Source organism: Schistocerca piceifrons, chromosome X (genome assembly GCF_021461385.2).
Source record: "Schistocerca piceifrons isolate TAMUIC-IGC-003096 chromosome X, iqSchPice1.1, whole genome shotgun sequence".
NCBI lineage: Eukaryota > Metazoa > Arthropoda > Insecta > Orthoptera > Acrididae > Schistocerca > Schistocerca piceifrons.
In genome coordinates, this window is record NC_060149.1 from 819,651,079 (window position 1) to 820,804,511 (window position 1,153,433).

The following is a 1,153,433-nucleotide window of genomic DNA, read 5'->3' on the forward strand; positions in this document are numbered from 1 at the left end:
TATTGCTTGCCTAGGTGAGAAGTTACCCTAGAATATTATCCCATAGAATATCAGTGAATGAAAAAAATGTAAAATACGTTAACATACTGGTTTCCATGACCCCAAACTTGGCAAATATTCTTTGGCAAAAGTAGCTGAACCTAAACATTTCAATGGGTCTACTGCATATTTTTTCCAATTTTAAGATTTCATCAATACGCACAACTAAGATCTTTCTATCTTCTTTATTATTTTTTTTATATTCTACATTATTAGATGGTGGTGTATTTTTGACAGTACAAAGCTGAATGAGCTACAGCGGTTGGACAAAAACATTAAAAGCAAAACACAATACACTGCCATGTGTAGTACGGAGTAGGAAACTCGTTGGCATCGAAAACAATTTCCAGTTGTTTGGGAATGCCCGAATACAGATTCTATATGGTTTTCAAGGGAATCTTATACCACTGTTCCTGAAAAATAGTGGCAAGTTCTAGAAACGATGATGGAGGTGCATAACCATCACGCACCCTTCCCTCAAAACAATTCACATTCCGGCTCAAAATCCAGTCGTGGACGATGCGACCTGTGTAAACAAGGGCCCGGCCGTTTTGGAACAATCATCAACATTGGGAAACAAACAATGTACATGGGACGGACCTGATCACCCAAAATGGTCACATAACGCTTGGTATTAATGCGACCCTGCATAATATCCTTGGACCCCTTAAAATACCACGATATGGATGCCAGAATCATCATCGAACCCGCGCCATGTTTCGCTTTTGGGACAAAATCAGCAGCCGTTGTAAACAGTGTGAAACAAAACTCATTCCAGCAAATGGCTTTCTTCCGTTGCTGTATAGTCCAGGTTTTATGGTTTCTGCACCATCTATTCCCTGTTAAGGGCACTTGCATCACTGATGAGCGATTTCGGAATTCCAGCTCGACGTTGCAATTACCAGCTTACGGAGCTCCACTCATGTTTTGGCGCTGTTAGGGTTCGCGAGTGCGTCATTCAGTTCTGCAGTGAGTTTTGCAGCTGTCGTTCTTATTTTTCGTCACAATCCTCTTTAACGACCGTCCGTCACGATTACTCAACACACACGCTCGTCCTGGTTGTGACTTAGCGTGTGATGTTGCTCAGGCTTTCTCTGCATGCGGTGTAAATCCTCTCTATGGTGCCTTCTGAAACACAGAGCACTTCGGCTACTGTGGTTACGGAAGCAGCCACCGTACGACCACCAACACTTTGCGCACGTTCGAACTACTCACTTAGCTTTGACATAATGCACTCACAACTGCGCAAGACAATGTTACTACCACGACCGAAACACGCAACGCACTGAGAAAAGGGCAGGTGTGTCACTCGTGGTCACATACAACTGCGCAACCTGCAGGCTTGGCTTGCATCTTCATTTATGTTCAAGCATGCATTTCTCGCTATGTTCACGTATTTTTGTCCGACGCCTGTACATTTCTTTAAAGTTCAAAGCTCGTCCATTTCTGCGAAACCAGTTAATAACGTACTCAGAAATACACTACTGGCCATTAAAATTGCTACACCAAGAAGAAATGCAGATGATAAACGGGTATTCATTGGACAAATATATTATACTAGAACTGACATGTGATTACATTTTCAGACAATTTGGGTGCATAGATCCTGAGAAATCAGTACCCAAAACAACCACCTCTGGCTGTAATAACGGCCTTGATACGCCTGGGCATTGAGTCAGAGCTTGGATGGCGTGTACAGGTACAGCTACCCATGTAGCTTCAACACCATACCACAGTTCATTAAGAGTAGTGACTGGCGTATTGTGACGAGCCAGTTGCTCGGCCACCATTGACCAGACGTTTTCAATTGGTGAGAGATCTGGAGAATGTGCTGGCCAGGGCAGCAGTCGAACATTTTCTGTATCCAGAAAGGCACGTACAGGACCTGCAACATGCGGTCGTGCGTTATCCTGCTGAAATGTAGGGTTTCGTAGGGATCGAATGATGCGTAGAGCCACGGGTCGTAACACATCTGAAATGTAACGTCCACTGTTCAAAGTGACGTCAATGCGATCGAGAGGTGACCGAGACGTGTAACCAACGGCACCCCATACCATCACGCCGGGTGATACGCCAGTATGGCGATGACGAATACACGCTTCCAATGTGCGTTCACCGCGGTGTCGCCAAACACGGATGCGACCATCATGATGCTGTAAACAGAACCTGGATTCGTCCGAAAAAATGACGTTTTGCCGTTCGTGCAACCAGGTTCGTCGTTGAGTACACCAACGCAGGCTCTCCTGTCTATGATGCAGCGTCAAGGGTAACCGCGGCCATGGTCTCGGAGCTGATAGTCCATGCTGCTGCAAACGTCTTCGAACTGTTCGTGCATATGGTTGTTGTCTTGCAAACGTCCCCATCTGTTGACTCAGGCATCGAGACGTGGCTGCACGATCCGTTACAGCCATGCGGATAAGATGCCTGTCATCTCGACTGCTAGTGAAACGAGGCCGTTTGGATCCATCACGGCGTTCCGTATTACCCTCCTGATCCCACCGATTCCATATTCTGCTAACAGTCATTGGATCTCGACCAACGCGAGCAGCAATGTCTCGATACGATAAACCGCAATCGCGATAGGCTACAATGCGACCTTTATCAAAGTCGGAAACGTGATGGTACGCATCCTCCTTACACGAGGCATCACAACAACGTTTCACCAGGCAACGCCGGTCAACTGCCGTTTGTGTATGAGTAATCGGTTGTAAACTTTCCTCATGTCAGCACGTTGTAGGTGTCGCCACCGGCGCCAACGTTGTGTGAATGCTCTGAGAAGCTAATCATTTGCATATCACAGTATCTTCTTCCCGTCGGATAAATTTCGCGTCTGTAGCACGTCATCTTCGTGGTGTAGCAATTTTAATGGCCAGTAGTGTATCATATACTGGTTTACGTGTTGATGTTTCTTTTCTTGGCTTAACAATACTGCTTGTATCATATACAAAGAGGAACTGATCCCACCTGCTGATTCGAGTATACACAGAGATACCAATAATCTTCCTCCGTGAGCACTATGCACGACTGGAATAGAAGAAAGAGGAGGATGATGAATAATTGTGGTGTACCACATACCCTCCACCATGCACCGTGCAGTCACTTATGGAGTCGTGAATACTTCCAAAAAAAGGTTAACAGTTTTGTTTTGTTCGATCCAACCCCATTTGCAACACAAACGCTATTTCTGTTTCTCTCGGTTTCGTTTCCCTCGTTCTACTGGTTACATTTCCCTCATTCGGCATCCTTCGTCGTTACTCAACGAGCCTCGGCACGTACGAGCCTTACATTTCTGCACAATGAACTGTAACCCGTATCGACCCACGAATCGTGGTCTTTCAGAGTTGCACCGCGCTGCGCGTTATTTCGCTTTTTCCTGCAGCTTCGTGGAACACGGCTGGTAGTCACGAAGTACCTACTGATGGAACTCATAAAATAATAAAAATGAAAATGCTCCACGGCGTAAGAGCAAGGTGGCGAGAATATTTAAGAAGCATTTAACGCTGGGCCTGCGCCGTGACACGAGAGGCGAGGAAGGGAGTTGTCAGGCGGCTCTGCGGAGGTGGAAGCGGCGGTGGGCATTCAGCAAACTCGGCGTAAGCTGCTTACGAGTCGCGCACAGCCAGCAGGTGTGCCGCGCGCTAACGACACGCTCGCGACGACACATCGATTGCTCCGCTTCAAAGATACGTGGAAGCACTCGCGCCTAACAATTGGGTGCCGTTAGCAGAACCAAATAGTTCCCGATTACGGATTCCAGCGTCAGCGCTGCGTCGCACGCCTCGCAGTTACGGCAGAACTGGTATCGCATTTTTTCTTTTCCCATTCGTGTACCAGTCGTGACACGTGACAAAGACCGACTAGCTGCCATTAAGCGGCTGCGACGAAACATGCGACTGAGTCCTTCCTCGCGGACTCTTTTCTATTAACGAGCAGTTCTTTTAAAAAGTTAAATTCATAGTTAGTCGCGAAGCAGCATGTGCATATGACAGAGTTTCTCTTCCTCACGGTACGCACGAAGAGAGTGCTTCATCTCCTGGATTTTTCCAACACTTCAAAATATGGGAATCTGACCACGGTAAACATTCCCTCCTTCCCCATATTCTAAAGCCCCTCGCTGAAAAGTCCACATGCATTTCTCTTCGTTAGATATCGTTAATGAATTAACAGACTTATTTTGTATTTTTCATCGTGTTTAAATTAGCATGTTCTACATTCGCTGTCAGTATTACCATCATTCATTCATTTTCCGTTTGGGTTAAGTATCACCGACAACTTCATAGCTTCATCCTCTGTTGTTGCCTTCGTCTCCTCCAGCATTCTCCACTTTCCTTCTCCAGTCTGTTCTTTCAAAAAATGGTTCAAATGGTTCTGAGCACTATGGGACTTAACTGCTGAGGTCATAAGTCCCCTAGAACTTAGAACTACTTAAACCTAACTAACCTAAGGACATCACACACATCCATGCCCGAGGCAGGATTCGAACCTGCGACCGTAGCGGTCACGCGGTTCCAGATTGTAGCGCCTAGAACCGCACGGCCACTGTGGCCGGCCAGTCTGTTCTTTATCTTGCCTTCTTGGATTTGTTTTTCTCTGCTTCTTACCGTGGAATACTCCCATTTGTAACGCTTTGATTCCAAAAATTTATTTTTCTAACGCTTCTAGGTTGCCTTCTTGGATTTGTTTTTCTCTGCTTCTTACCGTGGAATACTCCCATTTGTAACGCTTTGATTCCAAAAATTTATTTTTCTAATGCTTCTAGGTGTGTTATCTTTATTTTTTGGCCTGTGATCTAAGCTAGTCAACATAAGCTTTATATATTCTATACGGTGCGCCATTTCCGGTTAACTAGAATTGAAGTTAGCCAATCATGCCGTTGCGCGTGCAAATTCAAGCTGCCAGCCCGAGACGGTATCGCCAAACGTGTTTTTCCTTTGGTTTTCTAAAACCGGACAAGAGAGCGATACAAAAATTGGACATGGGATGGTAGTATGGATGGAACGCGAGCCAAAGACTGAGCAGTCTCTTTCGCTATTAGGTACGCTATGAGAGCAAATGATACTAATTGTATCAGGCGGCACGATTCAATTTGTGCGCACAACAGCCCAATGGGCTAACTTCAACGCTAATTAACTCGAAAATAGCGCAACGTATCGAATTTTTTCTTTAACAGTTACTTCTCATAACAACGTACGCTGCAACACCCTTACACACTCTTCACGCAGTTTCTAACCTTCTTGTATGTTACTTACACGTACTTACGTGACAAAATCATTATCACCACCATCATAATGTTTTGCACATGTCTGAGAAATTACCATAGAAGTTAGCATTTTAACTTCAATACCAGTCGCCTCGATTGACCGTCGCGCTGTTTCTCCAATCACATACGAGGTCATCCCCGAAATAACTGTCGAATGAATTAATAAAACTGATACGGATACCAACGCTGTGCACATTGGGTAGCACAACTAGGAACCAGCAAACTTCAGGCGTTTACATCTCTTTCGCAGTGATCGGTTTCAGTTATTTCGGATCTACGATAAACATTACGTTATGTCCCGCAATTACTTTCTTCGCTAACTGTCATTTTGCTTTTCGTCAAACTACTAACTTCCTCGTAAGTAGAGTGGCTCCTTGTCTGGAAAACGGACAATTCTCAGCGAATTCTGAGAGACTGTAGGTGGAGTCGAACTGCCCACATACTGAAAGAAATATTGAGAGCAATTTTTTTGTTAAAAATCACTCTGAGAATGTGCTTCGGAAACAATAGTTTGTGGAGTCGTGTACAGAAACTTAGAGAAGGGTGTTGAACAACTGCAATGTTTGTCGCTTCCAACGGTATTTCTTTTTATTTTTTGGATTTATATATTAATACGGATCCAATATGAAAATACATATTTTGTAAATGAGGACTGAATATTGAGATTTCGTCTCTGTTTTAGTAATTTCAATGGGTGGCGATACTTTGCCGACGTTTTCTGGATGTCATGCTTCAAGTTGATGATCATAGTGTAAAGAGCGTCTGATTTCAGAAATGATGCACCGTTGGTCTCGTGTACTATTCGTATAAAATTCCAGCGTTCCTGCGACGATTTCTCACATTCTCGAAGTTATCGTACAATGACACGGCATGGCACGGCATGGTGACGAACGATAGTAACGCAAGTACGTCCCGCGGCGGCAAAAATGGGTAACTTTCAGCATTGCTGATAAAACTGTAAATGCTAGCTGTACCTGGGACAACCACCAACAAGTCACGTAGCAACAAAAAAGTTCATGTTTGTCCGAAATTGGGTCCCTCTCTAACACAACAAAATACTCTTACTGGTAAATTTGGAACTTCAACCTGGGATAACCCGGAAATCCCAGGAAAATCCTTTGATGAAACAAAATCGCCACCTAACAAAGAAATATCAGATACCATCCACGTAAGTAGCACAGATTCGGAACGTAGTGTGAAGCCCTCCAATAGCATAATGTTGTTTAGTATTGAGCGCACGCGTTGTATGAAGAGGCTGCTGTCACCGGCGGCGCCCGGTGCTCGACGGAGGGCGTGAGTCAGCGCACGGTACACCAACACTCGAACCCTTGACTCCCCACAGAGGAGAAGGCGCGACCCGGAAGTGCTCGGAGCTGTCGGGGGAGCGAAGGCGCCGGCTAACGTGTCATGTACGTCTGCCTTCGCCTCGTTACTCCGCCCCGTTTCTAATAAAACTAAAAGCTTTTAGCCCCGTACCTGTGGAGCGGGAATCCTACAACAGTCTTCCAAATAAACTCTTTCCCTCCATTCTGTCTCTTGTTCTTTGTTGATGCTGTGCTTTTCCTATTATCGATTTAGCTATTATACAGGCATTTGATATATCGTATCACCAAAACACAAGGCCTTTGCCGCCATTTCACCTTTCGTTTTAAGTGTTTTAACACGCCATAAAAAAAGGAAGCAAGATCGCGACATCAAGAAGCCATGACATACGTACATGCTAGAGTTAAAACTAACAACATACATAACTGATAGCGTCATACTAGAAATAAGATAAAACTCCACTGAAGACAGCAAACGAAGTTCTGGAACGTGTTTGGGTAAAACGTAACTAATTAAACAGTGTACTGTATTAGGCGGAATTTTTCTCCAACGCTTCCTCACACGTAGTTCTCTTGACGAGACCATGAAAGGGAGATTCCAGCTCACACGCATTCTTACTAACAATCGTTCTTCCTGGGCACTATTCCTGACTGCATCAGGATAAGTGGGTGGTGACAATGGTACACGAAATACCCCTGCGGAGCATAGATTCAGTTGTATATGCAGACGACGTCCATTTTCTTCATAGTGCGCACCAGTCATAAATTTGTTAAATGAAGGCGGCATTTTACCACTCAAATTGAAACATTATCGTTTTGGTCGCGTCACGTATGCAACTAGTTTCGGGTTAGTAGCTGTCTTCTAATGCTGATGCCGAACATCAATAAGCTCGTCGTAAATAACCTGTTCCACGTTCATTTCGACCTATTATGATACAGTATTATTAGTGCATCTATGGATTCCTTAGACGTGTTCAGTACATGTTGCTGCATCAACACCCCGTAACAGGTTGCACTAATGTTATAAATACCATAAGTACCATTCCCCCCCCCCCCCCCCAATCCCTCTCGTGGGCCAGCCCGCATGCCACCCGCGCCGCCCCGCCAATCAGCCTACACGCTATTCGTTGTTTCTTTCGTCAGTCGACTCCACTGAATCGAGTTATCGAGTAGTTGTACTTTCCTATGTAGCACGCGCGTCCACGTCATCGTATAGCTAACACACGCCTACGACAAAAGTCGCGGCCATTCCAGTGAACTAGATACGTTATTCTGTCTGGCGATTGTTCGAGGAAAGTCGCGAATATTCTACTGCTTTCTTGTACCGAAAACCTTCGATACGTAGCGTTATAAATATGGACTATTCACCGAATAGGAAGTTAGTTTACATTCATAACCAGAAATATTAAGACTGAAGAATGAATAAGTAAAAAGTCCTACTTTTGAATGCATTGTGGGAACAGCAGTGATCAATGTCTTATAAATAATTACTATTAAAAACAGTCTTGACCACAATTTATTTAATAAGGTGACCGGTTTCGACCACTACTGTGGTCATCTTCAGACCATTGAGTAGGAACCTCTTTGTTGGAGAATCACTACTAGTGATTCTCCAACAAAGAGGTTCCTACTCAATGGTCTGAAGATGACCACAGTAGTGGTTGAAACTGGTCACCTTATTAAATAAATTGTGGTCAAGACTGTTTTTAATAGTAATTATTTAAAAAGTCCTAGTTGTAGCAAGTGCAAGTGTGAAGATTAGTCAAGAGTGAAAGAGGTCAGGATCGACTTAATGGCTTAGCTCTGTTGAACACACACCCTGACATTGACTGACCTATTGACGATGTAATTTACCAAGTTGCCGGGAAGAATAGGCGCATAGAATACATCATTTACGGAAGAGAACCACAACTACAACTTTTTTGTATCATAAGATGGCATTGTCTTGTATATGTGTATAATCAGTTTAAATAAAACGTTCTTAAACTTTTCATACGACTTGACTATTTTTTGTTACGGTAAAAGTAAAGGTAGCTCAAGGTATCTTCAGTGCCCCCTCCTTGAGGTTTTTCTGTATCCGTCACTGTACCATTCGCACAATAGATGTACGTAATTTTTTCCACGGAATCCTCCGAGCAAATCTCTGTTTCTGTTGTCTTCCTTGTAGCATATTTCACGTTTACGTTCGATTTCATTTATCTTCGTAGTATTACCTCTTGCTGTTCGAAGGAAATGTAAACTCCAGAGCATACCACGAGTCTTATAATCAGATGCCATCGCATTTTTTCTTTTGTTAAGGGAATTATCGCGCATTCATTCACACGTGAAAACAGCTGTCCTCCAGGACACACACCATCTGTTTGCTTAGAATCATCCATTGATGATAATTTTTCGATTGTGCCAATGCAATCTGTTTTGTTTTCCACAAGGAATGAAAACGCACTGTCCCTTGTGCAGCAATTTAAACCACTGCCTGATATTACACGACAAACAGCAACATGGCACGGTGTTACAGCTGTCGTCCAATGTTTTAGGCAGTTGTGCGTGAACCACTGCAAGTAAGCACCTAGTGATGAAAGGGATCGCTCAGACAAATTAAAGCTTTAGCAACAATTGATACGATTTCACTGCCAGAAGTATATACACGCAAAAATATACAGAAATAAAAAGAAAATTGATCTGATCGCCAGGCAAATTATGTTCTCAGCGAATCCCACATCACGGCTTGAAGTACGGAACCATTTTCGAGAGCACTGCAATCAGCGGTTTCCGGACCTGTTGATCTCATCAACGCTTTGTTACGCGCGATTCACAGATCACCGTAATTTAACAGCGCATACAAGACGCACTAACGCAAACATTTATCCAGTTAAAAAATAGAGTAAAATAATAAAAAAAGTCCACTTGGTTATAAACATTATTTAACGTCAGTGCACAATTAACGCCCTTTACTACACGGCACTGTACCCAGAGCCGTGATTCACGAGAAGCGGTTTTTCGTCCTCTTGCTGACACTACCTGTTTGTCGACAAGGAAAGCAATTCACAACAAACAATACACGAATGTGTTCCCAAAAGCCCATTCAACGAATACATATGGCAGTGTAGACCTGTTTCCAAATAGTGCCCCGTTAGCAGTTTCGTGTGCTTTGTGTGGCGCACAATGTAAGTGATTTATATCTGTAGCACTGTCACTGCAACACATGCGCAGCACGCGATGTATCGACAAATACATTCGCTGCAAGGATTGCGTTTCCCTAGTGGCACGGAGCGATTTTATCAGAAATAACGACTTTTGGGGCATGGTTCCACGGCCGTATAGTTGATTTTTGAAACTATAGTTTGTGTGTGTGTGTGTGTTATTCGGGAAGACTACTAAATGTAAAAAACATGTAAGAGGATGGCTTGTCCAACCTAAGAGCGCTCAAATTAGGATCAAATATTTGCCCAACTTTTAATTAAAAAAACATTTGATGTGTGACAAAAATCAAAGTAAGTAGGGTACGACGTGAAATATTTGATATGTTGTCGGGTACCGCTTTCGTAGATAAATACGAGTGGCAGGTACATGCATTTCATCAAAACGAACTACAATTTGCAGACGAAATCTGTATTCAGTGAAGCTGCCTGAGCTGCGATTGCATCTTTTACGTATTGTTTTACAACAGAAGATATACCCTGGAAGTTGCTCCGGGAGATGCTACACGGACTGCACTAACTAGAGCCCACGTCTCAATTACACTTCAAAAGTGCTCCCGCTGTAGGTTAACCTCCATCCATTGAACATATTTCGAAATTTTCGGCTCTCCTATACGAATTTCAATGACGAAAAGTAAGCTACAACTTATCCCACACAACCCCTGCACTGCCAACAACTTAAATATTAATTTAGTTGCAATATACCCATATCGCTCAAATGGCTCTGAGCACTATGGGACTTAACTTCTGAGGTCATCAGTCCCCTAGAACTTAGAACTACTTAAACCTAACTAACCTAAGGACATTACACACATCCATGCCCGAGGCAGGATTCGAACCTGCGACCGTAACGGTCGCGTGGTTCCAAACTGTAGCGCCTAGAACCGCTCGGCTACTCGAGCCGGCTATCTTGGTGTATTACCGCTTTTCGACACGAAGCGTTTAAGAAGACTGTATGCAACATTTAACAGCGACGTGTATCGGCGAAATGTGGGACATTGGGAATAGTGTAGACACTATGAAAGGTACTGACATGAGACGATTTGTTTGGGTAATGGTAATATTTAGCTGTTAAATAATGGGAAGGTATTACAACCTTCGGATTTTCTATTTATGTAAGAAAGAACATGTAATATAGGAGCCTGCTGGAGGTAATGCAGATTGTTTGAACTTCATGTGCCCTGTTTCATCCATGCCCGAGGCAGGATTCGAACCTGCGACCGTAGCGGTCGCGCGGTTCCAGACTGAAGCGCCTAGAACCGCTCGGCCACCGCGGCCGGCCAATATACGCATATGTTGAGACGAAAATACTCATTTGTGAAAACCATACACATAAATAACTTTTACTCGTGACAGATCTTCGCTGGCGTAACGTTCGCAAATTCGACACATTTAAGACAGTTCGTTTGTTAGATTGCGGGACATGGTGGAAATCAGTATTCATAGAACAGTGACCTCTTTACATAACATCACGTAAACACAAGTCAGTGTTTCAAGGTGAAAGCTACTACGACAAAGGACAGATTAATCATAACGTGTAGGATTTCACTGCCGGCGTCTTCATTACTTAAAACATCCGGGCTGAGAGACCGTGGTCGATCTGTAAAACTTCTTCCTGACGTTTCGTTGCCAACTGCTGGCGACATCTTCCGAGGTGAGTCAACAACTGGCTGCCAGGCCGTGGAAGTCCCGTTTATATAGAGCGCGTAGAGGGCATCACAATACGTCACGTAGGGCCGACTGTAAGTCTATCTCTGGCTAATGTCATTATTCTCGATTGAACTCCTACAGGAGTTCACGGATAAAGCAGTAGTGAGTAGAATACACACACATCACGAATGCCATACTTAAACACCAAAACTTCCCCGCCTTTTGGATGTTCAGGAAGCCGGGGAAAGACCACTCCCTCCTATAAAATTACCGACCCATCAGTCTGCTGAGCGCGCTCAGCAAGATAGTTGAGAAGGTAATACTAAAACGACTCATTAGGCACTGCATCACAAACGACACCCTGAGACCGGAGCAATTCGGTTTCAGGAATCACCACTCGACAACACAACTACTCCTCCGCGTCGTTGAGTACATAACACACGGATACAACACAAACAAAGCAACTGGGGCGGTGTTCCTGGACATCGAAAAGGCTATGGCACAACAGCCTTATACGCAAACTCAGCGACGCAAGGTTCCCCGACAGGCTCGTACGTCTCCTACACTCATATCTCACGGATAGGAGTTTCAACACCGGCGTGCAGGGCAAAAAATCGACACGACATGGTATCCAGGCAGGAGTACCCCAAGAAAGCATCCTAGGGCCCTTACAGTTTAACCTCTACATTAACGACCTCCCAGCTACACACAACACGACGGTGGCAATCAACGCGGATGACACTGCCATCCTTGCGCAAGATTGAAAGCCGTCTAACATTAACTCAAGACTACAGACTGCACTCAGAGCGGCAGAGCCTTGGCTGGTGAAATGGCGTGTAAGAGTAAACGTCGACACGTGCGAAGCAGTTCTGTTCACTAGGAGACCGAAAGTACTGCGCAAACATCAGCATTGCAACCCAATAACACTACATGCACAACCAATACGTTTCCGCGAGAAGGTCAAATACCTCGGTGTCTGGCTGGACCGGAAACTACTCTGGGGGGGAACACATTCAACACGTCACCAACAAAGCAAACGCGCGGCTCAAACAACACTACCCTATGCTTAAGAGACGTTACACACTGGATAGGAGGGTGTCCTGGTCCATGTACATGATACTTATTCGACCCCTGATGTACGGAGCCCCTGTCGGGGGATACGCTGCGCCCACACGCCTGCACCGTCTGCAGCTCAAAAATGGTTCAAATGGCTCTAAGCACTATGGGACTTAACATTTGAGGTCATCAGTCCTCTAGACTTAGAACTACTTAAACCTAACTAACCTAAGGACATCACACACATCCATGCCCGAGGCAGGATTCGAACCTGCGACCGTAGCGGTCGCTCGGCTCCAGACTGAAGCGCCTAGAACCGCTCGGCCACAACGGCCGGCTTCTGCAGCTCATACAGAACAAAGTACTCAGAATCATAAGCAACGCTCCGCACTACACACGCACCACGGATCTTCACCGGGAATATCGGCTAGATACCATCTTGCAAGTATGTCAAAAACTCTCCACACGACTGTACAATAACACGAGACACTCGCGTAACCTGTTTATCCTTTCTCTGGGTAACTACGACCACAAACATAGATGGAAACATAACAGACTAAAGACAATATTAGTAAGAAACTAAACATCTATGGTCCATAGCACGCTAACACGACAGTACTGACGAGCCCCTGCAACACAATTACTACTGTTAACCCCAGATGCTCGACTCGCCGAAAAACAGGCAATCGCAGGGAAACCGTACTGTACACAGCACGCAAACCAGGCATACACACTCCCTACACTGTGAGCTAATCTATGTCCGATCGCCCACTAATGTATGACGACGTTGAACTGTTACAGGGACGCAGCAGCTGCAACAAGCCTTCCGCAATGACAAGGTAACGATGCACGATACCTCGCACTAACATAACCTCACCTTGCGTGCACTGTCGCAGCTAGCAAGCCGCTACTGCCCTTACTACCCGTCCTACTGTCGCAAAGGTTTTTTTTCTCTTGGCGCTTGCCTTGGCACTTTTTTTCCTCTGCCCTTACAACCGCAACCCATCGATCGCTTTCGTTCACTGTCTATCTCCTGATGGACCATGTAAATGAGTAATCTTACCCAGAAGCATGGATAACATCACAGCCCGCATCCTGTGACTCCTGATTCAAAAACTAACATGTTATACGAAGGTGACAGTAGAACTTTTGGTTTGGTCACCACGTGGAGGGGCCCCATCCTATGGCCTGACAACCACAGTCGAGAGCGCGATGTCAACGCGAGCAAACCGTGCAGCGCGCTCGTAGGAGGGCGTCGATCGCCGCCCGGCGCAGGCCCCATCGGCCACTCCACTTATGACGACCTCGGCACCGGCAGATGGACATCGGAGGGACGCGACACAGGCTATGGAAATGGTTTACCAGAGTTCAACGTTTCACTCGGGCGGAGCTGTGCAACCACTTGGCGCCGCAGCGACGACAGAACAACACGCCCGACTGACACCAACAGCCGCTTCTATCGTTAAACAATAACATTAGCGGAAGCCGTCGGCGCCACGCAAAATTGAAATCATCACGGACGAAGAAAACTCGTACCCTCCGCGCGGTAGCGTCCTTCGCGACGAACCTGATGTGCACCAGGAGAGGACAACACCGCTGGAATTGGGCGAGAACATGGAACTGATGGACCAAGAACCACTGGAAAGAGACGACAGCTTTGCAGAAACGGATGATTTCGTCCTAGTGCGACACAAACGTCACTAACGGACAAACTCGAAAGAAGACGCGAAGCCTCAGAAACGACGAGCTGAGATGACTGATGAGACTACCAATAGGTTCACACCTATTACCCCCATAGGTGACAAAGACGACTGCACGCAGACACGAAACCTCGAAATAGGAACGTCAGAACAACAAGCCGCTGCTGCATCTGACGCAGCAAAACAAAATCGTCTTCCACCAGTGACGATTTATTATACTGGCCAGTATGTGGAACTTAATAAAGCGCTACAACAGCAACTCTCCGGAACCCTGAAGACCATCTTCCAGAAGGACCGGATTAAATACCATTTCGAGTCCTTTGAGGATCAAAGAAAACCTCGAATTTTTTGAGACCTACGATTTGCCAAACTTCACACATCAACCACTGGAGGAAAAGGAACTTAAGGTGCCGGTCGGAATGGCCGAGCGGTTCTAGGCGCTTCAGTCTGGAACCGCGCGACCGCTCCCAAAGGCTCAGAGCCATTTGAACCATTTTGAACTTAAGGTGGTGATCAAATGACTGCCTGCACAGGACACAGAACGTCAACTCCAGGAAGCATTAAGAGAAAAAGGATTCCCCCACGCCAGGGTACATCAGTATAAAAGGAGAGGAGGAGATCAAGTCAATGGTGAATAAGTTAGGCTGCCAAAGTACTGTGTCAGCCTTCCTAAGGCAAAAGACAACCATAAAATCTACGACATCCGGTACCTTCTCTACACGAGGGTGCGCATTAAAGATTATCGGCCCAAGGATGGGCCGACACAGGGCAAAAACTGTCAACGCTTCGAGCATACGGCAAATTATTGCCGGATGCCACTCGCTGCGTGAAGTGCGCTGGAGCCCATCGAACCAAAGACTGCAGTCTGCCCTGCACCTCCAAAGCAAAATGTGCTAACTGTGACAAAGACCACTGCGCCTCATGGCGCGGCTGCGAAAAATGCCAGGCACTCCTCCAGAGATATAAAGTCCAGCCACAACAGCGGGCCAAGAACCCGACGGTGAAGATCGTTCAACAATCGACAACGCCAGCGGCGACTAGCAAGATGGACTGTGAGGCACCAGAACAACAACCATCTGGACAGCCCCAAATATCAGCTATCCTACAGAGGACTCCAGGGTGACGGATTTCACAATCCTATGAAGACACACTGTCGCCTAGGAGAGACCAACCTGCAATATAAGCGTCTACTCCAGCCATCCTAGGCACCTTGACATCAGCCATATCGGACATCGCAGCCCACCTTGTACAACTTCAACAAAAACTAACAGGAATCCTCACGCTGGTGGAGGGAATAATCAAGGCGTTTACCGCCCCTTAAGGAATGGATAACGGCCGCAGAACAAGACACCTCCGACTCTGCATTTGGAATGCCAATGGAGAAAGACGTAAACAAACTGAACTGAACGGATTTGTTAGGTGGCACAGGTTGGACATTGTTCTGATATCGGAAACGCATCTGACGGAGATGGCTAGTTTCAAATCACGCAATATAAATGCTTATAGGATGGACTGGGTGGTGGTGGAACTTCAGTGTTCGTCAAAAACACTATACGACATCATCAGGAGGATCTCAGCCCTAAGAAACAGTGGGTGGCCAGAGATCCTCATGCTGTCTTTGCAACAAGACGTGCAGCGACTGGTATCTTTCGTCATGAACATCCATTTGAAACATTGCCTCATCTCGTAGACATCAAGCATCGCCGGAATACTCACAGACAACGACGGCATCGATACAGACATCCAGAAGATAGACGGCTGATGCATCGTTTGTCCCGGTAGCTACGCCACCGAGCTAAAGAATGGCGGCAAGACCTCTGGGAAACGAAGATGGACGACATGTTTCTCCACACTAGGGACGAGTGGCAACTTGTCAGGGCACTACGCCAACCGAGACCACCAAAGAGAGCAATACGCGGCCCCGATGGTCTCATATACGACTCTCTTGGCCAAGCTGAATTGTATGTCGACGTATCTGAACACCACATGACAGGTCGGCCACACAGGATGCAGAGGACGCCAGGGAAGAGGACCAATTGCGACAGCGAATCGCTGACATCCGCCAACTCCTTACACAACAGAGCCATGTTCTTAGCACTGCCGCTGAAGTTAGAAAACTCATCAGGAAGACAACTCGTCGCCTAGCAAGGACTCTGTGACGAACGCCGATCTTAAGCATCTTCCGAGAACGGCCATCGTTCTCTTAACTCGAATTATCAACAGCTGCTTACTCAACGGCTACTTCCCTGCAGACTGGAAAACGGTGAAGACGATCCCTGTTCCTAAAAGTGGGAAAAACCCAACGTTGTCAGACAGCTACCGCCCGATTACTCTGTTGCCCACACTCGGGAAAATATTGGAACGGGTGCTGCTACAGAGTCTCAGAGACTATCTGGAAGAAAATAACACCATCCACCACGAACAGTTTGGCTTCCAGCCACTGTTATCGGCGGAGCTTCAGCTGCATCGGATCACAGAATCCATATAACTCAAACTGAATAGACGGAACTCCACAGTTGGAGTTTCCTAGATATCGAAAAGTCATATGATCGGGAGTGACGTGACAAGCTTATAGTCAAACTAGTCGATCAAATCCGTATCCCCGACTGTTACATCAAGCTGATTGATAGCTTTCTGCAGGACAGGCGTCTGTTTGTACAAATAGATGGGAAGAAATCCCACAGGGAGCGGTGATATCGCAATTTGTATATTAACGACATTCCCACCATTCAACACGTCACCGCCAGTCTGTACGCTGATGACACGGCCTTCCTAGCCTCTGGAAGAACATCGACCAACTTGTCAACAGGATGCAGCGACAACTTGTCGTCACCGAACAATGGGAAAAGAGCAATAAAATCACCCTAAACCCTACGAAAAATGCAGCAATACTGTTCACGAAGAAACGGCCAGAACTGAGGACACGACTTGCCGTCAATGAACTGCCAATACCTTGGACTACGAGGACGAAATACCCACTGGACAAAGGGATGACTTTTACCCCACACATACGAGACAGAAAATTGAATACTATGAAGGAGATCCGGGCACTCACGCCGTTTTTGTCTCACAAATCAGAGTATCGGGGAAATGTCCGCCAACTTAGGAACGTAGGCCAGGCCCTACCACGACAATGGCACAAATACAAGGTGCCTCGAGCCATTATTGCACCGCCACAGGACCATCAAAGATGATGTAATCCTCAGTTATTCGGTATTTTACATGTAAACAGTTACTGTCAATCACTCGTACAACTACTTAACCAACACCTTCAAACGACTCAAGGACCCACAGAAAGCCCAAGTCCCTTTGCAAGCGAATACACAATAAAGTGAAACTACACTCCTGGAAATGGAAAAAAGAACACATTGACACCGGTGTGCCAGACCCACCATACTTGCTCCGGACACTGCGAGAGGGCTGTACAAGCAATGATCACACGCACGGCACAGCGGACACACCAGGAACCGCGGTGTTGGCCGTCGAATGGCGCTAGCTGCGCAGCATTTGTGCACCGCCGCCGTCAGTGTCAGCCAGTTTGCCGTGGCATACGGAGCTCCATCGCAGTCTTTAACACTGGTAGCATGCCGCGACAGCGTGGACGTGAACCGTATGTGCAGTTGACGGACTTTGAGCGAGGGCGTATAGTGGGCATGCGGGAGGCCGGGTGGACGTACCGCCGAATTGCTCAACACGTGGGGCGTGAGGTCTCCACAGTACATCGATGTTGTCGCCAGTGGTCGGCGGAAGGTGCACGTGCCCGTCGACCTGGGACCGGACCGCAGCGACGCACGGATGCACGCCAAGACCATAGGATCCTACGCAGTGCCGTAGGGGACCGCACCGCCACTTCCCAGCAAATTAGGGACACTGTTGCTCCTGGGGTATCGGCGAGGACCATTCGCAACCGTCTCCATGAAGCTGGGCTACGGTCCCGCACACCGTTAGGCCGTCTTCCGCTCACGCCCCAACATCGTGCAGCCCGCCTCCAGTGGTGTCGCGACAGGCGTGAATGGAGGGACGAATGGAGACGTGTCGTCTTCAGCGATGAGAGTCGCTTCTGCCTTGGTGCCAATGATGGTCGTATGCGTGTTTGGCGCCGTGCAGGTGAGCGCCACAATCAGGACTGCATACGACCGAGGCACACAGGGCCAACACCCGGCATCATGGTGTGGGGAGCGATCTCCTACACTGGCCGTACACCACTGGTGATCGTCGAGGGGACACTGAATAGTGCACGGTACATCCAAACCGTCATCGAACCCATCGTTCTACCATTCCTAGACCGGCAAGGGAACTTGCTGTTCCAACAGGACAATGCACGTCCGCATGTATCCCGTGCCACCCAACGTGCTCTAGAAGGTGTAAGTCAACTACCCTGGCCAGCAAGATCTCCGGATCTGTTCCCCATTGAGCATGTTTGGGACTGGATGAAGCGTCGTCTCACGCGGTCTGCACGTCCAGCACGAACGCTGGTCCAACTGAGGCGCCAGGTGGAAATGGCATGGCAAGCCGTTCCACAGGACTACATCCAGCATGTCTACGATCGTCTCCATGGGAGAATAGCAGCCTGCATTGCTGCGAAAGGTGGATATACACTGTACTAGTGCCGACATGGTGCATGCTCTGTTGCCTGTGACTATGTGCCTGTGGTTCTGTCAGTGTGATCATGTGATGTATCTGACCCCAGGAATGTGTCAATAAAGTTTCCCCTTCCTGGGACAATGAATTCACGGTGTTCTTATTTCAATTTCCAGGAGTGTACTTCACACACCTTGCCACTACAGAAGGAAAAAACTCGCCAAAATGCGATTAGTCTTTGGACACAACATAAAAAAAAAGCCTGGCAGCCAGTCGTTGACTCGCCTCAGAAGATGTTGCGCGCAGTTGGCAACGAAATGTCACGAAGAAGAAGTTTTACGGACTGACCATGGCCCCTCAGCCCGGAAATTTTAACTAATAAAGGACAGATTTGTTATGGGTTTCGAATGCTTGGCTGTAGCATACGTTCGACGTTTTCAGTGGCGCTTAATCCTCCGGTTGATTTATTCCTTCTGAAGCTACCAGTTTTCCTGAACGTACGAAACCAAACTTTCTTGTACTACTGTGTACAATAACTTCTACAAAAACTGACGGCTTTAATTTGTCATATCAGAAGACACACATGTACTTTCCTATACGGTAGACAATCAGCCAACTTCTAGCCGAAATACTTGAGTAACTTTCCGGAGACCATACATGGCCAGCTCATTTCGATCCATCTAAGAATTTCTGAAGAGCGCCAACTAATACACGCAGTATTAACAATATCAAAAACCTGAGTGCTACTAAATATTTGACTACTACATATCCCAAGCGCGTTATATAATGATCTAAAATTCTTTTCATTTTAATAGAATTTTCTCATTTTGAGACAACTGAAGGGCGATCTGTTTCATTGTTACAGAGTATTGAACAGCCGAGATCACATAAAACATTTCTTTATTTAAGACAACCGGTTTCAACAGACCGTGTTTTCATCTTCGTTTGCCGTTGCTTTCCTCAGACCAATGTTCCAATGTGTGTGGATACCTAAGGGACCAAACTGCTAAGGTCATCGGTCCCTAGACTTACACACTACTTAAACTAACTTACGCTAAAGACAACCAGCACATCCACGCCCGAGAGAGGACTCGAACCTCTGGCGGGAGAGGCTGCGCGATTCGTGACATGGCTCCTCTAACCGCGTGGATTTCCTCAGACCTGTCATGAAGTATCGATTGTCTATCTATCCCATGTGGATGACTGTCACGAGTGCTTGTACAGTGTTGCGTTGGGTTTGTGTTGCCATGGATGAAGGGAGAGGGTTAAACATTGTGCCAGCAAAATTATATTTAATTTGTTTTTACTCGTTCAAAATTCTTCCGGACCACTTCGGTAAGTAGATGAATATTAACTGTTAACAACATTTGAACTTTTTTTTGTTGCAAAATATGTATTTTGTATTACGTCTTTTGATGCGTTTCATATTTACGAGGATATTCTCGCTGTTGGTTTACAGTACAAAAAAATGGTTCAAATGGCTCTGAGCACTATGGGACTTAACATCTGAGGTCATCAGTCCCCTAAAACTTAGAACTACTTAAACCTAACTAACCTAAGGACATCACTCACACCAATGCCCGAGGCAGGATTCGAACCTGCGACCGTAGCAGTCGCGCAGTTCCAGACTGAAGCGCCTAGAACCGCTCGGCCACGCCGGCCGGCTTCACAGTACAGATAATGAATCTAATCTAACCTTTCATGCGTTTTATACATTTGACAGAATTTGGAGAGAAATCCGCTGTTCCCCTAAACATGTGATTCCCAACATCCTAAGAAATTAACTGAAAGAGGTCAGAACGAAACTGTAATTTCCATGGCTCTAAAGTAGAAGTACTAACACCTGTGAGAAGACAGTAATAATCTTATTAATTGACCCTGAAGCAGAAAACTCCACTATCAGTGACAATATTTGTTGGTGGTTTCGATTTCATGACTGCCAGCTGCGAGCTGATGTGTTGGCAAGCGATCGCTGTGGCGTGTGCTGCGACGAGGCAGCGCCTTGAGGGATTGGCTTTATGCGCACTGCCGGCTGTGTTCGGAGCCAAACAATAGTCGTCGCTGCATGCGAGAAGCCATTGGAGTGTACAGACGGGGGAACAAATGGCTCACAATCTGAAAGGCCAACACCCGGTCTGAAGCCCACTTCCAGTCTCTCTCTCTCTCTCTCTCTCTCTCTCTCTCTCTCTCTCTCTCTCTCTCTCGTCACTACATTTGACGGCTCTTTCCCAGACACTAAGGAAGAACTTCAACTGAAAGGGGCTCAACATTCAACATTCATTTTAGCACTGCTTGTCTCTTCATATAAACAACGTGTTTAGCTTACGTGAATGACAGTCATATAAAAGCCTCAATGCTTACTAACTTCACTGGGTGCGATTCTTTGCACGGCTTTAGAAAGCCGAGCCCGTCAATGCTCTTCACCCAGATTACTTCCAGCACCCTCCCCAGTTTGACAAAGCTACAATATGCAAGTACTGTCAAACAGTAAGCAGATCAAATTTCGTGTCATGTTGTGTATGGTCACAAATGAGAACGGGTGCCACAAAAAGAGACGCATGCGATAAAACAGTTTTTACACACTGTAGTGTGCCACAGTACTGCCGTTACCCTATCCTCTGAAAATATTTTAATTACACAGGTGTCCAAAATTAAAGCAACAAATCACTACTTCCCTGTCCTGTGTCTAATTCACGATATAATCATAGGAACTCAACATACGTCAGTACGATCGTTTTCTGAAAAAGATGGCATTCCGGTCAACGGGCAATCAAGCCAATAATGATGCCAGGGCACCTATCAAACTGGGGTAGTGTTTTGTGGCTCTATGGCTTAATGTGAACCGTTCTGTTGTGTCTTCGATGTGGAGACAGGTTACAGAGATCAAAAGTACATCCCGAAGTCCAAGTGAAGGCCGACCACGTGTGGCATCACAAAAAGGGGACCTTTATTCGGTTGTAAAGGCAAGACGGTACAGCCTTAATACTGCACTGCAACAGGCATCTGACCTCGCAGCATCCACTGCATGTGTTGCATCGAGACAAACGATGTACAGGAAGCTTAGGCAGAGTGGCCTTAATTGTCGGAGACATGTTCCATGTAGACCTGTGAAGTGTCTTCACAGAAGGGAACGTCTAGAATGGAGCTGTCAATATGCCACCTGGACTGTCAAATAGTGGGCCAATGCTCTACTGACAGACGAGCCCCAATCTGATGTGCAGAATGATTCTCATCGGATTCCCACCTGGAGGTAACGTGGAACAGGATTTCGGGATCCAAACTTCGTAGAAAGAGACCAAGGATCCCTACAAGTGTGCACAATGATTATGTTGACCACTCGAACACCTCTTTATGAAATAGTATGAAATCGGCGAGATTAAACTGGTGCCACGTAACGTCACGAGATCTTAGAGCCCGTGTGCGGTTGCTGCGAGGTGCTGTGGGCCCGGACTTCATACACGTGGATGATAATGCTGATCTCATAGCGCACGGGTGGTTGACGTTTTCTTGGAAACGTAAGATATTACACGCACAGAGCGGCCTACTCGTTCTGCCGATTTGAATCCGATAGAGCATGTCTGGAATGCACTAGAGAGACAAATTGCGTCACGCCAGCATCCATCAATCACTCTCCAACACTTGCGAGCAGCTCTGCAGGAAGAATGGGCACTACTGCCTCAATATGAGATTCATGGTGACTTTCACAGCATGTCCCATCGTGGTCAGGCCTGAACTGCTCCCAGAGGTGGCCACACCCCATCCTGAGCACATCAACCGGTTGTCGGAATGTGGGTGCAAATCCGTTAAGTTGGGGAAATAAGAAAAACATTTTTCTACCGTTTCGCACGTTGCATTTGTTTACGTCCTGTATTCTTTACACTGTTTCTACTTGACTATCAACTGTTTATACTATTTTGTGGCACAACAAACTTAATCTTGAAAAATTTCGGTTTGTTGCTTTAATTTTGGACACCAGTGTTGTTTACATGCTAGAGATTTTAGAGCATTGTTGTAAACTTGAAATGTACTCTCAACAATGCTATTGCAGAATACTAGCAAAGCGCAAGTCAGTTCACGATATGACCATCTTCGGTTGTTTGAAGCTAATTACTTACGTCTGTTGGCCTAACAATTCAGTTTAGGATGCCGCGTCGAGCAGGAGACAGTTTTATACAGTACTGGTCATTAAAATTGCTACACCACGAAGATGACGTGCTACAGACGTGAAATATAACCGACAGGAAGAAGATGCTACGATATCCAAATGATTAGCTTTTCAGAGCGTTCACACAAGTTTGGCGCCGGTGGCGACACCTACAATGTGCTGACATGAGGAAAGTTTCCAACCGATTTCTCATACACAAACAGCAGTTGACCGGCGTTGCCTGGTGAAACGTTGTGATGCCTCGTCCAAAGAGGAGAAATGCGTATCATTACGTTTCTGACTTTGATAAAGGTCGGATTGTAGCCTATAGCGATTACGGTTTATCGTATCGCGACATTGCTGTTCGCGTTGGGTCGAGATCCAATGACTGTTAGCAGAATATGGAATCGGTGGGTTCAGGAGGGTAATACGGAACGCAGTGCTGGATCCCAACGGCCTCGTATCACTAGCGGTGGAGATGACAGGCATCTTATCCGCATGGCTGTAGCGGATCGTGGAGCAACTTCTCGATCCCTGAGTTAACAAATGGGGACGTTTGCAAGACAACAGCCATCTGCACGAACACTTCGACGACGTTTGCAGCACCATGGACTATCAGCTCGGAGACCATGGCTGCGGTTACTCTTGACGCTGCATCACAGACAGGAGCGCCTGCGATGGTGTACTCAACGACGAACCTGGGTGCACGAATGGCAGAACGTCATTTTTTCAGATGAATCCAGGTTCATCATGATCGCATCCGTGTTTGGCGACATCGCGGTGAACGCACATTGGAAGCGTGTATTCGTCATCGCCATACTGACGTATTACCCGGCGTGATGGTATGGGTGCCATTGGTTACACGTCTCAGTCACGTCTTGTTCACATTGACGGCACTTTGAAAGGTGGACGTTACATTTCAGATGTGTTACGACCCGTGGCTCTACCATTCATTAGATCCCTGCGAAACCCTACATTGCAGTAGGATGATGGACGACCGCATGTTGCAGGTCCTGTACGGGCCTTTCTGGATACAGAAAATGTTCGACTGCTGCCCTGGCCAGCACATTCTCCAGATCTCTCACCAATTGAAAACGCCTGGTCAATGGTGGTCGAGCAACTGGCTCGTCACAATACGCCAGTCACTACTCTTGATGAACTGTGGTATCGTGTTGAAGCTGCTTGGGCAGCTGTACCTGTACACGCCATCCAAGCTCTGTTTGGCTCAATCCCCAGGCGTATCAAGGCTGTTATTACGGCCAGAGGTGATTGTTCTGGGTATTGATTTCTCAGGATCTATGCACCCAAATTGCGTGAAAATGTAATCACATGTCAGTTCTAGTATAATATATTTGTCCACTGAATACCCGTTTATCATCTGCATTTCTTCTTGGTGTAGCAATTTTAATGGCCAGTAGTGTATATTATTCACTTTCACAAGGTACGTATGTTTCGGTGATATTTCTTAGTTTTCGATTGATTAGTGTCATTTATAGTTAGAGATAAGCTTTAGTTAAACAAGAGTAAATATTTTGCAAAGACCTACAGTGGAATTTGATGTCGACAGCCATACTTGAATTCCAATATAAAGTACATTTTACACTACATTTATACAGTATCTAAAACAGAGCCACTGATGATTATGCAACAAAATCAAAAAGTCTGAGTAAAAGCGAAAAAGTAATAAAGTTTTGTTTGCAAATGACAGCATACTCATAGTACTAAAATGATGCCACACAATCTGAAATCTAATCAGAACTTCTGCTTATAAAGCCATGCCGTAGTTCACACAATTAAGGACACTGCATTCCTACCTTTTGTCGCGGCTTAAATTCCAGTGCTTACCTGAAATAAGAGAAGGAAAACATCATTAGTGGATTAAACAAGTGAAGATGTGGGGGTTGCATATGAGTATATAATAGTCTGTCTCAATCATCTATTAAAATCCCTGGTAATTTACTTAGTACTCTGTAATTTTGAATGAACACTCATATTTCGTAGACTAGGTTTAACAAGACGAAATGTGTGCTTTTTTAGAATACGATAGAAACAGTCTAAGGCGAACCTATTGTCCTTTATAAAATTTAGCGAGGCTGTGAAAACAGAACAAATTAAGTTAATTGATCACAGAATAGTTGCATCGTTGTATTTTGTCACCTAAATAATAATACACTTTCAGTACAGCAACAGCGATCAGTATAATAATATTTTTGGTAATATAGAATCGAAGGAGGGACATATTACAACTTTAACAATCTTCATCGATGTCAACACCTCGGCACTTCAACACAGGCGTCCATTTTTTAAATGAGCCCAAAAACAAATTTCACACAGTTTTCGTCGGGTACTCTTTGGATCAGAACTTTTGTTACAACTCGTACGTAGTAATAACGATGCGGATCCAAAAATTTCTTTGTTTATTTAATAGCAGATTCAGTCCTTGCATATAAGGGGTGAGCAAAAGGTTACCTTTCGAAGGCCGTACAGTTCAGAATCGATATGCAAATCAGGCAAAACCGCCGTGAGCATTGAGGCAATCATCCCATCGAAGATACACGTTTGCTAAAACACCGTGTCTCCCACTTGAGTTGACGTAACTTCTCTGTTACGACATTTGCTATTTGAGGACGTGCTCTGTCACTAAGCAGCACGGAACCTGGCTCGCCATTTCACAATGCTCGTTTTTGACAGACATTCTGCCCCTACACGTCCTTCATCCTCCGATGGATGTCTACCGGTGTTTGCCCTTCGGCAGCCAAGAAAGTAATAACAGACATTGGCTTTCTTTGGACGTATTTGGTAATAAGGTCGCCATAGTTCACGATTTTGCGTTCACCGCACGGACTTCATAAGGACAAGAATCCCAGACTGATCCCTTGCCTACATGTCCGCGCTTATATACCCGCGTCGGAGTCACGCTAGTTCCCTTGATGCTGTATGAAAGCTCTCGAACGGAAACTTTCGAAAAAATGTTCAAATGTGTGTGAAATCTTATGGGACTTAACTGCTAAGGTCATCAGTCCCTAAGCTTACACACTACTTAACCTAAATTATCCTAAGGACAAACACACACACACCCATGCCCGCGGGAGGACTCGAACCTCCGCCGCGATCAGCCGCACAGTCCATGACTGCAGCGCCTGAGACCGCTCGGCTAATCCGGCGCGGCGGGAAACTTTCTGATTGCTTCTTACATGCACTAAGGTTGCACAGATCATGCGATAGCAATATGCACATATACAGATGATTACAGCAACGCGTACGCAAGATAAAAAGGGGCGGTGCACTGGAGGAGTTGTCATTTGTAGTCAGGTGATTCGTGTGAAAAGCTGTCCGGCGTGATTACGGCCGCACGATGTGAATTAACAGACTTTGAACGCGGAACGGTAGTTATAGGTAGACGCATCAGACATTCCATTTCTAAAATCTTTAGAAATTAAAGGAGAGTGCCGAGAATACCAAATTTCAGGTATTATCTGTGGCCACGAACAACGCAGTGGGCGACGGCCTTCACTTAACCACCGAAAGCAGCAATCGCTAACAGACAAGCAACGCTGTGAAATAATCGCAAAAATTAATGTGGGACGTACGACGAACGTACCCGGTAGGACCGGGCGGCGAAGTGTGGCGTTCATGGGCTATGGCCGCAGACGACCGACGCGAGTTCCTTTGCTAACAGCACGACATCGCCTACAGCGCCTCGCCTGGGGTCGTGACCGTGTCGGTCGGACCCTAGGAATACCATGACGTGGTCAGATGAGTCCCAATTTCAGATGGTAGGGTGCGAGTGTGACGCAGAAACCACGAAGCCATGAACCCAAATTGCCAGAAAAGCGCTGTGTAAGCTGGTGGTGGCTCCATAATGGCTTGGGTTGTGTTTCATGGAATGAATTGGGTCTTCTGGTCCAACTGAACCGATCATTGACTGGAAATGGTAGTGTTCGGCTACTCTGAAGCCATTTGCAGACATTCATGGACGTCATGTTCCCAAACAACGATGGAGAATATTTATGAATGACATTGCGCCATATCATCAGGCCACAATTGTTCGCGATTGGTTTGAAAAACATTATGGAATTCGAGAGAATGATTTTGTCACCCAGATCGCCCGACATGAATCCCATCGAACATTTATGGGACATGATCGAGAGGCCAGTTCGTGCACAAAATTCTGCTCCGACAACACTTCCGCAATTATGGGCGGCTATAGAGGCAGCATCACTCAATATTTCTGCAAGAGACTTCCAACGACTTGCTGAGTCCATCCCACGTCGAACTCCTGCACTACGCCAGAAAAAAAAGAGGTCCGACACGATATCACGAGGCATCCCGTAACTTTTGTCACCACTATCTTTTCCCCTCCGATAAAACTTGAACTATGATCTGCCCACTCTTTACGATGTATCGTATTGTAGACGAGTTTCTGAAACGTGCTCGTGGATATATTTACTTTTCGGTTGGAAAATATCGCGACTTCCGCTGTTTCTGCTAAAATTATCCTATCATTCCGATTATGGGTTTACTTCCAATAGTAAATGAGATAATTTATTTGTAACGTAAAATGCAATTAAATTTATACCGCGAAAGAAGTACGGAACTTAAATAATGATTATGTTGTTCTTCAATGTAATTACGGAAGTTACACGGATGCGAATTTGCGACAGCCTCACAACCATTTTTCAGAAACCCTAAATTCTCATCGATGCACTTGTATAACCGTACTAGAAAACCAAAGCCCTTCGTCGAACATCCGTTAACAGCCTCACCATTAATCCGAGCTTGCAGAATGGAAGCTAAGGTCGTGACGTCGAAGCGGAGAAAATAGAAAGTAAGAAATGTGGCATAATCGCTGGTCGAAAGACTACTGAACAGTGATGGAATGAATAATGTCCTGACTAATGGGTTTCGGTTCAGACATCCAACTGTCACTGCTTGTAACCACACTGCTTTACTCGTGGGACTCTGTGTCTCATATTCTGCTGTGCTCCTAGTAACTTCCCATTCTCATGAATATGTAAACTACCCTGAAAGTTTATTTTGTGTTGCCGTTTGCTCCTTTTGTTCTGTAGCATTGCCTCGCTCGCTATCATTCTACTTTCTGGGTGACAGTAATAGGAAACTTGTTCTTGCACGTAATAGAGATAGAGAGAGAGAGAGAGAGAGAGAGAGAGAGAGATGATGATGACAGGAAAGAGAGCGACTTCAATCCACGAGCATCAGGCCGTTATGCACATATTTTGCGGTATTGCGTATTTCCGTTGTTGGTAAACCGATAGCTATGCTCCAAACCGGTTTCTATCTCAAATTTTCAATCTCGTATGCTCTATTCTGCCTCGATTTGTGGTTTACTAATTCGACGTCTATGTTTACGAAAATTTGTTCCATTCGTAATAGACTTTTGAAAGTGCATGGATAGATGTATGCGTCAGACCTCGAAACAGCACACAATTAGTAGCACACTTCTTGTGCAGCTGACGCTCTATCCAACCGATGGTTCAAATGGCTCTAAGCACTATGGGACTTAACTTCTGAGGTCATCAGTCCCCTAGAACTTAGAACTACTTAAACCTAACTAACCTAAGGACATCACACACATCCATGCCCGAGGCAGGATTCGAACCTGCGACCGTAGCGGTCGCGTGGTTCCAGACTGTAGCGCCTAGAACCGCTTGGCCACTCTGGCCGGCAATCCAACCGATGCACTGCCTCCTTCCGCGTATGGGTAACTTAGTCACGGGCTAATGGAAGCTAGATGTGTATTTAACAAGAAAAATCGCTAAACAGCTGTGCAATTTAAGAAGTTTCAGCAATTCGATAGGCCATCTTCAGGCCCCATGTAGACCTCATATTTACAGATTCTCAAACGTATCGATATTGGGATACTGGAGCCATCAGTTTCTGGATGACATGAATTCGTATTTAAAGTGCTTTCTTTGAAGCACTTGAAATAGGAATTCGCGACATCCAGAAACTGACGGCTCCGGTATGCCAATATCGACGCTTTTGAGAAACTGCACAAGAGGTTCAAATGGGGCCTGAAGATGGCGTATACTGAAATGCCGAAATTGGTTGTAAAAATAAAATAATATAACTTCTCAAACTGCACAGCTGTTTGGCGATTTTCCTTCTTAGGTATTTGACCACCCGCTATCCTTCGACCGCAACGGATCAACAGAGGCTAAATATGTTACGCTTCAACCACTAACGCAGCTGCTCTGAAAAGTCTTATATTGGCGGTTTGTGGTATTTCTGCCACACGTCAGTAGGACGCAAGGATGTATGCTGAAAAACGTTCGCCTGCCCTTGAAATCTCTTCCTTCCTAATTCTAAAACATAAATGGTGTTTTCTTGATGATAGTACAATATTTTAAAAATGGTGAAAAGGCACGAAACCAACAGAGGAAGACAACGAATCTTCCCTGCAACAAACGCTCCAGTGGAAGATTTTAAACAAGAAAGTGGTAGCACTTCCGGACAAACGACAAGAAACTGTATTCACAGTTATGACAAATGTTTTTTAAATCTCCCGCCAATTTTTACGAACACATTAAAATTATTCCCCATTCGTTTTTACAACGTTGGTGCTTCTTAGACAAGGTTACTAGCAGAAAAAATTCTTGTCGCAAGCTATTCTTTGTTCTCGCCGGGTGTCCCGTAGCAAGGCTTCTCACATGAATCCATACGGGAAAAAGAAAGTAAATCGAGCGATATCGCAGGTGGCAGCAATGGCTCAAGAATAGAATCATGTGTTCCAACATTCGTTATTTTTAACAACACTCGTCACATAAAGGATTCTAGAATGGACGCACGAGACCAGATTGCCGCGTGTCCATACCAATGCATCATCAACGTTCACTGCAGAGTTTTCTTAGTTACCTACATAACTCTGGCACTGAGATTTACACGAACACAAACGTGAATATTTCAATTACTGAGGTTTCTATTACTGAAGAACCCGGCTTCATTGCTGTATCACACATCTAAGTATCACACATGCAGAGACAGGACGATTTTCAATTTTTCAGTCATATATGTCGAAATTAAACTAATAAGTGGGTTACGGACGGAAAAAACCTACCGTGGTTTAACAGCGCAATTCGGAGAATGCTCAGGAAGCAAAGACAGTTGCACTCGCGGTACAAGAAAGGTCAGGGAATGAGGACAGGCAAAAGTTAGTAGAGATTCGTGCTGCTGTAAAAAGAGCGATGCGCGAAGCATACAACCATTACCACCGTCATACCTTAGCAAAAAATCTTGCTGAAAACCCAAGGAAATTCTGGTCTTACGTGAAATCGGTAAGCGGGTCGAAGGCTTCCATCGAGTCACTCACTGATCAGTCTGGCCTGGCAACGGAAGACAGCAAAACGAAAGCTGAAATTTTAAATTTAGCATTTGAGAAGTCTTTCACGCAGGAGGATCGTACAAACATACCGCCGTTTGAGTGTCGTACAGATTCCCGTATGGAGGACATTGTGATAAGACATCCCTGGGGTTGTGAAGCAGCTGAATGGGTTGAAAATCAATAAATCGCCAGGTCCTGATGGGATTCCAATTTGGTTTTACAGAGTGCATTGGCTCCTTACTTAGCTTGCATTTATCGCGAATTTCTTGCCCAACGTGAAGTCCCGAGCGACTGGAAAAAAGCGCAGGTGACGCCTGTATATAAGAAGGGTAGAAGGACGGATCCTCAAAATTACAGACCAATATCCTTAACATCGGTTTGTTGCAGGATTCTCGAACATATTCTCAGTTCGAATATAATGAATTTCCTTGAGACAGAGAAGTTGCTGTCCATGCATCAGCACGGCTTTAGAAAGCATCGCTCCTGCGAAACGCAACTCGCCCTTTTTTCACATGATATCTTGCGAACCATGGATGAAGGGTATCAGACGGATGCCATATTCCTTGATTTCCTTAAAGCGTTTGACTCGGTGCCCCACTGCAGACTCCTAAGGTTCCCAAGTATGTGAGTGGCTCGAAGATTTCTTAAGTAATAGAACCCAGTACGTTGTTCTCGATGGTGAGTGTTAATCGGAGGTGAGGGTATCATCTGGAATGCCCCAGGGAAGTGTGGTAGGTCCGCTGTTGTTTTCTATCTACATAAATGATCTTTTGGATAGGGTGGATAGCAATGTGCGGCTGTTTGCTGATGATGCTGTGGTGTACGGGAAGGTGTCGCCGTTGAGTGACTGTAGGAGGATACAAGATGACTTTGACAGGATTTGTGATTGGTGTAAAGAATGGCAGCTAACTCTAAATATAGATAAATGTAAATTAATGCAGATGAATAGGAAAAAGAATCCCGTAATGTTTGAATACTCCATTAGTAGTGTAGCGCTTGACACAGTCACGTCGATTAAATATTTGGGCGTAACACTGCAGAGCGATATGAAGTGGGACAAGCATGTAATGGCAGTTGTGGGAAAGGCGGATAGTCGTCTTCGGTTCATTGGTAGAATTTTGCGAAGATGTGGTTCATCTGTAAAGGAGACCGCTTATAAAACACTAATACGACCGATTCTTGAGTACTGCTCGAGCGCTTGGGATCCCTATCAGATCGGATTGAGGGAGGACATAGAAGCAATTCAGAGGCGGGCTGCTAGAATTGTTACTGGTAAGTTTGATCATGACGCGAGTGTTACGGAAAAGCTTCAGGAACTCGGGTGGGAGTCTCTAGAGGAAAAGAGGCGCTCATTTCGTGAATCGCTACTGAGGGAATTTAGAGAACCAGTATTTGAGGCTGACTGCAGTACAATTTTACTGCCGCCAACTTACATTTCGCGGAAAGACCACAAAGATAAGATAAGAGAGGTTAGGGCTCGCACGGAGGCATATAGGCAGTCATTTTTCCCTCATTCTGTTTGGGAGTGGAACAGGGAGAAAAGATGCTAGTTGTGGTACGAGGTACCCTCCGCTACGCACCGTATGGTGGATTGCATAGTATGTATGTAGATGTAGATGAGGAACAGTACTTTTCAGTTTAATTGTAGTAATATTGGAGTTGTCTTTGCGCCAGCAAACTAATACTCTCACCAAATGGCGTAATTTGTCAACGATCTGGGCATCTTGGACACTAATTTTCAAACGTACTAGGTTCTGGGATGTTTAAGACATTACTTTCGCAACTACACATCGTTCTTGTAGTAGTTCCTACGAATCCACGAGCTGCCCATTGATTGTCTATGTTGGACTGGCAGGAAGTGCAGCTATAATAGTATCTAGAAAAATAAAACATATTTTTGAATCAACAATGAGGTTCTTCAAAGCTTAATTTTAGATGAACACATCAATAAGTCTTCTCAGCCACGCAAAAATTTTCCTCTTGTTAGCAGCCCATGAAATGACTAATGCTATCATCTATCGTCGACATGTGGAACCTGCTGACCAGTGCAAAAGCTGCAGCACGATTGTGCAGTAATCTGACAGAATAAAAGGTAGCAACAAACAAAAATTACAACATTCCAGCGTTAAGGAAAGGCCACTGCTCTACTTGTGAAACTATTATTGCTGTTGAGAGACTTACGAATTCGCAATGAACATTTTGCAACTGGACACTCTTTTCCGGAGTACACGAAAAAATTAGTTAATGACCGATCACTTTACAAAATTGTATCAGCATTTGCCAATTATGTATTAGAGGGCTACGTTTAAGTTGTACTGGCTCGTTTGCAGGTTCTTTCAAAGAAGTCAACAAATAACACGCGCATGCCGGATGGAAAGCACACTGAACTGCAACGACAATATCTGCTGGGTGTAACAACGAAAGATTCCAGCGTGCGGGCATCATATGTGAACAGCGCTCGTTGGAATTGCTGCAGAAGGCAGGGTAGCTTCTTTCGTACCCAAAACAGCATTCCGATCTCGATATTGCCGACAAACGTGGAGCAAGGAGGTGGCGAAGAGTGGAGGATTTGAAGGAAAGGCGAAAGGGGATGTCGCAATACTGCGGCATCCGGGTAGCACCTCGTGAGGACGCGAGAAAAGGGAAGGAGTCAGTGGGGAGGGGAGCTTGTGGCAATATCCAGCAGCGCCGAGCATGCGCAGGTGTGCCGTCAGGGCTACGAGATTGCCAGCACACCGACGCAAATAAAACAACTGCCTTCTCAGCCCCTCAGGCCTCTCCAAGCCACAGTGAACCTGATCCGCGGTCGTAACATCACGGATTTGTGCTGGCATTCGAGAGAAGAGGGGCAGCCCAGTTTAACACCCCGTCGATATAGAGGTCATTAGAAATGGAACATGACATCAGATGGACTACGAAATGTCATGGAATCCGCTCACGCTTTGTTGACGCGATTACGACAGGATTCCCTAAGTTGATTTAATATTTACCAGCCAGCAAATCTACGAACGTCTATCCCTCCACTTACTATACTAATGTATTGACTAATGCATAGCGTGACTCTGAGTGGAAACTAAAAGGGCATATTAAGTGATTCGAAAAATGCGCAGAAGAAATTTCGAGTTATAATACTTATAGCTAACGCGATAATGTTTCGCAATTGCTAAGTACGTACGGAAACTGTTATATGTTGTAATCTCGCGTACCCCTGGAAATTGTGTCAGAATGCAAATTTTGTCTTCTCGTAGCGACTTCCTCCGCATTGAAGGCACTGGACCCGAAATTATAATAAATCGTATAGATTACGAATAATTAAGACTCCTTAGTTGTTTTTTTTTCGTTCTTTTGAACTTCGTGGTATGAGTATGAATTGGTTTTATGAACCACCAGTTCGTGAAAGGGCAACATACAAGTGACCACGCGAAAAAACTCTGATCGTAAATCAACTCCAACTTATCTGAATGTCTGGTCTTGGGGCTTGTTTATTGTTACCGCAAGCGAAATCTTGATTGGAAACTGAAGTCGCTTAAAATGAATAACTAAATCGGTTGGGATCAGCGGAACACGGGGTGTGAGAGATTTCTCCAGATGCTGGATCTGTGATGATAGTCACTTCAATAACATTATTTCGCATAGCCCTAATTTGGGAACTAGTAGCATTATAAAGTTTAGGAGTACGCAGGCCATTCTATGCGTTCAATATCTTCACTTTCCAATGTGTCCCACAAGTCAGCGGTCCTGGATGGGCGTCCATAAACGGAAAGTGGGGACCTACCGCACCTATAAACAGACGGGAATCATCCAGAATAATCTCCCAGCAATACCGCTTTGCTGTAATGGTGCTACGCCCGAAGATATGCAGCGGTGTTCGGCCATCCTGCATAATGTTTGCCCACACCATAACGCCTAGGCCATACCGATGACCATCATGAACGTTCTGTGATGTGTAACGTGGTCCCCTCTCTCTTCACACTAACTGGTGACCAGTCGGAGAACATCACTCTGGACCACTGTTGTTGACACCAACCAACATGCTCCCTAGACCAACGAACTCTTTCTCGACGATGGTGAAGCGGTAGAAATGAGATGCATTTAACAGGCTTCCGATGATACAAACCAGCCTGATTTAATAGCTGAGAAATGGTTCTGGCACAGATACGCAAACCGGTAACGGTTGCAATGTCTGCAGCAATGTGCCTAGGAGTGAGATGTCTGTTCCTTTTCGCCACTAGGGCTAAGTATCGATTCTCTTGCGGTGTGGTGGTCCGTCTGAGACCACCGGCACGCTTTCGCATAGGATTTACGCCTTCAGCAGCCTTTCTTTAATCGCAAGATAAACTTTTGGACACACCCATTTCTGTGGCCACGTTAGTGACATTTTGACCGGCTTAGAGCCACACTCGTCCAGGATCGGAAGCAGTCAAATGATGTCTTGCAGCCATGATGAGATACCGCACGGAATGTCGCTCTAATCGGTTCCACAGCAACCTTCGTCAAACACCGTACTGCATGAACTGTCGAACGCTTACAGAGCGTTCGTAAACAGTCGTCACTGCAGTCAACACGTCCCGCCGCCTATGGTACCTTTTACGATCATTGGCCGGGTGTTCTGTAATAATATTCGGCCGTTCCGTGGCAATGCGCAGTTATTTCTCGGAAATAGTCAAGCAGTGTGCGTGGCGGATATGTGTTTTCCCATAAAATGAAACCTATTCAGTCCACACCAGCTGTCTAGGAAATTATTCCAAGTAAATTTTGTTACTTAACCAAAGTGCTAACATATTGTACAGCATTCACGCGTCACATGGGAGTAGAGGAAAGGTAACTCTTGCGTTTTCTGATAGCTAAACATACACTACTGGCCATTAAAATTGCTACGCCAAGAAGAAATGCAGATGATAAACGAGTATTCATTGGACAAATATATTGCACTATAACTGACATGTGATTACATTTTCACGCAGTTTGGGTGCTTAGACCCTGAGAAATCAGTACCCATAACAACCACCTCTGGCCGTAATAACGGCCTTGATGTGATTACGTTTTCATGCAATTTGGGTGCATAGATCCTGAGAAATCAATACCCAGAACACCCTTCTCTGGCCGTAATAACGGCCTTGATACGCCTGGGCATTGAGTCAAACAGAGCTTGGATGGCGTGTACAGGTACTTGCAGCTCCAACACGATACCACAGTTCATCAAGAGTAGTGACTGGCGTATTGTGACGAGCCAGTTGCTCGGCCACCATTGACCAGACGTATTCAGTTGGTGAGAGATCTGGAGAATGTGCTGGCCAGAGCAGCAGTCGAACATTTTCTGTATCCAGAAAGGCCCGTACAGGACCTGCAACATGCCGTCATGCATTATCCTGCTGAAATGTAGGGTTTCGCAGGGATCGAATGAAGGGTACAGCCATGGGTCGTAACACATCTGAAATGTAACGTCCACTGTTCAAAGTGCCGTCAATGCGAACAAGAGGTGACCGAGACGTGTAACCAATGGCAACCCATACCATCCATCACGCCGGGTGATACGCCAGTATGACGCTAACGAATACACGCTTCCAATGTGCGTTCACCGCGATGTCGCCAAACACGGATGCTACCATCATGATGCTGTAAACACAACCTGGACTCATCCGAAAAAATGACGTTTTGCCAATCGTGCACCCAGGTTCGTCGTTGAGTACACCATCGCAGGCGCTCCTGTCTGTGATGCAGCGTCAAGGGTAACCGCAGCCATGGTCTCCGAGCTGATAGTCCATGCTGCTGCAAACGTCGTCGAACTGTTCGTGCAGCTGGTTGTTGTCTTGCAAACGTCCCCATCTGTTGACTCAGGCATCGAGACGTGGCTGCACGATCTGTTACAGCCATGCGGATAAGATGCCTGTCATCTCGACTGCTAGTGATACGACGCCGTTGGGATCCAGCACAGCGTTGCGTATTACCCTCCTGAACCCACCGCTTCCATATTCTGCTAACAGTCATTGGATCTCGACCAACGCGAGCAGCAATGTCGCGATACGATAAACCGCAATCGCGATAGGCGGAAACGTGATGGTACGCATTTCTCCTCCTTACACGAGGCATCACAACAACGTTTCACCAGGCAACGCCGGTCAACTGCTGTTGGTGTATGAGAAATCGGTTGGAAACTTTCCTCATGTCAGGACGTTGTAGGTGTCGCCACCGGCGCCAACCTTGTGTGAATGCTCTGAGAAGCTAATCATTTGCATATCACAGCATCTTCTTCCTGTCTGTTAAATTTCGCGTCTGTAGCACATCTTGGTGGTGTAGCAATTTTAATGGCCAGTAGTGTATAAAGGACGACGAAGAAAAGGACTGTTTGCTCCGGACTTGTGCGGTGTGTGGGAAAACGACAGCAATCTGTTTTTGACACTGTGTCAATTAACAGTTTATCTTTCTCAGCACTAAAGCGCACTTTGAGTATTTTAGTACATTTTTCAGCCATTCTGTACACAAACTTCACCGGACTTGCAGAAGTTGCTTCACTGGAACGCAGCGTACGGCGCATTACGCACAGCTGGCCTGTCACGCCTGACGTAAAGCGTTGGCGTACTACGCACGGCGCTGTGTCGGGAACATCTTCAGTATTTCCTCACTGTCGAGGGGACGACGAAATACGCCGGGCGCATTAGTACTACGCAACGGAAAATTCCTGCTCCTCGGAAAATCCGACTTTATCCCAGAAAAGGACCGACCTGTGTTGTAGGTCGCTGTCAGGTGTCTCGGAATTCTAACTCTGGCATCCTCTACATATTCGCAATTTTTTGTTCACAACAATGACTCGTTTCTAAGAAACTGCAACATTCATTCAATGAACACTGGATGGAAAAACGATAAGCACTGGGCTAGCACTTCCTTAAGCATTGTCAAGAAAGATGTGCACTGTTCGGGCAGGTTTTACTTTCTACAGGCTTCCAGCAGAATTGAAAAAAATAGTAACTCCCATGTATTCAAATCCACGTTGAAATGTTTCCTTGTAGCTCACTAATCTGAACAGGAATTCCTCACAGAAGTTCAGTGCTTCCCTGTTTAATCTGTTACTTATTTGCATGCTCCCAGTCCTGTGTGTTTTATTAATTATTTAATTCTATTGTTTATAAATTTTTAAGTTATCATTCTATAAACTATGTACTGACGCATTTTATCTCCAAATAGCTTTAGCTCTCATGATCCTACGAAAACTGATAAATCAAAAATAATAAGACAAAACAGTTTTGTGTGTCGGTCATTCTATTCCATTAACATCCACGATGCGGTTCCATGTTCTTTACCCCACGTCTTCAGGCAGACACTTTTGATCTTTGCATTCATATTCCTTCTAGGTGCAGCTAATCGTCTGCTTCAGAGAATTCATACATTCTAAAAAGATGTAAAATTTCTCGTCAGGTATTTTAGCAAAGAGCACGCTGCTACCGTCACTATTTATGAGTAATGTTATGACTTTTCATGCGGTATGACTTTGGTGCCAGCGCTGAATACAGCAAGACACAACTATTTTATTGTAAAATGAAACCGTAAGCAGATGACTAGTTAAATGCAGTATAAACACACATGTAGACGCTATCTAGATTCGCGCGACAGTGTGGGTACATCTCGTCAAAACACGTCGTGGTTGTTAGTAATAAACTGAGACTGACAAAGTATTTTTTTGCACTAGAATAAAGAATTAACTTTTTGTAATCCCCTGACACAACACTATCTTATGGAGTGATGTTGATGTGGATGTTAACAATGAGGTATTCTACAGAATTACGCTGTTTAGATACAACGCTAAAAATTGCAAGCACCCACTATACCCATCTATACTGCTGAATTACACGTGGAGTATAACAAAACGATCATAGGAAAGCTGCGTAAAACCGCCCAGCACAGCTACGTAAAGCTAATATCTGTTCACTACTTTAGTAGACTCGAATGAAAGGACTCCTTTAGGCGAACGTTAGATCACTCGTATACTAAATGATTTTTCACCCCGGTCCGGCACACAATTTTAATCCGCTAGAAAGTTCGATCGTAGCATGTTTAATGCGAACATAAAGGCGAAGATCACTTTCGAAGAGATCACGAAAATGATCAACTCGTAGTAATAGATACTTTTCTCCTTTAAGTTAAGGAACAGACAATTATGTTATTGTAATGATTATCGAAGTATACATCCAAATGTCTTTTCCCTCTTCGCTGTGCCGCATAGCAGCATACCTACAGAACTATTAAGCTCACACAGTTTGTCCGCATCGTTTAAATTTCCAGGAACAGTTTAATTGCACTTCACCCAAGAAAAAATTTGTACGAGTTCACAAGGATTTTGTGACGAATTACTGGACCAATACGTTCACAATAATGATAATTCTCTGAGATACACCAAGACCGGTGGAGAAATGTGCCGTTAGTAGCACGTGCTGTTGTAGAAGAGGCAAACAAGAGTGTGACGATACATGAATCAACCATCAGAGATAAAGCTATGCACACTGCACTTTGAAATGAAAGTGTCTGCGAAATAAAGTGCTAACCCACAAAGACGAAAACATAAATACAGCACGACAAAGCAAATTATATAGCAGACAGCTCTTTCTAGCGGCACGTATGGAAAACTCAGTACTACCGTGTGGTGCATTCGAAAACAGAACAGATAATGTGCTCAGTCTCATCTTTATTAAACTGAAAGTTACCAAAAAAAATGGCTCTGAGCACTATGGGACTTAACTTCTGAGGTCATCAGTCCCCTAGAACTTAGAATTACTTAAACCTAACTAACCTAAGGACATCACACACATCCATGCCCGAGGCAGGATTCGAACCTGCGACCGTAGCGGTCGCGCGGTTCCAGACTGTAGCGCCTAGAACCGCTCGGTCACCCCGGCCGGCTGAAAGTTACCGCTTTCTTCCGACGATCCCTATAAACAGGAAACCGCTAAACACGGATTGTCTGGAAATCTATCAATCGCTTCTATCATGTTGCAAATCTGTCGAAATAGAGATTAGGAATTCCCAAGAATCAGCGGAAATGTCTTATGAAGGTTTTAACACAGACGTTATAGATTAAGTAGCTTCACGACGGTATTGTTACAACACGTTTTTCATTTACGAAAAAATGTCCATTGTAACTCAGTTATCCAGGAGTGTTTACCTGTCGGAGGACTACTGAGCCCGTTGGTGAATTTGACTTAAGTGCAGCAAAGTAATCAAGTGATAGTATGTGTAACAGAGTACGTCGATGACTCTTGTGAAGAGACGTTCACGAAAAAGAATGTGCAAGCATGTTTTAACATGGTTTGTATGCAATGAATAGGTACAAGACACTAATGAACCCTAAGTTATATTATGGTGCTCTAAATTCTATAATTGTGCCATTGATATAATTTCATGTCATTTCATCTGGTTTCAGGTCCACGATATATTCAATTCATTTCAGTGAAACTATCTCAACGGATAAAAATAATGCGTGATGAGAATATAAAATGTCGAAGAGTACCAGGTAACAGACGGCAGTGAAAATGAATGCAGAAATTGTGGAGGAAACTCTTCTTCACCAACGATGTTATCGTAGCAGCAACCGAACAGTTGTGGGATTCTGTTTCTACTGCCCTTTAGAAACTCGGCGCACTAGAATTTGTTCGTCAATGGAAAGTCTGCGTAGACAAAGTGGGTAATAGCGTTGAAAACTGTTGCGGTACAGTTTAATTCCTGGCGAAGGCAAAATTATTACAGACGGAACACAAGCTCTGATTGGAAAAGGATGTGGAAGTAAATCGGCCGCGTACTTTGGAAAGAAATTGTGGAAAATCACAGATATTTCAAATCTTGATGTCGCAACGAGTAACTGAGTCTCGCTCCTCCCGATGGCGCCATCTCGCACAGTGTGAAGCACCTCCTATCCCTTTTAATTCTCGTGCGAAAGCGCCAAGCATTACTTTTTTGACGGTCCTGGGAAATGGAGTAAGCGCGTGGTTTCAACATTTTAAGCCTCCCTTGCAAGTTACAGCCAACACTTGGCAGACTTTAATCAGAAAACAGGAGACGAGAGAGAAGGAATTCTCGCCTAGCAGGTGTGTTGGCAGCGCGCCTGGCTCTGCGTCCCTGCGAGAATGCAGAAACGAAGTGCAGGGGAGGGTTGACACTTCCCCCGCCGGGGAAAGCAGCGTCGATAAACGAACAAGCCGTGCAGGGCTGCCCCCAGGCGCGCGAGAACGTCTGCTACAAAGGCTGATGCCCCCTCGGCCACAAGATGACTGCCTCTGCTGTGATTACGCCTTCGGCCTGCCAGCCATGCCGAAGTCAATCCATGTGTCGAAAGTGATGAATGGGGAAAGGAAATTGGTCGTCACTTCCTTTAAAAAAAAAGAAAAAAGGAGAGAGTGAGAGAGAGAGAGAGAGAGAGAGAGAGAGAGAGAGAGAGAGAGAGAGAGAGAGAAGGGGGAGAGCGATTCCAATACAAATACAAAACGAAGGTGGAGTTTTCTCTGTGGTGTGATCGGAGAGGGGGGGAGGGTGAAAATGGAAACGTTAGGCATTTGACGTCCCAGGCAGTCTCAAGTCACTATGACTTTGTGTTGCGTACATACAGGGTGTTTCAAAAATGACCGGTATATTTGAAACGGCAATAAAAACTAAACGAGCAGCGATAGAAATACACCGTTTGTTGCAATATGCTTGGGACAACAGTACATTTTCAGGCGGACAAACTTTCGAAATTACAGTAGTTACAATTTTCAACAACAGATGGCGCTGCAAGTGATGTGAAAGATATAGAAGACAACGCAGTCTGTGGGTGCGCTATTCTGTACGTCGTCTTTCTGCTGTAAGCGTGTGCTGTTCACAACGTGCAAGTGTGCTGTAGACAACATGATTTATTCCTTAGAACAGAGGATTTTTCTGGTGTTGGAATTCCACCGCCTAGAACACAGTGTTGTTGCAACAAGACGAAGTTTTCAACGGAGGTTTAATGTAACCAAAGGACCGAAAAGCGATACAATAAAGGATCTGTTTGAAAAATTTCAACGGACTGGGAACGTGACGGATGAACGTGCTGGAAAGGTAGGGCGACCGCGTACGTCAACCACAGAGGGCAACGCGCAGCTAGTGCAGCAGGTGATCCAACAGCAGCCTCGGGTTTCCGTTCGCCGTGTTGCAGCTGCGGTCCAAATGACGCCAACGTCCACGTATCGTCTCATGCGCCAGAGTTTACACCTCTGTCCAAACAAAATTCAAACGCGGCAAGACCGATGACCTCGCTGTTTGGTCTCTTCCCCCAAACACCCCAACCCCAACCAAACGCGGCAACCCCTCAGCGCCGTTACCATTGCTGCACGAGAGACATTCGCTAACGATATAGTGCACAGGATTGATGACGGCGATATGCATGTGGGCAGCATTTGGTTTACTGACGAAGCTTATTTTTACCTGGACGGCTTCGTCAATAAACAGAACTGGCGCATATGGGGAACCGAAAAGCCCCATGTTGCAGTCCCATCGTCCCTGCATCCTCAAAAAGTACTGGTCTGGGCCGCCATTTCATCCAAAGGAATCATTGGCCCATTTTTCAGATCCGAAACGATTACTGCATCACGCTATCTGGACATTCTTCGTGAATTTGTGGCGGTACAAACTGCCTTAGACGACACTGCGAACGCCTCGTGGTTTATGCAAGATGGTGCCCTGCCACATCGCACGGCCGACGTCTTTAATTTCCTGAATGAATATTTCGATGATCGCGTGATTGCTTTGGGCTATCCGAAACACACAGGATGCGGCGTGGATTGGCCTCCCTATTCGCCAGACATAAACCCCTGTGACTTCTTTCTGTGGGGACACTTGAAAGACCAGGTGTACCGCCAGAATCCAGAAACAATTGAACAGCTGAAGCAGTACATCTCATCTGCATGTGAAGCCATTCCGCCAGACACGTTGTCAAAGGTTTCGGGTAATTTCATTCAGAGACTACGCCATATTATTGCTACGCATGGTGGATATGTGGAAAATATCGTACTATAGAGTTTCCCAGACCGCAGCGCCATCTGTTGTTGAAAATTGTAACTACTGTAATTTCGAAAGTTTTTCCGCCTGAAAATGTACTGTTGTCCCAAGCATATTGCAACAAACGGTGTACTTCTATCGCTGCTCGTTTAGTTTTTATTGCCGTTTCAAATATACCGGTCATTTTTGGAACACCCTGTACTTCCGCATAGTCAGCGCGTACACAACTTCCACTAGAGCGCGCCCCGCTAAGCACAACAGCGCAGGCGTAGCGCTCGTCCATCTCCGCACTACGAGATGGCGCTGTCTTAGAGACGGACCAAATTCTGCTTCCGCCGATCCGCGTATTAATATGTAACGCAGCCAATGAGATTGCTGCTAACATAGAACCTTTTCTCCTCGCGGATCGCACTCGCGCAGTGATACTTGAACGCGCGAGGTATTATAACGAGTGTACAGACCTCCGATCAGTCAGTCTGCATCAGTCTGCATTAGTTTGTACCAGTCTATTGTCAAGTTTCAGTCTGCGCCTAATAAGACTATCATATTCCTGTACATAGCCAGGAAGAGAAATGTATAGACACTTTGTCAAGTATCAGAGATATGTGAGAATAAGATTAACGTACCAACACCAAAGGAACTTAAGATTGTCGATTGTAAACAGCATCCAGAATCAATTTATGTAATATCTATGCTTATTATGATTTTAATAAATGTGTGTGAAAATTAATCAAGTTCTGTTTAAAATTGGTCACCGTCAATCTGTAACTCTAAGCGCGCAAGTGGCATTTCTATCGTCTGACCTAACGGCAGAAGATAAACACGCCACGCTAAGACCACGAGACATATTACTGACACTAGCCTACTTCGTTAGAGCGACAAGTCAAATAATCTGATGGTGTGTGTACCGAAGGTCTTACAGTACGCACACCACACTTTGTAAACAGAGTAACGCATGTAACAGAAACATAGACCAATATCGCTGGATGTACCTAACAGTTTGCCCACCGAGGCAGGCCAAAACACAACCTCATTTACATGTGAGGAAGCAATGACAATGGTTTCTCAACAAGAATTACCACCACAGTAGTCCTCTTTACACAGGCACGAGTCCCGTATCAGCGACAGAGAGAGATGGCGCAGAGCCAAGACACTGGAGTCAAATGCAGGTGGGCTCTAACATGGAAATTAAGCGTTTCCGGACACATGTCCACATAACATCTTTTCTTTATTTGTGTGTGATGAATGTTTCCTGAACGTTTGGCCGTAACTTTTTGTAACACCTTGTATATATATCAGATCAAGTGACACTTTTAATAATAAAGCCGCAATGTAAGTTTAGGTTTATTGGAACGATCGTAAGTCGATGTCCCGAAATATGTATATCTTTGCGTCAGGCAACAAGGCAATGAAACGGCCTCACGTCTCGATACTACTTCTATGAAACAATTATACAAGAAAACCTTGTTTCTAAACGCACTGTTCGCATGAATACCAAGGCACATATCTGAAACAGCCTCCCTCGGGTCATTCAGAGGGCTCCATTTAAAGATTCGAACTGTATTTTAAATCCTTGTAACAAGAAGTACGACGGCGGTGACGAAATACGTCGAACGGCATTCCCTCGAAACACAAAAAACAATATGCGAAACGGTATCTTGGTGTATTTCACGCCTGAAACAATGGTTGTAGCTCACCCTGTGGTCCACAGGTGAAGGGCCCAATCTTCAAAGACAAACAGCAGCTTAACAAAGAGAAATTTTAATGCAAGGCTATCTTACCAGCATGGCGGCCATTTTGAAAGCCACCATATTGGGCACAAATCGCAATCTTCAAATGTAAAATGACACGTGAGACGGATAAAGGATTACACGAGATAAACAATGGTGACTCATTTGAGTATACCTTTCATTCTGGAGTTACGACTGGCATTTCTTCCTCGGAGGTGACGTGAAAACTGACGGCGTTAACACTAGCCGAACTCCTGACACCAGGAGAGATGAACACTCGTGTCATCGCGAGAGGATTTCAACCAACGTCACCAACACAGACCACCTATTACTCATAACAGCATGATGAAATTTCTCGAGAAAATACGTGAAAATGGTTCTGCCACAGACAAACCAAAATTTGGACGATTGCAAATGGTTACTGATGGCGAAGCATCGTTCATTAATAGACTCCACGAGGGATGGATGAAGCAGATTCCAACAAACGTACAACGTGCTTGACAACACGAAGTACACAGCCTCTAGCTTTCTTGAGTTATCATCAGCATTTTCCTTGTTCTGTACAAGATACGACGTAACTCGAAAACGAATAAAGCTAAACCAACCGCCTTGCTTCGTTGAATACACCGGTTCTCGCCAGAACACCGAAGGTAAGCAGCATCGGACTCGGCCAATAGCTGGACGGGTAACCGCTTGTATGCGCCACGTGCTGTTGGCTGCTTTCCCTCTACCTTAAAGGGGAAGTGGTGGCGTAAAGTTCCTGGATTAAATGCCAAACCTCTCCACAGTGTCTCACGGAGTGACGGCATGTGACACTTTGGTAATCGGTAATCGATTCGTCCGTCGACTAGGGACGTTAAGTTCGGCGGCCTCTGTGTGTCGGCACCGGGTCTCACCCCCCCCCCCCCCCCCCTTTCTCTCATCATCGTCCAACACAATAACATAACATCACACTACACACAGCCCTACACTCACCACATACACTTATCCACAACTCCCACAAAGCTGGCACTGTGCGCGTAGGGCGGAAAAACCTTTTCGGTTAGGTGGCTTCGGGAGCTCCCTGCCAACATGCCATAGAACTTTACTTTTTGAATAAATAAAGCTTTGCTCATATGAAAGTTATCATTAGTTTTATCGTGTAATTCTCTGTTCGTCTGAGGTCAAATGCCTCCGTTTACATTTAAAATTACGATCAGCATTCAAGATGGTGTCTTCGAAAGTTAGTAACACAGTTTCTTCCATGTCATAGAATTTGTTTTGTTTTAGAATGTTGTTTCCATACCTTTCTACCATCCTGTACACAGTGTGTTCCAGGAAGAATGGTCAGTCTTCAGTGATATGACAGGAACGATCATTCGATGCAAAAACAGTCTAATAAACATTGGCTGTAAATGCATACCTTAAGAGCTGTGAGAATTTGTTCAAAAAATGGTTCAAATGGCTCTGAGCACTATGGGACTTAACTTGTGACGCCATCAGTCCCCTAGAACTTAGAACTACTTAAACCTAACTAACCTAAAGACATCACACACAGCCATGCCCGAGGCAGGAGTCGGACTTGCGACTGTAGCAGCCGCGCGGTTCCGGGCTGAGGCACCTAGAACCGCAAGGCCACCGCTGCCGGCGACTTTGTTCAGTAGAAGAGAAGTACTTCACAGTAGCAAAGATCAATAAATGCACGTAGCTTCTACGGCAAGTACAGTTGAGCCCATGTGTACTTGACTTTTTTCCTTCTTTTGATCCATACTATCCCCTCCTAAATATGGCAAGCAAAGAGCTTGCAGTAGAAGAGATTTGCTTCACAGTATCGAAGACAAAGAAATGCTCATACCTCTTGTTGTTGTTGTTGTTGTTGCTGCTGTTGTCTTCAGTCCAGAGACTGGTTAGATGCAGCTCTTCATGCTGATCTATCCTGTGCAAGCTTCTTCATCTCCAAGTAACTGCTGCAACCTACATCCTTCTGAATCTGCTTAGTGTATTCATCCTTTGGTCTCCCTCTACGATTTTTATCCCCCACGCTTCCCCTTGACGCCTCAGAACGAGTCCTACCAACGGATCCCTTCTTCTAGTCAAGGTGTGCCACAAATTCCTGTTCTTCCCAAGTCTATTAAGTACCTCCTCATTAGTTACGTGATTTACCCATCTAATCTTCAGCATTCTTCTTTAGCTTCTACTCTCTTCTTGTCTAAAATATTTATCGTCCATGTTTCACTTCCATACACTGCTACAATCCATACAAATACTTTCAGAAGAAACTGCCTGGCACTTAAATCTATACTCGATGTTAACAAACTTCTCTTCTTCAGAAACGCGTTTCTTGCCATTGCCAGTCTACATTTTATATCCTCTCCACTTCGACCATCATCAGTTATTTTGCACCCCAAATAGCAAAACTCATCTATTACTTTGAGTGTCTCATTTCCTAACCTAATTCCCTCAGCATCACCTGATTTAATTCGACTACATTTTATTATCTTCGTTTTGCTTTTCTTGGTGTTCACCTTATATCCTCCCTTCAAGACACTGTCCATTTCGTTCAACTACTCTTCCAAGTCCATTGCTGTCCCTGACAGAATTACATTGTCATCGACAATCCTGGAAGTTTTTCTTCTTCTCGATGGATTTCATTTCCTACTCCATTCCTATTCCCAATTTTTTTGTTTTCTTTACTGCTTGCTCAATATACAGACTGAATAACATCGGGGATAGGCTACAACCCTGTCTCACTCCCTTCCCAACCACTGCTTCCCTTTCATGCCCCTCGATTCTTATAACTGCCATCTGGTTTCTGTACAAACTGTAAATAGCCTTTCGCTCCCTGGATTTTACCCCTGCTACCTTCAGAATTTGAAAGAGAGTATTTCAGTCAACATTATCAAAAGCTTTCTCTAAGTCTACAAATGCTAAAAACGTAGGTTTGCCCTTTCCTTAATCTATCATCTAAGATAAGTCGTAGCGTCAGTATTGCCTCACGTGTTCCAAAATTTCTACGGAATCCAAACTGGTCTTCCCCGAGGTCGGCTTCTACTAGTTTTTCCATTCGTCTGTAAAGAATTCAGGTTAGTATTTTGCAGCCGTGACTTATTAAACTGATAGTTCGGTAATTTTCACATCTGTCAACACCTGCTTTCTTTGAAATTGGAATTATTATATTTGTCTTTAAGTCCGAGCGTATTTCGCCCGTGTCATACATCTTGCTCACCAGATGGTAGAGTTTTGTCACGCCTGGCTCTCCCAAGGTTATCAGTAGTTCTAATGGAATGTTGTCTACTCCCGGGGCCTTGTTTCAACTTAGGTCTTTCAGTGCCATGTCAAATTCTCAACGCAGTATCATATCTCCATTTCATCTTCATCTACGTTCTCTTCCATTTCCATAACATTGCCCTCAAGTACATTGCCCTTGTACAGACCTCTGTATATTCCTTCCACCTTTCTGGTTTCCTTTCTTGGCTTAAAACTGGTTGTCCATCTGAGCTCTTAATATTCATGCAAATGGTTCTCTTTTCTCCAAAGATCTTTTTAATTTTCCTGTAGGCATTATCGATCATACCCTAGTGATATATGCATCTACATCCTTACATTTCTCCTCTAGCCATATCTGCTAGCCATTTTGCACTTCATGTCGATCTCATTTTTGAGATGTTTGTATTCGTTTTCGCCTGCTTCATTTACTGCATTTTTACATTTTCTCCTTTCATGAATTAAATTCAGTATCTCTTCTGTTACCTAAGGATTTCTACTAGCCCTTGTCCTTTTACCTACTTTATCCTCTTTGCCTTCACTATTTCATCTCTCAAAGCTACCCATTCTTCTTCTACTGTATTTCTTTCCCCCATTCTTGTCAATCGTTCGCTAATGCTGTCTCTGAAACTCTCTACAACTTCTGGTTCTTTCAGTTTATCCAGGTGTCATCTCCTTAAATCCCCACCTTTTTGCAACTTATTCAATTTTAATCTACAGTTCATAACTAATAGATTGTGCTCAGTTTAAGACCTGATTCCTAAATCTCTGCCTTACCATTATATAATCTACCTGAAACCTTCTAGTGTCTCCAGGACACTTCCACGTATACAACCTCCTTTCATGATTCTTAAACCATGTGTTAGCTATGATTAAGTTATGCTCTGTGCAAAATTCTACTAGGCGGCTTCCTTTTTCATCGCTTACCCCATTCCATATCCTCCTACTACATTTCCTTCTCTCCCTTTTTCTACTATCGAATTCCAGTTGCCCATGACTATTAAATTTTCGTCTCCCTTCACTATCTGAACAATTTCTTTTATCTCATCATACATTTCTTCTATATCTTCGTCATCTGCGGAGCTAGTTGGCATATAAACTTGTACTACTGTGGTACGCATGGGCTTTGTGTTTATCTTGGCTACAATAATGCGTTCGCTATGTTTTACGTAGTAGCTTACCCGCACTCCTATTTGTTTTTATTCATTATTAAACCTACTCCTGCATTACCCCTATTTGATTTTGTATTTATAACCAGAAGTCTTGTTCCTGCTGCCACAGAACTTCACTAATTCCCACAATATTCAACTTTAACCTATCCATTTCCCCTTTTAAATTTTCTAACCTACTTACCCGATTAAGGGATCGGACATTCCACGCTCCGATACGAAGAACGCCAGTTTTCTTTCTCCTGATAACAACGACCTCGTGATTAGTCCCCGCCCGGAGATCCGAATGGGGGACTATTTTATCTCCGGAATATTTTACCCGAGAGGATGCCATCATCATTTAACCATACAGTAGAGCTGCATGCCCTCGGGAGAAATCGTTTAATTAGGCGTGTGCCTAAATAGTTAAGACCTGTATATTGGCGGAAAAGCGTAATATATGACAGAAGACTGTTGGTCGGCTACTATGCACGTGGAGCAGTGTCGCGTAATAGGCGCTGCTAAGAGCCGGGCTTCCGCCGTGTATCACGGCCCCACCCTGCCGGCGTGGGCGGCGGCGCCTGTCCTCCCCCGTCACTGCCCACTGCGCAATTAGCATGCATTGCCCACCACTCACGCGCCACACAGCCCTCCACACACAAGATACCTGCGTTTACGAACCCATCCCTCTCGTCAATCATAATTTTACTTTCAATTCACTACCTACACCCACCGCTACATTTCTGACCCGCAAAGCACTGTGTAGCATTCTTCTCTAGTTTTGTCGTCTAAGTCCTCAACCATTTTCACCGACTTGTAGCGACACATCCATACCAGTAGTCTTAAAAGACGCGTTTCCTGTAGTGTGTGTCGCAATAGAGCTCACCGAGGGGCTCAATAACGTTGTCATCGCGAGTACCTGAAACAGCCGTGTCTTTTGTAGCTTTCCTACTGGGTAAGGCACCGCAACGTATTCGTTTCGGTAGCACCAGGGTGCCACGAGGATGCTTATACAATGAAGTCGCAGTCGCTACAAGAGGTGTTGCGCATCGCGATAGAGAAGTTCAGCGTTAACATTCGTAAAGCATGCGTTCGAAAAACAGTTCTGGTACATAGAGTTTTATTCAAAATCATATCGACATTTGTCGTTTCCGTGAAGGCGACAAGAAAAAAGGAAAAGCGTTGTAATGTCGAAAGTATGAGGGATGAATAATCGTATACTGTGTACCTCCTCTTCACACACCAAGGTGGCTTGTGGAGTACAAATATGACAGTAAAGGAGCGAACATCAAGAACAGCGCTCTCTTCTGCAGATAATGTGTACTAGTTCACAACTCACAAGATCCCAAATGCAACGCAGTCCGGTTTATACTGTGCCAACTGCGAAATTCACGCGATCATTTCATTTTAGGTAATTTTCCCTGACACCTCTCCCCCCCCCCCCCCCGCCCCCTCAACGTGAAACGTTTGGTCAGTGTGACTCAACGGTTTACCACGAAGCTAAAATGTATGAGAACCATTTCTATAGCTGTACACGACATAGCAGCGTTAAGTGCCCAACCCTAGCAGGATCTAATTTAGTCACGTTCGATTTCAAAGCAGTGCGCGTAGTTACCTCGCAGCGAAGCCGTAAAAACAAACTACGGTACTTTTCCTCGCGGAAAAGCTCTACAGTTTGCTAGGGTTATTAAATTTTAATAGACTGCAGAATTCGCGGTGTTGGTCTTCTAATTTTTTTTGAATCGGTGACCGGTTGCGGTTCTACGGCCATTATCAGGTATCAACAAGGGAACGACAAGAAGGACGCACTGGCGTAAACTTGTCCTCTGTACGTTGCTTTTCTAAAGATCTGATGATGTCTGTAATGGCGATTCAAATAAACTAAAATATGATTAAGAGAGCCAATTCCATAATTTATTTAGACCAACAGCTCATCTGTCTTCTACATTAGTCTTCTACAAAGGTGAAAACAACGTCAATAAAATTATCATTTAGTTTATTTGACATTAATGAGGAGAAACGAGAAAGAATACAGCTGAAGCAGGTGAAGGAACATGCTTGCAAGAGGTTGAAGTGACTAAGTTGCAGGTGAAGGCGTGCAAATTATTCTAGGACAGACACAACAACATGGGGATTAGAATTCAATTATCTGTCACAAAGAAAAAGGTGCATGCTCCCAAAAAAGTGTTCCGTCGTTGTTGTTGTTGTTGTTGTTGTAGTAGTCTTCAGTCCTGAGACTGGTTTGATGCAGCTCTCCATGTTACTCTATCCTGTGCAAGCTTCTTCATCTCCCAGTACCTACTGAAACCTACATCCTTCTGAATCTGTTTAATGTATTCATCTCTTGGTATTCCTCTACGATTTTTCCCCTCTACGCTGCCCTCCAATACTAAATTGGTGATCCCTTGATGCCTCAAAACATGTCCTACCAACCGATCCCGTCTTCTAGTCAAGTTGTGCCACAAACTCCTTTTCTCCCCAATTCTATTCAATACCTCCTCATTACTTATGTGATCTACCCGTCTAATCTTCAGCATTCTTCTGTAGCACCACATTTCGACAGCTTATATTCTCTTCTTGTCCAAACTATTTATCGTCCACGTTTCACTTCCATACATGGCTACACTCCATACAAATACTTTCAGAAACGACTTCCTGACACTTAAATCTATACTCGATGTTAACAAATTACTCTTCTTCAGAAACTCTTTCTTTGCCATTACCAGTCTACATTTTATACCCGTTCCATTGGTAACAGAGAAAAATGTGCTACAGCGCAGGTGTTTCCGACTGAACTTTATTTTCTCTTGCCATTATCCCGTACCTACAAGGGGTCAGAGTGGTTATTACTGGATTTGGCACTGTTAATATAAGATGGTGTCCGCAGGTCGTGGTCTCGTGGAAGCGTTCTCGCTTCCCGAGCACGGGGTCCCGGGTTCGATTCCTGGCGGGGTCAGAGATTTTCACATGCCCCGAGATGACTGGGTGGTCTTGTGTCGTCTCCATGATTATCATTCATCCCGCATCGTTCCCCTACGCTCTGTCAAGAAGCATGGGACTTCACTTCATTCCAATATAAGATGGTGGCCGGATGCCCTACCTCTCGCCACCCGTATACATGCTGGGACGGAATCTGTGTACCTTAAATGTCTGTGTGTCCATGTGAAAGTGTGTGAGCGTTTTCTAAATGTTTGTGAATCGTGTATCGGAGGTGGGACGTGGGTACCTAGTCGGATGTGGAAACCGTGTAAAAGCCGTGTCCAGACTGGCTGGCAAAACGGCTCTCGTCGTTTACCCGCGGGCGTATTCGATCCGGGACGGCGAGCCTGTCCGAATCCGAGAAGCAGCCTACAAATACGCGTGGGCGTGTTTCTGAATGAACACTGTAAGGAAATATTATATGCAGTGGTGAACCCTACAAGCTAGAAGGGATCCTGCTAGACAGATTTTTCTGTTTATGGGCCCCGACGCCCCACCCCCACCTTCTGTAGCTAAGCGGTCAGCGCGACTGATTGCCATATAAAGGGCCCTGGTTCAGTTCCCGGTACTGCCACAGATTTATCCATTGTGGAAAGACTGGAACGGGCTCCAGTCAGCCTCGTGTTGTCAATTGAGGAGCTACTTGAATGAGAAGTAGAGGTTTCAGGGCCTGCAAAGCCGACATCGGCCGAGAGACCGGTGTACTGACCCTAAGCCCCTCCGTACCACTGAGGTTGATACGGCAGCCAGTCGGTCCCGACTAGACCGCCTTAGGTCAGAACGGCAGAGTTACACAGGACTCGAAGTTACATGGTGCAGGGAGTACTGCACCCTAGTGCCATCAATGTTTAATTGTTGCTCATATACACTCCTGGAAATTGAAATAAGAACACCGTGAATTCATTGTCCCAGGAAGAGGAAACTTTATTGACACATTCCTGGGGTCAGATACATCACATGATCACACTGACAGAACCACAGGCACATAGACACAGGCAACAGAGCATGCACCATGTCGGCACTAGTACAGTGTATATCCACCTTTCGCAGCAATGCAGGCTGCTATTCTCCCATGGAGACGATCGTAGAGATGCTGGATGTAGTCCTGTGGAACGGCTTGCCATGCCATTTCCACCTGGCGCCTCAGTTGGACCAGCGTTTGTGCTGGACGTGCAGACCGCGTGAGACGACGCTTCATCCAGTCCAAAACATGCTCAATGGGGGACAGATCCGGAGATCTTGCTGGCCAGGGTAGTTGACTTACACCTTCTAGAGCACGTTGGGTGGCACGGGATACATGCGGACGTGCATTGTCCCGTTGGAACAGCAAGTTCCCTTGCCGGTCTAGGAATGGTAGAACGATGGGTTCGATGACGGTTTGGATGTACCGTGCACTATTCAGTGTCCCCTCGACGATCACCAGTGGTGTACGGCCAGTGTAGGAGATCGCTCCCCACACCATGATGCCGGGTGTTCGCCCTGTGTGCCTCGGTCGTATGCAGTCCTGATTGTGGCGCTCACCTGCACGGCGCCAAACACGCATACGACCATCATTGGCACCAAGGCAGAAGCGACTCTCATCGCTGAAGACGACACGTCTCCATTCGTCCCTCCATTCACGCCTGTCGCGACACCACTGGAGGCGGGCTGCACGATGTTGGGGCGTGAGCGGAAGACGGCCTAACGGTGTGCGGGACCGTAGCCCAGCTTCATGGAGACGGTTGCGAATGGTCCTCGCCGATACCCCAGGAGCAACAGTGTCCCTAATTTGCTGGGAAGTGGCGGTGCGGTCCCCTACGGCACTGCGTAGGATCCTACGGTCTTGGCGTGCATCCGTGCGTCGCTGCGTTCCGGTCCCAGGTCGACGGGCACGTGCACCTTCCGCCGACCACTGGCGACAACGTCGATGTACTGTGGAGACCTCACGCCCCACGTGTTGAGCAATTCGGCGGTACGTCCACCCGGCCTCCCGCATGTCCACTATACGCCCTCGCTCAAAGTCCGTCAACTGCACATACGGTTCACGTCCACGCTGTCGCGGCATGCTACCAGTGTTAAAGACTGCGATGGAGCTCCGTATGCCACGGCAAACTGGCTGACACTGACGGCGGCGGTGCACAAATGCTGCGCAGCTAGCGCCATTCGACGGCCAACACCGCGGTTCCTGGTGTGTCCGCTGTGCCGTGCGTGTGATCATTGCTTGTACAGCCCTCTCGCAGTGTCCGGAGCAAGTATGGTGGGTCTGACACACCGGTGTCAATGTGTTCTTTTTTCCATTTCCAGGAGTGTAGATGTCATGGGTTCCATTCGGGATTCACACCTCATACTAAAAAGCGTTATATCACCATTCCGAAAAGTATTGTAAAAAATAGGAAGAAAACGTAGAGACTGCTCTGTCTCCTAGAAGTACAGTCGTCTTAGATGACGTTCCTTATAACAAACAGGAACTGACCCACCCTTCTCTAGTTCACTACAAAGTCAAACAGAGGCATGGCCTGGTATAAATTACGAAACAAATCTACGGAAACATTACAGGCTGTGTTTATGTTCTTGTGCTGATGCTGACTAAGTGTTTAAAGAGACTAAACAGTGAAGATCATCAGTTTGCTATGCACTCTGCGGGGCAGAAGCAGGTTACCCAATCTGTGTGCGTCTAGAGTAAATTCTGTGTGAAAGTGTGAGAAAGTGTTCTAAATGTTTGCGTAGCATGTGTCTGAAGCGGAACATGGGAAGGAAGTCGATATTCACCTATTAGTATGTGAGAGAAAAAAAAAGAATACATCCAGGCTGGACGGCACACTGTCTCGTCGTTAATCCATCGGGCAGATCCTATTCCGAGCCGGCGTACCTCTCCCACGCGGAAGCGGTCGCGTTAACACGTGTTCCTACCCACGTGGCTGTTCTCATTCCAACTGCGTACTTAATTCAGATGTAGCTAGTGATGCGCACCGCTTGCAACAACAAGAAGCTTACTCTATTGCTATCTCCGACTATTTCCCGGACGTAAAAGCGAAGGGGCTTCGACTCCAACAGGGTCACAATACACTTTTTTTCTGGCAATAAATTAATTATATTTGTTCACATTCACAGTTACCAACAGTTTACTTTCTAGCAGTATTTCACAACTCTGGCATCCACCAAAATGCAATGGTCCTGTGGGAATTAAATGTAAAATCTAAGTACAACAGCAAATACTTTCGCGAAGGCCGCCAACTTATTACGAAAAGGAGCAATGTGGTTATCCGCAAGCTAACGTTATCTGTCTTTTAATTCTATCTCGCTACAGGTGACACAGTGATCACCAGAGTAGTTGTCACAATGTTTCAAATGCACATCCGCAAGCCGCATACGAGCTTGCTACGTTTGCTCGCCAAGTTTCCAGGTCACATTTTTCGCTTTGAAGACACATCAGCGTCTTGACAAGACGTTTCAGAAATTGCGAAGACTACGACAACGGTTAGCTAGTGGCTAATGTGTGAACAGATGAAACCCGTTTGCGTCACTTGGGTGACACGGGTCTGTGTGACAGATTCCGCAGACATTTACTTCAATATTAACGACTTGCATTAATCGCTTCCATATCTTTCAATACAGACAGCCACGACCGGAAAAAATAACTGATAAACATTATTGTTAAGTACTCTGGGAAGTGCTTCACAATTTAAATCAACCGCAGAACGCTCTTACTTCTTTCCTTGGGTGTTCTTGGGAAATCATGAAATGCTGAGTCAGTCTTCCTGCATCACTCTCGTATGTTACGTGTGTATCCGTATGGTGCTTAAAGGCTGTGATAGTTTGTTACATACAGTTTTTGTACATTTAAGTTGCATTAGAAGCTACAGTCTATTGTGATTAAGGTAATTAACTGATAGTAGAGTTAACAGAGTGCTGAGTTCTTGTTGTAAGTGGAAATAATTAACTTTTTACATCATATCATACACCTGAAGTGCTAACTTGTAAGCCTAACTTTTGCGGCTCGTAAATAACGAAACTTAGTGTAGTATAAAGTGCGTTAAGTGATTTAATTTTATTTTCAAGCGTTAATCGGTGATGAAACGCGTCATAGGTGTGGATGTTGCCGTAGGATAGTCGCAGGGGGAGTAGTTTGTGTAGACAACAACTCTCTCCTATGGAACTGTAGGGTTTGCGAAAAGAAATAAAAAATAAAAAAATCGCTGAGCAGGAGGTAAAGATTTGTGCACTTAAGGCTGAATTGAAAGACGCGAAATTTGAGCTAAATGGGTTGAGGGAGGAAGAAGACAATGGGAATTGGGTGAAAGTAACAAGTAACAGGCGAAAGGGGAACAGATCTTCAACTTCATCTACATTTCAGCTTACAGTATCGAATAAGTTTGATTTGTTACCTGGTGCAGGTGGAGAAGAGCCTCATCCAGCTGTTCGTCACAGTAGGGTGCAGCAAACTGCTATCAAAGAAACTCAGTGTAGGTCGGTAACAAAAGAGAGTTGGAAGAAAAGAGTCTTCTGCTAGGTAGTAGCCACGGGAGCGGTGTTGGCCAGATGGTACAGGACAGCTTAGGGAGAGTATCAGGTCACAAAGTACGATCCTTATCCAGGTGACAGATGACATAAGGATTTGGGCAAAGCTTTCGGCAGCAAAGAGCATCACGTTATTAGTGGAGCAGGGCTCAGCTGGGCTAAGGACAGTAACTGCGGCATTAGGGGAGATCTGGATGGAGCAGGAGTAGCAAGCACACACACAATATGAGTGTTGTGGAGGTCCTGCAGCACCATGACCAGCCCTGGGTTAACAATGCGAACACTGAGTTGAGCAGGCTGCTGCAGATTGAAATTAAATCTCATATGGGTGCAGTGCCTGTTGCTACACCTGAATTGGAGAGGGAAAGATGGGTTGGTTGATCTTGTTGCACATAATGTATGGGGAACCATCACAGAAAGCAAGACCCCTGTGGTTACTGGTGTCAAAGAGGCGTCTTCTTTTTAAGGTTAGATTCAGCATTCAGGTACCCTGTTTTGAATGAAGCCAAAATAACAGAAGAAAACCACAAAATATTTCAGTATGCACAGAAAAATGAGGTTAGCTTATTTCATAAAAATATTACAGGATGTAGTAATAAGGTAGAAGAGCTCCTTGTCTGTTTGAAAAATTAGAGAGCTCTGAAACGACAGACGTCGTGTGCCTATCTGAGCACCACATAACCACAGGATTAGTAAGTTACATATAAAAGTTTACATCCTAGGAGCTTACTTATGCAGAACTATTATGGGAAAAGGAGGAATGTTACATATATTCAGATAGAACATAAGTAAAAAATACTGAGAGAAGTAGATTTTGTTGCGATCAGTACATACAGGAGCGTGCTTGTGAATACTGAAAAATAGTTACCTTTTAATTGTAATTTTATATGGATACCTCCTGGGAAATTTTGAACTGTTTATGAAGAATCTTGATCCCTTACTGAGCTATCTATTACACAGCAACAAGAAATTAATAGTCTGTGATGACTTCAGTGTAGATGTCCTAAAAGATTCTGATAAGGCAAACGATCTGAAAAACTCATTTAGATCCTACAAACTGATTTCACTAATTAACTTTCCAACACAGGTGGATAAAGACAGCAGGACTCTAACTGATAATGTTTTCCTTGGTGAAACTAAAAGCAAGAATGGGACTGTTTACCCTGTAACAAAGACTCTCTCTGATAATGATGCACAGTTAGTTAGGATAAATAACATAGTGCCGTACAGTACTGGTACTCCTCAGTGGAAATCAGTCAGAATAATTGATGACGCAAAGACAAATGTTTTTGCGAAAAGTTTAGAAGAGATGACCTGGGATGAAATTTATAATGAACCAAATGCTAATATAAAATTTAATCTATTCCACTATAGATCCACATCATTATTTGCTTTTCCACATAAGTTGCTCAGAAAGGACATTAAACAGACACGGTTTTTTAAACCATGGATAACTAGAGGGATTAAAATATCAAGTGAAAGAAAAACGGAAATGTATCTATCGCCAAGAACAAGCCGAGATCCTGCTGTAGTATCGCAACACAGAAATTACTCAAAATTACTACGAAAGGCAACTAAAAAGTCAAGGAACACGCACATGTCAGAAATCAGTAATTACAACAACAGACTGATGGTTATACGGAATGTAGTGAAACGAGAGACAGGACAACTAGCCACACAACAGGATACCATCACTCAAAAAATGTTCAAATCTGTGTGAAATCTTATGGAACTTAACTGCTAAGGTCATCAGTCCCTAAGCTTACACACTACTTAACGTAAATTATCCTAAGGACAAACACACACACCCATGCCCGAGGGAGGACTCGAACCTCCACCGGGACCAGCCGTACAGTCCACGACTGCAGCGCCTCAGACCGCTTGGCTAATCCCGGGCGGCGTAACATCACTATTGACCTGAATGGAAAGGCTATAAATTATGAGTCACAGTTAGCAAATACATTTAATAATTATTTCTTAAGTCCAGTAGAAAGCATAGGCACAAACAGCTGAAGAGAAAAACCACAGCAGTATGTGCAAGAAGTAACTCCCATAATGTTCAATCATATGAATGTATCAAGAACTTGTGAAATTAAGAAAATTGCACACTATCTCAAAAATAAAATCTCATCTGGTTTTGCTAGCGTTTCCTATTGAGTCTTATAGGTTTGTTCCCATATAATACGCCCAGACAAATCTGAAATATGTAATACATCAATAACTCAAGACAGTTTTCCACAGAGACTGAAATATGCTGCTGTTAAACCTCTCTTTGTGGAAAGTGATGAGAGAGATGTCAACAACTGCCGACCTGTTTCACTGCTGACGTCATTTCCCAAATCTTTGAGAGGGTGATGTATTTTGGAATAGTGTCTCACCTTAGGAACAATAACGTCCTCAGAAAATCACAATTTGGGTTTCAATAGAGTTTCTCTACTGAGAATGCCATTTGCAAGTGCACTTACCAAATTTCATGAGCATTAAATAATAATATAGCGCCATTTGGTATTTTCTGCCACCTATCTAAGGCATTTGAGTGTATGAATCACAGTATTCTCTTAGATAAATTGAAGTTTTATGGGACTGATGGTTTAGCCTACCAATGGATAATGTCATATCTAGCCAAAAGAACGCAAAAATATGTTCTTAGACATTCAACCAATATGGTCCGGGAATGTAATTCTGACTGGGGAAAAATCACGTTCGGCGTTCCCCGTGGCTCAGTCTTAAGTCCGCTATTGTTCCTCATATACGTAAAAGACGTTCCGCCTAATACACAAGAAACAAAGTTAGTTCTTTTTGCATATGACTCAAGTATTGCAAAGAATCCAAGCAGAGAAAACAGAAAACAGAAGAAATGGTGAACACTGTTCTTAAAAGTATCACTGACTGGTTTTCTGCAAATAGTCTCATCCTCAATCTTGAAAAAAGACACAAAATATTGAGTTCTGCACATCTAGGGGTACTACACCAATGATAAGTGTAACACATGGTGCGGAAATAATAAATAGTGTGGAAACTTCAAAATCCTAAGGTGTCCATAATAATGGGAAATTAAACTGGAAAAGCACATATTGGAACTCCTAAAACAACTTAGTTCAGCCAAATTTAAACTTAGAATGATTGCAGATCTTGAGGAGAGTCAAATCAGTAAGCTGATATCATGTTTTCATGGAATAATGTTCTGGGGTAACTCATGTTAAGAAAGAAAGTCTTAATTACTCAAAAACGTGATGTAAGAATATTGTAGACGTCTGTTTAAGAAGTTGGGCATTCTGACTATTGGTTCATAGTTTATTTATTCCCTCATGAAGTTTGTTGTAAAAAATCGACTTCAGGTCAAAAGGGAACAATGATCCACACAATTACAATACCAGAGGGAAAAATGAAAAAAAAAAATTGTTTCAAGTGGCTCTGAACACTATGGGACTTAATATCTGAGGTCATCAGTCCCCTAGAACTTAGAACTACCTAAACCTAACTAACCTAAGGACATCACACACATCCCTGCCCGAGACAGGATTCGAACCTGCGACCGTAGGAACCGCGTGGTTCCGAACTGAAGCGCCTAGAACCACTCGACCACAGCGGCCGGCTTACTACAGTGTCCCCAACGTTCAAATTACACCTATTGCACAGTACTTTGAGATAAGGAAATACTAGTCGGAAATAACTAGTTTTTTATTGGCATTAACGACTTATATCTTAAATTAACAACTTAAGCTCATAGCAGCTGTTCGAAGCAAAAACGGCCAGTCACAGTGCAAGCTTTGCAGCAGCGCACAAAATTTCTTCGCGCTATCTGTGTTGCCTGTTACACAATGACACAGACATCGTACCAGGCGTTTTATACACCAAAGAATTCATGTAGTACCATGAAAAATATATAGGGACGTCCGACGGTAGTGCAGGCCATGCCACAGGACATCTCCTTCCAATCCAACCACAAGGAATTCTGTCGTTTAGTTGCTCATGGATATTAATACAGAAGTACGATGGTGCACCATAGTGTTGAAACAACATCCATAGAGAAACAACCAGAGGCGCAGTCTCAGAAAAATGTAGCAGAACGTCGATATGAAACCAGAGAATATGCTCTTCTCATGCAACGTGGCAGAAGGTTCTTACACAAATCAAGTCTACAAGTTGACAGACTATCGCTGCTAGTGATCTGAGGCGAATGTGGCTATTACGACAGTTGAAAAAACGGTAAGATTGGAAGAAGCCTCGTCTGTGAACAGCATAAACCATAAGATGTTCGACAGTGCAGTATTAAGCTGGACAATTATGTGACACAACTCAATTGCGAGTTCCGAATCATTTGGTCCTAATGCTCGCACTCGTTGTTTATGACGTGGCCGTAATTGTTACTCCACCAGTGCGCTCCGGACTGTCTTCTAACAAGTGTGCATTTCGCGGGTAACTTGACAGAGGCTACATCTTTTAACACCATCGCCTCAAAATCAACTGCGCAAACTATTCTTGGGGAGAACCTCAACCAGCTCTTTGTGAATTGAACGATTCTATTTCTTCTATGTTTCCGACCACCAATGGTGCACGCACTTGTTTTTTATGAAATATGATCAGTTTATAACTACGTACCTCACTCGTATTGCTCATTCAAGTACACGGAACGCCTGAAATATTAACTTTTGATAGTTGGGTCGTCACCTCAAAATACTTTGCGTAGGATCCTCAACCGTCTCTAATTTTGGCACTAAACACTTGGGACAGCTAGGCTGCGTATTTTGGAAATATCACGGTCAGCTGTTTGTCTATGTGAGTCTCTGAACACAAAGGTTAGCCTGCGAATATTTAACCAGGTTATCATTAATGACATACATTCATCCGAACGACAGTACGTATACCGTGACTACATAGCAGTCTGTCTCCTAACTCAACAATCAACTCCCATCAAGCGCATAGACACGCAAAAGTTATCAGGAACCGAAACCAACGTTCGTGATCACTGAGACTTCGTGAAACAGCACCCAATATCTTTAAATAGAGAACATCCACCTGACATTGATAAAAATACGGCTTTGCAGAACAATGTAAAGTGTAAGATTAGAGAAGCCAATAGTATACTCAATTTCTTTTGGACGCCAATTCAACAACTGTATTAGATTCACTTATTGCTATGTACACTATATGATCAAAAGTATTCGGACACCAGGCTGAAAATGACTTTCAAGTTAGGGCGCCCTCCATCGGTAATGCTGGAATTCAATATGGTGTTGAACCACCCTTAGACTTGATGACGGTTTCCACTCTCGCAGGCATTCGTTCAGTTAGGTGCTGGAAGGTTTCTTGGGGAATGGCAGCCCATGCTTCACGGAGTGCTGAACTGCGGTGAGACCTGGCATGAAGTCGGCGTTCCAAAACATCCAAAAGGTGTTCTATAGGATTCAGGTCAGGACTCTGAAATGGTTCAAATGGCTCTGAGCACTATGGGACTTAACATCTGTGGTCATCAGTCCCCTAGAACTTAGAACTACTTAAACCTAACTAACCTAAGGACATCACACACATCCATGCCCGTGGCAGGTTCGAACCTGCGACCGTAGCAGTCGCGTGGTTCCGGACTGAGCGCCTAGAACCGCTAGACCACCGCGGCCGGCCAGGACTCTGAGCAGGCCACTCCATTACAGGGACGTTCTTGTCGTGTAACCACTCCGCCACAGACAGTGCATTATAAACAGGTGCTCGATCGTCTTGAAAGATGCAATAGCCATCCCCGAATTGCTCTTCAACAGTGGGAAGCAAGAAGGTGCTTAAGATATCAATGAAGGCCTGTGCTGTGATCGTGCCACGCAAAACAACAAGGGTTGCAAGCCCCCTCCATTAAAAACACGACGACATCATAACACCACCGCCTCCGAATTTTACTGTTGGCACTACACACGCTGGCAGATGATGTTCACCGGGCATTCGCCATACCCACACCCTGCCATCGGATTGCCACATTGTGTATCGTGATTCGTCACTCCACATAACGTTTTTCCACTGTTCAGTCGTCCAATGTTTACGCTCCAGATACCAAGCAAGGCGTCGTTAGGCACTTACCGGCGTGATGTGCTCTTATGAGCAGCCGCTCGACCATGAAATCGATGTTTTCTCACCTCCCGCCAAACAGTCATAGTACTTACAGTGGATCTGTATGCACTTTGGAATTCCTGTGTGATGGTCTGGATAGATGTCTGTCTATTACGCATTATGATCCTCTTCAATTGTCGGCGCTCTCTGTCAGTCAACAGACGAGGTCGGCCTGCACGCTTTTGTGCTGTACGCGTCCCTCCACGTTTCCACTTCACTATCACATCGGAAACAGTGGACCTAGGGATGTTTAGGAGTGTGGAAATCTCGCGTACAGACATATGACACGAGTGACACCCAGTCACCTGACAACGTTCGAAGTCCGTGAGTTCCGCGGAGCGCCCCATTCTGCTCTCTCATGATGTCTAATGACTACTGAGGTCGCTGATATGGAGTACCTGTCGCTGATATGGAGTACCTGGCAGCAGGTGGCAGCACAATGCACATAATATGAAGAACGTATGTTTTTGGGGTGTCAGCATACTTTTGATCACATAGTGTATTTTGCACGTTTTGATACTGGAAACGTTTAAATTGGAATCTCTAAGCCATTCGGTTATGCACGTGGATTATAAAAACTTTTGGTACCTCCAGCAACACTACGCACTTGAAATGTGGTCTGTGTGTGCGGAATCTCGTTAACTACGAGCAGTAAAGCATTTCGTCTTATAATTTAATTTTTTTTAGAATATGCCAGGCGCGCACCCACACTAGCAGGGTAATTACAGGCAAGTAATGCAGCCACCAGATATCGTCAGAGAACATGTAGTTTAAAATCCAGACTCCTGTTTGTGACAGGAATCTAAACTAGTACCCTCTGCTCATTGCAACTCGCTTTAGTGAGCTGCTAAACATGATAATTACAATTTCGAGAAGGCGATATAATCTCGTTTCTAAAACAGTATTACTTCTACGTCATCTCTGCTGCTTAAAACTAGGTCTCTTCATCCACGTGGGTAACACTAGCCCGCCGAAACAACAGAATAACACCAATTCGACCATGTTTTCTGATATTTCAAATGGTTCAAATGGCTCTGAGCACTATGGGACTCAACTGCTGAGGTCATTAGTCCCCTAGAACTTAGAACTAGTTAAACCTAACTAACCTAAGGACATCACAAACATCCATGCCCGAGGCAGGATTCGAACCTGCGACCGTAGCGGTCTTGCGGTTCCAGACTGCAGCGCCTTTAACCGCACGGCCACTTCGGCCGGCTTTCTGATATTTAATACAGGTTATGCTGTTGGCGAAACTTCAGCAGAATTCGTACGTGTGTTGTAACACAAACATAATCAATATTAGGATGATCCTGTGTTTGCAAATTTATCCGAATCGAACAACCGACTGCATTTTTATTTCGATCCTTACCCCCACGTCCTTTCTCACGGTTTCCGTTGCTCGCTTTATGAACATTGTATGACGTGTTTCACAGATTTACTGTTTACGTAATTTTTGTCAAGGGAGCCATTAGGAAAGGATTCACAGTACTTCCAGTTACAAATCCAGGTCTTAGTAGCCGAATCATCTTGCTTTACAATACCGGTCTCATCGCAGGTATTCAAACAGCAAAAAAAAACAGCCTTTTCAAACGAAAAGGTCACTGAACACGGAATGCCTTTTACAACCTCTCACGTTCGGAACAAGGGGTTAACTGGCCGTGGCACTTTTAATGAACGGTACCGGCACTGCCCTGCCAACTGCCGAGGCGCCATTCTGAAAAACGCCAGCGAGCTGACGCCACTGGTTTCACTTCTTTGGTGGTTGACTACATATTTATTTTCTCTAATCTGAAATTTACGTTGTGTCAGCCGTTCAGTCACTGAGCCTGGCCGAGGACTTTTCAAGAAACGTAGAAAAACTACAACTTCCGGTGGACTGAGTTTTCCTATTCAGATGTCTGCGAAAGAGCGGCCGAGAAAAACTCCTAAGTGGGGCAGCCTCACATATGACGTCTGCGAAGAACTGCGCTCACAGCTGTCGGTCTCCAGTAACGGCGCCGTAAAAGAACGGCCTCTGCTGACCGATGATGTGCCTTCCTCCACTTTGCAAAGCATTTCATAAAAAGTCTTTACAGGTGCTCGTAACGTTTATAGTTCTGCCGTTACTACCAAAAGTTTGTAATTCGGAACTGGTGACACGAACTTTCCCACATATTAATAAGTTCGTCTGCTACTGGACTTAGGGAACATCTCTACGACGCTCTTGAGCCGACTAAATGAGCCAGTGATGAAACATTCCGCTCTTCGTTGAATACTCTCTCTTTCCTCCTCTATTACCACTATCAGCTACGGGCGCCAGAGTGACGAACATTAACCAGTAATCGCCGACCGAAGTGGCCGCGCGGTTCTGGCGCTGCAGTCTGGAACCGCGACACCGCTACGGTCGCAGGTTCGAATCCTGCCTCGGGCATGGATGTGTGTGATGTCCTTAGGTTAGTTAGGTTTAACTAGTTCTAAGTACTAGGGGACTAATGACCTCAGCAGTTGAGTCCCATAGTGCTCAGAGCCATTTGAACCATTTTTTAACCAGTAATCGGTCTAAATGGGTTTAGTAAGACACCTCGGTCAATTACACATCCTCAGGATGTTCTCAGCTTCTCTAATGTAGGCGTTCGATTTTTAAACACTCCGGAGGCACATTCCTATTTTACGGTTATTATCATTTCCAGTCATTGGCTCCAATTTAACTGTTCAACAATGAAATTTTTACATAAAGAAAAAACATCCGATTTTTACAGATGTTGGTATGATGAATTCGAAAAAGACAATAATTTTTATTCTTTATCCCCCGTTTTAGTGCTGTACGAAGTTTTCTACGTCCTCATTTCCGTTTTCTTTTTTTTTTTTTGTGCTCTCGTTTTCTTGTTATACCAGGAACGCCACTGAAATCACACATAAGTTCTGTGTTTCACGCAGTTATAACATACGAACGTTGTAATGCGAGGTGAAGACCTTCAGCACATTCTCAGACACTGTGCATCAATCGGTGTGCGCAGTGCTCCGCGTCGTATTACGTCAGTATTTTGTTTCTAACACAGTCTGAGATTGCTTGCCTTCCAGCGTGCTACATTCTATATTGCGACTTTTACGCGAGTCTCTGAATTAATGTGTGGAATCAAAGCTACTTTCATGCCCTGTACATATGTTAATAAGATCAACAATTGTTTATATATATGTGGCCGGCCGGAGTGGCCGAGAGGTTCTAGGCGCTACAGTCTGGAACCGCGTGACCGCTATGGTCGCAGGTTCGAATTCTGCCGCGGGCATGGATGTGTATGATGTCCTTAGGTTAGTTAGGTTTAAGTAGTTCTAAGTTCTAGGGGACTGATGACCTCAGAAGTTAAGTCCCATAGTGCTCAGAGCCATTTGAACCATATATATATATATATATATATATATATATATATATATATATATATATATATATACAGATGCAATGCTTGAACCAAAGAAGCAGTGACTGCAAAGAAAGACTGCAACGGCCTCTCATTGCGTAAATTTAAAATACATAAAAAAAGTTGCACTGTATTATACACCTAAAGTAAATGTCCATTGATTTTTGTAATTTATTTGCGATAAAATGGTTTGGTCCGATGTAATTAATGATATTCCCGTACAAAGGGTGTGAATGCTCGGATATGACGAAATGAGAGGCCGTTGCAGTCTTGTGTAAGCCACAGCTTTCAGTTTTGTATTAGACTTCGACCATTTTGGTTCCACGGGCTATGTCTTTTGTAACGTTACTGATTTTTGTCCTTTGTACTGTTTTTAGTACTGACGATGACCATTCTATAGTTGAAACGGACCTGCAATAAAATTCAGATTGTTTGCCATTTCCTGAAATTTTTGAGCTGTCAGGAACATCTGGTACTGCTATGTTTGATCACTCTTCTTTTATTGCAATGTGGTTTGTACATGCTGCACTGCTGGCTTACGCCCGTTGCTTTTATCAATTTGACATCAATTCCAACGTGCACACGAATTTCGGTCTTTCAGAAATTCAAAGATGAAAGACAGCAAAATTTTCACAAATATCCATGCTTTATGCGCTGTTGTCCTTCGTAAATTTACAGATACGATGCCTAAAAGCCTGACCAAATATTACTTCACTTCTCTCAACATTCTGTTCATTTATTGTACGAAGTTTTATTTGACTATAAAACGTCTGAGGCGGTAATAAAACTTACGACCCTAAACAGCTATAGCAAATAATCCACTCAGTTGTTGGTAATTCAGGTACTGATACGACAGTGTCATCAATGCCGCGTCCTTTAGCAGAAAACAATCGGACCAGACCAGAGCTAGATTCTAGTTCACGGTGGCTAGAGAGCTTTGTGAGCGGCATGGCAGAGATCAAGCAAAGCGGACTGGAATCCCATTCGTACCGAATTCCAACGGTCTCTTCCAGCGCACGTCAAAGGCATATTGTGGGCGTCGCGGCCAACATGCAGCCCGCATAGTATCAGTAAGTGTGAGCGAATACTCTAGCAGCGGAACACAAACTCTAGCAATGGTTCAGGTGATGTCACACTGCATTACTTTAGAAATGTCGCTGATTTTTGCGATACTCAGGCTTTCTCGACGAATCAAACTGATGAAATCACCTCTATTTATCAGTTGAATAATAGCGTCGCTTTGATTCATTATTATGATAAGTTTCTTAATCGTTGTCATTAGAAGGACACTTCCTCTGAATATGACAAGAAGGAAAATTATGTTATCGTTTCATCAAGGCGACGATGTCAGCTGATAACCCAAGAAGATGACATCGGCCTTTTTCAAATATTTTTAACATCTTCAGTAGTTACGTCTCTAATTAAATATACACAGGACGATCCGTAAGAAACTCCATACTGAAAGTAGATTTATACATTTTTAATAAAGAAAATGACATGCTTCTGTTCAATCTAATAGAATTTCTTATAGGTAACTTTATTTCAGGCTATTTGAACTATGAGACACGGATCATAGCTCAACATCCAACCATCCTCGGGTGGTGTCTCGACATAAAAGCAGGCAATCTATGGTGCAGTTGCGCAAGTGGTAATTAAATGTGGAAGGATCTCATTATGAAGCGGTTCCAAAGGCTATCAGGCATTCCGAGGAATCCGATACAATGGTCGTGGAATACACGGAGTGAATTAGCCGACTTCATCATCAGAGATCTATGAAAAGGAAATGATATTCCGAAATTGACACAAACACGCCAGGGATCTAGGGCAAATGGGTTAACCCAAGCCACATCGAATGCCACCGGGACCTGACCTGGCTGGCGTGATTCGCGACTGATATTTGGAAATCAGATGAGCTGAACCGAAATAACGCTGAATGTCCGCCTGGGTAACAGCGCGGCGGATGGCTAAGCGAAGGGGCCCGGGTTCGATTCCCGGCCAGGTCGGAGATGTTCTCCGCTCGGGGGCTGGGTCTTGTGTTGTCCTTACTTTCCTGTCGTCATAATTGACATTACTATTGAGAAGGCTGAATGCGCAAGGCCTGAAAGTACATAAATTGGAAAAAAATGACGCTGAGCATACAGGGGATCGTATGTAGCGTCAAGAAACATAAGAGGAAGGCTGAAGTGTTGATTCGGTCATTCCAGTGTGTTCCATGACTCCTTCACACTGTTTCAGTTCCAGGCCCAGACACTTGTTTTAATTTTAAGCTCTCGTGACGACCCATTATGGCGTGCAAGAGAGCGGAAAGAGGAAGGGGGGGACATGAACAAAGAAAACAAAAGCGAGATATACTGTGGAGATTCTGGGATGGGAAGTTAGCAACAAGACTGCAGACCACAGTGAAGACAATGCGTAACTGAATCAGACTGCCGTCACCAAGCGAGGTGGCGCAGTGATTAGCACATTGGACTCTCATTCGGAGGACGACGGTTCGAACCCGTGTCCTGTTTTCCTGTTTTAGGTTTTCCGTGATTTTCCTAAATCACTTAAGGCAAATGCTGGGATGGTTTTTTTGAAAGGGCGCGGCCGATTTCCTTCCCCATCCTTTCCATATCCGAGCTTCTGCTCCGTCTCAAATGACCTCGTCCACGGGATGTTAAACACTAATCTCCTCCTCCCCCACAGACTGCTATCAATTCTTTGATCCTCTCTCACATTTATTTTCAAGACATGATGCCACCCTCCACTTCCACATCTCGATACCCTTCCTGACTAGATGTAGCCATAATTCTCGACTATTCACACTGTAAACGTAGTCCTCCCATCTACTCTAATACCATTCATTTCCTCATGCCATTCATTTCTTCAAACCTTAGAAACTCTGCTAATGACACTAAATTTTCTCCTGTGTGCACCAAGTGCCTGGTGCAACGTTCTCTGCTATGAATGTTACGAACTCTGCACGTTGTACATTGTAGCAGAGCACGAATGTTCATCGTCACGTTGCTTAGTCTTTCAGGAAGTTTCATATCCACTTCAGCTGCCTGTTACTGTTCATAGATGTTGGATCATCACTTCAGAACCATTTGCCACTTCTGCTTACGACTTACATTAGCCATTACCACTACTTTGCTACTTCACGATGTAATATCTAAATCATCTCAAATTCTGCGTTCGTGACTAATACGAATGATTACAACACACTGAAGAGTGCCGTAATAGTGCGAAGAGTAGCTCCACTCAGCAAGAGAATCGCTGCCACACAATTCTGAGTGCAGTATCATTGCCACAGATACCACTACAACGCCGCGCCAACGCAAGGTTGGCAGCCCGTCGTCTGCCGAGCACAGCGCACTCTAGCGGGCTGTGCAGCTCGGTGGAACTGGAGTGTGCCTCGTTCACTTCTTACAAGGGGAGGCCGCCAATTGTGAAATTCAGATTCGATTCATACTGCGCATAGTAAAAGCTCATGGCCAGATGTGTAATGTGGCAAAGCACCAAGGTGCACTTCTCAGCCGTTGTCGAGAAAATCGACAGTTAAAAGAAACCGTTGCGGTGAAATAATCACTACGGTTAGTAGTTCTCTACAGCGTCGTGGCGCAGCGGTAAGCGCTGGGATTCGTAATCCGAAAGTCGCCGGATCGAATCTCGCGCCATGCAATTTTTTTTATTATTAGTTTTTTGTAACTCAAATATATATATAAACTATTAATGAATTGCTTATGCATGTTGGTGAAGGCGGATCGCTCTCCAATTGTACCGCCTCCATTTTTCCGTTTTTTTAACAGGGTGTACCAAAACTCTCCCGTCCGCAGTGATTTTCGACGATGTTATAAGTTGCGCTAGGGACCGCATCTACCTTCTTTCGAAGTTAGCAGGCAACTACGCTGTTATGCGGCGGCTCATTTCGGCCCATTCAACATCTGTCCTTCAAGTGTAACGAGCGAGTAACGGAGTTTATATTTCATACCTCCCACAGCGAATTTGTGTTCGTGGGGTCTCATTTCTAATTCGAACGTTTGACTTATGTTATACGTATTCGTTTCGGAATATCGTTTCTACGTCTTCCGTTAACTATACGTGGTTAACATTATGAAGACAATTAATAACATTTGTGAAATACAACTTTGTTTGCGGAAAACATGATGATGTTCGAAGTCGCCAGTTTTTCCACGACAAATTATATGCATAATTGTTGCAACTGATTACCGGGAAATATATATATATCTGAGTTGCAAAAAACAAATACTAAAAAAAAAGTTGCATGGTGCGAGATTCGATCCGGCGACTTCGGATTACAAACCCGAGCGCTTACCGCTGCGCCACGACGCTGTTGAAAATTATTAATCGTAGAGAGTACTTCACCGCAACGGTTACTTTTAACTGTCGATTTTCTCGACAACGGCTGAGAAGTGCATCTTGGTGCTTTGCCACATTACACATCTGGCCATGAGCTTTTACTATGCACAGTATGAATCGAATCTGAATTTCACGATTGGCGGCCTCCCCTTGTTAGCTAGATTTCAACCTAGGCAGACGCACTTTCATAATCGGCCCTCAGCCAGTTCTGTTTGCATTGATTCTCTGAGGAGTGCCCATCAGGCTTAGTTCCTGAGAACATAGTTCATAGGCACCGCTGCAGTCCTACAAACTACTGAAGATAAGTGATTTTCATTGTACTATGTGTTTCTTGAATAATAATCCTTCTCCCTATCAGTGTGCCGTACCGCATATTATTGCAACCTGGACTCCTTCAGCTCCTATCAACGCAGCCTCCTACTTATTTGCATTTAGTAACGAGCTGAAAACACCCACGTAATATGAAGCGCTCACAAAATAACTAATTTTGTGAAATGACTGAAGTTGCTGAAGACTCCCCCACGCTCTGACTGTTATTACGTCCATTGCGTACGGAAGTTTCAAGCGACAACTTCACTGTCGCGAAATCTTGACATAAAAAATATGATTTAGGTTCTTGGTTGTAAAGTTGCAGTTGAAACAAATCATCACTTGATACTGCGGAAAAATGGCAGACAAAAATGGCTCTGAGCACTATGGGACTCAACTTCTGAGGTCATCAGTCCCATAGGACTTAGAACTACTTAAACCTAACCAACCTAAGGACATCACTCACACCCATGCCCGAGGCAGGATTCTAACCTGCGACCGTAGCGGTCGCGCGGTTCCAGACCGTAGCGCCTAGAACCGCTAGGGCCACTTCGGCCGGCAAAATGGCAGACAAATTTCAATCTGTGGCAAATGAAAGTTAACACCCATGGTATAAAAACTGGGCCTGTTTTTACCACTCAAACCATTTTTTCAAAAATGGCTCTGAGCACTATGGGACTTAACATCTATGCTTATCAGTCCCCTGGAACTTAGAACTACACAACCTAACTAACCTAAGGACATCACACAACACCCAGTCATCACGAGGCAGAGAAAATCCCTGACCCCGCCGGGAATCGAACCCGGGAACCCGGGCGCGGGAAGCGAGAACGCTACCAAACAATTTTTTCATGGATGAGCAAGGCAAATTAGTGTTTCGTCATTGTAGGGTCTACAAACAAGAATGAGGGATGATTTCCCTAGTACCTATCTGTAACATCAACCAAAGGTAATGAGAAACATGCAAGAACCTTAAAAGAAAGTAAACCAACAGCAGAATATAAAATACGATACTGAAAACCAGTGTTATTGCCGTTTTGCGACATTTGAATTTATCAATGGAAATTAGCCATATATCGGTATTACAGTTGACTACATTTTTGTTCTCTTTGTTGTCTTACACTATTTTTGTGTGTTTATTTACTTTCACAATACACGAGAAAAACGTAATTTGTGAAGGAACACGGAAGTATGGTGTAACCATATTTAATTTTTGTATTTATTTGGAAGTTTGTCGGAAAAATCGAAAATGATATTGTGCAATCATCAGCTGCTATAAAATACGTTTATTATTGCCATCAGTTTCGATTATCACAAATAATCATCTGACAAAGACAGGTTTACAATCACGGTATTTGTGTGAAAACGTAAAAGACTTTGAGTCACATACTGTGTACGGTCGAAAACGTAAACTGAAAATTGGAATCTGGTATCATAAAATCTGAACACTGTGCACAAGATCAAATGTGGACATTATTAAAACAGTGTAACGCAACCATCTTCTTAATACTGAAGACGACGACGACTATTATTATTATTATTATTATTATTATTATTTGTGTTAATTGAAGCCGGCCGCGGTGGCGGAGCGGTTCTAGGCACTTCAGTCCGGAACCACGCGACTGCTACGGTCGCAGGTTCGAATCCTGCCTCGGGCATGGATGTGTGTGATGTACTTATGTTAGTTAGGTTTAAGCAGTTCTAAGTTCTAGGGGACTGATGGCATCAGATGTTAAGTCCCATAGTGCTCAGAGCCATTTGTTAATTGAAATTGGTAGTAACGTATCTGGATGTTGTGGATCATCACCTGCCAAAAATATTCGAGAAATGTTACAAAACCATTTGCGTCATAGGTAGACTTCACCTTTAAGCTATCCCCACAGGAAAAAAATCTAAAGAGGTAAGAACCAGGGACCTTACTGGCCAAGAAACGTGACCACTTCTGCGGATCAGTCTTTCGGGAATGTTAGGTTCAAGTGATGTGTCAACAGACAATTGGAATGTGCAGATGCCCCGTTATGCTTGAAAAACATACTTATCCGTGCAGCTAAATGAATATCTTCCAATAATGCTGGAAACTCGTTTTCAAAAATGAGTCTAGATAACGAGTGTGTCTCTAAGACGATACGGTAACACAGCAGGCCCAGCACTGAATGTCTGTCATACCACACCACACATTTACAGAAACGCATTCTTGTAGATGTATCTGCGCAAAGGCATATGGGTTTCCGTCGGACGACTGGTACGAGTTCCGAGTGTTATTGAAACCGTCTTGAGTGAAAGTGGCTTAATTAGTGATCGGATTACATGGCCATTTGCAATTATCAAACGGTAAAACTACAACCGTCTACCTCCATCTCTTTCCCGGAGGTGTTGAATCCGTTGTACATGATAAGGGCAGAGACAGTGAACATGCAGTATCTGCCAGTTATTGTATGTGGAACACCGATAGGTCTCAAAATACTGCGTGTCTTTGTTGAAGGACAAGGTTCTACTAACAGAATAATCCTTCTACTTCATCCACACTCTGTTCGTTTGTCGTTCAGATGATATATAACTGCTGCTTCTGCACCAGTCTCAAGCCGTTCAGTGAAAGCACGAGTTCCGCTCTTGTACTCTGCGGTTGGGAAAAAGTCTACCGTATTTTCTACAAGCATTTCGGCATACTCACAAGGGAATCTCCCCCTCAGATTTAGTGCTAAGGTGGCTCAATGGATAGCCCATCAGATCAAGCATGAAAACAGAAATATGGTGTATTGAACTGTGAAAAATGAAGCAAAATATAAACAGGAAACGATCCGAACTCAAGACGTGCAACATCGAGCGAAGTGCAACAACGGCGGAGAAGTGGTTGTGTGGCCATGATGTTCAACTGCAAAGCGGGAGATCGGTTTTCAAATCTCCCTCGTGCCCGTTTTTTCCCCAAATTATGACTGGCGTGTCTGTTCTCCTTCTGTAGTTTTGGCAGTTGTCATACTATATATTGATTATAGACAGTGAGTCATGTGGCAAGAATATATTACCATCGCAAGTAAACGTGATGAATAGTGAGAGCCAGCGAGATGCCGCATAGTCCTCTCATAGAAATGAAATACAGCAAATAAACTGGTGTGAACTATGTTACAACAAAGCAATTCAAGAGTCAAGACTTCCAAAACGAAACCTGACAGTAATACCATGTGGTACTTGTGTAGAACAAATAGGAGGTACGTACGTCAGGAGGTCCCTTCCTTACACCTCGCTATTGCAAACGGACGTTACATCGCAACACAGACACAAATCTGAATACAGTGAACAGACGTGTCAGTGACAGGACGGACGGTTCATAATTTTGTTGAAAAAAAAAAAGTGGCTGGAGGGAGATTTGAACACACATCTCCCCCTCCGCAATCCAACGCCGTGACTACGGAAATTCACTCGATGTTACACATCTTGAGCTTGGACCGTTCACTGTTTATAATTTGTATCTTTTATCACATTTCAGTGCACCTGCTTCCTCTTTTTATGCTTGATCTGTGTTCAATTTTCGACGGGCTATCCACTGGGCCATCTTACAACTTAACCTGTGGGAAGGGGGGGGGGGAGGTGATTGGGAGTCTCCCTTGTCAGTATTTGTTAAAATGTGCCTCACGCTTAAACGATACAGCGGAATTCGTCAAAAGATCACAGTTACTCACGAAAAATTTAAATATGTAATATCAAGCATGTGGTGTGCGTACTGCAAGACTTTCGGTACACACACCATCAGATTATTTGACTTGACGCTCTAGCGAAGTAGGCGAGTGTCAGCAATATGTCTTGTGGTCTTATTGTGGTGTGTTTATCTTCTGCCGTTAGGTCAGACGATAGAAATGCCACTTGCACGCTTATAGTAGCAGACTGACGGTGACCAACTTTAAACAGAACTTGATTAATTTTCACACATTTATTAAAATAGTAAAAAACATAGACATTACGTAAATTGATTCTGGATGCTGTTTACAATTGACAATGTGAAGTTCCTTTGGTCTTGGTACGTTAATCTTATTCTCACATATCTCTGATACTTGACAAAGTGTCTATTCATTTCTCTTCATGGCTATGTACAGCAATATGATAATCTTATTAGGCGCAGACTGAAACTTGACTATAGACTAATGCAGACTAATACAGACTGACTAATCGGAGGTCTGTACACTCGTTATAATACCTCGAGCGTTCAGGTATCACTGCGCGAGTGTGATCCGCGGGGAGAAAAGGTTCTACGTTAGCAGCAATCTCATTGGCTGCGTTACATATTAATACGCGGATCGGCGGAAGCAGAATTTGGTCCGTCTCTAAGACAGCGCCATCTCGTGGTGCGGAGACGGACGAACGCTGCGCCTGCGCTGTTGTGCTTAGCGGAGCGCGCTCTAGTGGGAAAGTTGTGTACGCGCTGACTACGCGGAACTATGTACACAAAAAAGCACAACTTCAGCTTTCAAAAAGGCAATCGATAAATAAATCCATAGCAGAGATTCAGACATAATTTCAGTTTTCTATTACTTTTGAAATGTTCGAGACTATTGATTTCTAGTAAGAACATTCGTAACGATACGTCCAACGTACATACGAAAGCACGAAAGCCAGGTGCACAGTTCCGTAAAGCGTCTGGGGGGAGAGTTTGCGGGAAGCCAGACCGCAGTGTGATGGCGAGGCTCGTTTGGCCGGGCTTTGAGAGCGATGGAGCGTGGGCTGGCATGAAGAGGAATTCCGCGAAGTAACCCGCTCTGGAAGGGGGAGTAATTAGCTTTGACCAGAAGCGGTGCTAAATGGCCAGTCCGCCACCCGCGACACGTCCCTAAGCCTCTTATTCCTCTTGTCGCGTTTCACTTGCACTTCAGTAGACCTGACGGGCTGCCCTGTTTTCCCTTAGCTACGGGATTACGGGACAACGTGTAGCAAGAACGGCAGACCACCTGTTTTAGCCCCCTCCCACTGCGTCCTTTCGTTCTCTAGCTTACTGCTCGACCGAGCCGAGTGAGGGCACTGAATCCTCTTACGCTTACGATGGAAATAACGCTATTTGTCACTAATTTGAAAACAACGGCTAACCTTTGACAGCTCTTTTCTACGTGAATGTTAAAAATAGAGTACGACACTAAAGATCTTCAGATACTACACAACATGTAGTTACGAAACGCAGACACTTCGCTGGTCATACTAGACATATGTTGTCCTGATCAGGACCATATGATCTATAGAAATCTAGGCTGAACATGTGAAATGGGCCCTACCAGAGGAAATTTTGTGATTATTAAACAGCAAATTAAATGAAGTGATTGTATGACACTGACGGCCGCGAGTCGCCACCCGAGGGGGTGAGTTGCAAGTCTCTTCAGTTAACGCCACATAAGGCGACTTGTGTGTAGATGATGATGAGCACAACACAACACTCAGGCCGGGAATCGCACTCGGGCCCACTGAATGGATGTCAGACGAACTGACCGCTCTCAAGTAAAAAAAAAAAAAAGCACCCCGTCTTCGGGCCACAAGTGGCTCATCGGGACCATCCGACCGCCGTACCATCCTCCGTTGAGGATGCGGGTAGGAGGGGTGTGTGGTCAGCACACCGCTCTCCCGGTCGTTATGATGTTTTCCTTTGACCGGAGCCGCTACTATTCGGTCGAGTAGCTCCTCAATTGACATCACGAGGCTCAGGGCACCCCGAAAAATGGCAACAGCGCATGTCGGCTGGATGGTCACCCATCCAAGTGCCGGCCACGCCCAAGAGCGCTTAACTTCGGTGATCTCACGGGAACCGGTGTATCCACTGTGGCAAGGCCGTTGCCGCTCTCAGGTAAGGGGGCGGTCATTAAACCCCAAATATAGCGTTTGAGACTTATATTCCTATTAAAGCCATAACGCAACACTTAAATCTTTATTATTAGACTGCACACCATTTGACTGAAAAATTTATAAGTTAATGAATCGATGAGATAAAATAGTGAAACAATTTCATGATTTAGGGATTCAGCACAGTTTATAACGTCGCTGTGAATGACTACACATTTTTAAATAGAACAAAATGTTTTCTATGCAAAAATCAATATTTCAAGTTTAAAAATAACATATTCTACCTACACCGAAGATCCAAAGAAACTGGTACACCAGCATAATATCGTGTAGGGCTCCCGCGAGCACGTAGAAGTGCTGCAACACGGCGTGACATGGACTCGAATAATGTCTGAAGAAGTGCTGGAGAGAACTGACATTATGAATCCTGCAGGGCAGTCCATAAATCCGCAAGAGTATGAGGGGTGCAGATCTCTTCTGAACAGCACGTTGCGAGGCATTCCCGATATCCTCCATAATGTTCGTGTCTAGGGCGTTTGGTGGCCAGCAGAAATGTCTAAACTCAAAAGAGTGTTCCTGGAGCCACTCTGTAGCAATTCTGGACGTGTGGGGTGTCGCATAGTCCTCCTGGAATTGCCCACGTTCATCGGAATGCATAATGGACATAAATGGATGCAGGTGATCAGACAGGATGCTTACGTACGTGTCACCTGTCAGAGTCGCATCTAGACGTATCAGGGGTCCCATAACCCTCCAACTACACACGCCCCACACCATTACAGAGCCTCTATCAGCTTGAACAGTCCCCTGCTGACATGTAGAGTCTATGGATTCATGAGGTTGTCTCCATAACCGTATACGATCATCCGCTCGATACAATCTGAAACGAGACTCGTCCGACCAGGCAACATGTTTCCGGTCATCAACATCAGTGTCGATGGGCCCACGCGAGGCGTAAAGCTTTGTGTCTTGCAGTCATGAAGGGCACACGAGTGGGTCCTCGGCTCCGAAAGCCCATATCGATGATGTTTCGTTGAATTTTTCGCACGCTGACACTTGTTGATGGCCCAGCACTGAAATCTGCAGCAATATGCGAAGGGTTGCACTTCTGTCACGTTGAAATATTCTGTCCAGTCGTCGTTGGCCCCGTTCTTGCAGGATCTTTTTCCGGCAGCAGCTATGTCCGAGATGTGATGTTTTATCGAATTCCTGATATTCACGGTACACTCGCGAAATAATCGTAAGGGAAAAATTCCCACTTCATTGCTACCTCGCGTGTGTCCCATCGCTCGTGCGCCGACTATAACACCACGTTCAAACTCACTTAAGTCTTGATAACCTGCCATTGTAGCAGCAGTAACCGACCTAACATCTGTGCCAGACACTTGTTGTCTTACATAGACGTTGCCGACCCCAGCGATGTATTCCGCTTGTTTACATCTCTCTGTATTTGAATATGCATCCCTATACGTTTCTTGTATAAGCATGCATCCTTGTTAGCCAAATGCTACGAGGGTTGATCAAAAAGTAATTCCTCCTGTGTCATGAAAAATTTAATAATGATAGTATAACAGCGGAATTGTACTCCACAGAACATCACCGTTCAACGTAGTCACCAAGCATTCGTACATATTTGCGCCATCGTTAATCCAGGCATCAAAAACAGTTCGGAAAACTTCAGGGTTTTGCTTCTTGATCCACGTTTTTAAGGCTGTTTCAACCTGATCCACGAAGAAAATTATCGGGACGCTGTAATGGACAACAATAATGTGCGGCGTTGCATGAACAAGTTGCAGATTAACCGCGCAGCGGCTGGCAGACAACATTAGCTTTGTCATAGATGCCAATCGAGGACGTCCTGAGGAAGTGATTCGAAGAGAGAGACGCGTTACACTTCACAATGGACGGCGACACCTGGATTTTTAAAATCAAGGGTCAAGAAGCAAAACCCTGAATTTTCCCAAACTGGTTTTGATGCCTGGATTCAACGATGGCGCAAATGTTTACAAATCCATGGTGACTATGTTGAACGCTAGTGTTGGCTAACTCCATTGTTAAATGTTCTTTTTTGGCGCAGGAAGCATTATTTTTTGACACACACTCATAAATAATGAAAGGAATGTAATATCCACGTAAGTTACTTATTATATATTGATGCCTCCGAACATGTCCTACCAACCGATCCCTTCTTCTAGTTAAGTTGTGCCACAAACTCCTCTTCTCCCCAGTTCTATTCAATAGCTCCTCATTAGTTACGTGATCTACCCATCTAATCTTCAACATTCTTCTGTAGCACCACATTTCGAAAGCGTCTATTCTCTTCTTGTCCAAACTATTTATCGTCCATGTTTCACTTCCATACACGGCTACACTCCATACAAATACTTTCAGAAACGACTTCCTGACACTTAAATCTATACCCGATGTTAACAAATATCTCCATAACGAATGGATATATCTGAGCATGGTTATCCCAAGCTTCAAGAGCTTCTGTTTACAGCAATTAAAAACAACTTACAGATTCTAATTTGGAAGAAATCGACTCTCCACGAAATGTACCTTACAGACGGCTGCCAAATTCCGTTACCCATCCTGTTAAAAGTCTTAGCGATTTTGACAACTCAAAGACCGTGCGTTTGCCTGGGCGCCACCGTGAATTTGGCTAGAGCGAACGCGGGTTTGAATGATTCGTATCAGCTGTGCACTGAAAAAATTAGCTGAATACCCCCTTACAAAGTAATTACGCGCACCTCTTTTGTACACTATAAAAACAAATACTTTTTCATTATAATTTTTTGTGGTGCGGGCCCCTAGCCTGGATTTTATATGCTTTTATTATTATACACCAAGTGACGAAAATAACCCAGACATCCCTATATAATGCGGAAATGACCAATCGATGTGACGAAAGGCGGCCCAGCCAGTGTACAACAAGGAGCGAGGTGTACTCTGTTACCAGCACAGAGGCAGTAATGGCATAATGTGTCGGTCACGAGACCTCCGTGACTTCAACCGTGGACTACTCATTGGATATCACCCCAGTAACAAATCCATTAGTGATATTTCAACCCTCCCGAGCCTGCCCACGTGCGGTTCTAGGCGCTACAGTCTGGAACCGAGCGACCGCTGCGGACGCAGGTTCGAATCCTGCCTCGGGTATGGATGTGTGTGATGTCCTTAGGTTAGTTAGGTTTAATTAGTTCTAAGTTCTAGGCGACTGATGACCACAGAAGTTAAGTCGCATAGTGCTCAGAGCCATTTCAACCATTTGAGCCTGCCCATCTCGACTGTCGGTAACGTGACTGTGAAGTGGAAACGCGAAGGAAAAACCACAATTAAGCCAAGGCGAGGCAAGCCTAATGTACTGAAGGGGAAGAATCGTCGAGCAATGCGGAGGATGGTCGTAAAAAATCAGTGGAAGGAATCACTTGTGAGCTCTGAAGTATTATCAGCAGTCCACCTAGCATAATAGCATTGCATAGGTAGTCTAATTAAGTCGGGTGATGTTGTGGGAATTAGATTAGGAAATGAGGCACTTAAAGTAGTAAAGGAGTTTTGCTATTTGGGGAGCAAAATAACTGATGATGGTCGAAGTAGAGAGGATATAAAATGTAGGCTGGCAATGGCAAGGAAAGCGTTTCTGAAGAAGAGAAATTTGTTAACATCCAGTATTGATTTAAGTGTCAGGAAGTCATTTCTGAAAGTATTCGTATGGAGTGTAGCCATGTATGGAAGTGAAACATGGACGATAAATAGTTTGGACAAGAAGAGAATAGAAGCTTTCGAAATGTGGTGCTACAGAAGAATACTGAAGATTAGATGGGTAGATCACATAACTAATGAGGAAGTATTGAATAAGATTGGGGAGAAGAGAAGTTTGTGGCACAACTTGACCAGAAGAAGGGATCGGTTGGTAGGACATGTTCTGAGGCATCAAGGGATCACCAATTTAGTATTGGAGGGCAGCGTGGAGGGTAAAAATCATAGAGGGAGACCAAGAGATGAATACACTAAGCAGATTCAGAAGGATGTAGGTTGCAGTAGGTACTGGGAGATGAAAAAGCTTGCACAGGATAGAGTAGCATGGAGAGCTGCATCAAACCAGTCTCAGGACTGAAGACCACAACAACAACAGGTAAGCTGAAAAGCATGGGGTGCAATGGTCGCGCAGCTCCTCATAATCCACACGTTTCTGTAATCAATGCTAAGTGACGCCACTGGACAGTGGATAACTGGGAACGTGTGATTTGGAGTGACGAATCACGCTATGTCCTCTGGCAATCCGATGGAAGTGTTGGGATTTGGCGAATGCGTAGAGAATGTTACTTGCCAACAGTGAAGTACGGGGAAGTTGTTACAGTATGGAGGGGTTTGTCACGGTTAGCGTCTGGTCCCCATATTGCGCTTCATAAAATGCTAGATGTGGAAGGATATGAAAGCGTTTTACAGTATCGTGTACTGCATACAGCAGAGGAACAGTTCGGAGACGACGATTGTACCAGCGCGACAATGCAACCTGTCATAAACCATCTCTGTGAGGCAAAAGTTTGTGGACAGAAACGTTCCTGAAAGACACGTGCCCAGAGTTCTGACCTGAATCCAATGAAACACCTTTGGGATAAGTTAGTACGTCGACTTCGCTCCAGACCGCTGTGTCCAACATCGCTACCTACTTTGGCTTAAGCTGTTGAGGAAAAGTGAGCTGCCATTTCCCCACAGACATTAGACACCTCAATTAAAGTGTCTCCAGCAGAATTAAGGCCATCCCCATATTGATGTCTACATCTACAGGGATACTCTGCAAATCACATTTGTGCGCCTGGCAGAGGTTTCATCGAACCACCTTCACCATTCTCTATTATTCCACTCTCGTATAGCGCGCGGAAAGAATGAACACCTATATCTTTCCGTACGAGCTCTGATTTCCCTTATTTTATCGTGGTGATCGTTCCGCCCTATGTAGGTCGGTGTCAAAAAAATATTTGTGCATTCGGAGGAGAAAGTTGGTGACTGGAATTTCGTGAGAAGATTCCTTCGCAACAAAAAACGCCTTTCTTTTAATGATTTCCTGCCCAAATCCTGTATCATTTCTGTGACACTCTCTCCCATATTTCTCGATAATACAAAACGTGCTCCCTTTCTTTGAACTTTTTCGATGTATTCCGTCAGTCCTGGCTGGTAAGGATCCCATACCGCGCAGCAGTATTCTAAAAGACGACGGACAAGCGTAGTGTAGGTGGTCTCCTTAGTAGGCCTGTTACATTTTCTAAGAGTTGGTTCAAATGGCCCTGAGCACTATGGGACTTAACATCTGTGGTCATCAGTCCCCTAGAACTTAGAACTACTTAAACCTAACTAACCTAAGGACAGCACACACATCCACGCCCGAGGCAGGATTCGAACCTGCGACCGTAGCATTTCTAAGAGTCCTGCGAATAAAACGCAGCCTTCGGTTAGCCTTCCCCCACAACATTTCCTATGTGTTCCTTCCAATTTAAGTTGTTCGTGATTGTAATACCTAGGTATTTAGTTGAATTTACGGCTTTTACATTAGACTAATTTGTAGTGTAACCGAAGTTTAACGAGCTCCTTTTAACACTCATGTAGATGACCTCACACTTTCCGTTATTGAGGGTCAACGTTGTCGCTTCCCACGCCCGGGTTCCTGGGTTCGATTCCCGGCGGGGTCAGGGATTTTCTCTGCCTCGTGATGACTGGGTGTTGTGTGCTGTCCTTAGGTTAGTTCGGTTTAAGCAGTTCTAAGTTCTAGGGGACTGATGACCATAGATGTTAAGTCCCATAGTGCTCAGAGCCATTTTTTTTAGGGTCAACTGCCACTTTTCGCACCATTCAGATATTTTTTCTGAATCGTTTTGCAGTTTGTTTTTATCTTCTGATGACTTTATTAGTCGATAAACGACAGCGTCATCTGCAAACAACCGAAGACGGCTGCCCGGATTGTCTCCCAAATCGTTTATATAGATAAGGAACAGCAAAGGGCCTATAACACTACCTTGCGGAACGCCTGAAATCACTTCTGTTTTACTCGATGACTTTCCGTCAATTACTACAAAATGTGACCCCTCTGACAGGAAATCACAAATCCAGTCACATAACTGGGACGATATTCCACAAGCACGCAATTTTACTACGAGCCGCTTGTGTGGCGCAGTGTCAAAAGTCTTCCAGAAATCCAGGAATACGGAATCGACCTGAAATGCCTTGTCAGTAGCACTCAGTGTCCACTAATAGGTGTCCGGATACTCTCGATCAAAAAGTGTATACGGCTGCCTTACCATTTCAGATGATCAGCCTAAAAGCATCGTGCTCACATGCGCTAGAAGTGCGAGACTCGATGAATGATATTTTCAAGACAAAGACAAAAACTACTATTCTTCTGTTCTCTGTGTACGCTTTGTATTTAAGCCACTTACAGAGCATCCAATGCAGCACCTCACTGGTCCTCAAGAAGCTCCATTGACAACAACAGATTACAGGGAATGCCAACAATGGCCTTAAATTAACAGAAATAGACAATTAAAATATAGCTGCAGCGCTGTCGCCGACGATGAGATTTCAAACTGTGGTGAATGGATGCCTGCCCGCCAGTCTTTCCCAGTTTCGACCCGTTTTCATTAGTGTTTGCGGGAAGTTCTGAGGCGGAACTCTCCGTCTCACCTCGGTGTCAGATGTATATGTGCACAGCGTAGATTACTGTGATGAGTCCTTGGGCAGTGCAGTATTTGCGTTGGTACGGGTGAAAGACACGAGAGAGTGAAACCCATTGTGCCGCCTACACATAGGCTGTTAGTCTCCAACAGCACAGAGAAAGCTGCCGCATTGAATGTCTTCATCCGACGAATGTATAACCATCGACATGCCACATACCTTTATTACACGCGAGACGGGGAACACGTTCGTAATTTAACCCACGTCACTGGTGCAGTACCAGTGATGATGAACTAGACGATGCCACCACCCCCACCCCCCGTCGCCTCGTGTTATCGGCATTCTTCCTCCACGAACGGAATTAGACCGACTATTTCCGGGTCTACCATTATTGCACCTGATTGGATAACTCAGATGGTAACAGCATTTATTGTGAAAGATTCGGGCCAAGATTAAAGTCCTGATTTGGTTGCGTATGCTTATTTATTAACAGTCTCCGTTTCCTTTAATTAATTTAAGTTGTAGCTCATTATTATTATTATCTGTTTGTTCATTGCTGAAAACACTATCTGCTAGTAATGTGGAACAATGTATGTTATTACAACGAAAACTGTGAAACGCAATACCTGTTTTTAAACAATGCAATAAATGAAATGAAAGTCCTCGTCCAACAGACCATTTTCATCTCTCAGGAAGCCTTATTACTCTGTGCACACAAACGCAGAGTGGACGATTATAGTAACACCTGTCCCAGATGCGAATCGGCCAACATATTCTTGGCGTTTAATCCCGTCTCAATGCTACTTAAGGGGTATATCAGAGTAAAAAGTGAAAGTATCATGTAGGTTGTCAATAACGTTAACCAAGTCTCTTGTGTAAAAGTGTTAACAACTTAAATGACACTTTCGCTTCGTATAGTAACACACCATGTAATTGGCATTAATATGACACTTCAAGTATTGTCAAATAGTGAATATGACGTTCTTGAAATGTACTAGAACATTCCATGTAAGGACAATAATGAATCACTTGACAATAGCTACAAATGCCGATATTATAACAGCGTATACAGAAGGAAATAAATACGTGAAATGCCGAAAGCATGAAAATTTAGATTATTATTGCATGTTGTCACCCCTGTCAGCTATTACCAATAATTATGATAACCCTTATATGTTTAGGAACTCCCATTCTCTCTGACCATATGTGCTTCAAATGGTTCAAATGGCTCTGAGCACTATGGGACTTAACATCTGTGGTCATCAGTCCCCTAGAACTTAGAACTACTTAAACCTAACAACATCACATACATCCATGTCCGAGGCAGGATTCGAACCTGCGACCGTAGCTGTGGCGCGGTTCCAGACTGAAGGCCTAGAACCGCTCGGCCACACCGGCCGGCTCATATGTGCTTCCACCGGATGGTTATAACTGAAGTCACACTGGACTCGCATTCGGGAGGACGACGGTTCAATCCCGTCTCCGGCCATCCTGATTTAGGTTTTCCGTGATTTCCCTAAATCGTTTCAGGCAAATGCCGGGATGGTTCCTTAGAAAGGGCACGGCCGATTTCCTTCCCAATCCTTCCCTAACCCGAGCTTGCGCTCCGTCTCTAATGACCTCGTTGTCGACGGGACGTTAAACACTAACCACCACCACTACAACTGAAGTGCAGCTACTCACGGAGGATCAATGTGGGCTGTAATTACCGCACGGCAGCGGAACTTGGTAGATATTCTAATGCCTTAACGCGGAACCGATTTACACTGAAAAGAAGTAGTTCCAGTTTTGGCCACCAAGTGCAAATTTGGCGCTGTGATGCAAGAATGACGTTTAGAAATTTTCCATATTGACGGATTAAGAACGGGACGTGGGCAGAAAAGATCAAACAAGGGAGAAAGGCCTAACAATGATTTTATTACTAGCCGCCGCTTACACAGTTTGTTCAATATGAATACCGGAGATGTCGGCATGATGCTGTACAGTGCCAGATTTGCACCTGTTGGCCATTATTGGAACTAATTCTTTCCAGCGTAAATCGGTTCCACATTAACATTAGTAGATTAGATTAGAACTTGTTCCATAGATCATTAATACGATACTTCGTAATGATGTGGAACGTGTAAGGTTAATAAAAGGTGTCTGTACAAGATATTATATTACACAAAATATTACACAACACTTAATATTTAATTTTTTTGTGGGGGTTGGGGAAATTACCCACTTACTATATACAAAAATTCATCTAATGAGTAGAAGGAGTTGCCATTAAGAAATTCTTTTAATTTCCTTTTAAATGCTATCTGGCTATCTGTCAGACTTTTGATGCTATTAGGTAAGTGACCAAAGACTTTTGTGGCAGCATAATTTACCCCCTTCTGAGCCAAAGTGAGATTTAACCTTGAGTAGTGAAGATCATCCTTTCTCCTAGTGTTGTAGCCATGTACACTGCTATTACTTTTCAATTCGTTGGGATTGTTAATAACAAATTTCGTAAGTGAATATATATATTGTGAGGCTACAGTGAAGATCTCTAGCTCTTTAAAGAAGTGTATGCAGGATGATCTTGGATGAGCTCCAGCAATTATTGTGATTACACGCTTTTGTGCAATGAACACACTTTCACTCAGTGATGAGTTACCCCAGAATATGATGCCATACGAAAGCAGAGAATGAAAATAGGCGTGGTAAGCTAATTTACTGAGCTGTATATCACCTAAATTTGCAATGAACCTAACAGCATAAGATTCAGCAGATCTTCAGTGTGTTTTTTCCAGTTCAATCCCTCATCGGTGCATACACCTAGAAACTTTGAGTATTCTACCATAGCTACCGATTTCTGATCAAAGTCTATATTTATTAATGGTATCATTCCATTTACTGTCAGGAACTGTATATACTGCATTTTGTCAAAGTTCAATGAGAGCCCATTTGCAGAGAACCACTTAATGATTTTCTGGAAAACATCGTTTACAATTTCACCAGTTAATTCTTGTCTGTGGGGTGTGATAGTGTGGTGTGCGTCCTGTAAGACCTTCGGTACACACACCATCCAAGTATTTGACTTGTCACTCTAACGAAGTAGGCGAGTGTCAGCAATATGTCTCGTGGTCTTATCGTGGCGTGTTTATCTTCTGCCGTTAGGTCAGACGATAGAAATGCCACTTGCACGCTTAGAGTAGCAGATTGACGGTGACCAACTTTAAACAGAACTTGATTAATTTTCACACACATTTATTAAAATAATAAAAAAGCATAAACATTACGTAACTTCATTCTGGATGCTATTTACAATTGACAATCTGAAGTTCCTTTGGTCTTGGTACGTTAATCGTATTCTCACATATCTCTGATACTTGACAAAGCGTCTATTCATTTATCTTCATGGCTATGTACAGGAATATGGTAATCTTATTAGGCGCAGGCTGAAACTTGACTATAGACTGATACAGACTAATGTAGACTGGTACAGACTGGTGCAGACAAATGCAGACTGTCTAATCGGAGGTCTGTACACTCGTTTAATACCTCGCGCGTTCAGGTATCACTGCGCTAGTGTGATCCGCGAGGAGAAAAGGTTCTACGTTAGCAGCAATCTCATTGGCTGCGTTACTTATTAATACGCGGATCGGCGGAAGCAGAATTTGGTCCGTCTCTAAGGCAGCGCCATCTCGTAGTGCGGATACGGACGAGCCCTGCGCCTACGCTGTTGTGTTTAGCGGGGCGCGCTCTAGTGGGAAAGTTGTGTACGCGCTGACTACGCGGAACGATGTACACAACAGATAGCTATACTTGTATCATCGGCAAAAAGTACCAGCTTTGCATCTTGGTGAATATAATATATATTAAGAACAACAGAGGACCCAAGACTGAACCTTGCGGCGCCCAATTCTTGATTGTACCCCAGTCTGAAAAATCACCAATTTTTTGCATATTATGTGAACTGCTTATTTCAACTTTCTGCACACTTCCAGTTAGGTATGATCTAAACCATTTGAGCGCTGTCCCATTCATACCACAGTACTTTAGCTTATCTACCAGGTTTCGCCGCATACGATAATTACAGCCCACACAGGACTGCACTTTAATTAAAGAACCCAGTATCTAGCGTATCTATTATCCGCAATAGTGTGTCACACGTTTGGCGCAGTATGGCTGAGACACGGTGGTTTTCAGGCTAGATCGTCGGCCGGGCGCGTGGCGCAGATACCTGGGTCGCTCCGAGTAGAAATTAGTGCGGGCTGGCCGGAGCGCCGGAAGCCGGCCTCTGAACAAAGAGGTGGCGGATGGCACGCGCTGCTTCACCGCCACAATGCCGGCCCCCCACAATAAAGCCGCGCCTACTTAAACAGATGGAAGCCCACCACAAGCCTACTCGTCAACTTGGGATTCAGACGGCCGGCGCAGATTCCACGTCGGATAGGTGGACTGCGAAATGTCAATACCTGGCTGGCTAGCCGAAGCCTCATGCCGGCAGCTTGCCGCTACCTGATACTTCAGATATATGAGGAAAGCGGACATTTATAAGACACCAGGGCTACGTCCGGCAGAACCGAGAACTCTGTTCTAGAGAATCAAAGGTAATCGAACATAAATTCGATAGCCGAGAACTCGACGGCGCACAATCTACAGTCGTGGAAAAATATATTCATATACCGCTGGTCATGCAAAACAACTTTATTTATTAGAACTGAAGAGATGTTATTAGTAGACTAACAGTAAGAGGTTTCCTTCGTAATCTGTAAATATAAAAGAATTAACTAAACTACCCTTCTGGAAAAAGTAAATAACAATTCTGTGTCTGCTGGCTTCGCACAATGGGGGAAAAAGTACTCATACGAACAAAGAAAAATACAATGAACATAATATAATTACAATGTTAATACTTCGTACGCATTCCTCTTCTAAGTGTCACTCCTTTTAACCTATTTGGCACGGAATCAATAAGATTTTCGGTAGTCTTTGAGGTAATATTTTGCCATTCTTGTTGCAGGCATCGTTTCAGAGATGTCTCACTCCGTATTTAATTTTTTATGGGCATTCCTTAAAGCGTACTCCACAGACGTTCAATCAGAATAAGGTCTGCGCTCTGTGCTGAAGACTCGAGGACACGAGGAGTATGGTAAAACCACGCAGACGAACAATTTCCGCTGTATACTTAGTGTCCTTATCTTGCTGAAAGTAGCAATCTTTGCCTAAACCCAAGATATCAACACTTTTCTGCAAATTTTTCTTTAGGATATTTAAATACTGAAATCTATACAAGCTACCTTCAACAAAAACGAGTTAGCCAACACTAGCTGTGGTCATACATCACCATACCATAACTCCACTTCCGTCTGTCAGTGACGGGCGTAAGCCTGATGCGATGTGCAATAATTTCATAATGTTTATGCATGTATTTAAAAGGAACTGACAGGGAGGACTGTTTCTCCGTTTAAACCGAGCGAGGTGGCGCAGTGGTTAGACATTGGACTCGCATTCGGGAGGACGACGGTTCAATCCTGCGTCCGGCCATCCTGATTTAGGTTTTCCGTAATTTCCCTAAATCGCTCCAGGCAAATGCCGGGATGGTTCCTTTGAAAGGGCACGGCCGACATCCTTCCCCGTCCTCCCCTAATCCGATGAGACCGATGACCTCGATGTCTGGTCTCCTTCCCCAAAGAACCCAACCCAACCCTCTCCGTTTAAATCATCATTCCACACTTTCCAGAATCATTTTCAGAACAACAACAACTGTAAACCTATGTGAAACAGCCGCAGTGGTACTGGAACTTTCGTCCTCTATAAACAACGCTAGTATTTCATCATTTCGATCAATGTGCTTTACACCCAAATGTATGCCAAAATCAGGCTGATCTAAAATTTCATGACGATTTCGATATGAAGAGGCGAAAACAATAAATTTCCTATCTATTCGGAAGCGATCTTTGTCATTATTATTCCATATTTACAAAATATTACCATTTAATAAAGAAATTGACGGCACAAGTAGACTAAGAGGATTTCATTTCGACACACCTCAGCTGAGTGGCAGTACGTCACTGAACTGGCGCCCTCTGCCCGTATGTGAAATCTAAGGGGTGTTGTAAGGGATGCCTGTCACACTAGCGTGTAGGACTCAGTGAATGGCGGTCTCTGTACGGGAACGTTATTCGAATTCGTGCCAGTGAATAGTGAACGATAAAGACTGCCTAACAGAGCTCGAAGCACACATTAAGCCTTGGCGGATAAGAACTGACGAAAAGAAGGAAGGGAGCTTGTACTATTCGGGCTGTCCGAGGAAATTTAAGCCGTACTGCGTCTCTTCAAGTACGCGAGACAATTCCTACAGGGCCTAATGATCACTTTCTCAAGTTAACTGGCCAAATGAGATATAAGAACTGGCATGTCGCTCAGTAGTTGCGCTCAAAAATGTCTCTCTTTGTCATCGATATGAAAATCAAGTTCGATGAAGTTATCCACGAACATTAGTAACGAATTTATCGATCCGTTGGTCGACAGACCTGCTCATATAATTGCGTAGTTTGAATAAAAGCAGTCCCGATAATAGAATTAACGCGACTGACTACTGTCGATCTGAAGCATCGCCCAGTTAGATTATAATTTTTAGGCCGTTCCACGTACCAATCTAGCCAAATACCGAGATGGGACAAATTCTCGGTAGATAATATGTTTAAACCGAAAACAAGCGCAAAAATATCCACACCGTTCAAAGACTAATGGAGAATTCGACTTTCCACCCCGTCCAATAGGAAATGATGCTGGGCGTTGCCCATCACGCGCGGACCCAGAATAAGAAAGTAAGACTAGGAACGGGATTCATTCGCTGATTGTGGAACTAATTACTGTCATCGCCACAAACAGCACTACGCTTTCTGATCTAGGGACAGCTTCATTCTTTTAAGTTCAGAAATCTTCATGTTTTCATCTTACCTGTGGTCCTTTTAGTTTTGTAGTAGTACGACGAATTTATACTAATGAAGTCTATTAACTGATATATTCTGCGTTCTTTGAACTTCTGCCCTGTTTCAGTTTCCCCAGAGCATTCTTTTTATGCAGTATATTCTCTTCGGATATCCCAAAGAATTTCTTTCACTACACCTGATTAACGTTAGCAAACTACCTTTCGTCATTCACCCTTTTAATACCTCGTTATTCTTTACTTTGTTTCCTCAGTTCACTCTTCTGTTCCTGTAGAGAGGTACTTCTTCCCTGCTAATCTGAAGATCCATTGAAAGTTTCCTTTTTGTATTAAAAAAGTTTCCTTTGGCATTGCTATTGATATTTGCATGTATTCGCAACTCCACTGACTGGTTATTCTTTGTCCCAAAATACTACCTCTTTTATGATTTCTCTCCATTTTTCCCGTCAATCACTGCTGCCTTTGTCCCTTTAATATTTATCTTCATAAGATGTTGTTCAAAACTGTTCTTCAGTTTCTCCATACTGCTAATAACAGTGTTCTCAACTTCGTAAAGTAGTAGTTCAGGGTCATACAACTCCAGTAGCAGACACCGAGCGAGAAGATTCGTCCATATACGAGGGTTGGAACTTTCATAGTGGCAACTATTTATTTACAGCAATAGATACGAGCTTCAAAGTTTTACTGACCTTCAGAGTAGTCACCAGTGTTGTGTATAACCCGTTACCAGCGATGTGGAAGTCGTAGGATACTCTTAGCAGTGCCAGTCGTGTTGACAGTTCGAGCGGCGTGGTCTATTGCCCGACGAATTTTTAGCAGTTCTGAAGCAAATGCCGTGAAGTGTTTCCTTCAGTTTAGAAATCGATTTGAACTCACGAGGGCTTAAGTCAAGGGAGTGCTGTAGGTGGTATAGCATTTAGCAGCCCTATCAATCAAAGAAATCAGTAACAGCTTGCACTGTACGTGCTTGAGCAGTCGTGCAAAATGATGGCCAGGTCCTGCAGAAAGTGTCATCACTTCTGTCTCTATGCTGCTCATTTTTGGAACACAACCTACGACCAGCTTAGAGACAGAAGTGATGACACTTTCTGCACGACCTGACCATCATTTTGCAGGACAATGCTCAAGCACGTACAGTGCAAGCTGTTACCGATTTGTTTGACTGACGGTGCTGCTAAATGCTGTACCACCTACTGCGCTCCCCTGACTTAAGCCCTCGTAACTTCAACTCGATTTCTTAACTTAAGGAAACATTTCACGGCATTCGCTACAGAACTGCTACAAATTTGTCGGGCAGTAGACCGCGCCGCTCGAACTGTCAACACAACTGGCACTGCAAAGTGTATCCCACAAGTTCCACATCGCTGGCAACGGGTTATACACAATGCCGGTGACTACTTTGAAGGTCAGTAAAACTTTGAAACACGTATCTATTTTGTACGAGCTGTAAATAAATAGTTACCCCTATTAATGTTCTAACCCTCGTCTTTACCAGAACTACAAATACAAGACACTCAGTTTTTGATATAGCACGACACCTCTCAGCAATTATTCTAGACCGTCTATTTGCCTCCCACGTTCGTTTCTCCTTTTTTAGTTCAAGCTATTTACCGTTGAACTATCTTTCAAATTTTGACTTTTCTAGTCGCTTGAGAATTATTGTGAAAATCGTTGAACTCCAACCACAACTTCGGGGCTGTGAATGACAACACGTTGTAGTATAAATCAGAATTCAGGTCCAGAATGGAAATATAATTGTTCGTACGACCTGTTGCACAGTATACGCGAGAGTAAATTACCGAACCAAATTCCTGTTGCCCATGTGGTGAACCCTCGGCGCTGTCGATGAAACTCTGAGAAGCGTGCAGGCAGCAGGGCTGTGAGGAGCTGGCGAATATTAATTAGAACGCACCTTTTCCGGTAAGGCGACCCCCGCAGCAGGGCGTCCTCAAATTAATTCGGCGGAGGCCCGCTATCTCGACTCGGCACTGGCAGTACAACGGCGGCCGCTAAATAAAGCCGGCAGCAAGGCGGCCAAATGAATAGCGCCAGGGAAACGAGCAGCCGAGGCATAAAATGCCAGCCGCAGCCGGACCTGCCGGCCGCAGTCCTTACCGCGCCACCTACCCACTCAGTTCCAACGTCCATTCAAACGAGATTTGTCTGCTGGATATCAAAGACGTCCACAATTATTAGATTGGTGCATAAGTTTTTGTTGTATGTTGGTGTTCCGGTTGCTACGGATTAGTTTATCGATTGTCACTTTTTGTTTGTAGTTCACTGTTGCTACCTGAGTTTACATATTGTCATTTGGAGAGAGTGATTGGAGCTGTGAACGCTAGAAAATTGAGTGCCAAATGCACAAATCTGAACATTTCCGAGATATTCTTCTGTTTGAATTCAACAGACGGGTGACAACAGCGGAGTCGGACAGAAAAATTTGCGCCGTATATGGGGATAACGCCATTGGACACAACACGATAAGAAAATGGTTTTCTCGTTTTAAGGAGGATCGTCTTGACGTTAGCGGCTCTCCACATTCAGGAAGACCTCGTGGGTTTAATGAAGATAGTTTGAAGGCATTAATCTACAATGATCCACGTCAGTGTATTCGAGGACTGGCGAATGTGATGAAATGTGATCATTCAACCATAGTGTGACAATTGCACGCAATGAGAAAGGTTCAAAAATCGGGTGTATTGGTAGCGCATATTGTAAGCCGGAATCACAAGAATACGCTGTTGGCCATATGTGCATCATTGCCAGCTCGTCATCAACTGGCTCGTGAACAACACCGACCATTCCTATCCTGTATTGTTACTGTTGACGAGAAATTGTGTATTTGTGCAAACATAAGCAAACGAAAGGAATGTAACAGCGACGCTGTGGTGTACTAAGAATTGCTTCCTCGAGGTGTAAGCATCAATGACGACATTTATTTTCATCAACTGAGACGTCTTGCAGAGACAGTCCAAGAACAACGACCAGGAATTTGGGGCAATTCAACATTAAGAGAGAAAGTATTCATTGCACAAAAGCGTGTAATCAGAATAATAGCTGGAGCCTTCCCAACATCAGAATGAGATTTTCACTCTGCAGCGGAATGTGCGCTGATATGAAACTTCCTGGCAGATTAAAACTGTGTGCCGGACCGAGACTCGAACTCGGGGCCTTTGCCTTTCGCGGGCAAGTGCTCTACCAACTGAACTACCCAAGCACGACTCACGCCCCGCCTCACAGCTTTACTTCTACTAGTACCTCGTCTCTTACCTTCCCAACTTTACAGAAGCTCTCCTGCGAACCTTGCAGAACTGGCACTCCTGAAAGAAAGGATATTGCGGAGACATGGCTTAGGTCCCGAGTTCAAGTCTCGGTCCGGCACACAGTTTTAATCTGACAGGAAGTTTCATACCAGCGCACACTCCGCTGCAGAGTGAAAATCTCATTCTGGAAACATCCCCCAGGCTGTGGCTAAGCCATGTCTCCGGAATATCCTTTCTTTCAGGAATGCTAGTTCTGCAAGGTTCGCAGGAGAGCTTCTGTAAAGTTTGGAAGGTAGGAGACGAGGTACTGGCAGAAGTAAAGCTGTGAGGACGGGGCGTGAGTCGTGCTTGGGTAGCTCATTTGGTAGAGCACTTGCCCGCGAAAGGCAAAGGTCCCGAGTTCGAGTCTCGGTCCGGCACACAGTTTTAATCTGCCAGGAAGTTTCATACCCAACATCATCTTGCAGACATTTATTTAAGGAACTCGGGATATTCACAGTACCTTCGCAATACATATACTCACTGATGAAATTTGTCATTAATGACCCATTCCCATTCAAAAATAACAGCGAAGTGCATGGCTACAACACCAGAAGAACGGATGATTTTCACTATCCTGGATTAAATCTCACTTTGGAACAGAAAGGGGTGAATTATGCTGCCACAAAAATCTTTGGTCATTTGCCAAATAACATTAAAAGTCTGACAGATACCCAACCAACATTTAAAAGCAAATTAAAAGAATTTCTGAATAACAACTCCTTCTACTCAATAGATGAATTTTTAGTTATGAAGTAGTAACAGTAAAAACATATATATTTTTTGTAAAGAAATTGTATGTTAAAGTGACACGTTCCACATCATTACGAAATGTCGTACTCGTGATCTATGGAACAAGGATTGATGTATGTATGTATGTATGTATTTACATAGCCTGGGAGAATGAGTTCGTACTTCAGTTTTCGCAAACGTTCAAGTACAGAAAAAGAGAGGAACACGGGATTATTAACAGGCTTCAGTGTAAATTTGAACTTTTTTTTTTTAATGTGAATTCCACACCGAGTGATACTAGCGCAATGGTTAAGATACTGAACTGGCACTGTGGAGAAGCGGTCTTTAAGTGCCCACCCGCTGGTTTCCCTGAATCACTTAAAGCGAATGAGGGGGTAATTCTGCTGGAAATGACATTCCAAATTTTCTTTCCCATTCATTTCTATGCAGAACTTGTGCTCAGTCTTTAACGACCGTGTCGTCGACGGGACGTTAAACTTATCTTCCATCCTTTTGTTTTTATGAACTGTACTTATTCGCCCGAACAGCATTGTTTCCCCGCGCGCACAGTATAGAATGATTTAAGGAAACATGTAAGTTCGGTTAAGAAATTTTGAACAGCCAGTAACAAAATGAATGAAGGACACGAAATCATTAGTGGAGCGAAGATAGAAGGAGTATAGCCAAAAACTGGAAGATACATCGAAAAGGAACGACAGCTCCTATACCACTGCGAAAGCTAAGCGAGACAAGTCAATTAGGGGGAGAGATGAGAGAAAGACGAGGCTGAGAGTAAAGCGATGAAAAGAGAAGAATACATGACAAAGTAAGCAAACGAAAATTAGGCTCGCCAGATAATTAGAGGCAAAAGCCAAGACTAAGCAGTACGTCCTGTTCTCGCTTTCGACAGCTGAGGGTGCACAATGAATGTTCCTTGTGATGCGGTTTAATGATGTGCGCTTCCCTCAAACGCTAATCAAAGCTTGCGTCCACTGTGTGTTGATGAGGCATTATTTTACCACTCAAGTCCAAACACGTATTAGTCAATCGGACAGTCCTACGCAACGCCGACAACCTGGCACATTAATTTTCTTCACAATTACGTACTTTTCCATTACTGGGACTTTCTTTTCAGACTTTCACGTCGAACACTTTTAGCGCATCCTGGAATTAAAATTCCAAGGTTAGACACATGAAACTTGTTTTCGTGCATTCATCCGTGCATACATCCGTAGCTCTTTCAGTTGTTATTTATTCCAATAAAGTCAGTTTCCTTGCAGCTGTATTATTATTTTAAAAATGTTCAAATGTGTGTGAAATCTTATGGGACTTAACTGCTAAGGTCATCAGTCCTTAAGCTTACACACTACTTAACCTAAATTATCCTAAGGATAAACATACACACCCATGCCCGAGGGAGGACTCGAACCTCCGCCGGGACCAGCCGCACAGTCCATGAGTGCAGCGCCTTAGACCGATTTTTATTTTACTTTAATGTTTATTTAATTTATGTCCAAGCCATATCAAAACAATATAGTCTCATCTTCAGGCACCTGTTAGGCGTGCCTCATGAATCGAATGCCATAAGAGCTGTAAATGCCATTCCATCAAGGGAGGCCAACTTCGTATTATAAGCGCCTCCACTGATGGAAGACAGTTACAGTACTTACGGGATTTGATTTATGAAGCACGCCTTACAGGTATCTGAAGATGAGACACTATTGTCTTCAAATCGCCTATACGTACATGAGACAAACATAAAAAGTACAAACGTTTTCTAACACATGGCAAGGATGGAACAGTAACCAGTAACATACGATGAAGAAACGAACAGTGCTAGTTGCAGGAATGTATTTATTTACCAATGACGCGTTTCACCTGATTCAGGTATCTTCAGATTGGCCTAAAAACGCCGAAATCAGTCATTGGTAAATAAATGATAAATGCAGCTCTGCAACCAAGACTGACTGTTTGTTTCTTCATAAAAAATACAGCTGTAAGGAAACTGACTTCCTGGAAACCCTTTCTTGTCATTGCAGAAAATTACAGTTCCGATAAGATAATCAGAAATTGCTTCCATCATGCTAAGTGCGTCATGTGTTAACATACTGGACTCCAGGAGAGGCAGGTTCGGATCCCCGTCTGACGATAGTGATCTGCGTTATCGTTAGATTCCTCCACTTATTTGAGAGAAATGCAAGAACATATCCTTCATTTGTACATACACACTGCTCACGTCTTCCTTTACTTCTTGTCCAAATGGGCAGATGCCCCATGTCTATGTAACCTCTCTAGTGAAAGATCATCCTTTCATACTTTTCCAATCGGCTGAACTAGTCACAGGTTTATTATTTCGTTGCCAGATCACAACGTGATATTTCCATTGTGTATCATCATATCCACATTCTCCTATTAGTCGACCACAATAGCACTGCACCCACGAGTGAGGGTACCCCTGTCGGACCGCGAGTTAACCTGTGCACTTTATGTCAATAATAATGTGGTCAGCTGTTTTAACGACCAACCAACTTGCTCTTGTAGGTTTTCGAACTTCCAAAGTGTATAAGAGAGTCGAGAGAAATGTTTTTGTTTACAGTAATGTCAACGCGTTTTCCCGATAACGGCCACTGGAGGCCAAGAGCAATAATATGGTGGCAGGGTAGTAATCAAAAGGTTCAAATGGCTCTGAGCACTATGGGACTTAACATCTATGGTCATCAGTCCCCTAGAACTTAGAACTACTTAAACCTAACTAACCTAAGGACAGCACACAACACCCAGCCATCACGAGGCAGAGAAAATCCCTGACCCCGCCGGGGGTAGTAATCGACTTCTAAAGATACAGGATTTGCTGTGTCATACACAAGGTAGGTACGGTATAGTGCCATTTTAAAAGTTTGAAATGCAATATCATTCACAAAGGTATATTTACCTGCCATTTTTTTGTTGCGATTCTTAGACAATAAGGATCAATAGTATGTAACCTGTACTGGGACCTTTGATGGCGTTGCTATTAAGTTCGGCGCACTAGACAGCATTGTCGACCACAGAACGAGTGATGTGTCTCAGTAGGCACAGAAATATTATTATTCGGCAAGAACGGGGTTCAAATCCTAGTTCGGCCATTCTGAATTAGGGTTATCGTGGTCTGTATCCATTTCCAGCTGAGTTAGCATAGTAATCAGCAGGCTAAGAACGGGTAGTCAAAAGCTAACCCTTCTCCCGCCTTTCGACCAATCATTCTTTCCTTTCTTTCTCATTGTTTCAAAAAATCAGTGTTTTGCATAGTCCTTGCGTTACAGATTTGTGTTCGCTATGTAGGAAGGATGGAAGGTTAAGATCTAACACCCGTCGGCAACGACGTCATTTGACACAGGTCGCCAGCACACAATGATGATGGTTGGGGAAGTAAATTAACCGTCACAGTTTTCTCATTTTTATACTTAATTAAAATCAAAATATCCGTGTCATTACTTATTTAACAATTATGTTTCCACCGCTTCATCTAGCATACAAAGCCCCCAGTGTCAGTATCTTCAGTCCGTGGATATCCACATCGTACCCATACAAGGCAAGTTGTCCAAGTCGAAAAACGGCCATTTTTAGTCCGTAACTGAAAAATACATGTGCAGTATCCTAACACGCAGGAAAAATATAATGGAATTTATTGCTAACAATAGTTACGTGAAAATTAAAGGAAGCTTACAGCGTTCAATAGTTCTTTCCGGGTTGCGATATGGGGACTTCGACGCTCCACTTCGTAAAATTAGTAAACGGATTTTACCAACTCATGTTGTGCGGTCTAGCGGCAAAAACTAAACCCGTGCAACCTACACGAACGTATACTAGAGGTCTTGAGATGGTAAAAACCGTTTATTAATTATACGAAATGAAACCTCAGTTTCCACATATGTGTACCCACGGGACTGAAGAGGTTAATGTATCACTGCAGCCCATGGTTAAGCTTTCACGGAAGAACGGCAAACTACAAACAAATTAAAACTGAAGAAGGTAAAGTGACAGAGTTGACGCGAAGATAAATAATATCTTGGAGAAGTGGTTAACAGACTGAGCTCACATTCGGGAGCAGCTGCGTTAGAATTCTCGTCCGTCTATATACATTTATATTTTTCTGTGGTTTCCGCAAGTTGCTTGACAAATGCTGGTGATTATTCTTTCGAAAAGGACACAACCTATTTCTTTCCCCACTACTGCTCCATCCATCTATAAAGTACCTAGACGCTAATCTTGTTTCAAACGATAAAGCTACACATTTCTGACTTCAAACGGGGCACTCAGGATCGACCGGCCGCCGTGTCGTCCTTTGCCAGTGGCGTCATTGTATGCTGTCTGGAGGGGAGGGGAGGGGAGGGATACCCCCCCCCCCCCCCCCGCCATCACCACACACTTCTCGGTCGTTGCGAGCTTTTTTGAGCTTTACGCCGCTACATCTCACTCAAGTATCTTACCAGTTGGAACCACGAGGCAGACTGGACCCCGTTACAGCCCTCCCACCAAGCAAAAAAACCATGGCAGCACCGGGAATCGAACTGGCATCCTCCACATGACAGTCTGCCACGCTGATCACCCAGTTACGGCGGCGGGCTTTCAAGTAATACAGTCAACAGCAGTTGTATTATCTAATATAAACCAGCTTAGAGCAATGCCCACGGATTTACAGCGATAACACGATACACAAGTTTGAACTTCAAACAACTGTCACTGTTGGAAATTTATTCGACTTACAATGCAGATTTCGCATTCTGCTGCCATAAAACACCTCCCACGCCGTCTTTATACCTCCCATATACCTGCGTAGCCCAGTGCCAGTAAATACATCTCCACAGTAACGCTGATCGAATGGAAGAAAGGGGGCGTTAAAAAAATCGTTCTGAACTGTAGAGAAAGGCTGCTGGAATAACAGTGGTACTAAATCGACTGCTGGTACATTGTGTAGAGAGTAAATCGTTCTCTCAGGTGAATGTAAAAGACCAGTGTACACGCGCTGCTTTCACAGCGATAAAAAGACTCTGGATTGCCTGTTCCTGTTGCATATATATAAGGGCTCAACACAACGAATGCCCTGTTTATGGAGCTGAACAATAACGAGAATTTCAATCGCTGTGCGGTGCCTCCGAAAAGCTTCGTGTGCACAACGAGCCGCTTACAACTCACACTGTCCACAGGAGAGGCATTTCAAACACTACAAAACAATTACTGGCTCCTTTTTCAGTCAGTGCTGTGTGTGCAAATATACGTTATCAACAATCTGAAGTTAGCTGGAATCGACACGATCAAGATTCTTTCATAAAGAAATTTCTAAACGATTTCTTTTATTAACTAACTTTATCCTTTCATTAAAAGAATGAAATATTTCGTTGGTCATCTAAATCATGAACGTGCTGAAAAATTTACTTTTTTTCTATAGCAAATCTAGCCAACGTTCGTGCAATGTGTGGATAAGTATATTGGGTGATCGAAAATTCCAACTACGAACTACTACAACGTTTAAAGGGCGCTAGGTGAATATAATTTCCACAGGAACTTCTATCTGCTTTGGCCCTACACGGACAAACGTGTAAAACACATCGAGTTCCACTCACCTGGTCTACTTGAAAGAGTCGATAGCATTATACCATAAAACTTAGTTTCATTTTATACTAACTTTCAGATGGAGTACAATGCTGACGGCAACGATACATATGAAATACGCAGAATTCACACAACCCATTTCACAGTGTGTAGTCTGCCGCTGGTGATAATTTCCCACTCCCTTACCACACCAGCAGTTAGATTTAGACATTATTATCACAGTAATCTAAGCTTATGTATATGTAATCTTAGCCAGTCACACTGAATTTCTATAGTTATTTCACTAGAAGTGGAAAAATGGAACACGTTTTTGACAGTTTCGTTTTTCGACAGAAATAGAAGCTTAAGTAACGAATTAAAAATTTGTGCTCAGCCTGGGACTTGAACCGGATTCGCCTGTCTACTATGCAGATGTGTTATCCACTACACCAGCCTGGCACTGTACCTAACACACTGCGCGGACTATCTTACTCCAGTGCCTTCCCGAACACAAACTTCATTCACACCTCTGCTCATCTTGATTTTCCCTTCTTAAATCGTCTGTATTGCCGAAGCTCTCTGATAATGGAATAGCACCACAGCTTTATATGTACTAGGGAAATCCTGCCTGTACCCCAGGCATAGGTGAATTGAAGTTTGTGTTAGGGAGAGCATTAGGCAAGAATAATATGTGCAGCTGTGTTATACAGACTGCCGGGCTGGTGTAATGGATACCACATCTACTTAGTAAGCAGCAGATCCAGGTTCAAGGCCCAGCCGTGGCACTTCATCTTCTATCCTTATCGATGATGAAGTTGAGACTCAATATGTCGCCAGGTACTCGTAAATGTAATTCCATTAGATCAATAGTTTCGTTTCTGTTTCACGGGACGGTACCTCTCTACAAATTGACTACTATTCACTCCGTTATCTGCCCAGCGATCATTTAATGTCCGAATTTGTAAGTTTTAAACTGAAATGCAGTGTGGCGTATGGATGCTTCTCAAATCGTACTGACGAAAGAACAGGACACGACTAGAGTCTTTCCAGTTTAATGGCGGTGGGTTATAGTGCGTTGTATATTGTGTTGATTCTTCAGCTGTATCCTTTTCAAAGGAACCATCCCAGGCGTTTGGAAAAGTATTGTGGAGTTAATAACGCAGAATCAGCAAAAATGCAACGGAATTACAAAAATATAATACACAAATGATCAAAAACGAACTTAATGAGGCGTGTTCATTAAAGATGTTTGGACTAACAAAGGAAAGCGCTTACTAGTATAAACATCACCACAATGTACAAACCCACCAGAAATATACAGAAATGAAGGTCGGTCAACGGTGCTCGCCAGTCGTTAGAAAAACAAGAAATATGTAGAATACCATGTACCTGTAGGCATGTGTGCATAGGTTATGTAAACAAAACGGTGGAGAAACGAAAACAAGTTAAGTTCAAACTGACGAATCCCATATTTTGGAACACGCTTTACAGCTGGGAAATCCATTACATTTCATTTGAAAAGAATTAGGTCCAGGTAGGCTGGTTCAAATGGCTCTGAGCACTATGGGACTTAACATCTGTGGTCATCAGTCCCCTAGAACTTAGAACTACTTAAACCTAACTAATCTAAGGACATCACACATATCCATGCCCGCGGCAGGATTTGAACCTGCGACCGTATCGGTCACGCGGTTCCAGACTGAAGCGCCTAGAACCGCTGGGTCACCCCGGCCGGCATAAGGTCAAAGTAGCCAGAAGAAGATACCCATCTAAATCTACACAGATACTCTGCAAGCCAATGTACGAGGTGATTAATAATGAGCTTCCGGGTTTTCAGTAGAGTTGTTTCCACTTGCTGCACAAAATTTCGACGACCAACCCAGCCGTCTTCTTCATGTGCTGCGAGTTTTGCTGTTGTGTGTACTCGTTGTCAGGACTTCACTGTCAGCTGTTATCGCTGTCACGCCTGAAGAACATGGCTGGATCGGTCGTCGAAACAGAGAACCGAAAATGATAACAACAACTCGGTTGAACCCACGGAAGCTCACTATTAATCGATCACGCGGAGAAAGTCTGAGAGATCACATCACTGTACAGTGCATGGTGGGGGTCACTTTCTAGGGATTGGAAAAACCGGCCGATTAAAATCGATACCGGTATTCTAGTTCGGAATAACTGATATTTTTCGGTGTTGTTGTGCTATAACACGTGATTTTCTTATGTTTTGCTAATAACCGGGTAAAAAGACCGAAATATCTATTAGGCGTAACAGCAGTGTTATCATTTTTGGTTACATAAACCTTTTTTAAAAGGCGAGTAATTTTTATTCGTAAAATTTTCATTGCTTTGAAATATTGCATTACAACAGAAAATGGAAAAAGCGATTAGTGATAATTTAATAAGATTGCCGACAGATACGAGCAACAAACACATGGCATAAGAATTACCATATGGCGTGGCCCATTGGATGGTAACGTATGTACATACACTGTGCGAGACTTCCCTCATCTGGTCTGTATAGTAGTTTTTCTTTGTTGTTGAGCATTAGTTGTTTTACAGAATGACACCATCCCGAGTCTGGAAGTATTTTATGAAGTGCGGTATCAATGAAATAGCGTGCTCCATTTGCATTAAATGTTCAAAACGGGAGGAGCCACGACAACTTTGCGACATCATACGACGAGAAAATTTAACAATTCATTCACAGTTTTCGATCAAAATAGAAAGTAGTTGATCTGATTCCTGCATCTACATAATATGCTTTTATCTGCTTGATAGCGTTTGAAAACGGGCATAACCTGAGTTTTCTCCCTTTGGCGCTGAAAACGCTTGATGCCAAAATAGTGGTATGATCCTAGAATACAACGCGATTTTTGAGAAGCGTTTAAAAAAATTAGAATCAAAACTTGTGATTTTTTTTGTAGAACTTAATCACTTGTCACTCTTCGAGAAATGCAGCGAACGATGTAGGGACTATGTTTTCTTTTATTTGCGTAAGTAATTTAACGTTTGATTTTATGTATGTTGAAACACAGGGAGTTTAATAATTTTTAGTCTTTGTTCAAGTTCGACGTTTGTTATAGGAAATGACAGGAATAAAAAACCGAAAACCGGTTCTTTCAGCGGTAACCGCCATCTCTAGTACTCTCTAACCTATATTCTTTTTTCTGTTTCACTAGCAAATGAACGGTGGGAAAATGATTACCAGTACGCTCCTGTATGAGCCCTTATCTCTCTTATTTTGTCCTTAGGGTCACAAAACGAGATGGGCACTAGGGACAACAGAATTGGCTCTGAGCACTATGCGACTTAACTTCTGAGATCATCAGTCGCCTAGAACTTAGAACTAATTAAACCTAACTAACCTAAGGACATCACACCCATCCATGCCCGAGGCAGGATTCGAACCTGCGACCGTAGCGGTCGCTCGGCTCCAGACTGTAGCGCCCAGAACCGCACGGCCACTCCGGCCGGCTGACAACAGAATTGTTGTGCAGTCATTAGCATACGTGAAAACATCGTTTACGTCTCTCGAGGGGTCCAAGTCAGCAGCTGGTGGTCTAGTGGTTAACGTTTCTGACTCTCGATCATGGGGCCCCTGGTTCGATTCCCAGCCGGGTCAAGGATTTTCTCCGCTCTGGACTGTGTGTGTGTGTGTGTGTGTGTGTGTGTGTGTGTCTGTGTGTGTGTGTGTGTGTGTGTGTGTGTGTGTATATATCATCATCATTTCATGGCCATCGATGCTCACGTCGCCGAAGTGGCGTCAAATTAAAAAGAGTTGCACCACGCCGCCGAACTCCGCATTAGGGATCTCCTGGCCGAAAATGCCATTCGCACATTTCGGATATTTCAAAGGATTCCAATGTGCGGTCATGGACCAGTTTCATAAAACTATTGTTCTGACTGGACCGTCTAGTTAGCAAATCAAACAGCATGCCCCTGAATTGCTTCGGCCGGCCGGTGTGGCCGTGTGGTTTAGACGCTTCAGTCTGGAACCGTGTGACCGCTACGGTCGCAGGTTCGAATCCTGCCTCGGGCATGGATGTGTGTGATGTCCTTAGGTTAGTTAGGTTTAATTAGTTCTAAGTTCTAGGCGACTGATGACCTCAGAAGTTAAGTCGCATAGTGCTCAGAACCATTTGAACCATTTTGAATTGCTTCGTTGACAGATCTTGCTGTAATACCACTTGATGTGGACCGCAAACATTCGAGCAGTAATAGTCAGTCGCACAACTGTCCAGTACGCTGTCCGCTTATAGGTTCGCTACACTTTCTACGAGCTCTCCCAATAAACATAATTGGTTATTTGCCTTGTAACTGAACTTATGTGCTCCTTCCATTTTACACTGATGAACAAAAACATTATAACGATCTCCTTAACAGCTTGTTTGTCCGTCTTTGGAACGAAATACATCACTGATTCTGTGTATCAGGGATCCGACAGTTTGTTGGTAGGTTTGTGGACGCATGTGGCATTAGATGTCTACGCTCAGGTCATTTAATTAAGGGGCCGCTGATATGCGTTTGCGGTGATGGCCCCCGATAGCGACCCAGATGGGTTCAATAGGATTTACATCAGCGAATTTGATTGCCGAGACATCAACACGAGTTCACTATAATACTCCTCGAATCAATGTAGCACGGATATGGCTCCGAGACACCACAGTTATACTGCTGAAAGATGACGTCGTCATCGAGGAAGACATCAAGCATGAAGGGATGCAGGTGGTTCGCAGCTGTCAGCTCAAATGGCTCTGAGCACTATGGGACTTAACTTCTTTGGTCATCAGTCCCCTAGAACTTAGAACTACTTAAACCTAACTAACCTAAGGACATCACACACATCCATGCCCGAGGCTGGATTCGAACCTGCGACCGTAGCGGTCACGCGGTTCCAAACTGACGCGCTTAGAACCGCAGGGCCACACCGGCCGGCAGCTGTCAGCTGTCCACGCTTACTACCACAGGTGCCATGCAAGCGCAGGAAAATGTTTCCCATAGCAGAATACTGCTCTCACCAGCCTGCGTCCTTGGCGCGACGCACGTTTCGAGCTAGCATTCACCTTCAGACGGCGTTTCTGGAGGCGACCATCGACCTAGTGAAGCAAAGATTTGTTTCACCAGAAGAACTGATCTACGGTCGAATCCCAATGGTCCCGTGCTCACTGCAATCTTAACTGAATGTCATTGGGTCAGCATGTGAACACGTAGGGATAGCCTGCTACGGAGCTCCATCTTCAACAATGTACGATGAACGGTGTACTTCGAAGCACTTGTGCGTGCACCAGCATTCTGCTCTTTCAAAAAAATGGCTCTGAGCACTATGGGACTTAACATCTGTGGTCATCAGTCCCCTAGAACTTAGAACTACTTAAACCTAACTAACCTAAGGACATCACACACATCCATGCCCGAGGCAGGATTCGAACCTGCGACCGTAGCAGTCGCGCGGTTCCGGACTGAGCGCCTAGAACCGCTAGACCACCGCGGCCGGCTCTGCTCTTTCGGTAGAGATGCCACAGATCACCATCTATCCTACTTTACAGAGCAGACAAGACCCGGAAACGCACGTTCTATGAATAGTCCTAGACGTCCAACCATTTAGCGCCTAGTGGTAGTCTCACTGTATTCTACCTCTTTCCGTTGATGATCATGACAGAAGCACGTGAACATTCGACCTGCTTCGCCGTTTTCCAGATACTCGTTCACAGGCTCTGCGTAATAATAATTTGCCCTTTGCCAAAGTCGCTTACCTCAAAGCATTTCACCATCTGCAGCCCAGATTTTCGATACTGTGATCCCCCGTCCGTGTCTCCTCCGCTTACATACTTTTGCTACCGCGTCACGTGCCCGCAACGCCATCAGGCTGCATCCAACGTCGCGGTGGGCATTGGTCATAATGTTCTGGCTTTTCAGAGTATGTCAAAATGGTTCAAATGGCTCTGAGCACTATGGGACTTAACATCTGTGGTCATCAGTCCCCTAGAACTTAGTACTACTTAAACCTAACTAACCTAAGGACATCATACACATCCATGCCCGTGGCAGGATTCGAACCTGCGACCGTAGCGGTCACGCGGTTCCAGACTGAAGCGCATATAACCGCACGGCCACTCCGGCCGGCTCAGAGTATGTCGTTTCGCGAAGTTGCGTCTAGAATGCATTTGAATATTACAGAAATGTTTGTCCTACCCACTGGCATTAACTTATATTTACCCAAATTTAAAGCAAACTGCCATTCATCTCACCAGGCAGAAAATCTATCCAAGTCATCCTGAATTTCCCTATGGTCAATGAGCAACGACACTTTCCCGCACACAAAAATCGTCATGAGCAAACAATCTCAGATTGTTGCTACCGCTTGCTTTACCCACATCTCTGCTTTCGTGATAGCTCCTCTTAACATCTGAACACAGTGTCTCTACAAGGAATTCGAAGATGTCGCGACTAACGAAAATTTGTGCTAGACGGAGACTGCAACCCAGAGTTCTTGCTCTTCACGCCTCCAGGTCCGACTCAAAATTTCATCGTTATCAACGTTGCCAACTATGATTTACGAACAATGCTGCCATAGGTTCTCCGACAGGGTATGTGAGAAGAGCCCCATTGGGTGGGGTGGGGGGTGGAGGGGGAGGAACGGAGTCGGCAGAGTTCAGAGGCCTATCCTGCCATAGCGGATTTTTATAATACGATGACTGTAGCTGTGACTCATTCATCGTATGCAGCAGAACTTCACGTTTCTCTATATTGCGCAGTCACTGTATCTTTTGTCAATATTGAACTGAACATCACCATTGTTTTTATCAGATAAAAGTCATGTATAACAGCATTAACCGTGGAAAGTCTGAGATTACGATAAATAATATTCGCTAAACCACTAATGCACAGTCTAGGGCACACGGAATATTATTACTGTGCCGGTGGATATCTCTACAGTCGGTGTGCAAAGAAATTTTCAGTGCAGTGGTAAATCCGGTACAGGCAGCCGCCGCCGCCGCAGCAGCAGCAGCAGCAGCAGCACACAGTGCTGTTGGGTTGGGCGGGACGGAACGCGTTTCACTGGCCAGGTATTTCCAATTGCAGCTGCCTTTTGCCACCTCGCCGCGCGTTAGCAAACCTCTCCACACTTTCCGGTCCGCGACACGCCGCACAGCAAAGCGCAAACAGCCAGCACCACCCTCCACTGTGTGTGTGTGTGTGTGTGTGTGTGTGTGTGCGTGTCGCAGCGAGACGGCAACGTGCGCAACGTGAATCACGCACTGAGCTCCCCTAGCACGCACGATATTAAACTCATCACGCTGGCATCCCAGCAGCCACGATTAAGGGCTCCGCTAGCAAGCATGCTCTACAAGCAGCGCCAACCAGAGCCCCGCATGCTTCTCGTTGTCGACAGAACTCGAGAGGTTTAGAGAATGTTGATGCAGTAACAACGTGCCGCGAGGATTCGTCTCCTCTGCTGCTGAACCCCGGTGTTACGAGAAGGGATACTCCTCGATTAGTGTACTGGAACAGGACCCCGAAGGAGATCTACAACCGGCTCTAGGTTTGGAACATCGCGATGAGATGTGTGTTTAGCTGGAGAAATCAAAGGGAATACAGACGAGGCAGGAGTACGGTTTTCCAGGCGAACCGCAAGGTGTGTCTATTGCCTCAGTTCTTACACAGCTATCAACATGGTGCTGAAACATTTCTTGCGACAGCGGTAATTTCGTTCTTTACTTCGTTCCATAATAAATTATGTGCATTGTTTCTATCGTTAGACACAGGGCAGCGAGTTTAGAAATCAGTCCTCATGTCCTACAGGTCAGCAGTTGCAGCAGCTGACGCTTCCGTCTATACTTTGTATATCTTAAGCTAACACGGAAGTAAATATTGTGCTATGTATTCCTTCTCGTTATTTTCTACCTCACTGGAATCTCATTCGCGCAGAACGCACATCACGCCCTGTGATTGTTCGGACCGTTTGTGCTGGAGCCTCGCAACTCTCATTTTGCCTTACTTGCGGATGAAACTTAAAGGGATGCGCTACCCTTCTTGCAGTTGGGTCTGCGCCAGGCAAGGACTAGGCTACTACTGTAGCGTAGACGCGTAATAGCCGACCAATAAAAGGACAAATTCCCAGCATACATTTCATAATTGACGCCGTGTATCAGGGAACCGTGATGTCGGTTGTCATAATGAATGAACGAATACCATCTGGATCACTATTTCTTTTATTAATGATTATGGGTTTCGATTTGCCTAGCACATCATGTTGAGCTCTGGTGCCGCAGAGAGCAGTTTGTCAACAGTGGCGTGAATGATACAGTGCGTCATTCACACCATCGTTGACAAACTGCACTTTCGGGTGCCAGATCAGAAGATCGTCTGCTGGGCAGATCAATACAAGTAATCATTAATAAAAGAAATAATAATCCAGACGGTGTTTTTTCATTTATATCACTGTATAAAGAGGCTCACATAAACGATGAAAATCAGGGGAACAGTATAACTTCAAATTCCATTTAGCAAGATATCTTAAGAAGAATGAAACACTATGCGTTTCACAACTGATCAGTTGAAAAGCGTGAGTTACGATGGGGTACGAGCAGCTTAAAATCCTAATCCAAACATAGCATGTTTTATCTGCCTGAGTTATGTGTAATATAAAAGTGTACTGTGATTTCCCCGCGCAACAAAATACTGAAGCCACAGAAAGCAAAACTTACAATCAGTCGTCTGGCAATCTCACAAGTCCTTCCATATCATAATTAGAAGAATCCAGAGCTGTCGTCTGCTATACTGAAGAGGAACCGATCAATAACAGCATCCATGGAGCCATCCACTTAGCATCCACGTACCTCGACCGCACAGCACTTTCCACACAAGCCACATTTTCCTAACACATACAATTGGCTCAAATGGCTGTAAGCACATAGGACTTAACATCTGAGGTGATCAGTCCCCTAGACTTAGAACTACCTAAACCTAACTAACCTAATGACATCACACACATCGACGCCCGAGGCAGGATTCGAACCTGCGACCGTAGCGGTCGCGCAGTTCCAGACTGAAGCGCCTAGAACCGCTCGGCCACTCCGGCAGGCTCGCACTTCATTGTATCGAAGTAAAATGCACTGTAAAATTTTGTCTATGTGTACCACACATATTTAAATATCTAATACCACACTGCGCACTTTCTCAAAATATTCAACTGTGGCTGAAGTTCTTGGACGCTCTTCATGTAGTTCACCACCAAGACGAGTACGATAGCATTTGACTTGGGCTACGCAAATATTTACTACTGAAAATGAGCACACTAGTTCCTTCAAATCTTGACCATTTTTGGATAAATTTCCGTTCCCAATAAATCATCCAGAAGAAATAATCTAATGAGGGCACAATATTTCGGTTTGTCCATTTGAACGAAACGCACAAAACACAGCCTCCTTTAGAAAGTCATAGGAATTAAATATTCATTTGTAAAGTTGACAACAAGCAACGAATACCAACATAACAACACTTAACCCCACTTATGTGCTCTCGAAGACACTGTGCTGGATCCGAATCGCATTCCCTGCAACACACAGACCGCCTTGAGGGGGATTTCGATAAAGGTCTGAAAAGCGTGCGGTGCAGGACGTGAATTTAAAGAGGGGGAAGTTTCCACGCGCCCGTGAAATGAGTGCCGCGAAGCTCAAAGTGCATAAAATATGGGTCGAGCTTATCGGCAACAGACAATGGCGCCGGCTGACGAGACAAATGAATTCCTCTGTCCCCCGCTGTCCGGTCGCGGCCATTTTTTCGGCCCCTTCTCCCACGGTCCTGGCGCCCTGCCCGGGAACAAGTAATTACCGGTGCGTCGTGGGCCACCGCTCCCGTATTAGAACTAGCTGCCTTCCGATGCGCCCGCTTCCTGATCGCGGAGCTTGCACTACCTACACGTGGTTCTCATCACAGGGTATCCGTAACACGGGGTATAGAAATTTCCGTTTCTTGTCTCCGGAACAACTGTATCTCTCTTGACAATACTTCGACGGTGTATGAGGGGAAAATATTTCACCATACAGTCCCCATTTTTTTCATGAGCGGTTTCGGAGATTATAGCTCTACTTTCAGCGGAAACAAACCGTTCGGGTTTTTGCAAGTAGTGTCCAGCGTCACGTCAGAGAAATGTCCTATCCGAAGTCAAACAGGTACGTGCGCCCTCGAAAACGGCACGTGTTCATTAAAGTATAGTGTGACCTACGGCAAGCGCAAGTTTTTAGATTGGCTAGTACAATGCTGTCAGAGGTGGGAAGAAGACGGCGCATACGTCATTCCTTTCGGGAAACAGTAGGCGATAGAGCATCACATGATCTTGTACGATACCTTTGTGCTAAATGCTGAGGCTGTCGTTGCAACACGGCGGAAATTTCGTCACAATTGTAATCCCCACGGCGTGGCTCCCTGCGACGTCACCCTCGGACTCGATCGTGTGACGTTTAAGTTGGGTTAATGATGTCACGTTGGCACCGAATCTCACCACACTTCTGCTCAACACCACCCTGGACTTGTCACACGATCAGAAGGGTGTCCCCACCTCCCTCACCCATATTTCACCCGTTCTCTCGAGGCCTCTGCGATGTCGAGCGTTGCAATCACGCTAATATCTTATGGGTGGCCAAGGACAAACATTTCAGACACAACGCAGGCAGTTCAGAATCGACACCAAAAGTCCTCAGGAAGCGGCATAATGAGCGCCAATGAAACCACCCGTTCTCTTGGGGTGTTTACTGACATAAATTTCGCGGTCGAAAACGACAGTTTGTACTGCGATAAGCAGTGGGATGATGTTCAAATGGCTCCGAGAACTATGGGACTTAACATCTGAGGTCATCAGTCCCCTAGAACTTAGACCTACTTAAACCTAACCAACCTAAGGACATCACACACATCCACGCCCAAGGCAGGATTCGAAACTGCAACCGTAGTAGTCCCGCGGTTCCGGACTGAAGCGCCTAGAACCGCAGGGTCACCGCGGCCGGCGGGATGATGTTCTTGACAACCTTTGACACTGTTGATACACCCTCCCCCCCCCCCCCCTCGCCTTGGGCGATCTAAGCCTTCTTTCAGGACATCGTGGAACTGCAACCACAATGAACGTGATCTGACCGCTTTGAAATGTAGCGCAACGACAACTTTTGCTCTGGTATACACGGTGGAACCACTAAGGACTCTTCACAGCCATTCGACGAAATTTTAACGTAATATGAAGCAGCAAAGGGAGTTCAAACTTTTTCAGCCCTCCTACTTCGCGGCCTCCTGTAGCATGATCAAGGGGAGGTGCACTGACACTTGCACGAATAAAATGGAATAGGCCCTATGAGACCCCCTCCCCCCATTTCGATAATACCTTCGGCGCCTCCTGCACACCTTTGTTGAGCATTTTAAGTATTTACCTGTACAGAGACAACACTTCACTGATTCCTAGGTGCTAGAGCAGCAGTGTAGCACCACTGTGCTGTACAGTGTCGATGAGGTTTCCCCACCCACAGGCAACCTCGAATCGGTCGAGATTTCTCTCTGTACAGGTATATTTTTAAAGTGTTCAACAAAGGGGACCCTTTGCCATTTTATTCACGTACATGACAGTGTCGCATCTCCCCGAGAGCACACCACGGGAGGGCGCGAAGCAGCAGAAGGGCTGAAAAAGCACAAACAGTCTTTACTTATTCGTATCACGTTCAAATTTCGTCGAATGGTTTTGATCCGTCCTTAGTGGTTCCACCCAGTATGCAAGAGCACAAATTATGGTTGTGCTGCACTCCAAATAGATTCCGTTCAATGGAGTTGCAGCCCCACAGTGTCCTTAGAAAAGGGTTGAACTGTCCGGAGTGTGTCAGCAGTGGCACCTGCTGCACCTCGCTCTCGAAACTGTCGTTTTCGACAACGAAATGTGTGTAAATTAACGCTCCCAAATGAAGGGGTGATTTCACTGACACGATTCGTACCACCTCCTGAAGTCAATTCTGAGCACTGACATATCTGAAATGTTTTCCTTGGTTCAAATGGCTCTAAGCACTATGTGACTTAACATCGGACATCATTCACATCCATGCCCAAGGCAGGATTCGAACCTGCGACCGTAGCAGCTGCGTGATTCCGGACTGAAGCGCCTAGAACAGCTCGGCCACCATAGCGTGATTTCTCGCCAGCACACCAGTCGGCACAGATGTTGCGCAAAGATCGATAGAAGGCGCTAGATCGAGTGCGCCTATCACGAGAGAGGCGAGAGACACACTGACAAGCAAAACGCCGCCAACGCCCTCTCGAAAGCATGTATTTAGGCCGCCGCCGCTGACCAGATAACCGCACTGACTCACTCTTTTGGATGGCTTCTGTTAGTATACGTGCGGAGCGGGACTAGGAGCGAGACTAAAGTTTGTAATAGCAAGATTACCGTTACTTTTTGCAAGAGGAATATTGCTTATGAGCCTGTACCACAGAAAATGGACTCTCTTTCAGTTAAGTAAAACTGCCTGTTCTTGCAATAAAGAACCATATTAATTCACGTGTGCATTTGTGTTGTAGAAAGAGGATACCGGCCACCCACAACAACATCCTCTCCCTAGCTTCCTTACAGTACAAGGATACCACAGTGGCGAAGAGGATACTACAACATTCATCGCAGAGGCGTCAAAAGAAGGGGTGAAATGTGTGTGCGTGGGGGTGGGGGTGGGTGTGACGACCTTGGCATTGTGTGACACGTCGACGGTGGCACTGGGCAGAGCTGTGGTGGAATTTGGTACCTATGTCACATCATTAACCCACATCAATCGAACTTCTCAACTCTGGCATGTGTCGACACATTGCCTTTAGAGGAAGGTGTTAGGAAACTTTGAGCCAAATTTCACACTTCGTCATTGCAATGTGGCTATTCAAAAAAATGACTTTGTAATTCTTTTGTGCAGTATGTTTATTAGCCATAACATACATTTTCACTTAAACGGATCAGTTAAACTGAATTATCGATTGTGGATCCCTCATCGACATCTCATAGTGCATAAAAGATCTCTTCACTCCCCACGGGTGACTGTGTAGTGCGCTGTAGCTACCTTTGATGTAACCGCGCATTATTTTTTGAGGCGGACGGCGTAATAGTGGCAGCGAACTCCGAATTTTACGTTCACATGCGTAGGGCATTCTTTCTGCCAGAACTGCGGAGACGACCGTTAAACAGGAGGAGTGTTTATTTTCAACCAGATGGTGCAACATTACACACTGCAAATGTCTGCATGGCAGTTGTGAGGAACACGTTCCCGTGAAGTCTCATTTCTCGTTTCAGTGAAGTGATCAGGTCACCATCATCAGAGACTATTTCTTGTGACGGTACTGAAAGACTGAGTCTACGTTAACAAAGCTCGAAGTTTAATAAGTTCATCAAAAATGATGTGGATTGGATCGACCAAAGCCTGTTGGCCTAAGTTGTAACTTCTGGGAGGGAGATGAAAATTGTTCTACAGAGAATGGCCGCCTCTTGGATGATGTAATTTTTCTTAAGTGACTGCGTGCGTAAATCAAGCAGAAACGCTAAACTTTGATTTTGTATAAATAGACGCATTTTATTAACAATCAACATACTACTACATGTTCGTTGCCCTTAGGAAGCCTTGTTTATATAAAAAAATGAAAACCACAGTGGAAAGATGGGCAATTTCAAACGCTGGAGTACGTCTCAACAGTATATAAAGTTCAAGTATCCTATTGACCATCACAAAGGCAAAGACAGTACGTAGACATACTGACATGGATTAAATGGACTGGTTGTATTGAAAAAGGAAATATAATTCTCTCAAACCGGGATGCAAAATAAAGATATTTAGTACATGCATAATGAAATATTTTCCTCGTACAGTACAAATCGCAACTGCAGGCCCAGCGCATTCCACCATAATGTGGAAAAACCTAAAATATAACGACGATCTAAATTGTGTGTATAGTTTACTCCCGTATTAATTCTGAAGAATTGGGGTCCTGAAAGTAACTCCGGCCTTGGAAATGTTCGGTCCCTATAATAAATCATACGATCTCAACCACAGCGAAAGCAATATCCACCTCAGCTATTTCCATCATAAGCTCTTGTTAAATGACGCACAGCTGCCAAAGTCTCTGCTGGGCAGTGTAACTGGTGTGAAAACCGAGCAATCCGTAGACGGAGTCCAACAAATCGCAGCGTATTACCTGAGAAGAATTTAAGTCCCGGCCAATGGCAGCTACCTCGTGTTTAATCCTGAGGAAGAAAGAGGGAGGGGTAGCAACAGTGCACGAAAGGGGCGCTGTCACGCGTTATACACTGAAGAGCCAAAGAAACTGGTACACCTGCCTAAAATCGTGTAGGGTCCCCGAGAGCACGCAGAAGTGCCTCAACACAACGTGGCATGGACTCGACTAATGTCTGAAGCTGTGCTGGAGGGAAATGATATCATGAATCCCACAGGGCTGTCCATAAATCCGTAAGAATACGAGGGGGTGGAGATCTATTCTCTTCAGCACATTGCAAGGCATCACAGATATGCTCAATAATGTTCATCTCTGGGAGGCTGGTGGCCAGCGGAAGTGTTTAAACTCAGAAGAGTGTTCCTGGAGACACTCTCTAGCAATTACAGACGGGTGGGGTGTCGCGTTGTCCTCCTGGAATTGCCCAACTCTGTCGGAATGCACAATGGATATGAATGGATGCGGGTGATCAGACAGGATACTTACGTACGTGTCACCTGTCAGAGTCGTATCTAGACGTATCAGGGGTCCCTTATCACTTCAACTGCACACGCCCCACACCATTACAAAGTCTCTGCCAGCTTCAACAGTCACCTGCCGACATTCAGGGTCCATGGTTTCATGCGGTTGTCTCCATACCCGTAAACGTCCTTTCTCTCGACACAATTTGAAACGAGACTCGTTTCCAATCATGAACAGTCAAATGTTGGTGTTGACGGGTCCAGGCGAGGCGTAAAGCCTTGTGTCGTGCAGCCATCAAAGGTACACGAGTGGGTCTTCGGCTCCGAAAGTCCATGTCCATGATGTTTCGCTATATGGTTCGCGCTGACACTTGTTGGTGGCCCAGCATTGAAATCTGCAGCAGTTTGTGGAAGCGTTGCACTTCAATCACGTTGAATGATTCTGTTCAGCCGTCGTTGGTCCCATTCTTGCAGTATCTTTTTCCGATCGCAGCGATGTAGGAGATCTGATGTTTTGCCGGATTCCTGATATTCACGGTACACCCGTGAAATGGTCGTAGGGGAAAATCCCCACTTCATCGCTACCTCGGAGATGTTGTGTTCCATCACTCGTGCGTCGACTATAAGACCACGTTAAAACTCACTTAAATCTTGATACCCTGCCATTGTAGCAGCAGCAAGCGATCTAACAACTGCGCCATGTATTTGTTGTCTTACATAGTCGTTGCCAACCGCAGCGCCGTATTCTGCCTGTTTACATATCTCTATATTTGAATACGCCTGCCTATACCAGTTTCTCTGGTGCTTCATTGTTCATTTCGCAACAGGTGAGTGTTGATCGACAATTTTCTTCGATAACCCTACTCGTTCATAGCAACTTTGGCATATTTTTTTCGTAACTAATTTACGACAGTTCAGTTCCTGTACAAACAAACCATCCGCGTCCGAACCCATGAAACAAATGGTAGTATCGTATAAATTGCTGCCTGATAGCATATTTATATAGAACACTTACTGTAAGAATGTTGCTTGTTGTGGTAGATGACTTATTCCCAGTACCTCTGTATCGTGTCGCTCAGTCGCCTTTTACCCATTTCTATTGTCAACAAATATAATTATGTTAACAACAGAAAGACCTAAGCCGAAATAAGGCAACAAAAATAACTTACGATGGCCGAAGTAATGACGATATTAAATGAAGAGTGGCAATAGCATGGAAGTTTTTCTGAAAGATAAATTTATTGGTTGGTTCAAATGGCTCTGAGCACTATGCGACTTAACTTCTGAGGTCATCAGTCGCCTAGAACTTAGAACTAATTAAACCTAACTAACCTAAGGACATCACACACATCCATGCCCGGGGCAGGGTTCGAACCTGCGACCGTAGCGGTCGCTCGGCTCCAGACCGTAGCGCCTAGAACCGCACGGCCACTCCTGCCGGCGATAAATTTATTAACATGGAATATCAATTTAAATGTCAGGAAGACTTTTCTTAAGGTATTTTCCTGGAATGTAGCTTAGTACAGAAGGGAAACGTGGACGATAAACAGTTCAGACAAGAAGGGAAGCTTTTCAGATGTGATGCTTTAGGAGATTGCTGAAGTTTGGAAGCGTCGCTCCGATAACTAGTGAAGAGCTACTGAATCGAATAGGGGAGGAAAGAGCTTAATGAGAAAACTTGACTAATGGATGGGATTGGTTGAGCGACCACATCCCGAGTCATCAAGGAATAGTTTATTTTGTAATTGAAGGAAACTGTGAGGGCGGCGAAAACTTGAAGAGGGAGACGAAAGCTTGAGTACAGTAAGACTGATCTTCACTTTGTCGTTCACAGTGCAAGATGGACTTGCAAAAGAGGGGTTAGGAGGCAGTTGAATGGGGCATCGAGAAGCGAACCATTGCCACTGACCAAATACTTGGATACGACAATGGGTTGTGCTTTGCTGTCTAATTCCATTGCGGGAATTTGTCGGCAAAGATGTAAGATATGAATATGGTCTGGATGAGGAATCTGAAAACCGAGTTCATTTAGATTTTCAACTTTGGTTTATCTGTCGTGGTGTACGTTTTTCCAATGTTGGATGTTCCCTCACACGGAACGCTTTGCACTGAAGGACATCGTGAGAGAAGCCACAGAATTCGCCGCATCAGCCACAGTTCATAAACTATATCCGCATATCACATGTCAGCATCGCCTCTCTCACCCCCCCCCCTCCCCTTCGGGCAATGTTTGGGAAAAAACAGAACGTTGTAGAAAGAACCGAGCCAAAAACTGATTCCACCAGCCAACGCTTGGGTGCTGTATGCGGCGAAAAGATTTCGGTCCACGAATAGCTCCCGGCACAATACATAGATTATGCGGCAGGCGCACATGAAAACGACGCCTGACAAAAGGGAGGAGCCATATGAAATAGCCGGAAATTCTACTGGGCCATTCAGATGAGAAGCAAATAGTTCGTAGTTTTGACTGGAATGCCATTTGGCTCCATTAGAGAGATTTCCTCAATTCCTATACAATGGCTATTGCCTCGTTAATGCATGACCCACTTACATCCTGTCTAGGCAAATAAAAACATGAATTACCACGTCTATTAGGATTGACTAGCTCAGTAATGAAGGTGCCAGGGCTACTTTTCTCATTAAAAAGCTGTCTTGCTCGCCGTAGACAATTCCCCATAACTCATCAGAGAATAGGCATCAGGCCGGCCGCTGTGGCCGAGCTGTTCTAGGCGCTTCAGTCCGGAACCACGCGGCTGCTACGGTCGCAGGTTCGAATCCTGTCTCGGGCATGGATGTGTGTGTTAGGTTTAAGTAGTTCTAAGTTTAGGGGACGGGTGGCCTCAGATGTTAAGTCTCATAGTGCTTAGAACCATTTGAATAGACAGCAATCACTGAAACTCAAATGACCAGAACTACTGCTCACGTCAACGGCACACAAGATACAGTTGATGGACCAGCGTATATCAGCATTTATTAATTGGCTCAAATGGCTCCGAGCACTATGGGACTTAACTTCTAAGGTCATCAGCCCCCTAGAACTTAGAACTACTTAAACCTAACTAACCTAAGGACACCACACACATCGACGCCCGAGGTAGGATTCGAACCTACGACCATAGCGGTCGTGCGGTTCCAGACTGTAGCGGCTAGAACCGCTCGGCCACTCCGGCCGGCATTTATTAATTCGGGGTGACCTGAGTTCAAGGTATTGTTCTAGGAACTATGGAGCAACCAATTCAAAGAGGAAGGAGACTCCACGTTTCAGTGTAAAAGTCTGACCAGGCAAATGTCGACCAAAGTCCTCAAAAGATGGACTACAGCCACAATGGAATCCAACTGACAATGCTCTGCGTCACTACAGAACAGTAAGAATCTGGAGAAAAAACTAGGCGAGATGTTGTTCTTTGTCGGTACGTGTAACACTCCACCTCCAACTCCTCGTTGCACAAAGATGGACATAAAAAAGGAGGCTGATGAGTTCATTGCTGCCATAGAAAAGTGTAGCACGAAAGTTTCATCAATATAACTTGTGACTCTAGCAGAGTTTCAGATGATGTTAAGGAGTCGCTATAACAGCCAGCGGGCAGCTAACTGCGTCTTGTCGTATGGTGTGGCCTTTTGCTGATGGTTGTATGGTTGGGGCTAGGAGTCGAGCATTGTTGGATTCACTTTGTAGAATGAGATCGTGTGGATACAGTTTTTTAGTTAAACGCAGAAACATGCTCGTGATAAACTGCAGATTGTCAGCCAGTCTTCGAAACATTTCAACATATTACGAATAGGCGAAAGAGAAGTAAGATGGTGGTGGTTTGTGTTTAACGTCCCGTCGACAACGAGGTCATTAGAGACGGAGCGCAAGCTCGGGTTAGGGAAGGATTGGGAAGGAAATCGGCCGTGCCCTTTCAAAGGAACCATCCCGGCATTTGCCTGAAACGATTTAGGGAAATCACGGAAAACCTAAATCAGGATGGCCGGAGACGGGATTGAACCGTCGTCCTCCCGAATGCGAGTCCAGTGTGCTAACCACTGCGTCACCTCGCTCGGTTATAAGTAAGATTAGGGTTCAAATTCCAGCTGGCAACGACTGTATTGAAAGAGAAACACTAGTTCGGATTTTACATGGATGGAGCAGGAAAGTGGGCTTGCCACTTTCGAAGCACCAGTACCGGAATTTTCTGTAAACATTCAGAGAGGGCGGAAAAACTAAATCTCAATAGTCGAAGTGGAATTTAGACAACAGTCTTCCTAAATGCGAGTCCAGTAAGCTTAAGCGCTTGAGCACCTCGCTCGGCTCAGAATGAGAATTATTTTCATTTAGCATCAGGAGCGAGATTTGAAAAGAAAAAATACTTGTAACGGTAACGTTTATTCTCAATAGGAAGTAACAAATATTACTACATAATAATCTTTTAGAAAAGAAAAAAATGGAAGAACAGCACTTTGAATACATTTTCTCACATCTCGGTCTTCCCTCTCCGATGATTTGAGACCGTGCACTCCAGTGTTCACGAAAGTACTTCTGGATTACTGCTTAAATATCTCCGTTGGTCAAATATGCTTTCGCATATTTGCTATGAATATACTAGGAACAATAATGACTATTATGAAAATATTAATAATTGGAATTATCAGAAACGTCCGAGAAGTTTATCAGCGAGCGTTAATTAATGGTTCCGGATACGAGAAAGCGTACATTGACGGTTTTAGAATCTTTAGTTTGAGTAAGCAGCGACTCTGATACGAATCATTTATGCTTCAGAAATTATATATCTAGAGCCATGTGCAACGTTAATGACTACCTACAGAAACAAGAGGTCACATGTTTCCGAATAAAAATAACGACTGCTACAGTGATTAGCAGAAACACACCGTAATGCAGTGACTGTGGAAATATAATTTTCTTGCTGTAAGGAATGATGAAAAACGTCCACTGAAATGGTAAGCAATGAGGTCGAATGTAGAAAATAAGATTTAACAACTAAAAGCTATTTTTTAAAAAGCTGAAATTCGTGAGATTTGTAGAACTGAACTGACAGGATTTCTCTTTCGAGACTATCATACAGACTGTAGATTACAATCTAAAAGAGGTCGTGGTGAAGAACTGCGTCCCACTTTCGATACACGGCACTAAGTTCTCGACTGTGTATACGGAGCGTTACAGGCTAGTGCAGCAAAAGGATTTAATTAACGCTGAGGCAAGATTAGTTATTTCGAGGACGTTTTGTCGAACTTTCCCGTCGAAAATAAATGATAAGCTGTAATGGAGAAGACGGCGCCAGCAAGAGAGGCGGGTAGAGTTCGTCGTGTTTTTGCTTTATTAAAGCAGAACAAGTATTTATGTTCCGCGATTTCGTCTACGCGCCACAACCACTACTACGAAGAAAACGCGCGAATGAAAGCCTAACAGACGTACAGGAATCTACGCAATTATTCTACAGGACAGTGACAGGTAAATAGAATACGAAATTCAGATTACTTACATGTTGTTGTTGTTGTTCTGACCTTCAATCCGAAGATTGGTTTGATGCAGCTCTCCATACTGCTCTAGTCTGTGCAAGCCTCTTCATAACTTTTGCGGCCTACATCATTTTTATCCTACATACTATATTCATCTCTTGGTTTCCCTCTACAATTCCCTCCCCCCTCCCCCCCCCCCCCCTTGATGTGTCAGAATGTCTCCCATCTTATAGTCAAGTTAAACCACAAATTTCTTTTCTCCCCAATTCTGTTCAGTACCTCCTCGTTAGTTACATAATCTACGAATCTATGAGAGCGTGCTGAAAAGTAATGTCTCCCAATTGTTATGTGAAAACGCTTAAGATTTTTAAATAAAACAAATGTTATTAACATTCTATATCTTTATTCTTCGAGTCTAAATATTATTTCTTAACATAGACCTGACTTCCTGGCGATGAACACATTTCTCCCAACGAGAGACCAGTTTGTTGATACCGTCACTGTAGAATGTTTGACGTTGTTGATGGAGCCACAACCTCACCTCTGCTATCACCGTTTCATCACTATCAAAGTAAAGTCCTCCGATGTGTTCTTTAAGTTTTGGAAAGAGATGAAAATCGTGTGGCGCCAAATCGGGACTTTACAGATGATGATCGATCACAGTGAACCCGCAGTGTCGAATCGTTGCAGGCGTCGCGGCGCTCATGTGTGGTCTGGCTTTGTCGTGCGGAAGAACACGGTGCTCCGTGGGTGGACGAACTCATCGAATTAGAAACTCGGTTACGGCACGCTGCTTTTCACGCACTTACACAGTTACGTTACACTCCATCACGTTACACGATAGAATTCGGAGCCCTCTAGCGGCAGAGAGCTGCAAATATGTAGTTATGAACAACAAAGATGTAAAACTTCCTGACAGATTAAAACTGTGTGCCGGACCGAGACTCGAACTCGGACCTTTGCCTTTCGCGGGCAAGTGCTCTACCTACGTTCGCAGAAGAACTTCTGTGAGTTTTGGAATGGAGGAGACGAGATACTGGCTGGCAGAAGTAAAGCTGTGAAGAGTGGGCGTGAATCGTGCTTGGGTAGCTCAGACGGTAGAGCACTTGCCCGCGAAAGGCAAAGGTCCCGAGTTCGAGTCTCGGTCCGGCAAACAGTTTTAATCTGTCAGGAAGTTTCATATCAGCGCACACTCCACTGCAGAGTGAAACTCTCATTCTGGAAACAAAGATGTAGAATGTGAATAACATTAGTGTTATTTTAAAAAATTTAAGAGTTTTCACCAAAAAAATCGGAGGCGTTACTTTACAGCACGCCCTCGTAATCTTCAGCATTCTTCTGTAGCACCACGATTCAAAAGCCTCTATTCTCTTCTTGTCTGGACTGTTTATTGCCCACGTTTCACATACATAGAGGTCTACACTCCAGAAAAATGCCTTCAGAAGCGACTTCCTAGTACTGAAATCTATAATCGATGTCAACACATTTCTCTTCTTGACTAACACTTTTCTTCCCTTTTGCAGTCTACGTTTTCTATCTTCTGTAATTCGGTATAATCAGTTATTTTACTGCCCAAATAGCAATACTCATCTATTAATTCCAGTGTATCGTTTCCTAATCTAGTTCCCTCAGTATCGCCCGATTTATTTAGACTGCAGTCCATCATCCATATTTTTATTTTGTTGATGTTTTCCATACACATCTATTTTTCAAGACACTGTCCAATCCGTTCAGCTGCTCTTCCAAGTCCTTTGCAGTCTCTGACAGAATGACAATGTCGTCCGCAAACCTGACGGTTTTTGTTTCTTCTTCTTTAACTTTAATTCCTTTCCCAAATTTTTCCTTTTTTTCCTTAACTACTTGTTAAAAGTACAAATTAAATAATATCAGGGAAACCAACGTTGGCTTCCCTACTACGATTTTTTACGTTATAACACGGTACCATACTCATAAAGCTTTTAGGTCTACTATTACATTCTTCAAATTGTTCAAATGGCTCTAAGCACTATGGGACTTAACATCTGAGGTCATCAGTCCCCTAGACTTAGAACTACTTAAACCTAACCAACCTAAGGACATTCCCGAGGCAGGATTCGAGTCTGAGACCGTAGCAATAGCGCGGACTGAAGCGCCTAGAACCGCTGTAAGCGATTTTCGAATTCGAAGATTTCATCCCCACATGGAGATCTCTCCCCTTCAGTACGACAATGCCATACCACATACGAGCGCTGCGACATTTGCAACAATCCGACGCCCTGGATTCACTGTTATCGACCAGCTGCGATGGTGTTCAAGTCTGGGGACTGTGCTGGCCAGGGAAGACGCTGCAGTTCAGTTGCACGCTCCTCATACCACGATTGTACTGTCGTGGCTGTGTGAATGGGTGCTTTATCGTCCTGCAATATGGCATCATTGTTGGGAACAACATTTGAATTATGATCGCCGAAAATGTTCACCTAATCGTTGGCTACAACACGGCCTTTGAGAGTAATGATGGGACCTACAGAATACCATGATATGGCTGCCCACACCATCACATATCCACCTCCATGCTTGACGGTTGGAATCAAGCAATTAGGACCGTAGGCTTCTTTTGGCGTTCTCCAGACGTAAACCTGGCCCCACGTTGGAAATAACGAAAACGTTGACTCGTCGGACCATATGACGTGTTTCCACTGATCAGCCGTCCAGGATTCGTGCTCCTGACACCATGTTTTACGCTGCTTCTTTGCGTTGATTGTCGTCACCAATTCGGTATAGCAGCTCGTCCACGAATATTCGCCTTATGGAGTTCTCGGCGGACAGTCTCGAAGATGGCTATTGAGCTCTGCAGTCACTTTATCCGCCGTAATTTTGTGTTGTTTTGACACAGTTCGTGTTAGTGTAAGACGATCTCTGTCATTTAATTTTGATTTGCGCCCATTATTACATTTACACGACGATGCCTTTCCATGTTTTGTGTAGGCTGTCATGACTGTTGGAACTGTTGCCCTTGAAACATTCAATAAGTTGGCTGTCTTAGTTACTGATGCCTCAGCTAATCGGGACCCCGTAAGCTGCTCTCTTTGGAACTCTGTTAGGTCTTTCATTGCACGTCGAACTAGGACACTGAATGCTAATACGAAGTGTGCAGTACTCGTAAACAACCTGCACTCATGCCTAGTCCGTATTGAACACGCACAGTCCAGCACGACACGTGTCTTATCTGCGTTGTTGACCGTCGAACACAACCATTCCATTACTAACACTGTTCACATTATTTTGCCTGTCCCCTGTAGATGCACCATTCTCTTAGTTCTGGTTTGGCAACATTCATATTTTGGCTTAGAGGTATTTAAAAGTTCGTTTAGGTTGAAGTGATGGATGCATACAGCGTAGCCGTAAGTGTGTCAATTCAACAGAAATACTGCGTCGAGAAACAGTGGTTATTACGAACGTGAATACATTACGCGTGTCTCGACGCAGTGTGACGCGAGCCGATAAATTGTGCCGGGCTCACACTGTGCCGCAGTCAACAGCTCGCCGGAATATGAGCTGCAGCCGGACAAAAGTGAATGGATATTGTTGGGGGGGGGGGGGGGAGGGAGGAGGGAGGAGATGGAAGGGGGGGACGAGGGAGCGTAGCGATGGGGAACAAATGAGAAGTTGGTTGGTTGCAAGCGCCGGCAGCTGGCGCAACGCGTAAATCACTTGTAGTCGCTCGTATCGCTAACGACTTACGGGCAAAAAACCGTGTAAATAAATAACTATATCTCATTCTTGTGGAGCACGCTGTCCGAAGAGTGATGCATTCCCTCCGGTCCAGAATACGCTTAGTTCTTTGCAGGTCTGTAGGGCAGTTTTTAAAGGTAAGTACCGTGTCAGCGAGAACATTTTAACAACGTGTGAGTAGACAGTCATGTAAGCGTAGAATGAGGAAAACTCATCTCATATGAGTAGGGAGTAGTTGTTAAGAATTCTTTACTGCAGTTAATACGATTATTAACCAGTAGTTCTACAGTTGTAAATACATAACTGAAGTAGTATGGAGCGTGCCTACATATCTGCACAAGTGGTACCTTGTATTACAGAAATGCCCATCTTTTTTTGCGAATATCATATTAGGTACTCTTTACGAGATCCACAAAAACAAAAAAGCAAATGAGACTATATGGCTCCAGAGACCTTTTCAAGTCTCAAACATATATAAGATGTATACATACAGACTGCTGTGACGAATGAAGATAGGGGGACAGCAAGTGGCCTGAGGAGTGAATGGGCATTTGGATTGAGGAGGGAGGCGTACTAGGGTAGTCCGTGTAGTTGAGCAAAGCCAATGTCCCAGGGGGCGTAGTGGTTAGCGCGAGTGTCTAGTGAGCAGGAGACCCAGGTTCGAATCCTGCCCTTGGTACAAATTTTCTTTCGTCGCTTCACTCAGCATATACTCGTACAACAAAAAACCAGATTCACAATAGTTAAGATTCCCTATGCATAATTAAAACACTCATGTCACAACGGAAAAAACAAAAGAAAAACAACAGCGCTCTGAAATCTCATTTACCCAATTTCCAGTTTGAATGTAAAACTATAATTTGCTACTGCTTAATCCAGTTTGTAAACTCTTCGCCAAAAAGAGAAGACGCCATTATAAATCCTCCCAGGTCTATGGCAGTTACCAATTTTCAGGCAATTTGCTCTGATGTGCTGTGTTAAGAGTCCAGTTTTCTTTGTGGTGTTTCGAGTGATATTGTTAAATACCGTTGGTACTCCTCCTTCAGTTGAACCTTTGAGCTGCACTAACGGAAGAGGCTTTGTGACGCTGCCACGTTCAGCCCAGTTTCTTCCGATATTGAGTTTAACAACTACAGTCCGATCCACGGACGATGGCGGTTCGCGCATATCGACGTACAGACGTGCAATGCATTGCTGCCGATTTCGAGCGACAGTTGAAGTACGTGCATGTGGATGCTTTGCTCTTGAAGAAAGCATACTTATTCCACAATATGTCTCTCGCTTGGTTATGCGGAATTTGTCACTTACCATCATGATTAGCGATGACTACTCGCAACGTATGAAACAGAAATTCACTAAACACGTTTAATGTTTGCTTTAGCTACGGCATTCACAGCAAAGCGCTCAGAACAATACTGAATGCTTATTGGCTGCCGGAGAATGCGTAACGTAGGTGCGCAGAGTAAGCTTAGATTCGACCGCCATCATTCGCGACTCCAGCTATAGTCAATTTCGAGACTATTACAGACTGGGCACAACAGCTAAGTAGGAGAAGGGAAACAAAATGGACCTGACCTCGTCGACGGAATCATCGCGACATTCGTCTGAAGTGATGTAGGGAGACGACGGAAAACCTGAACCAAGGTGGCCAGTCCTGTTACTAACGAATACGAGGCCCAGCTCGCTCGGTGATGATGAAGACACTAACACAACACAGTCGCCACGCACTCCACACACAAAAATAAAACACTCATACACCCCAAGAAGTTGTGCCAATAGTCGTCAGGAAAGAAAACCGCAGTGCCCTATGTCCATTCTGAAGACTGCGCTAAGTTTCGAGCTCCTATAAACTACCGCCGATGTTGGAGACTTTGCGTTTGAATTTGGTATGCCTGTCTCGTTGCTTTCGCAAAAACGGCCTGACCTGTATTGCGTGCTCGAGGGAATCCGTTCCTTTACTTTGTATTAAGTAAAAGACAATGAATAGAAAAAGTAGTAATTACACAGCTAGGCCCATAAGGGTGAGAATAAAATTCAAAGGACTTAAATCACAGTGAACCCATGAATCGGCGGGAGACAAAAAAGAAGGGGTGGGCTGTTTACGTCCTGAGCACTTTTGCCAATGCTTCTGTTTGGTCATTTCGGGCAGATACATGAACAGTTTTCTAGTCAAGACTGTCCAATAAACAATGTGAACCATTTTGCACTTAACTTCTACCACACGAAACGTTTATACATTGCAAAATTTCCAGTGTTTTTTACAAGATGCCTCAAGAAATTGGAAACACAGTATTATCAGTTTTTTGTTTAAAATCAAGCTCTTTCTCTTTTGGAAACCATGAACAACATGAGAAATACTACATCAGGTATATCAATTTTCAAACACAATGTACAACAGCTTGACTGAGTTCTGATGAACAATAACGCATTGCGGGACGGAACCTGGGTGTTACACACTGAGATGATAGCGATGTGTACATATACAAATGGCGGTAGTATAGCGTAGACAAGGTATAAAAGGGCAGTGCATTGGCGGAGCTGTCATTTATACTCAGATGATTCATGTGAAATGGTTTCCGACGTGTTTATGTCCACACGACGGGATTTAACACAATTTGAACGCGGAAAGGTACTTGGACATAGGACATTCCCTTTCGGGAATCGTTGCCGGCCGAAGTGGCCGTGCGGTTAAAGGCGCTGCAGTCTGGAACCGCAAGACCGCTACGGTCGCAGGTTCGAATCCTGCCTCGGGCATGGATGTTTGTGATGTCCTTAGGTTAGTTAGGTTTAACTAGTTCTAAATTCTAGGGGACTAATGACCTCAGCAGTTGAGTCCCATAGTGCTCAGAGCCATTTGAACTATTTTTCGGGAATCGTTAGGAAATTCAATATTCCGAGCCGTCCGAAGTGGCCGAGCGGTTATAGGCGCTTCAGTCTGGAACCGCGCGACCGCTACGGTCGCAGGTTCGAATCCTGCCTCGGCCATGGATGTGTGTGTCGTCCTTAGGTTAGTTAGGTTTAAGTAGTTCTAAGTTCTAGGGGACTGATGACCTCAGATGTTGAGTCCCGTAGTGCTCAGAGCCATTTGAACCATTTTTTCAATATTCCGAGATCCACAGCGTCAAGAGTTTGCCAAGAATACCACAGTGCAGGCATTACCTCTCATCACAGACAACGCAGTGGCCGACGGCTTTCGCTTAACGAGCGAGAGCAACGGCTCGAATGGTTCAAGTAGCTCTAAGCACTATGGGACTTAACATCTGAGGTCATCAGTCCTCTAGACTTGGAACTACTTAAACCTAAATAACCTAAAGACATCACACACATCCATGCCCGAGGCAGGATTCGAACCTGCGACCGTAGCAGCAGCGCGGTTCCGGACTGAAGCGCCTAGAACCGCTCGGCCACGACGGTCGGCAGAGCACCGGCGTTTGCGTGGAATTGCCAGGGCTAACAGACAAGCAACACTGTGTGAAATAATCTCACAAATCAATATGGGACGTACGACGAACGCATACGTTAGGACAGTGCCGCGAAATGGGGCATTGATGGGCTTTGGCTGCAAACGATCGCCGCGAAAGCCTTTGCTAACAGCACGACATCGTCTGCACTACTTCACCTGGGCTCGTGACCATTTCGGCTGGACCTTAGACGATTTCAGCTGGTAAGAGCTTATGGTGGGGTTCGAGTGTGGCAGAGACGCTGTGAAGCCATGGGCCCAAGTTGTCAACAAGGCACTGTGTAAGCTGGTGGTGGCTCCATAATGGTGTGGGCTGTGTTTACATGGAATAGACTGGTTCCTTTGTTCAAACCGAATCGATCATTGACTGGAAATAGTTATGTTCGGTTACTTGGAGACCATTTGAAGCCATTCATGTTCCCAAACAACGATACTCCTTGTCACCTGGCCACAACTGTTCGCAAGTGGTTTGAAGAACATTCTGGATAATTCGAGTGAATAATTTGGCCACCCAGAAATCCTGACATGAGTCCCATCGTACGTTTGTGGGACATAATGGAGAGGTCAATTCGTGCACAAAATCGTGCACCGGCAACATTTTCGCAATTGTGAGCGGCTATAGAGGCAGTATGGTTCAGTATTTCTGCAGGGGACATCCAGCGACTTGTTGAGTCCATACCACGTTGAGTTGCTGCAGTAGGCCGGGCAAAAGGAGGTCCGACACGATCTTAGGAGGTATCCCACGATTTTTGTCACCTCAGTGTAGATTCAAGATGTGGAAATATGCTGCGGTACTGCACTTACGATTTAGCTTTTAATCCTTTTATTGTATACAAGCGAGGTTCATTCGTGTCTCAATGGTAAAACAGCAGATGTAATCATACCTAGCTCATTAAATTAGTGTGCTCCGCTTCTCTGGATTTTGCCGTGTTTATTTTCACCTTGTTGTGTTTATTTAACTTTTTGTGTTCGTTTAAGTGAATTTAATGATAAAATTTGCGCAATAATATCTTACAGAAATACGTATAGTTGTGCAAATACAGAATGGACAGAGAGATGAATGCCAAAGATAGAATAAACATCAAATTCGCAGAAAGGCGATAATTTCTGCCATAGGCGGAAATAAGATGAGGGAAATTAAATCACTGTGTTTCTATTCAGTAACAGAAAACAGGGATGGTGACGGAGGTAAACATTGTAGTGGAATCATAGACGTCGCCTGAGTTAATAGAGTATTAAACAATCAGTTAATGATACAACACTGGCACATATTATGTACGAAGTCCACAGTCTGCTGTCACAGGCAAATTTGGCAAAATAATGAAACGAAAGAAGTTTGAGAGTCATAATCGTCATTGCTCGTTAAAATGTGAATGTGCGGCCAAAGCCAAAGGTTCAGGATTCCATCATCGAGTTTTTTTTCCCAGCACCTTTCCTAAATTTATTTTGTGCAAGTGAAGTAATGAAAATACTGAACCGCGCTATGCTACGCGAAACTGCTGGAGTCTACAAGTGCCTCCTGGAAAGAACACTTTAATTTATCAATGGAAGTATATTTCACTGAACACAAGGCTTCAAATGGCTCTGAGCACTATGCGACTTAACTTCTGAGGTCATCAGTCCCCTAGAACTTAGAACTACTTAAACCTAACTAACCTAAGGACATCACACACATCCATGCCCGAGGCAGGATTCGAACCTGCGACCGTAGCGGTCGCTCGGCTCCAGACTGCTGCGCCTAGAACCGCACGGCCACTCCGGCCGGCACTGAACAAAAGGATTTTGTGTTCAAACGCTCGCACCCACTGTGTTGCCTTGGGTTTCCCGTGAATTTATCTAATTAAATTAGAAGAAAGATTAATCGACTGAAAATCAGTAGCCTATATGTGGTTCTTGCGAGGCGATCGCTAACTTAGAGAAAATTTTACACCCAGAAAAGCTTTGCAAATACGTGTAAGCAACTATTAAACAATTACTTTGTAGGTATGTCACATTTTGTTACAACACTACGCTAATTATATAAAAATCATGGAAACTATCAGGCAAAGAAGTTAAAAAAGACAGTAGTGTAAACTAACAAAAACACCAGCCGAAGATAACACGTCTTACGGCAATTAAGTACTATAAAAGGAACCGGTAAATGTTTTATTATGAAATAAAACGAAATGTATCTACAGTCACAGGCTCTCAGATCTGTGGTCCAGAAATATACAGGCGAAACTTGGCCCAGATTATCGAAAGAATGCGCCTTCGTAATGGTAACTGCTAACCAGCGATTGTGTGATGGTGCTCAACTACGAGATACCTGGTTTCAACCGAGGTTAAACTCAAAAAAACACACATTTTTGTGTGTCAGAGAGTGATGTGGGAGGAGATAACGCTGTAGATGATGATCTGTCAGCCGGGTGCATAAATTAATTTCGGCGCTTTGGGGCCCCCTAGCATCTTCTCATGAGGAGCAGTTTATTTGCTGCCCTACATCTCACCTTTTATAGACAACAACAATTCCTCAACACTACCTTGCACAAGCACAGGACACAAATAACTACAGACTCTTCACATCTGGTTGCAGGAAGCAAACGAGAAACGGTCAGTTAATTGGCCCACCCCTCCCCCTAGTCACTCTATTACTAGAACGTACAACTAAAATAACAGATCTGTATTAAGGACACAACACCTGTTGTGTAAAGACCTGTCGTAATATTCTCGAAGCTAGCCGATTAATATTCAGCGCACCGAGAGATGTGGCCCAGAGGTTAAAAAGCTGGTTTCGTATTCGGGAGTATCACGATCAACTCCCGTCTGGCCATCCTGGTTCACGCTACACGTGGTATCCTCAAATCACTGTAACCGAACGCAAGAGTTTCACACCTAGGCCACGGATGGTTCCTTCCACGATTCTCTTCCAACTGAGAATAATAATCTCGACCAAGGTAGGACATTAAACTCTAACCATTCTTTTGCTAGTAATACAGAGTGTATCAAAAAGAATCATCCGATTTGGCACGTCTATATCTCTGAAACTAATAAACATATACAATGAACTTTGTTGTTTGATAAACGGGAAACTCAAAAAGGTTTTTTTTCCTTCATACCGTTTCATAGGTGTTCAATATGCCCCCCCCCCCCCCCCCCTTGAGATGTGCGGCATGTGTCAATGCGGTATTCAAGTCGTTCCAACACTGCAGCAAGCATGTCTCGAGTTACAGCTCCCACAGTTGCTGTTATGTGATGTCTCAGTTCATTCATTGTTGTTTTAGCCGGCCGTAGTGGCCGAGCGGTTCTAGGCGCTTCAGTCTGGAACCGCGCGACCGCTACGGTCGCAGGTTTGAATCCTGTCTCGGGCATGGATGTGTGTGATGTCCTTAGGTTAGTTAGGTTTAAGTAGTTCTAAGTTCTAGGGGACTAATGACCTTAGCTGTTAAGTCCCATAGTGCTCAGAGCCATTTGTTGTTGTAACGGAGGCACATAAACAGAGTGTTTTATAAGCCCCCCACAAGAAATAATCACATACAGTCAGGCCTGGTGACTTTTGAGGCCAGTAATGTAACGCTGAATCATTTGGTCCAGTGCGACCGGTCCATCGTTCAGTAATTCTTTGATTTAAAAATTTCCGCACTTCCAGATGCCTGTGTGGCGGTCATGTGACTAGGACCTCCCGTCGGGTAGACCTTTCGCCGGATGCAAGTCTTTCGATTTGACGCCACTTCGGCGATTTGCGCGTCGATGGGGATGAAATGATGATGATGACAACACAACACCCAGTCCCTGAGCGCAGAAAATCTCCGACCAAGCCGGGAATCGAACCCGGGCCCTAAGGATTAACATTTTGTCGCGCTGACCACTCAGCTACTGGGGGCAGATGTGTGGTGGTGTCCCATCCTATTGGTAAATGAAGTCTTTCGAATCAGTCTCCAACTGTGGGAAAAGAAAGTTCTAAAGCATATCAAGATATGTGCTTGATGTAACAGTGTTCTCGGCAAAGAAAAATGGACCATACACCTTTTCCCGAGAAACTGCACAAAACACATTAAAATTTGGTGAGTCACTCTTATGTTGCACAACTTCGTATGGTCATTTCGTACCCCATATTCTCACATTACGACAGTTCGCTTTCCATTGTTGCCTCGTCAATAAACACTAAGCGTGGAAGGAAACTGTCATCCTCTATCTTGCCAAGAACGAAATTACAGAACTTCACAAGTTGTTGTTTGTCACCTTCACGAAGAGCTTGCAGTAGCTGAATTTTGTATGGTTTCATGTGTAAATGTCGACGCAACGCACGTCAGACGGATATCGGGGCCATGTTGAGCTGTCGTACTTCACAGCGAACGGATTACTGCGGACTCCTCGTGAAACTATGGCGGGTGCGTTCGACGTCTGTATCAGACACTCGCGGACGGCCCGACGATTTGCCTTTACACAAACAATCTGTTTCTCGGAATTGTTTATGCCATTGTCTAATGCTCTGTGCTCTAAGAGAATCCACTCCATACGTAGTACGAAATTCACATTGAATAGGTATTACCGACCAGCACTGCATAAAGCGTAGAACACAAAATGCTTTACTAGAAGTGAGATGGGCGCACACTGCTGCTGCCTAGCGGGAACCATGTAAAACTCTTAGAGTTTGCTCTTTCCAACAGTACGTTGTTCACGCACACATGTCAAATAACATAACAGTTATGATTTTTTAAAATCGGATGATTCTTTTTGATACACCATGTATTATGGTCATACATACTACTGGTACATGTTGATCATTAATCCTCACATTTTTATTTCGCCGCAATTTTGATCTCCCATCGCCGCAGAAAACTCCAAAAAGATGTCAACTTGTTACGTACTGTGGGCACCTAATTCTCATATTTACTCGCATCTATACCATATGATTAACGTTTGGAAAGCTGTTGTCGAGATCTAAGCGCATAGCCTTCTACGGGCAGTATCAATTTGAATTAAATCCTTTTGGGTGTTACGCCACGTCATTATGAAACTCTAAGCAACCATAAAGCCGACGTTTGAACTGTCTTTGCTGTTTAGTCGCCCAGAAGAGGACATCTGAAAAGATGGTCAAAATGTCAGCTTTAGTGTTGTGTTAGCGTTAAATAAAGATGCGCCCAAAAACCCGAAAGGATTTTATTCAAATATTTCTCGAGATTGTTTAGACGTAATGTGCGTCTTTACACACTAACAGCTCGATGAAACGCGTACAGATTATTTCGGCTGTAAACAAATCAAGCAAAATCCCTGACTGACTATAGCATCGCTGAGAAGGTCCAATAAATATTTGCAGCGTTGCAAGAAGGCAAATAACGTTTCACACGGTGTCGAGTTCGCGGCTGTGAACTGCGCAAGCACTCTTTACTCCGGGGGCCCGCGTTTGATCGATGAGAAGGGAAGGCTACCTCTACAGATAGCGCCGTAACGCGTCAATAAAGAGTTTTTATTGTCCTCCCCTAAATCTGAGCCGCCAGAGGAAATTTAAAGAGAAAGAGCTTCCGATGCCGCTTTCCGATAGGCATCACTTTCACGCAGCCTTACCGCGCCAAAACTCTCTCCCCCGAGTTTCTCTGCAAGATCAAAGATACTCCACTATTTTCCGACTGTTGCCGTTGCACGAAGAATGCAGCGGTAGCTTGTTCTAGTAAGTAGTAAGAGTTTAAAGGACACCGAAGTGAATACTGACGTTTGAGCAGAAAATTATACTTTACTTTCAGTACAGTTTCATATCCATCTGTTGGCACAAGTTCATGGAAAATCAGTCATTAGCTTCAAAGATACGAAATTAAAAACATTCTTATAAGTCTGCGTACATGCCTGCAATCAAAGTGGGAATAGTTACAATGTCGTTATCTACATTGTAGTACACTACTGGCCATTAAAATTGCTACACCAAGAAGAAACGCAGATGATAAACGGGTATTCATTGGACGAATATATTATACTAGAACTGACATGTGATTACATTTTCACGCAATTTGGGTGCATAGATCCTGAGAAATCAGTACCCAGAACAACCACCTCTGGCCGTAATAACGGCCTTGATACGCCCGGGCATAGAGTCAAACAGAGCTTGGATAGCGTGTACAGGTACAGCTGCCCATGCAGCTTCAACACGATACCACAGTTCCTCAAGAGTAGTGACTGGCGTATTGTGACAAGCCAGTTGCTCGGCCACCATTGACCAGACGTTTTCAGTTGGTGAGAGATCTGGAGAATGCGCTGGCCAGGGCAGCAGTCGAATATTTTCTCTATCCAGAAAGGCCCGTACAGGACCTGCAACATGCGGTCGTGCATTATCCTGATGAAATGTAGGGTTTCGCAGGCATCGAATGAAGGGTAGAGCCACTGGTCGTAACACATCTGAAATGTAACGTCTACTGTTCAAAGAGCCGTCAATGCGAACAAGAGGTGACCGAGACGTTTAACCAATGGCACCCCATACCATCACACCGGGTGATACGCCAGTATGGCTGTGGTGTCACCGCCAGACACCATACTTGCTAGGTGGTAGCCTTTAAATCGGCCGCGGTCCGTTAGTATACATCGGACCCGCGTGTCGCCACTGTCAGTGATTGCAGACCGAGCGCCGCCACACGGCAGGTCTAGAGAGAGACTTCCTAGCACTCGCCCCAGTTGTACAGTTTGCTAGCGATGGTTCACTGACAAAATACGCTCTCATTTGCCGAGACGATAGTTAGCATAGCCTTCAGCTACGTCATTTGCTACGACCTAGCAAGGCGCCATTATCATTTGCTATTTATCTTGTCATGCATGTACCGTCAGACCGATGTTCTCCAATTATGGATTAAAGGTAAGTATTCCAACAGATACGTACTATTTTTGCTAGTCTCATATCCCTGACCTGTTCCAGACCTCACGCCATCCTGCGTGAGCTTAAACGCGTGCCTTTCGGCTACTCGTCACTGTGGATTGGCTGTCTTGCCAGTCCACAACAATGGCGATGACGAATACACGCTTCCAATGTGCGTTCACCGCGATGTCGCCAAACAGGGATGCGACCATTATGACGCTGTACACATAACCTGGATTCGTCCGAAAAATGACGTTTTGCCATTCGTACACCCGGGTTGGTCGTTGAGTACACCATCGCAGGTGCTCCTGTCTGTGACGCAGCGTCAAGGGTAACCGCAGCCATGGTCTCCGAGCTGATAGTCCATTCTGCTGCAAAACCTCGTCGAACTGTTCGTGCAGATGGTTGTTGTCTTGCAAACGTCCCCATCTGTTGACTCAGGGATCGAGACGTGGCTACACGATCCGTTACAGCCATGCGAATAAGATGCCTGTCATCAAGACTGCTAGCTATACGAGGCCGTTGGGATCCAGCACGGCGTTCCGTATTACCCTCCTGAACCCACCGATTCCATATCCTGCTAACAGTCATTGGATCTCGACCAACGCGAGCAGCAAACGCGATAGGCTACAATCCGACCTTTTTCAAAGTTGGAAACGTGATGCTTCGCATTTCTCCTCCTTACACGAGGCATCACAACAACGTTTCACCAGGCAACGCCGGTCAACTGCTGTTTGTGTATGAGAAATCGGTTGGAAACTTTCCTCATGTGAGCACGTTGTAGGTGTCGCCACCGGCGCCAACCTTGTGTGAATGCTCTGAAAAGCTAATTATTTGCATATCACAGCATCTTCTTCCCGTCGGATAAATTTCGCGTCTGTAACACGTCATCTTCGTGGTGTAGCAAAAAATGGTTCAAATGATTCTGAGCACTATGGGACTTAACTTCTGAGGTCATCAGTCCCCTAGAACTTAGAACTCAGTAACCCTAACTAACCTAAGGACATCACACACATCCATGCCCGAGGCAGGATTCGAACCTGCGATCGTAGCGGTCGCGCGGTTCCAGACTGTAGCGCCTAGAACCGCTCGGCCACCCCGACCGGCGTGGTATAGCAATTTTAATGGCCAGTAGTGCATGTAGATATGTGTACTTTTGAAGGAGTTACGCAAAAAAAAATTTAATTAAATTATTCAGCGAAGTGACACAGTGACTGGAACGACAGACTCGTAACAGAGTACTTAGGTTGGCGGGCTTCGTATCTCTGGTACTATTGATTAAATTTTCTGTGGTTACTGTCAGTCCCTTCAAACGAACATCGAAATGGTTCCTCCGACAAGACCAGCGACAGATTCTTCTCGAAGCTTTGTCCAACTGGAATACTATTATGTCGCTCATTGCTTTCACGTCGACACAATGTTTCAAAAAAAATGGCTCTGAGCACTAAGGGACTTAACTTCTTTGGTCATCAGTCCCCTAGAACTTAGAACTACTTAAACCTAACTAACCTAAGGACATCACACACATCCATGCCCGAGGCAGGATTCGAACCTGCGACCGTAGCAGTCCCGCGGTTCCGGACCACAATGTTTCAGTCTAACTTTTATTATACAATTAATAAAGCGTAATAATGGATTCCTCAGTTGCTATCTTATGTATCATTATATATATTTATAAAAATTGTAAATATGCTGCAATAAATATTCATGGCTCTGAGCACTATGGGACTTAACATCTGTGGTCATCAGTCCCCTAGAACTTAGAACTACTTAAACCTAACTAACCTAAGGACATCACACACATCCATGCCCAAGGCAGGATTCGAACCTGCGACCGTAGCAGTCTCGCGGTTCCGGACTGAGCGCCTAGAACCGCTAGACCACCGCGGCCGGCAAATATTCATACTTTATACTTTGATTCACGAGTGAATAAAGCGTGGTTTCCACTCACTTACTTGCTACCTGTCGGGGACGACAGCAAAGTCCGTCCGACGCAAGAACAGCATTCCATACGTGAAATCAGATTCATGAACTTCAATTGGAAATTTGTGGCAAGTGTACTTACATATATATCGAATTGGTCATCGAATTAACGCACTGAGCGATACACACATCAAAACACGCGCGCACACACCTAGTTTACATATTCTTGACTTGGCAAAATCGTCTCCGGTTTACAATAAAATCAGTCTCAGTCCCCTGATTCCAAACAAATTATTTGAGAGGTTGTTAGGCACATGTGATAACTGCAAATGTCCTCTCGAAAATTCCCCCAAAAGTGATTTTAAATACAGACATTTAGAAATACTGTTGCCGTCAAATGGTTGACAAATTTTTTGCCACCTGATGAGTTCTTAAAATATTTATGGTCGAACTCTGTGATCTGAAGATCTTAATCTAATGAAATACATTTCTATTGTCGACTGTATGAAATATGTGAAAGTCTTTCAATAAAATCAATCGAGAGAGAGAGAGAGAGAGAGAGAATGTGAGGGTGTGGGGGCACGGGTGGAGACAGAGGGAGAGATGGGGAGAGGGAGCGAAAGAGAGAGAGAGAGAGAGAGAGAGAGAGAGAGAGAGAGAGAGAGAGAGGTCTTTGTATCACAAACATGTTTTCTAATCTTTTCAGATTCATCTTGAAACGCGGCATCCAGAAGCGGGTGTTACCGGGGACTGACTTGCGGTAATGTGGACGGTATTATCGGTCCGTGCATGATAGTGCACGGGACCTGTATGACCCAAAAAGCCGCGCGCGAAGGTCATATCTCGGTTCGTATTGGTCACAGAGATACGTGGTCAAGTGTTTTGGATAACCCTTGGCCTAACGACCATTTGTTTATCCATCGAGAGAACGCACATACTGGAACTATCCTACGGTAAAGATTCGTAATTTAAATATTACGCATTTCCTCCGGCAAATCGGTTGCTTCTTTTGCATTACGTGTGGTCCAGGGTGGGCCTTAGGCGGCTTATACAAGTACCAGTTATTCACGGGCAGTTCCTGAGAAAACCCCGTAATACCACGATTTTTGCATATGAAAAGTACCAATTGTGGGAAAGGCCGCGTCTATAATTTCTAATCATGGCAGATTGTTTAACGTTTTGCCGTATGTTCGTAAGATGACTATCTCAGGAAATATCGACTTTCTTTTTAGATATCATCCGTTACCCAGGATCCAAAGGTTCAAAGTTACCGCCGGCCGTTCTGACCGAGCGGTTCTAGGCGCTTCAGTCCAAAACCGCGCGACTGCTACGGTCGCAGGTTCGAATCCTGCCTCGGGCACGGATGTGTGTGATATCCTTAGGTTAGTCAGGTTTAAGTAGTTCTAAGTTCTAAGGGACTGATGATCTCACATGTTAAGTCCCATACTGCTCAGAGTCATTTGAACCATTCAAAAGTTACCGCAATCTGACATATAAAATATCCACGTAATATATGGTCTGAGACGTTGGAGGAGGAGATTAGTGTTTAACGTTCTGTCGATAACAAGGTCATTGGAGACGGAGCACAAGCTCGGATTAGGGAAGTACGGGGGAAGGAAATCGGCCGTGCCCGTTCGAAGGAACCATCCCGGCATTTTCCTGAAGCTATTTAGGGAAATCACGGAAAACGTAAATCAAGATGGCCGGGTGTTGGTTTGAACCGGCATCCTTCCGAATGCGACCCCAATGTTTTAACCACTGCGCCACCTCGCTTGGTGGTCTGAGACGTTACTGTAGTTTTAAGGGCCATAATGAACACATGACAAGGGTTCTAGAGTCATCCCAGGGGTTCTGAGATCATCGAACTACGTTTTTAGGCAGCATTTTTTCACCAGAAAAACTTTATGACACGCTGTCTGTACAATGGGACCTTCGCGGCTACACAAATATGGAGAAAGTGATACTTCGTTGGCAAAAAAAAGGGCTGAAAACGGTCTTAGCATGCCTGAAAAGAACTTAAAATGACTGCCAAAAATTATATAAGACCAGACAGACTGCAAATCCAATAAAAGATTTCTAGCAACATTTTTATTATTTAAAGATACAAATCATAAGGCGGGCGTTTCTATGAATTGCGATCGATGAGCAGCGTATCCAGAAAAAAATGCAAAGGAAACGATTCTGTGTAAGCTGGTATTACGGGTACTTGTTTGTTGCCAATATGTGTTAAGGGACATAAGTTGATATATATATATCGAAGTATACTGATGGAAACAATAATACCAACACCAAGGAGCAGTTGTGCGAAATAAGAGAAAGTTGACAGGCATGTCTCTACATATCAAAGATGAAGTCTATTCAGGTATAGTGCCATGCGCATATGAGTGGCGTCAGTAACGCCACTATGAGGATGTAAATCAAGTTTGCTTCAAATGCGCGCTGTAATGTCGTGAGTATTAGTTACCTTTGGGACTAGACGTAGTGAGTTGTAATCAAAAATGTCTTGAAGGCGACGGAGACGCCAGTACTAACAGCTCACTGAGCTTAAATGAGGTCGTGTATTAGGGCTATGAGCTGCATGTTCCTTGCGCGATCTGGAGAAAGACGTGGCAAGGATATACACTATGTGATCAAAAGTACCAGGACATCTGGCTGAAAATTACTTACAAGTTCGTGACGCCTTCCATCGGTAATGCTGGAATTCAATATGGTGTTGGCCCAAACTTAGCCTTGATGACAGCTTCCACTCTCGTAGACATTCGTTCAATCAGGTGGTAGAAGGTTTCTTGGGGAATGGCAGTCCATTCTTCGCGGAATGCTGCACTGAGGAGAGGTATCGATGTCGGTCGGTGAGACCCGGCACGAAGTCGGTGTCCCAAAATATCCCAAACGTGTTCTATAGGATTCAGGTCAGAACTCTGTGCAGGCCAGTCCATTACAGGAATGTCGTCATTGTCGTGTAACCACTCCGCCACAGACCGTGCATTATGAACAGGTGCTCGATCGTGTTGAAAGATGCAATCGCCATCCCCGAACAGTGGGAAGCAAGAAGGTGCTCAAAACACCAATGTAGGCCTGTGCTGTGATAGTGCCATGCGAAACAACAAGGGGTGCAAGGCCCCTCCTTGAAAATCACGACCACACCGTAACACCACCGCCTCCGAATTTTACTGGTGGCACTACATACGCTGGCAGATGACGTTCACCGGGCATTCGCCATACCGACACTCTGCCATCGGATCGCCACATTGTGTACCACACAACGTTTCTCCACTGTTCAGTTGTCCAATGTTTACTATCCTTACACCAGGCGAGGTGTCGTTTGGCATTTACCGGCGTGATGTGTGGCTTATGAGCACCCGCTCGACCATGAAAACCAAGTTTTCTCACCTCCCGCCTAACTGTCATAGTACTTGCAGTGAATCCTGATGCAGTTTGAAATTCCTGTGCGATGGTCTAGATAGATGTCTGCCTATTACACATTACGACCCTCTTCAACTGTCGGCGGTCTCTGTCAGTCAACAGACGAGGTCGGCCTGTATGGTTTTGTGCTGTACGTGTCCCTTCACGTTTCCACTTCACTATCACATCGGAAATAGTGAAGCTAGGGATGTTTAGGAGTGTGGAAATCTCGCGTACAGACGTATGACACGAGTGACATTTTATGACCTGACCACGCTCGAAGTCAGTGAGTTTCGCGGAGCGCCCCATTCTGCTCCCTCACGATGTCTAAGGACTACTGAGGGTGTCCTGAACTTTTGATCACATAGTGTAGCCACTGTATACGATTCACCAAGAGGGAAGGCCGTCGTGTTCGGCTTATGGCTGTGGCGCGTCGCCCTATGCCTGTAGCTGCAATTCGAGAAGCAGTTGGTACAACAGTGACACACCGAAGCGTTACAAATAGGATACTTCAAAGACAGCTCCTAGCCAGACGCCCTGTATCGTGCACTGAGATGAACACAAACCACTGTCATTTTGAGTTCTGTGGTGTCCAGAGAGAGCTCAATGGGTGGCGGACTGGAGGTCTGTTGATTTTCTGTTCTGTCTCGGTGCCAGTGATGGCTGTGTGTCGATTAGGAGGAGGTCAGATGAGCGCCTGCAGCCAAGCTGTCTGCAGCCCAGACACACAGGAGCTACTCCTGGAGTTACGGTCTGGCCTGCGATTTCGTATGACAGCAGAAGCACTCTCGTGATTATCCCATGCCCCCTGACTGCTAATTTGTAAATCAGTCTGGCGATTCGATCTATTGTGCTGCCATTCACAAACAGAATTCAGGTGGTGCTTTCCAACAGTATAACGCTTTCCCAGATACTGCTGTCGAAACCCAAAATGCTCCAACCCAACCCAATACGTCGACTTGTTGCCTTGCCTGCTCTATCACCAGATCTGTCTCCAATCGAGCATGTGCTGAACACCCTCGGAAGACAGCTCCAGCGTCATCCACAACCAGCATTAATCTTCCCTGTATTGACCGATCGAGTGCAACGGCACCTGTACGAAACAATGCGTACACGTTTGCATGCTTGCATTCTACATTCTGGCGCTTACACCGGTTATTAATGTTCCAGCATTTCATGTTTGCAGTGTTTTGTCTCGCGCTTACACTACCCTGTGATTTTGCAACATTAAATACTTAAATATGTTACCTAGACATATGTAATCCCGAAAATTCATAACTGTACATTAATTACTTCTTGTAGTTGAAATTTTTTCTGTCGGTGTATACAAAAAAATTGTAAAAACTTTACTGACCTAACTCTGCTATAGCAGGGAAAGGAACGGAACCAGCGGAAAAATGCTCCTGTTGGAGCACAAAAAATGCGAATATTCTCTTCTGTAAAAGACTCTGACAGAAAAGTAGGAAACCAGCTAGCTCAATCTACATTCCACCCTGCTCACCAAAAAATTTTGGTGTGCCAACATATTTGCTCTTTTTTCTCTGCTGAAAGGGAGTAACAGAGAGACAGTGACAGAGAGACAGTGACAGTGGAAGAGGCAGACAGTGATAGAAGCAGAGAGAGGAGACAGTGCCAGTGGAAGAGAGAGAGAGAGAGAGAGAGAGAGAGAGAGAGAGAGAGAGAGAGAGAGAGAAGAAAATGCAGTGAAAAAGAAAGAGACATAGATAAAGACACTAGCAGTTGGAGCCAAAGAGAAATGAGATAATCGCAGTAAGTGAGAGGCAGTGGCAGTGAAAGAGAAAGAGAGACGGATGCAGATAAAAGCAGTGGGAGCAAAAGAGACAGTAGAAAGTGGAAATGAAAAGTACAGACGAGTGGAGATCATCCTTAGGCTTTTGGGGCAGGACTCTCCCAGGCCGACGAATTATAACATGTAGCTATAGAGGAGTGCGCGTATGGACCGAAATTCGAAACACGTGAGTACAAGGGAAAAAATAAGATGAAACCCCAGAATTTTTGAGCTGCCGATGTATAGTGAAGACAGTGGCGGTAGGATATATTGTAAATCAGTGGAAGAACACGGAGACAGTGAGAGAGAGACATATATAGATAGTGTCAGTGCGATGGAGATGCTGAGTATGTAGGCGTAACCAGAAAGACAGACTAGGTGAAAGGATTTGGAATGTTTTGCGTTAAAAGTGCGTGAATATGTTCGAATGCAATAAATTTTTCGTGAGGAGGCAGCTGGTTCCCCACTTGACTGTCAGTTTCATTTAAAGAGGAACATGTTGGTTTTTTTGTGCTCCAAATGGAGCACTTTTCCGCCGGCTGTTAATGGCCACATGACATCTTCCATTTTTGTTGCCAAATGGGCACGAAGTAATCACTGTTCGCTACAAACGCTGCCGCGAGCCAGTACCCAGCATCACGCGACGAAAATAAATATGTAACCTCTAAATTCCCCATTTAAAGATGTGTTTGAAAAGACTCGAAAACTAGTTTATGGAAATAAATTTTACATAAGTGACTGGTCGCACTTACCTGTTTTTACACACCAACTAAAATCTTGCAAGATGAAACAGAAGTGGAGTTTTTATACAGCACAAGTTTTTCTTGTAGAGCTAGTGCTCCATGTGATGACTGTCGTGGACGGGACGTCGCCCTCCTTTAACTCGTTATTACACTGAGGTGACAAATGTCTTGAGAAACTGATATGCACGTAATACAAATGGTGGTAGTATCGCGTACATAAGGTATAAAAGAGCAGTGTACTGGCGGAGTTGTCCTTTATACTTAGGTGATTCGTGTGAAATGGTTTCAGACGTGGTTATGGCCGCACGACGTAAACTAACAGACTTTGAACGCGCAAAGGTAGTTAGAGCTAGACGTATGCGATTTCCAGTTCGGAAATTGTTAGGGAATTCAATATTCCGAGATCCACAGTGTCGAGAGTGTGCTGAGAACATCAAATGTCAGGCAGTACCTATCACCAAGGAAAATGCACTGACCAATGGCCGTCACTTAACGAGCGAGAGCAGCGGCGTTCGCTCAGAGTTATCTGTGCTAACAGACAAATAAACGCACAAATCAAAGTGGAGCGTAAGAGGAATGTATCCGTAAGTGCGGCGAAATGTTGGGTTAATGAGCTACGGCAGCAGACAAGCGCCGCGAGTGTCTTTGCTAACAGCACAACATCGCCTGCTGAGGCTCGCCTGAGCTCGTGACCATATTGGTTGGACCCTAGACGTCTGGAAAACTGTGGCCAGGTCAGATGAGTCCCGGGTGACGGGTGCCATGCCTTTGCACCATTACAGAGAAAGTTGTAGGCAAATTTCGAGCTCCTGCGTCGCAATGGGAGAAAATGACACTCTTTCGAAAAAGGGCTCCCTTCAGTTTTATTGCGCTGTGTACATGTGAACATTAAAGCTTATCGATCTATATAATTTTATGCATCTGGCATACCAACAGAAAGTATTGCTCCGATTCAATGGATCAATGTAAAGGACAAATTTGTCAGTGGTATTATCGTTGATATGATTCGCAGCTTTTGTAGGTGTATCAGTAGAGACCTGGGGAAATACTGGAACAAATACAAATACAGCACATAGCTGTGTTTATCTGATTACATACGCAAATACTTGGTAAGTTAAATCCTTAACAGATAATGTCTTAGCCGGCCGGAGTGGCCGAGCGGTTAAAGGCGCTACAGTCTGGAACCGCACGACCTCTACGGTCGCAGGTTCGAATCCTGCCTCGGGCATGGATGTGTGTGATGTTCTTAGGTTAGTTAGGTTTAAGTAGTTCTAAGTTCTAGGGGACTTATGACCACAGCAGTTGAGTCCCATAGTGCTCAGAGCCATTTGAACCATTTTTTAGATAATGTCTTATCAGATGGTTCAAATGGCTCTGAGCACTATGGGACTTAACATCTGAGGTAATCAGTCCCCTAGAACATACAACTACTTAAACCTAACTAACCTGAGGACATCACACACATCCATGCCCGAGGCAGCATTCGAATCTCCGACCGTAGCGGTCCCGCGGTTCCAGACTGAAGCGCCTAGAGCCGCTCGGCCACAGCGGCCGGCTAATGTCTTATCAGAAATGTGAGCAACGAATACGCGGAAATTAGAAGCCGAGTCACGAATCGGTTGGACTCCACGAGTAGGAAAACAGAAACCAACGAATTTGAGACCAGCTATGTGCTGAAGCGTCACGAGAAATTACGAATATGCATCGACCGAAACGCGAACCCGGACTCTTCGCACAGCCTCTCACTGACTAGCTAGCTGTTTCTACTAACCTCGTCATCGAAACTGTAGTCTTCTCTCGTACCTTTCTTACCGCCCAGGCTGACAGTCCGCCCCCAGAATTTCACTTTGACAGTACCACTCGCTTACTTTCCAACTGTCCAACATACTTTTTACTGATCAGGGTCTGTCCTCCGAAAGCAAGGATTCCGGATCGGCACAGAGTTTCAGTCTGGTCAAGAATTTTTGTAACAGCGTACGCTCTTGCAAGCGTGACCGAGCGAGGTGGCGCAGTGGTCAATACACTGAACTCGTATCAGGGAAGACGACAGGCCATCCAGGTTTAACTTTTCCGCGGTTGCCCTAGATCGCTGAAGGCAAATTCTGGCTTGATTCCTTTGAAAAAGATACGGACGATTTCCCTCCCTACCTTTCCACAATCCGAGCTTGTCCGCCACCTCTAACGATCTCGTCGCGACGGAACAACAAACCGTCATCCTTCCTTCTGCTGCAAAGTGAAATGCTCTTTCCAATCCATGTTCTCTCGAAATTATGTCCATGCACAAGGTATAGGTTTGGCTGCTCAAGACATTGACGTACCTTTTGACAGGATAAAATTAAGTCAGTTATGTCGTGACCAAGCAAAGAGCCTAACTGGGAAGAGAGCACCACTGTGCGACTAGGGCCTCTCTTTTTCTTATCCTTTTAAGGAATGCAGAAGTCTCGTTACTGTTTCCTTTTCCGTGAGCTCACTGTAGCGTGAACGAATTACACTTTGTCTCGTCTTCCACTGCATTCATATCCTGTCGCAAGGCAACTTTCAAACGGCTCTCCCTTCCTGATCCAGAAACACGTCCTGGCATCTACTCACCACACCAGTTATAGCCCCATCCCTCCATATTCTTTCCTCAGATGAAGTTTCCTATCACCCTTCCCACCTCCTGACCAACCTAAGCCTACCCCCGCTCCTTTCTGCTAGCTTCCTTTCTTGCCCTCACAATACTTAACTAGGAGCTGACCTCAAAGGACTCGCCACAGAGCAGCATCTTCAACACATCATTGTCATCTGCGCTTTTAAGTTATCCAGCTCACCCCGTAATGAAATGACCAATAAAGAAGAAAAAGGTGCAGTCCAAAGCTGTACGCAGTATTATATCGCAGTGCAATTGGAAGCGATTGCGTGAAACATCTTGCCGGACAGGCGTGACGGCATGTTTTTCAAGTTAGATAATTTATTGACGATGAGTTGGGTAAACTGGTGACAGTGCAGGTAGAGAAGGCGACAGAACGTGCTGTAAGTGCTGAACTTGGCTCGATGGTTTGCTGGTTACGGGCAGCGAAACTCGATCACGTGGAACTGGGTTTCAGTATTTACTCCAAGGGGAAACAAAGTAAGTATTCCGTTGATTATACATAAATGCTCTAGATGGGATAAATTTCTGCGGTATTATAAAAAATATGAAGAGAAACCAAATGAGAGAAAACTTCACACTTTTTGTCGCAGAGAGCTGATTCTCGCACAGTGAAGGATCATAAGGTTAGCAAAGATACTCCCATAAAATTTGTTGGATTAGATTCGATCCAGATTTGGCCGACATTCCCTGTAGCTCTACGTAGCGGTTTTCGCGTTATGTTATAAGGCAAGCTCTATGCGACCAAGAAATATGTACGACGAATTGAAGTATACGATGTGGTACAAACTTACTAATCCAGCGTTACTGAACAGCGTATTCAGCTATTTCTCGTTCAGAAGGGTCAGCCATTAAGCACGCAGAGCAAACACATTCACACGAATGGTGTGTGTGAGGGGGGGGGGGGGGGGGGTGTAAGCTGGGATTCGCAGACTGCGGTTTGAAATGGCGGCCGCACGACGGCGTCCTAACTGGGATAAACGTGCGCGTCTAATTACTCTACTAGCATTCCATTGATTTTCTATAATTGCCGGCCGGCGGCGGGGAATCACCAGTCACTGGCGTTCTACTGCCTCTCCAGGCGCTTCCGCTGTGCAAAAATCTAACCTCACGGTATTGCCAGAAACAGGGCTCTTCTCCGCACGTTCGTATCGGAGGGTTGTAATTAAAATACACCTACTCACAGAGGTCCCTCGCGGAGGACCAATATAGGCTGTAACTGTCGTATAGCAGCGAAACTTTCTAGATATTCTAATGCGTTAATGCGCAACCGATTTACGCTGATAAAAGTTCTAATTTTGGCCATAAGGTACAAATCTGGTGCTGTGAATGCAAAAAAGGCCGCATACAAATATTTCCGTATGTAATGGATTAGGAGCGAGACGTTGATAGCAAACATCAAACAAATGAGAAAGACTGATTGCATTATTAAAAGCTGCTTACACAATTTGTTCAATACGAGCACCGGAGACGTCGACGAGATGCTGTTTAGCGCTGGATTTGCAACTGGTGGCTAGAATTGGAACTAACTTTTCTCCAGTGTACATCGGTTCTGCATTATAGCATTAGCTTATCTTCCAAGTTTCGCTGCCATACAATAATTACAGCCCACACCCTCCTCAGTGAGAAGCAGCACTTTAATTATAACCACCCAATACCAATCAACTGGCTATAACCAAGGACGAGCTTCGGAGGTTACAGTTTCTCGCATATGCTGTGATGGCCACCTTAAGGTACTCATAAAATTCTGATTAGCATCTCAACCAAAGTTATTCGACTCCTTATTTTTTTGTCTGGAACAACATGACTGCAGACCTGGAAAACACTACAATCCCTGCACCACAGTAAAACAGCACGCTGCAAGAGTAGCCGCAACAAAATGCCACAGCCCAATGACAAAGTGGAGCATCGTGCGGCAATTCATTTACTGTATTTGAAGGGGAACAATGCTCCAACAATCCGTGCTGAGTTGATGGAAGTGTATGTCGACAATGCACCATCACACGACTCAGCAGTTAGGTGCTGCAGACGCTTCCAGTGTGGTCAAGCAAGTCTGAATGACGAAGAATGAAGTGGCACAGCATCATTCTGTGAAGAATCGAGAATTGCAAGAGAAATGAAGGTGTCTGTGTCCCGAGACCGACGAATAACATTTGAGACGATAGTGGAAAAGGTGAAAAATCACTCGTGGATCTCTTTTTGACATTTCGCACAACATTTTGAATGAGACAGAGGTCACAGGCCACAGAGTTCCACGACTTCTCACACCCACCAAAAAACACCGTGAACAGAGGCAGCTGTCAGGGTATTCCAAATTACTACTTCAACCACTTAATCACTTTGAATGAGTTGGGTGTATCACTATGAACCCGAGGCAAAAAACAGGAAGGTGCAACCATCATAGGGCAAGGTGATGCTGTGTGCATTTTTGGGCTGTAACTATTTGGTACTAGAGTTGTAAAACTACCACAGGCTACTGCAGACTGTCATAAGTAATTGTACAATGTCGTAGTTTTACTAGCAGCCTCGCTCAAATAAGATTTTTACTGCTGTATCTGTGTGTTGGGTGTGTTGCATACCTATTGGGCATTACCTCTTTTCAATCCCTTTGTTTCTGTATGCTATCAGTGGCTTACTAGATTCCCCTAGAAATATTAAGCTGTGAGCCATCTAGAAACTGAGTGAGGATCCATGAAAGACCACGTACTATATGGAAATTTTTTCTACTACATGGTTATCCTTCTGTGTGTTACTTCACAATAAACAGCACATATAATTTTTATTACTTATAAAAAGCACTTTATGTTTTTACAGTGTATGAGATACACAATGGACTAATACTAAATGATGTTTGGTTCCAATTATATGGAAAACAAAAAACAAAGAGAAGTCACCGCGTCCCAGTTTCTCTCTCACACATTCATGTATGTTTCTTCCCTTATCAATTCTACCAATACTACCGGTAATCCTATCATTTACTACATCATTTATGTACTGTATCAAAACTACTGAACCATAGTTTTGGTAGAGTGCAACTCTTAAGTAGCAAACCGTGAGTGTTTCATACTACTGAAATCTCCTGGTGAGGTTACAGGAGACTGTCAAGATGAACCCTTGTGGGAAGCTGTCCGAGGGAATGTTTTCGTTCTGTGACAACACTCCAAATCATTCACGTGCTGTCACACATGCTGCAGCTCTGAGCTGTCAAATTTTGTCTCAGCCCAGTATTCTCCTGACATGGCACTCAGTGACTTCTTCCTCATTCCTCAGACAAAAGAAACCATTAATGAGGTGATTTTAGAGGTGGAACATTTCATGAACAGCCAAAATGTGGATTTATAGGAGCAAGGTCTCCACTAAGTCATTAACTGTCAGGAAAAATGTGTCATATTGATGGGTGGATACGCAGAGGAGAACTAACACCACCGACAAGTTTTGTAATCACAGTTTGATTTTTGCAAGGTGATAATTAAAACTGTATTACCACCCCTTGTAGTCTCTTGGTGAACTTTACAACATAATGTCATGAAGTTGCCATTTAGAGCTTGTTTTGCAGGGCAGGATCTTCAGACGCCTTATAGCTGGGCAAAATGACCACATTTTCAGTAGAGACTGTCTTTTTGAGGGTTCAGCGACTACCCGAATTACGGAAAATGTGATCCACACCAATAGAATGTTGATCTACCCTATCCTCTCCTATGGTAATGTCCAGATATTCACTCCACCCTAGTTTCATCAATCCCTCCAAATCTTCGAGTACCACACACTCCGTCTCGCTTTTTGCACTCGTTTACCTTCCTCTTTGTGGGTTCTCTAATCCCACCCTTCCTCACCAATACTGAACACTGTGACTTATCCTACACTAGACTCTGAGAATCCCATAGTTTCCCTTCCGATCACCAATATTGGTATGTTGCTGTATCCTATCCCAATGCAACTTCAGCTCACTCCCTCTCCCAGAATGAAATCTGACCTGATATTCATCTGTCTTACTAAACTATTTCCCAGCTATCCCACACCGTATCAGGGCTCCCCTTTCCTCCTTCCCCTCCCTTTTCCTCCTCGCTTCTTGACCTCACACTATTCACCTCAACACCTATCTTTGTCTCCAAATATAATACCTGATAGACCCCTTTATTTATACACAACCGTTTCAATGCTACTGAGTATATTTTGCCCCTGACATATCCTTTTTTTCCCTAGCAGAGCTCGTTCAGTTTCTTAGTGCAAGTGCATTGCTCTTAGTTTTAGGAAGGCTATCAATGATTTCTGTAACGTTTTTATCTTTATTTTTCATAATGTAAATTTTAATTCAAACAACAAAGAAAAATGATAGTTTTTAGTGTTATGTAAAGGCCAACAAAATTAATCCTTTTACACATTTTAAAAACATTTTCAACTTTTAACCATATTTGTTTCACCTTTATTTGTATTTTTAAAGCTTTGGGCAAAATGTTTGTACTTTTGACAGCCCAGCCAGCCCATATGATGCAAGAGCAATGAAATAACAGTAACAACGCGAAAGGAAAAAGAAAGGGAATCTTATACACACCTGCTATGCATAGAATCAAGTCATACTTGACACAATCACCCTCTGTTACTGGCAGGAAAATAACTTCAACTTTATGTTTTATGGTTGGTTTGGATATTGTGTCATTACTTACCAAAGTTCCACTCACAGAGTCTTTATTCCTGATTGCAAAACATTTTAACCAAGAAGGTTATCCCTTGACACGTGCTCTCCTCAACTGTTTATTTAATAATGAATTTATGAACAAATTGAGAGAGTTGCCATAAGAAGTCTCTTGCCTCTTTTGGTGGCCAACTTTTTTGTGGAAGATTTTGAGGAGAAGATGTTGGTCTCTGCAAGTTTTAAGCCTGTTATCTTTTTGGAGACTTGTGAATGACATTTTGTACTGTGGCCCCATGGTGATGAGAAACTTAATCAGGTCTGGAACCATACAAATTCCATTCATGGGAACATGCAATTCCCCATGAAGTTGGAAAAGGATTGATAGCTACCTTTTTTGGACATTACAGTTCCTCAGAAAACCAACGGCACCTTGGGGCATGGTGTCTTCCACAAACTGACACCTGTACCTGTGAACAGGCAGCTGTCATCATGCTGCACGAACCAGTGGTGTCCTGAGTACACCTGGTCATGGGGCAAATAGGACTGCTGGTAAGGACCATCAACAGGAAGAACCTGAACATTTCAAAAAAGTTTTTGGAAATAATGCCTTTCCACTATGGGAGATCTGCAAAGCTTTACAATTCAAACTAAAGATGTGTACCCTGCCTTAAGAATCTGAAGAGGAAAGATTAAAGCCCATGGCCTCCCTACCATTTGCATGAAGTCTTTCTTCTAAAATAAGTCACATTTGCTCTGAACATAAAGCCAACATTATTTTTCTGCTAACATCAAAGATGACTTGATTCTACAGAAAATATGCACATATAACACTCCCCATCAGTATGGTTTGTCATGTATCAGATATACTTCATGTAAAATTCAGTAATGTTGCATGGAACACTGACACTGTTCCTGCCTGCTACAGCCTGATAAATCTGCCATAGCTGATCACTGCACACAGTAAAGTCACACTTTGGACTATGGTAACTTCCAGATATTAACATCCGTTTCATCATTCTGGGATTCAGATTTCAGGGAATCATTGAACTATGTTTGATGAATGATTTAATTAATAATGGTGATGGTTTTAACCTCCATAAAATGTGGAACTGGGCACGGGCAATAGTTAGCTCTCAAACACAATAGCACTGGGTCTGCTGACCAAAAGTTGTTAAACAATATCCTTGATAGAGGAGTCACAGTAGCACATGTCAATGTGTGGTATTTCTTTCAACATGACTTGCTGTGTACTTCTACACACTAAGTCCACAGTACTAGTGTATAAGACAGATGGGAGCCATCAGCCTGTCTGACTTGCTGCAAAGATGGCTAAATGTTTTACAGCTAAGATATTAGCATAAAATGAAGTACAGTCATGGATGAGTACCATAATTTAATGGATGAATCTTACAAGAGGAGGGCTCAGAATGGAACTCACCAACTTGGCTCAAACTGTGTGAGTAGAAGCAAGTAGATGACTCTTTTGAATTCATAGAATATTTCACCTGAGTGAGTCACAGGAGAGGGTAAAACACACTTCAAAAATGTTCAAGTAGAGTGTGAGGGGTGTTTTTACTCCAATAATTTATGGATCAAGAGCACTTTATGGCAAATTGCTGGCTCAGGTTTGATTCTTGATGGTAATATTTTTTTCCACTTTATTTTACTGCTTGCAATGTTAAAAATATTAATCACAAAATTTAAATATGCTTAAACAGTTAAATTTATATACTCAAAATTTGTATTTTCAATTTAATTAAGAGTAATTAATTAATTAATATGTTTAAACATGAATTGTCTTATGCTAGACGTGCATGGAAGTGAAACAAAGGTTATAAACTGTATACACAAGAAGACAATAGAAGCTTTTGGAATGTAGTACTACAGAAGAGTGCTGAATATTAGATGGGTAGATTGCATAACTAATGAGGTGGCAATAAATATAATTGGAGACAAAAGAATTTCATGTCGCAACTTGCCTAAAAGAAAGGATTGGTTGATAGGACACAATCTGAAACATCAAGGGATAACAAATTTAGTACTGGTGACAGCTGCAGGGGATAAAAATCATAGAGAGAGACCAAGAGATGAATGCAGTACGCAGATTCAGAAGGATGTAGGTTGTCATAGATGAAGAGGCTTGCACAGGACAGAGTACCGTGCAGAGGCACACCAAACCAGCCTTTGTACTGAAGACAATGACAACAACATACTAGCAGAAAGAGATATATGTTCAGTAAACCAGATAAAAAATAAGTAGCATCATAACTCAATGAGGAACTTGAAACTTTCAGCACTGGTCAGGAGCATGTAGAGGAACAATGGCTCAAGTTTAAAAGAATAACTGACCATGCACTGGGCAGATATTAACCTAATAGAACAGTATGTAATTGGAGGGTCCTCCGTGTTATACATCTAAGGGAACAAAGACTACTGCATAATAGGTTAAATCAAAGCACAGGGCTATAGATAGAGAGATGCTGAATGAAACATGTTCGGCTGTCAAGAGAGCAATACTTGAAGCCTTCAATGACTACCAAAGCAGAATATTATCAAATGATGTTTCACTAAACCCAAAGAAGTTCTGGTCATCAAAGTAGGTGCCCAGCCCATAGTGAATGAAAGAGGAACTGAAACTGAGGGTAACAAAGCAAAAGCTGACATGCTTAACTCCATTTTCAAATGTTCCTTTACAAAGGAAACCCCAGGAGAATTGCCCTAATTTAATCCTCATACTACTGGAAAGAAGAGTGAAACAAGTTTTAGTATTAGTGGTATTGAGAAACAACTGAAGTCATTAAAACTCCATGGCCTGATGGAATCCCTATCAAGTTCTACACTGAATTTGAGGCTGAGCTAGCCCCTCTTTGGACTATAATGTAGATCCCTCGGACAAAAAACCATGCACAGTTCTAGGAAAAAAGCACAGGTCACACTGGTCTACAAGAAGGGTAGTGGGGGTGATCCACTTAACTACCATACAGTGTCCTTGACACCAGTTTGTTGTAGAACCTTAGAACATATTCTGAGCTCAAACATAGTGAAGTATCTCAAGCAGAATGACCTCCTCCCTGCCAACCAGCATGTACTCCAAAAACATCGATCATGTGAAACTAAACTCGCACTTTTCTCACACAACGTACTGAAAGCTTTGGATCAAGGCAGGTGGGTAGATGCAGTATTTATTGATTTCTGAAAAACATTTGACTCAGTACCATATCTATGCTTACTCACATGGTGTATCAAGTGAAATTTGTGACTAGATTAAGGATTTTCTGGTAGGGAGGACACAGCTTGTTATCTTGGACGGTGAGTCATCATCAGATGTAGAAGTAACTTCGAGCGTGCCCCCAGGGAAATGTGTTGTGATACTTGCTGTTTACGTTTTAGATTAATGACATTGCAGGCAATATTAATAGTAGCCTCAGACTTTTGCAGATGATGCAATTATCTATAATGAAGTACTGTCTGAAAGAAGCTGCATAAATATTCTGGCACATCTTGAAAAGATTTGAAAGTGGCACAAAGATTGGCAACTTGCTTTAAATGTTCAAAAATGTAAAATTGTGCACTTCAAAAAACATAAAAACATAGTATCCTATGACTATAATATCAATGAGTCCCTGCTGTAATTGGCCAACTCTTACAAATACCTGGGTGTAGCACATTGCAGGGATATAAAATGGAATGACCACGCTGGCTCAGTTGTGGATAAAGCAGGTGGAAGACTTCCGCTTATTAGTAGAAAAGGAGATTGCTTACAAATCACTTGTGCGACCAGTTCTAGAATATTGCTCAAGAGTGTGAGGCCCATACCAAATTGGGACTCACTGGGGATGTTGAATGTATACAGCAAAAGTCAGAACAAGTTTGTTTGATCTGTGGGAGAGTGTCACAGAGATACTGAAGAAACCGAACTTGTGGACCCTTGAAGATAACTAAAAAGTTTCAAGAACCAGCTTTAAATGATGAATCTGGGAATATGCTACAACCCCCTATGTATTGCTCACATAGGGATCGTCAGGATAAGATTAGAATAATTAAAGCACACACAGAGGTATTGAAGCAATCATTCTTCCTGCACTCCATATAAGAATGGAATTGGAAGAAACCCTAGTAACTGGAATAATGGAACTTACCCTCTGCCATGTACTTCATGGTGGTTTGCAGCATATAGATGTAGATGTAGATCCAGATATTTCTAAAGTGTATTTACTGTAGAGCATGGTTTGTGATTTCAACTGCCCTTCAGTAGCAACATTCTGTTGTTATCATATACACACACTATCCTTTTTCTTTGTTCTCTTTGATGTATTCAAAGCACAGGACTTGGGCAGCTGTTTAAAATCCACTGTAGTTGTCCCTTACTATACCTTTTTTCCAACAATTTGTGATGATTTCTGCAGCTGTGAACAGCAGCTCGCTACATGTCTCCAGTTATTTTACATATAAACTTATTATTTTATTGGAAAATGGGAACCCAATGAGAATTTTCTACCCGTTCTACCCGGATGACTGGTGAAAAAAATCGAGGCTTTTGACGAAGATTTCTTTAAAATATTTAACCATTGTTCTTCATAAGCCTTTTTCAATTTACAAAGAAAGAACATGGTCATCGACACTCCTCCCATGTCTGTGAGTCCTGTAGCAACAGCTATGGGTCAAGTAATTGCAGAGAACGCTATTGAATTATGAATGATAAATTCCATAGTAAATGATGATGATTGTTATTATACACCAAACCTGACGAACAAAATCTTTGTGAACAGGTCCTTGGATTTTTCTCACCGTTTCTCTAAATCTCTCTCTCTCTTTCTTTTTCTGCCCAGACACACTTTTAGTATACACAGTCCAGTTTTATTTGCAACAGATTTCTTCTTAAAGAAAAGACATGAATGATGATGATTATGATGTTAAAGAATATAACTTAGGAAGTACCTCTTGTACTTTGGTGTCCTTGGCTGATAAGAAGAGTCACTGATTTTGCTGATGCTCATCCAAATTGGAAATATATATCTTCAAATTTGGAGGAAAGAAGTAGAAATAGGCAGCACTATAAATGAAAAAACTGCTATCATCAACTCCAAGACATGGGAAATGAAGCTGTTATGAACAAGTGAAGATGGGAACATTATACCAGTGGGCAATGACAGTGTCATTCCCATATTTGTCAGAAAAATTTCAATTTATTTCCACTGACACCTGGGTAAAAAGCTTCAAACCTAAGCATTCAATAAGCTAGAAAATAATCACCAAATTTTTCAGCAAAAATCATGTTGCACCTTTGGATGAAACGGTGGAAACAACAGAGAAGTTTTGTACACAGACAAGATGTATAACATCAGGCTTCAGCCTTGATTATATAAATAACATTCACCAAACTGGGTGCCAGTATGAATCAACATGTAACAAGTCACTGAATTACAATGGTGCAAAGACAGTTTTGGAGAAAAAACTCAATCTCTCCACCACTACCCACTCTTATACAGCATGACACAGTTTAACCACTTCAGGGAAACTGTTAGCCATTGTATTTTTATGTATGCAAGAGACCACTAATAAATTTGGCCCTAGAGTTGCTGGTACTGTTAAGAAATTGGAAGAAGAAAATAAAACTGTTGTCGTTACTTGCTCCAAGTCGGGGAACGAACAAAAGAGCTATATTGCAAATTCTAGAAAATAATGATGGATTCCTTTTGTTCGTGGATTTTTGAAATGGAAAATCAGATTTGACTATGTATGATGCAACAGTCATCAATGAGGAAGGCAAAGTAATGTATACTGTGGAGATCAATCCACCAAAATATACTCCTCTCATTCAACTTCATGATGTCTATTTCTATAACCAAGTCCTAAATCTAATTAAAAGACTACGAAGTGCCCATGAAGTACGACAACAGTGATAATTATTGTCAAGAGAACTTGCAATTAAAATATATATTATCATGCAGCATCAATTCAGTGCTTCAGTTTTCACTTCAATGTTTCAGTGTGCTTGGTATGCATTATTACTAACAACAAAATGATCTTCATTTGAAAACTTGAAGTATACTTTCCAATGAAACATATTTCAAAAAATGCTCTTGCTCACCAAGTGCCTTTGTAAAGTGTGCAGGTGTGAACAATTTTTATGTTTTAAATGTTTCTCTGATAATTATCACCTTAAAAAAGGTAATGTATCTTTTAATAATAGATAAATAAAGTTTCAGAAGTTTGCCAAATCATTTAAATTAACTGTTTAAATATATTAATTAATGAAATTAATCGTAAGTAAATTGAATATATTAATTTTATGTATATAAATTTGACTGGCTGCATATATTTAAATTTTATAATTAACAGTTTAACACTGCAAGGAGTAAAATAAAATTGGGGGAATAAAATAGTAGCAGCAAGAACCAAATCTGAGCCAGTGGGTTGTTAGATAGTGTACTTGATCAATGGCGCCACATGACCCACGACTGACTTACTTTGAGGGACAGGGGGAGAGAATCCATCATATTCTGCTCAAAAATCTTCAGAGAGCATTTTGTCTTTAACAATGGCCCAATTAGGTGGTATATACTAGGAACTTGGAAAGGGCATCTACCTGCTTCTACTCATACAGTTTGAGCCAAAATATAGAGTCCCATCCCACAACCTCCCCTTGTTAGCCCGACGTGTGCCGTTCCTAAAACTCGTTGTATGAGGTGCCTACACTTTATGTTGCTCTTGACAGTCACTCTTAGATATTTTGCTGTTGTTACTATTTACAGTATCATCATAAACATCTGCAAAGACCTTCCAGAATATGGGGTAATTCAGTAATAGTTTGAAGTAAGAATAAAATATGAAATGGGTATTGAACAGTAGCACATTTACTGTGAAATCTCCAAAGTGTTTTGACATTCACTGGAAAACTAACACAAGTACTCAAGTTGTGGACATTTTTGGGTAAGTTGTGGACATTTTTGGGCAACTGTTGTATCACATAGTGCATATAGTTCACAATATGCCATCCTCCAAGACAGTAAAGTCAGAGTCAGCTGTTAGGACAATTTATCACAGTCTGATAAATTTGTGGATGAGGTTCAACACTTCTGCTGGCCTGCTTAATTGCTTGCCACTTCCCTAGTCAAACATTTACATTACATCTGAAAGCAAAGAATCCTCCACAACATCTCTAATGGAAGTCTATGGCAGTTCCTCTGCAAAGAATTCATACGTTGTATGCATTCATTCCATGATGAATCACAGCTATGACTTTTAAAAATGGTCTGACACATAGTAATTGTGGTGTCACCGCCAGACACCTCACTTGCTAGGTGGTAGCCTTTAAATCGGCCGCGGTCCATTAGTATACGTCGGACCCGCGTGTCGCCACTGTCAGTGATTGCAGACCGAGCGCCACGACACGGCAGGTCTAGAGAGACGTCCTAGCACTCGCCCCAATTGTACAGCTGACTTTGCTAGCGATGCTACACTGACAAATACGCTCTCATTTGCCGAGACGATAGTTAGCATAGCCTTCAGCTACGTCATTTGCTACGACCTAGCAAGGCGCCATAGCATTTGATATTTATCTTATGAAGCATGTACAATCAAGAGTGATGTTCTACAATTATGGATTAAAGTTAAGTATTACAGCAACTGCGTCCGTTTTTCTAAGTTCTCATTTCCTTGTAATGTTCCAGACCTCACGCCAATCTGCGTGAGCTTAAAAGCGTGCATTTCGGCCTCCTCTAGCAACACGGTGTTGGCTCTTCTGCCAACACTTCACTAATCATATTTGTTCATATGCTACTATTTATCTGAGCTGTATATTTTGACTACTCAACATTTGGTCCAGAAAAATTCAACCTCACACAGAGGCTGACAATTACTCTTGCTGGATTTGCAAATTCAACAGGAAACCCCACAGAAATGAATGTATGATAATGATAAAATATAGCTGCTGAAATGATGTGCACATATTCGACAATGTCTAATAATAACATGTAAGCATAATTAAGTTTTTCTTTAGTTTTCAAAATAATTAATTTAGGTGGACTGTGATAGTACAGTGATTCTCCAGAATCAGTTGAGGCAAATGATGAGATGGTTCCTTTGAAATGGTACAGCCAATTTCCTTCCTCATCCACCACTAGCCTGAATCTGTGCTCCATCCGTCATGACCTCTGTGGAACATCAAACCCTAATCTTTCTTGTATGCCATTATCTTAACATTAAATATCATCAGCCTCCACTAGTGTGCTCTCAAAAAGCCACAAAAACTTATCATTTAAATATAATTAAAAATGAGTGACAGTATATCATAACAACATGGATGATAATGAGAAGTGGAAGGGTAAGAGGTCTCTTGGGAGTGACACGAAGGGAAGGATTTGAAAACAAAATATATCTTATCGCCATTTTCACCAGGAAAAAGAAAAATCTGAGAAAGATTTCCATCTATGACACATGATATATTAAGAAAATCTCTGCCAATATTTTAGTGTAGATCATGGATCACATGCAAGCACTGTACTGTATAGACACTGTATCATATTCCTGTGTGAAATGTATTATACCCTTACTCTCCAGAGAAGGCGTGAATTTTTCACTGGTTAGTAAATCTGAGTCTTTCACATAACTTCTACTCATGTGTTCAATCATATAATTATGAATTAACGTAACATACTTTTTCCTAGCACCTATTCCATCATACAGGGTCTGCATTTTTTAGATTTAGCAAATGATTGTATTTTAAGTTTGTGTCTGGATGCCTTTCTTGTTGCTACCTTCACAATGGTAACTGAAGTGCATAAAATATAATCAAATTTTAATGACCAAAGGCATTGGTGGCAATGGCTCAAATGGCTCTGAGCACTATGGGACTTAACATCTATGGTCATCAGTCCCCTAGAACTTAGAACTACTTAAACCTAACTAACCTAAGGACAGCACACAACACCCAGCCATCATGAGGCAGAGAAAATCCCTGACCCCGCTGGGAATCGAACCCGGGAACCCGGGCGTGGGAAGCGAGAATGCTACCGCACGACCACGAGATGCGGGCATTGGTGGCAATATTTAACTGGGTAAAGGAATATATTTTGAACTCATTAAGGAGGAATGCAGAACACTAAGCCAAGATATGCATCACCCTCTAGATACGTGCTACCTTTTCCACATTAACATCATTACCCACTAAACACACATGGATCAAAAAATTGTCAAGTGTTCATACGGGCAATTGTACTCTTCCTGTAAAGTTGAGTGTACCATTCAACATTGTGTGCTGACATGTGTAGATGAACAGATTCATCGATTTAGAGCTTTAGGACACATTGTAGGAATAGTGTAAGGTTCTTTCAACAGTTACTAAGTTCAAGGAGTAATCTAAAATAACAGGGCAACATCATCAAGGAACCATCCAGAGAGAATGAAAGAGCAGAATAAAAATTCTCATTTTCACTGAGGGAGTCTTTAGACAGTAATTTAAAAAAGCACTCCAGCCGAACAGGCCACGAAGGCCCAACATTATCAACCAGCCGCCATATCATCCTCAGCCCACAGGAGTCACTGGATGTGGATATGGAGGGCCATGTGGTCAGCACACCGCTCTCCCAGCTGTGTGTCAGTTTACGAGACCTATCCAAGTGCTAGCCCAGCCCGAGAGAGCTTAACTCTGATTATCTGACAGGAACCGGTATTAACACTGTGGCAAGGCTGTTGGCCCTTTAGTTAGTAATATTATAATGAAATTGACTCACAGATATAAAAGAAACTGTGCAGGAACACATTATGACAGGTAGTCAAATTATTTATGAAGACAGTAAAGAGAAGATAAAAATCGTAATGTTACTGCCCAGAGAGAGATTTTTCACACAAACATGAGACTGCTAACAATGTTTTATGTTCAGCAGGGAAATGTGAGAAGTTTGTGGCAAATATTACTGTGAAAACAATATCTTTATAGAAACAAAAATGAGTGTATCAGTTTCTTTAGAAGTATTTGAACTATTGTGGCCACTATGCTAATTAAAGATGGACTACTAGTTTTGCTAGATAAGGCTGGCAGAAGGAAACAGGAATTTTTCTGTAAAAACAGTCTCTCATAGTATTCGCCTTGGTGCCAGCAAACCAACAACTTACTACAAATATAAATTACTTTGACATCTCTCTCTCTCTCTCTCTCTCTCTCTCTCTCTCTCTCTCTCTCTCTCTCTCTCTCTCTCTCCGACACATGCACACGCACACACACACACACACACACACACACACACACACACACGCACACACCGGCTATCAGTAGAACGGTATAGTTTTTCACCTACCTGTTGTTCGAATCCTGGGAACCTGACTCAGTGTACTGGCTACTGAAGCAGCATTTTCTACACCATCAACTACAGCAACTTCACCTCGGCACTTTACATACTGCCAATCTTCGATCAACTTCTTAATTTTCTCCTGTTAACAAAAATAATAATAAATAAAAAATATTAATTTGTGTTTACTTTCATACGTAAATTATCAATGTGTTTCTTATGTCAATAACATACTCAATTTTCCTTTAAAAGAAAATACTACAGACTATATCCTCTAAATGCATAGTTACACTGTGCTAGTAACATTTAGCTGCAAGTATGTAAAACATATCAGTCTGTTCTCACCAATTTCTACTTTATGTTAGAAAGGAGGAGACGTGTTTGTATTCATTTTATCCAAATAATTACTCCCTGGTTCATTGTAAATGACAATAAATATCAGAAGGCTGGGAAATTATCTCTCATATTAACATGAATATAGGATTAGGAGACTGTGAATGGTACATATGATTACAAACATACTGCAAAGGAAGGACCTTATTTTTAGTTGTGTGTAATTTCTCACATGCCTTGCATGTAGATGTGAATGTTATTAGTAAGTGTTTTCTCATTCTTAACTATAAATTTATTACAAAGAACAACAATACTTTTATAATTCGAGACATTTTGCTATAACAGCAGAATGTGCTCCTTGCATTAGTGTTCACTGTCTTCTTGACATCATAGTTAGATGTAGAGCATTGAGAGGATGCTTAATACAAGGAAAGTAATTTGGTTTGTCAATCATTCCAGATTTTTTTTTTTTTTTTTTTTTTTTTTTTTTAAAAAAACTAGTGGAAGAACATTTTCTGGTGCAATATGATAACACTAAAAAAGGAAGATCGGAGTTTAAGTTCTCTTTGACAGCAAAACTGTAAAAGACAGAGCAATAACTCAATTGCTGAAGAGCAAGATAGCAAATCAATGACCTTTCTTAAGCAACAATGCTGGCTTTCATCCTAAAGTTAAAGAAAAAAAGTGATGTTCTTTTTAGAGAAAGTGAATCAAAATATGCAATCAACACTGGCTCTAACATTAAGTATTAAATGACTCATTGAATTTATACTTATTGTTCACCAAAAGGAAAGTAAAATGTAAGGTCAACAATATCCAAAATAAGGGAAATAAATAGGGAAATGTCAACTGCAAAGGAAAAAAAATGACAACAATCTCTAAAAATACCACTAAGTACGAATTATCAAGTTTCAGCCTATAGGAATGATGTATGTCATGAGAAAATCAAGTAATTAGTTCACTAGTAAATAGATATTTTCCTCGTGAAAACAAATACCTGAAGTTCTACAGACACTGGTTGTTTAGCTGTCTCACACTCCTCCTCCAAATTTGAGAAACTGTCAAGGACTTCAGTTACCTCTCCTTCACGACTAAGAACAGATGCCTGTAAAAGAAAAGTTAATGCGCTTATGATTCAGTTACAGTTTCTAGTTACTACTACTACAACTACTATTGTTGCTACTACTATTACCACTACTACAACTATTACTACCACCTCCACCATAACCAAAACAAAGACGCACACACACACACAGTAAAATCTTTATTTATGAGCTTTTGACTGCTGTTCCCCTGCCTTCCTGCCCAACTATACATATAAAGTGTGTGTGTGTGTGTGTGTGTGTGTGTGTGTGTGTGTGTGTGTGTGTGTGTGTGTGTGTGTGTGTGGGCGTGCGCGCGCACACACACCTGCCTGTACATATGCACACAACACCTACTTCTAATATTATGGAGTATGAACTAACCAAGATGTTGTCAATCACTCTTCTCTTTTCTTTTTCAGGAAGTTCTTTGCTAATATTTATTCTGGTTTTTGTTTCCATTATCCAAGCAAGTACAGAGTCCACATTTGATGTATACTTCTTCAATGTCACTAATTTGCAGTCTACATATTCTCGATGAGCTGCCATATCATATGATGCCTGCAAAATACACAAAAACAGTCAAAAACAGTATGAATTGAACAATGTTATAGAAATGGTATCTTGATTTGAAATTTACATCATTCAATACATTATACTTGTTTCACAAAGCAATATTACACTGTTTTATGTTATACATGAGAATTTTAGTACACATACTAAAATGCTCCAAATGAAATTTCAAAAACAAAAATGGAGTATATGATGTACGCGCATCATTTAACAGTGTGTTGGAGTTTATTACAAACATTCATTCTCCTTGAATATAAATGTTCATGCATTAATGATGTCAAATACTACTCTTGTAGATTCAAAACTAGGTACTTTGTTTCATGTCTAGAGTGTTCCTTCCTTGACACTCCTTCATGCATGTACTATATTCAATTTTAAACTTTCAGTAATGATATTGCTGTGATATTGTCAGTGAAACAACAAAACTCTTATTATATTATGTAAATGTGTTACATTCAACAGATAGTTTAAATTTAGCCACTTTTCTGCCTATTAATACACACTCTGTTTACTAAATCCAAAACTACAAAAATTCTATAAGAAACTCTTACAATTTACCTTCAGCAATTCTGTCTGCAACAATATGGATACATTTTGAATAAATATGAACTGACATTGATTATATACATTGAAGAACTGAAAATTGATTATATAAAATGAACTCATTTAAATCAAAATACACAAGCACACTCACCTTTTCCAAAGCTGCACTCAAACTTTTGACTTGATCTATGGCAGGTAACTGTTTTGATTTATTTAAAGCCTCCATTTCTTGTTTCCTACCCAATAGTTCTTCCTCTCTAGCCTAATAATCAAATACAAGCATTAGAGGTTTTATTACTTTTCATGGGGTTGCTGGATACAATGTGTCTATAGTGTCAAACAAAATACTAAAATATCTTGTTCAAACAGTTTGTTCCATGCTTAGTTAACAGAACTACCTTCTCAGCATTTCAGTTGTGTGTGTCACAAAGCAAAAAAAATTTTTTTTTAATCCTGAAATAATACAGAGAGCTATACTTCACACCAAGCCACAATCTGGTTGTGATTCAAAACAAAACAATCAAAAAACCTAGCTAGCCCATTCAGCTCATCGTTCTATTTATAAAACTTGGCTCAGGCTTCTGTCTCACTGCTAAGTGTCTCATGCTGGTAAAACTTTAACATTTGCGTTAGTTTGAGTGTGGTTACTGTTTGGGTTGGAAGCGCTCTAGCACTTGAGGTAGGCCACATTGTGTCAGTGATAGTGTAAGCTAAGAGAGAAAAACACTCTCTCTCTCTCTCTCTCTCTCTCTCTCTCTCCAAACTTTCTTATGTTTTCATGTTTTATAGCATTGCTTATATGATAATTTTTTTATAAATACAAATATGGAAGGAATTTAGTTTTCACTATAGTAACACACACTCAGTTGTTACTACATTAAGCAGCAGGATCAAACATACAATTGCTCCTTTATGAAACACGGAATATTGCCTACAAGTATTATTTTCCATCTCACACACACTAACTTAAACAATATAATAAAATGTATTTTCTTAAATCAGCCACCATTTTTAACACTCCAAAATAATAAGAATCATTTGCAACACAGCTTAATACTTTCTTCTTTACCATTATAATTTATCCAGAATTGCCATGTTGCCACATGCAAGAATGGGACTTTATAAATGTTATTAAATAATAATTTACTATGTTCACATTACTAGTTTCAACAACAGATTGCCATCTTCAGATGTGATTATTCCACTAATTGCCCTTACCTTAACCATGCTAAGCCTCACAGCCAGTGAAGTGTCATCTGATGGGTTTGCACTTGAAGCAAGAAGAATTCTTACTTGATCCAAAGTAGCTGATGCAGCAGTTATAAAGGATGATGGATCACTCTTCGGTAAATTACTCACTTCCATTGCAGCAATTCTTAAAAAAAAAAAAAAATCACAAAGAGGACTTCGTTGCATCATTTTCATTTCATCTGGATGCCGTAGAGCACATTGAATAAAGCAATAAAATTAAATTGAAATTTCTTATCTGAATGTTTAGCTGTGTGTTACAGATGTAGATCTGAAGTACTGAGAAGCACACACAGCTTGTAGTAATAGTATTTATGTTACAGAGCAAAGTATGTAGTATGTTGTAAATACATTACATATGTTAAAGTATGATTTAATAGCCCTGTGAACATTGGAAGTATGAAAGTGCTGTAATAGGTTATTATGGTTGTTGATATACAAACCTATTTATTTAGTGGAGTGAAAGGCAAAAGACAGTTCTACACTTTTGAATGTTGTTTGCTTTGGTGCACTGAGAAATGGTGACGAATACAACTATGACACTTACAAGTTGAAGCATAGATTCTGCTGCTGCCACAGGTACAACTATGGTATGTAGCAGAAAGGAAACAAAAGAAAAAATGCAAACACAGTAGAGATAGTCACTCAAGAAGAGATTCAGATACCAGTATGAGATTTGTAAATCCATAACATGGAACCACTCATGTAAGTAAAGGTTATTTCATAACTGAAGTCACAGAGTATAGTGCATTTGTTCAGCTGGATGCAGCTTATTACCAATTGTCTTGCGATGTCAGGAAAACTGTCAACTCAAATATCATGCATGAAGTAACACTCCATATCTTTCCACATCAACAGTTTTCATGTTGTTATATTAACAAGATCAAACAGGAACTAAATTTTCTGGTAATGAATTATATTCTACTTATATACATTAGTTTTCCAACTAGATCACTAGATAAAAGTTGTACATTGAATACAAGCAAATGGACAATTTCAAACTGCCTCTCAGTAATTTTATTACAGTTCTAAAGCCACTACTGTACTGATTTCTTATTCTGGAATATTTTCTAGAAATTATCCTGAAAATGTGAAATGGCCATATTTGGTCACACAACTTTACCAGATTGTAAACTGTCTCAGAACAAGGTGTTCAGTATATACAGAGTGGTCAGAGACTGTCTGAAAAGCCTGTAAGGGCGTCGTAGATAATGGTGAGCCGAGAAATAGCTGTTAAGACAAAAATTTGATATGTGGTACCATTTCTGAGTTATTTAGCATCGAAGTCAGCTAGTCAGGCTATTGTGCATGCGCATCTGTGCAGCCCATGAGAGTGAGTGTCACCAAATGCAAACCAAACAAACATGTTGCTCACCTAACTTAAATTTATCAATTCATAAAAAGGTACATTTTAACTGGTAATGAGTGTCTGAATAAGTAGTAACTCACAGATCCACTGATATCTGTGCATTACTGCATTTTAGTGAGTGCATTTGCTTGAATTTGCACACACAATGAGCTGCTTGACTAACTTCAAAGCTAAGTAACACACAAACAGTGCAATGTATTGAGTTTTTTCCTCAACAATTATTTCCCAGCACAACTTTCTCTGCAACACCCTTACAAGCTTCTCAGACTGTTTCTGACCATCCTGTATATCCAAAGTTGAATGATATCTCAAAAGTTTTGCACATATCACAATACAAAATGTGAGTCCACCATAAGTGAATAAATAAATAGGCACTACATATATGGCTTACTTGTCTCTCCGTGCTGTAAGTTCAGAAAGCACAAACTGCCACCGTTTCCGAAGCCTTTCAACCTTCTCCTGTATTATAGTGCTCTCCGGTGGCTGGGACTGGCTCAGTATGATACGGCATGATGAGCTAATATTATTCATCATCCTGAAAACAAAACAACAGGTATATTTCAGACAATAAAAATAGGTACAACTTAATCATCTGCAACAGAAGTAACATTCTACATGACAGGAGCAACTATGCTAATAGCTCACAATAGGGAGGCAGTTTATCACTGACATGCATTACACACTGAATATCTAGCTCTAAATGTTACAGCCTTCAGCTGCTGATTTAAACATTAAATTATGAAATATATATTGCAAGGGGCACAAAAATACCATTTCATTCACAAGTGTATCTAATTTAAATTTTGCACAATGATAATCTTAACTTTTCACTTTATCTTAAGGTGATGGATTGTCTGAAAGGCTAATAAATATGTAGACATCACTATGCATGCCGACAGAAGTTGCTGTGATATTGCAACACCTGAGGATGGATTCATATAATTTGAAATGATATGAAACAAAGATATTTTTGCATTCTTCGGATTTACTACAGTCTTGATTATTCACAAAATGACATATGTGGGGAGTTTGAAAAGCAAATTATGCATTATTATGGCAGGCAGAATTACTTCTATTCAGTGCTGCACTATACTTCGTAGTGACACAGATACATGAAACTATTTTCCAACATAGCCACTAAGTCTCCGCAAACAAATTCAAGAACTGCTGTATGAATGTCCTAATTATTGGAACATTTCTTTCCCCTATATGTCTTTTCTCCATTGCCTAGACATTGCCCTCTGTGGTGGCCTTCCTTCCAGATCAACATCACCAATGTCTGTGCAGCTTTTCTCAAACTGTTGTCACTATTTCACTATGGCTTGATGCAAAATTGCAGCATGTTCATATACTGCCAGAATTTCATTGTGAATCTGTGTCAATTTAGAGATTTTGCCCACAAAAATCATGTTGTCCCATATACTTCAACTTTTGAGTACATTTGCAGTTGTCTCGCCATTTCACTCACAACTTACATTGCACCTGTTATCCCTGCCACAGCAGAACTGTCTGCGTGAAATCCTGAACACGTACTGTAATCTGAAAATGTGCCACTATTGCTGTGTAATGGTCTTAGCATGGGACAATATGTGTATCTTACTTTCTGAAGTCCCTATGGATATAAATTTATGATCAGTTCCAGAAGATCACCCTTTTTCTACCAGCTACTGGACCATTCATTGTCAATGGCATAATTTAATGCCAACCCAGAGGGGCACATTTTAGCACATCTATCTCATGACAGTTAGTGCCAACTTTCAATTCAAAGCTGATGCTTCTTCTTAGAATAGCTACTCACTTTTCCTTGCAAGGCCAAGTGCATCCCCACCCCATTCAAGTCTTTAAACCAAAGAAAACAAATTAGTGGCAGAACCGGAACAGAATTCCTGCTTCATGGTAGTCAGCATCAGTATCACTTTGGCATAGAGGGGGTCTAATTAAAAATGACAGTCCATAAAATTAAACTATTTAACACTTTATTAATATGAAATGGGAAGCACTTCTTAATATTCTACAAAATTATATTTATTTGGCCACAACACACCTTTCAACTTCTTAGGTCATCATCAGGAGACAAGTTATCATCTGAAAATGGCCTAAGAAGCTGAACACTGGTTCATGATCAAATAATTATAATTTTGCAGAACATTAGGAAGTGTTTTCTATTTAATACTGGTATCATATTCTGCTAAGCACCGATGGAAAATTCAGTTATTGTTAAACACTTTATTTAATAATGGAATTGGTACCTGTGTTTCATAGTGATTTGTTTTTCTAGTTCTTTTAACTTTGACTTTGCCTCTTGCAGAGTTAAATTTTTGGTATTCCACTCACTAATCATTGCCTCTGCAGAGCAAAGCCATTCTGAGAATGTGTCACAATTATTATGCATTCCTCTCCAAATTTCTGTACATTTCAACCAACGACTGGAAAAAAGGAAACATAGGACTGATAAAAAATGTTCTTATGCATGTTCACACACTTACTTATAGTATAAAAGGCTTATAACTATTTCTACTGTTATGCAAGCTTCATAAAAAGAAGTTTACACACAAAGATTCTGCATAGCTATGCATCATATTATGTATTAAAAATAATTGTTCAAACTAATATAAAAGGCAGAGAAAGAAAATACAGTGCAAGAATATTTTCCTCTTACCTATGTCTTTCTGTATAGCCACGATTGACAAGGGACCATTCTTCTCTGAGTTTATCGACAACCCGTCTCACTTGCTCAGAATGGTCTCGCCTAATGTGTCTCATCACAGCATCTCTCTGCTGTTCAATTTCATCAATCCTAGGCTTTAATGAAAGCAGCCCTTCTTTGACTATCTGCAACAGTGAATTATATATTAATCACACAATTCAAGGGAAAATGATTACTGTGTTTACACCATCATTACAGCAATTCACGAACCTTTAAAGATTCTTCTTGTGCTGGGAATGTATCATAATCTTTACCACTGAGAGGATATGAATTGAGTTGTCTGGATACAGAAGAGACAACTTCCCTTACTTTGTTTACATGAGTAACAAAATCTGCAGCCTGAACTGCTGCACTGCTCTGAAAAAATTGAAGAAGAGTTTTTTTCAACATTCTTGAATCATGTGAAAATTCAATTATTTGGAACTATACTCATAAGTGTAGCCACATGACCCTATTTCTTTAGGACATATGTGCAGCTGTTTTCTATTTCTTTCTGTTTTATTTTTCTTTTTTCTTTTTGCAATTAACACCATAAATTATGAGAATGATATAAGCAGCATGAAACTGATTTAATTATATATCTATGATATCTATGGAACTAGCAGTCATGACAAAAAAAAGGAATGATGATTAAACTCTGTTGCAAAGAAGGAACTTCTATGAAACACATTCTGGGTCAGTCCTTGAAAATGAATTAATTTACCAATTTTCTTCCTTGTGAGCCACTGTTTCATTGTTAGCAACTAACACAGGTGGTATGTGGTGTAATTGGAGGACAAGGATTTTCTATGGATTTGTAATTTGAGGTTACAGAAAAATGTATCAATGAAAGTAGGAATGAAATGTATGCCTTGCCAAAGACTTCTTGGAAACATATATAACTGAATAAATTTCTTTTATTTCTGTCAATGATCACAAAATCTTTTGGTCCTTAAGACTACCAGTTTCAGTCAGTGCTGAACATCTACAGATCTATTTTACAACACATCCTAATATAATGAAGCCGTAGTGGCACCATCAAGAAATAAACACAAAATCAGCTCAGCTTCGCCATACATACTTAAAGTATGGTGTAAACTAGGCCACAGTGCCAGCAGAGTCATCCTGTTAACAGCACTGCTCATCTAAATAAACTTTATTTTGAAAATATGGTGTAAACTAAGCCACAGTGGTAGCAGAGTCATTCTGTTAGCCATGCTACTCTTCAACATTAACTTTATTTTGAACAGTAGCACTGTTAACAGGATGACTCTGCTGCCACTGTGGCCTAGTGTACACCATATTTTAATTATGTGTGATGAAGTTAAGCTGATTTTGTGTGGATTTCTTAATGATGCCACTGTGGCTTCATTATAATAAGACATGTTGTAAAACAGATTGTAAGATGGTCAGTGCTGACTAAAACCAGTAACCTAATGATCAAAATGTTTTATCTTATTGACAGGAATAAAATAAATTTGTTCTACACTTCCTGGATCACTGCTTTAATCTATGAGCATGTTATAGCTTGTGAATATATGACTGATGTGAAACATTGCAAGAACAGAGGAAGAAACCACTGTTGTTCTTTCTGGTCAGAAATCTTTTTCTTATGTATCCATCATGGAGTTCACAGAAGTCATGTATAAAATTGTGGTTGTGAAATATGACAGAACTGTGTGATGGGTCACACTGACACCAGAAGAGAAATTATAACATATTTTCATTAAGATCTAGATTGACTATTTCTCCACAACTTCAAAAATCATACTTATAGCCTTTACCCATTTGTCAAATGCAGTTTCAAATGAATTCATTAGTAACATTAACAACCTGCACTATACTCCATAAACTGTACACTATTTACCTATCTCAAATCTTAGCTGTGCTATGCAAGGACTTCCCGACACATCAACACACCACATTTCCTTCTGAAAATCATTTGATGATGATCCATGAAAACACAATCAGGTCTTTACTTTCTTAGTTTGTTATGCCAGGTTCTAGGCTGGTATACAAATGGTTGAACACACGCAATGGTGCAACAGAATAATATGAAATAATATTTCTATAGGAATAAGCTTGTTCCCAATCTGAATATTAATATGCCTGTGGAGAGCTTCTAATAGAGGACAGGGACATCAAAAATAATTGGAGCAATAACAGAAGAGCATCACTAACACTTATTGTGAATATTCTCTGTAGCAGTACCCAAATTATGCGACTGTCTTGATGGGGTTTACGTGACAAAAGTAAAAATTGTTGCCATGTTGCAAAAAAGTTTATCCTGCACACATTGCTGTGTGGTGAGTTAATCATACCCACATAGCAAGCTGGAGGTAGTATAACCCATCTTTTCAAATCTGAAAAAATATGCTAAGTAGTATACAAATTCTTCATCATGAGTTCAACATTGACAACTGAATGTGTTTTCCACATGAAATACCAATTCAAAAACAGCTTACGCCCCATAATAAAATTTTCACTCACAAGCAGAGTGTGCACTGATATGAAACATCATTAAAACTGTGTGCCAGACTGAGATTTTGAACTTGGGACCTTTGCCTTTCATGGGCAAAGGTCCCAAGTTTGAGTCTCGGCCCAGCACACAGTTTTAATCTGACAGGAAGTTTCTTACAGCCCACGTTACACCATTACTTTTGCTTGAATATGGACATTTTGAGCTAAACTACATCAGAACCAATCATGCACTGATGATCTCAAACTCACTACTCCAATCTTTCTTCAATATTGCAATTACAAATTTAGAGGAATAATCAGAAGAACTGAAAAACAATATGATGTTTCAGGAACAAAATATTTTGTTTCTGAGAATGAAGAGAAAAAGGAAAGAAAAAGAAAATACAAATGAGTGAATTGATGCAAAAGTGAAGGTCCATTTACACTGAATGTCATACCCAGAATGAGACAATGCAAATAAATAAATAACATTAAGGAGAAAGTAAATGAACACAGAAATAATGTTAAAATTACAGATTTGTTGAGTAAAAAGAAAGCTTGGACTAAAAAAATATGTAAATTTAAAATAACTGTTGGAATATCAAGAGAAGGCTAAAATATGCCAAGGGAAAGAAACAAAATTAAGTGGTCAAAGTACAAAATTGATAAATAATATGTATTGTAGTGCAATATACAATTAAAGCCCAAAAGTCTTTTTTCAGATAGACTTAATTGAGGGAATGAGAGAAGCGATGGGAAACAAGATAAATATGGGTGGCATGCAAAGGAAAGAAGAATGTTAACAAGAGATATCTAAAGAAGCAAGGCATGGAAATAACCCACCATGTCCATGCAACTGCATCATGGAGCACATTTTCTAATAATACTTCGTTCTTTGGTAGCACAGAGCCCTAATTCATGTGCATTTATTTGTATCAGAAGCTTTACAATAATCAGGCCAGTTTAGAATATGCAGAGTGCTTGTATTTAAGTAAAATGTACTGGTATAAAATATTTCTATCTTGCCACTTTTAGGTAGGTAGTGGTAAGTGTTTATACTGTTTTTTTTTTTTTTTTTTGAGACGGGATAGTCAGACAGGTGAACAATGCAGTAGGAAAATGGTTCAAGAGTCTCATTTAACACACAATCTGTATCATCATGCAATTTTGATCAATGTAAAGGCAATATTAGTTCAGAACTACAAACAAATGGCTTTTTTTTTTTGGTGAATTCATACAAAGCATTGTGAAATTTTTTTCATTTTTTAAGAATCTTTTTCCAAATTATGTCTGAAATTACAAGCTTAAATAGCAGACGATTTGTGCACAAAACACCTGTTGGCTTGGTGACATATGTAAACCCTTACATTCCATGCTGTACAAAAAACTAATTAATTTAACTATGAAAATTTTGCAACTTATACATTTAATACATTAACTAATTACAAATACTACCTTGCTCTCTGGAAGCACTTTTTCCTTCTCTTTGGATCCCTTATGTAGCTGACGGAATTTTTCCTGTATGTCAGTCCATGTATCATTTATCTTTGCCACTGTACCTTCACCATGACCAACATTTAATTTAGTTAATTCATTGGACATGTCATTCAGTCTTGAGAACTCCAGATGCTTCTTATCAAATGCAGCTTTTACACCCTAAAAACACACTTTTGAGTCACAAACCTCTACAGTTATATCAAAAGAATATTGAGGATATAACTAAAACAAATATTTTTAACATTACCTATTGTTCCATTATTACACAAAATATACAATTAGTACAACCCAATTTAAAATATAGATCCACCTACCTGCAACTGTCCTTCATCATTATTTGCCAGGTCAATTTTTCGTCTGGCATCTCTTAACCAAACCTCCAGCTCATCTACTAATTTGCTAAAGGCTTTAAATTTCTGTTCCGCTTGTTGGGCTTGAGATTTCTGGAACTGTAAAATTTTGTACAATAAAAATTTTGATTCATGTATGGTGAAGAGCTCTTTCAGTTATAGGGTATTACATCAAGAAACGACAATTTTATCAATTGAGAGCAATGTCTGTAAATAAGTTCGTGATTGTGTTATAGCATTTTATTAGGTCCACCTTAATCACATAAATTGTATAATTCACAATTACCACTTTCGGCCATTGCCATCTTTGGATCTGTTACAAAGAGTGGTGTAGCAACCTAAGTTCAATTAGCTGAAGTAAAATCTGTAACAGGCCTAGTGATACATAAGAAATATTAATATGGTTAACAGCCATGCATAACAACCATATGCACCATAAACTTATTCTGATGTAATTATCACCATCAATATCTATACTGGGTGGTCAGAAACAGTCTGTAAAGTTTTTAAGGCTGTTGTAGTGGAGGTTGTGCTGAGAAATAATTGTTAAGAAAAAAATTCGATACATTGCATCATCAGATTCAAGTGGTCCACCAGAGACAGTGCCTCCAAATGTGTTGTTTTGGTTTCCCAAAACTAAGCAAGAGAGTGATAAAAAATTAGACATGAGATGGTAGTAAGGTTTGAACTTGAGCTGAAGGTTGAGCAGCCTCATGTGCTATCATCCACACTATAAGAACAACTGACACTAACCACATCTGGCAGGCCACTGGAATTTGCATGCACTATGGCCTGATTGGCTAACTTCAAAGCTTATTAACTCAAAAATGGCACAATGTACTGAATTTTTTTCTTAACAATTATTTCTCAGCAAAACTTACGCCACAACACCCTCACAAGCTCTTCATACTGCTTCCGATCATTCTGTATATCTAGGTACATAGTAAGTGCTACTGAGGGCCTAGGTATGTTTTTATATACAGGGCTATTACAAATGATTGAAGCGCTTTCATAAATTCACTGTAGCTCCATTCATTGACATATGGTCACGACACACTACAGGTACGTAGAAAAACTCATAAACTTTTGTTCGGCTGAAGCCGCACTTCAGGTTTCTGCCGCCAGAGCGCTCGAGAGCGCAGTGAGACAAAATGGCGACAGGAGCCGAGAAAGCGTATGTCATGCTTGAAATGCACTCACATCAGTCAATCATAACAGTGCAACGACACTTCAGGACGAAGTTCAACAAAGATCCTCCAACTGCTAACTCCATTCGGCGATGGTATGCGCAGTTTAAAGCCTCTGGATGCCTCTGTAAGGGGAAATCAATGGGTCGGCCTGCAGTGAGCGAAGAAACGGTTGAACACGTGCGGGCAAGTTTCACGCGTAGCCTGCCGAAGTCGATGAATAAAGCAAGCAGGGAGCTAAATGTACCACAGCCGACGGTTTGGAAAATCTTACGGAAAAGGCTAAAGCAGAAGCCTTACCGTTTACAATTGCTACAAGCCCTGACACTCGATGACAAAGTCAAACGCTTTGAATTTTCGGCGCGGTTGCAACAGCTCATGGAAGAGGATGCGTTCAGTGCGAAACTTGTTTTCAGTGATGAAGCAACATTTTTTCTTAATGGTGAAATGAACAGACACAATGTGCAAATCTGGGCGGTAGAGAATCCTCACACATTCGTGCAGCAAATTCGCAATTCACCAAAAGTTAACGTGTTTTGTGCAATCTCACGGTTTAAAGTTTACGGCCCCTTTTTCTTCTGCGAAAAAAACGTTACAGGACACGTGTATCTGGACATGCTGGAAAATTGGCTCATGCCACAACTGGAGACCGACAGCGCAGAGTTCATCTTTCAACAGGATGGTGCTCCACCGCACTTCCATCATGATGTTCGGCATTTCTTAAACAGGAGATTGGAAAACCGATGGATCGGTCGTGGTGGAGATCATGATCAGCAATTCATGTCATGGCCTCCACGCTCTCCCGACTTAACCCCATGCGATTTCTTTCTGTGGGGTTATGTGAAAGATTCAGTGTTTAAACCTCCTCTACCAAGAAACGTGACAGAACTGCGAGCTCGCATCAACAATGCTTTCGAACTCATTGATGGGGACATGCTGCGCCGAGTGTGGGAGGAACTTGATTATCGGCTTGATGTCTGCCGAATCACTAAAGGGGCACATATCGAACATTTGTGAATGCCTAAAAAAACTTTTTGAGTTTTTGTATGTGTGTGCAAAGCATTGTGAAAATATCTCAAATAATAAAGTTATTGTAGAGCTGTGAAATCGCTTCAATCATTTGTAATAACCCTGTACATAACTATGGCCTGTAAAGGGCATTAATGCTAGGGTACATGAGTAATTAGTGTCATAAATAAGCATCTGCTAATAAAACATGAACTGACATAAATATGTGGAAATAAAATCCATACTTAAAATCAACATAAAATGTGTAAAGTATAATAATTTGTAAGCTCTTAATCTGTCAAAGTATACAAAACATAATCACGTAAGAGTCAGAATAAAAAGTTTAAAACTTACTTCACACTTATGAATCGAAACCTTTCAGCTTGACAAAACTATTAAACATAAATGTAAGAGTAAGATAATTTACAAGATGGGACTATTAGCTAAAATCTTGATAGACAATGACACATGTGGTGTGGAGTTGTAGTGGTGATACCTTGAACCTTCTTTGTAAGAATTTTTTTTGTTTGGTACGAACTGTGTGTTCAAAATGGACCTTTACAAATAAAGAAATGACAGTGTTTGATGAAATGATTAATTAATGAGTCAAGAGATTAATTCAGAAATCATGCCTATGTTGAAAGTGCAACATAGTAAGTAGTAAACCAGACAACACTTCTAGGTTACACTTTTTTAACTCTTGAATGTGTATTGATATGACAATGAAAACATCTTAAAAGTGAGCAAAACTTTATTTTTATTTCTAAATGACTGGTGAGATTATAATTATGAACATACAATTTTTATGCATTGTTAGTGTTTCTAGTAACTTGTAAATAACTTTCAGATAACTTTATACACTACATTTAATTCTTATAGGTAATCTGCAAGATGAAAAATTGTGGATGCCTATATTTTTAACAGTTTCCCATCTAGAGAACTGTAAAGTAAGAGGCATTTAAGGTAATCTTCTAAATTAAAGTATTATGTACAGGTTATATGAATAAAATAATTTCAAAAGAAACTATGTACCTCAGTTTCTGACTTCACTTGATGCCACTTGTCACGAAGTTTGTCTTGGGAAGATTCTTTAAGCTGTTCAGCTCTTGAAGGATCACTGGAGTGGACTGTAAGTACAAGTCCATCTCCTCTGCTTATCAATGTAGCAGCATCAGGAGCAAGCAAACTGAATTCTCGCTCAAGTACCTGAAATTTCCTTCTGATGTCATAATAGCAGTGACTACTAAGATGATGCTATAATACATCTACATCAGGTAATCAAGAGATAAGAAAAAAATATTGCTGATGCAACAACATATTCAACCAGTTACACACACACACACACACACACACACACACACACACAGAGAGAGAGAGAGAGAGAGAGAGAGAGAGAGAGAACGACCACATTTAAGGCAACTCAATCCTACCTCTCTGTTAGTTTCTTGACTGATCACATGAAGCAATACATAGATTCTTCTAGAGGTATACAATGAAACAGTGTTATAAACGAGCATTTTGAAAAAAATCTGTTTCTTATTAGTTTTCACTGTGAAATAAATTTTGGTTCATAGTTGATGCTATGACAGCACACAATAATGTTTCACTAATGTTCCACTGAAGATCAATTTCAAACAGTTTAACATCTTACAAATGAAAGAAGTAATACTATGGATTTGAGAGGCAGACATATTATCTCACCTCGAGCCTTTTTATGGGATCTTTTTCATTTGTTACAGCTCGCACAGTTTCCAGCATAGCATCCATTCTGCAGAGCATATGCTGTGCTTCATCCTCAAATTCAGCAATCTCAGTAACAAGTGGTTGGCTGAGTAATGCTTGTGCAACTGGTGGTGTTCCTGAGTGTTTCAGCTGTGATGGAAAGCTACGTTCAGATTTCACTGTAACTGCAGTTGTGGAGCTGGGAGGAAGCTTCTCAGCCTTTCGGACACTAGCTTCCTTTCTCGAAGAAAGAATGGCCTGAAAGTATTGTAGATATAGTGTTAAAGATAGTTCTTACAAGTGCAATGTTCATTTATATAAAAGAGACATAATTAGGACTACAACAGATTTCAGATGAACTGACAATCATACTTCCCTGAGAAAATACATTTCTTTGAAGTATGTAAGAGAAATAACTACAGCCCAGATTGGAGTTCAAACATTCTCAGTCTCTGAAATGACAGAATCAAAACACTACAAGAAAACCAGTTTCTAAAAATGAAAATTATATAAAAATCTCACTTCTTTACAGTAATTTACACTATTTAGTTACAGGAAACAATCTTAGTTAAAAATATTAGCAGTGAATTACTAAACACAGATAGAGAGATAAATAGTAACCATTATATTTACACATACTATACTTTCACTGCCTGTAATACAGGAATTTTTATAAAATGATGGTATACACTGTGCTTGTAATATGTCTACATTATTGAAAATAGTTAATACTTTGTTCCCTTGTTGCAGGAGATATGAGTCCCTATACTGATGACGAAGAAAACAATAACCACTGAGAGTTTATGCTCATGTGAGCTGACCTAGGAACAAGTCTTTGGTGCCTAACAGTTCCAAACTGAGAGTTGACCGAATTACATTACAAGTGTTGAACAATTGCATCATATTTAAGTACAACATAATCCATACCAGTATGGGAAGTTCTGTTTTTAACATTAACAGACTGACATCTATAAATCCTATTTAAGTAAGAACATAAACACAATGCTGTTCACAAGTCACTGTATCTACAGCTCCTGAAAGGTGCCAGTGATGACCAGTTGATGCAACACATCATGTCCAACAACAAAGTAACACTCCACACGTGTGGCCTTGTCAGCGAATGTAATTATCACAAACATGCAGATGAACAGCAACATGTGGTTGAGGAGTGGGAACCTCAAAAGTAAATCACAGATTAGATTCAACAGCAATCAGCCCTCTGTTTTAAAGAAACGACATTCTCCAGCACAAATTACTGTTACATGTAATTGCACTCATTACATTTTCAAATGTGAAGGATGGCATTGCAGTCATCACAATATTACAATAACACATAGAACCTCTCCCTCTTGCTGCTGTCATGGAGTACTACAGAAATACCATTTTCCCCAACATGTGAGTGGATTGTTACAATTTCCACATCTTTCTGAATACAACATCCCCTAAGCAGGTTTTATTCACGCCCCCCGCCCATCCAGATTTACATTTTCCAAGGTTTCTCTAAATTGCTCAACATAAAAGATGGGAAAGTTCCCCCGGCCAATTTCCTTTCCCGACCTTGTCCACTCTGTGCTTGAGCTTCATTTCTAATGGCCTTATCATAGACATCAGAAGACTCATTTTTAGCACATGGCTCCATGAAATTAAAGTTTTGTGTAGGTGAAGTGAATAATCTACAGGGTCTGCTAAGTCATATTTGGGATGCAGTTACAGTTATTGCCCCAAATATATTGAATAGTGCGTTTTGTGCAACACAATACTGCCAGGAACAGAGTTTTAAAATCTGTGATGGACACACAAAGTGCATTAAAGGCCACCAATGTAAGTGCTATTAGAATACACTATAAATACTACAAGCTCTGTGGAATGATTAAATGAATCTAACATCTGACACATATTCCATTAAATGTTGTAGGAAATTTCTCACAGAATATAAATACTTTTGGATTAAAGGAGACCAATCACTGAAAAGCAGAGGCACTGAGTTGATGTTAGACACACACAAAAGACAGAAAACTTGCTAGCTTACTGAGTTATCCTTCAAAATTGCCTCAACATGGGGATGGCTGCACTAACAGTACCAATGCTGTATTCAAGCAGGTGGACTGGTTGTGATGGAGGTAGTGTCAGGTACGATGCATAGAGGGAGAGGCAGGAAGGGGGCAAGGAGGTGGACTGGGGTTGTGTGGCTAGCAGCTCTGAGTCCTAGTCCACAAACAGATTTCCCATGCCATATCCTCATACACTTCCAGTCCTCCCCACATTCCCAAGAATCAACTACAAAGAAGTCCCCCCCCCCCTCCCCCCTCATCACCCAGAATCACCACAGATGGAAACAACTGAACTATATTCTTCAACAGGGCTTTGATTATCTCTCATCCTGCCCTGAAATCAGGGACATCCTTCCTACCCCTCCTAAAGCAGTGTTCTGTCACCCACCCGGCCTACACAACATCCTAGTCCATTCCTATGCCACTCCAATGCCCCCCCCCCCCCCCCCTGAGGCAGACCAAGGAGCAATATTTGCCCAACCCGTCCACCCAGCACCTCCTACTCCAGTCCTGTCACTTCATGAGATGCCAGGCCACCTGTGAAAGTAGTCATATCGTGTACTAACTCTGCTGCAAACAGAACACAGCTTTTTATGTCAGTATGACTACCAACAGCACATCATCTGCTCCCATGATTGTCCAGACCTAAATCTCAGATAACCTGCTGACCTGCAACCTCCACCCAATATTTCCCATTCCTCCTGTAACCCCTTCCAAACAATGTCCTCACATCACTTTCTATGTGCACCGTTTCCTATTGGCACCCACAATTGTGCATTACATACTCGGCCCACATACCTGCCACCCCCACCCTCCTGCAATCCTAGTCGGCAAACCAGCTGCGGAAATCTCGACACTTCTGCTTTTTGGTGGACAGCCTCCTTTAATCCAAAAGTATTTGCGTGTTCCATCAAGATATTTTACATTTTCCCCAGACATGATAGAAATTTTGTGAACTATTGAGACAGGTAAATCTGTGATGAAAATGCATCACCAAGCTCACATGAAAAGGCATCAGCACAAAAATGTGTATGTGCACTCACGTAATTAACAGCACATGTATGTTATAATTAACTCCATGTAGGTTACAAAGAACTTTGATGAGTAGATGAGGTAAACTAGGTACACAATAAAATGATGGGGAGAATATAAGATAGAAGTAATAGAGAACAGAACGTCAGAGACACATTTAAGTACTGGGGGAGATATATGTTTTATGATGCGGTTAGTTGTCTTTTCATGCAATTTCACCTACGATTTTCAGTTACTGTATTCACTTCTGTTAATTGGATCAATGACAATGTACACTAGCTGATATAAAAAGTTAACCACCCAAATGAGAAGAAGAAACAAAATGAGATTTCAAGGGTTGAGAGGTTATGTAATGGTATGTTATTTCAGTTGTTACAACATCAAGTCAAATTTACAAAGGACTTGGCAGTACGGGCACACTTACCAGTATAATGGTGCACCCCGTCTGGCCTGGATGTATGCATTAATTTGGTTGAGAAGATTATAAAGGCATTGTGCCCTCTCCAGAGGCAAGGTGGCTCAACACTGTTGTAACTAGTTCCTGATATCTTGTATACTAGCAACTGGACAGAAATAACATCCGAGCTGGTCCCACGTTTTCTACTAGGGACAGATCTGGGGATATGGCTGGCCACAGGAGTACATCAGAATCATGCAGACAATTCATGAAGACAGGTATGGAGAATAATTGTTTTGTTGAACTCTGACACCACAATACTGTCACATGAGAGGTGACACATGAGCACAGAGGAAAATCATGACATACCACTGTGCTGTCAAATTCCCTCAATCACTACCAGTCATGACCAGAAATCATACCCAATGGCTGCCCACACCACAAAACCAAAAGTAGCGTTGCTGTGGCTTTCCAAAACATTGGAAGAATGGAACCTCTCTCCAGGTTGCTGCCATACTCACTGATGACGGTCATCCAGGGTAATGCAAAACCGTGATTCATTGCTGAACAAAATGCAATGCCGTTCATCAGCAGTCCATGCTTCCTGGTCACAGCACAATACAAATGCAGCTTTTTGTGTTGTTGTGTTGACAGCAGCTTATTCATGTGCCGGAAATTGCCTAGTCTGGCTGCTGCAGGTGTCTGATGACAAATGGTGTGGGATGACATACTGTTGCATGGTTGACTGGAACCTAGACAATGAGTACACGTGTTCTCATGTCCCCATGCAGTCCAATATCAGGCCACTGCCATATTTGAATGCCCCAAAAATTTGGATACTGGACAATTTGGTCAGCCAACCAAATGGAGGCGCAGAATGAGGTTAAGTTCAAACTTCATCAGTTACTGAGAACACTGTCTCATGCAAGTAGACAGCAACCCAGTGTCCTTTGCAGTGATCACTCAACATCCATCACTGTTCAGGCCCCTTTTATATCCTACCAGACTCTATAACAACACTAAACATGAACAACATTAATGCACTCTGTTGACCATTCTACCTGTAACAGATAGTTCTAATTCTTATCATATTTACATACACCTCCCCCCCCCCCCCCCACCACCACCACCAATGGTGTGTACATGTAATATGTTACACTGACATCTGACCATGTCTTCTGGGTGCTTCACTTTTTCTGTCAGCCAGAATTTCAATAAAAAATCCATGGTGGTTGTTGTCTACTGTTCATTTATATCTTGTCCTGTTCTATCACTTTTTTGCCCACAATCCTGGGTTAATGTCTGATCAATTCTAGAGAAATAAAATCCCTGTTCTTTTACACTCTCACCTGTTTTTCCCCGGACAGAAAAACCCCTAGTCTTAAAAGTTTGAGATTATTTCATCTTTCCAATAATAGAAAGGACATAGGAAACCTCATTCTACATACTTAACAATTATTATTAGGTGTAATTACAAGTCAACTAGAAAATTAAGCACACAGGAATGAAAATGCAAAGGGAAAATGGTGGACAAGGTAAATTTGATAGTTAAGCAAAACCCAGATTTTTTGTGTGACTGCCCATTAATTAGTTTTAAATAATATAGGTTGCTTTATCTTAAACTTAGTTTGAACACTTCTTTTATCTTTAAGCAATTTATACAGATTATTTGGTTTGATCTGTATAAACTTCTGACTCATATAAAGAGAGAATTTAATTCATGTTTTGAAAATATTAGGTCTTCTCTTTTTATTTTCACAATTATGATCACCACTTCTCATAGCTCTTAAATGAACTGATTCCATTTATTTTCCTTCCCCTACATTCTCAGTTAATAACACTTTGCCAGGTGCTATCACTTGCATTAACTTCCATTAATCTGCAACAGTTTTTCTCCATCTGACCCTATAGCACATGGATATTGTTATCTCTCTTGGTAACACATACTTTGTAATATCTCAATCATGATAAATATGAACAGCAACAGAAAAGACCATATAAATACATTATTTCATATACAATTCCATCAACACATCTTGAAATCCAATTATACGTGTAAATGGCACTTATAAATCCCAAGTTAATAAAGTCTTGCATTTCAGAATAGACATAGCTAAACAAATTAGTTTACACAGCAGAAAATAGTTGTTACCAAATTAATAACTATAGTTAAAACTGTACTTGTACACTTTAAAAACATGACTTTAATTATATAATTAATCTAGATGATATAAAGGGATAACAATTATTACTTTTAAAAAATGCTGAAGTTACTTTGCTTCACATGGCATTTCATTGCTGCTCACCACACAACAAGCAGCTTCTGTCCTGTCCCTTTATCTAGATAGTAACATGTAATGAAACATAAAGGCTTTTCTTGGAATCCACACACTGTCCACTTAAATTTTTAACACCTGAGTTAAAGTGTACCTTGATAATTACAATGTTATTTTCAGTGCAGTTATATTGCTGTATCAGCAAGACTTTACAAAAGATAATAATGTCAACAGTAGTAATTTTATAACAAAGTTGACATCCCATGCTTTTGAACTAATCCATTTTCTGACTGCAGCACAACTGAAGAACCAAGTTTTCAGTGTGTTAGACAGAAGTACAAGAATTTGTTGTCAGTGAAGCCAAGGGAGTGACAGTGAGCCTAAAACACAGCACAGGCAGTTCAAGGTAGCAAAGAAGGTATATGTCAGTTAAGAAAGTTTGCAGTACGGAATAGAAAGTTACACTTATCAATAGGGAACACATTGATGTGATACAATGCAAAAAGACATATGTTTAGTGTAAAAAATTCTTAATGGTAGATTTGGTGCGTGCAGATACTTTAGGTCAGGAGAGAAAATCCCAGAGTTAGTGCATTTATCTTGTTAGTGAGATTTGATGTCGGTAGAACATACTGTTACACTTGTGGTTTGTATTTTTATGTTGGTGATGAAAATGTTTAGCCACTTCTGTTTCTGGTCTCCGGATGAAAGAAGCTCAAAAACAAGAGATGTCATCTCTGGTGACAATAAAAAGAACGTCATCATCTTTAGATTTTCTATCCCACAAGTAGTAAGGCATCCTTCTATGAGGTGGCAAAAGATGTGGAACGAAATGTTAGTATTCTAGTAGCCAAGCACACTTGTAAATATACAGCTAAAATATTATATCATCCTAGATATTTGGCTCACACACTTCAGTAACAGTCTTATGAAACTGAGTAGCAATCATTAACATTTGAAATGATAATAGTAACTAAACAACACATGAGTTTATGCAGCTGTAAACTTTAAAATGTATTTTACAGACAATAATAAATAATTTTATTAAGTATCTATGTACATGTAAAACAATACAACAGTTTACTTATACAATCAAAACAAAAATAGATCGGTATCAATTTATCACTCAGAGACCCATTATTTACCTTATTTTTAGAGAGATGCTTAACCCACCTTGTCCAGATGCTGAGAAATAAGGTGACCAAACGATGCACTTTCATCATCATCTGAACTTGAGCTGTTATTCAGCTCAAGAGGAGATACGCCATCATCTGAAAACTCCACAACATCATCAGTTTCTTTGTCACTTCCATAAAAACTGTCATACTCTTCAGCCTCTAAAGTGGTCAATGGCAAAGTTACATTTTCTTTAGGAATGTCATCTATGGCTGATGATATTTCAGGGTTACAGAAGCTCCCAGTAATTTTATAAGTTTTTGAAACTTCTATTTCCTTCTTCAGTATTACTTCTTTGAGAGCTGATGATGTATTCTTCTCCAATATTTTTCCATCTTTTTGTGATGCAGGTAGAGCCTTATTGTTAGTAAGTTCAGGCACAAACTGTTCATTGTCAGTGTCTATTATTAAGTACTCGGCACACTCTGGTTCACGCCATGCAGTCACTGTCGTCCGCTCAGTTTTATTAACTCTATCGGTTATTTGGAGGCAAAGTTCAGGTGGAGTTTCAGTGGGTACTGCTAATGGTGTAGGAGGTGGGGTGGGTGTCACATGCACTTCTACTTCATAACCTGGGATAGAAAGTTTAGGAGTTGGTGATATATTCAGGGAATGTGCAGTTTCGGTTAAAAGTTGATCAACGGGTTGAGTACATGCATTTGGCACACTGTTCATGCTGTTCTTGGGACTCACCCTGATGATTTCTTCATCAGTCTCTTTCCTCTGCACTTTGGGTGAGCCCTGTACAGTCTCTTGCTTGGCAAGTTTTTTATTTGATATCACAGTGTCAAATAATCCATCTTTGTCATTTTCTTGCACTCCAGTATCAGTAACTGTTGTATCTTCAGTTTGACCTTTGTCTTCATTATCTGTTTCTGCAGCAGATTCTTCTGGTTCTTCTTCAGTGTCTTCAACAATTTCAACCATTTCAACAGCCTGGGGCCCATAATGCATTGATGTTTCCACATTCCTACTTGGATACATGACATGTTTCACTATTTCAATTGCTTTTACTTCAACCATTTGACATGGATCTGCTGCCTGATGCTGGGAGATATCACTGAAATTAGTGTCTGGAGAGGAACTAATCAGAGTATTGTTTGACACCTGTGAGAATAGAACACTGTCTTTTGCTAAACGGAACGTGTCACTGTCGTCATTTGACGAACCGTCTCTGACACTATCCTCTAATTCACTAGTAGACATTTTGGTGCTACCACTGGCAATTTTTGGCTCTGTCATTTGTATAACATCTGGAATAACCATTTTATTCACAACCAGGCCCTTTACTGCTGTTTCATTTACCACATCTTCTTCCATAACAGGGCCCCCAGTATCCACTGCAGACACTGTCTCTTTGTTATTTGTTGGAACTGCATTATAATGATGATTATTAACCTTCACTGACTCTTCTAATGTTGCTGTGTCTTCAAACGCTGGGTTCAGGTAACCAACGCCCACATCAAAATGTGTTCCTTCAAATTTGTTAGAAAAGTCATTGACAACTGGTGATGATGATGCATCTGAATTAGTTGTGGGAGGTTCAACAAGTAATTCCTGGAATGCTGCAGGTTCATCTGCTACTACTTGCCCTTCAGTTCCCTTTACAGAAACCAAAGGAGAAGCCTCATGAATTTTATGATACATTTCTTGTGGCTCTCTCCCCCTAGAGTCTCCACTTGTTGGTTCTGCAGCTAGCGAATTATCACCAGGATTGGCTGTTTCGTTCTTGTTTGAATTATTGACTTTTTGTGACCAGCCCTGGAAAAACAAGGGCTTTTAAGATTTTTGGAGTAACTCATTAACATATGCGCACTTTCTTTGTGAAAAAAAAAGTGTTAAGTGCAAAATATTTGAATCTTGTGTCTGATGATGTAACGCAATAACTGAGCCTTAAAAATATCTGATATTAGTTTTATTATGAAATATTATTTGTCTGTTAATAATAGTAGTGCAGTTTAAATATGACAGATGTCATGCAGTTTGAAAGTTCTGCTCCGAGTTTCTAAAAGAAACCATCACCGTTCGTGCAACGTGATGCATAGCACAGCAGAAAGTGCATAAAATATTCATTACATCAACTACCATGTAATGCAGCAATGCTCTTCGTGGGAGCAATGAGAACATTTTACATGTAAGTGAAGCCAACAGACAACATTAAAAGTCACATTCTTCTTCAATTTTTACACGGTCAGTAGGAAAACTATGTGTTATTTTTTTCTATACGTGCAGCTAGTTAAGAAACCAAGCAATGAAGATTACAGCAGCTTTGGAGACAGGGGGAGAGAGACCAAATCCAGGCATATTATTCACTTTAATGAACTGCTAACTGATAACAATAAACGGTTTTCACATTTTTACAGTTCATTTAACAGAACACCTGCACCACTGAATCACCAGTTCCCATAAAATGTAACACAGATTTACAGCACTTCTACATATTCAAATCTATATTGCAAATAAAACCACAAGCAACCACTTCACCAACATTAAGCAAACTTCTTTTTTTTTCATTTAAAAGTTTCACATGAATCCTTTTGCATCACAAAATAAAGAACATAAATGCACTCATTCCATGAACATTGACATATTAATACAAACACTGCACAAACAGCAAGCATCAATCACAAATAGGAACAATTATCTTCAATTAATTTTCTTTGACACTTAATGATAGTTTGTTACAGTTCATAATATCAGCAGCTCCAGCTAATTTTCTTCTACAACAGACAAGTTATATGAATAATTTGGGTTGCCTACTGACTGAGAGCTTGTTAAGTTTTTACAGCCATAAATCAGTATGTGACAGAAACTTGTGTAGTAATATCAGGTTATTATGTGCACTAAGGAGGAGAATTATTTTTGCAGAACATAAATTAGTATCCGATTAGTGAATAGCTATTTTTGTTAATGTATTACAGATATATTTACAGAATACAATTTCTAATTAACAGTCAAAATATCATACAACAAAAACATACATGAAGCAGTAAAGCATATCAAAGGCTAATAATATTACATGTAGAAAACCTCTGTTTATCATGTACATAAGTTATTTTACTTTTTTCTAAAGACTCAAATTAGATGAAAAAATTGAGTATGTTACTGTCATTTCAGATAACGAATCCCAAGATGAATTAAACACAACAGAATAAAAGAGGTGAACAGTGACAGTGTGTATGATTAAAATTTATGATAGTTAATATGGTAGCAATATTTAATCAACATAACCTTTACCCTGTGGTTCTTTACTTTATATTGACACAGCCATATTACAACGTATAGTGATTAACCCTCCCTAAAACAAGAAGCAGGCTGAACCTGTTAAAAAATGCAACAGTAAAGCCAACAGCAAAAACAGATACTGTCAGCTTTATCACCAAAGCTGTTTTAGTAAATGAATGCATTTCACCCATTTCAAATTTATTTGAGCTTTTGTTTTGAACCATCTTTTACTTTCCTTATATGATATAATGAACACACAAAACAAAATAAATGACTATTACATTTGTCCCATATAAAGTACTTTAACTTCTCCTTTCTAAAGTGAAAAGAAGACCTATTTTCCAACTTACAAAAGGTATTTATTGAACTTATTAAAACTGTTTAACCATGACAGTTTGCATTTTACAAGTACCAAGTATTACCAGCTACCATTAATACCACATTTAAAAAGAAAGCACAACATCCACCTCCACCAATGCGTATGGCGAAACACAACAAAACAAGTGCAATAAGCAAGATACAGTTCATATGTATGGAAAATGTAGTTTTCATATGTTAATTAAATGGTCCCAGTTTGAATAGCTATTGAGAATGGTGCAGGTGCAGTCAAACATTGCTGATATTTCGACAAGTAACTTCTATCATTCACAAAGCATGAAGCACAGCACAACCTTCTTGTGTTCTGAAATTTAAATTCACAGTGCTCGGAACTGTGGCAGCATGGTAATATATGACTGTGAAAAATGGTAAAAGTACACACACAGTAAACACTTGTTTCATGTACAAACTAGAGATATCTACCACCAACATGTCACCGGTAATAATGACAAAAATTTTACCATGCCACAATCCCATGAGCTATTCAGACTGTCTATATGCCAGAAGAAGCTTGATTTCATGACATTGTCCCATATGATACATCATCTGTACTAGAAGCAATTATTGCTATTAGTAGTTAAGTAGCTGACATAGCTGAGAACATCAGCATTCATCAAAGTATCTTTTATTAAATGCAAGGAGCAAACTTTTATTCTCCTGATGCTACAAATAAAATGGAAAAATTTTTCAGGTAGCAAATCTGACAGAAGGAAAATTATTATTCTGCATAATAGCCACTAATTAATTTACATAATGTGTCATATACACACAGCAGGGAAAGTGTGGCAGCATGTTGCCCAAATGTCAAAGACATGCTATTATAATAATTTGTGTGTGTCTTGTGGGAATAATTTGGAACCAATAAACTTAAATGGCTATTAAAATTAAATTGAATGGAAACAAAATCACAATTCACATCTAGCTTGAACACTATTGGGATAACTCAAGTGATTTTCAACTTAGAGATTCTCTGAGTCACAAGGACGACCCATTTAAGTTTTAAATTTTTAAAAAATCTGAAAAATTTCTCCCACTATACACAAAAATGACAGCATTGGATCTGGACATACAAACTATGACACTGACAGCACAGATTTTTTCCGTCAGATTTATAAACTGGAAAACAAATATGAGAGACACTACAATGGTCAATGAAAACAACAGAGTAAACCCCACAGAAAAATTATATTTACCTGCACAATAATGTACATGAAAACTCACATAAGAATAGACTACATAAGCAGTTTATGTATAATAATCATAAAAAATAATTTTGTGGCTTCAGAATCTCCTTCATGTATATCCTTGAACCAAGTTGTTCTTTAAGAAGTTTCACCGTTGAAGTTTCACTGTTTATGTATGTAGAATTTATGTATGTAGAATGGAAGATGATACAAAAATAATGTACATAAATGCAGACTAATGTATAAAGTGAATGTTCATCACCTGTGGGAAAATACTGTAAAGAAGAAAAGAAACAGTAAGAGAGACTGAATGAAAACTACTTGTGTTGTGTGTAATGAAAATCACTTTGTCTGACATATCAGTCTCAATTTTCAGGCATGCTAAGAACATACTGAACTTCCTATATTTCTACCAAATAATTTAAGAAACAAATATGACCAAGTAAAAATAGAAATAAATTAGATGGCCTACAATAAAATTTGATGTGCAGTGGTGTGAACAGACCAGAAGAGGTAAATAAAAATGGTTGCAGCTGAATTGAGACTTTACAGTTTAAGCAGCTCAGTTCTTAGAGAAAATGGAAACAAATTGGAAGTGAAAATAATATAGTAGCATAAATAAAATGCAGTTGCAGCTTATACTGTAAACAAAAAGATATTTCAAACAATGCATACTACTCACATCAAGTTTACTCATTATTCTTGACCACATTGAATCCAGCTGATCAAGTTTCAGATTTACAATTACAGTTCCTGGAAAAGTGCCCAAGCTATCTGCAAGTTCATGCAGGTCATTAATTTTTGTCTTCTTCACAGTCAAAAGTTTTTGCAGTTCCTATTAAAATGGAAACAGTTTATTAAAATACATTAAAATCTGAAACATATATTTCATTTTGCAGTGGTATGTGTTGTGTTGAAACCTCCTGAAAGATTAAAACTGTGTACCTGACCAGAGCTCAAACTTGGAATTTTGCCTTTCATGGGCAATGATGATATCTGCTAAGTTATCCAAGCATGATTTATGAGTCGCCCATACAGCTTCAATTCTGTTCTGCCTATCCCTTTCCTGCTATCCAAATCTCCATTACCCATAAAAGACGGGGTTGCATAGACAACTCTCTGTCTGGCTAACAGTTTTAATTTGTAAGGAATTTTATACTGAAATCCCAAACTCATTTAGACATTTTTTTACACTATTGCAAAAATGGTGTTACACGGAACAGTTGAGAAACTGCATGGTGAAAGAAAACACATTATGTTTGTGAAAGGTAATGTGAATGTACTAACAGTCAAGGAAAAATAGCAGGAGCCCAAAGAAACACTCCCAACATTTTTCCTAAACAATTTAGGGGAACCATAGAAAACCTGAATCTGACTGACTGGTCAGGGATTTGAAATGCCATCCTCCCAAACGTGAGTGCAGTGTCTTACCGGAACACCACCAATAATGGTTGTGGGGTTACTGAAGGAACTAGTCCAGCAGATGCTCAAACAATTTTGGGAAATCATTTGAGAACCCAGTTCTAGATGGTCAGATGAAGGTTTACCATACTTCTCCAGAATTCCTTTTTAGAAGACATATGGATGTTACGAGAATCACATGAAGAAGCTCTATGAGTTACGTTAGGAATTTCAGACAAGTTTGGTAACTCGTAGACCTGGACCAGAAGTGAAAATAAATAGCTGCACAAGACAATGGATGAAATAAACAGATGTTACAAACTGCCAAAGTGCCATAGCACAATTCATTCTCAGTTAACAACAGCAACATGGGACTCGTCTCATTTTGCACTGTGAAGAACTTTATAAATTTTGGTTCCTGTTTATTATGCCACTGGAGATAAAGCCCCACATGTTGAGAAATTAATGAAACCCTTGCACAAGCATTTATACCCCTTGCTTCAAGTGAAGTTGAACAAAGCTGTTGACTATGGGAAGGATGCTTCAAATCTAGTGTTGTGCCTGTTGCTTTGACGGCTAATTATCTAAACTCCAGAAGGGGACCAGTGATACAAGATCTCAATATATAAAAAGTCATAAAAAAGTAAACGCTTCATCAACCATAAGCTTAATTTTTCACAACACAGTGTGTTGCCAAGAATGATCCTACTGGATGGTGTATGCACGTGTCTTCTTCTTGCAAGATAATTACTTCACCTGGACAGTTATGAGACGACCTAAAGATTAATGCATGAGGCGAATTACACTGCTTTTTGAGTTTAAAGAAGTACTGAAGAAACACATAGGCTGTTGGCTTCACATCCCCAGTTGATGGATGACATTCAGTTATGAATGTATTATTTACTAATACTACCAAATAATGTGCAGAGATTTTCAGTTTTAATCAATGGGAAATGTACACCCAGCAGTGATTAGCAAAAGGAACTACATCATCTGTCCTACTCTGTTAGGCAAATATGTATGGTGAAAATGCTTTCAATTAGAAAACATGAAATTATTTCAATCCAGGCAAATCATATGGTGAAACTACAATTTGATGATATTGTAGAAATGACATCAAGTAGCACCTTAAGCTGCTGCTTAATTTATTCTTTTTTGTGCACTTGGTTCTGGTCAAAGATAATTATCTAGGATAGATTTTTGTTAACAGAAACAGCTGCTTATATACATAAAAACAATATCAGAAACACAATATTTTAAATAATGTTTATTCACGCAGAAGTGGATGCGTGGATAATGGTCTTTCATGAAGATAGGTCTCACAATACAGAATAAATTAAACTGTGGCTTACAGTGTTATATGATGTCATTTTTACAATGTGTCAAAACTGTGGAACACAACCAATGAAAATACTGTACAGTTTAAAGACTTCCCCTACAAATGCTCACAGAAGTCAGAAGGTCAACTAAGAAAAATTATACATTAATATAAAGAAGTTACAACAGAGTAGAGAACATGAATAACAGATAATATCATGATCATAATAATTACTTACTTTGTAATCTAAAACTTGCTTCTCTGACATTTTATCTCCTGGTAGACTGGAATGAACGTTCAGTTTCTCTTCAGTTTCCAAAAACCACCTATTGATTTCATCTGCAGTCTTACTGATATCAGTAAGTTTTGTTTCACATTCCTTTATGGAAATTTCCTGAAATCAAATCAATTAGAAAAATTAAATTTGGAATACAATCCGTATAGTTGCAAATCCCCAGAAATCTTTGGATATCACTTTACCTGGTGACGTTTATCAATATTTGTAACATGGTCATATAGTTTATCCCACTTGCTTAAAGTGTCATTGATTCGATCTTTCAGTACTTCTAAATAAACAGGATCACACAGTGCTGAAAATGCCTTAAAGTTGGTTTTTATGTTGTCTTTAACTTTAGTATACACTGGGAAGTCGTCATTCACTGCTCTCTGTAATGTTGGACAGAAACATTAATGGAAAAAATAATGTTTTTGAAACATATTGAGCTATTTATTAGAGACAACATACCTTTATAAGCTGCATGTAAGTTTTGTTATTAAAATTTCCATGTTTCTCATTATCAGCCAACTTCCTTTCTAAATTATCTATATATTCATTTAAAAGTGGAATATTTGAATGTAAACTTTTTGACAGTTCCAGGGCTGAGTCTAAAGCTGTTTTGGCCTCTGTTATTTGCAGTCCAAGCTGGAAAATGGATTGCAAAAAAGCTTTAAATATTTTTGCTGTCCAAACAATATTTCTAAGCAAGCAATGATTACTTAAATAGTCTACATTGCCATTACTGCGAGGCAAACAGTAGGCAGTTACTCATATTTGTACTGCAAGTTTCTGGTACAGAAAGAAGTGACAGGCAATGACTAGATACCTACCTTGTTATATAACTCCTTAAGGGTGTCTAATCGCACAGAAAATTTCTGAGGTTCAGAAACAGCTTTCTCATCAACCAGTTTACGACCAGCTTTTATGATGCTTTCCACTTCAGCTTTGATTTCACTCAGTTTGTGATAAAACCTCTGTTACAAAATTGAACAAACATTCATAAATATGGATAAAATGGCACATTGGCATATAGCATATTTGTTGCTTCCCTCCCTCCCAGCCCCTTCCGATCACCAGCACTGTCAGCCCCACTAAAGAAACAAGTAAGTCTGAAAATGTACCCACAGTATACATCACCCTACCAGCCAAAACAAAAGAAAGAAGGGTACATCAAAAGAAAACAACTATTGCATATTATGGAGCAAATGGTACAGTTTTTAATATCTCTGAAACTGTATGGTGGACTAATTTATGAGAAAGAGCAATTAATAAAAATCAACATTAATACGAGTTGTGTGGTACAAGAATAGCTAATAAACATTTTGTTATTAAACTTAAGGTAAATTTAACATACCTTACATGTCACAGTTCTAATGTGACTATTTACTTTTCTATGGTATGCTCACAAAATTTTCCAAATAATGTAACTTGTTGCTGGATTTGACAGTTTATTGTTATTGTTATTATTATCATCATCATCATCACTATTATCAATTCCATTTCAGCAGTGTGTTTCTGACAATTACTATCAGTATGTATGTGTAACTAACCATGCAGTGTTTTAGTTGTCCCTCAATACCCTCAGGATCATCAGAGGCAAGTTCAAGTAAACAAGTGGCTTCTTCAACACCACGCAGTTCTCGAAGTGCTCTTGATAAACGTGGTTCCAAATGTGAATGAGGGGGTGACCGAAATCGTTGAAATTTCTTCTGGACTTCAGCAAATCGTTGCTGTAACAAATTATTTTAAATATACCAGTGTCTGCCAAAGGATATACCATTCATCTGCAATTAAATTGTGTCTCTCTGTGCTACCATTTCTGTGACATAGGCATAGAAAGAACCAAATAAGTTTGTGTTATAGTTTACACACTGAAGCACCAGAGAAGCTGGTATAGGCAAGCATGTTCAAATACAGGGAAATGTAAACATACAGTATATGGCACTGCAGTCGGCAACACCTACATGAGATGACAAGTGTCTGGTGCATTTGTTAGATTGGTTACTGCTGCTACAATAGCAGGTTGTCAATATTTAAGTGGGTTTGAACATGGAGTTACAGTCAGCACACGAGCGATAGGATGCAGCATCTCCGAGGTAGCAATGAAGTGAGGATTTTTCCATACAGCCATTTCACTAGTGTACTGTGAATATCAGGAATCCAGTAAAACATAAAAATCTCTGACATCGCTGTGACCGGAAAAAGACCCTGCTAGAACGGGCCCAATGACGACTGAAGAGAATCATTCAACATGACAGAAGTGCAACCCTTCTGCAAATTGCTGCAGATTTCAATGCTGGGCCATTAGTAAGTGTCAGCACACAAACCATCCAAAGAAACATCAGTGATATGGGCTTTTGGAGCAATCCACTCGTGTACCCTTGATGACTACATGACACAAAGTTTTACACCTCACCTGAATTCCTCAACACCGACATTGGACTGTTGATGACTGGAAACATGTTGCCTGGTCAGACAAGACTCATTTAAAATTGTATTGAACGGATGTGTACGGGTATGGAGACAACCTCATGAATCCATGGACCCTGCAGGTCAGCAGGGGAGGGTCTGTAATGGTGTGGGGCATGTGCAGTTGGAGTGATATGAGACCCCTGATATATCTAGATATGACTGGCAGGTGACACATATGTAAGCACTCTGTCTGATCACCTGCATCCTTTCATGTCCATTGTGCATTCCAACAGACTTGGGGAATTCCAGCAGGACAATGTGATATCTCACACATCCAGAATTGCTACAGAGTGTCTCCAGGAACACTCTTCTGAGTTTAAACACTTCCACTGGCTACCAAACTCCCCAACCATGAACATTATTGAGCATATATGGGATGCGTAGCAACGTGCTGTTCAGAAGAGATCTCCACCCCCTCGTACACTTACGGGTTTATGGACAGCCCTGCAGGATTCATGGTGTCAATTCTCTCGAGCACTACTTCAGACATTAGTGAAGTCCATGCCACACTGTGTTGTGACAATTCTGCATGTTCATGGGAACCCTACACAATATTAGGCAGGTGTGTACCAGTTTCTTTGGCTCTTCAGTGTTTAACAGTCACCTTTCAAGTAATCTAAACTCTTAAGTAACATGTTCCACTACCTGTAGAAGGAGCATCTGTTCCTGCAACCTGGCAGCAGCTTCATGTTTTCCAGCTTCATGGTAAGTTCTCACTTGCTCTTCCATTTCTTTCAGTGTACTTTCCTGTGTCTCAAATTCTTCAACTAGACGCTGTATCAAATGAAAGAAATGTATTTTGTGTTACTTATGAATATGAACACTCATTGCTTACCTAGGACAGACTACAAGAAAAATGAAATATTAAGAAAATGATGAATATTTCTGAATGTAGCAAAAAATATTGACAGCACAGAATGGCTTAAAAAGAGGGTCAAGCAGACCATTTACTTTCTTTTCAATAATATGAAAGGAATTAAAATTCATTGTTTAAATAAACCACCTTTCCTCATAAATAAAAGGTGCTGTTGGATCACTGCATTACTAACATGAAAAAAGTGTGTGTGTGTGTGTGTGTGTGTGTGTGTGTGTGTGTGTGTGTGTGTGTGTGTGTGTGTGTGTGCGCGCGTGTGTGTGTGTGTGGTTTTACAACATTCATATTTTTTCAATAAAGCACATGCATGGTCTGATTAACTTATGTCTTATATTACAGACACAGTTTTATGATTACATGCTTATGAAATTCTAACAAAACTTTTATATGCCACCAATAAAATAAAAGAATATGAGTAAAAACACAACTTTAAACATCACTTATGTAATTTCACACAAATAGTTGATGAAGGTAAAGTTTCCCAGGACAACTTATTTGATAAAAATAGAATTACGAGAGCCATAAACCACCAAGCTACAACACACACCTGGTCATCGTCCGGCAAATCATCTGCGGTGACGTCGTTTTCAACACGTGCAGTTAGTAGTCTGTCTACTTGAGTTACCCATTCTTGAAACTCTAGGATATGGCTTTCTGACTCCTGAGCTTCTTGGACAGAGCCTTCAAGCAATATGGTTCGATCCCTAGCCTACAAAGCAAGATGCAATAAGCCCTGACTTGGCTCAGATGCCGTTGCATAGAGTAGTGCACAGTAGTATTAATTAATATTAACTCAACCTTATGTTCATGAGTTAAGTTATAATATTATTCTTCCATCATGTCAGCTATACTGCATAAAATCTAATGCGATACAAATGTTATTTGATCGTGGATCAAGTTCAAGTGCAGTTATTGTAAGCCTCAGTATATGAATAATGATCTTGACCTGTGTTCAAGTTAACATAACTTGAACACAGGTCAAGAACATTATTCATATACTGAGGCTGTAATTGGTTCCTATTTTTTCAAATGATCCAGTGGAAGAACTTTAACCCACATGTTGTTATCAAATTGAGTCAAGAAACTAAACTCATGAAACATTAAGCTGAATTTAACACATTCAAATGTCTCACTTTGTGACTGATAAAAGCATAGAAGTTTCAGTGCGAAAGAGGCAGAAGCTTTCTAATAAAGAGAACAAAGACAGTAAGCAAGTACTCATAATTTTTCAAATACTTTAATAAAAATGCATTAGTTTCTGAGATAAGGAAAATTACAAATAAAGAACACAGGAACTTCTTAAACAGGTATTGTTATTGATGGCTAATTAAAATAATTCAACACATGAAAGCTTTTGAGGAAGAATGTGAAGTCTCTGGGTATAAATATGTAACATGCATTAAATTCATCTGCAGTCATGGGTGTTTGAGTGACTGGAGGTTTTAATAAGTTTGCAGCAGTAGAAAATTGTAAAATGTTGTGAACTTTCATGGCCAAAAATATCACATTTATTAAAATATTCTGGATTATTATGCTGTGGTCAGATGAATTTCTTGTTGAAACCCAGTGTTTCTTCCCCACCTGCACAGGACATCTTCAAATCAGTAAGGAAGCCAGGTTATGCGTCAGACCTCCGAAAAAACTACAAGCCCCCTTGAAAATGTCCTCTATGGGTAAGGACAAAATGTTAGCTTTCAGCAAGGAATTCACTTGACCACAGCTTATGTACAATGAGGTGACAGAAGTAATGGGATTGAGATATGCAACATATGCAGATGGTAGTATCGCATACACAAGGTATGAAAGGGCAGTGCTTTGGCAGAACTGTCATTTGTACTCAGGTGTTTCATATGAAGAGGTGTCTGATGTGATTATGGCTGCATGATGGGAATTAACAGACTTTGAATGTGAAATGGTAGTTGGAGCTAGATGTATAGGACATTTCATTTTGGAAATTATTAGGGAATTCAATATTCTGAGACCCATGATTGAGAGCAGTGGTGTTTGCGTAGAGGTGTGTATTTTAACGGATGAGCAACACCACATGAAATAACCACAGAAATCAATGTGTGACAGGCAATGAAGATATTTGTTAGGACAAGTGCCTTTGCTGACAGCACGACATCGCCTGCTCGGGCTTGTGACCATATCGGCTGGACCCTAGATGACTCAAAAACTGTGTCATGGTCACATAAGTCCCGAGTTAAGTTGGTAAGAGCTGACAGTACGGTTTGAGTGTGGTGCAGGTCCCACAAAGCTGTAGACCCACATTGTCAACAAGATACTGTGTAAGCTGGTGGTGACTCCATCATGATGTGGGCTGTCTTTACATAGAATGTTCTGGATCCTCTGGTCTAAATGAACCAATCATTTACTGGAAATCGTTATGTTTGACTACTTGGAGACCATTTGCAACCATTCATGGACTTCATGTCCCCACACAATGAAGGAATGTTTACGGATGACAAGTTTGCTCTGTCACAAGGCGACAATTGTTTGCAACTGGTTTGAAGAACATTTTGGAACAGATCAAGCAAATGATTTAGCCACCCAGATCACCCAGCACGAATCCCATCAAACAGTTATGGGACAAAACTGAGTGGTCAGTTCGTGCACAAAATCCAGCATCGGCCACATTTTCACATTTATGGATGGCTATAGAGGCAGCACAGCTCAGTATTTCTGCAGAGGACTTCCAGCAAGTTGTCGAGTCCATGCCACATGAAGTTTCTGCACTACGCCAGGCGAAAGGAGGCCTGGCACAATATTATGAGGTATCCCATGGCCTTTGTCACCTCAGTGTAATAGCCCAAAATACTTTGATAAGTGTGAGCAGTAGAAAATACACCATTCTGTACACTCTGAATTCTAAATATGAGTGTCACTGATGTGTCCTCCTTTATACATAGTACTTTCTGTAATTTTTAGCTGTGAATTTATTGACTGTACCGAAATATCTAGATGAATAAAAGAAAGTAATAATAATAAAAAACACTGATGATACATGAAAGTAAGCTGCCCATTTCAGAGCCTCTCTCTCATTTAACCATAAATGATTCATTTATCTATGATGTGCATTTTTTATGCTAAAGTAGTGCAAAATTCTTATTTAAACTTTTTATCATGTAAAAGTATACACTCTATTTACACATTCATTTATTTTTACAGAAGTGAAAAAGATGGTGCCCTACTTAAACTATAACTGTCAAAATTGACAGTCTAATTTTCTCTATTAAACTACCAATCAACTTCTATTTCCTTCAAAACAGTTGTCAGAAAATTTGAGAGTGCAGTTTTATGTAACGTATTTTACAACCACATATAGCTTCATTCTCACAAAAAAAGAAAGATAATGTTATTTAACTTCTCAGTTAATCTGCAAATTATGTATGATACTAAAACATACAACTGAAGTCTTTTAATTTGGTTAAATTGTTTGATCCATTTGTGATTTACTGTGTTAAAGGGAACATATGTACTGATGAAAAGAAAAGTGAAACAGGTAGCAAAAAGAATTAGATTAGATTAGATTAATTATTCAATCCATAGATCCCTCTAGCATATATAATGCAATATATTATTTTGCTTCATTCACAGAGTTGCTTGTCATCTACGGTGATAACTCAGAAACAGTATCTTATTACTGTTATCCAAGACAAACTGACAGGTATTTTGATGTAAACAAAACTGTGTGAGGAATTCTATAAATTGAACAAGAAATGAATTGCACAAGGGATATTTGTGTTTCAGTGGGGTACATGAATGTCAAATGGACATTTCATTTCAAACTACTAAGTCTATTAATTACAAACTGATCTACAGAGCTCTGACTGATGTGACAGCAGTGTTTTAGAAAAGTAAGATCAATTATAAAAAAAAATATAATATAAATAATAGAACATGAGCATCTTTTTAAAGATTGTTTATTATGTATTATTTAAGATTGGCAGTCCACAGCTCATGGTCTTGCGGTAGCATTCTCGCTTCCTGCGCACGGGGTCCCGGGTTCGATTCCCGGTGGGGTCAGGGATTTTCTCTGCCTCATGATGACTGGGTGTTGTGTGTCTTTCATCATCATTTCATCATCATTGACTCGCAAGTTGCCGAAGTGGCGTTAACTAAAGAGGACTTGCAATACGGCGGCCGAACTTCCCCGCATGGGGCCTCCCGGCCAACAATGCCATACGATCATTTCATTTCATAAGATTGGCATAAAAAACTAAATTCCTGTCTGCAGAAGGACTGGAACTGACTGTGTATAGGGCAAAAATGTCTCTTCAACCCATTTCACACTTAAGGTAGTAATTTCCCCAGAAAAAGGAGCAACATTTCAACCATTTTGTACTAACAATTATACTGCGCACTTTAATAAATCTAATATTAACTTTTATTCTGTACATGGAATAATGTAAAACCTTTTCTATTTGCATTCTTCTCATTTCCAGTTTAGTATGGCTACTGTTTAGTTTTGTTAAAGTCTCCCTGATACAAAATTATAGGTCATCTACTCAGTAGGATTATTATTAATACTTTTAGAAGCAAAGGTCCATGACACGTTTAAAATTTCAGAACACAATAAATACTGTTTATGGCTGTTAGTTTATATATTTGTTGTGATTCCAGTTTTGTTGCATCCATATAAAATGTTCTGACATACATTACCAATATTACAAGCAAACAACAATGGCCATATCCAATTTCATAATGGCAGAAACAACTATAACTGATGAAAGAAAAGAATATGCTAACTGAAATCTCCCAATACAAGTGACAAATTTCAAATACCACAATTTTCTGTTGTCACTAATAGCTGATGTGCCACCATGTAATGGAATCTGGCACATTTTATTTGCTTGCAATATTGCTAATGTACAAGGGCTATCTTGAAAATAACAGACATTTCGGTCTGTCACAGCATTGGGCAGGCCTACAGCTGCCATCATGGTTCCGTAATGTTCCTGAACTCAGTCTGCTAATGTACAAGGGCAATCTTGAAAATAACAGACATTTCGGTCTGTCACAGCATTGGGCAGGCCTACAGCTGCCATCATGGTTCCGTAATGTTCCTGAACTCAGTCTGCATCTGGTGGTGGTAGCATGTGGTCCGTGTCTCTGCTCCTTTGCTTTCTGTGACATTTTAAAATGTGTGCTGCAATAGAAAATCCCACCACTTGTGAGGTGTGTTCTGTGATTAGGTTTTTGTTGGCGAAAAACTGTAAATCAATTGAAATTTATCATGACCTCTGTGATGTGTACAGAAAAAGAAGAATGAGTGGAAGACTATGAGGCAATGGAGCACTGAGTTTAAAAGTGGCCATACCAATGTTGATGATGAGGACTGCAGTGGTAGGCCTAACCTTATGACTGATGAACCAGTGATGAAAATCAATGACAAAATTTATGAAAATCATTTCACAATTATGGAATTTTTGCAACATTTTTTTCCAAATTTCATGGGGTTTGGTGCACAAATTTTTTGTGGAGAGGCTTGGTTACCACCAATTTTGTGCAAGGTCAGTTCCAAAAATTCTAATGGAAGACCACAAAAAAACAGAGCTGCGACACTGCAGCACTGAACTTCCTTGAAGAGTAAAAAAAAAAAAAAAAAAAAAAAAAAAAAAATATATATATATATATATATATATATATATATATATATATATATATATATATATATAAAGTCCATTTGCAGGTATAAGTACCTTGGTTTCCAAAGACAAAAGGAATGGTATGATGTAACATAGTGCCAAAGATAAGCAGTGCTTGATTCGTAACAGTATGCACCAGTACTCTTACCTCTGTGGAAAGAAACCAGAACTGCAGATTTTGTGGTGTGATATGATTGAACTTTATTTTTTTACCAGCACAAATTTTGTATCTGCATTTTTAAAATGTTCAGGAAAGCATTTAAATAACTTTAAAGAACCCCCCCCCCACCCTCCTACTCCCTGCCCCCTTCCAGAAGGTCACAGTACCAGAACCTTTTTTTTTTTAAGAAATCATGCACTCTAGAAAAAGTGCGAACATTGTCCAAACATGTTTTTTGTATACAGCACAGAAAACAAGTATACTGATTTCATTCTTCACACTCCATGAACAGAAAACCATGAAGTAGATTAGGATATATACACTTATTTCCAATGCATAAATTGTTTTTAATGAAGATACTTGAGAAAGGAAGGGGGTAGTGGTGTTGGTGGTTGTTATTGTTGTTGTTACTGTTGCTGTTGTGGGGCAGGGGGGAGGGGGTGTAGGGAAGGGAGGGAGGGGGAGAGGGGGGTGGGAGAGGGAGAGGGAGGGAGGGAGAGAGAGAGAGAGAGAGAGAGAGAGAGAGAAAGGGGGGGAGGGCACGCATCACTATTAGGATGTTTGCTCTGTCTTTATAGCATCACTGCGTGTTTTCTGTGTACTGTTTTACAAGGAGATTATTATAGCAACAGAAAAGACCATCATGGCTCCTTAACAAATGTCTGTCTGTTATGATACATGCAACAAAATTTTTAATAAAGTTATGTGTTTTAGTTCACAATTTCACAGCTTAGGTTCATATGCTTACTATTACTGTTACTAGAGGACAATTAAATATCATGCATTACATGAACCACAGACACAGACACCATTGTTACAACTGGACAAATTAGTTTCATAATGTGTTAGATATAATGCATTAAAAAACTGAAGGATGGTGATGTTCTAACAGTTGATTTAGTAAATTATATTTGTGACAGAAGCTTGAAATTTCTTTTATGCTCAAGCCAAAACCTGAACTTACACAATTTTCCACACACCATTCATTTAAAACATGTAAGTTGAGCCAGTTACAACAACCATACATTTACATTTAGAGAGGAACATGAAAACCAAGGTTGAAGATTATTCCATTTCTTGCTACTTGTGTGTGTAGGTATGTTTCCTGTTTCTTGTGTGTGTAGCTGTGTGAAAGAACTACAGTACTTTCATGTTATAAAAATGTCCAAAGGTGTATGTTTGTTTAATTACAACTATTGTCTAGCATGGGCATCACAGCTGAGCATTTAAACGTGTCTGAAGAATTGAATGGACTTTTTTATACACTCAAAAAGAACAATGGTAGAGAACTGGTATTAACTGAATATGGTCACACAATATGTGCAGAAAATAATCTTCAGTTGAATGTCCCTAAACAAGACTGTTCAAAATGCTAAAACTGAATGATTTTAAAAGTCATGACACGAGAAGTCTGTGACCCAGCCATAATTATTTCACTTAAATTGATTAACTTGAGTTCCACCTTAGACATTTTTATTGGAACAAATATGCACCCAGGGACTCTGGCATTAATTGAAAATTTATCCTTTTCGCTGTGCTACAGAAGCCCACAACAGAAATTACTTTCAATCTTTTATAACCGCTGTCCCAAAAATTTCACCAAGTTTACTTTCCTTTTAAAGGCTGTAAACCACAAAGCTGTTAGGTCAAATCAATGTCTAAAGCTTAGTTTCTGGGAAAGGTTGGTGGATCATTACTCACCTGAAGGATGACCTTATGTTGTGGTTGCCAAACACAGTGAAGTATATTCAACATTGAACTCATCCATCAAATAAGACTAAAGTATCAGAAAAACTTAATCCCAAATGCATCACTGTAATGCTATCCAACCTACTTTCATTCATGCTCATTTATAAAGTCCCCCTCATTCTATCAAAAATAAACCCAATTATGACCAGAGATTTCAAGGAAATCTAAGTTCTGAAAAGTGGTCGTTGTTGATTGTAAATGAAATGGTATATGAAAAGTGTTCCAAGGGGGTAATGGTGTGATGACATACACCACAGTTAGACACATGAATTGCAAATCAAAGAGTAGCAGTGTGACACACTATGGTGAGTTCATAGCTGTGCTGCAGTGATACGTGAGTAAATATCTGAGATCATGGGAAACAAGTGCAAGGGAGAAAAGTTAAAATTTTTGTTCTATAACATGTTAGCCCTTTCTTATAAACTTAATGAATTCTGCAAAAGCTTCTTCTGCAAAAGAGTATGCATTAATTAATACCTCAAATTTTGCACTGTATTTGCTTTCACCTCAATAAGGTATTCATACACATAATTAAATATGCAAAACAATGCAAAAAGTTACAGTTCCTAAAACAGTTGCAGATTCCGCATGGTGTCTGTCCTTTTGGACCTGTCTGAAAGAACAGACACAATGCATTCATATTATTCCTATTAATGTTCTATAAATGATTAACAAATGACCTTGTATTGTAAATACAACCTGAAAAACAATCATAGGCATTTTCTGCAATAGGAAGGGTAATAGGACTAACCTTTTGACTAAGCAAACTCCACCTCTCTGTAATTTTTTCCACATCACCTTGAACTGACTGTGGCATAACAAGGGCTTCAACTAGTTTTCGGCCAATATTTTGCAATTTGGCAAGCCTTGCTTCTGGATGGTTTCGAATGTAATTTTCTAGATCCTGTAAATTAGAAACCCATTTACACCAATTAATGTACAGGTGAAAAAATAATTGCATTAGAATATCCATTCTTGAAGTGTTTGCTGGAATATGGAGTGTGAAAAACTGATCAGACTCATAACTTTACAGTGCAGAACTTACAATGATGTATTTCCTACATTGATCCAATGAATATGCTACTGTTGGAGACATATGAATTGAGGAAAATTACATGTAATTGCTCTGTGCTTAGTGTTATTCACTTATCTACCCACTGATCCATTCACTTTTCTACTTTTTTTTTTTTTTGTTTATAATATCATGTTGGTTCCAACATTGTTGTTAACATCAATTGTTCTCTATTCATCATCACTCATATAGCATACACAATTAGTACAGCTCCCCTTAACCGAGCCTATAGCTTAGTTTACATATGTGCCCTAAACAACTGCAAATTTGTTGAGGAAGGGGGATTTAGAGATTAACATTTCCTGGTGTTTACTAGCAGGTCTGCTTCCTGGTTTCTATAATGCAATCCTATCAACCTATACAAGTTGCAGCAGGTCTCTAGTAGTAAGGAATTATGTACATAAACTTCATGCTGGATTATGTTAAAAATCATTTAATATTGTACCTGAGACATACTTGATTGTTTGTCTCACTAGTTTAGGGACTTCACTGACATTATTAACATTTCTATGCTAATACTTCACCACCACTGTTATTTAGGACTACAGGATCACACTACTGAAACAGGAAGCACAGGCATAATACTAACATCAGTAAGAATGAAACAGTTAAACCTCACTTTTCTCCCAAACAATATCAGTGCATTAGAGCAAATGTTTTCATTCCCCATTCTGTATGCTTGATAATGGATGAAAAAAATATATCACATTTGCATGTTATTATAACCTAATCTTATGATAGGCATATGTAACTGGAAACATTATTAATAAATGAGGATTGAACTGAAATATACGTGCAGTTTCATCACGTTTTAATCTTTTTACTCCATATTTTTAGATTTACTGCTTATTGAATAGAATTGGGGAGAAGAGGAGTTTGTGGCACAACTTGACTAGAAGTAGGGATCGGGTGGTAGGACACGTTCTGAGGCATCAAGGGATCACCACTTTAGTATTGGAGGGCAGTGTGGAGGGTAAAAATTGTAGAGGGAGACCAAGAAATGAATACACTAAGCAGATTCAGAAGGATGTAGGTTGCGGTAGGTACTGGGAGGTGAAGAAGCCTGCACAGGATAGAGTAGCATGGAGAACTGCATCAAATCAGTCTCAGGACTGAAGACAACAACAACAACAACTGCATATTCTGCTTAATATGCAATGTGAAACAGGGATTCTAAATATCACTATAACCGATTTACAAGAAATTATTAGGGCGCGCGTGCCCACACACATATGCAAATGACCCCCCCCCCCCCCCCCCCCACACAAACACACACACACAAAATCAGATTAAAACTAAAACCAAGGGTTATTTTCTCATAAATAAATGAGGAAATAATTTCATTTCTTACATCGAGCTCCTCTGATATCTCCTCAGCATCTGCAGCTGACTTGGGAGACTTTCGAAGTCGTTTCTCCAGTTTATCCAGCCAGTCCATTTCTTGTGCAACAAGAGCTGAAAATCACAAGATATTTTTAATATTATAGGTTAATTCAGTACATAACTTTGAGCCATTTGTGAACTCTACATTTTTCTGCATGATAAAAAATGCAGCCAGCAAATGAATTACTTATCCTGTGCACCAAGTCTTCCAGAGCCTCATAAGTCTTCCTGCTGAATATATGTTATAATGTAATCAACTGGCACCAACCTCCCTCATTTATCAAAACAACTTAATTACCAACTATAATCAATCACAACTTTCTACATGCAATGATACTGCTTCCATAATAGTAATGTATTTAAAATACTTCAAGAAAGTTATTTGGTACCTCTGAACTCTCCATATTCATGTGAGGCATCCTTCAGTATTCTATGTCTGTCATAAATGTGGTCAGTAACTTCACTCCACTTGGCATTCAGCTGGGTGAACCTTCTTGCCAGTTCCTGAACAGAACTCCCTTCACTGCTCAGCATCATGTCATTACCTAGGGAAAAAAGCTTAATTGGTAATAAAGATGAAAATCTGAACTGTATTCAGTTAAACATGGCTTTTGGAAACAGCTAGTTCTTATAAGTAAATGCAACAATAATCTCTGCAATACCTGTCTCCACAGCTAACCTTGAACTACCAAAACCAGAGACCAAAACTTAAAAAATGGGTTGGGAATACACTGTTTTTCAAGGGAAAAATTGTGATAAACTTTTGCATCCCTTACTTAGGTCTGTATGCCTCATCTGTACTTATCCCACTATGTCCAGTAGCAGTAACATGTTACATATGCCAGAAGACACACTACAAATAAATAGACACCTGTCAAAACCAAAACATGGTCTTGAATGATACGATTGAAACTCCAATTTTCATAGCTCCACAACTTCTAGTACTAGTTTAACGTACTAGAATTCATTTAAACTGCACGTAATGAAATTCCGTCTGACTTAAATACTGTTTACTACTACTACAAATGAAAAGGAACACATTTCAAAATAATTTCTACATGAAATGTCTTGGTCTTTAGCAGTGATACATCATTTACATAATCAGCTAACTAAATTTGTATAGGAAAATTTCCCATACTTATCCTACCTTTATATGTGTAAATGCTGAACCTCTTTCTGCTTTTAATTACCATTGCTTACAAACTGATTGGGATCCAGTGTACAAAATAACTAATGTAAATGACAAATGTAATATGTTCTTAAATGAATTCATCTACCCAGGAAGAGCATTGACATTTCATCCAGCAATCCGTGGATTATGTAGGGAATTAAAATTTCTTGCAGGACTAAGAGGGAATTATATGCCTCATTAAGAGTATCAAATCATCCTCTTGAAAGATCTTATTATTAATTGTACCACAAAGTTTTAAAATCAATGATAAACAAATCCAGAATCTTATCTATTCAATCTGAAATGGATAACTCTAATAACAAAATAAAATCAGTTTGAATATCATAAAGACAGGGTGTGGCCAGAGCAGCAAGAATTATAAGTCTATATAGATAAGGTATAATGATAATTTGGTACATAAGCCTGTAACAATTTCTAACATATTTGACAATCACTTCTTAATTGCAGCAGGACACGTAGGTTGTAAGGGCTCCCTAAATACAGCCACAATTTTATTACAATGACCTGACTACAAAATATATGATCCAATTTGTATAGCTCCAGTCACTATTAATGCACTTAAAAATAAAAATCAAGGCCTTAGAAAAGAAAAATACCACAGGTATTGACAACATTTCATCTAAAGTTATGAAGCACTGTAGTGATGGTATATATCAAGTTCTCTGCCACATTTTCAATGAACCTTTGCAACAATGTGTTGCCCCAGAGAGCTTAAAGTTTGTTACTGTAAGACAAATTTTCAAGAAGGGTGAGAAAAGTAGTTTATCCAACTACTGTCTAGCATGCCTGCTAAGTTGCTTCTGAAAAATATCAGAGAACCTAATGTATAAAAGAACTCTAGAACACCTCAATATTCAGAACATCCTCAATGGAAACCAATTTCATTAGAAAAAGAAGAGAAAACAGTTTCAGTAGAAACCAATGACAATAAAAACAGATTAACAGAGCTAGCTATTTCCTCTCTCACAAAAGAAATTCTTATGTCAATAAATAACAATGGGCCACCTATCAGAATTTTCTGTGACTTGTCAAAGGCCTTTCACTGTGTCAAGCACAACATTCTCTTAATGCCAGTTTTTACGGTTTGAATGTTAGCACCAGTAAGTTGATTGACTCATATCTACACAACAGAAAGTGGAAGGTAATGGTACTGATGGCTGTCCTGCTTCATATGACTAGAGCACACTGAAGTGTGTAGTGCCACAAGGATCAAATCTGGGGCCATTACTGTTCCTTATCTTTGTCAATGATCTCCCACTTTGTACAAACACTGAGAGCAAATTTACTCTTTTTGCTTATGACACTACTATTCTGCCTGAAAGCCAAACAGTTAGTGAACTACAAAATAAACATAATTCTGTACCAGTAGACATCCTATGCTGGTTTACAGCTAACGGATTAATGCTAAATATTGAAGAAACGCAATACATGCAGTTTCATGCAACTCAACAAGTAAATGATGTAATCCACTTGAACTGTTACAATGAAAATACTTTACATTGTCAATCCTCCAAATTACCAGGAATTGTAATGGATGCCAAGTTAAACTGGTATGAGCATATTCTAGACTTTCGAAAAGACTCAGTATGGTGTGTAATTACTCCTCTTGGCTATATCCATGATATCAAGGTTGTTTATTTTGGCTATTTTCACTCTATTGTGTCATGTGGTATAATTGTTTGGAGTAATCAGCCTTCAGTCACACAAATACTTATTGCACATAAGAGAGCAGTTACAGTCATAGGTGGCATTCATCCAAGTTATTCTTGCACAAGCCTATTCCACAAGCTGCAAATATTAACCTCCATGTCTCAAAACTATTTTCTTCGATGATTTTTCATATCTAATAACCATTCTCATTTTACATCTAATGGTGCATACCATGATCACAATTCAAAGTCTAACAATGATTTACATACACATCCAAAACATATAAGCCTTGTAACAAATGGCGTTCACTATCCTGCCATGAAATTTTCAATTCACTTCCATCAGAAATTAAAGTCCACATAATGTCCTACCTACATTTAAAACTAAATGAAGAAACTATCTTCTGGATAACTTGTTCTGCTCTCTTGATGAGAACATGCAAATTAATCAATGATAGTTTTTGTAAATTTGTATTGTCATTTGTATTTATGTTTCGGGACTTTGTAGTTATAATGTGTTAGCCATAATCTGTCTTCCTTGTTTAAGATGATCAATATATAAATACTCCTTTTTATGATCCTTACGTTATTCTGAGTAATTTATGTCATGTTCAGTTGAACCATACATTATTAATTTTACTTCAACTGTTAAGTTTATGTATCTATTTGCTACATTTCCAGTATTGTACAGTTGTTTACTGTGTCTCTTTAATCATGTAAACCTGACTTGTTCCACACCTTTGGGACTCATCACAATGTGGATTCATGGAATTTGTAATAAGTAAATAAACAAATACAATATATGATCAAAAGTATCCAGACACCCCCAAAAACATACGCTTTTCATATTAGGTGTATTGTGCTGCCACCTACTGCTAGGTTACTCCATATCAGAAACTTCAGTAGTCATTAGACATTGTGAGATAGCAGAATGGGGCACTCCACGGAACTCGGGGACTTCTAACATAGTCAGGTGATTGGGTGTCACTTGTGTCATATGTCTGCACATGATATTTCCACATTCCTAAACATCCGTAGGTCCACTGTTTCCAATGTGATAGTGAAGTGGAAATGTGAAGGGATATGTACAGCACAAAAGCGTACAGGCCGACATTATCTGATAACTGACAGAGACTGCCAACACTTGAAGAGGGTCGTAATGTGTAATAGGCAGACATCTATCCAGAGCATCACACAGAAATTTCAAATTGCATCAGGATCCACTGCAATTACTATGATAGTTAGGCGGGAGGTGAGAAAACTTGGATCTCATGGTCGAGCAGCTGCTCATATGCCACACATCATGCCTCACGTGGTGTAAGGGGCATAAAAATCAGACAACTGAACAGTGGAAAAACATTGTGTGGAATGATGAATCACAGTACACAATGTGGTGATCTGATGGCAGGGTGTGGGTATGACATATACCCGATGAACGTCATCTGCCAGCATGTGTAGTGCCAACAGTAAAATTCGGAAGTGGTGGTGTTATGGTGTGACTGTGTTTCTCATGGAGGAGGCTTGCACCCCTGGTTGTTTTGCATGGCACTATCACAGCACAAGCCCACATTGATGTTTTTAAGAACCTTCTTGCTTCCCACTATTGAAGAGCAATTCTGGGATGGCGATTGCATCTTTCAACACAACTGAACACCTGTTCATAATGCACGGCCTGTGATGGAGTGGTTACATGAAAATAACATCCCTGTAATGGACCAGCCGGCAAAGAGTCCTGACCTGAATCCTATAGAACACCTTTGGGATGTTTTGGAATGCTGACTTCATGCTAGGCAACACCTCTCCTCATTGCAGCACTCCGTGAAGAATGCATTCCCCGAGAAACCTTCCAGCACCTGACTGAATGTATGCCTGCAAGAGTGGAAGCTGTCATTAAGGCTAATGGTCGGCCAACAGCATACTGAATTCCAGCATTATCGATGGTGAGTGCCACAAACTTGTATGTCATTTTCAGCCAGGTGTCCGGATAGATTTGATCACATAGTGTAATCATTTTGACATCAACCTAAAAGTTTCTTTTTTTACTAGGCACATTCCTGTTGCTGGTGGTATGCTCTTGTTTTCATCCAGCCTCTGAACTGACTTACCCAATCAGTTATAGTTGTCTCTGAACCAAAATCAAAACCCCCACTTTTCACTAAACAAAGACTGCCGTAGATGAAGGAAATGGTAACTGACAATAAAAATTTTAGGAATGGCCATGGGTCAAACCCCAGAGATGTCTACTAATTAACTGCCAGCTTGTAGTTGACAAGACTTTTGTTGCATTTATTAGAGAACTTGATCGTACACCATTGTTTGAGTGTTAGCACTTGTTGCAAATTGTGAGACAGAGACATGTACTATCAAAATATTTGAAGGAGTAGTGATATTTATGCTCCCAAGAGACTGAAGCAGACTGAGCCAGACAGCACAAGAAAGCTAAGAGCATCATCCTCTCCCACCCACACAAAAAACCAACTGGTCCTAACAGGTTGGAACCAATAGGAGTCCAAAAATAATTATTGTACTTCTCTCCATACACACTTTGTATTAGTCTGTGTTACCAGTTTCAAGTTTTTTTTGTTATATGAATCTATTATTGCACATCGTAATTATGTAAAGTTTTCAGCTGCTGAATGGGTCCGTTTGGAACCTAAGCCTCTTCATGATTTTCTGTCTTCCCACCATATTTCTGTCTCTACCCTGATCCAGTCTTGTCCTTCCTTTTACACACTGTCCTTGACTCCTTCCAGCCAACTGTCTCTTGGTCTTTTCCCCTTCCCTTTCATCTTGTGTATCCTCCTGGGTGTCATCTTCCCCTCCATTCAGTTAACATATCCATATCATCTAAGCCTGGATTCCGCTATCCTATCCTGTAATGGTTCTTCTTTCAGCAAGTCTCTGACCCTTTCATTTCTTAATCTGTCCATCTTTGTCACTCCAAAAGTTTCTCTAGAATTTCATCTCAGTAGCTTGTATTTTGCTTCTCTCTTCCTTTCATTACTCAGGTCTCTGAGACAGATATCAGTCCAACCCCTTGTCCACATCATGGATGATTGACGGTGGCATGAATTAGAGGATTACCTGTTGGGGCAAAGTACAGTGGGGACTGTACATGCCCTGAAGTAGCTGTTGAGGTCCTACAGGAACCATGAAAAGTGATGGCAAATGGGGCTCTGATGAAACTACGACAGGCCCAGCAAGCCAGTAGTGGCTAAATCTCTGCTATCAAGAATGGAATTGGAGGGTTAGAGTATTACACACACAACTGTTAAATAAGTGGATGATTGTCACATTTTACTGCAAGTTCAGAGAGAAAAAATGCATAAATAACAATTTACACATACTGGTTCATTTTTGGGATGACACTGTTATGAACAAATTATATTTCAGTTTTTTTATTAACCGCATGTAACTATCTTTGCAGTATGTTATCACACTTTTGAATTTTGCACTGCACATAAAATGTTGTGGTTTCATCTTCAGGTGATTTATTTTATGTATTACTGTATATGAAAGCTGAACTGCTAAAGAGTGATTAATTATAACAATGGATAGATGCAGGTGTTGCACATCTAGTACGTATACATATGAGTTCTGGCCGTGAAGGCTGTGCCTTCCTCTACCTTGTGGTGTCATGTGGATGTGGTATGGGTGGCTAGTGGTCAGCACACTGCTCTCCCAGTCCCTTTAAAAACTTTCCAGGCCATTGAGCCACTACCTCTATGTCAAGCAGCTTCTCAATTGGTATCACAAGGCTGAGTGCATCCCATACCAGTCCTCCCACTGACAAAAAATTCTTGGTAGTACCCGCAATTGAACCCAGGTCCTCCTCACAGCAACCATCTTCACTCACCACTCAGCTATGAAGGCGGACTTGCATATCTTGTAGCTATTGTAATGTTATGCACTGAGAAGGTAAGTTACTGCATTATAAGACATTCTGGATGTGATGTTAAAACAAATTTACGCAATCTCCTTTGAATCACATGAGCACAATCTGATACTAACACATACATTTCAAGACTGCAAGAGATAAAGAAATGACTTATAATCACATACCCATTTCATTCAGGTTGCGAAAATCTTCCGTCCTGCTATCAACCTTATCTTTAAGAAGTTGGTATCTTCCTTTCATCTGGTAAAGTTCTGTTGAGGAGTTGACTAAAGGTGATGGTGGTATTTCAGTCTCAAGTTTGCAAAGCCAAGCCTTGAAATCTTCAACACCACTGATCACCTAGTAGAAAAAATATACATATATATCTTCAAGCTTATGAATGTGTTGAGAGATTAACTGCATGTGAAGCATGAAAATGTTAAAAGCATATACCTTTCTGCTCTTTTCTAATGCCTCTTTCAGTGCAGTATTTTGTTGTTTTGAGTCTCCGGTTACTTTCTCCCATTTCTTACTTAAGGCTTCTAATTGTGATTTCAGTTGTTCTGCAAAGGCAGGTTCTGCATTGTCCAAAAGCTTCTCTGCTGTGGTTTTTATTTTGTTGAAATTTGGCTGAAGTGTTTCCACATCATCCTGAAGAGCCTGTTACAAGAGATTCATTAAACTAGTTACAATCTTTCACTCAGAAGTATACTGGAATTTTCATAGGGATATCACAGTATATTAACTTACATTGGACTGTTCCAGTTGGGCTTCTAATGTCTCTAATTCACCAATTGGTATGGCATCATCTGCTTGCAGAAAAGTTTCAACTTCTTGCAGCCATGAATTGAGACCATCCATCTCATCATTAAACTGGCGCAATGTTTCAACATCTTAAACAAATGAGAAACAAGTTGCATAATATTTAGAATATTAAGTTAATACAAAGTGAGTTTTATAACTGAAATGGCCAGTTCAGGTAATTAACATCTGGGTGTGTATCTAATGTATCCAGCCAGGAAAAGTCACCATATGCATGTTCTTTTTGTTATCTATTAGCTCTGAGAAAAATCATTGCCCAAAAACAATGGTACTATTTCAGTCTTGTATGTGTCTTTTGACATCCCAATGCCTCACCCATTCAACAATGAGAGATTATACTTACTCCTTCAATTATGTGTTACCAGTCAGTAACAAATTTACTGATAACAAGGTAATAATGAAGCTGATCTGAGCACCAGAGGACTTCATTAAGTAGGGACCTAATTGGGGAGGGGGCTGCGTAAACTCATTTCATTTGAGTACTGTGATATGGATTTAGTTATGGGGATACTTGCAGTTCATCACATACTCTGAATCACTTTGCAATACACCATTTTTACATGCCACACACAAAGTTTTAGCAGAAGTGAAATTAGTAAGTGATAAAAATTTTATTTCATTCAATGTCTTCTTTCCATCTTTTCCTTTATATTTTCTGTCCAGTCCTGTGTTTTCCATGCTGATGTCTCACACTAGAAAGATGAGTAAACTGAATCATTCTGGGTCACTATGGTACATCACAGAAATTACTTTGGAAAATGTAACTAACCATCTATTTGGGCACTGCTTTTCTCGTTGTTTTTGTCTGCCTGGCACTTTCCTCTCTATTTATTCATTATACTTACTTCGAACTTTCCTTGATTTTCCACTTACGAACTTTCAGTAGTTTTCATCTATTTATTTGCCACTGTTCTTTCAAGTACAGTTATGTCTTCATTCATATGCACTAACACTGTAACTGATTTCACACTATATTAGAATGAGCTTTTTGTGGCTAAAAGTCACTACACCTTTACCATTGTCTCCAGTTCTTTAATGCTGTATCTGTACATTTCTGCCTTCTGGTCCCATAAATTTTCTTTATCATTCAATGATGAGTCAACAGCACACCAACTGAGAGGCAATGTTAGCTAAATATTGAAGGACCTAGAGAAAAATTAGCCATGAGACATTGAAAAAGTAATTGTGATATTCCCTCAAATAATTTAAAGAAGCCATTGATAATGTGAGTCAAAATGACTTGTGTGGAATATGAACTTAACTTCTCTTAAATGAGAGTTTAGTTTCTGAATCATTCAACATACTGCTTGGTACATTCCTATTACATAACATCACTCACTCACTCACTTGCTCATTCTCTTGGCTCAAATTTGTGACTGCTCTCCCACATTGCTACATATTCTATGTCTCTATATTATGTCATTAGTTTGTAATACAAAAATGTATGAATCCTAAAAGAATATTTCTCCGTCAAGCTTTTTCTTTACACAAAATTTTTGTGTAATAAAATACAACGACATATTATCTCAACAGACCTACTTTTCATTTTTTCATATGCATCCTCTTGTGTCTTTCTCATCAACAAAATGCTTCAAGTCTCATCTGCATGGAAACAGTAGTGGGAAATTGTAGACTAAAGGGCAAAGCAGATATGAGTGCACAAACAGCATGTGCAGTGATGTTCTTTAGTGCTGTGACAGACTGAATTATGCACTTATCTTCTAGATAAATAGTGACCAATTAATATTCTATGTGTTTTACCTATATAAATTCTGTTAATCTAAAATTATACAAACTTCAACTATTCTTATTGATTTTGTCTCTTGTAATAAACATTGCTGGAATAAAAATGAAGACACAGTTTTCAAGGTTTTCAAGTCACTCAAGATTTATTGTTGCAACAGTGCATATGGGGTATGTGAAATGATTACATTTACAGATCAAGAACACAGTTGAAACACCCAAATTAGTACACAGTGTAGGTGCTGACTCTGACATCCAGTTAATCATACAGATGGTGAATACTTTCCTGGGATACGTTATATTGTGGCTGCTTGACCTATTCACGTAAATCTGTAAGAGTTGTTCGTTGACCAGTAGCACAAGTCACTTCTCATCCCATCATATCTCACACATGCTCAATTGGTGACAAGTCTGGATATTTTTATAGCCAGGAAAGTTGCTGCACATCTTAAAGATCACATTGAGTTTCACAGGTAGTGTGTGGGCAAGTATTATCCTGTTGGAACAACACACCACCCTCCTGTTGCAGGAACAACAAAATAATGGGTCTAAAAACATTCTACATGTAACTAGTGCTGGTTACTGTCCCCACCAGAAACACCAAAGGTGAACAAGAGTTGTAGCTTAGCGCTCCCCAGACCAGATGGCCTGGGTGTGACCAGTATGTTTTGGAAAAATGCACTTTACAATACAGCACTCACCAAGTCTACATTGTATGAGCGAATGACTGTCACTTGCATGCAGGCAGAATCTACCTTCATTGCTGAAAACTGTGGCACATCATTCCATCTTCCAAGTGATCCTCTGATGGCACCAGTTGAGCCATGCAATGTCAATGCCATGGCGTGAGTGGAAGATGAGCTAGAGTTGTGTGTGTCTGTAGTCCCACTACTACTAACCACTTCACAATAGTTTGTGTAGACATGTCTAGGCTCACAAGCCCTCTTACCTGTGCTGTGGTAGCTGTATGATCTGCCACTGCTGCCTGGGGGCATCCTGGTGGGCATCTGTGCTGTGTGGATGTCCAGAACCTCATCTGAGGGTACGAGAATGTCCACATGACCACTGATACCAGTATCTTCGAACAACTCACAGAGCACATCCAACTTTGGTATTAATTCTCCAAAAGGACCACTCTGCCACTTGGAGGCCACAATTTCACCCCTTTCAAACTCGCTCAGTTGGCTGTAAGGAGCACAAGTGTTTCTCCGTGGCATGGTTGCCCACTTTCTTCACAAGTTTACACCATACTGAGCCTTCTGCCTTCTGGCTGTGAGCATTCCCTATTAAAGGATTGACACAGATGATGCTATGGTAGCTATGCTATCTGTTGGCGGGTGACATTGAAACCGTTATCAGTACATCTCCTATCCTCCAGGTGGCATGAGCCATCATCAGATGAAAATCTGATGTCATCTTTCCAGGTGTACCAAATCCCCCCCCCCCCCCCCGGCAATGTGTGTTGACAAATCTTCTAACAAATTAACAGTTTTATTTTGGAGAAATAATCTCTTTCTTCCTATTTTACTTATAATGTGGCACCTGGTTTGTCTGTATCATTATCAGTGTTAGTTTTTTTTTCATTTTTGGCATAGTTCTCGTAATTTTTTTTAGTATATTGCTTTCAAACTTTTGATCTTTCCTCAGCCTATTTTCACTGTAAAAGTAATGGAAAGCTAAGTTTTTTGGTCAGCCTAAGTGTGGTTTGCATGGGTCATAGTTTGTGAGTGTCTCAGATGATAATATTAATAATAATAACGAATTACTTACCTTTCGTAAGTCTGCACTGCCTTTCCTCTAAGATGGCTGGGATATCACTCCACCGTGTGTTTAGGTCTTGGAGCTCTTCCCTTAATCTTTGACTCTGTGCTTCTGAACCAGCATACTGTATCAGCTCTTGCCCAGTTTTGTTCACGTACTCGAAACTGTCTTGCTGTTCATCAATGGTGTTTTGTAGTTCCTGTATGATAAATATTTTTTTTGCTAATAATGAGTTCCATTTAGCATTCCATATTATATTACCTAAGGTTCCACACAGGACTTAATTTTGGTGCAATTATGAAGGTCATTCCATAAGCAAGTTATGCTTTTTTTAACACGATGTTTCTTAATGTACATGCAAGTATGTATCTACTACTTCTTTTCAGTACAACACCTTATAACATTAAATCAATTTTTGAATGTTCTCATCATGAAATTTGCTACATATTGTACCCAGCTAATAACAATTCTTTTTCATTTCGTCATCATTATCAAATATTATCACCATCATTATACATTTACTAGTTGCTGCAGTATTGCTTTACACCAAATATGCAGTCACATTTCACACCCTCTCACTTTGCTCTCCACAGTCAGTCTTGTATTCTGACTTAAATGTTCAAACCCACGTGAAACAAATATTTTGTCCAATAAGATAATAAAAAGGTAGATTCCTGAGAGAGTGTAGCATATTCACTACACACAAATTCTGTCATTTCACTTTAACAGTAACTGCATGACATATCTATACGTATGAAACTATTCTCAAACTGACGTCTTTACAAATTTCCTAGAAAGTTTGTTACACTTTCTTATTTTTCTAGTGTGCCCCACAGGAGATTGCTTCAAATAGAAGAGTACAACATAAATTCTTTGCAGATTATGCTAAACTTATGTGTAGAATATATATTCTCATGGTGCATAATGAGAAATAATGTTCAAAATTTGACTACTGCTAACCAAAACAAGCAAATTTTTCCAAGAAATCCATTTTTTTCAGCCAATACTGGTGGTCTGATAGGTAAAGTGCCCCAATTATGGTGGTAAAAGAAACAAGCAAGTAATGACAATCCAGCAACAGTTGTTCTAGTAATTTACACATATGAAGGCAAACAGTGTGGGATTCACATGAGAAACAGAAGTGTACCACTTGACATGACTGCTAATCAGTCATACTTTTTCTGAGTATGCATTGAACATTTAGCTACAATTTTTGAGATATTGTAAATTTGGTGACTGCTCTCCTCTTCTCATAGTGTTCATTATAGGTAACAATAATGGAATTGTGTTACAGAGCAATGTTGGAATATCTTACTTATTCATATACCACTCCTAATGTTAACATTTTTTTCCTTTTCTGATCTCATTTTATTAATAATACGTATACAACAGTATAGAATTTCTTATTCAAGCAGTGATGTGTAAAACTTTATTATTCACTGTGTAATTTTCAAATTACTGATGACTGTACTATAGTTAGGTCACCTGCAAATATTTTATTTAGAGAAATATTTGTGATTTGCTCTACATGCAAACCAAAGGATGGTGAAATTTTTTATAAGCAAAATGTTATTTGTTTTGGTAATGGTATAGCTCATTTGAAGCCCTGATTATCCTTTTTTCAAAAACATTTCATTTTTTCCAAAAACTATGAATTTTAACAGTTATGCATACTCATAATTTTCATGTTCTTGAATGGTCACATCTTAAAATGTAATTTATTCAAAATTTAGTAGCATAGTTTTATACCCCCAATTTTTTTGTTTCCAAAAGTTACCAGTTTTCATTAAATTGGTTTGTTAATTTGTTCATTATTCCAAATAGAAAATTTTACTTTCTCAAGAATTTCTAGCAAATTCTGGGAATCTCCTTTAACAATGAGCTGCACTATTTTGTCATTTTCTAATTGTACTGCTGTTAGTTGAACAAACTTACATCACTGTCTATTGTGTCTTTGTTCCTTTTAAATTTCTAGATCTGTATGTAAATACTTACAATGTAGTAAATATATAATTCAAACAATTGTATTTTTCCATATCATGCACACCTGTAAGTAGGTGCAGTACACAAAGCCTGTGTCACTCTGTGTATCAAAATGTAACTAACTATCTATTTGACAATATGTTATCAAGTCTGTCAGAATCTAACAGTTATTATGCGAACAGTCTACATCCCATTATGTAGTTTTCAGTTTAGTTTGTACTATGTGGGTCTGCTAGTGACATTGTAAACATCATGTAGTTTTTGGTTTATGCTTCATCATGCAAATTTCAGTCAGTTCGTGTTTAACCACCATGAAGTACAAAACGTACAGTTTCTTTGTGTGTGCAACATTGAATTCTCACATGTTACAAAGATAATCAGAGGACAGGTGAACACTGTGAGTCAATAAACGTGCAGAGATCAATAATCAATTGTTGCAAAGCTGTGTACTTTATTTTAAAAATGTTCATCAAATCCATCAGTAGCAAGAGGATGATCAAAGAAGAAATGTTACAAGACTTCCAAAATGCAGTTCCAGGTCAGGTTAGTTACAACTCAGCTGCCGTTATATAAACAAAACAGTCACTATTGTTTGTTTCTGGACTAAATTTTGAAGATAATATTAGAAACAGACACAAAAACTTCATGCGGACCATGTCCCTGAATTGCCATTTGCTATGAGTGTGTGTTATAATAGAGGTGTGTAGTAGTACAAATTTAAAAGAAGGTGTAAGACTGTTCCAAGCAATACTGTTTGGATGAAAATTACATTAATAAAAATAGAATGTAGAAATATGTTACCCTGAACTTCTGAAGCTGGTCCTCCATTGTGGTAATATCAGACACAACAGCATGTTCTGAAAGCAGCACACCTTCAACATTGTGCACCCATTTCATCAGTGCTTCTTTTGCTTCAAGATACTTCTTGGGTGGTGTTCTATCAATGGCGCTGGTTAGTTCAGTCTGTTTTTCAGTCAGCCTAAATAATAATGCATGTTGGAAATCAGCAACACAATTCAAAATACTGAAATGTGCACACTTTTTCTTTTTATAGAATTAACAGCTCTCTTCCATTACCTCAACAATAAACTGTTCCATCTCTGAAGAACTTTGTCTGCATCAGCATCAATATCTTCAGCATAAGGTCCTGCAGTTTCATTTGCAGAGAGCTCAGCTGATCTCTTTTTCAACTTTGTGAAGCGCTCTTCATTGGACTTAAGAGTTTTGAGTTTAGCCTGTAGAAAATTTTAATAATTATAAATTACAAAAAAACTGTGTTGATCAAATACATCAAAAAATATGGAGGACTGTCATAGACTTTTCACTTTGTGTTAATTATTAAGAAGGCTGGAGATGTCGAGTATTCAGGGTTTGCATGTTGCTCCAAGATGTGTGCCAGTCTCAGTCATATACAACACTTTGTACTAGTCATTTGCACATTCCACTGACTGTATTTGAGACTTCAGCAAGAAGATTGAGGTGAGAGGTTGTGTATGGGGAAGAGTAACTGGTGGCTTTGAGGGAGACAGCAGATACACAAGATAGGAATAAGACAGACAACCACCAGAGTGAGGGAGTTTGTTTGTGCTCTTGGCCACAATTTGGTGGTGGCCATTCAGTCTGGTGGACAGCTGGTTAATGGTAATGCACACACAAAATGCTGTGCAGAAATGGCAGTAGAGGTGGTGTATGACAAGGCTGCTTTCACATGAGGCATTGCCTCTGATAGGATAGGATAAGCCTGTGACAGGACTAGAGTAGGACATGCTGGGTGGGAAAATTGGGCAGGTCTTGCAGAAGGGTCTGTCTGTGGCAAGGGCTGGATGTGGGAGTGGCATAGGGATGGACCAGGACATTGTGTAGGATGGGTAGGTGGCAAAATACCATTTTTGGCAAAATGTAAAGCCTCATTAGTAGGTTGTTACTCTCTTCTGTGCACAATAATAGATAGTCAACGCAATGAGGGCCATCCTACCCACAATCCTTCCCATCCCTCCTAAAGCAGTATTCCACCATCCACCCAACCTACACACCATCTTGGACCATCTCTGCACCGAACCTACCCCAATCCTTTGCCTCAGGGGTCATATTTCTGTGCAAGACCTAGGTGCAATACCTGCCCAATTCACCCACCCATCACATCCTATTGTACTTCCATCACAAGCTTATGCCTTATATAAGAGGTTGTGTCACATGTGAAAGCAGCCATGTCATATAACAGCTCTATTGCAATTTCTGCACAGCATTTTATGTGAGCATGACCACCAACTAGCTATCCATCAGAATGAATAGCCACCACCAAACTGTGGCTGAGAGCAGAGTTGACCACCCATTGGCAGAACATGCTATGAGCACAACATGCTCAAATTCAATGGCTGCATCGAAATCCATGCCATCAGGATCCTTTCCCCCAGCACCAGCTTCTCTGAACTATGCAAATCGGAGTCATCCTTGCAACATATACAATGCCCCTGTAATCCTCCTATCTCAATCTCCAAAAATCCACCACAGTAACACCCTCTACCCTACAGCCCCTCTTCCTGTGTCCTGCCACTCCCTCTCAACCCACTCCATGTGATCGTCATCATACTCTCCACAAATTCATCAGCTCTATTTAAGGTTGAATAACATGTACACTGTTTTTGTTCTACTGATTTTTGTTTTTTGAAACTAGTTTTTGGCTTATTAGGCCCTTTTCAAGAAACAAGTCACTAGCATCTGACAGAGCACTAGTTTTTAGGTAATCAAAGATTATAGACAAAGAAACAATCACTTGCATAGAGTGTTGTGCATCAAACTTGTTTCTTAACACTGAAATTACACTTTACACAATGGACACTGTTAAACACAATAAATAATTAAACAACACAATATTACAGGTTACAATGTTTAATTTTGGGATGTCTTGACATTGGCTGATTAACTCTTAAACTGAGGACTCCTCATTAATGTGCAACAAACATGTTTTTCTTACATTGTAAACTAAACTTTAGGCAGTGTCCATTGCCTAAAGTTTAGTTTACAATGTTAAAAACATGTTTGTCGCACAGCATAAATGAAGAGTGCTCAGTTTAACAGTTAATCAGCCGATGTCAAGACCTCACAAAATTTAACATTATAACCATTTAACCTGTAATACAATGTTGTCTAATTATTTATTATGCTTAACATTGTCCATCATGTAAATTGCATTTCAACATTAAAAAACAAGTTTGATGCACAACACTCTATGCAAGTGATTATATCTTTGCATACAATGTTCGATTACCTAAGAACTTGTGTCCCTTTCAGACACTAGTCAGTTGTTTCCTGAAGATTGCCTAATAAGCTGAAAACTAGTTTGAAATAGACAAAAGTTAACAGGAAAGAAAAGTGTACTTGTTGCTCAAATTTAAATATGGAATTTTTCAGCCACGACATAATGGAAGAACCTATAAATTAAATAAATCATCCACTCTGGTGCCTGTGTGTCACATTTCTATCCCATATGCCAGCTGTTTCTCCATCCCACATTCCTCTCCCCATAGACTAGCTGCTTCCCTGCAAGCCATCAGCTACCCTAGAGAACACAGAGAAATCCAAATCGAGATAATGACATAAGACTACATGATTTCTTTCTCTTAACACCTGCATGCTCTATAATAATGACTACTGTTGCCAGTAGTTTGGACTGTGGTTGTTTCACATTCTGATTTTAGCGCCATAAACTGAGAGCTCACAATGATGTTAGCATGCAACTGTCTACCACTGAGATAAATTATTTTGCTACAAGTTGGAGAGAATCAAATAACACACAGAATCAATGAAAGCATTTTGAGACTGCAGGAAAATACACCAAGGACTATTTGAGTGATAATACTCGAAAATATAATAATATCATCCTCGATTGAAAAGTTTTAGTTAGTCAAACTTTTGACTTTTAAAAGTGATAAGATGTAAGTACAATTTTAAATTATATGCAACTGGGAAAAACAGTAATACAATATAACACAAATGTTTGTGTTTCTGTAGCTGTTACTCACCCGGCATTGTTCAAGCTGATGCGCAAGACTCACTGACATTTTTGGAGATTCGAGCCATTTCTCATAACCTTCCAACAGCAATTCTAAACTAAGAACTTCATTATAAAAAAGTTTTCTATCGTTCATAAAATCTATAGTTTGCCTGTGGTGTTGTAGTAACTGTTGTACACCATGCCATCTTGTTTCCAAGTCATTTACAATTTTTTCTTCTGCATCAGTTTGTTCATTTTCTACAATAATAATAATAATAATAATAATACATCTACAAAATACAACAAGAAAAACAACAACAACAATAATAATAATAATAATAATAATAATAATAACATAATAAATTATGAACTCAAAACCAAGGCAAAAAGTAGGGCCTACTGTTCTGAATTAGGCAATGTAAACTCCCCCAAATGATTCTGGCAGAATCTTATGATCCTGGTTAAAACACCCACTCAGATTCCACTGAATTGCCACTTTTACGATAATTGACAACAAACATCCTGTGGCTCTGTGCTGAACATGGAAAAGAATATTTGATCTGGATGTAGAATAGTTCAAGGAGAAAATTAATTATGAGCCTTTCTCATACACACAACTGACCATATGACTGCCTCTGATGTATTACATGTAAGTGGTTGACTGGAATCCTATAGCTTCCTGGCCTATTATGCTGGTTATGAGACCAACTTCAATGCCTTTCTGGACTTTCCTAGTGCCCTCCCTACACTAAATGGAAATTAGTTATTAGAAGGGAGTGGAATGGGTACATGGAGGACGCACCGGAATTTGCTCACGAGACATGACTGTGTATAAATCTGATGTTTCATATGGCCTTAGAACATGTTCTCATGTCCCACAGATTCTTTATTCTGTACAACAGGATAATGTATACATCATGATTGTGTTGCCTTCAAGATGCTAGAACTGAGGAGGAGACAGAAACATAAATAAACTGGTCCCATGTCAGTGCCTGCAGAGGCTTCAGGTGCATAGTGAGAACATGTAAATATTTGCATCTACATACAAATATCAGCTGAACTAAATTCTTACAATGAAAAGGTGATAATTGTTCCATTAAATTCTGTGAGAAATAATCACTATAATTAAAAATATAAAAAAACATAATTTTCACCAACACATGAAAAAGCTAATGATTGAAACAATGATTACTGGAATGTAAGTAAACTGAAATTGCATTGGATTATAAATTTTTTTCTTAAGTAATGAATGCCTGGAAAGTTGTAGGTTGCTTGGTCAGAGACCTTAATAGACCTCACAACATGATGTTTTGGAAGCTTATGGCACTACCAGAATCAGACGTAACAAATGCACTCTGTTGTTGTTAAACAAGAAGCAGCTAACTATGTTGGTTCTTCTCTGTACCAAGTTTATTTTATGCTGGAAATACAAACATTACCAATCCAGAGGTCAATGTATCATTTACACCAGATGGTGGCAATACTGTATTATGCCTAATTATTGTGTAAGTTCTACGATTGTTTCTGGCCAACCAGCTGATGATCCTTAAGATATTTTAATGTTTGCACAGTTATCACTTAACTGATATTACAGTATAGAAAAGACAACTTTGGAAATATCAATAATCATCATGTTCATATCATTGCACAAGTTTAAGATGACGATTGTTAAGTAGGTTTTCATATTATTATAAATGTGTTGATATAGGGGTGACAAGCAGTCAAAAATGCAAATGAATGAATAAGGTTTTAACTCTTAAGGTGTCAAACTGTAGAAGAGAGAAACCTCATGCAAAGTTTGTAACTTACGGATCTGCAGCTCCCTTATCATCACTTTGGCAAGGCTTACAAGCTGCTTATAATCTTCCTCATGAATCTCTATATCTGACTGACTTTCTTCATAAATTGCTATTTGTTCTTCCAAACTGTAGTTGTTAAATGTGCTGCCTTCAGAACTACTTCCTTCTTTACAGGTATCTAACCTTGATTCAATATGGTCCAACCATTTTTGAAAAAGTGCAAGTTTTGTATCAAACTCAAGCCGATTAACAGTTGCGAGACGACGTTTCTTTGGACTTGCATGTTGTAGAATCTGGAAACACATTACATATTTTTTTTATTCATGTTGGATCTTCTGAAATCTGCAGACATTAATGTTAGTTGGTGAATGACGAAACCAGCAACAAATTCACCAACAAACAATATGCATTTATTGAAAATGACAGCATCAATCAAAATTTATATAAATTTTAATTGTGTAAAACCATTACCTCTTGACTAGACTGCAAAGTAAAATTAGAACTCCTGCTCCATTCATCATCTTGAGAGGATACTTCAGACCTGCTTTCAGTAGCAATTGGTTTTATGCTAAATTCAAATCCGGAGCTATTTATCTGTTTGAAAGGAAACAGAACTGCATGAATAAGGTACACCCTAACATTTAAGGTTTTATCAGTACCAAGGGATTATTATACTACAAAGTGAATCCACTTGATTGATTATTATTATACCTTACTAATCAAATATCAATTTATAAGGAACACATGTATCAACCTTACTGATACATTTTTTGAGTAAGCAGCAGAATAATGGTAACAGTTTCTAGCCAAACTACGCAAAGAGGGAGTAGTTGGAGCAGATGGGGGAGAAATAACGAATAAAAATGTAATGCATTAGTGTGCATGGGCTGGGAAAAGGGTCAAGAGATTGCAAGATAGGGTGATGAATTTTCATCAGAAAACAATGCAAATATCTCAATACTTTTTCTTCTGAAGAAAATAAAACTGAATGAAGAAAATCAGAGAAATAAGCAGAAGTTCTCTTATTTAACAATATGTAGCCACTTGTTATTTTCTCTCAAGTTTCATTCATTCACACAGACAAATAAAATGTAGTTTTCCTAAATGACATCTTCTAATTGCTTGTTTTGTCAAGGCTAGCCTTGTTTCCATTTTATTTTTCTGAGGAAGTTATATCTTTTTAAAATATCAGTGTAGCTTGTATGATAATTATGTAGCTGTTAGGCTGATGCTGTAGTTTGTTTCGCGAGAAATTCATTTAAACAAAATTCATCTAAACAAAAAATATAAATAACTGCGAAAATCTTCTACAAGACACTGAAATACAAAGAAGGTAGGCACGTCCCCGATATCGGTGTAGTGGGATACAATATTCATGATAAATATTTTGGCACTTTCTGCAGCAGGGAATTCAGAGTGTTCTATAAATATTTTTAAATGAATGGAATGGGTAAAGCTAATCATTCACCATAATGTGGTAGTTTTGTGTAGTGGACAGACACACAAACAAGAAACATGAATAACATATATCAATTTACAAATTTGTTTCTTCAGAGCTTAGAGGACCACATACACCTACAAATTACAAAAGAAAAGCACCAAAAGTGGATGTTTTACGATATTAATTTATTTAGTTTACTGGTTTTTGGCTTACAATGCTACCATCATGTAAACACCTGTCCTTCCTTCTGGTGCCCTTTATTCAGCCAGAGTAAGGTCATGACTGGTGTAGCACTTATCCAATTTCTAGGAGAACCAACCACACCTGTACACAGACTATTATTACAAGGGGGTTACCGCACTAACAGCACCCCTCTCCCCCCTCCCCACAGGAATCCATGTACCCTACTGTAGACATCTTGTGTAATTGCATGGTCAAATGTGACATCGTGGTTCAAAGAGTTTGCACAACGAAAACCAGTTAACTGTATAAGTAAATACTATGGAACATCCAAATTTTTGTGGTTTTCATTTATAAACATGAAGTTTTTTTACTAAGCAGCAATAGAAGAATCATTTAACATGGTATACTCATGACACACACTGTTCCAACACTGCAACGTAACTGTGTCAAGACAACAATTTTCCACATTGAACAGGATTTGCAATTACTGTAGGGTAATAAATATTTCTGCAACTAACAGCCATATGTTAGTCAACTGCTATATTCTTAAGGAAATCATTTAACACTGACTTTTCTATACATACACTGAACAAGTTTGTACACAGAATTAGACTTACACGTTGACCTTGAACTTCCATTATTTGTATCAGAGCATCCCATCGGTCCTGCAGCATTTCTATCTTTTCAAGAATTTTGTCAGTAGCAGAACCGGCCTGCAGCTTTTGAGCTAAATCCTGAAGGGCAATGATTTTTTTCTGGTGATCATCCATTTCAACTCGGATTGTCTACAAAGGAAAACATGTAACTGTGAATATAAACAGAAAAAGTGATCTAAAATTGTTAATTTAAGGCCAATTCTATTTTATGCTACAATTTAGGTACTTCATACACACACAAAAGTGTGTACGCACACAAAACAACGTAATTTCAGACAAGCCAAAATCAACTCCAAATTTTCTCAAATGTTTTTATTATGAAAACACGTATAACAGTTCAGTTTCTTACAATTATGGTCAAGCTATAGTCCAATAAATTAATGCATTCCAACAATGTTCCAAAAATAGCATGTACCTGCAGTGTGCGAACTCTTTCCATAACCTGGCCCATCTCCTCTAATGGTGTAGCCTCCATTGTTTTAAGCTGTGTTTCACAGGTATCAAGTGCTGACTGCACAAACTGTAGCTTCTTTGTAACTGGACCCCATACTGTTGCTTGATGTTGCAGCTGCGCCCATCGATCTTCTGTCCATTGGCATATATGCGCCCAGCGCTCTCCCAAAGCTGTCAGCTGGTCCTCCATCTGAGCATATGCTGAAACAGATAATCTCAAACTTAAAATGGGAACTCAAAGGCACATGGGAAATATGGATATGTAGAAGAAACAACTACTATAGTGATTAAAACTGCGAGGGCTATCCTGAAAGTAACAGACATTTTGTTCTATCGCGATGGTGGGTGAGCTACAGCTGCCATCTTGGGACCGTAACGTTCCTACACTCTGTACACATCCAGCAGTGGTAGTGTGTGTTTTGTCTCTCTGCTAATTTGTTTTCTGTGATGTGTTAATAGAAAATCCTGCCACTTGGGAGATGCATTCTATTCTGTGATCAGGGTTTTTTTTGGGGGGGGGGGGGAGGAAGCTGCCAACCAACTGAAATTTATTGCAACTGTGATGTGTATGGAAAAGGAATAATGAACAAAAGCTGAGTGATTTTAAAAATGGCCGTACCAATGTTCACGATGAGGACTGCAGTGGTAGGCGTAGCCTTGAGACTGATGAACTGGTTATGAAAATCAATGAAAAAAATTCATGAAAACTCTTATTTCACAATTATGAAATTTTTTCAACACTTTCCCCAAATTTAATGGCGTTTGGTGCATGAAACTGTGGCAGAGAAGTGTGATTACCACAAATTTTGTGCTAGGTTGGTTCCCAAAATTCTAATGGAAGGCCACAAAAATAGAGACAGACTGCAGCACTGACCTTCCTAGATGATTATGAGAAAAATGGTAACAAAGTTACTGACTGTATCACAACTGGAGAAGAGACTTGTGTGAAGCATGTTGATCGTGAAACAAAAAGGCAGTCAATGGAATGGTGAGACACAAATATTCCTAAGAAACCACTGAAGTGTTTGCAAACACTGTTGAGAAGGAAGATTATGGATACTGCATTTTGGAACTCCAAGAGAGTGATTCTCATTGATTTCCTTGAACATGGCACAACAGTTAACTCAGAGAGGTATTGTTAAATACTGACAAAATTATGGCATGTGATACAAAACAAGTATCGAAGAAAACTTAGCATTAAAGTTTTGTTTTCTCAAAACAATGCACATCAACAAATGGCCAGTAATACCCAAGAGCTCCTATGGGGTTTTGGATGGAAAGTGTTTGATCATCCACCAGACAGCTTGGATTTGGCACTGAGTAACTACCACATCGTGCCAGCAATGAAGATATGAATCACTACACAAGGACCTGATACTGACACTAAACTGCATGCCAGTACAAACCAGTTGTTGCAATCACAGGTGGCAGATTTCTACAGAGAGGGTACTAAGAAACTTGTTCCACAGTATTATAAGTGCCTCAATTTGAATGGCGATTATGTGGAGCAACAGCTTCAGAGTATCTATAAAATGTATGTAATAAAATTTTTCCACAATGTTAATTTTTTACTTCAAAACATCTCTTGCTTTCTGGATAGCCCTCATAAAATGAAGTCATCTATTGCTGTCAAAATAAAAGTTATCAACCTGGAGGTTGATTGGACCATCATAGAACTTAACTAATTACCCTCTGCCCAGGGGGTAAAAATCATATTATGTATCTGTTTTATGTTATTCACAAGAAGATAATCTGGTCAGCCGCCACAGTGCCAGTGGACATACATTGTGACGGTTGTGTCAGTTGCCAGCTGGTACCGAACATTAACACTTGCAGTCAGCACAATATAATTAGGTTTTTAGGTAAGTTTTTGATGTGCTGATGTTTAGTGATCTTCATGGTAGTTAAAAGTGCATGTGCAGTGTGAACTGACTTGCAACAACAATGGACAGTAAATGGTAGAAATTTTAAAGTAGAGCTATATTATAATTCCATTTCCTATCAACTACTGTTCATCGTCTTGCAGATCCGATAATGACAGCATATCTCTGTCTAAACCTGTAATCCAATAAAATGGTTTTTTAGTGATCTTGGTTTCTGAAGTTTTCTTCAGTCATCATTTATATTTTTACTTTTATCCTTAACCACAAAGCCAAGTTTTGTGTTCATGATCAAAGGGAGTGGTGCACTGCAAATGAGGTGCACAGTTTGCAGAGAAAAACTATACTTTTATTGACAATAATGAACTGAATCACAATGGCACAGGTACAATCTGACAAGGCTGTGGTCAGCTGAAAGTGGCAGCACACTCAATGACAAGTAGCAATCAAAGTTCTGTGATTTAGTAGCCCTGAATGGTCTGAGATGGCTTCCAGTGAGGTGGTAGCCCTGGATATTCAGAGATGGCGTTCAGTGAGATGGCAGTCCTGAATGGCCAGAGATGGCATCAAGCAAGATGGGAGCCCTGGATGATCAGGGTTGAAATCCAGAGCAGTGGGAGGCTTGGACAGTTGGCAATGACATCCAGTGAAGCGAGAGCCTTATAAGGTCAGAGATGACATCCAGTGAGGCAGGCCACGGATGCTCGGAAGTGATGTCCAATGATGCGACAGCCCTGGATGATCAGCGGTGAGCTGGAGGATGGGCTGAAGGTGAAGTCCAGCAAGATGGCACAGAGGAGGCACCCAGTGATGGCTTGATGACTTGGATGAGGTGGTAACTGATCCTTGACCAGCTTGGCGATGTACACGGTGAATGCACACCAAGCACACTGCCATGGATTGGCCAAATGGTGCCTTAATACCCATCTGGCAAAAGGATATAGGTGTGCATACAGCAGGCACATGATCTTGCAGAAGGTAACAGGTGCCCATGATTGCAGCTCTGTGTACTGTTACAGGCATGCTGCCAGCTGCGAGGCTGGTGCCATCTCTTGCTGTGATGGCAGCTGGAAGATTGGTTGAAAATGAAGTAGCCTAGTTATATTATTGCCATGTTATATACAATCTCCTGCAGTAGTGTTGCCTGCAGACTGCAGCTGTGGCATCCCACAGTATACACTTATATTGTTGGTTGCATCATGGGCAACCACCCAGGGAAAGAATACCAATATCAGTAAAATAAAATTATGAACAAAGACAAACGTAAAACTATCTCTAAAGCAAAACACTGAAAAGTAATGGATATGTAGAACCTGTTGCTAGTGTCGATAGTCTCCTTTTCTCCCATAAAATATCAAGTATGCAGCCACATAAATTTGATTTCTTCTTCTAATATTTTGGCTGAATACTGTCCAGCCATCATCAGAGTGAGCTGAGGTGACTGATGCTCCAGTACTAGCTTCATCCTTTTAAACCCATGGACTGCACCACTGTGCATATACCACAGATAAACAAGGTGCCAGAGAGGTTGATCAGTGGTGAAGAGGTATGACATATGCAAGGAATTAGATCTATGACTGCGCTGTCGATCCACACGGTGATATAGATGTATCACTGTGAGCTGCACCGTTGCGGCATCTTTGTGAGTTTACTACAGAAATTGCCAAATTCCATGATTTGTTCAAGCTGAAGCTGCTATGTCCCTTAATTAAATTCAGCACCAACCAAATTTCAATTGCTCATTTCACTACTGAGTCTCAGAAAGATGATGTTGAGGCCAAAATTTTGACACTATCATACGTCATAGAGTGCCAGTGTCACTACAATGCTCTGCCACCACAGATTTATTAGGCTGTAAGAGCCGGCTGTACCTGCGGTGCTCTGTGCATCTCTCCTGGCTATATGTGTCATCTTTCCAGTGTATGAATGGACACACTCACAGGGGATCTTGTAGACCCCAGGTTTCTGAAGCACCAAATCATCTTTAACAGAACCCAGGAGTGCTGCTGTGTTTGGTGGAGGGCAAAAAATCACTTTCACTTCGTATTTACTGAGGATCCTTCCCATTTCAGTGATAGGCTTCCCACATATGATGGAAAAGCCATGGATTTAAAACTTTCCATGTCTTCTTCTGCATTTCTTATACCCATTGTTGGTTTCATTTATAATGCCTTACATATCTGCTGTGGAGTGTACCCATTGGCTTCAAAAACTCTTCTCAGGTGTAGAAGCTCATCCTCCAGACTTCTCTCATTGGCAATGATGTGTGCTGTGTGTGCCAGGGTTCTGAGTACACTCATAAATTGCATGGGACGGTGGCAGCTATTTGCACATAAATATAAATCCATATGGGCCAGTTTTCGACATACTGCATGTCCCAAAGTACCATCGAATTTGTCTGTGGGTGGAATTTTTATTTCTTTCTTTGTCTTTCCATTTAGGAACTGAGAACCAGAAAAGGTATTATCTCTTAAAAAAAATGTTTTGTGTATCAAGCTAACAGTTTAATTCTGTAAATAGTAGCCGCATATACTACTGAAGAATGCAGTGTATATCTTCATCGACCATTTCACTGATGAGGAATGTGTCATCCATGCATCCCCCATAGAAATATTAACACATTCTAAGAATGGGGGATTTTTCTCTAATAATTTGTTGTCAAGCTGTTTGAGAAATATCCACAAACATGGTCCCTGATGTACTTGCAGTCATTGAAATTCAACAATTCAATCTATAAATTTTATCATTAAAAGAAAAATACCTGTATATCACTTTTCATATTGGAAAAGTTATTCATTGTATCACATCTACAAATACTATGTCCAGCTTAACCTGTTACTACCATTGCAAGATGAAAAATAGATTATTGGCCACCCCGCACAATAATTTAAAAATCTACCAGTGATTTTCTCTAGAAACTCTTGTGTAAAAACAGGTCATCCACTTAATGATGACAGTGAGACGACCTAAACACATAGTGAGTAAAATAACACAAAAACAAACACTTTGTGACAGATGTAGATATTGCAATGCTTCATTTAAGAATATGCAATAGGTTAAGATGGCCATGAAAATTGGAAGTATAATGTTTATGGGTAATAGAATGGAAACAACTGAATAGTATATGTATTACTGAATTAGCTCGATGGCTGTGTAAGTAAGCATCAGAGTACAAATTCGAAGGTTCATAGTTTGATCCTCACATGGTTATAAGACCTTTCTCCTATCAATTAGCACATCATTCACCTCTGATAATGATTTGTATTTTATGTGTGAAAACAACAAAGCTGAACATTAGTTCTAAGCCCATCATAGACAGCATGTCTAGCGGCAATTGGACAAAGAAAAGCAAGGATATATCTCCTCAAAAAGCCTAATAAAGCAGAGAGGAGCTCAGACCAACATCCCAATTTTTTTACTTAAATATTTCTGGTGGCAGCAAACAATATTACCATGCAAGTGTTTATCACTGTATAATAGTCATCAAGAGGGGAGTTAGGTATTTCTAAATCTACGTACATGTTTCACAACAAACTGTACAAACAGTGGATGGCACTTCATACCAATATCAGCAATCTTCTGTCTTATTGGAATTTATGCATGGAGTGAGGGGAAAATTATTGTTTACATGCCTCAGGATGCACCTTACTCTCTCTTATGTTTTTCTCATTATACATAGACTGATGCAAAAAAACTTGCACTGCCAAAAAGTAATTAATTTAGAGCAATGAAATTTCAGAATACATTTGTCTAGGTAACATATGTAAGTGATTAACATTGCAAGGTCACAGGTTAAAGTGAGCATGAGATAAGCCATTGCAAATTTGAAATGCTGGTACCTTCATAACTGGTGTAACCAGAAAGTTGAATGCAAGCATGTAAACATGCATGCATTGTGTTGTACAGGTAATCATTATCAGTTCATGGGCTGGATTTCCATGCTGATGAACTTGCTTGGTTAATACATGGACAGCGAGTGCTGGTTGTGGATGATGCTGTAGTTGCCATCTGATGTCCTGAATTTGCTCATTAAGCAGGTCAAGACCACATGTCAATACACTGTACAGCATGTTGGGTTACAACATCAGTATGTGACTGAGTGTTATCCTGTTGGGAAACACCCCTTTGAATGCTGCTCACAAATGTCATCACAACAGGCTGAATCACGAGACTGACACAGAAATCTGCAGTCACAATGCTTGGGATAATCACGAGATTGTTCCTGCTGTCATAAGAAATCACATCACAGCCCATAACTGTATGTGTTGGTCCCCGTGTCTAGCACATAGACAGGTTGGTTGCAGGCCCTCAACTGGCCCCCTCCTAATCAACACATAGCCATCATTGGCACCAAGGCAAAACCAGCTTTCATCAGAACACACAACAGACCTCCAACCTGCCCTCCAATGAGCTCTCGCTTGGCACCATTGAAGTCACAAATGATGGTGGTTTGGGGTCAATGGAATGCATGCTACAGGGCATCTGGCCCAGATCTGTCCCTGAAGCAACCAATTTTTAATAGTTCATTGTGTGACTACAGAGCCAACTGCTGCTCAGATTGCTGCTTCTGGTGCAATATGATGCACCAGAGCCATACGCCGAATACAATGGTCTTTTTTCTCGACAGTGCCACAAGGATTTCTGGAGCCTAGTCTTCTTGAGACTGTATATTCTTGTAACCGTTGCTGCCAGAAATCATGTACAGTGGCTACATTCCTGCCAAATCTTTCTGCAGTATCTCCAAAGAAACATCCGGTTTCTCATAGCCCTATTAACTGGCCTTATTCAAGCCCAGTGAAGAGCTGATAATGGCGTCTTTGTCACTGTAAAGGCATCCTTGACTAACACCAACTCACCAAGTCCAATCTCAAAGGTAACTAAGACTCACAACCATTACAGCATTTATTTAAAGTGAACCAGATTTGCATCCTCACAGTGGCACTATTAATAACACTCTTACGTAACTGGTGTGAAACTTGAAAAAACATCACATTTTAGATGTAGGAACATGCCTACCAATGCCTACCACCTTACACTTATGTTACACAACAATTCTTTGTGTTCCACCTCCCCCCCCCCCCCCCCCAAATATGAGGTGGAGTCATCAGAACCCCCCAATATGAGGTGGAGGCATCAGAATTGTTGCTCAGTCTTTCTTAAATGCCAGTTCTACAAATTCATCCATTTGTGTTTCATGAGACTGATGTTGCCATTCTTCCAGAGACACTCATTTCAGTTCCACAATTATTTCCATTACACTTTCATGCAGGCAGTACTGACGTTTTTAAACTTTGCAGAATGCCTCTGAATTTTTTGATGTCTGTTTTCATGCCTATTTGAAAGGACTCCAAACTGCAGAGCAGTACTGTAGAGTAGGTCACGTTAGTGTCACATCAGTATCCTATCGGCAGTTTCTTTTACAGATGGACTGCACTTTCCCACAATCAGGTCTTATATTTGCCTTCAAGTGCTTATTCAGCTATAGTATTACTCTTAAAGTTTTAAACAATGTGACATGCACCAGACATTTACCACTTGTAGTTGGATACTTTAAGGTACTTTCTATTTGTTGACGGGCATTATCTTGCAATTACTCTCATTCAAAGGGAAAACTGCTACTCAGTACACAAAGTGGAAATACTGTTGGATTCATTCAACATTTCCTTACAGCCATATACTAATTATACTTTCCTTCTGACAACAGTATTGTCAGCAAAGAGTTTGAGTGGCAACTGACTGAAAAATTGTGTATTTACCTTGAGAACATAAGCAGGTTTTTGAGCTTACACCATTCATTGTACTGCACTGGGTTCTGTAAGTTAACAAACTTTTGAGACCATCACATATTTATGAAGATAGGCAGTACAATCACATTTTGGTTGTAGTTCATCAATGTGGCATGGTACCAGATGCATTTTGACAGAACCCACCTGTTCACTTGCATCTGCTATTTGCCAGATACAGAGTGAGCCTTGTTTCACTTGGGTGGTTTCTCTCGAAATTGTATAATAAACTTTCTTGGGACTGAGAAGCTTATGTCAACAAATCAGTACAGTTTTAGAAAGCATTGGTCGTGCGAAACTCCGCTTGCCATTTTCTTACATAATATACTGAGAATTACAGATAAAGGGCAACAGGTAGATTCCATATTTCTAGATTTCTGGAAAGCATTTGACACAGTGCCCCATTGCAGGCTGTTAACAGAGGCATGAGCATATGAAATAAGTTCACAGATATGTGAATAGCTCGAAGACTTCTTAAACAATAGAACCCAGTATGTTGTCCTCAAAGGCAAGTGCTCGTCAGAGATGAGGGTATCTCCAGGAGTGCCTCAGGGAAGTGAGATAGGACAGCTGTTGTTCCCTATGTACATAAATGATTTGGTGGATAGGCAGGCAGCAATCTGCAGCTGTTTGCTGATGATGCCATGGTGTACAGTAAGTTGTCGAAGTTGAGTGACTGTAGGAAGATTCAAGATAATTTGGACAAAATTTCCAGTCGGTGTGATGAATGGCAGCGAGCACCAAATGTGGAAAACTGTTACTTAATGTGGATGAGTAGGAAGATCAAACCTTTAATGTTCAGATACAGTAATATTAGTGTCCTGCTCGACACAGTCAAATTGTTAAAATATCTGGACGTAACATTGCAAAGTGATACAAGGTGGAACTAGCATGTGAGAACTGTAGTAGGGAAGGCAAATGGTCAACTTCAGCTTACTGGAAGAATTTTAGTAAAGAGTGGTACACCTGTAAAGGAGACTGCATACAGGATGCTGCTGCGACCTATTCTTGAGTATCGCTTGAATGTTTGGGATCTGTACCAGGTCAGATTAAAGGAAGACAATACAGCAATTTAGAGGCAAGCTGCTAGATTTGTTATTAATAGGTTTGGACAAAATGCAAGTATTACGAAGATGCTACTGGAACTTAAATGGGAATCCATGCAGGGAAGGTGACGTTCTTTTCAAGAAACACTATTGAGAAAATTTAGAGAACCGACATTTGAAGCTGACTGCTAAACGATTCTATTGCTGCCAACATACTCTGAGCATAAGGACCAAGAAGATAAAGTACAAGAAATTAGGGCTCATATGAAGGCATATGGGCAGTCATTTTTCCCTCGCTCTATTTGTGACTGGAACAGGAAGGGAAACAACAAGTAATGGTACAGGGTACCCTCCGCCATGCACCATATGGTTGCTTGCAGAGTATTTATGTGGATATAGATGTGTTAATTCTTTGAGATAAGAAAATTTGCTTCAAGGAACATCATCAGATACGGGGGTATGTAATTCTTTGTATCTGTTTGCATACCCTTCTTATAAGCAGGAGTTACTCTTTCTCCTTCCAGTTGTGCAAGACTATTTTTTATACAAGAGATTCTCATTAAATATGGGCAAGGATGGGGGCCAATTTTGCAATTTATTCAATGTAAAGCCTAACACAAATTTCATAAGGACCTGGTGCCTCATGTATCTTAACATTTTTTACATATATACAGGTAATGATCATTTCAGTGCCTCTCATTTGTAAGTGTACGTAACAGTCAAGCATTGGTACAGTAGCAGCACCTCCATGTATGAATACATTTCTAAATGTGGAATTAAATATTTCAGCTTTTTCTCAGTTGTCTTCAGTTTCCATACAGACCAGTTCACAAGAGCCTGAATGGATAGTTTTGATAAATTAGTTGACCTTTCAGAATTTTGATAAATTTGTTGACCTTTCAGAAGTTCAAATTTTTCTGGGATTTTTCTGATAGTTATTCTACCTGGGGCAGACTGGTAAGTTGCAAGCTAGACAGCCCTTCTTACTGATGCACAAGTTGGTGTTCAGCATTACTTCTCAAGACTGTTTTCCATATATAAGTAATGAATGTATAGTTTTTCACATTGATTACAGTCACCGAGTAGTTTGATTATTTCAGTGCTATCTAATTTAGGCAATCTTTGAATGACTCAATGACCAATATATCTGAATCTGGAGGCCAATGGAAAATTTGATTATTGATACAAGTTATGTGCATCCATAATTGCTTGTCACACTTGTCCATGTAAGTTCACAGACAGGTTAATTTTGGACCTTGCTAGATTTAACCCCTCTGGTTGTTATCACAAAACTTTTTTTCACAGGGAGCCTAATTATCTTTGTGATATGCATTCCATGTGTTGCTGAATATTTCTACTTTCCATTTTGCATTTCAGCTAGCTCTCTCAGTTCCTAGTATTATTTGAGGGTGATCACTTTCTTGGAGAGTGGTGAATTTTGGGGCTTTGCTCCACATGCTTTAGCAATTAACAACTAACATTTTAATAGTCTCAATCTCAAAATTTGATATCCAAATTGTTTCCTAGATGGCCATTTTTCATCTGGCAATCCCAAAGTTTTGCAGAATAATAATAATAATAATAATAATAATAAAAAGAGTGTATTCCACACATATTCTGCTTCGCTGGTTACTGCTTCTGATGTACTGTGCATGCCTGACTTAACCAGGCTGATTCTACAAGTCTCCACCCTGCGTCACAATTTGACGAAGATGAAGATAAGATCACCACAAAACTGAAAATGCTTCTGCTTCATACACTCCTTCACCCTCCATCCTTGAAATGATACTGCAAATCAAAAGCTGTGCTGGAACATTGTAAGTAGGATAGCTGTCTTCAGGAGTTCTGACAATATATGAAAATAATCATTAATGGTCCCAGATCCCAGTTGACAGATGTTGTTGGTTACAATAGGTTGACAGTCTGCAGCTGCCTGCAACCCATTCTCAGTATCATCATCAGCAGGGAGCAGTGCTTCAAATATCTTCATTAAGCCATCTGTCACAGTTATCTTTTCCCATAAAACAGTTCCAGATTGGGGCATAACCCGTCAGCCACTATCATGTGGCTTCTTGATACTGGATCAGGGTTCTCTGCCATCCATGCAGGCAAGAAGAGAAATTGGCAAACTCTGCTATGCTTTGGTGACAACAGAAGGTCACCTTGCTATTAGTCTACCAGTGCAAGTTGCAGTATACATATGAAGCCAATCAACTGTTGTGAACATAGCCTGCAGCTGACTGTGGGCAGCAGGCATCTACTCCATAAAGAAAGTACTAAGGAACTACTTCTCGTCTCTTCCACCAAGAAGCACATAATCAACTAAACTAAGATATACAAAATAATTATTGAAATTACTTTAAGTGCTTCTGGTGCTAATTAGAGCCTACAACTGGAGAACCAGAACACTATTTCTGATGCAGTATAAGAAACAATTATAATAAAAACTCTGAATTCCTTTTAATTTCCTGTTATTTTTATAAAGGAATTCTGCCAATAACATAGTTCACATCAAAGAATTTGAATATTGCTAATAATATGATGTCTAAATGAGTTATGTAGAGACAAGAAAAATACAAGTCATCTTTCTAAATAACTGTCAGTACACTTTATTTTATATTTAGAAATATGCTGCTTTACTGACTGTCTAAGCTTACCACTCTCAGGACTATTGTCATCAACAACCACCACCATGTGTGACAGTGCATCAACCACCTTCTGCTGTGCACACAAATCGTTCTGCAGTTCACGATGACGTTCTATCTGCTCCTGCAGAGTTTCAGGATCATTTGCAACTTCAGCCATGTGTGAAATGCGATCTTCTGTGTCTGTCAACCATTGTCTCAGTTGATCTAACTGTTGCTGCTGCAGTGACATCAAGAGTTCATGGATCCTGTAAATCAGAAACCTCTTTGTTAGGATACAGCAAACAATTTGAAACTGATTAGTCACTCCATAACTAGTGTGTTATCACTTGTACTATATAAACTGAGTCATATATACTAAGTAAAAATAAGATGCGACTGTAGGCAGCAAATTTTCACATTGGTAGAGTGTAGACAAAATTATTTACCTTCCTTTGTCCTAGTGGACTAAACAACTAAATGAAAAGAAAAGCCTTAAGAACACATGACAAAGTTTTTTAATTAAGAGGCCACAGTCGCACGGAGAGGGGAGAGCTGTGGTTAATTTCCTATTTAGGCACCCATATTTAGGTTTAACATGGTTTCATTAAATCACTTCACACAAATGCTGAGATGGTTCTTTTGAATCGAATATGGTCAGCTTCTTTCCTCTTGTTGTCTCAATCTGAACTTGGGCTCCACCTGCACTGACCCCATTGTCAAAGGTGTGTCGGACCCTATTCTCCCTTACTTTCTTTTTAGTATCATTGCTATTTTTCAGGTAAGCTAAATTTAATGTCTTAAAATAAAAGAATGCATCTTTGGTAAATAGAAGATGATAATAACAAGAGTAAACACAAAACAAACCTTGTTTGACGTTCCATAGCTTTGATCCTTAGATCCTCCCAACGGGAATTAAGTAGTCTCATTTGTACCCTCACTTCATCTTCTTCGTCATGAGACAAACCACCTTCAGAAACCATATGGGCTCCTTCTTCTAGGACTGCTCGCACACCTTCCTGATGGCCAGCCAGTTCATGCAGAAATTCCTGTATACATTAAATTCTTTTTAGTCTTTTTTACTGGGGTGAATTGAAGTTTTCTTTCCAATGAATTTCCAGTGGTAATATTAAGCTTTCTCTAATTACAAACTTATCGTCAAGTGATTCAATATACACTGGTGTACAAAATTAAAGCAACAAACCAAAATTTTGCAAGGCTGCATTTATTTTGCCACAAAACAGTATAATCTGGTGATAGTAAAGTAGAAACAATACAAATAATACACAACATAAACAATTGCAACATGCATAATGGTAGACAAAGATGTTCTTCATTTTCTCCAACTTAACAGATTTACACACATATTCTGACAACTCATTAATGTGCTCACTATGGGGTGTGACTACCCCTGGCACCAATACAGGCCTGACAAATGATGGGGGATGCTGTAAATGATGCCATAAATCTCATAGTGAAGCACTGCTCGTACATCTTCGAGAGTGGTTGGTGAGAGCTGACGTGATGCAACCTGGGTCCCTTGTGCATCCCAAACATGCTCTAGAAGATTCAAATCAGGAGAGCGAGCAGGCCATGCCATGCGTGCAATATCTTCCATTTCCAGGAAAACATCAACCACCCATGCTCTATGAGGTTGAGCATCATCGTCCAGCAACACGAAGTCTGGACCCACAGCACTCGCAACAACTGCACATTAGGCTCCAAGATCTCGACATGATATCTGACAGAAGTTAAACCTTGCCAATTTAACCATACAATTTCAGAAAGAGGTGCCCGAGTGGTCAACGTAATCCCTGCCCACACCATAAGGAATCTTCCTCATGTCGGTCTCTTTCCACAATGGTTGGGTCCAGAAATCATGTTCCATGTTCACTCCAGATGTGATCCAAACCAAATCAGGACTCATCTATGAAAAGAACACTGACCCTCTGTTCAACCAAACAGGTGGCATGTTGACGGGTCCACTCTAGTTCCCTTCTGTGAAGACACTTCATAGATTGATGTTACATGTGGTCAGCCCCATCCTGGTCTTTGGGATACAGTTTCACTTTCCATAAACCATTGCCACATCCAAAAAACAACAGAACAACTCACATTAAGCCATCAGGCCACATCAGTGTGCAACTGTCCTGCTTCCATTCTTCCCATGGACCTCCACCACAGAAAGCCTGGCAGGCATCTTCTCTGTGCGATACTGCACTGTCTGTGACTGTGTACACAGCGATGGTGGATGTAAGACTAGCCGGTAAACACCATTCCGTTTGGTAGGTGCCCTGATGTCACATGTATGTAGAATTTGCTGCTTTTGTTTTAGTGTCAGAGCATTATTAGCTCATTTCTGCTTTGGTGACAATGAACCAGACAGTTGGCTACATATGATTCTTTTTCACTGTTATTCATCTATGCTGTATTACAACAGATTTTCAAGTCACTCAATATGTCAGCAATGTCTTCTGAAGCAGCCTGAGAGACCAGCATTCCAATTCCTGCATATCAATTTATTTAGCTGTAACTCCTTAAAACCAGAGAAAATGAATAGTTTTGACTTGGCAAGTACTTACAAGGAATGTCCTATAAAAATTATATAACCAAGTAGTAATAAAGAAAGTAATGGGATATTTTATACATGAAAGGGAAGAAAATGATCACAAAAGAAATTGTGTTGGAAGAGTACAGAAGATGAAAATATTTAAGTGAAATATCCAGACAATACAAATTTTATTTTTCTTCTTTGACTCATTATGTGATGGCATGTGTGTTAATATCACATCATAATGTTACAGTACAATTAATAGGAATATTATTCTACACTTGACTCAACAAGATTAAAAAATATGAGTAAATTCATCTTGTATACTAGTCAATAAACTCACCTCATGTGCATGAAACTGGGATTTGACTGTTTCTAAATCACCAGCCAACACAGGTGACTGGCTAAGCTTATCCTCAGCTTCTAGCAGCCATGTAAGAACTTCTTCCAGGGCAACTTGGTAACCTCCCAATTCAACAGACACATTTGTTGCGAGGCTGATAGGTCGAGATGGTGGAGCACTAAATGGTAGGGCCTAGTAATAAAAAAATAAGAAACAGGGACAATGAAATATTAGTCTGTGTAAAATAATGCTGAAACATACCAACACAAGAACTATAAAGATTAAACTAAATTCAACATTTGCCGACTTGCCACGACATCATCTTGTGCTGTGTTGTCAAGCGGCAAAGTGTGTGCCTAGAAACATCGAGGTCATGGGATCAAATCCTGGTTGGACCACAAATATTTTCAGTCTACCATCAATTTACCTTTACTTCTCAATGAGAACTTGCCAGGAAGGACACATGGTTTAGACTCCAAGTTAAACAGTAGGTCCCCTTTACCCAGTTCAATAACTGGAGTAGATTAGGGACACACAATTCATCAATGTGGCATCCAATTGAAAGATTTGCATTTGAGCACTGAGCCACATAAAAATTTTAATTATTCTCTGCTACACGGCATTAGGTGTGGATTCAAGAAGGGGATCACAACCCCTAAAAATAAATTTTAGTAGATGGATATATATTTTTACATATTTCAGTTTCCAAAATACTCAGATAATTTTGTGAAAACAAAATAGTACATAAGCTATGAGTCTCAAAAATGGCAAGTTATTCTAGAACTTACTACACCGAAGAGACAAAGCAACTGGTACACCTGCCTATAGTGTAGGGCCCCCGTGAGCATGCACAAGTGCCGCAACACGATGTGGCATGGACTCGACTAACATCTGAAGTAGTGCTGGCGGGAATTGACACCATGAATCCTGCAGGGCTATCCATAAATGCATTAGAGTATGAGTGGGTGAAGATCTCTTCTGAACAGCATGTTGCAAGGCATCCCATATATGCTCAATAATTTTCATGTCTGGGGGGTATGGTGAGCAGCAGAAGTGTTTAAACTCAGAAGGGTGCCTGGAGGCACTCTGTAGCAATTCTGGACATGTGGTGTGTCACACTGTCCTGCTGGAATCGCGTAAGTCCATCGGAATGCACAGTGGATGCAGGTAATCAGACAGGATGCTTACGTATGTGTCACCTGTTAGAGTTGTATCTAGACGTGTCAAGGGTCCCATATCACTCCAACTGCACACGCCCCACACCCTTACAGAGTCTCCACCAGCTTGAACAGTTCTCTGCTGGCATGCAAGGTCCATGGATTCATAAGATTGTCTCCATACCCATACACATCCACATCCATTTGCTTGATACGATATGAAATTAGACTCATCTGACAAGGCAACATGTTTCCAGTCATTAACAGTCAAATGTTATTGTTATCAGGCCCAGGCGAGGTGTAAAGCTTTGTGTTGTGCAGTCATCAAGGATGCACGAGGAGGTCTCCAGCTCCGAAATCCCATATCGATGATGATTCGTTGAATGGTTCACATCCTGACCCTTGCTGATGGCCCAGCATTGAAATCTGCAGCAATTTGTGGAAGGGTTGCATTTCTGTCACATTGAATGATTCTCTTCAGTTGTCGTCGGTCCCGTGAAATGGTCATACGGGAAAATTCCCACTTCATCGCTACCTCGGAGATGCTGCGTTCCACCACTTGTGCACCAACTATAACACCATATTCAAACTCACTTAAATCTTGATAACCTACCACTGTAGCAGCAGCAACCGATCTAACAACTGTGCCGGACACTTGTTGTCTTGCCGGCCAGTGTGGCCGTGCGGTTCTAGGCGCTTCAGTCTGGAACCGCGAGACTGCTATGGTCGCAGGTTCAAATCCTGTCTCGGGCATGGATGTGTGTGATATCCTTAGGTCAGTTAGGTTTAAGTAGTTCTGAGTTCTAGGGGACTGATGACCACAGATGTTAAGTCCCATAGTGCTCAGAGCCATTTGAACCATTTTTGAACTTCTTGTCTTAATAAGTCGTTGCTGACCACAGAGCCATATTACGCCTGCTTACATATTTCTGTATTTGAATACACATGCCTTTACCAGTTTCTTTGGCACTTCAGTATAGCTACGCTGAACACTGGATATTTTTCAGTTGCTCGTGTGAGAGCCTGCTCACATTCCAGTCCAGTGAAGTCACATAAGCAAATGCTGACCTACCTGCTGTAAAAAACAAAGTGGCACGTTATGTGAGTCCATAGATACAGCCAGCAGACCATAGAAAGCTGTGTAAGGGAAGGAAGAAAGGAAAAGGCCCTCCACTAAAGAAGGGAGATAAACTAAATTCCTGAATGTAGGAGAAATAACGAAGAAATAGCATTCCCCTCATTTACCCACTCATACAGTCATAGCTTGCAGACCATTGTTCACAGCCTTTGTGCTCAGTGAAATACTAAGCTTGTGAAAGCACTCTTTTATTTTATATTGAGTCAATTATGATGTAATCAAATTTCTGAGCCTGTTCTTATTACAGTTCTTAAATTAATTATGCAACACATGTACATTACTTCTCAAATTTTCAAATGCATGTTATTCATAAGCTATACTTTTCTGAATTGAAATTTCTTGGTTATTATGCATAAGCAGTGTACTATTTACTGATCTACACACATCACTGTCATGATTATTACTTTAAAACACTTCAAGATAATTTTACTCTTTATTATTATTATTATTTCTTTCTTTTCTCTGACGTTACGTCTGGTCAAAAATGGAAAGTGATGCGGACCTTGATCAAGCGTGACTTTCTTTTAACTGTACAGTATATGTTATATTGCATTTAGGAACTTTCGGGTAATTGAACATGTATCAATAATTACTGATTTCTGTAGTTGTATATATAAGTTTGGATGTAGCTGTATTGCATTGATGTACTGGTGGATATTGTGTGGTATGACTCTTGTAGTTGATAGTATGATTGGTATAATGTCAACTTTATCCTGAAGCCACATGTCCTTGACTTCCTCAGCCAGTTGGATGTATTTTTCAATTTTTTCTCCTGTTTTCTTTTGTATATTTGTTGTATTGGGTATGGATATTTCGATTAGTTGTGTTAATTTCTTCTTTTTATTGGTGAGTATGATGTCAGGTTTGTTATGTGGTGTTGTTTTATCTGTTATAATGGTTCTGTTCCAGTATAATTTGTATTCATCATTCTCCAGTACATTTTGTGGTGCATGCTTGTATGTGGGAACGTGTTGTTTTATAAGTTATGTTGTAAGACAAGCTGTTGATGTATTATTTTTGCTACATTGTCATGTCTTCTGGGGTATTCTGTATTTGCTAGTATTGTTCATCCGCTTGTGATGTGATCTACTGTTTCTATTTGTTGTTTGCAAAGTCTGCATTTATCTGTTGTGGTATTGGGATCTTTAATAATAGGCTTGCTGTAATATCTGGTGTTTATTGTTTGATCCTGTATTGCAATCATGAATCCTTCTGTCTCACTGTACATATTGCCTTTTCTTAGCCATGTGTTGGATGCGTCTTGATCGATGTGTGGCTGTGTTAGATGATACGGGTGCTTGCCATGTAGTGTTTTCTTTTTCCAATTTACTTTCTTCGTATCTGTTGATGTTATGTGATCTAAAGGGTTGTAAAAGTGGTTATGAAATTGCAGTGGTGTAGCCGATGTATTTATATGAGTGATTGCTTTGTGTATTTTGCTAGTTTCAGCTCGTTCTAGAAAGAATTTTCTTAAATTGTCTACCTGTCCATAATGTAGGTTTTTTTATATCAATAAATCCCCTTTCTCCTTCCTTTCTGCTTAATGTGAATCTTTCTGTTGCTGAATGTATGTGATGTATTCTATATTTGTGGCATTGTGATCGTGTAAGTGTATTGAGTGCTTCTAGGTCTGTGTTACTCCATTTCACTACTCCAAATGAGTAGGTCAATATTGGTATAGCATAAGTATTTATAGCTTTTGTCTTGTTTCTTGCTGTCAATTCTGTTTTCAGTATTTTTGTTAGTCTTTGTCTATATTTTTCTTTTAGTTCTTCTTTAATATTTGTATTATCTATTCCTGTTTTTTGTCTGTATCCCAGATATTTATAGGCATCTGTTTTTGCCATCGCCTCTATGCAGTCGCTGTGGTTATCCAATATGTAATCTTCTTGTTGTTTTCCCTTGACTATGCTATTTTCCTTACATTTGTCTGTTCCAAAAGCCATATTTATATCATTGCTGAATACTTCTGTTATCTTTAGTAATTGGTTGAGTTGTTGATTTGTTGCTGCCAGTATTTTTAGATCATCCATGTATAGCAAGTGTGTGATTTTGTGTGGGTATGTTCCAGTAATATTGTATCCATAATTTGTATTATTTAGCATGTTGGATAGTGGGTTCAGAGCAAGGCAGAACCAGAAAGGACTTAATGAGTCTCCTTGGTATATTCCACGCTTAATCTGTATTGGCTGTGATGTGATATTATTTGAATTTGTTTGGATATTAAGTGTGGTTTTCCAATTTTTCATTACTATGTTTAGGAACTGTATCAATTTAGGATCTACTTTGTATATTTCCAATATTTGTAGTAACCATGAGTGGGGTACACTATCAAAAGCTTTTTGGTAATCAATGTATGCGTAGTGTAGCAACCTTTGTTTGGTTTTAGCTTGATATGTCACCCCTACACCTATTATCAGTTGCTCTTTACATCCTCGTGCTCCTTTGCAACAGCCTTTTTGTTCTTCATTTATAATTTTGTTCTGTGTTATATGTGTCATTAATTTCTGTGTAATGACTGAAGTTAATATTTTGTATATTGTTGGTAGGCATGTTATGGGGCAATATTTAGCTGGGTTTGCTGTGTCTGCTTGATCTTTAGGTTTCAGATAAGTTATTCCATGTGTAAGTGTATCAGGGAATGTGTATGGGTCTGCAATGTAACTGTTAAATAATTTAGTTAGATGTGAATGTGTTGAGGTGAACTTCTTTAGCCAGAAATTTGCTATTTTATCTTTTCCAGGGGCTTTCCAATTGTGAGTAGAATTAATTGCTTGGGTGACTTCATGTTGCAAAATCATCACTTCAGGCATTTGTGGTATCATCTTGTATGTATCTGTTTCTGCTTGTATCCACCGTGCATGCCTGTTATGTTGTACCGGGTTTGACCATATGTTGCTCCAGAAGTGTTCCATGTCTGTTATGTTTGGTGGATTGTCTATTTTAATGTGTGTGTTATCTATTGTCTGGTAAAATTTCTTTTGGTTTGTGTTGAATGTTTGGTTTTGTTTCCTTCTATTTTCACTTTTTCTGTATCTTCTAAGTCGTTTGGCCAATGCTTGTAATTTCTGCTTCTTTTCATCTAATTGCTCTATCGCTTCTTGTTGTGAGATTTTACCTAACCTTTTTCGTTTTTTTTTCCTGACATTTCATTTCTTATAAATTGTGTTAGCTGTCTGATGTCTTTTCTCAGTTTTTCTATTCTGATCTGTAGCCTGTGTTGCCATGCTGGTTTTGTGGGTTTCTTCTGTGTGTTGGTTGGTTCTGATCTCTGCCTAGTGTGTATATTTAGTGTAGTGAGTGCTCCTATATAAACCAGTAGTTGTAACTCTTCCATAGTTGTGTTTTCATTTATTTTGTTGTGTATGATTGTGTTGATAGTTTTTATTGTTGTTTCGACTTGTGGGTTATTTGGCGGTCTATGCAAGAATGGTCTAATGTCTGTATTTGTGTCTTTGTATTCTATATATGTCAGCTGAAATTTTTCTTCTATATCTAACATGTGTGTCACTTCATGTTCTATTTGTGCTTGTTCTGGTGGCTGTCTTAAGATTTCGTTTTCCTCTGATTGTTTAATTGATGCGTGTTGTTCTTTGTTTGTTTGCTCTGGGATGTTTGAGTCCATTACTGTATTTTCTTCTTCTTCTGGTTGCACATTATTTTGTTCCAGTATTTGTTGTACTTGTTGTTTGATGTTTTCTAATTCTGACTGGGGTATCCTGTTATTTTTGATTATTACACGGATCTGATCAGCTAGTCGTTGTTCTGTTAAAAATTTTAATTCTGGGTATCTGGTAATAAATGTTGTGTATACTTGTGATCTGTATCCAGTTGTGTTGGTTCCTAGGTTTGTTGCTTGGTAATAACAGAACATGAGGTGTCTATTAACTTCATCTGACCATCTCATCCTCTGTCTTTGTTTTCCTTGTAGGGTGGTTGCAGGAAGCATATCCTGCAAAACACCTCTATTTGGATTTAAATCATTTTCCAGTTGGCTAGCAGTGTTGTTACCATTGTGGACGGGCATAGGGTTCAAGCGTCATCCCCGACCATGACGGTGCTTGTCCGAGGCTTCTTTAGTTCTGTCCTGAACCAACTAATCACACTAAAAGGGGGGTTAGCCCTATTAGTGGTTTGTTCTTTTCGTAGCCTTTTATGACTGGCAGAACATACCGGAGGCCTATTCTTTCTTATTATTATTATTATTATTATTATTATTATTATTATTATTATTATTATTACATTAAAACATTTTACACATTTTAAAAATTATACACACATATTTGCGGAGGATGGGGGTGCATGAGGGGGGGAGGATGCTGGGGGGGGGGGGAGGGGGGAAAAGGATATAGTAACAAACAGTAACCCCCCACAATTGAAACCCTGGCTTCACACCAGCATGTGGACCTTTGTGCCACTTCTTTTCTTTCAGGTGGCTCCTCAGTTGGCATCAGAATGCTGAGTGGACCCCATTCCAGTCCTCCCACAAAGGAAAAATCCCTGGTAGTATTGGAAATTGAACACTGTTCCACCACATGGCAATCAATCATACCCACTTACCACTCAGCTATGGAGGCAGACTACAGTACAGCTCTATGTGAAGTTTGTTTATTCGTATTACATTATCAAGGAAACCTGTGGACCTGATCACATGAAATCCATAGAGTCTATATACTCAAAAGACAACAAAAAATAGTTCTTAAAGTAATTTTAAAATTTATATTTGAAACTGACTCCTCAACATCCTCATATTTAAGTGCCGTGAATGTGACACATGCTCTCCATATACTACATAATCAAAATGGAGTAAAACACTCATCACAGTATTATCAGTTGCAGTTCCTGTTCACACATAAGATTACGTAAGGCAGAAAAGGTCATTTGCTTAACAACCAAATGTTTTTAAGTTGTAGGATCAGTGACAGCCGATTCAGCACACGATCACCTACCTCCAAACGCTTCCTGCATGTTAGCTACAGTGTCTTTGATCTGTTTTTGTTTTTTTCCCCCTATGTTGACCAAAATATGGAGCTACAACTACCTACACAAGTGTGTGTCCATTGACCATTTCAGGATCTATACTTCCTGCTAATAATTAAAATTACTTTAGCCAATGGATATTTATATTTTCAATTTCCACAACATGCTTACTTGTTTTATATGTAAACTGCTCTGACATCACACTGAGAAGCTATTGTCACACAATATTATTTAATTTATTTCATACAGAAAACTGTGTATGACTGATCTGCTAACTTGTTTTTCTTATTAGGCCAAGAGACAAGAATAATGAAATTTTCATGTCTATTTTCATTTACCTCTGCTGCTGGAGACATCAGAGAACCAGTTTCTGGATTAATTGAAGATTCAAGAGTGGTTGCATCCACTTCTGAATGAGGTAGTGATTGAAATAAACACATTACATACATCATGATGGATTTCTTGTCAGGTACTGAAGTGTTAACATCTGCAAACAAAATCCAAAAATAAAATAGGGATAACAGCCACCACACTACCAGTAACATATGTCATAGAAGTACAGCTGTAATGAAATGCACCCAAATATTTACAATGGAACTAAATGCACATTCTTTTGCTAAGAAAACATTTTATTGCAGCTTTAGGTGTATACGTCAATAAAAATAGCTAAGTATGCAGAGCTGACATTTAAATGTTTCAAAACAGACATTGTTACAAAAGAAAATCTAAAAACTAGTACATGGGTGTCTAGCTTCTTGTCATTGTACGATGTAATTGACACACGATGGACTTTGACACAGTGAGATTTCAACATCATAGTCACTTGCCTGCACACTACTATGCCAGCTACATAATTGCATCAGAAACATCAGCTAACTTACTTTCTTTTGTAAATCTCAACAGCTCTGGATGTCTTGTACAACAGAATTATAGACGCCACAAAATATTTTCTAATCTTGATAGTTGTAGCTGTTTGAAGGCATGATATTAAGAAGAATTCTGCTGGTAAAAATGGTTCTTTGATTATGAACAACTGGTTTTGCAGCCTAAAGCCGCATCACCAGATGCAACCCTCATGGTAAGGAGTAATATACAGTATCTCAAGTTTTTGTCTGTCTAAATTAAAGAAGGTAATATCTAAACTCATGATCTATGCACCAGCAATTTTTATAAAATTAACAGATCACATCTTTGTCACCCATCATTCACCAACATAATGAAGACAATATTCACTGAATAATACATCTTGACTAATAGTGATGGGTAAACCTATGACCTTTTAATATTTTGAGTATATTTTAGATATTATTTTTATTAATTTTAATATCCAAAAAGTTGAAGCACTGTATATTACTCTTTACCCTGTAGGTTGCACCTGATGATGTGACTTTAAGCCATGAAACTGGTTGTGCATCTATAAAACAACGATTTTACTAACAGTAAGAGGAATTATTCTTAATATCATGTGTATATGTGTTGCAGTTTCACCACTGTCTGATCATTTTCTTTTTAATTCCATTCATGTTCATCACAGTCGCCTTCAGTGAAATCTATCATTTTCCTTTGGTCCACTTCTCACATCTGTACCAATGATTTATTAATTTTCTTTTTTAACACTATGCAATGTTTATTTATTTCACTTGACATTAATGTGCAACTGTCAGTTCCATGAAGGTCATGAATACACATCTATTTAATGTAATTTTATTATGCATTGCACTGATCCATAGTATTTGTCTGTCACAGATGGGTACATATGATGATTTCGCCACAAGTCTTGAAACCCATCATGGTATAATAACATGAGGAGCATTTAGTTGCAGCCAGAGGCAATATTTCCCCTAACCAACCATATGACTGTGTTCCTCATAGCCCCATCAGTGATTGAGAGTTCAAACATATATCGTTCAGGTTATTGAGTTAGTGTATTCAGGAAAAAAGGTAAGAAAGTGGTAGCAGGGATAAGACTTGAGAGCACAGAGAGCAAAGGCTAAAGGACACACACCCTCGGGGTCCAGCAGCCTGTCGATGTGTAGGTGCTCCTGCGCAATGCGGAAGGCATGCTCCAGGCGTGCATTCGGATGCTTGCGCGCAATGTTGTTGAAGTCGAACAGCTGCGGCCGCCAGTGGTGGATCAGCGCATTGAACGCCAGCCCATCTGACCATGATGTCGTGAAGTTCTTCACATCCACTCCCTGGTAGTCCTGCGAAACCAAGGATATCGCTAACACAGCTGCTACTACTACATCAGATATTATTGCCAGAGGGGAAGGAGTACAGTTCTCGACTTGACAGAGATATGGGATTAAAATCACAGGAGTTTTGCTTTTATTATATTGCTGTACGTCTTACATGGATACAGATGGGAGGGAGAGGGGGCACGTGGAGAGGGAGAGGTCATAACTGCCTCCAAAGGACAAAACTCTTTTATATTTTTACATACACTAATGAGCCTGAACATTATAACCACCAACCTAGTGTCAGCATAAACCCGTCCAGGCAATAGCAGTGGCATTTGGTGGGGACTGACTGTTTGTCTGACAAACATATGGTACATGTAGTATCAGTGAGTGTGCTGTCCATGTGTAGAATGGGGAAGGCACGCAATCTATCTGAGTTTAACCGAAGGTGGACTGTGACGGCCTGGAGGCTCGGAACAATCATTTTGGAAACAGCACGATTTGTCGGGTGTACGAGGAGTTCTGTGCCGAGTGTCTTCACCAAGTAGCAAAACCAAGGTGAAACCACGTCCAGACATCATGGGGTTGGACGGCCACCCCTCATTACAGATGTCCGACATCGTAGGCTGGACAGGCTCATAAAACAGAACAGGCTGTGAACTGTGGTGGAACTAACATCAGACTTTAATGCTGTGCACAGTACAAGAGTGTCTCAACACAAAGTGCACCAAAGATGTCTAACAATGGGACTCCACAGTCGACGACCTGTGCATGTGCTAATGTTAACACCACAACATCATCAACTATGACTGAAATGGCCATGTGACCACTGGCACTGGACATTGGCACAGTGGCAGAATAGTGCACAAACTGATGAATCCCGATACCTTGTTCATCACGCCTATGGGAGGGCATGAATCCATCGTCTTCCAGGCGAACAGCTCCTTGACACCTGTACTGTGGGATGCAGACAAGCTGGCGGCGGCTCCATTATGCTCTGGGGAACATTCACGTGGGCATCTATGGGTCCAGTGCATCTCATGCAAGGGACCATGATGGCCAAGGAGTATTTTATACTAATTGAAGACCATATACAACCCTTTAAGATGATCATGTTTCCTAACGGCAGTGGCATTTTTCAACAAGTCACAACACCAGGAATGTCATGGAGTGGTTTTTTGGAGCACAATGGCGAGTTCCAATTGATGTGCAGCCCCCCCCCCCCTCTCCAACTCGCCAGATCTGAACCCGATTGAACACATCGGGGATGTGATTGAATGTGGCATCAGAGCTCATTGCCCCTCCCATGAATTTACGAGAATTAGGTGACTCGTGAGCGCAGATGTGGTGCCAACTCCCTCTAGCGATCTACCAAGATCTCACTGCTTCCATGCCACAAAGTGTCGCCACTGTTATCCGTGCCAAAGGTGAACATACCGGCTATTAGGTACCGGTACATGATCGTAATGTTCTGGCTTACCAGTATATACCAATTTCCGAATTTCTCTGGTAACTTTCAGAGAATGAAACAGTATAAAAATTAAGTATCATCAAAATGGCGAGGAATTCTAGAAAATTAAAACCTATATTTATCGTAGGATACTTTTCAGTTGCTTGCCTAAGGGACTGCCTCCCGGATGGCTTACAGCAAGATCGGCAGCAGGAAACATTCCTACGAGGTATGGGTGCCCATTCACAAGTTAACCATATGGGGAGCCATAAACCCACAAGGAGCTGAGCAAGGCACGACAGAAAGAGAAATATCTTCCACTAAGAAAACTGTAACAAATAGACTATTCCGAATGTAGGCAGAAAGAAACAGTATTCTCCGCAATTACACGCTCGCATACTCGTAGTCTGTGCACCCGTGTTCACAGTTGTAGTGGTAAGTGAAATACTGATGGTGGTGGTGGTGATAATGATGAATGTACAGTTCAGTTTTAAATTGAGTAAATTACAAGGTTGTCGAAGTTGTGAGAGCTAAAAATTAATTTTTTTTTTTTTTGAACGTATGCTTTTCAAATGCTTCTCTGTACTTCATTTCCTTGGAAGTTACGCCCGTAAACACCGATGTAAACAAACTATTATATTAAATTTTTATATATGTAATTGGGGGGGGAGGGGGGATAGTAGGCCTAACAAACTGTGACCCCTTCCCCAAAACCAAATCCTGGATTCACGTCTGGCACACGCAGCGTAAAAGTGCAAGTCAAGGGTTATCTTCATCTGCCGAACTGCTTTCTTTGTACGACTTTCAGAATAGTCTTGTTTATACGCGTACAGATGACCTGAAATACAGTACTGTGTCCCCATACAGTTCTTTGTTTTGGATGATTTAGCACCAACCAAAGTTTGTGGAGGTTCATAACGACTCTGCTTCATTGTGAACGATCAAGAAATGAACTAGTGAATCCCACCATGGTCAGATAACTGACACCACAGGCATATCAAAAGAAACAGTACACTACTTTTTGCATGAAGAATTAACTATGAAAATTCTGTATGGAGGGTGAGTTCGATACGTTCATCCAACTCAAGTGCCAGAAAGAGATGTATCCTGCACCACGAAGGAGTATACGTATTCTCAAAATTCCTAGAATAGTTAACAGATATTGCTTCTTCCCACTTATATCTGGCGAATATCCGTGAAAAAATAGAGAGATTCGAGATAAAAGGCTATCAGGAGGCTCACCAACGGTTTTTCTTTCCGCATACCGTTCGTTACAGGAATAGGAATGGGGCAAGTACCCTCCGCCACGTACCGAAGGTGGCTAGCGCCATACGTATTTGCATGTAGATGAACGCCACATTTGTTGAATACTGAAACCAAATAGTGTTTTGACTGTTAAAAAAAAGGGCACCAAACCGATTTTGTGCGCCAATGTGGAGCTTTGGATGATACGTGGTTCCATTCAGTTAATGCCAGAAACTAAACAATCCAAACAGTAGGTGGAGACCGGTGGCACCATATCAAAAAAAGATGACGTCGATTTAAAATGCCGGAAATGCAAAATGGCCAATGTTTCCAGGAATGCAAATGGGATTGTTTTTTACTGATTACCTTCAAAGGATGAAACAATAACTGGCGAATCTACACCCACAGTCGGCAAATCACTGAAGTGCATAGCAGATAGTATTTCCCACTGTACCATTTCCGTTCTATTTGCGTATGGAATGCGAGAAGAATGAATACTTAAATGCTTCTCTGAATGCCGTAATTAGTCTGATCTTGTCCTCACGGTCCATAAGGAAGCGAGACGTCAGTAGTTGTAGTATATTCCTGAGTTTCCAATTCATACTGGATTTTTAAACTTTGTCGGCAGCATTTCGCGTGGTAGTTGGCGTCTATACTCAAGCATTTGCCAGTTCAAAGTTTTCAGCATCTCCGTGGCGTTCACCCATGGACTGAGAAAAGCATGGGGCCACCCGTGCTACCCTTCTCTCTATACGTCCAATACCGCCTGTTAGTCCGAATTAGTACGAGCCCCAAACACTTAAGGAATATTCTAGGATGGGTCGCACGAGTGTTCTGTAAGCAGTCTCCCTTGCAGACTCATAACATTTTCCAAGTAACCTACCACTGAACCGAAGTCAGCCACCTTTTTACCTACGGTTCTATTTCATATCCCTGCAAGTCGTTACACCCTATTTCCAATAGGGACTCACTGATATGGTAATCATAGGATACTATGTTTTTTCGTGTTGTGACGTGTACAATTGCACATTTATGGACGTTTGAAGCAAGATGCCAATCTTTGCACCATTTATAAATGTCACTAGATGTTTGTACAGCTTTTTTCAGAGAGTACGTCGTTACAGGTAACTGAATCAGCTGCAATAAGTCAGAGGTTACCATTAATATTATCTACCAGGTAGCGTCAAAATCTCGCTCCCTCTCTTCGTTTACAACATATGCCATCAGTCCAAAAAAGTTTCTATACTGGATTATTAAAAAACAGAGAGTAGTTGAGACGGCATACCACCACCTGAAACTTTAACGAAAGTCCCTTTTTGGGATGATGTTCAACTGGCGCATTATTTTGGCTCGAATGACGATTATGTCGTCACGGCATGAGTCCACGTGTTGTCGTTTTCGTTCGAGCGTCAGGGTGTGCACGACAAACTGTGCACAGACTTTTCTCTCTATATAAACATTCTGGAGACTGTCATAAAAGCGTGATTTAGTGATGTTTCTCCATTACAGACGCATGTCCACAGCTGCCTGTCACGACTCACTATTAACATTTGTTCATTCAAGTTGCCATCGTAGTTGCTGTGCTAACGTCGCTTACACGCCAAGAATACAAGTAAAATTAGCCTCGGAACGTTTTGGACGGACGGTGTGTATGGGCTATCGGATTGGTACCATGCCTTGCAGAAAGCTCCGTGATTAAGAAAAAAACCATGTAATGCGAATAAAATAATTTTGGGTGTTAGGCCGACGTTTTCACCGTCTTTATAACTGTGCTCTTCAGCGCGCCCTGAAGAGGGCACACAGAACTTTATGCACTGAAAAGCCAAAGAAACTGGCACACCTGCCTCATGTCATGTAGGGCCCCCGTGAGCACGCTCAAGTGCCGAAACACGACGTGGCATGGGCTCGACTAATGTCTGAAGTAGTGCTGGAGGGAACTGATACCATGGATCCTGCAAGGCTCTCCATAAACCCGTAAGTGTATGAGGGGGTGGAGATCTCTTCTGAACAGCACGTTGCAAGGGAACCCAAATATGCTCAATAATGTTAATGTATGGGGAGTCTGGTGGCCAGCAGAAGTGCTTAAACTCAGAAGAGTGTTCCTGGAGCAACTCTGTAGCAATTCTGGACGTGTGAGGTGTCACATTATCCTGTTAGAATTGCCTAAGTCCGTCGGAATGCACAATGGACATGAATGGATGCAGGTGATCAGACACGATGCTTACGTGCGTGTCACCTGTCAAGTCGTATACAGACGTATCAGGGGTCCCCTATCACTCCAACTGTACACGTCCCACACCATTACAGAGCCTCCATCAGCTTGAACAGTCCCCTGCTGACCCTCAGGGTCCATGGATTCATGCCCATACACGTCCATCCGCTCGATACACTTGGAAACGAGACCCATCCGACCAGATAACATATTTCCAGTCATCAACAGTCCAAAGTCGGTGTTGACAGGCCAAGGCGAGGCGTAAAGCTTTGCGTCTTGCAGTCATCAGGGGTACACGTGTGGGCCTTCGGCTCCGAAATGCCATATCGACATGTTTCGTTGAATGGTTCGCACGCTAACACTTATTGATGGCCCAACATTGAAATCTGCAGCAATTTGCGGAAGTGTTGCACTTCTGTCACGTTGATCCATTCTCTTCAGTCGTCGTTAGTCCCGTTCTTTCATGATCTTTTTCCGGCCGCAGTGATGTCGGAGATTTGATGTTTTACCGATTTCCTGATATTCATGGTACACTCGTGAAATAGTCGTACGGGAAAATCCCCACTTCATCGCTACCTCGAAGATGCTGTGTCCCATCGCTCGTGCGCCGACAATAACACCACGTTCGAACTCACTTAAATCTTGATAACCTCCATTGAAGCAACATTAACCGATCTAACAACTGCGCCAGACACTTGTTGTCTTATACAGTATAAGCGTTGCCGACCACATCGCCGTATACTGCCTGATTACGTATCTCTGTATTTGAATACGCATGCCGATACCAGTTCAACGTTCAATCTGAAACGCAATGAGGAATTTCTCACATATACATAAGATTGCCAGAGACGAAAGAATCGATAGGCGACAAAAAATATTTAAGACCGAACGGAGAACGAAATCTCGATATTTTTTTATTTGCAGTCAACGTTTACCCATTCAGTCGCGGGACATTCACTACACTAGGTATGTAAATCACTCGCAGCAAAATCCGACTGATCGGTGTTCGCAGCCATGCACAGCCTGTACACTATTTCGAGTCACAGCTGTTATCACCGTCAGGACCGATATTTCACCGTGCCAGCGAATGATACAATTACTGTGGCAATATTTGTGTTCATTATTATATAAAATACTACTTCATTAAGACTTCCGGAGCTGTGACCGAGCGGTTCGAGGTGCTTCAGTCCAGAACCGCGCATCCGCTACAGTCGCAGGTTCGAATCCTGCTTCGGGCATGGATGTGTGAGATGATGTCCTTAGGTTAGTTAGTGATATTGTCAGCGTTCTGGGTTGGGGAACTTCCTCCAAAAGACTGATTATTGGAAGCGTTGGATCAAGGAAGGGATTTGTCAGGGAAGCCGAACTAAAATTTTGGGCTAAATCAACTAAAGCTGACTACCATGGTCAGATGAATTCAGGAAAGATTGAAAGGTGCTTCCGAAACTTCCTCCGAAGTCGGTAATTGTCATGGACAACGCTCCATACCATGACAGGATGAGAAAACACCCACACGGTATGACACCAAAGTGAGGATGTTGGAATGGCTTCAAAATAGGCGTGTCGCCTGTAATGAGAGCATGAGAAAGCAGGTTCTGTTCGCTTTAATACAAGAGCATAGACCTGGTAAAAAACCATATGTTATTCACGAAATGGCGGAAGAGGAAGGCCACATGGTTGTACGCTTGCCTCCCTACAATTGTGGTTTGAGTGAAGTAGAACTGGCATGGGCGAAATTAATACGGTTGTTTAGCGAACGCAAAATTTCAGGGGACATTTCGAAAGTTAACCTTTTTGCGACATCAAGTGAATCCCTTTTGTCTGTAACTGCCGATGACTGGGAAGGGTACTGCAGGAAGGTCCAACAGCTAGAAGAAGAATATTGGAGGCGTGATGGTCAAGTTGAACTAGCAATAGACGATATAATTATTAACACTGCCGAAACGGACAGTAGCGACGAACATCAAGCACTCGCAGAAGAGGAGTACAATGAAAGTGATTCTGAGTGATGTATTTGAGAGTACAATACAGCGTAACAATTGTCAATAAATTTTCCAAATTTATTCCTTCTCTTTTTATTGCCACAATGCAAGTTTTTCTACTAGTTCTGTACACTTCCAAACTGTCGAAGAGAATTGTTACGAAATTAGTAGCAATAGGCAGTATCATTCAATATGAAACTTTCGATTTCACTTCATAACGGCCAACCGTCGAAATTGCAATACTGGGTTTTACACATAAATAATTCCACGTATCCTGCAATCTTTTATTATGCCGCTGTCCACTTTTTGCGCTAGTATATGCTCAACATTAACAGTTGCTGCTGCGGTTAATAGATGGCATTGTGTATACCGCTTGGAGCACAACTTTTATGTGGACGCCAGAGTGTTGCCAGCACTGCGTAACGTTAGCGCGACTTATTACCCCGCCAATACGCTGTGTGCCGGTGGGCGGAGCTTACCTCCTCTATACCCTGCACCCCCCCCCCCCCCCCTCAGAATTAGCTCCTCTTTGTGAACAAGCAGTACATATACTGTGATATCAGGTTAAGGACAGTGAGAAAGGCGCACACAAGCATAGTAATGCACGTAGGCAGAAAGATCTCATTCTGGCACGAATACATGCAACTTGGATAGCGAATCAGCAGTCAGTAAAAGGGAGGAAGTGCCAACGAAACAGCGACTCCAATAACCGGAAGCTGAAGAACGTGGCTGGAGTGCAGTTTCGGCGCTTGCCGTGGGCACACTTCCGTGTTACTTTCTTGAATGGATATAGACAGGTGCGGCAAACAGCCGAAGTGACAGCAGCCAGAGGCGCGAGCTTAAAGCGGACAGACAAGGAGGCGTTGCGGAAGTGTTGGGCCATTGCTCCTGTGGCGCCGCGACTTAGCAGTCGGTGGAGCGCTTCCGGAGGTGTGTGAGGACAGACTCTCAGAACACACCGCACAACCTCATACGTCGTTAAGGCTTTGCACTTAACTGTTAGCCACGCTTTCTGTTAACTTGTTACTATAACTATGCCGGCCTCATAAGTCGTGCTTGCTAATCCGGACTTCTCTCATCCCACGTATCGGAGCATCGTGCCCTTCCATAGCCAAGAATGTGGATTTCAGCGTGTGTGTGTGTGTGCACATCGTCCGTGGACGTTGCTGTGTTGTCTTATGGCGGTAGCTGCCGTTATATCACAAGTAACACAATTTAAAATACCTCACAAAACTGTGAAACTCTTATTATTCTGATATTTTGGAAGGAGGAAGGAACATTGGGTTTAACGTCCCGTCGACGTCGAGGTAATTAAAGACGGAGCACAAGCTAGGATTGTGTCAGCGATGAGGAAGGAAATCGGCCGTGCCCTTTCAAAGCAACCATCCCAGCATTTGTCTGAAGCGATTTAGGAAAATCACGGAATCTGGACGGCCGGACGCACGTTTGAACCGTCGTCCTCCCGAATGAGAGTGCAGTGTGCTAACCACTATGCCACCTGTGTTCTGTAGGTTCTTAGCATCGAGTCGATGTTAACGTAAGGGCCATAAATAGTAAACACCTGAGCTTAAACTTTGCTGCGCCAGTAACTACAGTAACAACACTCTGATATCGCAGCTACACTATCGCAAAATGGCTCTGAGCACTATGCGACTTAACTTCTGAGGTCATCAGTCGCCTAGAACTTAGAACTAATTAAACCTAACTAACCTAAGGTCATCACACACATCCATGGCCGAGGCAGGATTCGAACCTGCGACCGTAGCGGTCGCTCGGTTCCAGACTGTAGCGCCTAGAACCGCACGGCCACTCCGGCCGGCCACACTATTGCAAACTACTTTGCGGAAAGCACCAATAGTTTTAGTAATAATAAATAATCAAATATATTTTTCCACATATTAGCTCTGCTTTCCTACAAGTACCTAATAAGTGCGTTGTGGTTTTCCGCATCTGAAGTCAGTTCTCGCATCACGTTTACGGCAAATGACAGGTGAACTACTCAGTATTTTCGAAAAGTAGAGCAATGTACACTACACGACTCTTTTATGTGAAATACGCATTCCAGCAGGGCCAAAGAATCGACTTGATACTGAAAAAAATATAAATCACACTTCTGTCAAACCGGACCTTCGTGGTGGTTTACAATTATGTGTTGTACCACAATGCAGAAATGGATGTTCTTTTTTCTTTCACAAGAAAGCTACGGAGGATAGGCTATGTGGCCTTCGGAAGAAGCAGGAGTGAGGACTAGCTGGGAGTGGGGCAGCCGCGGCCGTGCCTCGGTCGCGAGCCGTAGCAGTCGGCCTGGGTGCACACTTCCCCCACTGCCACTGCCACGCCACGCTGCCCGAGTCGCAGGAGGGGGAGATGGGCCAAGAGGGGAGAAACTGCGAACGCACCGTATTTATATGGCAATGCAGTTGCACTGCATACAACTCGGTTTCATATTACTTTACACATTTCTCAACAACTCAGACCACAAAACGAAACAAACTTTTAGTATTATTTAATTAATAATGAATTAAGGATAGGTCCGACTTATTCAGGTACACAAATTATTATTTTGCTTCGACACCCACACATGTTTCATCACAGTTGTGCCAGCTTCAGTGAGTTTTTTCTTTTATTTTTCTGAAATACATATCTGCAGGCTATGTTTAAGCCGCGCGGTCTGGGGCGCCTTGCCACGGTTCGCGCGGCTCTCCCCGTCGGACGTTCGAGTCCTCCCTCGGGCGTGTGTGTGTGTGTGTGTGTGTGTGTGTGTGTGTGTGTGTGTGTGTGTGTGTGTTTTGTCCTTAGCGTAAGTCAGATTAAGTAGTGTGTAAGCCTAGCGACCGATGACCATAGCAGTTTGGTCCCATAGGAACTTAACCACACATTTCCAAAATTTTGCTATGTTTAAGTTAGGAAATATGGTTACATTGGATTTTGTTGTTATTTAAATTACAAATGCAGTTTTCCATTTATTTTGCACTGTGTGCGTTAGGTGGCTGCCAACCGAAATCAGCCATGTGTCTAAGTTAGTACACCATGTCATCTGCAAATATGAGGGATGTTAGGATATCGTCTACGTCGCACTTTTGTTTACAATATAATCTTTAAAATGTATTATAACGTAAAAATCGTGTTATATGCCCGTTTTTGGCCTTAACATTGTAGTATTTGGCTTGTCCCGAGCTGTAAAAGATTTGGCCGGCCGCAGTGACCGAGCAGTTCTAGGCGCTCCAGTCCGGAACTGCGCGACTGCTACGGTCGCAGGTTCGAATCCTGCCCCGGGCATGGATGTGTGTGATGTCCTTAGGTTAGTTATGTTTAAGTAGTTCTAAATTTTAGGGGACTGATGACCTCAGATGTTAAGTCTCATAGTGCTCAGAGCCATTTGAACCATTTTTTGTAAAAGATTTGTTTTTGTGTACAAAATGTGTTTTTGTGTAGCTCTACTGACTTGTGGACATAGGTAAAAATTTTGTGAAGCTTAGGTATGGCAATCCGTGGTCCTCGAATGTCGCATTCCTTGACTTCAGGAAGGCATTCGACACTGTCTCGCGCTGTCGGTTAGTCAAAAAATGCGAGCTTATTGAGTATCGAAACAGATTTGTGGCTGTATTCAAGGCTTGCTTGCAGAATACTTCGCTCTTAATGGAACAAAAACGACAGATGAAAAGGTAATTTCGGGGTTACCCAAGGAAGTGTGATAGGACCGTCACTGTTTACAATGTATGTGTGCTGTGGCAGCCATATGTCTAAGTTAGTACACCATGTCATCTGCAAATATGAGGGCTGTTAGGATATCATCTACGTCGCACTTTTGTTTACAATATAATCTTTAAAATGTATTATAACCTAAAAATCGTGTTATATGCCCGTTTTCGGCCTTAGAATTGTAGTATTTGGCTTGTCCGAGCTGTAAAAGATTTGTTTTTGTGTACAAAGTGTGTTTTTGTGTAGCTCTAATGATCTGTGGACATAGGCAAAAATTTTGTGAAGCTTAGGTATGGCGATCCGTGTCCCTCGAATATCGCATTCCTTGACTGCAGGAAGGCATCTGACACTGTCGCGCACTGTCGGTTAGTCAAAAAAATACGAGCTTACTGAGCAATGAAACAGATTTGTGGCAGTATTCAAGGCTTGCTTGCAGAATACGTCGCTCTTAGTGGAACAAAAACGACAGATGAAAAGGTAATTTCGGGGCTACCCAAGGAAGTGTGATAGGACCGTCACTGTTTACAATGTATATAAATGATCTAATAGAATGTGTCGGAATCTGTAAGACTGTTCGCAGATGATGCGGTTGTCTCTAAGAAGGTAACAACACTAGAAGACAGAATCGATTTGCAGAATGACCTGCAGAGGATTGATGAATGGTGCAGCGACTGGCAGCTCACCCTGAAAGTAAATAAGTGTAGCATGTTGCACATAAATAGGAACAGAAATCCACTACTGTGCAGCCGACAAACTGCTGGAGACAGCGTCTGTAAAATATCTAGGAACGATCGCAAGTGGAAACAAAACAAATAGTAGGAAAAAGCAGATGCCAGACAGATTCATACGAAGAATCTTAAGGAAATGTAACACATCTACAAAGGAACTGCCTTATAAGGCGGTTGTTCAACCGATTCTTGGGTGCGAGAAGGTACCCAAAAAAACCGAAATTATTTTTTAAAAGCTATACATTTTCAAATTGTTTACAAAACAGCCTTATCTCCTTCAAAGTACTCTACATTACAACTAATACATTTGTCCCACCGGTGATTCCACTGCTCGAACCATTTTCTGTAGTCATCTTCAGACATGCCTCACAGTGCCTACTTCGTTTTTTTCTCGACTTCTTCAGTGTTGTCAAATTGGTGTCCTTTAATGCCCCTTTTCATAAGTACATAGGCCTGTTTATTTCTACAATGGTTTACATCAGTTTACAGATTGAACATTTAGCTATTTTTCTACATAATCACCATTTCTGTCGATGCATTTTTGTAGACGCTGTGGCAGTTTTTGTATGCCCATGTCATACCAGCTCGCCGCCATGCTGCCACAGCGTCTACAAAAATGCATCGACAGAAATAGTGATTATGTCGAAAAATAGCTAAACGTTCAAGCTGTAAACTGATGTAAACCATTGTAGAAATAAACAGGTCTATGTACTTATAAAAAAAAAAGGAGACTACTTTTGGGATTACCCTCGTATATATTGATTGCACCTCGCCACGAATACACTACTACTATTATTATTATTATTATTATTATTATTATTATTATTATTATTATTATTATTATGCGTTAAATCTACATATTTACTTCAACTGTGCCAAAGATCAACCAAATTAGTGACTCGTTAGGTGTATGCTTCCCTTTTAAGTCCGAGGCACAGTTTTAGCTTCTTTAGTCTTAAAGCTTCGTTTGACATTTGCTTAAACTGTAAGCTATACTGAGTTTACTGTACAACGGGTACAAGACAGTGATACAAGCGAAATTATTCATCCCTGTGTGCCGGTAAGAGGAGATTGGCGTACGCAACAGCTGGTGCAGTGAGAATAGGGTGCTGCACGGCAGACGCAGCGTCGCCCCAGCATAAAACACTGGGACCGGTTCTGTCCCCAGCAACTGTCAAGTCTGATTGAGTGCACCGTCCCCGCCATGTTAAGGCCGAAAAAAGAGACAGACGCGCTTGTCCGCTGCCTCTTGGTACTGTACGAGACTTGTGCAGAAAACTAGTTAAACCGCTTTGGCGATGTCCAAGTGCTCAGATCTTTTACTGCGCTTCTGCAAATCTTGGCTATCGTGATCGATTCTATTCATCTCCTACTCTGTCCCTCCTCGCAAGACAATAGCAGCACGTAGGCAGCGGAAATACCTGAAAGGTCGGGTCGCCAGGCGCTAGCCGCCCTGGGAGCCGAACTCGCAGGAACTTACCCCATCACATCACAAGATGGCAGACTTCTACCTACAAAAGCAGTCCTACGAAATGACACGCACTGGCACTCTTACGATCTACTTTAAGTCTGTGGTATCATCAATTGCGCACTCGGTAAGACTGTGGTTCAAGTCCCCATTCACCCATTCCGGTTTAGATTTTCTGCGTTTTCCCTGGATGACTTTAGGCGAATGCCAGAGTGGTTATTTTAACACCATATCCACATATACACTACTGGCCATTAAAATTGCTACACCAAGAACAAATGCAGATGATAAACGGGTATTCATTGGACAAATATCTTATACTAGGACTGACATGTGATTACATTTTCACGCAATTTGGCTGCATAGATCCTGAGAAATCAGTACTCAGAACAACCACCTCTGGACGTATTAACGGCCTTGATACGCCTGGGCATTGAGTCAAACAGAACTTAGATGGCGTGTACAGGTACAGCTGCCCATGCAGCTTCAACACGATACCACAGTTCATCAAGAGTAGTGACTGGCGTATTGTGACAAGCCAGTTGCTCGGCCACCATTGACCAGAAGTTTTCAGTTGATGAGAGATCTGGAGAATGTGCTGGCCAGAGCAGCAGTCGAACATTTTCTGTATCCTGCTGAAATGTAGGGTTTCGCAGGGATCGAATGAAGGGTAGAGCCACGGGTCGTAACACATCTGAACTGTAACGTCCTCTGTTCAAAGTGCCGTCAATGCGAACAAGAGGTGACCGAGACGTGTAACCAATGGCACCCCATACCATCACACCGGGTGATACGACAGTATGGCGATGACGAATACACGATTCCAAAGTGGGTTCACCGCGATGTCGCCAAACACGGACGCGACCATCATGATGCTGTAAACAGAACCTGGATTCATCCGAAAAAATTACGTTTTGCCATTCCTGCACCCAGGTTCGTCGTTGAGTACACCATCGCAGGCGCTCCTGTCTGTGATGCAGCGTCAAGGGTAACCGCAGCCATGGTCTCCGAGCTGATAGTCCACGCTGCTGCAAACGTCGCCGAAATTTTCGTGCAGATGGTTGTTGTCTTACAAACGTCCTCGTCTACTGACTCGGGGATCGAGACGTGGCTGCACGATCCGTTACAGCCATGCGGACAGATGCCTCTCATCTCGACTGCTAGTGATACGAGGCCACTGGGATCCAGCACGGCGTTACGCATTATCCTCCGGAACCCACTGATTTCATATTCTGCTACCAGTCATTAGATCTCGACCAACGCGAGCAGCAATGTCGCGATACGATAAACCGCAATCCCTATAGGCTACAATCCGACCTTTATCAAAGTCGGAAACGTGATGGTACGCATTTCTCCTCCTTACGCGAGGCATCACAACAACGTTTCACCAGGCAACGCCGGTCAACTGCTGTTTGTGTATGAGAAATCGGTTGGAAACCTTCCTCATGTCAGCACGTTGTAGGTGTCACCACCGGCGCCAACCTTGCGTGAATGCTCTGAAAAGCTAATCATTTGCATATCACAGCATATTCTTCCTGTCGGTTAAATTTCGCGTCTGTAGCACATCTTCGTGGTGTAGCAATTTTAATGGCCAGTAGTGTATGTACATACTCTACAAGAGCCCTACAAGACGTGGCGAAGGATACCCTGTGCCACTGCCAGTGTTCCACTCACAAATAGAGAGAGGGAAAAATGACTATCTATATGCCTCCGTATTAGCCCTAATTTCTCCTATCTTATCGTCGTGTTCCTAGCGCGAAATGTAAATATATGTCGACGGCAGTAGGATCGTTCTGCAGTCAGCTTCAAATGCCTAAATTTTCTCAACAATATTCCTCGAAAAGAACCTCGCCTTTCCTCCAGGGATTCCCATTTGAGTTCCTGAACATCTCCTTAACACTTGAGTTTTGTTCGAACCTACAGGTAACAAATCTAGAAGCTCGCCTCTCAATTGCTTCGATGTCTTCCTTTAGTCTGACCCGGTGTAGATCCCAAACACTAGAGCAGAACTCAAGAATAGGACGCACTAGCGTCCTGTATGCTGTCCCTTTACAGATGACCCCACTTTCCCAAAATTCTCCCAATAAACTGAAGCCTTCCCTAACACAGTCCTTACATGCTCCTTCCATTTCATATCGCTTTGCAACGTTGTACCCAGATATTTGAACAACGTGACTGTGTCTAGCAGGACATTACTAATTATTTATCCGAACATCGTGGGATTGTTTTTCCTATTCATATGCATTAATTTACATTTTTCCAGATTTAGGACTAGCTGTCATTCATTACACCGACTAGAAATTTTGTCTAACTCATATCGTCCTACATTCACTCAACTTCGACACCCATCCTTACGCTACAGTATCATCAGTAAACAACCGCAGATTGCTGCCCACCTTATCCGCCAGATCATTTATTTTACAGAAAATAACAGCGATCCTAGTGCACTTCCGTGGGGCACTCCTGACGATACCCTTGTCTCTGATGAACACTCGTCGTCGAGGAAAACATACCGGCTTCTATGATTTCAGAAGTCTTCGAGACACTCACGTATCTGTCAACTTATTCCATGTGCTCGTACCTTCGTTGACCGTCTGCAATGAGGCACCGCGTCAAATGTTTTCCGAAAATCTGGAGATATGGAATCGGAGATATGGAATCTGCCCGTTGTCCATCATCCATAGTTCGCAGTATATCGTGGAAGAAAAGGACAAGCTGAGTTTCGCATGAGCGATACTTTCTAAAACCGCGCTGATTCGTGGACGTAAGTTCCTCAGTCTTAAGAACATTTATTATATCCGAACTGAGAATATGTTCAAGGATTGTGCATCAAACAGGTGTTAGGTATATTGGTCTGTAACATTATGGATTTGCTTTCCCCATCTCAGATCGCAATAAAAAAAAAGTGGGGGGGGGGGGGGGAGAGAGAGAGAGAGAGAGAGAGGCTATTAATGTGGTAGGTTTGAAGAGGGATGACATAGCTACCGAAATGAACCATCGAAGGAAGTAAAAGTAACAGAGGTGGAGCTGACAAAGACGTCTGGATGTATACCTTTCATTACGTGACCGTGCTATCCACGACATGAACACCTGACACACTTGAAAATGACTCGTAATTGAGACGAAACCACTTGTGTGAATAAATCATCATAGCTGGCCACTGAGATGACAGTTTTTTTGTTTTAAAAAAAAGTGATTGAAATTTTAGCAATGTAGTAGACGAATATAGGCTCTCTCGTTACTCAAAGTTGAACTTCAGCTCAATGATTCTTGTTAATATGAATTGGAGGTTCACGTGCACTATTCGTATCAATGTGAAAGCACTGTGTCCGTTCTCTGGGATTTAAAACTCGGAACTTAAAACTTCGGTGTGGCAAGTGATGAATTTATTAATAAAAATTCATAGCCTGTCACCTGAGATTAAGAAAACTGTTACAGTGGAAGTAACTGTGAAAAGGAGGGTTAAGTAATGCGAAGCTTACTTTCGTGTTTTGTCGGCACCAGGCGAGTAGCGTCTTCTCCAGGTTAGTCTGCTGCAGATCGGACATGAGATCCTTCAGATGGTAGTGGACCTGTAACAGAACCACAAAACTGACTTGGTTCACTACACATAGACACCCTTGAACTGAAAAAAAGTAGTTAGACATGCCAAACTGCTTCTGTTCTTATTGGAATAACTTTAATTTCGTTGGTTCCTGCCCGTATGGTTCACGCCATTGTTTGTACTGTATATAATTAGCACGTGTTCACGTAACATACCTCAAGGACACAATAACTTTTCTGTGAGCACTGAAGTTAAAATCGCACATCCTATGAAACAAACGTAACTAAAAGAAGAGTCATTTTCCTATTAACACAGGGATATATGACACGTTATAAAGAAGGTTGGAGGCGTTGTTAAACACATAAATCACTGAATAAATACTAGCAGGGCAAAAGATAAGAAGAATTCTCTAAGAGGAAATGCTCCAAATGTTCCCATACCTGAGTTCCCGTTGCAGCTTAACATTCTACGTCATAGAAGAATAAGCAAAACAAATACAGGGTGTTACAAAAAGGTACGGCCAAACTTTCAGGAAACATTCCTCACACACAAAGAAAGAAAATCTGTTATGTGGACATGTGTCCGGAAACGCTTACTTTCCATGTTAGAGCTCATTTTCTTACTTCTATTCAAATCACATTAATCGTGGAATGGAAACACACAGCAACAGAACGTACCAGCGTGACTTCAAACACTTTGTTACAGAAAATGTTCAAAATGTCCTCCGTTAACGAGGATACATGCATCCACCCTCCGTCGCATGGAATCCCTGATGCGCTGATGCAGTCCTGGAGAATGGCGTATTGTATCACAGCCGTCCACAATACGAGCACGAAGAGTCTCTACATTTGGTACCGGGGTTGCGTAGACAAGAGCTTTCAAATGCCCCCATAAATGAAAGTCAAGAGGGTTGAGGTCAGGAGAGCGTGGAGGCCATGGAATTGGTCCGCCTCTACCAATCTATCGGTCACCGAATCTGTTGTGGAGAAGCGTACGAACACTTCGACTGAAATGTGCAGGAGCTCCATCGTGCATGAACCACATGTTGTGTCGTACTTGTAAATGCACATGTTCTAGCAGCACAGGTAGAGTATCCCGTATGAAACCATGATAACGTGCTCCATTGAGCGTAGGTGGAAGAACATACTGACAAAACTAAAATGAGCTCTAACATGGAAATTAAGCGTTTCCGGACGCATGTCCACATAACATATTTTCTTTCTTTGTGTGTGAGGAATGTTTCCTGACAGTTTGGCCGTACCTTTTTGTAACACCCTGTATAATGGGAGCAGCTTAGGTAGTCTGGAACTGTGGACCTTGAGTCAGCGGAAACGTATCTAACTGTCAACACCTGTAGTTGTCAGTTACATAGCTAATACTTAACAAATATGAAATAATCTAAAAAATGCGCACGATGACAGAAGGAACAGACACCACAGACATATAAATTACGGCGAGGATGGCCAGTGCAGATGCACACCAGGCTCGGTGAAATGCCGCGAGTAAATAGGATAATGGGCAAGGCGCATTACACTAATAGTGTGCGGATACGTTAAGAATTTAGTTCTGAAGGGAGACGTGTTAGGCTAGTCCGTGTAGCTGTGCGGGTGGCACAGTGGTCAGCGCATCTGCCAAGTAAGCAGGAGATCTTAGTTCGAATCCCGGTCCGGGTAAATTTTCAACTTTCCCCACTGATTTAGATCAGTGCTCACCCACAGCCAATGTCTGTAATTCCTCTCTGTCTGATGACAGTATTTGATGTCTTTGTGATTCCTGTTGCACCTGAGAGGCTAATTTACAAGGTTCTCAAACAGATATGTGGCAAGCACATTTTTCTTTTTAATTTTTGGACTGTCTCAAAAAATTGGAGGTGTGCGATGCCATATGTTAGTGTAAGTCACTATACATGCTTAACAAATGGTGTTACTGTCACGTTTAAATAGAGAAAAAAGGCCTTCCGTGGAAAACAAAAAATTCTCAGTTTTAGAAAAGCTTCCATGATTTTTCGGACAATTTAGTTTTCTTAAGGAGTAATCTTATATCTGAAGTTTTAATTTCTTGTAAGCAACTAAATTGAGACTACTAATTATTAACATTCCATTAAGCCAACATGAAACTAAGGTGCTAAAAACAACTGTAAAAAGTTAATTTGCAAATTAAAGAACTATTCTGTCTCCGATATCTATATTAATATATGTTTAATGTAATTAACCAGCTCTAGAAATGTTCTATGGCTAAGAAAATAAAAATGTTAAAACTGTTGCCACGAAACTTACAATTTCTTGATAAAATCTTGTACATAAGTCAGTCAGACTTCTCAAACAACAAATTTAAACAAAAAGAGCTTCTTTTCCAAAGCTAATAAACTTTTCAAGTGAGAATCACTGTTTTGGTATTTCGAAAATATCGATATTTTACCTCTGATATACCCTCAGCGTCAATAACACGTAAAAAATCTGTCGAAAAGCTAATACAAAAACACTTCGAAAATGTTCCCATTGTGTTCTTCAGTAGTTGTAGAAAACACACACACACACACACACACACACACACACACACACACACACAATCTTAAAGTTCTACACTTATTTACCTGCCAATGAAGAATTATGCTCCATACTAGGCCGAGGGTCAACTTCGGGTTGCCATCCACAATGTCATTGTTGCTAATATTGACGAGTTTCACCTGAAAAATAAATATGAAAAATTATCACCGTAGATGTCAATACTGTATTCCTACTATTAAGGAGGAACTAGTAAGATATCCAGCAACAGGACTAACGAGAGAGAAGAAACGAAATTTTTATTTTAATGTCCGGCCAGTCTCTGAGAAGAGAGCAAGCTCGAAATGGGCAAGACCTGAGGAGGAACGCAGTGGTGGCCTAATTGGAGGAACCATCTCAGAATTCGCTTCACGTGATTCAGGTCACGGAAAACCTTAATCTGAATTGGTGGACGGGGATTGGAATCTCGTTGTTCCGTAATTACGTCACCTCACTCGGCCACGGCGTATAGCGGTATCTGTGTTAAGTTATGAAACTTCAGTTGAATACACATCTCCAGCTTGAAATTTAGATCCCGAACAACGAGACTACATACAATTTACTAAATAGGAATTTGGAACAAGGCCCGTCGCATGCTTCAAAAAATTTTGAAGTGCATTTGACGGATGGAGTAAACAGTGACAATAAATAATGTGCCCATCTCTTTTAATTTCGAATAAAATAATGTTTGTAATTAAAATAATGATGTACATACACGATCTATTGATTCTTTGTACATCTTACCATCACATTTCATTATTTCAGAAATGGTAAGTTTCTTTAACGCTACAAATTGTAATAAAATGATGAAAGTAGGAAGTTTGTAACGTTTTAATGCCGTAAAACAGAAGCCTATGGCGACTTTTAGGCCTTCGACTCGACACAGCTAACCCGTTTCTTGAGAAATTCACAATATTACTCTATCGAGAGTGGACCCTCCCGCCCCCCTCTCCCCACGCCCCAGCGAACCATGTATCTCGCCGAGAACGGGTAGGCTGCCTCCCTTAACGATACAGCTGCCCGTACCGTAGGTTCAACCGCATTGGAGGGGTATCTGCGGAGAGGAAAGGAAAACTAGTGGTTTCTGAAGAGGGGTAACAGCCTTTTCAGTAGCTGTAGGGGCAAGAGTCTAAATGACTGTCTGATTTCGCCCTGTAATACTAACCAAAAGTGCCCTGGCTATGTTGGTACTGCGATCGGCAGAAAACAAGGGCAAACTACAGCTGATACTTTTCGCGAGGACTTGCAATTCTTCTGGTACGGTTAATGACGATGCCGTTCTCTTGGGCATCATATCCCGGAGATAAAATAGTCCCCCATTCGGATCTCCGTGCGGGGATCTGGTAGAAGGATTTTGTCGTCAGGAGAAAGAAGACTGTCATTCTATTGGTTGGAGCGTGGGACGTTGGATCCCTTAACCGGGTGGGGCGGCTAGAGAATTTAAAAAGAGATATGGATAGGTTAAAGGTAGATGTAGTTGGAACTAGTAAAGTGTGATGGCACGGAGAACAGGACTTCTGATCAGGTGAGTACGGGGCTTTCAATAAGAAATACAAGTAATGCAGGCGTAGGTCCAATGATGAATGGCAAAACAGAAATGCGGGATAGCTACTATAAGTATTGTGAATGCATTATACCGGGCCGTTATAATTAAACTTTCCCTATTTAACACGTTGTAACATGGAAAGTAATTACCGTACGAGTAAAAAACTTGGTAGCATTAATGTCAAGGACATGGGGAAATGAAATAATGCAGAATCATTTCGATTGAAACACTTTTAATGTACTGCTACGGTACATTATACTACAACAAGGGCTCAATATGGTGCCCATCAGAACGAAGCATGTCCGTAGGTATGCTGGCTACCTCTCTTGATATGTTGCGCTTCAGATCAGCATATGTGTGAGTGTTCCCCTGGTAAAACCTGTCCTTAAGGTAGCCGCACAACCAGAAATCACAGGGAGTGAGATCAGGTGATCGTGCCGACCAAGCATTTGGAAACGATCGCTTGATAATTCGACCGTTTTCAAATGTATTTTGGAGAAGCAGGTGAACTTCACGAGCGATGTGCGGTGGAGCCCCATCTAGATTGAAACTTGTTGAGTTCAATGCGTCTCTCTCCCTTAGGGCGGGTACGACATGCTGGCGAAGCATATCGCAGTAACGCTGGCCAGTCACACTGCACGTCTTTGGTCCTCGAGCGCCAACATGTTCAAAAAATGGCTCTGAGCACTATGGGACTTAACATCTGTGGTCATCAGTCCCCTAGAACTTAGAACTACTTAAACCTAAATAACCTAAGGACATCACACACATCCATGCCCGAGGCAGGATTCGAACCTGCGACCGTAGCAGTCTCGCGGTTCCGGACTGAGCGCCTAGAACCGCTAGACCACCGCGGCCGGCGCCAACATGTTCAAAAAAGAATGTGCCAATGATGAACGTAGCCGTGAAGCCACATCACACGGTGACACGTTCACCATACAGAGGAAATCCATGCACAGTGACTGGAGGTGAGGATCCCCATACTCGGCAGTTCTGTATATTCACCTCACCCATCAGAGAAATGTGCTTCGTCTGTCCATTGGATGGTCCAGGGCCAGCCCTCGTCAACTTCAATCCTTGCGAGAAAGCGGAGAGCGAAGTCAAAACGTCGATGTGCGTCCTGTTGTGCAAGCTGCTGTACGATATAGATCTTGTACGGATACCATTTGAGAGTGGTTCGAAGCACCTTCCGTACAGTGGACCACGGGATGTTCAACCGTCGTGACATTACGTGCGTACTGTCTGACTATCGGGAACTGCGCGCAGCGTTGTGTGACATAGCAACAGCGATTTCATCAACCACCTCTGTGCAACCGGTCATCGGCCTCTTCCCCAGTTCTCAAGTTGATTCGGACTTCATCATGCTCCGCCCAGCAGGTGAAGAAAGAGGACCCTTCCGTAATCCTTTCAGCGAGCTATATTCTCGGAGTGCAGCTGCAGCATTACAGCTGTTTTGATAATAGTGCTTCACCAATAATACCCTGCTCGTTTTGTCCGAACTCATGTTGACACGACAACAAGTGCATTCCGGCTGGTGAGGTGTTTGATACTATGAATCACGATGACTGATCACGGCACCTGGTGACCATAGTTGGAATTGGACGGTGGCGCTATGACGCATGGAAATCATGCACCCAAACTCTGGACATTAATGCTACCAAGTTTGGTACTCGTACGGGAATTAGTTTACGTGTTATAACGTGTTAAATAGGGAAAGTTTAATTATCACCACCCGGTAGTTTGTAAGACACACATGAAGCCAACATCATCTACAATAGTACAAGTTTATATGCTAAGACGCTCCGCAGATGAGGAAGGTATTGAAAGAATATATGATCAGATGAAAGGAATTTTTCGGGTAGCTAAGGGAACAAAAATTTAATTTGTGGCAAGGGACCGAAATTCCAGTTTAGGGAAGGGAAGAGAAGGAAAAATAATAGGAAAACCCGGATTGTGGAAAGGTAAGGATTTGGGGGACGGAGGAAGGAGTTGACTGGTAGAATTTTACAAAGAGCACAATTTAATAATTGCAGAAACTAGGTTGAAAAATCATATAAAAAGCTTGTGTACGTGGAACAGACATGGACACACTGGAAAATTTGAGACTTATTATACAAAGTTTCAGAAGACGAGTGCGTGAAACCTACAAGATATACAGAAAATAGACTCATCTAAGTGAATAGGGCATCTCTCCTAGGCTTAACTCTAGTTACAGGTGCTCAATATGGGACACTGCACATGTGGATACGCGTGTGTAGTTCAATGAAGTCAGTGACACGAACTGGCCGGGAGCAGTGACGACGGCCCGCTTTTCAAATCTGTTGATTAGATTGCCTGTCTGGCAGCGTGAACTAATTCGATGCTACAGTACGTAGAGGACGGTTTGTCTACATGCTCTGACACGCCCTTCCCCTGTTGGACTCATGCTCGGCGCGTATTACGAATCGAAACTTGTGAATCTGCTCTATCCACTAATACGCCCAATTTTTCTGTAGGTCTTGCAGTTTTCGTACAGAAATACTGTATACTGGAAAGAAACAAATTTCGAAACCAGATTTTGAACTGCAAAACGTCTTTTAGAGTAAATGTAGGCTCTGACCACAATTTATTGGTTGTGAACTGCAAATTAAAACTAAAGAAGCTGCAGAAAAGTAGGAAATTAAGGAAATCAGACCTGGATAAACTGAAAGAACTACTGATTTGAAGAGTTTCAAAGGGAGCATCAGCACCAACAATTGACTGAAATGGGAGAAGGAATACAGCAGATAATGCATGGATTGTTGCTTCGAGAAATAAAATCGTGGGATCAAACAGGCAAACAACAAAGTCCAGCAGAAATCGTTCTATAACACAAGAGATACTAAATTTAATCGATGAAAGAAGCAAAACTGTAGAAGCATGTACGACTAGGAAAAAGATAGATGCCACATACAACAGACCTTTCGAAAAGAGGAAAGCAGCTGTACGAACATCTAAACCTCACAGGGCAAGCCAGTATTAAGCTAAGAAGATTGGTTGGTTAGTTGGTTTGTGGGGGTTGAAGGGACCAGACTACAAATGCCATAGGTCCCTAAGAAGGGAAGGCTGAAAGGCGAAAGGAATGTATAGAGGGGCTATACAAGGGAAACGAACTGCAAGACAATATTACAGAAAGGGATGAGGAAACAGATAAAAATACCGTGGGAGGTATGACACTGGGAGAAGAATTTGACAGAGTACAAAGATCTAAATCGAAACAAGGCCCCTGGAGCAGACGAAATTCCCTCGCAATTATTGAGATCTATGAGACAGCCAGCCATGAAAGAACTATTCCACTTGGTGTGCGGAATGTATAAGACAGGCTTCGAAAAGAATGAATTATAGTAATTTCATTTCTAGAACAGGCATGTGCTGACAGGAGCGACTTTTAGCGAGCTATCAGTTTAATAAGTAATCGTTGAAAAATATGGGTAGACGCCGATCTCGGGGAACTTCAGTTTTCGTTTCGGAGAAATGTAGGAGCACGAGAGTCAGTACTGACCTTACAACTTATCTAAGAACATAGGTCAAAAAAACAAAAGCTTACATTCATTGTTGTTATACAGAGAAAGCTTCTGAAAATTTTCACTTGGCTACACCTTTGAATTTCCAAACGGGAACAAGAATAAAATACAGGGAGCAAAAGATTATCTACCACTTGTACGGAAACGGGACTGCATTTGTAAGAGTCGAAAAACATGGAAGGGAAGCAGAGGTTGAGAAGGGCGTGAAGGGTGTTGTAGACTATCCCAATGTTATTCAGTCTGTACATTGAGCAAGCTGTGATTTCATTCTGGCAGAGACAGAAAAGAACTTGGCAGAGCAGTTGAACGAAACTGGTAGTGTCTTGAAAACAGGTTTTAAGATGAAAATCAATGAAAGTGAAAGAAGGTTGATGGAACGTGGTCGAGTTAAATGACACGATACCGAGGGAATTAAATTTGGTAGTTAGAAACGGAAAGTAGTAGACGAGTTTTGCTGTTTTACAAACAAAACAGCCGAAGTAGAGAGAATATAAAATGCTGACTGGCAATATTAACAAAAGCAGTTCTGAAAAAGAGAAATTTGTTAACACAGAATACAAATTTCAGAAAGTCTTTTCTGGAGGCGACTGACTGAAGTGCATCCTTCCATGGAAATGAAACGTGGACAGTTCAGACAGAGTGAACAGAACTCTTTGAAATGTGGCACTACAGACGAATATTGTAGATTACTTGGGTACATCGAATAACTAATGAGGATGTAAAGAACCGAACTGAGGTTAAAATAAATTCTGGCACAATCTAACTAGAAGAAAGAATCCGTTGACAAGAGACAGCCGAGGCGTTAAGGCATCGTCAATTTGGTAATGGAGGGAAGTGTGCTGGATAAAAACAGGAGAGGGAAGACACGGCTTGAATAGAACAAACATGTTCAAGTAGATGTAGGCGAGTCTGGCATAGGACAGGCTAGCGTAAAGAGCGGCATCCAAAGAGTGTGCGGACTGAAGGGCACAGCAATGCGTGACAGGTGGCGCACTATGTATGACAACACACAGCGAGTGCAGCTCGGCATGTGATTAGAAATGGATTTAACGCTACATCCTTGTCACCATCTCCAGAAGTCCCGGACAACATTTTCGTAACGTCACGGGCTATCCAAAAGCATCGAACATACAAGCCAATAACAAAACTTAAGATATAAAAAAGAAAGTTTGAGCATTCCAATGTTAGTGACACGAATAAAAATGTGCCTGAGAGATTTGTGCAGTATTTAATCGGTCGCAGACCTCACGAAGTGAAAAAAAATTAATTAATGATAGATGATTTTTCCATTTCTTTCTATGCGGATAGTTTGGTCTCATCATTTCTTGACTTCGATGCCAAGAAACAGTCTTCTAATATGACTGTACTCGGAAAGAGGGCACTGTCTCGATTAATACACGGAGCATGTAAGACAGACGCGTAGGTGTGATGATGCCGTGACTTTTTTAATTCGTTGTCCTCACTCAATCACTAGTCATGTTTGTTGGGCGCTCAAGTTTAAATTACAGGTTTCACACACGGAAAAAACGGTTACTTCCTTTGGCAACTGTTCATTAGGGTAATTCAATCAATTTTCCATAACTTTGGCGAAGCTAAGATGAGAAAACGACAGAAAAAATAACGAAGGAGGATAAAGAAGTAAAGGAGAACGAAATATAAAGAAACAGTGAAGAAGTAGAGAAAAATGATGCAGGTAGTCAACGTCATAAGCAATCCGCTAGGAGTTTGAGGGTGGTGCGTAGTTCTGTATCCCAACTTTGTTTCTATTCTCAAAAGACTCATTTCGATTCTTCCAGAGGTATACGTTTTTCTAAAGAACAAAACAGGTTGTCTTCTGCGTCGCTACAATGTTTAGTAAGCCTGTAATATGCGGGAAAGAACAGATCACAGATTAAGCAGGCGAAATGCAGTCGTTACGAATAAGTACTCGTTGTTTTCATGGTCACTACGCGATTCTACTCAGTCAGTAACGTGTAGCTGTAAATAATCTCTTCCACTGTTCTATACGAGTGCGCGAACAGAATCTAGTGACTCTTGATAGTCTCCTCGGGTTTGCTTCCGGATCCTAAAATCAAGAATTATTGTGCCGGGAAAGCCTACGAAGACACGCAGTCTCTCTCTTTAATGTCTTATTCTTCACATTTAACTTCCCAATAGTGTAGTAGGTATCAACGTCAGAATGTGGTACGCAATTCAGATATGCTTCAGTGGATATAATAGCAGGAATGGCATACGGAAAGAACATCATGGTTTAACGTACCGTCGATAAAAATATTTTTAGAAATTTAGCACAAACTCGTACTCGACAAGGATGGTGTGGGAAACTGGCTGCTCTTTTTTACAGGGTGACAATTATTGACCTATATGAAAAAACGTAAATTAGTTACAAACTACGGCGTGCACACATTTTATTCAACATGTAAACGTCACTACAGATATTCGGATTTAGGTTATGACATGTTCGATATACCTGTCACTCTTCGCGATGTTGTGGCGCAGACGAATAGCGGAATACTGCATGACTCGCTGAAGTGTCGGCTGTCGATGACCTCCTGAATGGCTGTTTTCAGCTAAGCAATAACTTTGGGATTATTGCTGTACACCTTGTCTTTATTATAGCCCCACAAAGAGGAGTCGCATGTGTTGAGATCCGGAGAATATGGCGGCCAATCTAGACCCATGCCAGTGTCCTCTGTGTACCCCAGAGCCAGAATGCGATTCACAAAGTGCTCCTCCAGAACATCAAACACTCTCCTGCTTCGATGGGGTCGAGCTCCGTCTTGCATGAACCACATCTTGTCGAAATCAGGGTCACTTTGGATAATGGGGATGAAGTCATTATCTAAAACCTTCACTTATTGTTCGGTAGTCACCGTGCCATGAAGGAATATCGCACCGATTGCTCCGTGACTCGAGATCGCGTACCTCGCAGTTACCCGTTGAGGGCGAAAAGACTTCTCGATCGCGAAATGCGGATTCTCCGTCCCTCAGATGTGCCAGTTTTGCTTATTGACCAACCCATCCAAATGAAGGTGGGCTTCGTTGCTAAACCAAACCATATTCACATCAAAGTCCTGTTCGTCAATTCTGTGGAAATTAGCGTTGGAGAAAAACACCCTCTGTTCCATGGCCCTGGGGCTTAATGGCTGATAGGTTTGAATTTTGTATGGAATAGATGCAGGTCTTCAACAATAATTTATCGCAGTGTCTCCCGGTTGATTCCCACCTGTTGTGCTGCCCTTCTGATCGATTTAGTGGGCGTGGTTTGAAACACAGCGCGTGTCTTCTCGGTATTTTCAGGCGTTTTCACGTTTTTAGTGCAACCGACATTGCCAACACTGTCATCACGAACGCTGCCGGTTCTCTCAAACCTGCGAATCAAATTCTTGATTGTAAGCACAATTGGGCTGATTGTCTTCAGCTTGAACTCGGTCGCAAACTTCCTTTGAGGCGCAGTTGTGCTGTCATTGCTCTCATAGAAAGCTTTCACAAGCGCTATACGCTCAGACATATTCACGCGCAAATGGCCGACAACAACAAGGCGCGTCAGCGCATACTGATACCCATCACGTTCCGCGGCCAACTGTGCTGTTTGAACGTACTAACGCAAACCGTTGAGAAGTTATGGCGATTTTATTTCATATAGTTCAATAATTGTACCTTGTATAAAGGTATGGGACCGATAACCTCGCTGTTTGGTGTCCTCAGCCAAATCAACCAACCATTTATAAAGACATCTCGATATGCACCTTAAGTGATTTGGGGAGCTACAGAAAACCTAACTGGATGGCTCGCCAGGGATCTGAATACCCCCGTAACCCCCCCCCCCCCCTCCAAAATGACCGAGTCCAGTGCCTTAGTCACTGCGCCACCTCGCTCGGTTCGTAATCACTGCTACAAACGGAGGAAGGCTTGGTGTCCCATCTTCCCTCGCGACTGTGGTTTTTTCTGTCTTGTGACATTTCATGGCACTTAATTTTTTCTATTTTCTTCCACGCGTTTTTCCATTTCTGACCGTAAGATCAGTACGGTATGTGCTTATGCTATCTCATCCATGAAACCAAATTTCTCTTGGCAAGTTGTCTGCTCTTGCCTCTGCCAGTTTTCCGTTACTCATACCTTCATGAGCTAACGCAGAAATTTTACGTTTTCTTCGGCTGTAAGAAACTAAGATATTTCGTATGTGTCTCAGTAAATACAGAGTGTTAAAAAAAAAAGTGTCCAATATTTTTAGAGGCGGTAGTACTCACCAAAACAAGAAAGAAAGCCTAGAAAACGTGGATCTAAAATACATACCTTAAGAGATATGAACACTTGTTACTTTTAGATACCGTGAAATACATCTATTCTATTGAACAAGTGTTCATAGCTCTTAAGGTATGCGCATTAGAGCCCATGTGTCCTGGACTTTCTTTCCTGTTTTGATGAGTACTACCACCTTTCAAAATATTGGACGCTGTTTTTTTAATACCCTGTATACCTTCCACCTTATAGCATATTTTCTGAGTTGGATGGCGCAGTGTTGAAAGGCACTGGATTCGTATCTAGGAATGTGGAAGTTCAAACCCATTACATGACGTATGGTTTCGATGATTTCCTTGCATCGCTTCAGGCGAATGCTGGGCTAGTCCATACCGTAAGTGGTGCAGGTGAGTTCTTCCCTATCCTTGTGATAATGAGCCTGTGGCCAGACAATGACGTCGTCTGCGTCGGCAGGAAGTTAAACACCAGTCCCCCACAAACAGCCTTTTACGTAGTCATTCGGCATTTCTCCGCCTGATGCATGCAATGTATCTAGAAGTCCGTAATAATCAGAAAATTGTTTTTATTGTTATAGCCAATCGCGTAGAACAACCATTTGATTTTAACCAGGAAAAGAAACGAATTTCTTCTATAAGTAGATATAGCACCGAGGACCATTTGCATTTCAAGAGCAAAATTTTGGAACGAAGTCACAAGTATGAATTATCACTTGTTGGAGGATCACGGACACTGAGAAAGCTTGTGCCACAGTTTTAACAAAATCTGCACTAACAGCCCTCGAGAAACTTTTAAAACTAAGGAGAAATATCTGATAATAGAACACATCTGATGCAGCTAAGTTTTGTTGGGACGCTTTACTGTCTGCGTCTACTGCAAATAAACTTGAAAAACGAACGGAAGAACTTCATACGGTAAGTCTGAAAGTCTTGAAAATCAATTACAATAAGAGTAAGATAACATACAACCAAGATATCAAAAAGAAATAATAATGATGTGACAGAACTAGATTTTTCCTTTTTTCTTTTTTTTATTCTGGAGAAATGAAGACAATCCCCATATGGACAGGAACAGAAGCAGGCGGAAAAGAATAAAGTGCTTTTAGTATACTAAACAGAGTTTTCAAAATTAAAAATATGTTGCCACGTGTCTGAAAACGAAAGTTTACAATTAGTCAGCTATACCAGTTTTCACTTTGACAATGACAAACTTTCAGGGTGAGTACAGTACAAATATAGAATTTCTCTGTTAACAATGGACTGGTGCATGATAAGAAATTCAACAATAATAATAATAATAATAATAATAATAATAATAATAATAATAATAATAATGTGTGTCAAAGTGGACTTTCCCAGCGTCTACTACTGATGAAAAGGTCTCGAGTGGCAATATTAAAATACCACGAAGTTTCCAAGAGTGTCATACGCTTCATCTTCTGGGGAATATGCAACATTGGTCTGATAACCGTCGCTCGCTTCGCCAACGGCTTGACTACACTAGCTGCACTCTTCTCCTGCACTGGAAACATCCGAATCGCAGTTACTTCTGGGAACGACACAGCTCGGTAGCCGTTCGTAAAGTGGAAATGTTGCAACACTTGCTATATAGAGACTGACTACAACTGCATGTAGGTGTTCGTGCTAGTCGTACAGAATCTAAGAAGGAGGTAAAACATGTACTATGGCTAAAACAGTAACATTACAGTAGGGTTGTTTGTGACCTTCTGTAACAGAAAAGCCAATGTAATGTGGTAAAATAAAGTTATTTGCAGTAAATGACGGCGCTGGACCTTTTCTTTCTGAACTGGGGTGACTTCCGTTACTTTCCTGAACGCATCCGCCTGGATCTTCTATCACCGTCGCATTTCGTTACATATTATCGTATTATGTTAAGCATCAGCCCGGCCTTATTACTGTTCACAGGGAATTAGTAATATTTGTCTGTTAGGAGTTTATTATTGGCGACGAGACTATGATTAGCAGGTTGCGTGTTGCTAAGACAGATTGTGACATAATACAAGGTATGAACCGCCGGTGGAACAGAATGAATGCTGTGAAGTCACGTCGTCTTCGGATGAGAACTAGGATGTGGATTTGGCGGATACCAGTCTAAAATACATAATGTTATTCTGTTTCAGGAGGGTGATTGGTTAAAATGGCAATCTTATTCGGATATTCTGAACTGAATTGCAGAAGACAACTCTGTAACAATTAATGTCAAGAACCGGCCAGGCCTTCTCGTGAACATAAATACGACACACTGCCACCCGGCTGGAAACCCGAGAGATTTCCATCAACAGTAACAATAATAATAATAATAAAGTTGACATTATACCAATTATACTATCAACTACAGGAGTCATACCACACAATATCCACCAGTAAATCAACGCAATACAGCTACATCCAAACGAATATATACAACTACAGAAATCTGTAATTATTGATACATGTTCAATTACCCGAAAGTTCCTAAATGCAATGTAACATATACCGTTCAGTTAAAAGGAAGTCACGCTTGATCAAGATCCGCGTCACTTTCCATTTTTGACCAGACATAACGTCTGAGAAAGGAAAGAAATAATAATAATAATAATAATAAATACTGTATTATATTTTAGAATTAGAGCTCTTGAAGAACTCAGTGCAAAGCAACTTTACTGTAAGTTTTAATAGCCGTTACTTACATTGTTTTGCTCCAAAATCTGTAGTGCCTTGTTCACATTGTTTAGATGGTGCACCCTCATTCGACCTTTTTCCCGTTTCTGATAGGAAAAACAAAAGAAAAAGAAAAATGTATCAGCGGAGAGAATTGTATTTCAGGATCAAAACTGCATTTCAGAGCATAAACAGAGCAACTACTGATGTATATGGCAATTGGATACTTGCATATTGTTTGCCCGTGAGCACTTCGAGCAGAGCCAGCAACCTGTTGCCATCCTGGAGGTCGACAAATAAGTCTGTGATCGGTGGTTGCGTGCTCTGAAACACAAGCAAACAAAAATTATTTACAAACACTTGTCACATTAAATGAAGTTTCTATAGCTGAGCAAGATGTAACCAGGATCTGCGCTAGTTTCGTGGTGAATAGCGGCATACATTTGAGGGTTCACGAGAAACAGGTACACTTACTACTAGTCAACATCCCTTACATGTTCTAATTTTCTTTAAAGTTATTCTGAGCAGACACGTCTGTCTGTCTCGCGGGCAGGATGCGAGTTTGTTCTGACGGCTTGGGGCGGGGGGGGGGGGGGGTGGGGGGTGGGGGGGGGGGGTTGGAGAGGGGCCGGGGACCTATCTGCCCCTCACTGCGTACCCCTTTGCATCTGTACCGTATTTTTAACCCCACAAGAAGTTCATACAACTGAATTGTAATTATTACACAAGTACACAACACAGAGCAAGAAAGACTTCAGGAAGAAAGCGATTTCTTAGAACCAGTCTCACAATTCCACTCAGTTCGGGCATCAAGATGTGCTGTTCATAGGTTAAGACTTTGTTACGCAATGCAGTGGTTTTCATATCTCAAATACAGTGAAATTTATAACGAAGTGTGCTGAATTCGACGAAACGCTATTTTAGAGCAAAACGTATGACACGGCGTGAATGAAACGCTTAAGATAAATAATTTAAGTTCGAAGTTAGAACGCGTCTGCAGTGTGCACAAGGGATGTGTCAGATTGATATAGCGTAAGTATTATTAATACGCGGTGTAAGTATGGTTAATACATGGTGTCGTATGCTATCGATACCATGCGAGGTACTCCACGTCGAGAAGTTGGCAGTACCAATCTGCGGCCGGCTCCGAGACACCCTCTGCAGAACGCGTGTCTAGCGCCACCACGCAACCGATTAAAGAAGACACCGCTCCGTCTGTTCGTAGCGTTCTGTCTGCGCATTCAATGCCTTACTACTCAGCTTCTGTTGTGACTGTATATGACGAATCTACCTGTCTCGCGGAATAGTTTCGACTATAGTTGAACTTGTTCAACTCAAGTTCAGTAAACCAGAGTTACGTATATATTACGTGTGTTTCTCTTTAGTTTTGTTTTGTATCTCAGGATTCCTTGGCAACCACCTCTGTGCCGATCCAACACACGTATCAATACAACACACACAACGATGATGGTGTTAATGGCAGCGGTTGCGGAATACACTGCTTGACAAAAGAAAAAAAAGTGAAGTCCCCAAAACACATGGTCAGCTGTCAATGTAACTTCGTATACGTAACGTACACACCATCGGTAGAGTGCATTAGTGTTGTATGTGTTTAGCGTTGTTACCAGACGTAGTAGGATATACACTGACAAGCCAAAGAAACTGATACACCTCCCTAAATCGTGTAGGGCCCACGCGAGCACACACAAGTGCCGCAACACGACATGGCATGGACTCGATTAATGTCTGAAGTAGTGCTGGAGGGAACTGACACACGGCTGTCCATGAATCCGGAAGTGTACGAGGGGATGGAGATCTCTTTTGAACAGCACGTTGCAAGGCCTTCTACATATGCTCAATAATGTTCATGTCTGGGGAGTTTGGTGGCCAGTGGAAGTGTTTAAACTCAGAAGAGTGTTCCTGGAGCTACTCTGTAGCTATTCTGGACGTATGAGGTGTCGCATCATCCTGATGGAATTGACCAAGTCCGTCGGAATGCACAATGGACATGAATGATTGCAGGTCATCAGATAGGATGCTTCCATACCTGTCACCAGTCAGAGTCGTATCTAGACGTATAAGGGGTCCCATATCACGCCCACTATACACTCCCACACCATTACAGAGCCTCCACCAGCTTGAACAGTCCCCTGATGACGTACAAGGTCTGTGGAATCAGAGGTTATCTCCATACCCGTAAATGTCCATCCGCTAGATACTATTTGAAACGAGACCCGTCCCACCAGGCAACATGTTTCCAGTCATCAACAGTACAAAGTCAGTGTTGATGGGCCCAGGCGAGGCGTAAATCTTTGTGTCGTGCAGTGATCTAGGGTACACGAGTGGGCCTTCGGCTCCGAAGGCCCATATTGATGTTTCGTTGAATGGTTCGTACGCTGACACTGCTTGATGGCTCGGCATTGAAATCTGCAGCAATCTGCGGAAGTGTTGCACTTCTGTCATGTTGAACTATTCTCTTCAGTCATCGTTAGTCCTGTTCTTTCAGGATCTTTTTCCGGCCGCAGCGATGTCAGAGATCCAATGTTTTGCCGGAGTCCTGATATTCAGGGTAGACACGTGAAATGATCGTACAGGAAAATCCCCACTTCATCGCTACCTAAGAGATGCTGTGTCCAATCGCTCGTGCGACGACTATATAACTACGTTCAAACTCACTTAAATCTTGATTACCAACCGATCTAACAACTGTGTCAGACACTTGCCTTATATAGGCGTTGCCGACCGCAGCGCCGTATTCTGCCTGTTTACATATCTCTGTATTTGAATATGCGTACCTATACTAGTCTCTGTGGTGCTTCAGTGTATAATGTGTGTGAACACCTTCAGATGTTGACTGATCTCTATAAGGGGCACGGAGATGCCGCGTACACGTTGAAGACAGCGTTATCAGCACCCGACAGAATTTGTGAGGGCATCATTATGGGTGTCCAATCGGCCGGCTTGTCGACCAGAGCAATATCTAGACTTGTGTAACTTTCGTGCATAACAGTGACACGACGCTGTACTAAGTGGGAACCTGGGGGCAGGCACACACTCGTCGTCAAGGTTCCATTCGACCACGTCTGACCACCACAAGGGAAGATCGCCATACTATGCACGATACACATCGTAACCCCTACACATCTGCGACTGCCGTCCGAGAACAAGTAATGGACTCCCTGCAACATTCTGTGTTATATCGCACCATTGGTCGGAGACTAGCGGCAGCAGGACTAGGAAATTACCGAATTATGTGTAGGCTACGGTGATTGGTAAGGACTGACTGGTGATGAACGCGTCCTATTGTCTCTAGCGATTAATCAGGTTTCTATACTACTCCGCATGATCATCGGCGGCGAGTATGGGGGCGACCTGGTGAGACGTTCCAATGTCCCCATGTTTTGGGGAGGCGCAGTGCTGTTACTCCTGGCGTCGTTGTATGGGGAGCTATGAGATATGACCAGCTCGCAGGTGATAGTGATTGAGGCAACTCTGGGTACACAGTGGAACGTCACGGGCAACTTGTGTCCCCATGTATTAACTCTCACACAACAATATCGGAGCCATTCTTCAATATGACAATACGCTTCCGCATTTTTTACATGTTTGTATGAAGTGCCTGCGGGATGATGAGGTACTCCTGTGGACAGGAAAAGCCCTAGATCTGTCCCCGATAGAACATGCGTGAGAACAGCTAAGACATCACCTCTGTCCCAATGTCGGTGTACGGGATATCAGAGACCAGTTACAACAGTTGTGGGCCAGCTTTATGACACAATTCCTAAGCGAATCGGCGCATGCATCCAGGCCAGAGGGGGACGCAACACCATCCTTAAAAGTGGGCTCATAAAGCCACGTTCTCTGTAAATTTGAATCGATACTGTAATCACTGAAATAACATCACATATCCTCTCGAACCGTGACATTTAATTTCGTTTTCTATTCCCCTTCAGGGTGCTTTACTTTGTTGTTAGGCAGTATATACTCAGTTCAAAATGGCTCTGAGCACTATGGGACTTAACATCTATGGTCGTCAGTCCCCTAGAACTTAGAACTACTTAAACCTAACTAACCTAAGGACGTCACACAACACCCAGCCATCACGAGGCAAAGAATACTCAGTTCTCTCATCTCATCCCAGCTCTCTCTCTACCAGTTGTAAGCACAACCTCCAAAGTCGAAATCACAGGGAAGCTAGTACATAAATCCGAAGGGTCGTGCAAGTGTGTTGTTATTGTGACTGTTCATGTACTGACCGGAAGGCCATCTCTGACGTCGTTTGTACACATACGCACAGCTACCAGGGGTGCTACCTACTGCACTCGAATGGATGGCAGAATTTCCTGTGAAAGTAAGGCACCAGTCGTGACGCATCGGAAACGTCTGTGGAGCAGTAGAGTGAACATCCGCTATGTCACGAAGGACAATCGCGACTAACGATGGGGTCCGCATCATCACGTTACGCGCTGAAGGCTTGTCAATCAAGGAAGATGATGTGGTGCAGACATCGAATCGGTTCTAACTGGAGAACAGTGTTGAGGATTTACGTCGCACAGCCCGTCCACGTTCGACAAGTGGAAAGGATGATCTATATCTGCGAGTTTTGAGTCAAAGGAACTGTGGGCCAAGTGCTCCAGAACTGAATTCGGCGTTGGAAGAGGCTCCAGGACTTCATGTACCGCATCAAACTGTTAGGAGATGTGAATCTACATTCCCGATGACATTGTGAGTACCACGTCGTGCATCAAAACACCGTGACCTCCGTTACAGATGGGCAAGACATCACGCAGAATGGACGCCCGAAGATTGACATCGGTTCTTGTTTACGGAAGAAACTCTGATCTGTTTGCACCCTGAGCCGGCAGGGGTGACCGAGCGGTTCTAGGCACCACAGTCTGGAACCGCGTGTTCCGCTACGGTCGCAGGTTCGAATCCTGCCTCCGGCATGGGTGTGTGTGATGTCCTCAGGTTAGTTAGGTTTAAGTAGTTCTAAGTTCTTTGGGACTGATGACCTCAGAAGCTAAGTCCCATAGCGCTCAGAGCCATTTGAACCATTTTTTTTTTTTTGTACCCTGATAATCGCAGATAACTTCTCTGGATACAACCCGGTAATATCTAACGCCTCCCACGCTGTGTCCCACGTGTGCCACAACGTGGTGGTGGAGAGACGTTCTGGGCTGGCATTATATCCGACCGACCACCTACACCTCTCGTAGTTGATGAGGGCAACCTCACTGCTCTGCTGTACAGGGACGGGATTCTGCAACCAGTGGTGGAATGGTATCGACAGAATTATGGTGACACGTTCCATATGGACGGATGGCAACACTTGTGTTCATCGTGCTGAACTTGTGAACATGTTCTTTCAGCATGCTAAGATACCAGAACGGAGAGGCCTGCCTGTCCCACGGTCATGAACCCAATGAAACATGTGTGGGGTCGACTGAAGCGAGCTGGCCGGCCGCGGTGGCCGAGCGGTTCTAGGCGCTTCAGTCCGGAACCGCGAGACTGCTACGATCGCAGGTTCGAATCCTACCTCGGGCATGGATGTTTGTGATGTCCTTAGGTTAGTTAGGTTTAAGTCGTTCTAAGTTCTAGGGGACTGATGACCTCGGATGTTAAGTGCCATAGTACTCAGAGCCACCTGAACCATTTCTGAAGCGAGCTGTTTTGGGACGTCGACAACGGCCACGTACTCTGCGCCACTTAACGCAGAATCGCCAATGAAGAGAGATAATTCGGATCAGAGCTGGCTTCATAATCTGATCGATGATATGCAACGACTGACTGAAGCCTGCATCCGAGCCAGGGGACGTTGCACAATGTACTACGTTGCTCAGGCGCGCTGCGAAAAACTCTGCAAGGGAAACAGACGATTTCGTCGTTATAGAAATGATCTGGACACATTGGAAATGAATATATACGCATTCCTCAGAACCAATTTTTGTTTTCCGTGCCACGAATTTCGAAATAAATGGGTGATACAAAACTTTAGTTTTGTATGTGCGCGCGCGCGCGCGCGCGTGTGTGTGTGTGTGTGTGTGTGTGTGTGTGTGTGTGTGTGTGTGTGTGTGTGTGTGTGTGTGTGTGTGTTTGTATACATGGATAGCTAGGATCCATACGTAGGTTTTCACGGCAAATTAGTTCAGTCGAATATTCTCGGGTAAATTACCGCATTAATTTGCTGCGTGTTCGTGACGTTTCGGAAGGCATGCGCTCTCAACGTGTTTCGAAACATCGATGACACACCGAGAATTGGCGCGACATGAAACCCGAGAATATTCTGCCGTCTTGACGTAGATGTTGATGCTGCGTTACTGAAATTATGCGAAGAACTTACAAAAATAATGAAAAAATCTTAGGGAAATATAATCACCTCCTGCTGTGACTTCTTTTTCCCTGCAGGTAAACATTTAATATCTGTACCTTCTTCCGTAAAGCGTCAGCTTCTCTTTCAGCAACACCGCCACAGGTTTCCTCCACGTCTAATTCTCCAGCACGAAATCCAGGTTACAGGATATACTGAAATCATCTTCCTCCGTCCTCTCTTCCTGCTCTATTTGCGGACGGTACACGCGAACAAAGACTGTCGATACCTCTTCTTCTTAAGGCTGAATTAATGTAATTTTACCTTCATAGTCATCACGAGAGATTCATGTTGTAGTAAGTAATATCCTTATAACTCGCACTGGAATGTGGGTTCCCGAACTTCTGAAAATTGCAAAAATGTGTAATCCTTTTCTTGCTGCATCTCTCGGTTTTCTGCGACGCTTTCACTGCCGCTAACAATCTGCACTAAGAACTGTGCAGCTCTTCTTAGACTCTTCTGTATCTCTTCCGTTGATTAAACATATTAAGTGTCCCACACCGACGAACTGTACACTAGAATTAGTCGAACAACAATTTGGTGACCAGCCTCCTAAACAGGTGACATAATTACCCTCTCTGCCTAGTCGTGACTGTCGTCTTCAAGTACACAGTAATCACTTCCACTGCATAAGGACGTACAGAATCAGCAAGTGCCCCACGTCTATACAGAGTGTCCCAGTCGTTACAGCCAAAAATATGAAGAGGACAGAGGGTTATACACTGCGTATTTTGAGATAAGTAACGAGTGGTAGGTAATGCGTGTTTAATTTTTTTCTGTTCAAAGTGACTACCGCCCGTCGCATTGCAAACATTTCACAGGCGCATAAAATTTTGCCGAACTCTCTCAAATATCCCTACTGTCTACTGTAAAATGAGGCGGGCAACAGCTATCTCACCGGTGTTTCTCTTCAGTTTCTAGGGGGGTTTCATATACCAACTTCTTTGGGAAACTCGAATGAGAATACATCCGTGGCAGTCAGATCCAGTGACTGTGCTGGCAATGAGACAGAACCCCTCCCCCTTAAAACCAACGATGGCGGGTCTCTCGTTCATGTACTGACAAACATAATTAACTAAGTCGAGCTGAAACCACATCCTGTCGCGGACAACAAGAAGTACAATCTCCGACGCAACTCAAACTTAAACTACAGGTGTGTAACGTGCAGCATTCAGACTGGGTAGCAATAAATAAGGTCCTATTGGCTGTTATTGCATTATGCCAGACTGATCTGAGACTGGTGTATGTTATGGATCTTCTTCACTCCAGTCATAGCTGTTGACACACTTGTAAACGCCAGTACGGTCGAGAGAATAATAAGAACTTTATGACTTTCGGAACTGTAGTACTGTGTTGGGTAATCCCACTGAGAAAATGGAACTCTGGATTCAAAATCATTTGGCCGAATTGCTTGCACACTGATGTGTATAATTGCTGCTATACTAGTCTTATTAATAATAATAATAAACAAGCAATTCAGCGATCCGGTATAGTTGATAATAGGAAGCCGACCAGTCGCCGTGTCATCCTCGGCAACATGACGTCATTTGGAAGCAGTGCAGAGGTGCATGGGGTCAGTCAGCACACCGCTCGCTCGGTCGCTGTCAGCTTTCCATACCATGGAGCTGATACTTCTAAGTCAAGTAGCTCCGCAATTGGCGTCACGAGGCTGATCGCACCGCCTTCTAGTCCTTCCACCGCGAAAAAAAAAAAAAAACCCTGACAGTACTGGGAACTGAAACCACATCCTTCGCACTGTAGTCAGACACGCCGAACGCTCAACCACGGAAGCGAACTCAGCATTTGAATAAAACAATAAGAGTCCGCAGCTCGTGGTCGTGCAGCAGCGTTCTCGCTTCCCGCGCCCGAATTCCCGGGTTCGATTCCCGGCGGGGTCAGGGATTTTCTCTGCCTCGTGATGACTGGGTGTTTTGTGATGTCCCTTAGGTTAGTTAAGTTTAAGTAGTTCTAAGTTCTAGGGGACTGATGACCATATATTTTAAGTCCCATAGTGCTCAGAGCCATTAAAACAATAAGAATAAATGAAAATACACTCCTGGAAATGGAAAAAAGAACACATTGACACCGGTGTGTCAGACCCACCATACTTGCTCCGGACACTGCGAGAGGGCTGTACAAGCAATGATCACACGCACGGCACAGCGGACACACCAGGAACCGCGGCGTTGGCCGTCGAATGGCGCTAGCTACGCAACATTTGTGCACCGCCGCCGTCAGTGTCAGCCAGTTTGCCGTGGCATACGGAGCTCCATCGCAGTCTTTAACACTGGTAGCATGCCGCGACAGCGTGGACGTGAACCGTATGTGCAGTTGACGGACTTTGAGCGAGGGCAATTAGTGGGCATGCGGGAGGCCGGGTGGACGTACCGCCGAATTGCTCAACACGTGGGGCGTGAGGTCTCCACAGTACATCGATGTCGTCGCCAGTGGTCGGCGGAAGGTGCACGTGCCCGTCGACCTGGGACCGGACCGCAGCGACGCACGGATGCACGCCAAGACCGTAGGACCCTACGCAGTGCCGTAGGGGACCGCACTGCCACTTCCCAGCAAATTAGGGACACTGTTGCTCCTGGGGTATCGGCGAGGACCATTCGCAACCGTCTCCATGAAGCTGGGCTACGGTCCCGCACACCGTTAGGCCGTCTTCCGCTCATGCCCCAACATCGTGCAGCCCGCCTCCAGTGGTGTCGCGACAGGCGTGAATGGAGGGACGAATGGAGACGTGTCGTCTTCAGCGATGAGAGTCGCTTCTGCCTTGGTGCCAATGATGGTCGTATGCGTGTTTGGCGCCGTGCAGGTGAGCGCCACAATCAGGACTGCATACGACCGAGGCACACAGGGCCAACATCCGGCATCATGGTGTGGGGAGCGATCTCCTACACTGGCCGTACACCACTGGTGATCGTCGAGGGGACACTGAATAGTGCACGGTACATCCAAACCGTCGTCGAACCCATCGTTCTACCATTCCTAGACCGGCAAGGGAACTTGCTGTTCCAACAGGACAATGCACGTCCGCATGTATCCCGTGCCACCCAACGTGCTCTAGAAGGTGTAAGTCAACTACCCTGGCCAGCAAGATCTCCGGATCTGTCCCCCATTGAGCATGTTTGGGACTGGATGAAGCGTCGTCTCACGCGGTCTGCACGTCGAGCACGAACGCTGGTCCAACTGAGGCGCCAGGTGGAAATGGCATGGCAAGCCGTTCCACAGGACTACATCCAGCATCCTTACGATCGTCTCCATGGGAGAATAGCAGCCTGCATTGCTGCGAAAGGTGGATATACACTGTACTAGTGCCGACATTGTGCATGCTGTGTTGCCTGTGTCTATGTGCCTGTGGTTCTGTCAGTGTGATCATGTGATGTATCTGACCCCAGGAATGTGTCAATAAAGTTTCCCCTTCCTGGGACAATGCATTCACGGTGTTCTTATTTCTATTTCCAGGAGTGTATATTGCTAACAAGGGGAGGCCTCCAATTGTGAAATTCAGATCCGATTCATACTGCGCATAATAAAAGCTCATGGCCAGAGGTGTAATGTGGCAAAGCACAAAGATGCACTTCTCAGCCGTTGTCGAGAAAATCGACAGTTAAAAGAAACCGTTTGGGTGAAATACTCTCTACGATTAATAGTTTTCTGCAGCGTCGTGGCGCAGCGGTAAGCGCTCGGGTTCGTAATCCGAAGATCGCCGGATCGGTTCTCGCGCCATGCAACTTTTTTTTTTTTTTTTTTTTATAATTCAAATTTTATATATATATATATAGTTACCGGCAATCAGTTGCAACAACTATGAATATAATAAGTTGTTGAAAGTCGTTTGTCTTGGAAAAATAAAACTTGAAATAAAACACAATATCACAAATAGTATTCAAGTGGATACAATTTATTGAAAAGTTCGGTATACAATCGCACATAATTAACAATTAGTGACCAGAAGTAGCTGGAGTATCGCACGAACCAGAGTGATAGTTATCATAGAAACATGGAAAGCAGAAAACAGCACGACATCGAGCACATCTGATAAACGATGCGTTTTTACAAGAACAATTGTTTTTTAAATTATCTGTTGGGAAACACACCTGATTGACATTCTGAAAAAATTGTTCTATCGTTCGTCAGGTTTGATGCATACCACGCGTATCGTATCATATCGGCAAAAATCGGAGAAGACAATTGGTGGTGGACGATGGATTATATATATATATATATATATATATATATATATATAGTGTGTGTGTGTGTGTGTGTGTGTGTGTGTGTGTGTGTGTGTGTGTGTGTGTACATTTGAATTACAAAAAACAAAATAAATAAAGTTGCATGGCGCGAGATTCGATCCGATGCCCTTCGGATTACGAACCCGAGCGCCTACCGCTGCGCGACGACGCTGCAGAAAATTGTTAATCGTAGAGAGTATTTCACAGCAACGGTTTCTTTTAACTGTCGATTTTCTCGACAACGGCTGAGAAGTGCATCTTGGTGATTTGTCACATTACACCTCTGGCCATGAGCTTTTATTATGCACAGTATGAATCGAACCTGAATTTCACAATTGGCGGCCTCCCCTTGTAAGAAAAATAAGATGATCTTGTTGTGTACATAGTTCCGCGTAGTCAGCGCGTGCACAACTTTCCCACTAGAGCGCGCCCCGCTAAGCACAACAGCGCAGGCGCAGCGCTCGTCCGTCCCCGTACTACGAGATGGAGCTGTCTTAGAGACGGACCAAATTCTGCTTCCGCCGAACCGCGTATTAATATGTAACGCAGCCAATGAGATTGCTGCTAACGTAGAACATTTTCTCCTCGCGGATCACATTCGCGCAGTGATACCTGAACGCGTGAGGTATTATAACGAGTGTACAGACCTCCGATTAGTCGGTCTGCATTTGTCTGCACCAGTCTGTACAAGTCTGCATTAGTCTGTACCAGTCTATAGTCAAGTTTCAGTCTGCGCCTAATAAGATTATCATATTCCTGTACATAGCCATGAAGAGAAATGTATAGACATTTTGTCAAGTATAAGAGATATGTGAGAATAAGATTAACGTACCAAGACCAAAGGAACTTCAGATTGTCAATTGTAAATAGCATCCAGAACCAAGTTATTTCTATGCTTGTTATTATTTTAATAAATGTGTGTGAAAATTAATCAAGTTCTGTTTAAAGTTGGGCACCGTCAATATCTGCTACTCTAAACGTGCAAGTGGCATTTCTATCGTCTGACCTAACGGCAAAAGATAAACACGCCACGATAAGACCAAGAGACAAATTTCTGACACTCGCCTACTTCGTTAGAGCGACAAGTCAAATAATCTGATGGTGTGTGTACCGAAGATCTTACAGTACGCACACCACAGATCTGAAGCCAGAAGAGATGTGAGTGATATGTGAGGTCTTGAGTCCGGTGAGTCTGATGGAGTTGTGGGCTGCTACTGATATTTTCTAGATAGGGAATATGGTTCAAATGGTTCAAAGCACAATGGGACTTAACATCTGAGGTCATCAGTCCCCTAGACTTAGAACTACTTAAATCTAACTGACCTAAGGACATCACACACATCCATGCCCGAGGCAGGATTCGAACCTGCGACCGTAGCAGTCGCGCGGTTCCGGACTGAAGCGCCTAGAACCGCTCAGCCCCACCGGCCGGCTAGGGAATATGGATGGAGATGGCATCTGAGGGAAAGCGACATGAAAAGGATATAGAATAAGTACTGAGAAGGGTCCAGAAGCGGAATGTAGTTGGAAGGAGACACAATTATGAATGGAAATGATAAGGTGGAGTTTTCTTTTGTAAAAGAAAAGACAGCATAGTTTGTAGCTGACAGGATGGTTGAATTGCAGGTCTGGGAAGGAAATGTGGTTGAAACTTCCCTGGGAAAGGACAAGGAGAGTGTGGAGATATCAGTAAGATGAGACATGATGACACAGGCACGTCAATAGGACACTATTCTCAAGGACGAGGGACACCGCGGGGCACTAGGATTCGATTTTGCGGAAACTCAATAACTGGAACAATGGGATTTACCCTCTGCCATGCACTTAACAGTAGTTTGCAGACTACACATGTAGCTGTTTAAGTAGATGTAGAAACATTGGACTGGTGAAGTTATTCCATATGTTTGGTAGGATGTGGGAACATTGTCAGCTGGTACACGATACGGATGTGTTAAGGTAAGCCGGGTATTAATTTCGGTATACCATGAGGATGGTTTATGTTGAGGAACAGTGTCTATGTGCATATATGGGTGGGGGACTACACTTCGTAAGCGTGTGAAGTTGGACTGGGTGAGATGTGGGAGAGTGAGCTGAACAGAGCGTTTTATCTGGAACGGACCAGGTGAGTGTGCGACAAAGGGCGCGTGTGGGAGATGGTGTCCATGGACGGCAGCCGCTCCCAATCACGCCAGCGTGGCCACCGCTTTAATCTCATTATCTTGTATACGGTAACGCTGCTGCTGCCACTATCCTCTTCTGCATTTACCCGCGTGCCACACAGAAACACCATTCCCCTCTTTGAAACATTGCACTGTGTTTTAGAAATTCTCCAAGCGTTTGATTTTACTATGAACTGTCCGATACATTCGCTCATCTTTCGGTCGACGTCCAGTTTCGACGATTTGACAGCAGACAATTATATCCTTCTGCCCTAAGGTTATTCATATCCGTGCATGTTAACCTGAAACACACACACACACACACACACACACACACACAAATAAAACCTTATAGTTAAAGAATTCAGTTAGGCTAATACCCCTTTGCTCAAATAGTTTGCACTGTTCCCTCTAAGAGGGTCATACACTATTTTTTCCTGTTTCCAGACTTATACTTTTTTGTCCAGAGTAGAACAAATTAGATCGTAATCTCTTTTCTCGTTGAAAGTTGGTTTGAATATCAAAGTGCTTTATTTTGCATCTTTCTGTGCACAATTCTTGCTATGATCGGCTCTAGCAGGTAGTTTATATCGGAACCTAATCCTGTCATGGTGTTGTGCATGGCAAGTGAATCCAGTTGTTCTATGGCAAGTGAATAGAGCTATGTTCTTGAAGACGCCTTGACAGCATTTACATTAGATGATGTTATTCGCGTTATATTTCTAGGTGTACTGTCGCTTTGGGCCTATTTTGTTATTGGAGCTTTCTCGTCGTTCAGCGTTTGCAGTTTTCATCGTTTCATAGGCTTCCGCCTTCTGGTGTACCATACGGTGCCACTTACATAGATCTAATGCGAACTGTTCAAGTCATCCAATGCCCATGTTCCGCTCGATTACATGCTTAAAGCAAAGCCTCCATGCTCCAGTCCTCCTCTTCTCATGTCGTAGCTAAAATGGTTCATATGGCTCTGACCACTATGGGACTTAACATCTGAGGTCATCAGTCCCCTAGAACTTAGAACTACTTAAACCCAACTAACCTAAGGACATCACACACATCCATGCCCGAGGCAGGATTCGAACCTGCGACCGTAGCGGTCGCGCAGTTCCAGGCTGAAGCGCCTAGAACCGCTCGGCCACACCGGCCGGCCATGTCGTAGCACACGACAGAACATAATCTTCGGCAAGTGATGACCCATCCACATGAGCTGTTTATGCAGCAAGATAGTCTGAAAACTGTAAGTTTTGGCGTCTTTGATAAATGGAATTTTTCACACTATCATTCCACTTTAGGTGTAAAATCTTAGATGAAATCGGTTGATTATCTTGATGTAACTCCAAGAAGAACTACTTTCTGAGGCGTACAGAAGCGTAGGGACGACATTAGGTTTGTACGCAGAGAGCTTTCAGATCACAGAACAGAGAGACATTCCAAGTCAGTTTGCCAAACGCAGCACTTTCTGCACCTATGCGGCTGTTGGCGCCAACGAAAGGCTGGTTTTGTGACGTCATAACGCTACCCAGGTGTACAAATTAACCCGTGAACGTAAGTATCTTACGACCAAATTGGTTACCTATAGGTTTATCACCTTAAGAGAAAACTTCACAGGCTTTTATTTCAGTTTTTTATTATTTTGATTTTGGGAGATAATGTGCTGCATGATTTGTGGAACCTACTCTACTTCACTGCCTTTACAAATGATGAGCTCAAGTATAATGACGGTATCCACGTAAGACACAGGGCTGATGAAAGTCTTTTCAGTTTTGAAAAACTCTGAAGCTGCAGGAAAACTGATCTGAAAGTAATAAATGCACGGCTGTTCGTCGATGATGTAGCCAGAGTTGTAAATACTGTAGAGGGACTCTAAGACACCGTTACCTTGTTCCACCAGTCACGTTTATATTAAAGGTGGTGGGCCATTGTCTTCCTCCTACCTCGTAAGCTGCTCACACGGACAGCTGCAGAAAACGTCAATCTGAATTTAGAAGTCTATTTCAACTTACTTCCTACGCATTGATACTGCTGTTTGACGTATGTTGGTATCCTACATATATCTGTTATACTACATATTCCCATATAATTGTGCTATTTTGAAATCAAACAGCATCACTATGATTTTTCCTCCAATATTGTTTTACACAAAATTCAACGATTTCAAATGAATTAGGCTGACTTTTTTTTTACTGAAAAGACAACTGAAAATCAAAAGACCATCAGCATACTCTGCGTATGAGGTGTAAATTGGTCAAGTGACGAATTTATATTGCCTTCCACCGTTAATCAATGGATCATCACAGTCAGCAGATATATTTTCTCTCTCTCTCTCTCTCTCTCTCATTTTCTCACGTTAGAAATTGAGACTTCAATGTTAAAAGGCTCCAATTAGCAACACGCAACAACCTGTGGCCGACGGTAACGGTTATGGAAGAAATATCAACCATGTGACTGAAATTCAATCTAGAGAATAGGGCACTGTTCCACTCCGCCGTTACATCAACGCACAATTTATATTCAAGACAACTTTGTGTCCGAGGTCACCATTATGCGAATCGAATGTAGAAGAGGACGATGCGTTGCTCTTCAGAAAGTCGCTGCAACCGCATTCCGGTATACTGACACAATGACTCGTTTTTACAGTGCCTGGCATGGACCTACGGTTCTTCGCAATAGCTACAACTGCGTGCGGTAGCATCGCTGCATAGGTCGAGGGCTCGAATCTCGCCTTGGGCACAGGTGTGAGTTTTAACTGTGCTGTTAATGCGCACTATCCTATGTATGCACTGGTATGCATTGGAACAGATTTCACAATTTGCGTCAGCTTCCAGCTTCAAGTGTGGTATAGGATGCACATGAAGAAGACGGAAAATTATTGTGATAAATAAATGTTATGTACACTGGCGTTCAGAATTACAGCAACAAACGGAAATTTTGCAAGGCATCGTTTATTTTGCCACAAAAATGCATAAACAGGTGATAGTAAACAAGAACTAATGTGAAGAATACAGAACATAGTCAACTGCAACATGCATAACAGTAGACAAAAATGCTCTTCGTTTTCTTCCAACTTAACGGACCTGCACACATTCTAACAACTGGTTAATGTGCTCAGTATGGAGTGTGATCACCTCTGGCACCGATACAGTCCTAACAACGACCGGGCATGCTGTGAATGATGTCATCAATCTCATGTTGAAGCAATTACGCCCCTTCTTCCCGCAGAGCTGCTCATAAATCTTGGAGAGTTGTTGGTAGATGCTGACGTGATGCAAAAGGTCTCGCTAGTGCATCCCAGACATAGCCTATGTGATTCAAATCGGGAGAGCGAGCGGGCCACGCCATGCATGCAATATCAACCGCCTGTGCTCTATGAGGTCGAGCATCATCGTCCAGCAAAACAAAGTCTGGGCCCGCAGCACTTCGCAAAAACTTCACATGAGGTCCTCAAATCTCGTTACGACACCTGTCAGCAGTTAAACCTTGCCGATTTAACTTTACAATTTCACGAAGAGGTGTTAGTGTGGTCAACGTAATCCTTGCCCATACCATTAGGGATCCTCGTCGATATCGGTGTCATTCCACAATGCTTGTGTCCCGAAGTCGTCCTCCACGTTCCTTCCAGATTTGAATGCTTGGAGAATCACTCCTCGGACCAAATCGTGACTCATCTGTGAAAAGAACATGGACCCACTGTTCGACTGTCCAGGTGGCATGTTGACAAGTGCCGTGACGTCATTGTTGGCGCGGAATGCCATTATCCGTTCAGAACACGATCGTAACGACAGCTGTTGACAGGTTATATGATTATATCGTTAATTAGACCCAGGACGTGAAACAGCAGTTTGCTACTTTAATTTTAGTTACCAGTGTATATTTTAAGATTTACAGAGATTTTAACAAACAATTTGTGTTAACTTTATTACCAATAGAAATCCTTTCTAACAGCTTGTTAGACTGATCGAGTGAGTAGAACTGTAATTAAATATCTATCGTAATTGCCAGTGGATCTCAAAACTTAAAAATTCGGTCACTCTATTTGTCTTAGGCCACAAGCGAAAGGAATAAACAGAAAATGTAATTCGTCTCACTTGTGCTTTAGTGTCACCAGAATATATCTGGATTGTTTTACGCCTCCTATTCAGCGGGTTCTGCACTTTACAGATGAGAACATCAGTCTGTTTCATGAGCGGGCCGTTTGTGTACAAGGTACGGGAATAGCTCGCGAGTAAGACAGGACTGCGCCATGGTATTGACGTCTGAGAAGCACTAGCGCCGGTTCCATCCAACCGTTACAATCTATAGTGCTGTAACACTCAAGCCGGACAACTTACGATACTCTAACAACTGAAGTATAAGCACGTTGGCCTTAGTGACAAATATTCACGTTTTAATACGCACTTCGGGGTCCGTACGTCAATGTTTTACTAATTCCCCTGCTCTTGAGTGAAATGACTTCAAGAAATGGCTCTGAGGACTATGGCACTTAACATCTGAGGTCATCAGTCCCCTAGAACTTAGAACTACTTAAACCTAACTAACCTAAGGACATCACACACACCCATGCAAGTGGCAGGATTCGAACCTGTGACCGTAGCAGTCGCGCGGTTCTGAACTGAAGCGCCTAGAACCGCTCGGCCACCAGAGGCCGGCGAAATGACTTCGAAGAGATGTATGTTCTTATACGAAAGTGTTGTGTGTCAGCTTTTGAAAAACGCGAATCAAAGAAATGATAGAAAAAACGAATACGGGTGAAGCGCGTGAAATGTACGAGAGATGATAACAGAAACTTTTCTTGACGATATAGTCTCTTGCGTGGAGAACGGCATTTCTCCACAGCGCATCACTTTACTCACGCCCCCCTCCTTTGTTTATTTACAGAGCAGACCAGTCCGTAAGTATGGTAAATAAAAATTGAGCAGAAGTTGAAGCTCCTATTCAATGTCAAAGTTAAGCTGACAAAATTCAATTGTTCATTTAGCATCCATATGAAGACATACAGACTTGGGTTAACGAGTTTTACGATTACTCGCCAGAGCATGGCCTGGTGATGGTACTTGCCACCGAGACCAGCAGTCATTTAACAATATAGAACTGCAACCGTAGAATAAATCAAGCAAAAAGTTAACGGGCTTTTGATATTATCAAGGTGCACTTCTACTTGTTCCAAGTTAGCTGCCAGTTTAACACAAAAGACGTCATCTTCTCGGACAAATTTCTCCCGCTTTGCCCATGTTCCTCATTTTCTTCCCTTTTCTTGATTCGCGTTTCCAAAAATTAAGCATATAACCACTCTGCAGCAGAAACTTTTACTTTTTTTTGCGAATTCGCTTTGTTCAAGGGCTAACCAACTATGCGAATTTTGAATGAAATTAAACTTCAACACGCAGCATGCCAACAAGCTACAATGTGAGAAAACCTGATCCACGAAATTAATTCAAGTGTCACGATCGGGACGCTTTTTCTAGAGCGAAACACTATTTTTTGTTCATTCTGACCAGTGTATATTTATTGAATTTTTGGGATAGGAACCTTGTGTAACGCCTGTTCAACACGGAATCAGGAAAGGAAGATTAGTGTTTAACGATCTGTCGACAGCGAGATTATTAGGGACGCAGCACAAGCTCGGATTAATAAAGGATGGAGAAGGAAATGGGCCGTGCACGGTGATTTAGGGAAATCACGAAAAACATAAATCAGGATGGCCTAACGGGTATTTGAACCGTCGTCCATCCGAATGCGAGTCCAGTGTGCTGACCACTGTGCCACCTCGCTCGGCATTAAACACAAAGGTTCGCTGGCTGCAATGCCGCGCTTGTAAATTTTCCTGATCCTTTCTTCTTTTTTCGATTCTATTTAATTCAGTCAAAAGCAAGAAAATATCCACAAAATAGAAATCAGAGAAAAATCAAAGCTGCGTTTTGGAATAGATGGTAGCCTATTTACAGAAAAAACGTATATGAGTAGCGTCTGTCAGACAGCTGGCACATACATGCAAACATGACGTTATGAAACAGAAGGAAAGGGAAAGGCTGGGTGGGGAATCGTGACGGTTAGCAGCACAGGGCAGTCTAGTAATGCAATGGCGGGCCGGGACTTGAACTCATGAGCAGCTGCTTTAACAACTTTCTTTACCCCAAATGTCATGTAAGTCAAACAATGTGACCAGTGACGAAAAAAAATATAGATTGAAAAATAAGTGTTGGTGGGATTTTTTTTACCAGAAACAGGGTAAGTAAACAAAGTATCCTTATTTGTACAAGCATAAATACAACAGAAAGGCCATCCTTCCGGGGGAATCAAAACGAGACATTACACTCGAACAAGGCGAGCAAAAGTCTTCATGAACAAGGTGTGGGGAAAAAATAATAATAATACTGAAGTAAGCTAAGAGGTGTGAGACCATAGACAAAAAGAGAAAAAGGTGCGGGGGTATGATAAGACTTGCAGGCATCTGCTCGGTAGATCGAGCGTGGAGGCAGAGTGGGTAGGGGTCAACATGCGAAGCCTGGCCAGGGTGTTCCCGGCACCACTACTGGGAAGAAGCGACCGAAAGGAGGATAGAAGCCAAGGATGAAGAGACAGCAGAGTTGAGAGAATGATCAGCGTGCTCTGGTATAGTGCATAAAAGAAAGGGGGCGCTTGTCCATGCGCCTAATCCACTGTGGGTTACGATGTATAAATGTCAGCAGGGGGGCGGGGGGGGGGGGGGCGGGAGTGTCTTCCGCGTGTGGCAGCATCCAACTGAGCAGGGGTGACGTAAAGATTGCGTGTAGATAACTGGCAAAGAAGGCGCCGTAACGCGGTCGGTACTCGACTTCACTGTGGGTGGTTTGTAAGTACTGCCAGAAGTCGAAGCGTGACTTGTCGCCAGCATTATACACGTAGGTGATTGTCCACCCCATGACCCATACAATCGCATGATTTTTGGTGGCGAGGAAATAAGCATCCTCAGGATGGATAAAAGTTCACGGGTCAATCGAATCCGGCAGAATGCGGAGGTAATGGGCAACGAACTGCCGACCTAGTTTCTAAACGTCACTGGTAGCAGCACAAGTCAGTTCGTGGGCATCGTCATCCATGAGGTGGCAAATTGAACAAAGTGTGCCGGCCGTGGTGGCCGAGCGGTTCTAGGCGCTTCAGTCTGGAACCGCGCGACCGCTATGGTCGCATGTTCGAATCCTGCCTCGGGCATGGATGTGTGTGATGTCCTTAGGTTAGTTAGGTTTAAGTAGTTCTAAGTTCTAGGGGACTGATGACCTCACATGTGAAACCCCATAGTGCTCAGAGCCATTTGAACCATTTTTTTGAACAAAGTGGAGTGTCCGTTAGTACGATGGCCAATTTTTCACATGCGACGTGGTACCATGTTGCCCAGACGTTGGAGGGAAGGAAGCGCTGGTGGATTTGACGCCGATCCGTGGGCCACCGCAGCGATGGATTTCTGTGTTCGATGTTGTTGCTGGATGTAACGAAGTAGTGGGGTGCAAAAATTTCGACGAAGACACGTGTGAGCATAACTGAAGTCGACGATGAAATCAGAAATGTGTGACAGATGGTGATTAATGTGTCCGACCGCTACTGGTGGCGTTGTGGTCGCGGGCATAAGGATTTCAAGCAAGCTGCGCGTAAGGGAAGGCCCCCCCGTTCCACTGCTTGTGCGTGGTGGACATGTACAAAGACGCGGCTCGGAGTCGCACACTGACACGGCGGACCTTAAAAAGCGTACCGGCAGTAAGAAAGTATTTGAACGCAGCCTGGAAGCTGCGTACAATAGTTGGTGGCAGTGCGAGTACCTGTTAGATGTGTACCATTCTGGACGCCACATGTTGATTGAGGTATTCGACACGCTATACAGAATCGAGTGAGCGAGGGAGATTTTGTTGCACCGTCGTGAGGATAATTTGGAGAGTACGCTGAAAATTGATGGCAGCGGAGCGGCGCACGGTGGAGGTGAAAATGAGATCAAGGTATCGCAGTTTCTGTACATACGGGAGAAGTGCTAAGTCGTCGTGTGAGAGGCCGCGTCCAATGGACATCACTGAGGGTTTAGCCACATTCATGTTACTGCCCGCTGCAGTTCCATACGTTGATATCAAATCAAAAACCATTTGTGTTTCATTCCGTGAACGGACCAAGAGTAGTAGGTCGTCCGCATACACTCGACACCGAAAAGTGTGCTGTCGCAAAATGAGGTCAAAAAGGTGGCTAGTCAGATTCCCGATGAGTGGCTCCAGGTTTATGGCATAGATTAGTGTCGAAAGTGGACAACCTTGCCTTATGGAACGACGGATCGTCACTGGTCCCGCCACACGGCCATTGACCTGAATCAGTGTTTCTGCGCTACCGTACAGACGCCGGAAGACATCGATAAAGGCAGGTGAAAAACCTATTTGGCTGATTACTGAGAACAGAAAACGATGCCGTACCTTGCCTAATGCGATGTCAAAATCAATGGCAACCACCGCGGCTCGGAGTCTGCCCGCCGCTGCCAGTACAATTACATCGCGACGTTCTCCTGTGACCGTTTGTGTATTAACTGAGCCCCCCGGAGTTGTCTGTTCTGGAAATAGAACGCTGGCCAGGAGTCGTGCAAAAATTTTGTATTTTGCGTTAAGCAGAGTTAGGGGACGGTAATGTGCTGTTGTCACTCCCGGAGTCGGTTTACGGATGGGTATAATAATTCCCTTGACAAAGGACGGCTGTACGGCGTTCCCCATAGTCAACAGTTCATGAATCACTGTCGTCCACCGTGCGCCATAAACGCAAGGAAAGGGCGATAAAATTCTATCGGCAATCCGTCGGTGCCAGGTGACTTATTCACAGCTCCTTTGTTGATTGCATCGTGGAATACGGGGAGTAGCTCACAACTGGTTCACCTCTTACTTTAGCAACAGATAGCAAAAGATCATTATTCACAATGTTGAGAATGGCTGTGATGTGGGGTCTGAGTGGGGTACGGTCAAGTGGGGGGGGGGGGGGGGTGCCCCAGGGATCAGTGTTGGGGCCATTCCTGTTCCTTATTTATATAAATGATATGCCCTCTAGTATTACGGGTACGTCTAAAATATTTCTGTTTGCTGACGACACTAGCTTGGTAATAAAGGATGTTGTATGCAACAATGGCTCGGTTTCAAATAGTGCAGTTCATGACCTAAGTTTATGGCTTGTAGAAAACAAACTAACGCAAAATCACAGTAAGACTCAGTTTTTATAGTTTCTAACACACAATTCAACAAAACCTGACGTTTTAATGTCACAGAATGAGCATATAATTAGTGAAACTGAACAGTTCAAATTTCTAGGTGTTCAGATAGATAGTAAACTGTCGTGGAAAGTCAACGTTCAGGATCTTGTTCAAAGACTTAACGCTGCCATTTTTACTATTCGAAAGGTATCTGAAGTGAGTGATTGTGCGACACGAAAATTAGTGTACTTTGTTTATTTTCATTCGCTTATGTCGTACGGTATTAAGTTTTGGGGTAACTCATCCCATTCTACAAGGACAATTTTGGCTCAGAAACGGGCGGTTCGATCAAAGTTCACGAATCTCTTGTCGACCCCTTTTCAAGAGTCTGGGTATTTTGACATTGGCCTCTCAGTATATATGGTCCTTACTGTCATTCCTTGTTAACAATATTAGCTTATTACCAAGAATAAGCAGCTTTCACTCAGTTAATACTCGGCAGAAATCAAACCTGTACTTGGATCGGACTTCCTTCACTCTTGTGCAGAAAGGTGTGCAGTGTACTGCTGCATCCGTTTTCAGTAAGCTACCTCTCTAATTCAAAAATCTTAGCTGTAATCCACCCGCTTTCAAATCGAAACTGAAGAGTTTCCTCATGGGGCACTCCTATTCTGTCGAGAAGTTACTTGAAAAATTAAGCTGATTCTTGTTGCATTGTTGATTGCGTTTACTTAAACTTACGGATTGACTTTCTTCGGTTTCATAAACATTTTATTTTATCTATTATTACTTTTATGTTATAATTTCATGTACTGACACATTCCATAACCTTGGAGATTTGCTCCTCAATTTGGTCCTACGGAACTTGACGTGTAAATAAAAATAAATAAATATGCCTTTCCTGTGCTCCGTAGTTCTGGTGATACTTTTAATTACTGTTTACGAGCAAAACCGGTGTTTTCGTTGACACTATCTACATATAGCGTTTGGTACCGATCTGAGAGTCTGACGTCTGGAGGTTTGGGTGTGAGCTCTCGTGACCGACCACTCTGCTGTTAGTGCCTCTCCGCTGACAACACAACACACTTCGCCGCCTTTTACACTGGCGGTTGCATCTCCCGTGATAACTAGTGGCCAGTTCCACATTATATAGGAGTACCTGGACACTTTTGATCATGTAGTATATAGCCTTCGGAAGATGACCATTAGTGGCCCAAAATGGTAATGGAATCGAAATTGAAGCGCTTTGAAAGAATGAGGTGGTTGCTATCTCCCTCACCTGTCTTTCAAGTATTTGCTCTTACTTGTATATGAAAGACGTACACTCCATTTAGAACGGCGAGCGCTTTCCACAAAACGCAAAGCAGTGCAGTACGCCCATAATGTATTATTTGTACTTTGGTTGTGGGCATCACGCAGTCTCTTGGCGGAGTTTACGATGTTACATCACGGAGAGGCTATATGTACTCCGTTTTGCAGTGAAGTTATCATCCCCGTTCAGCTTGAAATACGTCAGACACCCGGCGTACAATGTGCCGCAATGCTTTGGAAAGGCTCCGACACGCATGAGACGTATGTAATAGTCCAACACAATGAAAAGGGCTGACATCAGTCTTGAAGTATAGGAGGAAATCCAATGGCACGGCCGCTTAACCAGCTATCGTTTCCTAACGAACTGCGCACAGGCTTTGCAAGTTCAGTAAATTACGGGCCGGTGGTTTGTAGACGCGGAGCTGGCACCCGATAGCTTTACAGATGTATTCCATCGGGTTCAGACCAGGCGAATGTGGTAGCCAAGCCATCAACACGAGTTCACTATCATGCCCCTTAAACCTCTGCTGCACGATTCTGGTATTGTGAGACAGACAGCTATCCTGCTGGAATATGCCATCACCGTCAGGGAAGACATCATGTGTGGAGTGATGCAGGTGGTCCGCCATAATGTTAACGTAGCACACACCTGTCACGGTGGCGTCGATTACTGCCCCCAAGTCCCATGGAAACTCAGGTGAATGTCTCCCATAACGAACTTCCGTCTCCTCCGGCCTGCACCCGTTGGTTAGTGTGTGTTTCACGCAGCCGTTCGCCTGGATAACGCCGCATCCCGACACGACAATCGACCTGATGTAACACTGCAAGTGATGCATCCGGCCATGCGACCCGTTTCCACTGATCCACGGTCCGACATCGAAAGTACGCGTACCCCCTGCAATCGCAACTAACCATGTCGTTGGTCAACATCAGAGCACGTACGGGTTGTCTGCTGCGATGCCGCGTGTTCAACGATGTCCACTTAACGGTAAACTCCGAAACGCTTGTTTCAGCACCAGTATTGTACAATGTCATCAGATCTACCACACATGGGCGCCTACTCTGCTTTATGGAGTGGGCAAGCCTCTGTTGTCCACTTTTTATAATGGGCGTGGACGTTCAACATCTTTTCGCTCACTCGTGGTTTCGCCGGCCGTCAACCATTTTCCACAGATGCACCCGACATCCGACCAGCTTCGCAGATTCCGAGATGCTAGTTCCCAGGAATCGGGTCATAACAATGTGTCCTTTATTAAAGTCGTTTTCCACATTTGCGGCCATCATCGTAAGTAGAATATTCGCCATTCGTCTCTGCGCCGATTATATCCTTCCCTTACAGCAACACGCGCCAGCAACTCCGCCAGGCAGCTTTCAATCTCGTGGTGGGCACTGGTCTTCAATGTAAAAAAAGTCACAATATTTTGACAGTTACATTTTAAAAAAGCAATTACTGCAGCCTGAGCCGCTAGACGTCGTGGCGAGGAATAAATGAGCGCCTGAATATGCTGCTGGGGAATACTCTGCCACATGGTTTGCAGGCCCGTCCACAACGCATAAACTGTGGTAGACCTGAACAAACAACTTGCCGACCGGCCATTTCCCAGAAATGTTCGATGGCCGACTTTTCAGGCGAAAGGGCACGCCAGGGAAGCGGTGGTACCCATCATTCTTCGAGCAATGCTTGCACATTACCCGCCACTTGCGGCCGGACTTTTTCCTGCTGAACTACGGCACGTGGAACGGCCCGCCGGAGGGGCAGTGCCTCGGACTTTAAAACCTCTCTGAGGTAGCAGTAGCTGTTCAGATTGTCTTCAAGACGCAGGAGGTAATCGCGTGTTATAAGCATCGGTGCCCCAAACCATCACACTTGGCGTCCGTCCGCTATGCCGCTCAACAATACATACTGAGGAGGCAAATAAACTGGTACACCTGTCTAATACCGTGTAGGGCTTCCGCGAGCACGCAGAAGTGCTGCAACACGATGTGGCATTGACTCGACTAGTGACTGCAGAAGTGCTGGAGGGAGTTGACAACATGAATCCTGCAGGGCTGTACATAAATCCGTAAGAGTATGAGGGGGTGGAGAACTCATCCGAACAGCACGTTTACAACGCATCCCAGATATACTCAATAATGTTCATGTCTGACGAGTTTGGTGGCTAGCGAAATTGATAAACTCAAAAGCGTGTTCCTGGAGACACTCTGTAACAATTCTGGATGTATGAGGTGTCGCATTGTCCTGCTGGATCTGTCGGAATGCACAATGGACATAAATGGATGCAAGTAATCAGACAGGATGTTTACGTACGTATCACCTGTCAAAGTCGTATCTAGACGTACCCTGAGTTCCACATCACTCAAACTGCGCACGTCCCACACCATTACAGAGCCTCCACCAGCTTCAACAGTCCCTTGCTGACACGCAGGGTCTATGGATTCAAGAGGTTGTCTCCATACCCGTACACATCCATCCGTTCGATACCATTTGAAACGAGACTCGTCCGACCAGGCAACATATTTCCAGTCATCAACAGTCCAATATCGGTATCGACGGGCCCAGGTGAGGCGTAAAGCTTAGAGTCGTGCAGTCATCAAGGATACACGAGTGGGCCTTGGGCTCCGAAAGCCCACACCGATGTTGTCTCGTCGAATAGATCGCACGCTGACACTTGTTGATGGCCCAGCACTAAAATCTGCAGCAATGTGCGGAAGGGTTGCACTTCTGTCACGTTGAACGATTCTCTTCAGTCATCGTTGGTCCCAATCTTGCAGGATCATTTTCCGGCCTCAGGGATTCCGAAGATTTGATGTTTTAGCGGATTCCTGATATTCACGGCACACTCCTGAAATGGTCTTATGGGAAAATCCCCAATTCATCGCTAACTCGGAGATGATGTGTCCCATCGCTCGTGCGCAGACTATAACTCCACGTTTAACTCACTTAAATCCGGATAATCTGCCATTGTAGCAGTGGCAACCGATCGAACAACTGCGCCAGACACTTGTTGTCTTATATACAGGGTTATTACAAATGATTGAAGCGATTTCACAGCTCTACAATAACTTTATTATTTGAGATATTTTCAGAATGCTTTGTACACACATACAAAAGCTCAAAAAGTTTTTTTAGGCGTTCACAAATGTTCGATATGTGCCCCTTTAGTGATTTGGCAGACATCAAGTTCCTCCCACACTCGGCGCAGCATGTCCCCATCAATGAGTTCGAAAGCATCGTTGATGCGAGCTCGCAGTTCTGGCACGTTTCTTGGTAGAGGAGGTTTAAACACTGAATCTTTCACATAACCCCACAGAAAGAAATCGCACGGGGTTAAGTCGGGAGAGCGTGGAGGCCATGACATGAATTGCTGATCATGATCTCCACCACGACCGATCCATCAGTTTTCCAATCTCCTGTTTAAGAAATGCCGAACATCATGATGGAAGTGCGGTGGAGCACCATCCTGTTGAAAGATGAAGTCGGCGCTGTCGGTCTCCAGTTGTGGCATGAGCCAATTTTCCAGCATGTCCAGATACACGTGTCCTGTAACGTTTTTTTCGCAGAAGAGAAGGGGACCGTAAACTTTAAACCGTGAGATTGCACAAAACTCTTTAACTTTTGGTGAATTGCGAATTTGCTGCACGAATGCGTGAGGATTCTCTACCGCCCAGATTCGCACATTGTGTCTGTTCACTTCACCATTAAGAAAAAATGTTGCTTCATCACTGAAAACAAGTTTCGCACTGAACGCATCCTCTTCCATGAGCTGTTGCAACTGCGCCGAAAATTCAAAGCGTTTGACTTTGTCATCGGGTGTCAGGGCTTGTAGCAATTGTAAACGGTAAGGCTTCTGCTTTAGCCTTTTCCGTAAGATTTTCCAAACCGTCGGCTGTGGTACGTTTAGCTCCTTGCTTGCTTTATTCGTCGACTTCCGCGGGCTACGCGTGAAACTTGCCCGCACGCGTTCAACCGTTTCTTTCCTCACTGCAGGCCGACCCGTTGATTTCCCCTTACAGAGGCATCCAGAAGCTTTAAACTGCGCATACCATCGCCGAATGGAGTTAGCAGTTGGTGGATCTTTGTTGAACTTCGTCCTGAAGTGTCGTTGCACTGTTATGACTGACTGATGTGAGTGCATTTCAAGCACGACATACGCTTTCTCGGCTCCTGTCGCCATTTTGTCTCACTGCGCTCTCGAGCGCTCTGGCGGCAGGAACCTGAAGTGCGGCTTCAGCCGAACAAAACTTCATGAGTTTTTCTACGTATCTGTAGTGTGTCGTGACCATATGTCAATGAATGGAGCTACAGTGAATTTATGAAATCGCTTCAATCATTTGTAATAGCCCTGTAGGCGTTGCCGACCGTAGCGCCGTACTCTGCCTATTTACGTATCTCTGTATTCGAATACGCGTGCGTATACGACTTTCTTTGGCGTTTCAGTGTACTCTGCCGGATTATGTTCACCACGTTGGCGTCGAACGCGTTAGTGGCCATCACTGTAGGACAAGTTGAAGCGGGATTCGTTTTAAAACTGAATTTTGCCACGCAGCGCGCCGGTGGCAGCGTTCACGTGTCCATTGCAGTCTGCAGCGTTGGTGAGTTCCGGTTAATGGAAGCCGACGCAATGGCATGCATGCTACCAGTCCAACCCGCAGAAGACGGCGTCGAAGCGTCGACGCAGACATGTTTACGTCCGTTGCAGTGCTCCTACTTCGCGCCAACACTGTAGACGAAGCTGTTCTGTCCGCTACGGACATCTCATGGTGTGATCACACTGTGTCGGCGCTGTGTACGGCCCTCTTCTCTCTACTGGTTCCACATACGCCTCACCGAGACCAATCATTCTGCCCCGTTCGAATGCACTCACATGTCGATATTCCACCCTGTGATGTCGGTGAGTATAGCAGCACTTGGTTACACATTTCTACTTCGTATGACGGCTCCACGCCGTCTGAGCGTTGCGTATCGCTCACCTGTCCGGTCACACAAAAGAGAGCGCTGTTGGGCCTACGTGCACGCCACCCCTGCCAATTAAATCACTTATTATTATTTCGCTGTTCTACACGTCCTCTTATCGTGGCGTGTTGCAGATCATTGATTCAGAGTGTTTCGCTCTTTACAAACAGTAGTGCTGCTCTCCCAAGAGAAAGATATCTATTAATACGCTGAACTTAACAACCTAAAGTGACATGATTTCATTAGATATGCTGAGTATGTAAACCACGATCACACTGTGTACAAGACAGACACTTACTGTTTTTAACAAGAAAACGGTTGGATGCATTCGACAGGTGTCACACTGTGGAGCTGAACGCAGCTATTTCTTTCGCTTCGACCAGTAGCACTCGGTCAGCAGAAGCAGTCACTGAGCGAAGCTTGATGCTTGGATCACGGGGTGGGAGATAGCATAAATCATCAAACGGAAGGATCTGGAATGTCTTGCTCCGAGGTCACATCAATATCATCGAAACAACCTTTCAAGTCTTTTGGTAAGTCAAGCAACACATATAAAATGAAAGAGAAATTTGGCACGATAGTGGATGTGTTTGAAAACGAATTTAACGAAAGGCACTTTCAGAGTTTTGTAACGGTACTGAGCAATGTACCATAACATTAAATCTTGACTCTGTTCAAAGGAATTACAATTTTTATCGCATTAATGAAAGTTACTTCCAGAAGCTGTAGGATGAAACATAGGATGTCACTACCTGTCGTGACTGTCCTCTTTCTCGAAAATGGCGCGTGCGAAGTACCGGGTTTTATTAGCACGTTCTCGCGGTATGTCCGGCGTCTCTCTTCGCGTGTTTTCTAGGAATTTTAAAAGCAAAACAGTCATTATCTTACACTTCATCTCTGAGACGTCCCGGAAAACCACAAGCAATGCGAACTAATTCTGGTACACGTATCCCACTCCATCGACCAAGGTACATTTTATTATAAGTAGGGTTTACGTCTGGCCACAAAGACAATGAACCTAGCATAACGTGGTCAAAATATCTACAGTTATATCTACATGTTATGTGTGTGGCAGAGGGTATGTTTTACAGTGCCATTACTATTTCTTCCCGATCCTTTCACGGGTATGCTTGTAGACCTCTGTGCAAGCAGATTTAGGTGCCAGCTATGTAAGGAGCTCAAGAATATTCGTAATTTTGGCACTGAAAACAATTCACAAAATTTATAAGCAAGTTTTATGTGAATTTATGCCTTGTTCTGAACGAACTGTGCAGTCAATTTGGTTTTTTAAGAAGCTTTCTGATAGTGTCTGAATACCAATAATTTCCTGACTCGACGTAGAATCAACTATTCCTAAAAAAAATAACTATGTATGCATTCCACACAGTCGGTTCACTGGTTTAACTGTGTCTTTTTTTGTCAATTAAAAATACTCAAGGAGATTATTTGCAATTTATATGTTTTGATTTCTGGTTACTTTTAGAAGGGAAAGATAATACATTTATTCATGATTCCACCCTTGTGTTTTATTCATTCCTTTAGTGATAGAAATATTGTTTTGAGGTATTATCAGATCGCTCAAAGTACCACACACTTTCCAGTAAAAATAATGTTAATGTTGTGGCAGGGGTAAAATACAGGGAACGAAAGGCTATTTACAATTTGTACAGAAACCAGATGGCAGTTATAAGAGTCGAGGGACATGAAAGGGAAGCAGTGGTTGGGAAGGGAGTAAGACAGGGTTGTAGCCTCTCCCCGATGTTGTTCAATCTGTATATTGAGCAAGCAGTAAAGGCAACAAAAGAAAAATTCGGAGTAGGTATTAAAATCCATGGAGAAGAAATAAAAACTTTGAGGTTCACCGATGACATTGTAATTCTGTCAGAGACAGCAAAGGACTTGGAAGAGCAGTTTAATGGAATGGACAGTGTCTTGAAAGGAGGATATAAGATGAACATCAACAAAAGCAAAACGAGGATAATGGAATGTAGTCGAATTAAGTCGGGTGATGCTGAAGGAATTATATTAGGAAATGAGACACTGAAAGTAGTAAAGGAGTTTTGCTATTTGGGGCGCAAAATAACTGATGATGGTCGAAGTAGAGAGGATATAAAATGTAGACTGGCAATGGCAAGGAAAGCGTTTCTGAAGAAGACAAATTTGTTAACATCGAGTATAGATTTAAGGGTCAGGAAGTCATTTCTATAAGTATTTGTATGGAGTGTAGCCATGTATGGAAGTGAAACACGGACGATAAATAGTTTGGACAAGAAGAGAATAGAAGCTTTCGAAATGTGGTGCTACAGAAGAATGCTGAAGATTAGATGGGTAGATCACATAACTAATGAGGAAGTATTGAACAGAATTGGGGAGAAGAGAAGTTTGTGGCACAACTTGACCAGAAGAAGGGATCGGTTGGTAGGACATGTTCTGAGGCATCAAGGGATCACCAATTTAGTATTGGAGGGCGGCGTGGAGGGTAAAAATCGTAGAGGGAGACCAAGAGATGAATACACTAAGCAGATTCAGAAGGATGTAGGTTGCAGTAGGTACTGGGAGATGAAGAAGCTTGCACAGGATAGAGTAGCATGGAGAGCTGCATCAAACCAGTCTCAGGACTGAAGACCACAACAACAACATGAGAACACTATTCAATGAATACAGTACGATTTTTCGCACTAGCTGTTCTGTTGTTGGTATGTTTTCCACCGCTTTCCAACAGACTCATGGCGATGCGAGACACACATTCGTCCTTGATGGTTCGCCAAAGATACATTTTATCCGACAAAGCTTGGACGAACAGTTTTCGAGAAAAGAAGGCTAATACTGTTGTATCCACGGACGCAACCAACCAACCAACCAACTCGCGCACGCGCGCCCTGACTGTGACATCGCTGGCCACAGTTCCTGTCGCGGCCGTCGGCGTCTCAGGGCGTTACCGCCGACGGAAGAGGTCGCGCCATGGCTGAGCTCGGGTCCGCAGCGCCCTCTGCCTTTTGCATGTAAGGAGGAGCGCTGGCCCCGAGACCGACAGTCTATTGTCGATTGTCTATTGCTAGCCTTTCGTGGAGTTTATAGCGGAGACATTGCAGTGTGATATTTGCTATTGTATTCGACTAGGCTAAGTACACGGATTACTCTTGGGTATTACTTGGACTTGTATTGCTGGTGCACGTTTCGTCAGAAATAAAGTTAATTTATCTCTTCATTCTAGCTGGCGTAATTCTTGTCATTAATTATTTTTCTGCCAACAGACATAGCTACATACTGGTCACTACCCACGCTTTATACAATTTGTGGTGGCTGCCCCAAAAGTACCGTCGAGGACCTTGGGTTTGGGAGCCGTCCCAAAAAATACGATAAGCATGAGATACTGTATTCCAAGCTTGATAACGCTCGAATCAATTTTAAGAAGTCTGAATGTCTTTATACTTAAAATTGATTTCAGTTAGAACACTTCAGACGGGTGAAAAACTCATGTTTTGTTTCTGGGTGCGTACTACGAATATATTTGGCCATGTAGCTGCTAGACAAGATCAAAAATGAGTGTCAGAAGATCTGCCAAGTGACAGTAGGTCAGATATGAGTAGCTCATTAGTTACTGCGGAACGGGACTTCGAAACAGAAGAAGATGGAATATCCTGAAACTCCTATCAACTAGAAGAAACTGTCATCCTGTCAGAACTAACAAGGTTGAGGTCTCATATTATGTGCGAGTGAAACACACAAAACATTTGAACCTGCAACTAACAAGGGGAGGCCACGACGTTGGGCTCGCAGACTTACTTCAAACTTTGTACACATTCAGTAGGCCATTAAAACGACATAATGTGCAAGTAATAAGTTGCACTACTCTGGCAATTCCGCGAAAATAGCGAGATAAGTTTTATGCGTGAATTATGTGGCTTATGTTTCTGTGCGTAGGTGCAGACGTCAGAGTTCGTGCCGCGCGGGATTAGCCGAGCGGTCTCAGGCGCTGCAGTCATGGACTGTGCGGCTGGTCCCGGCGGAGGTTGGAGTCCTCCCTCGGGCATGGGTGTGTGTGTGTTTGCCCTTAGGATAATTTAGGTTAAGTAGTGTGTAAGCTTAGGGACTGATGACCTTAGCAGTTAAGTCCCATAAGATTTCACACACACACACACACACACACACACACACACACACACACACACACAAGGCGAAGTGTAGAGAGACGCGTTGCCTTGCCAGCCACTGACGTGGTGACCTTAGCAGTTGAGTCCCATAAGATTTCACTCACATCTGAACATTTTTTTTCAGAGTTCGTGATGGTCAAGCGATTAGCGTTAGAGCTTCGTAGGACGAACGTGTATGAGGTGAAGGTTCGTCTCCCGATCATACTTAATATTAATCTTTTTTTCGTCATTGATCATATTATTTAATTTGTATGAGGTTGGAGAGATAATGTGACGAAAAAAAAGTGGATTTGAATGAAGTTTCAATTCATGTTTTCCATGTATGACAAATACTATTGTGCAACGTGTGATGTCAAGAGGACATCCGACGAGAAACTGTACATTACTCTTGTGGTCTGACACATTATGACTTACAATATTACTGATTAGGAACAAAATCATTCGCATCATTATTTATGAGGTTTGACTTTGGTTTCCAAAGTCTGTCCCTCCTGTTCGAAAATTTAATTACAAACAGTAAATGGTCAAATAACACATCAAATTCACTACAACTTCATGAAAATGAACGTGTTTTTTTGTTCATTATATTACCTCTCAAACGTCACAGAAATTAAATAATTCGACCAATTATGAAAAAAATATAGATTAAAAAGTAAGTGTTATCAGGATTCGAACAGTCGCCTTGTCGACGACCCTCGTGCAACGCGTGAACGCTAATCACTTGACCACAACAACTTCTTGCGGCCAGCTTCTTCGCACTGATACGTCAGTTGCATAATAGACGCGTAAACCTTGTCTTACGATTTTCTCGCACTTGTCAGAGTAGTGCACCTTACTACCTGTACACCATGTTGTTTTAGTGGTGGAGAAAGTTTGACGTAGATCCGTGATCCCAACGTCGTGGTCTCCCCCTGTAAGACATAATCAATAGGCGAGTCTCACAAATGCAAATATATATGAGGTACGAAGATAAATTTATAGATTTTCTAGCGAACGCGCCAGGAATATGTCGCACAAGCCTGTTACTAAGTAAGCAGCAGCTTAACCAGCAGCAGACACATCTTCGTAAACAGCTCTGAGATCCGTGGCGCTTCAGCAGGAAATTGTGAAGCCGTCAGCTCCTATACCTGCATTAGCCTAAATAGCAGCAGTTAAGAAAGCCGAGGTCAGACACACACTAGCGGCATGTTAATTCGGGTAGAGAAGAGAGATGTTTCGAAATGCCTAGGGTGGTCAGGTGGTCGAGCCGGTGAGGTATTGCCTCACCTACAGACTGCGGCCAGAGCGAGCAACGTGGGCAACGGCGGCGCCGCCGGTGGTGAGGGCTCGACCTCACGACAGATTATAGCTCACCCGTAATTGAAAGCCCTAATAATCAGATGTGTAAGACCAGAACACAAGAGAAGCCTTACTTTACTCTGGAAAGAAGCCGCCGATCCCAAAAAGCGTATACCTGTTTGATTCTCGTCAATTATTGGAGAGAACGGAAAATTATCGGAATATGTTTGTCCAGCTGTTACAGCAGTGTGGATTCTACCTACAGGTCACGATCTGTCAGAGTTCCCGTGTGATCCAACACACTGACGACGGATTTGAAGGAGATAAGAAGACACATGTGATATTTGCTGATCTACTGCTGGCATATGACACAGACGTGGGAGTTGGTTGGGGACATACACTATGTGATAAAAAGTATCCTGACACCCCCAGAAACATACGTTTTTCATGGTACGTACATTGTGCTGCCATCTACTGCCAGGTACTCCATATCAGCAACCTCAGTAGTCATTAGACATCGTGAGAGAGCAGATTGGGGCGCTCCGCGGAAGTCACGGACTTCGAACGTGGTCAGGTGATTGGGTGTCACTTGTGCCATATGTTTGTACGCGAGATTTCCACACGCCTAAACATCCGTACGTCCACTGTTTCAGATGTGATAGTGAAGTGGAAACGTGAAGGGACACGTACAGCACAAAATCGTACAGGCCGACCTTAACTGTTGACTGACAGAGACCGCCGACAATTGAAGAGGGTCGTAATGTGTAAGAGGCAGACATCTATCCAGACCATCACACAGGAATTACAAACTGTATCAGGATCCACTGCAAGTACGATCACAGTTTCGCGGGAGGTGAGAAAACTTGGATTTCATGGTCGAGCGGCTGCTCATAGGCCACACATCGCGCGAGTAAATGCCAAACGAAGCCTCGCTTGATGTAAGGAGCGTAAACATTGGACGATTGAACAGTGGAAGAACATTGTGTGCCATGCGGGATTAGCCGAGCAGTCTCAGGCGCTGCAGTCATGGACTGTGCGGCTGGTCCCGGCTGAGATTCGAGTCCTCCCTCGGGCATGGGTGTGTGTGTTTGTCCTTAGGATAGTTTAGGTTAAGTAGTGTGTAAGCTTAGGGACTGATGACCTTAGCAGTTAAGTCCCATCCATAAGATTTCACACACATTTAAACCTTTTTTTCCATTGTGTAGAGTGACGAATCACGGTATACAATGTGGCGATCCGATGGCAGGGTGTGGGTATGGCAACGCCCAGTGAACTTCATCTGCCAGCGTGTGTAGTGCCAACAATAAAATTAGGAGGCGGTGGTGTTATGGTGTGGTCGTGTTTTTCATGAAGGGGGCTTGCACCACTTGTTGTTTAGCGCGGCACTATCACAGCACAGGCCTACATTGATGTCTGAAGCACCTTCTTGCTTCCTACAGTTGAAGGGCAATTCGGGCATGGCGATTGCATCTTTCAACGCGATCGAGCACCTGTTCATAACGCATAACGCACGGCCTGTGGCGGAGTGGTTACACGACAATAACATCCCTCTAATGGGCTGGCCTGCGTAGAGTCCTGGCCTGAATCCTATAGCACACCTTTGGGATGTTTTGGGACGCCGACTTCGTGCCAGGCCTCACCGATCGACAGCGATACCTCTCCTCAGTGCAGCACTCCGTGAAGAAGGGGCTGCCATTCCTCAAGAAACCTTCCAGCACCTGATTGAACGTATGATTGTATGAGTGGAAGCTGTCATCAAGGCTAAGGGTGGGCCAACACATATTTAATTCCAGCATTACCGATGGAGGGCGCGAGGAACTTTTAAGTCATTTTCAGCCAGTTGTGTCCGGATACTTTTGATCATATAGTGTATATGCTACTGCAATAGATTACCGCTTGACAAATATCCTATGCGTGTTGCACCATAAGCTCCGAACAATATGTATCTCTTAGAGCAATGAGATGGCCTCGTTACCGCATAAAGTTTGCAAGAACAAAGTTAAGAAACTTTCATCTACTCGGATGATACGGCACTCGTTCGACATGCTAAAACTTTTGAGGTAACGGAAATGAAACACTCAACATAACTCAATGATCTGCAAAATTATTATAATACGAACTGCTCAAAGACTAACTGCGCTGTAGCACAGTGGTAAGTCACTGAACTCGCATTCGGGAGAAAGGTGACTGAAATCCTCGTCCAGCCATCCATGTAAACGTTTTCCACGATTTCCCTAAATCACTTAGGGTAAACGCCGGAATGGTTTCTCTGGAAGAGCAGGACCAATTAACTTCACGGATACGAACGTGTGCTCCGTCTCTAATGACCACTTCATTGACGGAGCTTTAAACCCTAATCTTCCTTCTTTCCAGTCAATCGTGACGTAACACACCTGCGTGTTACACCTGTGCTTCTGCAACAGTGAAATAGACCCACGTACCTGCGATAAAATCTTGTACCCTCACAAGGTTAACGCATGCGCTCATAATACTATCTTCCACTAATGTACTACATTAATGTTAATGGAAATTGCAGCACTCAAAGAATGACATGAAATAATGCGTACTCTGAGGATGCAGGTAACAGTGTGCCGGCAAACAGTGGTTACAGCTGCAGAGAGACGGCGTGCATATACGCAACAGAGGAGCGCTCTTTGTGCAGTCCAACAGGTCAATATCACGCTGAGCTCATTCAGTGTTGAGCCGTGAAGCTAAACAGAAACTAACAACCAATTGCAGTATACCTCGTTGACGTCAAATGCTGCAACATCAGTGTGTGTGACTTCAAACACAGCACAATGTTCGGCCATTAACTGACATTTCAGATCATAAATTGCATACTGCTATAACAGTAATGCGCGTGTAAAGCCGACAGATACAAGACTGCCGTCATAACCAGCTACTAGCGCATACTGGATCTCAGAATGTGAGCACAGTCATCTTCCTGCGTGCTCGTAGTGGTCCATACAGCTGCGTCCAGTGTTGGCTCGATGCTGGAGCACCGCCATTCATGTGGACCTGTTTGACAAGTCTACGCCATCTGCTACGAGCAGGACTGGTGCCATACCCGCTCATTGCTTGCGATTTCTCGGTGGGTGGCTTTAGCCACAACCGTGCTGTTCTATCAGTTGCCGCACTCTGCAGAGGTCTGTCTGTGCCCTGACAGTGCCGGAGCTTGAAGACTTGGGCATGCCACAGCTAAGTAACATATGCAGTCAATCGTAATCATGCATCAATAGGCAAGCAATGCATTGGTCGACATCATTTCTGCCCCAAAAAATTCAAATGTGTTTTTAGCACATATACGGGCACTGTATCCAAAAAATTGAATTCAGTTTCTGTTTAGTTTACTTGTGACACACTACCATCCATCCATCGTAATCATTGAAAACTTTGCGCTCTGATTATTCTCAGGCGGACTTAATTTAATTATTCTGCAGATATAATTGTTTAGAAACTATCGCATTATGTGCTAAGAATTCTCATACGAGGGTTGGAACTTAAATAGTGGCAACTATTTATTCACAACCGATACAAAAGAGTTACATGTTTGCCCCTGGCCGGCCGCGGTGGTCTCGCGGTTCTAGGCGCGCAGTCCGGAACCGTGCGACTGCTACGGTCGCAGGTTCGAATCCTGCCTCGGGCATGGATGTGTGTGATGTCCTTAGGTTAGTTAGGTTTAAGTAGTTCTAAGTTCTAGGGGACTGATGACCACAGCAGTTGAGTCCCATAGTGCTCAGAGCCATTTGATCCATTTGTTTGCCCCTGTTACTGTTCTTCAAAGTAGTCACCATCGTTGTGTAGAACTCGTTGCCAGCGATGTGGAAGGCGTAGTATACCGTTAGCAGAGTCTGTTCTGTTCATGGTGCAATGGAGCGCTCAACTGCCTGTCGAATCTCTGGAACAGTTCTGAAGCAAATGCCACGAAGTGGTTCCTTCATCTTCGGAATCAAATCAATGTCACAAGGACTTAAGTCGGGGGATTATGGTGGATGGTGCAGTACTCCCCAGTCCCATTAACCGAATAGAGCAGCCACACCTTGCGCTGCATGCGCCCACCCATTGTCGTGCAAAATGATGGTGGGTTGCGCAGAAAATGTCGCCGCTACTTTCGCAAAGCTGGTCGTAGATGACGCTCCAAAAACGAACAGTAATATTGTGCACTGAAGGTCTGCCGTGGAGGAACGTAATGCGTTAGGATAACACCATCACAGTTGTACACGAGAATCACCAAAACTTTAGATCGCTCCATTCGCAAAATCAACAGAACGGGCTCTGCTAACGGTATACTACGCCATCCACATCGCTGGCAACGGGTTCTAAAAAACGCTGGTGACTAGTTTGAAGGACAGGTGCAAACATGTAACTCTTTTGTATCGGTTGTGAACAAATAGTTGTCACTATTTAAGTTCCAACCCTCGTACTTAACGCTCAGTTCGGAAATCCATCTCCGGAAAATGATGGACGTTTAGCAACATTTCTGAACCTCGTACATAACGCTCAGTTCGGAAACCCATCTCCGGAAAATGATGGACGTTTAGCAACATTTCTGATCAGTCTTGCTTAAATGCCTTGCACATGTGTAAGTAGCACAACTACGTTTCTTATTTCTGCGGAGGATTAAGTGTAATACGATAATTTAAGCATGTTGGAAAGAAATGCTACGAGCTTCAGAAAAGATATGGGTCACTACTAATAGGTAGGTTAAAAGGATCATGTTTCCCATTCTTTCCTCTTTCCACTGAAACAGAATGACCTGTAAAGCAAAGCGAAAACTGAGCGATAACTACGGGTAACAGTCACTCCTAAGAATGTGACAGTAAGGAAGTGAATACAGTGACAAATACGCAGAAGAAAGAAAGGTATGCAAATGCTGACACAGTACTTCTAAACTGCTGTTGTCGAGAGAGATAGATAGTGCCGAGACAGATAAGAACATGCTAGTACTGCCAGATAGAAGAATTAAGATTATTAAATGCTGTAGATGACGATGAAAAGAACAGAAATGAGTAGTGTGGTGTCACCGCAAGGCACCACACTTGCTAGGTTGTAGGCTTCAAATCGGCCGCGGTCCGTCAGTACACATCGGACCCGCGAGTCGCCACTGTCATCGCTAGCAGACCGAGCGCCGCCACTCGGCTGGTCTTACGAGACGAGCTAGCGCACTGGCCATTTCTGCAGCCGACTTTAATAGGAATGGTTCACTTGTTATAGCTTCAGAGATCTCATTTGCAGAGACGCTAGTTAGCATAGCCTTCAGCTAAGTCAGTAGCTGCGACCTAGCCAGGCGGCACATACAGTTATGCATTGACAATTGATCTACAGGGTGTTACAAAAAGGTACGGCGAAACTTTCAGGAAACATTCCTCACACACAAAGAAAGAAAATCTGTTATGTGGACATGTGCCCGGAAACGCTTACTTTCCATGTTAGAGCTCATTTTATTACTTCTCTTCAAATCACATTAATCATGGAATGGAAACACACAGCAACATAACGTACCAGCGTGACTTCAAACACTTTGTTACAGGAAATGTTCAAAATGTCCTCCGTTAACGAGGATACAAGCATCCACCCTCCGTCGCATGAAATCCCTGATGCGCTGATGCAGCCCTGGAGACCGGCGTATTGTATCATAGCCGTCCCCAATACGAGCACGAAGAGTCTCTACATTTGGTACCGTGTTGCGTAGACAAGAGCTTTCAAATGCCCCCATAAATGAAAGTCAAGAGGGTTGAGGTCAGGAGAGCGTGGGTGCCATGGAATTGGTCCGCCTCTACCAATCCATCGGTCACCGAATCCGTTGTTGAGACTGAAATGTGCAGGAGCGCCATCGTGCATGAACCAAATGTTGTGTCGTACTTGTAAAGGCACATGTTCTAGCAGCACAGGTAGAGTATCCCGTATGAAATCATGTCGGTGAATCGAGGAAGTACAGTACATACTGACGAAACTAAAATGAGCTCTGACATAGAAATTAAGTGTTTCCGGACACATGTCCACATAACATCTTTTCTTTATTTGTGTGTGAGGAATATTTCCTGAAAGTTTGGCCGTACCTTTTTGTAACACCCTGTATATGTGTGAAGCAATCAGAATTGTAAAGTAGTATTCGCAGTTCAGTCTATAACTGCACTTGTAAATATTATTGTACAAAGTCAAGATAGACGTTCACCGCTGATGCTGAACTGACCTACGAAATATCACAAAATATTGACGAAATGGGTCGATGAAGGAGGAACCAGTGAGATGTCGCAGTGGTTGAAGTTATCCAGGAAACACTTGATAACTTGTGGCGCAACCTGAAAAATGCGCAATGCATGGACGTGATTCCATATGCACATACCGTGGCCCTCTTAGGTTCTACGCCACTAAGTTCATCTTCTACAACCCGCCGAACAGAGCTCCAAGTAAAACCACTCAACTGCTTGTGATAAATATACATACTTTCACAGTAGACTCACCTTTATCAATTGTGAGTTGATCCATTTCGCAAATGTCTTTTTCTGTACATCTTCACGTTCATCTGAAACAAATGTAAAACAGGCAAATTAGTAATTAGCTTTCACCGTACGAATACTGAAAATAACAGAGCACCGAAAAAATTAAGGTATCAAGTACGACGACTTTGTCAGTAGAAAATTAAGACATTTGTAAGTTCGTATTGATGTAGAAAAATTAATTTGTCTCTCCGAGAATTTCGCCAACATTACTTGGGCTTCTTTCTCAGAAATCCATTAATCACAGTCCTTGAAGACGGGACATCTTATCTCGTGTATCTAGATTAATAATTAACTTCAGTCCAATTTTGTATTTGCAAACCGCACGCTTGAGTTTACGCACAATTTTTTTCTTCACATGTAACAAAAGAAAGAGGAAATTGTGCTGAATCACTTCAGCATAGAATTAGTAACAACAGAACTGAAAATATGATTACTTTATTACCTATCTCTACATTTCGAGTGTTTTTTAAAACGATACGACCAATGATAATGGCAAAACTCTCGCTATAGCTAGATTTATGTTTCCGTTAGTCAAACCAAGCGCCGGTGGCACTAAATTGAGGTGAATGTATATATAAATTCTGCCTTCCACCACAAAAACCGGTTTTAAATTCCGCACGATGACATGTCGAACCCTACAGCTTTCCAGCGTTTCCCACGTAGAAGCGCTGTGTTCGACGTTGTGCGGCAACTAATACCGAGGAGGCGGGTTGCGATCGCCTCTTAACTCTCCGGCCAGTTCCTCGGAAGGAGGGGCATCGGTTTTATGCCAACTAGACGAAGCGGGAGAGCACTTGGAAAGAAATCCGAGAAAACGCGGAAAACACAGCTGTCGTTGTCGTAATGTGGAAACGGAGTGATTAATCTGAGATCCAAAAGGGCACCATCTTCGGCTTTCAGGCAGTGGGTTGTTTTAAACCGTTTGCGAATCGCCGTGGTTTAAGTATACCGTGCATGGCGAAATGAAACTATGCATAACCTGCGCCGAAGCAACTGTGGTGCACCACGGGCCATAGATGATAGGGGAGAACTACGGCTACGGCGCAGGCGAATAGACGTCCAGCTGTTAGGTAGGGATGTTAAACCTTAATTTTTCTTCCTTATATATCTACATACATACTCTGCGAACCACTGTGATGTGCGTGGCAGAGGGTGCTTAACACTGTACTAAGTGTTGGGTGTTCCTTCCCGTCAGAATGTCACATACATAGCGGGAAGAGTGACTGCTTACATGCCCCCGTGTACGCCGTAATTACTCTCATCTTGTCTTCATGGTCCCTGCGGGAGTGGTGCGTGGGGGCTGAGGCAAGTTTCTTCTTCATTTAAACCTGGCTGTTTAAAGTTCGGAAGTAAATTTTCGTGGGATAATTGGCGTCTATCATTAAGTGTCTGCCAGTTCAGGTTTTTCAGGATTTCCGTGCCACTTTCCTGTGAGTCAAATGAACCTGTATCCGTCTGTGCTGCCCTTCTTCATACATGTTCATAACTCGCTTCCCTGATATTAGGGACGCTTCTGTGGTCTACAGTGAGGAAACAATATTTCGCACGAAATTTTTCTCCTGCGTCCTCCCAGAAGTTATTTCCTCTGATAGTAACGTTCCAATACACCATTTACCGTCATTAACCATCATAAAAGTTATTCAGGCTATTTCGGGAGTCACAGATGTTCCTAGATTATATAAAACATCTATTAATATTGTTTCCTGCTACTGTTGAAGCTTCTCGTCAAGGTTATTCGAACGAAGAGCACTGGTCATCCGACAGTAGGTCTTTGTGGATTCGAGTCCATCGTGCTCAGTAGCGGCGCGTCCTTCCTCGCTGTAGATGTGAGCTGGGGACGCGTCGGCGAGATGGGAGCAGCGACAGCTATATAGCAGCTGATACGAAATCAACGCGCGTCTCAGGCGAGACAGAAGAAAGGCAGAACCGGATCCTGGTGCAGGCAGCGGCTGGCTATATATGGTGGGTGGCCGCAGCAAACAGCTTGCACGCCGGCGGCTCGGCCACAACCAGACTGCCTCTTATTAGCGTTACCCTGCGGCTGGCGGTAAAACTAGTTATGCAGTCTTAACCTGGGGGGGGGGGGGGTTCAGACAACTACTACTTCGACGTACGCCACCAGCGAAGTGGCGCAAAGCGCACTAGCGAAAGTACTGTACTAAAATCAACCAAGAGCTGTCATCGTCATTTGAATTTCCCGCGCCGTGTCTGCATCATTCCAATCGTGATCCAGGCCAGGTCCTTGAAACAAGACCATAGCTCAATCACTACGCATCCTTTCTCATCTGAACTAGGGCTCCAACTCGAAAGACCTCAACGTTGAAGACGTATTTGACGCCAACGTGTGACCGTTATGCCATCTGTGCAGTTGAAACCCATTACGCTGCCAGAAAGACACGAACCTTTGTCGATTAGTTTACTAAATGGCGGCAGTTTTTGTGGAGGAGTGGCTGGTTTGAATCCGTATGGTGGAAACAACTCCACCGGTTGGAAAGGGACGTGTGACTCCCGATCAGCCGCTTCAGCGCTGAAGTCGAACTGATGAAACAGTGCAATACGCTTCTGACAGTGATGAAGATCTTTCCACCCGATTCGTGTTGAACTAGGGTTTAAGGCAACGTCAGTTTTACAGCTTTACTTCTGTGACGCCTATTATAAACAACACAAACACAACCGAATTCTTTTCAGTGACTCGTCGTCTGCATCCACGTTCACAAAAAATTGAGGGAAGAAAACACTGACCGAAGATTTTACATAATGTGTACTGTATACATCAGACAACGTAGAGCAAATTCTATACCGAGAAATCATGCAGTAAATGTTCGTAAAATAAAAGAATGAGTGCTTCAAAACGACACGATGGAGAGGGAGAGCCTGTATTAAAATCAATGGCGCTGTAGTTTGTAAATGTATCCGCCTTCTATACGTGACGAAAATACAGCCAGATGACTAATTTTATTACATATATTCCACAGTTTCTGTTTGCCACGTTAAAACGGCAAGAGATACAAATAATGGATAAGGAGAAAGAAAAGGAAAAAAAATAACAACTGATGTAATCATTACAATAATGTCAGCCCATTAACATTTTCATATTGTAATAGTTACTTCAACTAGGAGTAATGGTACATTAACAGCAGCATAGAAGCAATCTAAAAGTAAGAGTTAATTAGGCTGAAGAAGAGTGAGGAAGACTAGTTAAAAGTTATCAAAGAGATAATGAGAGAGAATGAAATGGAAGTAAAAGAAAAAACGAAAGAGGACGAAACGGGAATGAAAAAAACCGAGACAAATATTAGCAACAGTACAGATGCTAGTTCGCGGCTTGTTGGAATAAACACAGCTTGGATATGCCGATTTCTCTGCCTCGTGATGAGTGGGTGTTATGTGATGTCCTTAGGTTGGTTAGGTTTAAGTAGTTCTAGGGGACTGATGACCATAGATGTTAAGTCCCATAGTGCTCAGAGCCATTTGAACCATTTGATATGCCGATAGGGAAGACTCGTCAATTGTGATAGGTGAACATTTGCCGAATATTCTGTCGGTACGTAGAAGAACATAGACATTAAAAACTGAAAAACTGAGTGCTGATGTTCTACAATGATATTTATTTTATACTCTGTTGTGAATTGTCGCTTTCTAGGCCATGCTTATAGAACTTAAGGCTAAACAGATAAACATCACAGAGGGTTTACAACTGTACAAATATTGTTTTTCCAAAGTTATGTCACCTTTTACAACTACATATCTAAATAAAAACTCAAGCATATTAAATACATGGAGAAGACATGAGCATTATACTTAAAGATCAGAAGTATAATCTTTGAGAGGGAGGGGGACATTTACTCTATTTACAAAAAGCATATTACCTTACGGTGACGAAATTTTAACTGGCTGCTGTTACTTTGGCTAGAGTGATTGAAGAAACGGTATTTGATCGCCGTGGATTGAGTCTGGCAATCAGTGAACACAAATCACGTACTCCTGAATTAGTACTGAAGGATCAAATACAGTTCCATTATTCACCCTTCCTAAAATAATAGCCCCAGTTAAAATTTGTTCACCTTAGGATAACATGTTTTTCGTAAACAGTATAACTGTTCCCCATCCACAGTTCTTCCTCCCCTCTGCCTCCTTTATTTTTTAGCCTTTTCAACACATTCACTAATTATTTTGTCTATACAACACAGCAGTCTGTGCTACTATTCACTTTTGTACTGCCTTTGGCCTGTACATGCTTATACTTCTAATGTTGAAGTATAATGTTCATAGCTGCTTTCTATATTTATTAAATTTGTGCTTTTTTTGTATGCATACATAGCCGTAGCTTTGGAAAAGCGATCCTTATACAACTAGAAACTCTCGCTGATGTGTCGACTATCTCTTTAATTGTAAGTTGTCTGACGATAGCCTGGAAAGCAGACAGGCAGTTGACAACTAAATACAAAATAAACATTACACTGAGTTGACAGAAATCATCGGATAGCGACATACACTTACAGATGCCGGTAGCATTGCGTACGCAAGAAATAAAAGCCCAGTGCATTGGCAGAGCTGTTATTTGTACTCAGGAGATTTATGTGGTTATGGTCGCACGACGGAAATTGACACACTTTGAACACAGAATGGTAGTTGGAGTTAGAAGCATGGGGCATTCCATTTCGGCAATCGTTAGGGAATTCAATATTCAGAGATTCACAGTGTCAATTAAGTGCCGAGAATCCCAAATTTCAGGCATTACCTCACACCGCGGACAACGCAGGGAACGACGGCCTCTATTTACCGACCGCGAGCTTCGGTGTTTGCTTAGAGTTGCCACAGCTGAAGACAGACAATACGAGGTGCAATCAAGTTCTAAGGCCTCCGATTTTTTTTTCTCCGGCCTGGAAAGAGATAGAAACATGCGCATTGTTTTAAAATGAGGCCGCGTTCATTGTCAATATGTCCCAGAGATGGCAGCACCGTACGGCAAATGGAATTTTACCGCCAGCGTCGAGAATGAGAACTGTTTTAAATACTTAAAATGGCGACGTTTTCCTTACTTGAACAGCGTGCAATCATTCGTTTTCTGAATTTGCGTGGTGTGAAACCAATTGAAATTCATCGACAGTTGAAGGAGACATGTGGTGACGGAGTTACGGATGTGTCGAAAGTGCGTTCGTGGGTGCGACAGTTTAATCAAGGCAGAACATCGTGTGACAACAAACTGAAACAACCTCGGGCTCGCACAAGCCGGTCTGACGACACGATCGAGAAAGTGGAGAGAATTGTTTTGGGGGATCGCCGAATGACTGTTGAACAGATCGCCTCCAGAGTTGGCATTTCTGTGGGTTCTGTGCACACAATCCTGCATGACGACCTGAAAATGCGAAAAGTGTCATCCAGGTGGGTGCCACGAATGCTGATGGACGACCACACGGCTGCCCGTGTGGCATGTTGCCAAGCAATGTTGACGCGCAACGACAGCACGAATGGGACTTTCTTTTCGTCGGTTGTTACAATGGATGAGACGTGGATGCCATTTTTCAATCCAGAAACAAAGAGCCAGTCAGCTCGATGGAAGCACACAGATTCACCGCCACCAAAAAAATTTCGGGTAACCGCCAGTGCTGAAAAAATGATGGTGTCCATGTTCTGGGACAGCGAGGGCGTAATCCTTACCCATTGCGTTCCAAAGGGCACTACGGTAACAGGTGCAGCCTACGGAAATGTTTTGAAGAACAAATTCCTTCCTGCACTGCAACAAAAACGTCCGGGAAGGGCTGCGCGTGTGCTGTTTCACCAAGACAACGCACCCGCACATCGAGCTAACGTTACGCAACAGTTTCTTCGTGATAACAACTTTGAAGTGATTCCTCATGCTCCCTACTCACCTGACCTGGCTCCTAGCGACTTTTGGCTTTTTCCAACAATGAAAGACACTCTCCGTGGCTGCACATTCACCAGCCTTGCTGCTATTGCCTCAGCGATTTTCCAGTGGTCAAAACAGACTCCTAAAGAAGCCTTCGCCGCTGCCATGGAATCATGGCGTCAGCGTTGTGAAAAATGTGTACCTATGCAGGGCGATTACGTCGAGAAGTAAGGCCAGTTTCATCGATTTCGGGTGAGTAGTTAATTAGAAAAAAAATCGGAGGCCTTAGAACTTGAATGCACCTCGTACTGTGTGAAATAACAACAGAAATCAAATGGGATGTACGACGAACGTATCCGTTATGACAGTGCGGTGAAATTTGGCGTTAATGGGCTAATGCAGTAGAGACCAAGGCGAGTGCCTTTGACAACAGCACATCGCCTACAGCGCCTCTACTGTGCTCGTGACCGTATCGATTGGATCCTAGACGACGAACACTGTGACTGGGGCAGGCGAGTCCCGATTTCAATTGGTAAGAGCTGATGGTGGGGTTAGAGTGTGGCGCAGACCCCACGAAGCCATGGACCCAAGTAGTAATCTAGTGGTTGCTCAGTAATGGTGGGGCTGTGTTTACGTGGAATATACTGGGTCCTCATGACCAAGTGAACCGATCATAGACTGGAAATGATTATGTTCGGCTACTTGGAGTCCATTTGCAGCCATTCATGGACTTCATGTCCCCAAACAACGATGGAATTTTTATGGATAACAATGGGCCATGCCACCCGGACACAACTGCTCGCGACTGGTTTGAGAAAATTCTGGAAAATTCCAGGGAATGACCTGGCCACCCAGATCGCACGACACGAATCCCATCGAACATTTATGGGGTATAATCGACAGGTCCGTTCGTGCACAAAATCCTGCACCTGCAACACTTTCGCGATTATAGACGGCTATAGATGCAGCATGGCTCAGTATTTCTGCAGGGGACTTCCAACGACTTGTGGAGTCCATGCCACGTCAAGATGCTGCTCTACGCCTGGCAAAAGGAGACCTTTTTTTCAGATGCGGGAAGAGGTGGTTGTTAAACGGTGCTAAAACAGGCGAACAAGGCAGTTTTCCCAGCATCTCGTACTTCTGATCCCTCAGTTTCCCCATTGCCACAATTCCTGATGAAGGTTTTTTTTTCTTACGATACACACCGCCTGTTGCGTATTGTTCCGACAGTTTTAGTAAAGAAGATTTGCGTAGCTTTCTCCAATTACATTTTTATCCGCTGTAAGTGTAAGCAATACAATGAATCCTTTTTCCAGATCCCGAAAAACACTGACCATACCTTTCTGTCTGAGGAGACTGATGTCAGCATTTTGATGTTGGGCCACCCGTTGCTTTGATCGCTGTTTCGCTGCTGGTGTGGAGCTACCTCCCATCCTGAGTAACGAATCGCCAACCAAACTCAGTTGGATTCGTTTTAAAAAATGTCCAAACATTCACGAGAAATTCCATTACGCGTTTGATTTTGGTCAGCGTTCAAACATACACAGTCGTTTCTCATAGTTAATTCCTTACGTAAAATCTACCATATTCTTTCCTGTGATAAACCTGTGGTATCAGCATTCTTCAATGTCGATCGCCTGATTATATATTATTTCACTGAGTTATGTGCTCTGGATCTTTGTAGTTAGAGAACAGAGCTGTGATTTGTTAATTATTTACACTGATGGATTCTGTGAAGTGGACCTCATTAGCATAATCTGCACTTCTTCAATGAAACTTTAGTTTTTGTACACGTATGTGTATATACGTGTATGTGTGTGTGTGGGACTTTAGTTTTTGTACACGTATGTGTATATACGTGTGTGTGTGTGTGTGTGTGACTTTAGTTTATATATATATATATATATATATATATATATATATATATATATATATATATATACACCGCTGGATATATTTCGTAAACCACATCAAATACTGACGAACCGATTCCACAGACCGAACGTGAGGAGAGGGGCTGGTGTAATTGTTTAATACAAACCATACAAAAATGCACGGAAGTATGTTTTTTAACACAAACCTACGTTTTTTTAAATGGAACCACGTTAGTTTTGTTAGCACATCTGAACATATAAACAAATACGTAATCAGTGCCGTTTGTTGCATTGTAAAATGTTAATTACATCCGGAGATATTGTAACCTAAAGTTGACGCTTTAGTACCAGTCCTCCGCTGTTCGATCGTGTGTATCGGAGAGCACTGCAACATACATTGCGTTTCTACAGAATGATCTGCCAACGTTGCTCGCAAATGTCCCACTGGAAACGCGTCGACGTATGTGGTATCAGCATGATGGTGCACCTGCACATTCCGCAATTAACACTAGGCTGACCCTTGACAGGATGTTCAACGGGCGTTTCATAGGACGTGGAGGACGCATAAATTGGCCAGCCCGTTCTCCTGATCTTACACCTCTGGACTTCTTTCTGTGGGGTACGTTAAAGGAGAATGTGTACCGTGATGTGCCTACATCCGCAGAGGATATGAAACAACGAATTGTGGCAGCCTGCGGCGACATTACACCAGATGTACTGCGGCGTGTACGACATTCAATACGCCAGAGATTGCAATTGTATGCAGCAAATGATGGCCACCACAATGAACATCTATTGGCCTGACACGTCGGGACACACTCTATTCCACCCCGTAATTGAAAACGGAAACCACGTGTGTACGTGTACCTTACCCCTCATGGTAATGTACATGTGCGTCAGTGAAAAAGGTCAGTAAAAAGGTGTTAGCATGTGGACGTAATGTGCTGTTACAGTCTCTTCTGTACCTAAGGTCCATCACCGTTCCCTGTGGATCCCTACGTAATTCGGTGCTCTCCGATACACACGATCGAACAGCGGAGGACTGGTACTAAAGCGTCAACTTTAGGTTACAATATCTCCGGATGTAATTACCATTTTACAATGCAACAAACGGCACTGATTACGTATTTGTTTATATGTTCAGATGTGCTAACAAAACTAGCGTGGTTCCATTTAAAAAAAACGTAGGTTTGTGTTAAAAAACATACTTCCGTGCATTTTTGTATGGTTTGTATTATACAATTACACTAGCCCCTCTCCTCACGTTCGGTCTGTGGAATCGGTTCGTCAGTATTTGATGTGGTTTACGAAATATATCCGGCGGTAACGTTAGGTGCCTCACCCTGTATATATATATATATATATATATATATATATATATATATAAACTAAAGTTTCATTGAAGAAGTGCAGATTATGCTAATGAGGTCCACTTCACAGAATCCATCAGTGTAAATAATTAATTTTTGTAAGTCGTCCAAAACTTGAAAAAAAAAAAAGTAGGATCATATTTGAATTCAGCCAATCAACACTTAAAAGTTTCAAATAACGGAACAGATGCTTTGTACACCTTCAGCAACTTTCATGACCAGCGTTGAATCGATCACAACATTTATTCATACGACACAGCATCCTAATTTATGCACTTGAACGAGTAGTCATCTACAACACACCACCACTATCGACTGCTATATACTTCAAAGCATACAGCTGCGTCACTAATATCGCGCAGATCTCTTTCTTTTCTGCTGTTGTTGCGTTTTATCTACGGGGTAGTTGGTACAACGGTATTAACACATCTAATCAAAATTTTTACAAACGACACAAGGCACATAACCTCGAGCTATCTGCGATCGACTTGTATCAGTTAGCACTGTCATGGTTATAGAATGCAAAGCACTAGCGTTGAAAAAACCTGTGAGATATCGACAGCGATTGGGAGCCATCCTGATCCCATGCCTCGCACTAGTACGCCATGATAGGGTGGGGCGGACCATGGTAATGAAGGCGGGCTCTTTAGTAGATTTTTTCCACCTTCTAAGTATTCTGCCAATAGAATGCAGTCTTTGGTGCACCTTCCCAACAGCATTTTCAATGTTATGGTTACAATTTAAGTTGTTCTGATATGGTCATCACTTCTTACAGTTGAAGGACGCATGTCACTGAACTATGTCCGTCGACTAACGTATGAGGAAAAATAAACTAGGGTCACCTCAAAGGTAAAATTTAGTTATGATAGAATCATTAGCAGGACAAATTACATTTTGGGATATGGAAAGCTCTCACCAGGCAAATAGCAGGAGAAATTTGGTTTAAAAAGGATCTGGAAGTCCTCTAGGACTGAAATGAGTATGGAGAACATGGAGAAAAGCGGGGTGCACAAAATCTGCTGCCTTGTAAGATGAAATGAACGATGTGACAAATCGCTTCTATGTAACAAAAAGGTAATTAATATTCCTGAATACGTAAGAAGTTGCGTGTACATATGGCAGTCTTTATGTGGAATATACCTTTTGTAGCTGAATTGTGATCAGTATTTACCTATCACGTACAACCTATACAGTACCGGTTTCGAACACACGCTAAACTGAAAGCAGCCAGAGCCAGTAATGAATAACTCTGAAGATAAATAAAACTTAATTACGTTTCAAAATATGTAGGTTACTTTAATACCTTGCAGGATTATTATAAACGGAAGATTAATTGAAAAATATCACACTTCAAATGGAAACAAAGCAACAAAAAGAAACGAAAATTTTGAACTTCAAAGAGCTGCCATTTTTCGCTTCACGCTTTTCTTTCATTGAGTTATCTGCTCTGGACATCTATAGTTAGTGAACAGAGCTGTGCTTTGTTAATTATTTACACTGATGGATACTGTGAAGTGGACCTCGTTAGCATAATCTGCACTTCTTCAATGAAACACCTATTTGTAATGCGAACGAGATGGAATCACAATCTGATTCGCGGTGCGATAGCAGTGGACACTGACATATAATCAAGTCAACATTAGCATCGGTAATCCCTCTGCATGATTCGAGAAGGCTCAAACAAATGCCGACGATGTCACCACACGCCAATTTCTGTTTATTCCCGCCACGTCAATACCTTTGAAGAGATGGTATGTCGCTAGTGACGCGATTAATTTTCAAACAATGAAACAACTTCAACCACAGGTCAATTAAGACAACAACGAATTAAACACCACTTCCTTGTCGTATAGTTTCAGATACTGCGTCATAAGAACTAAGTCTTGAAATCGTTTACTTTTTCTAACTAGACACAACCTTTATGTTAGAGATGGAATTCCGCATAATAATGCTCCTCTGAGTAAAACAGTGTTCAACAGCAATGGTGATAATTAAAATTGGAACACCAGGAGAGATGACAAATGAAGGTACACTGCCTGACCAAAAAAGCGAAGCACAAACAAGGGAGGAGCACCAAGAAGGGCGGAGGAAACGAAATGAAACTTCTCGGTGGAGAGGATATGTGATGTCATTGCAGCGATTACAGTATCGAGTCAAATTAACAAAGAACTTGGCACTATGATCCCACTTATTCATATGAAGTTGCACCTTCTCTCGCCAGAATGCATGCACTTGCTCGTATTTGGTTCGGAAGGGCGTATCCTTCCTTGAGACAATCTAGGTTATAAATATTATGACTGGTGCTGATATCCTGGATACTCGCAATGGACGACTGAGTTGGTTCCACAAATGTTCTATCAGGGATAGATAGATCTGGGGAACCTGCCCGCCACGGGCTTACTTCATCACATAAGCACTTCGCGTAGATACGTACCATGTGAACGAGCAATGTCCTATAGTGAAATGGCACCACGATGCTTTCTCATCAGAGGTAACGCCTGGGAATGTAGGGTATTCGTGGCGTAGCGTTATACCATCAGAGTTCCTGTCCGCCCCTAGTAGCTGAGTGGTCAGCGCGACGGGATGTCATACCTAACGGCTTGGGTTCGATTCCCGGCTGGCTCGGAGATTTTCTCCTCATCATCATCATTTCACCCCCATCGACACGCAAATCGCCGCAGTGGCGTCAACTTGAAAGACTTACACCAGGCGAACGGTCTACCCGACGGAAGGCCCTAGCCACACGGCATTTCCATTTTCATCGGAGTTCCTTCAATCACTATATGCAGCCGTGAATTGAAGACAAACCTGATGGCTCCCCACGCCATGACGTCAGGACAAAACCGCTGCGCCTCTCCAAAACACTGGAAGAATGGGACTTCTTCCCACGCCGCCGCCATGCTCGCCGCCGGTAGTCATCTGGGGTAGTGCACAATCGCGATTCACCTCTCAACACAATGCGACTCCACTCGTCAGCAGTCCACGCTTACGATCACGGCACCATTCCAAACGCTGCCGTTTATGTTGTTGTGTTAACGGCAGTTAACGCTTGTTACAAGTCCACCGCCTGCTAGTCTCCCATCAACAATGCAGGATTACACCGACTGTTGCAGGGAGTGTATTATTTATTCTCGGATCGCAGGTGCATATGTGAAGGAATTACAATGTCCTTGGTGCATAATACGGCGATCTTTCCTTGTGGTGGTCAGCGCGGAACCTTGACGACTAGTATATCTGACCTCGCGTTCCTATGCAGTTCAACATTGGGTCACTGCCACATCCGAATCCAACAAGTCTGGGTGACAAAAAATAAAAACACCTACAGCCGTCCTTATGATTTTAATTTATTTTGTCGGTACCAGTTTCTACGCTTCATTGCGTCATCTTCAGGCTGTCTTTGATCCGGTACAGGTTGAGATGGTCCCCACGCATAACCCATCAGTTGCCAGCATTACTGGAGACGCAGAAATGTCGCAGTTGATGGTTGGAGTGCTGCCACATTTCTGCGTATCCAGTAATGCTGGCAACTGATGGGTTATGCGTGGGAACCATCTCAACCTGTACCGGATCAAAAACAGCCTGAAGATGATGCAATGAAGCGTAGAAACTGGCAGCGACAAAATAAATTAAAATCATAAGGACGGCTGTAGGTGTTTTTATTTTTTGTCACGATAGAAAAGCATCTGGTCACCCTATACCACTAACTTTTTTAAATCTAGATTAACAAGTCGATTCCGTGAAGAGAAGGGAAAAGGCCAGGGCAAAGAAGATCTACATGCTGCGAGAAGTGGCAACTGACCCAGAAATATAAAAAGTGGGAGGTCTTGTACAAGAGTATTAAAAATTGTTAAATTTCGGTTAAACGACGAATCATACAAATTTAAAAATGTTGGTTCAGCTAAATATCTAGAGATTATAATTACGAACAACTTAAATTGTAACCATAACATTGAAAATGCTGTTGGGAAGGTGCACCAAAGACTGCATTCTATTGGCAGAATTCTTAGAAGGTGGAAAAAATCTACTAAAGAGCCCGCCTTCATTACCATGGTCCGCCCCGCCCTATCATGGCGTACTAGTGCGAGGCATGGGATCAGGATGGCTCCCAATCGCTGTCGATATCTCACAGGTTTCATGCACTATGGGCCGTCACCTTTATTAATGTAAAGCAGACGCACGCACACAAGAGCGTTTGGAGCCCAACGGACAAAAAGTTGGTCACCCCCATGAGACATCGCGCTAAACAGTGGAACACAGCATCTAGCCTTGATAATGATCTCAAAGAGAGTCTATAAGCTTATTCAGGTATGGTATATTCACCTGAAACCACTTGTTGATGATTAAATCCAGTAGAACTATCCAACTGAGGCCGTGTTAACTGCTACATTTCAACCACTATTCCGGAAAATCCCACGTATTTTCTTTGGGATTAAGATCAAGTGACTTAGCGGGCTAGTTGAGGTGATTACATGGTGCATGAGTGTTTATCAAAACAGCAACGTACGCGTGCAACCCTTGAACGAAGCTGATACCATCTCGAAAGATTTGAATGTCCACAGCAGACGCGCCGTCAAGATGTGGAAGAGAGGGCAACGCTTGATCACCGAACATGTAACGGAGGTTCTGAGCTATGTTCATGACGACATGAACGAGTGGATCGAAGTCATGATACGAAAAACAGACACAAAACATCAGTGAAACACCTCCGGCCAGCGATGAACTCTATGTCTCTCATCATTTGGTCAGAGGCAAAATCGAGACTCGTACTACAAGCCACCAGTTAGCTATTGTCCAGTTACTATGTTTTTTGCCCCATTGCAGAATACGGAGCTTTATGTGTCTTGTGATAATGGCCATTTCGGAGTTACCCACTCCATTTGTCAAACTGCACGGAGCTCCCTTAGCAATGTTCGCTCTGAAACTGGTTCCTGCATTCACTGACAGAAGCAACCCCTAACGAGTTCGAAACGGATTTTCATCGCCAAGGCGCGAAATTCGTCTCCTGTCTCTGTCTGTTACGATTTCTTACGACCATTGTTCTTGCGCCGTGTTACATAGTTGCATGTGGTACACCATTCCTTGTAAACACATTGTACAGTCTGCGATAAACACCAACAAACCGGGTAACTGAATTTACTGCATCGTCATAGGCGCTTCCAAACACGATGCATCCTTCCTCCGATTCTGCAGATCCCTATGTCGACCCATCTTACAGTGCTGACTCCATGCAAGTGACCGGCACATGTTATTTGACTGCCGTGACTTGCATCAACGGTGAAGGGTGCCGTGTCCCACTGGTACAAGGTCTTCAACATCCACAACGCTCCAAAGCGACCTGTGTGCGCTTTTGAGGCGACTAATATTTTGTCCAGAGACCATGTTGACGTATTCATCATTGTTTATTTACATCTTCACTGCTGGAAGCGGTTTAAGAAATTTGTCGTGTGTAGTGTCGACTCGATTGCAAAAAGGAGCCTGCAACAACTGAGAGATATTTAGGTTACTATTTACCTACCCTGTATCCAATAAAAGCATCCATTAATTGTAAATGTTCGGTCCTCTGCTCCCAGATACGTATTTCCACTTGTTCTATGTGAAAAAAACATAAGATAACCAAAAACGTCTATGTTACTACACCGACGGAAAAAAATCGCAACACAAAAAAAAACAATGTATAGTGACGAAATTTCGGGAATACATTTGTCTAGGTAACATATTTAAGTGATTAACATTGCAAGATCATTGGTTAATGTACGCGCGAGATAAGCCACTGAAAATGTGAAATGATGGTATATTAATAATCGGTGTAACTGCCAGATTGTAGAATGCAAGCATGCAAACGTGCATGCATTGTGTAGTACATGTGCCGGAAGTCAGTTTGTGGGCTGGAGTTTAATGCCTGTTACACTTGGTAGGTCAATACAGTATTGTGGACAGAACTGGTGATCGAGCAAGCCAAGGCTATATGTCAACACAATGTAGATCACGTTGTTTTACAACAGCGGTATGTGGGCGAGTGTCATCCTTTTGGAAAACACTCCCTGGAATGATGTTAACGAATAGCAGCACAACAGGTCGAATCACCAGACTGGCGTACAATTTTCAGTTATGGTGCGTGGGCTAACCATGAGAAAGCTCCTGTTCTCAGACGAAATCGCAACCCAAACCGTAACTCCAGGTGTACGTCAAGCGAGTCTAGCACGCAGACAGTTTGGTTGTAGGCCGCTAGCTGGTCACCTTCTGACCAACACACGGCCATTACTGGCACCGAGGCAGAACCAGCTTTCATCAGAAAACACAACACACCTCCACCCTGCCCTCCAATGAGCTTCCAATTGACACCAATGAAGTCGCAAATGGCGATGGTTTGGAATGGGTAGAATGTACGCGTCTGGCTCGGAGCTGTCCTTGAAATAACTGATTTGTTAACAGTTCGTTGTCACTGTGGTGCCTGTTGCTGCTGCAGATGCAGAACGATGCACCAGAGCCAAACGCCGAACACGATGGTCTTCCCTCTCGCTAGTATCACGTGACCGTCCGCAGCCCGGTCTTCTTCCGACCGTACATTCTCGTGAATCATGTACAGCGGCTAGATTCTTGCCACGTCTTTCTGCAGTATCGCAGAGGGAACATCCAGCTTCTATTAGCCCTATTACACGACCAAACTCAGTGAGGTGTAGATAAAGGCGTCTTTATCGCCTTAAAGGCATTCTTGACTGACATCAACTCGCCACGTCAACTCTCAAAGGTAACTAACTCTCACGACCGTTACAGCGCGTATTTAAAGCAAACTTGATTTCCATACTCATAGTGGCGCTACTGGCGCCATTCTGATGCGACCAGCGGGAAATTGAATAAACATCATCTTCCAAATGTAGACACATACTGTCCAACTTTCATTTATGTCATTCAAATCCTTCTTGGCGTTGCAATTTTTTTTCTGTCCTTGTATTTTCTAGTAAGTTCGCCCGATGATGAAAGTGTAGCTCTGAACCGCGTACTCTAACTATACATAAAATGACTGGCAACAGATAATTGAGTATTTCAATTGATATTCATCACTAAAGGTTAGGGCTAACGTAAACCGTCCACCTTCACAGTTACTTACAGGGTGTCTAGAAAAGGGCTCCCTGATTTCAAAATTAAATATCCCGAAAACAAAGATCGATAGAGGAATGCAGTAAACGGTATGTTTATTGTGAAAACTGTAAGAAGTTTATACAGCAGTTTGAAATAATAGTTACAAAAGCTGCTAACAGATGGCGCTGTACGCTGTACAGCTCATATCAGCATACATAAGTGAAATAATCGTATGAAAACAATCTTTGCAAACAATCACATCACAATGTTTTCAAAATGTTCACCATTGGCGCTACAGAGGTGGCGCAAACGAAGAATGAAATTCGCCATCACATTTCGTAGTGTCTCAACCGAAATGGATTCACATGCCACAGAGATCGCCGATTGAAGCTCGTCCAGCGTGGCGGGATGCTTCGGGTAGACCATGTCTTTCACTGTGCCCCACAAAAAAAAAGTCACAGGGAGTCAAATCCGGCGAATATGGAGGCCAATCCATGCCTGCACCAGTAAATTTGGGATAGTCCAAAGCAATGACTAGATTCCCGAAGTATTCGTCAAGAAAGCGAAACACTTGTTCGGTCCGATGTGGTCGGGCTCCATCTTGCATAAACCATTCAGTGCCTGGTCGATCCTCTAACGCTTGCTGTGTGGCGACAAATTGTTCCAAAATTGCAACGTAACGTGCACCAGTGACCGTTTCTCGAATGAAAAAAGGGCCAGTAATGCCTCTGCTGCATACTGCAGCCCACACAGTAACTTTAGGAGAATACAGGGGTTTCGCTTCACACCAATATGTTTTTTCGGAACCCCAAAATCGCCAGTTCTGCTTATTCACGTATCCATTCAGGTGGAAATGTGCTTCATCTGTAAACCAGATGCAGCCAACATCAAATCCTTCACTATCAATCACTGTGAGCATCTGATTAGCAAAGGCAACCCTTTGTTGCACAGCTCGTACGGGTATGGCCTGGTGCGTTTGAATTTTAAATGGAAACATGTGTAGGCTCTTTCTCAGTATTTTCTGCGTGCTGGAATGCTTCAAACCAGTCTCAGATGCAATTCTACGGACGGATGACATTGGATTTCGCTGAATAATTCCAGAAACAGTGGCGATATTTTCAAGCGTAACTGCGGTTTGCTTGCGGCCAACATGCCCCACTAGATCATCAGTTACGCTGCCTGTTCGTTGAAATTTTGCGAAGAGCGTACGAATGGTTTTCGCATCGGGTCCTTTTGGAACATTAAATCGTGCTTGAAAACTTCGCCTTGTTGCCGTAGGACTCTCTTCTAACCTGTGGTACTCTAGCACCAGAAAAACGCGTTCTTCAATGGAGTACACGGTTTTAATCTCTTCCTTCGGTACGCTAACCTCCTTTCACGTTTCAATAGTGGAACTGGTCGCTCTGGGCTTCGGATCACTATTTATACTAGGCATTACGTATGGCGATTATAGCGCCATCTGTTAGCAGCTTTTGTAACTATTATTTCAAACTGTTGTATAAACTTCTTACAGCTTTCACAATAAACATACCGTTTACTGCATTCCTCTATCGATCTTTGTTTTCGAGATATTTAATTTTGAAATCAGGGAGTCCTTTTCTGGACACCCTGTAGATTCCCTTCGGTTCAAATAAGCGTGATGCTACCGATTGTAGATCGATCCTGGTCCCAAATCTGCGTCTCCATTGGTATGGGAGCAGCGCTGCATCCCACACCAGAGGGGAGGAGCAAACGAATTAGCTGGGCGGGGGAAGGAATGCGAAGCAGGCGAGCTGATATCTACCTGGGAATCGATGCGGAGCCACGAGGAAGGCGGTGGCGCGCTGTATCGGGAAATGCCAATTACCGCCCGACTGCAGGCAGCTCGCACGCGCACTGCCCGCGCAAATCAAGCGGCTATCCTCTCTGCTCGTTTCCCGACGTTCCATTAACAGCCGAGGTATCTCTGTCTCCACAACAGGCTGTCAGGGAGGAACGAAGAAATGTTTTCGTTTGACGGCCCGACGTCATTATGCTTATTAGAAGTGGGGAAAGCTCAGTTGCCGAGGATCGGTAAAGATACGGTCCGTAGCACTAGGAATCTTCGCACTTTTCGCCCGAAGCACCCGAAACACATAAAGCAATTTGAAGCTCGCTGGTCAGATACTGTAATCACTTCTGTAGTTCCACTTCCAGCACAACAATCGGTGTGCCGGGTGTGCTTGTTTTCCTATATCAACAATAGTCAGTAACACGTTCCATATATTTTTCCCCAAATCATCCATATAGGATAAACATAATTTTAATCATTTTTACCACTTTTCTTTTATTAGGTCGCTTTCTGGTCAATCGGTCAGTTCGGTACAAATTTTGCAGTTTATCTTAAACTAACTAAATTTCACATGTCTAGCTTATCGCTAGACATGTGAAATTTTAAATATAGCGTACAACTGGATGGCAATGGAGTATTAACTCGCTGCCGGCCGTTGTGGCTGAGCGGTTCTAGGCGCTTCAGTTTGGAACCGCGCGACAGCTACGGTCGCAGGTTCGAATCCTGCTTCGGGCATGGATGTGTGTGATGTCCTTAGGTTAGTTAGGTTTAAGTAGTTCTAAGTTCTAGGGGACTCATGACCTCAGATGTTAAGTCCCATAGTGCTCAGAACCATTTTATTAACTCACTTGTTTGATGTGTGGCGGAGGATATTTTGTGTACCACTGCCATTTCCTCCTTTTCCTGTTCCAGCCGCGAATCGTTCGCGGGAAGAACAATCGCTGGTAAGCCTCCTTGTGAGCTCAGATCTCTCTAATATTTACCTTCGCGACCTATTCGTGGATATACAGAGGCAGAAGTAATATATTTGTTGAGTCAGGCGAAAAGAAACTGAAATAAATCTGAAATTTACCACGCATCTCCGTTCCAATTTCATCAAAATGTTTGAAATCGACTGAAAAATTCATATATAAGACTATAAGGCAGAAAATAAATATTTAAATAAAACGAAATTTAAATAAAACGAATTTTAAATAAAACGAATTTTAAATATACCGAGTTTTTAATTTGGACTAGAAAGTATAAAATAAAATACGTATAAGATTTAAAACGAAAAACATGAGGCTCAAGCAATACACAATTGATGAGTGAATAGTTCACTTCCTTACTATTACACTACTTACTAACTAATGCATGAATAGTTCACACTCTTGGCTTGGGTCCTGGGAGGGGGTGGAGGGTGGGAGGGGGGGAGATTGGTGGAGTGGAGACAGGAAATCCATCCGGTGGTCACCCTCTGCCACTAACATTGCCAAATCCAGATAACATGCTGATCACGTGAACCCCGGGGATAAGGCCAGGAAACGGTTGAAGAACGACAAAAATGTTTTTATTCCCGGTAAGATTATTAGTGTAACAATCTTCCTCTTTATTTCATGTCCCCTCTTCTGCTGGATTGGAGTTACACGTCCTGACATATGCGCTATAGGTAAAGCTGTCACCAAGCCGAAGGCTGGTTTGAACACCACAGTGCTTCATTAGGAGTGTTCCTATTCGAGGTAGTGTGTCCTATCTTTTCTCCTACATTTAAATCTCGGCGCTTTTCACATTGTCAAGCATTTCCAGGAGGGGAAGAAATGAGAAGGGACAGATAAAAGTATCCTAGGTGTGACGGGGTATCGAACTCGAGACTTATAGGACCACAGTCCAGCATTTTACCACATTTTTTCATTTTTTTTTGTCTGTTTGTTCGTCGTTTTCCTTCTAAGGGGAGAGCAGTTCTGTGCGGACGTAAGACGACGTCTCTCTAAGTCTGTCGTTGAAACGATTACTCAGTTTATTATGATTATGATTATTATTATTATTATTATTATTATTATTATTACAGAAGGTAGCTAGCCTCCTGACCAAACAGGCTCAGCTATGGCGCCGGCTTATTAGTGACTCACCGAAACCAATCTCTTTGATTGACAACGGACACAAAAACTCACTTTGGATGGAAGGTTCGTAACATTATATTTATGCATAGTACAAAAATCGCAACTCCCCCTTTTGCTTTTGTGGAGCCTAGAATACGTTACTTTCTTCTATTCTTAATCCTTACAACAACAACAAAAAAATCGAGAGCGTGCTGAAAAGTAATACATCGGAGTTTTTTATGTAAAAACTCTAAAAGATTTTAAAATAGAACATATGTTATTAATATTCTACATCTTTATTTTTGTGTGTCCATAGTTTCAGCCCTCTGCCGTGGAGGACTCTGAATTGTATCGTGTAACATGGCGGTCTGTAACGTAACTGTGTCGGTACGTGAGGAACAGCGTGCTGTAATCGAGTTTCCAGTTTGAAGAGTTCGTCCACATGTCGAGCACCCTCTCCTTCAGCATGACAATGCCGGACCACACACGAACGCTGCGACATCAGCAACAGTCCGACGTCTTGGATTCACTATCATCCATCATCGTCCGTTTAGTCCCACCTTGGTCCTATCCGATTTTCATCTGTTCCAAAACATAAAGAACACCTTCGAGGACGGTATGGCTCCGTTGACGAAGTCAAACACTCTACAGCGACGGTATTTATTTTATTTTATTTTATTTTAAGAAAAGGTCCGAAGTTCTCGCTCTCGCTTCCCGAGCACGGGGTCCCGGGTTCGATTCCCGGCGGGGTCAGGGATTTTCCCCTACCTCGAGATGATTGGGTGTTTGTGTTGTGCTCATCATTTCATCATCATTCATGAAAGTTGCGAGATTGGACTGAGAAAAGGTTGGGAATTTGTACGGGCGCTGGTAAGTGCGCAGTTGAGCGCCCCACAAACCAAACATCATCATCATCATCATCATCATAATCATCATCAAAACTCTGGTCTCTCTCTCTGGGAGAAATGCGTTCGTCGCCAGGGCGACTGTGTATATAGATACGAAGAATAAAGACGTAGAATGTAAGAAAGTTTATTTTATTTATAAAGCTTGAAGAGTTTTCTCACGCACAAAAAAAATAATCGAATGCATTATTTTTCAGTAGGCTCTCGTAAATGCCCACTCCATCGACAACGCTACGGAAAACTCAGACTAAGCCTCGTTGTTGAACGACGGCTACTCTACTTCAAAAAAGCATGTTTTTAAAACGATGTTGTATGTTGTGAGACAAGAGGAATCAAACAATGCCGAAAAGCGAACAAGGTGCGTAGCTCGCGGGTAGGCGAATTAAGTAAACGCCGTGAATCCGTTAACCCGCTGGTGGCCATGTTTGTTCCTGACGGCCAGGGCAACCACGTGCTTGGCCGCTGCTGCAGCCGAGTCGTCTTTGCAACTCATTTCGGCTGTACACACAGCCACGCAAAGCTTGCTTTCTCTCTCTCTCTCTCTCTCTCTCTCTCTCTCACACACACACACACACACACACACACACACACACACACACACACACACACACCTAATCAAATGAGCAGTGTAGTTGCCGTCGTGTTAGGCTCTTGAAATTGTATCTGCCTCTAATATTTCAATGAACTCCTGAAATTCATACCGTAACAAGAGTTTATACGGGACATTATACGGAAGAAGGAGTAGCAGAAGGTTACTTTTCTATACGGAGACGCGTGCTTGCATTCGAGAGCTCTTGGCAAGTGGAGTAGTACGGTAAGATAATTGTTTAAATTTGTGATGGAACATTTTGCAGAAAGAAAAGGATAATGCCCACCGTATGACAGCCCAGATCGCTGCCGGCCGCGGTGGCCGTGCGGTACTAGGCGCTGCAGTCCGGAACCGCGGGACTGCTACGGTCGCAGGTTCGAATCCTGCCTCGGGCATGGATGTGTGTGATGTCCTTAGGTTAGTTACGTTTAAGTAGTTCTAATTCTAGGGGACTGATGACCTAAAATGTTAAGTCCCATAGTGCTCAGACCCATTTGAACCAACCCAGATTGCTTGCAGTTTCACCTCTGTCATAACGTACGCATTTAGTAACGATTAGAAGTCACGCTGGGCTGGCCTGCGAATAAAGCATATTTACAGCTCACTTTTGTCGAAAGGAGCGGTAAGGCTTAACAAGTATCGTAACACTATACCACATTTTTTTCCTTTTTTTTCATCAGTTACTGTTAAAATTTTGTATGTATGTTCGGAAGTTCCTTAACACACGTCCGTTACTCTTTTATATTCGTAATTCGCATTCAGTGTGTAATATGTACTACTTGCAACAACCAGAAACAACAATTCGTCCAGTTTATGTTTTTTTCCCTTGTTCTGTCAACTTCCGGCTGATCATCCTCGGAAACAACACTACACTTATTTTTTTACTGCACAAGCTACTACAGAGGCATAACAATAAAAGAGAAAGGATGCTTCATTGGACTCACCGTCCCTTCAGCATCTAGGTCATTAGAAAATAAGTAACAGTTCACACAAATAAAGATGCTGAAAGCAGTCGCCTGAAGTGATTTAGCTTAACCACGCGATTTCTGTAGCACTCAGGACAGCCTACAGACGCACGTCCAATGCCTTCACGGCACTTTTTGGCAATATTCGCGCTAAGGTTTGGCAAGCGAGCGAGATGATTTTTTAGAAACACTGTTACACTTGTGTGGCGCGGCATTAGACTTACAAAACGCTTTGTTTATTTTGAGCGTCCGTGAGAATCAGCGCCATTCTGGCGGGCAGTTTGGCTCGAGCAGGACGTTACGGCCTCACCCTGCGACGCACACGCCAAGAATATATTCTTCTGCTCGCAGCCGCCTGCCGACACACTTCGCACCTTCCCTCTCATCTCTAGATCCAGTCAACATCACCAAAGGACAGCTGCGTAACAAAACAAATACTTTACGCCCCAGTTTTCTGTCCACATAAGATTTTTTTATTATTCATTAAGCAATAAAATAAATTTATCCGTCATTAACTACGAGCTTTCGACATGATTATCTACTGCAAATCTGAGGATAAGTTTTAGTGAAACTGGCATTATCATTTTGCTATCGATCCAGCTGCACTGGCGTCCAAAATTAAAGCAACTAACTGCTATTTCCACGTCCTGTGTCTAATTTACGATATAATCATACAAACTGTCAACGGATGTCGTTACGATCGTGTTCTGCACGGAAGATGGCATTCCGATCAATGGACAACCACGCCATCATGACGTCAGGGCACCTATCAAGCGGGAAAGTGTATGCAGAGTAGTCCCACATTCACAATCGCTGTGTACACAGTCACAGACGGTCAGTATGGCACAGAGAACCATGGAACCTGCAGGTCAACAGGGGACTGTTCAAGCTGGTGGAGGCTCTGTGATGGTGTGGGGCGTGTGCAGTTGGAGTGATACGGGACCCCTGATAGGTCTAGATACGACCCTGACAGGTAACACGTACGTTAATATCGTGTCTAATCACCTGCGTCCATTCATGTCCATTGTGCATTCCGAAGAACTTTAGCAACTCCCGCAGGACAATCCGATATCCCACACGTCCATAATTGCTAAAGAGTGACTCCAGGAACACTCTTCTAAGTTCAGACACTTCCGCTTGTCACGAAACTCCGCAGAGGTGAACGTTATTGAGCCTATCCGGAATGCCTTGCAACGTGCTGCTAACAAGGGAACCTCCCCATCGCACCCCCCTCAGATTTAGTTATAAGTTGGCACAGTGGATAGGGCTTGAAAAACTGAACACAGATCAATCGAGAAAACAGGAAGAAGTTGTGTGGAACTATGAAAAAAATTAGTAAAATATACAAACTGAGTAGTCCATGCGCTAGATATGCAACATCAAGGAGAATGTGAACTCAGCAGCGCCGTGGTCCCGTGGTTAGCGGGAGTAGCTGCGGAACGAGAGGTCCTTGGTTCAAGTCTTCCCTCGACTGAAAATTTTACTTTCTTTATTTTCGCAAAGTTATGATCTGTCCGTTCGTTCATTGACGTCTCTGTTCACTGTAATAAGTTTAGTGTCTGTGTTTTGCGACCGCACCGCAAAACCGTGCGATTAGTAGACTAAAGGACGTGCCTCTCCAATGGAAACCGAAAACATTTGATCACAAGGTCATAGGTCAACCGATTCCTCCACAGGAAAACACGTCTGATATATTCTATACAACACTGGTGACGGCATGTGTGTCACATGACAGGAATATGTTGTCGACCCACCTAACTTGTACACCTGGCGAATGGGTAAAAAGATTCTTCTACCTTGCCCGATTTAGGTTTTCTTGTGGATGTGATAATCACTCCCAAAAAAGTGATGAAAACATAAGAGTTTGTCACATAAACTGAAAATAAAAAATTAAAATTCTCACTCGATGGAAGACTTGAATCTAGGACCTCTCGTTCCGTAGCTGCTCTCGCTAACCAGGAAACCACGGCGCTCCTTGACTCCCATTGTCTTTGATGTTGCCTATCTTCGCATGAACTACTCCGTTTGTATATTTTACTAATTTTTTTCATAGTTCCACACAACTTCTTCCTTTTTTCTCGGTTGATCTGTGTTCAGTTTTTCAAGGCCTATCCACTGTGCCAACTTATAACTAAATCTGAGGGGGGTGCGATGGGGAGGTTCCCTTGTAAGTTGAGATCTCCACCCCCTCGTACTCTTACGAATTTATGGTCAGCCCTGCAGGATTGAGGGTGTCAATTCCTTCCAGCAATACTTGAGACATTATTTGAGTCCATACCATGCCGTGTTGCGGCACTTCTGCGTGCTCGTGAGGTCCCTACACAATATTAGGCACGTGTATCAGTTTCTTCAGCTCTTCTGTTTAGATACACAACACTCAGTAGGTTTACAGCAACTCAACTTGTTTGACATAAAACGTAATTTCTTACCAGTCTAGTGCACAGCAAGGAAATCTGAATTCTTGTGGCGTTCAAGCAATACATCCGCTACCTCGCAAACGGATCCTTTGCAGACCCGTATTTACTGGAACAATTTTGCTCCTATTATCGTGTACTTTCACCCGTGTCAGTTTTCGCTTCTAATTATGGTACACCCCGTATAACAATTATGCACATGTGCATCTCCGGTGCGCCGCACTAATTGGCGTCCCGAGCGGCCTCTGGTATCGCTTGTGCCTTGAACCGGCCCTCAGCGCATCTGTCCAACAACCCTTCTTGAAAGCGACAATGACGAGCATTTTTCTAATCCCCAGATAACCTTCGTTGCTCTAACAACCTAACATAAATTACTATTACAACAAGGAGAGCAGGTACTTTCGTATAATCTCTGTAGAATCTCAGAGGTATCCAAATGCCTTCCCAATATTTACCAGCTTTAGTTGATTTTCTGTTCTTCCATCATTTGTTTCACTGTCTGCCATATTGGTCTACGTGCAATGATTGAAAAAAGGAACCGTATTACGACCCCCCGCAGTGAATCAATTTCGGAAGTTCGAATTCACTATTTCCGTCTTCTCTCTGTAATTTTCCATTTCCATATCAGTATAGTCACAGAGCAGTTGAATAGGTGATTTCCAGCCGCTTAGTGATTTTAAGTATGATTAAAATTGCTCACGTGTTTTGATCACACAGTTTGACAAAATTTTACTTACGTATTCATTCAATTTATTTTTCATTCATCTCCTTATGTACATTACGGCTTTGTTCAGCTTTTGTTTCTCAACTAGGCTTTGATCACACTTGAATCAGAGACGAAATTCTCTTTGCTTCCGCAGCAACTTTCTCATACGCTTGTTGAAACACGGTGGGGGGTCTTTTCCATGCTTCATAACCTTGCTCGGCATATTCTTGTCTAAATCAAAAAAGGGTTTTGTAAGTTACTTGCTAGGTGGAGGAGTTACGTTTCCTTAGGATTCTTCCGACGAATGTCAGTTTGGCATTTTATTTCGGTACAGCTAGTTTTATCTGGTCAGTGTAATAAAGCTCGCTTCGGACGGTTGTTTCCAGATATTTTACGGTTGTTGCTGTTTCCATTGATTATCGTCACTAGTGCAATCTAACAGCAACGTGTTTTTTCACCGATATACGGGCAAACCGTTACAATTACTTATATTAAGGGTCAACTGGCAGTCCCTGCAGCAAGCGTGCAGCTACCACCGAAATTTTACTATATGCTACAGCATCATACGCCAACATCGTCCGATGTTATCCAGCGGATCGTTTATCCTGTACTCTGGCTTATGTGACTGGACAGTATATTTTATACAAAACTTATCGTACCTAGTCTCGAGTTGAGGAAAATCTCTAATAGTCACCTCGATGAGTACGTCAAGCCACTTGAAACTCATATTACAATGCCTATGTCCCACTTCTCCGAGGAAGCAGATTCAACAAAAGTATGCACGTGACAATCCGCCCTGCTGGCTCATGCAAACACAGCGCCTTGTTTGTTCCGCTAAGCGATCGCTAAAGCTTTTTCCGGATGGCTGTCCGTTCCCAGGCACATGGTAGATACCGCTTGGAGTGCCACGAGATTTGTGCCAGCTGGCGTTGTTTGATCACCAACAGTCCCATTTGTCGCAGCGTCTACTCTGTTCTGCTTTGCCAGTCACGCTAATATTTCCTCGAAATCGAACTAGCATTATTGCAACTCCTCTCAGATAAAATTTAGGCGTACGTAACCGCATCATACACGAAATGCATGTGATTGCAACTAATAATACGCGCAATGTCATTAAAGTACAACAAGAACAGCAACGGTCTTATTGCAATACCCTGGGGCACGCCAGATATTACTACTGCGTCCGTACACGATCCTCTGTCCAGATTGACGTGCTGTGACCCTCCTGTAAGAGGATTTTCGACCTAGTCACAAACCTTGTTATGTTATTTTATAGAAAACATCGATACGGCGCTGAGTCGAAAGATTTGAAAGCCTAGGAACAACGAATTAACTATGGCATTAACGATACAATGGATGAAGAGAGCGAGTGTAGTTTTACATGCTCGACAATTTCCGAACTAGTGCAGAATTCTAAGTGGCGGCTTATTTTGCTCTAAGAATGCAGGTAGGTACGTAGGTAGGGCTTAATGATGGAACTCAGAATATGTTATTTCGAAAGAATTAGTTGTGAGTGATAGAAGACGGCAGTTCCCGTGAACCAATGTTACTTCCTTCTTGCCGCGCGGGATTAGCCGAGCGGTCTGAGGCGCTGCAATCATGGACTGTGCGGCTGGTCCCGGGGGAGGTTCGAGTCCTCCCTCGGGCATGGGTGTGTCTGTTTGTCCTTAGGATAATTTAGGTTAAGTAGTGTGTAAGCTTAGGGACTGATGACCTTAGCAGTTAAGTCCCGTAAGATTTCACACACATTTGAACATTTTGAACTTCCTTTTTCGTGAATGGGTGAGATCTCTGCTCTTTTGCAGTCGGGAGGGAGTTTACTCTGCTCAAAGGATTGGACAGAACGTGTGGTCATGTGTTGGGCTACTTCACGAGAAGATGCTGTGTAGTACTTGACACGGATTCAAGCCTTGATGTATTTTAGCAGTTTAAGCTGCTTTGCGCACCAAAGATAGTAATGACTACGTCACTGATTTTAGCTGCGGTACAGCTATGAATGACAACAACACTGCTTAATTTTCCTTGGTGAAGGAACGCCTCAAGACACCGAAACAGAATCGGAAACGCCGAATGTACAGGGTGTTCGGAAATTCCCGTTACAAAATTCAAATAGCTCCGAGCACTATGGGACTCAACTGCTGTGGTCATAAGTCCCCTAGAACTCAGAACTACTTAAACCTAACTAACCTAAGGAAATCACACACATCCATGCCCGAGGCAGGATTCGAACTTGCGACCGTAGCGGTCGTGCGGTTCCAGACTGTAGCGCCTTTAACCGCTCGGCCACTCCGGCCGGCTTTCCCGTTACAAATTTCTTGGACTTCTAAAGGGAAGTGAGTACATAATATTCCAGATAGGAAGCTGTGTCCGGTACGTCAGTTTCCGTTATCCGACGGTTCCAATTCGGATGTTTAACTCATCCACTCCTGCCTGAGGAAGTGAATTAGGCGTGACGCAGAACAATTATTAGGTAATAGTTCGAAAGGAAACATAATGAAACATCCATTCATTACTAAAGTACATTTGTTTGTATTAACACTTTAACATTACGTGTTTACATTACACAAAAAAAACTAGTATTCAGCATACTATACGTACAGAACAGTACTGATGCATTACAACAGCGGCTCGATGTGGCGACCGCCAACGTTGTTCCAGGCATTGTACCTACGCAGCATGTCCCGGTACATACTCTCCATGTCACCTGGTGTCTCTTCAATTTCTAGTGCAGCGTCCAGAACTCTTGATAGCAGATCTTCCTGTCTCCCTACCGAGCGAGGTGCCGAAGTGGTTTGCACACTGGACTCGCACTCGGGAGGACGACGTTTCAAATCCGCGTCCAGCCATTCAGATTTACAATTTCCGTGACTTCCCTAAATCGCTCCAGACAAATGCCGGGATGATTCCTTTGAAAGGGCACGGTCGATTTCCTTCCACATCCTTGACACCATCCGAGCTTGCGTTCCGTCTCTAATGACCTCGATGTCGAAAATCCAATCTGTCGTCCTTCTTCCCTCCTCTATCTCTACACAAGTCTCGTAAATTAAACATCGCAACAACCCCACAAATAGTAGTCCTTAGGAGTTAAATCCGGTGATCGCGGCGGCCACGTGGTTGGTCCACCTCGGCCTATCCATTTTTCACCATATCGTCTGTCGAGATGTCTCCAAACCGCACGTGAGCAGTGAGGTGGTGCACAATCATGCTGAAACCACATTTTGTGACGGGCACGCAGCAGCCCAGCTACCAAGAGCGCAGTACACATCATCCTGCCTAACCTTTTGCACACCAGGACAAGCAACTCTTAAGACTTTTCTCTTTCCTTCAGCATACGTGGACGCGTTACAAAGATTAACTGAAAACGTCGCAGAACGGAAACATAACGTTTCCGGATGTGGGTTTGTTGTTGTTGTTGTTGTTGCTGTGGTCTTCAGTCCTGAGACTGGTTTGATGAAGCTCTCCATGCTACTATATCCTGTGCAAGCTTCTTCATCTCCCAGTACCCACTGCAACCTACATCCTTCTGATTCTGTTTAGTATATTCGTCTCTTGGTCTCCCTCTACGATTTTTACCCTCCACGCTGCCCTCCACTACCAAATTGGTGATCCCTTGATGCCTCAGAACATGTCCTACCAACCGATCCCTTCCTCTAGTCAAGTTGTGCCACAAACTTTTCTACTCCCCAATCCTAGTCAATACCTCCTCATTAATTATTTGATCTACCCATCTAATCTTCAGCATTCTTCTGTAGCACCACATTTCGAAAGCTTCTATTCTCTTTTTGTCCAAACTAGTTATCGTCCATGTTTCACTTCCATACATGGCTACACTCCATACAAATACTTTCAGAAACGACTTGCAGACACTTAAATCTATACTCGAAGTTAACAAATTTCTCTTCTTCAGAAACGCTTTCCCTGCCATTGCCAGTCTACATTTTATGTCCTCTCTACTTTGACCATCATTAGTTATTTTCCTCCCCAAATATCAAACCTCCTTTACTACTTTAAGTGTCTCATTTCCTAATCTAATTCCTTCAGCATCGCCCGACTTAATTCGACTACATTCCATTATCCTCGTTTTGCTTTTGTTGATGTTCATATTATATCCTCCTTTCAACACAGCATCCATTCCGTTCAACTGCTCTTCCAAGTCCTTTGCTCTCTCTGACAGAATTACAATGTCATCGGCGAACCTCAAAGTTTTTATTTCTTCTCCATGGATTTTAATACCTACTCCGAATTTTTCTATTGTTTCCTTTACTGCTTGCTCATTATACAGATTGAATAACATCGGGGAGAGGCTACAACCCTGTCTCACTCCCTTCCTAACCACTGCTTCCCTTTCATGTCCGTCGACTCTTATAACTGCAATCTGCTTTCTGTACAAATTGTAAATAGCCTTTCGCTCCCTGTATTTTACCCCTGCCACCTTCAGAATTTGAAAGAGAGTATTCCAGTCAACATTGTCAAAAGCTTTCTCTAAGTCTAAAAATGCTAGAAACGTAGGTTTGCCTTTCCTTAATCTAGCTTCTAAGATAAGTCGTAGGGTCACTATTGCCTCATGTGTTCCAATATTTCCACGGAATCCTAACTGATCTTCCCCGAGGTCGGCTTCTACCAGTTTTTCCATTCGTCTGTAAAGAATTCACGTTAGTATTTTGCATCCGTGACTTATTAAACTGATTGTTCGGTAATTTTCACATCTGTCAACACCTGCTTTCTTTGGGATTGGAATTATTATACTCTTCTTGAAGTCTGAGGGTATTTCACCTGTCTCTATCATCTGGTGAGCAAGATGTACGAGTTTTGTCAGGACTGGGTCTCCCAAGGCCGTCAGTAGTTCTAATGGAATGTTGTCTACTCCCGGGGCCTTGTTTCGACTCAGGTCTTTCAGTGCTCTGTCAAACTCTTCACGCAGTATTATATCTACCATTTCATTTTCATCTACATCCTCTTCCATTTCCATAATATTGTCCTCAAGTACATCGCCCTTGTATAGACCCTCTATATACTCCTTCCACCTTTCTGCTTTCCCTTCTTTGCTTAGAACTGGGTTTCCATCTGAGCTCTTGATATTCATACAAGTGGTTCTCTTATCTCCAAAGGTCTCTTTAATTTTCCTGTAGGCAGTATCTATCTTACCCCGAGTGAGATAAGCCTCTACATCCTTACATTTGTCCTCTAGCCATCCCTGTTTATCCATTTTACACTTCCAGTCGATCTCATGTTTGAGACGTTTGTATTCCCTTTTGCCGGCTTCATTTACTGCGTTTTTATATTTTCTCATTTCATCAATTAAATTCAATATTTCTTCTGTTACCCAAGGATATCTACCAGCCCTCGTCTTTTTACCTACTTGATCCTCTGCCGCCTTCACTACTTCATCTCTCAAAGCTACCCACTCTTCTTCTACTGCATTTCTTTCCCCCATTCCTGTCAATTGTTCCCTTATGCTCTCCCTGAAACTCTGTTCAACCTCTGGTTTAGTCAGTTTATCCAGGTCCCATCTCCTTAAATTCCCACCTTTTTGCAGTTTCTTCAGTTTTAATCTACAGTTCATAAACAATAAATTGTGGTCAGAGTCCACATCTGCCCCTCGAAATGTCTTACAATTTAAAAACTGGTTCCTAAATCTCTGTCTTACCATTATACAATCTATCTAAAATCTGTCAGTATCCAAAATGTTATGCATTCACTCTCCTCTACAAGTCCTAGAAGTTTGTAACGGGAGTTTCCGAACAGCCTCAACTTTTTCTTTTTGTTCCTATCTCGCTCAGTAGAGCGTGAACACAGGTTGGAGCCCTGTGCGAAACAGAAACTGGCGCACCGGGCAGCTAGCGAAGAGATGTGACGTGACTAGGAAGCACGCACAGAGGCCAGCGTCCGGCCGGCATGAGGCCGAGGTTCAGAGCCACGATGCAGCCGACGCCAGTCGCCAGTACGGCCGGAAATGGCGCTCGGGGTATGCGTAGTCGCGATGCGTAACAACGCCGGCTTGAATGAAGAATAAAATACAAGGACTCCATAAACTGAGCATATGAACCTCAAACCGCAGGTCAAGCAAAGTATGAAGCTGTCATTAGCAGAAGTCAAATTGTATCATTGACAATTAAATGTGAGTCAAGATATGTACACTAAGTTATTGACAGATAATTCACGCCATTAACTGGCAACCGACTGTGAATGAGTAACTACCTAGAAGAAATTGAGTTCTGCATATGAAATTTAAACTTCTAAAAACGCTGCAGTTCTCACAGATACTACTTTTGTCAAAGGAAAAGATCACTGGGTGTGACAGACCGCCAAGGAAAACCCGACAAACCTGTAATTCTTAGAGATCTGATCGTCCCTCGAGTCACAGAAATTTTCTTTGAAAAAAGTCTCTCTTGTTTAAGGGCCTCCTGTTACGCCAGTTGCAGCTACTTGCACGGACCGCAAACCGAGCTCAAGTGCGAACATGACGCCAAAAAAACCGGTTGGCTGTAGGGTCTCCTTGTTTACGGAAACACTACACCACGTTCCGCTGTGGCTTCACAACTAGACCCCGGCGGTCGCCGCTTTTCTCGACGGCACAAAGCCGGAAAAATAACCAGGGTGGCCAACTTCAGCTCTTGCCACTTGTGTTTAACTTGACCTAAAAGTTGTTAGTATCACTTCTTTTTAATTTACGACATGAACATGTAGAACACACGAAATATACTTCAATATAGTGGCTGACTATTTTAGATGTTCTGTAACACTGGTGGAAGCCTCTGAGGTATTGACTAGAATACGGTGGCACTGGCATGGAGACCCGGATCGGCTGTTGTTTGGCGTCAGGAGGGAGACTCCAGCTTCCGTTTCTGCCTCTCTTCCATCTCCTTCTTAATCTTTAAGATCGCAACATATCACTTCTTGACTCTTCTGTGACATTACATTCATCATGTTACACATCTGAGAACTGTACGCTGAGATGCAGACAACCACAATCTGCCAAAACGAAAGATTAGGGTTTAACGTCCCATCGACAAGATCGTTCGAAACAGAGAAAAATCCAAGAAGTCGGCATGTCCTTGTGCGATTTAGGGAAATAACAGGAAACTCGGATGGCCGGAAAGGAATGTAAACTGCCGTCCTCCCGAAGTGATTCCATTGTCTTACCACTGCGCCACCTCTTCTGGATGTCGCAATTTGTGCATTTAACGCGTGTAATTCAAAGGCTAGCGAGACAGGAATATATATGTGGAATCTTAGTATCTGCTGGTGCTATCTGTTTTATGCAATATTTGGACATTAACCAGATTTACAGTATATCATACCAGCACTGGTTTAAGATTTGGAAGGAGTTGGGTTGAAATGCCCTTCTGGCCACCCAGATATATGTCTTCCATATTTTCATTAAGCTGGTAAAAATAAAAGAAAAAAAAACCTGAGATGGTTCCCTTGAAAATAATACAGAGGATTTCTTTGCCAAGACATGCCAAATCTGTGATTGTACTACGTACCCAATGACCTTGTTGTCGGCCTTGAACCTCAACTTTGCCACTATCCTATATGAATATAAAAATCCGCAAGGTCTGGAGTGTTTCTCAGAATTCCATATTAAACAGCTGTCTGGACGGAGAATGATACAAGCTCTAGTCTTACTCATACAGGCCAGAAACTGAAGTCCTGGGGACGAACAGTTTTTGTTTGCTGCTAATAGGCTTACCCTTCATTCCAGTAGAACAGGGTAAACGCAGATTATTAAGCACAATTCAGAAGAACACACCAGCCTTTTGCGACTGAAGGCAGATGTAAAGTTCATCTGGAAGGCGCACATATACAGCCACCTACAGAAGACGTCTGCGACTACCTTTACCTGCACAACATTGTCCTCAGTCAGCATCAGCGTCAAACAAACTTGCTTACTTTGCGTAATGCCATTCTTTAACGCAATATGGAACAAAATTTGGGGTCAACTCAACTAATCATAAAGGATATTTTTAAACCAAAAGCGAGCCATACACGGTGTCAATTCACGTAGCTAGTGTATGCGTCTATTTAACGAGCTGGTGATTCTTACACTACTCTCACAGCGCATGTGCTCGTTTATCGAATTTTATATCGAAAAAATACTTTTTTTTTTAAAAAAAAGGGAACATCTGAATCCATTCTGTTAACACAAGACAATGCAACGATGTATCTTTTGCGAGAATCTTCTTAAATACAGTCCAAAATAGTTTGCATCCCTAAGCAAGATCGAAGTTTTTCTCCTGAAAAACTCCTTTCTTCACGTGCATGAATAGTTCACATTCACATAATTGTGTTATGGAGATTCTATTCAATGAAGTTGGTCGAACAGTAGTCAGTTCTGGATAGGCTAACGCGGAGAGCTACACCAAACAAGTCTTCGAATTGAAGACACCAACAACAACAGCAAGAACAGAAATTATCAGCATTCGTATATGACATCTGGCCTACTTGAGTGTACTATGGTAACTGCAAATCATTACAATTCATTTGAAAATCTCAAGCAGTTCATGTGAAGAGGGTTGTTGGATTTTCGTTTTCCATTGTTTTCCTACATCAGTCTAGGTGAAGGCGTGTTCCCTACTAACACGACATTGTTCCTATTAACAGGAAATAGCCCATATCGTCCCCTATTCTTTTCTATTACTAATTTTTAAAATATTTAGTACATTCTTTTACTGTATGTTTGTAAGTATTCTTGTTTCCCATGTTATGTCATTCTGATGTTTTACAGTTTTGCGCTCCTTTAATCTGTTTCGTTTCCTTTCAGTAAACTGGGTGTACGTCCCGACGTATCGTAAGACATCGTACTACTGATGCAGACATACGACCCACTCTTCGGTTCCGTACTCCTGTGGGCGTGAGCAGTCTCCCCATCGTCTCTGTAAGGTTGAACCCTTCAGCATAATGACCCTCTGTAACAAAATGTTAGTCACACTAAATGGTGGACCAGAGGAAAGGGCATAGTGCTACACACTGATGTGTCCTGGAGAGCCATCGCGAATTCATTACTAGCCGAGAAATCAGGGGTTTCTACAATTTCTCTGTACCATTTGCGTAAATCTTACGTATGAAAGACACTTTTGCCGATTATCTGCCAAATCCTCAATTAAGCTAAATATGTCGTCTCCAATCATATTTCTGTCCACAGGGACACCAAAATCGGAGCATTTCAAAATAGCGACTATGAAGTGTAACAGTATATGCCTGACAGCAAGAATGAAGAATGAGACACATCCTAGGATAGAATTCGGCAGGACAATAAATTGAACAACAGAAAGAGGAAGATCCAGAATGAGGCGGCGAGATGACAACAGGAAGGACACGGCTAGTACGAACTCCAACAGTGAAGGACAAACAAGGAAGGCCTTGAGGTTCAAATGGCTCTAAGCACTATGGGACTCTACATCTGAGGTCATCAGTCCCCTAGACTTAGAACTGCTTAAGCCTAACCAACCTAAGGACATAACACACATCCATACCCGAGTAAGGATTCGAACCTGTGACCGTAGCAGCAGCGCGCTTCCTTACTGAATGCCTAGAACCGCTCGGCCACAGCGGCCGGCAATCCTTGGAGGAAACACTTATGATTATTTTCTTGTCGTGTTGAACCGTCTGCAGCACAGCATGAGAGATTCGGCAAGATAAATGACTGAGTCTCGTTTTAGTTTGTGTGAAAATATGTACCTAACTCTCTAATTCCGTATAGACAAGAGAAATTGCTTGCATTGCCTACTCTGTTCCTTCCAGGTACTCAACCGGATGATGCCGACATCTTTTACTGGTTTCTGATACAGTAACAATGTACTTTCAGGCACTGTGGCATGACCTGCATCACTAAAGTGGTCCCTAATTCACTTTGGATACGGCGTGCCTATCCCATATGACTTCTTGGGGTTCAGTATCGGACGCGGTTTTTTTTCCTATCTTCATAGTGAACAAAGGTTATGATTAACACCTAAGTTCGTAGAAGTGATATCCTTAGTATACGGAGAGATACAGCTACATCTACATACATACTCCTCAAGCCAACGTATGGTGCGTGGCGGAGGGTACCATGTACCACCACTAGTCATTTCCCTTTCTCTTCCACTCGCAAATAGAGATAGGGCAAAACGGTTATATATATGTTCTAATTTCTCTTATCTTCACGGTCCATACGCAAAATGTACGTTGGCAGGAGTAGAATCATTCTGCAGTCAGCTTCGAATGCCGGTTCTCTAAATTTTGTCGGTACCGTTCCTCGAAAAAATTTGCTGTATAATGACGCAGCTCACTCAGTCGTCTGGAAATTTGCAGTTAAGAGTGTTAAAGCGCCACAACTTGTGTTTATCCACATGCTCTATAAGCGTGGAAGATGAATTCTGCCGTAAGGTCATAATTAGACACTACTGGCCATTAAAATTGCTACACCAAGGAGAAATGCAGATGATAAACGGGTATTCATTGGACAAATATATTATACTAGAACTGACATGTGATTACATTTTCACGCAATTTGGGTGCATAGATCCTGAGAAATCAGTACCCAGAACAACCACCTCTGGCCGTAATAACGGCCTTGATACGCCTGGGCATTGAGTAAAACAGAGCTTGGATGGCGTGTACACGTACAGCTGCCGATGCAGCTTCAACACGATATCACAATTCATCAAGAGTAGTGACTGGCGTATTGTGACGAGCCACTTGCTCGGCCACCATTGACCAGACGGGTGATACGCCAGTATGGCGATGACGAATACACGCTTCCAATGTGCGTTCACCGCGATGTCGCCAAACACGGAGGCGATCATCATGATGCTGTAAACAGAACCTGGATTCATCCGAAAAAATGACGTTTTGCCATTCGTGCACCCAGGTTCGTCGTTGAGTACACCAACCCAGGCGCTCCTGTCTGTGATGCAGCGTCAAGGGTAACCGCAGCCATGGTCTCCGAGCTGATAGTCCATGAGCCGGCCGTGTGGCCGTGCGGTTCTAGGCGCTGCAGTCTGGAGCCGCGTGACCGCTACGGTCGCAGGTTCGAATCCTGCCTCGGGCATGGATGTGTGTGATGTCCTTAGAACTACTTAAACCTAACTAACCTAAGTTCTAGGGGACTGATGACCACAGATCTTAAGTCCCATAGTGCTCAGAGCCATTTGAAACATTTAATAGTCCATGCTGCTGCAAACGTCGTCGAACTGTTCGTGTAGATGGTTGTTGCCTTGCAAACGTCTTATCTGTTGACTCAGAAATCGAGACGTGGCTGCACGATCCGTTACAGCCATGCGGATAAGATACCTGTCACCTCGACTGCTAGTGATACGAGGCCGTTGGGATCCAGCACGGCGTTCCGTATTACCCTCCTGAACCCACCGATTCCATATTCTGCTAATAGTCATCGGATCTCGACCAATGCGAGCAGCTATGTCGCGATACGAAAAACCGAAATCGCGGTAGGCTACAATCCGACGTTTATCAAAGTCGGAAACGTGATGGTACGCATTTCTCCTCCTTACACGAGGCATCACAACAACGTTTCACCAAGCAACGCTGGTCAACTGCTGTTTGTGTATGAGAAATCGGTTGGAAATTTTGTCTCATGTCAGGAAGTTGTAGGTGTCGCCACCGGCGCCAATCTTGTGTGAATGCTCTGAAAAGCCAATCATTTGCATATCACAGCATCTTCTTCCTGTCGGTTAAAGTTCGCGTCTGTAGCACGTCATCTTCGTGGTGTAACAATTTTAATGGCCAGTAGTGTATCTTCGTTCCATATTGTGACCAAACGACTGACACACGGGCGCCCTCGGCTCCCAGATTCAAAACAGCGAACCGTTCACAAAGCTCTGAAAAATGTACACAGTGACGTCAGCCATTAATAACACGTATGACGAGGCTCAATTCAGTGCGATGAATCCAGTGAACGTTTTGTCTTTGTCGCTCGCAGAAGCAGCGAACCGTGCAAAACACAAAGCATACTCAGTGTGACGGGCAAGCTGCAGCAGAGCGATAATGCTGCAGCCCACACTCCGCTAATCCCTCTGTCGCAAATTCTAGGTACGGCTGCGGACATTTTCCAGTTCTCGCCGGTTTCGGTGACGACGGATTGGCGGCTTTCTCGCTGACAGAAGAAAAATTGTTTGGAGACTGTAATCGGATTTGTCTTGTCCACACGGCTAGACTCCCCGCATGTTGGATTTAAATTCAGTGGTTCGTGACTGATATCAGAGATGTCAGGGTCGATAGAATAGAAAGATTCGAAAAACGGAAAACAGTTAATAAGTTAATACTGAGCACACAGAACTGACTGTAAGCAGCGACGACATACCGAACACCTAGTGACAAGAGACACGAGATAACATTAATTTTGCAATTAAGAACTAGTAAGGAAAGTGCTGAAGACAGAGCAAACCGATGCCAAGTATTGGGAGGACTACTGTATCAGCCGTATCTACCATGTATGAACACGATACGCTAATGAACAATGGAGACTGGATCCCTGATGCAAATGGTCCCACATAAGTTAAGATTAGTTCAGATACGATTCCGCAAGTAAATTGCTTATAATCGTTATGGGCTTACACATCTAAGAACACACTGTCTTAGTCAACAATTTCAGTTTATTCTACTGCGTGCAGTCTCTTGTATGTCGTTGTTGTGGTCTTCAGTCCTGAGACTGGTTTGATGCAACTCTCCATGCTACCCTATCCTGTGCAAGCTTCTTCATCTCCCAGTACTTACTGCAACCTACATCCTTCTGAATCTGCTTAGTGTATTCATCTCTTGGTCTCCCTCTACGATTTTTACCCTCCACGCTGCCCTCCAATGCTAAATTTGTGATCTCTTGATGCCTCAGAACATGTCCTACTAACCGGTCCCTTCTTTTTGTCAAGTTGTGCCACAAACTCCTCTTCTCTCCAATTCTGTTCAATACCTCCTCATTAGTTATGTGATCTACCCATCTAATCTTCAGCATTCTTCTGTAGCACCACATTTCGAAAGCTTCTATTCTCTTCTTGTCCAAACTAGTTATCGTCCATGTTTCACTTCCATACATGGCTACACTCCATACAAATACTTTCAGAAACCACTTCCTGACACTTAAATCTATACTCGATGTTAACAAAATTCTCTTCTTCAGAAACGCTTTCCTTGCCATTGCCAGTCTACATTTTATATCCTCTCTACTTCGACCATCATCAGTTATTTTGCTCCCCAAATATCAAAACTCCTTTACCACTTTAAGAATCTCATTTCCTAATCTAATTCCCTCAGCATCACCCGACTTAATTCGACTACATTCCATTATCCTCGTTTTGCTTTTGTTGATGTTCATATTATATCCTCCTTTCAACACAGTATCCATTCCGTTCAACTACTCTTCCAAGTCCTTTGCTGTCTCTGACAGAATTACAATGTCATCGGTGAACCTCAAAGTTTTTATTTCTTCTCCATGGATTTTAACACCTACTCCGAACTTTTCTTTTGTTTCCTTTAGTGCTTGCTCAATATACAGATTGAATAGCATCGGGGAGAGGCTACAACTCTGTCTCACCCCCTTCCCAACCACTGCTTCCCTTTCATGTCCGTCGACTCTTATAACTGCCATCTGATTTCTGTACAAATTGTAAATAGACTTTCGCTCCCTGTATTTTACCCCGCCACCTTTAGAAGTTGAAAGAGAGTATTCCAGTCAACATTGTCAAAAGCTTTCTCTAAGTCTACAAATGTTAGAAACGTAGGTTTGCCTTTCCTTAATCTTTCTTCTAAGATAAGTCGTAAAGTCAGTATTGCCTCACGGAATCCAAACTGATCTTCCCCGAGGTCGGCTTCTACCAGCTTTTCCATTCGTCTGTAAAGAATTCGTGTTAGTATTTTGTATCCGTGACTTATTAAACTGATAGTTCGGTAATTTTCACATCTGTCAACACCTGCTTTCTTTGGGATTGGAATTATTATATTATTCTTGAAGTCTGAGGATATTTTGCCTGTCTCATACATCTTGCTCAGCAGATGGTAGAGTTTTGTCAGGACTGGCTCTCCTAAGGCCGTCAGTAGTTCTAATGGAAGTCTCTTGTATAGTGCGATTTAAAATACTTGAAATTTTACCATGAGCAGACGGGACTGCTTCCCCCATCAATCCACCCTTGGGAGCCCGGCACTGTCGGCTCCTGCTGTGTTGCACTTCGGTTGCGCAAAACGTTGTGCATGTCAGTTCTCAAGCAGCTAAGACCATCAAATGGTTTAAATGGCTCTGAGCATTATGGGTCATCAGTCCCCTAGAACTTAGAACTACTTAAACCTAACTAACCTAAGGACATCACATACATCCATGCCCGTAGCAGGATTCGAACCTGCGACCACAGCAGCAGCGCAGTTCCGGACTGAAGCGTCTAGAACTGCTCGGCCACAGCGAACGGATCTACGGTTTGTCTTCGTGCTTGGCCAGCAAGATCGCCATATCTTTCCGCAGTTGAGAACGTCTGGAGCATTATGGGCAGGGCCCTCCAACCAGATCGGGATTTTGACGATTTAACACGCCAGGAGGACAGAATTTGCCACGATATCTGTCAAGAGCACATCCAACAACTCTATCAATCATTGCCAAGCCGAATAACTGCTTTCATGAAGACCAGAGGAGTTTGCACATGTGTATCCCATCTACCGATATCTATCCCATTCTGATAGTTCTATCACCGGGCGTCTTCTTTTTTTGTCTTGGGGTGTAATTACATCTGCCGGCAGGAGTGGCCGAGCGGTTCCAGGCACTACAGTTCGGAACCGCGCGACCGCTGCGATCGCAGGTTCGAATCCTACCTCGGGCATGGATGTGTGTGATGTCCTTAGGTTAGTTAGGTTTCAGTAGATCTAAGTTCTAGGGGACTGATGTCCTCAGATGTTAAGTACCATGGCCGGCCGGAGTGGTCGAGCGGTTCTAGGCACTACAATCCGGAACCGCGCGACCGCTGCGGTCGCAGGTTCGAATCCTGCCTCGGGCATGGATGTGTATGATGTCCTTAGGTTAGTTAGGTTTAAGTAGATCTAAGTTCTAGGGGACTGATGACCTCAGATGTTAAGTCCCATAGTGCTCAGAGCCATTTGAACCATTTTTTTGTAATTACATCTACGGCTTTTCCGAGTATAAGAGTAGTGAAATACAATGTGTCTGTGGGGCAGGTCCTTCGCTGCGTCGAGATAGCCTGCCACTTCCAACAATACAGTGTCTAGTAAAGCAGTGCTGTATTCAAGCCAAGCTTCGGAATGAAGACAGTTTTACTTGTCCTCAACCTTCGATATAGTAGCTACGATCGAGTTTTCTGTAGTACTTACTTCAGGTAGTTTATATATTGAATCTTCTTAATTTTTTCCGCATGATGTCATTAAGACTCGAACTTGTTAATGTGGTGTCACCGCAAGGCACCACACTTGCTAGGTTGTAGGCTTCAAATCGGCCGCGGTCCGTCAGAACACATCGGACCCGCGAGTCACCACTGTCGACGCTAGCAGACCGAGCGCCGCCACTCGGCTGGTCTTACGAGACGAGCTAGCGCACTGGCCATTTCTGCAGCCGACTTTAATAGGAATGGTTCACTTGTTATAGCTTCAGAGATCTCATTTGCAGAGACGCTAGTTATCATAGCCTTCAGCTAAGTCAGTAGCTACGACCTAGCCAGGCGCCACATACAGTTTATGCATTGACAATTGATGTATATGTGTGAAGCAATCAGAATTGTAAAGTAGTATTCGCAGTTCAGTCTATGAGTGCACTTGTAAATGTTATTGTACAAAGTCAAGGTCGACGTTCACCGCTGATGCTGAATTAAGGCTAAGTATATAATTGTATTCCTGTCTACTAACTTTCTAATCACCTAAGGTGTTCCAGATACGTCCGGTCAAGTGTAGTTCATTGTTCCTCACGTCAGCCTACGTGATCAACGCGTGCATTTAATGGCCACACCTCGTGATCAGACCAAGTCAAGCTGCGTGACTCAACCGGGTCACCCTTTTTCCATGAGGCCCATAGTTCCGCCTCATACATAACAGTTAATATAAATCATTCGCGTTAGGCAAAGTAATAAAACTGTTACGAGACGACTGGCAGTAGATTATGACACACATTTAGTTTTTCCTGGAAAACGTCATGTTTTTCCTACCAAACAATCACAAATGCACCAGCCAATATTTGATTTCTTTTGGTTAGTTTCCATGTCTTCTTTCTCGAAGTCACATAGAATTCTATCAAAGTCTGGAAAGAAGTAATCTGGGATATCTGCCAGTTGCTACAGTTATGACTTATTTTTAAACGCATTTACTTGCATCTGTAGCAGACATTTCTAACAACTCACAGAATTCTCATAAACCTTTGTTTCCAAAACGGAAAGTCTTGTATTGAAAAGTGAAGCATTAAATACGGTTGATGCGACTATCTAACCTTTCTCGGCTTATTAACTGATAATACTCTTGTTGGGCACTTAGCCAGGCCATTACATATATTGCGAGGATGTTATAGAGGCCCCTCTGGCTTCCATCATGTCACGACACGTGCAACCTAACGAGAATATTACCATTAAATACACTTGTTTTAGAAAACCTGTAATGTGCGTTTTCCCTTTTATTTCGTACAAAAATTTCGTATACGTTCCAGAGCCAAGACATAAACGGGGCTACAAATACTGCCACCGCATCTGGAGGCTGGTTGAACTGCAGAATATGCAGCACTGGTGTTGACGGGAGGACAGGCAAATTCGGGGTGTTCGGTGTGGCAGATAAACGCGTTATCTGCGAGCCGTCTGCACACTAATCTTATCCCGGCTGCGCGTACAAGCTCTAAGCTACAGATTAGCAGGCCCTCTGCGCTAACGCTCGCCGGCTGCTGTTTGTCGCCATTACGGTTTCAACAAATTCGCTTCCTCCCTCCCTCCCCCCCCCCTCTCTCTCTCTCTCTCTCTCTCACACACACACACACACTCACACACACACACACACACACACACAACCTGCTCGCAGACGCACAAGCGCTTGCGCAGAGAAAGAAACATACAGAGCGGTCTCATATTATGTTGACTAAAGTTTAATTTCTTCTTTCTGTTCTGGCACAGATTTGTACGTACGATTAACTACGTTCTCTACTATGCAAACTTTGACTTAACATTCAAAATTAGCGCCACAACAGACACAGCAAAACACAATAAACGAGTAAGCAGCAGATGTAGTCTATTGCATTCTCCATTCATTTTCTTGTTGTGAACTGACGAAACGAGAAAGCAGTGAATGGTAAAACCTGTGACAGTATTAATGTTACAGATTATAACAAACACGGCAATCAGGAAGCACAATACGTCGGAAGAATTTAGTTTCAGCATATCCACTACGGTTACTAAGCAAAATAATTTCTAAGAAAATAATTGTTGCTGCAAAAACGAGTTCGACTGTTTTTCATTACTTGGAAAATAACATCCTGGTAGGGCATAAATCGTAAAATCACATGTCGACATATTAAACACAAGTCTTAAAAAATGAACAAAACATATAAAAAAATGAACGCAGGTATTACAGTAATTTAGCCTCAGACAATGGCATACAAATGAATAAAACGGGACTTACGGAAGATGTCATGAAGGTGCTGGAGCAAGTCTAACAAGGAAACATCACCAACTCGACCTCATATTTTAAGGAGGAAAAGGCACACCAGCAAGATATCAGCTCCATCAATCGATACCACGCGAAAATTCGGGCCATAATTCTGATAGTATGCAGTTATAACGTTCTGAAGTACAGTTTTTTAAACATACGCGCGCACCGTTTGTTTGTCAACCATTCCGCCCCACTGCAGCCGTTTAAGGCCTAGGTGGAAACTGCGAAGTTACTGAGAAGTGGAGAGAGTAAAACGTTTGTGAAATAACATTTTGACGTTGTTACCAAGCTTTGTTCATTACGTCGAAGTGCGCGGTTCCTAACCAACAGTTGGTGCCAGAAATTTCTTTGCTTTTAACATTTTTATGTGGCGCTTCACAAGTGCAGTGTAAATGAATGAAACGAATGAGTGTGTCATTAAAGAAGAAGCGTAGCGCTATTTGGTTATTAACATCGTTGATGTGCGTTTTAATTTCTTTAGATTTTACAGCTGGCACAGTTACAGTTAAGTAAATTTACAGGAGATGCACTATTCTTCAAAGTGATTGGCATGATTAAATTGTAAATCGAAAGTCATTAATTTCATTTCATGATAATTCTTCGGTTGCTCAGATTTATCCATTTTATTTTTTAAGAATATATATAGCTGCAGAATGTCAATACGAGAATATTGTTAAAATACGTGCGCGAGGTTGACGTATTACATATTCATATTAATTACTATTTTTCGCTTGAAATAACATGTCTTCTCGAAGAAGATTTCAAAACACGTTGGACATGTGTGTTCACCTTCTCCTCCTCTACCCTGAATTACACCATTACACGAGTAGGAGAGCTCTGGCTGCTACTACAATGAACAGTACTTCGCACTCGGGCATTACGTGGTTGCAGTGGGGCGCAGCGATTGACAAACAAATGGTGCGGACGAAAGTTTAAAAGCTGTACCTTCGAAGAGCATAACAGTATACTATCGGAATTACGGTCGAAATTTTCACGCACGATCGACTGTTGTGGCCGAGAACTCGCATGTGCTTTTTTCTCTCCCTAAAAAATGACTGAGTGAGGTGGCGCAGTGGTTAGCACACTGGACTCGCATTCGGGAGGACGACGGTTGAAACCCGTGTCTTGCCTTCCTGATTCAGGTTTTCGGTGATTTACTCAAATCGCTTCAGGCAAACGCTGCTATGGTTCCTTTGAAAGGGCACGTCGGATATTCTTCCCCATTCTTCCCTAATCCGATGGAACCGATGACCTCGCTGTTTGGTCCTATCCCCCAAATCAACCAACCAACTAACCAATAATATGAGGTCATGTTGGTGACGTTTCCTTGCGAATAAGGAATGGAAACACATACATTCGGTTCAAAAATGGCTCTAATCACTATGGGACTTAACAACTGAGGTCATCAGTACCCTAGACGTAGAACTACTTAAACCTAACTAACTTAAGGATATCACTCATATCCATGCCCGAGGCAGGATTCGAACCTGCCACCGTAGCAGCAGCGCGGTTCCGGACTGAAGTGCCTAGAACCGCTCGGCCGACAAACATTCGGTGTTTCACAGAAGACAGTAGTACGAAACCCTTTTATATAACGTATTCACGAGAAACGCAACGATAAGTATTTCATCTTGCTTAAGTTATAATAAAGTGATCTAATAATATTTTGTTTGTGTTGTAGTGTCTACTCGTCCTCCTCCAGAAACAAATTTAAGAACCCACCACTTTGGCGACGAATGTGTTTTCGTCCAGGACAACATAAGAAGGTCGGTTTGTATCATGTTTGCGAGCGAAAACTACACAGAAAACAATTCGGAATCTTCTCTTTTAGTGCCATGCCCCGTACATTCGGCCTGTGACGAGCGGTACTAGCCCATACACAGCTTGCAAAAGCAATTTGTCAATTTCCGCATATGCTGAAAAACTTAGTGGGACTTTCACTATAAAGGTGATATAGAGGTGGCGAGATTTCACGTCGTTTTGTACGTTTTGCTATGTACCATTTGTCGATGGCACAGAACTGCCCAAGGGGAACAACCTAACTAGGTGGCGCAGTGGTAAGGCGCTGGTTTCGTATCCGAGAATACGGCGGTTCAAATTCCCGTCCGGCCATCTACATTTGCCGCGATTTCCCTAAATAACCTAAGTCGACTGACGGGACGGTTTCTTTCAAAGGGCACGGCTGATTTCCTTCCCCAAACCGAGACTGTGCTTTGCCTCTAATGACACCGTCGTCGACATCACGCTGAGCTATAATCTTACTTTCTTTCCTACCGTAAGGGCATGTGATAGTAAATTACACCAAAGAATTGCTAAATATTTTCGTTGTAGAGCTGTCTGCACATGAATATTTAGTAACCTGAAGCGACGCAAAAATCCCAATAACAGCCGTCTATCTCATTTCCATTTTTCATGGGCACTATCAGAGCAATATCGAACTGTTTACTCCCACTACCTTACATCTTACCGATTGGAATTTTTTTGCCTGCGAGACTACTGATATGTTAGACGCATTTTTTTTTTTGAGATAATCTCGTTTTTTCCGCTTTCGATAATAAATTCTCCATTTTTAGGAAGATTCTGCATCTGAGAGAACCAGACAGACCCGTATTAAACTATAAAATAACTATGTCATAGATCTTCTAGAAGAGACCTTTTATAAAATAGTTGGTTGTGCGCTTTTACCCTACCTTTTGTAAAAGCTGGAGCGTGATACTACCTTTTATATAAGCATGATAGAAGATATATGGCAGTATAATACTTTAAAGATAATACATTCTGAAGTATTTTCACCCCAGTCGGGAAGCAGCTAGTCTGCAGTTCCGCTAACAGATAATCGCTAGTGGGAAGTTCTATTAGGTCATAGGTGCTTTTATTGGAGGTGGTGAACCGTTGCCTTCGTCCCATATGAGAATCGACTCGCCTAGTTATATGGGAACCTACAGCCAGTCATCAAAACCTAATCACGGTGCAAATAAAGTGATTTTATACTTCTTCATCATTAAAACGGGACTTGGATGGCACAAAACGTAAGCAAAGGTCGAATATTACCCATTCACAATTACAATCAGCACAACACAAAATGGATTTCAGCGTACGAAAATACATAAACAAAAATTTCCAATTAAACATATACAGCACATAAATCAAATGGAAACATAACTGTTTTAGCCACAGAAGCAGCTACTCGCAAAAACTTTTACAGTGAAATCAAGCACAGTTGCAGTAATTTATATGTTAAGCGGTGGTAACCTCCTTCACTCGTAGGGTTTTGTAGGCCTAACGCGAGCATTAACACTACGCAAGCATTTCGGTTTGCAGCTGACAGGCTGTATTTTCCACATGTTCTAAAGCCACAAAGTTATTCTATAATACACACTAAAACTTGTAACAGATTATTTCACAACAGTTTAAAAATTGGTAGAAAATTGTCTTTCTCTTTCTTTCACAATATTCGTAAGTTATCGAATTTATTAAATTAATTACAGCTACAAAAGGAAGTATGCAATGAACTAATGAAATACTTTTTTAATTTCTGGCTCATCTGTAGGTATCTACCGAAAGATATTTGAAAAGATAGATATGGAGAAAGCGTTGTTTCGCAGTTAACAAAAACTATCTGATGTAAATTGTAGACTTATGAACGAGATTAAACTTACGGAGATCAACAGGGACGGCATGCGTCGCTTGCAGACTGTTTCTGGACAGCAGTGAGCTTTGAAAGGAAAAGTGTAGCCTGTTGTTTATGTGACGGTAAATTGCACAACAGCGCCCCTTTTTTACATCAGAAATAAACTACACCTTTAACTTGATGCTGGAATGTTCTGGGCCATACATGAACTTAGAAATCTGCGTAAAACTTTTTTCCACACAGCTATTATTTTCTTCTCTGGTTGCGCATGACCGGCTTCAAAACATGTAGTTACATTATAAAATGTATAGCTTCTAACCTGATGGAATATGTACGATAACGTGGCTTTGTTTGAACCGGTAGCTTCCAACAGGTGTCAGAATTAAGGTATCTATTTACAAAACATTTTTTAAATACATCTCAAATGTTTCACCAACTGCGACATAATCGCCTGTACAAACAGTGATCCAATACTGTACAATGCTTTTTTATTCCAGTCTCTGACCACAAATTAATTCTTTAGACGATGACTGGTTTCAGTCTGTAATGACCATCTTCAGATCTAAAATATATTTATATATACATCTAGTGAGCAGTCTGTCTTTTAACATAAAACAGCAATATGTATCACAATATACTGTCATACACCAGGGAAATGTACAGATAAAATATGGTATAACGTACCTTTTTTACACCATGTCCTAAAGTGATACGGCCATAATGGCATCGTCAAAACATATAAATATAATCAGCATACCATCGTCACATAGATTTAAAATATGGTGTAGAATAGGCGACATATATTTTAGATCTAAAGATGGTCATTACAGACTGAAACCCGTCATCGTCTAAATAATTCATTTGTGATCAGAGACTGGAATAAAAAAAGCATTTTACATCTCAAATGGTAGACAAAAATGTCTTTCGGTAGCGTTTACAATTTTATTCGTACGAATAAAATTATGCGACAATGTCGGTAGTGGAAATGGCATACCGTAAAAATCCGTATCTCTGATGCCAATCACGCCGAGTAAGCCGTAACTTTTCATGTGGCGATGACTTGTTAGTGAGTAAATTTCTGTCTCCTCTATCGTCGAAGAGTAAAGCCGTGTGCAGTTTACAGGCTCTGTGTGTGCAACGCGTGAAAGGCAAATTTGACTGTCGGGCATAAGAGCACCGTCCCGCCACGTTCCCTCAAAGGAAATCCTCGAAGCCTGATCGCTGCTGCTGCCCTTTCTGGCGAGGCAATTCACAGTTTGCACTGGATGTAAAGCACGTTGCTTCAAAGCAACGGGCTGGTACATTCACGAAGCGACGGCGGGAGCCACTTGTGCTGGAGCGAAAGGGGACAGAACGATTCTCCGGCTGGAGGAGGGCGGCCCGCGGCGCTGGAGAGGGCAGCCGTGGAGCCGGTGACGTCACCAGCCCTCGACCTGCTTCAGTATCAGAACGGCGATCGCCGTAGCAGCTCGACTGCCGCCTCACAATGCGCGCCCTCCGTTAATTCCCTGAACGAGCTGCTCCCTCTCCAGACAAGTTTCTGTAGGTACCCGGCACGAACAACGAACGACTTCGTCCGTCGCGAAAATTAAGACCAACTTAGAAGACAGTCAACTGTCATTAAACGTCTTCTGTTTTATGGGGGGGACGGACTTAGTGACTAAACAGAGAGCGTTTCAAGTGTCTGCCATACACGTTTCGCTTCTTTCGTTCCTTTATCATTTTCTGTGGCCTGCAATACGTGATTTGGTTTTCTATAGATGCACTACAGACGTAGAAACGCAGTTCTCAACAGTTCTGGCGTTGGGCTATTTTTTCAGGGTAGTAACACCTTGAAACGACTTTCGCCGAACATTTTGGCGATTTTTTAAATCTATGTGACTTTCTGTGAACATTTATTAATAGCTGTGATGTGTAGGACTGTTTGTCATCGGTTCGTACAATCCAGCAAGTAAGAACATTTAAAACCGTTTGTACTTTGCGTACCACTACTATAATTACAAACAAGTTTCGCCTGATGTTTCCCTGTCGTACTTCCGACTGTCACAGGTAGTGTGTTGTATTCGTGCTATTCAGTTTTCACTTACCTCGCGCTGTGTGTGTGTGTGTGTGTGTGTGTGTGTGTGTGTGTGTGTGTGTGTGTGTGTGTGTGTCGTGTAAGTCTAGGGACCGATGACCTCAGCAGTTTGGTCCCTTAGGAATTCACACACATCTGAACATTTTCCTTTCCTGTTCCATTCATCAATAGAGCGTCGGAAAAACTACTATCTATTTACCTCGGTATGAGTCCTAATTTCTCGTGTCTTATCTCCGTAGTTCTTACGCGAAATGTAAAGTATGTTAATGGCAATAGGATCGTTCTGCAGTCAGCCTCAAATGCCGGTTCCCTACATTTTCTCAATAGTATTCGTCGAAAGGACGTCGCCTTCCCTCCAGGAATTCCTATTTGAGTTCCCGAAGCATCACCGTAATACTTGGGTGTTGTCCGAACCTACCGGTAAGAAACATTAACAGCCCACCCCTGAATTGCTTCGATGCCTTCTTTTAATGCGAACTGGTACGGATGCCAAACACTCGAGCAGCATAATGCTTTCTAAAATCATGCTGATTAGTGGACATAAATTAGAAATACAAATTAAATGTGTTCTGTCTCGAAAACCCTTCAGAACAGGGCATACGGCCACATGAAGTTTTTTACTTCAAATTAGCTTTCCTGTCAAATCACTCAATAGTGACCATTGCGGCTGGAACACCCTGTCTACAACTGATGAATCGAAACCTTATGGACCACTGCCCCACAGTGAAACTGAATTTCGCTTAGTGGTGTAGCACGCATGTGACGCGGTAACGAATGCCTGTAAGCGGTGCAGGGGCGAATGGGTAATCATTCAAACGACGATATGGGCCGCAAAGGGGGAATCTCCTGACGTTATTGACAATGATGCAGGGCATATTTTTATGGCCCGGTGCTTGAGAACGGGTATCTCGGAAATGGCGGAGCTGGTCGGCTGCTCTCTTGCTGCTGTGCTAAGCATGCATGAACAGTGGTTGGACGGTGAAAGCACGAGTACGCCACAATGTGTTGTGCGTCCTGATCTCATCGACACAACGTGGAGGTCAAAGATTTGCCTGCTATATAGAGCAGGACAGGTGGCGATCTGTGACAGATCTGACGACACAGTGCAATGCTTGTGCAGGCTTAAGCATTTAGAACATGGGCTTCCGCAGCAATCGACCCCTACGTGTACTCCTGTCGTACCAGTGACGTGGTCAGCTACGTTTGCAGTAGGCACAGAATCACAAAGATAGAACCGTGGATCCACAGGAACGTCGGGAGAACCATGGTAGGAACGCCAGGTCGGTGGCCGTGTCCCGGCACGCTCTCATCCATGCGAACAGCTCCTCGAAACGAGCACCGCACTGGGCAATGTTATGCTATGAGGGACATTCAACTCGGCTTTCATGGGACTTGCGGTACTAAACGAAAGCTTCGTGACAGCTGTGAACTACGTGAAAATTATTGTGGACCATCTGCATCGCTCCATACTTGATGTCTTCCCCGACTGTCCGTATCACAAGGCCATAATCGTAATACACTGGTCCGAGGAGTATGATGAGCTCACGTTCATGTCTTGGCCATCAAATTTGCCTTATCTGAACCCGATGGACACGTGTGGAACGCTGTCCGGCGTTAGGGTCAATCACCGGCCAATAATTTACGACAATTGCGTGATCTGTGCGTCGGTATTTTGTGAAACGTTAATCCAAAACCCCACAAAGGTCCTGTCGAATACATGGCACGCAGAATCGCTGCTTTATTGCGTTCCAAACGTTGTTGAGGAGGTGGTCATAATGTTTTGGCTCTTCGGTGTACGTATGCCTATATGATTTATGTTTTTTCCGTGTAATAAGTAGACAAATCCTCTATCATTAAACTGATTATTGGACCAATAAATAACTATACTACCCCATGGCTGTGTTCTGTTTTTATTTTAGATTGTTAGTTTCTGTTGCTAACATAATCAGCGAGTTTGATCATTTTTTTACGTTCTCTAACAGTGTGCGACAGCTGTTTCTATGTGATTATTTTCTGGCAATGTTAGGTGACATCTGTTACAGTTCTTCACCTGTTTGTCCTTCACGTCATATTCCAAGTCCTTTGGCCCATTCGTAAGCTTATTTAAATGTTTTGTACAAATGGAACGTCTATTCTCATACTTCCAGCTTCTTTTGTGTTCTTTGTGTCGTGTCTTCAAATTTCAGCCAGTCATCACGAAGTCTACTGATCTATAGTCTTGGTGGTCTAAAGAAATAATCGCCAAGTCTTAAGTAAAAATAATGAAATTTAAATACTTGAGCACATGTGCGCCAGAAGTTATTTACAGTCTTCAAAAATAGGCTAATGGGAAATCCCTGAACGAACAGATCTTCAGTATTACATTTTTACATCTCTGGTATTTGTCCAAGAGACCAAATGGTTTATTACAGGCTTCTCGTGATGCCTAAGAAATAAACAAATCGAACCGCGTATTGCAGAAACAAACTTTTGTGACTTGTGATCCTCCAGCTGACATACGAACTCATACTAATGGTTGCTTTAGGCACTTGCCTGTCGAGTGCGTCTTCCTTTTACTTTGAAGTTAATGATTTACAATGCTTTTCCACATTATGACAAAGTTTTCAGTTCGTGCGAAATAACTCTAACTAGAGTCAGACACATACTTCGTCTTTTAAAATGTGTTGCACATATCGGCTCTTTCATCTACGATGACTCACCACATCTAGCATCCACAAAATTTGTTGATTTTTTTATTGTTATCAACGATCCATTTCGCCTTGCACTACATACGAACAACCTTGACAGTAATTAACACTTTGAACAAAATATTGTGACTACACAACTTATTAGCGTCGGTGTTCGAGGTTGTCACATTCTGTGCTGTTGTCCAATTATTCGGAGAATTTTGTCACTCTTTGTTTTGGTACTGGTTTATGGCAACATTTTTGCAATACTTCTATTAATCTTTACCGAAGCTGTTTACTGTATGCAGTGACCGAAGAGCAAGTAAGAGTCCGAAATGCATCGGAAATATTATGAACACAGCAACTTCCGTAACTTTTAGCTGTTACGCAATCAAAAATGTTTCTGTGACCAGCTTCCCACGGTTTGGTCCTTCATCTGACTGAGAAAAGGGCATATAAATAGGGTAAACACAACCTTTGATATAACCCGTTCTTCTGTAGATTTCGCTGGGACATAAGCGCCCACATTAAAAATTCTTTTCTCGGCTGCCTGACATGTTTCCTCTGATCGGGCACTGTTGTGGTTTTCTTCTTCACGAGGGGCTTTTAATGTTCTGGGTGTCCCAGCAAACCTGTTTTGAACATTCATCCTCCTACCTGTTCATCCCTCGGTGCGTTGTCAAAACACTGACGTGCAGCGGTTGGAATGCACCGCAGGGTTGGCGGTAAACTGGCATTGTTCTAATTTCGGCCGCCTTTCGACTAGGGTGGGCAGGAGTGTGATGGGGAGGGGGAGGGAGAGGGAGACTTACTGGATCATTTTCACCCCATTTCGTGGAGTTTTTGATACAATTTTAGATCTACGCAACTAAGGGTGCGTTCTCCTCAGTCAGCCTACAATCAATCCATTCCATCAGCTTTAGATAGCATGTATCAACTTATGGAATAGATTTTGGGCACACTAATAAAGGTGTTTTTCTGAAAATTGGCTCAATTACTCATCGGGTATAGCCACAAGGAGAAACAAGCTAATTTTTTATTTTAATTTGTTCATTAGTTATTGCAAAAAAAGTGCACAAAGACACACAACAGAACTACATCTTTCTTACAAACGTCCGCTATTTTAATATTTTCTCAAATTACAAAAAAATGCTATTACTCAATGCGCAATGTCCTGTAGATTAAGAACATTGTTTATTATTTTATTTCAGGTAAGATTTGCAGACTGCAGGACTTCCACCATCGACACACCTCATTTTCGACAGAGCAAAAAACCGGTTCAGATGGCTCTGAGCACTATAGGACTTAAAATCTGAGGTCATCAGTCCCCTAGAACTTAGAACTAATTGCACCTAACTAACCTAAGGACATCACACATTTCCATTCCCGAGGCAGGATTCGAACCTGCGACCGTAGCGGTCGCGTGGTTCCAGACTGAAGCGCCTACAACCGCTCGGCCACTGCGGCCGGTTAAGACAGAGCAACTTCATTTAACTCCTCGGATGGTGGGCTTAATGATGGTTAAATTTCTTTAAAAAATGTTCCCAACTATCAATAAATAATGTGCAAAAAGATTTACGTTGATGCCTTCATCAGTTTTCCAAAAAATATCGTGAAAATCGCTTATTTCATAAGCTGTGAGGAGAATGTGCCCTTAAGTTCTGTGCTCAGGGATTCGGTCTGTAAGATGTAAACTTCGCTGAACATGGTGTGGCGAGACAAACGCTCTGTCATTTGAGAAATAGAGGCGAGCGAGTGTGTCGGGGCTTCCCCAGCTCATATTACTAGCGCCACGTCACCATAATGCGCCTGTGCCATAGCATTGCGTCATAATCTAAGACTGAAACTGAAAACAGAAATGATTTTTCCAAACTCTAGCAATATATGCTTCATTATATTGATGTTAAAACAGTTAAATCTCAGAATAAATCCGATGAGTAAGTTTCGCCATACACATTGTTTTAAGATTAAAATAAGTGGCGCTAAATAAGGAGGCTAGAAACCCAAAAACTGCTTAGAATGTGCAAATGTATGTAACAATTAAAAGTAACGAGTCTCAACTTGATAGGAGCAATATTTTCGTCAAAAATTTACGACAAATTGAAGGCGTTAAATATTAGACAAAGAAAAACGAAAATTCGTATGTAGCGTCAGTTTGATATAAGAACATTAACTATGTGGCCCCATTAAGCTACCTCTAATTGTTTCCAAGTTATTTACTAAAAACCAAATCTGGGACAGAAACGTCTTTATTCGTAACACATTAAGTACCATTTGTATTACTGATGGCAACGGCCTTGCCGCAGTGGATACACCCCTCCCCGTCGGATCACCGAAGTTAAGCACTTGGATGGGTGACCATCCGGGCCGCCATGTGCTGTTGCCATTTTTCGGGGTGCACTCAGCCTCGTGATGCCAACTGAGAAGCTACTCGACCGATTAGTAGCGGCTCCGGTCAAAGAAAACCATCATAACGACTGGGAGGGCGGTGTGCTGACCACACGCCCTTCCTATCCGCATCATAATCTAAGGATGACACGACGGTCGGATGGTCCCGATGGGCCACTTGTGGCCTGAAGACGGAGTGCCTGCCAGTATTAGTGATGGAAAGTTCTGATCGCAGTACTTGATTAGATTCATTAAATAATACATCTCCACCTAGTTTCAAGACTTTGATGTAACTAATAATCAACACAAGAACACTTAAAGAAGTAGTTCTTAGGTCATGTTTCATGTTCTACTGTCGACTCCATTCTAAGAACTCTAGCCGGCGAAGTTTAAACGCAGTCGAGCTGAGCCTTTTTTAGTAACTAAAGCAAACTCCATTCATATAACCATTACAAATACTACGTGTTCGAGAAAGTGGCCATTTAGATGCTGCTACCTGTGCCTATAGCGGTTGGCAGCAAATGTTCCGCCGGCCGCGGTGACCGAGCGGTTCTAGGCGACTCAGTCCGGAACCGCGCGACTGCTACGGTCGCAGGTTCGAATCCTGCCTTTGGCATGGATGTGTGTGATGTCCTTAGGTTAGTTACGTTTAAGTAGTTCTAAGTTCTAGGGGACAAATGACCTCAGAAATTAAGTCCCATAGTGCTCACAGCCATTTGAGCAAATGATCCGTTCTCCTTTCCGCTGTGCCCATAAGAAAATACGGACAGAGAGGCAGTTGAGGCAGATACGACCACTCAATATGCGATGTCCATGGTACGAGCACCCGTATCAGTACTTGTGTAGGTGTGTTCCCTCTTGCGAGCTTCCTTGAACTTCCACTGTCCGAGAATGGTACGGGACTTCCAGCCAGACCGCCACACCTTGCACAGGCACTCCAATGATGTAATTGCACGACAGAAGAATTTTAAACTTACACCACAACAATAAGACCGCCAACCGTTGGTGATGCTGTACCCTAACCTACACAAAAACAAGTTGAGGCAGATACTTCGCACGGAGCTATCAACCTGCCCGCGTCAGTCAAACGCCGGTATACGCTGCGTCTCTGATGACATCACAGCCAGGCAGCTACCACACGCGTTGTGAGTAAAAGTGAGAAGTGAACTCGCGAGGACTGCACACCGTGCTGGATCGCTTAGTTTTCACGGTAGTGACTCTTTGTGTGTCGTCAATAATGTTGAGAAAACGTCTAGCAAGTGGCGAGCAATTAACTTTGATGATTAGAAGTCAGGTGATAGACTATTATACTTGGAACTTACCCCAGAGGTCGCCTCTGATCTAATAGTGCTGTTTATGATAGGGATATTACTATTATTATTATTATTATTATTATTATTATTATTATTATTATTATCAGTAATATTATTATGTGTGTGTGAACTTTTATTGAATATATTAATCAGTTAGAGCTCAAAACTTGTATTTATAATCATCGTTCCCGATCCTGCTGAGTAAATAGCAAATAAGAACATGTCCTTTCACTGAGTACAACAAGAATGTGGATTTGCACATGAGAAATTATGGTCTGTATGTTCTCCATCGCTTTCTGGCTGACCACAAAAATAATTTTCAGACTCTTGTAGAAACGGCGAAGAGGATTATTTAACCTGACACGCCACAATGGTGTTTCTCAGCTTAAGCAAAATAGCGAAATAGCACCATACAATAAACCCGAACTCGTCTCGTGAATCAGATTCATGTTCAAAGGAGTGTAAATTCCTAAGGACTCTAACCTCTACATCTACATCTACAGGATTACTCTGCAATTCACATTTAAGTGCTTGGGAGAGGGTTCATCGTACCACAATCATACTATCTCTCTACCATTCCACTCCCGAACAGCGCGCGGGAAAAACGAACACACAAACCTTTCTGTTCGAGCTCTTATTTCTCTTATTTTATTTTGATGATCATTCCTACCTATGTAGGTTGGGCTCAACAAAATATTTTCGCATTCGGCAGAGAAAGTTGGTGACTGAAATTTCGTAAATAGATCTCGCCGCGACGAAAAACGTCTTTGCTTTAATGACTTCCATCCCAACTCGCGTATCGTATCTGCCACACTCTCTCCCCTATTACGTGATAATACAAAACGAGCTGCCCTTTTTTGCACGCTTTCGATGTCCTCCGTCAGTCCCACCCGGTAAGGATCCCACACCCCGCAGCAATATTCTAACAGAGGACGAACGAGTGTAGTGTAAGCTGTCTCTTTAGTAGACTTGTTGCATCTTCTAAGTGTTCTGCCAATGAAACGCAACCTTTGGCTCGCCTTCCCCACAATATTATATATGTGGTCTTTCCAACTGAAGTGCGGGAGTGGTCGCACAATCAGTGCGTGGCCACTCCGCGCGGCGAAACAGTTTCATCTCTCTTCATTTGCGATGGAACAGTTTACTATTTTGTGCCTGAACTTCCGTTTACTAAGCAGCAACACTTGGAGTTTCTGTTCAGCCACACATGTACCGCCTAGTCACATAACAATTTACAGGTAGGTTTTATCATTAACCTTTTCAGAAAAGTGCATTTTAGAAGTATTTATAGATGTTACTGCTAACAAGTGACAAGCGGAATCAAATTGTCTATCGGCTTATACAGACAGAAGTCTTTTATTCGGATGCTTCCACGTACTATCTCTTTCTTATGAGCGTTATATTTATTTATCCCTATCTACAGCAGTACAGTAAGCGAAATTGCGCCTGAGTCGTTTTACAGTTACTTACAACCGTATGGTGATGACACTTCTGTACATAACAGTATCCTCAGCGAACAAACTAAGCAAGCTCCTGACTATCTGATGAATCGTTTGAGCTTACTAAGAACATTAGCTGTCCTAAAATAAACGAGATATGGGTACACCCGACGAGAGGAACTCCAGATTTTAATTAATTTCACTGTCTTTTGTAGCTCTCTTCCATCAAAAGCGCAGCCTGCGGAATTTTACATACCTGCAAGTTGGACGTCTTGCCCACATCTCGTAGCAAGTTGAAAATAAAAGACAAGGAAAAGAGCCTGCAGGATGAGAAGAAATCTCGCGTTGACAGTACAGCTGCAGCAGCGTTGCACAATTAGCGTTAAGGAAACAGCTACGGGACAAAAAGTTACGCAGACGGCGTTTCCAGCCCTGTAAATGCACCACTGCGAAGCAGACGGCTCTAAGCCGGATTACGACAAAAGTTAGTTTCGCACCACGGTCCACGTCCCCGTGCTCATTCAGTGCGTTCACAGATGCCGTTGTTGTACGTAGCCAGGACCACTGATCTCTCCACTCGCACGCCACCACCAGTACCGACCAGAAGGCTAAATATATAAATCTGCTAGTACTGGTACGGAATTTACAGCTACTTGTTACCAAATTGGTTTAGAGAATTACGTTCTTTTCAGAGCTCGATTTCGGATACTTTAAATAGAAACTCCTATGAAGCTGCTGTAGCAACACAGCATCCATATCTCTCAAGAGCGTAAGTCATTAATAACTGGTTCGTTGATTCGAGGGGAGGGGGCCAGACAGCGAGGTCATCGGTCTCATTGGATTAGGGAAGAATGGGGAAGTAAGACGGACGTGCCCTTTCAAAGGAACCATCCGGGCATTTGGCTAAAGCGATTTAGGGAAATCACGGAAAGCCTAAATCAGGATGGCTGGACGCGGGTTTGAACCGTACCCCTTCCGAAGGCCAGTCCAGTGTGCTAGCCACTGCGCCATCTCGCTAGCATTAATAATTCTGAAAAATTAAATATTAATACCTTCAGTTGCTGACGAGCGTTGATACATGTCAACGGGGACAGGTGAAAATGTGCGCCCCCGACCGGCACTCGAACCCGGGATCTCCTGCTTACGTGGCAGACGCTCTATCCATCTGAGCCACCGAGGGCACTGAGGATAGTGCGACTGCACGGACTATCTCGCGCACGCCTCCCACAAGACCCACATTCTCACCTTATATGTCCGCACACTACATTCATAGTGTCCCTACCCAACACACTCATTACTCGTGGAAGACATTCTTACGAAGTTCCGTAAGAGTTCGGGTAATATGTGTGTATCCGCACAGAAGAGGATGGTCATGGCCGCTATTGCCAGAACTATATACTTATATGAATATGGTGTCTGTTCTTTCTGACATGTCAGAAAGAACAGACACCATATTCGTATATTAGACAACGATGTTGATATGAGTATTTTAGTCAGATTGTATTACGGTAACTTTTCGTCACTAAAATAAAGTACGAAAGATGATCATGTAAAGAGTACACAGCCTGGTTGACAATTCGGTGTTTAGTTTTCTCAAATAATTCCAGGTGAGTGCCATTGTGTAGAGCCCGCTAACGTGATATGACCGGAAAGTCCCTCTTTCCCTATTTCCATCTCAAGATTTGTCAACTGAAGTGAATTTTTGTACTGTGTGCTTATTACTGACATTCTCATTAATTTCTCCCATTTTAGAATTTTATTGTTCCAAGTTTTTCTATGCTGCATTTTTTCCTTTAAATAATATCTGAATACGTTACGAGAAATGTGTCAATGAAAGATGAAGTCCAACTGTATAAACATTAAATATTATCTGTGGGGAACGGCAGCAGGGTGACGGTCGAAAAAACCTCGAATATATTTTTTTAATTACGGAACTCGAATGCATATACATTGAAGAATTATTCCCAAAATGTTATGCGCGAACTCCACAAAGTAACGATTCTGTGAGCGTTTAAATAAGAGCCACAAGTCGTTATCGGTGCCATCACACCTATTTATACAGATTTCAGTAAATCTGATTTTCAGCAGCGTTGTTTGGGCGTTTTTACTCAAAATGTGAACGAAAGTTTTAATAGTCTCATTTAGATATACGCTCCAAAAATAACAGCCAGCCGAAGCGAAATTGCCAACATCGCTTAAAAAAAAAAAAAAAAAAAAAAAAAAAAAAAAGGTTCAAATGGCTCTGAGCACTATGGGACTTAACATGTGTGGTCATCAGTCCCCTAGAACTTAGAACTACTTAAACCTAACTAACCTAAGGACATCACACACATCCATGCCCGAGGCAGGATTCGAACCTGCGACCGCAGCAGTCGTGCGGTCCCGGACTGAGCGCCTGAACCGCTAGACCACCGCGGCCGGCCAACTTCGCTTCAAATTTGGCCATATGTCTATTCAATGTAAGTCATACTGCACAAATGCACTTGGCAAACGCCCTTCAAATCATAATCGTGGTGCCGATTCTGTGAAGATAAAGACGCCAGCGGCTAAACGCTCAGTGACGAAAAGGGCTTTGAGGACGAAAATGAGGGCTTACTTGGTCAAAGCAGCAGAAAGCGGCCATCCACTAGCCGGGGCGACAATTATGGAGCATGCATCGATGATACCCCTCAAGTTTCAAACTTTGTCCCTTTTTTTTATTTGATAAATACTTGTCCAATTTTAAACGTGTTTTTCTCAAAACCATGTTTTTCGGCTTGATTGTCGTCGCCCACGCTACAATTTTAATCTGATTTTAATTAATTTTGGTCTCCCTTGAAGCAAACTGAATTCTCTTCAGTTCATCGTAGCCGATGGTCTTCATGTTGATATTTAGTGTTTTTTTAGCCACAAAAGAGGGTTCCAAAAATTGCCATCATTTTAAGTATCTATAATTTCACCAAAAAGATTTTCTTTTCCAAATGTGTATGATGAACTAAAATTAAAATGACACCTGTAAGGACTAGTTTGGTGTTTCAGATAACCACAACCAGAGTTACAGCGACAACCGTCGATCTACCTCTTTTCAGAGGTGCCTCGGGAAAATCCCAATTACACGGTGAAGCTATTAATATTTTTCAACAAAAAATACTAATAAAAACTTCAATGTATGCTTTGTTCATTGCAACAAATCCTATTTGTCTACTACATTCCCGTACGGAGAAAAAAAATATCCTGAATTTGAGCAATATTTTCGACCGTCACCCTGTTGTTCCCCCTTTAAGATCTGTTGTCAAGTGTTGGGCCCGGGAGTGTGGGAGCAATGAGGCATGCACGTGCTGAGCATGTGTTAGCTCCGCCGGCAGCGCACGTGTCGCTTTATTGACTAAGCTGCGCACAGTACACAATGAACCAACTGTTTCGGTAAAATATACATTTACTGCAGTGATGCTCGGATGCCTGCTACACGAATTTGTAGCAATTAGTTGTATACGGAGAAACTTCGTAACTTCCGGATATACCGAAGTGAACAACAGAGAAGTGGCTTTCGTGGTAAATGTATCACCGATGCTTGTTATAAAGCGGTGAGAAACTTCAACAGCTTGCAAAGATAAATGTAATCATATGGAGCCACAACTTTAAGAGAAAGAAATGTCATTTACACACATCCCCTGCAGTTACGAACAATATGCTCAGTTAGCTGTTAGTCCTATTTTCTACAGATAAAATTCATTCACTCTAAACCGCCTACTAAGAGTGTTACCTGAAGCAATGTCTACAATAAGGTAAAGCCATAAACGTTTAATGAGCTTATCTGCTTATGCCAGAGCGAAAATATAACTTTTTTTGCCTCGGAGCAAGAAGTGCAGAAACTCCCCTGAACAGACATAATACCGCCTGTTAACACAGTGGATACCGCACGTAAGTGTAATGTGTGATTTTTCACTTGGACTTTCGACCAGAGAATAGAATAGGCAACATTTAATAAGTTTTTATTTGCTGTTGGTGCTAGTAACGAACCATAATTTTCTAATCGCTAAGGTTCATTCACATTAATCATCAAGCAGAGTTCCTGGTTTTATCTGTTGTCGTGTGGCTTGCGAGCACAACCCATTCAACTGGACGCCAGTTCAGCGAAATGCACATCTGGTCTGTTACCCGCATAACAGCTTAGTGTCGTCGCACACCACAGCAAGAATGTTGTCTCTTTGTTAACGAAAATGGCGGTGAGATTTTTAACTACAATACTCGAGTAGCACAAACTCCACCGTCCTATGGATATTAGTATAGCAAAGACGTACAAACAACATTATAAGGTACTTTTTATAATTTTATGATACAAATATACCCCGCTTCCGCCTTAACAGGCGATCTTCGGGTGCTACAACAGACAAAAAAAAAAGCTTAAATTAAACCTGAAACTAGTGTAATTATTTTCACTAGGTCTACCTATCTGGTTAGTAAAGTGCTATTAACATGCATATGGTTCATTCCTCTGGCCGGCGTCCGATGAAAAAGTGCTCATGAGTTTCAAATAAAGATGAAATCAGAAATGTGGGAATTATATACATACAACCAAGTGTACTTTTCCTTACCCACCCTCTGCGCTAAATGCACGCGTCCTTTGTAAGACAATTTTCAGTCGTAAAAACCATAAAACATGACAATTATTACAATAATATTTCAATAAGTTATTCATGAAATACATCAAAAAAAGTTTTGCATCACCTCGGTTCCGAGAGTTCCGGAACCTGCACAGAAAATTGGAATAGAGATCGACATAAACATCATTTCCGCCCTTTTGTTGCTCATGAGAACCACACATTGCATGTTGTACCACCATACAGCGAGACCTTCAGAGGTGGTAGTCCAGATTGCTGTACACACCGGTACCTATAATACCCAGTAGCACGTCCTCTTGCATTGATGCATGCCTGTATTCGTCGTGGCATACTATCCACAAGTTCATCAAGGCACTGTTGGTCCAGATTGTCCCACTCCTCAACGGCGATTCGGCATAGATCCCTCAGAGTGGTTGGTGGGCCACGTCGTCCATAAACAGCCGTTATCAATCCATCCCAGGTATGTTCGATAGAGTTCATGTTTGGAGAACATGCTGGCCACTCTAGTTGAGCGATGTCGTTATCCTGAAGGAAGTTATTCACAAGATGTGCATGGTGGGGGCGCGAATTGTCGTCCATGAAGACGAATGCCTCGCCAATATTCTGCCGATATGGTTGTACTATCGGTTGGAGGATGGCATTCACGTATCCTACAGCCATTATGGCACCTTTCATGACCATCAGCGGCGTATGTCGGTCCCACATAATGCCACCCCAAAACATTATGAAATCTCCACCTTGCTGCACTCGCTGGACACTGTGTCCAAGGCGTTAAGCCCGACCGGCTTCCCTCCAAACACGTGTCCGACGATTGTCTGCTTGAAGGAATATGCGACACTCATCGGTGAAGAGAACGTGATGCCAGTCCTGAGTGGCCCATTGGGCATGTTGCTGGGCACATCCGTATCGCGCTGCATGGTGTCGTGGTTGCAAAAATGGACCTCGCCATGGACGTCGGTAGTGAAGTTGCAGCCTATTGCGCACAGTTTGAGTCGCAACACGACATCCTGTGGCTGCACGAAAAGCGTTATTCAACATGGTGGCGTTGCTGGCAGGGTTCCTCCAAGCCATAATCCGTAGGTAGCGGTTATCCACTACAGCAGTAGCCCTTGGGTGGCCTGAGCGAGGCATGTCAGCGACAGTTCCTGTCTCTCTGTATCTCCTCCATGTCCGAACAACATCGCTTTTGTTCACTCCTTGCTGAGAGCCCTTCCTGGCACAAAGTAACTATGCGGATGCGATCGAACTGCCGTATTGACCGTCTACGGATGGTTGAATTACAGACAACACGAGCCGTGTATCTCGTTCGGGATGGAATGACTGGAACTGATAGTCTGTCGGACCCCCTCCGTCTAATAGGCGCTGCTCATGCATGGTTGTTTACATCTTTGGGTGGGTTTAGTGAGATCTCTGAACAGTCTAAGGGACTGTGTCTGTGATACAATATCCACAGTCAACGTCTGTCTTCAGGAGCTCTCGGAACCGGCGTGATGCAAAACATTTTTTGGTGTGTGTGTGTGTGTGTGTGTGTGTGTGTGTGTGTGTGTGTGTGAAAATAAATACAGGTCGTTAAAACAGTGAAACCTATTTAGAATAAAGCGAGGCCTTCACACGGAGTATCAACCGGTGAGGTGCATTTTTCCGTGTCCGATGGCGCTGCTAGGTTTTTACGCCACTGCATACGAGCTTAGAAGAGACCACAGAGATTGCTAATCTGTCTCTTTTATTGTAGGAGCTTCACTTTCTTCTAAATAGGTTTTACTGTTTTAAGGGCCTGTATCTACTTTTATATTTGATGGAAGATTTTTATAATAAGTGACATATTTTATGGATTGAAGATTGTCTTGTAGACGTGCGCATCTAGCGCAAGGAGTGGGGAAGTAAGTGCACTTGGGTATATGTGTATAATTCCCTGATTTATGATTTTATGTTTAATCGACAATGCATGAATACTTGTTCTTCAAACGCCCCTCATAGTTATGAACGATATGCATGTTAATAGCACTTCACTAAGCTCATAAGCAGACGGGGTGAAAATAACTGCACTTGCTTCATGTCTTTATTTAAACTTTTCTGTTCTGTTGTAGCATCTGAACATGGCCTTTGAAGACCGAAAGCGGTTATAACTGCATCATAAAAAAGTCGTATCAAAAATAAAAAATTAGACTTTCAGTAAGTCAATCACCGTTTCCGTAAACGGAATGTTCTTTTCTTCAAAAACAACACTGTGTTATTCATTCGACTTTTATGAACCAGCCAGTTTCATTCAACAGATAAACGGTAGTAACGGTGTGATAATTACCTGAAAGAGGTGAGCATGTTTTGCTGACTTTATGTAATGTATCTACAACATATGAGGGAGTGGTTGCGCGTATTAGTGCTCTGCGTTGCAGAAAGGAGGAATAATTTTCATAACTGCACTACTTGCATACGTTGCAGAAATAATGGTAATAAAAGAAGCAGCTATGTCTGGCAACTAGCTACGGAACAGAATAATGATTCTTTGCGACTGTAGCAACATTCTGGAACAATTACAGCAACTGAGCTGGAAACTGATAATGAAAACCAAGAACGAAAGTAAAACAACTCATTTAATGTCATCAGACAGGCACTCAGATTTTAGGCAAATTACGACCTGGATGCAGGTGAAATGCCTATTATGATGATATGGCTAACATATCAAGAAAGTTGTTTGAAACGACTTTAAAAACAGAACACAGCATGGAGAAACTGAAAAAAAAATCGTTGTCCAGTGAGTTATCTGAAAAAAATGCCAGAAAATCTAACCCACAAGTTTCAAGAAAGAGTAGTCCTGTCATCATAGATTAAGAAACGGAAAGCTTGTAGTATATGGCTGATAAGCTGACTGTAGTGTAGCGGTCGCTCGGCTCCAGACTGTAGCGCCCAGAACCGCACGGCCACTCCGGCCGGCTTACAATTAGGGAGCGGCGTCAGTCTACTGATAGACACTGCCCACGGTGGGTTGTCATACTCTTCCAATGCAATATTCCCGCTACACTTGTGATGCGTGGCATGCTGATGTCTGCACATATTCGCAGATGGAAGGGTTCTTCCCTGAAGCACCAATGCAATGAGATTGCGAATTGGGTACACAACAGAACAGGAAGGAATGAAAAAATAACATTAGAATTGGAAAACAAGATTAGCAAAGAGTGTGAAGAATATCGGAGATCATCTTCTGAAATTCCATGAGCGCGTGTCTTGTATCTTGCTTCGCTCAGTTCTTGCAGGTCGTCGTTGATTACAATTAGATACAAATGGCTCTGAGCACTATGCGACTTAACTTCTGAGGTCATCAGTCGCCTAGAACTTAGAACTACTTAAACCTAACTAACCTAAGGACATCACACACATCCATGCCCGAGGCAGGATTCGAACCTGCGACCGTAGCGGTCGCTCGGCTCCAGACTGTAGCGCCCAGAACCGTACGGCCACTACGGCCGGCTTACAATTAGGGAGCGGCGTTAGTCTACTGATAGACACTGCCCACGGTGGGTTGTCATACTCTTCCAACGCAATATTCCCGCTACACTTGTGATGCGTGGCATGCTGATGTCTGCACATCTTCGCAGATGGAAGGGTTCTTCCCTGAAGCACCAATACATTTTCCCCAATCGTAAATCATAGCTAACACAGCCTAGCTTTTACGAATAGCTCGGACAGATCAGTGCACCATGTCATTTCACCACGACACAAATTATTCTATCATCTGTCTAATGTTTTTTGAGGATCTGTGTAAGGTCTACGTCAGCATGGCAGCGAATGTGGCTATAATTGCGTTTTTGCCAATGCCTCGTTTATCTTTGGGCCGCAGAAGGTTGGAACGCCTGGAAATTGTTGGCTTTTTCGGCTCTTCTAAAGACAGCACAAATCTCCCGCTAGGCTTTAATGGACGTCAGAAATTATTTGCCGATAACAATTGGAGTGTGGCGCCGCTAACGAGCCCTCTTGGGAGCGCTAACCGCCTACGCCGTAACGAGCCCAAGCGCCGCTGTTGACTACAGCTGGTCGCAGAAAAGCACTTTGCATCCTCACCTATCTTCATCAATTCTGCTACATGCCCTCGTCTACCTTTCTCTTCGAATAAAGCTTTCCTTTCCCGCTACTCCCGCTTCTACACTTTATTGCCAATTACTCTCATGCGGTTTCCGTTATTATGTTACTTTGCTCGTCGTTCTCATCACTTCCTCTAGACGGTATAACTTCAACATAAAATTTAATACTACTCCCTACCCGTACACGGTATTAACGATCTAAGCACACTTTCACAGAGGACGAGGTCAAATTCACACCTGATTACACTCATTTAGGTATTCCCTGAACACTTTGTCGAAAACTGTGATTATTCCTCGAATAATCTACATCTACATCCATACTCCGCAAGCCACCTGACGGTGTGTGGCGGAGGGTACCCTGAGTACCTCTTTGGTTCTCCCTTCTATTCCAGTCTCGTATTCGTCGTGGAAAGAAGGATTGTCGGTATGCCTCTGTGTGGGCTCTAATCTCTCTGATTTTATCCTCATGGTCTCTTCGCGAGATATACGTAGGAGGGAGAAATATACTGCTTGACTCCTCGGTGAAGGTATGTTCTCGAAACTTTAACAAAAGCCCGTACCGAGCTACTGAGCGTCTCTCCTGCAGAGTCTTCCACTGGAGTTTATCTATCATCTCCATAACGCTTTCGCGATTACTAAATGATCCCGTAACGAAGCGCGCTGCTCTCTGTTGGATCTTCTCTATCTCTTCTATCAACCCTATCTGGTACGGATCCCACACTGCTGAGCAGTATTCAAGCAGTGGGCGAACAAGCGTACTGTAACCTACTTCCTTTGTTTTCGGATTGCATTTCCTTACGATTCTTCCAATGAATCTCAGTCTGGCATCTGCTTTACCGACGATCAACTTTATACGATCATTCCATTTTAAATCACTCCTAATGCCTACTCCCAGATAATTTATGGAATTAACTGCTTCCATTTCCTGACCTGCTATATTGTAGCTAAATGATAAGGGATCTTTCTTTCTATGTATTCGCAGCACATTACACTTGTCTACATTGAGATTCAATTGCCATTCCCTGTACCATGCGTCAATTCGCTGCAGATCCTCCTGCATTTAAGTACAATTTTCCATTGTTATAACCTCTCGATATACCACAGCATCATCCGCAAAAAGTCTCTGTGAACTTCCGATGTCATCCACAAGGTCATTTATGTATAATGTGAATAGCAACGGTCCTACGACACTCCCCTGTGCACACCTGAAATCACTCTTACTTCGGAAGACTTCTCTCCATTGAGAATGACACGCTGCGTTCTGTTATCTAGGAACTCTTCAATCCATTCACACAATTGGTCTGATAGTCCATATGCTCTTACTTTGTTCATTAAACGACTGTGGGAAACTGTATCGAACGCCTTGCGGAAGTCAAGAAACACGGCATCTACCTGTGAACCCGTGTCTATGGCCCTCTGAGTCTCGTGGACGAATAGCGCGAGCTGGGTTTCACACGATCGTCTTTTTCGAAACCCATGCTGATTCCTACAGAGTAGATTTCTAGTCTCCAGAAAAGTCATTATACTCGAACATAATACGTGTTCCAAAATTCTACAACTGATCGACGTTAGAGATATAGGTCTATAGTTCTGCTCATCTGTTCGACGTCCCTTCTTGAAAACGGGGATGACCTGTGCCCTTTTCCAATCCTTTGGAACGCTACGCTCTTCTAGAGACCTACGGTACACCGCTGCAAGAAGGGGGGCAAGTTCCTTCGCGTACTCTGTGTAAAATCGAACTGGTATCCCATCAGGTCCAGTGGCACAACCGATTTCCTTCTCCAGTATAGTTTATCAAATTAGCCATAGTTTATTTGTAGAATGGAACGACGCATTATCGTTAATAGAATTCTATAGCCTGTGACAACGTACGTACAGTGATAAAGTACAAATGTGATTCATTTGTAAAGGCCGTCTGTTGCCACTCCAGTGAACGACCAGTTGCGCGTGCAAACTCCAGTCTTCGTCGGCAATGAACGGCATTCAGCATGAATGCACGAACCAGGCGCCTGCTGTAGAGACCCATACGGAGTTCGCTGAACAGTCGTCGAGGAGACATTGTTGGTAGCTCCTCGATTTATCCGGGCTGTCTGTTGCTCAATAGCTACATGTCTATTAGGCAGTACAAATCTCCACAGCTGTCGTTCATCCCTGTCACGTACGGCACCGTAGCTGCCTCGGCGCTGGTTTTGGATAGCATCATTTTGCCATGCACGATACACTTTAACTACGACGGTCGCCGAACAATTTACAAACATAGCCGTTTCGGAAATGCTTCCACCTTTGGCCGGTAAGCCAATGATTATGCCCTTTTGGACGTCAAATAAATCGCTCCGTACGCGCATTACGACGGCGTCTGCACTGTTTTCCGTGCCCCCCCCCCCCCTCCTCCCCACCCTCTCGACACTGTTTACATTCTAACAACCCTACCACAACAAAGGTAAAAATATAATAACGATTGTGGTGTTGCTTACGCTGCTAAATACTGCATTTTAGGGCAACAACAAAGTTATTATGTGGCAGGTGTCATTAGAGCACAGTTTAATAAAGTCATTTCATGTAATAATAAATAAACTAGGCACTAATCTTTTCGTGTTTCCCACGCTGGTCTCGTTGTAAAATCATGGCTCAATCGTCGAAAATCTAGGTAGTGATGATTCCAAGCTCGGATGCAAAGAGGCCTAGGTTTTATTCTGCTATATTCAAAAGTTTTATAGATGTGTTTCGCAAACCATTCTTGAAGATTAAACCTTTGAAAGTTAGCCCAATGGTGATGTAAAAAAATAATCAGCACTCCGAATTTAAGTTACACTTCCTTTTTTTGCTTTTGTTGCAATATCACATAACACACAAAACATCACTTCACAATACAAAACATACTTGAAAACATCTTCCTCACTGTTAAAGTTCTCATTTTAAAAGCTGACTACAATATGCGTCTTTCCAACATGACGTCCAAGACTTGACTTTCTCAAGGTCCGACACACTAACAAAACAAAACTAATAACCGCTTACGCGCCAAAAATCAGAGTTACAAAAAACGTCAAAGATCATAGTGACAAAAGAAAGAATACACATAAGAATAATATCATTGCAACATAAACATATAGATGTATCAAAGTAGCTCTAGATTAATGAAATCAAATCTGAATGTTGTCTCAGGATTATGTTAATTACTTTACAGAAAAAACAGTAGAATATTGCTGGTATCGAGAGGTTAAGTTGAGATGCCGTAATGGTTACGTAATTCAAGTACCATTACAACATGCCCTCCACTGCTAGTGCTGCACCTGCCGTATGTGAGTGGTTATTGCCCGTTGACGTCGGAAACAGGCCGTGCTCACACACAGACGACAATGGTTCGCCTTGTAACCTTACTTGCACGATCAGCGCTTGAAACTAGTATATACGACATACAAAAATGTATGAACAGCGTATGTGGACACTAACAGAGCAGCGTACTGCCAAAATATTCGTGCGAATACCATTTTTATAATAAACTCACTATGGAAATGTTTTGCTCTGCAGAAAATCCAGCAGTAACACGTGCAGGATGAAACTTCCTGCCAGATTAAAACTGTGTGCCGGACCGAGACTCGAACTCGGAACCTTTGCCTTTCGCGAGCAAGTGCTCTACCAACTGAGCTATCCAAGCACGACTCACGCCCCGTCCTCATAGCTTTGCTTACTTACTTTTGACGGAAGTAAAGCTGTGAGGACGGGACGCGAGTCGTGCTTGGGTAGCTCAGTTGGTAGAGCACTTGCTCGCGAAAGGCAAAGGTCCCGAGTTCGAGTCTCGGTCCGGCACAAAGTTTTAATCTGCCACGAAGTTTCATATCAGCGCACACTCCGCTGCAGAGTGAAAATCTCATTCTGGAAACATCGCCGAGGCTGCGGCTAAGCCATGTCTCCGCAATATCCTTTCTTTCAGGAGTGCTAAAGGCTATTTACAACTTGTACAGAAAGCAGATGGCAGTTATAAGAGTCGAGGGGTATGAAAGGGAAGCAGTGGTTGGGAAGGGAGTGAGACAGGGTTGTAGCCTATCCCCGATGTTATTCAATCTGTGTACTGAGCAAGCAGTAAAGGAAACAAAAGAAAAGTTCGGAGTAGGTATTAAAATCCATGGAGAATAAATAAAAACTTTGAGGTTCGCCGATGACATTGTAATTCTGTCAGAGACAGCAAAGGACTTGGAAGAGCAGTTGAACGGAATGGACAGTGTCTTGAAAGGATGGTATAAGATGAACATCAACAAAAGCAAAACGAGAATAATAGAATGTAGTCGAATTAAGTCGGGTGATGCTGAGGGAATTAGATTAGGAAATGAGACACTTAAAGTAGTAAAGGAGTTTTGCTATTTGGGGAGCAAAATAACTGATGATGGTCGAAGTAGAGAGGATATAAAATGTAGACTGGCAATGGCAAGGAAAGCGTTTCTTAAGAAGAGAAATTTGTTAACATCGAGTATTGATTTAAGTGTCAGGAAGTCGTTTCTGAAAGTATTTGTATGGAGTGTAGCCATGTATGGAAGTGAAACGGCCGGCCGGTGTGGCGAACGGTTCTAGGCGCTGCAGTCTGGAACCGCGCGACCGCTACGGTCGCAGGTTCGAATCCTGCCTCGGGCATGGATGTGTGTGATGTCCTTAGGTTAGTTAGGTTTAAGTATTTCTAAGTTCTAGGGGACTCATGACCTCAAATGTTAAGTCCCATAGTGCTCAGAGCCATTTTTGAAGTGAAGCATGGACGATAAATAGCTTAGACAAGAAGAGAATAGAAGCTTTCGAAATGTGGTGCTACAGAAGAATGCTGAAGATTAGATGGGTTGATCACATAACTAATGAGGAGGTATGGAATAGAATTGGGGAGAAGAGGAGCTTGTGGCACAACTTGACTAGAAGAACGGATCGGTTGGTAGGACATGTTCTGAGACATCGAGGGATCACCAATTTAGTATTGGATGGCAGCGTGGAGGGTAAAAATCGTAGAGGGAGACCAATAGATGAATACACTAAGCAGATTCAGAAGGATGTAGGCTGCAGTAGGTACTGGGAGATGAAGAACCTTGCACAGGATAGAGTAGCATGGAGATCTGCATCAAACCAGTCTCAGGTCTGAAGACCACAACAACAACAACAACAACAACAACAGTTCTGCAAGGTTCGCAGGAGAGCTTCTGTAAAGTTCGGAAGGTAGGAGGCGAGGTACTGGCGGAAGTAAATCTGTGAGGACGGGGCGTGAGTCGTGCTTGGGTAGCTCAGTTGGTAGAGCACTTGCCCGCGAAAGGCAAAGGTCCCGAGTTCGAGTCTCGGTCCGGCACACAGTATTAATCTGCCAGGAAGTTTCATATCAGTGCACACTCCGCTACAGAGTGAAAATCTCATTCTGGAAACGTGCAGGATGGTTAATAAACACTGATTACACGACGTTTGATTTATTATTGTAGCTGTGTTCTGAAATTTCAACTACAGTGAAGCTAATGGACTCACACGGAAATGTGTAAGCACTTAAAAGACAATGGACACGGAAACTGCATGTTCTCCGACGAAAACGAACAGAAACTTTCACGTTGTGTGACGGAATTAGCGTCACCTGATCGCCCAGGAAGAGAATCCGATCCCTGCCGTGCTTCGTCAACACAGGGACCGGTGTGAATACGATATACTGATGGCCGCAGACCCGCCGGCGCTGTAGCTGTAGCTACATCTACCGCCACGTCACGGGCAGAGGTGTTCAAATAGCCGTTTTTCCTCTTTGGTTTTAGTGGCTAACCGGTGCACGATACGAGTTATTCAAAGAAATACGCTGCTCGTTGCCTGGTCTTACTTGAGTACATCGCAGGTAAACTGTAGCAACCGCGTACTATCGGAATTCGAGCCACGACCCTCGCAGTTGTCAGCCCAGAGCTGACATCTGCGCTACCTCCCTCCTGTCTGCTTTCCGGTATTACTGATCAAAACAATGTGAACGCGGACAATTTTTAGAAGTCTCTGAAATCACGCTTTACTACTGGATGACAACTTATTTTATTGTTGCAAGATTAAGGACTTCACGCGTTCTTCCTTCTAAACAGAGATTCGGCACATTTTACAAAAATTCAAATGTCTCTAAGCACTATGGGACTTAACATCTGAGATCATCAGTCCCCTAGAATTAGAACTACTTGAACTTAACTAACCTAAGGACATCACACACATCCATGCCCCAGGCAGGATTCAAACCTGCGACCGTAGCGGTCGCGCGGTTCCAGACTGAAGCGCCTACAACCGCTCGGCCACACCGGCCGGTAACATTTACATTATGTTCACGGAAACGACAGCGATTTTATGAAATAGCTTACAGAGCACACTACCAGTAAACGACGTAAACTTGCAGTAACAGCAAGACGTATCAATTATTTTCATTCGCCACAGACGAACTGAGAGCAATCAAATGCTCGAAAAATATAAGAAAAGGAGATACTGGTTTAACTTCCATCCACGGCGAGGTCATGATAGGTGGAACACTGTTTCGGTAAGGATGGGGCAGGAAATCGGTCACCGCAGTTAAAAAGGCATTTTTCTGGCAATCCCCTTAAGTAATTTAGGGAAACCACAGGAACCCTAGACCTGGATGGGCGGACCGGAAATCTGACCCCTCCCCCTCGAGTGTTAGTCCAATAACTTCACCACTCCGTTACCTCATTCTATATAAATAATCGAACATCGTCGTCATGAACCACGAAACTAGGTGCCAGAAACTATGGAGGAAAGGCACTGCACAAGAGCCTGGTTGTGGGATGAATGCAATGACGTGTTTCTGATATCAGCGTAGCTTTCTGCACAACCAATAAACTGCAACAAAATGTACGCTGAGAGGACAGAAGTCATGGGCTAACGATGTGCACATATACAGGGGACGGCAGTATCGCTCAGACAAGGTATAAAAGGGCAGTGCATTGATGGAGTTGTCATTTGTACTCAGGTAATTCATGCGACCAAGTTTCCGGCGTGATGATGGCCGCAGGACGGGAGTTAACAGACTCTGAACGCGGAATGGTAGCTGGAACTAGACACTTGGGGCATTCCATTTCGGAAATCATTAGGGAAGTCAATATTCCGAGATCCACAGTGTCAAGAGCGTGCCACGAATACTAAATTCCAGGCATTACCTCTCACCACGGACTACCCAGTGGCCTACGGCCTTCATTTAGCTACCGAGAGCAGTGGCGATTGCTTAGAGTTGTCACGGCTAACAGTCAGGCAACACTGAGTGAAATAACGGCAGAAATCAATGTGGGACATACGACGTACGTATCCGTTAGGGCGGAGCCGCGAAATTTGGCGTTAATGGACTATGGCAGTAGACGACCGACGCGAGTGCCTTTGGTAACAGCACGACATCGCGTGCAGCGCTTCTCCTGAGCTCGTGGCCATATCTGTTGGACCCTAAACGACAGGAAAACCGTGGTCTGGTCTGACGAGTCCTGGTAAGAGCTGATGGCAGGTTTAGAGTTTGGTGCAGACCCCACGATGCCATGGAGTGAAGCTGACAACAGGGCAGTGAGCAAGCTGGTGGTGGTCCTACAGTGGGGCAGGCAGGCTGTGTTTACATGGAACGGACAGGGTCCTCTGGTCGATCACTGACTGGAAATGGTTATGTTCGGCTACTTGTAGACCATCTCCAACCATTCATGGACTTCATGTTCCGAAACAATAATGCGTAATGTCACCGGGCCACAAGTGTTGGCGACTGGTTTGAAGAACATTCTGCAGAATTCGAGCAAATGATTTGGTCACCCAGATCGCCCGACATGAATCCAATCGAACAGTAATGGGACGGCCGACCGCTGTGACCGTGCGGTTATAGGTTCAAATGGCTCTGAGCACTATGGGACTTAACATCTGAGGTCATCAGTCCCCTAGAACTAAGAACTACTTAAACCTAACTAACCTAAGGACATCACACACATCCATGCCCGAGGCAGGATTCGAACCTGCGACCGCAGCACCAGCGCGGTTCCGGGCTGAAGCGCCTAGGGCCGCTCGGCCACAGCGGCCGGCTGCGGTTCTAGGCCCTTCAGTCCGGGAGACTCGCACCGCCGTACGAGGCAAGGTCTTAGGGGAGGTGGTTTGCCATTGCCTTCCTCCGACCGTAATGGGGATAAATGATCATAATGATGATGATGGTGATGACGACGACACAGCAACATCCAGTCATCTCGAGGCAGATGCAAATTCCTGACCCCGCCGAGAATCGAACCCGGGACCCCGTGCTCGGGAAGCGAGAACGCTACCGCGAGACCACGAGCTGCGGACCAATTGATAAAAAGATAAAAAAAAAGTGAACGTGAACAATGACAACCGCAACAAACTTTTTTTTTATGAGGTTACCGGTTTCGGTCTGTCTTACACCATCCTCAGAAGTCACACACTGATTGTAGACGGTGGCTGTGAACCGAGCAAGCGTTACGACTCCAAGAACGTTAAGTGTTCATCCATTACAACTGACAACCTCATTAAAAAAAGTTGCTTGCCGTTGTGGCTGTCCATGTTCATTTCTAAAATATAAAAAAAACCGCTGTACTCTGGGAGAAATGATCTCAAAAATGACTAAAAACATACAAGGCTAAGATTATCTGTAATACGTCCTTTGTTTTTCAAGAACAGTGGAGGTAGGTATTACTGTCCTGTGTTGATGGCAATACAAGTAACGCAAAAGTTTGTTAACGATGTGGAATTCTACGAGCCCAGGGTACGAATACTAGCGGTCGCGACTGTGGCACGGCTGCGCAGGACGCGGGCAGGCGGCGGGAGTATTGTTCCCGGGCCGCGACCTGTCTGGCCAAGTTGCCGGCTGCAAACCGCATTGTCCGCTGCCGGCGCACACCATCCGCACGAGCGATTTGTCCGAGCTGAGCCGGTGCGCCATTCTGCCGCTCCGCGCCAACTTGTTCCTCTTTCTCTCCCGTGCGGCACCAGCCACATACCACCAGCATCTGCCAACGAGTCCAGGTCATTTTATCCAACAAAAAGGGATGAACGAAAAAGAATGCCAAGCAACCCATTTTGCTATTGCTACAATATAACGCAACGACTTTTCACTTACAAGGGACACGGGTACGCGTAACACATTTAGCAACTCATTCCAGGAAGAAAGCAAGCAAGAAACGTAGGGAGATTAGGACATAACTCTCCATCGACGGCAAGGTCGTTAGAGACGGAGCAAAAGCTCGTATTGTGGATGGAAGGGGAAGGGGAATAGCCGTGCTCTTCCGATGGCACTCACTCATAATTATTCGGACGAACATGATGCATTGAATTTCCCTTCATTCTACTGATTTCGGTAATAGTAAAGGATTGGTATAAAGTAAATACAAGTTCCTGTAAGGAATGTAAAAACTAAATGCCCACCGTGCTTCGAAATGAATGACATAACGATCGTATGGCACTGTTGATCGGGAGTCCCCAACAGGGGCAGTTCGGCCGCCGACTTGTAAGTCTTATTTCAGGTGACGCCAAATTGGGCGATTTGCGAGTAGGTGGCGATGAGATGATGATGAGAACACAACTCCAAGTCTACGGGTGGAAAAAAAAAAAAAGATCTCCAACCCGGCCGGAAATCGAACCCGGGATGGCAGGCAAACAAGTTACCACTCAGCTAAGCAGGCGGACAGTACGTTTACAGAACACTGCAAATAGAAACATAAGAATTAACAAACATAATCAAAAAACAAAACCTATATTGCACAAACTTATTTGGACGTCTTTCTGTCCAAAAGTTGAGTACCTGCTACGCATTCCTTTTATCTTAATTACTTCACCGAGACGATTTGGAATGCCCTCCAATAATTTCAGCGTGTACTCGAGAGATATTTTCTGCCAGTCTTCTTGCAGTCTGTTTTTCAGCTGTTCTCTAGGTGTGACTGGAGTTTTCCTTATTTTCTTATCAAGTTTGTTCGAAAGATTCTCAATCACATTCAAGTCTGGTGACAGAGATGAATGCATCATCTTTGAACAGTTAAACAATAGCCATATACTCACACTCCAGGCCGTATGTTTCGAGTCGTCATCTTGATAAAACATAAAATGTTCGCCAATCCTCAAGTTTTCTGCACTCTTTTGCAAATTGTTCCTCAGTATTCAGAAGTAGCGAAATTGGTCCATTTTATCTTCAATAAAAACCAGTTCACCAACTCCATTCGCCACATGCATCCCCACGCCATTACATATCCACCGCCATTCTTCACAGTAGCTTTGAGATTTTTCCTCTTGAATCTCAACATTAGGTCGCCCATCAGACTGAAATACACTATTGGCCGTTGAAATTGCTCCACCACGAACATTACGTGCTACAGACGCGAAACTTAACCGACAGGAAGAAGATGCTGTGATATGCAAATGATTAGCTTTTCAGAGCACTCACACAAGGTTGGCGCAGGTGGCGACACCTACAATGTACTGACATGAGGAAAGTTTCCAACCGATTTATCATACGCAAACAGCAGTTGACCGGCGTAACCTGGTGAAACGTTGTTGTGATGCCTCGTTCAAACGGCTCTGAGCACTATGGGACTTAACATCTATGGTCATCAGTCCCCTACAACTTAGAACTACTTAAAACTAACTAACCTAAGGACACCACACAACACCCAGCCATCACGAGGCAGAGAAAATCCCTGACACCGCCGGGAATAGAACCCGGGAACCCGGGCATGTGATGCCTCGTGTAAGGAGGATAAATGCGTACCATCACATATCCGACTTTGATAAACGTCGGATTGTAGCCTATCGCGATTGCGGTTTAGCGTATCGCGACATTGCTGCTCGCGTTGGTCGAGATCCAGTGACTGTTAGCAGAATATGGAATCGGTGGGTTCAGGAGGGTAATACGGAACGCCGTACTGGGTCCCAACGGCCTCGTATCACTAGCAGTCGAGATGACAGGCATCTTATCCGCATGGCTGTAACGGATCGTACAGCCACGTCTCCATCCCTGAGTCAACAGATGGCGACGCTTGCAAGACAACCATATGCACGAACCATTCGACGACGTTTGCAGCAGCATGGACTATCAGCTCGGAGACCATGGCTGCGGTTACCCTTGGCGCTGCATCACAGACAGGAGCGCCTGCGATGGTGTACTCAACGAAGAACCTGGGTACACGAATGACAAAACGTAATCTTTTCGGATGAATCCAGGTTCTGTTTACAGCATGATGATGGTCGCATCCGTGTTTGGCGACATCGCGGTGAACGCACATTGGAAGCGTGTATTCGTCATCGCCATACTGGCGTATCAGTCGGCGTGATGGTATGGGGTACCATTGCTTACACGTCTCAATTACCTCTTGTTCGCAATGACGGCACTTTGAACAGTGGACGTTACATTTCAGATGTGTTACGACCCGTGGCTCTACCCTTCATTCGATTCCTGCGAAACCCTACATTTCAGCAGGATAATGCACGACCGCATGTTGCAGGTCCTGTACGGGCCTTTCTGGATACAGAAAATGTTCGACTGGTACCCTGGCCAGTACATTCTCCAGATCTCTCACCAATTGAAAACGTCTGGTCAATGGTGGCCAAGCAACTGGCTCGTCACAATACGCCAGTCACTACTCTTGATGAACTGTGGTATCGTGTTGAAGCTGCATCGGCAGCTGTACCTGCCATCCAAGCTCTGTTTGACCCAATGCCCAGGCGTATGAAGGCTGTTATTACGGCCTGAGATTGTTGTTCTGGGTACTGATTTCTCAGGATCTATGTACCCAAATTGCGTGAAAAAGTAATCACATGTCAGTTCAAGTATAATATATCTGTCCAATGAATACTCGTTTATCATCTGCATTTCTTCTTGGTGTAGCAATTTTAATGGCCAGTAGAGTATGGTAAATTTACTCTTGTCAGCAAATATAACGTCATTCCATCACATATTGTCGTTACTAAGATGCTCTTTGGCATACAGTATTCTCTTTCGGTGATTTATTTTACTAATGAAAGGCTTCCGTCTTGCAATACGGCCGTGAATGTTACCTGTTCTGAGCAGCCTTCGTATTGTTTCGGAATGCACGTCTTTTCCGATGTCTTTGGCAATCTCAGTAGTGAGCTTTGGACCTTTTCCGTTTTTCTGATGATATAACAGTCTTCCGCACTTATAACGTTCTTACATATCCCGTATGCGATGGAGTGGCAATCCTGTCTTCCTCCCGGAATGTGCTGATTGCGTCGGAAACTGTCCCTTTCTTCACTTGTAAGATTTCAGCAGTTTTACAACTTTTGCCTTTAGCATGGTGAAAAATTACTAGCTACTACTGTTCGTATGTGCCCCCTCTTCCTCTGCGGCCCATCGTTATTTCGGATGTATCCGGCATACCACCTTGCTGAATGTTTACATGCATACTGTTCGTGGCTCCTCTACACACAACCGCTGGAGGACAACTGAGTGTGTCAGAATAACTTTGTTGACGCACATCAACAGCGTCCGAGGTTCCAGGGTCACTGGTGTCCAAACGTAAACATATTACCGTGGCGATGACTCTGTGAACAGGCATATTAACAACTACTTTACGTGTACCATATTTTCTTCAAATCGTAGAGCCAGTGTGTCGCAAAGGCTAGTTATTAATGAGAGTCCGAAGTGTCCGAATAATTGTGTGTGTCACTGTATGCTGGAAGTGACCTTAAGCAATTTAAGGAAATCGAGTAAAACATAAATCTGGATGGCCGGACGGGGACTTGAACCGCCGGCCTCCAGAACACGAGGACAGTGTCTTACCCCAGCGCCACTTCTCTCGGTCAGGTGGAACACCTGTTTCCATATACGTGGTAAAGTATGTAACTTTTTCGCGTCAAATAAATTTTGAGTCGTCCATGAAATTTATAATCTCTTTTCACCTAGTCAAATGGAACTGCTGGCATAATTTTTTTGTTTGTGCATGAATAGCCGATTTGCACGAACAAAATATTCAGTGATGCAACTCTTTTGGAGGCGAATTACATTGAATATTCCGAGTCTTGTGTTGTTACGGCCGTTTGAATGGTGCGACGCCGACAAGTTTACGCCACTCGCCGCGGAAACTAATGCCACCTAGTCAAGCGGAACGTCATGTTTACGACGCTCTGGAGTTATCTTTGAGTGGCACGCAACAAAACCGCAATAATCCCAATATTTAATATATTTTTACTCCATAATTTCTCGTCAGACAAACAAAAGAGTTGTATTACTGATTTTACCTTACACAGATCTGCTACTCAGTCTCAAATAATCCGATATTTACATTAAAAAAAAAGAAAAAAGGCTGAACTGCGTATCTCGGTGATTAAGGAAACTGCGAAAATGTGTTGCTCTCTGCTTCGTGGAGCCCTGGTCTCTGTTTATCTAGGTGAAGAGACACTGCAAATAGCTTTAACGAGTCAAAAGTTATTTGAGTTGAAAAAGTTAGCCGCCTCACAAGCTTGAGACAAAACTGTTTTCGGACAGGGGTTCAAGTTCGGATCCCTATTTTTCGCGGGAGTATATAGCCTACTATTTACGTCATCCGAGCACGCCTCATGGAACGTTAAGAGCGTCAACTTGTTGAGCCCCATGTTTTTGCTGCAAATTAAATGAATTCGCAGTTGAGATTACAGACATCCATCAACTGTATAATGGAATGACGACAATGAAACTTTGTGGCAGATCGGGACTCGAACCCGGACTTCGAACTTTATGCGAGAGGTCGCCTTAACCGCTTTGGCTATCAGTGCACGACTTAGGGCCAGACCTGAACTTCCGTCTTTGTTCATGTGTCACAATCTGTACTCTCACAAATTAGGTGATTCCCGTACAGGGGAGGACATTTTAATTGCAAGTAGCTGCTTGGTATCGGCGGATAAATACGATAATACGACATTGCACTGCCTATGTTGGCAAGAAGTACGTTGCAATGTTCCTTCGGACATGCATGCATGCATGCATGCATGCATACCGACAGACAGACATGTACAACGCATCGCACTCCTTAACAACACACCACTGCAGTATCGAGGACAAATAAGGCGTTACTTGAAGTATAAGTCGTGTCTACGGTTCGGAAACAGACATTAACATCGGCTAAGAGCGGTATGATGCTCACATGTCCAATGGTCCCTTAGAGTAGAGCATGGTGCACCGTGAAATCTTGATCGCAGAAATTCTTTCCCTCTCATTTACGCTATAGCGTGTTCTCCCTTATTCCCACACCCAACATTGAATAATCATTATACGACACTCATACAACATACATAATGTATTACTACCAAATACTAAATAAGCCGCATATGGTCTGCCAAGGCAACGCCTGTCAACGAAGGGAGTAGAAAAATGCTGTGAAACATATGTGGAGAAGTAGTATTGAATTTAGGATGTAAATATTCTATCATCCTTAGAGCATTGCATCTTTGCGTCTATGTCGTAATACTTCCCACCGGACTGCACTGATCACAACGTACAGTTTCCTGTTACAAATTCGCTAACGAATTTGTTACAACTGGAAATTCAGAGACGAAATGACTAGAATTGCTGCCACACGCTCGTCCGAAAAAATTAAAATTCTGGTGCAGAGCCAACTTCCAATCAATAACTTAACTGCAGTGGAGCGTGTAAGAGAAAGCGAAAAGCAGCCGCGACGGAGCTTCGCGGAGGCGTGTGGCGTACTAAACGGATAGCCTCGGTCCGCCAGTTCAGAAAATGCTGCTTCCTTCTAACTCGTGTGGCATCATAGATGCATTTTTCACGTTCGTATTGTCAGACTGAAAATTAATGCGGTCACAACGGACGCCCTTATTTGGTTCCGAAATAAACTAAAATGATGATATTTTCAGGCTATTTGAGAGCACGTACGTCTTCCCACGTCCAATTTACACCGCACAAGGCACTGTAGTATCCGTGCACAAATATTTTTTGTTCGGTTCAATTTCAGCCCCCACTGTTCGCTTCTACTCAACAGAAGTGCGTGAAATATATCATTACAAATACAATTCGAAAGATAATATAAATTCTATAGTGTGGCAGTCGCGATGTTTGCATAACGTGTACTGAAACAAGTGTAGCATGCTTATTCATTCCCTGTTATGGTGGTTCTCGGAATCACATGTACGGTTTTCCTAGCGCTATGGTAAACCACCAAATGGATTTTGTTAAATAACTACAGCGATCTCGTGCTGACGAACTTATTCTTATAGTCGAAGAGCATTTGATTAAACGTCGTCAACAGCAGACGAACGAAGTCCTTCAAATTCTAGCGATGAACCGTATGCTTCATTCGTTTAAACGAAATTCACTACCATATTCTGCCACTTAATGCATCCTCCGTAGTCTTTACATTTGTTTAAATTTTGCTGCAGATTTCATTAGTCACCTACTCTATGAACAATAGCTTTTTACGCAAACAGGTTTCAAAGTTACCGGTATTACGTCATTTAAATGTGTTAGGAGTACTAAATGAGACAAGAAATTGACCCGGCACAATCCTGATGTTACCCGTGGCTCCGGTGAAGACTACCAGTAGAACTGTTTAAGTTATCAAATTTATGCTATTAATCCCTATGCGTTTCGGGTATTTTCATATTCATCTACTGAAGACTGATGTTTGCTGATGATGCTCTGGTGTACGTGAAGGTGTTGTCGTTGAGTGCCTGTAGGAGGATACAAGTTGACTTAGACTGGATTTTTGATTGGTGTAAAGAATGGCAGCTAACTATAAATGTAAAATGGTTCAAATGGCTCTGAGCACTATGGGACTTAGCATCTGTGGTCATCAGTCCCCTAGAACCTAGAACTACTTAAACCTAACTAACCTAAGGACATCATACACATCCATGCCCGAGGCAGGATTCGAACCTGCGACCGTAGCGATCACGCGGTTCCAGACTGAAGCGCCTAGAACCGCACGACCACACCGGCCGGCCTAACTCTAAATATAGATAAATGTAAATTAATGCAGATGAATAGGAAAAAGAAACCCGTAATATTTGAATACTCCATTAGTAGTGTAGCGCTTGACACAGCCACGTCGATTAAATATTTAGGCGTAACATTCCAGAGCGATATGAGTTGGGACAAGCATGTAATGGCAGTTGTGGGGGAAGCGGATAGTCGTCTTCGGTTCATTGGTAGTATTTTGGGAAGATGGGGTTCATCTGTAAAGGAGACCGCTTATAAAACACTAATACGACCTATTTTTGAGTACTGCTCGAGCGTTTGGGTTCCCTATCAGGTCGGATTGAGGGAGGACATAGAAGCAATTCAGAGGCGGGCTGCTAGATTTGTTACTGGTAGGTTTGATCATCACGCGAGTGTTACGGAAATGCTTCAGGAACTCGGGTGGGAGTCTCTGGAGGAAAGGAGGCGTTCTTTTCGTGAATCGCTACTGAGGAAATTTAGAGAACCAGCATTTGAGGCTGACTGCAGTACAATTTTACTGCCGCTAACTTATATTTTGCGGAAAGACCACAAAGATAAGATAAGAGAGATTAGGTCTCGTACAGAGGCATATAGGCAGTCATTTTTCCCTCGTTCTGTTTGGGAGTGGAACAGGGAGAGAAGATGCTAGTTGTGGTACGAGGTACCCTCCGCCACGCACCGTATGGTGGATTGCGGGGTATGTATGTAGATGTAGAAGACGCACATTTACACACATCAAAAAAAGGTTTGCATCGCCTCGGTTCATAGAGTTCCAGAACCTGTACAGAAAACTGGAATAGAGATCAACATAAATATCATTTCTGCCCTTTTTATTGCTCATGAAAATCACACATTGCATGTTGTACCACCACACAGCGAGACCTTCTTAGGTGGTGGTCCAGACTGCTGAACGCACTGGTACCTCTAAAACCTAGTAGTACGTCCTCTTGCATTGATGCATGCCTGTATTCGTCGTGGCATACTATCCACAAGTTCATCAAGTCACTGTTGGTCCAGATTGTCCCACTCCTCATCGGCGATTCGACATAGATCCCTCAGAGTGGTTGGTGGGTCACATCGTCCATAAATAGCCCTTTCCAATCTATCCCAGGTATGTTCGATAGGGTTCATGTTTGGTGAACATGCTGGCCACTCTAGTTGAGCGATGTCGATATCCTGAAGGAAGTTATTCACAAGATGTGCATGGTGGGGGCGCGAATTGTCGTCCATGAAGACGAATGCCTCGCCAATATTCTGCCGATATGGTTGTACTATCGGTTAGAGGATGGCATTCACGTATCCTACAGCCATTATGGCGCCTTTCATGACCATCAGCGGCGTATGTCGGCCCCACATAATGCCACCCCAAAACATTAGGAAATCTCCACCTTGCTGCACTCGCTGGACACTGTGTCTAAGGCGTTAAGCCTGACCGGCTTACCTCCAAACACGTATCCGACGATTGTCTGCTTGAAGGAAAATGCGACACTCATCGGTGAAGAGAACGTGATGCCAATCCTGAGTGGCCCATTGGGCATGTTGTTGGGCCCATCCGTATCGCGCTGCATGGTGTTGTGGTTGCAAAGATGGACCTCGCCATTGACGTCGGGAGTGCACGTCATGCAGCCTATTTCGCACAGTTTGTGTCGAAACACGACGTCCTGTGGCTGCACGAAAAGCGTTATTCAACATGGTGGCGTTACTGTCAGGGTTCCTCCGAGCCATAATCCGTAGGTAGCGGTCATCCACTGCAGTGGTAGCCCTTGGCCGGCCTGAGCGAGGCATATCGTCGACAATTCCAGTCTCTCTGTATCTCCTCCATGTCCGAACAACATCGCTTTGGTTCACTCCTTGCTGAGAGCCCTTCCTGGCACAAAGTAACTATGCGGATGCGATCGAACTGCCGTATTGACCGTCTACGCATGGTTGAACTACAGAGAACACGAGCCGTGTACCTCCTTCGGGGTGGAATGACGGGAACTGATAGTCTGTCGGACCCCCTCTGTCTAATAGGCGCTGCTCATGCATGGTTGTTTACATCTTTGGGCGGGTTTAGTGAGATCTCTGAACAATCAAAGCGACTGTGTATGTGATAAAACATCCATAATCTACGTCTATCTTCGGAAGTTCGGGGAACTGGGGTGATGCAAAACTTTTTTGATGTGTGTATTATATTACACAAAACAAATTGGAAGTCTCATATTGGTGTATGTTATGAACCGAATGTCCACCTTCCGTACATGGGCGCGTAGGCGCCCAAAGCCAGTAAAGGGCAATAAACTAAATGTGATAACCTAAATTGTGACTCGCCTTTGTAAATCCTTCCTCAGTAGCAAATAACAGGTAGTGTTTTCCTTAGTTCTTACGGAAAACAATCGTATAATGACAGAGGTACATCTTTGAGAACCACTGATTACAGCATTGTTGAGGAGTGTCCCATGAGAAACGAAACGCAAGATGTTCACTAAGTAGAATAATATGTCCGACTTCTTAAGCAATGTTTCCGAGACGTGGACTGAAAAAAATGACTCGTCATCGGAAGGAAAATGTATGTTCAGTGAATTTGTTGACATTACGACATAAAATTTATGATACTACGTAGAAGATCGTTCAGGCTAGAGCCCATTACTTACCACGTAAGAGGCTGTCTGGATCGAAACTTGGGCGAGAATGGCGACCTTTATCGGAAAAAGATTGTCCGAGTGGACGCTTAAACCGCTCTCTGGATGCTCCTTAATGAGCTGCAGAGGCCTCACAGCTTGAGAGCGAGAACTGTGCACCAGGTAGGGGACTGCATCCCTACGGGGGCCGGCCGGAGTGGCCGAGCGGTTCTAGGCGCTACAGTCCGGGTCCGTGCGACAGCTACGGTCGCAGGTTCGAATCCTGCCTCGGGCATGGATGTGTGTGATGTCCTTAGGTTAGTTAGGTTTAAGTAGTTCTCAGTTCTAGGCGACTGATGACCTCAGAAGTTAAGTCCCATAGTGCTCAGAGCCATTTGAACCAATCCTACGGGGGACACGGCGAGCTTTTCTAGCCGCTCCCTCGCAGAATGTCACACCTTTCTCTATTTCCTACATTAATATGAAAATTAAGTGTGCATCTCATAACGACAATGACAATAGGTACCTATGACATGCTACCTACCAAATTGATATCTCAAACTATCTCGGAATTATTATGGAGCTGAGCTATATGCTAAAGCTTACAAAAACGATACTTACCTAAGATTCCGAGAGCGCCGTCACTTTCGTCAAGGAGGAGGAACGACACAGTGGCACCTTTTTCTTTCGCGAAGTGTGGTCATCAAATCGCTAAACTTAGTGCAGCGATTGTAGACAAATCTTAATAAGCTACAAAATATTCGAACTCGAAACGACTGAAGTGTAATAAATGCTACAGCGTCGATCGACATAACTGGAATGACCTCGAACTGAACGGCAGATGCGCCACAGCGTGCACCAGATTATTGTTCTCCAAAGTTTATCATTTTTCGCTTAAAGTGCATTTCCGACGTTGCCACGATGTTTCCTATGTGCTGGTGCGAACAGGGAGCTCTATGATCCAGTACAGGAGGCCTCGGGACCGTTCCTATTTAACAAATACTGAAGAAACGAAAGCAGTACAACCAATTCGTGCTAAGTAAAGCGTGACGTCTATAAGAATGACCTCATACAGCCCACCGAGTTTTCTGTTCTGTTTTTCATTTAATGAGTCTGTGACAGTAAATCAAACGGTTCTTGCATCCTGTCCTTGCACCTGTGATAAAGCCGGCCGTGCGGTTCTAGACGCTACAGTCTGGAACCGCGTGACTGCTACGGTCGCAGGTACGAATCCTGCCTCGGGCATGGATGTGTGTGATGTCCTTAGGTTAGTTAGGTTTAATTAGTTCAAAGTTCTAGGTGACTGATGAACTCAGACGTTACGTCGCATAGTGCTCAGAGCCATTTGAACCTGTGATAAATGCGTGACTAGTCGTCATAAGCTATCGATCTGCTCTTAACAACAAGGTGAAAAAGAGGGATAATGGAACAGGCGTCTTTTTGTTGTTGTGAACGTGCAGCTGGCAATGCTTCCTCACTTCTATGGCTAGATTCACTCGTTATTCACCTGTCACTGCATCAGAGAATCTCGTACAATACTTGCGTTTGGACAACCGACCAAACAAAGCTATTGCATGACATAAGTAGAGTCCTCATTATAGCGTCGTGAATACAGGAAAATTCAATAGCTGTTCCCAATGAGAGTCCTTTGTTTCGTTCTGAGAAACTATCGTTCCTTTAATTTACTGCTACTTTAAAGGTAATTACCCAGTTCGATTCTCAATAGCTGCGCTTAATAAATGAGGAAAATACCTTCAGTGCAAAACACACTGTTTTCCATGGCTTTGAAGAAAACAGTTTTCCTTTTCCACAGCCCATCTGTAAAGTGTCACGTCCTAAAAGCGAAGTTACTCGCAAGTAACTTTCTCTGGAATAAAGTAGAAGTTGAATCCATCCGCTTGGCTCACCCCTGATCTAATTCAAGTGCGGGCTCAGATATCTACCCTACATTTTACTTTGGAGGTTGTATTTCAAATGTTCTGCTAAATATTTTTTTTCTTTATTCTTACTGACCAAACCCAGTTCCTTAAGTACCCAGGTTAATGAGTATCAAACAATGAGAGTCTTATGCCTTCCGAAAATAGACGATAGTCACCTTCAATTTCTTATGTGTTGCTTGCAATAATGAGTGAGAACTGTCTGGATGGTGGTGCACTGTTCTACACTACCGCTGTAGCCCCCGCTAGCGGACGCGCGGCATCGCAGAGGTGTCAGGGGTTGCCTGCATGCACGCACCTATGACTTCGAGAGGTACATTTTTAAAGTGCTTGATAAAAGCAGGCGGGTGGCACCGTGGGTATCGCCGATCTGGGGATCGTAGAAGGACTCTTGGCCGTTTTATTCACGGATGTGTCAACGTCACGTTCAAACTTTGTCGAATGGTTTTGAATGGTCCCTAGTAGTTATGACATATGCACCAGAGCAAAAATTGCTCTCCCGCTACACTCCAAAGGGGTACGATCCGATTTCGTAACAGGAGTATTGAATCATCTGGGAGGGGGGGGGGGGGGGGTCAGCAACGTCAAAAGTTGTCAAGTATGTCGTCCTGATCCTCATCGTACTGCCAACTGTCGGATGTGTGGGAATCAACGCCCGAGGGTTTGGTTCAAATGGCTCTGAGCACTATGGGACTTGACTTCTAAGATCATCAGTCCTCTATAACTTAGAACTACTTAAACCTAACTAACCTAAGGACATCACACACATCCATGCCCGAGGCAGGATTCGAACCTGCGACCGTAGCGGTCGCACGGTTCCAGACTGTAGCACCTATAACCGCTTGGCCACACCGGCCGGCCCAACGCCCGAGGGAAAGAAGTGGTTCCATTGAAGACCTGTATGACACACCCTGCGGCCTTTTCGTGCTGATTCTAAGCGGTGGTGCGACTTGAATGTTTTCCTCGGCCACTCATAAGAAAACCGCGTTACTTCAGCGCTGTACGTCGCTGTTCTGACCTACGTCGCAGAGGCATCAAAAGGGGAAATGTGGATAAGAGGGGGTGTGACGACCTTCCCATGCTGTAACACGTCTACGGTGGCGTTTGGCAGTATTGTGTTGAAATTTTGTGCCAATAATACATTAATAATCCACGTTACACGTCACGTGAACTTCTGAGCTATGTCCTTTTTTTTGCGTGTGTCGACTCCTTGCTGTTTGAGGCGTCACCGAGCCCGAGGGTGAGGGTGAGGTTACAAGGCGCCATGCTTTTCCACCGTAGGCACCTTTGAGTGAAATTTCAAACCTCTGTGTCATAAAGGGAGAGAATTACGGGGTTTCGAAAAAATGATCCTTTAATTGTGTTGCGCAGTGTATGTTTCATTCCCGCAATGGAATGTTTGCTGTCCAGTAGATTAAAAGAGCTTACGAAGCACTCGAATGTCATCTTAGCATCTAATCGAACTGAATACCTACTACGTTAATATCTAACGTTCGTAATTACTCAATCTTGCTCGAAACTAACTTATCCCTTTAACATGAAGCAGTGTCACTCACAAAGATAGGGTGGGCGTGGGCATATATTCATTAGGATGCAAGATTCTAGTTCAATCCATCATATATGTCAGAATTAATACAATGTATTTTCTTTTTGTGTGGTACGCTCGTACGAGCAATAAACGGGGAAGTCCCAGTGCAATGAGAGATATCGCTGATAAATATCGCAGCATGGATAAGATTATGACCATTTTGTGGGTTCTCTTTTTTTTATCTTACATTGTAAGAGCCCCGTCAGCGATAATTATTTGTGACAAATTACATTTTTCTGTTAATTCACTTAGCTACAAGGCTTCACTCGCGCATTGATAGAATGAAGAACATCACCGTCATAACTGATATTTAGGTAAATCGGTGTGGATAAGTAAACTTTCATTGAAAACGACGCGTATCTATTTTATACAAAATGCTTACATAAGGTTGCTTTGAAAAATTACAGTGCGAAGTAAAATAATGAAGTCCCTGTCATATCGAGGTTTAGATTACTTTGAATCAACTGCTCCACGTGAAAAAGACGGATGCCAGAGAATTTAAAAAAACTGTCTTTTGCATTATTGGTTTGTAACAATACATTGTAAGACTAGAATGACGTACACCACATTCGTTTCCTGTCCGCTTCAATAGCTCATTGATCATTGTATCTAACTTGTTTCATCCGCGGCACTGCCGAGAAGGCTGGAGAAGGAAAACGGGATTCGCTGTCTCGTTATGAGAACTGAAGAGTTACTTCAAGAAAAATAGTGGCTCCGGTTTCGAAAGATGACATTAACGACGGGGAGAGATGTGTGCTCACCCCATATCCCTCAGATATTACGGTAAAATGTTCAGCACCGCGTGGTTATTTACTTCTAATCGCCGAGTTAGTCGTGTTGGTTCTAATGTCTCCGTCGGTTTCGGAATCGCTACAGTGAGGCAGGCAGGGTAACAATTTAGGTGAGCCAAGCTCACCGGCGCCTCAAATTCCCACGTGATGAGCGATATTCGGCCACTCATTCGTTGCGGCCTTGTACGACTGCAAGATCTCAGCAGTGCCACAGGAGCCACTAAGTCCGATCAGACGACACGGTACAGGTCACGAGAAACACACTTCGAATCCTGCCAGTCTCTGTGGTCTCGGGATGGCGTCACTGCCCCATAAGCCACAGGCGACGGGTTAGAGTCCCATCCTGATCGTGGATATGAAAATTCAGTGTACCGAAACTATGGCTGTCCCATACAGATGATACAATTAAAATGAAAATTGATCGTAGTAAGTAAAAACAACGCCTTACTGAAATTATCCTAAGATGATTTAGCTGACAATGTACAGGGTGACAATTATTGAACTATATGAAAGAAACCGCAAATTAGTTACAAACTACGGCGTGCACACACTTCATTCAACATGTAAACGTCACTACAGATATTCGGATTTAGGTTATGACATGTTCGATGTGCCTGCCACTATAGGCGACGATATGGCGCAGACAAATAGCAAATTTCTGCATGACCCGCTGAAGTGTCCGAATATCGGTGCTATCGACGGCCACCTAAATGGCTGTTTTCAGCTCAGCAACGGCTTTGGGGCTATTGCTGTACACCTTGTCTTTAATATAGCCATTCAAAAAGGAGTAGCATGTGTTGAGATCCGGAGAATATGGCGGCCAATCGAGGCCCATGCCAGTGGCCTCTGGGTACCCCAGAGCCAGAATGCAGTCCCCATTGTGTTACTCTAGGACATCAAATACTCTTCTGCTTCGATGGGCTCGAGCTCAATTTTGCATGAACCACATCTTGTCGAAATCAGCGTCACTTCGGATAATGGGGATGAAATCATCTTCCAAAACCTTCACGTACTGTTCGGTAGTCACTGTGTCATCAAGGAATATCACATCGATTATTCCGTGACTGGATATTGCACACCACACGGCCACCCGTTGAGGGAGAAGAGACTTCTCGATCGCGAAATGCGGACTCTCAGTCCCTCAAATGCACCAATTTTATATATTGACGAACCCGTCCATCTGGAAGTGGGCTTAATTGCTGAACCAAACTATAATGCGCATAGTAATTCCCATCATTCCCCGCCGCCAACGATGCACTCTGAACGTTCTAACGCAAACCGTTCAGTAGCTATGACGACTTTATTTCGATTAGTTCAAGAATTGTCACCCTGTATGTTGTGGGCCTATGCCGAAATATCCCAATAACAAGGATAGTAAAAAACAAATCTTACAAACGCTGGGTTCTGACTTTCTGCTAGAAAGGCCTCTGTAAGTCGGCAAAATTTTGTAGCTTGCCATGTGTTCATACACAGCCATTGGCAATTTCATCGTTGGAGACCTCACTCACTCACAGAAGCGTCGAGATTATTGCAGTTGCGAGGTGACGCGCGACCACGTTTATGGAGGTGACTAGATGAGCCATACAAGGCAAATGTTGTCCAGCCAGCAAACCTACAAATTAGAGCAAGCTTCTGCAGCAGACTCAGTACTGACGATGGCGTACGGTGTTGCGTCCGTCTGTCGTATGATAATTGAAGGGTGCGAGTAGCGGACACCGCCATGGTTATCTTGGGCAGGAAACACATTTAAGCTGCGGAGTGTCCAGTAGTGAGTACCATAGAGCACATGGGGAACATCCATGGCGGATGTGATCGTCTTGTTGCACCATAAACTTTCCAAGGAGTGCCATAGGCTCTGAATGCGAAAGTGAAAGCGTCTCTAGGCTTGTATGGGAAGTCACGTACATTTCAGCATTGATAATAGCGCATTGAAAAGATGCATATTACTGAGGCTTTCGAACTACAGTGAAAATAGTCCTGAATTGTTGAATCAGCAACTGTTCTCATGGTTTATTCAAACACGGTTTGGACATTTCGGTTTCTTTTGAGAAAACGAACGAGGAGCCAATGCGATTGTGTTGTGTACTTCGTATATAGACAATAAATGTATATTAGGTGGCGTATCTGTAACCTGTATCATAACAACAAAATGACTGACAGTTTAGTTACAGGATACAGCCAGCGTAGCAGCTATCAACCGCAGAACGAGGTTGGTAGCGCGTTTCGTTTCGTTAATTGTTATATGGCTCTCCTACCTTAAGTGCCGGTTACCATAGTCATTTGAAGACGACGTTTGCGACTGGTGACTTATCTGTTGCGATTCGTTTTGCATTGTTTCCCGATGCGGCATGGTTAATTTACGCAACAGATGTTCAAAAGACTGATACTACTATTAAGACAATGTGAAGTGAACTCAATAATACACGCTAAAACGGGACAACGTTGCCCCCTTCCATGGTCAACTCTCACTCTTCGTTAATCTTGTCGAGATATAGTCATCAATCACCGTTCTATGCAGCACTGCATTATTTTTAAAAAAAAGGGCACCGATAATTCTTGTTAACAACGTCTATCACAAATACCACGTGTGCTTTCTTGACTATTGTAGGTCATGTCAGCTACATCGTCTTATATTCTGCAGTTTTAAACGGAACGAGCGGGTGTTCGGTACTTGTTACAGAAGGAGTATGCCTTATGTGGAAGATGTAGGAGTGGCAGGATTGATTTTTATTTTACTAAACAACGAAAATATATCGGCATCTACAGCTCTACTTTGCAAGACACCTTATTGTCTACTGCTGTCAGTTCTCCCTCTCCTGTTCTTGTAGCGGATGGTGCTTGGGATGAACGAGTGCTGGTAATCTTGCTAGTGAGTTTGAATTTTTTTACCTACACGGTCTTTTCACGATATACACATCAAACGTCATGTTTGCAAAATAATGACGCGACTTATTTACAGGGTGACAACTACTGAATTATATGAAATAAAATAGTCATAACTTCTGAACGGTTTGCGATGGGATGTTCAAACAGAACAGTTTGCAGCGGGGCATGATGGGAATTAGTATGGTTTGGTTTAGCGACGAAGGCCACTTTCATTCGGGTGGGCTCGTCAATAAACAAAGCTGGCGCATTAGGGGGACTGAGAATCCGCATTTCGCGATCGAGAAGTCTCTTCGCCCTCAACAAGGGACCGTGTGGTGTACAATGTCCAGTCACGGAATAATCTGTATGATACTCCTCGACGGCACGGTGACTACCGAACGGTACGTGAAGTTTTTGGAAGGTGATTTCATCCCCAATCATCTAAAGTGACCCTGATTTCGACAAGATGTGGTTCATGCAAGACGGAGCTCGACCCCATCGAAGCAGTTGTGTGTTTGATGTCTTTGAGGAGCACTTTGGGGACCGCATTGTGGCTCACCCGGAGGCCACTGGCGTGGGCCTCGATTGGTCGCCATTTACTCCAGATTTTTGGACAACATGGTTGTGGAGAGAAGCAGCGATTAGTATGATTAATCAATAATTCAAAAACAGTCTTAATCGCATTTATAATAATAATAATAATAATAATAATAATAATAATTATTATTATTATTATTATTATTATTATTATTATTATACCGCCAACCAGTTTCAACCCGACGTAGGGGTCATATTCTGGGCGTTTACACCATTGGTCGACTGCTGATGGTGTCACTCCTGTCTACATAACCGCAGGAAACTATCAACTATGTAGACAGGAGTGACACCACCAGCAGTCGACCAATGGTGTAAACGCCCAGAAGATGACCCCTACGTCGGGTTGAAACCGGTTGGCGGTATAATAATAATAATAATAATAATAATAATAATAATAATAATAAATGCGATTAAGATTGTTTTTGAATTATTGATTTATTCCAGATATGAACACATGTGACTCCTTTTTGTGGGGCTATCTTACAAAAATCTATTCACACTGTTGACTGCATTGCACTATTTGAAATTCTTAACATATCAAGAGTAAAATACAGTGATCAAAACGTTATCTACAACAGGTACAGAGATCAGAATGTAGTCAATATAGTCGAAGGATATAAAAGGAATGCAGTAGTTGGGAACGGAGTGAGACAGGGCTATAACCTATCCTCCTTGTTATTCAGTGTGTAACTTGGGAAGCAGTGAATGAAATCAAGGAGAAATTGGAAATGGGATTTGAAGTTCACGGAGAAGAAATAAATATTTTTTCGTTTCTTAGTGACATTATAATACTATCTAAGACGGCAAAGGGCTGAGTAAATAGTCTCCTGAAAAAGAGGTTATAACATAAACATCAGCAAAAGTAAGAAGAGGGTAATGGAATGTAGGTGAAGCAAATCAAGAACTAGATTAGGAAACGAGACACTAATAGTAATACATGAGTGTTACTATCCGAGCAGCAAAGTAACTTATGTTGGCACAAGTAGATACGATAGAAAATGCAGACTGGCAATACTGTAGCCTCGTACGGAAGTCAAACGCGGACGATAAATAGTGCAGACAAGAAAAGAATAAAAGCTTTTGAAACATGGCGTTACAGAAGAAAGACGATTAGGTGACTAGGCAGAGTAACACCATGATGTACTGGTCTAACTGAGTGAAAAAAGAAATTTACGGCACTATATGACTAAAAGTAGTGATTGATTGGTAGGACACATCCTGACGCGTCAAGGAATCGTCACTTTTGTAATTGAGGGAAGCGTGTGTGTGTGTGTGTGTGTGTGTGTGTGTGTGTGAGGTAAACATTTACCTTGCAGCAGTTATACAGAGATGATGAGAGTTGCACAAGATAGACTACATGAAATTAGTGTTCTGACTGAAGACCACAACAGCAACAACAAAGTTATGAGGGGGTAATATATTAGTCGAGTATTCTAAACGCCTTTCTTTTTCTGTCTACCACTAGAGTTGGCACAACATTTTTGTGGCGCTTTCGTGCTTACTAAATGAACCTGAAACGAAGCGTGCTGCTTTCCTTTGGATCCGCTCTATTTCTCATGTCAATCCCTTCTGATAACAGTCACATACTGAAGAGTAATATTCAAATACTGGTCACACAGAGTTTTGTAGGCTACTTCCCGTCTGTCATCTACCTATCCTCCCGTTACTTTTATGTGGTCGTTCCGCTTAAAATCGGTCGATACGCATTCTCCCAAATATTTAATGAATCTGATCGCTTCCGGTCGTTTTTCGGCAATCGTGGAATAGAAAAATAACGAGTCTATCGTTTATGGTGAGGGTCAATTGCCAAAACTTGCACCAAGCGCCGACCCTTTGCAGGCCGTCATGCATTACAATTTCCTACCATTACGACTTCCGTATACACAATAGCACATCCGCAAACAATGTCAGGGAACTTCCGCGGTTATTCACTAGGACAATAATATACGATGGGCGTTCAATACGTAATGCAACACTTTTTTCCTCGGTCAATTTCGGTTTAAAAAAAAATGCGGAACTGTGGGACATTGTGGAATATTCCCGCTTCAAACTTTATAATTAATGAGGTACCGATAGGCGGTGGCGCTGTACATAGCCTTCAAAATGGTGTCTGTAAAGGAGGTGATGCATAGAGCTGTCATTGGCTCCTTTTCGTGGAAACCCGGAGCATCGCAGATATTGATAGGCGCCTGGATAATGTCTACGAAGACCTGGCAGTGAACAAAAGCACGGTGAGTAGTTGGACCAGGCGTCTGCCATCACCGCAACAACGTCGCGCTAACCCATCCGATCTTCCACGTGCCACCCTGCCGCACACAACTGTATCTCCTCCCATGATGAAACGTGCGTACACACTCATGCGAGGTGATCGACGGGTCACAATCAAAGACCTCGTTGCTTAACTGCACGTCTCTGTTGGAAGAGCGGCGTAAGGCCGTCGCATCGAAGGGAAATTATGTTGAAAAATAGGGTTTTGTAGCCAAATGAGAGAGGAATAATTTGGTGTATTGGAATTCCGAATAAAACCAATCTGATTAAAAAAAAATGTGTTGCATCACTGAACGCCCCTCCCGTATTGAGAACATAAGTGCTCATTTACCACTTCCTAGACGTACAAGTGTGACAGGTAAATGACTGATGGCAGACAACAGACGGCGGAGGGGAGCTGAGCGCACTGACCGACTGCAGGGGCCGGCGACCTCGGCGGATGCGGATGGCCGCGATTATGATCTACGTGCTCTGCCCGCAATTACATACGCGACGCGCCAAGCCAGCGCCTCGCCGCTACGCCCGCGACAAATCACAGCGGTATCGCCTTTCAGATTAACGTCTCTGGACGTTTCACACTTACTTTTGACCAGTACGGTACAACAGGAGAACACCAAACAAAGAACGTATCTAGATTAGACTCCCTATCCGTCAGACAGTTTTAACTCGTCACACATTATTCACAGTCGCTAAAGTGTCACAGCCACATACTACTCTTCCTTTGTTCAGGTTTACCATGTTGCTCTCGGAGAGCAGGATCAAACTCCTTTGTAACAAAGTTCATTACAGGTAAATACATTCGTATAAACTGGACTAAAACGACGACGACCACGAAGGAATTATCTGAATGGGAAGGAAATCGGTAGAAGTGATATATATGTACAGACAAACAAATTATTACAGTTTCAGAAAAGTTGGATGATTTATTCAAGAGAATGAGCTTCACAAATTGAGTAAGCCAGTAACACGTTGGGACCAACTCTGTTCCTTAGGCAACCAGTTATTCGGATTGGCACTGATTTCTAGAGTCGTTGGATGCCCTCCCGAGGGATATCGTGCTGAATTCTGTTTAATTGGCGCGTCAGATAATCAAAATCCCGAGCTTGTTAGATGGCCCTCGGCATAATACTCCAAACGTTCTCAATTAAAGAGAGATCTCGCGACCTTCTTGGCTAAGGTAGAGATTTGGCAAGCACGAAGACAAAAAATGGTTCAAATGGCTCTGAGCCCTATGGGACTTACCCGGGGAAAAATAAACACCAATGGCTGGCCTGTGCCGTTGGTACATGGAGGTATTAACCAACGTAAAAACATACATTTTTTAATAGCTATAACTATTAGTCTGAAAACGAAATAAATACTGATGTAACGTTTTTCAGTACACTGTACTTAGTCATAAATAGAAAAATCTCCACTTATGTCCCTAACACCCTGTATATACCAACATTGTCGATCGAACACTGAATTTAATGTTCGTTTTGAAATCATACTATCACAATAAATAATGGCATAAATGGTTCAAATGGCTCTGAGCACTATGCGACTTAACTTCTGAGGTCATCAGTCGCCTAGAACTTAGAACTAATTAAACCTAACTAACCTAAGGACATCACACACATCCATGCCCGAGGCAGGATTCGAATCTGCGACCGGAGCGGTCGCTCGGCTCCAGACTGTAGCGCCCAGAACCGCACGGCCACTCCGGCCGGCTCACAATAAATTAGCCAACGTCTTTGTGTGCACGTTGTCTCCCCAGAAATAGGGGAGTGTTTGCTGGGCTCAGCGAGTCTTGTTACGACTTAACTGAATTTTTGCCCATCTAACAATTTTATCTTTTTGAAAATCAGTACGTCCAAAATACGGTTTATGAAGCACAATTTTTAGGTCCTCCTTAACACAAAATACTTTCTTTTTGTTACACAAATAAGTTTCGGCAAAGTTTTGTTATCAGCGGGTTTTTCATTTTGAAAAACACGCAAACCACGGAATTATACGTGAAGTGTTTCAGTACCTTCACCTTTTGTTTCTCAGATCTCACCAGAAGTGCTACAGGATGTTTCATGATACAACCTATCATCTGCAACACGGACGCTTCCTTTTACTAAAATTTTGCTCATAGACATTAATAAATTCCAATGATTAATGCAATGGGAGTGTTGAAATGAAAGTTCCTGTTAATCAGGTTTTTTCAGTTGTTTGTTGATTAGATTACAAAATCGCTAAATAAAATAAGTGAGCTATTATAGTTCGTTCTTCTGAATTGCGGAAAGCTGCCCTCAAACTAAAACACTGTTGCTTGAACGAACATTTCCATATGAATAAGCGTGACTGCGGTGTATGTATTAGCTCATGTTCTTACAGTTGCCTATCGAACTTTTAACAAATACGAGGCATTCAAGGTAAGACCAAAATGTATAATAAGACAACTCCACTGCCCAGTAAATTACCTCTAATAAATGTACTAATAGTACATCTGGTGTTTGATGCAAATGTACAAAACGTTCGCATGTTTTATCGTGCAGGTACCTGCAGTTGAGTATAATGGTGTCAACACAAGAAATGGAGCACTGTGTAGTGATAGATCAGTCTCATGGGTATAGAAAAACTCCAGTACACACCAAAGCAGAGAACCACCCAATGGCCATCGACTGTACAACAACGTAATCATACAGGCCTGCCTATAACGAATGATGGAACTGCATACGACTGCTTTTCAAGCATTCATCGCAGACGTTCATTAGAAGGTTTTCGTGGGAGCCGAGAATCCGTCCCACGCCAATTCTTGACAGCCGGAAACCTATCAGCAGCTGTACGTATATCGACAGTAGTAACTGCCGAGACTTGTAAGAGATCGAAGAGAGATTTCTACGTGTGCAGGAGAATTACCGTTTCCCTACGCAAGTGACATTTCCAACGATTCAACTTTTCATATTTCCGGAATAGCCGAAAAATGACAGAAAAGAAGGAAGATTAGGGATTAACTGTCCGTCGACGGCGAGGTAATCACAGATGGAGTACAAGCTCGGTTCTGGAAAAGGTGAGGAAGGCAATCGGCCGTATCTTTAGCCTCAACGATTTTCGAATACCAGTGAAAACCTGAATCTTAATGGAAGGACGGGGGACTGAACCGCTGTCCTCTGGAATCCAAGTTCACTGTCTTACTATTGCGCCGCCTCACAATAAAAAAAAAATAATAAGGAAGAAGGATGAAAGAGACAGAAAGGGAGCGAGAGGAAGGGAGTGTGGGATGGAGACAGAGTGGGAGAGACAAACAGAGACATATACAGAGGATCGAACCTGGGGCTCGACAAACTGGCATGATGTTCGAGAAGTCGTCCGCTACACACAACACGTTTATGCGTGCTATTTTCTTCTAACTACATTATTGCAAAATGCAGAGTTAATGACACCAATTCCAAGATGAGGTCGCTTTAAGTATCATAGTCCTTGAACTGTGGAATGCTGGAGGTGCGCTATTTACAGGCATTCCTGGCAACCTGACAGATCACGTTGAACTCTTCTTCAGAGGTTGTTTATCAAACTGCTGTCAAAGACATCAATCATCTGAAAGCTAGAATAACAGTGCAATTTTCTTTACTGATGAAAGATAATACTTGTTGACAAGTGTTCGAGGAGTATGTGTTGCGCTTGTAAGAGATGGGCGTACTGAAATTCGCTTTAGAACCGAAGGAATAAAATAGAACCAACCGACTTCTTGCATCATATCAAAAAAATTTAATTTTAGGGCTTCATATAGATGTTAGATTACTGCATTATGAAGTAGGGACATTTTGTATGTATTGAACACTAAAAACGGTACATTTGTGTGACAAATTCGCTTCAAAGTTTCTACTAAACTAAGCGGCATCGTTTGTAAACGTTTTACGATGATCTGAAGTGGCTGGGAACTGATATGTTGCTCAGTTTTGGGAGCGCGATGTCAGTACGTAGACAGACTCTTCGTCGGAAGCAGCGGAGGAAGGCGAAGTGTGCGGCGCGGGATTAGCCGAGCGGTCTTAGGCGCTGCAGTCATGGACTGCGCGGCTAGTCCCAGCGGAGGTTCGAGTCCTCCCTCGGGCGTGTGTGTGTGTGTGTGTGTGTGTTTGTCCTTAGGATAATTTAGGATAAGTAGTGTGTAAGCTTAGGGACTGATGGTGGCGGTGGTGGTTAGTGTTTAACGTCCCGTCGACAACGAGGTCGTTAGAGACGGTTAGGGACTGATGACCTTAGCAGTTAAGTCCCATAAGATTTCACACACACAAGGCGAAGTGTAGAGAGACGAGCTGCTTGCCAGCCACCGACGTCCAACTGAATGTTCCATACGAATGGGAAACGCTAACGTGCTATAAATATTACATTCTCTGGACAGCCTAGTTCTGTCCACAGTGTCACACTCCGACCGTCCATCCTGTGCGACACCACTCACCTTTTCTTGCAAAGTCTGTTAAATGTCCAACCACAAGCATTACCTTCTCGGATGCCATACAAGCGTAATTTAATTTAATTCGGTATTTGCCACCATACACTGCCTGGGAATCATTTCACATAATAATAATAATCTGTAATTGTTGATACATGTTCAATTACCCGAAAGTTCCTAAATGCAATGTAACATATACCGTACAGTTAAAAAGAAGTCACGCTTGATCAAGGTCCGCGTCACTTTCCATTTTTCACCAGACATAACGTCTGAGAAAGGAAAGAAGAAATAATAATAATAATTATTATTCTTTCCTTTCTCAGTCGTTATGTCTGGTTAAAGATGGGAAGTGACGCGGACCTTGATCAAGCGTGACTTCCTTTTAACTGTACGGTATATGTTACATTGCATTTAGGAACTTTCGGTTAATTGAACATGTATCAATAATTACAGATTTCTCTAGTTGTATATACACATTTGGATGTAGCTGTACTGCGTTGATGTACTGGTGGATATTGTGTGGTATGACTCCCGTAGTTGATAGTAATATTTCATTATTATTATTATTATTTTACTATTATTATATTACAAGGTGCGACTTTCAACCAGTAAGCGCAAGCCCACAAATATAAACAGAACTGAATGTTAATGCGGGTAGGACTGCAGTCGTTTGGGCCTTGACCTGCGAGTCGGACGCGTTCCGCAACTCAGTAGTTAAATACAGTAATGATGTTGGTCACTATTTTGGGCGATGTTTAACGTTACTTGGTTTAAATGGCTCTGAGCACTATGGGACTTAACTTCTAAGGTCATCAGTCCCATGGAACTTAGAACTACTTAAACCTAACTAACCTAAGGACACCACACACATCCATGCCAGAGGCAGGATTCGAACCTGCGACCGTAGCGGTCACGCGGCTCCAGACTGTAGCGCCTTTAACCGCTTGGCCTTAACGTTACTATAACATTCTTATAGTATAAGTTTCAATTAGCGTTTAATACGAGACTGATATGCAAAAAACGTTGTATTTATAAAATCGGCGCACGTAATTGACACCAACTCACTGCCAAACGTGCTTCGCGTGATGCGTACTACACCAGCGGTGATCTTAACACTCCACTATGCTTTCCTGAGCCTAGTTAACTATTCTTGGATGTCGTAGCACACGTGGCATTTCCCTTCTGCTAATAAGCGTTCTCTAACCATTATTTTTTAGTGTTTTACACACACATCAGTCGATAGTTCTCTTTGGTACTTCTTCATTTTATAGCCGGCCGATGTGACCGAGCGGTTCTAGGCGCTTCGGTCCGGAACCGCGCTGCTGCTACGGTTGCAGGTTCGAATCCTGCCTCTGGCATGGCTGTGTGTGATGTCCTTAGGTTAGTTATGTTTAAGTAGTTCTAAGTTCTAGGGGACTAATGACCTCAGAAGTTGAGTCCCATAGTGCTCAGAGCCATTTGAACCATTTTTTGTTAAGTCCCATAGTACTTAGAGCCATTTGAACCATTTCTTCATTTTGTACTTTATTTACCAGCCAAATTTTTAACACTCTCATAAAGCACATTTAAACTGTTTCCATTTACTTTTTTCCATTATCCAAGTTTCATTTCGGATTAATGCCGGTGTCCAGAGGAGCTCTTCCAGAAACTTTTTCCTAATTCCATGCCAGTCTAGAATTCTTTAACGTTTTCTACCCTGGCTTCGAAGCCAATGCGTAATCCACCCACCACATGAGAGAATCCTTTCAATAGTTCTATTACTGTATCTACACAATTTCGAGTGTTCACCAGGTCGCTAGTCTTAACTCGACTCCTCGTCGTCTAAGCAATGAATAGTATAACTTAAGATTAACAATACCCATCATTTGTGCTACGAATAATAGTACTTTTAACTTACTTTTCAGCAAAGACATTCAAACAAGTGTGAGTTAGTTACATGTTCCATAGATAATTTGAAATACTCTTTTATCGAAGTGATGTGGAACGAGTCAGTTTACAGGATATATAGGCCTATACATGATAAGTATTAATATCAATGAACATGCATTTTTTACACCTACCCATGTAACTACTCTTAAAAAACATTTTTTTTTCGGTTACTGACGACCGGAAAATGTTGCGCAGTATCCCAGCTTTTGTTAGCGTTATGGTCAGATTTTATTAATTTGAACACTGTCGAGTTGCACCATGGTTCCGAGTGCACGTATACTGTAGTGTGCCCCCCCCCCCCCCACTGCCCATAACTGGCTCGGTAAATCAGTTAAAAGGTCGGAGAATGAACCGGCATAGAATCACCATCAGAACCACGCCTAGTAAGCACTGTGGTGTGTGGTGTTCGAACCAATGATAGCTTTGGTTAGTTACTTATTTACTTAATGTTGTACTGACACAGTGGTACGTATTTTTTATGTAGAGAGGGACTAAACCTAAGTACCCGTCCATGTTCACCGATACAGGGAGGGAGGGAAACACATTTACATATATTCAGATACTCCTAGGTTGATTCCTTTCGTGTTTATTTTATTTCCTTGACCCGTACGATAGAGACGGAAGATTTGCACAATCTATTTGAAGTACTGGATGTCTGAAGTCACCCAACAGCGTGAAAGGACGTCGACCCCCTCCAACGATTCCCATTAAGTTTCTTCAACAGGTTTGTCACATTTTCGTATGGGTTGTGTCTATCTGATATGAATGTAGCAGCGTGTCTGTGCAATTTATTTCACGTCATTTCATACTGATGCGTATTTAAATATATAACATTTGCCACTGGTACTCCAACAATGTCGAATTCTGTTGGTTTGGTTAGTGTTGTTTAACGTCCCGTCGACAACGAGGTCATTAGAGACTGAGCGCTAGCTCGGGTTAGGGAAGGATGGGGAAGGAAATCAGCCGTGCCCTTTGAAAGGAACCATCCCAGCATTTGCCTGAAACGATTTAGGGAAATCACGGAAAACCTAAATCAGGATGGCTGGAGACGGGATTGAACCGTCGTCCTCCCGAATGCGAGTCCAGTGTGCTAACCACTGCGCCACCTCGCTCGGTAATGTCGAATTCTGTTAACATCCGAGGAAAGCTGTCGTTGAGTAGGTCATGTGGAAGTACTGAAAGTGCTAGTGACTCGATGATCGCTGGCGTCTCCCTGCTCAGGTGAAACCAACATAAGAGCACGCCGTGTCAACCGAGCCGCGGCGGGGCCGGAAACGGCCGGCGAGCTATCAGGTGGCGATGTCAGCTGGAAGCGGGCAACCGGGCCCTGGAAAGCGGCAACGCCGCTGGCGCGCCAGCGTGAGCGTGACGTCAGCAGGATGAGGCCGAGCCGCGAGGAGCAACAGGCGGCGGCTGCCCCGCCTCTGGCTGTGGCTGTGGGTACGTCACTCACCTCCTGACACCGCGCGCCGCGTTGCGCAACACCCATTCTTCACCCTCGCTGCTCCGACGACGTAAATCCTCACATTCGGTGCTATTCGTTTACCTCTAAGCCAGTCTAACCGTGTGTGGAATAGAGTACTCCTTGTACCTCTCACTTCTCTCCCGTTACCTGTCCGTTTGCCTAAGCTGTGCGACGAGAATCACTGCCAGTAAACCCCAGTATTAGCTCCGACTTCTCGGAAATTCTCATTGTGAAACTTACGTGGGAGGAGATCGTATGTTGCTCGACTCTCATCCGAACGTACACTCTCAGCCTTTCAACAGCAAACTTCTTCGCAGTTCACAATGGCTCTCTTATAGCTCTTGTTGAGCTTTTGCGTAACGCTCTCCCGCCGACTTAACGAGCCCGGAACGAAACTCGCAGCTCTTCCATGGATCCCGCATCTCTCTCTCTCTCTCTCTCTCTCTCTCTCTCTCTCTCTCTCTCTCTCCAGCCCCAGGCAGACCAATACTTTAACAATCGCTCTTTTTTTTTTGTTAACCACTTCTTTCGTGGACGAAAAACATTTCCTTAAGATTCTCCGAATAAATCTCGGCCTAGCATACACTGAGATGATAAAAGCCATGGCATATCTCCTATTGTCGCGTCGGACCACTTCTTGCCTGTCGCATTGCAGCAGCTCTACATGGCTTGGACTCAACAAGTCGCTGGAAGTCCCCAGCAGAAACAATGAGCCATGCTCTCTCTATAGTCGTCCGTAACTGCCAAACTGTTTGAACTGACCGCTAGATTATGTCCCGTAAATGTTCGACAGGATGCACGCCGCCGGCCGGTGTGGCCGAGCGGTTCTAGGCGCTTCAGTCTGGAACCGGTCGACCGCTACGGTCGCAGGTTCGAATCCTGCCTCGGGCATGGATGTGTGTGATGTCTTTAGGTTAGTTAGGTTTAAGTAGTTCTAAGTTCTAGGGAACTGATGACCTCAGATGTTTAGTCCCATAGTGTTCAGAGCCATTTGATTTTGATGCACGCCAGCCGATCTGGGTGACCTAACCATTCGCTCGAGCTGTCCGGAACGTTCTGCCATGGCGCCTTGTCATCCATAAAAATTCCGTCGTTGTTTGGGAACATGTAATCCGTGAATGACTGCATATGGTCTCCAAGGAGCCAAACACAACCATTTCCAGTCAATGATCGGTTCAATTGGCCCAGAGGATCCAGTCGATTCCGTGTAAAACAACCAGCGTCATTACTGAGCTACCTCCAGCTTGCACAGTGACTTCTTGATAACTTGGGTACACGGCTTCGTGGGGTCTGCGCCACACTCGAAACCTACCATCTGCTCTTACCAACTGAAATTTGGACTCATCTGACCAGGCTACGGTTTTCCAGTCGTCTAGGATCCAACCGATATGGCCACGATCTCAGGAGAGGCGCTGCAGGTGATGTGCTGTTAGCATAAGGAACTCGCGTCGGTCGTCTGCTGCCGTAGCCCATTAACGCCAAATTACGCCGCACAGTCCTAACGGATACGCTCGTCGTACGTCCCACATCGATTTCTGCAGTTATTTCACGCAGTGTTGCTTGTTTGATAGCGCTGACAAGTGTACACAAACGTCGCTGCTCTCGGTCGTTATGTGAAGGCCGTTGGCCACTGCGTTGTCCGTGATGATATGTAATGCAGTATGAGAACCTTACCAGATAGGACAGTCGGCGAACATCGAAAAAGTTCGAGGAGGGCTATTCGTTGTGTGTTATTGCGAAACACAGGTGAGGGAGTCATGTATATGGCAGGTGGGCTAGAGTGCCAATCGTTAAAACAAAAGGGGTTTTCATTGTTGCAATGTTTTTTCACGAAATGTCAGTCACCAACTTTCTCCTCCGAATGGAAATTATTTTGTTGGCGTCCGCCTACACATGGAGAAAAGAACACCGTAATAAATTAAGATAAATTAGAGCTCGCACGGAAATATTTAAGTGTTTTTCCTGGGCGCTTGTTGAGAGTGAAACCGTAGAGAACAATCAATGTGGTTCAACGAACCTTCTGCTAGGTACTTAACTGTGAACTGAATGTTAGTCGTGTGGATGTAAACGTGGACTTTGTCCCGAATTCGAAACTGCATTCCATTTGCACAGTGTCATTACAGTATCTCACATCTGTAGTTATACCTAAAAATTGTATTTGTTAGAAGTATTTCAGTTATAATATGACGTTCAAAAATGTTCAACTGTGTGTGAAATCTTATGGGACTTAACTGCTAAGGTCATTAGTCCCTAAGATTACACACTGCTTAACCTAAGTTATCCTAAGACAAGCGCGCGCGCACACACACACACACACACACACACACACACACACACACACACCGATGCCCGAGGGAGGACTCGAACCTCCGCCGGGACCAGCCGCACGGTCCATGAATGCAGCGCCCTAGACCGCTCGGCAATATGACGTCTTCAGTCACAATGTATACTGTTTTTCTATTTAAATCCGATGCGTTTCCGAGTTGAAACGCTTTCCAGGCACTAAACTCACGTTTTTGAGAGTTGCATCTAAATCAATTGACACTCAAATGCAGTATTTGAACAATAAAACATTAAATTTCGTGACGTGCAGCTGCGAAAGTGGTAGTTTGTCACCTGTACAGACGACAAACATAAATCCCAGCATGAGAAGCTATTTTCAGCAAGTTGACGACGATGTTGTTCCTTTACAGTTAGGTGATGAGCGGATTTAACTCACAAAAATATCAGTATAATCTCTCAAATTGGACATGTCGCTTTTATTGGCCTGTTTAAAAAATATTAACAACTGTGACTGATGACTATTGCTGATAAAATATTTCTAACGTAAAGGAAATAACGTCGGACAGTCTGAAACAACAAAATGTCTATTAACAACGAAGTGAGTTTCTTCCGGTTGAGCAAGCGGCGGGCCGCGGCTGCAGTTATGCAATGGAAGCGACAGGTGCTTCGCCCATTAAAAACGAGCACCACAGCAGAAACAATTTGCTGCAGCGTAATGGCCGGCGAGGCGGATGTGGTGTGAATCGAGGCCGCGTGTCCCCTTGTGGCGGATGACAGATCACCACGCCCCCTGTCCCCCCAACCTGGACGCACCAAGTCACGCACCATACCAAGTAAAGGCTCCACCGTCCGTGTAAGCATTTCCTCTCTGAACTTTTTTTTATTTGCTATTTTCTTTTAGTCTGTTATCTACATGAAGTGACATCAATATAACACACAATATTTTAACATACGCTGGAGCGCCGCAGAAACTGTTATAAGCATGCGTATTCAAATACAGAGATATGTAAACGGGCAGAATACGGCGCTGCGGTCGGCAACGCCTATATAAGATAACAAGTGACTGGTGCAGTTGTTAGATCGGTCATTGCTGCTACAATGGCACATTATCAAGATTTAAGTGAGTTTGAACGTGCTGTTATTGTCGGCGCACGAGCGATGGGACACAGCAGCTCCGAAGTAGCAACGAAGTGGGGATTTTCTCGTGCGACCATTTCACGAGTGTACCGTGAATATCAGGAATCCGATAAAACATCAAATCTCCGATATTGCTTCGGCCAGAAAAAGATCCTGCAACAACGAGACCAACGACGACTGTTCAACGTGACAGAAGTGCAACCCTCTCGCAGATTTCAATGCTGGGCCACCAGCAAGTGTCAGCGTGCGAACCATTCGACGAAACGTCATCGATACGGGCTTTCGGAGGCGAAGGCCCACCCGTGTACCCTTGATGACTGCACGACACAAAGCTTTACGCCTCGCCTGAGCCCGTCAGCACCGACACTGGACAGTTGATGGCTGGAAACATGTTGACTGGTCGGACGAGTCTCGTTTCAAATTGTATCGAGCGGATGGACGTGTACGGGTATGGAAACAACCTCATGAATCCATGGACCCTGCATGTCACCAGGGGACTGTTCAAGCTGGTGGAAGCTCTGTAATGGTGTGGGATGTGTGCATTTGTAGTGATACGGGACCCCTGATACGTCTAGATACGACTCTGACAGGTGACACGTACGTAAGCATCCTGTCTGATCACCTGCATCCATTCGTGTCCATTGTATATTCCTACGGACTTGGGCAATTCCAGAAGGAGAACGTGACACCCCACACGTCCAGAATTGCTTAAGAGTAGCTCTAGGAACATTCTTCTGAGTTTAAACACTTCCGCTGGCCACCATACTCACCAGACATGAACATTATTGAGCATATCTGGGATGCCTTGCAACGTGCTGTACAGGAGAGATCTCCACCCCAACGTACTATTACAGACTTATGAACAGCCCTGCATGATTCATGGTGTCAATTCCCTCCAGCATTACTTCACACATTAGTTGAGTCCATGCCAAGTCGTGTTGCGGCACTTCTGCGTGACAGGAGGGCCCTACTCGATATGAGGCAGATGTACCAATTTCTTTGGCTCTTCAGTGTAATTTCAAATGTGTTGTTAATAACTAAGCAATATACTGTTTGAGAGGGAAAACGCTAAATAGAATACCTACATAAAAGAAAAATAATAGCTTAAAACAGTAAAAAGTAACTAAGAAAGTCTACATGCTACCATTTGGCCACCTGGCGCACGGATACCTGTTCATCCGGAATTCAGAACGCTCACGGTACTAGTCTGTTACACTATTCTCGACAGTACTACTATACAACACAACACTACACTACACTACACTGCACTACTGTACTTGGTATCAGAACCAAGCTGGATCTCTTATTTGTCTAGATGGTTAGCCCCTGGCGTGCTGAGTTGCAACTCTGTGGCAGCGCTGCTGTTTCCACCCAAGGTGCACAGATTGGGTGTCAGGAAATCCTTCTTGGTCCTCCCCGAGGCTCATCTCCTAACTGCTTCCAGAAGGCTGATGTAGGTGGACGTTCTGTCGCGGCGCGACTCCTTATCATGATGTACGGTCTCCTCTTGATTCTCTCTCATCCACCCAGGCTTGCAATTTATAGGCTGATATTTTAGCTGTCAGCGAGTTCAGCTTATGGCACTGTTCCTCATTCCTTATTATTTTACAGATTTTTTCATTTCCAAATGCGTTTCTGTAATGGTCGCACTTTTTGAGCCTGTTCTGTGCGTCTCTACTTGTTACTGCCAGCAAGCCTAATACCACCGGCAGCAGCTCAGTCGGTGTTGTTCTATACGCGCCAGTCACGCGCAAGAGTACACTTCTCTGTGCTCGCCAAGAGCCTGTGCTGTCTTTTATCTTTCTGGCTCAATGAGCCCAAACGCTGGACCCGTAGCCCACAATAGCAAGACACGAGAATATCGAAGAAACGCCACAAGACTCGTAGCGTCGCCCTCACAGGATAAGTGATGTTTCTCATCATGATGTCCAGGTTACAGCCGTTTAGAGGCAATTTGTAAGCACTGCATAGCCGATTTCGCGTCTCCATCCGAATCATCTACACTCCTGGAAATTGAAATAAGAACACCGTGAATTCATTGTCCCAGGAAGGGGAAACTTTATTGACACATTCCTGGGGTCAGATACATCACATGATCATACTGACAGAACCACAGGCACATAGACACAGGCACAGAGCATGCACAATGTCGGCACTAGTACAGTGTATATCCACCTTTCGCAGCAATGCAGGCTGCTATTCTCCCATGGAGACGATCGTAGAGATGCTGGATGTAGTCCTGTGGAACGGCTTGCTATGCCATTTCCACCTGGCGCCTCAGTTGGACCAGCGTTCGTACTGGACGTGCAGACCGCGTGAGACGACGCTTCATCCAGTCCCAAACATGCTCAATGGGGGACAGATCCGGAGATCTTGCTGGCCAGGGTAGTTGACTTACACCTTCTAGAGCACGTTGGGTGGCACGGGATACATGCGGACGTGCATTGTCCTGTTGGAACAGCAAGTTCCCTTGCCGGTCTAGGAATGGTAGAACGATGGGTTCGATGACGGTTTGGATGTACCGTGCACTATTCAGTGTCCCCTCGACGATCACCAGTGGTGTACGGCCAGTGTAGGAGATCGCTCCCCACACCATGATGCCGGGTGTTGGCCCTGTGTGCCTCGGTCGTATGCAGTCCTGATTGTGGCGCTCACCTGCACGGCGCCAAACACGCATACGACCATCATTGGCACCAAGGCAGAAGCGACTCTCATCGCTGAAGACGACACGTCTCCATTCGTCCCTCCATTCACGCCTGTCGCGACACCACTGGAGGCGGGCTGCACGATGTTGGGGCGTGAGCGGAAGACGGCCTAACGGTGAGCGGGACTGTAGCCCAGCTTCATGGAGACGGTTGCGAATGGTCCTCGCCGATACCCCAGGAGCAACAGTGTCCCTAATTTGCTGGGAAGTGGCGGTGCGGTCCCCTACGGCACTGCGTAGGATCCTACGGTCTTGGCGTGCATCCGTGCGTCGCTGCGGTCCGGTCCCAGGTCGACGGGCATGTGCACCTTCCGCCGACCACTGGCGACAACATCGATGTACTGTGGAGACCTCACGCCCCACGTGTTGAGCAATTCGGCGGTACGTCCACCCGGCCTCCCGCATGCCCACTATACGCCCTCGCTCACAGTCCGTCAACTGCACATACGGTTCACGTCCACGCTGTCGCGGCATGCTACCAGTGTTAAAGGCTGCGATGGAGCTCCGTATGCCACGGCAAACTGGCTGACACTGACGGCGGCGGTGCACAAATGCTGCGCAGCTAGCGCCATTCGACGGCCAACACCGCGGTTCCTGGTGTGTCCGCTGTGCCGTGCGTGTGATCATTGCTTGTACAGCCCTCTCGCAGTGTCCGGAGCAAGTATGGTGGGTCTGACACACCGGTGTCAATGTGTTCTTTTTTCTATTTCCAGGAGTGTATTCCAGCGGCCACTTCGGTCGCCTACTGGCTATTAACATTATCACTAGTGTTCATTTCTGACAATCTCTTCAGATGTTTCTGTGATGGAATATAATCTACACAGCTTCATGACGCTAAATGAGAAACTGCTTGATTAAATAAATAAACAGCGAATTAAACATGCAATCCGCAGTGGTGTCAACTCTAAAGACTTCTGCCAAACTGAGAGCCATCCGACATTTTTTTATATATCTATTCCATTCACTGTTAACGCAGATCTGAGGAATTCGGTCTTCCAAAATTGTTTCACAGTCGAAAATCGCAGTACGGTCGCTCATCTCAACCATCGTGCGAACATCGAAACGGCAGATATGATCGAAGAACAAACAAGCAGTTACCGTCGCTTAGAAGTAGAAAGGCAGTAGAAAGGCATCAGGACCCGATGAGACACCTATACATCACTCTACATGGATTATGCAAAAGAACGTGCTCCCGTATTAGCAGCAGTTCATCGTAGGTCGCTGGAGAAACGAAAGATTTCTAGCGACAAGAAAAAAGTGAGGGTCATTCCCGTTTTCGAAGAGTTGTAGGACAGATGCGTATAATTGTAAGCCTATATAGTTCACGTCAATCTATTGTAGAATTACTGAACTTGTTTTATGCTCCCATATCACGACGTTTTTTGAGAACGAAAACCACACCCATAAAATTCAAAATGGATTCCACAAACAGAGACCTTGCGACACTCACCCTCTGTCCCTCCATGAGATCCACAGTGCTGGTGACATAAGCGCTCAGGTTGATGTCGTGTTCCTAGACTTCAGGAACGCACTTCACACGGTCCCGCACTGCCGTTTAGTGAAAAAAATTATACAGGAGCTTACCCAGACTCGGACAAGAATTGCAAGCTTTCCCTGAAGCTCTTAACAGAACAAAATAGAGAGTGCAAAGGTAATTTCATGAGCACCCCAAGGAAATGTAATAGGCCGTTGATGTTTACAATATACGTAAATTATCAAGTAGGTTATGTCGGATGATGCGGTTATGTGTAAGGAGGTAGGCACGTTAGAAGACTGTAGCTATTTGCAGAAGGACCTACAGAGGGTTGATGAATGGTGCAACGAGTGGCAATTGTAACTACATGTAACACGCTGCGCACAGATAGGAGAAGAAATCTAATACTGTAGAATTACAGCATTGATGAGAAACTGTTGGAAACAGTGTCTAACGTAAAATATCTAGGAGTAACAAATCCGAGAGGCCTTAAGTGGAATGATCACATAAAATGACAGTAGGAAAAGCAAATGCTAAACTGAGATTTATACGGAGTATCTAATGGAATGTAACTCATCCACGAAAGAAGTGGCTTGCAGAACACTTGTTCGGCCGATTCTTGAGTATTGCGAATTGCTCTGGAGTCATTACCAGGTAGAACTAACAGTACTGAAAAGCAATGTGTTTCGTCACAGGCTCGTTTAGTGGGCGCCAGAGCGTTACACAAATGCTCAACCAACTCCAATGGCAGACGCCACAAGAGAGGTGTTGTACACCGCAGACTGGTTTACTATTGAAATCCCCAGAGAGTGCTTTCCGAGAAGAGTCGTAGAAGATACTACTCTAACTTCCTTCCACATACGCCTCTCGAAATGACCACAACGAGAAAATCTGAGAAATTAGAGCTAGTACAGAGGTTTACGGGCAATTGGAACACGGAAAGGAGGACCAATAGTGGTGCCTGAAGTACCCTCCGCCAGGTACCATCAGGTAGCTTGCGAAGTATCGATGTAGAGGTAGCCTGACAACGATTTTCCGCGCCACTGTCGTGGTTTCTCCGCGCCCCTTCGACAAAATCTGAAATTATTTCTGAACAAAATCAAGAAGTGAGCGCAGAAAGGTAAGTTCTGAAGGCTGATAGCGTGTGTCGTGACTAGGAGGACTGGTAGGTAGGCCCTGGCCTCTCCCCCTACATACAAGGCCACTTCGTAGTCTCCTCTATTTTCGTTGTAACCGCACAGTGCGAGCTATCAACATGGATCTCCTCGCTACAATTTCTCGCATGGAAATCTCCTTGCCGGCCGAGGTGGCCGAGCGGTTCTAGGCGCTTCAGTCTGGATCCGCGCGACCGCTACGGTCGCAGGTTCGAATCCTGCCTCGGGCATGGATGTGTGCGATGTCCTTAGGTTAGTTAGGTTTAAGTAGTTGAAAGTTCTAGGGGACTGATGACCTTAGAAGTTAAGTCCCATAGTGCTCGGAGCCATTTGAACCATTTGAAATCTCCTTCAGTTTACAGATAGGCGCAGTCACAGAGCTCTTTTTATGCACTCAGTACCGAGACACGGAGCTTCAGTTGTTTAGAGCAGGCTGTTTTACTCTACTGTTGCAGATATCGTAAAGCTTAATACATTGGATTTCATTTCCTTGAAAATAAACAGAATATCGGAATAATTTAAGAAAACAAACAGTTCATTGCAAAAAAATTGGTCAAATGGCTCTGAGCACTATGGGACTTAACTTCTGTGGTCATCAGTCCCCTAGAACTACTTAAACCTAACTAACCTAAAGACATCACACACATCCATGCCCGAGGCAGGATTCGAACCTGCGACCGTAGCAGTCCCGCGGTTCCGGACTGCGCGCCTAGTTCATTGCACTCAACAGTGTATCTTGAGCGTGATAAAGTGATATGAAACTATTTTATAATGCATGACAGTCCGCATTAACTAATGACTTGTACACTGAGATGACCGAAGTTCTGCGACACCTCCAAATATTGTGTCGGACCTCCTTTTCAGCTTGATCTGGCATGGGCTCCACAAGTCGTTGAAGTCCCCTGAAAAAAGATTGAGCCATGCTGCCTTTGTAACCGTCCATAATTGCGAAAGCGCTCCCGGTGCAGGATTTTGTGCATGAACCGTCCCATCAATGTTCAGAGAGATCCGTTTTGGGCGATCTGAGTGGCCAAATCATTCGCTCGAACTGTCAAGAATGTTTTGACGTGGCGCATTGTCATCCATGAAAACACCATCGTTGTTTGGCAACATGAAGCCCTTAAATGGCCGCAGAGGGCCTCCAAGTAGTCTAAAGGAACCATTTCCAGTCAATGATCGTTCAATAGGGCCAGAGGACCCAGTCCATACCATGTAAACACAGCCCACAACAACGTGGAGCCACCGCCAGCTTGCAACGTGCCTTGTTGACAACTTGGGCCCGTGGCTTCGTGGGGTCTGCGCCACACTCGAAACCTACCAAGAGCTCTTACCTATTGAAATCGGACTCATCTGACCAAGCCACAGTTTCCCAGTCGTCTATGGCAACGAGCTAAGAAGAGGCGCTGCAAGCGATGTTGTGCTGCTAGCAAAGGCACTCGCGTCGGTCGTCTGCTACCATAGCCCATTAACGCCAAATTTTGGCGAAATGTTTGAACGAGAATGTCCGTCGTACGTCTCACGCTTATTTCTGCGGTTATTTCGCTCAGTGTTGCTTTTCTATTAGAGCTGACAAACGAACGACACTGCTGTGCGCCGTTACGTCAAGGCCGTTGGTGAGAGGTAATGCCTGAATTTGGTATTCTTGGCACACTCTTACACTGTGCATCTCTGAATACTGAATTTCCTAATGATTTCCGAAATGGAAAGTTCCATGTGTCTAGCTCCAACTACTATTCCGCGTTCAAAGTCTGTTAACTTCCGTCGCGCGGTCAGAATCACGTCGGAAACCTTTTCAAAATGGCTCAAATGGTTCAGAGCACTATGGGACTTAACATCTGAGGTCATCAGTCCCCTAGAACTTAGAACTACTTAAACCTAACCAACCTAAGGACATCACACACATCCATACCCGAGACTGGATTCGAATCTGCGACCGTATCAGCAGTGCGGTTCAGGACTGAAGCGCCTAGAACCGCTCGGCCACAACGGCCGGCAAACCTTTTCACATTAATCACCTGAGTACAAATGGAAGCTCTGCCCTTTTGTACCATGTGTACCAGATACTACTGCATCTGTGTATGTGTATATCACTATCCATGACTTTTGTTCCTTCAGTGTCATTTCACGGTATTTCCTTCCTTCCTACCGCTTATAGCATCGTACGTTTATTCATGACTCGACAAATTTATGTTTATTATTTTAACTTTGTCACTTGATGCTCTTCATTTTGCCACAGATGTCAGAAAAACTGCTACGTAGTCGTGTGCACCATCTTATTGTGAATCATGTAAACATTGATCTGTGTTTAACTGTTCGTGTATCGCATTTTCGGAGGCAGAGATTGTGAACCAGTCCAGTATTTACCTCATCGAGCGTAGAACACCTAGTCGTTAATCCGCTACGCGGACTGAATACGTGTCTGGCTCACCTGTCTCGTACTATATGGCGCTGCGTGTTAAGCTATAAGAGCCGCTATCTCCCCATAGCAGCTGTCTCTAATTCCGTTCTTCATGAATGTACGCATAATTTAGGATCACAATGAATTGTTACTGTTATTGTACGTTATCACGAAAGTTCTCAGCTATAAGTTTGGAATAGCGAATAAAGTATGTCATCTAGGGTTTGGAATTAAATACGTGGGCGTTTCGATTTTATACAGGTGCCACCAAAAGCTAAGTTAAGTCAGGTCTTGACAGACGTGTTACCTACCTGATGACAAATTCACGTGCCTAAAATCACGAACGTTAAAACGTAGCGGATATCAACATCTCCTTCGCGTCTGCACGTACCCTTAGCAACCACTGTCTTCGTTTATTCGTGTGTCGGCGGGAAGGACGGGGGTAACGAAGTCTTGTTTTAATGAAAGAGAAACAGCCAAGCAAATAGATGCGCCCGCCTCGTTTCCCGTCCGTTACACTGTTCCCGTGGTAAAGTATCGCTCCATTTCCAAAACTCATTAGCATACGGAAATAATGGGCACCAATTAGACTCCCGTCTTCCAACAGGCTCTTCCTGTGCCGGCCTCTTCCACTGCTATTCAAACATTTATAATAGCAGCCTATTTAATAAACTTAAAGGAAAAGGAGAAGCAGAAGACTCACATACATCTAGAACTGAAAGAATTTCGAGAATGACACACTGGATTTCAGGAAACCGATCGTGGGTAATCCTGTTACACATGAGCAAGGGTTCGCGCGTTGGTCCACTTCAGCTGACCACAGAAATGACAACTAAAATAATGGACGGTCGCTCTAAGAAACTAAGAAACGACGAGGCGCAGTGGTCCGACACTGAACTCGTGTTCCGCAGACAGCTATTCAAATCCCCGCTCGGTTATCCAATTTCAGGTATTCTGTGATTTTCCTAAACCGCTTAAAGCCAGAATAATTCGTTTGAGAAGCATACGTTCAATTTATTTCGCCGTCTTTTCTCACTCATCAAGTATGACCCGTCGCTAATCACCTCGTCGTTGACGCGAAGCTAAATCCTAAGATTCCTCCCTTGTTTCCTGCTACTCCTAGAGAAGGAGAAGAGTCATAAAAGTGTGCATAGGGCTAAACACGTCTCTTTGGAATGTCATGTGACACTGCATTTATTTTATTAGCGACTCACGCTATACACTGTACAAGAGAAACGACGCACCACGACGGAATTATCCGAATGGGACGGAAATTGGTAGATGTGATGTAAATGCACAGACAAACAAATGATTACAATTTCAGAAAACAATGGACGATTTGTTCAAGAGAAAGAGCTTCACAAACTGAGTAAGTCAATAACGCGTTGGTCCACCTCTCGTTCATATGCAAGCAGTTCGTCGGCTTGCCACTGACTGACAGTGTTGTTGGATGTCCTCCTGGGGGATATCGAGCCAAATTTTGTCCAGTTGGTACATTAAATCTTCAAAATCCCGAGCGGGTGTGAGGGTCTTGCACATACTGCTCCAAACGTCGTCAAGTGGGGAGAGATCGGGCAACCTTGCTGTCAGAGGCGTGGTTTAGCAAGCACGAAGACAAGCCGTCACCGAGCGTGGGAGAGCATTATTTTGCTGAAACGTAAGGCTAGGATCGCTTGGTACGAAGGGAAACACAAATGGGCGTACAATATCGCCGACGTATCAATGTGCTGTAAGGATGCTGCGCATGGCAATCGACTGTGTCCTGCTATATAGAGAAATGACACCCCAGACCATCACTTCTGTTTGTCGGCACGTACGGTGACAGGTTTGTAACCCACCACTGTCCGGGGCGTCTCCAGAGACGTCTTCGCTGGTCAACAGGGCTCATCACTGATGACACAGCCAATGAGATTCCAGGCCGAAGACGTGTCTGGAGACCCCTCAGCCAGTGCTGATATACCATCCAGGCTGTCGCCCACAATACGTCATTTATTTGCAGAACCCCTTTGATTGTCATCCGCGGCACCATTACAGCACAGCGATAGATCGACGATATGCTACTCCCCGTTTTGTTGCCCGTCATGGCAAGCCATCTTGAGCTTACATTTCAGCAAGAACATGTCCGCCCGCACACTGCGAGAGTTTCTACTGCTTGTCTTTGTGCTTGCCAAACCCTACCTCGCCCAACAAGGTTGGTTCAAATGGTTCTGAGCACTATGGGACTCAACATCTGAGGTCATTAGTCCCCTAGACTTAGAACTACTTAAACCTACGGACATCACACACATCCATGCCCGAGGCAGGATTCGAACCTGCGACCGTGGCAGCAGCGCGGTTCCGGACTGGAGCGCCTAGAACCGATCGGCTACCTCGGCCAACAAGGTCGCCGGATCTCTCCCCAATTGATAACGTCTGGAGTACTATGGGCAGGGCCATCCAATCAGTTCGATATTTTGACGATCTAACTCGCCAATTGGACAGAATTTGCACGCTATCTGTCAAGAGGACATCCAACAACTCTATCAATCACTGCAAAGCCGAATAACTGCTTTTATAAGGGCTACAGGAGGACCAACTTGTTATTGATTTGCTCTTTGTGTTGAACATATCTACATCTACATGGATACTCTACAAATCAAATTTAAGTGCCTGGCAGAGGGTTCATCGAACCACCTTCAGAATTCTCTACTATTCCAATCTCGTATAGCGCGCGGAAAAAATGAACACCTATATCTTTCCGTACGAGCTCTGATTTCCCTTATTTTATCGTGGCGATCGTTCCTCCCTACGTAGGTCGGCGTCTACAAAATATTTTCGCATTCAGAGGAGAAAATCGGTGATTGGAATTTCGTGAGAAGATTACGCCGCAAGGAAAAACGCCTTTCTTTTACTGATTTCCAGCCCAAATCATGTATCATGTCTGTGACACTCTCTCCCACATTTCGCGATAATCAAAACGTGCTGCCTTTCTTTGAACTTTTTCGATGTACTCCGTCAGTCCTATCTGGTAAGGATCCCACACCGCGCAGCAGTATTCTAAGAGATGACGGACAAGCGTAGTGTAGGCAGTCTCTTTAGTAGGTCTGTCACTGTTTCTAAGTGTCCTGCCAATAAAACGCAGCCTTTGGTTAGCCTTCCCCCCACAACATTTCCTATGTGTTCCTTCCAATTTAAGTTGTTCGTAATTGTAATACCTAGGTATTTAGTTGAATTTACGGCTTTTAGATTAGACTGATTTATCGTGTAACCGAAGTTTAACGAGTTCCTTCTAGCAATCATGTGGATGACCTCACACTTTTCGTTATTTAGGGTCAACTGCCACTTTTCGCATCATTTTGATATTTTTTCTAAATCGTTTTGCAGTTTATTTTGATCTTCTGATGACTTTTGGCCGATAAACGACAGCGTCATCTGCAAACAACCGACGATGGCTGCTCAGATTGTCTCCCAAATCGTTTATACTGTATAGATAAGGAACAGCAAAGGGCCTATAACACTACCTTGGGGAACGAATGAAATCACTTATGTTTTACTCGATGACTTTCCGACAATTACTACGAACTGTGACCTCTCTGACAGGAAACCGGAAATCCAGTCACATAACTGAGACGATATTCCATAAGCACGCAGTTTCACTACGAGCCGCGTGTGTGGTACAGTGTCAGAAGCCTTCCGGAAATCCAGGAATACAGAATCGATCTGAAATCCCTTGTCAATAGCACTCAGCACTTCGTGTGAATAAAGAGCTAGTTGTGTTTCACAGTAACGATATTTTCTAAACCCACGTTGACTGTGTGTCAATAGACCGTTTCTTTCTAGGTAATTCCTAATGTTCTAACAATATATGTTCTAAAATCCTCCTGCATATCGACGTTGACGATATGGGCCTGTAATTTAGTGGATTACTCCTAACTTTCTTGAATATTGATGTGACCTGTACTTTTTTTCTGAAATTGTAATAATTTGTTTTTCTGTACATATGCATCACATCTATCGATTTAGGTCTCATTCGGATGATTCCTTCGTTATGCGTCTTTTTTTTTTTTTGTCTTAGAGTATATATTAAATCAAAATAAATCTGCTACGCGATTTCTTGTGTGATTCCGACGATAGAGTAAGACTAAATACTGGACATTATTACCTCTGTACAGAGCTATTTTGGGTCAGGTCAATTTTATGGCAATGTCTTTCGAACTGTAATTAACTATTGATGGTGGTCATGATGACGGTGACCGTTAGAGAAGCTCTTTGATTCGAAGGAAGGACGCCAGGAGCGCTAAGATATGTTCCTGGGACATCGTTGGCGGCTAGGACTACCCAGGTAATGGCAACCTAACGCATCTGGAGAGTTGTGTCTGAACTCGCTGGTAAGACAGACATAGATCTTTATAGGAAATCTTCATGAATTTGACGCGCTTCTGAAATTTTAGTAAGAAAAAGCAGCACGTACACTCAGAAATTTACTTGCAGTGATAAAATCAATTTCTTTTAATACAGTCACAGTTGCGATGGGAAATTCGACCAGTGTAGGTTCAGTTATTCAGGGACGCATTACTTAAAGTTTATCGTGGTATATGCCGTTACAAAAGACACAAAGTTAACATTTGTGAATGCACAGATTTTCCTTGTTAGCACTACGTTGCAGGAGAACAACAGAGTTTCTCGCAGGCTGCATTGGTAGCGGCGCGTCCTTCGCCGGAGTGACTAGCAGCATCGAAACGTCGAACAAAAAAGACCAGGAGCGGAGATTAGGCAAGAGGTGCTTAAGCAGGCGCCACAAGCAACGCGCTCAGCGACTCCGACATGCAGCTCTACGTCGGCGGAAATTTCACAGCCTGCATGCCAAACAAATATTTATTTCCGTTGACGGGAGCGTACAACAGCGCGCTTCCAGCTGAGGACGATACTACACAAGACGCGAAATACTCGTATTAATGACTTCGAAGCTCAGCAACTTCATAAGACCTTCCTTCAATTTTTCTAAGTATTCTCTCCATCTCTAAGGCCGAAAGGTGGCAATTCTTCTACGAGATCGCAAAGGCGTAGGCAATTTATATGCCACTCCTTGTAAAGTATTGGTAAGATCTTATAGGGAATCTCGCAAACATCTACAAGCACAGTTTTACGGGAACCGCGTTTCCTGTGTATGTCCATGACCTAATCATTATACGTAGCACGAAAAATTTGATGCAATTATCATTTACATTGCACTTCCACATCAATCAAATGCAGCTTCAGCTTTCTTGCTTAGAAAAGGGTCGCTCGGGGCTTTTTAAGCAGATCACGAGAAATTGTGCTCAAAATGCAGAAACAGGCGTCAAGATTAGAAACATCCCAAAGCACGACACCAAAGAAATAGATTCCTGTCGTCTAAAGGTTGTTATGGATAACATAACGTTCAGGCCACGCGAGATGTACCGAAATTTCGGCAGGTCGTGACGCGGACGGTAAGAGTACATTTCCGGGCTATCTGGAAAAAGACACCTTCACTGTGATACAGCATGGTAAGAGCGAAGGGAAACTGACTCAAGCAGTAGTTCAATTTTCAACTAAAGCCACAAACAGTTTCGGCGAAGAATACTTATTATCCACATACAAAGTGCATCCATTTTTAGAACGTAATTTGGCAACTGCATCACTGTAGTCTCATACGCATTACAATCAAGATCTCTTTTACCGAATATATTTTGAAAATTATTGCACAGTTTATAAAATTTTATCCCAAATCTCTCACTCTTCGAAGAATAACACTGTTTACAAGACATGCATCCCTTAAATTTCATTAACGATTTATCTATTGCTATGTTCTCTTTCATTATACACTCATGGGACACTCCTCAACAATGCTGTAATCAGTGGTTCTCAAAGATTTACCTCTGTCATTATACGATTGTTTTCCGTAAGAACTAAGGAAAACACTACCTGTTATTTGCTACTGAGGAAGGATTTACAAAGGCGAGTCACAATTCAGGTTATCACATTTAGTTTATTGCCCTTTACTGGCTTTGGGCGCCTACGCGCTCATGTACGGAAGGTGGACATTCGGTTCATAACATACACCAATATGAGACTTCCAATTTGTTTTGTGTAATATAATACACACATCAAAAAAGTTTTGCGTCACCATGGTTCTCAGAACTCCAGAAGCTAGACGTTGACTGTGGATATTGTATCACAGACAAAGTCCCTTTGATTGTTCAGAGATGTCACTAAACCCGCCCAAATATGTAAACAACAATGCATGAGCAGCGCCTATTAGACGGAGGGGGTCCGACAGCAGATTAGTTCCAGTCATTCGATCAGGAAGAAGGTACACGGCTCGTGTTGTCTGTAGTTCAACTACACCTAGACGGTCAATACCGCGGTTCGATCGCATCCGCATTGTTACTTTGTGCCAGGAATGGCTCTCAACAAGGAAAGTGTCCAGGCGTCTCGGAATGAACCAAAGAGATGTTGTTCGGACCTGGAGGAGACACTGAGAGACAGGAACTGTCGATGACATGCCTCGCTTAGGCCGCCCAAGGGCTACTATTGCTGTGGATGACCGCTACCTATGGATTATGGCTCGGAGGAACCATGACAGCAACGCCACCATGTTGAATAATGCTTTTCGGGCAGCCACAGGACGTCGTATTACGACTCAAACTGTGCGCAATAGGCTGCATGATGCCCAACTTCACTCCCGACGTCCATGGCAAAGTGCATGTTTGCAACCACGACACCATACACCGCGTTACAGATGGGCCCAACAACATGCCGAATGGACCGCTCAGGAGTGGCATCACGTTCTCTTCACCGGTGAGTGTGGCATATGCCTTCAACCAGACAATCGTCGGAGACGTGTTTGGAGGCAACCCGGTCAGGATGAAAGCCTTAGACACACTGTCCAGCAATGGCAGCAAGGTGGAGGTTCCCTGCTGTTTTGGGGTGGCATTATGTGGGGTCGACGTACGCCGTTGCTAGTCATGGAAGGCGCCGTAACAGCTGTACCATGCGTGAATGCCATGACCGACACTGCAACCATATCGGCCGCATATTGGCAAGGCATTCGTCTTCATGGACGACAATTCGCGCCCCCACCATGCACATCTTGTGAATGATTTCCTTCAGGACAACGACATGGCTCGACTAGAGTGGCCAGCATGTTCTACAGACATGAACGCTATCGAACACGCCTGGGGTAGATTGAAAAGGGCTGTTTGTGGAAGACATGACCCACCAACCACTCTGAGGGATCTACGCCGAATCGCCGTTGCGGAGTGGGACAATCTGGACCAACAGTGCCTTGAGGAACTTGTGGATAGTATGCCACGACGAATACAGGCATGCATCAATGCAAGAGGACGTGCTACTGGATATTACAGGTACTGATGTGTACAGCCATCTGGACCACCGCCTCTGAAGGTCTCGGTGTATGGTGGTACAACATGCAATGTGCGGTTTTCATGAGAAATAAAAAGGATGGAAATGATGTTTATGTTGATCTCTATTCCAATTTTCTGTACAGGTTCCGGAACTCTCGGAACCGAGGTGATGCAAAATGGTTTTTGATGTGTGTATATACTTCCTTGAATTTTTTATTAAAATGTTAACCACACGAGTGACTTCACATAATTTATCCAAACTGTCATTATCCAAATTGTCAGTCATATTGTTATTTTCAGAACGTAAAAACGTGCTGATTTGCAAAAATCTTTTCAATGTCATGGTTTCCCTGAATAGCAGTGTTTCTATGACGGCTCTTTTAGACCACTACATCTGAACGTTTGGTTTCTTACTTGCGCCATTATAATGCATAATGCAAATTATATTTTAATTTCATTAAAATTGACAAGGATCCATGTCTTATCAATTTTCTTTCTTGTACTTTCGCTGATCACTGTTCAGCGTTCCGCCAATGTCATCGTTAAAAACACATTGTCGAAAGTCTAACTCTCTCCTACTTCCACTAACTGTTCTAAAATTAGTGCCCTTACGCCAGAAATCTCCATACACTCACAGATTTTTAGCTTGTTATTTTCTTCTTTAGAAATTCATTGTTTCGATGAGTCGTACTGTCTTCGTTATCGGTTTCATCTTCAATGGCTAATCTTCCTGGACGTCTTCGTACAAGAAACACGATTCGTTGCAATCACTCTCTCATTATCGGCTGGATCTACCGAATCACTGTTTGCAATAACACACTTATCATTACTCTAATCAATATTACATGTTCTGCTTACTGACATGATACGTATATAGGTTGTTTAGTGGTTTTAGGGAATTGCGACACTTCTGAACGCATAACACCATAACCTGGTCTACAGGTAAGGATTAAGGGTACGCAGATATAACTTTACTTTCTTTTTACAGAAAAAAATTGTCGCCATTTACTCCTGGCGTGAGTTGGTTGTATGATGTTGAGTGAAATTATTTTCAGCCTTATTCTGACTTGTACTGACAACTAGACTTCTGATAAGCCATCCCTTACCTTTCTCTACTCTATTTTCAAACACAGGGAGCACTCTTGAAGCATCGGCAAAACGTTTTGTCCTGCTATATAATGGCTACGAAAAAGTGGTACCAAGGAACAAATAACGAATGTCAGAAGAAGGAAAACCTTTATAGTCGGCATGAAAACTCGGCGTTAAGAGACCACGTCCTCCTTGTCCCACTTTCTATTGTCAGATCTCTCCAGCGCGCGGCAAAAACTAATGCTTGCTACCATACCAACAGTTCAAATCGCACATAGACTGCCGCAAATATCCTTGATGTGATTAAACACTGTTTCTATCACGAGACTTACAAAAGAGAGCAAAAAAAGTTTCACATCTTGACAGTATGGCAGCTAAACACGGTTTTCAATGAGATAATATGTCAAACAACACGTTTGCTAACGACAGCGAAGCCGCAACACAAATTTTAATGTAGTTTCCGTATGTATCAGTTTGCCCGGTGAGAGTACCGTGTTCAAAAACGTGGCGATCAGCAAGCCCAGGCAGCATTATCCTCCCCGTACTGTAACATCTGGACCACAGAAACTATCACGTTCGACATTGCTGGACGTCCTCTGATATGGCTCGTGGTGGAAACACGTAATGCACCCAGGAACAGTATCGAACGTTATCTTTTTGGTGTACCGGGTGCTGTGGTGTGGAGAGGCATAATGTTGCACGGTCGTACTGACCTACAAATCTTCGAACACGATATAGACTCACCGGCCAACGTTATTGTGACACTGTACTGTGCGTTTTTTCAGACTCTGACTTCATTTTCGTGGGTGACAATAGCAAATGGCAGCATTCAACAGCACAGGTGGAGAAGGTGGAGGAAAAAAAAATAGCGAAATTAAAATTTTGATTTTATTTTGTGTATCGACCTATTACATTAAGATGATGATGATGATTATGATTATTATTATTATTATTATTATTATTATTGGATTGTGGGGCGCTCAACTACGCGGTCATCAGCGCCCGAACGAAGTCCCAATTTTTATATACTCCAATTTTTTACACAGACCATTTTAGCCACTGTCACGAATGATGATGATAAAATGATGAGGACAACACAAACACCCAGTCCCCGTTCAGAGAAAATCCCCAACCCGGCCGGGAATCGAACCCGGAAGCCGTGATCCAGAGGCAGCAACGCTAGCCACCAGACCACGGGCTGCGGACCTAATACATTATGCTGAAGTGATTGTAACGCATTAGACCAAATTCAAAGGCTGTAATAAAGGTGGAAGTGCGATTGAAATACACATATAACAGAATTTCTTTTGTGAAAAGAGTGTGTCATGGAGGACTCAGTTGGCGCCAGACTACAAATCTAAACGTATGAGCACAATCAAGAGTCGAATGAAACTACAGGCAAAATGCGTAAAACAGAATTACTCTCAGCAACGTATTATGGTGCTGAAGTAGCTACTTACGAACAGAGCACACGAGATGGCACCCGACGGTCATTTTATAATTTGTTCTACGATTTATCGTGAAATCTGCAAGTAGCATATTCCTATTGGCAAGTATAACCACCAGTGTTCGCAAAGCGGACGGCATTCTAGGCCTGAACCGATATTTTTAATCTGATAAAGTAAATGTTACGGGTTTTAGCAGTTTTAAGCGAATAGTAGTTGTAAATTAATTTTTCCGATTTGCTGAGCACGGTGAAGTGTGGATATCAGTTTCATCGTACATGTCTTAATAAATAAAAAAAAAGGGGTAAGATTGTCTTATCGGTGTCAGGGAACTCATAAGGAGGATGGAATGCTTTAAGACGACGCGTTTAAAAATATTTTCCGAGCCAATTAAAACGCGCGAAACTGTTGTATTGGCTCCCTTCCATCACACGCTTATGGAAAACAATTACTGCACTCCAATACTTGTAAAAACGGAAACTTCCGAATGAGTAAAGCCACATACCTGTTTCTGTCCACAAAATTAAGTCGATGTTCAGTCACAAGCCACTGACTGTGTTACAGATTGGCTTTGCTACTGAAAGAAAGAGACTATGTATAGTAGTTTAGAAGTTTACTAATTTTGCGGGATCAGGGTAGTTGCGAAGCACATAGATTTTGTTAAATCAGCAAATAAAACAGCATTTATACTTCTCTTTTCCTCTAATAAAGATAAACTCCACTTCTTTTCCGTTAAATAAAGGACAAAAAAATAACTTCCTGATCATTCCAATGTTAATACTTTCCCCTCACTCCATACAAAATCAGTTCCCACACTTTGAGGAACATTTTAGAAGTAAAGTACACTGGTGTTCTAACTTAAAGACTAAACTAACTTTCGCTTTATATGTCTCTGCTAAATAACATGGCTCGATGCACTCGACCATACATAGAAAGAACTGTTGCAGCACAAAACAGAAGATAACTGAAAGAAATACGCTACGAGACGAACAAAAATGACATTTTTATTTAAAGATAGTAATTATACTGAAGTCACCGCGATACACGATGGTCCGCTGGACATAACAAAAGGCGTGACATGGTTCTTAATGGGCTGTGTGATTACTGCGGAGGGCAGAGCAAGCTCTGCATCGTACTTCCACGCTGGCCACAAGCTCAGTAACGAGTTCCTGCGGTGGCTCCCCATTCCTCCACCAGCACCAGTGGAAAATGTTGGATGGTTGATGGTGCATGCGGACGTGCACCACCACGTCCCCTCGACGCATCCAACACGTGCTCGATGGGATTTAAGTCTATGGAACGGGCAAACCAGTCCACTCGCCGAATATCCTCTCGTTCCAACACCTTCTCCACCTGCGCTGTTGAATGCTGCCATTTGCTATTGTCACCCACGAAAATGAAGTCAGAGTCTGAAAAAACGCACAGTACAGTGTCACAATAACGTTGGCCGGTGAGTCTATATCGTGTTCGAAGATTTGTAGGTCAGTACGACCGTGCAACATTATGCCTCTCCACACCACAGCACCCGGTACACCAAAAAGATAACGTTCGATACTGTTCCTGGGTGCATTACGTGTTTCCACCGCGAACCGTATCAGAGGACGTCCAGCAATGTCGAACGTGATAGTTTCTGTGGTCCAGATGTTACAGTACGGGGAGGATAATGCTGCCTGGGCTTGCTGATGGCCACATTTTTGAACACGGTACTCTCACCGGGCAACGTTTTTTTGAAGCTTTACTGCTTCCTCAGATGCGTCTTTTCAGGGGTGCTTTTGGCCCAGAATTCATTTTTGTGGATGAAAATATGTTACCGCATCGAACAGCGCAGGCGAATGAACTGGACTGCCCGTTTCCCCGACTTACATCACATCGAGCACGTGTGGGATGTGTTGAGTAGACGTATTGTAGCACGTCAACGTGCACCAACAGCAATCCAGCAGTTCTCAATCGCACTGGTGGAAGAATGGAACGCCGTACTACGAGGACTCCTTACGAATCTTGTTGCAGAGCGAGCATTGCCGTACGCAGTGATCACACACCCTATTAAGAACCATGTCCCGTCTTTTATAATGATCACGGGATCATCATTAATCGCAATGACTACAGTGCAATTACTGTATATGAATAAAAGTGTCATTTCTCTTGGCGTCACTGCGTATTTCTTTCAGTTACTCTCTGTGGTGTACTGTAGCAATTCTTTCTATATATGGTCCAAGTTTCATCGAGCTATGTTACTTGGTTGCGTCTCATCATGCGAAAGATACTTTCATCCCTAAGTTTTGCACACCATCGTAGCAACTGGAGTATCTAGTTACGACTCAAATGCAGCAGGATCGGTATTATAGTGCCTGTTTTGTTCATAAGTCGATGCAAGGAACACTGCATCGTGCTTGTGAAAAACACAGGTACTACAGTGTATTATTTATCCGCTGGTACAATTAAAATGTCTCCCCTATACGGGAATATACATAATAAATAAACGAGTGCAGGTCTATGCACATGGTTGACGACATACGGAAGTTTGGATCTGGTCACTAGTCGTGCTCGGGTGGCCTAATGGTTAGGCGACTACTCGCGATAAGCGGAAAATCCGGGCTAATGTCCCGATCCGGCGCAAACTTTCATTGACAGCATTCCATTACGCAGCTGACGTTTGTCCATATTCGCTACTGCGAATGTACTCTGACGAGCCAAAGAAATTGGTACACCTGCTTAATACGGTGTAGGGCGCTCACGAGCACGCAGAAGTGACTCGACACGACTTGGCAAGGACTCGAGTATTGCATGAAGTAGTGCTCGAGGGCACTGACACCATGAATTATGCAGGGCTGTCCGTAAATGCGTAAGAGTACGAAGGGATGGAGATCTCTTCTGAACAGCAGGTTGATACGCATCCCATATATGCTCAATAACGTTCATGTCTGGTGAGTATGGTGGCCAGCGGAAGTGTTTAAACTCAGAAGAATGTTCCTAGAGCTACTCTTCAGCAATTCTGGACGTGTGGGGTGTCACGTTGTCCTTCTGGAATTGCCCAAGTCCGTAGGAATATACAATGGACATGAATGGATGCAGGTGATCAGACAGGATGGTTACGTACCTGTCAGAGTCGTATCTAGACGTACCAGGGGTCCCATATCATTACAACTGCACACGCCCCACGCCATTAGAGAGCCTCCACCAGCTTGATCAGTCCCCTGCTGACCTGTAGGGTCCATGGATTCATGAGGTTGTCTTCATACCCGTATATGACCATTCGCTCGATACACTTTGAAAGGAGACTCGTCTGACCAGGCAACATGTTTCCAGTCATCAACAGTCGAATTTCGGTGTTGACGAACCCAGCCCAGGCGTAAAGCTTTGTGTCGTGCAATTATAAAGGGTACACGGGTGGGCCTTCGCCTCCGAAAGCCCGTATCGATGACGTTTCGTCAAATGGTTCGCACACTGATTCTTGTTGGTGGCCCAGCACTGAAATCTGCAGCAATTTGCGGAAGGGCTGCACTTCTGTCACGCTGAACGATTCTCTTCAATCGTCGTTGGTCTCGTTCTTTCGGGATCTTTATCCGGCCGCAGCAGCGTCGGAGATTTGATGTTTTACCGGATTCCTGATATTCACGGTACACTCGTGGAATGGTCGTACCGGAAAATCCAGACTTCATCGTTACCTCGGAGGTGCTGTGTCCCATTGGTCGTGGGCCGACTCTAACAGCACGTTTAAACTCACTTAAATTTTGATAACCTGCCATAGTCGCAGCAGGAAACGATCTAACAACTGCGCCACACACTTGTCTTATATAGGCGTTGCTGACCACAGCTCCGTATTCTGCCTGTTTAGATATCTCTGTATTTGAATACGCCTGTCTATTCCAGTTTCTTTGGCGCTTCAGTGTATTTCACGTACAAATGCGGTAGGGCGTTTACAAAGAACGAAAATCTATTGTGGCTGCTATAATCCAGCAATAAGCATAATTTCATCCTTGTCGGGGACGAAAACGAAGAGCACGCTGTGGCCGTGGAAACTGTAGTGCGTGGCCACGCCAGACACAGGGCGACACCGGTGGCATGCGCAGCATCATTAAGGACAGGTAAGGCCGCACATACGCAGTTGGCTCGACACGGCCGGCTGCGACGAGCGCTGAGGGAATTCTAAGCGCATGGCTAATGACGTCAGGTGCGCCTCGAGCTGACATCAGCGTGCGCAGCTGCCGCCGCCCCCGGCATCTCACACCACATCTGCTGCTTTCGAAGGCCAAAACCTCTCATTTTGTAAGTATTAAAAACGTCTGCTGCTGCTCTTCTACCATTTTGGTTACGAGTCACCAGTTGGCACTATTCACTGAGAAATCCTCAGCTCGTCCGGTGCGTTTATGCCTGTGAGATTACATGCATATTCGATCGTGCGGTGATTTGCATCAATAGCAATTTACAAGGCTGTTTTGTGAGTGCTTTAGAACACGATCTCTGACGGAATCTGCAGGTCTGAGAATTCTCTCTGTCCCGCATACGTGGCAACGAACGGTTTGGAACAGTTGTAGAACTTCGCTCTGATATAACTTTTGTATCTTTCTCTTGCGCTGTTGGTCATTAAACTAGCTAGCTGTCGGCGCGAAAGTTATTTTCGTCCGTAACGTGATTTAAATGCTATGCAATACTACTGCAGTACATGCTAATTAGTATGTACAATGTAACTACAGCCGCGCGAAGTGGCCGCGCGGTTAGAGGCACCATGTCACTGACTGCGCGGTCCCTTCCGCCGGAGGTTCGCGTCCTTCCTCGTGCAAGGGTGTGTGTGTGTGTGTGTGTGTTTGTGTTTGTGTTTGTGTGTGTGTGTGTGTGTGTGTGTGTGTGTGTGTGTTGTTCTTAGCATAAGTTAGTTTAAGTAGTGTGTAAGTCTAGGGACCAATGACCTCAGCAGTTTGACCCCATAGGAATTCACACACATTTGAACATTGATAAGTACAGGTATAGAAATTTTAACTCAATCTACTTGCGCTTACAGTTCCTGATATAAGCATCTATAGGTGTTTTACAACCTGCAGTATGAGGCATCAAAGTGTAAGGACCTCACGTTTGTAGAAGCAGTCGTAAAATTGGTACAGTAAGACCGTCGTTTTAGCGTGGTAAAGCTCTGTTGATCACCACAGCTACATCCATAACACCAAGTCAAAATATACCTGCAGTGCTTTTCTGTTATCTGTATATACAATGTCTCTAAGATTTTCGAGACGATCGTTGACATCGAACCTAGTAGTACCACTCGCCTGTATGTTCCTGGAGGCAGCAAACTATTTATTAACATTACAAGAGAATTCTGATGACAGGAGAAAGTGTAAACATTACACCTGTATTTTCCTATATGAGTCAGTGCCGTCTTTTCGTTTACAACACTGACTATTGTACAGTTCTCAAAGTTTCACGGCAGTTAATTAAAACTACAAGTATTATTGTTACATATACAAAGTATTTATTTAATCGTATGGCTAGGGCCCTCCTTCGGGCAGACCGTTCGCCGGGTGCCGGTCTTTCAATTTGACGCCACTTCGGCGACCTACAGTCGACGGAGGATGAAAGGAGGATGATAAGAGCACAACACCCACTCCCTGGGAGGAGAAAATTCCCCGACCCAGCCGGGAATCGAACCCAGGCCCAGAGGATTGACAATCCGTCACGCACACCATTCAGCTACCGGGCACGGACACATAGACAAAGTGTAAAGTAACAACGGCTGTCCAATAAATAACGTCGTTTTTACAGGAAAATTATATTTCCAGTTGTTCATTGCTTCGACAAAATTGAAGCCTAGGTCAAAAAGAAAACGTCAAACGGTGGACAAATACAATATGAAGTTGCAGAACTAGGATTCGGAATGTAGGAAGGATACAGTTGAAATTCTGGCCAGCAGTACGAACATAAGAGGCAGGTAAAGGAGATTTTCTGTTCAGGGTTCTCAATGACTGCGATGTAGAAAGCCAGTATACAGAGTTTACAGACAGCAACCTATTTATTTCTCCGCTGAATGACTTGTTGGGCCTTTCTTCAAATTCAAATGGTTCACATGGCTCTGAGCATTACGGGACTTAACATCTGAGGTCATCAGTCCCCTAGAACTTAGAACTACTTAAACCTAACTAACCTAAGGACATCACACACGTCCATGTCCGAGGCAGGATTCGAACCTGCGACCGTAGCGGTCGCGCGGTTCTAGACTGAAGCGTCTAGAACCGCTCGGCCACGCCGGCCAGCCTGGGCCTTTCTTCAGAGGATACTAATAACAATTGGTACCAATTAGAAAGAGCTTGAATCACGATAAGTACGACGGGCGTTCCATAATTAATGCAACACGTTATTTTCTCGGCTACTTCGGGTTGAAAAAATGCAGACTTTGTTGTGGAACATCGCGGTATATTCCCGCTTCAGTCCCTATAGTTTCATGAAGTTCCGGTAGGTGGCGGCGCTATGCGTAGCGCTCAAAATGTCGTTTGTAATGGAAGTGCGTTCTAATCAGAGAGCTATCATTACGTTTATTTTGACGGAAAGCCAGGGCACTGCAGATATTCATAGGAGCTTGCACTACGTCTACGGACAGCTGGCAGTGAACAAGAGCACGGTGGGTCGTCGTGCCACGCGTCTATCGTCATCACAACGAGGTCGCGCAGGCCCGTCCAATCTACCGGGTGCCGGCAGGCCGCACACGGCTGTCACTCCTGAAACGTGTGGACACTCTCATTCGAGATGATCGAGGAATCACTGGACGACTCTGTTGGCGGTGCTGACACACTCGTCCACCAGTTGTATTCGAAGGTGTGTGCCCGCTAGGTTCCTCACCGCCTGCAAGAAGACCATAAAGAGCAACTAAGGACCACCAGTACGGATTTGCTTGCGCGTTACGACGCTGAGCGTGCCAATCTTTTGTCGACCATCGTCACCGGTGATGAAACATGGGTTAATCACGTCGAACCGGAAACAAAACGTCAATCCATGGAGTGGCGCCAAATCACCTCTCCTCCGAAGAAAAAGTTCAAAGCCGCATCCTCATCCGATAAAGTCATGGCGACAGTCTTCAGGGCCTCGGAAGGGGTTATTCTGTTTGATGTCCTTCCTCATCAACTCGGAAATGTACTGTGCTACCCTCAGGAAATTGAAGAAACGACTTCAGAGTGTTCGTCGCCACTAAAATGCAAACAAACTTCTCCTTCTCCATGATAACGTAAGGCCTCACACGAGTCTGCGCACCTGAGAAACTTCATTGGACTGTCTCTCCCCATCCACGCAACAGCCCTCATCTTGCACCTTCTATATGTTTGTGCCAATGATGTATACAGTAGGTAGATGATGCGGGGGCTATTGATATAACAAGTCGTTGGCTGCGACGTCGACCAGTAGAGTTGTACCATGCAGACACAGAGACCCTCCCAGTACGATGGCGTAAGGCCGTCGCACTGGTCGGACAACAAGTTGAAAGATTGGGTTTTGTAGACAAAGGACTGGGGAATAAGATGGTGTAGTGGAATCCTGAATAAAATCAACCTCCTTTGGTGAAAAAGTGTGTTGCATTTCTTCCTGAACGTTTCTCGTATGTTATTCACAGCAGAGTCTGGGCAGGTTTAAAATCTCCATTCGGCCATCTGGATTTAAGTCATTTTTGGTTACGATACGTTGAGTGCCGGAATGGTTCCTTCGACAATTTCGTGGCGATTTATTTCCCCACATTTGTTCAACTGAGTTAGCGCTCGACTTCTGATTACATGGCCGCCGAAAAAATGACCGTAACTTTGCAGAGACTCACATTCACATGGAACGCTGCCTACATACAGGCGAAAACGCACTTCTCATATTGTCGACAGCCACCTTCATCTTACACCCGGATAATTAAAAACCAATTAACCTGACCGCCACCCACGGAGAGAGTAAATGTTTCCTGTTTACAACTGGCACACAGCTGATACTTAGGAGTTACTATGTTGCACCTGCGTTTAAACACAAAATGTAAATGTAGATTTTTTCAAACGAATTCACTACGTAACAAGAAAAAAAATTGATAATGGTCCACTGGTATATGTAGTTTGGGTATCAAGCGGAGATTTTTCTGTTCCGTAAAGCTTATCCACTGGAAATATTTTCTGTATATTTCATCACAAACGAAATCAAATACTGGGTGTCCCAAACGGTACTTTACACCTTCAATGTTATGTAATGCAATTTAGAGCAAAAAAGTAAAGTATCTCTTATGCATCAACTCAAGAAGATTTTTATGCATGGTAATGAATGAACGTTTTCCCTGTCCAGTGACAAGAGCAACATACCCTAAAAAAGTTGTTTCTTTGTTGTTGCAGGACGGTAGAACACCATAAATGAATCGGAGAAGTCTGCACCGGAAAAATAGTAAGAAATTACGAGGAACCGGACAGATAACGGCCATCTCCAGACGCGATACCCGAGTAGCAAACAATAACTGGCGGTCGGAAATGACGCTGAAGGTCAGTATGAAAGAATAAATCACCTACTATTAGACACAAATTTGCAAGACAGCCACTGTTCCCCTAAGGCAGTATGGCTATGGTGTCTACGACGAGCACTGGAAAGAAAATTTCATTAACAGACCCTTCTTAAATTTTATGAGGCAATGCCATTACCAGCTTTTCTGTATGGCAGTGTGAAAAGCGTTTTAAGGAAAAAAGACTGTGATGTCACCGCCAGACACCACACTTGCTAGGTGGTAGCCTTTTAATCGGCCGCGGTCCGTTAGTGTACGTCGGACCCGCGTGTCGCCACTATCAGTGATTGCAGACCGAGCGCCGCCACACGGCAGGTCTAGTCTAGAGAGACTCCCTAGCACTCGCCCCAGTTGTACAGCCGACTTTGCTAGCGATGGTTCACTGTCTACATACGCTCTCATTTGCAGAGACGACAGTTTAGCATAGCCTTCAGCTACGTGATTTGCTACGACCTATCAAGGCGCCATATTCAGTTACTATGCATGCATTGTGAACAGATAATATTGTGAATCATGTATCGTCAAAACCGACGTTCATCATTAATGGTTTAAAGGTAAGTATCAAACTAATTACGTCCGCTTTCTGAATTCTAATTCCTTGTCATGTTCCCGACCTCACGTCAGTATAGTCCTTCCCTCCTCACGCCAGCCTGCGTGAGCTAAAACGCGTGCATTTCGGCCTCCACTAGTAACACGGTGTTGGCTCTTCTGCCAACACAACAAAGACGAACGAAAAATATAGGCAATGAAATGACATTTTTGTGATACATAACCGTCCCAGTTTTACGGGCATGGAAGAAAACGAAGATATTGGTACACAATGAAAAATTCAAAATATTACTGAAATAATAAAACAATGTCCGAGACGATGAAAGAACATGTAAATCGGACAGCAAATAAGAGAATAACGAAAGCCATAATTTAATACATACCAAAAGGAATACGATTATTGCGCGGATCTACTACGAGGTGGCGGGGTTAGTTGCGAAGGGAGGGAACTGAACACAAGGACCAAGAATTGATGTAGATAATAATGATGTCCAATAAGAAGAAGAGCAAGAAGATGTTGATCGTATCTTCATCCATTCATGTGTACGTATGCGTATGTATAGTTGGTGTACATAGATGACGACGTGTTTTTATGTATACTCCATGAAACTGGTTCGTTGCATACCAAAAGCAATTGCATTGTAATTTCAGTAGACAAATAACAACTTACAATGGACTGCCTTGAAATCAGTTTCATGTTCCTGAGGTACTTTGTCAACGCAAACATCTGAAATAACGACAAATGAATCAAACTGGAACATTTATTAGGTTTAATGTATTCTCAAGCGAGGTATCACTATAAATGAAGTCACATAATTAGCCTAGGGAAAAACAGCAAATTGACGAGCGTTGAATTAAAACTGTATAGTGGATGAAACTCTGTATTAAATAACACGCAAAAATGTGCACGTCTGACTCTCATGTACCATTGATTCTTAAGTGCAACTGCATTCATTGAAATTTACAGTCAGTAGTAATTTGTTCCTCCACACATTTTTTCCATTTACTTCCTTCTAGGATATGGACTCGTTTTACTGATTGTTGTACATTATACTTACAACTCTTAGTGCCCCCTGATTGCCATGTTACAATTTCAGCGAGAATTTCAGCCGTTAAAGAACGATCGAAGGCACTGAATGTGGGCGTTCCAAATAGCCATCCCAGTTTTTCTCTGAATGATCTTTAGCCAGAAATTTAACAAGATACCAACTGAACAGAAGTCAAATACCACAGTCACTGCGCATTATCGTTCCGTGCTCCTTTTGGTGGATTTGATTTGAGACAATTCCAAAGCCTTCATCCACCGTCAGTCACATCCAGGCAAAACGAAAGCTGTAACTCGTTGAATGGGAACAGCGCAAAGTATGGGGAAATACTAAAATATTCGGGAGTAATGCTAACATGACCACTATCGTATAGATCCCTCCAGGAAGTATTCACGCAGAAATTTAAGAGCTCAGCTGTCGATTATATCAGATCCCTTAACGGACTTCTGCTCTAGCACTGACGTAGTGAGTGACAGACAACTGTGCGTTTGGTGTGACTGTTCTGACAGATAAATTTAAACGCAGGGGTACACAGGCCTCCTCAATGTGCCATATACACGTACGCTTTTGTGATGACTATCGGGTACATAAATATGGAAAGACTAAGTTTCTGGCAGTTATCTGTTATTGAGCACAAATTTGTAACTTTTTATGAATGCGTCACATACACAGGACCATTTCCATCCACTGTGGGGTATGCTACCGAAAATATCTCGAATACATCACTGGTACCATCGATAGGTAACATTCCACATACAGATGTATGCAAACCTAGGCGTCTGCAATGGTTAAAAAAAAATCGTGTTGAATAATTCAAAGAAAGCCTGCCGGAATTTTATATGTGCATGGATAAGGACAGAGCAGCTGATCAATTGCTCTGTCGGCTCGGGTCTGCTGTTTTATACACGATGCGTCCTACCAGCTGCCCCAGGCTATTAGTCCAGCTACCACACAACTGTTCTCCACTCACTTCTTCAGCAATGTATGTCCTTTAAAGGCACACTATGATTCTTATAAATATCACATCGTCAGTGTATTAACGTTTACGGTTATTGTAAGTACTAGAAAATTAATAAAGTTAGAATTCAATGTCCCTTCCACATCAAAATCAAAGCACTGACGTGAAGTGATTTTGAGAACCAATAAAAAACATAACTTAGCTCTCCCGGGTGGGGATTTGAAACTTACGCATCTACAACATGAGTCCAGTGTCTTAACTACAGCACCTTTATACTCGGGATGGCGCTGCTGGCGAATATCTTTTTCCGTTGTTATTACTGAAACAATCTGTTGTACGGCTGTTACGCAGATGCGGAAAGAACCAGGAGTTGATTCTTTGATTCTTTCTGCGTGGCGCACTAGACATGGCTACAGTCAGTTTCCTTATTATAGAGCAGTCCCTGAAGAATCTTTCAGTTTCATGATAAGATATTGGTATTCTAACCTTGGCCTTTGTATCATCTGTATGCTACATATCAAGTGTGTTATTTTCTGAGGTGTGCAGATTTTCTACACGAATCAAGGCAAGGAACGAATGGCAGATGTAAATTGTAATAAACGCCTTTTTTGAGGTAAAAAAAATCTCTCTCTCTCTCTCTCTCTCTCTCTCTCTCTCTCACCCACCCACCCACCCACCCACACACACACACACACACACACACACACACACACAAAATGCAATACCTGTACACACACTTACTATGAAACAACTTTTTCAAAGCGATCATTATCCCCTACGATGTAGGGCACATCATTAACCCACGAAGAGGATTTTCGCAAAGTTTATCTGGTACACTCTACTCTCTTGCAGGGTAGAATGAGGGATTATATGAGTAGACATAACACTGGTCAAATTCTCATCTCTCAAGAGGTACGCGTTATACTAGGTGTACATATTTGTTTTGTATTTTGATGGATACAATCATCTCACAAGGACACTAAAAATATTTATCGGCAAACCCTGTATAGAGCCCTCGAAAGAATTGTAACATATTAACTCTGGAACCACTAAATGTGTTAATCTATACAGCCAAATTAAGATAATATATGAAAGAAAACCAGCAGTTAGCAAGTAAGTGTACACCAAAAGGAATCGTGGAGCAATGGGAGACAATGCTTTACAGAGCATTCGATACGTTAGCAAAGTTGAGCTGGTTATGTATTCGGCTCTTCGATCAAATTCTCTGTACAACAAAGAACCCAAAGGTAATTTGCAACAACTAATACCATAAGAATGCCAACGGCCTTGCCAAAGTGGCAACACTGGTTCACGTCAGATCACCAAAGTTAAGCGATGTCGGGCTTTGTTAGCACTTGGATGGTCACGATCCGAGGCTGCCGAGTGCTGTTGGCAAGCGGAATACACACAGCCCTTGTGAGGCCAACTGAGGAGCTACTTGACTGAGAAGTAGCGACATCGATCACGAAAACTGATAACGGCCGGGAGAGCAGTGTGCTGACCACATGTCCCTCCGTATCCGCATCCGGTGACGCCTACGGACTGAAGACACGGCGGCTGGTCGCTACTGTTGGGCCTTCAAGGTCTGTTCCGGCGGAGTTTATTTGTTTATTACTATAAGAATGAAAAGAGTCGCTATGACCTGTTTAAAACCATCCACAGTTAAGTGCTCTAATTTTACGCTCACCAGGATGAGCGTTTGCCTTTCGTTCCGGGACACTAGCAGTGGTGACATGCTGTTTTCCTCCTCATGCGATGTGTGCTCCCATGGAGTGCGCATGTATACTGGCAAGAATCAGCTAAAGTAAATTTAATTTAATTTTTCTGTGAAATAACAAGTATACCACGTGGTGACAAAGAAAAAAATAGTAGCTGCCTTAGTATAGCGGTTCGAAGAAGAAACAGAAATAGGCGCTACACAAACTAAGATTTAAAACCTACAGGTTTTGATAGCAGCCTTTATTTCAGACTAAGGTTGAGAGAGTTGGCGCAGCGGTTAGCACACGGGATGCGAATTACCCTCCTCCAATCATGGTTTAGATTTTCCTCCGTTTCCCTAGACCGAGCTTAACGATACCGTAAAATTTCATTTGAATACGAGAGGCCAGTTTTATTCGCAGCTCATTCTGTATCCGAGTATTTGCCCTAACTCTAATGACTTCGTCATCGACGGGAACATAAGCGCTAATCTGCCTTCATTTAGACTTAAATCTGTCCCCCAAATGTGCTAACAAACCTTTAAACGTTACCACACTTGACGTACAAGACGTCCAGTTGCTTTCAACTGGCAGATATTTCCAGTGATGTGCTCCTATACGTACAAAGGATGCCAGAAACGTTATACACCCAGCCACTGGAGATGGACCGTGTGACAATGCCATGTAACAAACTATCCGATTTTTTTTAAATTATGACATATGCTAAAGTGCAATAAAGTCCGACATCGCACTCGTGGAGTTTGCAAATACAGTAATTTTAGTTGTAAAGAGTTACAACAGCATACGTCTTAAATTTTTATACGAACCCACAACAAAAAGCAAAGATGAGCCCAGAACATGTCAACAGTAGGATATAGCTCGGAGACGCCAGTAGCGAAGGTGTTTCGCTACTTAACATCTCTTTGATTACTAAGACAACACAAAAACAATGAACGAATTTCTCACCGAACGTATTAGAATTACAACCCTAATGTACTTCTCAGCACTGTTTCCTGTGACAGAAAGACATTTATCGTACCGATGGGCAAGCTTATGAAAACATTCATCTTTGAAATCCGCCCGATCTACGAGGCGCCGGTATCTTCATAGGTCTCGTCGATTTCAATACTCTCGACGAGGCAGTTTTTCATCACAGGCAACAGGTGGTTATCCTAAGTGCTTCACAGGAGACGATCAAATGATTTCACTATTTCTCTGTGAAATTTGTCACGGGTTATCGGACTTGGGTGGAAGCAAAACCACGTCGGCACTCAATGTGCCACGCTGTTTGTTCTTCCAGGACTAACGGACGCCTATTGGTGCGAGTTTCATATTGGTGCCTGCGAGGGGCGTTCAATAAGTAAAACAACCCTTTTTTCTAAAAGTAGATCGGCTTTATTCAGGATTCCAGTACACTGTAGTATTCCCCAGTCCTTTGGCTAAAAAACCTCACTTTTCAACATAATCTTCGGCCAACGCGACGGCCTCACGCTACATTACTGGGAGGGCATGTGAGCCCGCATGGTACCACTCCACTGGTCGACGACGGATCCAACGTCTTGCGCCATCAGTAACCTCCCCATTGCTTCACGCGGAATGTATCCTTCATTGGGTCAAACAGGTGCGAGATCTGGGTTGTAGGATGGATGACGAAGAACACTCCAATTAAGTTTTGTGAGCTCGTCTCGGGTATGCAGAGTTGTGTGAGGCCTTGCGTTGCCACGGAGAAGGAGAACTTCGTTTGCATTGTTGTGGCGACGAACATTTTCCAACATTGCAAAGTCGCAGCTGCTGGCACACGGGAGGGACAGGTTTGGGATGATGACAAACGCCTCGCCCAACGACGTACAGTGCTTTTTCTCGGTGCTAGGTCTCCGTAGACTTTCTGCAGACGCCTATGTTATCTGTGATGCTCTGGTTTTCCACTAAAAGAAAGTCGATGAGAGGTCTCTGCCTCGAACGCATCTCCGTTACAGACGTCCTTTTGAAGGCTGTATATCGCCGCCACCTATCGGAACTTCGTGAAACTATAGGCGCTTAAGCGGGAATATTCCACGACGTCTCACAACAAATTCCGCACCTTTTCAACCAAAACTGGCCGAAAAAATTGTGTTTCATTACTTATTGGACGCCCTTCGTAGTACGAGTAGATTTCGCTATCTACACGCTTTTCCCCGAGTGTGAAAACCGTAGTTACTATGCAGAAAAGGCATAGCACAATGATAAAGAAAAGGAAGATAAGGAATTAACGTCCGTCAACGAGTTCATTATACACGTAGCACAAACTCAGCTTGGGGAAAAAGTGGTCCTGTCCTTTTCACGTGAACCATTCAAGTATTTACTTAAAGTTATTCGGTGAAACTACGGGAAATCTAAATCTTCATGACCACCCTGGGATTTGAACAGCAGTCTTCCCGAATGCGAGTCCATTGCGACACCACGGTCAGTAGCATGGCGCAATGAGAGAAAATAGATGTGATTGGTGAGAGAAAATTTCTTTGAACGAGGAAGTGACGGCAGGCAAGTACTGCACGGTGATTCATAGTGTGTGAGAAGCAGGCAGCCGGCAGCGGCAGCAGCAGCAGCAGCAGGGAGAAGGAAACACACAAAGGGCGGCGCTCCCCCAGCCGCGGCCCGCCGGCTAACGAAGCCGCCAGCCCACATATCACACGTTACCTCCTCCCCATCTTCCGCTGCTCATCACTGCGAGCCGCCGTCCGCCAAACACCACTCCGGGCCGCGTCTCATTTATTTTTACAGTCCTCAGCTCAGCTACCTGAGGTCAATGGGCGCTACACTGAAGAGGAACAGAAGTTGTCTGCTCCTACAGAGATGGCGCGAGTCGTCGGGGAAAGTATTCTTATTCGCATGTAGCAGAATTTAGCTTTTAGTATGGTCTCGCACATTTACTCTGCATTATCACTGATCTATGACCACTTTACAGGTCTTTCGTTCCCCCTTCTCGTGCTTATGTCAAGGGGCTCCGTGTATGTAAAAATGAAAATGCACACCCACAGTCTTTCTTATAATTGGATCCACAGCCACGACAGATCTCACAAAATAAGTTATTTCCTAACATAAGGCTGTTTTTTGTTTGAAACAAACGCTTTATTTCAGTGGCTATTAGCTAATTTTCCCATAGCGCACTGCAAACCAACGTCACACATAAATCACGCTACATTCTTTAGCGTGTCATGATATGAACTACAGTGTGGAACACATGAACATTTAATGGCGTTTCATATTCCACCCACTGTCGTAACATAGTACATTCATTGATGTGAGGTTCCCTGTCTACAACGAAAAAGTGAAATCTTTACGCGTACCAGCACACCCACATCGCATAGAATTATGTCGGTGTATTTTGCAAACGTGTGCTCGCCAGTGTTATTCTAACACTCGCAGACACGTGAACGCGGCTGGAAGCAGGTGAGAGAGGCAGGATGGACGTCAAATGACATCAGCTGATCCGACATAAGCACGTTCCACAGGACTACCCCGTTGCGTACCTACCTAGCAATCATGTTTTCAAAGGGCTGTAGCACGGAAACGGTACGTCAATTAAAAATATCGTCTACTCAGTCTCTCCTACAAGTACGAGTAGCTTGTATCGGGAATTTCCGTTGACCCTTTATATTGTCTAGACGGACTGACAGACATATTACATCGCTGGCAACTCTATTTTGGCCATCGTTCTGTGTTTGCTGAATTAAGGTAGTAATTAATTTGTTAAGACAGTAATTTGTCAGTTTTGCAGCCACAATTCCATGTTTATGAAGTATAAGCACTGTTATACAGTTGATACACACATTATTTGGGTAAGAGTATTTCTACAGTTGCTGTATGTTCGTAGTAGCTATGTTCATAGCGCTTGTAGGTGCTATTAATTTGTACGTGTTTGCTGGGTAGGCGTTTCTTATTTGACGTGTACGGTTTTGTTAACTTCTATTTTCGATAATTCTTCGTAACTTATGACATTCTCGTACCAATTGTACTGACACTCTGACATACATTTCCAGAGTACGTATGAGCAACGGCGTTAAGGTTTTATTTTGATGTGGGTCATATTTGGCTGTGCACTGGGCTTTGAATTTATCCGTTTCCTTTCTCTGCCTTGTGATGACTGGGTGTTGTGTGCTGTCCTTAGGTTGGTTGGGTTTAAGTAGTTCTAAGTTCTAGGGGACTGATGACCATAGATGTTAAGTCCCATAGTGCTCAGAGCCATTTGAACAATTTTTTTATCCGTTTCCTTTTTCGAGTATTTAAATAATTTTTTAAATAGTATTGAGGTTTAAGATCTATCTGTTCGTTCAATGTGTCTTGCGGTTGGTTTATTATGTCTACATAAATTTCAAGTTCCTCGAGAATGTTCGTGGCAGAGCCCATCGGAATTTTATGAAGTACTGCAATGCGTGTTAAGTTGTATCTACCGTGTGTTGACGTTCTTTTCGGTGGAGAAAACATTTCGACTGGTTGTTATCACTATTTAAAATGTTTTGTTTAAACCGTGTGAGAAAGTTTCTCTGCTCTCATCTATGTAGAAATTAATATAGCTGTTGCATGTGATTGTGTGTATACCAGGGCTAGCATAGAGTGAGGGTTTTGTCCTACCTGATCGCAATTTAAATTTGCGGTTGTTGGTGACCCAGAAATCTAGCTGTACAACCAGACTCAATAACAACTTAACCTCACAACATAGACACTAAAAAGAATTATTCCTCTACTCAAAAAGCTCATTTTCCCAGAGCAGGTCACGCCACATACAATAAAACATACACACAACAAACAAAGCAACACTAAACTAAAACACAAACACAACAACACAAACAAAAGACGAACAGAAAACACATGGCGACAGCTGGTTACACTATAGATAGTAAACACACAAGAAGTACTCAAGTGTAGGTGAAGTGTTCAATTGAAATGTGTTCGAAAATGCCGAAAATTGTGCATCCTGAACTACGCAGACCAATTATGTACACTCCAGGACGACAGATACGGAATAATAAGGTCACACAATTGTAAATATAACCAAGTAGTAATTTAACGTTACGAAACTTGAACTCCAAAGACTTGTTTCTCAGCTATCAATATGAGAATAATATAAACTTAAATGTAGTAACTTACCTGGAATCGATACATAACGCAGTTTTATATACATAAAAGAAACATGAATTAGAGGACACTGAATATGCTTCGTTGATAAAACGCACAAAACAGCTTTTTATTTACTTACATAGATGGATCACATCTGCAAGCGTACATAAAATTTTGTCCACGTATATCTTGAAATAAAGAAAGACATGGCGTTGCCAACGTCTTAAAATCAAATAACATTAAAGCATAAGGGCTCAAGAAGAGACCCGCATTCTCAAAGATGCAAAAAGTCACATCTGACAATTCAGAGAGAGGCGGTACTGGAACCATACACACACACACACACACACACACACACACACACACACACACACACACACACAATAGAAGTTTGCATCACCTCGTTTCCGAGAGTTCCAGAACCTGTACAGAAAATTGGAATAGAGATGAACATCAGCATCATTTCCACCCTTTTTATTGCTCATGAAAACCACACACTGCATGTTGTACCACAATACAGCGAGACCTTCAGATGTGGTGGTCCAGACTGCTGTATGCACCGGTACCTCTAATACCCAGAAGCACGTCCTCTTGCATTGATGCATGCCTGCATTCGTCGTGGCATACTTTCCACAAGATCACCTAGGCACTGTTGGTCCAGATTACCCCACTCCTCAACGGCGATTAGGCGTAGATACCTCAGAGTGGTTGTTGGGTCACGTCGTCCATAAACAGCCTTTTTCAATCCATCCCAGGCATGTTCGATAAAGTTCATGCTGATCACTCTAGTCGAGCGATATTGTTATCCTGAAGGAAGTCATTCACAAGATGTGCACGATGAGGGCGCGAATTGTCGTCCATGAAGATGAATGCCTCGCCAATATGCTGCCGATATGGTTGTACTATCGGTCGGAGGATGGCATTCACGTATTGTACAGCCGTTACGGCGCGTTCCGTGACTACCAGCGGCGTACGACGGCCCCACATAATGCCAACCAAAAACATCAGGGAACCTCCACCTTGCTGCCATCGCTGGACAGTGTGTGTAAGACGTTCAGCTTGACCGAGTAGCCTCCAAACACGTCTCCGACGACTGTCATACTCATAGGTGAAGAGAACGTGCTGCTAATCCTGAGCGGTCCATTCGGTATATTGTTGGGCCCATCTGTACCGCGTTTCATGGTGTCGTGGTTGCAAAGATGGACCTCGTCATGGACGTCGGGAGTGAAGTTGCGCATCATACAGCCTATTGCGCACAGTTTGAGTCGTAATACGACGTCCTGTGGCTGCACGAAAAGCATTATTCAACATGGTGACGTTGCTGTTAGGGTTCCTCCGAACCGTGATCCCTAGGTAGCGGTCATCCACTGCAGTAGTAGCCCTCTGGCGGCCTGAGCGAGGCATGTCATCGACAGCTCTCTGTATCTCCTCCGTGTCCGGACAACATCGCTTTGGTCCACTCCGAGACTCCTGGCACAAAGTAACAATGCGGACGTGATCGAACCGCGGTATTGACCGTCTACACATGGTTGAACTACAGACAACACGAGCCGTGTACCTACTTCCTGGTGGAATGACTGGAACTGATCGGCTGTCGGACTCCCTCCGTCTAATAGGCGCTGCTCAGCATGGTTGCTTACATCTTTCGGCGGGTTTAGTGACATCTCTGAACAGTCAAAAGAACTGTGTCTGTGATATAATATCCACAGTCAACATCTGTCTTCAGGAGTTCTTGAAACGGGGTGATGCGAAACATTTTTTTTTTGTGTGTAGCATGTCGGTACAAACCACACGAAATTAAAACAGGCATGCTCGGAGTACATAAATGGAAATCTCTGGAAGAAAGATGACTTTGTTCTCCCAAATTCTGTTGGTACATTTAGAGAACAGTTATTCGAGGAAGCCTGTACCACCATCATATCGCGAAAATAACGTCAGGGAGGTCAGGCCGTCTATATAGGCGTGTAGGAAGCCATTTTACCTCGCTCATCCAATAAGATAGAAATTTCTAGGATGCGAATAGGAATCGGATTCGCGAATAGGACGCTAATCCATTAAGACAGGAATTCGATAATAATGATACAAAGTACTTTCCGCTAACGTGCAGCCTGCCCGGTAGCCCGTCATGACTTTGCAAGACTTCAGCAAGATAAGTTGTTGCTGTTCTCAGTGGAGCAGATACCGTCTAAGGTTTCCGACAGGTCAGCTTGCAGAAACATTGCAATATCTGGACGGTGCTTCCAGCCGGCAACAATCCGCAAGGAAAACCTGAATTCACACAGTGCAGCGACTTGCGGAGTATACGTGTGGATGTAGCTCCTTCAGCACGGCACGCACTGGGAACTGAGGTGTCACGTAGCTACAGCCGCTTTAAGCATAGAGAAACCGGGTCTGCAGCCAACCGGAGACACGATTCGCGAGGAATTTTTCCAGAAAAATTACGATGCGGTATGTCCCCCTTCATGGGACGATCTTCTGAAAGTTAGGTGGAATGCAGCAGGAATGTGGGATCTTTGGTAGCAGAAAAAGTGTCTTGGAGCGAGAAGAGAACCGACAACTACGAGAGTCTCCTCGCAGCTCCCTCCTCCCCTCCCCCTCCCTGTCCGCCGTCTGTCTATGTGAAGCGCCACCGTCTGTCGTCGGAAGTGAAGCCCCGACAAATGTACCAGCCACTCCGCAGTAGTCAAATTAACTACGTGCGTACTACTGCAGTGGACTGACTTCTCCTGCCCGACAACACTTTCAATTAACACGCTGTTTATGGCCCTGACTGATTATGAGTTTTGTAGCGATGCTTTGCATCAAAATTTGTGTTTATATTGATAGTTATGATTTTCCTTATTAAATACTGTTTTTTTTTCATTTAACAGATTCAGGTATGTGCTTTCAGCGTCCAAAAATATCCGCCACCTAACTTTCGTAGAAGTAATTTTGAAGTCCTTTTGTCCACTCCCCGAGCTGTCTAAGGCGCTGCAGTCATGGACTGTGCGGCTGGTCCCGGCGGAGGTTCGAGTCCTCCCTCGGGAATGCCGGACATTTGCCACACTTGCCCCTTCGCCAGGTAGCGATCCCTCAGGTAAGGGAAGCCCTGCCTCGTACTACTTCTGTCCGCTTTCAAACCGCCGTCTCCGCATCTTACTCGATACAATCAGTACGTAAGGGACATTCTTCTTCACCATCTTGGCGATATACAGAGCTTCTTTTCTGAAATCGAAGTATTTATAACTTTTGGGAAACGAAAGCAATACCGACTATTATGTCAGTATATAATTAGTTCTGCCAAGTATAAATATAGATCTCTCTGTCTCAATGGTATCTTCCTTTCACGCTTACTGATTGCGATAGAAACAGTCCATCGCCATGGGAGCAACAAGAAAAGATTTATGTAAAGAGTGTGCGAATGTACGCTAATCATTTCTTTTTGATCACTGCATTTTTGCCTACTTTAATTGCTACAACTGCATGCCTAAAAGACAATACGGGAAGAAGAAATGTGTATGTGAATGTTTGAAAAGAAGAACGACGTACTCCACATTAATTTACTCTCTAAAATGCGATATCCCTTGCAGCGAAGCATAAATTAACAAAGCGTAGCGGGAGAATGTTCAAAATATGACAGAAAATACGTTCACTAAATAGACATAAGAACGTCTATGACTGGCATGTCATCTAAAGTCGACGTACAATTTTAAAATGTTAGAAATAAGGAAATGAAGTAATACAGAATGCTATGCTTGTAACGTACGTTGTTGTTTTACATTGTTTAGCTCTGGTAATTACAGGGTCACAGAGAAAGCATCCTAGGTTTTGGAGGGAAAAGTCGTAATTGTAATGATCTGCACTACAACAGAAACAAGAAGCAGAACTTAAGGAAAAATAATGTAATGTATGTTCCAACTCACAAGCGACACTGAAGCAAATAGTTGCTGTGACTTTGTATGGGCAGAGGTTATATTCGACAACCGGCATAAATTAATAACTGGCTCTTTTTACCGACCCCCGATGTCAGATGAAACAGTTGCTAAATAGTTCAAAGAAAACTTGAGTCTCATCACAAATAGGTACCCTACTCATACAATTATAGTTGGCAGTTACTTCAATCTACCTTCCGTATGTTGACAAAAATATATTTTCAGATCCTGTTGTAGATAGAAAACAAGTTCCATAATTGTTTTAAATGCTTTTTTTAAATATTTTGAACAATTAGCTCACGAGGCCATTCAAATTGTAAATGGTTACGAAAACACACTTAACGTTTTAGCCACAAATAATCCTGAGCATCATGACGGATACAGGGTTAGTGAACACGCAGTCGTAGAGAGGCTCACTTCCGTAACAAAGAAATTCACCAAAACTAAACGCGAAATATATCTATTTACAAAAGCAGCTAAAAATTCGGTTGACGTCTTTCTAAGAGACAGTCTCCAATCCTTCCAAACTATGTAAGTGAAGACCATATGTGGCATAAGTTCAAAGAAATAGTATCAACAGCACTCGAGAGATTCATACCAAATAAATTAATAAGAGACGGAACTGTTCCCCCATAGTACACAATACACGACAGAAAGCTGCTGCAGGAACACCGAAAAAGGCACGTATAATTTAGACGAATGCAAAATCTCCAAGATTGGCAAAGTTTTACTGAGGCTCGAAATTTGGTGCGGATTTCAATGCGAGATGCATTTAATAGTTTCCACAACGAAACTCTCTCTAGAAATGTGGCGGAAAATCCAAAGAGACTCTGGTCCTATGTTAAGTAAACTAGCGGAAAGTTTCCGTAAGTACCTTTACTGCACGACAGCAACGATAATGTTACTGATGACAGTGCCACTAAAGTGGAGTTACTAAGTGCAGTTTTCCGAAATTCATTCACCAAAGAAGACGAAGAAAACATTCCATAATTCGAAATGAGAACAGCTGCAAACATAATATAGAAGAAGATATCCCTGGTGTTGTAAAGCAACTCAAATTACACTATCAAATAACTGATGTTGCAGAGGTGCCTGAACTGTCAGTGACAAAGGAAATGACCAAATATCTTTTCAAAAATTCTGTAATTTATACGAAAAGTAGGTCAAATACATTTGTTTCTGATGTTCTTTAGTAACAATTAATTTTCAGTAGTAAGCTCCTTGCCTAGTTTCAGTTGTTTTTACTGGCCTGTTTAAAGTTAATCAACAATTTAGTAAGGAATTTTAATTTTAAAGGGCTATATCTAAATGTACTTAAGTAGATTTACATCTGCTACAAATGTTTGCACCTAAACTTATATTTAAAAAAATATTTGAGGTGCCAAAATTGTCAACCTTAGGTTCAGATCAGTTTTGGGATGTCAATTTTAGATGCAATTCAAAGGTTCAGTTCCAATTTTCTTTTACAAAAGCGTATACTATCAGTTTAAGAAACAACGATATTTTAGTTGATAGTTGCGACACTGAAGCTTCCGAAAATAATTTTGAAACTGACAGTTATTTAATAGTATGGCCATAATATTAGAAGGTAAAAAAAGTTATCTTAACGTGACAACAATAGGAGCTCTTACTTATATAGGAAACTGCTGTTGAAAAAAAGTTGGATGTAACTGTAAATTCTGGTTACAGGAGGATCATTTCAGTGATGTTTAATGTTGGCTTCGTTAAGCCAAATTTCACTGCTTCTTGATTACGCGCTAGTGAACCGAGCTGGGACCAGCTAATTACATAGTTAAGCTATTTAGGGATACTTTTGTCAGGCTTGAAATACTCTTTAATTTTTACAATAAAGGCTGATTCACATCACACTTTGCACAGGCTTTGGACTATCAAAATGATAAATGACCACTTACCACTTTGGCGTGTTTAAAATCAGCTTAAACAGGCTGAACTAACGTACACTCTATTTACAATTACAACTTAATATTAGCGCCGATAATGCTGCTTCAATGTTTTAATAATTTTAACTCAGTAATCTGCGAGGACTCAGTGATCTTCATAGTTTTTATTATTTTTAACGTATTTTAGTCCAGTTACTGAATAGGGGCAATGGCTTTCAAGCAAGGCCTAATGTTGCCAGTCTCTTCATAATTCTTTACGATTCTCTCTATCCTATCGTCCAGCTTCAAGTATTTCTTCTTCCTCTTCTTACCTTCAACATTCATTTCCAATTTCATATACATGCAGTTTGTGAGCTCTGCTTCCTTTTTCAAGCACTCCACCAAATAGGTGATTCTAGGGTGAGGGTTTCCAATAATACTATTTATTTTGTTGTGCCACCCTTCAACAGCATTCGTCGTTCGGTGCCTTTTCCGTAGCAGTTTCACATTTCTATTAGGATATCCTCATTCTCTAGCCAGTTGTCCACAAAGTAGTCAAAAAATTGAGAGAGCCTTCCGAAATCAGGAGCTTCTGCATGAATCTCAACCCATCCATTGCTTACGTCCTCCGGTTTTACAAATGCCAGCGCGGCACACATGCTGAAGTGAAGTCTTAAATACTCGTTCTGGCGGTACTCCTCAGTTAGACCGAGAACTTGAATTCTTCTCCATAAACTCTTCTTCATATGGAAATAGCATCCATTTATTTCAAGTGTGGCAAAAACTTGACGAATGGCCGACATCGCAGCTGCCTCAAAATCGACATTCACTTCTTTTGGACACCACTCACGAAACAGACGAACATATGTGTCTTTTTTCTTATTAGGGAGCAGTGCAAATACAGTAGGAATAATGTTTGTTTCTTTAACTGGGCCTCCTAAGTCTACTTCTACATCCATACTCCGCAAGCCACCTGACGGTGTGTGGCAGAGGGTACTCTGAGTACCTCTATCGGTTCTCCCTTCTATTCCAGTCTCGTATTCGTCGTGGAAAGAAGGATTGTCGGTATGCTTCTGTGTGGGCTCTAATCTCTCTGATTTTATCCTCATGGTCTCTTCGCGAGATATACGTAGGAGGGAGCAATATACTGCTTGACTCTTCGGTGAAGGTATGTTCTGGAAATTTTAACAGAAGCCCGTACCGAGCTACCGAGCGTCTCTCCTGCAAAGTCTTCCACTGGAGTTTATCTATCATCTCCATAACGCTTTCGCTATTACTAAATGATCCTGTAACGAGGCGCGCTGCTCTCCGTTGGATCTTCTCTATCTCTTCTATCAACCCTATCTGGTACGGATCCCACACTGCTGAGCAGTATTCAAGCAGTGGGCAAACAAGCGTACTGTAACCTACTTCCTTTGTTTTCGGATTGCATTTCCTTAGGATTCTTCCAATGAATCTCAGTCTGGCATCTGCTTTACCGACGATCAACTTTATATGATTATTCCATTTTAAATCACTCCTAATGCCGACTCCCAGATAATTTATGGCATTAACTGCTTCCAGTTGCTGACATGCTATATTGTAGCTAAATGATAAGTCTTTCTATGTATTCGCAGCACATTCCTCTTTTCTACAATGAGATTCAATAGCCATTCCCTGCAACATGCGTCAATTCGCTGCAGATCCTCCCGTATTTCAGTACAATTTTCCATTGTTACAACCTCTCGATACACCACAGCATCATCTGCAAAAAGCCTCAGTGAACTTCCGATGTCATCCACAAGGTCATTTATGTATATTGTGAATAGCAACGGTCCTATGACACTCCCCTGCGGCACACCTGAAATCGCTCTTACTTCGGAAGACTTCTCTCCATTGAGAATGACATGCTGCGTTCTGTTATCGAGGAACTCCTCAATCCAATCACACAATTGGTCTGATAGTCCATATGCTCTTACTTTGTTCATTAAACGACTGTGGGAAACTGTATCGAACGCCTTGCTTCAAGTCAAGAAACACGGCATCTACTTGTGAATCCGTGTCTATGGCTCTCTGAGTCTCGTGGACGAATAGCGCGAGCTGGGTTTCACATGACAGTCTTTTTCGAAACCCATGCTGATTCCTACAAAGTAGATTTCTAGTCTCCAGAAAAGTCATTATACTCGAACATAATACGTGTTCCAAAATTTTACAACTGATCGACGTTAGTTCTGCACATCTGTTCGACGTCCCTTCTTGAAAACGGGGATGACCTGTGCCCTTTTCCAATCCTTTGGAACGCTACACTCTTCTAGAGACCTACGGTACACCGCTGCAAGAATGGGGGCAAGTTCCTTCGCGTACTCTGTGTAAAATCGAACTGGTATCCCATCAGGTCCAGAGACCTTTTCAGTCCGGAACCGCGCGACTGCTACGGTCGCAGGTTCGAATCCTGCCTCGGGCATGGATGTGTGTGATGTCCTTAGGTTAGTTAGGTTTAAGTAGTTCTAAGTTCTAGGGGACTGATGACCACAGATGTTAAGTCCCATAGTGCTCAGAGCCATTTGAACCATTTGAACCAGAGGCCTTTCCTCTTTTGAGCGATTTTAATTGTTTCTCTATCCCTCTGTCGTCTATTTCGATAGCTACCATTTTGTCATCTGTGCGAAAATCTAGAGCAGGAACTACAGTGCCGTCTTCCCCTGTGAAACAACTTTGGAAAAAGACATTTAGTATTTCGGCCTTTAATCTGTCATCCTCTGTTTCATTACCATTTTGGTCACAGAGTGTCTGGACATTTTGTTTTGATCCACCTACCGCTTTGACATAAGACCAAAATTTCTTAGGATTTTCTGCCAAGTCAGTACATAGAACTTTACTTTCGAATTCATTGAACGCCTCTCGCATAGCCTTCCTCACACTACATTTCGCTTCGCGTAATTTTTGTTTGTCTGCAAGGCTTTGGCTATGTTTATGTTTGTTGTGAAGTTCCCTTTCCTTCCGCAGCAGTTTTCTAACTCGGTTGTTGTACCACGGTGGCTCTTTCCCATCTCTTACGATCTTGCTTGGCACATACTCATCTAACGCATATTGTACGATGGTTTTGAACTTTGTCCACTGATACTCAACACTATCTGCACTTGAGACAAAACTTTTGTGTTGAGCCGCCAGGTACTCTGTAATGAGCTTTTTGTCACATTTGCTAAACAGAAAGATCTTCTTACCTTTTTTAATATTTCTATTTACGGCTGAAATCATCGATGCAGTAACCGCTTTATGATCGTTGATTCCATGTTCTGCGTTAACTGTTTCAAATAGTTCGGGTCTGTTTGTCACCAGAAGGTCTAATATGTTATCGCCACGAGTCGGTTCTCTGTTTAACTGCTCAAGGTAGTTTTCAGATAAAGCACTTAAAAATATTTCACTGGATTCTTTGTCCCCGCCACCCGTTATGAACGTTTGAGTCTCCCAGTCTATATCCGGCAAATTAAAATCTACACCCAGAACTATAACATGGTGGGGAAATCTACTCGAAATATTTTCCAAACTATCCTTCAGGTGCTCAGCCACAACAGCTGCTGAGCCAGGGGGCCTATAGAGACATCCAATTACCATGAAACTTCCTGGCAGATTAAAACTGTGTGCCCGACCGAGACTCGAACTCGGGACCTTTGCCTTCCGCGGGCAAGTGCTCTACCACCTGAGCTACCGAAGCACGACTCACGCCCGGTACTCACAGCTTTACTTCTGTCAGTTTCTCGTCTCCTATCTTCCAAACTTTACAGAAGCTCTCCTGCGAAAGGTCCCGAGTTCGAGTCTCGGTCGGGCACACAGTTTTTATCTGCCAGGAAGTTTCATGTCAGCGCACACTCCGCTGCAGAGTGAAAATCTCATTCCTATCCAATTACCATGTCTGAGCCTGCCTTAACCGTGACCTTCACCCAAATCATTTCACATTTCGGATCCCAGTCAATTTCCTTCGATACTATTGCACTTCTAATCGCTATAAACACGCCTCCCCCTTCACTGTCCAGCCTGTCTCTGCGGTATACATTCCAATCTGAGTTTAGGATTTCATTACTGTTTACTTCTGGTTTCAGCCAACTTTCTGTCCCTAGCACTATATGGGTGTTGTGACCGTTTATTAATGAGAGCAGTTCTGGGACCTTTCTATAGACGCTCCTGCAGTTTACTATTAGCACATTAATATTGTTATTTCCTGTTACATTTTGCCTACTCCTACCTTGCCGCGTCTCAGGAGGCGTCTTGTCGGGCCTAGGGAGGGAATTCTCTAACCTAAAAAACCCCCATGTGCACTCCACACGTACTCCGCTACCCTTGTAGCCGCTTCCGGCGTGTAGTGCACGCCTGACCTATTCAGGAGGACCCTACATTTCTCCACCCGATAGCGGAGGTCGAGAAATTTGCACCCCAGATCTCCGCAGAACCGTCTGAGCCTCTGGTTTAAGCCTTCCACTCGGCTCCAAACCAGAGGACCGCGATCGGTTCTGGGAACGATACTACAAATAGTTAGCTCTGATTCCACCCCGCGAGCGAGGCTTTCCGCCTTCACCAATTCCGCCAACCGCCTGTACGAACTGAGGATGACCTCTGAACCCAGACAGCAGGAGTCATTGGTGCCGACAAGAGCAACAATTTGCAGTCGGGTGCACCCAGTGCTCTCTATCGCCGCCGGTAGGGCCTCCTCCACATCTCGGATGAGACCCCATGGCAAGCAGACAGAGTGAACACTGGCCTTCTTCCCCGATCTTTCCGCTATTTCCCTAAGGGGCTCCATCACCCGCCTAACGTTGGAGCTCCCAATAACTAATAAACCCCTCCCCCCGTGTGCCTGCTCGGACCTTGCTGAAGGAGCAGCCACATGTCCACTCGCAGGCAGAGCGGGCGACGCCACACGGCCAGCCTCCACATTTACGCTCCGCCTCGTGCGCCGCGAACGCCGCTGAACCCGCCACTCCCCTTGGGGAGAGTGTGGCCCAACCGCGTCCGGTACCCGCGAAGATGTCTCGACAGCAGGGACAGTGGGTGAAGCATGTAACACCTGGGGTGTACCATGCGCCGCACCAGACTCCCCACTGCCGCTACACTCCGAGGCAGCAGCCTGAAGACGGCTCACCGCGGCCATCAACACGTTCAGCTGTTCGCGAACAGTGGCCAGCTCCTCCTGCGTTCGTACACAGCAGTCACACGTGTATGATGTAGCTTTGTGCAAATTGCTTGCTGCAGCTCTAAGATGTTTAATCCATTAAAAAATGGGAATTTGTTTTTAAACTTTCTTTTCCTTTGCTTCCACTAAATATCATTATTCTCTCCTCTAACCTATCGTCTTGTAGAAGAAAACTACTGCCACCTCCCATTTTTAATAGATCTTCATGAAGATCAATTTCAGAAGAGCTCTTAGGCTCTTGTTGGTTCCCCCGCCCTTGACTCCGCCGACGACGCATGGTTCTCTTCATAGATTCTGAATTAGGCATCACTGTAACAAAGTCATAACCTCTATTATGTAGATTTCCCATTTCAACCGCGTATATCTCCGATAACTGTATAGTTTCTTCTCGACATCTTCTATTCGTTTTTTCCACATGCTTTCTCACGTCCAGAGCAGCATCGTCAGGTGGTCCACAGAGATGGTCTAATACATTCAACACTTCTCCATTCTTCGAAAGCAGCTTTCCCTTGCAAAGATCCGCGTTTCGGCTTAAGTACATCCATGTAACAACACCTTCTTTAGATTCCCTCTGTTTAAGATACACGTAACCATTCCAGGGATCGGGCGACGGGTGAGGAGGAGGAGGAGGAGGAGGAGGAGGAGGTGGAGGGGAGAGACCCAACCCCTCGGAGCAGGTAAAATCGTGGCAAATGTCCGCCGTGGCAAATGTCCGCACACCCTCCCTCGGGCATGGGTGTGTGTGTTTGTCCTTAGGATAATTTAGATTAAGTAGTGTGTATGCTTAGGGACTGATGAGGGTTGGGTTATTGTGGGGAAGGACACCAGACAGCGAGGTCATCGGTCTCATCGGATTAGGGAAGGACCGGGAAGGAAGTCGGCCGTGCCCTTTGAAAGGAACCATCCCGGTATTTGTCTGGAGCGATTTAGGGAAATCACGGAAAACCTAAATCAGGATGGCCGGACGCGGGATTGAACCGTCGTCCTCCCGAATGCGAGTCCAGTGTTTAACCACTGCGCCACCTCGCCCGGTCTAGGGACTGATGACCTTAGCAGTTAAGTCCCACACGATTTCACACACATTCGAACATTTTTTTGTCCAGTTCATGATCTTCACCTCACTTAAAAATAATGATCTAAGAATAAAGCCAGAAAGAGTTTGTTTGTCGGAGAGTGCGTGGCTGGTGGCCTTTAAAACCGGCACACAAACAACGTGTAGTTTGACATCCAAGGCAGTGCAAATTTTAAATGTAATTTAATGACAAAATTAAATCTAATATCGTGCTCGGCGAATACATTTTTGATTTATTAATGCTAAGATTCTGAATAAGGTACATATTGTGTTCTCGAAGCAAGACAGAGACGCAAATTTAATGTTTTGCTTCAGCTATTCTTGTATTTTGTGGTTTTTAGGGTTCCGAACCTCACCTGATAAAAACGGAACTCATACAGTATCACTTTGTCTCTCTGTCTCTCTGTGCGCCCGAATTTTAAAAACCTCTTTTTGTTAGGAACGTGTGGACGTATCAAGTTGAAATTAATTTCACAAATTTACGTTGACGGTCACTTAGCGATGTAAAAATGTGAAGCTTCTAAGTCAATGAATAAAAGATACGGCAATTTATCTCTCATATTTTGATACTCTCAAACTCAACCTCAAAACTTACAAGGTAGTACCCATTAGTCTCGAATCCTAAAATTTGCCAAGAAGCAAGGTTTCACACTACAACCAAACGAAAAAATCAAAAAATAGTTAATCTGTAATTGTATAACACGAAGAATATTTCTTTTGTCGTTCGTTATCCGACTTCAAACTTGAAATTAAAACGTTCTCGAAATCTTTGGAGTCCCTGGGCCAGTATTGATGTCGATAATATGCAAAAAAATGGATGGAAAGTCTACATACATAATTACGTTCATACCGATCCCTCAGTTTGCTGCTCGCATGTAGCCAATTTTTTTTAATGTACATGTAACTCCATTCCATTAACAATGATTAACTTTTACCAGGATGTAAGTAGGACGATGTTGCAAACACAAGCATACCTTTGCTTTGTTGAAAAGTATCCATTGAGGGTGGCGATAGAAACAGTGCCAACCACGACACTATCGTCCTACCGTGTTCATTCATAGATAGCACCCAGCAAGATCGCTCGGGCTCACTTTTGTCGGTTTTCTGAAGCAATCGACACGTAACGTGCGTCGTGTAGCCATATCTCGTACTGAGACTTGTACTGACAAGTAAGAGCTCGTGCACTATGAAGTAGTACGAGCCAGCGAAACAGAGCGTCACGTTTACTGTTGGCGAGGCGTAAATTACTTTCAAAATTTACGCTATCGGAAGTTGAGCAGCTGGGCTGCAATATGCAGCGACAATTCGAGACGCTACCGTCTAGGCGCTAGTCAACACGTCCCAATGATTCACTGATGTTTCTCACTGCTAACATTTTCTTTCTCACCGTCTCCTTTCCCCTCGTCTCCCGTCTCTCTCTCTCCCTCTCCCTCTCTCTCTCTCTAAATACTTTACGATATTCATTTTGTACATGTTTTTCTGTTCTCAACCGTTTTTTTGTTAACCATCGTAATTTAAAAGTTAGATAACTAACGCTTGCAGATAGAACTCAACACTTCCCTCTTAACGGATCTAAATCGACAGATGGGTCGGGTTGTTTGGGGAAGGAGACCAGACAGCGAGGTCATCGGTCTCATCGGATTAGGGAAGGATGGGGAAGGAAGTCGGCCGTGCCCTTTCAAAGGAACCATACCGGCATTTGCCTGGAGCGATTTAGGGAAATCACGGAAAACCTAAATCAGGATGGCCGGACGCGGGATTGAACCGTCGTCCTCCCGAATGAATCGACAGATGTAAAGGTAATAACCGGAGTACCACAGGGAAGTGTGATAGGACCGTTGCTGTTTACAATATATATAAATGACCTAGTAGAAAGCGTCGGATACGCTTTAAGGCTATTCGCAGATGATGCAGTTGTCTATACCAAAGTAGCAACGCCAGAAGATAGTAAGATTTTGCAGAACGATCTGCAGAGAATTGATGAATGGTGCAGGCTCTGGCAGCATAAATGTAACATATTGCGCATACATAGGAAAAGAAATACACTACTGTACAGCTACTATTGATGACAAACAGTTGGAGACAGCGTCCGCCGTAAAATATCCAGACGTAACTATCCAGAGCGACCTTAAGTGGAATAGCCATATAAAGCAGATAGTGGGAAAAGCAGACGCCAGACTCATCGGAAAAATCTTAAAGAAATGTAACTCATCCACGAAAGAAGTGGCCTATAAGGCGCTTGTTCGCCCGATTTTTGAGTATTGTTCATCTATGTGGGAATCCTATCAGGTGGGACTGATAGAGGAAATAGAGAAGATTCAACGAAGAGCGGCGCGTTTCGTCACGGGATCGGTTCGATGGCGAGAGAGCGTTACGGAGATGCTAAACAAACTCCACTGGCAGACGTTACAAGAGAGGCGTTGTGTTTCACGGACGGATTTACTACTGAAATTTCGGGACAGCACTTTTCAAGAGGAGTCGGACAACATATTTCTGCAACCCACCCCCCCCCACACACACACACACACACACATACACACATCTCGCGTACTGGCCACGAGGGGGAAATTCGAGAAATGAGAGTCAATACAGAGGCTTACCGACAATCATTCTTCCCACGCCCTATTCGCGAGTGGAACAGGGTTGGAGGGATGAGACAGTGGTACCGAAAGTACATTCCGCCACACACCACTGGTGGCTTGCGAAGTATGGCGTAGATGTAGATGTAAGGGTAAAGTCTTAGAGCACCTAGACGAAAAAAAGCTTATCTTTTCGAATCAGTTAACTGTACTCTGACGAACGCATCAGTGATCATAAGGCTATGATACAACCAATGACTACCGCTGTTGTAACGACTGTTAAGAAACGTAGGAAAATATTTTTGCTTAGCAATAGTAAAGAACACAAACTGCACAGTATCTGAGTAGTCAACATCAAATATTCAATGTGGAGGACGACGATAAGGAACAAAAACGTATAAAATTCAAATTTTGACCCCCGATTTAACTAAAAACCGCACGAAGTTTTGGTCTTAGATAAATACAGTAAGCTGTTCGAAATCATCTGTTCAGTCACTCAATGACATATGTCAAACAGAGGACCGAAATACTGAATTCGGTCTTCCGAAATTCACACACTGCCGAAGATCGTAATACGGTCCATTCTTGCAATCACCGTACGAACGCCGAAATGTCAGATATTGAGATAAGTGATAGCGGAATAGCAAAGCAACTACAATCGTTTAGCAGTGAAGAGGCATCTCGACTAAATTAGGTACCTCTAACGTAGCCCAGAGAGTATGTTAAATAACTTGTCCCCCTTCTAGCAGCAGTTTATCGTAGGCCGCTGGAGCAACGAAAGGCACCTATCCACTGGAAAAGAACGGGAGTCATTTACGTTTTCGAGGGGTTGCAGAACAGATGCAAATAATTATAGGCCTATAGCTCCGACGTCAATCTTTTGTAGAATTATGTAACATGTTGTATGTTCACGTAATATGTCGTTTTTGGAGAGCGAGAACCACCTGTACAAAATTCAGTATGGATTTCACGAACCCAAGCGCGCTCTGTTCCTTAAGATCCACAGCGCTGTGGACATCGTCGCTCACGTTGTGCCGTGATCCTTGACTTCAGGAAGATATTTGGCACGGTCCCGCGCTGCAGCTGAGTGTCCAAAATACGGGTGTCGGACCAGATATTCGACTGGGTTAAGGACTTCCTTGCAAACAGAACTCAACACAGAACCACATCGATATATGTAAAGATAATTTCAGGAGTATCCCACGCAAGTGTGATAGTACCATTACTGTTTCACGAAGATATGTAAACATTTTAATATGTTATTCTACAAGTAAAATTAAAGAAAAAGGTCATATAAACAAAGGTCCACAAATGTTTAGTTACGGAGTTAAGGCTAATAAAATATTTTGCCTGAAATTAAGCAACTTCGTTAATATGAAGCCATTGCAAAACTGAAGGACGTTAAAGTAAAGCACGATTTCCATTTATTTTGTTGTTATTGGTCTGATGAATCTAATAAAACGTGTGCCAGACGTGTATCTGCAGTAGTTTTCCAGAACATACAGAGAAGCAAATATTATTATTCAAGTAAATTTGTTTACTTTCCATTAAGAATGTAGAAACGTTTATGTCATTGTTGGCAAGCGTTACTGAGCTGTTTCAGTCGTTTTCAAACCTAGAAACGAGTTAGTATTCTGTATTGGTCAGAAGCAGGTTTAACGTGAATTCACGTGTGCTACGGTATTAATAAAAGCAGATTATCTGACACATTCATACAGTTTAAATTAACGTTATTACCATCATTTTTCCAAAATTAAATTCTCTACAACTTTTATGGAAAACTTTGTGCTATTGTCTGGAATTTAAAAACCAAAATTAGGCCAAGTAGTTAATAAATTAAAAATTTTACAAAAATACGTCTTTGCTTCTCCGGATGTTCTGTAAAACTACTGCAGATACACGTCTGGGACATGTTTTATTAGATTCACCAAATCAATAACAACAAAATAAATTAAAATCGTGCTCGAACCTCGTACAGTTTTGCGATGGCTTCATATTATCAAAGTTGCTAAATTTCAGCAAAATCTTTTATTAGCCGTAACTTCTTAACTAAATATTTGCGGACCTATGTTTATATGAACTATTTCTGTAGTTTAACTTGTAGAATAACATGTTAAAATATTTGCATGTCTTTGTGAATCACACTGTATATATATCATATACTAGATACCGTTAGTAGCTTCATGAGGATGTTGGCAGATGATGCGGTTGTCTGTATGAAGCTAGCAACGCCGGAAGACTGTACTGAACTGCTGCATCAAGACATGCAGAGGGCTCTGAACGATAACAAATGTAACATATTCCATATACATACAACAAGCATTCTAGCGTACAATTTACGCTATTGATGGCAAATTACTGTAAATAGGGACTAACGTAAAATATGTAGAACTATCCGCAGCGACCTTAGGTGGGATGGCCACATAACACAAATACAGTAGCCTAGTAGGAAAAGCAGGTGACAGACTGCGATTCGAAGGAAGAATCTCGAGGAAATGTCACTTGTCTCCGAAAGAAGTGGCTTACAGAACACTGTTCGATCTATTCTTGATAACTGCTGATCAGTTTGGAACTCTTACTAAGTGGGATCAATAGAAGAGATAAACAAGATGTAACGAAAAACGGCGCATTTTGTCATGGGACCGTTTAGTCGGCGAGAAAGCGCTATATTAGGGAGATGCTGAACAAACACTACAAGAGAGGCGTTGTGCATCACAGAGAGGTTTACTACTGAAATTTCGAGGGAGTACGTTCCGGGAAGAATCGAACAACATATTACTTCCTCGCACACTTCTCGCGAAATGCGAACGAGATAATTCCAGAAATTACAGCTAATACAGTGGCTGATCGACAATCGTCCTTACTATGCGCTATTCGCGAAGGGAATAGGAGAAGGCGGCCAGTTAGTGGTACCAACTGATTTCTTGATTCACGCTTGTAAGTAGAACGGCATATGACGTTACACGGAACGGAATCTTCTTCTACGAGGTTCACTCGTTACAGACGTCCGTGCGCAGGTTAGGTATACGGCCACAAATTCCAACGGATCTGCGTACTTGCACATCAGTTACAGTACCAAGATGCGGTCTTGTCAACTGTTCACCCTTTCGTTCGTCACGTAACACTCGCTTTCGGTAACCTCCTTCGAACGGCGCCAGAGTATTTGGATGACGTCGTGAGACCAGTACCGCGGATTTCTGCGTACAATCCCCGGACGATGTTATTACAATGCTAATCGAAAATGGCTTAATTGTGAGTCGGTGGAAGGGCGGCGGTTTGCTCGGCAGCGCGGAGAGGAGGGGAGCAGCGAGTAGGAGGGGGAGGCGTTGCCACATCAGTGCGAGCCCCGGAGCGCAGGCGGCGCGCCACACACACACCAACCGTACGATTGGGATCAAATACACGAATACGGGGTGCCGTCAAGTGATAACAGGAAAAACCGGCGCCAATACAGTACACGCAAGGAAATGTCCTGATTAACAACAATTTGTGACAGACCGTGACTCGAATACCCTATGTTTCACGTCCAGCTGCCTTTAATACGAGGCTATCTGAGTAGGCCACCAGGTCCGGTACTGATTTCAACTGTCACTATTGTTTGCACTTATGACTTTGAATACTACAACCAGAGGTTTTACCACTAGGAATGGCGGTTATCGCTAAAACAACCGGTTTTCGGTTACATCGTTTTTTCTCCACGCCATTTGAAACATCCCCTTAGAAAAATTTATGAATTACTGTGCTGGTAAACCTCCTACGTTATTTCATTTTCAAACGGCTGAGTAAAACTGAAAGTACTCAGACATTTCTCTCTTTACTTATTCTGATCATCACTAAACTGACACACAATAGTTTTAGCGCAACGCAATTTGACTTTCAATAATCCCTACAAAAGAATGGCCGTGACTATCAATAACCTATACCCTTCATGAATCACTTACCTCACAAAAACCTTCGTTACTAAAACTACTGCAATACAGCGAGCGCCAATACTGCCAGCTAAATAAAATATTCTAACTACTGATAGGCACAGTTAGCAAATGAAAGATTTTGATAGAGAACAAACAATGTATTTACCTTAATAGTGTTCAAAAGTCATAGTACATATATCAGTTCATGACATCCAGTCTTACAAATTTCCTTTTTCTGACGGACACACGTCCAGATCGTCCGCTCTCAAAATTCTGCCATCTCTCTCCCCACATCCACCACTGCTGGCGGCTTACCTCAAACTGCGCAACGCTACGCATTGTTCACACCCAACTGCCCAACACTACAATAGCAAATATTCCAACAATGCAAATCAGCCACAGACTGCACACAGCACAGCCAGTAATTTTCATACAGAGCGCTACGTGGCGTTACCAACATAAAAATGTAAACAGCCTACTTACACATTTTAACCTGGCTTTTAAAACCGCTCAATAACCGGTTCTGAAAATTCATTTTCGGTTCTTTATTCCGATTATTTCCTGTAATAAACGCAGAAATCGAACAAAGACTGGTGAATGTTGACTCACTCAGTTTCAAGATACGTAGAAGTATTTCATTAAATAAGACAAATAAAAGAAAGCTTAGTCCGTCTAATGTTCGCAGTAGGATTGTCAATAGCATATCGATATATCGATAATTTCTCCGAGAAGTATATGCGATTTTTCTCCTACGATTTATAGATATCGAAATGGCACTATCGAGTGCCGATATTTTGGGTTATTATTGCCTCATCAAAGCCGTACCAGTGCTTACGTCATGCGTTTGTTTCTGCCGGCATTCTTCTTAAAATTTTCTATAACAACGCAATAGTTAAAACCAACACAAATTTTATGAATAAAATTTACTCCTTTTCTAAAAAAGATTTGTTTAAAAACGAAAACTTTTAGTGCTGTTGTTATGGCTAATTGATATTAAGTTTCTTTAATTCGGTTATTAGTAAAAAATAGAAAACGTCTGTTGTAACCGAGACCAAATAAATACGGAAAAATATTCGTTATTTACAACTAAAATACGCGTATGGGCTTTAACCGGTCGGTCTTTCCCATCCCTACTTCCAGCTGGCTTTTTAGTAATTTGTATATACAGCATGTCTCTCCTGACAATCCTCTGGCCATCTTCTCTGTTCACGTCTTTAATGAGTCGCTTTAAAGCGGAATTTTAAGTGCCCATTCGATAGAGCGGTCAAAATTACTTTATTGCTATTTTCTTTTTATCGGCACGTCTTAATAGAAAAGATACAAAACGAATACCTAACTAGTAATACAGCCATGATCGCATCACCCGACTCGCGCTGACTGCTGCAACCACCACGCAACAACGGTTCTCAGCCGCTGTTGGATCACTCGTTATTCTTCGTGTTTTACTGCCTCTCTAAATACATACCAGATTAATTTGGGATTTTTTTTATCGAACAGGCACGTAAACTTCTACTTTAAAAGTAATCTTGTTCGTAACTGGAAACAAAGGGACGCATTCTATCCACACAGGTCGTCGCATGAAAGACGTGATGTGCAATATTTCCAGTGATATTCTGCCAAAACATCAGAGAAAGCCGGCCGGAGTGGCCGTGCGGTTCTAGGCGCTACAGTCTGGAACCGAGCGACCGCTACGGTTGCAGGTTCGAATCCTGCCTCGGGCATGGATGTGTGTGATGTCCTTGAGGTTAGTTAGGTTTAATTAGTTCTAAGTTCTAGGCGACTGATGACCTCAGAAGTTAAGTCGCATAGTGCTCAGAGCCATGTTTGAACATCAGAGAAAATGCGCCTGACGACACTTAGGAGGCACGCGCGGTCTACATAGGGTGAATCACTTAAGATTTGCACCGCAGATGTTGCGGGAATGAACAGTGCTGTTGACAAGCCGTTTTCACGGAACGGCTTGGTTGTCAGTGGCTCGTATTGTTAGCCAATCAACAAACTGTAATAGTACTTATTTTTTGTGAAAACATACTTTCTGAAATGGAACAATGCCTATTGGCATTAACGAATTACAAAAAATGGATCAAATGGCTCTGAGCACCATGGGACTCAACTGCTGTGGTCATCAGTCCCCTAGAACTTAGAACTACTTAAACCTAACTAACCTAAGGACATCACACACACACCCATGCCCAAAGCAGGATTCGAACCTGCGACCGTAGCAGCAGCACGGATCCGGACTGGAGCGCCTAGAACCGCACGGCTATCGCGGCCGGCTTAACGAATTACAAGTAGGGTAAATTAGAATGTCAGTGGTGGTTTTTGCGGGGTTCTAGTGCGAGTCGTTTACGAGATATCGTAATTTGAAAAGTTCCCACTCTGATACTTGTGCAATACCTGTAGTAGCATACACGAAAGAACAACACAAGTGCATGCAATAGTTACGTGGATTCTGACCAGTAAAAAGACAACTGACCATCACAGGCTGTGTTCAAAACGACCGACGCCAGAGGCAATACACGCTTCCGGTCCGGTACAGAATGACAGCTGCACGCATGTTAGCATTTCAGCGGAAATGTTCGAGCTGGCTGCAGTAATACGTCGTTGCATATAATCGGATGTAGTTTATATGCCCTTGTAGGCAGCGCTGTAGATTGCTAAACAATTCGAATTTTTATTGCGTAATTTACTAGATTGATTCTTTAGGAATAATATCGCAAAGTAATTCAACCTGGTAAGAATCCAACATTGATGAACAATACCCAAGAATGAATCGAAAAAGTGATTTATAAATCACTTTTTTCGTGGAAGAATTACATTTCCTTAAGATTTTTCCTATGAATCTCAGTCTGGCATCTGCTTTTCGTACTATTTGTTTTATACAGTCATTCTACTTAAAGTCGCTCCGCATTGTTACTCATAGATACGAGGGGGTAACAAAAAAACAAAAAAACAAAAAAAATCATTTTAAAAGCTACATATTTTTAAACTGTTTATGAAACAACCTTATCCCCTTCAAACTACTCTCCACTACAACTAATACATTTGCCCCACCGGTGCTTCCACTGTTCAAAACTTTTTTGCAGTCATCTTTAGAAACGGCTGACAGCTTGTCCCTCGTTTTGTTCTTGACCTTTCCAATGTTGTCAAATCTGTGTCCTTTCATTCTCCTTTTCATTCGTGGAAATAGCGGAACCATGCAATTTTCAACCAAAAGCTGTCTAAACTGTGTGAAACACAATTTCAAATCTCCAAAACAACAGAACGAGGACGGTCGAGATCGCAGGCGGCTCTGTACTGGCAATGTGCCGCGCTATGCACGCCTAGTGGCAGAAATGCGTACTACACAAGCTCCGCCTACGATTTATAGATATCGAAATGGCACTGTCGAGTGCCGATATTTAGGGTTATTATTGCCTCATCAAAGCCGTACCAGTGCTTACGTCATGCGTTTGTTTCTGCCGGCATTCTTCTTAAAATTTTCTATAACAACGCAATAGTTAAAACCAACACAAATTTTATGAATAAAATTTACTCCTTTTCTAAAAAAGATTTGTTTAAAAACGAAAAATTTTAGTACTGTTGTCAAGGCTAATTGATATTAAGTTTTTTTAATTCGGTTATTAGTAAAAAATAGAAAACGTGTGTTATAACCGAGACCAAATAAATACGGAAAAATATTCGTTATTCACAACTAAAATACGCGTATGGGCTTTAACCGGTCGGTCTTTCCCATCCCTAATTCCAGCTGGCTTTTTAGTAATTTGTATATACAGCATGTCTCTCCTGAGACCCTCTTGTACTTCACGGCAGTTCACAGTTTCCAGCAATTTGTCATCAATGGCGCAATTGTACAGTAGTGGATTTCTTGTCGTATGCGTGCATGTATTTACTTTCGTTGAGGGTCAACTTCCAACCCCTGAGTAAGGGTGGAAAAAACCAACCGGTGAAAATTGGTAGCGGTGTTCTAGTTTTGAATAACCGGTACTTTTCGGTATTTGTTTGATATCAGCCGTAACAGGTGTTTCCGTTTTTTATAAAGCAGCACTGGTAATTTTTTGTTTTTAAATAACACTTTTTTAAAAAACGTATTAAAGTTTATTCGTAAAATTTCCATTGCTTTGACACACTGGGTTTTTTATAGAAATTGGGAAAAGTGATCGGCAGTATTTTAATAAAACCGCACAGTGTTAGAAACTGGCGACAAACACGTGACTCAGGAATCGATACAGCATTGCAGAGCCAATAATGTACCTGTTACCTTGTGGCGTGGCCTATAAGACGGTAAATGTGTTGCGCACTATGCAAGACCAGCTCCCTACCTGGTCTGTAGTGTTGATTTCCGCTCTCGTCCTCAGACATCAGCTGTATTGCAAAATGATACCGTCGCCAATTTTGAAATATTCTACGAAGTTCGGTAGCAACGAATTTGCTTCGAAAGATTACAAACGGGAGGAGCCGCAATAGACTTGTGACATCATACAAAGAGAAAATATCGACAACGTTCCTTGGAAGAGAAAGTAAATTTGATTGATATACCTGTAACATTATTGACGTGTTATGAAATTAGGATAATAACTGAATCCTTAATTTGGTGGTTGGTTCAAGGTCTCGCTGTCGCCGCACCCGTCTCCTTCACCTTCGCAATCTTTGCTGGAGACAACGAGACCGATTTCCGATGCAGCCTCAACCCCGTATCGACAGTGATTTGTTACTTTTTCGCCTTCATTAGAATTTTTCGATGTCTGTTCGAAGTCTACGTTTATCAGTAGAAGTAACAGCAATAAAACAGAAAATTGGTTACTTCAGAAACCGGTTATTTTGGGCGATTTTTACAATGAGGTTAATCTGGGCGCTAAAAGAACCCTTGTAACCAAGAACCTGTTGTTTCAGAGATAACAGCCATCCCTACCCCTGAGCCTTACATCATCCTCTGGAGGACTCGCTCCAGTTCGCTGCGGTCTTCCGGCGTTGGTACCTTCTTACAGAGAACCGCATCATCTGCAAACAGGCTCATAACGCTACTGACGTTATCCACTAGCAGGCGGCTCCAACAAGTGACCCGCGGGCGAGAGCGCTGGCGGCCGCAGCTCGGCGCGCGGTGGCGGGGGAGGTGACGTCACGCGCGCTAGTACTCAGCCGGCACAAGTAAACACGTGCGCCTCCGCCTGTTAAGTTCTCGTGACTGTGTATTTGTGACCGCAACAACTGGTTTCCAGTATTTGAAGGGCGACATACGGGAAGGTTTAAGTTAAAAAGTATTGTGATTCAGGATTTTTTTACAACTATAAAAAACTTCTTGTATTACTGTAATGTATTTATTCATTTCGGCTAACTATAGCTCAAGAAATTCCAAACGAAGCTATAATTAGTACACATACAAAGTAGCTCACATCATCACACTGAAACGCCAACCTTTGTATTTGGGAACTCTCGTTACATCATGTCTGGTAGCAGTAACGGAATGCATAATCACAATGGAATTAGCTACTTAAAAAAAAAAGGCTCAAATGGCTCTGAGCACTAATGGGACTCAACATCTGAGGTCATCAGTCGCCAAGAACTTAGAACTACTTACACCTAACTAACCTAAGGACATGCCGGGTTCGATTCCCGGCGGGGTCAGGGATTTTCTCTGCCTCGTGATGACTGGGTGTTGTGTGATGTCCTTAGGTTAGTTAGGTTTAAGTAGTTCTAAGTTCTAGGGGACTGATGACCATAGATGTTAAGTCCCATAGTGCTCAGAGCCATTTGAACCATTTAACCTAAGGACATCACACACATCCACGCCCGAGGCAGTATTTATTCGAATCTGCGACCGTAGCGGTCGCGCGGTTGCAGACTGAAGCGCCTAAAACCGCTCATGTCCAAAAAATGTTCAAATATGTGTGAAATCTTAAATGCTAAGGTCATCAGTGCCTAAGCTTACGCTCTACTTAACCTAAATTATCCTAAGGACAACCACACACACCCATGCCCGAGGGAGGACTCGAACCTCCGCCGGGACCAGCCGCACTGTCCATGACCGCAGCGCCTCAGACCGCTCGGCTAATCCCGCGAGGCAAACTATGTCCCATCGAATCCTCGACATGGTAGCCGATTTGGAGGCACAATTCAGGAATAAAGGCCAAAGTTTCATGGAGTTTCCTCTCGCACTCGATGAGAGCACAGTTATACAGCATCATCACCTTCATCATCGCTTTCCAACTCCAGTTTCCAGGGTGTGGTGTACAAGCGCTCGTCATCTCCTCCTGTCTTCATACATCTTCTGTTCCAGGACAGCTTCTTATCTGCGTCCTTCCTCCTCCACATCTGATCTTACAGTCTTTATCCCGCGTTTTCTTGGTCTTCCCCCGCGGCCTTCTTCCTACGAGGCTCAGGTTGAAATACCTTTTGGCAGGTCTTTGGCTGTTCATCCCCATTATGTGCCCATACCAGTGAAGCCTGCGTTTCTTTATGACACTGATAACAGGAACCTCAATACTAGCTACGTTTCTGTTCAACTCATCCCTGATTTTGTCTTTTCTAGTTGTCTAATTCATAGCTCGAATGACTCATTTCTGTTGCCAGAATTCTGCTGAAGTTTCTAAACCATATGTTAGGATTGGTACTAAATAGGTGTGGTACATGATTGCTTTTGCTTTTCGTGGCATTTTATCATCCCAGAGAAGATTTCTGATTTGACTGTAAAAACTGGCTCAAATGGCTCTGAGCATTATGCGACTTAACTTCTGAGGGCATCAGTCGCCTAGAACTTAGAACTAACTAAACCAAACTAACCTAAGGACATCACAGACATCCATGCCCGAGGCAGGATTCGAACCTGCGACCGTAGCGGTCGCTCGGTTCCAGGCTGTAGCGCCTAGCACCGCACGGCCACTCCGGCCGGCGTAAAACTGGATGCTTTCTGTGTCCTGCTTAGTATTTCCTCCTTAATGGTGTGGTCTTTCGAGACCGCGCTTTCTAGGTACTTGAAATGTGAAACAGATTCTACTTTGACTCCTAGAAATATATTTGATGTTGTTCCTTGCCTGTTGATGGTCATTTCTACTGTCTTTGTTTTACGTATTTTAAGTCCCAAATATCTGAATGTGTGCTTCTGATTCTGTCTCTCCCCATACTATCAAACCATCAGCAAGAGCCAGAGCATTTTGTTCGCTGTCTATTCTCTTGATAGATATTATGATGATGTGCATTACTACTACAAAAAGGAGTGGTGATAGAACACTTCTTTGTTGGACACCTCTCTTTGTTTCAAACCATTCTGATCGCCCGTTGCCTATTTGGACACAGCTGTAACACTTTTGGTATAGCATCTTGACTTTCTCGATTAGGTACTTTGGCACCTTTAGGTCTTCCAAACATTCCCGTATCTTGTTTCGAGGAACACTGTCATGCGCTTTTTCAATGTCCACTGATACAATCACAAGATTTCTTCCGTATTCCCAGTAATTTTCTGTCAGCATTCTTACTGGAAAACGGTTATATCTGATTGTCTTAAACTTGCTATTTCTGTACGTGGTGCGGGCATGCAAGTGCAAGTTACGGAGGAGCTTCTAGGCATGCTTCCACAGGATTACGCGGGAACGGAGCTCGATATTTTTGAAGCCGTATATGAGTTTGTGGACAGTATGAACTTGCCGTGGGAAAACCTCGTTCTGTATACGCAGACGGTGCGCCACAAATAGTTGGACGTAAGTTAGATTTTCTATCTCGACGAGTGAATCTGGAAAGGACATCTGCAGTATATACCGTTCCATTCATCAGGAGACACTGTGCACTGAAACTGTGAAACATCGTTACGTAATGGACACTGTGGTTCAGTACGAGATTTCGTAAGTAGACACGGCCTAAACCATCGTCAGTTCACAGGGTTTCTTCGAGAGACGGAACCTGACTAGATATACAACATACCATTGCACTGCTCACTGGATCAGCAGAAGTAAGGTTTTTGATTTCTTCTTCTTTTTCTTATTCTTTTTCTCTTTTTTAATTTATGTGGAAATTGTTTTGATTCTATACATGAAAGGGGAAGAAATTCTTTGCCTCAGAGAACCAAATTGGATATTGGACCTTGCTTTTTTGGATGACGTAACGATGCACCTAAATACACTGAATGTGTCACTACAAGGGAAAGATTTGTTGATAGTACATAAGCATGAAAAATTCAGGGCGCTGCGAGATTTGTTCCGTTTATTTGAGAGACAAATGCGGAACGTAAATCTGACGTTCTTCACTCCCCTTGATTCTCTTAATTTACGTGCTGGCATCTCCTTTGTAGACTATAAAATATAGTTAATCAGCTACCAGTTTACAATCGCCGTTCTAAGAACTGAATGGTTTAGGGAAGGAATTGCAATTGTTCAGTACTCCTTTGTGAGCTGTAACTGACGATGTGCCACCTACAATGCAATTAGAACTAATATTTACAAAATTTAACGTTGTTAAATGACACATACTATGATTGTTTGAATTTGTCTCAGTGCTACCAAACCGTAAAGACAGGCTACATAGGAATTCAACAGGAATTATTTGAATGTCAGGTTCAATACAATACTGAATGCAGCTACTCTCTGCAGTGAAGAGGATAAAACAAAGAAAGCTCATTGTTTCAGGAATCTACAATGAAGAGTATGCTGCACATCGGATCAGCGAACACGATATCACCTAATAGAAGTGACATGTCTCGAAAAAAAAAATTATAAAAAACAGATGTTCAATAAATATTATGTCAGTTGTGAAAAGGCTACTCGTTAATTCTTTCTGGTCGCCATTTCCACGCAGCCGGCTCATCCATTACCAGACATTACATTTTTGTGGCCTTAAAGCTTTTTATTGTGACTAATTTCACGTCGCTTAAATTTGAATTAGAGTTCCTCGTTGCGTCACGCCACGGCCGACCCCTTGACTTCTATATAAGCGCGCCGCAGCCCATGACAACCACAGCCTACGGCCGCGGGCAAGTGACCATTCCCCAGCTCACGGGCTAGAACAGCTCACACTAAATCATGAATACAAACGGTAAACAGTAACGGCCCTATCACACTACTTCGGGGTACTCCAGAAATTATTTTTATATCTGTCGACTTTGTTTCGTTAAGACAGACGTGGCGAGTTCTGTCAGCCGCGTGGTTACAGTCGCCATGTCACGGATTACGCGACCCCTCCAGCCGGAAGTCTGAGTCCTCCCCCGGGCGCGCGCGCGCGCGTGTGTGTGTGTGTGTGTGTGTGTGTGTGTGTGTGTGTGTGTGTTTTTGTTCTAAGCATAAGTTAGTTTACGTAGTGTGCAAGTCTAGGGACCGATGACCTCAGCAGTTTGGCCTCTTGGGAATTCACACACGTTCGAATATTTGAACAGCTCTGTCAGCAAGGAAGTCGCAAATCTGGTCCGATACTCGGTAGTCTAGTATTGTTTTCAATAACAGCCAGTGTGGGACGGCGTGAAAAGCTTTCCTGCAGTCAAAGAAGACGGCATCAAGCTGAGCGCCGCTCTCTACAGCGCTATGGTTCTCACGGAGGAACACTTATAGTTCGCGGGCACCACAGTTGGCGCCTCTCTTTCAGCCGCCTCATCAACACAAACCGCAACAGTGGCCGCCATGTTGACAGTCCGGTGTGCTCCAGACGTCAATGCTTGTGTCTTTGCAAACAGGGGATGGCGGTTATCGGTTGTATAGTTTCTTTAACGCTAGTTTAAGCGGACTGTTAAAATTGCTCAAAATAACCGGTTTCTGAAACAACCGATTTCGGTTTTTTATTCCTATTATTTCCAGTAATAAACGCACAAATCGCACTGAGACTGGAGAATTTTAACTCTCTCAGTTTAAATATACACAGACTCAAAATATTAACTTAAATAGCTAAATAAAAGAAAACTTAGTCTATCCACCTTTCGTGGTTTTTTTCGAAAAGTGATAACTGGTTGAATACTACAAAAAATCACCAGTATTCTCCCAGTGATTCTAATTTTTTTAAGTCTCCTCAACAATCATTTTCTACCTGGGGATCAGACCACTATTTGGACACCGCGAATAGTCAGTGCTAAGAGCGAAAACTGAGGTTAAATAACTATTTTTGGTGAGATTTGTCCATTTTAAATGGCTGAAAGCAGACAGGGGCACGTTAATGTAGACAAAGACAGTAGATAATCTGTTTTCTATTTTTTTCATTGTGAACTATGAATAATTTGTAAGTTTTCTACTTATATTATGGGAGAAGTTTGTTGTGGCTCCACCCCGTTTTAATCTTTTGAAGCACTAGGAATAGTGCCATTCTGAAATACAGATGATGTTCGATGCCGACAGAAAGAAACTACCATGTAAGACAGATGGGGCGCCGCGTGGTCTGGGGCGCCTTGTCACGGTTCGCGCAGCTCCCCCAGTCGGAGGTTCGAGTCCTCCCTCGGGCATTAGTGTGTGTGTGTGTGTGTGTGTGTGTGTGTGTGTGTGTGTGTGTGTGTGTGTGTTAAAAAATGGCTCAAATGGCTCTGAGCACTATGGGACTTAACATCTATGGTCATCAGTCCGCTAGAACTTAGAACTACTTAAACCTAACTAACCTAATGACATCACACAACACCCAGTCATCACGAGGTTGTGCGTGTGTGTTGTCCTTAGCGTAAGTTAGTTTTAGTTAGATTAAGTAGTGTCTAAGCCTAGGGACTGATGACCTCAGCAGTTTGGTACCATAGTCCTTACCACAATTCTCCATTTTTTTTCCCCCATATGGGGCAAGTCTTCCACACAGCAAGTACTCGCATACCACATAACAGGCCATACCAAATGGTATCAAGTACATTATTGTCCCAGCAATGCTGCACCAATTCTCATATCACGTGTCTGTTGTTCGTTTCTGTCGGCATTGTTATTAATATAGTGTTGATCGCTTTTCCCATTTTCTGTAACAACGCAAGACTTCAAAGCAACGCAAAAGAATAAAAATTACTCGTTCTTTAAAAAAGGTTTATTTAGAAACGAAAAATTTTAGCACTGCTACTATAGCTACTCGATACTTCAATATTTACCACGGTATAAGGAAAAAAAACTTTACAATCGAGACCAAACAAATACCGAAAAATACCGATTATTCAGAACGAAAACATCGGTATCGATTTTAACCGGTAGGTTTTTTCCTTCCCTAGTGCAAACTGTACGTCTGTCCTCTCGGGCGCCATTCGCGGATCGATCCCAATTTCGCACGGCAGTCGTCGATCCTGATCAACGCGAACACATATATTGTGGAACGATAAACACCTATCACAATCCTGCCGCTGTCTCACGTGCTGACAGACGTTTCTCCTTCTTACATGAGGGAAAACACGCAAATAATCAGTATTCATATGTGCCTTCTGAATAAGAAACCCGCTGTGTAATCTATCCTTGCAGACAGATTGCCAGCTAGCAGTATATCTGCGAGGTTGGCGAGTGACAGTTAAATACAGAGGCGAAACACGTCCATCGTAAGAAATTCTTTTTCTTCGGCCGGGAAGCGATTATGTAGCTATGGTACCGCGGCTCGCAGCAGTCTGATCCCATTAGATGCTGGCGGCAGCGGCGACATTTTGGAAAGCCCGTAGGGACGAAACATTTGGGCGTCAGTGTGTAGAACTGAAAGCGAACGCGTGCTGGAAGGAGTGGCGGGGGCGATGAACCGCGGGAGAGCGCTGGCGCCCGTGACCTACCTTACTGCGTGTCGCAACGCCCGCAGCCGCTGTCCTCCATACTCTCGCCACCTGCCTCACGGCCAGACAGTTCTCATCACACACCAAACAATTTAACAGGCTCGTTTGACAAGCTCACAGACGACAGCAGTAACATAACTTTTCCCTCTATTTCTCAGACGTCACCTTGCACACAGAAGAGCCAAAGAGACCGGTATACCTGCCTAATGTCGTTTAGGGCCCCGTGAGCACGCAGAAGTGCCGCAACACGACGTGGCATGGACTGGCTCTGGCTCTGAGCACTATGGGACTTAACATCTGTGGTCATCAGTCCCCTAGAACTTAGAACTACTTAAACCTAACTAACCTAAGGACATCACACACATCCATGCCCGAGGCAGGATTCGAACCTGCGACCGTAGCAGTCACGCGGCTCCGGACTGAGCGCCTAGAACCGCGAGACCACCGCGGCCGGCGTGGCATGGACTCGACTGATGTCTAAAGTAGTGCTGGAGAGAAATGACACCATGTATCCTGCAGGGCTGTCCATAAATCCGTAAGAGTCCGAGGGGGTGGAGATCTCTCCTGAACAGCACGTTGAAAGGCATCTCAGATATGCTCAATAATGTTCATGCCTGGGGAGTTTGGTGGCCAGCGGAAGTGTTTAATCTCAGAAGAGTGTTCCTGGAGCCACTCCGTAGCAATTCTGAACGTATGGGGTGTCGCACTGTCCTGCTAAAATTGTCCAAGTCCGTCGGAATGCACAATGAACATGAATGGATGCAGGTGATCAGACAGGATGCTTACGTACGTATCTAGACGTATCAGGGGTCCCTTATCACTCCACCTGCACACGCCCCACCCCATCACAGAGCCTCCACCAGCTTGAACAATCCCCTGCAGACATGCAGGGTCCATAGATTCATGAGGCTGTCTCCGCACATGTACACGTCCATCCGCTCGATACAATTTGAAACGAGACTCGTGCGACCTGGCACATGTTTCCAGTCATCAACAGTTCAATATCGGTGCTGGCGGGCCCAGGTGAGGCGTAAAGCTTTGTGTCGTGCAGTTATCAAGGGTACACGAGTGGGTCTTCGGCTCCGAAAGCTCATATCGATGATGTTTCGTTGATTGGTTCGCACGCTGACACTTGTTGATGGCCCAGTACTGATATCTGCAGCAATTTGCGGGAGGGTTGCACTTCTGTCACGTTGGACAGTCGTCGTTGGTCTCGTTCTTGCAGGACCTTTTTCCGGCCGCAGCGATATCAGAGATTTGATGTTTTACCGGATTCCTGATATTCACGGTAGACCACTTCATCGTTACCTCGGATGATGATCATGATGATGACGACGACGGTTTGTGGGGCGCTCAACATCGTGGACATCAGCGCCCGTACAAGTTCCCAATCTTTCCAGTTCCAATCTCGCCATTTCCCGAATGATGATGAGATGACGAGGGCAACACAGGCACCCAGTCCCGGGACAGAGAAAATCCCCCACCCAGACGGAAATCGAACCCGGGACCCCATGATGCATAGGTAGCAACGCTAACCGCTAGCCCACGATCTGCGGACTGCTACCTCGGAGATGCTGTATCCCATCTCTTGTGCGCCGACTATAACACCACGTTCAAACTAACTTAAATCTTGATAGCCTGCCACTGTAGGAGCGGTAACCGATCTAACAACCGCGCCACACACTTGTCGTCTTACACAGGCGTTGCCGACCGCAGCGCCGTAGTCTGCCTGCTTACATAGCTCTGTATTTGAATACAGTATTCTTTGGCGCTTCAGAGTAGTTCAGTACCGGCATTAGCACAGTACAAGATAATATTAAGGAGTCTGTGAGCAGGAGGTGATTGACTGGATCCGATTCCGGTTAATAGGCGACATCTGAAAACACATTGCTACGAACATCACGTACTTTTTCAGAAAGACGCGTAATCGTGAACGAAGAGATTTCTAACCGTCATTGCAAGTTGAACGTTTAGCCTCAAAAGAACTCTGAAGTTTATCCTGCGGTGAAGCGTAGTAAGATGGGCGCTGAATAAGCAATCCAAGAAATTTTATTCTACAAATAGGTTGGTTTTATTCAGGATACCTATACACCATATTATTCCCTACTCTTTGTCTACAAACCCCATTTTTCAACATAATCTCCGTTCATTGCTGCGAACTTACGCCACCTTACGGGTTCAAATGGCTTTAAGCACTATGGGACTTAACATCTGAGGTCATCAGTTCCCTAGACTTAGAACTACTTAAACCTAATTAACATGCCCGAGGCAGGATTCGAACCTGCGACCGTAACAGCAGCGCGGTTCCGGACTGAAGCGCCTACAACCGCTCGGGCACAGCGGCCGGCCCACGTTACTGGGATAGCCTGTATGCCCGCATAGTACACACTACGGGTCGACGTCTGAGCCAACGTCTTCCTGCGCCAATAACCCGTATCATCCACGTACTGCTTATCGCGGAATGCATCGTTCTTTGGGCCAAACAGACGGAAGTTGGAAGGTGCGGGATCCGGGCTATAGGGTGGATGAGGAAGAACAGTCCAATCAAGTTTTGTGAGCTGCTTCCGCGTGGGAAGAATTGTTGAGGTCTTGCATTTTCTTGTAGAAGGAGAAGTTCGTTTCCATCTTTGTGGCGACGAATACGCTGAAGTCGTTTGTTCAGTTTCCTGAGGGCAGTACAGTAAACACCAGAGTTGATCGTTGCACCACGAGGGAGGGCACCAAAGAGAACAACCCCTTCGATTCTACCGGCTGAGGGTCCAATCTGAACCCCTTTTTCGGAGGAAATGTGGCATGGTGCCACGCCGTGTATCGCCATTTTGTTTCCGTTCGAAGTGATGAAGCCGACCGGAGTGGCCGTGCGGTTCTAGGCGCTACAGTCTGGAGCCGAGCGACCGCTACGGTCGCAGGTTCGAATCCTGCCTCGGGCATGGATGTGTGTGATGTCCTTAGGTTAGCTAGGTTTAATTAGTTCTAAGTTCGAGGCGACTGATGACCTCAGAAGTTAAGTTGAATAGTGCTCAGAGCCATTTGAACTATTTTTGAAGTGATGAACGAATGTTTCATGGACTATGACGACGTTCGACAAAAAATTGTCACGATCAGCCTCGTAACATGCAGGCAATTGCGCACAGGTGGTCCTTCGTTGTTCTTTATGGTCTTCTGTTAGAAGACGAGGAAACCAGCGGGCACATACCTTTGGGTACTCCATCTGGTGGACAAGTGCGTCAGCACTACCAACAGAGACGTCCAGTTGTGCAGCGAAGTGTTCGACTGTGATCCGTCGATCACCTCAAATGAGAGTGTCCGCACGTTCCAAGTTTGCAGCGGTCACAACCGTGTGCGGCAGTCCAGAGCGCGGGACAGGTTTGCGCGAATTTGTTGCGATGATGGCAAACGTCTCGCCGAACGACTCTTCGTGCTTTTGTTCATTGCCAGGTCTCTGTAGATATGCTGCAAGTGCCTATGAATATCTGCGATGCCCTGGTTTTACGCCAAAAGAAACTAAATACTCCCCGCTTGTAACGCATTTACGTTACAGACGCTATTTTGCATGCTACGTATAGCACCGCTACCTATCGGAACTTTGATTGCTTCGATTGCTGCCTCGCGTCCGCAGTTTTTTGATAATCCGTATTTTGCTTACTGCTATGAAATGTCCGAGAAACTCACGGGAATAGCGTCACAGTCTAAACAGAACTCGAGTAACGTTAGTTTCGCTTTTCCGCTGACTGTTAGCAGGTATGCCACTGATACTGCGGAAACCTTCATCATTGTCTAACTTCCTCTGAAATGCGATCTACACACACACACACACTGGAATTAATTAATGTTTGGTCTAACCGTAACAGTATAAGTCGCAAAATTTGGAGGTAAATAACTTTTCTACATTAAATTCTGTGGTTTGCTCAAGGCTGTTACATTTTTGTTTTCTTTTTCTCGTGAAGTCGTATCCAAGTACAACACGCAAATATGGCGAGAAAATTAATGTCAGCATTTTTTTCTGGAGTACAAAGGGCTCAGGTAAAGTGTGAAGGTGCGCAGCCACAGCGCGTTCCACGCCTGGTCAACTTGACGCTCTGCTAACAGTGCTGACATGCGTAGCGATAAACGAATGATAAGACAAGGAATGAATCACGCAAAAGCGGCCAGTACGGGCACCGAGCTGTGAGCGGCGCCACACCGTTACACAGTATGGGACTTGTCCTTTTATGGAAACATTTCCCCAGAATATGAATTTGACACTATTTCAAATTTGTTTGCAATTCCGATGGACCTTAGTTTCCTGAATCTCTGCTCGGAGTTTACCATATGCAGTTTGAATAAGAATTTATACTGCACACGAATGAAACATTTTTCCAGAAGAAATTATCGTCAGTTTAAGTCATTTCTGTAAATACTAACACAATTTATCCACAGACGAATGGAACGCGTGGTAACAGCCGACCTGGGGAATGATCAGCCTATATCTCCACCGTTTGAAGATAAACTCTATGATTTTCTCGTCCTGGTCATTTCGCGAGACATACATAGTTATCACGTAAAATAAGGTTGTGTATACTTTTCAGTCTGTTAACAAGCCGCTAAGGGTAATTTCACGCTTGCACCCTCCTTGCATTCTCGCTTTACAGCAAGACTTCTCAAGCACGGGAAGCTCTCTGTAGAATTCGCGTACACCATAGTGACCTAATTCTAACGTTTGAATGCTATATTGAACCACAAAACATTGCAGATCTGCCCTGTACTGAAGGTGACACATAGATGTCGAAACATGTTTGGGTAATCAGAAAAACTTAACAAATTCGAGTACGACTCGCACTCAGAGTTCCGTACAAAATAAATTACGGTATGTACAAAGATGATAATAATAATAATAATAATAATAATAATAATTTCGTGTGACTCAATGGCCTGGTGTAAGTCTTTCTATTGGACGCCACTTCGGCGACTTCCGTATCTCCCCCAGTTATTCAACCAGGAAATTGGGACATACATTTAATGTGGATTCCGAACCACATGTTGTTTATAGCGATTGTTCACATTATCTAGAGGTGAAGCCTAGGTTGAAACGAAGACTGAAAAAACCGTGGTCCGACAGAAATTCGATCGCAGGACATCTGTTTCCCGGCACGCGTTTCACCGCTGGATCACCAGGACAGACGTGTATAGCGTTTGTTCATTTATAGCTTCTGATGAGTGTGTGTTCGATTATCGAAATGTGTGACATAAAACGCGGTATATTTTGACTGCTTTGACTTCGAAGCTTAAAATATTACATCGCCAAGGGACCATATCTGTCGTAAATGTCAACTTGATACTTCTACCCGTTCCTGAGAGAAAGGGGTCTTAACAGACGAACAGACAGGCAACAAAAAATGGTTCAAATGGCTCTGAGCACTATGCGACTTAACTTCTGAGGTCATCAGTCGCCTAGAACTTAGAACTAATTAAACCTAATTAACCTAAGGACATCACTCACATCCATGCCCGAGGCAGGATTCGAACCTGCGACCGGAACGGTCGTTCGGTTCTAAACTGTAGCGCCTAGAGCAGCACGGCCACTCCGGCCAGTCGACAGGCAAAAAATTGATCGCATAAGGGTTCCATTCTATCGACTGGATTACGGAACCCTAAAAGAAATACACTGTGTGTTGCAGAAGGCATAGTTTTTACCCAAATTTAATTCGTAAACAAGAGAAAAAATGTCAACAGGAGCTCCAATTAGTGATTGGACAATCGACTGTTTTTAACAACCGATTGGTCAGTTGATTGTCCGTTCAGTCGGCTTTTTCAGTCAAATGAAACAACCGAATGAAACTTGTATCTGCGGCTATGTCGGCTATATGAATGTTTTCACTCGTCGGGTTAAAGTGATTTCACTCTATGCAAGACAACCGACTGAAACAAGTCTTCGTCAGATGCGGCCGTTCTATGAATGTTTTCTCTCTGTACAAAATTTTTAAGGCTTTCGTGGCCACTTGTTGACAAACTGCCTATTGGCTCCTGTCTCGGGTTCTTCGGCCGACGTTCATCTAATGATTTTACTGACGTTTCGCCAGCACGAGTGGCTGGCATTGTCAAAGCTTCACCCTCCACTGCCGGTGGTGAATTCACATCTCATCAAAATGTTTGAAATCACTAAAAAATTTCATCCATACAACGTAGAAAATAACCATTTAAATAATAGTTTTTAATGTAACATGTTTTTCGGTGGAAAAGAAAGAATGTATAATTCAATACAATATGGAAAGCTGCAACGGAGTCGAATGCTTTCATTCAGTTGCTCCCACATACTGCTTTCACAGGGAAAAAGATGAATAACAATCCAATCGACGTGCTCGACAGTTTTCATTCGGTTGCTCCCACGGACTCTAAAGAATGAATGAATAATTCAACCGATACGTAAAACTACTACCCAATGGGTCGACTGTTTTACAACAACCGGATGAATCGACTATTTTCATTCGGTTGTTCCCATCACTACTTCCAGCCGCAGCAAAATGAAGAGAGGCTAACGTAGTTTTAAGCCGATATCTTTTAGATATACACTCCTGGAAATGGAAAAAAGAACACATTGACACCGGTGTGTTAGACCCACCATACTTGCTCCGGACACTACGAGAGGGCTGTACAAGCAATGATCACACGCACGGCACAGCGGACACACCAGGAACCGCGGTGTTGGCCGTCGAATGGCGCTAGCTGCGCAGCATTTGTGCACCGCCGCCGTCAGTGTCAGCCAGTTTGCCGTGGCATACGGAGCTCCATCGCAGTCTTTAACACTGGTAGCATGCCGCGACACCGTGGACGTGAACCGTATGTGCGGTTGACGGACTTTGAGCGAGGGCGTATAGTGGGCATGCGGGAGGCCGGGTGGACGTACCGCCGAATTGCTCAACACGTGGGGCGTGAGGTCTCCACAGTACATCGATGTTGTCGCCAGTGGTCGGCGGAAGGTGCACGTGCCCGTCGACCTGGGACCGGACCGCAGCGACGCACGGATGCACGCCAAGACCGTAGGATCCTACGCAGTGCCGTAGGGGACCGCACCGCCACTTCCCAGCAAATTAGGGACACTGTTGCTCCTGGGGTATCGGCGAGGACCATTCGCAACCGTCTCCATGAAGCTGGGCTACGGTCCCGCACACCGTTAGGCCGTCTTCCGCTCACGCCCCAACATCGTGCAGCCCGCCTCCAGTGGTGTCGCGACAGGCGTGAATGGAGGGACGAATGGAGACGTGTCGTCTTCAGCGATGAGAGTCGCTTCTGCCTTGGTGCCAATGATGGTCGTATGCGTGTTTGGCGCCGTGCAGGTGAGCGCCACAATCAGGACTGCATACGACCGAGGCACACAGGGCCAACACCCGGCATCATGGTGTGGGGAGCGATCTCCTACACTGGCCGTACACCACTGGTGATCGTCGAGGGGACACTGAATAGTGCACGGTACATCCAAACCGTCATCGAACCCATCGTTCTACCATTCCTAGACCGGCAAGGGAACTTGCTGTTCCAACAGGACAATGCACGTCCGCATGTATCCCGTGCCACCCAACGTGCTCTAGAAGGTGTAAGTCAACTACCCTGGCCAGCAAGATCTCCGGATCTGTCCCCCATTGAGCATGTTTGGGACTGGATGAAGCGTCGTCTCACGCGGTCTGCACGTCCAGCACGAACGCTGGTCCAACTGAGGCGCCAGGTGGAAATGGCATGGCAAGCCGTTCCACAGGACTACATCCAGCATCTCTACGATCGTCTCCATGGGAGAATAGCAGCCTGCATTGCTGCGAAAGGTGGATATACACTGTACTAGTGCCGACATTGTGCCTGCTCTGTTGCCTGTGTCTATGTGCCTGTGGTTCTGTCAGTGTGATCATGTGATGTATCTGACCCGAGGAATGTGTCAATAAAGTTTCCCCTTCCTGGGACAATGAATTCACGGTGTTCTTATTTCAATTTCCAGGAGTGTATGTGGCACCACTCGTCGCTATCGAGGGTGATCTGAGGCTTCTGTCATGCAGTTGCAGCAGACGGTGAAAAATTGTAGGTACAGTCTGTACAATGAAATGAATACCCTTAGCTGCATACAGGCTTTCATACAAGTCAACGGGGACAGCTGAAAACTTGTGCCCCGACCGGGACTAGAACCCGCGATCTCCTTTCATGGCAGACGCTCTATCCATCTGAGCCACCGCGGACACAGATGATAGTGCGACTGCAGGGACGTATCTCTGGCACGCCTCCCGAGAGGCCCACAATCGCAACTTACTGTCCCGCACTATATTCATAGTGCCCCTGCCCATCATACACATTACTCGCGGCTTTACAGCCGATTCCCGTAAGATACCATTATATATAGTCTGTGGCGCAAGCCCGTGTGATCGCGCTATAGCCTGTAGCCTGTCTGCACGTAGTGTGTAGCTGGGGGTGGGTGGCTATCCCGTCGCCCCGGACACATTCCCCCCACCCCTTGCAAGATGCCCAGTACTTACTGGACAGCAGGCCGAGTGGACTTGGCATCCTGGAGGGGCTGGAATGAGTGAAAATCCCCGCCTCCATCCGGGATTACAAATAGAACCTTCAGGACCTAAGTATACTGCCCTACCTGCTAGACCACCACGGCAGACGGACGTGACACTATATCGTTCCGCCGCTGGGCTGAAATTAAGTGCACCTTCATTCAGAAATACCGAACGCCAGGAGGATAGTCTGACAAATGAATTTCATCTACAGATGAGGTAAATGACTATACACAAATACTTGGGATTACAGAGCTGTATACGGTTCTAGGCGCTTCAGTCTGGAACCGCGTGACCGCTACGGTCGCAGGTTCGAATCCTGCCTCTGGCATGGATGTGTGTGATGTCCTTAGGTTAGTTAGGTTTAAGTAGTTCTAATTTCCAGGGGACTGATGACCACAAATGTTAAGTCCCATAGTGCTCAGAGCCATCAGAGCTGTATACGATCTCTGACTTTTAGAATTCAGAGTGCTGTGGAGTGACCGCCTCTGAACGTCTGAACTTGGTGCCATAGGATCCTCCTACAAAAAACAGCTGGGGCTGCTGTAGGACGGTGACGAACAATTTGCCGACCAACAAATCCCCCATACGTGTTCGATGGGCGGCATGTGGCCCCCCCATTCCTCCCCCCGCTCAGAAGCCTTGCACTTTCCTCATCATGTGGCCTAGTGTTGACTTGCTGAAATATGGCATGTGGAGTGCAGCATCTCTGCATCTATTACCAGACCAGTCGGAAATCTGTCAGCCCGAAGGTTGATTTGAAGATTTTAATGGTTCAGATGGATCTGAGCACTATGGGACTTAACATCTGAGGTCATCAAATGGCTCTGAGCACTATGGGACTCAACTGCTGTGGTCATCAGTCCCCTAGAACTCAGAACTACTTAAACCTAACTAACCTAAGGACATCACACACATCCATGCCCGAGGCAGGATTCGAACCTGCGTCCGTAGCAGCATCGCGGCTCCGGACTGGAGCGCCTAGAACCGCACGGCCACCGCGGCCGGCTGGGGTCATCAGTCCCCTAGACTCAGAACTACTTAAACCTAACTACCCTAAGGACATCACATACATCCATGCCCGGGGCAGGATTCGAACCTGCGACCGTAGCGGTCGCGCGGTTCCAGACTGAAGCGCCTAGAAGCGCTCGGCCACACCGGCCGGCTTGATTTGAAGACCGCAGTGCTTTATTAAGCGTGGTCCTATTGTATTGTAGGTGCTATGCGCTTGCCTTCCTCTGAAACTTCAGGTGACTTACCCGGTCAGTTGGGATATGAATTTTAACGTACACTCCTAACTCCAGTGAAACTTGAACTTTTCACATTAAGAAATTGATTGCCAGAGGTGTAATAAGCGACAAATAGAAAAAAAAAACAACTTAAGATCGACTAGGGCAGACTGCAAATTCAACGCTTAGGGAACCCTTGCATTTGCAGTCTACCAGCGATAGTGTTCAATATGCAGGAGTGGTGATCACATGTTGTGATGTCCTGACTACCACACATGGAGTTTGACTGGTTTAGCCGCGCAACAACACAGGCCATCATATCACGTTAACTTCTAGTACGTGTGTGGTCATTACGTAAATGAGGTTTACGGGGGAGATGTCGGAAAACATTTTAGTTTGTCAGTGAACACGCAGACAGCGTCCATTTGACCACAGCATGCCAGCAGTTCACTCCGCAGTAAACGGCTACGGACTATCTACAGTACACAGACTGCTGCAAGCCCCCCAGAGTCACGCCGACACTGGACAGAGTTCTAATGTCGTGCTAAGATGATTTCATACTGTAGTCGTATTTCACAGTCCTGTACGGTAATTTCTCAGTACGACGCGTAAGTCTTGCACGATTCAGAATGTTACATTATGCCACTCACTTTTCCTGAAATCGGTTATTCTGCTCCGTTCGAACACGCTCACGGGCTGATATTGCGTCTTTTGACTAAACCAGGGATAATCGAACTTGCTTTCAAGTTTCTACTTCATTGGACGCCTCAGCTAGACCTCGCGTACCATATCTCTTTGGGCTTAATAAAGTATTCAGAGTGCAATGTTCTAGACATGCTTTGATTTGGGAAACATTCGGACTTTCATTCCGTGTGTTACAGAATTCAAAAATATGAATCTAATACTGGTATAACGTTTCACAAGTATTAGTGCATGTCCAGTTATTACTGCGAAAGGGTGACTTCAGTGCCGCAGTCGCCACGTAGACTCTTAACCAAAAGCGCAAGAGGCTCTTTTTCTTCCCCCCTTCGCTCTGAGATCGTTAGCCCCCATCCAATTTTAAGAGAATGTGCAAAAGAATGCACATCTATGAAGCCACATCTGGCAATATCCGTCACATTTTAGCCTGCATATAGGCACATACGGCACTTGGTTGCTTGGCATGCCTAACGGTCATGTCCTAATGATGCAGCATAGCAATACTGATCGAACGTTTCACGTTGTACTAAATGAATCAGCTCAGCAGCACTTATTTCAGTAAATAGCAAAGCAGTCCTAATTTTAGCCATACTTGAGAAAACTATAGTATCCAGGTACGAGTTCTCGTATACAGCAAGTGGCACTATCTTATATATACTGAGATCAACGAGTTAGTTTAGGCATCGCATGCGCTCCAGCAATGACGCATTAATCCTACAGTACGTGGTAACACAACGAGCAAACGCCGAAATATGATGTGCAATAAGAAATCAAGATTCACATATGGATAGAAGGGGCGTCAGCTTTTATAATATGACGTAAAATGCGCTGAATCAGGAAGCGTCAGCTTTTATAATATGACGTAAAATGCGCTGAATCAGGAATTATCTCTCCAATAAAGTGTAATTATGAGTTACTCACTCTATCAGACACCTATAATCGATGGCTTAGTGCGTCGATCGGTAATAGAAATCAATACCTTTTTCGTTAGACTCGAAGTAAGTTTTGTATACTTTAAACATGTCATGCAGTACCGTAGTTCGAGTTTCAGTTATATGCCAGATTGAAAATAATTTATTCCGCAATTAACAGAGTTGGTCTGCCCTTAAGTTAGAGGAAAGCACAGATAATTCATGGATGTGTGTAATGTAGTAACGTAACAAGACTGTTACGCCACACGGTAGTAGCCAAAAGAAAGGCACGCTAGACTAATGCTGTGGCCGATAGTGCACGAACGGCAATAAGCAGACGGGCGTGAAGTCTGGAACATGAGAACTTATAAATGAATACGAAGAAAAGTATGTAGATGCTTTTTACTTAACTTTTATTTATTCCTTGGAATACATCTCTCTTGAATACTCGTAAGCTATAGGCACTGATACAAACGGCTCCTTGCTAGTTCGTAGCCATTAACTTAGCTGATGGCTATTCTGTCTCTCGGCTAATGAGAGAGAAAGGCTTCTTACAACTGGGCGATAGCTAGGTTCGCGTACAACTGGTCGGTAGCTTGGTTCTCGTACAACTGGGGGCGAGTCCACTCTCGTATCACGAGACCTGCCTTGGTGGTGGCGCTAGGTCTGCGATCACAGTGGCGACACGCGGGTCCGACATGTACTACATGGACCGCGGCCGATTTAAACTACCACCTAGCAAGTGTGGTGTCTGGCGGTGACACCACATGTAACGTGATAGGTTAGTTACGTTTAAATAGTTCTAAGTTCTAGTTGCCTGATGACCTCAGATGTTGAGTCCCATAGTGCTCAGAGCCATTTTTTAGATAATTCATCTCCGATAGAAAACGCCTAGTAAAGCACTGTAATATTGTAATCAACTTTTTTGTAAATCTACGAACTAGTTTCACCAACTAATCAATATTACAATAGCCTTACTAAAATAATATCTGTCCTACGGTGCCAAACTAGCCGCATAATTTGATGAGAATTTTCGTCCACACACTCATTACTTCAAGTTTTGATGAATATGTCGTCAAATGGTATGAGAAGTGGGAAAAACACACTGGAATTGCGAACAAAGGAGTATTATCATGCTTGAGCAAGATGTATTCAAATGTGTTCTCCGCCAGCTATTAACAGATCAATTACGCGAAAACCGTCATCATTGAAACTTCCTGGTAGATTAAAACTGTGTGCCGGACCGAGACTCGAACTCTGGTAGAGCACTTGCCCACGAAAGGCAAAGGTCCCGAGTTCGAGTCTCGGTCCGGCACATAGTTTTGATATGCCAGGAAGTTTCATATCAGCGCTCACTCCCCTGCATTCTGGAAACCATCATTGTCAAAACGTCTGTATAATTTGGTGGGCTCTGCCAGTACAGATTTCTGCTATGTCTGCCTTAGACGATGAACGCAGAGCATGGCTCAGTAAATTTTTGTCACTATATAGTGGGCCGTACAAGTTTTTACACGTTCGGAGCACCCACTGTCATCAATTGATGCACGGCCTCGCTTAAATTCAGCAACTTCTCTTATTTTCTTTAGGTAAAACATTTTAAAACGAAATACTTCCTCACAGTCTGCCACATAAGTTTATCCGTTTTCACGAAAACGTTTCTGCTACTGTGATCTTCAGTGCGAAGACTGTTTCCGCAAGTCTCCATGCTAATCCACTGTGTGCAGGCCTCTTCAACTCGGCGTAACTACAGAAACCTACATCCATTTGAAGCTGCTTACATACTCAAACCTCGGTCTCCCTATATAACCTTTAACTCCCACACTTCTCTCCATTACCAGATTTATTATCGTTGACGCCTCGTGTTGTGGTCTATCAACTAACCGGGTTTGGACAAAAATATGAAAACATCGCGGGAAACGAATGCTTGAACATTAATGCAGATGCAAACCAAATGGCAGGTTGCGCTGTTGTATTTGACAACGAACGGAACCTGTGCAATTTCCTCAACATGTTTCAAGTGTTAATCGTGGTCAGAACAGTGTTCTGTGTAGTTGTGTGTGCATTACGTCGGAACTGAGTGAATCTGAACAAGGGCAAATTATTGGTGCTGCTACGGTGGGTGCTTCCGTAACCAAGCGATTCGAAGTGTTTGGTGTTTCAAGAGTCGCCGTGTCGAAGATGTATGCCGCATACAGGAAAGGCCGAAAAACGTCATCCGCTAAGTCTACATGCGAATGGAAGTGTGTGTTGAGTGATCGTGACAGACTGTCATTGAAGAGGAGTGGACGAAAAATAAGAGAACGACAGCTGGAAAAGTCACAGCAGAATTGAATGTCGCACTCCCCAACCCTTCAGCATCAAAACAAGACAAAGAGAGCTCAATAAACAGGGAATTGCAAGGCTAGATGGAATTCCAAAACGACTCATCAGTGACGCAAATTCTCTTAACAGGAAAACGTCGTACCGAAGTCGTACAACCTGGAGTACGGAGCATTACGATATGATTATCTGGTTGGATGAGTCTTGTTGCACATTGCTGCTCAAGTTTACGTCCCAAGAGTAAAACATGGCAAGGCTTCGGTGACGATTTTGGCAGCCTTATGGTTCCATTCCATGGACCCCATGTTTACTCTGAAAGGTCCATTGCTGCCAAGGATTCTGCTAGCTGCCTTGCTGATCAGATCCCTCTTATTGGACAATGTTTGCTCCCCATTTTTGATGCTGTGTTCCAAGACGACGGGGCGCCTGCTCACACAGGACTTCTTTCCTGAGCACAAGGGTAAATCGTCACATCTCCCCTGGACCCTCACAGTCACCAGATCTCAATATTATTGAGCCTTTGTAGTCTACTTTGGAGAGAAGGGCGCATGACCGCTGTCCACCTCCATCAACATTACCTCAACTTGCCAACATTTTGCAAGAAGAATGGTATAAGATTCCCTTGAAAACCATACAGGACCTGTATTTATACATTCCGAGACGAGTGGAAACTATTTCGAATGCCAATGGTTTTCCTACTCAGTATTAAGCACGCTGATGTGTTGGCGTCACCATCCGTGTATATTCCCACAATAGCATAACAATCATCAAATGCACCTTAGTGCATTGTACGTTTCCATGTTTTATGACAATACTGTAATTTCCTAGGACCCTTTCACTTCGGATCGGTGAAAATGACGTTTTAAATATAAAGTATGACTCCTCGCTATGGAACTATAAAACAAATGGCATATGAAACCTAATCCAATCTAAGTCAAACCGACTCCTCCGTTTCATCAAGTTCTACCATAAATCTATATTTTTCCCTCAATTCAGTTTAGTACCTTCTCATTATTTATTCAGTCTACCCATCTGATGTTTAGCATTCTTCTGCAGCACCCCACTTTAACAGCCTCTATTCCGTTCTTACCTGAATTGTTTATCGTCTCCGTTTCACTTCCATACAAGGCTACACGCAACACATATTCTTTCCGAAAATCAGTACTTCCCAACATTTAAATGCATATTCGAGATTATCAAGTTTCTCTTTTACAGAAATGCTTTTATTACTACTGCACCGTGCTCTTTCTATCATCTCTACTTAGGCAATGTTCGCTTATTTTACCTTCAAAATAACAAACTCACCTACTGTTTTCCGCGTCTCATTCCCTAATCGAATTCCCTCAGCATAGCCTGGCTTCATTCGACATAATTCCCTTATCCTTGTTTTACTTGTGTTGCTGTTCATCCTGTAATCTGTTTCCAAGACAATATCCATTGAGTTCAACTTCTCTTTCAAGTCCTTATCTGTGTCTGACCGAATTACAATGTCCTCGGCAAACCTCAGAGTTTTTATTTCCTTCGCATTTGCGGTAAGTTCCTATGGGACCAAACTGATGATGCCATCAAATGCTCGAATGTGTGTGAATTCCTAGGGGACGAAACTTGTGGGTTGGTTCAAATGGCTCTGAGCACTATGCGACTTAACTTCTGAGGTCATCAGTCGCCTAGAACTTAGAACTAATTAAACCTAACTAATCTAAGAACATCACACACATCCATGCCCGAGGCAGGATTCGAACCTGCGACCGTAGCGGACGCTCGGTTCCAGACTGTAGCGCCTAGAACCGCACGGCCACTCCGGCCGGCACTTGTGAGTTCATCAGCCCCTAGACTTACACGCTACTTAAACTAACTTATGCTAACAAGGGAACCTCCCCATCGCACCCCCCTCAGATTTAGTTATAAGTTGGAACAGTGGATAGGCCTTGAAAAACTGAACACAGATCAATCGAGAAAACAGGAAGAAGTTGTGTGGAACTATGAAAAAAATAAGCAAAATATACAAACTCAGTAGTCCATGCGCAAGATAAGCAACATCATGGATAATTGCAACTCAGGAGCGCCGTGGTCCCGAGGTTAGCATGAGCAGCTACGGCACGAGAGGTTCTTGGTTCCAGTCTTCCCTCGAGTGAAAAGTTTAACTTTTTATTTTCAGACAGTTATTATCTGTCCGTCCGTTATGTTTTCATCACTTTTTTGGGAGTGATTATCACATCCACAAGAAAACCTAAATCGGGCATGGTAGAAGAATCTTTTTACCCATTCGCCAAGTGTACAAGTTAGGTGGGTCGACAACATATTCCTGTCATGTGACGCACATGCCGTCACTAGTGTCGTATAGAATATATCAGACGTGTTTTCCTGTGGAGGAATCGGTTGACCTATGACCTTGCGATCATATGTTTTCGGTTCCCATTGGAAAGGCACATCCTTTCGTCTACTAATCGCACGGTTTTGCGGTGCGGTCGCAAAACACAGACATTTAACTTATTACAGGGAACAGAGACGTCAATAAACGAACGGACAGATCATAACTTTGCGAAAATAAAAAATTAAACTTTTCACTCGACGTAAGACTTGAACCAAGGACCTTTCGCTCCGCAGCTCCTCACGCTAACCACGGGACCACGGCGTTCGTGAGCTCAAACAATCCTTAATGTTGCATATCTTGCGCATGGACTACTCAGTTTGTATGTTTTGCTTATTTTTTCCACAGTTCCACACAACTTTTTCCTGTTTTCTCGACTGATCTGTGTTCAGTTTTTCAAGGCCTATCCACTGTGCCAACTTATAACTAAATCTGAGGGGGGTGCGATGGGGAGGTTCCCTTGTAAGAACAACACACACGCACTCACACACCCATGTCCGAGGGAGGACTCTAAACTCCGGCGGGAGGGGCTGCGCAATCCGTGACATGGCGCCTCAAACCGCGCGGTCACTCTGCCCGGCCAGAGGTCATCAGTCCACACACTACTTAATCTAACTTACGCTAAGGACAACACACACACCCATGCCCGAGGGAGGACTCCAGCCTCCAACGGGGAGACCCGTGCGAACCGTGACAAGGCGCCTAGACCACGCGGCTTTTTATTTCGTGCCCCCAAACTTTAATTTTCCCTCCAAACTTCTCATTGGTTTCCTTCACAGCTTGCTAGTGTACAGAATGAATAACATTAAGGATAGGCTACAGCCCTGCCTCAGTCCCTTCTTAATTACTACTTCCCTTCACGCCTTTGCATACTTCTGTGTAACTCATAGCACTCCCTTTAAGTCATGTTTTTCGAAGATCACGGAATTTTGCCCAGTCGTACGGTTTCTGAGTTACGTTGAGAGTTTTCAAAAGTCCGCTGTAACACATCGAAGCAGCTAAATGTCCCTGACAGTAAATGGCAAAGCGAGCAGCAGCGACGTGACGCTTCCCTCTGGGGGCACGCAGTTTGTATGCGCCGCGCCCCTGCGACGACGTTGGCAGTGCTGGAGGGCGGTCGCGGAACCCGCGAGGCGTGTTTATAATGGCGGAAGGGCGTCGCCGATCGCGCCGCGCTGCCTCTGGCTGCACGCTGTTTTACGCTGTCCTCCCCGCGTAAACTTCACTCCCTAACGACGCCACGGACCCATCACTTGCATCGGATTTCCACCAGGCACCGACGGCAGGTAGCGAAGCGAAAAGCACCGTACGGTGCGTGGCGGAGGGTACTCTGTAACACTACTTGTCATTTCCTTTCCTGTTCCACCCGCAAATAGAGCGGGGGAAAACGACTGTCTGTATACCAGCGTATGAGTCGTAATTTCTCGTTTGTTACCTTCGAGGTTCTTAAGCCGTCGGCACACGGACCGTGCATCCGAACGTTGAGCGTGCCGAGTTTCTGACGTCATAGCGTGGAATAGCACGCTCGGGAGTCCTTCCGAACGTGCAGAGCAACATCTGACATGTCCGATATCCTGAGCGTCCGTCTGAGCGTTGACCAATGAGCGTAACTCAGCGTGTTCGGTCACAGGGTTAGCTGCCCTCTATAATAAAAAAAACTGAGTTCACCGATCAACAACGAACCGAAACGGGTGTCTTACGACGTCCGCCCTGAGCAGATCCAACGAACGAAAGAGAAGAAAATGATATATACATATATACACTCTCCTGGAAATGGAAAAAAGAACACATTGACACCGGTGTGTCAGACCCACCATACTTGCTCCGGACACTGCGAGAGGGCTGTACAAGCAATGATCACACGCACGGCACAGCGGACACACCAGGAAGCGCGGTGTTGGCCGTCGAATGGCGCTAGCTGCGCAGCATTTGTGCACCGCCGCCGTCAGTGTCAGCCAGTTTGCCGTGGCATACGGAGCTCCATCGCAGTCTTTAACACTGGTAGCATGCCGCGACAGCGTGGACGTGAACCGTATGTGCAGTTGACGGACTTTGAGCGAGGGCGTATAGTGGGCATGCGGGAGGCCGGGTGGACGTACCGCCGAATTGCTCAACACGTGGGGCGTGAGGTCTCCACAGTACATCGATGTTGTCGCCAGTGGTCGGCGGAAGGTGCACGTGCCCGTCGACCTGGGACCGGACCGCAGCGACGCACGGATGCACGCCAAGACCGTAGGATCCTACGCAGTGCCGTAGGGGACCGCACCGCCACTTCCCAGCAAATTAGGGACACTGTTGCTCCTGGGGTATCGGCGAGGACCATTCGCAACCGTCTCCATGAAGCTGGGCTACGGTCCCGCACACCGTTAGGCCGTCTTCCGCTCACGCCCCAACATCGTGCAGCCCGCCTCCAGTGGTGTCGCGACAGGCGTGAATGGAGGGACGAATGGAGACGTGTCGTCTTCAGCGATGAGAGTCGCTTCTGCCTTGGTGCCAATGATGGTCGTATGCGTGTTTGGCGCCGTGCAGGTGAGCGCCACAATCAGGACTGCATACGACCGAGGCACACAGGGCCAACACCCGGCATCATGGTGTGGGGAGCGATCTCCTACACTGGCCGTACACCACTGGTGATCGTCGAGGGGACACTGAATAGTGCACGGTACATCCAAAGCGTCATCGAACCCATCGCTCTACCATTCCTAGACCGGCAAGGGAACTTGCTGTTCCAACAGGACAATGCACGTCCGCATGTATCCCGTGCCACCCAACGTGCTCTAGAAGGTGTAAGTCAACTACCCTGGCCAGCAAGATCTCCTGATCTGTCCCCCATTGAGCATGTTTGGGACTGGATGAAGCGTCGTCTCACGCGGTCTGCACGTCCAGCACGAACGCTGGTCCAACTGAGGCGCCAGGTGGAAATGGCATGGCAAGCCGTTCCACAGGACTACATCCAGCATCTCTACGATCGTCTCCATGGGAGAATAGCAGCCTGCATTGCTGCGAAGGGTGGATATACACTGTACTAGTGCCGACATTGTGCATGCTCTGTTGCCTGTGTCTATGTGCCTGTGGTTCTGTCAGTGTGAACATGTGATGTATCTGACCCCAGGAATGTGTCAATAAAGTTTCCCCTTCCTGGGACAATGAATTCACGGTGTTCTTATTTCAATTTCCAGGAGTGTATATATATATATATATATATATATATATATATATATATATATATATATATATAATGAGATGGCACAACGCCACCTACGTCACAAGCACGCATTCTCCCTTCAGTACAGAGTTGTGAGGCGCCATATTGGCATTCATTTCAAGCCTATATGTATCTTTGCTGTTTCTGAGCACCAGCAAATTGAGAAGCACTGGAAAACCCGTTGTTAACTGTGTGATTCGTTCCAATAAAATAATGCGAAACATCATATTCGTGGCAAAAGAATTATTGTAACTTGCGTATTATGAGAGTAGGCTATTTGAAGGCAGCGACACACTGAAGATCCACCCAAAACGTATTGTTCTTGGTACAACTTGTTATAATTAAATTTCAATTAGTAACATATCTACGATTAAGATTTTCAGCAAGGGGCAACGTAATATGATTAGGATTGTTGGATGTGATGTTGGTGTAGCGTGTTGAGTAGCGTCACTGCTCTATGAAGAGTTATTTATTGGGGCAGTGGTTCCCGTCTTCACCCTCCCAATTTTTCTTCCCTCACATTCGCGTTTTTATTGGGTTCTGATACTTTATTATTAGTTTAATATAAGCGTATACTATAATATTTGACGTTATGTAAACATAAGTTCACCTCATTTTGAAGGGTGACTTCGTTTGATTGGCTTAATCTACAGGACAGCTCGCGCTACTTGTATAAAGATATTTTGCTCCTTTTTCTTTTACGCTTCGTAATTCACATGTTGCAAAGATTCTGCTACTGCGAAGGAACAGTGATGTAGTAAGACTGACCTTCGGGTTTTACTAAAATGGGGGAATGATGAAATAATGTTTATCTTACGCGGAGAAGTATTCCAAATTTGTAATGCACTGTTTGTAATGGAACTTTTATAAGCCTGTGTCCCTATTGATTGGACATTGTACAGGATGATTCAAAAAGAATACCACAACTTTAGGAATTTAAAACTCTGCAACGACAAAAGGCAGAGCTAAGCACTATCTGTCGGCGAATTAAGGGAGCTATAAAGTTTCATTTAGTTGTATATTTGTTCGCTTGAGGCGCTGTTGACTAGGCGTCAGCATCAGTTGATGCTAAGATGGCGACCGCTCAACAGGAAGCTTTTTGTGTTATTGAGTACGGCAGAAGTGAATCGACGACAGTTGTTCAGCGTGCATTTCGAACTAAGTATGGTGTTAAACCTCCTGATAGGTGGTGTATTAAACGTTGGTATAAACAGTTTACAGAGAATGGTTGTTTGTGCAAAGGGAAAAGTTCTGGACGGCCGAGAACGAGTGATGAAAATGTAGCACGCATCCAGCAAGCATTTGTTCGCAGCCCAGGGAAATCGACTCGCAGAGGTAGCAGAGAGCTGCAAATTCCACAATCAACTGTATGGAGAGTCCTACGAAAAAGGTTACTTATGAAACCTTATCGTCTGAAATTGGTTCAAGCTCTGTCTGCAGCTGATAAGATTAAAAGAATCGATTTCTGTGATTTTATCCTTGCTCAAATGGAAACAGATGAATCTTTCGTTTCAAAGATTGTGTTTAGTGATGAAGCAACTTTCCACACTAACGGGAAAGTCAACCGTCACAATGTCTGTATATGGGGCACTGAGAATCCGCGGGAAACAACTCAGTATGAACGTGACTCGCCTAAGGTGAACGTTTTCTATGCCATTTCAGCCAATAAAGTTTTTGGTCCCTTTTTCTTCGAAGGTGCTACTGTAACTGGACTACAGTATCTGGAGATGTTAGAGAATTGGCTGTTCCCTCAGCTCGAACAAGAAGCACAACAATTCATATTTCAGCAGGATGGAGCGCCACCACATTGGCACTTATCTGTCCGTAACTACCTGAACGTCAACTACCCGAGGCGATGGATCGGCCGCTAGGCAGCCCGTGACAGAGCACTTCATCACTGGCCTCCAAGAAGCCCTGATCTTACCCCCTGCGATTTTTTCTTATGGGGGTATGTCAAGGATATGGTGTTTCGGCCACCTCTCCCAGCCACCATTGATGATTTGAAACGAGAAATAACAGCAGCTATCCAAACTGTTACGCCTGATATGCTACAGAGAGTGTGGAACGAGTTGGAGTATCGGGTTGATATTGCTCGTGTGTCTGGAGGGGGCCATATTGAACATCTCTGAACTTGTTTTTGAGTGAAAAAAAACCTTTTTAAATACTCTTTGTAATGATGTATAACAGAAGGTTATTTTATGTTTCTTTCATTAAATACACATTTTTAAAGTTGTGGTATTCTTTTTGAATCACCCTGTACTTTCGTTTTCATGGACGATGGAGGAAATGTGCCTCTTAATAGAGCTAGCGTGGGAATTTTACGCGCGCCCGTTGAGCAAACAGTGTGATTACGAACTAGGTGCATCCCTCAACTGCCGTTGGAGCGTGTTGCGATCGCGTATACCACGTTGGGGCCCGCATACCGTATGCACAAGTCACATCGTTCCTGAGCGTTCAGCAGCACGTTGAACTTGGCGCGCTCAACGTAAACGTTCGGCATCACAGTCTGTGTGCCGACGGCTTTACGCGCGGTGTATGTTGGCAACAGAAGAGTCATTCGGCATTCAGCTTCAAACGCCGGTTCTCTAGATTTTCTCAATAGTGTTTCTCGAAAAGAACGTCGCATTCCCTGTAGGGATTCCCATTTGAGTTCCCGAAGCCTCTCCGTAACACTTCAGTACTGTTCGAGCCTATCAGTAACAAATCTAGCAGCCCGCCTCTGAACTGCTTCAATCCAACTTGGTACGAATCCCAAACGCTTGAGCAGTGCTCAAGAATAGGTCGCACCAGCGTCATATGCTGTCTCCTTTACAGGTGAACCACTCTTTCCTAAAATTCTCCCAATAAACATCAGTCGACTATTCGCCTTCCCTACCATAGTTCTGACATGCTCGTTTGACCTCATATCGCTTTGCAACTTTACGTCCACATATTTAAACGACTTGACTGTTTCAAGCAGGACACTAGTAATAGTGCATCGAAGCATTGCCGGTTCCATCTTCCTGTTCATCCGCATTAACTTACGTTTTCCCACAGTTAGGGCTAGTTGCCATTCATCACACCAAATGGAAATTTGGTCGAAGTCGTCTTGTAGCTTCATACAGTCACTCAATTTCGACACGTTACCGTACACCACGGTATCATCAGCAAACAACCGCAAACTGCTGCCCACGCTGTCCACCATATCATTTATATATAGAGAGAACAATATGGGTCGTATCATACTTTCCTGGGTCACAGCTGACGATACCCTTGTATCTGATGAACACTCGCCGTCGTGGGAATATACTGGGTTCTACTATATAAGAAGTCTTCGAGCCACTCACGTACCTGTGAACTTACTCCATATGCTCGTACCTTCGCTAACAGCTTGCAATGGGGCACTGGCTCAAATGATTTCCGTAAATCTAGAAATATGTAATCTGCCTGTAGCCCTTCATCCATAGTTCTCAGTGCATCATGTGAGAAAAGCGGGAGTTGAGTTTCGCACGAGCGATGCTTTCTAAAACCATGCTGATTTGTGGACTTACGTTTCTCAGTCTCAAGAACGTTTATTGTATTCAAACTGAGAATATGTTCAAGGACCCTGCAGCAAACAGAAGTTAGGGATATTGGTCCGTAATGTTGCGGGTCTGTTCTTTTGCCTTTCTTATACAGGGTGTCCCAGCTATCTTGTCCACCCAAAATATCTCTGGAACAATAACAGCTATTGGAAAACGACTTTCACCGGTATCAATGTAGTGCTGGGGCCCATGAATGTACATATTTGGAAACATTCTAAAACGAAAGCGTATGTGTTTTTTAACACAAACTTATGTTTTTTTAAATGGACCTCCTATATTTTTTCTTCAGCAATCCATAGCATGACAAAGCACATACACAATGGCGTTGATTGCATCGCAATATTCCCATTACATCCCGAGATATTAAGACACGAAGTTGAAGCTTGAAACAACCGACATGCGCTGCTAGCGCACGTCTTGAGGCTCAGGCGTGAACCCCATGCTGCCCGTAATCGCGATGTGATTGACATGCGTAATCACACTTCCATACTTATCAAGAGGTCCGAAACGAATAATACGGCCTGCTGCCATCCTGCATTAACGTCGTACATTCCAGCAGGCATTTATCCCATAGGCTAGGGGTGATGCGGCTCTGTAACATATCTGTGTACCGCAACGTTAGTCACAAAGTTAACTTCGCTTATCGTTAATCCGTTACTAAAAAGGTAATGCCGTTCAACGTTAAAACTTTACTTTACTGTAGATCTAGCGCAAGTGACAGTTAATCATTCACTCGTAATAGTAAAATTCATGTTGATGGTTTTAGTGAAACGAGCAAGTGGACTAAAGGTTTTACCGCTGTTTCGGACCTCTTGGTAAGTATGGAGGTGTGATTACACATGTCAATCACATCGCGATTACGGGCAGCATGGGGTTCACGCCTGAGCCTCAGGACGTGCGCTAGCAGCGCATGTCGGGTGTTTCAAGCGACAACTTCGCGTCTCAATATCTCGGGATGTAATGGGAATATTGCAATGCAATCAACGCCATTGTGTATGTGCTTTGTCATGCTATGGATTGCTGAAGAAAGAATATAGGAGGTCCATTTAAAAAAACAGTTTGTGTTAAAAAACACATATGCTCTCGTTTTAGAATGTTTCCAAATATGTACATTCATGGGCCCCAGCCCTACATTGATACCGGTGAAAGTCGTTTTCCAATAGCTGTTATTGTTCCAGAGATATTTTGGGTGGACAAGATAGCTGGGACACCCTGTATATTGGAGTCAACTGCGCCTTTTTCCAGTCGCTTGGGACTTTGTGCTGGGCGAGACATTCACGATAAATATAGGCTAGGTACGGGGCCAATGCCGTAGAGTACTCTTTGTAAAATCGAAGGGGATTTCGTCTCAACCTAGTGACTTATTACGGACGAACTCTGCAGATGAACAGTGACAGAAGTGCTTCTGTTTCTTGATGTTTTCGTACAAAATTGCCTCGGTGTGACTCATGAAAGGAATTATTGAGAACTTACGATTTTCAAAGTAAGACAGGCATCTCTGCAGGAGAAGATCAGTGTTTCATGTACCGTCGATAACGAGGTCATTAGAAACGGATCACAACGTCGCATTAGGCAAGGATGGGGAAGGAAATCGGCCGTGCCCTTTCATAGAAACCCTCCCGGCATTTGCCTGAAGCGATTTAGGGAAAGGTTCAAATGACTCTGAGCACTATGGGACTTAACATCTGAGGTCATCAGTCCCCTAGAACTTAGAACGACTTAAAACTAACTAACCTAGGGACATCACAAACATCCATGCCCGAGGCAGCGGTCGCGTGGTTCCAGAATGAAGCGCCTAGAGCCGCTCGGCCACCACGGACGGCTAGAGAATGCACAGAAAACTTAAATCAGGATGGCGAAAGGCAGGTTTGGATCGTCGTTCTCCAGAATGCGAGTAGTGTGCTATAACCACTGCGCCATCTCGCTCGGTACGCAGCTCTGTTACTGTTCTTCATGCAGCTACATCGTTCCGGATAGGACCTTAATACGGCTTTAACAACGGTGTGGGAAATAATCATTTGGGCTATTCTGAAGCACGCCTCTGTATGTATTTGGAAAACAACAAACTACTGTGGAATGTTTGTAAGTTGATAAAGTATGTTTATCTTTCTTACACACACACGGTGTGACGAAAAGGTACGGCCGAACTTTGAGGGTACATTCGTCACACAGTGGGCAATAAGATGTATTATGTGTACGTGGGTCCTGAAACGCTTTATTTCCATGTTCGAGCTCATTTTCTGCCTCTCTTTATAATCACATTAAACATGGGAAACACGCAGACGCAGAACGTACCAGCATCACATAAAACGTTTTCTTACATAAAATGTTCTAAATAATGCTTTGGTTTTGTTTGGTTTGAATGTAACGTAACTTGCAATTCTTAGATTCCCGCCAGTGTTTGTTTTTCCAGTGGAACGAAGGTAGTGTTGACATGTGACACTCTTCACTGTTTGAGTTGACGTGCGATTAAACTCATTGTTCTGCCAGTATCAAAAACGTTAGCTGTTTAGTGTTCATCAAGGTCTTAGTAAGCACGTAGCACCAACTGTTGAATGTTCATCACGGATTTGTTTTCCGATCCAGTGCAATGGAAATTAACTCAAATGTTGAGTTGGCAGATGCCCATTTGCTGTGCGGATTAGCAGACAGTAATAGCCGTGGCGCTCACCGTTCGTATCGGGAGAGATCTGCAGAATGACTGTGCCCCGATTGGAGGATGTTTGAAGAAATTCATCGTCGTCTTCGGGAGCACGGGACGTTTGAGCCTGCTACTCGCGACTGGGGGATGCCGTGAGGGCGAGGACACCGCAACTGGAGGAGGAACTTCTACGCGCAGTCGGCGACAATCCTAGTGTTAGCTTAAGACGATTAACTGCGACAATTAATGTTGACCACGTGACTGGAGAGTGCTACATGAAAAGCTGCTGTATCCGTATCATGTACAGCGTGTGCAGCCACTTTCAGCAGCTCATATTTCTGCACGGGTAAACTTCTGCGAGTGGTTAATTCAGAATTGTGTCAACCATCACTTTAGTGCATATGTGCTCTTCACGGATAAGGCTTCGTTTCAGTGTGATCATATTGAATATTTTCAATACCGGTAGGTATGGGCTGTCGAGATTCCTCACGAAATCGTGCAATCACGTCATCAACAAACATTTTCTGTCCACGTTCTGGCTGGCATGGTTTGTCACTGTTGGGGCCTGTTGTTTTTCCATCCAGGCTCAGCGAAGAAAGTTTCCTTAGAGAATTCTCTACCTGTTCTGCTGGAAAATGCGTCTTTCGGTGTGCGATAAAAGATGTACTTTATGCACAATATGATATTGCGTGACAGATGGGTAGGTAGAGGTGGGCTACTTTCACGCTCTCCAGACCTAAATCCCACTTCAATATTATTTGTGGGGGAATTTGAAAGCTCTTGTGTACGGAACCCCAGTACAAGATGTAGCGAGTCTTCGTGCCCGTTTTGTTGGCGGCTGTGAAACAATACGCAACTTTCCAGGGACACATCAGCGCATCAGGGATTCAATGCGACAGAGGGTTGACGCAGATCCCCTAACGAACATTTTTAACATTTAAGAAAGTGTTTCATTCTGTGCCGATACACTCTTTTCCTGTATGTTCCGCATGGTTAATGTGGTATGGAGTTGAGGAAACTGAGCTCTAACATGGAAATAAAGCGTTTCCGAAGCCACGTCCATGTAACCAATTTTCTTCTTCTACGTGTGAGGAACGTTTCCAGAAAGTTGGACCACACCTTTTTCTTAAGTCATGTATTATTGGAATGTTTCTTCAGAAACGGAGAATTTATGTCCATCTTTGCAGCAGATGGCGGTTACAGAATGACGGACTTCCTCGAGGCAGTGTTCCTGCTCCAGCGTTACGTAGCAGCTATAGAAATGGCCAGTTCTGGGAATTAGGAAGCAGCTTCCTTGCGCAGACGATACTGCCACAACTGCACAACAAATGAACTTCGAAGAAATGGAATAGAAGATGACAAATAAATGTCCCTAGATAAGCTGGCAATCTAACGGGACCCAACTCATCACAGACTGGAGTGAAGAGTGCCATCTGTGTAATCGAGGAAAAAGGAACGCTGAATACATCGTGATTTAAGCAGGCCCTACAACAAAACTACTTTTACAAATAACTTGGAGTAATATTGGTCAGATCTCTGGAATTCAGCAGCATTTTCTCGAATAAGATGAAAGGTGAATGTTAGAAACAACCACTTCAAAGAGTACGTAGCACAATCTGGGGTAGCGTTATCACCCTTGGAATTTAGCATCTCTAGACCCGAGGAACGTTATTCCTGCAAAATTTTCACAATCCAACAGAAAGAAAATAGACGTCATCTTCAATTAAACAGAATATCCTCACATTGGAATTCCGACTTAAATGAGAATCTAGAATACCGTCAAATGCTTCCTGAAACTGTATACGGAACACTTTTCTTATTGCTAATGACGAGGCTGCTACAGCCACGGAAAATTAAATGGACAGTTTTTCTCAGGAGAGGAAAAGTACATAAAGTTAGCTACACAATAAACGTCTGCGTAATAGAGGAATATATAACGCGAATACGGTATGCCAGATAGAAATTAGAGACTTACTGAGCCTCACAGTTAGCCTAGGGGCATATCGAGGCCTGCTTTCTTCAAGCTAATGATTCAAATAGATTTAAATCGCCTTATCATAAAACGAACGTGAGACAATATCTTACACGTAACTTTCTCATTTGTAACACCAGATTAATGTGACACTGGATCCCCAGTCGTACAATGGGCCAGTATCACCAGTGCGTCCTGTTCTCTGTGGCATGATTACGATGTGATTTCAGGTATTTTAGTTTACATTATAATCCTCATATGGTAGGCAAGCTCAGCAAAAGACCTTAGAAGTTAATATATCATCTTGTGCAATGAAACATCCAGCGACTCATTGCAAGACACCCCGCTGAGGTGATTATCCTTAGACCTAGGACACAGGTTCGCTGGCTAATGGTCCGCAGCCGGCCGGTGTGGCCGTGCGGTTAAAGGCGCTTCATTCTGGAACCGCGTGACTGCTACGGTCGCAGGTTCGAATCCTGCCTCGGGCATGGATGTGTGTGATGTCCTTAGGTTAGTTAGGTTTAATTAGTTCTAAGTTCTAGGCGACTGATGACCTCAGAAGTTAAGTCGCATAGTGCTCAGAGCCATTAATGGTCCGCAACTGTATGCTTCTGTGTCTTCCATTATAGCCAGCCAGACCCCTTAACGACAACTTCTTCCACCACCTGTATTCCAGTAACACTCATTAGCGATCCCGACTACACAGGAGAGTGATTGTGGAAAATAATCGACTGCAGTAGCTACTACCAGTATCAAATCAAAGCAATTAGCAGCTTTAGAATGAAATGACTGTACATTCATCAATGTGCACAGCAATAAAAATATAAAAAGAGATATGGTAAAGCAAGCGGATACCTGGCGAATACCAGACTGGTTCTTACAGGCACATAACTGTGAACTGCAGAGTAATCATGAAGATCTGTCCGCAGCTCGTGGTCGTGCGGTAGCGTTCTCGCTTCCCGCGCCCGGGTTCGATTCCCGGCGGGGTCAGGGATTTTCTCTGCCTCGTGATGACTGGGCGTTGTGTGCTGTCCTTAGGTTAGTTAGGTTTAAGTAGTTCTAAGTTCTAGAGGACTGATGACCATAGATGTCAAGTCCCATAGTGGTCAGAGCCATTTCAATCATGAAGATGTACACTTTGTCAAATGGCACCGTGCTCCGTCTACGTGATCTCGTAGTCGGTGTTACCTTACATTCGAGTCTGACTGTAGAACAGTAATCAGAAACGACAAAAGTTTTGCATCACATAGTCAGAAACGATTTATGCAACTCTCCCTAAGTAAGGAGCAGAGCAGTTACATTGTCTCGAGAGAGAGAGAATAATCATAAACCACCTCTAATATATCTCCTACTGGACGCAGGCAACAGAGTGTCTTTTCACGAAATCATCGCTCAGTTTCATCAAATCAGATTCTACCTAGTCTCTGTGTTCTACGATGTAATCCCAGCGAAGATCAATTTTTTTCTTTTCGCCTCTACTGTTTAATTCATTCGTGCCTCTAAAGACGTTAAGACATAGAAATAAAATTGAAAATCATTTTTTTAAATCTTTCTGAGTTATACTCTTGTAACCAGAATGTTGAACATGAGTTTCTCACATTTTACTTAAAAAAAGACAAATTGTGGGCAGTATCGATGAATTTAAATGACAGTTCTTACAGTCTGGTACTCAACGACTGCATAATGAACGATCAAATATTATCTACACGTATGTCAAGGGAATCATAGACACAGTCCAACTCCCTCTTTCCTCAGTAACGTGCAATGTTGTTGTCGTCTTCATTCCGAAGACTGGTGTGACGCAGATGTCCACGCTAGTTTGCCATGTGCGAGCCTCATCTCTGCCGAATTATTGCAATCTCATCAATTCGAACCTGCTGACAGAAATGATCTTCAGTCAGCAGGTACAATTTGTAAACCTGAGATTTCTAAGACACATACCCACGTGGAGCGGCATCAGCAGCTGTCCAGTCAAGTCCCATACAAAGAAACAGAGTTTAATAACATGATAATCATGTTTCCAATCACAGATTCGTACTGAATACGTAATCAAGGTTTCAACGATAGTGATCAAGGGCCTAAAACTTGATTAATTAGGAAGTCGATAAAATTAATAGGTCAGCTTTGTCATTAATATAAGTTTCCCCAGGCAACGAAAACCACCGATGAGTTACTTACGTAGAGGACCAGTTTTCATAGCCGCTGATCAATTAAATTAGAACAACCACAAGATGGCGACAATTAGTCAAAGTTCGGGGCCGTTACGTTCAAATTTTGGCTGCAGACACACCGTTGCCTACGGACATTAGTTACTCCCTCACTCGTAGACCAGCGCCACAACGGGTTTGTTGTTGTAGTCTTCAGTGCGAAGACTGGTTTGATGCAGCTCTCCATGCCACTCCATCTTGTGCGAGTCTCATCATCTCCGAATAACTACTGCAACCTACAGCCTTCCGAATCTCTTGGTCTCCCTCTACGATCGATTTTACTCCCTCCCCCCCCCCCCCCCTCCCACTCACACACACTTCCCTCCAATGCTAAATTGGTGATCCCTTGAGGTCTCAGAACGTGTCCTATCAACCGATCCCTTCTTTTGGTCAAGCTGTGCCACAAATCTGTCTCCCCAATTTTATTCAGTACTTCCTCATTAGTTGCGTGGTCTACACAACTAATGTTCAACATTCTTCTGCACTAACACATTTCGAAAGTTTCTATTCTCTTTTTGTCTAACCCGTTTATCGTCCATGTTTCACTTGCACACATGGCTATACTCCAGGCAAATACTTTCAAAAAGACTTCCTAACACGCGTGACCGCTACGGTCGCAGGTTCGAATCCTGCCTCGGGCATGGATGTGTGTGATGTCCTTAGGTTAGTTAGGTTTAAGCAGTTCTGAGTTCTAGGGGACTGATGACCTCAGTAGTTAAGTCTCATAGTGCTCCGAGCCATTTGAACCAGACTTCCTAAAACTTAAATTCATACTCGATGTCAACAGATTTCTCTTCTTCAGCAATCTTTTTCTTCTCATTGCCGTTTTATATCCTCTCTGCTTCGACCATCATCAGATATTTTGCTGCCCAAACGGCAAAACTTATCTATTACTTTTAGTGTCTCATTTCCTAATCTGATTCCCTCAGCATCACCTTATTTAATTCGAACACACTACATTACCGTTCTTTTGCCTTTGTTAATGTTCATATCGTATCCTCCTTTCGAAACAATGTCCATTCCGTTCAACTGCTCTTCCATGTCCTTTGCTGTCTCTGACAATGTCATCGGCAAACCTCGAAGTTTTTATTTCTTTTCCCTGAACTTTAATTAATGCTCCAAATTTTTCTTTGGTTTTCTTTACTGCTTGTTTCATGTACAGATTTAAAAATATCGGGATAGGCTACATCCCTGTCTCACTCCCTTCTCAACCACTGCTTCCTTTTCGTTTCTATCGACTATTATAACTGCCGTCTGGTTTCTGTACAAGTTGTACAGCCTTTCGCTCCCTGTATTTTACCCCTGCTACCTTCAGAATTTCGAAGAGAGTATTCTAGTCCCACAGCCGGTTACCCAGTTAACCATGTCAGGGTATCCATCTCAAATGTCAGGATGTCGGGCCGCCCCTCCGCCCGGAAACGGCTCGAACCGTTTTCACTGCCACCCCAGTAGAGGTGACTACTGGAAACTTTTTTCTCTCGAGGGAGGCACGAGACTGTCTTTCGGCGTTCGAGTTTACAAAACCACGGCGAGACGCTCGCCAAGCACCATTCCGCTGTGGACCTTAGACAGTGACCCTTTCGGTTGCAGATCTTAGAAGATACCACTTCGTCTCTGATAATAGCGCGATACGAGTAGTTGCTGACGTCTTATTGTAGGTGAGCTGGCGTCCATTACGTCCGAAGCAGCTCTGCGCGGAGTCAGTCAGTTTTAGTTAGGATGATTTGCGACAGAATTCTCGTAGCTTCTTCGGCCGTTTCGTACCACGATCTCACAAATGCTGACGTTGTAAGCAAAGCCGCTCTGCCCCTGCTTTTGCGTTCGTATCCGTAACCCTCATGGCTAACCACCTTCCTTTCTCGTTGTTTACCGTCAAGAGTTCATCTCAATTCTCCAAATACCACTCTCTAGGGACTGTCTTATCATTTGTGTCATATAGCTTATCTACGTATTTTTCATGTCCTACGGCAATACGGCTGCGTGCCGAGTAATCCAGAATAGTGGGTTGGCCGGCCGCGGTGGTCTAGCGGTTCAGCCGGCACGGTAGCTCAGCGTGTTCGGTCAGAGAGCCGGTTGGCCTCTATAATAAAAAACTAAGTCGAACGATCAACCACCGAACTTGAATAGGCTGTCTTGCGACGTCCGCAACGACCAAACACAACGATCAATAACGAAAAAAAAAAAAAAAAAAAAAAGCGGTTCAGGCGCTCAGTCCGGAACCACGCGACTACTACGGTCGCAGGTTCGAATCCTGCCTCGGGCATGGATGTGTGTGATGTCCTTAGGTTAGTTAGGTTTAAGTAGTTCCAAGTCTAGGGGACTGATGACCTCAGATGTTAAGTCCCATAGTGCTCAGAGCCATTTGAACCATGTGACTAGACTAGAGACTTACCAGCAAACAGAACACAATACGTCGTATTTCACGGGAGTCACCGTCACTACCTAGCGTACCACAAGGAAATGTTTTACGACCATTGCTGTTCACGACATGGTGTCTCTGAAGTGGACACGACCAGTTCATTTCACATTCAGAGCCAGTGCTTCCTCTCTAATGACCCCGTCGCTGATGGTATGTTGCAATGTAATCTTACTTCCTCTTCTTCACAGGACGAATCATTGGCACACAACATTTCTGTCTCTCTTGGGATCGTCACTGACTACGAAGTTGCATATATTTGGAGATCACGATGGTAGTATATTGTTACGAAATACAGGGTGCATTGGCCTGTACGTGGGTGGAACCACAGAATGTGAAGTGCTCGCCTTCCTTCCTTGTAGAGCGCCTCTGAGGTACATCTTCGCGACCTGCTATTTTGCTTTTCCAAAAAATCAAAACTTTTTTCCGTTTCCCATCTTTCCTCAATACCCTCTCCTGCCCGATCTTCGTCTTCATTAAGTCTTTTTGTCGAAACAGTTTTATACTGTATAGTTGTACTTTCATTTCTTAATTGGGCATCATCAAACCTTGGTACAATAGTTTTCTTGGCCTATCTTTAACTGGCTGTCCTCTGTCTGTATTTGATTATTACCAAGTAGTGATCACTATCTCGGTTTTCTAATACACTCCTGGAAATGGAAAAAAGAACACATTGACACCGGTGTGTCAGACCCACCATACTTGCTCCGGACACTGCGAGAGGGCTGTACAAGCAATGATCACACGCACGGCACAGCGGACACACCAGGAACCGCGGTGTTGGCCGTCGAATGGCGCTAGCTGTGCAGCATTTGTGCACCGCCGCCGTCAGTGTCAGCCAGTTTGCCGTGGCATACGGAGCTCCATTGCAGTCATTAACACTGGTAGCATGCCGCGACAGCGTGGACGTGAACCGTATGTGCAGTTGACGGACTTTGAGCGAGGGCGTATAGTGGGCATGCGGGAGGCCGGGTGGACGTACCGCCGAATTGCTCAACACGTGGGGCGTGAGGTCTCCACAGTACATCGATGTTGTCGCCAGTGGTCGGCGGAAGGTGCACGTGCCCGTCGACCTGGGACCGGACCGCAGCGACGCACGGATGCACGCCAAGACCGTAGGATCCTACGCAGTGCCGTAGGGGACCGCACCGCCACTTCCCAGCAAATTAGGGACACTGTTGCTCCTGGGGTATCGGCGAGGACCATTCGCAACCGTCTCCATGAAGCTGGGCTACGGTCCCGCACACCGTTAGGCCGTCTTCCGCTCACGCCCCAACATCGTGCAGCCCGCCTCCAGTGGTGTCGCGACAGGCGTGAATGGAGGGACGAATGGAGACGTGTCGTCTTCAGCGATGAGAGTCGCTTCTGCCTTGGTGCCAATGATGGTCGTATGCGTGTTTGGCGCCGTCAGGTGAGCGCCACAATCAGGACTGCATACGACCGAGGCACACAGGGCCAACACCCGGCATCATGGTGTGGGGAGCGATCTCCTACACTGGCCGTACACCACTGGTGATCGTCGAGGGGACACTGAATAGTGCACGGTACATCCAAACCATCATCGAACCCATCGTTCTACCATTCCTAGACCGGCAAGGGAACTTGCTGTTCCAACAGGACAATGCACGTCCGCATGTATCCCGTGCCACCCAACGTGCTCTAGAAGGTGTAAGTCAACTACCCTGGCCAGCAAGATCTCCGGATCTGTCCCCCATTGAGCATGTTTGGGACTGGATGAAGCGTCGTCTCACGCGGTCTGCACGTCCAGCACGAACGCTGGTCCAACTGAGGCGCCAGGTGGAAATTGCATGGCAAGCCGTTCCACAGGACTACATCCAGCATCTCTACGATCGTCTCCATGGGAGAATAGCAGCCTGCATTGCTGCGAAAGGTGGATATACACTGTACTAGTGCCGACATTGTGCATGCTCTGTTGCCTGTGTCTTTGTGCCTGTGGTTCTGTCAGTGTGATCATGTGATGTATCTGACCCCAGGAATGTGTCAATAAAGTTTCCCCTTCCTGGGACAATGAATTCACGGTGTTCTTATTTCAATTTCCAGGAGTGTAATAAGACGGGTTCAAATGACTTTGAGAAGAATAGTATGCAAAGTTTAGGTTGAGAGCACTTTATCAAAGGCATTTGAAGTTAAACGACGATTGCGACAGGGTGATGTGATCTCACTTTTGTGTTTAATGTTGCCTGGGAGAGGGTAATGGGGAAGACGCAAGGCGGTAACCCTGGGGGAACACTGTTCAATAGAGTGATACAGAATCCTGCGTATGCAGATGATATTGATTTGTTATCCAGGAGGAAACAGGACCTGGAAGAAAAGCTTGAAAAAATTAGAAAGATATGGAGCGGAGATGGGGGCTGACAACTAATCAGACAATGACCAAGTATATGTTAACACCCATGAAAAGGTATAGTGAAGGAGAAAGAAGTATGACTTTGAATGAGAAAGAATATAAACGCTGTGAGAGCTTTAAATATCTTGGGTCACTGGTAACTGAGAATGGTAATATGAGAGAATAAATACACGCAAGGATTACAGCTGGCAACAGGACCTACATTGCACTGATCAAAGTATTCAAAGCAAGAAGCGTTTGTAGGAATCTGAAGCCGACAGTGTATCGTACGGTAGTGACACCTATGGTGATGTATGGTTCGGAGACTTAGACAGTGACGCAAAATGATAAGTTATTACAGAGATCGGAAAGGAAGATATTTAGGAAAATCTTCGGACCAGTGAATGACAGGGGTTTTTGGCGAATCAGAAATAATAATGAGACCAAAGTGTTGTGTAACAAACGAGATATCGTGACAGAAATAAAAAGTAATAGACTACGTTGGGCGAGACAAGTAGAAGACTGGTGGAGAGCAGCACAGTCAATAACGTTTTCAAAGGAAAACCAGGTGGACGCTGTATAAGGGGCAGACCAAGGACCAGATGGCTAGACAACGTGGAGGGCGACTTGAGAAGAATGGTAGTTAGAAGGTGGAGAGCAAAGGCAGCCAGAAGAGAAGAGAGGGCGGAGATTGTCCAGGAGACCAAGGCCCTACACGGACTGCAACGCCAAGAAGTAAGTAAAAAAATTAAAAATATTACTCCTGAAAAATTCAGTGGTAAAAATCTTCTTTTCAATTTAACGCACGTATCTTATTTTAGTAACATCAATCAAACGGCTCACTCTGAGAGTCGTCATGAGGCTATACCTCAATTGCCCGCTACTGTACCTCTTTTTTGAAATGCTAACAAACTGTATATATTTGCAGAAACGGCATAAATGACGTTCTGACTTAAATCGCGTAACGATTTTATCATAAATGTGAGCAAGAGATGCTCTGTTTCATATGGCAATTAATTATATGTCGCAAACCCGCAGCTACAAATGAATCGAGAGCCAATCATTTCGTAACGTGTGGCACAGTGTTAATTAAAATCACGACCCAGCAGATTGAAATGGAAAGTGGTCGCAAGACTTTTTTTTGTACGTGTGAAATTATATCGGCATCGACGTTATTAGGGGCGCACGAGCGCAGAAAGTATCTGCATTGTTTCGTTTCCGCGATAAATATACACAGGCCAGCGTCTGTCTCTAGTCTCTTCTTCATTTTAACTATCGAAAAGATTTCATTTACTTGAGAGTTACGTTTCAGATACTGTATGACTTTTCGATAAAATCTAAATTTAAACTCTGCAACCAGCTCGTGGTGTGCACCATTTATCACAGTTATTCTTGCCCTCCTCTCCACACCGTCTCTTAGGAAATTATGCTTGATCATAATATATCAGTACGACTGTGTATAAGCTCGATTTATCTGATTTTACAATGACGTTTATATGCGACAGGGTGTCCCTTTATCCTTGTTGGAGCACACTCGCTCGCAATTTCAACAGAAAACGTCACGATGATGCAGAACGTTGCTTCACGCACTGAATATACCAACCCATGACGAAACGTGCCGTTCTTCATCTCCTCTATTAAACCTTCTTGGTAACGGTCCCAGACTGCTTAGTAAATGTTTTGTAAGCCATCTCCTTCGCGAGTAAAATACATTTCTTTACCATTTTTCCGATAAATCTCAGTCTGGCAGTCGTTCCCAAATCGCTAAGGGCGCTTTCAACTACCTAGTTTATTAATACACTTTTTATCTCCTCTGAGGATGACGTACTAAGTTGTACCGAGTGAAGTGATGCATTGGCAAACACTAGGGACTGGCATGTTGGTAGATCAGGCTTCAAATCTCTGTCAGACATTCTCATCTAGGATTTCTGTTTTTCTGTTGTTCGCCCCCAAATCGCTTGATCCGACCGATGAACTGTTGCTTTGGAAATCAGACGAGCAATCTCCTACCCCATTGTTGGCCATTGTAGGCTTGTGCTCAGTCTGTAATGATCTCGTCGCCTGCGAGATATTAAGCTCTGATAGTTGTTCCATATGAGTTCTATTCGCTGGGAAGTCCTCAGCACAGTAACAAAGCTGTTCCTATGTTACGTTCGGTGTTAGGGACAACATTACGACCGGAGCACAATCTCAGTTGGAGATGAATCGGTTAAGGAAATTGACTGTGGCTTAACGCGAGTAATCATCCAAGAATTCGTCAGTAGCCGACTAGAAAAACAACGGAAAAATGGATTTAAATGCTGCTCCTCACGCTAACACGAACTTCGGCCTGGTGTTGATTACGCGTTGACAGTCAGCTTACGAAAGTGCGTAGTTAATTAAACGTCTACCATTTACGTAGTTACATGGTTGCTTATAATTCGTTATGAAGATTATGGTCATTACTATAATTTGTAAGCTATCTTATGTTTATTCACCAGTAAAAATGAAAAACCATGCAGGAGGATCTTGGCGATACAAAGGCGACAGCATTAATGAAAGAGGTTTTCACGTACTGGGCTACGTGTGGCCAACTGAAAATGATGACTCAACATTTGGCATTGTGCAGACGACGAGGGTAATTGAAGTGAACAAACCTAGAAAAAATCATGGTCCTGGCCGTGATGATAAAATAGCTAAAAAAATAAACTCCAAGATTGAATCCTTCAAATAAGCGACGCAATGGAAGTCTTATAGATTCTTTCTTCATGAGAGAAATAAGAGGAGGGATTTAGTAGCGTCTCATAAAACTTTCCAAGAAGTCCAAGCGTGATTTTCTGGACACAGAGGCGTGAGAAGCTGAACGAGAGGATTTTAATATTTGAGCGGTTTATTATAACGCTAGACTTGCTCTTAGGAAATAACGTAAGGCATTCGACGACATAACAGAACAGTCTCTATCGATTTTAGGAATATATCCTGAAATTATCTATAATGTGAAATGGAATCATATTCTTTGCAAATTACGGTGCAAGTCATCCCAAACCCCACCTGTACTGAGTTTTAAGTACTGTACAAGTTCAGTGTTGGTGAAGAGCTGAAAAAGTAAAATGGCAACGACCATTTCCAAAACTGTCAGAAGCTACCACGGTTAATCAATGAGGACTCGTAGTGTCATGAAACTACAACGCTGCGACCGACTTTCGACACCACGATTAGCAAACAACTTTTATAATCTCGGAATCGAGATAAAGCAGGTTAATATGCTATACAGTTGAAACCACTGTGATAAATGAAAATAAAAATTCGAATCACAGTTCCTGGAAGGCCCTCTTTGTTCAAAGACTTTCTCCCGAGGATTGTAACTTCAGAAATTATGCTAGGATGGATAGAAATATTCCCAATCAGTTTGATAACATTTTAAGATCTGAACCGCTGTTATAGGACTAATGCCTAAGCCAGGTGCATCTGTTGATGATGTAGTCACGTCCCTGCATATTTCAGTAAAATGTGATACCTATCATTTACCCTGTGGGATATTGTGCACAACCAATACGCATGCAACACGTTACACATGCGTGCCTTGCTACTTTTGAGAACAATGCCCCAACAGAATGACACTGATTCCCAACTCCTTATAACATAACTTACACGTGTAGTAAAATGTCTCACACACGAAAAATGTGAAATCATTTCGTTGTTTGATTCCACATTTAATAGTAGATCTCCTAATAACCGACAGGGTGAGTTAGTCTCTGAATGGAGTAGGACGAAGGCGTAGTGCTTCAGACAGATGCAGAGGTTTCCATGCGAAACTTCGGCGCGACTGTGGCAGAGCATTTGTACTAACGTCTATAATGGTTCACCTTTCCCCTCTGCTACAAAGGGACCAAACGTTATAATCGAGCACAGTACTGGCCACAGATAACAGCTGATTGGATTCCAAACCAGATTGATCATTAACAGTTGCTGGAAACGAGCTCATCGTCTCCAATATAGGTGGAATGTGAACAATTTTAGGTGCACTACAGCTTTACGATTATTCAATAGCAACGCTATGGCCTGGTGTAGCAACTTCCACAAACCTACACGATTCAAATCGCAGTTTCACAAACACATTTATGGCTCTGTCTGTGTTAGCGGCCATAGTGGTTAATAGGCTGCAGAGAGAGAGAGAGAGAGAGAGAGAGAGAGAGAGAGTATTATCAGAGACGGAACCGGCAACGATTACAGCAGTTCGAGTACAGAAATAGATTCTCTCGCTCCTAGTTCATCAAGTACCTGAACTTTGCATGACTGCTTAAAGGGTATTAAAAGTAAATTTTTCTTGATAATGTAAACCACCTTTGCCCGAAATATGTATTTTTAAGTTTGTAAATACATTGTTCCTACTCCTAATTTTGTGAACTAAGCTGTTGGTTGGAAAAGGCATATATAAATTTTTGTAATAGATAAACATACTGGGAAGTAGAAGTTGGTATACGAATTGGTCAAACAAGGTTGTGGCAGATTATTCGTGCCAGGGGCATATAGACTCCAAAAACATAAGCTTGACTAGAGGAATTAAACCAAAGAGTGAGACCGTGTGACATGCAACCAACGCATGCCAACTTTTTATGTTGATCTGTCACATATCTGGCGAATCCGCATCACAAATAATGATTTATTTGGAGTTTCAAGAGTTCTGAGGTGCCAGTTTGCTAACCCAACTGACTTTTTAATCAAATAGTAATAGCACGAATTTTACGCTGTTAACGTGTTCTGCCGCAAGTTATACTGTACACATGTATTAGGGGGATATTTCTCATTGCCTCTGAACGGCATGCGGTGAGTCGTTTGAAAATTTAACGATAATTAACTCCTACAAACCTGTCAATTAACTCCCATACAAATAAATCTGCAGCAATTTTGCCCGATCACTGTCTTAGTACTGGTATCGGTTAAAAAAAGAACGGTCTTAGCTTCTGGCAATGCAAAAGATAAAACTCGTTACATAACAGAGGAACAAAACGCCTTGTCCCTTTCTAAGAATGTCGGCGAAAGTGAAATCACAAGGACGTTTGAACCCATTTCTCGATTCCCTTTATTGTATAGTGTTTCCCTATCCTGGTTTTTGTAGAGGTCGACTGCTCCTCATTGTCTCACAGATAAACAACGTATAGTTAGATAAAGCTATGGAACTAGATTTACACGATCACAGGAAAATCGTGTGCACGTCGTTCAATCTCCTATTAGGTTAAAGCGACAATGAGGCGACAAGAATAAGCGTTTGACTATAGGTATAAAAAGATACTATCACCAGGGTAAAAAGTGGATCCTGCGTCATTACGGAACAGTGAACTGACTGAGGCTGTGTTCGACCAAAGTGTCACCTGCCAGATTTCATACCACCGCACGATGCTAAACCTAAGTACCAGACAACTGCACGATGGATGCTTTAATAAAAATATCGTGAAGAATTTGGCCGTTACATGAGCGTACGCGGAAAGAACACTTCTTGTTTAATAATAACGAAAGCTGAACACTTACTGGAAACAGTCACATCCGTTAAATACCTGGGAATATGCGTACGAAGCTGTTCAGAGTGAAATGAACACAAACAACCAATGGTAGGAAAGGCATAGTCCAGGCACGTCGTATGGAGGAATTCGCAAGAAATGTAGAGCATCCTCGAAGACGGTAGCTTTACAAAGCCCTTGTTCGTCCGAGATTGGTGTTGCTCATTAGGCTGGACACCTTACCAGATAAAGTTATTAGGAAATGCGAGATGTGAAGATCTAAAGGAGAGCAGCGCAATTTGCCACAGGTTAGTTTAGCAAACGCAAAAGTATCACGGGGATACTCATCAAATGATGTATATATGCAGACTGAAAATTTGTACAAAGGCAGAGATTCTAACCCAGGCCTCCTGCCCATTCGGCAGATGCGCTGACCACTACGCCATGATGGCACAGCGGTGTGGCACAACTGCACGGACTACCCTCGTACGCCTCCCTCGTCAGTCCAAATTCACATTCACGCGTCAGCCCACTTAATATTGCCCCCAAACTCGAACGGTGCTGCAGAGGCTCTCGAACTGTATAGCACCTCAGCATCGAATAGTCTGATTAAAGCACCCGTGCTTGGGTTTCAGGCAGGAACCCCCATTTTATTCGAAGCTGACGTGCTATTCCTTTACAAAAAATACCACAATAACGTACATTATTAAGCTATGTTCACAAATATACACAGTATTTAGCTACATTTGGTTTTACGCTACAGTGTAGTTGAATATTGTGTATATTTGTGTACATAGCTTACTAATGTAAGTTATAGGAAAATATCTGATGTGGATACCACAAGGCAGTGCACTCCCCAGCACTGCATCTAGCTACACTCGGGCCACAACATAATGTTCTTGTAACACCTCCATCCGATGATGAGCCTGCAGTGGCTCAAAACATGTTCATGGTTGAGTAAATCGTACGCCCATTTAAACCACAGTCGCAGATCGTCATCCACAATGGGTAAACTGACAAAAAATTTTGTTTTGGTTAACTACATAACGAAGAAAAAGCTTGAAGAAATAAAGGGAACAAAGTAATAATATATTTTCTTCTTGTTGTCTTCAATTCGAAGACTGATTTGATAAAATACTCAATCCAAGATTATCCTACAGAAGTCTCTTTATTTTGCATTACTACTACATCCTACATCCATGTGAACCCGCTTATCCTTCTTAACGCCGGCCGAAGTGGCCGGGCGGTTCTAGGCGCTTCAGTCTGGAACTGCGCGACCGCTACGGTCGCAGGTTCGAATACGGCCTCGGGGATGATTGTGTGTGATGTCCTTAGGTTAGTTAGGTTTAAGTAGTTCTAAGTTCTAGGGGACTGATGACCTTAGCTGTTAAGTCCCATAGTACTCAGAGCCATTTGAACCAACACTTCTTAACGTTCTTGGAGATGTGGTTCGTCTAATGCAACTAATAAATACGGACTTGTACTGCAATTATTACGTAACGCAATTATTGTATACAAACACATATCATAGGCCACTGAAGATGCTTCACAAATACCAAGAAGCGAAACGCGCATGGTCTTTTATTTAATTGCATTAGACGAACCACATCTCCAAGAATACAGAAGCAACTACGTAACAATGGAAAACATAAAAAATGACGACTAGTTACTTTATTTAAGCCTTGGTCTCGATTTACGATTTTTACCTCCACTACCCCTTCCATGGCCAAATTGACTGTCCCAGCAAGTGGACTACTACTTTTAGTCAGACTGTGCTATACATTTATTTTCTCTCCAATTAAATTCAGCACCCCCTGTTAATTTTTCGATTTACGCATTTTATGTACAACATTATTCTATAGCACCACATTTCAAAAGATTACAGTCTCTTCTTGTCTGTACTGTTTATCGTCTATGTTTCACTTCCGTACAAGGCTACAATCCAGACAAATACCTTCAGAAAAGTTTTCCTAACACTTAAACCTGTTCGATGTTATCAAAGGTCTATTTTTCAGAAACGCTTTTCTTGCTAACGCCCGTATGCATTTTGTACCCCCTCTAACTCGACTATCGTCAGTTATCTTTCTGCCCAAACAGCAGAACTCATCGCTACCTTTGGTGTCTCATATTCTAATTTAATTTCCTTGGCTCGCCTGATTTAATCCGGCTACAATGCATTATACTTGTTTTACTTTTGTTGGAATTCGTCTTGTACCATCTTTTCAAGACACAATTCACTCCGTTCGACTGATCTTCCAAGCCCTCTGCCTTCTCTAAACCAGCTACGATGATACCAGCAAACTATGATTTTATTTCTCCTCCTTGAACTTTCATTACTTTTACAAATAACTCCACATGGAATGAGAAGAGAGAAATTATTCTACCCATAATAGTAGTGTATGTAGTTATGTCCTCGGCTGTTTCCTACCAGACAGCAAGAAGCCATCATGACGCAGTGTAACACACACTTTTGAGCTTCCCTAGTGTGGCAGAGCAGCCAGCCTCCCGGAATGGCGGGCTGAGAAGATCGGGCGATTTCCCCCCCCCCCCCCTCTGCTCCAAGGTCACGCTCAAGGCGGGAAAGCCGAGCCCTCCACCACGTGGCCCCTGGGCCCGGTACGTTCGTCAACTTATTTGTAAATTTCCTCCCTTTCTGTTAATTTTCAGTTGATACCGCACAGTAAAATTCACTCACTGAATTATGTTCTACACCACCCCAAGCTAACGCAGAGAGAGAGAGAGAGAGAGAATCTTTAGGTGTATTCAGTATCTTATTAGCGAAATGTGCAGCGCAGCTCTCAGTGCGAAACAATTCATATCCAGAGTGACAAGATGTGTCAATGAACTCGTCCTGCATCGCGTGACACGAGTCTGCTTACGTGCGCGGAAAACGCCACACTCCGCAAGATTCGACGTAGACTGATGAATTCTCACGACGACTTCGACTGGTAATAGTTGATCATCCCACCTAATGCCCATCGTATTTCACCTCTTTTCTAAAGGTACAGGAACACCTTTCTAAAAACACTTTTGTTGATGAAGACATCCGAAATGTTGCGTTGCGCTGTAGATGACTTGCAGTAATACGCCCTACCTCTGAACTGCGCCTACAGGCGTCCCTGAAAATGAAAAACCAGTAACACAAAACACTACAACGAACAAATATGTAATTGCTCGAAGTCCAAAATGTCCTACAAGTTTTTATGTACGAAGAAGACACTGATTTTTTTAAAGGCTGCTTCTCAGCTGTGAGCTAGAGCGTATCAAGCAATAAGAAGCATAAAGTTTTCAGTCATTGCCATTTACGGAAGGAGTGATGAAACGCTGACATGCAACTCAGTGTTACAGATCAGTAACACTAATCCGATAATTAATTACAATTACATAGGAAGGGGATGTGAAACAAAACGAATTAACATAGAGCACTGTTAGAAGTAAATCAAGGAGACTACGGAATAAGTGAGAGAGAGCAAAATATGCTCACAATCAGATTTTTCTACACACCCTCATCCCTGCTCTTTACTGGAGAAATCATCTTCACAGTACTGCAACAACAGAGAGCATAATAAATATAACGAACTACCGGCACATTACATAATTTACATCGCTTGGAGAGAAAGGTCTCGTTCATACAATACTATCGTAATCCTGTAAGGATGTCAGGCAAGCAGAGGAACACAACGTGATAACAACCATACAAGCATGAAAGACAGATTAAGAGTGTGTTTTAATTCCCGAGTAGCAAGCGGACAATGTTCATAAAACGCCCGTACTGCTGCCGGTTTCCCGTAAAACTTCCTTCTGTTTCTTACGAACAGCGGATTCTAAAAGCAAGTGACATTAAGCTTCATAGAACAGTAACTTATGTGCTGGCAACAGAAATACACGAGTTATAACGGAATCACATGAACCCGGTTTGCAAATAATCTTATCTCTGAAACACCTGTTCTTGTTCTAGACTGTTCTGTATGCAGAAACTCTTCACAATGAGACTTTAGGGCCAGATTTAATTAACAAAAAGTATCACATACAAGTTCAAAAGGTTTATGTTTTGATAATGACGTGGAATGGTTTTAGAAGACGATGTTTGTATACAACAAAGAGGTGATGCGTCATATTCACATATATTTTCCATATGATCCTGTACACTATGAGTAAATGCGAAGTGAAAGATTCAGACATGTTATGGCTTCCAGACTCGTGTAAAATATATGTAAATTAAAAAATGGAGCTTCATATTCAATGATCCTTTTCTGGAAAAGAATGAATGTTAGCACTTTCCAAGTAAGACACTAAAGGGAGAACCAGGACGGCAGCCAATTTTCGCACAGTTAATTAATTCGTCAGAAAGGCAGGGGTGGCAAGTTATCTCGAAAACAACTGATAGCGGATGTCAGCTGGTGGGAAGCAACAACGACGATGCAACAGGTGCGTGTTTGCGTGGCGGCGGCGCTACACAATTCAACATCGTGCACTACTCTCTTCGTTCGTTTGTTCACCACACAAGTTTCAGTCCAGAGATGGAAGAGGGCAGGTGTGTAGGTGAGGGTCTACCGTTATACTGCCGAGAGAGCTTCACCGCTTCCGCTTCGTCATCTCCCGTTGCTAGTTTATGACCACAGCACAACGGACTAAGGGCTAGGTAGGCGGGGTCGGGTGAGAAAACAGTACAGAATATTTCCTCAGTCGGAATGAAACTGCGGCGGAAACAATGAATACTGTAAAACTCACCGACGAAGCCAGATTCCATCTCGTGGGACGATTTCTCTCGTGGAATGCTCCGGAGACGCCCCGAAGCTTGACAGGAGGAGTTGCACACACACTGAAACACACACACGCGCACACACACACAAGGATTACGGTGGCGACTACGAACGCGCCCGTATTTCGAGAAGCCGTCGCCACAACGCACGCGCACAGACTGATAGGCGTGCCGTGGCGCGGCGCCGGCATAGCGGCGGCTTCCCCCTCCACCGGTCAACAATGGCCACGTGACCGCGGGCGCCAAATTAGAACTACGTGTAAGTCCCATTCAATCTTCAGTTGTTCCTTCATTTAGTGGTTGGGGACAACCTAGCTACCGAGTGCGTACGCTATTACTTCTCACAGGAAATAAACACTGCTGTTACCGATAACTCTCTAAGTTTATCCTTAGTTGCTTTGATTTAGTGTTTCATTCGTCATAATCGTCGTTACAGGATGTACGTAATAGATGGGGCGGAATGGTTTTAGAAGACGATGTTTGTATACAACTAAGAAATCTTTACAGAATTTGATCTTTCGATACTCACCTGCAAGTAGTACTGCTCCTATACTGGTAATTTGAGATTACCACAATGAGTAACTGAATATATGCGTATTTCATGTCAGCCATTAGCGTTTCTATACAATCTGTAACGAAATATATTCAGCTTCACGGTACATGGGCGCATCTATACGCAGAACTTTCGTTTGCAGATTTTAATACCATAACTTCAAGTAATGAAGACTTCCGGCACACACTTGTAGAGCGTTTAGGGATGATGAGAGGATAAAGCAATTACAGAAGTGACTGTTTTTGGTATCGCTGTAGTCAAAACTCACAAAGGTAACGTCTTCCTGGATTTACTCATTTTACTTTTTTTTTTACTAGCTCTTTCTTTCTAGTCACGTCATTTTTGCACGGAGTCATTGCTCGAGCTGTATCTTTCATTAACTTGTCTGAAAATTTAGACCAATGCTCCCATTACAATGTGCTTGCAGCGTGTATATTGTGCTGGATTCACATCGTGAATACACCATATCTTTCAAGCTGAATGATTTTCTGTTGTAGCAGAATATTGCGTAACTTTTTTTCCATTCCACGTCCAGTTACACGAGTTGTCCAATATGCGTTACACCGCGTTGATGCAAGAGACAAATGATTTGTAAGTTCTGTATCGCGAAACTATAGGATACCGTCAATTGCCGGCCTCTGTGGCCGAGCGGTTCTAGGCGCTACAGCCAGGAACCGCGCGACCGCTACGGTCGCAGGTTCGAATCCTGCCTAGGGCACAGATGTGTGTGATGTCTTTAGGTTACTTAGGTTTAAGTAGTTCTAAGTTCTAGGGGACTGATGACCTCAGACGTTAAGTCCCATAGTGCTCAGAGCCATTTTTGAACCGTCAATTACTCGTAGGAACTGCGTCAAAAAAAGATGTAGAGCTACAATACAAAAGGATTAACTTACACGTAGAGCGATATTCTAAATGCCTATGACAAGTACCGGATCATCATTAATTACTGAAGCGATTTCACAGATTAGCTGTCGCTATATTATTTGACATATTGTTATATGACTTTGGACTCACATATAAAAACTCAAAAAAAATTTTGGCGTATTAAAAAGGTTCGTATATGCTCCGTACTGATTCTGCAGATATGAAGTCGATAAGCAAGCTCTTCCCACATTCGAGGCAGCATGCCCCTATCAGTCCGTTCAAGAGCACTGTTAACACGAACTCGCATTTGAAGTAGGTTTGTTGGCAGATGCGGCGTAAGTACTAAACCTTTCAAATACCCCCACCCCGAAAAAATGCATGGGGTTAAGTAGGGAACATTTCAAGCAGAACATAACGCTTTCTCGACGCCTGTCGCCATCTTGCTGCTACGATATCCTGGCAGAAATCTGAAGCGCGGCTGCAACAATACAGAACTTTTTGAGTTGTTCTATACAAGTGTTGAATTTTGCGGCAATACGTCAATTAATGTAGCTATAGAGAATTTATGAAATCACTGCAGTCATTTATATTAACCTTGTACGATACCCTTGGTGGATGATTTCGTGGTCTTGGCAGTCCCTCTATACACCACATTCGTATCTGGAGTGTGTGTGTGTGTGTGTGTGTGTGTGTGTGTGTGCATCCCTAAGGGACCAAACTGCTGAGGTCATAGGTCCCTAGGCGCACACACTACTTAAACTAACTTAAACTATCTTATGCTAAAAAAAACACATACGCTCATGCCCGAGGGAGGACCCGTACCTCCGACGGGAGGCCGTATCTGGAGCTTGTGCTGAAAATGGCGGGAAGAGGGAGAACGATGGTCCCTCGACACAGACGTGAAGGAGACTGAAATGTTAACTGTTGAAGCAGTGGAGCTTTCTTCATCTGTTACATTCCAAGAGTGCAGCAGTAAAATAAAATTTTAATTTTATAATTTTTATTTTATATGACTACTGCAGCTTAGTAGCTAAGTGGTCAATTCTTCAGGCAAGCAAAGGGGAAGTAACGGTACACAAAATGGAAAATATCGTCATTTTCATTGTCATGTTTCTGCTGCTAGCTAACAGTGCGTTCAATGATCGGCGTTGAGCAGCACTGTGCTCTACGGATAAACCTAATAATGTTGATTTCAACATACTGACCTTGTATTCGTGAGGCTCTAATACCCACCCAGCAATCTTGATTTCACTAATTTTTTGAGACAAATGTCACGTTGGTCAACTCCTATATATATATATATATATGCATGATATGTTTTTCTGCTTTATCTGTAACACCACCACATGTTCAACATCTTTGTAAAAGTGATGCACAGATAAATAAAACCACTACTCCTAATGCTACTAAAATCCTCAGTCAGTTCTTGGATCGAAACTGGCACGTTTTTCCTGATTCGGAATCCATGTTAACTACAGAGCTAACAATAAAGTCAGTTTCAATGTCAGGGGAAGACAAGATCTTATACCTCGAGTAGACTCATGCCTAGGAAAACATAGGAGTGTTCAAACCGACCTTCAGGGTGAGTGTAGCTATGTATTTACCTTACGACCATTGCCACACAATCATGCAATGTGTCATACAAACATAAAAAAAAAGTTTTGCATCACCCCGGTCCCCAGAACTCCTGAACATAGACGTTGACTGTGGATCACAGACACAGTCTATTTGACTGTTCAGAGATGCCAGTAAACCTGCCCGAAGATATAAACAACCATGCATGAGCAGAGCCTATTAGACCGAGGGGGAGCGACAGCCGATTCCACCAGGAAGGAGGTACAGGGCTCGTGTTGTCTGTAGTTCAACCATGCCTACATGGTCAATACCGCGGTTCGATTGCGTTCGCATTGTTACTTTGTTCCAGGAAGGGCTCTCAAAAAGGGAAGTGTCCAGCAGTCTCGGAGTGAACCAAAGCGATGTTGTTCGGACGTGGAGGAGATACAGAGAGACAGGAACTGTCGCTGACATGTCTCACTCAGGCCGCTCAAGGGCTACTACTGCAGTGGATGACTGCTACCTACGGATTATGGCTCGGAGGAACCATGACAGCAACGCCATCATGTCGAATAATGCTTTTAGTGCAGCCACAGGACGTCGTGATAGTACTCAAACTGTGCGCAATAGGCTGCATGATGCGCAACTTCACTCCCGACGTCCATGGCGAGATCCATCTTCGCAACCACGACACCATGCAGCGCGGTACAGGTGGGCCCAGCAACATGCTGAATGGACCGCTCAGGACTGGCATCACGTTCTCTTCACCGATGAGTGTCGTATATGTCTTCAACCAGACAATCATCAGATACGTGTTTGGAGGCACTGTCCAGCGAGTGCAGCAAGGTGGAGGCTCCCTGCTGTTTTGGGGTGGGTTTATGTGGGGCCGACGTTCGCCCCTGGTGGTCATGGAAGGCGCCGCAACGGCTGTATGACGCGTAAATGCCATTCTCCGACCGACAGTGCAACCATATCGGCAGCATATTGGCGAGGCATTCGTCTTCATCGACGACAATTCGCGCCCCCATCGTGCAAATCTTGTGAATGACTTCCTTCAGGTTAACGACATTGCACGACTATGGCCAGCATGTTCTCCAGACATGAATCCCATCGAACATGCCTGGGATAGACTGAAAAGGGCTGTTTATGGACGACGTGGCCCACCAACCACTCTGAGGGATCTACGCCAAATCGCCGTTGAGGAGTGGGACAATCTGGACCAACAGTGCCTTGACGAACTTGTGGATAGTATGCCGCGATCAATACCATTTCATTAATGCAAGAGAACGTGCTACTGGGTATTAGAGGTACCGATGTGTACAGCAGTCTGTACCACCACCTCTGAAGGTCTGGCTGTATGGTGGTACAACATACAATGTGTGGTTTTCATGAGCAATAAAAAGGGCGGAAATGATGTTTGTGTTGATCTCTACTCCAATTTTCTGTACAGGTTCCGGAACTCTGGGAACCGAGGTGATGCAAAACATTTTTTGATGTGTGTGTATTAAAATGATAATAGTGAACAACATGGCATAATTGAATAAGCTGGTAAGACTACCCACCATATAGAATTCAAAACTCAGAATTTTAAATGCAAGCTGACTGCACAGGTCTAATCTACAGGTCAGTAGAAGACAGTAAACCAGGTATCTTTCTTGTGAGCAAATATTAGTAAAGTATCTTCCTCATCGATGTACCGGTTAGTCTCAATAGAAAAATCAGTGTAAAATACCTAATACTCAATTCCTCACAATCACTGTATCAAGCATAGGTGTCGCGCATAAAAGGACTCCAGGTAATGTTTTGACGACGCACTCAAGAAACTTTCACCCTCATCGGAAAGTCTGTGACCCTGAAAACTGTCAGTCTTTTTTTTAAATTTTAAATTTTTTTTATTTTTAAAAGACAGAAGTAAAAGAATGATATTTCATCCTCTACTGTGTTAGTATTATCAGTCTTACTAATGTTCCATCTCTCTCGCCAGTGCAACCTGTGCCTGTCATCATGTTGTTTTGTATCTCCTTATAATTACTTTTTTTAAATTAATTCTCGGGTGCATTGACCTCCAAATCAAAACAGTAAACATGGTAACGGCGTGTAATGCAACTGAACGTTGACAGTATAATAATAATAATAATAATAATAATAATATCTATAAGCTAATGGTACAAGTAAATTTTATGATTATAGTCAAAGTAATCTTGTGTGAAATAGGAGTCAGATTGAAAGACAGAATATAAGTCTTACTATTTAACGAGGTACTTTAGAAAATGCTTACATGATGGAGGGGGTTGATTGAACTATGAGTGAACGATGGGATAGCAATTGGAAGCTCTGGAACAGAGACCCAACATCTACCAACTGCCACTGAATATCTTGCCGTACGATAGAGAAACAGCCAGACTACTAAAATACCATCTTACAAATATGACACGTATAAAGAAATAAATCTATCGCAGTGTTTAGAAAGAAAGTACGGAAAAATTATGACTAACACGAACATAGCTGTCAAGAATATCGCTTCATGAGAAGACAAGATGAAGCAGTTTGTCTTGCAAGTATGTCAGGAAAGTCTTAAAGCAGCAGCCAATGTCAGTCACTTCAAAACTAGGGCAATAACTCAGTGCGATAACCCCAGAAAGTCCTCAATGCAACTGAGTGTATCTTGCTGAACAAGCAGCAGCTATTGAACAATCGATGAAAATTTTAGAGGAAAATACAGAAAAAGTAGTCAAAATCACCCGCAAACAAACAATAAATTATATAGTAATCTAAAAAAATTCAGTACCTACTAAACGAAACAGGTTTCTGTGTATCCGTACGGACACAACAAAGGAATAAAATCGGAGAAAACATCTAACATAATTCTGGGATACAACGAAGGCAGTAAAACATAGATTAATTGATGAAAGAAGTATAAGAGGATGTAAAATAGGTATGGCAACACGTGATGCATTATACAAGAGATCAGATTATAGAAAGATCATAAATGAGATCAAAGCATGCCAAGATCGAATGAAAAGACGATAAACAGTGTATGAATGATAATAATAAGAATGAAGAAGTACACTGAACGCAGAAAAAACACGTTAGGCATGACTGACTCTTAACATGTTCCTTAGTTGACCTAATCTTAACCAGTAATAATAATAAATGTACGCTAACTTTATGGTCCCGACCGATACGGACATTTGGGGTTACTTTGCCCTATAGGGCCAAACTTTGCTCCAAGTAGAAAAAATGGTTATTTGGTTCATAGACGCTACACTATTTGTTGTATACCTGTGAATAGTGATGTGGGTCGGGCAAATGCGCAGTGGTCAGGACGTTTAGAAATGGGCATTTCCCTGGGAATTTTCTGAAATCAGTTTTAAATGCCCAAAATCAGGGCATTTATAAAAAAAGTACTTTTTACTGCTAGAGTGTATAATTACCAATTAAAATAAGGGATGAGACGGTACTCCCGACATTAAAAGTGCAAATGTTTACGTTTAAGCCTATATATATAATTTATTGTTTATTATATTGCTAAGAACAAAAGGAAAGAAGAGAGAGAGGTTTTTCTGTTTGTTTTGTTAAAGCATTCTAACTAGAGTGTGTTGCCAGCAGCTGCTTATCATTTATAATGTTACCAGTTCTACTCTTGACTCTCTCTGTCTCTCTCTCTCTCTCTCTCTCTCTCTCTCCACACACACACACACACACACACACACACACACACACACACACGGCGTTGATCATCTGTTTAGTGGTAAGCCGGTATAAAAAAAATTGTCCTTAAGTCATCCCTGTGTAATGTAAAGCAATTTATAATCCATGTCAAATCCCTGATTATTGAAGAATGATTGTTGATAGCGAAATTGTTACTGAATGTGTTAAACAGCTGGCATGTGTTTCTTGATGATAAATTTATTCTTAAATGTTAAACAGTTTTCTGTGAAAAAAACAAAAAAATACTTTGTCAGATGTAGTGACATTTAAGACAGACTATAGTTTTCTATTCTGCTCCTTTCTTAATCTACTTTCGTATGGGTGCACAGTTGTGAAAGTATAGTAAGAACACTAACATAAAAGTGATTTAATAGCAAAGAATCGATGCCCACCTTGCAGCTAATCTTCTTTATCCAGGACTAAAAGGTGGTAACCTGAAGCTTGATGCGATACGTTTTGTTTGTGGCACATCAAAGAACACTGGACTACATGTTATTCAGGTTAGAGAGAATTTGGCTGGTTATAGGGACAAACATGGAATTTGATCGACACAATTTGTGTGGGAAGGAGTGAGTCCTCAAACTCAGGAAGATTAAAATCATCGTGTAAATCAAATTGGTTCAAATGGCTCTGAGCACTATGGGACTTCACTGCTGAGGTCATCAGTCCCTTAGAACTACTTGAACCTAACTAACATAAGGACATCACACACTTCCATGCCCGAGGCAGGATTCGAACCTGCGACCGTAGCGGTCGCGCGCTCGTGTAACACCTTTACTGTGGTGTCGAGATGTAAGAAGAACTTGTGAACTGACATAAGTTGCTGTAAAAATTCTGGACACACCAGTTAAGTATGCTGCTAAAGAACGTTTTTTCAGCACTTTTGGATGGATACACAGTAAAAAGGAAACAGACTCATATCAGAGAGAGCTGCAAAACTAACCTCCTCTAATATTACTGGAAGTTGATGAATGGAGCAGACTTCAACATAAGCCTATTGATCCCAAGAAAAAACCCATAGTAAACGATCGAAACGATCGAAGCAAAGTCAAAAAGGAAAGGAACCCAGTAGTCAGTGAGGAATCTGATTCAGGAGAATCTGAGGCAGCATCGAAACCTCCTGATCCTTCTACAACTTATGAAGGTCAAAAAACTGTTTGAGAACAATTTTTTTATTTTTTTGCAGTAGTACAGTATAAGTAAAAATACGACCTACAGGCTAGCTACTTAATATGAACTATAGTTCATTTCAAAAATTAGTTTTGAACTTGAGCATTATTTTCGGTTTTTATTGTGCACTACCCCAAGAACTGATCTCATTAAGGACATAAAAATTTATGTTTACAGTCCATTTAATTTTTTCCTAATAACTCTCCCCTAACTGTCAAGCAGTGTTTTCAACTGGGATACCCAACCACTAAAGAAACAGTGTTGTGAAACATCTTTTCCATTACACAACACCAGCATATTTTTTTTAAGCGCCACTTATTATTTTAATTACTCAGAATGCCTAGCAGCTGAAAAGTATCGCAGTTTTTCATTCAGTGGAATATAGTTCGTGCTGTTGTCGGTGTACTTTTGGAGGTTACGAAATTTCTTAGTTCGAGGAAACTGTACATGACAACAGAAGTGAAGCGAAGTATAATAAGGGTGCGTTAATTACGAACCTATGAGCCTTTCAGACTTAGTTTACCATCACAGTGTTTCGCTGGCAGTGCACAATATTTGTAATTCCTTTCAGATTGTTGAAAATGCCACCGAAGTACAGGAGAACTGTCAGAAATATGTGACACTGTGATTATGGTCCAGAAAGTCTTGGAAATGAGTGGTCCAGTATTGGGAGAAGTTGTGCGTGCTGTGGGCCAGTATATGAAGGAATATTCTCCTGGACTAATTACTAACGTAAGCGATGGTGGAGCTACAGTACGTTCAATTCAAAAGTTTAAGAAGTCTTGCAAGTGGCCTATGCCGAAAGACAAAACGACGTATGACTTCGATGAAATAATTGGCAGCATTCAGCCTCCAAAACGCATAGGCTGACGTGGTTTTTTCTCAGTGCCAGAGCTTGGTGGTTATTGAAGCTAGTAGCTCACAATGTAAACTACATTTTACATATAATCTTTATATTGTAAACTACAATATTTTGTGGAAATGAACGCTCCAAACCAGTTGCAATAAGATATTATGTTTTTTAATGTTTTGCACGACAGGTCTATGTCGGCTTCTTGCCGTTATAAAGTGACCCGCGAAATAATGGCAATAAGCCGAAACAAGCCTGCCGTGTAAAATATTAAAACCTATTACCGCAGTGCAGCTGGTTTGAAGCATTCATTTGCAGAATGTCTTATACCCATTTATACCATGCTGCGGGCCCAACAGATTGTAAAATATAATATTTAGGTAATAAAAATTATTTGTGCTTTTAAGGTTGCTGTTCTTCCTTCATATCTGTGGTGAAACGTTATTCCAGACCTCTGTTATTCTTATATTTACTCTAATTTGGACATCCAGTGCAAGGTATACTCAGGCTAGGGAAACTTTGCCCCTCTTAAAAAAAAACAATAAATAAATAAATAAACGTTATCTTTACTTTGCTAAAGTCAACATTAACTAATAAAATAATCCCGAAAAACAAAAGCGTTAGAGAGACACTGTTTTGAATCTAATAGTTCGGTTCATCCCAGTAAAACATATTTTGTAATTTTCAACTGTAATATACCGTCGTTTTTTGACCCGATTCTTCTGCTTAACTGAAACTCGCGAAGCACATACCGTGAGAAATTCAGAAACTACGTAACTCAGTATTCTAAACGATGAGCCCCAATGAAATTAGATGATGTTTAAATCTTCCCAGTTTACCTTAAGTTCCGAAATTGTCCACGAAACACCCACCAGAAAATATTTGTAATTAAATGTGGGATTTTGAGAAGCACCTCACTCACAAGGCTGTCATTCTCAACAGTTTTTTTTATTTTTTAGAACCTGTTAATGTCCTTTACTGTCGCATTTAAGTAGTCATACCACTGATAATGTTTATGTTACTACTTTTATTAATTTTTCTGTCTGAAGCCTGTCAGCCGGCCAGTGTAACCGAGCGGTTCTAGGCGCTTCACTCCGGAACTGCGCGACTGCTACGGTCGCAGATTCGAATCCTGCCTCGGGCATGGATGTGTGTGATGTCTTTAGGTTAGTTAGGTTTAAGTCGTTCTAAGTTCTAGGGGACTGATGACCTCAGATGTTAAGTCCCATAGTGCTCAAAGCCATTTGAACTATTTTTGGAGCCTGTCACATTTTTTTATTTTATCTTGAAATAAACTCAACACTTACCCCAGATTAATTTGAATGATTCAGTTTCGCATGTTTAACTTTTTGTAGATTTAGGAACTTAATCCGTGGTTGAAACTACAACAACAATTTAAAAATGCAGTTGAATAACGCATGCCCGTTTAAACGAGGCAAGTTTGATTATTGTTGAGATAAATTTTGGAAAAAAAACCATGAAGCATCTAAATAATGGTGGCTGAACGATGTATCCATCCTGTATCCCACTGTAAGAAAAGTATTTTCTAAATTCCATTTATTTTAGTAAGCTACAAAACAACTATCACAGTTGAATGCACTCCAACTGTCATTGCAAATGTGTACGAAGAGTTTTCAAAGAAAAAGTCCTCAACTTCGGCTTGAAAATAGCGAGTTTCAAATTGACAGCCACCAATATGTGCTGTGGACTAATGAAAAACATTCCTGATCGACAAGGACAAGTACCCAAATACAGATGGTTTCTGTCTCTGTAGATGCAGCAAAGTTCATTTAAAACAAGTGCATGTTGTCTTTTGAAATAAGAGACGTACTGAGAGTTCAATTGGCCTACAAAGCGTTCTGAATTGGGTGTTAAAATCATTTTCCCCCTTCCTGCTCCATTCGCTGATGATAGGCGCGAAGAATGACTGTTGATACCCCTGCTCTATAAGACTGAATTTTTGCAATTTTACCGTCGTCATTATTATGAGAGAATTGTGTTGGAGGAAGAAATACTCTCACGTTCGGAAGAAACAAGACATCTTGAACGACTAGAGATAGACCGTTCATAATCACAGAACATGTAGGTTAGTATGTTCTGCAGAAAATATTAGCATTTCCGTCACCTTGGTTCAGCATGTGTCCTGTTGCCTAGTAGGCAGGTCGCCATGGGCCCTAATAAAGCCATCCACGCTCTATTCACCTGGTTCCAAAGTTCATCTGTGGTGGTTGGTATTACGTCACAGCGTTGCTGCACCCGTCGTTCGACCATATCCCTCACGTTTGCCATTGGCTTCAAGTCGGGTGATTTGGCGGTCCAGGACAAAACGCTGACATCCTGTGACGCCAAGAAGGCACGTGTTCGTGCAGCAACATGTGGTCGTGTACTGTCTTGCTGAAGAATGGCGTCTGGAGTGTTTTGTAGAATGGGTATGCCTACTGCTGGCAGGGCGTCACTCACGTAGGTCACTCTGGTCACAGGGCCCTGGACACAAACCAACTGTGCTGTGTGGTTGTACCCACTAGCACGCCATACCATAAGGCCTTGAGCTGGCGTTACATGTCTTGTGCGAATGCACTCACTGTGTTGCTGCTCCCCTTGTCTGCGGCGAACCAAAATGCGGCCATCATTTTCAAACGAACAGGACCTGGACTTGTCCAAAAACACTATCTGATGCCACTCCTGTCCCCAGTGATGTTCCATACACCAATGCTGTCGTCCATGTTTCTGCACATTCTTCAAAGGTAAGCGGATAAGTGGACGACGCGCACGTAACCCGTGCCGTAATAATCGGAGACTGACTTGTCACCACTGATAGCGTACGATGAGTTACACTGTTCCACCGTTGCGCCAGAGCCGAGGAAGACGCATGTCTGTGCTGTAATGTCATTCGGATGAGGTGTCGATCTTCTCCGACAGTGCTCTGAGTGATGCGACGTGACCCATCTCGTCATGTTCTACGGCCTTCAGTCAACCATTCTGTTCACGCCCTTTGCACTGCTGAAACAGTTTGTCCCACATGAGCAGCAATTTCCCAGATGGATGCATCACATTCTCTTATGCCAGTAATGCGCCCTCTTTCGAACTAACTGATTTGACGGTACGGTTCGCTTGATGTCTGCGAGGCATCCTGCACGTCTGCTCAAGAGGCAGTGATCCATTACTTCAGTTTATAGCGACAATGGGAGTCGCGAGCACATTTTACCGGTAGGTGGTGTTGGGCCGCAATATCGATGTTGACCTTGAACCCGCTGGCCGACATGATTCAAATGCTATTTATTTCTGCAGAACATACTAAAGTACATGTCCTGTGAATATGAACGTCTTATTTCTGGTCGTTCATGGTGTTCCGTTTTTTTTTATTTTTTTAACATAAATGACTCTTACTGGAACGTGATCTCTCCCTCGCTTGTAACCTCCCTCGCCAGAATCTTAGTGTCCAAAAAAACCTGTGACAAGTATTCTTTGAATAATCCCTGTCTCTTCCTTTAATGCAGTTTGCTAAGGGAGCCAGCTGACATACAGTATTCAAAACTTGGTCTGACGATTGTTCTGTACGCGACCTCCTACGCAGTTTGCTAACTTACATGACGTCCTGTTTACAAAAAATGTTCAAATGTGTGTGAAATCTTATGGGACTTAACTGCTAAGGTCATCAGTCCCTAAGCTTACACACTACTTAACCTAAATTATCCTAAGGACAAACACACACACACACACACACACACACACACACACACACACACACACACACAAACACACACCCATGCCCGAGGGAGGACTCGAACCTCCTCCGGGACCAGCCGCACAGTCCGTGACTGCAGCGTCCCTGACCGCTCGGCTAATCCCACGCGGCTGACGTCCAGTTTACAAATGTGTCGTTAGCGAAGAGCCTCATAGGTCTACTACAGTTGTGAACCAAATCTCTTATAATTACTCAGAAAAATTCTTGTCCCACCAGCTGATATGCGAAATTGTGTGGGCTTAGACTGAAGAACAAGGAATCCTAGAGTAAGCTGTACAGACAATAACTAGGAAAAATTGTTTACTGTGAATTAAAAACGAAACAATAGCTCTGACAGGTGCATTCTGTTCGGAAGTGAACATCTTTGCATGCCCGTGAAATTAAAATCTGCCGCTGGGTAACACTGAATACCGTGTTACTCCACTTCGCACGTCGTTACATGCTAACAAGGGGGCCGTACGAACTTCAAATGGCTCTAAGCACTACGGGACTTAACATCTGAGGTCATGAGTCCCCTAGATTTTAGAACTACTTAAACCTAACTAACCTAAGGACACCACACACATCCATGCCCGAGGCATGATTCGAACCTGCGACCGTAACAGCAGCGCGGTTCCGTGCGAACTTCCTCTCACCGAGGTGAATCCTGCAAGACTAGGACTTCACCGTATGCAAAGAGGTGGACGCTATTCTCAAACGTTTTCGCGAAAAACGAATTTGAAAATCTTAGGCATACTTATATGACTTTGTAGGTCGCTATTAATGAATCAGTCCGCAATCGAGTTAGTAAGCGCTTAGTTTCATAAACTCGGGATCTATGTGACGAATCTCACGTTCAGTAGTTTTTTTTGATTCCACGTAATTCTAACAACAGATTTATTATGGCTATGCAAATTATTAGTATGTAATGACTCGTTTATTATTTCCTAATCTTTGTCGTTATCTCATTTCTGTTGCCTGAATTCTAAACAAAGACCTCAGAAGAATTCAGGCAACGGAAGTGAGATTTGTTAGAACTATGAATCAAACAACTAGAAAGGACAAAATGAGGTGAACATAAAAGTAGCTGTTATTGAGGTTCCTGTTACCAGAGTCATAAAGAAACGCACACTTCAGTGGTATGGGTACATAACGAGGATGAACAGCCGAAGACTTGCCAAAAGGTATTTCAACCTGAGTGTCGTAGGAAAAATACCACGGGGAAGACGAAGAAAACGATGGACAGAGACACTAAAATCAGATGTGGAGGAGAAAGGACACAAATGGGAAGCTGTCCTGGAACAGAAGATGTATGAAGACAGAAGGAGATGGGAGATGGCGAACGCTTGTACACCACAACCGGGAAACTGGAGATGGAAAACGACGATGATGAATCTTTGTCGTAAAGAAAAGGAGCAAAAAATTGGTTAGGAGACTGGCTGCAAAAACAGCATACACAAGAACTTTCAATGAAATTTATGTAACCATATATTTGTACTATTTTATCTATATCTGGGAAGAGTATAATGTATAGCCTATAGAGCACTGCACGAATCAGGATAATACTAATCACAGACACAAGGAAAACAGTAATTGTTGCGACAAACGACACATGCAATAAAAGTCGAATTTTTACATGTGCATGGATTTTCGATGTATCTATTGCAAAACGAACTTGATTTACAACATAAACGGCTTTCGGTCATCACACGATTTCGTCGCGTACCCTATATATCTGTTAGAATCAAGGGAAATTGTAGAACGTATCGGAAGCTAGAGACCTCGCGATTACTAAACTAAGCGCTTGCTCGCCCGGCTGCGGAGGCCTTAAATAATAGCGACCATACGAAGTATATACATACGCCTGAAGTATTCAAACTCGATAGTCTCGGAACGGTTAAGAGTTGCGCTTCCCTGTTTATATACGTGTAAGTCCTAGTCTTAACGCACACACCGTATGAATATGAATAAAATTGAAGAGGGAAAGTTCGTACGTTCCCTTATTACACTGAAGAGTGAAAGAAACTGGTACACCTGCTTAAGTGAAGTTTAAAATGGCTCTGAGCACTATGGGACTTAACATCTGAGGTCATCAGTCCCCAAGAACTTAGAACTAACCTAAGGACATCACACACACCCATGCCCGAGGCAGGATTCGAACCTGCGACCAGACTGTAGCGCCTAGAACCGCTCGCCCACCCCCGCCGGCAGTGCAGTTTAAGAACTATATATATTCTTTTTTGGGAAGTATAACATCTAAGACTAGTAGCATCACTGGTAATAAAAATAAACTGCCACGAGGAATATCAAGACAACTGCTAGCGTAAATAGTTACTCCTAGAGTTCTGAAGCAGCTTCCATGGCACGAAGTCGACAGTCCGCATACAACTATGTTGTCGCAGCCTTGCGGCACACGGATAAGGGAGCTACGACTAACATCCACTTAGTCTTTGTGTTCCAGACAGAATGGAAGAAAAAGGGTTGATGGACTTCGTGGAGCCAAGGCTGTCGTCACGATAACAGCTTGTGAGCGAGGGCAGCTCTTTGCGGAGCGACCTACTTTGTGAAGGAAGTAGATACACAGTCTTAGATGAAAAATTCATTGGAGAACAAAACGCCTTTCTGTCTGATTCTCACTGCCAAGGTCTGATGAATATATCTAGGCCACCTTATGTGTATGCTGTACCGGCTCAGTCGAAACTGAAGAAAATAGTAACAGGCGGCAGGTTCGTAATCCCACCGTGTTATGGTAAGTAACTAGCGCTTCTGGACTTTTTATCCACCCAAAACTACCCATTATAGTCAATAAATAACTCTGTGGACCACCAACTACCGTTAAAGTGATGTCAGAGAGGATAGTTTCAGACCTTTTCCCATTAGAGTAACACTCATAAGTGTATACTGAATTACACTTTTTTGAAAAAAAGTAAGGAAAAGAAGATGAAGGTTTAACATCTCGTCGACGACAATGTTATTAGCGACCAAACACAAGACAGAATTGAGGAAGGATGGGTAAGGAAATCTATCGTGCCCTTTGAAAAGCCGTGTCGACATTTGCTTTAAGTGATTTAGGGAAATGACGCAAAACCTAAATCTGGATGGCCTGATGGATGTTTAAATTAATGTCCTCCAAAACATTAATGCGGTTTCTTAAAACTGAGTTACCTTCTCGGCATGTGTAACATCTTAAAGTCTTATGTTAAATATAGTTCTTGATGTAATCGCATACTCCTTATTGTTGAAGATGGACTTATTCTTTCCATCCAATAGGCTAAAACCGGATAGTTAACCGTGCAGAGGAATTAAATGCAATTTTTACAAAGAAGAAGAAAACGTTATAGAAGAACAATGTCCAAATCAGCATTACACATCAAAAGCTTTGGTAACTGGTTTTCCATAGCGTTACCATGGTGAGGAAGGAGAGTGTAATGACTGTGGTGACGGAATGTCCTTGTAAAAGGTTAAAGCTGAGTAAGTCAGTTGTATGAAAACTACGGAAAAAGTTACACGATCCCGAGGGAAGTGGATTCGAATATCTGCCCCGTGGAAGTAGAAGCAAAGCGCTTGCAATGCATATTACATAAGTGGTAGAGGTGAGGCTATGAAGGGTATAAGAAATAGCTCACAGAAATGAGGCCGAATGAAATCATCAAAAATTGCTAATATTTCGAAAGATGATCTTCCCATCATTCTCAAGGCACGAAATGCAGCTCGATCTGCCTTTTTTTATTTTTTAAATTTATGTATGTAATTTACATTTTTACAGCAGGGAGCGAGCTAGCAGCAGCCATGTTGTCGCTCTTCAGTCTTTGAATAGAATCACTGAAATGCATGAAATATACTTTGATTGGATAGAAAACTATCATCTGAAGATTTTTGAGACGACGTTTGATGTGTGTGTGGTTTTGAATACTGTGAGAATGAATATGCTGTGGGCTCAAAATGGTTCAAATGGCTCTGAGCACTATGGGACTCAACATCTTAGGTCATAAGTCCCCTAGAACTCAGAACTACTTAAACCTAACTAACCTAAGGACATCACACACACCCATGCCCGAGGCAGGATTCGAACCTGCGACCGTAGCAGTCCCGCGGTTCCGGACTGCAGCGCCAGAACCGCACGGCCACCGCGGCCGGCGCTGTGGGCTCAAGGCAACGTTTTAGGTATGGGATCTGAGAAGAACCGGTATGAAAATTATGTGGGATGTGTATTAGGAACGATGAAGGGACGGGATGTAGGTGATGGATTTCGGGTGGAATTGCCGTTATGCAGTGAAAGGATGAGTTGGAGCCTTAAATTGTAATGGATACTGTAGGTTACGTTACTGGTAGATTTTAGGTCTGGGAGGAGAAGGTGGTTGATATTATCCTGGGAAAGGATATGTAATGTGTAAAGATGTAAGGAAGGTCGGTGGTGATAGAGGTGCGGTGATCTGTGTGGATGGTACAGTGGGGTGTTGTTATGGGAGACGTAAGTATTGTATGTATTTCAGGAGGTACAGAAACTTTGTCAGCTGGTGAAGGGTACGGGCGGGGGAGAGTAAGCGAATACGGAAAGCGTGGCATAGCCCATGATGTTCAAGGATTTGGAGAGAGTGCAAAAACTTGAAAGTTGCGTAACATTTGCAGAGGTGAGGATGGGACGGATTTGAGTTTTCTGGGCACGTAAAATGGTCGTGGAATTTGATATCTATGATCTGCCTGCTACTACACTCCTGGAAATTGAAATAAGAACACCGTGAATTCATTGTCCCAGGAAGGGGAAACTTTATTGACACATTCCTGGGGTCAGATACATCACATGATCACACTGACAGAACCACAGGCACATAGACACAGGCAACAGAGTATGCACAATGTCGGCACTAGTACAGTGTATATCCACCTTTCGCAGCAATGCAGGCTGCTATTCTCCCATGGAGACGATCGTAGAGATGCTGGATGTAGTCCTGTGGGACGGCTTGCCATGTCATTTCCACCTGGCGCCTCAGTTGGACCAGCGTTCGTGCTGGACGTGCAGACCGCGTGAGACGACGCTTCATCCAGTCCCAAACATGCTCAATGGGGGACAGATCCGGAGATCTTGCTGGCCAGGGTAGTTGACTTACACCTTCTAGAGCACGTTGGGTGGCACGGGATACATGCGGACGTGCATTGTCCTGTTGGAACAGCAAGTTCCCTTGCCGGTCTAGGAATGGTAGAACGATGGGTTCGATGACGGTTTGGATGTACCGTGCACTATTCAGTGTCCCCTCGACGATCACCAGTGGTGTACGGCCAGTGTAGGAGATCGCTCCCCACACCATGATGCCGGGTGTTGGCCCTGTGTGCCTCGGTCGTATGCAGTCCTGATTGTGGCGCTCACCTGCACGGCGCCAAACACGCATACGACCATCATTGGCACCAAGGCAGAAGCAACTCTCATCGCTGAAGACGACACGTCTCCATTCGTCCCTCCATTCACGTCTGTCGCGACACCACTGGAGGCGGGCTGCACGATGTTGGGGCGTGAACGGAAGACGGCCTAACGGTGTGCGGGACCGTAGCCCAGCTTCATGGAGACGGTTGCGAATGGTCCTCGCCGATACCCCAGGAGCAACAGTGTCCCTAATTTGCTGGGAAGTGGCGGTGCGGTCCCCTACGGCACTGCGTAGGATCCTACGGTCTTGGCGTGCATCCGTGCGTCGCTGCGGTCCGGTCCCAGGTCGACGGGCACGTGCACCTTCCACCGACCACTGGCGACAACATCGATGTACTGTGGAGACCTCACGCCCCACGTGTTGAGCAATTCGGCGGTACGTCCACCCGGCCTCCCACATGCCCACTATACGCCCTCGCTCAAAGTCCGTCAACTGCACATACGGTTCACGTCCACGCTGTCGCGGCATGCTACCAGTGTTAAAGACTGCGATGGAGCTCCGTATGCCACGGCAAACTGGCTGACACTGACGGCGGCGGTGCACAAATGCTGCGCAGCTAGCGCCATTCGACGGCCAACACCGCGGTTCCTGGTGTGTCCGCTGTGCCGTGCGCGTGATCATTGCTTGTACAGCCCTCTCGCAGTGTCCGGAGCAAGTATGGTGGGTCTGACACACCGGTGTCAATGTGTTCTTTTTTCCATTTCCAGGAGTGTAGTTCAAGTAAGTGTGGGGTTTCTTTTGGATGGTTTGTAGGTGGAGTCTTTGTCTAAGGAATTTTAGTGGTATAGTGGCCTCTTTACGTGGTGGGCTGTGCCACATACAGTTTGAAAAGATTATTGATACTGTGAAAAACATCGCATGATTCTGGGTCATAAGAACGAAAGTATTACTTACCTATGATTCCTACAAGTGCATACAGAGCGCCTTTGTAAATTCTGTAATAAATCTTTAAATTAATTTGCAGTTTCCACTGCCACGTCGGTAAAATCTGTTGCCGTACTGGTTGAAATTATTTTCGATTCGCTGTAGTCACTATCTTTGTCTATTTTTCAAAATCAACTTTCCCAAGTGGCTGTTCCATTAAAGCATCACGACACCAATATCGTTTATCAGTACCACACACTTTCGCGCAAACTTCTGAAGATATTTCTGTGCATTTTTGTGGCAGTCTCTTCAAACTTTTCGATGAAAGATTGTAGATATCTCTTACCGATTTTTTAAAATTTATTTTCGTTTCAAATCAATTGAGCTGGATTTAAGTCACAGTGATAAGGAGGTAGTAGCAGAACAGAAAACATTCTCTTTTAAAATATCCACAGTATACGCAACATTAGATTTATTTGTCTTCACGCTTTATAGGCGTTCCTATTGAGGTATTTCTGTTTCTCATCTTTTCCAAACATGTCTGCTTTGATATAGAACCAGTTGTGGCGATTTATTTGGGAGCATCCCCTTTCTACTTATTTAAGGAAAAAGTGTAGATACTACACGGACCACTCACATTAATGTGATCTCCGCTTATGTTCGACGTCAACCTGCAATAACTACGCTCAGGCGGCAGGTGGCAGCACTAGCAGTGGGGGGGTAAATAAAGCCTGTCGGGGGGTACGCGGAAAACAGTGCAGTCGTTGTCCTCGTGCGGTTGAAATGGCTCTGAGCAGTATGGGACTTCACAGCGGAGGTCATCAGTCCCCTAGACCTTACAACTACTTAAACCTAACCAACCTAAGGACATCACACACATCCATGCCCGAGGCAGGATTCGAACCTGCGACCGTAGTAGTCGCGCGGTTCCGGACTGCAGCGCCTAGAACCGCTCGGCCACCACGGCCGTCGTGCGGTTCAAATGGCTCTAAGCACTATGGGACTTAATATCTGAGGTAATCAGTCCCCTAGACGTAGAACTACTTAAACCTAACTAACATCACACACACCCATGCCTGAGGCAGGATTCGAACGTGCGACCGTAGCAGCAGCATGGTTCCTGACTGAAGCTCCTAGAACCTCTCGGCCACAGCGGCCGACCTTTCTCTGTCGGAAACGGAGCGGTTTATCTGACTTCCAAAAGCCGGCCGCGGTGGCCGAGCGGTTCTAGGCGCTTCAGTCCGGAACCGCGCGACTGCTACGGTCGCAGGTTCGAATTCTGCCTCGGGCATGGATGTGTGTTATGTCCTTAGGTTGGTTAGGTTTAAGTAGTTCTAAGGTCTAGGGGACTGATAACATCTGAGGTCAAGTCCCATAGTGCATAGGGATCAGAGCCTTTTTTTTTTTTTGGCTTCCAAAAGAGAAAGGGCATGATCGTTGCTTTTGGACCAAGGCTGGAAGCACTTCCGAAACGGCTAAGTTTGTAAACTGTTCGCGTACCGCCGTGGTTAATGTAGCCTATACCAGTATAGCAAAATAGCGCTATCCAAAACCGGCGCCGAGGCAACTGTAGTGCGCTACGTGATGAACGCCGGCTGCGGAGATGTGTGCCGGCTAGTAGACGTGCGACTGTTGAGCAGTTGACCGCCCAAATAAACGGAGGGCTACTGCAACTGTCACCTCAACGAACGTACAGCGAATGTTGCTGCGTACGGGCCTCCGCAGCAGGTATCTGCTTCATGCGCCCATGCTGCCTGCTGTTCATTGGCGACGAAAGCTAGAATTTGCACAATACCACAACTGGACGTCCATTGGGTGGCGATATGTGGCCTTTTCAGATGAATCACGTTTTATGTTCCATAGGGCAGATGGCTGTTGGCGCATACTGCCCTGCAACAATCGTCTGAAAGCGGCAGGACGGAGGGCATTTCGTGGGTGACCTCGTCATTCTGGAAGCACAACAGAGCAACACAAGTATGGATCTATCTTTAGGGACCACGTCCACTCCTATATCCAGTTTGCTTTTTCTGAGCTCGATGGCACCTACCACCAGGACAATGCAACGTGTTACACAGTTTGCAGGGTACGTGCGTTGTTAGAAGAGCATTAGGATGAGTTTACCCACTCCCCTGGCAGCCAACCATCCGCCTCCCCTTCAGTCGATAACCTGGGGAGGAGGGGGGGGGGGGGGGGCACCTGACCACGACACTGGAGTCGGCATGGCTCCACATCCCTGTCCATACTTTCCAGAACCTCACTGACATTCTTCGCCGGCCGGTGTGGCCGAGCGGTTCTAGGCGCTTCAGTCTGGAATCGCGGGACCGCTCCGGTCGCAGGTTCGAATCCTGCCTCGGGCATGGGTGTGTGTGAAGTCCTTAGGTTAGTTAGGTTTAAGTAGTTCTAAGTTCTAGGGGACTGATGACCTCAGATGTTAAGTCCCATAGTGCTCAGAGCCATTTGAACCATTTGACATTTTTCCTGCATGTCTCGGAGCTGTCCGCGCTGCAAAATGTATTTATGAATGTTTTTGACATATGGTGAAGTTAATGTGACTGGACAGTGTACGAAGTGTGTGCGCTATTCATTAGCAAATTACTAGCGTGTCTCAGTAGTTCCTTACAGAGTATACCCATGGCTTGTGCGAGGGTACGTGGTTCCTGCATCACCTAACAGGTCGTGCACTTAATTCCAGTATTCACCAACCGTATTTCAGACCGGTAGTTCGCAGGAAACATCAAGTTTAACGCGGCAATTGAACTTAAGAGTTGATTTTGTTTTCTTCGCATCATGGAAATCAACCGTTTCTCGAGATAAGTACATAGTAAAACTGTAATTGCAAATTCTCTCTAAATCAAGTGGAAGGAAGCAAGGGGGGAGGGGAGGGGAGTAAGAAGATTGGGAGTTAACGCCACGTAGTCGACGAGATTATTAGACACAGGCACAAGCACGGTTTGCTAAAGGATGTGGAAAGAAATCAGCCGTATTCTTTCATTTGCCGTAATCGGTCTGGGGGAACTGTGGAAAACCAAAATCTGAAAGACCTGACGGAGAGTTAAACCGCTGTCCACCTCACTCGGGACAACCACCAGAAGTTTATAACAGAAATTGCCGAACAGCTTGTATTCGTGTCGCAACTGGTCATTTGATTTTGTTGGAAGTATAGACTTGCATGTTATTGCTCCCCTTGTAGGAATACTTTATGGCACGATATTGTTGGCCCCTGCACGATAAAAGAAGGGCTCGCTTTCCTCCCGAGCCAGCGCGAGTACATGGGCGAGAACAACAACTGCGGAATTGGCGCTGATTACATCCATGAGCAGGGCCCGACACGCGTGATGGCGTGTGTACTCCAACTCATTGACGCCGTCGCCACACTACTTAAGCGGCTGCTCCAATTAAATCCCTCAAGTGGCTGGAATGTAACAAGTCTGTAGTCGCCGCTGGCCCCTGTTCCTGCTCGGTGTGGGCTTACATTCTTACCACTCACGCAACACGCCTAACTTTCACTCGTCTAACACAGCCTTCTGCTGAGAGGGAATTGTTCTAATGCTGTAGCTATCTCAGTCAGCCTCGTTGTATTACGACGCAAAATTTTTCTAAAAGTAGATGATGGTTAACAAGTAGATCCCGGTTTCCTAGACTTTTGGAAGGCACTCCACACCGTAAACATTATCGTCTTCATACGGTCATACTAATTATTTTCGCAGGTATGTGATTGGCTCGATGAATATTTGACTGATATAATCCAGTTCGTTACAATGAACGGCAAATCTACAGAAACATAAGTAACATGGGGTGTGTCAAGATAGGCGTAGTAGGACCTGAAACACTTTTAATGTACGTAAACGGTTTATCAACCAAAATCGGCAGCACTTCGAGTCTGTTGGCTGAAGAAGCTGTTGACTACAGCGGAGTATCGCCGTCGGACGCTCCTAAGTAAATGCAGAAAACTTGGACAAAACTTCAGCTTGATGTAATGGATAAATGCAAGATGGTGTCTATAAAGAACAGGACCATCCCGATAGTGTCCAATTACAAGGTCAATGGTAAATATCTGAAGCACGCCACACCTTATGAGTATTTACGAGTAATACTAAGATATTATAAAGAATGACAGGAACATGTAAAATCATTATTTACGGAAGGTAAAGGGAAAACTTAAATTTAGTGGAACAGTTCTCTGTATGTGCAACGCGTCTGTAATGGGACCGTATACAAGCCACTAGTGCGACAAATTACACAGTACTGTTCAAGTGTTCCAGCCCCTTATCGAGATGGTATGAGGAGATACATCAAACGAATTTAGAGACGCGGTTCTAGGATCGTAACAGGTCGGTATCGCTCATAAGAAAGTATGGCTGAAGGTGTTTAAATGGGAATCCTTCGAAGAAAAACAAAGTACGGGAGGATGCTGATAAGCACTGCCTCCAAATTTTGTGTGTGAAAACTCTTAAAACGTTCTTTTAAAAAACGTTATTAACATTCTGCATCATCTCTCTTCATGTCTATATATCTCAGCCACCCTGGTCGCGAACACATTTCTCCCAGTGAGAGACCTGTTTATTGATAGAGAATGTTAGACACTGTTGATGGGGCCATAACCTGACCTCTGCTTGCACCGCTTCCTCACTGTCAAAGTGAAAACCTTGTAGGTATTGTTTAAGCTTTGGAAACATACGAAAATCTAATGGGGCCGAGTTGGGACTGCATGGAGAATGATAGATGACAGTGAAGCCGAGGTGTCGGATTGTTGCAGCTATCTCGGCACTTCCGTGTGGTCCGGATTTGTCATACAGAAGTAGAGGGTGCTCCTTGTGTGGACTAACTCTTCGGTCTCTAAACTCGTTTACAGCACGCTGTTTCTCGCACACCGACATGGTTACATTACACACCGCCATGTTACAAGCAACTATTCGGACCTCCACGCTCTCCTGACCTCAACCCTCTTGACTATCATTTATGGGGGCATTTGAAAGCTCTTGTCTACGCAACCCCGGTACCAAATGTAGAGACTCTTCGTGCTCGTATTGTGGACGGCTGTGATACAATACGCCATTCTCCAGGGCTGCATCAGCGCATCAGGGATTCCACGCGACGGAGGGGGGATGCATGTATCCTCGCTAACGGAAGACATTTTGAACATTTCCTGTAACAAAGTGTTTGAAGTCACGCTGGTACGTTCTGTTGCTGTGTGTTTCCATTCCATGATTAATGTAATTTGAAGAGAAGTAATAAAATGAGCTCTAACATGGAAAGTAAGCGTTTCCGGACACATGTCCACATAACATATTTTCTTTCTTTGTGTGTGAGGAATGTTTCCTGAAAGTTTGGCTGTACCTTTTTGTAACACCCTGTATATAATGCTTTATTTAATAAGCTCTAAGAGTTCTCAAAAAATAATTTGGAGGCATCGCTGTTCAGTACGCCCAAGTAGTTCTCGCGAAGCTCCGTTGGATAAATTTAGAGAATCTACATTCTAAGAAGACTGTGCGACCACAATGTTTTCACTATCGTATATCTCGCTTAGGGATAGTGAGAACAAGATAAGAGAGATAAAGGCGTGTGCAGAGGAGTATACTCTATCATTTTACCCCTGGCTCAATACGCGAATGGAACAGGACAACAAAATCACGAAGGCTGCCCTCTGTACAATGCCTTGCCGGGTATAGATGCACGTGTAGATACATACGTTTCTGTTACATTCTCCATAGATTACACGAAATGACTTTCTCCCGTTTTGACAGCAGTTCACTGTACACTGCCGAAGCAATGAAGCGTTCCAAAGCGCTTGCAAAAATCTGCCTGTGGATCCCGTTGTTAAGCAGTCATTGCGCAGATACGCATGACTACAATCCTATATCTGTAATGCCAAAATTCGGCAGGAGTGGGTTTCGAATCACTATTCCTTGAGACCAATTTAGATTTTTCATTGTTTCCCTAAACTGACTGAGGAGAACGCTGGAATGATTCCTCTGAAAAGGAGACGGCTGATTGCCCTACGCATCCTTGTCCTATCCGAGCTCGTGCTTTTCCTTAATGATCTATTCGTCGACGGGAAGTTAAGCCCAAATTTTTCTTTCTTTCTGACGGCTGTCTGTTGTACAGTTAAGGAACCTAGTTTCCTACTTCCAGCTTATCACCTTTATCTCTGTCCGCCCCGGTAGCTGAGTGGTCAGCGTGACAGACTGTCAATCCTAAGGGCCTGGGTTCGATTCCCGGCTGGGTCGGAGATTTTCTCCGCTCAGGGACTGGGTGTTGTGTTGTCCTAATCATCATCATTTCATCCCCATCGACGCGCAGGTCGCCGAAGTGGCGTCAAATCGAAAGACCTGCACCAGGCGAACGGTCTACCCGACGGGAGGCCCTAGCCACACGACATTTCCATTTATACCTTTATCTCTGGAGCTACCGAAACAGATTGCACAAGCAGTTTTAGTCTGAGGCAGCTTTCGTCTCCGAGATCCAAAAGGTAATGAATGTTGCCATACAGACTGTTTCCGCGTTCCTTGGCTTCTGCAAAGCGTTCACTGCTATTCCTTACCGTTGGCCAGTGAAGAAAAAATGACGTTTAGAATACAGGACCAGCATTGTGATTGGATTCAAGCCTTCCTGTCAGATAGACGTCACCACAGTACTGAGTACGCTATGCACAAGTTGTGGAGTATGTGGTATACATTCAAAGAAAGACACACCACGAAGAAATCATCCAAGCCGAACGGAAATCGGTATATGTGATGTCTACATCTACATGATTACTCTGTAATTCACATTTAAGTGCTTGTCAGAGGGTTCATCGAACCACAATCATACTACCTTTCTACCATTCCACTCCCGAACAGCGCGCGGGAAAAACGAACACCTAAACCTTTCTGTTCGAGCTCTGATTTCTCTTATTTTATTTTGATGATCATTCCTACCTATGTAGGTTGGGCTCAACAAAATATTTTCGCATTCGGAAGAGAAAGTTGGTGACTGAAATTTCGTAAATAGATCTCGTCGCGACGAAAAACGTCTTTGCTTTAATGACTTCCATCCCAACTTGCGTATCGTATATGCCACACTCTCTCCCCTATTACGTGACAATACAAAACGAGCTGCCTTTTTTTGTACCATTTCGATGTCCTCCGTCAATCCCACCTGGTAAGGATCCCACACTGCGCAGCAATATTCTAACAGAGGACGAACGAGTGTAGTGTAAGCTGTCTCTTTAGTGGACTTGTTGCATCTTCTAAGTGTCCTGCCAATGAAACGCAACCTTTGGCTCGCCTTCTCCACAATATTATCTATGTGGTCTTTCCAACTGAAGTTGTTCGTAATTTTAACACCCAGGTACTTAGTTGAATTGACAGCCTTGAGAATTGTACTATTTATCGAGTAATCGAATTCCAACGGATTTGTTTTGGAACTCATGTGGATCACCTCACACTTTTCGTTATTTAGCGTCAACTGCCACCTACCACACCACACAGCAATCTTTTCTAAATCGCTTTGCAACTGATACTGGTCTCGGATGACCTTACTAGACGGTAAATTACAGTATCATCTGCGAACAACCTAAGAGAACTGCTCAGATTGTCACCCAGGTCATTTATATAGATCAGGAACAGCAGAGGTCCCAGGACGCTTCCCTGGGGAACACCTGATATCACTTCAATTTTACTCGATGATTTGCCATCTATTACTACGAATTGCGACCTTCCTGACAGGAAATCACGAATCCAGTCTCACAACTGAGACGATACTCCATAGGCCCGCAGCTTGATTAGAAGTCGCTTGTGAGGAACGGTGTCAAAAGCTTTCCGGAAATCTAGAGATACGGAATCACCTTGAGATCCCCTGTCGATAGCGGCCATTACTTCATACGAATAAAGAGCTAGCTGCGTTGAACAAGAACGATGTTTTCTGAAACCATGCTGATTACGTATCAATAGATCGTTCCCTTCGAGGTGATTCATAATGTTTGAAAACAATATATGCTCCAAAACCCTACTGCAAACCGACGTCAATGATATAGGTCTGTAGTTCGATGGATTACTCCTACTATCCTTCTTAAACACTGGTGGGACCTGCGCAATTTTCCAATCTGTAGATACAGATCTACCGGTGAGCGAGCGGTTGTATATGATTGCTAAGTAGGGAGCTATTGTATCAGCGTAATCTGAAAGGAACCTAATCGGTACACAATCTGGACCTGAAGACTTGCCCGTATCAAGCGATTTGAGTTGTTTCGCAACCCCTAAGGTATCTACTTCTAAGAAACTCATGCTAGCAGCTGTTCGTGCTTCAAATTCTGGAATATTCCATTCTCCTTCCGTGGTGAAGGAATTTCGGAAAACTGCGTTCAATAACTCCGCTTTACCGGCACAGTTGTCGATAACAGTACCATTGGCACTGCGCAGTGAAGGTATTGAATGCGTCTTGCCGCTTGTGTACTTTACATACGACCAGAATTTCTTCGGATTTTCTACCAAATTTCGAGACAATGTGTCGTTGTGGAACCTATTAAAGGCATCTCACACTGAAGTCCGTGCCAAATTTCGCGCGTCTGTAAATTTTAGCCAATCTTCGGGATTTCGCGTTCTTCTGAACTTCTCATGCGTTTTCCGTTGCCTCTGCAACAGCGTTCGGACCTGTTTTGTGTACCATGAGGGACCAGTTCCATCTCTTACCAATTTATGAGGTATGAATCTCTCAATTGCTGTTGATACTATACCTTTGAATTTGAGCCACATCTCGTCTACATTTGCATAGTCAGTTCGGAAGGAATGGAGATTCTCTCTTAGGAAGGCTTCTAGTGACACTTTATCCGCTTTTTTAAATAAAATTATTTTGCGTTTGTTTCTGGTGGATTTGGAAGAAACGGTATTGAGCCTAGCTACAACGACCTTGTGATCACTAATCCCTGTCTCGGTCATGATGCTCTCTATTAGCTCTGGATTGTTTGCGGCTAAGAGGTCAAGTGTGTTTTCGCAAGCATTTACAATTCGCGTGGGTTCGTGGACTAACTGCTCGAAATAATTTTCGGAGAAAGCATTTAGGACAATCTCGGAAGATGTTTTCTGCCTACCACCGGTTCTGAACAAGTATTTTTGCCAACATATCAAGGGAAGGTTGAAGTCCCCACCAACTATAACCGTATGAGTCGGGTATTTATTTGTTACGACAAACAAATTACAGACAAACAAGTGTTTATAATTCCAGAAAATTGGATTATTCATTCAAGAGAAAGAACTTCACTAACTGAACAAGTCCATAACACGTTGGTCCACCTCTGGCCTTTATGCAATCAGTCATTCGGCTTGGCATTGATTGATACGGTTGTTGGATGTCCTTCTGAGAGATATCGTGACACATTCTGTCCAGACGGTGCGCTAGATCGTCAAATTCTCGAGTTGGTGCGAGGGCCGGCCCATAATGCTCCACACGTCCTCGATTGGGTAGAGACCTGGTGACCTTACTGGCCGAGGTACGGTTTGGCAAGCACAAAGGCAAGCTATAGAAACTCTCACCGTGTGAGAGCGGATATTACCTTGCTACAGTGTTAGCCCAGGATGGCCTGCCATGAAGGGCAATATTTTCGGCGTACTGCAGTGCTGTAAGGGTGCCACGTATGACAACCAAAGGGGCTCTGCTGTGAAAAGAAATGACACACTACACCATCATTCCTGGTTGTCGGACAGTGTGGCCAGCAATGTTGTTGGATCTCCCCCCAATTAAGAACGTTTGGAGCGTTATGGGCGGGATCCTCCAACTATTTCGGGTTTTTGACGATCTAACGCGCCAATTCGGCAGGATTTGCCATGATATCCCTCAGGAGGACATCTAACATCTGTATCAATCAATGCCAAGCCGGATAACTGCTTGCATACGTGCCAGAGATCGTCCAACGTCTTATTGACTTGTTCAATTTGAGAAGCTCTTACGCTTGAATAAATTATCCCATTTTCGGGAAATTGTAATAATTTGTTTGTCTGCACACGTACATCGTAACTACCGACTCTGCTCCTTCATGGTGCGTCTTTTTTGTTCTTGTTGGAGTCTATTAATGTGCTCTTTTAATCTTATTTCAAAGTTTCTTCCAGTTGCCCCATGCAATTCATTTCACAACCCTGACAAATTATTTCTTCAACTTCCACTTTCCCCATCCAGTTCTCTCGCAAGCCAATCTTATGCTTCAGTCTCTGCTCCAGTTTGTTGGCCGTCCTGAACGCAATTTCAATCCCGTTGTTGTTAAATAACCTCACCAATTTATATTAGATAATTCTCCAATAAGGCATGACTCTATATTTCTGCGAATTTTTCTCGTTTTGTTGGTTTCTGTGTCGTACCGCTGCATCAACGCTATCTATTAAAACCACGTCAAACCCATTTTTGAGCGCTATTTGCTTAAGTGTCTTCATTTCTTCAGCCTTGTTCTTAGGAATTAGTCGTATGGAATGAACCCTATGCATAGCGTTTTTGAAGAATGCTAATTTATGTTTGTGGGGTGGCGTGAGGCTATTTAACAACAAAGGGGTTAAAATTGCATTGAAAACGGACAACAAACTGGAGCAGAGGCTGAAGCATAAGACTAACACAGGGGGAACTGGATGGGGAAAGCGGAGGTTTAAGAAATAAAGTGTCAGGATTGCGAAATGATTTATGTTTGACAAACTAAAGAAAATTTCGAATAAGTTTTAAAGAGCTTAATAATAATTAAAGTGAATGGCTCATCGGCGGTGACTAAGCACCTCAGGAATTAGCAGCATTCGTTGCGTAACAAGCACAGGCAACCAAGTGTATTGCACTTTGAAGAAAAAGTGTGGCTACTGTCAAATTTGGAGGAAGTTGAGAATTTATGCTTTAAGAGAGGAATGCTCAGCGTGATAAATGAGAAGACAGATCCGTGCGAGGTGCATTTCTAGATCCACTTCAGCGACGTTTTTCTTGAGAAGCAGCCACCAACTTGTTGTACTCTGTGGCGTTAGGTTTTAACGTGTCATGCTGGTAATTCTGTATGGACGCACACACTGCCACGTACATGCAGTACTGATTTGCGGGGACTTGACATATTGTTCAAAGATTATGCAGTGGACTGTAATATCATTGGGAAGGGGGGCTGTGATAAGTGCGTTACAGAATTGTACTATCTTTGGTAGCCTTGTGAGAGTATTATGCTCCTACATGAGATGTTCAAGGAAGAGTTTTATATATAAAAATGCACGTTCACTGTTGACTTTATACTTCTGACCCTGCCTAATGGCATAGAAATTTTAAGGTAAGTTATACCACAGGATATTTAAATGGCTGTCAGTATTTGTAGTATTACAACGTTCTATAGTATTTGATAGTGGGATAACGTAGTTTCGAAACACGAGGTAAATATATCACACATTTCACAACTGGTGCGTAACATTCTCAGTACTGATTCATGAGACAGTTGTACGATGGCTTCACAAAATATAAGATCTAAAAATGGCTCTGAGCACTATGGGACTTAACATCTGTGGTCATCAGTCCCCTAGAACTTAGAACTACTTAAACCTAACTAACCTAAGGACATCACACACATCCATGCCCGAGGCAGGATTCGAACCTGCGACCGTAGCAGTCGCGCGGTTCCGGACTGCGCGCCTAGAACCGCGAGACCACCGCGGCCGGCTATAAGATCTCACCATACCGCTCTTGACGGGGAAAAATCGCCAGGCGAGCTCCGAAGTAAATGCTGTAAGTCGTTTACTATTCGAGATCTTACATAAATGAGCAGGATGATAGTGGCGACAGCTCCTTAAAGCTACTCTAAGAAGATGTGGCTGTACATGGAGAAGTTACACAGCAAACTGGAAGAAGAACTGCAGAGGACAGACACAGCCTGCTGGGGCTTGCAGTTGGCTCTTAACATAAACACATAAAATGTGCTGCGAAAATAGACGGGAAACACATTAGTGACTGATTACACACATCAATAAATGGAAAGAGTCACGCTGTAAAACATCTAGGGCTAAGCAGTCTGAGCGGTTTAACGTGGCACAATCACATAGAACAAATTTTACGGAAGGCAAATGCATGCAGACTCGCAGAAAGAACTCTAAGGAAATACAATTGATCCATCGTAATAGAAAACGACAGCCGAGTATTTGTCATTGATCTGGGGTTCTTACCAAGGAAGATAGAACATAACATACGGTTCGGTATGAGTTCCTTTTGTAAGTACAATAGAGTCACAAAGCTGCCCATCTGTCCCCGTCACAGACTCTACAGGGATGGTCGCTGATAAATAGCACGCTATAAACCAAAGCACTGCAACCTAAGCAGTGCAACGACGGACAATTGCTGGTCGCCAAAGGGTGTATGTTCAACAGTGGAAGGCGTTACTGCACAATGAGGGGTCCAGGCTTATCTCGCCCCGTTCGTAAGTATAGTGCGTCCCAACTCTTCACGGTCCAAACAATACACATGGTAAGGTGTCCTAAACAGAGCGCTCAGGTCACAAACTAATGTTCCAAAACGAATATTTAATTTTTCATTGACATACGTAACTTACATGTTGAGACATCAACTTAAGCTCTTAGTGATACTTGGAAGCGAAGAATGTCAATTTCAATGCACATATGACAACATAATGCTTGAACAAAACTGAATTCTGGGTTAAAAATTATTTAGTCCCAGTGTTCGTACACGATTTGTATGCTATGGATGTACACCCGGCTCCAACAGTATACTCCATACAGTATCGCTCGAATTATGTATTTCACGAGCTGATTAACTGGTGCTTATTGATCAATCTATTCCCACAGGATCCAAGGTCATCTTTTTAAACTCTGCTGTAAGAACAATTCTTTAAAGATTTTCAGATATACCTACAACTATTCTTTATCTGCTAAAACTGTCGGAAACCATTGCAAGCTCTCTGTGGCCCAAGTTTCTCTTAAGGTTCTATCCACAGCGATATCCTTCTGCGATACATTAGTGCAGTGTTTGTATTTGACAGTGTATGTAAAGTTGGATGCAATGTTCCTTTGGACATGCATGCATGTCCGAAGGAACAGACAATGCTGATGATTTATAGCCGTATTAAATCGTAAAATGTATTCGTAACTTGCGAATATGTTATCACCATAGCTATACAATTTACTAATAGCAAATGAAAATTTATGCCGGACGGTAACTCGAAGCCGGATTTCCTGTTTTACGGCTATCTGAGCATGCTTCGCGGACAGATCCAAACTTCCATATGTCCCAGTGTCTACTACCCACAGTGCTTGTACAGCGATGTGATTCCCGCAGAGGGAGAGAGTGTTTTAGTTTTCTCGTAAGGTTTCTTAAGGTTTTGGCATGAAATACACAATACACTGTGTTTCAGGAGGAACAGAATATTTTAGGAGGTGGTTGCACAGGCTGATTCGAATAAAACATTCCACGTAACATGATGCAGTTTAACTGGTTACAAGGGTACAGCTGTTAGAAAGTAACCAAAACAAGTACTCACAGAATGGGTGAAGTATAGGCAAATGATTAAGCTCAAAGGTGATTTTTATGAAGTCCATCTCCGACTTCCATGCACTTTCGAATTCTCTTGACAAAAAAAAAAAAAAAAAAAAAAAAAAAAAAAAATGGTTCAAACGGCTCTGAGCACTATGGGACTTAACTACTGAGGTCATCAGTCCCCTAGAACTTAGAACTACTTAAACCTAAGGACATCACACACATCCATGCCCAAGGCAGGATTCGAACCTGCCACCGTAGCGGTCACGCTCTTGACAACACTACGTGCACGTTTTTTGAGGTCGTATTTTATGTGGGCAGCACTATTCGTAACCCAAACGATCATTTCGTCTCTTCTGTTTACTTTTGATCTGTAGACTTGGTCTTTAAACTATCCCCTCAGAAAAATCTAAATGGGTTACTTCCAGGGACCTTGGTAGTCAACAGATGTGCCCATTTCTGCCGATCCATTTTTCGGGGAATGTTGGGTTTAGTAATGCAACACACAACGACTAGAATCTGTAGGTGTTCCCTAGTGGTGGAAGAACATACCAATCCTTGTACCCAAAGCAACACCTTACAATAACGCTGGGGGCTCACTTTCAAGAAATTCTAGATAACGGAGGCCTGTGAGGTCGTGCAGTAACACAACAGACCCAATCAATAGATTTTCTGTCAAACCACACGAAAAGCGTTCTTGAAAATGAGTCTCCACAAAGGCAGATGGGTTTTCGTTGGGTCGAGCGTTATTGACACCATCACGAGTGAATGTGGCTTCATAAGTAAACAGTATAACTGGATTACTTGACGATTCGCGACTAGCCAACGACATAATTCTAATCGTCTACCTTCGTCTACCTTTCGAAGTTTCTAGCTCTGTATACAGGGTGGTCAGAAACAGTCTGAAAATCTTATAAGGGTGTTGCAGAGTAGGTTGTACTGCGACATAATTCTTATGAAAAAGTTCGATACGTCGCGTCATTTCCGAGTTAATTAGCGTGGAAGTTAGCTAGTCAGGCCGTCGCGTGCGCAAATTCAAGAGGCACGCCAGATACAATTAGTGTCAGTTGTTGTCGTAGCGTAGATGATAACGCACGAGACTGCTCAGCCTTTGGCTCGGATTCGATCCGTACTACTGTCCTATGTCCAAGTTTTGTATCTCTGTCTTGTTCGGTTTTAGGAAACCAAACGGAGAACACGTTTGGCGACATCGTCTCTGGCGGGCAGCTGGAATTTGCGGTTGCGACTGCCTGATTGGTTAAATTTAATGCTAATTATTTCGGAAACGGCGCAACGTATCTAATTTTTTCCTTAACAATTATTTCGCAGCACAACCTCCCCTGAAATTGCCTTACAAGCTTTCCAGACTGTTTATGACCACGCTTTATAAATAACGTATCAGTTTTGTCAAGAATACTTGTTAACTTGCACACTAAGTTTATTATAAAATTTAAACTATTGTCCATTAACAGTTCCACGGTTTCCGCTGTACTATTTGCTCCTGCGATTGTGACCACCTCGAATCTGACAGTGGTGTTATTACAATACCTGCTAGAACGATACGTGTAGTAAAATAGCAGAATTTTCATTTACATCAACAGTCAACACGGCGAAGGCCCGTTACATATCATTTCCGGAAGTAAAGAGATCTTGGGGTACCACGAAACAACGTTTGGCACGCAGGTGATGTGTGCATTACGAGGTGGCCTGGAAATATTGCGACACGTGAGCAGTGCTGCGGATGCAAGATAAACTAGAAAACCACCCACGGACCCTGTGTGACACCCATCGTATGTGGTATCCTTCTACTAGTGCCGTAGAGAATATAAATACCGGTTGAGATGCCTTAGCGTAGCGACTCACGATGCACAACGACCCTTCATTGTGTAGATGAGGCTGTCCAACAAGACTTGCAGTAACGCCTCCCACTGTTGAACATACACCCTTTGGCGAGCAGCAATTGTCCGTCGTTGCACTGCTTAGGTTGCGGTGCTTTCGTTTATAGTGTGTTATTTATCATCGAATGCAGCCGCTGCAGTGCTACAGGAAAGACAAGCAGTCGCGAAGAATCCATAGACCCTCCAATATCATTTCCTTTCTGCAGGTGTTTTAGTGCTGTAACGCGTCTCAGGGAGGGTCAGATGAGCAGTCGACGAGGTTCGCTGTCCAGGCTAATCCGCAACTCCTTCGTGAACTCAACACCTCGCTGTTCCTCAATGCGGCCAAGGAGGGTAAGGCACCGAAATCGTTGATCCTCGTGGCCATCTTGAGTGAGGAGAACGCATTCTGCCAGTAGACGATGATACAAACACCTTGAAGCATACATTACACAGTCTGACGGAGATGTGTGACCCAGAAGCTGCTGCAAGGTCTATAGCTTTGTCGATGCGACGTCTTCGTGCGTTTAAGGCGAGTTAATGAATCTAGTGCTGGGTTGTATCAGGTGGTTGGACCTTGCACCTATTGCCGTTCGATGCTTCCTCACTTCTGGTAATTCTCGACTGCGGTGCAATCACTCTATGGCCGACATTCTCGTAGTCCATCTTCGTCTGACCTCTTCCCAGCGACTTGAATAGTGTGTGTCAAATACAAGCACCACAAAATCGGAATCGCTATTCACGAAACCTCTTCCCTCACAGAGCGCTGTTCCCAGCATGCTAAGCGGCCTCATACTGGTGTGCCACATATTCCGTATGTCACGTCGCAGTGTAGTCCATATAAAGTTGCCGTGATACGATTTTTTGTCTCAAATAACTCATGTTATGAACGTAAGTGCAGATATGATAACATTATTGTAACTGATAATTTTCGTAAATTGAGAAGTAGCGTCATTAGTAAACAACTACTGAGTCCGTTCAGCCATCGCTTAGAACCTTCCACATTTTGAAGTTGTAACAGCTGAAAGAATACAGTCCATTAAATCGGACATTTACTCCCGATGAGTGAAATAATAAACGCAGTTCTGCTACATATACTTCGCCTCCCATTTTAACGACGAACATGTAGCGTCACTCTTCGTCAGCAAATGTGTACATACGAACTACAGTAGCTGAAAATCACAATAACGTTTTCGTTACAAACTCTGGGTCTAGAGATCTACGAAGGTGACGAATCACATCCATAAGTCTCCGATCCGTATGAGGAACCACACCCGCAGTCTTTAATCCGAATCTGGATCGATGGATTTACAATTACGTTGAAGCTCAGACGGTAGGCTTCCTCCTGGTATAAACCATTTTCGTCTGCTGAAGCTCGTACACTCAACTGTGATGTAACAATGCTATAATGCGCACCCTCACAATTTAGTTTTCAAAAACGCTAAGTCCTGGAATTGTTTTCGGTGTGCGAATACGCTTTTTTTACGTATAAAACAAGCAACTACATCGGATTTTCTTTCTGGCATGAAAAGTGTAAGCAAATGTAATCGAACTGTATTTCGTTTCTGGCATTAATGTGTTATCACTGTGATGCACTTTACACGTCTTCTGTCCAGTTGTTGAAAGATATTGATGTACTATGAACAATGGGAACTCTGATGAATGCTTTAGCCTGATATTAATAGTCTTAAGTTCGGTAGTGGTACAAAGTGAGTAGCTAACAGCCAGCCACGTCTTCAGGCACATGTGTCACAAGTTGCACGGAAGATAAGTAGTGTAGCTGACGGGGTTTGGGTGCAGTATTCATTGATGCCACATTTTCGATGTCATCATCAATGACATTCTCATGTGCCGTTGCCAGATTTCCCTCCACCCCTCTGAAACTGGTCAACTGTCCTATGTATAAAACGGCGGGAAATTCAAGATTATCTGGAAATTCATAGTAGGCCAATTTTGTTATGTATAAAATGACAGGAAATTCAGGAATTGGCGGGAATTCCGAAAGATGTTGCATTTTCTCCGTTCCTATGATGTCACAGCTCAGAGTCCAGTTGTCCTAAGTGTAAAATGACGGGAAATCCAGAATGGGGCTTCGTTATGTTGCTGGGAAATTCAAAAGATCCAAGATGGCGATCTTAGATGGTGGACCTGAGTATACAGGTGCAGAAATCATGGTTGTCAGATCTCCCCAGCCCTATGGTATCACAATACCGTTTGGTGGATCTCGGAATATGAGTGCAGCATGCACATTTGCGAGATGTCATACACTCTATGTTTGGAATTCAACCCAAAGTACCATAGAGGTCCACGAATTCAAACTGGAAAACAAAAATGGCCACTGGATTTTCCTCTGATATCACAGTCTGCAGCGCATTTGGAGCTGACTTCTCCAACGTTTAAATATTTAAAGCAGATATCCGACAGGTGTGTTTATGTGTTTATTTAAACAAAGAAATATGCGACTAGAGACCGTTCTGTAGTCAGAGGGTCTGTACAGGTTGTTACTCCGTTTGAGCATCAAGCCAGCAAGTCCAGCCACCACCCTCGCACTGGATGGGGTTATATAGGGTAGGAGCGCCTGCTGGTGTCACTACACAGCCATCAGTCAAGTAACTGCGCCGTGCTGTGCCGTGACCGGTCGGGCCACTGCCGCTAAGATCGCGCGCCGCTAGCAGCCGGAGAGAGTCACTGGGTTTGACTGCTGCCGCTACACCACGTTGCGTCCACACTAGCTGGCTGCCCGCATCCAACTCACTGCCTTGTTTAGAGCTCGCCGCACACTGCATGACGTCACGTGGTCCCATCTAAGTGATGACTTCAAGTCCCAACTCGCCCACTTTCTCCTGCACGATGCGAGTCTGGACCGGTTAGCCCACGTCATCCAGCTAGATGTAGCACATGCCTGTGCCTATTGTTCATTATAGACATTGCACCCAGCCATTATCGACTACACCATTTCGCACTGAGCACTGCTCTAATTTTAGAAAAGGTCTCTTAGTCACACGAATAATAGAAATTGAGTCTGATCATTTAATACTGGGCTGACGTTCTGCGTTATGTGTTTATTGATTTCCATTATTTCCAGTAGGATCATCTTTCTGCTTTTTTTGACAGAATGGAAAACTTCAATTTATCTTTACTACTGAATAAAGTTTTGATATACTATTAGTGTTATAAAATGCAGGTCTGTAGTTGCGAGACTTTAACTTTTTGCAAGGTCGTCTGAAGCGTTGCCAAGAAATTGAATTTTGCACTAGACTTTGTAGCTACTGAGTGACTGTTGTCGGCCAGCGTACAGAGATGATGTAATTTTACACATATTATTTTTTCGTAGTATAATATCAGTCAGGACAGCCATTGCTGAAAGCGATAAGTTTTATGGCTTGTAGTTCTGTTTTAAAGGCTGATTCAGATAGTGGGACGTATATGAGGCGATGCACCATTGAATGGAAACCTCCATGTTTGTGGCTGTGTGGATGCTATGTTTTTTTCTGTAAATGCGTAATACATGTTTTCTTGTACTAATATCTTTATTAAGGTCCAAGAAATTTATGGAAGAGCCTCCCAGCTCGATTGTAAACTGAATTTTCTTATCTTATGAGTTTAAATGCTATAGTAATGAATCTAATTATCTAGTGGTACCAGTCCACAAACACAGCGCATCTTCGACATATTTGAAAGAGCAAGCTCCTTGTGTCCACATAGCCACAGACATGCAGCTTTCCATTCAATGGTGCATCGCCTTATGTCTTTTCCATTATGTGAATCAGCTATTCAATCAGAAATCCGCTATGTAATTACTGTTCTGCGGTTTCGTCCCCTTAAAGTTTCTGCTTATTTTGCGTGAAGCTCTATACGGGAAAACCCTGCTATGTGTATGTACGTCATGTTCTGGAAGAACATTTCCTTTATTGGAATATTAATAGTCAAAGATATCTTTGAACTACCGGTCTAAACTTCATACTAGTTACTACCTACCTTCCGCACGGAGCACGTCAATACCTCACCACTGACTTCTAGTATCAGCTGCAGGCAGTTGACGTTAACAAGTGTGGGGCCTGAAGAGGACGTTGTTACAACGTTGAAACTAGTTGCCAAAATAAAATCGACACCTTAAATATAGCTGGAGAAATTTCTTCATTTTTATTATGAGTCCTATAAAATGATCTGCGGCAGCCGAAAATTCATACGCAGAAACAGTGGCATCTTACAAGGAAATAAACACCACAATCAGTGGCTAGAGGAGATGTTGTTGTTGTTGTGGTCTTCAGTCCTGAGACTGGTTTGATGCAGCTCTCCATGCTACTCTATCCTGTGCAAGCTTCTTCATCTCCCAGTACCTACTGCAACCTACATCCTTCTGAATCTGCTTAGTGTATTCATCTCTTGGTCTCCCTCTACGATTTTTACCCTCCACGGTGCCCTCCAATGCTAAATTTGTGATCCCTCGATGCCTCAAAACATGTCCTACCAACCGATCCCTTCTTCTAGTCAAGTTGTGCCACAAACTTCTCTTCTCCCCAATCCTATTCAATACCTCCTCATTAGTTACGTGATCTACCCACCTTATCTTCAGCATTCTTCTGCAGCACCACATTTCGAAAGCTTCTATTCTCTTCTTGTCCAAACTAGTTATCGTCCATGTTTCACTTCCATACATGGCTACACTCCATACAAATACTTTCAGAAACGACTTCCTGACACTTAAATCTATACTCGATGTTAACAAATTTCTCTTCTTCAGAAACGATTTCCTTGCCATTGCAGTCTACATTTTATATCCTCTCTACTTCGACCATCATCGGTTATTTTACTCCCTAAATAGCAAAACTCCTTTACTACTTTAAGTGTCTCATTTCCTAATCTAATTCCCTCAGCATCACCCGATTTAATTTGACTACATTCCATTATCCTCGTTTTGCTTTTGTTGATGTTCATCTTATATCCTCCTTTCAAGACGCTGTCCATTCCGCTCAACTGCTCTTCCAAGTCCTTTGCTGTCTCTGACAGAATTACAATGTCATCGGCGAACCTCAAAGTTTTTACTTCTTCTCCATGAATTTTAATACCTACTCCGAATTTTTCTTTTGTTTCTTTTACTGCTTGCTCAATATACAGATTGAATAACATCGGGGAAAGGCTACAACCCTGTCTCACTCCTTTCCCAACCACTGCTTCCCTTTCATGCCCCTCGACTCTTATAACTGCCATCTGGTTTCTGTACAAATTGTAAATAGCCTTTCGCTCCCAGTATTTTACCCCTGCCACCTTTAGAATTTGAAAGAGAGTATTCCAGTTAACATTGTCAAAAGCTTTCTCTAAGTCTACAAATGCTAGAAATGTAGGTTTGCCTTTTCTTAATCTTTCTTCTAAGATAAGTCGTAAGTTCAGTATTGCCTCACGTGTTCCAACATTTCTACGGAATCCAAACTGATCTTCCCCGAGGTCGGCTTCTACCAGTTTTTCCATTCGTCTGTAAAGAATTCGCGTTAGTATTTTGCAGCTGTGACTTATTAAACTGATAGTTCGGTAATTTTCACATCTGTCAACACCTGCTTTATTTGGGATTGGAATTATTATATTCTTCTTGAAGTCTGTGGGTATTTCGCCTGTCTCATACATTGTGCTCACCAGATGGTAGAGTTTTGTCATGACTGGCTCTCCCGAGGCCATCAGTAGTTCTAATGGAATGTTGTCTACTCCCGGGGCGTTGTTTCGACTCAGGTCTTTCAGTGCTCTGTCGAACTCTTCACGCAGTATCTTATCTCCCATTTCGTCTTCATCTACATCCTCTTCCATTTCCATAATATTGTCCTCAAGTACATCGCCCTTGTATAAACCCTCTATATACTCCTTCCACCTTTCTGCCTTCCCTTCTTTGCTTAGAACTGGGTTGCCATCTGAGCTCTTGATACTCATACAAGTGGTTCTCTTCTCTCCAAAGGTCTCTTTAATTATCCTGTAGGCAGTATCTATCTTACCCCTAGTGAGACAAGCCTCTACATCCTTACATTTGTCCTCTAGCCATCCCTGCTTAGCCATTTTGCACTTCCTGTCGATCTCATTTTTGAGGCGTTTGTATTCCTTTTTGCCTGCTTCATTTACTGCATTTTTATATTTTCTCCTTTCATCAATTAAATTCAATATTTCTTCTGTTACCCAAGGATTTCTACTAGCCCTTGTCTTTTTACCTACTTGATCCTCTGCTGCCTTCACTACTTCATCCCTCAGGGCTACCCATTCGTCTTCTACTGTATTTCTTTCCCCCATTCCTGTCAATTGTTCCCTTATGCTGTCCCTGAAACTCTGTACAACCTCTGGTTTAGTCAGTTTATCCAGGTCCCATCTCCTTAAATCCCCACCTTTTTGCAGTTTCTTCAGTTTCAATCTGCAGTTCATAACCAATAGATTGTGGTCAGAATCCACATCTGCCCCAGGAAATGTCTTACACTTTAAAACCTGGTTCCTAAATCTCTGTCTTACCATTATATAATCTATCTGATACCTTTTAGTATCTCCAGGATTCTTCCAGGTATACAACCTTCTTTTATGATTCTTGAACCAAGTGTTAGCTATGATTAAGTTATGCTCTGTGCAAAATTCTACAAGGCGGCTTCCTCTCTCATTCCTTCCCCCCAGTCCTTATTCACCTACTATGTTTCCTTCTCTCCCTTTTCCTACTGACGACTAGAGGAGATATAACCGTCTTATTGCAGTTTACCACCGCCCTTGGTAACCTTCCTCTTGCACACAGAAGTCATAGTCCAATGTCAGGTCGTACTGCTCATGTGCGAGATAATATTGCCATTTCCCCTTGACACCACATCTCTAGAAACTTCCTGGCAGATTAAAACTGTGTGCCGGACCGAGACTCGAACTCGGTACCTTTGCCTTTCGCAGGCAAGTGCTCTACCAACTGAGCTACCCAAGCACGACTCACGCCCCGTCCTCACAGCTTTACTTCCACCAGAACCTCGTCTCCTATCTTCCAAACTTTACAGAAGCTCTCCTGCGAGCCATGCAGGACTAGCACTCCTGAAAGAAAGGATATTGCGGAGACATGGCTTAGCCACAGCCTAAGGGATGTTTCCAGAATGAGATTTTCACTCTGCAGCGGAGTGTGTGCTGCTATGAAACTTCCTGACAGATTAAAACTGTGTGCCGGACCGAGACTCGAACTCGGGACCTTTGCCTTTCGCCATGTCTCCGCAACATCCTTTCTTTCAGGAGTTGTAGTCCTGCATGGCTGTCAGGAGAGCTTCTGTAAAGTTTGGAAGGTAGGAGACGAGGTACTGGTGGAAGTAGAGATGTGAGGACGGGGCGTGAGTCGTGCTTTGGTAGCTCAGTTGGTAGAGCACTTGCCTGCGAAAGGCAAAGGTCCTGAGTTCGAGTTTCGGTCCGGCACACAGTTTTGATCTGCCAGGAAGTTTCATATCAGCGCACACTCCACTGCAGAGTGAAAATCTCATTCTGGGCCACATCTCTAGAATACCTCCTACTTTTAATATTAAGGTGAGTTCATGTAGCATCTGTCTACTCTCCTCTTCCAGAACACGGTTTTGTTGATCTCGCTCAGTACTCATCTCGTGGTATTTTTCTCTAATTTTATGAATTCTCAGTCAATTTCTGTAATTTTACAAGGTTTCGCGATTTTACATATTTGATCTTATTTCCCTCAGTTTTTGCGTATTTCACATCAATTTTTCGTGATTGTGCCAGGTTTTCCTCGAATTTTACCTATTTTATGTCTTTTTCATATTTTCCCATGGTTTTCCATATGTATATGGTCATATTGCTGGCATACCTATGTGCTGTTTGATTTTCCACGACAATATTTACGCATCTTATACGCCAACCTACTAAAAAATCCTAAGACTTGCCCTCTCCCCGACGATCCACATGCATGCATTTTGGATAGGACGATCATGAAAAATATAATAACAGTCGCTTCGTACCTATATGAAACTGAAGACTCGATTTATGTCCAAGATGTGACAGAGAGATGGATTACTTCGCATACATCTTCGTTCGTTTAGAGGAGGATGTTTAAATAGGTTTCCCATCCATGAACATGATACATCACACATGCGTCGGAAGCCTTCTGTTGACCGTGCTATAGAGACGTTTGCTGTTCACGATTGGAGGTAGATAGCGCTCTAAATCACAAGTTATACCACACAATACATGCACCTTAAGAAATGAACGAAAAAATGGTTAAATGTGAGATAAATGACCTGCAGTAACATCTCCCACTCTCTAGAGTGCATCATCAGTCTGCCATTAAATCATTCCTTGGTACAACACCTCCTATAACTCCATCTACTGTCTATCATCCTTTAACGCAGATCCATAACAATGTAGAGGCAGATGGTTCTCTTTCCCAGGAAAGCGTCAAAGACAGCAGTAACTTGCATGTATCACTATTACCTCAACAGATGTGCAGTAAAATGTTCTTAAAAACCATGCAGTGACTGTTCTGTAAGTTATTTGTTAGCTGACACTGCATGGTTGTGATATGTGGAGAATACACAGAAACACATTGTAAATACTGATTGTTAGGGTTTAGAACACCTAAACAGTCTTACATTGGGTCAAACATGCGATCCATTCTGTAGGTATGTAGTCACCCCAGCTGGTAATATGGTAATACAATGCTCTTTAGAGAAGGAAACTTTATAAAACTCTACAGGGCTATTACAAATCATTGAAGCGATTTCATAAATTCACTGTAGCTCCATTCATTGACATATGGTCACGACACACTACAGATACGTAGAAAAACTCATAAAGTTTTGTTCGGCTGAAGCCGCACTTCAGGTTTCTGCCGCCAGAGCGCTCGAGAGCGCAGTGAGACAAAATGGCGACAGGAGCCTAGAAAGCGTATGTCGTGCTTGAAATGCACTCACATCAGTCAGTCACAACAGTGTAACGACGCTTCAGAACGAAGTTCAACAAAGATCCACCAACTGCTAACTCCATTCGGCGATGGTGTGTGCAGTTTAAAGCTTCTGGATGCCTCTGTAAGGGGAAATCAACGGGTCGGCCTGCAGTGAGCGAAGAAACGGTTGAACGCGTGCGGGCAAGTTTCACGCGTAGCCCGCGGAAGTCGAGGAATAAAGCAAGCAGGGAGCTAAACGTACCACAGCCGACGGTTTGGAAAATCTTGCGGAAAAGGTTAAAGCAGAAGCCTTACCGTTTACAATTGCTACAAGCCCTGACACCCGATGACAAAGTCAAACGCTTTGAATTTTCGGCGCGGTTGCAACAGCTCATGAAAGAGGATGCGTTCAGTGCGACACTTGTTTTCAGTGATGAAGCAACATTTTTTCTTAATGGTGAAGTGAACAGACACAATGTGCGAATCTGGGCGGTAGAGAATCCTCACGCATTCGTACAGCAAATTCGCAATTCACCAAAAGTTAACGTGTTTTGTGCAATCTCACGGTTTAAAGTTTACGGCCCCTTTTTCTTCTGCGAAGAAAACGTTACAGGACACGTGTATCTGGACATGCTGGAAAATTGGCTCATGCCACAACTGGAGACCGATAGCGCCGACTTCATCTTTCAACAGGATGGTGCTCCACCGCACTTCCATCATGATGCTCGGCATTTCTTAAACAGGAGATTGGAAAACCGATGGATCGGTGGTGGTGATCATGATCAGCAATTCATGTCATGGCCTCCACGCTCGCCCGACTTAACCCCATGCGATTTCTTTCTGTGGGGTTATGTGAAAGATTCAGTGTTTAAACCTCCTCCACCAAAAAACGTGCCAGAACTGCGAGCTCGCATCAACGATGCTTTCGAACTCATTGATGGGGACATGCTGCGCCGAGTGTGGGAGGAACTTGATTATCGGCTTGATGTCTGCCGAATCACTGAAGGGGCACATATCGAACATTTGTGAATGCCTAAAAAAACTTTGAGTTTTTGTATGTGTGTGCAAAGCATTGTGAAAATATCTCAAATAATAAAGTTATTGTAGAGCTGTGAAATCGCTTCAATCATTTGTAATAACACTGTATAATGCAGTTGATTACTCTAGATTTGGTGGTCATCCACGTTAAACATTGCATTCCAACCGTCTTATCGCTATCGACGAAAAGTGACTGTTTCCCTGGTCCGTGTAAATGCGTGATGAAAAGTGATGTCACCATTGCACTGGCAGAAGTGACATAAAATCGATAAAATTACTAAAAATTACGGAAAATACGTACAAATTGAGGGAAAATACACAAAAATGTGAGGGAAATTGAGGGTGAATGAGGGAGTATTACATGTCTTCTGTTTGGTGCAGGAAAGTTCTTGTACATGGGAACGAGTGTGCCACAGCAAGAGGAATAGGAGAAGATGTTGACATGGAAGCAGTGGGAGGGTTTAATTAATTGATTGATTTAATAACTAGACAAGCAAATAGAAAGAGTATAAGGGAATTCGAATTCGAATAACTCAGTCCTGGAAGTATACTTGTATTGCTGAGGGGAGTTCCCAGAGGGGTGGGGGGAGGAGACCAGGGGAGGGGAGAGGAATATAGGGGTGGGGAGGGGAGAGCTTGGAAGGATGTAGGGGGAGGGAAAGGAGGGAGGGGGAGAGAGGTGGGGGTTTCTTGGAATGACAGATTGCCCCCAAGGGGTCATAATCCACTTAGGAGAACAATAGGTTAAGCACCTGTCAATCAAAAAATAACACTAGATTTTCCCCTAAATATATGTTTGCCCCTGGTGTTGACAATCCACACTAACAAAATGCACTTGTGCCACTTTTACCTTACTACTGACGTGTCCAACAGAACTGACACCACTCATATCTATAATCCACCTATTCCAGCAGTCCACACACAGAGTTGTTTTCCCCACTCATTTATCAACACACACAGCCTTCCAATACAAGTGCTGTCATTGAAGAGACTGCACTGACAGTCAACAGTAACTGATTTTGAAGTCGTATTTTAATGTTTAAATTCACAAATATGAGGCCTATTCACCATAGGAACTACTGTTTGAATTTACGGAATGAATGTACTGCTACAATAACCACTAGTATTCTATAAACTGTACCATACTGCCCACTCATCTTAATAAACTACTATAGTGCGTCGAGGGGCACGAAAGGGAAGCAGTGGTTGGGAAGGGAGTGAGACAGGGCTGTAGCCTATCACCGATGTTATTCAATCTGTATATTGAGGAAGCAGTAAAGGAAACAAAAGAAAAATTCGGAGTTGGAATTAAAATCCATGGAGAATAAATAAAAACTTTGAGGTTTACCGATGACATTATAATTCTGTCAGAGGCAGCAAAGGACTTGGAAGAGCAGCTGAACGGAATGGACTGTGTCTTGAAAGGAGGATATAAGATGAACATCAACAAAAGCAAAACGAGAATAATGGAATGTAGTCGATTTAAATCGGGTGATGCTGCGGGTATTAGATTAGGAAATGAGATGCTTAAAGTAGTAAAGGAGTTTTGCTATTTGGGGAGCAAAATAACTGATGATGGTCGAAGTAGAGAGGATATAAAATGTAGATTGGCAATGGCAAGGAAAGCTTTTCTGAAGAAGAGAAATTTGTTAACATCGAGTATAGATTTAAGTGTCAGGAAGTCGTTTCTGAAAGTATTTATATGGAGTGTAGCCATGTATGGAAGTGAAACGTGGACGATAAATAGTTTAGACAACAAGAGAATAGAAGCTTTCGAAATGTGGTGTTGCAGAAGAGTGCTGAAGATTAGATGGGTAGATCACATAACTAATGAGGAGGTATTGAATAGAATTGGAGAGAAGAGGAGTTTGTGGCACAACTTGACTAGAAGAAGGGATCGGTTGGTTGGTAGGACATGTTCTAAGGCATCAAGGGATGACCAATTTAGTATTGGAGGGCAGCGTGGAGGGTAAAAATCGTAGAGGGACACCAAAATATGAGTACACTAAACAGATTTAGAAGGATGTAGGTTGCAGTAGGTACTGGGAGATGAAGAACGTTGCACAGAATAGAGTAGCATGGAGAGCTGCATCAAACCAGTCTCTGGACTGAAGACAACAACAACAACAACAACAACATAGTGCGTTTAGGACGCATATCATCTTTTGGTCTTGCTGCAGTGGTAACACTGGTTCTCGTCAGATCATCGACGTTAAGCGCTGTCGGCTTAGCTAGCACTAGGAGGGGTTACCGTCGTCTGCCGACTATTGGCAAGCAGGTTGCACTCAGCTCTTCTGAGGGACAGTGGTCACGAAAACTAACTGCGGATGGGAGAGTGGTGTGCTGACCACATGTGCTTCTATATCTGCATCTGGTGACGCCTAAGACCTGAGGATGAGATGGTGGCCATTCGGTACCACTGGGTCTTTACGGCCTGTTAGGACGGTGTTTACTGTTTGTATAAGACTCAGATCGTACTACTGTTGTTTGAGGAGCGCTCATATTCATGTCACAGCCATCAAATTTGTCTGATCTGAACATATCTGTGATACTGCTGGATATCAGCTCTGCATCCTAAATTTACTGGAATTGGGATGAGAAGTTCCGCCTTATGCAAGACACCCTTTTTCTGTTTTGTTTCACCCATACATGTTTCAGCACTGTTGTGCTATCATCAGTGGGTTTAATTTTTTCACTTTAAACTGTAAAATTGTTGTTACATATTAACATTTGTGTTGTTTATAAGATTATGTCAAAGTTCCGTTTATAGCTTAATTGGCGAAAAGTGGATGTATGCATTAGTTAACATACCTTACATGATACTATTGTCCATTTATTTTGGTAGCTGTTCTGTTACACAATATACAACTTCTCATCTGCAAATAGCAAAATGTAATTTATTTTTCCGTTTGTTATGCATTTACGTACGGAAATGAGAGTGTATCACGTTTTTTGTGTGTAACTTACAGTTTTGAAATTGTAACTTCTTGACCTATGGTCGCTTGGCACTGCACTTTTTCGATTTCTTAAAACATAGGCGGAGTTTTCGCTGCCATTACGTGTTGTTGTGGCTGTGTGGTGTTCATTATTTTCGTAGTGTGTTTGGCTTGGTGAGGCTTGTGATTTTTATGTTGACCTATCGGAAGAGAGAATTTTCCACATGACTCCCCTTATTTTGTCTTATGAGCCTCAGAAATACCCACATCACATATTAGTGCCCAATGAGAGCTCTTGTCTCGGTGTTAGCCTATGAGACACGAGTAAAATCTCGCATCTCTCTCTACCATTCACACTATTTGCGAAAACATCTTGACTAAATCATGAAAGTTCTCGCAGTTCTTGAAACACCTTTGGCGTCGCTGAGTCTGGCAGGATCGTAGCTTCTTCCTTAATCAGCAGACTCGACTGTCACTGGCAAGTTTCTTGCAAGCGTAAACCGTTGTTAATTTTTGAGGTGCTAGTGCCATAGTGTCTGCAGGAGACGGAAGTCCACCTTTACTCAAAAGGATGTCCGCAGCAGCACATTACACTGGTGTGACGGATACTCGGCAACTTTGAAAGGGGATTGAAAGCAACATATCCACGTAGAGCTTCCCCATACCAATTTCTTTTCTTTTGCTCTGGCGTTATCTGTGTGGCTCAGTCAGGGCGTTAACGACAAAATGGGTTCAGTTAGCTTGTTTGTCAGCCGATCGAGGTGGCGCAGTGATTAGCACACTGCACTCGCATTCGGGAGGACGACGGTTCAATCCCGCGTCCAGCCATCCTGATTTAGGTTTTCCGTGATTTCCCTAAATCGCTCCAGGCAAATGCCGAGATGGTTCCTTTGAAAGGGCACGGCCGACTTCCTTCCCCGTCCTTCCCTAATCCGATGAGAACGATGACCTCGCTGTTTCGTCTCTTCCCTCAAAACAACCAACCAACCAAAATCATAAATCAACACTTCGAAATAATTCACTGTCAATTTAGGGCCACTTGCCGTATAGTAGAAGAGACAAGTACCAATCAGTAACTTGTTCCTGATATTCTTTACGACACAGACAGGCAGTTTCTGTTCAATATTATTCCAATGAATACTGAAAATTGCTACTTAGCTTGGAGTTGCCGAGTGTCCGCCGGAGTCTACACCGTCTTCTCGTAGCTGAAGTGTCAATTGCTCCATCACGTGCTGTGGAAGGGTGTCACTGCTTTCCGGCTGTTCGTTTTACTCACTGTATCTCTCCTCTCCTCTCAGGTGTCACTCTCTGAGCTTTTGTTTCGGGTTACTTTGATTCTGGATGCACAAAGCTCTCTGCAATATTCGTCGGGAATAGTCCCCCATGTGGTCGCCTTAGTGTTTGGGTATCATTCTAAGTTCGACTAGAAATTCCTCCATTACACGCATTAAAAGGCTACCATTGACGCCAGTGACCTTGACCTTCGTCGACTTGGCGAACCATCAAGAATAATCCTCACGGGTGTGTTGGTCAGCCGCTGAGAGGAAAAACAGCTTTCGGTTGCCTAGGGACGCGTTATCTCATCATGTTTGTCACCTGTCTGTTCCGTGCATTTGAAAGCCTATGTCCACTTCTAGTTATGATCTAACATGTAATTAAAATTATTAACCTTTTCTACTGTCATGTCAGAGTTTTCTGTGTACATTACGAGAGGTTCTCGTTTGTTTGACAAGGGGAGGTGACGACGTTCGTGTCACAGATTTACTTCAAACTTTGTACACCTTTAGTAGACCATTAAAACAACATAATGTGCAAGTAGTAAGGTGCGCTTCTCTGGCAATTCCGAGAAAATCGCAAGATGTTATGTGTCTGTTATGTACCTGATGTATTTGTGCGTAAGTGCTGGACGTTAGAGTTCGTGGTGGTCAAGCGGTGGCTCTCTCCTGATTCCAGCTTTAACTTTGTCAAGAGCAGAGTTGCGCTCTATCAAAACTGCGGTCCATTAGTTTTGGTACAGTGCATGAATGGCGTAGTACACGGTAGGATTACCGGTAATGTTGGCAGCATTGGTAGGGAAAGAAACATATATGAGTGTGTGAGAGGGAAACTGGGAGCCAACGACTTCTCTTTCATTTTTGTTTGTTTGTTTGTTTGTTTTGATCGTAATTAGAACCGACATCGTTCAGTGTTAGTCCGTGGAGTATTTTATATCCTTAAAAAATAGAAGCCGGCAGGGTAGCGCAGCGTGTTCGGTCAGAGCGCTGGCTGGTCTCTGTGATAAAAAAACTGAGTGAAGGGATCAACAACGATCTTCAACGGATGCCATGTGACGTCGCTACGACCAAATACAACGAAAAATAACTAACAAAATGCGAAAAAAAAGAAAAGAAGGTGGTTAGCGTTCGAGCTACGTAAGATGAAGGAGTATGAGACGGCGGTTCGACTCCCGCTGAAACTTAACTTTTAATCTTTGCGTTTTTTCGTTACTGGTCATATTACTTAATTTATAAGAGATTTGAAAGGTAATATAGTCAAAAAACACGCGTATTTGCATGATGTTTTAGTGAATTTCATGTTATTTGACTACTTACCATTTTTAATTAAATTTAGTTATTATTATAAACATATTAATAACTATCGACAAGTAAATGAAGAAACACATAGAATTGTTCTGAAAATGTATACCTGTCATCATTTACGCAATCCCTTATAGATGTAGTCTGCTAAGGTACCCGGGACGACAGCTTCGAGCTGCAGACACAGAGGCAGGTCCCATTTGGCAGTTAACCTGCATAACGGTGAGACGTTGCTAATGTACCAAGAACGAATAGTTTAAGTTCAAATTTTTTGAATACCACAGAATTTACACTTGTACTACTAAAATGAAGGTTTGAGCGGGAGTCTAGCTGTCTCCTCATACACGTTCGTCTTACAAAGCTCGAACGCCAACTATTTGACCATCATGAACTCTAACGTTCGGCACCTACGCACAGATACGTGACGTACCCAACAGACGCGTAAAACTTCTCTTGCGATTTTCTCAGAATTGCCAGAGTAGTGCACCTCACTACTTGCATATTACATTGTTGTTATGGCCTGCCAAAGGCGTACAAAGTTTGAAGTAAATTAGTGAACCCAACGTCGCAGCCTCCCCTTGTGAGTGTCACAAAAGGGCCGCTCTGTCCTTAACGGCACACGATTGGAGTAAGAATTAAATACATCAGACTAAAATATTGTTATTTCAGTACAATCTGACTTGCTTATTGCTTGCCCTGTTAAGAGGAGCATCGAGTTATCTATGTAGAGTCTGTTGAAAGGAGTTAATTATGAGGGTGACTGCAATTTCTTCCGCTCTGCTTATTATGACACTGAAATTACAGGTGGAAACCAATCTTAACCTACTATTAATCACATCAGGCGGATATCTCGGTCAAAGTGGAAGTGATGACACACATACCAGAATTTTCCTTTCATTAATCCATCTCTCTGTCGTACGTTGCCGGACTGGATTTTCGTATTAGTTGGAGTAGGAAAGGAGTCAGGAGTGCAGACGCATATTCTCATTTATCAAACGTGCTAACGCAAAGAATATAATGGTAATCTTCTTTCCGAGAAGTTGGCTATATTTTAAAATATTTAACAAGTGGCAAAAGCCAATGAACAAGATGTGAGAGGGCCTGACAGACCTCTCTCACTAGGATTACGTTAAATCATCATCTCAGAGATGTAATATCATGTAACTCAGGATCAGGGTCTTCGAGGTTACCAAGCATTCTGTAAGGACGACGGAAAACTGCAATTGTTGAACCGTAATCGAATGTGAATTTTAAAAACATTTAATGCCATATACCTCCACAAACCTATCACTAGGTAATATCACATAGAATCGATGTTGTAGAGGGTGTAAAAGATGTACCAACGTGCTATTAAACGGATCTTCTCTTGCACTATACAATAAAAAAATTGGTGCTAGTTGAATAATAATCCTGTCATGTATTGAAAAATGTGTGGTCGTTGCACTCACTACCCGGGTGCAATGCAGGAGATGCACCCCCATAACTTTTTGGTATTTTATATGGAGCTCTATACAGAAAAAACCTGCCATGTCAAGTGCTGGAAATAGATTTTCTACATAGCAATGTTAATGGTATCGCATTCCATATGACTAAGAGTCCAGTTTTAAAAATAGAGCAGGACTAAGTGTGAAATCATGTTGTCAGTTATGGCAGGGTGAACTGCCCGTAACGAACAATAGACATGAGCATCTGTGTGCATTCAAACTGTATGACGTGGCGCCGGCTAGTCCAGGTTTGCATCATGCGGGAGAAACCGGCAAGCTGGGACTTGAAGTCACGCTGATGTGGGACCACGTGACGTCATGCGGTGCATGGTCAGTTCCGACTAACATCGGCAGTGAATTGGATGCGGGCATCCATCCTAGGCAGGCATAACATGGTCATCGGCAGCAACTGAGAACTCGTTTTTGGTGCGATCCAGCAGTTCTGGCCGGCTGCTATTTTATTTAGATAAGCACATAAACATACCTATCCTTTTCCCACCATAAACTTCTAAATTTAAGACAAGTCATTGCCAAACGTAGGGGCGCAGGCTGTAACATCATGGGAACACCCAATAGCTATTTTTGATCGCCTTGAATTTGTGGAACTATATGACATTTTAGATAGAATTCTGATCTTAGAATGTATGAAATGTGGTAACCACAAAGGCTCCACCCGTTTTCCAAGACCCACCATATTGTTTTTGATGTCATAGGGCTGGGGAAATCTGACACCCATGTAGGCTACACCTGTTTTTTCAGGTCCGCCATTTTGAATGTTTTGAATTTTGCACCAACAGGACAACGCTCTTGGATTTCCCGCCATTTTACACTTAAGTGAATTGAAGTCTGAGCTTTGGCATCACAGGTGTGGGGAAGTCCTTATGTTTTTCATTACTGTCAAATTTTTAATTTCCCACCATTTTATACGAAGGGCAGTTGACCTATGTTAGAGATGTGGCGAGTGAAATCTGGTGGCAATGCTGACCCCAACTAAACCCCCACAGCTACTCTACTAAAATAACATCACAGCAACACTAAGCCTATAAATGGTGGTAAAGAGCTTAACCGCAAAATAATTACTATTATGGATTTTTATCGATATACCCACATATATGTGCGTTGAAGCACGCTTTTTTCTGCATAGTCATTATTACTACTCATACAACCGCTTCCCTTCTGGCTCCTGCCTATAACAGAATGGAAGCATATGGGCGTGCCAAAGTTGAATGTAAGAAGGGGGGGGGGGGGGAGGGAGGTAGAAGAAAGAAAAAATGAGAAAGGGTAGTGGTGAATATGAAGCAAAGGAGAAGAAAGATGAAAAAGGTGGAAAAAGAAAGGGTAGTGCAGAGAGGAAGGAGGGATTGGATGATGAGTTTGGAAAGATGCCTGTGAGAGATCGCATGCCTGATTTAGAAGACAGAAAAAAAGAGCTAAGAAACAGAGAGGGAGGAGGTAGTGCCAGACAGAATGAGAAGGTGAGTGGAGGGGAGCAGAATGAGATTATGTCGTCTTAAGAGAATGGAAAGTTAGATGGGAAGGGAGGGGGGGAGTGTAAGAGAGGTAGGAAGAGGGAAAGAGAGCGATGAGGGAAAGAGAGAGAGAGAGAGAGAGAGAGAGAGAGAGAGAGAGAGAGTGGGATGAGAGCAGGCGTAGTATGACAGAGAGTAAGTTAGACAGAAGGGAAGCAGAGAGTAGGTCTTTTTTGCACGCCGACTAAGCGTTACTCCCAGCAGCCAATAAAAGAAATTCAATTTGTAGCTTACACAAATTCGGTGCAATTAAGTTGTGTGCACGTGCCGTGGCCACGATGGGAGAATTACAACAGGCGGGCGGAACCTCTAATGGGAGCAGAAGCCATTACCACTGGCGGACTCCCCTGGTGCACACCCACTGAAATAGACACTGCCTGCGCAGGGAGAACGCTTCCAATGTTCACTTACCCCTTCTACGGCGTCATCATTGTGGCATCCAAAGTTTGGATCCGCTCATAGAATACCAGCATTACAATAAATACTATTTTCCAAACTGTAGAACTAAGTCGGTACTCGGACTGAAGTACACGATAGGACACCAGTGCATCAGATTTATTTATTTTTAGCTCTGGAGATGTATCGCAGGTCGCAACAACAGACCATGAGCGAAAATCTCAGTAAGTTGACTTTTAGCCAGTAATTATTAGCTGATATTACATACTGTACGCTGTTTGTTACTGAAGGGATTTGGCGCTAGTCTGTTCAGATTCAACGATACACACTAAGGTAGTCAACTACTTTGTTATGTTACGTTCCGAGACATAAGCGCGAAGAATAATGGTACTCACGTGAAAACATTTCTGTTACTGGTAAAAAGACAGTCGCTGCGTGAAGTTCTTACGAAAACTATACGTTTTGGATAAAAGGTACTGATTAGTAAAAATGGAAAATATATCCTTTTTATAAATCCAGACGCCTTTCTCTTGCCCCAGTCTAGTATTTATGTACGTTCCAGTCCCTCTAATATTAAAGGAGTTTATGCTGAAGGTACCTTCTGGTAGTTTAATCAGGAACAATAAAATTTTCCTTTTACATGTGGTACTTACAAATTTGAAACAATTCCCATCAGAATTTTTACCTGAATAAAATATGACTTACAGTTTCTAGAACGAAATTTTCAGTCTACAGCGGAGTGTGCGCTGATATGAAACTTCCTGGCAGATTAAAACTGTGTGCCGGACCGAGACTCGAACTCGGGACCTTTGTCTTACGCGGTCAAGTGCTCTACCATTTGAGCTACCCAAGCACGACCCACGCCCCGTCCTCACAGCTTTAATTCCGCCAGTAGCTCGTCTTCTACCTTCCAAACTTCACAGAAGTTCTCCTGCGAACCGAGTTCGAGTCTCGGTCCGGCACACAGTTTTAATCTGCTAGGAAGTTTCATGACTTACGAGGTGTGGCTAGAAAAAAACCGGACTAGTACTGGTGAAACAATAAAACGAATGCAATAAGGCTGAAAGTCGCGTGGCCTGTCACGTGACTCTCGCTCCGCCTACTGCTCGAGTTTCATCTGCCTCCTGCACTCAGTCTGCCCGTGGCGTCTGTTTTAAGTAGTTGACGTTTTGTCTGTGCGTCGGAAAATGTTGAGTGTACAGAAAGAACAGCGTATTAACATCAAATTTTGTTTCAAACTAGGAAAATCTGCAAGTGAAACGTTTGTAATGTTACAACAAGTGTACGGCGATGATTGTTTATCGCGAACACATGTGTTTGAGTGGTTTAAACGATTTAAAGATGGCCGCGAAGACACCAGTGATGACACTCGCACTGGCAGACCATTGTCAGCAAAAACTGATGCAAACATTGAAAAAATCGGTAAACTTGTTCGACAAGATCGCCGTTTAACAATCAGAGCAGTGTCTGAATTAACAGGAGTTGACAAGGAAAGTGTTAGGCAGATTCTTCATGAAAGTTTCAACATGAACAAAGTGTGTTCAAAAATGGTTCCGAAGTGTCTCACAATTGAACAGAAGGAACGCCGAAGAATGATTTGTTCTGACATCCTGGAAAACAATGAAAGTGATCCCACCTTCTTACAAAATGTTATTACTTGCGATGAATCGTGGTTTTTTACTTACGATCCCGAAACTAAACGCCAATCGATGCATTGGAAAACTCCTGGTTCTCCACGACAAAAAAAAGCACGAGTGTCAAAATCGAAATTCAAGGCAATGATGATTGTTTTTTTTGACATCAAAGGGATTGTGCACATTGATTGGCCACCAGAGGGACAAACAGTGAATCAGCATTACTACATTAGCGCCCTGGCTACCCTACGTGAGCGAGTACGGAGAAAACGGAACGATTTGTGGAGAAAAAAGTCATGGATCCTTCACCAAGACAATGCCCCAGCTCACAGTGCGTTGTCAGTGAAGACGTTTTTGGCAAAACACAACATTCCCATCTTAGATCATCCACCCTACTCATCTGATTTGGCCCCCTGTGACTTTTTTCTTTTCTCTAAAGTCAAGTCAGCTTTGAAAGGAACTAGACTTGAGACTGTTGAAGCAGTAAAAGAAAAAGCGACGGAAGTAATGTATGCATTTACCGAAAATGATCTGCAGCATTGCTATGAAAAGTGGAAAATTCGTATGGAGCGGTGTAGAGACCGAGGAGGAGAGTACATTGAAGGAGATAACATGAAATTGTAAATAATTGTAAATAAATGTTTTTTCCAGCATCAGTCCGGTTTTTTTCTAGCCGCACCTCGAACAGTTACTAGTTTGGTTTTCTAAAATCTGTTTTTCCTCTCATTTGATCATGGCTTGGATGGCGCACTACCACTTAACCTGTGACGAATCAGGTGATAATCAAGTCAAGATCTTTTCGTAACTTTTGTTAACTTTTTTCGTATGGAATTCTCCCTTTCTTTTCACAGTAGTTTTTGTTTGACTCTCAAACTTATTGACCAAATGGGAGAAAATTGCAGTATTATTAATGGTGTTTACAAGTTGCAAATATGTCTTACGTAACTTACAATTTAACGCTTGTTTGATTTTCAGTTTTAGCTATAAATTCCTGGCACCATGAAATTTTTGCAAAAATGGATTCGGTATCAATATGCTGATCGTTTTGTATTCCCAAGTGAAAAAGCGTTTGACACACACGGAGACCATAAAGAATTGCAATACAATGCAGCGTTTTACCACATCGGTAAAAACTCAAGAGCATGTTGGAATAAGTTTGGAACGTTAAATTTGTATCATAGTCGAACCAGCAGTAAAGTCCTTTCGTTGAACGAACATTTTCGTAAACAATTTGGTTCAATAATTTCCTGAATACTAACTGTAAGGGTTAATTCGTTTTACTTTCATTGACAAATCATCTGCTGTTGCTAGCAGCTGTTTCCAGCCAGCGACAGTGGCAATGCCAATGCAAAACTACAACAAAATAAAGTGTCGCAAAAAGACGCAGATACTGGCAGTACTTCGTCCGCGGACGTTTTGCTTGCAGAAGAAACTTCAAAGACAACCAACAGATGCACGCTTTAGAATAACGTTCATTTTCCTCTAATTTCCTGAATATTGAGGGGGAAAAAATAATTTTGAAGGCAGGCTCTTGAATATATTTTGAGGAATCAAGAATTCCTCGTGTAAGAACAGGCATCCGGCAAAAACCAGAATGAAACTCCCAATGGCGCTCAGCACTGGCAGTCTGCTACCTAAATGTATATCTAACAGTCATCGCCCACAAAAAGGAAGGGCTGAAGTTTCTGTACTTTCAACATTGCAGCCCAGTCAGAAATCGTGATAATCTAATATACAGGGTGTTACAAAAAGATACGGCCAAACTTTCGGGAAACATTCCTCACACAAAAATAAAGAAAAGATGTTACGTGGACATGTGTCTGGAAACGCTTAATTTCCATGTTAGAGCTCATTTTAGTTTCGTCAGTATGTACTGTACATCCTCGATTCACCGCCAGTTGGCCCAATTGAAGGAAGGTAATGTTGACTTCGGTGCTTGTGTTGACATGCGACTCATTGCTCTACAGTACTAGCATCAAGCACATCAATACGTAGAATCAACAGGTTAGTGTTCATCACGAACGTGGTTTTGCAGTCAGTGCAATGTTTACAAATGCGGAGTTGGCAGATGCCCATTTGTTGTATGGATTAGCACGGGGCAATAGCCGTGACGCGGTACGTTTGTATCGAGACAGATTTCCAGAACGAAGGTGTCCCGACAGGAAGATGTTCGAAGCAATTGATCGGCGTCTTAGGGAGCACGGAACATTCCAGCCTATGACTCGCGACTGGGAAAGACCTAGAACGACGAGGACACCTGCAATGGACGAGGCAATTCTTCGTGCAGTTGACGATAACCCTAATGTCAGCGTCAGAGAAGTTGCTGCTGTACAAGGTAACGTTGACCACGTAACTGTATGGAGAGTGCTACGGGACAACCAGTTGTTTCCGTACCATGTACAGCGTGTGCAGGCACTATCAGCAGCTGACTGGCCTCCACGGGTACACTTCTGCGAATGGTTCATCCAACAATGTGTCAGTCCTCATTTCAGTGCAAATGTTCTCTTTACGGATGAGGCTTCATTCCAACGGGATCAAATTGTAAATTTTCACAATCAACATTTGTGGGCTGACGAGAATCCACACGCAGTTGTGCAATCACGTCATTAACACAGATTTTCTGTGAACGTTTGGACAGGCATTGTTGGTGATGTCTTGATTGGGCCCCATGTTCTTCCACCTACGCTCAATGGAGCACGTTATCATGATTTCATACGGGATACTTTACCTGCGCTCCTAGGACATGTGCCTTTACAAGTACGACACAACATGTGGTTCATGCAGGATGGAGCTCCTGCACATTTCAGTGGAAGTGTTCGTACGCTTCTCAACAACAGAGTCGGTGACCGATGGATTGGTAGAGGCGGACCAATTCCATGACCTCCACGCTCTCCTGACCTCAACCCTCTTGACTTTCATTTATGGGGGCATTTGAAAGCTCCTGTCTACGCAACCCCGGTACCAAATGTAGAGCCGGCCGAAGTGGCCGTGCGGTTAAAGGCGCTGCAGTCTGGAACCGCGAGATCGCTACGGTCGCAGGTTCGAATCCTGCCTCGGGCATGGATGTTTGTGATGTCCTTAGGTTAGTTAGGTTTAACTAGTTCTAAGTTCTAGGGGACTAATGACCTCAGCAGTTGAGTCCCATAGTGCTCAGAGCCAGCCAAATGTAGAGACTCTTCGTGCCCGTATTGTGGACGGCTGTGATACAATACCCCATTCTCCAGGGCTGCATCAGCGCATCAGGGATTCCATGCGACGGAGGGTGGATGCATGTATCCTCGCTAAGGGAGGACATTTTGAACATTTCCTGTAACAAAGTGTTTGAAGTCACGCTGGTACGTTCTGTTGCTGTGTGTTTCCATTCCATGATTAATGTGATTTGAAGAGAAGTAATAAAATGAGCTCGAACATGGAAAGTAAGCGTTTCCGGACACATGTCCACATGACATATTTTCTTTCTTTGTGTGTGAGGAATGTTTCCTGAAAGCTTGGCCGTACCTTTTTGTAAAACCCTGTATAAGAAACTATCAGCCTCGATTGCGGTAATGAAACCAATCTTTACTTAGGTTTCAGCCCAAATAATTGAAGAAGGCTCAATTATTTGGGCTGAAACCTAGGTAGAGGTTGGTTTCATTACCGCAATTAAGGGCTGAATTATTTACACGTGGAGTGTCTATGTTTACGAGACCTTCTCCCTGATTGGGAATATTACGTCGTTTATGGATTGTGTGGTCTGCAACAATGCCTTTTCAGAAGTGTTGACGAATGTAAATGAAGAATGGATGAGAATAATACGTGAGATGTAGTGCTGATACAGCCCATAAAGAAGCGTAATTAGCCTTGTCTTTGTATTCAGTCTACAGATGAAGATATCTCTTGTCCTATCGTTCAAAATTAGTGTCCTATCTTTGGATGCCGGCAGTTCCAGCCGCTAGTGTAAAAAGACAACAACACATCTGATTATGTAACAGTAACGTTCCCAGACTGATAATGTGGCTTCGTAACAAAGCATACATAGACCCCGCCGTGCACAGAAGATAACATGACGGGCGAGAATAGCTCGAGTACGTTTTAGGTAAGGGTATTACGGAACACTTTTTCCTTCAGTGGTGCTCAGTGCCGTGCTGTTTAGACAATGGCGCTGAATTTGCGGCACACAAAGCGGAGGCGTTTGCAACTTTTCTCGGTAAGAGTTCATAGCGGTTTTCACGGATGTTAGAAGGGCTTGGCACAATGACATTTCGGCGAACATATTCCTCATATCTTTAGTGGGATTGAACGTATAACCCACAACATAAAACTATTCGCTGCTCACGAGAGATCACCGGAAACTTTCTAGTGAAATGAGCCTGGACGTTCTTCTGCTAGAATTTCACGCCGAGGTACCTTCAGCGTAGTATCTGTGGGTATCGATACTTCTCTCAGTATTATGAAATCACAAGCACCTTGCAAGTTATGTTTGAATTCTCGGTTGGAGTCAGCTTTTAAAGAGGCTAATGCATTCAATGTGTGAACAGAGTCACTGACCCCATGAAGAACACTTAATGTTCTTGCTGTACTTTCGTACACAGAGTTCATTTGTGTTGTGTTAAATTTTCGGACTTAATGTTTCCTGTAATGGCATCATGATGACATCATCGTAAAGCGATGCTGAAGTTTCACATGTAATTCTGTTACAGCTTTAAAGATTATAATTTTTGGTTGAAGTAATTCCATTTTAAGCAAAAACGTTTATTTGTTTTAGACTGCTAAGATAGCCATTATGTGTCTATAAAATTGCACGTACAGGTCGCTAAGCTATACCGCAAGTGATACAATCAAGTACGATGACTTGGTAGTCTTACAGTAGCTATTTCCACACGTCAAGAATATCTGCGATCACCCTTAGGGAAACAGTTGACTTTCCTTAAAGCAAATGCTTGATGTTATGTAAGGTTTTTTTTTAAAAAAAAGTGAGGAAGTTTAGTGTTTAACGTCGCGTCGACAACGAGGTCATTAGAGTCGGAGCACAAATTCTGACTAGCTAAACATGGGGGAAGGAAATGGGCCGTGCCCTTTTAAAGGAACCATCCCGGCATTTGCCTTCAGTGATTTAGGGAAATCACGGGTAACCTAAATCTGTAGAGCAGACGAGGATTTGAACAGTTGTCCAGTATGCCAGTCACGGCGAAGAATCTTCACTCTGGGCAGGGAACTAACTAAGGGTTACAACACAAGAGTAGAAGCGCATGGCTATGGAAATCTAAACATAGAGCCTATCATTCGGTTCTATTTCAGAAATAAAAAAAATTGAGATGCTTATTACTATTATAAAGTGGTAGTAGGTCATGTTCAGCGGAAATCATACGTTTAGCCACAATAGTGGTTTTGTATTAACGCTACAACTTACGTGTAAAATTTTTCACTGAGAGGATTCTGCGCTGACTGTCAGACACGCGTAGTACTTACCTGAAACAAAAGAAAAACAAAAAATAAACTACAAATACTATACTGTAACATAATGACAAGAAATATAGTTTGTAAAATGTTAAAATAATGAGGAAACTGCTCGTGTCTGACGTGTAACACGTCTGTCGTAAACATTAGTACCTGACAAACGTGAGATAATTACACATACGAGTATTTTATGTGTAACTTTTCAAATCTTTACGGTAACACCTCATTAGGTGCATAAGGGAAGGAAACACGGGGTTTACGTCGGAAGTTATTAAACAGGAAGGATAGATTTTAGCGTCTGAATGGAGGAAGGCTATATGTTTATGTCTCGTCGACGTCAGGGTAGTTGGAGTCTCTGCACTTGTTCAGGAGGGAAACGATAGAGGCAGAAAATACCCAGTCTTGTTGAAAGAATCATGACAGCTTTTAACAGAAGCAATTTTAGGGAAATCGTGAGGAATGTTAATTAGGATGGCTGGAGTTCCAGGTTTATGCGTTAAGATGTTGGGCAGCGTTCAGTTAGTGTCTTTGTGCAGTCCAGTTTAGGAAGTTAACCTCGTTTTGTTAGACCCAACATGGCGTAATATTTGCTTTGAGATGACTAGTATTATACTGGAACACAAAAAAGGCCCTATGAAAATAACTGTTGCTATAATCTGTTGTCTAAAATGTATCGATGAACTCTCTCATTTTGACATCGACCCAAAGTAGTGGTCCTAGCCTGAGGCAGGAAATTGTCCAAACTATTACAATCGACCGATCTTCACTGTCTGCCTACCACACACTGATAGCCGTTCACTATTCGCAAGGCATCCGAGACACCCCTTCATGCAACCGACTCCCGTTCATAAGACTAATGACGGTGTGCATTGTTTCTTGGGGACAGCGGTCTTCGGCCTCCAGCACCACCACGAAAACCGGGTCATTTATTTTACAATGCAGCGTTCTTTTGCGCCTTAAGTTTATCAAAACAATGAATGGATGCGGTGTTACCTTGACGTTTCCATTTTATCGCAACAACGCCAACGCATCGAAACCCCACGTGAAATCTTCCTGGCCGCATTGTATGTCAGATCTCCCCATTGATTCGTACTGACAGGAAACATGTCTTTAATTAGGCGTTTCTTGACTTCAAATAGGCGTTCGATCCAGTTCTTCAATTGTGCGTCAAAAATAAAATACGAACTTACGAATATGTTCCTGACTAGTTTGAAGACTCAATAACAAAGAGGCAGGTCGTTTTGAAACAAGTAAAAAATCGTCGGATAGGAAAGGAACTTTGGGCGGACCACAAGGAAGTGTTATAGGACCGTTGCTTTTCACTATGTATGTAAATGATGTGATGGATAACGTCCGAAACTCCATGAGCCTGTTTGCCTACCATGCTGTTGTATGTAGGTGAGTTACAATGCCACAGAAATTTAGCCAAATGCAGGGACGCCAGCAGAGAATCAACCTTACTCTCAGAATTAGCGCGTGCAACGTTTTTTTTTTTGCAAAAAGTCATACCTAAAAGAGTACCGAGCTCAAAGAAATGTTCAAATATGTGTTAAATCTTATGGGACTTAACTGCTAAGGTCATCAGTCCCTTAGCTTACACACTACCTAACCTAAATTATCCTAAGGACAAACACATCCACCCATGCCGGAGGGAGGACTCGAACCTCCGCCGGGACCAGCCTCACAGTCCATGACTGCAGCGCCTGAGACCGCTCGGCTAATCCGGCGCGGCAGTGCCGAGCTGCCACGTTCTCAGACACAGATGAGTTAAGGTTAGCCTCCACCAGAGGGCGCACAGTGCAAAACTTACATATGTTTCCGCCTTGTCACATACACAGAAGAGCCGAAACATTATGACCACCCGCTTAATAACTTGTTGGTCCATCTCCGGAACGCAATACGTCACAGATTCTGCGTATCAAGGATTCGACAGTTTGTTGATAGGTTTGTGGAGGTATGTCGCACCAGATGTCCACGCACAAGTCATACAATTTCCTTAAACAGCGGCCGCTGATCTGTGTACGCGGTGATGGCGCCTGATAGCGACTAAAATGGGTTCCATTGGATTCACATCAAGCGAAATTCATGGTCAAGACATCAACGCCAGTACACTATTATGTTCCTCAAGCCACTGTAGCACGGCTGTGGCTTTGGGACACGGACAATTGTGCTGCTGGGAGAGGACATCGCCGGCGGGGAAGACCTCGAGCACAATGGGTTGCAGATGGACTGCAGCTGTCAGCGTGTCTTGGGTTACTACCACCGGTCCCATGCGAGCGCAGCAGATTGTCTCCCATAGCACAGTACTGCTCCCGTCAGCCAGCGTTCTTGAATCGGTGCACATTTCAAGCTGTCGTTCGCGTGGATGACGGCGTTTGTGGAGACGACCACCGACCTGTTGTTGAAAAAAAGTGATTCATCCGACGAGGCGGCAAGTTTCCATTCATCCAGGACCCAATCTCGATGATCCCGTGACCACTGCAATCGTAATTGACGAGATCGTTAGACCAACATGTTAACACGTAGAGGTGGTCTACTGCGGAGCGCCATGTTCAACAACGTATAATGAGCGGTGTGCTCAGAAACACACGTGCGCCAGCATTTTGCTGTTTCGGCAGAGATCCCGCAGATCGCTACCTATCTTGCCGTACAGAGCAAGCAAGCCTTCAAATCACACGTTCTGTGAAGAGTCGTGGACGTCCAACCACCTATCGCCCAGTGGTAGTTTCACTCTTGTTCTACCACTTTCCGCGGACGCCCACTACAGTAGCACGTGGGCATTCGACCAGTTACGAGATACTCGTTCATACGCTTTGGGTAATAATAAGGTCACCTTTGTCAAAGCCGCTTACGGCAGTAAATTGCCCCGTTTGCGCCCCTGTCGTCGCTAGAATGATTGCCTATCCGTCTTTGGTCCGTTTATATACTTTCCTTACCGTGTCACGTTCTCGTAACGTCATCAGGCGACATCCAACCTCGCGGTAGGCAGTGATCATAATGCTTTGGCTTATCAGTGTAAATGGTTCTCGAGCGAACATCCGTCCACTAAACGCGAGTGTAACCGGACAAACGGCTCCGCTGAACTCAGCATCGACAGCACCTCAAGACGTCAGCAGGAGCGTGTCTACAGCCTACGCCAAGTAGAGCCCAAATGGACACACTACATACGTTCTTAGCTATCGTTCACTGAATTCAGGACTGCATCAGAGTTAAAGACATTTCAGTGCAAGTGGACACTGAACCACTGCCACACATATCTTCATCCTACAGTTAAGCATTATACAGATTCTACACTACTGGCCATTAAAATAGCTACACCAAGAATACATGCAAATGATAAACGGGTATTCGTTGGACAAATATATTACACTAGAACTTACATGTGATTACATTTTCATGCAATTTGGGTGCATATATCCTGAGAAATCAGTACCCAGAACAACCACCTCTGGCCGTAATAACGGCCTTGATACGCCTGGGCATTGAGTCAAACAGAGCTTGGATGAAGTGTACAGGTACAGCTGCTGATGCAGGTTCAACACGATACCACAGTTCATCAAGAGTAGTGACTGGCGTATTGTGACGAGCCAGTTGCTCGGCCACCACTGACTAGACGTTTTCAGTTGGTAAGAGATCTGGAGAGTGTGCTGGCCAGGGCAGCAGTCGAACATTTTCTGTATCCAGAAAGGCCCGTACAGGACCTGCAACATGCGGTCGTGCATTATCCTGCTGAAATGTAGGGTTTCTCAGGGATCGAATGAAGGGTAGAGCCACGGGTCGTAACACATCTGAAATGTAACGTCCACTGTTCAAAGTGTCGTCAATGCGAACAAGAGGTGACCGGGACGTGTAACCAATAGCACCCATCAAGGGTAACCACAGCCATGGTCTAGGAGCTGATAGTCCATGCTGCTGCAAACGTCGTCGAACTGTTCGTGCAGATGGTTGTTGTCTTGCAAACGTCCCCATCTGTTGATTCAGGGATCGAGACGTGGCGGCACGATCCGTTACAGCCATGCGGATAAGATGCCTGACATCTCGATTGCTAGTGATACGAGGCCGTTGGGATCCAGCACGGCGTTCCGTATTTCCCTCCTGAACCCACCGATTCCATTTTCTGCAAACAGTCATTGGATCTCGACCTACGCGAGCAGCAGTGTCGCGATACGATAAACCGCAAACGCTGTAAGCTACAATCCGACCTTTATCAAAGTCGGAAACGTGGTGGTACGCATTTATCCTCTTTACACGAGGCATCACAACAACGTTTCACCAGGCAACGCCGGTCAACTGCTGTTTGTGTGTGAGAAATCGGTTGGAAACTTTCCTCATGTCAGCACGTTGTAGGTGTCGCCACCGGCGCCAACCTTGTGTGAACGCTCTCAAAAGCTAATCATGTGCATATCACACCATCTTCTTCCTGTCGGTTAAATTTCGCGTCTGTAGTACGTCATATTCGTGTTGTAGCAATTTTAATGGTCAGTAGTGTATTAATAAAGTAATGTAAATCGTAGCTAATCCTTTGTTGCCATCGTTTTGCCGTAGCTGTTGCCTAACCGTGTGTACATGAAATGTATTCGCAGTTGCGAATTCGGATAACCATGATCTGTATAATGGAATGACGACAGTGAAAGTTTGTGCCGGACCGGGACTCGAACCCGGATTTGCCGCTTTACGCGAGAGGTTGCCAAAACCGCTTTCGCTATCCGTGCACGACTCACGGCCAGACTCAAACTTCCATATTTCGTCCTTCATGCGCCACAGTCTGCACTCGGACGCAACACGGAATTCTCGTACAGGGGGATGACATATTAGGTCACTGCCTGGTATCGGCGGATAAATACGACAGTGCAGTGCCTGTGTTAAGAAGAACGATGCAATGTGCCTTTGGACATGCATCGTACTTCTTAGTAGCAAACACACTCTAATATCGTAACCGTATTTAGCCCAGTGCCGATGCTGTGTAGTTTCTGCGTGCAAGTAAGCCACCTCAGAACAGTAACTACTTCTCGGGGTAGGATGTTCTCTTCCAGCTACATTTATATGTTGGACGCAACTGTATTTGGTGAATACAAAAAATGGTTCAAATGGCTCTGAGCACTATGCGACTTAACTACTGAGGTCATCAGTCGCCTAGAACTTAGAGCTACTTAAACCTAACTAACCTAAGGACACCACACACATCCATGCCCGAGGCAGGACTTGAACCTGCGACCGGAGCGGTCGCTCGGCTCCAGACTGTAGCGCCTAGAACCACACGGTCACTCTGGCCGGCTGGTGAATACAACGACGATTAATTGCTGGAAACGATCTCAGCTATTAAATGCTCCCGAAGCAATTTCTGGTGTAACGACACCACAAAATCAATTTTAGGAAAGGGACATGCCAGACACGTTCAGTGGAATAGTATTTAGGAATGTAATTCTTCCACGAAGGACTTCGCTTACAAAACTATTATTGGTTCAAATGGCTCTGAGCACTATGGGACTTAACATCGGAGGTTATCAGTCACCTAGAACTTAGAACTACTTAAACCTAACTAATCTAAGGACATCACAAACATCCGTTCCCGAGGCAGGATTCGAACCTCCGACTGTAGCAGTCGCGCGGTTCCGGACTGAAGCGCCTAGAACCGCTCGGCCACCACGGCTGGCAAAACTATTATTAACCCTGTTATTCAGTACTATGTCAGCCAAAGATACTATGGACGATTAGTAGAGAAAAGATAGACAGGACTGTGAAAGGAGTTAGCCGTTTCTTTTTTACTTGTTTAATCAGTCAGCGCGTGAGCATCACTGAGCTGTTAACCCAAATTCTGTGTCGGACGCCGCAAGGGCGTAGCGCTGTAATTCCGACAGCACACGTTCTAAGGAAAGTTAAGCATATCACGAAATGACCATAAGCGTAACATCAAATAAATTGAGCTTACCGGCAGTGTTCTCGCCGCACGCTATCCACGAATGTAATTAAAGTGGTAGACGGTACACTCTCCACTGCCTGCCATAGGTTGTGTGCTGAATGTAGACGTTAACGTATTGTGTCTGCAGTTGTATACGTTCAGTTTTGTAAGCCTGTTTCAGACTTCATTGCATTAATAGACTAGTCGTGATGGGTGAGTCTACTACGTCTACCCTGGCGTGTTTTCCTGTAACGAGACTCGGATTACACGAGTGACCGTCGGCTGGTGTGGCCGAGCGGTTCTAGGCGCTTCAGTCTGGAACCGCGGGCCGCTACGGTCGCAGGTTCGAATCCTGCCTGGGCCATGGATGTGTGTGATTTCCTAGGTTAGTTAGGTTTAAGTAGTTCTAAGTTCTAGGGGACTGATGACCTCAGCAGTTAAGTCCCATAGTGCTCAGAGCCATTTGAACCATTTTTTTTGAACGAGTGACCGTTTGCCATTATATACGCCGAAAAAGCTGTGTGACTGCTAAATGCTGACAGTTGCTCAGTTTGGTAACGATATATGCAATTTTATTAAAGGAACTTTATTTAATCCCTCGCCTGAAACAGGTGAGGCGTAGTCAAGGAGGTCTTTAGGCTCTTTAAAGCCTTAGCTTACAACTTACTTGGTACTGTTTTGTCACCAATTATTTATTTACGTAATTTTGGGTATAGGCCTGATATTTCTGCGATAATTGATTAAAGTCTGATGTTTGTTCTCTTTTCTCTGTATGTTGTTTTCGAATGGTTCAAATGGCTCCAAGCACTATGGGACTTAACATCTGAGGCCATCAGTCCCCTAGAACTTAGAACTACTTAAACCTAACTAACCTAAGGACATCACACACATCCATGCCCGAGGCAGGATTCGAAACTGCGACCGTAGCAGCAACGCGGTTCCGGACTGTAGCGCCTAGAACAGCTCGGTATGTTGTCTTCGCTGGGAAGGTAAGCATAACCTCAACATTTACCTGACACCCTAGGGAAACCTCCCTAAAACCTTAGCCGGGATGCCGTTCTGTCATTGATTAGAGACATTGTTAGTTCTGTCACTGATTAGAGACGTTGTTATTGAAAGTACTGTGTTTGTAGGCGTTTCTTCTAGTAGAGTCGTTTCTAAATTTCTATTCTTTCGTGGGCTCGTCTTGTCTATTGTTGTTGCATTGATATCTGGAACATAAAACTCATTTCTATTGGAAAATTTATGATAAGTTGCTTAACGATTTCTCTAGTTTCAAATCTATTGTTGATATGTTTGGCAAGCTCTTTTATTACCCTATCTTCCATCTCGTCTTGTGACTCCATTTTACTGGTATACATTATTTGTTAATAGGCGTTTCAATTGGGTGTTACTTCGTTAAATCAGGGTGTTATTTATACTTGCATATTTAACGGTATGCACTTTAATCGCAGTTGCTTATATCAGTATACAGCAAAAGGATAAACACATAGTGGAAATAACAGCAGCTACAGAAGCCATCGCTGTATTGCAAATAATTGGGGAGGGAATAAATAATAAGTTGGTTAATGACTAACAGCCAGAGGGCTCTAACAAATTACAAAACTTTGTGAGAACGGAAAAGCCGTATTTTGACAAGTTATCAATGCTAATTAGTCAACGCAACCGCTACGCTGGCACTGTTACGACGTAATCAATTTCTTATTAGACTAAAGTAAAATCACTAATGATACTCGACTTGGGTGCTAGTAAACACAAGCAGCACAAAAAGGAAGGTTATTTTAACATTCGCAATGCCTTTTTCTGTAGATTTCATGTGGGTTCTGTGTCACAAACAAACGCTGCGCACTGAAACTTTGGTTTAGCACTTTTCAGGGCGGTACTCCCAACGCAAGATTCCGAAGTTCCTCACCGCTAAAGGCAGCTGAAAAGTAAAAGAATTTTCAATGATACTTCTCTACACACGTAAAAATTTGTTTCCACCTATTCATAATGTCATCATTTAAAAACCACAATGGAAGTTGTAAAGTTAGCTAATGTTAGCTATCTTATGTATTCCACGTTCTCTTCCTGATATCCCAATACGCACTGATTAGCGTTGCTATGGCTTTTTTGTCCATTCCTTTGCTAAAAAAAATCACAAAGCTATAAAATTTTAATTATCATTATATTTTTCTCGGTCCATTCAAGAGCACTTATAATCATTGGTTATAAACAGTCTTTCGTTCTCTTTATCATCCCAGAACTGGCTCAAATGGCTCTGAGCACTATGTGACTTAACTTCTGAGGTCATCAGTTGCCTAGAACTTAAAACTAATTAAACCTAACTAACCTAAGGACATCACACACATCAATGCCCGAGGCAGGATTCGAACCAGCGACCGGAGCGGTCGCTCGGCTCCAGACTGTAGCGCCTAGAACCGAACGCCCACTCTGGCCGGCTCTTCCCAGAACTACACTCCTGGAAATTGAAATAAGAACACCGTGAATTCATTGTCCCAGGAAGGGGAAACTTTATTGACACATTCCTGGGGTCAGATACATCACATGATCACACTGACAGAACCACAGGCACATAGACACAGGTAACAGAGCATGCACAATGTCGGCACTAGTACAGTGTATATCCACCTTTCGCAGCAATGCAGGCTGCTATTCTCCCATGGAGACGATCGTAGAGATGCTGGATGTAGTCCTGTGGAACGGCTTGCCATGCCATTTCCACCTGGCGCCTCAGTTGGACCAGCGTTCGTGCTGGACGTGCAGACCGCGTGAGACGACGCTTCATCCAGTCCCAAACATGCTCAATGGGGGACAGATCCGTAGATCTTGCTGGCCAGGGTAGTTGACTTACACCTTCTAGAGCACGTTGGGTGGCACGGGATACATGCGGACGTGCATTGTCCTGTTGGAACAGCAAGTTCCCTTGCCGGTCTAGGAATGGTAGAACGATGGGTTCGATGACGGTTTGGATGTACCGTGCACTATTCAGTGTCCCCTCGACGATCACCAGTGGTGTACGGCCAGTGTAGGAGATCGCTCCCCACACCATGATGCCGGGTGTTGGCCCTGTGTGCCTCGGTCGTATGCAGTCCTGATTGTGGCGCTCACCTGCACGGCGCCAAACACGCATACGACCATCATTGGCACCAAGGCAGAAGCGACTCTCATCGCTGAAGACGACACGTCTCCATTCGTCCCTCCATTCACGCCTGTCGCCACACCACTGGAGGCGGGCTGCACGATGTTGGGGCGTGAGCGGAAGACGGCCTAACGGTGTGCGGGACCGTAGCCCAGCTTCATGGAGACGGTTGCGAATGGTCCTCACCGATACCCCAGGAGCAACAGTGTCCCTAATTTGCTGGGAAGTGGCGGTGCGGTCCCCTACGGCACTGCGTAGGATCCTACGGTCTTGGCGTGCATCCGTGCGTCGCTGCGGTCCGGTCCCAGGTCGACGGGCACGTGCACCTTCCGCCGACCACTGGCGACAACATCGATGTACTGTGGAGACCTCACGCCCCACGTGTTGAGCAATTCGGCAGTACGTCCACCCGGCCTCCCGCATGCCCACTATACGCCCTCGCTCAAAGTCCGTCAACTGCACATACGGTTCACGTCCACGCTGTCGCGGCATGCTACCAGTGTTAAAGACTGCGATGGAGCTCCGTATGCCACGGCAAACTGGCTGACACTGACGGCGGCGGTGCACAAATGCTGCGCAGCTAGCGCCATTCGACGGCCAACACCGCGGTTCCTGGTGTGTCCGCTGTGCCGTGCGTGTGATCATTGCTTGTACAGCCCTCTCGCAGTGTCCGGAGCAAGTATGGTGGGTCTGACACACCGGTGTCAATGTGTCCTTTTTTCCATTTCCAGGAGTGTACTTTATCCTCTACTGGGGGTTGTCTTCTCTCTAATGTCCATGTGTTTTTGAGTTTCGTCCGCAGCTCGTGGTCGTGCGGTAGCGTTCTCGCTTCCCGCGCCCGGGTTCCCGGGTTCGATTCCCGGCGGGGTCAGGGATTTTCTCTGCCTCGTGATGACTGGGTGTTGTGTGCTGTCCTTAGGTTAGTTAGGTTTAAGTAGCTCTAAGTTCTAGGGGACTGATGACCATAGATGTTAAGTCCCATAGTGCTCAGAGCCATTTGAACCATTTTTTGAGTTTCATGCTCTTTCCTGTCAGTTTTTATTTTTATTTTTATTTATTTTTTGACTTGAACTTTACAGAATCGATCTTCTGTCTGTATGTCGTACAATTAATGAACGATTCCTATTCAATGCTCAATTCGAAAGAGAGCCTGGTGCTCGTTTACTCTGAGTAAATCTCAATCAAATAATTTAGAGGCTGATGAATAGTTAATTCACTTGAAACTAATATGAACCGCTGCAAAATTACCTCTCTGACTTGCATTAATCAAAATTAGTATAGATATTTGCGCCTTCAACACCCAAAATAAAAAATGGTTCAAATGGCTCTGAGCACTATGGGACTTAACTTCTGAGGTCATCAGTCCCCTAGAACTTAGAACTACTTAAACCTAACTAACCTAAGGACAGCACACAGCACCCAGCCATCACGAGGCAGAGAAAATCCCTGACCCCGCCGGGAATCGAACCCGGGAACTCGGGCGCGGGAATAGGTATTTATGCAACAGGGTAGTCATGGTGGGGGCTGCTTACGTCGGATCGGCTGATGTCATTTGATGTTCCTCCTACCTCACTGAACTGTCCCGTGCCTCATTCAGGTGTCTGTGAGTGTTTGAGCAACATAGTTGAGTACACATTTGGCGAAGACACCGACACTCTGCTCCTGAATGGCGAAGCTCACGGTAATGGAAGAACTGCTCGTTGCCTTTATCAAGATCGCTCTCCACAACGTACGACTCCATCACGTACCCTTTTCGCAACAGTTAGGCAGCGGCTTCGAGAAAGGGTACCTTCACCATCATATTGTGTGAGTGTGGTGCTCTAGGGTGACGCCGCACTCCCTCATTGGAAGAATTAGCACTGCATCACGTTGAAGAGAACCCGTCGACAAGTACACCAGCAATTTCTTTGGCTATTAGTGAGTGGAATTGTAAAACAAGTGATTTACTGGGTCACGCCTAGTCAATTACTTGTAGACGTGGTCGCATTACTAATGTGTTTTCAAGTGGTCTGTACATGGGTTCCAATTCCAACTTCTATCTACCATGAGTCTTAGACGTCTGTAACGGGAATTTCCGAAAACCCTGTATAAGGGATAAATATCAAAATGTGACACTTCAAACTGTTCGGCTCTGTAGCCTGTTGACGCAATTTCGGAAGAACTTGCTGTCACGGTATTTCTGCGCCGCGTCTTCTGGAAGGAGGGACAAATCGAGGATAGGAACTAGTGTCCGGAAATGACATCCAACTACACTTCAGAGCATCAAAGTTATAGTCGCCCTCGCAATTTTGTTTGTTATTCAGTGGTAGTGACTGATTGCCACACATGCCGACATTTCGAAAATAAGTACTAGTTAGTTTCAAACACTGCAAAAAGTAGTTACTATACTCAAAACCTGTTCAGAATTTAATTTTCTATTAGATGGTATACAGAAACAAAAAGAATGTTTTAAACAAATTTACATAAAGTCATATTGTGTTTTTTGTGTTCGTATTTATAAAAGTTTTAGGTTATAAATGCTTGGATATTTCGCTGTTTTCTCGGTTATAAAAATCGAGGCCCTAAGTCATGAATATCGGACACCAGCATTCCCTTGCTATTCTGATTTGCCACTGAAAATTTATTTTCTGGTTAAGGTATTCAGAACATAAAAGGTATCAGTTATTTCTTAATTCCGATCCTGATATCATTTCATGAAATTCAACCCAACTTTCCTGCCTCGGCTTCTTCAAAGCCATCCACTTATCAACACCCTCAATAGCAACTATATGATTTTTAAAATTGTATTTTGTGTGTTGGGGCCGGCCGGAGTGGCCGAGTGATTGTAGGCGCTACAGTCAGGGGCCGAGCGACCACTACGGTCGCAGGTTCGAATCCTGCCTCGGGCATGGATGTGTGTGATGTCCTTAGGTTAGTTAGGTTTAAGTAGTTCTAAGTTCTTGGGGACCTATGACCTCAGAAGTTGAGTCCCATAGTGCTCAAAGCCATTTGATTTTGTTAACTCCCGTCTTGCTGTCATAATCACGTTGGAAACCTTTTCACATGGAGAGCCTGAGTACAAATGAAAGCTTCGCTTTTTTTTTCCTTTATTGATTTTCAATTCCCCCTGAAGGGGGCGGGCTGGCAGCAGTTTAGTACGCTGCTCTACAGCCTACAGACTTTTATTTTAAAAACGGAAGAAGAAAAGAAACAAGAAAAACAGACGATAAAACGGTGATGTAAAGTGTAAAATGGCGGAAAAATGCGGAAAGTTAAAACAGAAAGCAAAAGGGGTTGGCAATGTTAATAAAACACACAGGAATCAGACAAGTAACATAGTACACACACAATTAAAAAAACACGACGACAGTTTGGTTTCTGTTCGCAAGAGATAAAAAGCACACCCAGCTACAGTATGATGGCCGTTCGCAACACTTCCCAAAAAACACAACACGGAACACTCACTGTAAAACACTCACTGTAAAACACTGCACGAAAAGGGTGGCACAAAGATGACACTCCTGAGCCAAATGCAGATGTGGGGGGGGGGGGGGGGACCTGGAGGAGGGGGAAGAACAAGGAGGGAGGAAGGAAAAAAAAACGAAAAGGGGGGAGAACCAAGGAGGGAGAGGACTAATAAAGGGGGAGAGGGGCAGGGCAGACGCGAGAGGGAATGAGAGGAGGCAGAGGAGGGAAATGCAAAAGGACTCGGGGGAGAGAAGGGGGCAAAGAGAGGGGAGGTGGGGAAGAAAGGGGATGGAAGGGGGGGAGAGGGAGACACAGGAAAGGAGGGGGAGTGAGGATCAGAGTTGATAGGAGGGACAAATGGAGGAAGAGAGGGCATCGTCCGGGAGGGGGAGTTGACGGAAGCCACCTTGGGAAAGGAGATGTAGGGTGTAGAGATGGAGGGTAGGGGGGACACAACAGTGAAGACGTGGCAGGGGGCGGGGATGGGAGAGGAGAGGAGCAACCAGGGGGTGAGGGGGTTCGAGGCGGCGGGAGGTGTAGAGGATGCGGATATGTTCGAGGAATAGGAGCAGATGGGGGAAAGGAATGAGATCATAGAGGATCCGCGTCGGGGACGGGAGGCGGAAAGCTCCGCCAATGCACAGCCCTTTTATATCTCGTGTACCTCCATCTGTGTATGTGCTTACTGCTATCCCGTGGCATTTGTCAAAAGGCAACGCGAGCATAGCGAACCGGGCGGTGGTAGCAGCGGCCCACCAGGAAGCGGCGTAATACGTAATTGGTGCAGTGCGCACAACGTGGAGGCCTTCCGAAGGCGGCGCCCGGCGCACACAAAGGGGTCAGCGACCGCCCGCCGCAGCCCGCCTGCGCCGCCCGTGTTTGCTCTTTGTTTCCGTGCATCGCCGCTCTGCGCGGATCCCATCGTTAGCGTCGTATCTGCTATTTGATCATCGCGCTCTGCTTGGCGCCGGCGCATTGTGGCCAGTCGCTAGCCGGTTATTACGGCCTTCTTTGTGTGGCAGGTAGCACTGAGCTAGGGATTTATGCCGACCTGACTTGTTAGACTCGCCGCAGTGTTTGCGATTCCAGTCTCTGTAGCCTTTGGACGCTACAGCTCCTAGTCTTCACGGCGCACCAGATCTGTTCCGTCGGTGTCGTAGCCTACACAGAATTTATGGCTGCGAGTGTAACACTGTACTCCCTCACCGCCCTCTTTCTGTCAAGGTCTCGTAATACAGTATGCCCGATACTAAATATTTGCCGGCCGGTGTGGCCGAGCGGTTCTAGGCGCTGCAGTCTGGAACCGCGGGACCGCTACGGTCGCAGTTTCGAATCCTGCCTCGGGCATGGATGTGTGTGAAGTCCTTAGGTTAGTTAGGTTTAAGTAGTTCTAAGTTCTAGGCGACTGATGACCTAAGAAGTTAAGTCCCATAGTGCTCAGAGCCATTTGCACTAAATATTTCGTCGATTCTCACAAGGGAACCTCCCCATCGCACCCCCCTCAGATTTAGTTATAAGTTGGCACAGTGGATAGACGTTGAAAAACTGAACACAGATCAATCGAGAAAACAGGAAGAAGTTGTGTGGACTATGAAAAAAATGAGCAAAATATACAAACTGAGTAGGCCATGCGTAAGATAGGCAATATCAAGGATAGCGTGAGCTCAGGAGCGCCGCGTTCCCGTCGTTAGCGTGAGCAGCTGCGGAACGAGAGGTCCTTGGTTGAAGTATTCCCTCAGGTGAAAAGTTTAATTTTTTATGTTTTCACCACTTTTTTAAGAGTGATTATCACATCTCTAAATCGGGCAAGGTAGAAGAATCTTTTTACCCATTCGCCAAGTGTACAAGTTAGGTGGGTCGACAACATATTCCTGTCATGTGACGCACATGCCGTCACTAGTGTCGTATAGAATATATCAGACGTGTTTTCCTGTGGAGGAATCGGTTGACCTATGACCTTGCGATCAAATGTTTTCGGTTCCCATTGGAGAGGCACGTCCTTTCGTCTACTATTTCACGGTTTTGCGGTGCGGTCGCAAAACACAGACACTAATTACAGTGAACAGAGACGTCAGTGAACGAACGGACAGATCATAACTTCACGAAAATAAAGAAAGTACACTTTTCACTCGAGGGAAGCCTTGAACCAAGGACCTCTCGTTCCGCAGCTGCTCACGCTAACCACGCGACCACGGCGCTCCTGAGTTCACACAATCCTTGATGTTGCCAATCTTGCGCATGGACTACTCAGTTTGTATATTTTGCTTATTTTTTTTCATAGTTCCACACAACTTCTTCCTGTTTTCTCGATTGATCTGTGTTCAGTTTTTCAAGATCTATCCACTGTGTCAACTTATAACTAAATCTGAGGGGGGTGCGATGGGGAGGTTCCCTTGTCAGTGGCGTTTTCCAGTAATAGACAACACCGATTATTTACATTTCATTTATTAATGTCGACAACATTTATGATAAAGCTTAATCGGCAGTGTATTTATCATAAGGATCGGAATGTCTATGTTCAAAATGTTCAAATGTGTGTGAAATCTTATGGGACTTAACTGCTAAGGTCATCAGTCCCTAAGCTTACAGCAGGCCGGTGTGGCCGTGCGGTTCTAGGCGCTTCAGTCTGGAACCGCGTGACCGCTACGGTCACAGGTTCGAATCCTGCCTCGGACATGGATGTGTGTGATGTCCTTAGGTTAGTTAGGTTTAAGTAGTTATAAGTTCTAGGGGACTGATGACCACAGATGTTAAGTCCCATAGTGCTCAGAGCCATTTGAACCCTGAGCTTACACACTACTTAACCTAAATTATCCTAAGGACAAACACACACACACACCCATGCCCGAGGGATTACTCGAACCTCCGCCGGGATCACCCGCACAGTCCATGACTGCAGCGCCTGAGACCGCTCGGCTAATCCCGCGCGGCAGGAATGTCTATGTTAAAAAACTTCAAGTAGTGATATGCTCGGGCAGTTGAAAATTTGTGCCACGTTAACATTTCACTAGATCCGTTCCCGCTACACCTGTTTCCAAATACACCTTCAGTAAAACTCTGATCGTTTTGTAGGAGTAGTAGCAGGGAAACGTCAGCGAAATCGAATGTTTGCTCTGATATCTAAACATGTTAGGACGGCTTAAATGGTTAAGGCAACTGCTTGGAATGTACAAGACATCTGAATTCGACTACTGGCCTGGCACAAATTTTCAATTTTCACAACAATGCCCGTCATTACATTGTAGGTTCAGTGTTTCTCAGTAGTTTCCACTGATTACGTCGCCATTAATCTCGTTAATTGTATTTCAGTGAAATTGATTCAGGTGGTTACCAGCAGTGATGCTTGGATGTTAAATCCAAACCACACATACTATTCGATAAAAAAAAGTGAAGTGAACTTCGAAGATAGCTGGTACTCTATAAGATTGGAGCACCACAAATTGAATCATCCCACATTAGAACATGATACCGAATAGCATATGGAGTAAAGCTATTTTGTCAGTACATGGCATTATGAGGGTTTCGTGGTTGTGTTATAAAAACACCTTCCAACTACTAAGTCGATGACATTTGTAAGTTGTTACTGATAGGCTATAAAAGCGGGTTAAAAACTGTGAGCTAACCTTGCATTACTGCGCAACTGTTTCACCAGGTAACTAGTCCAGGTTTACCAAATTCCCAAACAGACTAACATTAATTATAATCTTTTAATAGTCATACAACAACCGGTAATATATATAAAAGGAGAATTTAAATAAAAAGAAAGAAATCAGTTTATATTTGGAAATTTATTTTAAGATTGATCATTGAAATTTCAGCATATTAAACGTGAGTTATAACTGAGCTGGTGCCTTATTTAGGATTGTGAAAATGTGAGATTGTAATCTTACGGAACACACAAAATATGGAGCCAAGATTGGGTGACTGCATACAACACTGCATTCATAAAATAACACACGAAGAACGTTGAAAGATAAGCAAGAGGAAATTAACCACAACCAACCGATTCAGTTTTCACCCAACGAAATTACGTTCGTAGCACAATCCTGTCCGTCATGTAATTACCACACACTGGTATACTAAATTCATACTAGCTCTCTGTGAAATCTTCCCAAAAAGAATAGCTGAGGGCTACTTTGATGATTACACCACATGCTTCACGTGGTCAACTTGGTTTACACAAAGCGTATAACTCCACAATAATTTTGATAATTAAAATAAATTAGATCGAAAAGCAATTTACAAAAGAAAAACCTCGAACTGGTTACTAACGTCTTACTATTAGCCTGATGGGTCAAACAGTTATATAAGCACGTGGTACTGGTCTCGCAAAGTACACCCCACGTGGGTTGAACATAAAGAAAAGTTGCTATATTGAAAAATATTGTCAAGATGAGACGTCATAATCACACAAGCATTCGCATTTAAGATTGATCTTAGTTAGAGTTACTGATCAACACGTGGTTCCACTTTACTCACAAAGTAGTGACAAAGCAACTACCGGAAAATAATCTGAACTTCACACGAGAATTACACTGCGCTGCAATTTAAGATAACATTAGATATTTTAGAGCTAAACCTGAAATAAAGGTGATTAAATTTTCAGTTAGGCTGAACTTAAGAAATCCATTGTCCTACGGACTTGGCAGACACGCGCTTAGCCGGACATCTTACCACTTCAGACGCTCGCCACGGACAGACTGACCTGCGCTCCTACCGAGCGTGCTTCCCAAATACCAACGGAAGTGACCAGAGGGGCAGCTTCCTATACCAACATGACAACGGACGGACAGGACCATACTAAGGATAGAAACCTCTTTGCTTTTAGAAAGCGTAGCTACCTGTTCCGACGTTGGTCCTACTGTTCTCTAACAGACAGGCTTGTCTGCTACGCTCAAGCATGCAACTAGAAACACATTTGCTCATTCATCCTCTCACACAGAAGGGAAAGGGGATGACAGAATCTTATCATATACAGCATATACAAGAAAGCGGATGTAGGGTCTGTATGAGACTGTGTGACATGAATTACATATATACTGTGTTTTAAAGTGTAGTAGTGTGACAGATCGTTCTTGTTTATGTGTAAAAGTAACACGTTCCACTACTCAGTCTCCTCCCAGATAGTCAGAAACGCCACAGTAAATTTAGAAGAGGAATTTATGCCGTAAATGACAACAGATTTAAGAAATTAAACATGAAAGGAATCCAACAGAGACCTTTCACATTTCTCTTCAATAAATTCATTGTGTTTTGCCAACATCGGTTTAGACCATTTTTTCTCATCATCAAATGGCTGCATTAGTATTTACAGGAGGAATTCTTAATAAGCTGTTGAATACTTTGAATGGAATGGTCCCCAACAGTGAAAAATTTCAAACCGAGAGATGTTCGAAAATGAAATGGAAACAGGATAAATCTAAATTGAGAATTGCATGATGAACGAATGGAACATATTTGGTTCAAATGGCTCTGAGCACTATGGGACTTAACTTCTGAGGTCATCAGTCCCCTAGAACTTAGAACTAATTAAACTTAACTAACCTAAGAACATCACACACATCCATGCCCGAGGCAGGATTCGAACCTGCGACAGTAGCGGTCGCGCCGTTCCAGACTGTAGCGCCTAGAACCGCTCGGCCACCCGGCCGGCTATAGAACATATACTCGCGGTGAATGTGTGCTAATGGCCTGAAGGCTTTCATCTTTTTGTGTGTTGCACGAAATATTGTACTGATAAACCGAACATAGTGCCGCGTGTTATTCTAATCACAAACACGAATGCTCAGAGTTAAAAGCGGATAGCCATTTGCCTGTCTACATTGAACAATCTGACTTTACATTAACGTCACGTGCTGCCCACGCACTTATAGGAAGCAAAGACGCTACATACCAAAGATATACAGGCGTCTCTCTTTACAATTTACATTAGATGTCAGATATGAGTTGACAGATGACAGTCGGCAAGTGCGGCCGAGCGGTTACGCCGGCACGGTTGCTCAGCGTGTTCGGTAAGAGGGTAACGTGCCATCTGTAATAAAAAAACTGAGTTAACAGATCAACAACGAACTTAAATGGATGTCTTGCGACGTCCGCCCCGGACAGATGCAACGAACTAAAGTGAAAAAAAAAAGAGCGGTTCTAGGCGCTTTAGTCTGGAATCGCGCGACCGCTACGGTCGCATGTTCGAATCCTGCCTCGGGCATGGATGTGTGTGAAATCCTTAGGTTAGTTAGGTTTAAGTAGTTCTAAGTTCTAGGGGACTGATGACCTCAGATGTTAATTCCCATAGTGCTCAGAGCCACTTTTTGAACAGATGACAATGACCTCGATAAGTTGTCGGTAATCGCAAATATAAATTGTAATGAGCAGTAGAACCTAATTAAAAATATTTGAGTGGTGTTACCATGATGTTAAAAGTATTTTATGGTGTAATCAGTAAGTAATACACTAGTCTTACATCATTTGAACTGGGTAACTTTGATATTTTTACTGTGCATGTGTAATTGCGAAAAGTGTGTCTTTCTTTCTGTTTTGATGCTTTTGATTTGCAGATGGTATTACATTTTGTTGAAAGCAGTTGAACACTCGCTATGTCATATCTGCCGTGGGAACTCTGCAAGATCTACGGCCGTCCTCCGTCTGTATGTCTATGGGATAATCTGGTGCGCATTTTTCAGATTGAATGGGGCGTTGAGGATGACTTTCGGCAACTAACGCTGTTGGCTAGATCATAATACAATATCATGTCTACCATTTTCCCCGTGGAATATGGAATACCATTTCACTACTTACATTGTTGACATTCCACGGTATCACTATTCTTGTTCTATTATCATGAAACAACCTTAAAACGTCACATACAGAATTGTTCATTTAGGGGACAGTTGTAAGTATTATATCCAACAACAGCACCAAAGTCAGGTGAATCTACAATAAATAGGAAATTAACAATGAACATCAACAGGGACACAACCTACGCAACTGAGTGCCAGCCATCCACAGCACAAGTAAAATGTCCCATACCTCAAACACATTATGTCTACGGCGATGTACTGTTTTTGTAGGTTTGACTAGTACTGTGTCCTGTAATAACATCCTGCATGTGAGTTGTGCCATGCCGATAAAAAAAGAAACGGTGATGAAACTAGAGACGAAACTCGGTAACTTAACTTTTTTCGGTATTTGCTAAATTGCGTTTGATTTTCCCACTACACAAAAAATAGACCGCTCGTGGAAACAGCTCCTTGGTGTAATAGGAACATTACCAAGTTTCGAATCTAGGCAGGGTATACGTATCGATTTAATTGATTTTGAAATTAAAATTGTAGAGCCACCACAAATAGCATGTAACATTTTCTTTACTTTACATGTTTCTCTAGACCAACGCAAGCATCTCCAGAATTATGTAGCCGATGGCCATTTTATGTATGATGGCAGCGCTACAGACAGCCCGATATTTATAACGTGTGGGCCTCGGCTAAGTAATTTCTGAAGATGATCGCGTTGTTCTAAGTAAAATAAAGAAAAAGTTGCATGCGGCTTGTGGCGTCTCTACAATTTTAATTCCGAACGGTCGCTGTTCCTCTGCAGGCCAGCGCTAGCTTAGTTGATTTTTTTTCACTTTTCCTTGTCAATATTTGCTAAAATAATTGGGCTCTGGAAAGCTATATTATCACAAATATTAGATTCCAGTACAATGAGTTATAGGGTCCGACGATCGTGCTCAAAGTGTTCAGTTGGGTTTGGATGAGGAGAATTTGGTGGTCAGTACATCAGTGTGAGTACACATCATGATCTTCAAATCACTGCAGCTCGATTACAGCCTGGTAACACGGATAGTTATCCTGTTGGTAGATGCCATAATGTTCGCATAGTCCACAGATGACATGGTGCCTTCGATTATTACCAGAGTTCCTAGGGAAGCCCGGGTGAATGTCCCCCATAGCATAATACTGTCTGTACCGGCCTGTGTCCGTGGCGCGGTGCTCGTTTCGAGTAGTCATCTACCTGTATGAGGACCATCGAACTAGTGTTGCAAACTCAGCCAGAAGCAGGAAAAAGTATGAAACGAAACTGACCCACTCCAAATGACTTTCTTCCGTCGCTCAATAGTCCAGATTTTATGCCTTTGGCACCACGTTTTCTTTTACGGGCATTTGCATCACTCACGAGTGATAATAGAATTCCAGCTCTCCGTGCAATTCGCGGTTTATGGAGCTCCCTCCGCGTTGTTTTGGTGCTGAAAGGTTCACGAATGCGACACTCAGTTCTGCAGTCACTTTTTCAGCTGTCTTCCTCTTATTTTCCGTCACAAACCACCTCAATGACCGCCCGTCACGACCATTCAACACAAACTTTCGTCCGCGTTGTGACTTAGCGGATGATGATTGTCCACTTTGCCAGTACGTGGTGTAAATTTTCGTTACGGAGTCTCTTGAAACTGCATACACTTCTTTTCTAAAATGCATTTTAACCTTCAGCTGCATATTTGTCCCATTAGTCACCTACCGGTTTCAGTTATTAACTATCATCCATGAAGCTACGAAATAGCAGGTCAGCAACTGGAAGCAGTTAATTCCATAAATTATCTGGGAGTACGCATTAGGAGTGATTTAAAATGGAATTATCATATAAAGTTGATCGTTGGTAAAGCAGATGCCAGACTGAGATTCATTGGAAGAATCCTAAGGAAATGCAATCCGAAAACAAAGGAAGTAGGTTACAGTACATTTGTTCGCCCACTGCTTGAATACTGCTCACCGGTGTGGGATCCGTACTAGATAGGGTTGATAGAAGGGATAGAGAAGATCCAACGGAGAGCAGCGCGCTTCGTCACAGGATCATTTAGTAATCGCGAAAGCGTTAAGGAGATGGTAGATAAACTCCAGTGGAATACTCTGCAAGAGAGACGCTCATTAGCTCGGAACGGGCTTTTGTTGAAGTTTCGAGAACATACCTTCACCGAAGAGTCAAGCAGTATATTGCTCCCTCTTACGTATATCTCGCGAAGAGACCATGAGGATAAAATCAGAGAGATTAGAGCCCACACAGAAGCATACCGACAATCCTTCTTTCCACGAACAATACGAGACTGGAATAAAAGGGAGAACCGATAGAGGTACTCAAGGTACCCTCCGCCACACACCGTCAGGTGGCTTGCGGAGTATGGATGTAGATGTAGAAGCTGAACGATATCGAAATTATCCAGTGAAATTGTACAAACACCTGATATAATTTGTCTTACAATATTGACAGTCATATCTCATGTCAAATAGGCAGACATAACAGAAAAAAAACAACAAATTATGTCAGGTGTTTGTACAATTTTACTGGATAATTTCGATACTGTTTAGTTTCAAAGGAATATAGGATGCTTTTAACTAATCTGTTGTACCCTACATCCTGGGTGATGGTTAATAACCGAAACCGGCAAATGTCTAATGGGACAAATAAACAGCCGATGGTTACAATGCATTTTATAAAATACTTTACGGCTGTAGAACCTTACCTTATTGAAAAATTACATACACTTCGGCTATCTTAGTTGCAGAAGCACTCACCGTCCAAGTACCAAAAGTTTACCCACGTTCGAATGCAATGAGCGTCAAGATAATCCACCCACAACTTCACAGAACACTTGGAACGTACTCAAGACATTGCACAGAATAAACGGGGCAACCTGCAGACTGGACTGGCATATATTTCTCGCGGTGCTTCCATATTTCTGTCCATCCTGTACATAATCCACTTGTCTTGTCATAAAATGCGAGATCATCAAGAATACTGTATGTAAACTAACCTCGATTTTGAACAATCAACCTTCATACTTCATATCCAGATGTGAAATGTTTCAATGTTATAAAAATTCCAGTTTTATCAGAGGTTGCATGCTTCCAGAACGTATAAATCTGTTGTAGCACCGATGTGTCAAATTAAATAAAAATTATGTCAATAGACAGATATTTTATAAAATATTTGCTCTAACATCACACCATTTTTTCCGAAATTGTTCACTAAATTCAGAATTACGTTTCTTCTCTGCATTTTTAAATGAAATTTATTAGTTGTGTGTGTGTGTAAAAACGTCCGACGAATCTATCTGTTAACAAGAATCGGAATGAGATGCCAGTGCCAAATATGGAAATACCTGTGAAATGTTAATCTCGAGGAAAGCTAAAACCAGATGGACGTGAATAAATCCCTTTTCAGTAAGTTCATAACTGATCTGTTTTTGGATGTCTAGCCAACCAAATTCTACAGTAACTGTCATTCTAAAACTTACAACATTGTTTTAACTGTATAAAATGAAACGCATACGGCGAAGGGAAAACGCATTTTGCTAGTTACAGAGACGGTCCCGCAGTTAACGAAGTATTCGTACGGCTCTTACGTACACCGTGACCACACGAACGAAAACTATTTAACTGTATAATAGTTAGCAATACCATTTCTGTTACAAATCTACAATTACTTACCGGTACTTCTGCTCCTATGTCCATCAAAATTTTCGTTTTCTTTCTGGCTCGTAATGTGCCATCCGGAACGAGCGATTTTAGTTGGCACTGTGGACACAGTTCCCACCGAAAGGGCCTGGTGGCTGCAACGGTAGAAAAATCGCACCCGTTAAAGGGCTTGCGCAGTGAAGTGCGAAGCCAGATAGACGTCCGCGGCAGAAAATTATGACCACAGAGCGCGAACGACGGCCCGGCGCTGCGTAGCTTTCAGTCGATGGCGTCATCTCGTCGAATGCCGCAACAGCCTAACCCGCACCCTATACAGTCTGGCAGCACGCTGTAAACATTCGCTCTCATAGAGCTGTGCCGGAACTTGGAGTGGCATGCCATGCAGTGTGTCAATGCTGCAGACATGCAGATGGTTTACTACAGGTGGCTACACCTCTCTAGCATAAGTGAAGGCTTGTACACGGAGCCCGTCATCGCTTCAGAGGTCATCTACAGTCTTCGTCGTCTTCGCCGTAATTCGTTCTTTGGGAGTTATAGTATCAGCCACAGATTAGCATGGCACTGAAATTACCGACCGTGCAATCACTGAGGCAGGTGACATATACATAGTATGTTACATAAACTTTCAACCGTCACTGTCACCTACACTGCACAAGACAGCAACACAACAGAAATCAGTTACTAGGTACATGTTTTTGTTGCCACACTTTTGTAAATCTGATGACCATAATCCCAGCCTGTATGTATTTTTATTCAATGTTACACTGAAGAGCCAAAGAATCGGGTACACCTGCCTAATATCGTGTAGGGCCCCCGCGAGCACGCAGAAGTGCAGCAACTCGACGTGGAATAGACTCGACCAAAGTCTGGTGAAGTGGTGCAGGAGGGACTTGACACCATGGACACGCAAGAATACGCATGCCTTTATCAGTTTCTTTGGCGCTTCAGTGTAGGCATACTTCGCTGTAAAATACAGAGAAACGCAGTGATGATGTTGCAACATCACCGGAACATTAACGGAAATACTGATACTAAAAACTGTATTTTGCTCATGGTAGAATCCCCTTAACGTATTTACTGTGCTGTGGCGTTTTACCCGTGGGTGGCCGGTAGGAGTCGTGTTGGTGAAATGGTTTATCACCACCATTTGGCTGGCAAGTGGGGAAGAGGTGGTGAAGCATGGAATGCCTACTTACAAAGTTTCAAGAATTGGCTTTAAATGACGACTCTATGATATGCTACAACTTCCTATGTATAGCTCACTTAGTAATCGTGAGGACAAAATGGTTCATATGTCTCTAAGCACCATGGGACTTAACATCTGAGGTCATCAGTCCCTAGACTTAGACCTACTTAAACCTAACTAACCTAAGGACATCACACACATCCATGCCCGAGGCAGGATTCTAACCTGCGACCGTAGCAGCAGCGCGGCTCCGGACTGAAGCCCCTACAACCGCTCGACCACAGCGGCCGGCCAATCGTGAGGACAAGATTAGATTAATTAAAGTACGCACAGAGGCATTTAAACAATCATTTTTTCTGCGCTCCGTACGTGAATGGAATGGGAAAAAGCCCCAATAACTGGTGCAATGGGAAGTGGACTCTTCCATGCTCTTCACAGTGGTTTGCAGAACATGGATGTAGATGCAGATGTACATGTAGTCAGTGCGATGACGTCAGGAGCAGCATGGTCTGTCAGCTGTCAACACGTCGTCCATTGTTGCGGCTTTCCCTGACGCGGCATCAGAGTTGTGCGCTGACAATATTGCACGAAACAGCAGTAATGGACCCAAGAGCGGCAACATGTCACCGCTTCAGACGAGTCTCGGTTCCGCGTAAAGTGCAACTATGGATACGTCTGTGTGTGGAGTCCATGTGGAGAGCGAACGTTGTCGGATTGCATTCATCGTCATCACACGGGCAATACGCCTGCCGTGAAGGTAGGATGTGACACTGGATAAGACGTCTTTTGTCGACATCCTCTCGTACTTCTTCCACAGAAGTAAGAATGTAATAGACTTCAAAAGCTCATTTCTGGAGTATGGTATTTCATTTGTCCGGAGTAGATGACTGGGTCTACATTCCCTCGGATACACGATGTGGTAGACTGTGCCGTCATCGCCAGACACGCACTTGCGCTGCTGTGTGTGGCCCTGACCGAACTAAAGAGTATGCGGCCGCCAAACTGCGTCAACAGGTATTTTCAACCATACGGCCAGCTCACAAACAGCTGACGTGAGCCAAACTCGAGACACGTTTGGTAGCTGCATGACTACTCCAAAGCCCTTGGCAATATGTCACGTGAAGTATAGGTCAGACTTATGTCAATACAGAATACTACGTTATGGAATGTTTACAATGGTTCCTTCGTATCAACTGATGTTTTTGGGGTAGTGCGTCTGTGTTCGACTTCGCTGTAGATGCAGGAGTGAGTTGTTTATGTACTGCAACATTGGTAGGTATTGGCAGAAGGAAGGCTCTCGGGCCGCGTTGTGTGTCGTGCATGCAAAGTTCTCGGGCGAGTGAAGGGGCTGTTTGTGACACACAACGGAACACCAAACATTCTATTTTAGTACATTTCCCTTCCTTGTAGTATACAGAAAGTGTGGTATCCACACTATTGAAGACTGGTACACAACGTTGCAGCTTTGTCTCAGATTAGCGAAGAGCTGAACAGGGATCTGCTAGTTCTAATTACTAGGCCTGAGATTTATGATTCACACCGAAAGGTGTCAAGACAGAAATCGACAGGTCCCGAAAGTTTGCTGTGGAATTTTGTAGCAAACTAGCTGAATACCCGGCGTTGCCAGGGTGTGTATTTATTCCAATCTTCTATTACTCATCCCTTCATCTCTGTCCATCTCCTCTTTCACCTCCTCTCTGTCCATCTCATCCGTCTCTCTCTCTGTCCGTCTCCTCCATCCCCCACTGTTTATCATCCCTCCTCTGTCCGTCTGCTCCTTCCCCTCTGTCCATCTCCTCCTCCTCTCACTCTCGTTGTTACTTTCCTCTTCCCCCTCTCTCTGTCCATCTCCTCCTCCTTTTGTTTCTCTATCTCCTCCTATTTTCTTTCTCTGTTCATCTCCTCCTCTTTCATTTCTCTGTCCTTCTTCGCCTCTCCTCTCTCTCTCCGTCCATTTCTCCTTCCTTTATCTCTGTCCACCTCCTCCTGTTCCTCCTCCTCCTCCCATCTGTGCCTATCTCCTCCTTCCCCTCAGCGTCTGTCCATCTCCTTCCCCGTCTCTCTCCAGGTTATCACGCTCACCGCAGTTGGATGATGGTGGTTCTTATCCCTACAGCATTTCTTTCGAGATTTTAACTAATATTTCCAGGGGTAAAGGATGAGCTTTTTCCCCCTGACTTTGCCCTCATACGAACATGTTAAAAATATTTGACATATACAGGGTGATTATAATTAAAGTTAAACTTTCAAAACGCTGTAGAAATGACACCACTGGTCAGAATGACGTCGAATTGCAACGGAATATTATCAGAGAAGGGGCAAAACGTATGGCAGAAGAAAAAAAAAAGTTTGAAAATTGATCAATACATGGCGCTGCATGTGTTAGAATACGCAAATGTAAATACCTGTCTTGCGGCCGGCCGGAGTGGCCGAGCGATTCTAGGCGCTACAGTCTGGAACCGCGCGACCGCTACGGTCGCAGGTTCCAATCCTGCCTCGGACATGGATGTGTGTCGGTCGTGTCCTTCGGTTAGTTAGGTTTAATTAGTTCTAAGTTCTGGGGGACTGATGACCTCAGAAGTTAAGTCCCATAGTGCTCAGAGCCATTTGAACCAACCTGTCTTGCGCACGACCCATTGAAGCTGGTATAACCATGCCGGGAACACGGCTTTTCCTCCTTTCGCATATGCAACTATCACCATTACTGTCTCAATACAGAATCGCGTTCTGCTTGTAAAGCTGTATTACAAGAATGATGGCTGTGCACCAGTCGCTCTGCAGAAGTTGCGGACACTGAAGGGTTTGAAAAAAGGCGTTGGGCCGATGACTGCCGTGGGTCTGGTGAAAATGATTCGGAAATTCTAAAAGACGGGTTCTTTTGGTGTGCAACCTGGTATTGGGAGGAAACGAATTGATTCGACGCCAGTGGAAGCGGTGGCCACAGCAATACAGGAGGAGACGAGAAGTGGTGTGCAAACGTGTAGTGCACGGAGAATTGCTCGAACATTGGACATTCCTGTGAGTACGGTGCGTAAAATCCTACGAAACATCCTTCTCTGCTATCCATTCAAAATTAACCATGTGCACGAGTTGCTTCCTGTTGACCTGCTAGCAAGAGAAACCTTTGCTTTAGAATTTCTTGCTCGCGTGGAAGTGGAAAATGATTGGCCGTGGAAGATTTTGTGGACTGACGAACCACACTTCCATCTGACAGGATATGTCAATACACAGAATTGTCGAATATGGGCAAACGAAAATTCACACACAAATCAACCAGTACCACTTCATCCTGGAAAGGTCAATGTGTGGTGCGGGTTTACGGCATCGTTTATCATAGGGCCATATTTTTTCGAAGAGACAGGTGCTTCTGGTCCTGTTACCTGTACTGTTAATGGTAAGCGCTATGAGTGTTTTTTGCGCAACCACGTCATTACAGCTCTCCAACAGCGTGGATGTGTGAATGGGATCATTTTTATGCAAGATGGCAAACCTGCGCACACTGAAAATCCAGTTAAGAAGCTGATGAAATGCCATTTCGGAAGTGCTAGAATTGTCAGCCGCCATTTCCCTACAGCCTGGCCATCGCGATCAGCTGATCTTAATCCGTGAGGCTTCTGGCTGTGGTACTATATGGAAGATGCTGTGTGCAGTGTTCCGATTGCAAACTTAGGTGCATTGGAGGCACGCATTGCGCAATACAATCTGAACGTGACCCTGGAAACACTTCGATCAGTTGTGGAACATGCTGTTTCTCGATTTCAACTTGTTGCAGAAAACGATGGACAGCATGTTGAACATGATTTGCGCCAGTCACTCGGAAATTAATAATCCGATTTTATTTTGATTGATGCTTTTTATGCGGTTTTGGTGTCAGGACAATTAAAAACTGATGTGATTGATGCTTTTCATGCCCTTTCTGCCTCAGGACATTTAAAAACAAATGTGATTGATGCTTTTTATGCGGTTTTTGGCCTCAGGACAATTTAAACCCGATTTTTCCCCTCTGATGTGATGTGACCTGGCCGTGGTGGATGGGCTTACATAACTGACAGTATCGCACCTGTACACCCATGCACACTGAGTAATACAGTTTGTTTAGAGTCAGATGTACACCTTAGGTATTGTTGTATGATTCATTTGTCATTTGTAGTCGACCACTATTAAATTATGACGCTTACAGCGCCATCTATTGCTACATTTTGTAGCTATTTATTTTTGTTCTGCCATAAGTTTTGCCCCTTCTCCTATAATATTCCGTTGCAGCAATTTGACGTCACTCCGACCAGTGGTGTTATTTTTACAGCGGTATGAAAGTTTAACTTTATAATTAAAGTTAATTATAATTATATAATTATAATTAATCACCATGTATTTACACATTTCACACTTGTTTGTACACATATTTCACCTGTATGTCTAGCGAATTTCACCCTGCAGTTTTATTTTTAGGCAAGTCAACGTTTACAACGTCGTAGCTCCCGAACTAAGTGCTGTAGAATGATATAATGTTGCAGGTGCTTTGAGTGTTATATTTTAACACTCTCTGCTAAATGTGTCGTCAATGGAGTTAGCAGTAAAGAAATAATAAATTTTCTTGTGTAATGTAGCAGTTTTTCACGCATCTCAGTGGTCATGACGTCATATATCCAGAACTAAGTGCTGTGCGATGATGTATTTTTCTAGTACATTCACTGGTACATGTGAATACTGTCTGCAAAATTTGTAGCGAATATAGTTGGTAGTAAAGAAATAATAATAATAAAAAAGCTAATGCTTGATGCGGCTGTGTTACTGCATGAAAAGCGAAAATATTGTATGTGATAAACTTTTTTTTCCTCTCATCATTTTGTGGGAGTTGTCAGCGAGAAAAGGTTTCTTAAAGGCTTGAAATTATATGTAAAGTTTGTTGCAATACAGTAAGTGATACGTGTAGTAAGTTCGGCTGAGACCATTCCAGTGGTGTCGGAAATTGGAAATCTGTGAGAAGTTCCTATGGGACCAAACTGCTGATATCATTGGTAAATAGACTTACAGTGGTGTAGGAGGAGATGCGGAACATACATACGTATAGGTAGGTAGGTACATATGTACACACATACATAGATCTATCTTTTATAATTTGTATGAATTCTGGCACTTACTAAGGAGCACACTAGAAAACGCCTGCAATGAAGTCCTGCGAGGTATAGTACCACTGGTGGAATCCACGGATACTGTAATGGTGCTAATCCCAACGAAAACCCCAATCACTGCAGCCGGTAATATTCGACTGACTGCTTTAATCACCGCTGACTGAAAAATATTCACGAAGGTAATTCACTGTCAACTGAACACTACCAAACATTCGCATTTCTGTATTTCCAAACACTGTATGATACAGTAGAATTTGACTACCTTGAAAGAGTCATGGATAAAACGGGACTTGATAGGAAGTTAATCGAAATTATCAATGATTGTGTACGAACTGTACGCTTCAGTATTTGGCAGAAATGTCCTTCGTCTGTTCCTGAGTATGCAGTAGCAACGAAACCTGTTCTCCCAAGATCCCACCGAGCGAGGTGGCGCAGTGGTTAGCACACTGGACTCGCATTCGGGAGGACGACGGTTCAATCCCGTCTCCGGCCATCCTGATTTAGGTTTTCCGTGATTTCCCTAAATCGTTTCAGGCAAATGCCGGGATGGTTCCTTTGAAAGGGCACGGCCGATTTCCTTCCCAATCCTTCCCTAACCAGAGCTTGCGCTTCGTCTCTAATGACCTCGTTGTCGACGGGACGTTAAACACTAACCACCACCACCACCCAAGATCCCAGACCGCACTGACCGGATGCTGTATATGTGGGCTGAAGATTTCAGTACGCGCGTACGCAAATGACCTCAGTCTAATTTTAAATGATGAGCGGGATGGGATCAGCTGACGTGCTCAAAGAATATCAAAGATCCGGCGGTCCCAGTATCAACACGGCTGAATCAGTTTCTCTCGACCTGAGATCCAATTCTCTATATCAGAGGCACCCATGGCTGCATACAGTGAACAGAAACCACCATTTGGGCATGATATATTAGCATTCAATTGGCGCGAGAATGTGCAATCAATAAAAATGACATTAGGGAGTCAAAAAAATCTTTGAAGTCCACACCAGTGTCCGCAGCTCGTGGTCTTGCGGTAGCTTACTCGCTTCCCGCGCACGGGGTCCCGGGTTCAATTCCCGGCGGGGTCAGGGATTTTCTCTGCCTCATGATGACTGGGTGTTGTGTGTTTATTATCATTTCATCATCATTGACTCGCAAGTCGCCGAAGTGGCGTCAACTAAAAAGGACTTGCAATACGGCGGCCAAACTTCCCCGCATGGGGCCTCCCGGCCAATAATGCCATACGATCATTTCATTTCATTACACCAGTACTTATTTATACTCCAAGCTCACTCATATACACGAAAAATATGCAGCGGTAGAGGTGCAACTTGTTCAGACTGAATCTTCTCGACACTGGCACCGCATGCATCAAAGGCAGACTGGTGTGGAGAAATCCATACGAGCACTGCATGACAATATCTCTGAAACATACAAAGAAGATACTCCGGAAAGGCACAAGAAGCATCACAGGAAAGACCATCCAAATGTTTCGACCTGCGAATTTAAGGCTGCTGATTTAGATCGATCCAGAATGTAAAATTTACAGACGTGCCAGCGTCTGCTACAAAGAATTAAGCTGCTTAAGAGAAGGCACACTGAAGCATTGCTCAGGAAGAGTCAGTCTGAACAAATCCAACGCGCTCCTATAGGTACTATGGCAATCAAATATCCTCACATAAATTGGTCGCAAATTTGGAGGAGTGTGCAGACGAAGAATTTACCCACAACATAGAGCCATGTGGCTGGACGTCATCACTGAAACCTACCCAAGTCTTGCTAAGGAACATAAAGTCAACCTGGCCCCTCAGCCGACTGGACTGTGTTGTGTTGGAACGAACATGACACTATGCAAGGAAACTATTATCAATTGGAACGGGGTGAGAAGAATGCTCTCTGTTAGCACGAGATCCGCCATAAATACGATAAACGTCGACTAAGTTTTGCAGCCAGATTGGAAATTTTTCCTTGGCGCCAAACAAAATGTGTTTGCCTAGACTGTTGGACGCTTGACACTTCCTCTCGCGAAACTTAAGGGTACTTACACACAGCAATTCATCGACTATTTGTCACTGCAACACTGTGGGCTTAGAAGTCCAATCTAGGAGCCATCTATTGACAAACTGTCATATATGTAAAAAATTGTTTCTCATGACTTTATTATATTAGAAAGAAACTTAAATCCCACTTTTGTAATTATCTTCATTAATTTTTCTTATCTACATTTAAAAGTAGTGGAAACGAGTAGTAATACAGCACAAAGGAAGTGTTCTACAAGAAGAACCTAAAAACATTTTATGTTGTTTATTAAAAAATGGGTTTATCATTATTATTATCATTATTATTATTGTTGTTGTCAAATCCTTGCTTAACGTAAATAATTTGAAGGGGCTATACATCGACATATATAAAACGTTGTAATTCGTTGTATTTCAGTTCAATAAACGATTTAATAAAAAAAATAGCTCTGTCACTACAGCATTTTCCCGCAAAAGGTAAAGTTTGCGAGTTTAAGTTCCGTTCCGACACACGATTTTAATCTGCCAGGACGTTTCATTATTTCATGTTTTGCTTATGGCAGATGGTGTGATACACTGACGAGACAGGATATTGTTCTACAGAGGTTTCAACATTTTTATTAGGCCAACACTAGGACGGTTCCTCACATCAAGGTCAGGGAAAGTTTACACAAATATATACGCGCTCGAGGATATTTTCGTACATTGTGCAATTTTTAAAATAGTAAATGCTGTTAAGCCTTCTTAAAACGCATAAATGTTTGCAGATGTTGTATAGGATGAGAGATAGTCAAAAAACATATTTAGGACAACGACTTTTTAGTGTAAAAAAGCATTTCTTCAGATTTTGGCACGAAGAGTGATTGCTGGAAGGGAAACCCGACGCAAGTCCTTCGAAGCTAAGTGTTACGCCTACGATTTCACATGTGTGTAAAGGCCATGTTATAGTGATGTTAAAGAACTTTGACATGTGACGGCTTGTGAGAGCATGTCGAGTCTGAATATCACCATTCAGTTTGTCGGTTACTGAAGTGCAGTACTCCCTCGCTCCCTCGTGATGGTTCTGTTCTTGTGGAAGTACCCAGTGAACATCACGTTGCTTACAGTATCTCCAAAATACGTGACTTTTACTCCATTTTTGCTTCCGTGGGCGCAATTTCGCTTTTTTTTTCACTTACTACCCGTATTTCGTTTGATCCTACATCTGTAGCATGTATTAAAATAACCATATTTCATCTGCTTTTGTGATATATCGGAGAAAATCACAGGAATGTTGTTTAAACCTGTCAAAACGGTATTTGAGCAATGTTCATTCGAATACATATTTGGCCAAAGGCCAAGTGACACGAGATTCATTAAGGAATAATTTTGTCCTACCAAAAATTTAATGTGCTGCATTGTCGCAGGGGTATCCAGATGTTTGCATTGTCAGCGAACTCACGAATCTTATATCTATGAGAAACAAATAAAACTATGTTGTACACAGTGCAGATCCAACATGGAAAATAATCCAAAGCTACTATTCAAATTAGTAAAAATTAGCGGAAAATGGGTTAGTACACACGAAGAGCGAAAATGTGAAACGGTCTAAGCGCCAAATATCACATACGTCAGGTGACACAACACATAATGTATCTCTTTTTGTACATAATTTATTTACATCCGAAAAAGTGAGAAGGGATTCTGATACCACAGAATTGTGCTCCTCAACTACTCACTACAAAAAATAATTAGACAAATCAGAAAATAAATAATTTATTAAGAAGGTCCTAACTGCCCTACCAGGGAACTGACTTATATGCCAATAAGAAAGTTTTTGTTTTAAGTGTCATTAATACCGATTAAGAACTTTTTTTTTGTACTAATACAAGTTCAGAATTTTTTTATCTAGTACAACCGTATTCAACAAAAAAAGACCTTCTCATATCTTTCAAATTTTTTACAAGAAAGTAACAAAATTACATTAAAAATCTCTCATTCTGACTTCAGTTTCTTACAGGACTCCATTCTTGTAGTTAGATGTTTCAAAGTTTATTGTATAATTTCCTGTGCTGTTGAAGAAGAAATAGCAACATCGTCAACATGTTTTTAGGTCTTAAAAACTTATAAACATGGTTTGTCTTTCAGATGAAGTGGGGTATGGCAAACATCGACCATGGTCTTTCCTCTTTTGAAGATATTGACATCCCTCCATTCTTCTGCTTCTGAGCAAAAACTTGAAATAGCTATTTGAGATGGATGAGTGTGAGACACTTGGGATCACACTGCATTTGGATCTCTTAAATGTCTCTACTGACAACAGTGTTTCAGTAGCATCTTTAAAATCAGAGTAGTCAGTTGTATGCAACAGAATTAAATGGAATGGGTCAGCTTTAGCTGACTCAACACTCTTGCGGAACGTAAGACTTTGACGAGTGGCACTTGGAACTGCTTGGCACGAAGACCATCCACCAACTGATTTTTCAAACATTTTTCCATGATTTGGCTCTTGGAACAAGTCTAGGGACATGCAAAACAGTATCGAGAACACAACCTCGCTGAGAACGTGTTGTGCGAAAAAATGACACTTCGCCTGACATTTCCTCTACATCGACACCTATATCATACTCCGCAATCCACCTAACGGTGTGTGGTGGAGGGTATTTCCAGTAGTACTAACTGATCCCCTCCTACCCTGTTCCACTCGCGAATGGCACGTGGGAAGAATGGCTGTCAGTAAGCCTCTGTATTAGCTCTAATCTCTCTAATTTTCTCGTTGTGGTCATTTCGCGAGGTGTACGTGGGATGAAATAATACTTTTTCCCAATCTTACCGGAACACTTTCTATTCCAATTTCGGTGAGAAACCTTTCCGTGATGCGCAACGAATCTCTTGTAACGTTTGCCACTACAGTTCGTTGACCATTTTTGTAACGCTCTCGTGCCGGCTAAACGATCCCGTGACGAAACGTGCAGCCCATCGTTGGATCTTCTATATCTCTCTTATCAGTCCGACCAGGTAAGAATCCCAGAATGATTTTTCAATACTCAAGAACCGGTCGAACAAGCGCCTTATATGACACTTACTTCGTGGATAAGTTACATTTCCTTACGATTCTTCCTACGAATCTCAGTCCGGCACCTATTTTACTATTATTTAAACTACTGGCCGTTAAAATTGCTACACCAAGAAGAAATGCAGATGACAAACGGGTATTCACTGGACAAATATATTATATTAGAACTGACAAGTGTTTACATTTTCACGCAATTTGGGTGCATAGAGCCTGAGAAATCAGTACCCAGAACAACCACCTCTGGCCGTAGTAACGGCATTGATACGCCTGACGATTGAGTCAAACAGAGCTTGGATGGCGTGTACAGATACAGCTGCCCATGCAGCTTCAACACGATACCACAGTCTATCAAGAGTAATGACTGGCGTATTGTGACGAGGCAGTTGCTCAGTCACCATTGACCAGACGTTTTCAACTGGTGAGAGATCTGGAGAATGTGCTGGCCAGGGCAGCAGAAGAACATTTTCTGTATCCAGAAAGGCCCGTACAGCACCTGCAACATGCGGTCGTGCATTATCCTGCTGAAATGTAGGGTTTCTCAGGGATCGAATGAAGGGTAGAGCCACGGGTGGTAACACATCTGAAATGTAATGTCCACTGTTCAAAGTGCCGTCAATGCGAACAAGTGGTGGCGGAGACGTGTAACCAGTGGCACCCCATACCATCACGCCGGGTGATACGCCAGTATGGCGATGACGAATACACCCTTCCAATGTGCGCTCACCGCGATGTCGCCAAACACGGATGCGACCATCATGATGCTGTAAACAGAACTTGGATTTATCCGAAAAAATGACGTACTGCCATTCGTGCACCCAGGTTCGTCGTTGAGTACACTATCGCAGGCGCTCCTGTCTGTGACGCAGCGTCAAGGGTAACCGCAGCTACGGTCTCCGAGCTGATAGTCCATGCTGCTGCAAACGTCGTCCAACTGTTCGTGCAGACGGTTGTTGTCTTGCGATCCTCCCCATCTTATGACTCAGGGATCGAGACGTGGCAGTACGATCCGTTACAGCCATGCGGATAAGATGCCTGTCATCTCGACTGCTAGTGACACGAGGCCGTTGGGATCCAGCACGGCGTTCCGTATTGCCCTCTTGAACCCACCGATTCCATATTCTGCTAACAGTCATTGGATCTCGACCAACGCGAGCAGCAATGTCGCGATACGATAAACCGCATTCGCGATAGCTTACGATCCGACCTTTATTAAAGTCGGAAACGTGACGGTACGCATTTCTCCTCCTCACACGAGGCATCAAAACAATGTTTCACCAGGCAACGCAGATCAACTGCTGTTTGCGTATGATAAATCGGTTGGAAACTTTCCTCATGTCAGCACGTTGTAGGTGTCGCCACCGGCGCCAACCTTATGTGAATGCTGTGAAAAGCTAATCATTTGCATATCACAGCATCTTCTTCCTGTCAGTTAAATTTCGAGTCTGTAGCACGTCATCTTCGTGGTGTAGCAATGTTAATGGCCAGTTGTGTATTTTATGTGACCATTCCATTTAAGGTCGCTCTCGATAGCTACTCCTCGATGTTTTAAGGCAGGTAATGTTTTCAACAGTTTGTCATCAACACAGTAATTATACCGTCGTGGATTTCTTCCTCTCTTCATACGACTTTCGTTGAAAATCCGTTGTGCTCGTAAGCCTTTACGTAGTGAAATATGTGCTGCACAAATATGCGGAGTACAATACCTGGGGCTCTGAGCGCAGAAAAACAGCACGACCTTGCCGGTGTATCACGGCGCTTTATTTATAGTGTGCGCTCGCGCGCCGCCATTCATTTCCAAAAGCAGGGCCTAACTTTATGGTGGCGCCGGGCTTTAATAGCGACGGGACAAGTGGCAGAAGCGATTCATGCGGTGCGGCGGTCAGCTAAACTGGCGGCGTGGAACGCTTCATTCACGCGCTGACGCTCACACGGCGGCAATAACAGCCACGCAGTTTGCCGCCGCCAGTCCCCGGCACGCACTCCACACCGCACTGCATTATTCGACAAGGCAATGCTTTAAGCGGATGAATCCTAGCTTATTAGCCGACGAGGCCAGCTGAAGTCACCATCCGAGACGTAGAGAGACTGATGAAAAAGCGCACGCTACAATGCTAAATGTGTAACGACAATTAAACATCGATCAACATCTGTATTCGACCGTCCTCCTCGCATACGGTCACTCTGACATCAATTGTCTGCGAAAAGGAAGATGACTGTGATCTAACGTACTCACTAACAGCTGCGACCTGGGAAGGAAATGGGTCGTGTCCTGTTGGAAGGAACTACCCTGGAATTCCGTAATTTAGGGAAATCTTAGAAAACGTCAATCTGGATAAGCGGACAGGGATCTGAATCGCCGCCCTCTCCTGTGCATCGAAGCTGACAGGAAACTAAACAAATGTAATTTATTATCACTAAGAAAATACGGTAGCCTCTAACGGCATCATGGCTGTACAGGCACGTTAGCATTGTGACTTCTACGTACGACCATTTCCCATTTCTTTATTAACAGTTTTAGGCAAATCTCCGATGGCCCCAACTCTCCGCGTCCGAATGTTTCTGGGCACCCTCCCACCAACCTATGGTAGCCCCATCCTGAGCCATTGAAACTTCACCTCAGAGGCCAAACGTGATAAGCAATCTTTTCCCAAGCAATCTACACTGCAGTCTGTCCTTTGTAACATAAGAGTTTAATACAACAACTAGTAAATAAGTGTGATGTATTCACTACCTTGCCGGCCGCGGTGGCCGTGCTGTTCTGACGCTGCAGTCCGGAACCGCGGGACTGCTACGGTCGCAGGTTCGAATCCTGCCTCGGGCATGGCTGTATGTGATGACCTTAGGTTAGTTAGGTTTAAGTAGTTCTAAGTTCTAGGGGACTTATGACCTAAGATGTTGAGTCCCATAGTGCTCAGAGCCATTTGAACCATTTCACTACCTTCTAGAGCATATACATGTCGCACATTGTAGCGGACCAAGTTCAAGAGTAATCTGACCAATTGTATCTTATGATACCACTTTCATTTGTGCAGAATGTAATACCATCTCAGTCGTAAAGTACGAAATACACGACATCTGTGGAAGTTCACGATACCCCGGAGCATTTTCGGGGTTTCACATTTTTCATATTTGTTCATAAATTATGAGAACGCTTTTTGTGAGTTAGGTGCTAAAACGTAGAATCTAGAAAATATAGTCATCCCATTTATTTAACTTTAAAAGTGAACAGAAGCGAAATGTGAGAACTATTTGTATCTCCAGACACTGTACTTTCTCTTTATTTCAGTTATACAATTAATAACAAATATCACGTGGACTCACAAAATCTCCAAATATTATTTATTTTGTACCAAATTGTAATTTATTATTCATCAGATAACTAGATATCACGTACGAAAACACAGTTAACTTCACCGGGCACAATTGCTTTTGACACATAAACACAATATTTTCAAATGTAAACAATCATTTCCACGGGGTATATTTTGGATCCTTCGATTTTTAATTCGGTACTCTTTAATGTATATTTTATAACTGTTTCGAGTCACAGATTTTTTATTCCTAAAAATGTACCATTTTGCCTATATTTTCAATGTTTATAAAACGGGATTTAACTTTCATTTTTGATTTGACACAGAAGCTTCCAGAATATTCTGGCGCGTGCACACGTAAATAATATACGTACCACATATATTGCGCCAACTGAAGGCAGTTCTGTGCGTTTTCTCATAGGAAACAGTTCTATGTAATTAGTTTCAGAGCACAGTTAATAATATACATATCTGCACAAGTGAACTGCCGATCTTTGGTTTACCAAATATACGAGGGAATATGACGTCTTGATACAATTACGTTGGCTTTCTTTGAGACGTTTTATCGTGTAAACTTTAAATGTTTTGTGAAAACGTTATATCTTTTGTTATGTGAGGAGTCACTGTGGCATTTTACCATATTTCAACTAAATGACAAACGAAAAACTAGACAAAAATTTATTTCATACCAACATACAGTGTTCATTTCTGCAACAAAGAACCTATCGTACCGCCTACTCAACGAGAGCCACGATTCAACGAAGACCAGTAAAAGTTTAGTGCAGTGATCAACTTCTCTTTCCCAAGATCATTAAATGTGCTGAATTAGTAGAACACTTGCTAAAGAAATGGATAGTCAATATGAAGAATTTTCATCTTGCTTCTTCCAACAGAAGTTTATCATTCTTACGTTAAACGAGAAGAGCTGGTTTGAACATTTTAGTATACGCGCACAAGTAACACCAGAATAAGTAGCTGTTCGCCTGCGAGGACAGATATACCCCAGTTTTATGGAGGTGTATTCGAAAAGTAATGGCTTCTTGATAATACAAACAACGTACTCATAAAAAATACTTTAATTGGCGATTTCAGTTTCCTATGAACCTCCTTCTCTTTTCAAAGTAGTCGCTGTTGGCTGCTAAGAACTTTTCATAACGTTGTACTAGCCTCTTCATTTCTTCTGCGTAGAAGTTGTCCGCTCAGGAACTGAACTTAGTGTCAGCGGCTGTCTTGAATTCCTTGTTACCTTCAATACTTGTCTACCAAGATATTGTTTCAAGTGCAAGAAAAAGAAATAATAGATGGATTCTAGGTTAGTACTAAAGCAAAGTCTATGGCATTGCTGGCTGGGACACCCCAAAGGGCAGGTTCAACCGACTGATTGGAAAGGTTTTTCTGTCCTTAGATTAGAATGGCACCTTCATTTCGCAAAGTGTGAGAGTTGTGTGTCTAGTAAGTATGGGCGACTGTAACGAATGCGTGCTAAGTGTCGTGTCCTGTTTGTTTTGGGTGGCGATCAAAGAAGGAAGGGGGTAAAATTCTGTGCCTACGCCTCTCGAATAGCTGAAAGGGGGCTACTGAGTTTCTTAAAGTCCCCGCCCAACGGACGAACTGTAATATTTCTAGTTTTACAGCCGTCATATTCGGGTGCGAAGCTCTTCTTAGAACAGCTGAGAAGGCAGCAGTGGCAAGATGACGTAATGTGGTGTGCGGTACCGGTGACAGATGGTTTATTCGGTATAGGTATAGGGAAAAAGCCCGCCTAAATTGTGGTCCTTCTCCGCAATTGGTTGTTGCGTTCGGAAGTTGCGTGCCGAAATGATAATCTTCTGTTATTAATATTAGACAGCGTATTTACTTGCATTTCAAATTAAAGCACCTTTCAATAGCGTACTATCTTTCCATTATTTCAGAAGTATTAATAACCAGCAGAATAATCAACAACCGCTGAACGAAAAGGCAGACGAAGCATTTCGGTGATCTTCGGATGGCGCCTGACTTGGATGGCGGGTGAAGTGGTTCAGCTGTAAGATCAGAGCTGATTTGGTAGTCTCGGAGGACAGAAAAAAAAGTTCAAATGTGTGTGAAATCTTATAGGACTTAACTGCTAAGGTCATCAGTCCCTAGGCTTACACACTACTTAACCTAAATTATCCTAAGGACAAACACACACAGCCATGCCCGAGGGATGACTCGAACCTCCGCCAGGACCAGCCGCACAGTCCATGGCTGCAGCGCCCTAGACCGATCGACTAACCCCGCGCGGTTCGGAGGACATACATGTTGTCTGTCGCAGTCGGTATCAAGACTTTATTAGCAATTTCTCGTTGTATGGACATGTAGTAACAGTAATTACGGAAATACGCAGTTCATTAGTTGTTTGAAGAATGGGAATTATTTATGACTCTAAAGTGGAATGTAATTGTGCAGTATCTCTTGTTCTGCTAATAAAAAGCGAGTGGCATCCCGTACAAACAAAATAATTCAAACTTTAATTACTCACATAATATCAGTTCCTCACTAAGAATTTATTAATTATTTAATTAATTTAATTAATTAATTTATAATTAATAAATAATTTAATTAATAATTAAATCCCTTAATCGGGCAGGTAGGTTAGAAAATTTAAAAAGGGAAATGGATAGGTTAAAGTTAGATATAGTGGGAATTAGTGAAGTTCGGTGGCAGGAGGAACAAGACTTTTGGTCAGGTGATTACAGGGTTATAAAAACAAAATCAAATAAGGGTAATGCAGGAGTAGGTTTAATAATGAATAAAAAAAAAGGAGTGCGGGTTAGCTACTACAAACAGCATAGTGAACGCATTATTGTGGCCAAGATAGACACAAAGCCCATGCCTACTACAGTAGTACAAGTTTATATGCCAACTAGCTCTGCAGATGATGAAGAAATTGATGAAATGTATGACGAGATAAAAGAAATTATTCAGGTAGTGAAGGGAGACGAAAATTTAATAGTCATGGGTGACTGGAATTCGTCAGTAGGAAAAGGGAGAGAAGGAAACATAGTAGGTGAATATGGATTGGGGGGAAGCAATGAAAGAGGAAGCCGCCTTGTAGAATTTTGCACAGAGCATAACTTAATCATAGCTAACACTTGGTTCAAGAATCATGAAATAAGGTTGTATACCTGGAAGAATCCTGGAGATACTAAAAGGTATCAGATAGATTACATAATGGTAAGACAGAGATTTAGGAACCAGGTTTTAAATTGTAAGACATTTCCAGGGGCAGATGTGGATTCTGACCACAATCTATTGGTTATGAACTGCAGATTGAAACTGAAGAAACTGCAAAAAGGCGGGAGTTTAAGGAGATGGGACTTGGATAAACTGAAAGAACCAGAGGTTGTAGAAAGTTTCAGGGAGAGCATAAGGGAACAGTTGACAGGAATGGGGGAAAGAAATACAGTAGAAGAAGAATGGGTAGCTCTGAGGGATGAAGTAGTGAAGGCAGCAGAGGATCAAGTAGGTAAAAAGACGAGGGCTAATAGAAATCCTTGGGTAACAGAAGAAATATTGAATTTAATTGATGAAAGGAGAAAATATAAAAATGCAGTAAATGAAGCAGGCAAAAAGGAATACAAACGCCTCAAAAATGAGATTGACAGGAAGTGCAAAATGGCTAAGCAGGGATGGATAGAGTACAAATGTAAGGATGTAGAGGCTTATCTCACTAGGGATAAGATAGATACTGCCTACAGGAAAATTAAAGAGACCTTTGGAGAGAAGAGAACCACTTGTATGAATATCAAGAGCTCAGATGGCAACCCAGTTCTAAGCAAAGAAAGGAAGGCAGAAAGGTGGAAGGATATATAGAGGGTTTATACAAGGGCGATGTGCTTGAGGACAATATTATGGAAATGGAAGAGGATGCAGATGAAGATGAAATGGGAGATAAGATACTGCGTGAAGAGTTTGACAGGGCACTGAAAGACCTGAGTCGAAACAAGGCCCCAGGAGTAGACAACATTCCATTAGAACTACTGATGGCCTTGGGAGAGCCAGTCATGACAAAACTCTACCATCTGGTGAGCAAGATGTATGAGACAGGCGAAATACCCACAGACTTCAAGAAGAATATAATAATTCCAATCCCAAAGAAAGCAGGTGTTGACAGATGTGAAAATTACAGAACTATAAGTTTAAAAAGTCACAGCTGCAAAATACTAACGCGAATTCTTTACAGACGAATGGAAAAACTGGTAGAAGCGGACCTCGGGGAGGATCAGTTTGGATTCCGTAGAAATGTTGGAACACGTGAGGCAATACTAACCTTACGACGTACCTTAGAAGAAAGATTAAGGAAAGGCAAACCTACGTTTCTAGCATTTGTAGACTTAGAGAAAGCTTTTGACAACGTTAACTGGAATACTCTCTTTCAAATTCTGAAGGTGGCAGGGGTAAAATACAGGGAGCGAAAGGCTATTTACAATTTGTACAGAAACCAGATGGAAGTTATAACAGTCGAGGGGCATGAAAGGGAAGCAGTGGTTGGGAAAGGAGTGAGGCAGGGTTGTAGCCTCTCCCCGATGTTATTCAATCTGTATATTGAGCAAGCAGTAAAGGAAACAAAAGGAAAATTCGGAGTAGGTATTAAAATTCATGGAGAAGAAGTAAAAACTTTGAGGTTTGCCGATGACATTGTAATTCTGTCAGAGACAGCAAAGGACTTGGAAGAGCAGTTGAGCGGAATGGACAGCGTCTTGAAAGGAGGATATAAGATGAACATCAACAAAAGCAAAACGAGGATAATGGAATGTAGTCAAATTAAATCGGGTGATGCTGAGGGGATTAGATTAGGAAATGAGACACTTAAAGTAGTAAAGGAGTTTTGCTATTTAGGGAGTAAAATAACTGATGATGGTCGAAGTAGAGAGGATATAAAATGTAGACTGGCAATGGCAAGGAAATCGTTTCTGAAGAAGAGAAATTTGTTAACATCAAGTATAGACTTAAGTGTCAGGAAGTCGTTTCTGAAAGTATTTGTATGGAGTGTAGCCATGTATGGAAGTGAAACATGGAATATAACCAGTTTGGGCAAGAAGAGAATAGAAGCTTTCGAAATGTGGTGCTACAGAAGAATGCTGAAGATAAGGTGGGTAGATCACATAACTAATGAGGAGGTATTGAATAGGATTGGGGAGAAGAGAAGTTTGTGGCACAACTTGACTAGAAGAAGGGATCGGTTGGTAGGACATGTTCTGAGGCATCAAGGGATCACCAATTTAGTATTGGAGGGCAGCGTGGAGGGTAAAAATCGTAGAGGGAGACCAAGAGATGAATACACTAAGCAGATTCAGAAGGATGTAGGTTGCAGGAGGTACTGGGAGATGAAGAAGCTTGCACAGGATAGAGTAGCATGGAGAGCTGCATCAAACCAGTCTCAGGACTTGGCTGGCTCTGAGCACCATGGGACTTAACTTCTGTGGTCATCAGTCCCCTAGAACTTAGAACTACTTAAACCTAACTAACCTAAGGACATCACATACATCCATGCCCCAGGCAGGATTCGAACCTGCGACCGTAGCAGTCGCGCGCTTCCGGACTGAGCGCCTTAATCTCAGGACTTAAGACCACAACAACAACAACAACAACAACAACTAAGAATTTCTTACAGCTTCAAGATACGGGATTCACGATCCAAGTGCTGTTTTCTGCGCAGGGGACAACAACTGTGGAACACTGCAGATTGGTGAACATTAATTAGAATTTATGTATTGTGGAAACAAATAGGCAGCTCGCGTGTACTGCAGTCTTAGTACAAATAAGATCAGTGACACGTCATCTGTGGTAACACTGAGAAGGTACGAAGGAGAGAAATTTTCGACGGAAGGGGTTTATCATACGCAAGTATATATGTCACCCTCTCTCTCCCACTCCCTCTTTTTCAACTTGCCGTAGAACCACCATCAACACTGTCATATGTCTTAACTTCACAAGTCACTGGTGCAGAGTCTGGGGGGGGGGGGGGGTGCATAAACTTTACGCAACCCTTTTCGTAAAGGTAAAGGGAAACTGCTAACAGCACGTGGTGTGCCCAGGCGGTTATCCATGCTACTACTGACCAGGCCCGAAGTTGCTTAACTTTGGTGATCTGAAGAGAACTGCCGGCCGAATTGGCCGTGCGGTTAAAGGCGCTGCAGTCTGGAACCGCAAGACCGCTACGGTCGCAGGTTCGAATCCTGCCTCGGGCATGGATGTTTGTGATGTCCTTAGGTTAGTTAGGTTTAACTAGTTCTAAGTTCTAGGGGACTAATGACCTCAGCAGTTGAGTCCCATAGTGCTCAGAGCCATTTGAACCATTTTTTGAAGAGAACTGGTGTATTCAACGAGTCAAGGCCGTTGATCAGTTAAGTACTATAGGACAGGTTACTAGCGGAAATTCTGAATTTTGTCTTTAGTACTGACAGTGATCTCTGGTAGCGAGTTGTCGTAACAACATTGCACACAATTTGCAATATACAAATTTCCCGTGACGATAGTGTAAATAGAGGAGCGTCCAACTTGGGGAAGTCCATCAGCCAGAGTATCATTGATGAGTCACCGACCACATCGCAGTCTTTGGTCCACTTGCTTGCACGATTTCATCCGTCAGGATACTGGGCCCGCTACTCCGTTTCTCATCATGCTCATTCATATCGCAACTTTGAAGGTCTCGGCAACACTGTCAAACCTTTCCTTCATTCAGTACTGTAGGCTGATACACTAGGCTTATATCCTGATTCATTTGAATAGCGATACATGCTTTCGCACAAAAAAATCGAATTACAGCACGCACTTTGCAAGTTACGGGAGCGATGACTGTCGAAGGCTGTGTTGTTTGGAAATTTGTGGTAAGGTCTTATAGCACCAAACTGCTGCGATCATCGGTTCCTAAGCTTTCACACTGCTTAATCTAACTTAAAACAACTTACGCTAAGGACAACACACACCCGTGCCCGAGGGAGGACTCGAACCTCCGACGGGAGGAGCCGCGCGAACCGTGACAAGGTGCCCTATACCTCTCGTCTACCCCGCACGGCTGTTGTTTGCTTCGTTCCACAATGGAATGACTGCTGAATCGAAACAATGGCTTGTGAGACATCGCAAGCAATCGATAAATTACTCTGTATTTTTACACTTTCGGTCTGGATTTTCAGTATTTAAATACTGTATAAGCAACAGCCCGTAGTTTTCTAATACCTCTCGTAGTATCCAGCGTACCGTCGAAGTCGAAGTTATTAGAGAACAATGGATTAGGAAGTCACTTGTGGTTTTTTAAAGAATCATTCCGTTGTGAGACCTTAACTTTTCCCGGCGAATTGAATGTTCAAATAATTTACGGGTTTGCTATCGGGAGACGTCGTTGACCACCTCCGATATTTCGGCAGGAGCACACCCTGCCATTCTAAAGGCACAACCGCAAGGAGGAAGGTGCAAGGGAATTTAATACGTCGGTTCACAGGGGAGAAACAAGGATGATACCACACACAGAACAAGTAACCGCAAAGTCAACACACAACCAAGGATAACCAACAACAGAAATATCGATAGTGACTATTAATCAACAGGTGAGGTAGCCTTAATTCTGTCCCTTTGGTTTTTGATGAGAGACAGAGCCGGATTCCAAGCAGCATTTAGACGAAATCCACCATCTCTGTTTATAAGGTTGCTTGATAACTTGATTTCAACAGCTTCCTTAATCACACTATCCCAATAGCTGGACGTACAAGCCAGAATCTTCGTGTTGTTGTGTTCCGTAGAATGACCGGCGTCAAGGCAATGTTCTGCAATAGCGGATTTGCTGGACTGTTGTAAGCGTGTGTGACGCTTATGTTCAATACACCGGTCTTCCACAGTCCTGATTGCCTGACCAATATATGACATGCTACAACTACAAGGAATACGATAGACACCAGCCTTACGCAAACCAAGATCATCTCTTACGGACGCCAACAGGTCCTTAATCTGAGAAGTTGGTCGAAAAACACATTTCACATCATATTTCCGCAAAATACGGCCAATCCTGTTAGATATGCTTCCTGCGTAAGGCAAAAAGGCCGTAGACTTAGGTGCCACTTCGTTGCTATCGTCACTCACCCGTTGCACAGAAGGCTGATAGCGCAACGCACGTTTGATCTGCCTCTCACTATAACCATTCTGACGAAAGGTGACTTCGAGATGTGATAGCTCAGCTGCCAAACTGTCAGGGTCTGGGATAACGTGGGCCCTGTGAACCAAGGTACGAAGTACTCCTTCACGCTGAGCTGCATGGTGACAACTATCAGCTCGCAGATACAAGTCAGTGTGAGTAGGCTTCCTATAAACAGAATGTCCATCAGTCTTTTCCACCTCCATAGTGAACTGAATATTCGGGTGGATTGAATTCAGGTGTTCCAAAAAACCAGTTTAAATTCTCACTACCATGAGGCCAAACAACAAAGGTATCGTCTACATATCTGAAAAAACACCCAGGTTTCAAGGTCGCTGACTCCAATGCACGTTCCTCAAAGTCCTCCATAAACAAATTGGCCGCAATAGGTGACAACGGGCTTCCCATTGCAACTCCATCAGTCTGTTCGTAGTACTGTCCATTGAATAAAAAGTAAGTGGATGTCAGCACATGTCGAAACAAATTTGTTACTCGGCACCAAACTTAACATCAATTAGCTGCAACGAATCAGAGAGAGGAACGCGAGTGAAAAGAGAAACCACATCAAAACTGACTAAAATATCAGAGTCTTTCAAACGCAATCCCTGCAATCGACGTAAGAATTCTGCAGAGTTCTTAATGTGGTGTTCACAGCTACCTACTAGCGGGCTCAACAAACTAGCAAGATGTTTAGCTACACGATATCTCGGAGCACCAATATTAGAAACAATAGGCCTCAATGGGGCAGCCGCTTTATGGACCTTAGGGAGGCCTTATAAACTAGGTGGTACAGTACAGTAAGAATTAAGACTCTTGATAGTCTCCTGTGACAAAGAACTTTTCTTCAGGAGGTTGTTAGTCTTTCTCTCAACACTCTTAGTAGGGTCAACACGAATTTTGCGATACGCCGAATCAGAAAATAGACACTGCATCTTTTGAAGGTAATCGTGCTTGTTCAACAAAACCGTGGCATTTCCCTTGTCCGCAGGTAAAATAATAATATCAGGATCCATTCTGAGTAAACGTAAAGCAGCCGCCTCAGCTGCTGTAATGTTACACAGATTTTTACCCTCCACGCTGCCCTCCAGAACTAAATTGGTGATCCCTCGATGCCTCAAACGTGTCCTACCAACCAATTCCTTCTTCTAGTCAAGGTGTGCCAGAAAATCCTGTTCTCCGCAAGTGTATTCAGTACCTCCTCATTAGTTACGTGATTTACGCATCTAATCTTCAGCATTCTTCTGTAGCACCACATTTCGAAAGCTTCTATTCTCTTCTTGTCCAAAATATTTATCGTCCATGTTTCACTTCCATACACGGCTACAATCCATACAAATACTTTCAGAAGAGACTTCCTGACACTTAAATCTGTACTCGATGTTAACAGATTTCTCTTCTTCAGCAACGCTTTCCTTGCCATTGCCAGTCTACATTTCATATTCTCTCCACTTCGACCATCATGAGTTATTTTGCTCCCCAAATAGCAAAACTCATCTACTAAATGTTCAAATGTGTGTGAAATCTTATAGGACTTGACTGCTAAGGTCATCGGTCTCTAAGCTTACACACTACTTAACCTAAGTTATCCTAAGGACAAACACACACACACCCATGCCCGAGGAAGGACTCGAACCTCCGCCGGGACCAGCCCCACAGTCCATGACTGCAGCGCCCCAGACCGCTCGGCTAATCCCGCGCAGCTCATCTACTACTTTGAGTGTCTCATTTCCTAATCTAATTTCCTCAGCATCACCTGATTTAATTCGACTACATTCCATTATCCTCGTTTTGTTTTTGTTAATGTTCATCATATATTCTCCTTACGAGACACTACCCATTCCGTTTAACCGCTCTTCCAGGTCCTTTGCGGTCTCTGCCAGAATTAAAAGGTCATCGGCAAACCTCAAAGTTTTTATTTCTTCTCCATAGATTTTAATTCCTAATCTAATATTTGCTTTTGTTTCCTTTATAGCTTGCTCAATATACAGATTGAATAACATTGGGGATAGGCTACATCCCAGTCTCAATCCCTTTCCAACCATTGCTTCCCTTTCATGCCCCTCGACTCATAACTGCCATCTGGTTTCTGTACAAATTGTAAATAGCCTTCCGCTCCCTTTATTTTCCCCCTGCCACCTTCAGAATTTGATAGGGTGTATTCCAGTCAACATTGTCGAAAGCTTTCTCTAAGTCTACAAATGTTAGAAACGTAGGGTTGACTTTCCTTACTCTATCTTCTAAGATAAGTCGTAGGGTCAGTATTGCCTCTCGTGTTCCAACGTTTCTACGGAATCCAAACCCATCTTCCCCTAGGTCGGCTTTTACCAGTTTCTCCATTCATCAGTAAAGATATTTATTTATTTATTTATTTTATTTATTTATTGATTTATTTAACCTGGCAAGATTAGGGCCATCAGGCCCTCTCTTACATCTAACCAGGCATTCTACTTATTTTGCATTCATATGTTTTAGTAGGCATGTTAAACTACATCTAGTACAAAAAGTGAAATAAACAATTTGAAAGGTACACCTGGAAAAATACATACATATAGAGTTTATATTCTTAGGTCACAAGTACTGTTATAATTAGACATTATTGAAGAGACAGATTTTAGATAGGATTACTGGCAGCAGGGAGTATGAGGGAGACTCATGGTGAAGGGAGGAGAAGAATAGAGACATGATGAAACACAATTAAGGAAATATAATGGAAAAGAAGATTGCGTGGCTAATAGAGATAGATGAAGAGGAAGGCATCTCAGGAGCAAGATAGGAGACGCTAGCTTTGCTATTTGACAGATGAGGGGATTGTCCTTGTACATTAATTTTGTGGAGAACTTTGTGAGGATGATAGTAGGAAATGCTTCAACTTCTTCTTAAAAGCAGCAGGAGATCGAATTTTGCGCAAGGTAAGGGGCAGTTTGTTCCAGAGGCGGACAGCGGCAACTGAGAAGGAGTTTGCAAAAGTTTTTGTTTTGTGAGTGGGCACAGTTAGGATACCAAATAAGAGTGACCTAGTGTTTCGATTATGATGACATGACAGGTTTTTAATCTCTGAAGCAAGGTACTGGGGTGCTTGCGCGACGAGGAGTCGGTGGAGTAGACATAGAGTGTGGTAGTCACGCAATTTGTCCGGCCGCAGCCACCCTAGCTCGGAGTATGAAGCACTAACATGATCATATCGGCGAATGTTGCAGGTGTAACGCACACAGGCATTCATGGTTAGCTCTAGCCGTCTTTTGTTTTCACTACTCATGCCTTGTTGAATCACATCACAATAGTGGAGGTTCGGTAGAACGAGTGCTTGCACGAGCTGGCGTTTCAAGTCCTGTGGAAATATGTTCCGAAACTTTTTGAGAGCATAGAGACAAGCAGACGTCTTTCGGCACACTGCGACTGTATTCTCCGCCCAGTTGAGATGCTCATCCAAAGTTACACCCAAGTTCTTCACTGTTTTCTGATATGGTATTGGAGTACCGTCGAGCAGAATAGGAGGTAGCCGTTCGCGGAAATCTGAACTTATTAATTTCTGATGGGCTATTAAGATTACTTGCGTCTGTTTTGCATTTAGTTTAAGCCCCAGGTTTTTCGCCCATGTCACTACTGAAGACAGATCATCATTCATCTGAGCGATTGCAGTGTTTACATCTTCAGGTCTGACGCTTAGGTAGAGCTGGAGGTCGTCGGCATAGAAATGATATTTACAGGAGGACAGAACCGACGAAATATCGTTGACATATAAAGAAAACAAAATTGGTCCTAAGACTGATCCTTGTGGCACTCCCGAGGAAACATGTTTCCAGGAAGATTTTTCATTTACGCAGACAACACATTGCTGCCTGTCTTTTAAGTAGCTTTCAAACCACCTCATTGCACTATCAGAGAAATTAAGCTGTTGCATTTTTCTGAGCAATATGTCAAAGTTAACAGTGTCAAAAGCTTTGCTGAAGTCCAGTAGCGTCAATATTGTTGCCTTTCGATTGTCGATGGCATATTTCAGGTCATCAGTTACTTTAATTAGAGCAGTGTTTTTGTGCTGTGATGTTTACGGAAACCGGATTGAAATTTGTCATATAGGCTGAATTCATGCAAGTGTTCAGTGATTTGGTCATGAACAATATATTCAAGTGCTTTGGAAACAGCAGGCGGTATGCTAATTGGTCGGTAATCACTACGCAGTTGCGGGTTTTCGATCTTAGGGATGGGTCGAATTAGGCTTCTTTTCCATGCAGTGGGATATATTCCGTTCACGAGGGAAAAATTAAATATGTCAGTTAAGACAGGTACTAAGATATCGGCAACATTCTTAATCATGGTTATACCGATACTGTCGTTGCCTATTGCATCAGAAGAGATTCTCATTATTGCTTTTCTTGCCGTATTTGTTGTTACATGTTTTAGATGGAAGGTATCGTTGTTAGTTATCCTGTTTGGGGATTCTTGTGGACGGTAATTATCAGCTGTGCTGGTATTCTGAGGTGCAGAGAAGAATTCATTTAATTCGTTAGCTGACACATGAAAAGTACTTTCCGATTTTGCCTTTCTCACCCCCAAGCTACGGAGATTCTTCCATAGAGTCGTGGGCGTCAGATCGCTGCATACAAGGGAGCGAGCGTGCCTGATTTTAGCATTGCGAATGCATTGTTTCACTCTGTTCCGTAGCTTTCTATATTCTTCGAAACGCTCGGGTTTCGGATCTGCCTTGAAACGCCTGTGGGCAGCATCCCTATTAGTCATCATTTGACGTAATTCATATCGTGTTAGTATTTTTCAGCCGTGATTTATTAAACTGATACAATATATAATCATAAATATCCGGACCCCCAAAAACATACTTTTTCCATATTAGGTGCATTTTGCTGCAACCTACTGCAAAAGTATTCAATATCAGCTACCTCAGTAGTCGTTACACATCGTGAGAGAGCAGAATGGGGCGGTCCCTGGAACTCCCCGACTTCGAACGTGGTCAGATGATTGGGTGTCACTGTCTGTACGCGAGATTTCCACACTGCTAAACAATCCTAGATCCACCGTTTCTGATGTGATAGTGAAGTGGAAACGTGAAGGGACATGTACAGCACAAAAGCGTACAGGCCGACCTCTTCTGTTGATGACAGAGAACGCCGACAGTTGAAGAGGGTCGTAATGTACAATAGGCAGACATCTATCCAGATCATCACACAGGAATTCCAAACTGCAACAGGATCCATTACAAGTTCTATGACAGTTAGGCGGGAGGTGAGAAAACTTGGATTTCATGATCGAGCGGCTGCTCATCAGCCACATATCTTGCCACTAAATGCCAAACGAGGCCTCGCTTGGTGTAAGGAGCGTAAACATTGGACGATTCAACAGTGGAAAAACGTTGTGTGGAGTGACAAATCACGGCACACAATGTGGCGATCCGATGGCAGAGTGTTGGAATGGCGAATGGCCGGTGAACGTCATCCGCCACCGTGAGTAGTACCAACAGTAAAATTCGGAGGCGGTGGTGTTATAGTGAGGTCGTGTTGTCGTGTTTTTCATGGAGGGGTCTGGCATCCCTTGTTGTTTTGCGTGGCACTATCACAGCACAGGCCAACATTGATGTTTGAAGCACCTTCTTGCTTCTCGCTGTCGAAGAGCAATTCGGGGATGGCGATTGCATCTTTCAACACGATCGAGCATCTGTTCATAAAGCACGGCCTGTGGCGGAGTGGTTACACGATAATAACATCCCTGTAATGGACTGGCCTACACAGAGTCCTAGCCTGAATCGTATAGAACACCTTTGGGATGTTTTAGAACGCCGACTTCACGCCAGACCTATCCGACCGACATCAATACCTCTCCTCAGTGCAGCACTCCGTGAAGAATGGGCTGTCAATTCCCAAGAAACCTTCCAGCGTCTGATTGAACGTATACCTGCGAGAGTGGAAGCTTTGATCAAGGCTATGGGTTGACCAACACCATACTGAATTCCAGCCTTACTGATGGAGGGCGCAACGAATTTGTAAGTCATTTTCAGCCAGGTGTTCAGATACTTTTGACCACATAGTGTACTTCGATAATTTTCACACCTGTCAGCACATGTTTTCTTTGGGAGTGGAATAACTATATTCTTCTTGAAGTCTGAGTGTATGTCGCATGTCTCATACATGTTACTCACCGGATGGTAGAGTTTTGTGATGGTTGGCTCTCCAAAGGCTATCAGTAGTTCTGATGCAACGTTGTCTGCTCTAGGGGCCTTGTTTCGATTTAGGTCTTTCAGTGCTCTATCAAACTCTTCACTCAGTATCATATCTCCTATTTCATCTTCATCTACGATCTCTTCGATTTCTATAATATGGCCATCAAGTACATTGCCTGTGTACATTTTGTGGACTGGCAAGACAGCCAATCCACTGTGACGGGTAGCCGCAAGGCACGCGTTTAAGCTCACGCAGGCTGGTGAGGTCTGGAACAGTTAAAGGATTTGAATCTAGTAAAAAAAGTACGTAGCTTCGGGAATACTTCACTTTAATCCATAATTGGTGAACATCGGTCTGACGGTACATGCATCACAAGATAAATAGCAAATGATAATGGCGCCTTGCTAGGTCGTAGCAAATGACGTAGCTGAAGGCTATGCTAACTATCGTCTCGGCAAATGAGAACGTAATTTGTCAGTGAACCATCGCTAGCAAAGTCGGCTGTACAACTGGGGCGAGTGCTAGGAAGTCTCTCTAGACCTGCCCTGTGGCGGCGCTCGGTCTGCAATCACTGATAGTGGCGACACGCGGGTCCGACGTATACTAACGGACCGCGGCCGATTTAAAGGCTACCACCTAGCAAGTGTGGTGTCTGGCGGTGACACCACAGTACAGACTCTCTATGTAGTCATTCGATCTTTGAGCTTTGCCTTCTTTGCTTCGAACTGGTTTTCCATCTGAGCTCTTGATATTCATGCAAGTGGTTCTCTTGTCTCCAAAGGTCTCTCTGATTTTCCTGTAGGCGGTATCTATCTTAGTCCTAATGATATATCTCTGTATATTCTTACATTTGTCCTCTAGCCATCCCTGCTTAGTCATTTTGCACTTCCCGTCGATCTCATTTTTTAGGCGTTTGTATTCCTTTTTCGCCTGCTTCATTTACTGCATTTTTGTATTTTCTCCTTTCATCAATTAAATTCAATTTCTCTTCTGTTCCTCCAAGGATTTCTAATAGCCCTCAACTTTTTTCTTACTTGATCCTCTGCTGCCTTCACTATTTCATCTCTCAAAGCTATCCATTCTTCTTCTAATGTATTTCTTTCCCCCGTTCTTGTCAGTCATTCCCTAATGCTCTCTCTGAAACTCTCTACAACCTCTGGTTCTTTCAGCTGATCCAGGGCCCATCTCCTTGAATTCCCTCGTTTTTGCAGTTTCTTCGGTTTTAATCTGAAGTTCATAACCATTGTGGTCAGAGTCAACATCTGCCCCTGGAAATGTGTTGCAATTTATAACCTGGTTCCTAAAAAAAAAAATGGTTCAAATGGCTCTGAGCACTATGGGACTCAACTGCTGTGGTCATCAGTCCCCTAGAACTTAGAACTACTTAAACCTAACTAACCTAAGGACATCACACACATCCATGCCCGAGGCAGGATTCGAACCTGGTTCCTAAATCTCTGCCTTACCGTTATACAATCTTCCAGTGTCTCCAAGCTTCTTCTATATATGCAACCTTCTTTCATGATCCTTAAATCAAGTGTTAGCTAAGATTACTTATGCTCTGTGCAAAATTCTACCAGGCGGCTTCCTCTTTCATTCCTTACCCCCACTCCATAGTCACCTATCACTATTCCTTCTCTTCCTTTTCCTACTATCGAATTCTAGTCACCCATGAATATTAAATTTTCGTCTCCCTTCACACGCGCACCCGTGTACTGTCCGCCACTTCTCTGAATCCGCCCATAGAGATAAGGTTGGTGCCCTGTAACCAAGACTGACAGGATGGAGTTACGGCAACGATAGATCGTTGGGGGGGAGCATTGAAAATTGAGCCCATCAGTGGCAGGACAAGAATGGAGGGAAGGAGATTAAAATTCAGTGCAGCATTTTGATTTTGAGTTTGACTGTGGAGCTGATTTTTATCCCCGTGCTGCTTTGGTGATTGTGATGCTTCATGTTCCTCATTCTACACCTTGCGTGTATATCCTCATTCTGGCTTTGCATCCTGAAGGCAAGTCCGTCTGTTTTCTATTCAGTTTTTAGACTTGAATCTGGTGTTGTGTATTCATCCTGATGTTTATTGTCATGCTGTGACAGACATCCTCAGTTTCCAAGTCGTATCAGATAGTTCTTTTTTTGGGTCCAGTGTCAGAGTCCATGAGCCTGCGACTGTTTTTCTGCTTACCGAGCCGGCCAAAGTGGCCGCGCGGTTCTGGCGCTGCAGTCTGGAGCCGCGAGACCGCTACGGTCGCAGGTTCGAATCCTGCCTCGGGCATGGATGTGTGTGATGTCCTTAGGTTAGTTAGGTTTAACTAGTTCTAAGTTCTAGGGGACTAATGACCTCAGCAGTTGAGTCCCATAGTGCTCAGAGCCATTTGAACCATTTGATTCTGCTTACCGATCTCAAACCCTAAACATAACTTGGACACTGTCTCTGCTGTCTAATTACTGCAGAGACGCCATATGAGCATCGGGAGGCACCTAATGGTCGCTGCGGCGTAGACACAAAAGCAGTGCTTGCCACCGACATGGGGCAGCCGACCACATGGAAACAGGAAACAGTGAGGTGAGCACAGGGTAAGTTAATCTGGGCAACATCCGTAGGGCAGCGGGTACACTGAGATGTGGAGATAAAGGATGCCAGCTGTCAATCGACAACCGCACAACCATCGTCATTCTGCATCGATATCAACACGTTGTGCTGACACTACACCAGTAGGCTACGTCCTCATGCACTGCCATTTCCTTCACATCAACATGTCTGCGTCAAATCAAACTGGCCCTGCGAACATACAATTTGTGTGTAACCACGCAAATGACAGACATAGTTATTGTTACTCCCATCACTGTTTTAACTCATTTAGTTTGGAATTCATTATTGTTTCATTAAGGTGCTCAGCATGGGGCTGTTTAATTTAATTTGAATTCCGTTACTACAGTACAAAGGCATACGGGAGCTAGTTAAAGAGATACATCTGCTCCAGGTGTAGTGATAAGACAACCGATTGGCTCTCCTAACCCGCCCCCCCCTCACACACACACACACACACACACACACACACACACACACACACACACACAAAAGACTGGCTAGTCTTCTTTTTCGATCGGTTGAATTCTGAGTCGAATGGAACGACCAAATGAGAAACTATAGTCCGATTAAAATTCCTTGATAGTTGACGGGTGTCAGTTGCCGATACAGTGTTGCCACATCGGCTGCCGGCTACCACTTGGTTATACACTATGTGATCAGAAGTGTCCGGACACCTTGCTGAGAATGACTTGCAAGTTCGTGGCGCCCTCCATCGGTAATGTTGGAATTCTACGTGGTGTTGCCCCACACTTAGCCTTGATGAGAGGTTCCACTCTCGCAGGCATACGTTCAGTCAGGTGCTGGAAGGTTTCTTGGGGAGTGGCACCCCATTCCTCACGGATTGCTGCACTGATGAGAGGTATCGATGCCAGTCGGTGAGGCCTGGAACGAAGTCGGCGTTCCACAACATCCCAAAGGTGTTCTACAGGATTCAGGTTAGGACTCTGTGCAGGCCAGTTCATTACAGGGATGTTATTGTCGTGTAACCACTACGCTATAGGTCGTTCATTATGAACAGGTGCTCGATCGTGTTGAAAGATGCAATCGCCATCCCCGAATTGTTATTCAACAGTGGGAAGCAATAAGGTGCTTCAAATATCAATGTAGACCTGTGCTATGATAGTGCCACGCAACACAACAAGGGGTGCAAGCCCCCTCCATGAAAAAGACGACCGCACCATAACACCACTGCCTCGAATTTTACTGTTGGTACTACTCACGCTGGCAGATGACGTTCACTGGGCGTTCGCCATACCCACACCCTGCGGTCGGATCACCACATTGTGTACAATGATTTGTCACACCACACAATGTTTTTCCACTGTCCAATCGTCCAATGATTACGCTCCTTACACCAAGTGAGGCGTTGTTTGACGTGATGTGTGGCTTATGAGCAGCCGCTCGACCATGAAATCCAAGTTTTCTCACCTCCCGCCTAACTGTCATAGTACTTACAGTGGATCCTGATACAGTCTGGAATTCCTGTGTGATGGTCCGGGTAGATGTCTGCCTACTACACATTACGACCCTCTTCAACTGTCGGCGGTCTTTGTCGGTCAACAGACGAGGTCGGTCTGTGCGCTTTTGTGATGTACGTGCCCCTTCATGTTTCCACCCCACTATCACATCGGAAACAGCGGACCTATGGATGTTTAAGAATGTGGAAATCTCGCGCATAGACGTATGGCACAAGTGACACCCAACCACCTGACCACGTCCGAAGTCCGTGAGTTCCGCGGAGCGCCCCATTCTGCTTTCTCACGATGTGTAACAACTACTGAGGCGCTGATATGGAGTACCTGGCAGTAGGTGGGAGCACAATGCATCTAATAGGAGAAACGTATGTTTTTGGGAGTGTTCGATTACTTTTGATCACATAGTGTAGGTGACACACAAGCACGGCGTGTGAAGCTGTTCAAGCGTACGGTAACGCGGAGCAATGTTGGAAGCTGCAGCCGCGAGGTGTGTCGGAAATGCGAGATGCTCTCTCGACCGCTGATTTTAAGTGACCAATGACTGAAGTGCAGCAGACGGCGCGTTCTGTAGCGCTGAATTAAAACTCATCTCCTAAGCTAACCACAGCCTCGTGATGTGCAATGTGTCCGAGAAAACGGCAGTCAGCAATCTGCAGCAGAAGTAAAATGATGGTCGTTTTGATCACGGCGATTTAAGCTAGCATCTACGAGAAAACTCAAGAGAAAAAAAAAATCCTTACGCTGACCAGACGCCCCGGTTTCGCCGGGACAGCCCGGTTTTCACATAAATGTCCTGCTGTCCCAACAAAATTACTCGGGACACATAATTTCCCTAATTTTTAATCGAGAAACAAAATTTGTTCTATAACATTTCCCCTTTAATTAAATATTTGTGAAGGACATATTTCCTAGAAGTACAACGTTATAAAAATATATATTTTCACAATTTATAGGCCTTCCGCATTTGGTTTAGCTCGTCTGATGCATAAAGAAAGAGTAAGAGAAATGCTGAAAAGAAAATCAGGTATAACCTACCCCCGCCTCTTATTTGCTGAGCTTCCACTTCATGGGCCTCGAGACAACTAAAACCAAAACCTAACGGGGTATAATGTATCATCACTTAAACCATTTCTGCCAACGGGACTGCAGCCATATGGAAGTTAACTTTGTGAAGAATATGAGCGATACGACGTGTGTTAACATTGCTTACTGAATATTGTTTGTCATGAATGCATGCTTGCAATCAGCAGTCAAACGAACTCTTGAACTTTAGTATGAAATGTTCACTTTGTATCCGATTACTGATTGGTAATATTGCGTAGTTTTTAGGATAAACAGACGTATCCAGGGTATTACAATAACGAAGTCTACAGGATGTTTCCGTAAGAGCCAGCAAAAATTTAACAGGACACTAAAAAAATTTGAGGTAGGTAACCTGGGGTTGGAGAAGCCTGCTTAAGGAGGTAATAAGAGTAAAATCATGTTACTGTGTACTTTTTTATTTATTTTAGTTCAGTTAATTTCAAATACTATCACTGACATAATGAACGTACCATTTGTACTGTATCTTACAAATTGTGCTGAAACTGATGGCCATCAACCTCACTCAATGCGAGCATGACATCGGCGAACAGGATTCTGACGCTCCCTCAGGAATACCCCTGGTGTGTTTCGAATCACATCAAAGGCAGCTACAATTCTGGAAACTAATTCCATCTCCGTATCCACTGGGCTCTCATACACAATTGACTTTAGATATCCTCGTAGGAAATAATCAAGGAGATTTAGGTCAGGTGACCTCGCAGGCGCTGGCCGCGGTGGTCTCGCGGATAAGGCGCTCAGTCCGGAACCGCGCGACAGCTACGGTCGCAAGTTCGAATCCTGCCTCGGGCATGGATGTGTGTGATGTCCTTAGGTTAGTTAGGTTTAAGTAGTTCTAAGTTCTAGGGGACTGATGACCACAGAAGTTAAGTCTCATAGTGCTCAGAGCCATTTGACCTCGCAGGACATGAGATATGACCTCCGCTTCCAATCAAGCGACAAGGAAATATTGTACCGGTACTGCTCGATCGTTTTGTACTGTACGTCTCTGACTAGCACTGAGTAATGAATGGGTCTGTCGTTGATTCATAGCGCGTTCTGTCATGGGACAATGTTAATGCTGTACAACAGAGCCACTTTATGAACAAGTGAAGTAAACAAAACCTGCATCCTGAATTACAAGTAATCGGGCTCGTCCTCCTTGTATCCCGTACAGGAAATAAATAATGTACATGTAAATAAACAACACCGTATGTGTAAACTTGTACGCATGTTAGTTGTAAATAAACTGGAAAACAGTAATGCTGTAAATAGGCTGTTTAGGTCTCTATGTTGGTAACGCCACATAGCGCTCTGTATGAAAATCACTGACTGTGCTGTGTGCAGTCTGTGGCTGATTTGCATTGTTGGAATATTTGCTATTGTAGTGTTGGTCAGTTGGATGTGAACAGCGCGTAGCATTGGGCAGTTGGAGGTGAGCCGCCAGCAGTGGTGGATGTGGGAAGAGAGATGGCAGAGTTTCGAGAGTGGACGATCTGGACGTGTGTCCGTCAGAAACACGAATTTTGTAAGACTGGATGTCATGAACTGACATATGTATTATGACTTTTGAACACTATTAAGGTAAATACATTGTTTGTTCTCTATCAAAATCTTTCATTTGCTAACTATGCCTATCAGTAGTTAGTGCCTTCAGTAGTTAGAATGTTTTGTTTAGCTGGCAGTATAGGCGCTCGCTGTATTACAGTAGTTCGAGTAAAGAAGATTTTTGTGAGGTAAGTGATTCATGAAAGGTATACGTTATTTTTAGTCAGGGTCATTCTTTTGTAGGGATTATTGAAAGTCAGACTGCGTTGCGCTAAAAATATTGTGTGTCAGTTTAGTGATGATCAGAATAAGTAAAGAGAGAAATGTCAGAGTACGTTCAGTGTTGGTCAGCTGTTTGAAAATCAAATAACGTAAGAGGTTTCAAAATGGTTCAAATGGCTCTGAGCACTATGGGACTCAACAGCTGAGGTCATCAGTCGCCTACAACTTAGAACTACTTAAAGCTAACTAACCTAAGGACATCACACACATCCATGCCCGAGGCAGGATTCGAACCTGCGACCTAGCAGTCGCGCGGTTCCGGACTGAAGCACCTAGAACCGCTCGGCCACCGCGGCCGGCCGTAAGAGGTTCTTAATTTTTCTCAGGTAATGTTTCAATGCTAGGCAAAGCGATGGACAAGTTTTCTTTCGTTTCTCCTTAAGCTGGCTTCTGCGACCCCAGGTCTCTATCTCAAATTGTTGGTTCAAATGGCTCTGAGCTAGTGGTGGGCAGGAAATCGCGTATCTGTTGGAAATCACAGTGATTGAGAAGTCACAGATATCACAATAACAACTTTACAAAATCTAACTGCGATTTCAGTCACAGTTAGCAGTCGCAAGTAGCATTTCACATTCAACGCCATGAGCCATCTGTTGGCCGAATTCCGTACTGCTTTCTGATATTTCAGTGAGAAATCGCGGCTAGAAGTCGCAAGTAGCAACTAAAAAGCGCAGTTAACAGTGCCATCTTTTGGCCAAAGTTCGTACTACGCTCATCTCTGCGAGACGCTATCGAGTCCAGCTGCGATTTCCGCGACAAGTCGCAACTAAGAGTCGCAAGTAACAACTAAAAAGCGCAGTTAACAGTGCCCTCTGTTGGCCAAAGTTCGTACTACGCTCATCTCTGCGACATGCTATCGAGTCTAACTGCAATTTCCGTGACAAGTCGCAACTAAGAGTCGCAAGTAGCAACTAAAAAGCGCAGTTAGCAGTGCCATCTGTTGAGCAAAGTTCATACTACGCTATTCGCTACCGAGTCAAACTGCGATTTCTGTGACAAATCGCAACTAAGAGTCGCAAGTAGCAACTAAAAAGCGCAGTTAACATTCTTTTCCTAGTACCATCTGTTGACCGACGTACGTACTTCGTTACGAGAGCCTTGTGCCCCACGAGATCGATGTGCTGTGTGTGACTGTGTGCATAATACTGCATATGAAGGGCTTATTTCAATAGTGGTACAAGTCCACTTTTGTTCATTTTGAGATACAGAGTCGTAAAGTTAAATGAGTGCTGAAAAATCTGCAGTTGAGATACGAGAAATATTCAAGCATATGGCTTGTTGCTAGAGATGAACCTTTATTTATGTTTGTTTGGATCATTAATTTCAGAAGCATTATATACAGAAAAGTGGAGGTAATGGACTTGTATCACTATTGAAATAAGCCCTTCATATTATATGACGACATGCACATTCAGTATCAGTTATGGTTGGTCAAACACAGCTGTGACTCTGAATGTATTATATTAATAAGAAGCAACATTGCCTTTTTCTCCTGAAAATATCAAGTAATGTAACAAATGTTTGATTCTGCTTCCAATATGACAGTTTTGGTTAATACTCCACATGCCTACAGGACTTTGCAATGTTAACACAGCAGAACTCAGACATCTGTATAAGTGTAGTGAAATGAAAACAGTATTATTGAGTCATATGAATTCCTCACTTTTGTTCCGACACAGTTTAAGACTCGGGAGAAGAGTTTTACACCTGGTGTTGTACATGGAAACTTCACACACAAGAACTTTTTGCCGACACTAGTACCACCTACATAAGTAAGCTTTTCCTGTGTTACTTTCAAGTAATGCACTTAAGCTATTGCTGATTTAACTGGAAGATCTGTACTTCCCACTTTCATATCAACAGCCTCAAAACGCATATTGTAAACATCGGGATCTGTTACAGGTCAGTGTCACAACAAGATTGTGGAGAAAGGGGGGGGGGGGGGGCACGTCGCTATCCAACAAGTGTTTACCAATAAGCAAGTGGCGGAAAATTACGGGTATTGGACGGCTTAACATGTGGAAAATGAGATTTTTATTATTCACTCACTGTATTTAACATTTATTATTCCTTTAAAATCGCACAACAACTTCAATAAAACACAGTTTAATCACTCACACACTTATTTCACAATTATTTCACTTTTAAACTGCAAATCCTCTAAGAGGTGTCTTGAATCTTCACGAGTCTCTCTCAACAGCCTTGATGTGGATAGATACGTACAGCAACCAGTAATCAGAGTCAGAACTGCGTCTGCAAAAACATAAGGATTATTAAACAATTTTTGCTGTCACTAATTACTAGCAATATAATTGACAGAGTAGATTGCTAATATTTGCTATAATGAATATCACATTTGCGAGAACGATCTCACTGAAGTAATGAAGTCCATCGAAACGCTTAGAAACTAACCTCTCGTCTGACGACAACGGTCTAAAGACGCAGTGGCAATTTCTTCGGATATGTTGACAATGATACTTTGAGTTATCACTTTAGTGAGTGACTGAAATGTAGTTCAGGTACCTGTGAACATAACAATATGTTAGAATTCATTTTCTAAACACGAACTATTACGGTACTGTACGGCTACTTACATATTAATTACACTATTAATATTTTCACAGTTGTTTCTTTAATACAAAATTAAAGCCAACGGAAGAAAAAACGTAAAACATACTTACCAATGACAGGTTTGTTGAGATGCGATTTTCTGTGTGGACAGATGTAACTTTTTCTTACGGTGATAAGTCGCAGAAATCGCAGGAGTCACAGAAATCGCAGAAGTAGCAGAAGTCACAGAAATCGCAGAAGTAGCAGAAGTCACAGAAATAGCAGAGGCGGAGGGATACACGACCTCGTTCCTTAACTGCGACTAATCACAGTTAAGAATAACAGATACTGAAAAGTAGCATTCACAGAAATCACTGATATCGGAAAATCGCAGTTTAGCCCATCACTACTCTGAGCACTATGGGACTCAACTTCTCAGGTCATTAGTCCCCTAGAACTTAGAACTAGTTAAACCTAACTAATCTAAGGACATCACACACATCCATGCCCGAGGCAGGATTCGAACCTGCGACCGTAGCGGTCTCGCGGTTCCAGACTGCAGCGCCTAGAACCGCACGGCCACTTCGGCCGGCTCAAATTGTTGAGTTGGGCATTCTGTATGACCTGTTACATTTTTGCACGCTCTTACGCCAAGTCTCAGCATAGCAGTCTTTTTAATTTATGAAGAAAAGACATTTATTTATGTCTAATGCACCTACATTTTCCTTTCCAACTCACGAAAAGAAGATACGTTCTTGCTATGGATTTTTCGACTGCTGCATCGTCATAGGGCTACTATCGATTTCAAAATATCACGATAACTGAAAAAGGTAAACGTTAGTGTAGTAATGAAGTTGGGTAGAAAGTATAAACACAAATGTCCCGGTTTTTTTGTATTTGAAATCTGGTCAGCCGAACCACCCCACACTTGCTAGCGCGTTACCAACTGATGAGCAGTCCTGATTGGCACTTACTTGGTTGCATTTTATAGGCGACACAAACAGATCCCATAAAAAAAAGGAAGAAAAAAAATGATAGGAAAAAAAGAACAAATAAAAACGTCATACGACGATCAAGCTAGCTTATACGAATGTTTTTTTCATTCTCTCTCCAGGTGTGAGTGCTTTCATGTGATGTGAGACAACCGACCGTCACAAGGCTCTGTCGGTTACGTCCCTGGAGTGTCATTTTTCCGTCCGGGGGTCTGGAGAATCTGGAGAAGTCCGGCGCGTGGTTCGGCCGGGAGCCAGGGACGCAGCTGGCGCGAGGAGGTGGCCCGCCCGAGACAGTGCGGTGCGGGACCCGCGACCCGCTGTACGATGCCCACCTCCTCGTGCCGGCTGTGATGCTGGTGGCAGCTGGAAGCTGACGTGGAGCGCACGTGACGGCTGCTACCCCAGTAAATAGGAATGAAAACATTCCCTGAAATTTGACATTGTTCCCCTTCTTCTTCACGTTCTCTTAAGAGAACCTTTATGTTCAACTTCGTACCCCCAGCTTCATTAGTTACGTGGTCATTGCATACGGAACAAAGTAATGCGCAGCAATATATATTGTAAATAATCAAAAGAAGACTTAGTCTTTACTGTAAGTAATTAAATGTTTATATAGAATTCCAGCATTACCGATGGAGGGCGCCACGAACTTGTAAGCCATTCTCAGCCAGGTGTACGGACACTTCTGATCACATAGTGCATAACCGAGTGGTAGACGGCAGCCGGTGTGGCAACACTGTATCAGCAAATGACACCCGCCAAATATTATGGAATTTTAATTGGACTGTAGTTTCTCTCTTTTGGTCGTTCCATTCGACTCAGAATTCAACCGATCGAAAAAGAAGACGCATACGGGAGCTGGTTAAAGAGATACATCTGCTCCAGATGTAGTGATGAGACAACCAATTGGCTCCCTCCCCCGCCCCCCCCCCCCCCAACACACAAACAAATAATCAAAAGAAGACTTAGTCTTTACTGTAAGTATTTAAATGTTTATTTTAACATTGGCGCACTCCCCGCACTCCCTTCAGATGTCTTTATGTACTACACGGGTACGGAAGGCTAGTCTCATTCAGAAGAATGAATGGGCAGTGAACTAAAACACTAAAGGGTAGTTGCACTTGAAAGAAGAAATGAATACATGGTTCAATGACAGAAAAACAACATACTAGTTTCACTTCAAAAGAAAGAATTACAAGCTCGGTCAGCCATCGACTGTTTTCATTCTGCTGTCCCCACGGGCTGAATTTACTCGAAGGAAATGAATGAATAATAAGGCAAACGATGCATAAAACTATAACCGACTGGATCGACTATTTTTTTCAGCTGCTGCCATAGACTGGTTTCACCTAAAAAGACGAATGAATAATTCAACTGATACGTGAAACTACAACCATCTAGCCGGCAGGGGAGGCCGAGCGGTTCTAGGCCGTACAGTCTGGAACCACGCGACCGCTACGGTCACAGGTTCGAATCCTGCCACGGACATGGATGTGTGTGATGTCCTTAGGTTAGTTAGGTTTAAGTAATTCTAAGTTCTAGGGGACTGATGACCTCAGAAGTTAAGTCCCATAGTGCTCAGAGCCATTTTGCAACCAGCTAAATCGATTGTTCTCATTCGGTTGTTCCCATCACTGTACAGATGTCTTCTGCATATTTCTTCAAACGGTGTCAAACAGAGTTTCAGCATTTCGTTAAGCTAGGAACGATACTGTAAGATATTTATCTACATACACCGCTCGACATAGGAAGTCTAGCACCCAGAAGGGGAGGAAACGAAACGAACCTTTACGAGATGAGAGTGATACCAATACCCAGTCAAATTTACGAAGAATTTGGCAGTGAGGTCCCACATATCATTATAACGTTGCACCCTTCTGTCCTGGATGCATGCGCTGATTAGCTTGGAAACAGTGTTATAAGGCCATAGCATCCTCTCCTGATGGCATGCTGACCCACAACTGTTGTAACTGCTCCTTAATATACAGGGTGATCAAAAAGTCAGTATAAATTTGAAAACTGAATAAAGCACGGAATAATGTAAATAGAGAGGTACAAATTGACACACATGCTTGGAATGACATGGGGTTTTATTAGAACTGAAAAAATACGAAAGTTCAGAAAATGTCCAACAGATGGCGCTTCATCTGATCAGAATAGCAATAATTAGCATAACAAAGTAAGACAAAGCAATGATGATGTTCTTTACAGGAAATGCTCAATATGTCCACCATCATTCCTCAACAATAGCTGTAGTCGAGGAATATAGTTGTGAACAGCACTGTAAATCATGTCCGGACTTATGGTGAGGCATTGGCGTCGGATGTTGTCTTTCAGCATCCCTATAGATGTCGGTCGATCACGATACACTTGCGACTTCAGGTAACCCCAAAGCCAATAATCGCACGGATTGAGGTCTGGGGACCTGGGAGGCCAAGCATGACGGAAGTGGCGGCTGAGCACACGATCATCACCAAACGACGGCCGCAAGAGATCTTTCACGCGTCTAGCAATATGGGGTGGTTCTAATAAAACCCCATGTCATTCCAAGCATGTGTGTCAATTTTTACCTCTCTATCTACATTATTCCGTGGTTTATTAAGTCTTCAAATTTATACTGACATTTTGATCACCCGATACTTCATAACGGCACTGGGACCGAGCTGGTCCCGCTTATGCTCCATTGCGGACAGATCTGACGGTCTTGATGGCTACAGGAGTACCTCAACATCATGCAGATAGTTTGTCCGCCTCGATAGCGTGGCAGACTCTCTTGAAAGTGACCTCGGTTCGATTCCCGGCTGGGTCGGAGATTTTTCTCTGCTCGCAGACTGAGTGTTATGTTGCCATCATCATCATCATATCATTCTCATCGAATCGCAAGTCGCAGCAGGGGTGTCAACTGAAAAGACTTGAACCAAGTGACCGGTCTAGCCGGCGGGAGGTTCTCGCCACACGACATTTCATTTCGTGCAGATGGTTCAATGAGACTCGTGCAGTGTGTGGACGAGTACTGTCCTGTTGAAAAGTGCCACCACAATACTGTCGCATCAGAGGTAACCTACCAGGACGCAGGATATCCATGACGTACCACTGTGCCGTCAGAGTTTTCTCTTCTCTGACAGCCGTGTGCTGAAGTCGCAGCCTACAGATCACCACACCATGAGGCCAGGAATAACACTGTTGTGCCTTTCCAAAACATTAAACATTGTAGCAATGGGACCTCTCCCCAGGTTGCCTTCATACTCGCCGACGATGGTCGTCCCCGTTAGGGCAAGAGCGTCTTTCATCGCTGAACATAATGCGACACCATTCATCCGCAGTCCGTGCATCCCGGTCACGACACCATTCCAAATGCAGCCGTTGGTTTTGTGATGTTAATGATAGCCTAGAAAAGGGACGGTAAATCCTCCGGTGGCTGGTAGTCTCCGACCAAAGCTACGGGATGTTGCATGGAGTTTGTTACTTGGTCTCGTACGGCAGGCGCCGATGTGAAGGGGTTAGAAGTGCTTGGTGCACAATACGACGATTTGGTCGTCCGACAACTCGACTGGAACCTTGACGACGTGTATTCTTATCCTCACGTACCAGTTCAATCCAACATTGGACCACTCTCAAATCCACATGCACCGCAAATATTAAAATTCCACGACTGTACAAGCCGGCCAAATGCAGGCCCACAATTAGGCCCTTTCAAAATCTGTCAGGCGCTGATAACGCTGTCTCATAAATCATGTTTTGGCTCATCAATATACCCTTCTAGGCCGTCTCGGTTTGCTAACGACCTGGACAGGAAACCATGTCCGGCGACTAACCGTTCCCATTCTACAGGTACAAACAATCTAATCCACTTTACCTAGTCTACCAGATTCAAGAGCAATAGGAAATTTTTGTGATCCTGATAATCACTGCATCTGTAATCAACTACTCACTGTGGCAAACAGCAGCCACTACTAAGGTGCAGCATTCCTGTATCACATTATAAAAAGTGAAGAAAAACAATCTGCTATTATTGACAAAGTCGGATATGTAGTATGTCGGTATGTCCATTCGAGCAACATTTTACAGATAACCATACGTCCGAAAAGGGCCTTACGGCCAGAAAACGACAGCTAATCAATGAAGAGCGCACCGAAGTGTTTGTATTTGAACTAAATTGCTCCAGCTAGTACCTGTTATGCTGAACTGCTCTGTTACTAATTAAACTAACTGAAAATTAATGTTTAGTCTGAACAAAGATAGACAAACTTTACAATTCCATCCATAGCTGTTTACATCAAACGTGTGTTTTCTGTGGTCTTTATTGAGTGAAGATTGAATATTAACTACGTTAAAAGTACTGCAGTGTTATTAACTTTCGAAGAAAGGAAGTTTGTACAACAGAAATAGCACTGTATTAATTAATAATGAAATCTAGGAGCCAAATATTAACTTTTGTTAATATACAGAAAGAATGAATAACCTCTTATTCTAAAAAAATTTGTAGATCAGTAAGTGTAGACCAAGAGAAAATGGAAAAGAAAAAAGAAATTAAATTTTAAAAACATTTTTTTCTCAAAATAATTTTGCAGTTATTGCTAGAAATTCCTGCCTCAGACATCGCTACAAGGATCAGCGCCACAGTATAACAAAGAAGAAGTTCAGTCTGGCAAAGCTCCACTGCTGAACATACCCAAACATCTTAGCTACCATGACTAGCTTCTAAGTGGTCGTCAACGATGCATTTTCGACCTGCGGTTATCTGCAAAATTTTGATCGGTTCGATGTCCCAAAGCCTGCAGTGACATTATCATCGGGTTGTTCTTGTCCACCCTGTACACTCCGTGTTCTCTCTTCTTCCTATTTCGTTATTCAAATAAGGGTTAGCATTTGTATCAAGAATAAGTTAATTTTTACTCAGGTTATCACTGGTACTGCCTACTTCATCTGTGGCACTTACACGTTCTTTCCTGGCCACTCATTCCTGTCATTCAACGGAAACAGATTCTTCTGTAAGGAAAATCTATCCACTGTATTTTTAACTTTTTAGAGAAAAACCAGTGCCTTTCGATGTCATGAAATAAGTTCAGTAAATACCACTTTCATTAAGATATTCGTGATGAGGCAAACACGAGTTTTCTGACAGATCAACAACTGTGATTCGAGTCGGAACTCCTGCCTTACGAGTATAACGCTTTTACTTAGTGAGCTGTCCAGAATGACCTCATAGATTCATTCTCGCAAGACGAATCGTTTACTGCTAAGTAGAGTAGACGGTGTATCGTAAACTGAAACTACTACTTACTCGTGCGATTGGCGGCTTTGTTACGAAGTTTCTAATTGACGCCAACTGCACGGGTTGCTTATCAGTTATTTTGAATGGCACTATCTGGCGTAGGCGACTGTGAGGAATACACGTAATATGCAGTGTAGTGATGGATGGAGTTATGATGAGAGAAAAGGAAGGGGGGAGGGGGGGGGGAGACTCCCAAAGCCGGCACGTAGCCCACTCTTCTCGATGGTGCCGAAGTGGCCTTCCGCAAGACACTGTGGAGATATCTTGAACTGAGCCCAGGACATTAACGTAAGGACTGGTGATCAGGAGTTTTACGTTATCAGCTCCCTTGCAAGTCACATAACACACTACTGGCCATTAAAATTGCTACACCAAGAAGAAATGCAGATTATAAACGGGTATTCATTGGACAAATATATAATACTAGAACTGATATGTGATTACATGTCACGCAGATTGAGTGCATAGATCCTGAGAAATCAGTACCCAGAACAAGGACCTATGGCGGTAATAACGGCCTTGATACATCTGGGCATTGAGTCAAACAGAGCTTCGATGGCGTGTACAGGTACAGCTGCCCATGCAGCTTCAACACGATACCACAGTTCATCAACAGTAGTGACTGGCGTATTGTGACGAGCCAGTTGCTCGGCCACCATTGACCAGACGTTTTCAACTGGTGAGAGATCTGGAGAATGTGCTGGCCAGGGCAGCAGTCGAACATTTTCTGTATCCAGAAAGGCCCGTACAGGACCTACAACATGCGGTCGTGCATTATCCTGCTGAAATGTAGGGTTTCGCATGGATCGAATAAAGGATAGAGCAACGGGTCGTAACACATCTGAAATGTAACGTCCACTGTTCCAAGTGCCGTGAATGCGAACAAGAGGTGACCGAGACGTGTAACCAATGGCACCCCATATTATACCATCACGCCGGGTGATACGCCAGTGTGGCGATGACGAATAAACGCTTCCGATGTGCGTTCACCGCGATGTCGCCGAACACGGATGCGACCATCATGATGCTGTAAACAGAACCTGGATTCATCGGAAGAAATTACGTTTTGCCATTCGTGCACCCATGTTCGCCGTTGAGTACACCATCGCAGGCGCTCCTGTCTGTGATGCAGCGTGAAGGGAAACCGCAGCCATGGTCTCCGAGCTGATAGTCCATGCTGCTGCATACGTCGTCGAACTGTTCGTGCAGATGGTTGTTGTCTTGCAAACTTCCCCATCTGTTGACTCAGGGATGGAGACGTGGCTGCACGATCAATTACAGCCATGCGGGTAAGATGCCTGTCATCTCGACTGCTAGTGATACGAGGCCGTTGGTATCCAGCACGGCGTTCCGTATTACCCTCCTGAACCCACTGATTCCATATTCTGCTAACAGTCATTGGATCTTAACCAACGCGAGGAGCAATGTCGCGATACAATAAACCGCAATCGCGATAGGCTACAATCCGACCTTTATCAAAGTCGGAAACGTGATGGTACCCATTTCTCCTCCTTACACGAGGTATTACAACAACGTTTCACCAGGCAACTCCGGTCAACTGCTGTTTGTGTATGAGAAACCAGTTGGAAACTTTCCTCATGTGAGCACGTTGTAGGTGTCGCCACCGGCGCCAACCTTGTGTGAATGCTCTGAAAAGCTAATCATTTGTATATCACAGCATCTTCTTCCTGTCGGTTAAATTTCGCGTCTGTAGCACGTCATCTTCGTGGTGTATCAATTTTAATGGCCGATAGTGCAGCTACACGAACTGCTTCGACTTCTACGTTACGAATTGGTTAGCTGTCAGTCGAGAGCCTGTGTGTATGGGAGATAGGCATTGTCAGACAAAAGCCGCGAGACGCTCTGCTGGTATGAGCACTTTCGACATGAGACAACTCTTGAGTTCGAGCCCGGATCCAGCACACAGCGTTAATCCAACCGGGAGATTTCATAGTAGTGAAAACTATGCTTCAGCATCAAGTATTTGCTTTTATTGTTGGGATGATCATGCACCATTATATTCTGACCTTTGGACCGCAAAATATCTGACGATTGCAGAAGGAGGGTGGACATAAAATGCCGAAGGGCAGTAGCAAGATAGGCGTTTCTCAAACAGAGAAATTTGTTGACATCGAATATAAATTTAAATGTTAGGAATAATTTTCGGAAGGTATTTGTCTCGAGAGTGGCCTTGTACGGAGATGAGGCGTGGACTGTAAAAAATTCAGACAAGAAGATAATAGAAGCTTTTGAAATGTGCTGCTTCAGAGGAATGCTGAAGATCAGACTGGTAGATGGAGTAACTAATGACGAGGTAATGAATGGAATAGGGGAGAAATGAAATTTTTGGCAAGACTTGACTTATCGGACAGTCAAATGTAAAAAAATGTAATTGAACTGTTGATGATTTCGAAAGCAATCACCGTAAGTGGTAATAAATTTATCGCATTTTTAGACAAGAGAGACAATACCTTTATGGAAAAATGTCTGCGATCGCCCGTGGAATCGTGATCGTACCCAGGCGTGCAAATCCGCGGCCACGAATGTCTTTATTCAGGGTTCCAAAACCATGTAAGTCGCCTGCAGAGATATGAGGGCTATATGGAGGATGTGTAAGGGCTTCCCAGCGAAGTTCCTACAGCATACTCTAAACAATCTTCAAAATGTGGGCCCGGCCTTACACATCCTTCATACGGTCCTGATCTCTCCCTATGCGATTTCTATATTTTTGGAGCCGTGAAGGAAGTCATTCGTGGCCGCATATTGCTTCGGAAGAAGAGTTGCACTCATGAGTACAATCACGGTTCCACAGGTGACAACAAACATTTTTCCATGAAGGCACTGACCGTCTTGTCTCACTGTGGGATTAATGTATTAACAGTTATGGCGATTACTTTTTAAATAATTAACAGTTTCCTTACTTTCTTACATCTGTTTCACTTTAATTTGACTGTCCCTTATAAAAGAGAGGAAAGGTTGGTAAGACACATTCAGAGCCACCACGAAATTGTCTATTTGTTATGGAGGAAAGTGTGTAAGTAGGCTGTTTAGGTTTTTATATTGGTAACGCCACGTAGCGCTCTGTATGAAAATCACTGGCTGTGCTGTGTGCAGTCTGTGGCTGGTTTGCATTGTTGGAACTTGCTATTGTAGTGTTGGGCAGTTGGATGTGAACAGTGCGTAGCGTTGCGCAGTTGGAGGTGAGCCGCCAGCAGTGGTGGATGTGGGGAGAGGGATGGCGGAGTTTTGAGAGCGGATGATCTGGACGTGTGTCCATCAGAGACAGTAAATTTGTAGGACTGGATGTCATGAACTGATATATGACTTTTGAACACTATTAAGGTAAATACATTGTTCTCTATCAAAATCTTTCATTTGCTAACTATGCCTACCAGTAGTTAGTGCCTTCAGTAGTTAGAATCTTTTATTTAGCTGGCATATAGGCGCTCGCTGTATTGCAGTAGTTCGAGTAACGAAGATTTTTGTGAGGTTAAGTGATTCATGAAAGGTATAGGTTATTGTCAGTCAGGGCCATTCTTTTGTAGGGATTTTTGAAAGTCAGATTGGGTTGCGCTAAAAATATTGTGTGTCGTACGTTCAGTTTTGCTCAGCTATTTGAAAATCAAATAATATAAGAGGTTTATCAGCACAGTAATTCATTAATTTTCTAAGGGGACGTTTCAAGTGTTGTGGCGCGGGGGGGAGGGGGGGAGGGGGGAGGGGGGGGAGGGGAAGCTGTAGATGGAAACCAAGGAAATTTTGGAAATCTGTCGTAAGTTCCTACGGGACCAATCTGCTGAGGTCATCGGTCCTTAGGCTTACACACTACTTAATCTAACTTTAATTTACGCTAAGGACAACACACACACACACACACACACACACACACACACACACACACACACACACACCCATGCCCGAGGGAGGACTCGAACCTACGACAGGGGGAGCCGGGAAACCAAGGCTTGGATACAGTAAACAGATCCAAATATGTTTAGGCTACGTTGGTTAAGCAAATCGGAGCCTTGCACAGTACAGACTGGAATGGTGCCTGCAAACTGGATGTATGCTGCAGTAACTAAGCAGAGATATCGAGACAAATAAGTGGACTCAAGTCCACAGGAACAACGTCAAGAAATGTAAATCATAGCGTCCAAAACATGTGCTCTCGCAGACGAACACCAGAGCTTCAACGTGCTCGGGACAAAAGAAATAAGGATTCATTAGGACTGTCCTCTCCCACGGGGCTTTTGTCCCCACGTTGGCCTCCAGCCGCTCCTCGCCGCCCCTGTCATATCGGGCGCCTGTTCCACTTTTCTTCACCCTTGTCGCGGTGGCGCGTTCCCCCTCGCTGCCTGGCTGCCTCATCACTCTAATCAAGAAGACTGTCAGCTGCCCGGAGGAACGGTGAATCACGGCCACTACTCGTCCTTCCGTCCCTCGATTCTTCTCTTTTTTCCTTTCCCCCCTCCGTTGTGAGGGGGTGGGATGGGGGTGAGAGAAGAAGGTAGACACGTATTAGTAGACTTTTAAGTCGGTTTCCTGAACTACAGAACTGAAATGAAAGTGGCGGGGGGGGGGGGGGGGGCAGTGGAGGAGATGCGGGGTAGGGGGACGATGTCGTTTGTAGAGGTATCACTTTCAGAAGAATAAGCCACCTGAAATATTATTGTTTCTTCCCTCTGTATGAGTTCTCAGACCAGGCAGTTTCGTAAGTACTGACACTTTCTTGTAAGAAGAATCCACGCGAGATGTGTATGACTGAGGATACTAGTACGTAACGAACGGGTTTCACAGATGAGGAGCCCGGTTAGTTACAGGATTACTCATCTAAGCGAGATCGTATTGCCCGGAAGGGAGATAGGTGGTCTAGGATTTAATACCACGTTGACGACAAGGTCATGCACGAGGTAGGATTCGACAAGAATGAAACGGGATTTTGAAAAATGTCGTTCTGGTATTCACCACAACAGGTGAAGCTTATTCATTACGGATGTTGCTGAACATCATGACTGTACAAAAAAATGGTTCAAATGGCTCTGAGCACTATGGGACTTAACTTCTAAGGTCATCAGTCCCCTAGAACTTAGAACTACTTAAACCTAACTAACCTAAGGACAACACACACATCCATGCCCGAGGCAGGATTCGAACCTGCGACCGTAGTGCTCGCGCGGTTCCAGACTGTAGCGTCTAGAACCGCTCGGCCACTCCAGACGGCGATGACTGTACATTAATTGAACATAAATAGAATAAAACCCCAGTTAACCGAACTCGGCTCAACCGAAACTTGGGTTATCTGAAACGACTCCGGAAGTCGCATAAAGAAGCTCTACCCATGGAAACAAATCTAGACGAGAGACTGCTGAACTGCGTTAGCGGGGAATAGGTGAACGCCTGGCCTGAAGTTGCTTACCCACCCACCGATTCACCATTCTAAACATAGCTACACTGACAAAATAGAGCATTCTAGTGGTTGTTTTTTCCCTTGCATATGTGTTTATGTGCTATGCTAGAAACAATAAACTTTAGTATACGGTATATCAATGTGCTGTAATTCTATAATAGTAATTTCATCTTTAATAAAGAACATAAACATACCCTAGAAAGAGATTTTTTAATTTGTTTGATCTCAAAAACTTTCAAAAATAGATAAAATACAAAGTACTGCAATACATATTACATGTTCATGGCTTAACCGAAAGAAGTTTTATCCGAACGGGTGCAGCCTCGCCCCCTCCCCTCCCCCTTCATGTCGGTAACTGGGGTTGCTCTGTACAGATAATTGTGTCCGGACCCTTGTGGAATATTTGTTCATTTTCATAGACTAGTTTTCGAGCTTTTCGAGGCTCATCTTCAGATGGGGTATGCAGAAGTTACATATTTGTGCGTTTAGAGCGATGCTGGGTACTGGCTTTGTGACAAAAAGATAGCAAACACTTTAATATATGACCTCGAATCTTAGTCATATAGTACGGTAAGTTGTGTCGAGAAACGAATCTCTACTTACTGTTGTTAATATACACCTCTCAGCTTCCATTTTCATTGCCTATTGGTCGCAGAATTAATCATTATTCACTATAAATGCTGAGTGTCACTAGTTGGTGGATTTATGACGACAGTCAGATGTGGGATGAAGAGGTTCCTGCCCCCATCACACGGGATTAAAGAGAAAAATAAAATGCAGCAGTTTATTTTTAAATGTGCGACACTTAACAGTCCTTTGTATGCAATTCTGCTTTCTCGCAACAGAAACGTTGAGCTGCCAGCCGGCTTTATTTTTCAGCGGAGAGGCCACCGTACTCTCTGACATCGCAGCACACGTCAGAATGCATTGGGAGGGACGTGGGAAAGAGCACGGCTCGCGACCAGAAGAGGCGTGACAGTCGTGGGGGAGACCGAGGGGTGATGTACTGTAAATTGCTGCCCGAGGCAGCGCCACCCTCCAGCTCCCTGCACATGCAGCGCAAAATTTCATCCAATTTCGAGTCGGATAAAACGTATAATAAAGTTGTTACGCCCTGGCGCCCACGGAATTATTCTCATTAATAAACTGAGGCTACCCGCGGAAAGATGTGAAAGCCTGATCAATATTTATTAGAGGTAATGAGGCATACAATACAGTTTCGTTAATAAAGCTCCAGAGCTGTACCGTGGGGCCACAGGAGAGGTAATTAAGAGCAACAGTAAAATGGGTTTATACGGAGAATGCCTTGGCTATGTGACTTAGCGCCAAGACTGCGTACCCTTTTCACAAAGGATGAAGACAGAGCAAAGTAGCTGCTGAGGAACCATGTCCTAAATCCACCAATGACCTTGAGAAGCCCTTCATACTACCCTCTTCAAATATATAGCTGGTATTATATGAGCCGGCCGCTGTGGCCTGGCGGTTCTAGGCGCTTCAGTCCGGAACCGCGCTGCTGCTACGGTCGTAGGTTCAAATCCTGCCTCGAGCATGGATGTGTGTGATGTCCTTAGGTTAGTTAGGTTTAAGTAGTTTAAAATCTAGGGGACTGATGACGTCAGATGTTAAGTCCCATAGTGCTTAGAGCCATTTGAAACATTTTTGTATTATATGATGAAGTCATGATGTGCAATCAGCCGCTTAAACAAAGAAAGCTCAGTAAATAAACACCAAAATAACTACTCCACAAGCCACCATGTATGGCGGAGGACAGTTGGTACCGTTTTTCCTTGTCTTCCCTGTTTCTCTCTAGAGGAAGATGCGACTAGTGAGGCTGTGCCTATAGTCACCCGCTCCCTGCTACCTTCGGTGTCAGGCATTAAGACGGAGGCAGTATCGTTTTATAGTACTTCCCGAATTTTATTTCTACTACTGTGATACGGTATTTTCGTTATATATTAATACGAAATTAAGATGCAGCACACGGGAGGTTGTTTCCAATATTACGATGTTTTACGTGATGTCCCATTCGGGATGGTATGCCCTTGCATTCCTCCGGCCTGTGGACCGCACATTCAGCTCTTTATGCTGAGGCCTACAGTTTAACGTGAAATATGAGCTCCGCTTGAACTGATTAAAATGCACATGCTTAAAACGTTGGCGGATGTCAAAATTTCTGGTACCATCCTTAGTCTGACAAGTACTTCTAATATATCAAACCACATTCTCTCACTTTTCTCCATCATAAGGTTACTGCAGTTAATTAAAGAGAATTTCACACTGGTGAAAAAGCATTTCGCTTTTATTTACAAAGCATCTCACGTGGTCATTGTTCACGTATTCTGCAAACTACTGGTTTTTCGTTTTTGTTAGCGTAGCTTGAGGCCGAAAGAGACTTTGTTGCCATTTACACCTGGTATTTTTTGGCCTACTTTGCATTTCCCTTACGTTGCACTTCCGTTATTTGCTCTTCACCTCAATTTTGGAAACAGAATTGCGGTTACATGTGTTCGTTCAAATGGTTCAAATGGCTCTAAGCACTATGGGACTTATGAGGTCATCAGTCCCGTAGACTTAGACCTACTTAAACCTAACTAACCTAAGGACATCACACACATCCATGCCCGAGGCAGGATTCGAACCTACGACCGTAGCAGCAGCGCGGTTCCGGACTGAAGCGCCTAGAACCGCTCGGCCACAGTGGCCGCCACATGTGTTCGGACTAAACACAGGATTACAGTGTTTAGTCTGTTCATTTGAATGAAGACACATAAACACTATAATACTGTGCTTTATCTTTGTGCCTGTAAAACCATTCCCTGGCCTTCATGGTGCCTCGCACGAGCTCCACTGGACCGATGGATGACCATGTCAATGTTCACCAGAGCATAATGGAGCCGCCGCCAGCTTGTTTCCGTCCCGCAATACGGGTGTTAAGGAGCTGTTCCCCCGAAAGACAACGAATTCACGCCCTCTTAACGCCATTATCAACAAGGTATCGGGATTCATCAGACCATGCAACGCGGAGCCACTGCGCCAACGTCCAGCGCCGAAGGTCACGTGCCCATTTCAGTCGTAGCTGCCGATGCTTTGGTGTTAACGCATTGGTCATCGGCTGCGGAGGCCCATCGTTATGAGTGTTCGGTGCACTGTGTGTTGAGAAACGCTTGTACTCTGGCCACCATTTAAGTCTGATGTTAGTTCCGCCACAGTTTGCCGCCTGTTCTGTTTTTCCAGTCTGCCCAGCCTACGACGTCCGACATCTGTAATGAGGGGTGGCTGCCCAACCGCACTCTGTCTGGACGTGGTTTCATCTTGGTTTCACCAAGTGTTGAAGACACTCACCACAGCACTCCTCGAACACCCTACAAGTCGTGCAGTTTCCGGAATGCTCGTGCCGGGCCTGCGGGCTATCGCAATCTGCCCTCGGTCAAACTCAGATAGATCGTGCGCATTCCCCATTCTAGGCATGGACAGCACGCTCTGTGATACATACGCACCGTGCGTGTGTCTGACAAGCAGTCATTCCTCGCCAGGTGACGCTGCTGTCGCCTGTACGGGCTTATATCGATAGTAGGTCGGTGGTCATAACATTCTGGCTGATAAGTGTATATTGCATTGGCTAGATATCTATGGACTGTAAGTATCACACATTTTTTTCCCTTTTTGTCGAATTATTCTTTTGATTTGTCCTCTTTCATCTTCACATCGATTCATATATATTTTTTGATTTGGCGAGGTACATTCTGTTATGTATAAGCTCTCTTAATGTTACACTCCTTTGGAGATCCCTGCCAACCTTAGGTTTCATGCTGCATTCATCCTATTCTTCCTGTAATCCTTGTGTTCTTGTTATCGCACAACTGTTGCCTAGGAACTCGAACAGCTGACCCCATATTGCACATTTATTGCTTACTACCCAGACCGTGTCTCTACAACTATATTTCGTCTGCTTTCTCGCCCCCATTTATCTTTCTATACAAATTGCACTGCAAATATCTGCACAACAGTGAACGTATGGACGGTTTGCGCTGGGTATCTTGTTTGAAAAAGGACGTTTCCTGCTTCACGGTATTTGCTGTTGACATCTTTCCCCATATGCTTGCATTTGTTATTGCTTGGTTATGTCTGTGATTTGTTTTTTACGGTTGTGTTAATTGTACGTTAAAAATGATACACAGCAGTAGGGGTGAATTCACTGATGAAGAGTTGTCCGATATGCACCTCCTGTATAGGTTTACTGAATGCAATGGAAGAGCGGTATAGCGATATTATACTGAGCTGTTCTCTCAACGACGGCAACCACATCACGACGCCCTTGCACCTGTAGATATGAGCTTTCGAATCCTGTATTCTTCCATGTACAATGGGCAGAAGAGAATGTGTTTCTTGCGACTTATGAGAGTCCTGCCACTGGGTAATAGGCGCATTGCACGCACTCTAAACTGAAGTCCAACACCGGTTTGGAAAATCTTGCACGAACAATAATTTTTATGATCGTGCATTGAAAGGTAAAGCTGGTGGTGCACAGTGCGTGACTGGGCTACCGACCTCACTGTATGTAGAATACAATCTTTGTTGACCGCGGCATTAGGAGGGGGAAGGGTGGCGGGCCCATCGCCCCGGCCGCCATTTAACCCGGTACTCATTTGACAGCAGGCTGAGTGGACCTGGGGTCGTCCTGGAGGACTGTAACGAGTAAATGTCACTGCTTCTATAGGGGATTGAACCCAGGACCTTGAAGGCCGGAGTGTAATGGTCTGCCCTCTACATCACCACGGCCACGATTCTATACTACAGGCCTTTTTTTCTGGGAGTTGTGGGGCACTCCTGTAATCCAAACTACTGGGAGGCTGCTGTCCGGGAAAGAAGTCGGCAGCTCGTGGTCTGGTGGTTAGCGTTGCTGGCTCTGGATCACGGGGTCCCGGCTTCAATTACGGCCCTGGTCGGGGATTTTCTCCGCCCTGCGACTGGGTGTTTGTGTTGTACTCATCATTTCATCATCATTCGGGAAAGTGCCGAGACTGGACAACGAAAACATTGGGAATTTATACGGGCGCTGATAGTCAAGCAGTTGAGCGCCCCAAAAAACAAATATCATCATCATCCGGGGGAGAGCTGTGAGAACATACACAGTTGCGGTCATCTTGTCAACTCCAAGGTATCCGCGGTGCCTTCCTGTGCATCGGGCGGGCGATACGGCCTATCCTTGAGGGATGTATGGGATTCTTCGTGGATCTGGAAGCGACCTGATGTTCAACCGACGACGTGCTCGTAAGTGTGCGACGACGAACGAAACTACTGATGTATTACGTTAATATGATATACATGATGTACACTGAAGATAACTAATAAAGTGGAGAGGAAGAATATAAGATTTTTATGGTTTTTAAGATAATTCCAGAGAAACAGAGGTAACTGGAGCAAGAAAATGAGTAAATCCTAATTACATTTTTACTGTGTATGGTGTCACCGGAGACCACAGGTCTGTTATATCATAACCACTCAGAAACATTCTTCGCCAACTTTCGAGAGTTTATATGTAGACTGAAGCGATGAATGAAATTTGTACCGAGATTGGGATTCGAACCCGGCTCTTCTGCTCACTAGGCAGATTCACTAACCACTATGCCACGCTGGCACAGTGGCTTCGCTCAACTGCCCAGACTGCGCTAACATGCCCCCCTCCTCAACCAAAATTCCCAATCACGCCTCACCGCTCTTGGCGTTCCCCCTAAACTCTGAAAAGCATTGCAGAGGGTCTTCAACTGTATTGGAATAGCACCTCAGCAGCGAAAGAAGGCAAGATCCCACGTTTCGTTCGATGCTGAGGTGCTATTCCAAAACAATTGGAGAGCCGCTACTATGCTGTGTTCAAGTTTAGGGGGATACCAAGCGGAATGAGGAGGAAATTGGAATTTGGACTGAGGAAGGAGGTATGCAAGGGTAGTTCTTGCACTTGTTCAAAGTCGCTGTCCCAGTTGCGTAGTGGTTAGCGCATCTGCCTAGTGAGCAGAAAAGCCGGTTTTGAATCCAGGCCTTGGTATAAATCTTCATTCATTGCTTCAATCTGCATACATACATCATAAATGTCTGAGACTTGAAAAGGTTTCAAAAGTTTATCGGTGAATCCGGGTTTACTCTGAATATAAAGTATCTGGCTCATACGAGTTTCTAGCCATCTAAGGCCGCTCACAGGTGATACATTGGGCACAGAGAGGTTAAGTTGTTAAAATTGTTACGAAAAGCAAGATGCTTAGTTTGGCGGCTAAACCTCGGCTCTAATTGTAAGATAATGCTCGTAAACAGACGAATACACTCGATATGATTTAACTACACGACCTGAAACCAGTAGATGGAATTAAGCGCAATCGTCAATTATTCTAGCAGTAGGCCTATCTATCAAGAACGCTTTAAGGTTGAACGGTCCAAAATCTAGCCGTAGGGAAGCCACATATTTATCAAAATGTTCGAACCGAGAGTAATTCATCCATTTAAGATGATCGCTTCCGAAATCCACTCTCGACCAGTCCTGGAGTATTGTGTCTGTCGACCACGGGTCTATACCAAGTTGAATAAATGGAACAAAAAGGAAAAAAGTCTAACTGGAATTGTGCAGTTCCTTAAGCGTTTATTTAGTAAGTACTATAGTCTCACAGCGAATCTCAATAAAATGCAGTAGGAGACGCTAAAAGGAAAGTCACGAAAAGCGTTACTCTCAAAACCACCAACGCCCTCTTCCAAAACAAAATTACGACCACATTACTTCCTCCAATACACAACTAGTGTAATGACCAGGAGGATAAAATCAGAGGAATTCGGGATTCAGCGAAGGATGCGATAATCTTTCTTTCTGTGTTGCAATAATGATACAAAGAGCTGAAACTATTCTGGAACAACATGCACCTTCGCTTAACACTAGAAGTACCGACCGGACTTCGCCGTACCCCTAGTAGTACCATGTGGGTAATTTTTGACCCATAGTAGGAAACCACCGTTTTATTCTATTTGGATGTTTTTTTGAGTGTCGTCATGTTGACAATACGTTCAGGAAGACTCCAAAGTGTAACAAAAGGATAATTTGGTCTCTAAAATATAAATTTTCAGAAATAAACTATATTTTAAATTTTACGGAAGAAATTCCACAATCTTTCATCAATCATCGTTAAAAAAGTAAGTAAAGCAATCTTACAATGGTTTTCTTTATAGAAATATTGAATCCGAATCGAAACGTATTGTTTATGTGAGAAATAATAGTATTTTTACTTTTACAGACAAATAAAGTAAGCACCAAGTATTTATGACAGATTCTAAAACGCAGCAGGTGACTAAAATGCTCTGTGTGTTTTCTTGCTTACACAATCAAGGAACTGAAACATAAGAACAAACATTTTCAGTCTATAATTATAAATATTTGTAAATATTAAAAACAAAGACTTGCCAGAATTTTCCAAGCTGGGATGGGCTCATAGTTCAGAGATTCGACCAGAGTTTCTGCTTGGCAGCATTTGCATACAGACTTGTTGCACTTTAAGCATACGTTTGATGTTTTATTTTCCTTTGTTGTTTTGTTGTTTGCAGGAAACTTGCATTTGACAACATATTGTGTTTCCATAATGGCTAGCGCCGGTTTCGAGTGCCTGTAGGGGGAGGTTGGCTCCTTTCTGCAGTTTGTAGGAGGCAGCAAGCTCACATGCTACTCTGAGGATAAAGTCTCGACGTGAAATCTTTTTAGAGGTAAGTAACTTAAAAACTGTGTGAGCGCTGATAATGGCAAGGTCAATAATATTGTAAAAGACATGCACTGGCCATCGGTGGGTGCCTGCACTGACGCTGTAGTGTCTAGCCACTTGGACCATTATATCGACCCCACCCTTAGTTTCATTATAAAACTTCACAATTTCTGGAAGTTTCTTCTCAGTATTCTCATTCACCTCACATCCAGCATGCATGTTACTCGGAATAAGGATGTTTTTTATCTTTTTCCCTTGGTATGCTGTAAGAAGATTACCGCCTGTCTTGTTTGTGCATTGCACACAATGCGTCGTCTTTACTTCATGTCCCAGGAGGGACCTCTTCGAGTGATCTCCGACGAATGTTAACTAAACTAGTTCCTTTTTGTTTCAGCTTATCTGCCAGGTTTCACGTAGGTGAAGAAGTTGTTGGTCGTGACGTTAAGTAATGGCGACGCGCCTGACATCTGCTCTCGTTTAAGAGAACTGTTAGCAGTGCCCCAGACAACAGTGTAGGAGGGGTTGGGCTTCCCCACTATGTAATATATTACTCTGTACGTTCCCAGTGTCACTCCATGGGTCTGCACGTCGCCAGTCCATATAAAACGGAAAGCCGCGCTTATGTAAAGTATACCCGACCTCCGAATTCTTTGTATTTCACGTTATTTTTGGACCAAAGTGACGTAATATACTCTCAACATCTCAGGAGTAACGTCGAGGCACGCCCAGAGAGTATTTAGCATCAGAAAGCCGGTGATATTGATATCAAATTGCATCAAAATGCATATGGGTCAAAAATGACGCACGTCGTACTACTGGTACAAAAGGTAAATTTTTCATACTTCTAGGTGGGCTAGGGAGATGAAATTTTGCTGAGTTATAAAACCCCACAAATGACGAAAATTAACGCGAACGTTTGGTCCTGCGATTATTATGGAGGGGAGTAGGGCCCTCGAAAAGCACTCGTGGAACAAAAATGCCTCACGCGGTACTTCTTGTGTTTAACTGTAGAATGCCATCGGCAGCACAGATTCCGTTGTGCAGTGTCGTTTATGGCGCACAGTGAATGTTTCAGTTTAACAATCAAATCTTTACTATTCGTTTCGAGGTGGCTGTCACGTGGATTGCTTGGCAAGAGCACCGTGGCGCAGCTGACGGCATCAGACTCCCCCCCCCCCCCCCCCTTCCTCTAGTTGCCTTGAGGCGTCCCATTGCCTCCATATGCTGGCATCAACAAGCGTCCGGGCAACCTCTATTGATTGCCAAGGGCACTATTCTCGTGATTTCATTACTGACCCTCATGGCCGGCTTGTCAGACATTGAGTGCTTTTCAATTGGGAACTTGACAGTTTCAGGGTCGAGCATCATCCGAGTCCCAAGTTCATCTGTATCTTTCAAATGTAAATAAACACTGTAGTAGGGCAAGGATAATATTTCTCAACTTGACACAGAAATGTGTTTGACACATACAAAATATAGTTTTTTTATGGTGTTAAGTGCGGCGCGCTAACGTAAGTAAACCTCAACTTAACTTGTTAAAAGTAGTCATATTACGTATGTTGTGTTAAAATGAGTAATCTGCAACACCGTACGTCAATAATTTTTTTTCGTCCAACAGAAATTCATTCGAATTAGATGAAATTTACGAGGAGTCTGCTGCTTCATTTTCAACAGTTAAGAAAGGGGTGATTTATTTAATACGAGTTGTGTTCCTGCTTACGTTGATGAGCGTACAGGATGCCCCCGAAACTGCAACCACACATGAATTTTTCGAGAAAGTGTCCAATACTGTATTTTAAAAAATCGTATTAAATAGCTGTTGCCGGTAATGTATCACACGTTACGTGAAACAGTACGAGAATACTTCCTGCCAAATTAACTGTCACATTCGTCAGCTGATGACTAATAGTAAATAAGACAATGACTACTCACAATATTTGAACCGTTTATATAATGTATTCGACTAATTTTGTGTGTGGATTGGACGAGAACTGGGTCCATCGCTTCGCACCAAAAACAAACCAGTGATGAAAATAATTCCTGAAAGGATAGGTTTTGACGGTGGTTTCCTGGGCTGCGAAGAGCTTTCTCCTTATTGATTACTTTGCTAAAGATAAGACTGTAAGTGAACATTACACATGGTTTCTGTACTAAAAGAATGATAATTTAAGAGGCAAGACGCTTCGATTCGAACAGAGGGAAACTCATCTTTCATGAGGCCATTGCAAAAACTGACAATGTGGTTCGGCAGCGGAAATACTGGGGACTCGTCGTACGCATTGTTAGAAAATTCATGCTATTCGTGAGATTTGTCACTCTGTGACTTCTACCTGTTTTCAGGTGCGCTGAAATTTATGCTTTCAGAATCGAAAGTCGGGAATGAAATCCACCCAAGGTTAAAATATTTGGAAAAATTTTGTTGAACGTAAGTGGGATTACATCGAATAATTTATTTTTGTTTACTTTGACACAGTCTTTCACCGTCCGCCCTTGAATTTTCCTTCCTTTCTTCATAACAGTACTTCCTGGCATACTGAGAGATACGATATCATTATCACAAGCTGCTTGCAATCGTGCTTCAGAAAGTTTGTTAGCACTTTTGTAAGGAGTAAAAATCGTGTAAAGTAATGCTAAAAATATATTTTCCGTTTAGATTAGTAATAAACAGTTACAAATAGCGAAACCTAAGGAGAAGATATCATATTACTGATATCAGTGACGGAAGACGTAGGATTATGTGTATCAATACGACAGTGGTTTTTTAGAACTCTTGCTTTCCACAATACTGGAAATGTTTCTACTTGTTATTGCCCAGGTGTGTTTCGGGGTGTATGTGTCATCTACTGCAGATTTCACTGATGAGTTTATCATATTTTGAATGTCGTTATTTTAGATCTAAATCTATGATATGTGGGTATATTTTAGTTTTATTTCCTCACCTCAGTGTATGTCATTTAAATCTTAGATTTAAAAGAATAGCATTCTATGGTACAGTTTCTGGCCTTATGGCATATCATCTGCAAAGTGGCGATGAAATAGTTTCTTTCTTTACTCGTAAACAACAATTTTAGAAGAAAACTAGCGACTCAGATGTATCACACTTTCCCAGAGCCCTTTTAACGAACAGTTCTTCCCTAGCCTTCTCTAACACTGATTTCACGTGATCGTTCCATTTTATGTTAAGCCTAAATATTTATACGTTGTAACGTCCGATCAGACATTACATCGTTCTTCCTTTGTTATAGGCGTTATCTTACATTCATCCACATTTAGAGAGAGTTGCCATGCGTTACACCAAATGGATGTTACCCAAGTCTTTCTGCTTCAGATCTTTCAATGATGATACTTTCCTGTACAGAACTACCGTGTCAGCTGACAATCTTATAGTGCTACTGGTCCTATCTGACAAATCGTTTATAGCCGGCCGGAGTGGCAGAGCGGTTCTAAGCGCTACGGTCTGGAGCCGCGCGACCGCTACGGTCGTAGCTTCGAATCCTGCCTCAGGCAGGATGTGTGTGATGTCTTTAGGTTAGTTAGGTTTAAGTAGTTCTACGTTCTAGGGGACTGATGACCTCAGATGTCAAGTCCCATAGTTCTCAGAGCCATTTGAACCATTTGAAATCGTTTATAAACGTTGAAAACATTAAGGGTTCTACTATGTTACTTTGGAGCACACCCGATGTTACTTTCGTTTCTTAAAACACTCCCTGTGCATTATTACTTACAGGGTTCTGTTAGTAAAATATTCCTCCAGCCAGTCACGTATTAGCGAAGATATTCCTTACAAGGGAACCTCCCCATCGCACCCCCCTCAGATTTAGTTATAAGTTAGCACAGTGGATAGGCCTTGAAAAACTGAACACAGATCAATCGAGAAAACAGGAAGAAGTTGTGTGGAACTATGAAAAAAATAAGCAAAATATACAAACTGAGTAGTCCATGCACAAGATAGGCAACATCAAGGAGAACATGAGCTCAGGAGCGCCGTGGTCCCGTGGTTAGCGTGAGCAGCTGCGGAATGAGAGGTCTTTGGTTCAAGTCTTCCCTCGAGCGAAAATATCACGTCCACAAGAAAACCTAAATCGGGCAAGGTAGAAGAATCTTTTTACCCATTCGCCTAGTGTACAAGTTCGGTGGGTCGACAACATATTCCTGTCATGTGACGCGCATGCCGTCACCAGTCTCGTATAGAATACATCAGACGTGTTTTCCTGTGGAGGAATCGGTTGACCTATGACCTTGCAATCAAATGTTTTCGGTTCCCATTGGAGAGGCACGTCCTTTCGTCTCCTAATCGCACGGTTTTGCGGTGCGGTCGTAAAACACAGTCACTATACTTATTACAGTGAACAGAGATGTCAATGAACGAACGGACAGATCATAACTTTGCGAAAATATAGAAAATAAACTTTTCACTCGAGGAAAGACTGGAACCAAGAACCTCTCGCTCCGCAGCTGCTCACGCTAACCACGGGACCACGGCGCGTCTGAGCTTACACTTTCCTTGATATTGCCTATCTTGCGCATGGACTACTCAGTTTGTATATTTTGCTTATTTTTTTCATAGTTCCACACAACTTCTTCCTGTTTTCTCGATTGATCCGTGTTCAGTTTTTCAAGGCCTATCCACTGTGCCAACTTATAACTAAATCTGAGGGGGGTGCGATGGGGAGGTTCCCTTGTTAGTAGAAAACCATGTAGTGCTGTGCCAAACACTTTCCAGAATTCTAGGAAGATGCAATCTAGCCTTTCATTTGCATACGTTATTTGAAAGATGGCATGTAATGAATAAAGCAAGCTGTGTTTTACATGAGGTTTTTTTCTGAACTGGTGCAGGATCTTTGAGAGAAGTATCGCACTCCAGAATAATATGCCAAGCAGGTATTAAAAACTGTTGAAGTTCTTCTCTGGAAATGCCAGAGGCCAAGCAGAATTGGTCAACAAGCAGACAGGATGCCAGAAGTTGAGAAATGCTGAGGGAGTAACAGCAAATATGAAAGCAGTTGCGATACACTGGATGGGATGAGCACTCAAGCAAGCAAACGTGGCAAACTGACATCACGATGATAGGGGGATAACGTTATAATGTTTCCTGTGCAGAGTGTCGCAAGAAAACTCAGATACAACGGCCGGCCGAAGTGGCCGAGCGGTTCTAGGCGCTACAGTCTGGAGCCGCGCGACCGCTACGGTCGCAGGTTCGAATCCTACCTCGGGCATGGATGTGTGTGATGTCCTTAGGTTAGTTAGGTTTAAGTAGTTCTAAGTTGTAGAGGACTGATGACCTCGGAAGTTAAGTCCCATAGTGCTCAGAGCCATTTTTCAGATACAACGCAAGAGTGACTATGCAAAAAAAATGGTTCAAGTGGTTCTGAGCACTATGGGACCTAACATCTGAGGTCATCAGTCCCCTAGACGTTAGAACTACTTAAAACTAACTAACCTAAAAACATCACACACACGTCCATGCCCGAGGCAGAATTCGAACCTGCGATCGTAGCAGTCGCGCGGTTCCGGGCTGAAGCGCCTAGAACCGCTCGGCCATCGCGGCCGGCAGTGACTATGTAGTCACCGACACAGCAGAAAACAGAATGTGAAAGGAGAATTTTTGACACCCTCAAGCGACAAAGAATGCTTACGAACTCAGGAAACTAGGGCATATTCGGTCATCCCCGCCGAAGTATAATGTAATCGGCGTAGCCCGACAAGTACTTGTATCCTGACTTCCACAGCTCAGTTCTCAGTTGTTCTCATCTACGAACTAGTGTTGCAACAACTACTATTGAGGCAGAACCTGTGATGCTCTGTCTGTGACCTGCTGAGATGGCTTCACTCTACAATGCCACCGCCAATTTGACGAATACTGATGCCGAGAACTGCCGGTGCTTCATCCTCGCCGTCTCTGACGTGAAGCATTGGCGCCCTACGACAGCTGGTCCTCTACTGGCCTCACTGATGGTCCTCGGTGGGGTGGTCAACCACCATCACTCCAGGGGAGCACAGGAATTGCTAGCCCCGACTCGCAGCGATGGACAGACTCGTGCGTCACGGACCGGTCTCTCTCAGAGAGGCCATTACATAATTGTCCACTAGGGCCGCCTCGTAGAGAGCTGCCGGTTGCGTTTCCAGGGCGCAGTCTACGACGACGACGAGAGCGCCCTGGGAATTCGGTGCGGAGGGCTTCAGGCCACCGAGCAGCACTGGTTGTGTTTGCAGTGCTACTGGGTCGGAGACCGTCCGAGATTAAGCAGCCGCTACGAGGGTTGCTCCACTGCTGCGCCAATTCGGCAAATACTGGCCGGCGAGTACTCTACTGCCTCGCCAAGCTGTCGGCGTTGCGGGGGAGAAGACGCTGTGTCAACTGACGGTAACGTTTCCTTAATGCTTTCAGGTGTTCGACAGATCCTCACTTCTGCATTCAGCTCGAAGCTGTTATGGTGACTGTAGAGGCCAAGGTCCCAGCCCTCCGTAGAAGCTTGTTTTTCTCAGGAGCGTCGTAATTTTTGTGCTTGCAACAAATGCACGTCAGCGATTTTTGTCTATAATTCTGAGCCGACGATCTATTACCTTATTTGTAAACAAGAGTACTCTGTGCTCTTTTTCAGTCACACAGGACTATTCATCGCGCAAGTGACTTCCGATGAAGGAGCTAATGTAGTAGTTTTAATTGTGTTATAGTACCGAGGGTGGTAATATTGATATCGCTCAATTGTGAGTACACGTCGTTTAAACATTGATACGGTAGAATCATCTTACATGAATGTATTTTTAAATGTGGAATTTAAAATTTATACTTTCTTTCAGCTGCCTTCAGTTTGAACCAAACAGGACCACGATGGACTGAATGAAGGTTTGGACCAGTTAATAGATTTTAAATGCAGGGTGGCGCACGAAATGTGTTACCATTTTGTTTTTGAATATTAACTTTATTGTCAATACAATTTGAAAGGAACATATACTACAATGAAGAGCTGTCCATGGAGATTTGTTCTAACTCAGCACATGCTCAATATGTCCACCATTTCGTTTCCTAACTTCCTTCAAACGAACACTGAAGTTTGTGATTACGCTACGGCACGTGTCTTCCGTAATTTCACTGCAAGCTTGAAGAATAAGTCTTCTGAGCTCCATTAAATTCCACAGCTTCTTGCTACTGCTTTGCCCTTCAACACGCAGTGGTTCATGCAACATGGAGCAAGGCCACATACTGCATACACTGTGTTGGAGTTTTTACACGAGCATTTCGACATGCGGATCATTTCACTCATGTTTCCAGGTCGCTTCAGTGACGGGCAAAATTGGCCCCCCAATAGTCCAGACCTCAATCCACGTGACTTTTTTCTTTGGGGGTACCTAAAGGAAAAAGTTTTCCCGAAACGTCCACGTGATTTAATGGAGCTCAGAAGACTTATTCTTCCAGCTTGCAGTGAAATTACGGAAGACATGTGCCGTAGGGAAATCACTAACTTCAGTGTTCGTTTGAAGGAAGTCAGGAAACGAAATGGTGGACATATTGAGCATGTGCTGAGTTAGAACAAATCTCCTTGGACAGCTCTTCATTGTAGTATATGTTCCTTTCAAATTGTATTGACAATAAAGTTAATATTCAAAAACAAAATGGTAACACATTTCGTGCGCCGCCCTGCATTTAAAATCTATTAACTCGCGTTTGTCAGGTCTGAACTAAGTGTTCTCAGTTTTCCTTTTAAACAAGTTGACACACACTCGATAACTGTTCGACCGAACAGAAATACTCTTCTAACTTCCTTGATGAGATTTTTACCTTTGGCGACCATTGGTCCTGTAACAGCATCATGGTCTCTAATCCATCTCACACTGGCAACACTAGCAGAAAGATAGGATCTCTTTGTAAACAGGAGGTCTACAATATTTATTCTGCATGTAGGTTATCGGACTAGTTGTTTGAAATCGTAATCAAAGTTTTTCAGATTCGAAAATCTGTTTCCTCGCCGCCGCTAACGTACACCAGTCGGTACTGGACAAGTCAAAGTCACCACCTACTACTAGCGTATGATTGGAATATTTCCGCGCTATCGAGTTTAGGCCAACTTTGAATGACTCTACCGATGTGTCTGCAACTGGCGGTTGGTAGTAACATTCGATTATTAATATTTGTCAACTGACTCCATTTGCTGTTGTAAATATTTGTTCGCAGTGGGATTCATTTTTTACCTCACTTGACCTAATGCATCTTGTCACGGTCCGCGCGGCTCCCTCCGTCGCAGGTTCGAGTCCTCCCCCGGGCGTGTGTGTGTGTGTGTGTGTGTGTGTGTGTGTGTGTGTGTGTGTGTGTGTGCTGTCCATAGCTTAAGTTAGTTTACGTTAGATTAAGTAGTGTGTAAGCTTAGGGACCGATGACCTAAGCAGTTTGGTCCCATAAGATCTTACCACAAATTTACAAAATTTTATTTGAGCTAACGCTTCTGCTGGTCGCTATAATCACTCGTCTTCCCGGAGAATCTGATCTGTCTTTCCGACATACGTACCACATGTTGTCGAAAGTTTCTGTATCCCCTACTTCGGATTTCAATAAACTCTCAGTCCCTAGCATGATGTGGCGGCAATTTCTTTCTATCAAACACGTAAACTCTGAGCGTTTCCTGAGTATACTCTGGCAGTTGACATTCTCACTCTCTACATTTTTTATCTGGTCTGTTGACGTAACTGGCTTATCTACTACTGTTTTTTTACTGATGTTTTACTGATGTTTCACATGGGCGGACGTTTCCGGCGTATAGCGCACTTCTGACCTATCCATGGAGAGATTACAAGTCTCCACTGTGTAGCGTAGATCGACACATTCTTTAATCACAAAACCACCGAGGACTCCGGCTGAGACCCCTGCAAACCAGACGGCCACAATCTGTCTACGGAGCGATGCTTCAAATCGACAACTGTGTAGAGACCTCAGGAGTGAGTCTAGCCGCCTTAATCAATTCCGCCATTCTCTGGTAAGAGTTGAGAATTTCATCAGAACCAAGGCGACAGGGAATGTTGGTACCGACGTGAGTGACCATCTGCCGATGACTTCAATTTATGCCCTCGATCGTTCCCAGAATGGCCTCTTCCATGTGGCGGACGGCTCCTCATGGGATACGCAGCGAGTGCACATTCGATTTGTTTCCCTCCCGTGAGGCTTTTTCCTCGGAGGGGCTATGACATACCTAACACTGGAACTGTGTACTACCTACAGCACCTCCGTGGCTAAATAGTTGGACAGTTAGAGACGAAACAAATATACTCTAAGACAAAAAAGACATCGCACCTCGAAGGAATTATCCGAATGGGACGGAAATAGGTAGATGTGGTGTACATGTACAGACAAACAAATGATTACAATTTCAGAAATATTGGATGATTTTTTCAAGAGTACGACCTTCATAAATTGAGCACGTCAGTAACGCGCTGGTCCACCTGTGGCCCTTACGGAAGCGGTTATTCGGCTTGGCACTGATTGATAGAATTGTTGGATGATGTTCTGAGGGATATCGTGCCTTGTTCTGTCCAATTGGAGCTTTAGCCCCTCAAATCAGAGGTGGTTGGAGAGCCCTACCCGCAATGCTCCTAACGTGGAGAGATGGGGCGACGTTGCTGGCAGGGTTTGAGAAGCACGAAGACAAGCAGTAGAAACTTTCGCCGTGCGCCAGTGGACATTACCTTGCTGAAATGTAAGCTAAGGATGGCTTGCCACGAAGGCCAACAAAACGGTGCGCACTATATTGTCTACGTACGGCAGTGCCGCAAGAGTTCTGCGGATGATAATCAAAGGGGTCCTGCTATGAAAGGAAACGGCATCCCATACCATCAATCTTGGTTTTCGGGCCATACGAGGAGACAGTCCGGTTGGTATCCCACCACTGCCCAGGGCGTCTCCAGACACGTCTTCAGCCTGGACTCTCGTTGAGTGTAGTAGAATTGTCTTCACTGATGAGTCCCGCTTCCCGATTTGGATTGTGCCCCAATGATCGGCGAAGACGTGCCTGAAGCAGTGGGATAGCAACGACTGTTGCCCACCGTACGGCTCGACAGCCAAGAATGGAGGACTAGGGTGTTTTTTTTTTTTCAGAGCAGGGCCCTTTTGGTTGCTATCCACGGAACCCTTACAGCACAGCGGTAAGTCGGCGATATTCTACGTCCCATTTTATTGCACTTCATGGCAAGCCATCCTGGGCTTACATGTCAGCAAGACAATGCCCACCCGCACACGGTGAGAGCTTCTACTGCTTGCCTTCGTGCTTGCCAAACCCTAACTTGGCCAGCAAGGGCGCCGGATCTTTCCTCAGTTTAGAACGTTTAGGGCATTATAGGCAGGGCACTCAAATCAATTCGGGACTTCGAAGATCTAACGCACCAACTGTACAGAATTTGGCACTATTTCTGTCAGGAGGACGTCCAACAGTTCCATCAGTGAATGCCAACCGAATAACTACCAGAGGTGGACTAACACGTTACTGACTTGATCTATTTTTTAAGTTCTTTCTCGTGAAAAATTATCTAATTTTTCACAAATTGTAATAATTTATTTGTCTGTAGATATACATCATATCTACCGATTTCCGTCCCATTCGGATATTTCCTTTGTGACACGTCTTTCTTTTTTTGTCTTAGACTGTATATACAGGGTGTTACAAAAAGGTACGGCCAAACTTTCAGGAAACATTCCTCACACACAGAGAGAGAAAATATGTTATGTGGACATGTGTCCGGAAACGCTTAATTTCCATGTTAGAGCTCATTTTATTACTTCTCTTCAAATCACATTAATCATGGAATGGAAACACACAGCAACAGAACGTACCAGCGTGACTTCAAACACTTTGTTATAGGAAATGTTCAAAATGTCCTCCGTTAGCGAGAATACATGCATCCACCCTCCGTCGCATGGAATCCCTGATGCGCTGATGCAGCCCTGGAGAATGGCGTATTGTATCACAGTCATCCACAATACGAGCACGAAGAGTCTCTACATTTGGTACCGGGGTTGCATAGACAAGAGCTTTCAAATGCCCCCATAAATGAAAGTCAAGAGGGTTGAGGTCAGGAGAGCGTGGAGGCCACGGAATTGGTCCGCCTCTACCAATCCATCGGTCACTTAACCTGTTGTTGAGAAGCGTACGAACAATTCGACTGAAATGTGCAGGAGCTCCATCGTGCATGAACCACATGTTGTGTCGTACTTGTAAAGGCACATGTTCTAGCAGCACAGGTAGAGTATCCCGTATGAAATCATGATAACGTGCTCCATTGAGCGTAGATGGAAGAACATGGGACCCAATCAAGACATCACCAACAATGCCTGCCCTAACGTTCACAGAAAATCTGTGTTGATAACGTGATTGCACAATTGCGTGCGGATTCTCGTCAGCCCACACATGTTGATTGTAAAAATTTACAATTTGATCACGTTGGAATGAAGCCTCATCCGTAAAGAGAACATTTGCACTGAAATGAGAATTGACACATTGTTGGATGAACCATTCGCAGAAGTGTACCCGTCGAGGCCAATCAGCTGCTGATAGTACCTGTACACGCTGTACATGGTACGGAAACAACTGGTTCTCCCGTGGCACTCTCCATACAGTGAAGAGGTCAACGTTACCTTGTACAGCAGCAACGTCTCTGACGCTGACATTTGGGTTATCGTCAACTGCACGAAGAATTGCCTCGTCCATTGCAGGTGTCCACGTCGTTTTAGGTCTTCCCCAGTCGCGAGTCATAGGCTGGAATATTCCGTGCTCCCTAAGACGCCGATCAACTGCTTCGAACGTCTTCCTGTCGGGACACCTTCGTTCTGGAAATCTGTCTCGATACAAACGTACCGCGCCACGGCTATTGCCCCGTGCTAATCCATACATCAAATGGGCATCTGCCAACTCCGCATTTGTAAACATTGCACTGACTGCAAAACCACGTCCGTGATGAACACTAACCTGTTGATGCTACGTACTGATGTGCTTGATGCTAGTACTGTAGAGCAATGAGTCGCATGTCAACACAAGCACCGAAGTCAACATTACCTTCCTTCAATTGGGCCAACTGGCGGTGAGTCGAGGAAGTACAGTACATACTGACGAAACTAAAATGAGCTCTAACATGGAAATTAAGCGTTTCCGGACACATGTCCACATAACATCTTTTCTTTATTTGTGTGTGAGGAATGTTTCCTGAAAGTTTGGCTGTACCTTTTTGTAACACCCTGTATATAAAAAAAGAAAAGCTCCTTCCTTCCCATGACCGCAACAGAGGAGAGAGCGCTGCACGAGCAGGAGAGGCAAGGCCTGTTGGCTCTCTCTCAGTATCAGCAGGAGGGGAGTATTTCATACCCATTCGTTATAGTTATGGTGCTAGTCTTCCGTGCAACAGCAACGTACAATCTTCCTCGCGAAACAGATCCACATCTGGGCACATCCCTCCAGCCACCATCCGATGACCGCTTCGTGCACGACTGGAATCCTCAGGGGACCGAGTCGGCTATAAATGTTATCAGAAAGTTTCGCTGCGCCTTTACCACGGGAGACAGCCCTGCCACTCCAACAACGGCGCATTTCGCAGCGGCTCTATGAAGCCGGTCGACAGTGCCTGAAGCCCGTTTTACTCGAATGACTTTCTGGGCAATTTTGACTACTGGAAGTGCGTGGCCCGCATCTTGTGGTCGTGCGGTAGCGTTCTCGCTTCCCACGCCCGGGTTCCGGGTTCGATTCCCGACGGGGTCAGGGATTTTCTCTGCCTCGTGATGGCTGGGTGTTGTGTGATGTCCTTAGGTTAGTTAGGTTTAAGTACTTCTAAGTTCTAGGGGACTGATGACCATAGATGTTAAGTCCCATAGTGCTCAGAGCCATTTGAACCATTTTGGAAGTGCGTGTGCCTTTCGTGCCTGCGTTCGAATCAGCAAGCTATCAAACACGAGTGTTTCAGTGACGTCAGTGATCTATAGATTGTGCCGAATGTGGAGTTCTTAATTTCCAAACATGCTGCACACTGCGTGATTACAGAAACGAGGGGGTATAACGGCGTCTGCTAGTGTTGTAAATTAACCTAGTATTTCCGAGCTCAGTCCTATTACAGAAATGAATTTTGTGCTTTCGTGCCTTATTAACCTTTGTGTTGTTTGATTTGTTTTCGTACAAACTAAAGAGTTACAACAGGTCCTGATATTTTTTCCTACTAGGGTTCTCATTCAAGAGAGGCGAAATATCTGAAATCAAAAAGGCATTTATGTTTTGCGGACAAAAATGGTTCAAATGGCTCTGAGCACTATGGGACTTAACACCTGACGTCATTAGTCCCCTAGAACTTACAAGGGAACCTCCCCATCGCACCCCCCTCAGATTTAGTTATAAGTTGGTACAACGGATAGGCCTTCAAAAACTGAACACAGATCAATCGAGGAAACAGGAAGAACTTGTGTGGAACTATGGAAAAAATAAGCAAAATATACAAACTGAGTAGTCCATGCGCAAGATTGGCAACATCAATGATGGTGTGAGCTCAGGAGCGCCATGGTCACATGGTTAGCGTGAGCAGCTGCGGAGCGAGAGGTCCTCGTTTCAAGTCTTCCCTCGAATGAAAAGTTTACTTTCTTTATTTTCGCAAAGTTATGATCTGTCCGTTCGTTCATTGACGTCTCTGTTCACTGTAATAAGTTTGGTGTCTGTGTTTTGTGGCCGCACCGCAAAACCGTACTATTAGTAGACGAAAGGACGTGCCTCTCCAATGGGCACATTTGATCGCAAGGTCATAGGTCAACCGATTCCTCCACAGGAAAACACGTCTGATATATTCTATACGACACTGGTGACAGCATGTGCGTCACATGACAGGAATATGTTGTCGACCCACCTAACTCGTGCACTTGGCGGCTGGGTAAAAAGATTCTTCTACCTTGCCCGATTTAGGTTTTCTTGTGGATGTCATAATCACTTCCAAAAAAGTGATGAAAACATAAGAGTTTGTCACATAAACTGCAACAAATGAATGCAACAGTTTCACAGTCGCACAGTTTTCCATTTAAACGTTTTCGAATTTTTCCGTGTGTAGTCCGTCAAAACCTGCATATGTCCAAGCAAATCTGAACATGTCCTGGAATTTTGCAGAGCGAGGTTAATTATGTGTGAGTGCCTGAACTTTGATAATTGTAAGAAAATAAAAAATTAAACTTTTGACTCGAGGGAAAATTTGAACCAAGGACCTCTCGTTCCGCAACTGCTCACGCTAACCACGGGATCACGGCGCTCCTGAGCTCAAACTATCCTTGATGTTGCGTATATTGCGCATGGACTACTCAGTTTGTATATTTTGCTTACTTTTTGATAGTTCCACAAAACTTTTTCCTGTTTTCTCGATTGATCTGTGTTCAGTTTTTCAAGGCCTATCCACTGTGCCAACTTATAACTAAATCTGAGAGGGGTGCGATGGGGAGGTTCCCTTGTTAGAAATACTTAAAGCTAACTAACCTAAGGACAGCACACTCATCCATGCCCGTGGCAAGATTCGAACCTGCGACCGTAGCGGTCGCGCGGTTCCCGACTGAAGCGCCTAGAACCACTCGGCCACAGCGGCCGGCTTTGCGGAGAAAAGGCTTACACTATGCATAAGAAAGAACGTAAATAGATGAATGAGTTTTAATGAAAATTATTTGAACAGAGAAAAAGTCAAAATTATTTGACGAAAAAAATTATTTTCGTTGTTATTTGTCACTTAGCAAGATAAGGTAGAAATGATAAAGCTAAAAAGCCACTATTTACTGCGTTTTAGGTACTGCTTTGTGTGTCTGCAAGTATATTTTTCTCAAGTAAATAAATGTACTTTGTCTGAAGTGTCTGGATGAGACCCTTCGTATTCTTTCATTTATCGGGAGCGTAAAAATTTACCACCTGACCTTTGACAAGGACTTCCACTATGAACTCTGCTTTGGTCATTAATAAACTCTATTATCATTGCTTGTTCCTACATTTTTACTATATTTCGATAGTCCGTCATAACCTCAGTTTCACCGTTCTGATGCCAAGCCGCACAGCAGACAGCTCTCGCAACACAGGAAATTCTGCCGCAGATGTGAAAACGAAAATGACCACTCGAAATAGACAGGACTCAGTACAGGAATAAGATGGCAGGGGCGCTGCAGTACACTCACGTGTGTAGAGTAGTCAACTGAGACAGGGAAGTTGATAGTGTAAAAGGGGCTTAGCGAACAGCAACCAACTCCTGCATCACTACCCTGCAACGGCCACATTCCGTAATCGTATCTAAATGTGAACGTGATTCTTTTAAGGACAAAAAGAATTTGAGTAGTTAAGTGCGACGCTAAGTTGTACTTACGTGAGACTAAACAAGGAGCAGTGCACAAACTGGAGATGCATAAGCTGCGGGAGACGCTATACCTAATGGAGGTAGCACGAAGCCTGAGGCAACGCAGTAAGGTACTGGATCAATATGAATCAGATGACAGTGAAGATAAGAGTGGTGAAACACACTATACGTCAGATAACGTGAGCCTAGCTTTGTTTAATATACACACGATATGGAAATTAAAAAGTGCTACACAAAAAATGCACCAGAAACTACTTGCTGCTTTCATTCAAATAGAAACACGTAAGAAAAACTAAACCGAGCTCAAAGCACAAACTTAAGTTTCTGCTGGGGAAGTTGCTTTACCTAGTGTTGATACTATGACACTACTATCAAGTCAAAGCCGTGTTGCTTATGCAGAGTGTAGCGCCCGCTCATCCCTACGTAGTAGGTTAATTCACGCAAAGCAGAACGGGACCCTGACTGCGCTGCTCTCTAATCTCACTTGTTCCACGAAACTTAATTCCCCAGATGAGACCAAACCACCAGGCTCACCTTGTGGAAAGCCGTCCTGTTAAGAATGCAGCGTGTTCTTGGACATAACTGCCAAGGACTCAGCACCTTTCTCACGTTCCAAAACCATAAACCAAAACCAAGAACTGTGCTGGCGTACGCCTTCGTCAGCGCACAGGTTGGCACTAGGAATCCTTGTATAGCAGGCGCTGAACTAAGCGCGCCTATGACTAGAGAAGACTAAGACACGCCCCCAGGCTAGGCGCCGGTAACGCTGTCTGGGCAGCGCGCATATAGGGCGACGACGACGACGACGCCGACGCCGCCGCCACCGGCACCGACCGAGCTGTCTCAATCTCAGTACCTCAGTTCGTCGCACCGAGACGCACTTCGCATTTCACCTTCATACGTCGCACTATTCTCTAGTCTTTCACAGTGATAGTCGTCGCCTCGCACCATAGCTAACTGTGAGGGAACGTTAGTCATTGTATACTGGGTGGTCCATTGATCGTGACCGGGCCAAATATCTCACGAAATAAGAATGAAACGAAAAAACTACAAAGAACGAAACTCGTCTAGCTTGAAGGCGGAAACCAGATGGCGCTACGGTTGGCCCGCTAGATGACGCTGCCATACGTCAAACGGATATCAACTGCGTTTTTTAAAATAGGAACCCCCATTTTGTATTACATATTCATGTAAAGAAATGTGAATGTTTTAGTTGGACCACTTTTTTCGCTTTGTGATAGATGGCGCTGTAATAGTCACAAACGTGTAAGTACGTGGTATCACGTAACATTCCGCTAGTATGGCTCTGAGCACTATGGGACTTAACTTCTAAGGTCATCAGTCCCTTAGAACTTAGAACTACTTAAACCTAACTAACCTAAGGACATCACACACATCCATGTCCGAGGCAGTATTCGAACCTGCGACCTAGCGGTCGCGCGGTTCCAGACTGTAGCGCCTAGAACCGCTCGGCCACCCCGGCCGGCTTTCCGCTAGTGCGGACGGTATTTGCTTCGTGATACATTACCCGTGTTAAAATGGACCGTTTACCAATTGCGGAAAATGTCGATATCGTGTTGATATATGGCTATTGTGATCAAAATGGCCAACGGGCGTGTGCTATGTATGCTGCTCGGTATCCTGGACGACATCATCCAAGTGTCCGGACCGTTCGCCGGATGGTTCCGTTATTTAAGGAAACAGGAAGTGTTAAGCCACATGTGAAACGTCAAACACGACCTGCAACAAATGATGATGCCCAAGTAGGTGTTTTAGCTGCTGTCGCGGCTAATCCGCACATCAGTAGCAGACAAATTGCGCGAGAATCGGGAATCTCAGAAACGTCAGTGTTGATAATGCTACATCAACATCGATTGCACTCGTACCACATTTCTATGCACCAGGAATTTCATCGCGACGACTTTGAACGTCGTGTACCGTTCTGCCATTGGGCACAAGAGAAATTACGGGACGATGACAGATTTTTTGCACGCTTCCTATTTAGCGACGAAGCGTCATTCACTAACAGCGGTAACGTAAACCGGCATAAATGCACTATTGGGCAACGGAAAATCCACGATCGCTACGACAAGTGGAACATCAGCGACCTTGGCGGGTTAATGTATGGTGAGGCATTATGGGAGGAAGGATAATTGGCCCCATTTTATCGATGGCAATCTAGGTGGTGCAATGTAAGCTGATTTCCTACGTAACGTTCTACCGATGTTACTACAAGACGTTTCACAGCATGACAGAATGGCAATGTACTTCCAACATGATGGATGTCCGGCACATAGCTCGCGTGCGGTTGAAGCGGTACTGAGTAGCATATTTCATGACAGGTGGTTCAAATGGCTCTGAGCTCTATGGGACTTAACTTCGGAGGTAATCAGGCCCCCAGAACTTAGACCTACTTAAACCTAACTAACCTAAGGACATCACACATCCTTGCCCGAGGCAGGATTCGAACCTGCGACCGTAGCGGTCGCGCGGTTCCAGACTGTAGTGCCTAGAACCGCTCGGCCACCCAGGCCGGCCATCATACGTGGATTGGTCGTCGTAGCACCATACCACGTCCAGCACGTTCACCGGATCTGACGTCCCCGGATTTCTTTCTGTGGGGAAAGATGAAGGATATTTGCTATCGTGATCCACCGACAACGCCTGACAACATGCGTCACCGCATTGTTAATGCATGTGCGAGCATTACGGAAGGCGACCTACTCGCTGTTGAGAGGATGTCGTTACACGTATTGCAAAATGCATTGAGGTTGACGAACATCATTTTGAGCATTTATTGCATTAATGTGGTATTAACAGGTAATCACGCTGTAACAGCATGCGTTCTAAGAAATAATAAGTTCACAAAGGTACATTCATCACTTTGGAACAACCGAAATAAAATGTTCAACCGTACCTACGTTCTGTTTTTTAATTTAAAAAACCTACCTGTTACCAACCGTTCGTCTAAAATTGTGAGCCATATGTTTGCGACTATTACAGCTCCATCTGTCACAAAGCGAAGAAAGTGGTCCAACTAAAACATTCATATTTCTTTACGTACTAAACGAATATGTAATAAAAATTGGGGGTTCCTATTTAAAGAAACGCAGTTGATATCCGTTGACATATGGCAGCGCCATCTAGCGGGCCAACCATAGCGCCATCTGGTTTCCCCCCGTCAAGCTAGACGAGTTTCGTTCTTTGTAGTTTTTTCGTTTGATGCTTATTTCGTGAGATATTTGGTCCGGTCGCTATCAATGGACCACCCTGTAGTTGTGATATGGAGACGGATAAGATTCAAGAATTAGTAGATGTTATTTGATTGCTGTTAACCACAGAACTTCAAACTGAACATCACTGAAGTTAAGTTCTCCATTGATTCCTGTAAGAAAATGTATTTTAACTACGTGTGCATTTTGTGTTGTAGTGAGAGGAAACCGGCCATTCATCATACCACCGTCTCCCCATCCAGCCAGGAACCACAAAACATTACATGAGGGCACAGCCACAAAAATAACGGTCTAACTTTACTTCACAATTACACAGGCACAGGTTTTGAGCAACTACAGAGTAACAATGAGCCGCAACTAAAATTACTAATAGGAATGCACTCTCCTGTCCTAATGAGACCCAAGGTAGAGGATGTCCATAACAGGGAATCGTTGCCGAGCTAACCGTAAATATTGTGAAACGAGAAACAATGAAGTACCTAATGCACATTAGGCAGACAACTGATGATGCCTGGTTTTATTCTTTCATTTTCTTAATTGTTCATTTCATTTCCCCTGGTCTGGAACCGCGAGACCGCTACGGTCGCAGGTTCGAATCCTGCCTCGGGCATGGATGTGTGTGATGTCCTTAGGTTAGGTTTAACTAGTTCTAAGTTCTAGGGGACTAATGACCTTAGAAGTTAAGTCCCATAGTGCTCAGAGCCATTTGAACCATTTTTTTAGGGCGGATTTATGGTGGGCAGGAGGCTGCAATTGATATTGAAGCCTTCATGTAAAAATAGGATTGGGGGGGGGGATGTGTAGCTTGTTGAATGGTGTAAAGTGAATAGAGAATTCAGGACTAGGAACGGGTAGCATGTTGAAGGAAGAAAGGTACGTCGACGACGAGGACAACAGACACGAAACAGAGAGGAATCGACCGTGCCCCTTTGGAGGAGCCATCCCGGTTTTCACCATAAGCGATTTCGCGAAATGACTAGAAACCTACATCTGGATGAGGATTTGAACCGCCGTCCTCCCGAAAACCACGCCAGTGTGCTACAGCTGCACCGCCTAACGTTTTCCGCGGTCGTCGGATTTGTAACATACGCTCAGACTGGGGAAGGATGAGGAATTAAATCCACTGTGCTCCTTCAAAGGAACCATTTCTCAATTCTCTTTAAGGGATTTAGAGAACTCAACGGGAAATGTAAATCTGCATGGCCATATGGGTATTTGAACAGCCGTTCTACCGAATCGAGTCCAGTGTCTCATCACTACGCACTTCGTTCGATGAAGCCTGTTGAAATTTCTTTGGGGAAAGATACAGAGAGCGTAGATGTAGGAAGGAAGAGTTACATGTTGATGTGGGGGCGACAGTAGGCTGGAACTGGACGGGACCGGGAAAGAAGTTCGGTTTTGATATTCAAGTTTACGAGATGTTTAGAATTTGTGAACGCTTTCAAGGAATTTTAGGAAAAGGGGAGAGGATTTATTTACGCTATCCACGTCTTGTGTATCCATACGACATGTGGCTTGTAATTGGGAAAAGAGTCATGATGCTCTCTCCATTAGCAAAATATTACGGAATAGTGCACCATTCGGATTTCTGGGATGGGATTGCCAAGGGGGAGGTCACCATGAAAAAAGTATCGAATAACCAACGAAAGGATAACTTTCTACGAATCGGGGCGTGTAATGTCAGAAGTTTGAACGTGGTAAGGAAGCTAGAAACTCTGAAAAGGGAAATGCTAAGGTTTAGTCTAGATATCGTGGGGGTCAGTGAAGTGAAATGGAAGGAAGACAAGGATTTCTGACCAGATGAAAACTGGGTAACATCAACAGTGGCAGAAAATACTATAACGATAGTAGGATTCGTTATGAGTAAGAACGTAGGGCAGAGAGTGAGTTAGTGCGAATAATTCAGTGATAGAGTTTTTCTCATCAGAATCGACAGCAAACCAACAGCGACAACGATAATTCAGGTATATGTGCCGACGTCACAAGCCGGAGATGAAGAAATAGAGAAAGTATATGAGGCTATTGAACGAGTAATTCAGAACGTAAAGGGAGATGAAAATCTAAGAGTCATGGGGGGTTGAAATGCGGTTGTAGGGGAAGCAGGAGAAGAAAGGATTACAGACTTGGTACTAGGACTGACAGAAGAGAGAAATTAATTGAGCTTTGCAGTAAATTTCTGCTAGTAACAGCGAATGCTCTGCTCAAGAATCACAAATGGAGGAGGTGTACTTGGAAAAGGCCAGGAGATACGCGAAGATTTCAGTTAGATTACATTATGGTCAGGCAGAGATTCCGAAATCATGTATTGGAATGTAAGGTATACCCAGGAGCAGATATAGACTCAGATCACAGTTTAGTAAGGAGGAAGAGTAGGTTGAAGTTTAAGAGACTAGTTAGGAACAATCAGTGGGCTAGGAAGTGGGATGCAGAAGTACTAAGGAATGAAGAGATAGGCTTGAAGTTCTCTGAGACTATAGATACCGCGATAAGGAATAGTTCAGTTGGCACATCAGCTGAAGAGGAATGGGCATCTCTAAATCGCGTAATAACAGAAGTTGGAAACAAAACCGTCGGTGGAAAGAAGGTAACTGAGAAGAAACCATGGGTGACAGAAGAAATACTTCAGTTGATCGACGAAAGAAGGAAGTACAATACTCTTCAGAAAAATTCAGGAAAACAGAAATGCAAGTCACTTAGGAATGAAATAAACAGGAAGTGCAGGGGAGCTAAGGCGAGGTGGCTGCATAAAATATGTGAGGAAATCGAGAACGAAATGACTGACGGAAGGACTTACTCAGTACACAGAAAAGTCAAATCAACCTTTCGTGAAATTAACAGCAAGAGCAGTAAAATTAAGTGTGCAATGGAAATTCCATTGTTAAATACACAGGAAAGAGCGGATAGGTGGAAAAAATACATTAGATGGCCCTATGAGAGGGGGAGGGGGGGGGGGAGACTTGTCTGATGACGTGATAGAAGGCGAAACATGAGTTGACAATATAGAGGAGATAGGGAATCCAGTATTAAAATTGAAATTTAAAAGAGCTTTGGAATACTTAAAATCAAATAAGGCAGAAGTGATACCTGACATTTCTTCAGAATTTCTAAAATCATTTGGGGAAATGACAACAAAACGACTATTTACGTTGGTGTGTATCATGTATGAGTCTGGCTATATACCACCTAACTTTCGGGAAAAAACCGTCCACAGAATTCCGAAGATTACAAGAGCCCACAAGTGTGATAATTTTCGCACAGTCAGCTTAACAACTCATGTATCCAAGTTGCTGACAAGAATATACAGAGAATGAAAAAGGAAATTGAGGATGTGTTAGATGACGATCAGTTCGGCTTTAGGAAAGGTAAAGGCACCAGCGAGGCAATTCTAACGTTGCGGTTGGTAAAGGAAACAAGACTGAAGTAAAATGAAGGCACATTTATAGGATTTATCGACCTGGAAAAAGCTTTAGACACTGTTAAATGGTGTAAGATTTTCGAAATTCTGAGAAAAATGGTGGTGAGATAGAGGGAAATACAGGTAATATACAATATGTACAAAAACCAAGAGGGAATAATATGAGAGGAAGACGAAGTACGAAGTGCTCGGATAAGACGAGTGTAAGACAGGAGTATAGTATTTCGCCACTACCGTTCAATCTATATGTCGTAGAAACAATGACGGAAATAAAAGAAAAGTTCAAGAATGGAATTGAAATTCAAGGTCAAAGATATCAATGGTAAGATTCGCTGTTGACATTGTTATCCTCAGTGAAAGTGAAGAAAAATTACAAGATATGTCGAATGGAATGAAAAGTGTAATGAGTACAGAATATGGACTGAAAGTAAATCGAAGAAATACGAAGGTAATGAGAAGTGGCAGAGATGAGAACTGTGAGAAACTTAACATCAGGATTGGCGATCACGAAGTAGATGAAGTTAAGGAACTACGTTACCTAGACAGCAAAATAATCCATGGTGGACGGAGCAACGTGGTCATAAATAGCAGACTAGCACTGGCAAAAGGGGCATTCCTGGCCAAGAGAAGTCTACTAGTATCAAACATAGGCCTTAGTCTGAGGAAAACGTTTCTGAGAATGTACGTTTGGAGCACAGCATTGTATGGAAGTGAAACATGGACTGTGAGAAAACCGAAAAAGAAGATAATCAAAGCATTGGAGACACGGTGCTATAGAAGAACGTTGAAAATTAGGTTGACTGATAAGGTAAAAAATGAGGTGGTTCCCCGCAGAATAGTTGAGGAAAGGAATATATGGAAAACACTGACAAGAAGAAGGTACAGGCTGACAGGAAATCTGTTAAGACATCATGGAGTAACTTCCATGGTACTGGAGGGAGCTGAAGAGGGTAAGACCTGTACAGGAAGACGGAGATTGGAATACATCTAGCAAATACCTGAAGACGTAGATTGCAAGTGCTGGAATGAGATGAAGAGGTTGGCACAGGAGAGGAATTCGTGACGGGCCGCATCAAACCAGTCAGAAGACTGAGGACTGAAAAAAGTGGGTCCATTACAAGGTAGGATTAGTAGAGCACGTAGAGAAGATGCGAAGAAAAGCTGCCCATTTCTTCACGTGTTCGATTAGTAAACCGAGAGCGCCACGGAGGTTCTCATCAAACTCGAGTGACAGACTCTCCAAGAGGCATGCTGTGCATCGTGAAGAGATTTAGTACTCAAATTCAGAGAATGCATGTTCCAAGAAGAGTCAGGGAATACGTTAATTCAGCCCACGAACATTTGGACGAATAACTGCATACCGAGGTTTATCGACTCTCTTTCTTCTCACGCACCATGCAGGAATGGGTCTGCACAGGTGGTACCCCACGCCACACACCGTAACGTGGTTTGTGGAGTACACATGTACATATCCGAAAGGCCCTGATTTCTGCTTGGAGACTACGTGAAATGAAAAATTGTGAGGTATATCTAGGTCCCGCTTTTATATGTCGTCTGCCTCTGTAGCTCAGTGCTCAGTGTGTATGACTGCTGTTCATGGGACCCGGGTTCGATTCCCGGTACTAGCACAGATTTCTCCTTGATGCGGGGACTCAAACTGGGTGCAATGACCTTAGTGATGTAAACTGAGGAGCTACTTGAGTAGCAGTAGCGGCTCCAATGTCAAGAAAGCCCACAATGGCCACGGGAGCGGTGTGCCCCTCCATACTGCATTCGAATGACGCCGTCGACAAAGGATGACATTGTGTTCGGTCTGTCCTAACTGGCCCGTCTGGCCAGAACGTGGAGCTTCGCTTGCTTTTGCTTTGCTTTGATATGGTAAACCCTTATCAATCCCCAAACTCCTGAGGCACGCTCACATACGCCTAACTACTGTCTGTGAAAATTTAAACACCTATGTGATTAAAATGAAATTTATTCCACAGATTAAGGTCATGAGAATACAGAAATTATTAGAATTACAAATCTGTAAATGCACTTTGGCCGTGAGAATCCAGTACAGTGTGAAGCCATTACATGCTGCAATCATAGCCTCTAGACGTCGTGGCATGGAATTATAGAGGGCCTGGATTTGTTGCTGGGGAATACTTGCACGCGGTTTGTAGGTGCGCCCACAAAGCGTCGACTACGTTTACAAGAGGATAGGAATTAATAAGTTGCCGACCGACCATATGTCAGAAAATTTTCTTGGGTAACATGTCAGGCGAATGTGAAGGTCACAGAGAAGTGGTACTCGTCGTTCATTGAAGAGGGCTCGCACGTTCCTCGCCACACGTGGCTGGGCACAATCCTGTTGAAATAGCTCATTAGAGCTGCATGCAGGACGGCCATTGCCTCGAGCTTTAAGATGTCCCTTATGTAGCGGTTACTGTTCTAGTTGCCGTTAGAACGTAGGAGGCGAGATCACATGTTATAACCAATGGCGCCCCCAAATCATAAGACCTGTCATTTGTCAGCTACGTCTCTCAACAATATAGTCTACCCGATAGCTGTCACCTCGATAGCGTGTGACATGTATGCTTTCATCACCCTAAGGTGGCACTTTGGTTACCACACTGGACGACAGTTCAAATCCCTGCACGGCCCTCCAGATTCAGGTTTTCCATGATTCCCTAAATCTCGTAAGGTAAATGGTGCAATGGTTACTTGTAAAGGGCACGGTCGATTTCTTTTCCCATCCTTCTCTAATCGGAGCTTATGCTCCTTCTCTAATGACCTCGCCGTCGACTGGACGTGAGACATTCCTTCCTACCATCACTGCTGAAGTGAGACTCGCCCGAAAACTCTGAAGTTTGCTACCCAGCACGCCAGTGACCTCGTTGACGTGGCCACTGCAATCTGAAGAGTTGCTGGTTTCTGGGCAACGGAAGCCAGCGCAATGGCGAACGTACCACCAGTTCGGTCCTCAGCAGAAGACTTCGAAGCGTCGATGCAGACATGTCTACACCCGTTGCATTGCTCCTACATCGAGTCACCGTTGTGGATGAGTCTGTTCTGTCGGTTATTGCCACGCAGACAAGGGGGCGATCATCCCACGTTAAGGTCACACTCTGTGGTCCGGTATCCGCTAGTCACTCTGCGATCCTCTTCTATCCACTGGTCCCCACACACACGCGTCGCTGTCGTAGCAGCGGCACTCTACCATGTGAATGTGAACTGACAACCTAAATGTGCTAGTGAGTTCAATGCCACATCACTTACATGAAACTGAAAAGAATCCTATGTGTGTGAAAACCGATCCCATTCATGAGAGAAAAAAATAGCAAACCAATTTCTCACGCTCAGTAGACTTGGTCTGTGCAAAATGTTTGAAAAAAACTTAATTGTATTAAAAAACCAAACTTTAATGTCGACCTGTGTCAGAATGCAACCTGAAACACGAAAATGTATAAACGAAACAATCACGTATTGATTTTCTTTAGCTCCTTATTATAGCAATCAAGTATGTATTTCCATTTTTTGTAGCAATACACCTAAAAATAATACATTATTAATTTCACTGTTTCAGATATCTTGGGACGGGTTGTTCATTTGAAGACATTAGCTACCACTATCGCCTTGGGAAATCTACGGTAACAGGAATTGTCCGCGCAGTATGTAAGACATTTTAGGATACGTTTGTGCGTCAAGTCATGCCTGAACCGACTGTAGATATGTGGACGAAAATAGCAGAAGACTTTGAAAGATATGCAAATTTTCCAAATATCATTGGCGCCATAGATGGCAAGCATATACGTGTTATAAAGCCTATGGATTCTGGATCGTTGTATCGTAAATACAAGCATTTCTTTTCTATAGTGCTTTTAGCACTCTGTGACTCAAACTATTGTTTACTTATGTTGACATCTGAGCTTATGGCAAGGGCAGTGATTCCGCTATATTTAAAAATTCCATATTCTACAAGACTTGTAGGAAAATCATTGAATATACCAAAACCCAAAGCAATATCTTATGTAGATCCAGCACCACTGCCCTATGTTACAGTTGGAGATGAAGCTTTTGGCTTAGCGGAAACTTAAATGCAACCCTATGCAGGCAAATGTTTACCACATAAAAAACGGATTTTTAACTATAGGTCATAGACAGCCAGACGTTACATAGAGTGCACTTTCGGCATGTGTCAAACAATTGGCTAATTATTCACAGGCGTATAAATGCAAACACAGACTTTGCTGAAGACTTAATAAAAGCCTGTTGTGTACTGCACAACTTTGTGAAGACGAGAGATGGTATAAAGTATGAAGATACTTTATACACTGCACCATTGGATAGTCTAAATGCCGGCCGGTGTGGCCGTGCGGTTATAGGCGCTTCAGTCTGGAACCGCGTGACCGCTACGGTCGCAAGTTCGCATCCTGCCTCGGGCATGGATGTGTGTGATGTCCTTAGGTTAGTTATGTTTAAGTAGTTCTAAGTTCTAGGGGACTGATGACCTCAGATGTTAAGTCCCATAGTGCTCAGAGCCATTTGAACCATTTTTTGATAATCTAAATACGTTGCATGCAGGAAGAGGGACACCTTCAGCTTTGAATGTTACAGAGAAATTCACTGATTTATTTGCGAGTGATGGGTGTGTTGGGAGGCAAGATACAAAAATATGGTTCTATGAAAGTTCATTTTTGCACAATAAACACATACTTACCAAAAATATTCCTTTTTCCAACGTATCTTCATAATTTTCAAATAAATCCACCAACTCTTTGCCAAGCTTGGTTTTTGGCAGTTCTATTAGAATATTCATCGCTCTGAAGATCACATAATGCAGGTCGTTTCTCCTCTTCATCAATAAATAATACCGTGTCGAAGTGATTCATTGCAAGCTTGTGGCACTGAGACGTCCGAACCGCGCGGTGCCCGCAACGAAACTAAACGCTCTATAGGATTCCACAGAAACAGAATCGCGAGAGGGCCGCGCGATTCTATTTTCCGGCCATTGAATTGCGGCTAACGCGCGACTGGACTATCCGCGTGTTTACAGACGACACTCAAGTAAATAAAACCCACCGCGCGATTATCGCCGTGTCTGATCTCCTCATCCTCAGTTTCTGGAGTGATTCGTACCAATCCTTCTGGGTGTTGCAATTTCCACAAACAATGGCGTATTAACAACCACCTAACAAGGTGAACTCCGTTCTGTACTGGGAAACGTAAGAAACAAAATAAAAGAAGGACAAATGAATAATGTAGAGTACGCGATGCAGTTACGGCCTCGGATGTCTGCTGCAGCAAAGTCGGGAGCGGTGTGCACGCTTTCACTGGCAGGAACCTGTCTGCGCGACCAAACCCCGCTGCTGCAGTCATACAATGCGCTCGCTGAGTCACAATTTGCTGCAGTAAAACACTGGCTTCTGCTGCCGCCGCAGCCGCCTCTCAGCTTTGATCACCGCATGCCTGTTGGAAATTAATTCCAATCTTCTCTCGTCGTTACAAAAACATAATTTCGATTTCTGAACTGCGAGGATTACGGGCAGAAGAATTCCGACATTTACAAACAGAAATGATAATAATCGTCTGCAAAAAGTGAAAATGTCTTTCACATACATAATTTTGATGGCGATATTAATTCTTGATCATTCAAAAAAGATAAAAACGTCTTTGTGGAATTACGGTAGATGTTGTTCGGTTCAGGCTTTGCATAATTAACCTCTACCTGTTTTTTTATCACACTATTAAAACGCAATCTGTAACTATGAGCAACCAACAAACGCTGCAATGTCGGAATGAGAATTCAGTTGTGTGTTTCGGCACACTTGGAGAACCACTAATAATTGTTTCTTCGCGTAATGTGATAACCGAAAGTGAGATAAACTGTATCTTTAAAAGCTGCCTCAAAACATTGTAGACACAACATGGACTCCTGCAGTATATCATCATCTTGTTTCCACGTTTGTAGAATAAATAAATAGTAATACTGCCACTTCTTACTGAAATGTACCGATTTCCGAACATCCGGCCTACTACTCTGTCTAATTTACATCTTATTTTGACGAATTTGCTTCAGAATGCCTTACGAAAGTGGGCATTCAGTTCCGTCAAAACATACTGTTGCTCAATGATTCAGCCCCGTGTAATAAAAACTCTCATCTAATCATTCCTTTGAAGTCTGTCATTCAAACAGCTATAAGGGAAGCACGTACCTTACCATGTGACTTCCGTCTGCGAAAAGTGTGAACATTATGTAATTCACTTCCCTCATCTTTTAATGTCTGAATGTTATCCAGTTCACAGTCCATACCTCAATTTAAGCCTTAATTTATCTGATTCTACTCTTAGTATCATTAGCCTGTTTTTAACCTAGTAAATGATATGTTCCTACAGGGTGAAAATTATTGAGCTATATGAGATAAAATGGTCAAAGTTTCTGAACGGTTTGCATTAGGACATTCAAGCTGCACGGCTGAGCACGGGGCATGATGGGAATTAATATTGTTTGGTTTAGCGACCAAGCCCACTTTCATCTGGATGGGTTCGTCAATAAGCAAAAGTAGCGCATTTTGAGGGACTGAGAATCCTCATTTCGCGATCGAGAAGTCTCTTCACCCTCAACGGGTGACTGTGTGGCGTGCAATGTCCAGTCACGGAATAATAGGTGCGATATTCCTTGATGGCACGGTGACTACCGAACGGCACGTGAAGGTTTTGGAAGATGATTTCATCCCCCTTATCTAAAGTGTCCCTGTTATCGACAAGATGCTGTTCATGCAAGTCGGAACTAGACCCCATCGAAGCAGGAGAGTGTTTGATGTCCTGAAGGAGCACTTTGGGGACCGCATTCTGGCTCTGGGGCCCTCAGAGGCCACTGGCACGGGCCTCGGTTGGCCGCCATATTCTCCGGATCTGAACATATGCGACTCCTTTTTGTGCGACTACATTAAAGACAAGACGTACAGCAATAATCCCAAAACCATTGCTGAGCTGAACACAGCCATTTAGGAGGTCATCGACAGAATCGATGTTCCGACACTTCAGCGGGGCAATTTGGCTATTCGTCTGCGCCTCATCATCGCCAATGATGTCAGGCATATCGAAGAGGTCATAACCTAAATCTGAATATCTGTAGTGACGTTTAAATGTTGAATAAAGTGTATGTAAGCTGTAGTTCTAAGGGTTTTTTTCATATAGTTCAGTAATTGTCAGACTGCAGACTCTTGTCAGAACGTGAGCTCTCGGAATTAATGCTCTCGCGTATAAGGCATTTATTGTGGTGTTTCGCATCGGGGCTGTTTGTGGTATTCTGAGACAATCTCACATTACATGATATGGATCCCCGACCAACGAACAATTCTTAATTGAACTATATTGGCCAAACGTCGATTTTTGGAAGTGGCCTCCTTCGAAAGAGGATTACACTTCCTTAGAATTCTTCCCATAAATAGCAACGTGTCATCTACCATCCAAAGGGCTAAATGTATTTTACAGGCTCATATTTTGCAACACATACTCCTACATATCTGACCGTTCTGACTGATTTTCGTTACTGATCCTTCATCGTGGCCGCGCGGAGTAGCCGCGTGGTCTAGGGCGTTTTGTCACGGTCCGCGCGGCTGCCCCCGTCGGAGGTTCGAGTCCTTCCTTGGGCATGTGTGTGTGTGTGTGTGTGTGTGTGTGTGTGTGTGTGTGTGTGTGTGTGTGTGTGTGTGTGTGTGGTGTGTGTCGTCCTTAGCGTAGGTTAGTTTAAGTTAGATTAAACAGTGTGTAAGCATAGGGACCGATGACCTCAGCAGTTTGGTCCCATAAGACCTTACCACAAATTTCCAAAAATTTCCTTGATCGTGTAATCAAACGATGTAGTATGCCATCAAACATGGACTTTTAAGACAGACATAGTAACACAGCAACTGCAATAGCAAGGGATTAGTCCGCGAAGAGCAGACTAACCGTGTTAATTTACTGGTAGGTGTAAAGAGCGTTCATAAAGTTTCTCTTCGAAGTCTGTAAAGTCCAGAAGCGGTATGCCAATCAGGGAAAACCGCAGTGAGCACTGAGGCACTCAGCCCACCGACCCGTTTGGTAAAACATTGTGTCCTGTTGCGTGAAGAAGTCCTTAACTGCCTGCTGCACATCCTCGTGCGCAGGAATGGCGACCCTTCAAGACCGTTTTCAAGAGACCGAAGACGTGATAATCGCATGGGATCACGACTATAGGGCGTGCACTCGAGTGTGTAACTTCTGCTTTATGACATTTTCGATATGGGAACGTGCGTTGTCATGAAGCAGTACTACCCCTTGTCGCACTTTTCCCGGGCGTTTACCGGCCGGAGTGGCCGAGCGGTTCTAGGCGCTTCAGTCTGGAACCGCGCGACCGCTACGGTCGCAGGTTCGAATCCTGCCTCGGGCATGGATGTGAGTGATGTCCTTAGGTTAGTTAGGTTTAAGTAGTTCTAAGTTATAGGGGACTGATGACCTCAGATGTTAAGTCCCATAGTGTTCAGAGCCATTTGAACCATTTGAAACCGGACGTTTCGCCTTAATTACACGCCGTAATTTCTGCCCCATACATATTCTCCAATCTTCGAAGGATGTCTACAGGTTTGTCCTTCGGCAGCCAATAAAAGAATATCAGCACGTTGGTTCTGTTTGGATGCATTTGGTAATACCGTCACCGTAGTTCACTTTTCCACAGTTACCGCGGGCACATCAGAAAGACTCGACTGCCACACTAATGTCTTGCCTACATGTCGGTGCTTTATATACCCGCAACACAGTCGCACTAAGTTACATATACGCTGCAGCACCGCCCTTAAACGGAAACTTTTTGGTCGTTCTAATAGATTTTGATTGTGATCTATAGCAATAATACCACTGTGAGGTCTTCGAATCAGTACTCAACTTCGCAGGTAGCACGTGGGCACACAGACTAAACCTGGTCGTCAATAACAGGGCAGGAAAGTCTCATGCTTGGGCTATCTGGAGCCTACGGCACCACCACAGTGCATGCACTGTGTCTGATGCTCGGAATATGCCCCATAGATACCACGAACGAATACAGAGCTGCAAGGTAGTGGTTAAAGATGGGAAGACTACATGAGGTACACACAATAACTGGTGTACCCATACAGACAACGCGTCACCTTGTAAGTTGGCGTTTCGATACATGCCAAGGTGAGTGGGATGTAAGTGATAAGAAGGCATAGATTACAAGTCTTCCTCCCTGGCATAAGAGAGCGATTGAGAATGAAACAAGTCGATCGCGGCCGCGGTACGGCACGTTTCTTAACTGGTAGTGGACTTTATCCCACGCACTTAAACCGCCTGAGTCCGAGACAGACACCTACAGCCACATGTGGGGAAGAAGGTTCCCCAGAACAGACTGCGGGCAATACGCGAACAACAGACATACTCTACACTTATACCGCACAAAAACGTACGTACGTATATACATACATACATACATACATACATACATACATACATACACAGCAGTAAGAGAGGAAGAATAATGGGCGCAACTAAACGCATTAACAAACAGGAGGAGAAGGAAGACGAGATGTAACGAGTAAATAAGACGCCTAGAATCATGAATGAGACATAACATGCCAAAATGCGCTGGCAAAATATACGTATCAGTCAAATAATAGTCAAGGATAGCGAATACTAGAGTAAATGTAGTGTAAGGTGTTGGCGAGCTAGCCAAGAAACCACCCAATGTTGTACACGGTTGAGCGCCTAATGTTAATACGTAGGATTATGAATATCATTTATCTATTAATAATTAAACTTTTTTTGTTGTGACTGCCGATCGCAGCTCGATGAAACCATCCCTAGGTATTCACCAGCAGTCACAATCTTCTATCCTATCATCTTTTTATAATCGTCTTAAAACAACACATTTTTATTTATATTAGAACCTCAAATTATTGTTATTTTAGAAAGTATTATTCTTTGTCAAAAATAAAACAAAAAAACTAGGAAAAGATGACAAACGAAAACAGTAAGATGGACGACCTATTTTAAAAACAGTTAACAGTATTTTAGATTTGCAGTAAATAAATAAATAAATAAATATGGCAATAATGGAAGTGAAGAGAGAAAATAAGTTTTTTATGTAATTTATATAATAGCAAGGGAAAGGTATATTTATTTAGACACGTAAACGCAAGCATCGTTACTCTTTCTGCAAAGCTACGAACATGGTTACTTTCCAGAGTGTTACAGCAACGAGTTACAATTTTTTGTATAGAAAATAGTTTCTTTAAATATTCAGCTGCATGTTATTAAAAATTGTGTACAATTCACCAAATTTCTATCAATTTTAGTTGGGGAGCTACAAACGTTCAAACTTTCAGGGCTGGATGCATCACGCTGTTCAGAACTGACTGTTCATACAGATGTTCTGGTGGTGATATGTTCATTTAAGTGAGGTGCTCAATCTAGTTCCCATTTTCCTGAATGCAAAATATATATGTGTGAAATCTTATGGGACTTACCTGCTAAGGTCATCAGTCCCTAAGCTTACACACTACTTAACCTAAATTATCCTAAGGACAAACACACACATACCCATGCCTGAGGGAGGACTCGAACCTCCGCCGGGACCAGCCACACAGTCCATGACTGCAGCGCCTTAGACCTCCTGAATGCACAACTCGACGCGTCTTCTAAACGACATGCGGACGAGATGCGGTGTTTTGGTCTGGAAACGGGTCGGAAAGGGTCAATACTGATATTCGGGAGCAATAAATAATAGCAAGTCATTTTATAGCTATGAGCCGGTAACACCCCAGCGGTCGTATTCATGGCCCGTTTCGATCGTACTTCGTTCACTCTACTGATGGGAATGCCTGTGGACTGGGGTGCCTGCCACTGCCGATACGTCAGTAAGACAATCTACGTCTAAAGAACTACGAAATCGAGAATGTCGGTCAGCGGACGATCTTTGGTTAGTCCGAAAGCTACCACCTGATTCGAAACTGTCATCGACGTTGAAGCCTCTGTTACCCATTAGCACGCCCATAGGAACACTGATCAATAAACAATGTACAGTTGTGCAATCCGTCCCATGTTGTTCCACGCCATCTACGGATGTCTCACGGTCTGCTCACGTACTAACAAAACTTTACTTCATCTGTGGAAAAATTTTCATAATGATGCAGCGGTTTGCAAGACCTACATCTACATGGTTACTCTGCAATTCACACTTAAGTGCCTGGCAGAGGGTTCATCGAATCATTTTCATACTACTTCTCTACCATTCCACTCGCGAATGGTGCGTGGGAAAAAGTAACACCTAAATCTTTCCGTTCGAGATCTGGTTTCTATCATTTTATTATGATGATCATTTCTCCCTATGTAGGTGGGTGTCAACAATATATTTTCGCATTCGCAAGAGAAGGTTGGTGATTGACTTTTCGTAAATAGATCTCGCAGCAAAGAAAGCCGCCTTTGTTTCAGTGACTGCCACCCCATCTCGCGTATCATATCAGTGACACTCTCATCCCTATTGCGAAATAACACGAAACGGGCTGCCCTTCTTTGCACTTTTTCGATGCCCTCCGTCAATCCCGCCTGGTGAGTATCCCACACCGCGCAGCAATATTCCAGCACGGGACGGACAAGTGTAATGTAGGTTGTCTCTTTAGTGGGTTTGTCGCATCTTCTAAGTGTTCCGCCAACAAAGCGCAGTCTTTGTTTCGCCTTCCCCACAATATTATCTATGTGGTCTTTCCAATTTAAGTTGCTCGTAATTGTAATTCCTAGGTATTTAGTTGAATTGACAGCCCTTAGATTTGTGTGATTTATCGTATAACCAAGATTTTTCTGATTTCTTTTAGTACCCATGTGGATGACCTCGCACTTTTCTTTGTTTAGTGCCAATTGCCACTTTTCGCACCATACAGAAATTCTCTCCAGATCATTTTGTACTTGGAATTGATCGTCTGATAATTTTACTGGACGGTAAATTACAGAATCATCTGCAAACAATCTAAGGGGGCTGCAGATTATCACCTAGATCATTTATGTAAATCAGGATCAGCAGAGGGCCTATGACACTACCTTGCGGAACGCCAGATATCACTTCTGTTCTGCTCGATGATTTACCGTCTATCTGAGAGGAAATCACGAATCCAGTCACACAACTGAGACGATACTCCACATGCACGCGATTTGATTAATAGTCACTTGTGAGGAACGGTATCAAAAGCCTTCTGGAAATCTAGGAATATGGGAATCGATCTGAGATCCCTTGTCGACAGCAACGTTCAAATGGTTCAAATGGCTCTGAGCACTATGGGATTTAACACCTGAGGTCATCAGTCCCCTAGAACTTAGAACTACTTAAACCTAACTAACCTAAGGACATCACACACACCCATGCCCGAGGCAGGGTTCGAACCTGCGACAGTAGCAGTCGCCCGGTTCCAAACTGAAGCGCCTAGAACCGCTCGGCCACACCGGCCGGATGACAGCAAAGTAAAAAAGAATAATTCAGGAGTATAACCAAGAAATTTTATTTGATCCTGACGAATGCTTCACCATAGTGACATAGATACCAAAAGATGTTGAAAGTAATGCAAATATTCTTGAGTACATTGTTCCATACTTGGAAGAAATTACTTTCTATGCTGCATACGACTGTTTCCCCCATGCATCAACTGGCGCCGTGGCAGCTTTGTCACTGAAATGCGTAAGATCCCTGTTGTCGATCGGCTTCATAGATATCGAAATCGAACTATTGATCTAATGCATCAAATAGTAAAAAAAGTACAAACAAATGCTCATCAGGAGTTTAGAGTATGGCACAGACTCTGACAAATCGAATCCACGTGCGCTTGATAGCACCCCACCTCGCTGTGCCAGGAAATCCATTGCCCACTTACTACCCGAGATCACGAGTACTTGACTCAGCGGCTGACGCAAATCCACGAGAGGTCTTCTCACTTGCCAGCACAGAATACGCGCTAAGTGAGCGAGATCGATAGCAGAAGCGACGTATCGAGTAGAGGCTGCGGCAACCTGTTGCTGTTGCAGGCTGGCACGGCGAGGCACGGCGTTCCACAAGCCAGCTTATCGGACTCCTTACTCCACAGCTTCGCCGCAAACGTGTTCCGCGAGCAGACGGTGAGTTCAGATCTGCGAGCAGCGAGCATTGCCCCCCCCCCCCCCTTCCCCGCCAATCGATACAGGGAATGAGGAATGAAGGTTTGGAGCCGACTAAATGAGAAAATCGAACCCGAGGGAAATGCTTGGAGAAGTTTAGACGTCTATACTCCATGTGACATTGCATAGCAGTTACTTCAAGTTGCATATCACAACGAATTGGGTACGGGAAAGTTTTCATTTTCCAATCGGTTGCGCTACGAATCTTTACAATTTCCTAAGATGAATGGCGCTCCACCTGTTGACACATGCATACAAACTATAAAAAATGTATGTATGCATGTTCCACATCTCCTCCTAAACCACTGGACCGATTTCGGTCAAACTCGAGACACATATCGCTGACTGTCAGGAAAGTATCACTGTGGAGGTAAGGACCACGCACCTATCAAAGGGGTGTGGGTGAAAAAGCCTTGTAGCGTACGACGCGAGAATACTCACACTTCAGTTATCCAGTATTTGAGAATCAGAGTATTTAAGTGACTTGTAACAAACTTCGCACATAATTTCAAACCTATACGAAACTTTATCTCGTTGACGATCCCAACAAAATGATGAAAGGAAAAAGTTTGTCGCTTACTACATTTTCGCTGTTCATGCAGTAGAACTGCCCATGAGGCGTGACGTTTTAATTTATTACTTCTTTACTACTAACTCCATTCACAACAGATCCGCAGACAGTACGCATATATACCATTGGATGTACCTGCAAAATTACATCAATGTATAGTACATAGTTCAGGAGAGACGACGTCATAAACATTAAGCTGCGTGAAAATGGAACTGTGGGGCGAAATTCGCTAGAGTCATACGCAAAATATATGTACAAATACGCGTGAAATATATTAAATATATGTGAAATGTATTTGAAATGTGCGGACGCGGGAAAAGCCACGTGTAAAAAGCTCATCCTAAACCTCTGGAACAATTTCAGCCAAATTTTAAACACACATTACTTAAGATCTGCAAGGAAATTGGAAATTTGTGGTAAGTTCTATGGGACCAAACTGCTGAGGTCATCGATCCCTAGGCTTACACACTACTTAATCTAACTTAAAGTAACTTACGCTAAGACCAACACATAAACACATGGCCAAGGGAGGACTCGAATCTCCGACGGGAGGAGCCGCGCGAACCGTGGCAAGGCCACCTACACCGCACGGCTACCCCCCCCCCCCCCCCCCTTGCAGTGGTATAGGGATAAGAACCGGAAGCCTCGTATGGGGGTGAATGTGATGTAAGAGAGAAGGGAGGACAAGGAGATGGACAGGTATCGAGGGGGAAGGAGGAGATAGGCACAGGGAGGAGGAGGAGGAGGAGGAGGAGGAGGTGGACGATGATGATGATGATGATGATGATGATGATGCGAAGGTGCGAAGGAGGAGGAGGAGGAGATAGAGGAAGGAAAGAGGAGGAGATGGACAGAGACAAGGGGAAGAAGAAACAAGCAGAGAGATAGGGGAGAAGAAAATGAACAGACGGAGGGCGAGGAGGAAATGGACACATGAAGGAAAGAGGAGGACATTGACAAAGAGAGGGGCAGGAGGAGATGGCCAGAGTGTGGGGTGTAGAGGAGGTGGAAGGAGAGAGGGAGTGGTGGAGATGGACAGGGACAGGGGAGACGGATAGAGATAGGAGGGAAGAGAGGTAGATAAGGAAAGAAGGGATGGGAGGAAGAGGTGTGTAGAGAAGGAGACAAGGAGGAGATGGACAGAGGGGAAAGGAGGTGATGGACTAATAGAAGATCGGAATAAGTAAGTACCCTCACATTACCGGGTTTCTCAACTAGCAAACTAATAAATTCCACTACAAACCTGCATCTTCTACACTTCCTTTAACGCTGCTAAGAATCTCGCATGCAGCAGTGTGCTGTGATATCTACACTTGCATATCTCGCCGGAGTGGCCGAGTGGTTCTAGGCGCTACAGCCTGGAACCGAGCGACCGCTACGGTCGCAGGTTCGAATCCTGCCTCGGGCCTGGATGTGTGTGATGTCCTTAGGTTAGTTAGGTTTAAGTAGTTGTAAGTTCTAGGGGACTGATGACCTCAGAAGTTAAGTCTCATAGTGCTCAGAGCCATTTGAACCATTTTTACACTTACATAGAGCGCTAACGAACATGCAAGAAACTCTTTACAAGGCTTGTGGAAGCTGGCTGTGAGCATCGTCTGCAATAATCTGTTTGGGATGTATAACTGTTATGGTTGATAACGCCAGCGCGTGAAACTGTTCTACCTAAAGTGGACATAAATATTCAGATGCATCTACCAAGCATTCTTACTCTAGGTCAAAAATGGTTCAAATGGCTCTGAGCACTATGGGACTTAACATCTGTGGTCATCAGTCCCCTAGAACTTAGAACTACTTAAACCTAACTAACCTAAGGACATCACACACATCCATGCCCGAGGCAGGATTCGAACCTGCGACCGGAGTGGTCACGCGGTTCCAGACTGAAGCGCCTAGACCGCACGTACTCTAGGTCACCATCCTTGAAGGGGCACAAGGACTTTAAAGTAATGCAGTTTTGTAGCTCATCTGGACGCAACGGCACACCTGAGCTACCTGAAGGTATTCAGCGTATAACTATACACTAAATATTATCCGAACCCATCTTTTTGTATAAAATGATAAGGTTCCTCGCACTGCGGAATGAAGTGTGAAGACATTGTCAGTGTTACACTTCGCCGACACATTGCCACTACTATTAGATGGCGCAATGCAAAATCGATCTGCACCTATTTCACAGTTGCCGCTTCTTCTGTGTTCTCACAACCACATGACGTGCGCGCATTTCCCCCATTCCCCACCACGCCGCAACTGCTCTGCTGAGAATGCGCGATTGTTCTTACTCAATATCAGGGAGTACTCGATGAGGTTACACTATGTGATCAAAAGTATCCGGATACCTGGCCGAAAATGACTTACAAGTTCGTGGCGCCCTCCATCGGTAATGCTGAAATTGAATATGGTGTTGCCCCCCCCCCCCCCCCCCCTTAGCCTTGATGACAGTTTCCAGTCTCGCAGGCATACGTTCAGTCAGGTGCTTGAAGGTTTCTTGGTTGAATGGCAGCCCATTCTTCACGGAGTGCTGCACTGAGGCGAGGTATCCATGTCGGTCGGTGAGGCCTGGCACGAAGTCGGCGTTCCAAAACATCCCAAAGGTATTCTATAGGATTTAGGTCAGGACTCTTTGCAGGCCAGTCCATTACAGGGATGTTATTGTCGTGTAACCACTCCGTAGCTCCGTTGTAAGTTGTATCGAGAAGTATCTTTTTTTATTTCTTGATGATGACTACTTTAGGACACTTGTATCCCTCTTCAAACCTTCCGTGGTGTAAGTGTGACAAATACAGGCGATAGTCTATGTACAAAAACTGCCCCTGCAGCGATGATCAAAGCGGCACTATGGCGGACTCAGCAACAATAAATACACCACATAGGACGGACATTAGAGAACTGCTGCGCAAAGACACCAATGGTTACCAAGTAACAGTGATGCACATCGAAGAAAATTTTTTACTGTCTAAACAATACATTCTTTTTCTTTCATTAACTTAATATATACTTCAAAATGCTACAATGCCAAAAATTCTTTTGCTAAGACCACGCATTGGCCTCCCGTGGCTCGAACTGCACCAAAATGCTGTGTGTTACGTCATGACACGACGTCACAGGTGCAACTCAATCGACGATTTTCTGTCTTCTCGAAGGCAGTAGAGGAAAGGTGGCTATTGTGCGATAGTTCCCTAATATGAGACACCATAACTGTGCTCACATTAGGGGTTGCACTCTGGTGGAGAGTTTCTTAAACACGTCTATTGCGTGCCAGACGACGACACAGCGAGTAGGACGCCGTAGTTGAGCCGGACACAGTACGTAGAGGTTGATACAAAATTTCTTGTGTTTGGAGTTTTTGCGACACCGGTGTTAAGACAATATTTCAGCTTAAAGGTGAGTGGATACTACTGTACTCTTTTATTGTTGTTATTTGTGACGATATTACCTATAATTATTGACAATTAAGTTCATTTTCCAACGAACGTTGTTAGCAAGTGCGTGACTCTTAGTGTAAGATGGCGAAATTCCTAATATGCGATAGTATTGGGATCCAAATACGCGACAGTGTCGCATATTACGATACCTATCGAATATTGGGGGAACTCGGTCTCTCACGATTTGTAATTTACGCAATACTATCATGAGATAGCAATATTTTATCATTTATTGTAGTAAAATTCTGGCAACTGCGTTTATTTTAATTCGATTAAATTATCATAAACAGGGATTGCTTTGACTAGTCTTACGATCAGAAATTGGAATGTTTTCTGGAACTTTCTTTCAAGGCAGTATTTTGCACAGAAGTTGATCACTATTACTCCGTTCACTGTACTTATAAAAAATAATCTAACAAATAAAATCATAGAAGTTGAAGTCCCTTAAGAAGTATGTCTAATTATTGTATTTATTCTTTGTAGATGGCATTGGCACACAAAAGGAAAACGTGGGATAAAGACGCCATGATTCGTGCCATTACATGTGAGAGAAATGGCGAGATGGGGTACTCAAAAGCCTGAAAAATTTTTGCTGGACCAAAACGTAGTTTGGAAAGGTATGTGAAGGATAAAACTCTTACACCCGAGAAGCTGGTTGGTGTTAATCTGGGCAGGAGGCCTGTTCTTTCATCTCAACTGGAAGATGAACTAGTAAAATACTGCCTTGCAATGGAAGAGCGATTTTATGCTCTTAAATGTAAGGACATACGAAGTATGGCCTTACAGTTAGCTGTCAGGAATAGGCTCAAGAATCCCTTCAATTCAGAAAAGGCTTCATCAGGAAAGAAATGGCTCCCAGCTTTCCGTAAGAGACATCCCATTTTATCAATGAGAACTCCTGAGGGTCTTGCAGCAGCAAGAGTGAAAGCTTTCACTCCCGAAAATGTGGGGAGATTTTTTTGATATTTACGAGTCTGTGAACCATGATCCGCATCGAGTCTTCAATGTTGACGAAACTGGGGTGACGTCTGTGCAGCACAAACACAGCAAGGTTATTACTATGAAAGGGAAGAGAAAAAAGTTGCTGCCTTGACTTCAGCAGAAAGGGCAAATCTCATCACAGTTGTAACGTGTATGAACGCAATTGGCACTTATGTTCCACCACTAATCGTCTTCCCAAGGAAGAATATGAAGCAGGAATTGATGACGGTGCACCTGCAGGATCAATATCAGCTTGTCATCTAAGTATCTGGATACAAACTCACATTTTTACTCAGTGGTTTGATCGTTTTGTGAGTCATGTGAAGTCATCTTCAAATGACCTTGTCATTTTGATGCTTGATGGGCATTATTTCCACACAAAGAATCTCGATGTGTTACATAAAGCACGGGAAAACAACGTTCATATTGTATGTTTGCCACCTCACTCAACGCAAAAAATGCAGCCACTTGACGTTGGATTTATGGGGCCTTTGAAAACCTACTATGGCCAAGAGATATAAACGTGGTTGGCAAGTAACCCAGGTCGTGTTATAACCCCATTATTAATAGCCAGGTTATTTGGGGCGGCTTACAACCGAGCAGCAACAATGGATGCATCTGTGAATGCCTTCAGAAAAACAGGTCTCATCCCATGCAACAGAAACACCTTTAGGGAACATGAATTTTCAATTTATCGCCATGCTGACAGGAGAAGAATGGCCTAGTGATTCGGCATCCGATGTCCATCTTGAGGACAGTGGGGATTCAGGCAGCAGTGATGACGATGAGGCAGCGTGTCTGTTCTGAACTGGGCGCTTTTCTGAAGACAAACACGAGGAGACACGAGCACAGTGCACGAAGTGTTATCGCTGGGCTCTTGAAGATTCCGATGTGACAGAAGACAATTTTGTTAGCCCCGAATGTCGTATATATAAACCTAAGCAGTGTGAAATGAGTGAAGGATAACAGAAATGAATGAACATGTAAAAACTGTATATTCATATATCATTATTCTGTAATAAAATAATTAAAGCAAAATATTATTACTGTCTCATATTAGGAAACCTTGATCTCATTTCTACAAAATGCCTTGTTTGTGAAGATTTAATTACTACTCTGAAAGAGTGTTTATTATTGCAAATACGATAATTGTATGATAAAATTAAATGCTGCAAGATATTATTACCATCATTAAAAATACAACTGCACTTACTTTAAGGTCTTTTAAATGGAGTTACAAAAGTGTGTCTCATATTAGGCACCTTTGCTCCATGTAGCTTTAGAGGGAGCTGCATCATTATTATACCTTACACGGGGTGGGGAGGGGTTAAAATCCCCACTTGGCATTCCTAGTTTCGCTTGCCCACTGTCGTATTTAAAAGTTTCAGGCGAATACTGGGATGTTGGATGAAACCTTCAACGAGGCCGCACAGAAATCTGTCATGCATTCTTGTCCATCTGTAACGAGCAGCCGTGAGAGTTCACAAGCAGAAAATTGTAGACATAAACGATTCACATACACCGATGAGCCAAAACAACACGTCCACCAGCAAATTAACGTGTCGGCCCTCCTCTGGAACTCAGTACAGTAGCCCCGGCACTCCTCCGAGGGCACGTGGCATCGTGCCCACGCACAGCTCAGTCACGTAGCACGACAAACCACAGACGCGGATCCGGCCGCAGATGTGCTCCATCGGGCCCGGACCGGGCGCAAAAGATACCAACGCGAACCCACCACCGCGCTCGCCTAACCACGTTATTGTTACAGATGTGAGTTAGGTGAAACACACGTACCTTCGGCCCGTTTCAGTTTTTGGCCCCAGTACCAGGTGTTCCAGTAACATTCATTCGGTTTCGTAAGACTGTATCCTCTACCGGAATGAAGAAAGGAACTTAGAGTAAATTCTTCACTTGTGTAGCCATATTGTCCGTAGTTGCTTTATAGTTCTTTAGGGTATGTATGAAAACAGACAGAAAAGGTGTGCAGTGTTAAACGTATAAAATGCGTAGTGTTGCAGAGAAACTATAAACTAGGCCACAGCTCTCAGTGTCTGAAGAAGAAAAACAACAACGATGTTCTAGCGAACAGCATTTCCCGATGTAGGCGAGAAATCAAGCGGAAGTTAGCACCACTGAAACTGCTTTATCTCAATAAAGCGAAACGCTTCTGGTGATGAAAACCGCATTTTTTTGTTGTTGGAACAACATAACGAAAATACCGTCAAGAACTGATACTCTTTTAGATGAAACCGCGAGTCTACGGCAAGCATTCCCCGTGAAAAAGGGCGCGTTAACGTGAAAGAGGCAGCTCCCTGTGCTATAAATGTTTCTTACAAAATGGTTTAAATGGCTCTGAGCACTATGGGACTTAACTTCTGAGGTCATCAGTCCCCTAGAACTTAGAACTACTTAAACCTAACTAACCTAAGGATATCACACACAACCATGCTCGAGGCAGGATTCGAACTTGCGACCGTAGCGGTCGTGCGGTTCCAGACTGTAGCGCCTAGAACCGCTCGGCCGGCTGTTTCTTACACCCATGCGCTAGGCACTGACTAGAGTTCTCTAGAACGGCCCATAATTCAATAAATAACTAAATAATGCGGGTATCGTTAATAAGTTGTATACAAAGAAAAAGAACAATTGCTTACGATGATGGATAGATCTATACCATTTTTTTACGAAAGCATCAGTGAGGCTACTATGTTGAATACAGTAAGGTGAGTCCAGTCACATCCAGGCAGGCCGTCCGAGTTGGCCGAGCGGTTCTAGGCGCTACAGTCTGGGACCGCGAGACCGCTACGGTCGCAGGTTCGAATCCTGCCTCGGGTATGGTTGTGTGTCATGTCCTTAGGTTAGTTAGGTTTAAGTAGTTCTAAGTTCTAGGGGACTGGTGACCTCAGAAGTTAAGTCCCATAGTGCTCAGAGTCATTTGAACCACATCCAGGCGGCCTGAATTGCAGTCTCGAGTAGAAAACATGTCAGGATAACTAGGAGTGTTGCTACACTTGCCACAAATTGAGTATGACAAATATCATAATCTAATAGAAATAATAATAATAATAATAATAATAATAGCAACAATTACACTTCAAATAGTCTATATTTCGACTGAAATAAATTTTTTATCGACATTTCAGTGAATCAAGTGGTAGTAGAGTCTAGCCGCCGAACAATGTTATGCTCGCTCTGCTGCCTGCATAGCACTGTCAGGCGTGCGTGCCTGCAGACCGAACAATAGTGCCCACCACCACCGCACTCTATTAGTCACCAAGTTATTTTAGTCGAGCTGTAGGACCTGTTACGAATACGAACATAGACATTAGTCGTTTCACAATGTTTAAGGAGGACTGATATTACAGTGGTGGCATCTTTTAGGTAGTTGACATCAACTTCGCGCCATTGCTGGTGCACAGTCACTAACTTTAGCCCGTTTCTTTTTATTTCGTCCCTGGCACAAAGTGATTGATACACATCTCATCCACAGTAAAAAAATCAGTTTGCTTTTGGCCAGAATCCAACAAATGAGGCACCAGTCGTACACAACGCTGTCTCATAGTAAATTATTCCTGCAAAATTAATCTTACAGTTTCTTTCGACACGCCTTTAGCGTCGACGACTTCACACACTCTTAACAGCCAAACGTCTTTTATCACATTTTGTCCTTTCGTGTAGTCTTTGTGGTTGTCATTCCAGAGTGTCCTTCACACGTATTATCTTGAAGAGAAGTAAGACCACGTTCGAGTTACGGAACCCATCACAACTCTGAAACTCCCTGAAAGATTAAAACTGTGTGCCGGACCGGGATTCAAATCCAACGGCCTGCCTTTGGAGGACAATGCTCCAACCAACTGCGGCTCGCGGCCCGCCATCACAGTTCCACTGTTGCCTATATCTCCGTTCTTCCTACAAAATTTCACGGACGTTCTCCTGCATACCTTGCTAGACTAGCACTTCTGGAAGTGTGGATATTATGAAGAAGTAACTTTCGTCATAGCCTAAGCGCAGCGTAGTTTGTGTAGTTTTGAAACATCATGGCAGTTTTAATCTGCCAGTACGTTTAAAAACAGTGCGAACCCCGTAAGAGACTCATTCTAGCTTTCACAACTGCCGAAACATAAGGATCGGACTTCTTACACTTCAATAATGTATTTATTTTCCATAGCGGTAAATATTTCGAGCCAGAGAATTTTATGGCTGCAGGGTATTCCAATCTATCGTTTTGGAGAAAACGTAAAGGACACAATTACTTTAAAAAGAAATATTAACAAAAAATATGAAAATGAAGTACTAACTTACAATAGGGCGTGACATTTACTAATAGAACAAAAACGAATTTTATTAATACCAGTGTAATCTTTGCACAAGGAAAACGAAATTCCTCACTGCGCTTGTGTAGCGCTTGGTAAGCGATTTTATTAATCCCAATGTGATTTTCGACAGGAGTATGCTACGTGGTGGCTCTATGTTTCATCCAAATGCAATGTGTCATCACGTATGTACGTGAGACGCATTGAAATAATGTAATAGGAACCCCTGCCGCCCCCCTCCCTTCCCCCCCCCCCCCTGCCAATTTCTCCGTAAGTGTAGAGCACTTGGCCGATTTCCGTGTCATTTGGATGACTGTGGTGAGTTCTTCAGCAGTGATTTCACTGTTGTAACTGTTTAAGGAAATAAAAAGAAGGTAGAGTATGAAGCATGGCAGTGTCAGATGAAGGTCTCGGTTGCAGAGGCGTGTTACAACCAGGTCCACCGAAAACTAGCGTCCTAAGGTGACAAAATTCATTAGGAACTGTGAACTTTTATATATTGTTTATACTGTGGCTGTTGCAGAAATGATATCTTCGTGTTCATTATGAAAGTTATGATGCTTTACTTCTCATAAATTGAACTAAGCCGGCCGACGTGGCCGTGCGGTTCTAGGCGCTGCAGTCTGGAACCGCGAGACCGCTACGGTCGCAGGTTCGAATCCTGCCTCGGGCATGGATGTGTGTGATGTCTTTAGGTTAGTTAGGTTTAATTAGTTCTAAGTTCTAGGGGACTAATGACCTCAGAAGTTGAGTCCCATAGTGCTCAGAGCCATTTGAGCCAATTGAATTAAAAACAAATAACTGCGATACAATTATCATTCTTATAATTTCTAATACTGCACAGAAGCACTCGGAAGTACCTCCGAGGTTCCAGAAGATGACGACACGAAGACTAAGACAATACGCATGTATCAGTGGAAAAGAACATCTCTGCAGGCTTTTAATTCACATCATACGTGCTCCATATGGGCACGATTTGTGACGCGTCAGATGTCAATACATTAGACAAATTATGCCATACACGTCCCAACACGTCATGGTCGATATCAGCGACTGCATTAATTATCCTTCCATGCAACTCTTACAAATTAAGTCACAGCATAGGCAGCAACGGTGTTTGACATAACCCCATACGAAGAAATAAGTCCGGTGACTATTGAGGTCACTGAAAAGAAGGAAAGTCATGATGAGAAGCAAGTCCAGTCAACGCAGATGCAGTTCGACATTGAGGTAATGACAAACGTTTGAAATAAAGTGAGTTGGAGCATGGTCTTGTTGCAAAATTAAGTCCACACCCTTTAGCTGCAATTGTGATGTAAGTCATTGGTGCAGGATGTCCCCAGGTACACAAAACTAGTCATAGATTTCTCCGGAAAGGAAAATGGTCCATAAACTTTTGTAGAGGGCATGTCACAAAAGACGTAAACTTAAGGTGGCAGACGAGTGTGTCGCGAACGGCCTTGCCCCTTTGGATACAGCGGTCTTCACCAAATTACCGAAATGAAGAAACGTCGGGCCCGATTAGTAATTGGATGTGTGACTGCCTTTCATTACTGGGTTAGGGACAAACAAGTCGCCGAAGTGGCGCCAAATTCAGAGACTTGCACCAGGCCGTTGAGCCATAGGAATGCGTTCCTCAATCTGTGTGTTTCAAACAAGCGCGTTATGATAACTGACCTTTCCAGAAACATGAAATTGCTGCTTCGCTACTGAAAACAAACTTTTGTGGAAAACCGTTTTCCTCCAGTAGCCACTGCAAATCATTACAAAAGTCAGAATGAAGCTCACTGTTCCACGTAGTCAGAGCATGAAATAAATGCAGCCGGTACGGTTTTACACGCAGACGGTTGCATAGAACGCGGCTGTCAGTTGACAGCGGTATCTGCAGTTCTCTGCTCGCATCTGTTCTCGATTTCTTCGCGCTTCTGACAAATGATTCCAGCGCACGTTAAACTTACACTGCTGTCGGCAAAGGCAGTGACGTTACACTCCCGTCGACCATTTGCGATATACAGCTGACAGCACAGAAACTGGCGCCCCTCAGAAGTCCAGCCATTTGCATGTTCTGGCAACACTGCAGGCTGCCCAAGTGTTTGGAGGGAGTGAAGTCTCCCGTTCGAGCGGTTCAGTGCTGTACCTACACGTGGTCTAGTTGTAAACGTCCCGCAAAGTTTCGAGTTTGAGTCCATTCTTCCTTTACTTTTTTAATCGCATTTCGGCTGTCTGCTAAAGGCATCAGTCTGATGGAAACTCAAAGATAATTTGCCTCACTATCTAACCCATCAGTATAACCAAAAACTTGGGGAAACGTGTGCGTGAAAGAGCTCGTCGCTGCGTCAACAGGAGAACGGTTTCCTCGCCCTACAGTGGCCACAAGCCTACCGCCACGTGTCGACAGACCAGGTGAACGCTGCGCGGCGCACCTTGGCTATCTTTCTGCTCTCAGACTGCTAAGCATAATACTGATAGTCATTACAGTCTGACTTTCTGCATGAAATAACCTCGATGAACGTAGTAGTAAAACTACACGTTTATTTCGCTAAGAGTGTATTCATCAATTGCCATTTTCTTATTTGAAGTTCTACTAATTGTTTTGCAATTATTTATTGGATTTTGCATACTTGAAACTTATGGACGTTGTGTAAGTGTTATAGAATAGAGTTGCAAGCGGGAAAAGGTCGAACATTTGCAACATATTGCTCGCTTTGCGTTTAATGGAGGGGTCACGGAAGTGGAGGCGCTCGAAATATTTTTGTCACGTGTGTGTCAAGTGCTTTTGGGCAAATCACGTCAGAAAAGAATTTTCTTGTTTCAAGGAAGATCTGGCATGAATGATTTTCCACAGTCAGGAAGTCTCAATAAATGACAAATGTGATGAACTGTCACACTTTCTCCATACACTTCTGCATCCTACAGTGTTGCCAGATCGTGCAGACGGCCAGACAGAATTCTGAGAGGCAGCCAGTTTTTGTGATGTCAGGTGTGTGTCGATCGTCAAGTGCACATCGATCGGCGAATACAAGTCTAGCTGAAGTGAAGATGCTATGTAGTAACACTGATGAAACTGGCTGTGTGTTCACCGGGCAGCAGCAGTTTTCCACAAGTGATGATGTTTGCAAATGCGTATCTGTTATCATATTTGCTGTAGTAACGTTCAGAAAAAAACATGCTATCAACAAACAGACAAATTACAGACTACTGTCACCATATTCGAATTAATTATAATGTGTGTGTAGATTCTCCTGTGATACAATATCCATTCTATACATATCTTCCTGTTATATTGACAAAATTTTACGTGTTCTCCATAACTGTATTAGTACACATACTCCAGAAACAGTGCACGTAGAAGCAAAAAAAAACATGTGTAATTGCTTTGGCAGATACAGAAACAAGACAATTTGTTACAAAGTATTTATTCAGCTTGATTGAAAATCGAAAGACGTCACAGAAATCTAGTACTTTATCTGTCTTTGCAAGAGAATATATGAAAATACCTATATCAGTACGTCATTTATAATTTCTTTTTATCACGATATCTCCTCAATTTCCGCAGTTAACGTGGATGTGGTTCAGACGACCGTTCTTGAAATTTGTTTGTTCCAATTCCCAGGCAAGTTCAAAAAATCGAACGAACTCACTCCTGAGATAGAGGGAACTTATATGAACATAACATCGAATATTACCGAACATAGGGCTATTAAATTAATAAGATAGTCCCAAAATCCATAAGAAATGTGAAGGTGAATACGGAAATTTTTGGAAATAGCAGGACATGAACCAATTTCTTTAGATTTCGTAACTCCACGCTCTATCCACTACAGAGAAGTTTTTATTTAACTTAGACATCATGTGACCATGGATTTCATTTTAGGATCTCCTGAAGGCTGTAATTGCCGATATTTATTTTTATATGTTTACTTAATCTGGTCTGATTAGAGCCATCAGGCCTTCTCTTACAATGGACCAGGGTTTCACAAATACAGAGACTTTTACATCATAGTTACCTAAGAAATAACAATTTACATATAAAAATACTACTGAAATGATCTGAGTGTCTATAATGACAATGTGAGTAAATCATACTGATTGTGAACTAAAAGTTAATACTGGCAGTACTTGTACTACTATTGCTGCTGCTGTCACTAATAGTGAAGTTGATGATGATGATGATGATGTGATGATGATGATGATGATGATAATAACAATAATGATAGTAGCTGATATAAAAAGAATTTATAGGTGTACAAAATAGATGTTTTCTGAAAGAGCGAGTTCTGAAGAAAGGAAATCTGAGGTGAAGAAAGAAAATTTGAGGTGAAGAAAGGAAATTTGAGGTGACTGCGCTACCGAAGAATATGGGGAAATGAGGAATATTTTGTTGGAGAACAATGTGCAAGAGTAACTAGTGCCTACAGGGACAATGGCAATCATCATTGTTGCTTCAGCAGCTATGACATTAACTGACTTCTGAAGCTGGAGCTTTTATTCAGTTCTCTAACATAGTGCCGGAGTTTGTTCCACAGTCGGGTTCCTGCTACTGAGGAGGACGGCGAGGAAGTGGCTGACCGATGGAGTGGGAATGAAAGGATTTTGCTCTGATGAGAACGGAAGTTTATGCCATGTTGTACAGACGAGAACGTTAAGGTGGAGGAGATATACGGGGGACAGTGCACGTCAGTAAGACAGTACAGAAACAAAGGATACGAAAATCTTTCCACCTGCTTGCATGCAGCCAGTACAGCTGTGTATATAATGATGAAATATGATCAAAGCCTCAAACATAACAGATATAGCGAACACAGACACTCATAACCACTTCCAAGCGCCGTGAGTGTTCCTGAGAAAGGCCTTGTAGGATAACATCGCTCTAATCAATAATTGGAAGTACAAGTGTTTGTACGAGTTTCTTTTTCGGGTCAAGACGGAAGAACTTCGTAGGGAATGAGGAGATGCTGATACCTTCTTGCACATTGCAGTTATGTGCTCAATCCAATTTAAATTTTCATCTATTATTACCTCCAGGTTCGTTGCTGAAGGAGATAAGTTGATATTTGCCCCATTTAGGGTTAAATATGGTAGGAATTCCTAATAATTCGGGCTCATTAGTCTAGAATGACCAACCAGCATCGCTTGGGTTTTGTATGGGTTAACCACCAATATGACGTTTTTCGTCATTTTATAACAACAAAGTGTACACATACCGATGCGTTTTTGAGAGCTCCTGTAGGTGCTGGTGTTTTGGAACAGCATAGATTCATAGAAAGTAAGTTATAATATAAACCCCAACAAATATGTGCTACAACCAAAAAACGACAAAAACCAGTATGGCATCTCGCAAGATCTTCTGAGCAACAGCTGCCGACATAAATCTCGAACGTTCGACTCGAGTGCCGTGTACGTCTTTGTTTCGTCGCTTCCTTTAGCCCTTTCGGTGGAATCAACGTCTCCCTAGTGGTGCGCCCTGTAACTATGCAACGGCACGTATTACGAATTGAATCTTGGATGGATACTCTGTCCACTGTGTCATTTTTCTCTAAGTCTGTTAGTTTTCGATTAGTTGTCTCGCTGGAAGCACGCAAGTACTTACGAATACCCATCTTCTGTTGTGTAATTTGTAGTGTAAACACATTACTCACAGATATAATTGACTTCAATTCCCCAAACTAAATATCAGTTATCTAGCTGAAAATACTAGCACTTATTTACGATCTGTTATTTGACAGCCGTTCTTTAAAACGACTATTGTGTGTGCAGACGCAGTGTACCTACAGTTAAAATGCTAGCGAAGCTTTTAGAGCAGGCTCAAGTTATTGGATCAATCAATGTACTTCCCTGAAGCATAATTAGGAAATTACCGACGGAAATGTCGCAAGCACTGTATCAGAAGACGTGGGACCTGCTTCTTTCAGTCACACCACAAGAGATGCGGCGTTGCCCACAGAACATGTTTCCCAGAGCAGAGAAGTGCCACGCACTTGGCTCAAGGCTAATTTACTCTTTGTGTATTTTTCATGCCCTGTTGCTACGAGACTGCTGGCTGCTCTATAAGCTTTCCTGGCAGAATAAGAGCGTTCAAGGGGAAATTGGTATTACAAAGAACGCAGCGTGCTTCTAACGCAGAACCTGAGTCAACAGATATATTTCCTATCATTTGCACGTTTTTCCTTTGTAGACAGCAGTTTTATACAAATGAACATTTACACTTCTTAACTGGGCAGACAAGTTTCTCGTTGTCGTATCTCATACCTTCAGTGGGTTTTATAATGAACGAAAATATATATTCCAAATAGGAACACACAGCTGTAAACATGTCTTTACGCGTATTACAAGTAAGGAACGGAAAACTGGGATTCGGCGTTCCTTATCTATATAAACGATTTAGGAGACAATCTGTGCAGCCTTCTTAGGTTGTTTGCAGATGATGTTTTCGTTTATAGTCCAGTAAAGTCATTAGAAGATCAAAACAAATTGCAAAACGATTTAGAAAAGATACGTGTATCGTGCGAAAATTGGCAATTGATCCTAAATAATGAAAAGTGTAAGATCATCCACATGAGTGCTGAAAGGAATCCATTAAACTTTGGTTACGCTGTAAATCAGTCAAATCTGAAGGCCGTAAATTCAACTAAATGCCTAGGAATTACAATTACGAACAACTTGAATTGGAAAAAAAACGTATAGAAAATGTTGTGGGGGAGGCGAACCAAAGACTGCGTTTTATTGGCAGAACACTTAGAAGATGCAACAGATCTACTAAAGAGACTGCCTACTCTACGTTTGTCGATCCTCTTTTGGAGTACTGCTGCGAGGTGTGTGATTCTTATCAGTTGGGTTACCGGAGTACATTGAGAAAATTCAAAGAAGAGCAGTACGTTTTGTGTTATAGAGAAATAGAGGAGAGAGTGTCTCCGACATGATACAGGATTTGGGATGGACATCGTTAAAACAAATGCGTTTTTCGTTGCGGCAGAACCTTCTCACGAGATTTCAGCACTAAGTTTCTCCACCGAATGCGAAAATATTTTGCTGACGCCGACCTACATGGGGAGAAACGATCATCATAATAAAATAAGGGAAATTATAACTCACACCGAAAGATACAGGTGTTCGTTTTTCCAGCTCGCTGTTCGAGATTGGAATAATACAGAATTACTGTGAAGGTGGTTCGATGAACCCTCTGCTAGGCACTTGAGTGTGATTTGCAGAGTATCGATGTAGATGCAGATGTCCCTTTGACGACAATTCCATAAGAGTGTAAGCACAAGCCCGCAGGAGGGTGGGTAGGGAAACTGGACAAATACACTCCAAAGGAAGCATCCATCATTTTTCTTAAGCGACTTAGATGAACTACTGGAAAACTAAATCTGAATGGGCGTACGGAAATTTGAGGCGCTGTGCTCCCGTATCCAAGTCCAGAGTCTCACGATTTAGCCAATGAACGCACTGCTCGTTATTTCAGTTGTGATGATAACTAGATACCAATACATTAGGGCATTAAAGCAAATCACTTGAGAGAACAGTAAAGCGCACTACTGTCATTAGCGCGAGTTTGTTACGTCTTATTCTTTTTTTTTTGTGGCTGTTTCAACTTCAATCCACGGTCGTCCTATAGAAGAAACCTTCATATATAGGTAATCTCCAGAGGATGTTAAGGCCGTCTCTTTCGGGGTTTGCTGGACTCTGGTAAGGCAGGTGCAGTTCCTCGGATATTTTACGTATCTGGCTTTGCAATGTTGATATACAGACAGTTCCACAAGAAAGTGTGCGCCGTTATCCGTATGGAATAAAAGACACTATTATAAATATATGTTTACATGAATGTACAAGTTATTACTAATTGCTCAATTACCTAACAGTTAATCTAATTGCCGCCAGTATGTTTTTGGCATGCTTTCTGCATGCCATCTCCATATTGGCCTGATTTTATATCACAGCCGCATCAAATTATGTACTGGCTTTCCATTAAGCTTCATCTTAATACATGACCAAACATTTTCGATGAGATTTGCATCCCTAGAAATTGCAGGCCAATTCATCATGGATATCCCGTTGTCTTGTTTCCACGCTGTACAGAGACGACTGCGATGTTTCGGGTCATTATCCCCTGGAGGCACACAGTTTGCCTCGTTCGAACCAAATATCTTCTTGATGGACCTCAGAAGGCATTTTTGATAAACACTGCACATTTTTTTCAGCCTTTAAGTTGGCTCTAAATAAGTGCAAATAGCCAAAACTGCAACCGACAAAACATTCACCTCTCACATTCTTTATCTATACACTGTGCAAAAGCGCACTGAGTATAGATTCGAGTCCACTATCATAGATGTCGCTGCGGACGATACATTTAAAATTGTGGCGTACACTTCCTTGTGGAGCTGACTGTATAACTTTGCTGTAGGTCAGATGATACGAGAACTACTGCACCAAGAGAATATTTGTGCTCGTTTCAGTGGACCTGTGTGCGCACTTCGTTTCTTTCTTGGTGGACAGTGTACAGTCACTGATCACTGGACTGTTCTCCACCAGATTCCAAGTCTCTCTTCATTTCTGATGACGACTCGCTCACAGTACGTACTTGCTGGACTCTTAGAACCTCTAGGCGACTTAGAAAGGAAGAAAAAATAGGGTTTAACGTTTCATCGAGAGCGTGTTCATTAGAGACAGAGTACACGTATATTAATAGGAAAAGGAAGGAACTATACTGGAATTTGCTATAATTAGTAAAGGAAAAATCATGAGAACCTACGTTCGATCATCTGAAGGTATTTATTTTTATTTACTATGTGTGCTGGCACAGTAGTACCATAGGGGCTTTTATTATACCTAATCAGGAATTCGTTAGATTTTGCGTTATAGTCATTACAACACCCATGTTTTTGTCGGTCTTAACAGCTACAGGTGACCCTCAAGTCCGTTAACATTTGGAAAAAGGAAAAAAAAATCACGGAGTAATGTAAGCAGAAAATGAAAACTTGGCACACATGCCTGAAATTACATGAGGCCTTATTGAAACCAAAAACGTGTACAAAAACCGTCCAACAGATGTCGCTGGACAACAACACGTAAGTATTGCCGCATGAGAACACCCTCTACTGAAGAATTTGGGCTATCGAAAATCCTAGAAATGCTGTGGAAACCCCAATGCATGACGAAGAAGTCACGGTCTGTTGTGGATTTACCACGTCAGTCATGATCTGACTGTTTTTCAAAAATGGCTCTAAGCACGATGGGACTCAACATCTGAGGTCATCAGTCCCCTATACTTAGAACTACTTAAACCTGACTAACCTAAGGACATCACACACATCCATGCCGCAGGCAGGATTCGAACCTGCGACCGTAGCAACAGCGAGGTTCCGGACTGAAGCGCCTAGAACCGCTCTGCTATAGCGGCCGGCGGGACTGTTTTTCTACGAGGAAATGTGGAGTGCTGCTGTTCAGACCATCAGCGTAGCGGGTGCGAGGTACGCCGATACGTTACAGATTCTCATCATTCCCACTTGGCTGGTAAACACCTGCTGGAAGGTACGACTTGCATGTAGGATGGCGCTTCACCTCATATTGCTACACGTGTGAAAGATCTCTTGTGCACATCGTTTGGTGAGGGGCCGCCACTACCATCATGCTTGCCCTGCCAGGCCCGCAGGCCTCAAGCTGTGTGATCATCTGTTGTGAGCCTACCTGAAGTCTCAAGTCTGCCGCGGTCGTCCCATATCAAATGGTTCAAATGGCTCTGAGCACTATGGGACTTAACTGCTGAGGTCATCAGTCCCCTAGAACTTAGAACTACTTAAAACTAACTAACCTAAGGACATCACACACATCCATGCCCGAGGCAGGATTCGAACCTGCGACCGTAGCGGTCGCGCGGTTCCAGATTGTGGCGCCTAGAACCGTTCGGCCACCACGGCCGGCCGTCCGACTTCATTAAGGGGAGGTTTACTATCTTTTGGTTCAAAAAATCGATTTTTTAAAAATTGCATTTTTGGAGCCATAAAAGTGTTTAGAGACCACCCCTGAAACGGTTTTTCCGAATATGGAACGGAAACATTTGTTACCCGTGGTTGAACAAAAAAATGCACCTTTCTGAAATCGGCCTTTTTCATGCACCAGTTTTTTTCTTTCGGAGGACGAGTTATTGTACCGGTGCTTGGGAGGAAACACACAAAATTCAAATGAAAGTTTGAACGCGCGTATTTGGAAGTTAGCTCCCAAGCATTTGCTTTCTGGTGCGACGGCTGTGGAGATTGCGACTTTCTTGGCAGTGAGCGGCTTCAACGAAGGGTATTCAGTAACTCTGAAGACCATGACAACGATGGACGTCACCCTGGGAGTCTATTCGACGCAGTTCGCCAAGCATTCGGACGACCACCAGATTCAAGCGGCCGAAAACCGCTTGTCACCGGCCGTACAAGCGACTCTGGAGCAGCGCAGGATGACCCAGATCGAGCAGAATGCCCTCTATTAGGAAGAGGAAGTAGTAGTTTATGGACCCGGAATAGCAGATTGAACGTAAGTTGCATAATATTTCATTTATATGTAGTCGAAACTTCAAACGCGTTTTTCTCGAAATGACATTGTTTTTATCGCGCGGTATGGTAACTTCAAATGTACTAAACCGATTGGCATGATTACTTGTTTCTGACGGAGCTAACTAAATTTTCTAGGAGTTGTACCACTTTTATTCCGATCTATCAACTATAAATATTTTTACTTGGCCGACGAAGTCGAAAAATCGATGAAAAGACCCTATTTTTTCATATGGCCGCCATTTTGTTTCCTATGGTCCAAATAAATTAAGCGAGGTACAACTCCTAAAGAATATTATACACTTCGCTAACGTCAACTCAATTTTGATTTCAGACGAGCCGGCTGACATGTGACAAAGCGCGCGTGGAATTCTACATCGAAATTTTGTTTCGTTCCGACGGCACTTTCGCCTTTGCTTTTCGACATTTCAGGGCGGAAAAATTACAGTATGTGGAGGAAATATCAATAAACATTTTGACTAAATTTGACATTGATATCTATAACACATCCCGAGAAAAAAATTTCAAAGAACATACTTTTCGGGCCGAAGATAGTAAACCTCCCCTTAATGACAACATCCGACGACAATTTCTCACCATACCTACCGATACGCCGTACACTGCTGTTCACAATATTGTCCCCCGACTACAGGATTAGCGATGAGTGGCAGCCGACATGTTGATCATGTCTGTCAATTCCGTGAATTATTGCATTTTCAAATGATAACGGACTTTATGGTAAACCTGAATATGAAATACAGCACTTGGAAACGGTTATGACACAATTAGAGAAAACAGTAATATCTATAACAGACAAGAAAACACAGTTTCTATTTGCGGAAGTAAAATAATAAAGATAAATTATAGGTAGGTGATTTAGACTGTGGGCATGGCAGCAATGAACGTAAGACACAAGATTGGAGAGGGTGAAAAAGAGGAACCCGTTATACGCCAGTAATAAAGAGAGGAAATGAAAGGAGAAGGAAGGAGCGAACACTAATTTCACTACTTGGCAGAAAGAAATCAACACGTATGTTAGTTTATGAGACTGACAAAAGGAAGTTTTTCAGCTTGTTCCTAAGCGCAACAGGGGATTGGAATTTCCTTAATGGGCAAAACTGCTTGTTAACATAATCAGCTGAGGTGGAATTCAAGTATGTTTTTGTTTTATGGTTGAGCATATCGAAGATGTTAGATAGTAACATCATGACGAGTATATGTACTTAATCTGTGATGAGAGATACCAGGGTCCACACTGACGAGCTGATAGCGTGTGGCAGTCACGTAACTAGACAAGCAATACCTATCCTAACTGGACACTTCAAGTGCTGAAGTTGTCAGACAGACGTAAAGCACATAAGCATTCATGGTTAGTTCCAATTAAATTGACTTTTTACTACTTGTGCTGTGTTGGGCAACATCTCAATGGTGGAGGTTCGACAGAACGACTGACACCACGGGTTTATGAGGAAATATTTTCAGAAACTGCTGGAGAGTGCAGAGACAATCGAAAGTCTTTTTCTGCCCAGATGAGGTGGTTATCCAAAGTCAGATCGAAGTTCTTCACTGGATTCTGATAAGCTGTTGGGATGCTTTCGAGAAGATGAGGGGACAGTTGATCGCGGATTTCTGGATTAATTAACTTCTAATGAGATATTAACGTTATTTGAGACTTCTTCGCATTTACTTTAAGTCTCAGCTGACCAGTCCGTCTGAACACTTTAGTCAGATGGTAATTCATCTGGACGATGGCACCGTTAATATCTTCAGGTCTGCCACTTATGTAATGCTGGAAGTCATTGCCATAGAATTAATATTTGCTGTAGCATAAGATGAAAAAGCTTTGGCCTGGTAATATGCGGTCTAGGCGCTTCAGTCTGGAACCGTGCGACCGATACGGTCGCAGGTTCGAATCCTGTCTCGGGCATGAATGTGTGTGATGTCCTTAGGTTAGTTAGGTTTAAGTAGTCCTAAGTTCTACGGGACTGATGACCTCAGATGTTAAGTCCCATAGTGCTCAGAGCCATTTGAACTATGTTTTTGGTAATATGACTGTATTTCTAGGTCAAAAATACACTTATTTACAATTTTTTAACGTTTAAAATATTTTACATACTCTTTCCGAAACATTAAATCGACTTTGATTGGTGGTGCACGGCCACTGTCTTCTACACTCTATTTTCACTGCGGTGTCGTTTCTGGCGTGACGAACTGGACTCGCCCTACGTCCGCAGTAATAAGTCACAGCAACAAATCACTTAACATTTAAAAATCCAAACATTATTTGGCTTTTCTGTTTGTTCAGCATTCAACAAATTGATCATACATCCAGTAAACATGTCTCACAGTTAATTCTTCATGTCTTTCTAGTATACTAACGCGTCAGATATTTTACAAACATTTTATTATTTACAGAACAGTATCGTATCGTGCTGTTACGTGATGTTTTGGTCTATGCTTACAGCTGCTGGCAGTCGTTGACGTGGATCATATTCTAGTAATCCACGAATGAATACAGTGACCCAGTTCTGAGCTGTTGAAATTGAAGAACTCTCTTTCCAAACCTTCATCAACTTTGAAAGAATCCTGTCGGCGATAAAGCCTGCAAAACTTGATATCTCAGAAAGTCCAGGTATCACAGTTTATCCATTTCTACGAAACCAGTGCAACCCAGTAATTTTCAAATTCAAACAACTGTTCCGCAGATCAGTTGCGTAATTGCGCAACAAGTACCAACACAACAAAAACGAAAAATCATTGTCATCAATTTCATTTCCGTCTCATGTCGAGAAATGCTCTCAATGCCTTTGTAGTTACATCTGACACTGTGATAGAATGAAATCTAAAATACGAGCTTATCCGTGACTTTCATTTACCGACACTTTCCGAATTGTTTGGACGTAAAGCTTTTTTCTCCGTGATAAAGATGAAATAAAATTTTACCATGTTGTGAATTTTTGTGTTAACTGTTTCTAAATGTTTTCAGACACAACGGTCAGCAGCAGTCACATAAAGTGGATATAAAATATTTATTACACATCGGCTATTCATCACCTCTCGCGCGTAAAAGACACATGTACTAGACGTAACTAATACTCAATACTACAGTACGAAAAATCAAAGATTGTAGACGTCTGGTTCCAGAGTAACGTGGACAAAAATAAAGATCAGGAGAGTAGAAGTGCTGTGCGTGGTAACTGGCCTATATTTATTTCAAAAAGAGGTCGAGTGGGTACTACAACACATATGAGATACGAGGGTCATTCAATAATTAAAGAGACAAATTGGTCTGGGGAAAAAACTGTTAGTAGGATAAGTTTGGTACTTTGACGGCTTTAAGTTGGCGTCACTGGGATGAGTTCAAAATGGCTCAAATGGCTCTGAGCACTTTGCGACTTAACTTCTGAGGTCATCAATCGCCTAGAACTTCGAACTAATTAAACCTGACTAACCTATGGACAGCACACACATCCATGCTCGAGGCAGGATTCGAACCTGCGACCGTAGCGGTCGCCCGGTTCCAGACTGTAGCGCCGTGGACCGCACGGCCACTACGGCCAGCCTGGGATGAGTCCTGATCAGCTGATGTATCAACATTGTGTTTTTTATAACCTCAAAAATACGTTTAAAAATGGCGAGTCCGCTTGAAACGCCCACGTTAGTTGAAAAACTTTCTGTTACTCGTTTTTTCATTGCTGAAGGCGAGAAACCAGTAAATACATACTGTAGGAGGTATGAAGTTTATGAAGAAGATTGTATGAATCGTCTTGTACTCTGCAACAGGAAGAAACATATGCTGCTATCCGAGTGGGTATCGATGGCATCCAAGTTAAGTATTCTATTTTAAAGTGTTCTATTAAAGTTAACTAATACGAGGATCATTCAGTAATTAAAGAGACAAATTGGTCTGGAGAAAAAAGAATTTATTTTTACAAGTGCGTAGGGCAGTTCAAAAATGGTCGCGACTCAGTGACTGACGAACACCGTTCTGGCCGACCAGTTGCAGTTTCAACTCCCTCACTTGAAAGTCGAATTGATGACATTATTCGTGCCGACTGCCGTGTGACTGTGGAAATGATAGTCGATAAGGTTCAAGTTAGTGCTGGTGCAATTCATAACATTATTTGTAACAAGCTGAAGTACCGCAAAACATGTTCAAGATGGGTCCCAAAGGAGTTGACGCGGCTACACAAGAAAACAAGGTTGAGAGTGTGCTCAGAATTAAAGGAACGTTATAAAAGAGAAGGTGAGCAATTCCTCAACAAAATTTTAACTTTTGATGGAACTTGGGTTCACTATTATGAGCCAGAATTAAAAAGACAAAGCATGGAGTGGAAACACACCAACTCACCTGTCAAGAAAAAATTCAAAACCCAAGCATCAGCAGGAAAAGTCATGTTGACGGTGTTTTGGAATGCTGAAGGCACAGTTTTTTTGTGATTACGTTGAAGAGCAGCGTACAATGAACAGCCAATACTACTCGGATTTGCTTTTAAACAAGGTGAAACCAATCATGAGAGAGAGACGTCGTGGATCTCAGAGGAGAGGTGTGATTCTCCAGCAAGACAACGCAAGTCCTGATATTGCTCAACTAACCAGTGAAACCATTGACAAAATGTGCTGATAAGTACTGCCTCAACCCCCTTACAGTCCTGGTTTAGCACCTAGTGATTTCCATTTGTTTGGTGCACTGAAGGAGGCATTACGTGGGAAGAGGTTCCTGGACAACGAGGACGTGAAAAAGTTTGTGGTAAGTTGGTTCAAACATCAAGATAAAGAGTTCTTTGCAGCCGGAATAAAAATGCTTGTAGCCTGTTGGAACAAGTGCATAAGTGTTCAAAGGGATTATGTTGAAAAGTAGAAAAAGTATTGTTTTGTAAAAATAAAGTTTTTTTTCTCCAGACCAATTCGTCTCTTTAATTACTGAATGACCTTCGTATTAGTTAACTTTAATAGAACACTTCAATATAGAATACTTAACTTGGATGCCATCCATATCCACTCGGATAGAGATGCATGTTTCTTACTGTCGCCGAGTACAAGAATAGCTGTTTAAAATGTTGAACACTACTGAATGACAGTCACATATCTGTGTGCCGGATGAGTCTCGAACTCGGGACCTTTGCTTTTCGTGAACAAATGCTCTACCGACAGAGCTACCCCGCACGACTCACGACCCCTACTCACAGCTTTAATTCTCCCGGCACCTTGTCTCCTACCTTCCAAACTTCACAGGTCCCGAGTTCGAGTCTCTGTCCTGCACACAGTTTTAATCCGCCAGGAAGTTTCATATCAGCGCACACTCCGCTGCAGAGTGAAAATTTCATTCTGGAATGACATATCAATGTACATTTAAGTATAAAATTTTGGTACACAATTTTGACTAATAATACTAGTTCAGCAGGATCTGATCTGAGCTATGATGCTGCTCTCAAAGTCAGCAATCACAGAGTGGGGTGATCAGCGCTGCGCTCTGACGTAAGTAGTCCTCCAGCAGGGGCGGTGTATGGAACCACTTGAGAGCGTGCCTTCGCCGACGTCTCTCGTTCACGGTTGTGACTGCTAGCGACTGTCTTCAGTTTGTGTTTCCATTATGAGGTACCAACTGCAACCTGGGACCTTGCTCTTCGTACGCCGCCACAAGAAGTACTATACTAGTCTTGATGATATACCTTTTATTGCTACTTATAATAAAATAATCGTAGGTGTCCCTTACATCAATATGGAAATTATCGCTTGTCCGACCAAGGACATGGAACCATTATCAATTCAATCCGAAGGTTTTTTTCAGGGGCTGACGTGTAACAAGTTGGCTCAGCTCGTTCGGCCAGTTAAGTATTACTAGAAACGCTATCTGTTATTTACACATATAAATCATGATGTTTACTTACTTTCTATGAATTACCTTGCCCACAACATTTATATGTCGTCAAAATTCCAGAACATTATTTGCGTATGTTGAGAATTCTATTTTTGCAGTATGCAGCCGTCATTAGATAGAAATTAGAAACTGCTGTTAATAGATAATCTCAGGCGAAAACACACAACACAGTTTTTTCGCGAATATTTAGTCGGCAAGGGCATAAAATGTAAGTGCTACAGTTTCTCATCACGAGAATTCCCGCCAATGTTCTGGGTTAAACTCCAAAACTCTCCGCAGTGTCTTATGTAATGAAAGCATTTCACATCGTTGACGAATCATTAAGCTTTAAGGTCCCATTGGTGCTATTCGGGAGGAGTATGTACAATCTAGGCATCGGGTGTCAACTTCCCCATTTCCTTCATACAGAACAACAAAGTCACAACGCTACACTGTAAAAGCACTCAGCAAATCATCCATGCAACACAGAGACACATTTGACAGATACCGATCGGAGGAAAGGTACAGCGAACCACCTCTACGAGAACCTTGCCCTGCATAGCAATGCGTGATACCCGTACGCTTCCTGAGTATGAGAGTAACTGGCCTTAAATTAAGATTTCCCTAGCTAATAACAACAACTGCAGCAATAGATTATTTTAGTGCCAACCTCATCACTATTATCCTGACTGACATATGATCAACATATTAGACCTATTTTTAAGCGTAGTTCCTTTAAACGGCATACGACTGATTTCCTTCCCAATTATTTTGCAATGAGTGACAGTTTCTGCTTCGTCCCTAATGATCTTGTCGTCGACGGAACTCTGAAGTTCATCTTCGACTTACGGAAAACGTAAATCGGCATTTCGAACGGGATTCAAACTACGTTCTTCTCGAATAAAAGTTTACTATCTTAATCACTGCATCACATCGCTCGGTAATTAGACGGAATAAATTTCATTAGAGAGTACACTCCGCTTCAGAATGGTAGCTTTTTCCGCATTGATGTTTGTTTCGGGGATCCCTCTATCAAAAATGGTTCAAATGGCTCTGAGCACTATGCGACTTAACTTCTGAGGTTATCAGTCGCCTAGAAATTAGAACTAATTAAACCTAACTAACCTAAGGACATCACACACATCCATACCCGAGGCAGGATTCGAACCTGCGACCGTAGCGGTCGCTCGGTTCCAGACTGTAGCGCCTAGAACCGCACGGCCGGATCCCTCTATCCCCTCCCCCCCTCCTCCCCCCATATTCCCAGCCAGAATAATTTAAGTCGGCATCAAGTCTCTGTAATGACGATTTCATCAAACATTTAGATGATTACGTTGGATAATTCTTGCTTACGTCGTCTGTTACTCTGCCGATGAAACTGTACGCTCGACGGGGTTTCAACCATAATGCAATTTCTATGCTTGCGGAATTTTGTATTGGCGGTCATCCAGCATGCGATTTATGGCGAAATTATTACTTTGCGGTTTACACAGAGTTTTCGGAAGCGCAATACGTGGTGAGTGCTACGTGCTTTCCGACCGCTTCGATCGCATTCCAATGTTGCCGCCGGGCGGAATATCATTCGGCTGCAGTTTGATGAGATAACCTCCGGTCATGGGTCGGTTGCCGGCTCTCTGCAGTATCTCTGCGTTTTGTTTTGAACACCCGCCTACAAGCAGCTATCACGACTAGGGGGAGCAGTGATTCGTCTTCCACAAGTGGCTAACCAGGCCGCCAAGATGTACTCCACAGAACCGAAATAATACACACGTTCATTAAGTTCCTCGCATTACGATCAGAAAACACGAACCCAAGTTTTCAACAGTAAAATTTGAAGAATTTTCAGCAGTGGTAAAATCTGATACGAGCGAAATATTCCTACGTAATTGGATCAGATGGCTCTGAGCACTATGGGACTTAACTTCTGAGGTCATCAGTCCCCTAGAACTTAGAACTACTTAAACCTAACTAACCTAAGGACATCACACACATCCATGCCCGAGGCAGGATTCGAACCTGCGACCGTAGTGGTCCAGACTGTAGCGCCTAGAACCGCTCGGCCACTTCGGCCGGCCCTACGTAATTATGAGAGTTGTTATACAGAATGAACTCTACACCAATCTCACGTCGTATTAGGCAAAACCAAATCCAACTCCATGCTGCGGATCAGATTATACACGTTTTCAATGAATGTCGTTAGACAAACGTGCGGAAGTAAGGGCCTATAACGCTTGATAACACTTTTTACACTCAGGTGTTATGACTATTTTGGAGAATGAAAATCACTCACGAGTCAACATAGATTCGCGAAGAACGAACTTGCGAAATTCGGCTCACCGTATCGTGTGGCTGACGCAAGTGCTCGTGTGGTGGACTGTGGTGTTCTGAATGAATGAATAAATAAACGAAACAGGCTGAAATCCGGTTCTGGCACGTAGCCTACTACTCTCGAATAACATCAACAGTTCACTCCGAGCCTAAACTGCTGCACTAGAGAGCTACGAGAAACGCGGCAGTACATATCAAACTTTCTGTAACTTGTGCTCTAATGAACAAACACGTAAATACTTGACTGTAGTCTACCTCCGTAACAGCGTAGTCTGTAGACCGAGCTAGGTGGCACAGTTATTTAAGCACTCGTGTTCAGGTGGCTGGATTTTGTATCCAGACAGCCCCTTGATCGCCTTCAGTATGGGTTCATGAGGATTTCTCTAGCCTTGTTAATATGGTCCTAATGGAAGCGGCTATACAAGAGGCTTTCCTGCACAAACAGCACCTTATTTTGAAAATGAGAAGGCCAATGATTCTACTTAGAGACACAATATTCTTGGACAGATGCGTGAGTGTGGCTTCCGAAGTAGTTTTCCCATTTTTATACGGCATTATTCTTTCCCTATTATTCCCAACATCGAGTCGGCCAAATCCTCCTAGAGCGGTTTGAACAACAGGACTGTTTTTGCTATAGTTATTAATACTATAACGTCGATAGTAAGCAGTCCTGTCCAGTGTTCGTTGCTCCTGGATTATTCTTCCGTCTTCTGTTCCTAAAGCAGCCTTGCAACAGAAATTCACATGCATATCGCAATTAGAGAGCAAGAGAATTTGACGGGAAAGGAAGTCTTCAGTTTTTCGTTAAGAAGTTTGTGACTGTAGACTGTAGTTACCTTCGTAACAGCGTAGTTTGAAGACCGAGCTAGATGGCACAGTTGTTTAAGCACTCGTGTTCAGGTGGCTGGATTTTGTATCCAGAAGTGCGCGCGCGTGTGTGTGTGTGTGTGTGTGTGTGTGTGTGTGTGTGTGTGTGTGTGTGTGAGTTCTTTTTAAAAGTTCCATTCCATTTTAACTTTTCTTAGAGTTTAGGATGAGGGACGCTGTTATTAATTTGAAAAATAGAAAAGATTTTGTGTATTTGGGCTGTCACACTTGGTTTCAAGCTTATCTTGCTGCCGTACCGTAGGGACCTAAAAGCACGGCCCCTGAAAACAGTAACTGTTTAAAAATATCTTAGTCCTAGTTCATGGGGAGTAGATCGAGTCCGTCTGCTGCTATATTTTAGTCTTCGTGGGATCCCTGCCTGCATATGGGTACATGATGCAAGGGTCTATAAGGCTTCCCTATTCAAAAAATTTTGGACGTGGGGCACCATGAAGGAATGAGGCTGGGCGCCTGGGCCTTTACGACCAGCCCTCTGCTCTGAGACGCTGACACCCGACGCTGCGACCATATCCACGCCACGGACGCCTGCACACCATACAGCTTCCCGCCCATGACTACCTTTCAGCAATCCACTGTGAGAAGTAATGCCTTACTGTACCTGCACGAGGGGCTATCTTTTACAGGTGAGCGTGGCTCACTTCAAAATTATGCACCAAGGATGGAACAGTGGCTTCTGTAGACGATTAGCCTTTTTTAGATTCGGCGGATTAAAGAAGTAACATTTAAGTTCTTATTGTATAGCATTTTAGATAAGCATCACGATTTGAATGTACACTGAAGCGCCAAAGAAACTGGTATAGGCATGCATATTCAGATACAAAGGTATGTAAACGGCGCTGCGGTTGACAATTATCAAGTGTCTGGGGCAGTTCTTAGATCGGTTACAGTTGCTACAATGGCAGGTTATCAAAATTTAAGTGAGCTTGAACGTGGTGTTATAGTCGGCGTACAAGCGTTGGGACACAACATTTCCGAGGTAATGATGAAATGAGGATTTTCTCGTACGACCATTTCACGAGTGTACTGTGAATATCAGGAATCCAGTAAAACATGAAATCTCCGACATCGTTGCGGCCGGAAAAAGATCCTGCAAGAACGGTACCAACGACGACTGAAGAGAATCGTTCAACATGACAGAAGTACAACCCTTCCACAAACTGCTGTAGATTAAATGCTGGGACATCAAGAAGGGTCAGCGTACGAACCGTTGAAAGAAACATCATCGATTTGGGCTTTCGGAGGCGAAGGCCCACTCGTGTACACTTGACGACTGTACGACACAAAACTTTACGCCTCGCCTGGGTTCGTCAACACCGACATTGGACTGTTGATGACTGGAAACAGGTAGCCTGGCCGGACGAGTCTCGTTTCAAATTGTATCGAACGGATGGACGCGTACGGGTATGGAGACAACCTCATGAATCCATGGACCCTGCATTTCAGCAGGGGACTGTTCAAGAGGGTGGAGGCTCTGTAATGGTGTTGGGCGTGTGCAGTTGGAGTGATATAGGACCTCTGATACATCTAGATAGGACTCTGACAGGTGAAACATACGTAAGTATCCTGTCTGATCACCTGCATCCACTCAAGTCCATATAACACCCCACACGTCCAAAATTGCTACAGGGTGGCTCTAGGAACTCTCTTCTGAGATTAAACACTTTCGCTGGTCACCAAACTCCCCGGACATAAACATTATTGAACATATATGGGATGCCTTGCAACGTGCTGTTCAGAAGAGATCTCTAGCCCCTCGTACTCTTACGGATTTATGGACAGCCCTGCGGGAGTTATGGTGTCAGTTCCCTCCAGCACTACTTCAGACATCAGTTGAGTCCATTCCACGTCGTGTTGTGGCACTTCTCTGTGCTCGCGATATTAGGCAGATGCACCAGATTCTTTGGCTCTTCAGTGCAGAACACACGGATTGTACCAAGCATTCGGACCCCCCTGGCTACTCCATACTCCCCGACCATGCCTTCAGCATTTATCTTTCCAAGTAATACGCTGGATTTCGCGCAGAACTACATGCTATCCTGAAGGCACTGCAGAAGTTGAGGTGTAATACAAAACAAACAGCTTCGCATCAATTCCGATACCATTAGAGACCTGCAAGCATTGCTGCAAAAGAATGCAACAGAGAAGAGAAAATGATTCAATTATGAGGGACAGTCAAATGAAAGCTGAACACCCGTCACAACGGGAGCATGGAATGGTTCCATTAAAAAGCAATCACCAATTCGACAAGCAGGGTACGCCCGCCCCCACACTGCCATTCGGACGGAGGCTACACTTCGGCGATTCGGTTGGCAAACACTGCAACATCCTCCGCACAGCTCTGATCTTTCACCGTGTGATTTTCACATCTTTGGTGACCTGAAGAAAGAAACAGGTGGGCATCGGTTTCAGTCGGACGAGGAGCTCCAATAGTTAAGCGGGATTGTGGATCCGTCAGCGGCCGACCGCGTTCGAAAATGGTTCAAATGGCTCTGAGCACTATGCGACTTAACTTCTGAGGTCATCAGTCGCCTAGAACTTAGAACTAATTAAACCGAAATAACCTAAGGACGTCACACACATCCATGCCCGAGGCAGGATAAGAACCTGCGACCGTAGCGGTCGCTCGGCTCCCGACTGTACCGCCTAGAACCGCACGGCCACTCCGGCCAGCTGCCGACCGCGTTCTACGAGACAGGAATTACTGGTCTCACCTCCCAGTGGGATAAATGTCTTAACGCGTGTTGTTATTACTTTTGAATCGTGTTCATTATTCCGCAGGCTACCGTTTCGACAGCCCTCTAGAGGAGTGTGATGGGACCACTGCTTTTCACAATATATATAAATGACCTAGCAGATAGTGTCGGAAGTTCCATGCAGTTTTTCGCGGATGATGCTGTAGTATACAGAGAAGTTGCAGCATTAGAAAAATTGCAGCGAAATGCAGGAAGATCTGCAGCGGATAGGCGCTTGGTTTAGGGAGTGGCAACTGACCCTTAACATAGACAAATGTAATGTATTGCGAATACATAGAAAGAAGGATCGTTCATTGTATTATTATATGATAGCAGAACAAACACTGGTAGCAGTTACTTCTGTAAAATATCTGGCAGTATGCGTATGGAACAATTTGAAGTGGAATGATCATATAAAATTAATTGTTGGTAAGGCGGTTGCCAGGTTGAGATTCATTGGGAGAGTCCTTAGAAAATGTAGTCCATCAACAAAGGAGGTGGCTTGCAAAACACTCGTTCGACCTATAATTTAGTATTGCTCATCAATGTGGGATCCGTCCAAGGTCGGCTTGACAGAGGAGATAGAGAAGATCCAAAGAAGAGCGGCGCGTTTCGCCACGGGGTTACTTGGTAAGCGTGATAGCGTTACGGAGATGTTTAGTAAAATCAAGTAGCAGAATCTACAAGAGAGGCGCTCAGCATTGCGGTGTAGCTTGCTGTCCAGGTTTCGAGAGGGTGCGTTACTGGATGAGGTATCGAATATATTGCTTCCCCCTACTTATACCTCCAGAGGAGATCACGAATGTAAAATTAGAGAGATTGGAGCGCGCACGGAGGCTTTCCGGCAGTCGTTCTTCCCGCGAACCATACGCAACTGGAACAGGAAAGAGAGGTAATGACAGTGGCACGTGAAGTGCCCTACGCCATACACCGTTGGATGGCTTGCGGAGTATAAATGTAGATGTAGATGAGCGATGGCTGGCTGCGAGGGGTAATAAATCAGCCATCCGGCTGTGAAGTACCTCATACCAGCCACTCCGAAAGGAGTTTCCGAACTGGACATTGGCCACTAAGATATGGCTTCGAAGTTCGACCAGGGGACCATCTGACTGTGATATCTGAGCGCCACATGTTAACTGATATTATATCTTGATAAGAGGGCAGAACACAATTCTAAGCGGTGACCTGTCATCTATTTCAACTGATGACGAGATTAGTGCGGTAAACAACTTCTAAAATGTTTGTAGTGTATGAGCTGCAGACTAAACTTTTACGCTGAGGTTTTAGGGTGTTACAAAAGTTGCAAGCTAAACTTTTTTAAATCAAATGCTCAGCCATTCATAAATAACTGTTATAATACTTTCGATAGTTCTATTGAATTTCCGTTTTTGTCCTAAGCTCTTAACTTCATGACGCATGGTATCTGACACCCTAACGCTACATATTATGTTCTTGTTTTACTATGCAACATTCTTATTAAAATACAATCATCTAATTTTCAGTCGCAGAATAGTTACTATTTGTGGCTATCAAATACCTTAATTCCTACTCACGATAATTTATAAAACGCATGGCTGTGTGATTGCAGCATTCATTAAACTTTATTTTCTTCACTTCGTACCTGGTATCCATGATCACGCCCTATAGCTGACTGCATTGTGAACTCCCGAGAACTACTCTCCATCCTATCTCTAAAACGCACTTTGGTAATCGCTAAGGAAGGAATATTAGATTCCTCTCTAGAGACGTAGGACTAGCACAGTTTTGTAAGGAAGGTGGTAGGAAATCAGCGTTGACTATATTTAAGGAACTACTCAAAGCTGGACTAAAAGGGACTTTATATACATAATCTGAAAAAAACCCAGAAACTGAGACCGCAGAATGGGAGCTTTACGGGTTCACAGGATATGTAACATTGTTTCAGGATTACAAAATAGAGTCAAATTTTTAAAGAACTAGGCGGTATGAGTCGACTTGTCAATATGACACTCTACTCCCTTTGGTATGGATGCATGCACTCATTCGGATTAGGCCATTAAAAAAAATATCGATATCTCGACATGTAGTTATTTTATTCAAAAAATATAGATATGTTGGCATAACTTCTCCCCCGATATACCGATATATCGATATCAAAATGGCAATAACAAGTGCCGATTTTTTAATTAATATTTTTTCACTATTTTCGGTAAATATTCGAAGTTTTTCTTTTGAAACTGTAGTAGAACACAATTTTATTTTCACTGTGTGAAGGAGCCTCATTACTTTTTGAGCTTGCATCATGTCTAATCTTTCTCTTTGACTGTGTGAAGCAAGTATATGTGGCACAAAAGAAATCCGATTTATTGGAGGGGTAGCTGTGTAAATGGAATAACAAGATTTCCTATGTGAAGAAACAGCACACGAGTAGGGTTAAGAAACAAAAATCTAAATGACGGGGGCGGAGACGTGTGAGGGGGAAATGCTGACGCAATCGGCGCTGCTAATAGAAATAGAAATTTTGAGCTTCACCACGTAACTTTAACGCCACAACTGCTAGGTTCCTGGCGTCAGCGGAATGAAAAAAAAAAGAGGAAGTCGACATGAGGTGTTCCGAACAAATCTTATATATGACGAAACCGAACGGAAACCGTCGGAAAACTTTTATTGTGCCACTCACTTGCAGTTACCATTGTTGGCAAAGTGGTTACCGCAAAACGTGAAAGTGCATCGTTTTCCTTTCAATTCTTGCTCTGACGCGGATAGGCAGGCTGCTAGATCCGTGATGTACAGAGTATTTACACTACTTGCACATTTAAATTTCTGCGCCAAGAAGAAATGCAGATGATAAACGGGTATTCATTGGACAAAAATATTATACTAGAACTGACATGTGATTACATTTTCTCGCAATTTGGGTGCATAGATCCTGAGAAATCAGTACCCAGAACAACCACCTCTGGCCGTAATAACGGCCTTGATACGCCTGGCCATTGATTCAAACAGAGCTTGGATGGCGTGTACAGGTACAGCTGCCCATGCAGCTTCAACACGATACCACAGTTCATCAACGGTAGTGACTGGCGTATTGTGACGAGCCAGTTGCTCGGCCACCATTGACCAGACGTTTTCAATTGGTAAGAGATCTGGAGAATGTGCTGGCCAGGGCAGCACTCGAACATTTTCTGTGTCCAGAAAGGTCCGTACAGGACCTGCATCATGTGGTCGTGCATTATCCTGCTGAAATGTAGGGTTTCGCAGGGATCGAATTAAGGTTAGAGCAACGGGTCGTAACACATCTGAAATGTTACGTCCACTGTTCAAAGTGACGTTAATGCGAACAAGAGGTGACCGAAACGTGTAACCAATGGCACACCATACAATCACGCTGGGTGATACGCCAATATGGCGATGACGAGTACACGCTTCCAATGTGCGTTCACCGCGATGTCGCCAAACACGGATGCGACCATCATGATGCTGTAAACAGAACCTGGATTCATCCGAAAAAATGACGTTTTGCCATTCGTGCACCCAAGTTCGTCATTTAGTACATCATCGCAGGCGCTCCTGTCTGTGATGCAGCATCAAGGGTAACCGCAGCCAAGGTCTCCGAGCTGATAGTCCATGCTGTTGCAAACGTCGTCGAACTGTTCGTGCAGATGGTTGTCGTCTTGCAAACGTCCCCATCTGTTGACTCAGGGATCGAGACGTGGCTGCACGATCCGTTACAGCCATGCGGATAAGATGCCTGTCATCTCGACTGCTAGTAATACGAGGCCGTTGGGATCCAACACGGCGTTCAGTATAACCCTCCTGAACCCACCGATTCCATATTCTGCTAACAGTCATTGGATCTTGACCAACGCGAGCAGCAATGTCGCGATACGATATCCGCAATCGCGATAGGCTACAATCCGACCTTTGTCAAAGTCGGAAACGTGATGGTACATATTTCTCCTCCTTACACGAGGCACCACAACAATGTTTCACCAGGCAACGCCGGTAAACTGCTGTTTGTGTATGAGAAATCGGTTGTAAACTTTTCTCATGTCAGCACGTTGTAGGTGTCGCCACCGGCGCCATCCTTGTGTGAATGCTCTGAAATGCTAATCATTTGCATATCACAGCATCTTCTTCCTGTCGGTTAAATTTCGCGTCTGTAGCACGTCATCTTCGTGGTGTAGCAATTTTAGTTGACAGTAGTGTAATAATCAAAACTTAAATATATGGTTCTAAAATAGACATTGTATTTAAAACGTGCAGCCGATATTTTTATGGGCAGGTATGTCGAAATTCATCCTATCGATACATCGATACATTTTTTCGTCTACCAAGATTCTACAGCAATGTTTTTTAATTTTCGTTATATCGTACACCCGGTATTTTTAAAAATATCTACAGCCATAGTTCGGATGGGTAGTGTGTCATAGACCGTTGTGTCCTATCCTGAGGCTAGATGACCCTCAACTGTCGTAAGTGGTCCTTGATGATTGGATACTGGCACTGGGACATAGTTGGCGTCCGAGCGGTCTCACACATATTCTGTCGGGGACGGATATGGGGATCTTGCTCGTCACAGCAGTACCTCCACATCAGGCAGGCGGTTCACAAGTCGCGGGTTACGTGTGAACGAGCGTTCTCCTGTTGAAAAATGGCAGCACGATACGCGACACGTGAGAGGTTCAAAAATGGTTCAAATGGCTCTGAGCACTTTGGGACTTAACTTCTGAGGTCATCAGTCCCCTAGAACTTAAAACTGCTTAAACCTAACTAACCTAAGGACACCACACACACCCATGCCCGAGGCAGGATTCGAACCTGCGACCGTAGCGGTGGCGCGGTTCCAGACTGTAGCGCCTAGAACCGCTCGGCCACACCGGCCGGCACGTGATAAGTGACGTACCGTCGTGCCGTCGGAGTTCCTCCAGTCGTAGTTCCTTCAACCTTACCAGTCGTGAGTTGACGTCACAACAGATGGGTTCTCACACCACGGCGTCAGGAGTAACATCGATGTGCCTCTCCAAAACGAAGGAAGAATAGGACGTTTTCCCATGTTGCTGCCACACTTCGTCGTATGAGTAGGAAGAAACCATGATTCATCGCTGAAGACAATGAGAAGCCATTCGTGAGCAGTCATGCTTCACGGTCAGGGCATCACTCCAAACGTAGCCGTTTGTGTTGCAGTGTTAACGGCAGCCTCTGCGAGGGGCAGTAATTCCTTAGTTCGAAGCTGGCCTCTGTGACCGAGCGGTTCTAGGCGCTTCAGTCCGGAACCGCGCTGCTGTTACGGTCGTGGGTTCGAATCCTGCCTCGGGCATGGATGTGTGTGATGTTCTTAGGTTAGTTAGGTTTAAGTAGTTCTAAGTTCTGGGGGACTGATGACCTCAGATGTTTAAGTCGCATAGTGCTTAGAGCCATTTGAACGTTAGTTCGACTACTGCTGGTCTCCGACCAATGGTGTACAATGACACAGGATCTTACCGAGTCCAATACTTATTCTCGGGTGCCAGATTCAGTGGTTACAAATAGTTAAAATGACTCTGAGCACTATGGGACTTAACATCTGAGGTCATCAGTCCCCTAGGGCTTAGAACTATTTAAACCTAACTAACCTAAGGATATCACAGGATTCGATCCTGCGACCATAGCGGTAGCGCAGTTCCAGACTGAAGCGCCTAGAACCGCTCGGCCACACTGGCCGGCTGTGGTTATGATATCTTTGGTGCACAATACAGCGATCCGTCTTCATAGTAGTCTGACGTGGTCGATTGTAACCTCAACGACGAGTATGCCTGGCCTTACATTCCCAGGTAATTCAACATCAGGTCACTGCCTCATTCCAATGCCGCACAAATCTCGCCTCGAAACACAGAGGCGAATGATATGACTATGGCTGTAGTTCCCAGCTCAAACCGGTTATAGCAAAAACAAAACCAATGCATCACACAAGGTATACTAAAAGCAGAAAAAAATAATAATTTTTGAATCACGGCCTCTCCAAATCGACAATTAATTCGTGCTTCACTAACAATACAGTTTTGTGAAATACAGGGTGACACACGGGAGACGGACGGTTTTGAACTGCGTAGTAGTGAGGGCGCGGTGGTGGGAGGTGGTCGTGGTGGGGATATTTCTGATCCACACAAGACGCCATTTCATTTACTCAGTCACTATGGAGCAGTGGGACTTGCAACGTCGAGTGATTGTCTATGACAGTTTCGTGAAAAGTGGTGAGTCTATTATCGCTACGCAGCGATTGTTTCGTGCGCGGTTTAATGTCGGTCGACATGGAGCTGTTCCGAGCCGTAACACAATCCTCAAATGGGTGGAAAACTTCAGATCAACTGGAAACAAACTGGATAAGAAGCATCCTGGCCCGAGACGCAGAGTAACGAACCAGAAAATGTTAAGAGGGTAAGGCAAGCGGCAGTCAGAAGCCCAGGACGGTCAGCTAGAAGCCGGCCTTCGTGACCGTGCGGTTCTAGGCGCTACAGTCTGGAATCGCGTGACCGCTACGGTCGCAGGTTCGAATGCTGCCTCGGGCATGGATGTGTGTGATGTCCTTAGGTTAGTTAGGTTTAAGTAGTTCTAAGTTCTAGGGGACTGATGACCACAGCAGTGAAGTCCCATAGTGCTCGGAGCTATTTGGTCAGCTAGACGTCATGCTAGTGAGTTACGAATCAATCGTGAATCGGTTAGACGAATTTTGCATAAAGAATTAAAATTCCATCCCTACAAAATGATCATTGTCCAACAACTTAAGGAAACTGATCGAATGAATATGAAATTTTATTGATGAGCGATGTAGCTCATTTTCATTTAAATGGGACCGTGAATAAGCAAAACCTACGTTACTGGGCTCCAGAGCGTCGACACCTTATCCAGCATCGTCCTCTACACTCAGAAAAAGTAACAATCTGGTGTGTTCTTGGCTCTGTTGGCATTATTGGACCTTATTTTTTTTTAAGAGAACGAGGCCACAGTTACTGTTATTTCGGTTCGACACATTCGTATACTTGAAACATTCTTGAAACCAGAACTAAGAAGACGACGAACCCTTTAAAACGCGTTTGGTTCCAGCAGGATGGGGCAACATCGCACACTGCAAACACTTCAATGACAGTTAGACGCATGTTTCCTGGCCGGATTATCTCACGTTTTGGCAATGCTCCTTGCCCTCCCAGGTCTCCAGAGTTGTCAGTATGTGACTTTTTACTGTGAGGGTACCTTAACAACTGTGTCTATAACCACAAACCACGAAATCTGGATGAGTTGAAAAATGCAATCATTCAAGAAATTGCTGGCATCCCTGCAGAGATTTTAGTTCGTGTGATGGAGGATTTTGAGAAGAGACTTGAGTCCTGCATTCGAAATGATGGACATCACCTTGACGACATTTTTCACAAATAACTTTGTTAACTAAAATGGCAAATAATGTGCTTTGATTTTGCGTAAATAAACATGCATTAATTTTGATGTTGGCTGAGTATTATTTCATTAAAAACCGTCCGTCTCCCGTGTGTCACCCTGTATTTACTCACTGAACAAGTTATATTCGTATAATGTCAGAACTTGCGTAAAACTCCTGAAAACTAATTCAATTAACACAAGTATCATATACACAAAACTAATGTAATATTCTCTCGAATACTGGATATAAATGTTGTGAGTTCATTCTATGAGAGAGACGGCATGCTGTGTTTCTCTTTTATAGTACAGTAACCTTTTCATATCTCAACTACCAGATCTGCAGTTCGCTGTTATCTTCGGTTGCAATACAGCTGACACAGGGTTTCAAATCTTCGACTCGAGTGAGTGAATATTTTATAAAAATAGCGGCTCAGTGAGCAAGTATCACACTACAAATTCGAAGCTGAACCAAGGATTTTTTCTATCATTTATCGATTGTTTTATTTGAGACGTATATTTGTAAATGCGACACATACCAAGTTTCCCCTGCAGTTAGACGTCCACGTTAAACTGTAGGGTTCCCTATAACGGAATGGGTGAGGAGACACTAAGTACAGTGGAAGGTGACGGCATACTACCACCAGACTGGCCACATCTTGCAAAGTACTCCAGTGCTTATAGCAGTCTTCCGCTTGGGGACAGATTCACTTTGCAGTGTTAGCTCGATAAACAACACACCTAGGGTAAATATACACAAAGTGAGTTTACAAAAAACGAACAATCTAACAGGTCAGAAAGCCTGTAAACGGTTCTCAGGAGCTGTAAACTTTTGATAGGCGTCTGTAGTTACCGCAGAGGAAAAAGAGAATGGAAGTCTTTAAAGATACGAAGTGCTCTGAAAGACGCAGTATAAACAATGATCCAAAGCACACTACTGTGGAGTATTGAGCATGAAACGCTGCGTATTTAACTACTGCACTTGCCTAGTTGAAACAGCAACCCGCCCATCGTTTAAAGTACCTACTGGATTAGTAAATATGATAGACATGACAGGGTGGTATAAATCCACTCATAATTAAGTTAGGCAGCAGTAATTACGTGGAGTTCAGTGTTTCCTCATCAAAAGAAACAAGTAGCTATAAGTCACGCAGCTGTTGCTATAGAATTACTTCTCTTTTTAATGTCCACCACCGACAATAACCCTCCTGAGCCTCCCCTGCCATTCACTCACTTGCTGTGAGTAGATTCTAGGCCTCTATCACTGTCCCTGGCGCTTTTCCCAAAACATCCCGGTTTGCAAATCAGCAGTGTGCCTAGAGGAGTCCGAAAAGAAGAAAGAAGATCAACCAACAAAAATTGATCTCTGGGCTTTACGAGATTATTTCACGTAGGATACACCCGACAGGAGCAACTTTAACGTGATAACAAATCGAACCGCTGTCAAAAATCACTCCTTTGTAATTGAATTCTTGATACATTCATTTAAAAGCAACATAACGCAGCCACATTTTTCATTAATCGTCAGAGTCTCGTCATCGAGATGCATGTTGGTAATTACGGAAGTTCCTATCTCTTCCAGGTACTGTTAATCTGTTGCCTGCAGAAACTTAGGAAAGAGTAGCGAAGGTTGCGAACGTCAGCAGAAAACGCCTGTTTGCACGAAAATGCAAGTTCGTCTGGCGCTTTTCTTCCGAGGTTTTGCGTGTAAACGTTTCGTGACGCGCTTATGAAAGTGTGTATCTCTTTCGCGAGAACTGGCACTGTGAACTCGAGGTATTCTGGTCACGAAAAAAAAACTGTCACAGATCATCCTCGTTGATCAAGATTCTAAACGAAAATTTGAAGAAACATAATAAAAATGTGCAGTGGAACAATATGTTTAATTATTGTAAGATTCAGTAATATATAGTCATCCACTGCATTAAAATAATAACAATTTTTCCACTCACGCATATTTCTTCTTAGTAGTTATCAGGTTAGAAGCTGTGGTCTCTAATATTTAATTTGCGTTTCAAAGCTAATTCCCGATGTATCCCGAGTATTTTGACTGTGGAATATTACGTGGCACTGTTGTAACATGACGAAATTTTTGACAGGAAGTAAGATATAAATTCAAACGTAACAGCTAATTAAAAGTGCTCTGATATTTATTTTTTCCTCGCTGCCTGTTTTGTCAGTTATCCTGTGGGAGGAATTGGTCGCCGACTAAACGTCAGGTACAGCACACTGCCTTTGATATACGCCTTTAATGTCGCATATGAGTCGCTAATCACTCAAAGCTAGGGTTTCGTTCAGTTTTTTGCAGGGCCATTTGCCAAAGAGAAATTTGCGCTGAAATATATCGCCAAATGACATTTTTACCTTGAAAATACTGTGAACAGGAACTTGACTTCACGTCAGCGAAAAGAATTTATTACGACAAAATTTATAACGACGCGCTCTCGGGATACGTAGTATCGTTTTATCAGGGACTGCTGTCTTGAACGCACTTTATAAATGTAATTTAGTATCAGACGCTGAAGAAAACATGCCGGACGAAGCAAAGCACGCGCTGGCGCCAACTGTGTGCTCACTGGAAGACAGCACTTGTCTTGCTCTGATTCAGACAGACATGAGTTAAGGCAGAGCTGCGTGTGATGCGCCTTGACCTATGTGTCGACGGTCATAGACCTAGCAAAAACTGACAGCAAGAGCCGAATGCGTCGCTCTGATGATCCGGATACAGGGGAGATTTCTGCAACATGCAGCCTTAGAAACTACTTCGCACGTCTCGCAGGCTCACTGAAATCTAGAAAGACAAGACCAAAAAATGGATTAAGTTTACTTTCACTGGAAACGCAATCCAGTCAGCTTTTTATCTTTCGTTCGCAGTTACGCTGTTGAACCTTATTCAGAAATCGCAAAAGATCATATGAACAACCGTTTCGTAAGTGTAGCTCCACGTTTTACGTAAGAAACAGTCCAAATCTTTCTAGGTATAGGCTACACAGAAACTCTAAATGAAAGTAAATGGGCTTTTGTACTGTTCCTTGCAAAATACCTTGGGAGACGTTAGGGGATGGTAACGGGAGGGGGTGGGGGGGGGGGGTGACTTATTTGCTTTGGCAGCACTAACTTTATTAACACGATAGTAATTAAATTCGCGATTGTGGAGCGCAGGGAAGGTATGTGTATTACCCGTTTGAACGTCTATAACTGAAAGGGAGGGGTAGCATTTTGAAACTACCAACGTGTATGGTGTCAAGAACGACTTGATTCCGTTTCTGGAGATAACTGTAAAATGTTACACTTATTCTTATCTTTTCGTTTTGATGAGAGTCCTCGAATCTTTCATAAAGTTCCCCGTACGCAACACAATATGCCCTAGTTTTGCCTTCGTCTCCAGGAATACTCTTCGCTTTTTCTAATAATTTCCGGGTATGCAGCCGGTTCCCGTCGACATTCTGCCACGATATTTCGGCCCAGAGACGTCCGGCTATCATCAGGTGAGTACACAACTACTGAAGAGCCCAGGTGCAGTCGACGTATTTATGCCGAATCTCTGGGACATTCAATGGAATACAATGTAACAAAACTTTTATCCCCGGTTTCCGGTTTTTGGGATTCCGTAATCAAGGAATCAGTGGAAATACGTCTTGCCAATAATCTTATAAATCGTGACAACGGCTTTCAGCTGGATAAAAATTGGAATCCTGTTATTAAAATTATACAATCACAGCGGAATCGACAGTGTCATTCGATACTCAATGACTAGATGAACCTTTATTTCCACCACCGAGGGCAGCACGTACAACTCGGCTATGCTGCGCATGTCAACACCTGACGCATGCGCTGTAGGATGCCAGTACATTTCACATGCCCGAGATTCGGCATAAATACGTCGACTGCACCTGGGCTCTTACCCCCTGGTTGCTCCTCTCCTCTCCCATCCCCGCCCCCTGCCACGTCTTCACCGTTGTGTCCCCCCTACCCTCCATCTCTACACCCTCCATCTCCTTTCCCGAGGTGGCTTCCGTCAACTCCCCCTCCCGGATGATGCCCTCTCTCCCTCCATTTATCCTTCCTATCAACTCTGATCCTCCATCCCCCTCCTTTCCTCTGTCCTTTCCCTGGGCTCCCTCTCCCCCCCCCCCCCACTTCTGTCCTGTTCTTCCCCCCACTAAACCTCTCCCTACCTCCCTTCTCCCCCCCCAGTCCTTTTGTATTCCCCTCCTCTGCCTACCCCACTCCCTGTCGCGTCTGCCCCCCACCCCTCTTATGGGTCCTCATCCTCCTTCAGCTCCTTTCCCGGCTCCCCCCTTCGCTTTTACTCTCCTTTCCCCCCCTTTTTCGTTTTCCCATCTTCTGTCCAGTTTCCCCCCACCTGCTCTCGACTGTGGTGTCACATTTGCCAACTTTTTAGTGCAGTGTTCCAGTGACTATTCAGTGTTGTTTGTCTCTCTCGTGTTGCGAACAGAAACCATGCTGTCGCTCGGTGTGAATTTTATTTCCTTTGCGAACAGAATCCAGACTGTCGCCATGTTTTTTAACTGTCTATTGTTTTCCCCGTCTACTTCGTATGTATTTTTATTAGCGTCATCATCCCTGTGTTGTTGTTTTAAGTTCCACGATTTCTTTTCGCCTTGTTACTCTCTAAGTCTCCGATTTTATCGCCTGTTGTTTTTCTTATTTGTTCTCTTGCTCTTTGTCACAAAATCTGTCGGCTGAAGAGCGGCGTACTAAGCTGCTGCCAGCCCGCCCCCTTCGGGGGGAATTGAAATTCAATAAATGAAAAAAAAAAAAAAAAAAGGCTGGGGTCTTCAGTAGTTGTGTACTCACCTGATGATGGCCGGACGTCTCTGGGCCGAAATATCGTGGCAGAATGTCGACGGGATCCGGCTGCATACCAGGAAATTATTAGAAGAAGAAATACGCCGGGAAAATTTCAGAAGTCACACTCTTCGCTTTGTCGGGATACAGGAACAGTATAAAACTCTCTATTCGCTCGATGTTATTTCTGAAAACGGTTCAGCAGACCAGGTTTTCTGACCATGGCATCACTGAAGTTATCCTCTCCATTGTATTGTGCAGTTTATTCATTCATATATTGTTCATCAATCACATGTTAATCTCAAAATTAACTTTCATAGCTGTTACCTGCTAAGAGTACCCTCTGATGCTCTTCTATTTCAATCATTAAGTTTAGATTTCTTCACTGTTGTGTTTAGCAAACAAAGATTTCAGATAGACTCTGCATCCTGCCAAACTATTAGATACAGTAGATCCCAGTAGTATTAATAAACTTTTCGACGGTTATCATTCATGCATCAACGAAGAGGGAACCGGCAAGCAATTTTCGCTTTTTGGACATCTACAAGATTAGAAGATCAACAAAAATAATAATGTTGTGTCAATATATATGTTGTATTGGGAACTGGCACTCAATGGTTATTTCTAATCACATGTATTTCGTACAGCGATCATTATTTACATTGAGGTTTATTCACTCACATCCTCAGTTTTCCACTAAACTAAGTAAAAGCCAGTAAGTGGCAGTGACATTTGACTTGTAACACAATATTTTAGGTTTCTTGCCTAATGTCACGATTAAAAGTTATGTGCAGTTGTGATACATTTAGTTTTCAAGATTTAATTTCTTGGACACTGGTGTCTTCGTAGACTAGTCCACTTCTCTAGATTATCGTTTAATAATTTAATAATAAACCACTATTAGCTGAGCAAAATACAGTTAGCTTACTTTTCAACATTAAAAACGAAATTTTTCTAACATAAAGCGAAGATTAACACGTTATTTCGTATCAATATCTCTACCATCAGACTATACAGCTATTTGTAACACCCGGTAAATGTAAATGTTGCGTGACTAGGGCATCCTGTCGGGTAGACCGTACGCCAGGTGCAAGTTTTTCGATTTGACGCCACTTCGGCGACTTGCGTGTCGATGGGGATGAAATGATGATGATGGGGAGGAGGAGGACAGCACAACACCCAGTTCCTGAGCGGAGAAAATCTCTGACCCAGCCGGGAATCGAACCCGGGCCCTTAAGATTTACAGTCTGTCGCGCTGACCACTTTTTTTCCGTTCGAGATAGTTCGTTGCGTTTGGTCTTGGCGGACGTCTCAAGACTTCCGTTCAAGTTGATCGTTCATTCCTTGACTCAGTTTTTTTATTACACAGAGCATGCAGCCCTCTGACCGAACACGATGAGCTACCGTGCAGGCACCACTGAGCTACCGGGGGCAGACTGTAACAACTGGTGATTAACATTCGTTGACGCCAGTCATGTAGTTAGCTTGTCAATTTGACAGTGACGAATAACTCCCTTGTGGTCGGTACTAAACTAAAATTTGACACGCAGATATGGCTGTTACTCGGCATGGCGCACTGGGTACCCAGCCGAAATTGGAAGTAGCTTGGCTACGTGACTAGTTACAGTCACGTTCCACTTCAGAGTATTGTGCGGAGAGTGCGAGAGCGGAAAGTTATCACAGAAAATACCTTCGCCGGAAGCTGCGGTAACTTCTTGTTAATGTCAGTAATTACACTGAAAACGTGAGAGCGCCGAGAGAGAAGGCGACGAAAGATGCAAGCAAATGTTGACAAGCAAAAGTTAAGTGGGTGGTGTGCAAATAACAGGAGACGGGACACTATGGCGAGTGGAGCAGGATTCAATATCTGCCCCAAAGCAGAATAACTAAAATGCACACAGTAAATATTTCTTTGATAACGTAGATAAACGTGTTATTAGACAGCAATTTCTACAATATTACTAACAATACAAAGGAGTATCATATTCGCAAAAAATCGGAGCTTTAGAATTTCAGGCTAGCAATGAAACTTTAAGAAAAACTGTTCCACCTATGGCATTTGATTTTCAAAGGTGCCAGAATAAACGAGTCATTTTCTTTGTTTACTCTCAGCAATTACAGCCTATTATCTGGGAAGCTAAAATATGCCATAAAATTCTAACTTTTACGAATAATAATAAAAATGTACCACAAGCTGCCACATGGTCACGAATCGAACAGTAGTTCAGAAAGTGTAGAATAAACTAATGAAACCCGTAGTCTGAGGATCTAACAAGTTCGTGATCATAGACAGATATAAAAATGTATATTGATCCTTTATTCTCGGTGCTTAACTAAACAAAAGAAATGCTAATTTTAGCACTAGTTACTACCACTACAAAACTACAATATAAACCTTAACAAATGACCCAACTACTAATACTACAGTTAGTACAACAGAATCTGTTATCTTTTTGTTCATTTATCAGAGTACATTTATACTGCAGATAATTGTTTCCGCTACTGTATCCGCCCTCGTACTTCCTCGGGTCAACAGTCATTCTCTATTGGATTCCTTAGGCATAGGGCATCACGACAGCAGCATTTCCACATCATCAGTGCCTTGTGATCCGAAATCCTTAATGTCCGAGAGCTATTACCCGCTGTGCCTTCCTCTAGCACGTAGTCCCACAATGTGTACTCTGGAGTGCTCACACTGCTGCAAGCTCAGTCACATTTGTCTTTTGATTTTATATAGATACGTAGCATACGGGACAAAGCAAGTCATGTAATGTATCAGTCCACTCGAAAGGTTTAGATATCTCATTTTTAGTCCTTTCGTAATGTTAGGGAGAAATTTGTATGTTCTACTCGTGCCTGAAGTGTCTCATTCATTTTGCCACAGTTGTAATATGCAACCTTGTGTTACCTTTTTCGTTATGGTCTCAGTTCCAAGTATGTTCCGTATTCCCATCTGATTGTCTTCCTTTACCCAATGGAGGACACCCCTTTTCCTAATTTCCAACTTCAGCGGGCATATTCCTAGAATCACTAGCGATGCATCATTCGGGGTAGTGCGGTAGGCGCCCACTAATCTTAGTAGCACTCCTCATTGAATTATTCTGATAATGACGCTGCCTTCAGAAGCTGCAATCTATGAGTGCATCATATCTTACAACTGATGGTAATATAGGTGGGTGGTACGCTGTAATTGTTTTCAAGGGAAGTCGGAATTGGCTCTTTGCGATGTTTTTAGTTTTATTCTTCACGTTTGTACTTTTGTGTCTGCCCCCTATATATGACGCACGAAATTACGACTTTCGACCAGGAATACCCGTAGATATCCTGTTACTTTACTGCTTCTAATAAACACATCGTTTAATTTTGCCGCGAGGAGTGTCCGCGCGGTTAGAGGTGCCATGTCACGGATTGCGCGGCCCCTCCCGCCAAACATTCGAAACCTCCCTCGGGCGTGAATGTTCGCGTGTTGTTCTTAGCATAAGTTAGTTTAAGTAATATGTAAGCCTAGGGACCGATGACCTCAGCAGTTTGGTCCTTTAGGAATTCAAATGTGTGTGAACATTTTTGTTTAATTTTACCTTAGGATTACTTGTTAAGCTCCCTTTATCAGAGTTGACGTGGTTTTGTTAGGTGCTAGTGATAATTTGATACTTCGACACTACCCTTCAAGCTCATAGAGCACTACGTTACATTTGTATTCTATAATTCTTCTGGAGTCAGTGCGTACAACGAACAGCATGTCATCTGTGATTTGAGACTTTCTCGGCGTATTCCATTCGTGAAATCTTCTCGGGTGATCAGCCGAGTAAAGGCGTCGTCTTCTCGCAACGTTTCGAGGGGTTTCGTACCCATCATCTTCAAGCGAAGATGATGGGTACGAAACCCCTCGAAACGTTGCGAGAAGACGACGCCTTTACTCGGCTGATCACCCGAGAAGATTTCACAAGCATGTCATCTGCAAACGCTACAAATCCGTTTACGTTATCGCTGTTATGGCTTCTGTAGTACGGACTCCAATGCAACATACCAAAGCTCTGGACCAAACATTGAGCAGTGTGGACAGCCTTTTGTTACTCTCTTCGTTGTTTCCTTTCCTGGGCATTTACATAAATATGTCTCCTGTGGAAATAGTCTTTCAGGCAATTGCATAGCGCCTCTGGACTCTAAGTCCCTAAGGCGACCAAAGCAAAACGGCCACCAGAGGTTATGGGAAGCACCTATAATATCGATAAGAGCGGTTAGAGAGATACGTAGGACGAATATCTTCGGTTGACGTTCCTCTTCTAAACCCGTTCTGGAGAGGACTCGTCCCATGTAGAAGTCTATGCTCCTGGACTCTCTTGAATAATACTTTTTCAAGTATCTTGCCGAGAACGGTTAGAAGGTAAACTAATTTGTAGGTTTTGGGTAACATCGGATCCTTGACTTGCCCTTAATCTAAATCTACATGACTACTCTGCAGATCACATCTAAGTTCCTAGCAGAGGATTAATCGAATCACTTTCACACTATTTCTTTGCCTTTCCACTCTCAGACAGCTCGCGGGGAAAACGGGCACTTACATCTTTCTGTGCGAGCTATAATTTCTCTTACTTGATATTTATGATTATTTATCCCTATGTAGGTGGCACCTCTAAGTATTTGCTCATTCAGAGGAGAAAGTTAGTGATTGAAATTTCACGAGAACGCCTTTTTCAATGATTGTGACCGCAACTCGCTTAGATCCGTGACACCCTCTCCCCTATTTCATGACAATGTAAAACGAGCTGCCCTTATTTGAACTTTTCGATGTCCTCCGTCTATGCCGTGTGGTGCGGATCCCACGCCGCGCAGCAATACTCCAGAGGAGGACAGGCAAGCGTAGTGTAGGCAGTCTGTTTAGTAGACGTGTATAATCTTCTACGTGTTCTGCCAATAAAACTCAGTCTTTGATTAGCTTTCCTCATCATATTATCTATGTGATCGTTCCAATTTAAGTCATTCATACCTGTAATCCGATAGTACTTACAATATGTGATCAAACGTATCCGGACACCTAGCTGAAAATGACTTGCAAGTTTGTGGCGCCCTCCACGGTAATGCTGGAATTCAGTATGGTGTTGGCCCACCCTTATCCTTGATGACAACTTCCACTCTCGCAGGCATACGTTCAGTCACGTGCTAGAAGGTTTCTTGGGGAATGGCAGCTCATTCTTCACGGAGTGTTGCATTGATGAGAGGTATCGATGTCGGTCGGTGAGGCCTGGCACGAAGTCGGCGTTCCACAACATCCCAAAGGAGTTCTATAGGATTAAGGTGAGGATTCGGTGCAGGTCAGTCCATTACAAGTATGTTATTGTCGTTTAACCATTCTGCCACAGGCCATGCATTATGAACAGGTGCTCGATCGTGTTGAAAGATGCAATCGCCATCCCCGAATTGGTCTTCAACAGGGAAAACAAGAAGGTGTTTAAAACATCAATCTTGGCCTGTGCTGTGGTAGTTCCACGCAAAACAACAAGGAGTGCAAGGCCCCTACATGAAAAACACGACAACAAGACCTCACTATAACACCACCGCCTCCGAATTTTACTGTTGGTACTACTCACGCTGGCAGATGACGTTCACTGGGCACACGCCATACCCATACCCTGCCATCTGATCGTCACATTGTGTACCGTGATTTGTCACTCCACACAACGTTCTTCCACTGTTTAATCGTCCAATGTTTACGCTCCTTACACCAAGCGAGGCGTCGTTTAGCATTTACCGGCGTGACGTGTGGCTTATGAGCAGCCGCTCGACCATGAAATCCAAGTTTTCTCACTTCCCCTCTAATTGTCATAGTACTTGCAGTGGATCCTGGTGCAGTTTGGAATTCCTGTGTGATGGTCTTGATAGATGCCTACCTATTACACATTACGACCCTCTTCAACTGTCGGCAGTCTGTCAGTCAACAGACGAGGTCGGCCTGTAGGGTTTTGTGCTGTACGTGTCCGTTCACGTTTCCTCTTCACTATCACATCGGAAACAGGAGACCTAGGGATGTTTAGGAGTGTGGAAATCTCGCGTACAGACGTATGACGCAAGTGACACCTTATCACCTGCCCACGTTCGAAGTCCGTGAGTTCCGCGGAGCGCCCCATTCTTCTCTTTCACGGTGTCTAATGACTACTGAGGTCGCTGATATGGAGTACCTGGCACTAGGTGGCAGCACAATGCACCTAATATGAAAAACGTATGTTTTAGGGGTGTCCGGATACTTTTGATCATGTAGTGTAGTTGAATTGATAGCCTTCAGATTTGTATGATTTATCGTGTAATCAAAATTTAACGGATTCCTTTTAGTGCTGATGCGGATGACTACATTTTGTTTTTGATGTTGTTGTTGTGGTTGTGGTCTTCAGCCCAGAGACTGGTTTGATGCAGCTCTCCATTCTACACTATCCTGTGCTTATCTTCGAATAACTACCGCAACCTACATCCTTCTGAATCTGCTTAGTGTGTTCATCTCTATGTCTCCCTCTACGATTTTTACCGTCCACGCTGCCCTCCAATATTAAATTTGTGATTCCTTGATGCCTCAGAACGGGTCCTACCAACCGATCCCTTCTTCAAGTAAAGTTGTGCCACAAATTATTCTTCTCCCCAGTTCTATTCAGTACCTCCTCGTTAGTTACGTGATCTACCCATATAATCTTCTGCATTCTTCTGTAGCACCACATTTCGAAAGCTTCCGTTCTCTTCTTGTCTAAACCAGTTATCGTCCATGAGTACATATTTTTCATTATTTAGAGACAATTGGCACTTTTCGTACTATACAGTTGTCTTGTCAAAATGGTTTTGCAGTTCGTTTTCATCTTCTGGTGACTTTACTAGACGGTAAATGACAACTTCATATGAAAACAATCTAAGAGAGTTACACAGACTGTCTCCTAAATCGCTTATGTATATTAGGAAGTGCAGAGAGCCTATAACATTTCCTTGGGGAACGCCGGATATTACTTTTGTTTCGGTCGAAGATTTTCCATCGATTACCTCGTACTGTGACCTTACTGACAGGATATCGTGGATCCACTCGCACAACTGACGCGATACTCCACAGACACGCTATTTGATTAGAAGTCTCTTGTAAGGAACGCTGTCAAAAGCCTTCTGGAAATCAAAAATATGCAATCAATTTGAGATTCCCTGCTGATAGCACTCATTATTTCATGTGAACGAAGAGCTAGACCTATTTCACAAGATCGATATTTATTGAATCCGTGGTGACTGTGTATCAATAGATCGTAGCCTTCGAAGTAGTTCGTAATGTTTGAACACAGTAAATGTTCCAAAAATCCTACTGCCAGTCGAAGTTAGTTAGTGCGTCTGTAATTCAGCGCGTACTGTTATTTCCTTTCTTGTGTATTGGTGTGACCTGCGCAAGTTTCCTGTCTATCGGTGCGGATCTTTCGTCGAGCGGGAATCTTATTTGTATGCTGTCTGCACCGGAAGACTTGCCTTTAATAACTGGCATTTGTTGTCCATTCGAATTCTGGACTATTTACTTTGTCGTCTTTGATGAAAGACTTTCGGAAAATCGCATTTAGTAACTCCGCTTCAGTGGCACTTGTCGCTGGTGTGCTTTCCATACGACCAGGATCTCTTTGGATTTTCTGCCAGATTTAGCGACAGAGTTTCGTTGTGGAAACTATTAAAGCATCTCGAATTGACATCCATGCTAAACTTCGGGCTTCTGTAAAACTTCGCCCGCCTTGGGTAGTCTGCGACCTTTTAAATTTGGCATTATTTTTTCGTTGCTTCTGTTCTGACCTGTTTTGTGTACCGTGGTGGATCCGTCTCTTATTAATTTATTTGGTATAAATCTCTCAACTGCTGTCGGTAATATTTCTTTGAAATTAAGCCACACCTGGTCTACGCTTACATAAGTAATTCAGAGGAATTGGAGACTGTCTCTTAGGAAGGCATCAAGGGAATTTTTATCTGCCCTTTTAAAATTAGATTATTTTGCGTTTATTTTTGGTGGGTTTGGATGTTACGGCTTTCAATCTCGCTACAACTACCTTGTGGTCACTAATCCCTGTATCTGTCATGATGATCCCTATTTGCTCAGGATTATCGGTCGCTAAGAGGTCAAATTATGTTTTTGCAACCACTTACACTTCGATTGGGCCCCTGAACTAACTGCTCAAAATAATAGGTTTGTTTATAAATAAATAAATCTTCTGCTACCAGTCACGATTTTTTCTTTATTTTACTATTCGCACGACGCGTTTCGAGGAATAATTCCCATTTTCAAGTGCGTTTCTTGGTGTGTATTAAGGCATTTCTTTTGATGTTGTCAGTGTGTGTGGGTCTGCTTCTTTTTGTTGACTTTTACTGTAATACATAAGAAACGCGATTTTTAGTTGAGTATCAATTCTTTTTGTGAGGTTAGTGGCTAAAATTTTAGAACAATTTGTACTTACAGTTTTCTAATGGTCCATTTGTGTAGAGTCTCACACGCACTTTACATCACACACAACTTGTTGTACACTTTACACATCGAAAATATATAAACAAAACAGTTACAAAGATCTTCTTACAGGTAGTTCACAGAGATAAGATTATAGGTCTTCCACAGATTATGATATGCTTTTGTACAGAGGTTATTTATCTTAACAATTTGGCTCATGAATTACTTATATTGATTTTACAATTGTGCTTATTTCTATGTTTTACTATTTTTATTTAAGTATATTATCGAAACATCTGAAGAAATTCAGTGATTCACTTTCAAGTTTTTCATTTAATATCATTTAATATTTTATCTTCATATTTTCTGTAATGTGAATAGATCTCCAGTTCCTAAAGCAAATCCATTTTATGTCCTATAATGTTATCTCTGTGAACTACCTGTAAGAAGATCTTTGTAACTGTTTTGTTTATATGTTTTCGATGTGTAAAGTGTACAACAAGTTGTGTGTGATGTAAAGTGCGTGTGAGACTCTACACAAATGGACCATTAGAAAACTGTAAGTACAAATTGTTCTAAAATTTTAGCCACTAACCTCACAAAAAGAATTGATACTCAACTAAAAATCGCGTTTCTTATGTATTACAGTAAAAGTCAACAAAAAGAAGCAGACCCACACACACTGACAACATCAAAAGAAATGCCTTAATACACACCAAGAAACGCACTTGAAAATGGGAATTATTTCTCGAAACGCGTCGTGCGAATAGTAAAATAAAGAAAAAATCGTGACTGGTAGCAGAAGATTTATTTATTTATAAACAAACCTATTGTATCTACAGTCGCAGGCTTTCAAAAACCATTTATAATGGATCAAATCAGATGCTCAAAATAACTTTCGGAGGAAGCATATAGTACAATATCGGTCGATGTCTCATTCTTACCACCGACTTTATAAACGTATTTTCACCAACATACCGAGGACAGACTGAAGTCACCACCAACTATAACTATACGAGTGGCTATGTATTTTATATAATACTGAAGTTTTGTTTTAACCTTTCAGCAAGTCTGTCATTTGAGCCTGTCAGTTGGTACAAGGAAACAGCTATTAATTTATTCTCATTGTCGTGCATAACCTCTACCTATACTAACTCTCAGGAACTTTCAATTTCGCTACAAGATAAACAACTTCTAATAGCAACATCACGCAACCACCAACTGTTTTTAATCTATCCTTCCGAACATCGCCAGATGCTTTACAAAAATTTCAGTTGAACTTATCTCTGACTTTAACCAGCTTCCAATACCTACAGATAAAACGGTTTTAGGTTGTGTGCTTTCTATTAGCGCTTGGCGCTCTAGTTCTATGAAAACAGAGATATGACAGTTCACTATTACAATATCTGTAGCACCTAGATCTACTCACGTTCTGAGTTTGACCTGCTCCCTTTGAGACTGAAGCCTTTTTTGTTCATTCAAGGGCCCCTCAACACAAAAAAGCGCCCTGTCCATTGCACACAGCCCCCATTACACGTGTAGCTTCCTCCTGTGTGGCCGGCCGAAGTGGCCGTGCGGTTAAAGGCGCTGCAGTCTGGAACCACAAGACCGCTACAGTCGCAGGTTCGAATCCTGCCTCGGGCATGGATGTTTGTGATGTCCTTAGGTTAGTTAGGTTTAACTAGTTCTAAGGTCTAGGGAACTAATGACCTCAGCAGTTGAGTCCCATAGTGCTCAGAGCCATTTGAACCATTTGAACCTCCTGTGTGTAAGGGGCCCATGACCTACTAAACAGGATCCGATAAGCCACCACCCAGTGGTGCAAGTCAAGGAGTCTGCAGCCTACATAGTAGTAGATCACTGCAGGCTCTGGCAGGATTTTTGCTGACATCAGCATTAGCATTCCTGAAACTGAAGACATCAGCATTTCCAGAGTCGCCAACGTCAGCACCCGGTGCTCAGGTAATTCTGCTTGATATACAGGGTGATTCAAAAAGAATACCACAACTTTAGGAATTTAAAACTCTGCAACGACAAAAGGCAGAGCTAAGCACTATCTGTCGGCGAATTAAGGGAGCTATAAAGTTTCATTTAGTTGTACATTTGTTCGCTTGAGGCGCTGTTGACTAGGCGTCAGCGTCAGTTGATGCTAAGATGGCGACCGCTCAACAGAAAGCTTTTTGTGTTATTGAGTACGGCAGAAGTGAATCGACGACAGTTGTTCAGCGTGCATTTCGAACGAAGTATGGTGTTAAACCTCCTGATAGGTGGTGTATTAAACGTTGGTATAAACAGTTTACAGAGGATGAGTGTTTGTGCAAAGGGAAAAGTTCTGGACGGCCGAGAACGAGTGATGAAAATGTAGCACGCATCCAGCAAGCATTTGTTCACAGCCCAGGAAAATCGACTCGCAGAGCTAGCAGAGCGCTGCAAATTCCACAATCAACTGTATGGAGAGTCCTACGAAAAAGGTTAGTTATGAAACCTTATCGTCTGAAATTGGTTCAAGCACTGTCTGCAGCTGATAAGATTAAAAGAATCGATTTCTGTGATTTTATCCTTGCTCAAATGGAAACAGATGAATCTTTCGTTTCAAAGATTGTGTTTAGTGATGAAGCAACTTTCCACACTAACGGGAAAGTCAACCGTCACAATGTCTGTATATGGGGCACTGAGAATCCGCGGGAAACATCTCAGTATGAACGTGACTCGCCTAAGGTGAACGTTTTCCGTGCCATTTCAGCCAATAAAGTTTTTGGTCCCTTTTTCTTCGAAGGTGCTACTGTAACTGGACTACAGTATCTGGAGATGTTAGAGAATTGGCTGTTCCCTCAGCTCGAACAAGAAGCACAACAATTCATATTTCAACAGGATGGAGCGCCACCACATTGGCACTTATCTGTCCGTAACTACCTGAACGTCAACTACCCGAGGCGATGGATCGGCCGCCAGGCAGCCCGTGACAGAGCACTTCATCACTGGCCTCCAAGATGCCCTGATCTTACCCCCTGCGATTTTTTCTTATGGGGGTATGTTAAGGATATGGTGTTTCGGCCACCTCTCCCAGCCACCATTGATGATTTGAAACGAGAAATAACAGCAGCTATCCAAACTGTTACGCCTGATATGCTACAGAGAGTGTGGAACGAGTTGGAGTATCGGGTTGATATTGCTCGAGTGTCTGGAGGGGGCCATATTGAACACCTCTGAACTTGTTTTTGAGTGAAAAAAAACCTTTTTAAATACTCTTTGTAATGATGTATAACAGAAGGTTATAGTATATTTCTTTCATTAAATACACATTTTTAAAGTTGTGGTATTCTTTTTGAATCACCCTGTATTTCACTGATAGCAGCATCAACATTCCTGAAATTCTGACATCATCACATCTGGACGGCTCTACCAAGGCCAGGACATTATTATGCCACTGCCCTGTGAGAGCCACCCCTATCAACCAACCTACACCCAACACGACCTGTGGGTCACAGGAGCCCTCGTCGACATCGTCATGCTGTTTGCCAGTGGTGTGCAAGCTTGGCCGGGTAGCCCTCAACTAATTTTAATTTTTATAATTCGATGGCATGAGCGTCACAATTTTCTGTCTGCATTTTGTCCAGTATGAACTGCTGCCAACACTAGCAGCTGTCAACTGGAGAGAACTCAGACACCATGTATTTGTCCATTCCTTTTTTGTTATAACTATATGGTTATTATTAGCAAAAGGTATCACTCTGCATGCATGCAACAGAGCACTCCAACACAGCACGAGCACAGCAGCTAATTTTGTACTGTTTCTATGCACGACTTAGAGAACGACTGCATGTGCATTTTAAAGATGTACTGACCTATTGTGATAAATTAATAACGTTATGACATTCTCTTATTTAACGTTAATAATGTTATGTTGTAATTGTTACAGACCCTGACCTAATGCTGGACCAGGTCATGGATATGTTCTGTAATGTGTTATTGCTTCAGCAGCAAGAGCCACCACTGTCCACAGGATGTCTTTCAAACCTATCGGATCTGTTATCATCCGACTGTGCAGTGACACAACCGCCGCAGCAGCTGTCCACAGTCCAAGGAGCCCCTAAGTCAGTGCTGTCAGAACTGCTGGACCAGGACACTGAGATGCTCTGTGACTCAGTATTTCCTGAGCCACAGCAGCAGCCTTCTCGATCAAGACATGACAGCTTAGTTGGACTGCCAAGCAGTCACGAGGCTATTACTGTAGCTGTTGGTCATAAATTGACAATATGTCTTAGAGTGTTTGTTCGATGTAACATCTGTGTTTGGCAACTTGCATTTCTACACGCACGGATTTCTACTGACTCAATGATTGCTTGAAGTATTGACTAAGTACCTTTGAAAGCCCCAGCTTGTTGGGAGGAGCGTTCTATCTACTGCCATGTGTACACCAACAACTATGGTTCAAATGGCTCTGAGCACTATGGGACTTAACAGCTGAGGTCATCAGTCCCCTAGAACTTAGAACTACTTAAACCTAACTAATCTACGGACATCACACACATCCATGCCCGAGGCAGGATTCGAACGTGCGACAGTAGCGGTCGCTCGGTTCTAGACTGAAGCGCCTAGAATTGCTTGGCCACTCCGGCCGGCTGACCAGCACCTATGCAGCTACCCATGTGTTATACAGGGGGAATCACGAAGATATGCATATATTTTAATATGTTATCCTACAAGTAAAACTAAAGAAAAACGTTGATATAAACATAGGTCAAAAATGTTTAGTTTCGGAGTTACGGCTAATAAAAGATTTTGCCTGAAATTTAGCAACTTTGCTAATATGAAGCCATCGTAAAACTGTACGAGGTTAAAGTAAAGCACGATTTCCATTTATTTTGTTGTTACTGATCTGATGAATCTAATAAAACATGTCCCAGACGTGTATCTGTAGTAGTTTTCCAGAACATCCAGAGAAGCAAAGAAGTAATTTCGTAAAAATTTTGATTTATTAAGTACTTGGCCCAATTTGTTTTTTAAATTTCAAACACTGCACAAAGTTTACGACAGATGTTGTAGAGTATTTAATTTCGGAAAAATGATGGTAATAACGTTAACTTAAACTGTACGAATGCGTCAGATAATCTGCTTTTATTAATACCATTGCACACGTGAATTCAAGTTAAACGGGAAAAAAAGCTCAAAGTTAAGGTAGTTGTAGTGTACATACAATTTCACAATACATTAACAATAAATGTTCAAAAATGTCTCCACGGAGTTCAATGCATTTAGCGGCACGTGTGTGAACAGATTTTGTTGCTCGTTTCAGTTTCACAAGGTTGTTCTTAATTTCGTCTATTGCAGTCATAATGCGATTAAGTAATGCATCACGTGTACTGCCTTTGTCTCATAAACTATGTCTTTCCTCCATCCTCATACACAAAAATCCACTGGTGTTAAATCGGGCTGTCTGGGTGGCCACAGGCGTGTAACACCACGACCAAACCATTTCCGGGGAAAACGTTCATTTAAATTTGTAATAACGGCGTTGGTGAAATGTGTAGGCGCGCAGTCATGTTGAAAATACATTTGCAATCGCGTAGCAAGCGGGACATTTCTTCTTGAAGGAATTGTAAGTACGTTTCGCCCGTAAGACGTCCTAAGAAAATGAATGGTCCAATGAATTGTGTGTTGATCATACCACACCACACATTTATGCTACATCGCTGCTGGAATTGCGTTGTACTGTTGCATGTGACTTTGCTTCAGACCATTAGTGCTCGTTACGTAAATTGTTTATACCATCTCGAGTAAACTGTGCCTCATCGGTAAATAAAATGTATTTGTGTAACTACTGATTAGTGTTTAACCAGTTGCACAACTCCAAGCGGAGGGCAGGATCTCCCGGATGTAAATGATGCACTTTTTATTTATGGTAAGGATACAGATTATTGTACTTCACTGTACGCCATACCTTACATTGTGAAATGCCTAATCGTTGAGAGATACGTCGTATACTGGTACCCGAGTTACGTTGAACAGCATCCATAATATCCTCCTCATCGTCTTCACGTATCGATAGCTCGTACTGATTATGAACGTTAGGTAGAGAATCTGTCTCCCGCATCATTCGAAATACTCCACGTAATCCTCCGAGTTGGATAACGTACGTGATATTAGTTAACTGCAGCCATAAGATTAGCATCACATTTGCCATAAATAAACAAAATAGCGTTTATCGGTGTATTCCTCTGCCATAAATTTGAAAGGTATCACTATTTCATAAATAATCTATATTATTATGTGGTTTCACGTAAATACTCTGTTGTTATTATGTTCTTTCACTGAACAATAAAGGAAGCTGTTTCAATCGTTTCCTATCCTTGAAATGAGTAAATTTCAAGGTTAGGAAACGATTGAAACAGCTCCTGACAATGACATAAATGTTTCTACATTCTGAATAAAAAAAATAAGCAAATTTACTTGTGTAGTAATATTTGTTTCCTGGATGTTCTGGAAAACAGATTCGCCGGCCGAAGTGGCCGTGCGGTTCTAGGCGCTGCAGTCTGGAACCGCGAGACCGCTACGGTCGCAGGTTCGAATCCTGCCTCGGGCATGGATGTGTGTGATGTCCTTAGGTTAGTTAGGTTTAACTAGTTCTAAGTTCTAGGGGACTAATGACCTCAGAAGTTGAGTCCCATAGTGCTCAGAGCCATTTGAACCATTTGAAAACAGATTCACCAGATCACTAACAACAAAATAAATGGAAATCGTGCTTTAACTTAACCTCGTACAGTTTTGCGATGGCTTCGTATTAGGGAAGTTGCTAAATTTCAGCCGGCTGGGGTGGCCGAGCGGTTCTAGGCGCTACAGTCTGGAACCGCGAGACCGCTACGGTCGCAGGTTCGAATCCTGCCTCGGGCATGTATGTGTGTGAAGTCCTTAGGTTAGTTAGGTTTAAGTAGTTCTAAGTTATAGGGGACTGATGATCTCAGAAGTTAAGTCTCATAGTGCTCAGAGCCATTTGAACCATTTTTTTGCTAAATTTCAGGCAAAATCTTTTATTAGCCATAACTCCGTAACTAAATATTTGTGGATATGTGTTTATATGAACTTTTTTCTTTAGTTTTACTTGTAGAATAACACATTAAAATATTTGCATATCTTCGTGAATCACCCTTTATTTACACAGCAGGAGTAACATATTTTCACCTCAATAAAACATGGCAATGATACTTTGTAGGATAAGACAAAAAGTGTATCAAACTAAAACAGTTATCTACCTGTTTATGGTTCTAATTATTTAACGAGGAAATCGAAATACTGTTGTATCATGTCTTGCTGCATTGCATTGATCTACTTTGCGTGTTAAGGTTCGATTTATAACTGCAATATTTACCCTACGCGTACAAAGAAGATATTGTACTAATTTACTGCAAGTGCATAAAAAATGACGTTAGTGTGTCCACATGTCAAGTGTGACCAGCTGTAAAAAGTGGTGGAACAGAGGAAAATGCAAGCCCAAAGAAATAGGTAGAATTAGCCGCCTGATGGTAAGATAACACATTTCCTGTGGAGAATTCCATGGTTGCCTTTAACACAATTAGGTTGCTACCTCCACTATGTGCTCTAGAAAGAAAGAAACTTTTACTACCCACCAAGGAGTCTATGCATTGTCTGTCAGCACTAAAAAACATGGACACCACCCATCTTTTATGTCCTGCAGGAAAGCGATACTTGTATCCAGGATGTTTCGTGTATTTACTACGTGTTTCACCCTGTCGTGACACACCCACAAAACCCGTAGGACATGCTTTGTCGACGTCGTGATCACCTCTCCTGCCAGAAATGCCAGCTGAGCTAGTCACTGTAGATGGCCTTCCAGATGAGTAAGAAAATCATGTTCTTATGATTCATTTATTTTCCAGAATACTGTAACAACGAACGTTCTGCATCCATGTATTTCTCAGCACGACGTCTTACCGTATAGCTATAAATTAACCCAGAGAGACTGTACAGCACCAAGATGTCACGTAGCCAGTCAGCTCTACTGGAAACATTGCACGAGGTACTGCATTGCTCACCTGTTCCAACTCGCCAGCCGCACCATACACATACAGAGATGTCACCAGCCTTGACAGTCCCAAGTCATACTGTATATTCTGCGCGGCCGGCACGCGTCTTGATGCAGTGTGCTCTCAATTCAATTTAGTGATACGCAAAATTGCATAAAATGTAAGGAATGATGCATTTATATGATAAGTACCCGTAAGTTTATTCCCCAAATCCAAAAACCTTAATTACTCCGACTCTTGAAACGTAATGCACTCACAGCTCACTTGCGGATATTGCACAGTTGCTGTTCGTGGTTACACAACCTGCCGGCTTGGGTAGCATGCATTCTCCCGGTACGCTACACACGGTTAGTAGTCAGTAAACAGCAGATGTCTTTTAAGCGTATGTCTGTGTAACTCGTTAAGATCGAAGTCGAAAGCATCACAACTCCATGCACAGACGTGTCGCACAGGTACTTTCACTTCAACTGCCTAGTGTGAAGTGCAGAATAGTTGTTTGTAGTATGCTGTTGTGATGGTGCTGCATTGTAATTGACATAAAATGTAATCAGTCTGCCATATTTACAGAGAATTAGCTGGCGCTTCAGTCCGATAATTGCTCTGACTTGTGTATGTAAACAATGGGTGGTTTACTATCCTAACAGTAAAATATATTGTACGAATGCGTGGTGTCGGTTCGTTCAGACATGTCCTAAAGAACAGACAACACATTCATATAATTGATAAGCCTAGATGGGCAATGGATCCATCTTCTTCAGTGTGGATGCGCAAATACGTCCGACCTTCTGTGGGAATCTCTGAGAAGCGAACAGGAGTATAATGGACAGGGACTGCGGGTAGGTGGGAGTGTGGACCGGCCGTGGAGTGTGCCCAGATAGTCCGTGCAGTTGCGATACCGTTGTGCCCCGGATGGCGCAGTGGTTACCACACCTGCCTAGGAAGCAGGAGATCCCGTTTTCTAATTCCGGCCCAGTACACATTTTCACTCGTTGCCACTCTTGCCGCTTAATGTCCCACTGCAGCTGACAGCAATAATCCCTTTCTGTTTACAGTAAAATATATATTTCCATCATATTTTCCAGTGATAAGTGTATCCCAAATGTATTAAACTAACCTACCAAGTGTCCCATGTTGATGAACAAATACGATATTTTATATATAACGCACAACATGTAAATCTGAAATGTGTTATGCAGGTGATAAATTTTTAGACTGGACGAAACATTATGGGTAATCAGAGATATTTTATGATTACATATTGCTATGGGAATAATGTGGTGCAACTGTAGAAAATTTGTACACATAATGGTATCTTTTGTAGCGCTGGACTAGTAAGCTAACACATCGAAAAGTGACGTCATGGTCATGTGACGAGCTTGTAAGCCCGTAGCAGGTAATACGGTAAGTCTGTTCAACACACACACTCCTTTAGGTATCTATGTAACTACCAGCAAGACAGTCGGGTTCTAGAGGTATATAATTGTACTTTACGCTCATCTTTCTAGATTTTATGCCTATTCTTGGCACTAGCAAAGAAAACTGATGGGATGGTGGTGCTTTTGCCAGGCACAGTAACTGCAGGTAATAAACATGTTTCCCAGTATCATAATTTTACTTGGTTTTGACTCTATAGCAAGTATGCAACCCCAGTAACATTGCTGGCGAATCGATTTCCACGTAGACGATCTTGAATTTCTACACAGAAACTCTGTAATGAGTACAAGATCAACTCATTCCAGCCATTAACAAATACCCATTAGAAGAAAACTGTTAGTCTTTTACGGCATATAGATCCTATACTGAATGTGAAATGTAATTTGTTTTTGATAAATACACAGTCATTCAGCAGAACATAGAATTCTATCAAGAGACTGTCTACAGTACAGCTGTCTTTATGGATGTTTTTGGTTTTTATGGAGTTAGTTGCCACATTTAAATGATTAAAACTATAGGCATAGAAAAAGAAAGGATGCCTACCAGTTTACGCCAAAATAGGATCATTTGGCTGGGAACAGAGTAGTTTGTGTGTTCGACTCTGTGTGAAGACCAATCAACAGTACTTACAATGCGTTGGACTGTGCTGTGTGTCAACCACTTCCATGCAGTATCAGTTAACGAATAACTTACGGAATAGGTGCTGTGTCGTGTTTAACTGTGTTCAGCAGTTTTTCTACTACGATAATAAGCACTTGAGCACGATTAATGTGTAATGTAGGCGAAAAAGAGAACAAAATGGAGAACATAGAAGTCAAGAACAAAAAACTGGAGTATATATAGAAGACTACTGCCATAAAGGAAGAATATAAACTGGAGACGGAATTCGAAAGTACTCCAAATGCGCAAGCAGGGTTTACGTATTGTTTTAAAACATAGTATATGGGGATATCTGGAGACACCTGTGAAATTTAAGATGTAAGCGTTTACTATAAATAGCAATGGTAAGTAGCCATACGTTGGGGCACTTGTGGAAAATTATGGAATCGAGACCATTCACTGCATTAAAGAAGGCACAAAAAATTGTTTTGTGAAGCTCCATTTAAATTTGGATCTGCTTAAAGGAGAACGGTTATATTTTAGTACACTTAAATAGTGTTACACATGGTCAAACGTAAGATCCGTTTTGTTCCCAGCTAAAAGATTACATTTTGGAGTAAATTGATAGGCATCCATTCGTTCGATAAACTGTTGCTCCTATGCACACACACATAGGAAGAAAAAGCTCGCTGATATGCGATGTAGCCAATAACCTCGAGTGGTTTTTTACTAGTGTAATGTGATTTGTAAGATACTATTTATTTGGTTTCTGAACGCTGTTGTGTTCTCTCCCAACACAAACGAGCTACAAGTAAAGTTCTGGGGGCACTTAATTCAGGCCAGAAGCACGAGGTGTCGCGAGACGTTTGCGTGTACTTGCCAGTGGTTCGGCTGAGTGATTCGCGGAATGCCACATAGCGATCGGCACTGCTGCTTCCACGTAATAACGCGCGCGGTCGGGAGCCGAAAATCTGAACATGCGCGCGTTATTAGGTGCAGGCGGCAATGCCAAATAGGTATGTGGCATTTTGTGAGTCTGTCAGCCGCGCCACTGGCACGTAGACACAGGCATCACACTGCCCCGCACTCACGGCTTAAGTGCCGCCAGAACTGTACTTGCAGCTCGTGTGTATTAGGAGAGAACACCATAGCATTCTGAATGCAAATAAAGCTTATCTTATAAATCACACTACACTAGCAATAAAACTAGTCGAACTAAGTGGACTCAGCCCATTATAAGCGATTTTTTCCTCCCAGTGCTCCTATGTACAGAAGTAGCAGGTTAGTGAACAAATGGATGTCTACTAGTTTATGACATACACTACTGGCCATTAAAATTGCTACACCACGAAGAAGACGTGCTACACACGCGAAATTTAACCGACAGGAAGAAAATGCTGTGATATGCAAATGATTAGCGTTTCAGAGCATTCACACAACGTTGGCGCCGGTGGCGACACCTACAACGTGCTGAGGTGGTGGTGGTGGTGGTGGTGGTTAGTGTTTAACGTCCCGTCGACAACGAGGTCATTAGAGACGGAGCGCAAGCTCGGGTTACGGAAGGATTGGGAAGGAAACCGGCCGTGCCCTTTCAAAGGAACCATCCCGGCATTTGCCTGAAACGATTTAGGGAAATCACGGAAAACCTAAATCAGGATGGCCAGAGACGGGATTGAATCGTCGTCATCCCGAATGCGAGTCCAGTGTGCTAACCACTGCGCCACATCGCTCGGTACAACGTGCTGACATGAGGAAAGTTTCCAACCGATTTCTCAAACACAAACAGCAGTTGACCGGCGTTGCCTGATGAAACGTTGCTGTGATGTCTCGCGTAAGGAGGAGAAATGCGTACCATCACGTTTTCGACTTTGATAAAGGTCGGACTGTAGCCTATCGCGATTGCGGTTTACCGTATCGCGACACTGCCGCTCGAGTTCCTCGAGATCCAACGACTGTTAGCAGAATATGGAATCAGTGGGTTCTGGAGGGTAATTCGGAACACCGTGCTGTATCCCAACGGCCTCGTATCACTATCAGTCGAGGCGACAGGCATCTTATCCGCATGGCTGTAACGGATCGTGCAGCCGCGTCTCGATCTCTGGACCGAGCGGGGTGGCGCAGTGGTTAGACGCTGGACTCGCATTCGGGAGGACGACGGTTCAATCCCGCGTCCGGCCATCCTGATTTAGGTTTTCCGTGATTTCCCTAAATCACTCCAGGCAAATGCCGGGATGGTTCCTCTGAAAGGGCACGGCCGACTTCCTTCCCAATCCTTCCCTAATCCGATGAGACCGATGACCACGCTGTCTGGTCTCCTTTCCCACACCAACCAATCGATCTCTGAGTCAACAGAAGGGGACGTTTGCAAGAAGACAACATTTGCACGAACAGTTCGACAACATTTGCAGCAACATGCACTATCAGCTCGGAGACCATGGCTGCGGTTACCCTTGACGCTGCATCACAGACAGGAGCGCCTGCGATGGTGTACTCAACGACGAAACTGGGTGCACGAATGGCAAAACGTCATTTTTTCGGATGAATCCAGGTTCTGTTTACAGCATCATGATGTTCGCATCCGTGTTTGGCGACATCGCGGTGAACGCACATTGGAAGCGTGTATTCGTCATCGCCATACTGGCGTATCACCCGGCGTGATGGTATGGGGTGCCGTTGGTTACACGTCTCGGTCACCTCTTGTTCGCATTGACGGCACTTTGAACAGCGGACGTTACATTTCAGATGTGTTACGACCCGTGGCTCCACCCTTCATTAGACCGCTGCGAAACCCTACATTTCAGCAGGATAATGCACCTCCGCATGTTTTAGATCCTGTACGGTCCTTTCTGGATAAAGAAAATGTTCGACTGCTGCCCTCGCTAGCGCATTCTCCAGATCTCTCACCAACTGAAAACGTCTGGTCAATGGTGGCCGAGCAACTGGCTCGTCACAATACGCCAGTCACTACTGTTGATGAACTGTGGTATCGTGTTGAAGCTGCATGGGCAGCTGTACCTGTACACGCCATCCAAGCTCTGTTTGACTCAATGCCCAGGCGTATCAAGGCCGTTATTACGGCCAGAGGTGGTTGTTCTGGGTACTGATTTCTCAGGATCTATGCACCCAAATTGCGTGAAAATGTAATCCCATGTCAGTTCTAGTATAATATATTTGTCCAATGAATACCCGTTTATCATCTGCATTTCTTCTAGATGTAGCAATTTTAATGGCCGGTAGTGCAGTAGAATCTTATAGCTGGGAACAGAGTAGATCGTGTGGTTGACCCTGTGCAAGACTGTAAATCTATAACAAGGCAACCATCACTTTTTATGAAGCTGTCAATGGAACTTTATAAAAATTTCGACCAGTAATCTATTGTACGAGTACTTGCCATTGCCATTTCGAAACGCTAACTTTCATATACCCCAATTATAGCCAGATTTTCCCGTACCCGTGTTTAAAGCAATATATAAACCAAAATGCAGAATACTGATTAACACCATACAGTTGCTATTCTGTAAGATATTCGTTAATTTATTGATACTACGTGAAAGTGACTGGCACAGAGTACAGTGCAGCACGTCGTGAATAGCATCCGTTGGTCTTTGTACAGGGACAAACAATAATCCACTCTGCTCCGAACTATAGCATTTTATTGTGGTGTAAACTAGTAGGCATCCATTCGTTTGCTATGCCTAACTTTTAATTATTTTAATTCGAGATCGATTGCACAACCTACCAAATCATCGATACGACAGTTTTATTGTCAACTACCCCTTGATAGAATTCTATATTGTTATGCTCTATGTCTATCTATTCGTCGTAAGCAAACTACATTTCAGAGTCAGTCTGTGGTCTATATGCTGTACAAGACTACCAGTTTCTTAAAAAGCATTTGTTAATGGCTACAATAAGTTGATAACTGCGGAATTTCAATATCGTCTATGTGGAAACGGATTCGCCAGCTACGTTACAGATAACTATGTGCGCTGTAACTGTTCGCTTGTACACTTCTGACATGGTTTTTGCTTTTTCGGAAATACCATTTTCACTATCTCTTAATATGATTTGAAAATGGGTCCTGGCCCTAAATTAGGCAAATCATATTGTAGATACCTGAAACATCTTGGCTGTAGGTGTCACTTTACGTTCCCGGGTTCGATTCCCGGCGGGGTCAGGGATTTTCTCCGCCTCGTGATGGCTGGGTGTTGTGTGCTGGCCTTAGGTTAGTTAGGTTTAAGTAGGTCTAAGTTCTAGGGGACTGATGACCATAGATGTTAAGTCCCATAGTGCTCAGAGCCATTTGAACCATTTTTTGTCACTTTACTGCACGAGGATGTAAAAGACGGGCAGTGTTCACGCTTTGTAGTGCTAAGAGACACTGGATAGATTCTTTGGTGGGTAGAAAAAGTTTTTCTTTCTAGAGCGTTTAACACTGGAGGCAGTGCCCCTACTTGCGTTAAAGGCAGCCATGGAATTACTTGAAGGGAGATGTGATATCTTAACATCAGGTAACTAATTCTGTCAATTTTTTATACGCACGGTTTAGTCTATTCCTCCCCATTTTACAGCTAGTCACACTTGACAAACCGACAAGTGGACAGACTAACGTTATTTACAGTGTACCAACAGGGCAGTTGTACATTATCTTTTTACCATGTGCAGGATAAATACTGTAGTTATAAATCGAAGCTTAACACACGCAAAAATAGATCAACCATATGCTGCAAGACGTGAAGAAATAGTGTCTCCATTTCCTCGTTAAATAAATAAAACTGTAAACAGGTAGACAATAGTTTGCATTTGATACATTTTTTCCTTAATACTGGTTGACGATGTAGATGCTGTGGCTCAGGAAACAATAGGTCGTGAGACACCTCTGTGCCCTGGTCCAGTAGTTGTGAAAGCTTTGGATTAGGGGTTCTTCAAGCTACGGAAGGGGGGTTCTGTTGCTGTGCTGCTGTGACGGCTTTTGCTTATAATAAGGATATTGTTATAACAAAACGGGAATTGACAAATACAGGGTGGCGCACGAAATGTGTTACCAATTGTTTCTTTCACAATTTACGACGCACATTAGATATCCCTCTGGGATCTCTACAGCAGTACCAGCAGAGCTTGGAAAAACAAATGAGTTACGAAATGACGTGTAATTCATGATACTGCCGCTAGGAGACTAGTAAGCAGCTATGGCTGACAATGGAAGACTGACGACAGAGCAACGATCGGCAATTGTGTTACATTTTCATGAAACGAAAAGCCTTGTTGTGACTCAGAGGCGTTTTCGACAACAGTTTAACACACGATTGGCCCTTGCAAGAAGACCATCCATAGGTTGTACGATAAATTTGTACAGAAAAGAACAGTATTGGAAGCGAAGCGACCTCGGCCTAAGCCTGTTTGTTCGCCGGAGAATACTGAAGCGGTACGAGTTGCTGTACAGAGAAGTACCGGGAAATCGTGTAGAAAGGCAGCAGTGCAACTGGGAATATCCAGACGCTCCGTTCAACGCATTCTTAAAAGTGACCTCCATATGTACCCATACAAGATGACCTATGCACAGAAGCTCACTGAAGAACACAAGCAGCAGAGACTCCTGTTTGCTCAGTTGGCGGAGGATAGGGAAGAAACTCTCAACAACGTATGGTTTTCAGACGAGGCGCATTTTCATTTAGACGGTGTGGTTAACAAACAAAATGTACGCTTTTGGGCCACTGAACACCCACAAGTGCTTCATGAACGACAACAATATGCTCCGAGGATTACAGCGTTGGCAACAATTTCCAGTCACGGACTTATTGGACCCTTTTTCTTTGAGGAAACTGTGAACAGCGAGCGTTATTTGAGCATGCTTCGCAATAGCTTCGCAATAGCTTCATTCCACAGCTTCTTGCTGCTGCCCTGCCCTTCAACACGCTGTGGTTCGTGCAAGATGGAGCAAGGCCACATACTACAAACACTGTGTTGGAGTTTTTACACGAGCATTTCGACATGCGGATCATTTCACTCATGTTTCCAGGTCGCTTCAATGACGGGCAAAATTGGCCCCCCAATAGTCCAGACCTCAATCCACGTGACTTTTTTCTTTGGGGGTACCTAAAGGAAAAAGTTTTCCCGAAACGTCCACGTGATTTAATGGAGCTCAAAAGACTTATTCTTCAAGCTTGCAGTGAAATTACGGAAGACATGTGCCGTAGGGTAATCACTAACTTCAGTGTTCGTTTGAAGGAAGTTAGGAAACGAAATGGTGGACATATTGAGTATGTGCTGAGTTAGAACAAATCTCTGTGGATGGCTCTTCATTGTAGTATATGTTCCTTTCAGATTGTATTGACAATAAAGTTTATATTCAAAACCAAAATGGTAACACGTTTCGTGCGCCACCCTGTACCTGCTGTTGGACTACTTCTCCCCAGATAACCGCTGCAGTTGCTGGCGGCGCTTCATACTGGACAAAGCACAGACACTAAATGATAGTGCTCACTCAGGTGAATTGTAAAAAGAAACATTGATCGAGGGGTGGGGGGCAGAGCTTGCATTCCATTGGCAGACGGCACGATTGCGTCGACGAGCGACGAGGGCTCCCGCGACGCACGGTGTTGCGGGGCGCGGAATGTGGGGTGGCCTTCACAGGATAGCGACACCATGACGTCGTGGCCTTGGTGCAAATGTCTAGATGTGACGATGTCAGAATCCCAGGAATGCTGCAGCTCCTGTCAGCGAAATATGACAAATACAACTGCCTGAGCGCCGAATGCTGACGATGGCGATTCCCAGAATGTTGTTGATGTAATCGAAATTCCACCCAGAACCCTCTGTGACCCTCTACTCACGGTCTGAGCCTCTGACTCGGATCCTCCACTCGGCTCTGTACCGGAGGTCCACAATCAGTCCTGTCGACGATGCAACAGAAGGTGAACTCTGTCTTCATCTTGCACGCAAGATTCTTTACTACTTGCAGATAGCCGCCTAAGAACAGGGAGAACCTCTTCCGATCCAAAGAGACACGTGCATTAGTACCGATATGAGCCAGCACCTTCAGTTGGCTGCATCCTGTGCCCTTCGTGGCTTTACTAATGGTCATCACTTCAGCATTCTCCCACGGTGCAGCAAAACTTTCTTGCATGAGACAGTCGTAGCATAGTTCACGCAACTAAATATCTAGCTAGTCACAGAAAACTTATATTACTTCAGCAGGAGTCCCATCTGGTACGGAAGATATTTTTCATTTCTCGATATTAAAATTGTTTGCTTCATTTCTACTTGCGGAAAGAGGTTCGCAAGGTTATACAGGGTGGTCGGAAATTCCCGTTACAGACTTCTAGGATTTGTAGAGGGGAGTTAGTACATCGTATTTTGAATAGGAACCCATGTCACAAAACGTCATACAACGAGACTACAGAGCTTCAAAGTTATATGCGCGGGCGTCAGTAAATTTACATATACACGGGGTGATTCCGTGATGATGTTACAGACTTTCTAGAATGATGGAGAACGATAAACGTATTAATTTGAAGTAAGGATCCCTGTACCGGAAACGAACGAGTCTAAAGTTATAAACGAAAACCGTTCTGATACCTCTGACAGTTGAATACATGTACCGGCTCTTGTGTTGCGAAGAGTGTAGGGCTGGTAACTTTCAGTGGAGGTAGTGTGGACAAAAACGAGGAAAAATGTCCAATAAACGTGGGCTCTAAATTGCATACCTGAGGAGCTATGACCATTCGTTCATCTTCGCTAATGTGAAACACATCTCCTCTACTGAGCAAGTGTTCATAACTGTTAAGGTACGCACTTTAGAGCCCACGTTTATTGGACATTTTTTCTCGTTTTTTTCCGCACTACCACCACTGAAAGTTACCAACTCTACACTATTCGCAACACAAGAGCCGGTACATGTATTCAACTGTCAGAAGTATCAGAACGGTTTTCGTTTATTACTTTCGACTCGTTCGTTTCCGGTACAGGGATCCTTACTTCGAATTAATACATTTATCGTTCTACATCATCCTAGAAAGTCTGTAACATCATCACGGAGTCACCCCGTGTATACGTACGTTTACAGACGCCCGTGCCTATAACTTTGACGCTCTGTAGTCTCGTTCGATGACATTTCCAGACATGGGTCTGTGGTGTCACCGCCAGACACCACACTTGCTAGGTGGTAGCCTTTAAATCGGCCGCGGTCCATTAGTATACGTCGGACCCGCGTGTCGCCACTGTCAGTGATAGCAGACCGAGCGCCACCACACGGCAGGTCTAGAGAGACGTCCTGGCACTCGCCCCAGTTGTACAGCCGACTTAGCCAGAGATGGATCACTGACAACTACGCTCTCATTTGCCGAGACGATAGTTAGCACAGCCTTCAGCTACGTCATTTGCTACGACCTAGCAAGGCGCCATAGCATTTGATATTATTTTATATTGTGGTTATAACATGTACCGTCAAGAGATATGTTCTACAATTGTGGATTAAAGTTAAGTATTACATCAACTACGTACTTTATTTGCTACTATTAATTCCTTTAACTGTTCCAGACCTCACGCCAATCTGCGTGAGCTTAACGCGTGCCTTTCGGCTTCCTCCCATTGTGACTTGGCTGTCTTGCCAAGTCACAACAGGGTCCCTATTCAAAATACGATGTACTCACTCCCCTCTACAAGACCTAGAAGTCTCTAACGGCAATTTCCGACCACCCTGTATTTCTATGGTATTTCAACAACATTTTTCGTAATCTATGCTCATCCTTTGGCTCGTCTTCTTATTCGTCGTCAGGAAGTATTGTTTCCATTGGTAGGGCAATAACTGTGGCCAGCTTTCTGTTACCGTCCCATCATTTCTTTCCGGCATAGACAACACCGCTGGTGATCGAATTTTCTCATAGACTCTCTTGTATGGTATCACCCAGTGATCGGTTTCTAAGTTAGTGTCCACGAATCGTCTCCTTTGTTCCGTTTTCGTTTTCTATATCTCTTCATTAAAAACATTTAACACACCCGCATCTATGCAGCCTCTGGATTCTTTCTTGTTGGGAAATGCTGCTCTGGTACAGTTTCCTGGCTCTTCTTGTTTCATATCGTAAATTCTGCGGCGTCTCAGTCCAGATGCAAGGTACTCCTCTAGGAGGACCTCTGCTGAGAAGTGTCTACGCCTCCAGTGCTCTATGTATTCCTACTGTCAGTTCTTGCTCTTTAATATCCACACTATCATCCAGCGATGGATTTCCAGGACACTGAAACACACTACCCAATTAGCTTCCTTGATGTTGCATCTGGGCTTTATGCACAAATTTCATGTGATGGGTTGGATTTCCCTTCCGGTAAGGTTACAGCGCATGATATTTGATCTCAATGTGTTATTTCACTCCCAGTCTATCAGCCGTTAACAAGGCGCGCCGCTATCGGATTTGCTAGAGTGACGTCTATATTTGACTTGCTCCGACCCTCCCTTTGTAGATTGGCGGACTGCGAGATTGAGTACATGTAGGTCGAGTTCTGTAGTGGCTTCTTCTACTTGAGTTCCATGGTTATCAGTCACGCGGCTATGCCATAGTACTGACTCCACATCTGCGTCAATGCAGTACACTAAACGCTTAATTCGTCCTAGGGGACTAGTATCTTTGAACCTTATCAGGTAATCATCGACCTCATCACGAAATTTAAAATAAATGGAAAGCAGTATCCTACTCTCCTTTCTGGCATAAATTTCAACATAGATTATGTGTTCTGTACAATAATACGACATTTTTGCCATTTTAATGTCCTTGTTGAACACTATTATTGCTGCCATAGGACGTTGCCCTTGAGTGACTGATTGAGCAGTTATTGACATACCGGGGACATTTCGTGCCTTAGTATACGGTTCTTGCGGTTCTTGGAGACGACGCATCTAACTTCAACTTTTCTGCCACTTTTCTAACACTATGTAATGCGTTTGCACTTCTCATGCTATTAAGCTGTCCTGTTTATACCTCCATTTGGGCTGATGAGTATATAGTAGACCATCTGGCCATTTTCGTCTGTAATCCCACGCTATACGACTATGCGCCGCCACCAAGAGGTTATAGGGCGTATCTAATAAAAAGAATTCATTTCTTCTGACAGAAATCTGCTTTAGTAAATTCTCCAGATTTTCCAAGTCTGCTGCAGATTGTTCACTTTAAGATGGATCCTATCTACGAAACTAGGTACAGGAAAAGTAATACACTCTAACTTTTGGGTGCATTTTCCTTATCAGATGTCGGAACTCTATAGTGTCATCGGCTCTTCCAGCCTAGTGAGTTGCATCACGTTCTCCTTGTTTTTATAAATCTGTTTCGGACCTGTTCCAGTTTGCCTTATGTTGCCTGCTTCTCTGTAGTAGGTGTTTGTTTCTTGTACAAACTTTCTCTGAGTCTTGTACTGTTTTCGTTACAGATTATATCCTGTACTGGCAAATCATATTTCACTTGTGCATGAAGCGCTGTAATTTCCTCAGGCAGTGTCCTGTTGCATTCTACATACAACTGCCCAGTCTCTGTCACCAAGTCCTGCTCACCGGTATCGAATGACACTCCTGCCTTCGCCTGTGATCTAGCTTCGCTATTATACCACATAGTTTTGAATTTTTGTCAAAAACTTCTTTCCTGCTTTTTCGTAGGTACATGAAGCTGTACTTCTGTGTCGCATGATCTTTTCTATGGTACTTTTTGCCAGAAAAATTATTCGTTCTTTGGGCGTCCTTCCTCCGCTCCATGGTGATTTACGTTATTTATTTAGAAGATACTTGATTGTGTTATTAGAGTCCTGATTGTTTTCTAGTGTTATGAGATGCCTATCCATAATCCGTTCTTGAAATCTGCCTTGTTAAGTGGGTTTGATACATGTGACATTTATATCTCTTCCCGCGCACTTTTTACTCATGTATTTACATGGCGCACACACACTGCAGCTTGTTTGCTTTTATTACAGTCTCTTCTGATATGGCCTTCCTCCCCAAAGTGTCCACAAATTACTGGTTGTTTATCACAATGTTTTGCCAGATGGCTATTGCTCGCACATCCTGTCTGCTAGGTAGTCTTTCACCGAAACTCGAACGAAATACTCCTTGTCGTTTCAGGAGTGTTGTTCTAGCCTCAGTGTTCACTTCAGTCGCTTGATGGACCATTTTCTTCCCACTGGTCGTGTTCTGAGTCGTATTATAAAACCGAAGCTTTCCTTGATCGTTTCATCTTCAAGGTTCTGCAAGTATATCGTGTATTTTAGTGTCTTTGCATCTGTGTCCTCTGGTCTCTTTTCCATAGACTGTTAACGTATCAGTGTCTCTTGCACCTTTCTGCTGTTCATTATCTTTTCCTTGCCATTTTGTTAGCAGTTTCCAGGATGACTTCTTTATTAGTTCTTTGATCCTTCTTATACAAATTATCTCTGTGGCGGGATTTATTAAGGTCCTTAGGTTTTGCCGCACTAACTTAGCTCTACATTTGTTACCGACTTTATGAACCAAATATTTTGTTGCATTGTTTGCGCTGTTGCTGTTTCAGCAGCAGGAGCTCTTTTGACTCCATCTGTACTAAGAGCCATCGCTAGCACTGCACTTGCTTATGCTTTCCCTGTTTTCTCTATAATCGTTAATATCTTTTTGTGGTTGTTGCAACGAGATAATTAGAATCGCTAGCTCTACAGTCCACTATGACTACTTACCGACGATAGAACACACTCGCAAGAAGATAACGTTAGATTAGATTTTTTTACGTTAAAATTAAGCAGCAGAATAAAAGTGCCAGTTATTTATTTAGACGAACCGTGGATTCATACACACTAGACCACACTACACTGCCAATAAATGTTGCATAGTGCCAAGCAACTTTTCATTATTTTGAGTGCACAGTTTCGTTTAGTGTTCACTTCTCCTCCGAGATTATAACAGGAAAACTACGGACTGTCATGTAAAAGTGGACAGGAAAAAATACGTAGGTACAATGAAATCTGAGCTTTTGGCATTAACGAGCACGAATCCTGTCCTCTTCATTCCATTAACAGAATTTTGTACGAAAATGGTTTCCCTTCCACTGCCGCCATAACATGTGAACTTATATCCTATAGAACTGTTCTGGACTCTTGCAAAGAATAAAATCCGCAGTCGTAATACGTTAATACGTTTAGAATGTCGGCCTCTAATACGGTAGAGTAACGGCTGATCCTTTTGCTAATAATAAATTAAAGTCGTCTGTCACATCGCGTGGTGCAAGCCTTTTGAAGTGAACCGCTACTGCGCCGACTTGCGCGTCAGCTTCGCTGCTTTTATATCCGAGCAGCTTTTCAGTTGGGCTCACAAAGCTTCTCCAATAGATATGTTTGAGGCGGACACTGAAATTCAACCCCAGGCCTCAGTCAGTAAGGTTTTTCAGCTGTGACACTAGATTTCACCGTAGTGACATTCGAAAGGCCATGTATCACGCCAGAGCAATGTGTGGCGATATTTTGACGGACGAGGAAACTGAAAATTTAAGAAATCAATCGGCGTAGATTTGAACAAAGAGTGGGCATTACCATCCGGGACTGAAACAGAAGAAGCAACTGATGGTTCAAATGGCTCTGAGAACTATGCGGCTTAACTTCTGAGGTAATCAGTCGCCTAGAACTTAAAACTACTTAAACCTAACTAACCTAAGGACATCACACACATCCATGCCCGCGGCAGGATTCGAACCTGCGACCGTAGCGGTCACGCGGTTCCAGACTGAAGCGCCTAGAATCGCACGGCCACACCGGCCGGCGAAGCAACTGACACAGCTGCGGAAGATAGGGGCATCACTGAAGATGCTTATAATAATTTCCACAGCGAAACTTTGTCTCGAAACCTGGTAGAAAATTCAAAGAGATTCTGGTCGTACGTAAAGTTTGCTAGCGGCAAGACACAATCAAAAATAGCTCTAAGCACTATGGGACTTAACATCTGGGGTCATCAGTCCCCTAGACTTAGAACTACTTAAACGTAACTAACCTAAGGACATCACACACATCCATGCCCGAGGCAGGATTCTAACCTGCGACCGTAGTAGCAGCGCAGTTCCGGACTGAAGCGCCTAGAACCGCTCGGCCACAGCGGCTGGCAGTGGAGCACATCGAGTGAAGTTCAAAGAAGAGCAGCAAGTTTTGTATTATCGAGAAACAGGGGAGAGTGTGTCACTGATATGATATCGGATTTGGGGTGGGCATCATTAGAACAAATGTGTTTTTCGTTGCGGCGGAATATTCTCACGAAATTTCAATTACTAACTTTCTCCTCGAAATGTGAAAATATTTTGTTGACGCCGACCTACATAGGGAGAATCGATCATCATACCAAAATAAGAGAAATCAGAGCTCGTACGGAAAAATATAGGTGTTCGTTTTCTCCGCACACTGTTCGAGATTGGAACAACAGAGAATTATTGCGAAAGTGGTTCGATGAGACCTCTGCCAGGCATTTGAGTGTGATTTGCTGAGTACCCATGTAGATGTAGATGAAGGCAATGTTACGGATCTGCCAGTTAAGCGCCGTGAGCGGTGAAGTTGAGATATGCACTATTTGCGCTATGCAAGCTGACAGCGCGGTGGCTGGTGGGAGCGACTGTACATGGAAAATGCCACCGGGCCGATGGTCAGCTTGGATTGTGCGAATAGTATGTCCAGTTTCTGTTCATAGTTCTTCATTCTCTGACGCACGCAGACGTGTAACGTGGACACCACTGCACAGAGAACAGTACCGGAGGGTACACTGTTACTGCCACCCCTCCTCGAACACAACGGTGCTGTCATCTTAACCAGGTAACATGTTGGCTTTGTCGAATAATAAATATCTCCTTTCTCCCAGAGTCCAAGGGCAACAGAGAAGTATATGTAGCCTTATAATAAGGAGCCAGGGGACCACAATGAAAGCTACATGTTGTCGAGGCATCAGAAATGTGACCGATGTACTATTATACCAGTCGATTAAGTTAAAATCTTGCATAACATTGTAATTTCTGTATGACAGTGGGCCCACTTAGAAATTAAATTTTTCTTGAGAACTGAGATTGTACACACATCAAAAAAAGTTTTGCAACACCCCAGTTCCCAGAACTCCTGAAGATAGATGTTGATTGTGGATACTGTATCACTTAACATAGTCCCTTTGACTGTTCAGAGATGTCACTAAAGCCACCCAAAGATGTAAACAACCATGCATGAGCAGCGCCTATTAGACGGAGGGAGTCCGACAGCCTATCAGTTTCAGTCATTCCACCAGGAAGGAGGTACTCGGCTCGTGTTGTCTGTAGTTCAACCATGCCTAGACGGTCAATACCGCGGTTGGATAGCGTCCGCATTGTTGCTTTGTACCAGGAAGGGCTCTCAAGGGAAGTGTTCAGGCGTCTCCGAGTGAATTAAAGCGATGCTTGGACATGGAGGAGATACAGAGTGACAGGAACTGTGGATTAACTGCCTCGCTCAGGCCCCCCAAGGGCTACTATTGCAGTGGATGACCGCTACCTACGGATTATGGCTCGGAGGAACCGTGACATCAACGCCACCATGTTGAATAATGCTTTTCGTGCAGCCACAGGACGTCGTGTTACGACTCAAACTGTGCGCAACAGGCTGCATGATGCTCCCGACGTCGGTGGCGAGGTCCATCTTTGCAACCACGATACCATGCAGCGCTTTATGGATGGGCCCAACAACATGCCGAATGGACCGTTCAGGATTGGCATCACGTTCTTTTCACCGGTGAGTATGGCAAATGCCTTCAACCAGACAATCGTCGGAGACGTGTTTCGAGCCATCCTGGTCAGGCTGAACGCCTTTGACACACTGTCCAGCGAGTGCAGCAAGCTGGAGGTTCCTTGATGTTTTGGGGTGGCATTATGTGGGACCGTCGTACGCCGCTGGTGGTCGTGGAAGGCGCCGTAACGGCTGTACGATACATGAATGTCATCCTCCGATCGATAGTGCAACCATATCGGCAGCATACTGGCGAGGCATTCGTCTTCATGGACGACAATTCGCCCCCCCAATCATGCACATCGTGTGAATGAGTTCCTTCAGGATAGCGACATCGCTCGACTAGAGTGGCCAGCTTGTTCTCCAGACACGAACCCTATCGACAATGCCTCTGGTAGATTGAAAAGGGTTGTTTATGGACGACGTGACCCACCAACCACTCCGAGGGATCTACGCCGAATCACCGTTGAGGAGTGGGACAATCTGGACCAATAGTGCCTTGATGAACTTGTGGATAGTATGCCACGACGAATACAAGTATGCATCAGTGCAAGAGGACGTGCTACTAGGTATTAGAGATACTGGTGTGTACAGCCATCTGGACCACCACCTCTGAAGGCCTCGCTGTATGGTGGTACAGCATGCAGTTTGTGGTTTTCATGAGCAATAAAAGGGGCGGAAATGATTTTTTTGGTAGATCTCTATTCCAATTTTCTGTACAGGTTCCGGAACTCTCGGAACCGAGGTGACGCAAAACTGTTTTTGATGTGTGTATATTGAGATCTCCGTCAGACAGCAGACCCTCTGAAAGGTCGTTATCCGCAAGCACCCGTCGCCAGAAGAGTTAACCAACGGTTTCTCGAAGTGTATACACACGCAGCTACATTTCTACTATCCACTAAGTAACTGTGAAATGAAGATCAAATTAATGAGTTAACGCCAAGTCTGCCATCCTTCTAGAGATGTTTGTTTAACCTACTTCTGTCACTTACCCGTGATCTGCAGTGACAGATAAAGTGTTAAAATTTATTCCCACGATTGCACATATTTATTTCATACTGATGTCTTCAAGTTCACTCAAAGTGGTACCAAAATAGTTTGTAGGAGCCTGTTTAAGGGGCTGTTGTCATGAGGACCCAAAAAATGGATGTTTTTATTTAATAAAATTCTGCGAGTCTTTCTGATTCTAAAAAAATGTATTTATGTATATACCTTATCATTTTCGTGCTTAAATGCCTTTCAAAAGCAGGTGTGGTGCGTGAATGCCTAGCTGTCACACTACTGCCAAACACAAAACCTTGTCCAAAATGTCTTGTTATTTAATTTTGGCGGCGCTACTTCCATAGCAACTCGTTTCTCTAATATCCTTGAAGGACACATCAACTGTACTAATAACAGGGATTTATTGCAATGTATCTTTTTGTCGATACATGTAGATCACTTGAGTTTACTTACGTCTTTCGCACGCATTCATGTTGCAAACTTGTTGTACTTCGTGTTTCAACCATTTTACATCGTAAAATGCCTTAAACGAAGAAGTTTAATTGCAGTCGTAAAATTTTATGATAATCAGCACAAGCGGGTTGTTGGAAATCGTGAATATGAAGAAATTGTTACGCTGCAGCGAAATGAGGATAGTCCGAAGTTGAAACATCTCACCGAAAATGAAAAAGGTGTTGGTGTTGTAAATAGTGAAAATAACGGTTACATTTTAATTATTAAGTGTAAGCTTTCAGAATAGTTTTTGTTTGTTCCTAAGTGTAAATAGTGTAATAGCGAAAAATCCCTTACGTTTAGAGAAGATGTAAGAAAAAAGGCTTATCCAGGGTAACTGCAGAGGAATGTCAAGTGGTGAAAGTAAAGGAATCTACAATGGCATCTCCCGCAACGCGCAAAAAATATAGTGAAGTGAATATTCGCCTAGCTTATGCCATGCGACATAGTGGTAAGAGAAAAAGAAGCATCCCAGATGTTTTGTACTATGACTGGTCTCCCACAACCTGCTGTGAAATTTGAGAGGTATTATAAACGTCACCATAATGCCGTATCAGTTGTCAGTGACGCATCTATGCACAGGGCAGCAAAAGGAACTGTATAAAGTTGACACTCTACTGTTATTGTTGCTGCATTGGACGGTTCCTGACAGAAACACAGGTCATACATCACTGAATGGAGATGTCACAGTTACCTCTATAGATACAGGCAACGTGCTGGACGATCAGTGACCAAACCCTGTCATGGTTTTGCCAATTAGGTAAATAAAAACACATGTGACAGAAACTTTCAAAGTTTCAGTGGTGCTATGGGAAAATAGGGGGCAGTCTCAATTTTTAGTAGGTCAAGTGCTAAACAGGGTGTGAACCTTACAGAATATTATGGTCCACCTATCAGGAGAGACAGTGAAAACTTCAGTGAGATGAGAAAAGAGGTTTGGGCAACCCTGTTTCACAGAGTATCTATTGTGAGCATCCAGAGCATGGCCTCTGCTCAAAAGAAAACACATCATGGTACAGGTATGATAGGTGTGAAGCTAATAGATAAAAATACACACACATGCATATCCCATTCCAGGAACTGATGTGGTAAAAACTTTCAATTATAAACTCCTAGAAAAACGTTTACATGACAAAACACAGAATCCGGATGAAAACTGTAATAGTTGCAATTCGCAATGCTTGGCAAAAACTGTTTTTGTTGGCATGCCAGCTTTTTCAGGTTGGTGTGATGGACGCCACAGTAGGTTTCAATGATTGAGTAACAAGCAAATTAAAAACCATGAGCAGAACAGGCATCAAAACTGGGACCAACACTAAATTTGGGCTGCTACGAGTGGACAGGAAACGTGTCGACGAAGCTGAAAAAGTTGCTGAAAGCGTGACAAAGGAGAAAAGAAAGAAAACTGAAAATGAAAAGGACACTAGGAATCAACAAGATTATGGAGTTGGAATGTTTTAACACGTTATGGTTCAAGTGACTCTAAGCACTATGGGACTTAACATCTGAGATAATCAGTCCCCTAGACTTAGAACTACTTAAACCTAACTAACCTAAGGACATCACACGCATCCATGCCCGAGGCAGGATTCGAACTTGCGACCGTAGCAGCCGCGTGGTTCCGGACTGAAGAGCCTGGAACCGCTCGACCACTAACACGTTATCATTGAGAAGAAAATGACATGCAAATCTTTAGTTTCAGTTTCCTGTAATCAATGTTTTTGCATACTTTGGTATCATTATCTCATCCAATACTAAAGCTACAATAACAAAATTTTGCGTGAATAATAATATAGTGTTTTGTCGGCAATGTGAACCGAATTATTCAACAATGTATTAAATATTTTAAGTTGGAACATGTTCTACGTACTTAAATCATTAGGAGAAAAATTAACTTCCAAAAACAATTTTAAAATTACGCAGAAATTGATAAATATTCTTGGTTTAATGTTTAAAAAGTTAATAAGTAAAAGAATGAAATTCGACGTAATTCGGTATGAAGATAAAAATCAATATTCACTCCACTATTTACTTCCAAAGCTTTCCAATTTTTTCACATAGAAGTCACAATATACTAATTATTTGGTTGAAGTTTTATTCCAATATGTATCTATTAAAGTTTCTGTGTTATGAAATTTAAAAAAAACTAGTAAAAACTTCAGACCATAAAGCCTAGGTCGCCTTAATGTGGGGTGTATATAATCATTGTTACTGTCACTACTGAAGTGAAATGAAATACAGGGTGTTACAAAAAGGTACGGCCAAACTTTCAGGAAACGTTCCTCACACACAAAGAAAGAAAATATGTTATGTGGACATGTGTCCGGAAACGCTTACATTCCATGTTAGAGCTCATTTTATTACTTCTCTTCAAATCACATTAATCATGGAATGGAGACACACAGCAACAGAACGTACCAGTGTGACTGCAAACACTATGTTACAGGAAATGTTCAAAATGTGCTCCGTTAGCGAGGATACATGCATCCACCCTCCGTCGCATGGAATCCCTGATGCGCTGATGCAGCCCTGGAGAATGGCGTATTGTATCACAGCCGTCCACAATACGAGCACGACGAGTCTCTACATTTGGTACCGGGGTTGCGTAGACAAGAGCTTTCAAATGCCCCCCATAAATGAAAGTCAAGAGGGTTGAGGTCAGGAGAGAGTGGAGGCCATGGAATTGGTCCGCCGCTACTAATCCATCGGTCACCGAATCTGTTGTTGAGAAACGTACGAACACTTCGACTGAAATGTGCAGGAGCTCCGTAGTGCATGAACCACATGTTGTGTCGTACTTGTAAAGGCACATGTTCTAGCAGCAAAGGTAGAGTATCCCGTACGAAATCATGATAACGTGCTCCACTGAGCGTAGGTGGAAGAACATGGGGCCCAATCAAGGCATCACCAACAATGCCTGCCCAAACGTTCACAGAAAATCTGTGTTGATGACGTGATTGCACAATTGCGTGCGGATTCTCGTCAGCCCACACATGCTGATTGTGAAAATTTACAATTTGATCACGTTGGAATGAAGCCTCATCCGCAAAGAGAACATTTGCACTGAAATGAGGATTGAGGATGTTGGATGAACCATTCGCAGAAGTATACCCGTGGAGGCCAATCAGCTGCTGATAGTGCCTGCATACGCTGTACATGGTACGGAAACAACTGGTTCTCCCGTAGCACTCACCATACAGTTACGTGGTCAACGTTACCTTGTACAGCAGCAACTTCTCTGACGCTGACATTAGGGTTATCGTCAACTGCACGAAGAATTGCCTCGTCCACTGCAGGTGTCGTTGTCGTTCTAGGTCGTCCCCAGTCGCGAGTCATAGGCTGGAATGTTCCGTGCTTCCTAAGACGCCGATCAATTGCTTCGAACGTCTTCCTGTCGGGACACCTTCGTTCTGGAAATCTGTCTCGATACAAACGTACCGCGCCACGGCTATTGCCCCGTACTAATCCATACATCAAATGGGCATCTGCCAACTCCGCATTGGTGAACATTGCACTGAGTGCAAAACCACGTTCGTGATGAACACTAACCTGTTGATGCTACGTACTGATGTGCTTGATGCTAGTACTGTAGAGCAATGAGTCGCATGTCAACACAAGCACCGAAGTCAACATTACCTGCCTTCAATTGGGCCAACTGGCGGTGAATCGAGGAAGTACAGTACATACTGACGAATCTAAAATGAGCTCTAACATGGAAATTAAGCGTTTCCGGACACAATTATACGGTTGTAAATTGTATCTAAACGACAGTATTTCCTCTACACATTCTCTCTGCTCAACGCTACCTGTCCTACAATTTAATAATATAAGGGGCGATGATAAAATCTCTGCTCGAAAATCGTACAGTCCAGAATTAGTAAGCTAATCAGGCAAAACTGCCGTGAGGATTGAGGCAATCATCCCACCGACACACCAGGTTGAAGATAGCCGTTTAGTTAAACACCGTGTTCTGCTGCGTGAACAAGTCCGTAACTTCCTGCTGCACCTCAACGTCCCCCAGGAGGTGACACTTACAGGACCTTTTCAGGGGACCGGAGACGTGATAATCGCATTGGGAGGGATCAGAACTACAGAGCAGGTGCTGAAGTGTCTCGCACTTGAGATAGCTTGACTTCTGCGTTTCGATATTTGCGATGTGTGTACGTGCGTTATGAAGCAGCAGAACCCCTTCTCGCAGTTTTCCCGGGCGTTACCGCTTAACTGCACGCCCTAATTTCTCCAGCACTGACCAGTACCATTCCTCAGTGTTGGAAACACCATGCTCCTTGATATCAATAAATAATAGGCCCCAGCATGTCCTTTACAGCAGCTGGATGACTCGCTAACTTCTTGGGACGTGGAAACGATGGATGACACCAATGCATCGTCGACGCCTTCGACTCCGGTTGTCAGTGGTGGCACCAGCTTTCATCGCCAGCAACAATGCCCTCAAGGAAAGTTTTACCTTCGAAATAGAAACACATCAGGTCCTTGAGGCAAACAGCCATGCGATTTGATTTTTGTTCGACATTCGACATCCGGGGTAGCCACTAGATGCAGATGTAACGGTAGCCTAACTCCTGCTGGGTAACGTATTGCACGTTCCCGAGGCTGATGTCGAGATCCTTTGCTAGCGCACGAATAATTATGTGCCGGTCCGCCCTAGTCGCATCATCAACCGCCCGCCTGTTGTTGTCCGTAATGGATGAGGCTAGCCTCCAACATCGAGCGGCGTCTTCTACCTCTACATCCATACTCCGCAAGCCACCCGACGGCGTGTGGCGGAGGGTACCTTGAGTACCTCTATCTGCTCTCCCTTCTATTCCAGTCTCGTATTGTTCGTCGAAAGAAAGGTTGTCGGAATGCCTCTGTGTGGGCTCTAATCTCTCTGATATTATCCTCATGGTCTCTTCGCGAGATATACGTAGGAGAGAGCAATATACTGCTTGACCCTTTGCTGAAGATATGTTCTCGAAACTTCAACAAAAGCCCGTACCGAGCTACTGAGCGTCTCTCTTGCAGAGTCTTCCACTGGAGTTTATCTACCATCTCCGTAACGCTTTCGCGATTACTAAATGATCCTGTAACGAAGCGCGCTGCTCTATCTCTTCTATCAACCCTATGTGGTACGGATCCCACACCGGTGAGCAGTATTCAAGCAGTGGGCGAACAAGTGTACTGTAACCTACATCCTTTGTTTTCGGACTGCATTTCCATGTGGTTCTTCCAATGAATGTCAGTCTGGCATCTGCTTTACCGACGATTAATTTTGTATATTACATCACTCCCAATGCCTACTCCCAGATAATTTATGGAATTAACTGCTTCCAGTTGCTGACCTGCTATATTATAGCTAAATGATAAAGGATATTTCTTTCTATGTATTCGCAGCACATTACACTTGTCTACATTGAGATTCAATTGCCATTCCCTGCACCATGCATCAATTCGTTGCAGAACCTCCTGCATTTCAGAACAATTTTCCATTGTTACAACCTCTCGATATACTACAGCATCATCCGCAAAAAGTCTCAGTGAACTTCCGGTGTTATTCACAAGGTCATTTATATATATCGTGAATAGCAACGGTCCTACGACACTCCCCTGCGGCATACCTGAAATCACTCTTACTTCGGAAGACTTCTCTCCATTGAGAATGACACACTGCGTTCTGTTATCTAGGAACTCTTCAATCCAATCACACAATTGGTCTGATAGTCCATATGCTCTTATTTTTGTTAATTAAACGACTGTGGGGGACTGTATCAAACGCCTTGCGGAAGTCAAGAAACACGGCATCTACCTGGGAACCCGTGTCTATGGCCCTCTGACAAGGGAACCTCCCCATAACACCCCCCTCAGATATAGTTATAAGTTGGCACAGTGGATAGGCCTTGAAAAACTGAACACAGATCAATCGAGAAAACAGGAAGAAGTTGCGTGGAACTATGAAAAAATAAGCAAAATATACAAACTGAGTAGTCCATGTGCAAGATACGACTGATCTGTGTTCAGTTTTTCAAGGCCTATCCACTGTGCCAACTTATAACTAAATCTGAGGGGGGTGCGATGGGGAGGTTCCCTTGTGAGTCTCGTGGAGGAATAGGAGAGCTGGGTTGCACACGATCGTCTTTTTTGAAACCCATGCTGATTCCTACAGAGTAGATTTCTGGTCTCCAGAAAAGTCATTATACTCAAGCATAATACGTTTTCCAAAATTCTACAACTGATTGGCATTAGAGATATAGGTCTATAGTTCTGCAGATTGTGTTGAATCGCAACCAGCAAGGAACTTGGAGCACCATTCCTCGTTTAGACAGACGTGCAGCCTCATACACTGTCTCCGATGAAATGAAATGATCGTATGGCATTACTGGCCGGAAGATCCCATCTGAGACCGTCCGGCCGCCTGTTGCAAGTTTTTTTATTTGGTGCCGCTTCGGCGACCTGCGTGTCGATGATGTTGAAATGATAACGAGGACAACACTCCGGTGGATGTCTGCCGGTGATTGTCCTTAGGTATGCAAAAGTAGAGTAACAGCATGTTGGTCCTATTTCGACTTATTTGATAATAATGTCGCCACAGTTCACGTTTCCGAATTTACTGCGCACACGTCGGAAATATGCGAAAGCCACAATAATCCCTTACCTAAATGTCGGTGCTCATATACCTGCATCGGAGTTGCACTACTTTGAATATACGCTACAGCGGCGTCTTTAAACGGAAAGCTTTTGATCGCTCCTTATATATCAGTGTGTTACAATGTATTTAGTTTCCAACTTTGTTCTGCAAATGCGTCTACCTTTACACCCACATAAAGCCACCATAAGGCGGAGGACAATGCACGAGAATCGTTCCTCCCCTTTCCGTTCAATTTGTGGGCAACACGTGGGATAGAGGATTGTCGATGCTCCTTTGCACAAGTTGGCATTTCTCTGACTGCACACCATGTGTATGTGGTAGGAGAAAAAAAAATGGTTCAAATGGCTCTGAGCACTATGGGACTTAACATCTGATGTCATCAGTTCCCTAGAACTTAGAACTACTTAAGCCTAACTAACCTGAGGACATCACACACATCCATGCCCGAGGCAGGATTCCAACCTGCGACCGTAGCGGTCGCGCGGTTCCAGACTCAAGCGCCTAGAACCGCTCGGCCACACCGGCCGCCTGTCGTAGGAGAAAACATGTTTCTAAGTCGTACTGCTGTCACAGTTTTGTGATTAAAACTCTCTGCAATTCATAACATTGAGCTAGTTACGAAGTTTTGTGACGCTCTCGCGTAGCTCCACTTTGAATCTTTTCAATATCTTCCGTGAATTGTACTTCGTACAGGTCCCAGAACAACGGAACTGGCGAGACGAAAGTTCTGCAAGTTACTACCTTGATGGTTGAATTACACGTATTTACGATCCTTGCGACATATCTCATTCTTGAAGCTGTCTTCCCCATGGCTGTAAGTAAGTTGTCCAGTCCCCTTATGTCGGTCCCGACTGGTATTTCTAAGTACTTGTAAGCTGTGACTAACTGGCGTTCGTATAGTCTAACTACTCGTATACCATGATTTTTTGTTAATTTAATGTGAGTTCCATTAGATTTATTTATGATGATGATTAACTGCGACTCTTTGAAAAGAGAGTTTATCTACAAGTTTTCCTGCGCTTCGTTACAATATTTTTCTAATGACGTCAGTTTTTTTGTATCCAATTTCACTGTCTGATTAACATAACAAAATACTATAGTCGTTGGTGGTGACAGCGTCGGCCGCGGTGGTCTCGCGGTTCTAGGCGCGCAGTCCGGAACCGTGCGACTGCTACGGTCGCAGGTTCGAATCCTGCCTCGGGCATGGATATGTGTGATGTCCTTAGGTTAGTTAGGTTTAAGTAGTTCTAAATTCTAGGGGACTTATGACCACAGCAGTTGAGTCCCATAGTGCTCAGAGCCATTTTTGGTGGTGACAGCCAAAGGAACACAACAAATGATGATGTTTTTCGTACTTGAAACTGAGTTCTGCTCGTCAAGAACACATCGATAGGTTTAAATACTTTGTGAAATGTTCGGCAAGCATATACTTAATTTATGAAGCTATGCTTCCCAGATCTCAAGGAAGAGGCACCCACGTGATCACCATTACCTGCAGCGCTGCGGCCTCATCAATCAAGAACGCGGGCTTAAGTGGTTCGCGGCGGCACAGGATGGCTGGGGCAGTATCGCCTTCCCATCTGTCTCGTCAACTATGTAAGGTATTACGAGGGCGCATTACACTTAATTTGTGTGTGTAGTTATAATTCATCTGCACTACTGAAGTCTGCCCTACCTGTATTTCATATCGGTGTCTGCATTTATCTTCCGGCCGTATTCCACGAGCCACTGTTCACTTAATGTGGGAATTTACTTCGCAGTATTATTAGTCCAGCTGTTATTTGTTATACAAGCGTGTTAAGAGAGACACAAAGAATTGTATGTAGGAACCATATGGTTCTATGTTCTTTACTTTAAAAGTATATTAGATTTTACAGTAACTCTTAAATCCTGCTCTACTAAATCTACGCAACAGTATTACGCGAGAAGAATCTAGCGTTTTTCTCAGCGATTACTATTGCATTACTCGCAACATTATAGCAACTGTTTCGTTTGGACTACACCTGCCGCTACAGTCTTAACTTACCCTCTTAGGAATCGTACGATCTCTCTCTCTCTCTCTGTGACGACCAGAGGGAAGTCGCACTAGATACTTCGTAACAGCCTCCGTCGCCGATGTGTTTCTCTTTCTCGCAAATCCTTCGGACACATTCACGTGAAAAATGCTGCTTCCTGATTTTTAATCGATGTGAATTAATGTAACTCATCGCTAATGCTACATGGCGTCACTATGCGACTTTCATACCCACTTGCTCACAATGCTCTGAATTTATTTATATTTGAGACGAGGTGCCAATTACATATGACAGCATATTATGTGATCGCTACATCTCATATTTCCACCCCATTTTCTCTGCTTGCTGTTTCTGTGCTATCAGGATGATGTTGATGATTGGTTTGTGGGGCGGTCAACTTCGCGGTCATCAGCGCCCGTACAAAGTCCCAATTCTTTACACAGCTCAGTCGAGCCATTGCCACGAATGATGATAATGAAATGATGAGGACAACACAAATGCCCAGTCCCTGAGCAGAGAAAATCCTCAACCCGACCGGGAATCGAACCCGTGACCCCGTGATCGAGAGGCATCTGTGCTATGGCTGACTCCGTTCTGATTCAAAAATTTTGTGGTTAAAGGCTACTACATTTTAACGTATGATTAGATGCTCACGTTTACATTCCTTATTAGTAAGTCCTGGCTGGCAATAGTGGCACCAGACGGATATTCTGCCGAAAACTTTCGAAACATCTTATTAATTGTCATTAGATAATAATTCCTTGAAGGTAGACGCAGCACAGTGACTGTGAAATTGATGCAGTGAATAACCCCCTAAATTACTGACAAGTAAGGGGTGATTCAGCTGCCGCTACTGATGTCGTTGTATGCAGACCGCAGTGTTGTATCTGGCCGTCAAATCCACGCCCAACATTTTCATTTTCTCTCGCCAGCTATGGGCAAACTATTAGTCCTACAGAATAAATGAACAGGTTCTTTTTGTAGGAAATGTAATGCAGATAAATTGTATATTGCGTTACGTTTTTTCTGGAGGCCACAGCTTTCTGGTTATTCAAGAAAACTGTACAAAAGTGATCTTCAAACGCACATCCATCCCCATACTCATCCCTCACCAGTCAGAATTCATAGTACGTTCGACGTAGCACTCCCTCCTACCACTGCACAAAAATTTCCGACTACACTAACTATTCTCGATATTAGACAATTTTTGGTCTGTATTGATTGGGTAATTACGCCACCAGGCTAGTCGGCTATTTCTTAACACTGTTCATTTAACCGTGCCTTTGAGGATAATTAAAGAAAAATGAGTTTTGTAAACGATATGCTAAAACTAATTACGTTAATAATTCGATCCAAAGTTAACCCTTACAAGCGCCGTATTTTCGTAGTGAGAAAGCCTGACAAATGGAACGATGCGATTGTTTATTTTAAACTGTTAAAATTTGCAGAACTGTTAGGTAAAATTTACATAAACGACTATTTTACAATTTGTAAGCGCTCGCGCTGGCGTAATAAGGATCGCGAACAAAGTACAAGAAATGTCCAACGTGAGAAATAATTCGTGCAGTCGCCAATTTTTGCGCAGTGGTAGGAGGGAGTATCATGAACAATATGGAAATACTGACTAGTGGAGGGTGAGTGTGGGAGAGAAGGTGCGTTTGAAGGTCACTTTTGCATGTTTTCGTTGAATAACTCGAAAACTACGGCTTCTAGCGTAAACGTATCCCAGTACAATAAATTAACTACATAAAATTTCCCACAAGTTGGATCTGCTCATTTTTCTGTAGTAGTAGTAGTTGTTTGCGCACAGCGAGCGAGAGAATATGAAAATCTCACGCTTGTGTTTTTATGGCCAGGTAAAATATTGTGGGTTCCATAAAAAGACATCGGTAGGGGCAGCTGACTCACCCTGTGTATGGAGTAGATGTACACAGTATGCTTATTCGGCTTCAATGCGAATCGAACATCTGTGCGGGTCGTCTGCATCTATCTGTGGCAGAGGATACTTCGTATAAAACTGCCATCTTCTCCCTTTCTATTCGCGAATGCTGAGCGGAAGAACGACTGTCCATAAGCTCTAATTTCTCTTATTTTACCGAGTCGGCTGTTTACACACATATTTGAGGGAGGAAGTATGACGTTGCACTGACTCCACTTAAAACGAAAGTTCACAGTAATTTTATCACTGAACCTCTACGAGACGCACAAGGGTTTTCATGAAACGCCTTCCACTGGACGTGCGATCCGTCTCCAAGACGCTTATGTGCTTTGTAAATGAGGCCATGACGAAATTACTTCCCTCTTTTAGATATTCTCTGTTTCCTCTATCAATCCCACCTGGGTTCCCATGCTGCCGAGCAAAACTCAGCAGTTGGTCAAACGAGAGTTTTGTAAGCTAACCTATACTTAGAACGAACTTAATTAATTGTTTTACTTGTTAGTCTTATGCTGCTGTTCTACAGTTTGGAAATGGTGTCTATAACTTCAAAGCATTGTTAGTTACACAATTATGTTACAATTCTAATGACGTAATGTGGTGATGACTATTTATGTGTATCTATTACATTTCAAGTGGTGGTGTGTTACATATTGTAAAGAATTGTCATTTACATTTACGAGGGTCGCCGAGAAAGTAATGCAGCGAATTTTTTTCTTCAACAATTCTTTCTTCAACATAGTGAAAATTACACACACGAAAGAATGATGCTTCATCTACACACCCTATTTTTCTACGTAATCTCCATCCCGTTTTATGACCTTCCTCTAGTGCGAAACAAGGGCTGTATGGCCTGTCTGTAGCAATCCTTGTCCTGGTGGCGGAGCCAATGCTTCACTCTGTGAATCACCTCCTCATCGTCCTCAAAATATGTTCAACGAATGGCATCCTTTAATAGCCCAAACTAGTGGAAGTCCGAGGGGGCTAGGTCAGGTGTGTCATGCAGTGGCGGATTTACAAATTTTGCACCCCTAGGCACACACTATATGCGCCCCCCCCCCCTTCAAAAGGCATGTTTTAAATAATAACTATTAACCGATCACTTCACAATCGCTGGTTTGGGTGGGAGCGCTGTGAGCTGATTTAGTACTCTGCTATTCGTTGTTCTGCGGTCTAGTCGCGCTCAATCAAAATGTAATATGGTTCCTGAACTGCACTTGGTGTACGGCAGCGGATAAAACAAACTTAAAACTGCACTGTGTTAATACATTCTTCTGTCGAAAAACAACAGAAACGAACACAGGGAAAATAAATTTTCTTTTATGGCCTAAAAATTCGGCGGAACCTGTAGGAGACGACGGATTTTTGTTATACATTCACTTTTAATATGTTCTTTTACACTAAACTGTTGAAAACGAAAACAAAAAAGTTGTGTTACGTTCTAAAAATTGAAGCGAACGTGTCATACATTAGAAATTAATACGTACTTTTACAGAGATGCGTTCAAAATTAAAATTAAACTGTCGTTTTACGATCTAATAACTTGAATGTGTAGCATATAAAAAAAACACGTTAGGTATTAATACGTGAATCTATAGGAAAGCGTAAGAAATGAAAATGAAATAGAGATTTCGGTGCACGAACTAATAGCTAAATACAGACGAACGAACACAGAACTGGATTTGCTATTACATAATTTTACAGACTAGTGTGGAAAAATCAGATTTGTTTTATAATCTAATAGTTAACGTGTAAAGCATTAGGGTCAGTGTAGCTAAATGCTGCATAATAAGTGTACACAATACCTTCAATCCATGTAAGGGCTGAACAGTTTTGTACTGCAGCTACTGCTCCCACCATAGCTCTTTCTAACGGTATTACCAAAGCTTTTACGTATTTATCGACAAAACTGAACTACGTTATTCGTTAACACTTTTTCATCTGAGCGTACTCCCCGGTAACGAATATTTCCGCGGTAGCTATACATTTCAGCAGGCGCCAAGAATACGCCTCAGTTGTAATACACTACAGTATCAGTATGACCCGACTGTAAGCGCCGAGCAGCCTGGGTCATTTGGGTATTGTTTAGTATTGTCGGGCGCCTTCGGTCACGTCTTTACGTAAACGAGGTGTAGTTCCGCGTTCTGCCATAGGCAATTGTAAAATAAACAGGTAATACTTAGGTTGCAAATCCAGTGAATGTACTCTACGTTATAACAAAAATCACATTGTAATCTTAAATTTTTAAAACTAATATGAATAAATAAACAGTCTCAACAGTCAGCAAAGTTTGCATCTGGCTTTGACGGCAGAAAACTCCATCATCTCTTCATAGTTCAAACGGTTGTCAGTTAGGAGGTCGGCTTCGATGTAAAGAATGGACAAGGCGTTCAATCTCTCCTCAGACAACGTAGAACGTAGGTACGATTTCAGTCTTCTAAGAGCCGAAAACGAGCGTTCTGCTGAACAATTTGTAAGTGCCATACATAGAAATGGTCTAAGAGCAATGTCAACATCCGGAAACACGGACTTTAACCTCTCTTTTCGTAAAAATTTAATCATTTCGACTGCTATATCACTAATCTCAAAAGATTTCAAAAGTTCCGCGAAATGAACACATCTACTAGGAAAGAAGGCTCTGAATCTGCTTGGAGTTTTGCTGCACGTTCAGCAATATCGTCAGGTGAGCTGCTCCTAAGGTTACTGAAAACTGTGAAGGAGCCCAACAGTGTTCTATAGATTTCCTCCCTCCTCCCTAATTCGGCGTACAAGTTGTCGAATACTGGGAGAAATGTTTGGACTCTAAATTTTTCCCTTCCAGTCCGCTTGTTCGTCATCATGAAGTTTGCGTTTTCATGATCTTTTATAGGTGCATTCATAGTCTGTATCAGTCACAATCTCCATGGATTTGTATTCATAATAGTCGAAAGTCCACGAAATTCATATAATTCATGCACTATTTTAGTATCAATATTTACACTTTGCAATTTCAGATTTACACTATTAAATCTCTGGAGTATGTCCTTCCAAACTGTTATCAAAATACTGTTTCTATTCAGCTGAGTTGATTCAATAAAGCTGAAGCCTCATTTCGCAGAAGTGGTTTTTCAAACGTATTATTGACAATATGTCAGAGGACATTGATAACGAACTCCCAGTTTTCATATAGACTTACACACGCTTCCTCTCTTGCTGGCTAAAGTGTTTTTGATAAACTTTTTACTGTTTAGCTTCCTGGTTTCATGAAAGAAAGAACTTTACCCCAGCACTGAGTAGAAGCAGAGAAAAAATTATAATGGTTTTGCACTACATTGAAAAATGAACATACTTCCTGACAACAGCTTGCAGCACTAGTGCCGACTAAAGTAAAAAAAAAATGCTGCACAAGGCACATAATGCTCTTTGGGATTTCGTTCTTTAATGCGTGCCTGCAAACCAGTGTAGGTTACTGACATAATGCTAGCGTTGTGGTATGACTGGCCTCTACAGTCAGTAATATCAATGGAATTTGTAGACAGGACTTTTAGTATGGCCTCAGCTAAGTTTTCGGACTTGTGTCACGGGTTTGGTAAAAATGGGAGGAAACGTTCAAAAGGTTCACCATTCTCGTTCAAAATGGCTCTGAGCACTATGAGACATAACTTCTGAGGTCATCATTCCCTAGAACTTAGAACTACTTAAACCTAACTAACCTAAGGACATCACACACATCCATGCCCGAGGCAGGATTCGAACCTGCGATCGTAGCGGTCGCGCCGTTCCAGACTGTAGCGCCTAGAACCGCTCGGCCACACCGGCCGGCATTCTCGTTCACGTAGCTTAATACGAAAGATAACTGATCAATTTACAGACGAATGGAAAAACTGGTAGAAGCCGACCTCGGGGAAGATCAGTTTGGATTCCGTAGAAATGTTGGCACACGCGAAGCAATACTGACCCTACGACGTATCTTAGAAAGTAGATTAAGGAAAGACAAACCTACGTTTCTAGCATTTGTAAACTTAGAGAAAGCGTTTGACAGTGTTGACTGGAATACTCTCTTTCAAATTCTGAAGGTGGCAGGGGTAAAATACAGGGAGCGAAAGGCTGTTTACAATTTGTACAGAAAGCAGATGGCAGTTATAAGACTCGGGGGACATGAAAGGGAAGCAGTGGTTGGGAAGGGAGTGAGACAGGGTTGTAACCTCTCCCCGATGTTATTCAATTTGTATATTGAGCAAGCAGTAAAGGAAACAAAAGAAAAGTTCGGAGTAGGTATTAAAATCCATCGAGAAGAAATAAAAACTTTGAGGTTTGCCGATGACATTGTAATTCTGTCAGAGACAGCAAAGGATTTGGAAGAGCAGTTGAACGGAATGGACAGAATCTTGAAAGGGGGGTATAAGATGAACATCAACAAAAGCAAAACGAGGATAATGGAATGTAGTCGAATTAAGTTGGGTGATGCTGAGGGAATTAGATTAGGAAATGAGGCACTTAAACTAGTAAAGGAGGTTTGCCATTTGGGGAGCAAAATAACTGATGATGGTCGTGTTATATCCTAGCCAGTAATGCCAACCGAGCCCGCTGCCAAAAGGTTGGCAGCATCAAAGTCCGGACGCCGTCCGCATAAGCAGCGCCAGCGATACAGGAAATCGCCGCAAGTCTGCGCGCGCCACCGCTGGCTTCTGGCTTCTTAAGCGCTGGAGTCGCGAGTGCTAGGACAGTTCTGTATTCGCCGCTCAGTTGTATACTCGCCACCGAATTGTGTACTTGCTAGTCAGTTGTGTGTTCATCGCAGCAGAGTTGTTGTTTGTCGTCAGCCGACGCTGACCTAGCCGCTCCGACTCGAACTAGACAGATCTCTGTAGACACGGAGTTCACTACTGTGTTTCTGTATCTTCATTAATAAAGATAAGTACCGACTTTTATTTAATCAGAGTGTTTGGGTTTTCATCTTTCTGTTCACTGTTCCAGCGGACCGGTCGGCCCGCTATTAAAAGTGTGGCGGTGACTTCGTAAGCCGTTTCTACAGCGAATTGTTTGTCGCTACGAACACCGCCACAAAAGGTCGAAGTAGAGAGGAAATAAAATATAGACTGGCAACGGCAAGGAAAGCGTTTCTGAAGAAGAGAAATTTGTTAACATCGAGTATAGATTTAAGTGTCAGGAAGTCGTTTCTGAAAGTATTTGTATGGAGTGTAGCCATGTATGGAAGTGAAACATGGACGATAAATAGTTTGAACAAGAAGAAAATAGAAGCTTTCGAAATGTGGTACCACAGAAGAATGCTGAAGATTAGATGGGTAGATCACATAACTAATGAGGAGGTATTGAATAGAATTGGAGAGAAGAGGAGTTTGTGGCACAACTTGACTAGAAGAAGGGATCGGTTGGTTGGTAGGACATGTTCTAAGGCATCAAGGGATGACCAATTTAGTATTGGAGGGCAGCGTGGAGGGTAAAAATCGTAGAGAGACACCAAGAGATGAATACACTAAGCAGATTCAGAAGGATGTAGGCTGCAATAGGTACTGGGAGATGAAGAAGCTTGCACAGGATAGAGTAGCATGGAGAGCTGCATCAAATCAGTCTCAGGACTGAAGACCACAACAACAACAACAACAACTGATCAATGTGTGAAATGTCCGTAGTAGAATCTACTATTATAGAAAAATATTTGGCCTGTTTTATTTCACTTATGATAATTGTTTTTATTTGTCCAGAAATAAGCTCTATTATTTCATCACAGATTGTTGAAGAAAGATAACTTGTATGTGCCTGGCCTGGATTTCCATATCGTTCAATGTGCTTTATGAGGAAAGGATCAAACTCTGTTACAAGTTCAAGAGACATCATAAACTGACCATTATGTAATGAATGGAATATTTCAACGTGTCCACATGGGGGAAGTCCACGCCTTGTTAGCTTCTTCACTACTGCAAACACCCTTTTCAACACCCTGCGCCAGTACATTGTTTGTCTCAACATATGACTCCAAACCAAATGGTTATCTATTGTTCCAAGTGACTTTTTTCTTGTTAAGAAGAGTGCGACGAGATAAAATATTGGAAATATTTTTCCGATCTCCAATTCCATTAGTAGCAATCGCGGCCTTACCTCCGATGAATTTACATGGTGCACGAGAAATAGCACCTGTGCTACAGAAGTATACTTGAGAATCACGCAGCCGGCCGGTGTGGCCGAGCGGTTCTAGGCGCTTCAATCTGGAACCGCCCGACCGCTACGGTCGCAGGTTCGAATCCTGCCTCGAGCATGGATGTGTGTGATGTCTTTAGGTTAGTTAGGTTTAAGTAGCTCCAAGTTCTAGGGGACTGATGACCTCACATGTTAAGTTCCATAGTGCTCAGAGCCATTTTGAACCAAAATCACGCAAAGTTGATTCACCAATTAAAAGTTTCCCGTAAAATACATTTTTGTGCAAATAGCTGGCATTATCGCCTTTTGATCTTGTTGAATTAGAAAAATCACCGTTACAATTTTGATTAATGCCACGTTGTAACAGAATGTCGATTGATGATTCATTGACACACCATTCTGCAGGATCGTCACTAACGAGGTTATTTCTTTTTGTAATGTCTCACTCGACACTTCGTTTTTCAAGAAACTCGAAATTTGGAACAATTTGATTTTCTTAATTTTTAACTTTTGTTAAAATGCCAGAAATACCATCCGTACTACTTGAACGCGAAGTCGAACCAGCAACATTTTTTGCGAAAAATTAATCTATTCTGCCAAGCGTTTTTAGAACATTGGCTTCTCGTTCCCACCTTTCCTTCGATAATTTCCGAAATGCCACCCCACTTAATTTTGCACGTTTGCTTTTTTCACTGTTATTCATGTTAAGGCGCTTACAAAATTGTCAATCAACAGTCAAAACAAAAGAAAAAATTTGTTAAAGGAAAGAAAGAAAGACTGTATCCAGTCCTAATTCCTGACTACATGTTTTCAGTGCGTGGGAAATCTGGAGAAGGTGCTGGCTAGGACAACAGTGGAACAATCTCTGTAAAGAGGTGGGTCAGGACGTATCAGGCAGTATGCGGCCTTGTCATTTTGTCGAAATATAGCTTCACGGAGATCTCCACGATAGGGTACAACCATCACCCAGAATGCAACGTCTGCTATCTAGATTATAAGCTACGCTGACCAGAGGTGATCCTGCTGCATACCCGATGCCACACCAGGTACTCGGCTGACGAATGTAATCTGTAACGCTCATTTTCCTCGGAGCCTCCACACAGGGATACGTCAATAGCGACGCTGTACGTAGGACTGGGATTCGTCTGAAAGGACGACGTGGTGCAGCTATCGTGTCCAGTGTGGTCGTTTTCTAGTGCACCACTATCGACGTGCCTATCTGTGCTGCGACGTGAAGGGAAGCCATAATAACAGTTCCTCTGATGGACAGTCTATTGTGTTCCGCACTGTCTTATTTCAGACAAGCCGATTTTCTAATTCGAGGTTCGTGAGGCAGTTGTTCAATCCTTGTCGGCCAAACGAACAATGTGTGTATCCCCTCGGGCACTAGTTGCACAGGGCCAATCAGGTCCTGCATGACGGTGAGTGTTCGTTGTATTATGCTTGGTGATTAGGCATTGGCAACCTTTGGTGAGCTTCCTAATTCCCATAAGAAATGCCGGTATTACACTCTCAAATTTCTTTGTCAAAGATTTGATCAAAGATGTGATCAAATGTTCGTCAAATATATTTGACAAAGATCTTTGATGTGGCGCTAAAAGGGGTATTACACTGTCATCATATTTTTCGTCAAAGTTCAGTATGGCTGACAACAACAACTTGTTATTAACCATAGCAGTTGCATGTACCACAACTGCACTGTGTCCATATGTGGAAGAGAAGTGGGGGAAGCCGTGGGTTTTACGACGACATGATAAAAGCATTCAACAAAGCTTGTTACGTGAACTTATTGTGGAGCACGTCAGGTCGTACATCAATTACTTAAGAATGGGTGAGCATACATTTCTGTATGTGCTCAGTGAAGCGTATCCTCATATCACAAAGCACAATACTCACTTAAGAACTGCTATATGTGCAGGAAACAGGCTCACCAAAACACTCCGATTCCTTGCTGCAGGAGAGAGAGGGTTAGGTTAGGTTAGGTTAGGTTAGGTTAGGTCAGGTCAGGTCAGGTCAGGTCAGGTCAGGTCTCCAGTCTTCTTAATCTAATATCGTATTCAGGGTACCTCATCAGCTTCATACATCTCTATTAATTTTGTAGTTCTTGGTATACACCAATTGTATTTACCAGCAATGTTTATAAAAACACTACTGATGACAGAACGCTGCAGATTGTTGAAGAAAGATAACTTGTATGTGGTAACAAGTTACATTGCAGTGAACAGAAGACAAGCGACTTCTTTGATCAAATCTACAACGAGGCCCTAGATTTTATAAAATATTTGACGACATTTGACAAAGTTCCCTATTACAGCATCAAATTTCTTTGACAAAGATATTTGACAAAGACATTGGACAGAGAAATTTGATAGTGTAATACCGGCCTAAGCTCCAGGGCTGCCTCATCACGTGACGCGATAACAGCGCTCCCAGCGCATAAAGTCAGAACTATACCATCCGTGACGTTGAAATGTTTTTCGGGTAGCGGACCAATATGAATGGCACCGCTTTCCCGATACGTTACGCCAGCAAATTCTCTCTCAAAACGCGCGTTCTTGGTAGTACATTCAGATGTTTATTTCTTTTTCGCGTCGTGAACATCGTTCCTTTGCTTACGACGTTTTAAAATAGCTGTCTTAAACGCCGTTAGTGAAGAAGCAATGTTTACGATGCGCCAGGCATGTTAAAACGTCATCTTGAAAAATATACGCCTATAAAAATTACTAGTTACAGCTAATTCATTATAAATTACCCTCAATTTCAATATGTCCACGCTCTCGCTTCCACGAATTTCTTCTGCGGAATGGATTGAAATCAATAGCGGCTCGGATCCAGCCCGCGGGCCACCGACTGTCCACCTGTGTTGACTGTGTTGCTCAGAATGACGGGTAGTACCGTGTCGCTAAATGACCCTTACGCCGCCGGACGTGGAGTTGGAAGCTGTCCCTGTTGCCCCGGCGGCACGCGAGCGCGGCCATTGTTCGCAGGCAGGCGTGTAATGGCGCCGCAGCTGCGGCTGTGCCTGGCCGCGACTCCCGTTCACCTTGGCGAGCCGGCACCGAGCAGGCGCCGATTCGCCGCCACCTGTCTGCCCGCGGCTCCGTATACTCGCTGCGGTCCGTGCTCGACGTTTCATCCTCCAGCATTACTTACACGCGCTCTCGGAACCCGAGTAGCCAGCCCACAGCGTATTCTTATACTCACCACACAACTTTACTGGGAAAAGTTCTTCATCGAGTTATTAGAGCTGTGCACGGACGTCGAAAACATTTTATTGAGCCGGCAGGTAACATCATCTTCGGTCTGCCGAAACTACACTACTGGCCATTAAAATTGCTACACCAAGAAGAAATGCAGATCACAAACGGGTATTCATTGGACAAATATATTATTCTAGAACTGGCATGTGATTACTTTTTCACGCAATTTGGGTGCATAGATCCTGAGAAATCAATACCCAGAACAACCACCTCTGACCGTAATAACGGCCTTGATACGCATGAGCATTGAGTCAAACAGAGCTCGGATGGCGTGTACAGGTACAGCTGCCCATGCAGCTTCAACGCGATACCAGAGTTCATCGAGAGCAGTGGCTGGCGTATTGTGACGAGCCAGTTGCTCGGTCACCATTGACTAGACGTTTTCAATCGGTAAGAGATCTAGAAAGACCCGTACAGGACCTGCAACATGCGGTCGTGCATTATCCTGCAGAAGTGTAGGGTTTCGCAGGGATCGAATGAAGGGTAGAGCCACGGGTCGTAACACATCTGAAATGTAACGTCCACTGTTCAAAGTGTAGTCAGTGGGAACAAGAGGTGACCGGGACGTGTAACCAATGGCACAACATAAAATTACGCCGGGTGATACGCCAGTATGGAGATGACGCATACACGCTTCCAACGTGCGTTCACCGCGATGTCGCCAAACACGGATGCGACCATCATCATGCTGTAAACAGAACCTGGATTCATCCGAAAAATTGACGTTTTGCCAATCGTGCACCCAGGTTCGTCGTTGAGTACACCATCGCAGGCGCTCCTGTCTGTAATGGAGCGTCAAGGGTAACCGCAGTCATCGTCTCCGAGCTGATAGTCCATGCTGCTGCAAACGTCGTCGAACTGTTCGTGCAGATAGTTGTCGTCTTGCAAACGTCCCCATCTGTTCAGTCAGGGATCGAGACGTAGCTGCACGATCCGTTACAGCCATGCGGATAAGATGCCTGTCATCTCGACTGCTAGTAATACGAAGCCCTTGGGATCGAGCACGGCGTTCCGTATTACCCTCCTGAACCCACCGATTCCATATTCTGCTAACAGTCACTGGATCTCGACCAACGCGAGCAGCAATGTCGCGATACGATAAACCGCAATCGCGACGGGCTACAATCCGACCTTTATCAAAGTCGGAAACGTGATGGTACGCATTTCTCCTCCTTACACGAGACATCAAAACAACGTTTCACCAGGCAACGCTGGCCAACTGCTGTTTGTGTATGAGAAATCGGTTGGAAACTTTCCTCAGTTCAGCACCTTGCGTGAATGTTCTGTAAAGCTAATCATTTGCATATCACAGCACCTTCTTCCTGTCGGTTAAATTTCGCGACTGTAGCACTTCATCTTCGCGGTGTAGCAATTTTAATGCCCAGTAGTATATGTAGCTCAGAGAAACAATGGATGCTGTGGACGCCCTTCTTCAGGTCGGTAAGTAGCGGAAACTACGAATCGCCATGTGCCCGCATATCACCGATGCTGACGGCAGGCATCGAGAGGGACCATTCGAAAGTGTGACGATTTCAGACGAAAAACGTAATGGGGAAAGAGAAATGGGATTAAACACCCGGTCGACGGCAGTGTCACTGGAGACGAAGCACGATTTCGGACTGGAGAAGAATATAGTCTTTCTTTTCCTGCATCTACATACCGGTTGGTTATAATTAAACTTTCCCTGTTTTACACGTTACAATACGGAAACTAACTACCGTTAATGTCAAGGACACTGGGAAGAGAAAGTACTATAAAATAAATTCAATTCACACACATTTAATGTGCTGCTACTGTACATCATGCCATTACGTACTGGCACCATTACCGCTACAAAAGGGGCTCAACATGGTGCCCATCAGTGTCCAGAGGAGTCTGTAAGTGGAGGGTTGCATTCTGCGCAGCAGAACGAAGCATGTCCGTAGGTATGCTGGCTTCAAATCAGCACATGTGTGAATGTTCCCCTGGTAAAACGTGTCCTTCAGGTAGCCCCGCTACCAGAAATCACAGGGAGTGGGATCGGGTGATCGTGCGGGCGAAGCATTTGGAAACGATCGGCTGATAATTCAATCGTTTCCAAATGTGTTTCGGAGGAGGAGGTGAATTTCACGAGCGACGTGTGGTGGGACCCCATCTTGCACGAAACCTCAATGCGTCTCTCTCCTGTAGGGAGGGTATGACATGCTGGCGAAGAATATCGCAGTAACGCTGGCCAGTCACATTGCACGTCTTTGGTCCTAGATCGCCAACCTGTTCAAAAAAGAATGGGTCAATGATGAACGTAGCCGTGAAGCCACGGCATACGGCGACACGTTCACCATACAGAAGAACTCCATGCACAGTGACTGGAGGTGTAGATACCCACACCCAGCAATTCTGTCTGTTCGCCTCGGCCGTCAAAGTAGAATGAGCTTCGTCTGTCCATAGGGTGGTCCAAGACCAGACCTGGCCAACTTCAATCCTTGACAGAAAGTGGAGAGCGAAGTCAACACGTCATTATGCGCCCTGTGGTTGAAGCTGTTGTACAAAATTGATCTTGTACGGATGTCATTTGAGAATGATTCGAAGCATCTTCCGTACAGTGGACCACGGGATGTTCAACTGTCGTGACACAGCACGCACACTGCCTGACGATCGGGAATTGCGCGCAGCGTTGTCTGCCGTAGCAACAGCAATTTCATCAAACACCACTGTGCAACCGGTCGTCAGCCTTCCCCAGTTCTTCAGATGATTGGAATTTCATCATGCTCCGCACAGCAGGTGGACAAGATGACCCTTCAGTAATCCTTCCAGCTGGTGGTACTCTCGAAGTGCAGCTGCAGCATTACTGTTGTTTTGATAATACAGCTTCATCAATAATGCCCTCTTCCTTTTATCCAAGCTCATGCTGACTCATCAAGTGCACTGGGTCTGGTCAGGTGTGTGAGAGTATGAATCACGTTGAGTGATCACGGTACCTGGTGGCCACAGTTGGGATGGACGGTGGCGCTGTGACGTATGGAGATCCTTCACCGCATACGCTGGTCATTAACGCTGCCACGTTTGTTACACGTACTATAATTAGTTTCCGTGTTACAACGTGTTAAATAGGCTAAACTTAGTCATAAGCACCTGGCACACTATGTGATCAAAAGTATCCGGACACCCCCAAAAACAAACGTTTTTCATATTAGGTGCATTGTGCTGCTACCTACTGCCAGGTACTCCATATCAGAGACCCCACTAGTCATTAGACATCGTTAGAGAGCAGAATGGGGCGCTCCGCGGAACTCAAGGACTTTGAACGTGGTCAGGCAATTGGGTGTCACTTGTGTCATACGTCTGCATGCTAGATTTCCACACTCCTAAACATCCCTAGGTCCACTGTTTCCGATGTAATAGTGAAGTGGAAACGTGAAGGGACATGTACAGCACAAAAGCGTACAGGCCGACTTCGTCTGTTGATTGACACAGACCGCCAACAGTGAAGAGGGTCGTAATGTGTAATAGGCAGACATCTATACAGATCATCACACAGGAATTCCAAACTGCATCAGGATCCATTGTAAGTACTATGACAGTTAGCTGGGAGGTGAGAAAACTTGGATTTTATACTCGAGCTGTAAATGCCAAACGACGACTCGCTTGGTGTAAGGAGCGAAAAACACCGGACAATTGAACAGTGGAAAAACGTTGTGGCGATTCGATGACACGGTGTGGGTATGGCGAATGTCCGGTGAACGTCGTCTGCCAGCGTGTGTTGTGCCAACAGTAAAATTCGGAGGGAGTGGTGTTACAGTGTGGTAGTGTTTTTCATGGTGGGGGGTTGCACCCCTTGTTGTTTTGCGTTGAACTGTCACAGCACAGGGCTACGTTGATGTTGTAAGCACCTTCTTGCTTCCCACTGTTGAAGAGAAATTCTGGGATGGCGTTTGCATCATTCACCACCATCGAGCATCTGTTCATAATGCACAGCTCGTGGCGGAGTGGTTACACGACAGTAACATCCATGTAATGGACTGGCCTGCACAGAGTCCTGACCTGAATCCTACAGATCACCTTTCGTATGTTTTGGAATGCCGACTTCGTTCCAGGCCTAACTGGATAACGTCGATACCCCTCCTCAGTGCACCACTCCGTGAAGAGTGGGCTGCCATTCCCCAGGAAACCTTCCAGCACCTTATTGAACGTATGCGTGCGAGAGTGGAAGCTGTCATGAACGCTAAGGATGGGCCAACATCATATTGAATTCCAGCAGGTGTGGCCGAGTGGTTCTAGGCGCTTCAGTCTGGAGCCGCGCTGCTGTTACGGTCGCAGGTTCGAATCCTGCCTCGGGCATGGATGTGGGTGATGTCCTTAGGTTGGTTAGGTTTAAGTAGTTCTATGCGACTGATTACCTCAGATGTTCAGTTCCATAGTGCTTAGAGCCATTTGAACCTTTTTTTTTTTTTTTTTTTTTTTTTAGATTCCAGCATTACTAATAGATTGTACCACGAACTTTTAAGTCATTTTCAGCCACGTGTCGGATACTTTTGATCACATAGTGCACTTTACTCCACAAACCTCTGTGCACTGCATATCGGAGTTATTTGTTATTCCCTTTTCTGTGCCACTCACAAATGGAGCGAGGGAGAAAATGGCCTGCATGCCTCTGGTCGAGCTCTTACCTCCCTTATTTTGTTCTTGCGGGCATTACATGAGTCGGAGGCAGCAGGATCGTTCCGCATTCTGCCGAGAATGCTGCTCTTCTAAACTTCCTGAATAGCGTTTGCAGAATGGATCAATACGTCGTATTCTACCCGCAATTATTTCCCTCCAAGCTCACGGAACATTCCTGTTAGGCGTCGTCCTCCATCAGTGAACTGTTGCGTACGCAGTGACGACGCGAAGATATCGAACAGTTGCCACCGGGTGGACTCTCCTATATGAGAGCAAACGCGCGGGTCACCGCGCCACGTGTGATGCGACGAAGTGGACACGACCATTTGCTCTGATATCTTCGCCCGAAGTGGTCGCTGTTTGAAGTTTGTGTTTCACGTTACAATGTCTGACATTTTGATCACTGGTGTTCAAGAACGCTGTATATTGTGGGGCAAGAGAAATAAAAATGGTAATAAACCTTTGAATCATACCATGAATGGGAGGAAGTTGCCAAAATAATTAGCAATACAAGTAAATACTTATAACAGATTATTAAGTCGTGTAGTTTATATTCTTCGTATAGGATTCTGTCCGATACATAATTTACAATTCTCCCTGAATTGTACGCTGCTCGCGATGAAGCATTTTATATCCCTGTAAATGGTCTTTTTGGTACATTTCGGTATATATCATGGAGAAATGCAACCTCTGCCTCATTTGTTGATTCGAGATCACGTATGATGATGTTTAATAAAGTTACAGCTTTCACAATATACACTGCTTTCGATAGGTTTATGAAAAATTCTATAATTAGCTGTTATAGAACCAAACGAACATTCTGCCGCCCTTCTTGACCGAGGATAACTGATCCAGGGCTTAAGTGCTGCTGGAACGGCTCTCTGGAACGGCGTTTCTGCACATTCCAGTTTTTTTTAATTCTCTACAATAGGTTGTCACCGAAGATTTAAAATAGTACTCATGAATTAATTCGCAACGTAACAATAATTTGCCACTGCACAAATACCAGTGAACGTGACGCTGGGTGACCAGGGGTGATGCGAACTGCAGGCGTGTGGTGCGAGGTACTATGTAACTAGAATAACATGTTAGTTAATGAAATATGTCAATCAGAAAATTTAAGTTCCCGAAAAATTCATTGTGAGCTTTTCTAAAACCTAGAAATACAGGATGATTCAAAAAGAATACCACAACTTTAGGAATTTAAAACTCTGCAACGACAAAAGGCAGAGCTAAGCACTATCTGTCGGCAAATTAAGAGAGCTATAAAGTTTCATTTAGTTGTACATTTGTTCGCTTGAGGCGCTGTTGACAGATGAATCTTTCGTTTCAAAGATTGTGTTTAGTGATGAAGCAACTTTCCACACTAACGGGAAAGTCAACCGTCACAATGTCTGTATATGGGGCACTGACAATCCGCGGGAAACAACTCAGTATGAACGTGACTCGCCGAAGGTGAACGTTTTCTGTGCCATTTCAGCCAATAAAGTTTTTGGTCCCTTTTTCTTCGAAGATGCTACCGTAACTGGACTACAGTATCTGGAGATGTTAGAGAATTGGCTGTTCCCTCAGCTCGAACAAGAAGCACAACAATTCATATTTCAGCAGGATGGAGCGCCACCACATTGGCACTTATCTGTCCGTAACTACCTGAACGTCAACTACCCGAGGCGATGGATCGGCCGCCAGGCAGCCCGTGACAGAGCACTTCATCACTGGCCTCCAAGAAGCCCTGATCTTACCCCCTGCGATTTTTTCTTATGGGGGTATGTTAAGGATCTGGTGTTTCGGCCACCTCTCCCAGCCACCATTGATGATTTGAAACGAGAAATAACAGCAGCTATCCAAACTGTTACGCCTGATATGCTACAGAGAGTGTGGAACGAGTTGGAGTATCGGGTTGATATTGCTCGAGTGTCTGGAGGGGGCCATATTGAACATCTCTGAACTTGTTTTTGAGTGAAAAAAAACCTTTTTAAATACTCTTTGTAATGATGTATAACAGAAGGTTATATTATGTTTCTTTCATTAAATACACATTTTTAAAGTTGTGGTATTCTTTTTGAATCACCCTGTACAATTGTACACCCGAACGCTTCGCCGAGCAGATACACTGCTGCTCTCTGAACGTTAAGGCTGGCAGTAGTTGGAAAACATGACGTCATAGTCACGAAGACTACCGACTTCCTTCGGTACGTACAGAACAGAACTAGGTAGCAAAGTGACATTCTTATGGAGAAGGAGTGTGCTACTTGTTGCTTACATTAAATACTTTTTTTGTTTTGATTGTAAGACATTGTTTTATAAACCTGGATTTCACAACAACATTTTGTAAAAATAATGGAGTCCCATTTTAAGTTTTGTACCAAGTTTTCAAAAATCGAAACTTGTGATTTTTATGACAGCTGGGAGTGGGGTTGGATGGTTGAAATTGTGCATTCTGGCGCCAAAAATTTTAGAAGTTAAGACCTTTTGGATGTACAAGACGACAATTATTGAACTATATCAGAATCGTCGTAGCTTCTGAATGGTTTCCGTTAGGACATCCAAACCACACGATTGGCAGCGGGGAATCATAGGAATTCGTATGGTTTGGTTTAGCGGCGAAAACTACTTTCATATGGACGGGTTCGTCAATAAGCAAAATTGGTGTATGTGAGGGACTGAGAATCCCCATTTCGCGATCGAAAAGTCTCTTCACTCTCGACGGGTGACTGTGTGGTATGCAATGTCCAGTCACGGAGTAACCGGTGCGATATTCCTTGATGAAGGTTCTGAAAGAAATTTCATCCCCATTATCCAAAGTGACCCTGATTTCAACAAGATATGGTTCATGCAAGTTGGAGCTCTATTCCATCGGAGCAGGAGTGTGTTCGATGTCCTGGAGGAGCACTTTGGGAATCGTATCCTGTCTCTGGGGTACCTAGAGGCCACTAGCATGATCCCGATCGGCCGCCATATTCTCTTGATCTGAACACATGCGACTCTCTTTTTGGGTCTATATTAAAGACAAGGTGTACAGCAATAACCCCAAAACCATTGATGAGCTGAAAACAGCCATTCAGGAGGTCATTGACAGCGTCGATGTTACGACAGTTCAGTGAGTCTGGCAGAATTTCGCTATTCGTTTGCGCCACATCATCGCCAATTATAGCAGCCATATCGAACATGTCATAACCTAAATCCGAATATCTATAGTGACGTTTGCATGTTGAATAAAGTGTGTGCACGCCGTAGTTTGTAACTAATCTACGTTTTCGTTTCATATAGTTCAATAATTGTCACCCTGTACCTTTAGCGTCTTGTATGGGGGAAATAGTGCAATTGGTTCAAATGGTTCTAAACACTATGGGACTTAACATCTGAAGTCATCAGTCCTCGAGACCTAGAACTACTTAAACCTAACTAACCTAAGGACATCACACACATCCATACCTGTGACAGGATTCGAACCTGTGACAGTAGCAGCAGCGCGGTTCCGAACTGATGCGCCTAGAACCGCTCGGCCACACCGGCGGCTACTGGAATTCAACTGCGGAACAGGTTTTGTAGCGTCCAAGGCATAATAAAATGTTGCGGTAACAATCCAGTATACTTCTTCAATAGCAAGGATTGACATACAAAGCTGATATTCTCCATGAATACGCCTTTCCAAATGTATAACAATAGTTCCACTCCTTTATCGTAGACCATGTTTCGTCAGTATCTGATACTTAAGAGAGGAGTTCTTTTTATTAAAAATCGTCTGTCCATAATGGATGTAACGGCAGAATAACGCGGCTGCGCTGCACACGTAGAACAGAGGAACTGCGGCGGACCGGTGCTTCTCCGTTGAATATTCGCGGGGGCCGCGACGCGTCACGTCGCGTTTGCATCAGAGCGCCCACGTAGGACGAGTTGTTACTCTGCAGGTGTTTTAATTTTCATTTCATATTGAACAGTCGAAGTCCTTGTAACCACCCATTACAAGGATGGACATACAAGGTCTGCTCAAATATTTCGGAAACTTGTCCACAAAATTTTTCTGCGCTTACCTTCTACTTCTTGTGAATGATCTCCTTCGAAACACACTCCTTCACAATTGATACACCGCTTCCAACACTGTTTCCACTTCCGGAAGCAGTCTTGGTACGCCTCTTGCTGGATGGCCCGAAGCCCCGTCTGTGAATTTTATCTTATGTCGTCTACCGTTTAAAATCTCGTCCGTTCAACGTAGTTTTTAACTTTGGAATTTAAAAAAATGTCCACATGGGCCAGGTCTGGAGAGTACGGAGGATGAGACGCACAGTGGTTTCGTTTTTTGTGCAATAGTCACACACCAGCAGCGATGAAAGTATGGGGGCGTTATCGTGATGCGAGAGGCATGAATTGTGTCTCCACATTTCAGGCCGTTTCCTTCTCACATTTCCTCGTTGGCGTCGCAACACGTCCCGATAGTATAATTGATTAACAGTTTTTCCCTGTGGCACGAGTTCATGATGAACTAATCTTCCAAAGTCAAAGAAAACTATCAGCCTGCCTTTGACATTGGACCGGACTTGAGGTTTTTTGGTCTTTGAGAACCTTTCCCGACCAGTTGTGAAGATTGAATATTGGTCTCAACGTATTAACCGTAGACTAACGTCTCATCGCCAGTTAAGATTCTCTTAAGGGACATCTCGTATTCATTTGCGCGATCCGAAAGCTCTTCACAGATTGCGAGGAGAAGGTTTTTCTGGTCTTAATTCACGAGCCGTGGGACGAACTTGGAGGCAACACGATGCATTCCAAGATACTGTGTCAGGATTTCATGACATGATCCAACTCAAATGTCACATTCTGTTGCAATCTCTCGGACAGTCCGTCTTCGATTGGCATGTACGATTTCGTTAACATTCCTGGCATGAGCGTCGTCGATAGACGTCGTAGGGCGTCCTGAACGAGGGTCATCTTTAGCTACCGCCCGGCCATTTTTAAGCCATGTGAATCATTCGTAACGCCGAGTACGGCTTAAGCACTCATCACTGTAGGCTTCCTGCATCATATGGCGTGTGTCTGTACAGGTTTCCTCGAGTTTCACGCAATATTTAATACAGACGCGTTGCTCCTCTAACTGTCCATCTCGAGATTCGCAAACTGTGTGACAGAACGTTCTTCTCAATATAGCACTGAACAATAACTAACAGACATACAACAATAAAACTTCCGGCACTTAACATTAAATATAGGTATCTACAGGGATGCCAAGCGCATTTCGCTTCGACACACGATTGGCGCGAAATTACGAATGTCCCGAAATTTTTTGGTCAGACCTCGTACAAGAATTGTCTTTATATCTTCTTTGAATCTGACCTAGTAAGGATTCGTAACACTATCAGTACTCAAAATATCTCACGCAAGCGCTCTTTACGTGGTCTCCTTTGAAGGTAAGTTACACTTTCTCAGTATTCTCCTATTAAAATATAGTCAACCATCCACCTACCTACAACTAACATGATGGGCTTGTTCCATTTCATGTCGTTTCGCAACGTAATGCCTAGATAACTGACGTGTCAGTGTCGACATTGCGACATTGCAACATTACAGGGACATTTCTCCTGTCCATCCGTTTTTATTTACGTTTACCCATATTTATATCAACCGAATCGATTAGGCATTGTATTCGAAGCTATCCTGAATCCTCTTGCAGTTAATCGACGATACTTTTCCATACACAACAGCGTTATCAGAAATCAGTCTCAGGTTGTTGTCCACCCTATTTACCATATTTACTGTTTAGGTACATTGAAAACCTCGCACAATTACATACATTAACCTGTGAGTTCGTGAAAGACCATGACCTCTGTTCTGAAAGCTCTGAAAAATTACTACTTTATATGAAATATATCTTCGTTTTAAGTTTCGTAGAAGCAAGGATTTCCTCTTAGCGCAACAGAATATTTAAAAGGATGTTGAAAAAGAGTTGAACGACGACAGAGGTGAAAACATAATCCTCATAACAGACATCACGCAGCAACTCACTATAAACTTGCTTTAATTACACCTTATAGGCGTAACTCAAGTTATGCAAATGGATTTGCGCTCTGTATCGTACGACACCTGATAATATGAAAAGTTCTTTGCTTGTGTGATAGCAAAATTTTAAAGCTACCGCCTCCGCAAGCCCGTGGCTGTTAGTTCCATAGCAACGCAAACTTACCTGGCTAGTTGAAAATTACATTTAAAACCAAGATTTTATACCTGCTGAAGACAGTTCGTTCTGTTTCGGCTTTAAATATAGTTAAAGAAAATGAAGAATGTTCGAGAACGAAGGCCTTAAAATTGCAACGAAGATCGGAGGAATGAAAAATAATTCTAGATTACATGAATACGTAGTATATAGTGGAGAGATTGAATTCAAAACTTCATGTTTCTCATACAAATGACATTCAACGGGTCACGTGCATTTACATGACCAAGACCATCCATATACAAAGGACAAAAAATTGCCATGTATATTAGTATTAATGACCACAGTATTATTTGATGAGTGGGAAAGCAATGACATAAGCAATTTGTGAACTCAGATGACTCAGTAAAAACTGTATATTGATTCCCATGTGCTCTAATGAAGTGGTGAACTCGAGCGAAGACGTAACGTTGCCTACATTAAATACGACTGCGAAGTATGTTGCGTAAATAAATCTGATGTTCCTTGAAGTATAATTAGGCAAATGCAGCGCAAGGAAGCAAGCGCCGGCCGAGGTGGCCGAGCGGTTCTAGGCGCTACAGTCTGGAACCGCGCGACGGCTACGGTCGCAGGTTCGAATCCTGTCTCGGGCATGGATGTGTGTGATGTCCTTAGGTTAGTTAGGTTCAAGTAGTTCTAAGTATTAGGGGACTGATGACCTCAGAGGTTAAGTCCCAAGGAAGCAAGCCAGAAACCATGTTACCACAATCCAGAACGAAGTCGTTTCAATGTGTCCGTTTCATTACCACAAGACAAAGCGTCTATACACTAACCATGTCAGCACAACTTCATAGCATCAGACGAAGGAAGAGAGTGTGCCATGAGGCCTCGCGAACCGACTCTGCGGCTAATCCCTTGTATTGGTTAGCTCACCCCAAACTTTAGGTGACTTTCTGAGACATGCCTTACAGTTTCCACCCGAAGGTAATCTACCCCAACAGACGGATAACTGACTACAGCGTCTTTGAGACAGAAAGGGATTATCGACGGGTGCACGGATACACGGCGTGAAAGGTGTGTAACATCAGACGACTATCAGTATGAAGAACCGAATTGACTCTACCACACTTATGTATACCAGTTCTCAGATTACCTTTGTCTCTGAAGAACACTCGCCATCCAGAATAATGTACTGAGCTCTATTACTCCAGGAGTTTTAGAGCCAGGCACATCTCTGTGAACCTGTTCTATATACTCGGACCTTTATTAAAAGTTTATAGTCTTTCAAAGTAACCATCCTGGCATTCGTCTTGCGTGATTTAACCTTGTGAGTCCCAACAAAACAAAACAAAAATAGGTCTAAAATTTTTCTCAGAACCGACCTTTATCAGCATAGTAAGCAAAGATTACAAGAAGAAATCGACAAAAAGTTAACCATTATTTTAAGACGTTAGTTTCGCAAAATTAACCTTTATTATCATAGTCAGCGACAAGTACAGGAAGTAATTGGGATAATGTAAGCAATCAATTGTCTTAAGGTTGTGGTTTCACTTTGGAACCACTAGGACATAGAGATTTCAACCACCCATCATTTCATGAGACATATTTGAAAGTAATTTCGCATTTTCCTAGACACCTTCACGAACCCTTAATGCCAAAAACAAATTATAGTCCCAAATAAAAGTAAAACTGGGCATAAAATTTTAGAATTTTGTCTCAGTAATACGTACTATTCCAGTGGTTTCATTTCGAAACAACTCAGAAACAGTAGCGCAAACTTTCACTTGAGGATGGCTTCAATATGATCACTATAAAAAACCCACATGTCACAATCTCATACCGTCACACAGCACAATCTTCGCGCCGACTGCTGCTTTGAACGCTTTAAGTAACTGCTATAAAGCACAAGATTAACAGAAGTACCTCGGTCTGACACAAGATGTCTCTGTGTTGCAATAGCATCTGTTGTTTGATGCGAAAGGCACTCGTACTTAACATAATAATAATAATAATAATAATAATAATAATAATAATAATAATAGTAACCGTACAGTTAAGAGGAAGTCACGCTTGATCAAGATCCGCGTCACTTTCCATTTTTGACCAGACATAATGTCTGAGAAAAGAAAGAAATAACAATAATCCCAATACCACAACAGATAAATGCAGACTTTGCAAACAACAAATAGAAACAGTAGATCACATCACAAGCGGATGTACAATACTAGCAAATACAGAATACACCAGAAGACATGACAATGTAGTAAAAATAGTACATCAACAACTAACCATACTACCTAAACTAATAAAACAACACGTTCCCACATACAAGTATGCACCACAAAATGTACTGGAGAATGATGAATACAAATTATACTGGAACACAACCATTAAAACAGATAAAACAATACTACATAACAAATCTGACATCATACTCACCAATAAAAAGAAGAAATTAACACAACTAATCGAAATATCCATACCCAATACAACAAATATACAGACCAGGAGAAAAAATTGAAAAAAACATTCAACTGGCTGAGGAAGTCAAGGACATGTGGCATCAGGATACAGTTGACATTATACCAATTATACTGTCAGCAACAGGAGTCATACCACACAATATCCACCAGTACGTCAATGCAATACAGCTACATCCAAACGTATATATACAACTACAGAAATCCGTAATTATTGATACGTGTTCAATTACCCGAAAGTTCCTAAATGCAATGTAACACATACCGTACAGTTAAAGGGAAGTCACGCTTGATCAAGGTCCGAATCACTTTCCATTTTTAACCAGACATAACGTCTGAGAAAGGAAAGAAATAATAATAATAATAATAATAATAATAATAATAATAATGTCGTGGTTTCAGGCAAGCATCACTGGTACTCAATGGGTTAAGGAAGCTACGAGAAACCTAGAACTGTACTGTCGGATGGAGGTGTGAACTGCCATCATCCTGAATACGAGTCCAATGTTTTACCGTTGCTTCTCTTCTCGTTTCCAGCGGAGAAGAAAATGCTTCATTCAGGGATTCGCAAGGGGAGATTTATGGATACACAAGGGGAGATATTCGAGAAACAGTATGACTTGGCAATTCCCTCTCCCGGAGGGAGTCCTCTAAAAATAAGGTAGCATGTAACAGAGTCACGACCGTGGTGTACAGCCGAAGGTTGGACCAAGATTTAGAATTCAGGATAAAATTAGACGAAGTGGAAATTCTCTGACGTAGTGACCAACTGACAACATAAAAACTTTGAGAATAGTTCTGCAGAGCATGAATGCAATGTAATGTAATTAAGAAGGGAACAAATATGGCAGGACAGGACATCATAGGCACAAGGAAAAGACACAAGAAATTCTACAGCATATCGTTGAAGGAAGAAAATATAAAATAGATAAGAATGAGTTACGAATACGTTGTATAGACTCTTTAAGTATGATATAACAAGGAAGTAAAAAATGGCTAAGCCACAAATTTACAAGACCGGAAAAAGGATTGGGAAGTTCATGATTGCAGGAATAATCGATGGGGCCTGTAGGGTGGTTAAAAAGGACTTCAGGTAGTTAGAAGGGAACCCTACGAGTTCCAGATGTGCCGAAAATAGGGGCAGATAGATGGGTAGAGAGGCGGACAACTGTTCAGAAGCGTAATAGGTAAGAAAGAAGAAACAAGGAAAGCTTGTTCGGATGTTACTTCCTGTTTTCGATGAGTTAGAGGACAAGCTCAGAGAGGAATAATGTGGTGAAAGAAACCAGCCGAGTCGTTTTCAAAGGAAATATCCAGGCATTCACCTTAATCGGTTTGGCGAACTACTGAAGCCTCAGTCGGGATAGTCTGATGAGGACTTGAACATAGGTCGTCCAGAATATGAGTAGAGTTGGCTAACAACTCGATAGGCGTTTCCAATCGCTGGTGTTGGTCTTCAGTCATTCATAAGAATCACACTCTTTTTGACTGCCAGATTCATTGACTAGGCATCTAATGTCCATTTGGCATTGATATTGTGGTGTAGTTGCGATATGAGGTACCAGAGCTCTATGAAGTTTAGCTGGAAGCATGGTGAAGTGCACCGTGGCAGAGAAATAGTGCTAAAATGGTGCAACACTATGTACAACGAAGCATCAACTGAAAACCTGTCCATTACCATTGCTTGTAGAACAAACACGCGAAGGCCAGTTCAAAATATCGCTCTCACATCACCACTGAAACTCTTTCACCGAAAAGGATTTCAATGTGAGTTTCTATGTAAGTAAGAGTACTGTACGTCATTCTGACGCTTACTGTCAACCCAAATGTGCAGAAATAATATTTATGTTAATTTAGTCGATAGCTTTTTTGTATGTATAAACATCACATGAAAACTTTGCATGCCTATTATACAGGATGTTAAAAACGCTATCCAATATTTCAGGGGATGATAGTGTGCATCAAAACAAGACAAAAATGTGTTATGACTATGCATCATACAAAGCATACATCCTGACGTATGAACACGTGTTCGTAGGAGGTTTTCTTGTGACGTCATCCATGGCAATGCATTGCTTGTCCTACTGCAGACGACTGCCAGATGATTAATGTTAATCACAATCCCTGGTATGGAATAATGCGACGTAGGAAGGCATGACGAACGTGTGGTAGCCAATACGAGCACCGTTGTTGCACTGGCGCTCCGTGTTATACCAGGGTCAACAGCGTGTTGAGATACTGCCGAGCACTATCGATGCAAACATGAGTTGGCTCAGTGGTCTGCAGTGAGCTGTTCCGTTTACATTCTGTGAGATTATACTGTAGTAATGTTACATCTGTTTACTTTTGCCTACATTTCTCCTAACTCCGGGTGCTTACCGTGATGTTTGCTCTACTTATAGGTCACATTTGAAGTACATGTTATTGTGATGTTTGTGGTGCGTTACAACACGTGTTCCGTCCTGCAGATATTCTGACACAGTCTAGCAATGACTCCCTTTTACCCCACAAGGGAAATGGCAGTCATGATTTACTGCTACGGTTTAGCTGATGGAGTTAATCTGAGAGCCCGTAACCTGTACACTGAACGATTTCCGGCACGCAGGGTACCATCTGTTAAGCTGTTCAATCGATTGTTTAGCGTCTTTGGGAAACAGGCTCCGTAGCACCCAACAAACTAGTCAGTGGAAGGCCTCGTTCAGTTCGCACGCCTGAAATGGAGGAACGTGTTGTAGGTGCAGTGGACGAGAATCCTGGAACCCATGTGCGACAAATAGCAGCAGCTGAAGATGTCATCCTCTGGTCTGGGCTGGGCGATACTTCATGAGCAGTTGTATCCGTATCATGTTCAGCGCGTCCACACCATTAGGGCACAAGACCATCCTGCCAGAGTGCAGCTCTACCTATGGTTCTTGCGGCAGCGTGGTGCAGATCCACAATTTGCCTCCAAGATTTTGTTTACTGATGAGGCAGGATTTACACGAGATGGCATTGTAAATTTCCATGATCAGTATATGTGGGCCCATGAAAATCCCCACGCTATTTAAGAAACAAAGCATCAGGATCTATTCTCAGTCAATGTGCGTGTAGATGTTCTTGGCGATAGATTGCTATGACCATACTTGCTACGGCAGAGATTAGCTGGGGCTCGTTATCACCGCTTCCTTAAAAACCTGTCTAGTACATGACAGGACAGACTATTCCCATACCTTGTCCTGCTCGTCCTCTGGACCTATATCCACTAGAATTCTGGTTATGGGGACACGTGCAGCAATTAGTCTATTCCACTCCAATAAACGATGTGCAGACACTACAGAACCGTGTCTTCCGTGCATCTCAGCACATTTAGAACCAACCATGGCGATTTCAAGAGGCGTGTGGGTCCTTTCACCGAAGGGCAGAGACATGCACTGAGATGAATGGACATCATGTTGAGCACTCTCTCTGAACAAGTGGTCATATGTCAGAATGTATGTTTTTTAGGACCCATGGCCATATGACTTTTTTTTCTTATTTTGATGCTAAATCATCCCCTGAAATATTGGATAGTTTTTTAAACACCGTGTATACATTGTAACCACTCATGAGAAGGAAGGATGTGACACCCCGGGAAAAAGGCCTTCGAACAATATGAGATAGAAATAGCTAACTACTGGGATATGGCAGGTAAAATTTTGAATTTTTGCAGCGTTTTTGGATTCTAGCTGTGCCTCGACGCACACAACCGACGAACCTTTAATCCGGCGTGACTTCTACGCGATTAGCTGGTTTCCAGCCGCTACAGAATACCATGTACGACCCAGACGCACATGCCGTCACCAGGGTCGTATAGAATATATAAGACGTGTTTTACTGGATCAAATGTTTTCGGTTCCCATTGGAGAAGCACGTCCATTCGTCTGCTAATCGCACGGTTTTGCGGTGCGGTCGCAAAACACAGACACTAAACTTATTACAGCAAACAGAGACGTCAATGAACGAACGGACAGGTCAAGCAGAAGTGACGCTAGTAGACAGCTGTGAGCCGTGCGCACCAAATACGAGTCAAGCGATCCCAGAGCCGAACAAACGACGACCACTGCTACACTGTGGCCGCCTTCAGTTGCTTGACGCAGCGGCGGTGCAGCCTCTCTCACAATGGAACCTCCCCATCGCACCCTCCTCAGATTTAGTTATAAGTTGGCACAGTGGATAGGCCTTGAAAAACTGAACACAGATCAATCGAGAAAACAGAAAGAAGTTGTGTGGAACTATGAAAAAAATAAGCAAAATATACAAACTGAGTAGTCCATTGCGCAAGATAGGCAACATCAAGGGTAATGTAAGCTCTAGAGCGCCGTGGTCCCGTGGTTAGCGTGAGCAGCTGCGGAACGAGAGATCCTTGGTTCAAGTCTTCCCATGTGAGAAAAGTTAAATTTTTTATTTTCAGACAATTATTATCTGCCCGTCCGTGTGTTCGATGCGAGGTAACTGCGCCGTAGTATGGAGACGCTACACCTAAACAAACATATGTTTTGACAGAGCACAGGGAAAACTGTGCGACTGTGAAACTGTTGCATTCATTTGTTGCAGTTTATGTGACAAACTCTTATGTTTTCATCACTTTTTTGGAAGTGATTATCACATCCACAAGGAAACCTAAATCGGGCAAGGTAGAAGAATCTTTTTACCCAGTCGCCAAGTGCACGAGTTAGTTGGGTCGACAACATATTCCTGTCATGTGACGCACATGCCGTCACCAGTGTCGTATAGAATATATCAGACGTGTTTTCCTGTGGAGGAATCGGTTGACCTATGACCTTGCGATCAAATGTGCTCATTGGAGAGGCACGTCCTTTCGTCTACTAATCGCACGGTTTTGCGGTGCGGTCGCAAAACACAGACACTAAACTTATTACAGTGAACAGAGACGTCAATGAACGAACGGACAGATCATAACTTTGCGAAAATAAAGAAAGTAAACTTTTCACTGGAGGGAAGACTTGAACCAAAGACCTCTCACTCCGCAGTTACACTAACCACGGGACCACGGCGCTCCTGAGCTCATATTGTCCTTGTTGTTACCTATTTTGCCCATGGACTACTCAGTTTGTATATTTTGCTTATTTTTTTCATACTTCCACACAACTTCTTCCTGTTTTCTCGATTGATCTGTGTTCATTTTTTTCAAGGCCTATCCACTGTGCCAATTTATAACTAAATCTGAGGGGGGTGCGATGGGGAGGTTCCCTTGTCTCAAACAGGACATTCGCGAGCCGCCACGCACATCTACTCTTATCAGCTTGCCGGCCATTTTGCGACTGCGCGTGATCCTCTAGCAGTGTCTACACGGACAGCAGTGGAACCGCGAATGCATACAGTGGCGTACTGATTGGCAATTACGCTTTATCCTGACGATACACAGTGATTTCCTGTGTGCATAGCGAGTTCGCAGTGAACTATACCTACGCGAGATTTTGCAGCCGTCTTCATGAGGCAATAAGTAGTAACATTATATGAGTATCTGAACTGTTGAGCCGGCCGCGGTGGTCTAGCGGTTCTAGGCGCGCAGTCCGGAACCGCGCGACTGCTACGGTCGCAGGTTCGAATCCTGCCTCGGGCATGGATGTTTGTGCTGTCCTTAGGTTAGTTAGGTTTAAGTAGTTCTAAGTTCTAGGGGACTGATGACCACAGATGTTAAGTCCCATAGTGCTCAGAGCCATTTTGAACCATTGAACCTGAACTGTTGAAGGCTTATCACTTTCCTCGAGGCTCTGATTCGGCCTGTGTGACAGGGATGAATTATTAAGTACTGTGCACTACTTCCAGAGATGTCAAGTGGAATCTCTTGCTGTTACCTCACTTTAAGCTATGAAAGGAAAACATTGGAGCTATGCCTCTCATTTATACAGCACAGAATACGTTCTAAGTTTACATTCTGTGCGACAGTGTTCAAAAAAATAATGAACACACTTTTAGTAATACACTATGTGGCCTGCCCGGTTGGCTGTGCGGTCTAACGCACGGCTTTCCGGATTGGGAAGGAGCGCCTGGTCCCCGGCACGAATCCGCCCGACGGATGTGTGTCGAGGTCCGGTGAGCTGGCCAGTCTGTGGATGGTTTTTAGGCGGTTTTCCATCTGCCTCGGCGAATGCGGGCTGGTTCCTCTTATTCCGCCTCAGTTACACTATGTCGGCGATTGCTGCGCAAACAAGTTCTCCACGTACGCGTACACCACCATTACACTACCACGCAAACATAGGGGTTACACTCGTCTGGTGTGAGACGTTACCTGGGGGGTCCACCGAGGACCGAACCGCACAATAACCCTGGGTTCGGTGTGGGGCGGCGTAGGGGTGAAGTGGACTGCGGTAGTAGTCGTGGGGTTGTGGACCATTGCGGCTGCGGCTGGGACGGAGCCTCTCCATCGTTTCTAGGTCCCCGGTTAACATACAATACAATACACTATGTGATCAGAAGTATCCGGACACGTGGTTGAAATTTATTTACAAGTTCGTGACGCCCTCCATCCGTAATGCTGGAATTCAACATGCTGTTGGCCCATCTTTAGCCTTGATGGCAGCTTCCACTATAGCATGGCATACGTTTAATCAGGTACAGGAAGGTTTCTTGGGGAATGGCAGCCCGTTCTTCACGGAGTGCTGCACTGAGGAGAGGTATCGATGTCTATCAGAGAGGCCTGGCACGAAGTCGGCGTTCCAAAACATCCCAAAGCTTTTCTGTAGTATTCAGGTCAGGACTCTGTGCAGGCCAGCCCATCGCAGGGATGTTATTGTCATGTAACCACTCCGCAACAGGCCGGGCATTATGAACAGATGCTCGATAATGTTGAAAGATGCAGTCTCCATCCCCGAATTGCTCTTCAACAGTGGGAGGCAAGAAGGTGCTTAAAACATCAATGTAGGCCTGTTCTGTGATAGTGCCACGCAAAACAAGAAGGGATGCAAGCCCCATTCATGAAAAACACGACCGCACCGTAATACCACCGTCTCCGAATTTTACTGCTGGCATTACACACGCTGGCAGATGTTCTACTGGCATTCGCCATACCCACACCCTGCCATCGGATCGCCACATTGTGTACCGTGATTCGTCACTCCACACAACGTTTTTCCACTGTTCAATCGTCCAATGTTGACAACAAGCGAGGCGTCGTTTGGCATTACCTGTGATGCGTGGCTTATGAGCAGCCGCTCGACCTTGAAATCCAAGTTTTCTCACCTCCCGCCTAACTGTCATAGTACTTGCAGTGGATCCTGATGCCGTTTGAAATTCCTGTGTGATGGTCTGTATAGATGTCTGCCTATTACACATAACGACCCTCTTCAATTGTCGGCGGTATCTGTCAGTCAACAGACGAGGTTGCTTTTACGCTTTTGTGCTGTACGTACCCCTTCACGTTTCCGTTTGACTATCACATCGGAAACAGCGAACCTAGGGATGTTCATTAGTGTGGAAGTCTCGCGTACAGACATATGACACAAGTGACTCCCAATCACCTGACCACGTTCGAAGTCCGTGAGTTCCGCGAAGCGCCCCATTCTGCTCTCTCACGATGTCTAATGACTACTGAGGTCGCTGATATGGAGTACCTGGCGGTAGGTGGCGGCACAATGCACCTAATACGAAAAACTACGTTTTTGGGGGTTCCACAGCAAATATCGGTTCACGATGAGGTCATCAGAGACGATGTAAGAACTCGGATAAGGGGCGATGGAGAAGGAAATTGGCCACATCCTTACAAAGGAACCATTCCGTGTTTGGCCTTAAGAAATTTAGTGAAATCATGGTAAACTTAATTTTCAATGGCTGGAGGTTGATCTGAGCCACCGTCCTCCCAAATACGTTTTCAGTGTCTTAACAACTACGCCACATCGTTCGGTGTGTACCAAATAAAATCAGTCCTATGTCGATAGTGCTATTGCGAACAACGTTACATTCAAGAATTACAGCTCAGTTTCAAAAGGTGAGAGGAAACTTAAGGAAATAAAAATAATTACTGTTGATGACGCCAGAGGTCAGTTCAAATGTCCAAAGTGCCAGAATTCTAAATTAGAGGGAAACACTGAATCTCGACACCTACTGTATGTTCAACCCCTCACTTAGGAGAGAATAAAGATTAGGGCTTAGTGTCCGGATGAAGACAACGATATCAGAGACTAAGCACAAGCTCGGACTGCAGGGGGATGAAGAAGGAAATTGGATGAACCATTGTCCCGGCATTTGCCTGCAACGGTTAGGGGAAGCCACACATTTTGTGACAGCTGTAATATACGATTTCTTATTAACTTTTTCGAATTTGCCTCAGTTCCAAGCATCCTTCACACTTCCATTTGATTGTCTTACTTTAACCATTAAAAGACTCCTCTTCTCCTAATTTCCAAGTCCAGTGGGCATATTCCTAGAATTACTAACTATGTATCATTAGGGGTAGCGCGGTAGACACCTGTTAATCTTACAAGGCGAGGCCGCCAATTGTGAAATTCAGATTCGATTCATACTGCGCATAATTAAAGCTCATGGCCAGGGGTGTAATGTGGCAAAGCACCAAGACGCATTTCTCAGCCGTTGTCGAGAAAATCGACAGTTAAAAGAAACCGTTGTGGTGAAATACTCTCTATGATCAATAACTTTCTACAGCGTAGTGGCGCAGCGGTAAGCGCTCGGGTTCGTAATCCGAAGGTCGCCGGATCGAATCTCGCGCCATGTATTTTTTTTTATTATTAGTTTTTTGTAATCTATTAACGAACTGCTTATGCATGTTGGTGAAGGCGGATCGCTCTCCAATTGTACCGCCTCCATTTTTCCGTTTGTTTAACAGGGTGTACCAAAGCTCTCCCGTCCGCACTGATTTTCGACGATGTTATAAGTTGCGCTAGGGACCGCATCTACCTTCTTTCGAAGTTAGCAGGCAACTACGCTGTTATGCGGCGGCTCGTTTTGGCCCATTCAACATCTGTCCTTCAAGTGTAACGAGCGAGTAACGGAGTTTATATTTCATACCTGCCACAGCAAATTTGTGTTCGTGGGGCCTCTATTCCAATTCGAACGTTTGACTTACGCTATACGTATTCGTTTCGGAATATCGTTTCTACGTCTTCCGATAACTATACGTGGTTAACATTATGAAGACAATTAATAACATTTATGAAATACAACTTTGTTCGCGGAAAACATAATTATGTTCGAAGTCGCCAGTTTTTCCACGACAAACGACTTTCAACAACTTATCATATGCATAATTGTTGCAACTGATTGCCGGGAATTGCATATATATTTATTATGTATATTATGTATATATATTTATTATGCGCAGTATGAATCGAATCTGAATTTCACAATTGGCGGCCTCCCGTTGTTAGCAGCACTCCTCTTTGAACACCTCTCAGTAATGAGGCTGGCTTCACTAGCTACAGTCTACACTCGTATCGTATCCTGCGACTAATGCTAATATAGATTGGTGGTATGCTCTGATTGTTTTCAAGGGAAGCCGAAATTGTCTTTTTGCAACGGTCATATTTTTATTTATCAAGTTTGTACCTTTTTTGCCTGCTTCCTCTAAATGCTGTGCAAAGTTACGACGTTTGTCCAAAATTACCGCTAGGTATCTCGTTACTGCGATTCTCCTAATTGTCACATTATTTAATTTTATTTTAGGGTTTCTTGCTAGGTTCCTTTTCAGCAGGAGGTATGTTATTTTGTGAGGTGCTAGTGACAATTTAGCACTTCGAAACGTGCCCTCAAGTTCGTTGTTCTCTGTAAATCCTGTGGATTCACCACTTAACAACGAACAGCACGTTATCTACAAATTCTACTAGTCTGCCTATGTTACTGCTGTTATGTGACTTCCGTAGTATGGACTCCAGTACAACATCTCAAAACTCTGGACCTCACACTGACCCATGCAGACAGTCTTTTGTTACTGCCTTCGTTTGTTTCTTTCCTGGGCCTGTTAAATAAGCATGTCGCTTGTGACAATAATCTCTCGGACTGTTGTATGGTGCTTCTCGACAGTCCAAGTTTCTAAGGCGACCCAAAGAAAGACGGCCACGGTAAGATTCAAAAAGCGGCAGCAATATCGATCATCATCGCAAGGGCGGCCACAGAGTGAGTATCTGTCACTTATAGAGTTTTTCCGTAAGATACGTTGTTTCCGAGATATTTAGTTTTCTCAAATTAATATATATATATAAATATGTGTGTGTGTGTGTGTGTGTGTGTGTGTGTGTGTGTGTGTGTGTTAAATTACTGTACACCTGATAGCATAAAAAATGACGCTGGCTGAAATTTGATTGTCCGCCATGTTACGCAGAAGCCAATCACATTACAGAGAGGGCAGTACCGCTAAGCAACGTGAAGGATACTTTTAACTCTTATTGTAACTGAATGAGTTCACGTGGCCACTGGTACCCATTTTTTCTGCAGTAACTGAATTTATGAAAACCAAATTCATTTCCCCTTTGAAAAAAAAGAATAGCTTCGACATTGAAAATGAGTTTTTTACGTTAACAACGTACTAATAAAATCAGGAGAGAGAGCAAAATTGAATTTCGTACTAATACATAAGACTAATTACAAGACTGTACACGAATGGCACCGCACAAGGGCCACCATGCATATTGAGGAAATTTGAGGCAATTCTTTCCAAATTCTCTTAGAAGGAATCATCGCCCGAACAACTTTTTGTCAGCCTCAAGCGGGTCGAATTCCGCAGTCTCTGCTCTGACGGAGCTTGCGCTTCGCAGGTGCGGTTGGCGGTTGGAAACTTCCGCTCGAATAGACCTTTTGAAGCATCGGAAACATTTAAAATAACTTTGTCCCTCTGGATATTATTGCTGGCTCTTCAGATTTCGAAGAGCAATGCGGGAGTTGTGTAAGAATGCTGATGAGTGAGTTTTGTGGACTGGAACCTGTGGTAAGACGATCATATTAGGGCTGCGTTAACTGACGCGCATCCTAATAATGTTCACCATACGATTATACTTAGTCGGCGAATTCGAATGTAACTCTTAACAGACGTTCGCAGCGGCGTTGGAATTTTCTCAGCTGGATTAACAATTCTTTTCATACTCATGAAGAGATACCTTAATACCTTAAGATTTATAATTAATTCACTGTCAAGAGATTCACTTACACGAGGGAAACTACTATCTGTCCTCCAGTTAGTGACATGTGTCACTAAATTCGGTTGACCGGTCGACATCTTGGAAGAAATGGCAACTTACCTTAACTACACTGGGGCTTTGTTTCTTCTTAGGTTCCACATATTAGAAATAATAAAATTTCGCTGTATAACGTGTTACTCTTATCATTACTTACTTGTTGGTTCCGGTAATTAGTGGAAGGGTGCATTAATACCTGTATTCCATTACCTAATTCACATCAACTATCGTATTTGTAAGGAAACTGTAAGTTCTTTAATAGGAATTTTACCTTCATAACGTTATATATTTAAGGAATACTATTCCCTTAACTGAATGCCTTCGAAAGCAGAAGAACCATGTGCCCAATGTCTTCACGCTTCAGTTCGTGGTAGTGATCTGTATTTTCTACAGATGAATCAATGTAAAGGTAATACAATGCGGAAAAATATTAAAGCACACTTCCATAAAATACAGGATTTTACAGTGCTGTGGTTTGTTTGCATTGAGATTCGTAAGCCTTTCGCATTTATTTATCAATATGATTTCTCTCTACAGTATAATTCCGTCAGTAAAACGTTGAACAGTCTATTAAAACCCGTGAAACCTGAAGATGGAAGGTTTGCTCTAAAATACGTAAACGAAAAGAAATACGTACAATAAAAATCGAAATACACAGAGCTGACGCACTTTTACTAACGAAATAGGTTACATTCATCGTCTCAGGTACTTCATTTCAGTTCATTGACGCGTTAAGTGCCATATAATGTGTACGGCTAGTTACGATGTATGTGTTTAGGCTGGAGTATGTGAAAAATACTTGTATACACACTTTTACTTTGTTCACAAACTATTCACTGCTTATCCTATCCAATACTTAGTGTGAATTTGCAACTTCTCATTCCGTGTCGTAAGTGGGGTGTAGTTTTTGTCTCAAGTTTCCTGCTCATTAATACTAATGTAACACCCATATGTTTAGTGAACGTGTAAAGTAAAATTTGCACATATTATGTAAAAAATATGTTGAGCGGAGCCAAACTTTAAATATAGACTAACTTCCTAACGCTGTACTAACTCACTTGTTAGGAAGTAGTTCAGCTTGGCGTAATGAATCCAGCATTTTAATGCGGTGTCACGTTCTTCATTTTAAACACGTGCCGCTCAATAGCACGACCTGTTACGGAGGTCACTCCTGTTATTCTAGCACCTTACTGGCGAGGAAGCGAAGAATAAATAACCAGCCACTACAAAAATAATGGACAGTAGCCACATCATGAAACCAAACAAATTTGGAGTTACAGAAACAGCACCTCTATTTACTCACTGAGATAAAACAAATCTCGAATTACCGCTCTCTTCACTAGCTGTTTTAAGAAAGGCTGATGCCAATCGATGATTATGATTATTATTATTATTATTATTATTATTGTGGTTATTGTTATTGTTGTCGTGTGGTGCATAGTACATATGCTTTGGAAAACGAAACAGCTTTGACCAAACACAATTCACTTTTTTTTTTTCTTCTTCCTTCACGAATACAGGTTTTACTGAATTCTTATCTTCATAGTTGGTTCCCTATATTTTCTGTCGAGTAACAGGTAAAAATTTGCATGATTATACGTATACTTATGGGATTGTGGTCATTATATTCCGAACATTTTAAAAACATACACGGATGAGCTGAAACATTCTGACCCCTTGCAGAACAGCTTGTTGTTCCACACTGGGAACGCAATACAGAGCATTTCTTCGTGCCACGGGTTCAACTAATCTTTAGTTAGTCTCCCGAGTTACGTCATGGCAGATGTCTACGCACAAGGCAGACAACTGATGTAAATTACGGACAAGTAATTCCTTGTAACACGGATATTCATCCTGCCAAAAGAGGTCATCGCCGTCGGTAAAGGCATCAACCATGAAGGAATGCGATTCGTCCGTCATGATGTTCATGTAATCCACAGCAGTCATAATGCTTCAGTTACTACCACAGGTCCCATGGGAGCCTAGACCAATGTCCCTCATAGCATAGTACTGCACCACCGGTTTGCATATGTGGCGCAGTGCATGTTCCGTGCAGCTGTCCGCATGGATGACTGCGTATCCCGACACGTCCATCGACCTGATGTAATAAGGAACGTGACTAATCCGACCAGGCACCCCGTCCACAGTCTAATCTCGACTGCTCCGCAGCCATTGTACTCTTAACAGGATCAACTAGAGAACACGTAGGTGACATCTGCTGCGGAACCCCACGTTTAACTACGTGCGATGAACGGTGTGCTCAAAAACCACTCATGTCTGCACTAGCATTGTACTCGCTTGTCAAATCTGCCACAGATCCCCACCTATTCTGCTTTAAGCCTCCAGCCTCCACGTGCTGTGGTGGTGCATGGGCATCCAACACCTTGTCGCTTACTCGTGGTTTACCATCCTTCAGCTGCTTTCCCCAGACGCTTTCGACAGTAATACGCGAATTGCCAACCAGCTTCGCCGTTTACGAGATGCCCGCTCCTCGAACAGGGCCATAGCAATCTGCCCTTTGTCAAAGTCGCTTATGTTAGCTGATTTTCCCTTTGCGCTAGAATTCGCCTCTGCTCCGCCTGTATGTTCTCTTTAGGCGCCACCAGGAGACGTTCAGTTTCGCTGTGGGCAGTGGTCACGATGTTTTGGCCATCAATCTGTATACCTTAACAGCAAAAATTGTTGTTGATTTAGTCGTGTCGTCTAGGATGCAGCTGATATTCTGGAACAGCCAGCCATTTGCAACTAATAAATATTTCGTTGTAGAGAATTGCTTATGCTGAACGAGAAAGTTGGACTTAAAATGAAATTGTTGGCGTTGTTTTGCGCGTTGTTAATGTTATATTACGTTACTGCTATTATTTGTATGTTACCTTCCGTTTTTAGCATTGTGATGACAATTATCTCGTAAGATCTATTTTCTAGGTTATTATAACCGTTTTGAAAATATACCCGCTTGTTGTTTGTGAGGAATTGTTAGTCATAACAGGGTTTTTAAGTTGGTGAGCGAGATGGAATCTTACGTAGTTTGTTTTTACATTTTGTGGTTTGCACGTTGTGACTCTATGTAACTATACTAACAGACAAACACTGTGTGACTGTTTATGACATTTGTAACTAGTTGCTGACGCTTTTAATTTACAACGAAGTCGTACGCGAGCGATGGAGCTGCAACAACAGGGCCGGCGGGTGGCCGAGCAGTTCTAGGCGCTTCAGTCCGGAACCGCGCTACCGCTACGGTCGCAGGTTCGAATCCTGCCTCGAACATGGATATGTGTGATGTCCTTAGGTTAGTTAGGTTTAAGTAGTTCTAAGTTCTAGGGGACTGATGACCTCAGATGTTAAGTCCCATAATGCTCAGAGCCATTGTTTTTACAACAACGGGATCTGATTCGAATCCAAAAATGAGTTTTAATTTACGTATTAGTGGTTTCAGAGTCGCACTTCTCCTCCCTTGGCGGTTCATCGAAAATATAGTGATCATTTCTATCTTAGTCACTGACAAGTAGAGTGTAATGTTTTGCACCAATGCTTGTGACAATAACGACGGAAACTGAAAACATGCAAAAGGTGTGAAACTTATAGGAAATTATAAGCCAGCGTGATGCTATTTCAATGATGCGTACGTAGGTGGAATGACGCAGGACTCGAAATTGAAGCTGAACATTATCGATACGGAAGTCATTGGAGGCCAAAATGAAGCTCGGTTTGGCCAAGGGTGCGGAGGGAAAACACTGTGGCTTTGTTTAGCGAATCATCCAGGTATTTACATCACGATATTTTAGAAAACTTTTATCAGGACGGCCAGACAGAGATCTGAGCCTCCGTAATGCTATTTTGGAAATATATCGCATGTTGGTTGACATGTACTCTGTTGTTTGTGATGTACGACGTAGTCAAATATTAATTATCGCTTCGAAAAAATAAAGACACTTGATTAGTTTCTTGTCTGTTTTGCAGGAACATATTTGCAGTACTGTTACACATTAATATCGGGGGGGGGGGGGGGTTAGTACCGTAACACGCCCCTAGAGCAGCAGAAACAAAGTGGCGCGTTGATACAGTGGAGATGGGCTGCGCCGTATTGTTTTGGATTGCACTGTGGAGCGCTATGTGACGAGGGGATTTCAGTGTGTACCTAGACTGAAGGAATGTGCTTGTAAACAAACAAAGAATTATTTACGTAATTTTGTTTCTTCGAGGTGTTAAATAAAAACCTATGATTTCCCTTCGTATTATGATGGAACCAATAGTTCCAGCTTTACAGGTGTCTGAGCCATTTCACTGATGAGGCAAAACATTATGACACCTGCTTAACAATTTGTTTGTCTCTCTTTGGAACGAAATACATGACTGATTCTGCGTATCGGGGATCGGACAGTTTTTTGATGGTTTTATGGAGGTGTGTGGCATTAGACGTCAACGCATAGTCATGTAATTCGCGTAAATAACAGGCCACTGATTTGCGCGCGCGGTTGGTTGGTTGGTTGATTTGGAGGAGGGGACCAGACAGCAAGGTCATCGGTTCCATCGGATGACGGAAGGAAATCCTGACACTTGCCTGAAGCGAATTAGGGAAACCACGGAACACTTAAATCAGGGTTCGAACCGTCGTCCTCCTGAATGTGAGTCAAGTTTACTTCATCACTGCGCCACCTCGCTCGTTGTCTGCGCGGTGATGGCGCCCGATAACGACCTAGATGGGTTCCATCGGATTTACATCATTCGAATCTGGTCGCCGAGGCATGAACGTGAGTTCACTATAATGCTTCTCAAACCACTGTAGCACGGTTCTGGCTCCGAGACACGGACAACTATACTGCTGAGAGATGACATCGCCTGTGGGGAAGACATCAAGCTTGAAGAGAATGTCTCCCATAGCATAGTACTGCTCCCATCAGCCAGCGTCCGTGGCTCGCTTCACGTTTCGAGCCGCCATTCACTTCCATGATGGCGTTCGTAGAGACGAACATCGACCTAGTGTAGCAAAAATGTGATTCACCCGAAGAGCCAACAGGTTTCCATTGGTCGACTGTCGAATCCCGATGATCTCGTGTCCACTGCAATCGTAACTGACGGTATCGTTGGGTAAACATGTAAACACGTAGGGGTGATCTGCTGTGGAGCTCCATGTTCAACAATGTGCGATGAACGGTGTGCTCCGAAACACTTGTACGTGCACTAGCATTCTCCTCTTTCGGCAGAGACGCCATAGATCCTAATCTAGCCCACTTTACAGAGCAGACAAGCCTCCGAACTCCATGTTTTGTGAAGAGTGGTGGACGTCCAACCATTTAGCTTCAAGTGGGAGTTTCACTGTCCTCCTACCTCTTTCCGTAGATGATCAGAACAGTAGCACGTGCACATTCGAGATACTCGTTCAGAGGCTTTGTGTAGTAATAATTGTCATTTGACAAAGTCCATTATCTCAGTGTATTTCCCCATTTGCAGTCCACATCTTCGCTGGGGTCTCTGTCCCGCTTATATACTTTCTATAGAGCGTCACGTGCCTGCAACGTCACCATGCGTCATCCAATCTCGCGATGGGCAGTGGTCAAAATGTTTTGGTTTAGCAGTGTATATTAAATGTATTATTTTCTTGTGTAAGTAGGCTGTTTAGGTTTTTATGCTGGTAACATCACGTAGCGCTCTGAATGAAAATCACTGGCTGTGCTGTGTGCAGTCTGTGGCTGGTTGGCATTGTTGGAATATTCGCTATTGTAGTCTTGCGCAGTTGGATGTGAACAGCGCGTAGCGTTGCGCAGTTGGAGGTGAGCCGCTAGCAGTGGTGGATGTGGGGAGAGAGATGGCAGAGTTTTGAGAGCGGACGAACTGGACGTGTGTCCACCAGAAAAAGAAAATTTGTAAGACTAGATGTCATGAACTGATATATATATATATGATGACTTTTGAACACTATTAAGGTAAACACATTGTTTGTTCTCTATCAAAATCTTGCATTTGCTAACTATGCCTATTAGTAGTTAGTGCCTTCAGTAGTTAGAATCTTTTATTAGCTGGCAGTATTGGTGCTCGCTGTATTGCAGTAGTTGGAGTAACGATGATTTTTGTGAGGTAAGTGATTCATGAAAGGTATAGGTTATTGTTAGTCACGGCCATTCTTTTGTTGGGATTATTGAAAGTCATATTCCGTTGCGCTAAAAATATGGTGTGTCAGTTTATTGATGATCAGAATAAGTAAAAAATGTCTGAGTACATTCAGTTTTCTCAGCTGTCTCTGTATCAAATAACGTAAGAAGTTTACCAGCAAAGTAATTCAAATAATTTTTCAAAGGGGACGTTCCACTTGTTCAGAGAGATTACTGCAAGCACCATCTCCAATCAACTTGAAATGCATACTCAGGGCCTGCTGTGAACAGAGTTCTCAGCTACCTGGACTGGGTGTCGTGATGTCCTAATCATCATCATTTCATCCCCATGGACGCGCAAGTCGCCGAAGTGGCGTCTACATCTACATCTACGTGACTACTCTGCAATTCACATTGAAGTGCTTGGCAGAGGGTTCGTCGAACCACAATCATACTATCTCTCTACCATTCCACTCCCGAACAGCACGCTGGAAAAACGAACACCTAAACTTTTCTGTTCGAGCTCTGATTTCTCTTATTTTATTTTGATGATCATTCCTACCTATGTAGGATGGGCTCAACAAAATATTTTCGCATTCGGAAGAGAAAGTTGGTGACTGAAATTTCGTAAATAGATCTCGCCGCGACGAAAAAGTCTTTGCTGTAATGGCTTCCATCCCAATTCGCGTATCGTATCTGCCACACTCTCTCCCCTACTACGTGATAATACAAAACGAGCTGCCCTTTTTTGCACCCTTTCGATGTCCTCCGTCAATCCCACCTGGTAAGGATTCCACACCGCGCAGCAATATTCTAACAGAGGACGAACGAGTGTAGTGTAAGCTGTCTCTTTAGTGGACTTGTTGCATCTTCTAAGTGTCCTGCCAATGAAACGCAACCTTTGGCTCGCCTTCCCCACAATATTATCTATGTGGTCTTTCCAACTGAAGTTGTTCGTAATTTTAACACCCAGGTACTTAGTTGAATTGACAGCCTTGAGAATTGTACTATTTATCGAGTAATCGAATTCCAACGGATTTCTTTTGGAACTCATGTGGATCATCTCACACTTTTCGTTATTTAGCGTCAACTGCCACCTGCCACACCATACAGCACTCTTTTCTAAATCGCTTTGCAACTGATACTGGTCTTCGGATGACCTTACTAGACGGTAAATTACAGCATGATCTGCGAACAACCTAAGAGAACTGCTCAGATTGTCACCCAGGTCATTTATATAGATCAGAAACAGCAGAGGTCACAGGACGCTTCCCTGGGGAACACCTGATATCACTTCAGTTTTACTCGATGATTTGCCGTCTATTACTACGAACTGCGACCTTCCTGACAGGAAATCACGAATCCAGTCGCACAACTGAGACGATACCCCATAGGCCCGCAGCTTGATTAGAAGTCGCTTGTGAGGAACGGTGTCAAAAGCTTTCCGGAAATCTAGAAATACGGAATCAACTTGAGATCCCCTGTCGATAGCGGCCATTACTTCGTGCGAATAAAGAGTTAGCTGCGTTGCACAAGAACGATGTTTTCTGAAATCATGCTGATTACGTATCAATAGATCGTTCCCTTCGAGGTGATTCATAATGTTTGAATACAATATATGCTCCGAAACCCTACTGCAAACGGACGTCAATGATATAGGTCTGTTGTTCAATGGATTACTCCTACTACCCTTCTTTAACACTGGTGCGACCTGCGCAATTTTCCAATCTGTAGGTACAGATCTATCGGTGAGCGAGCTGTTGTATATGAGTGCTAAGTAGGGAGCTATTGTATCAGCGTAATCTGAAAGGAACGTAATCGGTATACAATCTGGACCCGGCGAACAGTCTACCCGACGGGGGGCCCTAGTCACACGAAATTTATATTTTACTTTGTGATTTCATTAGTGTGCGGAACGTTCCGGGAGAGAAGACACTTGAGGTATCTGGCAACGTAATTAATGAAAATGGTGAATAGTTACAGACTGATAATGGGCTGGTCTCCGACGCGTTCTGCATCTTAACCACTGTGTCACATCTTTCAGTGTTTAGGTACAATTTGTAGATGGAGAAAAGCCAGGCGGATTGTAAATACATCATTGGTCCACATAATTTACTGTTAGCAGAGTTTATATGCTACGACGTGACATATCTTGTAGCTCAATTTCAAAGATTTACAAAGATGGAAAGCTGCTGCACGTGTGCCATTATCTGGCCCTACCTTTCCCCACCGTCTGTTACGTCGATGTCTCCTTTGCTCGGTATGTACTACATGACGCTATACACAATTTCTGGCAGCAACACACGTACATACACTCCTGGAAATGGAAAAAAGAACACATTGACACCGGTGTGTCAGACCCACCATACTTGCTCCGGACACTGCGAGAGGGCTGTACAAGCAATGATCACTCGCACGGCACAGCGGACACACCAGGAACCGCGGTGTTGGCCGTCGAATGGCGCTAGCTGCGCAGCATTTGTGCACCGCCGCCGTCAGTGTCAGCCAGTTTGCCGTGGCATACGGAGCTCCATCGCAGTCCTTAACACTGGTAGCATGCCGCGACAGCGTGGACGTGAACCGTATGTGCAGTTGACGGACTTTGAGCGAGGGCGTATAGTGGGCATGCGGGAGGCCGGGTGGACGTACCGCCGAATTGCTCAACACGTGGGGCTTGAGGTCTCCACAGTACATCGATGTTGTCGCCAGTGGTCGGCGGAAGGTGCACGTGCCCGTCGACCTGGGACCGGACCGCAGCGACGCACGGATGCACGCCAGGACCGTAGGATCCTATGCAGTGCCGTAGGGGACCGCACCGCCACTTCCCAGCAAATTAGGGACACTGTTGCTCCTGGGGTATCGGCGAGGACCATTCGCAACCGTCTCCATGAAGCTGGGCTACGGTCCCGCACACCGTTAGGCCGTCTTCCGCTCACGCCCCAACATCGTGCAGCCCGCCTCCAGTGGTGTCGCGACAGGCGTGAATGGAGGGACGAATGGAGACGTGTCGTCTTCAGCGATGAGAGTCGCTTGTGCCTTGGTGCCAATGATGGTCGTATGCGTGTTTGGCGCCGTGCAGGTGAGCGCCACAATGAGGACTGCATACGACCGAGGCACACAGGGCCAACACCCGGCATCATGGTGTGGGGAGCGATCTCCTACACTGGCCGTACACCACTGGTGATCGTCGAGGGGACACTGAATAGTGCACGGTACATCCAAACCGTCATCGAACCCATCGTTCTACCATTCCTAGACCGGCAAGGGAACTTGCTGTTCCAACAGGACAATGCACGTCCGCATGTATCCCGTGCCACCCAACGTGCTCTAGAAGGTGTAAGTCAACTACCCTGGCCAGCAAGATCTCCGGATCTGTCCCCCATTGAGCATGTTTGGGACTGGATGAAGCGTCGTCTCACGCGGTCTGCATGTCCAGCACGAACGCTGGTCCAACTGAGGCGCCAGGTGGAAATGGCATGGCAAGCCGTTCCACAGGACTACATCCAGCATCTCTACGATCGTCTCCATGGGAGAATAGCAGCCTGCATTGCTGCGAAAGGTGGATATACACTGTACTAGTGCCGACATTGTGAATGCTCTGTTGCCTGTGTCTATGTGCCTGTGGTTCTGTCAGTGTGATCATGTGATGTATCTGACCCCAGGAATGTGTCAATAAAGTTTCCCCTTCCTGGGACAATGAATTCACGGTGTTCTTATTTCAATTTCCAGGAGTGTATAACTATTGTGGGGTCCCCATTGTTTCAAAATTGCTTCCTGATGAGTCTCGCTTCAACATGGACCAAATGTTGATGCAATCTGTTTACGAAGCTGGAGATGTGAGCGGTGCCTATTGAATTCATATCATTACCTGTATCCTACACACTGTCTTTCCAAAGTGTACATGCCGGCCGGTGTGGTCTAGCGGTTCTAGTCACTTCAGTCTGGAACCGCGCTACCGCTACGGTCGCAGGTTCGAATCCTGCCTCGGGCGTGGATGTGTGTGATGTCCTTAGGTTACTTAGGTTTAAGGAGTTCTAAGTTCTAGGGGACTGATGACCTCAGATATTAAGTCCCATAGTGCTCAGAGCCATTTGAACCATTTGAAAGTTTACCTTTTGTGATTTCAGTTATTATTTCAAACAATTTATCGTAAGTAATACTTTAAAAACTTAAAATACTAAAGATCGATAGAAACAAAAACCGATACTAATGTCAAAGATGGTTGGGCAGAAAGTATCTTACTACTCTGAATTTCTTTTGATGTTACGTGAAGGTAACAACGAAAGCTGTCGTGTTTTATAGATTAAAGTCTGTCCTTTTTTCGTATTTTTTCCAGGACGATTAAGCACTGAAGAGAGAGCCAGAGTTTCAGCAAGATGTGAGGTATGGCAGTCTGTAATTAAGATCCAACGATAGTGTAGGGGCAACATGGGTGGCACGCTGTTCTGGATGCAAAAACAATAGAAAATTGCCACAAAAAGTGATCACTACCGAAAGTGTGGTGGACATGAAGAAACCAGGGGGACCTCGACTTCGGCATCAGAGGAAGAGGTGGTCACAATGAGGGAGATGTTCGAGAGAAGCCGTTCAAAATCAACAGGACAGGCTGTAAGAGTGCCATTACACGGTGTGCTGTTCGTGCAGTTCTCCACAAAGTGTTTCATTACAGACCGCGGAAGCTTCATTACGTCCTAAAGTATCCAGATGATTGATGAATTCTATGAAATGATGCTCGCATGGCATGAAGATCATTCACACCTGTTCATAAAAGATCTGTGGCGTGATGAAGTTGTGTTTCATGTGAGGGGGGGGGGGGGGCTCGTTAATCATCGTAATAGCCATTATTGGGGCGAAGGTGATCGCAAAGAGACCGTTGAAAAAATGCATGGCAAGCCGAAAGAAACAGTGTGGTGTGGATTAACTTCTTCCCGGACTATTGGACTTTATCTGTTGAGGGACACTATGCATGCTGAAAGATACCAGGAAATGTTAGAAAATTTTGTATGGCCTGCAATTTCTGAATGGGACGTGTCACATGAACTACTGTTTGTGCAAGATGGAGCTCCCCCACATTACGCGTTTTTTGTAAGACAACGGCTTGATGAACTCTTCACAGGACGCTGGCTAGGTAGCCGAGATCCCACACAATGGCCAGTGAAAAGCCCAGGGCCTCACCACTGTTTCTACAGAATTCTTGACCGAAGTCTCATAAAACGTACCTGTTCGTTTAAGACAGTGTCTAGGAAATACTGGAGCTCACATTGAGTAGTAACTTTTGGGAAAATAATGATGTATAATACCCTTGATGTGTGCAAAAGTTGAGTTTATATCCTGTAAGCGCCAAACAGGATAACAAAAATTTAATTGTCCTATGGACAGAAAACAAAGAATAAGAAGCTAACCTACAGGTTCCTGCCACTAGCCTGCTGGTCATGAGAGTGTCTTGCGAAAGATTTCAGTCTGCTCACATACCAGGAGGGGCCTCTCCTGCTTTTAGAAGCGGTTACTTCATGTAGTTCAAAAATGGTTCAAATGGCTCTGAGCACTATGGGAACTCAACTGCTGAGGTCATTAGTCCCCTAGAACTTAGAACTACTTAAACCTAACTAACCTAAGGACATCACACACATCCATGTCCGAGGCAGTATTCGAATCTGCGACCGTAGCAGCCTAGAACGGCTAGAAAACATTGCACGAAGATGTACCAAGAACACTGAAACACACTGCTTCGGTAATCTTGCAGTTACAAGTCCCACGCCACTAAAACATTGGCGACCACCCACTAGCTAACAGCTGATCGCCCGAATAAGACAGTGCTAAAACACTGCGAAGTCCATCAGTCCCATTCCAGCTTACATCAACAGAACGCTAAAGATGATGCATGTAACAGTGGGAAGTGCTTAACATCAGCATTCTGCATGTGGACTCATTTAAAAATAGTGACTGTGGGCTTCCTCATACGAAGTGCGGTAAAAAATAACGGGAATTTGTTTTTTGGAAAGAATTTTATTTATTCTTGTACATCAATGTTACTCCCTTGAAAACAGTTCCTATTACATCACACTCACTTATACCAATGTTTTATCCCGTCCAAAAAATGTCTGGAGCTCCATCTTTGGGATGTCTTTCAGTCTTCTCAGCGATGCATTTTTAAAATCACCTATGCTGGTAACACTTTTTATATAGATACAGCGTGTTCATTTTAACTGAAGACATTGAAATATCTAGAAAATTATACAGTGAATAAAAAAAAGTTACTATTCCAACTTGTTTATCTCGTAGGGGGACATTCACTACCCCCCCTCCCTCCAATCCAACACATGCATGGCTGGCGGGTGGCAACTTCGAAATATTCAACGGAAACCTCCGTTTTTTATTGCATATTACGATTCTACGGCAAAATCTGCATACGTTTTGTCTGAAGCATTTTCTTGGTTTCGCCACAGACGGCTCTGTAATCGGAGGAATAGAAATTGGTACACAGTCGTAATTCACAACATGCTATTTTATGACCCTTTTAATATCCAGTGGCACGTGGGACCCCACCTCCATGCCAAGAGGTTAGGAAACGCCAGTGTATCATCATTTCTAATTGGAAACCCCATTTTCAACGTTGTATTCCTCGTCACTGTGGCCATGCAGTGAATTACGACGTATTATAACAGGCAGTATACTGCGATCGGAGCTCACGTGTCATGCAGATGTAGAACAGATAGCGGCTCTAAACATTACAATTCTTGCGAAGTGTTTATTGCTTGCACACCTACCTGCCATTTGGAGGACAGACGTGTAAGTGGACGATGAATTTTGTAACCACATAAGAAAAAACTGCAGTGATCCTGATTTATGAAGAATGTAGAAGAAATGTTGAGGCTGCCGTTGCCTTATATGCCGAGCGTTTTCCGAAGAAAGCTCGCTCTCGTTCGTTCTTTTACAACGTTCTGGGCGCCTTTATGTCTGATGGAAGCGTGCAGACTGGCAAAAGGTTGGTTGGTTGGTTGGTTGGTTTGGGGAAGGAGACCAGACAGCGTGGTCATCGGTCTCATCGAATTGGGGTAGGATGGGGAAGGAAGTCGGCCGTGCCCTTTCAGAGGAACCATCCCGGCATTTGCCTGGAGTGATTTAGGGAAATCACGGAAAACCTAAATCAGAATGGCCGGACGCGGGATTGAACCGTCGTCCTCCCGAATGCGACCGGCAAAAGGAAAGGAAGCAAATGTGTTACAGGACAAGTTAATGAAATAGCTGCACTAGTGGTAGCGCATCACAACCCGCGGATAAGCCCCCGGCAATTACACCGCGATTCCGGTATGTCTCTAGGTAGTATAGTCACAACACGCATCGTCATGCATTCCTACCAGGTGTCACTGCATAAAGAACTTCATGGCGCCGATTTCTATAAACGGGTAGTGTTTTGTGAATGCAAACGACCCCCACGTTCTTTGCCGAGGTACTATTTTCCGATGAGTCTACATTCACAAACCATGGTAGCTTTAACCGCCATAATATGCGTAACTAGAATGTAGACAATCCTCAGTGGTCACGGCAAGCTGACCATCGATGTCCTCGATCGGTTAACGTATGATGTGGCATAATGCGCGAAAAACTCATTGGTCCGTATTTTATTGACGTCACGTTGAATGGACGCAAATATCGAACGTTTTTGGAACAGGAACTACCGGTACCACTGCACGCTGTTGCACTGGACGTTCGACAACATATGTGGCTTCAGCATGACGGTTGCCCAGCGCATTACGCAATTGAAGCACGAGAGGTATTAGACCGTGTTTTCGCCGGATTCCTTTCTGTGGGGATAATTAAAAGGTAAAGTGTTCCAGCAAGTGCCAACACGTCTCGAAAACATGGTCGACTACATAAGAAACGCCTGTACTGACACTTCGGCACATATGCTTCTTTCCTGTGTGCCACCTTTTTAAAAGCGGATCATTAAGTGTATTGAAGTTATGTTTACTACGTTTGAACACTTACTCTAATTGGAAAAGTAAAGTAACTTTCGCCTCGAGCCACGGCCACAGTGGCGCGTTGAGTAGTCCCCTTGTTCAATAAGTCGGAGGATACAACGGTGCGAATGGGGTTTCCTATTGGAAGTTATGGAATACTGGTCTGTCCCACCCTCGCAGCATTGAGTTGGGGTTCCATGTACCATTGGATATTCAAGGGCCAGTGAGAAGCTTCTCGTAAATTACGATGTTTCACCTATTTCTATTACTCCGATTACAACGCCGTCTGTGGGGAAACGAAGAAAATACTTCATACAAAACATATCTAGATTTTTCAATAAAAATGGAGGTTCCCATTGAAGATTTCAAAATCCCCCACCACCCATGCACGGGGTGGGGTGGAGTGGTCGAGTGTGGTATCATTCGATGTCCCCGCCCGAGACGAAGAAAATTTGGAATTATAACTTTTTTAATCCGATGTGTAGTTTTCGAGATAATTCAGCGTCTTTAGTTAAAATGAACATCCTACAGACGTCTAGCCAAAAGTGACTGCACTGTCTTACCGTGGTAACTTACGTGTGCGACGTTTGACAGAAAGGCTGCAATCTGGCTGCTGGAGAAGCGAAGCTACTTACCTGTAACAAAAACAACGCATTTTCAAATACTACACACTAACAGAGTAACAAGAACGACGAAATGTTTTTAAAGAAGGAAACTGGTTCAAAATGGTTCAAATGGCTCTGAGCACTATGGGACTTAACATCTGCGGTCATCAGTCCCCCGCGTGACCGCTACGGTCGCAGGTTCGAATCCTGCCTCGGGCATGGATGTGTGTGATTTCCTTAGGTTAGTTAGGTTTAAGTAGTTCTAAGGGACTGATGACCACAGATGTTAAGTCCCATAGTGTTCAGAGCCATTTGAACCATTTTTTTCCATCAGTCCCCGAGACTTAGAACTACTTAAACCTAAGGACATCACACACATCCATGCCCGAGGAGGGTTCGAACCTGCGACCGTAGCGGTCGCGCGGTTCCAGACTGAAGGGCCGAGAACCTTTTGGCCACAGCGACCGGCTGGGAAACTGGTCATTGGCTAACTTGTACATGTAGTGTCCACTGGTCCTGCTGCAGGAAGTCTGATGATGAAACAACTGTGACTAAACTGAATATTTGTACAAAAATTACTTGGTACTGCTTTTATCAGTTATACAGATCCGAAGTACGGATGGTTTACGTTGTTACACACATATTTCTCACACTAAACTTTTTTTTCCGACGTAGTAGTATTGTGAATACCTTTCTACGTTACAAATACGCGAACATGTCAAAAGCAGCTATATGCAAAGATATTGCATTTTTCTATGCTAAGATGTGACTACAGTTAACATAACAGCTAAGAAGATAGTTTCCTGCGTATTTTAGAGGTGATATGTATACTGTATGCCGGTAAAATTGTTGAATTTTAGTCCTTTTTGAAAAATAATACATTACAAATTACTAAAGAATCTGTGGCAGCTGAATTAAGTTTTCTCATTTATAATATCTGCGGAAAATCTATCTTTGTGCAAAAGTATCACAGGTTGTTATAACGGATATAATTTCTTCCCTTTAGCTTGTGTGTGACATATACAGGATGACAATTATTGAACTATATGAATTGAAATCGTAATAACTTGTGAACAGTTTGCGTTAGGATGTTCAAACTGCACGGTTGGCCGCGTAGCATGAGCGGGATTAGTATGCGCATTATGGTTTGGTTTAGCGATAAAGCCCACTTTCATATGGATGGGTTGGTAAATAAGCAAAATTGGTGCATTTGTGAGACTGAGAATCCGCATTTCGCGACCGAGAAGTCTCTTCACCTTCAACGGGTGACTGGGTAGTGTGCCATGTCCAGTCAGAGTAATCGGTGCGATATTCCTTGGTTGGTTGGTTGGTTGGTTGGGGAAAGAGACCAGACAGCGTGGTCATCGGTCTCATTGAATTAGGGGAGGATGGGGAAGGAAGTCGGCCGTGCCCTTTCAGAGGAACCATCCCGGCATTTGCCTGGAGCGATTTAGGGAAATCACGGAAAACCTAAATCAGGATGGCCGGACGCGGGATTGAACCGTCGTCCTCCCGAATGCGAGTCGAGTGTCAAACCACTGCGCCACCTCGCTCGGTGCGATATTCCTTGATGGTATGGTAACTACTGAACGGTACGTGAAGGTTTTGGAAGATGATTTCATCCCCATTATCCGAAGTGACCCCGATGTCGACAAGATGTGGTTCATGCAAGACGGAGCTCGACCCCATCGAATCAGGAGATTATTTGATGTCCTGAAGGAGCACTCTGGGGCCCTCATTCTGTCTCTGGGGTAACCCGAGGGCACTGTCATGGGCCTCGATTGGCCGCCATATTCTCCGGATCTGAACACATGCGACTCGTTTTGGGTTGTTTGGGGGAAGAGACCAAACAGCGAGGTCATCGGTCTCATCGGATTAGGGAAGGATGGGGAAGGAAGTCGGCCGTGCCCTTTCAAAGGAACCATCCCAGCATTTGCCTGGAGCGATTTAGGGAAATCGCAGAAAACCTAAATCAGGATGGCCGGACGCGGGGCGACTCGTTTTTGTGGGGCTATGTTAAAGGCAAGGTGTGCAGTAATAGCCCCAGAACCATGTCTGAGCGGAAAGCAGCCATTCAGGAAATCATCGACATCATCGATGTTCGGGCACTTAAGCTGGTCATGCAGAATTTCGCTATTCGTCTGCGCCACATCATCGCCAATGATGGCAGGTACATCGAACATGTCATAACCTAAATCCGAACGTCTGTTGTGACGTTTACATGTTGAATACAGTGTCTGCACGCTATAGTTTATACCTAATTTACGTTTCTTTTTCATATAGTTCAACCATTGTCACCCTGTAACAAGGCTGTCTTGGATGTTGCTTAGTATTTTTCTCTTCTCGTATATGTCAAGGCACTGTGAACTTTTCATAGTGATTGAGCCTAAAAACGTCAGTGAGCTATGGATAATGTATATGGAAACTACTTACAGCGTTTTTTTTCTATGCAGTAGGCAGGGCGACTGATGAATTATAATTAGTATACACCACTATGTTCTGTATTCTTAAATAACTTGGCAGTTTTTTGCGACACTTGACGTAGGTATGAAATGCTAATGTAGATCTAGTTTGTAATTGTTGTCTGTCGAGTAATATTTTTGTTACAAATATCGAATTGTACACCATTAGACAACCTGAAAACTTTTTTTTGTTGAGTACTCGTTGTCTGTTACCCTCGTTTTATATGCCTGCCTTCTGTTTTACCAGTAGTGTTACGCTGGTGTGCGCCACGGACCTGTATGCAGACTCTGTGTGTGTGTGTGTGTGTGTGTGTGTGTGTGTGTGTGTGTGTGTGTGTGTGTGTGCGTGTGTGCGTGTGTGCCTGTGTGCGTGTGTGTTTAAGTAACTTATGGGGATTCAGTGTAGGTTGGTTTCTTGTAAATTTATGTGCAGTACTGCAGCTGCTTTATTAGCAGGCGCACATTTTCGTATTTTACGAAAGTAAATCCGTCACAGCTCTAAAAATAACCGCAGTGGGAAAAACTACGTACTAGTTTAGTTGTAAGAGTTTGAAGCTTGAATTCGGCAGTGCCCTTGTTGTAGGAGTTACTCCAGTGTCAGCCTGAAGTGATGTTACTGATACCAAGAATGTCTCAGACTGGCGGGGTAGTTATTTGAACGGAGTTCCTTGTACCTATGGCTCATGTGCCTAAATCATTGCTCCACCTCACTCTGTGGCAACATTTTGAACGATAATCGCTATTTATTTATTATATTAGTGTAGTGTCTGTATTATTGATGCAATGTCCCTTCAGACACCAGATGCATATCCGAGAGACGACACACTGCTCAGAATCGATAGCCATATTAAATCTTGAAATATATTCGCAAACTGTTGATATTGTATCATAACAGGCATACAATTTCCTGGAAACATACCAGACCGGGACTTCAACCCGGATTTCCTGCTTGTCGCGAGCAGTCGCCCTAACGACTTCAACTATCCGAGCACGTTTCCAGGATCGACCGAAATCTCCGTATGTCTCAGAATCTCCTTGCCACAGCGCTCGCTCAGTTTTGTGATTGCAGCACAGGTTCAAATGGCTCTGAGCACTATGAGACTTAACAGCTATGGTCATCAGTCCCCTAGAACTTAGAACTACTTAAACCTAACTAACCTAAGGACAGCACACAACACCCAGTCATCACGAGGCAGAGAAAATCCCTGACCCCGTCGGGAATCGAACCCGGGAACCCGGGCGCGGGAAGCGAGAACGCTACCGCACAACCACAAGCTGCGGACGCAGCACAGCAAGCGACTTTTTTTTTCTTATCAGGTTGCCTTGGTTTCGACATGAAATACGTAAATACAAAAACAGATAGTGCACTAATATATCTCATGCCAAAGCCAAGGTAACCTGACTGAAAAAGTAAGTCAGTCATTCGGATATTTGAGTTGGTCCTGGAAGCGTGCTTGGATAGCCAAAGTTGTTAAGGCGATCGCTCGCGACAAGCAGGGAATACGGGTTCGAGTCACAGTCCTGCACAAATTTTAATCTGTTTACAGTAAATGGTATAGTAGTTGTAGTGCCGTATTCGCAATTTGCGAATAAATCTCATCATATTTCTTTATTATTGCAGCAGATAAAACATGTTAAGGTATAAAGTGTGTTACTGGGCGTAGTTTCGCATACGCAGCAGAGGAAGGACGAAATTGACTGAAAAATATACTATTACTGCTCTATCAAATTCTTATTTGAAGCGCAGTCGCCAGTCAACTAATGCCACGGCGGATGGTGTAGTGCGGCATTTACGAACTGAAATGTCGTTTCCCGGTAACCCTATTCAGCTACTGATATTAACTATGTTAAATATCTCTTCCGAAAATAACTCTGCCCTGCGCAGAGTGCTCTGTGACATCTCCGCCTCCTCTTTCTCCTTCCTTCTCTCCCTCCCTCCCTCCACCCCTCCCCACCCCCGTTCCCACTGCTCTTGGGTATCACAGTTGAGTGCAGGGTGATAAAAGCGAGCGATATCAGTGCATTTTAGCGTTGCCAGAAGGTGGTAGCACGACACATCTGACACGCCATCTTCGAGATTGTGCAGGTTCTGGGCTTCGCACGTATCGAAGGGTAAAGGGTGAACACTGAATACCTCAGCCCGAGAGAAACTGCCGCCCCTAGGGTCAGTGGTCATAGGCAGCGTTATGTTGATCCAAGAGGCTGCATCAGCTAACGCGGATGGTGAAACAGCATAGGTGGCCACTTCGATTGCTGTCCACAACAACAACCAATGACCAGCTGTACTACCTACTCATAGAACTCTTTTCTGTGGTATACCGCTCGATACCTGTGATTTTGCTCATAGTTGCAACTAACGGATGAGCATGCGTGCAGAAACAATACAGCTGATGCTGGAAGCACAGATTGATTAATTCTCGTAGACGTTGATGCAGATAGATGACAGGCTACGATTACGTCGAAAACGACAGGAGACAATGCATGTTACTATATATCATTTTTGTACTACGGCTGTGTAACAGCGGTTGGAGGCTGTTTTTTAATTCTATTCCTGTCTTACATTCGGATTATGTGGCCATTTAAGGATGTATATAAATAAAATCGAATGGCTGTAGGGAATACTCCCTCATTAATGTAAGATTTTGCATTCAGAAAATTGAAACCTAGAGTTGATGACATGTCTCATGCCACTAATCCTTCGTCTTTAATAGTCAACTACGAATGACAACCAGGGATTTTAACCTAAAACTAAACTCCATCCGAACAGACCATGAAGGCCCAACGGTACCGACCGGCCGCCGTGTCATCGTCAGCCCGCAGACGTCACTGGATGCCGATATGGAAGGGCCTCTTTTCAGCCCACCGCTCTCCCGGCCGTTATGTTAGTTTACGAGACCGGAGCCGCTGCTTCTCAGTCACGTGGCTCCTCAGTTTGCCTCAGAAGGGCCGCGTGCATCCCGCTTGCCAATAGCGCCTGGCAGGTCGGATGGTCACCCATCCAAGTGGTAGCCCAGCCCGACAGCGCTTAACTTCGGTGGTGGTGGTGGTGGTGGTGGTGGTGGTAGTGGTTAGTGTTTAACGTCCCGTCGACAACGAGGTCATTAGAGACGGAGCGCCAGCTCGGGTGAGGGAAGGATTGGGAAGGAAATCGGCCGTGCCCTTTCAAAGGAACCATCCCGGCATTTGCCTGAAACGATTTAGGGAAATCACGGAAAACCTAAATCAGGATGGCCGGAGACGGGATTGAACCGTCGTCCTCCCGAATGCGAGTCCAGTGTGCTAACCACTGCGCCACCTCGCTCGGTACTTAACTTCGGTGATCTGACGAGAACTGCGGCAAGGCCAGAAAAATGGCTTTCTTTTTGGGACTGCGGGTTACGCCTTAATGTGGCGTTCCACAGTCATTTACCATTTCTCACGATAATCTAAATACATTTTCTGTTTTACCACATGATGCTTATGCAGTAGGTTTTTAGGCATTCTGATATGTAATTACAGTTGTGCCGTAGTACGGTGCAGTATATTTAATCTGGCTACTGTTTTTATGACACTGTGTGAATAGCATTTTATGTTTTATCAGTAGGCTGTAATTAGCGGTAGGTTTTAAGAACTAAACCAACATTTTACAGCCAGTTGGCAGATCGTGACACAGAGCATTCATACGCTCTCATGCTACTTCTAGCGTACTCTGGCATATTTACCTTTTAAGTTGCTGCAACTTCATTTATTAGTTGTCCTATGCTGTGTGACAAGAAGCAGTTGTAGATGATTTTTTAACATATTACTCTTGACTGCCAATTGTGTTAATGTATTATGTTTCAACACTTTCGATGAAGATATGCATTTGTTCGTTTATAAAGGCGAAAAGTATGTCCTCTGTATACGAAATTGTTCGTTTTAGAAAATTCTGTAATAACTGAAATGGCGATGGTTTGATACTGGCCGTTGTGTCCCGAACTAGTCACCGCAAATAAAGGATATTTCTCATTGCGACTTCCACAGAATTTCAAATATTAGACTTCATAAAAAAAAAGTAAAACAATAAGTAGCTGACTCGTTTCTCTTGCATCACTCTGGAGGTTCATTTCTCTAAAATGCTTAAGGAAGTGTCATACAAATGCTTATAATTTGTACATATAGTATTAATTAGTGAATGTTGCAGTTGCTTCTAGATGAGAAGATATTGTGAACAAATCCTATAACAGATACATGCACGGATGACAGCGTTCTGAGATATCTGAATAAAGACATACAGGGTGTTACAAAAAGGTACGGCCAAACTTTCAGGAAACATTCCTCACACACAAATAAAGAAAAGATGTTATGTGGACATGTGTCCGGAAACGCTTAATTTCCATGTTAGAGCTCATTTTACTTTCGTCAGTATGTACTGTACTTCCTAGATTCACCGCCAGTTGGCCCAATTGAAGGAAAGTAATGTTGACTTCGGTGCTTGTGTTGACATGCGACTCATTGCTCTACAGTACTAGCATCAAGCACATCAGTACGTAGCATCAATAGGTTAGTGTTCATCACGAACGTGGTTTTGCAGTCAGTGCAATGTTTACAAATGCGGAGTTGGCAGATGCCCATTTGATGTACGGATTAGTACGGGGCAATAGCCGTGGAGCGGTACGTTTGTATCGAGACGGATTTCCAGAACAAAAGTGTCCCAACAGGAAGACGTTCGAAGCAATTGATCGGCGTCTTAGGGAGCACGGAACATTCCAGCCTATGACTCGCGACTGGGGAAGACCTAGAACGACGAGGACACCTGCAATGGACGAGGCAATTCTTCGTGCAGTTGACGATAACCCTAATGTCAGCGTCAGAGAAGTTGCTGCTGTACAAGGTAACGTTGACCACATCACTGTATGGAGAGTGCTACGGGAGAACCAGTTGTTTCCGTACCATGTACAGCGTGTGCAGGCACTATCAGCAGCTGATTGGCCTCCACGGGTACACTTCTGCGAATGGTTCATCCAACAATGTGTCAATCCTCATTTCAGTGCAAATGTTCTCTTTACGGATGAGGCTTCATTCCAACGTGATCAAATTGTAAATTTTCACAATCAACATGTGTGGGCTGACGAGAATCCGCACTCAATTGTACAATCACGTCATCAACACAGATTTTCTGTGAACGTTTGGGCAGGCATTGTTGGTGATGTCTTGATTGGGCCCCATGCTCTTCCACCTACGCTCAATGGAGCACGTTATCATGATTTCATACGGGATACTCTACCTGTGCTGCTAGAACATGTGCCTTTACAAGTACGACACAACATGTGGTTCATGCACGATGGAGCTCCTGCACATTTCAGTCGAAGTGTTCCGTACGCTTCTCAACAACAGATTCGGTGACCGATGGACTGGTAGAGGCGTACCAATTCCATGGCCTCCACGCTCTCCTGACCTCAACCCTCTTGACTTTCATTTATTGGGGCGTCTGAAAGCTCTTGTCTACGCAACCCCGGTACCAAATGTAGAGACTCTTCGTGCTCGTATTGTGTACGGCTGTGATACAATACGCCGGTCTCCAGGGCTGCATCAGCGCATCAGGGATTCCATGCGACGGAGGGTGGATGCATGTATCCTCGTTAACGGAGGACATTTTGAACATTTACTGTAACATAGTGTTTGAAGTCACGCTGGTACGTTATGTTGCTGTGTGTTTCCATTCCATGATTAATGTGATTTGAAGAGGCGTAATAAAATGAGCTCTAACATGGAAAGTAAGCGTTTTCGGACACATGTCCAAATAACATATTTTCTTTCTTTGTGTATGAGGAGTGTTTCCTGAATGTTTGGCCGTACCTTTTTGAAACACCCTGTATATCATTTTTGTACTACGGCTGCGTAGCAGCGGTTGGAGGCTGTTTTTAATTCTATTCCTGTCTTACATTAGGATCATCTGGCCATTTAAGAATGTATATAAATAAAATCTAATTGCTATAGGGAATACTCCCCCATTAACGTAAGATTTTGCACAGAGAAAATTGACACGTATTGTAGTCAACTACGAATGACAGTTAACCAGGGATTTTAACCTAAAACTGAAACCAAACTCCGACCGAACAGACAATGAAGGCCCAACGATACCGACCGGCCGCCGCCCTGTCATCGTCAGCCCGCAATCGTCACTGGTGCCGATATACAGGGGCATGTGGTCAGCCCACCGCTCTCCCTGTCGTACGTCACTTTAAGAGACCGGAGACGCTACTTCTCAACAAGTAGCTCCTCAGTTTGCCTCAGAAGGGCTGAGTGCACCCCGCTTGCCAACAGCGCCCGACAGACCGGTTGGTCACCCATCCAAGTGCTAGCCCAGCCCGACATCGCTAAACTTCGATGTTCTGACGGGAACCGGTGTTACCACTGCGGCGAGGCCAGAAAAATGGGTTCCTTTTTGTGACTGCAGGTTACACCGTAATGTAGGTGACTTTTTACATATTACTCATGATTGCCAATTGTGGCTATCTGTAGATGTGTTAATATATCATGTTCCAGTTCTTACGATGCAGATATGCAATTGTTTGTTTATAAAGGCGAAAAGTAAGTCTTCTGTCGTGAAACTGTTCATTTCAAAGAAATTTTGTAATAACTGAAATAGTGATGGTTGGATACTGGGCGTTGTCTCTCGAACTAGTCACCGCAAATAAAGGGTATTTCTCACTGCAATTTCAATAGAATTACAAATCTACATCTACATCTACAATTATACTCCGCAAGTCACCCAACGGTGTGTGGCGGGGGGCACTTTACGTGCCACTATCATTACCTCACTTTCCTGCTCCATTCGCGTATGGTTCGCGGGAGGAACGACTGCCGGAAAGCCTCCGTGCGCGCTCGAATCTCTCTAATTTTACATTCGTGATCTCCTCGGGAGGTATAAGTAGGGGGAAGCAATATATTCGGTGCCTCATCCAGAAACGCACCCTCTCGAAACCTGGACAGCAAGCTACACCGCGATGCAGAGCGCATCTGTTGCTGAGCTGCCACTTGAGTTTGCTAAACATCTCCGTAACGCTATCACGCTTACCAAAAAACCCTGTGACGGAACGCGCCGCTCTTCTTTGGATCTTCTCTATCTCCTCTGTCAACCTGACCTGGTACGAATCCCACACCGATGAGCAATACTCAATTATAGGTCGAACGAGTGTTTTGTAAGCCACCTCCTTCCTTGATAGACTACATTTTTTAAGGACTCTCCCAATGAATCTCAACCTGGCAACCGCCTTACCAACAATTAATTTTATATGATCATTCCACTTCAAATCGTTCCGTACGCATACTCCCAGATATTTTACAGAAGTAACTGCTACCAGTGTTTGTTCCGCTATCATATAATCATACAATAAAGGACCCTTCTTTCTCTGTATTCGCAATACATTACATTTTTCTATGTTAAGTGTCAGTTGCCACTCCCTGCACCAAGTGCCTATCCGCTGCACATCTTCCTGCATTTCGCTGCAGTTTTCTAATGCTGCAACTTCTCTGTATACTGCAGCATCATCTGCGAAAAGCCGCATGTCATAGTGAATTCTTACGGTGCAGACAGCAGTATTCAGTTTCAGTACATCCTCTTCAACGTCGTTCTCTGACAGAGCTAGTGTAGTGCAGGGACTAAGGTTAACAGTTACTACGCTTGTGGTACCGTTTCAAATACTGCCCAGGTACTTTTTCTTCAGTTTCATAGTACAGAATATAATTAAATAGTATATAGCAAGCAAAATTGTTCGAAAATAGTCATTTTCGCCGTAGTAATTTCATTAATAAATCCATCATTACAGCATACTTTCTTCAAATGTGAGTTCCAGTTGTCGTTCGTAGTTAAAATTCAGAATATCCGGACAGCTCCAAAGAGTCCTCATCGATGCACGAGGTATTAGCAGCTGCGGAAGGATTCCAGATAGAAACAAAAGTACTCATCCCTAATTTTGGCACCTGTTATGTAATTGATACTGATCAAACCGGCTGTGAATACCAGTCGACCTACGGAACATGGAGTGAAAACCGATTTGAACAAGATTAGTCACTCCTCGATAGCCCAGCATACCGTAACTGCGTCAGAAAAGATATTCCCTTAAGTTTTCTTATGTATGCAAGAACCACTGAGAAAATTTGGTCGGACTGTTCAAGAAAAAAATTGACGACTTGTCCCATAAATTAAAAAAAATGTAGGTGGACCTGCGCGAAGTTGAAGTTCAGGAAAGTGCGACAGGAAGAGTTTTTAAACTCTGCAGTTCTTCTGTAGGCGAGACAAGAAAAAATTCTATACATTGTTAATTCGTGAAGAGGGCAGGTTGTTCAGAAACATTACGATCAGTTCTCTGCAGATGAAAGACAGGCATAAGCGTGCGGAGTACAAATTATCCCGTCCAAATGTATTCCCATTTCCCAACCCAGTGATGTTTATTTTTACAAACACGTTAAAATTTTCACGAAAGAAATTCAAAATGTTCCCAACTTGCTAAAGAGTAATTGAGAAATCACTCTGAGGGAAGATATCATAAAAATACATTCAACAATTCTGCATCAATTTTGTGTACTTGTTTTTACCGGAATGATCCAATACACGCATCGTTCGAATCGAATTCGATCGAAGGAAGTCCAAACGAATTGTGTCTTTGGAATCGCTTCTGAAAATTCCGTGTACCTGCAAGGTAGAAACCTTTATTAAACGTGCGTGTTGCTCTACAAATTTTTGTTTCGGTTGCTTCTGCGAAAAATAACAACCAGAACTGTTCTACCACAGCAAGCGAAACACACTATAGCGGGTACGATTCTATAGTCTATACTGTAACACACGGAATACACATTTGAAAAAAGTTTGATGTAATTATTGATTTATTAACGAAATTACTACGGCGAAAACGACTATTTTTGAATATTTTTGCATGAAATATGCTAATTAATGATATTCTGTACGATCAAATTGAGAAAAGGTACAGGTGCAGGGTCGGAACCTGTGTGAACTTGTACTGCTAGCATGGTGAACGTAAACTTTACCCGCGGTACTACGCTCACTTCGTCCCAACATACTGAAGTGACAGGTATAGGAGGAACGCATTAAATTTCAATATCGATTTTACCTGAAGCTAGGGGCCGTCGCATGAAAAACGGTTAGCCAAGTACTCAGGACGGGTCCCTCTACAACGTATCTAAGACTCATCAAAATCCGTAATTATCAGGACTGGTGATCTCCTTGTAAGGATTTGTTTGTTGGATTCCTTACTGTAACAATTTACTGGAAAGTACGTGGACAATATCAGCCAAAGTGCAGGATATTTTTGTATTTGTACATCTGAAGGTCATAAAATGTGGAGCACGTTTCAGCGATGGATGAAAACTGACAACAATTTGGCACATAGCTGGTCAGCAAGTAAAGATACGGTGCATGGACATTATTTTGTGCAAATTAAATGGGTATATCTTTCTGAATGGGCTCTTAGAGTGTAGCGTGCTTGCTCCAAAAAGGAGGATGAGGGCGCACACATACTTGCATTGAATGATCATGAGATTAAGAACCTTTTGTGCGGAGAAAGTAATTGTGAGGTGATGGCTATTAGGCGGCGGTGTATTAGGAGCTGCTTGAGTGAGAAGTAGCAGCTCCAAGGTTTGAGTAGCCAGCAGCGCGGCTGAGAGGGTTGTGGGACCCCCAGTTCCTTCCATACTGCATTCGAATGACGCCATTGGCAGAGGATGACATGACGGTCGGTCGGCCACGACTGACCCGTCTGGGCCAAAACGTAGAGCTTGGCTTTTTTGCTTTTGCTTTTAGGCTGCCTACTAGAGCTTTTTCGAGAAATACAGTGCCGATTTCAAATTTACGTTTCGGACACAATATACCCATAAGATCCGATACACAGAGAGATAGATATCCTGGTTTGCAAGGTTCGCTGCAGCACTTGCAGCTTTCATTCGGAGTAGCTGCCAGATGTTGCAGCGTCAGCGTCATAGACGAGTATCAGCGCATGGACACAGTTGCCGCCACCGAAACATGCAGTATTGTGCAGCCTTGCATTATAAGATGACGAACAGAGTCACCAGTCCCACTCCATAATAGTTCACTCAGAGTAATTTGAACATTGTAATACTTTGGCGTAGTCGCAACTCAGTACGAGTATTTCATCTATAATAATAATAAAATACACTCCTGGAAATGGAAAAAAGAACACATTGACACCGGTGTGTCAGACCCACCATACTTGCTCCGGACACTGCGAGAGGGCTGTACAAGCAATGATCACACGCACGGCACAGCGGACACACCAGGAACCGCGGTGTTGGCCGTCGAATGGCGCTAGCTGCGCAGCATTTGTACACCGCCGCCGTCAGTGTCAGCCAGTTTGCCGTGGCATACGGAGCTCCATCGCAGTCTTTAACACTGGTAGCATGCCGCGACAGCGTGGACGTGAACCGTATGTGCAGTTGACGGACTTTGAGCGAGGGCGTATAGTGGGCATGCGGGAGGCCGGGTGGACGTACCGCCGAATTGCTCAACACGTGGGGCTTGAGGTCTCCACAGTACATCGATGTTGTCGCCAGTGGTCGGCGGAAGGTGCACGTGCCCGTCGACCTGGGACCGGACCGCAGCGACGCACGGATGCACGCCAAGACCGTAGGATCCTACGCAGTGCCGTAGGGGACCGCACCGCCACTTCCCAGCAAATTAGGGACACTGTTGCTCCTGGGGTATCGGCGAGGACCATTCGCAACCGTCTCCATGAAGCTGGGCTACGGTCCCGCACACCGTTAGGCCGTCTTCCGCTCACGCCCCAACATCGTGCAGCCCGCCTCCAGTGGTGTCGCGACAGGCGTGAATGGAGGGACGAATGGAGACGTGTCGTCTTCAGCGATGAGAGTCGCTTCTGCCTTGGTGCCAATGCTGGTCGTATGTGTGTTTGGCGCCGTGCAGGTGAGCGCCACAATCAGGACTGCATACGACCGAGGCACACAGGGCCAACACCCGGCATCATGGTGTGGGGAGCGATCTCCTACACTGGCCGTACACCACTGGTGATCGTCGAGGGGACACTGAATAGTGCACGGTACATCCAAAGCGTCATCGAACCCATCGTTCTACCATTCCTAGACCGGCAAGGGAACTTGCTGTTCCAACAGGACAATGCACGTTCGCATGTATCCCGTGCCACCCAACGTGCTCTAGAAGGTGTAAGTCAACTACCCTGGCCAGCAAGGTCTCCGGATCTGTCCCCCACTGAGCATGTTTGGGACTGGATGAAGCGTCGTCTCACGCGGTCTGCACGTCCAGCACGAACGCTGGTCCAACTGAGGCGCCAGGTGGAAATGGCATGGCAAGCCGTTCCACAGGACTACATCCAGCATCTCTACGATCGTCTCCATGGGAGAATAGCAGCCTGCATTGCTGCGAAAGGTGGATATACACTGTACTAGTGCCGACATTGTGCATGCTCTGTTGCCTGTGTCTATGTGCCTGTGGTTCTGTCAGTGTGATAATGTGATGTATCTGACCCAGGAATGTGTCAATAAAGTTTCCCCTTCCTGGGACAATGAATTCACGGTGTTCTTATTTCAATTTCCAGGAGTGTAATAATAACAGTAACTGCTGCCGGAAATAATGCTCAGCAACAGAAAATCTTATTACATGAATAGTCGGTTGTATCATTCACTAAAAGAGATTGGAGTGGTGAGGGTGAGATGCTTTAATCTTTTAAGAGAAAGTTTATACCAGCACAATAGTGAAATAAAACGGCAGGATGTACCCTTTGGGCCGCTCGGTGTGGCCGCGTGGTTTGAGGCGCCATGTCACGGACTGCGCGGCCCCTCCTGCCGGAGGTTCGAGTCCTCCCTCGGGCGTGTGTGTGTGTGTGTGTGTGTGTGTGTGTGTGTGTGTGTGTGTGTGTGTGTGTTCTTAGCTTAAGTTAGTTTAAGCAGTGTGTAAGTCTAGGGACTGATAACCTAAGCAGTTTGGTCCCTTAGGAATTCACACACTTTTGAACATTTGTTGTACCCTTTGGAAACAATAATGAATAGACTTACTCAATTTATTAAGTACTTCTAACTGTACCGTTAGTTATCGCGTGGTAAATATTCATACAAATGAGTTAGGAGAGACATTGTTACATGTGGCAATTCCATTGGAATGTATATTTACACATGTTACTTGTAGGATTAATGGCAATCTGTTACATAAATGGTTCAAATGGCTCTGAGCACTAAGGGACTTAACTTCTGAGGTCATCAGTCACCTAGAACTTAGAACTACTTAAACCTAACTAACCTAAGGACATCACACACATTCATGCCCGAGGCAGGATTCGAACCTGCGACCGTAGCAGTCGCGCGGTTCCAGGCTGTAGCGCCTAGAACCGCTCGGCCACTCTGGCCAGCACGAGCGATGGGGCACAGCATCTCCTGAGTAGCGATAAAATGGGGATTTTCCCGTACGTCCATTGCACGAGTGCACCGTGAATATTAGGGATCCGGTAAACATCAAATCTCCGACATTGCTGCTGCCGGAAAAAGATACTGCAAGAACGAGACCAACGACGACTGAAGAGAATCGTTCAGCGTGACAGAAGAGCAACTCTTCCGCACATTGCTGCAGATTTCAATGCTGGGCCATCAACAGTGTCAGCGTGTGAACCATTCAACGAAACATCATCGATACAGGCTTTCGGAATCGAAGGCCCAATCGTGTACCCTTTATGACCTCACAACACAAACCTTCTGCGTCGCCTGGGCCCCTCATCACCAACAGTGGACTGTTGATGACGGTAAACATTTTGCCTGGTCGGACGAGTCTCGTTTCAAATAGTATCGAGCGGATGGACGTGTAAGGCTATGGAGACAACCTCATGAATCCATGGGCCCTGTATGTCAGCAGGTGACTGTTCAAGCTGGTGGAGGCTCTGTAATGGTGTGGGGAGCGTGCAGTTATAGTAATACGGGACCCCAGATACGTCTGTGACAGGTGACACGTGTCTGATCACCTGCATCCATTCGTGTCCATTGTGCATTCCGACAGACTTGCGCAATTCCAGCATAACAATGCGACACCCCACAGGCTCAGAAATGGTACAGAGTCGCTCTTTGAACACTCTTCTGAGTTTAAACACTTCCGCTGGCCAGCGAACTCCCCAGACATGAACATTATTGAGCATATCTGGGATGCTTTGCAACGTGCTGTTCAGAAGAGATCTCCACCCCTTAGTACTCTTACGGATTTATGGACAGCCTTGCAGAATTCATGGTGTGAATTCCCTCCAGCACTATTTCAGACATCAGTGGAGTCCATGCCACGTCATGTTGCGGCGCTTCGGCGAGCTCGCGTGGGCCCTGCACGATATTCGGCGGGTGTACCCGTTTCTTTGGCTCTTCGGTGTATTTTTTTAAACACCACCACTTAGTTTTGTTTTAATGTGAGCTTTATTTAATCGGATTCTCTTCTTTATCCACATTTAGATTTTATTGAAAACTGTGTCTTTTTTGCAACCTAAATGAAAGTGGTGTAGAGCAAACAGAGAATGACGCGAGTATCACATTAGAGCTGGCAATCTGAGGTACAGAATATCAGAATCCATTATTGTTTGACCGCTGTTAACAAAAACAATCAACACTTTTGTGCCGTAGAAAGATATATAGGATGAATATAAAAAATTTTCTAGTTTTCTCCAGCCAGCGCCGAGCCAAGCCAAGACGCGCTCTAGCACAGCGTTGCAACTAGAGTGATAGATAGGCAGGAGAGCTGATAATGCAATATTGTGACACCCACAGAAGGCCACTGTCACACATTTATTCAGCGAGATGTCATCAGTATGACGTCACTTGAATGGAATGTGATGTCTTTCTGACAGCACTACTAGATGCTGTAACAACATGCAAATCTTACACTAGAACGCTCTTCAGCCCACTGAAATTGCAGAAAGCACCAAGCTGCGGAACTAAATGCAAAACCTGAGGCTCTGAGGCGCAGTGAAGACTTCTAACAAACTCATAAAACCAGGCCACATTCTGTCATCCTCACTGAGCTGCGTCATCATTGCCTCTGACAGACAGCTTCAAATAGCCAGGTACACAAGCCCGTCTATATTACCAGCGCAGTGAGCGAGCTTCAAGGCAGGACTTGTGATGTGCTGAGTACCATTCGCCAGATGACTACTATCTTCGAGACTGCTGCCAGCCTGGTCTGCTGCACATAGTCATTGTGAGCTGCCAGCCCCTCTTCTGTTGATGTGAAGACTTGGAGCCTTCTACCACTCGCTCTCTGGGGTACTTGACACACTACTACAATGTTGCTGTACTGGGAAGGCGAGATTTGCATCCCTGAGTTGACGCTGGCGTCCACGATCTTTCCGTGGTGGAGAGGTCGCGATGTAACTTCGTACCACCATCTCCATCCAGCACAGAGTTGCCAGAATTTTACTGGGGCACTAACTTAGGAACCCACAAGTCTGTCATAGTAAAAATGAGAGGTGGCATGCCTTTACGATGCACACGGTGATTTGCCCCCTCTCATATTTATATCTTACTCTGTCTAATTCGATTTGGGGAAGTATAGCCAAGTATGGTCATTAAAAGGCTAGTATTGAGAACTCAGAAGATATGAATATTTTCCTCTCTAATTGCATGCGGGGAAAAGTTGCTATTCCTTCACACGCGGACTTCCCACGCAGCGTCTCTCGTCACCCAGGTAGTCCGGCGACAGGCGGGTTCTGTTGATCTTGAAAGGGTTATGCCGACGAGTGTGAGGGAGTCGAGTGGATGCTATCCAGACGCCGACATTGTGATAAGAACGGGGGCGACACGCCCACAGGGGCCTGAAGGAGAGGCTGGGGTTAGAGATTCCGTTACTTCGCAGAAACATAATGAAAACACCTTCTGACAGGCTACCAGCGAGGCCTGGGAATGACTTGTGTTCCCAGGCAGTCTTGGCTGGCAAATTCCCGCGTTTTCTGCAAAATCATAACTGTGATTGGCTTGCTCAGGTGGTAGTTCTGTGTCGTAGCAAAATCGGCGCAGAAATTGGCGCCAAGTATCTCCATTAGTGGAATAGTAGCGCTTCGGTAATGAAGTGGAATTTTCCGCCAGTTTGCGAGTTGCTGATTGGCACGTTTAACCACAGTCACTGTCGTGGGGGCGGTAACGTTCTGTGTTCGGCTTGTATGGGTTTTCTTGGAAGGGTCGAGTCTCGCCTTTCGGTCGGAGTAGGTTACAAGACTGAGCTCTCGCTGCTCTGGACAACCTGCCTTCCGTTGGCTGTCTAATATACTTTCATTTAATTGTAACTGTTTGACGAAGTTGCTGAAGTTTCGACTTCAACGTAACTTTCAGAGCACAGTTGGCAATTGAGCGTTTTTTGTACAAGCGACCTATGTTGTCCGTCTTGAGCAGTTTTGCCTAAAGTTGACTGTATCGGAGTTACTGTGTAACTTCGCTTGTTAAAATCAATCACTGTACCATCAGTGATTGTGTGGCGAGCCTTCTTCGTCTCCCTCAGAGGAGCATTTGTATTGATAGGAAGTCTTTAGTCTGGAACGGGACCAGGATAATTTGTTTCGGGCTATACTCGCGACATTATCATCACCACGACGGGACGTCGAAGCACGCAGCCATCGCGTCCGGTACGCCAGATCGTGTCCTTGCAGTTAAGAAGACAGCTTGGTAATGTATGTCCGCAGCACCAGCAGATTAGGGAATTTTTCTATATGATAATCAGAGCTCAGCAGAGCGCGCCTGTTCGTCCTTTCTAACGTGGTTCTGTTTTGGGTGTTCATTGTCTGAGTTCTCATTACTGTAGCAGCAATTAATGTTGGGTTGGCTGGGTGTTTCTCTTAAGATATGAGTTGCAAGGAATTGGCTCCACATACCACTTGGTCATAAATGTCACAAGCTAGTTTATGGACAACTTCACCTTCACAGGATTTACTTGAGTATCCAATCTGACGTATTGTAAATGTTTATTATTTTGGGTTTAGTCATAATAAATCAAATTGTTATTTTGGACAGAACTTTCATTCAGTAGATCGGTAGAGCAACCCTTTCATTTCTCAGTACGTTAATGAAACTTTCCTTTATTTAACTTATTTATCAAATTAAATTATTGCAGGTGCCAAACTCTTTTCTACTCCACTTGCAGGGTCGATTACAGTCAGTTCGCGTTTCTTCTTAATCCACGTACAACAAAAGTCGGAGTGAGAAAATGGGGGGCTTAGAGCATCATTTCCATATGAAGATTCTAGAAGAATTTAGTGTTAAATACACTGCTAGCCCCGGCACCTCGCAAAAAGCGTCGTCGAGCTTTTGGGCGTCATCGTGGCACAAGCAGTGCCTGCTGCGAGCTACCCTGCACAACGCTGCTGTTGCTGCAGTGACCTTACCGAATGTGTCGAGAGAGGGCCGAGCTAGACGCATCATCGCTTACAGTCCTGAGTGCTGCGTACGCCACCCTCCTCATTGCTGCCGTGTAGATGATGATTCAGGTGTAAAATCGAAGCCAACTGTGTAATTAGCTAATGCTGTCACGTCAGCACACACGGCACCTAACGGGCCTTCATAGTGCTCGATGCTTCATCATGATACATCCGTAAGCATCATAGCCCGCTGACACTCATAACACCCATGTTAGACAGAAACGAGAAAGGAACAAAAGAGGTTCTAGTTTAAGAAAGAAGATTTCAGTTTTTTAGCTCTATAGGCAATTCTCTGGAATTTATGGTTGCAAACCCATGTTCACGAAAAGCCTAAACCCCTCTGTGTAATTTCCAACTTTAAAATTTATATGTTGAAGGAAATCGGCCTTCAGTCATGACCATTAATTTATTTTGCACTATGTATTTCGAAGCCTGTGGCTTCAGCACCCAATGCTGGTTAATGCAATCAGATACACTACTGGCCATTAAAATTGCTACACCACGAAGATGACGTGCTACAGACGCGAAATTTAATCGATAGGAAGAATATGCTGTGATATGCAAATGATTAGCTTTTCACAACATTCACACAAGGTTGGCGCCAATGGCGACACCTACAACGTGCTGAACTGAGGAAAGTTTCCAACCGATTTCTCATACACAAACAGCAGTTGGCCTGTGTTGCCTGGTGAAACGTTGTTGTGATGCCTCGTATAAGGAGGAGAAATGGGTCCCATCACGTTTCCGACTTTGATAAAGGTCGAATTGTAGGCTATCGCGATTGCGGTTTATCGTATCGCGACATTGCTGCTCGCGTTGGTCGAGATCCAATGACTGTTAGCAGAATATGGAACCGGTGGGTTCAGGAGGTTAATACGGAACGCCGTGCTGGATCCCAACTGCCTCGTATCACTAGCAGTCGAGATGACAGGCATGTTATCCGCATGGCTGTAACGGATCGTGCAGCCACGTCTCGATCCCTGAGTCAACAGATGGGGACGTTTGCAGGACAACAACCATCTGCACGAACAGTTCGACGGCGTTTGCAGCAGGACTATCAGCTCGGTGATCATGGCTGCGGTTACCCTTGACGCTGCATCACAGATAGGAGCGCCTGCGATGGTGTACTCAACGACGAACCTGAGTGCACGACTGGCAAAACGTCATTTTTTCGGATGAATCCAGGTTCTGTTTACAGCATCATAATGGTCGCATCCGTGTTTGGCGTCATCGCGGTGAACGCACATTGGAAGCGTGTATTCGTCACCGCCATACTGGCGTATCACCCGACGTGATGGTATGGGGTGCCATTGGTTACACGTCTCTGTCATCTCTTGTGCGCATTGACGGCACATTGAACAGTGGACGTTACAGTTCAGAGGTGTTACGACCCGTGGCTCTACCCTTCATTCGATCCCTGCGAAACCTTACATTTCAGCAGGATAATGCACGACCGCATGTTGCAGGTCCTGTACGGGCCTTTCTGGATACAGAAAATAGTCGACTGCTGCCCTGGCCAGCACACTCTCCAGATCTCTCACCAATTGAAAACGTCTGGTCAACGGTGGCCGAGCAACTGGCTTGTCACAATAGGCCAGTCACTACTCTTGATGAACTGTGGTATCGTATTGAAGCTGCATGGGCAGCTGTACCTGTACACGCCATCCACGCTCTGTTTGACTCAATGCCCAGGCGTATCAAGGCCGTTATTACGGCCAGAGGTGGTTGTTCTGGGTACTGATTTCTCAGGATCTATGCATCCAAATTGCGTAAAAATGTAACCACATGTCAGTTCTAGTATAATATATTTGTCCAATGAATACCCGTTATCATCTGCATTTCTTCTTGGTGTAGCAGTTTTAATGGCCAGTAGTGTATTTATTCTGGGAAAGAACAAGTTGTTCATTTCTCAAAGAAGTATTGCAGTAGATTACACACGCAGTGTGTCTATATTACTTACATCATTGTATAGAAATAAATTTCGTATGACATTTTTAGGGTTTCATTGTAGGTGACATTCTTTTTGCTCTATCACTTGTGAACCTAGTCAACATGCATTCCATACTGACATTTAAAAACAAAAAGTGGAAGAAAGGTTAAGGCGTAAAGTCTCGTCAGTGGCGACGCTATAAGAGATGGAGCACGAGCTTGGATAAGACAAGAATGGCGAAGGGAATCAGCCCTGTCCTTTTCCAAGGAAACTATACCAGCATTCACCTTAGTTGATTTTCCGAAACTACTGAAAACCTAATCTGGATGATCCGAGGTAGAGCGTGGGGCGATAGGGTTCACCCAGTCGTCCCAAACAAGAGTTGAAAGGCGGCGAGTACTGAAGGCGTACCAGCTTTAATTTCTGAATAATTCAAATCATGCTGCGCACATTTAATGCACTATTATCGAGACAGAAAGACACTATGATAGCTATGACGTTTAATGAAGTGGATTGACAATGACTGTGTACTGCTTGCCTCAGTATCTAGTTGTACTGGCTAATTACAGATTACGGGCCTTTCGTTCTGTTGACTAAAATCTTGTAACCTGTTTGTGTGGCCACTGTTGGAGGAGTGACATCTGCTTGGAGATTTTCCACAGGACTGCCTGAATGGGCTGGAAGGCGGAAGAGGCAGTCTGCAGGTACAATGGCGTGGATCGTGTGGGTGTCAGTCGACACTTTCACGTCATCTGGGTGGCTTGTGGAAGGCCCGTGCCCGCCAGGGCGTTGCCCAGCGACGGTAGTGTCCTGCTGTTAATGTACTATGGTGTGGATAGTGGTAGTGGTGCGTTAAGTTCCTGTGGGATCAAACTGCTGAGGTCATCGGTCCCTAGGCTTCTCTCTCTCTCTCTCTCTCTCTCTCTCTCTCTCTCTATTCGTTTAGTCGGTTCCGACTCTTTGTGACCCCATGAACCAAATCACGCCACTTTTTCCTGTCTTGCACTTCACTTTCTCCCGTAGACCTTCCAGGTTGCAACCCATTGCTTCTGTGATGCCATCGATCCATTCCATCCTCTGACGTCCTCTTCTTCTCGTTCCTTCAATCTTCCCCAGCATTAAGGTTTTTTTCCAGCGAGGCATGCCTTCGCATTGTGTGTCAAAAGTAGGTCAGCTTTTGTTTTAACATTAGACTTTCCAGGGAGAAATCTGGTTTTATTTGCTCCAATATTGATATGTTGGTTCTCTTTGCAGTCCATGGAACTCTAAGAAGTTTCCTCCAACACCACAGTTCGAAGGAGTCAATTCTTCGCCGTTCAGCCTTTCTAATGGTCCAGGTCTCACATCCCTAGGCTTACACGCTACTTAATCTGACTTAAACTAACTTACGCTAAGGGCAACACACACACCCATGTCAGAGGGAGGACTCGAACTTCCGACGGAGGAAGCGCGCGAACTATGACAAGGCTATTAAGACTGCGCGGCTACCACGCGCCGCTTTTGTCCGGCGCCCTGGAAATCGTTCCCTGTCAGGAGTAAACGTTTTTGAAATCTGCAGGTATTAGGGGCTGGCTTCCAGAGGACCTTTTTTAAGAGAATCCTATTTGTTAGGATTGTAAAAGGTTTCTTTTCAGAGTCTGCAATACCCCTGCCCTGCTAGGTACCCGACAGCGTGTGGTCAGAACAGCCGGTGTATTATTTGAGATGTTTAGGTTCCCACAAAAGCGACTTCGCATACATGCTGAAAATAAGCGCCATGACTGAGAATCAGATGGTACTGTCAGAAGATGTACCGGGACTGTCAGTAGTTTTCGGCTTTAAGCCACTCTGATGGGGGGGAGGGGGGGGGGTGATTTTTGCCCATCTCACGGAGGGAAACTCTGCGCCGGTATTTGATTATGTGACTGGTATGGTGAAACCCTGACAAGTGCAACTGATAGTGAGAATTTTCTGAGGTGCTCCACGTGAAGAAGTTTCCGGAGAGGGTGATTTCGAGAGAGAGTTTGGGACATTTGGTCCAGGGAAGGTGTAGAGTGAAGATCGAAGCACTTGCCCTGGGGCGGTGATCGAGGCAGAGTCCAAGGTTCGAGTCTGTGCATAGGCACGCTGGTCGCTGACGTGCAGATTTGCAGCACCGGCCATGGGGTTTTCACACGATGGGCAGCTGTCTGTGGTAAGCGTCTTTACAGCTCCGGCATATTAGGAATTTACCGAGGTGCTTTACACCTTCTGTGACATGTTCTTTCGACCCACTGCAGTAGTTGCTCAATTAATGCAAGTAGCACAGTCTTACAGCTTAGTGGTTCAGAATCGCTGCCACTTAACATACAATCAGTCAGATAGCGTTAATGTTGGTACTCAAAGAGTAAGGCGTCGTGTAGAGGATTCTACCCTTTGCCGCCTATTTTGTCAACCGATCAGTACTTAGGTGAATGTGATTTATAGTTGTTTTCTGTATATCCACACTTTATTATTGTAGTTCAATGTGACAATGTCACAATGAATAAACTTTCTCATTTCAATAGATAATGTACCTTGTTCACTTCATAATTTTGGTCTCTTTCTGCGATGTCATTTATTGTTTCATTACAAATTTGCCAACTTAACGCTCACTATTAGGGCCACACGTTATGAACACACATTTAGATAGCCCCTCACGTACATATTACTGTAGTGTATCTTAAGGGTAGGTTTGTGTCAGGTGTCATTCCGGTGCAGAAATTAATCACAGGTAATTCCCACATTACCATACTACCGTGGCATTTTGTGGAGTCTGATGCCTTAGCCATTGTGCGACCTGTGTTCGAGTTTGGAAAGAACTCAAAAAAATTATTGCAGGCAAACTAAAGACATCACAATATCTGATTCAAGAAATGTCAGATTGACCGCTGGGACTAAAAATTGGGGGCGCCTGGCAAAAATATTCCACCGACTTCCTTAGAGTAATTGTGATTTAACTTAGCGTAACACCAATCACTTTTACTCTTTTTGGGAGTATTTCTAGTTGCTCTATCGAGTCCAGTTTTCTCTCATTGTTTACTTTGTGCACAAAGTGAGGATGCTTCTTACAGCGAGCAGTCATCGAGAAAGCATCCAATCAATGTTTTCTAGTTGCCATCATCAGGACGTACGGATGAAACAGTAGCGACACGGTACGAGAACCTACACTTGCTGAGGGCCATAAAGTTTCAATATTGCAATGGCTAAACTGTTCACCGTGTGACAGAACTAGCTAGAACCAGGACTGCGAGACGAGGTGTTGGATTGGCGCGGCACGCACAAGGCCTGTACGTGCGACACTGCAAATGTTTATGGGCGTGATGAACGGCAGACCGTGTCCTGCATACGATCAACGGAAGCGGGTGAATTTCAGCGCGACTGTTTGCTACAATAAGGCCGAGTCATAATACGAGTCTACACGCAGTGACAGCTACTAAGCATACGCCACAGCACGAAGCAGCCTGGTTACTGATGTTTCGACAACGTGGATGTGTATACAGCGTGCAACTTAACTACCTTTACAGACTCTGAAGACAGGTTCCTTACCTAATAAAAGTGAACTTTAAACTACTGAGTATGTGCTCATAGCTCTTAAGTTATACATTTTAGATCCCAAGCTTACTAGACTTTTTTTCTTGTTTTGCCGTAAGAAACTTGTCATCAAAATCTGTAAAGGTAATTACGACTCTCAAAGACAGTTGAAGGTGCACATCCAGACAAGTTCGTAGTGATCTAGAGTGAGGACAGCGGTGTAATATCTTGTAGTCCTGTACTAGGGTTTGAATATACTCGAGGCAAGTTAGTCAATTTCCAGAATGTTTTTCTCACCAACCAGTTACATCGCGTATTGGTATTTATGGGCAGACAGCATTTTCTGCACTTTCTGATCTAGAGACTACTTTAAATTGGCCTCTGAGAGGAGGACAGTGGACTGGGAGCTGCGAGGTTGGCAGGAAAATATACGGAGTCATGGAAAATCATTTTCACAGTGATCACCAGAGACATGAATTTATCAAATCAAGGCGGAATTTTTCCACTGAGCCTGTATTTCTGTAGACCTCTTCTTAGGCTTTATCGTATGTCTAGCTCTAACAAGATGCCACGCGTGGAAAGTGGCCGCATATTCACACGATGTACTACGGAATATCTGTCGAACTATCAAAAACACAACAACTTTTAAACCAAGTCTACCAGTAGCACTTCCCGTGAACTCACTGCCACTTCCATGCGTATGCTGCCTTGTTCGAGCTAAACACTTGATTTTGGGGGGGGGGGGAGGGGGGGGGGGAGGGGGAGGAGGCGGATGGAGCGTGATCGAGACTCTGTGTGTAACGAAGTACTCTAAAACTGATTTCATGTTTGTTCCTTCTACTCATACGAAATAACCTGGCACGCATTATTAAAAGGAACAGGGGACTAAGACCATGATGTAACGTCCCCAAGAGCCCGCATCTCGTGGTCGTGCGGTAGCGTTCTCGCTTCCCACGCCCAGGTTCCCGGGTTCGATTCCCGGCGGGGTCAGTGATTTTCTCTGCCTCGTGATGGCTGGGTGTTGTGTGATGTCCTTAGGTTAGTTAGGTTTAAGTAGTTCTAAGTTCTAGGGGACTGATGACCTAAGATGTTAAGTCCCATAGTGCTCAGAGCCATTTGAACCATAACGTCCCCAAGACATTCTAGTCAGATGGATAGGGCAAGGGTGAGGTGGGAAAGTGGTCTTGTCTTTTCACGGGAAATATCCTTGCATTCACCTGAAGTTGTTTAGGGAAAATACAGGAAACATGGTTCAAATGGCTCTGAGCACTATGCGACTTAACTTCTGAGATCATCAGTCGCCTAGAACTTAGAACTAATTAAACCTAACTAACCTAAGGACATCACACACATCAATGCCCGAGGCAGGATTCGAACCTGCGACCGTAGCGGTCGCTCGGTTCCAGACGGTAGCGCCTAGAACCGCACGGCCACTCCGGCCGGCTAGGGAACATAGAATGTTATGGGCGTGCAATGCCTTATCCGCTCAGCTACTTCCCAAAGTTGTATTTTGAAAGTGCTTTGTACATGGTACATGCTCATGATCATGTGTTGCTATTTCTGAGAGTTATGGGGGTTATGAGATAAGCCTATGTAGTGGTGGTCGTAACTACCGCATGTGAGCGACATGTTTGGCATACAAATAATTATGGACTCAAGAAATCAAAGTACATTTTTAATGATTATCTTCAGATTACTGTAAAGCGGTACTGGCCTTTACAAATACATTTTTACTGATTAATGTCTTTTCCAAGAAGAAAGACCTCAACCATAAAAATTTACGTATGCTGTACAATGAAACGGAGTGCTGTCTGTGGTAACCCGTTTACATGTGTTATCTGTTCTTTTGGACATGTTCGAAAGAACACAATATACGAGCCTTGAGGAAACTCACTCACGCAAACCCCCCCCCTTCCCCACTCTCTCTCTCTCTCTCTCTCTCTCTCTCTCTCTCTCTCTCTCTCACTCACTCACTCACTCACACACACAGTGCAATTACCACATTTGTGAAAGATCACTAATCATTACTTCGTGGTGGTGGTGGTGTGCATGAAAGTTGTGATATACAGTGTAGATGTAATTTTCACTCAAATATTGCATCTCGTTGTTCGACAATAGAGTTGACCTTACTCGTGTATTTTAACATAAAGAAACTATTATATTTCTGTCACTGTTGTATTTCATAATACGAAAAATCTCACGTGCGACTGTGAAACCACCACTGTTCCAACAACTTAATATTTAACTGAGCAGTCAGTGGTTCATATTTGTCAATACAGATTTTTAGTCAGAGGACAGGGAGTAAGGGGCATCCCTCGCCTCAATATTACAGACATCACATTCTGGTGACAAGTCCTTAATCCACTTCACTTTCTCCAAGCCCTTCACGAGAATAGGTGTGTCGGCTGAAGTAACCGAGCATATACCATTCAGCGCTGTATCAAATGACACGCCAGCTGACTCCATACTGTGCTGGTGTAATTCTCCACTAAACCTTTTGCAAAACTTTCATCCAATTCATAGTACGGCGTTCACAGCTGCAGAATGAAATCACCAGAAGCAATCACGCTACTTCGAACGACATCCCAAAATCCGAAATGCAATTTCCTTTGTAACAAATCTATTATCTGTAGTGTAGAATCCTTGCCAGTCAAAGAGAACGTCGTACAGGATTCTGCTCGCGGCTTGTATACAGCTTAACGATGTGCCTGTAATCGAGAAATGAGTTGTCAGTGTAATCCTTGGCAGTCAAAGAGATTCAAGAAGAAGAACATTGCAGTCAGCTGTCTCACGCTGCAAAAAGCTTTCTTCCTAATCATAGTAAGTTTTTGTTTGCGGCCTTAACTTCAGTAAAATGTCTGACACATCACTGCTCAATTACTATTAACTTTCAGGCTCTAACTAGGAATCATAATGCTGACGCCAGCGATTATGACCAGAATCCATAGCGACCTTCTACTCTAGTGGTAGTTGTGATAGTAGTCTAGAACTGGATGTAGTAGTATTGCGTACGAGTTTCCTTTACAAATTCAACGCACTTGTCCAGAATTCTTGCAACAAAACTAAGCCTCCCTTTCGCCTCCCCAACTACTAATTCCACGAGTTCTTTCCATTTCATACGGTTTCTTAGTACCATAGCTAAATATTTCAACGTTGCAATGAGCTGCTGAACTTTCATGATAATACTTGTATCTAATCCAGTCGTATTCTTTCTCGTCATTATGTTCGTGTTGTGTGAGATACAAGTTTGTATAAAGCACTAACTTCTCACACCTCCTTACCGCGACGCAGAATGAGAAGTGTATATGGTATTCGACAGTTCGAGATTTAAGCGTTTTTTATTTAAATTTCTCATGTTTGGAAAGTACAGTGTGTTTACGAGTTTATAACATTAGACATTACAGCTTTCACAGTCTTATTTTACGGTTTTGGGAGACAGCGAGCCGGCACTGGTTACCAGCTACTTCATTGTTTATTCAGCGCAAAAGTTTTCGTAACTATAGTCGCGAGGTCAGCGAACTTGCCTTCTAAGGCATCTGAACAAGAGGATTTTAAGTCCCTAACAGTGGCGAGAATCCAGCTTCAAGTCCTTTCGTTCTTACGGTAACGATGTTGTGTGGCATGCGGATGTTCTCCGTATGATGTAGTGAATTGATGCGCTACTCGCTTAGAACGTTGAAGTAATTCTGCTGTGACACACGCTGTACAAGTACGATAGTCAGGACGATAGGAAAGCCGTAAAGGCAAGCTGAGGAAGATCCCCTCAGCCCCGACAAGAACCGCTCGCCGTCAGGCAGAGGATTTTATGACAAGAGAAAGGCTCACCGTTACTGCGGCACAAAGGGAACTCCGTCACTCGCTAGAAAAACCTCCGCCGCTTTCTAATCACCTGGCCCGGCAAAACCTCAGCCGCGACACGGACCATCGTTACCGTCGTCCTGTTTGAGTTTTATGTTGCTGCAGTACTCTAGACGGCACACATTCCGACTTCTGCTTAGTTGCCAAAAATTAGTTTCTGCAATTTTTCAAAAAAACAAAATTATGTTAAATTTCGAGAGGACGTTTTGTGCACACCAAGATTCACAGCAACTTATCTACTCGCCTGACCTCCGCGGGAGGGTACGACAGGTCCCAGGAACTAAATATGGCTTTGCCAGAGCCAGAGGTAAAAGTTTTTATTTTACTCTCATCGATATTTTTCAACACTGTAATTTATGGAGAGCTGTTAGGGTGCAACTACAGATCTCCAGCTCTATACCGCCTCGGATCCCACTCCTAATATTTCCACGGTATTTCATGGATTAATACAACTGGGCACTATTGATACTGATTGACAGAATAGCTCTGAGTCTCCCTTGGGGCTGCCTGCATATCCCGTGTTTCACAGTCGTATTGTGCAATGTGGGTGTACATCTCCGTCTATCCTCCATAAACTACGGTGTACTGAACTAGTTCCCCACCCTCCCCCCTCGTCCCTACCACTTTTAAATAACATTAGTGAATGGTACGTGAGAAGGGAGATTGTCGCTAACCCTCTGTATAAGCTCGAACAACTCAAATTTTACCCACATGATTATTATGCGTGCTCTATACCCCGAGAAGTAAAGTGTTTCTTTAGAACGCCATTTTCAGAGCAAAGGTCTATTCTTACGTAACGCAACGCCGTGACAAAACATTCTAGAATTTATTTTCAATTATGGCAGTACCACAATCGTCGACGAGATGGAGCAGCACGGAGCGTCAGTATCACCGATTATCTGGAAGAAAGTTTTGGCGTTGACAGGATGGAGGCGTCCTCTCCTAGCATTGCAAGTTTACTTGTTCTCCCTGCCCTAGCTTCTGGCAAAGCACTGGGTTGTGTGTTTTTTCTCCGTATTCCCACTTTATTCCTAGCTTTTTACTGTAACTTGGAGGTTACATGAGAACTTGTATTTCTCGTACCTGTACACCCAGAAAGAGAAAGAACACCAGAAAACAAAATTATTTAGGTTTTACAATATATGGACGAAGAAAAAGACCACAGTGTATATAAATAATAAAATAAATAGAAATCGTACCAAGAATTTTTTATGAAAGTCGGTACAACAATGCAGAAGTATGTTACACTGAGGACAAATGTTTTTTTTTTACGTTATTTCGCTACGACAAAGAAACAAAGATAAAAGGATAAAGCAGAAGGACGATATGTATTTTTTTCTAGAAATAATTGTTTTTTTGTATGTGTGTTTCTTCTGGGTAAGTAATGTGTTTGGTCAAATGTTTGAGTGGAAAGCAGAACAAGACTGCTTAGAAATTACACAACGGATTTTTTTCCAAATTTTCGTAACCAAATGAAGAGTGCGAAACGCACAAATGGTACATCAAACTGAGCAGCGTGAGATATAGTTTTTTAAAATAATATTTAATTCCTTGGAAGTAATAAATGTGATTAAGAAAAAGTGAGTGATCTGAGGGAAAATTGAAATATTTCACGAACAGCTGCTGCTAGCTATGTAAATGAAGTGTAAAATACTTCGTCTCTAGAAGGCTCAGCTATTCAGCGCATAAAAAGAAGCATTGTAGAATAAACGTTAAAAAACTGAACCTAACTTGAAAATAAAAAGAACTGAAAAAACGGTGAATTGATTTGACTGAAGTAAGAAATAAAATACATCAGGGACATATCTGACGCGCCTTTGATTGATGCTCTAAATCATGCACATTTCAAGATCACATATCAACTGACTGCACGGTCTACATTATCCACGAGACAAATACCCTCCAGTACTATTTAAAATTGATTGATGCTCTAAATCATGCACATTCAAGATCACATATCAACTGACTGCACGGTCTACATTATCCACGAGACAAATACCCTCCAGTACTATTTAAAATTCTAAGTTAAAACACTGACCTTTAAATTCTCAATCAGTGACTCATTTGCTACAAATGATTTCGAGCATCATTCAAAATGCACGTAAAATGTTTCTCTAATCTATCATATACCTTATTTTAGACAAAACATTTCTGAAAAGATGTGACCGCTATCGTTCCAAAATTTTTTTAAAATTATTAATATGTTTCTACGAACACTTTCTAGGCTATCGGTTCCCAGGTGCGTGCAGGAATCACCATACGACCACTGACAAGAACCTCCTTCATAATTATCTCTTTGGCCATTTATACAGTGACAAAATTTCAGAAGTTTTTCAGGAACATTTTCTGTGTAGTTTGGTGTAAGAGACAAGTCCTTGTAGGTTTCCGGAAGTATGTGGCATCAGACGTCTACGCACAGGTCACAGAATTCCGGTAAATTACGGACCGGTTGTTTGTGGACGTGTAGTTGGCGCCACGTAACATCTGAAATGTGTACTGTCAGTTTCGCATATGACTATTCTGGTGGATCCGGTATCAACTTGAGTTCACTGTCGCGCCCTGAACTTAGTGTAGTGCGGCCGCAAGGCTGTACCCTTACGCCTCCGTAACAGGTTTGAGGTGCTGCCCACTGCTGCAAGTACTTCTGAACCAGCAAGGGCGGCCTCGCCTGTTGCGGCAGTGGCCGGTCTTCCTGAGAGGTCCGGACAAGTGCAGAGGGTGGGATTGCTTGTCATTGGGAGCTCCAATGTTGGGCGGGTGATGGAGCCCCTTAGTGATATGGCAGCTAAGGACGGGAAGAAAGTCAGTGTGCACTCCGTGGGCATACCAGGGGGAGTCATCCAAGATGTGGAAAGGGTCCTTCCCGATGCCACGAAGGGTATAGGGTGCAGCCAACTGCAGGTGGTGGCTAATGTCAGCACTAATGATGTGTGTCGCTATGGACAGGAAGAGATTTTCTCTGGTTTCCGGCGGCTATCTGAGTTGGTGAAGGCTGCCAGTCTTGCTAGCGAGGTGGCAGAATCCACTATCTGCAGCATCGTCGACAGGACCGATTGCGGACCTTTCGTACAGAGCCGAGTGGAGGGTCTGAATCAGAAACTTAGACGGTTCTGCGACCGTGTAGGCTGCAGATTCCTCGACTTGCGCATAGGGTGGTGGGGTTTAGGGTTCCGCTAAATAGGTCAGGTGTCCACTACACACAGGAGGCGGCTAAAGGGGTAGAAGGGGCTGTGTGGCATGGACTGGGCGTTTTTTTTAGGTTAGACAGTCGGGAAGGATCAAAAAGGGCTCCAGTCTCAAAGGGTACAGGGCAAAGAAACGACGAGAATCGACCAAGCAACAGTTGGTATTGTAATTGTAAATTGTCGTAGCTGTGTTGGAAAAATACCAGAGCTTCAAGCTCTGATAGAAAGCACCGAAGCTGAAATCGTTATGGTAACAGAAAGCTGGCTAAAATCGGAGATAAATTCTGCCGAAATTTTTACGGAGGCGCAACTCGTGATCAGAAAGTATAGATTAAATAAAGTAGGTGGTGGTGTGTTTGTGTCTGTTGGCAGTAGTTTACCTTATAGTGAAGTTGAAATAGATACTTCCTGAGAATTACTATGGGTAGAGGCTATACTCAACAGCCGTACCAAAATAATAACTGGCTCCTTCTGCCGACCCCCCGACTCAGAGGATATAATAGCTGAACGCATCAAAGAACCCTTGAATCTCATTACAATTAAGTACCCCACTCATACAGTTATGCCGGCCGCGGTGGTCTAGCGGTTCTAGGCGCGCAGCCCGAAAACGCGAGGCTGCTACGGTCGCAGGTTCGAATCCTGCCTTGGGCATGGATGTGTGTGATGTCCTTAGGTTAGTTAGGTTTAAGTAGTTCTAAGTTCTAGGGGACTGATGACCACAGATGTTAAGTCCCATAGTGCTCAGAGCCATTTGAACCATTTTTCATACAGTTATAATTAGTGGGGACTTCAATCTACCCTGGAGTTGTTGGCGAAAATACATGTTCAAAGCCGGTGGTTGACAGAAAACATGTTCCGAAATTGTACTAAATGCTTTCTCTGTGAATGACTTTGAACTATTAATTCATGAGCCCACACGAATTGTAAATGTTTGCGAAAACACACTTGGCCTCTTAGTCACAAGCCACAAATAATCCTGACCTAATAGAGAGCGTCATGACGGATACAGGGATTAGCGAACACAAGGTCATTGTAGCGAGGCTCAAAACCATATCAACCAAAACCACTAAAAATAAACGCAAAATATATCTATTTAAAACAGCAGATAAAATTTCGCTCGATGCCTTCCTACGAGAGAGAGTCTCATTCCTTCCAAGCTATTTATGTAAGTATTGACCAGATATGGCTCAAATTCAAGGATACAGTATCGACAGCAATAGATAGATTCATACCGCATAAGCTAATAAGAGACGAGACTGATCGCCCATGGTACACAAAACACGTCAGAAAACTGTTGCAGCAGCAACGAAAAAAGCATGCCAAATTCAGAAGAACGCAAAATCCCCAAGACTGGCTAAGTTTCACGTAAGCTCGAAATTTAGTGCGGACGTCAATGCAAGATGCTTTTAATAGTTTCCACACTGAAATATTGTCTCAAAATATGGTAGAAAACGCAGAGAGATTCTGGTCGTATGTAAAGTACACTAGTGGCAAAAAAAAGTCAATACCGTCACTGTGCGACAGCGATGGAAATGTTACCGATGACGGTGCCACTAAAGAGGAGTTATTAAATACAGTTTTCCGTAAATCCTTCACGAAAGAAGATGAAGTAAATATTCCAGAATTCGAAACCAAAACAGCTGTTAGCATGAGTGACATAAAAGTAGATATCTTAGGTGTTGCGAAACAAATCACTTAAGAAAGGCAGGTCTTCCGGTCCAGATGGTATACCAATCAGGTTCCTCTCAGAGTATGCAGACACAATAGCACCTTTCTTAGCAATCATATACAACTGCTCACTTGACGAAAGGTCTGTTCCTAAAGACAGGAAAGTAGCACAGGTCACACCAATATTCAAGAAAGGAAATACGAGTAACCCATTGAAATACAGACCCATATCACTGACCTCAATTTGCAGTACGATTTTGGAGCATATACTGTACTCGACCATCATGAATCACCCTGAAGAAAATGACTTATTGATACATGACCAACATGGGTTTAGAAAATATCGTTCTTGTGCAGCACAGTTAGCTCTTTATTCCCATGAAGTAATGACTGGTGTCGACATGGGATCTCAGATCGATTCCATATTCCTAGATTTCCAGAAGGCTTTTGATACCGTTCCTCACAAGCGACTATTAAACAAATTGCGTGCATATGGAGTATCGTCTCAGTTGTGTGACTGGATTCGTGATTTCCTCTCAGAGAAGTCACAGTACGTAGTGATAGACGGTAAATCATCGAGTAGAACAGAAGTGATACCTGGCGTTCCGCAAGGTAGTGTCATAGGCCCTCTGCTGTTCCTGATTTATATAAATTATTTGGGTGATAATCTGAGCAGCCCCCTTAGACTGTTTGCAGATGACGTTGTAATTTGCCGTCTAGTAAAATCATCAGACGATCAATTCCAATTACAAGATGATCTAGAGAGAATTTCTGTATGGTGCGAAAAGTGGCAATTAGCACCAAACAAAGAAAAGTGCGAGGTCATCCACATGGGTACTAAAAGAAATCCGATAAATTTTGGGTATTCGATAAATCGCACAAATCTAAGGGCTGCCAATTCGACTAAATACCTATGAATTACAATTACGAACAACTTAAATTGGAAAGACCACATAGATAATATTGTGGGGAAGGCGAGACAAAGTCTGCGCTTTATTGGCAGAATACTTAGAAGATGAGACAAACCCACTAAAGAGACAGCCTACATTACACTTGTCCGTCCATTGCTGGAATATTGCTGCGCAGTATGGGATCCTTACCAGGTAGAATTGACGGAGGACATCGAAAACGTGCAAAGGAGGGCAGCTCGATTCGTGTTATCGCGCAATAGGGGTGAGAGAGTCACTGATATGATACACGAGTTGGGGTGGCAGCACTGAAACAATGGCGGTTTTCTTTGCGGCGAGATCTATTTACGAAATTTCAATCACCAACTTTCTCTTCCGAAAGCGTAAATATTTTGTTGGCACCCACCTACGTAATTAGAAATGATCATCATAATAAAATAAGAGAAATCAGAGCTCGAACGGAAAGATTTAGGTGTTCCTTTTTCCCACACGCAATTCAAGAGTGGAATGGTAGAGAAGTAGTATGAAAATGGTTCGATGAACCTCTGCCAGGCACTTAAGTGTGAATTGCAGAGTAACCATGTAGATGTAGCTGTAGATTCCAGTCTTCCGATACCGACAGCTATGCTGCTGGAACATGCAATCACCTCTGGGCTACACACCAAGCGAGTGGCAGTGCAGGTGGTCCGTAATAATGGTCACGTAGTTAACAGCTGCCCTGGTGCTTCAGTTAATACTACAGATCCCATGGAAGCCCATATGAATGTCCTTCACAGTAGGAAACTACTCCACCGGTCTGCTTCATTGGTACCGTGTATGTTCGAAGCACCCGTTCGGCTGGGTTACAGCGTATCAGACACGACCTCACCAGGAGACAAATATCTCCGGATCCATGGTTCAATCTCGATGATGTCGTGCCCACTGCGATCGTAACAGATATCGTTGTGTCAACATGGGAAGACAGAGGTCGTCTGCTGCGAGGTCCCGTCTTCAGCATCGAGTGCCGAACGGTGTGCTGCGTATCACTTGTGCCTGCACCAGCTCTGTACTCTGTGGTTAGATCAGACGCAGTTCGCCACGCAACTCTAATTTATAGAGCTGGGAAACATCCGACTAGGGATGGGGAGATGATATCGACATATCAAAATATCCATATTGCTTCAAAGTACTATCGACATATATCGGCATTATTTAAATTATCGATATGTCGATTAATCGGTATTAGATACTGAATATAGGACGTGATATTTTTATCGTCTGTCTTGTTTCATAGGCACAATAGTTCTCATCAGCAGATCTCTTGCCCGTTCCAACTACTACCAGTTTTGCATCTTACAGAGGGCTTAATTTTATTTTATATTCAGTAGTACAAATGAGCACCAGATTTGAATATGAATGCATCTATACCACGTATTCACGGAAACTTGTTACTTATGTATGTCATTTCTACTATTGCAAATGATAAGTACAACGTGCAAAATGCACACATTTGGTGACAGCACTGTTTGATAATGGTGGAAATTATTACTCCCAGCTCCCAACTAACAGACAGACTGTGAGCTTCTCTTACCCCCTGACTGCTTGGATCAACAAAAGATAGACGCTCTGTAAAAATAACGTACACTTGGCACAAAAATCACATACATTACTGCACTGGTATTTAATGGAAAATAGACTCCGTTGTCTGAAATGTTTGGTCGTCATTTCACACCTGTTTTGTCAGAAATTGCTCAAAAATACTTAATATGCCAAGCCTGTTTTGTTTCTTCCAAAAGAGTAGCTTCCTTAGTAAACTCGGTTGTGCTAGATAACAGAAGCAGTCTGACAGGGGAACATATTAATCACAGAGTTCTGTTAGGGTCTATCGGTGATGATTATTGATTTCATTAATTTTTTTTTGTAAAGAAGTGATTTTATAGTACACTGCGTGTCTTTTATTGGATATAATAAAGTATTTGTCAATTTTTAAAGTTTGTTAATCGTTTCTGTGACTTCGATCAATTTTTTTAAATTCCTGTAAATATTGAAAATATGAACAGATATACCGAAATAGGGGAATTTATGTCTCGATAAAATTGATATCTTTCATAGATATCGATACAGTATATATATATATATATATATATATATATAGATATTTTTAGGAATTTTCCCATCCCCACGTCCGACTTCCACGTTCTGTAATGAGGCGTGGGCGTCCAAACCAGTGTCACCTACTCGTGGATTCACCATCCTACAAGCACTTTCTGGAGATGCTCAGGACATTAGCATGCTAACAGCCGACCAGCTCTGCTCGTTCCCATGCACCGAGCGATAACAATCTTTCTTTTGTCACGGTTATATCATTGGATTTCCCTCCTTTGCAGCCCTTACGGTCACTAGAATGATTACCCGTTCGCCTGTGTTTGGCTTACATAGTTAGCTTACATCGTTACGTGCCCACTGCGCCACAAAGATGCATTCAATCTGGCTGTGGTCGGTGGTCATAACATTTTGGTTAATGGGTGTATACAAATGTCCTTCTACACCTGCATCCACACTTCACAAGCGTCGCTTTGACATACTGTTAATAAATGTGGATGCAGTTATTACATACGGACACCAAAGAAAGTTCCTTTTAGGAAAATTTTGCTTCTTGGCACCATGTTGTGTGACTAGTTACGGTCAACAATACGGTGTGTGGTTTGAAAGTAGGTGAATCAGCCCAAACCGGTAACCACGGCAGCAATAAACTGCATATTGTATATTCATGTAACGGAGACGAACGAAAAAAAAATTTATCAAATTTTGCTCAATATTATACAGTTGCGAACCTACCATTCCCTAGCAGCATGCCTTGAATCAGCAAAAATGGCTTTATTCCGAATTCCTTGTCAGCTTTATAATTGGCATCTTTGATGATGAACAGATGAAAGTCAAAACTTAACTTGAGTCTTAATTGCCAATTTTATATTGTTCAGAACAATTTTTGCATTATTTTTTGTAGAAATAATTGAGTTCGGCGGTTAGTTGCTGTTAAAATATTTATGATAGCTTCTGATACACGTAAATATTACGCATTGTTATTTTCAGAACTCTCGTTCTTCCATTTATTGTGTGTGGGGGACAACGTTATTTAACCCCATAGCATTTTATTTTGATCGTTTCTATAGTGGAAATTTCATCAAGTACGGTATTACATTTATGTATCACTCTGTGCAGATATGAATGTAAAGATCGAACGTTGTAATTAATGATTCGAGAGTAAATGGGAAAATGGCTTGGAACTGATTAATGTTAACAGCGAGCTTTTTTTAACGTCTGTGAAATATGTGACATGCTGAAGGGCTGGTGGTACTTTATTCTCACTTAAGAATTGTCCTTAATTTACGTACATATCCTTAGATTAAATAGCCCAAACCTGCAGGGGATCGACGGTTAATGCAGGGACTGGCAAATAATTTTGAATGTAAATATATGTAACACATGGTGCATAAATAAGTGATCCTTTACTACTTTACTACATTATTTGAAATAAATTACTGGAAAGAGTAAGAACCGAAAGACACCTACAAGTAGCCGTCTGAGGCGATCTAGAGTAGAATGGCCACGTAAAAATAGTTGTACGAAAAGCAAATGTCACGCGGGAATTCAGTGAAAGAATTTGAAGGAAATTAAATTCATCATTGGAGGAAACTGCTTACAAAAGACTCGTTCGACTGTTTCCATAGTGTTGCTCGTTAGTCTGAGACCATTATCACTTTAATTGAAGTGATAGACCCCACAACGAATAGATGTTTCGTCACGGGTTTGTTCAGTGAGCGTGCGATCTTTAAAGAGATGCTCAGTAAACTCCAGTGGCAAACGTTGCACCAAAAGAGAAGAGATTTACTGTTGAAAATAAGAGAGAACATTCCTTCAACATGAAACGACCGAAATGAGAAAATAAACGTTATCATCACTCAGGGATTAGGCCTTAGGCCTGTCCCGACTGCTACCTACAAGACAGTACGAGGAGCGATCTATGATCGTGGGCATGTGACCAGCGCGATTCCAATCCCTGCAGCCGTTGTTGCCAGTAGATGAATCCTGATGATGCCACTGATTCTTTATTCAAGCAGCTCATATTTGGCCTCACGAGGCTGTGGACCCCGTTCCACACCTCCGTGCCACAAAAAACTCTGAGGAGGTACCAGGAATCGAACTCGGATCCTTCCGCAGAGTAGGCAGGAAAGTAGCGTTTATGCCACATCCTGACCCACGTTTATTACGTTTTTTGTTGCTATATTTTAATGCACGGTATAGAAAGATTCTTTTACTGGGGGCAAGCAAGTAGACAGGATCAAAAAACACTCGTCGAACGACGCACCAGATTGTCACATAGTGTGAGAACGGCTGGCCGAGGTAGAGCCCTACAGTACTGGAACAGAGAGAAGCAGTGGGGATTCACCTATCACGCTGGGCGCCAAGAAGGTAAGATTTTGTTATTTATATTTACTGTTTTAATTTTAATATGCAGTACGAACCGTGCAGATGACGTTGCATGTACTGAGAAGTTGTTAATAATACTTTCAGTGTCAGTCAATTCACCAGCAAATTATAATTACAAATTTAGTTACTGTCAGTGCTTATTGATGGAAAGGGTGGACCAATCACGAGTGCGTCCTACGAAGGCAGGTGCCAAACTACTAAGATAACTCTTGACTAGTCTACGATCGGTTTCCGAAGAGGTAACAGATGAATCTGTGTATAAAACCTGATCTCGTGTAAAGACGGAACAGTTTGTTGAAAAATTGCCACGAATGACGCTCTTGTGCATGCTTGTGCTAACCTCGTGTGAATTCTAAGATCGTGTGGAGAATTTTACTGTGTCTTTTGCGGTTCTCTAGAAATGATCATCATCCGGAAAATTTGCGACTAATAATGATAGTCTGGCTCTCAGAATCTTTTCCTTGATTTTTAGCTTCTTTAAATCGAAATAAAATCCAGTGCATTCCAGTACTCCGTTATTTCAATTTTAATAACACTGAATTCTCTCCCATTTGCCACTTCCTTATGCACTGGTTACTGCATCCACATCAGAGCCTGCGGGCAGCGGAGAAGAAACCAGTTGGGACGACAGCCAAGACGAGAGGTAAGCAAGTAGTCTCCAGTTATGCTAGGGATAGTGAGCGCTAAATGTAAATGTCGTGTGACTAGGGCCTCCCGTCGGGTAGACCGTTCGCCGGGTGCAAGTCTTTCGATTTGACTGCACTTCGGCGACTTGCGCGTCGATGGGGATGAAATGGTGATGATTAGGACAACACAACACCCATTCCCTGAGCGGAGAAAACCTCCGACCCAGCCGGGAATCGAACCCGGACCCTTAGGATTGACATTCTGTCGCGTTGACCACTCAGCTACCGGGGGCGGACTAGTGAGCGCTCACATGATTTAGTAAAATCCATAGTGTGTGTTATTCCTACTACATCTTTTTCGTGGGAAGTGTTATTTCAGAAACCCACTGTGCAGTATTTGAGGGCAACAATTTGGGAATTGTACTTGGCATACCATCATTAATACTTTACACGAAGCTAACCATTCAGCTACGGAGGAGGTCAAGAAGAGAAAACATGGGTAATTATAGCTCATACAGAGGCTTATCGACAGTTGTTCCTCCCCTGCTCATTTCTAAAATGAAACAGATGTCTGGCCGAATAAAGATGTAGATGTAACAGAGGATAAAGAAGAGAAGGGAACTTCAAGCAAGGTTAAGTCATGCAGGGAGTCTGCGACCATGGCGTAAAACTGAGAGCATTTTTGTCACCGCCAAATAGGTAGCTTGACATAAATTGGATTCTTATTGTTCCCTTCGAGCGCAGTCCATCTTCAGAATGTCAAAGTAAATTTTCGTTCATGCAAAGTATGGCGTCACATGCTCAGCTGAATACTGATGGTGAGGGAGAGCACATTTAAAGCCATACTTTATAAGAGGGAAAATACTTCTTTCATTTTCCGAAGATGGACTGCGCTCGAAAGACGTCAGTATACATTTATGAAACAATAAGTGACCTATTTATTTCAAGCGACCTATTTAGCAGTGAGAGAAGTGCTCTCAATTTCAAGCGAAATGTAATGAGTTAATTACTATACTACCTGCAAATGCCTCAGGGCTACGAGGCAGAGCTGCACGATTTCCCACTTTGGACTGCCAGCGAAACGCTGACATTTATGCATATAGAAATGAGATTAACAACGGCCATCACCAAGAAATTACTGTAAAACTGTGACTAAATTGCGAGTATTCTTCTACGATCTCCAGTAAGTTTGTTCCATTGCATACTGTTTTCTGCTGTCAAATATGATAAAATGTAGGTAGTAGTAATAATAATATGAATAACAGTAATACAAAATGTTGACTCAACTCTGGACTGAAATACTTTTGTGACTCTTGATTCGAATAAATAAATAGGCATCCGTGACATTCTGAATAGAAGGAGTTGCACTAATCTAGAATCGCTCAAAGGCATCGCGAGACCCATAAACGAATGTTTGTTACAGGTTCGGAATAGCTGCAACCATGTCTCGCTCACTGAAGGCGGAGAAGCGCTGTTTACGCCAGCATCTCTGGGGATGACCGTTAAAGAGAGACGTTCACATCCACTGTGGGAAAAAGAACGACTAACGTATGCCTGAGGAAATACGAATAGGACGGAATGCTCCAGTACAATATTGTCGCATTAGGAATTGCACACAATACACTTCTCGCAGAAGAGCCGGGCTGCTTTTCAACGAGGCTTCTCAAGCATGCCTCCATCTCGCTACCTTCGTTCCGGGGCGCGCGCGCGCTTGTGTGTGTGTGTGTGTGTGTGTGTGTGTGTGTGTGTGTGTGTGTGTGAGAGAGAGAGAGAGAGAGAGAGAGAGAGAGAGAGAGAGAGAGAGAGAGAGAGAGAGAGATAAGGGAGGGATGGAAAGCTCTTGTATTGCTGTCCTTCACGTAGCCGTAGCCGGTACACCGCTATTGGGAATCACAACTGTTCCCCTAAAGCTAACACTAAACAGTGACAAGTAAACTCCTGTGAATTCCAATATTTTAAAACTGAGTGTTTCACGCAAACAATCGAATAAATAACCTACGTTTTCATTCGTCCTCAGTAATTTTGAACTGATGCTCTTTTTCCACGTCACTTGTTGTAAAGCCGGAAAAAACTCTGCAAAAAAAATTTCACACCCCGAAACTAAAAGTAAAGCATGACGATGATGTCTGTTTTACAATACTGCTATGTATGTCCTTATCTTCAAAATTTCCTGGGAGCATCATCACACTCACAGATGTATACCGCGTCCCGCCATCCTGATTTGTGTTTTCCGTGATTTTCCTTAATCGCTTCAGGCGAATGCAAAAATGTTCAAACGTAGGTGAAATCTTATGGGACTTAACTGCTAAGGTCATCAGTCCCTATGCTTACACTCTACTTAACTTAAATTATCCTAAGGACAAACACACACACCCATGCCCGAGGGAGGACTCGAACCTCCGCCTGGACCAGCCGCACAGTCCATGACTGCAGCGCCTTACATCAGGCAAATGCCGTGAAGGTAATTTGATACAGCACGACCGAATTTCCTTCTCCATCCTTCCCTAATACGATGGGATCGGTGACCTCGCTGTCTGGTCCCCTTCCCCAAATCAACCAATAAACCAATGTATAGTTCCATGTCTCCTGACGGCTAGTCTTCTATCTAGAAACAAAACCACATCATTGTGAAATGAGATCAGCTACGTGCAAGAATCACAGCTGTAGGAATCGGCAAGCCGTAAGTTAATTGCTCAAGCCGAAGTGCTCGAATCAATTACATCCCTTCCATGCAACTGCTGTGAGTGGATAGTAGTTTCTCCCTTTCCAGTCACTCACGCCTTCACATATACGTCACACAGCACCCACAACAGTGATGTGACAACGTAGGGTGACCACACACTATGGTAACTGCCATAGCATTTCCTTGGGTTTCATACTGTGCAGCACATAGCCACGAGGAGGAGGATTAGCATTTAGTGGAGCAGTCGTTCGGATTGGACAGGATGGTGAAGGAAGGAGGACGTGTCGTCTCCAGAGGGACAATCTGGAGCGCGCATCTTCAGTGATTTAGCGTAATCGTGGAAACATTAGTTTGGATGAGAATAAGAGGACTCGAAACCTGCCCCTCTCGAATGAGAGTTCAGTGCATCGTCCATTGCGCCTTTCTTGGCAACTTACTTTTCTGAGAACGTTTGTACGACACAAATGTAACCAGAATGTTATCAGAGCACATGTGGAAATTCGTCCAATTACCACGTTCATCTGCGCTAGCGAGCTGAAGGTCGCACGGGAATCTCCGTCGAAGAGAAAACGTCCGGCAAGGGTATTCACCTCGTCAGCTGACTGCCCGACATCATGAAACGACTATCAATTTTGAGAAATTCACATCGTCTCAGATTCTAGCCCAAAACTCTCTAAGTAACTCCTATTTCAGACAGCATTACTTTTATAAAAACAATGACAAAAAATGGCTCTGAGCACTATGGGACATAACATCTGAGGTCATCAGTCCCCTAGAACTTACCACTACTTAAACCTAACTAACATAAGGACATCACACACATCCATGCCCGAGGCAGGATTCGAACCTGCGACCGTAGCGATTGCGCGGTTCCAGACTGAAGCGCCTAGAACTGCTCGGCCACACTGGCCGACAAAACAATGACAAGGAATACACATAAAATGTAACGTAAAAACTGGTGTGGGTAGAGGGGTAATCCTTGAATTACTCGTGTGATTCAGAGGAGAATCTAATAGACGTTACGAACATTTCAAAAACTAACACGTGCCCTAAAAACCAGAACAAAATGAAGACATTTTTGTGAACGGAATTTCATCGTACATAGATGAGCAGGAAGGAGGAGCACTGCATCGTTAACTAAATACTGCAGTTCAGTGTCTTACATCTTACGTTAGTTAATCGATGCATTGCTAGTGAAAGAGCCATCAGTTAGTTACCACGATCCAGGTCTAATCTCTCCAATGCGGTCATCCCTGTGCGGAGTTCGACAAATGTTGAGAATAATAGAACAGAAGAGAATTCACGTAACGAACTGCTAATTCGAAAAAGTGATGTGTTACACGGAAACGCTGTTAAACTGAATATTCAAGACCAACGATACTGACAGCAGCATTCTGAAAACTCGACGGCGGTAAGTGAGATTTCCTTCCGCACCACAATGGAACTGCAACTGTGTTAGGTACCCTATTTTTATTTTCGCTGCATTCTACATTCCGAAGCGTAAGAAAGAATAAGAATAGGAACAGTGGAAATTGCTGTAAGTAGTTTTGAGACCAATATTTAGTAATAATTGCTTGCGTAAGTTACCACCATGGTTGCAAGTGTAACTTCAGAATGAATAATGTAAACGACCAGAAACAAACTATGTGTCAGTCATAACTTAGCTCCCGATGCCATAGTTGCTCAAGTACGCAGTGCACAGGAAAGTGAGTTTACGAACCATTTTAGATGTGTTTCAGAGGTAGGCTCGTCTTTCGCATTGATTCAACTGCACTGTAGGACATCGATGGCAACGACAGAAAATGTTACGAACGCTTGCAGAAATAAGACTGTAGAGGACGCTACTGAGTGACGGCATCTTTTCATTGTCCTTCAAGGATATACTGGTTACATGCTCTCACTGTCCAGCTTACAGGAATACACACATTATGACAGGGGAATCCTTTGTCGGTAAGCAAGAAATCACGGCATCAAGTTAAGTTAACGGGAGTTAAGTATTCTGCGACTTGTACATGATGCAGTGTCAGAACTGAGAAGCTTATCTTCAACAGATCCGCCTGGTAAACCTGTTCTCTCACAAAAGCATCTGTGTCCTATGTGTCCGTTGCTCGTACTCTCCGGTAATATCTCAATACTACCAGGTTTTGTTAACGGTTTCTGAGAACGCCTACAGAATGTTCATCAGCGAACAATCCCTTTGTCTTCACTCCGACAGTCTCTAAATTCAAGGTGTTAGACTCCTGGGACCGCTAATTCTGGGGCATTACACCGTTAGCACGTGTGATACAACGGTGTGGCGCATCAATCTTCGAGTTATATGACTTCCTCTAGCTTCCATATATCGAACACTGAGAGCGCAGTTGCAAATTCAGGAAATTGTAAAACATGCGCTCTTCCCTTCATAACGCTGCAACAGCACCCATACTTCGCAGTTCTAGCGCCCGAGCTTAAAACACAGACGGCTCCATGCTACGATGGCCCGCGAGTGTCCCACACCTACTTGTGCCCATCCAACATTCTTGGATGTCGGAGATTTTGTCTGTTCGGGGACTGGGTGTTGTGTTGCCATTATCTTCGTACTGTAACTCTCATGAAAAAAGCCTGCATGGCATCACATGACAAGTCTAAGCCTATTTAACTTCGTACCAGCGCACAGCTTGGCCCTAATGAATGCTTCGGATTGTCGAAATGCACTGTTGTATCTTCCGTTGATGAGATGGCTGTACGGGCACGTCCTGAAAGCCAATTATTTAAAAAAAATTTTTGGACACAATGGGAAGGGAAGTACAGCTGGTGTTCACTATACCATTTGCAACAGACGCATCACTATGTTATGTAGCACAGTTCACATATCTCAGGGACACAATGCACGCTAGTATAGCCGCATGGTATCTTATCGGGTCTATGTTACAATGTATTAATGGAAAAATTTGATTTCAAGGTTTCCTGCAAGGAAATGGTTTTGGTTCAAATGGTTCAAATGGCTCTGAGCACTATGGGACTTAACTTCTTAGGTCATCAGTCCTCTAGAACTTAGAACAAATAAAATCTACCTAACATAAGGACATCACACACATCCATGCCCGAGGCAGGATTCGAACCTGCGACCGTAGCGGTCGCGCGGTTCCAGACTGTAGCGCCTAGAACCGCTCGGCCACTGCGGCCGGCGAAATGGTTTTGTGGCAGCCATACGGATAACATTGTCCATAAAACGGATGAAGCGCAATGAATGGACATATTAATAATAAAATCCGTCTACTCTCTCGTACCCAATGTCGATTGTGGTGCTCTGGTTTGGAGCAGAGTGACGAGGAGGAGGAGGAGGAGGAGGAGGAGGAGGAGATTACTGTTTAACGTCCCGTCGTCAACGAGGTCATTAGAGACGGAGCACAAGCTCGGATTAGGGAAGGATGAGGAAGGAAATCGGCCGTGCTCTTTCTAAGGAACCATCCCGGCATAGCCGGACGCGGGATTGAACCGTCGTCCTCCCGAATGCGAGTCCAGTGTGCTAACCACTGCGCCACCTCGCTCGGTTGGAGCAGAGTGCAAGAAGCTCAGACGATTTTTGCGACGGCATCGGACGCGAATTTCTAGATCTCCGCTATCAGGTGGAGAATTGTACGTACCATTCCCCCTTAATATACCAGGCGTGCACTACACGCACGAAGCGGAGAGTAGGTTTTTTTTTCTTTTTTTGGGTAGGTTAGAGGAAAACGACCTACAAAGGACTGATGGATGGTGGTCGTCTCTGCGGGTAACACTGAACGTAAACAAACGTAACATATTGCGGATACAGAGGAAAAGAATGACACTACTGTTTAAATATTGATGAATCGCTGGAAACAGTATCTAGCTTAATATATCTAGGAGTAATTTTCCAGAGAGACCTAAAGTCGAATTACCACATAAACAATAGTGGGAAAAGCAGACGCCAGACAGATTCATAAGAAGAAACTAAAGAAAATTTAACTCATCCATGAAAGAACTTGCTTACAATGCGCTTCTTCGACCGATTATTGAGTACCGTTCACCAATTCGAGACCCTTACCCGGTCTTAGAAGAGACAGAGAAGATTACAACGAAGAACGGCTCATTCCGTCACGGGATCGTTCAATCGGCGCGAGAACGCTGCACAGATTCTCAAAAACTCCAGTAGCAGACGCTGCAGCCGAGGCGTTGTGCCTCGCGGAGGGTTCTACCATTGAAATTCCGAGAGAGTACATTCCGGGAAGATTCGGACAGCACCATACTTCCTCCCACAAACATCTCACGAAACGACCACGATGAAAAAAGTTCGCAGTATTAGAGCTAATACAGAGGCTTACCGATAATTCTTCCTCCCACGCGCCATTCTCGAGTGGATCAGGAAAAGGGAGAGATCGGTTAATGGCACCAGAAGTATCCTCCGCTACAAACCGCGAGGTTGTTTGCGGAGTATTGATGTAAATGTAGTATAGTGTTTTTACTTTGGCAATGCAATCACATGAGACAACAAATTAATTACTACCACGAGACATCACACTAATATCTCGAAAACTGTCTCAGTTCGACAAGGAAGAGAGTCTACACGTTTCTTCAGATACTCCATTTACAACTGAGGCCACTAAATGACGGTTAGATGCCATAGAGCTCCAAAATAGCGAGAATTTTTCTCTCTACGATTGACACACAACTCGAGATGGTCCCAGACTTTGCTATGGGATTAGGACCTGTTGATTTAGCAGATCAGTCAAGGGTCCATAGAAAATTATATATATATATATATATATATATATATATATATATATATATATATATATATTCCTAAGGGACCAAACTGCTGAGGTCATCGGTGGTCCATAGAATGCAGAAGTGTTCTTCAAACCAGGAACGAATGTGTGCAGCCTCGTGAACACGCAGTTACAGACTTCTCCACGCAGCAGGAAATGGTGTTTCACTGAACAGGTGTCTTCAAATTGTTCAAATGTGTGTTAATTCCTGAAGGACCAAACTACTGAGGTCATCGGTCCCTAGACTTACACTCTACTTAAACTAACTTATGCTAAGAACAACACTCACACCCATGCCCGAGGGAGGACTCGAACCTCCGGCGGGAGGGGCCGCACAATAGTGACATGGCGCCTCTAACCACTCGGCCATGTGTCTTCAAACTGGTGCATTGGTGAGATGATTGCCTCAATGCTCACTGTGATTTTGGCTGATTGGCATACCGATTCTGGACTGTACAGATTTCAAATGGAAACCTTTTGATTGCCCCTCGTACACTGTAAGGCAAAAAGAAATAGACACACCGCGAAACCATTATCCAAGAGGGACGAAAATTAGTAGATGTGATATATATGTACAGACAAACATGTGATTAAAATGTCAGAAAAATTGGATGATTTATTACAGAGAGAACTTCACAAACTGCAGAAGTCAATAACGCGTTGGTCCACCTCTGGCCATTAAGCAAGTAATTACTCAGTTTGGCATTGATTGGTAGAGTTGTTGGGTGTTGTTCTGAGGGATACCATGCCAAATGCTGTCCAATTGGCGCGTTAAATCGTCAAAACCAGGGCTAGCTGGAGGGCCCTGTCCATAATGCTCCAAACTATTTCAATTGGGGAGAGATCCGGCGACGTTTCTGGCCAAGGTAGTGTTTGGCAACGAAGAAGACACGCAGTATAAACTCTCAATGTGTGCCAGAAGGCATTAGCTTGGTGAAATGTAAGCCCACGATGGCTAGCTGTCAAGGACAACAAAACGGGACATAGAAAATCGTCGACGTACTGCTGTGTTGTAAGGATGCTGCGGACGACAACCAAAGGGGGTCTTGCTATGAAAAAAAATGGCACCCCCGACCATCATTCCTCGTTGTCGGGCTGTATGGCGGGCAACAGTCAAGTTGGTATTCCACCGCTCTCCAGGTCGTCTCCAGACACGTCTTCGGTCTGGAATCTCATTTACTGCAGTAGAATTATCATCAGTGATGATTCCTGCTTCGAACTGAGCTATGATGACCATCGAAGACGTGTCTGGACACGCTCCGGACAGTGGTGGGTTACTATCTTGACCGTCGTCTGCCAATCGACCCGTCAACCAAGAGTAATTGTTTGTCTGTCTTTCTTTCTTTCTTTTGCTTGTGCCGTTTTCTCGCAATGACGCAGGGTCGGCATGGTTAATCGGAATTACCAAGGTTAATTGAAGGAGTGGCCGGATGCCCTTCCTGTCGCCAACCCGTAGACCCTGGCACAGGATTAGTGTGCCCCAATTGTCTGTGTCTAGTGTAATCCACGGAATAGTGTAAATGTGTTCAGATGTCTGCGAGCCGTGTAACTGAGGCGCAATGTGGGGACCAGCGCAGTATTCAGTATTCACCTAGTGGAATGTGGAAAACCGCCTAAAAACCACATCCAGTCTGGCCGGCACACCGGCCTCCATCGTTAAGCCACCGGGCGGATTCGAACCGGAGCCGGCACGTCTACCCGAGTCCAGGAAGCAGCGCATTTGCGCTCTCGGCTAACCTGGCTGGTTCAAGAATAACTGTCTGTGATGCCATTTTATTTAATAGCAGCACCGCTTTGGTTGTCTTCCGCGGCACCGTGACAGCACAGCGGTATGTCGACGATTTCCTACGCTCCCTTCATGGCAAACCTCCCTAGGCTTACATTTCAGCAAGACAACGCCGTCTGGCACACGGCGAGAGTTTCTACTGTTTGTCTTCGTGGTTGTCAAACTCCACCTTGGCCAGCAAGGTCGCCGAATCTCTTCGCAATTGAGAACGTTTGGACCATTATGGGCAGGCCCCTACAACTAGCTCTGTTTTTCACGATCTAACGTGTCAATTGTACTGAATTTGGCATCACATCCCTTGGGAGGGTATCCAGCAACTGTCTCAGTCAATGCTGAATAACTGCTTATATGAGGGCCAGGTGGACCAGTGCTTTACTGGGTTGCTCAGTTTGTGACGCTCTTTCTCTTGAGGAAATCGTACAATAATTATAATAATTTGTTTCTCTATACATCTGCATCACATCTACCGATATCCATCGCAATTGGACAACGTCTTCGTGGTACTTTTCTTCTTCTTTTTCTTCTTCTCAAGAAGATATAGCGGCTCTTTTATAAAGTGTTGTGCATACAGATAATTTCATCAATCCTTCTCTCTACACCCCCCACCCCCCGTCGCTCCTCGCTCTCTCTCGCTCTCTCTCTCTCTCTCTCTCTCTCTCTCTCTCTCTCTCTCTCTCTCTCTGACGCATGAAAAGTTGAACGAAATGTTTAAAACGGGAATCACTGCACACGCTTAGAAACATGTGTCCATGTCCCATGCCGGGATCTTGTGTTCGCTAGCGTTACGACGAGACTGCTCTCCCACAGAAGGAGGCAACGAGCAGCTATCAGTGTTGCGATTATCACACCGACAGATAAGAGTCTTAACTTATATCCCTGTCACTGATTATAATCTAAAGTTGTAACGTAGCCTCACGTGGCACATAAGGAAGAGCTTGTTGCGCCGACTGGCTAAGAGAATTTTTCAGGACAGCTGCCATCAGGACTATTCACAGAATTTTCTTTCTGCTAAGCATCTGTACCCTCGATGCATGTATTTTCTTCAGAAGATATGTTTTCATTCGCTTAAATAAAAATAACTGCGGTCCTATGGTTAACTATTTTCTTGCAGAAACTCAAAGCAAATGTTTCCTGTACCGTGCTTTGCTATGCAGTACGTCTGTGTTACTGATGAATGTACGCATCTAGGTTTACTCTTCCGGCAATTTAGAAACAGAGACTACTCTTTACGGCAACACTGTATTGTCTTCTGACGTATTCCGAACTCCAACAAACAGCACTGGGGAAGGGTGTTTACTGTCCTGCAATTTCCAGAAATACGTCTTCTGTTTGTTACATGTATGTTGTTGATGGTTGCACACATTTATGTAGGATGCTTGTGAGATATGAAATGCCGCAGAGTAGTGTACATGACACGTGTACTACCATTGCTGTCTTAAATCCGCATTACGCACACTGTTTCACTCATTCGTGAAGAAGTATTAGTTCTGTTTAATATCCCGACAGTACAAAAAATGCTAGAAACGCAGTTCTGCTTACTTCTTATAAATTATAGGTAAAATGTAACCATAGCTGCCATGGGAAATGTGCCACCCCAGCAACCCACGACACATCTGGTCGCTAGAAGTCTCGATTTCAGTGGGTGGATTGAAGAAACAAAAACTCACAGATTTAAGCAAAGTATTTACGGTGAATTTTGTGCAAAGGAAACATTTTGGACCAGAGTACGGTAGGACCCGTGTGTGTGTATTTTATTCCTATTATTACATCAGCACTCTGATCCCTTTAAGAGAGATGAATGGTTGAAATGGCTCTGAGCACTATGGGACTTAACATCTCTGGTCATCCGTTCCCTAGAACTTAGAACTACTTAAACCTAACTAACCTAAGGACATCACACACATCCATGCCCGAGGCAGGCTTGGAACCTTCGACCGTAGCAGTCGCGCGGTTCCGGACTGAGCGCCTAGAACCGCTAGACCACCGCGGCCGGCTAAGAGTGATGACAAAAGAACTATCGAGAGTTACAGAAACTGACGGTTCAATAGTTGCTTTTACAAGAAGCACGTATCAGCTTTTCAGATGCCATTTCCTTCATAGTATGCACTATTCTTCATTTGGGAATTATGACTAAATGAATAGTGTGTGGTGCAAGACCCAGTGTTTCTAGGAATATTTTGCTCGTACTTTTCAAATCTCACTTAAAATCACTAAAATTAAAATGGTGAATTGTGTAACCGTAATACGACTGCTTTAAGACTAATTTTGTATTTACACGTGAAACAGTATATTGCCAAGGAGATAATGTACATTGTACCAACGACTGATTGAGGAATGTCGTACACGTAACAACTAAGAGGGAAAGTATGTAAGACCGAAAATGTAATGTCTTGTATTACTGTAAGTGAACGAAATTAAAATCTTGGAATGAGAAGTGTCGGAGTATAAATCAGGAATAAACTTCAATATGACAAACAGCACTACGAGCAGAAAATGAAATATCTTCGTGGGGTTCTTTTCTACTATTTAGTTACACATCTGTACACAAGAGAGCTAATGGCTTAATGAAATAGGATGATTCAAGAACGCTAATGATGACTAATTTTGGAAAACAGTAAAGTGAATAGAAAAGAAGACGTTGGAAACACTTTCATGATTGGGAAACATAGCTGTGCTCGAATAATTGGTAAGAAAACGCAGAGAAATGAAGAAAGTGAAATTTTGGAGATAAGACAGGACGATTTATAAAACGTTTATACGAAAGACTAACGGGCTGCAGTCCAATACACGTAAAGTATTATTATCACTATTATTATTATTATTATTATTATTATTATCTTTCCTTTCTCAGACGTTATGTCTGGTTAAAAATGGAAAGTCGGATCTTGATCAAGCGTGACTTCCTTTTAACTGTACGGTATTGCATTATTGTTATTTACTATTAATACCGTCAAACCAAAAGTTAAACTACTAAAAACAAATAACGTTGTTGTTGCCTGTGTTTCACAGTTAAAATTTTTTCCCAGAACACACGTTTCGCATGGCCAGTGTCGAGACGTAGTGTTTTGTCAGGATGCAAGATGAATTAGGCACCGATGGTTCAAGGACACAGCTGCAGTCCACACGCGACTAACTAATTCGCTGTTACTCTCTGCCTTGGACTAACTGCTGTAGTATCACACAGTTCCCTTACAAAATGTGATGATGATGAGCATGTTCTACGCAAGAGCAAATTCCAGTAACAATGATATTTTTTAATAACCTGCTGTCGTGACAGACATCAGAAAGCCCCTGAATGTTCAGCGAAAACTTTGTTTTTGTAGTGCTGACTCGACTCATAAAACAGTGATTTTGTAGTATGTTCATTTAACTATTAGATAAAAATACCGATACGTAATTACAGCCTCAGGTCGTTGTCAGAGAACCTATCACACTGAGAACAAATGTCCATATCAGCGTGAAAAGGAAAGTCTTCATGCCCGGGAACAGCGCGTGCATTATTATTTGAAATGAAGGTAGTGACCAATCTAATCTGTGAAGTACAGCCGCCATACTTACAACACTAGCGTTTGTCTATTAAAGCGTACCACACCATGGAAAATTTGACGCCTTCAAAACGAAAAAAAACATCCAGTCGACTCAGAGGACATCAGAGACGGAGTAGAGGCTCGGATTACGAAAGGCTGTGGAAGAAAATGGGCCGTGTCCTTTTCAAAGGAAATAGGGCGGCCTTTGCCTGAAGCCATTTGGCGAGACCACGGAAAACCTAAAAAGCCACGTTGTTAATAAAGTACCACCTTTGGACAAGTGGTATACGAGGGTAGTACATAAGGCACAAAATTGCAAAATAATCCAACATACGTCAAATTGGATAAATTGTTTATACAGGATATGGTGAGACTCCAAACCGAACTTATTCGTTAAAACGCAGTTGAAATTTTGTATATACATTTCATTCCGTAAGTCTGTCCATTAATATATTATGGCTGTATATTTGAATTTCTTATTGATTATTTAATAACCTGCCTTTTTCTGCCTTATGAAGGTTGGCGATGTTTTATTAATGTCATTAGCAGAATGCTTGTATTCTAGCAAACGAGCACTGAATGCTGAGGGTCTGGCTTCACTAACACTAACAAGTTTATTCGTATTAACATGTTCTCTAAATCTTGTTTTGAGGTTTCCGGACTACATACTAAATGAACAGACAGACTTACGGAATAAGTTGTATATACCAAATTTGAAATGTGTTCTTTTGGAGTCTCTCCATATCCTGCATTGGAAATTGTCGAATTTTTCATGATACGTTGGACTATTTTCCAATTTTCTGCCTTTTGTATATTTTACACTCGTATGCCAATTTTCCAAAGATGGTGTCTTACATATATGAGTGCACGCTACAGATGCATATAAATACGATCTCAGAAGTAACGTAAGGGAGACAATATAGTCTCTGACCAGTCAGTTCCACATTTACACGATATGACAGTTACGTCAGACGTGATCAAGAATTGTCACTGCTGCCTAAGATTTGGCAGCGGTAACATACCTTTACACTGTGAGATACATAATTAAAAAAATTTCGTTCTGCTGGTATGTATATATATTGTCTGTACTATTTATCGTCCGCGTTTCACTTCCGTACAAGTCTATGCTTTAGATAAATACCTCCAGAAAAACGTCCGAATATTTAAATTTATACTCCTTGTTAACGGATTTATCTTTTTCAGAAATACTTCTCTTGTTATTGTTAGAATGCATTTAATGGACTCTATACTCGAACCATCGTCACTTTGCTGGACAAATAGCAAATTTTGTCTTCCACTTCTAGTGTCACTTCTTAATCTGATTCTCCCAGCATCGCCTGAGTTAGTTGAACTACCTATCATTATGGTCAAATTGCTTTCGTTAATGTTCATCTTACAACCTCATTTCAGTATACTATCCATTCCGTACAATGTTCTTCCAACACCTTTACCGTCTCTGATAGAATTACTATGCCACGGACAAACCTCATTTATTATTTCATCTCCCTCATCTAGTCTGGATACATAAATAAATAAAATAAATTCATTCCCATTCCAAAGTTCTCCTCGGTTTCCTTCATAACTTGCTCAGTGTACATACTGAAAAACAACAAGTATAGATTACAACCGTCTCTCACTCCGTTCTCAACTATCAACTCCCATTCATGTCTAGTGGTTACTGTACCTGTTGTAGACAAACTTTTGCTCTCCGTATTTTATATTCGCTACCTTCAGAATTCTAAATTGTGTATTCCAGTCAACACCATCAAAATTATTCTCTAAATCTACAAATGCTATAACCATTTTTCGACCTTTCTTCTAACATAAGTCATAGTGTCAATATTGCTACATTTTTCCAGAACCGAAACTGATCCTTCTCCAGGTCGACTTTTACTTGTCTTTTCATCCATCTGTAAACAGTTCGAATCGGAATTTTACAAATAAGATTTATTAAACTAATGATTCGGCACTAATCATACCTGTTAGCAGCAACCTTCTTTGAAACTGAAATTATTACATTGTGTATGTGGTGACTGTCCTTTTGTTCTTTCGGAGATGTCCGAAAGAACGGGCACGAAATCTACACATATCAAAAAAAGTTTAGCATCACCTCGGTTCCGAGAGTTCCGGAACATGTACAGAAAACTGGAATAGAGATCAACATAAACATCATTTCCACCCTTTTTATTGCTCATGAAAACCACACATTGCATGTTGTACCACCATACAGCGAAACCTTCAGAGGTGGTGGTCCAGATTGCTTTACACACCGATACCTCTAATACCCAGTAGCGCGTCCTCTTGCATTGATGCATGCCTGTATTCGTCGTGGCATACTATCCACAAGTTCATCAAGGCACTATTGGTCCAGATTGTCCCACTCCTCAACGGCGATTCGGCGTAGATCCCTCAGAGTGGTTTGTGGGTCATGTCGTTCATAAACAGCCCTTTTCAATATATCCCAGGCATGTTCGGTAGGGTTCATGTCTGGAGAACATGCTGGCCACTCTAGTCGAGAGATGTCGTTATCCTGAAGGAAGTCATTCACAAGAAGTGCACGGCGGGGGCGCAAATTATCGTCCATGAAGAAGAATGCCTCGCCAATATTCAGCTGATATGGTTGCACTATCGGTCGGAGGAAACCATCCACGTATCGTACAGCCGTTACGGCGCTTTCCATGACCACCAGCAGCGTTGGTCGGCCCCACATATTGCCACCCCAAAACAGCAGGGAACCTCCAACTTGCTGCACTCGCTGGACAGAGTGTAGAAGGCGTTCAGCCTGACCGGGTTGCCTACAAACACGTCTCTGACCGTTGTCTGCTTGAAGGCATATGCGACACTCATCGGTGAAGAGAACGTGATGCCAATCCTGAGTGGTCCATTCGGTATTTTGTTGGCCCATCTGTACTGCGCTGCATGGTGTCTTGGTTGTGAAGATGGACCTCGCCTTGGACGTTGGGAGTGAATTGTGCATCACGCAGCCTATTGCGCACAGTTTGAGTCGTTACCCGACGTCCTGTGGCTGCACGAAAAGCATTATTCAACATGGTGGCGTTGTTGTCAGGGTTCCTCCGAGCCATAATCGTTAGGTACCCGTCATCCACTGCAGTAGTAGCCCTTGATCATGAGCGAAGCACGTCATCGACATTTCCTGTCTCTCTGTCTCCCCTCCACGTCCGAACAACATCGCTGTGGTTCCTTCCGAGACGCCTGGACCCTTCCCTTGTTGAGAGCCCTTCCTGGCACGCCGGCCGGTGTGGCCGTGCGGTTCTAAGCGCGTCAGTTTGGAACCGCGCGACCGCTACGGTCGCAGGATCGAATCCTGCCTCCGGCATGGATGTGTGTGATGTCCTTAGGTTAGTTAGGTTTAAGTAGTTCTAAGTTCTAGGGGACTGATGACCTCAGTAGTTAAGTCCCATAGTGCTCAGAGCCATTTGAACCACTTGAACCTTCCTGGCACAAAGTAACAATGCGGACGCGATCCAACCACGGTACTGACCCTCTAAGCACGGTTCAACAACAGACAACACGAGTCGTGTACCTCCTCCCTGGGGGAATGACTGGAACTGATCGGCTGTCGGAGCGCTTCCGTCTAATAGGCGCTGCTCATGCATGGTTGCTTCCATCTTTCGGCGGGTTTAGTGATATCTCTGAACAGTCAAAGAGACTGTGTCTGTGATACAATACACACACTCAAGGTCTATTTTCAGGAGTTTTGGGAACCGGGGTGATGCAAAACTTTGGTTGACGTGTGTATAATAAAGGCAGGGGCGGCCAGCGATCACTCCGGTGCGGATGAACACCACGCTCGAACTCTTACGCGAATCGGCCAAATGCCGCGAGTAATGATGACAATGGGCGAGGGGAACTACATCAGTGGTGTGTGGATAAGTTGAGGGTTTGGATCTGACGGGAGACATGCTAGGGTAGGCCGTGCAGTTGCGACGACCCTGTGTCAAGATGGTGCAATGGTCAGCGCATCTACCTAGTAAGCAGGAGACCTGGGTTCCAATCCCGGTCTGGCTCAAATTTGCAACTTTTCCCATTGATTTAAATCAATGCCCACCGGCAGCTTGTGTAATTAATTCTGCTGTGTCTTGATTATTATATTCTACTTGAGGTCTGAGTGTATTACGCCCGTCTCATAACTTGCGTATCAGATGGAGTAGTTCTCCTGGGGTTCTCAATGATTTTGGGAAAATGATGTCCACTTCAGGTGTTTTGACATTCATTTCACTTTTATAGCTCTTCTAAATATTGCTTGGACATTTCTGCCTTACCTTCCTTGTCAAGCACTAGCTTGACATTCCCGCTCTTTATGGTCATACAGATGCTTGTCTCTTCTCCCACAGTTTCTTATTTTTATCTTTGCCTTCTTTCTTTAATTACATTCAGTATGTCTTGCATAACCTAATGATTTCATTAAGGCCTCGCTTTTTCTCCTATGTCATCCTCTGCTGCCTTCGCTGTTTACGTCAATCGTTGCCCAATGCCCCTTTTCAAATTCTCTTCAACCAGTGTTCCTTTCAATTTATCTAATTCATATCTTAATTTTATACATTTCTGTATGTTTTCCTTCAGTGTTATCTCGCAGTTTAAAACCTATTAATTACGGCCAGAGTCTCCATCTACCCCTGGAAATATTTTGTACTTTAAAACCTAGTTTCGAAATCTGCCATATATAGTTAATTTGAAACCTTCCGGTGCCCCCAGAGCTCTTCCAAATATGCAGCTTTCTTTTACGACTATTAAACGAAGTGCTAGGGATGATTAAATTGCGCGCTGTGTAAAATTCTAGGAGAGGCTACATTTTTCATTCCATTTTCCTCATTCCACAGTGTTCTTCATTTTCTGTCTTTTCCTTTTGCTGCTATCGAACTCTTGACCCCCATTAATTTTCGTTTCCCTTAACTATCTGAATGATTTCTTTTAGCTCATCATACATTCCTTCAATCTCTCTATCATGTTTGGAGCTAGTAGGTATATAAACTTGTGTTATTGTGGTGGGTTTTAGCTTCACGTCTGGCTTGGCTGCAATAATGCGTTTAGTATTTTGTTCATAGTAGCTCTCCCTCAGTCCTGTTTTACTGTTGATTATCAGACCTACTCATATTCCCGTTTGATTTTGTATTTATAGCTCTTTACCTACCTGACCGTAAGTCCTGTTCATCCTACCACCGCACTTCACTAATTACCATTGTATCAAACTTCAACCTATCTAATTCTTACATACTGACTTACATACTGTAGTAATGGTACCCGTCGTTCTCCGAAGGAGACTTAAGCATTCGTTGCCAGATGTAATGCAGTGTCCAGCTGAAATGTTGCGTTTAGAGCGTTGACCTGTTGAAATGTAGCACGTGGAACTGTGTGAAGGAGGTAAAGTATCTCGGGCACAAAAACACCCCTGATCTATCACTTGTCCGACCTGCCATTAATACATACGAGCTGAGATCGTATGTTGCATGCAATGGCGCCTGAAACGATCATAATTAGCGTTTGTCCGCTATGTCCCACAGCAATGTAGGCTTCCCAAGGATGGTCACCACATCTACGTACTTAATAATCCCTACAGAACGGAGTGAAGCGGGTCTCTTCAGCAGACGCTGCATTTAACCACTCACACAACCAACGACAGCCTTCACTCGGCCATTGCAGGTTGAGGAGTTTGTGGTTTCTGGACACTGATGATCGACAAAATAGCAAGTTTGAAATGATAATGAAATCAAGACCCTACGCTGCCGACAGGCGTTGATATACATCAACGGGGACAGCTGAAAATGTGTGCCCCGACAGGAACTCGAACCCGGGATCCCCTGCTTATATGGCAGACGCTCTATCCATCTGAGCCACCGAGGGCACAGAGGATAGTGTGACTGCACGCTCCCTGTGAGACCCACATTCCCAACTTAATGTCCACACAGTACATTCTTAGTGCTTCTGCCCATTACATTCATTACTCGCGGCAGACAAACTTACCGAGTCCCGTAAGTTAGGGCAATACGTGTGCATCCACACAAAACAAGGTGGTCAACGGCCGGTTAGCCTTAACTATATGAAGATGGTATCTGTTCTTTCGGACACGTGTGTTCTCTGGTTCCTCACACCCATTATTGTTACAACAACGAACCGAAATTGTGTGTTACAATAAACGCATTACTTGGAGACGAATAAGCCTACCTTCTTTGTCCTCATTCACGCATTGTGTCGCACCCTTTAATATCGAGACAATTTTTCCACTTGGTTTCACTTTTCCACTTTGTTGGTCAGCTCTTCAGTGACTGAGCTTGACGTAACAATACCTTTTCCGTAAATACTGAACCTTTCGATACCAGCATCGGTTTTGACGAATAAGGTTATCAAAATGGACAACCACCGCTTACTGAAATCCCATATGCTTAAATACTCGGCATAACAAGGATTATACAGGGTGATCAAAAAGTCAGTATAAATTTGGAAACTTAATAAACCACGGAATAATGTAGATAGAGGGGTAAAAATTGACACACATGCTTGGAATGACATGGGGTTTTATTAGAACAAAACAAAAAGTTCACAAAATGTCCGACAGATGGCGCGTGAAAGATCTCTTGCGCGCGTCGTTTGGTGACGATCGTGTGCTCAGCCGCCACTTTCGTCACGCTTGGCCTCCCAGGTCCCCAGACCTCAGTCCGTGCGATTATTGGCTTTGGAGTCACCTGAAGTCGCAAGTGTATCGTGATCGACCGACATCTCTAGGGATGCTGCAAGACAACATCCGCCACCAATTCCTCTCCATAACTCCGGACATGCTTTACAGTGCTGTTCACAACATTATTCCTCGACTACAGCTATTGTTGAGGAATGATGGTGGATATATTGAGCATTTCCTGTAAAGAACATCATCTTTGCTTTGTCTTACTTTGTTATGCTAATTATTGCTATTCTGATCAGATGAAGCGCCATCTGGCGGACATTTTTTGAACGTTTGTATTTTTTTGGTTCTAATAAAACCCCATGTCATTCCAAGCATGTGTCAATTTGTACATCTCTATCTACATTATTCCGTGATTTATTCAGTTTTCAAATTTATACTGACTTTTTGATTACCTGGTCCTTGTTCTCATGACACCACATTCGTCGGCTTCGCCCACTAACGACCGAACTGCCACCTTTCAACTTAACCTCCATCTCCGGCTACACTACAGATTGGTCTGTCACCATTCGATATTGCAGTGCCTGTGTTATTCTGAATTGCGATGCAATTTTCCTTTGAACATGCATGCATGCATGTCCAAAGAACTGCGGCGACTACAGCCATTATGAAATACATTAAATGTAATCGCAATTGGAAATTGTGGTAAGGACTATGGGGCCAAACTGCTGAGGTCATCGGTCCCTAGGCTTACGCACTACTTAATCTAACTTAAACTTACGCTAAGGATCACACACACACACACACACACACACACACACACACACACACACACACACACGCCCGAGGGAGGTCTCTAACCTCCGACGGGGGGAGCCGCGCGAACCGTGACAAGACGACTCAGACCGCACGGCTACACCTTGCGGCTAATCGCAATTGGGAGGACGCATGTCCAATGGAGCATTGCATCATAACTTGGTATAACACAGGCACTGCAGTATCGTATTTATCAGCCGACATCGGGCAAGCAATTTTCAAATAAAGCGTCTCGCCTGTACGGGAATATTGTGTGTGAAATCTTATGGGACGTAACTGCTAAGGTCATCAGTCTCTAAGCTTACACACTACTTAACCTAAATTATCCTAAGGACAAACACACACACCCATGCCCGAGGGAGGACTCGAACCTCCGCCGGGACCAGCCGCACAGCCCATGACTGCAGCGCCTTAGACCACTCGGCTACGGGAATATTCATAATGGATGTATGAGTACACGTTGTAGACAAATGGTTGACAACATATGGAAAAATGGGCCAGGCCTCGAGCCGTTCTCGGACAGCTTAATGGTAAGGCGAACGCTGTCTATACGGTAAGCGGGAAATCTGGATTAGAGTCCCTGATGGCTGGCCATATTCGCAATTGCGAATAAATTTCACCTACTCTGTCACCTGGCCTTGAAATTCTTTTTCACATTCATGGGCTGCTTCGACCTTGCGCTACACTACACGTCCGTAAGCACAAAAAGTAATATAAAAGCAAAATATTGTCTGTGCTCTGTTCTATGTCTGTCTATGCACGCATGAGATCACAAGCCACTAGTCAAGTCTGACATCGGTACTTTCAACCCACCCTTTCTTCCGTTCATACAAAGAAGGCGTCACTTGGCGTCTACGTTCTCCTTCCCTCTGCGATCTTCATCATTAGTGCTGGTTACTGTTCTCTAAGCACATATGTTACGAGTTTGGGTCGTTCGGAACATTGCGACGAATTTTACTGTCCTAACATGTGTTGGTCTGTCGGCAGCAAGGGCAACTGTGGAGGAGAGAAGTGGGCGTGGACTTACTCTGCCAGTTGTCTGCGACGAGCTGCATGGCCTGCTGCAGCTGCCGGCGCGTCGGCGATGCGGGCCCCGCCGCCATCTTCGCTGTGGAGGCGCGCCGCGCTGTTATCTCGCGTCGCTGCTGCTGCTTATGTAATTGCCGCCTACGGACACCACCGCGGCTCACACACTGCAAAAACGTCGCTGCTGTCGAACGCCTTCTGTTGGATTACGGAAGGTGGGAGGGGCGGAGGAAAAGGGGTGGGGGGCACTCACGTCGGAGGCGGCCGTGCGACAGCCTAGGCTCGCAGATCGCGCGTAAACTCGGTTTACGCCACACGGGATTTCCGCGTACTTCGTACACATCGCGAGGCGGAAACGTCTGGTTCAGCAGGAAGAATTTTATGCGAAATTTATTGGCGCTGGAAAGTCATAGTGACAGAATGATTTACGAGACACAGCATTAAGTATATATCGTTATATCGTTTGTTTCGCCAAAACACATTTGAAGCCTAATCCTACTGGTTGAAACCTCCACTGATTCCTGCTAATAGTCAGCCACCTTTCTTTTTCTGAAGACGGTTCTGATCACGCACTTTGGGAATAATAATGTACACTACTGGCCATTAAAATTGCTACACCTAGAAGAAATGCAGATGATAAACGGGTATTCATTGTACAAACATATTATACTAGAACTGACATGTGATTACATTTTCACGCAATTTGGGTGCATAGATCCTGAGAAATCAGTACCCAGAACAACCACCTCTGGCCGTAATAACGGCCTTGACACGCCTGGGCATTGAGTCAAACAGAGCTTGGATGGCGTGTACACGTACAGCTGCCCATGCACCTTCAACACGATACCACAGTTCATCAAGAGTAGTGACTGGCGTACTGTGACGAGCCAGTTGCTCGGCCACCATTGACCAGACGTTTTCAATTGGTGAGAGATCTGGAGAATGTGCTGGCCAGGGCAGCAGTCGAACGTTTTCTTTATCCAGAAAGGCCCGTACAGTACCTGCAACATACGGTCGTGCATTATCCTGCTGAAATGTAGGGTTTCGCAGGGATCGAATAAAGGGTAGAGCCACGGGTCGTAACACATCTAAAATGTAACGTCCACTGTTCAAAGTGAAGTCAATGCGAACAAGAGGTGACCGAGACGAGTAACCAATGGCACCCCATACCATCACGCCGTGTGATACACCAGTATGGCGATGACGAATACACGCTTTCAATGTGCGTTCACCGCGATGTCGCCAAACACGGATGCGACCATCATGATGCTGTAAACAGAACCTGGATTCATCCGAAAAAAATAACGTTTTGCCATTCGTGGACCAGGTTCGTCACTGAGTACACCATCACAGGCGCTCCTGTCTGTGATGCAGCGTCAAGGGTAACCGCAGCCATGGTCTCTGATCTGATAGTCCATGCTGCTGCAATCGTCGTCGAACTGTTCGTGCTGATGGTTTTTGTCTTGCAAACGTCCCCATCTGTTGACTCAGGGATCGAGACGTGTCTGCACAATCCGTTACAGCCATGCGGATAAGATGGCTGTCATCTCGACTGCTAGTGATACTAGGCCGTTGGGATCCAGCACGGCGTTCCGTATTACCCTCCTGAACCCACCGATTCCATATTCTGCTAACAGTCATTGGATCTCGACCAACGCGAGCAGCAATGTCGCGATTCGATAAACCGCAATCGCGATAGGCTACAATCCGACCTTTATCAAAGTCGGAAACGTGATGGTACGCATTCCTCCTCCTCACACGAGGCATCACAACAACGTTTCACCAGGCAACGCCAGTCAACTGCTGTTTGTGTGTGGGAAATCGGTTGGAAACTTTCCTCATGTCAGCACGTTGTAGGTGTTGCCACCGGCGCCAGTCTTGTGTGAGTGCTGTGGAAACCTCATCATTTGCATATCACAGCATCTTCTTCCTGTCGGTTAAATTTCGCGTCTGTAGCACGTCATCTTCGTGGTGTAGCAATTTTAATGGCCAGTAGTGTAATGTGGTTATAGAATTACGCTGAGGTTACAGAAGACACGAGATAGCTATATTCGCATATACAGATGGCGGTAGTAGCGCGTACCATAGGTATAAAAGGGCAGTGCATTGGCGGAGCTGTGATTTGTACCAAGGTGATTCACGTGAAAAGGTGTCCAACGTGATTACGGCCGCACAGAAGGATTTAACAGATTTTGAATGCGGAATGATAGTAGGAGCTAGATGCATGGGATATTCCATTTCGGAAATCGTTAGGGAATTCAATATTGCAACATCTATGGTGTCAAGAATGTGCCGAGAATGCCAAATTTTAGGCATTATCTCTCACCACGGACAACCATCACTTAACGACCAGGAGCAACGGCGTTTGCGTAGAGTTGTCAGTGCTAACAGACAAGTAGCAATGTATCCGTTAGGAGAGTGCGGCGAAATTTCTTGTTAATGGGCTATTAAAGCATAACAACGATGTGTGACCCTTTGCCAACAGCACGACGTTGACTGCAGCCCCTCTCCTGAACTCGTGAACACATCGGTTGGACCCCAGTCGACGGAAAAACCGTGGCCTGGTCAGATGAGTCCCGTTATCAGTTGGTAAGAGCTGATGGTAAGGGTCGAGTTTGGCGCAGACCACACGAAGCCACTGACCTAAGATGTCAACAAGGCACTGTCCAAGCTGGTGGTGACTATAATGGTGTGGGCTGGAGAATTGGAGTGAATGATTTGTCCAACCAGATCACCCGAGATGAATCCCATCTAACATTTATGGGACATAATCGACAGACCATGCATTACGCCGAGCACATGGAATGGACTGGGTCCTTTGGTCCAACTAAACAGATCATTGACTGGAAACGTTTGTGTTCGGCTACATAGAGACCATCTGCATTCATGGGCCTCATATTCCCAAACAACGATGTCACCGGATCACTATTATTCGCGATTGGTTTGAAGAACGTTCTGGAGGAATGGAGTGAATGATCTGGTCAACCAGATCGCCCGAGACGAATCCCATCTAACATTTATGGGACATAATCGATAGATCATGCATTACGCCGAGCAAAAGAGGTCCGACCCAGTGTTAGGAAGTATCCCATGACTTATGTCACCTCAGAATATAGCAAACATTAAAATTCATTCGTACTTCGCTAGGGAACAGTTTCAGCCTTAGACGATATTTTTATTTTAAAGTGATACCAAGGAGCTGACATGGTAGAAACAAAACAGCAGCTCCTGCTTACCCACTATTTCAGATCTGTATTTAGTCGCACTTAGCTGCCTCACACTGGAGCGAGCCTGCAAACGAGCGCAGACGTACCCTATGTAATCCCGAAATTCCGCTGAAGACAGCTGTCAGTTTGATGCTCCAAGCAGAGAACTCTTTTGTTCCAAACATTATAATTTCTCTTGGAATGCCTAACGGATTATGGAGCGTGAGAAGCCGTTTTACTAGTCTGTTCCAGATCGTCGATACCAGCAGCAGAAATTTTTACAGATCAGTTTGATAAACTTAAGGTGATACCGATACATCCGCAGTTAATGATGCTATGACAAGAAACTATCTACCGTTCAGTAAGGACACTCTTAGAGTTCGGTTGGGAGAAAATGTAGTTATTATATTCTAAACGATTCTGGAAATATTTTAAGTTGGAGTATGTAACTTTTTATCTACGAAGGTGCGAAAAATATGTGCTTTTCAGTAGTATTGTATAATTGTTGGAGGCACTCGAAGGGACGTAAGGGAATGAAGTGGTATGACTCTTGTCATAGACTGCAGCGAAGCTAGTGACAAAAAATTGCTGACAATGTGCTATATACGGAGACCATGACTTCAGGTGAGACAGTTTCACCTCATTTGCCGCATAAACAGAGGGGAATGGGGTACAACCCGATCTGAGCTGACGTGCTTCACTCCCACATTCTGCACATTCCCCGTCTCGTTTAGTGAAAAATTTACAATGAGATTTTAAAAAGCACGCTATCACTATACTTTTGTTTCCAAGAGTTCCAAAATACCATTACAAAAAGTACTTAGATCAGGTGTAAGAATTAGCCTTGGAGCAAACTTCACGTATATTCCTTTGTGCGTCCTATCATTTGCCGAAAACATCGTTTCGATATTTCGAGTTGTTTGTGGACCATTACAGGCATCCATTAACCCCAACAAGAAGACCGAAGGATTCGATCTTCCGGTGAAACTGGAAAACTTTGAATCGTGTCGAAACGAGTGTTGGTATATGTAAGCAACTGATGAACAAATGGGGCCTATCAGACAGGTGAAGGTGAGTGCGGTGAAATCCAGTCAATGAGGCATTTACCTGTGTGTGAAGTGCATGGCTATGAGAGTGAAATGAAGGATACACACAGACACTGTCACTCATACATAGAGCGGCTAAAGAATATTTGCAGTATAGAACAGCATTATGACATTTGTAAAGCATAGTGTAATTCAATGCAGTGCTACAAAAATATAGTTAATACTTTGCAATATGCATTTAATGTGATAATTGGATTTGTAGATCACGAACTAGTAGACAGACAGACAGACAGACAGATAGATAGATAACAAAAGGTATCCACATACTGTGGGACACAAATTTATGAATGAAATTAAAGGGCTTGATATGAGTCACCAGAGGAGTGCGCCTCTTTAATACCTGGCAATATTAATTTAAATCGAGCTGCTGTCTCATGCAGAGACAGTGGTCAGTGCTCCCCATTTGAAGTGCGCTGGTATGGAAAGCGCACAGCGTGAGGTAGAAAATAAAGAACTCTATTTCTGAATTAGAAATAATTGTGTTTCTCCATACAGACGAGAGTACTGAGAGGCGTATCAGCCCATGGTGCAATGTGCAAGGAGCACAGTAGGTGACGTACATCAGTTTAAGTAAGAATACGGATTACGTGCACACTCTAGTAAGAGGCTGAAGAAGAAATACGAGGGCCGTTCAGAAAGTAACCTCCGGTTGATTTAAAAAAATACACCAAGTTAAATAAAAATATTTTAATATATACATCTTACAACTACATCTTTGCACTATTTTTCTACATAGTCTCCATAGCGATTGAGGCACTTATCGTATCTCTTCACAAGCTTTGAAATTCCTTCTGCATAAAAATCACCCGCTTGTGCCTGGAGCCAGCCTGTGACCGCATCTTTGAGCTCTTCGTCGTCATCAAACCGCTGTGACCCGAGCCATTTCTTCAAATGCATGAAGAGGTGATAATCACTTGGCGCCAGGTCTGGGCTGTAAGGTGGATGGTTGATAACGTCCCACTTGAAGGACTCAAGAAGGGCCGTTGTTCTGCGAGCAGAGTGAGGACGGGCGTTATCGTGCAAAAAAACGATACCGGAAGTCAGCATACCACGGCGTTTGTTCTGTATAGCCCGTCGTAACTTTTTTTATTGTTTCACAGTACACGTCTTGATTAATGGTCGTACCACGTTCCATGAATTCAACCAACAACACCCCTTTGGCATCCCAAAACACCGTTGCCATCAGTTTTCTGGCAGAAAAATCTTGCGAGGTTTTTCTTGGTTTGGTAGGCGAATTTGAATGTGCCCACATCTTTGATTGTTCTTTTGTCTCAGGGTTCACGTACTTAATCCAGGTTTCGTCACCGGTCACGATTCTGTTTAACAATGGTTCTCCTTCGTCCTCATAACGTGACAGAAAGTCTAATGCAGAGGCCATTCTTTGAGTTTTGTGGTGGTCGGTAAGAATTTTGGGCACCCATCGTGCACAGAACTTACGGTAACCCAATCTTGCTGTCACTATCTCGTACAAGAGAGTCTTAGTAATCTGTGGAAAACCAGTAGACAACTCCGACATTGAGAAACGTCGATTTTCACGAACTTTTGCATCAACTGTCTGAACGAGTTCGTCAGTCACCAATGATGGTCTACCACTCCTCTCTTCATCATGAACGTTTTCTCGTCCACTTTTAAATAAACGTACCCATTCACGGACAACTCCTTCACTCATAACTCTTGGTCCGTACACGGCACAAAGCTCACGATGAATAGCAGCTGCAGAATATCCTTTGGCTGTAAAAAACCTTATGACAGCACGCACTTCACATTTGGCGGGGTTTTCTATTGCAGCACACATTTCAAACTGCCACAAAAACTAAACTAGCGCAGGTACGACGTTCACTCGACCACGGCTTGATGCCGACTGACCTGCTGAGTGCGTGAACGCACAGATGGCGTCGCTACTCCCCCCACAACCCCCACTGTGACCAATCGGAGGTTACTTTCTGAACCGCCCTCGTAGTATGTGCAGACCGAATAACTGTCAAGAAGATAGAAAAAAAAAACAACTCAAACTCGATGCACGTATACAGACACTGGACTTCTTGCACGCCTGTTTTGAAACTGCCCGAATTGCCCGCTTGATATTTATGGAAGAAGTAATAGTGACAAATTATCGTTGACATGTGAGACCTATAAAAAGAGACTAAAGTACGCCATAAACACCGTGGGGAGTTTTGCGGACGAAGGTTAGTTCCCAAGTTAAGTTGAATGTGTGGCTATAACCAAAGCAAAAGCTGGAATGCAGGAAACCAAGCCCCATGTCATACAGATCGGTGGCGAGGTGATGGTCTCAGTTGTGCGTCGTCGTACAGACTTTTGGGAAAGACTCTAGGTAAGAGAAACTTTCTCGCATTGGCACATATATACGACCTATCGACATAACTGCTCAAAACCACAAAGCATATTTTTTTGTTACTGCAGAGCTGCAACAGAGTGATTTTAAAGTCTCTACAAAGTCCTGACCTCAAAATAGCTCAAAATCTATGGGCTGACGTAAAACATAACGATTATAATACACATGAATTCTAAATACGAATTCAAAACGTGAATAAGGACTAATGATATAGTATTCACTCCATCAATACACACGCATTGATATCAAACACTTCAGAATGGTTAAAATAAATCTTACGATGAAATTGATATCCACTAAGTACATGTCATTTTTTAATGTATCTTATTTCAATCACTTTAGAATGGACAAATTTTAAAATATCTGATGAAAATTTTCAAGGGGTATATTTCTCGTTCTATTACGTTAACGACATAACCACAAAAAAATTCCTAATGTACGTCAAGAAGTCGAAATGTTGCAGGGGGCCTAGAAAAAAGAAGAACCTGGTTTTAATCATTGATGCACTCCCGTTAGAAACCAGAGAAACTGAATATTCACAGAACCCTGATTTTTTCCTATGTTTAGCTATGTTATAAATAAAATGTAAATGCCGTGTGACTAGGGCCTCCCGTCGTGTGGACCCTTCGCCTGGTGCAAGTCTTTCGAGTTGACGCCAATTCGGCAACTTGCGTGTAGATGGGGATGAAATGATGATTATAAGGACAACACAACACCCAGTCCCAGAGCGGAGAAAAATCTCCGACCCAGCCGGGAATGGAACCCGGGCCCTTAAGCATGACATTCCGTCGCGCTGACCACTCAGCTACCGGGGAAGGACAGCTATGTTATTATAATACCTCAATTATAAAGCACTGTACGCTACGATGTAACAGTGTTTCCTATGAGTTGACAGGAAGAGCGTGGGGTCGACTTTTAGACAAATACCGGTAGATGGCAGTCCATACAGCCTCAGTCTGAAGCACGATGGCGACGCTCGACAGATTTTTGCATACTGCAGTTCAACAGGTGAGAGTTAGTGTTTGAGGTGCACTGTGATTTTCGTCGGCGGTTTGGAACTGTTCCAACTAGCGAACAATGATTCGTCGTAAGTATCGCCAGTTTATCAAGTTAATAGTCCAGGACGACATCGTACTACTGATGGAAGTGTAGAGAGCACTCCGCAAGCTTTTGAGCGGAGCCCACGAAAGACCACTGGCCGCGCAAGCAGACGACTTGAAGTCCCCACACGCCACTGCCTGGCGAGTGTTTAGGTGACATTTGGTCTGCATTTAGATGACTACTTCGTAGTTCACAATGAACAGGCGTACAATCCATACCGACTACAATTGGTACAAGCTGGAGATGAAAGAAACGTGTTGATGTTAGTAATGTTTTCTTATAGGACGTGGAAGACGACACAGATTTACCATGCTTAACACTTTGCCGACCGCACGTCTCGTACAAATTTATTGGCTTGCCACCGGCAGCACTAGTTCGGATTACTTAGCTTGTCGCCGGCCGCTTGTCAGCTTTTCGTTGATGACAAGCTTCAAACACAATGACTCTCGCGCGCTTCAATTTTTCCGGAAATCGTGTATTTTGCCGTATCGTTCCACAAACTCGAATTTTCTTTTCAGGTAACTTCTCTGCAAGTTCTACACTGTTATAATAATTATCTATGTAGAGGTGATACCACTTTCCATAACAAGGCGTCAATAGTTCCATCAGTGTTTCTGCTAAAGGTTGTCCAGCGCCGGAATATATCTTGAATGAGGAAATGTATCCCGTACTCGAATCACGCGGCATCCGAATGAGTATGCCATATTTCCTAATTTTCGACGGATTGTAAACTTTAAACTTTAACTGTCCACGTCACGGTATCATTCCTTCATCAACTAAGATGCTTTGACTTAGATTAAACGTTTCTTTAAACTTTTTGGAAAAATAATCAATTACGAATTGCACTTTTAAAAGCCGGTCGGCATTATCCGGTTTATTGTTGTTGTCGGGAAAATGTAAAAATGATAATATTTGTCTGAATATGTTGCGGGACATCGTTTTGCGAAATATCGGTGTGTCTATCAACGGATTCGTTGACCAGTAATCATTGATCTTTGCCTCTTTTACAATTCCCCACAAGGACAGCAAGCCCAAACCATTTTCTACGTTCGGGTCGCTTAACGTCGACAAATTTGGCATATTTTCCCCAGTTTCCTTCTATTGCAATTTTGACTGTAATATTTGTTGGTTTCGTTGCTAATATATTCACATAGACTGTTACCAATACATAACTCTACGATATCCTCGACGCTCTGTGTATCTTTGGGAAATATGTATGGACCCGGAGATCCTTCAAATTGGTCGTCAGTAAATCATAGTCTGTCTTCTTCGTCTGATTCATCCGGATCAGTTGGCAGTTCGCCGAATTCTTCTTGGACGTATTTCACTATCTTCCGACGATTCTGCTTCACTTTCATTGTTTTGATATCCAGTGTCTTCTTCCCAATCAGCCAAGTTGTCCGGAACGTCAAACAAGACGTCCGCGCATTCATCGTAAATAATCGTATCGCCCCTTTCGTCTGCCATGACGAAAGTGCACAAGTACTTACAAAAACAAAAAAACTTGCTGACGTGTGTAACTTATTGTTACCTAAATAAAGCACCAAGAGAATGAGAAAGATACTAAAATGCTGTCGCCGGCCACTGCGCGATACTATGCACACGACACCACTGCGGTGCCGCCGTCCATTGGCCGTTATTTCGCGCACGACATCTCTGTGGTATCGCCGGACGGCAAAGTGTTAATTTTCAGTGATGAAGAAACATTGTTTCATGTTAGTGGTAAAGATAGGAAGCATAACGTGAGCATATACGGACTTCAGAAACCTCAAAATTAGTGAACACGAAAGAGATTCGACTAAAGTGAACGTGTTTTGTGACATTTCGTATGAGAAATTGTATGGCCCATCGTTTCTCGAGGCAATACAATGGCTGGAATTAACCAGTTTGAAATGCTGCAGATGTGGCTTTTTCCATAACTTCAGAAGGACTCTAATGATTTCATATTCAAGCAGAATGGAGTCCTATCACGCCTGGTACAACCATGTACCACAATTTCTCAATGACACACTGCCTCAAGGCAGCATACGGCGCATGAGTCCATTATTGGGCTCCAAGAACTTCAGAGATCACCCACGACTTGCTCTTACGAGGATATGTGGAAGATTGTGTTTAGTCTTCCCATTTAGCTCCTGGAACTAAATGAGATCAAAAACAGAATAAAAGTGGCAGTAAATTCTGTCGATAAAGAAACCTGTCATGAAGAGTATGATGATTTTAGCTATCGCTGGATATTGTCCGCGCAGCTGATGGTGAACACACAGTATTTATAATAATATAGCAAAAAAACGTTTAGGTTTTCTGGACATTTTGCAGTTAAAAGAAATTACTCGTTGAGATCTAGCAAAACACAGTCTATGAGAGGCCTTTGTGAGTCCACAACATTGATCTTATGCATCTCATGGCGGAATGTAGGTGTTGTTTACTACGATTTGCTTCCAGAGGTATGTTCATCACAATTGGCATGTTATTTTCGACTACTGACAATATACAAAAACATGACCAAGAAAACTACATCAAGTGTTGATAACGCACTCAGCTGATTTTACGGAAGGAGCTAAGCAGGAGCTTGGTTAGCAAGGCATCCTTCACCACTATTATACTTCTGATCTGGCACCCTCCTGTGTTTATCTTTTCCGCTTCTTAGTGAACAGTCAAGAAATCTAATATGTTTCCAGATGAGATAAATCGAGAAACTATCTGAGCATTGTCAGATGTTTTAGATAATATTGGGAGATTATACTGTTAATGATTGATTACTGTCTTATGGTTATGTGCTGTGTTCAATAAACTAAAAACGCTGCAAAGTATACTCTGTAGGTATATTACTTAAAATGAATCACAATTCATCGGGATAGCGACGAGAGTATTTTTTAATAAAACAAGGTATCCGTAACACAAGCGTGCCCAAATTATCTGGAATTAGAAAAATATTACGTACGTGGATGTTGTTACCTGTGACTAAGTTTGTGAAGTGCTGTAAAATTAACGTCACTGGAAAACATTCTTTATGTTTTCCAGGATGATATGTGCACCAAGAACAAACCAACAGATACTAATAACTCTACACGACCCCCACAATTCTGCACACATGCACTAAATATGTACCATCTGATGACGAATCACTGGGCGATTCTAAACCGACAATGGAAAATAAAAATTGAAGAATAAAACCAAAGGCGACTGATTGCAATAATTTCTGGAAATCTTTGTTCATCACAGTATTTCACAGCCATAATGGATTAAAGTTTTATTATGCACTTTTGTCCTCGAAACGGTCTATGTGCAGTCCACAGTCTTACTGATGTAACGTTACAGGACGAAGACAAGAGTACGAAAAGGTAGCTGTGAGAGTAGATGCATAACGAAACCCAGGTACCAAATTATTCAGTGCCACAGTTTAGCTAACAAAATTGTGTATTCGTAAAAACCAGAAAGTATCTCAGCAGAAGAGGAAAAATCCAGGCATTAACAAGTGTGCAATTCTGAAAGTTGTTCTCCTTCAGATCTACAGGATACTGAATCAAGGTAGCGGGAAAACATATGAGAGGGAAATCTAAACAAAACTTCCCTCTCATAAGTTTTGTTTAGATTTCCTTTCTGATTGTCGATGTAGCTACTTGTTGCTCTGTCAGAGAAGAGGTAAAAGTCTCGTCTCCAACGAGACTGAAACCGAGAGCGACTGCAACCGGCACTTTGAAATACAACCTCTACCAGTGTGCTAGTGAACAAGTGCAACCAACAATGCTCCATCATTGCCAGAGTCATTCATTTGGATCTTAGTACAGCTAGGAGAACTACATTAAAACGTAACTGGTTCGCATATAGACGTAAAATTATGTTAATACCGATAAAAAAATTTGCTTGCGCGTTTTGTCTAATCTTTATCTGAAATTACCATTATCGGCTCCTTAACCACCCAACGAACGTCACCACCTCGATATGGCGCGATCAAGGTGACAGACGCTTGAAGTAATAGCTACCGTTTATAGTCCGCTGCCCGTCATCTAACTGACGGAATTCCACATAATGAATGCACCGATTCATTCTAATGTATCAGAAATGTCTGAATAATATATCCAAACTGCGCCATTTCAAGTGTTATTAATTTCTCCAGTCATTGAAACTATAATGACAGGGACATAGAAAAGCACGATCGAAAAAAATAAAATTGCGAATTTGTTAGGAAACTGGTTTACGATATCGAAATCATGACTAACAAAAAAGTGCACATCACGAAAAATATCATTAGTGTCTGCAATGCTCACAGACTGCAATCTTACTTCGTTTCGTGGTAGAAGAAAATGGATGTTTTTATTTAACTGAAACCGAGAGCGACTGCAACCGGCACTTTGAAATACAACCTCTACCAGTGTGCTAGTGAACAAGTGCAACCAACAATGCTCCATCATTGCCAGAGTCATTCATTTGGATCTTAGTACAGCTAGGAGAACTACATTAAAACGTAACTGGTTCGCATATAGACGTAAAATTATGTTAATACCGATAAAAAAATTTGCTTGCGCGTTTTGTCTAATCTTTATCTGAAATTACCATTATCGGCTCCTTAACCACCCAACGAACGTCACCACCTCGATATGGCGCGATCAAGGTGACAGACGCTTGAAGTAATAGCTACCGTTTATAGTCCGCTGCCCGTCATCTAACTGACGGAATTCCACATAATGAATGCACCGATTCATTCTAATGTATCAGAAATGTCTGAATAATATATCCAAACTGCGCCATTTCAAGTGTTATTAATTTCTCCAGTCATTGAAACTATAATGACAGGGACATAGAAAAGCACGATCGAAAAAAATAAAATTGCGAATTTGTTAGGAAACTGGTTTACGATATCGAAATCATGACTAACAAAAAAGTGCACATCACGAAAAATATCATTAGTGTCTGCAATGCTCACAGACTGCAATCTTACTTCGTTTCGTGGTAGAAGAAAATGGATGTTTTTATTTAACTGTTCTTTGCACAAAATTTGTCTTTTGTCACCTCCGGATTACGGTCCAATAGGTTTCTGACTTCGTTTCCTGCAAAGTGTAGCAGGGACAGAGTTGACGCAGCATTGGTAGCACTGTATCTCCTTGCCCGTTCTACTGCCTGACAGACAGCGAAGCCTTGTTGTTCAGCGTAAGGCACAGGCGAATGCTGTTCCCCACTGTACATGCGTCACCATACACGATTTATCGTGTGTGTTATTAACCGCCGGCCGGAGTTGCCGAGCGGTTCTAGGCGCTACAGTCAGGGACCGCGCGACCGCTACGACCGCTACTGTCGCAGGTTCGAATCCTGCCTCAGGCTTGGATGTGTGTAATGTCTTAGGTTAGTTAGGTTTCAGTAGTTCTCAGTTCTAGGGGACTGATAACCTCAGAAGTTAAGTCCCATAGTCCTCAGAGCCATCTGAACCATTATCTTGTTATTAACCCAACATTGCTATACAGAAATTTGTACAAGGAGGTCAGAAAATGTCTGAAACACTTGTAGGGATGTTGTGGGCAGGTTGTACTGAGACATAAATTCGATACGTTGCACCGTTTCCGAGGTATTTAGCATTGAAATTAACCAACCAGGTCGCCGCATTCTCAAATTCAAGTTTCAATTAACCAAACAAAGCACTCGGTGGGTAACACCGTCCCTGGCGGGCCGCTTGAATGTGAGCGCCGACGCCCCGATTGGCTAATTACAGTGCTAAATAACTCGGTAACGGCGCAAAGTATCGAATTTTTTTTGTAACATATTTGTCTCAGTAGAACCTGCCCTGCAACATCCCTTAAAGTGTTTCAGACATATTTTGACCACTCTGTAGATCTATTCATTGAAGAGGTTGAACACTGACTAAAGAGGTTTCCCTTACCAGTGTCACAACGTTATGGAACCACGAACGTAATGGTTTGTCCCGTTAATGGTATAAGGTGTGACGAATGTCAGCAATAATCACAAAACTACAGGATATGAATAAATATGATATTAGTTACACCTAAAGACACACAGCGATGAGCTAATATATTATGGTCACCTGCTTAATGGCGTGTTAGTACACGTCTGGAATGCAACGTAGCAGCTATTTTGCATGACACGGATTTGACAAGTCATTGTTAGCTTTCCGGAGAACTGTGACACCAGATGTGTCTGCAGATGCTGACATAAAAAATAAACGGATGCAGGTGGTCTGTAACAATGTTCTCATAGCCCACAGTCCTCACTGTGTCTTCGATTACCATAGCAGCTACCATGGAAGCGCAGCTGAATATCCTCCATAGCAGAACAGAACACAGCCCCCCCCCCCCCCCAGCTCAGCATAATACAGTCCGTGGCGTGGTGCATGTTTCAGGCACCAACTTCCATCTGTGAAGGCGTATCCGGACACGAATACCTGAAGTAACAAGAAATGTGAATATTTCGACCAGGTGGAACGTTTACAGTGATCCACGGTCCCATCTCGATGATCCCATGGCCTCTGCAATCTTAATTGAAAGTGTCGCTGGGTCAGCATGTGAATACGTTAGGTTCGTTTGCTACCGAGCCCCATATTCAACAATGTGCATAGAACAGTGTGCTTCGTAACACTTGTACCTGTGCCAGCAATGTACTCTTCTCGTCATATCTACCACAGATCTCCGTCTATCCTGCATTACGAAGAGAACAAGACTCCGACCTCCCCATTTTGTGATGATCCGTGGACGTGTAACATCATGTCGCCTACTCATCGTTTCATCGTTCTTTCACCACTTCCAATTGATGCTCACGACAGTAGCGTTCTAACAGCAGACCAGTTTCACAGTCTCAGAGATGGTCGTTCTCAGGTATCGGGCCACAGCTATTAGCCGTTTGTCTACGCTGCTTACGTCAGGGTGTTTTCCCCATTTGTAGCCCGTATCGTAACTACCATCACTGCTCATTCGACTCTGTTCCCATTACATGCGCACCAAGTCACGTGTCCGCAACTACACCAAGAACCAGTCAATTTTGCGGCGGGCAGTTGTTGTAATACACGCATCAAAAAAGTTATGCATCGCACTGGTTCCTAGAACTCCTGAAGATAGACTTTGACTGTGGACATTTTATCACAGGCACAGTCCCTTTGACTGTTCAGAGATGTCACTAAACCCGCCCAAAGATGTAAACAACCACGAATGAGCAGCGCCTATTAGACGGACGGGGTCCGGTCAATTCCAGTCATTCCACCTGGAAGGAGGCGCACGGCTCGTGTTGTCTGTAGTTCAACCATGCCTAGACAATCAATACCGCGGTTCGATCGCGTCGGCATTGTTACTTTGTGCCACGAAGGGCTCTCAACAAGGAAGAGTCCAGGCGTCTCGGAGTGAACCAAAGCGATGTTGTGCGGACATGGAGGAGATAGACAGAAAATGCCGATGACATATCTCGCACAGGTAGCCCGACGGCTACTACTGCAATGGATGACCGCTACCTACGGATTATGGCTCGGAGGAACCCTGACAGCAACGCCACAATGTTGAATAATGCTTTTCGTACATCCCCAGGACGTCGTGTTACGTGTCAAACTGTGAGCAATAGGCTGCATGATGCCCAACTGCACTCCAGACGTCCATGGCCAGGTCCATCTTTGCAACCACGACTCCGTGCAGCGCGGTACATATGGGCCCAACAACATGGCGAATGGACTGCTCAGGATTGGCATCACGTTCTCTTCACCGATGAGTGTCACATATGCCTTCAAACAAACAATCGCCGTACACGTGTTTGGAGGCTACCAGGTCAGGCTGAACGCGTTAGACACAGTGTCCAGCGAGTGCAGCAAGGCGGAAGTTTCCTGCTGTTTTGGGGTGGCATTATGTGGGGCCGACGTACGCCGCTGGTGGTCATGGAAGGTGCCGTAACGGCTGTACAATACATGAATGTCATCCTCCGATCGATAGTGCAACCATATTGGCAGCATACTGGCGAGGTATTCGTCTTTATAGACGACAATTCGCGTCCCCATCGTTCACACCTTGTGAATGACTTCCTTCAGGAAAACGACATCGCTCGACTAGAGTGGCCAGCATGTTCTCCAGACATAAACCCTATCGTACATGCCTGGGATGGATTGAAAAGGGCTGTTTATGGACGACGTGATCCACCAACCACTCTGACGGATCTACGCTGAATCGCCGTTGAGGAGGCCGGCCGTGGTTGTCTCGCGGTTCTAGGCACTCAGTCCGGAGCCGCGCGACTGCTACGGTCGCAGGTTCGAATCCTGGCTCGGGCATGGATGTGTGTGATGTCCTTAGGTTAGTTAGGTTTACGTAGTTCTAAGTTCTAGGGGACTGATGACCACAGATGTTAAGTCCCATAGTGCTCAGAGCCATTTGAACCACTTTGAACCGCCGTTGAGGAGTGGGATAATCTGGACCAACAGTGACTTGAACTTGTGGATAGTATGCCACGACGAATACAGGCATGCATCAATGCAAGAGGACGTGCTAGTGAGTATTAGAGGTGTGTACAGTAATCTGGACTACCACCTTTGAAGGTATCGCTGTATGGTGGTACAACATGCAATGTGTGGTTTTCATAAGCAATAAATCGGGCGGAAATGATGTTTATGTTGATCTCTATTACAATTTTCTGTACACGTTCCGGAACCCTGGGTACCAAGGTGATGCAAAACGGTTTTTGATGTGTGTATTTTGGCTCGTCAGTTTGTGAAACTGAAAGTTTCCACTCTGCTAGAGAATACGTCTCATATCAGTTTTCTCAGTATTACGTGACACATCCAAGGTATATAGAAACCACACCACCCTCAGGACAGATTCATACGGTTCGAACTGTTACTGTGCGTAATTTAAAACTTACGTGTCACAACGATAAAATTATAAGTACGTGGACGTACTGGAAATAAATACCTCTGAATTTTTTACGTGAAAAATCTTGAACATTTTAAATGAAACATACGTTATTAACATTCTACATTTTTATTCCTCATGCCTACAAAGCTGCAGCGCTCTGCCGCATATAGGCTCGGAATCGTAGCGTGTAATGTGGCCGTGTGTAACGTAATTGTCGGTGGATGAGAAACAGCATGCTGTAATAGAGTTTCTAATTCGATGACTTCGTCCACACCCTCTCCTTCAACATGACATTGTTAGACTACACACGAGCGCTGCGACAGCTACAACAGTCCGACGCCTGTCTTCGATCATCCTCCATACAGTCCCGACTTGACCCCATCCGATTGTTATCTGCCTCCAAAACTTTAAGAAAACCTTCCAGAACATTACTTTGACAATGATGAAGCTGTGCGTGAGGTTGCGGCTTCGACAACGAAGTCAAACGTTCTACAGTGACGGTATCAACAAACTGCTCTCTAGTTGGGAGACCTGTATTCTTCGCCACTGTGACTTGTGTTGAGAAATAAATATGTAGACATGAAAAATAAAGATGCAGAATAATAATGTTTGTTTTATTTCAAAACTTTAAGAGTTTGCACATAAAAAATTCGGGGCGTTACTTTTCACCACACCTCCGTACGTACATGAAGAAAATAAAACGAATTAAGAAGAAACAGATTAAGAATGTGAGGAAATAATTTACATTGTTGGAGGTCAGTATTATAGCGGGCCATACATTCTAATGGGAACAGAACATGTGATACGTTGTAGTACCTGCGGCAATACGATTGCTGAACTGAGTTCTTTTTAACAATGGAAAAAAGGTAATTATTAATTCAAGTCTAACCGGTATGGAGGAAGAGTGGTAAGAAAGAAGACCGCCCGTTACATTATCGAATGAAATATTCATGAATGTCTGAAGTGATTTATAAGAGACGATGGAAGAAGCAATCTGGAAAGAAGGACAGGAATATAACCGCTACTCCTCTGGATGACAAAACCATCGCACTTACCACTAAGCCATCTCATCTCGCTCGACAGTAACAGACTAAACCTAAAAGTCAGGTTTCACAGCCCAGGGTTCGACGCTGTCTCAACTGCAGTCAGCATGAGTATAGCAATAGGAGCGTCACTGAGCTGTTACCTCTACCGCTTGGGTCCTTCAGCTCCACAAAAAATTATACTATCTGTCTCCAGAAGGGTGATTTGCCCTACTTAGTGGTACATCTGATGAATTAATTTAGGAGATGAATTAGAATCCATCTTTCCAACGCTTAAAGACAGCAAGAAACATTCTGTGCTTTGCTGTCAGAAACACTGAACTTTTTTTTTTTTTTTTTAATTTTCGATAAGTAGATACCACCTTTGAGATGAGAATCTGGAGAGTATGTGAAAATCACGTTTGTGCTTATGTCTAGAGTGCTAAGATGTTCTCTGCCCATAAATTTCTTAAATAGCAACTCCGCGATCTCGCTCTAAAGACAACACGATCTGTCCGGCTGCCCCATCATCCTCAGCCATGCGTTGTCATTTGGATTCGGTATGGCAAATTCAAATGGCTCTGAGCACTATGGGACTTAACATCTGGGATGGATTGAAAAGGGCTGTTTATAGACGACGTGATCCACCAACCACTCTGACGGATCTACTTAGAACTACTTAAACCTAACTAACCTAAAGACATCACGCACATCCATGCCCGAGGCAGGATTCGAACCTGCGACCGTAGCAGTCCCGCGGTTCCGGACTGCAGCGCCAGAACCGCACGGCCACCGCGGCCGGCCTTTCGGTATGGCAAGGCATGTGGTCTGCACACCATCCTTCCAGCTGCTGCTGCCAGCTTTCCAAACACTGAAGTCATTACTTTCCATCCGGGTACCATAAGAAAGCTTCTGACAACGTTGACTGGAGAACTCTCTTTCAAATTCTACATGTGGCTGGGGTAAAATACAGGGAGCGAAAAGCTATTGACAATTTGTACAGAAACTAGATGGCAGTTATAAGAGTCGAGGGGCACGAAAGGAAAGTAGTGATTGAGAAGGAAGTGAAACAGGGTTGTAGCCTTTACCCGATGTTATTCAATCTGTATATTGAGCCAGCAGTAAAGGAAACAAAAAGAAAAATTTGAAGCAGGAATTAAACATCAGGAAAAAGAAATACAAACTTTGAGGTTTTTCGATGGTATTGTGATACTGTTAGGCAGAGCAAAGTGTTTGGAAGAACAGCTGAACGTAATGGACAATGTCTTGAAAGGGAGATATACAGGGTGATTCAAAAAGAATACCACAACTTTAGGAATTTAAAACTCTGCAACGACAAAAGGCAGAGCTAAGCACTATCTGTCGGCGAATTAAGGGAGCTATAAAGTTTCATTTAGTTGTACATTTGTTCGCCATTTCAGCCAATAAAGTTTTTGGTCCCTTTTTCTTCGAAGGTGCTACTGTAACTGGACTACAATATCTGGAGATGTTAGAGAATTGGCTGTTCCCTCAGCTCGAACAAGAAGCACAACAATTCATATTTCAACAGGATGGAGCGCCACCACATTCGCACTTATCTGTCCGTAACTACCTGAACGTCAACTACCCGAGGCGATGGATCGGCCGCCAGGCAGCCCGTGACAGAGCATTTCATCACTGGCCTCCAAGAAGCCCTGATCTTACCCCCTGCGATTTTTTCTTATGGGGGTATGTTAAGGATCTGGTGTTTCGGCCACCTCTCCCAGCCACCATTGATGATTTGAAACGAGAAATGACAGCAGCTATCCAAACTGTTACGCCTGATATGCTACAGAGAGTGTGGAACGAGTTGGAGTATCGGGTTGATATTGCTCGAGTGTCTGGAGGGGGCCATATTGAACACCTCTGAACTTGTTTTTGAGTGAAAAAAAAAACTTTTTAAATACTCTTTGTAATGATGTATAACAGAAGGTTATATTATGTTTCTTTCATTAAATACACATTTTTAAAGTTGTGGTATTCTTTTTGAATCACCCTGTATAAGATGAACATCAAGAAAAGCAAAATTAGGATAATGGAATGTAGTCGAATTAAATCAGGTGATGTTGAGGGAACTAGATTAGGAAATGAGACACATATAGTAGTAGATGAGTTTTGTTATTTCAGACGTAAAGTAACTGATGACGGTCGGAATATGGAGGATATAAAATGTAGACTGGCAATGGCAAGGACAGTGTTTGTGAAGCATGGACGATAAACAGTCTAGACAAGAAGAGAATAGAAGCTTTTGAAATGTGGTGCTGTAGCAGAATGCTGAGGATTAGATGGATAGATCATATAACTAATGAGGAGGTACTGAATACAATTTGGGAGAAGAGAAATTTGTGGTACAACCTGACTAAAAGAAGGGATCAATTGGTAGGACACATTCTGGGGCATCAAGGGATCACCAATTTAGTACAGGATGGGAGCGTGTGGGGTAAAAATCGTAGAGCGAGACCAAGAGATGAATACAGTAAGCAGATTCAGAGGTATATATGTTACATTAGTTATTTGAAGACGAAGAGGCTTACACAGGATAGAGTAGCATGGAGAGCTGCGTAACATCAGTCTTTGGGCTGAAGACCACAAAAACAACAGCTTCAGAAGTGGTCTCACGTTCCTGTGTGCTCTCCATTCCACTCTTCCTAAGGAAAAATCCTTGGCAGTTCCGGTATTGCATTGGATAGATGCACGCGTTAGCACGCAGCTTTCGGGAATGGGGGAGGCGCTCAGGCCCCGGATCCGAATCCACCCAGCGGATTGACGACTAGGACCGGTGTGAGCCAGCCTGGATTGGTTTTCAGGCCGTTTCTCGCATCCGAATAGATGGATATCGGGCTATTACCTCATACCGCCACCGGGATACATGTCGAAAACGTTCTCTCACTTTCACGTGTAATAACACTAGATACCGGCAGCCGAAGTACTCCAATTCCGTTCTGGGCGGAACGGATGGTGACAGGAATGCCATCCGGCCACCCTCTACCACTAAAACTGTTAAATCCACATTAACACGCCGACAATGCGATACAGGATAAGGCCAAGAAAAAAAGAATAATACTTCGTGGATTTGAGCCAACAGCAGTCAAAGAGGATAACCTCGCAACTACGGAGGCGGACATAAATTTAATTAGTTAAGAGAATAGGAGTAACTCAACTGCTGCTAAATTTAGTGGACAGTGTGAATGACTGCACAATTCCTATCTCATATCCTTCACTCTCATTTACCAAAGTGCCTCCGTGGGCAGGCGCATTTTCACGATCAAAATTAAATTTTTAAATTCGTACCTCTTTTCACGTATTTTTCATACAGTATGCCCAGATGACTTATACAGTGTTCGTAAGAAACTGTTTACCCCTTTGGAAGCGAAACGGTCCATCTGCATCCCACTCATAACCCACATCACAGATTAAATGGATTTCGGCTCTTTATGCAAAGTGCTCAATGCTCTGTTTGGTTTTCCTTACCTGGCGCTTGTGACGCACTCTCTTCTCAGTCAAAGTAAAATTTCGGTGCAAAAAATCGTTTACACTTCTTTTAAAATGGCCCAAATTGTGTTGGGAAACTGGTTTCAATATTTTCTTAAGTTAGCTCTTAATTAATTAAGGTGAAGAGCCAAAACCTTGCACACCTGCCTAGTATCGTGTAGAGCCCCAGCGAGCACGCAGAAGTGCCGCAGCACGAGGTCCAATGGGCTCGACTAATGTCCGAAGTATTGCTGGAGGGAATTGACACCATGAATCATGTAGGGCTGTCCATAAATCCGTAAGTGTACGAGGGGGTGAAGATCTCTTCTGAGAAGTATGTTGCAAGGCATCCCAGATATGCTCAATAATGTTCATGTCTGGGGAGTGTGGTGGCCAGCGGAAGTGTTTAAACTCAGAAGACTGTTTTTGGAGCCACTATGTAGCAATTCTGGACGTGTGGGGTTTCGCATTGTCCTACTGGAATTGCCCAAGTAATTCGGAATGCACTATGGACATGAATGGATGCAGGTGACCAGGGAGGATGCTTCAATACGTGTCACGTGTCAGAGTGGTATCTAGACCTATCGGGGGTCCTGTATCACTCCAACTGCACACGCCCCACACCATCACAGGGCCTCCACCAGCTTGAACAGTCCCCTGCTAACATGTAGTGTCCATGGATTCATGAGGTTGTCTCCATACCTGTACACGTCCGTCCGCTCGATACAATTTGAAACGAGACTCATCCGACCAGGATACATGTTTCCAGACATCAAGAGTCCAATGTCGTTGTCGACGGGCTCAGGTGAGGCGTAAAAGCTTTGTGTCGTGCAGTCATCAAGGGTACACGAGTGGGCCTTCGGAGCCCATAATAATGTTTCGTTGAATGGTTCGCACACTGACACTTATTGATGTCCCAGAACTGAAATGTGCAGCAATTTGCGTAAGGGTTGCACTTCTGTCTCGTTGAACGATTCTCTTCGGTCGTCGTTGGTTCCATTCTTGCAGGATCTTTTTTCGGCAGCAGCGATGTTTTACCGGATTCAGGATATTCACGGCAACTCGTGAAATGATTGTACGGGAAAAGTTCCGCTTCATCGTTGTGTACCACCGCTTGTGCGCCGACTCTAACAGCACATTCACTCTCACTTAAATCTTGACAACTTGCTATTATAGCAGCAGTAACCGATCTAACAACTGCGCGACACACTTTTTGTCTTATATAGGCGCTGCCGACCGCAGCGCCGTTTTCTGTCTGTTTACATATTTCTGTATGTGAATACGCATACCTATACCAGTTTCTTTGGCGCTTCAGTGTATTTACAATGATGATGATTGACAGCTGCTTGAAATTAGATCGAAATAAATTCCCTGAATGCTAGTAACTTGGCGTCAGCAGTTTTAGCAACAGACGTTCTATCTGTTGGTGACGTGAAAATTGGTGCCGGACCGGGACCCTAAACGGATTTCCCGTTTGTCGTGAGCAGTAGCCTAATGGTAAAGCCTCTGGTCGCGATAAGCAGGAAAACTGTGTTCGAATCCCGATCCGGCACAAATTTTCACATGTCACCGACAGTTAGAGCATCCGTACGTAATACATCTAACACAAAGATAGTCGCACTCAGTGAATTTATTACGACTTTATTAATGATGTAACAACTTTACGCAAAGCTTTCTCACAATTAATTATTCACGTAAAATGTATCGTTCTCTATCTTTTGATGCTTCTGTAGAGTCAGCTATTACACAAAACTTTAATCGCCGATTGTCTAATACCATGCCACCCCATACCATATTGTCCATTTTCTCAATGCAATCGCCTGTTTGTAATGTATTACAGCTCCCTTAACTGGATATTACGCAGTCCATTAAGTCTCATGACTTAGCGAAGCGTTTTATTTTGTATTTTCTCATTCATTTATGCTTTGCTATCGGTTAGAAGGTCGCTTGAGCAATTTTATGTCTGCTAGTCCGCCCCCGGTAGCTGAGTGGTCAGCGCGACAGACTGTCAATCCTAAGGGCCCGGTTTGGATTTCCGGCTGGGTCGGAAATTTTTTCCGCTCAAGGACTGGGTGTTGTGTTGTCCTAATCATCATCATTTCATCCTCATCGACGCGCAAGTCGCCGAAGTGGCGTCAAATCGAAAGACTTGCACCAGACGAGCGATCTACCCGAAGGGAGGCCCTCGTCACACGACATTATTATTATGTCTGCTTTACATTTGCGTCAAAAGAAATAAACCATTGAGGCAATTTGTTTTCTCTTGATGGATGTTGGACTGAGCAGACGCAAAGAGAGATACACTAACTTTTTAAGAGACCTGCTTGATAAGCGACAAGTTTTAAATTCCTTTCGTGTGGTCTGTTTAATGCCATGTATGTTAAAAGTAGAAAGAAGATTTGAGAAACAGCTTCAACAGAAGAAAGGAGATTATAATATACACTGTGCGACCGCGTCAGGACACGATCCTGCAGTCGTATATGTTGCACTTTTGGGACGTCCTTGACGTGAAGCGTCTAAAGCAAAGCACGACCACGTCTGAAGTCAGCCGTCTATTTCATAACCATTCAATAACAGGAAACACGTCCCTTACATACTGTGTGGACTTATGATAAATTTCCGTTGGCGATAAACAAGAAATTTTTTACTACACTGTATTTCAGTTCATCAGTTCGAACGAAACGTTACACGATGACTATATGAACAAAACCGTTCCCTAGATGAAGTCGACACAATTACCGTATTTCACGACATGTATCAACGCAATAGGACTAAAATGTTATTCAGTTCAACGCCATATCGGTGTCAGACAGAAAAAAAATCTTCCTCCTCCTCCTTGTAATTTCATGAGTCGAGTGTTCAGGGACCGGCACGGAATCCAAGTGTTACTGTACTATAGACGGATCGTACTATGTATTTTTAATACAGTTTTGTAGTTCGCTTTCATTCTTTTTATGCGCGTTCTGTATTACGCTAAAAGCTATACTCCAGAGACATGATCACCAAGTGTCATAAAAATAAAGCAGAATGCAGTAATATACGTGTTGCTATTAACAATAGAACTTACCCTATAATTTCGCAGCACCAGTGAATGACCAATCTGCATACAGCTTTACCTTGTCGTGTGTGTTCATCGCAGCCTATAATACGCTGAAGCAAAGTAACTTCAGCTCAGTGAAATAATATGGTTAACAAGGTTACTGTATTGTGGCATTTGTGTTTAATGAAATGCTGTAAATTGCATTTTTAGTGATCGCTATGAATTCAAATGAAGCAAGTTGCATTTTAGTACCGTTAGAAACACGAGGACCGAGCCAGGTGGCACACTGGTTAGCACACTGGACGACGGTTCAAACCAGCGTCCGGCCATCCTCATTTAGGTTTTCCGTGATTTCCCTAAATCAGGCAAATGCCGGGGTGGTTCCTTTGAAAGGACACGGCCGACTTCCTTCCCCATCCTTTCCTAATCCGATGGGACCAATGACTTCGCTGTTTGGTTCTCTCCCCCGAATGAACGAACGAAACGCGAGGAAAGTCTAATTTCCAATAACAGGTAATCAAACGTTCTATTTTTGCTGAAAACTCGGCTGTTTTGTCTGACTGGAGAACTCCAACGGCGTTTTGGCGGTACGGTAACGCTTAGGACCAACAATTACATGCAGGCGACAGCATGAAGACTAGTAAGACGTTGGACTCTATTCCGAAAGGAGATGACGTACTCTGATTTCAAGCCACCCTATCATCAGCTTCCGTAATTCGTCTAAACAACGCAGGACGGACATCGGGACGGCGGTGTTCTCCGTCCTCGCTTCCTCGCCTTGTGTGGTTGCTGATGGCTGCTCACAGCCCAGCTCTTTTCTGCGGTGCTGGCACCAGGATGCGGCGAGGCCAGTGGGTTGACTGCGGAGTGATGCAACTCGGACAACAAGGCTATTCATAAAAGTCAAGTTCTATCTCATCTTCAGAATACTCGAATTCGATAACAAGAGACGTAGGCTGCCGGGCATTTAGGAGCGGAAACGAGCTATCAGTGAACTAACAAAGCTGCATTTTCACTCCAGCACATGCTCTCTTAATCATAGAGTGTCTGGCGAATACAGTACTACAAAGAGTGCCCCTGCAGATGAGAGCAGAGCCAGGATATTTATACGGCCTTTGTGGCCGAGCGGTTCTAGGCGCTGCAGGCCGGAACCGCGCTGCTGCTACGGTCGCAGGTTCGAATCCTGCCTCGGGCATGGACGTGTGTGATGTCCTCAGGTTAGTTAGGTTTAAGTAGTTGTAAGTCTAGGGGACTAATGACCTCAGATGTTAAGTCCCATAGTGCTCAGAGCCATTTGAACCAAAAGTGACACCTGTTCGCGAGACATATTTCCTAAAGAAGTCGAGTTTACAGATTGGTCAGGCTTGGGTATTCTTGTCAGGAACAAAATGACAGCTCACAAATTATATCGAGTTTGTTTACAGTAATAATTTTTAATTTAATTGAAGCATAAACTCTCAAAAGTGCACGTGATTATATATCCACAACGTAACAAGCTGCACTTACGTAAAATTCGGTCATGTGCGAAAGTAAACAATTTCAGTTTTAGAGTTTTGTGTGTTTTCCTAGGGATAACACTTTGTCGACGACGTGGCTCGTGACGCGCTCACTTGCGGTACGTGGAGCACGCTGTGTATTCGCGCTATAGAATCCGATTTACAGTTCCGTGTTACCTAAATCATTGTGTTACAACTACCTCACACGAATGTTGACATCTGAAGCGCTTCGTTAGACAGTATGCCTTACTTACGATTTCAATATCAGTATACGAGGTAAGGGCATTTACTGGCCTCCGAACTGCCTGGTGGAAATTTACGGTATTGTTTGATTGTCCTATTGACGATCGGCAGCAGAATTAGTTAATATGTGCTGGTATCCCTAAGAAGATACTATAGGATGAATGGCTGCATACATGTATCTGATTTATGTGGAAGTCAGATGCTAGATTGCGGTTTTTCTGAAGGATAGTACGATAAGAAATTAATCCATAAGGAGATCGCGTGCAAAATCATTCGGGTAAATTCTTGAGAATTAGTCTCCAATATGGAGTCCTGACAAAAATTGAATAAGTGAAGAAATAAAAGAGACTCAGTGAAGAACTACTCCATCCGTTTATTTGGTCAGTGTGTATTTGCCAAAGACATCCGCAACGTATTTAACGAGGGACCTACATTCACGAGTAATCAAATCAAAGATAGTTGTTGACCATGACGACGACGACGACTGAACGCTTTTGTCACGGCGAATTAAATAGTTGAACGTGTCCCACGACTGGGGTGCCGGTAGACCTTGCAATGACTCTAGGCGTGGCATTGCCGCGCGCGATGGGCAACTCACTTTTTCGATGTTATATCAATGGGGTGTTCGCCAACACTGGGTGTACCGTGAGCAGCATGACTCGTAGATGACTTACGCTGCCATAGTCGATAACATGCTGCTGGCATACGTCACGGTGATTTTAACAGCAAATAGTTCGAGGTGAGTGGAGAAAACAAAACGTCTTTTTGTGTTGGATAACTATTACTTGTGAGCAGCTTTGCCATTCATACGCCTCTACTCACTGTGGAACGCAGCATGTCATTCTCAATGGAGAGAAGTCTTCCGAAGTAAGAGTCATTTCAGGTGTGCCGCAGGCGAGTGTCGTAGGACCGTTGCTATTCACAATATACATAAATGACCTTGCGGATAACATCGAAAGTTCACTGAGGCTTTTTGCGGATGATGCTGTGGTATATCGAGAGGTTGTAACAATGGAAAATTGCACTGAAATGCAGGAGGATCTGCAACTAATTGACGCATGGTGCAGGGAATGGCAATTGAATCTCAATGTAGACAAGTGTAATGTGCTGCGAATACATAGAAAGAAAGATCCCTTATCATTTAGCTACAATATAGCAGGTCAGGAAATGGAAGCAGTTAATTCCATAAATTATCTGAGAGTAGGCATTAGGAGTGATTTAAAATGGAATTATTATATAAAGTTGACCGTCGGTAAAGCAGGTGCCACACTGAGATTCATTGGAAGAATCCTAAGGAAATGCAATCCGAAAACAAAGGAAGTAGGTTACAGTACGCTTGTTCGCCCACTTCTTGAATGCCGCTCGGCAGTGTGGGATCCGTACCAGATAGGGTTGATAGAAGAGATAGAGAAGATCCAACGGAGAGCAGCGCGCTTCGTTACAGGATCATTTAGTAATCGCGAAAGCGTTACGGAGATGATAGATAAACTCCAGTGGAATACTCTGCAAGAGAGACGCTCAGTAGCTCGGTATGGGCTTTTGTTGAAGTTTCGAGAACATACCTTCACCGAAGAGTCAAGCAGTAGATTGCTCCCTCCTACGTATATCTCGCGAAGAGACCATGAGGATAAAATCAGAGAGATTAGAGCCCACACAGAGGCATAGCGACAATCTTTCTTTCCACGAACAATACGAGACTGGAATAGAAGGGAGAACCGATAGAGGTACTCAGGGTACCCTCCGCCACACACCGTCAGGTGGCTTGCGGAGTATGGATGTAGACGTGGATGTAGAGTTCAGAAGCCACCGTCCCACGTGTGTGCCTCTGCGCTTTGTCCATCATAGGCTCGGGAGAGCACGGAAAAAGGCCGTGTTGCGGTACACGCCGATGGAATGAGAAGAATACGTCGGTAAGTGCACGAAGCGATTCGTGCAGTCTGTCAGCAGAGCAGCGTTCAGGCAAGTCATCAAGTTATTCCCATGTTGATGCCGTTTACATGTGACGAAATGGAGATTGCCTGCCAGTGTCTTACAGGTTAACGATATATAAACCTGATTCAGGATAATGTGCACCGATGGTTCACTTCGCAGGCGAGCGTACCTGCAGCAAGACAACGCACCAAGCCATCCTTCCCGAAATGGTTTGAGGAACGCTTCATAGGCATAAGGCTAATTGTGTGGCAACGGATGTCACTTGAACTCAGTCCTATTCTGAGATGCCATCAGGGCAAGCCCTGCCTGTTATTGATCGCTATTCCCCCCGCCCCCCTCTGACCATTGTCAGATAGGTGTGAGTTACATTTGAGGGCCATGGATCAGGGTGGCTCTCCGTCCCTTCGGATGACTTGTGGAGTCCAAGACATCTACTACCGAAATTTGAACACCTTAGAGGACTTCTCTTTGATAGTGATGAAGTAGTGCAAGCGGAGGTAGGTTGTGGCTCTGCCAACAACGTCGAACATTCTACAGAAACGGCATCAACAAACTCTTGTTGGGAGAAATGTGTTCGTCGCCAGGGTGACTACGTTGAGAAATAAATATCTAGACAGGAAAAACAAATATGTAGCATGTTAATAATGTTTATTTTATTTAAAAAGCCTGAAGAGTTAACACTTAAAAAATTGGAAGGCATTCTTTTCAGCGAGCTCACGTATAAATCAAGTCATAACCTATGAAACGTGGTGACGTAAAACATTCTGTCGCATGACTCACTTTCGACTGCTCTCGACTAATATCGAATAGCGCCGAAATCTGTTGAGTTGCACGGCGTGGTCTCTCCTTGTCAGAGTGATTAGAATAATTAAGGGTAACTGCATTTTATCTACAAAGGGACTGCTTGCCGAACAGTCCACACTAGAGACTGCTCAAGTGTTTTGTAACCATAACCTGTCGGCCAGACACGTGACATCGGGCGTATACAAAGGAAAGTGGTAACGAATGGCTACAGGGTCGTCTGAATAGCGAGAGAGTAACGTAAATGTCGGAAAACCTTATCTGGTTGGCGCTCTTGGAAATGGGTCGTAAATCTCACTAGAACATGCTCTAGCACTCCAAGAACTCTCTTAGTGCAGAAACTAAGAATATTTTTTAGCTTCTACCCATTTATCCATAGGTATTTTTAGATAATTCTAGCCACACAGCAGCTCGCTGAGAGGCATAGAAACAGTTTTTTCATGCTCCATCCGTGAATGGAACTGGAAGAAAACATAATTATCATAAAATTTCAAACATGTGTAGGTGCATTAAAGGATTAGGCTACCACTGTCACTAGTGGCAGCTTAAAAAACTCGTTATTTAAAAATGGTTTCTAGCCGCTTGTATTCCACTCATGAACAAATCACCAAGTCGGAACTGAGCTTCTTTCTCTCTCTTTTTACAGGTGCGCAACCACACGTACTTAACATTCTCTATCAGTTAAGAGAATAAAAAGAGCATACGTAATAACGTTACAACCACTTCCACGGTAATATTCTGCACACACTGTACAGCACTGTGCCTCACTGTTCTTGTCTACTATTACTGTCACAAATGAGCGTAAAAATTACTAAATTACAGGAAAGCTCCAAGACGCAGATTTCCTCCTAGACACAACAGAAAGTTTTAAGATATCTTGGTTCCTTGTAGCCGTGCTGTTAGTGAACGCTCTGTTGGAAGGGAGGTTAGGGTAAACATACCGTCTTCCAAAAATGGTTCAAATGGCTCTAAGCACTGTGGGACTTAACATCTGAGGTCATCAGTACCCTAGAACTTAGAACTACTTAAACCTAACTAACCTAAGGACATCACACACATCCATGCCCGAGGCAGGATTCGAACCTGCGACTGTAGCGGTCGCGCGGTTCCAGACTGAAGCGCCTAGAACCACTCGGCCACACAGGCCGGCCATACCGTCTTTAATCGAGTCCTTAGAGACGCAGCATGTGATCGGATTGGCGGATGCCGTATACTTTTCGAAGAACTTTGTGTAGGTGTTAGACACATGGGGAATCAAGGCTATAAGAAAATAATTTGATGAAGCCAAATCACGCGAATGCCGATTACCGGTTGTTGAACAACAGCACAGTTTTCTATGTTTTCGCGAGACGAGTGAATTCGTGACAAGAAACTCACAGAACTTGCAATCCCTTAAACTCACTTCTACAATTACACTAATGCTTCTACAGGTCGTGGCGCCCCACGGCTACTCTTTCTCTCAGACTGGCGTTTCTAACAAAGAAACGCGCGACATTATTGTCAGACACTTTTCCCGTGTGAAACTACTGCTCTAGAAATCATACTCATCTTGGACTCTGCATTGATTTTGTCTCGTCTACCCACAAGTCCGCGACTCTCAACACTTCATCTGACGCTAGTTGGATTACGCCAGGTTACCAGCCTGCAGTATCATCCTGGGTCGGGTTCCAGGGTGACTGCGTCTACTGGAGTCCCCTAATTTTGCAACGAAGAGGAGAGCTCGTTGTCACCGATGAGTACAGGAAGCTGATTGCATCATTCAAATAAGCTTCACACAGAGCAAGCACATAGCCTTGTACACTGAAGAGTCAAAAATCTGGTACATCTGCCCAATAACGTGTAGGGCCCCCACTAGCATGCTTAAGTGACGTAGCACGACATGCCATGGATTCGACTAATGTCTGAAGTAGTGCTGGAGGGAACTGATATCTTGAATCCTGTAGGGCCGTCGATAAATCCGTAAGAGTACGAGGGGATGGAGATATCTTCTGAACAGCACGTTGCAAGGCATCCCAGATATGCTCAATAATGTTCATGTCTGCGGAGTTCGGCGGCCAGCGGGAGTATTTAAACTCAGAAGTGTGTTCCTGGACGTGTGGGGTGTCGCATTTTCCCGCTGGAACTGCCCAAGTCCGTCGGAATGCACAATGGACATGAATGGATGCAGGTGATCAGACAGGATGCTTACGTACGTGTCACCTGCCAGAGTCGTATTTAGACGTATCAGGGGTCCCACATCACTCCAATTTCTCACGCCCCACAACATTACAGAGCCTCCACCCGCTTGAACAGTCCCGTGCTGACATGCAGGGTCCATGGATTGCATGGGGTTGTCTCCATACCCGTAGACGTCCAACCGCTAGATACAATTTGAAACAAGACTCGTCCAACCAGGCAACATGTTTCTAGTCATCAACAATCCAATGTCGGTGTTGACGTGCCCAGGCGAGAATTAAAGCTTTGTGTCGTGCAGTTATCGAGGGTACACGAGTGGGCCTTCGCCTCCGAAAGTTCATATCGATGATGTTTCGTCGAATGGTTCGCACGCTGACAGTTGTCGATGGCCCAGCACTGAAATCTGCCGCAATTTCCGGAAGGTTTGCACTTCTGTCACGTTGAACGATTCTCTTCAGTCGTCGTTGGTCCCGTTCTTGCAGTATCTTTTTCTGGTCGCAGCGATGTCGAAGATTTGATGTTTAACCGAATTCCTGATATTGACGGTACACTCGGGAAATGGTCGTATGGGAAACTCCCCACTTCATCGCTACCACGGAGACGCTATGTCCCATCGCTTGTGCGCCCACTATAACACAACGTTCAAACTCACTTAAATCTTGATAACCGGTCAGTGTAGCAGCAGTAACCCATTTAACAACTGCGCCACTTGTTGTATTATATAGGCGTTGCCGACCGCAGCGCCGTATTCTGCCTGTTTACATATCTCTGTTTTTGAATATGCATGCCTGTACCAGTTTCTTTGGCGCTTCCCGCTAATGTCGATAATCCATACTCCATTACTACCGCTTTCTCACGTATGTAAGATTTTCCCTACACTTCCTTTCAAAATGAACTTTATCTTTCGTACAACGTTAAGTCGCTAAAAATTTAGGGACGCTATGCCGCTGATCCAACAGATGTGTTTCAAATTTCGCTCACCAAAGATTTTAGCAATTTACACTTTCTATTTATTTGTATTTTCTGCTATAGTCACTTCTATTTGTTTTGTGTTTAATTTAACGTAACATAATCCGTTTCGAGCATGTTCTGCCCATTTTCACACGTTTATTGATTCAGATAATTGTTACTTAAAAATAAGTTGTCTTAAACTACACTTCTGGAAATTGAAATAAGAACACCGTGAATTCATTGTCCCAGGAAGGGGAAACTTTATTGACACATTCCTGGGGTCAGATACATCACATGATCACACTGACAGAACCACAGGCACGTAGACACAGGCAACAGAGCATGCACAATGTCGGCACTAGTACAGTGTATATCCACCTTTCGCAGCAATGCAGGCTGCTATTCTCCCATGGAGACGATCGTAGAGATGCTGGATGTAGTCCTGTGGAACGGCTTGCCATGCCATTTCCACCTGGCGCCTCAGTTGGACCAGCGTTCGTGCTGGACGTGCAGACCGCGTGAGACGACGCTTCATCCAGTCCCAAACATGCTCAATGGGGGACAGATCCGGAGATCTTGCTGGCCAGGGTAGTTGACTTACACCTTCTAGAGCACGTTGGGTGGCACGGGATACATGCGGACGTGCATTGTCCTGTTGGAACAGCAAGTTCCCTTGCCGGTCTAGGAATGGTAGAACGATTGGTTCGATGACGGTTTGGATGTACCGTGCACTATTCAGTGTCCCCTCGACGATCACCAGTGGTGTACGGCCAGTGTAGGAGATCGCTCCCCACACCATGATGCCGGGTGTTGGCCCTGTGTGCCTCGGTCGTATGCAGTCCTGATTGTGGCGCTCACCTGCACGGCGCCAAACACGCATACGACCATCATTGGCACCAAGGCAGAAGCGACTCTCATCGCTGAAGACGACACGTCTCCATTCGTCCCTCCATTCACGCCTGTCGCGACACCACTGGAGGCGGACTGCACGATGTTGGGGCGTGAGCGGAAGAAGGCCTAACGGTGTGCGGGACCGTAGCCCAGCTTCATGGAGACGGTTGCGAATGGTCCTCGCCGATACCCCAGGAGCAACAGTGTCCCTAATTTGCTGGGAAGTGGCGGTGCGGTCCCCTACGGCACTGCGTAGGATCCTACGGTCTTGGCGTGCATCCGTGCGTCGCTGCGGTCCGGTCCCAGGTCGAGGGGCACGTGCACCTTCCGCCGACCACTGGCGACAACATCGATGTACTGTGGAGACCTCACGCCCCACGTGTTGAGCAATTCGGCGGTACGTCCACCCGGCCTCCCGCATGCCCACTATACGCCCTCGCTCAAAGTCCGTCAACTGCACATACGGTTCACGTCCACGCTGTCGCGGCATGCTACCAGTGTTAAAGACTGCGATGGAGCTCCGTATGCCACGGCAAACTGGCTGACACTGACGGCGGCGGTGCACAAATGCTGCGCAGCTAGCGCCATTCGACGGCCAACATCGCGGTTCCTGGTGTGTCCGCTGTGCCGTGCGTGTGATCATTGCTTGTACAGCCCTCTCGCAGTGTCCGGAGCAAGTATGGTGGGTCTGACACACCGGTGTCAATGTGTTCTTTTTTCCATTTCCAGGAGTGTAGATTATCACAGAAGTTTTGATTTACTATCCACTGCTAGAGGAATCGTCAGAACTTGATGCGCCCTCCCTTCAGATACCCCACAGCCGTACCGGCAGCGAATGATAAACAACCAGTTACGTGTTAATCTAGTTTAAGTCAACTCATTTTTAAGGAATAATTTTCTGATTGCATAAACGCCTGAACATAGGCGGAACATGTTCAAAACGGGTTGCGTTATATTGAATTAAACAAAAAAGTGATTGCTGGCAGAAAATATAAATAAATAATTATTCCTTACTGTCACGGTTCGCAAACGTAGCCAGAATGGTCACAGTTGATTAAGTTTATAGTTGTCTCGAATTCGTCCTATGTAAGTGAGATTTCTGATACTTTCTCTGTAGTTCTACTCTCGTTATATTTGCCATAATTTGCTGTGGTTATCCCACGATAGCCAATAGGTAAAACAGAGTCTGCAGGAATCACAGGTTTTCTCCTTTTTTCCGTATAGTGTTTGTTTAATCCGCGCCAGAGTGTCACACAGATACTGAAGGAACTGAACTGGGAGACTCTTTAGTACAGACGTAAACTATCCCGAGAAAGTATGTTAAAGAAGTTCCAAGAACCGGCTTTACTCTAGGAATATACTACAACGCCCTAAGTATCGCTCACATAGTGATAGTGGCATCATATGGGGCCGACATCCGCTGGTGGTCATGGAAGGCACCGTAACGGCTGTAGATACGTGAATGACATTTTCCGACCGATAGTGCAACCATATCGGCAGCACATTGACGAGGCATTCGTCTTCATGGACGACAATTCGCGCCCCCATCGTGCACATCTTGTGAATGACTCCCTTCAGGATAACGACTTCGCTCGACTAGAGTGGCGAGCTTGTTCTCCAGACATGAACCCTATCGAACATGCCTCGGATAGATTGAAAAGGATTGTTTACGGACGACGTGACCCACCAACCACTCTGAGGGATCTACGCTGAATCGCCGTTGAGGAGTGGGACAATCTGGACCAACAGTGCCTTGATGAACTTGTGGATAGTATGCCTCGCCAAATACAGATGCATGCATCAATGCAAGAGAACGTGCTACTGGGTATTAGAGGTACCGGTGTGTACAGCGATCTGGACCACCACCTCTGAGGGTCTCGCTGTACGGTGGTACAACATGCAATTTGTGGTTTTCATGAGCAATAAAAAGGGTGGAGCCGGCCGAAGTGGCCGTGCGGTTCTAGGCGCTGCAGTCTGGACCCGCGAGGCCGCTACGGTCGCAGGTTCGAATCCTGCCTCGGGCATGGATGTGTGTGATGTCCTTAGGTTAGTTAGGTTTAACTAGTTCTAAGTTCTAGGGGACTAATGACCTTAGAAGTTGAGTCCCATAGTGCTCAGAGCCATTTGAACCAAAAAGGGTGGAAATGATGTTTATGTTGATCTCTCTTCCCATTTTCTGAACAGGTTTCGGAACTTTCGGAACCGAGGTGATACAAATTTTTTTTCATATGTTTATATTACCTTCTTCCTCATACAACCGGCGAAATGACGATGACTGATATACAAGAAAAATTAAACCTACATTGAAGTACCCTCCGCCACAGACAAAAAGGTGTCTTCGGAAAATATAAATGTACAGTTATGACTAACAATGGGAGGCCACGCCGTTGGGATCACAGATTTACGTCAAACTTCGTACATGTCCAGTACGCCATTAAAACAACATAATGTGAAAATAGTAAGGTGCACTACTATGGTAATTTCGAGATAATCGCAAGAGAAGTTTTACGTGTCTATTATGTGGCTTATGTATCTGTTAGCAGGTGTCGGCGATTAGAGTTCATGGCAGTCAGGTAGTAGCCGGCACGGTAGCTCAGCGTGTTCGACGAAGAGCTGGCTAATAAAAAATCTGAGTGAAAGGATCAACAACGAACTTCAACGGATGTCATGTGACGTCTACTACGACCAAATACAACGAACAATAACGCACAAAATGAAAGAAAACGTGGTTAGCGTTCGATGGTCGTAAAACGAGAGTGTATGAGTCGCCGGTTCGGCTCCCGCTCAAACATCTATACTGTCGGAAGAAAGACAAATTTTTCGAAATGTCAACGAGGCGTGTTTTCCCTTAGAAACTCTGAAAATTCCCTGTAAATGCGGGAAAACTGCATTCATTCGATGTACTAGATGCCGTTTCAATTTATGTTTTCCGTGTCTGTATGACAAATACCGTCCTGCAACGTGGGATTCCGAGAGCACAAATGGTTCAAATGGCTCTGAGCTCTGTGGGACTAAACTTCTGAGGTCATAAGTCCCCTATAACTTAGAACTACTTAAACCTAACCAACCTAATCACATCACACACATCCATGCCCAAGGCAGGATTCGAACCTGCGACCGTAGCGGTCGCGTGGTTCCAGACTGAAGTGCCTAGAACCGTCGGCCACAGCGGCCGGCTCCTAGAGCACATCCGACAACTAATTGTACATTACTCTTGTGGTATAACACATTATGACTTACTATATTACTGAATAACGTCATTTTCATCATTATTTGTCGAGGTTTGACGTAGGCTTCGTCCTTGAAAAATTTATTTAAAATATTAAATAGTCAAATAACATACGAAATGTATTGCATCTTCATGAAAATGCGCATGGTTTTTTTTTCATTACCTCTCAAATGTTATATAAATTAAATAATGTGACAGGTGATTAAAAAAATATAGACTGAAAATTAGTTGTTCGTAAGGATTTGAGCCGGCCGAAGTGGCCGTGCGGTTAAAGGCGCTGCAGTCTGGAACCGCAAGACCGCTACGGCGCAGGTTCGAATCCTGCCTCGGGCATGGATGTTTGTGATGTCCTTAGGTTAGTCAGGTTTAACTAGTTCTAAGTTCTAGGGGACTAACGACCTCAGCAGTTGAGTCCCATACTGCTCAGAGCCATTTGAACCGTAAGGATTTGAATCGTTGTCACCTCGTCCACGACTTACTTAGTTCGAGCGTTAACTACATGACCACAATGACTTGTTAGAGCCAGTGGGTTTGGACAGTTGCGTTAGTTACATAACAGGCACGTAAAACTTCTCTTAGTGCACCTTACGTTTTGCACATTATGACGTTTTAATAGCCTACTAAAGGTGTGTAAGGTTTGAAGGAAAGACGAGACATTTGGCTATTCTAGTGTGAGCAACAGTGATCCGTTGACATTACAGTCTAATACCTGACAGAAATTCGCATGTAGTTTGTTCCGTGGGTAGTGCATGGCATTTTCTTCCCTTTACGCAGTCCCAGCGCATGGCAAGTGTGTCGCCACTTGCCTGATGCTGCGTCATCCCAACAAATCGCTATCTCCAACGGGAGGCGCTGCTCGAAAAGTAAAAACGTTATCAGTCAAGTGCATTCGGAGAAATGCTTATTGCATTTCTGTAACCGCTGCAAAAACTTAGCAGTACACGACGCACGGGCCATAGCCCAGTCGCTTCGTGCAAACAGCTGCAGATAGCTCGACTGCTGACTGACTGGTCAGCTTTAGCAGAATACTAGAAACATGTTCTACACAGAAGGGAAAGTAATGTCATGTGGGATATTAAAAAGTCAACTAATCTCGAGGTAAGTTCAATCTCTGACTACTGACGACTACTGTTATCGCTCCGAAACTTTCTTGCCTATCAGCTTACAGCAGAATGGCTTTCTTCTAATGTTGAAAAAACAGGGGCTGCAATAACGAATAAAAGTAAACATAAGCCTATAAATGAATTATGCAAACACTATACACAGTATACGGCCTATGTACTGAGCAAAACATTGTTCCGTGTGAGGCACAGGGTTTATTGTGTACACAAATCATTTCTCCCTTTCCCCCCTCCGTTTCTATTCCACTCGCGGATGGTACAATGAGGGAAATATTGTATGTATCTTTCAGTTACATTTCCCTAATGGTACCCTCGTTCTCATTGAAGGTGTATATGTTCACTGACTCACATTGTAGCACATGCTATCACAACTTCAAGAATGTTGCTCTTCACAATGCACGACACCATATACGTATGATCGTTCCGTCTTAAATCACTACCAAGACACGTGACGGGCGTGAATGATTCAACTGGCTGGTCGTCTATCGTTTAAGTGTCTTTTCTTCTATGTCCAAGCATTATACACTATTTTTATTAGCTGTTTCCCTTTAGTCTGTTATCTACATGAAGTTACATCATTACAGCACACAATATTTTAACATACGCTAAAACGCCAAAGAAACTGGAATAGGAATGAGTATTTAAATACAGAGATATGTGAACAGGCAGAACATGGCGCTGCGGTTGGCAACGCCTATAGGCCCTATGGAAATGGAAATACGGTGTGGCTAGCACCTCCCGTCGGGTAGACCGTTCTCCTAGAGCAAATCTTTCGAGTTGACGCCACTTCGGCGACTTGCGAATCGATGAGGATGAAATAATGATGATAAGAACAACGCAACACCCAGTCCCTGAGCGGAGAAAATCTCCGACCCAGCCGGGAATCGAACCGGGGCCAATAGGTACGACATTCCGTCCCGCTGACCACTCAGCTACCAGGGGCGGAATATGGGCCTTATAAGACAAGTATCTGGCGCAGTTGATGTACCGGTTACTGCTGCTACAATGACAGGTTATCAAGATTCAAGTGAGTTTGAATTTGGTGTTATAGTCGGCGCACGAGCGATGGGACACAGCATCTCCGAGGTAGCGATGAAGTGGTGATTTTCACATTCGACCATTTAACACGTGTACCGTGAATATCAGAGATTCGGTAAAACATCAAATCTCCGAGATCGCTGCGGCCGGAAAAAGATCCTGCAAGAACGGGACCAACCCAACGATGCCTGAAGAGAATCGTTCAACGTGACAGAAGTGCAACCCTTCCTCAGATTCATGCATATGTCAATGTTGAGTCATCAACAAGTGTCAGTGTATGAACCATTCAACGAAACATCATCGATATGGGCTTTCCAAGCCATAGGCCCACTCGTGTACCCTCGATGACTGCACGAGACAAAGCTTTAAGCGTCGCCTGGGCCCGTCGACAACATTGGACCGTTGATGACTCGAAACAAGTTGCCTGATCGGACGAGTCTCGTTTCAAATTGTATGCAGCGGATGGGCTTGTACGGGTACGTAGACAACCTCATAAATACATGGACCCTGCATATCAGCAGGTGACTGTTCGAACTGGTTGAGGCTCTGTAATGGTGTGGGGTGTGTGGAATTGGAGTGATAAGAGACCCCTGATACGTCTAGATACGACTCTGATGGGTGATACGCACGTAAGCATCCTGTCTGATCACCTGCATCCATTCATGTCCATAGTGCATTCCGACAGACTTCAGCAATTCCAGCAAGGCAATGCGACACCTCACCCGTCCAGAATTGCTACAGAGTGGTTCCAGAAACACTCTCCTGAGTTTAAACACTTCCGCTAGCCACGGAACTCCCCAGACATGAACATTATTGAACATATGTGGGAGTTCTTGCGACGTGCTTTTCAGACGAGACCTCCACTTCCTCGTACTCTTACGGATATATGGACAGCCCTACAGGATTCATGGTGTCAATTCCCTCCAGCGTTACTTCAGACATTAGTCGAGTCCATGCCACATCGTGGTGCGGCACTTCTGCGTGCTCGCAGGGGTCGTACACGATATTAGGCAGGTGTACCAGTTTCTTTGGTTCTTCAGTGTATTACATTTGTTGAGGATCAGCTGCCAGTTTTTGCACCAAACTCTGAATATATACAAGACTTTCTGCACTGCTTAACAATATTTTAAAGGGATAACTTTTCTCTACACACCTGTACCACCTGTTAACAGCCCCAGATAGCTGCAGGCAAGTCTGCCACGTTTATTCGTAAGTACCTCTGGGGTTTCAGTTTACGTCTGCGCGAAAACTACAAGACTTACCGGAAAAAATACACATCAAGGGATAGAGTATCTCGAGGAATTTTTGATTCACATTACAGGCGCTTGATACGAGCACCACTTCTGACGCAGATAACGTAATTATGTGTGTCCAATTCATTGAATTCGCTGACTCCAAGACTTGGGAAAGCGTGACTGCAGTCGGCTTAAGAAATCTGTGCACTGAGTTGCCTATCTGGAGGCGCAATCTAATTCGATGCGACGATACGGATCAGACGGTTTTTCTGCATGTTCTGATACGCCTAGCCCCCTAGTGCAGTTACGCAACGCCGCGCATTACTAATCGAAACTTTTAGGTATACTCTATCCACTGATTTGTGACATTTTTCTGCATGTGATGTAGTTTTCGAGCAGTCGTCTTCTTAAATCATGGAGGTAATTATGAACACCCAATGTAAAAAGGTGTCCCGAGACGAATGGTCAATATTCAGGAATACGACAGGAACGATCATTCCAAGCAAATACGTCTAACAAACATGGGGTCTAAAATCCATACCTTAAGATCTATGAGCACTTGCTGAGTAGAAGAGATGTGTTTCACAGTAACGAACATGAGAGAGTGCTCATAGCTCTTACGATATGCTTCTTGGAGCTCATATTTACCAGACTTTTTTTGCCTCAAGTAATTGTTCCTATCATCTCCCTGAATACTGACCACTCCTCCTTTGCCACTCAGTATGTATTGTTAACAAGAACAGTCATGCAGCACTTCACAGATACAATCCACTCTGGACGCTGACGCTGTATTAGCTTGTGGCGATTTGTCTCCATTGAAAACGACATAATGAGTTCTTTTTGCTAGGATGTCCTCAATTTAGTCACCTAATTAGACGTTACAGATGCATGTACTTCTCAATGCTGGTCCATACACATATTTTGTGTATACTATAGATGTGCATTTGAAAGACGCAAGGAACGTACAACAAGACTGCACTAGACTTTACCTCAGAATACAATGTATCAGTCCGTCTCCAAAATTGATTGTGAGGCGTAGTAGCTAATATTCTTTTTTCAGCTATAGAGATATGACTACCAAACAGAATTACTTTACTTATTACTGATAATTTATAAGGTCAAGGCCTATTTTATTGCACTATGAAGTAGCGAAAATATTAAACCAGTCATGGTCAACTTTTCTACAAGTTTCTCAAAAGAGTTTGAGAATCTCTTAAGATATTTTTTTTATATGCTCAGGTGAGCAATCACGTATGAATGCGGCCAACTAGTATTGCAACACAAAGAGGGGAAAAAGCACTTTCCCCCACCTAGAAATATCAATCAAACCTGTCAGTGCAAATGACATATTGATGATGAATTATGCCATCAATTTCACTGCTTTCATTGACAGCACGTTTCAGTTCGTGTCAAGGTGGCGCAGTCTTTCGTTAGCATGATTTGGGGCAGTCAGTGGCATAGCGAGCAACTGGTGAGGCCAACTTGGAGCCACAGCTTCAGGTACCAAAATCCATTGCATTGCTCGATGTATACTTTAAATAGAGTAAACTTTGTTTTTAACAACAGGAATTACTCGAAAAATGTCATGGCAGAGTTTTGAAAAGTTAGAAATGATCGTTGGCTCCGGCTCACAGCCTGACGGAGATGGCGGGAAAACGGAACTCTCAACTTCGGATAGCATTCTGATAGGAGAACGATGCAGGATATGTCCCTGGCCGTCATCACACACCCAACACGGTGCATGCTTTATTAAAAACACTATATTTAGTGTGAGGCCTTGCCGCAGTGGATACACCGGTTCCCGTGAGATCACCGAAGTTAAGCTCTTGGTCGGCACTTGGATGGGTGACCATCCAGGCCGCCATGCGCTGTTACCATTTTTCGGGGTGCACTCAGCCGCGTGATCCCAATTGAGGAGCTACTCGACCGAATATTAGCGGCTTCGGTCATGAATACCATCATAACGACCGGGAGAGAGGTGTGCTGACCTCACGCCCATCCTATCCGCATCCTCCACTGAGGTCCCGGTAGGCCACTCGTGGCCCGAAGACTGAGTAATATGTAGTGTGAAGACGTCGGACCGGAAAACGCAAGTTTGACAGACCGAATGGAGCTCAGTGTTTTTACTGAACGCGAGTACACTATTTTGTGCTTAGAACAATTCATTATCGCTCTGTCGGTCTGCATGCACGGTCAATAGTGTTTCCGTGGGCAAAACATCGACGGCAATCGAAACAGTTTCCGTCAAGAGTCAGAAGCATTCTGTTAGTAGCAGAGGTGATTGTTTCCATTCTATGGACGATGATGATCGTCACCATAGAGTAAGTCCATGGTTTAATGTCATGTTGAAATCGAGAGCTTTTGACACGCGACAGAAGATCCTGTTGAAACAGAGCAGGAAACATACCGGTATTCACCTGAAATTATTTATAAAAACTGCAGAAATGCTAAATCGGAATGTCCCGATGAGGATTTGAACCCCGTTTCTCACGAATAAGTATATGTCTTTACCAGCTTATCTGGTCGCCCCCATAGAGCTTAGAGGACGACGCGCTGCAAACAAAGGATATGACTGGAATCCTCCTCAGTGTAAAATGTAGGCGTGTTGCAGGTGCACAGTGAATAGTACAACTATTCTCAGACTTTTCTACTACCAGAGAAACGACAGTACGTCCATTCACAAATTTTAATGAGGCTTAGGGCGACTACATCCTGCAAAAGCGAAGCGACAATTGGATGTTGGTGGTCACAAGATACGGTCATTTCGTCTCCTTCTGGGTTACTCCACCAAATTTTAAATTTTTCCCTCGGATCTTGAACTGAATACAGAACACGGTAATCTCCATCTGAAATACATAGAGTGAACTGAAAGCTAATTTTTAACAGCTGCGATATCTCGTCTAAAGCTTAATTCTTTCAAGAAGTATGTTCAAAAAATGGCTCTGAGCACTATGGGACTTAACTTCTGAGGTCATCAGTCCCCAGAACTGCCGGCCGGTGTGGCCGAGCGGTTCTAGGCGCTTCAGTCTGGAACCGCGCGACTGCCACGGTCGCAGGTTCGAATCCCGCCTCGGGCATGGATGTATGTGGTGTCAGGTTAGTTAGGTTTAAGTAGTTCTAAGTTCAAGGGGACTGATGACCTCAGATGTTGAGTCCCATAGTGCTCAGAGCCATTTGAACCCCCAGAACTTAGAACTACATAAACCTAACTAACCTAAGGACATCACACACATCCATGGCCGAGGCAGTATTCGAACCTGCGACCGTAGCGGTCGCGTGGTTCCAGACTGTAGCGCCTAGAACCGCTCGGCCACTCTGGCCGGCAAGAAGTATGTTACTCGCCTCCGTAGCCGAGGTCACCGACTGCCTTCGACAGAGAAACGGCTCTGACGTCTTGTTTACGTCTCTGCGGCGGTACCACGCGCGCAATATTGTTGTGTACCTCAGCCGTCTTTGTGGACTAAACTTACGTAGAAGAAGAATAAGCTATTCGTACGGCAAAGTGACACCGAAGTTCAGTTCCTCGATCTAGTATGCAACACCAAAGACATTTGAAATAGAACAGTTCCAACGAGACGAAGTCCGGATTGATTATAATGATCTTGTCAGCATTCATCTTTCAATCTTGAGCAGTGTGGTTTACGTGAGGATGGTCAATGACACGGTTGAGGCAGGATTCTTAATGCAGCGCTAAATGGTCTTCAATTTTCGACTTTCGGACGGACATATAAGTAATCTGCAGGTGGAACATGCGGGGCTCGGACAGAGGACTCTTCGGGTCTTCGAATTAACGTTTGAGGCTCCCGCCGAGATGGCCGTTACTGGTTATGGTACAGTGATTAACCAAATGATCGAAAAATGGGCGCACTTCACCACGCACCACGTTTTTAACGGGGTGTGACAGACCCGCACGGAACTTTCAAAACAATGGTTCAAATGGCTCTGAGCACTATGGGACTTAACATCTGTGGTCATCAGTCCCCTAGAACTTAGAACTACTTAAACCTAACTAACCTAAGGACATCACACAACACCCATTCATCACGAGGCAGAGAAAATCCCTGACCACGCCGGGAATCGAACTGAACTTTCAAAACATGTCGCGTCCTATGTGTACATCGGCGGCTGAATTGCCATTATCATCTATGACGGCCAACCGATGACTATACTAACGGCGCTCTTATTGACGTAGTCCAGGCTCTTCAAGTCGATGACCAACCATCGGCCGCGGCGTAGTCTTTACTGAGAGCAGCGACAGCATGACACGGGAGGAACGAAGACGTCAACCGAACCCCCTCCATTAACACCTTCATAGCGAGACGGTGTGGTGACAAAAGTGATGGAAGTGATGGAAGTGCCAACCGAAGATTTTTTCCCCGACAGTCACGGCCCTCAAGCGTCTTTGGACACGGACACCCATGTTTGTAAACACAGGTCTCCGAAGCGGAGAAAGAAGCGCGAGCTGGCTTTCGGTTGGATTCCAGCTGGACGCTATCCCACGAAGAAGATGACCCCAACGGCAGAAATCTTTACCCACACGACGAAACAGTTGAGGAACCTCCAATCCACCCCCTGGTGGAGACGACAACGCCGACACAGACGCACAGTGGAATGCCTATGGATTTTGGACAGCAGCCGGAGCAGACCCATGGCTCCACGGCGGATGGAAGACTGACAGCTACAGACAGTGCCTCAATGAGAAGGCCACCAATTCACCACGATGACGTGATGCGATGATGTCGATGAAGTCCCGCACAATGGGAGGCTGTGGAGGCTGCAGCCACTCCATCAATTCTAACTGACGAAGGGCTTGAGGGTGTGTGTGTGTGGGGGGGGGGGGGGGGGGAGGGGTAGGGCTGTTGACGATTGAAAGGTACCGGACCACTACGGTCTTCCTATCCCCACGAGTGCTCCTGGTATCACCGTTCAGAGGCAAGCTTATCGCATAGGCACTATTAATCTCGACATCATCGGTACACGAGTCAAACTCCAGATGTTCCGTGACATCCTGGGGGCGGCGGACATCGATGTGGCCCTCCTGCAGGTAGCTCTCGCCTTGGCCTGCTGTCACCTTACGGGCACGATATCTATCATACGGCGGGCATGGATAAAGGCTGCGAGGCAGCCATCCCCCTGGTGGAAGGCATCGAGGTGGACAACGTGATGCCGTGCGGGGTAGCCGCGCGTTCGAGTCCTCCCTCGGGCATGGGTGTGTGTGTTGTCCATAGCGTAAATTAGTTTAAGTTAGATTAAGTACTGTGTAAGCTTAGGGACTGATGATCCTAGCAGTTTGGTCCCATAAGATCTTAGCACAAATTTACAATTTTTACAACGTGATCTAGCTCCCATCAGCTAGAGGCGTCGCCATCTCTTTTTGTGGCGGTAGGATCATCAACTTATATTCTCTCTCTGATACTGATAAACGAAGATAAAGGGCCCAGTTTAATATGTAAAAGGTAGCGCCATTATTTGGGAACCACCTAGACCACATCGTCCTCGGAGACGACTTCAACTGCGTCTTATCGTCGAGAAAATGCCACCAAACGCGCAGAACTGAATCAGCTGGTAAATGAAGTGCCTCTTTTTTTTTATCTCATTTTGTCCGCTTAAGTTCGTTCCATCTGCTCGGGGCGGACGTCGTAAGACATCCGTTTAAGTTCGTTGATGATCGATTAACTCAGTTTTTTTTATTACAAAAGGCAGCTAACCCTCTGACCGAACACGCTGAGCTACCGTGCCGGCTATCTTAGATACCTGGCGTCGCGTACACGGTGACCGGCAAGGTTTCACTTATGTCACCAGCCACTCGGCGAACCGCCTTGACCATGTCTACGTCTCCCCAGCCAAAGTTGCCGTACGGCATTTAATTTTGATTTCACAGGCGTATTTTGTGCTAGTAACAAACGTAAAGAATTAGTTTATTATTTTGTAAATATATTCTTACGTAAATACACTCAAACTTTCATAGGCGAATTAAAGTTTTAAATCCGTGATCTACACAGACTTACTAAAAATAACTAGATCGCACACTAGCACTAGTGTAGGGTTCCCATACTGAAGCCGGCACTGGCAGGGCAATGGTCTGTTTGTACTTAATAAACGTGAGGTATCCGATACAACGGTGCATACACAACGATTTACTAAATACAAAAATCCTTCATTAGGACTCTGTGTTTCTGTTACAATCGCCGGCCGGAGCGGTCGAGCGGTTCTAGGCGCTATAGTCTGCAACTGCGCGACCGCTACGGTCGCAGGTTCGAATCCTGCCTCGGGCATGGATGTGTGTGATGTCCTTAGGTTAGTTAGGTTTAAGTAGTTCTAAGTTCTAGGGGACTGATGACCTCAGCAGTTAAGTCCCACAGTGCTCAGAGCCATTTGAACCATTTTCTGTAACAATCAAGTGTGAAAATGAAATGGCTCTTCGATTGGAGATTACAATTACTGCAATACGAGCTAGTTGAAGGGAAAACACGACACGAGAAAATTGTGAAAAGGAAGGTAGATAAATCGTGCCATACGATAAAAAATTAAAGACTGGAAAGTAAGCGAAGAAGACAAAAGCAGAACACGCGCCACGGAATATTAAACGAGAACCAAAAAGTGAAAAACTTAGTGAACGATAAATTATCTATCTACTACTTCGTAAATTTGTTGGAACTATCTTGAGTCAATGACTCACCTCATTTTAGCTCCTACTTGTAAGAAATGAGCCCTTCACTCTTTAACAGATATCTACAACTTCCCGTTTGTTGATGTAGACCTTATACAGAAAACTAGTTAACTGCATTCATTTAAGACAGACTTCATTAGTTAGTACGAGTTGAGAAGTAAATATTCTTTTATTTTGTTCTTCAGTTTCCTTTCGTTGACTCTCATATCCTTCGGATAATTAGGTCAGTATCCGTATTCGTACCTGCAAATAGCGGCGTCAATTCGGAAACAGTTGCCTCACTACTGCGCTACGGCGTGCTGGATGCTTGGACCTGTAACTGCCGGCATCTTGTTACAGACGGGATACTTGTTGCGCTCTCGTAATTGAGCTGCATTGTGTATTTCACAGACATGTAGCTGCCGTTTCGCACTTTGAATTTCATGATCCAGCTACTTACGTGATGATGTTTCTCAGATATCTATTCAGCGTTTTGATTCAAATCTGCATATATGCTTTCGTTCAAATGTTCATACATTTAGGTATTATTGCTGCCATTAATCGAAAAGGCTTTGTTTTGAACGCTGCAGAAGGGAAGCCACTATTATAAATCTCTTCGCCTAATCTGTCCATTTAGTAAACAAAAATGGCAATAGCGGTTTTCCAATAGCAAATGAAAGGGCTATCTATCTCTATGTCTCTCTTTCATTTCATTTGTTCTGGCAATAAACTGCTAGGGATTTACGATGGAGCGAAACTGTTCTCTCAAAATCGTTTCACAATTCCTCTTTTCCTAACCTTACAATAACGAAGACTTGTTATAAACACCTGAAGTTCAACAGACAGTCTACGCATTGTGTAAACTGCATTAATGAGAGTGTTTTAACGTTAGTTACAGAAATTAAATGATCCTTCATTTATATCTATAAGACTAGGTAACATCTCGACAAAACGACTGTACGACAACGCACGATAGAAGCTAGCAAATATTGTTTGCAACGTAATAGAGGAGAGGACCTGACACACCGAATCTTCCCAATTAACCCTCCTGTATCGAACGAGAATTAAATTTCTTTCCAGCATTATAAAACGACTTCCAGATCATTTCATTTGCTAACTGTCTAATGGTAGATTTATGGTTTATATCACACGATGACAGTGACAGTTAAATATCACTGGGCAGATACAGTGAACATCGTTTTATTTCCATATGGCCGAATTGGTCGAAGGAGTTTACGCCCTCTGACGACGTACACTGATAAACCGAAACATTACGGCCCCGGTCGACCCAGAGACTAAAAGCCCCGTGCTGGCGTTGCAGGCATGAGGCGAGGAAAGCATGTAAAAGCAGTAGAGATGCACGGTATGTCATTGTAGTGACGATACAGGCCGCAAATCGGGAAATCCACTGACGTAAGAGACTTTTGCGAACTTCCAGCATGCTGGAATAATTGTAGTTCAGCAAGTTCTGTTAATCAGTGCCGGCCAGTTTGGCTGAGCGGTTCTAGGCGCTACAGCCTGGAGCCGCGCGACTGCTACGGTCCCAGGTTCGAATCCTGCCTCGGGCATGGATGTGTGTGATGTCCTTAGGTTAGTTACGTTTAAGTAGTTCTAAGTTTCTAGGGGACTGATGACCACAGTAGTTAAGTCCCATAGTGCTCAGAGCCATTTGAACCATTTGTTAATCAGTACAACGAAAATCCAGACTAACTTGCACATATCACTTTTTTTATTCACTCGTTTCGGCCAGGAACAAATTTTCAAATCATCGTAACAGGTAGCAGAATTGGTATTTCTGAAAATGTAAAAACCATGTCAAAAATGTGCAAGCGAACAGTTACAGCGCTTTACGATGATTTGAAAATGGGCCCCGGCCTGAAACTAGTCATCGAGTGAATAAAAAGAGTTAAATTTGCAACTTTGGCTGGTTTTCCGTTGTACTGATAAGCTTTGACATGGCCCGGTGCCCGGGAAGGTGCATCACAGAAATGGCGAAGCTGGTAGGCTGTTCTCGTGCTGTTGTGAGCATATATGGAAAGTGGTTTAAGGATGGTGAAAGAACGAGCAGATGACAAAGGTGCCCGTTCTGAGAAGCAGGATACGCGGTGATCTGTGACAGACCTGACGGCAGAGTAGAGTACAGGTAAAGGCACCAGTGTTTCGGAGCGAATCGTTCAGCGCACGTGACTGAACGTGGGGAAACTCCGCAGCAGACTACCCCTTCGTGTTGCTGTAGTCAGTTACGGGATCGTCGAGATGGCTGATGTCTTTCCCGGCAGCGGTGGCACCTTTCAGCAGGATAACAGTCCTTGTCACAAGGCCAAAATCGTGCTGCAGTGGTTTGAGGAACATGGTACTGACTTACGTTGTTGTCTTGGCCACAAAATTCGCTCGTTTTGAACCCGATAAACGTATCCGGACGCTATCGGGTGCCAGCTCTGCGCCCACAGACAACCGGTCCGTTATTTACGGGACCTGCGTCAGCTACGTGAACACCTCTGGCGCCGTGTTTCTCCGGAAACCTACGAACAACCTGTCGAAGCCACGCAAAATCGCTGCTGTTTTGCGCCCAGAGATGAACCAAGACGCTATTAAGCAGTTCGGCATTACGTTTTGGCTCATTAGTGAAGAATGGCAGTGTGTTTTGACGTTTATATTGTAATCACAGTTCATGAAAGCTGGTATTACTGGAGCAATACAGCTCTCTGAATTTATGCGAGGGCCTTTCAATAAGTAATTCAACACATTTTTTTCTGAAAGCAGGTTGGCTTTAATCAGGATTCCAATACACCATATTATAGTTCATTCCACTGGCTACAAAACACTATTCTTCAACACAATCTCGTTTCAAAGCGACGGCCGTACGCCGTCTTACTCAGAGGGGCTGTATGCCCGTATGGTACAAAGAGATGCAAGTCGGAAGTTGCGAGATCCAGAGCTGTATGGAGGGTGAAGAAGAGAAGTCCAATGAAGTTTTGTGAGCTCCTGTCTGGTGCGCAGACTTCGGTGAGGCATTGCATTGTCACGGAGGTGTTTCGGAGTGATCCGTCGATCACACTGCAGGAATCACAGCTGTGTGTGACCAGCCGGCATGTGGGAGATTGGACCTTACTGCGATGATGACAGACGCCTCGCGCAACTACTCACCGTGCTCCTGTTCACTGCCAGGTCTCCGTAGACATTCTGCAAGCACCTACGAATATCTCCGATGCTCTGGTTTTCCGCCAAAAGAAACTCAATGACAGCCCTCTGCCTATAACGCATCTCCATTACAGACTCCTTCTTGAAGGCTACATGCTTACTTTTAACGACACCACCTATTGGAGCTTCATGAAACTACAGGGGCTAAAGCGGAAATATTCCACGATGTCCCACAACGAATTACGAGTATTTTCTAACGAATCTTGGCGAGAGAAAATGTGTTTCATTACTTATTGAAAGCCCCTCGTGTAATTTTGGCAATTTTACTGAAACTGGTTCGTCCTAGGAGACCAAGAATGCCTCTTTTGTGCGCAAGCATTTTTGTTACGTACTTGTCTTCATTGCATATACACACATCAAAAAAGCTTAGCATCACCCCTTGTTCCCAGAACTCCTGAAGACAGACGTTGACTGTGGATATTGTACTACAGACACAGTCCCTCTGACTGTTCAGAGATGTCACTAAGGTCGATCAAACATCTAAACATAACCATGCATGAGCAGCGCCTATTACACGGAGGGAGTCCGACAGCCGATCAGTTCCAGTTGCTGTAGTTCAACCATGCCTAGACGGTCGAAACCGCTGTTCGATCGCGTCCGCATTGTTATTTGCGCGAGGAAGGACTCTCAACAAGGGAAGTGTCCAGCCATCTCGGAGTGAACCAAAGCGGCGTTGTTCGGACATGGAGGAGATACAGAGACACAGGAACTGCCGATGACATGCCTCGCTCAGGCCGCTCAAGGGCTACTACTGCAGTGGATGACTGCTACCTACGGATTATGGCTCGGAGGAACCATGACAGCAACGCCATCATGTCGAATAATGCTTTTCGTGCAGCCACGGGATGTCGTGTTACTCAAACTTCGCGCAATACGCTGCATCATGTGCAACTTCACTCCCGACGTCCACGCCGAGGCCCATCTTTGCAACCACGACACCATGCATGTGAGGTATAGATGGGCCCAACAACAGGCCGAAAGGACCGCTCAGGAATTGCATCATGTTCTTTTCACCGATGAGTGTCGCATATGTCTTCAAGCAAACAATCGTTGGTGACGTGTTTGGAGGCAACCCGGTCAAGCTGAACGCCTTAGACACAGTGTCCAGCGGGTGCAACAAGGAGTGCTGTTTTGGAGTGGCACTATGTGGGGCCGACGTACGCCGCTGGTGCTCATAAAAGGCGCCATAACGGCTGTACGATACGTGAATGCCATCCTCCGACCGATAGTACAACAATATCGGCAGAATATTGGCGAGGCATTTTCTTCATGGACGACAGTTCGTGCCCCCATCGTGCACATCTTGTGATATCCTTCAGGATAACGACATCGCTCGACTAGAGTGGCCAGCATGTTCTCCAGATATGAACCCTATCTAACCTGCCTGGGATAGACTGATAAGGGATGTTTATGGACGACGTGACCCGCCAACCACTCTGAGGGATCTACGCCGAATCGCCATTGAGGAGTGGGACAATCTGATCAACAGTGCCTTGATGAACTTGTGGGTAGTATGCCACGACGAATACAGGCGTCGTTCAATACAAGAGGACATGCTACTGGGTATTAGAGGTACCGGTGTGCACAGCAATCTGGACCATCACCTCTGAAGGTCTCGCTGTGCGGTGGAACAATGTGTGGTTTTCATGAGCAATGAAAAGGGCGGAAATGATGTTTATGTTGATCCCTGTTCCAAATTTCTTTACGGATTTCGGAACTCTCGGAACCGAGATTATGCAAAACTTTTTTTGATGTGTGTAGCTAGTTATTTACTAGTCTGGTTTTGTGTGATTTTTTAATTTATAACCGAGCCGGCCGAAGTGGCCGTGCGGTTAAAGGCGCTGCAGTCTGGAACCGCAAGACCGCTACGGTCGCAGGTTCGAATCCTGCCTCGGGCATGGATGTTTGTGATGTCCTTAGGTTAGTTAGGTTTAACTAGTTCTAAGTTCTAGGGGACTAATGACCTCAGCAGTTGAGTCCCATAGTGCTCAGAGCCATTTTTTAAATTTATAACAATTTTAAATGAACAAATTTGAAGGACATTAACCACGTGATTGAGTTCTAGACTCATGAATACGAACAGGAATCTTCATGGTCAGGAAGAATCAATGTAGCACCTATTTGGACCTATCTTGAGGTTCTGCATCCGAAATAGGACTGGACTTTAATTTCCATAGCGATTAACGTGGCAGTGTTATAATTAAGAATAAAAATAAAAGCTATAGATGTGTTGAAAAAATTTTAAGGAAAGATGTGGAAAAATTGAAGTCGTAATTTCTCATTTTTCTACATCCAACAATGGCTTTCTTGTAAGTGAGGCAAACAATGCTCCTAATGAGCTAGGCTCTTTGAAATGCACAAAAATGAATCTCATGTTAAATAAGAGATGGAAGAATACAATGCTTCATCCAGACTGTTAGAATAATCTGACCTGAAGGTACATACACTTAAATTTCCGTAACTTTTTGCATTTTTATGCATTAGAGCAGCCAGTGTGTAGAAGCTAAAGCAAAGACTTCAAAAGTAAGCTGGTTTTATTTAGCATTTAAATTATCATTTCAAAAGTAGTATATAATCCCTCCAGGATTGTTTCTGTAGGAGAAAATGTTGTGTTACTCAAATCTAACAGTTTCATGAAACCAATGAAATATAATTTCAAGATGATGTGAGACTGAGCAAATTGAGTGCAGTCTCATTTGGAGATGTATCAAGGGAGGGTAGAGTTTACTGAAGGAAAAAAAATCAGTTTAATTTTTAGGTAATTACTTTACCTGGCAGAGTTGACAGTTGCTGGAAACAAATTGTATAGTTCCTTGTGGGGCAATAGGGAAAGAAAGAAACAAAGAAAGAAAGTTTGCGTCTCAAAATGGCCGGTTGCAGGCAATTATAAAAGGGAGAATTTCATCATAGGATTCCATACCCTCTGAACAGTTCACTTTATCTGTTACGATGATTAGAGCTTCTCGGGCCTCTGATGTCCCTTCTTCCTGTAGACGAAATAAAAATTACATTATCCTGTTTTACGCATTCTGATAATTACCTATTAAAACATTTTCAGGTCCAGCAGTCATAGCATGTTTCTTTCAATCAAGTTTTTCGAGAAAAAATTGAGTAAACGAAATATTTAAGTGTTCGCTATATGGACGTAGTGGAGGGAGACGGATGTGCTGCTTGTCGGTGCCCTGTATCGGTAGTGTTGTCGCACAAGCGATAAATACATCCTTAATGGTTTTTATGGTCCTCTCTACAAGAAAAATTGGACAAATGCTCCTCTGCAATCACTAAGTAAACAAATCAAATACACAAATTGCAGATCCTGAAGTGAAGGGTAGCGTTGGCAACTGAACGCTGTGTGTGTGTGTGTGTGTGTGTGTGTGTGTGTGTGAAAATGCATATGAGTCCAAGGAATATGTTTCTTAGGCTTTTTAGAAGAGTCAGTCCAGTGATGTGCATTCGCTAAAGAACTAAATTAATTGAGTATCACGTAAGCCACAGTTTTTTTTTTTTTTTTTTTTTTTTTTTTTTTTTTTTTTTTTTTTTGCAGCAACTGGCGTATTAAAATTTTCCTATTAGGTTGTTCTGATGTGCCGGTGATGGCTGTGTTATCAGTTATCAGAGCAGGGTTATTAGCTCAGTTTCGACAGATGAGGCAAGAAATCAGTCTCGGCCTAACTGTTAGAGTCAATAACAAGTTTTCATCGTGTGATGTAGCAAGTTCACGATATCCTAAATGAGAAAATAACGAAATATTAAACCCTGCTACTACAATCCAGCACTTCTTCATTTTAGCTCCGTTTTAAAAACATCTCCATCTTATTTTGGAAGCAACTCCGTCTATTACTTTGAATACTGAAACGAAAGAAATTAAATTTTTTCTTTGTTTAATTTTTATTTCTCAAACTTAACGCCCTCCCCAGGAAATTAACTCCTTCACTGAGGTGTTCTCTGCCCACAAAAGCAATCACGAAGTTAAATCGATCTCGCTCAGTTTGATAACTCAATAAAGCAATTTTTCATTAGTTTTCTAGCACCAGTGTATTCTTCCAGACGTAACACGTGTGCCTGGTATGAAAGGAGTTCAGTGCACAAATAATTACAAAAGAACCATTTCCTTGTATTACTTCCTTCAAGTCGCCCGACTGACTCCACATACAGCCTGTCGGCCCTCAATTAAACGATTAATATATAAAATTCTGTTTTTGTAAGTTTAGTCCCTTACTGAATTTTAATAAGGAAAGAAAACAGTAAGTGGTAATCATTTTTTTAACGCACAATTTGTTCGAGAGATATCCGTCTAAGTGAAAAAGGAATATGTTATTTTAGAATGGTTCTCTGGTGCATCCTGATTTACGTTTATCTCAATCAAACAAACCGACTATTGGATAGTCCGTAAAATAAGGCGCTTTCTTCTACAATATTAGCTTCTATTCAAACTTCAATACGTCGATGTAAACGAGACGTAAACCTTAGCCTACTTATTTTCCTTTCTTCCTTTTTAATTTCCAGACAGACTGTAAAATCTTTGATCAAACGTGTGTTTGATAGCATCTAAGTGCGCTTGTACATGTTTAGAAAGAAAGTAAACCACAAATGCCAAACAGAGTCTTTGAAAATGACCGCGCTGACCTGCAATTAATGTTTGATTCAATTTACGAAAACAAAAATGTTATGCGGTAGAACAGGAGCAGTCTAATTAGGATGTAGATTCTGCACATTCAGCGCAGGCTCCGAAATGCAAACATAAACTAAAGAAAAAACATCTGCTTCCTATGGTGCCCTGGCTCATTCTTTTTTAAATCAAACAGTTCCTCTAATTAGTATTTCCGTCACTGCTGGAGGACCTAAACGAAACCAAGTTTCCATTCAGTTCTAGCTGGTACTCCACTTACATACAGACGAAACTAGCAAACTCCTCCACAGACTGAAATGGTCGCTTGGCCTGTATTGCACCTCTGCAAAAGCGACTTTTGTTACAGAAAAGAAACCGTGGACATTCAAAAGTTCGGCGTTCCTTACTCCTGCTGTACGTTGCGATAATTATTGTTTTCCATATTTCTTTGCTCAGTATCATCCTGATTCGTGCAGTGCTGCGTAAGTTACACATTATACATTTCACAAATGTCAATACAATAACACAAGTAAAATAATTACACTGATTTGACTGAAAGTTTTCGTGTATCCTTTTTCCTTTCGAATCTCCTAGAGGAAAAAAAAAATATTTCCTCCTTTTTTTCATGTTAAAGATTAGGAAAATAGTAAATAAATGATTAGATATTGATACTTTTCACGGTCATGATAGATCTGTTGTTAGAACTGCGTGGGAATGAAACAATAAACTACCGGAAGCGAGATTCGATCCACAGACCTGGCACATATGAAACTAAGCGCTTGCTCGCTCGGTTGCGAATTCCGTGAACAACAGTGGCCCTACAAAGCTTACGGCATAAGCATGCCTATAATTTTCAAACTCGACTTTGTAAGGAAACGGTTGACAGTTGCGCCTTCTTGTTCATATATGTTTAAGTCCGAGTAGTGCCTACATACCCTGTCAATATGAATAAAATGGATGAGGGGATGTTGGTACTGCTTCCTTATTAGTCTTAATCTAAATATGTTCAAATCTGTGTGAATTCCTGAGGGACAAAACTGCTTAGGTCATCGGTCCCTAGATTTACACACTACTTAAACTAACTTATGCTTAGAACAACACACACACCCATGCCCGAGGGAGGACTCCAACCTACGGCGGGAGGGGCCGCGCAGTTCGTGTTATAGCGCCTCAAACCGCGCGGCTATCTAAATATGCCAGATTCTAAATATGAAGCAGAATTAAGTCTCGCCTAGTGTTGTATGCTTGTTGCTAATCACCTTTACTGAGATGTAACAGCTGATTCTTAAGTCTGAAGTAGGAACTGATAAGCTCATGGTCGCTCCAACAACTTTATTGCTTATAAACAACTGTAACCCACTCCGACTGTTTCTTCCTTTTTTTACCGACGTGTGCTAACTCTCGGACTCATTTGTGGCATTTTTTGTCGTCTGAGCGGGAGAGTGGTTTCGCACTAGTCTGAAACGATGTATTTGTTGTTTCTTTCGCAGCACGTTCGAAGCCGGTACTTGGGACGCTCTGTTGCCGAACAACATTAAGTATATCGTAAGTTTTCACTGATAAAGAAATGTGTGACTGGAACTGATTTAAAAACCTTTCAGTATGAACATCTGAAATGAAGTCTTTCAGGTTTGCTAGTAATTACTGTGCATGAGTGACACGATTATCTGAGGGGTGCTAATTGTTGCAATCTACAACAGATGTGTTGTAGACGTACTCATGCAGCTGACAATGGGCGGTCGTACCAAACATGGGGAACAGAGCCGGCAGGGAAGAGGTCACGGCAGAGCTGGTGCTGCCTGACTTCTGGGTACAAGTTTCTCCGCTCCACAGTCACAGGATGTCTCCAGGTTCCCACCTTTGTTCTGGACTACTCACTGTGAATAATGCTGCTATCTGTATGCAGAATCGGCTCAGCACCTGTCCCAACACGGAGCTGCGTGTCCACTATCGAAAAACAGAAAGCTACCTATTCCTTGTCCAACGTACTACCCGGAAGTAGCGTACATGTTAGGAAGAAAACCCTAGTTGTAAAACAATAATGTGTAGCATTATACGAATCAATCCTTTGCATGAAAAAAAAGTTGATGGTCTAGCGACAATTAGCCGTCACCATATTCGAGAAATCATTTCGTCTACCGTCTTTAGCGATTTAAGGGAGTGGGGGGGGGGGGGGAGGGGGAACTGAATTAGAATGTCTGAAAGTGGAACTCAAATCTGATGTCGCAGAATGCGTGTCTCATGACAACTGCAGACTGTTTCGTTTGGCATGATGATACTATATGAGCGTGGAGCAAAAAAAATCCAGTACAACCTTTCACTTTAATATACCTTTGTTGGACAATTCATTCATTAAGATATTTTACTTATGGTATTTAATTCAAAAGATGGTTTTCAAAATTATGCAGTTTGTCTTCCGACGTACTTGTGGCAGTGTAACTAAGCCTACACATTGAAGTACAAAGTGATCCGAAAAGTAACCAAATTAAGGATCAGTAGTCCTACCCAGTTATAAGAGACATAGTTCTCGTTGGGCGGGCATGAAACTTCGGTTACTGTACGTTTGGCCTTCGTATTGGGTAGCACCATTGATTTTCGATGTAGCTACGTTTCGGATTACTTTATGTACTTCAGCGTCTCCGTCGAATTTGATTGGCACAAGAGTGTCTAAAGATGAAATTGTGTAATTTACAGCCGGCCGGGGTGGCCGAGCGGTTCTAGGCGCAACAGTCTGGAACCGCGCGACCGCTACGGTCGCAGGTTCGAATCCTGCCTCGGGCATGGATGTTTGTGATGTCTTTAACGTTAGTTAGGTTTAAGTAGTTCTAAATTCTAGGGGACTGATGACCTCAGAAGTTAAGTCCCATAGTGCTCAGAGCCATTTGAACCATTTTTGTAATTTACAATTCGATCATTTCAATTAAGTACTATGAATAAAACAGCTGAATGGATTATCCATTAACAGTATATCAATTAAAACACAGCGGAACGTCCCTAAGGATCCATCCATGAAGATGAATCGCACAAACATCATTTAATTATATCAGCACACTATATTTTTGAAGCATAACGTATCTTAAAAATCTTACTCATTCGCTTTCACTGTGGGTGACTGAAAATATAACTTGATAAACGGCTAAAAGAGTTAGGGCGGAGCCTTTGTTACAATTTGATCAGAGCAGCAGATTTTCGCAGAATGACTTTTGCCGCATCGATTGTCTGTCAAATTTCATTTATTTCTTCCTGTTGCGGTTTTTAATTACTACCCTAAATGTACTTGCAGGAAAGTATATTCTGAGAATGCATGCTTCAACGTCATAATGTTTGTATCTGTTTGCAGTCTATACCTGCGCATTAAGAAATTCTTGCACTCAACCACTTGAGATGAAAAGTTCTAAATAGTTATTTATTAATCACGCCTTTCTTTATTTATTAATTAAGACACTCCGACTCAGCCATAAAGTGGCTCAAGAATATTTTTAACACTGTATATTAAAGGATATTGTAACGCAATGTAGAGCTATCAGAATATCTTGATTAATACATAATGTGATGACTGTCTTTGTACATGCTGAGCAAGTAAATAAAATTAATCAATCAATTAATTATTCAATAGTTTGTTATGGAATCATTAGGAGATTCTGGTAATAAAATGAAATGCGAAATGTCTCTAGCGAATGCCACTCATCGTTAACGTGTAACATACATAGACTTTATTTTACAATTTAACTACAGCTTGTTCAATGCAAGGGTCGTATATAACACTGTCGTTACAGTTTTTTACGGCTAAAGTCCTCCCACGTCCTATCCCAAAAAATGAATTGTCGTGTAGCCCCCTTTTGTAGATTAAGCTTCAGTTTAAGAGAACATATTGTTCCTATAAGTGACACGCCTTATTACGAATAGAATCCATTCCAAATGCGTCACATAAGGTGTTGTTAGAACTTCATATTCAAATGGGTCAGTCCAGTGTTTAACACGTCTCATGTATCAAACTTCCTGGCAGATTAAAACTGTGTGCCCGACCGAGACTCGAACTCGGGACCTTTGCCTTTCGCGGGCAAGTGCTCTACCATCTGAGCTACCGAAGCACGACTCACGCCCGCTACTCACAGCTTTACTTCTGCCAGTATCTCGTCTCCTACCTTCCAAACTTTACAGAAGCTCTCCTGCGAACCTTCCAGAACTAGCACTCCTGAAAGAAAGGATACTGCGGAGACATGGCTTAGCCACAGCCTGGGGATTGTTTCCAGAATGAGATTTTCACTCTGCAGCGGAGTGTGCGCTGATATGAAACTTCCTGGCAGATTAAAACTGTGTGCCCGACCGAGACTCGAACTCGGGACCTTTGCCTTTCGCGGGCAAGTGCCCTACCATCTGAGCTACCGAAGCACGACTCACGCCCGGTACTCACAGCTTTACTTCTGCCAGTATCTCGTCTCCTACCTTCCAAACTTTACAGAAGCTCTCCTGCGAACCTTCCAGAACTAGCACTCCCGAAAGAAAGGATACTGCGGAGACATGGCTTAGCCACAGCCTGGGGATTGTTTCCAGAATGAGATTTTCACTCTGCAGCGGAGTGTGCGCTGATATGAAACTTCCTGGCAGATTAAAACTGTGTGCCCGACCGAGACTCGAACTCGGGACCTTTGCCTTTCGCGGGCAAGTGCTCTACCATCTGAGCTACCGAAGCACGACTCACGCCCGGTACTCACAGCTTTACTTCTGCCAGTATCTCGTCTCCTACCTTCCAAACTGCTGTGAGTACCGGGCGTGAGTCGTGCTTCGGTAGCTCAGATGGTAGAGCACTTGTCCGCGAAAGGCAAAGGTCCCGAGTTCGAGTCTCGGTCGGGCACACAGTTTTAATCTGCCAGGAAGTTTCATATCAGCGCACACTCCGCTGCAGAGTGAAAATCTCATTACGTCTCATGTATCATTTGGAATTGGTTCAATGTGTTGTAACTCGTGTCGTGTTTCCCTCGATCGATGAATATCTGATGCTGATAATATGGGTGATATTAGTGATTGCAAATATTGAGCTGCTCCAATTCTTAATTTCACTCTATCTCTGTAGTTAACAGCATGTCCCGTATTTTCTGTGTTGTAAGAATGTGATGGAGTTTTGGATGTGCCATGGGACGACGGGGGCGGGGGCCACTGATGACGAGACCCCAGAGCGCCCTCTAGAGAACAGGCGAGACAACTGCGAGTTTATAGCTCAGTTTGCTCAGAACTGTGTAAGCGGGAAGGCAGCTCATTGGATAACTTATAAGACATTTGTTAGGTGGAGTATTAGTCCACTGTTTTTAAAAAGAGTATGGTTGGATAGGGTTTAGCGGAGCCTTCCAATTGCTGAAATATCTTTTGCGCGCGGTAGAGAGGAAATTTTTCGGACATTCCGCATAGAGGTGCAGAAGCAGTCAGTCAGGTTTTGGATACATGAAGAAACGGATGTTCTGGATCGGGATTTGGAAGAGGACACACTGACTTTGGGGACGTGCCAGAAGTCAGACTTGCATTTCTGAGGGTCATCCCGTCACACAGCGGCCGATGAGTGGCGCTTGGCAGTATTCCCAGCTGTATGCGGGACTCTGACATGAACGGTCCAATAACTGTGCACTCTTTCACTGTTAAGCTTGTTCGAGGATGACTACTGAGATGACGGTCACTCCCATATAACGTGTTCCTGGGGAGGGGGGGGGGAAGGGGGGAGGAGGAGGAACCCATAATAATATGAATTCAGGTTTGTAGTGTAGGCTTCATATTCTAAGAAAATAAGCGGGTCTTGTTCTGAATCAGCTCGAATAGCCAACAAACAATGTAGCAGCATCAAGGTTTGCGTATGGTAAAGACATGCAGAAAATCTAGGACAAACCACGTAATGGAAGTGAGTTCAGTGTTGGTTGCCCAGGTGCGTGTCAACGAACTAGATGGTGCAGTGGCTTAGGGCACTGGACTTGCATGTAGGAGGAGCAAGGCTCTAATCCCTGTCAAATCATCCAGATTTATGTTTTTCGTGGTTATCCTTAATCACCTATGGTGTTATAGCGGTTCCGTTGAAACGGCACGTCGGGTTTCCCGCTCAAACGTTGCCCAATCGGAGCTTTAGCTCTATCTCTATTGACTTGTCGTTTATGAGATATTAAACACTAATTTTCTTTCCTATGGCCGTGGTTTGGCAATATAGTGACCGAAAGTATTTGTTGGAAAAATATTGAGGTTGGAGTACGCCGAATGGTGGTGAATTATGTTGTCTGGAGAGTCACAGCTGTGAGGAGACTTAACAAGCGGCGAGTTCACAGCTCAAGAGATCATAGACAGCAAAAAAAAAAAATTTTTTTGCGCCAAAACGTCCCTCTATTGCCCATCTGAAACATGTTTCCTGGTGAAAAATAATGGATATATATGTCGACTAAATTAACTTTGTAACCAACTATTCAGCGAGTCGGGGAGTGAGGCCAGGTGACGGCCAATCCTAGTTTTCTCGAGTACCATACGCTCAACACGTTGTTTGTTCTGCAGGCAAACGCAGTATCTCGTCAGGAGTGGCTGGTTGCGCGCTGACATCATCCTTAACACTAAGATGTGTCAGTCACAAATTTGTTTTATTCGGGCTGTACCCGCGCAAAGGTGTCGACGATCGGGGTTTGTTCTCCAGCGTGTAAGAGCTATATACCCTGAAGTATTGTGATAACCAATGATTGCTCGTGTCAGTAGTGTAGCTATTTGTTCAAGTGCACTGCAGACTGCTTACTTTATATTTCGTCATGTAAGCAGAATGGCGACTTCTGCAGAGAAATTGTCGTTGTGAGACGATTGCAGAATAGAAAACTAGTACATACTGTTCTCAAGGTCTAACAGAAGAGAAACCGAGGAACCTCGATTTTAAACACTAGAAGTAGTAAGGGGAAAGAAATCAGTATGTGTACACAGTGAGCAAGATTTTAAAGGAAATAAAATTTACTATTTTAGCATTACCTTACACGTTCAACCAGGAAGCTGGAGGAAGGAATATTAGGGTGTAACGTGCCGTCGGAGAGAAGGAGCGCGAGCTCTCATCGACTAAACGATATGACGAAAAGGGACCGTTGTCTTTCAAAATGTCCGTGCTATCATCTGCCCTACGTGAATTAGGGTAACTACAGAAACACTGCAACCGCCCGCCCCCCTCCCGCCCCCCCCCCCTCCCTAAGGCGTGTCCAGAGTTATAACCACTGCCCACCTCTCCGGCAACATGTGGCTGATTTGAACAGCAGAGTGGTTTACCAGACGTGATCGCATTGATGATGTTATGCTCTTGCCTTCCTACGACCTTTGAACTGAACTGGCCAACTAGTTATATCGAGACCTATGGTTTAACATGGTCTCAGATGTAGAGTGCCACTTGGTATTTTTCACACTAGCAAGAAACTGTCAGGGGTAAAAAGTGGTGACAGATAAAGGATTTTTTTTAATTTTTTTATTTACTATTAAAAACGGTCTTGATCACGATTTATTTATCAAGGTGACCGGTTTCGACCACTACTGTGGTCATCTTCAGACCACTGAGTAGGAACCTCTTTCTGTTGGAGAATCACAAGAATGGAGTAGTGATTCTCCAACAGAAAGAGGTTCCTACTCAATGGTCTGAAGATGACCACGGCAGTGGTCGAAACCGGTCACCTTGATAAATGAATCGTGATCAAGACTGTTTTTAATAGTAAATATTTGTAAGACACTGATCACTGCCTCTCCCAGAATGTATTCGAAAGTAACAGATAAAAGAACCTAGGACTGAAGGCGGATTGATTGTAGCCCTTTAGTAGTAGTTTGATGCCCACTTTTTGCTCCTACATCCACCCACTGAGCCCAACCTTCAGCTCGTCAGTTTTACCATCTAAAGCTGTCTGTTCCTCCCATTAATGTGTTTGGAATCTTTGGTCGGGAAATAAGAATTTCCTCTGAGCTACTGAGTCACATACCATCCTACTTTTGCGCCTAAATCCAGTGAAACTACTTTGCAAGACGAACAAAGGTTGTCGGCAAAGAATCCTCTTTCGTTGAAACCACGGGAGGGGTGACAGCGCTGCAAGTATGAAATAACTATAGAAAAATGGGCTAATGTGTCTGCACATTTTAAAAATATTAAAGACAAATATCTGTGTCGTGATGCTTTAATGGAAAAGGTTTTCATTCAAGAGAGACTTTTAAATAGAGACACAGAAAATGCTAAGGACACTGATGTTGCCACATGAGACGAATTAGTGAGAATTCTCTCCGTTCGGTCACAGAATCCTCTTATACAGCTGATTTGAAGACATGTTTTACTACGGAATTTACGACTACGTACGGGACTCAATAAGTAATGTATATGAAAGTAATAAGTTTGTTCGCCGCGCGGGATTAGCCGAGCGGTCAGGGCGCTGCAGTTATGGACTGTGCGGCTGCTCCCGGCGGAGGTTCGAGTACTCCCTCGGGCATGGGTGTGTGTGTTTGTCCTTAGGATAATTTAAGTTAAGTAGTGTGTAAGCTTAGGGACTGATGACCTTAGCAGTTAAGTCCCATAAGATTTCACACACATTTGAACATTTTTTTTCAATAAGTTTGTTCTTAAGGCTTAGAAGTACGCTCTGGAATAGCATCTGTAGTCAACCTTCTCCCAAAGGCGTACAAGCATCCCTGCTGTCCTTCGGTAATGGTAATGTTATATCAGACAAGTAATATGGTGTGAGCAGGAACATGTGCTAACTGACATTAAGATCTTACCTTCAGTAAGTTCTCTAACATAAAAGGCTAACGTGCTGTAGCTACTTTTGCAATCAAGTACGCCCCTTCACTACCTATATTATTTATGTACAATCTAGTTCCACAAACGTTTTAGAGCACCATAGTATTATTTACTGCAATTTGCATAGGTCAATACGAATATCATCCTCCATCTCTTAACTCAGGAGGCTTATGGGGGAAGACTAAAAAATATGACTGTAAATGAAGTTGTTGGCACTCTGAGTGGCTGTACTTACAGGGCTTAGAGGAAAGAAACATTTGTTGCAAATGAAGTCAGTATACCTACCCCTAGAATCCTTTGTTGTGCAGAAACTGAAACGGACTCAGCACAGCTATGTTAAAAAAAAAATGGCTCTGAGCACTATGGGACTCAACTGCTGTGGTCATTAGTCCCCTAGAACTTAGAACTACTTAAACCTAACCAACCTAAGGACATCACACACATCCATGCCCGAGGCAGGATTCGAACCTGCGACCGTAGCACTCCACAGCTATGTCTTCTGTGCTTCTAAGAAGGGAGGAACAAGTTTCAGTACAGCTGACTGTTCAGATTGGTAATGTAATATCATTATTCTTCTTCACTAATCACATTTAACACAACACTTCTGAGAGCGTGCATGTTTTAAGGGCAGGACTTTCTAAGCAATATTATCGAATATTAAAGTCAGACAGAATGCAGAAGGTAGCATCTGCTGCCTACTTTACGTACGTATAGCGCTGATGCAACAATGTGTTCATATAAATTATTATTTTATCGTAACCTCTATGAGAGTTAACAGGTTTGTGCATAAAGACCCTTCTTTCCTCAGAGAGTGTAAGTACATAGCAGGTCGAAAGTATATACAGAATGCAAAAGGTGACAATGGGCAAAACCGTAAACTAATGGGAAAAACAGAAATGGGAAGACTTAGCGACAAGCAGAACTGGAAAAAGGGAGGATTAAAACGAGAGAAACGGAAAGTAAGAGCATAAACCGACAGTCCAGTTTACTTTTAATAAAAATTACGAGGGGTTTTCGAGTACACATCCATCGTTCGTGCACAGGAACGGTCTCACGAATGTTTCAGACGTTAAAAAACTCTCAGATAGAGAAACTGAATGCGTAAACGAGGTGACTGGAGGATCGCGCAGTACCGACACAAAAAGAAGTCAGTTGGCTGCAAAACAGAACAGAGCATAGCTCTGCCGGCTCCCACGCCCCGTCGTTGATAACTGTATCCCTGGTGCTGGCAACACTGGCTGCGGGCGCAGCGTCTATTGCACGATCTGCGGCCACGCCGCCGACGAACTGTTGCAGAACTGGAGCCTGAAAATGGCAAACGGCCACCGCGTTGAGTCCGCATCGAGCCCACAGCCCGGTGGCAAAAACACGCATCCAGCTGCATCTTACGAAATGCTATAGAGCAGCTGAAGCAAAGGAACGGAATGTGTGACAATGTTTTCACTGAGAAATTTACGATGCGATCAAATCAGACCGAAAAGTGGTGTAGTGCGCTGTTTCGTTTTATTACTCAGAACTTGCCAGTGTGATGGTTCTAATGGCTCTAAGCACTATGGGACTTAACATCTGAAGTCATCAGTCCCCTAGATTTCGAACTACTTAAACCTAACTAACCTAAGAACATCGCACACATCTATGCCCGATGCAGGAATCGAACCTGCGACCGTAGCAGCCGTGTGGTTCCGGATTGAAGCGCCTAGAGCTGCTCGGCCACAAAGGCCGGCTGTCAGTGTGAAATCACATACTGCACCATAGGAACCATAACAACACACTGTTTCCAGCACTAAATGCCGAAATGAAAATAAATGCTTTAGTTTCCGAATGTAGTGTCCAAAATTTTAATTAATCGTAGTAAATGCAATGCATGCGAAAACTCCGTAATGCCAAACCCGAGACGATAAATAAATGAAAGGAAATCAACTTCTGATGATGCAAACAGCTCTGAAAAGCTGCCTAGACCCAAAACACTGTTCCATGCTGAAGGCGGCGTCTACAAAAACTATATTTTTTAGCAAGTGAAGGTGTACTATCAGATCACACCCTAAACTTGATTACACCGAAAAATTATTCATTTAATAATCTTGTCAGCTTACACTGCACAGATTGATTATGGGCTGTAAATTAAGCGTATCATCTCTTCTACCTGTTCCATACAGTAAGTTTCGTCAGGGCAGCGTGCGTGTAGCGAGGCCCCCCAGAGCTCGTACCGAGAGGCCATCTGCTGCAGATCTGCTACGTACTCCTGTGCAAGTCCTAATACGTGCAGTATTAAAGATATTTTTAAAAACGCTCTTTTTGTTCCAAATGCGTGCAAAACGAAAGATATGCAGTGTCTCGGATCTTACAGGCCTGGGGACTGCTTTAAACGCACGCGACCACCACCGTGTAGGGAGATAAAAGAAAAAAAAAGCAATAAACCTGCGATGAACAATTAAACAGAAAAATATTTCCCCGTTTTTCGTCTACTTTGAAAGGATTCTCGAGGTATATTACGCTCGCTGAACCAGCTCTCCAGAAATCCCAGCAAAACAAAACTGTAGGCTAAGATTTGGCAGGTGCACACACTCGCTCACAGCCTCTATCAATAGAAGCAGTATACTGGAAACGGCAGAAGCACTGCAGCGTAACCTCCATCCCGCTGGCGTCGTTTACTCTAGGCTGCCGCACAGCGCGCTCGTGAAGAATCGTGGGCGGGGCGAACACACGGGAAGCAAGTGGCACGAGCGAGAAGAAATGGCATGCGTCCTTACGGTCGGCACACGTTCCGCAGACACGAAGGCCGGCGCGCACAGCCACTGACTGCCCCGCAGAGCGCCGACCTGGCCGCCGCGGGCCCGCTCCCCACCATACCGCTCGCGGCACGCTCAGTCAACAGCGAACCGGTTGCCTTCTCACTTAGCGCACACTTCGCGGAAGTCGCCGCCGACTAAATTAAGCGGCACGCCGAAACACGAGCCCACGCCGAACCCTGCTCTCTCGCTCCGATAACCTTACGTGATCTCTGCGCGAGCCCACCCTCTGCTTAAAACTACGTACTCTCGAATCATCACGTAACCGTCCTCTCCGTTTCCCATTACTGGTGACCACCACCAGTCATGCTGCACGGAGAACCTCGACAGGGGCCAGTTGCCGCAATACGGCATGCTAAAGCCGTCGTATGTAAAGTACACAAGTGGCAAGACGCAGTCAATACCTTCGCTGCGCAGTGCCGATGGTACTGTTACCGACGACTGTGCCGCTAAAGCGGAGTTATTGAACGCAGTTTTCCGAAATTCCTTCACCAGGGAAGACGAATGGAATATTCCAGAATTTGAAACACGAACAGCTGCTAGCATGAGTTTCTTAGAAGTAGATACGTTAGGGGTTGCGAAGCGACTCAAATCGCTTGATAAGGGCAAGTCTTCAGGTCCATATTGTATACCGATTAGGTTCCTTTCAGATTACGCTGATACAATAGCTCCCTACTTAGCAGTCATATACAACCGCTCGCTCACCGATAGATCTGTACCTACAGATTGGAAAATTGCGCAGGTCGCACCAGTGTTTAAGAAGGGTATTAGGAGTAATCCATCGAACTACAGACCTGTATCATTGACGTCGGTTTGCAGTAGGGTTTTGGAGCATGTACTGTATTCGAACATTATGAATTACCTCGAAGGGAACGATCTATTGATACGTAATCAGCAAGGTTTCAGAAAACATCGTTCTTGTGCAACGCAGCTAACTCTTTATTCACACGAAGTAATGGCCGCTATCGACAGGGGATCTCAAGTTGATTCCGTGTTTCTAGATTTCCGGAAAGCTTTTGACACCGTTCCTCACAAGCGACTTCTAACCAAGCTGCGGGCCTATGGGGTATCGTCTCAGTTGTGGGACTGGATTCGTGATTTCCTGTCAGGAAGGTCGCAGTTCGTAGTAATAGACGGCAAGTCATCGAGTAAAACTGAAGTGATATCAGGTGTTCCCCAGGGAAGCGTCCTGGGACCTCTCCTGTTCCTGATCTATATAAATGACCTGGGTGACAATCTGAGCAGTTCTCTTAGGTTGTTCGCAGATGATGCTGTAATTTACCGTCTAGTAAGGTCATCCGAAGACCAGTATCAGTTGCAAAGCGATTTAGTAAGGTCATCCGAAGACCAGTATCAGTTGCAAAGCGATTTAGAAAAGATTGCTGTATGGTGTGGCAGGTGGCAGTTGACGCTAAATAACGAAAAGTGTGAGGTGATCCACATGAGTTCCAAAAGAAATCCGTTGGAATTCGATTACTCGATAAATAGTACAATTCTCAAGGCTGTCAAATCAACTAAGTACCTGGGTGTTAAAATTACGAATAACTTCAGTTGGAAAAACCACATAGATAATATTGTGGGGAAGGCGAGCCAAAGGTTGCGTTTCATTGGCAGGACACTTAGAAGATGCAACAAGTCCACTAAAGAGACAGCTTACACTACACTCGTTCGTCCTCTGTTAGAATATTGCTGCGCGGTGTGGGATCCTTACCAGGTGGGATTGACGGAGGACATCGAAAGGGTGCAAAAAAGGGCAGCTAGTTTTGTATTAGCAAGTAATAGGGGAGAGAGTGTGGCAGATATGATACGCGAGTTGGGATGGAAGTCATTAAAGCAAAGACGTTTTTCGTCGCGGCGAGATCTATTTACGAAATTTCGCCGGCCGGGGTGGCCAAGCGGTTAAAGGCGCTACAGTCTGGAACCGCGCGACCGCTACGGGCGCAGGTTCGAATCCTGCCTCGGGCATGGATGTGTGTGATGTCCTTAGGTTAGTTAGGTTCAAGTAGTTCTAAGTTCTAGGGGACTGATGACCTAAGAAGTTAAGTCCCATAGTGCTCAGAGCCATTTGAACCATTTTATTTACGAAATTTCAGTCACCAACTTTCTCTTCCGAATGCGAAAATATTTTGTTGAGCCCAACCTGCATAGGTTGGAATGATCATCAAAATAACATAAGAGAAATCAGAGCTCGAACAGAAAGGTTTAGGTGTTCGTTTTTCCCGCGCGCTGTTCGGGAGTGGAATGGTAGAGAGATAGTATGATTGTGGTTCGATAAACCCTCTGCCAAGCACTTAAATGTGAATTGCAGAGTAATCATGTAGATGTAGACACGGGATGAAACGGCTAACGTTGACGTGCACGCAGACAGGATGTCCGACGTCACGAGACACAGCACAGTCGGCTCACGGGACGAGCTGGTTAACGTGATTTCTCGCTCTCAGCAATCTCCAGCGGAATTGTGCGCTTTATTCGGTCCGCAAACAATACAGTTTGAGCCACGCGGGGCAGCCGCACTGTTTAGGGCGCCCTGCCACGGTTCGCGCAGCTCCTCCTCATCGGAGTTTCGGGTCGTCCCTCGGGCATGCGTGTGAGTGTTGTCCTTAGCGTAAGTTAGATTATGTAGTGTGTAAGCCTAGGGACCGATGACGTCAGCAGTTTGGTCCCATAGGAATTTACCACAAATTTCCAAAAAATACAGTTCGTTCGTGCGTAAAGTCCCTACGCTAGCTCTATTAAAAGGCACATTTCCTCCCTTTTCCATACGCTAGTCGTCTTGTTCTGTCTGAGGTATAATAATAATAATAATAATAATAATGTCGTGTGACTAGGGTCTCCCGTCGGATAGACCGTTCGTCTGGTGCAAGTCTTTCGATTTGACGCCACTTCGGTGACTTACGCGTCGATGGGGATGAAATGATGATGATTAGTACAACACAACACCCAGTCCCTGAGCGGAGAAAATCTCCGACCCAGCCGGGAACGAACCCAGGCCCTCAGGATTGACATTCCGTCACGCTGACCACTTTTTTCCCCCCCTTCATTTTGTTCGTTGTTGATCGGTGTGTTTGGTCGTTGCGGACGTCACATGACTTCCGGTCAAGTTCGTTTGTTGATCCTTCTACTCAATTTTTTTTTATTATAGAGGCCAACCAGCTCTCTGACCGAACACGCTGAGCTACTGTGCCGGCTAAACCACTCAGCTACCGCGGGCAGACCCGGAGGTATACATAAATAAGAACTTCAATATCTGTGAACATGTAATGTCACAAAAAGATACTTGTCCGGATCAGCAAGGTCATCAGCTTATAAAAGTTCACCAAATAGAACAAACTCACCCCTAACAGAGAACACATTTATACAGGGTATAACATTAAAAATGTAGATTTCCACATCAAAAACAGACATAAACAGTTTAGGAAATGCAAGATGGTTTATGGAGAAACTGACATCAACAGACGGATACAAACAATTTATTGCGTGCATACCTCTCAAGATCATGATAGGATACTTTGAGGTCATGAAAAATACCTTCATTAACAGAAAGCAGGAACTTGTTTTAAAATGGCAATGCACATATCCGTGGAGGCGTCAGTCCTGAAGAGAACAAGATTGTGCTTGACAAAGTAATTTAGAAAATTCCTCACATCTCTGTAACCAACGAGGAACTCTTAAAGTTTTTAAAAATATTTGGTGCTGGCACTCAATTGCTTTTAATTTCAAATCATGGGTATTGTTTGAATATCTTCTACTTCCAAGCACATCCTGACAGTCAGAGCTATTAAAATAGCGTTTTTGTGAGTAGCAAATCGATGTATCATAATTACTTTATAACCTGATAGGGAAGTGGACCTGAAACGTGATTCAAGTAAACTCGACTATTGTAGTTTAACAAACACAAAAGTTTGCAGTAATGACTTCTGCCCATATGAGAATTTATAACAATAATGAACTGATAATGTCTACAGCCTTCTGTCTGATATGTATGCAAGATTTTCAAAAAACTACAAGGGTGAAGAGATTGTAGGCAGTCTGCTGAACGGAAAAGAATTTATGATGTTAGCTCCCTTCATTGTTATAGATTACTCAGAATAGAATGAGAGTGTGAAGTCTAGGTCAAGTGGCATTATCGCTGAATTTGCAGCTCCTGAGAACTTTCAAAGAAACACCACAGTATTCGCATTAATACTCCATGATGGTATTGTTAACTACTCCTCTTCTCGCTTCCCACACCCGGGTTCCCGGGTTCGATTCCCGGCGGGGTCAGGGATTTTCTCTGCCTCGTGATGACTGGGTGTTGTGTGATGTCCTTAGGTTAGTTAGGTTTAAGTAGTTCTAAGCTCTAGGGGACTGATGACCATAGCTGTTAAGTCCCATAGTGCTCAGAGCCATTTGCACCATTTGAACTACTCCCCCTTAATGGAATTGTGTAGAGACTTGTATAAATTACTACGGGCAGTATCACACCTAAAGCATGGCACCTCAAACTGCGAACATTATAATTGACATCCAAGGCTTCGCAACGTTCTCCAAATTAGTTGCTCCGAGAAAAACCTTTCATAGATATGAAATGCATCAAGACAAAACGTTGCCGCTAGAAATCTTGAATCACATCGATGTCTGCCAGTCTGTCTCATTAGGACCAAGAAAAAGAAGAATAATTAGTTTGTGTGTACATTAGATAAGGTAAAACTAATATTAAGTTGGGTGACAAATAATTGATTTTTATTTTAAAACTGCCTTTTTTGTCTTATTATTATTTGACGCATGTGCCCTGTGTGGTCATTACATGCCCCTAGCGCTCGCTCCAGGAGCCACAACAGCACATGTTCGCTCCTTGTCAAAGGTGCATTGTTACTGGTGAATCTTATCCCTTCCACCACTCTCCCAGGCCATGACGATATAAGGTGCACCAGCATCCCCCATTTTCCTCCAGTCTGCTTGCAGCATCGTCAGCATCATGATCATTACGAAACGCTGAAACAGAATTGCTAACAGTGCCAGGAAACAGCCTTGCCTCAAGAGTGAGAGGATAGCGTGTACATCTCTCCTGTTTGACAAAGACCACTTGCACTATTAATGGAACGTATTTGAGACGAAAATCTTACATATAAGTGCTAGTTATTTCCTGTGCATGTGTGTGTGTGTGTGTGTGTGTGTGTGTGTGTGTGTGTGTGTGTGTGTGTGCGCGCGCGCTCGCACGTGCACATGTATACTTATTGACTGACATTTTCATAGGAATGTTGGATGATGATTTCCGATCTACTCAATTCACTGCAGCAACTGTGTCACAGGGCTGGTGGCCCAATGTGAACAAATGCATGGAAATGTTGACCACGAAAATGGAAATGAGCGTTTTGCGTCATTGGCCGGGAGGCCCCTTACGGGGCAGGTCTGGCCGCCTTGGAGCAGGTCTTATTACATTCGACGCCACATTGGGCGACCTGTGCGCCGGATGGGGATGAAATGATGATGAAGACAACACAACATTCAGTCCCTGAGCGGAGAAAATCCCCGACTCAGCCGGGAATCTAACACGGGCCCGTAGGACGGCAATCCGTCACGCTGACCACTCAGCTAAAGGGGCGAACATGTTGACCATGCCATCCCAGGACCTTGATGGTGATGGTGGTAAGTAATATATCTTTCTCTATGTTTGTGTGCATATATACTTGTCGAGTGCTGTTGCTTTTGAGTGTGTCTGTGTACTTAACAAGTGTTTTTTCTCTAGTGATAGTGAGACGAACACAGACTAGGCAGTATGTTGTGGGCTGCTATGTTTGGATGAGCTAGCTGAGGCCATCACAGGACTCTGTGTTACATGATGACCTGCGAACTGATTATGCCGACAGGTACATGTGTAGCCGCGCGGGATTAGCCGAGTGGTCTAGGGCGCTGCAGTCATGGACTGTGCGGCTGGTCCCGGCGGAGGTTCGAGTCCTCCCTCGGGCATGGGTGTGTGTTTTTTGTCCTTAGGATAATTTAGGTTAAGTAGTGTGTAAGCTGAGGGACTGATGATCTGAGCAGTTAAGTCCAATAAGATTTCACACACACTTTTTGAGGTGCATGTGTACGCTTGAGGAGAAGCTCAATTTGGGATGTGCACCCTTGACTGATTCAGCCAAGGCTGATTTTTTACGTAAGTAATTGTCTCTCTCTTTCCCTCTCTCTATCTCTATCTCTATCTCTCTCTCTCTCTCTCTTTCTTTCTTTCTCTCTCTATATGCGTCTACGAACTTTCGTAGAATAGTTACAGAATATAGTACAGTTTCAGAAATGCTGCCCAATTTGGATGAGCCATCCCAACCAACAGCGTTACCTGCATCTATACCTGGGCCTTCATGACCAGCGTCAGCTCTACTGACGTCGCCTCCACCCACGCCAGCAGCTGCGACACATCCCGTGCACAAACCTTCGCAAGTGGCAGTGCCAGCTCCACCGGCCTTGCCAGTACCAACGCCCAGAACCCCACGAGCACCAGTGTCGCCACCTGTGCTGTAGACAATTTCCCACACTCTGACCATCGCGAGTGGCACTGTTACTGATACTTGGACATTCGACATCCTGATGGGGTTTTAGTAATAGTGACGATCATCTGTCAGCCGACAGCAGCCTCCCTGTTCGGTCTGACAGTGTGGATGTGGGTCAGGTATGTCACACAGCTTTTCTGTGCTCAGTGTTTTGAGGTACAGCTGCAGATATGGTATCATTTGCCTGCATCAGTAATATGGGCAAGTATCACGGCCTTATCCTTTTTGTAAATGGATGCCTACCCGTTTTGGTAAGAGAACTTTCCAAGATCATAAACTACCTGCGGTATCTCGTCACAAAATCTAGTACAACGCCATACTGTGTTTCTTTTTCTGCCAAAAACCTGGTGGTGTTTCTAATATGCCATCATACATAAGTGATGTGATAATGGTGTGATATTATGGGGCACCACAGTTGGTAAGTAGTTTGAGAGATTTAGCTTGAACCCAATACAGGGCCGATTCTAAGCATACCAAGAAAGAGGTTACGGGAAAACTTTTAGTTGAATCCTGTATTTGGACATTCATGTGTATGTGTTTGGTCCAATACGTGAGATGTGTGGGATCCACTTACATCCATCTTCTAAAGTATATATTCATAGAAATGGCGTTACTTATGTCCAAAATAATGACAAATATTGCTTTGTGTGCTCATTTTTTGCTTGTAGGCAAAAAATTAAACAAAATAGTGAGTGTATGACCAAATACCAAATTGATAATATTCTTGGTTGTTATAAACACGATTGTTCTGAATGCCCCTTAAGACTCCAGGACGTTGTTAAATTTGAAGCCAGAATTCCCATATATATTTTCACGTATATGGTTCAGGTGAATGTAAGCCAGATAAGCATGATGATGAGATATGGAATAATGAGAAGCATAAGCCTACTAGCTCCCTTTACTGCTCTGATTGTACTGGTTTTTGTGTGACACATGTAGATTTATTGTTAGTCTCTCAGGATGAGAAAGAACACAACTGCTGGTTCAAAGACATGTCCCAGCATATTTCCCCCCTCCCTCCAAGTGAGTGAACATAGTCACAAAGAGCATTTTTGTACCAGGTGCGGCCGGCCGTTGTGGCCGAGCGGTTCTAGGCGCTTCAGTCTGGAACAGCGCGACCGCTACGGTCGCAGGTTCGAATCCTGCCTCGGGCATGGATGTGTGTGATGTCCTTAGGTTAGTTAGTTTTAAGTAGTTCTAAGTTCTAGGGGACTGATGACCTCAGATGTTAAGTCCCAAAGTGATCAGAGCCATTTGAACCATTTTTGAACACCATTCTTCACTATTTTTGTATCAGGTGCCTGAACTCGTTTATTACTAGTGAGCGATTAACAGAGAGCATGCTAGACACAGGGCACTCTACATGCAGAGATGCCTAAGTGAGTAAGTTCATTAAGTTTCAGAATTTCTTGCACAAGGAGCTTTTACTCGTTGCTGTGCATGCTGACTTAGAACGTCTTCTCATTGCTGTTGTGCAGTGTGAGGGGGACTCTACTGTCTCACATACTGCTCTCACAGAATGGCAAGTTCTATTTGTGGCAGTGTTCACATTGAGTGTGGATTTGACTTGAGTAGAAATTATTTTGGTTTGTAAATTTGGGATGATCCTACAAGATGGTTGCTCTCTCAGGCTGAAGACCTTGCAAGGGAAGCTGATGAATTTACGGCATATACGTACCTATACCCAACATGCAGGATGATCAAGAGTGTAGTACAACCGAATCGATTGCTATATTTGTGGGCAACCATTAAGTAATAAAGCTGAAACACGGCCATCTTACCAGCAAATTCCATGATGCTGTACACAATTCATGCAGTCTGAATTACAAACGACTATGGTACAAACCCATTTCATCCATAGTTTAAGCATATATGATGCTTATTTTTTTGTTGAGTCCTTCGCTGATTTCGGTCTGTGTAATGATCAATTTTGTGTCTTACCTGACTGCACAGAAAAGTATATTTCCTTTTCAAAGAGAATCGCCAAGGATATTAAGTTGCGCTTCCTGGACTTGCTAAGATTCATGCAGGCACCACTTCAGAAACTTGCTGAAACCATGCATCACGAAGATATGCATCTCTTTTGAGCTGCACATCCTGATGTGCTAAGTTTCAGTTCATAACAAATAAAGGTGAGGCAAATGGGTCGCATATTGTGGAGTTTCTGGATCTTCACTCCAAAATGTACATATTCAGTAGATAGACATGTGTCACCATTAGAGCGGCTAACGGTGTGTGGCGTATGGCCTTAATGGCTCTCATTGTTAACATTTACTTGAATACCCTGATGGTGCTGTTGACAGTGTTTCACCTCCTCGCATATGGTAAGTAGTTTTTCAATTACAAAACCATGTGGTACATCTCTATTACAGCTAAAATGAGCCTGTCATGCCATAATGATAAGCAGATCATTTGTGAAGACAAGATTGGAGTGCTACCGTAATTACACCATTCACTTTATTGATAGTGGATGTATGAGTTTAATACATATTGAAAATCTGTCTGTATGTATGTGTGCCGGCCGGAGTGGCCGAGCGGTTCTAGGCGCTACAGTCTGGAACCGCATGGCCGCTACGGTCGCAGGTTCGAATCCTGCCTCGGGCATGAGTGTGTGATGTCCTTAGTTTAGTTAGGTTTAAGTAGTTCTAAGTTCTAGGGGACTGATGACCTCAGAAGTTAATTCCCATAGTGCTCAGAGCCATTTGAATAATTTTTTATGTATGTTTAATAGTATTGCCGGTCGTTGTGGCACACGTGTGTGTGTGTGTGTGTGTGTGTGTGTGTGTGTGTGAGAGAGAGAGAGAGAGAGAGAGAGAGAGAGAGAGAGAGAGAGAGAGTATACTGTGTATGCTGGCTAGAGGGCACACTATGTGTGTGAGTTTGCTTAGCGTAATCTGTGTACGTGCATTAGATGGCATATTGCATATATTGTTTGCGTACTAGATTAATTTTCAGTCCTGCTGGCCATTAAAATCAGGATGATATTCATTTTTAGTTATGTTATGTCTCGCAGCTGAACTTAAATATCACACTTCGTGTTTACAAGGACAACTGTAAAAATTGTGCTACGGCTATTTCAAGGTGTAAAAATTGTTTGAAACCGTGTAACTGCGTCAGTGTCAATTCTTTCATACTGTTAACTGTGTCTAATACATATTACAAGCTGTTAAAAATGTTCTTAGCTGCTGAAAACATTTAAGAGCTTCTGTCTGTGAAAAATTATGTAAACTGTTCCAATCTCCGAGACGTATTTTACACGTCTATAATTTCTGTACGCTGTTATACTGGTTTTGTAAATATTGTGATCTGTTCTATACTTTGTTTTCTGTACAATATGTACCATGTAAGAACTATTCCATTTTGTGGGATATATATTTTGAAAAAAAAAGGAAAGAAAAAGAACGTACTGTTAGCCAAATTCGAAAGTGGGTCAACTGTGAAATATGAAATCTATTCTGAAAAAAGTAGCAGAAATAAACCTGATTTTTTAACAATAGTCCAATAGTCACTAGTTTTCCTTTCTATATCAACCCTGTGAAATAACTGTTTACAGCATTAGAGTGTTATACTATACTGGGTGTCCGAGAAATGTTGCGACAAGCTTCTAGGGAAGATGGAGCACATCGTAAAACTGAATAGCAACCCATGACTAGCAACGTCAGGGGTAAGTGGTAGGAAAGGTCGAATATCAGAAAATAAACAAGAGAGTGATGAGTACACACGACTCTGATGTTACAACAGATACTCGAAGTTTGCACCATCAGATGCCACGCATGCCTGACACTGATAGAGCATTGATTGCCAGGAACACTCGAACACGCAGCAAGTGTCTTTGATTGTAGCAGCTGTGCAGATGATTCTTGCGACGAGATCCATTTCAGACTCCACATTATCACGATACATGAGATATTTTATGGCTCCCCACAGATAGAAACCAAGGCTTGATAAATCCAGTGAGCACTGGGGCCAAGGAAACCGTCTACCATGCCCAGTCATGTATGCGGGAATGACTTGTTGCAATGCTTCCGAACAGACAGTTCAAAATGAGCAGGTGCCCCATCATGTTGGAACCATAATCTGTGCCTCACGTTTGCTTGAACATTTTCAAGCAAGCCGGGAAGAACCTGCTTCAGGAAGGTCTGACAGTTCGCGGCGATTAAGTGGAATGGTAAACGATGTGGCCCGACTAAGCAGTCACCGACCAAAGCCACCCGTAACTTGACTGTGCAGCGATGTTACGGCGTGTGGCGCTGCACACCATGGGGGTTTTCTGGTGCCCACAGATGCTCATTGTGCGGGTTGAATACTCCATACCTGGTGAATGTGGCATCAGTGAACAACACATGAACTTGGAGATGCACGTCTCACGACTTTGTAGCAGAAACCACTGTGTGAAATGCACACATGCAAGATGGTCATCGGGGTGAAGTAACTGCACACTGTGGTGATGAAAGACGTGTAAGGACTAGTCGTTCAAAACACTCTGGTCACTGCTGCACGACATTCTAAAGTTCGAGGCAACGGCACATATGCTGGCGCTCGAATTACTCTACACGGTATCCAACACACTTTCTTCCCTAACGATCGAATGCGGCTATCGTTGCCTTCCCTCTCTAACCCTGCCACTGCTTAATGACCTGTACTCGCACAAATTTCGATGCCGAGTGGAAACAAACTTTGGTGTGGTTGATGTCTGTCTGGGAAGCGTTCTCGATAAACGCATCCATTGGTTCGTCCATTGCACTTAGCTATTCCAAACATTAATTGCACGTCTGCAAGCTCACCGCTCGGATACCCTTTCCATGACCGGCCGGTGTGGCCGTGCGGTTCTAGGCGCTTCAGTCTGGAACCACGCGACCGCTACGGTCGCAGGTTCGAATCCTGCCTCGGGCATGGATGTGTGTGATGTCCTTAGGTTACTTAGGTTTAAGTAGTTCTAACTTCTAGGGGACTGATGACCTCAGATGTTAAGTCCCACAGTGCTCAGAACCATTTTGAGCCAGTAGTGGAGTAGTGGAGTACACACTCACCGAATCAAAAGCACAAGACAATATGGCGAAATCATTCGTTAAATGCCTTTCTTTACAGCTATAATATACTCATAGTAGTCTACTACGTACAGTACAGTAAAATTCGATACAGTGGCTGTAAAAATTATTCGTTACTTGCATTTATCTTCTTTAAAGGTCGTTTACTAGACATATTGCAATGAAAGTACGTAAATAAAAAAATATAGTGTATAGCATTTGTTTTGTACCAGATGTGCGTAACGCTAAAGATTTATCGTACCTGTATTACGTCAGATGAATGAAAGTCGTAAGCAGTTGTTTACTTGTTTTTTTTTTTTTTGTTTGTGGTTTTAGGGCGCAAAACTTCTATGGTCATTAGCGCCCAATTGTTTACTTGTGACATGCAAAAAGTGTGGGACGTATTAGTACTTCTTGTCACGTCTTCAAACTTTTTGCATGTCACAAGTAAACAACTGCTTACGACTTTCTTTTATATATATACTGCATACTTCTCGTAGATAACAAACGAAAAAGACTACAAAAATCAGGTAATGTTAAATGTAGGCTACTGTAATAACGACCAAATATAAGAAGAAAACTACCGTATCCCTTCTACATCACAGTAAGCAGGCCTATTAAAAACTGTCTTCAAGAGTACCTACTATTATTTACTACGAATAATGTTTCAGCAACCACGTCAATTGCGGAAAACGTGCTTACAACTTGTCTGCTTCAATAGTCAGGCAATACGTTTACGGCGTCTGCAGAACGAATTACAGATGTCAAAAACAATACTGTACAATTACTAACGTGTTTACTTCAAACATGTAGGCCTACCGACTTCATCACAAAACGTTTCATTATTTCAACTCGTATTTAAGATCGCAAACGCTAATTACGTACTGAAAACGATATACAACTAAATCGAACATGCATGCACAACGCATAACAAGTCTCCCACAAATTCAAATACCTTTTAATCGTTTCCAAAAGTCCTCTGAACTTCAATTCAACTCAAAAGCACGGCGAACATAGGAAACGCGAGAGACGTTTGGCAGAAAAATGTCGCCAAAGCTAATCAACCAATCACGGGCAACTTCACCTATGGCCACTCTCTCTGTATACAGGCTCTCTACATAACTCTCGTGTACAGCACCATCTAACGGCGGACGACGATGTTGCGACCATGGGTTGCTGTGCAACTTAGTTGCGTGACGAGGGCGCCCCACCTGCTTGGCCGGGGTCCAAGTCCTCCGGCTGCTGGCGCGCCCCGGGGCGACGTAGGCAGAAGGGCGCGGTCAGATGTGGAAGCCCTCTCAAGACTCATAACCACACAAGAGGTTATCCCTGCATTTGTTTAAATATTTAAACATTCCAATCCTATCCTACTGTAAATGTTTAAACAGTACACAGTTTTAAACTTGGGGTTACTGGGGGAAATTATTTTAATGTACAATTTGTATGAGTTTTAAACGTAGGCAAGCGTTTTTTTTTAATATGCCGCAATTTTATATTCAGGACATAATTATAAACTTAGAGCACATGCAATCTGACAACCGTATAGGCTGTACTAGTATCCCCAGTGGTGGCACCTTGCGTTCTGACGTCACAGGGTCAGAGAAATCCCAGGGGCAATCTTGGATCGCCATCTTAGATTCTAAATTCAGAATACAAGAAATCTGACAACCACGAAAACAAGAGATCTGTGTATAGTATTTTTAGCTGGGAGTCCCTTTATGGGGAGATAGGTCACCTGATGGAAGCCTTTTTACGTGACGACACTTAGGAGACTTGTGCGTCAGTGATGATGAAATAGTGATGAGGAAAACATTCACTCACAGTACCGAGCAGAGAGAACTCCCTACACGGCCGGGAATCGCACCCTGGTTCCGTGACAGAGAGTCAGTAATAGTAACCGGAAGACCACAGGCTACAGACTCTCAATCATCCAGACTGCACCAAATTAATTTCCCACCGGTAAGACATTTTCCCATCAATTTTCGAATTTATCGCCATTTTATACTTAGAACAATTGGACTCTTAATACAAGTAATCCTCACGCCGGAGGTTCGAGTCCTCCCTCGGGCATGGGTGTGAGTGTTGTGTTTAGCGTTAAGTTAGTTTAAGTAGTGTTTAAGTCTAGGGACCGATGACCTCAGCAGTTTGGTCCCTTAGGAATTCACATAATTTGAACATTTGAATACAAGTGACTTGTAATGTCATAGGAGTGGGGAAAACCCTGTAGCATAATTGGGCTACATCGAATGTCCCGTAATTTTTTAATTACCGCCATTTTATATGTACAGAAATTTGTGTATGAAGTCAGTTTGGTGGGAGGGGGGGAAACGCGTGACTGATCTACCGTTACATGTATATACGTACTCAGAAAGCCACCATGATGCATGGCGGAAGGTACCTTGTGCAACTACTAGTAATTTCTTTCCTGTTACAGTCGTAAATCCCCTGTACAAGCCCTAATTTCCCTTACCTTCCCGGTCCTTACGAGAAATGTATGGTGGCGGCGGTAGAATCGTTCTGCGGTCAGGTTCAAACGCTGGTTTTCGAAATGTTATCACTAGTGTTGCATGAAAAGAACGTTGTCTTCCCATTTGAGTTCACGAAATATCTCTATAAACAATCACATGATGATCGAATTCACCGGTAACAAATCTTGCAATATGCTTCTGAATTGTTTCGGTGTCTTCCTTTATCCCAAACTCTTGGGGATCCCAGACATTCGAGCAATGCTCAGGAATGAATCGCACTAGGGTTCTACAGGTACACGCGGTCTCCTGCATAGATGAACCACATTTTCCTGAAGTTCTCCCAGTAAACAGAAGCCGACCATTCACTTGCTTACTACCGAACTGACGTACTCGTTCCACTTCATATCGCTTTGCAACTTTACGCGGAGATATTTAATTGCCGTGATAATGTCAAGCGCCACACTACTAATGCCGTATTCGAGCACTGCAGGATTGTTTCTTCTACTCATCTGCATTAACTTACATTTTTCTACGTTCAGAGCAAGCTGCCATTCATCACACCAACTAGAAATTATAAATAAGTCATCATACGTCCTCCTACAGTCACTCAAAGGTGACACCTTCCCTTACACCTCAGTGTCATCAGCAAACAGCTGCAGATTGCTGCCCATCCTGTCCGTCAGATCATTTACGTATATAGAGAATACAAGAGGTCCCACCAAAATTTCCTGGGGCATTCCTGACGATACCCTTGTCTGTGATGAACGCACTCGGACAACTTAATGGGTTCCGTTACATAAAAAGTCTTGAGCCACTCACATACCTGTGATCTAATCCTGTGCTCGTATCTTTGTTAACAGTCTGCAGTGGGGCACCATGTCAAACGTTTTCCGGAAATTAGGAATGAGGAATCAATATATGAATTGAGAATATGTTTAAGAATTCTGTAGCAGACAGTGATATTAGTCTGTAATTCTGCGAGTCCGTTCTTTTACCCCTCTTATATACAGAAGTCACTTGCGCTTTTTTCCCAGAGAGATTCGCAATAAATGCAAGCTAAATAAGGGCCTAATGTCGTAGAGTGCTGTCTGTGAAACCGAATTGCGGTTCCATCCGGACCTGGTGACTTAGTTGCTTCTCTACGCCCGGGATGCCTATTACTACGCTATGTCCTCCATACGGGACCTGTACGACGTTCCAACGACGGCATGTTTGTACGATCCTCCTGTGTGAATGATTCCTTAAATGTGAAATTTAAAACTCCAGCTTTCCTATTTCTGTCTTTTGTTGCCACTCCGGACTCGTCAACGAGTGCCTGGATAGAAATCTTCGACCTGCTTAGCGATTTTATGTAGAATTAAAAATTTCTCGGGTTCTCGACAATATCTTTTGCTAAGGTATAACGCTGGTAGTTGTATGCTGACCCTACCGATAAACTCAGGCTTGTTTGTAACTACAAAGCCTAAAATATTTCCAGTGCGTGTGGGCTATCAAACCAGCTGTTCAATACAGTTTTCGGAAAACTTTTTCGAAAGTACTTTACAAGACGGGCTGTTCGTACCACTTGCAATGAATCCATAGACGTCCCACTCTGTACATGGTAGGTTAAAGTCTCCTCCAACTAATACCTCACAATCTGGACATTTCCGCGTTATTGAGCGTAGACTTTCTTTAAATGATTCGAATCAGTTAAGTGGCTGGTAAAAACTTCCGATGATTAACTTCAGTTCACCTAGACTTGGTACACGCGTCTAGATGACTTCATAGTCACATTCAATGTCGATAGATACGGTATTGTTGTCGGCTGCAATGAAATCTCCCGTGCCTGTAGCGTATAACCTGTTTTTTCGATACACATTCCATGTTTCGCTAAATACTGCTTCGGGTTTCATCCAGCTCTCGATTCAGAGAATAATTTAAGCGAGACAACTTCCCCGGAAGGGAATAAATTCGTGAAACTTGTTTTGAATACTTCGATAATTTACTATTAAAATTTTGGTATTCGATGCGTCTTTACTTTGTGCACCGTCTGATTTTGCTCTCTGTGTATCGGCTGGCATGCGTTCATTAGAAGATCTGAAACTACCGCCAGCGTGAAAAGAAAAAAAAAATCATGTCCACTCCACGAGTACTCAGCTACCCGAATAACTACTTCCTTTGTGTAGTACACACTTGACCTGGGAAGGGGAGTCCTATAACTCTCCACCCAATAACGCAGGTACAGAAATCTGCAACCATGACCGTCACAGAATCGACTAAGCCTCTGGATGAGACCCTTCCACTCGGATCCACAAGAAAGGATCCTGATCAATTCTGGGAACACTGCTGCAAATTGTGAGCCTTGCTTGCACCCTGCGGGTCAGGTCATAAGTCTCTGCCAATTCCACCAGCCGCCGTTATGAATTGGTGTCGAGGTGAGGCCCAACTTGCAGACGACTGCACCATACACCCTCGACAGCCGCAGGCAGCGCCTCTTCAGCATCTCGGATGACTCTCCCCGGTAGACATGCCGAGAGCCTCTCCCCATCCAGTCCTGGATGCTATTTTCCCAAGGAGCTCCATAACGCGACTAACATTGGAGCTCCCGATAACTAACAAACCTCTCCCTTCATGTGCCTGGTCGGACACAGCTGAAGGAGCGGCCACCTGCCCACGTACGCGGTGAGTGGATGAGGCCAGACTACCAGTGTCCACATTCATTCTCCGCCTCCACAGACGCGAACGCGTTACCGCTCGCCACTCACCCTGTTGTGAGGGAGACTCTGTCATGTCGCGTACACTGCAAGTTGTCTCAGCAGCAGAACCCGTGGGCGAACAACCGAACATGTCACGTGCCAGAGGCAGCAGACTGAAGACGGCTGACCGTGGCCAAAAGCGTCCCATCGATGATGTCATAGAGTAGGGGAGAGGGGTAATCCAGCATCAATGCAGACTGTATTGATGCTGCACAGTCACCCTGTTATAAAGCTGCTGCATTAACCGGCTGCAACGTGCACAAACCCTGTTGCCCAGTTTATCAGCGAGTTCCTGTCACAGCAGCCTCCTTGTCTCCAGTGGTTGGCGATCGTTCTCTTACGAATACAGAGGCACCATTTGCTTGGTCTCACACATAGTAAACACGAGATATTTCCAATGTAGCAATAAATTTTATTTGCAGTTTAGGGTTGTAAATTCTCTGGCGCAAATTTAGATCCTGCAAACAACTCACATGGCAAAGGACTGGCGCCGCAGACAACTATCCTCAGTTGTTTTTTAATGGGCCGTTGTATAGTCATCGTGAGCTGTAAGATACACTAGACGCTGCTGGTGCCAAATTGTTCTAGAATTTTCCTCTCCGTCCTGTTCGTACACAAGAGCCCTGTGTATTCGTAGACAGATGCAGTGAGAAATAATTAATTTTGTACGGAGGGCAATTAAAATGTCACACCCCTCCCATGTGGTGAATGTCACTGTGTTCTGAAGCCACTCTCATTTTCTTTAAGAGAAAGGCGGATGTACTAAGTTCTGTTACCTTTCTTTTGCCGTAACAGCATGACATTTGCACTCTTTTTTTTGTTCAACAATTACACTTTTCATAGACTGCTGGACATCTTAGAGCACAACATTTTCAGTAAGTGGATTTTCTTTTTTCATTTAGAAAATGGTTCAGCCATTAAACTCGTATGCTTGTGTTGCTGCAAGATCGGGTATTAAACTTAAGTATGTGTAACAGCTCCTCCGAGTCCCTGACCCTGTGAAAGCATTGTTTCACTTCAGAATACTATTTCGAGGAAACAATTTAACAGTCACGTTCATATTATAACGAGTCACCCTCCTCTAACATCATCTTTTTTTATGTATAGAGATAACCGACACCATGTATACTATCGATTGTTACATAGGTTAAAATTATCTCAGCTGTTTCACTAAAAGAATTCATATAATTTTGTATACGATGTATTACATTTCAGACTAAAATGTATAAAAAAGAAATTAACGAGTTACAATCGGTATGTACTAATAGTTAAAATTACTTTTAAAAATAACTGAAATTACGAAATTTCTGGCATACCAAAAATTCATATTATTAATTGCACAATCTAACGCTGATTATTAAATTTATTTCTAGATTGATTTACAAAATAATCATATATTTCAGCGAAGATTCTTCTTTGGTGAAGAAATTTTGTAAGCTCTTTTGCTTTGTAGACTCTTTGGAATAATATGAGTACTGCAGAATGCAAGCAGTGGTGGGCACGCCTCTGATGGAAGTAGACGTGTTGTCTAAGTTTGTCACCAACTATGAAATTATCGTTTTTTTTTAATGTGGAAAATGTAAAAACGATGTGATGTTGAAAGATGTCACAAAGAATTAAACTCATGAATAATACAGACAAATCTTCATCAGTTATTTAATCATCAAGAACCTAAGAAATCGAAATTTTAAGCTGCAAGAATGTACTACTAGACAAGACTTTGAGCCATCGACAACAACATCGACATAATCAAGATAAGTAAGAAGTTCTTCTTTTTTAATCTTACTCCTCTCGAAGTTTTCAAAATTTGTGAGAAGAATGAGAACTTTAATGGTGATCTGTGGGAGGGTAAGATTACAATATTCAGCACGAGTCGAACATCGTACCAACTCGTATGGAGTTTATTTTTAATAAACAATATACTCGCAATGCTTCGCATTGACCTTCTGCAGAAGCGGCAGTCAGCGGATCTACCACTCACAGTGACGTGCCAGGCAGGATTTCGTGGGAGATGCTCCACGGAATACGCCGAAAGAGCGACATGGCGGGTCGTGGTGAAATGTCAGTCCTGACGTGTCACATGCGCCAGCGGCAGCGTCAGTTCGGTTAACTGTCAACGCACCTTACGGCTGTCAATAGCCAACAGCCGCGCCCTCTGTCTCTGGCATACGTCAGTCAGAACTCTTTTCAATGCTCTACATTTCTGACGAACATTCGAATCGTCGAAATCTAACGCCGCAATTTATCTCGAACAACACCTTTGGTGAAGAGGTGAGAAGTTTCAAATCAGGGTACCTTCCCTTCAGAGACTCTACATAGAATTTGTTACCAACAAGATGGCCAACTGCGAGTTGCTAACCAAATATCTGAAGGAGTTTCTGCACTGTGAGGGAACAAGAGAACGATTACATGGATTGGTTTAACACAGCTAGCTTAGAGCGGTTAAGAAAAATTGAATTCCCGTACAAACTCAAACAAAAAAAATTACAATAAGACATGTATATCTTTAAGGCCAAGCTCAAACATTACGTAACAGTAATTAAAGCAGAGGTGCAATATGTATTATAATGCGTTACGCTGAACAGAAACGATGGACAAGAAGAACCAGGAAAAATGGAAAATTATGAGCCTACAAAAGACCGAAGAGAGAGAATGAAGATTTATACAGAAACACAGAAAAACAATATTCATAATAAGAAAAAGTAGATTAAAGTTTTATATATACCTCCACCTATAACAGACTTAGCATGATAATTTCTGACATCATGCCGGAATTTAGGAAAAGGAAAAACTATTGGTTGCCTGTAAGAACAAGTTGGCTCTAGGCAGGTCTCATGATAACAGACGACTATTAAAAAGTGAGACGGCTTCCGTCAACGGATCGATGCTGCGATATTTCCGACCCAGCAACCAAACTCCCATCCTAAGACAGTGATGTCAGAGGAACAGCAGTGGGCCATCATTGATCACATGAAGTTTTGGGGACAACTGAAGAGAAAAAGTATTTTACACTATTAAAAATGTCTTTTTAACATTTTAGCGAGAAAAAAACGCATTCTACCATGTAGGACGTTCAATAAAAATTGTTTGTCATCCTAACAATAGTTCATATTTTTTATAAGGTTCCAGCCATGCACCCATGGCACTGCATGCCTAGGCGTATGACACATATCTGTCCATCTACTCCTCCTCTTCTCTCTGTCCACTTTCTTCTAGATCTATTTTCTGTCCATCTCCTCCTCTCTACTCCCAGACTATGTAGCACCTCCACGCCCTCTCTTTCTGTCCATTGCACCCTTCCACCTCTATGTGTTCATGTCCTCCATCCTCCCATCGTACTGTCCAAGCCCTACTCCTACCCTTGTCTACCCATCTCATCTTGCCCCTCTCACTATTCATCTCATTCTCCACCTCTCTATGCTCAACCATGTCCATCCACTTGTATAGCCCCTGGAACGAATTCCAGTACTACCTGCCCAACTCACCTGACATGCAGAGCAATCTAGAGTTCAGGCGTTACCAAACCTCACACCCATACCTATAAGAGGTAGGTGGTTCTTACCCCTATAGTACTTCTTCCCAGACAATAAGTATATGTACCAAATTTGGTTGAAATCAATTCAGTGGTTTAGGAGATGTGGAACACGCACACACACACTTATCACACACACACACACACACACACACACACACACTTAAAACAAACTTCTTGTACATTTGTTTCAATAAAACGAATATAGGCATATGTGTACATATGTAAACACACACACACACACACACACACACACACACACACACACACACACATATATATATATATATATATATATATATATATATATATATATATATGTGTGTGTGTGTGTGTGTGTGTTTACATATGTACACATATGCCTATATTCGTTTTATTGAAACAAATGTACAAGAAGTTTGTTTTAAGTGTATGTTCGTTCTAAGTGCATGTCTTCATATACATTTACAGCCCCTAAGTGTCTCTGCATCTGGCAATCTGGCATAAACTTGCGTAACTCCTGAACTCAGTATTTCTTGTTGTGAAGCACAGTTGACGCAATTTTAAATGTCCAGAGAGAATATAATCAAAGTGTGTTAAGTTGGGTTCTCCTCTGCATGTCATTAGACCAACAGTAATGTTATTTCATGATTCCCAGACTTCCAAAGGAAAATGATGCGGAATTAGCTTTTATCCGCCACTTAAAGACAGAATGACACATAGCGGTCGGTACAAAACAGGGTTTCGAGATTCTGCACTTTGCACAAAAAGGACCACTAATGAATATTCTCGAAGAGATCGAAATATATTCACAAATACAAAATTACCCTCGAGAAATTCTAAATGAACATATCGATTTGGAACATAAACATTGTGTTGAAAACTTCATTGAAATTTTCCTCCAAAACACCAGAAAAAACAAAATCTAGAAATGTATCAGAGATCATGTTGCCACGGAAGTAAAAACAACCAGTGGAAAGCATACGTTTGAGAGTAAAGCAACATCGAGAAACTATCATAAACCTCACGCACTACAACGCCATCTGGTAAAACCAGTTCCAAAAAAACATTAAGATTAAATTACATTTGAACGTAGAACCTCATACACAAGAAAAATATATCACTAATACAGCTGGTAAGAAAAAAGACATGACCTACAGAACACCATAGACACAAACGGCCTGTAACCATAAAACCCAGCTGACTCAACTGTCTGTACAGCTGTCAAGTAACATCATTATGAAATAAATTTTAATAACTGGGAAACTTCAGAAATAACTGCTCCAGCTACAGTTTAACGCCTATTATAGCTCCAGTAGCATTAAAGGAGCAAACTCATAGAGCAGTGACAGTGACAAAGCAACAAGGACAGTGATATCATATGGACATCAAGACCACGTGATGTACATAACAAAGCATAATTCTATAATACGTTACATTATCTGCTACAAAATCTGAGATATTGTTCCTGACGATAGATTTACAAAGATAACCTCACTATGGAAATCACGCCGAAACAGGCCTATTGCAATAAAAAGTATAAATGAACACAGGAGCGTCTTGGTCTCATAGCATAATACATAATGTCCTAATATCACACGTACGATGCGGCGGGCGCAGATGAGTACAAGCAAGAATCTTCTCTCTAAATAAAATTTGTGAATTTTCTATAATATAAATTTTTTTTCATGTTCAAATGGGAAAAAGTACAACTATTTAAAACAGGACGTCTCCAGAGAACTCGTTGTAACAAACTAAAAAAACTTTTCCAACACATTTTTCTATTTTGAGATCAGTATTTAACGGTATAGTTTTGTGAAGTTACTTAAATGGAGGTACGAAGAACATTTTGTGCACTTCAGTTAGCTGAAGATACGAATCAAAGTGATTTTTATCACTTAATTTCCAGTAGAAAGTTTGTTTAAAGCGCTTTAGTCCAGAAATAGCTCGGGTGCACCCAGGGCCTAGGTCTGCTACAGTAGGTCTGGGACACCTTGCGTAGTACATGTCCAATATTAGATACTTGTAAGGATGAAATGGACGAAACACTGAAAAGTGGAATGGTTAAGGCATAAGACTTCGCTTTTGACATTTGAAGGGATCAAATTTTAGCCCTAAAATCTGTATTCAAGATTTTTGTATTTCTTGTAATTCACTTGAGATAAATAGGGTGGTTTATTTCTAAGAAAAGGATGCAGTTGATTCCTTCTTCCACTTTCGACATTCTCTAATAACGTCACTACCTACAAGATATTAAATAGTGACCATCGTTTCTTCCTTGTTTCGCTGAAATACTGCAGCAGGCGCAGTGCAGTGACCCTGACTTCCGCTGCAGGAAAAATCACTGGTGTGAAATACGGGCCCGTTTTATTCGAACACACTATCTTCCAAACAGTACATTCAAGGGAACACGTAGTTTCCGATTTCCCAGATTTCCGAAGATCGTCCGACATTGTCAAGTCATAATCAATGTATGATCATACGAAGTATTTCCTCACATATTTGATTAAAATGATTGACTAATAGCACCCAGTACGCTATACTGTAAGGCGAAAGAACTACAAATTAATGTTCTCAACACCCATAAAAATTATGAGAGAAGCTCAGTGGCACTATCGGATTCTTTGTAGATGTTGCTACTGACTACGAGAGGGTTTCATCGCTAGACGACAATGTAAAAATGTCGAACGACTTGAACAGAATTTCCGCATGGTGGAAAGAATGTAACACCTCTTTAAACGTACAGGGGTTGGACACGGCGACAAACAGATGCTTGAACATAAATGCGAATGTTATCCAACCGTACAGGTTGTGCTGTTGTATTTGACCACGAACGCCACCTCTGAAATGTCCTCAATACGTTGCAAGTGTCAGTCGGGGCCAGAACAGTGTTCTGCCTAGTTTTGAATGCATTATGTGGCAGTTAAGTGAATTCGAACATCGACAAATGTTGTTGCTCTGATGGTGGGTGCCTCCATAAACAAGGTACCCAAGTGTTTGTTGTTTCAAAAGGAAACGTATTTATATCACGAACAGGGAAAGGTGAAAAACCACAATCGCTAAGTCACAACGCGGATCGAAGTGTGAAGTGACCATGACGGTCACTGAATACAACTGTGACGAAAAATAAGACGGGAACGGGGGCAAAAGTCACTGCAGAACTGAATGTCACACACGCAAACCCTATCAGCACCAAATCGAAACGAAGTGCTCCATAATTAGGGAACTGCAGGGCGAGCTAAAATTCCAAAACCACTTATCAGTGGTGCTAATTCCCATAAAAGGAAAACGTGGTGCCGAAGGCATAAGATGTAGACTATGGAGTAATGTAAGAAAGTTATTTGGTCGGATAACTCCTGTCGCACACTGTTTCCAATTTCTGGCTTAGTCTATTTCTCAAGTTTGAAGCATGGCGAAAGTTCGGTGATGATTTGGGTAATGGGGCCCCTTAGGGATATTGGAGCAAGAGAAGGGAAGAAAACCAATGTGCACTCCGTGTGCATACCGGGGGGGAGTCATTCCAGATGTGGAAAGGGTCCTTCCGGATGCCATGAAGGGTACAGGGTGCACCCATCTGCAGGTGGTCGCTCATGTCGGCACCAATGATGTGTGTCGCTATGGATCGGAGGAAATCCTCTCTGGCTTCTGGCGGCTATCTGATTTGGTGAAGACTGCCAGTCTCGCTAACGGGATGTAAGTAGAGCTCACCATCTGCAGCATCGTCGACAGAACTGACTGCGGACCTTTGGTACAGAGCCGAGTGGAGGGTCTGAATCAGAGGCTGAGACGGTTCTGCGACCTTGTGGGCTGCAGATTCCTCGACTTGCGCTATAGGGTGGTGGGGTTTCGGGTTCCGCTGGATAGGTCAGGAGTCCACTACACGCAGCAAGCGGCTACACGGGTAGCAGGGGTTGTGTGGCGTGGACTGGGCAGTTTTTTAGGTTAGATGGCCTCGGGCAAGTACAGAAAGGGCAACAGCCTCAAAGGGTGCGGGGCAAAGTCAGGACATGCGGGGACCAAGCAGCAATCGGTATTGTAATTGTAAACTGTCGAAGCTGCATTGGTAAAGTACCTGAACTTCAAGCGCTGATAGAAAGCACCGAAGCTGAAATCGTTATAGGTACAGAAAGCTGGCTGAAGCCAGAGATAAATTCTGCCGAAATTTTTACAAAGGCACAGACGGTGTTTACAAAGGATAGACTGCATGCAACCGGTGGTGGCGTGTTTGTCGCTGTTAGTAGTAGTTTATCCTGTAGTGAAGTAGAAGTGGATAGTTCCTGTGAATTATTATGGGTGGAGGTTACACTCAACAACCGAGCTAGGTTAATAATTGGCTCCTTTTACCGACCTCACGACTCAGCAGCATTAGTGGCAGAACAACTGAGAGAAAATTTGCAATACATTTCACATAAATTTTCTCAGCATGTTATAGTCTTAGGTGGAGATTTCACTTTACCAGATATAGACTGGGACACTCAGATGTTTAGGACGGGTGGTAGGGACAGAGCAGCGAGTGACATTATACTGAGTGCACTATCCGAAAATTACCTCGAGCAACTAAACAGAGAACCGACTCGTGGAGATAACATCTTGGCCCTACTGATAACAAACAGACCCGAACTTATCGACTCTGTAAATGCAGAACAGGGAATCAGTGATCATAAGGCCGTTGCAGCATCCCTGAATATGGAAGTAGATAGGAATATAAAAAAAGGGAGGAAGGTGTATCTGTTTAGCAAGAGTAATAGAAGGCAGATTTCAGACTACCTAACAGATCAAAACGAAAATTTCTGTGCCGACACTGACAATATTGAGTGTTTATCGAAAAAGTTCAAGGCAATCGTAAAATGCGTTTTAGACAGGTACGTGCCGAGTAAAACTGTGAGGGACGGGAAAATCCCACCGTGGTTCAACAACAAAGTTAGGAAACTACTGCGAAAGCAAAAAGAGCTTCACTCCAAGTTTAAACGCAGCCAAAACCTCTCAGACAAACAGAAGCTAAACGATGTCAAAGTTAACGTAAGGAGGGCTATGCATGAAGCGTTCAGTAAATTCGAAAGTAAAATTCTATGTACCGACTTGACAGAAAATCCTAGGAAGTTCTGGTCTTACGTTAAATCAGTAAGTGGCTCGAAACAGCATATCCAGACACTCCGGGATGATGATGGCATTGAAACAGAGGATGACACGCTTAAAGCTGAAATACTAAACACCTTTTTCCAAAGCTGTTTCACAGGGGAAGACCGCACTGCAGTTCCTTCTCTAAATCCTCGCACAAACGAAAAAATGGCTGACAGCGAAATAAGTGTCCAAGGAATAGAAAAGCAACTGGAATCACTCAACAGAGGAAAGTCCCCTGGACCTGATGGGATACCAATTCGATTCTACACAGAGTTCGCGAAAGAACTTGCCTCCCTTCTAACAGCCGTGTACCGCAAGTCTCTAGAGGAACGGAAGTTTCCAAATGATTGGAAAAGAGCACAGGTAGTCCCAGTCTTCAAGAAGGGTCGTCGACCAGATACGCAAAACTATAGACCTATATCTCTGACGTCGATCTGTTGTAGAATTTTAGAACATGTTTTTTGCTCGCGTATCATGTCGTTTTTGGAAACCCAGAATCTACTCTGTAGAAGTCAACATGGATTCCGGAAACTGCGATCGTGTGAGACCCAACTCGCTTTATTTGTTCATGAGACCAAGAAAATATTAGATACAGGCTCCCAGGTAGATGCTACTTTCCTTGACTTCCGGGAGGCGTTCGATACAGTTCCGCACTGTCACCTGATAAACAAAGTAAGAGCCTACGGAATATCAGACCAGCTGTGTGGCTGGATTGAAGAGTTTTTAGCAAACAGAACACAGCATGTCGTTATCAATGGAGAGACGTCTACAGACGTTAAAGTAACCTCTGGCGTGCCACAGGGGAGTGTTATGGGACCATTGCTTTTTACAATATATATAAAGGACCTAGTAGATAGTGTCGGAAGTTCCATGCGGCTTTTGTCGGGTGATGCTGTAGTATACAGAGAAGTTGCAGCATTAGAAAATTGTAGCGAAATGCAGGAAGATCTGCAGCAGATAGGCACTTGGTGCAGGGAGTGGCAACTGAACATTAACATAGACAAATGTAATGTTTTGCGAATACATAGAAAGAAGGATCCTTTATTGTATGATTATATGATAGCCGTACAAACACTGGTAGCAGTTACTTCTGTAAAATATCTGGGAGTATGCGTACGGAACGATTTGAAGTGGAATGAACATATAAAATTAATTGTTGGTAAGGCGGGTACCAGGTTGAGATTCATTGGGAGAGTCCTTAGAAAATGTAGTCCATCAACAAAGGAGGTGGCTTACAAAACACTCGTTCGACCTATACTTGAGTATTGCTCATCGGTGTGGGATCCGTACCAGATCGGGTTGACGGAGGAGATAGAGAAGATCCAAAGAAGAGCGGCGCGTTTCGTCACAGGGTTATTTGGTAACCGTGATAGCGTTACGGAGATGTTTAGCAAACTCAAGTGGCAGACTCTGCAAGAGAGGCGCTCTGCATCGCGGTGTAGCTTGCTGTCCAGGTTTCGAGAAGGTGCGTTTCTCGATGAGGTATCGAATATATTGCTTCCCCCTACTTATACCTCCCGAGGAGATCACGAATGTAAAATCAGAGTGATTCGAGCGCGCACGGAGGCTTTCCGACAGTCGTTCTTCCCGCGAACCATACGCGACTGGAACAGAAAAGGGGGGTAATGACAGTGGCACGTGAAGTGCCCTCCGCCACACACCGTTGGGTGGCTTGCGGAGTATAAATGTAGATGTAAATGGAGATGTAGATGTAGATGAACCATATCGTTTTATTCCATGGGCTTCATAGTTCCCTTGCAAGGTCGTATTACTTCCAATGATTATGCAGTCATCGTGGCTGATGAGGACAATCCCATGGCACGATGTTCGTTTCCAAATGGTGGTGCTGTGTTCCAAGATGAGGGGCCCCTGTTCATACAGTTCGCGTCATCCAGGACTGATTTTGTGAACACGAGGATGAATTGCCGCATCTCCCATGGCTTCACAGTCACCAGGTCTCGACATTATTGAGCCTTCGTGGTCTACTTCGGAGAGGACGGTGCGTGATCGCTATCTGCCTCAACTGTCGTTTTCGGAACTTGCTACGGTTTTGCAGGAGTAGTGGTATAATGTTCCCTTGAAAACCATGCAGGACCTGTACATATCCATTCTGAGGGACTGGAAGCTATTTAGAATTACAAAGGTTTTCTTACACCGCATTAGGCATGGTAGTGTGCTGTGATTCTGGCCTTTCCATGTTTTCATCCGACCCTGTATATAACAGCGAGAAAATTCCCAAAACAAACAGAAAGAAACCAAGAGTGTCAGAATCAAAGGGCAGTGGAAATTTCTGGAGCTACCACATCGAACTCAGGAGTAAGACAGACAAATGGGAAATAGAAGAATTAGATTCAGAGGAACAGTTGTGGTAAAGCGGTGTGCATCTGTAAATAAAATCGTTGCACAATGCTTATTGGAGCATGTTCCCCCATGTTTGGCGTCCTTATCAAATAGTGAAGAATGGTGTTCAAAAATGGTTCAAATGGCTCCGAGCACTATGGGACTTAACATCTGAGGTCATCAGTCCCCTAGAACTTAGAACTACTTAAACCTAACTAACCTAAGGACATCACACACATCCATGCCCAAGGCAGGATTCGAACCTGCGACCGTAGCGGTCACGCGGTTCCAGACTGAAGCGCCTAGAACCACACGGCCACTAGCGGCCGGCAAGAATGGTGTATCTTGGAACACTTTTCAGAGATTTGCCTCTAGCCAGACCTGTAATAGAAGCTAGATATATTTATCACTCCACTTTGAAATGATAGCATTCACTTACGTGTGCTGCAGTCTTTTTCTTAACTTACAAAAGTTACTTCAGATAAATAAAGTTGCCGAAAGGAGTGGCCGAGCGGTTCTAGGCGCTACAGTGTGGAACCGCGCGACCACTACGGTCGCAGGTTCGAATCCTGCTTCGCGCATGGATGAGTGTGATGTCCTTAGGTTAGTTAGGTTTAAGTAGTTCTAAGTTCTAGGGGACTGATGACCTCAGAATTTAAGTCCCATAGTGCTCAGAGCCATTTGATCCATTTAAATAAAGTTCATTAAAATGTGAAGAATTTTCGAGTGCACAGCTTGGTCATGTACCTAGGCACAAATATTCAGTTCTAAATGAGAAGTCTCGTAATCGAGAGAATTTTGTCAGTACTGTATATATTAGTCGATGTTTTATATTATTACAGTACTACATGCCACTGATCCATAAACGAAATCAAACTGAGAAGTATTGGGTGGTAATAATTTAAGTGCAGCTACTCAGGGAGTTCCAGTGTGGACTGTAATTACTGTCCGGCAGCGAAACTTACTAGATAATTGAATGCGTTAACGTGGAACCGATTTACGTCAGAAAAAAAATTACTTCTAAGTTTCGCCACTAGGTGCAAATTTGGCACTGTACACTGTTTGTATGACGGTATGACATCCACGCTGTCATTTGACAAACCATAACGCGAGTGAACAGTGTCACTATCGAGAAGGGAGGCAACGTGTTGCTAGTGGAACTATTTGATGTCAACGACAGCAATTACAGTGCTGCTCTGAGACAGTATCGCCGACTGAACGGTCTGAGGAGAGGCCCTTTGTCATTAAATAATTTAAGGAAACTGATAATGAAATTCGAAAACACGGGTGAGCTTGGTGTGATATCTGGAAGAGGAAAGCGTCCTATCCTTGTGGAAGTTATTGACGATGTTGCTGTTGCTGTAGCTCTTCGGTTTCTGACTCAGATCGATGTTGATGACATGTGGTCGGGCAATATTCTGTGTAGTTCAAATGGTTCAAATGGCTCTAAGCACTATGGGACTTAACTGGTGAGGTCATCAGTCCCCTCGAACTTACAACTACTTAAACCTAACTAACCTAAGGACATCACAAACATCCATGCCCGAGGCAGGATTCGAACCTGCGACCGTAGCGGTCGCGCGGTTCCAGACTGTAGCGCCTAGAACCGCTCGGCCACACCGGCCGGCTTCTGTGTAGTGATGAGGCACAATTTGCACTATAGGGTGCAGTGAATACATAGAACTACCGAACTTGGGGTACTGTTAAACCACGCGTTTTGCACGAAGAGCCGTTGAATTCGCACTACGTGACTGTGAGTTAACAAGCACTTTGTTCTCGATCGGTTCTCCTTCGAAGATAATACACCCAGAGGGCTTGTCAGGTGTACCGTGACGTCAGCACGTTATCGAGATCTCCTTGTACAACAATTTATTCCTGCTTTGGAAGAGCACAACTGTGTGAAAATCAATGTTTTCTTGCTCGCCCAGTGAAAGATCTGCTTAATGCAACCTTCCGTGAAGGTGTTAACTTCAGAGGTTTTCCAAATACGTGGCCTGCAAGGTCACCTGATATGAATCCATGTGATTTTTGGCTCTGAGGATATGTAAAAGAAACCGTTTACTAGGGAGATGTTCGGTCTCTAACTGATCTGGAGGTCAGTATACAAAGACACGTAGCTCAAATTCCATCGGAACTGCTGCGTACAACTATCGATCGCGTCGTTTCACGGATGCAGCTTCTCGTCGACATCTCCGGTACTCATACTGAACAAATTGTGTAATTGGCGATTGACAATAAAGTCAACATTACGCGTTTCTCCTTGTTTGACCTTTCTGCTCACGACCCGTCTCCAAAACATTACGTACGGTAACATTTCTAGACATCTTCCTTGCATTCACATCGCCTGGTGGCCAAACACTTTCGAAACAGAAGATACTATTGATGTACTGCTTTTGCAGAAATGAAGTGTAACCAAGGTCCCACAAGTGTAGCCCATTCGCTGATTTCAATAATCACTAGAATGGATAATTGATTCAGAAAGTCAGATTTATTAATTGGAACAGTGCCAACATCATTAACAAAATGGAACTAGAGTGAATTAGAACGTCAACGGTGCTTTTTCCGGGATTGTTCCTAAATCGTTACATTGGACGAAGGGGTCGGCCCGTTCACAACATGTGACTCCCTTGGATTCTTCTCAACGGGGAATGCTAAAAGACGCCGCTTACAAGTACATACAGATTACATCAGATTATATGAAACGACGTATTACTGCTGCCTCCGCAGAACTTCGTGATGAGATGCTAGAATGTGTATAATAGTCATTATGTGGCAGACTAGAAGCTTGTACTGAAGCTGGTGGTCGACATTTTGAACACCGTCCTTGAATACCAATTCTCTTTCTTCTTCACAACCCAAAGTGTTTGTTTATTTACTTTTTCCCCATGTTAGTGCAGACAACAGCGGGCATTTACAGGTTTCAAACTGCTCGTGGGCTACTTTACTAAAAAAACATTAGCGTTCTAATTTACTCCAGTTTCATTATATTAGGGTTAATGGGCACCGTTACATTTACAAAAAAAATATTACTTTTTAAAAGAAGTACACATTCTAGCTATCAATGAAATCTGTGTGCCGGCTGGAAATGTGGGCATTTGGCTACGCTGTATTTTGGTGACAACGGCGCATTAATAGTACCTTCCATTCCAGAAATTGCGGTACAAATGTTACGTCATTCTCTCTGTGTATGTGGATGTAGGAGCAGGAAAGCCTTAATTCCAGGAAAACAGATGCGGATGACATGATGAGCAGCGGCCAGAAGTACACACAGGGGTGATGCCACGGCCGATTGTCGGTGAACCAAGGTGTGGGCAGTGATGTGCCAGCGGATCGAAGCCGTGGCCGGCAGCTGCGTGACTCGCCTGCGAACGGACGTCGCGTGCGCCCCGACTACACTGCTTTATGGCTCCTCCTAAGGCCGCATTGCACTACACCACTCACAACACCGGTTCTCGGGCTTCTCCCCTCATTGGACTTCCAAGAAATTCTTCGTGCAGCGCTCAACACTAACTGCTACGGCCGGTTAATGATGACTAGTGCGTGTGTGTGTGTGTGTGTGTGTGTGTGTGTGTGTGAAGATTTCTGGGACTAAGAGCCTTTGGTTTGATTCGCTGTCATTTGCTGTATACTTTGACGACATATGTTGAGCGTAATCGGTAGCAGGGTAAAGCGGAAACAGAGAAAGTGAACAATCGTTATGAAGATAGAGGGTGGCAATTATTAGACTACATGAAATAAAATCGTCATAACTTCTGAACGATTTGCCTTAGGACGCTCGAACTGCACTGTTGGCCGCGGGGCATAACGTGAATTAGTACGATTTGGTTTGGCGACGAAGCCCACTTTCATTTGGATGGGTTAGTCAATAAGCAAAATTGGCGCATAAAGGGGGCTGAGAATCCGCATTTCGGGACCGAAAAGTCTCTTCATCCTTACCGGGTGACTGTGTGGTATGCAATGTCCAGGCGCGGAATTCAAAATGGTTCAAATGGCTCTGAGCACTATGGTACTTAACATCTCAGGTCATCAGTCCCCTAGAACATAGAACTACTTAAACCTAACTAACCTAAGGACATCACACACATCCATACCCGAGGCAGGACTCGAACCTGCGACCGTAGCGGTCGCGCGGCTCCAGACCGAAGCGCCTAGAACCGCTCGACCACCAGCGGCCAGCCCAGGCGCGGAATAATCGGGTTGATATTCCTTGATGGCACCGTGACTACCGAACCGTCCGTGAAGGTTTTGGAAGATGATTTCATCCCCATTATCCTAAGTATCCCTGATTTTGACAAGATGTGATTCATGCAAGACGAAGCTCGACCCCACCGAAGCAGGAGAGTGTTTGATGACCTTGAGCAGCACTTTGGGGACCGCATTCTGGCTCTGGGGTACCCAGAGGCCACTGGCATGGGCCTCGATTGGCTGCCATTTTCTCCGGATCTGAACTCCTTTTGTGGGGCTATATTAAAGACAAGGTGCAAACAATAACCCCAGCACCATTGCTGAACGGAAAAGAGCCACTGAGGAGGTCATCGATAGCATCGATATTCCGACAGTTCAGCGGGTCACGCATAATTTCCCTATTCGTCCGCGCCACATCAACGACAATGATGGCAGGCATACCGAACATGTCATAACCTAAATTCAGATATCTGTAGTTAAAAAATGGTTCAAATGGCTCTGAGCACTATGGGACTCAACTGCTGAGGTCATTAGTCGATATCTGTAGTGACGTTTACATGTTGAATAAAGTGCACGCCGTAGTTTGTAACTAATTTACGTTTTCTTCATATACTTCAATAATTGTCACCCTGTTTATTGTGTTCGAACGTTACCTCGAAGAGAACGGTCTACTGAGACATCGTCAACACGGATTTAGAAAACATCCTGCTTGTGAAGCACACACGAAGTGTTGAGTGCTCTTGACAAGGGATTTAAAATTTATTCCGTCTTTCTAGATTTCGAAAAGGCTTTTGACACCCTACCTAACAAGCGACTTGAAATAACATTCCGTGCTTGTGGAATATCGTCTCAGTTATGCGACTGGATTCGTGCTTTCCTGTCAGAGAGATCACGGTGCGTAGTAATTAACGAAAAGTCATGGAACAAAACAGAATGATTTCCGGCGTTCCCCAAGGTAGCGTTATAGATCCTCTGCTGTTTCTTTTATCTTTGTAAACAATTTAGGCGACAATCTGGGCAGCCGTCTTTGGTCTTTTGCAGAGGGTGCTGTCGTTTATCGTCTAGTAAAGTCACCAGAAGATCAAACACAATTACGAAACGATTCAGACAAGATATTTGTATGGTGCGCAAGTTGGCAGTTGACCATAAATAAAGAAAAGTGTGAGGTCATCCACATGAGTGCTAAAAGGAATCCGTTAAACTTCAATTACACGATAATTCAGTCAAATCTAAAGGCTGTGAATTCAACTAAATACCTAGGAATTATATTGGAAAACAACTTAAATAGGAAAAAACAGATAGAAAATGTTGTGGGGAAGGCGAACCAAAGACTGCATTTTATTGGCAGAACACTTACAAGATGCAACAGTTCTACTAAACAGACTGCCTACACTACGCTTCTCCGTCTTCTGTTAGAGCAGTGCTGCGCGGTGTGGAATTCTTACCGTTTAGAATTACCGGAGTACATCGAGAAAGTTCAAAAAAGGGCAACGAGAAGAGAGTGTCACAGGTATGATACAGGATTTTGGGTGGAAATCATTAAAACAAAGGTGTCTTACGTGGCGGCGGGATCTTCTCACGAAATTCCGATCACCAACTTCCTCCTCCGAATACGAAAATATTTTTTTGACGCCAACCTACATAGGGAGAATCGAACATCATAATAAAATAAGGAAAATTAGAGCTCGCAAGGAAAGATATTGGAGTTCGTTTTTTCCGTGCGCTGTTCGAGAGTGGAATAATAGTGAATTAGTGTGAAGGTGGTTCGATGAACCCTCTGCCAGGCACTTAAGTCTGATTTATAGAGTAGCCATGCAGATGTAGAAATGAGTACTCGTCGTTTTGTGATTGAAAGGTAATGAAAAAGAGAGTATGGGATCCACAACGTCACAATGTAGGCGAGGCTTACACTGTTCTGCCACGAAGACGCTATTCAGACTTGGTTTCGCAGGACAGAAGACTCAAACACCTTACAGAGCGAGTTGGCGAAGGGGTTAAGATACCGGAATTGCATTTGCGAGGTTCAAATTCCCTTCCAGCCACAGAGATTTAGGTTTCCTGTAGTTTCTCTACAACTTTTTAAGAGACTACCGCTCCTTTGAAAAGGACACGGCCGTTACCCTTCATAGCACTTATCCGACTGAAGCTTTTGCTGCATCTGTAATGATAGCGTCTTCGACGGAACAGTAAACGCTACTGCTCGTTCATTCAGGAGCCCTGAAACAGCCCAGACACAGCCTGTAGTATCAGTGGCGTTTGATAAATCCTAACGATTCGTCTGAGGCCTGCAGTTCGTTCTGATTGACAGGAAACGTTGACCGAGTCAGGTGGCGCAGTGGTAAGACATTGCACTTGTATTCTGGGCCGCGTACAGCGGACGGAATACTCGAAAACGTGGCCGAAACTCTAAATGCCATATAAGTGACGCAATAATGATTACATAAATATACCTGGTGTTCAGTAACAACCTCCTAAAAGTATTTTATGAAAGTTAGTTCAAAATGGCGTCTAATAGTGAAAGGACTGCTAGAAGACGACCAAATGTAACAAATTAGGTGGATGAAAAGAATATCAATTTCTGCATTAAATGCTGCTGGATAGGAGAGCACACGTTTCAGATGAGTAGTATACTAGTACCGTGTTCATTTCGCGGGTGACAAAGTGTTAACACGAGGCAAAATGGACAGCATTCCTGAATATGTCATGCAACTTTTATCAAAGTACTTACATGCGTGTGTTATTTATTATTACTGGATGAAGATGTAGAAACAATGAATTTACATGTTGATTAATTTAAATGTCAATCTTATGTAGTGTAAAAGTTCCTATGTATTCCCACTCTTTTTGTTTATTTACATCAGAGTGTTCAATAAAAATAATCCTTTTTAGAAAAGTAACTGCAAATGTCGGCAAATTTTTTAATTTCATGTTAGAATAAAGTCATTACATGTTGTATGCCAAGAGAAGTAATTTTGATGTTTCAAAAAATATCACATTCCAAAATTCTGTGACATTATTGTCACATATTACTAAGTAATACTGATTCATTTTTGCCATCATTTCGTGGTTAATTTTATTTAGAGTATACTGGGCACATTTGCTAGGAGGAAAGTTTTGCGTTTTTTACACTGGGAAGGTGTTCGACAAGTGTGGTCCGCGTGTCCTCTTTGGCGGCAGGAGGTGGTCAGTGCAGCCTATTAGGAAGGGCAGTTTTAATGGCAGTAAGGCTGCGTGCCACCTGTTTGGCAACTTTATCAGCAGAGCCGGCGCCGTTCCTAGCCAGATTCGTTGTTTTCGTTCCAAAATTTGGTGTACACAATCTAATTGAGTCACCCCACCACCGTGCTTCGCGCGAAGAAGCCGTTCAGTCGATGGCACAATCCTTCATCCCAGTACAAACCTCTTATTTCGTTCAAGTGCGGTTTGTACGCCAACAGTGGGAAACTTCTGCATCTCTTTCTTCTTTTCATGAAATGAGAAATATTCTCAACTCTCATATTGGCAACAGCATTGAGTCGTCCTCTCCGTAAAGGGTATTTTTTAATGCAAAGAGCTGTAGAAGGAGATCTATGTTTCGTGATTATTCGGTCACCCTGAGGGGTACTCGTCTCCTGGCTGCTGTTTGGTGCTGACGGGTGCACGCTTTTCTGATTTTGAGGTAATGTAAGTGTTACAATCCATGTTCTGAGCATCTCGTTACTTGCTCACTTTGCCATGCAACTTACGTTGCTTTATTTGGCTGTAGTTTGTTGCATTTTGTTGTATCATTCACTTTGATTTCGCGAGATACCCAGATGAGCAGATCTTGCTGTGCTTCCTGCGTTCAGTCCTCCACACCCTTTGGCACCTCCCCAGTGTTGGCGTCATTTTGTAATTTTATTTGAGTCTTAGAGAATTACATCATCTGTTAATTTTTGTTGTGCTTTTTGTGGGTAATTAGAGCAAATAAATATCTGTTCATCTTAGTCTTGACTTACTAGGTCTACAACTTTGCTTCCACCGTTTTTTCTTGAAGTTCGGGACTTTACAGCGAAAAACTTACAAAAAAATTATGATTCGTAGTATTGCCTATCGCTGGCCACTACATTCTCCCATCTTTCGGATAGCAAACGAATCCCGTGGCGGAAGAACTGGGCGTCTTTTGTGGGGATCCATGAAGGGATTCAACTTTGCACTTGTTCATATGATCGGAAGTGCTGGTCAGCCAGACTGTATGCCACTGATCGCAAAAGATAATAGTCAGAGAGAGCAACGTATGGAGAACACGGCGGGAGGGACAGGACTTCTCATTTCAACGTTTCGATGTATATTTTGGCGGGTTTTGCGACATGGGGTCGAGCACTGACCTGCTGCAAAATTATCTTTATGTAACTATCGCTGTATTGTGGCCGTTTGTGTTTCAGTGCTGCGCTCGAACGCATCAGTTGCTTTCGATAATGATGTCCTGGGACTGTCTTCGTCTGTTTCAGTAGCTACGAAAACGTTCTGTCTTCCACCGCCATGCCGGTCTTCGACATCAAAATCACCGTTCTTAAGGCGTTGAAAACATTCTCTGCACGTGCTTCGACTAATAGTTCCCTCACCATGGGTCTTACTCAGTATTTTAAGAGCCATAGCCGCAGATTTCTTCATTTAGAGCAGAAAATTAAAACTCCCCGCAAATGGCGAGAAATGGGTACTAAGTTGACGTACTTAATCGAGAATAACCTTATGATGCAATCATAAATCGACTAGTTTTTTTGTGACATTATGTTTGCAGCTGCGTATGACCAACTACCTGAACCCCACTTGCTGCTACTGCCGTCAATTGCAAAACGGCGGAAGCATAGTTGTAGACCTAATATATTCCAAGACCCATTACATTGTCCTACAGTTTTTCCATGGTAAGGCGACTCACTAATAATAAATATAAACTGGTGCACACCTGACGTTGTTGTTCTCACTGTCACGGCGTCATAGTTATGGCCAAACTCAACGATCAGTTATATTAAGAAATCAGAGATAAGAACGAAAATCGCACTCGCTCATCTTGTATGATGAAAGATTTGTTTCCTAACTAACATTGCCCTTATGCTCTTCGAATATGATCCAGAATTGGAGAGTCGGAATCGTGCAAATTACATCACTGCATCATTCAGTATACTCCAGACGTATGTTCAGTATTTCCGAAAATACTCATTATGATCAAAGAGAAGTGGTCATCATTTTCAAGAAAATCAGATGATGCTCTGAGAGAAACGATGACTAGCTCAATAGTAATCAATCTTTTTCGTAAATTCAGTTCTAGTAGTGAACGATCCAAATGTGGAAAATGAGGACACAACATACACTGGATGAAGAGGCATATGGATTAAATTCATTAAATATTCAGAATTTTCAATGAAATTGAATTACTCACGCAAATCAAAGGCGCCGTTGTGAATTTTTATAAATTATATTTATTGCTTATTGGTAAACATAAACTATATACAATGATCAGCCAGAGCATTATGACCACTTACTAATTGCCGGTATGTCCACCTTTGGTACAGATAACAGCGGCGACGCGGCAACGCGTCGTGGCCTTGGTAGATCGCTGGAGGGAGTTGGCACCACATCTGCACTCTCAAATCGCCTAATTCCCGTACATTTCAGGGGAAGGAGGCGATGAGCTCTGACGCCACGTTCAATCACATCCCAGATGTGAAACTTCCTGACAGATTAAAACTGTGTGCCGGACCGAGACTCGAACTCGGGACCTTTGCCTTTCGCAGGCGAGTGCTCTACCAACTGAGCTACCCAAGCACGACTCACGACCCGTCCTGACAGCTTCAATTCCGCCAGTACCTCGTCTCATACCTTCCAAACTTCACAGAAGCTCTTCTGCGAACCATGCAGAACTAGCACTCCTGGCAGAAAGGATATTGCAGAGACATGGCTTAGCCACAGCCTAGCAAGAATTGAAGCTGTGAGGACGGGTGTTGAGTCGTGCTTGGGTAGCTCAGTTGGTAGAGCACTTGCCCGCGAAAGGCAACGGTCCCGAGTTCGAGTCTTGGTCCGGTACACAATTTTAATCTGTTAGGAAGTTTCATATCAGCGCACACTCCGCTGCAGAGTGAAAATCTCATTCCACATCCCAGATGTGTTCGATCGGGTTCAGATCTGGCCAGCTGGGGAGGCCAGCACCTCAATTAGAACTCATCACTGTGCTCCTCAAATCACTCCATCTCACTCCTGGCCTTGTGACATAAAGCCTTATCTTGCTGAAAAATGCCACTGCCGTCAGGATACACGGTCTTCATAAATGGGTGTGCGTGGTCTGCAACTAGTTTATGACAGTCCTTGGTCGTTATGATGCCTTACACGAGCTCCACTGGACCCAGGGATGCCTACGTGAATGTTCCCCAGAGCATAATGTAGCCGCCGCCAGCTTTTTTCTGTCTCGAAGTACAGGTATCAACGAGCTGTTGTCCTGGAAGACGACAGATTTGCGCCCTCCCATCGGCATGATGAAGAAGTTATCGGGGTTCATCCGACCATGCAACGCTCTGCCACTGCGCCAACGTCCGGTACCGATGGTCATGTGCCTATTTGAGCCTGTGGTTGCCGATGTCGTGGTGTTAACAGTGGCACATTCGTGGGTCGTCGGCTCCCGAGGCCCATCGTTAGGAGCGTTCGGTGCACTTTGAGTTCACACACACTTTTATTCTGTCTAGAATTAAAGGCTGATGTTAGTTTAGCCACAGTTTGCCCTCTGTCCTCTTTTATTAGTCTGCCCAGCCTATGACGTCCGACGTCTGTAATGAGAGGTAGCCGCCCAACCCCACGACGTCTGGACTTGGTTTTACCTTTGGTTCCACCACGCGTTGAAGACATTCACTACAGCACCCTCCCAACAAGTCGTGCAGGTTCCGAAATGCTCGTGCGAATCCTACGGGCCATCACAATCCGCCCTCGGTCATACTCAGGTAGATCCCTCGCCTTTCCCATTCTGCACACGGACGGCACTCTCGCTGATACTGTATGCACCGTATGTATGTCTGACTAGCAGTCATTCCTCTCCAGGTGAAGCTACTATCGCCTGAACGGGTTTATATCGACAGTAGGTCGGTGATCACAATGTTCTGGCTGATCAGTTTATTTGTACCAATTATTGTGTAAGTTATTAGTCACTTAAAGTTTGCTTACGTCTTCCATTCACTGTGTTCGTTTCAAATGACCTTCTAGTCATTCAGATTTACATTTTCCGTGACCAATCGCTTAAAGGGAATGGCGGTATGATTCCGTTGGAACTACAGGGCCAATTTTCTTCCCCACACTTGCAAAATCCGAGTTTGTGCTCCGTCTATAATGACGGGACGTTACACACTAAACTTTTTTATGTGACATTTGTCTAGCAGTAATCTTAACAAGACAAGATGCAGCGTGTGTGCAAAGCAGTTGTGTGTAGAGCTTACTGCTGTTTTGGAGTTCTGAGCTTCCCAACTAATTGTGTGTTGCATCCACAGAGCAGATGGTCTGTGTGCCAGACGTCCGGCGTTGAGTGTGAATGCCGAGATTTGGCCATGAACGATTGGAGAAAACGTGCGTTTTATTCACGAAAAAAAAAAGGTTCAAATGGCTCTTAGCACTATGGGACTTAACTTCTGAGGTCATCAGTCCCCTAGAACACAGAACTACTTAAAACTAACTAACCTAAGGACATCACACACATCCATGCCCGAGGCAGGATTCGAACCTGCGACCGTAGCGGTCGCGCGGTTCCAGATGTAGCGCCTAGAACCGCTCGGCCACTCCGGCCGGCTATTCACGAATCCCACTTCACTTTGCAAAGTTATTTTCATTCGAGAAAGAGGTAGTCACAGGAAAATTTTGGAAAAAACCAATCATGTGATGTGGAATGCATAGTGGTGGGTGTCCATAGGCATCTTTATATCTTCGCAAGGGATCTGAGGGTTATTTTTATTGCACAGACGAACAGAGATGAGGCACTGTAAGCACATTTGCCACTATTGAGAAATGTGATAGTAAGGAAGATTAGATTTTAATGGCCCATCGACGACGGATCATTAGTGTCGCATCATTTTTCGTCTCCTTATTGGTCAAAAACTGACGGACGAGAATTTCTTATCACACCAGGTTCGAACAATCCCTCTTCCGGGTGTAGCATCACTATATCAGCATGTGATGATGATCTCAGCTACGGGATTTGATGGATTTCATACTGAAATCTTTTCACGTAGGCCACCGAGTGTCGTGTTTTCCCTCTTGAATAAGTGACACAATTTTTGTTGTTGGTAAGAAAATTCCAAACTTTGTTTCAGCACGACTGTGATGATTCTTTAATTTGCAGCAGTGAATTTATATGTAGATGTTCATAGTTAAAATTTAGTACAGTATACCAACTGTTCTTATCTTTGGATGTTAACCCAACAATCTATGTACGATCAATTATGCTAAGATGAAGTGCAGAAACTGGTGACCAGCACTGCCATTATAATCAGCTCTCACGAAATCGGGTTGCCTCTTGGTGACTGTTGCAAAAACGCTACTTACTGATTTTTCCCAACGTTACAGCTGACTACGTATCTATATATGCACAAAATTGGGTGTCACTAGAACTGGTTTTACTTTTTGTTGCACTTTCCTTCTCTGACAGCGCTCTGAGAAGCCCCCTATAACAGTTGCCGACGTTAAACGCGCGTGTCATCCATTATGGAAGCAGTAATAAATATAGCAGTGAAGCGTGCGGTTGGGTAACGTCTCCCCTTGCGAAAACATAGCGAATTTACAGGTTACATTTATTTTAAAAGGACTAATCAGAAGGCGTAACGTCTGGGCAGCACCGCTGAAATTAGACAGGAACATGGCAAAAGCGCTTTTGCTGTTTTCCTGCGGGTCGCTGCACAAAACCTCCCAAGAAGGACGTCGCAGTTTCCACAGTGTAGTTGGGAAGCGTCAGCTACGGCTTAAATTATCTGCAAGTATCATTCTGAGAGACGGCTAGATGTTTGCGTCGCTCATTCGAGATAAAGCACCTGCTCCTTCCTTTTATCTTCTCCATCCGTTTGCACAGCCGGAAGTGGCTTTTCAGCTGACATCTCGAATAGCAAGAAATGATAAGTGGGCTACCTAGCGGCCTACTCGACGTCTTTTCATTAACTTCGTTAGAGAAGAGTAGCTCCCTCAAATGCAAAAATGTTTGCAGAAGGTAGAGGAAAGTTCTTCTTGATAAACGAACATAGAATTCGCGCGGGACGGTTTTTCGCAGCCTGTATAATGCCAATAAGAGCGGTAGGATGGAAAACTGAAAGAACTTCAGGGCCATAAGACGATAAGTGTGGAGTACGTAGGCTTACCAAGAACAGTTCTTCATCTTGTGCTTAAAAATAACTACCAGTTGGTTTTTGCTACTGAATTTTATTTTTCTTCGTTACCAAGTATGTTTCGTCTAACTGTACATGTGTTTTCAGTGTTCTTCTTCCTAGCGTTACTCTGTAGGCACGGGGCTCGAGTTTCATACTGCCTGCGGTGGGGTTCACTACTTCAGCTTGGCAGTTTTTTCATTTTAACTTTTTGATCCCACAGTTGTCAGTTAATTTGAAGGAGGATGGAGGATATTACTGTCTGTGAACTGTGTGAACTTATTCTTCACCTTATCGCGTTTTAACTGTTTCTGAATCTTGTTTTTCTAGGTGGAGATAGGAAACCAGCACGGAATTTGCCTAAAATGACGTGGGAACCGGCCTCCAAGTCCTTCTCGGGCTATCCAGTAAACAAGACTCAATCCGACCCGTGGGAGTTTTTGTTTGTTTTGTTTTTGTTTTCGGTTAATTCGGTCCAGGGCTCATTCAGTTCTCTGTTTCGCAAGCTAGCATACTGCGCGATAAGCTACAGGACAAGCTCTCCTCTGGAACGTAATTGTTTCCTTACCGAATTCTTTTGTTATAATCCCTGTAGTTTATGTTATGTTTATTACCACCTCATTTAAAAAGTCGATATTTACATTAAGTAGTTGTACGTAAAATATACCGACGGAAAAAAAATCGCAACACCAAAAAATAATTAACGTAGAGCAATGAAATTTCGGGAACACGTTTGTGTAGGTAACATATTTAAGTGATTAACTTTGCAAGATCACAGGTTAATGAAAGCTTGAGATAATTCATTGTAAATATGAAATGCTGATACATTAATAACCGAGGTGGCCGACAGAATGTTGAATGCAAGCATGGAAACGTGCATTCGTTGTGTTTTACAGGTGCCGGATGTCAATTTATGACATGGAGTTCCATGTCTGTTGCACTTGGACAGTAATACGGGGACAGTTAATGCTGTTTGTGGGTGACACTGGCGTTGTCTGATGACGTCTCATATGTGCTGGATTGGAGGCAGATCTGGTGATCGAGCAGGTCAAGGCAACATGTGGACAACCTGTAGAGCATGTTGAGCTACGAGCGTTATCCTGTTGGAAAACACTCCCTGGACTGCTGTTCGTGAATGGCAGCTCAGCAGGTCGAATCACGAGACTGCCATTCAGAGTGCGTGTGAAACCACGAGAGTGCTCCTGCTGTCATACGAAATCGCACCCCAGACCATAACTTAAGGAATAGGTCCAGTGAGCCTAGCTTGCTGACGGGTCGATTGCAGGCTCTCAGCTGGCCTCCTCCTAACCAACACACAGCCGTCACTCGCACCGAAGCAGAATCAGCTTTTGTCAGAAAACACAAGAGACCCCACCCTGCACTCCAACGAGATCTCTCTCGACACTACTGAAGTCCCGAAAGGCGGCGGTTTGTGGTCAGTGGTACAGGTCGTCTGGCTCGGAGCTGTCCTTGAAGTAACTGATTTTTAACGGTTCATTGAGTCACTGTGGCGCCAAGTGCTGCTCAGATTACTGCTGCAGATGCACTACGATGCGCCAGAGCCATACGCCAAACATGATGGTCTCCCCTCAAGGCAGTGCTGCCTGACCGTCCAGAGTCCGGGCTTCTTGGGACCATACATTCTCGTGATCACCACTTGCTAGCAGTCATGTACGGTGGCTACATTCCTGCCAAATCTTGCTGCAGTATCGCAGAAGCAATATCCAACTTTTCTTAGCCCTATTACAAGCCGTCGTTCAAACTCAGTGGGGTACTAACCATGGTGTCTCTGTTGCCTTAGAGACATTCTTGATTAACGTCATTTACACCACGTCCAGTCTCAAATGTAACAAACGCTCACGACCGTTACAGCGTGTATTTAAAACAAACCTGATTTTCATCCTTATAGTAGGGCTATTAGCGCCACTCTTATGCGACTAGCGCGAAATTTGAATACATATCATCTTTCAGGATGTAGACACACGCCTACCAACTATCGTTCATATCGCACAACTCCTTCGTGGCGTTGCGATTGTTTTTCCATCAGTGTGTACGGATAAATCATTTCTCTACCATCAACGTGTTCATTTGCTGTTGTGTGTGCCCTTCTGTACCAAAAACAGCGAAATTACCTTCATTCACGATTTAATTGTGGTGCACTTGATCCTTTCGCGAGGTTGCCTGAAAGGTTATGGGTAGTTATGATCTGTGCTGATGAGTAGTGGAGTGGGGATTTTACGGATGAGAAGAAGCGGAGTGGGTCCAGCAAATATCAACACAGTAATAATAAATGTTACGCTGATTTCATATGACCATTCAAATGTTCGCATTTAGCTCTCTTCGAGCCCAGCGTTGTTTTTAATATTTTACATTGTTCTTGAATAGCGCACCGATTTTAATTAAATGTTAAACTTGATGATGATGTTTGGTTTTTGGGGAGCTCAACAGCACCTGGTCATCAGCGCCCATACAAAGTCCCTGTGTTTACACAGACCAGTTTGTTCACACAGTCCACTCTAGCCACTGTCACATATGATGATGATGAAATGATGAGGACAACACACCTAGCCCCGTGCAGAGAAAATCCCCAACCCAGCCGGGAATCGAACTCAGGACCCCGTGATCCAGAGACAGCAACACTAGCCAGTAGGCCACGAGCTGCGTACATGTTAAACTTGACGTAGCCCCATAATTCGCTTGGTAAGCGGGCTACTACATTGGAGGTAATAGTTCCTCTAACCAGAAATAAGAAAACCAAACTATACTGGTCCTGTTTTCCCAACCACTCTCGGACATTTCTAGGCTGTGACACCCCACACTGGTTTGCTGTTTGGTACCCAACGGTTATAATGGCCTCAGGTAACACATATGTGCTTACATGTCTCCAAAGGTGGAGTCGCGATCAAGTCGCTCAAGAGGATGTTCCTCTTCATGTATATGACTGGCTTTGGAGAACGCTACAGAAATCTCACATGAGTTGCTACAACAGACTTGACTTGTTTCAGAGTTCATGCAAGGAAATTTTTCTCCACATTTCTTGCCCGAATCGCTAACGTTTGAAGAAGCGTAATGTAAGCAGTAAAGAAGAAGACAATCCAGCAGAATTTTAATTTCGCAACTGCCATACAAATTGTGCGCATTTTGAAGGACACAGTTCATATGCGTATGTACAATACTGGCCATTAAAATTGCTACACCAATAAGAAATGCAGATGATAAACGGGTATTCATTGGACGAATGGTTCAAATGGCTCTGAGCACTACGGGACTTAACTTCTGAGGTCATCAGTCCCCTAGAACTTAGAACTACTTAAACCTAACTAACCTAAGGACATCACACACATCCATGCTCGAGGCAGGATTGGCACCTGCAGCCGTAGCGGTCGCGCGGTTCCGGACTGTAGCGCTTAGAACCACCCGGCCACCCCGGCCGGCTATTCATTGGACAAATACACTCCTGGAAATTGAAATAGGAACACCGTGAATTCATTGTCCCAGGAAGGGGAAACTTTATTGACACATTCCTGGGGTCAGATACATCACATGATCACACTGACAGAACCACAGGCACATAGACACAGGCAACAGAGCATGCACAATGTCGGCACTAGTACAGTGTATATCCACCTTTCGCAGCAATGCAGGCTGCTATTCTCCCATGGAGACGATCGTAGACATGCTGGATGTAGTCCTGTGGAACGGCTTGCCATGCCATTTCCACCTGGCGCCTCAGTTGGACCAGCGTTCGTGCTGGACGTGCAGACCGCGTGAGACGACGCTTCATCCAGTCCCAAACATGCTCAATGGGGGACAGATCCGGAGATCTTGCTGGCCAGGGTAGTTGACTTACACCTTCTAGAGCACGTTGGGTGGCACGGGATACATGCGGACGTGCATTGTCCTGTTGGAACAGCAAGTTCCCTTGCCGGTCTAGGAATGGTAGAACGATGGGTTCGATGACGGTTTGGATGTACCGTGCACTATTCAGTGTCCCCTCGACGATCACCAGTGGTGTACGGCCAGTGTAGGAGATCGCTCCCCACACCATGATGCCGGGTGTTGGCCCTGTGTGCCTCGGTCGTATGCAGTCCTGATTGTGGCGCTCACCTGCACGGCGCCAAACACGCATACGACCATCATTGGCACCAAGGCAGAAGCGACTCTCATCGCTGAAGACGACACGTCTCCATTCGTCCCTCCATTCACGCCTGTCGCGACACCACTGGAGGCGGGCTGCACGATGTTGGGGCGTGAGCGGAAGACGGCCTAACGGTGTGCGGGACCGTAGCCCAGCTTCATGGAGACGGTTGCGAATGGTCCTCGCCGATACCCCAGGAGCAACAGTGTCCCTAATTTGCTGGGAAGTGGCGGTGCGGTCCCCTACGGCACTGCGTAGGATCCTACGGTCTTGGCGTGCATCCGTGCGTCGCTGCGGTCCGGTCCCAGGTTGACGGGCACGTGCACCTTCCGCCGACCACTGGCGACAACATCGATGTACTGTGGAGACCTCACGCCCCACGTGTTGAGCAATTCGGCGGTACGTCCACCCGGCCTCCCGCATGCCCACTATACGCCCTCGCTCAAAGTCCGTCAACTGCACATACGGTTTACGTCCACGCTGTCGCGGCATGCTACCAGTGTTAAAGACTGCGATGGAGCTCCGTATGCCACGGCAAACTGGCTGACACTGACGGCGGCGGTGCACAAATGCTGCGCAGCTAGCGCCATTCGACGGCCAACACCGCGGTTCCTGGTGTGTCCGCTGTGCCGTGCGTGTGATCATTGCTTGTACAGCCCTCTCGCAGTGTCCGGAGCAAGTATGGTGGGTCTGACACACCGGTGTCAATGTGTTCTTTTTTCCATTTCCAGGAGTGTATATTGTACTAGAACTGACATGTCATTACATTTTCACGCAATTTTGGTACATAGATCCTGAGAAATCACTACCCAGAACAACCACCTCTGGCCGTGATAACGGCCTTGATACGCCAGGGCATTGAGTCAAACAGAGCTTGGATGGCGTGTACAGGCATAGCTGCCCATGCAGCTTCAACACGATACCACAGTTCATCAAGAGCAGTGACTGGCGTATTGTGACGAGCCAGTTGCTCGGCCACCATTGACCAGACGGTTTCAATTGGTGAGAGATCTCGAGAAGGTGCTGGCCAGGGCAGCAGTCGGTCATTTCCTGTATCCAGAAAGGCCCGTACAGGACGTGCAACATGTGGTCGTGCATTATCCTGCTGAAATGTAGGGTTTCACAGCGATCGAAAGTAGGTTAGAGCCACGGGTCGTAACACATCTGAAATGTAACGTCCACTGTTCAAAGTGCCGTCAATGCGAACAAGAGGTGACCGAGACGTGTCACCAATGGCACCCATCAAGGGTAACCACAGCCATGGTCTAGGAGCTGATAGTCCATGCTGCCACAAACGTCGTCGAACTGTTCGTGCAGATGCTTGTTGTCTTGCAAACGTCCCCATCTGTTGACTCAGGGCTCGAGACGTTGCTGCACGATCCGTTATAGCCATGAGGATAAGATGCCTGTCATCTCGACTGCTAGTGATACGAGGCCGTTGGGATCCATCATGGCGTTCCGTATTACCCTCCTGAACCCACCGATTCCATATTCTGCCAACAGTCATCGGATCTCGACCAAGGCGAGCAGCAATGTCGCGATACGATAAACCGCAATTGCGATAGGCTACAACCCGACCTTTATCAAAGTCGGAAACGTGATGGTATGCATTTCTCCTCCTTACACGAGACATCACAACAACGTTTCACCAGCCGGTCAACTGCTGTTTGTGTATGAGAAATCGGTTGGAACTTTCCTCATGTCAGCACGTTGTAGGTGTCGCCACCGGCGCCAACCTTGTGTGAATGCTCTGAAAAGCTAATAATTTGCATATCACAGCATCTTCTTCCTGTCGGTTAAATATCGCGTCTGTAGCACGTCAGCTTCGTGGTGTAGCAATTTTAATGGCCAGTAGTGTACAATTAATAGGGCTTCACTTACGTCTCCCTTCTGTGTAGACCTTGTTGCGACGTAAAAGTGAAAATTTCTCGTTCAAGCACAGAGATGGTGTGGATATCAATGACATTTAATTTCTGCTATTTTAGTCTGATTTGAGCAGTTGTGAATTTGTGATCTTCTTCTGCAGAATATCTTTGTAGGTAGGTTTTTAAGGTTTTTGTATTGTATGTGTTTTCTTCAAACATGTAAACTGGAATATTGCTTCGTCCTAGAAATTTGAACTGATCGAGAGAGTGCAGTGAGAAGTTAATGCACTCACAGGTGGGAATATGGACGTTTAAGTCACTGCCCAGACCTCGAGCTTTAGGTTTTCAGTGGTTTCTTTAAATATCTGTACAACTCCTGTTTTTTTCTTTTTTTTCTTTTTGAAGAGCCAGTCGATTTCCTGCAGTAATGACAGATGGTGCTACATCTGTAATGACTATGTGGTCCATGCTAGTTGTAGGACAAACAGGGTGTCACCCCAGTCTGCATTGTTGCCAGATTTATTCAAGATGGCGGATCGAAGGTGGCGGCAATAGATGTGGCAACATTGCAATGACATCATGGTGGGAAGTTCAAATTTTGGCTGGAAGATAGGACAATTGCGCTACCTGAACTAATCTAACCCTCTCCCCTCATGCTCCACTCCCCCAGAAAATGGCGGGAAGTACAAATTTGGGCTTCCTCCACTAACCTGAGAAAATGGCGGGAACAAAGGTCACTTGGGCTACCTCCACTAACATAATTCATCCGACCACCACCTCTTCCTTGAAACAGGCGGGAAAAGGACTTAGCCTGTGCTGGGCTGCTGGATGGGATGGACATAAGTCTTTGCTTTGCATGAGGTCTTTGTTTAAACAATTTGAGGCAGTAGCTCCATCCAGTGTGTCCGCCATTAGGCCTGGAGTCCATCTTAGTTATTACACAATACCGACACCAGAGGGCTGTGTCGTCCCCTCTGTGACATAAACCAAAATGGCGACCTGTGGTAAAAATGGCGGTAAAAAGACAGCCTGTGCTGGGCTGCTGGAGAGAGGAAGGAGATATACAACAGTTTATTTAGGGATGGATTTCATGTAGTTTATTTATTAAAATGATACAAAACACTCGCCCTGACTTGCTTGGGTCACAATACAAAGCCGACAGTCCTGCAAACTACTCGTAAATTATCGAAATAATGTAGTACACTGGTGTACAGATACGCAAGCAACTCGTAAATTACCGAATGGAAACACGCTCACAACACTTAAACAGCCGAAAATAATGCATTGCACAAACACTCAGTGCACGTAGAAAACGCTTTTGAACTATCATCAACCACGCTGCATCAGCGCAGTGAACTCTTCCCTACAAAGGTCCCAATGCACGCACGTGCCGATGCTGCCGACTCCGGATGTAAGCCACCGCCGGAGAGATGGACACAGTGGTGTGAGCCAGCAGGTGAAAGTCACGTCTATTTTCTGCTATACAGTCAGAATTCTATGAGTGCTATACTGAGATCACTTGTCTATGTAAATAAGAGCCAAGTCACCCTCTGCATGCGCACATGTTTTTTGTTGCTAGCGTGATGCCTTTCTACCTGCAGCCCAGTGAAGACCTAATTGCCAAGCGACTCACCATCTTAGGTGCAGATAAAGTTTGTCAGAGTTATAGTGACGTCATGGGTCTATGTAAATAAGAGGAAAGTCTCCCCTCTGAACATGCTATAGAAATCTGTTACAATGCTTCCCAGAATAGCACAGGATGGGTTCTCCCTAGCAATCGTAACGGGACATGCGAGATGCTTCCGGCCGCGTACGTGTTTACCCAGCCACCATGCATACATGCCGGTTCAGCACAGGCCTAATTGCCAAGCAAGGGAATCCTGTGTAGCGACTCACCCACGCAGGCGCAGCTGAAAGACTGTCTGTGTTATACTGATGTCTCATGTCTATTTAAATAACAGCCAAATCCTCCCTCTGGATGCTCTTTAGAAATCTTCTGCAACAGTTTCAGAAACTGTTAACGAAAATAGTCCAGAATAACACCACATGCATTTTTTCTGATGCTCCTAATGGCAGAGCCCGTCCATCACGTATCAGCCCTCACGGACATCATAAAGTGTCAGGGAAATAGTTTGGGGTTGCTTTTGTAGGAGCTTTCGTGGTGTTTCAGCTAGTCTGCATGGAAATTCTTTTCCTAACAGGACATGTTTATGAAAATAGAATAACGCCAAATGCATTCCTCCTGACAGACCTAACGTTGCTCTCCGTCCATTATGTGTTACCCTTCCCGGAAACCGTTAAGTCCTGCATTCAACAAACATCTCCGAAACGCTAATGTTCTCACCGCTATGTAGTGGCACCTATGTCCCAGCACAAATGTATTTTGAGTGAATGGAGCATTCTGACTGGCTCTTACTAAATTACCCCCCAAGTCACTGATGCTGTTGGTGTGGAAGCACCGTTCGCCATTTTCTTTCTGCAGATGAGACATTCAGCGGCAAAACTATTTTGTACAGATCGCCATATTGCACTGACAGTTAAACGCTGGAAAAGTGGCCTACAGATCGTCAAATATGGAAAGACTATTGCGCAGTTGCACTGCTCTCCAACGGAGGACAGAAGCTTGATTATTTCAGCATGAAACCGGTTACCACGTACCATATCGATGTAGTAAACATACAATTCGTATCGTGTGCCATATAAAATCGCCCCTTTTGCATCATACATATAGCTTTCGAGCGCCAGACACTCATATATATACCACAAAGACAGACAGCATGAGCATATGCACTGTATATAGTCCTCGCAAACTAGATATTTCCCATGAGGTCGGGCGGTCATCCACTCTAGAAGACAGTCACAAGTCATCCGCTCCCAACGAGTGACGAGAGTGGCCTCAACGGACCACAGTCACTCTCCAAACTGTTGTACAAAGTCGGGCTTTTGTCCCCTCACCACAAAGGCAATACTGTTTCTGGCCCCGAACCGCTTGCTTGCTTGCATTCTACATCCATCTCCAGACTCTAGGATTACAAGGACATATGTAATTTCACATGGTTTGTGCCAGAATATCATACTATTCACGCGATACTTTTCGAAATCAAGCACATAGTAATATCGCTTGCATAGCAGTACAGCTCATGCAACATAATTCCGAAGATATAGACTGGAAATTATTTCTCTAGGAATCCGAAACTCTAACGAGGTGGAGCACGCTGTAAAGCGCTGAGTAACTAGAAACTTATCCTGTCTGTGAAGACCTTTATGCGAAAACTCGAAAAAAATAGAGGGAACTGATATTTCCACTGGCGAATACCGATGACGGTGATGTAACAGATTCCAAATCATCCCAATAATTTACAAAGTTAACTGACGTGTTTGTCGTGTCTAGAGAACCAGCAATTGTGTCTCCCACCAGTCTTTCACCAGCTAGATGCACACACTACAATCGATGTTCGCTCAACCAAATAAAGATGGGAAATGTGAAAAAGCAGTCAATCGTACAATTTACATGGGAGGGAATAATGGTCCAGCGCAAACACACGTTCATATTGAATCTTCTCGAATTTCCACGCGATCATAAAAGCTATCCAAGACGTATTAAGTATTAGTTCGCTATTCGGCCGTCTAGAGGACGACACGGTTAAGTCAGAAACATTCCTGCATCCCAACAGGCCTCTCCATTCGGACGGCCCTGCCATTATCAGGAAACATGAATCATTCCTGCCACAGGCAGCACGCCACACACCCCTTGACAGAATCGTCCTAAGAAACTGGCCACATACATATTTGATCCCTATACTTATAATTTAATATTACGATTGCGGTCTCAGTTGCCGCGCGGGATTAGCCGAGCGGTCTAAGGCGCTGCAGTCATGGACTGTGCGGCTGGTCCCGGCGGAGGTTCGAGTCCTCCCTCGGGCATGGTGTGTGTGTTTGTCTTAAGTAGTGTGTAAGCTTAGGGACTGATGACCTTAGCAGTTAAGTCCCATACGATTTCAGACACATTTGAACATTTGGTCTCAGTTGGACGACATTCGACAATGAGCGAAGTATCGGAAATACACCCCGCTGTTGGCTGTGGCTCTGGAAATAGAAATTTCTGTACCATTCTTATGGCTTGAAATACTCTTCCCTTTGCTATCACAATATTTCACGTCAAACCCATATCTTCATTACGACTGGTCATAGTTATTCCCTTTGCGCATGTCAGAACACAAACGCATACTTTACAAGCCTGATGCTCAAGGCGAAATTAACACGCATGCCCTACTACTAACAAGGGAACCTTCCCATCGCACCCCCCTCAGATTTAGTTATAAGTTGCCACAGTGGATAGACCTTGAAAAATTGAACACAGATCAGTCGAGAAAACAGGAAGAAGTTGTGTGGAACTACGAAAATATAAGCAAAATATGCAAACTGAGAAGTCCATGCGCAAGATATGCAACATCAAGGACCGACAGAACACAGGAGCGCTGTGGTCCCGTGGTTAGCGTGAGCAGCTGCCGAACTAGAGGTCCTTGGTTCAAGTCTACCTTCGAGCAAAAAGTTTAATTTTTTTATTTTCAGACAATTATCAAAGTTCAGGCACTCACACATAATTAACTTCGCTACACAAAATTCCAGGACATGTTCAGATTTGCTTGGACATATGCAGGATTTGACGGTCTACACACGAAAATTTGAAAACGTAAAAAACATATGTTTTGACAGAGCACAGGGAAAAGTGTGCGAGTGTGAGACTTTTGGATTCATTTGTTGCAGTTTATGTGACAAACTCTTATGTTTTCATCACTTTTTTGGGAGTAATTATCACATCCAGAAGAAAACCTAAATCGGGCAACGCAGAAGAATCTTTTTACCCATTCGCGAAGTGTACAAGTTAGGTGGGTCGACAACATATTCCTGTCATGTGACGCACATGCCGTCACCAGTGTCGTATATAATATACAGGGTGTTTCAAAAATGACCGGTATATTTGAAACGGCAATAAAAACTAAACGAGCAGCGATAGAAATACACCGTTTGTTGCAATATGCTTCGGACAACAGTACATTTTCAGGCGGACAAACTTTCGAAATTACAGTAGTTACAATTTTCAACAACAGATGGCACTGCAAGTGATGTGAAACATATAGAAGACAACGCAGTCTGTGGGTGCGCCATTCTGTACGTCGTCTTTCTGCTGTAAGCGTGTGCTGTTCACAATGTGCAAGTGTGCTGTAGACAACATGGTTTATTCCTTAGAACAGAGGATTTTTCTGGTGTTGGAATTCCACCGCCTAGAATACAGTGTTGTTGCAACAAGACGAAGTTTTCAACGGAGGTTTAATGTAACCAAAGGACCGAAAAGCGATACAATAAAGGATCTGTTTGAAAAATTTCAATGGACTGGGAACGTGATGGATGAACGTGCTGGAAAGGTGGGGCGACCGCGTACGGCAACCACAGAGGGCAACGCGCAGCTAGTGCAGCAGGTGATCCAACAGCGGCCTCGGGTTTCCGTTCGCCATGTTGCAGCTGCGGTCCAAATGACGCCAACGTCCACGTATCGTCTCATGCGCCAGAGTTTACACCTCTATCCATACAAAATTCAAACACGGCAACCCCTCAGCGCCGCTACCATTGCTGCACGAGAGACATTCGCTAACGATATAGTGCACAGGATTGATGACGGCGATATGCATGTGGGCAGCATTTGGTTTACTGACGAAGCTTATTTTTACCTGGACGGCTTCGTCAATAAACAGAACTGGCGCATATGGGGAACCGAAAAGCCCCATGTTGCAGTCCCATTGTCCCTGCATCCTCAAAAAGTACTGGTCTGGGCCGCCATTTCTTCCAAAGGAATCATTGGCCCATTTTTCAGATCCGAAACGATTACTGCATCACGCTATCTGGACATTCTTCGTGAATTTGTGGCGGTACAAACTGCCTTAGACGACACTGCGAACACCTCGTGGTTTATGCAAGATGGCGCCCGGCCACATCGCACGGCCGACGTCTTTAATTTCCTGAATGAATATTTCTATGATCGTGTGATTGCTTTGGGCTATCCGAAACATACAGGAGGCGGCGTGGATTGGCCTCCCTACTCGCCAGACATGAACCCCTGTGACTTCTTTCTGTGGGGACACTTGAAAGACCAGGTGTACCGCCAGAATCCTGAAACAATTAAACAGCTGAAGCAGTACATCTCATCTGCATGTGAAGCCATTCCGCCAGACACGTTGTCAAAGGTTTCGGGTAATTTCATTCAGAGACTACGCCATATTATTGCTACGCATGGTGGATATGTGGAAAATATCGTACTATAGAGTTTCCCAGACCGCAGCGCCATCTGTTGTTGAAAATTGTAACTACTGTAATTTCGAAAGTTTGTCTGCCTGAAAATGTACTGTTGTCCCAAGCATATTGCAACAAACGGTGTATTTCTATCGCTGCTCGTTTAGTTTTTATTGCCGTTTCAAATATACCGGTCATTTTTGAAACACCCTGTATCAGACGTGTTTTCCTGTGGAGGAATCGGTTGACCTATGACCTTGCGATCAAAAGTTTTCGGTTCCCATTGGAGAGGCACGTCCTTTCGTCTACTAATCGCACGGTTTTGCGGTGCGGCCGCAAAACACAGACACTAAACTTATTACAGTGAACAGAGACGTCAATGAACGAATGGATAGATCATAACTTTTTTAAAATAAAGAAAAAGTTTTCGCTTGAAAGGAGATTTGAACCAAGGACCTCTAGGTCCGCAGCTGCTCACGCTAACCACGGGACCACGGCGCTCCTTATCTCAGAATGTCCATGATGTTGTCTATCTTCGCGTAGACTACTCAGTTTGTATATTTTGCTTATTTTTTTCATAGTTCCACACAACTTCTTCCTGTTTTCTCGATTGATCTGTGTTCGGTTTTTCAAGGCCTATCCACTGTGCCAACTTATAACTAAATCTGAGGTGGGGTGCGATGGGGAGGTTCCCTTGTAAGTACAATACTTCGCCAGTAACTGACTGCTGGCGATACGAAATAATACTGACCAAAAATCAGCGATAGGTGGACATGTCTCATGAGTTTTTCTTGCAAGTGGTACCACTGTGTCTTAGGAAGAGAGGCGTAATCGTCTTACGAACCGCCAGATGTTAAAAATCACGCTTGCAACGATGTATGCTACTAGCCCAAGGTAGTCTTGGTTTTACAGTTGCACACAAGTATCCATGTTGAAAGCTATACTGGCTTTATAAATAGAGCTATGGAATTGCCTTCGAATGAAGTGTTTTTTGTAGACAAATACCGTGACACAACGACGGTGATCGCCAGAGTGTAAATTATCAGCCCAACAGTGCAGTTAGACATCGCCGACAGTGCAACTTTGTAATGAAATTACTGTATTTTGAAAGTGAGTCGGCTGATGAATGTTGTATGAAACCAGTATTTGCAACTCCTTCACGAGACCGCTAGATATCTCTCCAATTTTTGTAATGCATTCTGTCTTGATGCGACATGAGAGGTTCGGTGATATATTGACTGGGTTATAGGCGATGGTTGATTAAAAAGGATCACAAACAGCAGATGGTGTGTTGATTGAGGTCATAAGAAATGTACGCTAGCTTTTCAGATCTCTAGTTCTACGCTTTCCAGTAGAAATGATGTCTATTATTTCGAATCAGATCTTTCCATTTTACCATATAGCTGCATAGTATCCGATGGAGAAGTCCTTTAATGATTACAGCCACTAGTGAATCATATTTCTGGCACTCTCATATCTCGAAACGAGTCACTTTTTTCGAACCTATCTGCTACAGTAAAATTTATTACTCTGACACAAAACACTTGCTCTGACGTGCTTGGGGCCACAATGCACAGTCTACAAACTTACAAACAACTCGTAAATTACCGAAATAATGCAGTACACTGATGTAGAGACAAGCAAACAACTTGTAAATTGTCAAAATATTGCATGTAAAAGGCTTTGCAAACACGCTCACAATACCTAAACAGCCGAAAATAATGCAGTGCACAAACACTCAGTACACATAAAAAGCTCTTTCGAACTATTATCAACTGCGACATATCAGCGATCTCCTCCATTCAAAGGTCCCAACACGTGCTCATGCCGACGGTACCGACTCTGGACGCGAGCCACCGCTGGGGAGAGAGACGCAATGGCGCTAGCCATTGCTCTCAGGCCGCTGCCACTTACAGCCAGAAGGTGATAGTCGCATCTATTTTCGGGTATACAGTTAGAATTCTTTGAGTGTTATACTGCAGTCACATGTCTATGTAACGCCGAATGCATTCCTCCTGATGGTCCTAACGTGGCACACCGTCCATCATATGTTACCCTTCCTGGAAATCGTTAAGTCCTGCTTTCAACAAACATCTCCTAAACGCAAACATTCTCTCCACTATGTAGACTCTCCTATGTCCCAGCACAAAGGATGTCTTGCGAATGAATGGAGCGCTCTGATCAGCTCTTACTGAATTTACCTGCCAAATCACTGATGCTGCTGGTGTGGAAGCACTTTCTTCCTTTTTCTTTCCGCAAATGAGACACTCAGCGGCAAAACTGTTTCGTACAGATCGCCATATTGCACTGACAGCAGAGGATCCACACTCGAATGCTAACTCGAATCTACTGCAGTTCCTGGGAGCCATTTGTGACACATGCATATACACAGACATACAGAAAACAGAGCAAATGTACCGCTAATTTAGAACATGTGGGTGGAAGCCACTGGATGCAATCGATATATAAATGATATGCCCTCTAGTATTACAGGTAACTCTAAAATATTTCTTTTTGCTCATGATACTACTTTGGTGGTAAAGGATGTTGTGTGCAACATTGGCTCAGTTTCAAATAGTCCAGTTCATGACCTAAGTTCATAGGTTGTAGGAAACAGACTAACGCTAAATCACAGTAAGACTCAGTTTTTGCAGTTTATAACACACAGTTCAACAAAACCTGAAGTTTTAGTTTCACAGAATGGGCATATGATTGTGGAAACTCAACAGTTCAAATTTCTAGGTGTTCAGATAGATAGTAAGCTGTCATGGAAAGCCCATGTTCAGGATCTTGCTCAAAGACTTAATGCTGCCATTTTTACTATTCGAATGCTATCTGAAGTGAATGATTGTTCAACACGAAAATTAGTCTACTTTGCTTATTTTCATTTGCTTATGTCGTATGGTGTTATATTTTGGGGTAACTCTTCCCATTGTAAAATGATATTTTTGGCTCAGAAATGGGTGTAAATTCACAAACCTCTTGTTGACCAGTGTTCACGAGTGTGGGTATTTTGCCATTGACCTCTCAATATATATATATATATATATATATATATATATATATATATATATATATATATATATATATATCCCTTACTCTCATTTCTTGTTAACAATATTAGCTTGTTCCAAAGAATAAGCAGCTTTCACTCAGGTAGTACTAGGCAGAAATCAAACTTGCATATGGATCGGACTTCCTTAATTCTTGTGCAGAAAGGTGTGCAGTATACTGCTGCATCCATTTTCAATAAGGTACCACTCGAACTCAAGACTCTTAGTAGTGATACGGGCGCTTTCAAGTCGAAACTGAAGAGTTTCCTCGTGGGTCAAAAAAATGGTTCAAATGGCTCTGAGCACTATGGGACTCAACAACTGAGGTCATCAGTCCCCTAGAACTTAGAACTACTTTCTCAGGTTAGTGGAGGAAGCCCAATTGACCTATCTGCCCACCAAAATTTGAACTTCGTACCATGACGTCATCGCAGCGTTGCTGCATACATCACCGCCATCTTGGATTCACCATCTTGAATAAATTTGGCAACAATGCAGAGTGTCGTGACGCTCTCTTTGGCCTACTACTGACGCTACGTTGACCTTTAGTTTACTTATGTTTCCCTTAAAAAACTCTTTGTTTTGGACGGTCTATCAATGAAATGTGGTGAAGTTTTATTAGGAGTTTGCTCCTTCACTTTCAATAGCCTAGAAATGGGGTGCTGAATTCAGTTGTGACCGCACTTCTCACGTGAAGAACGTCCCGACATCAAAAAACACGGAGAAAATGAGTATGATCACGTTGTAATATCGGCGGTTAAATATGCGTAAAGTAGCTGACATTGTAAGCGTATCACAGGAAAAGTTAGGTACTTTTTACATCAGGAATTAGCTATGAGAATGTTTTGGAAAGACAGGTGCCGCATTTATTGACTGCAGACTGATACTAAATGCGAAAACGGATATTTCTGTTGCGTGTGAACCGTTTGAAACAGAATGCAACTGATATTTTGCACCGATTTTTTGTGTAGGTGGGACATTGTACAACAATTCCAGTAAAATGATCCGCACACTAAGAGGTCCCCATTCCCCCACGCATCCATACACAATTACTCAAAAAATTCATGTGTAGAACTAAAGGTATATCACCGTCAACTCCGCGATCTAAACAACGAATGACCAGTATTAGAAATAAGTCATATCTTTCGTTAACGGATGTCCTGCGTAGAGTTTTATGGCTCTGATCTCTGTAACGAATGAGTGCACTGCCATCAGTTCTAAGCTGTTCCATACGCTACTCCAGCACTCAGATCGCTATTATACTCAGTTAGCGTCAGTGTGCTCATCTTTGAGAAAGCTAACGAAAGTCCCTAGAGTTGGAGAAATATGGAATATGGAATTTTAAAATTCTGTCGCCGTCATCTGCGAAAAGTACTCTAACATACTGGCCAAAAATAGTCTGTTTCCAAAGATAAGTCCACCTATTTTCATTTTCATGACATTTCATGTGTGAAAGCTAAGCAGTAACTCCACATTACTCTATTACACATTATTATGTTAACTACATATTAAAACTCTCACTTCATGTATCTGAAATTGATGGTCATGGGCTGTAAATCCCCTCATTTCTCTAAAACGCTTAAGACTATTGCTGAAAAGGTGCCTTTGAAAGGCATGGTCAGCTTTTGTACATAAAGATTTCCAAACAGCTAAGATGGATTAGAAATAAAAAAAAGACGAAAGACTTGGTTTTAATGTTGCGATGACGTAAGTGTCATTAGCGACAGAGCTCAAAAACGACATGTGTGGGAATAGGTGGGACTGGAAATCGGCTGGGCCTGTCTGAAACAATTAGTCAAAATATGTCGCAGAATACCTACGCTGACGTAACCGGACGGGGCTTTGAATGCCGTTCTACCTAACGTGAGGTTAGTGTCTTAGTCACTCCAAGACGAGTGAAGTGGCGCACTGGTATGGAACTCGATTTTTATTCGTGAGGGCAGTGATTAAAATCCACTCCCGGTCATCCGGATTTCAGGTTTCCGCGATTTTTCTAAAATGTTTAACACTATTGCCGAGAAGGTGCCTTTGAAAGGCATGGTCAGCTTCCTTCCCCAGTCCGACCTCTTACTCCGTTTTAATGGCCTCGTTGCCTATACGATGGGAAACCCTAATTGTCCTTATTTTAAAAAAATCAGTCGTGAATGAGAACTGGTAAAGCCTCATTTGGAGAGTGTGTGATGGTTTTAGAAGCCTAATAGACGGTATCTGTATACTTGTCAAAAAATAGATAACTTCTGAAATGTATATACGAATTATTCAGCGTTTTTAAAGTAGGCTATAAGCTGAAAAGTGTACGGAATTAAGTTCCAGTATTATGTTTGTGTAGAGCTACTATTATTACGGAAAATGGAAGGTACTTCACTAATTCTTCATTGACTATCCGCACACTGTACTTACGTCATTTGAAACTAAGTCGCCCGGTTGTGTATAACAGCCACCCTGCCATGGCGAAAGCTATATCACGTGTGAATCCCTTGAATCTGCATTCATCGGTTTCCTTGGTTCATTATTTCTCCATTTGACCCAGCGGTGGACAGTGTGTGATAATACTGCAATATTAATTTGTATATGAGTCGTACCAGGTAAAGTTTTTATTATGAAGTCTGCAGGCCTTTCATAATTTTAGTAGTTACCAAGTAGTTTCTTTAATGAAAATTATTCCTATTATTACCATTATTATTATTATTATTATTATTATTACTATTCACATTACTTAAAATTCACACGCGATCCACAGCATATCCAATAGAAATAATATTTGTCCTATCATTAACACAGCATGCAAGTTTTAGACGAGGCAAGCTGCAACGAAGTGCCTTCAATAAAAGCTAAAAATCCCACGGGCAGTTTATTGTGCGTCTCCGGATGCATTTTTATGTCTACGCTTGAGAAATTTAACTTTGTAACTTGAAAAGATAGCAAATTATTTAGACGTAACCGTATCTATGGAGTCAGAGTTCGTGACAGTATGGTATACCATTAAAAAAAAAAATAAAGCTTCCGCAGCTAGTCACTTAAATTTGCATTTAGTAATCACGACGCGTTATGGAGACGAAGGTTCATTTTAAAGCGAGAATGTCGGATATTTTGAGCGTTCGTACCATGCATATAGTGCCTTTACATGTTATACGCCGCGCGGGATTAGCCGAGCGGTCTTAGTCGCTGCAGTCATGAACTGTGCGGCTGGTCCGGGCGGAGGTTCGAGTCTTCCCTCGGGCATGGGTGTGTGTGTTTGTCCTTAGGATAATTTAGGTTAAGTAGTGTGTAAGCTTAGGGACTGATGACCTTAGCAGTTAAGTCCCATAAGATTTCACACACATCTGAACATTTTTTGAACATGTTATGCACCTACGTCCCACATATGCACTTTGCTATTGTGCTAAGCTCTACTTACTAACTTTATAAATTATTATTGTCTCTGTATTGTAAATTTACTATCGTTGAACATAAGTGGACACCCACCTTTCTCAATATTTTTTGTTTTTTGTTACTAGTTCTTCCTGTTCTTCTGATATGTCTATGGCGTCAGCTACTTATTTTAATCACCAACCGTTGAATACTATGTTGTGCTCTCTATCAATGACTGCACATGTGGTGAAGTTTTGCGTATTCCTTCACGTGGATACAACCGGTCACTTTGAACTATTGGAAATGAAGGTGAAAACTCATAAAAAACATACATTAACTTAGGAAAATTTTTGTATGATATACCTTTCAAGACGGGCATTTTGGGCGTTGTGCTGTATCTTTTAATAATATGTGCTTGGAATATTCCCCTCAGCGTCCTTTATTTCTGATGTTTAGAGTCCACCACGTTATCGATTTCCGAACCACACACCATGTAACCAAACGTTACTGGGAAACTTCGAACTCAATAGGGGATGTCCTAAGGAACCAATTACCGGTATGGATAGGAGAATATACCCGTAAACGTCATCCAACGGTACTATAGAGTGTAGAGTGTCGACATTACTGAGGCTCAAACACCTAATGTGAGTTAATACGCTGAAGGACACCAAACGGAACTCCTAGCAGTGAGCCTGACAGGATGCAGTATGTTAGTTAAGAGTCCATATTCTGTACTTGTCACAACGACACTGTAGAGCGTGCAAACGCGAAGGGGTGTCCTAGCGGTAGGTAATACTAAGAGATACATCATGTTTACGGATAAGCATCTTCCACAGTCGTCTGCGGCAGATAACTTCTGTTATTTCAAATGATTCAAATGGCTCTGAGCACTATGGGGCTTAACATCTGAGGTCATTAGTCCCCTAAAACTTAGAACTAATTAAACCTAACTAACCTAATGACATCACACACATCCACGCCCGAGGCAGGATTCGAACCTGTGACCGTACCGGTCGCGCGGTTCCAGACTGAAGCGCCTAGAACCGCTCGGCCACATCGGCCGGCTTCTGTTATTTATTCATGTGCACATCGATTAGCACTCGTGTGCCTCAAAGAACTTACGGCCATTCATACGTCTGCTATAGTAGTTTATCTTTGGTTGGGAACTGTAGGCATGTCTTAGGCAAATCGCCTAAACTTTGAGGTGAGTCGGCCAATAGAATTGCTTCGCGGGTAGAATCGATTAGCGAGGGCCGCATGGGCAGTGGCCACAGCAACAGTCTGCTCTTCCCTTTGCTTCCGTGAATCCATTCTGTCCTTCCGCTTCGTGCCATTAAGTTGTGCTGCTCGGTTTAGTGTATAGTTTTGTCTTGTGATAAAAAATTGGGCACTTTAAGCGACACTCTTCTGGATTGTGGTGACATAATTACTTGCTTGCGCAGCATTCGCGTAATTATACTGGGCGCCCCATCAGATTTATTTGTGCCAGATAGTTTCCTGTTGCATTCTATGTGGGCAAATTTGTTCTTTGTTCGAAATCACAGTTTTGTTACGACATGTGGGAATCAATGTCCAGTTTCCGTTCAGTCATCAGGGGTTGCAAGTTGCTTATCCCATCGCTTTTCCACTCGGTACATAATATAAGGGGCGATCAAAACGTTTCCATTCAAACGCCGTACAGTCCAGAATCAGTATGACATGCTGCCCCATACACTCTCTTCATTCTCCGATGAATGTATACCAGGTAGCCAAGAAAAGAATAACAGCACGTTGGCACTGGCTGGACGCATTCAGGAATAACTTCGCCATAGTTCCCGTTTCCGCGTTTACCTCTCGCACGTCGGAAAGACAAAAACGCCACACTAATCCCTTGCCTACGTGTCGGTGCTTATACATCCGCATCGGAGTCGCGCTACGTTGCATATACGCTACAGGAATGCCCTCAAACGGAAAAGTTTTGATCACACCTTGTATTACGAGCATTAATCTGTATATAGGTTGATTTTCCTTATCTTTTGTAAATTTATGGTCATGTCAAGTCACGTGATGCATTGAAAGGCCGGTCGCGGTTGTCGTGCGGTTCTAGGCGCTCCAGTCCGGAGCCGCGCCGCTGCTACGGTCGCAGGTTCGAATCCTGCCTCGGGCATGGATGTGTGTGATGTCCTTAGGTTAGTTAGGTTTAACTAGTTCTAAGTTCTAGGGGACTGATGAGCACAGCAGTTGAGTCCCATAGTGTTCAGAGCCATTTGAACCATTTTTGCATTGAAAGGCACTCCGCAATTTTATGTGAAATATGAGGTTTTGTATTACTTTTCAGAAAAATATACATCCAGTATTCGTATAATTTGGGTTTCTTACGAGCTTGTTTTTCACTCCTCTGATTTTTATTTAAATATTTACACGTGTTAAGAGTTACGTATTCCAACGAACTATGTTTAAAGTTCGCTTTGCAGTGGGACTCCGAGGCACGTGCATAAAACAATGGAGACTTCGAAATTTCGCCATCACACTAGTTCAAATCTTTTCAGTTTATTACGTGTTGCACAATAAAGCCAGCAAACGCATTATCATTGCACGAATGGCAACCTTTGGGTCATATACTTAGAACATCGACTGTGAAAGCCAATTATACAAGCAAGTGACTCAAAAGTTTCACAGGAACTCTTCTTCTCTGTTGACGTCAGCGTACATGATGCTAGTATCTTCTTGTATTATCTGCTTCTAAAATTGATTAGTAAAGTTGATCTTCTATGTGCACGTGGCTCAATGTATGGCATGGTCATATTAATTGGAGAGCCATATGGACGTATTACGAAAACGATAATATATTTGTGTATACGAACGTCATAAATGAAAAGAGCTAAAGGAAATATCCCAATCATATACACACATCAAAAAAAGTTTTGCATCACCTCGGTTCCGAGAGTTCGGAACCTGTACAGAAAATTGTAATAGAGATCAACACAAACATCATTTCCGCATTTTATATTGCTCATGAAACTGCACGTTGTAAGACCATACAGCGATACCTTCAGAGATGGTGGTCCAGATTGCTAAACACATCGGTACCTCTAATGCCCAGTAGCACGTCCTCTTGCACTGATGCATGCCTGTACTCGTCGTGCCGGCCAGAGTGGTCGAGCGGTTCTAGACGCTACAGTCTGGAACCGCGCGACCGCTACGGTCGCAGGTTCGAATCCTGCCTCGGGCATGGATGTGTGTGATGTCCTTAGGTTAGTTAGGTTTAAGTAGTTCTAAGTTCTAGGGGACTGATGACCTCACAAGTTAAGTCCCATAGAGCTCAGAGCCATTTGAACCATTTTGTACTCGTCGTGGCATACTATCCACAAGTTCATCAAGGCACTGTTGGTCCCGGTTGTCCCACTCCTCAGCGGAGATTCGGCATAGATCCCTCAGAGTGGTTGGTGGGTCACGTCGTCCACAAACAGCCCTTCTCAATCTGTTCCAGGCATGTTCAATAGGGTTCATGTCTGGAGAACATGCTGGCCACTCTAGTCGAGCGATGTCGTTATCCTGAAGGAAGTCATTCACAAGATGTGCACGATGTGGGCGCGAATTGTCGTCCATGAAGACGAATACCTCGCAAATATGCTGCCGATACGATTGCACTATCGGTCGGAGGACGGCATTCACGTATCGTACATCCGTTACGACGTCATATTTAGTAAAAACAGGTTTACTTGGTATATAAAAGATCTTCAAGGTCTTGGTATATAAAATATCTTTTATATACCAAGTAAACTTGTTTTTACTAAATATGATGTGCTCCTACTATTATTTAAAGATCTTTCGTATACCAAGTAAACCTGTTTTTACTAAATATGATGTGCTCCCACTATTATTTAAAGATCTTTGGTATACCAAGTAAACCTGTATTTGCTAAACATGATGTGCTCGCTCTATTATTTAATGATATTATTTAAAGATATTTTATATACCAGTTAAACCTCTTTTTAGTAAATATGACTTGCTCCGACTATTATTTAGTGATCTTTTTACAGGATGATGATTTTACATCCGGCATTTCGTGGGGAGCCAATATTTTTCTTAATTTATGAGCAATTATGAGCTTGATGCCGTGCAATATACGTATGTTAATGACATAAACTCAGTCACTTGAAAATGGCACAAAAGCCCGAAACCTACGTCGTAATTAAATAAACAACAATGCAGTCAAATGACAGTGTGCCGTTTGTAAGTGTTTTACAGTTACAGTAAATAAGGGAGAAGAAACGTCATCGGACAAATGGGAATACGTCGTCATCAGCTTTGTTTCACTAGTAAAAGTTAACAGGTTTATTTTTGACGCTACATTTGTGTAGACGTGACGCGACAAGGGGAGAGCGGTGAATGTGGCGGGGAATGTTGGGCGATAGCCGACGATCGGCAGGCGGCGCGCCGCCGGTTTGCTGCGAATTCCGGCGAGCGCCGCGTGCGCTGACAGCGAGGCAACAATCCTACGCACGCTGCAAATATTCTGCGCAAAGCGAGACTCAATTACCCAAGTATTTGCTGTAATCGGTTCACTAATCTAGCAAACATACCAGTCCATTTCGTGCAATCCCGAGGTTATTAATTCAGCTCTGCCTCTGATTTTGGGGAGAAATTGAAAGAGACCAGAGGTGAGAGGCGGCTGTGATATTTCATCTGTCTGCCGTACCTCTGCCTGCTTAAAAAGTACTACGTCATTGGTTAAAACACTTTTTGGCCGATAAAACCAGTATGCATTATTGCAAGGCAAGTAATAAGCACAAAGTAACCTTACATCTCGTGCGCCCCAATTAGTGAGGTTAGACAAAAGTATGAACACACCATGAGAAATGCATGTTTGAACATAAATTCAAATGCTAGCCAAGCATGTAGTTTGCGCTGTTGTATTTGACCACTGTTCTCAGTACATTGCAAATGTCAGAATAGTGTTCTGGCCGGCCGGAGTGGCCGAGCGGTTCTAGGCGCTACAGTCTGGAACCACCCGACCGCTGCGGTCGCAGGTTCGAATCCTACCTCGGGCATGGATGTGTGTGATGTCGTTATGTCGTAACATCCCACCCGTCACTTATCTGGTTTTAGTGTGTGTTCACTTCAGGTAATTGACTAACAGATCAACAGAGAGTGCAAAACTGCCGCAATGTCAGATAACGCAAAGAAAGTAATAAGGCCCTGTGACTCCTGATTGAACTGCGGTGGCAGGGTTGATTCAGAACTGATCCCTTTTAATTAAAAAGGGGTGCACATTTATGTTATATTCAGCTATTGAACACCAGATGCAAATGTTGAACATAAAATTAATTAAGAAAGTGACTTGGGATTTCAATTACTTGATTGAAAACAGATGCAGTCGACTAGCACAGATTTATTTCAACTCACGACCTTCAATCATCACGCCGGCCGAAGTGGCCGTGCGGTTAAAGGCGCTGCAGTCTGGAACCGCAAGACCGCTACGGTCGCAGGTTCGAATCCTGCCTCGGGCATGGATGTTTGTGATGTCCTTAGGTTAGTTAAGTTTAACTAGTTCTAAGTTCTAGGGGACTAATGACCTCAGCAGTTGAGTCCCATAGTGCTCAGAGCCATTTTTTTTCAATCATCACATTACATGACTCTCCTAACAGGCAGTGGTAATAAATTGCGTTTGCGTGGAGTAAAGTGCCATAAATCAAAATCAATTCCTGTTGACTGACCCAGGCGTAATGCAAAGTGCGAGAAGAATTCTACAATACACGGCCCACGAAATCCTCGTGGAAACTTTGCCGACGTGATCCAACAAATTAATCAGTGGCCGGAGAGCGCATAATATCACCGAATTCAGTGTGGCGGGGCGTCGTCGTTATGCTGACGTCGGCTGACCTCGTGGTGCTGCAAGGCTGTGCTTGTCTATTCACTTCTAGCTATCTTGCTCAGTACATAGCTGAACGAAAACTTTCTATCTCCAAGCTCAATCGTTCTGTTTGCTAAGTCCTAAACTGCAGAGATGCTCACTCTCTCTCAGGCAAGCTGAGTAAAGAACGCCACGTCCGCACTCTAGGCAAGCTGGGAACGGAAGACCTCTACAGGGACTTCTCCCGGTCCACTCTTTGCCTCGGTTTCCCCTCCAGCAAAATCACTTACGCCAATTGCAGCACAAGTTGTGTTAATTATGTGTCGCTTCCCAGCGCCAACCAATGCCTGCTCTGGGAAGTGAGCAAATTCCCAAAAAATTTCCCTTCCTCTCAACTTCTGCTATTTAGCTCCTCCCAGGCCACCCATCAAGGTTAGAGTCTGCACAAAACACCAATTTTTCCGGAATTCTGACTCCCAGGAGAGTACTTCAAATTCCTTGGTCCTATGTTCCCATCGGAGGCCGACGTATTTCATTCTGTCTTTCTTCACCTGATTTACTTCAGACTCTGCAGACTGTGACTCCAGCGCATATTTTGGCCTCTGTTGACCGCTCCACCATAGCTTTGCGCAGCTTACTCGCCTGTTTCACAGAAAACGGGACGACGGACATTTATTAACAGGCGTACAAGTTCTCTGTCTGCTTCCCGGTGCACCAGCATGGGGTCAATCACCCACTCACTGTCACTCATCTTAAGGCAGTTGGAGGCCGTGCCCCGTTACCACTTCCTCAGAGCTTGAGTTGCCCTAAGCTGCTCATTGTCGCTACCCTTCGCCGCTCCCCAGCCGGCCACGGTCAACTCTGTAATCTTCCCTGGGATAAACTAGCCTCCAGTAAATCAACGCATTTCCACAAAGTTTTTCATGTCGTGTGAATTACTTTAAAATCATCACCTGACATTAATTATTCCAATATGTCCATACTATACCCTCTATAAGATGCATTGTGCCTTGTCAGTCATTTTTGTTCAGCGCTACTGTTCGCTCAGCGTGAGTTAGGTGATCTGTAATGACTTCATGTAAGGGGCATAGTTCTTGCCATCTTACAACGTTAGTTAGGTTTAAGTAGTTCTAAGTTCTAGGGGACTGATGAACTCGGAAGTTAAGTCCCATAGTGCTCAGAGCCATTTGAACCAATAGTATTCTGTGTAGTTGTGAGTGCATTATGTCGGAGCTAAGTGAGTTCGAACGTGGTACTTCTCCAAGCAAGCTGGCCGAAGTGTTTGGTGTTTCAAGAGACACCGTATCGAAGATTTATACCACATACGCGAAAAGCGGGAAAAAGTCTGTGTTGAGTGATCGTGACTGGCGGTCATTGAAGAGAATTTTGACGAAAGATAAAAGGAAGACAGCTACAGAAATCATCGCAGAACTGAATGTCGCATTTTCGAGCCATGTCAGCGCCGAAACAACATGAAGGAAGTTCCATGATCTGGGAACTGCAGCGCGAGCTGGTATTCCAAAATCACTCATCAGTGATGCAAATGACCGTATTAGAAAACGTGGTGCCGAAGCCATAAAACCCAGACTATGCAGCACTAGAAGAAAGTCATTTGGTTGGGTGAGTCTTGTTTGACACTAATTCTAACTTATGGCCGAGTTTATGTCCCAAGGGTGATTCATGGCGGGGGCTCGGTGACGGTTTGGGCTGCCATATAGTGGTATTCGATGGGCGATGTGGGTACTCTGCAAGATCGCTTTACTTTTGAGGATTATTTGACCGTTGTCCGCCCCCAGTAGCTGAGTGGTCAGCGCGACAGAATGTCAATCCTAAGGGCCCGGGTTCGAGTCCCGTCTGGGTCGGAGATTTGCTCCACTCAGAGACTGGGTGTTATGTTGTCCTAATCATCATCACTTCATCCCCATCGACGCGCAAGTCGACGACGTGGCGTAAAATCGAAAGACTTCCACCCGGCGAACGGTCTACTCGACGGGAGGCCCTAGTCACGCGACATTAATTAATTAATTTGACCTTTTTTCTGATCAGGTTCATCCCGTGTAACAATACTTGTTCCCCAATGGTGATGCTGTGTTCTAAGCCCGACAGCACCTCTGTTCACACAAATCTCATCGTCCAGGACCTTTTTTTGTGATAGCACAAGGATGAATTGACGCTTCTCTCCTGGCGGCCACAGTCACCAGATTTCAATATTATTGAGTCTTTGTGATCTGCTTTGGAGAAAAGGTATAGTGATCACTATACACCTCCATCATCACTGCCTGAATGTTCCACTATTTTGCAGAAAGAATGGTATAAAATTCCCTCGAAAACGGTACAGGACCTGTATTTATCCAATCCGAGACCACTGGAAGCTGTTTTCAATGACAAAGGTTTTCCTCCCTGTGGTTGTAAGAAGACCACTTCTTTACCAATTGAACCTAACGATTTAACACGAATGTCGGCTGTAATATCGAATTGTTGAAAGGTAAGCTGTTGCCCACAGGAAAGTACCGTCGCTGATAGATTATAAGAAAATGCGGTGCGCCTTGTAAAGTATTATACTTGGTGTAATGAATGGAAACGCTGCTTGAATGTGAATAAGTGTGGGGTAATGCCTATACCAAAGGAAAAGAAATCCATAATATCATACTAACGCTGACTGCAGTGAAAAAAAAGAATATCTTACCGGAAACCACCCAACAAATAAGGTTAGAGCTTACGTCGTGGACATTAGTAAGGATGGTGCGGTAGTTCGAGTAGACAGGGATGGGACAAGGCATCTGCCATGGCTTTGTTCAACGAAGCATATTTGTTTCACCAAAAGAGAGTCTGGGAAGCCACATAAAACTTAATTGTATACGGTCCGGCGGCCCTACCAGTCTAGTGCCCTAAGTACTGTGTTATATAGCTCGGCTTCCGTGAAGAAACAGACCCCGGTCGGTGTCCAGCGATGATACTACGGATATGTGAGCGAGTATAGTTTTTGTTTGCCAGGCAGAGAGAACGGTTAGCGCGAACAATTTCCACAAGTGGTCAGGCTTGTTCAGTTACATGCGCTCACAGGGTGATCGCCTGGATTGTGTGTATCAGTACCACCATTCAGTTCTTCCTACGCCACTGTTTGCAGTTCCGTGCTTCCTAAGTCATCCGCAGAACGCTACGGAACTGATTGTTGTTTAAGCTAAACGGCTGGATTTCTTACTTCATGTATACTGCGTAGGCTGTTGACAGACTTGCTACAGCCCGTATTTGGATTGACAGCGTCTGAAACGGATACCTTGTTGACTTAAGTTTTGTGTAATTTCTTGTATTTAATAAATGTTCTTTGGCACGGTATTGTCTTCTGATGATCAGGAAATTGTGTGCCATTGTTACAGATTAAGTAACACATCTCACCGCAGTGTCCTGTCAAAGGGGGGTATAGGTTTTGTGGTACTTTTAGAGAGGAGTAGGCTAAGTAATGGAATCGAATTTCCTTTCACTACAGTTTCCATACACATCAGTTCTGCACTTCTCCGACGGTCATTCTCTCTACACGCTGAAACGTCTCAAGCTTCATACACCGACGTGACGGAAGTCATAGGATAGAAATATGCACATATGCAAATTGCGGTGGTATGGCGTACGCAAGGCATAAAAGGGCAGTGCATTGGTGGAGCTGTCATCTATACTCAGGTGACTAATGAGAATAGTTTCCGAAGTGATTACGGCCGCACAACGGGAATTAAAAAGACTTTGAACGCGGGATGGTACTCGGAGCAAGACGCAAGAGACATTCCATTTCGAAAATCGTTAGGGAATTCGATGTTCCGAGTTACACAGTGTCAAAAGTGTGTTGAGAGTACCAAGTTTCAGACATCAATTCTCATCACAGACAACGCAGTGGCCGACGGCTTTCACGTGACGACCGAGAACAGCGGCGTTTCCGTAGAGTTGTCAATGCTAACAGACAAGCAACACTGCGTGAAATAAGCACATAAATCAATATTGGACGTACGACGAACGTATCAACTAGGACAGTGCAGCGAAATTTGGCATTAATGGGCTATTGCAGTAGACGACCGACGCGAGTGCCTTTGCTAACAGCACGATATCGCCTGCATCGCCTCTACTGGGTTCCTGACCATACTATTTAGACCACAGACGACTGAAAAATCCTGGCCTGGTCGGATGAGTCTCGACTTGTGTTGGTAAGGACTGATAGTAGGGTTCGAGTGTGACGCAGACCCCACGAAGGCATGGACCCAAGTTGTCAACAAGACAAAAAATGGTTCAAATGGCTCTGAGCACTATGGGACTTAACATCTGAGGTCAACAGTCCCCAAGAACTTAGAACTACTTAAACCTAACTAACCTAAAGACGGCACACACATCCATGCCCGAGGCAGGATTCGAACCTGCGACCGTATCGGTCGCGCGGCTCCAGACGAAGCGTCTAGAACCGCTCGGCCACTCCGGCCGGCTGTCAACAACACACTGTGCAAGCTGGTGGTGGCTCCGTAATGGTGTCGGCTGTGTTTACATGGAATGAACTGGGTCTTCTGGTCAAACTCAATCGATCATTGAATGGAAATGGTTATGTTCGGCTAGTTGGAGACTATTTGCAGACATTCATAGACTTCATGTACCCAAACAACACGGAATTTTTGTGGACGACAATCCGCCATGTCACTGGGGCACAATTGTTTGCGACTGGTTTGAAGAACATTCTGGACAGTTCGAGCGAATGATTTGGCCGCCCAGATCGCCCGACATGAATATCATATAACATTTACGGAACATCATCGACAGGTCAGCTCGTGCACAAAATCCTGCACCGGCAACACATTCGCGACTCTGGACGGCTGTAGAGTCAACATGGCTTAGTATTTCTGAAGGGGACTTCCAACGCCTTGTTGAGTCCATGTCACTTCGAGTTGCTGCTGTACGCTGGGCTAAATGAGATCAGACACGATATTAGCAGGTATCCCATGGCTTTTGTCACCTCAGTGTATATTCGATAAGTACGCACTGACCATTGAAACCGCATATCCAGAAATGATAGCAAATAACGAAATTCGTGATCAAATTTGTAGGTAATTTAAGGTATACGGGAATGACAATTTAGTACACAGAGCCGCCACCTCTGGCAGGACCAATGCCTGGAGCCGTTCAGGGCAATAGGTCGGCTCGAGCTTGGATGGGAGACACTGGTACGTCACTCCATGCTGGTTCAGCTCTATGCCAGAATCATTAATGGTAGTGGCTGGAGAGAGACGGTGTGCCTCGGCGACCAATGATCAGGTTTTTTTTTTTCAGTGGGTGAGTGATATAGAGATTGTGCTGACCAAGGCAAAACACGAACACTCTGTGCATTAAGGTAAACCATGACAGCATGGGCAACATGCAGTCATACGTTATCTTGTTGAAACGCAACATCACGGAGATCTCGAAGATAGAGCACAGCCACCAACCTTAGCACATCACGAATCTAACGGCTGTGGTCTATTTACCGGCTATGTGAACTACAGGAGATCGTGTTGTGTACTCAATGGTACACACTATCAAGCCAGATACTGGGCCCGTATGAGGTACACGAGTGCAGCATGGCAACGTCCATTCTTCTCCACACACGGATACGTTCATCGTGATGCTGTACGCAGAACTGGGACTTGTCCGAAAAGACGACGCCTTACCACTCCTGTGTCTAATGTTGTCGTTGGGTACAAAACTGTTGGCGCGCGCCTCCGCTGCAACGATAAGGAAAGCTGCAACAATGGTAGACGTGGTGACAGTTCGTGTGGATACTTTTCTCACAGCAAAATAACTCCTTTCCAGAATCAAGTTACGTAACGTGGGCACACAATCCCACACGTTCCTGCGAATAATACATATAACTGTCCCATCGAATCCTAGTTGCCAGGACCATTGATATCTTGCATGGTGCTGAGTATGGCCATGCTAAACGCTTCGATTCGATGTTCGCACTACAGTCGTGGGATCCCAACCACCGCGAGTAGCAGAATAGCAGAACGAAAAAATTACTTTCTCGACAGGGCACGACTCTGCCGCTGTCAGTTTCCCAGCACGTGTTGGTAGACGTTCCTTTTCTTTTCCGAGGCCTAACACGATCTTCTCACAAAGAAACAGCATTCAAAAGCGATTTATTAACGAGAAACCCGCTTTGTAATATTTCGTTACATACAGAATGTAGATCGCGTTACTGCAACCAACGCTGCGCGACTACGGTGAAATGTTGACCGTTTGCATGTCTACACTGATGAGGCGAAACATTATGACCACTGGCCACCGCTAGGTTGAATGCCTCCTGGTGGTGCTGAGGGCAAGTAACGCGGTAAGGAAAGAATGTAAGCAAAAGAGAGACCTAAAGGCAGTCGTTATAACGAAGATACGGGCCGCAAATGCGGAAATCCACTGATATAAGCTGTTCTGACGAAGGGCACATGGTTGTGGCGCTGCGGGTAAAAACGAGAGCCTCTGAAACGGCGAAATTGGTCGCCTGTGGGCTTACTACTGTCATGAGCACCTATGAGGAGCCGGCCGGAGTGGCCGTGCGGTTCTAGACGCTACAGTCTGGAGCCGAGCGACCGCTACGGTCGCAGGTTCGAATCCTGCCTCGGGCATGGATGTGTGTGATATCCTTAGGTTAGTTAGGTTTAATTAGTTGTAAGTTCTAGGCGACTGATGACCTCAGAAGTTAAGTCGCATAGTGCTCAAAGCCATTTGAACCATTTGAACCATTTGAACCTATGAGGAGTGGTTGAAGGATGGTGAAATAACGAGTACGCCGAATGGCATTGGAAGACCACTCCTCATCACAAAACGTAGAGGTCTTAGGATCCCGCACTGTGTAATCCAGGATAGGCAGCAATATGTGGCAGCTCTGACGGCAGAGCACAATGCTCGTGCAGGCACAAGCGTTTCCGAGCGCACCGTTTAAACGCCTACTTATTCTTGTGTTGACCCAACAAAATAGTTATGATAGCAGTGGGCACAGCATCACTGAGATTTCACCGTGGACCAATACAAACGTGTCGCTTGTCAAACGAATCGCATTACTTGCTACACCAGTCGATGGTTGTGTCCTTACACGCAGTCATCCAGGCGAAACGTTACACGAAATATGCACCGCGCCTCAGATGCAGGCCGGTGAGGGCATAATTATGCTATGGGGTACACTGAGTTGGGCTGCCATGGGATCTGATGAAGGCACCATGGCAGCAGTGAACTACGTGAACATTCTTCTGGACGACCTGCATCGCTTCGTGCTTGAAGTCTCCCCCGAAGGCGATGACATCTCCCAGCAGGGTAACTTTCCGTGTTGCAAGGCCAAAGCCGTGCTACAGTGGTTTGAAGGGCATTATAGTTAACTCAGATTGATGTCTTGGCCAGCAAATGTGCTTAATCTGTACCCATTGAAACACATATTGGGCGTCAGCTGCGTGTGCGTTAACCACCATCCCGTAATTTTCGGGAATTGCTTGACCTGTGTGAAGACATCTGGTGCCTCATACTTTTGGAATTCTGTCAAGGACTCATAGAGTCCGTGCTGAGCAGAATTTCTGTTGTACTGTGTTTGAAAGGTGGAACAACACGCTTTTAAAAAGGGGATCACAATGTTTCGGCTCATCGTTGGAATTACGTAGCACTTCTCAAACTAACCTTACGTTTATTTCATCGAATATTAATATATTGCAATTTAAAGGCGCGCATTGTATGAACCACGGTTATAATACTCTGTAATGAAGGCATTGTGAAAGATTCTTGCTGTAATTTTTCATATTTCTGGCATCACCAGCTCTGTAACTCATTGTGTCAATAAGATCGTAGCTGTAGCTTGGTAGTTTAAAGATGCGGCATGTTCCCACTCTGAAAGTAGCAGGCTGCATTACCGTAGTGAATGGTAGATGGCAATGTGGAACTGTTGCCGACCTCTCACTCTATCTCACATTTTAAAATTCCTCCGTGAAAGGGACATAAATGTATGACCAATATGTAACATATGATATGGCATTGTGTAATGCTTTACTTACGATGGAGTCTTCATCGTGTTCACACGAATTACAATATCTGTGCATCGGTATGAGTGACAATAAATTATATTGCATTGAGAGAGGTATTTCCCTACACAACGCTGATATTTCCTGTAAAAAAATGAAATAATTTTAAATACTGACTGAAAGTACACTTGAAGCAGTACTTAAAAATGTGGAATATTAAAAGAAAATAGACAAAAATGAATATCAACGGATTCTCGTAAAGAAGTACAATGAATATCGCTGCAAAATTAACATAAAGTACATTCAGAGTCTTGAGGGTACTTTTGTATACAATCTTTTTGTTGAATTTTTTTTTTTTTTTTTTTTGCGTACTTCAAAACTATGACAGTATAAAACAACACAGACTCCAACAATTGTAAATTTTGGAAAGGATAATATCAAACATGATCCAATTGAAAAATATACTGTGATATACAACAAACATGATAAGTAAAAGATTGTAGAAGTGGTCTAAGATACGAAAAACGTCAGCATGGAAACTAAATGGTGCAGGTCTGCCGCAAGCAAAGCATAAATGCATGACAACATACGTAAATACGGTGTTTTGGTTAAACAACCTCCAAGGGACAAAAGTAACAACGTGATCTACAGAACTTGGTTAATGTAAAAGACCCTTAAATAATTGTGAATGCTAGACTCTCAGGTGTCATGTGCACTATATTATCTATACATCATAAACAAAAAACTCGTAAACGGGAAGTAAACTAAAATAAAAATGTCGAAAACCACCCTTTTATACCTAATCCGTATTTACTAAAAATTATCGTATGTAAAATGGGTTTAATAATGTCACAGTCAATATACCTGCAGAAGTACTAGGACGGTGTGGTAACAGTTTATCTGGCTGCACATAGCTGGGAACCAAATTATGGAATACTACACGGTACCTCATTGAACTCTTACCATATACGGCAGACGCAAAAATGATCAGTCATATATATAACATCTTATTCTGCAAAAAAGGTGTAGATGACAACAAAATGTAAAAGAATTTGGGAAGTTCCAAATACAATAACACTTTAGTATAGTAGAGAAATGGGTACAACAAGAATATAACTACAAGAAGATGTCAAATACAACATATGTGATGGCGTAATGGAGAGTAACGTATAGGGAATCATAAGTAAAAAAAAAGCAATTAGGACCTGGAACCTTATGAAACGACGAAGAAAAGTATCCCGACCTTCCAAAAAGTGCACGAAGAAAGTACATCAATAATTAAAAAAGCGTATGCAGCGTAAGGGTACTCGCAAGTTAACAGACGAGAATTCCAATCCCTCAACTTAGGAATTGGATGAGCCTTTTCCAAAAGGAAAGAGACTCCTAAAACTCAAAAATCGGTAACAGAATTTAATTGTGTTGATGAGGAATCATCAATATGAATCATGTAACGTATAGTGTGGTACAGTTCGACAATCCATGACGAACATTATACGAAAAACAGTTGCCCAAAAGTCGAAACCCGGGATTGCAAAGCCGAATGTACCGAAACTGGTGGCAGGTGAGTCCCACAATATGATAAAAACACTGGTGGGAGTGAAGTAACGTTCGCCACGTAAGAAAGAGCAAAATGTCAAATAAAAAACAGATCAAGGCTGTCGTTAATCAAGAACAAAAACTCCTGAACAGCAAGTTCCATGATACCAAAGATTAACAATACAATTTAATTAACCAGTGATGACGAGGAATCATCTATGTGAATCATGTAACGTATAGTGTGGTACAGTTTGACAATCCACGACAAACATGATACGAAGAACAGTTGCCCAAAAGTCGAAACCTGGGATCGCAAAGCCATCAACTCATACTGGAAACGGTTTCTACGTGAATATACAGGGTGGCAATTATTGAACTATATGAAATAAAATCGTCATAACGTCTGACCGGTTTGCGTTAGGACGTTCAGACTGCACGGTTGGTCGCGGGGTATGATGGGAATTAGTATGCGCCTGCGTATGGTTTGGTTTAGCGACGAAGCCCACTTTCATTTGGATGGGTTTGTCAATAAGCAAAACTGGCGCACTTGGCAGACTGAGAATCTGCATTTTGCGATCGAAAATCTCTTCACCCTCAACTGGTGAGTGTGAGGTGTGCAATGTCCACTCACGGAATAATCGGTGCAATATTCCATAATGGCGCAGTGACTACCGAACGGTCCGTGAAAGTTTTGTAAGATGATTTCATCCCCATTATCCAAAGTATCCCTGATTTCGACAAGATGTGGTTCATGCAAGACGAGGCTCGACCCCACCGAATCAGGAGAATGATGTCCTGAAGGAGAGCTTTGGGGACCCCATTCTGGCTCTGGAGTATCCAGAGGCCACTGGCATGAGCCTCGACTGGCCGCCATATTCTCGGGATCTGAACAGATGCGACTCTTTTTTGTGGGGCTGTATTAAAGACAGGGTGTATAGCAATAACTCCAAAACCATAGTCGAACTGTAAACAGCCATTCAGGAAGTCATCAACAGCATCGATGTTCCTATACTTCAGCGGGTCATGCAGAATTTCGCTATTCGTCTGCGTCACATCATCGACAATGATGGCAGGCATATCGAACATGTCATAACCTGAATCTGAATATAGTGACGTTTATATGTCGAATAAAGCATGTGCACGCCGTGGTTTGTAACTAATTTTTTTTCATATAGTTCAATAATTATCACCTGTAAATTTGTGGTGAGTGCTAAGAACAGTGCACAGGCAGCGCTGGCTCCAACACGTGTAGCTTAAGGATTGCTGTGCCACTAGCGAACAGGCAGATGTACAGCAGTTATTTCACAATGCAATGCGCTACAAAGCATCACGGATGTCAGCAAATCGTTTCTGTGGAAATTCATTTCCACAACTGCAATCATCTCCTTCTGTCCGTAGCCAGCTTGACGTAGCGAGTGAATCTATTGTATTCGACACACGCGTTTCAGGCAATGCCAGAGATGAAGGCTTGCAGCGCGGATTACTGGTGAGTGTGCCTGCAACTGGGAACCTGGGAAGCAATATACTCGTACGCCTGCAGCCGGCTTTCGCCAGCGCCGTACACGCCACTCCAGCCGCCGCTCCTTTATTTAAAGCAAAGTCAGTTTATACCAAAATCTGCGCATTACGGCCAGCGTGAATGCTAATCTGCGCGCTTCGAGTTCTGCACATTGTTATAAGGCACAATATGTTTGCACGAGGTATTCGTTCAACACTACTCAAAACAAAATTTAATTTCATATATTCTAGTCCCGGTAATATTAGTGTATCGAAGGTCTTTCCAGACTTACACTGGCTGTATATTGTTTTATATATAAAACATTAGTACGAAATCGTTGAGGTTTTCGCGGTGAAACGTCCCCTTAGAAAAATTAATGAATTACTGTGCTGATAAACCTCTTACGTTATTTGATTTTCAAACAGCTTAGCAGAACTGTACGTACTCAGACATTTCTCTCTTTACTTATTCTGATCAACACTAAACTGACACACAATATTTTTAGCGCAACGCAGTCTGACTTTCAATAATCCCTACAAAAGAATGGCCGTGACTAACAATAATCTATACCTTTCATGAATCACTTACCACACAAAAGTCTTCGTTACTCAAACTACTGCAATACAGCGAGCGCCAATACTGCCAGCTAAATTAAGATTCTAACTACTGATAGGCACTAACTGCTGATAGGCATACTTAGCAAATGAAAGATTTTGATAGAGAACAACCAATGTATTTACCTTAATAGCGTTCAAAAGTCATAATATATATATATATATATATATATATATATATATATATATATATATATATATATATATCAGTTCATGACATCCAGTCTTACACATTTCCTCTCTCTGATGGACACACGTCCAGATCATCCGCTCTCAAAACTCCGCCATCTCTCTCCACACATCCACCACTGCTGGCGGCTCACCTCCAACTGCGCAGTGCTACGCGCTGCTCACTTCCAGCTGCCCAACACTACAAAAGCGAATATTCCAACAATGGAAACCAGCCACAGACTGCACACAGCACAGTCAGTGATTTTCATACACAGCGCTACGTGACGTTACCAACATAAAAACCTAAACAGCCTACTTACAACGGAAAGTTATTGTTGTGTCTAGACAAGACAGCCTAGACAAGACAGCCTAGACACAATGAGAGGAAGCCGAAAGGCACGCGCTTAAACTCACGCAGGCTGGCGTGAGGTCTGAAACAGGATACGTAATGAATGCTATAAAGAAAAGTACGTAGCTGCTGGAATACTTAACTTTAATCCACAATTGGTGAACATTGGTCTTGTTGATACAGTATTATCATCTCAATATAACTTGGTGATGGCGCCTTGCTAGGTCGTAGCAATTGACTTAGCTGAAGGCTATGCTAACTATCGTCTCGGCACATGAGAGCGTATTTGTCAGTGTGGCGTCGCTAGCAAAGTCGGCTGTACAACTGGGGCGAGTGCTAGGAAGTCTCTCTAGACCTGCCGTGTGGTGGCGCTCGGTCTGCTATCACTGACGGTGGCGACACGCGGGTCCGACGTATACTAACGGACCGCGGCCGATTTAAAGGCTACCACCTAGCAAGTGTGGTGTCTGGCGGTGACACCACAGTTATCATACTGTCAAACTGTAGTAAACGTAAGAATAGATATTTTAAAAAATATAAAAAAATAAAAATTAAATATAAACCACAAGTGCTTTCAAAAAATGAGCCCGCACGCAATTCCGATGATTATTTCTGTTCCTGTATATTAAAAAAGCCTTTCCACGACGTAAAATGCAGGAGATACGCCGTGCATTTATATGGCCGACCGATGGGCAGCAAAAGAGGCAGAAATTGTCATTAAGTCACCGGATTTCCAATAAATAAATTTCGATCTTGAGAATTCAGCGTCAATGAACATTGTACCACGGATACGTTCCTGGAAAATCACTCTCCTTTTGTGCTGCACGCGAGTCCACTACGGATCTGCAGTGCTTTCTGAAGGATCGAGAAGGACAAGTTTACAGCCAACGATATCCCAGATACGTTCGGTGAGTGACATCTGAGTCAAGTGGGGCGCCCTTGATCGAAGAAGGCTTGATAAATATCAGTCTTCGTCAGACACGGCATTTGGAGTTGCCTATAGGAGTGGTGGGAGTTCGTTCCCTAAAACTGTCCTTTTGCAGCAGTTGCTCCTTGGACGATTCGCTTCATGTACTGGTCTGTGCAGCGTAACAGTGAAGGCTGCCAGATTTTAACGATCACAGCAGCGAATAGGACAGCTTCACACAGGACTCTTTCGGAAATCCTACATTTCACGCTCAGCACTCCAGCGACGTGTCCATTTCAGTCTGAAGCTTCTGGACAATGGAGTCAGACGCTTCGGTATGAACGCTCTCAAGGGAACTGGACCAGATGTAATGCATAAAACTGAAGAAAAATGATTTCAAAACACAGATGTGTGTCTGACATCAATAAGGATCATTTATCTGCGAAACTCTGCCTCTGTGTACAAGTGACGTTACAAAGGTTGACATATCTGAATACCAGAGAAGCACAAGCCGTGGTAGAAACAATAAGGTGTATCCCATAACTATGACCAGTAGATTCACAATGGTTGTGAATCGGGTATTATCTGGCAAAAGGCCAAACATTTCGCTTAAATCTTTCGACAACTATATGGGACCACCAAAAACGCAACATAATTCCGTGCCTAATACGGTATAGGAAAATTGTTGGCATTCAAAACAGCTTCCGCACGTCTCGAAATGGATAAACACAGATCATGTATGGTGTGGTGTGCTAACTGTAAGACCTTCAGTACACATACCTTCAGATTATTTGACTTGTCGCTTTAACGAAGCAGGCGAGTGTCAGCAATATGTCTCGTGGTCTTATCGTGGCGTGTTTATCTTCTGCCGTTAGGTCAGACGATAGAAATGCCACTTGCACGCTTAGAGTAGCAGATTGACGGTGACCAACTTTAAACAGAACTTGATTAATTTTCACACACATTTATTAAAATAGTAACAAGCATAAGCCTTATGTAACTTGATCATGGATGCTATTTACAATTGACAATCTGAAGTTCCTTTGGTATTGGTAGGTTAATCTTCTTCTCACATATATCTCTGATACTTGACAAAAGTGTCTATACATTTATCTTCATGGCTATGTACAGGAATATGGTAATCTTATTGGGCGCAGACTGAAACTTGACTATAGACTGGTACAGACAAATGTAGAACGTGTACAACCTGGTACAGACTAATGCAGACTGGTACAGACTAATGCAGACTGGTACAGACTAATGCAGACTGGTACAGACTAGTGCAGACAATGCAGACTGACTAATCGGAGGTCTGTACACTCGTTATAATACCTCGTGTGTTCATGTATCACTGCGCGAGTGTGATCCGCAAGGAGAAAAGGTTCTGCATCAGCAGCAATCTCATTGGCTGCGTTACTTATTAATACGCAGATCGGCGGAAGCAGAATTTGGTCCGTCTCTATGGCAGCGCCATCTCGTAGTGCGGAGACGGACGAGCGCTGCGCCTGCGCTGTTGTGCTTGCGAGGTGTGCTCTAGTGGGAAAGTTGTGTAGGCGCTGACTATGCAGAACTATGTACACAACACATGGTTTTCAAGGGAATCTTATACCATTGTTCCGTGTAAAACAGTAGCAAGTTCAGGTAAAGATGATGGAGGTGGATAGCGGTCACACAACCTTCTCTCCAAACTAAAGCACAAGGACTCAGTAATACTGAGATTAGGTGACTGGTGGCTGGAGGATATGCGGCAGTTCATCCTCGTGCTCACACAACCAGTCCCTGACGATGGGAGCTGTGTGAACAGGGTTCAAAAATGGTTCAAATGGCTCTGAGCACTACGGGACTTAACATCTGTGGTCATCAGTCCCCTAGAACTTAGAACTACTTAAACCTAACTAACCTAAGGACATCACACACACCCATGCCCGAGGCAGGATTCGAACCTGCGACCGTAGCGGTCACGCGGTTCCAGACTGAAGCGCCTAGAACCGCACGGCCACACCGGCCGGCTGTGAACAGGGGCCCTAGCATTTTGGAACACAGCATCACTACTGGGGAACAAACATTGCAACATGAGATGGACCTTATCAGCCAAAATGGTCACATGATCCTTCGCAGTAACGCGACGTTTCAGAGTAACCCCAAATCAGCACCAAACCCCGGCTTTGCTTCACCAATGGAATGTAAACTCGGCGACAAGTCGAGAACAGTGTGAAACATCACTCATCCGACCAAATGACTTTCTTCCACTGATCCATATACCAGGTTTTATGGCTTCAGTACAACATTTTCCTGTTATGAGCTTGTGTATCACTGATGAGTGACTTAGAATTCCCCAGCTCGCCCTGCAATTCCCCGCTTATTGAGCTCCCTTCTCGTTGTTTTGGTCCTGATACGGTTCGAGAGTGCGACATTCAGTTACGCGAGACTTTTGCAACTGTCGTCATTAATTTTCGTCACAACCTCCTCAATGACAGTCCGTCACGATCATTCAACTCACAGGTTCGTCTGCATTGTGATTTAGCAGATGAAGTTGTAGGTAGGCTGTTCAGGTTTTTATGTTGGTAACGCCACGTAGCGCTCTGTATGAAAATCACTGACTGTGCTGTGTGCAGTCTGTGGCTGGTTGGACTCATTGTTGGAATATTCGCTTGTGTACTGTTAGGCTGGTGGATGTAAACAGCACGTAGCGTTGTGCAGTTGGAGGTGAACCGCCAGCAGTGGTGGATGTGGAGAGAGAGAGATGCCAGAGTTTTGAGAGCGGACGATCCCGACGTGTGTCCGTCAGAAAAAGGAAATTTGTAAGACAGGATGTCATCAACTGATATATATATTGTGACTTCTGAACACTATTAAGGTAAATACATTATTTGTTCTCTATCAAAATCTTTCATTTGCTAACTATGCCTATCAGTAGTTAGTGCCTTCAGTAGATAGTATCTTTTATTTAGCTGGCAGTATTGGCGCTCGCTGTATTGCAGCAGTTCGAGTAACGAAGATTTTTGTGAGGTAAGTGATACATGAAAGGTAAAGGTTATTGTTAGCCGGAGCCATTCTTTTGTAGGGATTGTTGAAAGTCAGATTGTGTTGCGCAAAAATATTGTGTGTCAGTTTAGTGACGGTCATAATAAGTAAAGAGAAAACTGTCTGAGTACGCTGAGTTTTGCTCAGCTGTTTGTAAATCAAATAACGTAAGAGGTTTACCAGCATCCCGTCTCCAGCCATCCTGCTTTAGGTTTTCCGTGATTTCCCTAAATCGTTTCAGGCAAATGCCGGGATGGTTCCTTTGAAAGGGCACGGCCGATTTCCTTCCCCATCCTTCCCTAAGCCGAGCTTGTGCTCCGTCTCTAATGGCCTCGTTGTCGACGGGACGTTAAAAAACACTAACCTAACCTAACCGTTTGCCAGCACAGTAATTCATAATTTTTCTAAGGGGACGTTTCAAAGTGTTTCCGCTGACACTGTATGTAGTATAAATCTTCGATAAGCTGCTCTTGAAGCATCAAACACTTGGGCTCTCTTGGTAATGGAGGCAGCCACTAAACGAACACCAACAATCTGCCCACGTTCTACTTCACTTAGCTTCGACATAATGGACTCACAGGTACATAGAACACAGTTCTGAGTACGAATGACACTTGCAATGTATTCACCACACAGCAAATGTACCGTTCATGGCCAAACACAGCAGTGCAATCGGCAGAGTTGGCTTACATCTGCATTTATCTCCAAGCGTGCATTTCTCGTGGTGTTTCGAACCCCTATACGTTATCACATGCACTGTTTACAGAGTCATATTGGCCACACTAGAAGTTACTGCGTTGTTGTATATTCTTCCGTGATTCGTTACGCACAAATGCGTAGTTTAAATGAAGTGATTAAAACAGAGTGGCATGGAGCCGCATGCATACTTGACAAGGGTGAATTGTGAGCGTGCTGCACGATTTCGGTGTACTCGCACTGCAGAAGCCCAATAAACAAACCCACAGCTCGGGAACAAGACGCAGATATGGTGAACAAATACAGATAATGTCACCAAGATACAGAGAGTGCCACCAAGATACAGCTAATGTGGCCATTTTGGCTTTTCGAACCTGGGTTACTACACTGCGCATACACTACAAATGATGTAGAACGTGCACATATCGCCCTTTTTGAGGGTGTATACTATTCCACTGCATTGTGTTTTGATTACTTAATTGAAATTCCACGTTTGCCCTTCGATGACGAGTAAGGGAAGAACGTAAGATAACGTAGCATAATTTTTTTTTGGGGGGGGGGGAGGGGGGAAATATGAATCTGTAAGTACTGCGTGCATATTTTTTCGAATAAATATTTATCTTTTAGGCACATAATACCTCATTTACGGCCCTTGGAAATCTGCTGGTCATAACTGTCTATTAACCAGTATTATTACTTCAGTGCAGTGTGCTTCTGTAGTATTATATTCGTTAACCTTCGAGCATCGACTATACGTGGATGCAAAGCTTTTGAGATAAATGTCGGTGATGAGTGGTATAACGGTCACATCCTGGTATTTTAAAGTCCTCTGTATATGGTTCTAACAGTTCAAAATGGGGAAATCCGCTTGTCAGTGTCGATCTGATCTGTGGCCATATATCAGATCTGCAACTGCCGAATGAACTTGTACCAGCGCTATGACCTGTTACCCAAACAATGTTCGTCTCCTTCATTCATCGTTAAAAGAGTTACTGGCTTCGTAATTCTATCCATATTTCCTACTATTGATGTGGTTTAATCCTCCCAATAATAGGCTGGCTGGCTCTGAGCACTATGCGACTTAACTTCTGAGGTCATCAGTCACCTAGAACTTAGAACTAATTAAACCTAACTAACCTAAGGACATCACGTACATCCATGCCCGAGGCAGGATTCGAACCTGCGACCGTAGCGGTCACGCAGTTCCAGACTAAAGCGCCTAGAACCGCACGGCCGCACCGGCCGGCTCCCAGTAATAAAAAAAGGTTTAATCCTCCTTGCAGAGGTCAGTTTAAAAGAAAAAAATTACAATTACGATTTAGCAATACAATGCGCCTCACAAGGCGAAAACTTCAGTATTAAACACCTATTAGATAGTCGCCCATATGTGAGTCAGGTTTAGAGTTTAACTTTCCGTTGATAACCAGACAATCAGCAAAGTATCTCAAAAGAAATCCTCCTTTCTTGAAATTGCAGTTCTGTCATTCATAAACTGTTACGAACCATTGTTTCAGAACATGGCTTCTACTTGACCACGAGGAATGACGATACGCACACACACACACACACACACACACACACACCGGCAGCCGGAGTGGAGGCCGCGCAGTATCGATTACAGTAATTATCTCTCTTCTACCCCCCCCCTCCTCTTCCACCCCCTCCCCTTCCTTTCCAGCATTCCAGTTGTACACCCATCGCACCCCCAATTGCATTTCGGTCGAACTTCGGCGCGGTAGCGCGAGGGACGGCTGATCGCACACTTAGCCGGAATCGGTCCATTTCCGTGATAGATGAAACAGAGAACAGTACTTTTACCCCTGCGTCTGTGTCGATAGTTCACAGACGTAGTCTGCAGCGCAACTTTTGAAGGCTCATTACGCCAATGCTCTTGCACTGGACCACGTATGATTTGCCTGAGCGAAACAGACACACACGGAACAGTTACGCCGATTACATCATCATGCCACGGAATTTGCTCTGTAATGAAGGACTGGTATCGGCGAATAGCGTAATTCACATCTCAGTCCTACCATACTGATTTAGATTTTAATAAATCATTTCAGTTTAACCCTGCTCAGCGTCCGAATTTCTACGTTACCATTTTCGAATCCGGGATTGCGTTTAGTTACTTATGACCGTCGATGAGAAATTCTGAACTGAAAGATGACGAATCCCAACTCCAAGTGTGCATCAACTCTCAAATCAGCTGGTTTTGTGCATGCCGCACGTTTGTGTAATACAATAAATATCCCTGTTACGGAAATAGTTTCTTACAAGGGAACCTCCCCATCGCACCCCCCTCAGATTTAGTTATAAGTTGGCACAGTGGATAGGCCTTGAAAAATGGAACACAGATCAATCGAGAAAACAGGAAGAAGTTGTGTGGAACTATGAAAAATAAGCGAAATATACAAACTGAGTAGTCCATGGACAGGATAGGAAACATCAGTCTCTGTGAGCTAAGGAGCGCCATGGTCCCGTGGTTAGCGTGAGCGGCTGCGGAACGAGAGGTCCTTGGTTCAAGTCTTCCCTCGAGTGAAAAGTTTAATTTTTTATTCTCAGATAGTTATTATCTGTCCGTCCGTTATGGTCTCATCACTTTTTTGAGAGTGATTATCACATCCATAGGAAAACCTAAATCGGGCAAGGTAGAAGAATCTTTTTACCCATTCGCCAAGTGTACAAGTTAGGTGGGTCATCAACATATTCCTATCATGTGACGCATATGCCGTCACCAGTGTCGTATAGAATATATCAGACGTGTTTTCCTGTGGAGGAATCGGTTGACCTATGACCTTGCTATCAAATGTTTTCAGTTCCCATTGGAGAGGCACGTCCTTTCGTCTACTAATCGCACGGTTTTGCGGTGCGGTCGCAAAACACAGACACTAAACTTATTACAGTGAATAGAGACGTCAATGAACGAACGGACAGATCATTACTTTGCGAAGATAAAAGAAGTAAACTTTTCACTCGAGGGAGGACTTGAATCAAGGACCTCTCGTTCCGCAGCCGCTCACGCTAACCACGGGACCACGGCGCTCCTTAGCTCACACCCTCCTTGATGTTGGCTATGTTGCGCATGGACTACTCAGTTTGTATGTTTTGCTTATTTTTTTCATAGTTCCACACAACTTCTTCCTGTTTTCTCGATTGATCTGTGTTCCGTTTTTCAAGGCCTATCCACTATGCCAACTTATAACTAAATCTGAGGGGGGTGCGATGGGGAGGTTCCCTTGTTTGTTACATGAGGTTACAAGAGAAAAAAGTTGCCTGAAATAGTCACTACGTTCCAGAACGGGTGATCTCCTTAGCCGACGTCACTAACACTACAAGGGTGCAATGGCACTCGACTTGTATGTACTCTGTTCGAATCCGTCTGTTAGAAGAAATTTTCATCTCGCGCCCTCGTCGGTTTTGTAGTTGATTAGGCTGTGTGCCCCCACTGAGGTTCACCGTAACACTACTTTTCACAGATGCTGAATAAATTCACACACACGACCTAGAACACATACAACACGACCTGACAGGTCGGATGAAGACACCACCGGCTAACTCATTCGACAAATATCTTGCCTGGACGGCAATGCAGGTGTCCGCCACCCTCATTTCCTCATTATGTGGCTAACCCTCAAGTGCACTGTTATCCAAGATTGTGAGCTGCATTTACGAAGTCGTAACTCAGTAAGGTAAAGTCCATCCTCGTCCACTTTCTTCCATCCATTAATTTTCTTTTGCGCGTGTCACTGAGCGAAAGTACGACTACAGGGATGCATGGGCGCACGAATTTAAGCGAATGCGAGATGTCGCGAGAGCGCGCTTGCGTGCACACAGCCATTATTGAAGGCTTTTCCACTGCGACCTTTGGGGGCATAAGCAGCGATAATGTGATACTGATACAGCTAATACCATGCACTGAGCTGACACAAGTGATGCACCTATACAAATGGCGGTAGTATCGCGTACACGAGGAATAAAAGTACATTGGCGGAATTGTCATTAGTACTCAATTGATTCGTGTGGAAAGGGGCCCAACGTGGTTATGGTCGCACGACGGGAATTTAAAAAAAAAAAAAAAAAAAAAAAAACGGACTCTGAACGTAGAATAGTGGTTAGAGCTAGACGCATGGGACGTTCCAGTTCGGAAATCGTTAGGGAATTCAGTATCCCAAAATCCACAGTGTCAAGAGTGCGCCCAGAATACCAGATCTCCGGCATTACTTCTCGCCACAGACAACGCAGTGACCGACGGCCTTCACTTAACGACAGAGAGGAGCCGCATTTGCGTAAGTTGTCAGTGCTAACAATAAGCAATACTGCGTGAAATAATGGCAGACATCCGTGTGGGACATACGACGAATATGTCCGTTAGGACAGTGCGGCGGAATTTGGCGGTAATGGCCTACGGAGCAGACGACTGAAGCGAGCACCTTTGCTAACAGCACGACATCGCATCCTGGGCTCGTGACCATATCCGTTGGACCTTGACTGGAAAACTATAGTCTGGTCGTATGGATCCCGATAAGTTGGTAAGAGCTGATGGTAGAGTTAGACTGTGACGCAAACCCCACTATGCCATGCACCCAGGTTGTCAACTGGGCACTGTGCAAGCTGGTGGTGGCTCCATAATACGAGGTGCATTCAAGTTCTAAGGCCTTCGATTTTTTTTCTCCGGACTGGAAAGAGATAGAAACATGCGCATTGTTTTAAAATGAGGCCGAGTTCATTGTCAACACGTCCCAGAGGTGCCAGCGCCAGCGCCGAGAATGAGAACTGTTTTAAATACTTAAAATGGCGATGTTTTCCTTAATTGAACAGCGTGCAATCATTCGTTTTCTGAATTTGCGTGGTGTGAAACCAATTGAAATTCATCGACAGTTGAAGGAGACATGTGGTGATGGAGTTATGGATGTGTCGAAAGTGCGTTCGTGGGTGCGACAGTTTAATGAAGGCAGAACATCGTGTGACAACAAACCGAAACAACCTCGGGCTCGCACAAGCCAGTCTGACGACATGATCGAGAAAGTGGAGAGAATTGTTTCGGGGGATCGCCGAATGACTGTTGAACAGATCGCCTCCAGAGTTGGCATTTCTGTGGGTTCTGTGCACACAATCCTGCATGACGACCTGAAAATGCGAAAAGGGTCATCCAGGTGGGTGCCACGAATGCTGACGGACGACCACACGGCTGCCCGTGTGGCATGTTGCCAAGCAATGTTGACGCGCAACGACAGCACGAATGGGACTTTCTTTTCGTCGGTTGTGACAATGGATGAAACGTGGATGCCATTTTTCAATCCAGAAACAAAGCGCCAGTCAGCTCAATGGAAGCACACAGATTCACCGCCACCAAAAAAAATTCGGGTAACCGCCAGTGCTGAAAAAATGATGGTGTCCATGTTCTAGGACAGCGAGGGCGTAATCCTTACCCATTGCGTTCCAAAGGGCACTACAGTAACAGGTGCATCGAAAATGTTTTCAAGAACAAACTCCTTCCTGCACTGCAACGAAAACGTCCGGGAAGGGCTGTGCGTGTGCTGTTTCACCAAGACAACTCACCCGCACATCGAGATAACGTTACGCAACAGTTTCTTCGTGATAACAACATTGAAGTGATTTCTCATGCTCCCTACTCACCTGACCTGGCTCCTAGTGACTTTTGGCTTTTTCCAACAATGAAATACACTCTCCGTGGCCGCACATTCACCAGCCGTGCTTCTATTGCCTCAGCGATTTTCCAGTGGTCAAAACAGACTCCTAAAGAAACCTTCGCCGCTGCCATGGAATCATAGCGTCAGCGTTGTGAAAAATGTGTACGTCTGCAGGGCGATTACGTCGAGAAGTAACGCCAGTTTCATCGATTTCGGGTGAGTAGTTAATTAGAAAAAAAATCGGAGGCCTTAGAACTTGATTGCACCTCGTAGTTTGGGTCGTGTACATGGAATGGACTAGGTCCCCTGGTCCAATTGAACCGATCACTGATTAGAAGTGATTATGTCGGGCTACCTGGAGACCACTTGCAGCTATTCATAGACTACATGATCCCAGACAACGTTGGAATATTTATGGATGACAATGCGCCATGTCACCGGGCGACAACTGCTCGCGATTGGTTTGACGAACATTCTGGACAGCCCGAGCGAATGATTTGGCCACCCAGATCGCCCGACACAAATCCCATCGGGCATTTATGGGACAGCATTTAGAGGCAGCATGGGTCAGTAATTCTGCAGCGGACCTCCAACGACTTGTTGAGTCCAGGCCGCGTCGAGCAGCTGCACTACGCCGGGAAAAAGGAGGACTGACACGATATTAAGAGGTATGCTACGAATTATGTCACCTCAGTGTATTATGGCGCTCAATTATACAGTTCTTAACACATTGTACATTGATCAGCATTACTTGAGGGTAATCACTACACAAATAGACCTGAAAAATTTTAAAAAGTTTGTGCGAAAGTTGGTTTGTGTTGTTACTACAGGGCTATTACAAATGATTGAAGCGATTTCATAAATTCACTGTAGCTCCATTCATTGACATATGGTCACGACACACTACAGATACGTAGAAAAACTCATGAAGTTTTGTTCGGCTGAAGCGGCACTTCAGGTTCCTGCCGCCAGAGCGCTCGAGAGCGCTGTGAGACAAAATGGCGACAGGAGCCGAGAAAGCGTATGTCGTGCTTGAAATGCACTCACATCAGTCAGTCATAAGAGTGCAACGACACTTCAGGACGAAGTTCAACAAAGATCCACCAACTGCTAACTCCATTCGGCGATGGTATGCGCAGCTTAAAGCTTCTGGATGCCTCTGTAAGGGGAACTCAACGGTTCGGCCTGCAGTGAGCGAAGAAACGGTTGAACGCGTACGGGCAAGTTTCACGCGTAGCCCGCGGAAGTCGACGAATAAATCAAGCAGGGAGCTAAACGTACCACAGCCGACGGTTTGGAAAATCTTACGGAAAAGGCTAAAGCAGAAGCCTTACCGTTTGCAATTGCTACAAGCCCTGACACCCGAGGACAAAGTCAAACGCTTTGAATTTTCGGCGCGGTTGCAACAGCTCATGGAAGAGGATGCGTTCAGTGCGAAACTTGTTTTCAGTCATGAAGCAACATTTTTTTCTTAATGGTGAAGTGAACAGACACAATGTGCGAATCTGGGCGGTAGAGAATCCTCACGCATTTGTGCAGCAAATTCGTAATTCACCAAAAGTTAACGTGTTTTGTGCAATCTCACGGTTTAAAGTTTACGGCCCTTTTTTCTTCTGCGAAAAAAACGTTACAGGACACGTGTATCTGGACATGCTGGAAAATTGGCTCATGCCACAACTGGAGACCGACAGCGCCGACTTCATCTTTCAACAGGATGGTGCTCCACCGCACTTCCATCATGATGTTCGGCATTTCTTAAACAGGAGATTGGAAAACCGATGGATCGGTCGTGGTGGAGATCATGATCAGCAATTCATGTCATAGCCTCCACGCTCTCCCGACTTAATCCCATGCGATTTCTTTCTGTGGGATTATGTGAAAGATTCAGTGTTTAAACCTCCTCTACCAAGAAACGTGCCAGAACTGCGAGCTCGCATCAACGATGCTTTCGAACTCATTGATGGGGACATGCTGCACCGAGTGTGGGAGGAACTTGATTATCGGCTTGATGTTTGCCGAATCACTAAAGGGGGCCGGCCGGTGTGGCCGTGCGGTTCTAAGCGCGTCAGTTTGGAACCGCGTGACCGCTACGGTCGCAGGTTCGACTCCTGCCTCGGGCATGTATGTGTGTGATGTCCTTAGGTTAGTTAGGTTTAAGTAGTTCTAAGTTCTAGGGGACTGATGACCTCAGTAGTTAAGTCCCATAGTGCTCAGAGCCAGCCACTAAAGGGGCACATATCGAACATTTGTGAATGCCTAAAAAAACTTTTTGAGTTTTTGTATGTGTGTGCAAAGCATTGTGAAAATATCTCAAATAATAAAGTTATTGTAGAGCTGTGAAATCGCTTCAATCATTTGTAATAACCCTGTACATCAGTTCTGCACGAAACGACAGACACTGCAATCCGCTTGACTCTTTTGTACGTAGCAGACAAGTAGGAAGATAGTAATTGCTGAGACAGGAGGTAACACGGGTAGTTGAGGTAACCAGCCTGCCCAAATGGCGTCGATGCCTTTTTTACTGGATTAACTGTGATGGAGGGCCTGCGGTAAATTAAATGTAGCGCAAACGTAAATTTGACCAGATTAATCGTTCGTCGTCCTTTTTTTTCACAGATTGTGTCAGTAATTCATAAACATGGACTCGGCATCCGGAAGGTACAACCAACAGCGGCAAAGGGCCACGAATCGCACTGTAATGACAGGAACTGCAAACTCATCATGACTGCGATCTATTATCGCTAATACTACCCTCGAGTACTGTACACAGAGGGCTTCACGAGAGGTGACAAGTGAGGTTCGTAAAGTTCACGAGTCCCACCAGATGGAGTGTTAGTTATCGTCACTAAACACCTGCACTACACTGTGGGTCAATGTATGATCGTTATCGTCACGTATAGACATCTGCTGTTTCTTTCCTGATTCTACGACTACTCGACACTCCTCCACATTGTACTCTGACAGCTGACTAAATCTGTTGTCAACGTTCAGATTGAGACTATCGGAGTGCATTCTCTTCCTAATGTCAATTTTGACAATGGCCATCCACTTCTCCAGCCCCTCTGCCCAGTTCCTTCTTCTAACTTTGACTGAAGGGCACGCATTCTACCATTCTGCTGCTCCATCACTCTGTTACTACCACAAATCTAGCAACCGTGCCCAGACACGATGAAACCTCTTACTAAGGAGCTCACACCATACTCTACTACTCACGATCCGATGAAAATTACAAGCCAACACCTTCTACCACTGTTTCTGAAGGTTTTGTGGGAAGGAAATGTATAATACAGCGGTAACACCTATCAACACACAGAATTTGTTGTTCCACAGGTAGTTGGGTTCCAGGAAAGGAGTATCAACAGTTTATTTATTTCTGTGTGAGGCACTTGCCAGACTTAATGATAAGCTGAGGTATCGTCTCTGATTTAACAAAAGCATTTAACTACGTTGGCCATGGCTTACTATAGTATGCTATACTTTTGTATAAGTTAGAACATTACGAGATTAGCCGGTCGGAGTGGCCGAGCGGTTCTAGGCGCTACAGTCTGGAGCCGCGCGACCGCTACGGTCGCAGGTTCGAATCCTGCCTCGGGCATGGATGTGTGTGTTGTCCTTAGGTTAGTTAGGTTTAAGTAGTTCTAAGTTCTAGGGGACTGATGACCTCAGCAGTTAAGTCCCATAGTGCTCAGAGCCATTTGAACCATTACGAAATTAAAGGAAAAGCTGAGCAATGGTTCATTTCATTTCTAGATAATAAGAAACAGAAACCTGTGCTTCACTCTCAAAACAAAGAACAGATCTGAATATGACTGGGATACTGTATTGTGAGGGGTGCCACAGGGTTCTGCTATGGTTCCATTGATATCATTAAAATCTCCGACATCTCTGCGGCCGGAAGAAAGATCCTGCAAGAACGGCACCAACGACGTTTGAAGATAATTGTTCAACGTGACAGAAGTGAAACCCTTCCGAAAATTGCCGCAAATTTCAATGCAAAGCCATCGACAAATGTCAGCGAGCGAACCATTGAATGAAACATCATCGATATCTGCTTTCGGAGCCGAAGGCCCACTCGTGTGCCCTTGATGACTGCATGACTCAAAGCTTTACGTCTCGCCTGGGCACATCAACACCAACATTGGATTGTTGATGACTAGAAACATGTTGCCTGGTCGGACTAGTCTCGTTTCAGATTGTATCGAGCGGATGGCCGTGTACGGGTATGGAGACAACCTTATGAATCCATGGACCCTGCATGGCAGTAGGGAACTGTTCACGGTGGTGGAGGCTCTGTAATGGCGTGGAGCGTGTGACGTTGGAGTGATATGGGACCCCTGTTACGTCTGGATACGACTCTGACAGGTGACACGTACGTAAGCACCCTGTCTGATCACCTGCATCCATTCATGTCCATTGTGCATTCCGACGGACTTGGGCAGTTCCAGCAGGACAATGCGGCACCCCACACGTCCAGAAGTGCTACAGAGTGGCACCAGGAACACTCTTCTAAGTTTAAACACTTCCGCTGACCACCAAACTCCCCAGGCATGAACATTATTGAGCATATCTGGGATGCCTTGCAACGTGCTGTTCAAATGAGATCTCCACCCTCTCGTACTCTTACGGATTTATGGACAGCCTTGTAGGATTCGTAGTGCCAGTTTCCTCCAGCACTACTTCAGAGATTAATCAAGTCTATGCCACGTCGTGTTGCGGCACTTCTGCATAATCGCGGGGGCACTACACAATATTAGGCAAGTGTACCTTTTTATTTGGCCCTTCCGTCAGTGTGCAAACATATAACAGTAACGAAAGCCATTTCCCCCCGATATGCTCTCTTGCAAGAGTGCTACTCACTGAAGACGTATAGCAGAGCTTCCGTGAAACTTAGGAAAGAGAGAGGTAGTGACAAGTGAAGCTGTGAGGAGAAGCAGTGAACTGTGCTTGGCTAATTCAGTCAGTAAGAGTACTGACGTCTAAACACAATGTTCCGGGTTAGAGTCTCGGTCCTGCAAATGGTTTAAATGTGCCACGAATTTTCGTAACAAAAACAAAATTTCCTTGTACCACCTCTGTGCAAAGCCGAGAAAGTTTCTCCGTCGCTAATATGAGAAAGAAATGATCGTAAGATCCATAGATAATGCTTAACATGGCTGTTTACTGTGGGGCTTGACATCAGATAAAAGAGCCAAGCAATAATTTTGACGTAATTCACAGTTTCCGTGGCAGCCTTTACAACAACCACAGCTCTCAGGATTAAGTTCCCCACAGACTAGTATTCCTACAACGATGCAAAGCGTTCTCCACCCTTCAACGTCCGACGCAATGACGCGTTGTTGTTGTTGTGGTAGAGTACTAATGGCACGGTACGTACGCGACAGCGTGTTCTACGACCGCAGCGCTCTCTTGCAGCAATTTGCGATTATCTGGCTCTTAATTCACATAAAATTTAAATTCCCTGAAACCGACTGTTGTGACTTGGCAAGACAGCCAAGCCACTAGGAGGTGAAACCGAAAGGCACGCGTTTAACTCACGCAGGCTGGCGTGAGGTCTGAAACAGTATACGTAATGAATGCTATAAAGAAAAGTACGTAGCTACTGGAATACTTAACTTTAATCCACAATTGGTGAACATTGGTCTTGTTACTGTACATGCTTCATTAGATACATAGCAAAGGATAAATGGCGCCTTGCTAGGTCGTAGCAATTGACTTAGCTGAAGGCTATGCTAACTATCGTCTCGGCAAATGAGAGCGTAATTCTCTGTGAACCTTTCCTAGCAAAGTCGGCTGTACAACTGGGGCGAGTGCTAGGACGTCTCTCTAGACCTGCCGTGTGGTGGCGCTCGGTCTGCTATCACTGACAGTGGCGACACGCGGGTCCGACGTATACTAATGGACCGCGACCGATTTAAAGGCTACCACCTAGCAAGTGTGGTGTCTGGCGGTGACACCACAGTGTGTACTTAAGAATCTTTGGAAGTCCCTTGCAGAATTACTGAGCCTTTCTGCCTCTGTAACCGCCCATAATTGGGAAATAGTTGCCGGTGCACGGTTTTGTGCACTAATTGACATCTCGATTGTGTCCCATAAATGTTTGATGGGTGGCCAAATCATTCATTCGACTGTCCAGAACGTTCGTCAAACCAATCGCGAACATTAGCGGCGCGGTGACATGGCGCATTGTCATCCATAAAAATTCCATCGTTGTTTGGGAACGTGAAGTCTACGAATGGCAGCAAGTCGTCTCCAAGTAGCCGAACATAACCATTTTCAGTCTATTATCGGCTCATTTAGACCAGACGACCCACTCAATTCCTTATAAACAAAGCCCACACCATTATGGAGCTATCACCAGCCTGCTCAGTGCCTTGTTCGCAATTTGGGTGCACGGCTTAATGAGGTCTGCGCCACACTAGAGCCCTGCCACCACCTCTTACCAACTTAAACTACGACTTATCTAACCAGGCCACAGCTTTCCGGTCGTCTAGGGTTCAACCGATGTGGCCACGATCCCAGGAGAGGCGCTGCAGGCGATGTCGGGCTGTTTTTTTTTGGCAAAGGCACTCTCCTCGGTCGTCTGCTGCCATAGCCCATTAAAGCCAAATTTCGCCGCACTGTCCTAGTCGATACTTTCATCGTACATCCCACATTGATTTCTGCGGTTGTTTTACGCTGTGCTGTTTGCCGCTTAGACTGACGACTCTACGCAAACGCCGCTGCTCTCGGTCGTTAAGTGAAGGCCGTCCGCCACTGCTTTCGTCGTGGTCAGAGCTAATGCCTGAAATTTCGTACTCTCGGCAGACTCTTGAAACTGTGGATCTTGCAGTATTGAATTCCTTAACGATTTCCAAGACAGAATGTCCCATGCGTCTAGCTCCAACTAACATTCCGCTTTCAAAGTCTGTCACTTCCCATCTTGTGGCCATAATCACGTCGAAAACATTTTCACATGAATCACTTGAGAATAAATGACTGCTCCACCAATGCACAGCCTTTTTATACCGTATGTACGCGATACAACCGCCATCTCTGTATGTGCATATAGCCATCCCATGATTTTTGTTACCTCAGTGTATAAAAGTATTTAAAATTCTTAAAAAATGTAAACAATCAAACGTAAGTTTTTGTTTTACATATTCTAAGGAAGTGCATAAATTTGGAGAAATTTTTATTCTCATCCGTAAATTTGCACTTAAAAATATGGTACCACTTTGAAAAACCGACGTGTCATTTCGTGACATATTAGTATAAAAAAATCAGGCGATACTCATTTGTTTTTGGTAGATCTTAGCGCCTTTACTCTGGATCAACGTTTTTATAGCTCGCAAGCTGTAATGTAATAATTACCCAACTCAGATTCAAAACGATAATGTGGTGTCACCGCCAGACACCACACTTGCTAGGTGGTAGCCTTTAAATCGGCCGCGGTCCGGTAGTACACGTCGGACCCGCGTGTCGCCACTATCAGTGATTGCAGACCGAGCGCCGCAGGTCTAGAGAGACTTCCTAGCACTCTCCCCAGTTGTACAGCCGACTTTGCTAGCGATGGTTCACTGACAAATTACGCTCTCATTTGCCGAGACGATAGTTAGCATAGCCTTCAGCTACGTCATTAGCTACGACCTAGCAAAGCGCCATTACCAGTCACTATTGATGCTGTAAAACATGTACCGTCACGAGCGATGTTCACCAATTGTGGATTAGAGTTAAGTATTTCAGAAGCTACTTACCTTTTTTGCTAGTCTCAATTCCTTGTCATTTTCCAGACCTCACGCCAGCCTGCGTGAGCTTAAACGCGTGCCTTTCGGCTTCCTCATAGTGGCTTGGCTGTCTTGCCAAGCCACAACAGATACAATACAACATGGTATCTGTTGGGTCCTCTGAGTGACGTGTAAGTGATATCCTATCACGCTGGTCCACGTTCCATTGCACATGAGCAGGATACTCGTTTATTTGGTTCCGCCACCCCATCGGCAAGTCCAGCCAAGTGAAGTGTCTAGCGATAAGGGCAGCTCTACGCCATGTTGTGTTCTGGAAAGAACGGATGGAACTATTTCGTAATATGGGCACACGAAAAATGGAGCGCTAAATAAAACTTAACAGTTGATTCATTTACTCCTCTAGTAGAGGAAGGAATGCAAAATACGTAGGGAGACACTGTGACAGTGTAACTTAGCAAGTATTATTTCATTTGGTGTTAGGCAATAGATGGTACTTACTTCACGTCGGAGGTTCAAAATGTTCATGTGTGTGAAATCTTATGGGACTTCACTGCTAAGGTCATCAGTCCCTAAGCTTACACGCTATTTAACCTAAGTTATCCTAAGAACAAACACACACACCCATGTCCGAGGAAGGACTCGAACCTCCGCCGGGACCAGCCGCACAGTCCATGACTGCAGCGTCTAAGACCACTCGGCTAATCCCGCACGGCTCACGTCGGAGGTAAAGGTATGTTCCAGTTCAAAGTAGCGCGGGTTGTTACTGGCAGAAAATATGGAAAGTCGTCACTGAAAATGTATTCGTGCTCTTGCGCAACGGTTTGCTATTCGATGTTATTAAATTTAAGTACGAAGAGAAGGAGATATGAGTGGGACTGACAACAGAGAAAGCAACATAACGCGTTCGCAGTATGTCTGCATATTACGGGAGAGACTTGATGCCAAAAGTGTTGTGTCCTGTCCACTCGTCAAATTGGGGAGCCTAGAAAACCTGGTTTCTCGGATTGCTAGACAACAATTCAAGCAAATCGTATTAATGAATTTGATCACAGTAATATAAATGACAATACCTAACTTTGAGAATTTGCACTGGTGTGTCGTAAGCAATGGGCACAGACAACATAAGAAAATCTCTTCGGTTCACACAACTCATAATACAACTGAAACATACAATTCCTAATTACTGTTGTAGAGCTCGGAGAACGGCTAGTCTTCAACGGGGCCGCAGCCAGGTGGCGCGGCGCCCATGTTCTCTTCGCCTAGAGGCAGCTGCTGTCTCGGTGTCGTCCTATAGAGGGGTCGGTCAGCCTACTAATGGCTGACGTCAAACTAAATATGTTTCAAAAAGTCAAACATCGTTATTACAGCGTCAAATTGTTAATTTAGACGAGACGTGGATACACGTTATTACGTGTACGGATGTGACAAGATGCAAACAATGTGTAAGAGTTTCACGTTTTGTTTGTTGGGATTGGCGAGGTTACTGAATCACCAGTGGGGCTGCCTGCGTCGTGTCGAATTGGTTCAAATGGCTCTGAAAAAAATGGCTCTGAGCACTATGGGACTTAACTACTGTGGTCATCAGTCCCCTAGACTTAGAGCTACTTAAACCTAAATAACCTAAGGACATCACACACATCCGTGCCCGAGGCAGTATTCAAACCTGCGGCCGTAGCGGTCGCGCGGTTCCAGACTGAAGCGGCTAGAACCGCGCGCCCGCTCCGGCCGGCCGTGGTGTCGAGAAGTCCCATTAAGCAGAGTTCTCTGTTTATAGATCCAATTTGGACGTCGATATGCCTTTACTATGAGTTAGTGTGTGCCCACGCCGAAATAGAATCAATGATCATCTAATGACCTCGTGTCGACTCGATGTTCAAAAATGGCTCTGAGCACTATGGGACATAACATCTATGGTCATCAGTCCCCTAGAACTTAGAACTACTTAAACCTAACTAACCTAAGGACATCACACAACACCCAATCATGACGAGGCAGAGAAAATCCCTGACCCCGCCGGGAATCGAATCCGGGAACCCTGGCGTGGGAAGCGAGAACGCTGCCGCACGACCACGAGCTGCGGACGACTCGATGTTAATCTGTAACATGGTTTCCTTACATTAGCACGTCTACAATCTTCGGGCGTCCACGTTCCTGGGTGAGAAACTTGCGTCCTTCGAATTGCTGCTTGCTGTTCCCTTCGCCGTCGTTCTTTCATTCTTCGTTGTACGTATGACGGAAGTACGCGCACAAGCAACCTTGATGTGACCATGGCACGCGTTCTCATCAGCTGAGCTATCACGATCCAGATCTTTTTCTCGAAAACCTTGCATTCTACATTTGTCTTGTGGACGAACTGTTAGTGTGTCTCACGTACCGTAGGAGTTGCTGGTAACTGGAGGAAAAAAAGAACAATTTCAAACGTTCCAACAAGGATACGTCAAAAAATATTACGAGTTTGGTTACACGGATCTGTCGAACTGATTTTTCTTCGGAAAGTATTTTAGTAGTTGTACTGACTGGACGATGTCATCAAAGCAGTCTTCGTGGAGTTGACGGGCAGAACAACGTGTAACAATGTGCGTGTGTAATGTAATGTAAATGTTTAAAAATAAACAAATATGTTTAAAATAAAGATAAAAACTTTCCCCAGCAATTCCTACTTTAAATTAATTGTTTGCTATTTGAAATTAAGAGTAATTATTGTTTTAAAGTTCATGCTTAGACACTATTACAGAAGAAAATATTTGCATGTTTTCGCTTTACAATAACTAATGTTCAAAACGCTACTGGTATTTTTCTGGGTATATTTGACCCCTTTTTCGTGTACTTTGGGAACTCCAAAGTATCTGTGTAGTTGGCGGCAATCGGTTGCGTTTGTTGCAGGAAACTCTTGGAAAAAGTCTGTGGTGCATCTGCATACAAAAATAATCAAGGAGAATTAAGTCTGGTCATATTCTTACAACTGTGCAAAATAAATATCTACTAATAGGCAGTAAGGCGTGTGTAATGGGACCAAAACAGACAAATACGTTCGTCATTTATAATATAAAAAATACAGTATAAAAATAGTAATTTCTTACTGGTAAAATCGAAACAATATGTTTATTTCAAACAGAAAAAAATATAAAGTATTTACCTCACATCAACATTAAAAGGGAAATCTTGGCGCATTCACCATCCTAAAACCATTTTTCTTCTGTAAGTGCCGTTCATACCGTCAGTGCTAGGGAATTTGTTTTGTTGATATCACCAAAATGGCTCAACTTTTCCAGAGGAAACAATTCTCAATTTTTCGAACTCTCTTTAGTTATACTGATTTTGACCCTCTCTTCATTTGGAATTCTGAAGTTGACTACCAGTCCTCCAGTTTACAGAAGATTTCAAGCAATGTGATTAACCCAAAACTCGTTTCATTCGAATATAATCATAGACTACACGTTTGAGAAACGGGACACTTAGGATAGGTCTGTGACATTCGGAGTTTCTGTTGCACTGCAACATGTACGCAGCTCATCAAAACATGCCGTTGTGCAACGTACTAAACATATCTTCACTTCCTTTGGTGAAGAGAGTTCCCTTCCGTTATTCAGCCAGTGCATCGTTATCTGAAAGAATTTCAGAAGAGTGCACATAAACCGTATTCACTGCTGGAAAGAAAAACGGTAAAAAAAGTAATATATTATGACTTTTATTCAGTGCCGTCAGTAACTGTGTCCATCCCACACTGGGTACGGGAATGCAGCGTAGAAGCTTCCACTGTGAGATGCAATATGTAGTATGCGCCTATCCAGTAAGGCTATCCGACGAGATTTGCGGTGCTACAGGCCATGGGTAGTCTAATAAGACAGAGCCTTGCTTCCTAAGTATATACAAAGATGTCTACTAGTTGTTACGTTACGCAACTGTAATCTTAGACGGTCGGAGTGGCCGTGCGGTTCTAGGCGCTACAGTCTGGAGCCGGGCGACCGCTACGGTCGCAGGTTCGAATCCTGCCTCGGGCATGGATGTGTGTGATGTCCTTAGGTTAGTTAGGTTTAATTAGTTCTAAGTTCTAGGCGACTGATGACCTTAGAAGTTAAGTCGCATAGTGCTCTGAACCATTTGAACTGTAATCTTACTCAGCGTACCGTCTTAGGCACAAAACCTGGGCGCCGACAGTAAGTCCAAGTAGTTCACGTAAGGCGGCTCTTCAGAGTTCTAAGTGCGGCCATCTGCACGATCTGGCAACGCTGCAAGATGCAGAAACTTCTGGAGGAAGTGTTGGCTTCCGTTGAAGTTGCTTCAACACCGCATCTAATCGTAGTTTAGTAACCAGTCGGCCTTTGTCAGTGCAGCGGTGGGTTCACGTCGTTTGTGTTCCGCGCACGGAGTGAGTGCTCACCTGTGTTTGCCTTCTATCGGCCGCCACTTGCGCACAGCCCTAGCCTACACGATAACACGGTGAACCAGTACCGCAAATCAACCCACAAGTTTACGTTCTGCAGCGTCTTCCCGTTCCCAAGGCCCTCGAGCTGGAATAATTTCTACGCGAAAAAGCGAAGATCTCTGTAACTGACACTATAGGCATCCATCTACATCTACATCTACATCCATACTCCGCAAGCCACCTGACGGTGTGTGGCGGAGGGTACCCTGAGTACCTCTATCGGTTCTCCCTTCTATTCCAGTCTCGTATTGTTCGTGGAAAGAAGGATTGTCGGTATGCTTCTGTGTGGGCTCTAATCTCTCTGATTTTATCCTCATGGTCTCTTTGCGAGATATACGTAGGAGGGAGCAATATACTGCTTGACTCTTCGGTGAAGGTATGTTCTCGAAACTTTAACAAAAGCCCGTACCGAGCTACTGAGCGTCTCTCCCGCAGAGTCTTCCACTGGAGTTTATCTATCATCTCCGTAACGCTTTCGCGATTACTAAATGATCCTGTAACGAAGCGCGCTGCTCTCCGTTGGATCTTCTCTATCTCTTCTATCAACCCTATCTGGTACGGATCCCACACTGCTGAGCAGTATTCAAGCAGTGGGCGAACAAGCGTACTGTAACCTACTTCCTTTGTTTTCGGATTGCATTTCCTTAGGATTCTTCCAATGAATCTCAGTCTGGCATTTGCTTTACCGACGATCAACTTTATATGATCATTCCATTTTAAATCACTCCTAATGCTTACTCCCAGATAATTTATGGAATTAACTGCTTCCAGTTGCTGACCTGCTATTTTGTAGCTAAATGCTGTCGATCGTGAGTGGTACGGCCAATGTCACGGTAGTTAACGGCGGTGCAGTGCAGATTTCGCATCAAGGAAACGAGTCGCGGCTTACTATTTTGTCACGCTGATGGCAACGTGCGTAAAGTCAGCGTGGACCAAGCCGGATTAGGCATGAGAACCACCTCTATATTGGAATTACCTTCTGATTTAACAGCCGAGGAAGTTGTTGCTGTGCCCCATCCATACGGCACAGTGCACAACCTCTTTGTAGAGAAATGGACACAATTCCAGATTTACCCTGTACTCAAAGGAGTCCGGCAGGGCCGGATCGACCTATGCAGTCACGTGCCATCATATCTCCAGACTGGCTGATGCCGCACCATTGTTTTGTACTACGGCAAATCCAGGACATTTTCCGGGTGCGGCAAAGATGGACATCTGCATGCAACGCAGAATTACTCAACGCACAGCCTGAGACTCGACGATTCCGTCGGCATCGACCGCAATGCCGCTAACGTATGCGGCGGCCCTTGTACACTGCTGGCCATTAAAATTGCTACACCGCGAAAATGACGTGCTACATACGCGAAATTTCACCGACAGGAAGAACATGTTATGATATGCAAATGATTAGCTTTTCAGACCAATCACACAAGGTTGGCGCCGGTGGCGACACCTACAACGTGATGACATGAGGAAAGTTTCCAACCGACGGCCTCGTGTCAGTAGCAGTCGAGATGACAGGCATCTTATCCGCATGGCTGTAACGGATCGTCCCGCCACGTCTCGATTCCTGAGTCAACAGATGGGGACGTTTACAAGACAACAACCATCTGCACGAACAGTTCGACGACGTTTGCAGCAGCATGGACTATCAGCTCGGAGACCATGGCTGTGGTTACCCTTGACGCTGCATCACAGACAGGAGCGCCTGCGATGGTGTACTCAACGACGAACCTGGGTGCACGAATGGCAAAACGTCATTTCTTCGGATGAATCCAGGTTCTGTTTACAGCATCATGATGGTCGCATCCGTGTTTGGCGACATCGTGGTGAACGCACATTGGAAGCGTGTATTCGTCATCGCCATACTGGCGTATGACCCGGCGTGATGGTATGGGGTGCCATTGGTTTCACGTCTCGGTCACCTCGTGTTGAAGCTGCATGGGTAGCTGTACCTGTACACGCCATCAAAGCTCTGTTTGACTCAATGCCCAGGCGTATCAAGGCCGTTATTACGGCCAAAGGTGGTTGTTCTGGGTACTGATTTCTCAGGATCTATGCACCCAAATTGCGTGAAAATGTAATCACATGTCAGTTCTAGTATAATATATTTGTGCAATGAATACCCGTTTATCATCTGAATTTCTTCTTGGTGTAGCAATTTTAATGGTCAGTAGTGTATCTCCGGCCGCCTCACAGCGCCGCTCGCTTCCGTCATGCGACCTACCCCGCTTCCCCCAGGGACATCGCCTGGACGATCCACTGACCCGACTGGAGTCCGATCCTACTCCACAAACGATGCTGCGGCCGACCAGCGCTCGAGACAGAAATCGAGTCACCCATCATGCCAACCGAGGCCTTCGTGCCGGAACGACACAGCTCTTCGCCGTCGTCCGACACAGAAATTCACGTTCAGAAACAGCTTTCCCCAAGACGCGGAAAGTGGAGACGCAGGACGGTGCTGGAACAAGCAGATTCACAGTCAGTAGAAGACGACGGGCTGGCACAGCCGACGGGGATGTCACAACCCATCGCTCCAGCAAACTGCATGACCTTTGTCATTCAGGATGAAACACGCATCTCCTTGCTGGCAACCTATGCGTCTCTCCTATGTCCGGAGGAATACATGGAATTTTAAATTTAAAAAGCATTCTCCACTGGAGCAAATCAATCGGTATAAAATGTTAAAAATCAATGAAAACAGTCTCGATCGCGTTTTCAGATTTTCTATTTGTTGGCAATCGATTTCGGCTCCTTCCTTGGGCCATGATCAGGCTTACACCGCCATTATGGCTTCTGGTGGCGGCAGACGGAGCCACGTGTAGACGGAGCAGCCACCAGCATCCGTAATGGCGGTGTAAGCCTGAAGATGGTCCGAGGAAAGAGCCGAAACCGATTGTCAACAAATAAAAAATCTGAAAACGAGATCGAGGCTGTTTTTATTGATTTTTAAAATTTTGAGCACATGGAAGACGAGCAAGCAACCACAGCGTGGGGTAACGATGATGCTGACACAAACGACCAGATCCTAGGCATGGTGCAGACAGCGTCAGCCCCCTAGAGAAGTACCACGCCAGGCCACATCACAGTTGAACAGAGAGGTGATGTGGTATAACGGGTTCCATATGGTTGACCCTCCCTCCAACCGCCCCCTCCCCCCCTCCGCCCGCTCCTTGGGTTCCCGACAAACATATCGGGTTGCGAAGATTAATACCAACATAACTGGCACACAGATCTAACTACTATGTGAGATGCTCCAGACGTCAGATGTCAACATTGATTTGTTGCAGGAGGTGAAACTAGACACGTGATCCAGTCAGCTGCGGACTGACCATCTGTGTTTCGGACGGCCTTCCTATATCCGATGTGATTCTACTCGCCCCTGTCAGGGAAATGGTTCTCACAACTTCGGGAACGCGACTCGTTAACAGGTACACCCTGTAAGGAGAACCTGGCTCTTCGAGTAACCCAAATTTTATTCTGAAGATATACCCACTCTTTTCCTTGGAAGGTACGACCAACTGTATCATTGGGAGGACTTCAACTTTATGCTGCACTCCAGAGGAGAGGTGCCACACTACGCCACGTGTCAAAAGCTTTGTTCAGTGGTGCGCGACCTATGTTTGACTGACACGTGGGAAATGTGTATGGCGATTGCCCGTCACACATTTCTCACCAGCCATCAGCCAGCCATCTCGACCGGATATATGTCTCCTCCGAATTGAAGCCGGGTCTGCAGGGTGCCAAGTGATGGGCACTGATCTGTACGGTGCTTTTCCCACACCAGACGATCTGGGGTAGCCGTGGACCGGGCAAGGTGAACACTTCTCGTTTACAAGACGAGAACTGCCTTCAGCGCATAGCCACAATGAGGGTAACTTGTCAGTGCTGTTTCTCCAGGTACGCTTCCACAATGTCATCGTGGATGGCCACAATCTGACGATCCAACGCTTGTTGCTCCAGTATGGGAAAGTAGCATCTAAGTGGCACCATCACATTATAGTCTATTATTACATCATGCTATGTGAACTCCACATCAAACCCCGTCTCTGGATAAGCAGCAGAAACGTCATAGAATAAACGCTAAGGTATTGTCGCTGACACACCGCAAGCAACAGGGTGTGGTTGTGAGTTCGTGGTGACGTGAGCTGGTGCGTGAGGAAACACTTTCCATGTACCACAGAGTGCACGAACACCGTCGGTAGCTCATTACGACTCTAAACACACAGGACGCCGAAGGTTACCAACGAAGAGGCCGTCGTCGACGCCTTACCGCCACTTTTACGATGGAAGGAACATAGGCGAAGGAGCGACTGAAGACATGTGAAGAGTACTCTAGTCCAGGGCTCCCCAACTTTTTCAGCTGGCGGACCCCTTCTTCAGTCGAAAATACATGGCGGACCCCTAGTCAGTCAAGAGCACAGTAACTTTAAGTTTCAGAGCGAAACCCATGGGAACTGAAAGCGTCTTAATGCAAGTGCCATGTTCCCAATGACCCCCCCCCCCCCCCCCCTCCGAAGTATCAATAGTCTTTGGTTTAGAGATGAATGAAAACAACTTGAAATTAACGATCCAATTTGAATTCCCATTGTATCCAGACACTTACTAGTGGATTTACTCACTTTGCTCAAAACACTATAGCCTGATTAAAATTACTTGGTAATTGAATTCTTACACGATGGAGCTGTCTTCCTCCAAGAGCAATCAACGTCACGTCTAAACTGTTCGCTGTTGACAAGCTGCCGCTTATGGTCTGTTCACTCCCACTATTTGGCTAATGCTGTGTAAGGAGCATGCATATTTCGTAACAGTCGTGTGTGTGTGTGTGTGTGTGTGTGTGTGTGTGTGTGTGTGTGTGGTTTTTCGTGAAATCCGAAGAAAAATGTTGAAATGTATGTAAAGTCTTCCTTTGGTCGTCCTCCCTCCTCATTCATTTCAACTGGAAACTTGCCTTGTTGTGAAGGCGATGGAGAAACTGTACCCTTCTTCAATGATACTGACTTCAGCCACCGATCCATGTTAGAAGTAGTAAACTGGTCAAATATCGACTTATGAAAAAGGTAGTGCACTGGCAAAGCAAGTTTAACATTTAATGATGCCTGGGGCCGCATACGTGCCAGCGAGCGCTGTGATTGGTCGACAAAGCTCGCTCCGCGCATGCGTAAAAGGTTTCAGCGCATCTAGCGCCGTGAGCCGGGGCACAAACGACCCCCGTATTGTTGCGAAACAGTCGATCAGAGAAGCCGCATTCTCCGGCACTAAATTGTGTATACGTTCTTACTTTTGAACCGCAAAGGCTGCTTGGGGATACGACCTGAAGTAAAAGTACACATGTTTTTCACACGAAAAAAAGTGATGAATTTGATTTTCACATTTCTATTCAATAATTTTACTCATTATTTAACGATTTGGTGAAAGGTGGCCGCGGACCCCCTAGAAAGAGCCGGCGGACCCCGAAGGTGTCCGCGGACCACAGGTTGGGAAGCCCTGCTCTAGTCGATACAGCGGCAACGTCACTGATGGAGAAAATGACCCCGGACGATGTCGATCTGGCACTCGACAAAGGAGAAGTGAACACGTCGCCTGGACCAGACGGTCTGCCAAATGAATTTTATAGAACTTTTCGCGACTTGATAATGTCGTGGTGGGTGGATATGTACCGAGAATTGATGACTGCCGACTTCAGTATTCCGCCTGACTTCGTGACAGGCCAACTAATTACCGATGCACAAGCCCTCCCGACGTTCAGTGATTGCTGCTTATCGTTCGTGTACCATGTTGAATGCGGACTTTATGATCTATCCTAGACTTCTGGGAATGGGAACATGGACCATACTACTGCTGATCCTTTCCCCACAGCAGGCGTCACAAGGGGCGAAATCAATCTACGAATCTCCACCGGCGAATGCCGAGACTTGATAGCACTATCGGTGTCTTGTCGTCTTCGTGCTGTACTCGTCTCCATCGACTTCGACAGTGCCTTCGACAGAGTCCAACACTAATTTCTCCTGTCAATAGCAGTCCGTCAGGGTTTCCTGCTGTCTTTCATCGACGTTCTACGAAGATTATTAATTGGTGCGGTCTCACAAGTGCAGGTCAGCGGTAGGGTGGCAGGAACGGTGTCCATCCGCTGTTCCGTACGGCAAGGATGCTCCCTCTCCACTATATTATACGCAGTTGCCTTGGAACCGCTCATACGTAGTCTACTAGGCCACCGTTCAGGTTTAAAGCTATGTGCTCATACCTTTCGCTGTCGAACAAACGCCGACGACCTTCTACTTGTACGACGGGGTGGCGAGATTCGCTTCGCGCTGGAGTGGGTTATATAGTACGGGAGTGTTTCAGGTAGTCTTCTGAACGTTGCTAATTCATCAGTCACGAACATCGGACGTGGCGTTCAGCAGGACGAGGAACTGCCCCTATCTCAGGCCGAAAAACTTCGATACTTGGTCATCACTTTTACGATCAACATGTATCGTACGATGACGGCGAATAACCGCAGATTGGCACAGTCAGTCCGCATTGACATCCACCAGCACCTATTTCGTAGCCTGGACGTCCTACAACGTGTGGAACTCATCAACATTCAAAATTGTTTCCCGCCTATGCTGATGGCGCTGTGGCGCCAATTGCAAGTGGCACTTGGATATTATATTTCCACAGCGTCTATATTTGTTGTGTACATAGTTCCGCGTAGTCAGCGCGTACACAACTTTCCCACTAGAGCGCGCCCCGCTAAGCACAACAGCGCAGGGGCAGCGCTCGTCCGTCTGCACACTACGAGATGGCGCTGCCATAGAGCCGATCCGCGTATTAATATATAACGCAGCCAATGAGATTGCTGCTTACGTAGAACCTTTTCTCCTCGCGGATCACACTAGCGCAGTGATACATGAACGCGCGAGGTATTATAACGAGTGTACAGACCTCCGATTAGTCAGTCAGCATTTGTCTGTACCAGTCTGCACCAGCATACATTAGTCTGTGCCAGTCCGTACGAGTTCTAAATTTGTCTATACCAGTCGATAGTCAAGTTTCAGTCTGCGCCTAATAAGATTACCATATTCCTGTATATAGCCATGAAGATAAATGTATAGACACTTTTGTCAAGTGTCAGAGATATATGTGAGAATAAGATTAACATACCAATACCGAAGGAACTGCAGATTGTCAATTGTAAATAGCATCCAGAACCAAGTTAAGTAATTGATATGCTTGTTATTATTTTAATAAATGTGTGTGAAAATTAATCAAGTTCTGTTTAAAGTTGGTCACCGTCAATCTGCTACTCTAAGCGTGCAAGTGGCTTTTCTATCGTCTGACCTAACGGCAGAAGATAAACACGCCACGGTAAGACCACGAGACATATTGCTGACACTCGCCTACTTCGTTAGAGCGACAAGTCAAATAATCTGATGGTGTGTGTACTTACAGTACGCACACCACAATATTCAAGGTCCACTACGACTCCCTCACTCTGCTTCCAAGTGAAGCTGGACTGGTCCCTGTCAATGTGCGTGCGAGGGCAATGGCCTTATACATGACCACAGTGGTGAAAAGATGGACTGGAAGCCACACGTTCCTCATGCACAGTCTCCTCGAAATCCTAACGCTAGCCTCTGCTTAATCACCGGTGATGATCGCACATGTTGAACCCACTGTGTCCCTTATCTCCGACCTCGCCGCAGAATACAGATCTGTAGATGCCATACTCCCGACCACACGGCCATCAAGGACGAACAATTTCTCCCAAATGCACCTGATACACGTTCCCTGCAGTATCATAGAAGCCAAGCACTCAGAAGTTCGATGGTAAACAGTGTGGCGATCGATCCACATGCCCCTTATTCCTACCGTTGTTAGGGAATTGAGGTATCGTGTTGTCATTCGCAAATTTGCGACGAAGTTCCGTCTCCTTGACATTGTACTAACCGAATCCCCTTTGCGCCCGAGCTGTGTTCGTCTGAACATCAACAAACGCCGGTTGTCGTGTGCAACGTACCATGAAGTACGGCAGTTGGTGACACGCATTCTTGCTTGTTACCTTGACGCCCTATCAGCGGTTGTTGAACCTCAGATGCTTCTCTATCCAGCGGACTGTCACTTCCCACACGCCAACACACACACACGGTTTAAGGGCATGTCTGTTGCGTATCTCTTCCAGGATGGGGAGAGAAACCAAAACTCGGTTACTGGTAATACGTCCAGGACACCCTCGAACGTACACTGTCATACCGACGCTACTTGGCCAGCTATCGGAAAGGATACAAAATATTTGATCAGGTAAACATCTGAAACCGTGGAACGTATGTGTAGAACAAAAATACGCTTCAGTTTCTAGTAATTATCTAAATTTATTCCACGACCGGCTTCGAAGCTTAAAGCCTCATCTTCAGATGCCACCAAATAACTATGGGAAGATGAATGGATGGCGGTAAGGCCAGTCACTCATGGGGGATCATATCCACGTCAAACAAAACGCATGGGAGCGTAGGACCAGTAACCACAGCGCCGGCCTGGACAGCAGGACACGGAAGTGACTAGCCTAAAACAAAAATTAAACGATTCTATCAGAACACTAGAATATCGTTTCACAAATTCTGGTATGTATAAAAATTAGATGTAATGACTGACCTAAATATTACATAGGACAGAGAGGGAAACCGTTTAAAGTAAGATATAAAGAGCAGCTGCTAAGTAAAAGTGGGGGAAATGTATACAATTCCAATTTTGCTGAATATCTGCTTCTCCTGCAACACAAACCACGGAGACTAGAAGACTTAGAACTTTTGCATAAAGAAAAGTAAAGGTTACAGGCTTGACCTGCTAGAAGAATTAGAGATTTTTAAACATTTTACACACAAAGATTGATCCATTTTAAATGAACAGGTACAACTCAAAAACAGAAATTTTCTAGAATAGTTTCAGTTTCCTACTTTCGTTAATAATAGAGTAATAGAGTAATGGCTCGATCTTCCGTATGACTATAGGATATATCATTTCCACACCTCTAGTGCTAGTGGTCGGCTGCAGAGACATACGCTTACACATGCGCCGCCTGTGGCGAAGGCGTACAGACATTCAATTCGCTTATCGATGTATGATCGGAGGCTGTGACACGATGACGACTTCTTTGCAGTTTAATTACTCCAAGAGCCGGATTCCATGCTTTGTCCAAATTAAAACCATTATCTCTATTTATTAAATTATTAGCTAATCAAATTTCTATAGCTTCCTTGAAGACAGGATACGTGGTATGGCCCCATGGAATGGATGAATTACATCGATTTCTTGAGCATTTGAATTCCATCCATGCTAGCATTAAATTTACTATGGAAATAGAAAAAGACAGCTGCCTCCCCTTTTTGGATGTTGTCGTTCGCCGTAAAAGTAATGACACATTAGAACATGCCGTATATCGGAAAGCAATGCACACAAATCTGTATCTTCATGCCAGTAGTTGCCATCACCCTTCACAGACCATAGGTGTCCTTAAGACCTTAGTGCATCGGGCGCACTGTATATCCAATAAAGACAATTTGCAAGAAGAGCTCACATACCTCAAGAGCATTTTTAAATCGAATGGATTTTCTCCGCAACAAATTCGTAGAGCATTCGATGCAAAACCTAAAAAGGAGGTATGTGATGGGGAAAAAGATAGAAATTCATTCAGATCTAGTGCGTTTTTGCCCTATGTGGGTGCTCTTTCCTCGAAGATAGTCCGTTTTCTTGAGAAACACTGTGTTAAGGTGATCTTCCGGCCGCCCACGAAGATTGCAGCTTTACTCGGCTCTGTGAGGGACGATTTACAGCTTCGTAAAGCGGCTGTGTATCAGATTCATTGAGGAAATTGTGAGAAATCGTACATAGGTCAAACAACACGCACCGTTCATGAGAGGTGTGTGGAGCATCAAAGATACACACCCTTATTACAGCCAGACAAGTCAGCCAAACATTTTACTGATACAGGTCATTCCATGAATTACAGTGATGTGAAGATTTTAACATCCACCTCTTCTTCTTGGGAATCTGTCTTCAAGGAAGCTATAGAAATTAGATTAGCTTACAATTTAATAAATAGAGATAATGGTTTTAATTTGGACAAAGAATGGAATCCGGCTCTTGGAGTATTTAAACTGCAGAGAAGTCGTCATCGTGTCACCGCCGCCGATCATACATCGATAAGCGAATCGAATGTCTGTACGCCTTCGCCACAGGCGGCGCATGTGTAAGCGTATGTGTCTGCCGCCGACCAGCATCTGTGACCCGCATGCGCAGTTCCGCCGCAGTAGAGCATATAAGGCCGCGCTTGGCATCTAGTCGTCAGACCCCCACCCTCACCTACCTTGGCATCACGATTGACCGTCACCTCACCTGGATCCCTCATCTCCACTCCATCCAATACAAAGCCCACAACTGCCCCAACTCCTCAAACTCCTCTCTGGCCGGACGTGGGGGTTGCACCCCTCTACCATCCTCCATACCTACAAATCCTTAGTCCGTCCCATCCTCTGTTATGTCAGTCCCGCCTGGATATCTGCCTCCCTTCCCCCCAAATTCTATATGTCCCTCCAGATCCTTGAGCGTCATGGACTCCGCCTCGCCTTCCGTATACGCCTCCCGTGCCCCACGCAGATCCTCTATGACCTCATTCCTTTCTCCCATTTGCTCCTATTACTTAAACATATCTGCATACTCTTCACCTCCCGCCGCCTTGATCCCCCTCACCCCCTGGTTGCTCCTCTCCTCTCCCATCCCCGCCCCCTGCCACGTCGTGTCCCCCCTCTACCCTCCATCTCTACACCCTTCATCTCCTTTCCCAAGGTGGCTTCCATCAACTCCCCTCCCGGATTATGCCCTCTCTCCCTCCATTTATCCCTCCTACCAACTCTGATCCTCACTCCCCCTCCTTTCCTCTGTCCTTTTCCTGGGCTCCCTCTCCTCCCCTTCCATCCTCTTTTTTCCCCACCTCCCCTATCTCTGCCCCCCTCTCTTCTGCATTTCCCTCCTCTGCCTTCTCTCATTCCCTCTCACGTCTGCCCTGCCCCTCTCCCCCCTTATGAGTTGTCTCCCTCCTTGGTTCCCCCCCCCCCTTTTCGTTTTTTCCTCTCCTCCCTCCTTGTTTTTCCCCCTCCTCCAGGTCCCCCCCCCCATCTGCCCTTGGCTCGGGAGTGTCATCTTTGTGCCGCCATTTTCGTGCAGTGTTTTACAGTGAGTGTTCCGTGTTGTGTGTCTTTTGGGAAGTGTTGCGAACGGCCATCATACTGTCGCTGGGTGTGATTTTTTATCTCTTGCGAACAGAAACCAGACTGTCGCCATGTTTTTTTTAATTGTGCGTCTACTGTGTTACTTGTCTGATTCCTATGTGTTTTATTAACATTGCCAACCCCTTTGCTTTCTGTTTTAACTTTCCGCATTTTTCCGCCATTTTACACTTCAAGTCACCGTTTTGTCGCCTGTTTTTCTTGTTTCTTTTCTTCTTCCGTTTTTAAAAAAGTCTGTAGGCTGTAGAGCAGCGTACTAAGCTGCTGCCAGCCCGCCCCCTTGGGGGGGAATTGAAAATCAATGAAGGAAAAAAAAAATCTAGTCGTCAGTCTTGTGACTCACTCTGGGGATGGCCGGACGATACGCGGCCGAAATATCAGTGGAAGAAATTTTATTTGCGCGGCTGCATGCCCTAAATTTAATGAATTATTCACTACGCCGCGAGAAGTTGAAAATGCACATTGTTGCTAACTGTTCGATAAGGAGTCGGAAAGGTAAACATTTGATGGCACAATGTTTATACATTGCAACTAAAGAGTTCTCAGTGCTGGCAGAAAATTCCTGCTGCGACGGACATACCCCTGTGGAGGAGCTAGTGGCACAACAGCATATTTGAGGTAGGTAGGTAGGTAGTTAGTTTTTAACGTCCCGTCGACAACGAGGTCATTAGAGACGGAGCGCAAGCTCGGGTTAGGGAAGGATTGGGAAGGAAATCGGCCGTGCCCTTTCAAAGGAACCATCCCGGCATTTGCCTGAAACGATTTAGGGAAATCACGGAAAACCTAAATCAGGATGGTTGGAGACGGGATTGAACCGTCGTCCTCCCGAATGCGAGTACAGTGGGCTAACCACTGCGCCACCTCGCTCGGTAGCATATTTGAGCCACCAGATGCAGAATATTATGTTTACACTGCGCTTTGCACGACGAAATGTACAGGGTGATTATAATTAAACATTCAAACCGCTGAAGAAATAACACCACTGGTCAGAATGACGTCAAATTGCAACGCAATGTCCACAGCTCGCGGTCGTGCGGTAGCGTTCTCGCTTCCCACGCCCGGGTTCCCGGGTTCGATTCCCGGCGGGGTCATGGATTTTCTCTGCCTCGTGATGACTGCGTGTTGTGTGATGTCCTTAGGTTACTTAGGTTGAAGTAGTTCTAAGTTCTAGGGGACTGATGACCATAGATGTTAAGTCCCATAGTGCTCAGAGCCCTTTTTTTTGCAACGCAATATTATCGGAGAATGGGGAAAACGTATTGTAGAAGAAACATAAATAGTTACAAATTGTAGCAATAGATGGCGCTGTAAGCACCATAATTTAATAGTGGTCGACTACAAACGACAAATGAATCATACAACAATGCCTAAGGTGTACGTTTGACGTTAAACAAACTGTAATACTCAGTGTGTATGAGTGTACACGTGAAATATTGTTAGTTACGCAAGCCCCTCCACCACGGCAAGGTCATATCGTATCGGATGGAAAAAAATCGGTTTTTAACTTTCCTTAGGCCAAAATCAGAATAAAAAGCATCACTCACATCGGTTTTTAACTGTCCTGTGGCCAAAACCCGCACAAAAAGCATCAATCGCATCGGTTTTTAATTGTTCTGAAGGCAAAAACCGCATAAAAAACATCTGTTATAATCAAATCAGATTATTAATTTCCTTGTGACTTGCCTAAAACATGTTCAGTTAGCTGTCCACCGTTTTCTGCAACAAGTTGAAATCGAGAAACAGCATGTTCCACAACTGATCGAAGTGTTTCCAGGGTCACGTTCGGAATGTGTTGCGCAATGCGTGCCTTCAATGCAGCTGAGTTTGCAATAGGAACACTGAACACAACATCTTTCAGATAGCGCCACAGTAAGAAGTTACACGGATTAAGATCAGGTGATCGGTGCGACCAGGCTGTAGGGAAATGGAGGCTGATAATGCTAGCATTTCCGAAATGGCGCTTGAGCAGCTGCTAACCTGGATTCGCAAGGTGCGGCTTTGCGCCATCTTGCATACAAATGATCGCATCCACACGTCCTCATAGCGCTTACCATTGACAGCACAGGTAACAGCACCAGTAGCACCTGTCTCTTAGAAAAACTGTGGCCCTATAATAAATGATGCCGTAAATCCGCACCACTCAGTGACCTTTTCAGGATGAAGTGGTACTGGTTGATATGCGTGTGGATTTTCCGTTGCCCATATTCGACAAATCTGTGTATTGACATATCCTGTTTCACGAAAGTGGGCTTCGTCTGTCCACAAAATCTTCCACAGCCAGTCATTGTCCACTTCCATGACAGCAAGAAATTCTAAAGCAAAGGTCTCTCTTGCTGGCAGGTCAACAGAAAGAAACTCGTGCACATGGGTAATTTTGAATGTATAGCAAAGAAGGATGTTTCGTAGGATTTTACGCACCGTGCTCATGGGTATGTCCAATGTTCTGGCAATTCTCCGTGCACTACACGTTTGCACACCACCACTCTTCTCCTCCTGCAATGTTGTGGCCACTGCTTCCACTGATGTTGAATCAATTCGTTTTCTCCCATTACATCGTTGCGGCCGGAAAAATATCATGCAAGAACGGGACCAACGATGACTGAAGAGAATCGTTCAACGTGACCCTTCCCCAAATTGTTGCAGATTTCAGTGCTCGGCCATCAACAAGTATCAGCGTGCTAACCGTTCAACGAAACATCATCGATATGGGCTTTCGGAGCCGAAGGCCCACTCGTGCACCCTTGATGACTGCACGAGACAAAGCTTTACGCCTCGCCTGGACCCGTCAACACCGACATTGGACTGTTGTTTACTGGAAACATGTTTCCCGGTCGGACGAGTCTTGTTACAATTCGTATCGAGCGTATGGACGTGTACAGGTATGGAGACAATCTCATGAATCCATGTAGGAGACAGTTCAATCTGGTGGAGGCTCTGTAATGGTGTGGGGTGTGTGAAGTTGGAGTGATATGGGACCCCTGATACGTCTAGATAAGACTCTGACATGTGACATGTACGTAAGCATCTTGTTTCATCACCTGCATCCACTCATGTCCATTGTGCATTCCGACGGACTTGGACAACTCCATAAGGACAATGTGACACCCCACACATCCAAAATTGCTACAGAGTGACTCCAGGAACACTCTTTTGAGTTTAACACTTCCGCTGGACCCCAAACTCCGCAGACATGAAAATTATTGAGCATATCTGTGATGCCTTGCAATGTTCTGTTCAGAAGAGGTCTCCACCGCCTCGTACTCTTACGGATTTATGGACAGCCCTGAAGGATTCGTGGTGTCATTTCCCTCCAGCATTACTTCAGACATCAGTCGAGTCCATGCTACGTCGTGTTGCGGCATTTCTACGTGCTCGCGGGGGTCCTACACGGTATTAGGCAGGTCTACCAGGTTCTTTGGCTCTTCAGTGTATTTCCTGTATGAACACTATGGTATTCTTTATTTTCCTTTCTTTAGCAACAGTAGTCGTCTTTCGCTATACCTATTGCCATACTAATGCTTGAGGAGTACGTAGTTAAATGGGCGATTATAATTCATATTTTGACAGGTTGTTATTTCACGTTTAGAGGAGGTAGCGGTTTGCCATATCATGTGCACGTATTAAGAAGTAACAGAGTGCGGCTAACCTACTGAACTTTGACATAAAAGTTTTCTGGGTTTAAAATTATACTCCAGTATAGTTTTTTTACGTTGTGACGTGGTGCGATACTCAGAAAACATGTCTGTCAATTGGCGCTGGCTGTGTAATCCTATGCAGTCATACTACTATTTCTAAAATGGGTTCACGTCTCCAATTTTATGGAAGTCTCACGTGTTGTCGAACTATACCAAGGCAAAAAATCGTCTCTTGCGAGTAGATCCCACTGAGTAGATGTGGTTTCTCATACCTTGAGTGACATACGATGCGGTGACTTTTTAAACTGACAGGGAGCTACATAAACAGCATGGTCGGAAGAATTAAACTTTCCCATCCTGGTTATCTTTTAGGTACGAATGACTGTTACAGATTTCAATTTAAACAACACGTGGAACTGTGTTCTTATCTACAAGATAAGCAGAATTCAGCTAAAAATTAAGAAAAATTGGTCACGGAAATTAAAATATCAATAAACTTTTGTTCTTTTGCATATAAAATGGTATTTTTGTGCTGGAATTGTTAAATATTGCAGGATGAATACGAGTATTAACATACATGCAGAATTACCCGTAAGTTAATATGGACACAGATGTACGATTTTAGCGAAAAGGTTTGGATGTTGCTGCACAATAAGACACGTATTTCTCAAGAGTTGCCAGAAAATAAATAAATATTTTTAAAGCATCTAGAATAGTCTAACAAGGCGGTATAGTTCCACTTCTATAACAGCTTAGGCTGTATTCATTGTCGAGATAATCTAGAAAATGGGATTCACAATGCTACGTTTAGACATTTTTTGTGGAACGAACCGACAGTGGCTTTATGTCGGGAAGGAACGTAAGAAAGGAAGAGGATGTATCATTTCCGTGAGGTGTGTTAGAAATGGGAGAGGCTCTGTGCTGGCCGGTTCGGATAGCGCAGCGAAGGCAGTCTGGTATTTCCGCTGTGCTATTCGTCGGCATGATGCAAGCGCGGTGCGGTTCAAGTAATGGCTTGTTACGTGAACAGTTACGGCCGTATAGAAAGGAACAAAAGGCAGCCGGAACTCAGCGCACTTTTATGAGAATGGGAGCGAAAACTGTTTAGCCCACCTGTATACACCGCAAACTTTCTCCGTACCTTTGATGTTTTGCGTGTTTGAGTCGTATGTGCATTGCGTACGGTGGTCTCTGGAACAGTTTTGAAGAACTGCATACAAAAATTACGCCTGGCTAGTGCGAGATATTGGGTTACAAGCTTGGTTTGTGGATTTAAAGTGGAATTGGCTCGATTCACAACAGGTAGCTTCACGTGAATAGTTAAGAACCAGTAAACTCTCGATTCTTTAAAGAATCGAATTCCCATGTATAAAACAGCTTCAATCGTCTGAGTACTTTACAAATGGTTAATGTGTTAAATATTTTATTTTAAGTATGTAAGCGAGAGAAAGTTTAGGAAACGTTTGAAATTATGCTTAAAGTTATCTCATTATCAAACGCTGTATGATTGAAGTGTGGGCAGTTTTGCGCTCCATTTTGAGCAAAAGCTAGTTTTTCACGCATCTAAATGTTTATGATGTTATATCTCCTGAACAATGTGCCGCACAATTGTATAAAGTTGCAGGTACATGTGTGGTTACTGCCTGCGAAGTGTGTTGCGAATAGAGTAAGTAGTAAAGAAGTATTAAATTAAAACATCTTGTCTAACGTTTTAGATTTACTGCACGAAAAGCGAAAATGTAGTAAGCGATAAACTTTTTTTCCATTCCTCATTTTGTTGGGAGTGTCAGCAAGAAAAGTTTGTAAACGTATAAAAATATGTGTAAAGTTTTTGGAAGTCAGTAAGTACTCTCATCCTCAAATACTTATTGAACAATTGTATTTGTACGCCATCAGTTACAAGGTCTCAAGATAAACACAGTTTCTAAATGTAATACTTGTATTATTGTGTTGAAACTTTCTTAATGAGTAGATTATGACAGAATTATAAATTTTTTAAATTCGGGCAGTAACTACGCGAAATATTGAAAATAAATTTTTTTTGCCCCTGGAAGTCCTTAGATGGGTAGTCTGCAACAAGATTTTGGCTTCTGTTTCAGAGTTTTGGGGTACTCGTTTAGTAATGTAGAATTTTTTCCGTAAATGAGTGCACCCTATTATATTTCGTTAAAGTACACCAGAAAATACAGCTAGTCATGATGGTTAGAGTCACCACTTAATACTAGAAAAAAAGCTGTGCTACTGTTCACAATGTAGAAGTACTGGTATAAAACAGTTTTCTTCTTTTTCTTTTTTTCGCAAGCCGCATTGCATCATTTCCTGGTCGCGCTTCCGTGCACACCTTACTCGATGTCAGAAACACAAGACTTGATTTCTTGTTTTCGGTACCTGAGAGAATGAGTTTTTTTGTCCAGCCTGTAAATGATGGGCCTGTCTTTCCATAACCCTTCTAAACAGGTTGTGGTCGGAGCCTATTTAACTGGTTTAAGGGCGTGTCATGGCAAGTGTTTTTAGCATCTCTTGGAAAGAAATTTTGAAACGTGTTGGCAGGAAGCAGAAGTGGTGTCAGCGGGAGCAGAAGTGGTGTCAGCGTGAGCAGAAGTGGCCTACTCGAATGATGGTGGCGGGTTCCTCAAGTTCATTAGCAGCAAGGCCTGGATTTAACATAACCTTGTGGACCGCTTTTGGAACTCGGGATATCGGTAGTCTGCCGATAGTTCTCGTGAAAGTACGAAGCAAGTTGTAGACCCTACGAGTCGGACGGAGGTTGTGTTTTAAAGTGATCAACATTTCGGAAGACGGCAGTAAGTAATCCTTCGGAAGCAAACCAGTTGCTTTGTAAATACGGGAAAACGTAAGAAACAAAAGTGCGTTTCCTTGCTCGGGCAAGGGATTCTGTTTAGAGTGTTGCAGTTTCGTGAGTGCGAACATGCACAGCAAGAAGACGGCTTGCATCAGAGCGTGCAGGCGTTATTTATTTATTTATTTACACGTCACGTTCCGTAGGACCAAATTGAGGAGCAAATATCCAAGGTTATGGAACATGTCAGTACATGAAATTACAACATAAAACTAATAACAGATAAAAATAAAATGTTTATGAACCCAAGAAAGTCAAGCCATAAGTTTAAGTACACGCAGTCAACAATATAACATAAGAAACAGTTTAATTTTTTAAGGAACTCCTCCTCAGAACAGAAGGAGTGACCCACGACGAAATCTTCAGTTTTGACTTGAAAGCACGTGGATCACTGCTAAGATTTTTGAATTCTTGTGGTAGTTTATTGAAAATCGATGCAGCAGTAGACTGCACACCTTTCTGCACAAGAGTTAAGGAAGTCCGATCCAAACGCAGGTTGGATTTATGCCGAGTATTAACTGAATGAAAGCTGTTTATTCTTGCGAATAAGCTGATATTGTTAACAAGAAACGACAGTAAAGAATATATATACATTGAGAGGCCAGTGTCGAAGTACCCAGTCTAGTGAAGAGGGTTCGACAAGAGGTTCGCGAACTTACATCACTTACTGCCCGAACCACCCGTTTCTGAGCGAAAAATATCCTTTCAGAATGGGAAGAGTTACCCCAAAATATAATATCATTCGACATAAGCGAATGAAAATAAGCAAAGTAGACTAATTTTCGTGTCGTACAAACACTTACTTCAGATATCGTTCGAACAGTAAAAATGGCAGCATTAAATCTTTGTACAAGATTCTGAACGTGGGCTTTCCATGACAGTTTACTATCTATCTGAACACATAGAAATTTGAACTGTTCATTTTCTCTAATCATATGCCTATTCTGTGAAATTAAAGCGTTGGGTTTTCTTGAATTGTGTGTTACAAACTGTAAAAACTGAGTCTTACTGTGATATAGCGATAGTTTATTTTCTACAAGCCATGAACTTACGTCATGAACTGCATATCTGAAACCGAGCCAATGTTGCACACAACATCCTTTACTACCAAGCTAGTGTCATCAGCAAACAGAAATACTTAACACTTATCCGTAATACTAGAGGGCATATTATTAATATACAAATCAGGAACAGGAGTGGCACCAACACTGATCCTTGCGGCAACCCCCATTTGACCGTGCCCCACTCAGACCCCACATCACAGCCATTCTCAACACTGTGAGTAATGACCTTTTGCTGTCTGCTGTTAAAGTAAGAGGTGAACCAATTGTGAGTTACTCCTCGTATTCTGTAATGGTCCAATTTATGGGGAAATATTTTGTGATCAACACAATCAAACGCCTTAAAATCTCTGTACCAACAGGCCTTGGAAGGCCCAACGGAACCGGCCGGCCGCCGTGTCATCCTCAGCCCATAGCATCAAACGCCATAGTTTAATAAAAAAATATATATGCCTAGCTTTCGAAACCTTTTGTTTAACCCTCCAGTACCTCACAGAGAAAAAAGAATATAGCACGACTTCTAAAATCGAACTGTACATTTGATAGCAAATTATGTGATATAAAATGATCAATTAACCTTACATACACAGCCTTTTCAATAACTTTACCAAACACTGATGGGATTGAAATAGGTTGTCTAATTGTCTACGGTATCCAATTCTGCATTTTTATAAAGCGGCTTCACTACTGGGTACTTTAATCGTTCAGGAAACTGACCATGCCTAAAGCAAAAATTACAAATATGACTAAGTACATGGGTAACATGTGCAGCACAGTACTTTAATATTCCGCTAGGCAGTCCATCATATCCATGTGATTCCTTAGTCTTCAGTGATTTAATTATTGACTCAATCTCCCCCTTGGCTGTATCACAGAGGAGTATTTAAGACCTCAATCTCAGAAAGGCATGCCGGCCGCGGTGGTCGTGCGGTTCTAGGCGCTCCAGTCCGGAGCCGCGCTGCTGCTACGGTCGCAGGTTCGAATCCTGCCTCGGGCATGGATGTGTGTGATGTCCTTAGGTTAGTTAGGTTTAAATAGTTCTAAGTCTAGGGGACTGATGACCTCAGATATTAAGTCCCATAGTGCTCAGAGCCATTTGAACCATTTTTTTCAGAAAGGCATTTACCAAGAGAGTTATATCATTCCTTGTAGAAACTAATATTTTATTTAATTTGTTGCTGTTAGAAGTAGTTTATCTTGTTTCGAAATTGAAGTAGATACTTCCTGTGAGTTAGCATGGGGAGAGGTCATTGTTAGCAACCGGAATAAAATAATAATTGGATCATGTTACCGACCTCCCAATTCAGATTATACAGTTGCTGAATGGTTCAAAGGAAACCTGAGTTTTATTTCAAACACGTAACCGACTCATACGATTATAGTTGGTGGTGACTTTAATTGTCCGCAGCTCGTGGTCGTGAGGTAGCGTTCTCGCTTCCCACGCCCGGGTTCCCGGGTTCGATTCCCGGCGGGGTCAGGGATTTTCTCTGCCTCGTGACGACTGGGTGTTGTGTGATGTCCTTAGGTTAGTTAGGTTTAAGTAGTGCTAAGTTCTAGGGGACTGATGACCATAGATGTTAAGTCCCATAGTGCTCATAGCCATTTGAACCATTTGACTTTAATTTACCCTAGATATATTGGCAAAAATACATGTTTAATTCCGGAGGTACGCATAAAACAGCATCCAAAATTGTGCTAAACGCATTCTGTGAAAATTATTTCCAGCGCTTAGTTCATGAGCCCACGCGAATAGTAAACAGTTGTGTAAACGCACTTGACCTCTTAGCAAAAAATAATCCTGAGTTAATTACGAGCATGAAAACCGAAACAGGGATTAGTGAACACAGGGTTGACGTAGCGTGACTGAATATTGTAACCCCAAATACTCTAAAGATAAACGAAAAATATACCTGTTCAAAAAACCATACAAAAATTCACTTGACACCTTCCTGAGAGACAATCTCCACTCCTTCCAAATTAATAATATAAGTGTAAACCAGATGTGACTTGAATTCAAAGAAATAGTATCGGCAGCAATCGAGAGATTTATACCAAATAAATTATCAAACGACGGAGCTGATACTCCTTGGTACACAAAACGGGTAAGAACACTGTTGCAGAAACAATGACACAAACATGCCAAATTTAAACAGTCGCAAAATCTCAAAGATTGGAGATCTTTTACAGACGCTCGAAATTTAGCGCAGACTTTAATGCGAGATGCTTATAACAGATTCCACAACGAAACTTTGTCTAGAAACCTGCCAGAAAATCCAAAGAGATTCTGGTCATATGTGAAGTATGTTAGCGGCAAGAAACAATCAATGCCTTCGCTACGTGATACGAATGGAAATACTATCGAAGACAGTGCTGCCAAAGCAGAGTAACTGAACACAGCCTTCCGAAACGCCTTCACAAAAGAAGACGAAGTAAGTATTCTAGAATTCGAATCAAGAACACCTGCCAACATGAGTAACGTAGAAGTAAATATCCTCGGATTAGTGAAGCAACTTAAATCACTTAATAAAAGCAAGTCTTCTGGTCCCGACTGTATACCAATTAGGTTCCTTTCAGAGTATGCTGATGCATTAGATCCATACTTAACGAGTACAACGGTTCGCTCGACGAAAGATCCGTACCAAAATGCTGGAAAGGTACATAGGTCACACCAGTATTCAAGAAAGGTAGTAGGAGTAATCCACTTAATTATAGGCCCATGTCGTTAACGTCGATATGCAGCAGGATGTTGGAACATATATTGTGTTCGAACACTATGAATTACCTTGAAGAAAACGGTCTATTGACACATAGTCAACATGGGTTTAGAAAACAACGTTCTTGTGAAACACAACTAGCTCTTTATTCACATGATGTGCTGAGTGCTATTGACAAGGGACTTCAGATCGGTTCCGTATTTCTGGATTTCCGGAAAGCTTTTGACACTGTGGCACACAAGCGGCTTGTAGTGAAACTGCGTGCTTATGGAATATCGTCTCAGTTATGTGACTGGATTTGTGATTTCCTGTTAGAGAGGTCACAGTTCGTAGTAATTGACGGAAAGTCGTCGAGTAAAACAGAAGTGATTTCTGGCGTTCCCCGATGTAGTGCTATAGGCCATTTGCTGTTCCTTATCTATTTAATTATTTTGAAGACAATCTGAGCAGCCCTCTTACATTGTTTGCAGATGACGCTGTCGTTTATCGACTAGTAAAGTCATCAGAAGATCAGAACAAATTGCAAAACGATTTAGAAAAGATATCTGTATGATGCGAAAATTGGCAATTGACCCTAAATAACGAAAAGTGTGAATTCTTCAACATGAGTGCTAAAAGGAATCCGTTAAACTTTGGTTACATGATGAATCAGTCAAATCTAAAGGCCGTAAATTCAACTAAATTCCTGGGAATTACAATTAAGACCAATTTAAAGTGTAAAGAACGCACAGAAAATGTTGTGGGGAAGGCTAACCAAAGACTGCGTTTTATTGGCAGGACACTTGGAAAATGTAACTGATCTACAAAGGATACTGTCTACATTACGCTTTTCCGTCCTCTTTTAGAATACTGCTGCGGGGGCGTGGGATCCTTACCTGATAGGACTGACGGAGTACATCGAAAAAGTTCAAAGAAGGTCAGCACGTTTTGTATTATCGCGAAATATGGGAGAGACTTTCAGTGGAATGATACAGGGTTTGGGCTGGACATCATTAAAAGAAAGGCGCTTTTAGTTGCAACGGAATCTTCTCACGAAATTCCAATCACCAACTTTCTCCTCCAAATACGAAAATATTTTGTTGACACCTACCTACGTAGGGAGAAACGACCACCACTATAAAATAAGGGAAATCAGAGCTCATACAGAAATGTATCTTCTTTGGAGTACTGAGTAGCATATCCGCGTCTCGCGTATCTGCTGCCTTATTTTACAGTATAGCAGTGAACAGAATTGATACAAAGCTTTCCGAGTAAGTTGATGGTCTACAGCAGCAATCAGCCAAGAACTGTTTTTAGCTTAATTTATTCATAAAGTACCTTTACCGTTTTCGAACTGGTACAGTTTATCATCAGACGGTTTACAGACATTCGTCAAAACATGTTATGTTGGTTCACTGGGGAGTTGTCCTAGGATAAGCTGTAATTCATAGTCACAAACGTGTAATACAGATTATTACACTACAGTGCTGCGTTGGAATGAAACCTACGTGAAATGTCAGCCGTAGCACTTGTTTTTACGGTTTTTCTCCAACGAAACAAATTCACAGCATTGTTCGTAATTTCACAATCGTGGGTTTTCATTATTAAGGACTTTCATTGGGTCACAAAATAAATTACCAATCCGCACCACATGCTTTGACTCAGTTACAACATATGAAAAAGTAAAAATACAGAGTGATTACAAAATACATGCGTGTCAAAGATCCTGCAATACAATGATACATTACAACATTTACGATTTCGGGAAAGGAAGCGTATATTATTGTTATATTAAATTGAAAACTTATTTTACGTTAAATGTGGGGCGGTAAATACAGAAAAATAAATGGTATTTGGTGAATTGCAACACTAAATACTTATTTTACAAGTTGGTAGGGAAATAATCATGGATAAGAAGGTTTGTGAAAACCTCATTGCTATCTGAACACCACTGACGACACTACACTGAAATTTGTAAATATTTAGTGCCATGAAAATTGTTGATTGTTGCAGATAAATACAATATTATAAGATTTGATAAATTTTCTGTAGATAGGTGGAGAAGCTTTAGTTATACTGAATTATGGAAAATACTTTCTGGAAGTTTTTGTGTCAGTCAAATCAATCTGCGCATTGACGATATAGTCAGGTGAGCAACTTTTTGTGTGTGCATTTCTATTTCTTCTAAAAGACTCATAGTGACCCTTTTTCTACTAAGTGTAATATTGTCATGTTCTTCTCAGTCTTTCTCACTGAATGATTTTGTGCAGCAAAGCGGGCTACAAATTTATATTTCTTAATATTGCCAAGTCGTAAAGCATGAACGTGTACTCTGTATCTCTTTTCATAACTCCTACCTGTCTGACCAATTTAGAATTTTGAGCATGACTCACATCCGAGGTTGTATATTCCTTATTTACAGTAGGGACATTGGAAGGATTTACGTCATGCATTACTTTTCACTGCAATTTAGTAGAGGGGCTGATTTTACTATTCTTATTTTTAAATAAGAATATTAATTTTTTAAATCTGTACGACTTGTAGGAACTTTTCGCATATGGTGTAGCATGGCTAGGATGTCATGATGAGTTGCCAATGCTGACTTCTGCGGTGATAGGTTTTCTATAGATACTAAAGTGATGTTTATGTTTACTATTACAAATTTTAATATCAGGAATATTTATGCTCATAAGTTGAATTGTGTCAATTCGAAATCGGTAACGGTACTTTTCGAATAAAGTAACATAAAACCAGTTTGTAGCTAGTTGCTGCTGCACGCTATCAACAGTCTGTATCTCATGACAGCCACGGTCTCTAATCATATATTAATTTCACAAAGTTGCGTTTCCAAGAAAATCTGCAGAGCAGTTCGTCTCGCAGTTTCTCTCGCGCCGCAATATAGTGTGTGGATTCCGGCCGCAACCGCGACTGGACTTAGCGTGACGCCACGATAGCTCTGAGGACGGACGAAAGGGACGTTTCAGTATGTCTATAGGACGGCGTTCAGTCAAAATACAGTTCAGTTGGCAAGTGATTTGCTTCGCTGTGACGAAATAGACGACAGAGGGATAGAGAAACAATTAAAATCGCTCAAAGGAGGAAAGGCCGCTGGACCTGATGGGATATCAGTTCGATTTTACACAGAGTACGCGAAGGAACTTGCCCCCCTTCTTGCAGCGGTGTACCATAGGTCTCTAGAAGAGCGTAACGTTCCAAAGGATTGGAAAAGGGCACAGGTCATTCCCGTTTTCAAGAAGGGACGTCGAACAGATGTGCAGACTACAGACATATATCTCTAACATCGATCAGTTGTAGAATTTTGGAGTACGTATTATGTTCGAGTATAATGACTTTTGTGGAGCCCAGCAATCTACTCTGTAGGAATCAGCATGGGTTTCGAAAAAGACGATCGTGTGAAACCCAGCTCACGTTATTCGTCCACGAGACCCAGAGCGCCATAGACACGGGTTCACAGGTAGATGCCGTGTTTCTTGACTTCCGCAAGGCGTTTGATACAGTCCCCCACAGTCGTTTAATGAACAAAGTAAGAGCATATGGACTATCAGACCAATTGTGCGATTGGATTGAAGAGTTCCTAGATAACAGAACGCAGCATGTCATTCTCGATGGAGAGAAGTCTTCCGAAGTAAGAGTGATTTCAGGTGTGCCGCAGGGGAGTGTCATAGGACCGTTGCTATTCACGATATACATAAATGACCTTGTGGATAACATCGGAAGTTCACTGAGGCTTTTTGCGGATGATGCTGTAGTATATCGAGAGGTTGTAACAATGGAAAATTGTACTGAAATGCAGGAGGATCTGCAGCGAATTGACGCATGGTGCAGGGAATGGCAAATGAATCTCAATGTAGACAAGTGTAATGTGCTGCGAATACATAGAAAGAAAGATCCTTTATCATTTAGCTATATTATAGCAGGTCAGCAACTGGAAGCAGTTAATTCCATTAATTATCTGGAAGTAGGCATTGGGAGTAATGTAAAATGGAATGACCATATAAAATTAATCGTCGATAAAGTAGATGCCAGACAGATTCACTGGAAGAATCCTAAGGAAATGCAATTCGAAAACAAAGGAAGTAGGTTACAGTACACTTGTTTGCCCACTGCTTGAATACTGCTCACCAGTGTGGGATCCGTACCAGATAGGGTTGATAGAAGAGAGAGAGAAGAACCAACGGAGAGCAGCGCCCTTCGTTACAGGATCATTTAGTAATCGCGAAAGCGTCACGGATATGATAGATAAACTCCAGTGGAAGACTCTGCAGGAGACGCTCAGTAGCTCGGTACGGGCTTTTGTTGAAGTTTCGAGAACATACCTCCACCGAGGAGTCAAGCAGTATATTGCTGCCTCCTACGCACATCTCGCGAAGAGACCATGAGGATAAAATCAGAGAGATTAGAGCCCACACAGAGGCATACCGACAATCCTTCTTTCCACGAACAATACGAGACTGGAATAGAAGGGAGAACCGATAGACGTACTCAAAGTGCCCTGCGCCACACACCGTGAGGTGGCTTGCGGAGTATGGATGTAGATGTAGACTCGTCTACTTTCTATTAAAATACGCGATCCCCGAGGACGGTCCCTGCAACCAGCTCGTTGCAGAATGGTTTGAGGAGCACCTTACGCCCGCATCTCGTGGTCGTGCGGTAGCGTTCTCGCTTCCCATGCCCGGGATCCCGGGTTCGATTCCCGGCGGGGCCAGGGATTTTCTCTGCCTCGTGATGGCTGGGTGTTGTGTGATGTCCTTAGGTTAGTTAGGTTTAAGTAGTTCTAAGTTCTAGGGGACTGATGACCGTAGATGTTAAGTCCCATAGTGCTCAGAGCCATTTGAGCACCTTACAGACATGAAGGTGCTTGTATGGTTCTCCCAGATCACATGACTGCAGTTCTATTGAAGGAAAATATCCGCACCTTGGAACTATCTCCTGCTGAACTCCGGGAGCGTTGAGTGTAGCTGAAGCAACATGGACCATTGTATCTCATCACTGCTTTTTATTTAACAGAGAGTCCCTGTCACGAAGTGTCACCTCGGTTAACACAGACGTTAAAGTAACCTCTGGCGTACCGCAGGGGAGTGTTATGGGACCATTGATTTTCGCAATATATATAAATGACCTAGTAGATAGTGTCGGAAGTTCCATTCGGCTTTTCGCGGATGATGCTGTAGTAAACAGAGAAGTTGCAGCATTAGAAAATTGCAGCGAAATGCAGGAATATCTGCAGCGGATAGGCACTTGGTGCAGGGAGTGGCAACTGACCCTTAACATAGACAAATGTAATGTATTGCGAACACATAGAAACAAGGATCCTTTATTGTATGAATATATGATAGCGGAACAAACACTGGTAGCAGTTACTTCTGTAGAATATCTGGGAGTATTCGTACGGAACAATTTGAAGTGGAATGGTCATATAAAATTAATTGTTGGTAAGGCGGGTGCCAGGCTGAGATTCATTGGGAGTGTCCTTAGAAAATGTAGTCCATCAACAAAGGAGATGGCTTACAAAACACTCGTTCGACCTATACTTCAGTACTGCTCATCAGTGTGGGATACGTACGAGGTCGGGTTGACAGAGGAGACAGAAAAGATCCAAAGAAGAGCGGCGCGTTTCGTCTCAGGGTTATTTGGTAAGCGTGATAGCGTTACGGAGATGTTTGGCAAACTCAAGTGGCAGACTCTGCAAGAGAGGCGCTCTGCATCGCGGTGTAGCTTGCTGTCCAGGTTTCGAGAAGGTGCGTTTCTGGATGAGGTATCAAATATATTGCTTCCCTCTACTTATACCTCCGGAGAAGATCACGAATATGAAATTAGAGAGATTCGAGCCCGCACGGAGGCTTTCCGGCAGTCGTTCTTCCCGCGAACCATACACGACTGGAACAGGAAAGGGAGGTAATGACAGTGGCACGTAAAGTGCCCTCCGCCACACACCGTTGGGTGGCTTGCGGAGTATAAATGTAGATGTAGACTGTGGTGTTACATGCTTCTGGGTAGATACCTGTTTCAATTGTCGTTAGCGTAAATGTCAACTAAATCTTCTACATAAATGACGAAGAGCGTCATTGAAGAGATAAACATAACCTGCTTTATATTAATCGATGGGGAGCAAGTTTTACTTCACGGAACAGGATCGAGTTCGTATTACGTCCCAGAGGACGTCCATCTTACGGTGTCAGGTCCCCTTCCTATCGTCGTCTTCAATGAGGTTCCAGTCAGCCAGACTTGCACAAACTTCCATCACTCAAATTCATTTTATGCAAATAATTCATAATTATATGTAACTTACAGCCTTAAAAATGCACCACAGCATGGAACAGCTGCGCGCTGTTTGAGGCGCCATGTCACGCATTGTGCGGCCGCTCCCAGCGGAGGTTCGAGTCCTTCCTCGGACATGGGTGTGAGTATTGTTCTTAGCATAAGTTAGTTTAAGTTAGTGTAAGTAGTGTGACGACCTCAGCAGTTTGGTCCCTTAGGAATTCACACACACTTGAACCTTTTTTTCTGGAACAGAACAATGTGTACATAGGCCTCCCACTTTGCAAAGCTAACAACTTTCGTACGTCCGAGGCAATGGACGGGGTCTCACTTCCAGCTGCAGACGGTCCTGAAAATCGTTTGGAACATCATAGGACGCATTCCTTTTTATGTAGCTGATGCACCTTCAGAAATTTCAGACTTCTAATCTGGCATTTTATTTTACTAAATACGACACAAAGCCCATTCGTCCAGCTAAGAATCAAATTTTCATATGTCATGTTGGCTGGATTAACAACGGATCTAGCTACGCTGCAATGGAAGGTAATACCAAGAGCTAATTCACTGATAATTCTATTCGAAAAACTATCTGTATACAAGTTTTTTTTTCGAGGAGCGACCTGTATAAATCAACCAGTAACAGTACAGTTTTTGTTCTTTATATCGTATGAAACTGACGTTTGTGCTCATCAGATACGCTAGGGGATGGAAGTCGCCAATTTTCTTTCCTCCCAACTCTTCCACCCGTAACACTCCAATGTTGATCAAGAACCATCTGATGTATATTCTCCTTGGGCTTTTTGTCTCATTGTACATTTACTTAGGGATATCTCTTGAAAGAATAGATGGACGTAGACTCATTACGGTACTGTTTAACTGCTGCTTGTCCGTGAAGTGTAATGCATTAGTCGTGAAGTCCCTCTTCTTCTTCTACTACCCCTCCTCCTACTATTACTACTACTACTTCCTGTAAACGTGCCTGCGCTATACCTATAGGTCGTACTTACTCGGCAGGTGAGGACTTGTCCGTACTTTTCTCCAAATCTTCTCTTCCTTTTCCTCTACCCACTACTTGACTGCCATGACTTACTTCAAGCACTTCTTTAACTGAAAATGGACTGCTTTAGCAGTAGACGAAGGAGCGGCGGGGGAGACGGGAGGGGAGAGGAGTTTACCTGATTGGGTTTAATAGAACAGAACTGGCTGTGTTGCATCTGCCTCCGACTCGAGAAAACTTTGTGATAACCACTGGTGCGTCCGCAATATGTGTATCCATGACGGCGGCTTCCTCCCTGTCCGGATGGCTTCAAACCCACCAGGCAGAAGAATATCAGCAAACTCTTCCATAAAAACATTCGTTACACCATTAGGACGCCCAAAGTATTAATGATCAAATTAAACCTAGATGCAGGTAAGCATTAAATGGCATAGATTGCTCTTCCAGCTTCGCATCAGTGAGCTGCAAAGCTTCCAGCAAAGTGGATTGAGTTAAAGGTTTTCCAGATTATCCACGAGTCCAAGCTGCGAGTTCTCTGAGTGTATTATAACGTCATTCGAGTTGCCTTAGGACGTTCGCACTTTTCCTACCGTACGGTACAACAGCGACTAAAAATATTTTACTAGCGTTTATGTCGGAGCGCCAATGTAGATAAGAGTAGGACGAACGTGGCACTCTTCCAAATCTGGCGAATAACTGTTGGCAACATAATCTTGGTGAAACTGGTGCCTGGAAACGATAAACTTTGACACACTTTCTGGCAGTGACGTAATAGTAAAGCTGACAGAAATCTTCTGTTGTATTTTTCCATGGGCAAGCACACAAACAGAACTCTCATGGGCCGTGGCTGGGGAATCTCGCTGGCTAAGAAGATATTTTCTCCGACGTGAAAAGCAATCGTAACGAAGCTTTGTGGGTGGAATAGAAAACGAACCAATATAACTAATTCGAAGTTTACTCCTTGTCAACACCCGAAGCTCCTAAAATCAGACATGTGACAGCAATTTTTTATCAGAACATGGCCTTCAGCTTGAACTAATATCGATTCGTGAAAGAATACACGTAGAACAGGAAGGTTCCTAGATGCGGGGAAAAGACTAATGAAGCTGCCGTTCAAAGTGTCGCACCTCCTACCCAGTACTACACAAATGAAGTGAGTACTTTCATGACAAGATCTCGCTTAAAGAAGCTACACGCCTCCTTCCAGGAAGAGGCTGGTAAACTGAACCAACCTCCACTTATACGGGATGTTCATTTTAATTGAACACATCTGGAAAAATACACATCGGTTCCAAAGATTTTATAATTCCAATTTGTTTGTCTCGGAGGGGATATCCAACGATAACACACTTTACGCCACCATATGCGTGGGTGGCAGGGGCAACTTTGAAATGTTTAATGGGAACTCCTATTTTTATTGCAGTTTACGATTCTACGGCAAAATATGCATACGGTTTATCTGAAGCATTTTCTTCGTTTCGCCACAGATTGCGTCGTAATCGGAGGAATAGAAATGGGTACACAATCGTAACTCAAGACATACTACTCAGTGGCCCTTGAATATCGAATGGCACGTGGGACACCACTGCCATACTGCGAGGCTAGGACAGGCTAGTATTTCATAACTTGTAATTGGAAACTCCATTCGCAGCGTTGTATTCGTCCGTCATATCGAACAGGGGGACTACTCGACGCGCCCCCCTCTCCCTGTAGCGAACTACGACGTATTATAGCAGGCAATACACTGCGACCGGAGGTCACGTGTCGTGCAGACGATCTAGCGGCTCCAAACATTACAATACTTGCACAGGGTTTATTGCCTGCACACCTATCATTTGGACAACAGACGTGCAAGTGAACGATGAACGTTGTAAACACAGAAGAAACAACTGAAATTATCCTGATTGATGGAGAGTGTAGCGAAAACTTTGTGGCTGCTGTTGCGTTGTATGCTGAGCGTTTTTCAGAGAAAGCTCGATTTCGTTCGTTCTTTTATAACTTTATGCCTGATGACAGCGTGCAGAGTGGCAAAAGCGAATGTGTTGCAGGAGAAGCTAGTGGCATAGCTGTACCAGTAGCAGTGCACCACAAACCACGGATAAGCGCCCGGTAATTACATTGCGATTGCGGTATGTCCGTATGCAGTACTGTTACAATACAGCATCGTCATAAGTGTCATCCATACTACGTGCCACTCCATCAAGAATTTCATGCTGCTGATTCCCATAGTCGGGTAGTGTTTTGTGAATGTGCACGTTAACAAATGCAAGCGACCCCCACGTTCTTTGCTGAGGTACTATTTTCCGATGAGTCGACATTCTCAAACCATGATATCGTTAACCAGCATAACATGCATTACTGGAGTGTAGACAATCATCAATGGTTACGACAAGTTTACCATCAACGTCCTTGTTCGGTTAACGAATGGTGAAACGTCATGCGGAACAAACTCACTTTAACGTATTTTATCGACGGTAAGCTGAATGGATGCAAATATCGTACTTTTTTGTAACAGAAACCACCGCAGGATATTCTTGAACGTTTGTAAACGTATCCAGTTTCATCGTCAAGGTTTCCAGCGCATTACGCAGTTGAAGCACGGGAGGTATTAGACCGTATTTACAGTGGTCGGTGGATCGGCAGAAGTCGCTCGATTAATTGGCTCGTTATAGTCTGGGAGACGAGTCTTTGGTATTGACAGCTCGGTAGCGTCTTTCCGTTGCCTAGCGACCGCAGGCAGGCAGCCAATGACGGCCTGACTTTGAGCGGGTAGCAAGGGCCACGTTGCCGCTCTGAAACCCGGTCGCGCGCGCTTATGAAACTTACCAGTGTCTCGCGTGCAGGCGGTGCGGTCGTTCGTCGTTTGTCTGAAGTTGAATTCGCAGTTTATTTCGTTTTTGTTGTTTTTAGTGTCTTTGTTTATGTTTCGTTGTAAACAATGTCTAGTGCGGCGGGTAGTACCAGCCCAACACAAGAAGTGAAACGGAGGAAGAAAAGTGTGCTACACACCCAGGCCCGTGAATTCGTGTGCTCTGTGAGGGATTACTTTGAGAAAGAAAAGGACAAAGGTGGGCCCTTAATTCCTGTTGTTCAGGTTGTGAAGAGAACTGCAGCAGCATTGAAAATAAGTAAGAACACTGTTGTAAAGATAGGGAAAGAACAGTATAGTGTAGATTGTGACGAGAGTGGCACAACAAAGCTGCACACACCAGGAAAGAAGCGACCGAGAAATAAGCAGGTGACAGCTTTGGACGATTTTCAGAAAGACGCTATTCGTCGTCATATATACAGCTATTATAAGAGAAGGGAACATTCCACTCTATCTAAATTACAGGTGTCGCTTCAGAAAGACGATCTTTTTAAAGGGAGCAAATTTTCATTGCGTACAGAGTTGAAAGACATAGACTTCAGCTATTCACTGTTTAACGGACGCAAAATATTAATGGAAAGGGCAGATGTAGTTGAATGGTGGTGCAAATTTCTGCGCGGGATCATGGGTGTGGAAATCGAAAGTATAGTGTGGTTAGATGAAACTTGGGTCAATGCCAGCCATTCTTTACGTAGAGGCTGGAATGATGGAACGCCCGAGGGGACAATGGCAGTGCCTGTTGGCAAAGGAGGGCGTATTATTGTCTTAAATGCAGGAACATCGAAAGGTTTTGTGCCAAACTGCTTGAAAATGTTTCGGTCAAAAAAAACGGGAGGTTACCATGAAGAAATGAACAGTGTAGTATTTCAAGAATAGTTCGAGACATCGCTTATGACGAATCTGATTGTTATGGACAATGCGCCTTATCATTCCGTTGTTCACGATAAGGCACCAACCTTGGCAACAAAAAAAGACGATATCATTCAGTGGTTGAAACGGCGAAAAGTAGATTTCAGAGAAGATTTAAAGAAGGCGGAACTGCTCGAAATTGTGGCACAAAAGAAACCCCAATTTCCAACATATGTAATTGACGAGATTGCTAAAAGGCACGGGCATGAAATCGTTCGGCTTCCTCCATACCACTGTCACTTCAATGCAATTGAAGGAGTGTGGGCGCAGATAAAAAATTACATAGCTGCAAACAATAAAAAATTCACGATCTCTGAAGTGGAAACTCTCCTTCCAGCAGCTATCAATAAAGTGACAAGCGAGACGTGGGCTAATATTGTAAACAGCACTGCAAGTGCCATCAGAGAGGCGGCCAAAACCGAAGGGGTTGTGGAAGAATGCATCGAAAATTTAATTATACATCTGGGAGAGAGCAGTGATAGTTCGAGTAGTGCTGAGGAAGACAATGTCAAATCAGATTCTGACAGTGATGTGAGTGGTGTTTTTCCATTACAGTAACTACAACGTATTCCGGAATGTAAGGAGGGAGTTTGCTCTCGATCTACAACCAGATCATCATATTGTGAGTACTTTCTTCAGATTATAACTCTTAATACACTGACCAATTATTCTGTAGCTTGTAGTAGAACAAATTAATAATGCTAATACTTAACAATGGAAACCAAAACTGCTAATGTTCAACAACTTGCGAAAATAGTTTTCATTTCAGTTGTGAAGTTTAACAAATAACTTTATTATGTTTCACCATCTTAGATACTTGTGCTAAATAGCTCTTATCAGTTTTCGAGTTAATATATTTCAAGCATCAACTTTAAATAAATTCACGCGTACCAATACGACTTGTATTTTGTCTCGCTTTTATTTCTGCTGCTAGAGAATGCGTGTAGCAGACAGGGCGCCGCGTGCTGTGAGCCACGTTCGGCAACAGCGCCGTCTGCCCGCCGGAACTGTCAGTACCAATCACTCGTCTCACGGACTATAAGTCTCCAGATTTGACGTCACCCTGTTTCTTTCTATGGGGACATTTAAAAGACAAGGTGTACAAGCAGCCATGAAGACATAGTCGGCCGCATCAGAAAGACCTGCGCTGACATTCCCGGTGATATGCTTCTTTCCTGTGTACGGCCATTTGTAAAGCGGATCACCAAGTGTATTGAAGTTGGCGGTACTACGTTTGAACACTTACTGTAATTAGGAAAGTAGATTAGCATTCGTCACGATACACGGCCACACTGACGTGGACCGGCCGGTGTGGCCGTGCGGTTCTAGGCGCTTCAGTCTGGAAGCGCGTGACCGCTACGGTCGCAGGTTCGAATCCTGCCTCGGGCATGGATGTGTGTGATGTCCTTAGGTTAGTTAGGTTTAAGTAGTTCTAAGTTCTAGGGGACTGATGACCTCAGAAGTTAAATCCCATAGTGCTCAGAGCCATTTTTGAACAGTGACGTGTCGGGTAGTCCCATGTTCGACATGTCGAAGGAATACAACGTTGTGAATGGGGTTTGCAATTAGAAATAATGAAATACTGGCCTATCCTACACTCATAGCATGGCGGTGGGGTCCCACGTGCCATTGGAAATTAAAGGGCCATTAAATAGCATGTCGTACATTATGACTGTTGCCCATTTCTTTTCCTCCGATTACAGCGTCATCTGTGGCGGAGCGAAGACAATGTTTCAGACAAAACATATGTTGATTTTGCCGTAGAATCATAATCTGCAATTAAAAAACCGGGGGTTACCAGTGAAGATTTCAAAGTTTCCCCCGCCACCCATGGGCGGTGCGGGGTCGGGTGGGTTGCGGTGGTCGTGTGTGCCATCATTCGATGGCCCTCTCCCTGATAAACAAATTACAATTATAACTTTTTTTGATCCGATGAATAGTTTTCGAGATACTTCAATGTCTTCAGTTAAATGAACACCCTACTGATTAATACTGCTACGAAAGTGCTGTGATGTCAATAGTTCTTTGTTCGATGCTTAAGATGCTCAACCCAGCACTGAGGGACACATCGCCCGTGTTGTTGGGTTCATGTTTCGGCCGCTCACAGAGGGACACATCGCCTGTGTTGAAACTTTCCCTTTGAATGTAAAGAAATACGGAACTTCCCCTTTGAATGTAAAAGAAATACGGAACTTCTCCTTTGAGTGTAATGAATGACTGTGCTCGTAAACATCTACGTTATTTAATGCTGAAACAGCTGAGTAAAACTGAACGTACTCAGACAGTTTTCACTTTACTTATTCTGATCATCACTAAACTGACACAATATTTTAGCGCAACGCAATCTGACTTTCAATAATCCCTGCAAAAGAATGGCCGTGACTAACAATAACCTATGCCTTTCATGAATCACTTACCTCACATAAATCTTAGTTACTCTAACTACTGCAATACAGCGAGCGCCAATACTGCCAGCTAAATAAAAGAGTCCAGCTACTGAAGGCCCTAACTACTGACAGGCATAGTTAGCAAATGAAAGATTTTAATAGAGAACAAACAATGTATTTACCTTAATAGCGTTCAAAAGTCATAATATATATATAATTTTGTGACATCCAATTAAACAAATTTCCTTTTTCTGACGGACACATGTCCAGATCGTCCGCTTAAAACTCTGGCATCTCTCTCCCCACATCCACCACTGCTGGCGGCTCACTTCCAACTGCCCAACGCTACGCGCTGTTCACATCCAACTGCCCAACACTAGACTAGCGAATAATCCAACAATGAGTCCAACCAGCCACAGACTGCACATAGTGCAGTCAGCGATATTAACACAGAGCGTTTCGTGGCGTCACCAACATAAAAACCTAAACGGCCTTCTTACAGAGTTGATGGGTTCATGTTTCGGCCAAAGCGGTGTAAGATCATCAGCGAAAAGACACCGGCGAAAAGGAAGTTTGCACACGAAAATCATAGCAACAAAAAAGAAAATAAAATATTACTGTCAGACACTTGGCATCTATTTCTTTTTCCGTTTCAAACTACACTGCTGGCCACCGTAAATGCAACACCCTCAAGGAAGCAACCGAATCAAGTGAAATTTACACCATGAGTTTGCAAAGATGAGATATGCAACTGATTAGAATTTCAGCGCAGACGCACATCACGCACGCCTGTGGCGCCACCTCATAGCGCCATTTAACGCTTGGCGATTTCGACGAGTGTACGTTCGGCACGTGTGTTTACCTTGTGGTTGTTTCACAAGACGATCAGTTACGCCTCGTAGACAACAGCGAACATCTTTTGATCAAGTATCCGAGTTCGACAGAGGAAGGATAGTGGCTTACCGAGATTGTGGATTATCATACAGAGAAATCGCTAGTCGTGTTGGACGAAACCAAACAACTGTAATGCGGATATGTGACCGTTGGATGTGCAGGAGGGTACGACGGACCGACGTGGTCGATCGCATTCACCTCGGTGCACCACTGCACGTGCTGATAGGCAAATTGTGCGCATGGCAGTGACGGATCGCTCAGTGACATCCCGAACCATAGCACAGCACATTGCGTCTGTAACGCATCATCCAGTGTCTGCGCGTACCATTGGACGCCGTTTACAGCAGAGTGGTCTGTCCGCAAGACGTCCATTGCTTCGTCTACCATTGACGCAGAACCACAGACGTCTCCGTCGCCAATGGTGTGATGACAGACGGATGTGGACGACAGAATGGAATGACGTTGTCTTTACTGACGAGGCACGCTTCTGTCTGCAGCACCACGATGGTCGGATTCGAGTGTGGAGACACCGTGGAGAGAGGATGCTGGACAGCTGCATTATGCACCGCCACACTGGTCTTGCACCGGGTATTACGGTATGGGGCGGTATTGGATATTACTCTCGCACGCCTCTAGTACGCATTGCCGGTACTTTAAATAGCCGGCGCTACATATCCGAGGTGCTGGAGCCAGTTGTCTTCCTTACCTTCAGGGCTCGGCCACAGCCATATTTCAACAGGATAATGCGCGACCACACGTGGCACGCATTGTCCAAAGGTTCTTCGTCAATAAGCAGATTGAATTGCTTCCCTGGCCAGATCGTTCTCCGGATCTTTCGCCGATAGAAAACACGTGGTCCATGGTTGCTCAACGAGTGACCCAGATTACATCCCCAGCTGCCACACCAGATGATCTTTGGCAACGTGTGGAAGCTGCTTGGGCTGCTGTACCCCAGGAACACATCCAACGTCTCTTTGACTCAATGCCGAGACGTGTGGCAGCGGTGATCTCCAACAATGGCGGCTACTCTGGCTACTGATTCTGGCAGGAACCACATGTCACAGACGTCTGTAAACGTAATCATTTGATACTTGGTCAACATGTTATCTAGAAAATAAATTTTGTTGTGCTACCTCTTGCCTTTCTTGGTGTTGCATTTACGGTGGCCAGCAGTGTATTTAGGCGACACACAGAAGCGTACGATCCCCATGATGGCGAAAGTTCTGTCAATCTGCTGAACGGGATCACTATTTTCAAAAAGCATTATATTATTTACAATAAATAAGTACCCAACAATACCGGCGTCTGGATACGTATCACACGACACGCCACGGCCGTTCAGTTGAGCGGACACGAGTTTCAACACCGGCTGTTTTTCCATTACCGTCATTATCCGCACGTGGTGAGATATGCTACTTGATTTGATGCATTAACTTCTCACACCACATTACCACGATACAGAATGATAAGTTCTTCGTGAAGAAATTATAAACAGCCAAGCAGTTGCCAAATGGAAGGTTTATTTAAGCCCCTTGCCATCATTTCAAAGTTTGTAAGAATGTGTTCTTCAGGAGGAAAATGGTAACGAATACATGTCAGATTATAAATATTTAGGGACACTCACAATTCGTCACGAATACAAGAGTTCTTCCAACTTAGTGGGTGACATGCGGTAGTGGAGATAGGCGAACGGCGTCAGTAAAATATAAAATTTTATTTCAATAATATTAAAAACGTGTATAATATGTAGTTGTCATTGAGTAGCGCTTCACCAAAAATCATAGAATCAAAAAATGCTCTAGCCTGGCATAAGTAGCGTTTGGGCTCAGGAAATGGCTCAAAATGGCTCTGAGCACTATGGGACTTAACATCTGTGGTCATCAGTCCCCTAGAACTTAGAACTACTTAAACGTAACTAACTTAAGGACATCACACACATCCATGCCCAAGGCAGGATTCGAACCTGCGACTCTAGCGGTCACGCGGTTCCAGACTGAAGCGTCTACAACCGCACGGCCACAACGGCCGGCTTCAGGAAATCTTGCGGTAAATTTTGTATTTTACTAACGCCATTTGGCCATATTTCAACGTATCTCCCCTACAACATATAATCCAGTAGGTTTGAATGAGTTTTGCATTCGTAATGAGTTATAAGTGTTCATATACATATAGCGCCAAGGAAACTGGTATAGGCATGATTCAAATACAAGACATGTAAACAAGCAGACTGCAGCGCTGCGGTCGGCAACGACTATATAACACAACAAGTGTCTGGTGCAATTGTTAGATTGGTTACTGCTGCTACAATGGAGGGTTATCAAAATTTAAGGAGTTTGAACATGGTGTATTATTCGGCGCACGAGCGATGGGACACAGCATCTCCGAGGTAGCGATGAAGTGGGGATATTCCCGTACGACCATTTCACGAGTGTACCGTGAATATCAGGAATCCGGTAAAACATCAAATCTACGACATCGCTGCAGCCGGAAGAAGATCGTGCAAGAACGGGATCAACGACGACTGAAGAGAATCGTTCAACGTGACAGAAGTGCTACCCTTTCGCAAATTGCTACACATTTCAATACTGGGTCATCAACAAGTGTCAGTGTGCGAACAGTTCGACGAAATATCATCGATATCGGCTTTCGGAGCCGAAGGCTCACTCGTTTACGCATGATGACTGCACGACACAAAGCTTTACGGCTCGCCAGGGCTCGTCATTACCGACATTGGACTGTTGATGACTGGAAACATGTTGCCTGGTCAGATGAGTCTCGTTTCAAATTGTATCCAGTGAATGGACGTGTACGGATATGTTGCCAAGCTCATGAATCCATGGACCCTGCATGTCAGCAGGTGACTGTTCAAGCTGGTGGAGGCTCCTGGTGTTGGGCGTGTGCAGTTGGAGTCATATGGAACCCTTGTTATGTCCAGATACGACTCTGACAAGTGACACGTACGTAAGCGTCCTATATGATCACCTGCATCCATTCATGTCCATTGTGCATTCCGACGGACCTGGGGAATTCCAGCAGGACAGTGCGACACCCCACACGTCCAGAACTGTTAGAGTGTCTCCAGGAACAACCTTCTGAGTTTAAACACTTTCCCTGGCCAACAAACTCCCCAGATATGAACATTATATAAGCATATCTGGGATGTCTTGCAACGTGCTGTTCAGAAGAGATCTCCACCCCCTCGTACTCTTACGGATTTATGGAGAGTCCTGCAGGATTTATGGTGTCAGTTCCCTCCAGCACTACTTCAGACGATAGTAGAGTCCATGTCACCTCGCATTGCGGCACTTCTGCGTACTCGCGGGGGCCCTACGCTTTATTAGGCAGGTTTACCAGTTTCTTCGGCTCTTTAGTGAATATATATATATATATATATATATATATATATATATATATATATATATATATATATATATATATATATGTGTGTGTGTGTGTGTGTGTGTGTGTGTGTGTGTGTGTGTGTGTGTGTGTGTGTGTGTGTGTGTGTGTGTGTGCGTGTGCGTGTGTGTGTTTTATCATGTATTCACTGATAACCTGATTAGGCCATCAGTGTTTTCCTTATGAAGAAGACGTTTCCATGAACGTTGAAAGCATGGTCAAGGGGTTTAAATAAACCTTCTATTTTGCAACTAATCGGCAGTTTATCATTTCTGCAAGAAGGTTTTATCCTACCGTTGCTACTTCAGCCGCGTACGAAATTTTGGAATGATAAGAGTATAGGGCAATTCAAGATTCAAAGAAAGAGATCATTTACACCAGGTTGTTAAGTTAAAATAAGTACTTTATTGCCAGCCTGTGTGGCCGAGCGGTTCTAGACACTTCAGTCCGGAACCGCGCGACCGCAACGGTCGCAGGTTCGAATCCTGCCTCAGGTATGGATGTGTGTGATGTCCTTAGGTTAGTTAGGTTTAAGTAGTTCTACGTTCTAGGGGTCTGATGACCTCAGATGTTAAGTCCCATAGTGCTCAGAGCCAAGTACTTAATTTAACATTCCTGGCCAGTTTCGAGTTTTCACTCAGTTCCAAGTGCACCTACAAACATAATAACACGTTTATGCAATTCATTTTTGGTGGGTTGTTTCGTTTGTAGGTGCACTTGGAAGTGAGCCAAAGCTAGAAACTGAGCAGTAGGGGTTCATAAAGTACGAGTACATTCCTGGTAATTAAAATTAAGACACCAGAAGAATAGTAAATAACGAAATGTTACGTACTGAGCGTATACAGCGTATAAAGAAGAAAAAATGAGTAAATTTGTAGATTATTTGACGAACACCGGGTGCGACATTAGTACTCAAAGCTGCAAACTCTGATAACAATAACGGCTTTAACGTGGTATGACATCGAGTCGAACTGATCTTAGCTGACAGATACGTGTAGCTAAATCATGCCATGTGCCTCATCTCTCTGCCGAACTTCATCACTACATGAATAGTAGTGGCTGCCAAGTGGTGACCTACCTGCCTACCGGCTACCGAGACGGGATGTTTTCACTGGGTGAGAAATATGGAGAATTTTCTGGACACGCCAACAGTTGAACACCATCTGTATCGACGTAGCACTATACAGCCTGGGCAGCATGCTGTGTTGCGTTACCTTGTTAAAATATGAAGTTGCTACGGTCGCAGGTTCGGGAACGGATGTGTGTCATGTCCTTAGGTTAGTTAGGTTTAAGTAGTTCTAAGTTATAAGGGACTGATGACCTCAGAAGTTAAGTCCCATAGTGCTCAGAGCCATTTGAACAATTTTTAAAATATGAGGTCATAGAGATGTCGAAGACAGGACGCAATGACCGGCCACGTCAGAAACGCATGCTACCTAAATTACCAGCTGTGTGAACCAGAGATGATCGTTTTGTGTGCCCAGTGGCGTCCCATATTACCAAGCCAGGTGCTGAGCCCATCTGACATGAGTGAATGGAGTCTGGCAAAGTTGTTTCGCCTCTGGGTCTCCATACACGGACACGTTCAGCGTGATGCTGGACGCAGCAGAGGGGCTCGTCAGAAAAGACGACGCGGTGACCCTGCTGTGACCATTGCTGTCGTGCTCCGCCATCTACCACAGCGTAAGTGAAAGCTGCATTGAGAGTCCGTGGTGATCCAGACGTCATTGCACTGTCAGTATGGAAGTTTCTTTTTCTGTAAACAAGCCCAACTCTCCACTACCTAACGTCACTATACGAACGTACCTGGCCGAATGAACGAGGTGTGTGTCTTCCCAGGCGCTAGTCACTTGGGGCCGTTAAGATCCTGCACGGTTCTGAGTATGACTGTTCTGAACCCAGAAATTCTACATTTTTATGACAGTCGTGTTACCCCGACCAACCCGAGCAGCATTACTACCATACGATAGATTGAAGTCTTGATGGGACACGAACTGACCACAGTCAAATTCCGATACGTGCTGGTACACATTTGTCCTTCTTGTACAAGACATAACGCCATCTTTTCGCACAAAACCAACATTGAAAGGCGATTCTTGAATGAAAAACCCACTGTGTAATTTTTCGTTACATACAGAATCTGCTCCGTGCAGCCACATTAACGTGACCGCCTGTCAGATGCCTAAATGACCACCTTTTGCAGCGTTGACCGGTGCGAGACGTGCAGGAAGAGTCAGTGAGGTTCTGCACGGTTAACGACAGAGATATAGCGCCATGTCGACACCGTTGGCGCGGCTAGCTTTGCTAGATTTCTCGGTTGAGAATTCATGGCGTTAACAGCACGATAGTGGTGGTCCCACTGATATTCTGTTAGGTTTTAATCCGTGGAATTTGGTGGCCATGGTAGTGCGGTGAACTTCTCCTGGTGCTCTTCGAACCACGCTCGTACACTGTGAGGTGTGTGACATGTTGCATTGTGTTGCTAGTAGATGACATCACGCCGAGGAAAAACAAACTGCATGTAGGGGTGAACATGGTCCCCAAGGATAGACGCATACTTGTTTTGATCCATTGTGCCTTCCAGAAGGTGAGATCGCCCAAGGGATGCCACGAAAACATTCCCCCGATCATAATGCTCCCTCCCCCGTCCTGGATCCTTCCGACTATCGTTGTAATGTGTTTGCTTCACTCCGATGGAGCATAAAATGTGATTCGTGTGCAAATGCCACCTGTTGCCATTCAGTGGACTTCCAGTTGCGGTATTAGTGTGCAAATTCCAGCCTTCATCGCTGATGAACAGCAGTCAGCATGGGTGCATGATCGACGCACCTACTACAGAGGACCATATGCAGCAACGTTCGCTGGACGGTCCTTGAGGATACACTGTTGGTTTATCTGGGCGGTCAGTTGCTTACCAGTTGCACGTCTGTTCCCCCCTACACACCTCCACAGCCGTCGTCCACGCCTGTTATTTATGGTCCGCGGTCCACCACAGATGCCTCGGCGCCGGTTTTGGATAGCGTCATTTTGCCGTGCACGTTATACACTACTGGCCATTAAAATTGCTACTCCAAGAAGAAATGCAGATCATAAACGGGTATTCATTGGACCAATATATTATACTAGAACTGACATGTGATTATATTTTCACGCAATTTGGGTGCATAGATCCTGAGAAATCAGTACCCAGAACAACCACCTCTGGCCGTAATAACGGTCTTGATACGCCTGGGCATTGAGTCAAACAGAGCTTGGATGGGAAGTACAGGTACAGCTGCCCATGCAGCTTCAACACGATATCACAGTTCATCAAGAGTAGTGACTGGCGTATTGTGACGAGCCAGTTGCCCGGCCACCATTGACCAGACGTTTTCAGTTGGTGAGAGATCTGGAGAATGTGCTGGCCAGGGCAGCAGTCGAACATTTTCTGTATCCAGAAAGGCCCGTACAGGACCTGCAACGTGCGGTCGTGCATTATCCTGCTGAAATGTAGGGTATCGCAGGCATCGAATGAAGGGTACAGCCACGGGTCCTAACACATCTGAAATGTAACGTCCACTGTTCAAAGTGCCGTCAACGCGAACAAGAGGTGACCGAGACGTGTAACCAGTGCCACCCCATACCATCTCGCCGGGTGATACGCCAGTATGGCGATGCCGAATATAAGCTTCCAATGTGCGTTCACCGCGATGTCGCCAAACACGGGTGCGACCATCATGATTCTGTAAACAGAATCATTCGAAAAAAATGACGTTTTGCCATTCGTGCACTCAGATTCGTCGTTGAGTACACCATCGCAGGCGCTCCTGTCTGTGATGCAGCGTCAAGAGTAACCGTAGCCACGGTCTCCGAGCTGCTAGTCCATGCTGCTGCAAACGTCGTCGAACTGTTTGTGCAGATGGTTGTTGTCTTGCAAACGTCCGCCATCTGTTGACTCGGGGATCGAGACGTGGCTGCACGGTCGGTTACAGCCATGCGGATAAGATGCCTGTCATCTCGACTGCTAGTGATACGAGGCCGTTGGGATCCAGCACGGCGTTCCGTATTACCCTCCTGAACCCACCGATTCCATATACTGCTAACAGTCATTGGATCTCGACCAATGCGACCAGCAATGTCGCGATTCGATAAACCGCAATCGCGATAGGCTAGAATCTGACCTTTATCAAAGTCGGAAACGTGATGGTACGCATGTCTCCTCCTTACACGAGGCATCACAACAACGTTTCACCAGGCAACGCCGGTCAACTGCTGTTCGTGTATGAGAAATCGGTTGGAAACTTTCCTCATGTCAGCACGTTGCAGGTGTCGCCACCGGCGCCAACCTTGTGTGAATGCTCTGAAAAGCTAATCATTTACATATCACAGCATCTTGTTCCTGTCGGTTAAATTTCGCGTCTGTAGCACGTCATCTTCGTGGTGTAGCAATTTTAATGGCCAGTAGTGTAGTTAACCACGGCGGTACGAGAAAGTTTTACAGACTTATCCGTTTCGGAAACGCTACCACTCTTAGCCCTCAAAACCAATGATAACGTTCTTTTGGAGGCCACATGAATAGCTCCGTTTCCGCATTCCGTCAAGGACTGCATTGTTTTCAGCATCCCAGGTTACGCTTTATACTCCCTCCACTGATAGTGCTGCCATCTGCCGTTTGTGAGTGGTTATTGCACGTTGACGTCGAACGTATGCGATGGTAACAGTAATGTGACTGGAACGTGGAGATAGCTTCATTGTTACGTAAGTGTATGCGATTTCAGTGATGTGCTAATAAACTGCATATCCAGGCATGTAGTTCACTTGGTGACAATTTGAGGTTATTTGAATGCCGTCTTCATGTTGGTGTAGTTTTAGTGGTCAGCGGAGTACTTAGTTTAACGCAACAACCCGGTGTAAATCTTGTCGGTCAATGAATTTATCGAGCCTGTGGTGCCCAGAAAGACGAAATTAATAGTTCAAGTAGTTGCAGGTACAGCGTGTATCAGCTAACCGCAGTTCAACTCGATACCCAAGTTGTAGCGAAGTACTAACCATATAACGTTCAATTACACGTGGTCAGTGCTTGTAAGCACACAAGAAACACCACAGACGTGTTCATGGTCATGCGCTTGTATGTATATATACACATACACACACACATAAATTCAACCATCGACATAATACGCACAGTTCGGAGTTGCATCACATTAACAGACTTCATTCCATTCTTTTTCCATTCTTTTTTAAAAAAGCAAAAAAAAAAAAAAAAAAAAAAAAAAACAAGTTCCATCATATGACCAGATTTCATTCTTACATTTAAAAGAAAGGAGTTGGTGTTATTGATCAACTTTCGGACATTCATATGTGACATGACTGTTAATGGTAACCCTGTGCCCCACCAGGCAAAGATATAGTATGTAGCACAGGTCATTCCTTTAAAGTAGCCACTAGCAGTGCGATTACGAACTGTGAGTGGACGCCACCAACTGGGAGCCAGTGGAATGGAAATTCCACTCTCCTGAAGGCAGTTTCTGGCCAGCGACATTGGGCTTGGAACTGATCCATTTACGTGGAAACATCAATTATGAAGGCCTCAGTTTCCCACAATTAACAAAATAAGAACACCTTGAAGTTGAAGCAAACAACTGCAAATTACGACGCCATATGAGAGAGCATCCTTATTTCTTAAAAGCCACATGCATTCTGGACTCAGTCACTATCTTACAATACAATGGACTTGGGACTAACTACCCACCAAGTGGTACGCAAAACCTCGAAATTACGAAGTTACGGCCAAGCGGTCTAAGGCGCTGCAGTCATGGACTATGCGGCTGGTCCCGGCGGAGGTTCGAGTCCTCCCTCGGGCATGGGTGTGTGTGTTTGTCCTTAGGATAGTTTAGGTTAAGTAGTGTGTAAGCTTAGGGACTGATAACCTTAGCAGTTAAGTCCCACATGATTTCACACACATTTTTTTTACCAAGTTACGAGTACATTGCATTTTTCAAAGTAACAAATTCCCAAGCACTTTTGAAATCTGAGGCCGAGAATCCACCACAGTAACAGTATGTGAGCTTACAAATCAATAAGACAAGAAACTCCAGCCAGTGTCTTGGCACCCCAATTTACGAAAAATTAGGTGCATCGAAACATCATAATAGAGCAGGACAAGGTACAGAGGGCCCCATGGGCTTAGAATAGGCCCTTTCAAGACTAGATCTTAATGATCGATTTCGTGTGTTTATCTACAGAATGTGACGGCAGCAATTAATCTGAGAAGCCTCACATACCAGGAACCTTTCAGTGCACCGCAATACCGTTGCACACCGCCAGAGACAAAATGTTGCAGTACAATGATAAAGCATCATGTGGTAATCTGTTTCCTGCATTTGAAGAGGAACAACGCTGCAACCATCCATGCTGATTTGGTGGAAATCTATGGCAACATTGGCACATTATATGACTCAGTGGTCAGGAGGCACAGACAGGCAAACAGGTATGATTGACACAGAACGAAATGGCACAGCAGCTCCTCGCAGAATCGAGATTCGAAGGAGAAGTGACAGCCCCGATATTCGAAAACCGGTGTATTATTATGAGAGGATAATGAAAAAACTGAATATCAGTGAGAGATAAATTTTCAATATCTCGCACAACATTTTTTTAGATGACAAATATCCCCCCCAGCTGGGTTTCCACGACTGCTGCCACCCAATCAGAAAGCTCGCCGAACCGAGGCGGCAGAAGAAATGTTGCAGCTGTTTCACTCCACTCTGGATGACTTGTTTTGTGTGTAATCATAACGGGCGAGTAGTGGGTGTATTACTAAGATCCAGAGACAAATGAACAAAGCAGGCAGTGGAAACATCTGGATTCACCGTCGCCAGAAAGAACACGAAGACTCAACCATTATTGGGCAAGGTAATGAGCGTTTTTTGTGGGACTGCCACGGTGTGGTGCTCAGAGATTAACCTCGTAAAGAGCATACAGTTACAAGAGCATACGACGGAAACCTCCTGGCGATATTGTTCGTTAAGACGAAGCGTTGCGGGTTGCTGTTCAAGGGCTGCTTTCTCTCCAAGACGACGCCTCAGATCATTCCTCACAGGCACAGTTACACATGCTGCTTATTTGGGCTGTCCAATATTTGCTCACATCCCGTATTCTCGCGACATGGTGCTCTTACCTCAGATGAAGGAACCATTCCGTGGCAGGCAATACCAGAATGAAGATTATGTGCTTTTCGAGGTGAGCCAAAATGAAGACTACTATAACTAAGGTCTCTGCCAAGTCATTCGTGGTTGAGAAAAAGGTGTATCATTGAAGCGTGAATATGTAGACACGGACTAACGTTAGCACTCGTTTCGTGGTCACAGCTTGATTGTACCGAACGAGGTGGCGCAGTGGCTAGCACACTGGACTCGTATGAGAGAGGACGACGGTTCAATCCCGCGTCTGGCCATCCTGATTTAGGTTTTCCGTGATTTCCCTAAATCTCTCCAGGCAAATGCCGGGATGGTTCCTTTTAGAGGGCTCGGCCGACTTCCTTCCCCGTCCATTCCTAATCCGATGAGACAGATGACCACGCTGTCTGTCTGCCGGCCGGAGTGGCCGATCGGTTCTAGGTGCTACAGTCTGGAACCGCGGGACCGCTAAGGTCGCAGGTTCGAATCCTGCCTCGGGCATGGATGTGTGTGATGTCCTTAGGTTAGTTAGGTTTAAGTAGTTCTAAGTTCTAGGGGACTGATGACCTCAGAAGTTGAGTCCCATAGTGCTTAGAGCCATTTGAACCACGCTGTCTGGTCTCCTCCCCCAAACAATCCAACCCAATCCAACAGCTTGATTTTTTGCGAGTTGATAACGAAAACTTTATGAGTATTCCTCGTATGTAAGCGGTTTCGGGAGACACAGGAGAGTACCACTTTTCTCCGGCCTGCCGCCCTGCTGCCTGGAGAAACTCCGGATCTCGTGCGCCTGGGGCGTTTGTCCAATTTGCTAAGCCGAATGTACGCAGGACGTTCAATAATCAACGCAAAATGTTCTTTTCTCGGCCAGTTTCGGTTAAGAAATGTGGAATATGTTGTGGGACATTACGGAATATTCCCGCTACAGTTTCAATAGTTAGATGAAGTTCCTATGGGTGGTGGCGCTATATGTGGTCTCCAAAACGGCGTCTGTAACGAGGTGAAGTGCGTTCCAAGCAGAGAGCTGCTATGGAGTTTCTTTGGGCGTAAAACGAGACCACCACAGATATTCGCAGACAAATGCATAATATCTACGGAGATCTGACAGTGAAGAAGGGCACAATGAGTTGTTGGGTGAGGCTTCTGCCATCATCGCAACAAGGTCGGCCAAACCTGTCCGATCTCCCGCGTGCAGTTGGGATTCTGCAGTGTTGCAATGTGAGGACACCTTCTTGTGAGGCGATCGACGGTTCACAATCAAACACCTCCCTAGACAACTGGACGTCTCTGTTGGTAGGACTGACACACTCGGCCACCAGTTGGCGTACTAAAAGGCGTGTGCCCGCTGGGTTTTTCGCCGCTTAAAAGAAGACTGTAAAGAGCAGCCCGAAGGACCACCTGTGTGGATTTGCTTGCGCATTACGACGCTGATCGTGAAAATGTTTTTGTCGAATATCGTCGCCGCTGATGAAAAATGGGTTCATCGATTCGAACCTGAAACGAAACGACAGTCCATGGAGTGGCGCGAGCCACCTCTTCTCCGGAGGAAAAGTTCAAAGGCACACCCTCTGCCGATAAAGTCAAGGCGACGGTCTTCAGGGGCTCGGAACGAGTTATACTGTTTGATGTCCTCCCTCATGGTGCAACGATCAACTCTGAAGTGTATTATTCTATCCCCAGGAAATTGAAGAAACGACTTCAGTCTGTTCGTCGCCGCAAAAAAGCAAACGGACCTCTCGTTCTCCGTAACAACGGAAGGTCTCACACCCTAGAGAGGTCACAAAACCTCATTAGACTGCTCCTCCTCATTCACTCTATAGCCCGGATCCCTCACCTTCCGACTTCCATCTGTTTTCCTCAATGAAGGATGCACTCCGCGGGAAGCGGAACGTGGATGATGTGGAGATTATTGATGTTGCAAGACATTGGCTTCGACGTCAACCAGTAGAGTGGTACCATGCTGGCATACAGGCGTTCCCAATAAGATGGTGCAAGACCGTTGCATTGAACGGAGATTATGTGGAAACATAGTGTTTTGTAGCCAAAAGAGTGGGGAATAATATGATGTACTGAAGATTTGAATAAAACCAGCCTGCTTCCAGAAAAAAACGTGTTGCATTACTTATTGAATGCCCATTGTAGTTCACTAATCCTAGCCTCTCCAAAACATCACAATGGTGTATCTTTCAACACACACACACACACACACACACACACACACACACACACACACACACAAAATGGTTCAAATGGCTCTGAGCACTATGGGACTCAACTTCTGAGGTCATTAGTCCCCTAGAACTTAGAACTAGTTAAACCTAACTAACTTAAGGACATCACACACATCCATGCCCGAGGCAGGATTCGAACCTGCGACCGTAGCGGTCTCGCGGTTCCAGGCTGAAGCGCCTAGAACCGCACGGCCACTTCGGCCGGACACACACACACACACACACACACACACACACACACAGAGGCGCGAGCGTGCAAGCACGCACATGTTTAGAGACATAAAGCCGGATCGGAATCACAGTGTAATCAACAATCACACTTATCACAGTCACAATTCTTGATCCTTCCTTTCCGTACATGCCTACCCCTTATTACTGCTTGAACGACAGACCTGTTAACTTGAGTGCTGACTCATATTTTTGTTAATTCGCAAAATGACTGTATAAAGCAATAACATTGTGCACAAAAAATGTAGTAATATACTCCTTGTCGCCCTCTACTATGACAAATACAGTTATCCCAATTTTTTACATTTTCGACAAGATTTCACATATTTTCAAGGGTGGCAAGTTGGACATATCTGGATATACAGATTGTATAACGACAGGACGGATTTGGCCCAAAAACTGTTGCAGCATATGCGTTCTGTGAAAGTAGATTTTTTTTAAAAAAAAGCATTCCTCACATATCGACTGAAACTTTCAAAATTCATCACACATAGAACTTAATACATTCTTCTGTAGAACTCATTACACGGCGTCACATTGAACTCGACCCTTCCATTTATCCAAGAGTTCTTAGTTTCAATCCATACTTCAGATTAGGTTGTCAGTCGACAGGGTCAACAGTGACACACTGAGTGACAAAGCTTCAGAAATACTTTTCCGACGGCTATCATGCATTTCACACGCTTTGTTTTTCATTTCCAGCAGTTAACAATATAACTGCCTTAACATTCGCGACAGATGTCTTGCCCAAGCCGACGTCCGCGTTCCGCAGTGCACATTGACCTGAATAATGTTGGAGGAGCCGGCTGGTGTGGCCGAGCGGTTCAAGGCGCTTCAGTATGGATCCGCGCGACCGCTGCTGTCGCAGGTTCGAACCCTACCTCGTGCATGGATGTGTGTGATGTCCTTAGGTTAGTTAGGTTTAAGTAGTTCTAAGTTCTAGGGGACTGATGACCTCAGATGTTAAGTCCCGTAGTGCTCAGAGCCATTTGAACCATTTTGAATGTTGGAGGGACCGCATCAAAATAGGGCACCAGCCATCGAAGGTCACACAGTTGCATATGTAATGAGTTTCTCTGACTTTAGACTTTGTGCATGAAAATACTGGTAACCTGTAAGTCTTATGTTAGTACTCCACACAGTAGCAATCCTACGTGACAGTCGTGTAGCTGTATGCACGCTTTCATTTATCAAAATTTTCCCAACCGTGCTGAGTGCAGTGAAATTTCCGGTGATGATTTCGATGTGAGAAGCTTGTCAGGTCTTCGCTTGTGATGCTTGAAAATGGGCAATGATTCACAGATCTGATGAGTCTGGAACGTAAATCACCAAGTTTAAAATCACTCGAGATTATGTTTTCGCGTGGTAAAGGCATTAGATTTTTTGGGGCGTAATCTAAAAATATTCATCAGAGGTGTATGTAACACTCTACTAGTTGTTATCGCTAAACGTAAACTAATTTCGACAACTTTGGGGGCGTACGAAGCTTTGTTCTCTCCATACATCATCCGTGAGTAGAATTCAGACACCCGTTAGTACGCAAATGGCGCTGAAAAACTGTCTTCGGCTACACATTTTACAGTGATCTGTTAACTATAAAATGTATGTGTATGTGTAGTGTGTAGGGTGAAGTGCATCGCTATGTGCTTTCAGTGCTGGTTTGACAGTCACATACGAGCTCAGAAACTGACTGATTTGTAATAGTTAGATTATCAAATCGATTATGTGCTTCAAATCACTCACTAACACGGGTTAATATAGCGACAGGCGACAAATATTTTTTGCGGTGTTCTGCATTTACACCACTTGAAAAAGAGCCACGAAACATTCAGATATAATGTCGCGAAGGGGATGGGAGAAAAAGTGCTTCTTCGACGCATACTTCCTTTTGCTTTCTGCAGCACATTCTTTTCGCGCTTTCCATGCTTATCGGGTGAAGTTCGTAACACTGAGATATGCAGAGTTTCGCGGCAAAATCGAGTCCGACTGCTTTAGCAGCCCTTCAAATAGAGAGACCTTGATATTTACGGGATATCTCAATTTGTACAGTTCATGGTCGAAATTGCCTGTTTCATCCGCGAAAAGAGTTCCGCGTTTCATTGATAATTTCGTTATCATACTCAGTGACTCAACTGCGAAAGGAATGAGAACGAACGAAGAGAAAGCTTTTTAAAGAGACGGAAACAACATACTACGAGTTTCTGAATGTTTTTTTTTTTTTTTTTTTTTTTTTTTGAGAAGTAGGACTAAAAGGAAAAAGATATCGTATAACTCACACAAAATCAACTCGTGCACATCTCATCTAAAACGACAGACAAAGATTCGAAGGTAATGAAATTGTGTACCTTGTCTCTTTGCTATGACCATTAAATATAGATTTTTTTTTAAACTGAACAACAGTATGATTATTGTCTAAAGATATACACAACATTTAAAATGGAAGTCCATTCAACATTTCCACTCACCTAATGTCCACACTTCACATTTTCTTTTAACCAAAGTCCACTTAATTAAATACTGAGATGAATCCGAACGGTCGCTAGTAACCACTAGATCCACGTATATAATAAGGACAGGTAATGGCGATAACGCTGGTCTTTCACTAATGTTATCAAGCCCTAAACGCTTCAGTTAAGAGACGAAAGTAAAATTCAAATGATTTTAATGTAGTTTCACTATCCATCTTAATATGCAAAGCATTTTGTAAGTTTGGTACGCGAAATGAAATCTCTTCTTGTATTTGTATTTTCACTGAACAGAACTAATTTAGCTTTTTAAAATGTGACGCACTACAGCTTACCTATAGAAAAAAATCTACCTGCAGGCATTACTAGACCTCTGTAGGTAGTGTCACCAAATCGAGAAACAACGTGTGCGGTTATTAGAGTAGTTTTTCCAGGCCTTTCTGAGATCATTACCCGTAAGTGCAATCAGATATTAGCTAGTACATCCACCCCCGCCCCTCCCTCACCATCAACATTAGTACACAACAAAACTTTAGAATGAAGACGAATTTTATTTGAACACTTTGGTTTCTAAAATGACGAAAGGCAAAGGTTTCTGTAGTTTTTTTTATTAATCAAAGAACTAATGAGTGAATGAGACAATGGCACTGTTTATTTCTGACAAGCTTTTTTTACAGAAGTATGAGGCAGTTCCCAAAACGCCACGAATGCTATCTACAACTGCTTCTCAGAAAAGAAAGCTTACTGTCGACGCTGAAGCCAGACGTCGTTAAATAACGGGCGTCCTCTGCACCACTACTGTCCCTAGCGACACCTAATTCACCTGCACGCCACAACCCCATTCAAAATCAACTGAGTCAAAATGTACTGTACTCGTACTTTCTTCCTTACCACATAAGAAGCGATAGCTACAAAAATAGTAACGAATTACCTGAGAGGACCGTTGGTGCAATTGCTGTTATTACACTCCTGGAAATTGAAATAAGAACACCGTGAATTCATTGTCCCAGGAAGGGGAAACTTTATTGACACATTCCTGGGGTCAGATACATCACATGATCACACTGACAGAACCACAGGCACATAGACACAGGCAACAGAGCATGCACAATGTCGGCACTAGTACAGTGTATATCCATCTTTCGCAGCAATGCAGGCTGCTATCCTCCCATGGAGACGATCGTAGAGATGCTGGATGTAGTCCTGTGGAACGGCTTGCCATGCCATTTCCACCTGGCGCCTCAGTTGGACCAGCGTTCGTGCTGGACGTGTAGACCGCGTGAGACGACGCTTCATCCAGTCCCAAACATGCTCAATGGGGGACAGATCCGGAGATCTTGCTGGCCAGGGTAGTTGACTTACACCTTCTAGAGCACGTTGGGTGGCACGGGATACATGCGGACGTGCATTGTCCTGTTGGAACAGCAAGTTCCCTTGCCGGTCTAGGAATGGTAGAACGATGGGTTCGATGACGGTTTGGATGTACCGTGCACTATTCAGTGTCCCCTCGACGATCACCAGTGGTGTACGGCCAGTGTAGGAGATCGCTCCCCACACCATGATGCCGGGTGTTGGCCCTGTGTGCCTCGGTTGTATGCAGTCCTGATTGTGGCGCTCGCCTGCACGGCGCCAAACACGCATACGACCATCATTGGCACCAAGGCAGAAGCGACTCTCATCGCTGAAGACGACACGTCTCCATTCGTCCCTCCATTCACGCCTGTCGCGACACCACTGGAGGCGGGCTGCACGATGTTGGGGCGTGAGCGGAAGACGGCCTAACGGTGTGCGGGACCGTAGCCCAGCTTCATGGAGACGGTTGCGAATGGTCCTCGCCGATACCCCAGGAGCAACAGTGTCCCTAATTTGCTGGGAAGTGGCGGTACGGTCCCCTACGGCACTTCGTAGGATCCTACGGTCTTGGCGTGCATCCGTGCGTCGCTGCGGTCCGGTCCCAGGTCGACGGGCACGTGCACCTTCCGCCGACCACTGGCGACAACATCGATGTACTGTGGAGACCTCACGCCCCACGTGTTGAGCAATTCGGCGGTACGTCCACCCGGCCTCCCGCATGCCCACTATACGCCCTCGCTCAAAGTCCGTCAACTGCACATACGGTTCACGTCCACGCTGTCGCGGCATGCTACCAGTGTTAAAGACTGCGATGGAGCTCCGTATGCCACGGCAAACTGGCTGACACTGACGGCGGCGGTGCACAAATGCTGCGCAGCTAGCGCCATTCGACGGCGAACACCACGGTTCCTGGTGTGTCCGCTGTGCCGTGCGTGTGATCATTGCTTGTACAGCCCTCTCGCAGTGTCCGGAGCAAGTATGGTGGGTCTGACACACCGGTGTCAATGTGTTCTTTTTTCCATTTCCAGGAGTGTATTATTAGTAGTAGTAATAGCATTGCATGTGTATAATGTTATACTTAGGTTTTCTTTATTACTATAGTGCTAGCAGAGCTACAACTGCACCAGGATATGGAGGTATACCACAGGTAATAGCAGCAAAAACAATCTGAAAATGTGCACAATAATCAGGAGGGATATTGTAAAGTTGTTGCTACGCAAATAAATATGTCCTACGGATGGATGAGTTGGAGGTATTTTTTTCGTAAGTATTTGTCTATGTATACTTACGTGCATGTATAATTTCACATAATACTTATAGACTGTTTTGATGTACGTGCTTCAGAATTACATGACGATCTGGAACGCCGCCTTCGCGAGAAGTGGGTGGAGGTGGGCTTGCTGCACCTCGACTTCTGCGGATTGGACTGTTGTGACCAACGTGAACACTATTGCTGGACCCACCACTGACGCAGCCATCGACGTCTACGTTGTCATCACCTTGTCTGGGCCCATCTGGCTATCGTCCCTTGCCTAGCAGTAACAGCCCCACAGTCCATCTTGTTAATGAACACCAAGTGAATCATACAGATACATTAGACTACTCTGTGGTTGCTGGCGCTTGCAGTGATAGCATCTTGCTATCCTGCACTGATAACACTAAAATTAGGTATCAAGATCTGGCTACTCTCCTTTGGGCTTGTGTACAGTGTTGGAAAGAGAGCTCGTTGATATCATCAATGCCCTGTGGTATCTCGCCATCAGGTCGAAAGCACTTCTGTACTGCGAGCTGATACACCCCCCTCCTCCACAAAAGAAGCCAGTAATGCTGCTACATACATATGTGCTCACATGTTTTTGATCCAATTAATGGCGGATCCAGTTTCATCCCTCTTCCATAAAATATTGCTGCTAAAAAGCATGCATTAATGTCCCTAATACTGAGAAATGGGATAAATATTGCTTCGTATGGTCGCTTCTGGCTTGTTATAGAAATTATTCAGATCAAGCATATCATATGGATACAAACAAAACAGCCAACCTCTGGAAGCGTTGTAACTTCGAACGCATCTCATTCTCCTGACAAAATACGCATGGCAGAACCCTAATTATTTGGTCCATGTTTAAGGTCTGGATGTAGATGAGAAGAAAAACAAGCCAGGGGATGTGAAGCATAAAGTAGTTGGACCCCTCTACTTTTCCAAAGTAGACAGTTAGCATCCGAAACACATAGATTTACTGCTATTCTCACTACATCTGCACCAAAAAGTATTCCACCTACTTTCCTCCCAACTGAGTAAAAATGAACGTAAGTGGAATTTTTACTGCAGATGCCTCAATTTCTTTACTAAGTGGGAGTATTTAGAAAGACACCTCATTCATTGCTTGACCCACGAACTGGTATGTGTGGTGATGCCTTCTGAGGATACAAAACTCTTCAACTTTAAGAGCACGTACAACCAGGATTCCTGTCCCTTTGTTGTATATGCTGACTTTGAGTGCTTACTAGTTCTTGCGGTGCATTGTGAAGTTGATCACAATGGCACTCACATCACTTTCATAAAAGAATGCTCATATTACACTAATCACAACAAACTGGAAACATACACCAGGGATAATTCTGTGAGCACTTGCTCAGTGTGTTGATGTCGTTTATAGCGACAACTATCCAGTGACAAACTCGCTGGCGATGATGCCTTATACAAGTAGGCAGTTGAGCGTTGTATTAGCTGGTTGCCACTGGATAGAAGATTGGAATTTCCACATTAGAGACCACTGTCATCTAATGAGGACGTTCTGTGGTGCAGCTCACAATGCATGCAACTTCAAGTACAAACTGTCATGACACATACCCATCTTCTCCCACAATTTGAGCATGTATGATGCTCACTTTCTTGTAGATTAGTTGGACTATTTCGGATTGGAAAAAGACAAAGATAGTGTCAATGCAGAAAAACGCATTTCATTTTCCAAATGAACCATGTCAGGAATATCACTCTGCTCCCTGGGCTCATTGTGATTCATGTACGCACCTTATCAGGAACTTGCGGAGACAAGACATGGGGAGGATATGCATACCACCAGAGCCACATATACCAATGATGCCAAGTTTCAGCTTGTCATGAAGAAAGGAGTCTTTCTTCTGAATTCAATGGAGAGACTCCACTAAACAGCATTGCCCAATATAAACCTCCTCACCATAAAACTCACAGGCATTGCCATACTGGACGTGGAGCATAGGGATGCGGTGAATGTTTAGCAGTTCAATACCACTAATTTAGAGGGATATGCTAACTTGTACTTGAAGACAAATGTGTGCGTGCTCGTAGTCATTTTTGAGGAATTCCAGAGTATATGCTTGGGAACATACACTCTGGATACTGCCTTCTATTAAGCAACAACAGGGCCTTCTTGGGGCACAGTCTTAAAAAAGACACGTGCCAACATCGAACTGTTGACCGATGTTGATGTATTGCTTTTTTTTTAATGCAGAATTCGCAGGACTTTGCCAGTGTATCTACAGGTACACCAAGGCGAATAACACAGGAATGAGTGTGGAGGACTACAGACCATCTGACGATTTGAGTTACATCCTTTACTTAGATGTAAACAATCTCTATGGGTATGTCATACAACATAGTCTGTCGTCTGGAAGTTTCTAATAGCTCTCCAAAGAGAAACTCGTCAAATTGAAAACAAAAAAGATCGATTGTGTGGCTACAGTTGCCGAAGCAGGATATGTTCTGGAGACAGACCTGGAATATCCCGCCAATTTGCATGATGTGCACAGTTATGTGTCGCTGTGTCCAGAGCACGTAGTCCCATGAAATAATTCTGTCCCAAAGCTGATGACAATACTGGGGAATAAGAAGAGATACATTCTAAATTATAGAAACTTCCAACAGTGTGTCAGGTTGGGGATGCAGCTTATTTAGAATCACCTGTGACATCTCATTCAGGCAGCGTACTGGTTGAAGGAGTACACTTATGTTACCACTAAACAGAGGGCTCTCGCAACCTATGATTTTGAAAAAGATTTTTTATAAATTAATGAATAAGCCAGTCTTTGGCAAAAACATGGAGAATTATATAGTTATGGTGTGTGTTTTTTCGGGCATGAATGTTCAAAAGAATAGAAACCACATCTTTATAATATATGCACCTGATAGCATATAGATCGTTCAGTATAGATGCACGATAATGCCCGACTTCTTGTGGAAACATAGTAGGGCTGCAAGGAAAGAGGAATAATGGACAAGGGATTTACTGTGTAGTGTGCAAAATGGTTCAAATGACTCTTAGCACTATGGGACTCAACTTCTGAGGTCATTAGTCCCCTAGAACTTAGAACTAGTTAAACCTAACTAACCTAAGGACATCACACACCCATGCCCGAGGCAGGATTCGAACCTGCGACCGTAGCGGTCTCGCGGTTCCAGACTGCAGCGCCTAGAACCTCTCGGCCACTTCGATCGGCGTAGTGTGCAGAATGTGAAGATTTGGAGTAGACAGAGGGTATGCTTGAATAGCAGAAGCAGTTAAGGTGCTTGCTGACCACTCGCATAAAGTGAGTAATACAGGTTAGAATCCTGGTCTTGACAATATTCACTGAATGATTAATTTTGACTAGGAGCGATATGTATGTCTATGACATTTTAACGTTGTGAATATATTTTAGACATTTCTTTATTAATTTTAATGTTCAAAAAATGTGGTGACACTGCATTTTGGTTTCTACGTTGTGGGGTGCATCTTATGATGCGGCTGCGAACCCGGTTGTGTTTCAATAAACAATAGTTTTACCAGCTGTTAGCAGCATTCTTTCTAACATCATAGTTTTAAGCAGCTGCGGACGCCCAGAATATAAAATAGTTTGTGACCATGGACGTTGTTAGTAACCACCACGAAATTAATTTAGTTTATCGCTGGGATGGGCGTTGAGGAGCAAGAGATTACGTAGGCAGGCTACACATCAAGTGGGCCACTATCTTCAGTGAAGGATTAGTCACTGTGGAGATGCCTAAGGACTCAGGGGAGTTCATGAAGCCTGTCTATATCAGTATGAATATTCTGAGGTGGCCTTCATAGGGCAATGTAGTATTAGTAGTAGTAGTAGCTTTATTCATCCGTAGATCTCTTTTTACAAGGATATAGGACATGATACGATCACGTCACGGATTTGGTGCACGCGGCCAGATGTGATGATGTCACAATTCTGGGAATGATGATGTCACGGTCTTGATACATATGGCTGGATGTTATGATGTCAGAATTCCAGGAACGCTGATGCTGATGTCGGGAGCTTTTGTCCCCGAACCGGCAGTGACCTTCTACTGACGATCATTCGAAGCAAAAAACTCTGGTGAACATGAGCTCTAAAATGCATACCTTAAGAGGTATGACCACTTCTTCATCTTTGATACAGTGAAACAAATCACGTCTATTGCAGGCTCTATGCTTTCCATGTTTTTAGAGGTGGCACTATGGACGAAAGCAAGAAAAAAAGTTCAGCAGTTACGAACACTTGTTCAACTTCGCTACTGTGAAACACATCTCTTCTACTGAACAGGTGCTCACAGGTCTTAAGATACGCATTTTAGAGCCCTTGTTCACTAATCAATTTTTGCCTGGTATGGTCCATACCACCTACTCCAAAAATATACACTACCGGCCATTAAAATTGCTACACCACGAAGATGACGTGCTACAGACGCGAAATTTAACCGACAGGAAGAAGATGCTGTCATATGCAAATGATTAGCTTTTCAGAGCATTCACACAAGGTTGGCGCCGGTGGCAACACCTGCAAAGTGCTGACACGGGGAAAGTTTCCAACCTATTTCTCATACACAAACAGCAATTGACCGGCGTTGCCTGGTGAAACGTTGTTGTGATGCCTCGTGAGAGGAGGAGAAATGCGTACCATCACGTTTCCGACTTTGATAAAGGTCGAATTGTAGCCTATCGCAATTACAGTTTGTCGTACCGCGACATTGCTGGTCGCGTTGGTCGAGATCCAATGACTGTTAGCAGAATATGGAAATGGGGGCTTCAGGAGGGTAATACGGAACGCCGTGCTGGATCCCAACGGCCTCGTCTCACTAGCAGTCGAGATGACAGGCATCTTACCCGCATGGCTGTAATTGATCGTGCAGCCACGTCTCAATCCATGAGTCAACAGATGGGGACGTTTGCAAGACAACAACCATCTGCACGAACAGTTCGACGACGTTTGCAGCAGCATGGACTATCAGCTCGGAGACCATGGCTGTGGTTACCCTTGACGCTGCATCACAGACAGGAGCGCCTGCGATGGTGTACTCAACGACGAACCTGGGTGCACGAATGGCAAAACGTCATTTTTACGGATGAATCCAGGTTCTGTTTACAGCATCATGATGGTCGTATCCGTGTTTGGCGAAATCGCGGTGAACGCACATTGGAAGCGTGTATTCGTCATCGCCATACTGGCGTATCACCCGGCGTGATGGTATGGGGTGCCATTGGTTACACGTCTCCGCTACCTCTTGTTCGCATTGACGACACTTTGAACAGTGGACGTTACATTTCAGATGTGTTACGACCCGTGGCTCTACCCTTCATTCGATGCCTGCGAAACCCTACATTTCAGCAGGATAATGAACGACCGCATGTTGCAGGTGCTGTACGGGCCTTTCTGGATACAGAAAATGTTCCACTGCTGCCATGGTCGGCACATTCTCCAGATCTCTCCCCAATTGAAAACGTCTGGTCAATGGTGGCCGAGCAACTGGCTCGCCACAATACTCCGGCCACTACTCTTGATGAACTGTGGTATCGTGTTGAAGCTGCATCGGCAGCTGTACCTGTACACACCATCCAAGCTCTGTTTGATTCAATGCCCAGGCGTATCAAGGCCGTTATTACGGCCAGAGATGGTTGTTCTGGATACTGATTTCTCAGGATCTATGCATCCAAATTGCGTGAAAATGTAATCACATGTCAGTTCTAGTATAATATATTTGTCGAAAGAATACCCGTTTATCGTCTGCATTTCTTCTTGGTGTAGCAATTTTAATGTCCAGTAGCGTAGAAAGCAAGGAGATAGCAGTAGGAGAGATTTGTTTCACAGCATCGCAAATGAAGAAGCGCTCATTGCTCTTTTGGTATGCATTTTGGAGCCCGTGTTTACTAGGCTTTTTTGTTTAGAATGATCGTTCATGACATATCCCTGAATACTAACAATCTCTCTGAAGACACCCTGTTTACTTCACTGGCACGACTTAGGCCAGCGTTGGCGGTGACACGACTGTCTGGCACCAGTTCTACACATGCGCTCCATAGCAACCAGAGAGTTTTTTTAAGGGGATCAATAATATTTATTCTGGTGGTTTATTACCTAATAAACGGGTATAATGTCGGTTTACAGAGAAGACGACTCCATTCTTCTACACGATGTTTAGACAACAGAAACCGACATCTTTCTCAGTGCAGTGATACACAGACGTGTAACATCATAGATTAAGGGTCGACCTGCGACAGCAATCGCACAACTTGCGTACGGGCCGCTAGACGCCACCACGAGCGCAACCGTATATAAGTGCCGACGGAGTTCGGCTAGCTCTCATTTTGTTGGCATCTCATTTTTGCCTATTCTCTTATTTGCTTAGTTGCTTAGCTCTTATTCGTTTATGGCTCATGTTATTGTGCTCTCTTTCAGCCATTCTGATTGTTTTGATTTACTCCCAATTGAGAAGTGCTCATTTTGGCATTTCACTTTTGCATATTTCTCATTTTGCTACTAATATGCTCCTTAGCTTTTTACAGTTGAATTGATTAACATAGTTTCATGTACTGTTTATTCATTTCAGCCTGTTCATATTTTGATGTTCTTTAAATACTGTAATAATTATTGGAAGCATTTCTTCCCTTAATCTTGTGTAAAGTATTCTCGATATAGGTTTTGTTCTGTGACACATGTGTAAGGTTTTTCAGTTTGTACTACATCAGACGACAATTTTGTGATATGAGGGAGAAATCTGAGGGGCGAACCCATGGAAATAGTCTTAAGTGATCCCCTTTAAAAATAAAAATTTGTGTGACACTGGAAGACGTGACACTGTAGGCACCGAAAATTTATATATATAAAATTATACGTCACAGACGGCAGCAGTGATACACAGACGGCAAAAATATTCCAACTTCAAGGAAGAGCTGCATGACGTAAAAGAATGTTGGTAGATGTGTTTCTACATCTGAAAGATGATGTTTATTAAAATTTCGTGGCAGTCGCATAAGAGTGGGGGTAGTAGCGCCATTATGAGGATGCAAGTCAGGTTTGCTTAGTTACACGCTGTAACGGGTGTGAGTATTAAATACCTTTGAGACTGGACGTGGTGAGTTGATCTCAGTGAAGAATGCCTTTAAGGCGACAAGGACGCCGTTATCAACGCTTCACTGTGTTTGAAAGATGTCGTGTAATAGGGCTATGAGAAACTGGGTGTTTCTTCCGCGATACTGCAGAAACGCTTGACAGGAATATTGCCACCATACATGATTGGTGGCGGCGGTGGCCACGAAGATGAACAGTCGCAAGAAGACAGGCTCCGGACGGCCATGTGGCACTACCGAGAGGGAAGACCTTTGTTCGGCGTATGTCTTTGTAGCATGTATAGCAGCGATTTGAGCAGCTTTTGGCACCACAGTGACACGACGAACTGTTACAAATCGGTTGTTTGAAGGATAGCTCCTAGCCAGACGCCCTGTAGCGTGCATTCCACTGATCCCAATCGACCTTCACTTGCTACTTCAGTGGTGTCAAGCGAGACCTCATAGGAGGTGAAGGTCTGTTGTATTTTCTGATGAAAGCTGGTTCTGCCTAGGTGCCAGTGAAGACCGTGTATTGGTTAGAAGAAGGCCAGTTGAGAACCTCCACCCAGCTTATCTGCGTGCTAGACACACAGGACCTTCACGTGGGGTTATGGCCTGGGTTGCAATTTCGTATGACAGCAGGAACACTCCTGTGGTTGTACTGCGCACACTGACTGCAAATTTGTACCTCAGTCTGGTGAATCGATCTGTTGTGCTGCAATTCATGAACGGCATTTCAGGGGGTGTTTTCCAACAAGATAACAGTCGCCCACATACCGCTGTTGTAGCCCAACATATTGTACAGAGTACGACATGTTGTACTGGCCTGCTCGATCAGCAGATCTGTCTCCAACCGAGCACATATGGGACACCATCGGACGACAACTCCAGGGTCATTCAGAAACGCCATTAACCGCCACTGTATTGTCCGACCAAATGCTATAGGCACGGAACTCCAACCCATAAACCGACATCCGGCACCTGTACAACACAATGCACGCACATTTGCATGGCTTGCATTCAACATTCTGGTGTACCTGCTTGTCACATTCGTTACAGCTTATCTCGAGCTTATATTGTGATCTTGCAATGTTAATCACTTAAATATATTGTTGTTGTTGTTGTGGTCTTCAGTCCTGAGACTGGTTTGATGCAGCTCTCCATGCTACTCCATCCTGTGCAAGCTTCTTCATCTCCCAGTACTTACTGCAACCTACATCCTTCTGAATCTGCTTAATGTATTCATCTCTTGGTCTCCCTATACGATTTTTACCCTCCACGCTGCCCTCCAATGCTAAATTTGTGATCCCTTGATACCTCAGAACATGTCCTACCAACCGATCCCTTCTTCTAGTCAAGTTGTGCCACAAACTCCTCTTCTCCCCAATCCTATTCAATACCTCCTCATTAGTTATGTGATCTACCCATCTAATCTTCAGCATTCTTTTGTAGCATCACATTTCGAAAGCTTCTATTCTCTTCTTGTCCAAACTATTTATCGTCCATGTTTCACTTCCATACATGGCTACACTCCATACAAATACTTTCAGAAACGACTTCCTGACACTTAAATCTATACTTGATGTTAACAAATTTCTCTTCTTCAGAGACGCTTTCCTTGCCATTGCCAGTCTACATTTTATATCCTCTCTACTTCGACCATCATCAGTTATTTTGCTCCCCAAATAGCAAAACTCATTCACTAGTTTAAGCGTCTCATTTCCTAATCTAATTCCCGCAGCATCACCCGACTTAATTCGACTACATTCCATTATCCTCGTTTTGCTTTTGTTGATGTTCATCTTATATCCTCCTTTCAAGACACTGTCCATTCCGTTTAACTGCTCTTCCAAGTCCTTTGCTGTCTCTGACAGAATTACAATGTCATCAGCGAAGATCAAAGTTTTTATTTCTTCTCCATGAATTTTAATACCTACTCCGAATTTTTCTTTTGTTTCCTTTACTGCTTGCTCAATATACAAATCGAATAACATCGGGGAGAGGCTACAACCCTGTCTCACTCCCTTCCCAACCGCTGCTTCCCTTTCATGTCCCTCGACTTTTATAACTGCCATCTGGTTTCTGTACAAATTGTAAATAGCCTTTCGCTCCCTGTATTTTACCCCTGCCACCTTTAGAATTTGAAAGAGAGTATTCCAGTCAACATTGTCAAAAGCTTTCTCTAAGTCTACAAATGCTAGAAACGTAGGTTTGTATTTTCTTAATCTTTCTTCTAAGATAAGGCGTAAGGTCAGTATTGTCTCACGTCTGCCAACATTTTTACGGAATCCAAACTGATCTTCCCCGAGGTGGACTTCTACCAGTTTTTCCATTCGTCTGTAAAGAATTCGCGTTAGTATTTTGCAGCTGTGACTTATTAAACTGATAGTTCGGTAATTTTCACATCTGTCAACACCTGCTTTCTTTAGGATTGGAATTATTATATTCTTCTTGAAGTCTGAGGGTATTTCGCCTGTCTCATACATCTTGCTCACCAGATGGTAGAGTTTTGTCATGATTGGCTCTCCCAAGGCTGTCAGTAGTTCTAATGGAATGTTGTCTACTCCCGGGGCCTTGTTTCGACTCAGGTCTTTCAGTGCTCTGTCAAACTCTTCACGCAGTATCGTATTTCCCATTTCATCTTCATCTACATCCTCTTCCATTTCCATAATATTGTCCTCAAGTACATTGCCCTTGTATAGACCCTCTATATACTCCTTCCACCTTTTTGCTTTCCCTTCTTTGCGGCCGGCCGGTGTGGCCAAGCGGTTAAAGGCGCTACAGTCTGGAACCGCGTGGCCGCTACGGTCGCAGGTTCGAATCCTGCCTCTGGCATGTGTGTGTGATGTCCTTAGGTTAGTTAGGTTTAAGTAATTCTAAGTTCTAGGGGACTGATGATCTTAGAAGTTAAGTCCCATAGTGCTCAGAGCCATTTGAACCAAGCCTTCTTTGCGTAGAACTGGGTTTCCATCTGAGCTCTCGATATTCATACAAGTGGTTCTCTTTTCTCCAAAGTTCTCTTTAATTTTCCTGTAGGCAGTATCTCTCTTACCCCTAGTGAGATAGGCCTCTACTTCCTTACATTTGTCCTCTAGCCATCGGTGCTTAGCCATTTTGCACTTCCTGTCGAACTCATTTTTGAGACGTTTGTATTCCTTTATTTATTTCCGAAATTTCATTACTCTATATTTTTTGATGTTGCGATTTTTGTCCGTCAGTGTATATGGAAATAAGAAAGTCAGAACGCGTTGTAATCTGAGGCGGTGGTTTCATTTTAAGCACGGTTGGGGTCCGACACCCCATTTATTGGTTTCTCATCGGCACCGCTCTGCCAAGTTCGGAGAACACGGAACTGAGTATGAAAAACTTTTTTCCTACGATTTACTTTCGATATGGAAATTCCTGTCGGTGCAAGATAAACCCAGCGGCTGTGAGCCCGGCGACTTAAAAAAAATGAGCATTACGCTGCCAGCAAAAAGGTAAGAGGAGTGTGTCCATCGATCGGCGTGGTGCGGCAGGGCGGGCTGAAGTGATCGAAGTGGCGGTGTGCTCCGCAGCTGGACCGCCGCCAGTACTCCGGTACGGCCTCAATGAACGTATCGACCACCGCGCGGCCCGCCGTGTCCCCGTGAAAGTAACTTGTCAATCCTCCGCCAAGCTGCACGCCCACTTCACTATTACTGGAACCCGATAATTGCTCACAGCTACACGGAATGCTCTCGTCGCAACTAGCACACCGCAAACAGTACGCTAGGCATTTTCTCCACTGTGTTCTTTTCATTAACTTCGCCGCGACCGAAAGCCAAACGAACATAGCTTCCACACTTATTGCTGACAACGAGAAACTATTATCCACTCTTCGGTTACGCACTATTAGTAAATTTGGAGTAATCAGTAACTGATTATCGTTTAAAATAAACTGAACTGTCGTTTTCGCGCTAAAGTCTTCCATTCTGCCAATTTTCGCCTGTTATTTGAGATCATCTCCAGTAGACATTCGGATATATACATCTACATCTACATCCATACTCCGCAAGCCACCTGGCGGTGTGTGGCGGAGGGTACTTTGAGTACCTCTATCGGCTCTCCCTTCGATTCCAGTCTCGTATTGTTCGTGGAAAGAAAGACTGTCAGTATGCCTCTGTGTGGGCTCTAATATCTCTGATTTTATCCTCATGGTCTCTTCGCGAGGTATACGTAGGAGGGAGCAATGTACTGCTTGACTCCTCGGTGAAGGTATATACTCGAAACTTCGACAAAAGCCCGTACCGAGCTACTGAGCGTCTCCTGCAGAGTCTTCCACTGGAGTTTATCTATCATCTCCGTGACGCTTTCGCAGTTACTAAATGATTCTGTAATAAAGTGCGCTGCTCTCCGTTGGATCTTCTCTATCTCTTCTATCAACCTTATCTGGTACGGATACCACACTGGTGAGCAGTATTCAAGCAGTGGGCGAACAAGTGTACTGTAACCTACTTCCATTGTTTTCGAATTGCATTTCCTTAGGATTCTTCCAATGAATCGAAGTCTGGCATTTGCTTTACCGAAGATCAACTTTATATGATCATTCCATTTTAAATCACTCCTAATGCCTACTCCCAGATAATTTATTGAATTAACTGCTTCCACTTGCTGACCTGCTATATTGTAGCTAAATGATAAAGAATCTTTCTTTCTATGTATTCGCAGCACATTATACTTGACTACATTGAGATACAATTGCTATTCCTTGCACCATGCGACAATTCGTTGCAGATCCTCCTGCATTTCAGTACAATTTTCCATTGTTACAACCTCTCGATATACTACAGCATCATCCGCAAAAAGCCTCAGTGAACTTCCGATGTTATCCACAAGGTCATTTCTGTATATTGTGAATAGCAACGGTCCTTCGACACTCCCCTGCGGCACACCTGAAGTTACTCTTACTTCGGAAGACGAAGTAGCACGATATTAAGTGTGGCGAAACATTAGCTAGAGATGTAAATTAGCGGTCGTGCTGACTTTAACGTAAAATGAACTTCTTTTTTAACGTGTGTCCCGAAACCATTTTCATTTTTTGTTCGGTATGAATAGAGTTTAAGAATCGATCTTAAAACTGGCTTATCTAGCATTTCCGCTTAAGTTCAGTTTCAATGCGATTCCCAACCTATCCTCTCACTGACTAGGAACAAAAAAGTCATAAGAACACTTGAACAGAAAATTAGCATTACCATTTCATTTCATACAAATATCGATACTAGAGATGTTTAAAATGATTCACTAATGTTTCGTGAAAACAAAATCGTGTAATATTCTCGAGGGTGAATGCAATCCTTAAATGAAATGCAAAAAGCGTCGAAGTTACGTACGTTTACACTGCAGTACTCAACAGGCAGTTTTTAATTCCAAACAAACGAACAACGACCAATCTGCCAAGCCTATAATTTACTACATTACAGGCTGCGAGTTCAGTACCTCATCTTGTGGTGACCGAAACAAGTGACGAACTAGAATCATCCAGAGTGTGAAGTACCTAACTACACCAAGAAATGGGAGAGGAGCAGGCAGAGAAGCAGTAGAATGTTAAGAAACAGAAGGCCGAGTGGGGCGTTTAGATAACATATGTTCAAAATTAATTCCTATTTAAAACAACACAAGGGAACCACTTGGAGTAATTGTTAAATACGTCTTACATTACATACTGATGCAATTAACTGTGTTCTATCACACAGCGTGTATCTTGCAAATTCCACAAACTTTTGCTTCACATAAATCACTGTGCCTCTACTGCGTAACATAAGAAACTAAAAATAATTCACGAAAAAGTGTATATTTATACGAAGATAATCGTTACCACAGTAAAAGACTTGTTTATTGTTCAACACAATGGCGGTACGATCGTATGCGATTACTAGTTTCTTATGAACGTAGCTGTAATCTTCAGTTCCCACAGCTGCATTCGCAGGATATGTACTAACTGTGCAAGGCATACAACATACGACTTATTTGTTAATATTGTGAAATATCTTCCTATGATATACGGTATGGTATTACACATGTATTGCTTAGACCTATTCAGTAGTGAAAAAAATGTTCAAATATGTGTGAAATCTTATGGGACATAACTGCTAAGGTCATCAGTCCCTCAGCTGACACACTACTTAACCTAAATTATCCTATGGACAAACACACACATCCATGCCCGAGGGAGGACTCGAACCTCCGCCGGGACCAGCCGCACAGTCCATGACTGCAGCGCCTGAGACCGCTCGGCTAATCCCGCGCGGCCTGAGCAGTGAGATTTGATTATTTTTACTACGCGCAATTAAAGTAAGTCATCATCTTCGATTATACTACGAGTTTATTAGCTAATAAATAAGTTTTTATTTTAAAAAAAGTTGTAAACCGTGCCAACGAAAAGGCTGTATGGGTTTTGTGGGTGAAAAAAGTGTGTTTGAGATGAGGGAAATTGAAATAATTTTATAATTTATTGCTTTTATCTGTTGCTAATCACAGTCAGCTTCATTGTAAAATTTAAACACAATTTTAATGAGTTTGTTTAGTTTAATACAGAACGGTGATCTGAAAAATGTTTTGTATATATAAGTGTTGTTCTGGTAGTATGACGAGAGAGTATGAGGCCGAGGTAAGTCTTGCCGACTGTTACTCACCCTGCGCATCTGACTTGTAATCCAAATTAAACTGTTCTTTCAGGCATAGAATGACATTCGCATTGACAGTCACGATAAAATCAAACTAACCACACGACAATACCGAAATACCTGAGTCGATGTTAATAAATGATGAAATTTACCGGTAGCTCTGAATGAATGGCAAACACGGTGGCTGTGACAACATACCGATGTACTGTGGTGGGCGCGTGGATACAGATCCGAATTCTGATGTATAATTCAGTAACGTGCGGTATTAGTGACATCTGTCAAATTTCATGGGATGTGCCATCATACGTGATATCTGCTTACACAATTTACGAAAACACTTTCATAAATGGCCACGCCAACAGCGAGCGCTGACAGTCGCAGTACCGAGCGAGGTGGCGCAGTGGTAGCACACTGGACTCGCATTCGGGAGGACGACGGTTCAATCCCGCGTCCGGCCATCCTGATTTAGGTTTTCCGTGATTTCCCTAAATCGGTCCAGGCAAATGCTGGGATGGTTCCTTTGAAAGGGCACGGCCGACTTCCTTCCCCATCCTTCCCTTATCCGATGAGACCGATGACCTCGCTGTTTGGTCTCTTCCCCCAAACAACCCAACCCCCAACAGTCGCGGTGAAACGATTGTTCATGCGTTTAATACATCCGTGCTTATGTGTAGGAATTGTTCTTCATTATTGTGCATACACGTGTCGCTACGAGCAAGGTATTTTCATATTTTACGTAAGCTTTCTGTCATTCTGCAGACGGCACTGCAATATTATTTGCTGCAACTTGAAACTTTACCATTGTTGTATTTATCTCACCTAGCACTTTTCAAATTATATTATAGTGTTTGATGGAATATCCGTTTTTAAGTAATACAATGCCAGAAACCGCAAACTGGTTAACGCATTTACTAGTTTTGGTGTATTAACACGACGTAATGAAATATTCTTGTGTTAATTCGTACGCCTAAAGTTCTACAAAACATATAGCTATGACGTTATGCTGGAAATGATAGCTGCGCGGCCTTGGGGCCTTGTCACGGTCCGCGCGGCCCCCTCCGTCGGAGGTTCGAGTCCTCCCTCGGGCGTGGGTGTGCTTGTTGTCCTTAGCGCAAGTTAGTTTAAGTTACAGTAAACACCGTGTAAGCTTAGGGACCGACGACCTTAGCAGTTTGGTCTCAAAAAATCTTACCACAAATTTCCAATATTTGGAAAATGATACAAGAATAGAGAATCACTTACAGTCTACTAAAAATAACTGAGGTCAGACAAGCTAATATTTGTAGCACACTTTTCGGACATGCTTGCTAGACTGAAAGTTGTAATGCCAGTAATAGGTGGCGATGTATTGTACCCCGCGTAATTTCCTATTTTGTGATACATCACAACAGTTAATGAAAAGATTATTTTAAAGTTGTAAATAATCCGCATTGGTACAGAGGTCACTAACACACGCTAGTGTTGTAGCACTCGCCTCTACCTATGTCGATTTCACTCCTGGCAGTAGAACCACCTTCCATCACTACTTTATGGGTAGAAGAGTTTTCTACGCACAGTTTCTCATCACCGGAGTTCTCATAATGTCTGCGGAGGAAAGGACATTGTGCAGAAATGATTTAGCCGCAACCTTGGGGATTATTTCCGGGATTAAATTTCAATCTTTCTCCCAGTAGTGATTATCGTGGAAGGTATACAGGAGAACATCTATGGAATTTGGAATGGATGTACTGGGGAAGTTGAGTTGCAAGGGCGGTTCGTAAGTCGTCACTGAATAGCTCATCCGGCAGAGCACTTGCCCGCAGAGTGCGAAGTTCGAGTCTGGTACAGTACACAATTCTTATCTGATAAGGAGTTTCAAGGTTTGCACCGATTCTTGCGTTTTTGTTAGGGTCATCCACGGCTTTAATTCTAATGTGGCACAAACGTACAGTTTTTCATCGCCTGTAACTACCTTGGGGACGACTGGTCGATGACATAGATTAAGTAACTTATGAAGGACAAACACTGAACAACTATTTCTTGTGGCTTTAATTTAAATTGTACATCTCCAACAATTTGTGGCTCGCCTGGAGAGAATTCCATCGTAGGAAGAACGAACAGGAAATGGTTTTCTCACTGTAAAAAGACCTGTTTCGATGTAATTATATCTCCATTTTGAGAAACAAATTTGGACTTCGATGAATACAGTTTAATAGCTTTATTCCATTCTCATCCACGTCAGAGCGTATGAGATTTGGCGCATGTGACAAGAATGCAGAGCCCGCACGATGATTTGAACGTACACGTTCAAATCATCGTGCGGGCTCTGCATTCTTGTCTAAGGTTAAAAAAGTCGTGTGTGTGAGCAACGCATGGTTTATGTCATAAGAGGGTGGTCTTATGTGCGTCTTTGATTATTTGTCAAACATTGGCTTTAAACAATATGGTCTAATACTATCCAAATAGTTGACGATGACGAAATATATCTCCATCATGGTAGCTGCACCAAAAGAAAGGAAAATATGAGTATTAACAGACCAGTATTTCCTCTTAAAAATGCCATTATGCATCCACACACAAAAAAAGAAAGAAAAAGAAAAAAATTCAGTGCATCTCGTGAAGCTGAGTTAGGGATGCTATTATTGCCTCGTTGGAGTGTAACGACCACTGCTAGTATTTATTGCCGTCAACTGAGACACCATGTGATCGCGTTCATAGAAAAGTGACCAAGGAGACTATCACAAGACCTGCTATAGCACGACATCGCACATCCAAACCCTGCTGACCTGAGAAAAGGGGTTGTCCTGGAGCTCACTTCATACTCCAACAAATGACTCCCTCAGATTTTCACATTTTACATTCTCTATAGCATAAATTTCAAGGATATCCCATTTAGGAGGGATAGCCGCGTGGTCTGAGACGCCTTGTCGCAGTTCGCGCGGCTCCCCACATCGGAGGTTCGAGTCCTCCCTCGGGCATGCGTGTTTGTGTGTTGTCCTCAGCGTAAGTTAGTTTAACTTAGTTTAATTAATGTGCAAGCCTAGGGACCGTTGAGTTGTTTGGTCCCATAGACTCTTACCACAAATTTCCAATTTATTTCCATTTAAGACGAAAATAATCTTGAATCCTGCATAGCAAATTTCTTTAATTCAAAAGCAACAGTTTCCTACAGGCGCAAACTACCCTGGTATATTATGATTGTTTATAATGCAGTAAAATACATAAGTCACGATTAAATCTTCCCTTATATTTAACTGTTATCTCAATAAGCTTATAAAAAAGTAGCGAACTTGTGAATGAACCACAGTCTGGAACGGCGCAACCGCTATGGTCGCAGGTTCGAATCCTGCCTCGAGCATGGATGTGTGTGATGTCCTTAGGTTAGTTAGGTTTAAGTAGTTCTAAGTTTTAGGGGACTGATGACCACAACAGTTGAGTTCCATAGTGCTCAGAACCATTTGAAATATTTTTTGAATGAACCAAATAAAAACGCGACATATTAAAATATCGAATGACAGATGATAAAGAGTAACAATGTTCCGTCGAAGATATTTTGTGTTAAGAGCTGTCTACAATTCTGACTAGAAGTAATTTTTGTTTTGTTGGTTGATATAGCTCAGAAACGCACGTCGAGAATCAACTCCATCCGTGGATTAGTTATACTGTTACACATTTTAAAAGTAGTCGTGTACTATGTGTTTAACTCAAATAAACAAACTGTACTACCGTGCCATCACAACGTTCTTTATTTTTGAAAGTTTATCGACAACGAAAATTCATTCATTGTGGTGGAAGCTTATGACTCACCACTTTATTTTTAACAATTAAGCCATGGATAATTACTCTATAAGACGACTCACGTAGAGCACAGGATCCACACAAATCTCGTGAGTTTTCACCCGTGTCAGTTTTCGCTATCAATTCTGGTACACCTCGTATAAATAAATTCCAGTATAAGCTTCCTTTAATTGATGGACTGAACGTTTCTACTTCGTTAGCACTGCGCTTTCATGTTTGCAAAACGAGATAATTTTTTGAGGATAAATATTTTATGTTAGCTTTTTTCGCCTTTCCGAATAATATTGATACTCTGTACGCTCAGTTCTCTAATTCGCAGGCTCGAAAGGAGATTAGTGCAGTGATGATATTACGAATTTTTTGAGTTCCGTCTCAGATCTGTACGCTTACGCAAAAATTGGCGGATAAAGACGAGAAAATCCGTCTAAAATTACATTCCGGCAATTACGTGGCACATCCATACTCTGGACGTCTGATTATTATGGGTGTCTACATTTGCAATCATATTTCTTAAATCTTGGTTCAGGATATACGAGAAGACATATGTGATGTTACAATTCTTTCCCTTTCCACAAGAAGCGCAAGCAAAAAATTTCTAAATGTCGTACGAGGTGATAAGCTAGGCGAAAGAAAATGGTTTTAGGGTCTACCTGTAATTATGTCTTTCGAAATTTTGTCTGCTAGCAATGTTGCTGGTTTCCGTTTCATGGAGAAAGCCGCAGACCATAAAACAACTTTGTGTCCCATAATATGTGAAAAAACTGACGAAGTATTAGTGACGGAATGACTGCGTACCTTTTAGGTGTACGGGTGTGCTCGGCAACAAGTCGGGCTGAGCGCACGAAGCCGGTGTAAACACGTAGCGCAGACCAATTTTCATGTCAAAGGAAGGACATGTCGCGGGCGCCGCTTTGAAGCCCGCGAGGATCGTCACCAACGCTTACAGCGCGCTTCCCATCACATTCCGCGCGTCTATGTCACAGCTGTATGGAACACACTTGAAGCCGTGCACCACACTCAGTTATTTATATTCTGTCCGTTGCGCTGCACATTGCTGCGGAATAATTTTCAAATAAAGGCTGCCTGCTCGGGAAGCAGAAGGAAAAACTATAAGACCTAGAAGATATTTTTAAATGTAGAAAATGTTCATATAAAAGCCGCTTGCAGTGTGAAGCATAATTGACTCGTTCCATGACCATGGAGACTTCTCCTAAATGTGGTCCCACGGAACAATAAATAAATAAATAAATAAAAATAAATAAATAATACGCAGCACATCGACCCTTATACCAACAACTATTACTATCAATTTCTTTATGATCATGAAAAACTCCATCCTTCTGACCACCGCTGTGTCACCCATCAGCTAGAAACGTCACTTACTCGTAGATGCAGTATAGAAGGGTGCGTAGTCTAAACACCGTTCTCCTGGCCGTTGTCGGGTTAGGAGACCTGAAACCGCCTCTGTTCGCTCAAGACGACCTCCAATGGGCAGCACTAGGCAAAGAGCAACCCGTTCCTGTCCTTTCAGCAACGAAAACGCCCTGGCAGTACCGGGAATCGAACCCGGGTAAGGCGAATGCCAGCCATCTATACTGACCACTCGGCTACAGAAACAAACTTGTGATCATGAACACCTGCTTGAATTAAGTGCATTACATCGAATGTTACATAGAAGTCATAGCTGATTATGGCTTTTCTGTATGACCAGCGAAGTTTATGAGACTGTCCCATGCAGTTGGCAAATCGTACTCAAACTGCGAATAAAAAATTGGTTCTGACGATCAAGGGCGTGTATTTGACAGGATAGTGTGGCGATCCCTGACTTCCGTGGGGCCGGCCGGGGTGGCCGAGCGGTTCTAGGCGCTACAGTCTGGAACCGCGCGACCGCTACGATCGCAGGTTCGAATCCTGCCTCGGGTATGGATGTGTGTGATGTCCTTAGGTTGGTTAGGTTCAAGTAGTTCTAACTTCTAGGGGACTGATGACCTCTGAAGTCCTACCCATAGTGCTCAGAGCCATTTGAACCATTTTGAACTTCCGTGGGATATGGGGACAAAAGACAAATCCTGACGACAGCGCAGCACAGTAGACAGCGCCATCGAAAGGCCTAAAGAATTCTGTCGCTATACAATAGCAGGGGAATCCATACACCCTCGTCGGACAGAGGAGTCCTCCTCGCCCTAATATATCACTGCAGTAGCACACGTAACTGTCCAAGAAACGCCGTTCATTGCACTTAATCCGTGAATGGCTTACCAATTTTCTCCTCTTCCACCGGAGGATTAGACACTAAACACTCGTTTTAAATTATCCAAGAATTGAACCGAATGGATAAATCGGTTGGGATAAGTGGTATACGGGGTACGAGGGACAGACCACTCAGGATGCTGGATCTATGTGGATAGAAGCTTCAGCGACATTATTTCGCCTAGTTATAACCTGGAAACAGTACTATTACAAAGTTTCAGACGATTCAGATTGCGTAGTAGTATTCTAATCATATGTCAACTCGACAATCATAATATACAGGTTCCCGGTTAAAACCGACTGCGAGAAAAACAAAAACGCCCATTGGCACAGAACAACGCAGCATTTTCTTTCCCGCAGTTAGTCTTAACAAAAAGCTTGTACAGTGTTTAATAAAAACATGTAGCCTATGTCTATCCGATTGTTTTTTAGAGTATCCTGTAAAAATCGGAAGTAAATAGTCCAAGATCTCTGTGCTAACAACGTTCCCTACTTGTATAGTCGTAAGGCAATAGATATGTTAAAACTAAATGGTTCAATTGGCTCTGAGCGCTATGGGACTTAACATCTGAGGTCATCAGACCCCTAGAACTTAGAACTACTTAACCCTCACTAACCTAAGGACATCACACGCATCCATGCCCGAGGCAGGATTCGAACCTGCAACGGTAGCGGTCGCGCGGTTCCAGACTGAAGCGCCTAGAACCGCTCGGCCACACCGGCCGGCTCCAAGAAAAGAGGCTCGCTCGTGAAGCATGACAACCACTGCTTTAGAGCATCGAAGAACAGTTAATGGTCAATAGTACACTGCAACTCGGTCGCCAAAAGTCATCGATGGAACCAGGAAAAGCAACCGAAAACGTCGCATCATTTTTCATCGCGAGAATCCCAACTGCGACGCTGAACAATCGATTATTTGACGGAGGCAGACGCCGAATTAATGTCTCTTTACAAGTATTCGCCTGATTTATCGTTCAACGACTGATCTTTCTTCCCTGCATGCAAAAGAGTGTATATTTAAAAGGCGAATATTTTGAGGAATACTAAAAGATGTGTACCAAAAATATGTTTTCTTTCATTGTTTTTGTATAAACTTGAATGCAGCGCTCGTAAACCTGAGGACTCTGTTCTCTATGTTTTTATGTTTTGCGATTTGTGCGTCTAAAAGGTAAATGTGGAACAAATTCGGCTTCTGACGAAGAGAGTGTGAAAATTTGATAAGTACATCATATGGGCTGTCGTTCCACAACAGTCGTTCCCAACCTGGGGGCGCTCAACTCTAGGGAGTAAGACGAAGTTTTCTGAGGGGTAAAAACAAAGGTGTTAGATTATGTTTCGGTCAAGACACTAAATTGCTTCTGAAAGGTCATTACTGTTATTATTACTTCACACGACTATGATACTGATTGCATAAGTTGTCAATAATTAAATTTTTTTCAAATACTAGAGTTGACTTGTGGCACAAGATTACACAATGTGAAACGAATGTATGAACACATATTCTTCACAACGTTCATCCACAACAGACACATATAATACTTTGTATCATGCACCTATAACAGTAAAATTAATGCATATGCGTCACATACCCTTAAATATCTCAGAAATATGCCTTCTCTGAGTTGTAAGGACTTCCCTCTACTGACTAAAAATTGCTTCGTTATTCACTACGTAACAGTTAAACGAAATGGTTGTCACCATTACACAACGGCAACTACGAGTATATTGCTGTAGGGGATACACTGTATTATTATTATTATTATTTATTATTATTATATTGTTATGAGAGGTAGTGATCAGTGGTCGCATTAGCAGCCAGTTTCTGCCAATTCAGAGGTAAGGAGTCCAGTAATCAAGTGATCTACAAACGGAAACTGTAGTGCACACATTTACATCTGGTTTATTTTAAATGGGATAGAAGGTATGGGCGAATAAAGTATCTCTAAGGAGTGAAATGGTGCAGAGGAAGATGATTTCGAACAAGTGTCTGCCTTCGGAGGGGATAGTTAGCATTCTATTCTGAGAACTGATTGTATGTAGCACTTGCGATGCACTGAGAATTGTTTCACCATTCTATAAAAAAAAAAGTTCTAAAAAAATAAGCAGTTGAAATTGTCTCATTACTTCTGGTTTAAGAAAACTAAATATCATTTATCTTCCATCGTTTTAAAGTTAAAAGTGTCCAAAGAAAATTCTTTTTCATTCTAAAGTTTAGTTAGGTGCAAATGTTGATGATGGTGGGTTTGAAGTAATGACCTCAGAAAAGTTGGAGTAACTGCTCTAGAAGATTGGACGTTTATCTTTTACACGGATCCAGTTCAGGTCTAGTCCTGTCCACCGTACGTTCTGCGCTTCTTTTTAACAGAAAGTCACCATTAATAATTAATTAATACATCAGGAAATAGTGAAGAAGTAAGAATAATTTTTGTATTTACTATGGTTATTACAGAATGAAAAGTCATCCTGCTACACTGTAAGAAACCTCTTTATGAAAAAGTATCCTTAAGCATTTAGGAGACATAAATTTGAGAAAAATTTAAGAAAAATAAAATTGTTTAACAAAACGCCTTGCTGTCCAACTAATGATTAATGGAAAATATGGTATCTGTGAAGTTTCGTTACGCTGCTGCAGCATATGCGATAACGTTTTTCTAGGTATCGTGCATGCTTACCCGATGAATGTGTCTCAACAAACGGAACAACACAACGTCCACTGGAAAGACAGAAATAGTATCAGACAGATCACAAACAGAAGGAAGCCGTGAATATAACTAATATGGTCTTCTTGATTCTCCCGTTTAGAACAGTTGTGAGCTACTGGTGTACTTCCTTAGGCTACTGTATTAGGCACCAGCCCTAAAGGCATTCATATATTTTTGACGTTACATTACTTGCAACTCCAAAGGTTTCTTGAGATTTAATTATTTCAGGTAATAGTGCTGTACTGTTTTCTGATCGAAGACTCTGCATTGTCGCTTCATCCTTTGTTATTCACGCGAATGACGACTACCAAATGAGATGGAACACTGGTGTGGTTCCGCAAAACATTTCTATACCTCAAACGCTGTCACCATAATTTAAATATACGTCACTGACGAAAATAGAAAGATTTGTCTAATTACAGAGGTTTTTCTGAGTGTATTAATATACTGGAACACGAACATAGGACGCAGTAACACAATGTTTGCATTACAACAAATAGACCGAGCATCACCAACTGAGTTAGCGTATGAATACGAACAGAGAATATAAGAGAACGTTCCAAATTTTGGGGTGTAGTTATTTATGAAAACATGAACTGTAAGAAACACATTATTGAGTTCCTTGAAAAATTCACTTAGAAACTAGGCTCTTGGCATAATCGCTAGTTTCATACAGAAACAAATCGACGTCTTAGTTTATTTTGCACATTTGCTTTCATTAATATCTTACGGGATAAACGAACACGTAGAAAAAGTACTGATTGCACAAAAGCGATTAATGAGAATGATATAAGGTGTTTACTCAAAATAATCATACTAAATGGTAAAACAAAAATGGTTCAAATGGCTCTGAGCACTATGGGACTTAACTTCTGAGGTCATCAGTCCCCTAGAACTTAGAACTACTTAAACCTAACTAACCTAAGGACATCACACACATCCATGCCCGAGGCACGATTCTAACCTGCGACCGTAGCGGTCGCGCGGTTCCAGACTGAAGCGCCTAGAACCGCTCGGTCACCCTGGCCGGCAACCCTATCATTAGATCTGTTACATCAAACATAGAACGCAACACAAGAGGTTAGCAATTTAGAAGGAGAAATAACTACATTAATCATTACTAAGGCTGTTAGTGGTGCTCAAAACGCCACCGAAAACCTTTGATCTTTTTCAGACAGTATTAAACATGTTATACGCTACAAAGCAATTTTTAAATCCAAACTAAATACGTTGCTTTTTCATAACAACTTATATTCTATTTGTAAAAGGAAAACATGACAACTTGGAGTGCAATATGATTTTACTTTTATTAACTATCAGTTTCGATAATACTGACCCGTCAAATCCAGGAATTCCACCATTATTCCGCAACACATGTATTCAACAGTTTGCCAGTAGCGATAAAAAGTTAATTACAAATTGAGAAGTACTGAAGGCGTTTATGTGTGGCCGGTTTAAACTACACTAATGAATACTTTCACAGGACCAAATAATGCACCTGTTATTAACTATACTTCACAAAATGAATGCTGTGTTATGCCTGACTTCGGCAGAGCTTCAGGGCAGTGATACGATTTGTATTGTATAAGCTCTTTTTATTTTGAAAACCTTTTTATCTTGTAGATGTGCGACTGCCACTTCATAAGACGTATATCAGTAGTTTTGTATTTATACGTTCATTTCTTTGTTGAAAGCTTTTCAATTAATCTTCTAATGAAAAGTTAAGTTTTGATTTTTGCGCATCCTAGAGGACCATCAGATTTAGGATCTGTGAAACAAACAATAGCATAGTATCTGTCTCCTCTCATATACTTTCATTCATTGTTCCGGCCTCCACGATCGGCAGACGCTCGCCTTGACTCTTGAGCGTGTGAGAGATATGAGACGGCGCCTGGTGTTGTGTGAATTAATAATCGCATACCATGACCCACTGTACAAAAGGTCGACATAACGATCACACCTGACACCTTTGTCACGTACATTGAAGCACGAAAGATACTGGTATAGGCAAGCGTATTTAAATACAGGGATATGAAAACAAGCAGAATACGGCAACACCTGCTGTCGACAACGCCTTTATAAGACAATAAGTGTCTGGCGCAGTTGTTAGATCGGTTACTTCTGCTAAAATGGCGGGTTATCAAGATTCAAGTGAGTTTGAACGTGGTCTTACGGTCGGCGCACGAGCAATGGACACAACATATCCAAGTTAGCGATTAAGTGATTTTCCCGTACTACCATTTCGAGAATGTACTGTGAATATCACGAATCTGGTAAGACACCAAATGTCCGAATCGCTGCGACCGGAAAAAGATCCTGTAAGAACGGGATCAATGACGAGTGAAGAGAATCATTCAATCGTTCAACATGACAGCAGTTCAACCATTCCGCAGACTGCTGCAGATTTCAGTGCTGGGCCATCAACAAATGTCATCGTGCGAACCATTCAACGAAACATCAGTGATATGGGCTTTCGGAGCCGAAGGCCCACTCGTGTACCGTTGGTGACTGCACGACACAAAGCTTTACTCCTCGCCTAGATCCGTCAACAGCAACATTGGACTGTTGGTGACTAGAAACATGTCGCCTGGTCGGACGAGTTTCGTTTCAAATTATATCGAGCGGATGGACGTGTACAGGTATGAAGATAACTTCATGAATCCATGGACCCTGCATGACAGCAGGGGACTTTCCAAGCTGACGGAGGCTCTATAATGGTGTGGGGCGTGTGCAGTTGTAGCGATGTGCGACCCACGTTACATCTATATACAACTGTTTCAGGTGACACGTACGTAAGCATCCTGTCTGATCACCTGCATCCATTCATGTCCATTGTGCATTCCGATGGACTTAGGTAATTCCAGCAGGACAATGCGGCACCCCACACGTCCAGAACTGCTACAGAGTGGCTCCAGGAATACTCTTC

General features: G+C 43.4%; 1 protein-coding gene across 1 annotated transcript; it reads right to left on the reverse strand.

Moving 5' to 3' along the window:
• Window positions 1-24,682: 24,682 nt before the first annotated feature.
• Window positions 24,683-973,711, reverse strand: LOC124721174 (dystrophin-like). Its single transcript, XM_047246008.1, has 49 exons — window positions 973,679-973,711; window positions 908,447-908,612; window positions 318,967-319,028; window positions 279,092-279,184; window positions 278,890-278,967; window positions 266,903-266,995; window positions 264,248-264,337; window positions 247,804-248,002; window positions 246,137-246,285; window positions 238,524-238,715; window positions 236,497-236,678; window positions 235,663-235,898; window positions 224,259-224,497; window positions 223,805-223,972; window positions 222,035-222,157; window positions 221,574-221,856; window positions 219,793-220,022; window positions 216,848-217,005; window positions 216,572-216,749; window positions 213,797-213,986; window positions 210,212-210,354; window positions 209,915-210,121; window positions 209,647-209,821; window positions 203,133-203,288; window positions 202,712-202,815; window positions 201,040-201,192; window positions 193,279-193,440; window positions 192,503-192,631; window positions 190,936-191,115; window positions 190,216-190,359; window positions 189,854-190,030; window positions 189,589-189,774; window positions 189,347-189,502; window positions 187,072-187,224; window positions 181,600-183,363; window positions 174,650-174,928; window positions 173,981-174,154; window positions 170,718-170,852; window positions 170,362-170,562; window positions 166,678-166,824; window positions 166,420-166,592; window positions 166,010-166,186; window positions 164,152-164,295; window positions 162,362-162,518; window positions 161,295-161,405; window positions 160,412-160,588; window positions 159,943-160,050; window positions 158,622-158,754; window positions 24,683-24,794 (listed from the first exon to the last, which is right to left on the reverse strand). Exons 2-49 carry the CDS (start codon window positions 908,520-908,522, stop codon window positions 24,760-24,762), a joined length of 9,159 nt encoding a protein of 3,052 aa, XP_047101964.1. The 5' UTR covers window positions 908,523-908,612; window positions 973,679-973,711; the 3' UTR covers window positions 24,683-24,759.
• Window positions 973,712-1,153,433: the final 179,722 nt, after the last annotated feature.

What these genes read in the sequence shown, in the direction of transcription:
- LOC124721174 (XM_047246008.1), bottom strand. Translation starts at nt 908,522, where the DNA reads ATGGCGGCGGGGCCCGCATCGCCGACGCGCCGGCAGCTGCAGCAGGCC. An exon ending in CCCAACTGGAACAGTCCAAT is followed by an intron (nt 210,122 to 210,211) that starts GTAAGTTAATAT and finishes CTCTTGTAACAG; the next exon opens with GCTCTTCAGGATGATGTGGA. An exon ending in AGCAAGTTTTAGATTACAAA is followed by an intron (nt 187,225 to 189,346) that starts GTAAGTAATTAT and finishes CCATTTTAATAG; the next exon opens with GAACTGCAAAAACTTTTGAC.